Genomic DNA, 1,153,433 nt, shown 5'->3' with positions numbered 1-1,153,433 from the left:
TATTCAAAAAGGAGTTAGATGGAGTCCTTACTACTAGGGGGATCAAGGGGTATGGTGAGAAAGCAGGAATGGGGTACTGAAGTTGCATGTTCAGCCATGAACTCATTGAATGGCGGTGCAGGCTAGAAGGGCCGAATAACCTACTCCTGCACCTATTTTCTATGTTTCTATGTTTCTATGTTATGCTCCACTGGAGCCTCCTCCCACCCTACTTCATGTAACCCTATCAGTAAATGCTTCGTTTGTTTCTTCCTCATGTATTTATCTAGCTTCCCCTTAGATGCATCTGTGCTATTCACCTCAACTACTCCATGTGGTAGCGAGTTCCACATTCTAACCCCTCTCTGAGTATAAAAGTTTCTCCTGAATTTCTTATTGGATTTACAAACATTCGAACATATGAACAATGACGGACAGGCAAAGACCATCTGGTCCATCGAGACTGTCCCACACTATTGCGATACCTTGTGTATCACAACAAATACACTCCACCCCACCCGAAACTATGTGATCTCCTGGGAGAGGCAAAAAAACAGATAAAAATCCCAGGCCAATTTGGAGGAAAAAATCTGGGAAATTCCTCTCCGATCCATCTGGACGATCAAAACCAGTCCAGAAGATCACTCTGGCCATTAAATTCCTTGCTGTACCTACCTTCTGTAAGAGTTAATCTCTGCCGCATCAGAAACAAATCTTGCTTTCGCTTGAAGGAATTCAGTGAGTCTGCATCCACCACATGGAACGGCAGCTTGTTCCAGAGGTCTACTATTCTCTGGGAAAAGAACCACCTCCTGACATCTAACCTAGATCTAGCCCTATACAACTTAAATTTGTGCCCCTGGTCCTGCCTAACCTGCTTAATTGAAACAAACTGTCAGCTGGGACACCGTCTATTCCCTTCATTATCTTATAAACCTCTATCAGATCCTCCCTAAGTCTACGCTGCTCTAACGTATAGAGTCCCAACTCTTTTAGCCATTCTTGATAACTAAGATGCTTTCGACTTGGAATTAGTTTAGTGGCCCTCTTCTGCACCCTTTCCAGGGCCTCAATATCAACCACCATGTGAAGAGACCAAAACTGGACACAGTATTCCAAGTGCGGCCTGACTAAGGTCTTGTACAAGGATAAAACAGTACGCCTCGTCTTATACTCAATTGTCCTATGGAGACAACACAACATCCTATTTGCTCTAGCTATTGCTGCACGGCATTCCTCATGCACCTTTAAGGATGTATGAACTAGAATGCCCAAATCTCTTTCTATCTCCAGCATCTTTAATGTCTTTCCCTGGAGGGTGAACGAATGTTGCGCGTTTGCCCTGCCGACATGCATAACACTGCACTTATCTAAGTTATACATCATTTTCCAGCCTTGAGCATAATCTCCAAACACATTAAGATCTGCCTAAAGCAAGCGAGCATTTTCTACAGTTCTAACACTCACACAGATCTTGGTATTATCTGCAAATTGGTAAATAGACAATGTCTACTGGGCTACCCTCGTTCACCAACTTTGTAACTTTTTCAAAAAATACAATTAGATTTGTGAGATATGGGGCTGGATTTTCGGTTTTGATGATTTTGGGGCGGTAATGGTGGTGGGGCGGTAAAGTTTGTGCCCGGGAACAGTTTGCACCTCAGTCATCAAAATTAAGCAGCTGGGCCCTGAGTGTGGGGCAGCACTAAGGGAGGTGTTGTACACCTCTCTTAGAGCATTAGGATGGGAAAATCCCAAGCTAAAGAGCTGGTCCAGGAACGCTCCGAGAGATGTCTGGGGAGGGAAGAAATACCTGAAAAAAACATTCCCAATACATAGCCCACACCACCACAACATAAATCGCAACAAAAATTAAAAGCAAAAACAATCACACTTACCTTAGGACTGAATTACTTACCTCTCTGCAGTTGGTTTAGGTTGGACCACCCAATTTCCCAGACAGTCACTGCGGGGCGCACTGCGGGGCGTACGGGTTGGGCGGGAATCAAAAAGCACGCCATTGTAACCAGGGGCGTTGCACACCGGCACAGCAATCCCGGGCGGCACTGCTCCGCGCCACCACAAAACTGGCCCTGAAAACCCCCACAGGGGGTTGGAGGCTGACCGCCCACCCAGAAGACCTCACTGCTGCCATTGCCGTCGCTCTGGGGTGAAAAACAGAATGCAAAGGACCGGAAAATCCGCCCCTTAACCTATTTTTTTATGAAGCCATGTTGGGTGTCCCTAATATGTCCCTCCCGATCCAGGCATTCTTATATTGCATCCCTTATGATTCTTTCAAGCACCTTAACTAATACTGTTGTTAAACTGATGGGCCTATAGTTACCCGGGTCTGCCTTGTCACCTTTTTTAAAAATGGGAACTACATTAGTCTCATTCCAATCTGTAGGAACCATTCCAGAGTGCAGTGAGCAATTAAAAATACAGCCAGGGGCTCGCACAGCACATGTCCCATCTCCCGGAGGACCCTTGGGTGGATATCATCCCGCCCTGCTGCTCTATCTATTTTTAAGTTCTTAATTCTTTCTAAAACTATATGCTTATCTATGTTAATGTTACTAACAAAAATAGTATTATTAAATTCTAATATTCGAGCATCATCTTCAAGGGTGAAGACCGATGCAAAGTATTCATTTAATATTTACACCATACTTAGTGAGTCCTTTGTAACCTGTCCTTGAATACTCTTCAGTGGCCCAATGCAATCTTTGATAGTTCTCTGACTCTTCACATAACTCAAAAAGCTCTTCTCATACTGCCACAATTGTCAACAATCCTTTTTTCCATTAGCCTTTTATAAGAACATAAGAAATAGGAACCTTATTCTAAGATTATGCCCCCAAGTTCTAGTCTCTCCTATCAGTGGAAACATCCTCTCTGCATCCACCTTGTCAAGCCCACTCATAATCTTAAACATTTCGATCAGGTCACCTCTCAATCTTCTGAATTCCAATCAGTCGAGGCCCAACCTACTCAACCTTTCCTCATAAGTCAACTCCCTCATCTCCAGAATCAACCTAGTGAACCTTCTCTGAACTGCCTTCAAAACAAGTATATCCTTTTGTAAATATGGAAACCAAAACTGTACACAGTATTCCAGGTGTGGCCTCAACAATACTCTGTATAACTGTAGCAAGACATCCCTGCTGTTATACTCCATCCCCTTTGCAATAAAGGCCAAGATTCCATTGGCCTTCCTGATCACTTGCTGTATCTGCATACTAACCTTTTGTGTTTCATGCACAAGTACCCCCAGGTCCTGCTGTACTGCAGCACTTTGCAATTTTTCTCCATTTAAATAATAACTTGCTCTTTTATTTTTTCAGCCAAAGTGCATAACCTCACACTTTCCAACATTACACTCCATCTGCCAAATTTTTGCCCACTCACTTAGCCTATCTATGCCCTTTTGCAGATTTTTAGTGTCCTCCTCACACATTGCTTTTCCTCCCATCTTTGTATCATCAGCAAACTTGGCTATGTTACACTCAGTCCTTCCAAATCGTCAATATAGATTGTAAATAGTTGGGGTCCCAGCACTGATCCCTGCGGCACCCCACTAGTTACTGATTGCCAATTCGAGAATGAACCATTTATCCTGACTCTCTGTTTTCTGTTAGTTAGCCCATCTTCTATCCATGCTAATATATTACCCCCAACCCCATGAACGCTTATCTTGTACCCTTTTATGTGGCATCTTGTCAAATGCCTTCTGGAAGTCCAAATACACCACATCCACTGGTTCCCCTTTATCCACTGCTGGAGATATATCACCAACGATGTCTCCACAAGATCCTACAAATCCCCTGGGAGGATCGACGCACCAACATTCATGTCCTCGTCCAGGCTAACATCCCCAGCATTGAAGCACTGACCACACTTCATCAGCTTCACTGGGCAGGCCACATGGTTTGCATGCCAGACACGAGACTCCCTAAGCAACTGCTATATGCGGAGCTTCTTCACGGCAAACAAGCCAAAGGTGGGCAGTGGAAATGTTACAAGGACACCCTCAAAGCTTCCCTGGTAAAGTGCAAATTCACCACTAACACCTGGGAGTCCCTGGCCGAAGACTGCCCTAGGTGGAGAAAGTGCATCCAGGAGGGCTTGAGCTCTTCGAATCTCAATGCTGAGAGCGTGAAGAGGTCAAGCGCCGACAGCGGAAGGAGCGTGTGGCAAACCAGTCCCACCCAACCCTTCCCTCGGCGACTATCTGTCCCACCTATGACAGAGTCTGTGGCTCTTGTATTGGACTGTTCAGCCACCAAAGAACTCACTTCAGGAGTGGAAGCAAGTCTTCCTCGATTCCGAGGGACTGCCTATGATGATGATGATGATCTAATAGCAGCCTTCATTTTCTTTAGTTGTTCCTTGTATTTATTTGTGTGTTAAATGTCTGTAATTTATAGAAACATTTCTGTTTACATCTTATTTGTCTTTGTACATAGCCAGTCAGCCACCTTGGCTTTTTCTTACCACATTTCCTTCTTTTGATTTTGGGTAAATGTTTGTTTTCCACATTTTTAATCTTGTTCTTGCAAACTTTCCATTTATATTCAACATTGGTCGCATCACCACCAAGGAGGGTTTAGCCAATTTACCCATTCCAAATCATCTGCCATTTAGGAGAAGTTTGCTGTTCTGAAATGAGTACGAGTTGCAGGTTCTCAGTACCTTTAGTTCTACTAGCCAATTGGAACCGTATAATGTTGTGGTCACTGTTACCCAGATGTTCCCCCACATGGAGGCCTGGTCGAGATCAGGCTCACTTGTTAGTGACTATCTTATATTTATGACTCCTAGGGCTAGAAAATCATCTACTTCCTGCCATTCCATACCACCATCGACTTGACGCCACCAACGTGAACTTTGACCCCAGCGCTGATGGCGTGCAAGCAGGCTTACAGTGGCAATGTATGCAACTCTTAAAGGAACATACACATCATTCAGGTAAGTTTGAATTTAAAGGTTTGGACTTTTTTTTTATTTTATTGAAGTGATGGCTTTGTGCAATAGATGTTAAAAGTTTTTTAAATGTGATGGGCATGCTGCTGGTTGCTTGCAAGGGCTTGGATGGTGAATGAAGACCTCTGAGAAGACAAAATATGCAGTGAATACTCATCAGGGCAGGCAACATCCATGGAGAGAAAAACAGAGTTTACTTCTCAGGCCGAAATGCCGGGCCTGCTGAGTATTTCTAGCATTTAATGTTGTAATTTCACATTTACAACATCCAATTGCAGAGGGAAGAGGAAGACGCAGAAGAGGAGGAAGGAGAAGAGGAGGAATCAGATGGAAGGATGCATCCCAGACAGTCCTTTTGTGGCCAAGATATCCGGGATGGAATCATCCACCTGTGGCCCCACTGGCAGGGCAGGCTGCCTCTTCTTGTTGACCCATTGGCCAAACAGGCTGCATTTCTTGGGTGTGTGAAATGAGGAAGGCACAATGGTGGAGTTGTGCTCACGGAAGGGTGGGAAAGCAAGAGGTGCATGCCAGAAGGAGGATAACATATGAGGATACCCGCATCTTGTATCCTTTCAGCTCTGCCGCTGGCTAAGGGCTCAACCATGCCCCTGCCAAGAATGGCCAGCACTGTCTCCTCAAGGGGGTGAGATGAGGCTAGGAATGAGAGATATGCCTTGACATTGGTCCACATTGTAGGTAGGTGAGTGATTGAGGGTTGTGCATTGAGCAGTTTGTGAGGCTAGTGGTGCAGTTGGTAGGAAACAACTTTTGAAGATGCATTCACTTACCTTGACCAGTGGTCTGAGGTCATGAAGCTTCGTTGGGCTCTGGGGCCAGGTGGTGGGGCGACACTGCTGGCAGCGATGGCCTTGCTGATGTACACCCATGTTGCTCTTTCTGGATAACCTCCTGGCCCTGTGGGCAGAGGCCGCCCTTGCAATGTTGACCCCATGCACAAAGCTGGAGTGCTGCGTGTGAAACCCTCAGTACCCTTTTCCTATCTTGCTGAGCTATTTGCCTTAGTGCTGAGGCGGTTTTCCCATTTGTTCAGGTTAGGAAGGTAATTCAGCTTTAATAGCTGAATATTTACATTTGGGGAACTTGCTTCAGTGTGCATGGCCCCTTTAATTCTCAGACCTCTTCATTGCCCACAATTCCCTGCGAGTCCACAACTTCGCTCACAGAGGCAGGAAGCTGCAATGCCGCACCTGGACAGGAACTTCATCCCAGATCCCTCCAACAACACCACCAGGATGGCTTTGCACGGAAGGTGAGCATTGCTCCATCTATCTGCATGCCCCCCAGACCAATTTCACTCGCTGAGCATTGAAACCATTTCCAGTGGCTGTTAATTGCAGTTTGCTGGAAAACACAAACTTGTTTAGATGTTAGGAGGTAGAAGTTGCCCTCCACTGGAAATGGGCCGCATCTACCATTTTTGAAGTGTTCTGGCCTATCCGGCAAAATTCAGCTCCTCGGGGTTTTTTTTCCAGTGGGGCTGAAGTGGATCATCATGGCAGTGGGGATCATCACGGAGCAGCCGTCACTAGCGGGGCAGAAGTGGGGGCGGGACGGAGTATCCGAGGCACTTCACGTCTCTCCCGTTCAGTTAAAGGGGAGAGCCGCTGCGAACTCTGCGTTCATTTTAGTTAGGTCCACTGTGCCACCAGGGAGGGTTTCGGCCAGTTTAGCGGCCTGGCACCCAAGAGGGGTTACCAGGCTGCCTGTTGGCGGCCCGGCCAAACCCAGGGGCATAATTGTCGGGCCGACCTAGCAGTCGGCTGACAAAAAAAATAACATGGCGGCCACGGCAGTGCACCTTCCACTTAAGATTGGCTGTGCCACCATTTCACAAAAAATGCCCAGGGGCACTGGCCTGCAGCGGTGCTGCTCCGGTGGAACAATTTAGGGTAAGGAGCAATTTCAGTCGGGCGATTTTGCGAGGGGGTCCCCGCAAGACGGTAAAGGGTCGGCACACCACGGCGGGAAAACAGGCGGATCGGTGCCGGACACCGCTCCGCTCCTGAGGAAGGGCAATTTACAAAATGGCAACCCCTCCATGGAGAGTCGCCCCTTTCTGGCAGTCAGAGGCCTTATCGGAAAGGGTAATTTTGGCCCCTCGATATAGTATGATCTGATATTGCTCTTAAACAAGATAAGTAGAATTCACTATAATCCAATATTGCTCATAAACAAATTATGACATTTAGGTGCTGAAGTATTGCATGTTTACCCGATAGAGCCAATATGCAGTATTGTATATACCCATTACCTCAGATCTGTTTCTTCCAGTTGCTGGTGTACGTTTGCCCCAGTGAGCTCTCTGTGGACACGTCCAATGTCCCTTTACATTTTTGTGAAGTATTTTTCCAGCTGTGAATTTATTTCTTGCTGATGGTGCTGTCTGCAGCCTTTTAGGCCAAATGCCAATATGAGGATTTGTATCATATATGTTTTTGTTGATAAAATCAGGATTTCCACAGCAGGAATAATCCTTCCATAAAGAATACTTTGTTTGTCTGTCACTGGAACTTTGCTCTTCAACTAAGAAGTTATCACACAATTAACTTTTATCAAGCCCTGCAATAGCATTGTAAGTAATCATTTCAGAAAATATATTAATCCTGGACACTAAACTTAATAGTTAAGAGAGTTTTCGAGTCTGATCATATAGGTAAACACAATGTTCGTTGTCAGAGATAGCTGTGTATGTTAGTGCTATATGAGCTAAATGTAATTTATCTCTTTCCTTCTGCAACAGTACTATTGTGTCATCTGCTGCATAATGCAACACACACTACAACATATATGCTAATTTAAAACATTAAAATGTTATTTTGTTCTGAGCTATTAATTGTGGTTTTCCATGGCACAAACTGATTGTGTAAAACAGGTTTTCCAATGGAAACTGAGGCTCATAGTGCTACAATTCACAAAGACAAATCAAAATGTTAAAAGTCTCTATCGAATTTAAGAGACAGAGATACAGATAACTAAGAAAATGAAACAAACATCAATGTTAGGGAACGATAAATATTGAGACTCAAACTAATCTAATCCAAAATGGCACATGGGTAAATGGTTGCACGTGGGGACAAAAATTATACTTAGCCTTTCCATAGCAGTGAGAGGATGAAAATTGTTGCCAGCCCTTCCAAAGAACCAAAGGAAGTGACTAGCAAACAACCATGAATGGCAAAACAAACGGAATCTGTGGGTAAGTAATGGAGTGAAACAGCAAACTGTTTGATGCCTGATGAAGTGGATTCATACAGCCTTATTCCTTACTATGCAAACCCAGGCTGATGACGCACCAGATTACCCATCACCCCCACTTTGTTAAAATGTCAATACCAGGACCAATCTAGGTCAATTGAGCCAGGTGGGACTGCACTCGCCTGGTTCCATTCTTATCTAGAAAATTAATCAATGTGAGCTTATGACTATCCAGTCGAAGCCAGAGAATCACCTGCAATGGCTTCCCCTCCTGCTGCCGAACTGTTACCTCTGGTGTCTTTGGCCCCCTGCTATTTCTTATCTCATCTCATCTAAAGAGAATGGTCAATGCAATAGAACAGTGTAGCGATTTGGGTAAAAATAAGCAGAGTGTGATAGGAAGGTGCATGAGTTTAATGCAGCAGAGAATAAGGTCAAAGCAGGGAATAATGGTAAAATAAAATTGAAGGCTCTTTATCTGAATGCGTGGAGCATTCATAATAAGATAAATGAACTAGTGGCATGAATAGAGATAAATGGGTTAGATCTAATAGCCATTACAAAGACGTGGTTGCAAGGTGACCAAGGTTGGGAACTAAATGTTCCAGGGTACTTGATGTTTCGAAAAGATAGGCTGAATGCTAAAGGGTGGGGAGGGGGCGCGGGTAGCCCTGATAATAAAGGATGGCATTAGAACAGTAGAGAGAAAGGATCTTGGCTCGGAAGATCAGGAAGTAGAATCAGTATGGATGGAGATAAGGAATAACAAGAAGCAGAAAACAATGGTGAGAGTAGTTTATAGGCTGCCTAACAGTAGCTATACCGTTGAACAGAAGATTAATCAAGAAATTGTAGGAGCTTGTAACAAAGGTATTGCAATAATCATGTGGGACTTTAATCTTCGTATAGACTGGACAAATCAAATTGGTAAAGGTAGTCTGGAGGACGAGTTCATGGAATGCATTCGGCACAGTTTCCTAGAGCAATACATTATGGAACCAACCAGGGAACAGGCTATTTTAGATCTTCTATTGTGTAATAAGACAGGGTTAATTAGCAATCTCAGAGTAAAGGATTCTCTGGGGCAGAGTGATCCTAATACTTAGAATTTCACATTACATTTGAGAGTGACTTGCCAAAGTCCGAATCTGGAGTCTTAAACTTAAATAAAGCCTATTACATAGGTATGAAAGGTGAGTTGGCTAAGGTAGATTGGAAAAATAGATTAAAGGTTATGGCAATAAATAAGTAGTGACTAGCATTTAATTCTCAACAAAAATACATTCCATTGAAAAACAAAAACTCCACAGGAAAAGTGATCCACCTGTGGCTAACTAAAGAAGTTAAGGATAGCATTAAATTGAAAGAAAAAGGTTATAATGTTGCGAAGAATAATAGTAAGCCGGAGGATTGGGAGAGTTTCAGAAACCAGCAAAGGATGACCAAAAAATGTATTAAAAGGGATAAAATAGATTATGAGAGAAAACTAGCAAGAAATATAAAAACAGATTTTAAGAGCTTCTACAAGTATGTAAAAAGGAAGAGGGTAGCAAAAGTAAACATTGGTCCCTTAGAGACTGTCAGGAGAAATTATTATGGGGACTAAGGAAATGGCAGAAACATTAAACAAATATTTTGTATCTGTCTTCACAGTAGAAGATGCAAAAACCATATTTAAAATGGGAGGGAATCAAGGGTCTAATGAGGAGGGTAAGGAACGTAATGTAATTAATATAAGTAGAGAAAAAGTATTAGAGAAACTAATGGGACTATAAGCCAACAAATCCCATGGATCTGACAGCCTATATCCTAGGATTCTAAAAGAGGTGGCTGCAGAGATAGTGGATGCATAGATTTTGATCTTTCAAAATTCCCTAGATTGTAGAACAGTCCCAGCGGATTGGAAGGTAGCAAATATAATACCGCTATTCAAGAAAGGAGGGAGAGAGAAAACAGGGAACTACAGGACAGTTAGCCTGACATCAATCGTCAGGAAAATGCTGGAATCCATTGTTAAGGAAATGGTATCAGGGCACATAGAAAATCACAACATTATTAGGTAGAGTCAACATTGTTTTATGAAAGGGAAATGGTGTTTGAATTTTTTTTAGAGTTTTTTGAGGATAGATAAGTGTAGCAGGGTAGATAAAGGGGAACCAGTGGATTTAGTATATTTGGATTTCCAAAAGGCATTCGATAAGGTGCCACATAAAAGGTTATTACACAAGATAAGGGCTCATGGGATTGGAGGTAATGAATGGATAGAGGATTGGTTAATGGACAGAAAACAGAGAGTAGGGATAAACGGGCCTTTTTCAGATTGGCAGGCTGTAACTAGTGGGGTACCGCATGATCAGTGCTGGGTGGCTCAGCTATTTACAATCTATATTAATTACCTAAATGAAGAGACTGAGTATAATGTATCCAAGTTTTCTGATGATGCAAAGCTAGTGGGAAAGTAAGCTGTGAGGAGAACACAAAGCGTCTGCAAAGGGATTTAGGTAGACTAAGTGAGTGGCAGTAAGGTGGCAGATGGAGTATAATGTAGGGAAATGTGAGGTTATTCAGCTTGGCAGGAAGAATAGAAAAACAGAATATTTTTTAAATGGTGAGAAACTTTTAAATGTTGGTGTTCAGAGAGATTTAGGTATCCTTGTGCAAAAAACACAGAAAGCTAGCATACAGTTACAACAAGCAATTAGGAAGGCAAATGGCATGTCGTCCTTTATTGCAAGGAGGTTGGAATATAAGAGTAAGGGAGTCTTGCTACAATTGTATAGGGCCTTGATGAGACCACACCTGGAGTACTGTGCACAGTTTTGGTCTCCTTATCTAAGGAAGGATATACTTGCTTTGGAGGCGGTACAACGGAAGTTCACTAGATTGATTCCTGGGATGAGGGGGCTGTCTTATGATGAGAGATTGTGTAGAACGGGCCTGTACTCTCTGGAGTTTAGAAGAATGAAAGGTGATCTCATTGAAACATACAAGATTCTGAAGGGGATTGACAGGGTAGATGCCGAGAGGTTGTTTCCCCTGGCTGGAGTGTCTAAAACTAGGGGCACAGTCTCAGGATAAGGGGTAGGCCATTTAAGACAGAGATGAGGAGGAATTTCTTCACTCAGAGGGTTGTGAATCTTTGGAATTCTCTGACCCAGAAGGCTGTGCATGCCGAGTTTCTGAATATATTCAAGGCGGAGATAGATAGATTTTTGGAGTCCAGGGGAATCAAGGGATATAGAGATCAGGCAGGAAAGTGGAGTTGAGGTCGATGATCAGCCATGATCTTATTGAATGGCGGAGTAGGCTCGAGGAGCCATAAGCCTACTGCTGCTCTTATTTCTTATGTTCTTATGCTGCCTCTCAGCAAGATCATCCAGAAGCACAGCCTCAGTTTCCACATGTACAATGATGATGCCCAGCCCTTGTCACCACCTCTCTCAGCCCCTCCATTGTCTCTAAATTGTCAGACTGCTTGTCCGACATCCAGTACTGGATGAGCAGACATTTCCTCCAACTAAATATTAGGAAGACCAAAACCATTGTCTTTGGTCCCCACCATAACTCAGTTCCCTAGCCACCGACTCCTTCCCTCTCCGTTGCAACTGTCTAAGGCTGAACCAAACTGTTCATAACCTTGATGTCATATTTGATCCCAGGATCAGCTTCCAACCAGATACTCGCGCCATCACTAATACCGTCTATTTCCACCTCGGCTGCCCATGTCCTAACTTGCACCAAGCCCCGTTCACCCATCACCCCTGTGCTCGCTGACCTACATTGTTTCCCGGATAAGCAATGCCTCGATGTTAAAATTCTCATCCTTGTTTTCAAATCCCTCCAAAGTCTCGCCTCTCCCTATATCTGTAACCTCCTCCAGCTCAACAATCCTCTGAAATATCCTCGCTCCTCCAAATTCTGGTCTCTTTCACATCCCCGATTTTAATCACTTCACCATTGGTGGCTGTGCCTTCAGCTACCGAGGCACTAAGCTCCGCCTCTATACCTCTCTTTCCTCCTTTAGGATGCTCCTTAAAGCCTATCACTTTTACCAAGCATCTGCCCTAATATTCTCTTATGTGACTTGGTGTCAAATGTTGTTTGATAATGCTCCTGTGAAGTGCCTTGGGACATTTTACTATATTAAAGGCGCCATATAAATATAAGTTGTTGTTGTTGTTGTAGGCCAGACATTTGCTGTGAATGAGAGCCAACCTTGGAACATTCAGCAAAGTTGGCCATTTACAGTTTATACAAGTACCAAGGGCCTGCTGCCTCAGAGCTGGTACTAGAAAATAGGACCTGAAAAAAAAGGCACTTGAAAATTTAACAAAAATAAAAGGCTGCCTGTCCTTTTAAGAGCTTCCATCACACATGTAACTTCCCTTTTCACCCACTATTAATGGGTGAGCAGAGTGCACAGCACAATTGTATTACACACAAATGGAATTGTGCTGCGGAATATTTACACAATTAAAATATATTTCAATATTTAAATGAAGTTTTCACATATTGGGGTGAATCTTTTGAGATACCTCACTCACCAGTGTGTATTAGAACATCTGTAATAACAACATCAGCAACTTCCATTTATATAGTGCCGTTAATGTAATAAAACGCCTCAAGGCATTTCACAGGGGCGTAAATTAGGTAACAATTGACACCGCACCAAAGAAGGAGCCATTAAGACAGGTGGCTAAAAGTTTGGTCAAAGAGGTAGGTTTTTGAGGAGGGTCTTAAAGGAAGAGAGAGAGAGGTGGAGAAGTATAGCAAGGGAATTCCAGACCTTAGAGCCTAGATGGCAAAGGAACTGGGGGATATCGTGAGCCCAGAGATGGAGGAGCACAGAGATCTTGGAGGGTAGTAGAGCTAGAGGAATTTACAGAGATACGGTGGGGGCAAAGCCATAGCGGGATTTGAACACGAGGTTGAGATATTTAAATCGAGGCATTGGTGGACCAGGATCCAATGTAAGCCAGTGAGCATAGGTGTGCTGGGTGAGCCAGACTTGGTGCAAGTTAGACTATTGACAGCATATCTTTGGTTGAGTTCACGGTGGAAGATTGGAGGTTGGCCATTGTAATAATCAAGTTTGTAGGTAACATAAGCACAAATGAGAGTTTCAGCAGCACATGGGCTGAGGCAGGGACAGAGACGGGCTATATTTTGGAGATGGAAGTAGGTCTTTGTGATGGAGAGAATGTGGGATCGGAAGCTCAGGGTCAAATCGGATGCCGAGGTTGCGAACAGTCTGGTTCAGCCTGAGGCAGTATCCAGGAAGAGGAAAGGAATTGGTGACTAGGAAGCGGACTTTGTGGTGGGGTCCAAAGACAATGGAGCCGAAATTGGTCCTTTCTATAAGAGCCGTGACTACCTCAAAGAGGCGGCCAAGGGTCGGTGTGATATATTCACAGAGCACAGCACACACAGCTTCCTAACATGGCAGGCAGCTCAGTCGGAAGCCTCCAGAAACTGCCGAGTTCTGTTTAATGATTAACTATGCACTTGCAGTACACAATACGTCCACATCCACAGTGTGGAGATACAAACATTACAAGCTTACAGACATTACACTTCTCCCTCCTTAATGAAGAAGCCATCATTACAAACATCATACATAACTTTCATGTTTATACATAACACAGGATATAAACTTATTTTTCTTCCATATTTACAAATTTAACTTCACCACTTGTTTTCTGTTTCGAAGAGGATACCTTCGCTCTCGAACAGAAACTTCCAAACATGGTGTCGAATCTAAACTCATTCAAGGGTCATCCTGAGTAACGTTTTCCTCAATGGAATTTCCTTGATTTTCATTTGAATTCACTCTAACTTCAGGCTCTTTGTTTTCCTGACTCGGACTCAGACTTTCATTCTGATTCTCTCCTGGATTTGTTTCCAGTATATTGGATTTAGGATTTGTTACTGGTGTATCAAAACTATCTGATGAGTCAGAAATAATTGAATCATTCACACCTTCAACTCCTTCCATGTCTGTAGGTAAAATATGATCAATATGAACAAACCTAACCTGTCCATTATCAAACATCTTTACCAAATATGTGCGAGGACCACATATCTTCACCACTCTTCCTCGTAACCACTTTAACCATTTATGGTGATGGTTCTTCACTCTCACCTTCTGATTTCATTTCACACTTCTCTCTTTTACTCTACCTTCATCATGATTCTCTTTCTGTCTTAATTGTGTCTCTTCTACGGACTGTGCCGAATTTGGCTTTAACAACGAGAATCTGGTTCATGGCTGTCATTTGAGAAACAACTCTGGTGGTGTTCTACCAGTAGTTGTATGAGGAGTATTTCAATATGTAATCAAAAAATTAGCCAATTTGTGATCTAATGACAACTGTCATTTCCTTGAATTAGGATCTAACATTTGTTTTATGAGGGCACATTTTATAATTTGTACAGTGCGTTCTGCTGCACCATTCGAAGCAGGATGGTATGGTGGAACCTTGGTATGTTTCACACCATTTTTGCTCGTGAATTGTGCAAATTCTTCTGAACGAAATTGTGGCCCATTATCCAAAACAATTTCTTCAGGGAGGCCAAATGCAGAAAATAATTTTCGCAAAATGTCCAATGTTTTACTTGTTGTTATTTTCCACATTGGAAACACCTCAACCCACTTCGAATGGCTATCAATCACAATAAACAATTGCTGTCCTTCTAACTCAGCAAAATCAATATGTAGCCTTTGCCATACCCTGGGAGGCCATTTCCATGGCTGTAATGGTACTGGTGGTGGTTGCTTGCTTACCGATTGACATGTCGTACACTGCCTCACGATGTACTCTATATCTTTATCACCACACAATCTTACCTTACCACCGGACTTAGGTACAACAACAATGGGTGTAGTCCAATTACATCGATCTATCTTACAAATAATGTTCTCAGTTTCTAGTCTTTTGAGTTCTTGCTCAACTTTCTCCTTGAGTGCATATTGTACGGAACGTGGCTTGTAGTAAACTGATCTAGCGTCCTTCTGTACCCTGACACTCGCCTTGAAGCCTTGGATCGGACTGCCCGTTTCACAGAACACCTTCGGATACTGCTTGATAACCTCATCCGTTGATAAAAACCTCACTTCCACACAGAAAATATTACTCCAATCCAGCTTCAGTGAGCTCAACCAATTTCTTCCTAGTAAGGCAGACTTGTCTCCTTTCATTACTATTAGAGCCAAGTTCTGAAATTGATCTTTATATTTCACCGGTATGGTGATACGACCTTCCGCAGGAATTTTCTCTCCCATGTAGCCTCGCAGCTCTATCTTGGATTTCTCCAGTTGGAAATCACGCAATTTGTCAAAGTACAGTGACTCCGGTACTACACTGACGGAGGCACCCGTGTCAATTTCCATTGGTATCTTGAATCCCGCAACATCTATGTGGATTTTGATGCTTTCCGAATCGCTGTCCGTTAACCTCGTGCTCCTGATGACGTGTAATTCTAACATCTCCTCGTCCTGTTGTTGTTCTTCCATGCTATGTAGTTCTCTTGGGATTTCTCCTCATAGCTTTGAACGCTGGACTCATAGCTTTAAAAGCTGGTTTACCCTTCAGTCGGCATGCCTTCGCCCAATGCCCAGTCTTTCTGCAGAAGAAACACTCTGTCTTCACGTATGGACAACTTTGAGCAATGTGTTGTCCCAGGCACCTATAGCATGACTTCGACGCTCTGGTAGAATTTCCAGTTTCTGAGACTTACGGCCATGCCGTCTTTTGTTTTGAACCTGCAGGTGATTTACCTCGGTTGACTGACAACCGTAATCATTATTTAATTCTCGGGAATATTGTTCGGCCATGCTCATCGACCTCGCTGTCTGACAAGCAATCTCAAAAGTCAAGTCATCCATCGTCAATAACTTCCTTATGATCGCATCATTTTTCACCCCACAAACAAAATGATCCTGTAATGCTCGGTTTTGAAAGTTTCCAAAATTACAGTGCATCGATAGCTTTTTTAATGCTATGATATAATCACCGATACTTTCATCAGCCTTTTGATTCCGAATCCCGAAACGATAGTTTTCAGCAATTTCTGATGGTTTGGGGTTATAGTGCTGTTCCAGCTTCATTAAAATCTCTTTAAGCATTGTGTCCTTTGGCTCGTCAGGCACAAGCAGATTTACAAGGGTTTTGTATAATGCTGGACCTGCCTCCGATAAGAAGATCACTTTCTTACGTTCCAACACAGCCTGGTTCTGTACTGCATTGTCTGGAACTTCGATTATGTTATTTGCAGTGAAATACATTTCTAGCTGATCCACATACGCTTTAAAACATTCCCGATCGTGTCTATATTCCCCCAAATGTTCCAATACACCTGCCATTTTAATCTCTAGCTGTTCACACCATGTGCTGTATTTTACCTCGGATTTTGTAGCTTTTTTCCAAAGGCAGAAACTTCCAAAGTCTCTCTGTCAGCTGGCTGAAGCCTTCACCAACAAAATGTTAGCTTTAAATCATCCAAAACATCCCATCTCGGTCGCCAACTGTGATATATTCACAGAACACAGCACACACAGCTTCCTAACATGGCAGGCAGCTCTGTCTGAAGCCTCCGGAAACTGCCTCGTTCTGTTTAATGATTAACTATGTATTGCAGTACACAATACGCCCACATCCACAGTGTGGAGCTACAAACATTACAAGCTTACAGACATTATAGTCGGTAAGGACCCACCGCTCGGTCGGCGTGGAGGGGGTCACCATTTTGAAAATTGACCTCCTTTACATTTGGAGCTATGAATGGGACAGCCCAAGCCGTCTTTCCATCTCGTTAGGCATGCGCCGACCCCTTACCGACTGGCGGCGACCTCCTTTCCACCTCGCGTGGGGAAATTACTCCGTGGGAAATTGCCCTGTGGGAGAAGATTGGCCACTGCTCGTTGTCTCCGACAGCTTTCCCTGGTGGGAAGCTTCTTGTGGCTGGGCAGTGCAGCCGCCCTTAAAGGGGAGGGCGCACTACTGTGGCCACCATTTTATTTTAATTGTCGGCCGACTGCCAGGTCGGCCCAACAATGGTGACCATGGATTTGGCCTCGGCCGCCAACAGGCAGCCGGTCAACCCTCTTGGCCCAGTGTTTGCCACTAAAGTGATGCAGAGTTCGCAGCAGCCCTCCCCTTTAACTGAGGAGGAGGGACATTGTGACGCGTCAGTGCGACGTGGCACGTTGGCTACGCGTTGATGACTCGGAGCAACGGCCGTTCCGACCCGCCCACACTTCTGCCCCACTGACGACCCACATCTACCCCGCTGCAAAAAAAGACAAAAACTGAATTTCCCCAGATTGTCCGCTCGATGCATTGGGACAGACAGAACACTTAAAAAGCGGAAGGTGCGTCCTGTTTGGGGCGGAGGGCAATTTTGGACCGAATGGCTCTTGTTTTCCCAATGTTTATTGGAGGGGTTTGCATCTAGGTGTCGGACAAACAGTCTGGCAACACAGAGACATTGGAGTAGTCAAGAGAGGTGATGGTGATGCAGAACTGGGTGTTGTGAGTGCACATGTGGAACCTGACATTGGGCTAGACTTTCCCTAAAGCCTCACTGCCCAATTGCCGCCCAGAAACACCGCTAATGTTCTGCAACTAACACTGGCAAAAATATAGGTAAGAAATACTGTCCAGTGAGAAAATGGATCTTGCACTAGTATTCTCGGCGGTTTCTCAGTGGTTAAAGGTGAAATGGGCGGTTGTTAAAAAATTTTTTTTAATGTACTCTGAGGCTGCAGTTGAACTTTGGGAGGGGAGCAAACTTAAAAAAAAGTTTAAAAAACATGCCCAAGACAGTTTTACAATTAAAAAAACAATTAAGAACCTTTAATTTACCTTTCTTTGCAGAGTACTCACCGACCACCCTGTTAAAGCAGCTTCCACAGGGTGTTTCCCTCGGCGATCTGGATGGGCTTCTGTTGAGGCCAAACTTACGCCCTGGCGATTCTCTCGGTGGTGCACTTCGGCTGTTTGCTCCCGGCGGTCGTTTCGAGACGTGGGCAGTTCCATTTAAAAAGTAACGGGGAAACTTTCACCGGGCAATTTCTCTCACAAAAACAGCTGTACCACTGAGAAAACCGCCGGAGATGAAGGCGAAGGTCTCCCCCATTGTGTTTTCAAATGATGGGGCCGAAGTTCAGTGCAGCCAGAAAGCTGGTGGTGCTAAGGCCTTTTATCCCCGATTAACGACACAAAGTTTGCGGCAGTCATTGGATCCATATTCAGCTTTTTGACCAGAAAAAAGTGTTCCAGTCTTATTAGCCCTTCAAACATGAAAGTTTGCAGTCTTAATAGGGGCATTATTCCCACGGAAATTTCACCCTTAGGGTGATGTCGTAGTTGCCTTTGCAGCACAGGCATGGGGGAAGGAGCGTATCGGTGCTGCTTTGGAGAGGATGGCCACAGCTCTGCAAGAGTCGACGGAGCGTCTAAGTGCTGTCATATCTGATGGCTTTCAGACTGCGGCTGCTCGCATGCAATCTCAGCTGGATGCCCCTCTAAGACCTCAGTGTTGCTTTCACGGCTGGGTCCTCCATGGCCACGGGGGACCTTCCGGTGTGGCACCACAGCACCGACCTGAGCTCCCTCAGATTGGTGGTGGTGGTATTGTGCTACCCCTGGTGAGTTATTCACACTCCTCAGGACAGGATACGGATGATGCGCTCTCTCCGCTCGCAGCATTCCTGGCCCCAGACCTGCCACTCCGCCAGTGCCTCCACGCATGGCCTCGCCTGAACCAAGTCAGACTGAACCCTCCCAGGAGGGTGTTGACCAGTCTCCAGCTGGCTCTTCCAGGCCTAAACCTGCTCGAAGGCATCCTAGAAGGGTATCTGCAGCTTCTACACAAGGAACACCGCAGCCTTCCCAGACCGATGAGGCAGCCACAGGGGAGACACTTGAGGCGAAATTGTAGGTTAGGCACCAGTAAGATCATCGTAGGCAGTCCCTCGAAGTCGAGGATTACTTGCTTCCACTCTAAAAGTGAGTTCTCAGGTGACTGAGGAGTCCAATGCAGGACCTACAGTCTCTGTCACAGGTGGGGCAGACAGTGGTTGAAGGAAAAGGTGGGTGGGGAGTCTGGGTTGCCGCAAGCTCCTTTCGCTGTCTGCGCTTGGTTTCTGCATGCTCTCGGCGACAAGACTAGAGGTGCTCAGCGCCCTCCCGGATGTTCTTCCTCCACTTTGGGCAGTCTTGGGCCACGGATTCCCAGGTCCCAGTGGGGATGTTGCACTTTATCAAGGAGGCATTGAGGATATCCTTGAAGCGTTTCCTCTGCCCACCTGGGGCTTGCTTGCCGTGTCAAAGCTCTGAGAAGAACGCTTGCTTTGGGACTCTCGTGTTGGCATGCGGACGATGTGACCCGTCCAGCGGAGCTGGTCAAGTGTGGTCAGTGTTTCGATGCTGGGGACGTTGGCCTGAGCGAGAACACTAACATTGGTGCATCTGTCCTCCCAGGGGATTTGCAGGATCTTGCGGAGGCAGCGTTGGTGGTACTTCTCCAGCGCTTTGAAGTGTCTGCTGGAAATAGTCCACGTCTCTGAGCCATATAGGATGGCGGGTATCACTAGTGCCCTATAGACCATAGGCTTGGTGCCAGATTTGAGGTCCTGGTCTTCAAAAACTTTCTTCCTCAGGTGACTGAAGCCTGAGCTGGCACATTGAAGGAGGTGTTGGACGTCGTCATCGATGTCTGCCCTTGCTGACAGTAGGCTGCCGAGGTATGGAAAATGGTCCACGTTGTCTAAGGCCTCACCGTGGATTTTGATAACCAGGGGGCAGTGTTGTGTGGCTGGGTCAGGTTCGTGGATGACCTTTGTTTCATGGATGTTTAACGTAAGGACCATGCTTTTGTATGCCTTGGTGAAGGTGTTGATGATGGCTTGGAGTTTGGCCAAGACACAAGCGTCGTCTGCGTACTACTGCGAAGACAGAGGATGGGACGACCTTGGATCTAGCCTGGAGACAGTGGAGGTGGAACAGATTCCCATTTGTTACTGCTCGGAATGCTGGGCTGGGGCGACGTTTCCAGTCTGAGCCCCTGGATTGAGATTTCAGTTTTCTCTCTGTGAATCTCAGGATCTCTATTTCTCTCTCTCTCTCTAGTTTTTTTCCCCCTTTTCTCTTTCTCTATTCCTATTTCTCAATTTCTCACTCTACCAATTAAAGTTTCTCATTCTGCTTCTCATTCCCTTTCCTCACTTCTATCTCTTTCTCCTTTCTCTTTTGCTCTCTTCCCTCTCTCTCTCTCACCCTCTCTCTTTCCCTCTTCCTCTCTCCCTCTCTCTTTCCCTCTCCCGTTCTCACTCTCTCCTTCTCTCTCTCCTCTAGAGTGTGGATTCTGTGCCGAACATCCTCAGGTTTGGATCTTACCTTCTTGTCTCTCTCCACTCCCACGGCTCTGAAATCTCTACCACTCTGCACCCGCCCTAAAAGCTGGTGGTGGCACCGTCAGCTAAAGGGCCGGCTTTTTCACGTTGAAAAGTGGTCCCGGGGCGGAGCGGCAGCGGTGATCACTTTTAGCGCGTCAATACGACGCAAGCCACACACCACCAGGAGAGTCAGCAGTGGCCCACACCGCTGCGAGACCTCCTGGGCTGAATCTATGTTGGGGCGGCCAGTTGAGCCCAATGGTGGCCATTCATTTTTGACGATTGGCCACTGCAAACGGGCAGCAACGGTCCTTCCCGGGACCTTGAATTTTGGGGCCACGTCTCCAATGGGCAACATGTAGCTGAGAAATAGGAGGGGGCCACAGATAGATCCTTGAGGGGTCTCCAGAGATGTGGGGGCAGGAAGAAAAGCCATTGCAGGAGATTCTCTAGCTATGTCTGGATAGGTAAAAGTTATGCACTGGAAGCCGGCGAGGTACCTTGCACCAGGCATGGAATTAGAAAAATTAACCCTATTTTGTGCTAATCAGGCAGTTACCAACTAATGGAATTCACCACCTGATTCCCCTTTGCATGCTTGTATATTCTGTCTCACTGGGATCAATCCTGCAGCAGCACTCTTCATTAAATTGTCACCAGGACAAAGCCTCAAAAGCTTCGGTGTAGTTGACAGAATGTTCCACCGTCTCAGGAATCAACCAATGAAGAAGTGTTTTACTGAGTAATCAAGCAGATCAGAGTAGGCAGGTTGTGATGTCAAACAGCGTGCAATGCTGATTTGATTCCAGCGCAGATATTTTGGAGCTCAATGCTCTAGCTAACGCCCTGTCTTAACCTCGCACAGCTGAATACATGTTAAGCAGCAGGAAGGGCCCCCCACCAGCACTATTTACAACTCTTTTGCTGAAACAAAATAAACATTAACTCAAGTGCCTCCTTATTAAAGGGGGGAGACACTCCAAACGCTTTTCAAGTGCCCTTTTTTTAGGGCACCAAGAGGCAAATTATACAAGTGCCCCCTGACTGCGGGGACACTCCAGCACTATTTACAAGGATCATCAACTACAACAGGTTAGTTCACTGATTGATCTCTACCGGCTGTTGCTGAGTTTGTAGAAGTGCTTAGTGGTTTGTACAACTATTTCAAGTTGCTAAAGTTTACAGGGAGTGGTGTGGTAGGTGCTGAAGGACTTTGTTCTGATTTTAAGTATAGTGTATGTAGGCACCTTTAGTAATGACTCCACGAGGCAGGGTATGATACTTAAACTGTGTAGACCTGTAGTCCTTTATTTGCAGCTCCTGAGTGACGACAACAAGCTGTGAGTTCCCTTTTATACTGGGTTACCTGCCGTATGCAGACAACCCCTAGGTCTCCAGCAGCAGCACCCTCTGGTGTACCGGTAAGGTGTGTACAGTATAAGGGTACATTCAATGTGGCATAACAGTGTTACAGACATCACACAGTAAACAGGCATGCATACACAGCAATACTCCCCCCTGAGCATTTTTCATATCCTTATTGTCATGACCAGGCGAGGTGATCAGTGGTGGGCTATAGGAGGTTGTGGTGAGGGTTGTGTAGTTGCCAGGTGTGACCCCTGTGCTTGAAGCTGGCCTCGTACATTTCCCCTCCCTCACACACAAACCAAGTGGGTGTCACTGTTGTGGGATCCCTCGGGGAGGTAGCCACGGCAGCAGTGGGTGATGTGTATACACTGTGATGTGGGTAGTTATGGGGTGGTGGGCAGGGCCACAAGACTGGGTGAACTCCTTGTCCACCAATTTGGATGAGGGTCAGGTCATCCCAGGGTTTGCCAGGGCAGCTGGAGGGTATTGGCCTCATGCTCCTGGTGTTGGCCCTGGTGGCCAGGGGCTGTAGGGCTGGTCTGGTGCAGGTTGCCATTGGTGGTGGCTGGGCTGCCCATTGACTACTGTCCCTATAGTGGGTCTGCTCCCACTGCCTGTGTGTGTGTCCTGCAAGGGGCATCACATTCGTTCCAAAGGTCCAGGCTACATGGTCAGGTAGCCTGCTGGACCTGGGGGTCTCCCACAGAGGGATTCCATTGGCATCAGCAGGATCCCTGTCAAACCCAATGTCCTTTGGCAGTGTCCTACCGGTATACATGACACCTTGGCTCTGATTACACATCGTCGAGCCTGCATTATACATTCTAGCATTTGCATCACTTTTGAGTGTCCTGGTTTCAACAGACATGGTTACATTAGGAATTTCACAATCTCTATCATTACTGTTAAGTATAATAAACTTGTTCTTAACCTTACTGACACCTGCATTCATATCATTATTCACATTAGTTAAACCAGCATCACAATTCATTGTTACATTGCATATATTTTCATACTTGCACCCTTTAATCGCATCTTTAGCATTAAAGTCTGTGTACTCAAATAGTTGAAACTTCCCCTTTAAATTTCTTTCGTTACCGGTCTCCTTTAAGGGAGCCTTCAAATCCGATTGGCCACTCGGTGTCATGTGATGCTCCTCCATGCTCACTGGTGGCATGACGGTGGCCATTTTGATTACAAGTGTTTATCCTTGTGCTGCTGGTGCTGCAGCCATTTCCTGGCTTTCCTGCAGGAGGGCTGTGTTGGTCTTTTCTTCCACAGGGCCACTTCGCCTGATGTGGACCTGGTTCATCCAATTCCTGCCCAGCAGCGTGGGACCGTCGCCGGCTATAAATCCACAGGGGGAGTTTGTTCAACACGCCGCCCTGGGAGACCTGGACGTCTGCACTGCCAACGATTTGGATTTTACCTTTGGTATAGGTGAGCAGCTTTGCCTGGATAGGAGACAGTTTTGGTCGAGTGGCAGGATTCCTCCAAATTATTTCAAAGGTCATTTGGCTCATCACACACTGGCTCGCCCCTGTGTCGATCTCCATGGAGACTGGGACCCCATTGATGTCCACTTCCATCATCCACGGAGAACTTCCGGTGGAGCAGGTAAAGATTCCATACTCTTCTTCCAGGGTTTGAGCAGCTCCATCTTCAACTGTGTCAGAGCATCGGTGATCAGCCAACTCATCAGAGACACGGTGAGTACAGCCTTTTCTGCACATTCTCTGAAGGTGCCCTTTCTCTTTGCAGCCTTTGCATGCATAGTCTTTGTAGCGGCACTGGTGTGCCCTGTGGTTTCCTCCACAGCACCAGCACGGGGCCATCCGGTTTGCCCCATGTGGCGCACTCAGGGTTGCGGGACTCGGGGCAGCATTTCTACCTTTAGAAGTGTTCATGCGGTGCACTGTGCTTGCCGGTTTAGAGTCCTGGGTCAGTATTCGCCTGGAGTCGCTGGCCGAAACCATGTTGGCCTGGCTCACTTGAATTGCTTTCTGCAGGGTGACCATGATGTCAGCCGAGAGCAATTTGTGTAGGAGGCCTTCGTGGCCGATTCCGATGACAGATATGTCCCTTTGTGCTTCATTAAGGTGGTCGCCAAAATCACACGGTGCAGCTAGTCTTCTTAAGTGTGCAGCATACTTGGCAATTTCTTGGCCCTCAGGTCGCCGGTAAGTGTAGAACTGGTGCCTGGCTGTGAGAATGCTTTCTTTCGGTTTTAATTGTTCCTGTATGATTGTTACAAGTTGCTCATAGCTCTTGGTAGTTGTCTTCTCCGGGGCTAGTAAGTCCCTGACGAGACCATAGATGGTGGGCCCCCAACTGCTAAGCAGGACAGCCCTGCGTTTGTTCGGTAGTGTAACCGGTGTGTCCCCGTCCAGGTCGTTGGCTATAAAGACGTGTTCCAATCTTTCCACAAAAGCGTACCAATCTTCCCCCTCTGTAAATTGCTGAAGGTTGCTGAGGTTAGCCATGTTGAGCGTGTCGTTCGTGACCTCGTATTCCTGTCACCAGTTATAGTGTATGTACGCACCTTTAGTAATGACTCCACGAGGCAGGGTATGATACTTAAACTGAGTAGACCTGTAGTCCTTTATTTTCAGCTCCTGAGTGACGACAATAAGCTGTGAGTTTCCTTTTATACTGGGTTACCTGCCATGTGCGGGCAACCCCTAGGTCTCCAGCAGCAGCACCCTCTGGTGTACCGGTAAGGTATGTACAGTATAAGGGTACATTCAATGTGGCATAACAGTGTTACAGACATCACACAGTAAACAGGCATGCATACACAACATCAAGGATTCTGCACAGATCACTTTCTCCCAGACATGGATGTGATTGTAGGCATTCTACTTGGCCTATAGCATGTCAGGGAGAATGAGCAGAGACAGCACAGAGCAGGATAGGCTGCGAGAAGAGGGAGAAGGAGGACAAGAAAAAGAAGGGCTCTCAGGAGGAGGCCATATCTACCCAGGGTCTTCAGGAAGCAATTCTTCTACCTGAAGCTCAGCAAGGAACAGTGCGTTAGATGTCTGTGCTTCACTAAGGATGTCCTCACTAAAATCTGCCACCCGCTGCAGCCACAACTTCAACCTCAGAACTGGGCGAGGACTGCATTGTCAGTGGCTGTGAGATGACAGTGGCCATGAACTTCTATGCTCCTTGCAGGCTGGAGCGGGAGATATTTGCAACATCTCCCAGTGTGCTGTGCACTGTTGCATAAGGGAGGTAACTGAGGCTCTGTATTCCAAGAGAGTTGAACACATTTCCTTCTCTCTGGCCAGAGAGCAGCAGGTTGAGAGAGCATGTGGCTTCACAAGGATTACAGGCATCCCCACGGTGTAGGGTGCCGTTGACTGCACACATGTGGCCTTGCGGACGCTGTCTGTAAACTCTGAGATGTACCACAACCAAAAAGGATTCCACTCCCTCAATGACCAACTGGTGTGCGACCATACTCAGCGATTCATGCAGGGTCAATGCTCGGTATCCTGGCAGCAGTCATAATGCCATCATTCTGCGGTAATCCATTGTCCCATTTGTATTTGAGGCACCGCAACAAACCAAAGGCTGGCTACTGGGCGACAAGGGCTATCTGTTAACAATGTGGCTAATGACTCTGGTGCGCAACACACGCACACGTGGGCAGCATTCATACAACGAAAGCCATGCTGTCACACAAAATATCAACGTGCAGACCATTAGCGTGCTGAAGCAACTGCCTGGACCACTCTAGAGGAGCCCTGTAGGACTTGTCAGAGCGGGTGGAATGCTGCATGTTCCACAACCTCACCATCATAAGGGCATAGTCCTTGCCACTAGCCATACTGCAGCCAGCTGAGAATCAGGAGTAGGGGGAGCAAGAGGAGAGGAAAGAAAAAGAAGAGGAGAAAGGGAGGAGTCAACCCAGACAGCCTCTTTCTGGCTAGGTCCAGCTTCCATACCAGTAAACCCAACCCCAATTCCCCATTTGCCAATAGTCCCACACCTTACCTTCCCTCTGTCACAAAAATCACAGCATCTACTTGGCCACATTGCAAAAATATAAGCCAAAACAAAATAAACATTCCAAATCATGCCGTATTGCATTCAAATGTAATCAAATCACCCGTGTGCATTCCCTTAGTGCCCGTTTTCTATGTGCCTTTGCCTGTCCAATGCTCCTATGCAGTGCTACCCCAGCAGCTGCAGCGTGGCTGGTGGAAGGCTGCTGACTTTCAGTTCAGGAAACTGCAGATGGCCATGGAGGATGGCCCCGACTAGCTTTGGGCCTAGAAAGTGTGGCTTCAGACTGCACCATCTCGGCATGTGTGGCAGCAGTCTAGCCTGGCTGCCTGACAGGAACCAGCAAGGGCAATGGTGGAGTGGCAGGGGTGGGATGATGAATGTTGTCATCGTGAGAGAGGACAGCAGGGTCGTCCTCCATGGATTCACTGCACTCCCCTGGGGCGGAGCCTCAGCAATCCTATTAATCTTTTGGAGGAAAGATTGCTGGACTGCTGTGACACCCTGCAAGCACCTTTGAACACTGGCAAGTTCAGCCACGATGGCAGAAGTCTGAGCTTACATGATTTCAGTCTAAGCTTCCATTGTAACACCCAGATGTTGCTTGTGTTGCAACGGAAGCTTATACATCGGCCTTCAGAAGCTGCATCCTGGTTGGGTCCGCAAGTGTGCTAATGGAGTTAGCCACCAGTTCCATGCTGGAAAGGATGGGCTTCAAGCTCTGTGCAAAGCCCTGTGCCAGGTAGGATCTGGACTGCTCCATGCTCCTTGACATTGCACGCAAGCTTTCTGGCAGGCTTCCCAATGCACCAAGCATTTCATTGTATACACCCGTCAGCATTCTTCTGTAGCCTGGCCCATCGAAGTCTTCTTCTAAGTCCTCAGCAGCAGAACTCATGTGCGAACTCGTCCTCTGGGGAACTGGCACCTGGGCCACCCTTTCCCCCTGCTCTAGCTGCAGGCCACTCATGCCCAGTGTCTCACCACAGGCAGATCCCGACTCTAAGCATACAACCTATCTTCCAAAGTACGCAGAGTGCCAGTATCTGAGCTGTGAGTGTGAAATCGAGTGATGATGATGTGTTTTCATCATCGCTGCCTTCTTCCTCTTCCAGTTCTTGCTCTTCCACCACTGCCTGACCAGTTTGCAGTTCTTGGGTATCACAAGGGTGAAAGGCACAATGATAAGGTTGTGGTGAGGGGATTGGGAGGCGGTGGGCGGGGGCGGCCGGGGGGGGGAGGTAAAATTAAGAGGTGCATGCCTACACCATCTGTAGCTTGTAAATCAGAAGAGACTGTTCAATGAGAGTGAAGTGGATGTGAGAAGGAGGATTAGGTATGAGGATACTGTCATCTTTGATTGTTTCAGCCCCGCTGCTGGCCATGTCCTCAGCAACAGCCACTCCAATGATGGTAACCACTGTCTCCTCCATTTGGGATAAGATCTTGCAGCCATGCCTATCCCCAGTTAATTCTGCCGTTGGTTGTGTGCCAATTTGAGATGGGAGTATGTCAGTGAGTGTGGTACAATCTGTTTGGGTGATATGCCTGTCATGGTTTATTAGCTGACAGTGTGTGCAAGCTGTGAGATGTGTGTGTGAGGCTTGCAACAGTGCTAAGCATGTGAGGGTGAGGTGAAGCTCTGAATGTGAGATATGAGTCCTGTTTGATACAGATTGTTGGTAGGTGAGTGATGGGGGTGCGGTGCATTGAGCAGTATGTGTGAGGCTAGTGGTGCAATTGGTGGAATATGGCATTTGAAGTTAAATTCACTGAACTTGACCACTCACAGGAGGTCATTGAACTTTTTATGGCACTGCATCCAGGTCCTCTGGGCTTGATTTCTGGCATTGACCACCACGGCTACCTGCTATCTGCCTTCGCGGAGTTTGTCTGGAGGACCTCCTGCCCCCTGTGGATAGAGGACATCTCTCCTCCTGTCCACCTCTTCCACCAAAATCTCCAGGGCAGCATCAAAGAACCTTGGAGCATGCTCTCTCCCTTGTTGTGCCATTAGTCAGTGTTCTTGCAAGTCAGACTTTCTTTCCCAGCCACTTCCAACACCTACTCCAGCCAGAATGCACCTCTCCTTTAAGGAGTGAAGGCGAGCCTCGCACAAACCTGGGTCCCCTACTGAGGCCCTCCGCCACTCAACAGCATGTTTAGCGCTGCCTCAACACTGCAATCATTTAAATTAGTAGGTAGCATGAAGCTTGCATGCCGCCTGTATCAGAAGCATTGGACACAGTTTAATTGCACTTTGCTATCCCCATGCCCATTTTCAGAGGCTATCGAATTTAGCCCCCTGAGTGTCAGTGGGATTGATGATTTGAAAATATATCATGGTGTAAGGTTGTATAAATAAATTTAAACAACAAAAATAATGACTAATCTTTTTTAGACTTGTGCCCTAAAGGAGAAATAAATGTAGAAGCATCTGTGTTATGGAGTTTTAAGATGACTGAAAACTCAATGTGGCCTGGGAGTATCACAAATTTCTCAGTTTTAGCAGCTGAAGGGTTAAATTGAAAATGGGAAATATCAGACAACGTGCAATTATACTGTGAGCTTCAAGGGTCATGATCTCACTCAAATTAAAAATAAAATCAATGCTTCCAATCCATTTACCCTCAGGATAGCAACCAAATTATAACTCCCACCCCTCAGGAAATCTGAATTGTGAGTCACCCAACCATCAAGAAATGTCTATGGCTGTGCATGTTATTTTACGTTTGTTTTGAAGTCTTTGTGAAATGATGATATTGAATTTTAAGTATCCAGTAAAAAACAGAATAATAGATTCTACTTGGCGAATTATAAGAACAATAATCCAATTAAGGGATTCAGATGTTGTTATAAATTTAACTTTATGGTCAACATTTGAACCCACAGATTGGATTGCTGCCTTGTAACTCACTCAGAAGGATGCATTACACTTTCTAAATGGTCTGCAACTTCTCCTTGCAATTCTTCTTATCGTTTCCATGCTGTGTTGTCACTATCTTTGTCATTTGAAGACACCCATGAAAGCAACCTACAGGTCTAATGTAAACCCTGAAGAAATATTAAATTTTGTGGCATAAGACCTAAGTGTGGATTGAATTTGTGAGGCAGGATTTGATGGAATGCTGGATTTGTGATGAAGGAGCTGAAGGTATTAACTTGCTACCTCAGTATTATCCGAGGTATTGCCATTTTTTTCTACAGGTTCACACTTTTATATATATCAAATTTGTGGCTTGTTCATAAAAACGTATTGCATGTTATGGCATATTTCACACTCAATATGAAACAAGGGGCTAGAAGTTATTATCAGCGATATTAGCAGATGATTAAGCATTTAGACAGGCTAATGCCTCTGTTAAAAATAACTCTGAGGAGTGCCGTACGAGCATGCCCACTAATAGCATCAACTGTCATTTCGAGCTGAAATATTATTTGGCCATGACTTGAAGTCACACATATCTTTAAAGAGAAAATGAAGGAATATATTCAGCATATATATAACCAAGTACTCTTTAAAAAAAATACAGACAAAATATTCCATTTGGAGGACACATTTTTTCAATTTACTCTTCTTATCTTCTGAGCTCAGGTGCCACTGAACTGCGTTCTATGTGGAGCTGATCACTGACAGGCTTTTTTTTGCAGATGTCAGCTGCTCCCAATAGAGGAGGGATTCCCAAAATGGAAGGGGGAAAGTTGAGAAAGAAGATAAAAATAGGAATATCTAATAAGAAATTTTTATGACTTCAGCATGCTGGGTATGGATACCATAATGTTTCTCAATATTAAATTTATTTATAGCTTGAATAAGATTACCTGTTTATAATAAAATAACAGAGGGTCACAGGATGAGCTTGAGATAGTGACATCATAGGTTAAAGGCATCGCTAGAGGCCACTCACAAAGCAGCCCAGGAAATTTGGAGTTTCTAATTTTCTGGGCCCAGAAATGCTTGTCCTGGGGGCCGTGGGTGGAGGGGCGAGGCGATCCCCAGACAATGAGGGGTGCCTTGAACGTGTTGGCAGCAAGTCACAGTTTTGGGGGGGTGGAGACCAAGGTGGAGTTTCGAAGAAAATATTAAAAGCTTCCTGGAATGGTTTCTGAGTTTCTTCAATGCCTGGTACAATTGGGCAGAGTGTGTATGGCTCACGATCTGCCTCTTTGTTCTTGAAAATTGCAATTGGGGTCCAACAACTGATGTAGGACCTCGATTTACATATTTAAACAGTCTCCTGAGTGTTTCAGACAGATCGGCTGCTTGCTCATTTACAGGTCCACCTAAAAATTGCATCAGGGCGGGCTTGTGCAGAAATGGCGTGACCAATGTTTCCCCTCTGTCTCCCTCCATCCCGATTTTTAATTGCTGACCATCTGTATTGCAGGCAAAAAACATGCGATCAGCAGGAGATTGCTCCCATTACGGCTACATTTGAAACATAGAGCACAAAATATAACAGACACAACTACCTTCGAGAGTGTCACAACAGCAACAGATTGTATTTATATAGTGCCTTTAACGTAGTAAAATATCCCAAAGTGCTTCACAGGAGGGTTATCAGACAAAATTTGATACCGAGCTACAAATGGAGATTTCAGGACACCTTGGTCAAAGAGGCAGCTTTTAAAGAGCGTCTTAAAGGAGGAGAGTGAGGTAGAGGGGTCGAGAGGTTTAGGGAGGGAACTCCCGAGTTAAGGGCCTTGGCAGCTGAAGGCACGGCTACCAACGGTAGAACGATTAAAATAGGGGATGCCAAGAAGCCAGAATTGGAAAATCTAAGAGGGTTGTTGGGCTCGAGGTGTTTACAGGGGTAGGGCGGGGCATGGAGGGATTTGAAAACAAGGAAAGGAATGACAAAGCCTTTGAAAATCTAGCTCAGGATGTTTTGGTATCTGCCATTTGAAAAAGAAGAAAGCTGCCAACAGGGCGGCGAGTCAATTCTTTGTGGGTTCAATAAATTGACCTTCTTAGAAATGTTTGTGATGAATACATTAATCAAGATTTAGGCTTGATGAATTAAGGTCCTAAATTATGTGAATTAATCTATATAATGAAAAGTCATTCATCCAGCATATATCAATTGTGCTTGCCAAGGTTTGATGCTTAAAATGTCACATATATATAACTTCCAAAGTCTGTCATATTTACATAACTGGCTCAAATAATCACTACCAATCATAAAGCAATAGACAGTTAAGAAAGGTTGCAAATCACAAAGCAGAAACTCACACAAACCCAATGAGTCAAATTGGTTTTTTTTCAAAGATGAAAATCAGGAATTAGCAAATTTGAGAAAACAAAACAATCAAATTGCTGAATTTTATGATTACCTTTAGTGATTTTTTGTGCATTTTATTGTTTGTTATATTATAAATATTGGCCCTGAAAATTGCAATGGGCCACTTCTCAGATTGCGTGCTGAGAATCACTGCCACTGAAATTCAGAGAGTTGGGGGTGGTGGGAGGGGGTGGAGAGGGGGGGCCGGACAGGTGAAGTGAGGTTTTGGCACCTGGGGAGGGTGCAACAGGGCCATTGCCTGGCAGATGTTGCTGCACACAGGCTGGCCAAGAGGAGTACCTGCACCACCGAGGCAAGAAATCTAACATGCTCTCGGCAACCTCTTTTGTAACGGGGACTGCTTCTAAATATTAAAATAAATTTGGTCCTCCTCTTCAGCAGTACGAGCCTTGACACTGACTGGAATCCTCATAAGAATAAAAGAAATAGGAACAGGAGTAGGCCAAACAGCCCCTCGAGCCTGCTCCGCCATTCAATGGGCTCCATTTCCATGGAATGATGTGGGTGTGGTTTAAGGAGATATGTCTGGTGAGACTTGGGCATCTCTGGAGGGCTACAGGAACTTCCAGAATTTATTCCCCCATTGCCGAGCTCTCTTGACATTGATGGACTTGTAGGGATGGGTGAAGCTCTTAGGCCATCTCAGAATTCCCAAACTAAGACCAGCACCTGATGTATCCGGGTCTTAGCCAAGGCTCCAGCTATACTGGTAGATCCCCACCAGATTTATTATCTGCCTGGCTGCAGGTTTTCTGGATTGTTATTTTTACCTGTTGTACTCAACTGACTGAGGAAGGAAAAGATCAATCAAAAACAGTGTATGGTAATTATTTAATAAAACAAAATGATTGAAAAATCATAAGCTCAATGATAATACATTCGCTGCAAAGGCAGCTTCCCATTGGGAATTAGCCCTTTCCCATTGGGAATTAGCCCTTTCCCATGCCAGCTAGTTTGCTGTACACAGATCCATCATGGAAGGACAGACGCGCTATTCCACTGGGCCAACAACTCAATCTATTTTTCAATGGACCAGCAGGATAAGGCAACTGGATTGGTTGATACATCAATATATCTGCTGGCTTCCCAAGAGTGCAAGGAGCCAATGGGGGTTAAATTGGATAACCCCCAAAACGGGTGCAGAGATCACGAAGCACAATTAACCCATGCCTATGATTGAAATGCAGGCAGGACACCAACTTTATGCTACCTGTGCATTACCATGATTTCTGCATGCAGCCAGCACTACCTGCACTGATCATTGGCTGCACATATCATAGGCCCAATATCGAGTTCTTAGCACTACTTAAAGCTAGTCTGCACCTCTTTAAGCTAGCCTGCACCTCTTAAAGGGGAGCTGCACTGTGTCTGCTGGAGCTGCTGAGATCATTGGGAATAGTGTGCTGTGCAACAATCAACAATGGCTGACCATGGGAGAGAATAGGCACCAACATTTTCGTACACTGCACTGTGGGTCTTGGTTGAAGAAGTGGAAGCAAGGAGCGATGTCCTGTTCCCTCAGGGGGGCCAGAGGCCCAACAGCCACATCCTCAGAAGGCAGTGGCAAGAGAGAGCCGTGGAGGTCAATGCCAGGAGTATAGCTCCATGGATGTAGTGCAGGAAAAAGTTTAATGATCTCACACGAATGGTCAAGGTCAGTGAATGCATCTTCCAACTGCACCACTAGCCTCAGCCACTGTTCAACCCACCCATTACTCATCTACCAATAATCTCTATCAATCAGGAATCATATCTAGCATTCATACGTTTCACCTCACCCTCACATACTTAGCACTGATACAAGCCTCAAACACACATCTCACAGCTTGTGCACACATGCAGCTATTCAACCATGACAGGCACATCAACCAAACAGATTGCATAACAATCACTGACACACTTCCCTCTCTCTTGCAGGAGAAGATGGTGCACAACCGGTGACAGCAGGAACTACCCAGAGTGATACAGGCTTGCCTGCTCATCTAACCCCTATGGAGGAGACTGTACTGGCCATTATGGGAAGGGTTATTGCTGAGGGTGTGGCAACTGGTGGGGCTGAAGCAATTGATGATGAGTATCAGCATATCTAATCCTCCTTCCCTCATCCCACTTATCCCTCATCCAACAATCTCTTCCGACTGAGAGGCTGCTGATGGTGTAAGCATACACTTCTTACTTTCTCCTCTCCCCTCACCACAACCTTACCCTTGTCCCTTTTCCCTTTCAGATAACAAGAACTGCAAACTGCAGTGGAGGAAGAGCAAGAAGGCAGTGAAGATGAAGACACTCCGTCACTCGATTTCACATTCGCAGCCACTAGCTCAGATACTGACACTGCGTGTATTTTAGAGACTAGGATAGAGGAGGGATCTGCACGTAGTGAGACACCGGGCACAAGTGCACTGCAACCAGAGCATGGGACAAGGATTGCGCAGGTGCCAGCTTGCCAGAAAGAAAGAAAAGAAATACTTGCATTTATATAGCGCCTTTTACGACCACCAGATGTGTCAAAAAGTTTTACAGTCAATGAAGTACTTTTGGAGTGTAGTCACTGTTGTAATGTGGGAAAGATCACTCAGCAGTTCTGCTGCAGGGGGCTCAGATGATGACCAGGCTACAGAAGAAGACTGATAGATGTACGCACCCAAATGCTTGGTGCAATGGAAAGCCTGCCATAAAGCCTACGTTCAATGTCAAGGAGCATGGCGAAGTCCGGCACTTCCTTGGCACAGGGCTTTGCGAAGAGCTTGGAGCCCATCCTTTCCAATATGGAATAGGTGGTCAACTCCATCAGTACATCTGTGAAACTAACCATGATGCAGCATCTGATGACTGATATCTCAGCTTCCATTTCAGCACAAGCAGCATCCACCCAACATCTGAGTGCTACAGTGGGAGCTCAGACTGCTATCGTGCAATCTCAGCTTGCTGTCGTCAAAGTTCAGACTGCTGCCATCATGGCTCTGGACACCAGTGTGCAAAGGAGCTTCCAGGGCATCACAGCACTACAGCAATCTATTCTCCAACAGAAATGCTCCCTGAAACCCAATGTGGATAGGACCTCCTGCTGAGAGCCCTTCTCACCTTCCTCTTCCAGTGGCTTGTCCTACTCTGCGTGGCCTCTGCTCAATCTTCCAGTCATGCTCAATGCCAAGAGGAAGCCCTACGAGGCTACTCATGTCTGGAAGCAACTGGTTTATGCACAAGCCTTTAAGTCACCAAAAAAGTATTTCAGCACAAGCCAGACCACTCTCTGGAGACTGTTGAAACTTTTAACAAGTATAGAAAAGCACCCAAAAGGTGTAGAATTGCAGCAACAGCCAGAAGAAATAATCCAGCAACTAACCTGTAAGTAGTTGATGATCCCTTTAAATGTGCTGGTGGGGGAAGGTCCTTCATGCCATTGAACACGTGTTCAGCTGTGGGACATTAAGACAGGGCAAAGGCTGAAGTATGAAGCTCCAAAATGGCAGCACTGGCATCAGATCAGCGTTGCACGGTGATTGAGGCCATGATCTGCCTGCTCTGCATGCTGCCGGGTGCCATTAGGTGTGCGCGCACTAACCCCGTTACAAATATGGCGTCCGTCGCACTTCCTGTCGGATGTGTGCACGCACGTCGCAGACGGAATTTTAGTAGTTTAAGAGGCCTCATAGCCAATGTTTCTTCTAAGTGTGTGCAGTAATGGGAAACATCCCGCGCAGCCTGCTCACTGGATTTTGCATTTTATGTATCACACATGAGCAGGAATTTAAAGAAACCGCACAGTGAAAGAAATAGGCCGCACAGAACAAGGAAACATTGCAGGGAACATTGCTCGTATCACCCAAAAAATGGGCGTTACAGAGCACAATTTCGCCTCCAATTTCTGTACACGTGTTGCCATTTGGGCCGTTGTGTACAGTCCAAAAACCTATATATACTGCAAAATGACTTTTAATTAATCAGTCTGAGGCTGCTACTAATGACCAGTACAGAGTTCTGCAGGTACATTACTACTTCCCAGAAATTAAAATTGTTTTCTTAAACCAAAATAACAAAAAAGTGTTTCAAAAATCTTAGAATCCTTTATCCAGATCTTGGATTCCATTCATGAATACTTTAGCTCCATGAAGTTCTGCTTTGCTGCCATGCATAACTCGAGTCTGGTGGAGTTTACAAACGTTATGGCAAAAAGCTGTATTAAATATAAGGGATCACCTTATCTGATCAAAGCAAGACCTTACACCATAAACAAAAGCCCTTGAAAAAAACGAAACTCAACTATCACCCCAAGTCTTTGGGAAGTGAAAACAATGGTTGTCTGATGCGCTATGTATTATATCAGATTTGAGATAAAACTAATTGAAATTTTACATCTGGACAGACCATCCTTCTGTATGAAACATTATGCAGCAGCAAACCATCAAATGCCCATAAACCAGAGAGAATTTCATGCTATTGAATGTAATACATCTAGACAGAAATGTCATCATCATCATCATCATCATCATAGGCGGTCCCTCATATCGAGGATGACTTGCTTCCATGCCAAAAAGGGATGAGTTCACAGGTGTTTCAATGAAGGACCTAATATTCCAGGTCCCAAACTAAATGTTGAAGGGTGGAAGATGCCTGTGCATGGATTTTTTTGAACGTGTGATAGCTGTTGCACACCAGCCATCACACGGCCTTGACAGAGCTCGGTATTGGTCCAGTGGCAAGTATTAACCAAGACGACTGGAAACCAGCTCTGCTGCACAGACCTAGTGCGCACACATATCACAGTGTATATTACAGAAATATAAATGCATTCTGTCAAGTTAAAAGTACAAGGAAAAACTTAATAGAAACAGTGGCAAAAGCTTCCATTTTTAAAATCCCAGTGCCCTGGCCTTGCTAAATTCATATGATAATGTTAAATTTTACAAATGCACACTCCCATCATTATAATGTAGGAAAAATTGTGGAGGATGCGTCTGTAATTTCCTGATACACAGGTGGTTGATAATCCATGCAAGAAGCATGTATTCATAAAATTTGCCTATCAAAGAGGCACATTTGCCTTGACTTTCCATTCAAGTTATGCTGCGTCTGGTGTAGGTCGAATGAAGGGAGACAAATACTTCTCTGGGAGCCACTCGGCCAGTTCTCTATTCTCCTCTGCCACATCTGGGAATTCCTACTGGATGTGACTGAGGAATGTACAATATATCTGCCTATATGTGGGTAGGCATATTGTAATACTATGCAGATGGTGGAAATATGTCGATCGCCACCACAGACACCTGTTCACTTGGTATCCAGTGTTGTTATGAGCGGAGGGAGTGTCATTTAAAATTTAAACAGCTAAAATCCTACACCTTGTTTTTAATTTTAAAATGTGTTTTCTAAACATCAACAGGCTGGTCAATGTCGATGCACCTCTCCAGGTAGACATTGAGGCAGAGGTTGGGGATCCTGCCTACAAAAAATGAAATGACTCTGATGGCGGAAAGTCGGATGAGGTCCAGGAAGCATCCTTGTGGCGGGCGGAAGTCCCACTCCACTGAAGGTGTGCCAGGATTTTGCCATAATGGAAAATTCGGGCCTTTTTATAACAAGATGCAAGGTGGACCCGATATCCATTACAGAAGTAGATACATTGGCTGACTGCATTGTTTTTCACTGTGGTGGCACTTGACTCCCATTTGTTGTGGACTCAGAGGCCCCTACAGTCAGCTATGTCAGCTGCTGTTTTGGCTGCCTATTCCTGCAATCTTTCAGACATATCTATTGTTACTTGCACGGTATCCGTTGGTGACCAGGATGTGAAATTGTCTTGCAAAGCAACCATCTGACTCATAACTATGACACTCATGCTCCTGATGGAGGGCAACCCATAACATGTGCACTGAGAGTGGAACATCAGCTGACTATGAGGTCTCTAAATCTCTGACTCAAAGATATCTATTTCCATTCTCCTAGCAAGATGAAGCCAACAAAGAGTAAATCTTGGAGTTTGACTCATAGACCCCATAGTGTGCAGCAACAAAGTGTGAGCATTTATGAGAGACATTTTCACATAGTCCCAATTTTAACTCAGGGCAGGAATCGGGCAGGCAATTGGCAGGAATTGAGTGGGATGCCTGGGCGATTTTAACTCTCGAGATTCATTTAGTATGATTGACGGGCAGCTCACCTGATGGTCTCAGGAAACAAGCAGCTTCTGGTGGGGCTACCAAGGCCTACATAAAGCAGGAGAGTACCTGTTAAAGTGAAGCAGGATTTCCTGAGAACAGATTATGTTCAAAGACTAAGCACACAATTCTACTGGGACTGAGTTGCAGAGCTGCCCTCAGATTTTCCGATGCCTCCCTGGAGAGCCTCATGAAAAAGGTTAGGGCAAGGAGGGACCTGCAGGAGCATCCCCAGGGTCACTATTCACCAGGCCTGAGCAGTGGTTGCTAAAAGTGCCAGTGCCAACAGCATCACCTCCAGAACCTGGCTTCAGTGAAGGAAGAAGTTCAATGACCACACAAGAGCATCAAGCGTGACTACAGCTCTTCATCTCTCCATTTCTCTCAATAACACTTGCCAACACTCCTTTTACCCATTCCCCCATCATGCTCAACAATTCCCCCCCCCCATCACATTCTTCAACATAGAATCATAGAATGGTTACAGCACAGTAGGAGGCCATTCGGCCCATTGAGCCCATGCCGGCTCTCTGCAACAGTTCTTCAACTAGTCCCATACCCCCGTCCTTTCCCCACAGCCCTACAAAAAAATTTCCTTCAGGTACTTAACTAATTCTCTTTGAAAGCCATGATTGAATCTGCCTCCTCCACCCTTTCAAGCAGTGCATTCCAGATCCTAACCACTCGCTGCGTAAAAAGGTTTTACCTCATGTCGCCTTGGGATCTTCTGCCAATCACTTTAAATCTTGTCCTCTTGTTCTTGACCCTTCTGCCAATGGGAACAGTTTCTCTCTATCTACTCTGTCGAGACCCCTCATGATTTTGAACACCTCTAGCAAATCTTCTCTCAACCTTCACCGTTCTAAGGAGAACAATCCCACCTTTTCCAGTCTATCAACGTAACTGAAGTCCCTCATCCCCAGAACCATTCTTATAAATCTTTTATGCACCCTCTCTAAAGCCTTTACATCCTTCCGAAATACGGTGCCCAGAATTGGACACAATACTCCAGTTGTGGCCAAACCAGTGTTTTATAAAGGTTCGTCATAACTTCCTTGCTCTTGTACTCTATGCCTCTATTTATAAAGCCCAGGATCCCGTAGGCTTTTTAACTGCTTTCTCAACCTGTCCTGCCACCTTCAACGATTTGTGCACATATACCCCCAGGTCTCTCTGTTTCTGCAACCCCTTTAGAATTGTACCCTTTAGTTTATATTGCCTTAAATTCAAAAGAACACACTGCAACACCTCTCCTTCTCATTCCCTAACATGCTCACCTCTTCCTTTTCTATCTTCACACCACACACGAACACCAACTCCTCCCAGCACTCCTTCCACACTTTACTTGCCACACTCTTGGCTTTACATTTATCAACATCTCATCCTCATCTCATCCTCATTCCTTCTCCAGCTCTCACTACATGCACTATATGCACAAACCCTACACATCTCCACTTTCCTTTTCAACAGCCACTCACTAGCCGGTTTCTTACCAGCCTTGCGAGTGTGGGTTTGGAGGCAGGCCCACTGTCCAAATGACAATAATTGACAGCGGGGCGGAAGTCCGCTCTGAACCCGCCTCTTTATTAAGAGGTACTTTAAAGGTATTTTAAAAGAATTTTACCAGGTACTTACCTTTTTTCCAAACTTTTTACAAGGTTCACATCCCTCGGGTACATGTCAGGTAAGTGTGTATGGATCTCAATAACTCTCTATTGCTTTGACTAGTTGACAGCTGCAAAAGTGGTAGAAAAACTACCATTTCACAGCTGTTCACTTTACAATCTGAGAAGCTAAAGCCTTCAGGATTTGGAAGACAGTTTTGAGTTGTATGCAGACTGGAAGTGTTTGCAGTGAACCCTCTATCCACTCTGACGTCCTTGGAGCAACCTATCTCACCATTGACAGATCGCTTCTGTCATCTTAACTTCAGCTGCCATCTATTGTATCAGCTTCGGAGCCCTTGAAAAAATCTCAATTTGGTCTTCAGAATTCCACGACGATCAACCCCAACAACAACATCACTAATCACACCAACATCACCACCAACAACACCAACCTTCTCCACATTGCTGTCTGGGATGCCAGGGATGGCCTCACCATGGCCATAGTTACTTCATTTGATGCTGTGCACACTGGCCACCAGATGATGTGCCAGGTTAGCATTACCCCACACCAACACCAATGTCCAAGCCATTCCTTTCACAATCATCACCATTGTGGGGGTACTCTTATGTCTCACCATTCACTGCAAATCACTAAGCCACTTCCAAAGGTGCACACAAATCTGTCCAAGAATGCAAAGTGTTCAAAATAAATATTGTAATGTTTGACACCACATTAGCAGAAGCTTATAGGACTATTGCCTAAAAGACCCAAGCGTCTACCCTTGTGTGTTGTTAGTTAGTGTGATTGGACAAGGATGAGGGTGAGTGTGAGGTGTGGATAGTGTAAAATAGAGCTCCGCCTAGTGGACTACTGCTCAACATAGTGTAGGGTGTTCATTATACACTCTATCATGATTCGTAGACCTCGGGAATTACAGGAAAGGAGTACATATGACACAAAGTTTAGGTTTAACCCAATTGTCAGTTTTATTATGCAAAAACTAACTAAAAACTGCAGAACGAGACTTCTGAGAGAATTGACCGAAGACATATAATCACCCGTCCATTAGTAGCTGCAACCGTAGATTGTAGGTTTGTGGTCGTTGGTTCCATGACCGGTTGTTCCTCTTTGATGTTCTCTATTCTGGTCATTCTCTTCCATTTCTTCCATGTTCATTCTGTTCCTTTTCGTTCGCCCCGAGCTGCTTCCAGCTCATGTAAATATCATCATCCTACGCAGTCCCTCGGAATTGAAGAAGACTTACTTACACACGTAACATGAGTTCTTAGATGGCTGAACAGTCCAATATGAGAACCACAGTCTCTGTCACAGGTGGGACAGATAGTCGTTGAGGGAAAGGGTGGGTGGGACAGGTTTGCTGCACACTGCACAGCCTGCGCTTGATTTCTGCACGCTTTCGGCAATGAGACTCGAGGTGCTCAGCGCCCTCCCGGATGCGCTTCCTCCACTTAGGGTGTCTTTGGCCAGGGCCTCCCAGGTGTCAGTGGGGATGTTGCACTTTATCAGGGAGGCTTTGAGGATGTCCTTGTAATGTTTCCGCTGTCCACCTTTGGCTCGTTTGCCGTGAAAGAGTTCCGAGTAGAGCGCTTGCTTTGGGAGTCTCATGTCTGGCATGCAAACTATGTGGCCTGCCCAGCAGAGCTGATCAAGTGTGGTCAGTGCTTCGATGCTGGGGAGCTTGGCCTGATCGAGGACGCTAATGTTGGTGCGTCTGTCCTCCCAGGGGTTTGTAGGATCTTGCGGAGACATCGTTGGTGGTATTTCTCCAGCGACTTGAGGTGTCTACTGTACATGGTCCATGTTTCTGAGCTATACAGGAGGGCAGGTATTACATAAGAACATAAAAACATAAAAATAGGAACAGGAATAAGCCATACGGCCCCTCGAGCCTGCTCCACCATTCAATAAGATAATGGCTGATCTGATCATCGACTCAGCTCCACTTCCCCACCTGCTCCCCATAATCCATTATCCCCCTATCGTTTAAGAAACTGACTATTTCTGTCTTAAATTTATTCAAAGTTCCAGCTTCCACAGCTCTCTGAGGCAGTGAATTCCACAGATTTACAACCCTCTGAGAGAATAAATTTCTCCTCATCTCTGTTTTAAATGTGCGGCCCCTTATTCTAAGATCATGCCCTCTAGTTCTAGTCTCCCCCATCAGTGGAAACATTCTCTCTGCATCCACCTTGTCAAGCCCCCTCATAATCTTATATGTTGAGGCCAATTCACTAAATATATTCAAAAAGGAGTTAGATGAAGTCCTTACTACTAGGGGAATCAAGGGGTATGGTGAGAAAGCAGGAATGGGGTACTGAAGTTGCATGTTCAGCCATGAACTCATTGAATGGCGGTGCAGGCTAGAAGGGCCGAATGGCCTACTCCTGCACCTATTTTCTATGTTTCTATGTTTCTATGTTTCGATAAGATCACCTCTCATTCTTCTGAATTCCAATGAGTAGAGGCCCAACCGACACAACCTTTGCTCATAAGTCAACCCCCTCATCCCCGGAATCAACCTAATGAACCTTCTTTGAACTGCCTCCAAAGCAAGTATATTCTTTCGTAAATATGGAAACCAAAACTGCACGCAGTATTCCAGGTATGGCCTCACCAATACCTTATATAGCTGTAGCAAGGCTTCCCTGCTTTTATACTCCATCCCCTTTGCAATAAAGGCCAAGATATGAAGTGGTTGGCATCACGGAGACATGGCTCCAGGGTGACCAAGGCTGGGAACTCAACATCCAAGGGTACTCAATATTTAGGAAGGATAGACAGAAAGGAAAAGGAGGCGGGGTGGCGTTGCTGGTTAAAGAGGAAATTAAGGCAATTGTAAGGAAAGACATTAGCTTGAATGATGTGGAATCGGTATGGATGGAGCTACGGAATAACAAGGGGCAGAAAACGCTAGTGGGAGTTGTGTACAGATCTCCAAACAGTAGTAGTGATGTTGAGGAGAGCATCAAATAGGAAATTAGGGGTGCATGCAATAAAGGTGCAGCAGTTATCATGGGTGATTTTAATATGCATATAGATTGGGCTAACCAAACTGGAAACAATACAGTGGAGGAGGATTTCCTGGAGTGCATAAGGGATGTTTTTTTAGACCAATATGTCGAGGAACCAACTAGGGGGGAGGCCATCTTAGACTGGGTGTTGTGTAATGAGAGAGGATTATTAGCAATCTCGTTGTGCGAGATTCCTTGGGGAAGAGTGACCATAATATGGTGGAATTCTACATTAGGATGGAGAATGAAACAGTTAATTCAGAGACCATGGTCCAGAACTTAAAGAAGGGTAACTTTGAAGGTATTAGGCGTGAATTGGCGAGGATAGATTGGCGAATGATGCTTAAGGGGTTGACTGTGGATGGGCAATGACAGACATTTAGAGATCGCATGGATGAATTACAACAATTGTACATCCCTGTCTGGCGTAAAAATAAAAAAGGGAAGCTGGCTCAACCGTGGCTATCAAGGGAAATCAGGGATAGTATTAAAGCCAAGAAAGTGGCATACAAATTGGCCAGAAATAGCAGTGAACCCGGGGACTGGGAGAAATTTAGAACTCAGCAGAAGAGGACGAAGGGTTTGATTAGGGCAGGGAAAATAAAGTACGAGAGGAAGCTTGCAGGGAACATTAAAATGGACTGCAAAAGCTTCTATAGATATGTAAAGAGAAAAAGGTTAGTAAAGACAAACGTAGGTCCCCTGCAGTCAGAATCAGGGGAAGTCATAACTGGGAACAAAGAAATGGCAGACCAATTGAACAAGCACTTTGGTTCGGTATTCACTAAGGAGGACACAAACAACCTTCCGGATATAAAAGGGGTCAGAGGGTCTAGTCAGAAGGAGGAACTGAGGGAAATCCTTATTAGTCAGGAATTTGTTTTGGGGAAATTGATGGGACTGAAGGCCGATAAATCCCCAGAGCCTGATGGTCCGCATCCCAGAGTACTTAAGGAGGTGACCTTGGAAATAGCGGATGCATTGACAGTCATTTTCCAACATTCCATTGACTCTGGATCAGTTCCTATGGTGTGGAGGGTAGCCAATGTAACCCCATTTTTTAAAAAAGGAGGGAGAGAAAACAGGGAATTATAGACTGGTCAGCCTGACATCGGTAGTGGGTAAAATGATGGAATCAATTATTAAGGATGTCATAGCAGCGCATTTGGAAAGAGGTGACATGATAGGTCCAAGTCAGCATGGATTTGTGAAAGGGAAATCATGTTTGACAAATCTTCTGGAATTTTTTGAGGATGTTTCCAGTAGAGTGGACAAGGGAGAACCAGTTGATGTGGTGTATTTGGACTTTCAGAAGGCTTTCGACAAGATCCCACACAAGAGATTAATGTGCAAAGTTAAAGCACATGGGATTGGGGGTAGTGTGCTGATGTGGATTGAGAACTGGTTGTCAGATAGGAAGCAAAAAGTAGGAGTTAATGGGTACTTTTCAGAATGGCAGGCAGTGACTAGTGGGGTACCGCAAGGTTCTGTGCTGGGGCCCCAGCTGTTTACATTGTACATTAATGATTTAGACGAGGGGATTAAATGTAGTATCTCCAAATTTGCGGATGACACTAAGTTGGGTGGCAGTGTGAGCTGCGAGGAGGATGCTATGAGGCTGCAGAGTGACTTGGATAGGTTAGGTGAGTGGGCAAATGCATGGCAGATGAAGTATAATGTGGATAAATGTGAGGTTATCCACTTTGGTGGTAAAAACAGAGTGACAGACTATTATCTGAATGGTGACAGATTCGGAAAAGGGGAGGTGCAATGAGAACTGGGTGTCATGGTACATCAGTCATTGAAGGTTGGCCTTGGTGAGGCCACACCTGGAGTATTGTGTACAGTTTTGGTCTCCTAACTTGAGGAATGACGTTCTTGCTATTGAGGGAGTGCAGCGAAGGTTAACCAGACTGATTCCCGGAATGGCGGAACTGACATATCAAGAAAGACTGGATCAACTGGGCTTGTATTTACTGGAGTTCAGTCGAATGAGAGGGGATCTCATAGAAACGTTTAAAATTCTGACGGGTTTCGACAGGGTAGATGCAGGAAGAATGTTCCCAATGTTGGGGAAATCCAGAACCAGGGGTCACAGCCTAAGGATAATGGGTAAGCCATTTAGGACCGAGATGAGAAGAAACTTCTTCACCCAGAGAGTGGTGAACCTGTGGAAATCCCTACCACAGAAAGTTGTTGAGGCCAATTCACTAAATATATTCAAAAAGGAGTTAGATGTAGTCCTTACTACTAGGGGGATCAAGGGGTATGGCGAGAAAGTAGGAATGGGATACTGAAGTTGCATGTTCAGCCATGAACTCATTGAATAGCGGTGCAGGTTCGAAGGGCCGAATGGCCTACTCCTGCACCTATTTTCTATGTTTCTATGTTTCTATACCATTGACCTTCCTGATCACTTACTGTACCTGCATACTATCCTTTGCGTTTCTTGCACAAGTAACCCCTGGTACTGCAGCACTTTGCAATCTTTCTCCATTTAAATAATAACTTGCTCCTAAATTTTTTCTGCCCAAGTGCATGACCTCACACTTTCCAACATTATACTCATCTGACAAATTTTTGCCCACTCACTTAGCCTGTCTATGTCCTTTTGCAGATTTTTTGTGTCCTCCTCACACATTGCTTTTCCTCCCATCTTTGTATCATCAGCAAACTTGGCTACGTTACACTCAGTCCCTTCTTCCAAGTCATTAATATAGATTTAAATAGCTGGGGTCTCAGCACTGATCCCTGCGGCACCCCACTAGTTATTGGTTTCCAACCAGAGAATGAACCATTTATCCTGAATCTCTGGTTTCTGTTAGTTAGCCAATCCTCTATCCTAATATATTACCCCAACCCCGTGAACTTTTATCTTGTGCAGCAATCTTTTATGTGGCATCTTGTCAAATGCCTAGAAGTGCAAATACATCACATCCACTGGTTCCCCTTTTTCTACCCTGTCCGTTACATCCTTGAAGAACTCCAGCAAATTTGTGAACTCCAGCAAATTTGTCAAACATGACTTCCCCTTCATAAATCCATGCTGACTCTGCCTCACCGAATTTTGCTTTTCCAAATGTCCTGCTACTGCTTCTTTCATAATGGACTCCAACATTTTCCCAACCACAGATGTTAGGCTAATTGGTCTATAGTTTCCTGTTTTTTATCTGACTCCTTTTTTAAATAGGGGCATTACATTTGCAGTTTTCCAATCTGCTGGGACATCCCCAGAATCCAGGGAATTTTGGTAAATTACAATCAATGCATCCACAATCTCTGCTGCTACTTCTCTTGAGACCCTTGGATGCAAGCCATCAGGTCCAGGGGATTTATCTGTCTTTCGTCCCATTATCTTACTGAGTACCACCTCCTTAGTGATTGTGATTGTGTTAAGTTCCTCCCCCTCTATAGCCCATTAGCTATCCACAATGGAATATTGTTTGTGTCCTCTACCGGAAAGTCTGATACAAAATTACTACAGCCCTGTGGACCATGAGCTTGGTGGCAATTTTGGGCACCTGGTCTTCAAACACTCTTTTCCTCAGGCGGGCGAAGGCTGCACTGGCGCAGTGGAGGCGGACTGAGGCGAACTGAAGGCTGCACTGCCATGATGGGCCTGGATGTTCCCAATTTGCACACGGAGTCTACAGGGCAAAAGATAACTCCTTATCTTAAGTGCCCCGTTCTCCAAAAATATACACCTTGTGGGTTCCTTTTGTTGTCCTGGTTTCTTGCAGACGGAGTCTTTAGAGAGAATTGTTTTTCTCCCTCTGGCCAATCAATCCAGGGGCTCTTCTGTGGGTTTTTATGTCATGTATCAACCCCTTTGTTTCTATCCATAAACATGTCTGTTTCTCGACCGCAGAGATTGTTCTTAATTGGTGATGAGTCACCACCTGCCCTAGGCTGGCACCTTTTTCTCCCTTTGTCCAGTTAATCCCAAAAGCTTGTATTAAATCAGTTTAAGTTCATGGCCTCTTTCTGTGCCTTCTCTGAAAGTGTGCAAACCTTACACTCCCTCTCTTTAATGTCTCTTATTGTAAACTCAGAGACATTACTCTTGGTGACTTCTTCTTTTCCATGAGCCTTTTTGGGTGTATCGCTGCCTTCAGTCAAAACTCCAGATTACATCCCTTTTTACAACAAAACAGTACCTTTCCCGACAAACCAACGCTTTTTACAACAACACAATGTTCAGCCTTGATCCATCTGACTTTAATGTTATATTTACAAACACTTTAGCCTTGGTTCATTTTAATAACCCTTCAAGATTCCCTTCCTTCATCTTTTGTTTCAACTTACAGGATAAGATAAATAGATACAACACTATAACCAACTGTACAATTACTAGTGCGTGTGATATGATTCGAACCCAGGGGGTATTTCAATATTGAGTCCCAAGTCCCATCGTGGAGGGGCAATCATTTCCTCAATTTCCTCCCTTACTTTTTAATTCTTTTGGTTTAACGTGTAATAATGTTTGTGGGACAGCTCGATGTTCTTTAATAGCTCGGTCAAATGTTCGGGTAATGGCGGGATACCGTATCCAAAATGCGATATGTATTCCTGGAGGTTTGGTAAAGTACCGTTGACAGTGATACTTATGTGTTTGTAGTCTGAAATAGGAATGATCCTTTCTTGTGTTATTAGTGTCTCTACCTGGGGTTGAAACAAAAGGTAGAATCTGTCACTGGACACCAAGTGTCCTGGTGTACTCTATACCTACTTTTGCTAGTGGTGACACAGTATGTCCCGTTTCCCTTATACGCAACCTGTGGCGGGACATGGCCATGAGCCGTCACTTCCATGATACAGCTTATAGGCTGCCCGTTCCTGTACTTAAACCCACATACCAGCCGATCGAAAGGATTCAGATGATAGGGACACAATACTACATGTGTACCTCGTCTCTGGCATCCCTCCAGACTAGCACCGGTTATTGAGTCTCCCAATTTCACCACATACTGAGGGCTTTTATGATGCTTCACATGTACCCCATTCCGAATTACCCCAGTGTTTTCCACCAATTATACCGGTACGGGTCTTTGCGACTGATCCATCATCGGTATTCTAAGCACTATCCCCATTATGGATTGTTTACTCTGACCACAGTTGACTGGGACTGGGTGCACTTCAGAGGCTGACCGTAGCTGGCACGAATTCAGGAGGTTGTTGTAAACACTCAAAGCTTTCAGGTGCTTGTTACTGACCCACAATGGTATGTGACCTTGTTTTAAATCCTCTAAATTACTGCTTCCTTCATTTAACAACCAAGCTCCATACATGACACATACATCATTCTGAGCAGCTTGATCTGGCGCGTTTCTACCCTCATTGATTAAAGTATTGATGGTCTGAGCGTGTGTCTCCACCTCAGCTACCATCTCCTTCAAATGCATTATCATTAACCTGGTCCTCCTGTAGTTCGTGACTCTCTATGTCACTACCCTCCTCCAGTATTTTCTTTAACTGGTCCCTTAAGGTATTCACTTGGACTTGCAACTGCGCGTTATCTACACTACTGACCAGTGATGTCTCGGTATTAAATGCTGTAGCTACATCACTCATTAGTCCCTTTTTTCGTCTCGGTTTATACGCCTCCCCCTGACTTTCATCCCCATCGTTCGTATAACTTTTCCGTTTCTGGCGGGCACCACCAGGATAATTGTAACTTTGTTAAATTCAGAATAACCGATGCTACCTTGTAATACACTGTATGATACAACATTTTCCCTGTTGGGATTAACACCAGCCCACTCTTAGGCCCGGATGTTAGGACAGGACATGGAATTTCTTGGTTTGGACTCTCCAGCATTTTAGGGAGAGGTTTTAATCTGCTTGCGATCAGCTCGATTCCATTGACTGTTTTTGGAGGGTTCAAGGTCACACAGGAATCAAACCCCTGCGTCCAATTCATACGCGACCCGGAATCTTGCCACTGTCGTTTAAAAACGATCGCCACACAGCCCCTGCACTTGTGGCTAGATCCAACTACACAGACATAAATATCTTGTTTCTCCTTCCACCACTTCTCCCAACACAATTTCGCCGTTTTGAACCCGTGGTCCGCCTGTTTGAGCCATTATCCAATTTCTCCCATCCTGTGGATGCATTCATTTTTCCCCTGCCTGTTTTCCATAACTGCCACCATCCTCCCATGGGGTTAATCCCTTTACATTCCAGACAAACTCGTCCATCCTCTCTTACCTATACCTGGTCGTGATGTTTACCCTTGGGCAGGACACTGGTACCTCCGCAAATTCACCCTCGGTTTATCTGGAGTACTTGGTCGAATTTGACCCTAACCACCCTGGCCAACTCCCAGTGTGTGCATAGACATTTGTGCCCTTGTTGCTCCATATTGCTTCCCCTTGAGTTACGGTGGGGCCGGTCCCTCCCATACACCTGTATGTAAGGAATGTCTCGGTGTCTCCCCGATCTCCCCATCCTTTAATAATCAGGGCCATCCACAGGCCTATCCACAACGTCCACCTCATCTCGTGCCCCTGGCTCGATTCGCTCTTTAAAGTCAAAATGAAAGAAATATTTTTGCTCTGTAGGGCCTCCCCTCACAGATCCTTCTTCAGTTATACACATATGTACATAACACCTTTTTTTAAGATCACTGCTTCCCTTTCCTTTTATCCTGATGCTTGGGCTTACAGAGGCTCGGGGCTGAAGATGGAGGAAGCGTCCAGGGCATCGTCGGTTGCGGCACCCGACCACTCTGTCTTACTGCTCCATCCCTTACATCTCCATCCTCATCATCCCACCGCATTGGTGGAAGGCTTACATTGATCAAACTCATTACTGTGCCTTGGGCCTAGGCCCGCTTTTTACTTTTCTCTCCGGGGTTGTACGGCTTACACTGGTTTATATGAACACACTTTATTCGTTTTGGCAGCTGGATCGCGTAGACCATAGGGCTTGCCTTGTCTACTATGCTATATGGTCCTTTGTACAACGGTTCAAATGACCCTATTTTGGCATAATTCCTCACCATTACCTGATCCCCTACCCTCCATTCCTGTGTAACCCGGGGTTCCAGCAGCAGTTTATTCTGCTGGTGCTATCTGCCCATATTGTTAGCTGCTTCCCAATGTAACCCCTTCAGAGTATCATACAGATCTCTGACAAACCTGTCCCGTGTGACCTCTTTAACCTGTGTTTCGGTCAGGACTGGTGCTAGTATATGGGTCGGGGTCCTCATCGGTCTCCCTGTCATCAGTGTATCTGGGGAGTGTCCCGTATTCTTAGAAAGACTGGCTCTGTGGCTCATCAGTATTAGGAGCAGGATCTCATCCCATTTCTTTGGGGTATTTCCTATCTCCTTCCTAAACCTCTCTTTTAAGGTCTGGTTTGTCCTCTCTACTGGACCTGACGATTGGAGTTTATACGCCACATGCCATTTCTCCTGTATCCCTAACAGCTTTAGGGTGGCCTGCATTACCACTCCGGTGAAATGGCTCCCTTGATCTGATTCCACTATCGGGGCAGTCCCCATCGAGAAAATACTTCGCACCATAATCTTTGCAGTGACTACTGCGGTGGCCGCCCTACAAGGAAAAGCTTCTACCCACTTTGTGAAAAGATCTATTAACACCAAGCAATATTTATTGCCTCTGCCTGAGGTGGGCAGTGGTCCTATGAAATCTAACTTTATAGCCTGCCATGGCCCCTCTACCCTCCTCGTGTGTCTCAATGGAGCCTTCCTCCGGTGGGGGTCTGGATTGTTTGCGGCATATACTAGACAATTCTAACAATAATCTTTTACATCGTTTCTAAACCCAGGCCAGCATACCACAACTTCTACTTTATTCCTCATTGTTTCTGGCCCTGGATATCCAGCCCCTGGACCCCTATGAGCTAGCTGCAAGAATTCTTCCCTGCACTGCCCAGGCACGATCCAACTGTTTCCTTTAAACAACATTCCCTGCTTTACTGCTATGTCTGCAGCTCCCAAAGGTCCCGCTACAGACTTCCCATTTATCTTGTCTCTAATCGCTGCTCTAAGGTCTGCATCTTGTAGCTGAGCTTGCTTTAAATCAGGCGGCAATGGTACTTCTTTGGGCCTCTCCCTGCCTGTTAAAGCCATGATGCGTCCACAGTGATATGGGTCCCAAGGTGTCCCTTCTCCTGCCCCTGTTTTGGCCAGTGTGTCAGCTTTTTCATTCCCTTTCCACTTGGGCTCTGTCTTAGAGTGTGCTTTGACCTTTTGGAAGTAGTAATCTTTCTTGTCCCTACCCGTGACGTCCAAAATGGCTTTTAACAAAGGAGCTGTCACCAACGGCTTTCTGTCTGAGAACTTAAAACCTCGCCAAGCCCATATTACAAAATACTCTGTACAGGAGTTGCAAGTGAACATGGAGTCCGAACATATCGCATAGGGAGTTGGAAATTAATTAGTGTCATGTATCCTATATGGTTACTGCTACTACTATTACAAGGTGTGCCACCAGAGGGCACCGCAGTGGGAGACTTGCAGGTTACCTGTACAGGTGTGCCTGGCCTAATATAAAAGGCAGGCCACCATCTGTGATCCTCACTCTGGAGTTATCAATAAAGGACTAAGGTCACTACAGTTCAAGTACAACACATTGCCTCGTGGAGTCATTATCAGAGCGTCTAAAGACATAACAATTGGCGACAAGATTACCGGCTTTCAGCGAAAATGGCTACCCTTGGTACGTTGCAGCAGTTCGCCAATAGTGATGATTGGGATGCCTTTGTGGAGAGGCTTGACCACTGCTTCACAGCAAATGACCTGGCAGGTGACAATCCGGCCACACTGGCTGGCAAGTGGAGAGCTATCCTGCTAACCCAGTTGTGGGTCCACTGTCTATGGCCTCATCAGGGACTTGCTGGCACCAGCAAAGACAATGACCAAGACGTACGAGGAGCTTGTACCGCTGATCCATGAGCAACTCAAGCCCAAAGAGAGCATCCTCACATCCAGACATTGGTTCTACACTCACCGACGGCCCGAAGGCCAGGAAATCGCAAAATATGCTGCAGACTTCAGGAGGCTGGCGGCACCATGTGATTTCGGCAGCCACCTCACCAAAGTGCTGCGGGACATCTTTATCATTGGAATCAGCCATGAGGGCCTTCTTCATAAGCTACTGTCTGTGGATACTACAGTCCCACTGCAGAAGGCCATCTCCGTGAGCCAAGCATTCATGACCTCGACCTGCGACTAGGCAGATGACTCATCCTCAGGACTCAAACCCGGCAAGTTCTGTGCACATAGTGGTGCCTTTTAGAGGCTGGACTGTAGAACGTGAACCCTCTCAGGGAAGAGAGAACAGGCCCCCGAGTCCCTTAACTCAGAGTCCAGCAAGAGGGGCTAATCGAGTAGCTCCATGCTGGCATTGTGGAGGGAATCACAAGGCTCACCAGTGCTGTTTTAAAGACTATGTGTGTAAAGGCTGCAGCACAAAGGGCCACCTACAGCGGATGTGTAAAAGAAATATGACTCACTGTGTTGATGAAGAGTCTGCAGATGGCCATGAATCCAGCACGGATTATGAAACGATAGTTAGAGAGGCAGCTTAGCCCCACGATGAGGTATACAACATGTTTACCTGCATCACCGAGTGTTCCCCATTGAGGATGGAAGTCGAGATAAATGGCGTTCCAGTCTTCACGGAAGTGGACACCACGGTGAGCCAGTCAGTAATGAATCAAGAAGCCTTTGAGAGGCTATGGGACAATCAGACTGAACGACCCAAGTTGGTCCCGGTTCAGGCAAAGCTGCGCACCTACACCGATGAACTTATCCCAGTCGTTGGTAGTGCGGATGTAAAGGTACTCCATGATGGCACGGTGCACAAGTTACCTCTGTGGATTGTTGCAGGTGATGGACCAATGCTACTCGGAAGAAGGTGGATGGAGAAGATCCATTGGATTTGGGAAGACTTCATCCCTCCAACGATCGATGTCCTCCGCGCTCAGAGGCAAAGCAAGCCCTCACCTGAGGGTGGACCCGGCACCAGAGAGCAGACCAGCACAGCACCCGAGGCACAGACCGCTCAGTACAACTGCGTGGCGATGATCCAGCTGAGATGACCCGAATGCAGCTTCCGGGCTTCAGTGGCAGGACTCCGGAGGAAGAAAATCGGATCCAGAGGCGACTTCCCAGCTTCGGTGGCAGAACCCGGAGAGAAGAGGATCACCACAGTCGACATCGTGGATGGAGAAAAGATGCCGCTCAAACCACGAAGTGATGCACTGAAGAAAAAGATGGCAGCGGCCAGCCAGAGGTGCAGCGCTGATGGAGCAACACGTGGCACCAAAAGGAGAAGGGGATTGGGGTAAAGATGGCAAGGCTCTCTTAAAGGAGGCCTGCAACCCATCACACTTAAAGGGACAGTTCCATATTTTCAATCAATGTAAGAGCAACTGTGCAATTGATGATCAGAATTGTGTACATGCAATAAGCAAAGAAAAGGCGCGCGATTGCGATCGGAGCTACAAATTAGTTACAATGAGTAATGAAACGTTGTGCGATGTAGGATTTCAACTGCATTCAGTCAATGCAGCACCGGGAGCACACAGGTCCAGCGAGCTACCCAATGTAGTAGTCTGCGTCCCTGGGACCAGAGTTATGAACCATGGAGTGTGGCCACAAGCAGCCAATGCACACGAGCTGCAGAGCAAGTGATCTCAGGAGGGCAACGGCATCATTATCGATACCCTGCCCCTGATCAGCTCCACCTCTCAGGCACCCAAGGGTACCAACCACCAAGAGCCTCAAAGAGCAAATTGTGCCAAGACGCAGCCTCCAGACCCTATCGCCACCAAGGCCATACCAGGGAACGAAGGGTCACCTGTAACAGTTCTCCCAAATGGGACTGGGACCAGCCAGGATCCCACACCAAACAACGCCCAGGCAAGCAAGTCAGCAGTTCCCTGTGCACTGCTAGATGACAGCTCCTCAGGGAGCAGCAGCGGCCCAGGGCGCAAAGAAAGAACAGGGCGGTCACAGGCATCTTTGAACCTGCCCGATGCTAGGAGCAACGGCAAAAGCCCCGAGAGCAGACAACTCGAGCCAACCGGGTTCCTACTGCCAGCACTGGGCACCGCACCACCAGCAGACTACCTGGACACCAACCAGCAATTCTGGAACTAGCTTGTCCTTACGCACCGGTTACCGATTCCTCGTACGTATCAAGAATGTGTCTCACCAGTCGAATGTACTTGCCTCACAACTGAACCACAAATGTAATGATGTTAATGCAAATGTTTTTTTCTGGACTTGAATGTAATGAGCCTCCAGCATAATCTATATGTGGGGGGGGGAGGGGGGGACAGGGAGAGAATGGAGTGGTCATGGACAAACAAACAGAAACCACCAGCACTCTACTGCCAACGAAACACCAACCACTCATCCAAGATAAAAACAACCCGCCAAGGGTCAACCAGATAGAGCTAAGCCCAGAGCACAGTCAATGCAGAGGCGATTTGCACTAAAGGCTTGGGAGAGAGTGATGTCATGTATCCTACATGGTTTCTGCTTGTACTATTACAAATTGTACCACCAGAGGGCACCACAGTGGGAGACTTGCAGGTTACCTGTACAGCCTGGCCTAGTATAAAAGGCAGGACACCATGTGTGATCCTCACTCTGGAGTTATCAATAACGGACTAAGGTCACTACAGTTTAAGTACAACAAATTGCCTCGTGGAGTCATTATCACAGCATCTAAAGACATAACAACTAGGGTACCACATACACTACAGCTGCCAGTTCGGCCTGTTGCGCACTTAAAGTTTATGGCTTTTTCTATCCCTGCCTCAGGATCGTAAATCCCACAGCCTGTTTTTCTCTTTCCGTTCGTCACTGAACTAGACCCATCTACATAGATATCCCTGCCTGTCGGATGTTCCCCTGCTCAGAATCCCACATCTACATCTCACACTCCTTCCACTGAACACACGTGAGCTGCCCTGGATAAACCAGGTTTAGGGCTAACGTTGGTTCTCCTAGCCTTTCTACCTACTAACTGAGTAAGCAACAATGTCCAGTGGGCAATCCTGTTACTGCTCACTGTCCCATCTTTCATTCTACTGTCCAGTAACATTTGTGTTGGGGTGTGACAGGTCAATAGCGCCAGAGTCCAGATGGCCATGCCTATGGGAATAATAGGGCAGTTGGGTGAGTTCCATCGCAACTGAGAGATTTTCAGAGCATATGTGGAGCGGCTAGAAATGTTTTTTGCCGCGAATAGTATCGTTGAAGTCGCCGATGATGAAAACCGTAACTGGATGGTGTTCGAAAGGAAATGGGCTATTTTCTTGACTGAGGCTGATCCCAATGTGGATAAAACCCTGAAAAATGTGTTAGTTCCCATCAAGCCAAATGACACACTACTGATGGAGATTCTAACCAAGTTGGAACAGCACTACAGTCCTGAACCCCTGGAAATTGCTGAAAATCATTTTGGAATCTGAGATTAGCTAAATGACGAGAGTATCAGTGAGTACATTGTAGCTTTAAAAAAGCTACATTCACTGTCATTTCGCAAAATTTCAGGACCGAGCATTGCGTGACTGCTTTATTTGTGGGATGAAAAATGAAGCAATCAGAAAAATGTTGTTGACAACCCCTAACTTGACTTTTGATTTAGATTGTCAGCTATGTCAATGGATATGGCCGACCAATACTCCCGAGAATTTTATGACATTTCCAGTCACCAGACAACCGAGATGAATTGCCTGCAGGTTAAAAGTGAAAGGCAGTTGGACTCCAAGGCCTCAGCAACTGGTGAAGGTAACAGCACATTGAAGTTGTGCTATCAGTGCCTGGTACAACACATCAATCAAAGTTGTCCATATGTGAAGGCAGAGTGAATCTTCTGCAAGAAAACTAGGCATGCTGATTGACGAGTAAACCAACTTTCAAAGCTATAAGTAGAAATCGCCAGAGACTACATGGCATTGAGGAGAAGCAACAGGACGAGGAGGTTCTGGAGATACACATCATCAGGAGCACAAGGGTATCTAACAACGATTCGTAAAATGTATTGTCGTCCAAGTAGACGTTGCAGGAATCAGAATACCCATGGAAATTAACATTTGTGCATCCATGAGCATAGTCCCAGAATCGCTATATCTTGATAAGTTGAGTGATTTTCTGATGGAAAAGTCAAAGATAGAGCTGCTAGGCTACTCAAGAGAGAAAATCCCTGTGGTAGGACATATCACCGTACCGGTGAAATACACAGATCAGTTTCAGAGTTTGTCTCTCTCAGTAGTGGCAGGAGACAAGCCTGCCTTAATAGGCAGAAAGAGGTTGGGACCACTGAAGCTGGATTGGAATGAGATTTTTCATGTTGAAATGAGATTTGCATCGAAGGATGATGTCATCAAGCAATATCCAGAGGTTTTCCGTGAAGCAGGCAGTCTGATCCAAGACTTCAAGGTGAGTGTCTGTGTGCAGAAGGATGCTGGGCCAGTTTCTTGCAAGCCACGTCCTGTACCATATGCACTCAAGGAGAAAGCTGAGCAAAAACTCAAAAGACTAGAAACTGAGAACATTATCTCTAAGATAGATCAAATAATTGGGCTACACCCATTGTTGCTGTACCTAAGTCAGATAGTAATGCTGGTGCTATATCTATGTTGCCATCCCCATCACAAATTACACCCAATAGGGAAGAAGTGTTCTATTTTTCATACATTGATAAACTGGCAGTCACAGCTGAAGAGATTGGTAGAGCAACCAAATGTTACCCAGTTATGTCAAAGGTGTATGACTTTATAGAAAATGGATGGTCAAACAAGGTATCAGAGAAAGATATTCATCCATACTTCATTCGTAGTATTGAATTATCAGTGGATAAAGATTGTATTATGTGGGTTGCAAGAGTAATTATTCCAAATAGATTCAGGTTCAGCTTATTAGGAGATCTTCATGACCAGCATCCCTGGGAATTTGCTTGACTAAGAATTTTGCACGCAGTTATTTATGGTGGCCAGATCTAGATAAGGACATGGGAATACATCGTTAGTCAGTGTACAACATGTCAATCGGTAAGGAAGAAACCACCATCAGTACCATTACAGCCATGGAAATGGCCTCCTAGGGTGTGGCAAAGGTTACATGTATATTTTGCTGAGCTGGAAGGACAACAATTGTTCATTATTCGAAGTGGGTAGAGGTGTTTCCAATGTGGAAAGTATTATCAAGTAAAAACTAGACAATTTGCAAAGATTGTTTTTTTCATATGGCCTCCCAGATGAAATTGTGTCTGATAATGAGCCACAAATTTGTTCAAAAGAATTTGCACAGTTCATGAGCAAAAATGGTGTGAAACATATCAAAGTTCCACCATACTACCTTGGTGCAAATGGTGCAGCAGAGCGCACAGTACAAATTCTAAAATGTGCTCTCATCAGGCAAATGTCGGATCGAAATCCAAAGAAACGAGAGTTGTCGTTTGACCACAAATTAGCAAATTTTCTAATTACTTATCGTAATACTCCTCATACAACTACTGGTCGAACACCAGCAGAGTGTTTCTCAAATGACAGCCACGAACCAGGTTCTCGTTCTTGAAGCCAAACCTGGAACAGTCAGTAGAAGAGAAACAATTAAGACAGAAAGAGAATCATGATAGAGGTAGAGTAAGGGAGAGAAGTCTGAAATTGACTCAGATGGTTAAAGTGAAGAACCATCACCATAAATGGTTAAAGTGATTACCAGGAAGAGTAGTGAAGATATGTGGCCCTTGTACATATTTGGTCAAGATGTTTGACCATGGACAGGTTAGGTTTGTTCACATTGATCATATTTTACCTACAGATGTGGAAGGAGTTGAAAGTTGGAATGATTCGATTATTTTTGACTCATCAGATAGTCTTGTTACAAGTAGAGTACCAGTAGCAAATCCTATATCGGATGTACCAGAAACAAATCCAAGAGACAGTCAGAATTTAAGTCTGTGTCCGAGTCAGGCAGACAAACAGTCTGAAGTTGTTGAGAGTCCAAATGTAGATCAAGGGTATCCCTTGGAGAAAAACTCTCCTCAGGCTCAGCCTAGAATGAGTTTAAGCTTGAAACCAAATTTGGAAAGTTCTGTTCGAGAGCGAAGGTATCCTCTTCGAAACAGAAAACCAGTGGTTAAGTTTGATTTGCAAATATGGGAAAATAAGTCCATGGGTTAGATTTTCTATTATTTTGGCATGCATAACGCTCACTTAATGTCCATTTTAAAGCTGAAAAGAGGTGTAATGCCCAGATATCGTCCATTTAGCCACAAAATGGAAACTGATGCCCATTTGTCGGACACTTATCGCCGAGCATTACTTTCGCCATGTACGTAACGTTGGGAAAAAATAATACCGTCCACTTTTTTGGGGCAGAATCATCAGAATGGACGAAAACAACACCCATAATATCGCACAGCGTTACTTTCCGCACGTAATTAATGCTGAGATTCAATAATACCGACCGCCCACTTTTTTTTGTCGTAAAGATCACATTTGCCGAAACGAATGCCCAGTATATCACCCAGGGTCACTTTCAGCATCTTGCACACATCTCACCCACAATATCGCTCAAGCAAAAAACCTCTCTGAAAAAGTGGAACTGTTCTGAACTAATCACAGCGGTGTGGACGCCATTTTTCAAATCACAGGTCGCTTCATTGAAAAGGCTACTTCAACTTCGGGGGAGTTTGGATTGACTCTGGAGTTCTTCTCAGGTGAAATGACCATCTGAATAGACATCTTTTCAGACTGTGAATGATTGGGTTTTACTGCAGGTGTCTTTTAGTGTGGAAATTTATTGCTTCTGATCAATCGATATTATACTTTTATTGGAACGGGGCCAGCCATTTCTCAGCCTGCATCGATTACTATGCAGATGCTGCAGAGTGCAAATAGCACAACGTCTAATGCACAGCATTATGTGCCCAATCTAAGACGTGCCAGACTGAGGAGGAGGTCCAGACCGCGCACTTACAGGGAGAAGCGGTCTTACCTCGACTTATCCGAGAACACCTGCCTTCGGAGACTGTACTTCGACAAAGTGGTGATCAGTGAAATATGCCAGCTCATCAGGGCAGATCTGCAGCCTGCCAGTACCTTCAGGACATCACTGTCCGTCGAGATCAAGGTCACCGCGGCACTGTCATTCTACGCATCCGGTTCCTTTCGGGCCTCCACGGTCGACATTTCCCCTCTGTTTCAGCATGCCACACATTGCTGCAATAGACAGGTCACGGAAGTCCTGTACACGTGTATCAGCTTCCCTATGACCACGGAGGTTCAGACTGACATGGCTGGAGCATTTTACCGCTTTGCTAAGTTCCCCAAGGTGCAGGGTGAAATACAGTGTACTTACATCGCCATGCGGGCACCTTCTCAGGACACAGAGGTTTTTCGCAACAGAAAAGGCTTTCACTCCCTGAAGGTCCAACTAGTTGTTGACCACAACCAGATAATTATGGCAGTGAATGCCAAAGGTCCGAGCAGCTTCGATGACTCACGTCCTGCGTGAGAGCGCTGTCTCTGACATGTTTACCAGTCAACCACAAGGACAATGCTGGATGCTTGGTGACAAACAATATGGCCTAGCCACCTGGCTGATGACCCCCCCTGCTTGACTCCCACACCGAGGCCGAGAAGCGATACAATGAGAGCCACAGAGCCACACGCAATGTGGTCCAGAAAACAATTAGTGTGCTTAAGCAGCACTTTGGTTGCCTGGAGGGGAGCTACAATACAACCCTGAGCAAATAACTCAATTCGTGGTCATGTGCTCCATGCTGCACAACCTGGCTATCAGGAGGGGCCAAGAATTGGCAGATGCTCCACTTCAGGATAGAGAGGAAGAGGACGATGAGGGGCTGGATACTGACAATCAGGCTGGCTATGCAACCATGCCCACAACCCCCTCCAGACCGCAGGAAAAGGCCCGTGGTGGCTACATAGCAAGACTCTTATGTCAGGAACTCATAAATGAATGATTTGCCTGAATGAATGTTGTTGTTATTGACAAAGCTGACACACTGCTGTGTTTGGTGCAGCTCAGATATCAATGGTAGGCATCATCTTGGTGCCAGTTAATGTTTAAGTTGATTCAAGTTAAGTGTAATTATACCTTTCAGGTTAAGGAATCACCAGTTTGTAATGGTCCAACTATCTGAGACAATGCGCAACAAGGTTATGTTGAATAAAAAACATTTAAGACAACCATTGATCTGAAATCATAAGTATCACGGGTAAAAACACCCCACCCCACTCCACCTTTTTGAACTGGTCAACATGTCCAGCAACACAAAACACAAATGCAAAGCAGGAGGGTGACCCCCTCCCCCCATACATTACAACAAATTTCATACACCGAGATGGAGATATAACAAAGCCATCACCTGCAGACATGCACCTCACTTTCCTTCCCTCCTCCCTTCTTCTCCCCACCTCTACCCCTTCCCCTCGTCACTCCACACCGCCTGGCCAAGGAGCTCGTCAGGCGGTGCCTCATGGGGGGATGAAGGTGGTTGCACAGGTAAGGGAGCAGAGGGTATCGAAGTGGAAACATTCTCGGATCCAGAAGCAGGATCTTGCTCCTGCCTCTCATCTGTCATTGTCACTGGGGGTTGCGGAATCTATGGGTGGAGTGTCGCATTCTGGGACCACTGGGAGGCCTGTGCCACAAGTGTTCCTGGCTATCACCTCCAGGGCCTCCGCCATCTGTGGAAAGTACTCCGTCATGGTGCCGGAGATGCTGGCCAGCTGTCAGGATCTGCCCCCCAATGCATTTAGGATCCAGTCACCTATGTCTACAGTCCTCCTGGACAACTCTATCATCGCTCGGCTCTCATCTGGCGCTCGTGGACCAGACCTGCCGTGTCCACGAAACTTCCGCGGGGTCGGCGCTGTCCTGGGGACAAATGGGGTGCCCTGTTGCGAGGTGCTTGGGCTCGGTACCTCCAGAGTGGAGGCAAGAATGGCCGGAGAAGCACTAGATGGCCTTGGGATGGAATGCCTTCTGGAGCCTGGCGATGCACACTCATCCGTGGAGAACAGACCCAGCGGATTGACGGGCGAGAATCAGGGCTCCTCAGGATGTAGGATTATCTGCCGAGTCCAGCCCCGTGCCTCCACCTTCTGGCCTCTGTGGTCTTGCCTTGGGACGTGCTGCTGGCTGAGCTGCAAAACACAAATGAGGTTATTATAGGAGAAGTGGGTGCTAGGGTAACAAGGTGAGTCCAGTGCTACACACAGCACACCGCTATCAACACCATCACAGACATCACATTTCATGACCAACAATACATTCTGCATTGCATTGATTCTCATGAGGCCAGCATTATAGGACAATTTTAGAAATCATCTATCATATTATTGTTCTGATATGAGTGGGTGTGGCATCTATTGACTATGGATCATGCAATGGTGTATACTTTACTCAAGCGGCATCACTTCAGGGTCTGCAGATGCCTGCGTGGCCATCCGGGGGTGCCTCCCCACGTGTGCAAGCACCCGCTCCTCCATGTCAGTGATGTCACTGATGACTGGTGGCCCCCCACCCGTTCGCCTCTGCTCAGACTTATTCATTGAGAGCTACTTCTGTAAAAGGTAACAGGACGACATGGCATGAGATCATTGCATGATATCATTGCTAGGTACTGTCACAGAGACTGATACAACACATAACCAACAGATGTAATCATGATTATTATGAGAATTAGTATTCTTTACCTAAAGACGTGCATCGTGACCACAGGCTTTGAGTACAATATTCCCGGAAAAGTGAAAGACCTCACATCTGATGATAGTCACTCATGACTCTTACAAATCAAATTATATAAATACATAAGTACATGTAAATAAATGTTATACTTACTCCGACAAGGTCGTTCCATCGCTTGCGGCATTGGTTGCTCTCACGCACCTTGTTGGTCGCCGACGAGACCACCTTTACTATCTCGGCCTATATCTTCTGGTAGGCCTTTGATGGGCTTCCCACGCCCTCTCTGTGTTAAATCATCCCCAGCATGACTGGACCTCCTGCAGGAGGGAGGCATTAGCCTCATCCGATAACCTCCTCGCTCTTTTGCGTCCTCCAATGTGTTCCTCTGCCAGCTCACTGCTCTCGCCAGCGTCAGTCTCCACAGTGTGCTGTGTCGCCTCCTCCTTTCCCTCCATTATAGGCACCAAATTCGGGAACAAATCTGGCTGGTAACAGCTAAGTTTTTTTGGCAAAATTTACTATAAAGCTTGAAACTCTTCCTCCTTCCTCCCAAAGCAGTCACCCCACACCCACATACGTCTTCACTCCCTCTCTGTCTCCTCTTATGCGCATGTAATGATGACCCTTGACCTCCTGAATCGCAGGAATTGAGCATTGCCATGCCGTTGCTAAGGACGGCGACACTATACGGCAGAAGGTCAGAGAGATTTAACGCTCACACCCATTTCATATCGCTCGCGGTAACGCCCAATTTTTAAAATAGAGACTAGGGGCTTTGAAATTTAAGACAGAAATAGACAGTTTCTTAAACAATAAGGGGATAAGGAGTTATGAGGAAGTGGAGCTGAGTCCATGATCAGATCAGCCATGATCTTATTGCATGGCAGAGCAGGCTCGAGGGTCCTAATCCTGTTCCTATTTCTTATGTTCTTATGAAAATAGGCGACAAGCTGGCAATCTGAAAACCTATTTTTATCTGCACAACACTGTAAAATCTAGCCCCATATCTTTTGTTGTGTATAACCATGCAAGTTATGTGCAACTCTTATTTTGTTATGATTACTTCTTCATTAAAGAGGGAGAAGTGTAATATCGAGCTCCACCTTGTGGACAACTACTCCACCTAGTGGACTACAGTGGTAATGCAACTGTTGATTTAAACACAATAAAAGAATCATGTGACAAATCACATGATGACAGGTTCCTGTTGCGCTATCTTGTTTGCAGTATGTTTGCGATGTTGTAAAGAATATATCACAGCTAGTGAGATGGGGATGTGATAATGTAGATACTGAGAGAGGGATAAGTAGAGGTACAAGGTAAGTTTGCATGAGAAAGGATGTGTAGGAGTAGGGTAGGGAAGGCAGAGTAATGGGGATGTGATGAGTGGCACTGCAGGATGTGGTTGAGTGTGGCTTTGCAGTAACGTTTTGTGATCACTGAGATAATTGAAGGGTTTGCACCACTGCAGCCAGATCCTCCTGACAACATCCCTGCTTGTGCCCTCCTATGCATTGTGCAACCAGGTTGCCTTGGTGTCCTGGGGAGGTCCATTCCGCCCGTTGGAAGGGAAAAGAACCTTCCTACATGCTGTGACTCCCTCCATAAGCATCTGAAGGGAGTTATGGGAGAGCCTGGTTGCAGCCGTGCACCTCTGTACAGTGATTGTCAGTGTTTGCAGCATCTCAATGCTGTAGAACACTGACAGAACAACTGTCAAAATCAATGTGGATATGGTTCCTTTAAGGAAACCGGCCAATGACGCATCATTAAATGACGTCATCAGACCCACTTCCTTTAATTGGCGAGGAACCTCACAGGGCGAGCTTAACAAGCCCAATCCAGGGAAGATTCTTCTCACAGTATGGGCTGGAGCTAGGAGCAGTATTGCAAACCGCCACCGACCCCGGCAGCCCAAGACCCGCCACAGTTGTCGAAATCACGTCCACTGTCTGGGAGAGGAGCAAGTGTGGGGGTGGGTGCCTAACATTGTAGCCCTCACCGAAATGGATCAAGAACACCTGGAGATTAGTAGCCTGGGCATGAGAATCAGGGGGGGGCAAGGCTGTCAGCTTATCTGACAGCATATTACTTGCAACCCTTCATTCAGCTCAACAAATATTCAGCAAGCTTCACAACTTCAAGCTGCATTCTCAAGAATGTCACCTCCAGCCTCTCGAGGCCAACCTAACTCTTCTCCCTTTTTTCTTTCCTTAAGGTCTTTTTGAGTATTTACACCCCACAGAAGAAGGTATATCAGAAGAGGACAATCCTCCTGAGAATGCAACACCATGTGCTCAATCCCTCCCAAACACCAGCATAGATGCTGACATTCCATGTTAGTTAGATAACGAGCCAGAGGGGTCAGCACATGGTAAAATATCCAACACAAGTGAGCAACTGCAGATACTGGTAATGGAGACAGCCCAGGAGACAGCTCACTGGAGGACAAAATCCCCTCCCAGCATTGCTGAGCAGGACAGAGATGAGGACGTAATGTCCCCAGCCATCAAAAGAAAACAAGCTTGCCTCTCACAAGCAGTTATATCAGGTTTTTGAAGGACTACCATGGAGTTTCTGCCCTCTGGCTGAAAGTATGGAGGAGTCCACTTCCGGCTATGTGGTGTCACCTCGCATGGCATCAGTACTCTGAAGCCTACCTTGGAGAGTTTGGTCATCTCAAGGAACATTGCAGCCGACCATCACAGTGGAAGTCAGTGCCACTAGCCTTTACAGTTAAAATGCTGACCAGTGGAATTCCAGTGGGAATAGGGTAAGGCTGACCAGTCCACTTTACAGGTCCCCTACATCGTTATCACTGGGCGGCAAAGGTTAAAATTGCTCCTGCATCTTTTCTGTACATAACTGTTCCCTGCAATGAAAACCATTTATTCTCCTTGTTATCTAATGATATCACTGCACTGATAAATTTCCTCATACTGGTTTTCATGGAGAAATAATTGTGGATGAGAAGCTTATGTGGATAAGGAAGACACGAATAACCTCCCAAAAATACGAGGGGACCGAGGGTCTAGCAAGAAGGAGGAACTGAGGGAATTGAGGGAAATCCTTATTAGTCAGGAAATTGTGTTAGGGAAATTGATGGGATTGAAGGCCGATAAATCCCCAGGGCCTGATAGTCTGCATCCCACGTAAGGAAGTGGCCCTAGAAATAGTGGATGCATTGGTAGTCATTTTCCAACATTCCATGGACTCTGGATCAGTTCCTATGGATTGGAGGGTAGCTAATGTAACCCCACTTTAAAAAAAAGGAGGGATAGAGAAAACGGAATTATAGACCGGTTAGCCTGACATTGGTAGTGGGGAAAATGCTGGAATCGATTATTAAAGATGTAATAGCAGCGCATTTGGAAAGCAGTGATAGGATCGGTCCAAGTCAGCATGGATTTATGAAAGGGAAATCATGCTTGACAAATCTTCTAGAATTTTTTCAGGATGTAACTAGTAGAGTGGATAAGGGAGAGCCAGTGGATGTGGTGTATTTGGACTTTCAAAAGGCTTTTGACAAGGTCTCATAAAAAAGATTAGTGTGCAAAATTAAGGCACATGTTATTGGGGGTAATGTATTGACATGGATAGAGAAATGGTTGGCAGACAGGAAGCAAAAAGTGGGAATAAACGAATCCTTTTCAGAATGGCAGGCAGTGACTAGTAGAGTACCGCAAGGTTCAGTGCTGGGACCCCAGCTATTTATAATATACATTCATGATTTAGACGAAGGAATTGAATGTAATATCTCTAAGTTTGCAGATGACACTAAGCTGGGTGGCAGTGTGAGCTGTGAGGAGGATGTTAAGAAGCTGCAGGATGACTTGTACAGGTTAGGTGAGTGAACAAATGCATGGCAGATGCAGTATAATGTCGATAAATGTGAGGTTATCCACTTTGGTGGCAAAAACAGGAAAGCAGATTATTATCTGAATGGTGACAGATTAGTAAAAGGGGAGGTGCAACGAGATCTGGGTGTCATGGTACATCAATCATTGAAAGTAGGCATGCAGGTACAGTAGGTAGTAAAGAAAGCAAATGGCATGCTGGCCTTCATAGCGAGAGGATTTGAGTATAGGAGCAGAGAGGTCTTACTGCAGCTGTACAGGGCCTTGGTGAGACCACACCTTGAATATTGTGTTCAGTTTTGATCTCCTAATCTGAGGAAGGACATTCTTGCTATTGAGGGAGTGCAGCGAAGGTTCACCAGACTGATTCCTGGGATGGCAGGACTGACATATGAAGAAAGACTGGATCGACTAGGCTTATATTCACTGGAATTTAGAAGAATGAGAGGGGATCGCATAGAAACATATAAAATTCTGTTGGGATTGGACAGGTTAGATGCAGGAAGAATGTTCCCGATGTTGGGGAAGTCCAGAACCAGGGGTCACAGTCTAAGGATAAGGGGTAAGCCATCTAGAACCGATATGAGGAGAAACTTTTTCACCCAGAGAATTGTGAACCTATGGAATTCTCTACCACAGAAAGTTGTTGAGCCCAGTTCATTGGATATATTCAAAAGGGAGTTAGATGTGGCCCTAATGGCTAAAGGAATCAAGGGGAATGGAGAGAAAGCAGGAATGGGGTACTGAAGTTGCATGATCAGCCATGATCATATTGAATGGTGATGCAGGCTTGAAGGGCTGAATGGCCTGCTCCTGCACCTATTTTCTATGTTTCTATGTTTATCCAGTACAAACTTTGTTTCATGTTCATTTTAAGCAGGTTGACTTTAATATTTCTGACTTACCTTAGTAGATTTCTTAAGGTCTTCAATCTTCTTCGTGCTATTCTTCCAGGTCTTCCAGGAATTTGTGATAACATCGACTGGAAATTAATCTGGAAATTCTGGAAGGGTTCTCTGGTGTGATATTAGCAGAATCTTTGGTGAAACGCTTAAAATAGCTGTTTACATGGTTTCTCAGGAGTTTCTGCTGTTCTCCTGCCGTACTTTTGAGGGACACTGGGAGAACACTACAGAATTTCAGGGTCAGTCAATGATTTCTCTCCATGTTCATAGATGGTGTCATTCCATTCTCTCAGTCTGAGTCAGACCCTGTTCATCAACACTGGATTCTGTCTCCTGTGCTCCATTCCCATGAGGGAACTGCTCAAAATTTGTGCATGGAAATTCCATGAATGTTCTCCAGCAAGAAACCTTGGAGAAATGGCATAAATGGTTAAAAACGTTCTGGGAGACCAGGAGAACCTGGTGATATTTCAGGGCCATTTTGCGAATACATGGTGGCCGAAATTCAGCCTCCCGCTAAGGCCTGTTACCGCTGGAAAGCGGTGGTGTCGAATGGCCACCAATTTTTTGTCCAATGGCTGCCCCTCGTGGAATGCCTCTTGGGTACCAGGCAGTTGGCCCAGCCGAACACCTCCCTGGTGGCCCAGTGGACCTAACTAAAATAATAGCATGAGCTCACAGCAGCTCTCCTCTAAGTTAGAGGAGATACGTGGTGACGCGCCAGCGTGATGACATCATCAGCGCTGTGTCTGATGACTGACAGCACCGGACACTCCACCCACCCCCACTTCCGCCCCTCTTCTGAGCGATCTTCTGCTCTCCACCACACTTCCGCCCCCCCCTTATGACCACTTCCGTCCCACTCGAAAAAAAAGACAAAGTGCTGAACTTCGCGCAAGTGGCCACCTCATTCATTGCAGTGGTGAAAACACAGGAAAAATGGTAGGTGCGACCCATTTCCAGCGGGGGTGAATTTTGACCCCATACTCTTTCAATGCCTTAAACTAATGCTTAGTATTTTAAACTAGTGCTGATCAGCATTACTGTCGCTGCGACTTTGTGTCAGCTGTGGATCAGTTGGTAGCACCCTTGCCTCTGAGTCATGAATGTTGTGAGTTCAAGTTCAACTCCAGAGACCCAAATCTAGGCTGACATTCCAGTGCGGTATTGAGGGAGTGCTATGCTGTTGGAGGTGCTGTCTTTCGGATTACTCGTTAAACTGAGGCCCTGTTTGCTCTCAGGTGAACGTAAAAGATCCCATGGCACTATTTCAAAGAAGAACAGGAGAATATCCCTGGTGCCCTGGCCAATATTTATCCAAAAGTGATTATCTGCACAATCATTTTTGTATCCTTCTGCGCATGCGTGCATTCATCCCCACCCCTTTTTGCGCATGCGCACCTGATCCCCTTCTGTGCATGCGCACTGTCACCGAGGTCTGGCCACGCATGCGCAGTACCCCACAGTCGCAGTTGCAGAGCATCGTGGGCCACGGTTTGTTCAGCTGCGTGGGAGAAGGTCCCTCACTGGAACCAGGCCGGGGGTTAAGAGAGGATCAAGAGGGAATCAGAGGAAGGGAGTGGGGGAGAGAGAGTGAATCGTGGGATGGGTGGATTGGAGTGGGTTGAGAGAAGGAGGAGTTGGGGAGAGAGAGGGGGATTGGAGGGAGGGAGAGATGGGGAGAGAGAGGGAGGGGAGAGAGAGGGGGAGAGAGACGAGGAGAGAGAGGGGGAGAGGAGGATCGGATGGAGAGAGGGGGCAGAGAGGCATCAGAAGGAGCGAGAGGGATCAGAGGGAGAGAGAGGGGGATCGGAGGGAGAGGGAGGGGGGAAAGAGAGGGGCGATTGGAGGGAGGGGAGAGAGGGAATCGAAGGGAAGGGGAGAGAGAGAAATCGGAGAGAGAGAAAGAGGGGATCGAAAGAGGGAGAGAGGAGGTCACAAACTCTTGAGGGGATTAAAGAGTACAGAGAGCACAGTGGGGATGGATGGCAGAAGAAAGTGACCCAGGTCTAAAGGGGGGAGTTGAGAGCAAGAACATGATTCAGATGGTAAGACTGGACGTAATCCGGAAGTCACGACACTGCCACTATTCACTTCATACCTAATAATCCTGTTAACAATCAGTGACCCACACATAATGCCCCATCTATGACGGGGTTGGGGGGAAGGTCAGGAACCTTTTTGAGTTGTTCATAAATCCATGGGGGTGGAACTTGGGCAGGGTGAGAAGGTCAGTAACCCAGAGGGGCGGAGGGGGTACGGTGCAGGAAGAAGATCAGGAGCTTGAGCAGGGAGCAAATATCAGGAAGCCAGGGTGGCGGAGGAGTTCAGGAACCTGAGTGGGAGTAGGTCAGAAAATTGGGTTCGGCAGGGAGGAGGTCAGGCATCTGGGCGGGGGGAGGAGGTCAGGAACTTGGGCAGGGGGAGGAGGTCAAGACCTTGGGTGAGGGGAGGAGGTCAGGAACTTGGGTGGTGGTGGGGTGGTGACAGGAACTTGTTTAGGAGACCCATGAGGGTGAGCCCTTGTCTGTTCCAAGTGAGCTCTGTACTTCTGGAGTCGGCTGTCAGAATGGCTCGAATTACACTTTGCACAGTCACTGATTATGCAGACAGGGAGGATCTAATTACATATTCCAGAGAAACTGCTGAGTGTATCTTATCCTCCAAGGGAACCAATCAGCAATAAGGACTTGTCATCAAGAGGCCCAATCAGAGCTTTAGGTGTTTCAAATTAACATGTCCATATTTATCCCTGAATCAACATAACAGAAACAGATTACCTGGTCATTATTGCTATTTGTGGGAGTTTGCTGTGTGCAAATGGGCTGCCATGTTTTCTACATTACAATAGTGACTACACTTCAAAAGTGCTTCATTAGCTGTAAAGTACTTTGGGGTGCCCTGAGGTTGTGAGAGGTGTTATATAAATGCAAGTCTTTCTTTTTTCAAAATAATCACAAAGAGTAAAACTAGGGGTTAACTAGTACACTGATTAAAACTGAGCATCACAGGTGCTGGGTATGGTAGTGCAGTGTTTATGTTACCGGATTAATAACCCAGAGGTTTGGACAAACTAGTCCAGAAAATGGGAGTTCAAATTCCACTGAATTAGGATTTAGTTTAACAAATCTGGAAATAAAAAACTAGTACTAGTAACCATGAAAATTGTTGTTAAAAGTCCATTTGGTTCACTAAATGTCCTTTAAGGAAGAAAGCCTGCTGTCCTTACTCAACGTGGCTGAATCTTAACTGCCTTCTGAAATAGTTTAGCTAGCCACTCAGTTAGAGATGGGAAATAAATGTTGGGCTTACCAGTGACACCCACATCCCGAGAATGAATATAAAAACAAATTAAACCTTGATTACAGTAGAAAGATTAATTTCTAAGCTGCAGTTTTTGAAGAATGCTAATTTGTTTTTATAAAGTTCTCCCATTTTCCCAGGAACCTTGTAACTTTGTTTGTAATGTCATCCATTTGGATATGTTGTATCAATTATACAGAACCCTGTTTTCAATAATAAGCATATGGTAAATACGTTAGTCTCCCAGTATTCTAAAACCTACATGCCCTCCCTCACTCACGCTTCTTATTTCTCAGTAGTTGCTTGTCAGAGATAACCGCGCCAGCTGGCTCTGAGTGATCGCACCTCCACATTATTAGTGCTCACACTTCCTGTATCACCATCAATTTTCAGCTGTTGGTACTTGAACCTCCTCTCCACATATCTATCTCTTGACTGTTTGCAATTGGATCTCCCTGACCACATTCTTAGTGCTTGGCATTACCACTTAGCTCGAGCTCTCCAATTCTTTGGCTCACAGATGCATTAGAAAAACCCATTAATATTATAAAAACGTACTACTTTCATAATGCGCTGCAAGGAAGCTACATATAGCATCATCAAGTACTGGGAACCGATCCAAGTTCAAAGTCAAAATGTCATTCATAATGGCAGTTTAATACAATTGTGTCATGTTTTCTCATTTGTGAACTAAAAAAATTAAGATAACAAAGAATCTGGCATGATGACACCAGTTGAGAATCAATATTCTCAAGTTGTCTTCCACACTTATCCATTACACTTTCCTACATTACAACAGTGACTGCACTTCTAAATAACGTCATTGGCTTTAAAGTGCTTTGGGATGTCCTGAGGTCGTAAAGGACAGAGACTTGCCAGTCTTTCTTCTTTCTTTCTTTCTATCAGCACACTTACGATGATAGCCCTACTGGAAATATGTAGGAAGTTGGGTAAAGCTGAGGTCAGAAAATGTTGGAAATACTGAGCAGGTCAGCCAGCATCTCTCTCCACAGACCCGCTGAGTATTTCCAACATTTTCTGTTTTTATTTCAAATTTCCAGCATCCACAGTATTTTGCTTTGTAATTCTGAGATCACTTGCCTTTCTTGTATAATAGATATGCCTTATTGAAAGTGACTAAGGAAGCTGCTCTCAGTCAGTTCTTACATTTTAAATGGCTCTTATCTATAAGTCGGACCAGGATAGACACCAGCACTTAGAAATTCCTTGACGGCGCGCCGGTGGATGGTAGGGGATGTTCGAGCAACAGGAAAGCTCTCCAGCAAAAAGGTAAGTTCCGGGGAAGGGGTTTTGGACTGTGTCCTGATCCTTGACCTCACAAGAAAGTAGTGGCCAAAATTGCCCCTTCCCTTAAGGCTTCTTACCACCGTAAATTGGCGGCCACGCTGCGGAGTGGAATGGCTGCTGACTTTTCATGGTGTGGCCGCCGCTCGCCCAATTGCTCAGCCACAGTTTCCCGGCGGTGAGCATCACCTCACCGCTTCCCCCCACTTTCACCGCGCTGCTGGCCGACACTTCTAAGTGAGTCATCAGAGCGCGCACTGCCGCGGTCCCAGGCCGGAACCCAGAATCCGCTCGAAAATTCTTGCGAACACTCAACGGTGCCAAGAGTAGGTTTTTTTGGTTGGTGCCTAGTTCCCGATGTACACCACCAGCATTCCTTAAAGGTGTGTTGGTTTTTGGTGCATTTGTGTCGGCAACTTTTTCACCGTCTTTAATAACCAGTGCGAGGATACTATACTGCGAGATTGATTGAGAGTGTTGGAGGCGTCCCCACCTGCAGAACAAGGAGCCGACATCGAGGAGGCTGGGCTGGGGAAGGGGTTGGAAATGGAGACAATGCTGGCAGGCCAACGCCTTCTGCACATTGTGCGTGCCACCAAGGCATGCAGGAGAAGGTGGTATCAGGTCCAACGGCTGCAGAAGCAGCGGGCAAGGGCCGCAGCAATCATGGTGGCCCAGCATGGAGAGGGCCAGGGAGATGGCGACAGAGGTGAGGCCCGAGAGCTGCTACAGGAAGGCCCTCAGCAAAGGCATGCCCTAAGGAGGAGAATGAGTTATGCGGACCCCCCACACAGATACTGGGCCAGCAGGACAGGAGGCAGCCTGCAGCGGAGCCAGATGCTGGGCAGCAGCAACCTACTGAGGTGGAGGACCAAGCAGAGCAGCAGAGAGAAGCCAATAAGGCAGAAGAGAGAGCAAGGTAGCTGCACAGACGTGGGGTCACCAATTCTCGTACAGGGATCTGAATGATGATCAGTGCCTGCGCAGACTACGATTCCGCAAGGACATAGACACGGAGCGCTGCAATCTCCTGCAGGCAGACTTGGAGCCAAAAACACGGGTCAGGACAGCCCTGAGCATGGCACCCAAGATTACAATCGCCCTGAACTTTTATGCTACTGGGTCCTTTCAAGCTGCCACTTCAGACATCTCCAACATCTCGCAATTTGCAGCCCATGCATCGATACGGGAGGTCACAGATGCTCTCTATAGGAGGAGGACGAATTACATTTCCTTCCCTATGAGCAGGGACAAGCAGTTGGAGTGGCAGACTGGATTCTTGCACATTGCGGGCTTCCTCAAGGTCCAGGGGGTCATTGATTGCACCGATGTCGGTCTGAGGGCATCCCAACACACTCCCGAGCAATTCAGAAACCGCAAGGGATACCACTCCCTCAATGATCAACTGGTTTGCGACCACAACAGCAAGATTATAAGATTATGCAAGTGGATGCCCGGTTTCCTGGCAGAAGCCACAATTCATTCATACTGCGGTAGATTGGTATGCCAGACCTCTTCACTGATCCAAATCAAGTTTGGGGCTGGCACCTTGGTCACAAGGGCTACGCACTGGGCACTTGGTTTATGACTCCTCTTCGCAACCCTAGAATTGCTGTGCAGCACGCCTATAATTACAGTTTCTCGGCACACAATTGGGATTTTGAAGCAGAGGTTCCATTAGCTGGACCGCCCAGGGGGTGTGCTCCAGTACTCGCCCGAGCATGTCTCCATATTCGTGGCTGTGTGCTGCATGTTCCACAACACGGCCATCATGAGGGCATCTCAAACTGAGACGTGAACTCTGACCTGCTGAGTATTTTCAGCATTTTCTGTCTACATAGAAACATAAAAACATAGAAAATAGGTGCAGGAGTAGTCCATTTGGCCCTTCGAGCCTGCACCGCCATTCAATGAGTTCATGGCTGAACATGCAACTTCAGTACCCCATTCCTGCTTTCTCGCCATACCCCTTGATCCCCCGAGTAGTAAGGACTACATCTAACTCCTTTTTTGAATATATTTCGTGAATTGGCCTCAACAACTTTCTGTGGTGGAGAATTCCACAGGTTCACCACTCTCTGGGTGAAGAAGTATCTCCTCATCTCGGTTCTAAATGGCTTACCCCTTATCCTTAGACTGTGACCCCTGATTCTGGACTTCCCCAACATTGGGAACATTCTTCCTGCATCTAACCTGTCAAAACCTGTCAGAATTTTAAACGTTTCGATGAGATCCCCTCTCATTCTTCTGAACTCTAGTGAATACAAGCCCAGTTGATCCAGTCTTTCTTGATATGTCAGTCCCGCCATCCCGGGAATCAGTCTGGTGAACCTTCGCTGCACTCCCTCAATAGCAAGAATGTCCTTCCTCATGTTATGAGACCAAAACTGTACACAATATTCCAGGTGTGGCCTCACCAAGGCCCTGTACAACTGTAGTAACACGTTCCTGCCCCTGTACTCAAATCCCCTCGCTATGAAGGCCAACATGCCATTTGCTTTCTTAATCGCCTGCTGTACCTGCATGCCAACCTTCAATGACTGATGTACCATGACACCCAGGTCTCGTTGCACCTCCCCTTTTCCTAATCTGTCACCATTCAGATAACAGTCTGTCTCTCTGTTTTTATCACCAAGGTGGATAACTTCATAGTTATCCACATTATACTTCATCTGCCATGCATTTGCCCACTCACCTAACCTATCCAAGTCACTCTGCAGCCTCATAGCATCCTCCTCGCAGCTCACACTGCCACCCAACTTAGTGTCATCCGCAAATTTGGAGATACTATATTTAAACCCCTCGTCTAAATCATTAATGTACAATGAAAACAGCTGGGGCCCCAGCACAGAACCTTGCGGTACCCCACGAGTCACTGCCTGCCATTCTCAAAAGTACCCATTTACTCCTACTCTTTGCTTCCTGTCTGACAACCAGTTCTCAATCCACGTCAGCACACTACCTCCAATCCCATGTGCTTTAACTTTGCACATTAATCTCTTGTGTGGGACCTTGTCGAAAGCCTTCTGAAAGTCCAAATACACCACATCAACTGGTTCTCCCTTGTCCACTCGACTGGAAACATCCTCAAAAAATTCCAGAAGATTTGTCAAGCATGATTTCCCTTTCACAAATCCATGCTGACTTGGACTTATCATGTCACCTCTTTCCAAATGCGCTGCTATGACATCCTTAATAATTGATTCCATCATTTTACCACTACCGATGTCAGGCTGACCAGTCTATAATTCCCTGTTTTCTCTCTCCTTCCTTTATTAAAAATTGGGGTTACATTGGCTACCCTCCACTCCATAGGAACTGATCCAGAGTCTATGGAATGTTGGAAAATGACTGTCAATGCATCCGCTATTTCCAAGGCCACCTCCTTAAGTACTCTGGGATGCAGATCATCAGATCCTGGGATTTATCGGCCTTCAATCCCATCAATTTCCCCAACATAATTTCCCGATTAATAAGGATTTCCCTCAGTTCCTCCTTCTTACTAGACCCCCGACCCCTTTTATATCCGGAAGGTTGTTTGTGTCCTCCTTAGTGAATACCGAACCAAAGTGCTTGTTCAATTAGTCTGCCATTTCTTTGTTCCCTGTTATGACTTCCACTGATTCTGACTACAGGGGACCTACGTTTGTCCTTACTAACCTTTTTCTCTTTACATATCTATAGAAGCTTTTGCAGTCCGTTTTAATCTTCCCTGCAAGCTTTCTCTCGTACTCTATTTTCCCTGCCCTAATCAAACCCTTTGTCCTCCTCTGCTGAGTTCTAAATTTCTCCCAGTCCCTGGGTTCGCTGCTATTTATGGCCAATTTGCATGCCACTTCCTTGGCTTTAATACTATCCCTGATTTCCCTTGATAGCCACGGTTGAGCCACCTTCCCTTTTTTATTTTTATGCCAGACAGGGATGTACAATTGTTGTGGTTCATCCATGCGGTCTCTAAATGTCTGCCGTTGCCCATCCACTGTCAACCCCTTAAGTTGGTCCCTTAGAAGATGAGAAGGGGGATTTAATAATGGGAAATGTGGAAATGGCTGAGACCTTAAACAATTATTTTGTTGAAAGGAATAATGAGGGGAAAAGTCACTGGTGGGGGGAGTCTAAAGGTCCCCTAACAGTAGCAACTCTGCTGGTCAAAGTATAAACCAGGAAATAGTGAGGGCTTGTAAAGGGAACAGCAATAATCATGGGTGATTTTAATCTCCATATTGATTGGGCAAATCAAATTGGTCAGGGTAACTTTGAGGAAGAGTTCATAAAGTGCATAAGGGACAGAGTCAGCATGGCTTTATGAAGAGGAAGTCATGTTTGACAAATTTGCTGGAATTTTTTGAGGATGTAACAAACAAAGTGGATAAAGGGGAACCAGTGGATGTGTTGTATTTGGACTTCCAGAAGGCATTTGACAAGGTGCCACATAAAAGGTTACTGCACAAGATAAAAGTTCACGGGGTTGGGGTAATACATTAGCATGGATAGAGGATTGGCTAACTAAGAGAAAACAGAGAGTTGGGATAAATGGTTCATTCGCGGGTTAGCAATCAGTAACTAGTGGGGTACTGCAGGGATCACTGCTGGGACCCAACTATTTACAATATATATTAACAAATTGGAAGAAGGGACCGAGTGTAACATAGCCAAGTTTGCTGACGATACAAAGATGGGGGGAAAAGCAATGTGTGAGAAGGACACAAAAAATCTGCAAAAGGACATAGACAGGCTAAGTGAGTGGGAAAAAATTTTTCAGATGAAGTATAATGTTGGAAAGTGTGAGGTCATGCACTTTGGCAGAAAAAAATCAAAGAGCAAGTTATTATTTAAATAGAAAAAAATTGCAAAGTGCTGCAGTACATTAATGATTTAGACGAGGGGATTAAATGTAGTATCTCCAAATTTGCGGATGACACTAAGTTGGGTGGCAGTGTGAGCTGCGAGGAGGATGCTATGAGGCTGCAGAGTGACTTGGATAGGTTAGGTGAGTGGGTAAATGCATGGCAGATGAAGTATAATGTGGATAAATGTGAGGTTATCCACTTTGGTGGTAAAAACAGAGAGACAGACTATTATCTGAATGGTGACAGATTAGGAAAAGGGGAGGTGCAAAGAGACCTGGGTGTCATGGTACATCAGTCATTGAAGGTTGGCATGCAGGTACACCAGGCGGTTAAGAAAGCAAATGGCATGTTGGCCTTCATAGCGAGGGGATTTGAGTACAGGGGCAGGGAGGTGTTGCTACAATTGTACAGGGCCTTGGTGAGGCCACACCTGGAATATTGTGTACAGTTTTGGTCACCTAACCTGAGGAAGGACATTCTCGCTATTGAGGGAGTGCAGCGAAGGTTCACCAGACTGATTCCCGGGATGGCGGGACTGACCTATCAAGAAAGACTGGATCAACTTGGCTTGTATTCACTGGAGTTCAGAAGAATGAGAGGGGACCTCATAGAAACATTTAAAATTCTGACGGCGTTAGACAGGTTAGATGCAGGAAGAATGTTCCCAATGTTGGGGAAGTCCAGAACCAGGGGACACAGTCTAAGGATAAGGGGGAAGCCATTTAGGACCGAGATGAGGAGGAATTTCTTCACCCAGAGAGTGGTGAACCTGTGGAATTCTCTACCACAGAAAGTTGTTGAGGCCAATTCACTAAATATATTCAAAAAGGAGTTAGATGAAGTCCTTACTACTAGGGGAATCAAGGGGTATGGTGAGAAAGCAGGAATGGGGTACTGAAGTTGCATGTTCAGCCATGAACTCATTGAATGGTGGTGCAGGCTAGAAGGGCCGAATGGCCTACTCCTGCACCTATTTTCTATGTTTCTATGTATAGCGGGACCTGGGGGTACTTGTACATGAAACACAAAAGGTTAGTATGCATCAAGTGATCAGGAAAGCCAATGGAATCTTGGCCTTTATTGCAAAGGGGTTGGAGTATAAAAGCAGGGAAGTTTTGCTACAGTTTTCCGGGGAATACTGCGTACTGTTTTGGTTTCCATATTTACGAAAGGATATACTTGCTTTGGAGACAGTTCAGAGAAGGTTCACTAGATTGATTCTGGGGATGAGGGGTTTGACTTATGAGGAATGGTTGAGAGGTTGGGCCTCTACTCGTTGGAATTCAGAAGATTGAGAGGTGATCTTATCAAAACGTATAAGATTATGAAGGGGCCTGACAAGGTGGATGCAGAGAGGATGTTTCCACTGATGATGGAGACTAGAACTAGAGGGCATAAGCTTAGAATAAGGGGCCGCCCATTTAAAACTGAGATGAGCAGGAATTTCTTCTCTCAGAGGCTTGTAATCTGTGGAATTCGCTGCCTCAGAGAGCTGTGGAAGCCGGGACATTGAAAAATGTAATCCAGAGATCGACATTTTCTTAACCGATAAACGATTAAGGGGTTATGGGGAGCGGGCAGGGAAGTGGATCTGAGTCCATGATCGGATCAGCCATGATCGTATTAAATGGCAGAGCAGGCTCGAGGGGCCGTATGGCCTACTCCTGCTACTATTTCTTATGTTCTTATGTTCTTATGTTCTTATACCACCGACCGTTTTACTGCGATCCAGTCTAAAAATGGCACCCTCCTCTCTGGTGCCCTATTGTGGCGCGGGCCTTGGCAGCTGCAATCTTGATAAGGGCCTTAGCCCTACCAAGAGCAACACTGGTTCTGAAGATGTAACTTAAGAGCATGCCGATTTAACATCACCTCGGTGAACTTGGACCTTGCGCTGAGTCCTAAGTTCACAAGAGAAACCCAGTGTTCAGCAGAATGACAGAGGCACTATCACCACCGCTTAAAAGGACACACACTTCTTTCAGGTAGGTTTGCATTTCTGCCTATGGAATTGATTTTTTTATTTTAAAGATGTAGTGGTTTGCTGTAATCATCATCATAGGCCGTCCCTTGGAATCGAGGAGGACTCGTTTCCACTCCCAAAGTGAGTTCTTTGATGGCTGAACAGTCCGATATGAGAGCCACAGACCCTGTTACAGGTGGACATTCGTCGAGGGAAGGGGTCGGTGGGGCTGGTTTGCCGTGCGCTCCTTCCGCTGCCTGTGCTTGGCCTCTCCATGCTCTTTACGTCGAGACTCGAAGAACTCAATGCCCTCCCGGATGGACTTTCTCCACCTCGGGCGGTCTGCGGCCAGGATCTCCCACGTGTCACTGGTGATGTCACACTTTACCAGCGAGGCTTTGATGGTGTCCTTATAACGTTTCCACTGTCCTCCTTTGGCTCGTTTACTAAGAAGGAGCTCTGCATATAGCATTTGCTTAGGGAGTCTCGTATCTGCATGCATACTATGTGGCCTGCCCAGCGAAGCTGATTGAGTGTGGTCAGTGTTTCAATACTGGGGATGTTAACCTGGTCGAGGACACCGATGTTGGTGCGCCTGTCCTCCCAGGGGATTTGCAGGATCTTATGGAGACATCGTTGGTGATATATCTCCAGCGACTTGAGGTGACTTCTATACATCGTCCATGCCTCAGATCCATACAGGAGGGTGGGGACTACGGCTGGATGCTTGCAATGCCTCAGATGGTAAAGGAAGACCTCTGAGAAGACATAAAATTCTTCTTCTTCTTCTGGTCTGAGGTCATGAAGCTTCTTTGGGCACTGGAGCCAGGTGACGGCGGGGTTAGACTGTTCGGAGTGATGGCCTTGTTGATCCCACCATAGAATGTGACCATTTAGCCGATGTTAGAATCGTAGAATCATAGATCAGTTATATTATGTTCCAAACACAGATGAGGCTGCATACAGGGAGGTTAAAGTAACAGTGACCTCAGTCTTTAATAAGACACTCCAGAGTGAGGAACAGGCCTTAGGGGCCGGCTTATATACAGTGCTCCCAAGGGATGCTGGGATCCCTTGGGACTTCAGGGTATGCGCTCCCTGGTGGCGGAACATGGGAGTGCATGCTTTACATTTACACAACATCACTCCCCTCCAAAGTCAAAGTGAAAACTATTTACAAGGTGAGGCAGTCAGGAGCCTTTCTTTCCCTGGTGGGCCGCCTCGGTACAAATGTCTGTTCTGGTGTGTTGGCTATGCCCTCGCTGGCCTGGCGCATTGTTGGTCCTGCAGGGCTGCTAGGTGAGCCTGGCGTTGGGCTGTTGGGCATGATGGGTTCGATTTCCTGGTCCGGCGTGGTGTCGTTGATCCTTTGGGTGTGTATTGTGGGCTCGAAAAAGGTGGTGTCTGCTGTGGGTTGTTCAGGGCAGTCTGTAAACCGCAGCCTCGTTTGGTCCAGGTGCTTTCTGCAAATTTGTCCATTGTCTAGTTTGACTACAAACACCCTATTCACTTCTTTAGCTATCACCGTGCCCGCGATCCACTTGGGACCCTGTCCATAGTTTAGCACATACACAGGATCATTCAGATCAATTTCCCGTGACACAGTGGCGCGACCATTGTTTACATTTTGTTGCTGCTGTCTGCTCTCTACCTGATCATGCAGGTTGGGGTGAACCAGCGAGAGTCTGGTTTTAAGTGTCCTTTTCATGAGTAGCTCAGCCGGGGGCACAACTGTGAGCGAGTGGGGTCTCGTGCGGTAGCTGAGCAGTACTTGGGACAGGCAGGTTTGGAGTGAGCCTTCTGTGACTCGTTTAAGGCTCTGTTTGATGGTTTGTACTGCCTGCTCTGCCAGCCCATTGGAGGTTGGTTTAAACGGGGCTGAGGTGACATGTTTGATCCCATTGCGGGTCATGAAATCTTTAAATTCGGCACTGGTAAAACATGGCCCGTTGTCACTGACCAGTATGTCAGGCAGGCCGTGGGTGGCAAACATGGCCCTCAGGCTTTCAATGGTGGCGGTGGCGGTGCTTCCCGACATTATTTCACATTCAATCCATTTTGAAAAAGCATCCACCACCACCAGGAACATTTTACTGAGAAGCGGGCCCACATAGTCGACATGGATCCTCGACCATGGACTGGATGGCCAGGACCACAAACTTAGTGGTGCCTCTCTGGGCGCGTTGCTCAACTGAGCACACACGCTGCATTGCTGTACACAGGACTCTAAGTCAGAGTCGACACCGGGCCACCACACATGGAATCTGGCTATCGCTTTCATCATTACTATACCCGGGTGTGTGCTGTGGAAATGTGAGATGAACGTCTCCCTGCCCTTTTTTGGTAGCACTACGCAGTTACCCTACAACAGGCAGTCTGCCTGAATGGACAGCTCATCCTTTCGCTGCTTGAACGGCTTGATTGGCTCTTGCATTTCAACGGGGATGCTGGCCCAGGTCCCATGCAGTACACAGTTTTTTACTCGGGACAGCAGACGATCTTGGCTGGTCCAAGTCCTAATCTGGTGGGCCGTGAAAGGTGATCTATCATTTTCAAACGCTTCCATGACCATCAACAAGTCTGCGGGCTGCGCCATTTCCACCCCTATGGTGGGCAATGGTAGCCAACTGAGAGCATCCGCACAGTTCTCGGTGCCTGACCTGTGGCGGATGGTATAGTTATGCACTGATAGCGCGATTGCCCACCTTTGTATGAGGGCTGAGGCATTAGTATTTATCCCCTTGTTTTCAGCGAACAGGGATGTGAGGAGCTTGTGATCAGTTTCCAGCTCAAATTTGAGGCCAAACAGGTACTGATGCATTTTCTTTACCCCGAACACACACGCTAATGCCTCTTTCTCAATCATGCTGTCGGCCTCTCGGCCTTAGACAAGGTCCTGGAAGCATTGGCGACAGGTTGCAACTTCCCCGCAACATCAGCTTGTTGTAAAACACACCCGACTCCGTACGACGATGCGTCACATGCTCGCACAAGACTTTTACACGGGTTATACAATACAAGCAGCTTGTTGGAGCATAAAATGTTTCTGGCTTTCTCAAAAGCAATTACTTGTTTTTTTTCCCATACCCAGTTCTCACCTTTACGCAATAACACATGTAGGGGCTCTAAAAGGGTGCTTAACCCCGGTAGGAAGTTACCAAAATAGTTGAGGAGTCCCAGGAATGACCGCAGCTCCGTGACGTTCTGTGGCCTGGGCACGTTCCTGATAGCCTCTATCTTGGTGTCTATGGCTGAATGCCGTCTGCCGCGATCTTTCTCCCCAAAAACTCCACTTCTGTTGCCATGAAGACGCATTTCAACCTCTTCAGCCGCAGCCCTACGCGATCCAGTCACTGGAGGACCTCCTCCAGGTTTTGTAGGTGCTCGGCGGTGTCCCGACCCGTGACCAATATGTCGTCCTGAAAGACTACCATGTGTGGTACCGACTTGAGTGGACTCTCCATGTTTCTCTGGAAGATCGCTGCAGCCGACCGAATTCCAAACGGGCATCTGTTGTTGATGAACAGTCCCTTGTGCATGTTGATGCAGGTGAGGCCCTTCGAAGACTCCTCCAGCTCCTGCGTCATGTAGGTCGAAGTCAGGTCGAGCTTGGTGAATGTCTTGCCTCCTGCCAGCGTTGCAAATAGGTCGTCTGCCTTCGGTAGTGGGAATTGGTCCTGTAGCGAGAAACGATTAATAGTTACTTTATAATCGGCACAAATCCTGACCGTGCCATCACTTTTGAGTACTGGAACAATCGGACTGGCCCACTCGCTGAATTCCACTGGGGAGATGATGCCCTCGCGTTGCAGCCTGTCCAGCTCGATTTCCACTCTCTCCCTCATCATGTGAGGTACCGCTTGCGCCTTGTGGTGAATGGGTCGTGCCTCTGGGATCAAGTGGATCTGCACCTTCACCCCTGAAAAGTTTCCAATGCCTGGCTCAAAAAGGGAAGGAAATTTGTTGAGAACCTGGTAGATGAGGCCTCATCGACATGTGATAGCACTTGGATGCCATCCCAGTTCCAGCGGATTTTGTCCAGCCAGCTCCTTCCAAGCAGTGTGGGGCCATCGCCCGGGAAAATCCAGAGTGGCAGTTCGTGCACCGTGCCCTCGTAGGTGACCTTGACCATAGCGCTGCCCAGGACAGTGATAAGCTCTTTGGTGTATGTTCTCAGTTTCGTGTGGATGGGGCTCAGGGCTGGTCTGAATGCTTTGTTGCACCACATCTCAAACATCTTTTTACTCATGATGGATTGGCTAGCGCCAGTGTCCAGTTCCATGGCTACGGGTAAGCCATTCAATTTTACGTTTAACATTATAGGTGGACATTTCGTCGAAAATGTGTGCACCCCGTGTACTTCAGCATCTGCATTCTCTCTTTGAGGCTCGAAATTGCTTTGATCCACCATGGACCGATTTTCCTCTGCCACATGGTGGTTCGCAGGTTTTGCAGAGCTTGCAGTTCATTTGCAAGCCCATTGGAGGTGCCCCATTGTTCCACAGCTCTTGCAAACATACCCTTTGAAGCGGCATGAATAGGCTGAATGGAAGCCTCCACAATGCCAACAAGGTGTGAATTACCTTGCATTCATCCTTTGTTGGGGACTCAAAGTCATCTGGGTCACCTGAGGCCTGCTGGCAGTTGCAGACTCGTGGGCTCTGCCCTGTACATTTCTGCTCACAAACACAGTTCCAGTTAATTTGTGAACATTGCTAGCACTTGTGTGCTGAGAGGTTTGTTTGGTGTTATCATTTGTGGACATAAACGCCTGTGCTATTGCAATGGCCTTGCTGAGGTTCGGTGTCTCGACAGTTAAAAGTTTTCATAGGATGGTCTCGTGGCCAATGCCCAGTACAAAAAAGTCTCTGAGCATTTGCTCCAGGTAGCCATCAAACTCACATTGTCCTGCAAGTCGCCTTAGCTCGGCGACGTAGCTCGCCACTTCCTGACTTCAGATCACTGGCACGTGTAGAACCGATACAACGCCATCAGCATGCTCTCCCTCTGGTTAAGATCCCGAACCAGTGTGCACAGCTCCTCATATGACTTATCTGTAGGTTTCACCAGAGCCAGAAGATTTTCATGAGACTGTAGGTCGGTGCCCCGCAGACTGTGAGGAGGACCGCTCTCCTTTTTGCAGCACTTCCTTCTCCATCCAGCTCGTTGGCTACAATGTACTGGTCTAGCCATTCGACATAGGCTTCCCAGTCCTCACCCTCCAAGAACTTTTCCAGGATGCCCACAGTTTGCTGCATCTTTGCGTTGGATTCGTATTCTCGTCGCCAGTTGTTGTGTTCCTAACACAGATGAGGCTGCACACAGGGAGGTTAAAGTAACAGTGACCTCAGTCTTTGATATGACACTCCAGAGTGAGGAACAGGCCTTAGGGTCCGGCTTATATACAATGCTCCCAAGGGATGCTGGGATCCCTTGGGACTTCAGGGGATGTGCTCCCTGGTGGCGGAACATGGGAGTGTTTGCTTTACAAATACACAACAAGTTACAGCAAAAAAGAAGTCATTCGGCCTATCGAGCCCATACCAGCTCTCTACAAAAGTACTTTGAAACATTGAACTTTACAGTGCGGAAGAAGGCCATTTCGGCCTATTGTGTCCGTGCCGGCCGACATAGAGCTGCACGGCTCTCGGTCAGTAGCCCTGAAGGTTACATATAAACCTATGAACATTGATCAATGGTTGAAAGATAAAGAGCACCCAACCCAACCAGTCCGCCCCACACAACTGTGACACCTCTTGCACTAAAACATTCTACATTCCATCCCAACTGGAGCCATGTGGTCTCCTGGGAGATGCAAAAACCAGATAAAAACCCAGGCCAATTAGGGAAAGAAAATCTGGGAAAATTCCTCTCCGACCCATCCAGGTGATAGAAACTACTCCAGGAGATCACACTGGCCGTATTTGATTCCCTGTAGTACTTACCATCGTATCTGTGCCAGCCAACAAGAGGCCAGCTCTAGATACGTAACCCTGCACGTTATGGCACATTAAGTGCCCATCCAAGCATCCCTTAAATGTAGTGAGGGTTTCTGCATCCACCACCCTTCCAGGCAGTGAGTTCCAGACCCCCACAACCCTCTGTCTGAAGAAGCACCCCCCTCAAATCCACTCTGAACCTTCCACCAACCATCCTAAAACTATACCCCCTCATAATTGACCCCTCCACCAATGGAAATAGGCTCTTGCCACCCACTATATCCAGACCCCTTAAAATATTGTGCACCTCAATGAGATCTCCTCGCAACCTCCTCTGTTCCAATGAGAACAAACCCAGCCTATCCAATCTGTCCTCATAGCTAAGTTCTCCATTCCAGTCAGCATCCTAGTAAATCTCCTCTGCACCATCTCTATTGCAATCACATCCTTCCTATAATACGGCGACTAGAACTGAACGCAGTGCTCCAGCTGTGGCCATAACCAGAATATTATACAAGTTAAGCATAACTTTCCTGCTCTTGTGTACTATGACCCGGCCAATAAATGCAAACATTCCGTATGCATTTTTAACCACCTTATCCACCAGGCCTGCTACTTTCAGGGATCTGTGGACAAGCACTCCAAGGTTCCTTTGTTCATCTACACTATTAAGTGGCCTACCACTTAATGTGTATACCTTCTCCTTATTAGCCCTCCCAAAGTGCATTACCTCACACTTCTCTGAATTAAATTCCATTTGCCATTGCTCTGCCCACCTGACCAGTAGATTGATATCCTTCTGCAGTCCATGACTTTCCTCTTCATTATCAACCACACAGCCAATTTTAGTGTCTTCTGCAAAGTTCTTAATCATACTCCCTATTTTCAAATCTAAATCATTAATATACACCACAAAAAGCAAGGGACCCAGTACTGAGCCCTGCAGAACCCCACTGGAAACATCCTTCTAGTCACAAAAACATCCATCAATCATTATCCTTTGCTTCCTACCTCCAAGCCAAGTTTGGATCCAACTTGCCACTTTGCCCTGGATCCCATGGGCTTTAACCTTCATGACCAGTCTACCATGTGGGACCTTATCAAAAGCTTTGCTAAAGTCTGTATACACTACATCGTACACACTACCCTCACCGACCCTCTTGGTTACCTCCTCAAAAAATTCAATCAGGTTAGTCAAACACGATCTTCCCTTAACAAATCCATGCTGACTGTCCCTAGTTAATCCTTGCCTTTCCAAATGTAGATTTATCCTGTCTTTCAGGATTTTTTCCAATAATTTTCCCACCACTGAGGTTAAGCTGACAGGCCTATAATTACTCGGCCTATCCCTTTCTCCCTTCTTAAACAAGGGTACCACAATAGCAGTCCTCCAGTCCTCCGGCACCATGCCCAAATCCAAAGAGGACTGGGAAATGATGGTCAAGGCCTCTGTTATTTCCTCTTTTACTTCGTTCAACAGCCTGGGATGCAGTTCATCCGGGCCTGGGAACTTACCCACTTTCAAAGCAGCTAAACCCCTTAATACCTCTTCTCTCACTATGTTTATTTCATCCAGAATATCACACTCCTCCTCGATAGCAGAATCTGCATTGCCCCTTTCCTTTGTGAAAACAGGTGCAAAGTATTCATTAAGAACCATGCCAACATCTTCCGCCTCCACATAAAGATTACTCTTATGGGGCTCAATTTTCCCCAGTATTTGCGACGTTTTTTTTGGAGTGAGCTGCTTTTTCTGGCCTAACTTAAAAATCCCCAGTTTCCCCAATCAATTTGCACCAGCGTAACTCATTTAGTTATGTTTCTTTTAGGTACGTTTTTTTTCTCAAAATGGGGCGTTACCAGCCTCCTAGCCAATTCTGGACATTTAGGCAACTTTGGCCAGCTGATAGTTACTCCACTTCTACTTAGGCCAACGTATGTGGCATCTCAAGAAAACCCTTGCGGAGAGTTAAAAAATCAGCACAGCTAAGTACATCGGAGGCATTTAGGCCTGGGCTATGGGCGGGAAGCGGAGCCGACTGGGATCGGCACTTACTCGGGGACCGGAGAGGCTCGGCGGGAGAGGGAGGAAGGGACCAATCTGACCTGCAGTCACGCACTCGGGGGCCACAGACCGGGAAGGCAGTGCACTGGGGACCGGAGAGGCTTGGTGGGGGAGGGAGGGAGGGAGGGAGTAAACAGCGGACCAGGAAGGCACCTCACGAGGGGACCGGAGTGGGTCACAGACAGCCGTTCTGAAGGCTGAGTGCCAGGGGAGGGGGAGGGGGGAAAGAGAGGTCACAAGACTCAAGGGGGGGAGGGAGAGAGGAGAGGACAAAAGACCTTTAGATGTGGTCCATCCATACAGACCTTGGGGAGAGAGAGAGAGAGAACTGCGAATCTGTGCTGCCTGTTTTCCTGCCATTTTGAGCTTCTTTGTAAGTTTAACTTTAGTTATGGGGGCAATACTGACAATGCCATACCTTGTGCAAGCGTTCTGCATCATGGTGCTACATAGGGGACAATTGATTAGAGCTCATCACGTCAGGAACATCAGAGCCCGTAGGGCGCAGGCGGCCTTACCCGCGAGACCACAAACACCGCGAGAGCAGCAGCCGATCGGAGCGGGAGCTAAAGGGCATGCGAGCAGGAGCCGGGACACAAACACTATGAGAGCCGATCGGAGCGGGAGATAAAGGGAGCCAGCCCAACCAGCACCAACTGACCTGGGAGGATAAGAAGTAAAAAGTTTCAAAGTGTGATGTCACAGGAAAGCAGGGAAGTGATTGGTTGGTCAGTGTTTCTCTCTTTTTCTTGGGCACCCACTGCCTGCCTGATATACTGGTCAGTGACAACGGGTCATGCTTCACCAGTGCCGAATTTAAAGAATTCATGACCCGCAATGGGATCAAACATGTCACATCGGCCCCGTTTAAACCAGCCTCCAATGGGCAGGCAGAGCGGGCAGTACAAACAATCAAACAGAGCCTCAAACGAGTCACAGAAGGCTCACTCCAAACCCGCCTGTCCCAAGTACTGCTCAGCTACCGCACGAGACCCCACTCGCTCACAGGGGTGCCCCCGGCTGAGCTACTCATGAAAAGGACACTTAAAACCAGACTCTCGCTGGTTCCCCCCAACCTGCATGTACAGGTAGAGAGCAGGCGGCAGCAACAAAATGTAAACGATGGTCGCGCCACTGTGTCACGGAAATTGATCTGTATGATCCTGTGTATGTGCTAAACTATGGACATGGTCCCAAGTGGATCGTGGTAACGGTGATAGCTAAAGAAGGGAGTAGGATGTTTGTAGTCAAACTAGACAATGGACAAATTTGCAGAAAGCACCTGGACCAAACGAGGCTGCGGTTCACAGACTGCCCTGAACAACCCACAGCAGACACCACCTTTTTCGAGCCCACAATACACACCCAAAGGATCAACGACACCACGCCGGATCAGGAAATCGAACCCATCATGCCCAACAGCCCAGCAAGGCCAGACTCACCTAGCAGCCCTGCAGGGTCAACAACACGCCAGCCCAGCGAGGGCACAGCCAACACACCAGAACAGACATTTGTACCGAGGCGGTCCACCAGGGAAAGAAAGGCTCCCGAAGCCTCACCTTGTAAATAGTTTTCACTTTGACTTTGGGGGGGAGTGATGTTGTGTATCTGTAAAGCATGCACTCCCATGTTCCGTCACCAGGGAGCGCATCCCCTAAAGTCCCAAGGGATCCCAGCATCCCTTGGGAGCACTGTATATAAGCCGGCTCCTAAGACCTGTTACTCACTCTGGAGTGTCTTAAAAAGATTGAGGTCACTGTTACTTTAATCTCCCTGTGTGCAGTCTCATCTGTGTTAGGAACACAACAAAGTTAAGTTAAGAACAAAGAACTGTTTGTTAAACTTTTCAATACAATATATTTTACATTAAATCTGAATCATTTCCATTATTTTTCCAGTAACACAACACAACAGTATAGAACAGGTCCAAACAGTAAACATGGTCCATGTGGAATAGTTGCCGCTGAGCCTTCAGGCAGCAAAGCGTTCACGGATGAGCTGCTGGCACAAGGCTCGAGCAATCGTTAATGGGGCACGACGGCCCGCCGTCCTCTGCCGTCATGCTTCGGGTTCAGGCACTTGCATGGCTTCCTCGCCCTCATACTCCTGCGTGTCATCTGCATCTTCCTCATCATTATCATCAGCCACTCTGACCGCAGATGGGTCTTCTCCTCCTGGCTGCTGCGACCTCATGATGGCTGAGTTATGCAGCATGCAGCACACAACAGTGAACTGACCGACAATCTCAGGGGAGTATAACAAGTAGCCTCCGGAATGGTGCTGACATCGGAAACGCTGTTTCAAGATGCCAATGGTTCTCTCAATGATGCTGCGCTTCGCAATGTGCGACATGTTGTATTTCCGTCAGCTTCGGTCCGGGTTACGCGTAGGGGCGTCATGAGCCAGGTGGTGAGGCCGTACTCTTTGTCTCCCAGCAGCCAGTTCTGTCTTTCTGCCTACTGCTGCTGAAACATGGCAGATATAACGCTGTCACGTAGGAAGAACGCATCATGGGTGCTCCCAGGGTATCTTGCAATGACTGACATGATATGATGCATGTCATCACACATGAGCTGTACATTAAAGGAGTTGAAGCCTTTTCTGTTCCTGAACATCTCAGAATCCTCCAAAGATGCTCACAAGGCGATGTGGGTACAAACAATGCAGCCCTGTACATTTGGGAAGCCAGCAATCCTGGAGAAGCCCATAGCCTTGTCACGCATTGCTTGGATGGTCATGAGGAACTTTATCTAGTCATTCCTCTGGGTATATAGTGCCGCCTGTCACCTGCCAAATGCAGACATGTGTTGCATGTTGAGAAATGGCACACACATCCCCAGTTGTAGCTTGAAGTGATCCGGAGGCATAGAATGAAAGTACAGCTGTAACCTTCACTTCAACTGACAAAGTAGTCCTGGTGCTGCAACAACAACTGCAGAGTGATAGTAGATGTATGAGAAAAGGAAGAGGCCTGCTGACACAACTACAGCAGGGCTGCTTGGAGAGAGGTGGAGAGCAAGAGCTGCCATTTCTACTACTGCAGAGTTTGAGAGAGGGGAGAAGAACAAGCTGCAAAAACATCAACACCATCATCTGTGTGGAAGGAGGGAGAGCCATTCCTAACATCAACAGGTGGGTGTAATTGGTGCACTTGTAGGGGTTTTTTGCTCTGCCCAATTACGGGGGTCTTTGGTGGTTGTTGGTGTATTGGGCCTCTGTCCCTTCCAGGGGACGGTCCAGCAGCTTATGGCTCGCTGACCACTAAATTGGCGGTTGCGAAGCGCCCTAATACCCCTATCTGGTTCTAAGCTCAGGACTTTGGTGGATTATGAGCTTCCACAAGGGAAAACAAAACACTCAGAGACAAGTGGTACTTGGAACAAAAAAAAACCAGGTAAGTCCAATTTAGTAACCACGGTAAGTTTCCAACAAGGTCAAACTTCATCAAAACACATATCTGACACACACTTATGAACTATGAAAATCTATGGGAAGAAACGGACACAATGAAAACCTTACACAATTTTATGTTTACAAGACAGTTCCAACACCACCCCCACCCCCCCTTTTTACCTGACTGACCTAGGCTGACAGTTGGGAAAAGAAAACCCCAGGATAATACTTACGATCCCTTTCGACAGTTATACTTATAGCCTTAGGATGGTTGGTTTACGGGGTAGCTGGAGTGAATGTTGCCTCTCCCAGTTACTTCGGTCTCCGGTTCTTCAGCTGGTTGGCCTCGGAGCGTTGTTCGGTGTGCGGCTCGGCTTCTTGAGACGATGTTGGGTCTCTCGGTAGTTGGGTTGTATATTCTGCACACAAGTCGAGTCCAGGGCCCGTACAATGGTATGTTTCACAGCCGGTAACAGTATGTCTCCGTTCTCACTCGGTTTCTGTCTTGCTGCTCCTCGACTCCTTCTCCGACTGCCCCAGCTGCTTTCTCTCTGTTGTTTGTCTGTGGTTCTGTAGGTCCTACTCCTTCAGCTGCTTTTCCTACTATATTCAAACTGGGCCGGGTAGTGCCCATTAGTTGAGGATTTCCCCGCTTCAGGCCCGACTTGACCCCTGATTGGCCTGCCAGAATGCACCTTTCCCCCATTGGCCAGTGCCTCTGTCTCGCTTTTGAGCCAGACTCCACATTGTAATCAGAAGATGTCACAGGTAGGTGTGAAGACCGGGGTATTGTTTCAGTGCACATTGGTGCCTCAACGTCTGTTGGTCCATTGTAACGTCCCGGGAGTCAATTACCACAGTGATCTCCGGGCTATTGTCCATTGTCCATACTAATCAGGTCGATAATGGTCCACATTCATAATTTGATTATGGGTGAGTCATATTTTCAAACTGGGCCGGGTAGCCCCATTGGTTGAGGATTTCCCCGCTTCAGGCCCGACTCGACCCCTGATTGGCCTGCCAGAATGCACTTTCTCCCCATTGGCCAGTGCCTCTGTCTCGCTTGTGAGCCAGACTCCACAATGTCTGTATCCGCCCACACGTTTCCCAGCCTGCCTGGTTTGAGGGTTTGACTTGGCCAAAAATGTTAATTTAAAATACATAGAGTTAAAACAACAGTGCACTACTTGGCCAAAAATGTTCATTTTAAAATGTATAGGACGATCCCTTTTAGTTTTCTTGTCCTTATGGTGTTCCAATAAAATGCGGCCGTGGATTTTCGAACCTTACACACTCTCAATAAAGACTTTGTTTTATCAGTGGGTCGAGGAAAGAAGAAAAAGCAGTCCCCCTGATGCTTGTAGGTTGCAGGTCTGCTTTCACCAACTCACAGATCTCAGTTACAACTTATTTGCGGAAACACAGCCTTCTGACACAGTCTGCATCACTCAGGTGCAGGTACGAACACCTGTCTCGATATACCCGACGTGGGTAAGGCCTCCTGCCCAGCACCCTATGAGCTCTGATGTTCCTCATGCGATGACGTTGAATCAATTGTCTCCTTTGTAGCACCATCATCATCATAGGCAGTCCCTCGGGATCGATAAACTTTTAGCATGAGTTCTTAGATGGCTGTACAGTCCAATACGAGAACCACAGTTTCTGTCATAGGTGGGACAGAAAGTCGTTGAGGGAAAGGGTGGGCAGGGAGCCTGGTTTGCCGCACGCTCCTTCCACTGCCTGCGCTTGATTTCTGCATGCTCTCGGCGATGATACTCGAGGAGCTCAGCGCCCTCCCGAATGCACTTCCTCCACTTAGGGCAGTCTATGGCCAAGGACTCCCAGGTGTCAGTGGGGATGTCACACTTTATCAGGGAGGCTTTGAGGGTGTCCTTGTAACGTTTCCTCTGCCTGCCTTTGGCTCGTTTGCCATGGACGAGTTCCGAGTAGAGCGCTTGCTTTGGGAGTCTCGTGTCTGGCATGCGAACTATGTGGCCTGCCCAGCAGAGCTGATCAAGTGTGGTCAGTGCTTCAATGCTGGGGATGTTGGCCTAGACGAGGACGCTAATGTTTGTGCGTCTGTCCTCCCAGGGGACTTGCAGGATCTTGCGGAGCCATCGTTGATGGTATTTCTCCAGCGACTTGAGGTGTCTACTGTACATGGTCCACATCTCTGAGTAATACAGGAGGGCGGGTATTACTACAGCCCTGTAGACCATGAGCTTGGTGACAGTTTATGTAGCACCATCATGCAGAAGACTTGCACAAGGTATGGCATTGTCAGTATTGCCCTCATAGTTAAATTTTACCTTTGCAAGAAGCTCAAAATGGCAGGAAGGCAGGCAGGATAGGTTCGTTGTTCTTTTTCCCCAAGGTCTGTATGGATGGACCACACCCAGGTCTTGTGACTTCTCCTCCCCCCACCCCCCCTCACCACACCTTCCCCAACTCATTGCAGTCTTGTGACTTCTCCCCTTCTCTCTCACCCCCACCCCCCCCCCCTCCCCTAAACTCATTGCAGTCTTCAGACGCCTTCCGATTGGCACCTCGCTCCCCGGTAAGAAAAATTTAACTTTATTATTGAATTTTAGAGTGTTCTTGACTCACTCCAAAATCTTCGATTAAAAACAATGGCATCTTTCAGTGCCGATTTGTCAATGTGCGCTGCTTTCTGCTAACTCACCAGAAGGTTTTTCGGGAGTGGCCAGATACGCCAACCTAGGAGAAAACATTTTTGGCCAAACTGCGAAAAATTATGAAAACCGTCGCAGACATGACTATTGCGCATAAAAAAACTCACCTAGAAAAATTGTAACTAACTCAGTTACACCGGCACAGATCGCAGGGGGAAACTTTGAAAAAAATAAATGCGTCAGAAAAAACAGTGCAAATGAGCCCCTTGATTTTCCAACATTGATTTTTGTCAACAATTTGATGCTATATTCCGAGCCAATTTAATTTAGCTTTTAATATGAGCAAATATACATTCCTTGAGATGCCTGGACAGCTGCTTTATATAGAAAAGGAGGTTTAATTATGCTATTCTTAGGTAAGGTAATTCATTTAAATCATCTGTTGCAGAAAACAGAACAAGTTTTAATGTAAGGCAGCTGTCAGTTTTACTTAGTGTTGCTCTCGTGTTCATTCAATCTGGCACTGGAAGTTTTAACTGTATTGAAGAATTATAAATTGGTGCCATATCATCATATATGTTAAAGAGTTACAACAGTCAATGGAATGCAACTATGTTCTGAGCCGATAGTTGTGCCTCTCCAACATCGAATACTGATGGATGGATTGGATGACATGAGGAATCATTTTCATACTTCAATTATTGAATTTCACAGTTGTGCATTGGCTCAGCTCTGCACTGCAGGACAATATATAAAATCAAGCAAATTAAAACATTCTTTTAAAGTACATTATGTTTGCTAGGCACATATTCCTTTACCTTATCAAATATATAAAGTTCAGAGTTATTCTGGTACCTCATAAGTGGATATGAACATTAACGATTAGATAGATATTTAGCACCTACTCGATAATATTTTATTGTTTCCATTGGTTGTAAAACCTTCATTGTTAATTATTTCATGTTTAATGTAGATTGAACCATTCCACTGCTGAACAGCCAGAGACAATGTTAAACTCATGAAACAATGGAAAGAGTTTGTGCAATGGTTATCCTTGCTAATAACTTGTAGCCATTTTTGCACAACTAGTTTACAAAAGTAAAACAATGTGGGTCCGAATTGTGCCCAGAGGTCCACCAATCCTCCAGACCCATCACTTTCACACTTTGTCTCAGTCTATCTAAATAAGATGGAAAACAGTTTATGATGGCTGTGAGAAATTGAAATGTGTCCACTTCTTAAACAGATCGTATTTTGACAAAAGCACAATACTGTAGATGCTGGAAATCTGAAAAAAACAGAACATTTTGGAAATACTCAGCAGGTCAGGCAGCAACTGTGGAAAGAGAAATAGTTAACGTTTCAAGGCGCTGACCTTTCATCAGAAATGGAAAAAGTTAGAGATGTAACAGATTTTAAGCAAGTGCAGGTGCTGGGAAAGCGGGAGGGCAGAAAAAAACAACAAGGAAGGTCTGTGGTAGGATAGAAGGCAGGAGAGATTAAATGACAAAAGGGATAATGGTGCAAGGCAAAAGGGAGTGGTAATGGAACAAGGAAAGAAACAAAAGATGATTCGAGAGGATATATAAATGGCAACAGCAGGAACCATTACCGGCACCCGCTGTCTGAAAAAATGGGAGCAGTGTTTATGGTCTGAAATTGTTGCACTGAATGTTGAGTCCAGAAGGCTGTAAAGTGCTTAATCAAAAGCTGATATGCTGTTCCTCAAGCTTATGCTGAGCCTCATTGGAACAGTGTAAGAGGCCGAGGACAGAGAGGTCAGAGTGGGAGTGAGAGGAGAATTACAATGGCAAGCGACCAGATGCTCAGGGTCATGCTTCACATTTGTAGACTGAATGTAGGTGTTCAGCAAAACCATCTTGTAATATCTCCAAGTTTGCGGATGACACTAAACTGGGTGGCGGTGTGAGCTGTGAAGAGGACGCTAAGAGACTGCAGGGTGACTTGGACAGGTTAGGTGAGTGGGCAAATGCATGGCAGATGCAGTATAATGTGGATAAATGTGAGGTTATCCATTTTGGGGGTAAAAACACGAAGGCAGAATATTATCTGAATGGCGGCAGATTAGGAAAAGGGTAGGTGCAACGAGACCTGGGTGTCCTGGTTCATCAGTCACTGAAAATAGGCATGCAGGTACAGCAGGCGGTGAAGAAGGCAAATGGTATGTTGGCCTTCATAGCGAGGGGATTTGAATATAGGAGCAGGGAGGTCTTACTGCAGTTGTACAGGGTCTTAGTGAGGCCTCATCTGGAATATTGTGTTCAGTTTTGGTCTCCTAATCTGAGGAAGGACGTTCTTGCTATTGAGGGAGTGCAGCGAAGGTTCACCAGACTGATTCCAGGGATGGCAGGACTGTCATATGAGGAGAGACTGGATCAACCGGGGCTTTATTCACTGGAGTTTAGAAGTATGAGAGGGGATCTCATAGAAACATATAAGATTCTGATGGGACTGGACAGTTTCGATGCGGGAAGAATGTTCCCGATGTTGGGGAAGTCCAGAACCAGGGGACATAGTCTTAGGATAAGAGGTAGGCCATTTAGGACTGAGATGAGGAGAAACTTCTTCACTCAGAGAGTTGTTAACCTATGGAATTCCCTGCCGCAGAGAGTTGTTGATGCCAGTTCATTGGATATATTCAAGAGGGAGTTAGATATGGCCCTTACAGCTAAGGGAATCAAGGGGTATGGAGAGAAAGCAGGAAAGGGGTACTGAGGGAATGATCAGCCATGATCTTATTGAATGGCGGTGCAGGCTCGAAGGGCCAAATGGCCTAGTCCTGCACCTATTTTCTATGTTTCTATGTTTCTATGTTATAATCTACCAAAATTCTCTGGACTCTGGGGAGGTACCATCGGATTGGAAAGCAGCTATTGTAACGCCTCTGTTTTAAAAGGGGGGCTGACAAAAGGCAGGTAACTATAGGCCGGTTAGTTTAACATCTGTAGTGGGGAAAATGCTTGAAACTATCATTAAGGAAGAAATAGCAGGACATCTAGATAGGAATAGTGTAATCAAGCAGATGAAACATGGATTCGTGAAGGGGAAATAATGTTTAACTAATTTACTGGAATTCTTTGAGGATATAACGAGCATGGTGGATAGAGGTGTACCGATGGATGTGGTGTGTTTAGATTTCCAAAAGGCATTCGATAAGGTGCCACACAAAAGGTTACTGCAGAAGATAAAGGTATGCGGAGTCAGAGGAAATATATTAGAAAGGATAGAGAATTGGCTGGCTAACAGAAAGCAGAGAGTCAGGATAAATGGGTCCTTTTCGGGTTGGAAATCAGTGGTTAGTAGTGTGCCACAGGGATCGGTGCTGGGACCACAACTGTTTACAATATACATAGATGACCTGGAAAAGGGGACAGAGTATAGTGTAACAAAATTTGCAGATGACACAAAGATTAATGGGAAAGCGGGTTGTGTCGAGAACACAGAGAGGCTGCAAAGAGATTTAGATAGTTAAGCGAATGGGCTAAGGTTTGGCAGATGGAATACAATGTCGGAAAATGTGAGGTCATCCACCTTGGAAAAAAAACAGTAAAAGGGAATATTATTTGAATGGGGAGAAATTACAACATGCTGCGGTGCAGAGGGACCTGGGGGTCCTTGTGCATGAAACTCTTTTGAGTTTACCTGAAAAAAAACATAAACATTAAACCGTGCCACCCGCCCTGGATGACACAGCAGACATTTTCAAGGCCCCTTTTTTTTTTCCTTTTTTTGTGTTTTTTTTTTGTTTTTCTTTTTTTGGGTTTTTTTTTTGGGCGCTAAAATCACATTTTTCCAAGTGCCCCCTATAAAAGGGGAGGGGGACACTAAAAGCACCGGCAATTAAAACAAATTAAACTTTAAAACGTAAAATCAAATTAAAATTTGGTTGCCGGGCGTGATGATGCACTCCAGTCCCTCCGGTGCCCACCTCTCGCGGAAGGCCGCGAGCGTACCGGTGGACACCGCGTGCTCCATCTCCAAGGACACCCTGGACCGGATGTAAGAGCGGAAGAGAGGCAGGCAGTCAGGTTGAACGACCCCCTCGACCGCCCGCTGCCTGGACCGGCTGATGGCACCCTTGGCCGTGCCCAGGAGCAGTCCGACGAGGAGGCCTTCGGACCTACCCGCTCCCCTCCGCACAGGGTGCCCAAAGATCAGGAGAGTGGGACTGAAGTGCAGCCAGAATTTCAGGAGCAGCCCCTTCATATAATGGAACAGGGGCTGCAACCTCGTGCATTCAATAAAATCATGGAACACGGACTCCTCCAGACCGCAGAAATTGCAGGCGGCCTGGGAGTCCGTGAACTGGCTTAAAAATTTATTGCACGGCACTGCTCCGTGCATCACCCTCCAGGCCAAGTCCCCAACAAATAGTGGGAGGACCCCTGCGTAGAGTGCCCTCCATCGGGGACCCCCGCCTCCTCCGGACGGCAGGATGGTACGCCATGGCGTGTCCGGACGACAGGCGAGGATGGCAAAGTTGAGAGTGTGCAGGAGCAGCCCGTACAGGAAACCCCTCCGCGCGGAACTGAAGGGCATGGAGGGGATTTCCCCGAGGCGGCTCAAGTTGTGAGGTGCCGGCCCCCGAGGGAGGTTCCGGGGTTTGGCGCCAATGAGGAATTCCGTCCGGACGGGGGTCAGTTCGGACGGGATCTCCCCACGTGCTTGAGCCTCCTCGATGCACCTAACGGAGTCAGGGCCCAGAGCTGTTTTTAGCGTCTCGATGGCATCGGCCGCGTGGCGGACGTTGGCAGAATTTAGGCGCCGCGCCAGCGTGTCTGGTGCCATCCAGCCCGCTCCTCCGCCATCGAGCAGGTCCCTGACCCTGGTCACCTCACCAGCCACAGCCCTCTCTTCCGACCGCCACATAAAACCTCAGTCGTGGAGGTACGGATTCCTGAGCAGCGGCTCCTGCAGGACGGCCGCCACTCCAGCCGTCGGAGAGCTGCGCTTGGTGGAGACTTTGATCCAGACCCTGATGAGTTCCTTGTAAAAGACAGGCAGCTCCCGGAGGGTGGTCCTGACACCCCCCAAGTTCACAAACAGGAGCTGCGTGTCATAATTGAGGTCGCGCTGCTAGCGGAAGAAATACGTTGCCAGAGCACACCACCTAGGAGGGGGCTCGACGTAAAGGTATCTCTGCAGGGTCTGAAGATGGAAAGTCGCGAGCTGGGCGCTGACGCACACCAACGACTGACCGCCCTCCTCAAGCGGGAGACTCAAGACCGCAGCAGAGACCCAGTGCTTCCTGTTGTTCCAGAAGAAGTCCACCAGCTTCTTCTGTATCTTGGCGAGAAACGCAGGGGGAGGGGTCAAAGTGACCAGCCGGTACCACAACATTGCGGCCACCAGCTGGTTTATGACTAGCGCTCGACCCCTGTAGGACAGCACTCGGAGCAGTCCTGTCCAGCGCCCTAGGCGAGCGGCGACCTTGGCCTCCAGCTCCTGCCAGTTCGCCGGCCAGGCTCCCTCGTCGGGGCTAAGGTAGACTCCCAGGTAGAGGAGATGGGTCGTGCTCCAGGCAAAAGGCCTGAGCTCCTCCGGCAGGGAGTCCACCCGCCACTGACCCACCAGGAGTCCGGAACATTTCTCCCAGTTGATCTTGGCGGAGGACGCGGCCGAGTAAATCTCCTGGCACTCACGCATCCTCCGCAGGTCAGCGGGATCCTCTACCGCGAGGAGCACGTCATCGGCGTAAGCCGAGAGGACGACCTCCACGCCCGGCCCTTGCAGAGCCAGTCCCGTCAACCTCGTCCGCAAGAGGCGCAGGAAAGGCTCCACGCAAACGGCGTATAACTGGCCGGACATGGGGCATCCCTGGCGCACCCCTCTTCTAAAGCGAAAGGGCGCCATCAAGGACCCGTTAACCTTAATCAGACACTCCGCGGCGGCGTACAAAATTCGGATCCGGGCAACGAAATGCGTCCCGAACCCGAAAGCGCGCAGAGTTCCGAGCAGATAGTCGTGATCCACCCTGTCGAACGCCTTCTCTTGGTCGAGGAATAGGAAGGCGACCGACAGACCAGCCTCCTGGGAACAATGGATGAGGTTCCGGACCAGATGGATGTTGTCGTGGATTGTCCGGCCCGGGATCGTGTAGGACTGGTCGGGGTGGATCATGTGGTCCAGCACGGCACCAAGGCGAGCAGACATCGCCCTGGCGAAGATTTTGTAGTCCGTGCTGAAGAGGGAGACCGGGCGCCAGTTTTTAAGGAGGCGGAGATCGCCCTTCTTAGGCAGCAGGACGATGACTGCCCTGCGCCAAGAGAAGGGCATCTCCCGGTCGCCAGACTTTCCCCCAGGACCCGCGCGTAGTCGCCCCCCAGGACGTCCCAGAACGCTCTGTGGAACTCCACGGTCAGCCCGTCCAGCCCCGGGGATTTTCCCCTTGAGAGCCGGTCGAGGGCACCGGTCAGCTCCGCCAGGCTTAGCGGAGCTTCCAAATTTTCGGCGCCCTCCGGGCTGACCTTCAGCAGGTCCTCCCACAAAACTCTACGCGCTTCCTCGCTGGACGGATCCGGAGAGAACAGAGCCCCGTAATATCCACGGGCCCTGTTGTTGACGCCCTCCGGATCCGAGACGAGAGAGCCGTCGTCGGCCAGCAGCGTCAAGAGCTGCTTACGGACACTCTGCCTTTTTTCCAGCGAGTAGAAGAAGGGGGAGCCGCGGTCCAGATCCCTCAGGAACCGGATCCGCGATCTCACGAACGCGCCTCGGGACCCGACGAGCTGCAGGTCCTTCAGCGCGGCCTTCTTCGCTTCGTACACCGTCCGCAGGGCCGGGTCCTGGACGACTTGACCGAGACGGGATTCCAGGTCGAGCACCTCTTTTCCTAGGCGCCCGACTCTGGCCGCCCGCCTCTTGGTCGACCCCCTCGCGTACTCTTGACAGAAGACGTGGACGTGAGCCTTGCCCATGTCCCACCAGAGCCTCAAGGAGGGGAAGCCCCCCTGCTTCCTTCTCCAGTCGGACCAGAATCGACGGAACGAATCCTGGAACCGCACATCCTCCAGCAGCCGTTGTTAAAGTGCCAGTACGCGGACCCCGTCCTCGCGCGGAGCGAAGCGAGCTCCGCCCACACCAGGTGGTGGTCCGAACACGGCACCGGCCGCATGGAGGCCGCCGGGACGCAGGAAACGTACGCCCGAGACACGTAAAGGCGGTCGACTCTGGACCATCCTACTCCAGGCCTCACCCAAGTAAAGGCGCTGGAGTCGGGGTGGAGATTTCGCCAGACGTCCACCAAGTCGAAGGACCCGACCAGGTCCCTCAACTTCTCCATCGCCGTCATGCACTGCGGGGCACCGGAGCGGTCCCTCGCATCGAGGGTGCAGTTAAAATCCCCCCCGAGGACAATGCAGTCGCCGACGTCGACGGAGCCAAGAAGAGCGGACACCTCTTCAAAGAAGCGCGTTTGCTGCGGGCCGGGCTGAGGGGCGTACACGTTCACGAGATGGAGCGGCACATCCCCCAGGCGAACCGTTACGTGCAGCAAGCGGCCTGGCACGGGCTCCTCGACCCCCAAGATCTCCGGCTGAAAATGCGGGCCCAGCAAGATGGCCACCCCACTAGAAATGGCGGTGAGGTGGCTCATGCGGACCTCTCCTTGCCATTCTAGGAGCCACGTGGCTTCGTCTCCCGGAACGGTGTGGGTTTCTTGCAGGAAGCACACCGCATATTTCCCCTCCCGCAGGAGCGAAAAATTGTCAAATCTACGGCGTGCCCCTCTGCCGCCGTTGATGTTGAGGCTGGCTATGGTTATCTTCATGGCAAAAGCATAGTGCAACCTCTACCTTAACCTATTGTGGGGGAGGGAGCGGAGTCTTTTGTTGAACTCCGCTCCCTCCGCATCCCAGCGAGGAGTCCCTCGAGCTCGCGCAGCTCAAGGTGTTGCGCCTTTGTCAAGGGCCCGCCCGCGGCCAAGGTTTTAGCGGCGGCGCGGACGGACCCCTTGATCAGCTCTGGCTCGGACCATTTTTCCAGGGCCAGTCGGGCTTGGTTGCAACGACCCCGGCTCTGGGCCAAAAAGTCCAGGAGTTCCTTTCCAGGAATGAGGAGGGTCTCAGCGGCGGCCGCGAGCAGATCCACCGCCTCCCTGGCGGTGGTCTCTAGTTCTTCTCCCGCGTCCCCCACCGAGTCCCCGTCCTCCTCCGGGAGGTGGCCGCCAGCAGCCGGCCCATCGACCGCACAAGGTACGGCAAATGACCCGGCCGCTCCAACCTGCCCTGGCTCTGCCCCGATCCCACCCCCAGGACCGTCGGCAGAGGAGTCCCCACTGGGCTCTTTAAAAAATGGTGCTGCGTCGGGAAACGACAGCGGAAGGGGTTCCCCCTCCGCCCCAGGAACCGGGGAACAAGGAGAGACCCGGCCATAGGAAATCCCCAGGCTCCCCAAGTGCTCCAGCTCCAAAGTAAGGGGCGAGGGTGGGTGTTCCTCCCCCTCCCCGCTGCCACCCCCCGGCCCAGCATGTACAGTGTCATTAAAATTGTTAATTTGTGTTTCTGCCGGGTCGAGCAAATCCCGGGGGAAGTTGGATATTGGCTGGGCGGGCTCAGGTTCGGCCTTTTCGGCCCCGCCCGCCTCAGTCCCCGGGACGCCCGGCCCGGCGGCAATGCTTTCCTCCGCGATCCCCACGCCCCCCACGACAGGCAGATCTTCCACGCCATCCCCGGGAGGCAGAGGCTGGGCAGCCTCGACTGTCTCACCCTCCCCGGGGACAGACTCCTCCCGCCTACGGCGCTGCTTGGGGGCGCTAGTGGGGGATGCGGGACACGCGGCGGGCACCGACTCCTCCGCGGAGGGATGTTGTTCCCTCTCCGCCTCAACGGAGCGGCGCCTCCTTTTGTTGCTGGGGGTGCGCTGAGGCAGGGAGACCTCCATGTCTGCCGAGGCCTCCCGCTCCGCCCCCCCCTTTTCCTTTTCTTGTCCGCGCCCGGGCCCCTCTGTGGTGTCGTTCAAGGGCTCGGGCACGGGCTCGGGGCACCCCGCGCTCGCCGGTGACTGGGTTGGGCCGAGCGCGGTGGTCAAACTTTCTGGCGCACTGAGGGGACCCGCCTCTAGATGTTTCGCCTTGTTCCGCGCCTTCTTTCCGGTCGGACGCTCTCCCTCCCCCCCGCCGGAGGCCCTGAAAACAAAGGCCTCCGACAATGCCCGCGCACCTACGGCTCCCGGCACGCGGACGCAACTAGGGGGAGGGGTGGCGGCAGCGCCAGCCTTGGCCGCCTTCGGTGGTTTGGCGGCCTTGGAGGCGGGGCAGTTCTTACGAACGTGCCCCACCTCCCTACAGGCATGGCACCGCACGCCGTCCGACGTCCAGAAGATGCGGTAGGCAGTCCCCTCGTGCACCACATTAAAGTGCCCTTCCGTCGTGTCCTCCCACGCCAGCCGGACAAAGAGCTGGCGGCGGAAGGAGAACACGTGGCGCAGGCTGTTCTCCCTGAGGCCGAGCGGTATGGGGTTGATCCCCGACCTTACCTCCCCCAGTTGGTGTAGGTGAGGGAGGAGGAGCTCAGCGGGAACAAAGGGCGGGACGTTTGACACGATGACCCTCTGCGCGGTGGCCTCGAGAGGGTCCACCGGCAGGAACGTCCCGCCCACCGTGAGCCCCTTTTCGATGGCCAGGGACACCGCCCGCTCCGACCCCAGGAAGAAAACGGCCTTCCCAGACATCTTGGAGGCTGCGACAATGGCCGAGGGGCCGACTACCCCAGCCATCGCCCGCACGCACTCCTCGATGCCCATTGTGGGGTGAGTGTAGCTCTTGACCCCGTGTTTTTTCGTGATGAGTCTGAATGGTGGCAGGGCAGCGGGTGACGCAGGAGGTGCCGTGGAAGCGGTTGCCACCTGCGCATATGTCTTCGTTGGCCCTGCCACCGGCGTGGATGGGGTCGCCATCACAGGGTCCCTTTAAGGGCTACACCCACCCCAAAGTCACAGGCCTTAATGGTCTTAATGGCCTCTTATCTAAAGACTGAGCAGAGGAGCTCTTAACGAGGCACACCTCTCCCCTAGTTGGCAATTGGGGAGGGGCCTTGCTCCCTCTGCTCAGTTGTTTTTTTGTTTGTTTTTTTTTAAATTAGGAGGAAAGGGTCTCAGAGAGAGAGGGGAGAAACAGAGAGTAACAGAGAAAGAGAGAGGGGGGTGGGAAGGGGGGGGGAACTGCGAGGGCAGGTCTCCTCTCGCAGCTGTGGGTGGGTGCAATCCCCAGATGGCAAAACACAAAATAGTCTTTGGGGTGGTCTTCGGGTGAGGGGAGAAGATGTCTTCACCTGGGGCAGCTAGAGCCACCAGGCACACACTCCTAACGATGTTAAATAGGTGGTTAAAGAAATGAAATCTTCAGCCTGGTAGCTCCAGCTATCCCAGGCTAGGCAATGGGGGGGGCGGGGGAGTTCAATTGTGTGTGGGGCCTAGCTGTAGGCAAGACCCCCACACACACTATCCACACACACACACCCCCCGCGATGTTCCGGCCCTCAGTGGTCTTCTTTCCTCCCCCCACCGATATAACAAAGTCTATTGGGGACTGCACCAAAACACCCACCTGTAGAATGGTAGAGTCTCCCTCCTTCCACACTGGATGTTGTTGTTGGTCTTTCCCCCTCTCTCCAACTCTTTGTAGAAATGGTAAGTTGGTAAAAGTTTTCTGCTTCCCTCCTCTCCCTCTGGGTGAAAGTTGGTGGTGAAGCCCCTTCCTTCCTTCTCTTCCTGGGCTGTTCTCAGGGCTCTCTAGGCAGGAGCTAAGGTTGGTAGCTGCTCCTAGCTCAGCTCCAACTGTGCAGGACACGCCTCCACTGCTCCACAATTGGTCCTTGTGCATGAAACTCTTTTTGGAGTTTACCTGCAAAACAAAAACATTAATCGGTGCCACCCGCCCTGGATAACACACCAGACATTTACAAGGCCCTCTTTTTTTTCCTTTTTTTGGGTTTTTTTTTGGGCACTAAAATCAAATTTTCCTTTTTCCAGTGCCCCCTATAAAAGGGGAGGGGGACACTAAAAGCACCGGCAATTAAAACAAATTAAACTTTAAAACGTAAAATCAAATTAAAATTTGGTTGCCGGGCATGATGATGCACTCCAGTCCCTCCGGTGCCCACCTCTCGCGGAAGGCCGCGAGCGTACCGGTGGACACCGCGTGCTCCATCTCCAAGGACACCCTGGACCGGATGTAAGAGCGGAAGAGGGGCAGGCAGTCAGGTTGAACGACCCCCTCGACCGCCCGCTGCCTGGACCGGCTGATGGCACCCTTGGCCATGCCCAGGAGCAGTCCTACGAGGAGGCCTTCGGACCTACCCGCTCCCCTCCGCACAGGGTGCCCAAAGATCAGGAGTGAGGGACTGAAGTGCAACCAGAATTTGAGGAGCAGCCCCTTCATATATTGGAAGAGGGGCTGCAACCTCACACATTCAATAAAAATGTGGAACACGGACTCTTCCAGACCGCAGAAATTGCAGGCGCCCTGGGAGCCCGTGAATTGACTTAAAAACGTATTGCAGAGGACTGCTCCGTGCAACACCCTCGAGGCCAAGTCCCCAGTAAATAACGAGAGGACTCCCGCATAGAGAGCACTCCATTGGAGACCCCCGCCTCCTCCGGACGGCAAGATGGTGTGCCATGGCGTGTCTTGACAGCAGACGAGGATGGCAACGTGGAGAGTGTGCAAGAGCAGCCCGTACAGGAATCCCCTCCGCACGGAACTGAAATGTACGGAGGGGATTTCCCAGAGGAAGCGCAAGTTGTGAGGCGCCAGCTCCCGAGGGAGGTTTGGGAGCTTGGCACCAGTGAGGAATTCCGTCCGGATGGGGGTCAGTTCGGACGGGATCTCCCCACCTGCTTGAGCATCCTCGACACACCTAATGGAGTCAGGGCCCAGTACTGTCAACAGCTCTGCAAACTTGTGAGCATACACACAGGTGCGTACATTACAACTGCAGTTCAACAAACCCTCACACAGTGCCGGAAGAAATTCAACGGCCTCAGTCGGGTGGTCAAGGTGAGTACATGCTTCTACACCTCCTACATACCAGCCTCTCAACCTCTGTCTGTGCACACTGAGCAAATCACCAATCTCCCATCACTCGAACACCAAGTATTTGCAGCTACTCACAATCACATCCTCATCTCACGCCTTGCCTACATTCACAGCTATTCAACCGTAGCAGGCATATCTCCCAGACACAAAGCTGGAATCTTACTCACCCACATTCCTTTCTTTTGCAGGCCAAGATGGCACACAATCAGAGGGAGCAGCGGAGGACAGGTGGGGGTGGACCTCAGCTCCAGCAGCTGTCAGACCTCGGGGAGTGAGTGCTGCGGCTCATTGGGCAGCAGGTGGTGGGCGCCGTGGCTGTCGGTGACGTCGACCCCGCTGGGGGCAACAACAGTATCTTTATGCCCTCTCCTTTTCTCATCCCACTTCCCCCTCACACCAGAAGGCTTTATCATTTTCCTGATATTGTCTGCCTTCATTGCGCCATTCCTGCCCCCTGCCGTCACCTTCACACGAGCCTTGCGCCATTTATGCTTTCAGATCATCAGCCAGCAGATGACCAGCCTATATCTGAACTCCCCCATGATAGTGATGAGGGAGAAGAGGAGGAGGACCCAAGCATCGTGTCACTACATCTTTCAGCCGCAGGCACCATCTCAGAGTCGGGCACTACACATTTGTTAGAGGTTAGCTTAGTAGAAGGGGCCGCACTGCCCGATGCACCGGTGCCTAGCGGGCTGCAGCGAGGCCAAAGGGAAAGGGAAGCACGGGAATCAGCTCCCCTGAGGGAGAGTTCGCGCGCGAGTTCTGCTGCACAGGTCTCAGATGAGGACCTCGATGGGGAGGCGTTCACAAGAAGGGTGATGGGCATATACTCCGAGATGATAGGTGCAATGGCGTGGGTGCCTGAGAGCCTCTCGGCAATGGTAAGGAGCATGGAAGAGTCTGCCTCCAGCATTGCACAGAGCTCTGCGCATATCATGGAGCCCATCATGTCCTCTCTGCAAACGATGGTGGAATCCCAGAGAAAATGTGGGGACTCAGACCTCATGATGCATTTCAGGGGTAATGTGGCAGCTTCCATTGCAGCATAGGTGGCGGCAACCCAACGTCTTGGTGCTGTAATGTAGGCAATGGTTGGCGGCATGGAAGCTCAGACTGCTCTCATGCAGTCTCCGCTGGATGTCACGCAATTTCTTGGGGCTGTTATGCAGACAATGACTGCTGGTATCGAGAGTCTCACACTGGTCGCATGCAGTCTCAGCTGGATGCCACGTGAGCTCTGACTGCTGCCTTCATCGCTGGGTTCACCACAGTCAACTGGGATCTCACAGTGTCGCAGCAGCCCATCAATCTGTGATGCAACAGATTGGAGTGGATACTGAGGTGCCTGGGGGAGTGGCAGTACGTCAGTGGAGCAGGAACCTGCTGTCCTCTCTCAGGATGACAGCATTCCTGAGCCCACCACTGCCATTCCACCATTGCACTTGTTACTACCTGTCATCCAGCCAGCCCAGACTGCCGCCGCCCAGCCTGAGGTGGTCCAGTCTACAGCCGGGCCTTCCAAGCCCATATCTGGTCAAGGCATCCTGCAAGGCCATCTGTAGTCTCTGGCCCTGGCACTCAGCAGCGTTCCACCAGCCATGCTCTAAAAAGGAGCTCTAGAATAGGTAAAGTCAGCGTTAAGAGGGAATATAAGGTTTTCCACAAGGCTGACTCGTAAATTTAATTGTTGTTTATAATTGTGGTGAATGTTATGAGATAAATTTTACTTTGAATGTTGCATATTTGGTGCTTCTCTCATTTCAAATTTGGGGTTGTGGTATGGAAAGGGAAATTGATGTGCTGATGGGTACGTGTCGAGCAACCGGGAAGTGGGCTGGAATTCACTGGAACTGAAGTATGATGAGGCGGGCATAGACCCCACCCACAGAATGCCAATTGAGTCGCTGCCTCCTCCGTCGCTGCTGTTCCTCCTCTTGCTCCTTCTCATCCTCCTCCTGCTCCTCCTTCTGAGGTGGTACAGCTATGCCTGGTGGCAATAGCTGCGCCCTCATGATGACCAAGTTGTGCAGCAAATGACAACAAAAAGGGACACCCGCTCAGCCAAGTACTGGAGGGCTCCTCCCCAGCAGTCAAGGCAGTGGAACCATTGCTTGAGCACTCGGATGGTCTGCTCAATGATGAATCTGGTAGCGGCATGGCTCTCATTATATGAGTGCTGGGCAGGAGTGGTGGGGTTGCGGAGGGGAGTTATGAGACAGGTGGAGAGCTTTGTCTCTGAGCACCCGCCACGAGCTTCATGTGGTGGCTGGAACAGAGCTGCCGTATGATGAATGCCGATCTGGTGTAGGATGAATGCTCATGGCAGCTGCCGGTACAGCGGTCATTGATGATGAGGATTCGGCGTGTGTGGTCGCACACCAACTTCACATTCAGTGAGTTGTAGCCTTTGCGGTTACAGAATATCTCAGGATTGTTATGCGGTGCCATCAAGGCGACGTGGCTGCAGTCAATGGCACCATGCACCATGGAGAAGCCGGCTATCCTAGCAATTCCACATGCTTCTCTCTGGTCAAGGGGAAAGAACTGTATTCCCTTCTCCTTCTGTACAGAGCATCTGTGACCTTGTGGATGCACACTGGAAGGATCCACTGGAGTAGAAATGGAGCGCGATGGTGACCTTGACTGCTACTAAGAGAGCTGTCCTCACCCTGGTCTGAGGTTCCAGGTCTGGTTGCAGGCGGTGGCAGAGCTCTGTGACCATGTCCTTGCTGAAGAGCACCTTTCGAACACACTGTTCCTCAGTGAAATTGATGTAGGAGAACTGCTGCTGGAATACCCTGGGAGAGTACAGCCTCCTGTTCAGAGCCCGATGGGGCCTCCTATCTCTGATCACATTTTGCAATGTTTCTCAATGCCTCAGTTGCCTCTGATGGTGACACTGTGTGAGGTCGAATGCCAACACAGCCCTCAAGAAACAATGTGAATGTTGGACTTTCAAACCTGCCTGTCGTGTATTTAACTGTCATTGAACCCATGTATAAACTGACTTACGTTGTACACTGTGAGAACATTGACCACTAGGTGGGGAACTTGTGGGAGACACTCCTAACCTGGTCTTTCAGGTATAAAAGGGGAAGCTCCACCCACGTTCATCACTTCAGTGCTGGAATAAAAATTACTGGTCACAGAGTGATCTTCTCTCCAGTATGGGCCTCGTGTGCATTTGTACTGTATAGTAAGGACGTATCATTGGCGATGAGAAACTGGGATTTAAACCACGTGAGCATGGCCACTAGCAGCACAGACGAGAGGTACTGTGTTGGTGATGATTGGGACGACTATATTGAGAGACGACAGCAAAGTTTCGTCACTAAGGAATGGCTGTGACAGGATTCGGCCGACAAACGCAGGGCTCATCTCCTGACGGTTTGTGGGTCCAGGACGTACTCCCTGATGAAGGACCTTATAGTGCCAGAGAAGCCAGCGGACAATACTTTTGAAGAGCTCAGTAAGTTGATCGGGGAACACTTTAAACTGGCGAGCAGCATGCACATGGCGAGACACCGGTTTTACACGCACCGGCGGCGAGAAGGGCAAAGCGTTCCAGACTTCGTGGCAGACCTCCGGCGACTGGCGAGCCTATGGAAATTAACAGGTGCATGCAGAGCGGAGATGCTGCGAGACTTTTTTATTGAGGGCATCGGGCACGCTGGGGTTTTCAGGAAACTGATTGAGACCAAAGACTTCACCCTGGAAACAGCGGCTCTGATGGCCCAGACATTTATCTCAGGGGAGGAAGAGACCAGAATGATGTTTGACAAAAATCTTGGTTTAAATGCAGCAAATGGACAGGGAGTCAACATTGTTAACGCGGCTCACAGTTCCCCAGGCAGTCAGTGGCAATCGGACATGCCCGAGCATGTAGTCGAATCTAAAGGGGGAATTCAACAGAGACCATGGCTAGCTGAATGGCGATTCATGCCATCGCAAGGGACAATGTGGCCAGTAATGGGGCCATCAACACCTGTTAATGGTGTGCTTAAAAACAGTTACTCAGACAGTCAGAGACGATCGATTGGTAATGGGCCTTTTGCTTCCAAGCTCATGTTGGAAGTGTGGAGGCAAACACCCAGCCAGAGCTTGCAGGTATCAGCAATACACCTGCAGAAATTGCAACATCAGCGGTCATTTCACGCGCGTGTGCAGGAAGCCTGCAGCCAGGTTGATGTACGAGGAGGATGGGGACGATGTAAGCCCTACGAGGCCAAATGGACACTGGGGGAAATCGCTGGAAGCTGAATTTCAGCGAGTTCATGTGGAGCACATATACAGTTCATACACCAGGACGCCACCGATAATGATGAAAGTGCTCCTCAATGGCATCCCAGTATCAATGGAGCTAGACACAGGGGCCAGCCAGTCCCTGATGAGTATCAAACAGTTCGACAAGTTGTGGGCGTCCAAGGCCAGGAGGCCAAAATTATTGCCAATTGACACACAGCTACGGACATACACAAAGGAGATCATTCCGGTGCTAGGCAGCACCATGGTTGTCGTGACCCACAAAGTTTTGGAGAACAGGTTGCCAGTCTGGATTGTTCCAGGGGACGGTCCCGCACTGCTGAGGAGGAGTTGGCTGGCTGTCATGAACTGGAAATGGGGCGATGTCAATGCAATTTCTTCTGTGGAGCGAATATCATGCTCACAGATCCTGGACAAATTTGACTCACTATTTCAGCCCGGCATTGGCACTTTCTTGGGGACCAAGGTAGTGATTCACATAAACCCGGACGCCAGGCCAGTATACCACACGGTCAGAGCGGTGCCGTACGTGATACGGGAAAAGATAGAAGGCGAATTGGACCGCCTGCTGAGGGAAGGGATCATCTCGCCAGTGACTGGGCGAGCCCGATCGTGCCGGTGTTCAAGGCGGATGGGTCGGTCAGGATATGTGGTGATTACAAGGCCACCATCAATCGGGTGTCACTCCAAGACCAGTACCCGCTACCGAGGGCGGATGACCTCTTCGCGACGCTATCCGGTGGCAAACTTTTTTCAAAATTGGACCTAACCTCAGCTTACATGACCCAGGAGCTGGCGAGTGAGTTGAAGAAGCTGACCACCATCACGACACACAAGGGGTTGTTTGAGTACAACAGATGTCCGTTCGGGATTCGCTCGGCTGCTGCGATCTTTCAACGCAATATGGAAAGCCGCCTCAAGTCGATCCCAAGGACAGTGGTTTTTCAAGATGATATCCTCATCACGGGTTGTGATACTGAAGAACACCTCCGCAACCTGGAGGAGGTGTTACGCAGACTGGACCGGTAGGGCTGCGACTGAAAAAGGTGAAGTGCATCTTCCTAGCTCCAGAGGTAGAATCCCTGGGGATGAGGGTAGCAGCAGACGGGATCAGACCTACTGCTTCCAAAACAGAAGCGATCCAGAGAGCACCCAGACCCCGTAGCACGACAGAGCTGCGTTCGTTCCTCAGGCTCCTGAACTATTTTGTTAACTTTCTTCCCAAATTGAGCACGCTGTTAGAGCTGCTACACGTGCTCCTACATAAAGGTCGTGACTGGGTCTGGGGGGACAGCCAGGAAAGGGCTTTTGATAGAGCACAAAATTTGTTATGCTCCAACAATCTGTTAACGCTATATGACCCATGTATGAAACTTGTTAGCGTGCGACGTGTCGTCCTATGGGGTCGGGTGTGTGTGTTGCAGCATATTAATGCCAAGGGTCAGTTACAGCCGGTAGCTTATGCCTCCAGAAGTCTGTCCCAGGCAGAACGGGGCGATGGGATGGTAGAAAAGGAAGCGCTTGTGTGTGTATATGCAGTAAAAAAAATGCACCAGTACCTGTTCGGCAGGAAATTTGAGCTGGAGACAGATCACAAACCCCTAACGTCCCTTTTGGCCGACAACAAGGTCATAAATGCAAATGCATCGGCCCGCATACAGAGGTGGGAACTCACGTTAACCACCTATGAATATACAATTTGACACAGACCATGCACTGAAAACTGCGCCGTTGCACTCAGCAGGCTCCCACTAGCCACCACCGAGGGGACAACCGAGCATGCTGCTGAGATGGTCATGGCTGTGGAAGCATTCGGAAGCGAAGGCTCACCCGTAACAGCCTGTCAAATCAAAGTCTGGACAAATAGAGACCTGCTACTGTCTTTAGTCAAGAAATGTGTCCTTAATGGGGACTGGGCAGCCACATACGGGGCATGCCCTGAGGAATTCAAACCATTTCACCGGCGCAGGGATGAACTCTCGATTCAGGCCGATTGCCTACTATGGGGAAACCAAGTAGTCATGCCCCAGATGGGCAGAGAGATGTTATTCAGAGAACTCCACAATAAGCACCCAGGCAGTGTCATGATGAAGGCAATTGCCAGGTCACACGTTTGGTGGCCAGGGATAGATGCAGACCTGGAACTTTGTGTTTGCAGGTGCAACACGTGCGCCCAACTGGGCAATGCGCCCAGGGAAACCCCCCTTAGCCCCTGGTCCTGGCCCGCCAAACCATGGTCACGCATCCATGTGGACTACGCAGGTCCTTTCATGGGAAAAATGTTTTTGGTTGTAGTAGACGCCTACTCTAAATGGATCAAGTGTGACATTCTCAATTTAAGCACATCCTCTGCCACGGTAGAAAGTCTACGGGCAATGTTCGCCACCCATGTCTTGGTTAGTGACAATGGCCCGTGCTTTACAAGCACTGAATTCCAGGACTTCATGGCAGGAAATGGTATCAACCATGTCAGAATGGCACCGTTCAAGTCAGCCTCAAATGGCCAGGCGGAACGAGCAGTGCAGATAATCAAACAGGGGATGTTCAGAATCCAAGGGGGTTCCCTACAAAGCCGCATCACGCCTCCTGTTGGCCAATAGATCCCGACCACATTCGCTCACAGGGGTCCCACCCGCAGAGCTGCTAATGAAAAGGATGCTCAAAACCAGGCTATCCCTTATACACCCCACCATGAAAGAAATTGTTGAGAGCAGGCGCCAGTCACAATGTGACTACCACGACGGGAATGCGAGGGCGCGATGTATTGATGTCAATGACCCTGTCTTTGTTCTCAACTACGCTGCAGGGCCTAACTGGCTCGCAGGCAGTGTGATTGCCAAAGAGAGGAATAGGATTCTGGTAGTTAAACTCACCAGTGGACAAATCTGCCGCAAACACGTGGATCAAACAAAAAGGAGGTTCAGCAACCCCATAGAAGAAGCAGAGGAAGAACACGATGTAGAGTTCACTCTTCCACAGGTGACCGAACACCGGAACCAAGTGGAGGAGAGTCCAGTCACTGTGAGCAGTTTGGACAGGCCTGAGGCACTGCAAACAGCAGACACTCAGGCCAGCGCCCAACAACCGGAGCCCCAACTCAGGCGCTCTATAAGGGAGCATAAACCACCAGAGAGACTTAACCTGTGATCCCAATAAGACTTTTGGAGGGGAGGTGATGTCATGTATTTAACTGTCATTGAACCCATGTATAAACTGACTTACGTTGTACACTGTGAGAACATTGACCACTAGGTGGTGAACTTGTGGGGGACACTCCTAACCTGGTCTTTCAGGTATAAAAGGGGCAGCTCCACCCACCTTCATCACTTCAGTGCTGGAATAAAAGTTACTGGTCACAGAGTGACCTTCTCTCAAGCATGGGCCTCGTGAGCATTTGTACTGTATAGTAAGGACATATCACTGCCCTCAATGAAAGTCACGAATCTTCAAGTTAGAATTTTAAGAGCTTACTCGCTTCCTTGTTCACTGTCTGTGAGAATTCTGCCCTTTGATTGGCTGCTTAGACAGCCTGTGGACATCACAGCAGTTCGCACAAGGGGATTCCCATTAAGTCCCATTAAATTCAATTCAAGGTTGGAAAACCCGAAGTTCTCGACACAGGGATTGCGAGATCCTTGTATGGAGTGTATATCGGGGCCAGCAGTGAACTTCTTTGCTTCGCTGCCGACCACAAATTCAGGGCAGATATATTTCAGGTCTTCTTTGTGGATATTGATTTGTTTACTCTCCCATGCAATATAATGCCTCCTAATAGAAAGCTGTAATTTAGGTCGCAAGGCAATAAAAGTGATTGTTTCAAACTAATTCCAGCAACTATTCCATTTTGACATGTTAAAGGAGAATAGATTTAAGGAGCCTCTTATTTTGATAAATACTATTGAAAGCAACAATAGTACTGAAGCAACTCAGCTTTAAAGACATTTGGCTTTGCTCCAGTCTGATTAAACCAGGTTGATTCAAACGATGCCGGTTTTTACTGTTGGTCCGGATCTGTTCTTATCCGAGTGGGATCCAGGATATTGGCATAATGTTCCTGAGTGCCTTCCCTCGTAGATTGGTTGGTGTAGATCCGCACTCATTAAGGACGGATGTTTGCCCCAAACGAAGTGACCTAACAAAAGCAGTCATTAACCAAAATATTATAGATCAATGAGTTTGCCTCCAAGGCACAGACAAGGATGATGCCATTCGTGTGAATTCTGAAGCACAGATGTTATTTGTAGATGAATAAATACAGCAAGAAGCTACCTGTAGCCAAACTGTCACTTCAATAACAGCTCCTGAGAATATAGTCTGGAAGCTGAAAGCAGACAAAAACATTAAGCAGGCTATATTAACAATTGGTTTCCTGATTAAATTTGGATGTAAGATTTGACTTGCACGCACATGTGGTGGCATAAGACTTTGAAGAACAGATTTTGCAGCTTTGGGAAAAGTTTTAACAAAATACAACTAAGGATAGCTAAAGAAAATATAATTGAAACATTAAAAAAGGAACAGTGATAAGCTGTCAAAGATGGTTGGAGACAAAACAGTTAGCTATTCAAGCCCTACTTCGAGAAGAGGGCCACCCTCCAATAAGAAGTGCTGCATAAGCAGCATGCATGGAGGTGAAAGAGCACAGAAATGCTGGGCTAAATTTTAATGTGAAAAAGCATGTGGGTTTGAGAGCAGTTAGTGGGGTGGAGGAGGCAAGTGTGTGCAAGTCAAATCTTACATCCAAATTTAATCAGGAAACTAATTGTTAATATAGCCTACTTAATGTTTTTGTCTGCTTTCAGCTTCCAGACTACACTCTCAGGCAAAATTGACAGCACATTGGGAAGCCGGCTCCAACCCATTGATTTTCGCATTTGACTTTAGCATGTTAGGTTGCGTGCTCTCAACCCCCCTCGGCAACCAGCAGAGAGGGGACAAACAGAGTGCGGACAGCAGACCAGCAGAGAAGGGACCAGTAGAGAACGGACAAACAGAGAGCAGACCAGCAGAGAGGGGACAAACAGAGAGCAGACCAGCAGAGAGCGGACCAGCAGAGAGGGGGCCATCGGAGTAGTGCAGTTTGCAGCAGGCGCATGCCACGAAATAAGTTCTACAGGCAGAGGCTGAGTTTCCTTGACATGTCGGAACAGCAGTGTCTTCGGAGGCTCAGGATGTCACGTGAGGTGGTGGCAGACATCTGCAGCCAACAAGAAGAAGACTCTTCTTCTGGTGGTCATGCTTTACCAGTGGCTGTCACCACCACCCTCAACTTTCTTGCATCCGGATCCTTCCAGGGCTCTGCCGCAGACATATGTAAGATCTCCTAGTTAGCCGTGCACAAATGCATAAGACAGGTGACTGATGGCTTGTTTGCCAGGGCTGGCAATTATGTCAACTTTGCCACCGATGCTGCCAGTCAGAATGAGTGGGCACTCAGCTTTGCGGCTCTGGCTGGCTTCTCACAGGTGCAGACCGTCATCGACTGTACACACTTGGCAATCCTGGCATCTCCAGAAAAACAAGGAGTATTCGTCAACCACAAGGGCTTCCACTTCATCAATCCACAGCTGATGTGCAACCACAAAAAGATCTTTATGCAGGTATGCGCAGGATTCCCGGCTAGCTGCCATGATGTTTTCATCCTGCAGCAGTCCAAGCTCCTTAATCCCTTCGCACCTGGAAGAAGGATTAAGGGGTGGCTGCTCGGTGACAAGGGATACCCACTGCAAACATGGCTCATGACACCCGTCAGAAACCTGACCATTGAAGCCCAACAGCGCTATAATGAATGCCACAACACCACCAGCTGTGTGAAGGCATGCTGAAGTCGTGCATCAGCTGCCTGGACACATCTAGAGGTGCACTTCAGTACATACTAGCCAGAGGGACCATGGTTTGCGGTGCTCTGCACAACATTTCGCAACAGTGAGGCTTGGACCAGCAGGAGGAACAAGGCGAAGAGCTCAGATTCTCCTCGGATGATTCAGATGGAGACGAGGAGTGCGATGAGGGAAATGAACCCCCAACTGCTCACATTGCTGCCCTGGCTGCTGGTTCTGATCCGATTGGGCAGACGGCTGACGCACGTGAGCAGTTCTCTGGCTTGCGGCTTCTCTTCCTTTCATCTAGTGCCTCCTTCGTTGAGTATGGGATCACTCTCGAAGAGTATTCGACCAGCCCAAGTTCTGGTTCTTCCCTCCACCGTCAAGCCCTGAGGAGGGTACTTTTATTCTCTTTTTAGGGGTGAGCCTAAAATGGGCTTGACAAGACATTTTGGCCTATAGAGGTTCCTCATAAAACTCAATTCTCAGTTCTTTATCTCGATTCTTGAATCAAAGCCCTCCCTAAAGATGTCTCATGATCTTCTTCACACGTCTTTCCTGTTTATACTTTCTCAGGGTTACTTCATTGGGATTTGTGTCTTATCTCCCTGGTCACTATCTTCTCGGCTACAATTAGCGCAAGGCCTGGCCCAGTTCTTTTTCAACCATAAGGCCCAAGCCAGAGATATATAACACTTCACTGGTCATTATCTTCGTGTGTTTACCTTAACCAAATTCCTTTAATTCTAAGTCTTTCTATACTAATTAACTTATACTTATCTTTGCAAGCAATCCTGTTAAGCTAACTTGAATTCCTACTGTAGCATTATAACTTGATTGTTAATAATAATATAGAATTTATTTGGCTAAATTAAGAAAAATAAACAAAGTTGAAGTCTTAACTTGAAAACAACAGATAATTGCACATGGCTGTCAGAGTGCAGAAAGCTATAACATCAGCAGGGAACCAAAATATTAGGGAGCGGAAATTGCTCCTTCCCTTAAGGCCTCTTACCACCGGAAATCAGCGGCCACGCTGCAGAGTGGAATGGCTGCTGACTTTTCATGTAATGGCCGCCGCTCGCCCAATTGCCCAACCGCGGTTTCCTGGCCGTGAGCATCACCTCACCGCTTCCCCCCACTTCCACCGCACTGCTGGCCAACACACCTAAGTGAGTCATCAGAGCGCTGCTGGCCGGAAGCCACAATCCGCTCGAAAAACCGTCTGGTCGCTCGACGGTGCCAAGAATAGATTTTTTTGGTCGGTGCCTAGTTCCTGATGCACAGTGCCAGCGTTCCTTAAAAGTGTGCGGGTTTTTGGTGCATTTGTGTCAGTAACGTTTTCACCATCTTTAATAACCAGTAAGAGGATACTACACTGCGAGATTGTTTGACAGTGCTGGAGGCGTCTCCACCTTCAGAACAGGGAGCCGACATCGAGGAGGCTGGGAAGGATTTGGAAATAGAGACAGTAATGGCAGGCCAACGCCTCCTGCACATTGTGCGTGCCGCCAAGACACACAGAAGAAGGCAGAGGCAGCAGGAAAGGGCCGCAGCAATCATGGCGGCCCAGCATGGAGAGGGCCAGGGAGATGGCGACAGAGGTGAAGCCCGAGACCTGTCATAGGAAGGCCCTAGGCTAAGGAGGAGAATGAGGTATGCAGACCCCCTGCACCAGATACTGGGCCAGCAGGACAGGAGGCAGCCTGCAGCGAAGGCAGATGCTGAGCAGCAGCAGCATATAGAGGTGGAGGACCAAGCAGACCAGCAGGGAGAAGTCACTGAGGCAGAACAGAGAGCAAAGTGGCTGCACAGACATGGGGGCAGAAGGCCAATTCGACAAAGGGTCTTCGGTCACCAATTTTTCTACAGAGACCTGAATGATGATCAGTGCCTGCGCAGATTACGATTCCACAAGGACGTAGTCACGGAGCTCTGCAATCTCCTGGAGCCAAAAACACAAATGAGGACAGCCTTGAGCGTGACATCCAAGGTTACAATCGCCCTGAACTTTTATGCCACTGAATCCTTGCAAGCTGCCACTGCGGACATCTCCAACATCTCGCAGTTTGCACTCTATGGGCTCAATTTTCCCTGGACATTTGTGCCGTTTTTTTGGCGCGTGCCTTTTTTTTGGCATATGTATTTTCTTCAAAGGTTCCCCCTGCGATCTGCACCGCATAACTGACTTAGTTACGATTTTTCTAGGCAGTTTCTTTTGACGTTCCCCCATGTCAGCGCCGTTTTTTTCAATTGTTCGCAGTTTGGCTAAAAAAAATTTCTCTTAGATCGGTGTATCTGGCCACTCCCAAAAAACCTTCTGGTGAGTTAAGAAAACCAGCGCTCGTTCACAACTCTGCGCTGAAAGACGCCATTGTTTTTAAATCAAAGATTTTGGAGGGAGTCAAGAACACTGTCAAAATCAGTAATAAAGTTCAACTTTTTTTTACCTGTCAATGTAGAAGTGTAAATTTGTTGCATTTCAGAAGTTCTCTCATTTTTTTACTCACTCACACACCACCAGCGAACATCTTGAAGCAGGGCTGGAGGGTCATAAGTTTGGCCGGCAGAATCGGCCTCGCGTCCAGACACAGGGGCTTGGGGCTCAGCTACAAAACAAGCCGTGGGGGGGTTGGGAAGGAGCTAGAGAGAGAGAGAGCGAGAGCGAGGTGCCAATCGGAAGGCTTGGGAGGGGGAGGGAGGGAGAAGTCACAAGACTCCAATTAGTAAAGGGCGGAGTGGGGGGAGGTGGTGGGAAGAGGAGAAGTCACAAGACCTTTGAGTGTGGTCCATCCATACAGACCTGGAGAGATACAACTGCGAACCTGTGCTGCCTGCTTTCCTGCTGCTTTGAGCTTCTTTCAAAATGTAGAATTTACCAATATTTCACAAAGATTCCTGGTACCTTTCCCCTGCAGAGGAGAAGAACCCCTTTCTGGACTTTTAAAATGCATTCATGGAGATCCCCCCCCCCCCCCACCGTGTTTGGACTCATAGGAAAGGGAATTTAATTTGGAACTATCTACCAGAAAGTTTGAAATCCTAAAGTGCACATGGAAGAAACTACGAACTTTAATCAAATTTGGGATTTTTAAAAGATGGATGTTGGGTCGGCAAGAAAAGGGGTGGGGTCCATCTCTAAAGGGCCAGTTTGGACATTGGAGCTAATCAAATTGTCTGGGAACTGTTTACTCTCGAAAACTTGCCCCTAGAAAACATTAGCATTCAAACAATAGAAGAAACAGTATCACCCCACCCAGAGGATCCAAATGTCACATACATATTCCAACACCTTTTCAACAGGCATAGAAATATCTGGCTCAGGCCAGACTAGCACAATGGACGAGAGCTGATCAACTTCGAAAAGCCTATTAATGCCAGATTAAAACCATTTAATCAAGTTTCAGTTAATCGAAACAAAGAGCTGGGCAAAATTCGGGGGGGTGGGGACAGAGATAAGAAAGCCTTTTTGGGATATATCTATCCCCCAGTTTTACAAGGAAAAGCGAACAGAACACATACTCGAACTCACACAGACTCGAACAAGGACACAGACTGGAACACAGACACAGACACAAGCAGCCTGCTTCCTCTACAGTGAAGAAATGGAATAGTGAAGGAAACTACCAGAACTCATCAAGAACTGACTGAGCACATGGCCCACGAAACAGAAGGTTGTCAGCAACCAAATTGACAACGACTCTACAATCTACTTCTGAACAACCCAACGGGGGAGAAATTACCAAAAGAGACTAACTAAAACTATTCCTAACCAAAGAAAGTGGGTACTTACCCCATACATCCAAAACGCAACTTACCACATCAACAGACGCACCCCAACCGAAGACTACGCAGTCCGAAGTCCTCTCCTCCGTCCGAGGTGCGGCTCGCCTAGAAGGCCAAGTGCAGCGAACCCCGAAACCGCGATTCACCGGCAACTGTCTAAAGGGATTGGTGAGCATAGCCCCTGAACCCTCAGAGCTATAACTTAGTTAGTTAGGGGAATTGGGAGGGGGGGAGGCTGGGATAAATTGTGTAAATGTATCTGCATTCTCCTCTTTATTCCATTTAGAGTTTAAGCTGTATTCTTTTCCCCACAGACTGTAATTTGACATTTTATTCAATGTATTGTACCCCTCAGTATGCATTGGTATTAATATTGTGTGTGTATTATTAAATGTGTGCCTTTTTACTTCTTTTTAAACACAATAAAGCCATACCTGCTTCCTACCTTGAAACCGATTGTCTGTCCAAGTCTGTCACAGTCCCTTCATAATTCTAGTGTGTAGAACCAAGGGTGTGGGAGCGATTCGGAACCGCTCATATAAGGTCAAAAGGGAAAGCTGACCCCCTGCAAACCACCCCTTACACTTAAATTTAAGTATGGGGGCAATACTGACAATGCCATACCTTGTGCGAGCCTTCTGCATCATGGTGCTATGTAGGAGACAATTGATTCGACTTCATCGCATCAGGAACATCAGAGTCCATAGGGTGCTGGGCAGGAGGCCTTACCCACCTCGGGTATATCGAGACAGGTGTCCGTACCTCCACCTGAGTGATGCAGATTGTGTCAGAAGGCTGCGCTTCCGCAAAGAAGTTGTAAGTGAGATCTGGGAGTTGTCAAAGCAGACTTGGAACCTAGAAGCATCAGGAAGACTGCTTTGTCAGTTGAAGTGAAGGTTACAGCTGCATTTTCATTCTATGCCTCCGGATCATTTCAAGCTACAACTGGGGATGTGTGCGCCATCTCTCAACATGCAACACATGTCTGCATTTGCCAGGTGACAGCTGCACTGTATGCGCGTAAGAATGACTTCATAACGTTCCCCATGACCGCCCAAGCAATCCATGACAGGGCTGTGGGCTTCTCAAGGATTGCTGGCTTCCCAAAGGTAAAGGGCTGCATTGATTGTACCCACATCGCCTTGCGAGCACCTTTGAAGGATTCCGAGATGTACAGGAACAGAAAAGGCTTCCACTCCATTAACGTGCAGCTCGTATGTGACGACATGCATCATATCCTGTCAGTCGATGCAAAATATCCTGGGAGCACCCATGATGCGTTCATCCTACATGACGGCATTATATCTGCCATGTTTGAGCAGCAGCCAGAACGGCAGAACTGGCTGCTGGGAGACAAAGGGTACGGCCTCGCCAACTGGCTCATGACGCCTCTACACGTAACCCAATGGAAGCTGACCGTCAATACAACATATCGCACATTGCGACGCGCAGCATCATTGAGAGGACCATTGGCATATTGAAACAACATTTCCGATGCCTGGACCATTCCGGAGGCTACTTCCTGTACTCCCGTGAAATTGTCGATTAGTTCACTGTTGTGTGCTACATGCTGCATAACTTAGCCATCATGAGGCAGCAGCAACTGGTAGTGGAAGACCCACCTGCGGTGAGAGTGGCTGATGATACTTATGAGGAAGATACAGGTGATGAGCAGGAGGAGGAGGAGGACTATGAGGATTGAGGAAGCCATGCAAGTGCCTCAGGTCGGAGCATGATGGCGGAGGAGAGCGGGCCATTGTGCTCCTTTAACAACTGCCCAAGCCTTGCGTCAGCAGCTCATCCGTGAACGTTTTACTGATGCCTTAGGCCTCAGCGACATCTATTCGACATGGACCTGTTTACTGTTTGGAGCTGTTCCGTAATGTTGTGTTGTGTTAATGGAACATAATTCAGTTTTAATGCAAAATATATTTTATTCAAAAGTTTACAATGTATTTAACTTAAATAAAATTATTCCTGTATCAAACTTTACATAGAAACATAGAAACATAGAAAATAGGTACAGGAGTAGGCCATTCGGCCCTTCGAGCCTGCACCGCCATTCAATAAGATCGTGGCTGATCATTCACCTCCGTACCCCTTTCCTGCTTTCTCTCCATACCCCTTGATCCCTTTAGCCATCAGGGGCATATCTAACTCCCTCTTGAATATATCCAATGAACTGGCATCAACAACTCTCTGCGGCAGGAAATTCCACAGGTTAACAACTCTCTGAGTGAAGAAGTTTCTCCTCATCTCAGTCCTAAATGGCCTACCCCTTATCCTAAGACTATGTCCCCTGGTTCTGAACTTCCCCAACATCGGAAACATTCTTCCTGCATCTAACCTGTCCAGTCCCATCAGAATTTTATATATTTCTATGAGATCCCCTCTCATCCTTCTAAACTCCAGTGAATACAGGCTCAGTCGATCCAGTCTCTCCTCATATGTCAGTCCTGCCATCCTGGGAATCAGTCTGGTGAACCTTCGCTGCACTCCCTCAATAGCAAGAACGTCCTTCCTCAGATTAGGAGACCAAAACTGAACACAATATTCCAGGTGAGGCCTCACCAAGGCCCTGTCCAACTGCAGTAAGACCTCCCTTCTCCTATACTCAAATCCCCTAGCTATGAAGGCCTACTTCTTCACCACCTGCTGTACCTGCATGCCAACTTTCAATGACTGATGTACCATGACACCCAGGTCTCGTTGCACATCCCCTTTTCCTAATCTGCCACCATTCAGATAATATTCCTGTAATGTGGTGACCAGAACTGCATGCAGTTTATACAGTTCATGAACCCTCAAGATCTTGTCCTTGAATGCCTCCCACTCATTATCATAGGTTGCCTCTTGGGATCGAGGAAGACTTGCTTCCACTCCAAAAATGAGTTCTTAGGTGACTGAACAGTCCAATATGGGAATTACAGTCCCTGTCACAGGTGGGATAGACAGTGGTTGAGGGAAAGGGTGGGTGGGGAGTCTGATTTGCCGCATGCTCATTCCGCTGCCTGTGCTTGTTTTCTGCATGCTCTCGGCGATGAGATTCGAGGTGCTCAGCGCCCTCCCGGATACGCTTCCTCCACTTAGAGCAGTCTTTGGCCAGGGACTCCCAGGTGTTGGTGGGGAGGTTGCACTTTATCAAGGAGGCCTTGAGGGTGTCCTTGAAATGTTTCCTCTGCCCACCTTTGGCTCATTTGCCGTGAAGGAGTTTCGAGTAGAGCGTTTGCTTTGGGAGTCTCGTGTCAGGCGTGCGAACAATGTGGCCTGCCCAGCGGAGCTGATTGAGTGTGGTCAGTGCTTCAATGCTGGGGATGTTGGCCTGGTCGAGGACGCTAACGTTGGTGCTTCTGTCCTCCCAAGGGATTTGCAGGATCTTGTGGAGACATCGTTGGTTGTATTTCTCCAGCGACTTGAGATGTTTACTGTACATGGTCCATGTCTCTGGACTATACAGGAGGGCGCGTATTACTACAGCCCTGTAGACCATGAGCTTTGTGACAGATTTGAGGGCCTGGTCCTTGAACACTCTTTTCCTCAGGCGGCCGAAGGCTGCACTGACACACTGGAGGCAGTATTGAAATGCATTGTCAACGTCTGCCCTTGTTGATAAGAGGCTCCCGAGGTATGGCAAATGGTCCACGTTGTCCAGGGCCGCGCCGTGGAACTTGATGACTGGAGGACAGTGCTGTGCGGTGGGGACAGGTTGGTAGAGGACTTTTGTTTTACGGATGTTTGGTATAAGGCCCTGCTCTGACACTGGTTTACCTTCAGGTAGCTGTTTCCAGTCCACTTTGGCTAAATCAAATATCAGCTTAGTAAAATTGGCTTTTCCCCAATTGAGAACTTTTATTCCTGGTCCATCTTTGTCCTTTTCCATAACTACCCTAAATCTAACTGAATTATGATCACGAGCACCAAAATGCTTCCCCAGTGATACCCCTTCCACCTGCTCAGCTTCATTCCCTAAAACAAAATCCAGAACCACATCCTTCCCTGTTGGGCTTGCTACATGCTGGCTAAAAAAATTCTCCTGAACGCTTTTTAGGAATTTTGCACCCTCTAAACCTTTTACACTAATTCTATCCCAGTTAATAGTAGCGTAGTTGAAATCCCCTACTATTGCTGCCCTACAGCTTTTGCACTTCAAAGACATTTGCCTACATATTTGTTCTTCTATCTCCCTCTGACTGTTTGGGGGTCTATAGTACACTCCCAGCAATATGATCGCCCCTTTTTTGTTCTTCACTTCAATCCATATGGCTTCATTTGATGATCCTTCTAACATATCATCGCTCCTCACAGCTATAATTGTTTCTTTAATCAATACTGTGACTCCCCGTCCTTTTTTACCCTGCTCTCTATCGCGTCTGAAAACCCTGTAATCAGGAATTTTGAGCTGCCATACCTGCCCTTCTTTCAGCCATGTCTCAGTAATAGCTATAATATAGTACTCCCTCCCAAGTGTCTATCTATGCCCTCAGCTCATCTGCCTTATTCCCCAGAGTGCTTGTATTCAAGTAGTTACCATTTAGCACTGCCAAACTCACTTGCTGTCTATTTTCTAGCCTTTGTTTCCTCTGCCTTCCAAACTCACTTACTAATTTTCTGCCTTCCAATTCCAGCTTTGCTTCTCTCCCTTCTGAAACTACTCTCAGGTTCCCATCCCCTTGCCAAGCTAGTTTAGCAAACCCACCCCCCCACCCCCACCCCCATCGCCGTGAGGATATTAGTCCCGGCTCTGTTGCGGTGCAACCCGTCTGGCTTTTACAGGTCCCACCTCCTCCAGACATGGTCCCAATGCCTCAGGAATCTAAAGCCCTCCCTCCTGCACCATCTTGCTAGCCATGTATTATCTGCCCTACCCTCCTATTTCTGTATTCAATAGCACATGAAACCAGGAGTAATCCAGAGATTACTACCTTTGAGATCTTGCTTTTTAATCTCTCTCCTAGCTCCATAAAATCTGCCTGTAGGACCTCATCCCTTTTTCTACCTAGGTCGTTGGTACCGATATGGACAACGACCTCTGGCTGATTACTCTCCTTCCTCAGAATGTCCTGCAGCCGTCCAGAGACATCCATGACCCTGGCACCAAGGAGGCAACATACCATCCTGGAGTCACGACTGCGGCCGCAGAAATGCCTGTCTGCTCACCTAACCATCGAATCCCCTACCACTATTGCTCTTGCACTGTTCTTCCTCTCCCCGCTTGTGCAGTTGAGCCACCCATGGTGCCATGGACTTCGCTCTGGCTGCACTCTCCAGAGGAACCATCACGCTCATCGGTGTCCAGAACTGTAAAACAGTTAGGGAGTGAGATGCACTCAGGGGACTCCTGCCCTATCTGCCTCGTCCTCCTTGTTTGTCTGGCGGTCACCCATTCCCTCTCTGCCTGCACACTCTTCAGCTGGTGGGGTGACCACCTCTAGAAACATACTATCCACGGTTCTCAGCCTCGCAGATGGACTGTAGTGACTTCAGCCGCTGCTTCTGCTATGAAATACGGATCTCGAGCTGCTGTAGCTGGTGACACTTGCTGCACATGTGATCGTCCAGGCCACGAGAAGCATCCAGGACTTCCCACATGGCACAGGATGTGTATTCCATGGGACTGAGCTGCCCTGCCATGGCTCTATTTATTAGATTATTAACTAAAGTTTTTCGTATAGTTTCCCAGTCCTAGTACAAACCATTGTCCTAGTTTGGAGAGTAAAAAAAAACTTAATACTCACCAACCTGTAACATCACTTTTGAGTTTCTGCCTGTGTTTCGCTTGGCTCTCCCGCTCTCGGGCCCTCCTTTTATCAGCCTCCAATCTCACTCAGCTCGGCTCTCCCGCTCTCGGGCCCTCCTTTTATCAGCCTCCAATCTCACTCAGCTCGGCTCTCCCGCTCTCGGGCCCTCCTTTTATCAGCCTCCAATCTCACTCAGCTCGGCTCTCCCGCTCTCGGGCCCTCTTTTTATCAGCCTCCAATCTCATGCAGCTCTGCTCACTGCTTTTGAACTGAGAATGTTGGGAAAATTCTCACTTGGTGGTGTCATTTTCCTGTTTCTATTACCGTTCATAGCTCATTCATGAGCAGTGGAGGAACTTTACTGTCCGATACAAGACTCAGCCATCAGGAGACGAGGCAACCTATGGGCTACTGTGAGTGGTGGGCTGTGGGTGAGAAGTTGAAGGTTTTGAGTGGAGTCCACACTTCCATGATCCTTTTCGTCATCATCCCTCTCGTAGCCCAGCCGCACTTCACTGTTATCACTGTGCAGATCATTGCGGCCATGTAAGGCCAAAGCTGTCAACCTATTTCAGGTGGCAGACATGTTGGCATCCAGAGTCTACATGGTGGTGTTGAAGGCATGCATGGACTCAATTGATTATAGCTCAATTGAGCGTATTATAGTCCATGGCACTGTGCTCTCTATCCATGGAAGAGCACATCATCTCAGTGGCCTGTGACATCATCCCCTTCATGCTTGAGAAGGACTCCTCCAATATCTCAGCAATCATGGTGAGTCCAATTTGAAGGCCTGTCAGTCCATCTTACATTGTCTGCTGTTGCTCAATGATTCTCTTCTTCATCGATGGTCCCCGAAGTATAGCATCTGTATCAAGCTGAGCAGACGATGGAAAGGGCTGTGCCCTCTGACGCAGACTTTCCACTGCTGCCCTTGTCTCCACCATCTGCTCTTGCTCATCAGGTAAAGTGTGTGAGTCACCAGGTAAAAACCCAACTATTTGCCTTACTGGTCCCATTGAAGTGTGAGTATCTGAGCTGCTGCATGGTCTGCATGATTAACGTGATGCTGCACCCTCAGTAGGACTCAGTTCCTCTGAGGGATCATTGTCAGTGACCTCCACCGACTGCTGCTGCACATATGAAGGCTCTGTGGGAGATAAAAGACATGAATTGGTCCTGGTAAGGACTATGAAGCTGATCATATTTCACTCTCTGTTGAAATCAAGATATCATAACTGAGTGCCGTATGACATATGGGGGGCTTTGATTTAATTGTGACACCAGGTAGCTGGGAGCTCACCATCTCCCCATCTCCCGCAGCCAGGGACTCCAAACCTCCATTGATTTCCAGTACCTCCTCTTCTGCACTTGTCAGCTGCGAGATGTTTGGCAGGCCTCCTTCGGTTCTCTCTCTCTCTTTTGTATTCTGTGCTCTCTTCTCCTAGAGGAGGGGAAGAAGAGACGTCTGTGTGAGTGTAATGGCAAGTATTCATTCGATGGATGGAGTACATTTGGTGAGGATGATGATGAGGGAGAGGTATGACAGTGCATAAGGATCAGGGTGACTGTGGTGGATGGATAGGTGGGGATGAGAGGATGTGCATAGATAGAGACGGACGGGTGCACCTGCAAGGTAAGTGGGTGTGAAGAGTGATGTGCTGGTGTAAGCTTTACATTGCAGAGTGAGTGGGTGGGGTCATGGGCACAGCGGGATGTAGGTGAATGTGCCACTGTACTCACCTTTCCTGATGTGCTTAGGTCATTAAGGCACTTTCTGCACTCAAACCAGCTGCTTGGCACCACGCTCCTGATGCTGACCTCCTCCACTACCTCCAACCACGCCTCCTTGGTCTCTGCTGCAGGTTTCTTCCTCCCATTGGTAGGAAAGAGTATCTCTCTCCAAATCCTCACAGTGCTCAGCAGCACATCCAGGGAGGCATCAATGAAATGAGGCACAGCCTTTGTCCGTCTGGACTACATTCTGAAATGTCCTTCTCTTTGGTTCCCAGCTCCAAACTCTTTCAAAAAAGGCATCTTACCGCCGGAAAGCGGCAGCCAAGCGGCGGAATCGAGTGGCCGCCAACTTGCGGTCCAAAGGGCGCCGCCAGCTAAATTGTCCTCGAGGGTTTTTGCATCGGTGCTCACTTCCGCCGCGGTTTTGTGCATGTGGCCGTAATGACACAATCAGAGCGCACACCGCTGCCGCTCCGCCCCATAAGCTGTATTCACTATAAAAAATGCAACCTGCTACCTGATGGTGCCCCCAACAGCTTTTTGTGTCAGAGCACTGTGCCGGCCAGCTCAAGACCATCAGTGGAGGTGAAAGCAGTGTTGGTTGAATCGCCATTTTTTAGGACCAAACTTTTTCGGACTTGCGAAAAGTTTGGCGGACTTGTGAAAAGTTTCTCACTCGCCCTTTTGACATCAGCACTCATTACTGGTGGCCTGGGGGCTTCAATCTATGCTCCACAGAGGCCTCATAGTGGTGGTTGAGCTAGCAGGGGAACGTCTTGTGCACATTGTGCATGGCAGGGAGACACGCAGGAGATTGCGGCGCCGTCAGCAACGGTTACAGAGATAGTGGACAAGGGAGGCAGCAGATATGGCTGCCCAGCATAGAGAAGGGCCTGGAGATGGCCACAGACCTCAAGGCAGAGAGGTTGGCCAGAAAGGAGCTGGCATCAGGAGAAGGGTCAGATCCGCTGACCCCCCCGCACCAGATAGTGGGTGATGAGGCAGATGCTTGCCAGCAGCAGCCTGCAGAGGCTGAGGAGCATCAAGAGAATGAGGGAGAAGGCAATCAGCCAGCTGCTATAGGAGGGGCCCAGCACAGACCTGGGGGAAGAAGGCCCTACCGTCCAAGGGAGTACCGCCATCAGTTTTCCTTCATGGAGTTAACCAATGAGCAATGTCTGCAAAGGCTCCGATTCAGGAAGGACATCCTCAGGGAGCTGTGCAATCTCCTGCACCCAGATCTGCAGCCTCAGACAAGGCTGAGGACAGCTCTGAGCGTTGAAACAAAACTGACCATTGCATTAAACTTTAATGCAACTGGCTCTTTACAGTCTGCAACCGCAGATATATCTAACATCTCTCAGTTCTCCACCCATCGCTCCATCCGTCAAGTCACAGATGTTCCCTACAGGAGAAGACTGCAATACATTTCATTCCCGATAAGCAGGGAGAAGCAGGTGGAGTGGTAGACCGGATTTGTGCAGATTGCGGGGTTCCCCAGAGTGCAGGGCATCATCGACTGCACACACGTCACACTGAGGGCGCCACAAACCCATGCTGAGATGTTTCTGAACAGAAAGGGATTCCACTCCCTCAACGTGCAGTTGGTGTGCGACCACCAGCGCAGGATCATGGCAGCAGCAGCCACGATGCCTTCATCCTGCACCAGAGCAGTGTGCCCGCCGTGTTCTCGGGCCCAAACCAGGATTGTGGATGGCTGCTAGGTGACAAGGGATATCCCCTGTGCACTTGGCTGCTGACTCCCCTTCACAACCCTCGGACTGCTGCTGAACATGTTTACAACTACGCTCATTCTGGCACCAGATGCATAATTGAGCACTGCATCGGGATCCTCAAGCAGAGGTGGAGTGTTGCAGTACTCGCCTGAGCAGGTCTCCCTATTTGTGGTTGTCTGCTGCATGCTTCACAACCTGGCAATCACGAGGGGCCAGCCACTGGAGGTCGCTCCAGCAGTACCACCTCAGGAGGAGGCCCGTGCCTCATGGTCCGTGGTGGACCCAGTGCGAAGGCAACACTGAGATGTCAGGTGGCATCCAGCTGAGACTGCATGAGAGCAGCCACAGTCTCAAAATCACCAGAGTTGACAGCATTAAGACGCTCCATGGCCTGTTATCCAGAGTGCATAAGAGCATTCTGAGTTTCCAGGGCTGCGACCATCCCCTCCAAAGCAGCATTGATACGCTCGTTCCCTTGCGCCCATGCTGTAATGGCAGTTGCCACATCACCTACAAGTCGCGGCATCACAGCTGGATCTGCACGTTCACTCTGAGAATCCACCATCACCTGCACACTGGCAATGATAGGCTCCATGATGTGCATAGATCTGTCGACAATGCGGGAGGCGGACTCCTCCACGCTCCTGACCACTTCCAAAGCCTGTCCGGCACCCTTGCTACTGCCCCCAACATCTGGGAATGCATGGTCTCCAACCTTTTTTCATAGCCCCAACATCGATGGGCTCGTCTGAGTCCTCTTCAGCAGGACTCCCGTTCGCACGTGCCCCCCGGAGAGATGGCACCAGATGTTCCCTATGGCACGTCACCATGTTGCAACCCGCTAGGCCCCGGTGTAACACCCAGTGCCGACCCCTCTGCTGTGTCTATTAGATCCGACCGCATCCTCCCAGTACCTGAGCTGCCGCATGTGAGTGTATAAAGCAGTGACGCAGTGCTGAGCATTGTCCCCCTCTTCCTCTGCCTCATTTGATATGGGCGGCAACAGATGGAGTGGGACTCAGGCTTTCATCCAGGCTCCAGCACCCAATATCCTCCAGAGTCTCAGGATCGCCATGGCTGTCATTGCCCTCTTGGTTGTCCTCCAGGCCTTGCCTCTCAGTCTTAACATCAGCCTCTCCCTGGCCTCGGCTGCCACTGCCCTCAAGGTTGTCGTCCTGTATTGCCCTCCCACTCACACCAGCGCTACGACCCTCCCCTTGGCTCTCACTCGGCCTCTCATCTGCAAGCATAAATGACACAAGAGTTGCCGTGAGGGGGAGGAAGAGAATTGATGCATGGAGGCTGCAATTTGCACACTTTCAGAAGGAAAGGTACAGTAGGCGCTGGTGCTTTCAGGGAGAGAGGCATTAAAGGAGGGTCTTCACTTACCCATGCTGCCCACAGCGGGATCGGCAGTACCAGAGGTCACAGGGAAGGCAGCATGTCTGCCCACTAGCACCTCCACCTTCTCCTCCAGAGGTGTCAGGATCTGAAGCTGAGCCTCACCACCACCAGTCCTCCTTTGCTCCATTCGGTTGTGCACAACCTTGGCCTACAAAACAAAGAATGGTTGTTGAACAGCAGTGTCATGAGGCATCAGAAATGAATGCACAAGTATATATCCCTAACATGCAGCTGTAACTGTGACATGAACGGGAGCCTCCTTTGTGAGAACACACACATATATATAAAGGCTTCAACAGTGAAATGCTGCTTCAGTGATTATATAGTGAAGATGGGAAATGAGAGAAGGATGAAGAAGAGGCTCGCAGTTGGAAAGCCAGCAGTTGGTGGAACAGGTACTCATTTTCATCAAACGAAAGATGTTGTTCATCCTTTTTCGGCATTGGGTGGCAGTGCAATCATGAATGGAGGTCCCTGAGACCTCCACAGCTATCTCTCCATGCATTTGCAAACACTTCTCGAGTCGATCTACCTGCATCGGGGTACAGGACACGCCTCGTTCCCTCCACAGCCTGCATGAGTGTCTCCAGCTCGGCACCTGAGAAACGGGTTGCCCTCCTTGCTACAGGTGCAGCAGCAATGGCTGTCACTGAAAGGCCTTCCCTCTTCAGGGCCGAGCTGAAAACCCTGGCCTTTAAGAAGGCTAAAGACCAGCTGGCTAATTAACACCAAATCACCAGAAGGTGAATTTCATGGTCCAAAGGCCACTCCACGGTCCCCACCCACACTGTTGCAAACTGACGATTCCTGACGGCCAATAACACTGGCCGACATTTTTTTCAAAATTGCTAAATTTCAATTGAATGACCGCCGCAACCATTGAGGCGGTAATGGCGGCCAAAAAGCAGTAGGTGTACCCCGTTTCAGGTGGACCTGATTTTCTACCCCTGTCTCTTTAAATATTGGAGTTCAGATCGCATTACACAGATCAACATCACGTCCGCTGCCATTGATTGGATGGGAAACCTGAAAGTAAAATTCTAATGAGGTGGCTGAGTTAAAAAGCCACTGACAGATGTGCTGCACCTACCTCCGTGTGTCCTGCACGTTATCCCTCTGATCCCAGTGCATCGTGGAATTAAAATAGCGACCGCTGTCCTCCAAAATCTGAGTTCAAGTGAAGGTTAGGGTTAGAGTCTGTGCAGGTTTGCCAAGGTCGGAGTCCAAATGTATGGCAATATCTTAATACGTTTTCTTTCAAAGCATTCTTCTTACTCGTCACTGAAAACTTGGTACATCATTACAGAGGGAGAATGCAATGACCTGTGCTGAGCCTTCATCCTTTTAATTTTTTTTAATTAATTGTTCATGGGATATGGGCATCACTGGCAAGGCCAGCATTTATTGTTCATCCCTAATTGCCCTTGAGAAAGTGGTGATGAACCACCTTCTTGAACCGCTGCAGTCCATATGGTGAAGGTACTCCATAGTGCTGTTAGGGAGCGAGTACCAGGATTTTGACCCAGCGACGATGAAGGAACGGCAATATATTTCCAATTCAGGATGGTGTGTGACTTGGAGGGGAACTTGCAGGTAATGGTGTTCCCATGAATCTGCTGCTCTTCTCCTTCTAGGTGGTAGAGGTCGCAGGTTTGGGAGGTGCTGTCGAAGAAGCCTTGGCAAGTTGCTGCAGTGCATCTTGTAGATGGTACACACTGCAGCCACGATGCGCTGGTGGTGGAGGGAATGAATGTTAAAGTTGGTGGAGGAGGTGTCAATCAAGCAGGCTGCTATGTCCTGGATGGTGTTGAGCTTCTTGAATGTTGTTGGAGCTGCACGTATCCAGGCAAGTGGAGAGTATTCCATCACACTCTTGACTTGTGCCTTGCAGAAGGTAGAAAGGCTTCGGGGAGTTAGGAGGTGAGACATTCGCCGCAGAATACCCAGCCTCTGACCTGCTCTTGTAACCACAGTATTTATGTGGCTGGTCCAGTTAAGTTTCTGGTCAATGGTGACCTCTTGGATGTTGATGGTGGGAGATTCAGCGATGGTAATGCTGTTGAATGTCAAGGGGCAGCGGTTACACCCTCGCTTGTTGGAGATAGTCATTGCCTGGCACTTGTGTGGCGCGAATGTTACTTGGCACTTATCAGGCCAAGCCTGAATGTTGTCCAGGTTTTGCTGCATGCAGGCATAGACTGCTCCATAATCTGAGGTGTTACGAATGGCACTGAACACTGTGCAATCATTAGCGAACATCCTCACTTCTGACCATATGATGGAGGGAAGATCATTAATGAAGCAGCTGAAGATAGTTGTGCTTAGGATACTGAGGAACTCCTGCAGCGATGTCCTGGGGCTGTCATGATTGACCTCCAACAACCACAACTATCTTAATTTGTGTTAAATATGACTCCAGACAGTGGAGTTTTTCCCCATGATTCTCATTAACTTCAATTTGCCTTGGGCGCCTTGATGCCACACTCGGTCAAATGTTGCCTTAATGTCAAGGGCAGTCACTCTCACCTTACCTCTGGAATTCAACTCTTTTGTCCATGTTCGGACCAGGGGAGTAATGAGGTCTGGAGCTGAGTGATAATCGGTGAGCAGGTTATTGGTGAGTAAGTGCCGCTTGATAGCACTGTCGACAACACCTTCCATCACTTTACTGATGACTGAGAGTAGACTGATGGGGCAGTAATTGGCTGGATTGGATTTGTCCTGCTTTTTGTGGACAGGACATATCTGGGCAGTTTTCAACATTGTCGAGTAGATGCCATTGTTGTAGCTGTACTGGAACAACTTGGCTGTAGGCGCAGCTAGTTCGGGAGCATAAGTCATCAGCACGACAGCCGGGATGTTGTTGGGGTCCATAGACTTTGCTGTATCCAGCACGCTGTCATTTCTTGATATCACATGGAGTTAATCGAATTAATTAAAGATTGTCTTCTGCGATGCTGGGGACCTCAGGAGGAGGCCGATATGGATCATCCACTTGGCACTTCTGGCTGGATGGTTGCAAATGCTTCAACCTTGTCTTTTTCACTCGCACTGTTGGGATCCGCCATCATTGAGGATGGAAGTTTTCACGGATCCTCCTTGAGGATATTAGAATTTAGCAAAGGAGGACCAAGAAATTGATAAAGAAAGGGAAAATAGAATATGAGTGTAAACTGGCGAAAATCATAAAAAAGAGTTGGCAAAAGCTTCTATAGATATGTAAAAAGGAAAAGATTAATGAAAATAAATGTGGGTCCCTTACAGGTTGCGACAAGAGAAATTATAATGGGGAATAAGGAAATGGTAGAGAAATTAGACAAATACTTTGTGTCTGTCTTCACGGAAGAAGACACGATGAAGGATGTCCTCAGTGTGAAGACGGGACTTTATCTCCACAAGGACTGTGCGGTGGTCACTGCTACCAAGGCTGTCATGGATAGATGCATCTGTGATAGGTAGGTTGGTGAGGACGAAGTCAAGTCAGGTTTTCCCTCGTGTTGTTTCTCTCACTACCTGCCGCGGGCTCAGTCTGGCAGTTATGTCCTTCAGGACTCAGCCAGCTCATTCAGTAGTGATGCTACCGAGCCACTCTTGGTGATGAACATCGAAGTCCCCCACGCAGAATAAATTCTGAACCCTTGCTACCTTTAGTGCTTCATCCAAGTGGTGTTCAACATGGAGGAATACTGATTCATCAAGTGAGGGAGGATGTTAGGTGGTAATCAGCAGGAGGTTTCTTTGCTCATTCTTGACCTAAAGGCATGAGACTTCATGGGGTCTGAAGTCAATGTTGAGAACTCCCAGGGACACTCCCTCCCAACTGTATACCATCGTGCCACCATCTCTGGTGGTTCTGTCCTACCGGTGGGACAGGACATACCCAGGGATGGTGATGGAGGCGTCTGGGACATTGGCTGAAAGGTCTGATTCTGTGAGTATGACTATGTCAGGCTATTGCTTGGCTAGTCTGTGGGACAGCTCTCCCAATTTTAGCACAAGTTCCCAGATGTTAGTGAGGAGGACTCTGCAGTTGCCATGACCAAAGTCACTGCCAAGGTCGATGTCGATTTTATTCTTATTATTGTTTCTCATAGCAATTTGTTACAATTGAGTGGCTTGCTAGGGCATTTCAAATGGGCAGTTAAGAGTCAACCATATTGCTGTGGGTCTGGAGCCACATATAGGCCAGACCAGGTGAGGCAGCAGATTTCCTTCCCTAAAGGACATTGGTGAACCAGATCAGTTTTTACAACAATCCAACTGTATCAAGATACTAGCTTTTTATTCCAGATTCATTGAATTAACTGAATTTAAATTCCTCAGATGGTTTGAACTTACATCTCTGGATCATTAGTCCAGGCCTCGAGATTACTAGTCCAGGTTAAAATTGGCTCTATAGTGTCAGATGAGAATGAACAAAGGAATCCTCGGCCTAGAATTTGGTTTGCCGCTGAAAGCGGGCACGAGGATTGCGAGGCACGGTTAACCCATGACCGTACTGAGGAATGATTTCCAGCATGGTGGGCAGATCCATTAGCACATTTGTGGATCCAGCAATGATGCTGGCTGTGATGGCCGATGTTTCAGCTTCCATTGGAGCACAAGCAAAAGCCACTCAACGTCTGAGTGCTGCAGTAGAAGCTCAGACTTCCGTGATGCAAGCTCAGGCTGCTCTCATGATGCAAGCTCAGACTGCTGCTATTGTGGCTGCATTTACCAGTGCAGAAAGGGGCTTGCAGGGTGTCACAGCAGTCTAGCAATCTGTCCTCCAACAGATGGCTAGGATTGCTGAGGCACTGCCCCAGGGGATTGGCAGTAGCTCTGTGGAGCAAGAACCTGCTGTCCTCTCTCAGGATGACAGCATTCATCCTCCCACCACAGCCACTCAGCCAGTAACCTTGCAGTTGCCTGTCAGCCAGCAAGCCCAGACTGGTGCCGCCCATACTGAGGTGGAGCAGTTCACAGCCGGGCGATCTCAGCCCAGAGATGCTCGAGGTTTTTCTGCAAGGCCATCTACAGTCACCCCCACTGAACATTAGCAGCCTTCCATCAGTAATGCAGCAGCCACTGGGTAGCACCTCGTAGCAGCACGAGGAGAGGCAAAGGCACACGCAAGGCAGACACTAAGGAAATGCACATGGGTGATTAGTTGTCTTTGTTATATAAAATTGGATGGATTGATGTCCAAAATTGGGTTGGAATGTTTCTTCTGTGGTGGCTTTTATTTCAGCATTGTGGCCAAGAGTACAATACGATGGTCAGTAACAGAGGGAAGATAAGGTGCGGGGTTATTGTTGAATGGGGAATTGGGGTTGCGTTCACTGGTACCGCAGTCAGATGAGTTGATCATGGGCAGCCTGGGCAGAAATGGGCAGTCTGGGATGTCTCCTCCCTTCCACCTCCTCCTCTTCCACTTCCTCCTCCACATCTTCCTCTTCCTCCTCAGTTGGTCATTGTATTCCTGGTGACACGGATGTTCTAACATTATGGCGAGGTTGTGGAGCATGCAGCAGACCACAATGAATCTTGAGACATATTTTAGTGAGTACTGCTGGACTCCTCCAGAGCAGTCTAGCTAGTGGAAGCATTGTTTAAATACGCCATTGGTCTGCTCTATCAGATTCCATGTGGAAGATTACTCTCATTGTATGCATGCTGCCCTCGTGTGGTTAGGATGTGGGGCCAGGTGGTCAAGGGATTGCTCATGTCATCCAACAGTCACCCCCGGTTTGTCATGGTGGCTCAAAGACTGAGGGAACAGCAGACTGGCGCAGAATGAAAGCATCATGACTGCTGCCAGGATGCTGGGCATTTACTATCATGATATGCTGAAAATGGTCATACACCTGTGGTATATTCTCTATGACATCATAACACACACAGACTCCATGATGGCTCCATTCATTTTTATTCTTGTAAATAGCAATGGCTGCATTACCACAGTAGTCCACTAGGTGGAGCAGTAGTCCACCAGGTGAATCTATACATTACACTTCTCCCTCCTTAATGAAGAAGTAATTATAACAAACAATCATCATACATAACTTGCATGGTTATACTAAACAGAAGATATGGTATTACTTTGCCATATTTACAAATCAAACTTAACCACTTGTTTTCTGTTTTGAAAAGGATACCTTCACTCTTGAACAGAACTTCCGAAACATAGTGTCGAACTTAGATTCATTCTATGCTGATCCTGAGGAAAGTTTTCCTCCAAGGTATACCCTTGATTTACATTTGGACTCTCGACAACTTCGACTGTTTGTCTGTCTGACTCGGACTCAGACTTAAATTCTGACTTTCTCTTGGACTTGTTTCTAGTACATCTGATGTAAGATTTGCTACTGGCACTTTACGTGACGAGGAGAGGCTCAGGGGTTCAGAGGAGAGGCCTATAAAGGCCCATCAGTCAGTCGGGGAGCGATAGCTTCGAGGAGAGGCTCGGGAGTTTGGAGGAGAGGCCTATAAAGGCAAATCAGTCAGTCGGGGAGCGACAGCTTCGAGGAGAGGCTCGGGAGTTTGGAGGAGAGGCCTATAAAGGCCCATCAGTCAGTCGGGGAGTGACAGCTTCGAGGAGAGCCTCGGGAGTTTGGAGGAGAGGCCTATAAAGGCCCATCAGTCAGTCGGGGAGCGACAGCTTCGAGGAGAGGCTCAGGAGTTTGGAGGAGAGGCCTATAAAGGCCCATCAGTCAGTCGGGGAGCGACAGTTTTGAGGAGAGGCTCGGGAGTTCGGAGGAGAGGCCTATAAAGGCCCATCAGTCAGTCGGGGAGCGACAGCTTCGAGGAGAGGCTCGGGAGTTCGGAGGAGAGGCCTATAAAGGCCCATCAGTCAGTCGGGGAGCGACAGCTTTGAGGAGAGGCTCGGGAGTTCGGAGGAGAGGCCTATAAAGGCTAGCCGGTGCAGCTGCAGTGGGGAGAAAAGGCAAAAAAGAAGTAGAAAAAAAGCGAAAGGTGATGTCACAGCCAAGGGGGTAAGTGATTGGCTGGTGATTGGTAAGTAGTTTTTCTTTTTTCTTTTCTCTATCAGTAAGTAACCTTTTAGCATTGTTGTTGCCAAATTAAGTTAATCTAAGGGTTAAGTCATGGCAGGAGAGCTCGGACACGTGTTATGCTCCTCCTGTACGATGTGGGAAGTCAGGGACGCTTCCGGTGTCCCTGATGACTGCATGTGCGGGAAGTGCATCCGCCTGCAGCTCCTGACGGACCGCATTGCAGCACTGGAGCTGAGGGTGGATTTACTCTGGAGCATCCACAATGCTGAGAATGACGTGTATAACACATTTAGTGAGTTGGTCTTACCGCAGGTAAAGGGTACACAGCCAGATAGGGAATGGGTGACCAACAGGAAGAGCAGTGCAAGAAAGGTAGTGCAGGGATCCCCTGCGGTCATCCCCCTGCAAAACAGATACACCGCTTTGGGTACTGTTGGGGGGGATGACTCATCAGGGGAGGGCAGCAGCAGCCAAGTTCATGGCACCGTGGATGGCTCTGCTGCACAGGAGGGCAGGAAAAAGAGTGGGAGAGCTATAGTGATAGGGGATTCAATTGTAAGGGGAATAGGTAGGCATTTCTGCGGCCGCAATTGAGACTCCAGGATGGTATGTTGCCTCCCTGGTGCAAGGGTCAGGGATGTCTTGGAGCGGGTGCAGGGCATTCTGAAAAGGGAGGGTGACCAGCCAGTTGTCATGGTGCATATGGGTACCGACGATTTGGGTAAAAAATGGGATGAGGTCCTACGAGACGAATTTAGGCAACTAGGAGCTAAATTAAAAAGTAGGACCTCAAAAGTAGTAATCTCAGGATTGCTACCAGTGCCACATGCTAGTCAGATTAGGAATCATAGGATAGCTCAGATGAATACGTGGCTTGAGGAGTGGTGCAGAAGGGAGGGATTCAAGTTGCTAGGACATTGGAAAAGATTCTCAGGGAGGTGGGACCAGTACAAATCAGATGGTCTGCACCTGGGCAGGACCAGAACCAATGTCCTAGGGGGAGTGTTTGCTAGTCCTGTTGTGGAGGAGTTAAACTAATATGGCAGTGGGATGGGAACATATGCAGGGAGACAGAGGGAAGTAGAATGGGGGCAGAAGCAAAAGATAGAAAGAAGAAAAGTAAAAGTGGAGGGCAGAGAAACCTAAGGCAAAAAGCAAAAAGGGCCACATTACAGCAAAATTCTAAAGGGGCAAAGTGTGTTAGAAAGACAAGCCTGAAGGCTCTGTGCCTCAATGCGAGGAGTATTCGGAATAAGGTGGACCAAGGCTTAGAACTCAACATCCACGGGTATTCAACATTTAGGAAGGATAGAAAGAAAAGAAAAGGAGGCGGGGTGGCATTGCTGGTTAAAGAGGAAATTAATGCAATAGTAAGAAAGGACATTAGCTTGGATGAAGTAGAATTGGTATGGGTGGAGCTACGGAATACCAAAGGACAGAAAACGCGAGTGGGAGTTGTGTACAGACCACCAAACAGTAGTGGTGAGGTTGGGGACAGCATCAAACAAGAAATTAGGGATGCATGCAATAAAGGTGCAGCAGTTATCATGGGTGACTTTAATCTACATATTGATTGGGCTAACCAAACTGATAGCAATGCGTTGGAGGAGGATTTCCTGGAGTGTATTAGTGATGGTTTTCTAGACCAATATGTTGAGGAACCAACTAGGGAGCTGGGTGATGTGTAATGAGAAAGGACTAATTAGCAATCTTGTTGTGTGAGGCCCCTTGGGGAAGAGTGACCATAACATGGTAGAATTGTTTATTAAGATGGAGAGTGACACAGTTAATTCAGCAACCAGGGTCCTGAACTTAAGGAAAGGTAACTTCAATGGTTTGATGTGTGAATTGGCTGGAAAAGACTGGCAAATGATACTTCAAGGGTTGACGGTGGAATGACAAACATTTAAAGATCACATGGATGAACTTCAACAGTTCTACATCCCTGTCTGGAGTAAAAATAAAATGGGGAAGGAGGCTCAATCGTGGCTAACAAGGGAAATTAAGGATAGTGTTAAGTTCAAGGAAGAGGCATATAAATTGGCCAGAAAAAGCAGCAAACCTGAGGACTGGGAGAAATTTAGAATTCAGCAGAGAAGTACAAAGGATTTAATTACGAGGGGGAAAATAGAGTACGAGAGGAAGCTTGTCCGGAACATGAAAACTAACTCCAAAAGCTTCTATAGATATGTGAAGAGAAAAAGATTAGTGAAGACAAACGTAGGTCCCTTGCAGTTGGATTCAGGTGAATTTATAATGGGGAACAAAGAAATGGCAGACCAATTCAACAAATACTTTGGTTCTGTCTTCACGAAGGAAGACACAAATAACCTTCCGGAAGTACGAGGGAACCGAGGGTCCAGTGAGAAGGAGGAACTGAAGGATATCCTTATTAGGCGGAAAATTGTGTTTGGGAAATTGATTGGATTGAAGGCCGATAAATCCCCGGGGCCTGATAGTCTGCATCCCAGAGTACTTAAGGAAGTGGCCCTAGAAATTGTGGAAGCATTGGTGATTATTTTCCAACAGTCTATTGACTCTGGATCAGTTCCTATGGACTGGAGGGTAGCTAATGTAACACCACTTTTTGAAAAGGGAGGGAGAGAGAAAGCGGGTAATTATAGACCGATTAGCCTGACATCGGTAGTGGGGAAAATGTTGGAATCAATTATTAAGGATGAAATAGCAGCACATTTGGAAAGCAGTGACAGGTTTGGTCCAAGTCAACATGGATTTATGAAGGGGAAATCATGCTTGACAAATCTTCTGGAATTTTTTGAGGATGTAACTAGTAGAGTGGACAAGGGAGAACCAGTTGATGTGGTGTATTTGAAGAGATTGGTGTGCAAAATCAAAGCACATGGTATTGAGGGTAATATATTGATGTGGATAGAGAACTGGTTGGCAGACAGGAAGCAGAGAGTCGGGATAAACAGCTCCTTTTCAGAATGGCAGGCAGTGACGAGTGGAGTGCCGCAGGGCTCAGTGCTGGGACCCCAGCTATTTACAATATGCATCAATGATTTAGATGAAGGAATTGAGTGTAATATCCCCAAGTTTGCAGATGACACTAAACTGGGTGGCAGTGTGAGCTGTGAGGGGGACGCTAAGAGGCTGCAGGGTGACTTGGATAGGTTAGATGAGTGGCCAAATGCATGGCAGATGCAGTATAATGTGGATAACTGTGGGGTTATTCACTTTGGGGACAAAAATGCGAAGACAGAATATTATCTGAATGGCAGCAGATTAGGAAAAGGGAAGGTGCAACGAGACCTGGGTGTCATGGTTCATCAGTCATTGAAAGTTGGCATACAGGTACAGCAGGCGGTGAAGAAGGCAAATGGTATGTTGGCCTTCATAGCTAGGGGATTTGAGTATAGGAGCAGGCAGGTCTTACTGCAGTTGTACAGGGCCTCAGTGAGGGCTTACCTGGAATATTGTGTTCATTTTTGGTCTCCTAATCTGAGGAAGAACGTTCTTGCTATTGAGGGAGTGTAGCGAAGGTTCACCAGACTGATTCCCGGGATGGCTGGGCTGTCATATGAGGAGAGACTGGATCAACTGGGCCTTTATACATTGGAGTTTAGAAGGATGAGAGGGGATCTCATTGAAACATATAAGATTCTGACAGGACGGGACAAGTTAGATGCGGGTAGAATGTCCCGATGTTGGGAAAGTCCGAACCAGGGACACAGTCTTAGGATAAGGAGTAGGCCATTTAGGACTGAGATGAGGAGAAACTTCTTCACTCAGAGAGTTGTTAACCTGTGGAATTCCCTGCCGCAGAGAGTTGTTGATGCCAGTTCATTGGATATATTCAAGAGGGAGTTAGATATGGCCCTTACGGCTAAGGGGATCAAGGAGTATGGAGAGAAAGCAGGAAACGGGTACTGAGGGAATGATCAGCCATGATCTTATGGAATGGTGGTGCAGGCTCGAAGGACAAAATGGCCTACTCCTGCACCTATTTTCTATGTTTCTATGTTTCTATGTCTATGATGAGCCAGAAATAATCAAATCATTCCAACTTTCAACTCCTTCCACATCTGTAAGTAAAATATGATCAATGTGAACAAACTTAACCTGTCTATGATCAAAAATCTTGACCAAATATGTGCGAGGACCACGTATCTTCACCATTCTTCCTGGTAAGCACTTTACCCATTTATGGTGATGGTTTTTTATTCTATCCTTCTGATTTAATTTCACATTTTTCTCTCTTACTCTACCTCTATCATGATTCTCTTTCTGTGTTAATTGTTTCTCTTCTACGGACTGTGCCAAGTTTGGTTTTAACAACGAGAATCTGGCTCCGCTGGAGTTCTACCAGTAGTTGTATGAGGAGTATTACGATATGTAATTAGAAAATTAGCCAATTTGTATTCCAATGACAACTGTCATTTCCTTGCATTTGGATCCAATATTTGTTTGATGAGAAAACGTTTTACAATTTGTACTGCACTGCATCATTTCAAGCAGGCTAGTACAGTGGAACCTTGGTATGTTTCACACCATTTTTGCTTGTGAACTTTGCAAATTCTTCTGAACAAAATTGTGGTCCATTATCAGACATAGTTTCTTCTGGAAGGCCATATGAAGAAAATAATCTTCGGAAATGGTCCAATGTTTTATTTGTTATTTTCCGCATCAGAAACACCTCCACCCATTTCGAATGGTTATCAGTCACAATGAACAATTGTTGTCCTTCTAGCTCAGCAAAATCGATATGTAACCTTTGCCACACTCTGGGAGGCCATTTCCATGGCTATATTGGTACTGATGTTGGTTTCTTCCTTACCAATTGACATGGCGTACACTGACTAACGATGTACTCTATATCTTTATCAAGACCTGGCCATCATAAGTAACTGTGTGCAAAACTCTTGGTCAAGCACATTCCCAGGTCATGGAGGTCTCCTAATAGGTTAGACCTGAATTTATCTGGATTAACTACTCTTGCACCCAACATGACACAATCTTTATCCACTGATAAATCATTTAAACAAATGAAGTATGGATGAATATCTTTCTCTGATACCTTGTTTGGCCAGCCATTTACGATGTAATCATTCACCTTTGACATAACTGGGTCATGTTTGGTTGCTCTACCAATCTCTTCAGCTGTGACTGGCAGTTCATCAATGTCTGAAAAATAGACACTTCTTCCCTATCGGGTGTAACTTGTGATGGGGAAGGCAATCTAGACATAGCATCAGTATTACTGCAATCAGCTGGTCATCTGTACTCAATGTCATAAATATATGCTGACAAAATCAAAGCCCATCTCTGCATTCAGGCTGCAGCTACAGTTGAAACTGGGGACTTTGGATGGAGGATTGCTGTCAGGGGCTTATAGTCTGTAATGATGATAAACTTATGACCATACAAGTATTTGTGTAACTTCTTGACCCCAAAAATTAATGTCAAAGCTTCCCTTTAAATTTGCGCATAATTACACTCACTGGAACTGAGAGTGCATGAAGCAAAAGCAATTGGTCAGTCCTCCCCACTATGTAGTACATGAGAGATTACTGCCCCAACTCCATACAGAGAGGCGCCACATGCTAACTTGATCTCCTTAGATATGTCATAGTGAACTAACATGGTGCTCTCTACCAAATGGCTTTTACACTCTTTGAATGCTGCGTCGCATTCTTCTGACCACTTCCACTGAAGCTATTTTTTCAACAGCTCATTCAGTGGATGTAACACTGTAGCCAAATTTTGTAGGAAGTCCCCATAATAGTTCAAAAGACACAAAAATGATCAAAGTTCAGTGAAATTCTTGGGAGTGGGTGCATTTCTAATTGCATCCAGCTTTCCCTTGGTTGGATGTAAACCATCTTTGTCTACTCTGTGCCCTAAGTATTCCACTGAGTTTTGAAATACAGCAGGCACTCGTACTCTGTGCTTCTGTAGCCGTTTGAGCACTTCATTCAATATGTTATTGTGGATTTACCTGTTTGGTGCTGAAATGAGTATGTCATTTAAATAACATACTATCCCTTCAATGCCTTGCAAAATCTGGTTTATCACCCCTGGAATATGGTGGGGACGGAAGACACTCCAAATGGTAGCCTATTAAATTGTTATCGGCCTAGATAAATATTTCTAGTCAAGCATGACTTTGGCTCCTCATCTAGTTCAAGCTGTAAGTAGACATTTGTGAGATCCAATTTTGAGACGATCTGACCACCCTGTCAGCGTTGTGAATAAATCTTCTACATTTGGCAATGTATTGGGGACATTACCCTCTAGAACTTGGTTTACAGTTACTTTATAATCACCACACAACCTTACCTTACCATCTGATTAGGTACAACAACAATGGGTGTAGCCCAATTACATAGAGATAATGTTCTCAGTTTCTAGTCTTTTGAGTTCTTGCTCAACTCTCTCCTTGAGTGCATATGATATGGCTTGCAGTAAACTGGCCTAGCATCCTTCTGTACCCTGACACTCGCCTTGAAGCCTTGAATCGGACTGCCTGTTTCACAGAACACCTTCAGATATTGCTTGATGACATCCTCTTTCAATGCAAATCTCATTTCAATGTGAAAAATTTTGTTCCAATCCAGTTTCAGTGATCCCAACCAATTTCTATGTAATAAAGCAGGCTTGTCTCCTGACACTACTAAGAGAGGCAAGCTCTAAAATTGATCTTTGTATTTCACCGGTATGGTGATACAACCTACCACAGGAATGTTCTCTCCTGAGTAGCTTCACAGCTCTATCTTGGATTTCTCCAATGGGAAATCACGCAATTTTTCTAAATATAGCGATTCCGGTACTATGCTCATTGATGCACCAGTGTCAATTTCCATAGGTATCCTTGTTCCTGCAACGTCTACTTGGATGACGCTCTTTTCGAATCTCCAGTAGGTACTCTCGTGCTCTAGATGACATGTATCTCCTTGTCCTGTTGCTTTTCTTCCATGCTATGTAGTCTCAGGATTTCTACTTATAACATTGAAAGTTGGTTTACTCTTCGCAAGATGCCCAGTTTTCCTGCAGAAGAAACACTCTGCCTTCACATATCGACAACTTTGAGCAATGTGATGTCCCAGGCACCGATAGCAGGACTTCAGTGCTCTGTTACCTTGGCTAGTTACTGAGGCCTTGGGGCCCAACTGCCTTTTACTTTTAACCTGCTGGCAATTCACCTCAGTTGTCTGACGACTGGAAATGGCTCAAAATTCTCGGGAATATTGGTTGGCCATATCCATTGACATAGCTGTCTGACAAGCTAAATCAAAAGTCAAGTTAGGAGTTGTCAACAACTTTTTTCTGATTGCTTCATTTTTCATCTCACAAATAAAGCAGTCATGCAATGCTCGGTCCTGAATGTTTCCGAAATGACAGTGAATGGATAGCTTTATTCAAGCTAAAATGTACTCACTGATACGCTCATCAGTTAATTGATTTTGTTTTCCAAAATTTTCAGCAATTTCCTGGGGCTCCTGGAGCTAAGCAACAACTTGCTTAGAATCTGAGGGAGTATTTAATGAACAATTTTCAATAAAACATATGTAATTAAACTTGAGGTGATCAATATTAAACAGTGAGGATATCCTCAAGGGGAGCAAAAGTTAATGGAGGTTAGCCCATAAAAGGAGTTTGCCTTGAAGCAGATGATATTGCATGTGCTTTGGTTGCTTCACTTGTTATTCGTTTGTTTGCACTAAGGTGAAATAGTGAGAAATGGTCAGTAAAAAGAAGTGTGAAGATAAGAAATGAACAAAATATAGGGAGAGAAGGAAATGAAGTAGCAATTGCCTCGATTTTATAGTCTGCCATTAGTAGGGGTTGCCTATTTGTGAAAAACTTTCACAAGCAGGTTTGGCTTTATTGGTACGAGGGTTTCTGTGTAAAATAACCTTTTTCCTCATTGAGCGTTCAGAGGCTAATGAACATTTTGCAGTGTGAGCATTGCTCCATTTTACTCCTTACAGAAGCTTTCAATAGCAATTATGTTTACCTACTTCCTCACCCACCTGAGATTTTCGTGGCACTGGTAAATGATCAGTTTATGAATATCTTGACCAAACTCACTCTGTACAATTCAGCACCCCATGCAATGTAATAGCTTATAAAATTTGGTAATTAATCTTCACATGACAATGGGAAATGGAAAAGCCTTTGAAAACTAGCCAGACAGTCCCCATATTGTTGACTTGAGGTGTAACATTGCATGATGCAACATTGTTTGCAGTAATTGGAGTTCATTTCTTTCCTAAATTATAATGTATATGGGTTGGGCTAGATTTATCACCAACTTAGCGACCATTTTAGCGCTTGGGAATAGAGTTTTTTAGCGCTAATGGTGAAAAAAAATGTTCTCGCCGGGTCGGAACTTACGGCATTGTTTTTGTGCTGGCGCCGGCTCGATGTTTTGAGCGTTTGTATGACATCAATCGTAGTGCAATGCTGCGCTAGCGCCCCGGGTGGAACTTTCGAGCATAGCGCCCGATTTAGCGTCTGCCCAGGAACCCGCCAGCAAAAAGCAGTCTGACCCAGGTTGGACCCAGGTCGGACCCAGAGCTTACAGCACCATCTTGAAAACCGAGGATAAGTTTAATGGTGTTTTGTAATGATATAAAATGATATAATGATTTAACTGAATAAAAATGTACAAGTTTACTACAGTGCTGATCATTTATTCTCTAATTGAAAACCTATATATTTTTGGCATTTGTAAGGAATAGGTAATGTAAGTTGTTACCTTGTTTTAGTGACTAATGAAATATTGTTGCATGTTTGTTTTGAGCAAACTTTTTCTTGTGTTTATGGATCACTCTGTCAAACAGATGTTGCTCACATCATTGGCATTACTGGGTTATTTTATTCCATTGAAAGCTAATAATGGCTCACTACTGTCCTGGCTGAGATCAGCAAATTTTGTGCAGGCAAGTGAGTTAAGCCTGAGACCTTTATGATTTGCAGACCTGTTGGTAATGCTCCATCTTCTTCATCTAGTGAAAGTGAGTGTAGGGGTAGGGAAATGCATGGCCAGGTGCAGCTTTATCTCACTGATCAGCCATACGCGTGCAATTTCTAGAATGCTCACTGAACCATTTGTCATTGTCTTGGGACATAGCCAATTATATGTTGGCCATTGCTGTATTGACTAATTTAGTAATGAAAAGGATTCGAAGAAGGCTGCCTTTATCAGGAGAAGTTAATATTTATAGTTTACAATTGTCAGTTTATAGTTTGTTGTAAAGGACATTATTTTTAAATAGAGGCTATACTATGTCAGCCATTATTCCTGGCTGCTATATGTCTACAGCGTCGACCCGCAAGGGGGCTTATTGATGAGCATTTTGAACATAATCAAAAAGGTCGCAGACATATGAGGAGGAGGCATTACCCCCAACGAGTTTACAGGGGACAGCGCTCATATGTGCATCTCTCTGAGGCACAGTGCATTCGAAGGCTGCGCTTCCAAAAAGAAGTGCTGACAGAGATATGCCAGCTCATAAAGGCAGACCTACAGCCTACCAGCGGCAACAGGACTACACTGCCCGTTGAGGTGAAAGTGACTGCAGCACTTGCCTTCTATGCCTCCGGCATCAGCGGGAGACATATGCTCCATCTCGCAGCATGCTACGCATTGCAACATTCACCAGGTGACCACTGCACTGTACGCACACAGGATGGACTTCATAAACTTCCCAATGACCAAGGAGACCCAGAATGAGAGGGCTGTAGGTTTTGGACGATTTGCTGGCTTCCCCAAGGTTATGGGTGCCCTTGACTGCACACACATCGCCCTGCGAGCATCTTTACATAATCCAGAGGTTTACCGAAACTGAAAGGGATTCCACTCCATGAACGTTCAAATCGTCTGCGACCATACTCAGCACATCATGGCAGTCAATGCCCAATATCCAGGGAGCATCGATGATGCTTTCATCTTGCGTGAGGCCTGTTCCAGCATCAACCACAAGGCCAGAGCTGGATGCTGGGGGACAAAGGTTACAGCCTCGCCACCTGGCTCATGACCCCCCTCAGACAGAAGCCGAGCATCGCTATAATGAGAGCCATGCTGCCACATGCAACATCGTCGAATGGACAGTTGGAGTGCTCAAGCAGCGCTTCCGATGCCTGGACCATTTTGGAGGCTGCCTGCAATACTCCCCTCAGCAGGTCTCAGAGTTCATTGTGGTGTGCTGCATTCTACACAACTTAGCCATCATGAGGGGACAGGAATTGCCAATTGGGATTGCACAACCACCTGAGGAAAGAGGGGGGGGTTTGAGAAGGAGGAGGAGGATGAGGACGAGGATGAGGAACAAGAGCCTGGCGAGGAACCCATGCCACCACCACCACCACTACAAGCACAGGGGAGGCATCATGGGAATTTTGCCACTGCAAAAGCCTTACATCAGCAGCTGATAATTGAACACTTTGCCTTCTGGCAAAGGACCTTGCAGACGCCATGTGGAGATAACCTGGAGAAGCTCGGGGTATAGAAGTGTCATGCATGTATGCTTGGATTTACTAGCCACCAGGTGGCGCCACTGTCGGAGATCATTGGGCTGTGCGCACGTGTGTGCGGCCCAGGTATAAAAGACCAGCCATCTCGTAATGTAATCACTTTGGGCCCTAATAAAGTAGAGCCAGGTTTGTACCTGTTCAGAGTTTACAATATTCAGTCTATTGAGTTATTGCATACACAACATTTGGCGACAAAGTAACAAGAACCTTCACATGCAAAAATGAGCACAATTGGAATTCTGGAGCGATTTGTGGAGGGAGAAGATTGGGCAGACTTTGTAACCCACTTGAACCAGTACTTCGTGGCCAACAAAATGGAGAACGAGGCAGACACAGTTCGGCGTGGGCGGTCCTCCTCACGGTTTGCGGTCCAAAAATCTATGGACTCATAAAGAATCTCCTCTCAACCTTAAGTCCAACGGACACGCACTATGAAACATTGTGTGCTCTGGTACGTGACCATCTCAAACCTGATGAAGGCATCATCATCTCAAGGTATCGATTCTATACGCACGTTCATTCTGAGGGCCAGGATGTATCAAAATTCGTTGCTGACCTAAGACGTCTAGCTGGACCGTGTAAGTTCAAAACTGCATTGGCAGACATGCTGCGGGACTTCTTTGTAATCGGCATCAACCACTAGGTGATCCTGCATAAACTACTGGCGGCAGAGATGCTGGATTTGAGCAAGGCCATCACGATTTCCCAATCATGCATGACGACAGACAAAAGCTTAAAGCAGCTATCATTGAAAAATCGGAACTCAGCAAGTACTATAAACAAGATAGTATCGTCGTTTGGCAGAGCCGCATATGGCAAGGCCTACCTGACTGTGTACGCAAAAAAGTCCGCCAACGGGAATGAATCCGATATCAATGTGTTGGCGTTGTGGGGGAAAACATCGGCATATCAGTGTCGGCTTAAACAGTATATTTGTAAAGGCTGTTCGAGAGTGGGGCATCTCCAGCGCATGTGTCCGCAACTGAGCAAGCGTGCTGCAACACACCACGTGGAGGATTATGACCAGTCTAACACGGATCTAGATATACAATCCGAGATACCAGAGGAGGAAGTGTATGGACTGTATTCATTCCTAACAAAGAGCCAACCGATAATGATTAATGTAAAACTTAATGGAGTGCTGGTATCGATGGAATTGGACACGGGTGCAATTCAATCAATAATGAGCCAGAGGACATTCGACAGGCTGTGGGATACTAAGCTGTGAGGTCGAAGCTGAGTCCAGTCAATGCCAAGTTGCGTACGTACACTAAAGAACTCATAACGGTGATTGGCAGTGCAGTAATCAAGGTGTCGTATGATGGTGCGGTTCATGATTGACCGTTATGGATTGTTCCAGGCAATGGTCCAATGCTGTTCGGCAGGAACTGTTTAGAAAAAATCAAATTGAATTGGAATAAGATCAAAGCGTTGTCATCATCGGAGGATACTCCATGTGCTCAAGTGCTGAGCAAGTTCCCCTCGCTGTTTGAACCAGGCATCGGAAATTTCACGGGAGCCAAGGTGCAGATCCATGTGGACTCGGATGCAAGACCCGTCCATCATAAAGCTCGGGCAGTGCTGTACATGATGAGGGAGAAGGTTGAAATCGAACTGGACAGACTCCAACGTGAAGGGATCATATCACTGGTCGAATTTAATGAATGGGCCAGCCCCATTGTTCCCGTGTTGAAAAGTGATGCCACTGTCAGGATTTGTGGAGATTACAAGGTTACGACTAATCGAGTTTCGAAACAGAATCAATACTCGTTACCGAAGGCTGATGACATCTTTGCAACGCTAGTCGGGGGGAAGTCGTTCACAAAACTGTATCTAATGTTAGCCTACATGACGCAGGAGCTGGTCGACACGTCAAAGAAACTTACGTGCATCAACACTCATAAAGGACTGTTTATCTACAACAGGTGCCCTGTTGGAATTCTCTCGGCTGCAGCCATATTTCAGAGGAACATAGAGAGTCTACTGAAGTCCATTCCCAGAACTGTCGTGTTCCAAGATGACATATTGGTCACAGATCGTGACTCTGTCGAACATCTAAACAACCTGGAAGAGGTTCTACATCGTCTGGACAAAGTGGGACTCAGACTGCAACACTGGAAGTGTGTCTTCATAGCACCGGAAGTCAAATTTCTGGGGAGGAAAATTGCTGCAGACAGTATCAGGCCTACGGACTCAAAAACCAAGGCCATCAAAAATGCACCCAAGCCTCAGAATGTGACGGAGCTGCGTTCGTTCCTTGGTCTACTCAACTACTTTGGTAATTTCTTACCTAGATTGAGCACCTTATTTAAGCCACTGCACATGCTGCTAAGAAAAAGCGACAACTGAGTTTGGGGTGCGTCTCAAGATAGAGCTTTTGAGAAAGCTACTAATGTGCTTCGCTCTAACAAGCTGCTGGTACATTATGATCTGTGTAAGCGTCTAGTATTGGCCTGTGCTGCTTCGTCATATGGAGTTGGTTGCGTGCTCCAACAAGCTAATGAGTCAGGCAAATTACAACCTGTTGCATATGCTTCAAAAAGTTTATCTAAAGTGGAAAGAGCCGACAGGATGGTAGAGGAAGAAGCACTAGCCTATGTGTATGGGGTTAAAAAGATGTATCAGTACCTGTTTGGTCTTCGGTTTGATTGTTTCATTGTTTTCCGAAAACAAAGGTATCAATACCAATGCATCGTTCCGCATCCAGAGGTGGGCGCTGACATTATCTGCCTATGATTATGTCATTCGCCATAGACCTGGCACTGAGAATTGTGCCGATGCATTGAGCCATCTGCCGTTGCCCACACCGGAGGTGGAAATGCCACAACCGTCAGACCTACTGTTAGTCATGGATGCTTTTGAAAGTGAAGGAACCCCTGTTACGGTCCAACAAGTTAAGACCTGGATCAGCCAGGACCCGATATTATCAGTTGTGAAATGTTGTATCCTTGGTGGTGATTGGTCCTGCCATACCCAAGCAAATGTGTGAGGAGACCAAACTTTACATCCGTCGCAAAGACAAACTATCCATTCAATCAAATTGTATACTGTGGGGTAATCGCGTTGTTATGCCCAAGAAAGGCAGAGAAAAATTTGAGCATGATCTACATAGCACGCATCCCTGTATTGTCATGATGAAAGCCATTGCAAGATCTCATGTATGGTGGCCTGGAATTGACTCTGATCTGGAATCATGTATGCATCAGTGCAACACTTGCATGCAGCTAAGTAAAGCACCAGTGGAATTGCCGCTGAGTCTGTGGTCGTGGCCATCTAAACCATGGTCCAGGATCTACATCGACTTTTCAGGGCCCTTCCTGGGAAAGATGTTCTTAGTTGTGATGGATGCTTATTCCAAGTGGATAGAGTGTACAATCATGTCAACCAGCACATCCACAGCTACCATTGAGAGCCTTCGTGTCATGTTTGCTACGCATGGTCTGTCTGACATCGTTGTAAGCGACAATGGATCTTGCTTCACCAGAATGGAGTTTCAAAAGTTCATGAAAGCTCAATGATATCAAACATGTGAGGTCAGCACCATTCAAACCAGCATCTAATGGTCAAGCAGCGTGTGCGATCAAAACCATCAAGCAGAGTATGAAACGTGTAACTCAAGGTTCACTGCAAACTCGTTTGTCACGCATATTGCTTAGTTACAGGACAAAACCCCATACGCTTACCGGGGTCTCCCCTGTTGAACTATTGATGAAGAGAGGTCTCAAGACCAGGCTCTCTCTTGTCTACCATGACTTGAATAATCACATCGAATACAGACGTCAAAGTCAGCAATGGTATCATGATTGCGCTACTGTGTCACGTGACATTTCCATCAATGATCCTGTGTATGTACTGAATTATGGTCAAGGTCCCAAATGGATCACTGGTACTGTTCTGGCCAAGGAGGGTAACAGAATGTTTATCATTAAGCTCAACAATGGGCAGATATGCAGGAAACATGTTGATCAGATAAAGCTGCGGCACATGGATGAACTGGAACGGTCTGAGGAAGACACGATCAGTGACCAACCAACCTACCCTCAGTCATCAGAGGACTCCGCTGTCATCAATGAATCTGGACTTTCAATCCCTGACATGGTCAATGAATCTGGACTTTCAATCCCTGATGTGGTCATTGCCACTCCCATCAGATCAGCTACCCAGCCCCAGTCATAACAGACTCAGAACGCTCGCCCAAGGCTGGAGTTGAACTGAGACGTTCTACTCAGGAGCGGAAAGCCCCGGACCGTCTCAATTTATAAAAAGACCGTTACTAATATCTTAAAGGAGGATATTGTCATGTATGTATACTTAGGTTTACTAGCCACCAGGTGGCGCCACTGTCGGAGGTCATTGGGCTGTGCGCACGTCTGTGCGGCCCAGGTATAAAAGGCCAGCCATCTTGTAATGCAATCACTTTGGGCCCTAATAAAGTAGAGCCAGGTTTGTACCTGTTCGGAGTTTACAGTATTCAGTCTATTTAGTTATTGCAAACACAACAGGAAGGCCCGGCTTCTGACTGGCAAGCCTGTTGCTCAGCTTCGCCAGTCACTGGTGGTGTGGGTTTGGCACCTGGGAGTCCCTGGCCAAAGACCGCCCTAAGTGGAGGAAGTGCATCCAGGAGGGCGCTGAGCACCTCAAGTCTCAACGCCGAGAGCATGCAGAAATCAAGCGCAGGCAGCGGAAAGAGCATGCGGCAAACCAGTCCCACCCACTCCTTCCCTCAATGACTATCTGTCCCACCTGTGACAAAGTCTGTGGCTTTCGTATTGGACTGTTCAGCCACTAAAGAACTCACTTCAGGAGTGGAAGTAAGTTTTCCTCGATTCCAAGGGATTGCCTATGATGATGATGGGTCTGGATGTGACACTAAAGACTCCGGTACCACTGATGGAGGCCAACAATCCACATGCGCATAGACAGCCTCGCAGGTTTCCTGGCTTGCACAAACAATCTGCGACCCGACCTCCATCATGGCCGCGGTGACTGTCGCGATGCTCGCAATGATCCTACCCAGGACCTCCCAGAACTGTCGGGTGAGCTGGATGCTCTACCTGCACAGTTCCAATATGTCCAGTTGGACGTCTGCCTCTCTGTCAGCAGACCTACTTTGCCGACTCGCCCTCCGGAGAGACAGCAGATGGGATTTGACTCCAGATGTACGTTGTTGCACGCCACTGGTAGTCCCTGGAGCCTCTACATCAAAGCCCGGAATGTATGGTCATCCCTGGACGACGCGTTACCCGGTGATAAAAGAGGTGTGGGGTGCTTTCTCCCCTCCTCCCCTCTATCTCCCCCCCGCAGTCGGCACGTCCTCTGTCTTCTCCTCCTCATCCTCGTCCTCGTCCTCATCCTCATCCTCATCCTCGTCCTCCTCCTCCTCCTCTTCCCCCCCCCCCCCGTACCCGCCTCCCACATGATGCCCTGATGTGGAGGGTTCATCGGAGGCATTAGGCGTATGTGACTCTTCATCTATGAGTAGAAAGCAACAGATCACTGGTTAGCAGCAGGGGAGGGGACAGGGTGACATGAGGAAGGTCACATAACACAGGCTCATTTGAAGGACTGGCGCTACTGCATTATATGTAGTCCACAGACACTGCATCACATTGCCCCAACCCTAGCCCACAGACACTGCATCACATTGCCCCAACCCGAGCCCATAAACACTGCATCACATTGCCCCAACCCTAGTCCATAGACACTGCATTACATTGCCCCAACCCTAGCCCATAGACACTGCATCACATTGCCCCAACCCTAGCCCACAGACACTGCATCACATTGCCCCAACCCTAGTCCATAGACACTGCATTACATTGCCCCAACCCGAGCCCATAGACACTGCATCACATTGCCCCAACCCTAGTCCATAGACACTGCATCACATTGCCCCAATCCTAGCCCATAGACAGTGCATCACGTTGCCCCAACCCTAGTCCACAGACACTGCATCACATTGCCCCAACCCTAGTCCATAGACACTGCATTACATTGCCCCAACCCTAGTCCACAGACACTGCATCACATTGCCCCAACCCTAGCCCATAGACACTGCATCACATTGCCCCAACCCTAGCCCACAGACACTGCATCACATTGCCCCAATCCTAGCCCATAGACACTGCATCACATTGCCCCAACCCTAGCCCATAGACACTGCATCACATTGCCCCAACCCTAGTCCACAGACACTGCATCACATTGCCTCAACCCTAGTCCACAGACACTGCATCACATTGCCCCAACCCTAGCCCATAGACACTGCATCACATTGCCCCAACCCTAGCCCACAGACACTGCATCACATTGCCCCAACCCTAGCCCATAGACACTGCATCACATTGCCCCAACCCGAGCCCATAGACACTGCATCACATTGCCCCAACCCTAGTCCACAGACACTACATCACATTGCCCCAACCCGAGCCCATAGACACTGCATCACATTGCCCCAACCCTAGTCCACAGACACTGCATCAAATTGCCCCAACCCTAGTCCACAGACACTGCATCACATTGCCCCAACCCGAGCCCATAGACACTGCATCACATTGCCCTAACCCGAGCCCATAGACACTGCATCACATTGCCCCAACCCTAGTCCACAGATACTGCATGACATTGCCCCAACCCAGCCCAGGGAGTGTGCAGGACTTACCCTCAGTTTGCAGATGGAGGTCAGACCCCCATGCGCAGTTGCCTAATGATCGGAACCGACGAGAGCTGCCACCTGCTCCTCGACGTCAGTTAACGGTAGGATTTGAGGCGCACCCTCGCCTGTACGCAGCTATTCCGCACCCTCTTTGCCTGTGAAGATGAAAATGGAAATATTTACCAGTGGGCCCATCTGCTCTTCTAGCACACACAAATAACCACCAAAGCACTTGCACCATACTGTGATAATGTAATACAATCCTCTGTTTAATTGCCTTGGAAGTTGCCCGTGGTTCATCACGAAGACATCGAAGCGTGGAAACATCTTATGAGCTCTTAGAAAGCAATCGTAATAATGTATAAAGATTATTCATGGCAAATTGGGTGCCAAATGAAGCCTACCAATGTGTCATGCATTTTAGCACAGAGCTGAGACCCAGCAACAGCATGAGAACAAATAGTTTGTCAGATTAATAATTTCAGTAATAAAGGAGTGCATGAATCAAAATGGTACTCACTCTGACCAGCCTTGTCAAATCATCAAACTTTTTATGGCACTGATCTGCCAGCCTCCGCACATACCCTGAGGCACAGACTTCCTCCGCTATCTCATTCCATTTTTTGCGACCAACTGCTGGGAAGGCTCCAGCTCCCCTGCCCCCCTCTAGCTTCCTGTGCAGCTGATCCCATCGGATCTCCCCTGCATTCACAAGAAGTTTATTTGACTCGACGGTAAACCATTGGGCCCTTTGCCTGTCGTCGTCAATCTTTCTTTTCTGATGCTGCATCTTTGACTTCAGAACTAAAATGGTTGATTCAGTCTCTGGTGCACTTACTGTGCATGCATGGGGCGCTCCCTGCCTGCAATCGCGTTTGTGATCGGACAGCTGACCACAAGCGTGGGAAGAACACACAGAAAACAAAATCAGGGGATAAAAATGATTTTTCACGCAGACACAGAAGGTCCATTTTTGTTTGCGCCGGGGGAACTTTCAGCTACAGCGCAAAAAATGTTTTGTGCAACACCGATGTTGTGTATGGAGAAAGAGTCAGACTGAGCACTGTGAGCTCCAACTAAAGTGTAACCTTAGTCTTTTATTGCAGGTCTCCAGAGTGCATCCCCAACATATGAAGCCTCCTTAAATACCTGTGCTCCCAAGGGATTATGGGATCCTTTGGGACTCCAGGGGATGAGCCCTCTGGTGGCTATACAGAGTAAATACAAGTATACATATCTAACAACACTCCCCGCCAAAGTCAATAGTGTAACTATTTACAATGTGAGTTGATCTGGGGCCCTTCTTGCCCTGGTTGATCGTCTCGGTGTGAAAGCTGGTGTTGTTGAATCATTTATTGGGCCCTCACTGGGCTGCTGTGCAGCTGGCCTTGCTGGGTTGCCTGGTGTGTTGGGCCCTGCTGGGCTGCTGTGGATGATGGGTTCTGCTTCGTGGTTAACCGTGGTGCCGGTTGCCACATGTGTGTATCTTGGGGGATCAAAAAAGGTAGGTTCCATGGTGCGTTGCTCAGGATAGTCCGTGAATCTGAGTTCATTTGAAAGTTTGACCCGAAACACTCTGCTCCCCTCTTTGGCCACGACAGTGCCGGGAAGCCACTTGGGACCTTGTCCATAATTTAATACAAATACAGGATCATTGATTTCAATCTCACGTGACACATTTGCGCAATCATGGTTTGCACTTTGTTGAAGCCACCTACTCTTTACCTGTTCATGTGGATCAGGGTGAACTAACAAGAGCCTTGTCTTAAGTGCTCTTTTCATGAGCAGTTCAGCAGGTGGGATCCCAGTGAGTGAGTGAGGTCTTGTGCGGTAGCTAAGCAGGACTCGAGATAGGCGAGTCTGCAGTGAGCCTTCAGTTACCCTCTTCAAGCCTTGCTTGATGGTTTGCACTGCTCTCTCTGCCTGACCATTGGACACTGGTTTAAACAGGGCAGATGTGACATGTTTGATCCCGTTACGGGTCATGAATTCTTTGAACTCAGCACTGGTAAAACATGACCCGTTGTCATTCACCAGGACATCGGATAGGCCGTGTTTGGCTAATATGGCCCGCAGGCTTTCAGTAGTGGCAGCGGACGTGCTAGCCGACATTATCCCACATTCAATCCACTTGGAGTACGCGTCTACAACCACAAGGAACATTTTACCCAAGAATAGGCCTGCATAGTCAAAGTGTACCCAAGATCATGGTTTGGAGGGCCAAGACCATAAACTTAGCGGCGCCTCCCTGGGTACATTGCTTAACTGCGAGCGTGTATTACATCTGTGAACGCAGTACTCTAAGTCCGCATCGATACAGGACCACCACACATGGGATCTGGCTATCGCTTTCATCATTACAATGCCTGGGGTGGGTACTGTGGAGGTCATTGATGAAGGTGCCTCTGCCCTTCTTGGGACCACTACTCGATTGCCCACACAGAAGGCAGTCTGCCTGAAAAGACATTTCATCTTTGCGCCGCTGGAACGGCTTTATCTCTTCCTGCATTTCCACTGGGACACTGGACCAGCTCCCCTGAAGCACACAGCTTTTGACTAGAGATAAAAAGGGGTCCTGGCTTGTCCAGGTTTTGATCTGCCGGGCAGTGACGGGTGATTGCTCACTCTCAAATGCTTCCATAACCATGGCTAGATCTGCGGGCTGCGCTATTTCCACCCCCGTGGTGGGCAATGGCAGCCTACTGAGAGCATCAGCGCAGTTTTCTGTGCCTGGCCTGTGGCGGATAGCGTAGTTGTATGCGGACAACGTGAGCACCCATCTCTAGATGCGGGCCAATGCATTGGTATTTATCCTTTACTCTCGGAGAACAGTGATATAAGTGGCTTATGGTCAGTTTCCAATTCAAATTTTAGCCCAAACAGGTATTGATGCATTTTCTTTACCCCATAGACACACGCTAACGCTTCTTTCTCAATCATGCTGTAGGCTCTCTCAGCCTTAGACAGACTCCTGGATGCATAAGCAACAGTTTGCAGTTTCCCGAAATCATTAGCTTGTTGCAATACACACCCAACGCCATATGACGACGCTTCACATGCTAGTACCAAACGCTTACATGGATCATACAACACAAGCAATTTGTTTGAGCATAACAATTTTCTCGCTTTTACAAAGGCATTTTCTTGGCTTTTACCCCAAACCCATTCATCCCCTTTTCGTAGTAAGACATGCAGTGGTTCTAACAGTGTGCTGAGACCCAGTAAGAAGTTACCAAAGTAGTTCAGAAGTCTCAGAAACGACCGCGGCTCCGTAACGTTCTGTGGCCTCGGTGCGTCCTCGATTACCTCCGTCTTCGCGTTGGTGGGCCTGATGCCGTCCACCGCAATCCTCCTTCCCAGGAACTCCACTTCAGGTGCCAGGAAAACACACGTCGAGCATTTTAACCTGAGCCCCATGTGGTTGAGTCGACTAAGAACCTCCTCCAGGTTCTGCAGATGCTCTATTGTGTTCCGACCTCTGACCAAGATGTCGTCCTGGAAGACCACGGTGTGCGGAAGCGACTTCAGTAAGCTTTCCATGTTTCTCTGGAATATCATCGCCGCCGATCGGATTCCAAACGGGCATCTGTTATAAACAAAAAGACCTTTGTGTGTGTTGATGCAGGTGAGGGCCTTTGATGATTCCTCCAGTTCCTGCATCATGTAGGTTGAAGTCAGATCCAGCTTCATGAATGTCTTTCCTCCCGCCAGCATTGCAAAGAGGTCGTCAGCCTTTGGTAGTAGATACTGGTCCTGCAGGGAGAATGAATGGATAGTTACTTTGTAATCACCACAGATTCTAACGGTGCCATATCCCTTGAGGACTGGGATGATAGGACTGGCCCACTTGTTGCACTCAATCGGGGAAATGATGCCCTCTCTTTGCAGCGAGCCTAGCTCGATCTCTACCCTTTCTCTCATCATGTACGGTACTGCTCTCACCTTGTGATGCCCCCCCGGAAGTTCGCGCCCCTGGAATTAGGTGGATCTGCACTTTTGTTCCTTGGAATTTCCTGATGCCTGGTTCGAACAGCGAAGGAACTTTGTTTAAGACCTGGGCACACGAAGTGTCGTCAGCAGGCGATAGCACTCGGACGTTGTCCCAGTTCCAGCGTATCTTTCCCAGCCAGCTCCTGCCGAGCAACGTGGGACCATCACCTGGTACCACCCAGAGTGATAGCTTGTGCACCGCTCCATCGTAGGAGACCTTTACGGTAGCACTGCCGATTACAGAAATCAGTTCTTTCATGTAAGTTCTTACTTTCGTGCGAACTGGAGTTAAGACTGGCCTTGAGGCCTTTTTGCACTACAACCTTTCGAAAGTCTTTTTGCCCATGCTGGACTGGCTCGCACCTGTGTCCAGCTCCATTGACATTGGGAGTCCATTTAGTTCAACATTCAGCATTATCGGGGAAAATTCGTGGTGAATGTGTGCACCCCATGTACCTCTGCCTCCTCGATCTAAGGCTCTGGTTCGTCGTGATCCTCCGTGGATCTGTCCTCCTCTGCAACATGGTGCTGTGTAGGTTTAACTAGCTTTGCAACGCGCCTGCACACTCGTTGGAAGTGTTCCATTGTTCCGCAGCCCTTGCAAATGTACTCTTTGAATCGGCATGAATGGAAACGATGATCACCCCCTCAGCGCCAACAAGGTGTTAATAGCCTTGCATTCATCACCCTTGATGGTGGACTCTGAGACATCTGCAGATGTGTAGCTGCAGGTATGTGTGACCTGCCCTGTACGTTACGATTCGAAAACAACATCACTTTGTTCACAGTACTTGTAGCAGCACTTGTGTGCTGAGAGATTTGCTTCATATTGTCACTGTGGTAATGAACACCTGGGCTATCGCTATGGCCTTACTCAAGGTTGGCGTCTCTACAGTCAAAAGTTTGCGAAGTATGGTTTTGTGGCCAATGCCAAGTATGAAAAAGTCTCTGAGCATGTGCTCCAAATATCCTTCAAATTCGCAATGTCCTGCAAGGCGTCTTAGCTCGGCTACATAACTCGCCACTTCCTGGCCTTCAGACCTTTTGTAGGTGTAGAACCAGTACCTCGCCATCAGAATGCTTTCCTTCGGTTTCAAATGATCTCAGACCAGTGTGCACAAATCATCATACGATTTCTTCGTTGGTTTCGCTGGAGTGAGCAGATTCTTTTTGAGACCATACGTTGGTGCCCCACAGATGGTGAGGAGGATCGCCCTTCGTTTGGCAGCGCTCTCTTCCCCATCTAGCTCGTTGGCCACGAAGTATTGGTCAAGTTGCTCCACAAAAGTTTCCCAATCGTCTCCCTCCGAGAATTTCTCCAGGATGCCCACTGTTCTCTGCATCTTTGGGATCGCTATCTGTATTTCATCGCTAGTTGTTGTGTATGGAGAAAGAGTCAGACTGAACACTGTGAGCTCAAAGTAAAGTGTGACCTTAGTCTTTTATTGCAGGTCTCCAGAGTGCCTCTCCAACCTGTGAAGCCTCTTTAAATATCTGTGCTCCCAAGGGATTATGGGCTCTCTTGGGCCTCCAGGGGATGAGCCCTCTGGTAGCTGTACAGAGTAAATACAAGTTTACATATATAACAACCAAAGTTAGTGATAGCACTGATGCTGATTGCCATTTGGCGAAAGTTCACAGCTCCAGCACTAACGCTAATCCGGCACTAAAAAAAAAATATTTCCGCAATTTGCGAATAAATATGGGCCAAATCGCAAAAATTGAAAATCTATCCCGTTATATATTATGCTAAAATATGCATTTGTACGCAGCACCAAACTAACACAAAATTTGGGTACCCTAATTATCAAAATATGGACAGTGATAAGACATTTCATGCACAAAACCACACAATGTTTAAATTACCATCTTGATTTTATTTTCACACCTTAATAGAAAGTTGTTTTTTTCTTGAAGACCCTTCATTATACTTAAAGTCCACTTTTATCTTTTCCAAAGAAAACCTCTGAGAGCACAGCCTGCAAAATAAAAATGGTCGGGAAATTTTACAGCTAGACAAGCTTTCTGCAGAAAGCCTTGTGTCAGCTACCTCAGTTTGTGATCTGATAGTGCTGGCCCACAGGAAAAGCATTAGGAGAAAGTCAATCAGCAATGGATTACAATAGCATTTAGTATAGAATGAGAAAATAAACATATTCCTTGTCTGTTTAGAGGCTGCAGAATCCTACACTTCAAAACAGTGTGCCTTCCTTTCAAAATGTTTCTATAAGAATCAAAAAAGCATTTTGCAGTATGTAACTGTTAACTATGCACTCCTTAAGTGCATACCATATATAGCGTGTATAAAACAAACCCTCCACCACTATTATTCCTGTCAGTAACCACCCCACCCCCTAAAAAAAAATCCATCACCCATATATAAATAAGGATTGGCACCAGATAGAACTAAAACATAACAAGTTCCTTTTTTACATCAGACTTTGGCTAAGCCATTTTCCAAATAAAAGCCATGAAGTACAACAGCAAAGTTGAAAGTCTGTTTAAAAAAATGTGTTTGGGTTAAGTAAATTATTGGCTGGCATATAGCATCTGAAGTGGTGAAGTACTGATCTGGTTCATATTTTTAAGACAAAAATGCCCGATGTAGCATCTCTTGACCACCAGCTGTGCATATAAATCTCACACAAGCACCTACATTGTGGTGAGTCGAGATTCAGCTGTCTGACTGCACCACCAAGGATGTTACTCAGGCTTCTCTCTCTCTTGACACCTGGGTTCATCGCTCTAGGAGCCCAGTATCCTGCAAAAACTTAAATTCCTGGCTTATAAAAAGATAATCTTCTGAACTGTGTTATTCTGTGAGGTCAGATTGTATACTTTGCAAAAAAAAGCTGCTTAGTTCCTTCATACCGTTGTTGATTCAAATTTCCCGCACCCTGGTAGCTACCCCAACAGTTAATGCAGCTCTCCGGAGCATGGAAATTTATATCCAATGATTTTTTTAATGCATATATTTGTATACTGTTGAATATAGCTCCCTTTTAGAATCCTATTCGCTTTGCAGATATTACTCACAAATAAACTTTCAAACCGTAACTTAAATTTCTCATCTTATATGAAAGCATATACATACAGTAATATTTAAGTGCACACTTTTTTAAGTGTTTGTTTTTTTGTGTGTATTTTTGTGGCTTTTATACTCAACAAGATGGTAGTGCTGGGAAATATAGTACTTAAAAAAAAATGCCAAATTATTGCATTATTCATTTTGATGAAAGTCTGACCTATTTAGGTGTGGTATAAATCACTTCCAGTATGGAGCAAAATTGAGCTCTGTGTTGAATGTATGCTCTCAAAAACAATATACAGCCTCCATGTCAGCAGCACATGCTCAGTTGCTGCTGGGAGAAGATTTTGCACATAGAGCAAGGGGAGGGCGCGATCTTAGAATAAGAGGCCGCCCATTTAAAACAGAGATGAGGAGAAATGTCTTCTCTCAGAGAGTTGTAGATCTGTGGAATTCGCTGCCACAGAGAGCTGTGGAAGCTGGGACATTGAATAAATTTAAGACAAAAATAGACAGTTTCTTAAATGATAAGGGGATAAGGGGTTATGGGGAGCGGGCAGGTAAGTGGAGCTGAGTCCATGATCAGATCAGCCATGATCTTATTGAATGGCAGAGCAGGCTCGAGGGGCTAGATGGCCTACTCCTGTTCCTAATTCTTATGTTCTTATGGGAGATGGTGCTGGTGAATGATTTATTTTAAAATAGATTAATGGGAATTTTGGAGTATTTAAAAGACAGTGGTGATGAAACTGGTCTACACCAGTAGTGCGAAAGTGCTCATAGTGAATCTGCAGCCCATTCCACCCGCGCCCAATTTATTTTTCCATTGAAGTCAATGCGGATTGCAATTTTAATGGATTGCGTATTAAAAACACCAGTCATGCAAGCTGAAAGCCCCCAGGCAAGTCCCCTACAACTGCACCATCATGTTATACTCCTAAAGCATTATTTTAAGAGCTAGGCCCTGGAGATCAGGATCCCTTCTGTCATCAGCTATAGACAGATGTTAGATGGTCCTCTGGCCAAATGCTTCCTGCTTCTTTTCTGCCACCTCCACCTGTTCTGATTAACTTATGTTCTGTGGTTATCCCCATGTTATGCCCTCAATCTCACCCACTAAATCACCGAGGGTGGATAGACTGCTTGCGTAAGATTGAGTGACATGTGAGGCTCATAGTGATTCCAATTCTGAGGACTCAACTCAAATTCTTCAGCTTTACCTACAGTCACAGAAAGCTCAAAAGGGTTGCCAATAGGTCATCATTACAACATTGTGCCAATCAGCTTTTGCCAAAATGCTGGTATCAAGTTATTGGTCAATGCGAGCTTTGTTGTAAGTAATTGCTTGACTGATTAGCATGGAGATTGAAGGGAGGATAAACGTTGAGGCCTTGCTTCAGGATTCTCCATTGCCTGCTTTCTTGGCCAAGTCCTGACCCTGAATATTGAGAGCTTGCTCCTCAAAAGTAGCACAGGTATATAATCTGGACAAGCCTCCTTTTGTTTATGCTGTCTTCCACAAAAGCAGAGACATGCATTGAGTAGTTGATATTGGTGGCATGTCATATTTCAAAAGCCACGTATCAGAGTGCTATCCGTAGGTATTAGGAAGACACTAAAATGCAACATGCAGGTGTTGTACTTAGTAAGTGATGGCAGGAGCTTGCCTTGTGTAATCTTATAATGAAGGAGATGATGCTGGGCAAGGGAGGTTCTAGGAAGTGCACAATGCAGGCTAATGGGCAACTATGGGAAGCTGTAGATACAGGGAAGGAATGCATGGGTAGGTGGGGATAGTATATGTCAGTATTAGTTTCTGCATTGCCCCACCATTTTGTTCATCCACAATGACCATCTCAGGGAAACAGAAACTTCCTCCTGAACTGCGCTTCCTGCAGCAACATTTACACTGCCTCATCATGAAAGTTGGCTGATCTACCTCCTGCCAAGACTACTGCCAGACATCTTCACTTGCTAAGCCTTTTTTTTCAGGCAACAGGTCAAAAAAGCAATTTCCTTTTTAAACTGCTGTGGGTCTTTCAGCACACACATTTTTTCCTCCTATTGAGCAGTTCTGATTCTGAGGCAGATGTCCTACCTGGCACTTAATTTTGTAAGGGGTGGTCCCAGGGGTCAGGTTCACCTCTGATCTACTTGAGCGGTTTGAATCGCTCCCACTCCCTTGGGTTCTAGACTCTGGATTTATTTGGGGGGGGGTGATAAAGTGCAAAGGGCAACTGGTTTGATGCAAAATAACTTTGATTTTATTACAGACAAAAAAATACAATGTCAAACTTATAATCACTCGAATAAAGAAAGATGCATTACACATTCAAAGGGCGTTATAGCAAAATTACACCTCCCACCTTCCAATACCTAATCCTAGCTAGGTTAGACTCCAGGGCAGGCAGGGACTATGTTTATCAATCCTTTCTGGTCAGCTAGCGGTAGTTCGTGATTTCGTGGTTCATTGAATTCTATAGGTTCTGCTTGCCGTACCCCGAACGTCGGAGAAGACTTCTTACTGCGCAATCTTCAGTTGGGTTGAGTCCGCTGATGCCGTAAGGTGCGTTTTGGATCAATGGGGTAAGTACCCGGTTTTCTTCGTTAGAAATAGGTTCAAAGTCTCTTTAGGTAATGTTTCCACCTGTTGGTAGTCAGGACTTAGATTGTAGAGTAGAAACTTTCGATTCTTCGGTTTCTTTTTGTTGGAGTTTTGTTTCGAGTTTGGTCGATCGCGGTGGTTTTTCGGTGGTACCACCTTGGCTGTGGTCGGTTACTGCCTCGATGGTGATGTTCTTCCTTCCTTCAGGACTTCAGGACTTCGAGGCTGGAGAAGTTAGTTTGCAACTATCGCGTTGGTTTCTCTCCCTTCTTGATGACATAAGCATAGTATGGTACTAGGCGTAGTATGGCATACCCTCGGTTATATGGGTATCCTCTGTTAAAACAGGGAGCCAGTTATATGGTTTGAGTCATCCTAATCATCGCGCCAAATCAGTCCAGCATTCTTTGTTTAAATTTGGCGGGCTTGACATTTCTTTGTAATATTTTGGTGGGCTCGTTAAAAGTTAATTTGTCTTAGGTGGGGTGTCCTTCTAAATCTGTTTCCTGATGAAAATATTAGCTTGGTAATCGCAATATCCTTTTGTGCTTGGTTTTCGCATACAGGCTGTAGTGGGCCCTTTGTTCTTATTCATGTTGAAGATGGTTTTTCTCGGTTTAGTTTGATGGCAGGCCATCTCTGAGTTATTGTTATAATGTAAATGCCTCTTGTGGAGTATCCATTCCTCCAGAAAATTTACCTTAGTCCCAACACCCAGACAGTTCCAATAATCAAGTTGACTTCTTTAGTTCCTTCAGCCCACCCGCAGACTTGAATTTGACTTGTAAAAGTCCAGAATTCGATTAAAGTTCATAGTTTCTTCCATAAACACTTAAGGATTTCAAACTTTCCGGTAGATAGTCCCAAATTAAATTTCCTTTCCAATGAGCCCAAACACTGGGGGGAGTTCCCGCGAATTTTGACCTTTCAGTTTGCACATTATAATCAGTTGAACCTGGAAATACGGGTGGTTTAACAATGTTGAGGTTGGTCCAGACTGGGGGGGGGGAGGAGGGGATTTGAGGAAGATCAACTTCCTTACTCCATGAAAGGAGAAACTAAGTTAATAAATTGATATTTAAAAGACCATTTTCTTTCAAATGAATTGCTTTGCTACCCACATCCTCATTCTGGTCACTGTAAATCCTGATCTGTTTATTGTGTATCAATACACTACAATCTAACCCATGTATCTCCCATCATACTCTAAACCCTTCATGCATGACTAAACTACCAGATTATTATAGTGAGAAAACTACATTTTAAATGAGGTTTTGTAACAGATCATATTCTGTGTACACTCCTCTCAAGTGCATGCCCTGAACAAATTGTTATACACTTAACAAGAGTGGATTATGTTTGAGAGTGAAAAATGCACTGTACAATCAGCAATGTTTAAAGAGCATCAATTTAGCAGATTTTATCTGGTATAAAAAGTGTCATTATTACTGAGCTACTATGATGCGTTATATAGAGGTTACAAAAATTCTGCATCAGCATTTGTCACACCCAGGGTTATAAATTTCACAAACTCTCTGAGGCTACTGTTATATTCATATACTTTTTGCCATTGTGGTCCCATTGCACATGCCACGGAACTTCATTATAACTGTAAACCCATGTTTTCATTGATTTGCATAGATCTCAAGTTGTCGATTCTGGCAAATCTAGGGGAGATAAATTGGATAAGGCCCGAAAACGGGAGTGGGGATCACGATGCGTGATCTGTCGCTGTCTGTTGAAAGTAGTGCAAGCAGCACACGAAATTTGTGCTGCCTGCTGATTGGCTCAGCGGGCAATAGGGGGCCCAATATTGCTTGGAGTCTACTCTCTCTTTAAAGGTTGCCTGCAGCGTAGAATTTAGTCTTTATTTAAATTTTGCCTGCAGAGTGAAAGACTTTCTGCATTTCTTAAAGGGGAGGTGCTTTGTGACAGAAGCACATCACTGTGCCTGGAGCTGGAGCAATGTCTCAACAGGTGAGAGAAAGGGCACCTCAGTTTTCCAATCATCATCGTAGGCGGTCCCTCGAATGAGGAGGACTTGCTTCCACATGAATTCACAGATGTTTCAATGAAGGACCCGATGTTCCAGTCCTGAACTCCAAATGAAGGAGTGGAGGATGCCTGTGCATGAATTTTTTTAATGTGTGGTGACCGTTATATATCAGCTTGACAGAGCTAGGCCTTTATTCAGTGGCAAGGGTTAACCAGGACGACTGAAGACCTGCTCTGCTGCACAGAGCTAGTGCGCATACGTATGCAGTTTGGGCTGGCTCGTGCTACCCCTGGGCCCTCGGCTCTTCTGGGCCCCGTGCTCTCATTTGCCGCACCTCCTCTATGATCTCTTGCCATTCCTCCGCCACAAACATTCGCCGCACCTCCTCCATGATCTCTCAGCGCTCCTCCACCACAAAACACTCGCTGCACCTCCGCACCAAACATTTGCCGGAACTCCGCCAGAATCACCCACCGATTCTAAGCCACGATCTCTCATTGCTCCTCCACCTCGATCACTCGCCACACCTCCGCCACGTCCTTTCCGCTCCTCTGCTTTACCATGGCCCGGCCGATGCTCCTGTCCACATTCCAAACAGCGATCTGTATCCGGTTGGTGTCACCCAGTCGCTCACCTCGAAGCCGCCGCACACTTGTAGCACCTCGCGTTGGAAGTTGTAGTGGTATGCCGCTCCAGCTCTTATACTCCAATACAGCACTGGAGGTCTTGGTGTAGGGGGTCTACAGGAGAAGACAAGTCCTCTACCCACAGGGTGACAGGAGGTCATCCAGACACACTGTGTGAAGGCAGAGGGAGGAGATCGCAAAAGCCATCAGTGCCACCAGTCTTTCCCCCAGGACATGGATCAGGTGCCGGAATAAGTTTAAAGACCGCAGACGAGTGGTCAAGATGAATGAATGCCTCTTCAAATGCCATATCCCATCAGCTGCACACTAGACTCATACACTGCTCATTGCGCCACATCCTCATCACTTACCTGCCGACAATCGCTAACAATCGCTCATACCTCAAAATCATAGTTTCACTTTACCCTCACACGTTTACCACTGCTGCGAGCCTCACACCCACATCTCACACCTTGCACACAATACCAGCTAATCAACCATGACAAGCACTTCACCCAAACCCATTGCACCACACTTACTGATACACATTGCATTCTCAACTAGTGTGAGCCACAACAAACAGGTGGGGGCAAGCATGACTGCACAACCTGACAGCTGGAGGAGACTTTGCTGGAGAGCATTGAAAGAGCCATTACTGAGACCATGGTGATCAGCGAGGCTAATCCTTCTTCTCACATCCCACTTCACCCCATCCCACAATCTCTTCTCACTTACAAGCTGCTGATGGTATAAGCATGGATATCTTGCTTCACCCCCTCTTCCCCTCATCACAATCCAACCCATGTGACTTTCTCCTCTCAGATACACAAGAACTGCCAGCAGCTCAGCCTGTGCAGGAAGAAGTAGAGGAGGACAGTGATGAAGAAGAAGAGGCACTGTCACTTAATCTGACAGTCCCAGGGACTAGAAAATGGCACTGCACAAACTTTAGAGGGTAGTATAGAGGCGGGATCTGCATGTGATGAGTCACCGGGCATAAGTGGGCTCCAGCCAGACGAGAGGGAAATGGTAGCACAGATGCCAGTTCCCCAGAGGGCGAGGTCACACACAAGTTCTGCTGCACAGGACTCAGATGACGACTTCAATGGGGCAACCTTCAGAAGATGGGTGATGGGCATGCACACGGAAATGCTTGGTGCAATGGCAGGCCTGCCCGAGAACCTGTTGTCTTTGTCAAGGAGCATGGAGGAGTCCGGCCCCATCATGGCACGGGGCTTTGCACAGAGCTTGGAGCCCATGATTTCCAAGATGGAGTGATAGGCAACTCCATTAGAACACTTTTGGAACCTAACATGCTGCTGGGTGGGACGGGCACAAGCAGAAGCGACTCAACGTCTGAGTGCTGCATTAGGCTTGCTGTCATGCAGGCTCAACTCGCTGCTATGCAAGCTCAGACTGCTGCCATCATGGCTAGGTTTACGAGTGTAGAAAGGGGCTTGCAGGGTCTCACAGCAGTGCAGCAATCTGTCCTCCAACAGATGGCTAGGAATGCTGAGTCACTGCCCCATGGGAGTGGCAGTGGCACCATGGGGCAAGAACCTGCTGTCCTCTCTCAGGATGACAGCATTTGTACTACCACCACTGCCACTCCGCCAGTGCCACTGCAATTGCCTGTCAGCCAGCCAGCCCAGACTACTTGCTGCCCATGCCGAGGTGATGCAGTCTACAGCCAGGCCTTCTGGGCCCAACGCTGCTCGAGGTCATTCTGCAGCGTTCCCCACAGAAAGTTAGCAACCTTCCACCAGCCATGCTGCAGCCACTGGGGAAGCACTACATAGGAGCAATGGGAGGTCAAAGGAATACGAATACAGCAGGTTCTTGCCCCATGGTGCCACTGCCACTCCCATGGGGCAGTGACTCAGCATTCCTAGCCATTAAGGATGATTAGTTGACTTTGTAATGTAATATCCAAACTAATCATGTAAATTATGTTTGAAATGTTTGTTTTGTGGTGGCTTTCATTTTAGCTTTGTGCCCAAGAGGACGCTGTGATGTTCCATGACAGAGGGATGGTAAGGTGGGGAAGTGTTGAGCAACGGGGATCTGGGGTTTCATTCGGGGGAAACGGATTCTGATGATGTGCTCAAGGACAGCCCACCTGGAATGGAGAATTGCAGGCTTCCTCCTCCCTCCCTTCCTCCTCCTCTATCTCTTTCTCTTTCTCTTCTGCTTCCTCTTCTCCTCCTCCTCCTCCTGCTGTGGTGGCAAGCACCCTCATGATGGCCAAGTTGTGGAGGATGCAGCAGACCACCACAAATTAGGACACCTGCTCCAGTGAGTATTGGAGAGCATCTCTCAAGTGATCAAAAAAAAAAGAAAGGCGTTCATTTATATAGTGTCTTTCATGACCTCCGGATGTCCCAAAGTGCTTTACAGCCAGTGAAGCACTTTTTGGAGTGTAGTCACTGTTGTAATGTAGGAAATGCAGCAACCAATTTGTGCACAGCAAGCTCCCACAAACAGCAATGTGATAATGATGAGATAATCTGTTTTAGTTATGGATTTATGGTATAATGTGGCCCTTTTTTATTTTTGCCTTTGATTTCTCTGCTGTCCACCTTTCCTTATCTCCTTTCTATCTTTTGCTTCTGCCGCCATTTTACTTCCATCCATCTCTCTGCATAGATTCCTATCTTCCTGCTATATTAGTTTAACCCCTCCCCAACAGCATGAGAAAGCACTCCCCCCAGGACATTGGTTCCGGTCCTGCCCAGGTGCAGACCGTCCGGTTGGTACTGGTCCCACCTCCCCTAGAACCGGTTCCAATGTCCCAAGAATTTGAATCACTCCCTCTTGCAGCATTCCTCAAGCCACGTATTCATCTTAACTATCCTGCTATTTCTACTCTGACTAGCACGTGACACTGGTAGCGATCCTGAGATTACTACCTGGCAGAGCCACCGTTGCCCTGCTCTGAGGCTGCAGGTCTGGTTCCAAGAGATGGCAGAATTCTATGACCAGCTCCTTGGTGAAGCGGAGCCTCCGAATACACTTCTCCTGGCTTAGGTGCAGATAGGAGAAGAGTTCTCTGAAGACCCTAGGTAGGTAAAGCCTTCTGCTGAGAGCCCTCCTCCCTCTGCGAGCAGCTTGTCTTCGCTGCTTCTGCTCTAATTCCCTGTCATGCTGCAGTGCGAGGGGGACAGCAACAAGAGCCCCCATGACTGGGAACAAGTTGTGGGGAAGAGTATAATATGGTAGGATTCTTCATTAAGATGGAGAGTGAACAATTAATTCAAAGACTAGAGTCCTGAACTTAAAGAAAGGAAACTTCGACGGTATGAGACGTGAATTGGCTAGGATAGACTGGAGAATGATACTTAAAGAGTTGACGATGGATAGGCAATGGCAGACATTTAAATATCACATGGATGAACTACAACAATTGTACATCCCTGTGTGGCATAAGAATAAAAAAGGAAGGAGGCTCAACCGTGGCTAACAAGGGAAATCAGGGAAAGTGTTAAATCCAAGGAAGAGGCATATAAATTGGCCAGAAAAAGCAGCAAACCTGAGGACGGGGAGAAATTTAGAATTCAGCAGAGGAGGACTAAGGGTTTAATTAGGAGGGGGAAAATAGAGTATGAGCGTAAGCTTGCAGGGAACATAAAAACTGACTGCAAAAGCTTCTATAGATATGTGAAGAGAAAAAGATTAGTGAAGGCTAATGTAGATCCCTTGCAGTCAGAATCAGGGGAATTCATAATGGGGAATAAGGAAATGGCAGACCAATTGAACAAATACTTTGGTTCTGTCTTCACTAAGGAAGACACGAATAACCTCCCGAAAATACATGGGGACCGAGGGTCTAGTGAGAAGGGGGAACTGAGGGAAATCCTTATTAGTCAGGAAATGGTGTTGGGGAAATTGAAGGGACTGAAGGCCGATAAATCCCCAGGGCCTGATAGTCTGCATCCCAGAGTATTTAAGGAAGTGGCCCTAGAAATAGTAGATGCATTGGTGGTCATTTTCCAACATTCCATGGACTCTGGTTCAGTTCCTATGGATTGGAGGGCAGCTAATGTAACCCCACTTTTTAAAAAAGGAGGGAGAGAGAAAACAGGGAATTATGACCAGTTAGCCTGACATCGGTGCTGAGGAAAATGCGAATCAATTATGAAAGAGGTAATAGCAGCGCATTTGGAAAGCAGTGACAGGATCGGTCCAAGTCAGCATGGATTTATGGAAGGGAAATCATGCTTGACAAATCTTCTAGAGTTTTTTGAGGATGTAACTAGTAGAGTGGATGAGGGAGAACCAGTGGATGTGGTGTATTTGGACTTTCAAAAGGCTTTTGACAAGGTCCCACACAAGAGATTAGTGTGCAAAATTAAGGCACATGGTATTGGGGGTAATGTATTGACGTGGATAGAGAACCGGTTGGCAGACAGGACGCAAAGTGTGGGAATAAATGGGTCCTTTTCAGAATGGCAGGCAGTGACTAGTGGGGTACCGCAGGGTTCAGTGCTAGGACCCCAGCTATCTACAATATACATCAATTATTTAAACAAAATTAATTGAATGTAATATCTCCAAGTTTGCAGATGACACTAAGCTGGGTGGCAGTGAGAGCTGTGAGGAGGATGTTAAGAGACTGCAGAGTGACTTGGACAGGTTAGGTAAATGGGCAAATGCATGGCAGATGCAGTATAATGTGGATAAATGTGAGGTTATCCACTTTGGTGGCAAAAACAGGAAGACAGATTATTACCTGAATAGTGAAAGATTAGTAAAAGGGGAGGTGCAACGAGACCTGAGTGTCATGGTACATCAGTCATTGAAGGTAGGCATGCAGGCTCAGCAGACAGTTAAGAATGTAAATGGCATGCTGGCCTTCATAGCGAGGGGATTTGAGTATAGGAGCAGAGAGGTCTTACTGCAGTTGTACAGGGCCTTGGGTGAGACCACACCTTGAGTATTGTGTGCAGTTTTGGTCTCCTAATCTGAGGAAGGATGTGCTTGCTATTGCAAGAGTGCAACGAAGGTTCACCAGACTGATCCCCGGGATGGCATGACTGCCATATGAGGAAAGATTGGATCGGCTAGGCTTATACTCATGGAATTTAGAAGAATGAGAGGGGATCTCATAGAAACATATAAAATTCTGACAGGATTGGACAGGTTAGATGCAGGAAGAATGTTCCCGATGTTGGAGAAGTCCAGAACCAGGGGTCACAGTCTAAAGATAAGGAATAAGCCATCTAGGACCGAGATGAGGAGAACATTTTCACCCAGAGAATTGTGAACCTGTGGAATTCTCTGCCACAGAAAGTTGTTGAGTCCAGTTCGTTGGACATATTCATAAGGGAGTTAGATGTGCCCCTTACTGCTAAAGGGATCAGGGGGTATGGAGAGATGGCAAGGGTGGGGTACTGAGGTTGCATGATCAGCCATGATCATATTGAATGGCAGTGCAGGCTCGAAGGGCCGAATGGCCTGCTCCTGTACTTATTTTCTATGTTTCTATGTTTTACCCAATAGAAGCCAATGCCTTCCCAATGTCCAGCAGCACTCCCTGAACACTTTAACAAGCTTCATGTCTTCCAGCAGGCCAGTATTGATGTAAACACTGCAAGTTCCAGTACAAGAGAAAAGATCAATTTACCTGCAAGTTGGATGTACCTCTTTCAATAGCTGGTGGGGACCCTTGTGCAGCTGAACGTGCGTGTTTAGGACAGGGTGTTGTTTGGAATGCCGACTTCAAAAATGGCAGGTCGTACATTAAACCGGCATTGCCCACTGACTGACTACCTACTCTGTATAGTGCCAGCGCACACACGTCCCGCCCGCGCTATCCCCCTCACCCAGAGTCGACCAGCGCGGGCCATGCTGCAAGTGGACGGAAGAGAGGTGGCCGCCATTTTATTTCCGAAACTGGCCTAAACTGCTGAATTTTGTGGCCTAGTTGCTTTCGTTTTGAATTTATCGACTAACATGGTAAAAAGCAACTCAGAACAGCACTTTCCAAACCTCCATGCCCACAAACCTTAAGTAGGGAAAAATAGTATGTAGCAAATATGAGAGCAAGTGGAAACTAGTTGCCAGGACTTTGAGGGCTGGAGCTTGGGATTGCGCTCGTCACCCAAGAGTCATATATTTGATTTATATAATACTTGTTTCTCCAATAAAGGAAGAGTTCCCTCTATGATTTGAAGGCTTTTCTTTGATTTTGCATCTTTGTGAAGTGGCAACCACAGAAAATGCATCGCATAACTGCCCTGTATAATTTAAATTACATTATTAAAATCTGATTAAAGTTTCTGATCTCATGTCTGCACGCACATTTTGCCTGCAGACATACTTATGTGTAAATTAATGGCCCTTAATTTCCACAGACTGTCTACTGCTGCGCCGCTGTAACTTCATGGGAAGTGCAGTGGAAACCCCGCTCACACATGTAAACAGGATTTCTGCCACAGTTCCAGCAAAGTTACAGCGGTCTGAGGCAATTTAGAACCCATTTTTGTAACTTCAGTTTAGGAAGAAACATTTTCTACAAGGGATACGGCAAATTTAGACAAGAGTCAACATTAAATATCTGCTCCCATTATTCATGATTTTGCTTCAGTTGCAGCTAAAATAATGCCGTTGTACCTTCTCTTTTGTCTTTTACCTTCTTCACCCACAGCGCTTTACTCTATTTTGGATTAAAAGAATTTTAGTTCAAAAGCAATAGGAAATAATAATCGTCTAATCTTGCTGTATATCTTTAAACTTTTTGGGTTCAATTTCAAGTATTTTCTTCCAAATATAAGATTTCTTGTGCCATGTACTCATGCACTAACATGATAGAAGATAGCCGGTGGCTCATTCCTATGTTCTACCATTGTTGCTTTTTAATTGGTGGATTTGGTATGTTATGAGTGATGCGAGCCAACTTGCCCTTCCAATTTCCTTTAGACAGCCAATATTTCAGTGCATTAACCCCACTGAACAACTGTAGTAGTCCATTAACACAGACTGAAACAAACACATGTACATATTTCTAAACTTAAAATTAGCCTCATATTTCAGTAAGTATGCCTATCACATGCTAACATAGAAACATAGAAAATAGGTGCAGGAGTAGGCCATTCGGCCCTTCGAACCTGCACCACCATTCAATAAGATCATGGCTAATCATTTATGCAACTTTAGTACCCCATTCCTGGTTTCTCTCCATACCCCTTGATCCCTTTAGCCATCAGGGCTACATCTAACTCCCTTTTGAATATATTTAACGAACTGGCCTCAACAATTTTCTGTGGTAGAGAATTCCACAGGTTCACAATTCTCTGAATGAAGAAGTCTCTCCTCATCTCAGTCCTAAATGGCTTACCCCTTACCCTTAGGCTGTGACCCCTGGTTCTGGACTTCCCCAACATCGGGAACATTCTTCCTGCATCTAACCTGTCTAATTCCGTCAGAATTTTATATGTTTCTATGAGATCCCCTCTCATTCTTCTAAATTCCAGTGAATATAAGCCTAGTGGATCCAGTCTTTCTTAATATATCAGTCCTGCCATCCCGGGAATCAGTCTGGTGAACCTTCGCTGCACTCCCTCAATAGCAAGAATCTCCTTCCTCAGATTAGGAGACCAAAACTACACACAATACTTAAGGTGTGGTCTCACCAAGGCCCTGTACAACTACAGTAAGATCTTCCTGCTCCTATACTCAAATTCCCTCGCTATGAAGGCCAACATTCCAGTTGTCATCTTCACCGTCTACTGTACCGGCATGAAAACTTTCAATGACTGATGTACCATGACACCCAGGTTTCGTTGCACCTCCCCTTTTCCTAATCTGTCACCATTTAGATAATATTCTGCCTTCCTGTTTTTGCCATCAAAGTGGATAATCTCACATTGATCTACATTATATTGCATCTGCCATGCATTTGCCCATTCACCTAACCTGTCCAAGTCACCGCACAGCCTCTTAGCATCCTCCTCACAGCTCACACTGCCACCCAGCTTAGTGTCATCTGCAAACTTGGAGATATTACATTCAATTCTTTCATCTAAATCATTAATGTATATTGTAAATAGCTGGGGTCCCAGGACTGAACCTTGCGGTACCCCACTAGTCAGTGCCTGCCATTCTGAAAAGGACCCGTTTATTCCCACTCTTTGCTTCCTGTCTGCCCACCAGTTCTCTATTCACGTTAATACATTACCCCCAATACCATGTGCTTTAATCTTGCACACTAATCTCTTGTGTGGGACCTTGTCAAAAGCCTTTTGAAAATCCAAATACACCACATCCACTAGTTCTGCCTTGTCCACTCTACGAGTTACATTCCCCAAAAATTCTAGAAGATTTGTCAAGCATGATTTCTCTTTCATAGATCCATGCTGACTTGGACCAATCCTGTCACTGCTTTCCAAATGCGCTGCCATTTCATTTTTAATAATTGATTCCAACATTTTCCCCAGGCTAACTGGTCTATAATTCCCTGTTTTCTCTCTCCATCCTTTTTTAAAAAGTGGGGTTACATTAGCTACCCTCCAACCCATAGGAACTGATCCAGAGTCTATAGAATGTTGGAAAATGACCACCAATGCATCCACTATTTCTAGGGTCACTTCCGTAAGTACTCTGGGATGCAGACTATCAGGCCCTGGGGATTTATTGGCCTTCAGTCCCTTCAATTTCCCTAACACAATTTCCTGACTAATAAGGATTTCCTTCAGTTCCTCCTTCTTGCTAGACCCTCAGTCCCCTAATATTTCCGGAAGGTTATTTGTCTCTTCCTCGGTGAATACAGAACCAAAGTATTTGTTCAGTTGGTCTGCCATTTCTTTGTTCCTATTATAAATTCACCTGGTTCTGACTGCAAGGGACCTACATTTATCTTCACTAATCTTTTTCTCTTCACATATCTATAGAAGCTATTAGAGTCAGTTTTTATGTTCCCTGCAAGCTTACTCTATTTTCCCCCTCCTAATTAAACCCTTTGTCCTCCTCTGCTGAATTCAAAATTTCTCCCAGTCCTCAGGTATGCTGCTTTTTCTGGCCAATTTATATGCCTCTTCCTTGGATTTAACACTATCCCTAATTTCCCTTGTTAGCCATGGTTGAGCCCACCTTCCCCGTTTTATTTTTACTCCAGACAGGGATGTACAATTGTTGAAGTTCATGCATGTGATCTTTAAATGTTTGCCATTGCCTATCCACCATCAACCCTTTAAGTATCATTCACCAGTCTATCCTAGCCAATTCACGTCTCATATAATCGAAGTTACCTTTCCTTAAGTTCAGGACCCTAGTCTCTGAATTAACTGCGTCATTCTCCATCTTAATGAAAAATTCTACCATATTATGGTCACTCTTCCCCAAGGGGCATCGCACAACAAGATTGCTAATTAATCCTCTCTCGTTACACAACACCCAGTCAAGGATGGCCAGCTCTCTAGTTGGTTCCTCGACATATTGGTCTGGAAAACCATCCCTTATACACTCCAGGAAATCCCCCTCCACCGTATTGCTACCAGTTTGGTTAGCCCAATCTATATGCAGATTAAAGTCACCCTTGTTATACTGCATGTTCTGATGAAAGCTCACACACAAACCATTAGCATATTATCTCTTTCAGATTCTGACTGATCTGCTCTGCATTTCTAAGTATTTTCTTTATTTTATATTTCTGAATTCCAGCTTACACTATGTTTCTTTTTATCTTTGCTTTACATAGAAATGAAATGCAGTGCACCTTAACATTTACATATATACCAATTGAAACTGCAGGTATAGATGGTAGGACTGAACTGGAGAAGGGAACAAGCCACCTCAAACTGCAAGAGAGATTTAAAGGCTATCCACTCTATTCAATCAGCCTATTAGAAGAGGCCTGGTGTGGACAAATCCTGTTTCTATTTGATCTTTGTTCCATAAGGAACACGAGTAACAGTTTGTAAAATTAGAATGTCAAATGGTACGTCAGAGATGGATTGCAAATTAAGCATAAATAAAAGCAGAAAATGCTGGAAATATCCAGCAGGTCAGGCAGCATCTGTGGATAGAGAAAAGAGTTAACATTTCATCGGTGACCTTTTATCAGAACTGCAAAAACTTAGAGATGTAACAAATTTTAAGCAAGTGCAGGGGCAGGGAAAGGGGGGAGGGTGGAATGAACAAAAGGGAAGGTCTGTGACAGGATGGAAGGCAGGAGAGATTAAAAGACAAAATGGATGATGGTGCAAGGCAAAAGGAGATGGTAATAGGACAAGTAAATAAACAAAAGATAAGAACATAAGAAATAGGAGCAGGAGTAGGCCATATGGCTCCTCGAGCCTGCTCTGCCATTCAATAAGATCATGGCTGATCATCAACCTCAACTCTACTTTCCTGCCTGATCCCCATATCCCTTGATTCCCCTAGACTCCAAAAATATATCTATCTCAGCCTTGGATATATTCAGAAACTCAGAATCCACAGCCCTTGGAGCAGAAAATTCCAAAGATTCACCACCCTCTGAGTAAAGAAATTCCTCCTCATCTTTGTCTTAAATGGCCTACCCCTTATCCTGAGCCTGTGCCCCCTAGTTCTAGAGACTCCAGCCAGAGGAAACATCCTCTCAGCATCTACCCTGTCAACCCCCTTCAGAATCTTTTTTTGTTTCAATGAGATCACCTCTTATTCTTCTAAACTCCAGAGAGTAAGAGAGTATAGACCCATTCTACACAATCTCTCATCATAAAATAGCTCTCTCATCCGAGGAATCAATCTAGTGAACTTTCATTGCACCATCTCCAAGGCAAGTATATCCTTCCTTTAATAAGGAGACCAAAACTGTGCACAGTACTCCAGGTGTGGTCTCACCAAGGCCCTATACAATTGTAGCAAGACTTCCTTACTCTTATACTCCAATCCTCTTGCAGTAAAGGACATGCCATTTGCCTTCCTTATTGCTTGCTGTACCTGCATGCTAGCTTTATGTGTTTCTGGCACAAGGACACCCAAATCTTTCTGAACACCAACATTTAAAAGTTTCTCATAATTTAAAAAATATTCTGTTTTTCTATTCTTCCTACCAAAGTGAATAATCTCACATTTCCTCACATTATACTGCCCACTCACTTAGTCCATCTATATCCCTTTGCAGATGCTTTGTGTTCTCCTCACAGCTTACTGTTCCATCTAGCTTTGTATCGTCAGCAAACTTGGACACATTACACTCGGTCCCTTCATCTAGGTCATTAATATAGATTGTAAATAGCTGAGGCACCTGCACTGATCCTTGTAGCACCCCACTAGTTACAGCCTGTCAACCTGAAAAAGACCCGTTTATCCTTACTCTCTGTTTTCTGTTCGTTAACCAATCCTCTATCCATGTTAATACATTACCTCCAATCCCATGGGCCCTTATCTTGTATAATAATCTTTTATGTGACACCTTATCAAATGCCTTTTGGAAATCTAAATATACTATATCCACTGGTTCCCCTTTATCTATCCTGCTAGTTACATCCTCAAAAAACTCTAATAAATTTGTCAAGCACGATTTCCCTTTCATAAAACCTTGTTGACTCTGCCTATGATTTTCTAAGTGCCCTGATACCACTTCCTTAACAATGGATTCCAGCATTTTCTCATCAACTGATGTCAGGCTAACTGGCTAACTAGTCCCTGTTTTCTCTCTCCCTCCTTTCTTGAATAGCGCTATTACATTTGCTACCTTCCAATCTGCTGGGACCATTCTAGAATCTAGGGAATTTTGAAAGATCAAAACCAATGCATCAACTGTCTCTGCAACCACCTTTTTTAGTATCCTAGGACGTAAGCCGTCAGGTCCAGATAGGGTGTAAATGAGAATGGCAGAATCATCAACAACTGCCATGTGAAAACATTGGGGCAGAAGTTATGGTTTGAAACTGTTGAACTCGATGTTGAGTCTAGAAGACTGTAAAGTGCCTCATGGAAAGATGAGGTGCTGTTCCTCGAGTTTACGTTGAGCTTCACTAATTAACCAGTCTGTTTAAAGATTGTTTACAAGTTGATTACTTAATGAATCATCCTCATATTCCAGGCAACATCTCCCATCCCTGCTGTAGCACTGGGGAAAAAGGCCATATCCTCAACTCCGCATGGTCAAAGAACATATACTGATGCTTCAATCCCAATAATAATGAGTTCACCAACACACTGGCAAAGAAATAGCAGAAAGTATATCATGACCTTCAAGCTAATCATTGCCCTCAAATTTGATATCAGCATGTGCTTCCAGGCTAGTGTAAAGAACATCAGCCAATATGTTGTCCAAAGGTGCATCAAGCAGATGACAGATATTTTATTCAGGAAAGCCAACATTCTTATGTATTTTCTCAAGGTCCAGCAACTATAGCATGACAGAGCTGCCAAATTCCACAAGTAGATAGGGTATTGATGGAATCTATATGACCAGTCAGGCCTACATGAACAAAGAAGGGTTCTGCTCTATCATTATTCAACTGGTCAGTGGCCAGCAACACCCTATCATACAGATCATTGCTGGTTTCCCACGGAGTATCCATGATTCTTTCATTTTGCATCAATCATCTGTACCAGATTTATTCAAAGGTGAAAGGAGACTGGAAAGATGGTTCCTCAGAGACCAAGGTTACCCCCTTCAGTTCTAGCAAATAACTGTGTGCAGCAATCCTGCTCAGATGCAGAGTGCAGATAAAATGAGACCCATCCAGCTACCAGAATCATTATTGAACATACCACTGGCATCTTGAAGCAATACTTGGACAGATCTGAGGTGCCTTACAGTACAGTCACCCCAGGTCTCCAATTATTATTGTCTGCTGCCTAACTTTGATATAAAAATGCTCATCATGGAAAAAGAGAACAATCCAAAATCAAGACCAGAATAGGAAGCAGACAGACAGTGATCGAGATGAGAAGGTCCCTGTGATATCAGCATAGCCAGAAGTCTGGACTGCCAGGCGCTCATCCAAATACACATATGGAGCTAAATACACGAGTTACTGTCTTATTGGACCCTCCTGTTAACATGGGCAGAATAAAATGGCTCAAACATTTTCTGCAACACTGTCCTCTTCGCCTCCTCAACCAGCAGTAGTACCAACCTTTGCTGCACTGCTACCTTTTTCTATATAATCAAAATCTCTGCACAAAGTTCAATTGCAGTTCAATCACTTTATTGTCCTACTTAATGTCATGTCTGAGTGATGTTCCACAGTGTTTTCCCTCAGTGCTGATGCACTGTGTGCACTGTCTAATCCTAATGTATGATTTAAATGAGTCCCTTGTGGAAGGAGTAGGTATACTGGTTGACTGTTGGGTTTCAGTGGTAGCCAATTGGAATTCAGGTGGCCTTGTATCTTCTTCTGCTGTTTCCTTAGATGGCCTTGTAACTGATTCTGCCACATCTGTTGATGCTGTTGCTGACTGCCTCTCTATTGGTACTTGCATAGTAATGCTGGATGGGGCAGATGAGCTGTAACCCTGAGAGACAACAGCCTGATCCATACTTAAACCAGCCATGCCACTGCTGCTTGGTATTCCCTCAGTACAGCCATTGACCGGCATGACAGAATACCCGAGGGCAGCAATTCTGAAGCCTTGCATTAAGGTTCTTCAATCCAATTGCCCACAGAGCCTCATGTAAATTAGAGCTCAACATTTTTATGACAGCAATCTGAGCTTTCATGCGAGATATTCACACTGGGCTTAGGATCTGTGCCAATGAGGATCCATGCAGATGCCCCAGGAGTTGCTATAAGCCTCAGAGTAGTCTGCATAACAGGAAACTCTCTGTCTGTCCACTCGCAGAATCAGCGACTGGAATCATCCACACCCATAGCCATACCTTGTGGGGTATTTTATTTGGACTGAGTGATTCCTGTAGACAATCTTGCTCAGACAGCAATCTTCTTTTATAAGCAGTTCCTGTGAAATCAGGTTTCCGAGACACTACAGCTGAGAGAGGAATTGCGCTGATCTTCCAACCAACAGGTGCCTGTGCCTATCTGCCACGACCATTTGCTCATCCTCACTGGTCCTATCTCCTCAAGCTAACTACAGATAAAGGCAACTACTTCAATTTCATGTAAAATAATGGAATCAATTATCCGGAGTAAACGTGAGAATCATTTGTAGAACAATAACCCAGCTAGCAGCAGTCAGAATGGAATCACAAGAGAAAGATCATGTCTGACCAACCTCCTCGACTTCTTTGCGGATGTGCAAAGCCTAGTGGCTTCGGGTAAGCCCGAAGACGTGGTGTACCTCAATTTCCAAAAGGCTTTTGATAAAGTTCCACACAAAAGGCTATTAATTAAACTTGAAACTCTGGGAATTCAGGGTAAATTATGGGAATGGATAAGAAAGTGACCAATGGGTAGGAAGCAACACATACTCGTTAGAGCAGTTATGTCAGAATGGGAGAAGTACTGTATGGGGTACCTCAGGGCTCGATGCTGCAAACATTACTATTTCTAAATTCCATAAATGACCTGGATTCAGAAATTCAATGCAAAATGGTCAGATTTGCAGATGATATCAAGCTGAGAGGGACAATGGAATCAGGCTGCGAATCAGGCAAATTACAGACTGAGTAAGACAAAATATGCAAGTGGGCAGAACAATAGCAGATGATATTTAGTGCAGCCAAAAGTAAAGAGCTACACATGGGAAAGAAAAATAGATGACATCTGTACTCCATAATGGTGTTGAAATCACTAATCCTAAAGCTGAAAGAGGCCTATGAGTCTTGATAGACTCAACCCTAAACATGTCTACCAATTCAGAGCAGCAATCAACTAATGCAACAGAATGTAGAACTATGTAGTCATAACAATAGAATATAAGTCAGAGGAAATAATAATCAAACTGCATGGTGCTCTGATCAGACCGTAAGCTGAATGCTGCATCCAGTTCTGAAACGTTCATGCACTGGAGGCAGTGCAGAGAGGCACAGGGCTGATCCCCAGATTGGGGCTTGAATTATGAGGAAAGACTGGAGAAACTGGGGGTATCCAACTTGGAAAGGAGATGTCAGAGAAGTGATCTATATAGGTATATAAGATAGTTAAGCATTTGGACAAAGTTAACAAGGAATATTATTTTAAATTAAACTGGGAATTGAATAGAGGTTCAAATTATTAAAAGGTAATTTTAGAACTGATATCAGGAAATTCTCCTTCACACAAAGAGTGATCAATGTATGGAATAAGCATCCGGACAGAACAGTGGAGGCACAAATCCTGGAATCATTTAAGAAACAACGTGACAATGTTGGGGGAGGGTTAGTATTTCTCTGGATAGGTGAATTAAGATGGGCTGAATGGCTTTTCTCACCTGTAATGATCTTGTTATTGTGTATTAATATCAGCATTCTCCAGGGATGTGTGCTCATCACTATAAGAGCAATTTTAGAAGTGGGCATACTGTATATCAATTCTGACAAAAGGTCATTGACCAGAAAGGTTAACTCTGTTTCTCTCTCCACATGTGCTATTGGAGCTTCTGAGTATATTCAGCATTTTTTGTTTTTATTATAGCATATCTTGTACAGGATTTGTTTTCTAGAGGTGTGGGGCATGGTCCAGGCAATTTAGATTTTTCACATATATGCTATTTCATATGTGCGATTACCTCACTAAACTGGATCGAAACAAATTACAATGATGAATCGTGCATTGTGCTAATCTATTATCAGCAAAATAATAGACTTGTCTATTGTTTCAAGTTGTATTTTGCTTTTCACTGAACTTTCTTGAACCTAGAAATTACTGTTGCTGATATTGCTGCACAAACTCTTAATGCAACACAGGTATTAAGCCATTTATTTTAAGCAGCGTTAATACATCTGTTAAAATCAAGGCAGAGGAATGTGATACACATGTGCTATGTGTTCATCTGGTAATATTACCAACAATCAGTTATGACTTTAGTCTCCAATGAATCATTAATTATAGTGTAGGTTCAAAATAGTTGGCACTGAGGGGGCAATTTTAAATAACCTAAACCACCCGTCAGGAAACTGACAGGATCAGGCACAATGCTGGCTTTACACCCCACCTGATAATGCTCTCCATTGAAGTCATTAGAGAGTTATATTGGGCGGGGTATGAAAACCGCATTCCACCCGATTCTGTGGGTTTGCCGCCCAGCACGTTAGGTTAACTGAAGTTATCCTAATTCTGATCCGCTGCTGAAGTTGTACTATTTCTCTGGGGGAGTCCTGCCGATTTCCCACCAAAGTTATGCCAGGAGATCATGATGACCACTGCAGAAACTCAGGGCCAGCAGTTTATTATGGTGGCTTACACATTCAGGGTTAATTAGTCTTTGGCAGGAGTGCAAAATAGTTGACAGCGCATTGGCAGCCCGTTTCACAGCCTGCCTGGTTCCCATTCCTGTGGTAAAGTAAATTAGGCAAGGCTGCTGATTCAGGATCGCCAAATTTGCATTACCACTGACGATAAATTCCACCCCGTTGTGTTATGACCTCCATCAGAAGATGGCTGCCTGCATTTGAGGGTAAATTTCAAAAACTTTATTCAGGGAAAGTTTATGTTGAGTATTTTTTTTTTATGTGTGTGTGTATAGGGGACAATGAAAAGCCCAATGAAGAATAAGCTCTGAACTTAGGGTGGGAGGGACATTTTGTTTCATTCTCCTCAACTCCTTCAATACTGTTTCACCCAATATACTCCAGCGCGGTCCCTTCAAATTGGCTGATGGGCTTGAAATTCTTGCCCCCCCCCCACCCCCACCCTCCAGTCTTCCTTTTCTGCAGAGATTAAGTAGGCTGGAACTTTCTGTTCAGCCACAAAGCTGGCAGTAATGCAGCAGGACAAGGGTGGGACATCCAGTGAACCATGTGTTTACCATTGACCATTGTGGATTTTCCAGGGTCAGCGAACTCTTAAATATTGTTGGACAAGCTCCCAGTGAGACTCCCCCACTGACTGGATGTTTGCAGTGGGTGGCGGTGGAAGTAATCACTGGTGATAAATGCCAACATCACTTCCATCCCAGACAGCTGTCCAAAAACAAAAGGATGTAATGACCTCACAAGGGTAGACAAAGTAAAAGAAGCCAGCCATAGTTTCCAAGAAGGCAATGTACAAACATATTTGTCATTTTCTTGCTACAAGTTCTCCATGTGTTGCCAGGCTTCATAAGAACATAAGAAATAGGAGTAGAAGCAGGTCATTTGGCCCCTCAAGCCTGCTCCACCATTTAATAAGATCATGGCTGATCTGATCATGGGCTCAGCTCCACTTCCCTGCCCGTCCCCCATCTTTACTCCCTTGTCGCTCAAAAATCTGTCTATCTCCGCCTTAAATGTATTCAGTGACCCAGCCTCCACAGCTCTCTGGGACAGCGAATTCCATAGATTTACAACCCACTGAGAGAAGAAAGTCCTCCTCATCTCAGTTTCAAATGGGCGACCCCTTATTCTAAAACTATGTCCCCTAGTTCTAGATTCCCCTATGAGTGGAAAAATCCTCTCTGCATCTACCTTGTCGAGCCCACTCGTTATCTTATATGTCTCAATAATATCACCTCTCATTCTTCTGAACGCCAATGAGTACAGGCCCAACCTAATCTACCTTTCTTCATAAGTCAACATCTCCGGAATCAACCTAGTGAACCTTCTCTGAACAGCCTCCAATGCAAATATATCCTTCCTTAAATACAGGGATCAAATTGTACGCAGTACTCTATGTGAGGCCTCACCAATACCCTGTATAGTTGTAGCAGGACTTCTCTGCTTTTATACTCTATCCCCCTTGCAATAAAGGCCAACATTCCATTTGCCTTCCTGATTACTTGCTGTACCTACATACTAACTTTTTGTGTTTCATGCAAAAGGACCCCCAGATCCCTCTGTACTGCAGCATTTGGTAATTCTTCTCCATTTAAATAATAATTTGCTTTTTTATTTTTTCTGCCAAAGTGGATAATCTCATACTTTCCCATATTATATTCCAAATTTTTGCCCACTTAATTAGCCTGTCTATATCCCTTTTCAGATTTTTTGTGTCTTCCTCACAACTTGCTTTCCTACCCATCTTTGTATCATCAGCAAACTTGGCTACATTACACTCGGTCCCTTCATCCAAGTCATTAATATAGATTGTAAATAGTTGAGGCCCCAGCACAAATCCCTGCAGCATCCCACTAGTCACTATTTGCCAACCAGAAAATGACCCATTTATCCCAACTCTCTGTTATCTGTTAGTTAGCCAATCCTCTATCCATATTACCCCCAAACCCATGAACTTTCATCTTGTGCAGTAACCTTTTATGTGGCACTTTATCGAATGTCTTCTGGAAATCCAAATACACCACATCCACTGGTTCCTCCTTATCCACCCTGTCCGTTACATCCTCAAAAACTCCAGCAAATTTGTCAAACATGGTTTCCTTTTCATAAAACCACGCTGACTCTGCTTGACTAAATTATGCTTTTCCAAATGTCCTGTTACTGCTTCCTTAATAATGGACTCCAGCATTTTCCCAGCGACAGATGTTAGGCTAACTGGTCTATAGTTTCCTGCTTTCTGTCTGCCTCCTTTTTTAAATAGGGGCGTTACATTTGCGGTTTTCCAATCCGCTGGGACCTCCCCAGAATCCAGGGAATTTTGATAGATTACAACCAATGCATCTACTATCTCTGCAGCCACTTCTTTTAAGACCCTAGGATGCAAGCCATCTGGTCCAGGGGACTTGTCCACTTTTAGTTCTATTATTTCACCGAGTACTTCTTCTTTAGTGGCAATGATTGTTTTAAGTTCCTCCCTCCCTCTAGCCACTTGATTATCCACTATTGGGATGTTTTTAGTATCTTCTACCGTGACGACCGATACAAAATATTTGTTCAAAGTCTCTGCCATTTCCCTGTTCCCCATTATTAATTCCCCAGTCTCATCCTCTATGGGACTTTCATAGGGAACTGATGTTTTTCTCTGGTATTTTGCCTCTCCCAGTAGAATGTCTGACTTCTGTGCGAGAGAGGGGTGAGCGAGACTTAATAATATGTGTAGGTTGCAGCATGTTAGCATGGGAAAGAATTGATGGTATTGTCCTGTACTTTTTAAAATGTTCATATGTTTGACTATACAAAAATGAGCAAGGACCTGACAGGATGAATGCCCAATCCATTTTCTGCTACTATCCACAAATAACAGCACTAAAAATGTGCATGCAGCAGAAATTCCTACCTGTAGTCTTCAGTTTTGATAGTTAAGGAGCACACAGTACTAATAATACACAGTACTGGTATCCTATCTGCACCTGAGGCAATGTTCGTATGAAACTAGGCTATTTTATGACAATTTCTCGTGTCAAACCCCTTTAAGATGTCTAATGGCAGTTTGCTGCATGGATTTCTGGCATGCTGCAGTACAGCCAAGTATTCAGTGAGCTGCTTCTGCCACAACAGCATTTCACAGGATAAAGTTCCACGTAAAATGAATATGAGGAAATATTTTTTGGCTTGCATAGATGCCATACTATAGCCTTATTTTGACAGCTTTGTTCAGGTCAACCATCTTCTTCCTGATTTGTAGAGTCACAATGGGTCCTTCAATCTGCTGTTATGTTTGCTGATCCAGTCTTTTTGGAGGAAGATACCCTTCTGTCTCATAAAGGACATCCCTCCTTTGCCACACTTCATTGGACCTCCAGTGACCAATCATCAAATATAATAACATGTGCCCTGGTAGCCTCTATTTGTAATCCAGTGGACAGCACGCCATGCAGGAGGAAGATCGGGTGAGCCACACATAGTGCTGCAAACAGTAATATTAGGGGTTAATGGGCAGATGAGAAATCTCCTTATAAACCTTAATAACCCACAGTGAACCACCGAATAGTGCAGCAAAACCAACTTCAAGGATCATGCATCAAACAACCTCCATTAGACCATAAGGGATTTGATGCCCCCTACTGGACCACCAAGAAGTTAACACAATAAAAAATCCAAACTAATGGAAGGAGCATGTTGGGAGCCCAGCGGTTGTTATTTCCAATACAATGGCCCTGAAATTATGCTAATGGACGAACTTTTAAAGTGTTTGTCTGAAATTCCTTCCCCACTATTTTAGCAGACATGTTAACCCATTTATTTTTACAAGATTATGTCTCCATTAAAATAGCAATGAAGGGAATTCCAGATGAGCATATTATGCATTCAGCCATTAATAATCCATAGTGCAATTTCAGGAGCAATGAATTCTCAGTCTCAACTATACTTCCTCACTGGGAGGCAAAAATAAATCACAAGGCAAATCAGCTTCACCTGTTACAGTGCACTGTCTGGTTGCCAGATACAAAATCATTTTGTCAAGAGAAAAGAGGCAGGATGTTCTGTTTCGATTCGAAATACATTTCTTGATCTCAGACCTTTCCCCTATTCTGCCCTTGCTCCCTATGACCCAAACAATACCTTTCCCAACCCAATTTAAGTCATTTCTAGTGAGCCTGGGAATAAAACAGAATAGCCCTGTTCTTGTATTTCACTGCTGATTATATCATGCGCCCTTGAGTGATCTTCTCTATTTTGGAAGGCACAAGAGTAAATATTTCAATAGACCATGACTAAAGCTATAAACTACCAAACAAATTACTAAACAGCTAACGAATACGTGAACAGAATTAATGACCAACTGTAGAGTTACCGTAGTTTCAGGCTTCTCTTTCCCCCAAAAATAGAAAACTAACAGACAATAGACGAGTCCGAATCCGAGGTCCTGGAGGTTGCTTGGCAATGCGATCCCAGCAGTTACTACTTGGATCATACCCACCGGGAGCCTTCAGCATTAACCACACAAACCTATGTGTTGTCGGACACCAGATCTGCTTGGGGCCAGTGGAAGCCTGTGCACCTTGGGCCCCCACTAAATCTGTTATGTCTTGAGTAAAGAATCTGACCAGATACTGTAAGCTCAAAGTAATGTGTGACCGTAGTCCTTTATTACAGGTCTCCAGAGTGCCTCTCCAGCCTGTGAGGCCTCCTTATGTACAGGTGCTCCCAAGAGATTGTGGGATCCCTTGGGACTCCAGGGGTGGTTAAACAAGGGATTTACAGGTTTATACATATAACAACAACCCCCCCACCAAAGTTAATAGTGTAACTATTTAAAAGGTGAGTCGATCTGGGGTCTTCCTTTCCCTGGTTGATCGTCTCGGTGCAAATGCTGGTTTTGGTGAGTCGTTTGTTGGGCCCTTGCTGGGCTGCTGCGCAGCTGGCCTTGCAGGACTGCTGGGTGTGGTGAGTCCTGCTGGGCTGCTACAGGTGATGGGTTCTGCTTCGTGGTCGACTGCTGGGTCAGTTGATGCTTGGGGAGTCGAAAGAGGTAGAGCTTATTGTGGGTTGTTCTGGATAGTCCATGAATCTGAGTTTGGTCTGGTCCAAGTGTTTTCTGCAGGTGAGTCCATTTGAAAGTTTGACCAGAAACCCCTATTCCCCTCTTTGGCCACGACAGTGCCAGGAAGCCACTTGGGACCTTGTCCATAATTCAACACAAATACAGGATCATTAATCTCGATTTCGCGTGACACATTTGCACAATCATGCTATGTATTCTGTTGAAGCCGCCTGCTCTCTACCTGTTCGTGTAGATCAGGGTGGACTAACGAGAGCATTGTCTTAAGTGCCCTTTTCATGAGCAGTTCAGCGGGGGAAAACCCCAGTGAGCGAGTGGGGTCTTGTGTGATAACTAATCAGGACTCGGGATAGGCGAGTCTACAGTGAGCCTTCAGATACCCTCTTCAAGCTCTGCTTGATTGTTTGCACTGCTTGCTCTGCCTGACCATTGGACGCTGGTTTAAACGGGGCAGATGTGACATGTTTGATCCCATTGCGGGTCATGAACTCTTTGAACTCGGCACTGGTGAAGCACGGCCCATTGTCACTCACAAGGACATCAGGCAGGCCGTGCGTGGCAAACATGGCCCACAGGCTTTCAGTGGTAGCAGCGGTTGTGCTTGCCGACATTATCTCACATTCAATCCATTTGGAGTACGCATCTACAACCTCAAGGAACATTTTTCCCAAGAATGGGCCTGCATAATTGACATGGACCCTGGACCACGGTTTGGAGGACCAGGACCATAAACTTAGTAGCGCCTCCCTGGGTGCATTGCTTAACTGTGAACATGTGTTACATTTGTACTTGCAGGACTCTTAAGTCTGCATCGATACCGGGCCACCACACGTGGGCTCTGGCTATCACTTTCATCATTACAATGCCTGGGTGGGTACTGTGGAGGTTACTAATGAAAGTGTCCCTGCCCTTTTTTGGCACCACTACCCGATTACCCCATAGGAGGCAGTCTGCCTGTATGGACATTTCATCTCTGCACATCTGGTATGGCTTTATTTCTTCCTGCATCTCTAATGGGACACTAGACCAACTCCAGTGGAGCACACAGTTTTTTACTAAGGACAGTAAGGGGTCCTGGCTCATCCAGGTTCTAATCTGTCGGGCGGTAACAGGTGATTGCTCACTGTCAAATGCTTCCATTACCATAACTAAATCTGCGGGATGTGCCATCTCCACCCCTGTGGTGGGCAATGTCAGCCTACTGAGAGCATCAGTACAGTTGTCTGTGCCTGGCCTGTGGCGGATGGCGTAGTTGTATGCGGATAACGTGAGCGCCCATCTCTGGATGCTTTCGTATTTATCCCCTTACTTTCAGAAAAGAGGGATATAAGTGGCTTATGGTCGGTTTCCAATTTAAATTTGAGCCCAAACAGATATTGATGCATTTTCTTTACCCCATAAACACACGCTAACGCTTCTTTTTTGATCATACTGTAGGTCCTCTCAGCCTTAGACAGACTTCTGGATGCATAAGCAACCAATTGCAATTTCCCAAAATCATTAGCTTGTTGCAATACACACCCGACCCTGTGCGACGACGCATCACATGCTAGTACCAAACGCTTACATGGATCGTACAACACAAACAATTTGTTTGAGCATAACAGTTTCCTAGCTTTCTCAAAGACATTTTCTTGGCTTTTACCCCATACCCATTCATCTCCTTTATGCAGTAAAGAGTGCAGTGGTTCTAACAGTGTGCTAAGGCCCGGTAAGAAGTTACCAAAGTAGTTCAGGAGTCCTAGGAATGACCGCAGCTCCATCACGTTCTGTGATCTTGGTGTGTTCATGATTGCCTCAGTCTTCGAATCGGTGGGCTTGATGCCGTCCACCGTGATTTTTCTCCCCAGGAACTCCACTTCAGGCGCCAGGAAAACGCACTTCAAGCATTTTAATCTGAGCCCCACACGATTAAGCCGACTAAGAACCTTCTCCAGGTTCTGCAGGTGCTCGACTGTGTCCCGGCCTGTAACCAAGATGTCGTCCTGGGAGACCACGGTGCATGGGACCGACTTCAGCAAGCTTTCCATGTTCCTCTGGAATATCGCAATAGCTGATCGAATCTCAAACGGGCATCTGTTGTAAATGAAGAGACCTTTGTGTGTGTTGATGCAGGTGAGGCCCTTCAATGATTCTTCCAACTCTTGCGACATGTAGGCCGAGGTCAAGTCCAGTTTCGTGAACATTTTTCCTCCCGCCAGCTTCGCAAATAGGTCATCTGCCTTTGGTAGTGGGTATTGATCGTGCAGGGAGAAATGATTGATAGTTACTTTGTAATCACCACAGATTCTGACATTGCCATCTTCCTTGAGGACTGGAACAATCGGACTGGCCCACTCGTTGAATTCGATCGGTGAAATGATGCCCTTTTGTTGTAGCCGGTCCAGCTCAATCTCCACCCTCTCTCTCATCATGTACGGTTCTGCTCTCGCCTTGTGATGGATGGGTTGCACCCCCGGAATCAAGTGGATCTGCACATTTGCTCCTTGGAACTTCCCGATGCCCGGTTCGAACAGCGAGGGGAACTTGTTTAGGACCTGGGCACATGAAGTGTTGTCGACGGATGAGAGCGCTCAAACGTCATCCCAGTTCCAGCGTATCTTTCCCAGCCAGCTCCTGCCAAACAGCATGGGGCCATCTCCCAGTACCACCCAGAGTGGTAAATTGTGCACCGCTCCATCATGGGAGTCCTTTGTGGTAGCACTGCCGATTATGAGAATCAGTTCCTTTGCGTACATTCTCAGTTTAGTACGAATGGGAGTCAGGACTGGCCTTGAGGCCTTGCTGCACCACAATTTATCGAAAGTCTTTTTGCTCATTATGGACTGGCTCGCGCCCGCGTCCAGCTCCATTGACACCGGGGGTCCATTTAATTCAACCTTCAGCATTATCGGGGACACTTTGTGGTAACTGTGTGCACCCCATATACCCCTGCCTACTCAGTCTGAGGCTCTGGTTTGTCGTGATCCACCGTGGATCTGTCCTCCTCTGCCACATGGTGGTTTGCAGGATTAGCAGGGTTTGCAGCTCGCCTGCACATACATTGGAGGTCTCCCATTGTTCCACAGCCCTTGCAAACATATCCTTTGAAGCAGCATGAATGGAAACGATGATCACCTCTGCAGCGCCAACATGGTGTTCATGGCCTTGCATTCACCACCCTTGATGGTGGACTCTGAGATATCTGTGGACATGCAGCTGCAGGCATGTGGGTCCTGCCCTGTACGTTATGATTCAAAAACAACATTACTTTGTTCATAGTACTTGCAGCAGCATTTGTGTGCTGAGAGATTTGTTTGGTATTGTCACTGGTGGCGATGAACACCTGGGCTATCGCTATGTCTTTACTTAAGGTTGGTGTCGCTACAGTCAAAAGTTTGCGGAGTATTACTTCATGGCCAATGCCAATTACAAAGAAGTCCCTGAGCATGTGCTCCAAGTGTCCTTCAAATTCGCAGTGTCCTGCAAGGTGCCCTAGCTTGGCGACATAGCTCACCACTTCCTGGCCTTCAGACCTCTTGTATGTGTAGAACCAGTACCTCGCCATCAGAATGCTTTCCTTCGGGTTTAGATGCTCCCGGACCAGTGTGCATAAATCATCGTACGACTTCTCTGTGAGTTTCGCTGGAGCGAGCAGATTTTTCATGAGGCCATACATTGGTGCCCTGCAAACGGTGAGGAGGATCACCCTTCACTTAGCAGCGTTGTCTTCTCCTTCCATCTCGTTAGCCACGAAGTATTGGTCGAGTCGCTCCAAGAAGGTTTTCCAATCATCTCCCTCCAAAAATTTCCCCAGGAGGTCCACGCTTCTCTGCATTGTTGCGTTGGGGTTCGTTATCTGTATCTCATCGTCAGTTGTTAGGTCTTGAATAAAGAATCTGACCAAATACTGCAAGCTCAAAGTAATGTGTGACCGTAGTCCTTTATTACAGGCCTCCAGAGTGCCTCTCCAGCCTGTGAGGCCTCCTTATATACACGTGCTCCCAAGGGATTGTGGGATCCCTTGGGACGCCAGGGGATGAGCCCTCTGGTGGTTAAACAAGGTATTTACAGGTTTACATATATAACAAAATCCACACAGGCAACAAGCTCCAATATTTGCTGTCATCTGGATTGGTGTGTGCTCAGATAACCTAACCCCTCTCTTCCTGACAAAGACCATTTTGTGGCTCCATCACCGACCTTTGTCCAATAATATGATTCATTAAATATAAAGTGACTTCCCTTATCTTTGTGGGTCCAGGTTGCTTCGCTGGTCCAGACCCCACTTGTACCTTTCAGGAAATCAATTTGTCTCAACGCACTAAGCATACCATTCTCCAAAACTTACACTGGCTCTCTTTTGGACTGAGGAAACTGGGATTCCCAGCATAGGGAGTCCCTGCTTTTGGCTTCTCCTTCTTGATGTCTCTGGCCCGGTTTGCAGCATGAGGAAGCTCTGCCCAAACAAGTACACTGGAAGCTCCAATATGCAACCATGTTCTGGCAGAGTTTGCAGAATCCTGCTGTACCAGAATGGCGTAGCAATTTCAAGCCAAAAGAATATAAGAACATAAGAACATAAGAAATAGGAGCAGGATCAGGCCACCTGGCCCCTCGAGCCTGCTCCGCCATACAAAAGTTACTACACCAGCCTGTCCTCGCCGCGCCGCACTGCCCCCCAGACATCAAGATCCACGGCGTGGCCCTGGACAACGTGGACCACTTCCCATATCTCGGGAGCCTCCTATCAACAAGGGCAGACATTGACGACGAGATCCAACACCGCCTTCAGTGCGCCAGTGCAGCCTTTGTCCGCCTGAAGAAAAGAGTGTTTGAAGACCAGTCCCACAAAACTGTCACCAAGCTCATGGTTTACAGGGCCGTAGTAATACCCGCCCTCCTGTATGGCTCAGAGTCGTGGACCATGTACAGCAGATACCTCAAGTCGCTGGAGAAATACCACCAGCGATGTCTCCGCAAGATCCTGCAAATCCCCTGGGAGGACAGACGCCCAAACATTAGCGTCCTCGTCCAGGCCAACATCCCCAGCATTGAAGCACTGACCACACTTGATTAGCTCCACACAGTTTGCATGCCAGACACGAGACTCCCAAAGCAAGCGCTCTACTCGGAACTCGTCCACGGCAAACGAGCCAAAAGCGGGCAGAGGTAATGTTACAAGTACACCCTCAAAGCCTCCCTGATAAATTGCGACATCCCCACTGACACCTGGGAGTCCCTGGACATAGACCGCCCCAAGTGGAGGAAGTGCATTCGGGAGGGCACTGAGCTCCTCGAGTATCGTCACAGAGAGCATGCAGAAATCAAGCGCAGGCAGCGGAAGGAGCGTGCGGCAAACCAGGCTCCCTGCCCACCCTTTCCCTCAATGACTATCTGTCCCACCTGTGACAGAGACTGTGGTTCTCGTATTGGACTGTAGAGCCACCTAAGAACTCATGCTAAGAGTGGAAGCAAGTCTTCCTCGATTCCGAGGGACTGCTTATGATGATGGCTGATCTGATCATGGATTCAGCTCCACTTCCCTGACCGCTCTCCATAACCCTTTATTCCCTTAGCGCTCAAAAATCTGTACTTCCGCCTTAAATATATTCAATGACCCAGCCTCCACAGCTCTCTGGAGCAGAGAATTCCATAGATTGACAACCCTCTGAGAGAAGAAATTCCTCCTCAACTGTTTTAAATGGCGGCCCCTTATTCTGAGACTCTGTCCCCTAGTTTTAGTTTCCCTTATGAGTGGAAATATCCTCTCTGCATCCACCTTGTCAAGTCCCCTCATTATCTTATATGTTTCGATATGATCACCTCTCGTTCTTCTGAACTCCAATGAGTATAAGCCCAACCTACTCAACCTATCTTCATAGACAAGCCACCCATCTCCGAAATCAACCAAGTGAACCTTCTCTGAACAGCCTCCAGTGCAAATATATCCTTCCTTAAATACAGAGACCAAAACTGTATGCAGTACTCCAGGTGTGGCCTTACTAATATCCTGTACAGTTGTAACAGGACTTCTCTGCTTTTATACTCTATCCCCCTTGCAATAAAGGCCAACATTCCATTTGCCTTCCTGATTACTTGCTGTACCTGCATACTAACTTTATGTGTTTCATGCACAAGGATCCCCAGGTCCCTTTGTACTGCAGCACTTTGCAATTTTTCTCCATTTAAATTATAATTTGCTTTTCTATTTTTCTGCCAAAGTTGATAACCTCACATTGTCCCACATTATACACCATCTGCCATATTTTTGCCTGTCTATATCCCTTTGCAAATTTTTTGTGTCCTCCTCACAATTTGCTTTCCCACCCAAATTTGTATCATAGAAACGCAGGAACATCGGGCTCGACTTTCCACTTTGTTCACTGGGGCCCAAAAAAATGAGTAATGTTCCAGCCTTAGCGATGTTGCAGTCTTCATGATCGTTGGACCATTGCCCATTTTTTCGATCACGACTTTCGGCTCAGCGATAGCCCAGCGATGTGAAATGGGCGAAGCGAGAGCCAGCGATGCGACATCGGCCAGCGATAGCCCAGCGATGTGAAATGGGCGAAGCGAGAGCCAGCGATGCGACATCGGCCAGCGATAGCCCAGCGATGGTGAAATGGGCGAAGCGAGAGCCAGTGATGTGAAATGTGCGAAGCGAGAGCCAGTGATGTGAAATGGGCGAAGCGAGAGCCAGCGATGTGAAATGGGCGAAGCGAGAGCCAGCGAAGTGAAATGGGCGAAGCGAGAGCCAGTGAAGTGAAATGGGCGAAGCGAGAGCCAGCGATGCGACATCGGCCAGCGATAGTCCAGCGATGGTGAAATGGGCGAAGCGAGAGCCAGCGAAGTGAAATGGGCGAAGCGAGAGCCAGCGATGTGAAATGGGCGAAGCGAGAGCCAGTGATGTGAAATGGGCGAAGCGAGAGCCAGCGAAGTGAAATGGGCGAAGCGAGAGCCAGCGAAGTGAAATGGGCGAAGCGAGAGCCAGCGAAGTGAAATGGGCGAAGCGAGAGCCAGCGATGTGAAATGGGCGAAGCGAGAGCCAGCGATGTGAAATGGGCGAAGCGAGAGCCAGTGATGTGAAATGGGCGAAGCGAGAGCCAGCGATGTGAAATGGGCGAAGCGAGAGCCAGCGATGTGAAATGGGCGAAGCGAGAGCCAGCGATGCGACATCGGCCAGCGATAGCCCAGCGATGGTGAAATGGGCGAAGCGAGAGCCAGCGAAGTGAAATGGGCGAAGCGAGAGCCAGCGAAGTGAAATGGGCCAGCGATAGCCCAGCGATGGTGAAATGGGCGAAGCGAGAGCCAGTGATGTGAAATGGGCGAAGCGAGAGCCAGCGATGTGAAATGGGCGAAGCGAGAGCCAGCGATGCGACATCGGCCAGCGATAGCCCAGCGATGGTGAAGGCAAAAGCTTCTCTATCAACGGCTTTCTGCGAATGCGCAATTTTTTTTTTGGTGACAATGTTTTCCCGCGTTTCGGGAGGTTAAGGGACATCCACACAGTTGCAAAAGGGGGAGAGAGATCGAGAGAGGAGAGAGAGAGAGGTAGAGAGATATGAGGAAGGCAGAGACAGAGAGAAGAGAGAAAAGACAAAGAAAGAAAGACAGAGAAATAAAGAAAGACAGAGAAATATGTCTGTCAGCGATGAAAGTGGGAGAGATGTGGAGGGGGAGAGAAGAGGGCCAAACTCTTCTCCAAGGAGGCCAACGAGGCCCTCGTGGCGGACGTGCATTCCCATTGGGCCCAATTGACCGCGGGAGGGGAGCGTGGTGGAAAACCCTCACCACGGGTGTACCGCAGGTTATGGGGTGAGATAGCCAATGACATATTGTCTGCGTCCAATGGGCCCAGGGGCTCTGACCAGGGCCGCAAATGCTGGAACAGCCTCGTTGCTTCAGCAAGAGTAAGTACGATTTTATATTTTAATGATGCACATTCTAAGTATAATAATCATTATAATGGTAATTCTCCTGGGTTGAATGTAAGCTTGTTATTCTAACTGGTAACATATATCATCCCAGCTAAGAGCTGGACAGGGCCATGAACCTGTGCCCGTTTTAAGTCTCTCTGGCTCCCGTCACTTACACAGACAGGGACCCAGCATGGGCTGGGGGAGAGCTGCCTATGCTCGCTGTCTGGCATGGAACACTTTTGGACATTAGATACTGTCATTGCCTACTTCAATGTAGATTGTATTCGAGAGAAATGTATGTGGCAACCGTTAGCCTCCAAACACACTGATCTTTGTTATAACCGTGCATCAATTGTGGACACAACCCCTATTAGCATATAACGTTTGAAACTGTTGTGCATAAATGACATAACCTAGTCAAGTAGCTTATGCCATGCTCTATTCACGTTCGCAGAAGAAGATATCTAATAATCGGGCACAGCAGAGGTGCACCGGGGGTGGCCCTGCTGTAATACAGCCACTGAGCGACCTGGAGGAACGTGCTGCAGCACTAGTGGGAGCCGACAGTCGAGAGGTCACCACCCATGGTGTTGCCGGACCATCCCATGCGCCACATGAGTAATCATGAGTAATGTGTCAAGCAGTGTAAAAGCTATGTGACATCATTCTCATATCATAGACGAATGATGTCATGTTATGCATGCAGTCTCTGTGCGACTCTCTGCCACGCTCAGGTCGACAACATAAGAACATAAAAGCAGACCATCTAGCCATCTGCCCCTTCTCTGTCCGCACACCATAAACCCTTGCTGCCTTATCATTCGGTCTATCTGCGACTGATCCAGCCTCCACAGCTCTCTGACGCAGTGATTTCCACATAGATGTACTGCCATAGATACCCCAGGTGAAGACATCTTCTCCCCCCACCCGAAGACCATTCTACAAAGACTGTGTTTTTTGCCATCTGGGGAGTGCACCCCAAGAAACACCCACCCATTGCTGTGAGGGGAGACCTGCCCTCGCAGCTTCCCTCTTTCCCACCCCCCGCTCTCTTTCTCTCTCTCTCTGTCTCTCCCTTCTCTCTCTGAGAGCCCTTTCCTCCTAATTTTAAAAACAATTAAGACAACTGAGGAGAGGGAGCAAGGCCCCTCCCCATTCGTTAACTAGGGAAGAGGTGTGCCCCATTAAGAGCTCCCTCTGCTCAAAAAAAAAACAAGGCCAATTAAAGACCATTAAGGCCTGTGACTTTGGGGTGGGTGTAGCTCTGAAAGGGACCCCGTGATGGCGACCCCATCCACGCCGGTGGCAGGGCCAGCTAGGACATATGCGCAGGCGGCGTCCACATCCACGGCGCCTCCTGCGCCTCCTGCTGCCCTGCCACCATTCAGACTGATAACAAAAAAACACGGGGTCAAGAGCTACACTCACCCCACAATGAGCATTGAGGAGTGCGTGCGGGCGATGGCTGAGGTAGTCGGCCCCTCGGCCATTGTTGCGGCCTCCAAGATGTCTGGGAAGGCCGTGTTCTTCCTGGGGTCGGAGCGGCTGGTGTCCCTGGCCATCGAAAAGGGGCTCACGGTGGGCGGGACATTCCTGCCGGTGGACCCTCGCGAGGCCACCACGCAGAGGGTCATCATTTCAAACGTCCCGCCCTTTGTTCCCGCTGAGCTCCTCCTCCCTCACCTACACCAACTGGGGGAGGTAAGGTCAGGGATTAACCCCATACCGCTCGGCCTCAGGGAGAACAGCCTGCGCCACGTGTTCTCCTTCCGCCGCCAGCTCTTTGTCCGGCTGGCGCGGGAGGAGACAACAGAGGGCAATTTTAATGTGGTGCACGAGGGGACTGCCTACCACGTCTTCTGGACGTCAGACGGCGTGCGGTGCCATGCCTGTAGGGAGGTGGGGCACGTTCACAAGAACTGCCCCGCCTCCAAGGCCGCCAAACCACCGAAGGCGGCCAAGGCTGGCGCCGCCGCCACCCCTCCCCCTAATAGCGTCCGCGTGCCGGGAGCCGTAGGTGCGCGGGCATCGTCGGGGGCCTTTGTTTTCACGGCCTCTGGCGGGGGGAAGGGAGAGTGTCCGATCGGATAGAAGGCGCGGAGGAAGGCGAAACATCTCGAGGTGGGTCCCCTCAGTGCGCCAGAAAGTTTGACCACCGCGCTCAGCCCAACCTTGTCACCGGCGAGCGCGGGGTGCCCTGAGCCCGTGCCCAAGCCCTTGACCAATACCGCAGAGGGGCTCGGGCACGGGCAAGATAAGAAAAAGGGGGGGGCGGAGCGGGAGGCCTCGGCAGACATGGAGGTCTCCCTGCCTCCGCGCCCCCCCAGGAATAAAAGGAGGGGCCGCTCCAATGAGGCGGAGGGGGAACAACATCCCTCCGCGGAGGAGTCGGTGCCCGCCGCGTGACCCGCGTCCCCCACCAGCGCCCCCAAACTGCACCGTAGGCAGGAGGAATCTGTCTCCGGGGAGGGTGAGACAGTCGAGGCTGCCCAGCCTCTGCCTCCCGGGGATGGCGTGGAGGATCTGCCTGTCGTGGGGGGCGTGGGGCCAGCGGAGGAATGCATTGCCGCCGGGTCGAGCGTCCCGGGGACTGAGGTGGGCGGGGCCGAAAAGGCCGAACCTCAGCCCGCCCAGCTATTAACCAACTTCCCCCGGGTGTCGCTCAGCCCGGAAGAAATGGAAATTATGAATAATTTTAACGATTCTGTACACGCTGGGCCGGGGGTTGGCGGCGGGGAGGGGGAAGAACAACAACCCTCGCCCCCTACTTTGGAGCTGGGGTACTTGGAGGACCTGGAACATTTCTTTGACCAGGTCTCTCCGTGTTCCCCGGTTCCTGGGGCGGAGGAGGAACCCCTTCCGCTGTCACTTCCTGACCCAGCACCACTTTTAAAAGAGCCCAGTGGGGACTCCTCTGCCGACGATCCTGGGGGTGGGATCGGGGCAGAGCCAGGGCCAGATGGAGCGGCCGGGCCGTTTGCCGTACCTCGTGCGGTCGACGGGCCGGCTGCTAGCGGCGACCTCCCGGAGGGGGACGGGGACTCGGTGGAAGACGCGGGTGAAGATCTCGAGTCCATCGCCAGTGAGGCGGTGGATCTCCTCGTGCCCGCCGCTGAGTCCCCCCTCATTCCCGTAGAGGAACTCCGGGACTTTTTGGTCCAGAGCCAGGGTCGCCGCAACCGAACCCATCTGGCCCGGGAAAGATGGTCCGAGCCGGGGCTGCTCATCGCTTCCGTCCGCGTCGCCGCTAAAACCATGGCCGCGGGCGGGCCCTTATCAAAGGCGCAAGGCCTTGAGCTGCGCCGGCTCAAAAAGTTCCTCGCTGGGCTGCTGAAGGAGTGGAGGTCAACAAACGACTCCACTCCCTCCCCACAATAGGTTAGGTAGAGGTTGCACTATGCTTTTGTCATGAAGATAACCATAGCCAGCCTCAACATCAACGGCAGCAGAGAGGCACACCGTAGATTTAACAATTTTTCGCTCCTGCGGGAGGGGAAATATGTGGTGTGCTTCCTGCAAGAAACCACACCGTTCCGGGAGACGAAGCCACGTAGCTCCTGGAATGGCAAGGAGAGGTCCGCATGAGCCACCTCACTGCCACTTCTTGTGGGGTAGCCATCTTGTTGGCCCCGCTTTCAGCTGGAGATCTTGGAGGTCGAGGAGCCCATGCCAGGCCGCTTGCTGCACGTCACGGTTCGCCTGGGGGACGTGCCACTCCATCTTGTGAACGTGTACGACCCTCAGCCCGGACCGCAGCAAACGCGCTTCTTCGAAGAGGTGTCCGCTCTTCTTGGCTCTGTCGACGTCGGCGACTGCATTGTCCTCGGGGGGGATTTTAACTGCACCCTCGAGGCGAGGGACCGCTCCGGTGCTCCGCAGAGCATGACGGCGATGGAGAAGTTGAGGGACCTGGTCGGGTCCTTCGACTTGGTGGACGTCTGGCGAAATCTCCATCCCGACTCCAGCGCCTTTACTTGGGTGAGGCCTGGAGTAGGATGGTCCAGAGTCGACCGCCTTTACGTGTCTTGGGCGTACGTTTCCTGCGTCCCGGCGGCCTCCATGCGGCCGGCGCCGTGTTCGGACCACCACCTGGTGTGGGCAGAGCTAGCTTCGCTCCGCGCGAGGACGGGGTCCGCATACTGGCATTTTAACAACCAGCTGCTGGAGGACGTGCGGTTCCAGGACTCATTCCGTCGTTTCTGGGCCGACTGGAGAAGGAAGCAGGGGGGCTTCCCCTCCTTGAGGCTGTGGTGGGATGTGGGCAAGGCTCACGTCTGCGTCTTCTGTCAAGAGTACGCGAGGGGGTCGACCAAGAGGCGGGCGGCCAGTGTCGGGCGCCTAGAAAAAGAGGTGCTCGAACTGGAGTCCCGTCTCGGTCAAGTCGTCGAGGACCCGGCCCTGCGGATGGTGTACGAAGCGAAGAAGGCCGCGCTGAAGGACTTGCAGCTCGTCGGGTCCCGAGGCGCATTCGTGAGGTCGCGGATCCGGTTCCTGCGGGATCTGGACCACGGCTCCCCCTTCTTCTACTCGCTGGAAAAAAGACAGAGTGTCCGTAAGCAGCTCTTGACGCTGCTGGCCGACGATGGCTCTCTCGTCTCGGATCCGGAGGGCGTTAACAACAGGGCCCGTGAATATTACGGAGCTCTGTTCTCTCCGGAGCCGTCCAGCGAGGAAACGGGTAGAGTTTTGTGGGAGGACCTGCCGAAGGTCAGCCCAGAGGACGTCAAAAATCTGGAAGCTCCGCTAAGCCTGGCGGAGCTGACCGGCGCCCTCGCCCGGCTCTCGAGGGGAAAATCCCCGGGGCTGGACGGGCTGACCGTAGAGTTCCACAGGGCGTTCTGGGACGTCCTGGGGGGCGACTACGCGCGGGTCCTGGGGGAAGTCTGGCGACCGGGGAGATGCCCCTCTCTTGGCGCAGGGCAGTCATCGTCCTGCTGCCTAAGAAGGGCGATCTCTACCTCCTTAAGAAGTGGCGCCCGTTCTCCCTCCTCAGCACGGACTACAAAATCTTCACCAGGGTGATGTCTGCTCGCCTTGGCGCCGTGCTGGACCACATGGAGCACCCCGACCAGTCCTACACGGTCCCGGGCCGGACAATCCACGATAATATCCATCTGGTCCGGGACTTCATCCATCATTCCCAGGAGGCTGGTCTGTCGGTCGCCTTCCTATCTCTCGACCAAGAGAAGGCGTTCGACAGGGTGGATCACGACTACCTGTTCGGGACTTTGCGCGCTTTCGGGTTCGGGACGCATTTCGTCGCCCGGATCCGACTTTTGTACGCCTCCGCGGAGTGCCTGATAAAGGTTAACGGGTCCTTGACGGCGCCCCTTCGCTTTGGGAGAGGGGTGCGCCAGGGATGCCCCATGTCCGGCCAGTTATATGCCATCTGCGTGGAGCCTTTCCTGCGCCTCCTGCGGACGAGGTTGACGGGACTGGCTCTGCAAGGGCCGGGCGTGGAGGTCGTCCTCTCGGCTTACGCCGATGACGTGCTCCTCATGGTAGAGGTTCCCGCTGACCTGCGGAGGATGCGAGAGTGCCAGGAGATTTACTCGGCCGCATCCTCTGCCAGGATCAACTGGGAGAAATGTTCCGGACTCCTGGTGGGTCAGTGGCGGGTGGACTCCCTGCCGAAGGAGCTCAGGCCTTTTGCCTGGAGCACGACCCATCTCCTCTATCTGGGAGTCTACCTTAGCCCCGACAAGGAAGCCTGGCCGGCGAACTGGCAAGAGCTGGAGGCCAAGGTCACCACTCGCCTAGGGCGCTGGACAGGACTGCTCCGAGTGCTGTCCTACAGGGGTCGAGCGCTAGTCATAAACCAGCTGGTGGCCGCCATGTTGTGGTACCGGCTGGTCACTTTGACCCCTCCCCCTGCGTTTGTCACCAAGATACAGAAGAAGCTGGTGGACTTCTTCTGGAACAACAGGAAGCACTGGGTCTCTGCCGCGGTCTTGAGTCTCCCGCTTGGGGAGTGCGGTCAGTCGTTGGTGTGCGTCAGCACCCAGCTCGCGACTTTCCGTCTTCAGACCCTGCAGAGATACCTTTACGTCGAGCCCCCTCCTAGGTGGCGTGCTCTGGTGACGTATTTCTTCCGCCAGCAGCACGGCCTCAACTACGACATGCAGCTCCTGTTTGTGAGCTTGGGGGGCGTCAGGACCGCCTTCCAGGAGCTGCCTGTCTTTTACAAGGAACTCACCAGGGTCTGGAACAAAGTCTCCACCAAGCGCAGATCTCCACCGGCTGGAGTGGCGGCTGTCCTGCAGGAGCCGCTGCTCGGGAATCCGTACCTCCACGACCGAGGTTTTAGATGGCGGTCGGACGAGAGGGCTGTGGCTGGTGAGGTGACCAGGGTCAGGGACCTGCTCGATGGCGGAGGAGCGGGCTGGATGGCGCCAGACACGCTAGCGCGGAGCCTAAATTCCGCCAACGTCCGCCGCGCGGCCGATGCCATCGAGTCGCTAAAAACAACTCTGGGCCCTGACTTCGTTAGGTGCATCGAGGAGGCTCAAGCACGCGGGGAGATCCCGTCCGAACTGACCCCTGTCCAGACGGAATTCCTCATCGGCGCCAAACCCCGAACCTCCCTCGGGAGCCGGCGCCTCACAATTTGAGCCGCCTCGAGGAAATCCCCTCCGTGCCTTTCAGTTCCGCGCAGAGGGGTTTCCTGTATGGGCTGCTCCTGCACACTCTCAACTTTGCCATCCTCGCCTGCCGTCCGGACACGCCATGGTGTACCATCTTGCCGTCCGGAGGAGGCGGGGGTCCCCGATGGAGGGCACTCTACCCGGGAGTCCTCCCAGTATTTATCGGGGACTTGGCCTAGAAAGTGGTGCACGGAGCAGTCCCATGCAATAAATTTTTAAGCCGGTTCACAGGCTCCCAGGCCGCCTGCAATTTCTGCGGTCTGGAAGAGTCCGTGTTCCATGTTTTTATTGAATGCACGAGGTTGCAGCCCCTGTTTTATTATTTAAAGGGTCTGCTCCTGAAATTCTGGCTGCACTTCAGTCCCACACTCCTGATCTTTAGGCACCCTGTGCGGAGGGGAGCGGGTAGGTCCGAAGGCCTCCTCGTAGGACTGTTCCTGGGCACAGCCAAGGGTGCCATCAGCCGGTCCAGGCAGCGGGCGGTCGAGGGGGTCGTTCAACCTGACTGTCTGCCTCTCTTCCGCGCGTACATCCGCGCCAGGGTGTCCTTGGAGATGGAGCACGCGGTGTCCACCGGTACGCTTGCGGCCTTCCACGAGAGGTGGGCACCGGAGGGACTGGAGTGCATCATCACGACCGGCAACCAAATTTTAATTTGATTTTATGTTTTAAAGTTTAATTTGTTTTAATTGCCGGTGTTTTTAGTGTCCCCTTCCCCTTTTATAGGGGGCACTTGGAGGAAAAATATATAATTTTAGTGCCCAAAAAAAAACTTTAAAAAAAAAACAAAAAAACAAAAAAACAAAAAAAAAACACCAAAAAAAGGGCCTTGGAAATGTTGGTGCGCCCCCCAGATCGGGGACACACGATTTAATGATTTCATGTTTTAATTTTCTCCCAAAAAAAGAGTTCTGTGGACAAGCACTCCAAGGTCCCTTTGTTCATCTACACTATTAAGTGGCCTACCGCTTAATGCGTATACCCTTTCCTTATTAGCCCTTCCAAAGTGCATTACCTCACACTTCTCTGAATTAAATTCCATTTGCCACTGCTCTGCCCACCTGACCAGTAGATTGATATCCTCCTGCAGTCCATGACTTTCCTCTTCATTATCAACCAAACAGCTAATTTTAGTGCCGTCTGCAAACTTCTTAATCATACTCCCTATATTCAAATCTAAACCATTGATATAAACCACAAAAAGCCAGGAACCCAGTACTGAGCCCTGCAGAACCCCACTGGAAACATCCTTCCAGTCATAAAAACATCCATCAATCATTACCCTTTGCTTCCTACCTCTAAGCCAATTTTGGATCCAACTTGCCAATTTGCGCTGGATCACATGAGCTTTAACCTTCGTGACCAGTCTATCAAAAGCTTTGCTAAAGTCCATATACACTACATCGTACACACTACCCTCATCGACCCTCTTGGTTACCGCCTCAAAAAATTCAATCACGATCTTCCCTTAACAAATCCGTGCTGACTGTCCCTAATTAATTCTTGCCTTTCCAAATGTAGATTTATCCTGTATTTCAGGATTTTTTTCCAATAATTTTCCCACCACTGAGGTTAGGCTGACAGGCCTATAATTACTCGGCCTATCCCTTTCTCCCTTCTTAAACAAGGGTAACACATTAGCAGTCCTCCAGTCCTCCGGCACCATGCCCAAATCCAAAGAGGACTGGAAAATGATGGTCAAGGCCTCTGCTATTTCTTCTTTTACTTCGCTCAACAGCCTGGGATGCATTTCATCTGGGCCTGGGTACTTACCTACTTTCAAAGCTATTAAACCCCTTAATACCTCCTCTCTTACTATGTTCATTTCATCCAGAATTTCACACTCCTCCTCGGTAGCAGTATCTGCATTGCCCCTTTCCTTTGTGAAAACACAGACAAAGTCTTCATCAAAAACCATACCAACATCTTCCGCCTCCACACAAAGATTATCCACATGGTCTCTAATAGGCCCTACCCTTTCTTTAGTTACTCTCTTGCTCTTAATATATTTATAGACTATCTTTGGGTTTTCCTTAATTTTACTCGCCAAGAATTGTTCATGCTCTCTCTTAGCATTTCTAATATCCTTTTTAATTTTCCCTCTTAACTTTCTATATTCCTCCAAAGATTCTATAGTATTTAGCCATTGGTATATGACATAAGCGTCCCTTTTTTTCTTTCTTTCTCTATTTTTCTTTATCCTCCCCTTTATGTCCCTAGACATCCATGGGGCTCTAGAATTGTTATCATCAGCAAACTTGACAACATTACACTCGGTCCCTTCATCCAAGTCATTAGTATAAATTGTAAATAGTTGAGGCCCCAGCACTGATCCCTGCAGCACCCCACTAGTTACTGTTTGCCAACCGTAAAATGACCCATTTATCCTGACTCTCTGTTTTCTGTTAGTTAGCCAATCCTCTATCCATGCTAATATATTACCCCCAACCCCATGAACTTTTATCTTGTGCAATAACCTCTTATGTGGCACCTTATCAAATGTCTTCTGGAAATCCAAATATACCACATCCACTGGATACCCCTTATCCACCCTGCTCGTTACATCCTGAGCCTGAGTATTAACCTTTACATGGCAGTTTGATGCTAACTGACCACAAAGTCTCTCTCTCTCTGGTATCTTTCTATTGTGGCTTCAGATGGACTATTCAATTTGAACAAGATAGGCTGAAAAGACTGGGACAGACACATTTTAAATTTGTGTTTCTTATGCTCAATAAGACTGGCCAATAAAATATATATACAAATAGAACCCACAAAAATCATGTATTTAAGCTAAATGGCTTGATCCCTCCCTGACTTGACACATCTGAATAGTAACACAATCATCAGAGAGTTTGTGCCACGCTATGTTAGTGCATTATACCAGGGTTGTAGGTTATGGCAACTCTCCACAAGTTATGTGCAGTGAATTTTTAACTGCCTGCCTGTCGGGCAGGTAGAGTGAAAATCACCTCCATTGTCATATTAATGGTGACCACAGAAGTATTGGCTGACTAGATCATCTGACAATCCTGGAAAAGTAAGAAATGTGGTAGCAAGGATGTAAAGTGAGGTCGGGGTAGGGGTAGAAGAGAATGAAAATATAACGCAAAGCTGTGCAGAATTCATTAGAACTGGCCAGAAAGGTTATTTTTGTTTTTCTATCTGAATTTGTGCCAGGTAATCTAGTGAAGGTGTTGAATGAAAGTGAAGTACTGTCCAGGTAGGTGCAAAATAAACTGAAGAATGAGTTGACTGATGCAAATCCCGTGACCATATAATGATTGACCATAGGCATTAGAAGGTGGGGAACATTAACACTTGGCAGTCCTCTCACATTAGGAATATTTGTGGTGCAAAGGCATCTAAGAATCCACAAGAAAAACAAATAGCAATGTTGTGCTGGGAGATAGAAGAACAAAAATAAAATTTCTGGCCAGGTCCAATCCTTCTGTGGTCACCATTAATATGACAATGGAAGTGATTTTCACCCTACCCGCCCAACAGGCAGGCAGTTAAAATCGACAATGTGACTTATTATCCAAGATCCTGTTGTCTTCAATCTTAAACTGCTCTGCTGAGTCAGCAGCAGAGACATTGGCTTGAAACCGGTAGGGGTCCTTCCTTATCTATGCAGTTCAGGGGTCCCATGATGTCAGTGGGCCCCAATCGCTATCTTAACTGCGATACTGAGTGTGAAAGCTGGTTTCCCACCAGGTGACTATATGTCAGAAGAGGACAATCAAGGTAGGTTTTTGCTTTCCTTTGTGGGGCCAGGAGCGTTTCTCCAAGCCCTCTTCTAGAATCTTCCCCTCACTTCTCAACCACGAGACCCCCCTGGAACCCCAGTCCCCATACCTAACTGAATGCTGGCAGGTTACCAAGGGATGCCCAAATTCTAACAGAACAGCAGTCCTTTCAACCCACACCCACCCAATCCGGTGGTTAAAATCGCTGTGGATTCATTCTGCCCCCAGGCAGCTGGGCATCTAATCAAAACCAGCGGGTTCTGCCTCAAAACCATTGGCAGTTAAAATTCCAGCCCCCACCCCACCAATCGCCTTTCAAGGGCTCAATAAAAATATATCTGACAACTACGCTTCCTTTCCCATGGCTACTCCTGTGCGAACTCTCCCTTTCCCATAGCTACTCTCCCTTTCCTGTGCTAACTCTCCCTTTTTCTCTCTGTTTCTTTCTCCGTTACTCATCATGAGGGTGAAATTTCAGAATCTAGTCATTTGCTTGGTACTGCTCACTTTTTCTGTGTTACTCTAGAAATATCTCCCCTCATTTTCCTTCATGAATCTTTTCTAACTGCCCCCCAGCTCTCCTTAACAGATAATCAGTGAGCAGACAACACAAGATGCTTCAATGCCCCCTGGCCCTGTAAACGCCTGATCGATGTTGATGCCAGTTTGTTGGATATATTCAAGAGGGAGTTAGATATGGCCCTTATGGCTAAAGGGATCAAGGGGTATGGAGAGAAAGCAGGAAAGGGGTACTGAGGTGAATGATCAGCCATGATCTTATTGAATGGTGGTGCAGGCTCGAAGGGCCGAATGGCCTACTCCTGCACCTATTTTCTATGTTTCTATGTTTCAATGTGCAATTAGCAACTTTGCAAGATTGTAAACGTAAGCTGGAGCTGAATAGGAACTCGAGTCTGGGGTTGTTCCATGGGATTCATAGCTGTTTGAAGCTGGCCCTGGTATTTGGCTGATATAAGCTGTGTCTCTGTAAGAGATGGAGTCAGTCCGACGAATTTGTTTTCTCCCTCTGAGATGGGACACCCTATTATTATAAAGTACTCCACCTAATGGGCACTGGTATACTTACTGAGTTCAACTGCCAATCAAAACTGAGATTCAAACACATTCTATAGTGCAGATTGAACCACTTATCAATTTGAAAATCTGTTTGAAAAGTGCAGATGTACATTTCCTTTTTTCACAATATGCCTGCAGTGTGGTAAATGTTGGAGGCAGTGTAGCAGAGTCAGTTATGGTGTTGAGTTACGCTGGAATTTGAAAACCTACAAAAAAATCGAATGTACTCAGCAGGCATTCAAAACTGCCTTGCCTTGGTACTGGTTGCAAGTTGTTCAGCAAACCTATTTGATGGAAAGATTTTGAAGATTGTATGGGAGAACTATTCCTCTGCATGTTGTCAGTGACTAAAATGGTATTGTTAGAGGACAGGAAAGATGCTGAATGTTTTGCTTAATGTAAGCTAACTTTTTGCATCCACACTTGTGATCCTGCTGTATTCACCAGAAAAGGAAAGTACTGACGCAAGTGCCTGTGGTAACTTAATCACCTAATCAATACAGCAACCTCCCCACCCAAGAAAACAACTAATTACTGAACAAGTCAAATGAATGTAACACTGACCTGACTGCATAGACTAAACAGGGTGTGTTACAGTTACAGTGAAAGCCAGTTATAATGATCAATCTGAGCACACCTCCTTTTGATCGTTATATCTGGCCGATCGCTACATGCGAATTCCTGCATTTTCTGTGCACGAGTGCGGCAGAAATAAAACCATGGAGTGGATCTGATTTTATGGTTTTTATTTTCAGAAAAATAATAGTGCAATTCTAAAACCAACAAGCAATGCTAATGCATTCATCACAATTGCTTAAATCATTGGCAGAACAGCAGACGTCTGTAATTCTCCTCTTTTGTTTACTTGATTCCAGGGAACAGAGAACTCAGATAAAGTTAACATCATGAATCGTCTCTTTCCCCATTTTGACAATGGCGAAGCACTTCCCCATTTCATGCTGTCTTGACATAAGTGTTTCCTCATCACTTCTGATGTTATTTCACGTATAAGCCCTGAAATTGCAAAACAGATCAAGAATGGTGGCAAATCAAAGAGTTGGGTCTGGAGGTTATTATGCCTCATTTGTGTGCTCCCAAGTTTCCAGTCATTGTGCTGGGTTGTGGATAAAGTCTTGCAATTTTGGGACTACACCTGGAAATTTCATAGGGGTTCTCCTGACTTTCCATTTTCACTTCAGCAGGGCATCAGTAGAACCCCCAGAGAAACAACGTAAAGCCCCTTATGTCTAAACCCATGAGCTTGATGCAAAATCCAGCATGTGCCAGCTTCACCAGCATGTTTCATTTGGTACCACTACCTGATGGGCCGTCATCAGTAGAAGTGCAGAAACGCAGTTTCCAGTGAGGGCTTGGTCATTGGGCATTTGCATGAGCTGTAAAATTCCTTCCTGGCTGTGAAACATTGAAAGGGAATTACTGCAAAATTGAACTTTACAATGCTCGTTGATCATGCTAACCAAGTGCAGACAACGAGTATAGGAACATTGGGACCAGATTAGGCCATTCAGCCCCTCGAGCCAGTTCTGCCAAGCAATTAGCTCATGGCTGATCTACAGAATTGAGAAATAGTTTTGGATCGATAGTGCTGACTGATCACTTTCAAGCAAATTCCTCTGCACTATGTTAACTGAGTGGTAGTTTGGGACTACAAGTGGAAGTACCTCAATGTACAATCCTCTTCCATAAACTGACCTCAGCTCCATAAATTAAAAATCTATAAGTATTCTTTATTCAGATATCAATATGTATCAGTTCCAAGCATGATTCAATTTAAAACAATAACTGCATTCTTTGTAAACTCTGGTAATTTTACAATAAAAATCTGGGCTAGAAATGTGTTTATTGGTGTGTTTATTGGTGTGTTCCTTTGCATTAATGTACATGAATGTTCTAGAATGCACTGCCTGAAAGGGTGGTGGAAGAAAATTCAATAGTAACTTTCAAAAGAGAATTAGATAAATACTTGAAAAGGGAAAACAATTGCAGGGCTATGGGGAAAGAGCAGGGGGGTTGGGACTAATTGGATGGCTCTTGCAAAGAGCCGGCGCAGGCACGATGGGCTGAATTAATTATTTCTGTGCTGTATCGTTCTATGATTCTAGGACCACACTTGAAGAAGTGTGGTAATGGGAAACATATCAAAGGGTTCAGATAACGTAATAAGATATGAGAATGAGGCATGAGGAATTTGTCAACGACATCTGAAATCAATTTGTCTTCCATCCTTGAAATATACTGTATCTTATCTTCATTATGATATATATGTTTTTGGGAGGTGGGGGAATAATTATGTCCTGGATCAGTTTGTTTTTGTTAGTCGTGGGTGCCCAGACAGTGAGCAATTCCACTGATGGAATTGCATGATGCGAATTGAAGTGTTATTTCACCACATGACTTGACCTGCACTGATATCAAATTTTATTTACTGGATCTCACAGGGAAATGGGAAACCTTGCATCAATTATAAACTGTTGGGAGAAGAATCCTACAATAGCTTGTCTCTCCAGATGGTAAATGTGCTAGCCAGTACGGCATTGAGCCATACAGACCAAGAATGCCTTTGGTTTGATCCCCCGAATGCACTGTGTTAACTGATCTCAGGCAGGGCCATTGTAGATCAACACAACTGACTTCAGCACTCCAGGGACAGGGAATCACTGACTGGGATTTCTACTGCTAGTCGCTCTCTGGATGTCAGGTAAAGACAGGCGAGGTTTTGATTGGCCTGAGTGTAATGCACACCGCCAGGGTGGAATAGTTTGCTGCCCTCCACTGTTTAGGTACGCATGTGAAGATTATCCACTTAGTGGAGGTTATAGGGGGTGGCCGATGCCTGTGGAATTATATTCCAGCAGGAGTTGGTGCCTTCAAGAGAAAGAGGTGGAAATTCAAGGGAGACAAGAAGTCTCAGAAAAGATAGAAAAATCAAAATTGAACAAAGGTGACTTGAGCCAGCTGAAGTTGAGGCCATGTACATCTTTACTCATGCAACATATAGGCCAACATACCAAAGAGATAGTAGTCTTAAAATGATAACTCTTACCAAACAAAAAAAAGGTTTCAAATTTGGTTTGCTTGTTCAAACTATGAGATAAACTCCATGAGAATTCTGCTCCCGGACATGTATGTCTAAAGAATGAAAAATATAATTTCTTTCTTTTGAAAGTGTGTGCCTTTCCTTAAAGTAGAATAATGTGTTTTTTCCCCTTGCATTGGAATATACTCAGCTGAGAATTTGTACCTCTGCAATGATACAATGAGCAGAATATGCTGATATAATATTCATGTAAAGTAGTCACTTGAAATGTAAAAAAGTTGTCAATTAAATAAACACCCTTTATAGTGCTGTTATTTTTCTTTCCAACAATTTGAACTGTTCATCATTCCCTAACCAAAAGGACATGAAGATGAACTGCTCCCATTCTTCACCCACCTCCACTCTAAAGCTGATGCTAGGGGGTGGAACCTGACCCGCAACCCCCCACCCCCTACACCACCACCACAGATACAGCATAAAACTGGCCTCAACATCTTTCGTTCCTGCTACATTCTAATGGAGTTTGCATTTCCACCTTGTCCCCACACACATGCAGACAGACACAAATGCGCGCAGACACACATAAAAACAGAGAGACAGACTATTATCTGAATGGTGACAGATTAGGAAAAGGGGAGGTGCAATGAGACTTGGGTGTCATGGTACATCAGTGAGGAAGGATTTGTGAAAGGGAAATCATGCTTGACAAATCTTCTGGAATTTTTTGAAGATGTTTCCACTAGAGTGGACAAGGGAGAACCAGTTGATGTGGTGTATTTGGACTTTCAGGTTTTCGACAAGGTCCCACACAAAAGATTAATGTGCAAAGTTAAAGCACATGGGATTGGGGGTAGTGTGCTGACGTGGATTGAGAACTGGTTGGCAGACAGGAAGCAAAGAGTAGGAGTAAATGGGGACTTTTCAGAATGGCAGGCAGTGACTAGTGGGGTACCACAAGGTTCTGTGCTGGGGCCCCAGCTGTTTACATTGTACATTAATGATTTAAACGAGGGGATTAAATGTAGTATCTCCAAATTTGCGGATGACACTAAGTTGGGTGGCAGTGTGAGTTGCGAGGAGGATGCTATGAGGCTGCAGAGTGGCTTGGATAGGTTAGGTGAGTGGGCAAATGCATGGCAGATGATGTATAATGTGGATAAATGTGAGGTTATCCACTTTGGTGGTAAAAACAGAGAGACAGACTATTATCTAAATGGTGACAGATTAGGAAAAGTGGAGGTGCAACGAGACCTAGATGTCATGATACATCAGTCATTGAAGGTTGACATGCAGGTACAGCAGGCGGTTAAGAAAGCAAATGGCATGTTGGCCTTCATAGCGAGGGGATTTGAGTACAGGGGCAGGGAGGTGTTACTACAGTTGTACAGGGCCTTGGTGAGGCCACATCTGGAGTATTGTGTACAGTTTTGGTCTCCCAACTTGAGGAAGGACATTCTTGAGGGAGTGCAGCAAAGGTTCACCAGACTGATTCCTGGGATGGCGGGACTGACATATCAAGAAAGACTGGATCAACTGGGCTTGTATTCACTGGAGTTCAGACGAATGAGAGGGGATCTCATAGAAACGTTTAAAATTCTGACAGGTTTAGACAGGGTAGATGCAGGAAGAATGTTCCCAATGTTGGGGAAGTCCAGAACCAGGAGTCACAGCCTAAGGATAAGGGGTAAGCCATTTAGGACCGAGATGAGGAGAAACTTCTTCACCCAGAGAGTGGTGAACCTGTGGAATTCTCTATCACAGAAAGTTGTTGAGGCCAATTCACTAAATATATTCAAAAAGGAGTTAGATGTAGTCCTTACTACTCGGGGGATCAAGGGGTATGGTGAGAAAGCAGGAATGGGGGTACTGAAGTTGCATATTCAGCCATGAACTCATTGAATGGCGGTGCAGGCTCGAAGGGCTGAATGGCTTGCTCCTGCATCTATTTTCTATGTTTCTATGTTTCTATACATGTGCAGACACATACCTGTGCGAAGACACACACACACAGGCACACACGTGCATAGACACATACACAGACACACACATGCGCAGACACACACGTGCGCAGAACATACACACTCCCACACACATGTGCACAAACACAAATGTACACATGCACAGAACACACATGAGCAGAGCATACACATGCACAGACACAGACACACACACACAGACACATACACATGCAGACACATGTAGACATCGACATACACACACACAGACACAGATATGCACAGAAACAGACACACACACACAGACACACACAAACAGACAAATGCGCAGAACACACGTGCAGAACATACACACTCGCAGACACAGACACACACGCACACCCACACCCACATGCAAAAATAAACACAGTTTATGTATTTGATATCAAAAATACTCATTAAAATAATGACTTGCTAAAAAAATAACTTCGCAAAAATTCTTCCTAGTTGTCCCTATAGGGAGAAAATATGGGAAGAATTAAAAATAAATAAGTAACAGTTGTTACTTTCTTTGGGTCATTACATCTAAATGTAGTACACACTATGGATTGTAATATATCCACAGATGGCCGGCTTGGAATATCCTAAAGTGTCTGTAATGCTGAAAGAGTGTGTACTCTGGTGCAAACTCATGGCTGTCCTAGAATCGCATGAATTTCAAATGCGGATAATTGGAATTCCTCCACATTGCAAGTGAGAACCACGAGAAACATAGAAACATAGAAAATAGGTGCAGGAGTAGGCCATTCGGCCCCTCGAGCCTGCACCACCATTCAATAAGATCATGGCTGAACATTCCCTCAGTACCCCTTTCCTGCTTTCTCTCCATACCCCTTGATCCCCTTAGCCGCAAGGTCCATATCTAACTCCCTCTTGAATGAATCCAATGAACTGGCATCAACAACTCTCTGTGACAGGGAATTCCATAGGTTAACAACTCTCTGTGTGAAGAAGTTTCTCCTCATCTCAGTCCTAAATGGCCTACCCCTTATCCTAAGACTATGTCCCCTGGTTCTGGACTTCCCCAACATCGGGAACATTCTTCCCGTATCTAACCTGTCCAGTCCCGTCAGAATCTTATCCGTTTCTATGAGATCCCCTCTCATCCTTTTAAACTCCAGTGAATAGAGGCCCAGTTGATCCCGTCTTTCCTCATATGACAGTCTAGCCATCCCTGGAATCAGTCTGGTGAAGATTAGGAGACCAAAACTGAACACAATATTCCAGGTGAGGCCTCACTAAGGCCTTGTACAACTGCAGTAAGACCTCCCTGCTCCTATACTCAAATCCCCTCGCTATGAAGGCCAACATACCATTTTCCTTCTTCACCGCCTGCTGTACCTGCGTGCCTACTTTCAGTGACTGATGAACCATGACACCCAAGTTACTACCTGTGCTGTGCTACAGCACAATTTATGGACATTTTTCAGTGGTTGCAGGAAAGTGTTTCTTTTAAGTTACTGGGGTCACAAAGGTTATTGGCACATATTAAATAACACACAATGGCTTACATTATAAAATCACCAAATCAAAAGTTAAATCAATACATGCCACTAGAAATAAAATACCGCAGTCATGTAAAATGATAAAAATGCATCTAGATTTTTTTTTGCTCACCTCAGTCACAACATTTTTCAGATTTATTGTACAAGATTGAAAATAAGAAAACATTTGGGGAAATCTGCTCGTACTAATATTATCGTCACACAAAGTGATAACAAGACATTCAAATAAACAGTTTTGATCAATTTCCTTATACACCAGAACTATTGATCTGTAATGGCACGGACCTCTGGAGTTCGTTAGAACACTCCTTTTGCATGAACCAGTTAGAAAATCTGCCTTTGTAGGGTTGATATTTTTCAAATAGCCCTTTGCATTTTAAAAATATTTCAGTAGATGTATAAAATTAACAACCAAAATTCTAGTCACTTAAATTAACTTATGATAATTTGGCACACATGTACAAACAATTTGTATTCAACAAATATTGTATAATTATAATTTTAATCTTGCTGGTTTATACTCTGCCAGCTGTGACTCAGTGGGTACCATGCTCGCCTCTGAGTCTGAAGGTTGTGGGTTCAAAGTCCCACAGCAGAGACTTGAGTATAAAAATCTATGCTGCCACTCTAGTGCAGTACTGAGGGAGTGCTGCACTGTCAGAGGTGCCATCTTTCAGATGAGATGTTAAACCAAGACCCCGTCTGCTCTCTCAGGTGGACATAAAAGATCCCATGGCACTATTTTGAAGAAGAGCAGGGGAGCTATCCCCAGTTGTCTGGCCAATATTTATCCCTCAAACAACATCACTAAAACAGATTATCTGGTCATTATCACATTGTTGTTTGTGGGAGCTTGCAGTGTGCAAAATGGCTGCCCTGTTTCCCACATTGTAATCTGCTGTGCCAGTAACTGTGTGACAGCCATGTGCCAGGAGTCAATGGCACTGTAATAATGTAAAAGCTCCTTCACTCAAAGCCTTCTGTTTGGGAGGCAGGCACTCAATCACATTCCTTACGGATCTGTTGCTAGCTTTTGTTAAAATGTTGGACTAAATACTCTCCAATACCTCCAACTCCTACTTTTTTAGTGGGTCTCCGCAGTCTTTGCAAGGTGCTGCAGTACAGAGCGACTTGGGGGTCCTTGTGCATGAAACACAAAAAGTTAGTATGCAGGTACAGCAAGTAATCAGGAAGGCAAATGGAATGTTGGCCTTTATTTCAAGATAGTTAGAGTATAAAAGCAGAGAAGTCCTGCTACAACTGTACAGGGTATTGGTAAGGCCACACCTGGAGTACTGCGTACAGTTTTGGTCTCCGTATTTAAGGAAGGATAAACTTGCATTGGAGGCTGTTCAGAGAAGGTTCACTAGGTTGATTCCAGAGATGAGAGGGTTGACTTATGAAGTTAGGTTGAGTAGGTTGGGTCCATACTCATTGGAGTTCAGAAGAATGAGAGGTGATCTTATCGAAACATAAGATAATGAGGGGGCTAGACAAGGTGGATGCAGAGAGGATATTTCCACTCAGAGGGGAATCTAAAACTAGGGAAATAAGGGGCCACCCATTTAAAACAGAGATGAGGAGGAATTTCTTCTCTCAGAGGGTTGTAAATCTATGGCATTCTCTGCCCCTGAGAGCAGTGGAGGCTGGGTCATTGAATATATTTAAGATGGAGCTAGAGAGATTTTTAAGCGATAAGGGAATAAAGGGTTATGGGGAGTGGGCAGGGAAGTGGAGCTGAGTCCATGATCAGATCAGCCATGATCTTATTAAATGGCAGAGTAGGCTCGAGGGGTCAGGTGGCCTACTCCTGATCCTATTTCTTATGTTCTTATGTTCTTATTTGGCCTTAACAAATTTATCATTATGCTGCCATCAGCTGTTGCTACCCACTGGAAGCTGGTAAAATGAGCATTGCACACAGCAATATAAGCCCATAAGAACATAAATAATGGAGACTTGTAAGAAAAGTACGGCAATAATCATGGGTGATTTTAATCTTCATATTGATTGGACAAATCAAATTGGCAAAAGTAGCCTTGAGGAAGATTTCATAGAGTGTAGTCGGGATGGTTTCTTAGAACAATACATTGTGGAACCAAACAAGGAGCAGACTATTTTAGATCTGGTAATGTGTAATGAGACTGGATTAATTAATGATCTCATAGTAAAGTATCCTCTTGGGAAGAGTGATCATAACACGGTACAATTTCAAATTCAGTTTGAGGGTGTAAAAGCTAGGTCTTAAACTAGTGTCCTGAACTTAAATAAAGGCAATTACAAAGGTATGAAGGCAGAGTTGTCTAAAGTGTTCTGGGAAAATAGATTAAAGGATAAGACGGCAGATAAGCCGTGGCAAACATTTAAGGAGACATTTCCGAACTGTCAGCAAAGATATATTCCAGTGAGAAAGAAAGACTCTAAGAGAAGGATGAACCATCCATGGCCAATTGAGGAAGTAAAGGAGGGTATCAAATTAAAAACAAAGGCGTAAATGTTGCGAAGAATAGTGGAAGGCCAGAGGATTGGGAAATGTTTAGAAACCAGCAAAGGATGACTAAAAACATGATAAAGAGAGAGAAGATAGTTTATGAGAGTAAACTAGCAAGAAATATAAAAACAGACAGTAAGAGCTTCCACAGGTATATAAAAAGGAAGAGAGTAGCAAAGGAAACATTGGTCCCTTAGATAATGGGAAACAAGGAAATGGTAGAGACTTTGAACAAATATTTTGTATCAGTCTTCACAGTGGAAGATACTAAAAGCATCCCAATAATTGATAATCAAGGAGCTATTGGGAGGGGGGATCTTAAAACAATCACAATCACTAGAGAAAAAGTACTAGACAAACTAATGGGACTAAAGGTGGACAAGTTTTCTGGACGTGATGGCCTGCAACCTAGGGTCTTAAAAGAAATGGCTGCAGAGATAGTTAATGCATTGGTTGTAATTTACCAAAATTCCCTGGATTCTGGTGGGGTACCAGCAGATTGGAAAATCGCAAATGTAACACTCCGACGTGTGTGAGAACACCACCGCAAGTCGGAGCTATAAATAGAGCTGGAACACCGGGCCCTGGAACATCATGGGCTGCCCCGATCTGTGTGAAAACAGCACCGCAAGTCGGAGCTATAAATAGAGCTGGAGCGCTGGGCCCTGGAACATCATGGGCCGCCCCGATCTGTGTGAAAACACCACCGCAAGTCGGGGCTATAAATAGAGCTGGAGCGCCAGGCCCTGGAACATCATGGGCTGCCCTGACCTGTGTGAGAACATCACCTCAGGTCGGGGTTATAAATAGAGCTGGAGCGCCGGGCCCTGGAACATCGTGGGCGAAGGTGCGGCGAATGAGGGTACGGGGCCCAGAAGAGCCGAGGGCCCAGGGGCAGCACGGACCAGCCCACATGGCGATATGTGTGCGCACTGAATCCATGCAGCAGAGCAGGTCTCCTGTCGTCCTGGTTCAACACTTGCCACTGGATAAAGGTCTAGCTCTGTTGAGCCTGTGTGGTGGCTGATGTGCAATTGTCACCACACATTAAAAAAATCCACGCACAGGCATCTTCCACACCCTCAATTGGATTTCAGGACTGGAACAGCGGGTGCTTCATTGAAACATCTGTGAACTCTTGTGGAAGCAAATCATCCTTGCTTGAGGGACCGCCTATGATGATTTAAGAAAGGAAGGAGACAGAAAGCAAGAAACTATAGACCAATTAGCCTAACATCTGTCATTGGGAAAATGGTGGAATCCATTATTAAGGAAGTAGTAGCAGGACATTTAGAAAATCATAATACAGTCCATCAAAGTCCACATGGTTTTATAAAAAGAAAATCATGTTTGACAAATCTGCTGGAGTTCTTGGAGGATGTAACCAGCAGGGTGGATAAAGGGAAACCAGTAGATGCCATGTATTTAGATTTCCAGAAGACATTTGATAAGGTGCCACATAAAAAGTTACTGCATAAGGTAAGAACTCATGGGGTTGGGTGATATATTAGCATGGATGGAGGATTGGCTAACTAACAGAAAACAGAGAGTCGGGATAAATGGGTAATTTTCAGGTTGGCAAACTGTAACTAGTGGGGTGCCACAGGGATCAGTGCTTGGGCCTCAACTATTTACAATCTATATTAATGACTTGGATGAAGGGACCGAGTGTATTATAACCAAATTTGTTGATGATACAAAGATAGGTGGGAAAGCAAGTTGTGAGGAGGATGCAACAAATCTGCAAAGGGATATAGACAGGCTAAGTGAGTGGACAAAAATTTGGCAGATTGAGTACAATGTGGGAAAATGTGTGGTTATCCAATTTAGTAGAAAAAATATAAATGCAAATTATTATTTAAATGGGGAGAGATTACAAAATGCTGCAGTACAGAGGGACCTGGAGGTCCTTGTACATTAAATACATAAAGCAGGAACAGCAAGTAATTTGGACAGCAAATGGAATGTTGGCCTTTATTGCAAGGGGGATGGAATATCAAAGTAGGGACGTCCTGTTACAACTGTACAGGGCATTGGTGAGACCACACCTGGAGTACTGCGTACAATTTTGGTCCCCTTATTGAAGGAGGGATATACTTGCATTGGAGGCTGTTCAGAGAAGGTTCATGAGGTTGATTCCTGAGATTATGGGGTTGTCTTATGAAGTAAGTTTGAACAGGTTGGGCCTATACTCATTTCAGTTTAGAAGAATGAGAGGTGATCTTATTGAAATGTATGTGATTATGAGGGGACTTGACAGGGTAGATGCAGAGAGGATGTTTTCCCTCGTGGAGGAATCGAGAACTAGGGGGCATAGTTCCAGAATAAGGGAGCCGCACATTTAAAACGGAAATGAGGAGGAATTTCTTCTCTAAGAAGGTCGCAAATCTTTGGAATTCTCTACCCCAGGGAACTGTGGAGGTTGGGTCATTGAAGATATTTAAAGTGGAGATAGACAGATTTCTGAACGATAAGGGAGTCAAGGGTTATGAGGAGTGGGCAAGGAAGTGGAGTTGAGGCCAAGATCAGATCAGGCATGATCTTACTGAATGGTGGAGCAGGCTCGAGGAGCTAAATGGCCTACTCCTGTTCCTATTTCTTATGTTCTTATTACAACAGTGACTACACTCCAAAAGCACTCTGTTGGCTGTAAAGCGCTTTGATATATCGGTGGTCATGAAAGGCGCTATTTAGATGCAAGTCTTTCTTTGATGTCTGGTTTACACTCGAATGTGTGGTATAAACAATTTGCCTGGTTTCCACCAGTATAAAAATAGGTCCTACATTAGTTGGGCTTATATTGCTGTGTGCCATGCTCGTTTCATCAGCTTGCAGCAGGTAGCAACAGCTGATGGCAACATAATGGTAAATTTGCAAAGGCCAATGCCTGCGAAGACCCAGTAAAAAAAGTAGGAGTTGGAGGTATTGGAGAGTATTTAGTCCAACATTTTAACAAAAGCTAGCAACAGATCCGTAGCTATTATTATTGAGTGCCTAACTGCCAAACAGAAGGCTTTGAGTAAAGGAGCTTTCACATTATTCATCATCATCATAGGCAGTCCCTTGAAATCGAGGAAGACCAATGCTTGCGTTTGCGCACATTCAGAGGCTGAGCTTCAAGTCACAGTCATCATCTTCACTGAGGTGTACGAAAGCATGGGCCTTACACTAATCATCCGTAAGACAAAGGTCATCCACCAACCTGACCCAGCCACACAGCACTGCCCCCCAGTCATCAAGATCCATGGTGCGGCCCTGGACAACGTGGACCACTTTCCATATCGCGGGAGCCTATTATCAACAAGGGCAGACATTGACGATGAGGTTCAACACTGCCTCCAGTGTACCAGTGCAGCCTTCCGCCTGAGGAAGAGAGTGTTCGAAGATTAGGCTCTCAAATCTGCCACCAAGCTCATGGTCTACAGGGCTTTAGTGATTTTACATTATTACAGTGCCATTAACACATGGCACGTGGCTGTCACACAGTCACTGGCACAGCAGATTACAAATTTATTGACCTACTTACAACCACCAGCAACAAAGACCAAATTTTTACTGCATTTCCAAATCTGTTGCTGGTATTGCTGCCTCCCACACTCTCATTCTAATTCACAAGAAAATTACAGATGAGGAAGGCCTTTTGACCCATTTTAGTTCATCCATGAAAAACGGTCCCACAGTTTGCTTCCAATGTGATTTCATCAAAAAGTCAAGAAGGTTCACCAGGCATGATTCCACCCCACCCCCACTCCCCACCCCCACAGAGTACGATATAGTTTGAAGATGACTTCCTCTGACTAATATTCTAATGTTTTGGCAAATTTAATTCAGAATTCTATTAACTTTTTACATAGGATATATGGCACAGAAACAGACCATTCGGCCAAACCAATCCTTGCCGACTTTGTTGATTGCTGTTCTGCAGTGAGTTGAACATGTTGAGTGTGGAGTCTACTAAGACCGCATCGGATTTTACACTTCTTCACATTAAATTTCATCTGCCATTGTTCTGCCCCCTTGCATAGTTTGTCTAATCCCATTGTTCTTCCCCCTTGCATAGTTTGTCTAATCCATTCTGTCATTTTTAAGCTGTGTCCTCTATGTCCTCCTAGTTTGCAAATCTGACCAATGTGCATTGAATTTCTGAATCCAAGTCATTGTTGTAAATTATTAACAGTGGGGCTCCAAGAAAGCAATCCCTGGGGAATTACCTCGCACCCCGCACCCTGACACAATCCATCTAACAAGTATGTGTTATTTTAAGAACTTAAGAAATAGGAGCAGGAGTAAGCCATTTGGCCCCTCGAGCCTGCTCCGCCATTCAATAAGATCATGGCTGATCTGATCCTGGGCTCAGCTCCTCTTCTCTGCCACTCCCCATAACCCGTTACTCCCTTTTCGCTCAAAAATCTGTCTATCTCCGCCTTAATAGTCAGAACTGCCATGTGGGGCATGAAGTCAATAATGACAGTGTCGTGACTTCTGGATTTCATCCGCTCCAATGATGTCACTTATCACACATGTACCGAGCATTCTGAGAAATCAACCAGGTGTAGGGGGGAGGAGAGGGAGTAGGGGGAGGAGAGCATCGAAGCACTGACCACACTCGACCAGCTCTGTTGGGCGGGCCACATTGTACGTATGCTGGAAACAAGACTCCCAAAGCAAGCGCTCTACTTGTTCGATTTCGAGGGACTGCCTATGATGATGATGGGTGTAAAAGGGGTGGGGTTGAAAAAACATGATCCCTCTTCCCTGAGTTCCCGCTCTCTCCCCCTCCGATTCCATCCCCTCTCTCTCCCCCAGTCTCTCTCTCCCCCAGTCTCTCTCTCTCCCCAGTCTCTCTCAGCCCCACTCTCTCTCTGCCTCAATCTCTCTCTCTGCCCCACTCTCTCTCCCCCCAGTCTCTCTCTCTCTCTCTGCTCCACTCTCTCTCTCTGCCCCACTCTCTCTCACTCTGTCTCTGCCCCACATTCACTCTCTCTCTCTCCCTGAGTCTCTCGCTCTCAATCTCTCCCCACTCTCTCTCTCCCCAGTCTCTCTCTCTCTCCCCAGTCTCCCACTCTCCCCCAGATTCTCACTCTCCTCCCAGTCTCTCTCTCTCTCCCCCCCCAGTCTCGCTCACTCTGCCAAGTTTCTCTCTCAGTATCCCCCCAATCTCTCTCTCTCTCCCCCCAGTCTCTCACTCTCTCCCCAGTTTCTCACTCCCCCCACCGTCTCTTTTTCTCTCTCCCCCAATCTCTCCCCCCAGTCTCTCTCTCTCCCTCTCTCTCCAACCCCTCGCTCCGCAGTCTCTCTCTCTCCCCACCCGACCGCCCCCCCCAGTCTCTCGCTCTCACCCCGCCAGTCTCCCTCTCTCTTCGAATTGGCTAGGATAGATTGCCGAATGATACTTAAGGGGTTGACTGTGGATGGGCAATGGCAGACATTTAGAGACCGCATGGATGAACCACAACAATTGTACATTCCTGTCTGGCGTAAAAATAAAAATAAAAAAGGGAAGGTGGCTCAACCGTGGCTATCAAGGGAAATCAGGGATAGTATTAAAGCCAAGGAAGTGGCATACAAATTGGTCAGAAATAGCAGCGAACCCGAGGACTGGGAGAAATTTAGAACTCAGCAGAGGAGGACAAAGGGTTTGATTAGGGCAGGGAAAATGGAGTACGAGAAGAAGCTTGCAGGGAACATTAAGACGGATTGCAAAAGTTTTGATAGATATGTAAAGAGAAAAAGGTTAGTAAAGACAAACGTAGGTCCCCTGCAGTCAGAATCAGGGGAAGTCATAACGGGGAACAAAGAAATGGCAGACCAATTGAACAAGTACTTTGGTTCGGTATTCACGAAGGAGGACACTAACAACCTTCCGGATATAAAAGGGGTCAGAGGGTCTAGTAAGGAGGAGGAACTGAGGGAAATCCTTATTAGTCGGGAAATTGTGTTGGGGAAATTGATGGGATTGAAGGCCGATAAATCCCCAGGGCCTGATGGACTGCATCCCAGAGTACTTAAGGAGGTGGCCTTGGAAATAGCGGATGCATTGACAGTCATTTTCCAACATTCCATTGACTCTGGATCAGTTCCTATGGAGTGGAGGGTAGCCAATGTAACCCCACTTTTTAAAAAAGGAGGGAGAGAGAAAACAGGGAATTATAGACCGGTCAGCCTGACCTCAGTAGTGGGTAAAATGATGGAATCAATTATTAAGGATATCATAGCTGCGCATTTGGAAAGAGGTGACATGATAGGTCCAAGTCAGCATGGATTTGTGAAAGGGAAATCACGCTTGACAAATCTTCTGGAATTTTTTGAGGATGTTTCCAGTAGAGTGGACAAGGGAGAACCAGTTGATGTGGTATATTTGGACTTTCAGAAGGCTTTCGACAAGGTCCCACACAAGAAATTAATGTGCAAAGTTAAAGCATATGGGATTGGGGGTAGTGTGCTGACATGGATTGAGAACTGGTTGTCAGACAGGAAGCAAAGAGTAGGAGTAAATGGGTACTTTTCAGAATGGCAGGCAGTGACTAGTGGGGTACCGCAAGTTTCTGTGCTGGGGCCCCAGCTGTTTACACTGTACATTAATGATTTAGACGAGGGGATTAAATGTAGTATCTCCAAATTTGCAGATGACACTAAGTTGGGTGGCAGTGTGAGCTGCGAGGAGGATGCTATGAGGCTGCAGAGTGACTTGGATAGGTTAGGTGAGTGGGCAAATGCATGGCAGATGAAATATAATGTGGATAAATGTGAGGTTATCCACTTTGGTGGTAAAAACAGAGAGACAGACTATTATCTGAATGGTGACAGATTAGGAAAAGGGGAGGTGCAGCGAGACCTGGATGTCATGGTACATCAGTCATTGAAGGCTGGCATGCAGGTACAGCAGGCGGTTAGGAAAGCAAATGGCATGTTGGCCTTCATAGCGAGGGGATTTGAGTACAGGGGCAGGGAGGTGTTGCTACAGTTGTACAGGGCCTTGGTGAGGCCACACCTGGAGCATTGTGTACAGTTTTGGTCTCCTAACTTGAGGAAGGACATTCTTGCTATTGAGGGAGTGCAGCGAAGGTTCACCAGACTGATTCCCGGGATGGCGGGACTGACCTATCAAGAAAGACTGGATCAACTGGGCTTGTATTCACTGGAGTTCAGAAGAATGAGAGGGGATCTCATAGAAACGTTTAAAATTCTGATGGGTTCAGACAGGTTAGGTGCAGGAAGAATGTTCCCAGTGTTGGGGAAGTCCAGAACCAGAGGTCACAGTCTAAGGATAAGGGGTAAGCCATTTAGGACCGAGATGAGGAGAAACTTCTTCACCCAGAGAGTGGTGAACCTGCAGAAAGTTGTTGAGGCCAATTCACTAAATATATTCAAAAAGGAGTTAGATGTAGTCCTTACTACTCGGGGGATCAAGGGGTATGGCGAGAAAGCAGGAATGGGGTACTGAAGTTGCATGTTCAGCCATGAACTCATTGAATGGCGGTGCAGGCTAGAAGGGCCGAATGGCCTACTCCTGCACCTATTTTCTATGTTTCTCCCCCAGTTTCTCTCTCTCTCCCCAGTCTCCCTCTCTCTACCAGTCTCTCTCTCTACCAGACTCTCTCTCTTCCTATCTCCCCACTCCCTCTCTCCCCAGTCTCTCACTCTTCCCCCAGTTTCTCCCTCTCTCCCCAGTCTCTCACCCTCCTCCACTCTTTTTCTCTCTCCCAGTCTCTCTCTCTCTCAAGTCTCTCTCTCCCGCAAGTCTCTCTCTCTCTCTCTCTCCCCAGTTTCTCACTCTCCCCCTCGCCCCAGTCTCTCTCTCTTCCCCCAGTCTTTCCCTCTCTCCCCAGTCTCTTTTTCTCTCTCCCAGTCTCTCTCTCTCCCGCCAGTCTTTCTCTCTCTCTCCCCAGTTTCTCATTCTACCCCCGCCCCCAGTCTCTCTCTTTTCCACCAGTCTTTCCCTCTCTCTTCAGTCTCTTTTTCTCTCTCCCAGTCTCTCTCTCCATCCAGTCTTTCTCACTCTCCCCAGTCTTTCCCTCTCCGCAGTCTCTCACCCTCCTCTAGTCTCTTTCTTTCTCTCCCAGTCTCTCTCTCCCCACTCCCTCTCCCCCCAGTCTCTCTTTTTATCTCCCCAGTCTCTCTCACCCTCCAGTTTCTCTCCCTCTCCCCCCAGTCTCTCACAACCTCCATTTTTTCTCTCAAACAGAAGGCTGCGAAAATGTTCATGTAAATAAACCTGTTAACAATCTGTGACCCCACACATAATGCTCCATCTGTGGCACAGCGGGGGTGGGTAATGTCAGGAACTTGGGCTGGGAGGGCGGGGGGGCTGACCAAGAACTTGGGCTGGGATGGGCCAGGAACTAGGGCTGGGAGATGGGGCAGGAACTTGGGTGGTACGGGGCGGGGGAGGGGGGGGGCGGGAGGTCTTAACCTGTGAGAGTGAGCTCTCTCCTGTATGGAGTCAGCTGTCAGAATGGCTCGAATTACACTTTACAAAGTCACCGATTACGTAGGCATGGTGGTTCTAATTACACATTCCATAGAAACTGCTGGGTGTATCTTATCCTCCAAGGGGACCAATCAGCAATCAGGTCATGGGGTCACGGGAACCCAATCAGAGGATTTTACTATTACAAATAAACACGTCCCTTCAATACACATTGACTCTTGTATACTGGATTATTGTTATACAGATGATCTCCAAATTTACTCCTGATAATGAATTCCATTATTTTACTTGGCTTTTATGTAAAACTATTGAGTCACTAGTTATATAAATCTGATCTCTCACTCTCTCTGAAAATGGGTGCCCTGTTCATCAGTCTCCAATCTACTAGTACACCCCCTCCCCCAGCCCCCCCCCCCCCCAAACCCCACACCCCGGCCCTACAACCAGTAACTCCCTTACCATAAGAACATAAGAACATAAGAAATAGGAGCAGGAGTAGGCCATAAGGCCTGTCGAGCCTGCTCTGCCATTTAATACAATCATGACTGATCCAATCATGGACTCAGCTCCATTTCCCCGCCCACTCTCCATAACCCCTTATTCCCTTATCGTTTAAGAAACTGTCTATTTCTTTCTTCAATTTATTCAATGTCCCAGCTTCCACAGGTCTCTGAGGCAGTGAATTCCACAGATTTACAACCCTCTGAGAGAAGAAATTTCTCCTCATCTCAGTTTTAAATGGGCAGCCCCTTATTCTAAGATTATGCCCTCTAGTTCTAGTCTCCCCTATCAGTGGAAGCATCCTCTCTGCATCCACCTTGTCAAGCCCCCTCATAATCTTATATGTTTCGATAAGATCACCTCTCATTCTTCTGAATTCCAATGAGTAGAGGCCCAACCTACTCAACCTTTCCTCATAAGTCAACCTACTCATCTCCGGAATCAACCTAGTGATCCTTCTCTGAACTGCCTCCAAAGCAGGTACATCCTTTCGTAAATATGGAAACCAAAACTGTACACAGTATTCCAGGTGTGGCCTCACCAATACCCTGTAAAACTGTAGCAAGACTTCCCGGCTTTTATACTCCATCCCCTTTGCAATAAAGGCCAAGATTCCATTGGCCTTCTTGATCACTTGCAGTACCTGCATATTAATCTTTTGTGTTTCATGCACAAGTAGCCCCAGGTCCCGCTATACCGCAGCACTTTGCAATTTTTCTCTATTTAAATAATAACTTGCTCTTTGATTTTTCTGCCAAAGTGCATGACCTTACATTTTCCAACATTATACTCCATCTGCCAAATTTTTTCCCACTCACTTAGCCTGTCTATGTCCTTTTGCAGATTTTTTTGTGCTCTCCTCACACATTGCTTTTCCTCCCATCTTTGTATCATCGGCAAACTTGGCTACGTTACACTCAGTCCCTTCTTCCAAGTCGTTAATATATATTGTAAATAGTTGGAGTCCCAGCATTGATCGCTGCGGCATCCCACTGGTTACTGATTGCCAACCCGAGAATGAACCATTTATCCTTCTCTTTGTTTTCTGTTAGTTAGCCAATCCTCTATCCATGCTAATATATTACTCCCAACACCGTGAACTTCTTTCTTGTGCAGTCACCTTTTATGTGGCACCTTGTCAAATGCCTTCTGGAAGTCCAAATACACCACATCCACTACTTCCCCTTCATCCACCCTGTTCATTACATCCTCAAAGAATTCTAGCAAATTTGTCAAACATGACTTCCCCTTCATAAATTCATGCTGACTCTACGTGACCGAATTTTGCTTTTCCAAATGTCCTGCTACTGCTTCTTTAATAATGGACTCCAACATCTTCCCAACCACAGATGACTGTTAATGCCTCACAAATCTCCTTCCATATGCTGAACCGGATTTGCACATCAGTGCTCTTACATCATTATCTAAAATTATTTCACAACGCCACCACACAAGTGGCTTGGTGTATTTTTGTTGACTTGTGTTTTTTTATGCCATGCTGATTTTTTTTTTCTGAAATTGAATAATTTTCAGCACTGACTTAATGCTTCTACTCTCCTATAAGGAGAGGCTGATTCAGATCTGATCTTCCCCACATGCACTCACTTAAAATCAACTGCCAGCTTCAGTGTGGGAGAGTTTTAGTCATTCTCGGTCAGATTGCAACATTGCTATTGTGCAATTATATAAATCATACTGAGCACAAAGGTGGAAAACAAAACTGATACACAGGGCTGATACAACCAGCTGGGAAAGGAGGAAAGCTATCTTACTCAGCAATGCTTTGCCAAATTATCCACAATATATTAAGAAGCACAGAAATTTAAGTGAACTTCCTAGCTTTAGAGTATTAACCAGCACTAGCTTTCATTTCCTACAGATATGCGTGGGGGGTGGGAGTGATTCCGACAGATTTGGAGATCTCTTCAAGGAGAGCAGGAAAAAGAGTGGGAGAGCGATAGTGATAGGGGATTCGATTGTAAGGGGAATAGATAGGCGTTTCTGCGGCCGCAACCGAGACTCCAGGATGGTATGTTGCCTCCCTGGTGCAAGGGTCAAGGATGTCTCGGAGCGGGTGCAGGACATTCTGAAAAGGGAGGGTGAATAGCCAGTTGTCGTGGTGCATATTGGTACCAACGAATAGGTAAAAAAAGGGATGAGGTCCTATGAGACAAATTTAAGGAGCGAGGAGCTAAATTAAAACGTAGGACCTCAAAAGTAGTAATCTCAGGATTGCTACCAGTGCCACGTGCTAGTCAGAGTAGGAATCGCAGGATAGCTCAGATGAATAAGTGGCTTGAGCAGTGGTGCAGCAGGGAGGGATTCAAATTCCTGGGGCATTGGAACCGGTTCTGGAGGAGGTGGAATCAGTACAAACCGGACGATCTGCACCTAGGCAGGACCGGAACCAATGTCCTTGGGGGAGTGTTTGCTAGTGCTGTTGGGGAGGAGTTAAATTAATATGGCAGGGGGATGGGAACCAATGCAGGGAGACAGAGGGAAACAAAAAGGAGACAAAAGCAAAAGACAGAAAGGAGATGAGTAAAAGTGGAGGGCAGAGAAACCCAAGGCAAAAAACAAAAAGGGTCACTGAATATAAAGGGGCTGCAGGAGGGGTCAAAACTAAAAATCATGGTTTAAAAACTAGTATTAAAACACTCTACTTAACGCACGCAGCATTCGAAATAAAGTAAATGAGTTGACAGCACAAATCATTACAAATGGGTATGGTTTGGTGGCCATTACAGAAACGTGGTTGCAGGGTGGCCAAGACTGGGATTTAAACATACAGGGACATCTGACGATTCGGAAAGATAGACAAGAGGGAAAGGAGGTGGGGTAGCTCTGTTAATAAAGGATGATATCAGGGCAGTTGTGAGAGACGATATTGGCTCCAATGAACAAAATGTTGATTCATTGTGGGTGGAGATTAGAGATAGTAAGGGGAAAAAGTCACTGGTGGGCGTAGTTTCTAGGCCCCCAAATAATAACTTCACGGTGGGGCGGGCAATAATAAAGGGAATAATGGAGGCATGTGAAAAAGGAACAGCAGTAATCATGGGGGATTTTAACCTACATATCGATTGGTCAAATCGAATTGCACGGGGTAGCCTGGAGGAGGAATTCATAGAATGCATACGGAATTGTTTCTTAGAACAGTATGTTACAGAACCTACAAGGGAGCAAGCTATCTTAGATCTGGTCCTGTGTAATGAGACAGGAATAATAAACGATCTCCTAGTAAAAGACCCTCTCAGAATGAGTGATTACAGTATGGTTGAATTTGTAATACAGATTGAGGGTGAGGAAGTAGTGTCTCAAACGTGGGGAAAATGCTTGAAACTATCATTAAGGAAGAAATAGCGGGACATCTAGATAGGAATAGTGCAATCAAGTAGACGCAACATGGATCATGAAGGGAAAATCATGTTTAACTAATTTACTGGAATTCTTTGAGGATATAACGAGCATGGTGGATAGAGGTGTACCGATGGATGTGGTGTATTTAGATTTTCAAAAGGCATTCGATAAGGTGCCACACAAAAGGTTACTGCAGAAGATAAAGGTACGTGGAGTCAGAGGAAATGTATTAGCATGGATAGAGAATTGGCTGGTGAACAGAAAGCAGAGAGTCGGGATAAATGGGTCCTTTTCGGGTTGGAAATCGGTGGTTATTGGTATGCCACAGGGATCGGTGCTGGGACCACAACTGTTTACAATATACATAGATAACCTGGAAGAGGGGACAGAGTGTAGTGGAACAAAATTTGCAGATGACACAAAGATTAGTGGGAAAGCGGGTTGTGTAGAGGACACAGAGAGGCTGCAAAGAGATTTAGATAGGTTAAGCGAATGGGCTAAGGTTTGACAGATGGAATACAATGTCGGAAAATGTGAGGTCATCCACCTTGGAAAAAAAAACAGTAAAAGGGAATATTATTTGAATGGGGAGAAATTACAACATGCTGCGGTGCAGACGGACCTGGGGGTCCTTGTGCATGAATCCCAAAAAGTTAGTTTGTAGGTGCAGCAGGTAATCAGGAAGGCGAATGGAATGTTGGCCTTCATTGCGAGAGGGATGGAGTACAAAAGCAGGGAGGTCCTTCTGCAACTGTATAGGGTATTGGTGAGGCCGCACCTGGAGTACTGCGTGCAGTTTTGGTCACCTTACTATAGGAAGGATATACTAGCTTTGGAGGGGGTACAGAGACAATTCACTAGGCTGATTCCGGCGATAAGGGGGTTACCTTATGATGATAGATTGAGTAGACTGGGTCTTTACTCGTTGGAGTTCAGAAGGATGAGGAGTGATCTTATAGAAACATTTAAAATAATGAAAGGGATAGACAAGATAGAGGCAGAGAGGTTGTTTCCACTGGTCGGGGAGACTAGAACTAGGGGGCACAGCCTCAAAATACGGGGAAGCCAATTTAAAACCGAGTTGAGAAGGAATTTCTTCTCCCAGAGGGTTGTGAATCTGTGGAATTCTCTGCCCAAGGAAGCAGTTGAGGCTAGCTCATTGAATGTATTCAAGTCACAGATAGATAGATTTTTAACCAATAAGGGAATTAAGGGTTATGGGGAGCGGGCGGGTAAGTGGAGCTGAGTCCACGGCCAGATCAGCCATGATCTTGTTGAATGGCGGAGCAGGCTCGAGAGGCTAGATGGCCTACTCCTGTTCCTAATTCTTATGTTCTTATGTTCTCAATTTTGCTGATTTTATTTAACATCAATATTTTTGCATTTTTGTTGCCAGCCTTGTGCTATAAACGTGTCTATTATATATAACATGCAGCCGTGGTAAGCATCTCCTTTATAAAAGGTTACTGCCAACCTAATTTTGTTTGCAAACACACCGACGTTAATCGTCAAACAAGACTTCAATATGTCACTTCTATACAGCACCACCCTTGGAAAAATGACGCACAAGTCTTGTGGCTCCAGTCTCCAAACAAAAGAATAATTTGACAATTCATTCATTTATTTAGGGAATGCATTGATAAACAAAACGTAAGATTTGAACGCCATCCAACTAAAGAATACAGTTTCACACCTAAACTATCGCTAATTTACACGGGGCGAGGAACTATCTTCCAATAATCTCACTGAAATGTGCTTCTGAAGCATGGATGTCATACAAAGTGGAGTATCTTTCATACCAATCGACTTTCAGGTTGTTGCTAAAACTCAGTTATTTTGGGAAGGGGGCTTCGCCTGTACCAGCAGCGTTAGAAAGGGGAGGGGGAAAATGCACGGCTGAAAAAGAGACAGAACAGTGGATTTATATTTGAGTAATGAATGCTATTTGTGCCAATCACGTTTGGAGCCCATTCAGTATCTTGGACTCTCCTCTTCATTCATTCCATTGTTGCCCGCGCTGCGTCTCCGCCGTATGCTAATTAGCCGGCGTGCGGGATCCAATGGGAGGCGGGTGGGAAAGGGGCGGGGCCAGCGGGCCGGGTACATTAGCCAATGTTGCAAGGTTGTGAGTGTGGCTGGGCGGCGGAGGGAGGCGAGCTTGCAGCATCAGGACAAGCTCCCGCGCAGCATGTGAGAGGGACACACACAACACCGGGCTACTCTGCTACTTTCAGTTCGCTCTTTTAACACCTCGGTTTTGTTTCAAAAAACGCAACCATCCGTCGCGACTGATGCAACTAGAAAGAGGTGCTGAGAGCGCAAGAATGCAAACATTTGTTTCACTGCCCACCTACCTTCAGGTGTTTTGGGCAAAGCGAAGATAAGAGATTTTTTAAAATTCTGCTCTCAATCAGCTTCCTGGAGGGAGAGAGAGAAAAATAACTCCTTGTTTATTTACTTGGGATCTGGATTTAAAGAACAAAAAAGGCGGTTTTCAGGACTTTAAGCAATTACAAACACATTGATAGCCGAGATCTCGTGTGTTGAATTAGGGCGAGCTTGATCTCCCCCCCCCCCCCCCCCGCAGCCCCTCAGTGATCCTCAGGACTGTCAGTGACAGCTTGATGGATGCTTGAAAGGAAATCAATATCTGGCGTTGTATGCGGCGCCGTCTGTTGAATCATCTGGGCTGTTGTGGTCGAACGATCCGAAGCTATTCGGTGACAAGATAATTCATTTGGTTTGGTTGCATTTGTTCCAAATCCGGAGCCTCCTATGGTGGCGATAAAGAAGGCGCTGATGATACGTGTTATTGTCTGGGAGCTGGTCTCGGTGAGTTTGCAGGGATTGTAGCGATCGCTTCGAAAATCTCTGCACACACCAACACCCAGGCACTGGGACACAAAAAAAAGTTGGGAGAGGAGATCGGTCGCACTTAGAAGGCGGATTTGAAACGAACAGCTCGTATTTATTCATCTTCGGGTTCCTTTTTAAGCTTTCCGTGTTTATTTTTTTTTAAACGAAGTTTATCCCCTCCCAATGGCAGCGATGAGCGGGTTTGGATTTTGGAGGATTTTCTCCTGGATTCTCCTTGTGATCGGAACGAACACTTGGCGAGAAGTTACTGGCCAAGTTTGCCCGAATCATTGTACCTGTGCTGGGACGGCTGTGGATTGTCATGGACTGGGGCTGCGCTCGGTTCCCAAAAGCATCCCTCGGAACACCGAGAGACTGTAAGTACAAATCTACTCGCAGCACCGATTCCCGGTCTTTATTCTCCAAACAGATACATGGCAAGCTTTTCATATTTTTAATAGCTGGTATAGAACATTCACTTCTGTATTTGCTCATGAATGAAATGATCTATAGCCAGTACTCGTGACAGGGAATCTTTTGGCCATTTTCCGTAGTGTTTAACTGTGATGCAGAGGTGGTTCTGGAGCAGGATGTCTGTCCATTTCACCGTGTGTAACTGACTCGTCTCATGCCTCACGTTTAATACAGGAGACTAGAGGAATGACCTGCAGGGGTCCTTGAAACCGGCATGTTTCAAAATCTGCGTATGAATCTTGGTTAGAAAGCTTCATTTTTGCGTGAGGCTGAAACATTGGCATTGCACGGTGAAAGATGCGGGGACCCGAGCACCGCAAGAGCGGCTTCGATCGTGTCATTCAGGAGTAGACGGGAGCTGCTTAGAGCAGAGAGTGGGGATGATAATGAACTGTTCTGTTTGATCCACCATCAAACATCTGGGGGATAGAGAGAATGAGAGTCAGATGCAATCCTGAAATCACTTTGAATGCGCACTTATTACTTGCTGACCGTCACGCTCTGCAGAATAACACATCAATTGGCAAAGGCTTTGATCATTTTCCCTAGTTTCCCCTTATTACACATCTGGCTGAAGTGTTCACCCGTAACCGTCCCATTTTAATTGCTGAACTCTGGGAGGACATATTTCTGCATAGCGGTCAACCAGAGCATGGACTTCCTTAGGGACCATGCGATTGTTTTATGGGCATTCGAACATGCTTCGGCTATTTTTTTAAAATGCTAGATCAGGAGAGATTTCAAGACTGTTCCTAAAATAAAATATCTTGTAATGGCTACAGAAGGAAGCGTGGAGCCCGGAGTCCCGCTCCTCTGACAGCAGCTATCCTTGTCGCTGAGGATATTTCGCTTTGAATATAAGGTGGGATAGTGCAGTTTTTTAAAAAGCGGTTAGTTCTGTGCAAGTGTAGAAAGCCTTCGAGTAGGTTTGAAAGAATTGTGCCCTTATTGAGCTTAGTTAGCGAGTGTATAAGTGGTCTCAGATGCTTGATGGGATTAGATTTCAAGAGTTGGCTGTGCTGTCAAAGTCTACATTTGCACGCAGCATAAAGCCACACACACTTTTCTGTGAATACTGATTTAAAAAAAATCCGAGTTGACAGTGAGGTTTTCTGCCGTTCCTGTGCCGTGCCTTCCGCTTTAAAATAAAGCAAGCAGTAGTACGAAAAATTCTCCAGAAAGTGCTCAGAAATGCACAGACTAGCAAACAACAACTTACACTTTTTAAAATGCTTGACAACGGTAAAAGTTTAACATTTCGAACATTCGCCAGTTGTGACGAAGGTTCATCGACCTGAAACATTCCCCAGATGCTGTCTGATCCGCTGAGTTTTCCAGCATTTTCTGTTTTTATTTCAGATTCCAACATCCGCAGTATTTTGCTTTTGTAAAGTTTAACATCTTGCCTTCTTCCTGTTATGGAGATTCAGAATCCTTTTTTGGTAGATGGCGATCAATTGCTAAGGATTCAATAGTAACACCACACATAAAAGTGCATTCAGTCACATTGCTCCCGCATTCTGAAACTCTCCCCAAACCCATTTATCTTGCTGCATCCTTCCCCCACCTTCTCAATCTTCCTTAAAATCCAGATCTTTGACTGCTTCTCCGTTCTCTGTTCCTAATCCTCCTCCTACCCTTCCTCGGGCAATTGTTGACCCCAAAAGGTGAAACACCTTGGGACCTCACAGCTCTGTTAAAGGCACGATATAAACGCAGCTTCTTCATGTTGTTGATAAAAGGATCAGTGTTTCAGTTTTTCTTCAATATTAAATATTCTACGGTCGTTAATTATTTATTGGCTCCCTTTTTATTTTGCTTGCAAAAACTTAAGTAGGAAATGACTTGCCGGGAGGGAATTTTAACTCTCAAACATTCACCCCCTTTTCGGTGTGTGTGTGTGTGTGGCGGGGAGGGGTAGTACTTATAAAAGTTCCAGGCGGACCTAAAATGGCTTAAGTGTCACTGAGTGAAGTATCAATAACTGGGCGTAGATTTGGCCGATGCTTTTCACACTTGGTTACACTTCAGGAAATGATAATGAGTCTGTCATGTTGTCTCTCCTTGCTTCATTGTCAAACACTTTAACATTGTTTCCTTTCAGGGATTTGAATGGGAACAACATCACAAGAATCAGTAAATCAGCCTTTTCAGGATTGAGACACATGCGAGTTCTGTAAGTCCAGATCTTTCTGCTGCACAATCTATAAATACATTTCTGCTACTTCTTGCTTCCAGCTGTTCAGTTTATGTCATAAATGTTTCTTTGTAAATTACAGCTTGGTATTTAATGTTACTTTGCAAAGACCCATGTGAATGAAATGCATGAATTTGGTGGTATATGAATTAGCACAAGGTAGAGTCAGCAGTGACTATATGCCACAGATCTACACCATAAAACTTTTAATGTTCCTCTCCCACCCCACCTGGTTATAGGCATTCTGAAATCTTTCTGCGGGAAAACATGATTTATTTAAAAATGTAGAAACTGAAGCACTGGGTGTATTGTTAACTGCAATGATGTTATGTGGTGTGTTATCCAGTACCTATCCAATGCTCCAAGCTTCTTGCTGTTTTGACGATTTAATAGCAGTGTGACGGTGCACTTGCCAAACTCTACTGGGCCATACTGAGCCTGTATATTACATTTTTACTTCACTTGTTTGTTGTGACTAAATAATAGTATTCACCAGTCTTAGAGAAATGCCACTCAATGGGTAGCCGCAGAGATTCAGCCAGTATCAAGTACTTCAAATGCAGAAATTCTCAAAGAACCCAACAGAATTCTTGCATAAATCACAAACATTAATATTACTCCTCTTTTACCAAATATTTATATATTTGATCATGTTTGTTTCTTTACCCAAGTGAAATTTATTAAGAACATTATAATAGAACTTGTCATTCTGTAACAACACATACACTTACTCAGCATGAACACTGTTCATTCAGTCTGCCTCTATTTCTCTGGTACTACAACTTAACAGTGTTCTGTTATTGGTAAATGTATTTTTTCATACATCTTCCCCATTGCTATTAGCCTAGAAACCGAACTCTAAAGCACATTTACAAGAATGTTTTTAAATATAGTTTTAATGGTGAAATGCCCTCCCCTCCCCCACCCTATACTTTCTGTGCTGCACATGTAGCTGGGTGGGTTTCAGGTGTCAGGAGCAGGCAGAGCAAATTGGATGTGAAATCTCAAACCCGGGTACGATATGCTGTGAATAAAGACAAGCCAACCCATGGTCTGCTGTTAATGTTTGAAATGCAGTCATTCGAGGTGTTAATGGCTGCCTGCTTGTTCATTGCATTAAGATGCCATGGCTTCAATTTTCTGTCATCTGCTTCACAGACAGCTCATGGAAAACCAAATAACCACCATTGAGAGGGGAGCCTTTCAGGATCTGAAGGAGCTGGAGAGACTGTAAGTATTGTCAATAGCTGAACCTCACAAGGCGACTTCCCAGTAAACTAAGAATTCAAATATGGTCATTAGCATTACCAGATCAGGAGAAATCAAATACAGCAAATGAAAGGTAACATACCATCCTGGAATCATATCTGCGGCTGCAGAAATGCCTGTCTGTTCCCCTAACTGTTGAATCCCCTATCAGTAATGCTTTCCCGATCTTCCTCCCCCCACCGCCCAATACAACTGAACCACCTGTTATGCCATGGACTTGGCTCTGGCTGCACCCCCCAGAGGAACCATTGCCCCCACTAGTATTTAGAAGAGAGTGAGATGCACTCAGGGGACTCCTGCACTACCTGCCTGGCCCTCCTTGTCTGTCTGTCAGTCACCCATTCCCTCTCTGCCTGCACACTCTTAAGCTGTGGGGTGACCACCTCCTGAAACGTGCTATCCACATAGCTCTTAGCCTCACGGATCCACCGTAGTGACACCAGCTGCTGCTCAAGCTCCGAAACCCAGAGCTTGCGCTCTTCCAGCTGACGACACTTCCTGCACATGTGGTTGCCCAAGACACAGAAAATGTCCTGTAGTTCCCACATGGCACAAGATGTGCATTCCATAGGACTGAGTTGTCCTGTTATGTCTCTATTTAATAGACTCTGAGCTAACTTAACAGAAATAAACTCAAGACTTAAAAAAAACAATCACTAGTTTCTCACCAATCAACTTCCCTTGTGCTGACGTCACTTTCATTGTTTTACCTTGCTCTCTGACGCTTTCCCTCCAGGCTCTCGGGCCTACCTTTATCTCCAGCTGCTCCTCTTGCTCTCCTGCAGGTCCGCAGTCGGGCCTGTTAGCTTAGAGTCCTTAGGTTCTGTGCCTCCTCTCCTCCTTTTCAGTTAGTCATCTCAACCACCTTTCTCCTCTCCACTGAATTCCTGCTATCACCAAATTCTTCCACTCTGCTTGCGATCCACTCTGATTGCATTGACTCAGCTCTGTCTCCAAGCTCTGTGCTCAAGCTCATGTATTGCAATGTCATATGATTTAGAGCATGATCAGTCGAACAAAAAGGGTCGATAAATGTGAAATCTTCAGTTTTTAACAAATATTTTTGTATATTTAGTTGTTTAAAATCTCTCCGAACAGATTTTATGAAATTAAATATTTGAGTACCAGTTTGCTTTCAGTCTCTATGGTTGTCATGCACATGATACAGTGAAGATTTTCAGAAACGCAACCCACATTTGTTTATATGTAGTGCTTAGTTTGGCAGCCATGCCTTCAGCTGTCTGGGCCCTAAGTTCTGGAATTTCCTCCCTGAACCTCCCTGTCTCTCTCTCTCCTCCTTTAAAATGCTCCTTAAAACCTATCTCTTTGACCAAGCCTTTGGTTACTTATCCTAATATCTCCTGGCTTGATATCAATTTTCTTTGGTCTGATAACTCTCCTGTGAAGCGCTTCTGGACGTTTCACTATGTTGTATGTGCTATATAAATGCAAGTTGTTGTTAGCATTGTGAAGAGAAAAATATAGACCTATACAATGTTTCATACTCTGCATTTTTCTTTGATTAAATGAAAATAAATAAAATCTTGTTATGCTCATAATTTCAAGATTAACATTTGAAGCTACATTGTATAATTGGTGTACAGAACTATGGTAAGGGAGGACTTTGAATTTGCACTACACCCCTTATTTGAATCTATATTTAAAATAAATATAGATCTCTCGTGGCATTGCTGATGTGTAGTTTCAGACATGGAGCGCAGTGTTCTGTACCTGTTAGCTTTACTGACATGACGTCGCTGCTTTATTTCTCACAGGTCTTATAGTTGGCTCTTGAAAACTTGATTTATCTGTCAGTGCAAAGGTGAGGACTGGGACCACTCAAGGGCAGGCTTTGAGCCAGTAAAGGTCAAGTTGGACTGGTTCTATTGGTATTTCTTATGGAGAGCCCTGTGCTTTCTGGACAGAGAACATATGGGGATCAGCAACAGCTTCACTGCCTCTTTCTGAATATCTTTCTTTGTTACTCTTTTGTGTCTATGTTTCTTTCTGATTTCCTTTTCCTGTGACTAGAGCTGCATGAATCTTGTGTTCGGAACTGAAAGAGAGAGAGGCCAGAACAGGCACCAGGCAGAAAGCTTTGGGAGGGAGCAATTGGGAAAGCATGAAGTGGGTAAAGTTTGCACCAGCGAGTAGGGAGAGATGCAAAAACATGCCTTTATTCAATACCTTAACGTGTATCTCAGAAATGTCTCGAAACACTTCACAGCAGAAACAGTTGTTTGTAGGCAAATACAGCAGACATTTTGTCCTACAAACAGCAGTGAGGTGAAGGACCAGTTAACTTGCTTTTAGCGATGTTGGTTGAGGAAGAATATTCTTCATAACAAGGATCGTTAACTTCCATCTTGATTTAACATCTTACCTGACAATTACATGCTGTCTTAGGACGGCCTAGATTATGTGCAGAAGTGTTAGAATGAGGCACGAACCCAAATTTGGCGACTCAGAAGCAATAGTGCTACCAACTGAGCCAAAGTAATGAAGTTGTCAGCACAGCATGAGTTCTTCATGTTGTGGTTTAGGATATTGGGACTTGGCAATGGAGTATAAGGGAATATGTGGATATGATAGTTAACACAAGAGGGTGTTTGCATGATCAATGCTTTTGATTTTGCACAGGAGGGGTAGAAATACACCAGAGAGATTGAAGGGTGAGATGGGAAACTCTATTTTTACATTTGTAATTTATTGAATTTTTTATGTTTAAATTATGTGATGATGCTTATTTTTAAGTGGAGAGGGCGAGAAACTGTTGTGGCAATTGAAAATAGATTTACATTTTTTCCCCAGCAATATGATTGAAGTGTGGTGTCACTTAGTTAGCGTGGACCAATCAGCAAGAAAGAAATAAAGACTTTCATTTCTATAGTGCCTTTTGCGACCTCAGGATGTCCCAACCTGTTTCACAGCCAATTAAGTGCTTTAGAAGTGTGGTTCCTGTTGTAATGTAGGAAACATGGCAGCCAATTTATGCTCAGCGAGGTCCACAAATAGCAATGTGACAATGACCAGAATATATTTTTTTTAGTGATGTTGGGTGAGGGATAAATATTGGCCTGGACAATGTTTGAAGCTCACCGCAAACATAAATTCTACAGTCTGTACATTAATGCAGACACTCGGAAGAGAATTTCTATGGGGTTCTCTCGATCTCCCACCATAATTTTGTCGGAAACCCCGAGAAACAATATAAATGGCTATTCCAGGAGTTCTGCTGATCGGGAGAACCCCTGCAGAAATTCCAGGCGAAGATTTTTAAGAATAAAAATTATAGCTGTCACCAGTGAAAGCAGATGATCCACTGTGAATCCAGTTTACATAATGCATTTCCAAAGCTTTGCATCTGCTGATTACATAACAGCATGTGGCTGCTTACAAACATTAGCCTTATTTAGGAACTGCTTTTTTTTTCTCTTCGGAAAAACTGCTGCTCCAATGCAGTGCAAATGAGGTACCAAAGCAAACTATAGTAACTCAGTAAAAATAATTTACCTAGTTGCCTCTGCAAACAAGGCCTGTTACTTGCTGGCAGACTAACTGTCGAACAAAAGGGCAAAATAGCCTGAATTTTATTCTGTAAGACAAGCAGTTATCATGTTGCTGTCTAGGTGATTTCCTACTTGCAAGCATTGTTGTTCATTTACTAAAGAATATTAAATCATTGCACAAGCGACAGCGCTATTGTGTAAGTACATAATAAAATCTTAAAAACAAAGAGCTTGTTTCATTCCTCCCTCAAACTGTCTGTGTTGCTGAAGAACCCTGCAGCTGTAGTAATTATATTTAATCTTGTACCCTATGGCTTTTTGTAATGCCTTTCTAAGACTGCATAGAATGAAACCTGAAATGCTACTTGCTGTTCAAAAACTTCACCTGAAGCTTGATCCACAATATTGACGCAAACAAATGCAGTACAGATCAGGTTTGATGTATGTGTGTTTCTGCCAGAAATGGACGGCTCTTCATTCATACCACCGCAGGGAACTCTAGTATACTAATCGTCTCTCCTGAACCAGAACCCACCATCCCATGTGAATGCACTGAATATTAGTCTGGAATACAATTGCAGCTGTAGGGGTGGTGTTTTCTATTGGTGTTGTATGCAGCACTCTAGTTTGCTTCAGATTGGCTTCCTCCACTGTTGACAATGATCTATAGCTGGCAGGGCCCGACCGAAGTGTGGGGGATTGAGTTGACTTTCAGCTGTGGAACGTGATTTAGCACAGAGCCCTCTCTAGGCAGTCACAGCTGTCAGCCCCAGAGCAAATATTTCATATTTGTTGGGAATAAGCTACGGAAATTCCCATTGTTGGTGGCTGTCACGTCAACCTGACGTGAAGACATTGTTATCTGACAAGCAATTTATCTCTAAGTGCCTCTGGAATCTGCAAGAATGTTCTCTTGAAGTTTGTATTAATCTGTAATGAATTTCCATCATATTCCTTCACTTCAAGAAGGAAGCAAATTGAATTGTGATTTCTGGGAGACATGTCTAAAAAGCACCTGGAGTTTGCTTTTTGATTCTAGCGTTTGCTTCTCAATGCTTACCTGCATAGACTGGGCGGAATTTAGAAGAGATGTTCCCACGATTCCTTTGCACAGCCCTGACCTTGACAGTGACATCAAGGGGAGACACAGAGTGGAGGCTAGACGCTTCCCCACAGGAGGGAGGGAACTTTAGCAGGCAAGTCACCTCCTATTAGCAGTCGGTTCAAGTGGATTGAGGAGATTTGCTGTTTATTTTAGAAACCTGGCCTAGTGTCCCTGCCAATTGTTTCAATAGGATGGCATATTCTGATCCCGTTTAGGGAGAAAGAAGGCGAAAAGCGAGCTGTGGATGGTTTATTTATGTTGTTTCCTTCTTGTGTCATATTGGATAATGATTAGAAAGCTGGCTCAGTTTACTCTAGAGTGGCATTGGCACTTGCCTGGCAGCATGCTGCATTTTTGTTCTCTCGACTTGGGCAATAGATTTTGGTGCAGGCAAAACTAAAAGCAGCTAGAATTGAAACTGAGGTTAAACATTTTAAAAGAAAATCTTGGTAAATAAAATGCAGTAGCAACATTAGGTTTGCTACATTAGAATGAAGAAGTAGAGTTGGAACATGTTGCTCCTCAGCTAGTGCCAACTAAATAAGGCTCTGGACTGCACTGGCTGGTAACATTTCTGGGGTAGAATTATGTTGTTTCAGCCATTTCTATTTTTCACCATGAGGGAAGATTTCTTCTGTGTAAAATAAATTCATAAACCCGTTCCCTCACCGCAAGTGTATTACCCACATCACTGCACTACATTATCAATTGGGGACACCAAAAAGAACGTCATCAGAGGCAACCTTGTTTATTTATAGCTGAGTCTTTTTTCTTAAATGTCAACCTGATGCAGTTGATCTTTTCAACACTGATAATGTTGGGGCTGTGATTTCTTTTGTAAAAGTCTTCATTTTTCTTCAATTTTTCCCTCTGATATTTTCCCCTTACTCTCTCTTTTGAACTCAGCACTTCCTGTTGTGCATTTCTATGTGGCACTGGCAGACCTTGGAACCTCAAACAAGTGACTATTTTTCATGTGTGAATCTAGATGGTGAACATTGGTAGGCTATTTGGCCATTGTGTGCATCAGAGCCGTACCTACTGTCCACATGCATGCATTTAACAGCAAACATCATAGGATAACACATAAGATGAAAACTCTGGCTGACTGAATGCAAAAATATTCTGAATTTTAATAATATTATATGACCAGTGAAATGAGGCAATGGAGAGGAGGCCCTCCCTGGTGTTAGGAAGTAGCTTTTCCCCATCATATTTATTGTGACGCAATATCTGAAGAATGATTACAAGGACCCGGCGGTGGAGGTCTCTCTTCTCCATCTTCTAATAAAAACCCTCTGTACACATGCTACTCCAGTGCTGAAACACAGTATTCTTTTAGCAGCAGGGCTGTGAGCTTGAATCCGAACCTCAAATGTCACTAGGCTGCAGCTGTCCTTGTTAAGTGGGTCTTGCCAGTTGAGAGCCTGCCTGCACTGTACAGTAGTTGGGTCACAGAAGTTAGCCTCCTGCCAGCTAACAGGAATGTAAAAAAATAAATCAATGGCGCTTATGGTTGCCAGCTCTGGTTGGACATATTCCTGAAGGTTTCATCACATGACCTCTTGCCTCCAGCTGCACCACTCAGTCAAATAGCCCTTTCCCCGATCTCCAATATTTTTTTATAACTAATAAACAAAAATGTTCAAAAAAAATGAACAAAAATACACTCACTTGTTTTTGACCCCCCTATGATTTTTCTTCTGGGTTGCATGCAGCAGTGTCTGGAAGATTAATCTTTAACTCCTGGAGACTTGGGGACAATCCTGGAGGGTTGGCACTACATATTGCGACTTCTCAGTTAAAGGAGGAGGTTTGGCAAGAAAATGCAGTAATCGGGGCCGTGAAAAGAAAAAAAGGGGATGAGGACATAAATAAATAAAACTCTGTGTATGTCTTGAGAAACCATAAATTAATTTGACCTGACATCAATTTAAAAAGCACTCAGTAGTGCCTGCCTGCTAATCTGCTGCGTGTTCTGCTTGTTTCTGGTTATAATGGACCTTGAATTATTTTCTTTCAGTCCTTTAATGACTTTCTTTTATGTAGTTTAGAAGTGTCAGACAGTCAATGGTAGCGAAATAATCCAATTTTTTTAACCAAGAATTCAAACCATTGCCTGAATCCACAACAAATGCTGATGAGGAGATTAAACCAGACCTTGCTTAGTGGCAGCTGGGGACAGCTAACTGAAAGTGAAAAATAGGACATCTCTCGTAAAAAGAATGGAACGTGTTCTTTTGGTAATACTGTTCATATTTGTGTGCTGGTGTATCACAGAAGCAGATAAATAATGCTACTCTGAACTGATTACACAGCAGAGTGGCGCCTTTGGAATGGGGTGCTGCAATGACTGTTGTAGCACATATGGGATTGCTTTCATTGGGATTTAACATAGCCCTCTGCAATATTTAAGACACTTTGATTTTGGTTCTCGTTTAGTTTGAATTCCCGAGACCAGCTTTAGTGAGCCAACTCCTCGCATTGACATTATTAAATTTAGCTCTTTCAGTTGGGCAGCAGAATTGTAGACCCAGTTTTTCATGTAACTAGCAATCTTGTTGTGCAAGGCCCCTTGAAGAAGAGTGACCATAATATGGTAGAATTCATTATTAAGATGGAGGGTGACAAAGTTAATTCAGAAACTAAGGTCCTGAACTTGAGGAAAGGTAACTTTGACGGTATGAGGCGCGAATGGGCTAGATTAGACTGGCAAATGATACTTAAAGGGTTGACGGATAGGCAATGGCAAACCTTTAAAGATCACATGGATGAACTTTAACAATTGTTCATCCCTGTCTGGAGTAAAAATAAGACGGGGAAGTTGGTTCAACCGTGGCTAACAAGGGAAATTAAGGATAGTGTTAAATCCAAGGAAGAGGCATATAAATTAGCCAGAAAAAGCAGCAAACTGGAGGACTGGGAGAAATTTAGAATTCAGCAGAGGAGGACAAAGGGTTTAATTAAGGGGAAAATAGAGTAGGAGAGGAAGCTTGCCGGAAACATATAAAACTGACTGCAAAAGCTTGTATAGATATGTGAAGAGAAAAAGATTAGTGAAGACAAACGTAGGTCCCTTGCAGTCGGATTCAGGTGAATTTATAATAGGGAACAAAGAAATGGCAGACCAATTGAACAAGTACTTTGGTTCTGTCTTCACAAAGGAAGACACAAATAACCTTCCGGATGTACTAGGGGACCGAGGGTCTAGTGAGAAGGAGGAACTGAAGGATGCATTGGTGATAATTTTCCAGCAGTCTATCGACTCTGGATTAGTTCCGAAGGACTGGAGGGTTGCTAATGTAACACCACTTTTTAAAAAAGGAGGGAGAGAGAAAACAGGTAATTATAGACCGGTTAGCCTGACATCAGTAGTGGGGAAAATGCTGGAATCAATTATTAATGATGAAATAGCAGCGCATTTGGAAAGCAGTGACAGGATCGGTCCAAGTCAGCATGGATTTATGAAAGGGAAATCATGCTTGACAAATCTTTTGGAATTTTTTGAGGATGTAACTAGTAGAGTGGACAAGGGAGAACCAGTGGATGTGGTGTATTTGGACTTTCAAAAGGCTTTTGACAAGGTCCCACACAAGAGATTAGTGTGCAAAATCAAAGCACATGGTATTGGGGGTAATGTACTGATGTGGATAGAGAACTGGTTGGCAGACAGGAAGCAGAGAGTTGGGATAAACGGGTCCTTTTCAGAATGGCAGGCAGTGACTAGTGGAGTGCTGGAGGGCTCAGTGCTGGGACCCCAGCTCTTTACAATATATATTAATGATTTAGATGATGAAATTGAATGTAATATCTCCAAGTTTACAGATGATACCAAACTGGGTGGCAGTGTGAGCTGTGAGGAGGAAGCTAAGAGGCTGCAGGGTGACATGGACAGGTTAAGCGTGTGGGCAAATACATGGCAGATGCAGTATAATGTGGATAAATGTGAGCTTATCCACTTTGGGGGCAAAAATACTACAGCAGAATATTATCTGAATGGCGGCAGATTAGGAAAAGGGAAGGTGCAACGAGACCTGGGTGTCATGGTTCATCAGTCACTAAAAGTGGGCATGCAGGTACAGCAGGCGGTGAAGAAGGCAAATGGTATGTTGGCCTTCATAGCTAGGGGATTTGAATACAGGAGCAGGGAGGTCTTACTGCAGTTGTACAGGGCCTGAGTGAGGCCTCACCTGGAATATTGTGTTCAGTTTTGGTCTCCTAATCTGAGGAAGGACGTTCTTGCTATTGAGGGAGTGCAGCGAAGGTTCACCAGACTGATTCCAGGGATGGCTGGACTGTCATATGAGGAGAGACTGGATCAACTGGGCCTTTATTCACTGGAGTTCAGAAGGATGAGAAGGGATCTCATAGAAACGTATAAGATTTTGACGGGACTGGACAGGTTAGATGCGGGAAGAATGTTTCCGATATTGGGGAAGTCCAGAACCATGGGACATAGTCTTAGGATAAGGGGTAGGCCATTTAGGACTGAGAAGAGGTGAAACTTCTTCACTCAGAGAGTTGTTAACCTATGGAATTCCCTGCCTCAGAGCGTTGTTGATGCCAGTTCATTGGATATATTCAAGAGAGAGTTAGATATGGCCCTTACGCCTAAGGGGATCAAGGGGTATAGAGAGAAAGCAGGAAAGGGATACTGAGAGAATGATCAGCCATGATCTTATTGAATGGCGGTGCAGGCTTGAAGGGCCGAATGGCCTACTCCTGCACCTATTTTCTATGTTTCTAACTTGGAGTTTAACACCAGATAAGTGATTTGATTTAGTAAATTGGCTTATGAATAACAGACTTCGAGAATGAAATCAATGCCAGTAAAATAACAGTTTTAAAGGAGTAGAATTTGCATCACTTGCAAAATACTGGATTAATGAAGGGCATAATCTGTTATTTATTGATGGAGACCCTCAGATTCAGCATATCTGTGAGACCAGGACTGAAATGGGAAAGAGTCACTTTGCTGGAATGCTTGATTGTAATTTAATTGGGGTAAGGACAACAGCCACAAAACACAAGTCTGGCCTTTTAAATTGTTGATATAGAAGTGTCACGAAAATGGGGAGGTGACCCAATCCTTGTTTAAAAATCCAAGGAGTCAAGTGAAATGTGGAAAGATTACTTGATGAGATAGAAAATAAAAGGTCCAGGAAGTAATCTCAGCTCCATCTCATTGTGCTGAGAAGAAGCATTCGAGGCCAACAAGTCAGCCATTCTGACACAGCACCCTCCCCCCTCTCTCCATTTCCTTCGTGGAAAATGAGTGACGGCAACATTTTAGGTAATCTCAGGTTGCCTGACCTGGTCTTCAAACGGGAAGCAGAGCGGGGTGGAGGGCGGGGGGGATGAAGAACAGCTCGAAGGAAAATACTATACTCAACAGCACGTAATGAAAGATGTGAAACCACCACTGTTTTAACAGTGTTAGGGGCCTCGGGGCAGCACGGGCCAGCCCACACTGCGATGTGTGCGTGCGCACTAGGTCCATGCAGCAGAGCAGGTCTCCACTTGTCTTGGGTAATCCTTGCCACTGGACCAAGACCTAGCTCTGTCAAGCCCGTATGGTGGCTGGTGTGCAACGGCCACCACACGTTAAAAAAAATCCATGCACAACAACAGGCGTCTTCCACCCTTGAGGATGTAGTTCGGGTTCTTCTTTCGAAACACCTGTGAACTCATTCTTTTTTTGGCGTGGAAGCAAGTCATCCTCGTTTCGAGGGACCGCCTATGATGATGATTTAAAAAATAATTATTTGGAATGCAGGGGAAGCACTAATTATAACAAAGGTATTAAAATGTGCCCCCTCCCCATCCCCAGGATCTTCTGTGGGTCCCTTAAATGAAGCCTTATTTCTTTCCTGGAGCAATGCTGACTGTTGTATTCAAAAAGGCGATATTGTATTCCAGAGGATTTGACTATGAGGGAATCAACTGGTTTCTTATTTTGCGTAGCTCATCCATTATTTGTCAGTCATACCTTGCAGTAAAAATCTTCAGAGTGGTTTTATAAAGGGAAGAGTGGGTGTGTTGCTGTAGTAACTCCTCAGAGAGAAGACCCTGGTGAGAAAGGAAACATTTCTTTTATCCAGCTGAATCCATTAAACAAAGAAAACACAATAAGCACCAATATTCTCTCAGAGAGAGTGATGTGAATAACATTCCCACCTGACACTACCACAGAAACTGCCTTTGAGGTAATGGTGGAACACTGTTTCTCCATACAGCTGTAGAGATATGCATGAGGGCGAGAATGGCTTTCTTGGTGATGGTTGACATTTTTCTCTCATCGTTGGCACAAAATGAGTTATGAACAGCACAACGAGAAGATACTCCATTGTTACATAAAACAGCAAAGTATAATTTGAAAAGTTAAAAGAAGGTTTTCTTTAGAACTGTACTTTAGAAATTCATTTGAAAGTTTATTTTTATTATTGGCCTGGATTTTCCTTTTCCACACTGGCCTAAATTGGTATAGCAACAAAACAGAGAAAATGGAACTGATGTCACTTCTTGCCCCCTCCCCTACCCAGTACATAGAAACATCAGAACAGGAGGAGGCCATTCAGCCCTTTGACCCTGTACTGCCATTCACTTAGATCATGGCTGATCTGCGACCTTACTCCATATACCTGCCTTTGGCCCATATCCCTTAATACTTTTGGTTAACAAAAAGCTACCAATCACCGATTTAAAATTAACAATTGATCTGGCATCAATTGCCGTTTGTGGAAGAGAGTTCCCAACTTCTCTCACCCTTTGTGTGTCGAAGTGTTTCCTAATTTCACTCCTGAAAGGTCTGGCTGTAATTTTTAGACTGCTCTCTGGTCTTAAAATCACCAACCTGTCGAAATAGTTTCTCTCTATCTACTCGATCTGTTTCCCTAAATATATTGAAAAATTCGATCAAATTGCCCCTTAACCTTCTAAATTCCAAAGATTACAACCCTAATTTGTGTAATCTCTCCTTGCAATTTAACCCTTGGAGTCCGGGTATCATTCTGGTAAACATACACTGCACTCCCTCCAAGGCCAATACATCCTTCCTAAGGTGTGGTGCCAAGAACTGCTCAGAGTACTCCAGGTGTGGTCTAACCAGTGCTTTTTATAGCTGTAGCATAATTTCTACGCCCTTGTATTCTAGCCCTCTAGATACAAAGGCCAGCACTCTATTAGCCTTTTTGATTATTTTTGTATTCGTTCATGAAATTGCAATGATCCACGTACCTGGACCCCCAAGCCTCTTTGGACCTTCACTGTTTTTAGCGTTTCACCAAGTGAATTACCTCACATTTGCCTACATTGAAAACCATTTGCCACAGTTTTTCCCATTCACTTAATCTATCAATATCTCTTTGTAATTTTATATGCTTTTTGCTACATTTTTCATATTTGACCCTGAAATGAGCTTCCAGCCATAATGAGCATAACTAAAACCGCCTATTTCCACCTCCGTAACATTGCCTACCTCCGCCCCTGCCTCAGCTCATCTGATGCTGAAACCCTCATCCATGCCTTTGTTACCAACGCACTCCTGTCTGGCCTCCTACATTCTATCCTACGTAAACTTGAGGTCATCCAAAACTCGGCAACCCACATACCGGTCACCCATCACCGCTGTGCTCGCTGACCTATATTGGCTCCTGGTTAAGCAACACCTTGATTTCAAAATTCGCATCCATGTTTGCAAATCCCTCCATGGCCTCACCCTCCCTATCTCTGTAATCCCTTTCAAGCTCACAACCCGACAAGATGTCTGCGCTCCTCCAATTCTGCCCTCTTGAGCATCCCTGATTATAAGTGCTCAACCATCAGTGGCCTTGCCTTCAAGTGCTTGGGCCCTAAGCTCTGGAATTCCCTCCCTAAACCTCTCCGCCTCGCTATTTCTCTTTCCTCCTTTAAGATGCTCCTTAAAACCTATCTCTTTGACCAAGCTTTTGGTCATGTGCCGTAATTTCTTCTTATGTAGCTCGGTGTGAAATTTATCTGTTTTGTTTTACAAAACTGCTGTGAAGCGCCTTGGGATGTTTTACTAATTGAAAGGTGCCATATAAATAAAGTTGTTGTTACACTGCCTACAATTCCACCTATCTTTATGTCATCGTCAAATTTGGATATCTGGCTTTCTATCCCATCATCTAAGTCATTAATAAGTACAGTGAATAGTTGAGGCATCGCTAATCACATCCTGCCAATTAGAGTACCTGCATATTATTCCTAATCTCTGTCTCCTGCCGCTCAACCAATATCCTAACAAGGTCAATAATTTGCCTTCAATTCCACGGGCTTCAACCTTAATTAACAATGTCTTATGAGGGGCTTTACTTAATGCCTTCTGGAAGTCCATATAAATAACATCCATAGACATTCCCCTGTCCACTACTTTAGTCAGCTCTTCAAAAAATTCAATCAGGTTTGACAGGCATGACCAACCTTTCACAAATCCATGCTGGCTTTCTCTGATCAGCTGAAAACTTTCGCGGTGTTCAGTCACCCTATCCTTAATTATGGACTCTAGTAATTTCCCGACAACAGATGTTAAACTAACTGGTGTATAATTCCCTGGTTTCCCTCTCTCATCATTCTTAAATAGTGGTGTGACATGTTCAATTTTCCAATCTAAAGGAATGGTTCCCGAATTGCAAGAACTTTGGAAAATTATAGTTAGGGCATCTGTGCTTTTTTTTGCATTTTTGTATACTTTTTTTAGGTTTATGTTATCTCTTACCTATTTAGTCACACATGGCTGCTTTGTTTTGGCAAGTAGAATTCTTGCCCCTCAGGGATATAAACGGGTTCTGCATCACCTTAAATTCTTTTTTGAATACCTCCCACTGATCTGTCATTTTACCCAATAACAGATTTGCCCAATTTACTGTGGACATTCTCTGTCTCATCCCATTGAAGTCGGCCTTACCTAAATCCAGAATGTTATTAGCTGCTTCGCATTTCTCCCTTTCAAACACTACATTGAACTCGATCATGTTATGATCACTGCACTGTGACGTCTGAAATCTGGAAACCTCAGGACCGAGGTTGTTCCAGATTCCGGGTATTTCCGGATTTCGGAACGTCTTTGCCTGGGCCGAGGTAGTTGGTGTAGGTGGTTGGGCAGGATCGGTCGGCCAAGGTAAGGGGGGGGAGGAGGCGCGGTCGAGCCCCCAAGGGCTGGGGCGAGGTCAGGCCGCCGAGGACTGGGGCGAGGTTGGGCTGCCGAGAGCCGGGGCGAGGTCAGGCCGGGGCGAGGTCGGGCCGGGGCGAGGTCAGGCCGGAGTGAAGTCAGAACGGGGCGAGGTAACCACTTTTTAAAAAAGGAGGGAGAGAGAAAACAGGGAATTATAGCCTGACATCAGTAGTGGGGAAAATGTTGGAATCAATTATTAAAAATGTAATAGCAGCGCATTTGGAAAGCAGTGACAGGATCGGTCCAAGTCAGCATGGATTTATGAAAGGGAAATCATACTTGACAAAACTTCTAGAATTTTTTGAGGATGTAACTAGTAGAGTGGACATAGAAAAATAGAAACATAAAAAATAGGTGCAGGAGTAGGCCATTCGGCCCTTCGAGCTTGCACCACCATTCAATAAGATCATGGCTGATCATTCACCTCAGTACCCCTTTCCTGCTTTCTCTCCATACCCCTTGATCCCTTTAGCCATCAGGACCATATCTAACTCCCTCATGAATATATCCAATGAACTGGCATCAACAACTCTCCGTGGTAGAGAATTCCAAAGGTTAAAACTCTCTGAGTGAAGAAGTTTCTCCTCATCTCGGTCCTAAATGGCTTTCACCTTATCCTTAGACTGTGACCCCTGGTTCTGGACTTCCCCAACATCGGGAACATTCTTCCTGCATCTAACCTGTCCCGTCCCGTCAGGATGTTATGTTTCTATGAGATCCCCTGTCATTCTTCTGAACTCCAGTGAATATAGGCCCAGTTGATCCAGTCTCTCCTCATATGTCAGTCCCGCCATCCCGGGAATCAGTCTGGTGAACCTTCGCTGCACTCCCTCAATAGCAAGAATGTCCTTCCTCAGATTAGGAGACCAAAACTGTACACAATATTCAAGGTGTGGCCTCACCAAGGGCCTGTACAACTGCAGTAAGACCTCCCTGCTCCTATACTCAAATCCTCTCGCTGTGAAGGCCAACATGCTATTTGCCTTCTTCACTTCCTGCTGTACCTGTATGCCAACTTTCAATGACTGATGAACCATGACACCCAGGTCTCGTTGCACCTCCCCTTTTCCTAATCTGCCGCCATTCAGATAATATTCTGTCTTTGCGTTTTTGCCACCAAAATGGATGACCTCACATTTATCCACATTATACTGCATCTGCCATGCATTTGCCCACTCGCCTAACCTGCCCAAGTCACCCTGCAGCCTCTTCGTGTCCCCCTCACAGCTCACACCGTCACCCACTTTAGTGTCATTGCAAACTTGGAGATATTACACTCAATTCCTTCATCTAAATCATTGATGTATCTTGTAAAGAGCTGGGGTCCCAGTACTGAGCCCTGCGGCACTCCACTAGTCACTGCCTGCCATTCTGAAAAGGACCCATTTATCCCGACTCTCTGTTTCCTGTCTGCCAACCAGTTCTCTATCCACATTCTCTATACCATGTGCTTTGATTTTGCACACCAATCTCTTGTGTGGGACCTTGTCAAAAGCCTTTTGAAAGTCCAAATACATCACATCCCCTAGTTCTCCCTTGTCCACTCTACTAGTTCCAGCCTCAAAAAATTCCAGAAGATTTGTCAAGCATGATTTCCCCTTCATAAATCCATGCTGACTTGGACCGATCCTGTCACTGCTTTCGAAATGCACTGCTTTTCCATCCTTAATAATTGATTCCAACATTTTCCCCACTACTGATGTCAGGCTAACCAGTCTATAATTACCTGTTTTCTCTCTCCCTCCTTTTTTAAAAAGTGGTGTTACATTAGCTACCCTCCAGTCCATAGGAACTGACCCAGGGTTGAAAGACTGTTGGAAAATGATCACCAATGCATCCACTATTTCTAGGGCCACTTCCTTAAGTACTCTGGGATGCAGACTATCAGGCCCCGAGGATTTATTGGCCTTCAATCCCATCAATTTCCCGAACACAATTTCCTGGCTAATAAGGATATCCTTCAGTTCCTCCTTCTCAATAGACCCTCGGTCGCCTAATATGTCCGGAAGGTTATTTGTGTCTTCCTTTGCGAAGACAGAACCAAAGTATTTGTTCAATTGGTCTGCCATTTCTTTGTTCCCATTATAAATTCACCTGAACCATGCCTAATACATTCCAGGAAATCCTCCTCCACCGCATTGCTACCAGTTTGGTTAGCCCAATCAATATGTAGATTAAAGTCACCCATGATAACTGCTGTACCTTTATTGTATACATCCCTAATTTCTTGTTTGATACTGTCCCCAACCTCACTACTACTGTTTGGTGGTCTGTACACAACTCCCACTCGCGTTTTCTGCCCTTTGGTATTCCGTAGCTCCACCCATACTGATTCTACAACATCCAAGTAATAGTCGTTTCTTACTATTGCATTAATTTCCTCTTTAACTAGCAATGTCACCCCACCTCCTTTTCTTTTCTGTTTATCCTTCCTAAATGTTGAATACCCCTGGATGTTGAGTTCCCAGCCTTGGTCACCCTGGAGCCATGTCTCCGTGATGCCAATTATATCATACCCGTTAACTGCTATCTGCGCAGTTAATTCGTCCACCTTATTCTGAATACTCCTCGCTTTGAGTCATAGAGCCTTCAGGCTTGTCTTTCTAACACACTTTGCCCCTTTAGAATTTTGGTGTAATGTGGCCTTTTTTGCTTTTTGCCTTAGGTTTCTCTGCCCTCCACTTTTACTTTTCTTCTTTCTATCTTTTGCTTCTGCCCCCATTCTACTTCCCTCTGTCTCCCTGCATAGGTTCCCATCCCCCAGCCATATTCGTTTAACTCCTCCCCAACAGCACTAGCAAACACTCCCCCTAGGACATTGGTTCGAGTCCTGCCCAGGTGCAGACCGTCTGGTTTCTACTGGTCCCACCTTCCCCAGAACAGGTTTCAATGTCCCAGAAATTTGAATCCCTCCCTTCTGCCCCAGTCCTCAAGCAATGTATTCATCTGAGCTATCCTGCGATTCCTACTCTGACTAGCACGTGGCACTGGTAGCAATCCTGAGATTACTACTTTTGAGGTCCTACTCACAATATACATTAATGATTTAGACAAAGGAATTGAATGTAATATCTCCAAGTTTGCAGATGACACTAAACTGGGTGGCAGTGTGAGCTGTGAGGAGGAAGCTAAGAGACTGCAGACTGACTTGGACAGGTTAGGTTAGTGGGAAAATGCATTGCAGATGCAGTATAATGTTGATAAATGTGAAGTGATCTACTTTAGTGGCAAAAAGAGGAAGGCAGAATATTATCTGAATGGTGACAGATTAGGAAAAGGGGAGATGCAACGAGACTTGGGTGTCATGGTACATCAGTCATTGAAAGTTGTCATGCAGGTACAGCAGGAAGTGAAGAAGGCAAATAGCATGTTGGCCTTCACAGCGAGAGGATTTGAGTATAGGAGCAGGGAGGTCTTACTGCAGTTGTACAGGCCCTTGGTGAGGCCACACCTTGAATATTGTGTACAGTTTTGGTCTCCTAATCTGAGGAAGGACATGCTTGCTATTGAGGGAGTGCAGTGAAGGTTCACCAGGCTGATTCCCGGGATGGCAGGATTGACATATGAAGAAAGACTGGATCGACTAGGCTTATATTCATTGGAATTTAGAAGAATGAGAGGGGATCTCATAGAAACATAACATTCTGACGGGACGGGACAGGTTAGATGCAGGAAGAATGTTCCCGATGTTGGGGAAGTCCAGAAGCAGAGGTCACAGTCTAAGGATAAGGGCAAGCCATTTAGGACCGAGATGAGGAGAAACTTCCTCACTCAGAGAATTGTGAACTTGTGGAATTCTCTACCACAGAAAGTTATTGAGGCCAGTTCATTAGATATATTCAAAAGGGAGTTAGATGTGGCCCTTGTGGCTAAAGGGATCAAAGGGTATGGAGAGAAAGCAGCAATGGGGTACTGAAGTTGCATGATCAGCCATGATCATATTGAATGGTGGTGCAGGTTCGAAGGGCCGAATGGCCTACTTCTGCACCTTTTTTCTATGTTTCTATGTTAACTTGTTTTGTCTTTAATGCTTAAATGCCAGTCAAAATGTTTTTTTTTCCCTTCCCCGTTGCTAACATAGTTTCTTCCTGCGCATGAAGAAACCACTACTATTGCAGAGTTCTCAGTGTCTCTCCTTTGCTCTGGGTTGGGTTTTGCCTGACCTTTTTATGGCTATTGATGTTGTAGCGAGGAATGGAGCCTGTTTGCACTGAGCAGGACCTTTTTACCAATTCAGATGGAAGGCTGCTGTTTGTTTTTCCCACATCTGTTTTGCGCAGGTCCTTTGTGACAATGTTTGCTGGCTGCTGGCCCTTCTACTTTCTCCTGAAATGAGAAGCCGGTTTGAACGGATGTTTCCCAATGTTAAAGACACATTCTGTTGCTTGCCACTCTTTCCCCCCACCCCCACTTTTATTATTATCAGCTCACAATGCTTGGACTGTATTTCACAAAAACAGTAGCTGTCATCTGCCTGAAGTATAAAACTGCAGGACCCCGCAGCTTTCAAACTTTGGTTTGAATGGATGCGCTTTGTAAAAAAAATACAAAACTGTATTTGTCTCTCCCTAACTCCAGATTTCCACCCACCCTCAAGTAATTTTCCCTTCTCCTCTCCTGAAAGTATTGACACTTGTTCAGGTACACTTAATGGGTGCCAGGAGCTCACCAGTACATGACCTAATTGATCATCCTTCACATGCAAGCTTAGACAATGGGTTTTGACAAGTTGTTTGACAGAGGAATGCATCACAACTAGGCCTATTCCTGTCTTCGATTGGAGTGCACACATGCACATTTTCCAACAGAGGCCATTGGATGGAATCCTCAGCAGGCACTGTGGTTGATTTATTCCTGCTGTAGCCCAGGGAAGACCAAGCCAATTGAAAGTATTCTGAAGCATATTTAATATACATCATGGAGCATTTGTAGACATCGAGCTGCTATCAATCATAGTGATGCCAGTGAAAATGTGACTGCAGAATCACCACCTGGTCAGTCACACACTGTGGAATCTCATCATGATTGAGAGAAGATTAAGTACAACTTGGGCCATCCCAAAAAATATATAATTTTTAACTTAAGGTGCCTTGAAACCAGATGCACGGAAAATCATGTGTGTTTGTTTTTGAAATATTGGCATTTAGATTTATTAACTAAGAATGAGCAAATCGCAATTTTGAAACAACATGGCAGCCCGAAACTAAACCTACAGATTCTTCTAACGATTTGGAAGTTAGCAGTGACTGAAACATTGATGTAATTAGCGGGCCTTCGATAAATATGTGCAATTTATTGAGTAGGTTGAAAACAATAAAGTTCAATTCACCAGAGGACATGAGGAAGGAATTGTTTAGGTTTCACTTTCTCATTAGCTCCACGTCTCAGCACCTCTGGATGGACTTTGCGGATTTCTGACTGACGGATACCTACAGGGAATATTTTAACATTCTGTAATATCTTGGGTAAACGCTGCAGGACCACCTTGTGGAATTGACAAGCTGTTATCATACCCCGGCCAAATATGTAACACATTTTTCATTTGATGCATATGTAGCACCTGTGTCCATTAGAGCTTAGTCTTTTAATAAACATACAAAGCCAGCCTTTGACAGGCGCCATATGAAGAATATTAAGAACAGACACAATGTTCTTACGATATGAAAATGAGACAATGGAACTCCTGGTGTGCCTCCGAGTACTCAACAAGAATTTTTTAAATGCAGTTTATTTTTCTGTTCAATTTTTGGGCAATCCAGTTTGTGCGGAGTTCAGTGATCTCAGCTGAGCAGCAGTTAAATTTCAACATTTTGGCCTCAGCAAAGGAAATGCCAGTCAAGGTTGCCACTCCTGTTTACTGTCCAGTGTGTCCTGCTGAAAATTGTGTATGTGCAGATCCTGGGTCAGCACAGGATCAGGCTGTGCAGTGACATTTCCCATGGTCCAATAGTATGCTGACATTTGGGGTAAATCCACCAGTCCCACACTACCAGCATAGAGCTGCACTAAAAAGGAGCATAGATTAAGAATTGGTGTTACAATAGTGTAGCTCGATGTCTGATTTGATCTCCCTTCCAGCGCTACTGACTGTTGAGAGTGTGGGATTAGAAAACTTACTGTCTAGCTTCAGAAATGAAGGATGGCCACTTGCATGAGGTATCAGAGAGTACTCAGCATTTATTGAATTAGCATCTTGAGGAGAGATATTTGACAGGTTAAGGGGGTGATTTTTGTGCAATTACATATTCCTCACTACTATTTCTCTTTTCACTTTCTGCCTCTCTCCAGCCGCCTGAATAGAAACAACCTACAGGTCTTGCCGGAGTTGCTTTTCCTGGGAACTCCGAAGCTTTACAGACTGTGAGTATTCAAGTTTCTTTAAACCAGTTAAATTTGAAAATAAATGACACCTGGATGATTTCAGTGCCGTGTGGCTACTCCTGAACCAATAGCCCAACATCAGCACAGCTTGACTCTCGCGAACATGCTCTTCACTCCAGCCTAACGTTGCAAATGACCATATAATTATAGATATTTTTTTATACTGCCGCCTGAAGAGGGCATTTATTTTTGCCTAATTGTCACAATTTTTCTAAAGCCCTTACAGCTATAAGTTTTTGAGAAAACTTGTAGGATACAGTTGTAATTTGCTTTGTGCATTCTTACAAATCATAAATCAAAGTTTGAGCTTAAGTTCTGAGGTATCCTCGGGCACTTTGAAGCAGGCAGATGCAGCCCTGATGGTAATTTAGAAGGAAAACAGTTCATCCTCAAGCCATTGAGAAGTAAGCAGCTTCAGAAAGGTACAGGATGAAGGTCACGTCTGGTATGGTTTCACATAGTTACAGTTCACTTGGTACTTTCCATGCCCCATGGAACAATGTTCCAAACTGTGAGTTAATTCAGAACTAATCTATGGTTCATTTTACAGGCAACTCTCGATTATCCGTACACGGATCCAACGGAAAACCGTTGCAACAGGATTTAAAATTCTGTTGCTAACAAGTGAAAAGACAGCTCCAATTAATTTGGAAAAATAGCCTTCCAAACACTGTGCTCATTTGTATTTGCTTATTCTCTCTCTCACACACTCTCTCTCTCTCTCTCACTCGCACATTCTCTCTCTCACACACTCTCTCTCTCTCACACTCGCACATTCTCTCTCTCACACACGCTCTCTCTCTCACACTCGCACATTATCTCTCTCACACACTCTCTCTCTCTCAGTCACCGCAAAAATCACCCTCCTCTGCCCTTGCTTTGCTGGTATGTGTGTGTGCGCTGCTGCAGCCGTTGTCTCTCGCGGCCGCCGCTGGCGTTGGGAACGGGGGCAGTGCCGGCACCGGGTTCCAGCCACAGAACCTGTCCATGCATGCTGGTAATGTCCATCTTTTGTTACTGTTTGTAGCTGATTGTATTGATTCATTAAAATTTTAACTTATAAATGTAAACTCACCCTAACGATGGTATATATTCATTAAAGTTTTAACATTAAAATGTAGATTCACCCTAATGAAAAAATCGTTTACCTGGTATAGCCCAATCCTCGAGGGACCCGGATAATCGAGAGTTGCCTGTAGTTATATTTTCTGACGAAAATCCTGAGAGATTCAGCTCTTGAAATTTGAAAGCTTTTTAAATTGCTTAATGAATATTAGCTGAAAATGTGAAGTAAGTCTGGATTTGTCTCGTTGTCACAGCGAGCTGCTTTGAGATGACAGTGGTATATGTCTGAGGTGCTCCTTTAATTTGAATGTGAGTAATTGTGCATAAAATAACTCGATTTCTCTGATGAAGAAGGACAGTGGATGCAGAGTTTCAGTCAAACAGATGCAACCACCCTGTCGACTGTGCCGTCACTCAAAGTGGAATTTGAAAAACTGATCACCTCAATCCCTATTTCTTTGTTCTGTGGGGGGAGGGGGGAGCGGTCATGATTCATCTTAGAGTTTCTCGAAACAGAAATATAATACATGTGCATTTTGTGGCAAGACTGCCACCAATCTCATATTCTTCTAAAAAAAATTGAGAGTGGTCTTGTTTATAGAGGAATATCGAAAGTTAAGAGGCAAAATTAAAAAGGATATTAGGAATGCTCAGAGTGAGCATGAGAAATTCTTGGCTAGTAAAATTAAGGAAAACCCTAAGATGTTCTACAACTATATTAAGAGTAAGAGGGTAACTAAAGAAAGGGTAGGGCCTATTAGAGACCATGAGGGTAATCTTTTTGTGGAGGCGGAAGATGTTGGTCGGGTTCTTAACGAATACTTTGCAACTGTTTTCACAAAGGAAAGGGGCAATGCAGATACTGCTATTGAGGAGGAGTGTGATATTCTGGATGAAATAAATATAATGAGAGAGGAAGTATTAAGGGGTTTAGCAGCTTTGAAAGTAGATAAGTCCCCAGGCCCGGATGAAATGCATCCCAGGCTGTTGAGCGAAGTAAAAGAGGAAATAACAGAGGCCTTGACCATCATTTTCCAGTCCTCTTTGGATCTGGACATGGTGCCAGAGGATTGGAGGACTGCTAATGTGGTACCCTTGTTTAAGAAGGGAGAAAGGGATAGGCCGAGTAATTACAGGCCTGTCAGCCTAACGTCAGTGGTGGGAAAATTATTGGAAAAAATCCTGAAAGACAGGATAAATTTGAATTTTGAAAGGCAAGGATTAATTAGGGACAGTCAGCATGGATTTGTTAAGAGAAGATCATGTCTGACTAACCTGCTTGAATTTTTTGAGGAGGTAACCAAGAGGGTCGATGAGGGTAGTGCATACGATGTAGTATATCTGGACTTTAGCAAAGCTTTTGATAAGGTCCCACATGGTAGACTTATCATGAAGGTTAAAGCCCTGGGATACAGTGCAAAGTGGTAAGTTGGGTCCAAAATTGGCTTGGAAGTAGGATCAAAGGGTAATGATTGATGGATGTTTTTGTGACTGGAAGGATGTTTCCAGTGGGGTTCCGCAGGGCTCATTACTGGGATCCTTGCTTTTTGTGGTATATATCAACAATTTAGATTTGAATATAGGGAGTATGATTAAGAAGTTTGCAGATGACACTAAAATTGACTGTGTGGTTGATAATGAAGAGGAAAGTCATGGGCTGCAGGAGGATATCAATCTACTGGTCAGGTGGGCAGAGCAGTGGCAAATGGAATTTAATTCAGATAAGTGTGAGGTGATGCACTTTGGGAGGGCTAATAAGGAAAGGGTGTACATATTAAGCGGTAGGCCATTTAATAGTGTAGATGAACAAAGGGACCTTGGAGTGCTTGTCCACAGATCCCTGAAAGTAGCAGGCCAGGTGGATAAGGTGGTTAAGAAGGCATACGGAATGCTTGCCTTCTTGGCCGAGGCATAGAATATAACAGCAAGGAGGCTATGCTTAAATTGTATAATACTTTGGTTAGGCCATAGCTGGAGTATTGCGTGCAGTTCTGATCGCCGTGTTATAGGAAGGACGTGATTGCACTCGAGAGGGTGCAGAGGGGATTTACTAGGATGCTGCCTGGAATGGAGAATCTTAGTTATGAGGACGGATTGGATAGGCTGGGTTTGTTCTCATTGGAACAGAGGAGATTGAGAGGAGACCTCATTGAGATGTACAAAATATTGAGGGGCCTGGACATAGTGGATAGTAAGGGTCTATTTCCATTGGTGGAGTGGTCTATTATGAGGGGGCATAGTTTTAAGGTGGTTGGTGGAAGGTTTAGAGGGGATTTGAGGGGGGGTTTCTTTATGCAGAGGGTTGTGGGGATCTGGAACTCGTCTGGAAGAGTGGTGGTTGCAGAAACCCTCCCCACTTTTAAGAGATGGTTGGATGGGCACTTAAAGTACAGTAACCTGCAGGGTTACGGACCTAGAGCTGGTAATTGGGATTAGACTGGATAACCTTTTGTTGGACGGAGCAGATATAATGGTAAGTACTGCAGGGAATAGAATACAGCCAGGGTTATCTCCTGGACTAGTTTCGATCGCCTGGATGGGTCGGAGAGGAATTTTCCCAGATTTTTTCCTCCCTAAATTGGCCTGGATTTTTATCTGGTTTTTGCCTCTCCCAGGAGATCACATGACTCCGGTTGGGGTGGAGTGTAGAATGTTTTAGTATAAGGGGTGTCTCAGTTGTGTGAAGCGGATTGGTTGGGCTGGGTGCTCTTTGTCTTTCCGTCATTGCTCATAGGTTTGTATGTAACCTTTAGGGCTGCTGACCAAGGGCCGTGTGGCTCTTTGTCGGCCGGCGCGGACACAATGGGCCGGAATGGCCTCCTTCTGTGCTATAAATTTCTATGTTTCTATATGCATGTAGATTGTGATTCCTTCCAACATTTATGAATTAATATAAATCAGTGTAAATATTGAACAGATGTCAAATGTGCACATGCAGCTTTAGCAGTTCATCAGCATACTGAAATATGATTTGTGAATGGCTTTAAGGAAATTTTTCAACCATAAATAATTGGGTTCTAATCGTAGATAGTATTGAGTGGTAATAATAATAACTGTGGTTCTTACTCTTTCCTTTCTCTGCTTTCCTCCAATTTGTGCCCTTTTTTCTTTCCTGAAGCTGTTGATTCGTTGCTGGGGTAAGATGCCACTGGACCTTGTCACCTTGCAATACCTCACCCCAGCAGGCATGCTTCATGTGTTAGCCTGCACAGTGAGCATTGGCGACTGCTTAGCCATGAGGTTATCATTCGAGCCTGAACCTATGCTCACCTGACATCCCCAAATGTTGTCTGGTGGTGCGAGGGGCGGAGTGGGGTGGGTCGTTGGAGAGCAATCAGGAGTAAGAACCTTGTCTAGATTCTTTCTTTATTCAACCTGTTCAGGGATTTTGCTCTGCAACATCAATGCATTTCTCCCGCTAACTACTTCAGCGAACAGTGTCCCAGAGAGCTGTGCTGATTGCATTTGGTTCCAAACCATTTCTATAAAAATCTGGTTGCACTCACTTAGATCAGTCTGAATTAAATTAGCATAATCTGATTTGTTAAATCCCCCTCTTAAAATATCAGATCTCTGTGCAACTGGACCATGCTCACAAGTACCAATGGAATGTTCTTTTGTACTTTCTGTTTATCTTTCTGTCTTTAATTGTGATAATACTTGAGAAATAGAAGAGAATGTGAACCGTTGAGGAGTTTACGCTTTGTGGTGCTTGAAGGAAACCGATGAGCAGTTTGCCATATATTGGCAAATTCAATAATCCTCCACCCTCAATGGGGAACCACGCTTGAAGAGAATGCATTTGTTACCTTGTCAAAGTAGCCACTTTCCATGCATAAGTGTAGATACCGAGCGTCGCCAGGTTATTTGACTGTGGGGGGCATTACTCCCAACTTGCTGTCCTGAACCAACATCCACATATGCATAATCTAGCTGCTGGATAGCAATCAGGATTGGAAACCCTCACCAGTTTTGCTCGTCCCCCTCCTTAACCAAGAGCCATTAAAGCCCTTTAATGGCACCATTGCTGCCACCTCAGCTGAGATCAGCGAACTCAGCACGGACCGGGAGTTGAGCTTGGGTCTTCCCTCTGTGCACGGATTGGCTAGCCACTGACATAGCTGGCTGAGCTATTGGATGAGCCTTACTCTCCAGTTTTGACAGAAAGATAAAATATCCAAGTAAGGGTATTTCAGTAAGGCAGAGGTTCGCTGGCTGCGTAGCTACAGCACAAGTTCCGAGGGCTGATTTTAACTTTCGATGGTGGCGGAAAATGGCCGGTGGCAGATTGACCGCCCGTTATACGCCCCACCCAATTACCGATGGAAAGGACCAATCGGGTAGGTGTATAGCGAGCGGCCAATCTATTATTAGCCCTTGTGAGCCTATGATATCAGAGACTTTATTGCTGTGGGGGAAATGGAAGAATTCAGTGTAAAGAAGAGAAGGAAACTGTAATATTAAATTTCTCTTGCCCAGGGGTTATTGCTGCACACACCATGAAGTCAAGCATTTGTCTGTCTGTATTTGGCTAATGCAGACTTTCATAAAAATGATTTATGCTTAGTTTCGGAGTGTTACTAGATCTGTGTTTGTTCTGTAGTATGCTCTGCTCTTTAACCTTGGATAAAATGAGTTTTAATTCAACAGCTTCAATAGCATAACAAATTATAATAATACTGATAATCAGCAACTTGAAAGTCCACTGTAGTGTGAAATGCTGCTCAAAATAAAACCATTTCAAGAATAATTGAAATGCTTCGCAGGCTGCTAATACCAGTGCCAAAGGAAACTTAGATAATGCAACACAAATTGTAATGTATTTTCTTTAGGAAACATGCCCATCAAAGTCTCCAGTAATGTTTGCACAGGTTGTACTCTGCATGCCAAGAATGATTAGCATTTTGTGGCACTCTGTTCCAGTCTCGAGTGAGTTATTTAATTTCTTCATGAAAATACCCCAGAATCACAGATTGTGGGGAGATTGACAGACTGACCCCTTTGTGCACACGCAGCAGTGAGTGACACCTCTCCGTGTATCAAACTGTTTAATGCAATTACAGGTGGGTAGTTACTTCTGTGTGTGTGTGACACAGATGAACAATGTGAGAATCAGGGCATGTGAAATATATATGATTAGTTGCAGTTGGTCACTAACAGCAACCAAGGGAATTTTCCCCCCACTTTTGCTGTCTGCTGTGTGGCTTCTCTTCTCAGGGAGCTATGCAGGCTGGAAGTGTCACATGCTTAATTCAAGGTATTTGCTCTGTAACAGTAGTATAGTCACAGCTGTGTTTGCAGGGCTAGGAGACCAGTTCAAATATCATTAGCACAATTTATACTACTCACTATGCTGCTATTTTTTAACCCCAGGTATCTGCTGAGCTATGGCTAGGACTACCCCAGATAGTCTCAGAGGGCAGGCTGTGCACCATAATAATGGTGCGTGTGACAGCCAAAGCGTCTGCATTGCAGGCGCTGTGCAGCATTTTAGACTTGTCTGCTGGGAGTGCGGAGCAGGAGCTTGTGCTGACACTGTACCTCAATGCAGTCCAGGTATAAGCATCTTCATTTCGAAAGCAACCCCAGTTATGCTGCCCCTCTGATTACAATCAGAAGAAAGTGATTTGAAACCCAGAGCCCAAAAAGTGAGGTTTTACATTGATTTCATGACAAGAACTTTATGCTGGCATAAATGAACTAGATTTATGGGATGAAATCACATAATTCAATATTAGCAGATGGATTTGTTCTCATGTTTCTATGGTAATATCATAAAGCTCATCTTCATCCCATTATTGGACACCATTCCACCTTCATGCTGGGACCTGGTCTTGCGCCAAAGTTGACAATAGAAACATGGCTTTTGCTCGTCACTGGAAGTTGAACAGTATCATTAATAACAATAAGGACATTACAATGAATTTGATGGCAGTGATTGTGAAAGAAAATTCACAAATCTAAGTTAGTTTTGGGGAAGATGGCTAAACCGTGGCTAACAAGGGAAATTAGGGATAGTGTTAAATCCAAGGAAGAGTCATATAAATTGGCCAGAAAAAGCAGCAAACCTGAGGATTGGGAGAAATTTATAATTCAGCAGAGGAGGACAAAGGGTTTAATTAGGAGGGGTAAAATAGAGTATGAGAGTAAGCTTGCAGGGAACATAAAAACTGACTGCAAAAGCTTCTATAGATATGTGAAGGGAAAATGATTCGTGAAGACAAATGTAGGTCCCTTGCAGTCAGAATCAGGTGAATTGAGAAATGGGGAACAAAGAAATGGAAGACCAATTGTACAAATACTTTGGTTCTGCCTTCACTAAGGAAGACACAAATAACCTTTCGGAAATACTAGGGGACCGAGGGTCTAGCGAGAAGGAGGAACTGAAGGAAATCCTTATTAGTCAGGAAATTGTGTTAGGGAAATTGATGGGATTGAAGGACGATAAATCCCCAGGGCCTGATAGTCTGCATCCCAGTGTACTTAAGGAAGTGGCCCTAGAAATAATGGATGCATTGGTGGTCATTTTCCAACATTCTATAGACTCTGGATCAGTTCCTATGGATTGGAGGGTAGCTAATGTAACCCCACTTTTTAAAAAAGGAGGGAGAGAGAAAACAGGTAATTATAGACCAGTTAGCCTGACATCAGTAGTGGGGAAAATGTTGGAATCAATTATTAAAGATGAAATAGCAGCGCATTTGGAAAGCAGTGACAGTTTCGATCCAAGTCAGCATGGATTTATGAAAGGGAAATTATGCTTGACAAATCTTCTAGAATTTTTTGAGGATGTAACTAGAAGAGTGGACAAGGGAGTACCAGTGGATGTGATGTATTTAGATTTTCAAAAGGCTTTTGACAAGGTCCCACACAAGAGATTAGTGTGCTAAATTAAAGCACATGGTATTGGGGATAATGTATTGACATGGATGGAGAACTGGTTGGCAGACAGGAAGCAAAGAGTAAGAATAAATGGATTCTTTTCAGAATGGCAGGCAGTGACTAGTGGGGTACCAAAGGTTCAGTGCTGGGACTCCAGCTATTTACAATATACATCAATGATTTGGACGAAGGAATTGAATGTAATATCTCCAAGTTTGCAGATGACACTAAGCTGAGTGGCAGTGTGGGCTGTGAGGAGGATGCTAAGAGGCTGCAGGGTGACTTGGACAGGTTAGGTGAGTGGGCAAATGCATGGCAGATGCAGTATAATGTAGATAAATGTGAGGTTATCCACTTTGGTGACAAAAACAGGGAGGCGGAATATTATCTGAATGGTGACAGATTAGGAAAAGGGGAGGTGCAACGAGACCTGGGTGTCATGGTACATCAGTCATTGAAAGTTAGCATGCAGGTACAGCAGGCGGTGAAGAAGGCAAATGGCATGTTGGCCTTTATTCGAAAGGATTTGAGTATAGGAGCAGGGAAGTCTTACTGCAGTTGTACAGGGCCTTGGTGAGGCCACATCTTGAATATTATGTACAGTTTTGGTCTCCTAATCTGAGGAAGGACATTCTTGCTATTGAGGGAGTGCAGCGAAGGTTCACCAGACTGATTCCCAGGATGGCAGGACCTACATATGAAGAACGACTGGATCGACTAGGCTTATATTCACTGGAATTTAGAAGAATGAGAGGGGATCTCACAGAAACACATAACATTCTGATGGGTTTAGACAGGTTAGATGCAGGAAGAATGTTCCTGATGTTGGGGAAGTGGAGAACCAGGGGTCACAGTCTAAGTATAAGGGTTAAGCCATTTAGGACCGAGATGAGGAGAAGCTTCTTCACACATAGAATTGTGAACCTGTGGAATTCTCTACCTCAGAACGTTGTTGAGGCCAGTTCGTTAGATATATTCAAAAGGGAGTTACATGTGGCCCTTACGGCTAAAGGGATCAAAGGGTATGGAGAAAAAGCAGGAATGTGCTACTGAAGTTGCATGATCAGCCATGATCATATTGAATGGTGATGCCGACTCGAAGGGCCGAATGGCCTACTCTTACACCTATTTTCTATGTTTCCCACGCATGACACTGATTTTATATATATACCTACCCCACTTCCTCTCTGCACTACTTGATTTCCTGTTGTCATTGTCAAACCGTTCGTGTCAATTATTCCCATTATGAATTCCTATGTCTACATTTATAATGGAACAGGTCTATATAAACTTTTCATACTGTTTGCATAATTGTAGATGTCAATGGGCCAAATTTCAGAGTTTTCTCTGAGATTTCAATTAGCATGGCAGCTTTTTTCTGTTAGTTAAAACTTTTGGAGATCCAGGAGGTACCACACGTAGAAATTCTTCATGTTAGTAAAAGGCAATTAGACCCAAATCCAAAGCCCTTCTGGCATGCTCTTGTTGTCCCTTAGGCTGGGACCTGGTCGTGCACCAGAGTTCCTGCTCGGTTTTCTCAGGGATGGAGCTTCTGCACATCCCAAACAAGGCCAGTGGTGGGGCCAGGGGTGGTGACCCTACGTCAGGAATTTCATGTGTCTGGCCCTCAAAGGGATCTGATGTTGGGTTGGTGATGGCATGTTTGGTGAGACCAGGGGTACCATGCCACTAAATAGCAGAAGTCCACCCAGTTTTCCAGGCTGGGATCGTGGCTGACCCTCAAAGAAAAAATAAATCATTTAAAAATTACCCCTTTGCAGTTATAGCAGCTGATTGGGAGAACCCCCAAGGAAATTCTTAGCGCCTGTATTTAGACGTCATACACCCAAGTATTTAAATTCAGCCAGCTGCATATTTCACCTGTTTAGTTTTGCAGGATGCATTGTTTTAATTTCCTCAGAATTAATACTATAGCCAATATTGTTCGCACGGTCAGTTATAGTTACCATTGCAGTTGGAGGTATCCCAGATGTTGTCAGTAATACCTATACTGGCTGTCACCCAAAAAATACCATTCACATGGTTCTTCAAAGGACTAAATTCTGGTTCAGTGTGTGTTTGTATGATACACCATTGTGCAGGTGCAGTGGATACTCTGTTTTGCTGTGTGCAGTAGTCTGATGTGCACCAAACCTGGTAACTAAAAACAAACTGCCGCATGATACACATGTGCCAACTGTCGGTGCATGTAAAAATAATTCAATCTAGCCCTCCATTTTGAGAAGGATGGAAGAGTAAGGGACAGTGTTTCTTGGCAGCACTGGTAACTTCTTCGAGGCTGGATGAAAATTCTGCAGCATATGTCTTGTTCTCGGAGTTACTTAAAAAAACAGGCAATCTAATAATGATCTTGATTTGTCTCTTTACAACAGAATACTCTGAAAATTTTGTGGATAAGAGCGAAGAATAATTGAAAGATTCTCTGAATCGCGACTTAGAAATGGAAAAAGAAATAGTAATTTTACTAAATGGATGTCTGTGTTATGTTTGGCTTTGACCTCTTGGCTGGCTTGTTGGGCATTGGGAGTAGGTATTAATTTTCTTTATTGGTAAGTGATTTGTTCAGGCTGCAGTGGTGTTGAGTAGTACCGCATTCGCATTTGCAATGTAGTACTGTAATGGAGAAACAGGAAAGTAATTTTTCAACATGATTATTTGCCCCAGTGGTAATTTCTTTAATTTAATATTTCCAAATACTTGGAGCTGAACCACACAAGACCACAGGACATGAAATACTGATTTAAGTGGAATCGGGAGACTCTGGGGAAAGATTTTCTTTCTCTTTTGATATGTGTTCTGAACAAGAGGTGCGTTAGTGTGTACATGTGTGTCTGTTTCTAAATCTGTTTGTGTTTGTGTGTGTGTGAGTGAATCTGTGGGTATACGCTTGTAAGTGGATGTGTGGGTATATGCGTGTGTGCATGTGTGTGTGTGCAAGTGTATGTGTGGGTGTGTATATCTTTGGGTGCGTATGTGTGTATGTGCATAGGTGTGAATATGTGGGTGTGTATGTGTGCGTGGGTGTGTATGTTTGTGCATATATTTGTGTGTGTGTGTGAGTGTATGTGTGTGATCTCTCTCATCTGGAGGGAGGAGAGCATGCCGGGAGATCTCAGAGATGCAGTGATCGTGACCATCTTTAATAAAGGGGACAAGTCCAATTGCGGCAACTACAGAGGAATCTCCCTGCTATCAACCACTGGGAAAGTCGTCGCTTGAGTCCTCCTCAACTGTTTTCTCCCTGTGGCCGAAGAGCTCCTCCCGGAGTCACAGTGCGGATTTCGTCCCCTACAGGGCACAGCGGACATGATTTTTGCAGCGCGACAGCTGCAGGAAAAATGCAGGGAACAGCGTCAGTCCTTATACACGGCCTTTTTCGACCTTTCAAAGGCCTTTGACACTGTCAGCCATGAGGGTCTATGGAGCGTCCTCCTCTGTTTCGGATGCCCCCAAAAGTACGTCACCATCCTCCGCCTGCTCCACAACGACATGCAGTCCACGATCCTTACCAACGGATCCATCACAGACCCAATCCACGTCTGGACTGGGGTCAAGCAGGACTGCGTCATCGCCCCAACCCTCTTCTCAATCTTCCTCGCTGCCATGCTCCACCTCACAGTCAACAAGCTCCCCGCTGGAGTGGAACTCAACTACAGAACCAGTGGGAACCTGTTCACACTTCGCCGTCTCCAGGCCAGATCCAAGACCACCCCAACCTCTGTTGTCGAGCTACAGTACGTGGACGACGCCTGCGTCTGCACACATACAGAGGCTGAACTCCAGGACATGGAGGCCCCAACCTGCGAGGGAACATCAGCGGCAGGTCGGGGTCATAAAAGGAGCGACGAGCGGTGGCCAGGGGCAGCGTGGAGGCCATGCCACGACAAGGTACAGCGCGAGCTGGTGCAGGAGGGCGACGGCTGTGAAGAGCGACGTCATCAAGATCCGGTCGGTGATTGGAGCATGAGCAGGTACAGTAGGAGCGGCGAGGTCGAGGTGAAGGAGCAGTGAGAGACTGTGGAGGGACGTGATTGGGGCCCAGGAGAGGCGCGAGTTCAGGGCCAGGGGCCCAAGGGCAGCACGGACCAACCCACACTGTGATATGTGTGCACACTAGGTCCGTGCAGCAAAGCTGGTCTCCAGTTGTCTTGGGTAATCCTTGCCACTGGACGAAGACCTAGCTCTGTCAAGCCCGTGTGGTGGCTGGTGTGCAACGTCCACCCCACGTTAAAAAAAATTCATGCACAGGCATCTTCCACTCTTCAGGATGTAGTTCGGGTCCTTCATTGAAACACCCGTGAACTCGTCCTTTTTTTGGCATGGAAGCAAGTCATCCTCATTTCGAGGGACCACCTATGATGATGAGTCGACGTATTTACTGAGGTGTACGAAAGCATGGGCCTTACGCTAAACATCAGTAAGGTCCTCCACCAGCCTGTCCTCGCCGCACAGCACTGCCCCCAGTCATCAGGATTCACGGCACGGCCATGGACAATGTGGACCACTTCCCTTATCTCGGGAGCCTCCTATCAACAAGAGCAGACATTGACGACGAGATCCAACACCGCCTCCGGTGCGCCAATGCAGACTTTGGCCGCCTGAGGAAAAGAGTGTTTGAATACCAGGCCCTCAAATCTGCCACTAAGCTCATGGTCTACAGGGCTGTAGTAATACTCGCCCTTCTGCATGGCTCAGAAACATGGACCATGTACAGTAGACACCTCAAGTGGCTGGAGAAATACCATCAACGATGTCTCCGCAAGATCCTGCAAATCCCCAGAAAGGACAGACGCACCAACGTTAGCGTCCACGTCCAGGCCAACATCCCCAGCATTGAAGAACTGGCCACACTTGATCAGCTCCGCTGGGCAGGCCACATTGTTCGCATGCCAGACACGAGACTCCCAAAGCAAGTGCTCTACTTGGAACTCGTCCACGGCAAATGAGCCAAAGGTGGGCAGAGGAAACATTACACGGACATCCGCAAAGCCTCCCTGATAAAGTGCAACATCCCCACTGACACCTGGGAGTCCCTGGCCAAAGATCGCCCTAGGTGGAGGAAGCGTATCCGGGAGGGCGCTGAACACCTTGAGTCTCGTCGTCGAGAGCATGCAGAAATCAAGCGCAGGCAGCGGAAAGAGCATTTGGCAAACCTGTCCCACCCATCCTTACCCTCAACGACTATCTGTCCCACTTGTGACAGAGACTGTGGTTCTTGTATTGGACTATATAGCCACATAAATTCATGTTAAGAATGGAAGCAAGTCTTCCTCGATTCTGAGGGACTGCCTATGATGATGATGATGTGTATGAGTGTATGTGTGTGTGTGTATGTGGATATGTGTATGACTGTGCATGTGGGAGTGTATGTTTGTGCGTGTGTACTTAAATTGGTATATGGGAGTGGGGAGGAAAAAATATATTTTGAAGAAAAGCAGCTGAACACATTCTGCGTTTTTCTTCTCTGCTTCAGTTTGACTTTTGAAATATTTCTTGGGTATTAAAATTTGTGTTCTCAGTTTCTCTGTTGGGTCACAACTACTCTGCTTCTAAAGTGGCTGAATAAAGGGTCAGATCTTAAAAAGAATCTCTTGACCAGTTCAATTATGATTCCTTTCCCCCTTCACTTTTGGTTTACTATTAATCCCTATTCATTCACATGCATTATTCATCCACACAATTGGCGGGCAGGTAACCTCCGAAGCGTCTGCCAATGCTGTTAGCTTGTGTGCAGTAATATATCGTTTTTTCTATATTCTGAAATTCTTAGGGGATGAAATTGCCCTGCGCCTCGATTTGGGACGGTAACCTGCTCGGGGCGGGACTTCCTGCGCCCAGCACGGAAATTCCGCCCCACTGCTGAATTGGTCGTACCGCTGCTCAAAGGAAGAGGAGCACAATCTCACAATCTTCCTGATGGGGCGGGACCAGTGGCGCTAACAGGGCATGATCGGGAGCAGGAGCGCTGACACGCTTCAATGCCCCTCTCCTTCGCTTAAAGGGTAGGGCTGCTGTGCACTCTGCAAGGCCTCTGATGACCTCCACTACACCACCAGGGCAGCATGGTACAGGGCCTGCAGCCAGGCACCCAAAACAGAGTGCCAAGCTGCACGATGGCGGCCCGGACCACGCTAAGGAGCCATTTTGGGAGCCGAACAGAGTGTCGGCAAAACTTTAAAGATGGCAGCATGGGGCGCTGGTGATGTCCCCTTTAACTTCCGCCCTGCAAGTGGATGCCGGCCAGCTTCGTGATCCGCGAGCACCAGCCACACGGGGCAGTATTCCCCGCGGGGCGGAAAGGGGTTGGCGCTTGGCACTACCCCCCACCCCTCCAGGAGGCGCTATCGGGCGTCGCAAAAAGGGACAATTTCTTCCCCTTAGTCACTACTCTGTGTTCTCCTGCACTGACATATTGTTCTTTGGCCAAACTTACCACTGAATGCACGAATGAGCTGTCCCACCATTATTTTTGTTTTCCTAGCTACCTTAAGGCCAAGCCCAAGAGTACAGTGAACGTCGGCAATATTCGCAGTGACCTGATTTCTCATTCATAGCAATGCTGCCCTGCCCAACTCTAGTAACTCTTGAAAAGCACATTGTTCACAGCCTGCTGACTGCTCATCTGAAGCAAATGGATTTTGACTGTTTAATTTGGCTTGTTGGATCACAGTTCAGTGATCATTGTTTGCTGCTCAGCTGTGCTGCTTCGCAAGTGTTTGACCTGAAACGCTGGAGACTTTGCCTTTTGGGAGTCTAGGCTCTGTCATAGGGGCATTCCTGTAGAAATGACCTCTTCCATTGAAGGAGACAGGTGGAACTGTTACATATAGGCTGGGACTCAATACAATAGATGTGCCAAATGTTGCCAGAAGAGACTTCTTCTCGAAATTTGCCAATTTTATAACCATACATCAGTGATGTACAGAAGTAAGATACAAACCAATTGTTGCGGTTGTCTGGTTTGAACTTGCACTGACTGAATTGGAAGGAGAACAAAACACAGCGGCAACTGACCTCTTCATCACACCCTTCCATCCTTAATTCATGGGAAAGGTACCATCTAGGCTGTGGAACTCTCTATGCCACAAGCAATGCTGCTCAAAATGGACGGAGCAGGAGGATTCCATGTTTTAGTGATGGAATAGATTTCCTTCTGTTGATATTCTCACCCTATGATGGAATGGTGCACTGAACCTAATGTGTTCATCCCTGTACCATGCGCTGTCAGAAAAATGAGGTGCAGCTGATGAGTCCCTGCTTGGGCAGGAATCCAAAACGGCTGAGCGGTGATGGAGCAGGATCAACACTCTGCCTTTTATTGTTTTAGACTTTAAGAAGCAAAGTACCGTTTGTTTTTCTGTCCCACTGACCGCAGAATTACTGCATCAGGCATGTTCATAACTAACAGAGCTGGAGCAGACCACCTCTTCCACCGACAGGATTCATGAATCATCTCTAGACCCTTTTCAGATTCAGAACTTGCAAGTTTGTTCAACAGAAGAGTTTGGGAGGGGCACATTCAACATACTGGAAACCTATATTAATATAACAATGATTTATTTGGGCTTTATTGTAATATTCTTTTGGTTTCTTTATTCTGTTTATGAGAGAGTGAAAGCCTGATTGCTTTTATTACTTGAAATGAGCAGTTTCTAACTGATAGTTGCCATGGCAGCAGTAGGGTCAGTCCTTAGTGTCCTTTGACTGGGGAGGGGAAGAATGAATCAGGGTTTCTGATCCTGATCACTACCCAGGACCCCTCTACCCCATGAATATAGACACCAGGAGGAGACAGGATTGGGCGTGGCGGTGATGCTATTGACGGTTCAACAGTCTGCCAAAATTCACGTTCCAGGCACACACATGAGGGATGGTAGGTTGGGCAAGTTACTGGAAGGCTGCCAGTGCCTGCGGAACAATGTGCCAGTGCAAGCCACCATCTTTGGGACAGCAGGGAAGTAAAGGAGACAAAAGTTTTTAAAGAAACACAAACAAAAATAACTTATAAATATCCTTCATTTATGAAATTTTAACTGCTTTTTCTTTTAATGCTGACATGATATGATCACGCAAGTGAAATAGATAAGCGATTTGTAACAGGGAGAAGACAAATGTCTCATTCTGAAGGAGTGTTTCTTGAAATAGAAAGAATTTCCTTTGAGTCTGACAGTTGGCAGGACTGAGGGTTTTGTAGCCTACAACAAAAGCGGGAGCTGCACAGGGAACCATCTCGAAAATCCTCGGGAATTAATTTCTGCCAGCTATGATTAAAGTGCAGGACACTAGACGTGTCAGATGCCATAGTCCTGTGCTTCATTTTCTTCCTGGCCTCTCTGGCCTCTGCCGCATTGAATCCAACAATGGCTGCGCAGGCTTCACAGGTTACTGTTGCTACGGTTACTGTCGCCTTGTCAAATCAAAATCATTACTCATCCTGGGAGCTGCCATGATAGCTATTGCTGGCTTCTAACACTAGGAAGACTCTGAAGATAATTTACGCAGAAGAGAGGGAAGTTGCTCGGCTGTGTTCTGTGAGGTGGATTTTAATCTCACGGTGCTGCTAGCATCAGACAGCTGTTGATGAGCCCCTGTAAGTTATCTGCGTCAACCTTAGCTCTTAATTGTCATGGAAACCAGAGAGTGAGAGATGACATTGTAAACTTGTAACAATAAAAGTTGTTTTTGCAGTTCTAGTCAGGGATTATACCTCTGTGTTAATTCGCCCTGACATTTTGCTTATAACATTATGATCCCTTTTAAAACTACTTGTATCTTTGAAGTAGTTGGTTTGGTACCCAGAGGTAGACTCTATGAACGGAAAAATGTTTTGTTCTATGTAGTTAAAGCTGCTGGCAACTCATGGTGTTGTCCTTCGGTGCCAGGCTGAACAGCTTCAAAAGAGCAGACCAGCTTTGCATCAGGGTCTCTAAAGAAGCCGATGACATTGTAAATAAGACATTAGACAATGCGAATGCACAAAGTGACCTAATCCCTGTAGAGTTAAGAACTTGTATAGAGACAACCCACTATCTCAACCGATTGAGCACTTGACTCACAACCTAAAGGTCAAATGTTAGATTTCCATTGAAGGGTCAGCACTGACAAGTGGCTATGGAGAGGTCCATAGCTCTGCCCATCCCACAGTCCTGGAGGATATGGGTAGAAAGAGATCTGCAGAGACAGATAATGAGGAAGAAAGCATATTTTTTAGTGTGGACTACTGTTCTGAAGTTTCGCTAACTAACCAAAGGAAGTAAAGCTGCCTAATCCTGTTTTAATGTTCCATGTCAACAACACCAGCTCAACCTGTACGGTGAACACATGGATAGTAAGATTAAGGCTTGTTTCCAGGAGTGTGTGGAGTGTTTAGAGCCAGCTCTAAATGACACATTAAAGTCCTATTTATCCCCGGGTTGCCTATGTTCCAACTGGGTGGTTACTTGCTGCTCAAACTCTGATGCTGTTGTCAGTAAGCTTCACTGGTTCTCAGCCAGGTCCGTCGATGGATTACTCCACCTCCTGGGAAAGGGAAAACCAAGGAAACATGGTGTGAAAGTGACACAAAATCTCCTTCAGTACGCTGTGTGATGTGATGCTGATCCATAGATCTGATCTTCAGTCTCTGCTCCAATATCTGATCTCAGCAATCATTGTCAGCATCCATAGGTAAGAGAAGAAAAATGTTGGTCAGGATTCCTGCTCCTGTGTGCTGTTCCGTGACTCCTGCTGAAGTGCGGCTATTAGGTGAGAGCAGGATTGGGCTCAGCCTTCCATGGTCAAATGGCCTGTGGGCATTCAATACTTGGCTTCAAACTGCATTTGAACATAAGTTATTGCATTCAGAAGAGAAAGAAAAAGAGGGATAAAATGAACAAAACCCAAATAGAACTCATTTGTGCCATTTTTCGAATCTGGACAAAAATAATTAAAAAAGATATGCTCTGCAATGTATTGTGACACGCACAGGCAACATACACATTTAGCATTTGACTCATTTTCATTGAAGTACCAGCATTGACATGTGACAACATTGACCAGCATCAGCTCCATTGCTCCTAAATGGCTCAGCAACTTTATCCAGTAAGTTACTGAACTTTATAGATTCATGAAAAGTCCCAGGTTACAATCCCTGGTCAGTGCTGACCATGGCTATGGTAATATAGAGGTGCTGCCTCTGTGGTCCTGCACTAGAAAGGGGAAACGCATTCAGAGTTCCCATTCCCGATTGCAATTGAGCAGTTCCTGAGGGAAGTGCATGTGTGTGGGTGTTATGTTAAGATAGAATTGGGCTCTGCTGTGATGCTCTCTCCAGTCAAATAGCCTGCAAATGCTCATTGTTGTGCCTCCCACATAAATCATCACCATCTGGGCAAAGTACTGTACCCTGAAGGAGAAGAGGGGAGGAGGAAAATATCACTGCTGCCCTCATTTAGACCATTATTCATTTCTATTGCAAAGATTTAATTGTTCAAACTAATTAAAAGAAAATGTTTGGCTCAACATGTTCAATAAATCATGTTTGAAAATCCACAAGAAATGAAATAAAACATCGTGTATATTGATGACTGCTGGAGAAGATAATCACTCGAAGCATAAAGCATGCACTTAGCCTTGACAAGTGCAGTATCTGTAGAAAGATTCAAAGGAAATGCTTTCTGAATGGTGTAAACAGCTAGAACGAGCTGTGTTGCTCTCTCCTTATTTGGTGTGAATAATAAAAGTCTGTATCCATGTGGTGCTCTTATGTTACGATGCAATGAAAACAGATGTGGCTAAAGTTACAGTGTGTTTCTGTTTTCTGAACTCCTTAACAATACTGCCAGCATAAACTTTCAGCATCAAAGCACTGAAAACTGTTCAAATTAAAATATCACCCTGCCTGTAACCATGTCACCAGCATGATGCGAATGGGATGGCAAGCACGTTAGACATTTAAAGTGGCAATAGATAGGAAACAGTGCCACATTAACTGAATCACACTTTCATTAATTATAGACTACACTTGGTATATAATTACATACTGGGTGAAGTGTGTATAAACATTAGGCGGAGGGAAGAGCAGACATGACAGGTTGATTCATTCCTCAGTACTTGGCTGCTGAAGGAAGAGTGTTGCACGCAGACTAATCCTTTCAGATTTTTTTCATGTGTCCCATCACACTGCACATACCAAAATAGCTTTCTGTGAATGTTGAATGTTACATTTTATAAAGCAGCACGGACAAGTCCAGACCATTTCTTTATCTGCCGTCTGATTGGATTTACATTTTAGAAAACTAATACCACTTTGTGAGCCCCTCTGGCTCACTGGGTCCATGTGCACTGAACAATGCAGACCAGGAAGATGATAAAGAAACAAAACTATAAATAACATAAATCTGAAACAAAAAACGAAACATGCCGGAAGCAGACAACTGGCCAATCAGCATCTAAGGTGAGAACAGATACGTTAACATTTTGAACACAACCCTTTGTCAGAACAGTTCTAATGAAGAACTTCACCCAGAACAGTAACTTGTCAACAAAAGCAAAATACTATAGATGTTGGAAATCTGTTACATCTCCAAGTCCGACAAACGATCATCGACCTGAACCATGAACTCTCTCTCTCCACAGTTACTGCCTGAGCTGCTGAGTATTTCCAGCATTTTCTGTTTTTATTTCAGTAACTTGTCTGTCCTGTCCCCAAACCAGAAAGGTCCCTGGTTCAGTCCCTGGTCTGTGCTGAGTTATCTAGGATTAGAAATTGCCCTCCACCAGAAACGGGGTGCACCTGCCGTTTTTGAAAGTGTTCTGGCTGCCGCAATGGATGCAGCGGCCTATCCGGCGAAATTCAATTCCTCGGGGTTTTTTTTTCCAGCGGGGAAAAGGTAGATCATCATGGGGGTGGAAGTGGGAGCGGGGCAGATTGTCGGCAGCTGTCAGTCATCAGCACTGGCGCATCACAACCTCTCTCCCTTTCAGTTAAAGGAGAGAGCCGCTGCGAACTCTGCATTCATTTTAGTTAGGTGCACTAGGCCACCAGGGAGCGTTTCGGCCGGGCCAGTGGCCTGGTACCCAAGAGGGGGTGCCAGGCTGCCTGTTGGTGGCCCGGCCGAACCCGGGGGCATAATGGTCGGACGGATCTGGCAGTCGGCTGACAAAAAACAACATGGCGGACGTGGCAGTGTGCCCTCCCCTTTAAGGGCGGCATTGCTGTCATTTCATAAAGCGTGTACCTAAAGCAAAAGCTGTCAGGGGCACCGGCCGGTGATGGGGCAGCTCCTGCAGCTCGTGAGGGGGGTCCCTGCCAGATGGTAAGGGATCGGCGCGTGCACGTCACGACGGGAAAGCAGGTGGACTGGTCCCAGACACCGCTCCACTCCTGAGGAAGGGCAATTTACAAAATGGCGGCTCCTCCACGGAGAGTCGGCGGTCATTCTGCACCGCCTCGGAGCCACCGCTTTCCGGCGGTCAGAGGCCTTACCAAAAGGGGCAATTTCGGCCCCTTAATCTCACCTGAGAGGGTGAACATTCTCCTGTGTTCCCTGAGTGTAGAGATAAATAATCTGGTTTTAGTATTGGATCTTTATTCAGTGTTGTAACTGAAAACTTTGGATATTTAGAACACATTTGGAAAACACATGCAGAATCCGCTGCAGCATGAGCTGCTGCAATGCGATTTTCACAGGGCAGATTTCATTTATTTCATACTCTATACAATAATTTTTTTAGTGATGACAACTGTATGAAATATAATCCCTGCTGTTATAAAAGGACGACAGTCCCCCATTAAAAATATTGCAATACATAATTGCTGTTTTTAAAAATAATAATAAATCCTGTTGGTTGGTGAATCTGCTGCAAAGTGAATGCGTGTGAACATCATCTGATGATAGGATCGGGCTTGGCTGTGAGCCACAGCTGAATAACCTGCCAACACTCACTGTATCCGCTCACAAATGCCAAGAGGCTACTTTGTACGAGGGATCCGATGGTTACGAGGATGAGGGATCCGGTGGTTACTGGGATGAGATATCCCATGGTTACTTGTGCTGTGCCCATGAAATCATGCTGCACCGTCAAGTTAACATTCTCAGGAGAGGAGAAAACTGAGGGGGTGGGGGTGGCGAAGGGGGCTGTTAGGGGAATTGAAAAGTGACCTAGATGCTTTTGGTGTGCACATGAGGGAATATATAGCTAACCAGCTTGGAGGGACAGATAAAGACTATGGGGTAGATGTTCAAAAGAACATAAGAATTAGGAACAGGAGTAGGCCATCTAGCCCCTCGAGTCTGCTCCGCCATTCAACAAGATCATGGCTGATCTGGCCGTGGACTTAGCTCCACTTACCCGCCCGCTCCCCATAACCCTTAATTCCCTTATTGGTTAAAAATCTGTCTATCTGTGATTTGAATACATTCAATGAGCTAGCCTCAACTGCTTCCTTGGGCAGAGAATTCCACAGATTCACAACCCTCTGGGAGAAGAAATTCCTTCTTAACTCGGTTTTAAATTGGCTCCCCCATATTTTGAGACTGTGCCCCCTACTTCTAGTCTCCCCGACCAGTGGAAACAACCTCTCTGCCTCTATCTTGTCTATCCCTTTCATTATTTTAAATGTTTCTATAAGATCACCCCTCATCCTTCTGAACTCCAACGAGTAAAGACCCAGTCTATTCAATCTATCATCATAAGGTAACCCTCTCATCTCCGGAATCAGCCAAGTGAATCGTCTCTGTACCCCCTCCAAAGCTAGTATATCCTTCCTTAAGTAAGGTGACCAAAACTGCACGCAGTACTCCAGGTGCGGCCTCACCAATACCCTATACAGTTGTAGAAGGACCTCCCTGCTTTTGTACTCCATCCCTCTCGCAATGAAGGCCAACATTCCATTTGTGTTCCTGATTACCTGCTGCACCTGCAAATTAACTTTTTGGGATTCATGCACACGGACCCCCAGGTCCCTTTGCACCGCAGCATGTTGTAATTTCTCCTCATTCAAATAATATTCCCTTTTACTGTTTTTTTTCCAAGGTGGATGAACTCACATTGTATTCCATCTGCCAAACCTTAGCCCATTCGCTTAACCTATCTAAATCTCTTTGCAGCCTCTCTGTGTCCTCCACACAACCCGCTTTCCCACTAATCTTTGTGTCATCTGCATATTTTGTTCCACTACACTCTGTCCCCTCTTCCAGGTCATCTATGTATGTTGTAAACAGTTGTGGTCCCAGCACCGATCCCTGTGGCACACCACTAACCACCGATTTCCAACCCGAAAAGGACCCATTTATCCCGACTCTCTGCTTTCTGTTAGCCAGCCAATTCTTCATCCATGCTAATACATTTCCTTTGACTCTGCGTACTTTATCTTCTGCAGTAACCTTTTGTGTGGCACCTTATCGAATGCCTTTTGGAAATCTAAATAAACCACATCCATCGGTACACCTCTATCCACCATGCTCATTGTATCCTCAAAGAATTAGTTAAACATGATTTCCCCTTCATGAATCCATGTTGCGTCTGCTTGATTGCACTATTCCTATCTAGATGTCCTGCTATTTCTTCCTTAATGATAGCTTCAAGCATTTTCCCCACTACAGATGTTAAACTAACCGGCCTATTGTTACCTGTCTTTTGTCTGCCCCCTTTTTTAAACAGAGGTGTTACATTAGCTGCTTTCCAATCCGCTGGTACCTCCCCAGAGTCCAGAGAATGTTGGTAGATTATAATGAATGCATCTGCTATAACTTCCGCCATCTCTTTTGATACCCTGGGATGCATTTCATCCGGACCAGGGGACTTGTCTACCTTGAGTCCCATTAGCCTATCCAACACTACCCCCCTAGTGATAGTGATTATCTCAAGGCCCTCCCTTCCCACATTCCCGTGACCAGCAATTTTTGGCGTGGTTTTTGTGTCTTCCACTGTGAAGACCAAAGCAAAATAATTGTTTAAGGTCTCAGCCATTTTCCCATTTCCCATTATTAAATCCCCCTTCTCATCTAAGGCACCAACATTTACTTTAGTCACTCTTTTCCATTTTATATATCGGCAAAAGCTTTTACTATCTGTTTTTATGTTTTGCGCAAGTTTACTTTCGTAATCTATTTTTCCTTTCTTTATTGCTTTCTTAGTCATTCTTTGCTGTCGTTTAAAATTTTCCCAATCTTCTAGTTTCCCACTAACCTTGGTCACCTTATACGCATTGGTTTTTAATTTGATACTCTCCTTTATTTCCTTGGTTATCCACGGCTGGTTATCCCTTCTCTTCCCGCCCTTCTTTTTCACTGGAATATATTTTTGTTGAGCACTATGAAAGAGCTCCTTAAAAGTCATCCACTGTTCCTCAATTGTGCCACCGTTTAGTCTGTGGTCCCAGTCTACTTTAGCCAACTTTGCCCTCATCCCGCTGTAGTCCCCTTTGTTTAAGCATAGTACGCTCGTTTGAGACACTACTTCCTCACCCTCAATCTGTATTACAAATTCAACCATACTGTGATCACTCATTCCGAGAGGATCTTTTACTAGGAGATCGTTTATTATTCATGCCTCATTACACAGGACCAGATCTAAGATTGTTTGCTCCCTTGTAGGTTCTGTAACACACTGTTCTAAGAAACAATCCCGTATGCATTCTATGAATTCCTCCTCAAGGCTACCCCATGCGATTTGATTTGACCAATCAATATGTAGGTTAAAATCCCCCATGATTACTGCCATTCCTTTTTCACATGCCTCCATTATTCCCTTGATTATTGCCCGCCCCACCATGAAGTTATTATTTGGGGGCCTATAAACTACGCCCACCAGTGACTTTTTCCCCTTACTATCTCTAATCTCCACCCACAATGATTCAACATTTTGTTCATTAGAGCCAATATCGTCTCTCACAACTGCTCTGATATCATCCTTTATTAACAGAGCTACCCCACCTCCTTTGCCTTCTTGTCTACCTTTCCGAATTGTCAGATACCCCTGTATGTTTAATTCCCAGCCTTGGCCCCCCCTGCAACCACGTTTCTGTCATGGCCACCAAATCATACGAATTTGTAATGATTTGTGCCGTCAACTCATTTACTTTATTTCGAATGCTGCGTGTGTTTAGGTAGAGTGTTTTAATACTAGTTTTTAAACCATGATTTTTAGTTTTGACCCCTCCTGCAGCCCCTTTATATTCATACATATTGTCCCTTCCTATCACCTTGTGGTTTACACTTACCCCAGTGCTACTCTGCTCTGTTGCCTCCTGCCTTTTGCATTCTTTCTTAGGGTCCTGTTCATCTGAGCTCTCACCCACTCTAACTAGCTCAGAGCCCTCTCCTGGGTTCCGAATACTCCTTGCATTGAGGCACCGAGCTTTCATGCTTGCCTTTTTATTACACTTTGACCCTTTAGAATTTTGCTGTACAGTGGCCCTTTTTGTTTTTTGCCTTGGGTTTCTCTGCCCTCCATCTCCTCATCTCATCTCCTTTCTGTCTTTTGCTTTTGTCTCCATTTTGTTTCCCTCTGTCTCCCTGCATTGGTTCCCATCCCCCTGCCATATTAGTTTACCTCCTCCCCAACAGCACGAGCAAACACTCCCCCTAGGACATTGGTTCCGGTCCTGCCCAGATGCATACCGTCCGGTTTGTACTGGTCCCACCTCCCCCAGAACCGGTTCCAATGCCCCAGGAATTTGAATCCCTCCCTGCTGCACCACTGCTCAAGCCACGTATTCATCTGAGCTATCCTGCGATTCCTACGCTGACTAGCTCGTGGCACTAGCAGCAATCCCGAGATTACTACTTTTGAGGTCCTACGTTTTAATTTAGCTCCTAGCTCCTTAAATTCGTATCGTAGGACCTTATCCCTTTTTTTTACCTATATCGTTGGTACCAATGTGCACCACGACAACTGGCTGTTCACCCTCCCTTTTCAGAATGTCCTGCACCCGCTCCGAGACATCCTTGACCTTTGCACCAGGGAGGCAACATACCATCCTGGAGTCTCAGTTGCGGCCGCAGAAACGCCTGTCTATTCCCCTTACCATTGAATCCCCTATCACTATCGCTCTCCCACTCTTTTTCCTACTCTCCTGTGCAGCAGAGCCAGCCACGATGCCATGAACTTGGCAGGGATTATCTAATCTCCAGCTGTAACTTTAATAGTAATCACAGAGAAATGCCTTAAAAGGCTGATCCACTTCCAAAGTTATGGTGGGAGATCAAGAAAACTCCTATGCAAATTACTGGTGTAATAAAACAACAATCACTGTTTGTTTTGGAGGAAGAGTGAAGCTTGGGTGGCTGAAGAGTAATGGCTAATGGTAGCTACTTTAATTTTAGATTCTGGCCATTTTAGTGCCATCGGCTCTCAACATGCAGGTTTTGTGCAACCAATAGCCTCCCTAATGTTGTTGAAGCATTTGCTACGGCCAGCGGTCGGGAAGACTCACTTATACCAGGACTTAATGGCGCGCAGCATTAGCAAATAGTGATTTTGAGGTAAATGCATGAGATCCACTCGGGAGTCCAGCAACATTAACACAGCAAGAGGCCCAACATAAAAGCAACTAGAGCTGCGATGTCATGAGCTGAGGCCAGCCAGCAATCAGCAATAGAACTGTGGCTATTGCTAAGTGTGTACTGCTCCGAGTGTGGCCACTTGGTACAAAGTGAGGAGCAGTTCCTGCTGGTGGTTCTGATTGTGGTTTACGATGAATAGAGGGAAGCTACTGACAATTTTTTCCCAGGCTAGTGCTTCAGAATAGTAATCAGAATATGTTATATTGCTCATCACCATGGAAAACAATTACAGCTAATTTTAGGGAGAAATTTGTGGCATCTTTCACAATGTCAGGATAACCCAAAATACTTTAACATAAGAACATAAGAATTAGGAACAGGAGTTGGCCATCTAGCCCCTCGAGCCTGCTCCGCCATTCAATAAGATCATGGCTGATCTGGCCGTGGACTCAGCTCCACTTACCCGCCCTCTCCCTGTAACCCTTAATTCTCTTATTGGTTAAAAATCTATCTATCTGTGACTTGAATACATTCAATGAGCTAGCCTCAACTGCTTCCTTGGGCAGAGAATTCCACAGATTCACAATCCTCTGAGAGAAGAAATTCCTTCTCAACTCGGTTTTAAATTGGCTCCCCCGTATTTTGAGGCTGTGCCCCCTAGTTCTAGTCTCCCCTACCAGTGGAAACAACCTCTCTGCCTCTATCTTGTCGATCCCTTTCATGATTTTAAATGTTTCTATAAGATCACCCCTCATCCTTCTGAACGCCAACGAGTAAAGACCCAGTCTACTCAAATGTATCATAAGGTAACCCCCTCATCTTCGGAATCAGCCTAGTGAATCGTCTCTGTACCCCCTCCAAAACCAGTATATCATTCCTTAAGTAAGATGACCAAAACTGCACGCAGTACTCCAGGTGCGGCCTCACCAATACCCGATACAGTTGCAGACCTCCCTGCTTTTGTACTCCATCCCTCTCGCAATGAAGGCCAACATTCCATTCGCCTTCCTGATTACCTGCTGCACCTGCAAATTAACTTTTTGGGATTCATGCACAAGGATCCCCAGGTCCCTCTGCACCGCAGCATGTTGTAATTTCTCCCCATTCAAATAATATTCCCTTTTTCCCAAGGTGGATGACCTCACACTTTCCGACATTGTATTCCATCTGCCAAACCTTAGCCCATTCGCTTAACCTATCCAAATCTCTTTGCAGCCTCTCTGCGTCCTCTACACAACCCGCTTTCCCACTAATCTTTGTGTCATCTGCAAATTTTGTTATACTACACTCTGTCCCCACTTCCAGGTCATCTATGTATATTGTAAACAGTTGTGGTTCCAGCACCGATCCCTGTGGCACACCACTAACCACAGATTTCCAACGCGAAAAGGACGCATTTATCCCGACTCGCTGCTTTCTGTTTGCCAGCAAATTCTCTATCCATGCTAATACATTTCTTCTGACTCCGCGTACCTCTATCTTCTGCAATAACCTTTTCTGTGGCACCTTATCGAATGCCTTTTGGAAATCTAAATATACCACATCCATCGGTACGCCTCTATCCACCATGCTCGTTATATCCTCAAAGAATTCCAGTAAATTAGTTAAACATGATTTCCCCTTCATGAATTCATGCTGCGTCTGCTTGATTGCACTATTCCTATCTAGATGTCCTGCTATTTCTTCCTTAATGATAGTTTCAAGCATTTTCCCCACTACAGATGTTAAAGTAACCGGCCTATAGTTATCTGCCTTTTGTCTGCCTCTATTTTTTAAACAGAGGCGTTACATTAGCTGCTTTCCAATCCGCTGGTACCTCCCCAGAGTCCAGAGAATTTTGGTAGATTATAACGAATGCATCTGCTATAACTTCCGCCATCTCTTTTAATACCCTGGGATGCATTTCATCAGGACCAGGGGACTTGTCTACCTTGAGTCCCATTAGCCTGTCCAGCACTACCCCACTAATGAAAGTGATTGTCTCAAGGTCCTCCCTTCCCACATTCCTGTGACCAGCAATTTTTGGCATGGTTTTTGTCTCTTCCACTGTGAAGACCGAAGCAAAATAATTGTTTACGGTCTCAGCCATTTCCACATTTCCCATTATTAAATCCCCCTTCTCATCTTCTAAGGGACCAACATTTACTTTAGTCAATGAAGTACTTTTGTGAAGTGTCGTCACTGTTGTACTGTAGGAAATGCGGCGAACAATTTGCGCACAGCTAGGTCCCACAAACAGCAATGTGATATTGACTAGATAATCTGTTTTTTGTGATGTTGGTTGAGGGATAAATATTGGCCAAGACAGCAGGGACAACTCCCCTGCTCTTCTTTGAAATAGTGCCATGGAATCTTTTACATCCACCTGAGAGAGCAGACAGAAACTTGGTTTAACATCTCATCCGAATGACAGCCCCTCCAACAGTGCAGAATTACCTCATTACCGCGCTAAGGAACTACCATTCTAGAACATACTCTGTGAATGACTGATGATAAGGTTCCAGTCAGCTGCCTCCTGTAGAGTGAAACTGTACTTGTGGTTTGGCCTCATGAGCTTCTCAGGGTTTCTGAAATAGGAGGAAGTTAGAAGTAATCATACATTGGTGCTGGTGGCTACAGCTTTAGATATATAGGGCCAAAGTTTCGACTGACCCATAGAACAGTGCATTTCCGAGAGATCCGCTGACTTTCTAGAACGAAAAGCGCGCCTAATATTTACCTCTATATTCTCCACCATGATCAGGCCTGCCTTGGACTCGGCGCAGTGCAGCACAAGCTGTGGGGGACGGAGCCAGGTTCCGGCACTGAAAACAGTGCCTGGACCTCTGCCCATGCACACTAGAGTGTGTGCGCATGTGCAGTAGCTCCAGGCCGCTGAGGCTGCGTGGGAGGGGCCTGAAGCACGCCGCCCCTAGCCCTGGCCGAATGGGCTCACTGGGGTGCCGAAGATCGGACTGGACCTCCCTCGTCTTGAGCTTCAGCTCCCGCTCCCCCCCACCCACTCCGCTCAGCCGCTCCCCCTCCATTCACGTCCTCGGCGGGGCCCGCCCGAAGTCTTCGGCCCGGCTTCCTCTCATCGGCCGGGTCCGTTTAACCTCCCCGCATCCCCCCTTCCCTCTGTTCCTCCCCCTCCCTCCCTCCTGTCTTCTCCTCCCTCTCCCCCCTCCCTCCCGCCCTCTTCTCCCCCTCCCTCCCTCTCCTACCCCCCCTTCCCCACCTCCCTCCTCTCTTCTCCCTCCCCTCCCTTCTTCCCTCTCCTCTCCCCTCTCCCTCCTCTTCCCCCCTTCCTCCTCTCCTACCCCCCTCCTCTCCTCCCCCTCCTTTCCTCCCACCTCCTCCCTCCATCCCCTCCCTCGCTCCTCTCCTCTCCCCCCCTCCTCTCTCTTCCCCTTCCTCCCCTCCATCCTCCCTTCCTCCCCCCACCCCTCGCTGTCAGGAACACAAAGGGACACTGACAGACAGAGAGAGAGAGAGACACTGACAGACAGACAGAGGGAGAGACACTGACAGAGAGGGAGACACTGACAAAGACAGAGAGAGAGAGAGACACTGGGGGGGTCCCCATTCCAGCACGCTGTTGGAGGGCTCCCGGTGCTACAGTCGGTGAGTAGAAACTTAATTTTTTATTTATTGATTTTTTAATTATTTTTTTTATTTTTTATTTTTTAATTTGTTTTGATTGATTTATTGGTTGATTTATTGATTTATTTATCATTTATTATTGATGATGGCTCTTTATTTGGAAAAGTGATGTGTTTCATGTTTGTGAACTTCCCTCCCCCCCCCCTTATCTCTCGTTCCCTACGCTTGATTTCTAAGTGTAGGCAAGGTTTTTCTGAGCATACAAAAATCTACACTTACTCCATTCTCAGTTAGTTTGGAGTAAGTTTTCGCTGCCTAAACTTGCAAACCAGGCGTAAGTGGCCGGACATGCCCCCTTTTGAGAAACTAAATGCCGAGAATTGTAATTTCTAAGTTACTCCATTCTAAACTAGTTGCTCCAAAAAAATAGGAGCAACTCAGGCCGAAACTTGACCCCATAAGCACACAGCAAATGCGAGGTTTCGAACTGAAAGCAGTTGGCCAGATTTACCTAGTGCAAATGAAAATTTTGGAAAACAGTTTTAAAAAATATTTCGAACATACATTTAGATTAGCAAATCGTCTGTTCAGAAAACACGTACAGAATCTGCTACAGTTTTTGAAGTGCAATTTTCACAGAGCAGATTAAGTTTTTCTCATACTTTATAACTGTCAGCTTTTTTTAGCGGAGGCATAATTAGTGTGCATTATGAATCATGCAACTGTACATTTGTTTAGAAACAACTGATAAAATAAGATCCCTGTCATTATACCACAATGACAGGTCCACTTTCAAAATATTGATATATATCATTGCAATTTATAAAAATAATAACAAATTCTGTTGGTTCTTTTGCTTTTTTAGCTGCCAGCTGAAGAATCTCAGAAACCAGTCCAAGCTGTCATTAAAACATTTCAATTTAGGTTATGCACAGCACATTTAAACAGAAAGTAATGCTAAATGGGACAGTGTTGATGCTAGAAATGGGCTGTTTTTTGCATTGTTAGCCATGAATCTTGCTGTGAGATCTCAAGGCTCACCCATCAACAGATATCAGGTTGGAAATTCTAATATCTAATATTTGAACATGTTCCGTTGTTTCAGTAGCCCGCTCTGATGTACTGACGTTCGTCTTGTCTCCAGTATTTTGTAATAGAAAGTGAACAGTGGAGTCATTTGGAAACACCTGCTGTATAAATGGTGCTGAGTAACCAACCTCCATTGCTTGATTTTTGTTAATGTACCAATGAAGTAAGGTAGATTTCAACGTAGCTAGTATCAAACATTAACTTGCAGACTGTACTCAAATGAGTTTCACTGTATTGCAAATTATCACATCAGTGGATCTCTGAACATGTTCTGTTCCTGTGGAACATTAGCCTGGATTTTAACTGTTGGAAGTATCCTGGAATGTGGAGATTGAGCTATCAAGAATGTTGGAAATTGCCTCTGCTCACTGTTCTTTTAGGATTCCTTTACAAGGCTGCTAGTGATAGTCTAAATAAGAAATCTTTCTGCTATTCAATGGCTACCAGATACCACATATCTACCAGAAGAAATCACCATGGTTCGCTGATTTTATGCATTCACTCTATTGGTGACTAAGAATCTGTCACTAGGGGTCAGGGAGGAGGTGAAGTACTGATGTCTGGCATTCCTCTATGTGTGACAGAGTGACTGGTAGTCGAGTTGAAATTATTTAAAAGCACAGTGTGCAATTTGTGTCTCATGGGTCTCTCGGAGTCTGCACAACTGGAATCTTCTGCTCAATGTATCTCACTCAATAGCAATCAGCAAGACTAAAACTAAAGAAAAAATAATTGGAAGAGGAAAAAGGATAATCACTTAATGCATAACAGAATTTCAGCACATTTTTTCCTGTGAATTATTGATGGACAATGACTCCCAAATAGGTAAAGTGGATGTCCGATTGTCAACAGGATTGAACTTGGTTGTGATGGCTGCCATGTCACTCTTGATGGGAATTTCCTCATGGGCTCTTCCAATTGCTGCTGTAATGTTGCTCCAATAGTGTCATGTATGTGCATGCTGTTTGTAGCCACCAGATGGTGTCATTGTTGGAGGCCACTGAGCAGCACGCACATGGTGCTGCTCTGTTCTAAAAGACCAGCCATTTTGTGAGTCAGGCACTTTGGGCCGTAATAAAGAGAGCCAAGGTTGTACCTTGTTCAGTTAAACAGTATTCAGTTTGTACCTTTATTGCATACGTAACATTTGGCGACGAGAATACAAGAACCTTTGTTTGCAAGATGAGCACGATTGGATTTTGTTAAGTTCAGAATAACTCCACAAGACTGTGTTGTAAGCTCAAACCATTGTGACCTCGGTCTCTTTAATGTAACTCCAAAGTGACGAAATAGCATGGTGGATTGCCTTTTATACCTGCTTGCCCAGGGTGCACAGGTGACCCTGAGGTCTCCCACAGGTATGCCCCCTGGTGACAAGTCTGACTCATTGGTGAGGTTAGCATACATAACATCACTCTCCCCCAAAGTCTTATGTATGAGTTATTTACAGGTTGAGGTGATCTGGCGCTCTGCGTTCCCGGGTCGATCGCCTTAGTTGAAGTCCTGGCATGGGTGAGTTGGTCGGATCTTTGCTGCACGGCAGCGCAGCTGGTCTGATCGGACTGTCGGACATGGTGGGTTCATCCTCGTGGTTGACAGCGAGGTCGATTGCTGGTTGGGTGTGTGTTGGTGGATCATAGATGGTAAAGTCTTCTTCAAACTGTTCTTGGTTGTCAGTGAATCGCAGTTTGGTCTGATCCAAGTGCTTTCTGCACGTTTGCCCATTCAACAGTTTAACAACAAACACTCTATTCCCCTCCTTGGCTAAAACAATGGCAGCGATCCATTTGGGACCATGACCGTAATTGAGAACAAACATAGGATCATTAACCTCAATGTCACGCGATACAGCCGCGCGATCGTGGTACACGTTATGCCCGTGCCGCCGGGTTTCTACGTGACCATTGAGATCCGGGTGGACTAAGGAGAGCCTGGTTTTGAGTGCTCTCTTCAGTAACAATTCTGCAGGGGGAACCCTGGTGAGCGAGTAGCCGCGCGTCCGATAGCTGAGCTTGACCCGAGATAACCGGGTCTGCAAGGAGCCATCCGTTACGCGTTTCAAGCTCTGCTTGATGGTTTGGACTGCCCGTTCCGCTTGACCATTGGATGTGGGTTTAAATGGGGCAGACCTGACATGCTTAATGCCATTGCGGATCATGAACTCGAGCTGGTGAAACACGGTCCATTGTCACTAACAAGGACATCGGGCAACCCATGGGTGGCGAACATGGCCCGGAGGCTTTCAATGGTGGCAGTGGACGTACATGAGGACATTATTGTACATTCAATCCACTTAGAGTAAGCATCCACTGCTCCTAGAAATATCTTTTCTAGAAAAAGGCCAGTAAAATCTATGTGGACCCTGGACACGGTTTGGAGGGCCATGACCACAGGCTCAGTGGGTTCTCCCTGGGTGCGTTGCTCAACTGTGAGCAAGTGTTGCATTGATTTAAGCATGATTCCAATTCGGAGTCAATGCCGGGCCACCAAACATGCAACCTGGCAATAGCCTTCATCATGACTATGCCTGGGTGGGTACTGTGTAGGTCGCGTGCAAACGTTTCCCTGCCTTTTTTTGGCAAAACCATGCGATTACCCCATAGGAGACAATCCGATTGGATGGACAATTCATCCTTACGTCAGTGGAACGGCTTAATTTCATCTTGCAGTTCCCCGGGAACCGCCGACCAGCTCCCATTAAGAACGCAGCTTTTTACTAGTGATAGCACAGGGTCTTGGCTAGTCCAGGTCCTGATCTGGCGAGCCCATGACGGGTGACCCCTCGCTCTCAAAAGCATCCATTACCAGAAGCAAGTCTGCGGGTTGCGCCATTTCCACCCCGGTGGTAGGCAATGGTAGCCGACTGAGGGCATCAGCACAGTTCTCAGTGCCTGGATTACGTTGTCATACGCAGACAATGTTAGTACCCATCTTTGGATGCGGGACGAAGCATTGGTATTGATACCTTTGCTTTCTGAGAGCAGTGAAGTAAGCGGTTTGTGGTCGGTTTCGAGCTCAAACCAGAGACCAAATAGGTATTGGTGCATTTTCTTAACCCCGTATACACATGCTAACGCTTCTCTCTCAACCATACTGTAGACTCTTTCAGCCTTGGATAAACTTCTGGACACATATACAACCGGTTGCAGTTTGCCTGACATATTTGCTTGCTGTAACACAAAATCGACCCTGTACGATGATGCATCACAAGCTAGTACTAAACGTTTATATGGGGCATACAATACAATTAACTTGTTAGAGCATCACAGGTTTCTGGCCTTATTGAAGGCTGTCTCTTGAGATTTACCCCAAACCCAGTCGTCACCTTTGCGTAGCAATAAATGCAAGGGTTCCAGCAAAGTGCTCAACCTCGGTAGAAAGTTAACAAAATAGTTGAGGAGTCCCAGGAACGAACGCAGCTCCGTCACATTCTGTGGTCTGGGTGCATTCTTGATGGCCTCCGTCTTGGAGTCCGTGGGTCTGATGTCGTCTGCCGCAATCTTTCTCCCCAGAAATTTGACATCTGGCGCAAGGAAAACACACTTGGAGCGTTTCAACCTGAATCCCACTCTGTCCAGTTGCTTTAGAACCTCTTCCAGGTTGTGCAAGTGTTCGGTGGTGTTGCGACCAGTGATCAGGATGTCGTCTTGGAACATCACGGTGCATGGAACCAATTTCAGCGGACTCTCCACGTTCCTCTGGAAGTTGGCCGCCGCTGAGCGAATAGGTCTTCCGCTTTAGGTAGTGGGTACTGGTCCTGTAACGAGACTCGGTTGATCGTTACCTTGTAGTCCTGGCAGATTCTGACCGTTCCATCGCTCTTTAGCACCGGCACGATTGGACTGGCCCACTCATTGAACTCGACTGGCGATATGATTCTCTCTTGTTGAAGTCTGTCCACCTCGATCTCGACTTTCTCTCGCATCATACATGGAACTGCTCGGGCCTTGTGATGAATGGGCCGTGCCCCAGGAACAAGATGGATCTGCACCTTGACGCCTGTGAAGTTGCCGATGCCTGGCTCAAATAACGGCGGGAATTTTTTTAGCACCTGGGCGCAGGAGGCGTCATCCACTGAAGACAGTGCTTTGATGTCATCCCAGTTCCATCGGATCTTTCCTAGCCAGCTTCTGCCAAACAGCATTGGGCCATTGCCTGGTATAATCCATAGTGGTAAATCATGCACCATTCCGTCGTACGACACTTTCACTGCCGCACTGCCGATAACAGGTATGAGTTCTTTGTTGTAAGTGCGCAGCGTTGTGTGAATCGGGCTTAGTTTTGGCCTATGTGCCTTGTTGCCCCACAGTTTCTCAAAAACCTTTTGGCTCATGATTGATTGATTGATCAATTCCATGGAGACTGGAATGCTGTTAAGTTTAACTTTTAACATTATCGGAGGGCTTTTGGTGGTGTGTACCCATACACTTCTTCTTCATCCTCCGGTTGAGTAGCCTCTTCTGCTCGTCCAGCATGATCACACTGAATCAGTCATCCTCTGCTGACTCAGCCGGTGGTGAGTCAGAGGTCGTTTGCACATTCCCTGGAGGTGCCTCATTGTTCCACAGCCCTTGCACACAGTGCTTGAATCGACATTGATGGGCTCTATGACTGCCCCCGCAATGCCAACATGGTGTTAATGGATACACATTCACATTCTACAACAGCCTCTGAGTCACCCTAGGCCTGGCCTCTGCAGTCTTGTAGGCACTGCCATGTACAGTTCTGCCTTCTGAAAGCATTATTTTATGCACACTACTTGCCGGTGAGCTTTGATGCTGTGACGATAATCTGTTTCGTGTTGTCGCTCGTGGATATGAAAGCCTAGGCTATCGTGATGGCCTTCCTCAGATCTAGGGATTCGGGAGACAGCAGTTTGTGGAGAATGAAATGGTGGCCGATTCCAAGCACGAAAAAGTCCCGCAACATTTCCCCCAAAGATCCTACAAATTCGCACTGTCCCACAAGGCGCCTTAGGTCGGTGACAAAGCTCGCCACGATCTGGCCCTCAGAGCGATGGTGCGTGTAAAAGCAATACTTGGCTATTAGGATGCTCTCCTTCGGCTTGAGGTGTTCCTGAACCAGCGTGCACAGCTCTGTGTAAGTCTTGTCCGTTGGTTTGACCAGTGCCAGCAGATTTTTGATGAGGCCATATATCGAAGACCCACATACGGTGAGGAGAATCGCCCTGCACTTGACCGTCGTCTCAGCCGTGTCCAGCTCGTTGGCCACGAAGTACTGGTCGAGACGTTCAACGAAGACTTCCCAATCATCATCCTCAACAAATCTCGCACGATTACCAACGGCAGCCATTACCGCGTGAAAGTTCGTGATCTGTAACTCGTCGCCAATTGTTAAGTTCAGAATAACTCCACAAGACTGTGTTGTAAGCTCAAACCATTGTGACCTTGGTCTCTTTAATGTAACTCCAAAGTGACGAAGCAGCATGGTAGACTGCCTTTTATACCTGCTTGCCCAGGGTGCACAGGTGACCCTTGGGTCTCCCACAGGTATGTCCCCTAGTGGCAAGTCTTACTCATTGGTGAGGTTAGCATACATAACAGATTTTTAGAGCGATTCTTGGAGGCAGAAGATTGGGCAGACTTTGTGAGCCATTTGAACCAGTACGTCGTGGCCAACAAAATGAAGGGGGTCGACGATGCAGATTGACACCGGGCCGTGTTCCTCACTGTGTGCAGTTCAAAGATCTATGGTCTGATAAAAGAATCTACTCATGCCTAGTGATCCATCAGAGAAAACATACGAGGAGTTGTGTACATTGGTACGGGAGCACCTCAAGCCAGATGATGGCATCATCATCTCGAGATACAGGTTTTATACACACATTCGATTGGAGGGCCAGAGCGTGACAGAATTCGTTGACGACCTGAGATGTCTAGCAGGACCCTGCAATTTTGGGACGTGTAGGACATGCTGAGGGACTTCTTTGTTAGCGGTATCAATCACGAGGTGATCCTGCGCAAACTTCTGGCGTTGGAGGAGTTGGATTTAATAAGGGCCAGCCAGATCGCTCAATCATATATGATGACGGCCAGGAGTCTAAAGCAAATAGCGATGAAGAACCGAAACTCGGCAAGTACTATAAATGCGATTGATTCGGCGTTCGGTAGAGCAGCACATGGCAGGGCCTATCCGGCTGCGTTCGCGAAACCTGTGGCTGCCCAAAGTCTGCCAGCGGGAATGTATCCAATTTCTCCGTGTTGGTGTTGTGGCGGAAATCATCGGCACCAGCAGTGCCGATTTAAGCAATATAGTTGCAAAGGCTGTCTGAGAGTGGGGCATCTCCAGCACATGTGTCCGCAGATGAGTAAGTGAGCTGTGACATACCACGTGGAGGATGAGAGTCAGACTAGCACGGATCCGGATATGCAATCCAAGATGCCAGAGGAGGAACTGTATGGACTGTACTCTTTCATAACCAAGAGTAAACCAATTTTGATTAATGTGAAGTTTAACGGGATACAGGTATCGATGGAACTGGACACAGGGGCAAGTCAATCGATCATGAATGCGAGGGCATTTAATAAGCTGTGGGGTACTAAGACTGTGAGGCCCAGGCTGAGCCCTATTATCATCAAGCTGCACACGTACACCAAAGAACTGATAAAGTTGATTGGCAGTGCACAAATTAATGTGTCGTATAATGGTGCTGTTCACGAGTTACCGCTGTGGATTGTTCCAGGCAATGGCCCAACGCTGCTCGGCAGGAGCTGGTTGGAGAAAATCAGATGTGACTGGAATGACATAAAGGCGTTGTCGTCGGAGGAAGATACATGTGCCCAAGTATTGAACAAGTTCCCCTCACTGTTTGAACTGGGTATCAGCAACTTCACGGGAGCCAAAGTGCAGATCCACATGGACTCAGATGCAAGACTCGTCCATCATAAAGCTCGGGCAGTGCTGTATATGATGAGGAAGAAGGTCGAAATTGAACTGGACAGACTCCAGCGTGAAGGGATCATATCATCGGTCGAATTTACTGAATGGACCAGCCCCATTGTTCCTGTGCGGAAAAATGATGACACAGTCAGAATCTGTGGATACCACAAGGCGACAATCAACAGGATTTCAAAACAAGATCAGTACCCGTTACTGAAGGCTGATGACTTGTTTGTGACGCTAGCCGGAGGGAAGTCGTTCACAAAACTGGACTTGACGTTGGCCTATATGATGCAGGAGAGACTTACGTGCATTAACACGCACAAAGGACTGTTTATTTGCCACAGGCACCCGTTTGGAATTCGCTCGGCTGCAGCAGTATTCCAGAGAAATATGAAAAGTCTATGGAAGTCCGTTCCCAGAACCGTCATGTTCCAAGATGACATCCTTGATCATCGGTCGTGACTCCAAAGAACATCTGAAAAACCTGGAAAAGGTTCTACTGCGTTTGGACAGAGTGGGACTCAGACGTAAACGCTTGAAGTGATTCTTCATGGCACCGGAGGTTGAATTCCTCAGGAGGAAAATCGCCACTGATGGCATCAGACCTACTGACGTGAAAACCAAAGCCATCAAGAATGCACCCAAGCCGCCAAACGTGACAGAGCTGTGTTCGTTCCTGGGTCGACTCAAGTACTTTGGTAACTTCCTACCTAAATTGAGCTCCTTACTTGAACCACTGCACATGCTATTGAGAAAATGCAATAACTGGGTATGGGGCGCATTGCAAGACAGAGCTTTCGAGAAAGCCACCAATCTACTTTGCTCAGACAAGCTGCTGGTACATTATGACCCATGTAAATATTTTGTTTTGGCCTATGACACATCGTCATATGGAATTGGTTGCGTGTTACAACAAGCCAATGAGTCGCCAAAAGTTTGTCTAAAGCAGAAAGAGCCGACAGCATGGTAGAAAAAGAAGCTTTAGCGTGTGTGCTTAAGACGGATTGCAAAACTTTCTATAAATATGTAAAGAGAAAAAGGTTAGTAAAGACAAACGTAGGTCCCCTGCAGTCAGAATCAGGGGAAGTCATAACGGGGAACAAAGAAATGGCGGACCAATTGAACAAGTACTTTGGTTCGGTATTCACGAAGGAGGACACAAACAACCTTACGGTTATAAAAGGGGTCGGGGGGTCTAGTAAGGAGGAGGAACTGAGGGAAATCCTTATTAACCGGGAAATTGTGTTGGGGAAATTGATGGGATTGAAGGCCGATAAATCCCCAGGGCCTGATGGACTGCATCCCAGAGTACTTAAGGAGGTGGCCTTGGAAATAGTGGATGCATTGACAGTCATTTTCCAACATTCCATTGACTCTGGATCAGTTCCTATCGAGTGGAGGGTAGCCAATGTAACCCCACTTTTGAAAAAAGGAGGGAGAGAGAAAACAGGGAATTATAGACCGGTCAGCCTGACATCGGTAGTGGGTAAAATGATGGAATCAATTATTAAGGATGTCATAGCAGTGCATTTGGAAAGAGGTGACATGATAGGTCCAAGTCAGCATGGATTTGTGAAAAGGAAATCATGCTTGACAAATCTTCTGGAATTTTTTGAGGATGTTTCCAGTAGAGTGGACAAGGGAGAACCAGTTGATGTGGTATATTTGGACTTTCAGAAGGCTTTCGACAAGGTCCCACACAAGAAATTAATGTGCAAAGTTAGAGCACATGGGATTGGGGGTAGTGTGCTGACATGGATTGAGAACTGGTTGTCAGACAGGAAGCAAAGAGTTGGAGTAAATGGGTACTTTTCAGAATGGCAGGCAGTGACTAGTGGGGTACCGCAAGGTTCTGTGCTGGGGCCCCAGCTGTTTACACTGTACATTAATGATTTAGATGAGGGGATTAAATGTAGTATCTCCAAATTTGCAGATGACACTAAGTTGGGTGGCAGTGTGAGCTGCGAGGAGGATGCTGTGAGGCTGCAGAGTGACTTGGATAGGTTAGGTGAGTGGGCAAATGCATGGCAGATGAAGTATAATGTGGATAAATGTGAGGTTATCCACTTTGGTGGTAAAAACAGAGAGGCAGACTATTATCTGAATGATGACAGATTAGGAAAAGGGGAGGTACAAAGAGACCTGGGTGTCGTGGTACATCAGTCATTGAAGGTTGGCATGCAGGTGCAGCAGGCGGTTAAGAAAGCAAATGGCATGTTGGCCTTCATAGCAAGGGGATTTAAGTACAGGGGCAGGGAGGTATTGCTACAGTTGTACAGGGCATTGGTGAGGCCACACCTGGAGTATTGTGTACAGTTTTGGTCTCCTAACCTGAGGAAGGACATTCTTGCTATTGAGGGAGTGCAGCGAAGGTTCACCAGACTGATTCCCGGGATGGCGGGACTGACCTATCAAGAAAGACTGGATCAACTGGGCTTGTATTCACTGGAGTTCAGAAGAATGAGAGGGGACCTCATAGAAACATTTAAAATTCTGACGGGGTTAGACAGGTTAGATGCAGGAAGAATGTTCCCAATGTTGGGGAAGTCCAGAACCAGAGGTCACAGTCTAAGGATAAGGGGTAAGCCATTTAGGACCGAGATGCAGAGGAACTTCTTCACCCAGAGAGTGGTGAACCTGTGGAATTCTCTACCACAGAAAGTTGTTGAGGCCAATTCACTAAATATATTCAAAAAGGAGTTAGATGAGGTCCTTACTACTAGGGGGATCAAGGGGTATGGCGAGAAAGCAGGAATGGGGTACTGAAGTTGAATGTTCAGCCATGAACTCATTGAATGGCGGTGCAGGCTAGAAGGGCCGAATGGCCTACTCCTGCACCTATTTTCTATGTTTCTATGTTTCTATGCATGCTGTTAAAAAGACGCATCAATACCTGTTCGGTCTGAGGTTTGAATTAGAGACCGATCACAAGCCACTCATTTCGTTGTTTTCCGAGAGCAAAGTTATCAATACCAACGCTTCATCCCGCATCCAAATGTGTGCGCTGACATTATCTGCCTATGATTATATCATTCGCCACACACCTGGCACAGAGAATTGTGCCGATGCTTTGAACCGGTTGCCGTTGCCCACACCGGAGGTGGAAACGCCACAACTGGCAGATTTAATGTTAATCATGGATGTTTTTGAGAGTGAAGGTACCCCTCTCACAGCTCAACAAGTTAAGACCTGGCCCAGCCAGGACCCGATATTATCGGTGCTAAAGGGTTGCATGCTCAAAGGGGATTGGTCTTCCATACCGAAGCAAATTGCGAGGAGGCCAAACCGTACATTCGTCGCAAGGACGAACTGTCTATCCAAGCAGATTGCATATCGTGGGGCAATCGAGTTGTAATGCCTCAGAAAGGGAGAGAGAAGTTTGTGGGTGAGTTACACAGCACACATCCTGGTATAGTGATGATGAAGGCCATCGCCAGGTCCCATGTATGGTGGCCAGGAATTGAATCTGAGCTGGAAGCATGCGTGCATCAGTGTAACACCTGCATGCAGCTCAGCAAAGCACCAGCAGAATCTCCATGGCCATCCAAACCTTGGTCCAGGATCCATGTAGATTTTGCAGCTCCCTTCCTGAGCAAGATGTTTTTAGTGGTGGTTGATGCTTATTCAAAGTGGATAGAATGCATAATCATGTCATCCAGTACGTCCACGGCAACCATGGAGAATCTCAATGTCATGTTCGCGACGCATGGTCTGCCTAACATTGTGGTGAGCGTCAATGGGTTGTGCTTCACCGGTCAGGAGTTACAGGAGTTTGTAAAACTTAACGGCATAAAACATGTAAGGTCAGCACCATTCAAGTCTGCGTCCAATGGGCAAGCAGAACGTGCAGTACAAATTATTAAGCAAAGCATGAGGAGAGTAACCCAAGGGTCACTGCAGACCCGCTTGTCTTGCATACTGCTGAGTTACAGGACAAGACCCCACACACTCATAGGGGTCTTGCCTGCTGAACTCATGATGAAAAGAGGTCTTAAGTCCAAGTTATCTCTTGTACACCCGGATTTAAGTAATCATGTTGAATACAGAAGACAGAGTCAACAAGGGTACCACGATCGCGCAACTGTGTCACACGAGATTTCTGTTAATGATCCTGTATATGTGTTGAATTATGGTCAGGGTCCCAAATGGATCGCTGGTACGGTCATGGCCAAGGAGGGCAAAAGGGTATTTGTTATTAAGCTCAAGAATGGGCAAACTTGCAGGAAACACATGGATCAAACAAAGCTGAGGCACGCAGACGAGCCAGAGCAGTTGGTCGAAGAAACCGTCGACGACCACCCAACCGACCAGCAGCCTTCAGTGGACACAGTTAATTCAGAGACTAGGGTCCTGAACTTAAAGAAAGGTAACTTCAATGGTATGAGACGTGAATTGGCTAGGGTAGACTGGCGAATGATACTTAAAGGGTTGATGGTGGCTAGGCAATGGCAGACATTTAAAGATCACATGGATGAACTTCAAAAATTGTACATCCCTGTCTGGCGTAAAAATAAAACGGGGAAGGTGGCTCAACCGTGGCTAACAAGGGAAATTAGGGATAGTGTTAAATCCAAGAAAGGGGCATATAAATTGGCCAGAAAAAGCAGCAAACCTGAGGACTGGGAGAAATTTAGAATTCAGCAGAGGAGGACTAAGGGTTTAATTAGGAGGGGGAAAATAGAGTATGAGAGTAAGCTTGCAGGGAACATAAAAACTGACTGCAAAAGCTTCTATAGATACGTGAAGAGAAGAAGATTAGTGAAGACAAATGTAGGTCCTTTATAGTCTGAATCAGGTGAATTTATAATGGGGAACAAAGAAATGGCAGACCAATTGAACAAATACTTTGGTTCTGTCTTCACGAAGGAAGACACAAATAACCTTTCGGAAATAGTAGGGGAACGAGGGCTAGCGAGAAGGAGGAACTGAAGGAAATCCTGATTGGTCAGGAAATTGTGTTAGGGAAATTGATGGGACTGAAGGCCGATAAATCCCCAGGACCTAATAGTCTGCATAGATTGGAGGGTAGCTAATGAAACCCCACTTTTTAAAAAAGGAGGGAGAGAGAAAACAGGTAATTATAGACCGGTTAGCCTGGCATCGGTAGTGGGGAAAATATTGTAATCAATTATTAAAGATGTAATAGCAGCGCATTTGGAAAGCAGTGACAGGATTGGTCCAAGTCAGCATGGCTTTATGAAAGGGAAATCATGCTTGACAAATCTAGAATTTTTTGAGGATGTAACAAGTAGAGTAGACAAGCGAGAACCAGTGGATGTGGTGTATTTGGACTTTCAAAAGGCTTTTGACAAGGTCCCACAACAAGAGATTAGTGTGCAAAACTAAAGCACATCTTGTTGGGGGTAATGTATTGACATGGATAGAGAACTGGTTGGCAGACAGGAAGCAAAGAGTAGGAATAAACGGATCCTTTTCAGAATGGCAGGCAGTGACTAGTGGGGTACCACAAGATTCAGTGCTGGGACCCCAGCTATTTACAATATACATTAATGATTTAGACGAAGAAATTGAATGTAATATCTCCAAGTTTGCAGATGACACTAAGCTGGGTGGCAGTGTGAGCTGTGAGGAGGATGCTAAGAGGCTGCAGAGTGACTTGGACAGGTTAGGTGAGTGGGCAAATGCATGGCAGATGCAGTATAATGTGGATAAATGTGAGGTTATCCACTTTGGTGGCAAAAAGATGAAGGCAGAATATTATCTGAATGGTGACAGATTAGGAAAAGGGGAGGTACAACGAGACCTGGGTGTCATGGTACATCAGTCGTTGAAAGTTGGCATGCAGGTACAGCAGGCGGTGAAGAAGGCAAATGGTATGTTGGCCTTCATAGCTAGGGGATTTGAGTACAGGGGCAGGGAGGTCTTACTGCAGTTGTACAGGGCCTTGGAGAGGCCACACCTTTAATATTGTGTATAGCTTTGGTCTAATCTGAGGAAGGACATTCTTGTATTTGAGGGATTGCAGCGAAGGTTCACCAGACAGATTCCCGGAATGGCAGGACTGACATATGAAGAAAGACTGGATCGACTAGGCTTATATTCACTGGAATTTAGAAGAATGAGAGGGGATCTCATAGAAACATATAAAATTCTGATGGGATTGGACAGGTTAGATGCAGAAAGAGTGTTCCCGATGTTGGGGAAGTCCAGAAACAGGAGTCACAGTCTAAGGGTAAGGGGTAAGCCATTTAGGACCGAGATGAGGAGAAACTTCTTTATTCAAAGAATTGTGAATCTGTGGAATTCTCTACCACAGAAAGTTGTTCAGGCTAGTTCGTTAGATATATTCAAAAGAGAGTTAAATGTGGCCCTACAGCTGAAGGGATCAAGGGAGAGAAAGCAGGAATGGGGTACTAAAGTTGCAAAAATGATCAGCCATGATCATATCGAATGGTGGTGCTGGCTTGAAGGGCCGAATGGCCTACCCCTGCACCTATTCTCTATGTTTCTATATTTCTATGACTCAAAGGTCATTCATCAGTGAACCCGGAATTTCCATCACGGATTTGTTGCAAAAAAATGGACTTGCAATTCCTGACTTAGCCACTGCCACCCCCAACAAGTCAGCCATCCAGCCACCAACCACAATAGACTCCGCACATTCACCCAAGGCCGGAATCGAACTGAGGCGGTCAACCCGGGAGCGTAAAGCACCGAACCTCTCAACCTGTGAAAGACTGTGATAAGATCTCAGAGGATGGTATTGTCATGTGTGTACATGCTGTTTGTAGCCACCAGATGGTGTCATTGTTGGAGGCCACTGAGCAACACGCACATGGTGCTGCTCGGGTATAAAAGGCCAGCCATTTTGTGAGTCAGGCACTTTGGGCCGTAATAAGGCAGAGCCAAGGTTGTACCTTGTTCAGTTAAACAGGACTCAGTTTGTACCTTTATTGCATACGTAACAAATAGGATATCTGCTGAAGTAGTGGCGAACAATCGGGAGAGTCCGTGAGGGAATTGATGGCGTCACTGTTTAGGCTCGTGCATGACAAATGGTCATTTGGGTGAGGCATTGGAGGCCAGCTGTAAGCCAAAGAAACATGGCCCAGCAATGGAGGTTCAGGGAAGGAGGTAAGCAGAGAATATTAGAGAAAAAAAAGCAATAATAGACAATAGAGAAAAATGAAAGCACTTGTGGATGTGAAGTTCTACACTGAAACCGCCGACAGAAAACTTCTATCGATAAAAATGTTTACATTTATATGGTGCCTTCACATATTCAGGATGTTCCAAAATGCTTCATAGCCAATGATATACTTTTGAAGTGCAGTCACTGTTATAATGTCGGCAAACATGGCAGCCAATTTCCTCACAACAAGGTCCCACAAACAGCAAGAGACCACATGACGTGTGTTGTTGTTTGAGGGATAACTGTTGACTAAGACACTCGGATAACTCTCCTACTCTTCTTCAAATAATGCTGTGGGATCTTCTACATGCACCTGAACAGGCAGGCAATGCCTCGCTTTAAAATTTGATTTGAAGATCGGCACCTCCACGAGCAGTGCTCATTATTAGCAGCTAAGATTACGTGCTCAGAGCCATTGCGCATGTGTTTCACACTGAAAAGCCACAATCAGCATGTGTGAAACCCCCACTGACAATGCATCGTGTAAGTGGGGAATACTCTGCTTGGCAATGTAGCAATGAAATACCCAAACCAAATTGGATGCCTGATTTTGGCATCAATGAGACTCTTCACCATCGTCCGCTGGAACATTCTGAACCCCCCCCACCCCCACTCCCTTCCAATGTAGTGAATGCACCATTCCTGATGATAGCTATCTCCTCTTCCCCTCTGCATAGGAGACGTCTTGGAAGTGAACATCAAGAGTAAAAAGCAGCAGCTTAGCTTGCATTACAGTATTATTCTTCTCCAACCCCCAACAGTACAAAAGCTGGTTTGTCCTCATTGGGGCCTGCTTCAAGTTTGTCATTAACTTTACTGATTGAATATTTTTTTCCACACAGCTCCGGTATCCATGGCCAGGGAGCTACTTTACCATCATCCTCCCACATGTTAATGTAATATTTAACTGGCCTAATCTGTCCCATTACGATTACCTTTTCCTTTCTTCTACTTTGGACAAATTTCCTGTTCGTAAATGAACAAACAAGTTGTGAGGACAAATAGGCCATGACAGAAAGTGTCTCCCTTTTTTGTCTAATTCCCTTCTTTGCTCTTTTTTCCCCCTCCGTTTTTTTTAAATTAAAAAAACAGAAACAAAGAGTCCAGTCACAGAGTGCTGCTTGGGAAAGGAGGGCTTGCCTTAGGAATGCAGCGCACTGTTTGCTGTTTTGTACCTTCCATTCTGCCTTTTATTTGTGTCAGGCTATTACACCAGTGTGCACAAGTGTGACCAGTCAGTGCATGTTGGGAAGTGGCGATGTAGTGTTCTAAAGGCAGTGTTCCCTCACAGCTTCTGTAGGGTTTAAGAATTCACGCAACAAAAATTAGGATTTGTAAGAACAAGAGCTTTTAAAGTCATGTCCAAAAAAAGTAAGAAAATGATGGGGGGGGCAACTGGCCACTTCTTACTTTCTGAGGGTTCCGAAGCACTTACAGAGACTTTTTGTAAGAATAAGGAAAGAATAACAAATATGAGGTGTGAGAAATGCAAAGTATATTTTAAGTTCATTAATATGTCCCTGCCAGTTATTTTTCTGTTCTCTGTGCTAAATGTTCTAACCTACAAACATTCAGTCAAGCCTTTGCCCAGTTGCTTTGGGGATTACTGTCATTAATAAACAGTTGCAGTAGTGATCATTTGATTCGTTGATTTGATTTTTTATTCTTCCATGTGTTGTGTTAGTGGCCAGAGAAGATGTAGCTTAGCTAGCACCTTATCAAATCTAGATAAAGGTGTGACTGCAGGAAGAAAAATGTGGGTAAATGCAAATATTCCAACAATGCAATCTGATGTTATTCTGTTACTATTACTTTGTGTATTTTTTCAAGGAATGTTACCCTCAAGCTTTTGGTTCATTTTTCTTCTTGTATTGGCCACTCTGGACCATGCACTTCCTATGATTGAGAAGGAGTATGGGTGATACTCCACCCATGGCAGTATTGGACCAGTTGCAAGGAAGTGCTCACACTTTGTTGGGTACCTCTGTTTGATGTAGCTGAATGTCTGATAGAACCTGCACAATACAGCGTCACAGTTTGTAAATACACCACCTAGTTTTAAACGGAACTGTACGGAGCATGAACCAAACTTTAATCCTTGGATTATGCTGAGTTAGCTGAGTTCTTATGGAGTATCAAAAAATGTTATATTTGGTCTCAGTACTCCTAAGTAGCAAGAGGAAATTCGTCCAGGCCCTTGATCCTGATCTCCATCCAGAGAACCCTGCTGCAAAGTGCAAATTTATGGACACGGAGTAAGAACAGGATTGGGTCAGTCTGTGATGCTCTACATTGTCAAACAGTGGCCAACACTTACCATCTAGATTCACGCATGAAGAATAGCTGCATTGATCAGGCACTCGATGGTGGCCGCTGTCCGTGGAACCATATCCTAACATGCAGTGGCAACTTTAGGACAGATGGGAAGAAACCTGGAGGTGAGATGCTGCATCTCACCACATCCAACCAGTCTGTGGCACAACACATTGGTGCTTCACTACACCGAGCCACTGTGCACCTTGATAATATTACTTTGTAAGCTGAGATGCATCCTAGGCCATTTATAAAATACATAGTTAATGGTTGGTGTGATGACCAGTTACATTGTTGACGGTTAGTTTAAAGAATTAACCTTGAAAGCCTTCATAAGTGGTGATATAACATACCCTATTAGATGGTCCTGTGTTAAGGACAGAACTCAATGCTGATGAAGGAAGTAATGAAAGGCAAAAAGCCATGTCAGAGTTATACCAATATTCTGTAGAGCAAAGAAAGGCCACAGAGAACCGTGAGGGGAACATCTGTGAGTGACAAGAAAGTTCATTCTGCAGACTTTGAAATTGGGTGAAACCATCTTGATTAAAATCGAGAAGAAAAGAGGAATAAACAAGCCCAGGAAAAAGACTAAAAAGAAATAAATCTTTGCAGGAGCATACAATGAAGAAACTTTTTCCCTTCTACCAGAGAAAGATTAAACCTTGAAGTAACTCAATAGCAGAGAAAAGCAGGAAGAAAGGTTGATTGCTTCCCCTCCTACAGTTCAAATTGATGAAAAAAGGCTCAATTCAAGTTGTGTTTGTTCTGTGTCTTAGACCAACTGAATTTTCTCTGTGGAGTGGCAGAATACATTGGTAGGAAAGGAGCCAGGGTAAAAAGTCATTGCCGGCTAACAATTGCTTCTAATCCTCACAAAATGCTGAAGAAATTCAATTTATTCTGTATTGGTCAGAATGTTACCTAGGTCACTCGGCGATGGGAAAATTGAACTGGAAGTCGAGTTGGCCACATTTTTGTCTTGTGCCTAGATGCTTAACCCAAGACATAACAAAGCTTTCTGTAGAGGGTGGTGGGAACTTTGCACAAAATGTTAGCACTGGCAGTAGCTTTCTTTTGGATGCTGTGTGTCCTGGAGAGGAGCAGAGAGCTGACGCAGATTGCAGGGTGAGAGCACCACAATTTCAGATTGAAATGATTATTTAATTAGCACTTAACGATAACTGTGTGCAGAATAAGTAGCTCTTATTGTTGGGTTGCCTGGGAGGTTGAATGTTCTGCTTTACTCAGCTGCACTGCTTGAAATGGAGCTTTCTTGAAAGAAGTGGGATTGCCTTCTGACGGATTATTCAAACTTTACATTCCATATCCTAGCTTTAATTCCGCACTTTAAAGACTCTTTTATGATCTGCAGTATTATTACATGGGTGTTGTTGGTTTTCTTTTCATTCATCAATAGTGTTAATAAAACCAGCTGCAGTGATGATGAACACAAACAAAGCCTGCCCCTCCAATGACTTGATATGTGAATGTACCATTGAGTCCTGTACTGAGCAGTACAGACCAGGAAGGTTCCAGCTTCAATCCATGGGCTCTGCCGAGTTAGCTGATCTTTTCTTTTGTTGGGATGGTATTAACTGTTATATCACCCTTTACATCCAGAAGCACCAGGCTCACCTGTTTGCTCAACAAGTTTCTCCAATGAGTATCAGAGCTACACCGATCAAGGAGGCACCAGGCTCTGTCCTCGGTCTGCGCAAAATTAGCTGATATCAGCTAGAATAGCAGCTGGGGGTAACAATTGTCCTCAGTGCTCTGGATCAGCGAGAGAAAAGTCAAAAGCAAAATGCTGCGGATGCTGGAATCTGGAATAAAAACAGAAAATGCTGGAAATTTCAGCAGGTCAGGCAGCATCTGTGGAGAGGAAGCAGAGTTAACGTTTCGGGTCGATGACCCTTCGTCAGAACTGGAGAGTGTTTGGAAAGAACAGATTCTTAACAAGCACTGAAAGGGGGAGGGGAAGAAAGAACAACAGGGAAGGTCTGTGATAGGTTGGAATGGCAGTAGAGATTAGAGAGACAAAAGGGATGATGACCCAAATTCAAATGGTAATGCCAGGAGTTAGAAAAACATTAGTCAAGATAGGGTGTGAATGGTGGGATTACGACCAACCGACATTAGAGACAAAGAGAAAAGAAGAAAGAAACAGGCTCTGAGTGGCGGGGGGTGGGGCGGCGAAGGGAGCCAAAGATTGGCAGCGGTTACGCTCTGAAATTTTTGAACTCGATGTTGAGTCCAGAAGGCTGTAAAGTGCCTGTAGGAAAGATGAGGTGCTGTTCCTCGAGCTTGCGTTGAGCTTCGTTGGAACAGTGTAGGAGACCGAGGACGGAGAGGTCAGAGTGGGAGTGGAGTGGAGAATTAAAGTGACAGGCCACCGGAAGCTCAGGGTCACACTTGTGGACTGAACGGAGATGCGCCGCAAAGCAGTCACCCAATTTAAGTTTGGTCTCCCCAATGTAGAGGAAACCACATTGTGAGCAGCAAACACAGTAGACTAAATTGAAAGAAGTATAAGTAAATCGCTATTTCACCTGGAAGGGGTATTTGGGACCCTGGATAGTGGGAAGGGAGGAGGTAAAAGGGCAGGTGTTGCATCACTTGTGCTTGCACAGAAAGGTGCCGTGGTAAGGGGTGGGGGTGCTGGGGGTGACTGCGGAATAGACCAGGAGGGAATGCTGAGAGGGGAAGGTGTGATTGGTGGTGGGATCACGCTGGAGGTGGCAGAAATGGTGGAGGTTGATCGTTGAACGGGAAGGCTGGTGGGGTGAAAGGCGAGGACAAGGGGAACCTAGTCATGGTTCTGAGAGAGAGGGGAAGGGGTGAGAGTAGAAGTGCGGGCAATAGAACGGACACAGTCGAGGGCCATGTTAACCACGGCGGAGGGGAATCCTCTGTTGAGGAAAAAGGAAGACATGTCAGAGTCACTAGTGTGAAAGATGGCATCAGAGCAGATGCAACTGAGAGGAAAAACTAGGAGAATGGAATGGAATCCTTATAGGATGCCGGGTGGGAGGAAGTGTAGTCCAGGTAGCTGACGGAGTCAGTGGGCTTATAGTGGATACTGGTTGAAAGCCTATCCCCAGAGATGGAGATGGAGAAGTCGAGGAAGGAAAGATTTGGAGATGGACCATGTGACGGTGAGGGAAGGGTGGAAATTGGATGCAAAATGAATTACATTTTCAAGTTCAGGGCGAGAGCAGGAAACTGCATCAATACAGTCATCAATGTACTGGAAAAAGAGGTGAGGGAGGGGACCCGAGTAGGACTGGAATAAAGAATGTTCCACAAAAAGGCAGGCATATCTAGGACCCATGTGGGTGCCCATAGCAACATCTTTAATTTGGAAGAAGTGAGTGGAGGTAAAGGAGAAGTTGTTCAATGTGAGAACAAGTTCAGCCAGGCAAAGGAGGGTTGTGGTGAATGGGGATTGGTTGGGCCACTGCTCGAGGAAGAAGCGGAGCGCCCTCTGGCCATCCTGGTGGGAGATGGAAGTGTAGAGGGATTGGACATCTATGGTGAAAAGCAGATGGTTGGGGCCAGGAAACTTGAAACTGTTAAAGTTATGGAGGGCGTCGGACGAGTCGCGGATGTAGGTGGGAAGAGAGTGGACAAGGGAGAAAAAATAGAGTAAAGATAGGAAGAAATAAGTTGTGTGGGGCAAGGACAGGCTGAAATGATGGGTCTACCGGGGGCAGTCCGGTTTGTGGATCTCGGGAAGGAGGTAGAAGCGGGCAGTGCAGGGTTGGGGAACTATGAGGTTGGTGGCTGTGGAGGGAAGATCTACAGAGAAGATGAGGTCAGTGATGGTCTGGAAAATTATGGCTTGATGTTCAGTAGTGGGGTCATGGTCCAGGGGGAGGTAGGAGGAGGTGTCAGAGAGTTGGTGATCAGCCTCTGCAAGGTAGAGGTCGGTTCGGCAAACAACAACAGCACCACCCTTGTCAGCAGGTTTGATGACAAGGTTCCTACTCCTGTTGCTATTCAGTGATCTGTGCTCCACGTGCAGTGGTTCTGGACATTGGGCAAGAGCAGGATCAGAATCCGGTGAAAATACCACTAATCCACCCCCACCCCGATCAAAAAAGCCACCGTCATGGTTCACACATGAATAATGGACACTTTTGGGGAGGTACTGGAGGGTGCCCAATGCCTGTGGAACATAATGGAACAAGGAGTCGATGCCTTCTGGAGAGGAGCAAGGGAGACAAGAACAAAGGAGAGAACTGGCAAAGAAAAGAAACAACGACCTGAAGTAGAAACTGGAACTGCCGGTGCTGTGGCATGTGGTCCATTAGGATACGCAACTCCAGGAGCAACTGTGCAAGCCCAGTTGTGCAAAAGACACGAATCACAGCTTCTTGTTCTGGCTCTGGATCTTCATCAATGTAACAATTGCATTGCTGTCCTGTACAGGACGGACTGAGCATTCAGGCTACCAGTGGCCAGAAAAATGGGAGGCAATAACAGGAAGGGTTTGCAGTCGCCTCATGTGGCACTGCTCCCTATGGAGGATCCTGGGTATAGCATGTATTGAAGTGACTCGCTGCACTTCCAGAGGTTGATCTCCACGTATCCCCATGTGATTCTCTCGTCTTTCAGAGGTAGCTGTATTTACATTGCCATTGATGTCAGGATGTGCTCAGCAACAGCACTGTAATGTCAAAGGGGCAATATTTATTAGATCCTCCTTTTGAAAGCAGTAAGTGTCCATGGGATTAAATACATGTGGCAGGAGCATTGAAATAAAGATCATCTGATCTGTGACTGGGTTTATTTCAGGAGCATACAATGGAGAATAAAAAATCACTAGTTCTGTGCATGCAAGTGTAATGTTAGGTTACAAATTTCTACCATGATTTCAGTACCAATTTTGCACTATATATGACAAAATGTGCGTGAGGCTTGCACCGATAGTGGCATGAATACAGAGTACAGTTGCAGTAGTAGCACTGTGGTGGAGATGGTATTACAGTCGGACTGGTGGAAAGTTGGCAGCCTGATATAAAGAGTACAAAAGCGGTAGATCTCAGGATAATCTCCAAGCTGCTGCCTTTGGAGATAGATTTCAGGAGCTTGACACAAAACAATTAAGGGCTTCCTTATTGAATTGGCAGAAGGTGCAGCGAGGTACCACGCAAGTGAATTGCTTGGTTGTTGAGGTGATGCCATTAGAACTGGACTGTAATGAGGAAATACACAGACAAGATTAACCCGAGGAAAACCAATAGTTTCAAAGGAATTTGCATTCAGAGTGAAAATGAAATAATCACTTTCTGTGTATACTTGCTATAGATGGTCAAGCAATCAGCAAAAAGCAATTGCTGTTTATTTCAACATTAAGGAAATTCACTTCTGAAATTGAATAGAAGATGCCAGATGAGGAAGGATATTTATTTGCCGCAGAAATCTTATGAATCTTAATTCATAAAGTCAAGATGTGGTAGAAACTATCTGACTTTCCGTAGTAAAGGCAGTTGCTTCAATTTATCGGGGAAAATTTCAGTGGTGTCTTGTGGCTGCCTGATCAATTTTCCCAGTGTGAAGTGTTAAAATGAAATCCAGAGGTCATTTCAAAATGGCAGCTTGTTTGCATGGTAATTCAATCTAGCACAGTCAAGAGCCAGCAAGTAGTTCAGGCAATAATTCTTATCTATCTAATCGTAGCGAGAAAATCTCCAGCAATGGCTTCTCTTCCCACTCCCGCATCATTACCTCTGGTGTCCCCCAAGGATCTATCCTTGGTCCTCTCTTATTTCTCATCTATATGCTGCCCTTTGGTGATATCATCCGAAAACACGGAGTCACTTTCCGCATGTACGCAGACGACACCCAGCTCTACCTCTCCACCACTTCTGTTGACTCCTGTTTGGTATCTAAATTGTCAGATTGCTTGTCCGACATCTAGTACTGGATGAGCAGAAATTTTTTCCAATTAAATATTGGGAAGACCAAAGCCATTATCCTTGGTCCCCGACACAAACTGTGTTCCCTAACCACTGACTCCATCCCTCTCCCTAGCATCAATCTGAGGGTAAATAAGACTGTTCGCAACCTAGGTTTCATATTTTAAGACTCTGGAAAAGAGCTTCCAGCCACATATCCACGGCATAACTAAAACCACCTTTATCCACCTCCTTAACATTGCCCACCCCTCCCTCAGCTTTTCTGCTGCTGAAACCCTCATTCATGCCTTTGTTACCTCTAAACTTGACAACTCCAACTCACTCTTGGCTGCCCTTCCACATTCTACACTACGTAAACGTGAAGTCATCCAAAACTCAGCAGCCCGTGTACTAACCCGCACCAAGTCAAGATCACCCATCACCCCTGTGCTTTCAGACCTACATTGGCTCCCAATTAAACAATGCCTCGATTTCAAAATTCTCATCCTTGTTTACAAATCACTCCATGGACTTGCCCCTCCCTGTCTCTGTAATCTTTTTCAGCCTCACAATCCCACAAGATGTCTGCGCTCCTCAAATTCTGGCCTCTTGAACATCCCTCATTATAGCTCAACCATCGGTGGATGTACCTTCAGCTGCCTGGGCCCTAAGCTCTGGAACTCCCTCCCTAAACCTCTTCGCCTGTCCACCTCTCCTTCCTCCTTTAAGATGCTCGTTAAAACCTTCCTCTTTAAACAAGCTTTTGATCATCTGCCTTAATTTCTTCTGTGGCTCGGTGTCAAATTTATCTGTTTGTCTGTAACACTGTTGTGAAGCGCCTTGGGACATTTTACTATGTTAAAGGCGCTCTATAAATAAAAGTTATTATTATTAAGTGCTAAGCACCATGAAAGCTGTCCATTTGCAACTCAGGAGTGGAAACCAGATACAGATTCCAATCTTTCCGGTCACTAGCTTCATTCTGTCAGCTACATATCTGAAATGCTTTGCACTTATAGCTCAGAAAAGGAATAAGGATATACTTTCAACAAAACTAAACTGCAGTTGTGGATATGTGGAAAAGATTGTATTTTTTTCAAATAATTTTTTATTGTGAAAAGGCTGCAGGTGAGCAACAGATGTACAAATTAACACGTTGCCAAGTGTGTCTGTGTCACATGTGGCAAGTGATGTCATGTAGCATGGTCTACTTGTCTCCAAGGCCAGGAAGAGCACACTGTTAGCTATCCTCTAAAACCTGGAGCATTGAACATGAGAACCTCTTTTGATTCACACAACTAGAAATATTGGGAGAAAACAAAAATGAAAACCTGGGTTTCTGAAATGTAAACAAAATTCAGGAAATACACAGCAGGCCTGTCGGCATCTAAAAGAGAAAAGACCGGCTGAGGATTAGGGTAGAGACTCTTGAACTCCTCAACAAGACTGAAATGGAACTAAAAACAATGAACTAAATGTGATTTTTCCATTTCAGGATTTGCACCTTTGCATCCATGCTACATAGTCTTAGTGCTGTACATCATGGTGCTCCTGCACACCACATCAGTACAGCACCAAAAATAACATTGAGACCTGTTACTGATAGCCTGAATAGTAAGCTAGCCAATTTTGAAATAACAAACAGACTCATAAACACGAGCTTGAAATTGGACTTTATGATATTAATAAAAGTGCATTAACTCATTCATTTGAAACTCCTCTGTTATTTTAAGGAAGGTGCTCATTTGTTTAAAATTAAGGCTTAATGCTAAGGTTAATGCTTTTGTTAAAATAGCAGAAACAGGTACTCCATACTTAAGTGTTAACATGTTTGATACTAATATTGCGCAAAATGGTTTCAGTCCTGTTAAATTCACAAAGTTGTTGTACTGATATAGGTACATTGATAGTGTGTCTGCATTTTCTCCTCACACAGTCAACATCGCTAAAAAGAGTTAATTTGTTGGTAAATCTGCTTACCCTCATTGTGGTTTCTGTTGATTCTGGCCATCTGTTTTTAACAGGATTGGCCTGCACTGTTGTGCATTAGGATTATATTTCCACATATTTTGCTTTGTTTTCTTTCAATGTGCACTTGGTACAAATCAGTAACAACAATGTGCATTCTCTTCTGAAGGACCTTCCCTGCCACTGGAAAAATAAAGTAAGAAATATTCAGCTAGAAATTGAAATTGCTCTGGGTCATAGTAAGCAACACATTCATACATTCTTATGAAAATCCTCTGCCATTTTAACAAAGGTGTTTATATCTTCATTAAAATAATGTCTCATTGCTGTTTGTGGAAGCTTGCTGTGTGCAGATTGGCAGCCGTGTTTCCCTACGTTACATCAGTGATTACACTTCAAAAGTACATTGGCTGTAAAGCACTTTAGGACATCATGAGGTCATGAAAGGTGTTATATAAATGCAATTTGATTCTTTAAACTATATTTTTCTCAAATATTTTATTGGATGATATCTCTGTCATATTTCCTATTGGTGGAAAAATCTTTCTGAAACACTAATACATCACCCAACAGCCATTTTGAGAGAAGCAATCTGTGTGAGATGAATTTTAAGGATCCTGTAAACTGTAGTAATTCTCAACATTTCTGACTGGATCAACTGGGCTTGTATTCACTGGAGTTCAGAAGAATGAGAGGGGACCTCATAGAAACGTTAAAAATTCTGACGGATTTAGACAGGTTAGATGCAGGAAGAATGTTCCTCATGTTGGGGAAGTCCAGAACCAGGGGTCACAGTCTGAGGATAAGGGGTAAGCCATTTAGGACCGAGATGAGGAGAAACTTCTTCACCCAGAGAGTGGTGAACCTGTGGAATTCTCTACCACAGAAAGTAGTTGAGGCCAATTCACTAAATATATTCAAAAGGGAGTTAGATGAAGTCCTTACTACTCGGGGGATCAAGGGTTATGGCGAGAAAGCAGGAAGGGGGTACTGAAGTTTCATGTTCAGCTAGAAGGGCTGAATGGCCTGCTCCTGCACCTATTTTCTATGTTTCTATGTTTCTATGACTGATACTTCAAACTAATGAATGAAACCATGTTATGGAAAAAATAATCTGTAAATGTAAAATGCTTATCAGACTGTCATCATGATTTAATAGTTGTGGGCTTTAATAGATGGCTTTATTTTTGTAAATGAAACACTTAAATTGGATATTTGTTTCTGAAGGGACAGTATTCTCCTGCACTCTGTTTGAGCTTCGGTAATTATTATATCCCCTTTCTTCAGCGTTTTAAAGGGGTTTTCTCTTTATTTAAAACTGTTTAGAAACTTGCAACTTCGTCACCAAAAACTGTGACCTTACAGATAATGCAGCTAATGTCAAAACTCATAATCACTATGTGAAAAGGTTATTGCCTTGCTCAAACCTTATAATCAATAAAAAAATACTTGCATTTGGAACAGAGGAGGCTGAGGAGATTTGATTGAGGTGTATAAAATGATGAGGGGCCTAGTTAGAGTGGATAGGATGGACCTATTTCCCGTAACAGAGAGGTCAATAACCAGGGGGCATAGATTTAAAGTAATTGCTAGAAGGATTAGAGGCGAGTTGAGAACATTTTTCACCCAGTGGGTGGGGGGGGATGCATCTGGAACTCACGGCCTGAAAGGGTGGTAGAGGCAGAAACCCTCATTACATTTAATAAGTACATGGATGTGCACTTGAAGTGCCGTAACCTACAAGATTATGGTGGAAAATGGGATTAGGCTGGATAGCTCTTTTTCGGTCGGCACAGACACGATGGGCTGAATGGTCTTCTTCTGTGCCGTAATTTTCTATGATACTGTGATTCTATGATTTATACTGCACCGTACCAAGTTAAGGGGGCGGATTTTCGGCTCCTCCCCGCTCGGTTTTTCGCCCTGGAGTGGCGGCAATGGGGGGGGGGGGGGCGGTGAGGTGTTCTGGCCAGGCGATCCGCCTACAGCGCCTCGCAGCGATCCTCGTGTGCGGTTTAGCGGGGGAGCGGAGCAGCACTGCCCGGAAGAGCTGCGCCGGTGTCCCTGGTTGCGATACTGCTGCGAGTTTTGACTTGCCCGACCTGTACGCCCCGAAGCACGCCCCGCAGTGAACGCCTGGGAAATCAGGCAGTGCGATGATACCGACAGTGGAGAGGAAAGTAATGGACTGCTAAGGTAAGTGTGATTGTTTTTTTCTTTTATTTTTTTTTGCAATTGGTGTTGTGGTGATGTTGGCAATGTTTTGGGAATGTTTTTGTGGCTTTTTAGGTTTCCGCCCCCCCCCCCCCCCCCCCACACCACAGGCATCTCTCGGAGCGCTCCCAGCCCAGCTCTTTAGCTCGGGATTTTCACATGATCACGCCCATGAGAGCTGTACAACACCTCTCTTGATGCTACGCACCCTGACTCAGGGCCCAGCTGCCCAATGTTGCTGAGGCGTAAACTGTTCCCGGGCTCAACCCCACCACCATTATTGTCCCAAAAAACATCAAAACCGAAAATCCAGCAGATGTCTCACTTTTGGAAGTGTAGTGCAATGCCAGATAATTGTGCGCAGCAACATTCCACCAGCCACAGTGCAATAAACAACTAGTTAATCTGTTTTTTTGAATGTTTTGCTGAGGGAAGAATGTTACCCGGGAGAACACCTGGCTTTTCTTCGAATAGCGGCACAACCTATGAACCGCTGAGGTATTGATGATGGGGTCTTAGTTTAAAATTCTATCCAAAGGATGTAGATCTGACAGTGCAGCACACCCTCAATATAGCACTTGGTCATGAGGTTAAAGGCTAGACATGACCACAGTCAATAATACAGGTGCAGCGTTGAGAATCAGGAACCCTTGGGACCGAGCCCGTTCCGGATTCCGGGCTTTTCCGGACTTTCGATCATCTTTCTGATGTCACGAATCCAGAAACATCTGAGGAGCTGTTCGGGCCGCCGGACCTGTTGCTGAGGTCATCGGGCGGGCCCCGCCATGGAGGAGCTGTTCGGGCGGGCCCTGCTGTGGAGGAGCTGTTCGGGCGGGCCCTGCTGTGGAGGAGCTGTTTGGGCGGGCCCCACCATGGAGGAGCTGTTTGGACGGGCCCTGCCAAGGAGCTGTTTGGGTGGGCCCCGCTGTGGAGGAGCTGTTCGGGCGGGTCCTGCCAAGGAGCTATTCGGGTGAGCCCCGCTATGGTGGAGCTGTGCGGGCGGGCCCCACCGTGGAGGAGCTGTTCGGGCAGGTCTTGCCAAGGAACTGTTTGGGCAGGCCCTGCCAAGGAGCTGTTTGGGTGGGCCCCGCCGTGGTGGAGCTGTTCGGGTGGGCCGGCGAGGAGGCCCCGAGGCAAGGACAGCAGGGTGAGGCGAGGGACTGTGAGGCAAGGCCCGAGGTCGGGCAGCGGCGGGTCCCCGAAGTCGGCAGGGTCGGCGGATCCGGATTCAGGAACATTTTACAGATTCCGGATAACCCTGCCACCGATCGATCTGGATTCCGGAACATTCCGGATTCCGGAACTCCGAATCTTCGTAGCTGCATCTGTAGTAGATAAATCTCTAACGCACTTGTGTGACATTCCTCCCTCCATTATTTTACCAGTGGTGCAAACCCCTTTAGTTGAAATGGTTCCACACTTATATTAAAATAATAGACCGAGTGATGCCATATGAATGTTGTGTTAAACATTGGTCCATTTTTATTGGCAAGAGTAATTTTGAGTTTTAAATTTTAGGTGTGGTGACCACTGTGACAAAAATGCTGCCTGCTCCTTCCCCTAGAAGAGATGTACATCCTTAATGCTCTTTTTCCAATGGATGCTGTTGCTTAGAAGTTACAAACCACAGTTGCACAATTATTTCAAAATCTCATTGGTGACAGTTTGCAGGCACTGTTGGCAACTGTTTGGCTTTGCCAATAACTAATTTCCATCAGAGGCGCCGAATAAAACTCTGCTGAAGGAGGGTTTTGATTTATCCAAAAGCAGGGACGTTGGTTCATTTACATTACATGGTTTACTCCAATGCTGTTCCAACAGTCAGAGCTAATCCTGAGTATAAAGGCGATGTAAGTGCTTGATTGTAGTTTTAGCATAGAGACCTATCACAGTTCTGGTCCTTAGTTCGTCTGCATATGCAGAGATTGCTCTTTGCTTGAGAAAAATTGAAAAAATTGACCTGAAAGGAACAGAAAGATTACCGGGCAAAGTAAATATAAACAACGTGGTTCAGAAATGCTAATCGGATATTGGCCAATGTCAGACATTTTGCGCAGATGAGCAGCCAAAATTCAATCGTAAATTCGATCAGCTGGTCAAAGTAGTTAGTTCTGCCAAGAATGAGGCATACTGGTGGTCATGGTTGGGCAGCCTTGCTAGCTCTCGCCGCTTGTGCAGAAAGGCGATGGATGTTTGTGCCATTGAAAAACCAAGAGTGAAAGGGAATGCTATGGATTCCTGGTGAGAAGCTGCACATTTTCCACCATCACTGACTTCCATGCCAGGTTGTGGAAGGGGAAATAAACATACTGGTATTCTGTTTATAAACGGAGCTTGTATGTATTGGAGGAGTGAGCCAGAGGCACGAAGGAGAGTGCCATGCGCTACAATCTGACGTTGAAAACATTGGCGGAGATAGCAATTGCTAATGACTAAACAACGCATGCATTATCACTAATTGTAGATTGCTACTTCAGCACAGAGTGCCAGCACCTGGGAGTTTGCTCGCAGAACTTGGTGGCTGGATGTCTAGCAATCTGGCAGCTTTAAAGCCTGTATTAGCACTTTGAGTCATGGCTGTTTAAGATAAGCTTTTTCCAAGTGGAAACATTAACACTTCAAGTTAGCACCATATCAGATTCAAAATATAACAGACAAAATAGTTACGCAAATAAGTCAGTGGAGCAGGAAGATGGTTGCAAAATATTTGAAGAGTTTCTCAAGTAGAATTGACAGTACGAGATGCCAAAATGATAATTACAGTATTCTGAGAGACAGTGGCCGGCCACAGGGAGTGTTTGTAGAACCCTCTGAGGATTGACAGGTGATTGACAGGGTAAACAGTCCTACTGTGTTCTGATAATACATGCTATGGGCCTCAAAAGAAGCAGAATATCACACAAGCATGAGGAAATAGCCAGAATCCAATTTTTATTAAAAGTTATTTGGATCAATGAGTGCAAACAGCACTTTAATTAGTGAATGAAAAGTCCAGAGCCTTTCAGTCCATTTGCAGACAGCGCAGTCGTTCTCTGACAGAAATGGAGGATCTGTAAATGGAATTATGCAATTCTGCACTAAAAGGGAAACGGGATGGCAAAACAAACGGTGGGCATTCTCATTAAAAGGGACTTAAATGAATCTCATCCAATCATTCTTATGGCAAATCGTTTCTCAATGCTAATTGCAGCATGTTCTAAACTGTTCTGCAAATGATGCTGAGTGCAAAGTAATTTGTAGAATACACCTAAATATGATTTTAAACTGGTGTTTATTTGATCGTGTGCAATATGGATTCTGCCGATGTATTTATGTTTAGCTATAACATCTGTAATATAGTGTGTCACAGTGCACACTCTCTTCGTAGTTTATCAAAAGCCAAATTGTGCCCACAGTGGAGTGTTAAGTGTAGAACAATCGGAGTCCTATATAGTTTTATTCTGCAGCTCATTCTCACTATTGCAAATTGATAAGATGTTAACTATTCTCTTGAGCTGCTTTTATGTTTGGTTTAGAGGAGTTCTTCTTGCTGCAAGCTTCCGTGCTCACAGCAAGTTTATTTTGTGCCATCGCCTGTACAAGACCCTAGTGTTGCAATCTGGCAGCCCTAGGACCCCACAGCGTCGAGTACAAAAGCAATTCAAGTTTAGCCAGCGTAAAGTCGCACTAAGTAGTTATTATTGTAAATGTCAAACAATATTTTGCAAGAAAACGAACCGGAAGCCGCCATTGTCGGGCCGGCTCGCGAGTCAGCTGACAATTAAAACAAAATGGCAGCTGCGGCAGTGCGCCCTCCAAGTTAAGGGCGGCTACACCGGCCAGCTACTGGCAGCTTCCTGCTGCGCGAAGCTGTCGGGGCACGAACCGGCGGCAGCCGTGCTCCTGCAGGGCAATTTCCCCTATGAGGCGGTAAGGGGTCGCTGCCGGGCAATAAGGGGTCGGTGCGCTGGGCGGGGCAGAAACACGAGGTGCGGCAGAAACCAATTTCCACCGCCTGCCCCCGGCTCGGGGGTAATTGCGGCTGGGTCGGCCCCACCGCCTTGCCCCCGGACGGAAAGGCTTTACTGCCCTATTAGAGGCGGTACCAGGCCTTAAAGAAGGGGTGATTTCCCCCCCCCCATCATCTGTTCCAGAAAAGAAGATTTGATTAAGTGCCCCAAATCTTCAGCAGGGCATTGAAGAATGCTGGCATAGATTTTCATTGCTGATTTGGTACTTTCTTTCATTGTTGTTGAAATGACTTGAGGGGAGAACCAGAAAAACAAGAATTCCATGAAAATGATTTTACAGTACGATTCTATTTTCTGTCTAGTGATTGATTTTAAATCCTATTATCTCATTTTATTTTATTATTAAATTTGACCTGCAAAGAATATTAAATGTCTGATTGTACATTTCTTTGTTCAGATTCCCTACCAAACCGCTGTTTGTAAGAGTGGTGCATGTGTCTATTAAAACATTAGTTGATGTCAGGAACATTTAACTGTTTGTCAGTTCAATGCTGTAGTACAATGGTTAAATTATACAGTGCCGAGATGGTCAAATGACTTTATGGCATTTCTCTTTCTGAACACCCCTCATCATGCCAAGATGCAGTCAGACAGTTCAATGTCATATCAAATCCTTATTGAACATATTGTAATGTCAGGAAATTCTATGCAAACGAGACTTTTTTTTGGTTCATTCTACAAATTCTAGGGAATAAAATGGCAATAGAAACTGAGTATTTAACAAATATAAGTTCACTTGGTTAAATCTATAAAGATCAGTCATCCCATGAACTGCTCCTATCTTTCACAGTGCTGTTAAACGCTGCCTTTTGCTATTTGCGTCGCTCAGCACAAGTGTTCTCCCCTTTCTCTGCCATTCTGTCGATCAATTGAAAGACCGTCAACATAAATCAACAGGAAAGCTAACAGGAGTAAATACCCTAACTACACAGCCAGCCAATGTTGACACGTCTCACTGATGCTGTGGATGTATAGCACAGCCAGAGCCCTGGCCATGGGCGCCTCAGTCTGTGCCGATAGTTGTATTGAAGTCGAGCAAGGGAGTCGTTAGAGGAAAAAAAAGGGGGTTTTATCTTTCATTAGTGCCAGTCGATTGAAAAAGGGAACTCTGATCTTTGGTCATTTGTGAGAGATCACAGACAAACCAGGGTTGGCAATAAACGTGTTTTGTTGTTCTGTTTGAATGTGGCCTCTAAGGGAAGGATCAAAGGTCAGGGAAGAAGTGTCAGGGAATCTATAGGTCTGAATAATGAAAATGTCAGGGGGAAGAGGGGAGATGATGGTAAGGAGTTTTGAATAAGCCTGCCCTTTAAGTGATGACAAGTACAGCTCATTACTGTTACCAAAGGACAAAGACAAAAAGGAGACAGGAGCTAAATATGGACTGATGGCTGCAGGCTGCTGTGATTCAAGATTTGTTGACATGGGTATGAGTTATACTGCAGAAATATCTTGGATTTTTTTCTGCAATACGAGGCCTCAGATACTATTTTGATGCTTTGGTGTACTAGTATGAAGCAATTATATAAGCAGCAAAGTTTAAATCAGCATTTGAGCATAAACTGAAATGTATTGTTTCATTGGAATGCTATTTACCAACATTGGATGATATAGTCCATATGGAGGAATAGCATACTGGTCGAACATAAAGATTAAGGAGACCATATCCAGAAGTAGCAACAGACAGATTTAAGCTAAAACTTCCCAACATGAGTTTCAAATCTCCACTGCCTCAGCGAGGGTATAAACCTGTTACTTTCCCACAAGTAATAAGGGAAAATCAGAGAAACAAGTCAAGTTGGCTGCTCATGAGGCCCTCAGCACTTGGCTTAAGAATGACCTGAGCAACAGTGTGGGAGCAGTCAGCCTATCTGTCCTTTGAATGTAGGCAAGGTGGAATCGAGCTGCAATAGAAGGATAATCATTGGAGATCAGTACATATTTCTGGGCACATTCTACACGTTTTAAAGCACATTAAAGTTTTGCCTTATTCAATATCTTAATATTAAATATAATTTCCTGGTTCCCATTTTAAGGAATGTGATGAATAAACAATTCTTGCTGTTATACTTCATGTTCTGCACTGACAATCTTGGTACAGCGATGCAATAGGACAATTTAGCACTGTCAGTGCAGTTGTCTTTTGTCTTGCAGTGGTGGTTGTGCGACTTTAAAACACAATCTGCTGGCTTCTGTACTGCCATTCACATCCTCGGGATTTCACTGAGCTGTCTGTCGTGTCAGCAATTCACAAGCACAAAACTCTCACCAGCAGTTCAGGATCTGTGGGCAGCCCTTGTGCGCGCACTTAAACGGTCTAGGGCAGAGCATGGCTGTTTCTATTCCATCCTGGAGTAAGCAAGGCGTGCAACAGCAAGAGTCTGTTCATCTCACTCAGTGGGGTTGATTCTCATGTAACTGCTTCCATCGGGAGGAAGGGGCCAGCTATCTGCCTGATGGAAGCAGACCGGGGGCCGAGGCCCAAAACATTAGGGGGCTGTAAGTGCTGTGTTACAATGTTGATTGTGCTAGCGCCCCGTTCCCACTCGGCACATGGTATGAACATCAGCCGCAGTATGGCACTAATTCTGACCTTCCACTGCAGATATGACCAGATCCCATTACATGGGGCGCCTTGTGTGCCACCACTCCTTGGCACAAGCTGTTGGAATACCAGTTGGTTTCATAGTCTAAAATGACACTGTGTGCAACACTGGCATTGCTTAGTTTCTGCACCCCTTCTTAAAATGGTATTCTGTGTAGCTTGTCTATTGTGAATCATGTTGTTGAAAATAAAGTACCTGGTGAGGTGACATTAATCCCTACTAAAATTTCACATACTGAGCATTTAATTGTGAAAAGCAGTCGAAGGTGTGTCCTTAAAGAAAGCCAAACTTGAACTATCTATTAATGCTGAGGTGTAGGGATATATTGTATAATATAATTTATTATATCTCTGTCCTCTATACTAGCAAAGAACATTTGGATTCATTTATACATCCACACTGGATCCTAAATAAAAGGAATTTAAATAATGCAGTATGGTACAGCGCCATTCTTGTGTATTTTTCCTGGAACCAGGCATAACCTAGATAGATAGTTGCCACTCAGATTTTCCATCCAATCTAATCTGGGGACATGGTTGGGGTGGGGGAGGGGTCTCCTAATCACTATTTTATGCCACAGAAACTTGACATGACACAGAATCCCACAGTGTGTCAGCAGGGGATAAAATCAGCTCTATGCCTTAGTTATAAATACATCTTTCCACTTTTGTATCTGTGGTTTTATAGTCAAATGACTTTGTGGCTTGGGAAAATAGCATGCAGATAAAACAAGCAAATTGAATAACTGCAAGGCTGAATCAATGTGGTTGTAATTATGCAGAACCCCATTTGCTAACTCTATATTGTGTGTTAGTAAGAGATTAACCTAATTTAACTATCAGTCTCTTTGTGCCTTTCACTTTATTAAATGAAAAAGTCTGAACCACATAGTGAGTTTTCATTCTGCTCTTGCCGTTTGTGTGTCTGGTTTCTCTTAATTTACTGCCTGTCTAGCTGATGGCAGTCTGGTGGTTTATTATGCCCTAGTTATTTGATGAAGACAATTGCATAAATAAACTTCTACACACTCTCACACACACACAAATACACACACACACAAATACACACAAACATACACTTTAGTGCATAGTTCCTCGTTACAACCCTCAAAGACACTTCACAGATGATGCTTAAAAGTCTTTTCTCTCTTAGCTAGAGTGCACTGCTCAGACTCTGAAGAGTTGTTAATAGTCCATGTAGCCTTTAAGAAACCTTGCACATTGCTCACAGCTGTGGTTTAATTTAATCAATTCTGTTATATCTTGAAGAAGAGGTGTTATTTTGAGGTTTGTGAGCATTTACTAATCCTGACCTCTGAATAAACAGTTTTTTCCCCCAGGTGTGGTTTTATTTGTCAAAGGGCCCCAAGCCCAGTGTTAGTAAATAGCAGCAACTGGCTTTAGGCAATCTTAAATACATTACTGTGAATTTCCTAGATGAAAAAATACAGAAACATTTTTCTGTACCACTGGCTTATTTTGTGCTGGGAGACATTCTCTGTTGTTGCCATAACTACACTGGGATGTCACCTAAGAGATGCAGAAGACATGTATATGGACAAGACTGGACCAACCAACAGTAAACAAGAGGATGAGCAAAACATAGACTGCACATCTTTTGTTATCTCAATGACTTTTGGTTGCTGATGGTTACCAAAATGATCATGAAAGACTCTTCAAACTGGGATACTGTTTGTGGAGCAAAAACAAATATTAAAAACAAATATTAAAAACTCTTGCAGTCTCAAGGTCATAAGTAATGCAGCAAAACTTAGGACTATAAATTACTTCTGAAGTAAAATAAATCTGCTTGAAATAAATCAGAGTGCATTTCCTTAATTTTTATTTTCTATATTTGTGAACATTAAATCTTAAAATCTATTGATTGACTATTGTTTATAGTTTATCGCAGAATAATAAAATAAGAGATGCAGACTAGGAAACAGTAGAAATAACCATTGCCACTAATGGCTTATCTTCATAGTTCACTGTTACACTGGTTAATATTTTGTTTCTATCGCACAAAGCCAGCACTGTGTTTTATTTACTGCAAATAAACCTTATTTACTAACGATTGAAAAAAATGCTGCACTATGTCAATTATTTATGCAACAAACCGATACAGAAGTGGTGCAGTCCATCCGGGATAACTCGGGTAGTGGGTTTCCATTTATGTTCGACTGACCCACTCTTCACATTAAGGAGCTCGAAATTATGGGGAGATGTGGGAAGATGGGAAGAGAGAGCAAAAGAAAGAGACTAGAGCACATGGAAGAGGGAAAGTTTGGGAGGAAAGCAGATAAGGATTAGGGAGAGAAACAAGTCTGTGGAGAGACAGAAGGAGAACGAGTAATAGTCAGCAGTGTAGGAGGAGTGCGGAGGCATGTACTGCATAATGTTCAAAAATCAGTCCAGCCACAGCCACTCACACCTGTCAATCATTGCTGGTAAACTTGCATGTGTGGAATAAACTGGGTTCTGACAACATGTTTCTCTCTATTCAAATAATTGGCACTGAAAAGCCATATAGTTTGATTAGTAATGGTGAGGGGACGGATCCAAGTGCTGCATGTGTCATTACCACTGAAGAACTTCCATTGAGCTGCACCACAGTGGCTTTGAGCACAAAGGAGAAGCACAACCCACAGGCTGCCTTAAGGTTTCTTATTTTCAGTGTGAAGGGTTTTACGGTTCTTTTGCCTCTCCCACGAGATTGTATAGCTGTTTGTAGCAGGGGCAGATGGGGGTCTTGGCATATATAAGTTGCACATCGACCATATGGAACAGGGCCGATTTCCTGCCATCCATATTCGGATGTTCTTTTTTTTATGATGTATTTTTTTTATCAAAACAAATACCAATTCCAAATTTTCTGTCCAATGGAATTTTATTGAGTTAATTCAGTTAAACTCCCAAAACTGTATAAAACTCTCCATTTCGTACACTCATAGAATTTTACAGCACAGAAGGAGGCCATTCGGCCCATTGCACTGTGTTGTCTCTCTGAAGGAGCCAACCACTTAGTCCTATTACTCCGCCCTGTTCCTAAATCCTTGATGAGATTCCTTTGGTAATTAAGTGCATTTATGGTTTAAAGCTAATCTGCTACTCCAGAGCAATTCTACAGCAAACCCTGTCCACTGACAAGATGATGCTTAATTTAAAGAGGTTTTAATAAAAGTATGATGTGGAAACATGGACCAATAATAGAACAAATCTCAGGAGAGATGAAGTTTGCAGATTTGACACAAAAACTATTATAATAATGGTGCAAAGTATAACATACTGTTGTTAACACTCTTCACAGAAGAGATTGCTGTCAGGCATGACAGTTTTACTGAACCATAATTAATAAACTTGATAATAAAGCTCCATGTCAACTGCCCTTCAACAATTAATGTTAGTTGCTTAAGATGTCTTGCAGAGGCTGACAGCTTTCTCACAGGCAGCCCTGCCTGCTGGTCATGTGATAAGCCTTCTTTGCATACGTCGCCAATGGGAAAGCCCAATTTGCCGAGGTAACATGCTTGGATTGTACTCTTGATGATAGCAGGGCAGCCGCAGGTAATAGGCATGGGTGACTTCCTGCGGTACTGGCTGAGTGCATTGGAACAGTCACCTAGCAACAGAGCAGCGTCTAGCTCCTGCACTGCATGTGTCCTTGACCTAATGAAGTTAAATAATCCTATGACACTGCAGTCAAATGTCTGCTCTGGGAGTATGACAGGAATTCCTCTTGAAGTGCCAGCGACAGTAGTAGTTAGAAAGCAGCTGGCCAGCTCTTTAATATGCTTTTAGTATTTTGGTTGTTACTAGAGTCAGGGTGTCAGTATGTGCCACCATTTTGAGTGGTGTGCTGTCTTTTTCGGAGCAGTTGAGTAAACTTATAACCGAAAACAACTCTGAATAAATGGCTCCAATTTGATCACTGGCTCTAGCAGTCACGGTGTGTAAAATGAATAGTCTATTCTGGAGAAACACCAGCTAAAATGAATAAAATCCCAGAAGGAAAACCAGGCAGCAAGCCTGAAACTGCTGCATGCTCTCAGAACTCTGTCTGATAGTTGGTAATTTTACAATTCCTAGCCTGTCTTTATGTTGCAGTTTCTTCTTTCATTGTCTTTGGCATGCAAACATTTCAATTTAGAATGTTTCTTGAAAAGAAATACCACCAATTTTAGCTGGGATTGAAGTATAAGTGTAAACACAAATTAAGAAATGGAGAATACTTAAAAACAGTTTAGACGGCAGCATTACATAAAATTGGCTTGTATCCAAAGATTATTTGATCAAAAAGGTTTTTTCATGTCTGGAACTAAGAAGTAGGCTTTATTAGCAAAGTTTTGTCTTCATTGTCTTTGTTGAATGGGGTAATCCTTGAATTTCTGAGGCCCACGTATGGGAACACGGGACAGCCTGAATCCAGCCGTTTGATAGGGACTGAAGTGCACGCAAATCTCTGACGCCTGATTTTTTTTTTAAGGACAGCCTTACATAATCTGTTTAATGCTTTTTGTTGTCTGCCCCTTTAATATGAAACCAAAGCTGTCACGGTTATTAGCCTAATGGGAACAGAACACATGTTCCCGTTCCCTGCCTTTAAAAGGAAATGTTAATATTAAGCAGAGGGGTGGTTTCAGCGTGTGCTTTGTGTTCTTTCATCTTTAGCTATAGTGAGGTAGGGCTCTCTTATAGTGAGGTAGGGCTGTCGGCTAGTGTTGCGCTTTCTCCATCCACCACCTGTTCTTTAGGTCCCGGATTTTTTGTTGGACCTCAGCCTTGAGCCGTTTGTAATGTTGCTTTGTAGCTCCCGAGTTTGGTTGTTGCTTGAGGCTCAAAAATGCTCTGCGCTTATGATCTATTAGTTCTTGGATCTCCAGATCGTTTTCATCAAACCAGTCCTGGTGTTTTCTAGTTGAGTAACCAAGTGTCTTTTCACAGGCACTGGTTATGGAGGCCTGGAGGGCAGAGCAAGCGCTGTGGGCATTGAGGGTCACCAAGGCACGCCAGATTGGCTGTGAGACGCTGGCTGTATAGGGCTCTCTTAGTCAAGAGTCAGGCTGCAAGAGGTAGGCAAAGCCATAAAACAACTCAAGAATAACAAGGCTTCGAGTGCGGATGGAATCCCTGCTGAGGCGCTAAAGTATGGCGGAGAGGCGCTGTTGGCGTGGATGCATGACCTCATCTCTCTCATTTGGAGGGAGGAGAGCATGCTGGGAGAGCTCAGAGATGCAGTGATTGTGTCCATTTTTAAAAAGGGGAACAAATCCGACTGCGGCAACTACAGGGGAATCTCCACGCTACCAACCACTGGGAAGGTTGTCGCTAGAGTCCTCCTCAACTGTCTTCTCCCTGTGGCCGAGGAGCTCCTCCCGGAGTCACAGTGCGGATTCCGTCCCCTACGGGGAACGGACATGATCTTTGCAGCACGATAGCTGCAGGAAAAATGCAGGGAGCAGCGCCAGCCCTTATACATGGCCTTTTTTGATCTTACAAAGGCCTTTGACATTGTCGACCATGAGGACTTATGGAGCATCCCCCTCCGTTTTGGGTGCCCCCAAAAGTTTGTCAACATCCTTCGCCTGCTCCATGACGTCATGCAGACTGTGATCCTTACCAGCGGATCCGTTACAGACCAATTCCATGTCCGAACTGGGGTCAAACAGGGCTGCGTCATCGCTCCAACCCTCTTCTCAATCTTCCTCGCCGCCATGCTCCACCTCACAGTCAACAAGCTCCCCGCCAGAGTGGAACTAAACTACAGAACCAGTGGGAAGCTGTTTAACCTACGCTGCCTCCAGACCAGGTCCAAGACCACCCAAACCTCTGGTGTTGAACTGCAGTGTGCGGATGACGCCTGCGTCTGCTATCATTCTGAGGCTGAATTCCAGGATACAGTCGATGTATTCACTGAAGCGTATGAAAGCATGGGCCTTACACTTAACATCCGTAAGACAAAGGTCCTACACTAGCCTGACCTCGCCGCACAGCACTGCCCTTCAGTCATCAAGATCCATGGTGCGGCTCTCGACAACGTGGACCACTTCCCATACCTCGGGAGCCTCTTGTTAACAAAGGCGGACATTGATGCGGAGATTCAACATTGCCTTCGGCCGACTGAGGAAAAAAGTGTTCGAAGATCAAGCCCTCAAACCTACCACCAAGCTCATGATCTATAGGGCTGTAATAATTCCTGCCTTCCTGTATGGATCAGAGGCATGGACGACTTACAGAAGACACATCAAGTCGCTGGAGATATATCACCAACGATGTCTTCGCAAGATCCTGCAAATCCCCTGGGAGGACAGACGGACCAACATCAGTGTCCTCGACCAGGCTAACATCCCCAGCATTGAAGCACTAACCACACTAGGTCAGCTTCGCTGGGCAGGCCACTTAATTTGCATGCCAGACACGAGACTCCCTAAGCAACTGCTATATGCGGAGCTCCTTCATGGCAACGAGCCAAAAGTGGGCAGTGGAAGCGTTACAAGGACACCCTCAAAGCCTCACTGATAAAGTGCGACATCACCAATGACGCCTGAGAGACCCTGGCTGAAGACCTCCCTAGGTGGAGAAAGTGCATCCGGGAGAGCGTTGAGCTCTTCGAATCTCAACGCTGCGAGCGTGTAGAGGTCAGGCGCAGGCAGCGGAAGAAACGTGTTGTAAATCAGTGCCACCCCCCCCTCCCCCGACGAATATCTGTCCCACCTGTGACAGATTCTGTGGCTCTCGTGTTGGACTGTTCAGCCACCAAAGAACTCACTTTAAGAGTGGAAGCAAGTCTTCTTCGATTCCGAGTGACTGTCCATGATGATAGTGAGGTAAATGATCTTTGAAATAGTCCAGACCTGGTTTTACAAATGATGAATCGCAATGTTTTTTCTCACATAGAAAAACTCTTCCTTGACATTATAGTTAAATCAGTGGCCGATAACCTGTCAGCAGCCATGAGCACCAGTGGGAAGCTACCTGCCCACTTCAAGTAATGCCGGAAGATTCTGAAGTTCAGATAATTGTGATCTGCATATTGAGTCAAAGCATGCAACACCATGCAGTGGGTATGCACTGCACAGAGCAGAACATGAGGGTGCAGGTGTATTAGCACCATTCTTTCGCCACTCTACGGTGGCTGTGTTATTTATAAACTGAAGTCATACTGCCCTGGTTTATTTCAGGATATTAGACATTTTAAAATTTTCCCTAGTCAGAACTTACCCCTTATATTTCCATCCTGGGTTTACTGAGATGAGGTGTGAAAAGGTTCAATCACAGAGCAAGTGAGATTCCTCCTGTTGATAATTTTGGTGAAAAAGTGTACAACAGAAGGATTTCCCACAGACTTTTTCAGTTACATTTCTGGCGGGGACTTTCGCCCTCAGAATGTGTAATCACGTCATTGGTTTCTGGCATTCCAGGGTCGAGCGTGATGTTACATGCAATTTTAGCTGTCACCTACAGTCTTAGGCAAAAAGGAATGTTTTCCTAAATTTGAGTCAATGTTTTGGAATGCAAAGATAATTCCTTTACATTGCAGTAATAAATGTAATTGAAATAGTGTAAACCATTGTATCATAAGTAAGGGCAAGCTTAGACTGATAAGTTTTTTGTAAATTAGGAACATTCATCTCTATTAAATTAAACCTTGGTATGTGTGGTTGGGCACATGTCATGTCATTTCCCCACACTGCATATTTTGAGGCTAAGTGGGAGAGTCCTGGCATTATACATTAGCGGTTTACTCACTCCAAGGTGGTAACTTGAGGTAGACTGGATTTGTATGCCTCTTGGCCCAATTCCCTTTTTCTGTTCAATGCCTAAAATACATTTTATTAAATCTTTATTGTAGTCACAAAATTACTGTTTCGGTTGGGACGGTCTGCCTCGCACTTAATAAAGAAAATGCAGATTCCTGCTACAGAAGAACCACTTCTGAATATCTCTGACACTCTTCAAGTGGTTGGGCTGGAGACATTCCAGAGACATTTTGGGATCTGGCAGCTGTGGAATGCTTTGGGAAGGAAATTCTTTGCCTAGATACTGGAATCGTGCTGAAAGGTTCTCAGCAATGCTAATGGTGAGAGGCAGAGACATTACCTGGAGCACATGTCAAGCTGTGTGAGAGGTTTCTCTTTCTCTCCAAAAACAGGAAACTCTGAATGATACTGTATCAGAACATGGCACATGCTTAACTTGATTGTCTCTCAATAAATAAAGGATGGGAAACATGGGTTTTGCCTTTTACTGCTTATTTTTTAACTAACTTAAAAGAGCCTATTTAAAGACAGCTGTTACTAATGGTAGAGATATAATGATGAATTAATATAGATTTTATAATGATTAGTAATTGGCAGCATGTTAGGCAAATGTATTTCTCCCCATTTCCAGAGTAAATCTTAATTATTCCTACAACATACCATGTACATTTGTGTGCTGAGAATGTTATTTATGTTAATGTGTCAGAAGCAAAGAATAATTGCAATAATCAAATTATTTCTAAGCAAACCTTCAATATGTTTGAATTTATAATTCTTCTAATCATATCCACTTCTCATGTTTGTGTTAAGAACATAAGAACATAAGAAATAGGAGCAGGATTAGGCCATTCGGCCCATCGAGCCTGCTCTGCCATTCAGTAAGATCATGGCTGATCTGATCATGGACTCAGTTCCACTTCCCTGCCCATTCCCCAAAACACTTTACTCCCTTATCGCTCAAAAATCTGTCTATCTCCGTCTTAAATATATTCAGCCTCCACAGCTCTCTGGGGCAGAGAATTCCATAGATTTACAACCCTCCGAGAGAAGAACTTCCTCCTCATCTCAGTTTTAAATGGGTGGCCCCTTCTTCTAAGACTATGTCCCCGAGTTTTAATTTCCCTATGAGTGGAAATATCCTTTCTCCATCCACCTTGTCGAGCCCCCTCATTATCTTATATGTTTCAATAAGATCACTTCTCATTCTTCTGAACTCCAATGTATATAGGCCCAACCTACTCAACCTATCTTCATAAGTCAACCCTCTCATCTCCAGAATCAACTTAGAGAACCTTCTCTGAACAGCCTCCAATTCCTTAAATACAGAGACCAAAACTGTACACAGTACTCTAGGTGTGGCCTCACCAATACCCTGTACAGTTGTAGCAGGACTTCTCTGCTTTTATACTCTATCCCCTTGCAATAAAGACCAACATTCCATTTGCATTCCTGATTATTTGCTGTATCTGCATACTAACTTTTTGTGTTTCATGCACAAGGACCCCCAGGTCTCTCTGTACTGACTGCAACACTTTGCAATTTTTCTCCATTTAAATTGTAATTTGTTTTTCTATTTTTACTGCCAAAGTGGATAACCTCATATTTTCCCACATTATACTCCATCTGCCAGATTTTTGCCCATTCACTTAGCCTGTCTATATCTCTCTGCAGATTTTTTGTGTCCTCCTCACAGTTTGCTTTCCCACCCATCTTTGTATCATCAGGTTAGATCCAATAAGAATGTTCCCGATATTGGGGAAGTCCAGAAACAGGGGTCACAGTCTAAGGATAAGGGGTAAGCCATTTAGGACTGAGATGAGGAGAAACTTCTTCACTCAGAGAATTGTGAACCTGTGGAATGCTCTACCACAGAAAGTTGTCAAGGCCAGTTCGTTAGATATATTCAAAAGGGAGTTAGATGTGGCCCTTATGGCTAAAGGGATCAAGGGATATGGAGAGAAAGCAGGAATGGGGTACTGAAGTTGCATGATCAGCCATGATCATATTGAATGTTGGTGCAGGCTCGAAGGGCCGAATGGCCTACTCCTGCACCTATTTTCTATGTTTTTATCAGCAAACTTGGCTACATTACACTCAGTCCCTTCATCCAAGTCATTAATCTAGATTGTAAATAGTTGAGGACCCAGCACCGATCCCTGTGGCACCCCACTAGTCACTGTTTGCCAACCAGAAAATGACCCATTTATCCCGACTCTCTGTTTTCTGTTAGTTAGCCAATCCTCTATCCATGCTAATATATTACCCCCTACCCTGTGAAATTTTATCTTGTGCAGTAACTTTTTAATGTGGCATCTTATCGAATGCCTTCTGGAAATCCAAATACACCACATCCACTGGTTCCCCCTCAGCCACCCTGCTCATTACATCCTCAAAGAACTCCAGCAAATTTGTCAAACATGATTTCCCTTTCATAAAACCATGCTGACTTTGCTTGATTGAATTATGCTTTTCCAAATGTCCTGCGACTGCTTCCTTAATAATGGACTCTAGCATTTTCCCAACGACAGATGTTAGGCTAACTGGTCTATAGTTTCTTGCTTTTTGTCTGCCTTCTTTTTAAACTAGAAGCGTTACATTTGTGGTTTTCCAATCCGCTGGGACCGCCCCAGAATCCAGAGAATTTTGATAGATTACAATCAATGCATCCACTATCTCTGCAGCCACCTCTTTTAAGACCCTAGGATGTAAGCCATCAGGTCCAGGGGACTTGTTCACCTTTAGTCCCATTATTTTACCAAGTACTAATTCATTAGTGATATAATTGTATTAACTTCATCCCTCCCTGTAGCCCCTTGATTATCCACTCTTTTGATGTTTTTAGTTTCTTCTACCGTGAAGACTGATACAAAATATTTGTTCAACGTCTCTGCTATTTCCCTGTTCTCCCTTATTAATTCCCCAGTCTCATCCTCTTGGGGACCAACATTTACATTAGCCACTCTTTTCCTTTTTATGTACCTGTAGAAACTCTTACTATCTGTTTTTATATTTCGTACTAGTTTACTCTCATAATCTATCTTCCCTCTCTATTTTTTTTAGTCGCTCTTTGCTAGCTATTAAAAGTTTCCCAATCCTCTGGCCTCCCACTATTCTTAGCCACATTGTATACCTTTGTTTTCAATTTGATACCATCCCTTGTTTCCTTAGATAGCCACGGATGGTTATCCCTTCTCTTACAGTCTTGCCTTCTCATTGGGACATATTTATGTTGCAAGTTATGGAATATCTCCTTAAATGTCTGCCACTGCTCATCAACCGTCCCATACTTTAGTCTATTTTCCCAGTCCACTTTAGCCAACTCTGCCCTCATAGCTTTGTAATTTCCTTTATTTAAGCTTAGGATCCTGGTTTGAGAACCACATTTCTCACCCTCTAACTGAATTTGAAATTAATTGTGTTATTTGTGCTTGATATAGAATGACCTGTCAGCATAGAAAACCCTGAGTATTGTCTCAAGGTGGTGTCTATAGGCAATAGATTTACTTGACAGCTTAAAGGTGCTAACTCTTATAAGGGCTAGAAATTCGGTTCTCAGCGATAACGGAATTTTTCCGCCAAAATTACCGTTAGTGCATTGCTATCGCTATCAGGCCATAAATTCAGGCCTAAATTTGCGCAGTGGTAAAAATTGACGTTGCACGAGGATTGACGGCGCAAACTGTGAACCTCACCAACTTTAGTCTGAGGCCGATACCGCTGCGAGTTGGGCCTAGGGAGGGTGGAAAAACACCTAAAAATAAATAGGAAAAAACAAAAAAAAAATTCACAAAACATGTACAAGACACATCTATCGAATCGTTGCAAAATAATTAAACAATAAAAACTTTAACTTGCTTTTTTTGCTGGTCTTCACTGCTCCAAGGGCTGCAACGCAGCCTTTTCCCTGTCAGTATTTTTCGTACAAAATACGGGTGTGCACAGAGCCAAATTTTTGGTGAAAGCGATATTTTGAGTCTTGCACGACAGCAGCCCTCTCTCCAGTGGTATTTGAAAACCACCGCTGCAAAATGTCACCGAATTTTCCGCTGACCGGGTTTTTGCCAAAAAAGGTGAAATCGCATCAAAAACCCGGTTGCAAAATCGTCGAATTTCTAGCCCTTGGAAATTAAGATTTTCTTTCAAAAATCACTTGGATATTACAAGCATTGAAATATTGAATTCAAAAATATTGCTTTGAATGCATCTTTTCAACATATTTTATTTGAAAGTGCTGTCCTTAATCTTGTATTGTGGTCAGTATATTGCAAACACATACTTGTAAGCCTCAGTAAGTGTTGCCGAGGTGTCCAAACAATATGGGGTAACAGTTTTACCTCGGTTTGTCACTGTTTAAACCAGGCCCTTGTAATTTCAGCTGCTTCTAGGTCAATCTTCGTTGATCAGCTTGCTTCGTATGTCTGTATCAAAATTAACTGAATGACTTTTTTTTAAAGGGAACGCCGTAACTGTCACTCCTCTTTCTGTGGCCAGTAAACCTGTCCCTCCTGTGGCAGCAGGGTGGTTTGATGGTGATGTCATCACGTACACAAACTGTTATTCTGTCCGTCCTGATGTCACAACTCTGCGCACCTGCACTGGCTATCCAAAGTGTGGTTATCCACTTTGGGAGCAAAAACGCAAAGACAGAATATTATCTGAATGGTGGCAGATTAGTAAAAGAGGAGGTGCAACGAGACCTGGGTGTCATGCTTCATCAGTCATTGAAAGTTGGCATACAGGTAAAGAAGGCAAATGGTATGTTGGCCTTCATAGCTAGGGGATTTGCGTATAGGAGCAAGGAGGTCTTACTGCAGTTGTACAGGGCCTTGGTGAGGCCCCACCTGGAATATTGTGTTCAGTTTTGGTTTCCTAATCTGAGGAAGGACGTTCTTGCTATTGAGGGAGTGTAGCGAAGATTCACCAGACTGATTCCCGGGATGGCAGGACTGTCATATGAGGAGAAACTGGATCAATTGGGCATTTATACATTGGAGTTTAGAAGAATGAGAGGGGATCTCATAGAAACATATAAGATTCTGATGGGACGGGACAGGTTAGATGCGGGTAGATTGTTCTCGATGTTGGGGAAGTCCAGAACCAGGGGACACAGTTTTAGGATAAGGGGTAAGCCATTTAGGACTGAGATGAGGAGAAACTTCTTCACTCAGAGAGTTGTTAACCTGTGTAATTCCCTGCCGTAGAGAGTTGTTGATGCCAGTTCATTGGATATATTCAAGAGGGAGTTAGATAAGGCCCTTACAGCTAAGGGGATCAAGTGGTATGGAGAGAAAGCAGGAAAGGGGTACTGAGGGAATGATCAGCCATGATCTTATGGAATGGTGGTGCAGGCTCGAAGGGCCGAATGGCCTACTCCTGCACCTATTTTCTATGTTTCTATGGCTAAAATGCCACCGCCAGCCTGCTTATGTGTGAAATGGTGGACCTCCCTCAGTGCAGCAGTTAATTGTGGGTGAGTGGTGCACTTACACTCAAGACCTGCGTCACAATATGTAAGTGGCTCTTGATTCAAAACAACATTAACAGTGGCATCCACTAATTAATATTAAGTGCACACCTTTGGGGGGAGAAAGATATTTAACTTGAGTTATTCATCGTTAAGATCAGTTTTTTTTTAATTGAGTAGGTGTTTTAGTTGTTGAAGCACTTGATTTCCAGACCGAAAGTCTTGCATTTGAGCTCCAGGATTGCCTTCCATTTCATTTCAGTCATCTCAGTTAGGATTAAATGCTGCACAGAGGAAAGATACTACGGGGCCCCTTTCTGTAAGAGCCGTGGCTGCTCAAGGAATCACCGCTCGGTCGGCATGGAGGAGCTGACATTTTCAAAATTGCCCTCGTGGATTTTCCCGGTGGAGAACGTCTCTGCTCCGCCCATTTTACCGCCCCGTCAGGCACGCAACAACCCGTTACCGACTGGCAAAGGCCCCCTTTCCGACCCCTGCGGGAAAGTGCCCAACGTGGGGAATTGCCCCTTCCAGAATTGCCCCGTGGGAGCATCGCCACTGACTGCTTTCCCCGGTGGGAACCTTCTTATGGCTGGACGGCATGTCCGCCCTTAAAGGGGAAGGTGCACTGCCACGGTCATCATTTTATCTTAATTGTCAGCCGACTACCAGGGCAGCCTGACAATGGTGGTCATGCGAACCTGCTCTTGGATACCGGGCCACTGGCCCGACCGAAACCCTCCCTGGTGTCCCAGCATTTGCCACTTAAGTGGCTGAAAAGTTTGCAGCGGCCCTCCCCTTTAACTGACAGGAAAGGAGGTGCCTGTGACTTGGAGCGACGGCGGTTCCAACCTGCCCCCACCTCCTGATGACACCACTTCCATCCCACTACAAAAAAAATTCAAAGAGCTGAATTTCTCTGGAGTGTCCACCCCATGCGTAGGGGTAGACAGAACCCTTAAAAATCAGTAGGTGCGCCCCGTTTTGGGGGGAGGGCAGTTTCAGCCCCCACGTCTCCTTGGGTGTGGGAGATGGATATAGTGGGGCTTCTTCTGCTTCGACTCCACCAGCTGGTTGATAGAAAGTAGCATTGACAGTAGTTGCAGAGGTGGCAGCAGAGCATGATGGGCCAATTTGTTCCCTCGTCTTCTGACAGCGATGACTCATATTAACACAATTCCATGGGTGCCAGCAACCACCTGGTACCTTGCAAAAGTGGTCTTCTATGTTCGTCAGATTAAGGCACTGGTGGGTAGAATTGCTACAAACATTCAGCTATGAGATCTTTTTGGTCTGTACAGCTAAGTATACATCACATGATGCATTTCCTCACCTAGCCATCCGTTGAGCTCCTGAGTGATAAAAAATAAATTGAAAGTCTCAAGGAAAATGTGTTGTGTCGTTGATTCTGTCACTCTTCCTAAAACTTAACCAGTTTTTTTCCTGCTGTCTACCTGAAGTTTTCACAATATTTATTGCACTTTCTGGGATATCTTGATTGTTATGGCTCTCACGGTAGGAAGAACAGATGACACAATTGCTGTGGGATTTGGATATGGCAGCATTTTGGTAAGCCTTGACCATGACACTGCAACATCCTTATTATGATCTGGGTCGTATTCGATATAAGGTTTAGGACAATGGAAGGATTCACTTGATTACCTTCCGCAATACGCAGCACAGTCACCATGAGATAGCGGGTCCGTGTGAACTCACATGAACTGCAGCTATTGACTTCTTACATTTACTGTTTATTTACCGAAACTAAAAACATTCCGTGTTGACGGCTTTGACTGGGAAGAATCTGGGACCGATTTCCCTGGATGCCATCTGGCCCCTAGGTCATTTGCGCCCTGTAAATCCAAGTTTGTATGAAAAGCATTTAGTGTTTGCCCTTGTTCTCACATCAGAAGAATTTTTTCTTTTGTGCAATTTATTCTTGTTTCCAAAGGCTTAAAAATGAAAGCTTTGTTTCTGAAATAATGGCTTAGTGTAGGCTTACATTGTTGATCCTCTCAGTAGATGCAATGTAATCCGCTTTGGTAATGTGAATTTTTAAACAATCATCTCCCTTGGCATTAACCCTTGGTCCGACTGGCCAAATTACAATGACAGCAAATGAGAGTTGTCGGTTGGTACTGCATGCTGGGGGCACATAGAACCTGTGTGTGACTGCAGCGGGTTTGGCCTTCATGGGCTGAACACATCTATATTCATTGAGCATTCTTTGTTGGCTCCTTTTCATTGGGCCCAAATTTGGCCAGGAGTTGCTCTGTTTTTTTTGGAGTATCTTAAAAATTGCAATTCTGCACCTTTAATTTGCGGCAGTGTGAGTTAGTTAGGAATTTTTTTAGTTTAGTTTTTTTTTCAAGACGGGGCGTTAGCAGCCACCTATGCCTGTTTTGGCCATTTAAACTAATTTGGACAGCTAATAGTTGCTCCAAATTAACTTAGGCCAACATATGTGGCCACTTGTGGCTGCACAGAAAACCCTTACGGAGAGTTAAGAAATCAGCGCAGGTAAGTACATTTAAAGCACCAAGCACTAAACTAAGCACAAAAATAAGTATTCAATAACAAATAAAAAATACAAGGAAGCTGAGAGGACCTGCACTAGCACCAAGACTTACAAAGCACTAAATAAAGCACAAAAAGTAATAAGCAATTAATTAACAAATAAAAAATAGAAGGAACCCTGCACCTAAAGCACCAAGACCAAAGTAATAAGCAATCAATCAATCAATAACAAATAAAAAATAGAAATCCTACCTTTATGTGAAGGGAAGGCAGCGGGCCGCTGATGAGGGAGCCCATTCGGCCAGGGATAGGGGCGGCGTGCTTCGGGCCCCTCCCACAGAGCACATTCACAGATTCTGGGGGCGAGGAGCTACTGCGCATGCACGCACACTCTAGCGCGCATGTGCAGAGGTCCCGGCACTAAAAACAGTGCCGGGACCTGGCTCCGCCCCCGAATCCAATTGCCACGCTACGCCACCATCGAGGAGAGGCTGGGGAGCGGCCAAACTCAGCCTGAAGATTTTTGGCGCCCTTGGAGTTCTACAAGCGTGCCGCACCTCTGGTGAGTGTGCCAGAAATCTGTGCTGGCCCATTGTGAGAGGCTACATCTGACTAAACATGGTCTTTTTAGGATGTATGTTGTTGCTTCTGGTGCACTGTATGGTTTCACAGGAAAGGTTACACAAAGTAATCCTTGGGAATGGTGCAATGGGATGAAAGGTTTTTAAGACTTGTGTGATGACCCTATTTCTCTGATGTTCCTTTCATACTATGTTCCATAGCCGAAGAAGAACTAGAACTCTCATTTGTTTCCAGAGGCACCAGGCTTTTTATCATCTTTATTGCAGGATTTTATTGATTATTTAAATTACCATGATAAATATATACAAGAATAAACGCAAACCTGCTCTAAAGATGGAAGGCAGCAAGAAGTACCGTATCATCTATATTATTTTATTTGAGCAGTGCAATTATAACTGTACTGTGGGGAATTTTATGAGGTCAATTAATGGTACGATGTATGATACTGATATTCAGTTGTTAAATACATATACCTCAGACTCCACTGATGGCTCAATAGGTAACTATCTTGCATGTTGCAGTATTTGGACCATACAAACTAGGAAGGTCACAGGCTTGCTTGTTCTTAGTTAGTTGATCTTGGCCGAAGCAGTGGTGAGATCAGGCAATTGACCTCAGCATCTCTGGAAGTGAAAAATCAGCACAATTCCCAATCTTGATTGCTACCCCTCCTGGAAAGAGTTAGTGGTCAAAATTGGGTTTTGTACGCCGCCCGTTACCATGTGTGGGAGGCAGCTAACGGGCAGTAAACGCCTACCGTTGGCGGTAAGCGGCGTCGACGCCGCAACCTAAATTGAGCCGGCTCTTTGGCAGAGGCGCCAAGAGGCAACGCTGCGCCAGCTAACGCCACCTGCGTGGTGACGTCATCCAGCATACAAGGCCTCTTTGACACCTCTGTTGCGACATATGCTTTGTACGGCTGGTGTACAAACAGGCGGCCGTACAGCCAGGGAAAGGCTGTTGTAAAAGAGTGAATCGTCCAGAAAGGAAGGTAAATTTTTCTCTTTATTTATTTCGGCATGTTTTCATTAGTTTTAAGAGTGGGGAAGTGTGTGTGTGGATCGGAGAAGTTTTAGTTCTTTTTTTTTCTTCACATTTTTTTTCTAGCATGGCAGCAGCCTCCCGATGCGAAATTCAGTAGGCCTCCTGAGCTCCCACCTGAGGATGAGTGTGCAATGCCACTTTTTAGCGCCGCTCTCCTATCTTTGGGCATAAAAACTGAATTTAGGACTTTGAGACTGCGCCTAACTCCCCGCGCTAAAATCAGCATTCAGGCTCAAAAATGATGGTACCAAATTTCGACCCTTAATTTTGGATGTCATGTGAGGAAAGGATTGGACTCAGCTGTACTGCCCCCATGGTCAAGCAACGTACTCACACTCTCTGTTCAGGCTCACCACATATAGGGCCCAAGTTTCCACATGATAAAAAACGGGCGCCCCTCCGAGCTGGGCGGCCGTTTTTCGCGCCTAAAATGGCGGCGGAAAAAAAACGAGCGTTTCTGGAGCGCTTTGCAGCTCCTTGTCTGCTTGGCGCGGCGCTCAGGGGGGCGGAGCTTACACTCGTGCCGATTTTGTAAGTGGGAGGGGGCGAGTACTATTTAAATTCGTTTTTTTCCTGCCGGCAACGCTGCACGTGCGCATGCTCAGTGTGAAAAAAGCATTGGCACTCGGCCACTTTTGTAGTTCTTTGTAGTTCTTTGTAGCTGTTTAGTTTTTGAACATTTTTTAATAAAAGTACATTGCCATCAGCACATCAGCACAGAGGCTTCTTGTAGCAGTGAGAAGGCTGCAGGAAGCCTCAGAAAGTTGAGGCAGCCGTTTCCCGACGACCTCCCCCTTTTGCCGTCGGGAAATGGCTCCTCAATTTCTGAGGCTTCCTGCAGCCTTCTCTCTTTCCCGCCAGCCGTCTGGAACGGCTCCATTCCCTCCTCCCCCCCCACCGCGTTCGGTCGGCTCCCTCCCTTCCCCCCCCCCCCCCCCCCCGCGTTCAGTAGGCTCCCTCCCTCCCGCAGTCGGTCGGCTCCCTTTTCCCCCGCCCGCGTTCGGTCGGCTCCCTTTTCCCCCGCCCCGCGCTCGGTCGGCTCCCTCCCGCCCGCCCGCCCGCGTTCGGTCGGCTCCCTTTTCCCCCGCCCGCGTTCGGTCGGCTCCCTTTTCCCCCGCCCACGTTCGGTCGGCTCCCTTTTCCCCCGCCCCGCGCTCGGTCGGCTCCCTCCCGCCCGCCCGCCCGCGTTCGGTCGGCTCCCTTTTCCCCCGCCCCGCGCTCGGTCGGCTCTCTCCCTCCCGCGTTCGTCGGCTCCCTTCCCTTCCCCGCCCCCACCCCCCCCCCGCGTTCGTCGGCTCCCTTCCCTTCCCTCCCATCCCCCGCCCGCGTTCGGTCGGCTCCCTCATTTTGTGAGGCTTGCTGCACCATTCTCCCTGGCTGAAGCACTTTCACACAGGTAGGAAGATGGTTTATTTAATCTTTTCTTTGCTTATAAATGTTTATTCAGGTTGGATTTATTTGTATAATATTTGTAGAAGTATAAATAAGGATTGATTATAGAATTTAATGAGTTCCCTTCCCCCCCTCCTCCCCCCCCCCCCCACCTCGTTCTGGCCTGATTTGTAACCTGTGCCTGATTTTTTAATGTGTAGAACAGGTTTTTTCAGTTCTACAAAAATCTTCACTTGCTCCATTCTACTTTAGTTTGGAGTACGTTTTCACTGTGGAAACTTTCAAATCAGGCGTCAGTGGCCAGACACGCCCCCTTTTGAAGAAAAAATTCTGTTCCAAAGTAGAACTGTTCTACCTGACTAGAACTGCAGAAAAAAAAATGTGGAGAATTGCGAATTCTAAGATAGTCCGTTCTCCACCAGTTGCTCCTAAAAATCAGGCGCAAATCATGTGGAAACTTGGGCCCAAAGAAGGGTTCCTTGGATGAGGTGCTGAATGGCTACCAGCGTCGGTGGAATCATACTCCAGGAGGAGCTAGCACCTTCAGAAGAAAGAAGAAAATTGGAAAACAGAAAATAAAATGCAGGCCCAAGTCACCTTTTGAGTCATAATATTCTCCCTGTGTGACGGCTATCTGAGCACAGTTAGGTGTCAAGTTGTTTTGGGTCACCTCCTGGAAGTAGTGGTAAGGAGATCTAACAGAGGGTAAAGTAAGTGGGTTGGACAACCGCGTGAATATTAATCAGAAGGTCAAGCCAAACACAGACCAGTATTTTGGCTACTTCTGGCGATTGTGATATGTGTGTGTCTTTAGCAAATAAAGCATCAGCAACACAGGGGACATAGTCTCAGAATAAGGGGTCGCCCATTTAAAACTGAGATGAGGAGGAATTTCTTCTCTCAGAAGGTTGTAAATCTGTGGAATTCTCTGCCCCAGAGAGATGTGGAGGCTGGGTCATTGAATATATTTAAGGCGGAGATAGACAGATTTTTGAGCGATAAGGAAATAAAGGGTTATAGGGAGCGGACAGGGAAGTGAAGCTGAGTCCATGATCAGCCATGATCGTATTGAATGGCGGATCAGGCTCGAGGGGCCAAATGGCTTAATCCTGCTCCTATTTCTTATGTTCTTATGTTGTTATGTTCAACTGCTGTGAACTCAATTTGGGATGGAGAGCCAGCATCTTTCTGAAAAGCAAAAGGAGGCAGGCTGAGAAACCGAATATTTGAAGTGAGGGAAGAGTAAAACTTCTTATAATATTTCTTCCTTGTTAACTTTCCTTTATCCCGACCTCTCTTAAAGCCATTGATTCAGGCATTGGTCACACTCCAGTATGTCATCTAAATGAGCATTATTCATGTCTGAGCCTTGACAATCTGTTGGAGCAGTTATATGAATGCATTTGCCGGAGGCGAGGGGGTGGGGGGCAGTGGAGAAACATCACAACTGAGTCCAATCCTATCCTTTCCCAACATTCACACATGCACATGTAGGAGCTGCTGCATTTCATTCAGAAACAGGAATCTTGGGCCGTTTTCTCACTCACTCACCTGCCCCAACTCGAAGTAATGAGACCAATTGTAGATCCCTGCCTTGGTTACATCAGCACAAACTGAAGATCAAACCTGGGCTTCTCCCATTCTGTATGAGTCGGTTAAATACTGAGGGGCAGAAATTGGTGGCCTTACTGCCCACTGCCGCCGAGTGTTTTCGACAGTCTCCCCTCGGTGACAGATTCCTTCTGGTCTCCCGCCGGCGGGAGGGGAGGACCGCTGGCAACCACCCGCTGACGGCCACTGGCAGGCAAGCCGCGTAAGTGACCTCCCGCCCGCCGAGCTGGCAGATTCCTCCGGGCGGGAGTCGGTGGCAGCAGGGGGCAGGATCGCTGCATGGAGGCAGGTCTAACCTCGACGGTAAGTAAGAAGACCTGCAACAAAAGGTTAGTGAACTTCTTTTAATTTTTTTTTCTAGTGATTTATCTGTACGGGGTCCCCTGAAGGTGCTCCAGTGCTTTTTTTTTGGAGAAGATTTTTATTTTTATGTCTTCCCCCCTCCCTGGGCCCCGACTCAATCCTCGGCGGCACTTTGGCGAGGATTGCTTTTGCCATCAAGATTAGGAGCTCCCTCCCGCTGCCGTCCAGATTGACGGCGCAAGTCGTTATTTTGCTGCCGGGCGGTACTGCCATCTCTTTTAGAGGAATCTTCCTGGCAAAGTACCGCCCGGTCTCTCGGCAGCCCTCAGCCGTCCTTTGGGCGGCACTTGGGGCGGGCCTTGGCTTTGACCAAGTTCGGGCCCTAGATAAACCGACTGAGCCATAGTTCAACATTAACAGACATTGTACAATAGACATACTTATAAAAGAACGGAAATGTAGACTTTGAGCATGCTTGACAGTGAACATGAGCAAAGAATATGCCGTGTTCTTTGAAGGAGGGGGGAGCGGGGTGGGGCGGAGTTGAGGGACTGGTTACTTACTGTCTCTTTCCAATTCCGCAGTGTCAGGGTTGAGAGAGCTAACAGCAGGAACTCCTGTTGATTGTTTGGGAAATAGCTGGAAGCCCTTTTAGAGTTATGTTAATAACACGTTCCACTATTAGAAAGGGAGAACAGGGAGCTGATAATAACATAGTTAATCCACCACAGCAGACTTTCACAATTTTACTTTTTCCTCAGGTTACAAGAGAGAAAAAAAAACTTTAATTGCTTAATTGAGGGAAATTGACAGAGGAGAAAAAACAGCAGCTGTTCTTTCAGGAGCTGTAAGTGCTTGGATTTTGGGGACCTTTATAGTGATCAGCTGAGTATAAAACACCAGTTGTGAGAAAGAATAGACCCTTCAGAAAGAGGAGATGCTTTTGCATATTGATTGTATGCACCTGTTTAATGAAGATCTTTCCTTAACCTGTGAAGCATCAATGCTGGGAGCAACTAATCATGAACTGTGTGTTCATTCCCCTGTTAAGAACATAAGAACATAAGAATTAGGAACAGGAGTAGGCCATCGAGCCCCTCGAGCCTGCTCCGCCATTCAACAAGATCATGGCTGATCTGACCGTGGACTCAGCTCCACTTACCCGCCCGCTCCCCGTAACCCTTAATTCCCTTATTGGTTAAAAATCTATCTATCTGTGACTTGAATACATTCAATGAGCTAGCCTCAACTGCTTCCTTGGGCAGAGAATTCCACAGATTCACAACCCTCTGGGAGAAGAAATTCCTTCTCAACTCGGTTTTAAATTGGCTCCACTGTATTTTGAGGCTGTGCCCCCTAGTTCTAGTCTCCCCGACCAGTGGAAACAACCTCTCTGCCACTATCTTGTCTATCCCTTTCATTATTTTAAATGTTTCTATAAGATCACCCCTCATCCTTCTGAACTCCAACGAGTAAAGACCCAGTCTACTCAATCTATCATCATACGGTAACCCCCTCATCTCCGGAATCAGCCTAGTGAATCATCTCTGTACCCCCTCCAAAGCCAGTATATCCTTCCTTAAGTAAGGTGACCAAAACTGCACGCAGTACTCCAGGTGCGGCCTCACCAATACCCTATACAGTTGCAGCAGGACCTCCCTGCTTTTGTACTCCATCCCTCTCGCAATGAAGGCCAACATTCCATTCGCGTTCCTGATTACCTGCTGCACCTGCAAACTAACTTTTTGTGATTCATGCACAAGGACCCCCAGGTCCCTTTGCACCTCAGCATGTTGTAATTTCTCCCCATTCAAATAATATTCCCTTTTACTGTTTTTTTTCCCAAGGTGGATGACCTCACACTTTCCGACATTGTATTCCATCTGCCAAACCTTAGCCCATTCGCTTAACCTATCTAAATCTCTTTGCGGCCTTTCTGTGTTCTCTACACAACCCGCTTTCCCACTAATCTTTGTGTCATCTGCAAATTTTGTTACACTACACTCTGTCCCTTCTTCCATGTCATCTATGTATATTGTAAACAGTTGTGGTCCCAGCGCCGATCCCTGTGGCACACCACTAACCACCAATTTCTAACCCGAAAAGGAGTCATTTATCCCGACTCTCTGCTTTCTGTTTGCCAGCCAATTCTCTATCCATGCTAATACATTTCCTCTGACTACGCGTACCTCTATCTTCTGCAGTAACCTTTTGTGTGGCACCTTATTGAATGCCTTTTGGAAATCTAAATACACCACATCCATCGGTACACCTCTATCCACCATGCTCGTTATATCCTCAAAGAATTCCAGTAAATTAGTTAAACATGATTTCCCCTTCATGAATCCATGCTGCATCTGCTTGATTACACTATTCCATCTAGATGTCCCGCTATTTCTTCCTTAATGATAGTTTCAAGCATTTTCCCCACTACAGATGTTAAACTAACCGGCCTATAGTTACCTGCCTTTTGTCTGCCCCCTTTTTTAAACAGAGGCGTTACATTAGCTGCTTTCCAATCCGCTGGTACCTCCCCAGAGTCCAGAGAATTTTGGTAGATTATAACGAATGCATCTGCTATAACTTCCGCCACCTCTTTTAATACTCTGGGATGCATTTCATCAGGACCAGGGGACTTGTCTACCTTGAGATCCATTAGCCTGTCCAGCACTACCCCACTAATGATAGTGATTGTCTCAAGGTCCTCCCTTTCCACATTCCTGTGACCAGCAATTTTTGGCATGGTTTTTGTGTCTTCCACTGTGAAGACCGAAACAAAATAATTGTTTAAGGTCTCAGCCATTTCCACATTTCCCATTATTAAATCCCCCTTCTCATCTTCTAAGGGACCAACATTTACTTTAGTCACTCTTTTCCGTTTTATACATCGGTAAAAACTTTTACTATCTGTTTTTATGTTTTGCGCAAGTTTACCTTCGTAATCTATCTTTCCTTTCTTTATTGCTTTTTTAGTCATTCTTTGCTGTTGTTTAAAATGTTCTGAATCTTTTAGTTTCGCACTAACCTTGGCCACCTTATATGTATTGGTCTTTAATTTGATACTCTCCTTTATTTCCTTGGTTATCCACGGCTGGTTATCCCTTCTCTTACCGCCCTTTTTCACTGGAATATATTTTTGTTGCGCACTATGAAAGAGCTCCTTAAAAGTCCTCCACTGTTCCTCAATTGTGCCACTGTTTAGTCTGTGTTTCCAATCTACTTTAGCCAACTCTGCCCTCATCCCACTGTAGTCCCCTTTGTTTAAGCATAGTATGCTCGTTTGAGACACTACTTCCTCACCCTCAATCTGTATTACAAATTCAACCATACTGTGATCACTCATTCCGAGAGGATCTTTTACTCTGAGATCGTTTATTTTTCCTGTCTCATTACACAGGACCAGATCTAAGATAGCTTGCTCCCTTGTAGGTTCTGTAACAAACTGTTCTAAGAAACAATCCCGTATGCATTCTATGAATTCCTCCTCCAGGCTACCCCATGCGATTTGATTTGACCAATCGATATGTAGGTTAAAATCCCCCATGATTACTACCGTTCCTTTTTCACATGCCTCCATTATTCCCTTGATTATTGCCCGCCCCACCATGAAGTTATTATTTGGGGGCCTATAAACTACGCCCACCAGTGACTTTTTCCCCTTACTATCTCTAATCTCCACCCACAATGATTCAACATTTTGTTCATTGGAGCCAATATCGTCTCTCACAACTGCCCTGATATCATCCTTTATTAACAGAGCTACCCCACCTCCTTTCCCTTCTTGTCTATCTTTCCGAATTTTCAGATACCCCTCTATGTTTAATTCCCAGTCTTGGCCACCCAGAAACCATGTTTTTGTGTTGGCCACCAAATCATACCCATTTGTAATGATTTGTGCCGTCAACTCATTTACTTTATTTCGAATCCTGCGTGTGTTTAGGTGCCACTGTGCCCTATATGCTCAGCACTGAACGCCTGCCCATTCTACACAGCATTTAGCAGTGTGATATTCTTGAATATCACTATTCTCAGGGGTGAGATAGGCCCTCAGGTTATATCACTAGTCAGGCTACACAGTGCAGAGTTACAGTACATCTCATAACTTGAAAAGTCTGTTTTAAATAGAGTGATAGGAGTCAAGCGATTATGACACTCTATTTGAGCTGTGCCCTTCTCCTCAGAAGCTACTGACTCAAGATGGTGATTGAGCATGAAAAAACGGCATACTTTTATTCAGATGACAAAACTGAATTGTTAAAGAAAAGGGGGCATACAGTAAGGCACAGTAAGGCACAGGCTGTATGTTGCAGCTCGGTGGTAAGTGGCAGATCAGCTGAAGAACGAATGTTCAGTGCTGAAGCATATTGATGGGAGACTGGATAAGCTTGGATAAAACCAGTAAAGCTGACCCTGATTTGCTAAATGATCCGGGCAACCTCAACTTAATGCAGCTTAATGTAGTTAAATAGTGCATTTAAAATCACTTAGGCAGAAACGACAGTAGCTATTAAAGAGTTTTATCTGTTTGACGTGCTAATAGACCCAACTGAAATCAACCCAAGTCCCCCATGATGTCACAGTGTTAGTAAAGCCTACTGGCTGTAAGCTGCCAGTTTCGTTGCATTCAGCATATAGGATTTAGAGAAAGTGATGATGAGTGCAGGAGCATAACAAAACAAAGAGGGCAGTTTTCACTCTGCAGGTTGTACAGCTCTGAAGCACTGTCTGTGTGGGAGAAAACTGACAGCTAGACAGGACATACGTACATCAAATCAATACCTTTTTGTGAAAAGCTGCCGAGAATTACCCTCATTTATTCTGTGGAGTCCGATGTGCTGCATTTTTGACACCTCTTTAATTAACTGTTAGCCCGATGGGGGTAGGATTGCAAACCTTCACTCCAGTTGATTCCCAGTGATGATTATCCTTCAATCAGCGCCTTTGCAGCTCTCCAGATAATACCCTGAGAGGGTTAATTTAAAGATGATCACTCTAGAATTATGCCTGCCTATTTATACTGGTCCTTTCTGATATTGTTTAGAGATGTCATGTACTTCTTCACTGACACTGAAATAATAACATCTCCGCACAGTACAGTTCAGCAACATAATGCGTGTTTTCAAAAACAATGGCACAGGTGCATGCTCAGAGCACAATGGCTGCAATATAGGGTAATAGAAAAGAGTGAAGTACTGAGAGAAAAAGGTACTCCAGGATCGAAGAGTTTGGGGCCCTTACTAAATTAAAGTTGTGTACAGGGTAGCTGCGTAACCCAGATTTGTCAGCAATGTATTGTTTCTTATTTCTCATTGTTTTCTAATAATCCATATTCTTTTCCCCCTCAAAGATGAATTGTTTAAACTACATAATGAGAAATGAAATCCATTCAATTGGCCGTAGGAAAGTAAATCTACCTTTGAAGCAGTGGAATGCACTTTATGTATATCTTAGGATGTGAGAGGAAAGGGACCTTATGACAAGTTCTGGTATGTAGCCACGCAGAGCAGAAGGAGCTCCGGTTTGAGCCAAGCAATCTCGACCTGGATGACCTTAGCATCCCAACTCCACTTCATAAATCAAAACTAAAGCGGAAGTTGCTGCAAGTCATTGGGCCCAAGTTTCCACAAGAAAAAAAACGGGCACCCCTCCGAGCTGGGCGCCCGTTTTTCGCGCCTAAAACGGCGCCTAAAAAAATCCTCGGTATTCTCCACCGACTTACAGGTCCTGTGGCACTCGGCGCAGCCGGCACGAGCTGTGGGGGGGCGGAGCCAGGTCCCTGCGCTGAAAACAGTGCCGGGACCTCTGCATATGCGCGCTACAGTCGGCACGCAAGTGCAGTAGCTCCAGGCGCCGAACTGTGTGGGAGGGGCCCGAAGCACGCAGCCCCTAGTCCTGGCCCAATGGCCTCACTGGGGCTGCGTGAATAAGGCTCCTCCCACGGCCAGCTCCTGCTCCCCGCCCCCGACAAGACCCGACACTCACTCCCCCCCCCCCCCCTCCCCGCTGACCAGACCCGACCACCCTCCCCCCCCCCCCCCCGACACCCGAGACCCGCTCCCCCCCGACCGAGACCCGACGCCCGCTCTTCCCCCCCCCCCCCCCGCCCCGACCGAGACCCGCTCCCCCCGACCCGACACCCGCTCCCCCCCCCACCCCCCGACCCGACACTCGCTCCCCCGACCCGACACCCGCTCCTCTTCCCCGACCCCCCCCCCTCTCTTCCCCGACCCACCCCCTCTTCCATCCCCTCCCCTCCCTTCCTCCCTCCCTCTCTCTCTCCTCCCTCCCCTCTCTCTCCTCCCTCCCCTCTCTCCTCCCTCTCTCCCTCTCCCTCTCTCTCTCCCCTTCTCTCTCTCTCTCTCTCTCTCTCCCTCCCTCTCTCACTCAGCGGCACGAACAGCTGCAGAATTCTCCCTGGCTGAAGCACTTTCACACAGGTAGGAAGATGGTTTATTTAATCTTTTCTTGGCTTATAATTGTTTATTCAGGTTGGATTTATTTGTAGAAGTATAAATAAGGATTTATTGTCGAATTTAATGAGTTCCCTTCCCCCCCACCTTGTTCTGGACGCCTAATTTGTAACCTGCGCCTGATTTTTTAATGTGTAGAACAGGTTTTTTCAGTTCTACAAAAATCTTCACTTGCTCCATTCTACTTTAGTTTGGAGTACATTTTCACTGTGGAAACTTTCAAATCAGGCGTCAGTGGCCGGACACGCCCCCTTTTGAAGAAAAAATTCTGTTCTAAACTAGAACTGTTCTACCTGACTAGAACTGCAGAAAAAAAAATGTGGAGAATTGCGATTTCTAAAATAGTCCGTTCTCCACCAGTTGCTCCTAAAAATCAGGCGCGAATCATGTGGAAACTTGGGCCCATTGACTTAGCCAACTGCACTGAAACGTATCTCCATTAAGTATGTACTATTTCTTATAAATTTAGCAATTTTCAGGCAAGCACTGGAATCTGTTTTTCTGTTAACCTTTAACCAGGCCAAGCAATAGTCTCCAGGATTCAGTCTGCCCAGACTGCCTCTATTATTGTTAACTTAAAGCAATATGGATTTCATATGCTCAGGTGCACTTACTATTTGGGCACATGCAACAAATGGCTCCAAATAATTAGTGCACATATTCATTGAATGTGGCGATTTGCACATTGTGTTCAATTTTCCGTGTCTGTTCCACTGGTTTTTCTAATAGATTTGGTGTGGACGTTATGAGGACTGTGCTCGATGATGCACTCCATCGCGTTCCTACCTCCCCCTCCTTTTTCTGAAGGGTAGGCTTGGTGGCATAAAATGCACTGCCAATATGTAGGGGGACGCATGTACAAATGACATTACAGTGAAGGAAACACAGCTTCTATAATGCTTCTATGCATTTTTGAACACTGGATTCAGGGGCCACCTGATTGGCCCAGGTGCCCAGCATCCACTGTCGGCAGAAGGGTTGGGGGTTGGGGGGGTTAAAAGTCTACTTACAGTCATGGCCTGTGCACAATTTCAGAGAGTGCTTTCATCCATGGGCCCAAGAAGAGGCTCTGAAATCTTTTTGGAAAAAAAAGTGCCAGGCTGCACAGTGCTGTGGCAGGCCCCTGAAAGTTTCCACATCAAAACTCCGACCTCTTTTCTAATGGGGCTTACGGACCATTTTTGTGAGGAATAAATATTATAATGACTCCTTGGAAGTCAGTTGAGATCGGGGGCATCACTGTGGTTGTAATTCTCAGTGACGCACCCCAACCCAGAGGGCACGGAAGGCCCAGCTCTACGTGTCTATGCAGAAAGAACTTGCACAGTCTAAAGGTCAGTGAGTAAAGCATGCTATGCGAGCAGTTAGCCTGTCCAGACTGTGTCTAAATTGTGATTAAATGCCTCAGTACAGTACACACATGAGCAAGAATGGCGATTTAGCTAAATAAGTGGAGCAGAAGGAAGGCCAGTGATGGTGAGGAGAAGGCAAGCAGTATACTGAATTTTTATTGCTTGGAGGGTTTTAAGCGGGACATCTGCATTTTCTCCATTTCTGTGAGGACTAAATGTTATCAATCCATCCCTCTAGAAAGGAGCCCGAGCTTGGTTTGCATTTTATCTGGACTTGTCAACCTGCATTGTTACTTTTAATGATCTGTGAATCAGTATCCCTTTGCTCCTCGACCCCATTTACTCTTACTTTCCAAAGCGTATATGGCCTCCTTATTCCTCCTACCAAAATGCACCACCTCAAACATATCTATATTGAAATTCATTTGCTATTTCCATGTCCATTCTGCACGGTTTGCTCATGCCACGGATGGATTAATGTTTTGATCACTTGTACCTGTTGAGTGGCTATTTGGCTGCTTCAAGGGTGTGAAAGCAGTTCTATTACATGCACATTGAGATTGGCAGTTTTTCTCTGACCTTGCAGATGATTTCAAACTTCACAAAATCACTGGCAGGAAAGTTGCGCACATGTGGCATTTTGATTGGCGGTCCTACAAAGAATGGGGGTTATTAACTCTTTCTACCAAACTGACGGAATGTATGACCTGAGGAGTACTTCATGCTGATGTGGTGGTGGGGGCGGGGAGGTGGTGTGGAGGAAGGTTGGCATTCCTCCTGTCAAGGAAATATAACAAAAAGTTACCATGGCTACAAAACAGAATTTGCCATTTTGTACTCATGCTGACATTTTCACTAAAGTTTTCAATGGAAGGAATTTCAGCCTCCCTTGTTCTCTTCTCCTGCTGCGCTCCCCCCCCCCCCCCCCACCGCATCCCCCAGCACTTCTAGGGTGCCTGAAAAGGGCAAGAATCCCCTAACCCGAGCATAAAATGATGTTACCTTGATGAGCACAAAATTCAACAAAACAATTATCAAAAAGAAATGGGGTGAAATCACACTGTACAAATACTAGCATTCAAATGGTTAATGTGTTCACAAAAATTCCTAGTACACTTAACACTGCATGACATTATTTCATCCCAAAGATAATTCTTTCCAATTCGGCCTGTGCGATTCAGTCAGAGACATGCACCTCCTTGTGGTTGATATGCTGTCTGGAAGCTGGCAATTTTTGTAGGCAGTTTTTAAGCCATTGATGTAAAAATGTGCTTCATTTGCTTTGCCTGGTTTGCGCATCCAGATCACAGTCTTCATTGCCTCAAAACAGCAGCCCTTGGGTGAAGCTAAATAATGGGCTCCTTGTGTGTTTGGCCCCCTTGCATGGGTGCACGTTCTGCCAAGCAGCCCCAATGCAAGGAGGAGATCGATAATCACAAGTGCTTCGCAGGTCGCACAAAAGCTTCGTCTGTTAACATCTCTTTAACCAAACAGCCAGTGCAGCATTTGCTTTCTTTCAAATGCTTTCACGCACGGAGTCATCAGCCAGATGTGAAGGGAACAGTAAAGTAAGTTGTTGAAATTCATGACTGCCAGTTCTCTGCCCCAAGCTTCAGCTTCTCCTCCTCCTCCTCCTTCTCCTCCTTCTCCTTCTCCTTCTCCTTCTCCTCCTTCTCCTCCTCTCTCCCCCTCCACCCTCCAAAGTGAAATGTCTGGGCTGTGTAATAAGGCCTGTGTGTGCCTTTTGTAGTTGTGTGCTGGTGGGGCAGGTTGCTCATTGGACCGTGTTGATGAGAGGGTTTTTTCCCAAAGATTTTGCCTCTAATAGCTGACTTGAAAAAGATAGCAACAGAGGGGGAAAAAACAGAATCAGCTGCAGATCTCAAGTAGCTGTTATACACCCCAATCCTAATCAAGCCACTCGGGACAATTGCTATATAGGCAGCACTAATTCACTCTCCTCCAACTATCTGAGGGTCATTACTGAATGCTTTGTGACTGTTATTGACATGGCTGAACAGATGTCAATATGATCTTTGGCTGCTTTGATGTGTTCTTTGCTCAGTCTCTCGAGTGTGGAGCAATACACCATCTGGACTGTAGTTAGTCCAGCCTGCAGTCGTAGGGTTTCTGCTTTGATTGCTGTGGTGTTTTCCGATGATTCTTCAGCCTCAATGCTTACATTGTGTATGCTGATGACTTCTGCGCCTTTATCTCTTCTATATAACAATCGCAACTTAACAGCATTTCTGATAAGATCAAATTACTACCAAGGTCTTGTTTCTAGGAGAACTGAATTTTAGTGCATTTCCTTCCCTGTTCCGATCACCATTTTGTTTAGATAAAATAAAACAGATTTTAACAATACGGTCTTACTTTTTTTGCTGTGATTTTTTTGTCCATTCCTGTTTCCACAGACAAGACTTGGAAAATAATTCTACAGTGTTTTTCAGGATTCGCTCCCTTGCACTTTTCAAGGAATGTTAAGTTTCTGCTGATGTTTCAAGCTAAAGTAAATGTTGGTCCCCTGGAGGATGAGACTGGGGAATTAATAATGGAGAACAGGGAAATGGCAGAGACATTGAACAAATATTTTGTATCGGTCTTCACGGTAGAATAAACTAAAAACATCCCAATAGTGGATAATCAAGGGGCTATAGGGAAGGAGGAACTTAATACAATCACTATCACTAATGAAGTAGTACTTGGTAAAATAATGGGACTAAAGGCAGACAAGTCCCCTGGGCCTGATGACTTACATCCTAGGGTCTTAAAAGAAGTAGCTGCAGAGATAGTGGATGCATTGGTTGTAATCTACCAAAATTCCCTGGATTCTGGGGCGGTCCCAGCAGATTGGAAAACCGCAAATGTAACCTCCCTATTTGAAAAATGAGGCAAACAAAAAGTAGGAAACTATAGACCAGTTCGCCTAACATCTGTCGTTGGGAAAATGCTGGAGTCCAATATTAAGGAAGCAGTAGCGGGACATTTGGAAAAGCATGATTCAATCAAGCAGTCAAAATGGTTTTATGAAAGGGAAATCATGTTTGACAAATTTGCTGGAGGATGCAACGAGCAGAGTGGATAAGAGGGAACCAGTGGATGTGTATTTGGATTTCTAGAAGGCATTCGATAAGGTGCCACATAAGAGGTTACTGCACAAGATAAAAACTCACGGGATTGGTGGTAATATATTAGCATGGATAGAGGATTGGCTAACTAACAGAAAACAGAGAATTGGGATAAATGGGTAATTTTCCGGTCGGCAAACAGTGATTGGTGGGGTGTCGCAGGGATCGGTGCTGGGTCCTCAACTATTTACAATCTATATTAATGACTTGGATGAAGGGACCGAGTATAATGTAGCCAAGTTTGCTGATGATACAAAGATGCGTGGGAAAGCAAATTGTGAGGAGGACACAAAATCTGCAAAGGGATATAGACAGGCTAAGTGAGTGGGCAAAAATTTGGCAAATGGATTATAATGTGGGAAAATGTGAGGTTATCCACTTTGGCAGAAATAATAGAAAAGCAAATTAAAATTAAATGGAGAAAAATTGCAAAGTGCTGCAGTACAGAGGGACCTGGGGGTCCTTGTGCATGAAACACAAAAGTTAGTATGCAGGTACAGCAAGTAATCTACTTGCATTGGAGGCTGTTCAGAGAAGGTTCTCTCAGTTGATTCCGGAGATGAGGGGGTTAACTTATGAAGATAGGTTAAGTAGGTTGGGCCTATACATATTGGAGTGCAGAAGAATGAGAGGTGATCTTTTTGAAACATATAAGATAATGAGGGGGCTCGACAAGGTGGATGCAGAGGGTATTTCCACTCATAGGGGAACTAAAAATAGGGGATATAGTCTCAGAATAAGGGGCCACCCATTTAAAACTGAAATGAGGAGAAATTTATTCTCTGAGGGTTGTAAATCTATGGAATTCTCTGCGCCAGAGAGCTGTGGAGGCTGGGTCATTGAATATAAGGCGGAGATAGACAGATTTTTGAGCGATAAGGGAGTCAAGGGTTATGGGGAGCAGGCAGGGAAGTGGAGTTGAGGCCAGAATCAGATCAGCCATGACCTTATTAAATGGCGGATCAGGCTCGAGGTGCCAAATGGCCTACTCCTGCTCCTATTTCTTATGTTCTTATGTTCTTAAGGCTCCCAGGTGCTTCGGTGCTAAAAATCTACTGTTTTTGGGCACAGTCCAGTCACCATTAGTCCAACTTAGTTCTGTTTTGGTGGATGTGAGAGCTCCTTCCAGAGCAATGAGTGGGCTGGGGAAATGTTACTTTTCAGTATAAATTAACTATTCCTGTCAGCTACATAAATACTGATAAACACTGTCAGCACTGAGATTGACTGGTATTTACCGAGATTTACCTCTCGATGATGGTAATATTTCCATACTTTTTAAATTGTTTAGTTTTTGACAGCACAGAAGATAAGTACAGAGGAAGATGTTTAAACTAACATTTTGATAAAAGACTCATAAAAATCCAGAAGCATTGCTGAATGCTCCATTCTAAGTCATAATCTGCGGGCACACAGATCATTTACCACACTTCTGAATTTCCCAGTTTTTCTCAACTCTGGTGTGAATTTATGTTTTGTGCCATGCTTCTTAAAACATGATTGGTTCTGTTTTTTTTATCTCCTCTCCTCTCCTTAAGGCACAGACTTATAAGAAGTAACATTACAGAATTGCACTCCTGGCAAAAACAGGCCCATTCTCCCGATATGCGCCCTGGAAGGCAAGGGTCCCTGTCAGAAGCGGGATTCTGTAAAACCTCCCCCGTACAGTTCCACGGACACTGGGAGTATGCTGGTATATCAGCAAGTGCCTATTTTTCATGTGTAAGCCTAGACGGAATGCATTGGCAGGCAATTCTACTTCGAATGTACAAAATAAAACACTGACAACATTTACAAATGGTAACCAAACAAAATTAAAATCAGAGTTTTCACAGGGACATAGCTCCTAGCCTGGCCCCATCAAAGCCTAATTAAGTTATATTTCATATGAAAGGATGATCACTGGATACTTCTGCATAAGGAGCACTGTAAGAATGAAGTAAAAAGCATAAACATTCGTTAAGAATAAAGCAATTGCGCTAACATTTCAGAACAGACTCTAACCTCTGTATACTCATACATTACTTCTAACATAACTTACTTTGTTTACAGTTCACTCATAGAGAACAGCTCACTGTGTTTGTTTGACGCTGAGAAGTGAACAGTAATACTTGTTAGAACGAGGGTTTAGTGAACGCACAAACAGTGTGTGCGTTGTGAGCGGTTGAGGAAGTGTTGAACGTGAGTTAACGTCTTCATTGAGAGTGGGATGTGCTGATAAGTGGTGTTTGCTGTTGAATGACGAGCCTACGCTCGACTCCTGTGGCAGGAGGCCAGGTTAGCAGCGGAAGATTAATGCCACAGTTCTGAGGTAGAAAGCCGCTTCAGAGGAGAATGATTACAGGGTGCTGCAGAAATGCAGAAAGCATTCTGGAGAGCAGCTGCCCAGACAAGGGCAAACAAGTGGTAAACACCTGTAGGGTCAGTAGAGAGGCAGCCCAGGTGCTAATCTGATGGGTGACCCTGTTGCCATGATGAATGCTGTGCAGCAGGTTGCCGAGATTACCAAGCCCGCAAACTTGTCAGCTACTTGTAAATTATGATTTTTTTATCGCTGAAAGAGTCTCGTCATTCATCACTTCAATCCCAAGTGGTCACTTGTTCAGTGACCTGAATGGCAGGTATGCTTTTAGCTATGCAGAAGTTAATAAAATGTTGGGAGCAAGAACCGCTGGTGGTGTTAAGTGCAATCTGGTATTTGCAGGTGGATAGTTCAAGTATTCCCATCTGCTGGAGCCAGATCAGCTCTGCAATCTTCTCTCAGTTCACAATTAGAGCAGTCGCTTTGTAGATGTGGTGGGGACCTTAGGGGAAAGCACACCTTGGGACTTAAATAATAGTTAACATTTATTTGCTTACGGCTGTAGGAGACCACACAAATACTGTATTCTCATCGAGCCCAAATGCATTAGTTAAAGTTACAGTGCCCCAAAATGAATTCATTTTCTGTAGATGAGACAAAGGTGAAGCAGCAGTCATGTAGAAAAATAAATCCTGATTCCTGGTATGGTTACTCTTGCTTTTCTTTCTTCCTGAGCTGAGCTGTTAACTGAACTTGGGATATAATGTCATGGACTCAACTGACTCTTGAGGGTAGACATTTTAACCAGTCGGGGGCAGAACTCCAGTGTAATTCTTGCGGAGGCGGTTGCAATTTGGGACGGTACCGGTTCCATCAGATTCTTGCCCAACTTAAGTTCCCCACAAATTGTCCATTGGATGAGGACCTGGGCACATCTTACACAGGGGAGTTATCCCTGGTGTCCTTACTAATATTTATCCCTCAATCAACATAACCAAAACAGTTTATCTAGTCATTATTACATTGCTGTTTGTGGGACCTTGTGTGCAAATTGGCTGCCGCGTTTCCCACATTACAACAGTGACTACAGTCCAGAAGTACTTCATTGGCTGTAAAGCGATTTAAGACGTCCGGTGGTTGTGAAAGTCGCGATATAATTGCAAGTCTCCTTCCAAAGAATGACTTTACGGCATGGCTGGTGGCTTTCTTGGGTTTCTACCCAACATCCCCCATAGGCCCAGTGAGACCCCTACCTACTGAGAGCAATAATAAATAATGTTCTGGGCTTAAAGAAGGGCCCATCAGTGCAGAAAACAAAAATAATTGATTCTTTTACAAGGTAGCCCTTCTATCCTTTGAGAGGATCATACAAGATTTTTGAGCTATTTTATGTTGGCCTGATACAGGCCTCTTGGGTGCCTTTTGGAGTGGAAGATTGCTTCTCCAACCTCCACCTCCTCAAGCACTTTAAATTTTAATGTTCCTTTGAAAAAAAATAAACAAAAAGGGCTGAAATAAAGACAAGAATGTTGTGAGTTAATAATACCTTGCAACTGTTTGAATTTTTTTTTAAAGTGGCTTTGTAATTCAGACTCCACATTCCTTCTAGTTAGGGCGATATAATGAAAGTAAGTCTAACAAGCATGGAAGATCAAAAAAAAGTTGTCTCAATAGGAAAACGTACTTCTCCTCAGAAAAAGATATTCAAGACCTATTTCTCCAATTTGGTTAATTTACTTTTTTTTAAGTCTGTAAATGTTCAATCCCCTCCTTTCAGATTATTTTTTTTTGTCTGAAGTAACCATCCCTATTAGTCGCTATGAGTTTGGAGTGGCCGTGTCCTCTCTGGCTATTATAGTGAGCTCCATGTCTTGCGCTGATATGTCAGGCGGGAGCTGACTGGATTAGCATGGCTAAGTCTGTCTGCAGCTGGGCTCCACTAATGGCTGAGAACATTGCAGTCTTCCAAGAGAATAAAAGAAAAACTCCGGGAGTGAATGAAAACAACCTGAATGGGGTATAACTCGCACAAACTTCGTCCTACTTTCAAAGCCTTCCTTTTTAATGCTTGCTTTTCAAAACAAACTTCTGGTACAGTTTCCCACCGCTGTTGTAAACAGTGTGCTGCTGCAGAAGCTGTAATCGTGAAATTACATCCTGTTAAGCCCTTGCTGCTAATAGATTACAAGAGAATTTGAAATGTTATTTTGCTGTTATAAAATGTTGGTAATTTGGCAGTGAGGTCTTCTTCTTCCCTTTCTGTTCTCACCAGACTCCAGCGATTGGGGGTGGGGCTTGTGGGTTGGTTGTCAGAGACAGGTGTTAAGTTTAAAGTGGTTTTCCCTCTGGTCTAACAGCTTCTGGCAGCATGGTGTCAATTTTGGACTCGGTCACAAGCCTGTAAACTTTATAGGTCTCGAGGAAGAAAGCTGGTGGCTGTGCTGCAGTGTTGATATATGAAGCAATTTCAAATTGGATCTCAAAGAGACTGGCAACAATGAGAAGTTTCACACCCAGAATTCTAGTCGAGTGACATAATTTGTCAAAGCACTATTTCTGCACTAGTTGAAGCAAGGCAGCAGGGAATTAATCCGAGTTCCAGAGGAATGGATTGATGTAGGAGTTGAGAGAGCAGAGATTAATCAAACATTTGACTGTCGTAAACAATTTGCTATTTTACAGTCAAGTAGCTGTAAATTATAAATTGGTACATGCGAGTTGCAAATTCATATTTTGATATCATTTTGTAGAGACAAACCTTTTAAACATGAAAAGCACACTTTGCAAGGGCACAGGTTGCTATGGTACGAATACGCTGACATTGTGTAGCTTCCTGCCATGGCAACATGTACATGTAAAATAAACAGAACTGGAGTTCGAAGAAGCCAAGTGTTCCAGCTTCTGATCAGTCACTTACCAAAACGTTCCTGTGTGATTTAAAATATTTTCCTGTCCACTGTCAAAACTGAGCTGAAAAGTCTTGACATTGCAGTCGCACTTCTATTTTGATAACTAATAAATCGATGCTACCTGGTTGATAGTTATTCGCGTTTATTTCACACTGTAAAACAATTTAGATCCTACACATGGCCATTGCTGTGAAGCTGAACCATTCATATTGACCGAGAGGGAACTCACCTGGACCAGTGTTGGAGAGAGGGGCAGGGTGGGGAAGCTGTAATTGTCCCCGTTAAAACCATTTTTTTAAGGATATTTTCCTGTACACACATTTTGATTTTGTGCGATAGTTGTAAAACGGGCTGCCGATTCGCTATCACCCGATTTAAACTATCGTACAAGAGTTTCCTGGAAGCCATGGAAACATTTAGCAGCCATGCAACACATGACTGGGACCGATTTTGACCAACAAGTAATCTGTCTCAGTTACTGTGCATTTATTTCCAGGCCAACAATATTTACGTTTTCTGTGCCAGGGGTTGTTTTCACAAATATTTTGCACTGCAGGAATGTGTTGTTTTGGATTTGTTCCTAATGAGAAAACGTTCCTGATCAAAATGGTGGAATTTTAAATCGCCAGTGCGTTGGCACAAAGTGAAATGTTTGGACTGCAAAATGAAAGGGGTTGATGGTATTATGGAATGATTATACCTCCAGTTATTGCAAAAACTTCAACTGAGAGACAGAAGTAAATTGCAGCGAAAGCGTTTAATTAACAAATACAGCAGTCACTAACTTCTTGCTAAACATTAGTTAAATTAAACCTTTTGATTTTCACAGAAACCATCCCAGAGCAGGCAAGAACTGGTATTTAAATTCCTAAACATTTTCTGAGACATCTGAATGGAAACATAGAATTTTACAGCACAGAAACAGGCCATTCAGCACAACTGGTTCATGCTGTTTTTTATGCTGCATATAGCCTCCCTGTCTCTGTAACCACCTCAAGCCCTACCACCCTCCGAGATATCTGCGCTCTTCCAACTCTGGCCTTTTACGGATCCTTAATTTTAATCACTCCACCATTGATGGCTGTGCCTTTAGCTGCCGGTGCCCTAAGCTCTGGGATTCCCTCGTTAAACCTCTCCACCTCTCTACCTCTCTTTCCTCCTTTAGGACACTCCTTATAGGATACCTCTTTCTGCCCTAATATCTCCTTATGTGACTCTGTCAAATTCTGTTTGATAATGCTCCTGTGAAACACCTTGGGGTGTTTTACAATGTTAAAGGCACGATATAAATGCAAGTTTTTGTCGAGCCTCCTCCAGCCCTACATAATCCTATCCTATCAGCATACCCTTCTGTTCCTTTCTCCCTCATTTACATATCTAGCTTCCCCTTAAAGGCTCCTATGCTATTTGCCTCAACTATTCTATGTGGTCGCAAGTTCCAATTCTAACCACACTCTGGGAAAAGAAGTTTCTCTGAATTCCCTATTGAATTTATTAGTGATTATCTTATATTTATCACCCCTAGTTTTGGACTTCCCCATTAGTGGAACCATTTTCTTTACGTCTACTCTATCAAACCCCATCTTAATTTAAAGACCTCTATTAGGTCATTCCTCAGCCTTCTCTTTTCTAAAGAAAAGAAGCCCGGCCTATTCAGTCTATTCTGATAGTTATAAGCTCTCAGTTCTGGTATCAGTTAACAAGCCTCAGTGGCAACGTATCTGACAACTTTGCACGGTTGCTCAGCAGCACCGTCAATCCGAAAGGAACATTTCTTTCTGAAAAAAAAACATTACTGTGCTGCACTGCGAGAATGATTTTGTCAGCTCCCAGCGAGCACTAAACGTACATTTTCAATCAACAGTGCCCCACATTTATTTGGTATGTGATAATGTAATGTCCTTAAACAGCAGTAATAATTCATTACTTTTCTAGACATAATGTCATTTTTGAAATCATTGGTAAATTGTAACCGATTTTAAAATGACGAGCCAGTTCTGGCAAACGTCGCTGTGGCTTCTGTGGCGAAAGCTAATGAACGGAATCGCCTGTCATCAGGCGTATTTTGTAGCACTGTCTCGTGGCCTTCGAGCTATTGGCTCCAAAAATAAACCTGGAGTTCCTGCTGGAATCCAGCACTCAGCCTGTAGTTGCCACACTCCACACAAGCCGAGAAGTAATAGAGCATTGAGCCTTTGATCGCAAGCGCTCCAAATGAAGTGTACCTGTTGAAACACCTTACGCTAGTCCTGTAATCAGACCAAGTGTTTTGAGCCTTTACTCGTTTCCTGAGTCTAATGACTTATGTGTGAACATTTCATGTAAGGAATTGCACAGGAATTGCCCATTTGGGCTTTTTAATTTTAGCTCTGGGTAATGGATCTAGTGGATGCTCTCTTCCATGGTGGCCCTCCTTCCTGAAATAAGAAGCCATGAGAAATGCAACACCCATTAAATCGCTTCATTTAGTGCTGCCACTGGTGTGACGGGCACTTAACCCATTGAACCAAGGATTTATTAATCAGAGAGACATATGCCACATTCAAAATATTATACTTTCGTTTTTCAAATACCGAGATCTCACTTGTAATAACATTCTTTGGATTGCTGAACCGGAATTCTGAAATGGTAATGTCCAAAGTCCAAATTTACCTGAATGAAACGAATTTGGAAAGAATAAAAAAAAAATTAGGATTAGCCTAATTAAGATTGAGTCAAAAATTTCTTCTCATTAGTGCTCTCATCCACATTGTTCTGGGAGTTTCTTTAATGTCCTGCACTTAATAAATGATATTGAGAAGAGGATCAATTTCTCTCTGGTGTTGAAATTGATCTGGGCCTCTTTTCAATGCACGAGATCAAACCAAGAGGCCTATAAAATAGGCAGTAAAATTTAGCAGTGGGAACAATGCCTGCGCAGATTGGGGGCACACCGTCTGACTGCTCAATTGGTATACTTCGCGGCTGTTTTATGACTGAAAAATGGGTGAAGTGCATACCAATTTGGTAAACTTTGGAACGTAAGGTGGAATTCTCCCTCCTATCTAGTCAGTGAGGGGCAGGATTCCACCCTACTTTTAGAGTTTAAATTGGATTTTATTATTTTTTACTCCATTAATATTAATATTTCGCTAGTTCGACCAACCTGCCATTTTATAGTTACAACCATTCTGCTTCACCAGCTTGGCCACTTCGAAAATGTTGGCGGCATAAGGGGTGAAACTCAGCTGTTGTGCATCAATAATAAGGAATGCTCAGAGTTTTGTTCAATGATTCAGAGTCAGGGGAACTGACAAGTGCTCTTATCATGCAACAAAATAGCCAGTTGGATATTTTCCGCTTGCTTTCGCTTACCACTTGCGTAAAAGTCTGTGCACTCAGCAATGGGCCGATTCATCAGTTTGTTTTGAATTAATCCTTCCAATTGCTGAGCGGGGCTCAGTGAACTACATTTTTAATGTTTGATCATTTGGGGACAGCTTTACTTGCAATTGATGCCATGTCTCCCTGGCTTTGATTTATGGCAGAGTGATGTTGCATAATTTCACACTGTAAATGAAACAGGGCTTTTTAAACTTTAAACTGTGCCTTAAAACACAGCCCAGTTAGGTCAAGTGAAACACTGATAGTTGGGACGCCAATTCTTGCTGGCTCACTTTACAGACATCTGGATGATAGTTAAGTGGAACGACTGAGCCAAAACATCAGAAGGAAAAGGTTCCTCCCCTGCCCAAAACAAACAAATAAACAAATGAGGCAAACACAACAGAAGGGCACAGCATGGGAAGGGTTACAGAAGATTGGAATTTGGATCAGTGGATAGTAGATAATCAGCTCTACTTAAAGGTTATCTATTGTCCTGCTGAGTAACTCTCCCACCCCACCTCCCACCCCCCAACCCAATTTTCATTTCTCCTGGCTCTTGCTGCGGTTCAATTCCTGTCCTTCACTCAAGTGGCCATTCTTCACCTGTGAGCTTGGATAGTGAGTGTTAACAAAATATTTATCATGGGGACCATCACAATTGACTGACCTTATCTTCAGCTATCATTCATACACGTGCACTTTCCAGCAGGGGTCAGTGGATATCAATCAAGTGTCGGAGTCTTTGCTGAATTCCCAACCCCCGCCCCATCACTGCACCACCAAACCCATCCCTAGACCACGGTCTTTGAGGCTTGATGTAGGGCCTCACCAGCACCCAGCATATATCAGCTAGGAATTAATATTGGGAGCATTGTCCTTTGGGCAGTAACACACCACATAGTACACTGAGCCACTGTGTGTATGTGTGCGGGGAGGGGGGTGGGGGACTGCGGTGGTGCCCGGCGGTAGTGTAGCTGCCAGATGTCTAATTTATTAAATGGTTCAGACTGCCTCCAAAGTAGCAGCTTCTAAATGACCTAATTTATGCCACCATTTGCACAATTCTAAGGAATATGTAGAACATGAAGAGAATGATGTCAAAGATCAGCAATCACTGCGTTGCTCACTGTATGTGTTAGTTCCAAAAATAAGTGCAGAGATGTGACCATTGACAATGAATTGACAGTGTTTTGTCTGAGCGGAATTGATGGGGAGGGGTACCAAAATGCTATGGGTCACAACCGAAGAGATTGTACTTCATAGTCAGTGACACAGTTGCTGGAGACTGGTCTCACACAGAAGCAGGTCGCAGCCATCATCCGGAGCAGAGCTGAGCAGGCCTTTTTTCAAAGTGTACCATAGGTAGAGAGAGATCATTAAATAAAGGAGTGTATGACAACTTTTCTTACAGTTTATTGTCTTCACCCCCATCTTTATGCTGAGTAATGCAGCTACAAGAAAGTGGGTGCTTTTAATTAGAAAAAAATTGCATCAGTTCAGGTGCTAAAGTCTTGCTCCAATCTTTCCTCTCCTTGCTTTTGCTCAAACTTTCACCTAGTCTGCTTTGGACTGATGCAGGGTTTAAATGGCCGGCACCTGCACTACAAGTTTTCTGTGCTTATATTCATTCTGTCAGCTCGGTGTAAGCGCTATGACTGCTTTAGCCTTCATTCTCATGGCCTGAAGGAAAGAAATAGGTGGAGAAATTCAGTCACAGTTCAGTTGGGGTGGTAAATTTTGCACTGGCAAATGGTTTGCATCTTTCACCGCACATTTCATGCTGGGCCCGCAGTTTGGAGCCGGGGCGCTAAGGGAGGCGTTGCACGATTCTTTTAGGGCGCTAGGCCAGATGAGCAAGGGAAAATCCCAAGCTCAACAGCCGGCCTCGGAGCGCCATAACAGAAGCTTGGCGGGGGGGAGGGGGACTTGAAAAAAATCCCACCAAAAACATTCCCAATACATAAGCTCACGCCACCACAACATAAATCACAAAAATAACATTTTAAAAAACAATCACACTTACCTGAGGATGGCATTACTTACCTCCCTTCAGTCGCTACAGCTTAGAACACCTATTTTCACAGGCATTCCTACCAGATGTGCTAAGGGTCGTGCTGCAACCAAAGATCGAACCGGTGTCACAACCAGGATGAGCGGTAATGCTCCGCGCCCTGTCAATACCAGCACCGAATGTCCCAGCGGGGCGCTGGAAAATGGCCACCCGGGCACAAGTGCTTCCTGCTGCCATTGCCGCCCCCTCCGGGGCACTAACGGGGCGGCAGAAGATCGAATTTCCACCCTATTCACACTGTTTTTATAAAATCAAATGTCATTTTCCAAACCCTGGCTATTCACCAGTTAGTTAAAGATCAAAGGGTAGAGTTTCCCTTAGTTTGCACTAGTTTTCTCATTGCGATCCGGGTGAAATTGGTTGAACCAGCGCAAAAGATTGCAGAACCTCTAGCGTAAGTTAAGTCAGGCATAAGTCGAGTTTCCAGGATCTTTACTGCTGGTTTAAAAATAATTTCGCCTGAAGCTGGTCCCACCCACAAAACTGGCCACTCCCCAAGATCGCAATAATGAGGATGGCCCATTTGTGATCGTTCGTGGAGGCTCTTCGAATTGAGCTTGTTTTACAGGCACTAGTAGGAACATTTTAGAAGATTTGAAATATGAAAGAATATTTAATTTACTATGAAACTTACTAGTGTACACCAATGAAACTAGTAAATGGCTTAGTATAGTTTTCTAAAGGCATTTTCAGTGATTTAAAATCAGGTTACTCACAGGTGGTGACTAGACACTTACTAAAATGCTTTTTATTTTGATAAACCCATTTTCAGCTGTATTAATAAAACTATACCAGGTTATCACTTTTAACTATATCAATCAATATTTTTTTAATGCAAGGAAAAATAAACAACTAAGTTCTATTATGCTGCCTGATTGTGCTGGTTCATGAAAGATGTTACGTTTGTGATTATGCAAATACTTTTAGCAGAAACTTGAAGTGTAACTTAACCGGTGCAATTTGCGCCGTATTTCCCGATTGTGCCCAAAACGGAAACTCTACTCCACATTCGAATGGAATTTGAAACTTTCAGACAGGACTGGTTTTGCATTTTTTTGTTTTGATGTGCATTTTTTAAAATTATTTCTATTAATTGATTGACCAGCTGAATTTTTTTTCTTTCTGATTTTCTCTCCTCAAAATGCATTGACTCCAATGTGGTATAAGCACCATGAATGTTGGTTGCTCTCTCTTGCCTCACCCAAGTAACAATTATCCATACGTGTGCCACAACACTGAGCATCTGTACGATATTCAACTGCAGGGGATATGATAGCCCAGTCCAATTCAGTCTTCATCTGACATCCATGTACATCCCTGGAAAGTGATCGGCAGCAAGAAGCTGACTAACTTTCCCCTGCTACTCCTCCAGCTAACTCACTACAGACTAGGATCTTGGTCCGTGTGACTCAGTTACCAGACGGATCACTGAGCCTGGCTTTAGAGGATGGAGCTTGCATTACTGGTGGTTGAGGCTCCGCACATAGAACATAGAAAGATGTCCCAAGGCACTGCAGAGAAGTGTAATCAGACAAAAATGGACACTGAGCTAAAGAAAGAGAGATTAGGAGGGGTGACCAAAAGGTTGACGAAAGGGGTGGGTTTTAAGGTCAAGAGGGTGGTGGGAGGGAATAGGGAGGGAACTGAGAAAATGCTGCCCTAAAATTCATCCTAAGATAAATAACTAGGAAGTGCAGCTAGGAGATCTTTATAAGAGAGCGGCCAGCTGGCTCTTTCCAAGACTGGAGTCAGATAGACAAAACTAGATAGCTTGTTGTCAGAATGTGTCATGCTCAGGCAGCATTTTAAAGTGAGAATGGGATCAGGCTGAAAGCTTTGGCCCTGATGTCCAAACCCTGCTTTATTAGAAAACCATCAAGAATCTTGATTGCACTCAGTGATGGACAGTGAATTTTAATTGAACATTATAGATGTTGTGTTGATAAAACACTTTTGTATACTCGACTGAGGAATATTTGATGTCCACAAAGTGTCTGAATTATTCATGATAGTATTGCACAAATCAGTGTATTATGTAGACTGACATTAATTAATTTGATCAATAACACAGCTACAAATCCCGAGAATGAAAACCTCATAGTCCTAGACATTGTTGATCAATAATTCATCAGATAGCTCTTGTTTTCAGGGTTATCTCTGATTTGCTGAATAAAGCTGACTTCACTTGGTGGGAAAAATATCATTTATTTGAAACAAATCATAAACACAATGCTCTGATTTTGTGAATGAATGCTGCAAGATGAATCATTGAATAGGTTGAGGCAAAATGGGTAACTGACACATTTGTTAAACAGGCATGATGAAATGATCTTCAAAATGGCTGCTGTACATAAGAACATAAGAAATAGGAGCAGGACTAGGCCATTTGGCCCTTCGAGACTGCTCCGCCATTTAATAAGATCATGGCTGATCTGATCATGGACAGCTCCACTTCACTGCCTGCTCCCCATAACCCTCTATTCCCTTATTGCTCAAAAATCTGTCTATCTCCGCCTTAAATATATTCAATGACCCAGTCTCCACAACTCTCTGGGGAAGAGAATTCCATAGATTTACAACCCTCTGAGAGAAGAAATTCATCCTCATCTCAGTTTTAAATGAATGGTGACGTATACTGAGACCAGGGGCGAGAACCTCCACTTTTGGGCTTATCGCCCAAAAATGGGAGTTATTTTCGGCGTGGGTGTTAAAAAAGGGTTTTCAGATCGCTGGCTTCTCGTCCATTCTCAAAACACCTAGTTTACATTTTTGAAAATGGGCGTTACTCCGAGCGATATCAAATGGGTGGTAACGTTAATTTTTTTTTACCTTATGCCGTAAAGTGGCCGTCCTTAGCAATGGCATGGCAACGCTCAATTCCCGCGATTCAGGAGGTCAAAGGTCATCATGACATGCGTAGAAGAGGAGACAGAGAGAGAGGGAGCTCAAAGGCACTGAAAGCGTGTGTGGCTGTGGTGTGTGCTTTTTTGGCTGTTGTGGGAGGAACGACGGAGATTCACCAGCAGCAAAAAGCCCACTAAGCACCAAGGACATAGTTGGCACTGAGTTTTTGTCCAACAAAGAAGATATAACATGGAAGTGATGGAGGAGGCTCTGGAGCTGGTAGCCAGGAACACTGGTGGCAGAGGGCTCCCAGTGGTCCCGGAGCACCATGCTGCACCCCAAGGTGATGCATTCCCATTGCCACCACACATGAGAGCCAGCAGCAACATCTTGCTTATGGCTTGGAGCATGTTCCCACCTCGGAACCATCCTCTCCCGTATCCGTGCAAGCAGCGCTTCGGCTGTCACTGCCACCCCCTCCCTCCGCAATGAAACATCGCCTGAGGACCTCCTCGGCCAAGCGGCTGGAGTCAGGAGGGGAGGAGGAAGGTAGGGAGGAGAAGCGGGGGTGGGGGGGAGGGGGAGGGTTGGTTTGTACAGAAATACTGATGATTTAAGACTAATGTTCGGTTTAAATGTTTTTTATTTAACAAAACCTTGCAGCAAATTGGCTCAGATAGCTGTACCATTACACGCTGGTGATTCCTTAACATCAAAGGATATAATCACACTTAACTTCAATCAACTTAAACTTTAACTGTCACCAAGGTGATGCCCACCATTGCTGTATGACCTGCACACCCAGCAGTGTGTCAGCCTTGTAAATAACACCAATGTTCTTTCTGGCAAAGTGATCATTGATGAGCTCCTGACACAAGGCTCTTGCAGCTATCATGCCACCATGGGCCCATTCATGCGGTCTACAGCAGGGCGGGGGCATGGCTTCAGCGTCAGCCTGATTGTCTGGGTTGATGTCAGCATCCGCCTCCTCGTCCTCCTCTTCCTCTCTCTGGTGAGGTGGATTGTCAGGTTCATCAGGCAATTCTTGTCCCCTCCTGATAGCCAAGTTGTGTAGCATGGAGCTACCTGCTAAGGGTGGTATTGGAGCTCGCCTCCTGAGTGGTCCAGGCATCTAAAGCGCTGCTTAAGCACTCCAATGGTTTTCGCCACGATATTGCGAGTTGCTCTGTAGCTCTCGTTGTATCGCCTCTTGGCTTCAGTGTGGGTGTCACGCAGAGGGGCCATCATCCAGGTGGCGAGGCCATATCTTTTGTCTTCAAGCATCCAGAATTGACCTTGTGGCTCATTGTTAAACAAATCAGATACAGTGCTCTCACGCAGGATGTGAGCATCATGGATGCTGCCCGGATATTGAGCATTCACTGCCAGTATAATTTGCTGGTGGTCGACAACCAGTTGGACATTCAGGGAGTGGAATCCCTTGCAGTTCCTGAAAACCTCAGCTTCCTGAAAAGGTGCCCGCATCGCGATGTGCATACAGTCTATTGCTCCCTGCACCTTGGGGAAGTTTGCAATTCTTGAGAATCCTCGAACCCTCTCACTCTGTGCCTCCCTGGTCATAGGGAAGCTGATCAAGTCTCTCCTGCGTGCGTACAGGGCTTCAGTGACCTGTCTAATGCGGCGATGTTGAGAAAGTCCACAAATGTCGCCAGCTGTGGCCTGAAAAGAACCCGAGGCGTAGAACGACGTGCTGCGGTGACTTTGACCTCGACGGACAGTGCAGTACTGACGGTGCTGGTAGGCTGCAGATCTGCCCTTATGAGCTGGCATACCTCAGTGATAACCTCTTTGTGGAAGCGCAATCTCCGAAGGCAGGTGGTGTCGGGCAAGTCGAGCTAAGAATGCTTCTCCTTGTACTTGCAGGGGGTGTAACGTCTAGTCCTCCTCATCTGTCTGTCACTTTGTACATTGGGCACATAATGCAATGCAGAGTTCCTTCGGCGATGTCGAGTCTGCTGCATGTATTTGGTCACCAAGAGAGGATAAGAAAGGACAGGCCCCATTGCAGTAGCTCTCTATTTTCCACCGATTACGCACAAACAAGGAATGTCCTGACGAACACACCTCTTCAATTCCAATCGGTCACAGTGTGGTCAAGATGTTTTTAGAGATATTCACATCAACTCCAACAACCTGCAGAGTACATCCGAGGTTGAAGCACAGCAGCCTTTTAAAGGACGCGACATGTGATCTACAACATGGCATCCATAACGCTGTGATTCGTTCCGGTTAGTTCCACTTTTTGTGGGCGGATTTTTAGGCGAGCGATATTGTGGCCGATATGTGTGCGAGGTGGTGAAATTAACGATGGCCGATTTCCATGGCCGCTAGTTTGGGTAAATTTGCTCTTTACGACAAAAAACAGTGGGCTGGCGTTAATATTGAATCTCGGCGTTAATTCCGTGCGGAAACTAACGCTGGACGATATGGGCGTTGAATGCGCACATTTTGCTGATTCCGCTCCAAAAAAGTGGGCGGGCGGTAATATTTTTTCTCGCCGTTAAGCACATGGGAAAGTAACGCTCGCCGCTAAGTTTCCGAAAAATGCCCGGCAGTTTCCATTTTGTGCCAAAATGGGCGATATATGGGCATTATACGTCATTTCAGCAGTAAAATGGGCGTTAAGTGGGCGTGAAGCAGGCAAAAAAGGTGGAGGTTCTAGCCCAAGGTCCCCTAGTTTTAGTTTCTCCAATGAGTGGAAATAACTTCTCTGCATCTACCTTGTCGAGCCCCCTCATTATCTTCTATGTTTCGATCAGATCACCTCTCATTCTTTTGAACTCCAATGAGTATAGGCCCATCTACTCTACCTATCTTCATAAGTCAACCCCCTCGTCGCCGGAATCAACCTAGTGAACCTTCTTTGAACAGCCTCCAATGAAAGTATATCCTTCATTAAATATGGAGATCAAAACTCTACACAGTACTCCAGGTGTGGCCTCACCAATACTTCTCTGCTTTTATACTCTATTCCCCTTGCAGTAAAGGCCAACATTCCATTTGCCTTCCTGCATACTCACATTTTGTGTTTCATGCACAAGGATCCCCAGGTCCCTCTGCACTGCAGCACTTTGCAATTTTTCTCCATTTAAATTATAATTTGCATTTTTATTTTTTCTGTCAAAGTAGATAACCTCACATTTTCTCACATTATACTCCATTTGCCAAATATTTGCATACTCAATTAGCCTATCTACATTCCTTTGAAGATTTTTTGTGTCCTCACAATTTGCTTTCCCACGCATCTTTGTATCATCAGCAAACTTGGCTACATTACACTCGGTCCCTTCATCCAAGTCATTAATATAGATTGTAAATAGTTGAGGCCCCAGCACCGATCCCTGCGGCATCCCACTCGTTTCTGTTTTCCAACCGGAAAATGACCTATTTATCCTGCCTCTCTGTTTTCTGTTAGCCAATCCTCTGTCCATGCTAATATATTACTCCCAACCCCGTGAGCTTTTATCTTGGGCAATAACCTTTTATGTGGCACCTTATTGAATGCCTTCTGGAAATTCAAATACTCTACATCCACTGGTTCCCCCTTATCCATCCTGCTCGTTACATCCTCAAAGAGCTCCAGCAAATTTGTCAAACATGATTATGCTTTCATAAACCATGCTGACTCTGCTTGATTGAATTATGCTTTTCCAAATGTCCTGCTAATGCTTCCTTAATAATGGACTCCAGCATTTTCCCAACAACAGATGTTAGGAAAACTGGTCTATAGTTTCCTGCTTTCTGTCTGCCTTCTTTTTTAAATAGGGGCGTTAAATTTGCGGTTTTCCAATCCGCTGGGACCTCCCCAGAATCCAGGGAATGTTGATAGTTTACAATCAATGCATCCACTATCTCTGCAGTCACTTCTTTTAAGACCCTAGGATGTAAGCCATGAGGTCCAGCTTTAGTCCCATTATTTTACAGAATACTACTTCTTTAGTGATGGTGATTGCATTAAGTTCCTCCCTCCCTGTAGCCCCTTGATTATCCACTATTGTGATGTTTTTAGTGTCTTCTACCGTGAAGACTGATACGAAATATTTATTCAACATCTCTGTCATTTCCCTATTCTCCATTATTAATTCCCTCGTCTCAACCTCTAGGGGACCAACATTTACTTTAGCCACTCTTTTCCTTTTTATGTACATGTAGAAACTCTTACTGTTTTTATATTTCGTGCTAGTTTACTTTCATAATCTAACTTCCCTCTCTTTATTATTTTTTTAGTCGTTCTTTGCTGGCTTTTAAAAGTTTCCCAATTTTCTGGCCTCCCACTAGTCTTGGTCACATTGTATGCCCTTGTTTTCAATTTGATACTATCCCTTATTTCCTTAGTTAGCCATGGATGGTTATCCCTTCTCTTATAGTCTTTTCTTCTCATTGGGATATATTTTTGTTGCGAGTTATGAAATATTTCCTTAAAGGTTTGCATTGCTCATCAACCGTCCCATACTTTAATCTATTTTCCCAGTCCACTTTAGCCAACTCTGCCTTTATCATCATCATCATCATCATAGGCAGTGCCTCGGAATCGAGGAAGACTTGCTTCCGCTCTTAAAAATAAGTCCTTAGGTGGCTGAATAGTTCAATACTAGAACCACAGTCCCTGTCACAGGAGGGACAGATAGTCGTTGAGGGAAAGGGTGAATGGGACAGGTTTGTCGCACGCTCTTTCCGCTGCCTGCGCTTGATTTCTGCATGCTCTCGGCGCCCTCCCGGATGCACTTCCTCCACTTAGGGCGGTCTTTGGACAGGGACTCCCAGGTGTCAGTGGGGATGCTGCACTTTTTCAGGGAGGCTTTCAGGATGTCCCTGTAACGTTTCCTCTGCCCACCTTTGGCTCATTTGCCGTGAAGGAGTTCCGAGTAGAACACTTGCTTTAGGAGTCTCATGTCTGGCATGCGAACGATGTGGCCTGCCCAGCAGAGCTGATCGAGTGTGGTCAGTGCTTCAATGCTGAGGATGTTGGACTGATCGAGGACGCTAATGTTGGTGCGTCTATCCTCCCAGGGGATTTGTAGGATCTTGCGGAGGCATCGTTGGTAGTATTTCTCCAGCGACTCGAGGTGCCTACTGTACATGGACCATGTCTCTGAGCCATACAGGAGGGCGGGTATTACTACAGTCATGTAGACCATGAGCTTGGTGGCAGTTTTGAGGACCTGGTCTTCAAACATTTTTTTCCTCAGGTGGCCGAAGGCTGCACTGACGCACTGGAGGCAGTGTTGAATCTCGTCATCAATGTCTGCTCTTGTTAATAAGAGGCTCCCGAGATATGGGAAATGGTCCACGTTGTCTAGGGCTGTGCCGTGGATCTTGATGACTGGGGGTCAGTGCTGTGTGGCGAGGACAGGCTGGTGGAGGACCTTTGTCTTATGGATGCTTAGTGTAAGGCCCAAGCATTTGTACGCCTCAGTAAATACGTTGACTATGTCCTGGAGTTCAGCCTCTGTCTATGCGCAGACGCAGGCGTCGTCCGCGTACTGTAGCTCGACAACAGAGGTTGGGGTGGTCTTGGACCTGGCCTTCATTCCTTTGTAGTCTCCTTTATTTAGGCTTCGGACACTGGTTTGAGATCCAACTTTCTCACCCTCCAACTGAATTTGAAATTCATCCATGTTATGGTCACTCATTTCTAGAGGATCCTTTACTACAAGATCATTTATTAATCCTCTCTTATTACAGATCTAAGATAGCCTGCTCCCTCGTTGGTTCCGCAATGTACTGTTTAAATAAACTATCCCAGATAGACTCTATGAACTCTTCCTCAAGGCTATACTGGCCAATTTGCTCTGTCCAATCAATATGAAGATTAAAATCGCCCATGATTATTGCCATTCCTTTATTATAAGTCTCCATTATTTCTTGGTTTATACTCCATCCAACAGTGTAGCTACTGTTAGGGGGCCTATAGGCTACGCCCACCAGTGACTTTTACCCCTTATTATTCCTTATCTCCACCCAAACTGATTCAACATCTTGATCTTCTGAGTCAATATCGTTTCTCACTAACGCACTGATCTCATCCTTTATTAACCGGCAGGCAGTGACACATTGCCTGCCCTGCCATCTATAATGTATGTAATTAATTAGGTTCAGTTTTTAATCCCAGCCCCTAATTTAAGGCCCTTAATTTAAGCAAGAAAAGAGAGAAAGACTCAACAACCAATCACTTCCCTGCTTTTCTGTGATGTCGAATGTAGTCGCCCTGCTCTCCTTTGTCACCCTCCCTTACATGCTCGCGCTGCTCCCTGCGGTGGCTGGCTGCCCGCTACTTTAACTGCCGCCGCCGGTGTTGTTCGCAGACAGGTCCCGGGGGGTCGGCGCTCTATAAGATAGGATCGTGACATCATATGCAGCTAAGATATCACCACAATGAAATTAATTGCACAATTATACACCATTTTAATGTTAGAGCGGTAATCAAATATTTTGAAAATACTATTGTTTAAATAAAACGCAATGTACAATATAGTGGCGTAATTAGGTGACCCCATTCTCAAACTCACCCAACGTATAAACCATTTGAACTAATTTTCTAAGATTGGATGAAATCCATCTCTGATTTATTACTATGTTGATAGAGTGAGATAGAAATAACAATGACAAGACTATACCTTCTCTCCATCTCCTTCCTTTGGAATGAAATAACATCATCATCATAGGCGGTCCCTTGTATCGGGATGACTTGCTTGCTCCACGTCAAAAAGGGATGAGTTCACAGGTGTTTCAATGAAGGATCTAATGTTCCAGGTCCCGAACTATATGTTGAAGGGTGGAAGATGCCTGTGCGTGGATTTTTTTAACATTGCACACCAACCATCACACGGGCTTGGCAGAGCTAGGTCTTGGTCCAGTGGCAAGGATTAACCAAGACCAGCTCTGCTGCACGAACGTAGTGCACACACATATTGCAGTGTGGGCTGGCCCGTGCTGCCTCTGAGCCCTCGCCTTTTCTGGGCCCCAAACTCATGCCTTGCCTGGGCCCCGATCACGTCGCTCCACGTTCACTCACCGCTCCTGCGCCCCAACCTGCCCACGCTCCAATCAGCAACCTGGACCTTGGTGATGTCCAATCTAGTCGCCCTCTTCACAGCTGTTGCTCTCCAGCACACCCTGTACCTTGAAGTGGTATGCTGCTTTGAAGGCCACAATGCACATCTCATGCTTACTTTTTGAAAGCATTTTAGAAAGCTCAGCACTTCTCACTGATAATGACAAGGGGGGCTGTGGCCTTTGCAGTTTATTGACAATCTCGAATTTGACCTCGTAAATGCTTCCATTTTATAGTGTGCCCTTGTGTACAGGGCACTACAGGTGTGCACGGTTTAAAACACCTTTACATTTGGACCAGGTTATTTATCTCTAATTAAAGATTGTTTATTTCTATGAATCGTTCCTGTTGAGCTATGAGACAACACAGTTACACTAACAGTCATTGTGGGGAAACTACAGATTGTACACCTGTTAGATGTGCAGCTTTCAGCACTTGGTAGGAACATTGAGCTGCCGGAAAAAAACAGGACTAACAGAATTTGTTTTAGGAAATTGTCTGAAAGAGTAGGCTCTCTGTGAAATGGATCTTCGCTTGAGTTTATAAATATGACATAATGGCAAATATAAACACACTTTCTATTTCTGGATAATTTTAGAGATCTGCTCCTAAAAGAACAGTCTTGGTTGAAAAGATATGGCTATATTTATACATAAAGTAAGGCGAAATTCTGCTTTCTAGAAAAGTTACTTTTACACAAATAGTTTTTCTATTGCTTTCCCCTAATCTCTTCTTAAGGCCGTTAAACATACCATGGATGAAGGCAGTGCTCCAGCACCTTGTACAGGATGTGAGTCCTGATTATGGTAGGCTAATTGATTATGGGGGATATCACAGTTGAGACTAGTCCTATCCTCAGCCACTGTTCAAATTTACACCTTTTAGTGGGTATTGCGAGATAGTTGACTGATTCTGCCCCGCCTTTAGCACAAAGGTGCTGAGATCTATTATTGTCTCCCACTACTAATGGCCAAGGTAAGATCCGCTAACTCCATACAGATCAGGGCTTGAATCCAGGACTTCCCTGGTTTGTATACCTTAACACTCTACCCAATTGCTTTTATTAAGCAAGGAAGGATCAGGTTTTTTGATTTCCCAAACATACAATTACAGAGGCAACACCAGTCCACTAGTTTGATAAAACAACATTCCTTCAAGGATTCTGTTGAGTAGCAAGTTTTGAAACAAATTGAGTCTTACAATTTGGTCTTGCACAAAAAATTAATTTAAATTCAGTGCTCTAAATTCTGTTCATGATTTAAGTTTAGATAAATGTTTGGTTTCTCATTTTCAATTTAGATTGAAGTTCTGATATGAAATTTTTTTTTTGACTGGAATTCCCTTGAAGACTTCAAAATGAGGAGACACGTTAGCAATCCCAATTTTCCTGTGAGGTTACTAGTGGGAAATAAGAATGCTGCAAAAGGCAACCATGACCTGCCTGACAAATTAACACTTTTAACGTTGAGCTTTCTGGTAGCATGAAATTTGAAGCAGCCATATTTTAATCCGTCAGATTGTGCTGAAGATAAGTGTAGCCAGTTTGTCAGATTGTGACTTTGAATTGTTACGTGCACTGCACACTGCTGTGGACCTAGGAGGCCGTTTACATTCTGCGCTGTACTTCAGAACTAATCAAACATTACAGCAGTTACAGTCATAGAGCTGTGTCATCTGCAGAGTTTCAAAATCTCAAAATTTACTAGGTGGGTGTCCGATCTCTGGGTGACTTCCAGCAATGTCTGATATTTTTACTCGCCTCACCCTTCTTCCTATGGGCTTTTATTCAAACATAAATAGATATGCATACACAAGCGCGCACAACAGAATTGTGTGTATGTGCAGACACAGATGGATACACATGTATACACATGTTTATAGGTGTCAGCCTTGGCTTCGTGCCAGTCCTCGTGCCTTTGAGTCAGAAGGTTGTGGGTTCAAGCCTCGCTCCAGAGACTTCAGCGTGTAATCTAGATTGACATTTAATACAGTACTGAGGGAATAGTGCACTGTTGAAGGTCCTCCTGTTTTTTAAACTGCGGCCCTGTCTGCTCTCTCCGGTTGACGAAAAAGATCATATGATGTTATTTGAAGAAAAGCAGGGTGTCCTGTCCAGTATTTGTACCTCAACCAACATCACTAAAACAGATTAACTGGTCATTTATCTCATTGCTATTTGTGGAATTTTGCTGTGTGCAAATTGGCTGCTGCATTTGCCTGCATAGTAACAATGGGCCCAAGTTTCCACACGATAAAAAACGGGCGCCCCTCCGAGCTGGGCGCCCGTTTTTCGCGCCTAAAACGGCGCCTAAAAAAAATCTCTCGATTCTGGAGCGTTCTGCAGCTCCTTGTCTGCCTGGCGCGGCGCCCAGGGGGGCGGAGCCTACACTCCCGCCGATTTTGTAAGTGGGAGGGGGCGGGTACTATTTAAATTAGTTTTTTTCCTGCCGGCAACGCTGCGCATGCACGTTGGAGCGTTCGCGCACGCGCAGTGTGAAAAAAACATTGGCACTCGGCCATTTTTGTAGTTCTTTGTAGCTGTTTAATTTTTGAACATTTTTTTAATAAAAGCACATTGCCATCAGCACATCAGCACTTGCAGCCTTCTCACTGTCTCCTTCCCCCCCCCCCCCCGCGGGAAGAACGGGCGCCTCCTCCCCCCCCCCGCGGGAAAGAACGGGCGCCTCAGGCTGACTGCAGCATTCTCCGTGCCTTCACACAGGTAGGAAGATGGTTTATTTAATCTTTTCTTTCCTTATAAATGTTTATTCAGGTTGGATTTATTTGTATAATATTTGTAGAAGTATAAGTAAGGATTTATTGTAGAATTTAATGACTTCCCTTTCCCCCCCCCCCTCCCCCCCCCCACCTCGTTCTGGACGCCTAATTTGTAACCTGCGCCTGATTTTTTAATGTGTAGAACAGGTTTTTTCAGTTCTACAAAAATCTTCACTTGCTCCATTCTAACTTAGTTTGGAGTACGTTTTCACTGTGGAAACTTTGAAATCAGGCGTCAGTGGCCGTACACGCCCCCTTTTGAAGAAAAAATTCTGTTCCAAAGTAGAACTGTTCTACTCGACTAGAACTGCAGAAAAAAAATTTGGAGAATTGCGATTTCTAAGATAGTCCGTTCTCCACCAGTTGCTCCTAAAAATCAGGCGCAAATCATGTGGAAACTTGGGCCCATTGACTGCACTTCATTAGCTTTGAAATGCTTCTGGATGTCACTAAAGGCATTACATTAATACAAGCTTTTTCTTTACTTCTATATGTGCACACAAAATCACTTATATGCGAGCATGCACAGATACATACATGGATGCATGGACATACAAACACCTTTTGACACAGATAGGCACATGAGCAGATATACTTGGTTTTGGACAGATGTAAACTAGTCAGTCTTTAGTGGGTGTCTTTTGGTGAGTTTCTTTTGAAGCTGGGTTGTTTCACTGGTAGTAAGATCAGCTACCTCCAAATAAATACTTTCAAACCACATCAAAATCTCAGTCTTTTCATTGCAGCTAAAGCATGTTATGCTGAAGCTAGTTGTGTGCAGCTCACTTGGTTGGCAGTGTACCATTTAAACAACTTTTACAATAAATTAATTTAAAAATCAGGATTTTCATGAATTGCAATCTTACAGGGGGTGCTGCATTACTCCTGCTTCCCTTCATTTATATGAATTTTAAAGTTACAGCATCTTTGTTCAAATAATTATTAAATGTCTTGTTTTCTTAATTGAATTATCTTGTGCTATATTTATGTTTGCATGAGGTCAGTCCTCTTTACAACTTTCTTGTGTTTGGTTCTTGCAAATACCTTTCTACAGATCAGGTACTGCTGCAATAGTGAAGTGAAAAAGAAGTCTAAAACTAACAGCAGTGTGCTGAAAGTTACTGAGTCACACAGAATGGATAATAATGTTTAATGCAGAATGTTTATTTTGGGTAAATATTGTTTAATTTGGAAAATAAGCTGCCTCTTTAAGACATCTATGCTTCAAATTACTTAGCCATCTAAGAGAAAGTAAAATATCAGAACTTAATAATCAATATTAATTCCTTTAATATAAACTTGTCTATCATAAACTGAGACAAATATTATGAAAGTAGAGAGCTGAATGGTTGTCAAGCACTAATTTAATCATCAGTAAATATTTGAAATACTTGAAGGAGAACATTGGGAAGTTCGGGATGAGCACCAAACCCAATTGAAAACCTGAAGTGCTTTAAAATTGCTGGCTATGGAGCATTAGTGGCATTGACCTGTGAGTAGGTCATGTGCTTTCGCTTAGCCTTAGAACTGTGTGTATGTGTAGGAGGAGACAAGAGGGGATAAATGTGACTTAGAGATTAGTGGCAGAGGCAATTAATAAATTCTTCAAAATTGATGGGCATTTGGTGTTTGTGCAAAAAACAACTGAGAATTGAAACTGATCCTCAATACAGGGAAAGCTGGATTGGCTCAGCATCTTGTACATCATTCACCACTTCCCTTCCGCTATACCTGGAGTGTGTCATTTGAAATAGAATCACGTAAAAATGTCTGCTCTGTGTTGTATGCCAGAAAACACAGGAACATAAAGACAGATTTCTAATATTTTTTTTAATGTTTGTGTGGTACTTTATGTGTTGGTCGATAGTGCTTGCAGCTTGACATGTGATTGTGTGCACTGCACAGATCCTCATATATTAACGTTGATTTCTCTAGTCTTTCAAGCTCAACACTCTGCTTTCAATATTGATAGCCACTGGTTGCTGTCAGTGGCAGTCTTCTCACTCTCAGTCTCGACTCTGGGAATGATATACATTGCCTGCCCCAGACAACAAGTCCAAGAATCCTGTAGCTGCTGGCAAAATGTCAGTGTGTCATTCTTGTGGGCACGCCTTGCCTTTGCTGGAGGATTGAATGTTCACACAGCCAGCCAGGGACATACTTGGACTGTAAAGGAACTTGCAACAAGTCAGATCACATATACTGCAGTACATCTACTGTATAGTACCAGGTGAAAAGCATCCATTACTTTGATCAGAAAGCTACTGTCTCCTGTCGAACACTGCTCGTAATGTTACAATAATCCAAAATCCCGTTAGAGTTAATTCTGCACATTTACCATCAATGTTAGTGAGATTGTCTCCCTTTCCTTTATCTTACAATAAGCTTTTAGTCAGAACTTCAGTACTTACACAGTAATCCTGTAATGTCTTCTGACACACTCAAACTTCATTTTGATTCCTGAAACATTAGCTTGAATTGTGTATAAGCAAATATCTAAAGGTGACATGCTGCCATTGCGGTGTGACAGTAATATAGGTTAGAAGCTTTGAACATTTTCTGTACAGGAACATCAAGTCATTGAGTGCTCAAAAGGAGTTTGTGCAGGGTGGGAATGAGGAGAAATTAGGAACAATTCAATAAGAGCAGGGATAGGAATGAAAGAAATGCTGCCCTGGTCCCATTGCTCAGTAACTGCTGTCAATTTTTATTTTTGGATCAGGTGCCAGAAAAGATGAAATCAGTGATTATTGAATGCTATAATGTTCATATATGCTGTTGCCAAGAGTCTCACTGACATAGTTGGCGAAGGTACATGGGAAACTAGAAATGTCAGCATAAGAGATTTTTTTCATTTTTATAAAAAAATCTTGTTCTTTTCTGGTAATAAGAGCCATTTTGTGTATGTTGTTAACAATATTGCACTTTGCTAGAGGAAATTTGTAATGCCTGGACCTCCCAGTTTCCCATATAATATCTTGCAGCAGTGGCTGGCATCCCGACTTCCACCATCTGAAGAAACGGTGCCACTAACAAGCTCTGCAGGGCGGCTAACAGCTGTTGTCAGGCAAGGGAAAATGGTTCACTTTGAAACATCATCCTCTGTGTAGATCAAAGGACAAAATAAACTGGTGATCAGAATGACATGTTAGAGGAGTGTCCTGTGTAGCAAATGGAAGTTGTTAAGGGCCTGGAGTTTTCATTTCATGTGTATGAATAATTGGAGTCAGTTTGTGGAGAAAACTCTTCTGACTGTCTATACGACACGGAGGATGCCCTCCTTCAAGTTGCACCTTGTTTGTAGGATCTTCTGAGATGTTCACAGTCATGGGAAGTAAATCAGGGTACGGTAACCTTTAAGAAAATCATGAGCTTTGCAAGTCTTTTCCCCCCGTCTGTGTCACCCTTAGTTCAAGCCCTACTCCAGGACTTGAACTCATAATCAAGGTTGAAACTTCAACGGGGTACAGCATTATCAGAGATGCCACCTTTCAAATGAGAAGTTAAATCAAGACCCCAACTGCCATTAAAAGACCTCCTGGCATTATTTAAAGAAGAGCAGGGGAATTGTGCCCATACCCTGGCCAACATTTATCCCCCAACCAACACCATGAAAACCGATTACCGAGTAATTCATCTCAACACAGTTTATGGGACCTTGCTGTGTGAAATTGCTGCTGGTTTTCCCCTCAAAAAGTGACTGAAGTGCATTGGGCACCCTAAGCACATGGAATGTATATAAATACAAGCTCCTTTCTTTTTTCCATCTTCTGAAAGCAGTGAATTAAAGAAAAGAATGAAAGAAAGAAAAAAAGAACTTGCATTTATATCGTGCCTTTTACAACCCATGTCCTAAAGTGCATTACAGCCAACGATTACTTTTTGAAAGTGTAGTCACTGTTGGAACGTTGTGATAGGATTCAGTGGGTGCCAGTAGCCCTCGTGTGTCTCCCCCAACTTGCTATTTTGCATATATGCATCGAGACAGTGAGTGTCTATGATGCTCCTGTGAAGCACCTAGGAACGTTTTACTATGTTAAAGGCACTATTTAAGTACGTTGTTGTTGTTGTCAAAAGGCAATTTGATCATGGTTGGTATCACAGTTGAAACATGTCTTCAGCTGATGTTTACAGGTTTTCATTGTGTACCAGCGATTAGGAGCAAGAACAGCAGCTTGTATATTTATTTCCCCTCCTCTTGGTCAGCAAACTGAGGCAACATGTAACTTCCCATCAGTGCTCCAGCTGAGAATCTGGTAACAGCTCAGATATCTTCCCAGTCAGTATGGATCATAACATCTCAAGATTCTGGCCTTGTGGTGAACGGGTCTCACGTCTGGGCTGAGGTGAATTGTCAGCCTGCCGATGCCAGGCTGAAACAGTGACGGAAACTTGTCTAAGACCTGCGCACACGTGGCTTTCTCCACCGACGATAATGCTTTTACATCGCCCCATTTCCAGTTAAAGTTCCGTAGCCAGCTTCTGCCAAGCAGCATGGGCCCATTACCGGGAACAATCTATTGTGGCAGTTTATGCACAGAACCATCATACAGCACCTGAACCATTGCACTTCCGAGGACCGGGATAATCTCTTTAGTGTCGGTGCGCAGCTTCCTGTCGATCGGGCTCAGCTTGGGCCTGTGTGCCTTGTTTGCCCATAACTTCTCGAGGGCCTTCTGGCTCATGATCAATTGGCTCGCACCCGTGTCCAGTTCCATCGGTACTGGTATGCCGTTCAGTTTAACGTTCATCATAATCGGGGGACTCTTGTTGGTAAAGGTGTGCACTTCATGCACGTGCACCCCATGTACCTCTTCCTCCTCGGTCATCTCTGCTCGATCCTCAGGATCTACGCTTGACCTCCCATCCTCCGCTACGTATCGAGTCGTAGCACGGTTACACATTGGTTGGAGGTGCCCCATCATTGAGCAATTCTTGCAGACATATTGCTTGAACCTGCACAGGTTTGCTCGATGAGCCCCTCCACAGTGCCAACAGCTTGCTGATGGACTTGCATTCACAGGTACTGATCTCTTCACATTAGTCCATTGTTGTGGTGAGTGAGTCATCTCAGGTCGGGCAGAGGTCGCATTAGCCCAGCAGGGGGCACTTCTCCTGTCTGCCGACGAATTTAGCTTATTCATGGTGTTTGGCCCTGGGTGATTTCGAGTTGTGAGTAGAGTAGCTTTGTTTCTTCTCTCTAGCCATGTATGCCTGAGCAATTAGGGTGGCTTTGGCTAGGTCCAAGTCTTCCTCCGCTAGCAATTTGCGGAAAATCCCTTCGTGCCCGATTCCCAAAAGAAAGAAGTCTCTTAACATTTCTTCAATAACTGTCCCGAATTTGCATGGCCCAGCAAGACACCTTAGCTCAGCGATGAATGCTGCCACGTCTTGGCCTTCTCCGCACCGGTGGGTGTAGAAACGTTACCTCGCCATGAGCACACTGCCTTTCGGCTTTAGGTGATTTCGAACTAACTCGCACAGTTCTATGTAACTTTTCCCAGCGGTTTTGTTGGGGCCAGTAGGTCCTTGATCAGTGCGTATGTCCATGATCCGCAGATCGTGAGGAGGACAGCCTGCGTTTGCTGTCATTCGCGGTTCCCTCTAAGTCTTTTGCGACAAAACATTAATCCAGCCGGTCAATGAAGTCATCCCAGTCTTCCCCGACACAATATCACTCGATGTAGTCAACGGTGGCCATAGCTGCGTGTTAGTATCCTATTCTCGTCGCCAGTTGATACGTATGACTATTACTATAATAAATCACACGTGGCCCATGCTGAAGCTGATCACCTTGTGACCTTTAGGTTTAATGTAAAGTCCAAAAGTGAGCACTGCTTTATATAGGGAGGCAGCACGAGGTGCAGTAATGTGTGCCTCCCGGGCTTTCCCCATCTGTTGGCTATTACATGTAATTACATGGTACAATGCATGGTACAGAGTATGGCTGCAAATACATCACAGTAACCCCAGAACTAGTTGAGACAAGTTGTCTGTTAGTGGCAGGGACTGCCAACCTGACATCAATTTACATTAAACACCTAAAGGGGCTTTAAATGGTGGTGGACTGAAAAGCAGACAGGCAGGCAGAAGCTAGATACTGCAAAGTACAGATGAGAAGCTGAGCTCATTGCCCACAGGAAGTGCTAATGCTGATTCTGAGACCTCTTTTTCTTCCGATGACTGCTGAAAGAAATGTCAATTGTGACATTGTTTGATGTATTCACTTTGTAAAACTGCAGAGCTCATTTACATTACATTTGACATGCTGTTCCTACTCAGGATGTTCTTTAACAAGGTCTTAGTTTACAAGCTAATAATCTGCCTGCTCAACTCCTTTTTAATGAAAACCTACAGACGGTGAACAATTTCCAGCTGATGGCTCTTTATGTTCTATCATTCTCCTGTAAATTGTGGTTTGAGTGTTTCAGTTAGAGCTTAGTTGCTCCCTTGATACTGTGTGCAGGTATCTGTTTCCCACAGCTAACACTATGATCATTGTCAGCTGACAGTTCACAAGAACTGCTGTATGCTTGGCATTGCGGTACCCAAAAGGCACTTCTTGACAATTTAGTATTCTGGGAAAGTTTGTTATTAGTTTCTGGATCTTCTAGGAAGCTTGCCAGTTTGTCTGATTCCTATATGATGCCTGAAAAGGATGACAAAATTTTTTTCTCTCCAGAAATGCTTTTTCCAATAAATAATTGAGGCCTAATTTTTCCTTTGTGTTTGTCGGCATAAAAGCTATTTGTACATGCCTTGTGCTTATGACAAATTGTGTTGCCACTAGGATTTCAGTAAAGCAATGCTGGATTTCAAAATGTTTTACATGATGTTCATTATAACTGTGGGAAATGGCCATCAGTACACATGTAGATATTGTCCTTCCAAACCCAAGTTGTCTCTGAAGATAGTATTTTGAGTTCTAAAGCAGTAGGGTGAAATATTGGTGGTTCCTGGCCTGTCACTGCAGGTGAAGAATTAAAGTCATTACGTAAGAGGAGTCATTTTATGAATTTGCACTCCCGGGTGGAACTTCACCCCGAGATGCATTACAGGAATTCAAGTTGTGCACGGCCATCTCCTCTCCTCCTCACCACCACCAACCCCCCTCACCCCCACCTGGTATGGCCACAATTTTTTGTCCATTATTTTAAGACTGGCACAATAATCTTAAATATTGACCCAAGTATGGTTTTTCCTCTGGTAATTTGGTATCAATATGCTAACTAAACCTAATAATAACACTGCTTGAGCCTGATGACATTATCTGTTCACAAAATGGAGTTTCTCTATATTTAAACTGGCAATGTTTTTGTCAAGATCAGAAACAGAAGTGAGGCGAAGTAAAACCTCAGAATGCTTTGAAAAATGGAATAAGAAATAGTTGACAGATATCCAGTGTAATTAAGTGGCCAGTGAATAAAAGACCTGAATAAAGTTAGCAATAGTGCCAATCCAAACATACTGAAGAAGTTTCTAAATATTTTCATAATTAGAAAGCCAGATGCATAAATAATGCAAACCATGATAGAGTGCTTACAATAACATTCATGGATCTTATTTATGACAATCCTGAAAGAATTCCGATTGTGCAATGTAGAGCTTTCAGAGGAAATGTAAAATTGATCCATTTCTAGTCCATTAATTATATCTACAGCTAGTCAATGCTCTGTAGCATTTCAAACAGAATCCTAAGACTCAGTAAAGTACTCGCACCAATCAGGGTTAAAGGGCAGAGGGATAATTGGACCAGGGTGGGGAAGGAGGCAAATGGGGGAGGAGGAGGTAGAGGTGGAAGGGAGGGTGAGAGAGGAGGGGAAGAAGGGGTACAGGGAGAAAAAGTAGGAGGGGAGATAATGCCAGGAAAGAGGAGGATGATGGGGTGGAGAATGATGAGAGGAGATGGGGTGAACAGTTGAGGAGGGGCGGGAGGGAGCAAAGAAGAGGGGATGTGGAGGATGGGACGGACAGATAGGTGACAGGGTAGGAGGAATGAAGATGGGTTGCGGTTGGCAGAGGAATAGGGTCCATGCCTGAAAACACAATTGGGGGATTGCTGTGGGCTGGGGGCCTGTAAGATCATGGGGCCTGAGAAAGTGGTGTGGGGGTGGGATAACTGACAAATGGGCTGCAGGGCCTCCAAAAATAGAACCAGGAAGGTGAGAGACAGTTGAGGAATGTTCCAGGAGTGGGGATTCAGGCAACTGAAGATTAGACTATAGGTTAGCACTGAAAATGTTCAATGGGAAGGGGGGCCATTCATGGATCAGGATGCCCAACCTGCTTGAGAGATGGATGGATGCAGTCAGAGCTAGGGATGGCCAGAATGGCCCAGAGGCACCATCACAGGAAATGCAAACTTACACAATGGCTCCATTATGTTTCATTTTCAAGCAGAGGTGAGGACTCACGGTATTGCAGCCAAATACTGACACTTTTAAAATGGATTTTGCCATAGACGAAGCCTGACTTCAGAGTTTTCAATGCATGTGCTTTGATGTTTCTGCAGAAAGGTAAATGTTGCTTGTAGTTAATAAAAATGCAGTGCTCTGAGCTACAATATTGTTTTCAATGTGGTCTATAAGATGGAAAACGAACATAGAATGTGATTGAGCAGATAGGAAAACATGAATCATTTTTGAATTTTCAACATTTTAATTTGCTTATTAATATGTATGGACAGGTTCAATATATTAATCCAAACAGTGCCATTGAACCCAAAGCTGATTATATCTGTGAGTTGTGGTTAACCCTGCCAGCTCTTGATCTAAAGTCATGGCCGATTGTACCCTGCACATTACATCGATGGATTTAGAAAGTGCAAATAAAGTGGCCTAGTGAAACATAAAATCAGTAGATATGATGGCATGTAATTATTGGGGTAATTTAAGACAGTGTTTTGATCGTCAAGCTGAAGAGCTACATCCTATTGAAATGACATTGTCCCCTTTTTTTTGAGGATGCTGCAGACAATTAGTGCTAGCTAACATTTTATTAGATAAGTCTTTCTATTTGTCATTTCTGATGGGGCCATTTTTACATAACCTTGTTTCTGTCATCACTGCTGTATCTGTTATCAGATCATATGTCAGTGCAGGCACTTCTCTGGAGGTGTCTCACTGGGAGACCTGCCATTAGCTGGCCAAAGCAGAGCAACTTTCCTTTCCTCTCACTGTCTCTCAGTCTGCCTCTTTCTTTTTATTCTTTTCTGTTTTAAGTATCTGGTTTCAGAAGAGGTTTTAATGAAGTGTGCTCGAGTTCATGGGCTACAAGTTACACTTCTAAGTTACTTATGAACATAACCATGTTTAAGAACGGGAAAGTCTATAAGGCCCAGCATGCTTGTCCCCTTTTGAAATAATGAAACATAAAAGCTGAAACCTGAATGAAGCCGAGGAGGACGAAAGGATTCTGTGTTCGTGCATTGATCATTGAGGTACTGCTTTCAGTGGTTGTAAGCTTGAGAGAATTGCGCATGTATTAGTAACCAGCATATTTTTTCTTATATTCTCTGCATCAGCGTCATGCTTTCATGCTGATAGGCCAGTCATTATCAAGCTGTAAATTGCTTTGTGCAGTCTGACTACGCAGGAAACTTTATTTTCACGCTGATTCTTTTCCTCTCTCTAATTTTCTCTTCCAGTAGTTTCCCTCCCCTCTTGAAGGCTGTGTACAGTTCCACAGGCAACATTAGCCTTCCAGTACCTCAACCAAGGGGTCATTATTCACGTGTGGACCTTGGCCATAAATGTCAGCAAGGCATTCAACCATAGGGGAAGGATGTGTCATTACTGATCCTATTCACATAAATGTATGTACAAGCTCTCTAAATGGATCAGTGGGTAAAAGATATGGAGTCCCAGGTTTGATCCCAGGCCTGCACCAAGCTAGCTGACCGAGCTAGGCGGGCAGTGGGAGTGCTCTAATTGCCCTCTGTGTTCCCAAGCTAAGGAAAGGAAAAATCAGCCCACGTTCTTCCTCATCATCATTATTGAGGGACCCCAGCTGGAAATGCAAGTGTGCAAATGCTGGATGAGAAGACGGTTGGGCTCCGCTGTGATATCCTTCATGGTCAAACATACTGGGCCGAGGAGGTGGGGAGGATGTGCGGTAGTGCGGGGAAAATCCGGCAAGGCTGGGGATGTGGAGGGAATGGTCCCTGGCAATCGGGAGGGTGGAGGCCATTGCGGGAGGGAGCGAGGGAGTGAGAGATCAGAGCTTGGAGAGGGGTAGAGGCCCTCGCTGGAGAGAGGGAGCAATAGATCAGGGCTTGGGGTGAGGGAGGTGGTGACCGAGTTTGGCGACCACGACAGGGGAGTACAGAAAGGCCAAAATCAGCAGACGGGAGGCTAAAGGCTTCCTCGAGGGGCCGGGGGGAGCCCTCATGCTCCTCCTGCCCACAAGTGATGCTGTAGAAGTCACTTACGTTCATGAGCCACCAGCTTCCGCCTCCCTTTCACTGTTGGGTTTCCCGAGCGCTGGGAAACACGTGCGACAACGGTTAAATTTAAATCAGGCTCCAATTGCACTGTGGAAGGCCTAGTTAAATATGTTAACGTGGTGTCCTGCCTCTCCACGGTGGGACACTCACACGACACGAAACCTGCTGCCGTAAAATCGACTACAGGCGCATACGCGGCAAGTTGGGAACGCGGTCCCCTGTGTTCATTTTTAATCCCCCCAACCTTCTCCAATTCATCGTGAGGGGGTTAATATCAAGGCCACTGTCTACCATGAAGACTGACTGGAAGTAGCAACGAACTACTGCTCCCTGTGAAACTGCTTCAGTACGAGTTGGAGCATTCATCCGAAGAGGGCAGAAATTGAAAGGAAACAAAGTACAATTGCTCAATACCCTGTATTCCTGTCACCATGTTATGTCTCGCTAATAAAAGAATAATTTAAACACAATTTCCTATAAAGAGCAGAAGGTAAGTGAGGAATGTCTGTTCAGCATAAATTAATGGAACAGCAGAAAATGCATTGATTATGAGATTCACTTATTTGGTTCTTGACAACCAAAACGATCAAATCTAAATCTATTTTCTTGCCAGCAGTGTACAAAGCTCACCTGCAGTCCACTTCCTTGGCAGAGTAGAAGAGCAGTGTAATGAATGTGTTTTAGAGTGCGGATTGTTGTAGTTCCGTAGCTTTATTAGGCAGTTAGACTTGTCACAATAAGCTTTATATCATTACATACCCATGAACCATAATCTTGCCATCTGTTTATTGTATTCTATTACTGCAGTGAGAGGAGCAGAGTATGGTGAGCTCTTTCCTCAAGTGCTGAAAGTACAATTCAAGGGAGAAGGAGCGGATTGGAGAATACATTAGGACCTACTGGGGTAAATTTTATGATTCAGTGCTCCCCGTGCAGAGTTTCACACATCAGGAGTGCAGATTGGAAATTTTTGTCAGGGAGATGGGTGCACTTGATTCATGGTTCCTCATGGATAGAAAAGGATGCAGGCCGCAAATCAGGTCCACTGACTTCTGCACTTCCATCGCACCAAGATCTGTGCCTGGAGCCAATAAACATCAAATTCACCATACGCCGAGTACTGCCATTTATCGTTTCTGGAGGCTACAGTATGAATGAAGATTAAACAGTGCATTATGCTTAATCCTCATTGACATACTTGCCACATACCCACACACATTTAGGTGTGCCACTATTATGGTTTTTGTCCCTGCCATGACCCCGTCTTCAATTGTGGGGACAGGATAATTTAAACATAGGGGCACTGCACCACCTGCCACACAAACCTACCAGGATATCGGTGTGCTTCCTTGCTGCTCTGTCGAGAGCTGAATGAAGGCTCTGATAGCTCCAGGTTCATTTGCAGGTTGCTCCCTTGATGGTGGACCCATTATGAATTGCTTTTCAATTAAGTTATCTAACATTGTTCAGTGAGCTCATTGATCCACTTTTAATTTTGATTGAACCCCAGTTTTAAAGAGTGAATGAAGGGGTAGAATGATTATGATATGATGAAAGATAAAGAGAAATGACTGCAGAACTTAATGGATCATCCTTATGGGATCCACATTAATACATCAGATCCTGGCTCCAAAAGCACACGGTGGCAAATGACATAAGATTACGATGATGCAGACAGACATCATCTGATGCAGATCAAAAGGCTGTGTAGCAACTACTGTAATTAAATTATTTTTATACAATATTCTATTATATTATCAGTGATTCATTTTCAATCAAAGCTGTGACATTATGTTGGCAGCTGGGCCCATTGTACACTTGTATGACATTCCTCTGCCTGCTACTTTAACAGAGGTATTAACCTGTTTAAACTAAATGGGTTAATACCTGCATATCATATATGGATATCATATGAATGCATAAGAATTTGTCTGCTAGTATCAGCAACAGTCATTTCTAGGCTCAAGAAAGTTTAACGGTAAAGCAAAAAAAAATTGATACAAAAGTAGATAAATAAGACTAATATTTTGCTGACATTAGCTTAGTACGATTTATGATTTGTCATTGTAGTTGGTTTCTATCTTGTTTAGTGAGGCAAGTTTCAGTAGGGCTCAGTTATCATCCTTATGGGATCCACATTAGTACATCAGATCCTGGCTCCAAAAGCACAAGGTGGAAAACAACAGAAGGTTAAGAGGTTAAATTAGCAGGTTGTGGGTTCAAGCCACACTCTGGGACTTGCACACATGATCTAGGCTGATGCTTAAGTGCAGGACTGAAGGAGTGCAGCATTGTTGGTGGTGTCTTCTTTTGGCTGAGATATTAAAAAGTCCTCATCTGCCTACTCCAGTGGACGTAAAGGATCCCATGGCGCAATTTGAAGAGCAGGGGCATTGTCCCAGTGTCCTGGCCAATATTTATCCTTCAATCAACATCACTAAAACAGATTATCTGGTCATTTACTTCATTGCTGTTTGTGAAACCTATCATCATCATCATCATCACCATCACCATCAGCATAGGCGGTCCCTCGAACGAGGCTGACTTCTTTCACGAGTTCACAGGTGTTTCGATGAAGGACCCGATGTTCCAGTCCTGAACCGCAATTGAGGTTGTGGAAGATGCCTGTGCGTGAATTTTTTTATCGTGTGGTGACCGTTGCACACCAGCCACCACACGGGCTTGACAGAGCTAGTTGTAGCAGGGAGGTTCTGCTGCAACTGTACAGGGTATTGGTGAGGCCGCACCTGGAGTACTGCGTGCAGTTTTGGTCACCTTACTTAAGGAAGGATGTACTAGCTTTGGAGAGGGTACAGAGACGATTCACTAGGCTGATTCCGGAGATGATGGGGTTACCTTATGATGATAGATTGAGTAGACTGGGTCTTCACTCGTTGGAGTTCAGAAAGATGAGGAGTGATGTTGTAGAAACATTTAAAATAATGAAAGGGATAGACAAGATAGAAGCAGAGAGGTTGTTTCCACTGCTCGGGGAGACTAGAACTAGGGAGCACAGCCTCAAAATACGGGGGAGCCAATTTAAAACCGAGTTGAGAAGGAATTTCTTCTCGCAGAGGGTTGTGAATCTGTGGAATTCTCTGTCCAAGGAAGCAGTTGAGGCTAGCTCATTGAATGTATTCAAATCACAGATAGATAGATTTTTAACCAATAAGGGAATCAAGGGTTATGGGGAGCGGGCGGGTAAGTGGAGCTGAGTCCACGGCCAGATCAGCCATGATCTTGTTGAATGGCGGAGCAGACTCGAGGGGCTAGATGGCCTACTCCTGTTCCTAATTCTTATGTTCTTATGTTCTTATGTCTTGGTCAAGTGGCAAGGATTAACCAGGCCGACTGGAGACCTGCTCTGCTGCACGGACCTAGCGCGCACACATATCACAGTGCGGGCTGGCCCGTGCTGCCCCTGGGCCCTCGCCTCTTCTGGGCCCCATACCCTCATCTGTCGCACCTCCGGCACAATCTCTTGCCGCTCCTCCACCATAAAAATTCACCGCATCTCGCCACAAACATTCGCCGCTCATCCGCCTCGACCTTCCCACTCCTCTGTACCTGGGTCCTGCCAATGTTCCTGCCCACACTCCAAAACGGTGACCAGGGTTTTGATGACTTCACCCAGTCGCCCATTTCAAAAACGTCACACACTTGGAGCAGCTCGCGCTGGAGGTTGAAGTGGTAGGCCACTCCAGCTCTTTTACAGCCCGACCTGCGGAGCTGTTCTCTCGCAGGTCGGAGGGCCACGATGTCCCAGGTCCGCCGCTCCGGCTCTTTTACTTCCCAACCTGCGGAGCTATTCTCTCGAAACCTATCATATGCAAATTGGCTACATAGTTGCTTCCACAAAAAACAGTGACACTTCAAACATGATTCATTGCCTGTAAAGAGCTTTGGGACATAATGAGGATGTGATAGGCACTATAAAAATGTAAGTACTTTCTTTAATCTATATGAAGTAGTATATATACCAAAAATATTTACAGATATATGTGTATTCCAAAATGCTGGAAAATAGATCAAATAAAGTATCAAAATCATTTTTTTTTCTCGGGGAGAAAGTGGCAGACTCCTGCAAAATAAAACCTGTCTGAACATAATATATAATATACCCACTTCTAAAATTGCCTTTGTCAAGTGAAGGACAGTGAGACGAGGAGGCAGGAAACTAGTTTTCAGCACTTAATTCAAGTGTTGTGGTCCATTAAACCACTGCTTAAGAGATTCTGGAGTTGGCATTGTGCAGGTATTGGCAGGAAATGAATCATTCTCTCCTCTAATACTGATCTCTCTTTATGTATCTCTCCATGTCAGCATAAAACCATATTACAATATTGGTAGAAATATCTTATATATGAGGTTGAGCCAGTTTAAGATGTTAGACTCAGAGTTGTGTTGTGGTCCATCATGTTGGTTTTCTCCATTCCGGAGAACAATTCCTGGAAAATATTTGTTTGTTCCAGTCTTTCGTCCTCACTCCTTCTGATAAAGCAATTTACGGTCAGTGGGACCCAGCAGGAAGTCTACTTTCCCTCAAGATAGTTTTGACATTTGAAAAAACCTTGCAGGATTAAAGGCACTCAGGCAGGCACTCACTGTAAACTCGCAGGCACAACCTGACAGGTCTAATCTGTGCACAGCCAGTGATTGAATGGCTCCGGGGCAGTGCAAGCTTGTAATACAGACAGGATCAAGCAGACGTTTAATCAGGGGCCAGGCTCAGACTTTTCAATTCGTCCGCTAATGTTTTCTGTATATACGACCTTTCAATCCTCTTTATTTAAAATGAAACGTGTTCTCAATAAACTCCCATTTCATGTTTTTTTTTTACTCTCTTCTCAACATAACAAATGCCCACTTATTTACAGTTTTCTCTCTGGAGTTAACCTTTCTGTCTGCTTGAGCACAGAATGGACAAAACTGAATTTATTAAAGATACTTAACAGATAACATGAAGAGTGAAATCTCGGTATCAGTCAGCAACATTCCCTTTTCTCTTTTTATTCCGATGTTGCTGGGAACACTTGCATTAAGTTACAGAGATCAAGTAGAATCTGTCTTTCATTCACTGCATTTTGCTTGGCCGAGGAGAGGAGAGCAGCTGATACCTTGAGCTGCAAATAGTCTTGGCAGCAGGTGCGTGGTTATGAATTTAACACATATCTTGCTCTGTAATCCCATTTTCTATGTGAAGACGTTTCCAATCCCCACGATTCACACTTGTGCTTCTCACTACACCTTGCTGATACTGCAGCTGCTCTGACCGAAAAAAGGATCCTACCTTCATGGACTGCCACTGTTGAGAAGAAATTGCTTTTGCTGTTTCTCAGTTTACCTGTGAAAAGTAATGGAGAAAAAAGGTTTGTGAATCCTGCTGTAATGCAGAGGCTATTTGCTTAACTCTTCCAGAACAATTCCTGTCCATTTGTCTGCATGGTTCCTTGCAGTTGCATTTTCGAACAGAAAATTCAGTCAGATTCATAGGCCAGGCAACCCATACACCAATAGCTGAGAATAACTGTAGCCAGCATCAGCTTGTTAAAGTATTGTTTATTTAACCACGCAGTGACTTTAGTGGATTCATTTTCAACTTTGCCACTTGGACAGTAACCTGGTGAATGGGATGAAAGTTGGGCGAGTTTGACACAAGGGGTGGAGCAGACCGGACCGCCCACCTCTCATAGAACTCATCCGATTTTCTCTCCACCTACCAGGTTACCGTCCAGGCAGCAAAGTTGAAAATGACCCCTTTTGTGTTTTAAAAGTCCTCACTGTTTACCTTGCACACTGTAAAAACTGTAACCAAAAAGTAAGAAGGAGTAAGCCAAAGCAGGAAGTTAGCATGTGTTCAATGAGTTTTTCCCAAAACATTTCCTTGTCATGGGTACACTTTGTTAACAGATCAAATAATCAACTATTTAACTAGAAGAGGCCTCAGTAAATGACTTCACACAAACCAATGCACAAAACTCAAAAAAGCTGACAACAGTTTGGACAAAAGCTGACAATTCAAAAAAGCAATCTGCAACTGAAAATCAGCATTGAATAAAGGCCGATGACCAAGGCCACTGCTTCGAGGCAGCTGACTAAGTTCAGTTTATTTTTATTGCATTGGATTTCAGGATCTTAATTAGTGTTTTGGGTTGATATTTCACAATTCAGTTTGGTTTTTCAGTGAACTGTTGTGTATGGAGAAAGAGTCAAACTGAACACTGTGAGCTCAAGGTAAAGTGTGACCTTGGTCTTTTATTGCAGGTCCCCAGAATGCCTGTCCAACCTGTGAAGCCTCCTTAAATACCTGTGCTCCCAAGGAATCATGTGATCCCTTGGGACTCTAGGGGATGAGCCCTCTGGTGGCTGTACAGAGTAAATATAAGTCCATATATGTAACAGAAACCGAATGGCCTTACATATGACAGATGAAAATAAGTTCACAAGAGGAATGCAGTGGGACATGAACTCGTCATGATTAAAGTTGCAGGTGTACCCAGTATTATACATAGTTGCCAACCGTCCATTTTTTTGTGCAGGTAAATATCTTTTCCAGCCCCCATTTGCATTGTTCACTTAGGGGCTGGGAAAACAATTGATCCGGAGCTGGCTGACTTTCTCCCACAATTCACAACAAACAGCGTAACTGGGGGCTGGAAAAGCTGATATCCGGGAGAGAAGCATACAGTTGTTAACTATGTGATTTAGACTTTAGTGATGGGTCTTATCCAGAAGGGACAGTCTCTGCGAATACCAAACATTCAGGGTGCGACCTGGTGGAGTGCTGATGGGTGCGAGGGGGTAGGAGAGGCTGAGGAATAGGGAATTAACAAAACTAGTGGTAGGAAGTGTTGTGTATCTTCAAAGCATGCAGTCCCATGTTCCGCCACCAGGGAGTGCATCCCCTGAAGTCCCAAGGGATCCCAGCATCCCTTGGGAGCACTGTATAAAAGCCGGCCCCTAAGGCCTGTTCCTCACACTGGAGTGTCTTAATAAAGACTGAGATCACTGTTACTTTAACCTCCCTGTGTGCAGCCTCATCTGTGTTAGGAACACAACAACTGGCGACGAGTACACGATACAATGCAAAGATGCAGCAAACTGTGGGCATCCTGGAAAAGTTCTCGGAGGGTGAGGACTGGAAAGCCTATGTCGAACGGCTAGACCAGTACTTTGTAGCCAATGAGCTGGAAGGAGAAGGAAGCGCTGCAAAAAGGAGAGCGGTCCTCCTCACGTTCTGCGGGGCACCGACCTACAGCCTCAGGAAGAATCTTCTGGCTCCGGTGAAACCCACAGATAAGTTGTATGAGGAGCTGTGTACACTGGTTCGGGAGCATCTTAACCCGAGGGAGAGCGTGCTGATGGCGAGGTATCGGTTCTACACGTGCCAGCGATCTAAAGGTCAGGAAGTGGCGAGCTACGTCGCCGAGCTAAGGCGACTTGCAGGACAATGTGAGTTTGATGGCTACCTGGAGCAGATGCTCAGAGAGTTTTTTGTCACTGGGCATTGGCCACGAGACCATCCTACAAAAACCTTTGACTGTAGAGACACCGACCCTCAGTAAGGCCATTGCGATAGCACAGGCGTTTATGTCCACCAGTGATAACACCAAACAAATCTCTCAGCACACAAGTGCTAGCAATGTTCATAAATTAACTGGAACTGTATTTGCGAGCAGAAATGTACAGGACAGAACCCACGAGTCTGCAACTGCCAGCAGGCCTCAGGTGACCCAGATGACTTCACACTTTGTTGGCGTTGTGGAGGCTTCCATTCAGCCTATTCATGCCGCTTCAAAGGGTATGTTTGCAAGAGCTGTGGAACAATGGGGCACCTCCAACGAGCTTGCAGACGAGCTGCAAGCTCTGCAAAACCTGCTAACCACCATGTGGCAGAGGAAGATCGGTCCATGGTGGATCAAAGCAATTTCGAGCCTCAGGGAGAGGAGGCAGCTGCTGAAGTACACGGGGTGCACACATTTTCGATGAAATGTCCACCTATAATGCTAAATGTAAAATTGAATGGCTTACCCGTAGCCATGGAACTGGACACTGGCGCTAGCCAATCCATCATGAGTAAAAAGATGTTTGAGAGACTGTGGTGCAACAAGGCATTCAGACCAGCCCTGAGCCCCACCCACATGAAACTGAGAATGTACACCAAAGAGCTTATCACTGTCCTGGGCAGCGCCATGGTCAAGGTCACCTACAAGGGCACAGTGCACGAACTGTCACTCTGGATTGTTCCAGGCGATGGTCCCACACTGCTTGGAAGGATCTGGCGGGGCAAAATCCGCTGGAACTGGGATGACATCCGAGTGCTATCACATGTTGATGAGGCCTCATGTACCCAGGTTCTTAACAAATTTCCTTCCCTTTTGAGCCAGGCATTGGAAACTTTTCCGGGCGAAGGTGCGGATCCACTTGGTCCCAGAGGCACGACCCATTCACCACAAGGCGCGAGCGGTACCTCACATGATGAGGGAGAGAGTGGAAATTGAGCTGGGGAGGCTGCAACGCGAGGGCATCATCTCCCTAGTGGAATTCAGCGAGTAGGCCAGCTCGGATGCTCAAAAGTGATGGCATGGTCAGGATTTGCGGCGATTATAAAATAACTATTAATAATTTCTCGCTACAGGACCAATACCCGCTACCTAAGGCAGACGATCTATTTGCGACGCTGGCAGGAGGCAAGACGTTCACCAAGCTCGACCTGACTTCGGCCTACATGACGCAGGAGCTGGAGGAGTCTTCGAAGGGCCTCACCTGCATCAACACCCACAAGGGACAGTTCATCTACAACAGATGCCCGTTTGGAATTCGGTCGGCTGCAGCGATCTTCCAGAGAAATATGGAGAGCCTACTTAAGTCGGTGCCATGCACGGTGATTTTTCAGGACGATATATTGGTCACGGGTCGGAACACCGTCAAGCAACTACAAAACCTGGAGGAGGTCCTCCATCGACTGGATCGCGTAGGGCTGCGGTTGAAGATGGCAACAGAAGTGGAGTTTTTGGGGAGAAAGATCGCGGCGGATGACATTCGGCCCACAGACGCCAAGACAGAAGCTATCAGGAACATGCCCAGGCAACAGAACGTCACGGAGCAGCGGTCGTTCCTGGGACTCCTCAACTATTTTGGTAACTTCCTACCGGAGTTAAGCACCCTCTTAGAGCCCCTACATGTGTTATTGCGTAAAGGTGAGAACTGTTATGGGGAAAAAAGAATGTAATTGCTTTTGAGAAAGCCAGAAACATTTTATACTCCAACAAGCTGCTTGTATTGTATAACCCGTGTAAAAGACTTGTGCTAGCACGTGATGCATCGTCGTACGGAGTCGGGTGTGTATTACAACAAGCTAACGTTGCGGGGAAGTTGCAACCTGTCGCCTGTGCCTCCAGGAGCTTGTCTAAGGCCAAGAGGGCCTACAGCATGATTGAGAAAGAGGCATTTGCGTGTGTGTTCGGTGTAAAGAAAATGCATCAGTACCTGTTTGGTCTCAAATTTGAGCTGGAAACCGATCACAAGCCCCTCATATTCCTGTTGGCTGAAAACAAGGGGATAAATACTAATGCCTCAGCCCGCATACAAAGGTGCGCACTCGCGCTATCAGTGTATAACTATGCCATCCGCCACAGGCCAGGCACCGAGAACTGTGCGGATGCTCTCAGTCAGCTACCATTGCTCACCATGGTGGTGGAAATGGCGCAACCCGCAGACTTGTTGATGGTGACGCAGCCCGCAGACTTGTTGATGGTCATGGAAACGTTTGAAAATGATAAGTCACCTGTCACGGTCCGCCAGATTAGGACTTGGACCAGCCACGATCCTCTGCTGTCCCTAGTAAAAAACTGTGTACTGCATGGGAGCTGGGCCAGCATCCCCATTGAAATGCAAGAGGTAATCAAGCCGTTCCAGCGGTGAAAGGACGAGCTGTCCATTCAGGCAGACTATCTGTTGTGGGGTGACCGTGTAGTGCTACCCAAAAAGGGCAGGGAGACGTTCATCTCGGATCTCCACAGCACACACCCGGGTATAGTAATGATGAAAGCGATAGCCAGATCCCACGTGTGGTGGCCCGGTATCTGACTTAGAGTCCTGTGTACGGCAATGTTGTGTGTGTGCTCAGTTCAGCAACGCGCCCAGAGAGGCACCACTAAGTTTGTGGTCCTGGCCCTCCAGACCATGGTCGAGGATCCATGTCGACTATGCATCCTGCTTCTTGGTAAAATGTTCCTGGTGTTGGTGGATGCTTTTTCAAAATGGATTGACAATGAAATAATGTCGGGAAGCACTGCCACCACCACCATTGAAAGCTTGAGGGCCATGTTTGCCAACCACGGCCTGCCTGACACACTGGTCAGTGACAACGGGCCATGTTTCACCAGTGCCCACGACACACACCCAAAGGATCAACGATACCATCCCGTACCAGGAAATTGAACCCATGACGCCCAACAGCCCAGCAAGGCCAGGCTCACCGAGCAGCCCTGCAGGGCCAACAACACGCCAGCCCAGCGAAGGCACAGCCAACACACCAGAACAGATATTTGTACCGAGGCGGTCCTCCAGGGAAAGAAAGGCCCCCGACCGCCTCACCTTGTAAATAGTTTTCACTTTGACTTTGTGGGGGAGTGATGTTGTGTATCTTCAAAGCTTGCACTTCCAAGTTCCGCCACTAGGAAGCGCATCCCCTGAAGTCCCAAGGGATCCCAGCATCCCTTGGGAGCAGTGTATATAAGCCGGCCCCTAAGGCCTGTTCCTAACTCTGGAGTGTCTTAATAAAGACTGAGGTCACTGTTGCTTTAACCTCCCTGTGTGCAGTCTCATCTGTGTTCGGAACACAATAGGAAAGAAGGTCACAGACTTTATAAAAAACTGAATGTGGCTCCAGGGCTCGTGGAATCAGTGGGAGCCCCAACACTTTTAAAATAATCTTCTCCTTGCGGACTTTGCTCTAACCCTTTTCTCCGCACTAAATACTGGTTCCAGGCCTGGGTTGGGGGATTGCAGGTTCCCCCAGGATCTTCCACTGTCTCTCTAGCTGGACCTACAACAAGGGACATGAGCAAAGTGTTCCCAGGAGGCACTGTGAGCCAGGTACATGTGTGCTCTCACTGGCCAATCAGCAAGGTTTGTATAGTGATTTCTGGAATGCTGGGGATTGTAGATTTTAAGGCCATTATTAGTGATTATGCAAATTTATTTTTGTGCAGGTAGCACAGAGAAGCAAGTCTAGAAACATAGGCAGACCAATTCAGAACCGCTGTGCACTGGGCGACCGGAGTCAGTTTCTGACCTTTTGTGTGGGGCTTTTATTTTTGTTGCATCAGTTTGAGGAAGTCAATGTTGGGAGTGAGACTTTGGATAAGCTACTGTGTTTCACCTGACCAGGCCTGAAACCCACGTCACCCATTTCCAGATTAGTTGTTTTCCTGGCCCCTGTATAGACAGAGTGTAAGGGGGCTGGAAGAGCTTATTATCTATGAGACAGTTAGCAAATATGCAGCTTAAGACCTGTGCACAGCAACTGTGTCCTAATCCCTGTATATATTTATCTTGCTCCTTCCCTACACAGTTTTCACAGCACCAGAATTGTTCCCCTGACAATATCCCTCTCCCAAATCTCCCAAGTGAAACAGTCATATTGTCTTTCAGTACCCTTGATGGTGCAGTGGGTAAATGCATCACCTGGTGTAGTCCTCAATTATTCCAATGTGAAAGTCCTATGTTCAGTCTCTGATTTTGTTGAGTTAGCTAAAATTAGCTGGGGCAATGATGGAGCCCTGCAGTTGGCAGCAGTATCCATGTTTCAGGGAGGGAGAAAAATAATCAATTGATGTTACTGGCTTGGTAACTCTTGCTGTAAAATGTCTGTACGTGGATATGAGGTTACGGCAGGATCAGGCTTCGATGCTATGCCCCTCACATCATGTCTGCCGGCATACATTGTTGCAACGCACACATACAAGAGTGACCTCTTTGAGGTATCTGAGTATTGTTGAGCCAAATGCCAAGGTGAGGTACTGTCTTCCGAAGCGGAAAGTAAGGGGGAAATTTCTCCATCTCAGCAATTCAGCATTTTTACTAAATTTAGAAAAGTTTGCAAGTATTGATCTCTCCCTCCCGATAGATCATGTCAGTTTATCCATCAGGATTTACCAGATGTAACTGTAGGATAATTGAATTCAAATGATATATCATGAGACTTGGAGGGTTTAACACAAAAATGATTTTTTTAATAATAATGTCCCTAAAATGATGGGTGATGGTTTGCGGTTGGAGGGTGTTGGCTTTGCGCAAACAAGGTTACATTTTCCGAGGATTAGCTCTGAAGAAGTTGTTGAGCATTGTTGTCACTTGTGCTGATACCCTGGGATTTACTGTGAAACTCGATGGAACAAATCTTACAATTATGCTAACAGGGGAATAAAAACAATAAATCTAGTCCACAGTCTGAACACTGTTGCAAAATGAATACATGCCTGCCAATGAATTCCAAGGATTTACCGTTGAACTTTAGTCATGTGTTGCAAAGCCAATTTTATATAGTCTTGATAGGTAGCTCTTGGTTAGGCTATAGTACATTTATAGGCATAGGTGCATTCATAGAATCATAGAAATTACAGCACAGAAGAAGACCATTCAGTCCAGCATCTCTGTGTGAAAGAGCTATCCAATTAGTCCCACTCCCATGCTCGTTCCCCATAGCCTTGTAAATTTCATTTTTAAGTATTTATCCAATTCCCTTTTGAAAATTACTATTGAATCAGCTTCCACCACCATTTCAGGCAGTGCATTCCAGATCATAAGAACACACTGCCTATAAAGAATTCTTCTGATCTCCCCTCTGGTCAATTTTCCAATTCCCTTAAATCTGTGTCCTCTGCTTACCAACCCTCCTGCCAGTGGAAACAGTTCCTCCTTATTTACTCTATTAAAACCATTCATAATTTTGAATTGCTCTATTAAATATCCCCATAATCATCTCGGTTCTAAGTAGAACAATCTCAGCTTCTCTAGTCTCTCCACATAACTGATGCGATGAGAGTTTCTGCTTCTACCACTCTTTCAGGTAGTGTTTGACCAGTGCGTCTCCAAGTATAATAGAAGTTGTGTTCTAAACACAAAGTATTATTTTACACAGTGTTCGGGACAGCAGTGAAAATCAGCAGTGGAGACTGGAGGACTGTAGCTTGCAAATGTTAATGTCTTGAGTATTGCATTGGTGCTAGCAGTCTACATTTACACTGAGGTTCCGTTTTCTCCATTGGTGCATGTATGTTTGAGACACAATTTTAAAATGATTTTATTAATAGTAATAAAAATAATGTAGCTCTATGACTTACAAAGGGAGCAGCTTGCTTTCACATCTGGGACCTGGATTTAAATCTGACGCATAGGATCATAGAATCCGAGAAATGTATGGCATAGAAGGAGGCCATGCTTCCCATTATGTCTGTGCTGGCCAAAAAAGAGCTAGCCAGACTAATCCCACTTTCCAGCTCTTGGTCTGTGGCCTTGTCGGTTATAGCACTTCAAGTGCATATCCAAGTACTTTTAAAATGCGATGAGGGTTTCTGCTTCTACCACTCTTTCAGGCCGTGAGTTCCAGATCCTCACCGCCCTCTGGGTGAAAAAAGTTCTCCTCAACTCCCAACTAATCCTCCAACCAATCTATGCCTCCTGGTTATTGACCTCTCTACTAAGTGAAATATGTCCTTCCTATCCACTCTATCTAGGCCCCTCATAATTTTGTACACCTCAATCAAGTCCCCCATCAGACTCCTCTGTTCCAAAGAAAACAACCCCAGCCTATCCTATCTTTCCTCATAGCTAAAATTCTCCAGTTCTGGCAACATCCTCGTAAATCTCCTCTGTGTCCTCTCTATTGCAATCATATCTTTTCTGTTATATGATGATGAGAACTGCACGCAGTACTCTAGCTATGGCCTAACTAGTGTTTTATACAGTTCAAGCATAATCTCTCTGCTCTTATATTCTATGCCTCGGCTAATAAAAGAAAGTATCCCGTTATGCCTTCTTAACCACCTTATCAACCTGTCTTGCTACCCTCAGCGATTTGTAGATATAAACTCCAAGGCCCCTCTGTTCCTCAGTATTCTACCATTTATTGTGTATTCCCTTGCATTGTTAGCCCCCCGCAAATGCATTACCTCATACTTCTCAGGATTGGATTCCATTTGCCACTGTTCTGCCCACCTGACTAGTTCATTGATATTTTCCTGCAGTCTACAGCTTTCTTCTTCATTAACAACCACACGGCCAATTTTTGTATCATCTGTAAACTTTTTAATCGTGCCCCCTACATTCAAGTCTAAATCATTGATATAGACCACAAAAAGCAAGGGACCTAGTACTGAGCCCTGCAGAACCCCACTGGAAACAGCCTTACATTCACAAAAACATTTCTTGACCATTACCCTTTGCTTCCTGCCTCTGAACCAATTTTAGATCCAACTTGCCAATTTGTCTTGGACCCCAGGGGCTTTTACTTTCATGACCAGTCTGCCATGTGGGACCGTATCAAAAGCCTTGCTAAAGTTCATATAGACTACATCATATGCATTACTCTCATCGAGCCTTCTCAATACCTCCTCCAAAAATTCAATCAAGTTACTCAGACACGCCCTTCCCTTAACAAATCCGTGCTGACTGTCCTTGATTAATCCGTGTCTTTCTAATTGAAGATTTATCCTGACCCTCAGAATTTTTCTGGCACCTCTGGCACCATACCTGCAGCCAGAGAGGATTGGAAAATGATGGTAAGAGCCTCTGCTATTTCCTCTCTTGCTTCCCTTAACAGCCTGGGATACATTTCATCTGAGCCTGGAGATTTATCCACTTTCAAAGATGCTAAACCCCTTAATACTTACTCTCTCACTATGTTTATTTCATCTAATATTTCACACTCCTCCCTGATTGCAATGTCTGCATCGCTCCTCTCTTTTGTCAAAACAGATGCAAAGTATTCACTAAGAACCATACCCACGCCTTGCGCCTCCACAAACAGATTGCCCTCATGGTCTCTAATAGGCCCTATTCTTTCTTTAGTTATTCTCTTGCTCTTAATATATTTATAAAACATCTTTGGGTTTACCTTGATTTTACTTGCCAAAAATGTTTTCATGCTCTCTCTTTGCTTTCCTAATTTTGTTTTTAATTTCATCCCTGCACTTTCTATACTCCTCTTGGGTTTCTGCAGTATTGAGCCCTCGGTATCTGTCATAAGCCTCCCTTTTTTTCTTTATCCTACCCTGTCTGCCCCTTGACATCCAGGAGGCTCTAGATTTGTTAGTCCCATCCTTTTTCTTTAAGGGAACATACTTTCTCTGAACCCTCACCATCTCCTTCTTGAATGCCTCCCACTGCTCTGACACTGATTTACCTTCAAGTAGCTGTTTCCAGTCACTTTTGCTAAATTACATCTCAGCTTAGTAAAATCTCCAATTAAGAACTTTTATTCCTATTCTATCTTTGTCCTTTTCCATAACTACCCTAAATCTAACTGAATTATGATCACTAGCACAAAAATGCTCTCCCACCGAAACCCCTTCCACCTGCCCAGCTTCATTTCCTAAAACTAAGTCCAGAACAGCCCCCTGTCTTGTTGGACTTACTACGCACTGGCTAAAAAAGTTCTCCTGAATACATTTTAAGAATTTTGCACCCTCTATACACTTCATACTAATTTTATCCCAGTTAATATTAGGGTAGTTGAAATCCCCTACTATTACTGCCCTATAGTTTCTGCACTTCTTAGAAATGTGCCTACATATTTGCTCTTCTATCTCCCTTTGACTGTTTGGGGGTCTATAGTACACTCCCAGTAATGTGATCGCCCCTTTTTTGTTCTTCAGTTCAATTCCTATGGCATCGAACAGTTCACCCCATCTCACAACTGTAATTCTTTCTTTAATTAATACTGCGACCCCCTCTTTTTTTAATCCCCCTCTCTATCCCATCTCTAAACCCTGTAACCAGGAATGCTGAGCTGCCATTCCTGCCCTTTTTTCAGCCATGTCTCCATAATAGCTGTATCATACTCCCACCTGTCTATCTGTGCCCTCAGCTCATCTGCCTTATTCCCTGAATTCCTTACATGGAAGTATATACCATTTAGCACTGCCAAATTCCCTTGTTGTCTATTTTCTAGCTTTTGTTTCCTCTGCCTTTCAAACTCGATTCCTAATTTTCTGCCTTCCAATTCCAGCTTTGCTTCTCGCCCTTCTGAAACTACTCTCAGGTTCTCAACTCCCTGCCAAGCTAGTTTAAACCCTCCCCAAAAGCACGAGCAACCCCCCCCCCCGCGAGGATATTGGTACCAGTACTGTTGAGGTGTAACCCGTCCGGCTTGTATAGGTCCCACCTCCCCTAGACATGGTCCCAATGCCTCAGGAATCTAAAGCCCTCCTTCCTACACCATCTCTTCAGCCACACATGTATCCTCTAAATCTCTCTGCCTCTCTCTCCTTCTTTAAGACGCTCCTTTAAACATACCTCTTTGACCAAGCTGCAGGTCACCTGTCCTAATATCTTGGTGTCAATTTTTTTCTAATAATGCTTTTGTAAAATGTCTTGCAACGTTTTACTATATTAAAGGTGTTATATAATTGCAAGTTGTTGTTGTTATTGTAGGCCAGTTAACAGATAATGACCAAGAAGTCACATCTGGTCATTTAAGGTTCTTTCCTGAGTTAAAAAAAAAGACTTCTTTGTTTAGGTGGGGAACAAAAAGAATTTGATGGTAGTGTAATGATGACACTTCTAAACCAATGGTCATATCAGTAAAGTCAAGCTCCAAGTAACATTGTCCAACATCAGTTTGAATTATTCTGTCTTTCCCAAATATATCAAGTACAATCAAGTTTACGGCTCAGAAGGGGGCCATTCGCCCTATTGTGTCTGTGCCGGCTTGAAAAGAGCTATCCAGCCTAATCCCACTTTCCATCTCTTGGTCCATAGCCCTATAGGCCATAGCTCTCCAAGTACTTTTTAAATGTGATGAAGGTTTCTGTCTCTACCACCCTTTCAGGCAGAGAGTTCCAGACCTCCAACACCTTCTGCATGAAAAGATTTATCCTCAACTCCCCTCTAATCCTTCTACCAATTACTTTAAATCTATGCCAAGTGCAAGTATCGAAATGGTTTCTGAAATCTGTATCGGTTTCTTTTTTCCCACTGGTTTGTATATGTGGCTTTACACTTGACAGAAATGCAGACTAGCACCATTGGGCTCAAGTTTCCGCCCTCTGTAAAAACGGCGCACCTCCATAAGGTGCGCTGATTTTCTGGAATAAAAAGGGCGCCGAAAACTTACCTTGTGATTCTGCGAGCTCCTCAAGACGTCTTCGACCTCGACGTGGCGCAGCTCAAGGGGAGGGGGGCGGAGCCAGATCCCAGCGCTGAAAACAGTGCCGGGATCTCTGCACATGCGCGCTAACGTGTGCGCGCATGTGCAGTAGCTCCTCGCAGCCTGAATCTGTGCAGGCTGCGTGGGGGGGGCCCGAAGAACGCCGTCCCTAGCCCTGGCCAAATGGGCTCACCGAGCATTGAAGATCGGGACTCGGGCTTCCCTCCCGTTCAGCTCCCCCCCTGCCCTCCCGTTCAGCCTCCCTCCCTCCCTCCCGTTCAGTCTCCCCCCGCCAACCCCCCCGTTCAGCCTCCCGCCCTCCTGTTCAGCTCCCCAACCCCCTCCCGTTCAGCCTCCCTCCCTCCCGTTCAGCTCTCTGCCCCCTCCCTCCCGTTCAGCCTCTCCCCGTTCAGCCTCCCTCCCTCCTGTTCAGCTCCCCACTCCCTCCCGTTCATCCTCCCCCCGCCCCCCAGTTCAGTCTCGGCCCTCACCCCCCGTTTAGCCTCCACCCCCCCCCCCCTGTTCAGCCTCCCTCCTTCCTGTTCAGCTCCCCCCTCCCTCCCGTTCATCCTCCCCCTGCCCCCCCGTTCAGCCTCACCCCCCCCACCCCCCGTTCAGCCTCCCCCCTCCCCCCGTTCAGCCTCACCCCCCCCCACCCTCCGTTCAGCCTCCCCCCCCCCCCCCCACCCGTTCAGCCTCACTCCCTCCCATTCAGCTCCCCCCACTCTCCCGTTCAGCCTCCCCTCTCCCGTTCAGCCCTTCCCCCTCGCCTCCCCTTCCTCCCCCCTCCTCTCCACCTCCCCCTCCTCCTCTTCCCCTCCCTCCCTCCCCCTCCTCCACCCCTCCTTCCTCCTCCCCCCCTCCCCCCTCTCTCTCCCCACCCCTCGCTGTCAGAAACACAGAGAGACAGAGTCAGAGAGACTCTGACAGAGACAGAGAAGAGAGACACTGGGAGGGGGGGGGCCTCATCCCAGCACGCTGTTGGAGGGCTCCCGGTGCAGCAGTCGGTGAGTAGAAACTTAATGTTTTATTTATTGATTGATTTTTTAATTTAAAAAAAAATTATTGATTAATTTTTTTTTGATTGATTTATTGGTTGATTTATTGATTTATTTATCATTTATTATTGATGATGGCTCCTTATTTGTAAAAGTGAAGTGTTTAATGTTTGTAAACTTCCCTCCCCCGCCCATTTCTCATTCCCTACGCCTGATTTATAAGTGTAGGCAAGGTTTTTCTGAGCGTACAAAATCTACACTTACTCCATTCTAAGCTAGTTTGGAGTAAGTTTTCGCTGCCTAAACTTGCAAAACAGACATAATTGGCTGGATACATCCCCTTTAGAAAAAAAAAATCTGTTCTAAAATGAAACTATTCTCACTCACTAGACCTGGAGCAAACTAAATGTCGAGAATTGCAATTTCTAAGATGCTCCATTCTAAACTAGTTGCTCCAAAAAAATAGGAGCAACTCAGGCCGAAACTTGAGCCCATTGTTACAAGAACAAAGAGGCATCCATTATTTTCAAGTATTTTAAATTGATAACTTTTTAGTATTATTGGAAACAAGAGTGTGATTGGCCGAACCTAGCTGCAGTTGTGTGCTAATCAGAGAGCAATGATTTTATATCATTCAAGCTATTAATTCTCATCTGTACATTCACTCTACCGCTAATAGCTTGTTCAGATTCAATGCATTCCAGAGTCCTTTGCTGTCCATCAATTGCCTCTTAACAGAACTGCAGATGAGTGGAGAGACTTCATGCAGTATAACTAGAAACAACATTTGAGTGTGTCACTGGCTGCAGAGACAGGAGTCAGTCTGACAGAGGCAGGAGTTCTCCAAAGCAGATTGCAGTACATATTATCACAAAAACATTACTGACTGATGCTTGTGGTGAAATTTCCATCAAAGCGCTCAAGATTTCTGGATTATTGTAATTGTACTTTCTTTGATCATCTATATTATTTAAGAAAGATAGATTAAAACTGACATCTTACTTTTAAATTCACTCAGTGCCAGGGACAGGTTGATAGCTCCTGCACGTTTGGATCTGACTCACTGTCATGATCATCATTCAAATTTGACTACAAACGTTCGGCAGGTTTTTTTCTCAGGTCTCGGTAACACCGCCTGCCTCCACCCTTGCCTCAGCTCATCCGCTGCTGAAACCCTCATCCATGCCATTGTTACAGCCAATGAAGTACTTTTAGAGTGTAGTCACTGTTCCCACATTACAACAGTGACAACACTCCAAAAGTACTTCATTGGCTGTAAAGCGCTTTGAGACGTCCGGTGGTCGTGAAAAGCGCTGTATAAGTACAAGTCTTTCTTTATCTCCAGACTTGACGATTCCAATGCACTCCTGGCTGGCCTTCCATGTTCTACCCTACATAAATTTGAGGTCATCCAAAGCTCTGCTGCCTGTGTCCTAACTTGCACCAAGTCCCGCACACCCATCACCCTTATGCTCGCTGACCTACATTGGCTCCCAGTTAAGTAACACCTCGATTTCAAATTCTCATCCTTGTTTTCAAATCCCTCCATGGCCTCGCCCCTCCCTGGCCCCAAGTTTCCACATGATTTGCTCCTGATTTTTAGGAGCAACTGGTGTAGAACGGAGTATCTTAGAAATCGGAATTCTCCACATTTAGTTTGCTCCAGTTCTAGTCAGGTAGAACAGTTTCACTTTGGAACAGAATTTTTTTTCAAAAGGGGGCGTGATTTCAAAGTTTCGTGAGTGAAAGCTTACTCCAAACTAACTTAGAATGGAGTAAGTAAAGATTTTTGTACGCTCGAAAAAACCTTGTCTACACTTTAGAAAATCAGGCGTAGGTTACAAATTAGGTGTAGGGAACGAGGTGGGGGGGGATGGGGGGGAAGGGAAGTCATTAAATTCTACAATCAATCCTTAGTTATACTTATACAAATATTATACAAATAAATCCAACCTGAATAAAAATTTATAAGCAAAGAAAAGATTAAATAAACCATGTTCCTACTTGTGTGAAAGTGCTTCAGGCAGGCCTTTCATGTTGGAGACAGGCAGGGGTGTGGCGTCAGTGTCTCGACGGCAGCGGCAGCAAGCTTTGAGCTGAGCTGCAGTGCTTGAGACAGGCCTTCATTCTCTTCGTGGCTGGCCGTGAAGAAGCAGCACCGGACAGACCCGAGGCCATTTGGCCATGAGATACCAGCGGCGTCAGTGGCTGGCCGGCAACCGAAGAATCAGCGGACCGATGTGAGGCCATTCGGCCATGAGATATCAGCGGCGGCAGTGGCTGGCCGGCAACCGAAGAATCAGCGGACTGATGTGAGGCCATTCGGCCATGAGATAGCAGCGGCGTCAGTGGCTGGCCGGCAGCCGAAGAATCAACGCAGGACACATGCAGCTCATTAAGGTTCTTGAGGCCATTCGGCCACGCTTTAGGGGCGGCGTCAGTGGCTGGCCGGCAGCCAAAGAATCAGCAGCGGACGGACGTGAAGCCATTCGGCCATAGGATATCAGCGGCGTCAGTGGCTGGCCGGCAGCCGAAGATACAGCAGCAGCCTTCGAGCTGTGAGGGGGACTGAGGCCATTTGGACAGGGAGAGGCAGCCACATCGACAGTTTTATATTTAAATTTGCAGAATGGGTGCTGCATTGTCAACACCACGTATTATTGCAAAGTTGAATTGGCACTCTTATTTCTCCAAACACACAGTCCTTACTTTGCATGCACCAATGCAGCACCGGTTCTGCAAGTTTAGCAGTGAAAAGCTGAACTCACTGATTTCAGCAGGTGATTTATTCAGCAGTGCTGCTAAGAAGCACTCCCTCATACACAGAAATATCAAAAAAAATTAAATTACAAGCCTTTGCAGGGGTCCAAGAAACAAATCTTCACTTTTTCTGCAGTATTTTTAAAAATGGCTGAGTGCCAATGTTTGTGTGAGACTGCGCGTGCGCGCACGCTCCAACGCGCACGCGCAGGGTTGCCGGCACCACGAAGGCTAATTTAAATTGTACCCGCCCCCTGCTACTTAGAAAATCGGCGCGAGTGTTAGGCTCCGCCCCCTGCTGCAATGAGCGCGCTGCGCCAAGCAGACATCGAGCTCCAAGGAGCTCGAGAATATTGGACTTTTTTTTAGGCGCAGTTTTCGGCGCGAAAAACAGGCGCCCAGCTCGGAGATGCGCCGTTTTCGCCGCGGCACGAAACTTGGGGCCCCTATCTCTGTAATCTCCTTCAGCCCCATAACCTCCCGAGATGTCTATGTTCCTCCAATTCTGCCCTCTTGGCATCCCTGATTATAATCGCTCCACCATCGGTGGCCATGCCTTCTGTTGTATAGGCCCTAAGCTCTGGAGGTCCCTCCATAAACCTGCCCTCCTCGCTACCTCTCTTTCCTCCTTCAAGACGCTCCTTAAAACCTACCCCTTTGACCAAGCTTTAGGTCATCTGCCCTAATTTCCCCTTGGTACACTGTCAAATTTTTTGTCTTATAACACTCCTGTGGAGCACCTTGGGACATTTTACTACATTAAAGGCGCTATATAAATACAAGTTGTTGTTGTTGTGGTAATGTGATGCTCCTCATGTGAGTGGAGGAAGGTGAGGGGGAAGCTCATTAGAGCAGATGTTCCATTTTACAATACATGCCCCGATTGATGCACATAGAGTTGCATTAAGAATGGCCTGGAGAAGTAATAAGAAGCAATTGATAATATGTCATTAATCAGATTTCCAGCATCTGCAATATCCTGCTTTTGTCTTATTAATTAGTTGCCCTCATTACTGAATATGAATCTGAGAGTCTCGTAGTCCTTTGGAAAGAGAGGCAAGAATGCCTTGATGTATGGCTTTGTGCCATGTTAAATTAGTGTGCGGAAGTTCTGTGGACAAATTACAGCATCATAGCAGCAGCTTCTGAGGAAGAGCTAATGGGAATAAATTGGTTTGTGCCAAAGTTTGGATGCAAACCAGGTGGCACAAACATGGCACATGCCAGAAACTGGTCCGCCATCCTCAGTTTAAAACTTTGCTCCTCTGGTCCCTTCCAATTTCGGACCAGGCCCCAAGGTAATTCCTGAGAGGTGGGCAGGAGAATGGGAGCGACCCACAATAGTGTTAAGAAGCCAGGAGGAGCACTCCAGTGCCCCCCCGGCTCTATATTAAGATAAGTATATTTATAAGGTAAGTATAAAATGTACCTTTTTGGGGTGGCCTTCATTGATCATTTTAAGGATTGGCAGGTACAGCAGGCCCGATTCCTGCAAACAGGAAAATGTCAGAGCAAACAAATTAGAGTCTTTTTAACACATTCATGGGCAATGTTCCCTATAATTTTTGGGGGGACTGCGGGGCCCCTTTAAAGGGCTGTGCAGCCCATTCAAAATATCGCGCATGCGCCTTTTTTCAATTTGAAAGCCGGCTCACTGGCTGCACAGGACTCCAAGGGGAACATTGTTCATGGGGCAGAATTCCTGTTTTAGGTGGCTGACAGGGATGTAAAAAATTGACCTTTTTCATGCTAGCAAATAGCTTGATTTAAAACCTCAGTGCTACTCTCTAGAACTCCCTTTCTAAAACACTCTGCCGCTCTTTGTTCTCTCTGCCGTTGACCATGCTTTCTGTCATCTTGTTGTTGATTGTGGTCGTAACAGTTTACTGGAGGCAGAAATATTGCATGCACCACCACATGCATTGGCTGAGCTTTCCAGAAAGCAGTTTGAAAGGCACTCTGGTGATATGAGGGCAATGTAAACAAACAAACTGGTTTTACGTGAAATACGTGAATGAACAGAATGCAGTTTTCTCTGTGAGATTCAATCAGCTCCCTACTACTCCTCATATCATAAAACATAACAAAATATTCAGTCCAACCCGTCTGTTGTGGCTAAACTCACTCAAAAATTAGCAGTCCTTGAACTAACTAGAACAAACCTTTTCTCTTTTAGGCTTGTATTCCTAGAAAATTAAAGGGCGATCTAATTGAGATGTTTAAGATGATCAAATGATTTGATGGGGTAAATAGAGAAAAACTATTTCCTCTGGTATGGGCAAAACCTTAAAATTAGAGCTAGATCATTCAAGGGTGGCTGTCAGAAAGCATTGTTCATACAAAGGGTAGTGGAAATCTGGAACTCTCTCCCCCAAAAAACTGTTGAGGCTAATTTTCGAAGAGGAGAATCTTTTTCACCCGGAGGGTCTGGAACTCAATTGAAAATTTCAAAACTGGGATTGATATATTTTTGTTGGGTCGTGGTATTGAGGGATATGGAACCAAGGCAGGTTGATGGAATTAAGATTCAGATCAACCATTATCTAGTTGAATGACAGAATGGACTCGATGGGCTGATTGGCCTACTCCTGTTCCTATGTTTTTACAGGCTGGTCGAGTTTATGGTTCAGCTGGGAGACTCACAACTTCTCTGTTTCCGGGTCTGACTCCTCCCTCAGCTCCTTTTGTTGAAGATTGGCTTGCCAAACTGCCAATCAGAGTTATCGCGTTGAATAAGAAACCCTCTTTCATGATGTGGGAGCTTTGTCTGTTTAGACTCATTCCCTCTGTCCCCACTCCCAACCTGGAACACCAGACATATTGAATGAAAATCATTCCAGCACTAAAGGTGCAAACTGCCGTGGAATGGGTTCCAATGACTCCCTGTTGTCTCAAAATGAATGTGATATGTATGAGTACACTCTTATTGGCTGTTTTGTCTGGTACTTCAACTAATTGTCCAAATCAATATCCGAGATGAATCGTGTGTCTCTAGACATTAACTATCTGTGAACTGAATCTAGGAAAATCCTAACATAAATTAAAACAAAAGCCCTTCCAGGTGAAAATGACTGTATTACTGCTATTCTGATTTGTATGACTCATTACCACTTCACATTGTGCTTCAGAGAAGCCCACAATTTTCATGTTAAAAATTAAATAAAGTTACTTTCTTCCTCTCCTGCAGTAGCTATGACTTTAAACTTTCTGCCTCTCTTGTGTCTGTCTGTTAGCAAAATCTGAACTGCAATCAACACCGTTTAATTGTATGCCTGAAAATGGAATTTCTCATTTAGTATCAAAGCAACTTGACTCCAAAATGGACCACGGCAGTGGTGATTTTCATGTCTTTAGCACCCAGGTAATGCTTGTACCCTGGGCACTGATGACAGTAAAAGGGACTGGCGGCTCATGCCATTGCATTTCTGCCTCCCGTGTCTTCTGGGGCCTCTTCCAAGGGTGGCACATCCCTGATTTTAATCATCCCACCATTGGCAGCTATGCCTTTAGCCGTCTAGGCCCTAAGTTCTGGAATCCATTCCATAAACCTCTCCGCCTCTTTACTTCTCTCTCTTCCTTTAAGATACACTTTAAAAGCTACCCCTTTGAGCAAGTCCTAATATCTCCTTATGTGGCTCGGTTTCAAATTTAGTTTAAAAACAGTCCTGTGAATCACCTTAAGACATTTTACTATATTAAAGGTGCTATATAAATGCAAGTTGTTGTTGTTGATGTTGGTGGGGGAGTTCTCGCTCCTGCAATAGGTCCACTTGGAGAGGAACTCAGACAAAGCAGTCCTTCCACCCACCCAATCTCCAATTGGAGGGTTAGAAAGGGGCAGGCAGAAGCCCTACAGGTTAATTCCTTCTCTACTTTTCGGGGACATCTGGCCTGGGATCAGTTGGAGGCCTTCTGGCTGCTCTTTTTTGACACAGCCCTGGCCACAGCAGCCACTGCTGCTGCTGCAAGTCTCTCATGGTATACTGAGGTCTTCATAGGTGCAGTGCCCTTTGGGTGTGCTACACCTGTCTGCCACCCAGGCAAAGAGGCCGGGAAAGTCAAGTCTTTTTGAGTACACGGAAACACCGTTAAAATAATGTGTATCTACAATGCAGAATAGGATTAACACATTATTCCACAGTGCCATAATCTTCCATCTGGCATTCCACCCCCTCGCCCAGCACTCCTACTTTAAGTTATTCTGCTGCCTTTGAACTCTTTCATTGGTTCAGTGGGTAAATGCACCATATGGTGCTCATCCACCGAGACCAAGAAGGTCACCGGTTCAAATGTATTGTGTAGTGGAACTAGTGGGTGGGGAAGTGGGGAGGGCAATCAAATCTTCTCGAAAGGTCAATGTATGTGGATGTCAGCTGAGGACAGATTCAGGCATGGTTGTGAAGAAGCAATGATCAAATAGTCTGCTAACATTCAAGACTTTGGTTGACACATGTGTTATGTCTCAAATAAAGTAATGTAACTGAGTACTGTAGACGTGAGTAAGTGTGACCTTAGTTCCTTTATTCTAACTCCAGAGTGCTGGTACAGCATGGGATGCCTGCTTATATACAGTGCTCCCAAGGGATGCTGGGATCCCTTGGGACTCTCAACAGGTACACTCTCTGTGGTGGTATAATACAGGTTACATAGGGTTGCATACATAACATCACTCCCTCCCAAAGTCAACAGTACACTTATTTACAGGGTGAGACGATCTGGGGCCTTTTGCTCCCTAGTCGATCGTCTCGGTACAAATGCAGGTGTAGGTGAGTTGGTTGGTTCTTCGCAGGGTTGCTGTGCAGTTGGCCTTGCCGGGCTGCTGGGGATCGTGAGTTCAGCTTCGTGGTCAACCATGATGTCGGTTGCCACTTGTGTGTGTGTTGGGGGGTCGAAGTTGGTGGTGTCCTCTTCAGGTTGCTCGGGGCTGTCTGTGAATCGCAGTTTGGTTTGGCCCAAATGCTTTCTGCAAGTTAGTCCATTTGCGAGTTTGACCTGAAACACCCTACTCCCTTCTTTGGCTATGACAGTGCCAGCAAGCCATTTGGGACCATGTCCATAGTTGAGTACAAATACAGGGTCATTGACTTCAATATCGCATGACAAATTTGCACGATCATGGTACATGCTTTGTTGATGCCGCCTATCCTCGATATGATCATGGAGATCAGGGTGGACAAGAGAGAGCCTTGTTTTGAGCACCCTTTTCATGAGCAGCTCGGTTGGGGGAACCCCGGTGAGCGAGTGGGGTCTGGTGCGGTAGCTGAGCAGGACTCGGGACAGGCGGGTCTGCAGGGAGCCTTCCGACACGCGTTTCAAGCTTTGCTTGATGGTTTGGACTGTCTGTTCTGCCTGGCCGTTGGATGCGGGTTTGAACGGGACAGATGTGATGTGCTTGATTCAATTGTGGGTCATGAATTCCTTGAAAATTCGCTGACAAGGACATCAGGCAGGCCATGCGTGACAAACATGGCTCGTAGGCTTTCGATGGTGGCAGTGGACGTGCTTACAGACATTATTACACACTCAATCCATTTTGAATAAGTATCCACAACAACCAAAAACATTTTGCCTAGAAACGGGCCAGCAAAGTCAACGTGGATCCTCGACCACGGTTTGGAGGGCCATGACCACAAACTTAGCGGTGCCTCCCTGGGTGCATTGCTCAGTTGAGAGCAGGTGTTGCATTGCCGGGCCACCACACATGGGATCTGGCTATAGCTTTCATCATTACTATGCCTGGGTGGGTACTGTGTAGGTCGCGTATGAACGTTTCCCTGTCTTTCTAGGGCAAAACCACGCGATTACGCCACAAAAGACAGTCCGCCTGTATGGACATTTAATCTTTGCGCCGCTGGAACGGCTTGATTTCTTCATGCATCTCTGCTGGGATGTTGGACCAGCTCCCATGGAGGACACAGTTTTTTACAAGGGACAGTAAAGGATCCTGGCTGGTCCAGGTCCTGATCTGGCAGGCCCAGGTCCTGATCTGGCAGGCCGTAACCGGTGACTTTTCGTTTTCAAATGCATCCATCACTCAGAGCAAGTCTGCAGGCTGTGCCATTTTCACCCCGGTGGTGGGCAATGGTAGCCGACTGAGAGCATCAGCGCAGTTCTCTGTGCCTGGTCTGAGGCGGATTACATAGTTGAATGCCATCTTTGGATGCGAGCAGAGGCTTTGGTATTAATACCTTTGCTCTCTGAGAATAGCGATATGAGCGGCTTATGGTCAGTTTCTAACTCGAACTTAAGCCCAAACAGATACTTTCCCAAAAGCAGCCTCTTGTGATTTCCCCCATACCCAGTCATCTCCCTTGCGTAGCAACACATGTAAAGGTTCTAGCAAGGTGCTTAACCCGGGCAGGAAATTACCAAAAATAATTGAGTCGTCCCAGGAACGATTGCAGCTCCGTCATGTTCTGTGGTCTCGGTATGTTCTTGATGGCCTCCGTCTTGGCATCGGTGGATCTGATGCCGTCTGCCGCGATTCTTCTCCCTAAGAACTTGACCTCTGGCGCCAGGAAAACACACTTCGAGTGTTTCAACCTGAATCTCACACGATCTAGCTGACTTAGAATCTCTTCCAGGTTCTTCAAGTGTTCGATGGTGTCCCGACCTGTGATCAATATGTCGTCCTGGAAAACCACGGTACGCAGAACCGACTTTAGTAGGCTCTCCATGTTCCTTTGAAAAATAGCTGCGGCCAATTGAATCCCAAATTGGCATCTATTGTAGATGAACAGACCTTTGTGCGTGTGGATGCAGGTGAGGCCTTTCGAAGATTCCGCCAGCTCCTGCGTCATGTAGGCCGAGGTCAGATCCAATTTGGTGAACGTCTTTCCTCCTGCCAGTGTCGCAAATAGGTTGTTTGCTTTGGGTAGCGGGTACTGGTCCTGCAGCGAAAAACGGTTAATCGTTACTTTATAGTCCCCACAAATTCTGACCATGCCATCGCCCTTGAGGACCGGAACAATCGGACTTGCCTGCTCGTTGAACTCCACCAGCGTGATGATGCTTTCTCGTTGCAGCCTGATCTCCATGTTCTCTCGCATCATATATGGCACCGCCCGTGCCTTGTGGTGGATGGGTCGTGTACCTGGAACCAGGTGGATCTGCACCTTCGTCCCCAAGAAACTTCCGATGCCTGGCTCAAATAATGACGGAAACTTGCTCAGAACCTGGGCACATGAGGCGTCGTCGACGGACGAAAGCGCTCGGATGTTGTCCCAGTTCCAGCGGATTTTTCCCAGCTAGTTTCTGCCAAACAGTGTGGGGCCATCTCCTGGTACAATCCATAGTGGTAGTTTGTGTACTGCTCCATCATAGGAGACTTTTACTGCTGCGCTGCTAATTACAGAGATCAGCTCTTTAGTGTAAGTTCTCAGCTTGGTATGAATAGGGCTCAGCTTGGGCCTGTGTGCCTTGTTGCACCACAGCCTGTCGAAGGCCTTTTGCTCATGATAGACTGACTCGCACCTGCGTACAGTTCCATGGATACTGGAACTCCGTTCAGTTCGACTTTTAACATGATCGGTGGACATTTCATGGTGAAGGTGTGTACCCCATACACTTCTGCCTCCTCGGTTTGAGTGTCTAGTTCAGTTCGATCCGCCATGGATCGGTCTTCCTCTGCAACGTGGTGGTTTGCAGGATTTGCAGCTCGTCTGCACATACGCTGGAGGTGTCCCATTGTTCCACAGCCTTTGCATGCATAGTGTTTGAAGCGGCATTGATGGGATCGATGATCACCTCCGCAGAGCCAACAAGGTGTCAATTGCCTCACATTAACGCTTGATGGTGGACTCTGGGTCATCTGAGGTCATGCAGCTGCAGGCGTGTACGTTCTGCCATATGCATTCCTGCCTGAAAACGACTTTATTTTGAGTACAGTACTTGCCGAAACCTGTTTAGGCTGCAAAATTTGTTTGGTGTAATCGCTGCTGGACATAAATGCCTGGGCTATTGTTATGGCTTTGCTCAGGTTCGGTGTTTCAACAGTCAATAGTTTGCGAAGGATAACCTCATGGCCAATGCCAAGCACAAAAAGTCTCTTAGCATTTGCTCCAGGAATCCATCGAATTCGCAATGTCCTGCAAGGCACCTTGCCACTTCCTGGCCTTCAGACCGTTGACATGTGTAAAATCGATACCTTGCCATCAGAACGCTCTCTTTCAGATTTAGGTGCTCCCGGACCAGCATACACAGTTCTTCATACGATTTGGTTGTTGGTTTCACCGGAGCAAGAAGATTCTTCATGAGTCCATAGGTTGTTGCCCCGCAGACGGTGAGGAGAATCGCCCTTCGTTTGACAGCGTTCGCGCTCCCTTCCAGCTCGTTGGCCACGAAGTATTGGTCGAGCCGCTCCACGAAGGCCTCCCAATCATCCCCTTCTGAGAATTTCTCCAGGATGCCACAGTTCTCTGCATTTTTGTGTGGTGGTTTGTTAACTCATTGCCAGTTGTTATGTCTCAAATAAAGTAATGTAACTGAGTACTGTAGACGTGAGTAAGTGTGACCTTAGTTCCTTTGTTGGAACTCCAGAGTGTTGGTACAGCATGGGATGCTGCTTATATACAGTGCTCCCAAGGGATGCTGGGATCCCTTGGGACTCCAACAGTTACGGCCTCTGGTGGCGATTAATACTGGTTACATAGGGTTGCATACATAACCACATGAATGTCCACTTGGCTGTTGGTATCCAAGATATACTCCAGCAGGATTCATTGCTTTCAGGAGATAAGAGTAATGTTGGAAAATTGGATAGTTAAACTGTAGTAATATTGGGCCCAAGTTTCCACATGATAAAAAACGGGAGCCCCTCCGAGCTGGAGCGCTTTGCAGCTCCTTGTCTGCTTGGCGCGGCGCTCAGGGGGGCGGAGCCTACACTCGCGCCGATTTTGTAAGTGGGAGGGGGCGGGTACTATTTAAATTAGTTTTTTTCCTGCCGGCAACGCTGCACGTGCGCGTTGGAGCGTTCGCGCATGCTCAGTGTGAAAAAAACATTGGCAATCGGCCATTTTTGTAGTTCTTTGTAGTTCTTTGTAGCTGTTTAGTTTTTGAACATTTTTTAATAAAAGTACATTGCCATCAGCACAGAGGCTTCTTGTAGCGGTGAGAAGGGTGCAGGAAGCCTCAGAAAGTTGAGGCAGCCGTTTCCCGACGACCTCCCGCTTTTGCCGTCGGGAAATGGCTCCTCAATTTCTGAGGCTTCCTGCAGCCTTCTTTCTTTCCCGCCAGCCTTCTGGAACGGCTCCATTCCCTCCTCCCCCCCCCCCCCCCCGCGTTCGGTCGGCTCCCTCCCTCCCCCACCCTCCCCGCGTTTGGTAGGCTCCCTCCCTCCCTCCCCCCCCTGCGTTCGGTAGGCTCCCTCCCTCCCGCCCGCATTCGGTCGGCTCCCTTCCCTCCCCCGCCCCACCCCCGCGTTCGGTAGGCTCCCTCCCTGGCTCCCTCCCACCCGCCCGCCCACGTTCGGTCAGCTCCCTCCCTCCCACCCCCGCGTTCGTCGGCTCCCTTCCCTTCCCTCTCCCCCCCCCCCCCCCCCGCCCGCGTTCGGTCGGCTCCCTCCTCCCCCCCCCGCCCGCATTCGGTCGGCTCCCTCCTCCCACCCGCGTTCGGTCGGCTCCCTCCTCCTCTCCCCCCCGGCCCCCCGGCCCGCGTTCGGTCGGCTCCCTCGTTTTGTGAGGCTTGCTGCACCATTCTTCCTGGCTGAAGCACTTTCACACAGGTAGGAAGATGGTTTATTTAATCTTTTCTTTGCCTATAAATGTTTATTCAGGTTGGATTTATTTGTATAATATTTGTATAAGTATAAATAAGGATTGATTGTAGAATTTAATGAGTTCCCTTCCCCCCCCCCCCCCCCCCACCTCGTTCTGGACGCCTGATTTGTAACCTGCGCCTGATTTTTTAATGTGTAGAACAGGTTTTTTCAGTTCTACAAAAATCTTCACTTGCTCCATTCTACTTTAGTTTGGAGTACGTTTTCACTGTGGAAACTTTCAAATCAGGCGTCAGTGGCCGGACACGCCCCCTTTTGAAGAAAAAATTCTGTTCCAAAGTAGAACTGTTCTACCTGACTGGAACTGCAGAAAAAAAAATGTGGAGAATTGCGAATTCAAGATAGTCCGTTCTCCACCAGTTGCTTCTAAAAATCAGGCGCAAATCATGTGGAAACTTGGGCCCATTGTACCTAACAGTAGAAAATACTGTTATCACAGCTGACAAGCAATGATCTCTTTTTAACCTCAGTGAGAGAAGAAACACATCTGAAGATTCCCTTCCACTCCAAAAAAAAGATGGTTTTACTCCATATTGACACAATTGGCTAGAATTCCTTGTATTACATTCCCTCAGCTGACATCCACATACATTGACTTTTCTAGAAGATTTGATTGCCCTTCCCATTTCCCCACTCACCAGTTCCACTTCAAAAAGTACTTCATTGGCTGTAAAGTGCTTTGGGATGTCCAGTGGTTGTGAAAGGCGCTATTTAAATGCAAGTCTTTCTTTTTGTCCCATAGTCATTGTGGGGACATAACTTTGCCGTGAGATAAATGTAACATAGGGAGGAATTTCTATAAAAACAAGCATTATCCAGTTTTATTATATATTGACCCATATTACAGTGTTAAACAGGCAGTTAAATTCCTCCCCTTCACCTCGAGGATTGTCAACACTGACACAACACAGCAGATTAGGATTTCCTGTCAGCACTGCCCATATGCAAGACTATCTCTGATACCTTTATATTTCAACATGTGATTGTGGCCCAGTCACCTGCAGCTCTTTTCTATTGTTCTGCTTTGAGGAGATGACATGGAGTTCAGAGGTCAGAGGTATATGTTGATAACAATGTTGTGGGAAGTTGCCTGCAGTGTAAATTGCGTTCGTAATCTTCTATCAACAGCCTTAATAAAGCTCCTCGTCTGTCTGTCTGATGATACTGACCACAACAAGTAACAATGCGGCAGCTGGAATATCAACTGTCTGTCACACAGACCAAACTTGAATTTATCTGTTTATTCTGTGGTTTGCGCTAATTTCTCTTTTTAATGGGAGATCTTTATAATGGTCAGTCTTTTGTTATATCAATTCTGAATGAAAACTTTAGCCCACTGCATACTAGCTTATTCCAAGGCTGTTGAATGAAATACAGTTCATATATTAGCAAACTGCACAAACAGAGGACATGTTCAGCAGGGCTAGGCTTCGGAAATGTAGCCTCACTAGACAAGAGCAAGGGGTGGAAAAGACCGACAATCGCATCATAGCCCTATTTATATCTGAAAAATGCAGTCACACGGCAGAGCACTTGAGGATTACTAATGGTTGTGGAACAGGAAAAGAAAGAACTTGTATTTATATAGCACCTTTCACAACCTCAGGATATCCCAAAGTTCTTTACAGCCAATGAAGTACTTTTGCAGTGTAGTCACTGTTCTAATGTAGGAAATGCAGTGGCTTATTTTGTGCACAGCAAGATCCCACAAACATCAATGTGATAATGACCAGATAATCTGTTTTAGTGAAGTTGGTTGAGGCATAAATATAGGCTAGGACACCGGGGTGAAATATATTGCCATGGGACCTTTTATGCCCATCTGAGAGGTGAAATGTCTCATCGTTTCAGCATAATTCACCAGTTTCAGAAGAAGGGAGCAAAATGGGAAATAAAAATTCAATCAGAGTTTTTTGCTCTAAGCCAATGCATTAATTTTGCTTTTAAATGTAAATAGTGCTTAAACGATAAGGAGAGGTGATAAAGGAGTTTGATTTATTTAACTTAATTATTTATTTCCTCTACACACTGTGCATTGAAAAGTTTTTACAGCTCAGTTGTTATATGGCCTATTATATTTTTAATGGGGTGAATGACTGAGTGTCGGTTTTTTCTTATGATGAGAAGCCCCACCCAGCAATCTGGCTGTGCAATGAAGGGAGATTAACAAAGCTGAGACCTAAGGCTGCAGAGCTAAGGAGAGATTCACCTGGCTCTGACCTGAGGAAAAGTCAACCTGTTCAGACCTGAAGCCACAGGACTGAGGAGGCTGCTCCTTGATATTGGAGCCAAAGAGAGTTCCAAAGGGCTGAGACAAAGTGAGAAGAGCTCACCTGAATGAGATCTGAGGAAACGGTGAGTAAGATGCAAATTCAGAAGAGATCCACCTTGCGGAGAGCTGGTGCTGAAAGCTGAGGAGATCTTTACCTGAATGTAATGGTCCACTTGATAGTCTGCCCATGGAGACTTTCACCTGACTGAGACCTGTGTCTGTGGAGTGAGGAATCAGCCAGAGCAAAACCTGAGGCGGAGACCTGAAAAGAGATCCTCCGAGCTGAGAGCAAAGGAAAGGTCTACCTGGCACTGAGCTATGGAGAGCCCAACCTGTAGAGTTATGGAGAGGTCAGCTGGTTGAGACTAGATGCTGAGAGCTGAGGAGTGATCGACCCAAGTAGTGTCTGGCGAGATGGATTGCCATATATGTGAAAGTGGTGATTGCTTACACAATTGCATTAATGGATAACTTGGGGCGTTTGAAATATTGTTTTTCACTTTTATGTTTAATGTTTTTTCTTTTAACAAAAATATGTAGAGAACAAGTAATACAAGATGTATATCAAAATATAAAGTTACATACCCATTAAAATGTTAGCAATGTCTGTGAAATATTGAGGACTGTGCATCAACTGGGACATGATGACAGATTACACAGTGCAGTGGTGAAATAGTTTTTGTGCTATACCATTTCGCAATGCAGAGATCACACCTCAATAACCATGGCAATAAATTTAACTGGACTTGGATTCCACAGCCACAGTTGCTCACTCAGTCATCTTTGGTCAGGTGGCACTGAATAATTTCTTGATTTAAGAGGGATCGAGTTGGGAGCAGATCCCGAGACTAAAGTCATTAGAAGTAAACAGAGTGTGTATTGATTTCACTTCACATTTGAAACAAGTCATCGCACAACCCTGTCAGTTGCTTTGCTGAGTTATGGTTACTGAAGCTGGACCGGGAAAGAGGGGCTTGGAGCAGTCCCGCGCTTGGAAATGAAGATATTGAATAAAAGTCACAGCTGTATTGAAAGCTGTGGTGCAAGACTAAATCACAAACACCAGGCTATCAGAAGGGGATTGAATTTTGAAGCTGGTAGTCCTTAGTGTTTGCACGTTAATGCGGCTGAAGGAAAAGAGCAGATGAAGAAAATCACTCTCCCTGCGCTGTTTCATGTTGAAGATTTATTACTCTTTCACTTCCTTCAGGTTTATGTTTAAGTCACACACCAGAGGTTTGTGTCGTTACGTACGGCTATTACACAGGTTCCTGGGTACAATGTATTCACTGGGTTTAGGCTGCGGTAAGAGTTTTAGAATGAAGTGACTATTTACGTCTGGAGAAAATGTTGCATTGCCAACAGCAAGCCTCTATATTTCATTTGTTATCTTCAGCAAGAGCTTGTAGAATTAACATTTAAAATAGTGATTCTTTCATTTAGAATTAATGGAATGAAATATTACGATGCCAACTGAGGAAGCAGAGATTTGAAAAGATTCAAAAATTGTGCCTTGTAGCAGGTAGATCAGCCAGATTAAAAAAAAAGAAACCAATGGTTAGTTGGAAACATATGCTTTAAGCTTATAACAATCATGAACTAAAGGACCAGCAGCTGTTTCGTAGGGCAAGAGTTTCCAAAAAACTCCTCTACTGCCGGATTGCCACCCAAAATACCACTAAGATTTTAAAATTACCGAGGGCGAAAATTCCCCCAAAAAAGGAAAAAATTCCACCCGGCGGAAAAAATTGGACATTACACCCTGATTCTCATCGGAAAACGTGATCCTGGGCGGAACTTAATCTAATTGTGGTACTTACTAAAATTTAGACCGAGGCTGCAGGTTGGGTCCAGGGAGGGGGAAAAACATTAAAAATTATTTTTTCAAAATACAAAAAATAAATAATAACAATACATTCTCAGGACCCTTTTACAAATAATCGAAAAAGAAAGTAAAAGAAAATTTTAACTTACCTTTTTTTGCAGGGCTTCATACCTGCTACCCAGTTCCGGCTGGTTTCTCGCGGGCGTTTTTTTTTTACTTACCTACAGGTCACCGCTGGGACAAAACTCGGGCGGTGGCGGTTTTTGGACGGTGCACGCCGGCGGTCCTCTCCCCAGCGGTATTTCGAAACCGCCGGCGGAATTGTTTTCCGAAATTTCCACCAGATGGGTATCCTCCCAGCCGACCAATACCGCTGAGAAACTGGGTGGAGATGCTGTGGAAAATCCAGCCCTTACAAACTAAAAGAAACCAAATTATTTTTAGATAGATTGATGTTCTTTTGAAATTTGACATCAGCACCTTTAGTTCTTCCATGCTCTAACACTTATAAATCTTTTGGAAATTGCAATTACCTCTTTGATGAACCTAGTTCACAGGTTCTACGTTTCGGCCACTGAAAGGTATGAACTTGCATTACTGCTGCTATCCTTCAAGCTGAAGATTGCTTATCTTATCTGACCTTCACTGCGTGTCAAATCCAAGAAAAATGTAGGGAGCAGCATCAACCTCTGTACATGGCCTTCTTTGACCTCACAAAGGCCTTCGACTCTGTCAACCATGAGGGATTATGGAATGTCCTTCTCAAATTTGGCTGCCCTCAAAAATTTGTCACCATCCTCTGCCTGCTTCACGACAACATGCAAGCCATGATCCTTATAAATGGGTCCACCAAAGGCCCAATACGCGTGCAGACCGCTGTTAAACAAGGCTGTGTCATCGCACCAACGCTCTTCTCAATCTTCGTCGCTGCAATGCTCCATCTTACCCTTAACAAACTCCCCGCTGGAGTGGAGCTAATCTACAGGACAAACGGGAAATTGTTCAACTTGTGTCACCTCCAGTCCAGATCCAAGGTCATTCAAATGAAGTCATTGAGTTAAAGTATGCAGAAGATGCTTGTGTTTGTGCACACTCGGAGGTCGAACTCCAAATCATCATCGACACCTTCAAAGTGTACGAGAGTCTGGGTCTTACATTAAACATCTGTATACATAGGTTCTCTACCAACCAGCCCCCGCCACACACTACTGCCCCCCCCCTGCTGATTATCGAGATCCATGATGAGACCTTGGACAATGGTAACCATTTTCCATACCTTGGGAGCCTACTGTCAACAAGGACAGACATCGATGACGAAGTTCCGAGGGTTCGCCGGACTGATTCCCGGGATGGCCGGACTGACATATGAGGCGAGACTGGATCAACTGGGCCTTTATACATTGGAGTTCGGAGGGATGGGAGGGGATCTCATGGAAACATACAGGATTCTGACGGGACGGGACAGGTTAGCTTGTTCCCGATGTTGGGGAGGTCCGGAGCCAGGGGACACAGTCTTAGGATGGGGGGTGGGCCGTTTGGGACTGACATGAGGAGAAACTTCTTCACTCAGAATTGTTAACCTGTGCAATTCCCTGCCGCGGAGTGTTGTTGATGCCAGGTCATTGGATGTATTCAGGAGGGAGTTAGATATGGCCCTTATGGCTAAAGGGATCAAGGGATATGGAGAGAAAGCAGGAAAGGAGTATTGAGGGAATGATCAGCCATGATCTTGTCGAATGGCGATGCAGGCTCGAAGGGCCGAATGGCCTACCCCTGCAACTATTTTCTCTGTTTCAACACCATCTCCAGCCTTTGGTCACCTGAGGAAGAGAGTGTTCGAAGACTAGGATGTCAAACCCGGTACTAAGCTCATGGTCTACAGAGCAGTAGTGATACCCGCCCTCCTACAAGCTTCAGAGACATGGACTATGTACAGTAGGCACCTCAAAGCACTGGAGAAGTACCACCAACGCTGCCTCTGCAAAATCCTGCAAATCCATTGGCAGCATAGGTGCACCAACATCAGTGTTCTCGCTCAGGCTAATATCCCCAGCATCAAAGCATTGACCACGCTCGACCAGCTCCAATGGACGGGCCATATTGTCCGCATGCCCGAGACTAGACTCCCGAAACAAACACTCCATGCCGAGCTCCGCCACGACAACCGAATCCCAGGAGGGCAGAGAAAATGCATCAAGGACAACCTCAAATCCTCCTTGAAAAAATGCAACATCCTCACTGACACTTGGGAATCCCTGGCCCAAGACCGCTCAAAGTGGAGGAGAAGTATTTGAGAAGGCGCAGAATTCTGCGAATCTCTTCACCGGGAGCACGCGGAAGACAAGCACAAACTGGGGAAGGAGTGCATGACAACCCAAGCACCCCACCCACCTTCCCCGCCAACCACCGTCTGCCCCAACTGTGACAAAAGACTGTAGATCCTGCATTGGTCTCATCAGTCACCTGAGAACTCATATTAGTGTGCAACCAAGTCATCCTCGACTCCGAGGGACTGCCTGAGAAGAAGATGACTAAAGCAATCACAGAGGGGAAAGTATGGCTTTAAGATTAGTCTGCAGCAGGGAACAAAATGAAAAACACATTGGGTCATGAAAGTCTATCATCATGGGAAAGTCTTGCTATTGCTACTTAACTTCAAGGTAAGATGCAGCAGTGAAACAAATACTCAGTGGAGCATTTGGCAAACTAACCTTTTATTTGAGTGCCTTCCTGGATGCCAGGTGCTGCTATTTCCCCTTGCCTCTCTTATTAATTTAAAAATGTTGGAAATAAATTAATTCCATATAAGTAGTATCCTCGCTCGAAATACAAATAACTCTTTCGCAGTGGAATTGTCTGAAAGATGGCTTTCTATCTGTGCATTTCCTCATGATTTATGCTGTCAAAGGTTTTAGGGTATATACAGTGAATGTGGGCCAATGCTTCATGATAGTGTAGCATTTTCCTAATGCACCAATTGTCATTAGTGCTGTACATAAAATTAAAATGAAGGACGAGGCTGACTCAATATAGTTCAGTGTAATGTTCTCTAATTTATAAATGGTTGAAATTATTGTGTAAAGCAGTAGTAACAATGAATAAATTTACTCACTTCAGCAAACTATTGTGAGGTAATTTTATATATAATACAATAAAAAAGTGCATGTCATTTTAAATGCTTCTAATCATTACAAAAAATCATTTTGCTTTTGCCAAGATTATTTGGAAAAAGTAGTAGAATTAAAGATATTGGTGAGGAGGGGTGATCGATTTAGCCACGTAAAACAGCCTGAACTGTACCAACAGTAACAGCTTCTCCAACCCAGTTGTAGAATTTATTTTCAAAAGTGGAATTTTTTAAGTGTTTAAATTGCATGGGGACTAAATTGCTGAGCGCATCAAACCATGCGCGATTCCGGTGGCACGCCAAAACAAAGAGGCCTTGGGCCTCATCAGGATAAATCAGGTGAACTACTGCCACCAATCAGGAACCCCAATGCAGCTTGCCTGTTGGTACCTTACAAATTCAGGTATGTTTAGGGTGCGGCGATAAATGATCGGGAGGGGAGGAGGGCCGGTCGTTAACAGCTTGCAGTTGTTTTATGGAGCGAGGTGGAGGATTCCTGCTCCTTTCAACTCCACAAAATACAAAAGATGTTCCATGTTTTTGGACCATTTTTGAGCGGCCTCAACTGGTCTCTTTAAGGATTGCTGGTTAGGCTGCTCAAGACTTGGAAATGCCAGTTGGAGCTTGCACATCACAAGTGCCTAAGGCAAATTAACTTAGGAGTCCGGGTCAGAAATGAGCACAGGAGCTTCATTTCAATATTGAAATGGGGCCTATGCTCATTTCATGGGACTGTCAGGCCCACTTTCTAAAATGCCCGTACCAATATAGCAGTGACCCGAATTGTCGTGCAGATTGGTCACTGGTCTCTGCGCTGTTAAATCAGTTATCGTTGCGTCCATTTTAGGCCCATAAAACAGCCGCAACAACGTTAAATTTAGACCCCCAAGATCTTTATATAGGTCCTTAATAATTCTATTAAAAAGTTTTGGATTGGCTTGCTGAACACTGACATATTGGGTAGTGCGATTAGGTTGCTTGTTTACTCTCAGGAATTTCTGGAATGCAAAAGCCAGCAATTCGTGACAACCATGCTCATTATAATAATAAATCTAAATGCTAAGTTCAGAAAAGCCAGATGCTGACTTGTTATAAAGCTATGTAGAAGCTTCTTGGAATTGTAGTAAATGAACTAATCTGGATTTCTGTTATTTTTGTGAAAAGGTACAGAGTAATTTAACCATCAGTCAGCTACCTTGGTCATTTGACAAGAGGAAAGGCTTCTGTTAGCAATAGCTGAGATGAAAGGACAGATCTTTGCTGATATGTTCACCTAGCCAACATCTGGCCAGCAGATCAACTGACTCTGACTGCCATTTGGTGAGAACAACTCATGAAACACTAGATTAAATCTGTCAACTCATCGGACTTTATTATTTTTCCTAGCATCAGCAGTCCAGGCAAAAGTCTATTTCATGGAATGTTACACCGCAAGTGTTTTTGACTTCAACCCTGTTGCGAGCTTGAGGAGTTGAAGAGTAATATTTGCATTAAGTGTGGGCTTTAATAGTCACTGAGACTAAAACACTACCACCCTTGAAAGAGTGAAATTATTTTGAACCTCCAAGATAAATAAAATAAAGTTGTTTTGATTATTATTTCATTTACTAGGCGTTAAAGAAAGATTTCTGCACCTAATTCACAAGGTTAGATTTTTGCCCCGAGTGCTACAATGTGAAAACATAGAAACATAGAAAATAGGTGCAGGAGTAGGCCATTCGGCCCTTCTAGTCTGCACCGCCATTCAATGAGTTCATGGCTGAACATGCAACTTCAGTACCCCATTCCTGCTTTCTCGCCATACCCCTTGATCCCCCTAGTAGTAAGGACTTCATCTAATTCCTTTTTGAATATATTTAGTGAATTGGCCTCAACAACTTTCTGTGGTAGAGAATTCCACAGGTTTACCACTCTCTGGGTGAAGAAGTTTCTCCTCATCTCGGTCCTAAATGGCTTACCTCTTATCCTTAGACTGTGTCCCCTGGTTCTGGACTTCCCCAACATTGGGAACATTCTTCCTGCATCTAACAGTGATGTGCTTGCTCGGAGAATTATCTGCTCTGTGTATTTTTCCAGTTGGGTGTCAAGTAGTTTAGTATATTTTGTTCCCTCATATTTGTCCCCATTAGAATCCTCACTGCTGTGGCTGCTGCCTGCTGTTGTCTTCCTTTCTTCAGCCAGGACACCAGAGCCAAAGTTTCATACTGGCTGTCTGACCCACAGGCAGATTGTGGAGTTGGTGTTGCAGCATTAGCATTGCTAGAGCTTGCCGTCCATTTCATGGGTGTTCAAGCAACTTGCTTCCAGGTAGCAGTCCGACTGATAGCTAGTGAGCCTTGCCCGATGAGGAAATTTGAGTTTGAATGTCAATCAGAACTTGGATTCAAGCTCAGGCCTTGAACACTCTTCCGATATCCATTCAGCATCTTTTTTTAGGTTGTGCATGAAGCTGATGACCTATTTGTGTGTAACTGATTGCCCAGAAATAACCAAATCTGGACAAATGTAATTACAGATATTGTAACGAGATCCTTCCATGGAACTTATTCAGATCCTTCATAAATGAGCTATGTGTGCAATTTTACTTTGCGAGAACAAGATGATTTATTGATAGCATTTTCCATGTTTGGAGAATACACTTGATGCTGCATTTCGTATAAATATCGAGAGTTGGAGATATAGCCCACAGCACAACATAAAGCTTGGACATTCCCACGTGCTGCACTCACTGATTTAAATACTCAGCAAGTCTTTAAGTGTAGTAGCTCATACCTTACTATTATATTGATGATTTAGCTTTAGTGGAACCATTTAGAAATTGTAGCAGAGAGGAACATTGGGCTAGAATTTCCAAACAATCCACCAGCACCCGATTGCCACCCAAAAGAGCGCGAAGATTCCCAAAATTATCGCCGGTGAAAAATACCCCCCCAAAAAAGAAAGAAATCTGCCCAGCAAAAAAAATGGGCGTTGCACCTCGATTCTCAGCGAAAAAATGGAATCTTGGGCCGATTGGGCGGTTCTTAAAAAAAATGGAATACTTACTTAAATTACTAAAAATTTACACCGAGGCTGCGGTTTGGGCCTAGAAAGAGAAAAACACAAAAAATATTTTTTCAAAAAACATAATATAAAAAAAATCATAAAACCATTCTCAGGACCCTTTTCATTTAAATCACTACAAGAGAATTTTAAAATAATTCGTAAAGAAAACAATTACTTATCTTTTTCTTGCAGGGCTACTCATCTACCGTGCAGCTGCACTGATTCTCATAGGCGTTTTTTTTTATACTTGCCTACGGGTCACCGCTGAGCCAAAAATTGGCCGATGGCGGTCTATGGACAGTGCACGCCGGCGGTCTGCTCCCCAGCGATATTTCAAAACTGCCGGCGGAACTCAGCTGGGAAATTTTTCGCCGACCTGATTCTCACCCAAAACGGCCAATACTGCCGAGAAACCGGGCGGTGAAGCAATTGAAATTCTAGCCCATTATGCTATTGCAGCCTGATACTGTAGTGCAGTGATTTGGTGTATAATGTATTGTACTACAAAGCAGTAAGATGCTAACTTTCCATTATGAGAGTTCTCAATCTCATCCATGCTTAACTTTTACCACTTTATATAAACACATGGACCAACAAGTCCTCATGTTTGATCCCCAGTCTGTGCCGAATTAGTTGGTCTCAGGCAGGACGGTAATGAGGTCAATGTAATTTGTCTTCGTACCTCTGATCTAGGGAGGCGGAAAAATTGGCCAGAATTTCCACCCCTGATAATTATCTAGTAATCTGAACTGAAAAGTGGCCACGTGTGGATTGGATTGAGCTTGACTGTGAAGTGCCCATGGTTAAATAGCTTATCAGCACTAAACTATCTAAACTCACACATGGGAATGGCTCATTGGCTATGTAAATGTATCCACTTAATGAACCAGTAGAGTTAGGGAAATATAATGGGCCAACAATTCCGGCCTCCCCGGGTCCGTACAGAGTTCCTATGGACCCGGGAAGGCATCGGAAATGCGCTGGAAACCGGCATTTCCGATCTGTTAAGTTTCTGGCTTGACAGATGGCCGCATCTCGGGAGCGAGGATATTTGTAAATGGAAATTTCCGATATTTACGCTTACAAATGTCCTCAAAAATCTTGCGCATAGCCTACTTTTACAGGCTCAAGTGTTTTAAAAAACACAAAAACATATAAAAATAAAGTTATTAAAACATATTTTATCATTAAAAACCCTCCCCACAACAGTAAGTTTATTAAAAAAAATTATTATTGATTTAAGACATTAATAACTACTTTAAATGAATGTAGTGTCATTATTTTCTATTTTTTATTAGTGTTTTTGGCGTTTGGGGCTGTGCTTTGGATGTTTCGAACTCTATCATAATCATAGTATTAGGAGTTTAGGACCCCGCAGAACTCTCTATTCCTATGACACTTTTACCTGATTGGCTGCCCAGAGCCGTGTGACTCCAGCTGTAGGCCTGTGCACGCGTCGAGTGCGCACGCTGCGACTGGCAGTCAGGAGAGGCCTCGGCATCAGAAAGTTGAACGTGGGCAACAGCTTATGGTAGGTGCGTATTTGTTTTCTAAAATGCCCGCGGGAAGGCCAAAACGGAATTTCAGGGCCAATATCTATCGATCTAGCTATCAATCATCAGCAGTCCAAGCAAAATAGAGCATTGGAAATGGTATAGTAAAGATTCCTTTGAATTTTTACCAACAATGAGAGGTTATACCTATGCAGAAAGGCTTCAAAAATTGTGGCTTTTTCACTAGCAGGGAGAAGGTTAAGTAGCACCTAATAGAAGTTTTTGAAACTTATGAAGGGTTTTTAGAGAATAAATAGTGAAAGAGTTAGCATTCGTTGGCAGATCAGTAGCAAAGGGACATAGACTCAGGATTATCATGAAGGGGGTAGTTAGAAGATTTTTTTTAACACGAAGAGCTATTAAAACATGAATGCGTTACCATGAATTGCTATTGAGCAGAAACTGTAACATCATTTAAAAGAGAATTGGATAAATATTTGAAAATGAAGAATGTAAAAGGATATGAAGAAATGTCAGGAAACGGGACAGCTCCAGTTGAAGAGTGAATACCAGTACAGGTCTGATGGACCAAATAGCCTCATTTTGAGCTGTAACTTATATAATACGATGATCTATCTATCTATTGTAACTTATATAATTTGATGATCTATCTATCTATCTATCTATCTATCTATCTATCTATCTATCTATCTATCTATCTATCTATCTATCTATTTATCGTGCTAACTTTCTGATTGATTGGTCAATACCAATCAGGTCACCAAACCAAAAAGTAGCCATTATACTTACTGGTGCTGACACTGCTACCTGACTAACAGCCAAGGTAACACCGTTTGCCCAACACACTCTGTCTTTTACTTTATTCCCAACTGGCGGACCATCTGTTTCTGCTGGTAGTTTTTTAAACTGTCAACCTTGTGTGTCACTGAGACAGTTCAAACATTACAGCACATCCCATTTTGAGCTATAGCCCTTTACTCACCATGAGCAATTCCGCTACCTGGCATCAAATCATTGCCATTGCAGTATTCAGTGATATTTTGGTGAGATTGTAGAAGATAAATTCAGTCATCAATAGGGACAATTTCCTCGGCAGTGGACCATTTGTGTATTCGGAAAGTGTGATTGTGGAACTAGGTAAGTGGAATTCTAACAATCGCCACCAATAGCAAGTGGTGCAGAAAGTAACAGGCCTGCTTGGGTCATATTTGTGTCTGAGTTCAAGATCATTTGTTGCACGGTGTGCAGAACTGTTGGCTGTTTTGATGGGAAAACAAACAAGTCTCAAAAATGATCTTATTTTCCATTTTTCAGGTGTTAAGGTCAGACTTGTTTTGGATGATCATTTCCCCCCTGATTGTTTTGTTTGTAGATGCAGTGAATAATATAATAAGAGACAAAATTAGTTTTGGGTCATTGCAGATTCTCATTTTAATGGCATACTGAGCTTGCGTTTAAAGATTGAGGTTGTTCTGCCTGTTATGTATTCAGTCCCACTGTATCAAGGTCCAGTGATCATAACCTTCCTACTTGTTACTGGACAATATGATGGTTAAAAAATAGCAGAAACATTGCATTATTGAGTGTACGTGGGGAGAATGGTTTGATTGTAGCCGTGCAGCAGTGCGCAGTGGGATGGAACACGAGCTGGATTATAAGTGCGGCTGTTTCTTCACGAAGGCTGGATGGGAATTGACATCCAGCAGCACTTCAAAGCAGCTTCTCTTCAGGGTGTCAGGATGCATCCTTGAGAGTAGACATTCATATACATAACACATTGGGTTTGTGAACATTTGCAATTTTGATTACTTACTTGCGTTTTAACATTGAAATAGTTGTCTGCTTCCCTTTAGTAACATTTAATTTGTATTTATCATAAACCTGCTCCACTATCCCCGTTATACATTTTAGAGAAATGTTATTGTACAATTCACTTTTTACTTAAATGTTTTGTAGCAGGAAATAGTAAAGAACTGATTGACTTATTTAGGTGTTCGCCCTGGCTCTGTGGTAATACTCTCCCGTCTGAGTCAGAAGGTTGTGGGTTCATAGTCCCATTCCAGACATTGAGCACAAAATCTTGAGTGCTGCACTGTCTTTCAGAAGCGATGTTAAACATAGCCTGCCCTCTCAGGTGGATGTAAAATATCTCATAGCACTATTTCAAATTATTTAAGTTGATTGGCAAAAGAACCAGAGATGACGCGTGGAAAAACATTTTTATGCAACACGTGTTTTATGATTTGGAATGCGCTGCCTGATAGGGTGATGGATACAGAATCGATAGTAGCCTTCAAAAGGGAATACTTGAAGGAGAAAAAAATTGCAGGGCTGTGGGGAAAGAGCGGGGGAGTGGGACTAACTAGATTGGTCTTCGAAAGAACCGCACAGACTGAATGACCTCCTTCTGTGCAGTACTATTCTATGAGCCATATATATCGCCCTCCTATATGGCTCAGAGACATGGACAATATACAGTAGACACCTCAAAGCGCTGGAGAAGTACCACCAGCGCTGCCTCCGCAAGATCCTGCAAATTCACTGGGAGGATAGGCGCACCAACATTAGCATCCTCGATCAGGCCAACATCCCCAGCATCGAAGCACTGACCACACTTGACCAGCTCCATTGGCGGACCACATCATCCGCATGCCCGACACGAGACTCCCAAAGCAAGCGCTCTACTCAGAACTCCTACACGGCAAGCGAGCCCCAGGTGAGCAGAGGAAACTTTTCAAGGGCACCCTCAAAGCCTCCTTGATAAAGTGCCGAGAGCATGCAGAAATCAAGTGCAGACTTTGGAAGGAGCTTACGGAAAACCAGACTCCCTACCCACCCTTTCCTTCAACCAGTGTCTGTCCCACCTGTGACAGAGACTGTAATTCCCGTATTGGACTGTACAGTCACCTGAGAACTCATTTTTAGAGTGGAAGCAAGTCTTCCTCGATTTTGAGGGACTGCCTATGATGAAGATGATGATGATGACTATTCTATGATTCTATAAGAGCAGGGAGTTTCCCTTGTGTCCTGGCCACTATTTACCCTCATTGTTAACATCCTACTTTGTCAAATTTCTCTCCCACTGCCAAAAGCAATAAAGAGACATTCACTATCCTTGGGGAAAATAAAGTCATCTCTGCTTAAAAAAAAATCAAACCTTGTAAGGAGACTCTTAGCAGGAATGGGACTGGAAAAGACATTCCTCTAAATATTAAGTTCATGGCTTACCTAACTTTATGTATGTAGAGGATAATTCACTGAAATTCTATAGACATCCAAGGGAATCCAAATGAAAGTGGCAAGTTGGATCCAAAATAGGCTGAGTGATAGGAAGCAAAGGGTAATGGCTCAGTACTGGTCCCTTGCTTTTTGTGGTGTATATATCAATGATTTCGACTTCAATGTAGGGGCCATGATTAAGAAGTTTGCAAATGATACAAAAATTATCCGTGTGGTTGATAGTGAGAATGAAATCTGTGGACTGCAGTAAGATATCAATAGACTGCTCAGGTGGACTTAATTGAGGTGTATAAAATTATGAGGGACCTAGATAGAGTGGATAGGAAGGACCTATTCCTCTTAGCAAAGAGGTCAATAACCAGTGGGCATAGATTTAAAGTAATTGGTAGAAGGATTAGAGGGGAGTTGAGGAGAACCTTTTTCACCCAGAGGGTGGTGGGGGTCTAGACCTCACTGCCTGAAGGGGTGTTGGAGGCAGAAACCCTCATCACATTTAAAGGGTGTTTGGATATGCACTTGAAGTGTCGTAACCTACAAGGTTATGGACCAAGAACTAGAACGTGGGATTCGGCTCGGTAGCTCTTTTTCAGCCAGCACAGTCATGATGGCTGGAAGGGTCTCCTTCTATGCCGTAAACTTCTATGGGCTAGAATTTCCCCAAAGCCCGCCAGCGCCCAATTGCCGCCCAACAAATCGCTAAGGCTGGGAAGATTATCGCCGGCGAAAACTTCCAGAAAAAACATTTAAAAATCCGCCCAGCAATTTCAGCTAGATTGGGCGGTGCCTAAAGAAAATGGGCGAAAAATTTAAAAATCTATAAAAATTTACACCGGGTTGGATCTAACACCAAAAAAAGAATAAAAATAATTTTTCAAAAAACCTAACTAAAAATCCTCAAAACATTCCCAAGCCACTTTTAAATTAAATCACCCCAACAGATTTTGAAAATAAATGGTAAAAAACCAATCACTTACCTTTTTCTTGCAGACCTACTGACCTACCGCCCAGCTCTGCTGATCCTCGTGATACTTACCTACGGGTCCCCGCTCAGCCAAAGATCGCGCCAGGGCGATCTGTGCACGTTGCACGCCAGCAGTCCGCTCCCCAGCGGGACGCTCCCCAGCGTGCCTCAGCTGGGGAATTTTTCGTTGACCAGTTCTCGCCCAAAACGGCCAATATCGCCAAGAAACCGGGAGGTGATAGAATGCAAATTCTAGCCCATATATGATTATATAATCTCTCTCAGCTCCAAACAGTCACATAATTATTTGCATGTCTGAATAATAATAACTTAATAATAATGTTAGAAAGTGAAGAGAAGAAATAAATTTTAAAAAATACACATGAAAGCAGTGGCTCAGTAGAATATACGATTGGGTATCTGGCTTTTCACCAACATGGTTTGAGTCATTGAAATATAGAAAATAGGTGCAGTAGTAGGCCATTCGGCCCTTCGAGCCTGCACCACCATTCACTAAGATCATGGCTGATCATTCACCTCAGTACCCCTTTCCCGCTTTCTCTCCAGACCCCTTGATCCCTTTAGCCGTAAGGGCCATATCTAACTCGCTCTTGAATACATCAACGACTCTCTGCAGCACGGAATTCAACAGGTTAACAACTCTCCGAGTGAAGAAGTTTCTCCTCATCTCAGTCCTAAATGGCTTACCCCTTATCCTAAGACTGTGTCCCCTGGTTCTGGGCTTCCCCAACATCGGGAACATTCTTCCCGCATCTAACCTGTCCCGTCCCGTCAGAATCTTATACATTTCTATGAGATCCCCTCTCATCCTTCTAAACTCCAGTGTATAAAGGCCCAGTTAATCCAGTCTCTCCTCATATGTCAGTCCAGCCATCCCTGCAATCAGTCTGGTGAACTTTGGCTGCACTCCCTCAATAGCAAGAACGTCCTTCCTCAGATTAGGAGACCAAAACTGAACACAATATTCCAGGTGAGGCCCCACCAAGGCCCTGTACAATTGCAGTAAGACCTCCCTGCTCCTATACTCAAATCCCCTAGCTATGAAGGCCAACATGCCATTTGCCTTCTTCACCGCCTGCTGTACCTGCATGCCAACTTTCAGTGACTGATGAACCATGACACCCAGGTCTCATTGCACCTCCCCTTTTCCGAATCTGCCACCATTCAGATAATATTCTGCCTTCGTGTTTTTGCCACCAAAGTGGATAACCTCACATTTATCCACATTATACTGCATCTGCCATGCATTTGCCCACTCACCTAACCTGTCCAAATCACCCTGCAGCCTCTTAGCAGCCTCCTCACAGCTCACACCGCCACCCAGTTTAGTGTCATCTGCAAACTTGGATGTATTACCCTCAATTCCTTCATCCAAATCGTTAATGTCTATTGAAAAGAGCTGGGGTCCCAGCACTGAGCCCTGTGGCACTCCACTAGTCACTACCTCCCATTCCGAAAAGGACCCATTTATCCCGACTCTCTGCTTCCTGTCTGCCAACGAATTCTCTATCCACGCCAGTACATTACCCCCAACACCATGTGCTTTGATTTTGCACAACAATCTCTTATGTGGGACCTTGTCAAAGGTCTTTTGAAAGTCCAAATACACCACATCCACTGGTTCTCCCTTGTCCACTCTACTAGTTACATCCTCAAAAAATTCCAGAAGATTTGTCAAGCATGATTTCCCTTTCACAAATCCATGCTGACTTGGACCAATCCTGTTACTGCTTTCCAAATGTGCTGCTATTTCATCCTTAATAATTGATTCCAACATTTTCCCCACTACTGATGTCAGGCTAACCGGTCTATAATTCCCCGTTTTCTCTCTCCCTCCTTTTTTAAAAAGTGGTGTTACATTAGCTACCCTCCAGTCCATAGGAACTGATCCAGAGTCGATAGACTGTTGGAAAATGATCACCAATGCATCCACTATTTCTAGGGCCACCTCCTTAAGTACTCTGGGATGCAGACAATCAGGCCCCAGGGATTTGTCGGCCTTCAATCCTATCAATTTCCCCAACACAATTTCCCACCTAATAAGGATATCCCTCAGTTCCTCCTTCTCACTACACCCTGGTACATCCGGCAGGTCATTTGTTTCTTCATTCCTGAAGATAGAACCAAAGTATTTGTTCAACTGGTCTGCCATTTCTTTGTTCCCAATTATTAATTCACCTGAGTCCAACTGCAAGGGATCTACGTTTGTCTTCACTAATCTTTTTCTCTTCATATATCTGTAGAAGCTTTTGCAGTCAGTTATTATGTTCCCGGCAAGCTTCCTCTCGTACTCTATTTTCCCCCTCCTAATTAAAGCCTTTGTCCTCCTTTGCTGAATTCTAAATTTCTCCCAGTCTGCTGCTTTTTCTGGCCAATTTATATGCCTCTTCCTTGGATCTAACACTATCCTTAATTTCTCTTGTTAGCCACAGTTGAGCCACCTTCCCTGCTTTATTTTTACTCCAGACAGGGATGTACAACTGTTGAAGTTCATCCATGTGACCTATAAATGTTTGCCATTGCCTATCCACCGTCAACCCTTTAAGTATCATTTGCCAGTCTATTCTAGCCAATTCACGCCTCATGCCGTCGAAGTTAGCTTTCCTTAAGTTTAGGACCTTAGTTTCTGAATTAACTGTGTCACTCTCCATCTTAATAAAGAATTCTACCGTATTATGGTCACTCTTCCCCATGGGGCCTCGCACAACAAGATTGCTAATTAGTCCCTTCTCATTACACATCACCCAGTCTCGGATGGCCAGCTCTCTAGTTGGTTCCTCGACATATTGGTCAAGAAAACCATCCCTAATACACTCCAGGAAATCCTCCTCTACTGCATTGCTACCAGTATGGTTAGCCCAATCTATATGTAAATTAAAGTCACCCATGATAACTGCTGTACCTTTATTGCACACATCCCTTATTTCTTGTTTGATGCTGTCCCCAACCTCACGACTACTGTTTGGTGGCCTGTACACAACTTCCACCACCGTTTTCTGCCCTTTGGTATTCCGCAACTCCACCCATACCGATTCCACATCATCCAAGCCAATGTCCTTCCTTACTATTGCATTAATTTCCTTTTTAACCAGCAACGCCACCCCGCCTCCTTGCCCTCTCTGTCTATCCTTCTTAAATGTTGAATACCCCTGGATGTTGAGTTCTCAGCCTTGGTCATCCTGGAGCCATGTCTCTGTGATGCCAATTACATCATATCCATTAACTGCTATCTGCGCAGTTAATTCGTCCACCTTATTCCGAATGCTCCTCACATTGAGGCACAGAGCCTTCAGGCTTTTCTTTTTAACACACCTTGCCCCTTTAGAATTTTGCTGTAATGTGGCCCTTTTTGTTTTTTGCCTTGGGATTCCCTGCCCTCCACTTTTACTATTCTCCTTTCTATCTTTTGCCTCTGTCTCCCTTTTATTTCCCTCTGCCTCCCTGCATAGGTTCCTCTCCCCATGCCATATTAGTTTAACTCCTCCCCAACAGCACTAGCAAACATTCCCCCAAGGACATTGGTTCCGGTCCTGTCCAGGTGCAGACCGTCTGGTTTGTACTGGTCCCACCTCCCCCAGAACCGGTTCCAATGCCCCAAGAATTTGAATCCCTCCCTTCTGCACCACTCCTCAAGCCACGTATTCATCTGAGCTATCCTGTGATTCCTACCCTGACGAGCATGTGGCACTGGTTGCAATTCTGAGATTACTACTTTTGAGATCCTACTTTTTAATTTAGCTCTTAGCTCCCTAAATTCGTCTCGTAGGACCTCATCCCGTTTTTTACCGATATCGTTAGTACCTATGTGCACCACGACAACTGGCTGTACACCCTCCCTTTTCAGAATGTCCTGCACCCACTCCGAGACATCCTTGACCCTTGCATCAGGGAGGCAACATACCATCCTGGAATCTTGGTTGCGGCCGCAGAAACGCCTATCTATTCCCCTTACAATCGAATCTCCTATCACTATCGCTCTCCCACTCTTTTTCCTGCCCTCCTGTGCAGCAGAGCCAGCCACGGTGCCATGAACTTGGCTGCTGCTGCCCTCCCCTGATGAGTCATCCCCCTCAACAGTACCCAAAGCGGTGTATCTGTTTTGCAGGGGGATGACCACAGGGGACCCCTGCACTACCTTCCTTGCACTGCTCTTCCTGTTGGTCACCCATTTACTATCTGGCTGTGGACCCTTTACCTGCGGTGAGACCAATTCGCTAAACATGCTATTCACGTCATTCTCAGCATCGTGCATGCTCCAGAGTGAATCCACCTGCAGCTCCAATGCTGCAATGCGGTCCGTCCAGATCTGCAGTCGGATACACTTCCCACACACGTAGTTGTCAGAAGCGTCCCTGAGTTCCCACATAGTACAGGAGGAGCATAACACGTGTCCAAGCTGTCCTGCCATGACTTAACCCTTAGATAAACTTAATTTGGCAACAACAATGCTAAATGTTACTTACTGATAGAGAAAAGAAAAAAGAAAAACTACTTACCAATCACCAGCCAATCACTTACCCCCTTGGCTGTGACGTCACCTTTCGCTTTCTTTCTATTTTTTTGCCTTCTCCCTGCAGCTGCACTGGCTGACCTCCCGCCAACTCACAAACTCCCGCTGCCTCTCGCAGCCTTTATAGGCCTCGGACGTTGCCCCGGACTCACACCTCCTCCTCAGCCTGAGGCTTTTTGTCACTCAAGCCTGCTGGAACCTTCTTCCCCAGAGCTTGGTCTAAGTATTTGAGGATCCTCAATTTGCAGAATGGCACAGAATTTGTTCGACCCATTGTCCCATATATTTGTATACATATCACCAGTAACCGCACTTCAAAAAGTGATTTATTGTGTAATTTGGGTAAGTATTATGAAGATATATGCTTAAAATAATTAATGAAAGCAGCCTGTAAGCTGTATTTGCAGATTCCTTCAGCATTAATTATTTATCAGTATCTTTAAATCATTTTCATTGGATCAGTTCAATTATTGATAATTTGCCAGATCTGGACAAATATTTAAAGAGCATTTATTTTATTGCTTTATTTCTTCTTTCATGGAGAGCTTCAGACCTGCTGACTAATGTACGAATAGTGCTTCCCACATGAATTATTTAATCAGTAATATATTACCTATCAAACCATTTTTCATGGGCATGCCATGCATTTTCCTGATAGATATGAGAGTAACGTGCTCAGGACTGTTAAGAAAAAATAAATAAGAGAGCATGCCTTTCCAGGTCTAGCAAATCTCAAAACTATTGGGGTGGAAATTGCGATCGGAGGCTTCCCGCGGGCGAATGCCTTCGAACCTCAAGAAAAGTACACACCTACCTAGTGCCTTTGGACCTTGGAACACTTGTGGTCCTGGGCCTGCAGGCGATGCCTGCGTAAAGACCCACGGATCCCAGGGGCGCATTCAGTTTGCGAGTGTCCCTGAGATCAGGTGGACCGGCCCAATCAAAAAGGGGGATTCCCATTATGCTTATGGGGATTCCCCTTGACATAATAGAAATCCCCTAAAAACATACTTTCACAGCACTTAAATCAAAATAAAAAATCATCACATGTTCAAAATTAATTAAAATACAATTTAATTAAACATTTAAAACAAAAATTCAGTTTTTTGAAAAATAAATGTAAACATCTTTAAAGGAGCCAAAAATAATCTAAACTTAAAAGTTTGTAAATGTTTAATTCATTTCAAAAACATTATTTTAATATTTATTTAAATCCTTATGCTGGTAAAAGAAGGCCTTACGCCTGCATTTACCGGGTGTAGGAGTTTTGTGGGCATTAGCTGGGCAGTAGTTCCGGGTTTTCGCAGACGTGCATTGCATACGGAAACCTGGAACTGGTGGGGCACCACAGTGTACGTGGTCATAGGCCCTGTAAAATCCGGGCCAGTATTGTTTTGTGGTCAGCAATGGGGGAAGATTACAGAATTGTAGCTGTTTGATAGCATTCTAAACACCCATCAAATTCAGAATAGTCAGGTTTAGCCAATGTATTTGACTTATACCAAGTCGAATAGTCAGGGGTGCGGATACTACAGGGGGTCCACTCAGTGTGAGGGAGTATCTCATTGCACTTAAGACTGAAACTATTTCACACATACTCAGAAGGGACAAGCAAATCCTTCAGCTCAACGGCAGGATATTATGGCATGTGGTGCCTTTAATGGTCAGATTTAAATAGTTAGGGACTCTAAGCTAGAGTTTGTAACAGCACAATAATAAGATGATGTTTTTCAAAGATTTTGTTCTCCTGTTTCTGTTCTATTTTGTTTCCTCATATAAAGGCTTCCCATACTGCAACCTCAGCTTTAGGCGAGAGGACAGGCCTGTGTCCAGGTGGCGCTGGTGATGTAATATATGGGCCATGTGACTCAAGGACTGTCCCATCCCTCAGGAGAAGGGCCTCGCTTCTCCTCAGAGCCTCCGTGGTGTCTTTATGGCTGAGATCAGAATGCCCATAGGTGAGCTGCCTGAAGATCAAAACTGACTTGTACCACTCTGAGGTGGTGCACCTGCACGTTGGCCCGTGGTGCCACTGGGCCGCTGTAATTAATTGGGATAATTGAAAGGAAGGAAATAGGAAAAGTGGGAGTAATTGCCTTGAATGTTTTGAAGACCCAGTTCCAGTGTGTTTAAATTCCCTGTAGAAAGTGATGCGGCTTAGGTCTGTCCCAAAATGGGAGCAAGCAGATGATTTTCGAACCTAGTCTTTCATTAAAAGGTGCAACAGCTGTCTGCTTGATGATTAGCCTAGTGGATTTATTATTGCTCAGATCCCTTTTGGATTCCAGCATTTTCACTGCCTCCAGTACTGTTTATGCAAAATGGTGGTATGAGGCAGCAAACTGCAATACGCAGGGAATGATGAAATTCATAACATGTCGCACTATGCCAAATTTCTCTTCCTATTAATGACTTGCACAGACTACTCAAGAATTCCATGTTGTCATCAAAAATCTGTTCGAATATGCGAGAGAGAATCTTTCAAATGACTTTGCTGGTTGTAAATTTAAATTCTGAAGGATACCAAGCTGATTTTATCTGGACTGTCATAAGAATCTAATGTAAAGGTATTGTTTTAGAACTATGAAATTTTATGATGAAATGTCATCTCATCATTGAAAAATCCAACAAGCCTTAATAATGTGGTAGATTTCCGCCATATTTTTCAGTGAAACACAGTTCATTTATTCACAGTGAAGGGATCTCTCTTCTGGACTCTGTCAATTTATCAACACATAATTGCACAGCTTTTACACCTCAAGAAGAGATATGACTTAAGGAAATCTATTTGGATTGGTTCTTATGTTAAATGTATGCAATAAAGCAGATTCCAGATCAGTTCCTGATCAGTTTAGATTTTCTGGTCATGATACTGTCCTTATGTTCTTTACAAAATACATGTACCTGCACCAAGGCTAAACAGATGATTTGTTTTCACTAACAAATTTTGTAGTCACTGCAAATGCAATTTACATACAATGATTGTACCCAAAGGGCTGATAGCCACCACACAATGGGCCCAAATTTGGCCTTTGTTTTTTTCGGCACACTTACGTGAGGTGCGCCGACTTTCTGCTCTCAAAATGGCGGCGAAAATATATCGCTGTATTCTCCCTGCTCTGTGGACCGTCCTTGTGCTTGGCGTGGCAATCACAGTGGGGGGCGGAGCTAGGCCCGTGCGACTGAAAGAATGCCGGCAGGGGGGCGGGGCTAGGGCCCAGCGTGTGTAAGAGTGCCGGCAACGTTGCGCATGCGCCCGGGTGTCCCCCCACACCGCACCTATCTCCGGCCCAGTGGCCTTTCGCACCGACATTGCTTTAGTATCAGACCTATTGCGCAGAGAAATAACTCTGCAATTGTTGAGTATGAGGGCACCTTGAATAGCTGAGCTGACCACAGAATGGCTGCAGCCCTGAGAAGTATGCAAATAGAAGTAAAGATTCAATCAAGCTCCTTCAATCTTAATCACTGGATTCAATTCAAGCAAATCTCATATAACCTGATTTTAATTCTATGAATTACGACACTACCATTCAAATTTATAATCATTTCTGAAGTCCATACAAATGGTACATGCTGTTAGGAATACATTTAGTTGTCTCAGATGAGCTTTCATTTTTAAAATGTACTTTTTTAGTCTAGCACGGATGTTTAGGATTGTTTCATGGCCTTTTTGTCAGCATTATTTATGATTTATTTTGAGGTATCATGGCAACTATCAAAACTTACAATAAGTACATACTAGACTTTGGCACTTAACACATTAAGGCTCCTGCAGCCTGTGTGTTCCCAGCCCCCCTTTAAGTTCTCTCCTGCAGCCTCCTTCTGCGAGCCCAGCCTGTTGCGTCTTGTGTATGGCCAGTTCACTGCTCTCCCACCCGGACTTCCCAACCACCGCACCTATCCCTGGCCGAGTGGCCTCTCGCACTGGCAGGCCCGCTGACATCCCGGACCGAGTATGAAGGGAGGACTGAAGTTTTATTTTTATTTTTAATTTATTATTGATGGTTTTTATGCTTCATGAATGTTGTTGAGAAGGTGTTTAGTGCTTTGCAAGGTCCTCTCCCCACTTGCATTGTCATTCCCCCCACCCCATCTCTGGCTACCTGTGCTGATTTCTTAATTCTCTGCAAGGGTTTTCTGTGCGGCCACAAATGGCCACATACGCTGGCCTAAGTTAGTTTGGAACAACTATTGGCTGTCCAAACTAGCCAAAACAGGTGTAGGTGGCTGGTAACGCCCCCTTTTGAAAAAAAAACTAAACTTAAAAAAATCCTAACTAACTCACTTACACTGGTGCAAATTGAATGTACAGAAAGGGAATTTTTAAGATACTCCAGAAAAATAAAGTTGCTCCATAAAAAACGGAGCAACTCCTGCACACCTCCTGGGCAAATACTCTCTAATTAGATTTAAATGAGAAACCATGCAGTAAACTAGAGAGCAACAGAGCTGGGCTGAGAGACAGAGAGATATTGCACAAGATAGGAAATTGATTGAATGATGCTGTCATACAGTTTAAGTGGAGTATTTTATTTCAATACACAGAAAGTTCAGGAAAATAGAAATGTTATATGTAGCCTCTCAAACAGAAGATCAGTTTTCAAGGTCAGATTTTGACAATTTTTTTTACTAGCCTTCATTTTTTTAAATTTGGTATCTAGATTGAGTTAATTGAAGAGATTATTCTAAGGGTATATCAAAATCTATTGTATTCATATTCTGTTGCATTGTCATTCAATAGATTGTGGTCTAAATTGGTCATGGAAATATAATATTGAAATTTTTAAAAAGGGGAAAAAAATGACACTCAAAATGGTCCTAGTTTATTTTTCTGTGAGCTTATAAATTATACTAAAATTATGAAAAGAGTGTTAAAATGGTTGTCAAGTTCCCTTACAACTCAGTATTTTATCCAACAAGTAGCTGAGTCATACAGACCAGAAATGGCCCAGGTTTGATCCCCAGCTTGTGCTGAGTTAGCTGAGACGACAGTAGGGAAGCTACAGTTGTCAAAGCATCCCTGGGTTAGGGGAAGGGAAGATTGGTTAGGGCCCCTGCCCGTAATCACCATCCAGAGGCACCTGCTGGAAGAGCATGTCTGTGTGGACATTGGATGAGGACAGAATTAGGCTCAGGTGAAATTCCCACCACCCTCCCCCGCCCCTGAGGTTGAAAGATGGGAATAGCACACACGCCGAGTCATGGCCACTTGGGAGAAGCTTGAGAGGCTAACCAGTTCTTGTGGAACCACACTCCCAGCAAAGAGTCAATGCCTTCTGAAGAGGAAGGGAGAGGAGAAAGTTGGTGAAGAGAAAAATAGCATTTCCCAAAGAGATCTATGTTGTTATTGAGAACAATGCTCCAGTATAAAAACTAGGACAGGATTCCATTCTAAAGACCAAAATGCCATTGGAATTCGGAATAATTTCAAAACTTGATCATTTTGTTATTAAGTAACATGGGTGATACGGGGATGCCTAGAGCCCTGAAATTGTGAGATCTTGCTCCCAGCATGGCATCTTGATGGACCTGTGGCCACATCGGATAATCCAGTGTACTGCTCTCCGTGTCGTGGTTTCTGACCTGCGCCCACATCCAGTGAGACTTTACACCAGGCGTGGAGTCTCTGAAATTCAGGACATGTGTATCAGTGATGGTTTGTAATACAGACATTAACCCCATTGACAAATATGTATAGATGATGGTTCTTACTTGCTCCTTTAAATAAACTGAAGTCTTAAGTCATTTAGTTTTTTTTTTCTGTTAAACAGGTCTGTTCCATCCTTACTGTCTGTTTTTTTATGATCAACTATAGTTTACATTGTAATGAACTGGAAGCAGAAATAGACTTTGAAATGTGCTTCAATTTAATGGGTTATTGTGCTTAAACTATTTGTAATTCCACATTCAGAGTTACTTACTGGCAAAACTTTCCGACTCCATTCTCTCAGGGAACAGAAAGTGTGTATTTCACCATGGCTTCTCTGCAGGAATCTGAACTTGTTGAGTAAAACTTTGAATGCTTTCTTCAACTGATCATAGCTCTCCAAGTCCCAATTCACTCCAAGTATGGCACATGTGTCATTCTACTGTCCTAACCTCCTCAGCCATCATAAAGGATGACTTGCAGAATGGAGGTATCAAAAGTAAAATAAGGTGATCCTGCTTTGTTTACTTAATCTTAAGTCATCTTCATAGGCAGTCTCTTGGAATCGAGGAAGACTTGCTTCCACTCTAAAAATGAGTCCTTAGGTGGCTGAACAGTCCAATACGAGAACCACAGTCCCTGTCACATGTGGGACAGATAGTCGTTGAGGGAAGGGGTGGGTGGGACAGGTTTGCCACATGCTCCTTCTGCTGCCTGCGCTTGCTTTCTGCATGCTGTCGGTGATGAGACTCGAGGTGCTCAGCGCCCTCTGGGATGCACTTCCTCCACTTAGGGCGTACCGGTTTGGCCAGGGACTCCCAGGTGTCAGTGGGGATGTGCACTTTATCAAGGAGGCTTTGAGGGTGTCCTTCTAACGTCAATCTTAAGTAAACTCAAAGCAGTCAATTATTTTGCAGACTGGGTTTGTGCAGTTGCAGAGAAGATATGCGATATTGCATGACTGCTGCCAGTCCATATCATGTAAGGATCTAACTTGAGCCAAAGTCATTTTGCATCTCTCTTCATCTAGGAGTCTGCACCTCAGGCCATGTTCCTTAGCCGCTGTGCCCTAAAGAAATGGCAAAGAGCTTAATGAACTATAGAACTACTTTTTTGGTCACACAGGTGTCGATATATATTGCGACATAATGGTGGTATTGAACTAAACAGGACTACCAGGCTTAGATTGAAGGAGGCTTCTTTGAAATACATTAACAATTTGTTCAGTTGGTAGAATGTGGTTATCACTGACACACAGTTGATTTGAGATGATAACGAAATCACCTCTGACTCATCATTATAAAAGGAATGTTTCTTTTATTGATCAAACAGCTCTTTCTATGCACTGCTCTTATTAAAATGAGTGTTAGCTGGTGGCATAAATTAGAGGTGTGAGTAGCTTTATACTTAATATTCAGTATAACTTTGTTAAGGTAAAGATTTACATAAGGTTCAACTGTTTCTGATCACTGCAACTTGAGCTTGATTTGTGCCCAAAGCTCTAACATTTACAAAATTCATCAAGTAATAAGCTTCTGACGTAATCCACACAAAACTGATTACACAGAGAATTATCAAGGAGTTAAAATATCCACATTAAAGTGAATAATTGCCACTCCACCAGCTACATGCTGCTTTTGGCAGCAGTGCCCTTAAAACAATGTGACTAACCCAGCTTGCATTGTAAACTATTGTATCAAACAAACATTGCAAACAATAGCTGCAGTGTTCCAGACAGACACAGGCAGACCACCTATCAAGCTACTAAGGGCATCATTATTGTAAGGCAACAAGTATCATCGTGCGAGTTGGATTTCTGCTCCGAAATGTATTCCCGGAGGTATTTTCAGTTCATGCCGTTTTATAAAGTAAAATATGTGCTTCGAGGGAAAACACACCACTGAAATCCTTCAACGCACACTGCCTTGGTGATATTACTTGCAAGAGCCCACATCTACTCTGTACCAGCTGCAGTTATTTCACCAATCTTTCTACCTCCAGGGTAACAGTAGATGTTCGGATTAACTCCAGCATTCAGATTTTGTGGTATAACAGTGAGGCTAACAGTGCTTCCCATCATTATGGAGTAAATCAGACAGCAATTTCGGCATTCACACATGAGAAGTTGTTAAACACTGAAATCAGGAAGTTGCTGTCCGACTTACCCTCCTCTCTACACGTTTCGCTCGCTGAGAGATTCGGCATTAAAGCACACGAAGGGCGTGGAGTTGCGCTATTTACCCACTTGTTACCCACTAAACAGGCTAGAAAAAGGTTAAGGCTGGTACATTCAGATGTAAGTGAATTTTTAACAACATGATAAGTCTTAATTACTGCCAATCCACCTCTCTAGCACTAAAATTTATTTTTACAAGAGTGGCGTCTCATTCCTTCCGATTTTAATTATTGTTGGAGATGTAAATTTTTAAAAACTTTTTCTTTCTGTCTCTTTTATCTGCCTCTCTCTTAATCCCATCTTTCTATCCCTCTCTTTATTTCACTATCTGTACATGACTGTACAATGAATTAAATATTCTAATTTATACTTCCTGGTTTAGATTCTGCATGGCTCAATAAAGATTCTTCAATCTGATAGGTTGAGGTGACATGGCGTTGCTTGTCCTGCTCACACAAGCCACAAATCCCCTGTAGAGGGCACCGCACTGAAAAGCTTCTCTAATTACCATAAATTGCCGTGCAAAAGTCCACAAAAAGTCTTTGGGCAGCTGTAAGCATAATCAATGGCGAGCGCTGTTCCTTCGCCGCTGACCACAAAATCCAGGCCATTGTCTCTATGTATTAATCAATAAATTACTGCTAATCAATGATGATTTTTTTTTCCAAACAGTTTTCTGATTACATATCTTTATTTGAAGGTAACTCATGCCAGGATATAGTACTGTGGGCAGGAGCAGGCCCTTGTTGCCACACCAAAGGAGTCATCTTCATGTGTTAAATTCAATCTTCTCTGCTGTAGGCATTAATGCACTAATGCACTGAAACTACCAGAGGGAATCTCCCTGGATAGCCATCAGGGCGAGTAACCTTGGTTAATGTTATTTGCTATTCCCAAACATAGAGGCACCAAAGCAAAATGCCGTGTCACAACTGCTGTGCTGCCCCACCTGAGATTGGCTAATTAAGGAGAGAACTTTGTGTTGTTTTACTTGTCATGTTTACCCATTAAACCATTGGAGCTTCCTTATAAAGTTCTTTTGTGTTACAAAGCGGCAACTATCGATTCTACTAAAATAACATACTGGAGAAGACACATTGTCCTTTCACCCTGGGACCAGAGTTTCAATCCAACCCAGACAGATGGGATGGAAATCTCTCTTATGGCTGTTAGGAATCTTGTCTGGTTGTGTGTATTTATGTCAACACCACAAAACTAACCGTAAATCTGCACAAGTTACCACTAAATGGAAAATATAACCCAGGCCTCAAACAGAACTAGAACCATTCTCTTGGGAAGGGGAATGCAGAAGGAAAATCCGTAAGCAAAGTTAACTCACATCATTTACAGAGCGACATTGGTCAGGTATGTGAGAAGATTGCACTGCACTCTCTCAGTTGCAGGTGGGTGTGGTGAGGGAAAGGGACCTCACAGATAGAAGAAAATGTAGTTGGAACGAATGACTTAAACCACACCACCCATAGGAAGGGTGAGAATACATATTGTACTTTTTAATTACTATTTACTGTAAAATAGTTGATATATGCCATGCCTTTGTGCACCGCTTCTGAATATAAGGGGCAGTTTATATACTGGGGCAAATTTATAGCCTGGATTTTTAAAGAAATTTCAACAAAGGATTTCAATTAAGCAATAAATTTGTGTGCAGTGTACTGTTACGCACTAATTTTTGGATGAAATGAAGTGAAAGCTGTCACAAGCATTGAAGAGCCAGTTGTTTACAATAAGCAGTGATAACGGTTGTCGCAAGCATGAACCTGAATTCAGAGACCATATAGAGTTTAGTCCCAAAGGTGGTGTTATCGATGAACTTCTCCGTAACAACAATTGAAATAAGAAATTCTCAGACCAAGTTATATTATTGGTAAATCCTTTTTTGCTGACAGGAACCCAGTATTAATATCTATTATTTTAAAACTTGATTTATTTTGATGAACCTAAACTAGATCAGTGTAGTGGATATGAACAGTTTATTAGGGAATTATAGTTCTATTTGTAGACAGTTCAACCAAAAGTGCCACTGGCCACCTTGTCCATACTTCCACAGAACTGTGTGTCGACAGTCAGTGTTAAGACTCAAGCAAGCTGAATGACGACTTGGGTTAGGTACCCGAGGATGCACCATATCCATGGAACCATGTAGCGGCAAGTGGCTTTAGGAGAAGAGGGGAAGAAATTTGGTGACAACAAACGCTTGGGCAATATTTAGAAGCTGCCCAGCAGTATAACCAGGACTGCCTGTAGTGATAAGGGCGGTATCCAACTCTAGGATGTGATTCTACATTCTAAGTAAATCATTGAGAAAGCTTTTTTGGGCCAAAACAATAATTTTTAAAAACAACGATCTAAAGAGTGATCTGAAAGTACCCTAATATGTTTTTACACATTTATGAACCATGAGTTATGGTTGTCAGAGGGCTCAACATCTTGAGGCCAGTAACTGGCAGTCGTGCAAGCTGTTACATCATGGACATCAGTACTGCAATCCAAAATGACAAATTAACAATGGCAGCTTATAAAATGATCTATATAATGTCCTTTGCCACATTTTTGACAATTACATCATTATCAGTCAAGTTAGGAACAACATCAACTAATTACCATGATGGCAATCAGCTTTGGGAGTCAACCTGCTTGTGTGATTCATTGTATCTGAGTCATGGTCATAAAAATTATAGTTCTATATTTAGAAAATTCGAACAAAACTTATATGAGCATTTGAGCATCAAAATGGGAGTGACAGATATGAGGTTACAGCAGCATTGCACAGTGTTGTGTTCGCTTCTGGGATTTGGTTTCACATAGCATTTAGATGAAGTGCAGATCCCTGTGGTCTTGTTTCAGCAGTGTGCTGGTATATTTGGTTAACTGCACAGATATTTAACAATGTTGTGACATCATTGCCTCACCTCCCTTCTCCCCCTCCCACCCGCCCCCCCCCCGCCCCCGCTCCGCCCCACACCCCATCCTGCCACCATCTCCCACCTCAGAGCTGATGTCAAAGCTGGCTGCACACTACAACAGGGGTTGAGCAGTGTGCACTTTGTTGTAAACCGCTTTGGGTTAAAAAAAGACTTGTTGCTGGAGTCATTCTTAGCAGAGTTGGTTAGAAGACAAAGAACCAGGCAGGGATTAGGAGCCAGAGGATTCAGCTGTGGCTGTACGTGTGAAGTCTCTTAGCACCTTTGTCAAAGGAGCCTGCATTTATATTCTGACCTCCAATGACCCAAATGCATGGACCAGAATGTACCTACAACTGCAAGCCGTGTAGATTATAATTGTAAAATCATGCAATATCAGAAAACGCTACATTATGTTTGTACAGTACCACGTGCTTCTATCGCGCTATATTATGACCATTACACCATTTCGATTACAGCTAGCAGTGTCTCACCGCTGAGACTATTCTCAAAGGGGGTGACTTCAGAAATGTATATTTAATGATCAGATGCGTCACAAACAATTAATGTCTCATAGTCACTAAATCTGACTGAGACTTCGCTAAAGTGAGCCCTACATGGGACTTATTGGCCTGTTTATCATGAGCTCAAAAGAGTTTCATCTGGTACTTGAGGGAATTCATTCATTTTCCAACAAGCAGCCATATAGTGTGGGGGTTGAATGACTGAGCAGTAATGGGTTCCCATTCCCACAGGCGTTCTCTTCATACAGAACAAGACAGCGAGCATATCTAAGTTACATGTGTTTCAGTCAATAAGCCCTAAGAAGGCCTTGTTTTGCCCATGGATGTTGAATAGTCTACTTTTGAAAATAGCTTTAACTATTCATATATACACACATATATATATATATATATATATATATATATTTCAATATATTTGTGTGTGCTATTCAGTTTTATGCTACTGTATAATATATATTGATAGTGTTTGAGTTGAAATAAATATCTTCCAATCCGTCTCCCAGTTTATGATCTGAAAACAAAATTCCAAATTTGTAGCAAACATGGTAAAAAGGGATAATAACTTCTTATGGCACCAGCACATTGGTACCATTACTGAAAGATATGTGGCCTTGTCTTGATTCGTTGGAGATCCAGGAGATTGGGTGAAATATATGTGTTTTCTCCTCCATCACCAGCAGGGGGCATGAACTGGGTTTCCTGAGATACTAATCATTCTACTTGCGCTTCAGAAAAACAAATTATCCTGAAACTAAGGATGGACTATTTAATTTGAAACCTTGCCTCAATTCTGAAGGAAACCTAATTTGTGTAGAAGTTCCTCCCTGACTGAAGACGGATGCTACTTCCTGAATGATTCAAAGCACTTTGGCTTTTTTTCTTCTTACTCTGCACTGCTCAGAAGAGAGAATCCATTATGGCTAAACAAAGCGCATCTGTGTCAGTCCCCAGTGACTGTCAGCATACATCCAAATATTGCTGCCAGAAGGGATTTTGTGAAAATAGCTTTCAAGACAACCTTGAAACAGTATTGTGTACTCATTACGATGCACTCTCTGTCTCTTTCGTCAGTGGGGAGCTGTGTAAATAAAACAGGCAGCTCTAATATGACAGTAGCTGATGGTACTAAACCAGGCAAGTTTGATTCTATGCTATCCACTTACCTCACACCAACAACCAGGAGCATGTATTCATGGCCTGCATGTACACACACGCGGGCCGATTTCAAGCATTAACTGAGGTCGGGAGACGAACCGCCCCATTGATGCTCAGGCTTTTGCTGTCGCCATTTTTAAAGGGACTTTCCCATGGGTGGCCGGAATATCCGTCGGTTTCAGGTGGTAGGCCTCCGTGCTATGCATATTGAAAAGAAAGAAATACTTGCATTTATATAGCGCCTTTCCGACCACTGGACGTCTCAAAGCACTTTTGCAGTGTAGTCACTGTTGCAATGTGGGAAACGCGGTAGCCAATTTGTGCACTGCAAGCTCACACAAACAGCAATGTGATAATGACCAGAAAATCTGTTTTTGTTATGTTGATTGATAAATAAATATTGGCCAGGACACCAGGGATAAATCCCCTGCCCTTCTTCGAAATAGTGCCATGGGATCTTTTACATCCATCTGAGAGGGCAGACGGGGCCTCGGTTTAACATCCCATCTGAAAGACGGCACCTCCGACAGTGCAGCACTCTCTCAGCACTGCACTGGAGTGTCAGCTCAGATTTATGTGCTCAAGTCCCTGGAGTGGACCCTGGTTCATTCTTGGGTTGGCAATCAGTAACTGGTGGGGTGCCGCAGGGATCAGTGCTGGGACCCCAACTATTTTCAAATCTATATTAATGACTTGGAAGAAGGGACCGAGTGTAACATGGCCAAGTTTGTTGACGATGCAAAGATGGGAGGAAAAGCAATGTGTGGGGTGGACACAAAAAATCTGCAAAAGGAGATAGACAGGCTAAGTGAGTGGGCAAAAATTTGTCAGATGGAGTATAATGTTGGAAAGTGTGAGGTTATGCACCTTAGCAGAAAAAATCAAAGAGCAAGTTATTATTTGAATGGAGAAAAATTGCAAACTGCTGCAGTACAGCGGGATCTGGGAGTACTTGTGCATGAAACACAAAAGGTTAGTATGTAGGTACAGCAAGTGATCAGGAAGGCCAATGGAATCTTGGCCTTTATTGCAAAGGGGATGGAGTATAAAAGCAGGGAAGTCTTGCTACAGTTGTACAAGGTATTGGTGAGGCCACACTTGGAATACTGTGTGCAGTTTTCGTTTCCATATTTAAGAAAGGATATTATTGTTTTGGAAGCAGTTCAGAGAAGGTTCACTCGGTTGATTCCGGAGATGAGGGGGTTGACTTATGAGGAAAGGTTGAGTAGGTTGGGCCTCTACTCATTGGAATTCAGAAGAATGAGAGGTGATCTGATCGAAACATATAAGATTATGAGGGGGCTTGACAAGGCGGATGCAGAGAGGATGTTTCCACTGATAGGGGAGACTAGAACTCGGGGACATGATCCTCGAATAAGGGGCCGCCCATTTAAAACTGAGATGAGGAGGAATTTCTTCTCTCAGAGGGTTGTAAATCTGTGAAATTCACTGCCTTAGAGAGCTGTGGAAGTTGGATCATTGAATAAATTTAAGACAGAAATAGACAGTTTCTTAACCAATAAGGGAATAAGGGGTTATGGGGAGCGGGCGGGGAAGTGAAGCTGAGTCCATGATCGGATCAGCCATGATCGTATTAAATGGTGGAACAGGCTCGAGGGGCTGTATGGCCTACTCCTGCTCCTATTTCTTATGTTGAACCCACATCCTTCTGACTCAGAGGCGAGTGTGCTACCCATTGAGCCACAGCGGTAATTAGAACTCCAGATTGCAATTTTGAGGTGCACATGGGCGGAGCAAGCGCTGCCAACGATCGCCCATGTGTCCTAGTGTTGACTGGCTTAAGCAGCTGGCCTTAAAGGGATCACAGCTGGCCACTCGAAATATGTTCCCACAACCTTATGCAAGTTATACTTTTATGGAGCCAGATGGAGTGCTGCTCCTGGCTCTGCAAAAATACTGTGGATCACTGCTGGCCTGGGCCCTGCTCCCCCACCCCCGCCACCAACCCTCCCTTTGCAACCCCCCACTTTGGAGGATCTACATGCCAGCTGGCACAGAGTCAGAACTGGCCGGAATTCCTAAGGCCCCAGCCCGTTTGCCACTTGAAGCATGTAGGTTCTATTTAAATGAGACCAGGTCTCAAAAATGACTCTCGCCTCATCGCTGCCATAACGGGTGGATAGCAATGTTCCCTCTCAGCGGCTCGGCCATGCATCTGCGCCGTTCTCTTCCGGTCCCGCACACCCCGGGACTGGCTCTTTCAATCTTACATTTCTGTAAATGGGCCGCGTAGCCCTTTAAAGGAGCCGTGGACCCTGCACCCCCCGCCCCCCCATAAAAAAATTGGGGGAATATTGGTGGGCAGCCAATGCGTCTTCCTGGTCAGGCGCCCAAAAGTTAAAAACTACCCAGCATGTGCAGGCACACAAACGTAATTGTGCCATTCTATTCTGTTTGTCACATAGAAAGATTAAGTTACTGTTGTTTGTGTTGTCGCCGAATAAAGTGAAGCAATTAGTACTTACTTGCTGGCTTGCCACTTTGGGTCTGAGTTTCCGCCCTCTGTAAAAACGGAGCACCTCCATAAGGTGCTCCAACCTTTTGGAATAAAAAGGGCGCCGAAAAGTTACCTTGTAATTCTGCGAGCTCCACAGGACGTCTTCGTGCTCGGCGTGACGCAGCACAAGGGGTCGGGGGCGGAGCCAGGTCCCGGCACTGTTTTCAGTGTCGGGACCTCTGCACGTGCGCGCTAGAGTGTACGCGCATGTGCAGTAGCTCCTCACCCCCGAGGCAGCGTGGGAGCGGCTCGAAGCGCGCCGGCCTAGCCCTGGCCGAATGGGCTCCCTGGGCGAAGATCGGGACTCGGGTCTCCTTCCCATTCAGCTCACCCCGCCTCCCTCCCTCCCTCCTGTTCAGCTCCCCCCCCCCGCCGTTCAGCCTCCCCCGCCCCACCGTTCAGTTCCTCCTCCTCTCCGCCCCCCCTCCCCCCTCCTCTCCTCCCCCCCGCTTCCACCACATTGTCGGCGGGGCCCACCTGCACGGCATCTCGCTGGAGGCAGGCCCCACCCGAAGTGTCGGCGGTGGCGGCCCGACTTCCACGTCATCGGCGGCGGGGCCCGTTCAGCAACCCACCCTCCTCCCGTTCAGCCTCCTGCCCACCCCTCTCTCCGTCCCCCGACTTCCCACCCTCTCCCCCTCTCTCCCCCCCCCACACCCTCCCTCCGTCGCCTGCGGAGCCCGCCCGCCCGGCATCTCGCTGGGGGCGGGCCCCGCCCAAAGTGTCAGCGGCGGAGGCCCGGCTTCTTCTTCGTCGGTAGCGGGGCCCATTCAGCCGCCCCCCCCCCCCCACCGCCTCCCGTTCAGCCCTTCCCCCTCCTCCCCCCTCCCTCCTCTTCCCCCTCCCTCCCCCCACCCCTCGCTGTCAGAAACACAGAGAGACACTGACAGAGACAGAGAGAGAGAGAAACACTGGGGGTTCCCGTCCCAGCACGCTGTTGGAGGGCTCCTGGTGCTGCAGTAGGTGAGTAGAAACTTAATTTTTTAGTTATTGATTTTTTATTATTTTTTAATTTTAAATTTTTTAATTTTTTTGATTGATTTATTGGTTGATTTTTTGATTGATTTATCATTTATTATTGATAATGGCTCTTTATTTGTAAAAGTGAAGTGTTTAATGTTTGTAAATTCCCCTCCCCCCCCCTCCCCCCCCCCCGCCCCTTCATCTCTCGTTCTCTTCCCTTGATTTTCTAAGTGTAGGCAAGGTTTTTTTGAGCATACAAAAATCTACACTTATTCCATTCTAAGTTAGTTTGGAGTAAGTTTTCGTTGCTGAAACTTGCAAAACAGGCGTAATTGGCTGGACGCGCTCCCTTTTGAAAAAAAAAATCTGTTTTAAAATGAAACTATTCTAACTCCCTCGAACTGGAGCAAACTAAATGCTGAGAATTGCAATTTCTAAGATGCTCCATTCTAAACGAGATGCTCCAAAAAAATAGGAGCAACTCAGGCCGAAGCTTGAGCCCAATTTGTCACTACATTGCAGAATCAGTAGTAGTGTGGCTCCAGTCACCACCAAACTCAATATTCCTTTTTTAGGGAAGGTAGCACACCTGTCGTGACCATTGTGCTGCATGATATTGCGGTGCATATTTGAAATAAATGTTTTTTGGGGGGTGGGGGGATGCATTTGTTCTTAAGTAGTGGGGAAAATGTTGGAATCAATCATTAAGGATGAAATAGCAGTGCATTTGGAAAGCAGTGACAGGATCGGTCCAAGTCAGCATGGATTTATGAAAGGGAAATCATGCTTTACGAATCTTCTGGAATTTTTTGAGGATGTAACTAGTAGAGTGGACAAGGGAGAACCAGTGGATGTGGTGTATTTGGACTTTCAAAAGGATTTTGACAAGGTCCCATACAAGAGATTGGTGTGTAAAATTAAAGCGCGTGGTATTGGGGGTAATGTACTGACGTGGATAGAGAACTGGTTGGCAGACAGGAAGCAGAGAGTCGGGATAAACGGGTACTTTTCAGAATGGCAGGCAGTGACTAGTGGAGTGCCGCAGGGCTCAGTGCTGGGAACCCAGCTCTTTACAATAAACATTAACGATTTGGATGAAGGAATTGAGTGTAATATCTCCAAGTTTGCAGATGACACTAAACTGGGTGGCGGTGTGAGCTGTGAGGGGGATGCTAAGAGACTGCAGGGTGACTTGGACAGGTTAGGTGAGTGGGCAAATACATGGCAGATGCAGTATAATGTGGATAAATGTGAGGTTATCCATTTTGAGGTCAAAAACACGAAGGCAGAATATTATCTGAATGGTGGAAGATTAGGAAAAGGGGAGGTGCAACGAGACCTGGGTGTAATGGTTCATCAGTCATTGAAGGTTGGCATGCAGGTACAACAGGCGATGAAGAAGGCAAATGGTATGTCGGCCTTCATAGCTAGGGGATTTGAGTATAGGAGCAGGGAGGTCTTACTGCAGTTGTACAGGGCCTTAGTGAGGCCTCACCTGGAAAATTGTGTTCAGTTTTGGTCTCCTAATCTGAGGAAGGACGTTCTTGCTATTGAGGGAGTGCAGCAAAGGTTCACCAGACTAATTCCAGGGATGGCTGGACTGTCATATGAGGAGAGACTGGATCAACTGGTCCTTTATTCACTAGAGTTTAGAAGGATGAGAGGGGATCTCATAGAAACGTATAAGATTCTGACGGGACTGGACAGGTTGGATGTGGGAAAAATGTTCCCAATGTTGGCGAAGTCCAGAACCCAGGGGACATAGTCTTAGGATAAGGGGTAGGCCATTTAGGACTGAGATGAGGAGAAACTTCTTCACTCAGAGAGGTGTTAACTTGTGGAATTCCCTGCCGCAGAAAGTTGTTGATGCCAGTTCATTGGATATATTCAAGAGGGAGTAGATAGGGCCCTTACGGCTAAGGGGATCAAGGGGTGTGGAGAGAAAGCAGGAAAGGGGTACTGAGGGAATGATCAGCCATGATCTTATTGAATGGTGGTGCAGGCTCGAAGGGCCGAATGTCCTACTCCTGCACATATTTTCTATGTTTCTATGTTTGAATGAGATGCTCAAGTGCATACCTATCCCTTTTTTTTTAATTACCTTTTTCGGGAAAGAAATTGCTGAACCGTTGTTATGGAACAAACAAGGTCACCTACACCTCTGGAATTCCAGTGCTTAAACACGTTGAGATTTGTGTAAATAAGAAAATGATTGTTATTGCAACAGTGAAAACCAATGTAATGATGATACAAGTGCAGTGCCTTAAAGTACAGTCACAAAATGGAATTCAATAATACAGTATATCTAAATATTGAAATAGGTTTTAAACAGAAGAAAATGTAACAGCAATATCAGCACAGGGAATGGAAAATGGCATGGCAGCTGTAGATTAAAGTTCCCTCTCTTTCTTTTGTACACCAAAATCTACTCTTCCCAACTGTACCAGTGTGGGTATTTCCACTTCCCTCATCAGCCATATTAATGGGCTCTGTGCTGCCAGATAATAATTGAGTCATTCAGGTTTGGTACCTTGCCCTATCAACTGGTAAAATAATCTCATTTATGGTGTGGGTTGTGCCATTAAAAGGAATGACAAAAATAATTCTACAGTGACCAAAAAAGAGAGCAGTCGCCAGCCAATTATCTCCGACCCATCTCAAGTCCTGGCACTGTTGCCCGACTATGAGATCCTGCAAATAAACTGGGAGGATAGATGCACCAGTGTCAGTGTTCGCGCTCAGGCCAACATCCCCAGCATCAAAGCACTGACCACACTTGACCAGCTCCGTTGGACGGGGCACCTCGTCCGCATGCCGACACGAGACTCCCAAAGCAAACGCTGTACTCGGAACTCCTACATAGCAAGCGAGCCCCAGATTGGCAGAGGAAACACTTCAAGGACACCCTCAAAACTTCCTTGATAATGTGCAACATCCCCACCGGCACCTGGGAATCCCTGGCGCAAGACCACCCAAAATGGAGGAAGATCATCTGGGAGCATGCAGAAATCAAGTACGGGCAGCAGAAGGAGCGTGCGGCAAACCAGGCTCCCCACCCACCCATTCCTTCAACCAGTGTCTGTCCCACCTGTGACAGAGACTGTAATTCCTGTATGGGACTGCACAGCCACCTGGGAAGTCACTTTTAGAGTGGAAGCAAATCGTCCTCGATTTCGAGGGACTGCCTATGATGATGATGACTACAATTCAGACACTTTTTCGCACTATGTTCCTCTGTAGTTAACACAACCATTACCTCCCTACAAAAAATAAAGAAAAAACATAGCATGATTAAAAATAAACATTTGTTTGGATGTCAATTTTCATGGACTGATAATTGATTTCAAAACTGTTTTGATTGCAGTGGGACTTCAGTGGCATGAAGTGCAGTGATGTGGCTGTTGAGGAAAGCAAGGCAGACGGGTGGAAGCCTTTTTTTCTTGACTTTGTCACTTACCAAGATTTTTTTTAGTTTTCTGTCTGTAATTTAGGTTGGGATTTGTTTTACGCACCCAATTCCCTGTCTAAATCCTGCCACAGATTGAGAATGGTACAGTGTATGCAAACAAAGGTGTCCCAGGTGCTCTAAAAATGGGTACAGGTGTTGCGTGAGTCCCTGTGGTGTCATTCCGAACACATGGGCTTTCGTTTGATGCTATACAGAACAAATTAAATCTGTTTTTATCAGTAGAAAATGGGAGAGTAAGATTCTGTGCACAATTTGCACACGTGAGGTTTTGGTTCTCAAGATGTATTCTTTGTAGATGAAAGAAAAGGAAGGCGAAGGTTGAAAACCTAGTGCAGCTTCACTGCATCTGCATATTGTTAAACTGAGGACCAATTTGGTTTGAAATTCTACACTTTTCTAATGGACAGGCAAACTCTGAAAACTCACTGTGGTGTAGGGCTTCGTCTGTGCTATAAAAAAAATCAGTTTCCACATTCAAATGAAATTTCTCCTCGTGATACTTCGACACAGAAGGTTAACTATGCTTAAAACATGGATGTCGATGTTAAAATAGCATACAGAGGAATTTCACCCAAATGTATAAACCAATTTGTTGGAAATAACCCACAAAGGAATTTCTACCCTATTGTGAGTTCAACCTTTACTTGGCTGCATTGGTCCAGTTATATTTTGGCGCTGGGCATGAGAGCCAAAGTTGCACTGTATTGTGCTGCTTCTCCATTTGCTAACAATTACACTTGGGGCATTAATTTCTGTTGTGCAGAGGGACTCAGTTGTAAAGAGACAGGTTGATTTCCTTTGCAGCGAAACCTAATTTCCTCCCTTCTCTCATCTGACAAGATAAAGTGAAGAGTCTGCACATCAAATGCCAGCTGAGAGTCAGTTCTACCATCTGAATAACTGCCACTGCGGAGAGTCTTAGCCAGCATGGCCTGCTTCTTAGTTCTCTAACCCTTTCAATGCAGGTTTGAAAACTAGGCCACACCACAAGCTATTTCTATTGCCATAAAAACAATCCGTGTAGCGCAGACATTTGCCTGTGTGGTCCAATTAGTTTTTAGCATCATTCAATATGGTGGCAAGTGCAGAGTTCAACCGTAACAATTCATGGTACAGCAAGCTTGTGAGACTCCCTCCCACTATATACTATATGCAGCCACATCGAATTGCTTTGGAATACAGTGGGGTAAGAGCCATAGAGATATTGAGAGGGGAGGTGCTTGGACAGCATTGATCAGTGCCCTCAAAACACCATGGGGCAATTTTCCCTGGGCTAAAGAGCGTCTGAGATGACTACGGTGGGGTCTTAAGCTGAAATGCCGGTTTAGCTTGCGTTTAGCGCAAGACACCATCTTGGTAAAGGAGTTGGAGCTTGCGCTAGGAACAGCCACCCGGAGGATCATTAAGTAGCTCATTTCCACTTACATTACCTGCTTGTGCTCATAAGGAGGCTGCACAGCATTTTGGTGGCTTGAGTTTGACCAAACACCCTCTTCTAACAGCGACCAGCTGATTGGGACTAAACTAGTTGTTGCAGAGGATTTCGAGCAGTACTTAAAGGTATATATCCTTTTACTGTTCACTTGTTGCTGGAGGTTTGAAAAGGACTTTTGAAACACAGCGGGAGACTTTCTGGGACACTTTGTCAAGACTTCACCAACACTCTTATCACCATTTATTCTGGAAATTCTCAGAGGACATCATCGAAAAAAGAGTAAAGGAGCAAAATTGCCCCATTTGAAGACGGTAACCTTCTGTGGCCGGGTCATTTATCGGCCATCCCGGAATTTCCACCCCCCGGCTCTGCGGTCACTTTGGCGGCCATCATTGGGCCACCACAGACGCTCTTGACTGGGCCAACAGCCCGGCACCCATAACGGTGTGTCGGGCTGCAGGATGGTGGCCTGGTCGAGGCGAGGGCCGTCATTGTCGGGCCGACAGAAAAATATGTCGGCCTACGGCGCAAACGGCCTCCCCTTTAAGGGGTGCCCCAGCGGCGGATATCCGCCAACTTCATGACCCGCGGAGCTGCCGGCGCCATCCTCGTCGGGCAATTTCCCCCGTCATCGCCGTGCGTGTGCCAGCATGGGGCACAAAACATGGGGTGCGATACTAACGACACACCACCCAGACCTCCCGGGCAATTTCCCTGGTGGCGCTATCGACCCCTTCCCCCAGGTGATGACCTTGTTGCGCACCATTAGTGCCCCCAGAGGCGCTAATGGGGCTATAAAAAAGGGCAATTTCGCGCCCTAAGTGCTGTGCTACTCTACCTTACTAACGTCACCAGGAGAAAGGGAGTGCTTGGTCATCGGCATCTTGCTAAGTGTTCCCCTTGGTCTGCAGGAGGAATGGGAGGAGGACATGAGGCCAGGCAGAGTAGCACCAGCTGCTGCAGGAGAGAGAGACAGGTGAGCAAGATAGACTCATTGCCCTCTCCTCTGGACCTCCTCCACCAGGACCTCCAATGCCACGACCGAGAACCTATGTGCCCTCTCATTCTGTCCCTGAGCCAACCTGAAACATCCTGCTATGTCAACCATTAGTGGAAGTGGGTGTGTGGAGTCCACATAAACTGCTTCACGAAAATTGCGTCTAATCAGCGCTTGAGTGCTAAACCTGCAGATGTCTGTTTTAGCACCTCCAGGCAAGTTCAAATTATGGTAATCCGCATTTGGGGCCAAAATTGTGTGCTAAAACTAAACTTTCAAACAGACATGTCTTATTAGCACAGCACCCATTCAGCACCTGTTATCACCCTTTCACTAAAATATCCCAAATTGTTTGCATGAAATGTAGACAATTATGGTGTACGTGAAGAGTAGAAATCAGGCAAATATGACTTGAAAGTTTCTTATGGATACGGAGCTCAGGATTGGTTTGTATTACAAATATATTCTGATATATTTGATTCACCCATTTCCAAAGGGGAAATTTTTAGCTAGATGTAGGGGTTGAAATTGCCCCTTTCTATAAGAGCCGTGGCTGCCTGCAAGAGGAGGCCACGGGTCGGTGCGGACTGAGCGCCCAGTTGGCGCGGCCCTCAGTTTTTTCTGGCGGTGTACGTTACCACCCCTCTCCCCCACTTCCGCCTCGTTCCTGCATGTGCATCGGTAATGACGTCAGCAAACCCCGCACCGCCTTGGACCCACCCCGGAAGCCAAATTGCCCTTAAATCGGCTTCTGGCTGCTTGTTAGGGCCAACGACAGGATTTTGGAATGGAGCACACTGTGAGATGAAGACCGCCAGCCGGATTTAAAGGCGCAGTACGGCTCCCACCATTGTTGTCGACCAAATTTATTTTGACGGCTTCAAGTATTGAAAGTTGGTAACTGAGAACGGAGTTGTAAATTAGTGGGCCTGACTTTTCATAGTCAGCAAGAGAGAACGCTGTTTGAGCAGGTTGTGCTTGAACAGGTTTAAAAAATGGGCTCAGTGCTGGCAGCGAAACAGCCCTTGCACATTGTGCACGGCAGGGAAGCACGCATAAGAAGACGGCGCCAGCCACAATGGATGGGGAGGCAGTGGACAAGGGACCCAGCTCACATGGGTCAGCAAGATGTAGAAGGCCATGGAGATGGCCTTAGACCACAAAATAGAGAGGTGCACCAGGAAGGACCTCAAGGACGGCCAGCCGTCAGGAGGAGGGTCAGGACGCAGACCCTCAGCACCACAGAGTGAGGCAGATGGAGAGAAGGCAGCATCAACAGGAGCCAGCCAGCACCAGGATGCAGAGAGTGAGGACCAACATGAGCAGGAGGTAGAAGGCAATCAGGCAGCTCTCAGAGGAGGACGCCTACATAGACGTGGTGGCAGAAGGCCCTATTGTGAAAGGGTGTACAGGCAGCAGTTCTCCTACATGGACGTGATGGATGACCAATGTCTCCGGAGACTGCGATTCCGCAAAGACGTCATCACGGAGCTGTGCAATCTCCCACAGCCAGACCAGCAGCCTCAAACAAGGATGAGAACAGCTCTATCAGTGGCAGCAAAGGTCACCATTGCCATGAATTTCTGTGCGACTGAATCTTTTCAAGCTCCAACAGCAGTCATCTCTAACATTTCACAATTTGTCACACATTGCTCCATCCGTCAGGTGACAGGTGCTCTTTATAAGAGGGAGAGAGACTACCTATCCTTTCCTATGACCAGGGAGAAGCAGTTGGAATGGCAGACCGGATTCTTCAGAATAGCGGGCTTCCCCAGGGTTCAGGGCGTCATAGACTATATCCACGTATCATTGAGGGCACCACAGAACAATCCCGAGATGTTCCGTAACCGCAAGGAATTCCACTCCCTCAATGTCCAGCTGGTGTGTGACCACCACTGCAAAATCATGGCAGTTGATGCCCGGTATTCTGGCAGCAGCCACGATGCCTTCAACCTGCGCCAGAACGTTGTGCCCGGCGTGTTTGCTGGCCCAAAGCAAGATTACGGCTGGCTCCTTGGAGACGAGGGCTATCCACTGTGCACTTGGCTGCTGACTCCCCTTCACTACCCCAGGACTGCTGCGCAGCAAGCCTACAATGACTCTCATTCAGCCATCAGGTGCATCATTGAGCAGCCCATTAGAATCCTTAAACAGAGGTTCCGATGCCTGGATCGCTCCAGAGGAGTGCTGCAGTACTTGCCTGAGTGGGTCTCCTTATTCGTGGTCGTCTGCTGCATGCTTCACAGCCTGGCAATCATGAGGGCACAACCGTTGGAGGATAAGCCAGCAGTACCACTTGAGGAGGAGGACCATAAGGAGGAGGCACAGGAGCACGACACGCAGGAGGAGGAGGAGGAGGCACAGGATGAGGACCAGGATGCGGCTCGGCAGCCACGCAGGAGGCAGCGTCGCATTCCGGACCCTGAAAGGGAAGTCCGAGACCGTCTCATTGCTGCTCGTTTCCGCTGAGTTCATGCACACTTTGACCTTCATCTGTGCATCTCCATGGCCATCCCAATGAGCTTTTTCACACAGCATTGCCACACTGAAATGAGAGACATGCACAGATATTCAAAGTAAAAATTAAAATTTATAACACAATAATGGTGCAAAAAAAATGAACATTATCCATTCGTTCCCTTACGCTGTTCCTTATAACCCCTCTTACGCCTACCAATTCTACAACTACATGGCAGTGTTTCCCCTGTGGCTGCATCATAGCTGTGGGAAGGCTGCTCTGTTTGAACTGTCGAAGCTATAGATGTCCTTCTACGATGCCCTCGACCAGCTCTGGGCCTGGAAGGGCTTGCTACAGACTGGGCCACATCAAACTCTGCGCCATGAGTCAGAATTGGCTGGGACGAAGCCATGGTTGGGGGCAATGGCGGAGTGGGAGGGCTCGGCTCAGGACTGCTGTGATTGTGAGAGACCACATCAGGATCCTGCTCCAATGACCCGCTGCCACTCCCCCGGGACAGCACCGCACCATCCCCACCAATCTACTGGCTGGAGTGGGGCAGCACCAGAGGATCCCTGGTGGACTGTGGTGGATCCAGTGGCAATGGCAGCAGTCAAGCTTGCGTGGCATCCAGCTGAGACTGCATGAGAGCAAAAACAATCTCGATGCCACCAGACACGACAGCACTAAGACGCTCCGTGACCTGCTGCCCAGAGTGCATAAGGCTATACTATACCCTCTTACAAGTGCCATTGCCATCCTCTCCAATACAGCACTGAGACGTTGGTTCCTTTCCGCCTGTGCTGCAATGGCAGCTGCCACATCGCCCACGACATGCATCATTACAGCTGGATTCGCACGGTCACTCTGAGAATCCACCATTGTCTGCACACTGGTAATGATGGACTCCATGCTGTGTGAAGAGCTGTCCACAATGCGGGGGACGGATTCCTCCACGCTCCTGACCACTTGTGACAGGCTCTCGGGCACCCTTGCCATTGCCCCCAACATCTGCGAATGCTGGCCTGCAACCTTGTTTCAAAGGTCACCACGTCGAGGTGCTCATCTGAGTCCTCTGCAGCAGAGGTTGTGTGTCTTTGCCCTTCACCAAGCTGCAGCCCGCTAGGCCCCAGTGCATCATCCAGTGCAGACCCCTCTGCTAAATCTAACAGCAACGACCGCGTACTCTCAGTATCTGAGCTGCCGCGTGTAGGAAGCAGTGACACGGTGCTGCCAGCAGTGTCCCCCTCTTCATTGCCCTCATCGGACACGCCGCCAATCTCTGCACTCGGCTCAAGGGTGTCACTCTCACTCTGGCTCACACTCGGGTTCTCATTTGCAAGCATAAATGGGACAAGGGTCCGTGAGGGTCGGGGAGGGCATTGCACCATCCAGCAAGCAACTTGCACACAATCAACAGCCAGTGACTGGTAGGCGCTTGGATAGTCAGGGAGAGATGGCATTAAACAAAGGCCTTCACTTACCGATGCTGCCCCCAGTGGGATCCACATTCCCTACGGTTACTGGGCAGCCAATATGTGGGCCCATTAGCCGATGCACCTCCACAATTATCTTTCTCCAGGTATTCACGAACACCTGAGTCTGCATTCAGTACGCATCTCCTTCCCTCCACAGCTTGGACGAGGGTTTCAATTTCTGCATCGGAGAAGCATCTGGCCCTCCTTGAAGCTCTTACATTAACCATTATGTACCGTTAGAAGCACCAAAGACAAACTCCCAATGCTCAGGGCCCAGCTGCAAAATCTGCCGTTTAAGGAGACCAGGGAGCAGCTGCCTCACCATTACTCAATGGGAATCAGCTGAATTTCATGAGCTAATCGGTCAGTCCCACACCGCTACAAAAAGACATTTCCATCACAAACATGCTCATTTTTTTTTCCAAAGTGCCGAATTTCAATCGAATGGCCGCCCCATCGATTTGAATGGTAAATCAAGCAAAAGGTTGGAAGGTGCTCCCCGTTTCGGACGGAGGGCAATTTCGGCCCTGTACTCTCTCTAAGCCTCTATCCCAGTGCCCACATTGCATTATTTCAGAAACTTAATTCAAAGCTAAATTGAGTTTGCAGGCCGTTTCTTCCTTGCATGTAGCAGAAGATCCTGAGAAAGCTACAAGGTGATCCTGTTTTATAATGACAGTTTAATTGGAATTATGTGCAAACAAACAATAGCTAGGTTTAATAAGAAGTTACTTAATAACAATACAAAATGCAGCATTATGCATAACTTGGGCCTCTGCAGCATAGAAACAAGAATCTTTGTTAGTCGATACATAAATACAGTGAAAGGGTAATGCCCACTCCTGTCTGCTAAAGCAAGGTGCTGTTTGGGGTCAAGAATGAAATGCAGCTTCCATTTAAAGTTTGCTTCTCATTATTGGTTGTATGAGTTATAGTGCTCCTGTAAGATAGTCCCGTTTCCTTGAGCATGTTTCAGCTGAAAGGAGTCCCTGTCTACATAATAGCAATCTTCTGCCAGAAAGTTATGAGATTCCCTTTTGTGCATTGTTGTGAAAGAAGTGGTGGCTTCCGGATTGCATTTCCTTTTCGCCCAACAAGTCCAGTTGACTTGCTGGGACTCCCTCTGGGAATGAGTCTGTACTCGTATCGTCAGGATGACAATTTGTTGCTTCGTTTCCTTTTTGTTCACTTCTGTCATTCCCCCCGTGAGTGGTATCCTGCACGGATTGCAGCCAGCTGTGTGTTTTTACAAGCAGCAGCTATACCTTCTTTTGCTTGGCATTCTTTAAAAGAAATGATGAACGAGAACTTTTTAACCTCTTTCATTTCTTCACTGAAATTAGTTCTCTTGCAGCTGGACTGTAGTGCAAAGCGGTAAAATGCAACCAAAAGATGGAGATTGCTAGGTCGATTGTTGTGAAAGAAGTGGTAGCGGTCGGAGGAGCCAATGGCTGCGGGAGGAGCGAGGCCTATAAAAGGCCAGCGGCAGATCGGGGGGAGCAGCAGTCGGAGGAGCCAATGGGAGCCGGAGGATCAAGACCTATAAAAGGCCAGCGGCAGATCGGGAGGAGCAGCAGTCGGAGGAGCCAATGGGAGCCGGAGGATCGAGGCCTATAAAAGGCCAGCGGCAGATCGGGGGGAGCAGCAGTCGGAGGAGCCAATGGGAGCCGGAGGATCAAGGCCTATAAAAGGCCAGCGGCAGATCGAGGGGAGCAGCAGTCGGAGGAGCCAGCTGGTGCAGGGTCAAAAAGCAAAAAGCAAATTAGAAGTAAAAAGAAATTGAACTGTGACGTCACAGCCAAGTGGGTAAGTGGATTGGCTGGTTGATTGGTGAGTATTTTTTTTCTTTTACTTTTTCTTTTCTTATCAGTCGGAAACCTTTGGCATTGTTGCCAAATTAAGTTAATCTAAGGGTTAAGTCATGGCAGGAGAGCCCAGAGCCGGGTCATGCTCCTCCTGTGCTATGTGGGAAGTCAGGGATGCTCCCAGTGTCCCTGGCTACTATGTGTGCAGGAAGTGTGTCCAGCTGCAGTTCCTGTCAGACCGCATTGCGGTGCTGGAGCTGTGCATGGATTCACTCTGGAGCATCGCGATGCAGAGGATGTCATGGATAACACGTTTAGTGAGTTGGTCACACCGCAGGTAACGGTTACACAGGCAGATAGGGAATGGGTGACCATAAGGAAGAGCAGGAGCAAGAAGGAAGTGCAGGGTTTCCCTGCGGTCACCTCCCTCCAAAACAGATATACCGTTTTGGATACTGTTGAGGGAGGTGGCTCATCAGGGGGAGGCAGCAGCAGCCAAGTTCATGGCACCAGGGGTGACTGCTGCACAGGAGGGCAGGAAAAAGAGTGGGAGAGCTATAGTGATAAGGGATTCTATTGTAAGGGAAATATATAGGCGTTTCTGCGACCGCAAATGAGACACCAGGATGGTATATTGCCTCCCTGGTGCAAGGGTCAAGGATGTCTCGGAGTGGCTGCAGGGTACGCTGGAGGGGGAGGGTGAACAGCCAGCTGTCATGGTGCATATAGGTACCAACGATATAGGTAAAAAACGGGATGCGGTCCTACAAGCTGAATTTAGGGAACTCGGAGTTAAATTAAAAAGTAGGATCTCAAAGGTAGTAATCTCAGGATTGCTACCAGTGCCACGTGCTAGTCAGAGTAGGAAATGCAGGATAGCTCAGATGAATACATGGCTTGAGGAATGGTGCAAGGGGGAGGGATTCAAATTCCTGGGACAGTGGAAACGGTTCTGAGGAAGGTGGGACCATTACAAACCGGACGGTCTGCACCTGGGCAGGATCGGAACAGATTTCCTAGGCAGAGTGTTTGCTAGTGCTGTTGGGGAGGGTTTAAACTAATATGGCAGGGGGATGGGAATCTATGCAGGGAGGCAGAAGGAAGTTAAAAAGGGGCAGAAGTAAAAGGTAGGAAGGAGAAAAGTAAGAGTGGAGGGCAGAGAAATCAAGGACAAAATTCAAAAAGGGCCACATTACAACATAATTCTAAAAAGACAAAGAGTGTTAAAAAAACAAGCCTGAAGGCTCTGAGTCTCAATGCGAGGACCATTCGTAGTAAGGTGGATGAATTAACTGCGCAGATAGCTGTTAACCGATATGATGTGATTGGGATTACGGAGACATGGCTCCAGGGTGACCAAAGCTGGGAACTCAACATCCAAGGGTATTCAATATTCTGGAAAGATAGACTGAAAGGAAAAGGAGGTGGGGTAGCGTTGCTGGTTAAAGAGGGGATTAACGCAATAGTAAGGAAGGACATTAGCTTGGATGATGTGGAATTTATATGGGTAGAGCTGCGAAACACCAAAGGGCAGAAAACGTTAGTGGGAATTGTGTACAGACCACCAAACAGTAGTAGTGAGGTTGGGTATGGCATCAAACAGGAAATTAGGGATGCGTGCAATAAAGATACAGCAGTTATCGTGGGTGACTTTAATCTACATATAGGTTGGGCGAACCAAACTGGTAGCAATACTGTGGAGGAGAATTTCCTGGAGTATATAAGGGATGGTTTTCTAGTCCAATATGTCGAGGAACCAACTTGAGAGCAGGCCATCCTAGACTGGGTCTTGTGTAATGAGAAAGGATTAATTAGCAATCTTGTTGTGGGTGGTCCCTTGAGGAAGAGTGACCATAATATAGTAGAATTCTTCATTAAGATGGAGAGTGACACAGTTAATTCAGAGACTAGGGTCCTGAAATTAAAGAAAGGTAATTTCAATGGCATGAGACATGAATTGGCTAGGATACACTGGCGAATGATCCTTAAAGGGTTGATGGTGGATCGGCAATGGCAGACATTTAAATATCACATGGATGAACTATAACAATTGTACATCCTGACGTAAAATTAAAATGGAGAAGGTGGCTCAACCGTGGCTAACAAGGGAAATTAGGGATAGTGTTAAATCCAAGGAAGGGGCATATAAATTGGCCAGAAAAAGCAGCAAACCTAAGGAATGGAAGAAATTTAGAATTTAGCAGAGGAGGACAAAGGGTTTAATTAGGAGGGGAAAAATAGAGTATGAGAGTAAACTTGCAGGGAACATAAAAACTGACTGCAAAAGCTTCTATAGATATGTGAAGAGAAAAAGATTTGTGAAAACTAATGTAGGTCCCTTGCAGCCAGAATCAGGTGAATTCATAATGGGGAACAAGGAAATGGCAGATCGATTGAACAAATACTTTGGTTCTGTCTTCATTAAGGAAGACTCGAATAACCTCCCGAAAATACTAGGGGACCGAGGGTCTAGCGAGAAGGAGGAACTGAGGGAAATCCTTATTAGTCAGGAAATGGTGTTAGGGAAATTGATGGGATTGAAGGCCGATAAATCCCCAGGGCCTGATCGCCTGCATCCCAGAGTACTTAAGGAAGTGGCCCTGTAAATAGTAGATGCATTGGTGGTCATTTTCCAACATTCCATGGACTCTGGATCAGTTCCAATGGATTGGAGGGTAGCTCCACTTTTTAAAAAAGGAGGGAGAGCGAAAACAGGGAATTATAGACCGGTTAGCCTGACATCGGTGGTGGGGAAAATGCTGGAATCAATTATTAAAGATGTAATAGCAATGCATTTGGAAAGCAGTGACAGGATCAGTCCAAGTCAGCATGGATTTATGAAAGGGAAATCATGCTTGACAAATCTAGAATTTTTTGAGGATGTAACAATAGAGTGGATAAGGGAGAACCAGTGGATGTAGTGTATTTGGACTTTCAAAAAGCATTTGACAAGAGATTAGTGTGCAAAATTAAGGCACATGGTACTGGAGGTAATGTATTGAAGTGGATAGAGAACTGGTTGGCAGACAGGAAGCAAAGAGTGGGAATAAACGAGTCCTTTCAGAATGGCAGGCAGTGACTAGTGGGGTATCGCAAAGTTCAGTGCTGGGACCCCAGCTATTTACAATATATATTAATGATTTAGATGAAGGAATTGAATGTAATATCTCCACGTTTGCAGATGACACTAAGCTGGGTGGCAGTGTGAGCTGTGAGGAGGATGCTAAGAGGCTGCAGGGTGACTTGGACAGGCTAGGTGAGTTGGCAAATGCATGGCAGATGCACTATAATGTGGATAGTTGTGAGCTTATCCACTTTGGTGGAAAAAACAGAAATGCAGAATAGTATCTGAATGGTGACAGATTAGTAAAAGAGGAGGTGCAACGAGACCTGGATGTCATGGCATATCAGTCATTGAAAGTAGACATGCAGGTACAGCAGGTAAAGAAAGCAAATGGCATTTTGGCCTTCATAGTGAGAGGATTTGAGTATAGGAGCAGGGAAGTCTTACTACAGTTGTACAGGGCCTTGGTGAGACCACACCTTGAGTATTGTGTGCAATTTTGGCCTTCTAATCTGAGGAAAAACATTCTTGCTATTGAGGGAGTGCAGCGAATGTTCGCCAGACTGATTCCCGGGATGGCAGGACTGACATATGAAGAAAGGCTGGATCGACTAGGCTAATATTCACTGGAATTTAGAAGAATGAGAGGGGATCTCATAGAAGCATATAAAATTCTGACGGGATTGGACAGGTTAGATGCAGGAAGACTGTTCCCGATGTTGGGGAAGTCCAGAACCAGGGGTCACAGTCTAAGGATAAGGGGTAAGCCATCTAGGACCGAGATGGGGAGAAACTTTGTCACCCAGAGAATTGTGAATCTATGGAATTCTCTACCACAGAAAGTTGTTGAGTCCAGTTCATTGGATAGATTCAAAAGGGAGTTAGATGTGGCCCTTACGGCTAAAGGGATCAAGGGGTATGGAGAGCAGGCAGGAATGGGGTACTGATGTTGCATGATCAGCCATGATCATATTGAATAGTGGTGCAGGCTCGAAGGGCCGAATGGCCTGCTCCTGTTTCTATGATTGCAGAATGTAACTTGAAATAATTGAACAGAATGATTGACTCTTCACTAAGATAATTAAATTTTTTTTGTAATGTTCCATTGTGTTTGCAACAGCAGTTGCTGTTAATTGACCTTCGCACAATGAGAATTGTTATAGACTTCAGAGCAAGTACAAGGAAACTATGGTTTCAGCTGCATTTTCTATCAACTGTATCAAGTACTAACATGTGAAGGATTTTCTTTGTCTATACACAAACATAACCGATATGTCTTTTTTTTTAAAGCTAGGTAGGCCTGATGGCACATAACATGCATGCTCTGTTATCGAGTCGTGATATGACTTATCATTGCTCCATACAATGGGCTCCTGCCGTGGTCACTAGAGGCCCAGGAACTTCTGCAGTTTGAGCCAGAGGGTGAGTCACTTCACGCTGTCCTCAGGTGCCTCCTGCTTCACGCTCACTGGTTGAAGACGACTTGAGAGCATACTGTTGGAATTTTTGTCCCAGCAAGTGAGAAATGTCTACTAAACTGTACTTGAAAAGGAAGTATTTGCAGGGCTATGGGGAAAGAGCAGGGGAATAGGACTAATTGGATAGCTGGCACAAGCATGATGGGCTGAATGGTCTCCTCCTGTGTTGTATGATTCTATGATAAAGGGAGTCTCTTGAAAGAGGAGAAAAGATGAAAGTACTTTATAATTTCCTCCTGCTCACCAAAAGAACCCTTGTATAATGATTGCCCTTTATTTTTTTTTAAAGTTCCCATGAAAATGCTTGACACCAGTATTTCATAAAAAGCTGAGTTGGGGGAGAAGGCAAGAAAATAGTCTGATGAAGCGGCCAGGACACAGGGTGAAGCATTGGCTAGTTATCTGCAGCTAAATACTCTACTAGCTTTATTTGGACAAAATATTGTTTTTAATATTTTTAGTTGAACAGCTAATTTATGCCAGGAAACCAATGTCTCTGTTGATGGAATTTGGCCAAAGTAAAATTAGCATTAGTAATCTCTGGCTGACTGAGAGTCTTTGCTGCCTTGTTGTTTTTGTCCCATGTTGTGCATGGTGTTTAGCTTAACTTAAAAGCAGATGGAACATTTAAAAAATAATTGAGAGTGATAAGTATTGCTTATGTGAAGTGTGTTTGGATACCTAGTTCAGAAACGTGAGGCAGCAGGTAATACAAACAGGTGGGTAAATAAGTTTCAGGCAGTGTTTTTTCTACAACTAAGATCTGGATGAAAAGACGAGTTGGAATGGGGCTGGTTGGATCTTTCAGTTGTCTCAGTGCCTTGTCTCAGAGGAGTGCAGGATGACTAAATCTTCCCCTCAGAAAACTCAGTAGATACATACCTCACGCAAACATAAAAAGAAACAGAAGAGACTATTTCAAATGTTCAAGATGTACTTCATCATCTCTGAGTAGCTCAATTTTCCCCAATTATCTGCGCCGTTCTTTTGGCATGCACTGGTTTTTTTTGGAGTAAATTAAAATCTCCATAATGTCCCAAAGTTTCTGCGCTACCGTAATTCACTTAGTTAGAATTTTTTTAGGCTATGATTTTTTTTTACCTCATTGGGGGTGTAACCTGCCACCTGTGCCAATTCTGGCCATTCAAGCAATTTTGGCAAGCTCTGATTTACTCCAATCTTTCTGAGGACGACATACGTGACCGCTCTGAAAAAACCTTCTGCGCAGTTAACAAAATCGGCGCAGGTAAGAGAATCAGTGCAGTAGATGCAGTTCCAGGGCCTAGACAGCAGCAGCAGAGACGGGGGAGAGGAGAGAGGGGAGAGGAGAGAGGGGAGGCCTTTCAGCCAGGGTTAGGAGCGGCACCCTGCACCGAGAGGAGGGAGGCCTTTCGGCCAAGTTTAGGAGCGGCACTGGGCACTGGAGGTGGGGGACAGACTTTTGGCATAAACACTTTAATAATTTAATGCTGGTAAGCTGCTGCAATGTGCAAGGTGCTTGTTCAGGTTGCTGTGAGCTGGCCAGAATGTGTTGTATGTTTCACTCTCCAGCCTCTGCCCACAGTGTGTCCCTCGTTACCCTGCAACCCGATCTTTTTGGCGCAGATCTTAGGCTCCATCCCCAAAGCTAAAGGACAGGCTACATGCCGCCAAAATGAACAATTCAAACGGGGAAAGTGGGATGATTTTTTTTGCCGTAGTTGGGCCCAAAAAAAAACGGGCGTAACTCTTCAAGTACACAAAAAACCATCATTGAGGAAAATTGAGCCCATAATATTGAAGTGCACAAAGGAAGGATTGTTTTGAGGTAACTGTTTAAGACTTGTAGTTGACAGAGGATTCAGTCTCCTTATTGTGTAATTGTTTTAATTCACTTTTACAGTGTGAAGGCTTTTCGCAGAGCGATATTTAAATTCACTGACATGTAACATCAGGTCTACTTGAAGGTTGATTCAGTCTACTTGAGTTTCAGACTGTGGAAGACTTCTGCAGGGATTTTGCAGCACTGCCTGACTGTAGGGGGAAAAGTTCATCATGAAAATAAAGATAGACATACTGCCACAAAACTGAGAGCCAACAATTCTGGTTTTTGTTATGAAGAAAATAAGGGGATGGGGGGAATGTTTATGAAATGTTTCTGTAAGGATATTTCCGTGCCATCATGATGGATGTTGTGAACTGCTGCACTGATACAGTGACTCAAGGATTTGGCTCTTCTTCAGAGAATTTGATCTTTTATCTGTCTTTCAACAACTTGTGTAATATATAGTTTTCATATTTTCTATTCCATTCCATACAGTGTTTATTGCTTCAGCGTCAAGTTGCCTAGATGCTAGCCACACTGTAAAGCAGAACCTTATAAATGGATTTTGCTTGCCTTTGATCTGGGGGCTAGGGTTCCTCTGTAGTTAGTCATCTGTCTCGTGTAGTGGCAGAAACGACATTTGATGGCAGAAAAGCAACTTTGGCTAAGCAGTACTTTGCTAAATGATTAGAAACCTTTTCTTAAATCAAAATATCCCTTGTGGCAAGCTGTGCAACTTTCAGAGGGGAAATAAACTGGCATCTGCTCTGGCCAAATGATTTGCCTGAGTGTAATGAAATGAAATTGGAAGATTTATTTGTGGTTTTGTGAGAATGGATTTCTATTTCTTTGGACGGGTCTGGGTTCTGTTCTAGTATTTGTTTTGGCTCAAGCCATGTGGCTGGTGCTCAGATCTCCCACCAAAAGAACCGTAACAAAAATGTGTTCCTCCTGCTTCAGGCCCACTGTTGTTTAATTGATGAGAAAATCCCATTTGTACGATGCGGACACAGCTCCCAGCTTAATGTGTGCCTTTCCTTTCACCCGGATATCTCCAGTTTTCTCAAACCTTCTAAAAGTCAGCATCAACCAGCTAACCATCGACAGCCCCGTTGACCTAATATACTGCACAGCAATTTTTATTAAATTAATTCTCGGGATGTGCACGGGATGCTGGCAAGGCCAGCATTTATTGCCCATCCTCAGCTGCAAAACTGTGTGGCTTACTGGCCGGGTTAAGATTCAACCACAAATTCAAAGGCAAAATACTGCGTTAGCTGAAAATCTGAAATAAAAACAGAAAATGCTGGAAATACTCAACAGGTCAGGCAGCATTTGTGGAGAGGACTGGAGTCATATATTGGCCAGATTGGGTAAGGATCGCAGCTTTCCTTCCCTAAAGGATATTAGTGAACCAATCGGGTTTTTACGACAATCTAATAGCTTCATAGTCACTATTACTGGCACCAGCTTTTTATTTACAGATTTTAAAAAAACTAAACTCAAATTATCAAACTGCCATGATGAGATTTGAACTCACGTTCTTTGGATTATTAGCCCAGGCCTCTGGATTACTAGTCCAGTAAGCACCTTTGGACTCGAAGTGCTTAAATTAGGATTTGAGGAATAAGGTAATCACAAGGATACCGATTTTTAAAAAAATGCATAAACTACATGCTCTTTTGGAGACTCTGGGGAAACACACTGACTACTATGGTAAATAAAAACAGAAAATGCTGGAAATTCTCAGCGGGTCAGGCAGCATCTGTGGAGAGAAACAGAGTTAACATTTCGGGTCGATGACCTGACGAAGGGTTATTGACCTGGAACATTAATTGTTTCTCTCCTCAGATGCTGCTTGACCCGCTGAGATTTTCAGCATTATCTGTTTTTAGTTCAGATTTCAGCATCCGTAGTATTTTGCTTTTGTCTGACTACTTTGGTAATGAGACAGACAGGTTTGATAGTTGCTCTGTGCTGAGTTTGTTGCTCTTAACGGGTGTAGCAGCAGGAATCCTACAATTAAGTTCAATGCCTCTGAGTTAAGGATGGCAATAATCATCCAGCGTTACTGCTACCGATCACTGTCCATTGGTTGATGAGGGAAAATACACAGGTGTGAGGCCATTGAGGACAGGCTCAGGCTCAGCAGTGATACTCCTTGTGCTTGAGTAGCCTGTTAACACTTTAACTGTCCAAGCTCACACATGCAGGATGGCCTCTCAGAAAAATTACTGGAGTGTTAAGGGTGCCTTTAAGAGAGGAGTGGTGAAAACGGGGAAAATAAATGCATAATTGTGCTGGAATGTATGTCGTGCATCAGAAGCTTTAATAACTTTAAAAGAGCTGCAAGTGAGAAATGAAAAAAGTCAGCCTATCAACCTGAAATGTAAATATATGAACATAAGGACAATGACGGACAGGATTACGCCACTCTGGTCTATCCAGCCTATCCCACATTACTGCGATGCCTTGTGCATCAAAACATATACACTCCCCACCCAAAACCATATAATCTCCTGAGAGAGGCAACAAACTAGATAAAAAATCAGGTCAATATATCTGCCAAATATTGGCAAGCAATTAAGAAGGCAAATAGTATGTTGGCCTTTATTGCAAGGTGGTTAGAGTATAAGAGTAAGGAAGTCTTGCTGCAATTCTACAGACCACACCTGGAGTACTGTGCAGTTTTGGTCTCGTTATCTGAGAAAGGACATACTTGCCTTAGAGTGGGTACAACAAAGTTTCACTAGATTGATTTCTGGGATGAGAGGGTTGTCCAATGAGGAAAGATTGAGTAGAATGAGCCCATATTCTCTCGTGTTTAGAAAAATGAAAGGTGATCTCATTGAAACATATAAGATTGTGAGAGGGCTTGACAAGGTAGATGCTGAAAGGCTGTTTCGCTTGGCTGGAGAGTCTAGAACTTGGGGTCATTGTCTCAGGATAAGGAGTTGGCCATTTAAGACTGAGATGAGGAGGAATTTCGTCACTCTGGATTATGAATCTTTGGAATTCTCAACCCCAAAGGGTTCTGGATGCTGAGTCTTTGATTATATTCAAGGTTGAGGTAGATGCATTTTTGGACTCTAGGGGAATCAAGAGATATGGAGATCAGGCAGGAAAGTGGAGTTGAGGTCGAAGATCAGCCTTGATCTTATTGAACATAAGAACATAAGAATTATGAGCAGGAGTAGGACATATGGCCCCTCAAGCCTGTTCTGGCATTCAATGTGGCATAAACCAGATTTAAAGTGAACAAAGATGTATGTAACAAAACCAACCAGGGGGCAGGCTATCTTAGATCTGGTACTGTGTAATGAGACAGGATTAATAAACAATCTCCGAGTAAAGAATCCCCTTGGAATGAGTGATCATAGCATGATTGAATTTCAAATTCAGATGGAGGGTGAGAAAGTTGGATCTCTAACCAATGTACTAAGCTTAAATAAAGGAGACGATGACGGTATGAGGGCTGAGTTGGCTAAAGTGGACTGGGAAAATAGATTAAAGTGTTGGACGGTTCATGAGCAGTGGTGTACATTTAAGGAGATATTTCACAACTCTCAAGAAAAATATATTTCAGTGAGGAGGAAAGGGTGTAAGAGAAGGTGTCATCCGTGACTAACTAAAGAAATAAAAGACGGTATCCAATTAAAAACAAGGGCATACAAAGTGGCCAAAAATAGTGGGAGGACAGAAGATTGGGAAGCGTTTAAAAGCCAGCAAAGAATGACTAGAAAAATTATGAAGAAAGGGAAGATAGACTATGAAAGTAAACTAGCACGAAATATAAAAACAGATAGCAAGAGTTTCTATAGGTATATAAAAAGGAAAAGAGTGGCTAGAGTAAATGTTGGTTCCTTAGAGGACGAGACCAGGGAATAGTAATGGGGAACATGGAGATGGCAGAAACTCTGAACAAATATTTTGTACCAGTCTTTACGGTAGAGGACACTAACAATATTCCACCAGTGGATAGTCAAGGGGCTATAGGGGGCTATAGGGGAGGGGGGGAGGAACTTAACACAATCACAATCACTAAGGAGGTGGTATGCAGTAAGATAATGGGACTAAAGGCAGATAAATCCTCTGGACCTGATGGCTTGCATCCTGGGGTCTTAAGAGAAGTAGCGGCAAGGATTGTGGATGCATTGGTTGTAATTTACCAAAATTCCCTGGATTTTGGGGAGGTCCCAGCAGATTGGAAAACTGCAAATGTAACACCCCTATTTAAAAAAGGAGGCAGTCAAAAAGCAGGAAACTATAGACCAGTTAGCCCGATGTTGGAGTCCATTATTAAAGAAGCAGTAGCAGGACATTTGGGAAAGCAAAATTCGGCCAGGCAGAGTTAGCATGGATTTATGAAGGGGAAGTCATGTTTGACAAATTTGCTACAATTCTTTGAGGATGTAACGAACAGGGTGGATAAAGGGGAACCAGTGAATGTGGTGTATTTGGACTTCCAGAAGGCATAAAAGGTTACTGCACAAGATAAAATTTCACGGGTTGGGGGTAATATATTAACATGGATAGAGGATCGGCTAATGAACAGAAAACAGAGAGTTGGGATAAATGGTGCATTCTCGGGTTGGCAATCAGTAACCAGTGGGGTGCCGCAGGGATCAGTGCTGTGACCCCAACTATTTACAATCTATATTAACGACTTGAAGGAAGGGACTGAGTGTAACGTAGCCAAGTTAGCTGACAATACAAAGATGGGAAGGAAAGCAATGTGTGAGGAGGACACAAAAAATCTGCAAAAGGACATAGACAGGCTAAGTGAGTGGACAAAAATTTGTCAGATGGAGTATACTGTTGGAAAGTGTGAGGTCATGCACTTTGGCAGAAAAATCAAAGAGCAAGTTATTGTTTAAATGGAGAAAGATTGCAAAGTGCTGCAGTAAAGTGGGACCTGGGGTACTTGTGCATGAAACACAAAAGCTTAGTATGCAGGTACAGCAAGTGATCAGGAAGGCCAATGGAATCTTGGCCTTTATTGCAAAGGGGATGGAGTATAAAAGCAGGGAAGTCTTGCTATATCTGTACAGGGTATTGGTGAGGACATACCTGGAATAATGCATGCAGTTTTGGTTACCATATTTACGAAAGGATATACTTGCTTTGGAGGCAGTTCAGAGAAGGTTCACAAGGTTGATTCCAGAGATGAGGGGGTTGACTTATGAGGAAAGGTTGAGTAGGTTGGGCTTCTACTCATTGAAATTCAGAATAATGAGAGGTGATATTATCGAAGCGTATAAGATTATGACGGGGCTCGACAAGGTGGATGCAGAGAGGATGTTTCCACTCATAGGGGAGACTAGAACTAGAGGGCATAATCTTAGAATAAGGGGCCACCCATTTAAAACTGAGATGAGGAGAAATTTCTTCTCTCAGATGGTTGTGGATCTGTGGAATTCGCTGCTTCAGAGAGCTGTGGAAACTGGGACACTGAATAAATTTAAGACAGAAATAGACAGTTTCTTAAACGATAAGGGAATAAGGAGTTATGGAGAGCGGGCAGGGAAGTGGACCTGAGTCCATGATTGGATCATCCATGATTGTATTAAATGGCGGAGCTCGAGGGGCCGAATAGCCTACTCCGGCTCCTATTTCTTATGTTCTTAAAGAGCAAGATCTTTGTTTGGGGACGGGGGGAAAGTATCTGGTTTATTCAGATGTCAGTTCCAAGGGTTTGTAACCATTCCTTTGTGCATAAATAATAAGTTTTTGACAATGTCCATATGTATTGATATAATGGTACAAATGAGTCCACATGGGTCCATGGATGAGCTTTGAGAAAGGAAAGAACGTATCTTTTGTGGATCCTCATCAATATTTGTCATATTAATCTAAAAAGGAGAAATGCTTGGTGACCAGGGAGCTAAAAGGAGACTTTATCTTTTGAAGTTTTTCCAGGTCATTGTTTTTATATTGTTGTTAGTGCCTCATGGTCATTTAGGCTGTCTTAAGCAAGGCGGATCTAAATTCACAATAAAGTCTGAGATCTGTGCTATTTGAGGATGCGGTGCTGTTACATATGTAAACCTGTACATACCTTGTGTAACCACTAGAGGGCTCATCCCCTGGAGTCCCAAGGGATCCCACAATCCTTTGGGAGCACCTGTACTTAAGGAGGCCTTACAGGCTGGAGAGGCACTCTTGAGACCTGTAATAAAAGACTAAGGTCACACTTTGAACTCACAGTATCTGGTCAGACTCTTTATTCATACACAATAACTGGCGACGAGATACAGATGACGAACACAACGATGCCGAGAACAGTGGGCATCCTGGAGAAATTTTTGGAGGGAGATGATTGAGAAACCTTCGTGGAGTGACTCGACCAATACTTCGTGGCCAACGAGCTGGAAGGAGAAGCGAACGCTGCCAAACGAAGGGCGCTTCTCCTCACTGTTTGCGGGGCACCAACGTATGGCCTCGTGAAAAATCTGCTTGTTCCAGCGAAACCCACAGAGAAATCGTACGATGATTTGTGCACTCTGGTCTGGGACCATCTGAAACCGAAGAAAAGCGTTCTGATGGCGAGGTATCGGTTCTACACGTAAAAAATGTCTGAAGGCCAGGAAGTGGCGAGCTATGTCGTCGAGCTAAGACGCCTTACGAATTTGAAGGACATTTGGAGCACATGCTCAGGGACTTCTTTGTACTTGGCACTGGCCATGAAGTGATACTTCACAAACCTTTGACTGTAGAGGCCCCAGCCTTAAGTAAAGCCATAGCGATAGCCCAGGCGTTCTTTGCCACCAGTGACAATACCAAGCAAATCTCTCAGCACACGAGTGCTGTTACAAGTACTGTGTACAAAGTAATGTTGCTTTCGAATTGCAATGTACAGGGCAGGCCACAAATGCCTGCAGCTGCAGATGTCTCAGAGTCCACTATCAAGGTGATGAATGCTAGGCCATTAACACCTTGTTGGTTGCTACGGGGGTGATCATCATTTCCAGTCATGCCGCTTCAAAGGATACGTTTGCAAGGGCTGTGGAACAATGGAACATCTCCAATGTATGTGCAGGCGAGCTGCAAACCCTGCTAATTCTGCAAACCACCATGTTGCAGAGGAGGACAGATCCACGGTGGATGACGACGACCTAGAGCCTCAGACCGAGGAGGCAGAGGTATATGCGGTGCACACATTTACCATAAAGTGTCCCCCGATAATGCTTAAGGTTAAATTAAATGGACTCCCGGTGTCAATGGACCGGGACACGGGCGCGAGCCAGTCCATTATGAGCAAAAAGACTTTCGATAAATGTGGGCCCAGCTTGTGCAGTGGTGGTTGCTTTTCTCCAGGCAGGACCCATCAAAGCAGCGACCCTCTATTCCAAGGGTGTCAGTGGGTGCAGATTTACTAGGCCTCCTCCTGTTCGAGTTCTTTCCCTTTTGTTGTGGCCAATGTCCTCTGCAAGATGAAAATGCAACTTTTTAGAGAGGGTGTCTTTCTGCTGGGTGGGACATATACAATTTACAATTGCATTGAATAAATGAAAATATTACTTACACGAACTACTTGACCAAGGTCCTGCCATTTCTTTTTACACTGGCTTCCAAATCTCTTGGTGTTCACCACTGTGCAGTAATCTTCTGCAACTTCGTACCAGCGTTTCTTCATTTCTTTTGGTGGAACTTTTATGTGATCTCTGCTGATATCCAGCTCCTGCCCTCTGTTATAAGAACATAAGAACATAAGAAATAGGAACAGGAGTAGGCCATACTGCCCCTCGAGCCTGCTCCGCCATTCAATAACATCATGGCTGATCTGATCATGGACTCAGCTCCACTTCACCGCCTGCTCCCCATAATCCCTGATCCCCTTATCGCTCAAGAAACTGTCTATTTCTGTCTTAAATTTATTCAATGTTCCAGCTTCCACAGCACTCTGAGGCAATGAATTCCACAGATTTACAACCCTCAGAGAGAAGAAATTCCTCCTCATCTCTGTTTTAAATGGGTGGCCCCTTATTCTAAGATCATGCCCTCTAGCTCGAGTCTCCCCATCAGTGGAAACATCCTTTTTGCATCCACCTTGTCAAGCCCCCTCATAATCTTATATGTTTCGATAAGATTACCTCTCATTCTTCTGAACACCAATGAGTAGAGGCCCAACCTACTCAACCTTTCCTCATAAGTCAATCCCGTCATCCCCGGAATCAACCTAGTGAACCTTCTCTGAACTGTCTCCAAAGCAAGTATATTCTTTCCTAAATATGGAAACCAAAGCTGCACGCAGTATTCCAGGTGTGGCCTTACCAATACCTTGTATAGCTATAGCAAGACTTCCCTGCTTTTATACTCCATCCCCTTTGCAATAAAGGCCAAGATACCATTGGCCCTCCTGATCACTTGCTGTACCTGCATACTATCCTTTTGTGTTTCATGCACATGTACCCCCAGGTCCCGCTGTACTGTGGCACTTTGCAATCTTTCTCCATTTAAATAATAACTTGCTCTTTGATTTTTCTGCTAAAGTGCATGACCTCACACTTTCCAACATTATACACCATCTGACAAATTTTTGCCCACTCACTTAGCCTGTCTATGTTCTTTTGCAGATTTTTTATGTCCTCCTCACACATTGCTTTTCCTCCAATCTTTGTATTGTCAGCAAACTTGGCTACGTTACACTCAGTCCCTTCTTCCAAGTCATTAATATAGATTGTAAATAATTGGGGTCCCAGCACTGATCCCTGCGGCACCCCACTAATTACTGGTTGCCAACCCGAGAATGAACCATTAATCCCGACTCTCTGTTTTCTGTTCGTTAGCCAATCCTCTAACCATGCTAATATATTACCACAACCCCGTGAACTTTTATCTTGTGCAGTAACCTTTTATGTGGCACTTTGTCAAATGCCTTCTGGAAGTCCAAATACACCACATCCACTGGTTCCCCTTTATCCACCCTGTTCGTTACATCCTCAAAAAATTCTAGCAAATTTGTCAAACATAACTTCCCCTTCATAAATCCATGCTAGCTCTGCCTGACTGAATTTTGCTTTTCCAAATGTCCTGTTACTGCTTCTTTAATAATGGACTCCAACATTTTCCCTTCCACAGATGTTAGGCTAACTGGTCTATAGTTTCCTGCTTTTTGTCTGCCTCCTTTTTCAAATAGGGGTGTTAGATTTGCATTTTTCCAATCACAGGAACTAGTGTCTCCACTTCTTCCAGCAGGAAATTCTTGCTCCTTGGTCCGCATTGCATCTTGTATTGCTACAGCTGCTCTCAGACACACAGAGCACTTTTTCAAAAGCTCTCAGACACACAGCAGTACTTCTGCATGCAGCTGCGATTTTTCAACACACAGCATTCCTTCTGGCACACGCACAACTTGCTCTTTAAAAATGGCCAACTGTCAATTCTGAGCACTACTGCGCATGCGCGGCCATTTTAGCGACGTCAAGAACGTGTTTTTTTTTTCCCGCGCATGCGCAGAAGGCCCGACTGTGTTTTTCGGCGCAGACCGTAGGCTCCACCACCCAGGGCAACTGGTCACGCTGCGCAAGTCTGTTTTTCTGGTGCATTTCTGGACCTAAATACGCGCCGCAACTCTGACAATATGCCAGAAAACGGGCTTGGGGAATATTGAGCCCAATGAGGGAGCTCGAGAAGGTGGATGCAGAGAGGATACTTCCACTAATAGGGGAAACTAAAACTAGGGGACATAGTCTTAGAATAAGTGGCCGCCCATTTAAAACTGAGATGAGGAGAAATTTCTTCTCTCAGAGGGTTGTAAATCTATGGAATTCTCAGCCCCAGAGAGCTGTGGAGGCTGGGTCATTGAATATATTTAAGGCGGAGATAGACAGATTTTTGAGCGATAATGGAGTAAAGGGTTATGGGGAGCGGATAGGGAAGTGGAGCTGCGTCCATGATCAGATCAGCCATGATCTTATTGAATGGCGGAGCAGGCTCGAGGGGCTAAACGTCCTACTCCTGCTCCTATTTCTTATCTTCTTATGTTCTTCGGTGACGAAGAGGTGGAGCTGGGTGTCATCACATACATGTGAAAGCTAACCCCATGTGTGCAGATGATCTTTCCAATGGGAAGGGCATAGAAGATGAAGGGTGCCAAAGATAGATCCTTGGAGAAATCGTGGGTGATGGTGCAGTGATAAGAAGAGAAATCACTACTGGAAAGCTCTAGCTGGGAAAAAGTGGATCTCAGCAAGGTCATTAAGTGATTAGAGACATCGGAGGAGGATGGTATGGTCTTACCTTGTCAGACGCTGTAAAGAGATATAGAAGGGCGTGGAGGAATACAACACATTGACAGAAAATTTCATCCATTTTGGATTAGGGTTGCTTTAGTGCTGTGGGAAGAATCCTGAGTGGAGAGATTCAAACAGGGAGTTGTGGGAGAGAAAGAAGCTACTGTAACCACACCCAAACTCCCATCAACTGTAACCCCCCTACCCCCCCCCCAACCACTGTAAACCCCCCACCCACTGTAACAGCCCCCACCCACTGTAATACCCCCCTAACCCACTGTAACACCCCCACCCACTGTAAACCCCCCACCCACTGTAACACCCTCACCCACTGTAAACCCCCCACCCACTGTAACCCCCCATCCACTGTAACACCCCCACCCACTGTAACCCCCCCAACCACTGTAACAGCCCCCCACCCACTGTAACAGCCCCCCACCCACTGTAACCCCCGCCCACTGTAACACCCCCATCCACTGTAACACCCCCACCCACTGTAACCCCCCATCCACTGTAACACCCCCACCCACTGTAACCCCCCCAACCACTGTAACAGCCCCCCACCCACTGTAACAGCCCCCCACCCACTGTAACCCCCGCCCACTGTAACACCCCCATCCACTGTAACACCCCCACCCACTGTAACCCCCCAACCACTGTAACCTCCCCAACCACTGTAACAGCCCCCACCCACTGTAACCCCCCCACCCAATGTAACCCCCATCCACTGTAACACCCCCACCCACTGTAACACCCCCACCCACTGTAACCGCCCCAACCACTGTAACCCCCCCATCCACTGTAACACCCCCACCCACTGTAACACCCCCACCCACTGTAACACACCCCAACCACTGTAACCCCCCATCCACTGTAGCCCCCCCAACCACTGTAACCCCCCCCACCGACCGTAACCCCCCCCACCCACTGTAACACCCCCCCTCCACCCACTGTAACCCCCCCACCCACTGTAACCCCCCCACCCAATGTAACCCCCATCCACTGTAACACCCCCACCCACTGTAACACCCCCACCCACTGTAACCCCCCCAACCACTGTAACACACCCCAACCACTGTAACCCCCCATCCACTGTAGCCCCCCCAACCACTGTAACCCCCCCCACCGACCGTACCCCCCCCCCACCCACTGTAACACCCCCCCTCCACCCATTGTAACCCCCCCACGCACTGTAACCCCCCACCCACTGTAACACCCCCATTGACTGTAACCCCGCCATCGACTGTAACCTCCCCATCAACTGTAACCCCCTCCCATCCACTGTAACCACACCCACCGTCCATCACTTGCCAGCAGATTCTGAAACTGAGTAATGGAAGTCTATCAGATGGAATTTTTGATAGCTGTGAAATATGGCCTTGTTAAATCCACCAAAGCGATACTGCTGCTTTAAATGTCACACATTGACAATGTATCTAATTTGCTGTCAGTTTATATGGTATAAATAGTGTAATACATGAAGTTAATGTGCTTATCAGTTTTCTGCTCAGATTCAACACAGCTTGTGACAGACACCATAGATAAATGGTTACACATTTATTTTTGCAATTTGTGAAAGATTTCTGTGAGCTGGTTGTCACAGGAGACTTGCAAAATATAGCTATTATTTTTCTTTACCATATTGAACCCATCATCCAAAATGCCTCCCCAGGCTAATTACAGTGATGACATCGGTAAAAGCCAAAACAGATGTAAACAATAATGAATTAGAAAATCAGATTGTCCACTTGTGGTCACCATTGTGAAGGAATGAAGAAGAATTAACTTGTTTCTAAAAATGAGAAAGCTGTTTGAAAAAGTGTAAATGACAGGTTCAAGGGTTGAAGTAAATCACATGGAGGCTGCCATCCACTGCAGAATTATAAGGTTATTGGCATTCACTGATACAAGTCCATTAGGAATCCCAGTTAATTAAACAGAGAATGGGGTTTCAGTGTGTAGTTCCTATATTCACAACAGACATCAACAGGGCTCTCACACGAGTTTAAAGTTTTTTGGTACCTTAGAATATTTGCATTTATATGGCGCCTTACCAAGTTGAAACATTGTGTGCATGAATTCACTCTGGAGCATCCGCAATGCTGACGAGTCGTGAATATCACGCAGATAGGGAATGGGTGACCATCAGGCAGAGCAATGCAGTCATCCCCCTCCAAAACAGATACACCGCCTTGGATGCTGTTGGAGGGGGATATCTCATCAGTGAAGGGCAGCAGCAGCCAAGTTCATGGGTGGCTCTGCTGCACAGGAGGGCAGGAAAAAGAGTAGGAAAGCTGAATGGTAGGGGATTCTATTGTAAGGGGAATACAGGAATAAATAGACATTCCTGCGGCCGTAATCGAGACTCCAGGATGGTATGTTGCCTCCCTGGTGCAAGGGTCAAGGATGCCTCAGAGCGGCTGCAGGGCATTTTGGAGGGGGAGGGTGAACAGCTAGTTGTCGTGGTGCATATAGGTACCAACGATATAGGTAAAAAATGTGATGTGATCCTACAAGCTGAATTTAAGGAGCTAGGAGTTAAATTAAAAAGCAGGACCTCAAAGGTAGTAATCTCAGGATTGCTACCAGTGCCACGTGCTAGTCAGAGTAGTAATTGCAGGATAGCTAAGATGAATATGTGGCTTGAAGAGTGGTGCAGGAGGGAGGGATTCAAATTTCTGGGGAGGTGGGACCAGTACAAACCGGACGGTCTGCACCTGGGCAGGACCGGAACCAATGTCCTAGGGGAAGTGTTTGCGACTGCTGTTGGGGAGAGGTTAACCTAATATGGCAAGGGGATGGGAACCTATGCAGGGAGACAGAGGGAAGTAGAATGGAGGCAGAAGCAAAAAATAGAAAGAAGCAAAGTAAAAGTGGAGGGCAGAGAAACCCAAGGCAAAAATCAAAAAGGGCCACATTTCAGCAAAATTCTAAAGGGGCAAAGTGTGTTAAAAAGACAAGCCTGAAGGCTCTGTGCCTCAATGGGAGGAGTATTCGTAATAAGGTGGACAAATTAACTGCGTAGGCAGCTATTAACGAATGTGATATAAGTGGGATTACGTAGACCTGGCTCCAGGGTGACCAAGGCTGGGAACTCAACATCCAGGGGTATTCAACATTCAGGAAGGATAGACAGAGAGGAAAAGGAGGTGGGATTGCGTTGATCATTAAAGAGGAAATTAACGCAATAGTAAGGATATCAGCTTGAATGATGTGGAATCTGTAAGGGTTGAGCTGCGGAATATCAAAGGGCAGAAAACGTTAGTAGGAGTTGTATACAGACCAGCAAACAGTAGTAGTGAGGTTGCGGACAGCATTAAATAAGAAATTAGGGATGCGTGCAATAAAGGTACAGCAGTTATCATGGGCGACTTTAATCTACATATAGATTGGGCTAACCAAACGGGTAGCAATACGGTGGAGGAGGATATCCTGGAGTGTATTAGGGATGGTTTTCTGGACCAATATGTCGAGGAACCAACTAGAGGGCTGGCTATCCTAGACTGGGTGATGTTTAATGAGAAAGGACTAATTAGCAATCTTGTTGTGCGAGGCCCCTTGGGGAAGAGTGACCATAATATGGTAGAGTTCTTTATTAAGATGGAGTGTGACACAGTTAATTCAGAAACTAAGGTCCTGAACTTAAGGAAAGGTAACTTCGATGATATGAGACGTGAATTGGCTAGAATAGACTTGCGAATTATACTTAAAGGGTTAGCTGTGGATAGGCAATGACAAACATTTAAAGATCACATGGATGAACTTCAATAATTGTACATCCCTGTCTGGAGTAAAAATAAAACGGGGAAGGTGGCTCAACCGTGGCTAACAAGGGAAATTAAGGATAGTGTTAAATCCAAGGAAGAGGCATATAAATTGGCCAGAAAAAGCAGCAAATCTGAGGACTGGGAGAAATTTAGAATTCAGCAGAGGAGGACAAACGGTTTAATTAGGAGGGGGAAAATAGAGTACGAGAGGAAGCTTGCTGCGACATAAAAATTGACCTCAAAAGCTCTATAGATATGTGAAGAGAAAAAGATTAGTGAAGACAAATGTAGGCCCCTTGCAGTCAGAATCAGGTGCATTTATGATGGGGAATAAAGAAATGGCAGACCAATTGAACAAATTTGGTTCTGTCTTCACGAAGGAATACACAAATAACCTTCCGGAAATACTACGGGACCGAGGGTCTAGTGAGAAGGAGGAGCTGAAGGAAATCTTTATTCGTCAGGAAATTGTGTTAGGGAAATTGATAGGATTGAAGGCCTATAAATCCCCAGTGCCAGATAGTCTGCATCCCAGAGTACTTAAGGAAGTGGCCCTAGAAATAGTGGATGCATTGGTGATCATTTTCCAACAGTTTATTGACTCTGGATCAGTTCCTATGGACTGGAGGGTAACTAATGTAACCCCACTTTTTAAAAAAGGAGGGAGAAAGAAAACGGGTAATTATAGACCCGTTAGCCTGACATCAATAGTGAGGAATCAATTATTAAAGGTGAAAGAGCAGCGCATTTGGAAAGCAGTGACAGGATTGGTCCAAGTCAGCATGGATTTATGAAAAGGAAATCATGCTTGACAAATCTTCGAGAATTTTTTGAGGATGTAACTAGTCGAGTGCACAGGGAGAACCAGTGGATGTGGTGTATTTGGACTTTCAAAAGGCTTTTGACAAGGTCCCACATAAGAGATTAGTGTGCAAAATTAAAGCACTGGTTGGCAGACAGGAAGCAGAGAGTTGCGATAAATTGGATCTTATCAGAATGGCAGGCAATGACCAGTGGGGTGCCGCAGGGTTCAGTGCTGGGACCCCAGTTATTTACAATATACATCAATGATTTTGATGAAGGAATTGAGTGTAATATCTCCAAGTTTGCAGATGACACTAAGCTGGGTGGCGGTGTGAGCTGTGAGCAGGATGCTAAGAGGCTGCAGGGTGACTTGGACAGGTTAGGTGAGTGGACAAATACATGGCAAATGCAGTATAATGTGGATAAATGTGAGGTTATCCACTTTGGTGACGAAAACATAAAGGCAGAATATTATCTGAATGGCGGCAGATTAGGAAACGGGGAGGTGCAATGAGACCTGGGTGTCATGGTACATCAGTCATTGAAAGTTGGCATGCAGGTACAGCAGGCAGTGAAGAAGGCAAATGGCATGTTGGCCTTCATAGCTATGGGATTTAAGTATAGGAGCAGAGAGGTCTTACTGCAGTTGTACAGGGCCTTGGTGAGGCCTCACCTGAAATATTGTCTTCAGTTTTGGTCTCCTAATCTGAGGAAGGGCATTCTTGCTATTGACGGAGTGCAGCGAAGGTTCACCAGACTGATTCCCGGGATGGCAGGGCTGACATATGAAGAGAGACTGGATCGACTGGGCCTGTATTTACTGGCGTTTAGAAGGATGAGAGGGGATCTCATAGAAACATATAAAATTCTGACGGGACTGGACAGGTTAGATGCAGGAAGAATGTTCCCGATGTTGGGGAAGTCCAGAACCAGGGGTCACAGTCTAAGGATAAGGGGTAAGCCATTTAAAACTGAGGTGAGGAGAAACGTCTTCACTCAGAGAGTTGTTACCTGTGGAATGCTCTACCGCAGAGAGTTGTTGATGCCACTTCATTGGATATATTCAAGAGGGAGTTAGATATGGCCCTTACGGCTAAAGGGATCAAAGGGTATGGAGAAAAAGCAGGAAAGGGGTACTGAGGTGAATGATCAGCCATTATCTTATTGAATGGTGGTGCAGGCTCGAAGGGCCGAATGGCCTACTCCTGCACCTATTTTCTATGTTTCTATGTTTCTATCTCAGAGAGCATCACGCATTGGGGGTCTTTTTAACTTTGGCCGATTCTGTAAAAACAGGCAATATCGATTCAGCCATTCATTATACACCTCTCCTGATGATCATTTCCACAATAGAAATGAAAATCAGGAGAAATGTATCACGGATTGTATAATTCCCGTATTGGACTGTTCAGTCACCTAAGAACTCACTTTTAGAGTGGAAGCAAGTCTTCCTCGATTTCGAAGGACTGCCTATGAGGATAACAGATGGCTAAATCAATAATAAAACATACAGCGCAGAAGGAGGCCCATCCTGTCTGTGCCGGCTCTCTGAAAGAGCTGACCAATTAGACCTACTCTTTGATCTTTTCCCATCACATATTTTACACTATCATGCAAAATCAAAATTACCCCAAGTGAATTCCTTCGTAACTTGTCTATGAAGAGAGATAATGAGATTACAGTCATTTAAAAAAAATGATTAAAATACTACATTAACGCACTCCTAGCTGGCCTTCCATATGCTACTCTATGTAAACTTGAGGTCATCCAAAATTCGGCAGCCCGTGTCCTAACTCGCGCCAATCTCCGATCACCCATCACCCCGGTTAGGCAATGCCTCGTTTTCAAAATTCTATTCCTTGTTTACAAATCCCTCTATGGCCTCGCCCCTCCCTATCTCTGTAATCTCCTTCAACCTCACAACCCCCCCAAGACATCTGCGCTCCTCAAATTCTGCCCTCTTGAGCATCCCTGATTATAATAGCTCAACCATCGGTGGCCATGCCTTCTGTTGCCTAGGCCCCAAACTCTGGAACTCCCTCCTTAAACCTCTCCGCTGCTCTACTTCTCTTTGCTCCTTTAAGATGCTCCGTAAAACCTACCTCTTTGACCAAGCTTTTTCTTATGTGGCTTGGTGTCAAATTTATTTGTTTTGTCTTAAAACACTCGTGTGAAGCGCTTTGGGACGTTTTACTACGTTAAAGGCGCCATATAAATACAAGTTGTTGTTGTTGTTAAGTCTAAAGAGGGGTATCAAAAAAATCTACACAATTTACTTAAAACTCAAAGCTTCTTCAGGAAGCTGAACAGATCTTAATACACGAAGTCACATGAAAACATAGTGCAGGCTGTGTTTTTCAATTTTTCAATCAAGGGTAATGTTTATTTTTAGTGTTTGGGGAGTAACCTGGCAGAATGCTTTCTATAATGGGCCTGTGATCCTCCCCGCTGGTTATTGCCCAAGTGGTGAAGGTGAAAATTATCCCCATTATGTCGCAGAATGCTTCATACAAAGAATTACTTTGAAGTACAATGGTTATTGTCGTGTAGGCAAATGCAAATGTGGCAGTCAGTTTAAACACAATGGCGTAGAAGGTGGCCTCCTTAGCTGCTCCTGTTATCGCCCCCAGGGGGGGATAACATGGCGTTATCCGGGTTCTGACCGGGCACAGCCGTAACATCGACTCTCGCCATATTCGGCGGGAGGTTTGTGGTGGCAGTACGGTGTTGTGTTCGATTTCCTTTGCCCGCAGATTGTGACGTCATTGCTGTGCACATCGCCCCGGTAGCACCCTGGACCCAAACTTCGGTTCCACCCCCTGCAGCATCGCTGGGCGAAAACACCTAACAGCTGCAGGAGGCGTCCATCGGGATGCCGGGTGCTTTGGGGGCAATACTTAATGGCGAGGTGGCCGAGGTAAGTACAAAAATAAATTACCTTCTCTCTTTCGGGTTTTTGGCCAGTCTTCTTTGCCCGCGATTGATCAGCCCAGCACTCTGCTTCAGTGTATCGGGCTGATCGTACCGGATCTTGGCTGCCATCAGTGAGGAGGTAAGTTTTTAGTTTGCAGAGCCTGCAGCGATGGCCCTTCCCGTTAAGGGCGGGAAGGAGCCTTTCAATGTGACAGCGCTGTACGGCCCAGTGTGCAGCGATGCTCCACTAACCGCCCCGCCTGCTACCAATTGTGCTCCAGGAAGGAAGTGGAGCACCTGATTTAGCCCTCCACTTCCTTCCTGGAGCGTTAACCCCGAATTTTTTAAAAATAGAAAAACATTTTTTCTACTTTTAAAAGTTAGTGCCCCAAATGAGAGGTTCCCGAATTTCTCCCTTAATGTCCCACAAATAGCAATTGGATGATTAACCATTTGATCTGCTGGAAGGAAAAATGTTGGCCAGGATACCTGAAGAACTTACATCTCAATCACTAGAACAGACAGACATTGATTTAACATCTCATATAAAGAATGCCACATCTGGCAATGTAACATGCCCTTGTACTGCATTGCAGTCTCAACCTAGTCTGTGCACCCAAATCCTGGGGCGGAGTTTGATCCCACAACTTTCTGATCCAGCGCTACATTACCACTGGCAACTGCCATGCATTGTTTCCCCTGTTTTCTCATTTGGAAATGGTGGGTCAAACCTCTGGCAAGTACCTTGCCTGAGTCACCATTCTTGATTTTTGTGTGTGTGTTAGTATAGAAAGTGGATATTGTGCAAGTTATTTAGCCATCAGTCGGCAAACATGGGAGACGATTTGCACATAGCAACGTGCTATAAATGTAATGAGATGCATGACGAGTTTTTTGGCTTTGGTGGTATTAGTTGAGAGACAGCAAAGCTTGATCATAAATTCACCCTTTCATAGCCTAGAGAACTTGACAGCATGTGTAGTGCCCCTGCTGCCACCCTGAGCTAACTCAGCATAGGATCCTGAGCTGTATCCACACCGCATGGTGCATTTACCCACTCACCTGCTTAGGGAGCACCCAGGGAGTATTCAGCATATTGTGAATGTTTGCTCTGCAGCAGAGGTAAATGTTCCCCAGCATCTAACATGACAGTGATTTTAACAGTGTCTGGGACCTGCCCTTCAAATGATATAAACTGAGACCGTGTATAAGATGTATGCCTATTCAGGTGGATGTTAAAGAACCCATGGCAGTGTTCTAAAAAGTGTAAAGGATCCTCCCAGTGCCCTGGCCAACAGTCCTCTCTCAATTTACACCATATTAATTGACTATTCATCTCATTGCTGTTTTTGGGATGTTGCTAGGTGCAAATGATCTGCCACATTTGTCCACAAAACTAATTTGTGTGACATGCTTCGATACATTCCTCAGAGATGTGAAAGGTGTTATATGAATGTGAGTTTGTTTGCCTTTCCAAAACTCGCCATTTAGTCAATAATGTCCTTCTAACTGAACTGGTTATGGTACCTTAGTTAATATTTTAATCCTGCAGTAGAATGCTCTCTTTTTGTGTATATCCTAGGAATACACTGGGGAACAGTGTGAGGGATAACAGTACTCAGAAACAGCAACTCTGTGATATCTCAATTAAGCAGAGAGCAATCACTATGTTCTTGCATTACAACAGTGACTACACTTCAAAAGTACTTCATTGGCTGTGAAATGTTTTTGGACATTCTAATGTCGTGAAAGGCGCTATATCAATGCAAGTTCTTTCTGTCTTTGTTGTGGAACAGGTTACTTCACTCTTCTAATATGCTGTTTACAAGGCCTCATCTGCATTCCTTGGCATAACCACAATAAAAATTGTGTTCTCAAAATCAGCTTCAGGGCAGTTGGCCCTGCCACTGTAAAGTTTCTGTTTTGTCATCATTAATAAGCTTGTCGAAGGATCTGGTGGTGCAGCCTATGTCAGTATGATGTCATGAAGGACGTAACTCCAGCAAGGGGCAGGTTGCGGTTACAGAGTCAGGTACAGATGCTCTTTTACACTGCCTCTGAACTGGGTTTGGTTTGAAACTTAATTCTCAGATGAGGTCATGTTATGCTGTGACAAATAGTAATGTAGAATTCAGAGTCCATATGTGATAGGAAAGGGCAGATTAATGCGAGCAGCAGCTCATGTTCTAAAATCAAAATTAACAACCTTCTTGTGGATGTACCTTGCAGGATAAAAATAAATTGATATAACTTATGAAGTGGGAAGTGCAGCCTCCGTAACAAGAATTGCAACTGGTTATTGCAGGCCTGGCAGACAGTGTTAGTTTAAAGTAAGTTACCAAAAACGGAGAAAGTCAGCACTTGCTGTGTGCTCAGTAAACCACAGGATGTTAGTTAACCTACTTGCATAATCATAAACTGCCCCCTGCCTTGCCTTTCTTTTGTCTCACTCTGCGAGCACAGCATTAGTAATTTATGATAGTCAGATAATTGAGGAATCTGGTAAAGTGTAAAAGTGTGACTTAGTTCAAGGTGTAGAGAGTTAGTCATGGACAGCAATCATGCCTCTTTAAAACTAAAAAGGAACCTTGACTAATGCACTGGAAGCCTAGTGTGTGCACTGTCTTTTTAATCGTGATAAAAAGTTGATCTATATCAATAATCTTCACTTTCCTTCACTATGTGAGTGGGATGAGCCCTTTAGAGTTCTTTTCAGGGTAAATTACAAATAGTTTTAACCAATAGCAATCAAGAGAAATAGCTGACCATTAACATGAATTCATGAGTAACATGAATTTTCTAATAATACAATGCTAAAGACTCAGTGGGAAGTTATTTTTTAATAAATGTATTCTTCTTAAAATGATTTGTTTTCTCTCCCAATTGTTCAGTGCCTAAGGCATGGTGTGGTGGTACTGAACTGCCCCGATCAGGAAGATCCCAAGTTCAAAGCTTGGTCTGAGCTGAGTCAGCTGCTCTGGGTTGGGGCAGTAGTAGGGCTGCTCCTGTTACTCAATGGTTTACTATTTCTCCTGCTGTAAGGAGGGGAATAATCAAACCCGAGCTACTGTTCCTAATCAGTATCCAATCTTCACAGTCCAATAATATTAATAGCTGCTGACAGTTCCTGCCCAGGCTCCTAGATGACAAAATGGTCTCTTGGGTTAAGTACTGGAGGACTACTGTCTCCCATGGAATAGTAGTTCTGCAAGGAGTTAACACCTTCAGGAGGGAAGGGGGCAACATTGGAAAAATAAACAAATGAATGAAAAACTTTTGAGAAAAAAAAATTGCTCCCGGAATTTCCAGAAATATTTGTGGAAATATAGCATGTTGGTTCAGTTTGGTGCATGTCTGATCTGGGGCACGTATTTGTACTCAGACATCTGAGGGGGGGGGGGGGGATCAGTGGCATGTGAACTCTGTGGGCTGCTGTTTGCTTCCATTTCGTGGGTATGTAGGTGAGCAGGAGACATGTTCAACTCTGAGAAGATAACAGAGCAGCTCTGCTCAATCTGCAGGTACCTAATATGACTGCTCATGGCCCAAAAGAGTGGGTAGGGGTTGATATTAAAAAAAATCTCGAACATTTAGCCTTCAATCACTTAGTCAATTAGTTCCAGCCTGCTTTTGGGTTTCTTTGTATTCTTTTTTGCTTTCTAAGCTCCTTTGGCATACAACCTAATAATGATAACTTCATCTAAATACTTTGATTACTGTGAATGCTGTAATTTGTAGAAATAACTGGTTTCAAGTGTCAGGTTATTAATTCTCCATTAGGAATACATGATGTTCCCTCAGAGAACCTGGAAATTATTGCAGGCCAATTAATATATTTTAACTGTGGTGATTTTAATTTAAAAAAAATTGGGACAGGCTTCGCTGTTGGTGTGTAAAGATTTGTTTTCACAGATTTTTCCCCATCAGATGCAGACCAAGCAAGAAGTATATATTTACAATCTGTCTGTGACATTAAGGCTTGGCTAAATTAGGATGGAAACTGATCTGCCTGTCATTACCTAAAGAAAAGATGTGATTGCTTCAATTCAGAACTGAGTGACTGTGTGACTGTGCCAGCTATTTAGGCTTTTGCGCTTCACGGTGTGTGTATGTGTGTGTGTGTGTAGCAGAGAGATTGGCAGATGAGAAAATGCTAAGGAAAAGAATAGTCCCACTATGTTTACCCTGTTATAGTGAAGTAGTTAAACATTCACACAACAGCTTATGAACCCTGTGCTACCTTACATTTCCGCAACTCCCATTATTTAGAAGGGAAATTTAGTCAATTTGGGCCAGTTTGGGTGGAAATTTTAATGTTAGATGGTCACTTTAATTTAAACCTTCATACATCAAGGCCTATTCTGAAAAATGCTGACGTAATCATGCAGCCACTAATAGAATGGAGCCCGGCCAATTTATGGGGTAAGTGAATGGCAAAACATCATGTTATTGAATGTGGGCCCTAAAGCATTTGCAATTCCATTAAAAGCTACTGCAGTGCTGGACATTCATAAGGCATGGGGAACTGAGAGCACCATGCTTTCACACCGAACAATCTAACCTTTAATTTATTTTAGTAATATAGCTTTCTAAATCAAAATACGTTTTCTACAAAATCAATCACTGATAATGCACTTTTTCTTTAGAACAAAATGTTACCAAAGTGCACATTTTTCCAGACGCATCGTTACAGTGTATGACCGTATTAAGAATTTAGAACATTCTTTCAAACCTCTGCATTAGAAGCTGCTTGAAGCTATAGAGCTGAATATTTCCAGATCGCTTCTTAGTATCAGTTTATCTGGCGGTGACCATTTATTTAAAGTGTGATGGCGTCAGGAATTTCTGGCTTACAAACCAGAAATTACTGAATACAAGCAGCAAGCAACTTGGCAAGTACCCAACATGTCACACGCCCGATATGCAAGTTCACCACAGGTTTTACTCTAACAATTACAAAGCTGAACACTTCATATAAAATATTTCCACATTTTGTTAAAAAAAGTGGCATTATTGAAAAAATATGCGGTTGACTGCAATATCTGCTCTCATCTTAGATGCTCTAAAATGAGCTAAGTTGTACATGAAGTTCTGGCTTGCTAACCAGAAATTGCTGATGCCAATGAGCTTTGTTTGTTTCCGTCGGGTAATTAAACATGAATTATTTCCACCTTAAGTGATGAATTCTTCTGTCTGTTTTGGCACAAGACAATACAATGGCTCTGCATCAGTCCTTCTGTGCTCCCACTTTGATTTTTGAACTTGGGTAACGCTGTTTCAAAATGCTAGTGTAAGCTTAGCCCATAGCATCTTGAGAATGACTCTTGAGAAGCTGGGTCAGGACTTTGGCACCATGCACTGAATGTACCCGGCAGATGGGATCAGACAGATGGAGGGATCACAAGTGCTCGTGACACAAGTCCTGACAAGGCGAGAGAGTGAGCCTGGAGAAAACACTGAATATTATTGAGGTATTTAAAAATGGAATATTTAAGTTCACCTCCAGTTGCCAAGATGAATTTCAAGTTGGCAAGGAGAGGAGGAGGGAGGGGTAGACACCTTAAAATATTATGTTTCCAAGAATAAAAACAGCATCCTTGTACATTTGTTAAGTTACTTTGCTGCCATGGAGATACTGAAATCTCACACTGGGAAACGATGTGTATGTTATGCCTGCTGCACTAGCAAGAGCAAGGGTATTGAAGCCTGGAACTACATGTAAGTGCTTCTGTAGTTTGGATTGTGGGAAACTAACATCCATGCACCAGCTCTCAGTATTTATTTTGCTAAAACTGGCCCTGTCATCCCGATGGACTCATGGAAAGGTGGGGAGCTGGCACAGGTGACCCTGCCTCGCAGACTGAACCTCAGAAGCTCCAAAGGTAAAAAGAGCCTGTGCTTTACAAATTACTTGGTACCATGTCGAAAATGGTCAGGGCCGTAGCACCTCAGAGATTTAAGGCTCATTGTGTCTGTGCCAGCTCTTTCCTAGAGTAATCCAAAACTAATCCCATTATCATACTCTTTCTTCCCCCATACTCTACTGCTTTAAATATTTATCCAATTTTCTCTGAAAAGATGCAATGACCTCTGCCTCAATCACTTCTTGTGACAAAGCATTCCATGCTCCAACACCCTCTGTATAAGGAAACATTTTTGAACCTCTTTTTTTCTGCATTCTCTTAGTTAGAGTTTAAAATTGATGACCTCTTATCACTGTCTCCCCAACCAGGGGAAATAATCTTTCCCTAATGACCTTATCAAAACATAACAACAACCTAAGTATTATGTATGAATAAAGAGTCTTGACTGGATACTGTGAGCTCAAAGCAAACTGTGACCGTAGTCTTTTATTTCAGGTCTCCAGAGTGCCTCTCCAGTCTGTGAGGCCTCCTTAAGTACCAGTGCTCCCAAGGGATTGTGGGATCCCTTGGGACTCCAGGGGATGAGCCCTCTGGTGGCGACACAAGGTTTACACATATATAACACTAAGAATATATAAATAGGAGCAAATGGCCACTTGAGCCCGCTCTGCCATTCAATAAGATCATGGCTGATCTTCAACCTCAGCTCCACTTTCCCGTCGTATCTCCATATCCCTTGGTTCTCTCAGTGTCATAATTTTAAAAACATTGATTAAATCATCTCTACCACAGTGGAAATGGTCTCAGTAGCTCTCCTTTTCTCATAACTATAGTTTACTGTCCCACCCTCCCTGACCCTCAACGACTACCTGTCCCACCTGTGACAGGGACTGTGGTTCTCGTATTGGACTGTACAGCCACCTAAGGACTCAATTTAAGAGTGGAAGCAAGTCTTCCTCGATTCCGAGGGACTGCCTATGATGATGATGAGTTTACTACAGCTTTCTATCCTGAGCATCAGTCACCGCAGTGAAACTACGCTGTACATTTTCTATGTCCTTTCGACAGTGGGGCACCCAAAACTGTGCCCAGCACTGCACAAGTGCGATGAATCACTGCAACTCCCCAGCATGTGGCAGTAAAGAGCCTTTTACGTATTCAGACTAATTTACTGCACCTTGCCACAGTTACTCGCCTATAACCACTCTGCACGGTTACAATAATGAGTTCATCTGGAATCTCCCGGGGACATGGTGAATGATTTTCACATTTAGTGTGGGCAGTGAACTGGCGAATGTGGATTGGCTGCCAGTTATACGCCTCACCTAATATTCAGTTCCATTGAAATCAGGTGCTCCGCAATCACCAGTTTACTACCTACACTTAATGTGAAAATAGGCCCCAAGAATTGTCGAACAGTGTCTGTAATAATTAAAGAATTATGATTGTTATTGTTTGTTTCAATGTGAAACAAATAAGAAGCTCTTGTTATAACGCCCTTGTTACGGTTGTGTTACGGTTGTGTTAATAAATTGAGTGACTAATAGGTTGATACATGGCCTCCCTTCAAAAAAGCTTTTATTTATGAAATCAAGACTCACTGTTAAAGGGGCATTATCTTCAGAAAAAGTTCCTGACAGTGATTCTGTTGATGGCTCAATGGGTAATGTATTATTTAATGTTGTAGGGAGACCTATAGACCATAAATGTCCCAGGTTCTTAATTTATTCATGGGATATGGGTGTCACTGGCCAGCATTTACAGCCCATCCCTTATTTCCCTTGATAAGGTGGTGCTGATCCACCATCAAACACCTCACCACAACTGCGACACCCCTTAAACTAAAACAGTCTACACTCCATCCCAACTGGAGCCATGTGATCTCCTGGGAGAGGCAAAAACCAGATAAAAACCCAGGCCAATTTAGGGAGGAAAAAATCTGGGAAAATTCCTCTCCGACCCATCCAGGCGATCGAAACTAGTGTTTCGACTTTGCCCTGTATTCCATGGGCTTTAACCTTCATGACCAGACTACCATGTGGGTCCTTATCAAAAGCTTTGCTAAAGTCCATATATACTACATCGTACGCACTACCCTCATCGACCCTCTTGGTTACCTCCTCAAAAAATTCAATCAGGTTCGTCAGACATGATCTTCCCTTAACAAATCCGTGCTGACTGTCCCTAATTAATCCTTGCCTTTCTAACTGCAGATTTATCCTGTCTTTCAGGATTTTTTCCAATAATTTTCCCACCACTGACGTTAGGCTGATAGGCCTGTCCCTTTCTCCCTTCTTAAACAAGTGTACCGCATTAGCAGTTCTCCAATCCTCCGGCACCATGCCCAGATCCAAAGAGGACTGGAAAATGATGGTTAAGACCTCTGCTATTTCCTCTTTTACTTCACTCACCAGCCTGGGATGCATTTCATCTGGGCCTGGGGACTTAGCTACTTTCAAAGCTGCTAAACCCCTTAATACTTCCTCTCTCGCTATATTTATTTCTTCCAGAATATCACACTCCTCCTCGATAGAAGTAGTTCATTGCCCCTTTCCTTTGTGAAAACAGATACAAAATATTTGTTAAGAACCCTCCCAACATCTTCCGCCTCCACACAAAGATTACCCTCATGGTCTCTAATAGGCCCTGCCCTTTCTTTAGTTACCCTCTTACTCTTAATATATTTACAGAACATCTTAGGGTTTTCCTTTATTTTAGTGGCCAAGAATTTCTCGTGCTCTCTCTTAGCATTCCTAATATCCCTTTTAATTTTGCCTCTTAACTTTTTATATTCCGCTAAAGATTCTATAGTATTTAGCCATTGATATGTGACATAAGCGTCCTTTTATTTCTTAATCCTCCCCTGCAAATCCCTAGACAGCCCTAAGGGGCTCTAGAATTATTTTTCCCTACTTTTTTCTTTAAGGGCACATGTATGGCCTGAGCCTTCCAGATCGCCACCTTAAATACCTTCCACTGTTCCAATTCTGATTTACCCACAAGTAGCTGTTTCCAGTCCACCATGGCCAAATCACTCCTTAACTTAGAAAAATTAGCTTTTCCCCAATTCTTTTATTCCAGGCCTATTTTTTTCCTTATCCATAACCAACTTGAATCTGACTGAATTATGGTCACTGGCACCCAAGTGCTCTCCCACAAATACCCCTTCAATCTGCCCAGCTTCATTCCCCAAAACTAAATCCAAGCCTGCCCCCTCTCGTGTTGGGTTTGCTACATATTGCATTTCAAGAATTCCGCGGCGCCTATATCCTTCACACTAAATTTGTCGCAATCAATATTTGGATAAGTAAAATCCCCTATTATTACTCCCTCTGGCTTTTGGACTTCACAGCTATTTGCCTACATATTTGCTCCTCTATCTCCCTCCCACTGTTTGGGGGTCTATAATACACGCCCAGCAGTGTGATCGCTTTTTTATTTTTCAATTCGACCCATATGGCCTCATTTGATGATTCCTCTAACATATCATCCCTCCTCACCGCTGTAATATTTTCTTTAATCAGTACCACAACCCCCCATCCTCGCTTTTTACCCCTCTCTCTATCTTGTCTAAAAATCCTGCAGCCAAGAATATTGATCTGCCAAACCTGCCCCTCTTTCAGCCCTGTTTCTGTAATGGCTATAATTTCATACTCCCAAGTATCTACCAGTGCTCTTAGCTCATCCGCCTTATTCGCTATATTCCTTGCATTAAAGTATATACCATTTAGCACAGGAAGACCTTCTTGCTTACTACATACCAAGCCCTGTTTCCTCTGTCTTACAGATTCGCTTTCTAGATTCTTGCTATCCAATTTCTGCTTTACTTCCTTCCCCTTTGAATTCATTTTCATGTTCCCATCCTCCTGCCAAGCTAGTTTAAACTCTCCCCAACAGCACTAGCAAAACTCCCCGTGAGGATATTGGTCCCCAGACTGTTGAGGTGCAACCCGTCTGGTTTGTACAGGCCCCATCTCCCCCAGAAGCAGTCCCAATGCCTCAAGAATTTAAAGCCCTCCCTCCTACACCAACTTTCCAGCCACGTTCATCCTCTCTAGCCTTTTATTCTTATACTCATTAGCACATGGCACTGGTAGTAACCCGGAGATTACTACCTTTGAGGTCCTACCCTTTAATTTTCTTCCTAGCTCCCTGAATTCTTCCTATAGGACCTCATCCCTCGGCAGTCTACCCTCCGAGTGAGTTTGGTAGAGGCCTCTCGCTGGCGGGGAGGGAAGACCGCTGGGAACTGCCTGCTGATGTCCGCTGGCGTGCAACACACATAAGTTTCCTCCTGCCCGCCGAGCTGCCAGTTTGGTCTGGGCATGAGTCCAATGCAGCTGGAGATAGGTCTAACCTCAACAGTAAATAAGAAGACCTGCAAAAAAGATTAGTAAACTTTTATTTCTTTTTCCAGCGATTCAGGTGGATGGGGTCCCCTGAAGGTTTTCCAGTGTTTTTTTTATTTTTGGGAAATTTTTTATTTTAATCTGTTCCCCCCTCCCTGGGCCCGACTCAATCCTCGATGGTACTTTGCCAAGGATTGCATTTGCCACCGAGATTGGGAACTCCCGCCCACTGCCACCCAAATTCAGGGCATAAGTCACTTTTTTGTCACCGGGCGGTCTTTCCAGGACTTTTTCAAGAAACTTCCGCCCAAAGTACTGTCAGGATCTCAGCGGTCCTTCGGGCGGCACTTGGGCAGAACTTAGCTTCCACCAGGGCCAAGATGTTTTATGTCCACCTGAACAGGCAAGCGTGGCCTCGGTTTAACATTTCATCTTAAACACGACAGTGCAGCATTCCCTTAGTACTGCACTGGAGTGTCAGCCTAGATTATGTGCTCAAGTCCTGGAATGGGGCTTGAGCTCATGACCTTCTGACTTAGTGACAAGAGTGCCACCACCGAACCAAGCTAAGGGAAACTTTAAAAAGTGGTACGTATTATGCTGTTTAGGGTTTTCAATGAAAAGAGTGTGAGGGAGCTGAGTGCTTTTGTCTTTCTGGTGGGAGGCATCTAATTTTATTTTTCTTCCAACATGCAACAATGACAGAACCATTTTATACAGATTATTTAAGTGGCTGTGGGCCTGATAACGAGAGGAATTTAGAGCCCTGTGTGGGAGCATCTTTTGAACCCAATCAATGCATTGAAAACCACAGCTCTTGTACAAAAGGAATGAACAAACAGAAGTTGACAGTAATATCGGGTCACCCAAGTGGCAAGAGCATATTGCTATTTGTTCAATGACATCACTCGCCTTGTATAAAGCTAGCATGTTACTGGTGGGTGAACTTGAGCTGAAGGGAAATATTGGTGGAGTTGTCTGTAGACTGACTGTTTAAATTTTGGGCTGATGGATCATCTCGACTATGAATGTTTCTGCCTTAGCTGTATTGGCTTCAGGTGATAGAAATGCTTGTTTAAAATGTTCTTAGTGGCCATTATTGTCGGCCATGCACAGTTAACCTGATCTAAATACCGATAGAAATTAGGCATAGGCTTGTCCATGCTTTCTCTCTGTAAATTATAGACTGTCTTGCAATTCATAAAAAATGCTTTATTTAGTGCTGTGCACTGAGGTGAAACATGGTTATGGCTCATTGAACTTGGTTTCTTCATTATTTTGTGAGGATCTGTGGAGAAAAAGGGAAGTAACTGTGTTTTGTTGGATAGAAAAAAAGATAGACTTGCATTTGTAACATGCCATTTATAGAGGCAGACATAAATGAGCTAGAAAAGGTTGTATTTGGTCTCCACACATTCATTTGGCACCCCTGTCACCTGCAAGCGGAAGTTTGCCCCACCAAGTGCTGGTCGTACTGTTTTGTTTTGCCATTTTAGCCTGCAGCTTCACCTGGCCTGGGTTGAAGAGAATGTCTTTCCAGTGGCAGCAGCTTCCTAAAGTGTTGGCACCTCTGTTCACACCTGAGGCTTTGTTGTGTCATTTTTACATAACACGAATATCAGTGAGCCGAGCAATTAGAGTACGCGGGACATTCTTTCTGAGCAGTGATCCAGTTACTTAAGCAGTGACAGCAGTGTCAAAATAAATGGAGGAGAGACGGCTGGGGATCAGCTGGCTACTGAATAATGAGCAGAGTGGTGTCATGTTGAAAACCCAAGAGCGCTACAAGAGCAGGTGGCGTATTGTGGCCAGCAGCTTATGTTTTCACCGTAACACATCAATCCCGTATCGTGCATTAAACAGAGGAGAGTCTGAAATCTGGCATATTCACTAACATAAATTAATAAAAAGGTAAAAGGGTGAAGTGAGTAATTCAAGTGTTGTAATGTGTCCATCAGTAGATGTGCCACCGGACCGATCACTTTGTGCAGTGCAAGCACCAAGAGGCATCTACGCTTTCAACGTGCAGCACTAGTAAGAACATATGTACATAAGAAATAGGAGTAGGAGCATTTGGCCCCTCGATCCTGCTCCGCCATTCAATAAGATTATGGCTGATCTGATCATGAACTCAGCTCCAATTCCCTGCCCGCTCCCCATAACCCTTTACTCCCTTATTGCTCAAAAATCTGTCAATATATTCAATGACCCAGCCTCCACAACTCTCGGGGCAGAGAATTCCACAGATTTACAACCCTCTGGGAGAAGAAATTCCTCCTCATCTCTGTTTTAAATGGGCGGCCCCTTATTCTGAGACGATGCTTCCTAGTTTTAGTTTTCCCTATGAGTGGAAATATCCTCTCTGCATCCACCTTGTCGAGCCCCCTCATTATCTTATATGTTTCGATAAGATCACCTCTCATTCTTCTGAACTCCAGTGAGTATAGGCCCAACCTACTCAACCTATCTTCATAAGTCAACCCCCTCATCTCCGGAATTAACCTAGGGAACCTTCTCTGAACAGCCTCCAATGCAAGTATGTCCTTCCTTAAATACGGAGACCAAAACTGTATGCAGTACTCTAGGTGTGGCCTCACCAATACTCTTTACAGTTGTAGCAGGACTTCTCTGCTTTTATACTCTAACCCCCTTGCAATAAAGGCCAACATTCCATTTGCCTTCCTGATTACTTGCTGTACCTGCATACTAACTTTTTGTGTTTCATGCACAAGGACCCCCAGATCCCTCTGTACTGCAGCACTTTGCAATTTTTTTCCATTTAAATTATAATTTGCTTTTCTATTTTTTCTGCCAAAGTAGATAACCTCACATTTTCCCACATTATACTCCATCTGCCAAATTTTTGCCCACTCACTTTTCCTGTCTACATCCCTTTGCAGATTTTTTGTGTCTTCCTCACAATTTGCTCTCCCACCCATTTCTGTATCATCAGCAAACTTGGCTACATTACACTTGGTTCCTTCATCCAAGTCATTAATACAGATTGTAAATAGTTGAGACCCCCAGCACCGATCCCTGCGGCACCCCACTTGCTACAGTTTGCCACCGGAAAATGATCCATTTATCCCGACTTTCTGTTTCCTGTTAGTTAGCCAATTCCCTATCTATGCTAATATATTACCCCCAACTCCGTGAACTTTTATCTTGTGCAATATCCTCTTATGTGGCACCTTATTGAATGCCTTCTGAAAATCCAAATACACCACATGCACTGGTTCCCCCTTATCCACCCTGCTCATTACATCCTCAAAGAACTCCAGCAAATTTGTCAATCATGATTTCCCTTTCATAAAACCATGTTGACTCTGCTTGATTGAATCATGCTTTTCCAAATGTCCTACTTCCTTAATAATGAACGCCAGCATTTTCCCAATGACAGATGTTAGGCTAACTGGTCTATAGTTTCCTGCTTTCTGTCTGCCTCCTTTTTTAAATAGGGGCGTTACATTTGCAGTTTTCCAATCTGCTGGGACCTCCCCAGAATCCAGGGAATTTTGTTCATAGCAGACATCTGCATTTGCAATGTGGAACAACAAGAAGATTGGGTGGCCATGGTGCAAAGGATTGGTGGGTGCCTGCAAAGGCTGCAAAGGCACTAGAAGGCCTCTGATGTTGAGGAATATGACACCTGCCTATATATCCTGAACAGGAGCACTTGTCTGTGTGGTGTACCTACTGTAAATTTCCATTGTAAAAATTGAAAGCTCCTAGCCGAGGTGAAAAAGCACTCAGGTGATCAAATACATTACTTTAAAGGGACAACTTCAAGATTGAACAGGATAGCACTTGTAATTGTTGAGAAGACAAATACTTCAATTATTCAAAAAATAGAAATCTATGCTTTGTTTTGCAACATTTTCGTGAAAAGCCAAAATAAAATTACTGAGTCACAGTATTCAGGGCAATCTGCTGCAGGGTTTATGTGGTGAAGTCAAGTATCAGAAAATATCTCTGCATCCACCTTCAAAAAGCAATATATAAATCCCAATATTGAGATGTCTATGTGAATTCTGATTATATTAAATGAAAAATCAATGCTGTAATTCAATGGGGTAAGTTGAGACATAAACTCTAATGTAGTTAATGAAAATCATACTGCCTTACCCACTGTCCTACAGCCAATTAAAAGTCCCAGAGACTCCAGTGAAATGAATTATTTATTGATTGCAAAGCAACGGCTAAATTACTACTGCAGTTGATTAAAAATGTTCTCTTAATTTGATCACATCACATCATTTAAAAAAAAGAAAACTACATAAAACTCTAACACACTGCAATTTCTCGAACCCTCTGACATTTTTCAGATAGCGACTCAGCCTGTATTGATCAGTCAGAATATGCAGGGAATTGCTAACAGAGAGGATTGATATTATTTAATCTCTGTACACAAACTAATAAAACTGGTCTTTAATTCATAAAATATACAGCCTTTGTTCTGTTCATTTAAAGTCAAAGATACTTAACATTTAATTGTCCTGAAGTCGTTGACCCCAAGTCTTGAATAGTGTTGAAGGTTAAAAAAGCAGCAGTCGCAGGCCTGGACTAAACCAAACAGACACTACTAGGAGTAATCAGAACATCTTCACAATAAAACCTGAGTGCAGCTGGTCTTTGAGAAAATACCCAGAGACGCATATGGAACTTCAAAGAGGTGTGCAGCAGTCAGAGTTCTGAATGAAGAGGTCTGCAGGGAGAAGGCCCAAACCACAACCAGATGTGGTACACGGTGAGCCTCTGAACTGAAGAAGGTGTGAAGTACTGAATGAGAAATGTCTGATGACATGCTGGCACTCTTATGCCAGCATGGAACTCAAATCAGTTGAACCCAACAGGACAAAGGGATAATCATGCCTTCGAGTGATAATAAATCACGGCGTCTTAGGACTTATAATTCACAGATGTGCAGGAATTTAAGACCTATGGCTTATTCAGTGGCATGTACCTAGTGTCTTTGAAGACTACATTAAAACCTTGTTCCATCCTTCTGGCTGAGTTTTCTGTGATTTAAGTAGATATATACACATTGTAATATGTACATTATTGCTTAGTATTTACACAGTGAAGCCATTGATTTGCAACTCGCGCAAGTGTAATCCTCGTTTTAAAGCAACTATTTCTGTAGTCCTGTTTTTTGGCATCCTAAGCCTCCAATATGGCGGGCAAGCAGCACACGCTCATTATGATCTGCCGCCGTGTTGATAAAGGCCATAAAATTGGCCTGGAGTGCTCACGCCTGAAACGCCATTAGACCCTTTGCACATGGAAATAAGGGACTGATTGTCTGTTTGAGGCCCCAAGTGCAAGATTGGTTTGTCCTGAGGCAGTCAGTGCAATTTTTGGGGGCACAACCCATCTTCAGAACCATTTTGCAGTTGCTATTTTATTAATGTGATGTGAAATGTTTATTGTGCAAACTTGTGCTGCAGTACTATTCTGCATCTTAGTCACCACCTCCTTGTATTTTGTATTTTGCAATGGGTAATCCTATTATCACTTATTAGAGCTGAATGTTCTCCTTAAAACATCTCTTGGCGCAGAGTAGCACATTTTGCAAGATTGTCAGCCGATTGAAACAAAACCCCAACCAACAATGCAACTCCTTGAACCATAGTGTGATGTTACTTTTTCATAAGGCACAGAAGTTTTTCCTCCTCTTAGTTTTTACTGCTGCTTCAGAACTCGTGTCCAGTTGGGAATTATTTGATCTATTATGAAGTTTCATTAGACAAAGGGGCATCCAACAGTAGAGAGATATCAGAGTCTAGTGGCACAGTAAGTGACTGACAAAAACTCATCCTTATTCTAACATATACCAGAGTGGCGTGTATCGAGTGGGCCTTGTGCTAACAAGTGGCTCGGAAACTGATGGATGGTTTCCTCACATACTCTGCTTTTCTAATTGGTTGTTTTAGTTTGTAATATTTGCCAAAATTATTATTCCTTTTTAAAAAATATGTATTTTCCCCTCCTTGTCACCCTAACTCATCGTCATATGCTTGGATACAGTTCCATTAGTGATAGCTGCCATCCAGCACCTCGACCAAGTGGCCATTCTTCATATGTAAACCTAGAAATTGATTGTTCGCAGGATATTCGACTATGGGATTCAACTATGATATTACCACCAGTTTTACCTCACCCTATTTCCACACAAACTGCACTTTTATCAGAAACCACCGGTTATTGATCAGGAGCACGAACCCTGCCTGATTTCTTTCTCACCTTCCTAACCCAGGGTTATTGAGGACAATTGTAGAGCGCGATCTACCACCCCAGCTGAGAGCAGCTAACTCAACAAAAGCTGGGAATGTTAACCTGGGCCTCCCTCGCAATTGGCTCTTGTATGCAAGTCTGGAGGGCACAATTCCATACACGGCTGCGGTTTCTCAATGAAAACTGACATGTAAGAGGAGCTGCATTTCTATTGATTATTAGGTGTTCAGGTTTTACAGATTCAGGAGATCCATTAAGCAGTTAATAGGGTAGGAGAGTGCCAAGTGCTCTGGAGTATGAGATCTACACTGTGGTCCTGGCGCATGTAGGGGCAGGGTCCATTATACAACATTAAATACTCATGAAGGGCGTCTGTAAAGGGTTTAAAGAAATGAATGTTGAATTTGTTTTCATTGTCTACCATCAGCAGCTATCTACTGGTGCAAAGAGCTGGCACATGACAGTTTAGATGTGTCATGATGTACTGCCTAAATTCCATTAGACAACTGGGCCCAAGTGATACAGTGTGATTTTCCTTTATCAATTGAATATTTTTTCTTCCCAATGAAATAGAGAGCTTCAGCTTATAGAATCAATTTCAGGGAGCCTTTCATCAATTTGATTGGTAGCTTTAGGCTTGACAGCCAAAGTATTATTCGCACAGCAAGATGTTTGGTGCAGTGGAAAAACTCACTGTCTAGTCAATATATTTTCATATTTTTGGTCATTTTAAACTCTTAATTTGTCATGATATCGAAGAACAGAATTGTAAAAAGTATGCTAGTTAGGTAGGCTAGTTTCTGTAGATCTTGGAAGTGAGCACACCTGATTGTGGACTGAAATACATCTTGCCATACCCTTGTATTTTTCACTGCTTCAAGTATTTAACCAATTTTCCCTGAAAAGATGCAATGGTCTATGCCTCAACCATTCCCTGTGACAATGATTCCATGCTCCAACAACTCTCTGTGTAAAAGAAATCTCTGCTAACTTCTCATCTCACTCCCTTTTGTTTAACTGATGACCCTCCTCATCACTGACTCTCCAATCAGAGGAAATAGTCTTTCCCTATTCATTCTATCAAAAATTAGAATTTAAAAATATCTGTTAAATCTTCTCTTAGCATTCACTGCTCTAGTGGAAATAGTCAGTATCTCCTTTCATAACTTATATTTCGCATCTATGGCATTGTCCTGGTGAATCTACATTGTACACTCTCTATGCCCAAAACTGCATACAGTGTTCTGACTGTGCTCTAACCAATGTTTTGCATAATTTCATCACCTTTACGCTTGAGCCTTATGCCTCTATTTATAAAATCCAAAAAATCCATTAGTCATTTTCAAGTTGTTATCTACCTGCACTTTCAGGGAATTACATTGTTTTGTACATTATTTTCCTTTTCATTGTTACTAATCGCTCGATCTTGTGACCTATTCACTGTTTCTTTTTTTATTATTGTCAGTAAACTCTTAACTGTTATTCTGGACAGAGTTATTTTTCTCTCTCAAATTGTATTTTTCTATATAGTTAGAAACTCTAGCATCAGATCTTGTTTCAGACTCTTCTTCCCTCTGCCCATTTCTCTTTCCTTCCTCCCATTATCTGTCTCTCTCTCTACTCTGTCATGGTACTACAGGGCTGATGTCATGATCCTGGACTCCCAGTGGGGAGTTGCAATCACAGGAGTGCATTGCAGGAAGTCGCAGGAATTAGCCCATGATTTCCATCCATTAAGTGTAATGGGCTGAAGATTATGGCTGTGTTTCCATGATTTGCCACGGTGCACTACCCACTTGCACAGCTCCCCAGTGGGAGTACAGGGGCGTGGAATCACCCCTTAAGTGACTGCTCAGATCCTGCATACCACAGTATCTGCGACTAGGATATTCAACCCAACCTAGAACTGTGTCGCAGTCTGGGCTCACAAAGTGGTATCTCAGAGTAACGGAATTTCAGAAGGGGTTTTCTTTTCTGAGAAAGTGTTCTATCAGGGGCCGCGAGATGACCCGTACTTCTTTTGTGATCCCAGTGTCATAAATGTAAAGGATTTATTTTTCTTTTAAATAGGAAATAAAAGGGCTATTATTTCAAGAGCACGTTTTTAACTTCAGTGCTTTTAGCACAGAGCTTCACATGCCGAGAGCACGGAAGAGTACATTTACCCCACGAAAATGAACCAAATAACACGAGACTCGCAGTTCATTTGTGAGAAGTGGTGCTGCCTTGAAGTAGGGCAATAGGGCTATAAAACTATACTGAAAAGCTTTTTCCTTGCCTCCCTGCTTTCTGAGTAGACTACCCAACTTTATAGCTGCTTCAGCATGACCATGATACTGTCGCATTCATCAGCAACATTATCGATTGATTCAACCCGAATACTGAGTTGGAATAGCTAATTATAAGCTTGGCACAAAGGCCAGCATTGCTTCTTGAGGGAATTGGCCATTATCATTTCTGTACCTTATTCTATGCAGCTGAATTTGCTGTGATGAACTCCATCACTGTGAAATGTTGCAAGACAAGAAGATATTAAAGGCAGAATGCTTCTTTTTTGTTTAAAAATGAATACAAAAAATGGCCCTGAGTGCTGAGCAGCTTAAATACTTAGTAACGCAATATTTATCAGAGTTGCCTTAGACACAGGGCAGGAGGTATTAAGCATTTTATTAGGCCTCATTGGAATCTATCTTTCTGTTTTTGACAATCCTTCGTTGTGCCCAGAATAGGTAACATCATCGCTGTTGCCTCCAAGCTAATCAGTGCTAGCTCAGATGATAAGAGCCAGGCGTGGTTTATCAGAGTCCAACAGGAATTGTATCCAAGCCTCTAATGGGTTAGTTTGGAGATAGGATTCCAAATGGTGACTGTGAAGAGTACAGTTGTGCACCACAGAGCATAATCTTTTGATTAACAACTCATTTTGCATTATCAGACATCATAATGAAAAAAGACCTCTTTAGAATGGGAATGACAAGTTTAAGAAAAAATTCAAAGTATCTTATAAATAGTTTCTCAATAAATTGCAGTTTATAATAACCATCTTGTTATCCTTATTTAGAAAATAAATGTTATTATTATTCCATGTAAGAGTGTGGTGCAAAATACAATATTGGTACAGAGAGAATGTTACACTTGGGTTCTGTCTGCTTTTCTCTTGACCTGCTTAACCTTTAAGTCTAAATATTGCTAGTTTTGCTAAATATTGAAGTTATATATGATTTATTACCAAGAGTTATGCCTTCTATAAACAAAAGTACTCTTTATGCCACATCATAAAAAAACAACATTCTTTTGGCGTGCTGTAGTTTTTCTGGTGTGATTCTTGCTTCATTGGAGATTCTTTGGTCAGGTTTTGTTCCAAAAACCAGGGAGTATCTAAAATGATCTCGAACAGGACAGTTTGTTCCACCTTAAAGTGTATCTGTTGCAATATGTCTTATAGAGCCACTATGACTTTATTTAAATCTCTTTCTATTGTTCACCCCAACTGACATGACACTCAGAACCAAGAGGGCTGGCTGTTATTTATTTTCATATATTAAAAAGAGTGTAGCTGGTGATAGTCCATTAGTTCAGTTACTTTTGCCAAAAAAGAAGAAAATGTAATTCAAATTAAACAATTTAATTAAAACAGAAATTTTAAACAATTTTGAATGAAGAAGAGTAGACTGAAATGTGTATTTTTGTTTGATTGATATTTTAATGTGTGACTGACGGCCCGCATGTGACTGTGGAAGAAGCAGGCTCATTGAGCGGAATGATCTTTGCTCCTCTATGGATATATATCTCATGAAATTGACCCAAAATGTTATTGGGAACATGGAAAGGCAGCTAGAAATAGTACCGAGGTACTAATGGACAAGTCACAGCTTTCCCATGGTATAATGCTGCTCCAAAATGGTGACCGGACTCCTGCTCTGTGCCAATGCTGCTCTTTAACCAACCACTAAGAGGTGCACATAAGGTTGCTAACTCTGGTTGGATGTATTCCTGGAAGTTTCATCACATGACCTCCCATCTCCAATTACCCTGCCCAATCAAACAGCCTTTTCCCCATCTTTTATAATAAACAAAAGCGTTCAAAGAAAATGCAAAAAGCCCACAATTTTTGTTTTCGTTCCCCTATGATTTTCCTCCCAGGTTGCTCACAGGAATATCCAGAAGATTGATCATAAATTCACTGAGACACCAGGACATTCCTGGAGAGTTCGCAATCCTAGGTGCACATGAGTAGCCATGGCTAACACTCTCTCATGCGATCCTTATAGAGAAACGCTTGTAAGCTGTGCCATTCCCTTTCATTGTGCATGCAGTAGGTTATGCAGATAGCGTTGTGTTCTGTGTTTACTAACCATGCAACAATTTACCAGAAGACAATGCACCTTTACTGTAACTTTCTTGGCAAACAGATAAAGTTAAATAAAGACTATCTGTCCACAAGGTGAATGATCTCCAGCTGAATAATAATTAATTCTCGCACAAGAAGCATGAAACATTACCCAAGAATATTGTTGATTAACTGGCCAATCTTTCTTATCTGTTCCAATCTGTTGCATTCCTTGGAAATTTAGACTGAGCTAGGCAAACAGAGTTGCTCAGGTGGTAATGGATTAGTGATCACATTGTATTGAGTTTAGCAGCGTCAGCTAGTTCAATTATTTTTAGTTGTCAGAATCTATCGACTTGCAGGTAAATAGGAGGGACCTGCATGATGTGTCAATGCAGGAGATCTTATTATGTTCCCGGGATGCTACTGACCCATCTAGTACTGGTGTGGTTGATTAACTCCTATCCCAATCAGGAAATGAGCTGATTGCAATTAAAAGTCCGGTTTGAGCTGTGCAGTTAGTTACCAGCTCTGCAGAGTATTACATTTAACCCTTTAGCCCTGTTGATCTGTTCAACAATAATGTTCCCTGTAAGCCTGAATTGGTGAGTTGATTTCAGTTCATAATCAAAATCCCTCCTATTCCCAGCCTGCATGATTTTACCAGCCCAGTCTTTTTTTGTAATTCATCCCTGAACATATATCACCGACAGAAGAAGGAGAAACAGATATCTTATTGAATTTCAATAATCTACTCTATGAATGCTTCCTAAAGTGACCATCCTTCATATAAAACAATGTAAAAGTTTGAAATAAGGGCATAAAATATACAAATAAATGAACGCTTTCAAAATTTTGGAAAATAATAACCTGCCTGCAAGAGTTGCAAAGATTTTTTTCTGTCATTTCAAACATTTAGTGGGTTCAGGTTTTCTGTAGTTCTAAAGCACAGCGTCATGCTAGATATGAACAAGAGAGGTTTGGATGTTTTTTCTTAATATCCTAAAGCAAATGAACCTGCCAATAAATGTGATGACCTGAAGGTCTGGTCTGTTGGTTTTGATTTGCATGGTGTGGGCATCAGTAAATATGGTTAGATGCCAGCAAAGTCCCAGGTGTAACCACCAATCTGTTCTGAGTGAGTTGTTCTCTGATGGGGTGGCTGTACAGGCCACAGACAATTGCCTTCAGTGACCCTGGGCTGGGTATGGAGAAACATTCAGTCAATGTTGCCATTCCTGATTGCTTTTCACTCACCCCTGCTTCTAGTATGCATATGCAGGCATCAGAAGAGAACAGGTTTGAACTCAGCTATAATGGTCCCACATTCGAATGTCTTGTTCAATCTCACTGTGCAAACTTACACATGAAGAATGGCTATTTGGTCAAGATCCTGGAGGACTGCCAATACCTGTGGAATTGTACCCCAAATGAACCAGTATCTTCAAGAAAGGAAAGGGGAAAAGGGGAGAATATTGGGAAAAGTGGCTGGGGGAAAAATCAACAGCTAATGGAAGTTGTATGTGCAGAGGAATGAGCAAATGTACTAACTGATCAATTGGTTATGGGTTGATCTTGATCATCATCAACATCATAGGCAGTCCCTCGGAATCGAGGAAGACTTGCTTCCACTCTTAACATGAGTTCTTAGGTGGCTATACAGTCCAATACAAGAAGCACAGTCTCTGTCACAGGTGGGGCAGATAGTCGTTGAGGGAAGAGGTGGGTGGGACTGGTTTGCCGCACGCTCTTTCCGCTGTCTGCGCTTGATTTCTGCACGCTCTCGGCAATGAGACTCGAGGTGCTCAGCGCCCTCTTGGATGCGCTTTCTCCACTCAGGGCAGTCTTTGGCCAGGGACTCCCAGGTGTCAGTGGGGATGTTGCACTTTATCAGGGAGACTTTGAGGGTGTCCTTGTAACGTTTCCTCTGCCCACCTTTGGCTCGTTTGCATGTAATCATTAAATTGCATTGAATTCTCGGCCTGACACATACTGCAATGGGCACAACAGAGGTTTTATCATCCTGTAGTGCAGCACACACAAAAGCAATGGTACAATTGAGTTTCTTGTGGGAACTATAGTATGTTTGAGTGAAGAGGATTCCCACCATTCAGTTAAATTTTGCTGCTGTGTAAATGATAACTGCCTTGAATACAAGAGTCTTGTAGATTGTTTTTAATTCATCTTGGATTTTTAGCTTCACACTAAGACTGTTCTGTCTTCAACTCTCATTGTGCGGTTTAGGAGCCATAATCATTACTTGTTATGGAGTCAGCTGCAAAGCAAATGGATAGTTTTTAAGTGCTGGTTTGCTTGAGGTCAAACATCTATTCAGTGTGTGATATTTAGAAGAAAACTTGAAGAAAAGAGCAATACTACAATGAAACCAGTCATTTAGTGAGGGAGAAGATTTCTCAATTGGAATTTCCTTATGTTCCTGTCAATTCACAGAGTTGTAATGAGTTTGGAAGGCGACGTAGCTTTGGTAATCATGATGGCAGGGTTTCAGTAGACTCCTTTTCAAGCCTCTAAACATTTGTGGCACTGTTTAAGTGGAGTAGCAATGTCCTGCTGAAGGGAAGAGCCACCAGCCTGACACTGGGCAAAAAAAAAATGAGAAGCACGTGTTAGCAATTTTTTAACCTCTATGTGAGGTGCTTGTCAATGGAAGTCCATGGAGCCAAATCTAGTTAATAACAGCTGCAGGCAACAGCTCGTTTGAAAGCTAATGCAGAGTTCCAAGATTACCAGAGCCTTTGAACAAGTTTAGTTGGCCACAGGGGGAAAGCAGCAGGTCTGGAGTTTGCTTGTTAAGTAAGGTTAGCCTGGGCTAAAGAGCAGAACAATATTCAAAGCCAGAGTATTTTTTTTCTTTCTTTTGGATTTCTTTAGGTTTTTTTTGAAAGTGAGGTAAAATGATGGGCGCATAATGAAGCCAGGATTGCAGCCACTGGGGTTTAGCACAAGAGGTTGTGGATTAGGCATTGCGGTAATGAGGATTCAGAAAATGCACAGCTGTTTGGCACCTCAATATCCAACTGTTAGGATTTCAAATAGTGCATTAAGTAGCCACAACAAAACTAGCACCACATGCAATTAAAGCAGCAAATGGAAAAGGTCTTGCTAATGGAGATAATAAACACAGAATATATGATACTACACTAATGTAATTAGGCAGTGTGTGTAACATGAGAAGGTTCTTTGAGCTCCAGCAGTTCTGCCCAAGACCTGGGAGTCTCAAAAATCGCCTACTCTTCACAGTTTGTTCCATGCTGCTGTTACTTTAAGAAAGTGACCAACACAGTTGTCTAAAGTTACTTGCTTATTTTTCTTTATTATACATTGATTAATAACTGTTGTGTGCTTTTGAAATGCTTTGAAGAATTATGGATGTGGCAGTCCCAATTGTTCAGCAGGCTTATTCAGCGATTGGCTGAGCCACACAGAACAAGAAAATTGCAGGTTAGCTCTCCAATCTGTGATGAATTATCTCAATCTGAGTTGAAGCAGAGGTAGGGATTACAGTTGACCTCAAAGCCCTGCAAAGGAAATTCTGCGAAGGCTCCTGCTCCTGATCACCATCCAACTGAGGACAGATTCTGGCTTGGCTGTGATGCTCCCTGTAATTGAATAGCCTGTTTGCTCTTGGTGTTTAGGCTCATGCAGAGCCTCTGAGACAAGGTACTGAAGTTGTAATCCACGCCCCAACAAGTTGATGAAAAGAAAATAATTGTGGCTGTAGAGTTTGATCACAGAAAAGGTACCATGGCCAAACGAGTCAGGATACACAGTTAATAAAGAAATATCCTATCTGTTTGCTTAGTTAATCCTCATTGCCTTTCAGTGTTAGAAATGGGTGATTTTAACCCTGCTCGCTCAGCAGAAATCTAGTGGGTGGGCAGTTAAAATCGCCATGGCTCTTACCTGTCCGAAAGTCCCAATGATCGTAACATCTGCAATTTTAACCTGTTCTTCTGAGCAGGCAGCAAGGATACGCCCTTAGAGCCAAAAAGGTCCTTCTTTACATATGCATGTTGTGGTCCAATGACATAATTAGACCCGACTGTAATTTTAATTCAGGCATGAGCGGGGAATCCACCTGGAGTTAAAATCTGACGAATTGTCACACTTGATTCCGAACAGGAGTATTACAAGGTTGAAGGCCAATTCCCATTGAGTAATCCATATCATTTACAATTCACTTGAGTTTCATACTGAATGTTGAAAAGAAAAAGCTCAATTCAAATTTTTTAAATTTTGCCTTCGGGTGGATGTGTAATCACTTGTGCCAAACTGTACATGTGGTACTCCAAGAGGAATGGGAGAACAGTGTCTGATTGGCTGGCTCCACAGTGGTTGGCTTCTTCCAAGGCTAGGGTGACCATACTTTCTAAACCAAATCCAGGGACACACAGGGTGGGAGCATAGCTAAGTAGCCAGGACGGACAATGTAAGTTGCGGCAATTTTTTTTAGCAACCTATATTTTAACAGTTGCACATATACACTACAAATGCAAACCCATGTGCATATAATTACCATCTATGTGACGTCACACTATTGAAGCGCATTCAGACAGCTAACCTCCGCCTCCCCTCCAGTGACTGAGTTCATACCTGACCCTGACTACCCCTCTCCCGCTCCCCTCCAGTGACTGAGTTCACATCTGACCTCCGCTCCCCCCACCCCCACACCGCCATAGTGCCTAGAATTAGACCACCCCCTTCTCCCGGTGATTGTGATTAGGCCCTTCCCCGCGGTCTCTCCCTCACCCGCTCCGGTTGCTGTGCTCCCAGGCACTTCTGGCGCCGACTGACTGGAAACTCAGAATCAGCAACTGGTGCATGCACAGAAAGACCAGCCCAGTTGCAACATGTGCAGTGAGTCACTGTACATTGTACAAGTTGTTGTTTAATTTAGCCTTAGAGCCACAAACTGACAGTTCGGGTGGTGGCGGGATGGTGCGGGGGGGGCAGATGGGTACACTCACTGACCAAGGGTACACCAGGGATGAGTTTTGTAAACCAGGGACTCTTCCGGGGACATTGCTTATCGGGGACACAGTAACTAATCCGGGGAATATCGTTGGAAAATGGGGACATATGGTCTCTATTATGTTTGTACTGTACCTATGAATGACTCCATGAGGCAATGTGTTGTACTCAAACTGTAGTGACCTTGGTCCTTTATTCGTAACTCCAGAGTGAGGCAGCGCATGGTGTCCCCTTTTATACAGCCTCTGCTACCAGGGCAGGACAGGAAACCCCGGTCTCTACCAGTTGCACCCTCTAGTGGTGCCAGCATGTATATACACAGTGTAAACCTTATTGGTAATACATCAGGTAAACAAGTCTCCATCTTATGCAACTATACAGTGACTACACAGAGAGTATATCTATAATCTGCATATATAACATCACTCTCCCCCAAATACTTAGTGCCAATTACCTTTGCATTATGTGCTCTGGCTTAGCTCTCCCCAGACTTAAGTGCCAATAGCCCTTGCACCTTGGCTGTGCTTTGGCTTGGCTCTCTCCCTGTTAACCCCCAAGTCCTTTTGCCACAACATTGGGTAGGGGTTACCAGTTTGGGTGGTTCGATAATGCAGTGGAGGTTCCAGATCTGGGTGTGATCCATGTGTGTGTCCATGGCTACATACATCCATTTTCCCCTCCCCACAGCGAGATCATGCAGCTGGCCCGTTACATAAACATACGGGATCAGACACAGTGCAAGTAAAAAGAAAGGAAGAAAAAAATTTTTTTTTTACAGTTTGTATCGTGACACCTTGGTTCAGTGACTTACATTCATTACCTTTTACGGTCGTGCGCCAGGATTGGGTAGATTGCATAATTAGTTTAATCATGGTCAGTACTGAGGTAGCAGTACAGGTATGCAAGGACGCTAGTTCCAGAGCAACCGGACGGGGTCATAGAAATATAGAAACATAGAAAATAGGTGCGGGAGTAGGCCATTTGGCCCTTCGAGCCTGCACCACCATTCAGTAAGATCATGACTGATCATTCACCTCAGTAGCCCTTTCCTGCTTTCTCTCCATACCCCTTGATCCCTTTAGTCGTAAGGGCCATATCTAGCTCCTCTTGAATATAGCCAATGAACTGGCATCAACAACTCTCTGCGGTAGAGAGTTCCACAGGTTAACAACTCTCTGAGTGAAGAAATTTCTCCTCATCTCGGTCCTAAATGGCTCATTCCTTATCCTTAGACTGTGACCCCTGGTTCTTGGCTTCCCCAACATCGGGAACATTCTTCCTGCATCTAACATGTCCAATCTCGTCAGATTTTTATATATTTCTATGAGATCCCCTAAACTCCAGTGAATACAGGCTCAGTCGATCCACCCTCTCCTCATATGTCAGTCCTGCCATCCCGGGAATCAGTCTGGTGAACGTTCGCTGTACTCCCTCAATAGTAAGAACATCCCTCCTCAGATTAGGAGACCAAAACTGAACACAATATTCCAGGTGAGGCCTCACCAAGGCCCTGTACAACTGCAGTAAGACTTCCCTGCTCCTATACTCAAATCCCCTAGCTATGAAGGCCAACATACCATTTGCCTTCTTCACCACCTGCTGCTCCTGCATGCCAGCCTTCAGTGACTGATGACACCCAGATCTCGTTGCACCTCCCCTTTTCCTAATCTGCCGCCATTCAGATAATATTCTGCCTTCATGTTTTTGCCAACAAAGTGGATAAACTCGTATTTAACCACATTATACTGCATCTGCCATGCATTTGCCCACTCACCTAACCTGTCTAAGTCATCTTGCAGCCTCTGAGCATCCTACTCACAGCTCACACCGCCACCCAGTTTCGTGCCATCTGCAAACTTGGAGATATTGCACTCGATTTCTTCATCTAAATCATTGATGTATATTGTAAATAGCTGGGGTCCCAGCACTGAGCCCTGCGGCATCCCACTAGTCACTGCCTGCCATTCTGAAAAGGACCCATTTATCCTGACTCTCTGCTTCCTGTCTGCCAACCAGTTCTCTATCCACGTCAATACATTATCCCCATGTGCTTTAATTTTGCACACTAATCTCTTGTGTGGGACCTTGTCAAAGCCTTTTGAAAGTCCAAATACACCACATCCACTGGTTCTCCCTTGTCCACTCTACCAGTTACATCCTCAAAAGATTTTAGAAGATTTGTGAAGCATGATTTCCCTTTCATAAATCCATGCTGACTTGGACCGATCCTGTCACTGCTTTCCAAATGTGCTGCTATTCCATCTTTAATAATTGATTCCAACATTTTCCCCACTATTGATGTCAGGCTAACCGGTCTATAATTCCCCGTTTTCTCTCTCCCTCCTTTTTTAAAAAGTGGTGTTACATTAGTTACCCTCCAGTCCATAGGAACTGATCCAGAGTCGATAGACTGTTGGAAAATGACCACCAATGCATCCACTATTTCTAGGGCCACTTCCTTAAGTACTCTGGGATGCAGACTATCAGGCCCTGGGGATTTATCGGCCTTCAATCCCATCAATTTCCCGAACACAATTTCCTGACTAATAAGGATTTCTTTCAGTTCCTTCTTCTCGCTAGACCCTCGGTCCCCTAGTATTTCCGGAAGGTTATTTGTGTCTTCCTTCGTGAAGACAGAATCAAACTATTTGTTCAATTGGTCTGCCATTTCTTTATTCCCCATTATAAATTCACCTGATTCTGACTGCAAGGCACCTACATTTGTCTTCACTAATCTTTTTCTCTTCACATATCTATAGAAGCTTTTGCAGTCAGTTTTTATGTTCCCAGCAAGCTTCCTCAAACTCTATTTTCCCCTTCCTAATTCAACCCTTTGTCTTCCTCTGCTGAATTCAAAATTTCTCCCAGTCCTCAGGTTTGCTGCTTTTTCTGGCCAATTTATATGCCTCTTCCTTGGATTTAACACTATCCCTAATTTCCCTTGTTAGCCACAGTTGAGCCACCTTCCCCCGTTTTATTTTCACTCCAGACAGGGATGTACAATTGTTGAAGTTCATCCATGTGATCTTTAAATGTTTGCCATTGCCTATCCACCATCAACCCTTTAAGTATCATTTGCCCGTCTATTCCAACCAATTCACATCTCATACCATCGAAGTTACCTTTCCTTAAGTTCAGGACCCTAGTCTCTGAATTAACTGTGTCACTCTCCATCTTAATAAAGAATTCTACCATATTATGGTCACTCTTCCCCAAGGGGCCCGCACAACAAGAGTGCTAATTAGTCCTTTCTCATTACACATCACCCAGTCTAAGATGGCCAGCCCTCTAGTTGGCTCCTCGACATATTGGTCTAGAAAACCATCCCTACTCATCTGATGGCGGAGCTGTGCCCCCTGCTGGCAGGGTGGGCTTGGTTTGCTCACCTTGCCAGGATTCAGGGCCTTTGCCGTTGCCTAGTGGTGGGCAGAGCCTGTCATCCTTTGAGGGCTGCAAAATCTTCTGCCTGCTCTCTAACAGTGTTGGGAACCTGGCTGTTCCAGGTCCCGTTTGGGGAACTCGTTGGTTCTGACCTTTCGCTCCCGGACATGGCCGAGGTAGCGACTGGGTCTGGGGGCTGCACCATCTCCACCCGGGTGGTGGGCAATGGCGGCCGTTTTCATTTCCAGGTCCGTGGTGAATAGTGCCATCGGGTGGCTGCAGCTTGGGATAGACCTGGGGCAGAGTATCAGGACCAGTGCCTTCACCCTCCTGAGGTCGCTGGCCTATAACTTGTGGGGACACCTGGGGCAGGGTATCTTTACCCTCCCGAATTCGCTCGCTTGCTACTTTTGGGGACACTCTATTCCCGACATCTCGCAACATTTTTTTCTTTACATTCTTAATCGGTTCGTTACATTGATTGCCATGCATACAATGTCTCTTTAAGTTCAGTTGGTTGTAGGTCTCCTTTAAGAGAACCCTGCCACGCCATGCTACTCCTTGTTGCAACAGGGACGCCATTTTGCCTCTTTCCTCGAGGTGGACTGCCCTGATCCTTGTCTCCCGCGATTCTGCCACAAAAGCTGGAAAAGTGCCTGTGAATTCGATGTTCCTCCCCAGGAGTCCTGCCACTGGAGCCGGGAAGGTACTTTTAGGTCGTTCCGGTCGGATCATTGCCACGCAGTCATGATGGGTGGTCTGTGCCTCAGGTGCTGCGCTGGCCTGTTATTTGGTGCCTGGCCCAAGCGAAGGTGAGGTTTTGCTCTGCCTCTGAGTACGGGGGACATCGATTGCTGGAGTGAAGAGGTCTTCCCATTTCCACTGGATCTTCCCCATCCACCTTCTTTCAAGTAGCGTTGGACCATCACCTGCAACAATCCACAGAGGTACCTTGTGCACCATGCCATTATGGTTTATACTTACATCCGCACGACCAAGGACTGGGATCAGCTCCTTGGTGTAGGTGTGCAACTTTTCCTGTATTGGAACCAGCTCGGGTCGTTTTTCGTTCCATAGCCTCTCGAAGGCATCCTGGCTCATCACTGACTGGCTCTCTCCCGTGTCCACTTCCATGAAGACTGGAACACCGTTTATCTCGATTTCCATCTTCACTGGAGGACAATCGGTGGTGCAGGTATACACTCCATACACTTCTTCTTGGGGCTGAGCTGCCTCTGGCCAAATCATCATACTCCCCGCTGGATTCAAAGTCATCTACTGACTCCTCTGCTAGACGGTGAGTTGTATTTCTTTTACACATATGCTGGAGGTGGCCCTCCATGTTACAGGCTTTGCCTATGTATTCACCAAACCGACACTGGTGAGCCCTTTGGTTACCTCTGTAACTCCAGCATGATGCTACTCGATTAGCACCCCTCGGCGCACTCTGAGTTCTGGATCCTTGAGGTCTGTGCTCTCTGCCCTGGGCAGAGCCATGTTCTGCAGTCTTGCCTGTGAAAGGTACCATTCTGTGTACAGTACTTGCCGGGTTTGAGTCCACAGGATGAATAATTTGCTTGGTGCTGCAGGTCAAGGTCATGAACACCTGACTGATGCTGATGGCCTTCTGCAGGTTGACTGTGGTGTCGGCAGATAATAGCTTGTGAAGGAGGCCCTCATGGCCAATTCCCATAACGAAGATGTCTCGCAATGCTTCGTTGAAGTGCGTGCCAAAATCACACGGTGCCGCAAGTCTCCTGAGGTCAGCTGCATATTTTGCAATCTTCTGGCCCTCAGGTCTGCGGTGAGTGTAGAATCTGTGCCTGGCCGTCAGGATGCTCTCTTTTGGTTTAAGTTGGTCGCAAATTAGTTCAGTCAGCTGATCATATGTCTTATCCTTGGCCTTCGTGGGTGCCAGCAAGTCCCTGACGAGGCGGTAGACCTCAGGCCCACAACTGGTCAGCAGTATAGCCTTGTGCTTCTCTGCCAATGTGTCTGTATCTCCTGCCAGGTCGTTTCCCACGAAATATTGGCGAGCCTTTCCGTGAAAGCATCTCAATCATCATCCTCTGCGAAGTCTTTTAGTGTGCCAAAGGTAGCCATAATCGCGTGAAAGTCCGTATTCTCGTCGTCAGTTATTATGTTTATACTGTACCCATGAATGACTCCACGAGGCAATGTATTGTACTCAAACTGTAGTGACCTTGAGTGAGGCAGACACATGGTGGCTCCCCTTTTATACAGCCCCTGCCACCAGGGCAGGACAGGAAACCACGGTCTCCACCAGTTGCACCCTCTAGTGGTGCCAGCATGTATATACACAGTGTAAACCTTATTGGTAGTACATCAGGTCAACAAGTCTCCATCTTATGCAACTATACAATGACTAGACATAGACTATATCCATAGTCTGCATATATAACAGTCTCCATGTCCAAGGCATTTGAGTGCTCAAGGTGGGCAGAGGGAGAAATGCAGGTGCTGACTTGTGCAACTAAGGGGGAGAAATCACACCTCCCATTAGCGCCCCCGGGGGTGGGGCACGATAACAGGACGCTAATGGCTTACTAACCGGGCACAGCGAGATTACGACATGGCAGCTAAAACTTACCGCCTAGATCTGATGCAACCCAGAGATTGTGACATCATCCAGTGCGCAGTGCCCCATTATCGCCCCAGATGTATAATTCGCTTCCACCCCCTGCAGCATCGCCAGGCGTCAACAACGACAGCTGCAGAAAGCTTTGTGAGCTCGGCCGGCCGCTTGGGGAACGGTAATTGGCCAGGTAGGCCAAAATTTAATAATATCCTCATAGTGCTGTGTTTTCATTTTTTTCCAGGCTGTGATTGATCAGCCCCGCACTCTCTTAGAGTGCTTGGGGCTGCTCTTCGTGGAACACAGGTGCCATTCCGACCATTCCCAGTCACAGCCTCCAATGACCTCAGCTTTGACCCTTAAGGGCGGAAAGAAGCCTGTGAATCTGGCAGTGCTGCACGGGACATTGTGTAGCGCTCTGCCACTACTGCCCCTCTTGCTCCGTTTAGCGCTCCAAGGGAAGTGCTAGCGATTGATTTAACGCTCCACTTCCCTCTTTGAACACGAAACCGAAAGTTCGCGTTGGATTCAGTTGTGTAGCGCCCGCTGATACTTATGTGCTCCCGCAGAAGTTATCGCCCCAAACGGGCACTACGCAAATTCTAACCCAAAATCTGTCAATGTCCTGTGGTTGATAAATCAAATTGTGGGAGCTTGGTGTTCTCAGGAAAAAGTGCCACTCCACAGGTGCAGCTGATTCTTTGGTGAGTCGTAGTAATGCAGGGACATTTGTGTTGTTAATTTTGAGTCTGGAAATAGCTGACACAGGGAAGGGGCAGACTCTCATTACTCCTGCTAATGATTCTAATTTACCTTCATATTTGCTGTTGTCAAAGTGAATCACAGGTTAGATTGGATATAGAGCAGTGAGATGACACTGGGGAATAAATGCTAGCGTCCATACTGTCAGGGAGCAATTGCCACCTTTAAATTTTGTACCCATTTAGCAAATGATTTCCAACTTTTTGGAAACTATTCACAGAAAGGAAATTTTAAAAAGATCAATTTGCTTAGCCGTGCTTGTAGTGAGGTCCAATAGTCAAATGGCTTTAGTTTTCAATCATCACCCTCCAATAAGGGTAAATTGCCAGTAATCTCAAGGTATTTTGCTAATTTCTGATGAAGATGAGAGGCATGAGAAACAGCATTGTTTCTGTTTGATTATTTTCAATGTGGTTCATTTTACTTATAATGTTGTTGCATCCAATGTGCCAAAGATTTTATACTCATTTCCTCAAGGTTTAAACAATTTCAAAAAAAAATACATAATTCCCTAATAAGATTAGGGTCCATCTGCTCCAGACTGATGGTTCAATGCAGCAGTGGTATTTTCTCGTCCAGGCACAAGCTAATTTGAGGTTTAAATATTTTGAAGAACAGTGGCTCTTTGGAATGGCAAGCATTTATATCTCTAAATATTCTTACATTTCCTAAAATGCAAAATAAACCTTTGTCTGTGACATAAAAAATATTGTGTACTATGCTGTTATCAATATTGACCACACTTGATCAGCTCTGCTGAGCAGGCCACATCGTTCGAATGCCAGACACGAGACTCCCAAATCAAGCTCTACTCGGAACGCCTTCACGGCAAACGAGCCAAAGGTGGGCAGCGGAAACGTTACGAGGACACCCTCAAAGCCTCCCTGATAAAGTGCAACATCCCCACTGACACCTGGAAGTCCCTGGACAAAGACCGCCCTAAGTGGAGGAAGTGCATCCGGGAGGGCACAGAGCCCTTTGAGTCTCATCGCCGAGAGCATGCAGAAATCAAGTGCAGGCAGCGGAAAGAGCATGCGGCAAACCAGTCCCACCCACCCTTTCCCTCAACGACTCTCTGTCCCACCTGTGACAGGGACTACGCTTCTCATATTGGACTGTTCAGCCACCTAAGAATTAATTTTAAGTGTGGAAGCAAGTTTTCCTCGATTCCGAGGGACTGCCTATGATGATGATGATTACCATTGGTTAAAAAGAAGTTGTTACTTGTGCTTTTTAATGTAATATATTTTCTGCCACAATTTAAAAATAATTTTCTAGTCTTCTGAAGGTTCTTACCCTCCTCCCACCCTCGCCACAAGACATAAAGGGCCGAAATTGCCCTCCGCCCCAAATAGGGCGCACGTACCATTTTTTAAATTCTTTCTACGCCCCAATATTCAGCTCTTTCATTTCTCTTTTTATGACGGTGCAATGTTCCGGGTGCTGCAGGGTGGAAGTGCGGTTGGGTCGGGTCGGCCGCTGCTCCGAGTCATAGAAACATAGAAAATAGGTGCAGGAGTAGGCCATTCGGCCCTTCAAGCCTGCACCGCCATTCAACAAGATCATGGCTGATCATTCACCCCATCACCTCCCCCCCACGCTCATCAGCACGACTCGCACGCTCTGTGTGGTGCTGACCCGTCACAACATCCTTCCCCTTCAATGAAAGGAGAGGGCTTCTACGAGCTCTGTAGATACTTTAGTGGCACCCACTGGGCCAGCAGGGAGGGTTTCAGCCGGGCCAGCAGGTGGCGGTGTGAACTGTGAGGAGGACGCTAAGAGGCTGCAGGGTGACATGGACAGGTTAGGTGAGTGGGAAAATGCATGGCAGATGCAGTATAATGTGGATAAATGTGAGGTTAAACATTTTGGGGGCAAAAACACAAAGGTAGAATATTATCTGAATGGCGGCAGATTAGGAAAAGGGGAGGTGAAATGAGACCTGGGTGTCATGGTTCATCAGTCACTGAAAGTGGGCATGCAGGTACAGCAGGCGGTGAAGAAGGAAATGGTATGTTGGCCTTCATAGCTAGGGGATTTGAGTATAGGAGCAGGGAGGTCTAACTGCAGTTGTACAGGACCTTAGTGAGGCCTCACCTGGAATATTGTGTTCAGTTTTGGTCTCCTAATCTGAGGAAGGACATTCTTGCTATTGAGGGAGTGCAGCAAAGGTTCATCAGACTGATTCCAGGGATGGCTGGACTGTCATATGAGGAGAGACTGGATCAACTGGGCCATTATTCACTGGAGTTTAGAAGGATGAGAGGGGATGTCATAGAAACGTACAAGATTCTGATGGGACTGGACAGGTTAGATGCAGGGAGAATATTCCCGATGTTGGGGAAGTCCAGAACCAGGGGACATTGTCTTAGGATAAGGGATAGGCATTTAAGACTGAGGTGAGGAGAAACTTCTTCACTCAGAGAGTTGTTAACCTGTGGAATTCCCTGCCGCAGAGCGTTGTTGATGCCAGTTCATTGGATATATTCAAGAGGGAGTTAGATAAGGCCATTACGGCTAAGGGGATCAAAGGGTATGGAGAGAAAGCAGGAATGGGGTACTGAGGGAATGATCAGCCATGATCTTATTGAATGGCGGTGCAGGCTCGAAGGGCCGAATGGCCTACTCCTGCAACTATTTTCCATGTTTCTATGTTAAGAAGGTTGCCGCCGGACGGTAAGAGGTCGGCGCGTGCCCGACGGGTCGGGAAGACGGCCGGGGCGGTCCCTTTCACCGCTTCAAAACTAAAGGAGGGTAATTTAGAAAATGACGGCCTCTCCGCAGCGATCGAGCGGTGAGTGCTTTCCGCACCATTGCCGCCTCAAAGAGGCGATAACCGCTTTAAAAAAGGGCAATTTCGGCCCTAAACTGTTCCCAAACCAAAAGAGTTAACCGACAACCTGTATCTAAGCCTCTGCCACTGTCTTTTGGTAACCAGCCACCTGCAGTACACAAATGATAAAGCCACAATAGATGCTAAAAACAGCATGAAATTCATCGGACATCTATAAGGGATGGGCCTTGTGCCACTCACCTTCTGCAATTGTTAATATTTTTAAAACAAAATGACTTTGTCACCATTCTTTCTTTGTGAGAAGCTAATTTTAGAACAAATATGTTTCTTCAGTTCTTTTTTGTCCTTGTTTCATTCCACTCCACATTGCAAAATTTTTACTGAAAACGTGGAATAAATGTGTAGTTTCCGGTCTCTGCCAATGTACTGGCCACTGGGAGGTGTGAGAGCAACACTGGTGGGTTCTCCCTGTAGTATCCTCTTCCCTTCTTGTTGGGAGATGCCTCGTTTCCACTTTGCTGTCCCTTACAGAAGTCATGACTGATAATTGAGAGCTCGCCATTTAGGGAATTGCATACATGAACCTGGGGTTTACCACTGTATGGATATAAAAAGGACAGCAAACTGTGGAAATCTAATACGCAAACTGAAAATGCTAGAAATACACAACAGGTCCATCAGTGTCTGAAAAGAGAAAAGACAAGTAAACATTTCCAGTACTGATCTAAGTTGTGTTGAGTCTTTACTCTCCTCAGATACTAACAGCCCTGATGTATATTTCCACTATTTTCTATTTTTCTGTCAGCCTACCACAATGTTGCAGACTGACCATGTAAGGGGAAGTTTCCCAGCTTCACCCTTGTGAATTGTCAGAAAATTATGGAAAATGTCAGAAAATAATCCCTTATATTGCTGGACTGCCACCATGTGTCTATGTTTTTGTTGTTTTTTTAAAATTAATTCCAGCATTTTTGTCAAAGATACTAGAAAAGGTACTGATTAAATCCAATAAAGGTACTGTTCAGAAACTATGTTTCCACGGAAACCACTGACAAAACATACATCTCTCAAACAGCTTACAGTTAGAGACCCTTCACCTTGAAGTGAAGCAATTGTACCTAAAAATAACATGCAAAGTATCTACTGAATGAATGGACATCAGTCACCAGTCTCGCAACTTCTTATGAAGGAAACATTGGTTAGTTCTAGTAAGGGGGAGGAGGGGAGGATTGGATGTTCCCAGGAAGCATTATCCATCCCAAACGAAAGCAAATATTTGTTCTTAGATTAGAGCATTGCAGCCCGCAAAACATCAGTACCCTGTACAGCAAAGAGTTGATATAGGAGGGACAGGGCTCATCCTTTATGGAAGTCAGATAAATTTCACGCTCTTTAGTGTCTACTGTGACTGTGAGCTGTTCATGGAGCCTACCTCTAACTTTTGTGTGTGGTAAAAAAAGGAAAAGTGATTAAAAGTTCACTCAGTTCTGGGCAGCAGGAGGGAACTGCTCTTCAAGAGAGCAAGAGGGAACTTTAATCAAGGACCCTGCGAAGAAAAGAAATTCGGCTCAAAGGATCCACAGAGGCTGCTGCTAACATTTATTCATTTCCTGTGCTTTAACATATTGTAATATTGTTACCCTCTTCATTAGAACGTTCATTATAGAAAACGATAAAGAAAAGCTCAGTTTAACTGTGAAGTGAGGTGAAAGGTCGGGAGGGTCTATCTAAAGTAAAGAGTTGTGAACTATTTGTGATTATGCTTGTAACACTTGAGTCGATGTAAATGGCTGCAGGAAACTGTCACCGACGACTCAGTGCTGTCTTTCTCTTTCACATTTGTGAGCCTTTTTTTCTTGTTCTTCAAAACAAGTAACCTTGGGTGTCCACTCAAGTCCCTGTCAAATGAATCAACTGAAGTATACTCCTGGATCGTGCCGGTCTGAAATATTCTGATGCACAATTGCCATTCACACATTCTTATAACTAATAGGATTAGGGGCGTTACAAAGGGATTTGAACAAGATAATTAGTTTACTGCTTAGTTCGCAATAAAATGGGCAAAATCCTTCTGAGAAAAGACACACAAAAGGGGTCAGAAAATGTGTGGGAAATTAAGTAAAGGCTTTCAGCTGGGGCCTTGATCAACACTGAACTTGAAGAAAGCTCTCACAGTATTAATTCTCTACCACAGCCTTGTTCTCCTTTTACTCTCTCTCACTGCCATTCCCTTCTCTCCCCCACCGCCCGGCCCCCCCTCCCCCACCAGACCCCCGCTGCCCCACTCCTCTACTCTCTTTGCTTTTTGCTAAGTCACCAGAGGTGCAAAGGAAAGTGTTATATACAGGTTAAAGATGGGGGTGCAGAGGGGTGGGGGGGAGGTGCTGTAATCACACAAACTTTCTAGTTCTTTAATCACCTTTCTGCTGAAATGTGTACAATGCTTAAAAGACAGTGATACTATTGGAAATGTCCTTTCATAAAATATGATGCAATTCGAATATGGCAATAATAGCCAGCACAAATTGAAGGATGTTAGAATTGACTGTGACCCATTGCTTCTCTTTGTCTATTGAATAGTGCTTCAGAATGAACTGGAAAAGAGGAGAATTCTAAAGACTGTAATATATTGTGGGATTGTGTGTGGTATGCTTTAGTAATGCAGAGAACCAGCTGGGAGTACTTCGTAGTTCTTGCCCATATTTTTGTCTCAAAATCTTGAATTAGCCACCACGCTGATCAAAGCTGCCAGAAATTGTTAGTGAACAGGCCTGGCCTGGGCAGCATGGCGACTGCACTCCTTCATATTAGGCAAAAGACGCAGCAGGGGCTTCTCTAATGAACTGCCCAGCATCTCCATAGGAAGTGCACTCCTGAGCTATTTGTTGGTGGTACCGGGAGAATGGGGAGAGGAGGAGGGGTAGGGTGTGGTAATAACAGAGGCCCGTTTGTGAATTGAGGGAGAAAAAAATAAGATATGAGTATTTTGTTAAAAAAATCTGCTTCTGGATTGGAATAAAAGTTGAGAAAAAAACCCTTTCAGTAGTTACCATGTTCTGCGAAAAGCTGCTGGATGTTGAAGCAGCTGGGTACATTCTTTTTTAGACATTTGACTTATTTATATGTCTTTGAATTTTATTGTAGCTTACAGCACAGAAACAGACCATTCGGTCCAGCTGTTTTGTGCCGGTGTTTATACTCCACACAAGCCTCTTTACTCCCCTCTTCACGTAACCTTATCTGCATAACCTTCTATTCCTTTGTCCCTCATGTATTTATCTAGCTTCCCTTTAAATGCATCTATACTATTTGCCCCAAATATTCCATGTGGTAGCATGGTCCACATTCTAACCACTCTCTGGGTAAAGACGTTTCTCCTGAATTTTTCATTGGATTCAGCTACTGGGTTCATGCACTGTGAAAACAATGGGAAAACTTCAATTAGTTCAAAGAAAGACAGCAATCCTTTTTTAGTTGATAACATTCATCACTTTAACAATATGAGATAACAATGCATTCTCTATGCTCTGCCCTCCCTGCCCCATCAAGACCACTATGGTCACATTTTCAATGCCATGAGCTTTACAACTGTGTGTACCTCCGGAGTACGCCTCCGACCGCAAAATATTTCCAAACATACCTCCTAGCTCCACAGCTACTGAGAGTTCGGGTTCTGGGCCTGCAGGTGTACGCCTGCGTAAAGGCCCACGGATCTCGGATGCAGATGGTTCGGAAGAGTCTCTGGGATCACGTGGGCCCGGTCCTCCAATCACAAAGGAGGATTCCATTGCTGTCATTTCTGAATGGAATCCCCGAATGACAAGCAGTGGAATTCCCAAATAATTAAAGAATTTAGACAACTCTAATAAATATAAATGTTCTTATTTTCAAATATAATTAAAAATCTCTTCAATACATCAAATACAATTATAAATGTGAAAAATAATTTTAAAGATTTTAATCCAGATCAAAATTTGCATAATGTAATTTTAAGTGTGTGCAGCATTTTTAATTTTTAATTTATATTAACATTTACACTGGTGAAAGCAAGCCCTGCACCTGCTTTTACTAGGCGTAAAGGTTTTGTGGGCATTTGCTGGGCAAATAGCCCAACTCTGCGCAAGCGAAAGTGATTTTATTTTCGGTTCGGCAGAAAGCCGGAACTTGCGGAACCTTTCAGAACGCATACGTCGGCGTACGCTGAGGTATAACATCATTGGGAGCGCAAATTCCAGGTCAATGTATCTCACACAAACAGTCTCAGGTTGCCAAAATGTATGTCCAGTATTATTCAATGCTTTAGTGTCATAGCAGTGGTTTGATGGTGGCTAACCGACAGCAAGGTATGGTGAACAATGAAGTAAATAAGATGGGGGCAATCCACTGAAGCATACTTTGTGGTATTAACTGAGGCTGTAGTATAAGGATAAGGGTGGCCTGGCATTGTATGGGCATGCCTCACAAAGCAAACAAATGAAGTGGAACCTAGATATAATCAACATGCTACTTAATGAAGGAACCAAATTAAAATATTAGATTGTGGTATATCTGATGCTGATGGCACCAGGGACCATTGCTCTTAACTGAATTCCACTGGGTGGGTTTCTGAAAGTGTTAGACTTAAGCTTGTGGGTAGATTCACACAACAGGAAGTCGACTTGGTATTCAAGTTTCTGATATGTGATATCTTCAGGGAAGCACACAACACACAACCTGCCGGTCCGGAATCTTCTGACCTGCTGGTCATGTAACCTGCTCTTTATTAAACAGCACTAGCTGCAGTAACACAGGCGTCCATGGTGTGGACTTACAGACATTATACTTCTCCCTCCTTAATGAAGAAGTTACTAGAACAAATAATCATCATACATAACTTGCATGGTTATACATAACAAGGATATGGACTTATTTTGCCATATTAACAAATCAGGCTTAACCACTTGTTTTCTGTTTCGAAGCGGATACCTTCGCTCTCGAACAGAACCTTCCAAACATGGTGTTGAATTTAAACTCATTCAAGGCTGATCCTGAGGGAAGTTTTCCTCCAAGGGATGCCCTTGATTTCCATTTGAACTCTCTCTAACTTCAGACTGTTTGTTTTCCTGACTCGGACTCAGAATTAAATTCTAACTTTCTCTTGGATTTGTTTCCAGTACATTGGATGTAGGATATGCTACTGGTGTATCAAAACTATCTGATGAGTCAAAAATAATTGCATCACTCCCAATCTCAACTACTTCCATGTCTGTGGATAAAATATGGTCAATGTGAACAAACCTAACCTGTCCATTATCAAACATCTTGACCAAATATGTGCGAGGATCGCATATCTTCACCACTCTTCCTGGTAACTATTTTACCCATTTATGGTGATGGTTCTTCACTCTCACCTTCTGATGTACAGAGAAACATAGAAAGTAGGTGCAGGAGTAGGCCATTCGGCCCTTCGAGCCTGCACCACCATTCAATATGATCATGGCTGATCATGCAACTTCAGTACCCATTTCCTGCTTTCTCTCCATACCCCTTGATACCTTTAGCTGTAAGGGCCACATCTAACTCCCTTTTGAATAGATCTAACGAACTGGCCTCAACAACTTTCTGTGGTGGAGAATTCCACAGGTTCACAATTCTCTGAGTGAAGAAGTTTCTCCTCATCTCGATCCTAAATGGCTTACCCCTTATCCTTAGACTGTGACCCCTGGTTCTGGTCATCCCCAACATCGGGAACATTCTTCCTGCATCTAACCTGTCCAATCCCATCAGAATTTTATATGTTTCTATGAGATCCCCTCTCATTCTTCTAAATTCCAGTGAATATAAGCCTAGTCGATCCAGTCGTTCTTCATCTGTCAGTCCTGCCATCCCGGGAATCAGTCTGGTGAACCTTCGCTGCTCTCCCTCAATAGCAAGAAAGTCCTTCCTCAGAGTAGGAGCCAAAACTGCACACAATACTCAAGGTGTGGTCTCACCAAGGCCCTGTACAACTGCAGTCAGACTTCCCTGCTCCTATACTCAAATCCCCTCGCTATGAAGGCCAGCATGCCATTGCTTTCTTTACTGCCTGCTGTACCTGCATGCCTATCTTCAATGACTGATGTACCATGACACCCAAGTCTCGTTGCACCTCTCCTTTTACTAATCTGTCACCATTCAGATAATAATCTGCCTTCCTGTTTTTGCCATCAAAGTGGATAACCTCACACTTATCCACATTATACTGCATCTGCCATGCATTTGCCCATCACCTAACCTGTCCAAGTCTCCCTGCAGCCTGCTAGCATCCTCCTCGCAGCTTGCACTGCCACCCAGCTTAGTGTCATCTGCAAACTTGGAGATATTACATTCACTTCCTTCATCTAAATCATTAATGTATATTGTAAATAGCTGGGGTCCCAGCACTGAATCCTGCGGCACCCCACTAGTCACTGCCTGCCATTCTGAAAAGGATCCATTTATTCCCACTTTTTGCTTCCTGTCGGCCAACCAGTTCTCTATCCACGTCAATACATTACCCCCAATACCACGTGCCTTAATTTTGCACACTAATCTCTTGTGTGAGACCTTGTCAAAAGCCTTTTGAAAGTCCAAATACACCACATCCGCTGATTCTCTCTTATCCACTCTACTAGTTACATCCTCAAAAAACTCTAGAAGATTTGTCAAGCATGATTTTCCTTTCATAAATCCATGCTGACTTGGACCGATCCTGTCACTGCTTTCCAAATGTGCTGCTATTACATCTTTAATAATTGATTCCAGCATTTTCCCCACCACCAATGTCAGGCTAACTCGTCTATAATTCATTGTTTTCTCTCTCCCTCCTTTTTTAAAAAGTGGGGTTACATTAGCTACCCTCCAATCCATAGGAACTGAACCAGAGTCCATGGAATGTTGGAAAATGACCACCAATGCATCTACTATTTCCAGGGCCACTTCCTTAAGTACTCTGGGATGCAGGCGATCAGGCCCTGGGGATTTATCAGCCTTCAGTCACTTCAATTTCCCTAACACTATTTTCTGACTAATAAGGATTTCCCCCTTCTCGCTAGACCTTTGGTCCCCTAGTATTTTCGGGAGGTTATTCGTGTCTTCCTTATTGAAGACAGAACCAAAGAATTTGTTCAATTGGTCTGCCATTTCCTTGTTCCCCATTATGAATTCCCCTGATTCTGACTGCAAGGGACCTAAATTAGTCATCACTAATCTTTTTCTCTTTACATATCTATAGAAGTTTTTGCAGTCAGTTTTTATGTTCCCTGCAAGCTTACTCTCATACTCTATTTTCCCCCTCCTAATTAAACCCTTTGTCCTCCTCTGCTGAATTCTAAATTTCTCCTAGTCCTCAGGTTTGCTGCTTTTTCTGGCTAATTTATATGCCTCTTCCTTGGATTTAACACTTTCTCTAATTTCCCTAGTTAGCCACGGTTGAGACACCTTCCGCCACACAGGGATGTACAATTGTTGTAGTTCATCCATGTGATATTTAAATGTCTGCCATTGCCTATCCATCGTCAACTCTTTAAGTATCATTCGCCAGTCTATCCTAGCCAATTCACGTCTCATATCATCGAAGTTTCCTTTCTTGAAGTTCAGGACCCTAGTCTCCATCTCCATTTTAATGAAGAATTCTACTATATTATGGTCACTCTACCCCAAGGGGCCCCGCACAAGCAGATTGCTAATTAATCCTCTCTCGTTACACAAGACCCAGTCTAGGATGGCCTGCTCTCTAGTTAGTTCCTCGACATATTGGTCTAGAAAACCATCCCTTATACACTCCAGGAAATCCTCCTCCACAGTATTGCTACCAGTTTGGTTAGCCTAATCAATATGCCGATTAAAGTCACCCATGATAACTGCAGTACCTTTATTACATGCATCCCTAATTTCCTGTTTGATGCCATCCCCAACCTCCCTACTACTGTTTGGTGGTCTGTACACAACTCCCACTAACGTTTTCTGCCCTTTGGTGTTTCGCAGCTCTACCCATATAGATTCCACATCATCCACGCTAATGTCCTTCCTTACTATTGCGTTAATCTTCTCTTTAACCAGTAATGCTTTCCCACCTCATTTTCCTTCCTGTCTGTCCTTCCTGAATATTGAATACCCCTGGTTGTTGAATTCCCAGCCTTGGTTACCTTGGAGCCATGTCTCCGTAATCCCAATTACATCACATCCGTTAACAGCTATCTGCGTAGTCAATTCATCCACCTTATTACGAATGCTCCTCGTATTGAGACTCAGAGCCTTCAGGCTTGTTTTTTTAACACTCTTTATCCTTTTAGAATTATGTTGTAATGTGGCCCTTTTTGATTTTTGCCCTTGATTTCTCTGCCCTCCACTCTTGTTTTTCTCCTCCCTACCTTTTGCTTCTGCCCCCTTTTTATTTCCCTCTGCCTCCCTGCATAGATTTCACACTTCTGTCTTTTACTCTACTTCTATCATGTTTCTCTTTCTGTCTTAATTGTGTCTCTTCTACGGACTGTGCCAAGTTTGGTTTTAACAACGAGAATCTAGTCCGTGTCTGTCGTTTAAGAAATAACTCTGCTGGTGTTATATCAGTAGCTGTGTGAGGGGTATTACGATACGTTATTAGAATATTAGCCAATTTGTGGTCCAATGACAACTGTCGTTTCTTTAGATTTGGATCCAATATTTGTTTGATGAGAGCACGTTTTACAATTTGTACAGTGCGCTCTGCTGCACCATTTGAAGCAGGATGGTATGGTGGAACCTTGGTATGTTTCACACCATTTTTGCTCGTGAACTGTGCAAATTCTTCTGAATGAAATTGTGGTCCATTATCCGAAACAATTTCTTCTGGGAGGCCAAATGAAGGAAATAATCTTCGCAAAATGTCTAATGTTTTACTTGTTGTTATTTTCCACAGTGAAAACACCTCGACCCACTTCGAATGGCTATCAATCACAATAAACAATTGTTGTCCTTCTAGCTCAGCAAAATCAATATGTAGCCTTTGCCACACCCTGGGAGTCCATTTCCATGGCTGTAATGGTACTGATGGCGGTTGCTTGTTTACCGATTGATATGTTGTACACTGACTTACGATGCACCCTATATCTTTATCAAGACCTGGCCACCATAAGTAACTGCGTGCAAAACTCCTGGTCAAGCACATTCCCTGGTGCTGGTCATGGAGGTCTCCGAATAATTTGGACCTGAATTTATTCGGTATAACCACTCTTGCACCCCACATGATACAATCTTTATCGACTAATAATTCATTCCTACAAATGAAGAATGGATGAATATCTTTGTCTGTTAACCTGGTTTGGCCATCCGTTTGCAATATAATCATACACCTTTCACATAACTGGGTCACGTTTGGTTGCTCTACCAATCTCTTCAGTTGTGTATGAATGTATGAAAAATAGAATACCTCTTCCCTATCGGGTGTAACTTGTGATGGGGAAGGCAATCTAGACATAGCATCAGCATTACTGTCATCAGCTGATCGTCTGTTTTCAATATCATATGTATATGCTGACAATATCAAAGCCCATCTCTGCATTCGGGCTGCAGCTAATGTTGGAGCTGGGAACTTTGGATGGAGGATTGCTGTCAGGGGCTTATGGTCCATAACGAGAATAAACTTAGGACCATACAACAATTTGTGGAACTTCTTGACCCCAAAAATTAATGCCAAAGCTTCACTTTCGATTTACGCATAATTATGCTCACTGGCACTGAGAGTACATGAAGCAAAAGCAATTGGTCTCTCCTCCCCACTCCGTAATACATGAGAGATGACTGCCCCATCTCCATATAGAGAGGCATCAGATGCTAGCTTGATCTCCTGAGATACATCACCGTGAATTAATATGGTGCTCTCTACCAAGTTGCTTTTGCACTCCTTGAATGCTGTATCACATTCTTTTGTCCACTTCCAATGGACCAGTTTTTTCAATACTTCATTCAATGGCTGTAATACTGTAGCCAAATTTGGTAGGAACTTCCCATAATAGTTCAAAAGACCCAAAAATGATCAAAGTTCAGTGACATTCTTGGGAGTGGGTGCATTTCTGATTGCATCCAGTTTTTCCTTGGTTGGATGTAAACCATCTTTGTCTACTCTGTACCCTAAGTACTCCACTGAGTTTTAAAATAACTCACACTTGCGAGCAGACACTCGTACTCTGTGTTTCTCTAGCTGTTTGAGGACTTCTTTCAATATGTTATTATGAATTTGCCTATTTGGTGCTGAAATTAATATGTCATCTAAATAACATACTACCCCTTCAATACCTTGCAAAATCTGGTTCATTACCCTTTGGAATATGGCAGGGGCGGAAGACACTCCAAATGGTAACCTATTAAATTGATATAGGCCTAGATGGGTATTTATAGACAAGCATGACTTGGACTCCTCATCTAGTTCAAGCTGTAAGTAGGCATTCATAAGATCCAACTTTGAGAAAATCTGACCCCCTGTCAGTGTTGTGAACAAATTTTCTATATTTGGCAATGTATTGGACATTACCCTCTAGAACTTGGTTTACGGTTACTTTATAGTCACCACACAATAGTCACCTTACCATCGGACTTAGGTACAACAACAATAGGTGTAGCCCAATTACATCGATTTATCGTAGAAATAATGTTCTCCGTCTCTAGTCTTTTGAGTTCTTGCTCAACTTTCCCCATGAGTGCATATGTTGTGGAACATGGCTTGCAGTAAACCGATCTGGCGTCCTTCTGTATCCTGACGCTCACCTTGAAACCTTGGATCGGACTGCCCGTTTCGCAGAACACCTTCGGATAATTCTTAATGACATCATCCTTTGACACAAATCTCATTTCAACATGAAAAATGTCACTCCAATCCAGCTTCAGCGATCCCAACCAATTTCTTCATAGTAAGGCAGGCTTGTCTCCTGCCACTACTATTAGAGGCAAGCTCTGAACTTGATGCTTGTATTTCACCGGTACGGTGATACAACCTACCACCGGAACGTTCTTGCCTGAGTAGCCTCGCAGCTCTATCTTGGCTTTCTCCAAAGGGAAATCCCGCAATTTGTCGAGGCATAGCGACTCTGGTACTACTCTCACGGATGCACCAGTGTTGATTTCCATGGGTATCTTGAATCCTGCAACATCTATGTGGATTATAATACTTTTCAAATCGCCGTCCGTTAACCTCATGCTCCTGATGACGTTTAACTCTAACATCTCCTTGTCCTGTTGTTGTTCTTCCATACTATATAGTCTTTGGGGATTTCTACTCATAGCTTTGAAAGCTGGTTTACCCTTCAGTTGGCATGCAAAATGCCCAGTTTTCCTGCAGACAAAACACTCTACCTTGATATATGGACAACTTTGAGCAATGTGTTGTCCCAGGCTCTGATAGCAGGACGTCAATGCTCTGTTCCCATTTCCAGTTTCTGAGATTGGGGCCCCACCGCCTTTTACTTTGAACCTGCAGGCGATTCACCTCGGTTGTCTGATAACTGAAATTAGTATGAAATTCTTGGGAATATTGGTTAGCCATGCTCATCGACCTAGCTGTCTGACAAGCTAAATCAAAAGTCAATTTTAGGCGTCGTCAATAACTTTATTCTGATCGCATCATTTTTCATCCCATAAACAAAGCGTTCTCGCAATGCTCGATTCTGAAAGTCTCCAAAATTACAGTGAATAGATAGCTTTTTTAATACTACAATGTACTCACTGATATTTTCTTCGGCCTTCTGATTTCGTATTCTGAAACGATAACTTTCAGCAATTTCTAATGGAATGAAGCTGTAATGTTGTTCTAGCTTAGTTAGAATCTGTTTCAGCATTGTACCCTTTGGCTTTTCAGGCACAAGCAAATTTATCAGCGTTTCATACAACTTGGGCCCAACTTCAGTTAAGAATACAACTCTTTTTCGTTCCAACACCGCCCGGTTATTGTCTTCATTACCGGGAATTTCGATGATATTATTTGCAGTGAAAAACATTCTTCTAGTCAATCCACATACGCTCTGAACCTTTCACGGTCGCACTGAAATGCCCACAGATGCCCTATAACTCCCATAGGTGTAGCCATTTTGAATCTGGCAGTTTAACCAAGTGTGCTCGTAATTTACCTCAGATTTGTTGCTGTTTCCAAAAACAGAGAAGCTCTCAAAGTCTCTCTGTCAGCTGGCTGAATCCTTCACCAACAAAAATTTCAGCTTTGTATTATCTGATTACATAAGAATATAAGAAATAGGAACAGGAGTAGGCCATATGGCCCCTCGAGCCTGCTCCACCATTCAATAACATCATGGCTGATCTGATCATGAACTCAGCTCCACTTCCCTGCCCGTTCCCCATAACCCCTGATCCCCTTATCACTCAAGAAGCTATCTATTTGTCTTCAATTACAGCAAATCTGTTATGTGTTGCAACCAAGGAGGCATGGTGGAGAGAGGATGGCACCAGGGACTAGTCCCTCAAAAGGCAGAGAAGGAAGGGGGGGTAAATGCGCGTAGTTATGGGATCATCTTGAAAGTGTCAGAAATGGCGATTTCTGTCATCGATTAAACAATCTAGCAACAAAGCACATTTCCACTCCCCCTCTCCTGATGGTACTGGGGTAGAGATCCATTGGTGCAGATCTTCCTCTGGGACCTCACTTATGTGCCTATTATTCATTATGTAAAGTGTCAGCACGCTAGTCAATAGTAGAGCGAAGGCAGGGGAATTCAGAGCTGAGAGCTAACCTGTCCTTACCAGGTAGTCACCTACACTTACTCCCTACAGGTGTCACTGGATAGCCATCGGGACTTCGATCCCTGGATAATGACATGTCTCCATGGATACAGGCGCCAATCATAGCACTCCTACTCCATACTGCCCACGTTTTTCTAATCACTAAAATGAATGGCCGAAAATGGGTGCCATAAATGTTAAATATTCATTGCCAGTTGACGAGGCTCCCCTTTCATGCCAGTAGGACACATTCTTAAAATTCACCTTTGCAAATATTCAGGTGCAAATCCAATTAATGGGCCTGCAACTTTTGCCATTTAGTTTTAATTGGGCTTGTGAATTGGGTGCACATCTGAATCCCCAACATGAGTGTCTGCTGCAAAGAGCTCTGCACTGGGAGTGCTAAAGGTGACACGTAGGCCATTGTTGGGCTCATCTTGTAGGACGATAGGATTGATGGTGGGTATCTGACATTCTGCTGAAAATCATAACAAGTTACTGATGAATTTTGCAGGTTGCAACACATAACAGATTTGCTGTAATTGAAGATTGTTTCCAAGAGGGCAGGCCACAAGCTAATAAATAGAATTAACAGCACAGAAACAGACCATTTGACCCAATCGGTCTATGCCAGTGTGTTTATGCTGTACACAAGCCTCCTCCCACCCTTCTATTCCTTCCTCCCTTTAATACTACTGGTGCACTGCAGCATTTGTTACATTTGTAAAGACGGAAAGTGCCTTTCACAACCACCAGATGTCCCAAAGTGCTTTACAGTCACTGGAAATACTTTTTGAAGTGTAGTCACTATGTAGGAAGCCAATTTGCGCATAGCAAGCCACAAACAGCAATGTGATAATGACCAAATAATCTGTATTAGTGATGTAGGTTGAGGGTTAAATCAATTGAGCATGCATCAACCTAGGCTCCCCAAACAGTGTCTGCCCCACCTTTGTCTGCAGGTCCCACTTTGGACTCCTCAGTCACCTGAGAACTCACTTTTAGAGTGGAAGCAAGTCATCCTCAACTCTGAGGGACTGCCTATGATGATGATTGGCTAGGACAACTCCCCTGTTCTTCTTTGAAACAGTGCTATAAGATCTTTCATGTCCACCTGAGAGGGCAGACGGGGCCTCAGTTTTACCCCTCATCCTTAAGACAGGACATCTGACAGTGCAGCACTCCCTTAGTAGTGAACTGAAGTGTGAGTCTAGATTTTTGTGCTCAAGTCTCTGTAGTAAGATTTGAACCCACAACCTTCTGATTCAGAGGTGAGAGTGCTACCAACTGAGCCATGGCTGAAACTGCTGGGATTGGTTCCACAATCGTTAGCTACCAAGTTGTCCTGCTTTTGCTGCCAATCTCTAAAAGTCACAGGCCAGTGTTTTATCTGATTTTATATGGTACTTAAACAAAATATATTTCTCTGAACATTAACGATTCGATTTTCCAGAACATTTTCATAACTTAATGCTGCTTCTGAATTTTTGATGAATTTTGTATGCTCAAACCAAGGCTGGCGATCAGAACTTTTTACTGCTTTACCACTAAATGGGGCAAAATTCCACAGGCACCATCATGACACTTACACTGGGATCATGCTCATTGGTGCCCTCCAGAGTATGCGGGGTCAGGGGGAGGGATGAGGCCAACATCGCGATGGAAATATCTCAGGCAAGTATTTGCCTCAGGAGATTATAAAATACAGCATTACTGGCTGAGTCGGGGTTGGGGGTGGGGGGCAAGTGGGAAGATGGCGGAAGGTGTTTGGTTACTCTTTCCTGTGCCTTCAGTGGCAAGAAAACCCTTTACTGCACCAGTGTGAATATTTTTACCCCCATTACAGTCTTGTGGTGAGATTGCAAAATTGGGAACAGTTTTACACTGTAGACCCACGAGGGGCTCGGTTGAAATTTCTTTAAACTCTGAGTTTGTACAACACCCTTTCCTTCTTTTAAAGCAGGATTCTTCAGTTTTGGTAGGGAATTCAAATCTGGGGAATTCAAATCTGGGTCCCAGGAACAAAAAGATTGTGATAACCCACTGCAATACGCAATGTCTTCCCCACCCACCCTCACTTCTTGTTTTGTAATCACAGCTGCATTATAGGTGTTTTACATTATAAAGCAGTTTTATACTGTAGTGCCAGTGCCGCTGGCTCCTGAAGTGGGAGTCTGGTACGAGGGGCCGAATGGCCTACTCCTGCACCTATTTTCTATGTTTCTATCCCATGGCAATCTCAAAGCAAATGTCCCAAATTTATTAAGGCTGCAAGCCTGGTGGCCAGCCTTACGTGAACCCGGCAAGGGTACTTTGGTGGGCTTGTTGCTCGGCTACATATTGTTATAGAGTGGCACCAACACTGCAACAGTGCAGTATGATCATCATCCTTATCGTAGGCGTTCATCGTATCGAGGATGACTTGCTTCCACGCCAAAAAGGGATGAGTTTGCAGGTGCTTCAATGAAGGACCTAATATTCCTGGTCCTGAACTACATCTTGAAGGGTGGAAGATGCCTGTGCGTGGATTTTTTTAACGTGTGGCGGCCGTTGCACACCGCCCACCACACGGGCTTGATAGAGCCAGGTCTTGGTCTAGTGGCAAGGATTAACCAAGATGACTGGAGACCAGCTCTGCTCCATGGACCAAGCGCACACATATCGCAGTGTGGGCTGGCCCGTGCTGCGCCAGGGACCTCGCCTCTTCTGAGCCCCATAACTCACGCCTCTCCTGGGCCCCAATCACATTGCTGTACTATCTCTCGCCGCTCCTTCGCCCTGATCTCGCCACGGAAGCTGCACTATATGCTGTAAAGAAGCCCGGTTCCCTTGCTCATCCCGATGGAGTCATAGAACTACGGAGCTTATGCTGGATCCTCCCAGCTGGACAGGGGAACTGGACTTAGTGTAACAACTGGGAGCTGGCCTCATCGGTTTACTGTCTGTTGAGCTCCATGTAAAAACAGAGGCCAGTGCGCCTACAGACACAGCTCCCCACTGACTGTAAAAGCAAGAGCATGCCGTATGGATATGGCTCTCCTGAAACTGAATACAATATGACTGTGAAGATGAAAGCATCTCATGAAGTGAAAAAGATACTTTGACAAACAGGTTGCAGATGTTACCTATTGAAATATTTATTCCCCCTTTGCTGGCTAGTTTATTGTATTGATACAAACTCTACTGAAGGAAATCAGCAACTCAAGTGAATGCATCCAGCGATGGCCATGTTTTGTGCAGGATGCATTTTATTACCCTTGTCCCCCTCTGGTAATTTGAATGTTTATTGGAGATACTTTCTGCTCAACAAGGCTTCACAGAAAGGAAAAACAGAGCTCAGTAAAATGGTACACACAGATATTTGCAGCACTGCAGATCAAGAAAAATCACTGCTGTTTCTAACGGGAGACTTGCTCTTTCCCTCAGGTTTGTAAAAATTGCACCAGAAATGGAGATTTTTTTTTCCAGTGAAAATTTAGGACAGTTCCCAGAATGAATGATGTGTTCGTGAGGGTAGCAAGCAGTTGTGATGTTTAGAATGCCATTTGCAAATGGAGCGATGAAAGAACGGGCAAAAAGAAAAGCGTCTAGCAAGGTAGTTGGCTGATTAAACTACTGAATGCAATAAAATGACAGTAAAACGCGAGGCTTAAAAATGAAAAGAAAAAAGCCCCGAGACTTTCAAAATCTTTTAATATTTATCGCTCTGCAACGTTATAACTCTGTCCCTGTCAGTACAGTGCAGAAACTGTTAGTAAGTAGAAAGGAGGTGAACACAGAGAAATGGATCTAGATGAGAAATAACTTATGCTGACTGTTGAGAAATTGCTGAAAGGCTATGATCTCCAGAGTACTCAGCTTATAAAAGCATCTGGCTTTGATTTCTTTAAGTGGTCACAGTGTACTTCTGTATTCCATCTCTCTCGTATCGTAGAGCTACATCTCACTAATAGATGTTTATTCCCAACTTCAGATATGTTGTACGAGTGTCTGAAAAATGGAAAGCTGGGGTTCAGGACACAACATAGTCCCCTAGGTCGGTGATCAGAAGGGTCTGTGCTGGTCACAACAGGCCAGGTCTTGTGAAATCAGACTGAGGGTCAGGGTGTAGGTTCAGTAAAACCGCTGCTTGTTCTTCACAGTGTTACATCTAAAAAGGGGCGAGTCCAAAGCTCAATTACACAATGTGGAGCTGGAGAAAGATTTATCACATTTTCACACCTCTTGGTCCTTCAGTTCGAAAGAAAGATCTCACTCAGCCTTTGAATAATTCCAGACATAGGATACTATTTTATTCCTCTTTCCTTACCAGTTATATTTATCAGTTTTTTTCCTTCCCCTCCTCTCTTGAAGATGCATTGACCCCTGTGTACTTGTTCAAATTACCATTATTCATGTATGTATCTTGGCAGGCTAATCAACTGTGTAAGGAGGAGGAGACAGCACAGACAAGGTTAATTCACTCCTCATCTGATATCCATATATGCATATTTCCAATATAGGTCACTCGGTAGCAATGAGAAGCAAGTTCTCCCACTGATATTTTCCTCAACCCAAAATCAGCTTCCTTATTGGCACCCTGGCTGAAATTATCTAGCTCAGCATGGATTGGAAAATAATTATGGGATCTTCCAGGTCTGTATGACTAAGATACTCTCTGGATAACTTGTTGGATCATTGAGAAGCCTGGGGAGTGTAACTTAATGGAAAAAGTCAGTTAAATGTTCTGACTTTCTGGTCCCAGTGTGGAAAATGAATTACTTGAAGTTTGGGACAGCCACAAGTCAGGTGCTCTGGCCTCTACACTTGATTGTCCAATCTGTACTATCATTCAGTGAGACTCTATGCTGGGAGTGGAGGATGTCAATATTTACCTCAGTAACTCTGTAGGTCAGAATGTTTTGTGGTAACTATTTGCCTGTAAATTACTCTTGTGCTTCGCAACACTTCACTTTTAATTAAGTCCTTTGCAAATGAAGTGGATTTGGTCTGTTTGGAGACCATTTGTGTTGGCTTTCTATGCTGAATGGATTGATTCCACTGATGTCATGGGCAAGGTGACACAGTGAAATAGAATTTTCCGCCGTTCAATCACATCATCTTCACTACTTCTTTTTGCTGAATGAAATGTGGGATATGCATCACTGGGTCAAAATTCTGGAATTTCTGTGTGGGAGCAGCATCAACACAAGGACTGCAGCAGTTCAAGGAGAAGACCCGCCACCACCTACTCTGGGCATCTAGGGATGGACAATAAATGGTGCCTTGCGAGCGTCACTCACATCCCGAGAACAAAAAAATATTATGGGGCTCTATGTATTCAATTTTAACATGACTAAATACATAGAACAGTTAAAACACATTTCACGCATACTACATACCTGTCAAGTCATCTCATATTATATTACATTAATTTTTCTGAATAATTTGCATAACAAATTTGCACATGCACATACTTTTTTCCAGATGTTCCGAATGCAATGAGTCATGTAAACAGTTAGCATAGAAATTTGCTCAGGAAAAGCTATCCTTCCCAACATAGGGTGGGTGGAAGGGGGATTAATGGGGGCCCAGATATCTTGTGGAGGGAGGAAATGGGGGAAATTGGTAGGCAAAAACAGGCATACAATTACTAATTAAGTGCAGTGAGTTTGGAGAAATAATTCACTGAATAATATCAGGGAAAATGGTGTGGAATTTCCCAACGGAATCCCCGTAAACCCTACTGGAATCTCCACATAATTAAACAAGTTTGACAATTGTAATAAATATAAATATTTTTATTTTCAAATTTAATTAAAAGTCCTTTCAATACAGCAAATATAATAAAAATTACATTTTATGAAAAATAATTTTAAACATTTTAATCCGGGCCAGTATTTGCATAAACGAATTTACGCTGTCATAAGCCTTCTGAAAGGCCCCGCAAGTTCTGCAAGCATGCGCTGAACATGCGTGAAAACCTGGAACTTGCGATCTGTCAAGGTATGCCTTGATAGATCATCCGAACCGACGAAAAAAATCACTTTGCCCAACTACTGCCCAGCAATTGCTCACAAAATTCTTAAGACTGAAAAAAGCAGGCACAGGCCTGCTTTCACCAGCGTAAGGGTTATTATAAATCTTAAATTAAAATTTTTTAAATAAAAAATGATGCACAACACTTAAAATGTGTGTGCAAATATTGGCCCGGATTAAAATGTTAAAAATTATTTTTCAAAAATTTAATTTTTATTGTATTTGCTATAATGAAGGGACTTTTAATTAAATTTGAAGAGCTAAACACTTATATTTATTACAGTTGTCTAAATTGTTTAATTATTTGGGGATTCAAGTAAGGTTTGTAGGGGATTCCGTTCGGAAATGGAATCCTCCTTTGTGATTGGAGGACTGGGCCCATGTGATTCCAATCGCCTGCATCTCTGAGATCCGTGGGCCTTTACGCAGGTGTATGCCTGGAGGCCTGAGATCCGAACTCTCCGTAGCTTTGGAGCCAGGAGGTAAGTTCATAGAGCTTTCACGGGTCAGAGGCGTACTCCAGAGGAACGCCTCCAACTAAAAATTCAGGGTCTATAACTTGTCAGGCCTTGACAGATTGAATGAGCTACATACTTCCGAATGTAATTATTTTCTTGTATCGATCACTTCTTGATTGGCATTTCTGTTTATCCTGTCTGTTATCCTGTCAATGTAGAATTATGTAGTTAAAACAACAACAAAATAACAGTGTTTGTGATCCAGTGTCATGTAACTTAATGAAATTATACTTGGGTTACAAAACTACGTACTGCATCTCAGAAAATAGCAATGGTATAAATTGATAATCCGAGAACTGGATAGAGGATTTGGACTGATCACATTAAACGCTTTGCTAGTTGGGATTACATTGTAGTGAAGCCACACTATTTATTTGGCATTGATTGATGGAGTGAAAATCCCACACATGAAAGTGCATTTGGAGCATGCTAGATAAGCACCCGCCTTCATGCAGACTCAGTGACTTTCCAGTGTATGTGTGCACATAATGAATTTGCATTAAATGATTCACAAACACTGAAACAAAAGGATTAATGTTTCTTTATAAATCTGATTACAGAGCATCTACAAATAAAATTCGATCCAGTTGTTGGCTACTATAGTAAAAAATTGGCCTTTTATCATGAATTTAATTTGAGGAAGTTTTTGTTTTCCTTAGCTTGATACAACATTTATTTCACAGCAGCATCCAACAAAGTGTTGAGCTTTTTATTGTAGAAATGTAATGTACTATATTGTCTTGAGCAGTTCTTGAAGGTTACTTGCATTTTGTTCTCTTGAGTTCAGTCTTATTTGCCAGTCAGCAAGTTTGTAACTGAATTTGACGGCATCAGCAGTTCAGATAAGCCTGCTTTTATTTTCAATACATTAATCAAGACACTTCAATACCCACATGGAGAAAAGTAAACGTCTCAGTGCCTAGGTTCTATCTGAAATGAACAATTGGTAAAATGCTTTAGCAGTAAGATGTTACACAAAGAAATGTTAACCTGAACTGATTTTCTTTCTTTTCCTTTCATTGACAGTTTATTTTCCTTTACAGTGGACTTCTTAGAGGGAAAATCATTTTGTGTCCATTTAAAAGACAATGTTCATTCACACTGTGATAAATTTTGCAGAGAAGTTTAAAATGATGCTTTTTGGAAGGAAGAATGAGGAGAGGCAATATAAACGAAATGGTACAATTTTATAGGGGGTCCAGGAACATGGAGACCTGGTGGTGTATGTACACAAATCTTTGAAAATGGCAGGACAAGTTGCGAAGGCTGTTGAAGAAGCATATGAGAGCCTGGGTTTTCTAAATGGAGGCATAGAGTACAAAAGCAAGGAAGTTATACAAAATCTTTATAAATCACTGCTTAGGCTCGAGCTGGAGTGTTATGTTCGATTCTGGGCACCACACTGAAGGATGTCAAGGCCTTGGAGAGGGTGCAGAGGAGATTTCCTGGAATGGCACCAGGGATGAGGGACCTCAGTTATGTGGAGAGACTAGAAAAACTGAGATTGTTCTCCTGAGAGAAGGAAAGATTACGAGGCCATTTAATAGAGGTGTTCAAAATTATGAAGGGTTTTGATAGAGTAAATGAGAAAGGATTTCCACTGGCAGGAGCGTTGGTAACCAGAAGACACAGATTTATGGTCATTGGTAAGAGAATCAGAGGGGAGATGAGAATTTTTTTACGCAGTGCGTTGTTATGATCTTCAATGCACTGCCTGAAAGAATGGTGAAAGCAGATTCCATGGTCATTTTTGAAAGGGAATGGGATATATTATTGCAAAGTATGTGTAATATTTAGAACCTTCTTGCATGGGTTGTGAACCTTTAGAGACTTATGCATCCTGCCTCTTTCACACTCCAGTTCCGAAGCCAGCATGGTATACACATGCTTGACATTAGCCTTATCCACATGCACTGCACTATATTTATCTACATTAAATATCATCTGCCTGATTCAGGCCTATTCCCTATCACATCGAGATCAGATGGTAAATTTTTTTTTTCCTCGAGAGTTCTAACACAGATTCTTACGTCATCCACAAACATATGCCCACCCCTCGGTGTCATCACAAACCCACCCCTCAGTATTATGACAAGCCCACCCCTCGGTATTATGGCAAGCCCACCCCTCGGTATCATGACAAGCCCACCCCTCGCTATTATGACAAGCCCACCCCTCGGTATCATGACAAGCCCACCCCTCGCTATTATGACAAGCCCACCCCTCGGTATCATGACAAGCCCACCCCTCGGTACTATGACAAGCCTACCCCTCGGTATTATGACAAGCCCACCCCTCGGTATTATGACAAGCCCACCCCACGGTATCATCACAAGCCCACCCCTTGGTATTATGACAAGCCCACCCCTCGGTATTATGACAAGCCCACCCCTCATTATCTTGAGAATGTGCTTGTGGGTTTCCTCCTATTCTTTCCGTGACATTTTTCGAACATTAAAATAAAGTGGTGACTTAATGCAAATGCCAGTGTACTAAAATTATAAGCATGAAAAATGCATGGTAATTTTCTGGATTATATTTACAGATTTTAAGTAACTGCGCCTTTGTGCCTCTGGAAGTACAGTCAGGGTGGGGCGATTACCAAGCCAGGTTGTAGTCGGTTTACTATCCATGGTGCCAACAGAAAAACTCTTTCTGCTCCATCACCATCAAAAATCAAATGGTGGCAGCTTGCTCCGTGGGATAACTTCTTTCCTGTTTTATTTAGTTTCAAGTTTGTTTTATCTTTTGACAAAACTCTGACCTGTATTTCTATTAAAATTGTCAACATGTTCAAAAAGGGGCACACTTACTATCTTACTAGAACAACGAATCAGAGCAAGCTGTCAGGAATGGCTTTACAATATTGCTGCACATAATAACTAGCTCCATTCTTCCCCACAGATGATATGCTGGAGTACAATGAGAGAAGAGGATACTAGTTTGCAATGTGCTTCTCCTTTCTCCTGATGAAAGCTGTTTTTATACAATGTGAGACCGACAAGGATGACCGGCTGCAACCCAAAGATAAACTGGCCAGATTTTCTAAAGCATGCCGCCAGGAAAAGCCAGCAAGTCAGATTATAGCCAACTGCACGAGTCAGACATGCGCGAAGCTGGCACGGGTCTCACATAGTACAAGAGCAGCTAGTGGGGCCCTTGACCCCTTTAGATTTTAGATTTGTGTATAATATTCAGCCTTTCTTGAAACCTTTTGTTTATTGGTTGGTTCTATTTCATTTTCTTCAAGGCACTTGGCCGTGGTATGTGCTTGTGAAGGTATTTACTATAGGACAATACTAAGTCCCAATTGAAAAATTGCTATAATTGCATTGTCCATTTGACGATTAAGAAAGTAACTCCCCAGGGAAGTGTGACTACATCTGTGGCCTGTTAGGAATGTGTTATATGCAGCACATGTGGGGACCATATGTTACACTTTCAACCAAGATGTATGGTTCTGTTTGTACATGGAATGGACAGACTGATTAATATGATACCAGCCTTGCATGCGTTGCAATCTTTAAATCTTTTGGTTTTACACTGTTGTCATACAGATCATAGCAACTTCCGTACTACAAAACAATTCAGCGCCAGATGTAAGCCTTGTACCCCGTTGGAAGCAAGTGGCAGGCACCAAATGCCTCAGCTCGCTGGAGATTTCATTTACTACTTTGCCAAATGTATTTTTAAATCATTCCCCATCCAATTTGTTCCCATATGGAATCTGGATGACACTATATTAGGAGGGATAGCAAATAGTGCAGATGACAGCAGAAAGTTGAAAAAGGACATAGACCAGATTAAAGAGTGGGCAAAACTATGGCAAATGGTGTTCAATGTGGGCCAGTATGAAGTCATCCACTTTGGACCCAAGAAAGATAAATTGGAGTTTTTTTCTAAATGGTGAAAAACTAGGCACTGTCGAGGAGCAAAGAGATTTAGGAGTCCAAGTACCAATCAATTAATGCCTGTGGACAGGTCAGGCTTCTGACTGATTTTCCCTTTCTCTAATCCAGAAGAACTGAGGCCAATTACTGCCATTCTATCACCATCCTTGCTAACTCAGTACAGACATAAGAACATAAGAAATAGGAGCAGGAATAGGCCATACGGCCCCTCAAGCCAAATTCCTAATATTTGGGCATGTACCCTCCTCCCCTCATAATTTTTCATCCATTAAAATGAATAGATGGAAAATTATGATGGGATGTTTGGGGTGGGAGTGGGGGGGGGGTGTTGGGGGTGGTGGTGTAAGGGCAGACCTGCAGCCAAGTTCATGATATGCCCCACTGGCGTGTGAAGCTCTGCACCAGGCATGCTGTAGATGAACATATATCCCTTAGTTTCATACTGAGCACCGTATTTGTGAACAGAGATTTGGGGGGGATCCCCTTTGCTAACCATTCTGACAAAATGTTTTGGAGAGTGCTGATGTTTATTTTAGGCAAGAAGCATGATTTAATTTTTAACACAAATTAGACAGTTGGTGATTGTTGTGCGCTGACATCGTATCTATGTTTGAAAGGTTTTGTTAATCGAGCTCATCGATGATCTTTCAGCAGTTCTTAGTCTCTTTGAAAGGCTTTACTCTTAACTCCATTGTTGGAACAAAGAGAATCAAATGACTAAATGGTTGGACATTCTCATGTTATAAATGGGGAATTACTGATGCTTTACATTGATGGATCAGTATCACTCTTGCACACCTCCCAACAACAGCAGCGTATAGTTATGAATTTTTAGCTTTACTGGAAATCCACATTACTGTTACTTTCAACACCTTGATGTTGAGTCTGGAACTCCCGCATTCCATGGTGTAAATGAACAGATAACGATACAAATGTCACAGCTCATTCCCACTGACTCCAAGGGAAGCAGAATTGGCTGACAAGTTACTGACAGCTTCACATTTAAAGTTTTGAAATGACGTTGCCTGTTAATAAAATTGGTAGCAACAAATGCTAGGAAAACAAAAGGCTTTCAATTTATGGCCAGTTTTATTATGTTTGCATCAAGGTAAAAATACATGTGAGTTGCTGTTTGCTCTAACAAAAGTAAATGGCACCATCCTCTGCTCTGTTTGGGGGACACATCAGTGCTGCAGGGCTCTGCAATGGAGGGGCTGGTATTAGTGTTCCAGCCAGGCGCCAACAGCAGTTTGTTGCTGGGAACACGAGAGAGAAATTTTACCTTGCCATTTGCCAAACTTAGAACTAAAAAACTAACAATTCAGAGGCCGCAGTCCTATAGAGGATCTTAAACTTGGTGCAAGGAAACTAACAAACTCACTGAATTACCATGACTAGATCGGCTTACTAATTACCATCATGCACATGTTCCAGTTTTAATGTTAAACACTTAATTTTAACATTATTGTTTTAACTGTTGGTGATTTTATTTTTTCACATTCTGTGGAAATCCTCATCTTCAAAGTGATATAACTCTGTCGTGTATTGGCATATGTAATATTTTGTGTAATGCTCACTTTTCTCCACTGATTATTGGAATAGTGGAAACCAGTCTTGAAAATAGATGGATGTTTGAATGTAAATGACAGCTTTACATTACAGAAGTAGAAGTAAATAGAATGCTGGAATGCAGGACAGTACAAGTTAAAGAATCTGGTCAGACCACAACTTGAGTACTGAATCCAGTTATGGTCACCATGAGATAAAGGGAACAGTAGGGTGATGGAAGCAGTACAGAGAGAACCCACAGGACTGATTTCTCATATCACAGGACGAAGCTATGAGGAAAGACTGGGAAAACCTGGGGTGTCCACCAACGTTCCCTCTAAACCGCGCAGCCCTGGAGTGGCTGTTCCAATGTTAAGTTCTGCGCATGAGAAGGGGCCGCGGACCTCCCCCCAAAATTTGGGGAACATTGGTGTCCACTCTTGAAAGGAAGTGAGTAAGAATGAACCTCAAATTAGGTGGTAAATTAGATGGTAAATGGTTTAGTAATTATAAACTTGAAAGCTTACTTCAAGTTAAATTATCTCAGTGGGATAAGGGACTACAGATTCAAACTAGTGAAAGACAAATTTGGGACTCGTGTCAACAAATATTTCTTGACACCGAGTGATCGATACCTGGAATAGTCTCCAGGGAGGGCAGTGGAGGCAAAAACTCTGGAATCATGTGAAAAACAGTTGGATGTTCTGATGGGGAACTGTAACTTTGTTCTGGATCAGTGAGCTAGAGTGATCCAAATGGTCTTCCTCATCTTTGTCTATCTTGTGATCTTGTAAATGTATAGGGTTCTCAAAGCTGTGGAATCTATTCCACTTACATTGCAGAGTGGACACCACAGCACCAGCAGGCAACGAATAAATGAAAGTCATGAAACTGCCTTCATTTCATTTTGCAAAGCTTCCCCTTGGGCAAGGCCGATAAAGGTCCATGATAAGAACATAAGAAATAGGAGCAGGAGTAGGCTATAAGGCCCCTCGAGCCTGCTCCGCCATTTAATAAGATCATGACTGATCTGATCATGGACTTAGCTCCACTTCCTTGCCCGTTCCCCATAACCCCATATTCACTTATCGTTTAAGAAACTGTTTATTTCTGTCTTAAATTTATTTAATGTCCCAGCTTCCACAGCTCTCTGATGCAGCGAATTCCACAGATTCACAACCCTCTGAGAGAAGATATTTCTCCTCATCTCAGTTCTAAATGGGCGGCCCCTTATTCTAAGATCATGCCCCTCTAGTTCTAGTCTCCCCCACCAGTGGAAACATCCTCTCTGCATCCACCTTGTCAAGCCCCCTCATAATCTTATACGTTTCTATAAGTTCACTTCTCATTCTTCTGAATTCCAATGAGTAGATGCCCAACCTACTCAACCTTCCCTCATAAGTCAACCCCCTCATCCCCGGAATCAACCTAGTGAACCTTCTCTGAACTGCCTCAACAGCAAGTATATCCTTTCGTAAATATGGAAACCAAAACTGCACGCAGTATTCCAGGTGTGGCCTCACCAATACCCTGTACAGCTGTAATACGACTTCCCTGCTTTTATACTCCATCCCCTTTGCAATAAAGGCCAAGATTCCATTGGCCTTCCTGATCACTTGCTATGATGAACCCTGTATGGTTGGAAGTAACATTAAACGGTGACAGCATTTATACTTGCCGCAGCCGGCACCGCTGTCTTCAGAGGAGACTAGGAAAACCAACTCCTGAGGTAATAATGTCAGCACTTTCAGCTGCAGCAACACTGCCTCATTTACTTCACAGCTCTGCTACAGAACTAAAGGCTATAGTCAGCTACATTGCTGTAATATGGAGGAGCTCAGGTTAATTTTAACTTCAGGCAATATTGTTTAATGAGCGGTATCGGATCAACCGCCCGCTATGCATTTCGCCCGATTTTCATTTTCATCAATAGAAATGAAAATCGGGAGAGGTGTATAATGAGGTGGAGAGGTATATAATGAGATGGCTGATCTGATATCGCCCATTATACACTACCACCCAAAGTCAAAATTATGTCCCTGACTCGAGATATTATTGTATGAAACATCTTATTTCACAATATAAATAACCTATTGCAAAATAAAAAGATCCAGATCCCATTTACATTCAAACTCCCAACTACTTTCCGGCCTGGTTTGTACTACTCCAGTGATCAATGGACCAAAACAAGTGTTGGCAATGTGTTGTTAGTCGTTAATGCGTCTTTATGTTCGAGTAGAGTATGGGGCAGCTGACCTGGAAATATCGCTTTGGTTGAGGAAGCTTTGTAAGTTGAGAAAGAATGGAAAATGTCAAGTACTGTATGGGCATGAAACTGAAAAAGGAAAACGGTCAGCAGCTGTTAATAATTCAGAGACAGAGGAAAGAGAAGAGTTCCCGTGTTCCTCTAGGTCTCCTTTCATTAGGTTCTTTCATTTCTATTTTACTTTTGTAGATTGTTGGACAGCGCCAGGCTCCAACAAAAGGCATTCGGTTCATTAAAGCAAATTGTGCACACACTGACAATGAGCCGCAATGTTTTATGCCACTTGTGTGGCCTATTTCTGGTGGCTCACTTCCCATTCGGAAGTGATTTTTGTGATGCTGTGTGACCTTGGATGCCACAAGCATCAGCACCCTCTTACCTTTATTAATTGATGATGCTTCTGCTGCCAAATCACCCTGACCTGTGGCACAAAGCAGGTAAGTGAATCAGGAATGGTGCTTTACAATATAGATAATGGGAGGAAAATTTCCGTCGTTGCATCCTTCGGACGAACGCTTCCGACCCGAAAATATTTAACGAAAATACCGGGGTGGTCACGGAGGAACCTAAGATTGAAGTCGGAGGCCTTCATTCGATGTGCAGCATACGGGAAGATGACTTCCCTGTACGCACAGAAATGCTGGAGTCACGTGGGCCTGGACCACCAATTGTATTCTCATTGATAAAAATGGAATCTCTGTTTTTACGAGTTCCATTACTATCAATAAGAAAACCCTCTTAAGACAAGAAACACAGCATAATAAAAAAAACACCTCACATATTTAAAATTAATTGAAAGTAAATTAATTCAACGTTTTAGAAAATATACGTATTTGGGGGATTTTTTTTAATGTGTTTTAATAGTGTTAAAAATAAATTTACCCTAATGGACAGGGGTTTCAACATAAAATGATTAAATTTTAGTTTATACTTTTACCAGGCATAAAAGCTTGAAGGACATTCGCTGGGCACGAGTTGGGCAAATAGCCCAATCTCTCCCGCGCGAATGTCCTTCTCCTGGGGATGCGGAGGATCTGTCAAAAGACAATGTGACAGATCGCAAAAGACGATTTTCGGCGCATGCTCATCTCGTCCCAAAAAGCTGCTTTTGCGAGGCCTCGCCGGGTCCATGCGCCCTTTGTACGCACCGGGCGAGGCTGGAAATTTCAGCCCAATGACTTTCTGAGAAACCCAAGCCACCCTCCCCATTAAATCAGCTGCAAATACAATTTGTACTTGCAATGTAGCTTCCCTTTCAAAACCACAAGGATGGTATTTTCAGAGGACTTGCATCGTAGCCATGTTTTTTTTTAAGTGCCCGTGCATATCAAAAAAGATCGGCAAGTACACACTGGGAAAATTAAAGGAAAAAAGAAAGAACTTGCATTTATATAAATAGGGATAACTATTTACCAGGACATTGGGAGAACTTCTCTGCTCTTCTTCAAGGTAGTGCCATGGGATCTTTTACATCCACCTGAAAGGGAAGATGGAGCCTTGGTTTCAAATCTCATCTGAAAAACAGCATCCTCGACAGTGCAGCACCCCCTCAGTACTGCACTGGGTGTCACCCTAGATGTGTTCAAGTCCCTGGAGGGGGTCTGTGAACTTACAACCTACTGACTCAGAAGCAAGCCACCGAGCCACGGTTGACTCCACTGATACAGATGCCCCGATATGCATTGCTGGTGCACAAAGCTCTGCACTGGGAGCACAAATCCATAATTTCTGCATTATAGCAACAGAAGACATCTTCTCCCAGGCTGACTCAATTATTGCCCTCTATCAATATGGCGGGGAACTGGACCAGTCTGGAACCATGTGCATCCCTTATCTTACAGTTTTATTCCCCAAAAAACGTTCTTTTGGGGTTACAGAAAGAAACCAAAGAAATTGTTTAAATGTGATCTATCTACACCTCCACTTCAAATAGAGTAAATAAAAATGCATCATAATGTAAAATATATGGAAGTAAATATGTGCTTCTTCAATGATCTGCTTAATTCAATGTCTTGATAAAACTAGAATTTCATCAAAAGAAAGGTTTTGTTGTAGACTGTACTCTAATGATAAATATAAACCAGATCCATACACTTAAGCCTGTGCTGGACCTCTGGCCATTCTCATTTAAGTTTAAAAATTGAGCTACCCTGAGATGTGCACATCAAAAACTCCACGAGACTAAGGAATGGGTCGAAGACTAATAAATACATTCCTTGTCAAATCTGTAAGAATTTCACCTCTGTTTGAAAAAGACTTGTGGAAATGTTCACAATTGGCAGCAAGAGTTATTCACCTTTTATTTGGGATTGTTTTGCTCATTAGGAGATGCCAGTGTTGAGAATGGAACATTTCACCACTTCTGGCACCTACTGTCAGCATCAAGCATTCCTAATTTAAAGTTCCCTTTACTCTACCATTATTGCACTGATGTGAATTTTCCAACATGGAGCATTCTCTTTCTAATTTAGCACTGCTGTTTTGCACTATGTATTCTGTCCACTAGGAACTGACTTCAAAAACTTATTTAATTTAGTAACCTTTACACCTGCCTATGTAATGGCAATTGTTGCACTTCAGAAAAAAAAGCTCATTGTGTGAAGTGCTTGGAGATGTTCTGACTTTTATTATTTTCAGAGAAAGGAGACATCAGTGTAGGTTCATTTCAGTGCAATCCCAGAGCTGAAAGGAGAGTGCTAAGCCAATATATATGCACTGGTTTAGCAGGGATCGTCTGGGATTAGGATTAATGCAGACTTTGGGACATAGCTGGCGGTAGGAGTGTTTAATAAAGTGTTTTATTCCCAGCACTAGCATCCCTCACCTTGATCAGCACTTAACTTCACTAAATATTTTTTAAAGAAGAATAAATGTATATTAAGAAAAAAGTAGAATCAACAACTGATGTTGGGGGATATATTGGATAGGATGCATTAGCCTAAATTTTACATCCGCATCAGTGATGAAGTACCTCATTGCCAGCACAGACTCGGAAAATTAATTTCTATAAGAATGCTGTGCTAAAGAGTTTATTGAAAGGTGTAGGAACGTAATAATTGCTCGATGAAAAAGACCAAGCTTCACCTAGTTTGCCTTCTACCATTTTGATAGTCATGTAATATAATGATAATAGAGTTGTTGACAATCAGATCATTTGACTAAGCTTGCAGCATCTAGCTTGTGGCCATACTGCCAGACAGTATTTACTTGACACTCAAATACTAAACAAACCTTCAGTGTTTCATAAAGTTATAGATACAATCCCATTTGACATGAGCCAGCTCTTGTTTATTTTGTGTGTGTGTTTGTAATTTCCTTGGCCCAGGAACATCATAATTAGCTGCAGTAAAAGATAAGATTACATTGACAAACCACAGTCAAATTGTTTTAATTGTCTAGCCTATACATTATATCTCAGAACAAATTTCAAAGTGCTCCATCCTTTGAATAAATAGAACATTGGTTGTTTGATGATACAAGTAGTGAATGCTGCAGTTTTTCATACTCGAAGTAACTTCTGTAGTACATCATTTCTGTTACAATATCCATCACTTAATTTATTCCAAGAATTTTACAGAGTAGATTTTATGTACCCAACACACAGTTTTGTGCAGTGGAAACACTTGTCAGGAATTCAGGTGCAGAAGAGTTGGAGACTTGATGGGCTCCAACTCTTGCTGACCTTTGTGCTCAAATTCAGATATGTGCTCCCATCATACAAAGCACCACTCCCTAAAGTCTACTCTTACAGGTCTTTTGTTTGCTACTTTTGTCAAATGACATTATAAAGTATTCTGTGTCAAAAATTAATTTATTAAAAAAAATCTTATTTGCCAGTTTTCTATGATGGAAGAGGTGTGTGTACTTTAAAAGGTTTAAAGATATGATATGTAGTTACATGATAAACACCTACTACTGCAAATAGGTTTACTGAACAGTACAGCTTTGTTCAATGTGACATACTTGTATGACGACCTGTATTTGAATTCACCTAAACTATTCTAACTGAGGAAAGGCTCGAGTTAAAGACTCAATGGCCTTAGGCAAAAATGTTTGATCAAAATTATTTTGTTAAGAGAGAGAGAAGAGCGCAGAATATTTTTGACATGATAACATCAAATGCAAGTGATGCAATGATAAATTTTGAAGTGATGAAAGCTTTCTCATCATTTGTTTGTAAACAAATGAAAAAAGGATTTGGAAAATAGTTTTTCATGAAGACCACAGGCGCTGTTTGTACTCTTTCAATTTTAATCTCTTTTGGGGTTTTTTGTGTGTGTAATTTTGTTTACCTGGAAAATTAAAAACACTTATACATCTATGTTAGCGTGACTTAACAAAAACAATTAGCAGTAATATCCCCTGATAGTCAAGAACAAAAAGCATTTTTAAGAGTAGGAAATCTCGGATAAAGTACAGTTTAGCCATCAGTGAACTCTCATGCAGACATGTTTTTACTGACCAAGCTGTTTTGGGAGAACTAGAATTTAAAAATGTTCTTCATTTGTTTGAATGCCCTCTATTTTGTTTAACAGAAATGACATAATGAATGATGGAAGGAGAAGTATGTATACCTAATTTAATGTTGTGACACATTCATCCTGGACACGGTTGGACTTCCTCATAGGGTTATAGGTCAAAACCACAGGGAGGCGTCTCCTCTTGTTAATGCTAAATTAAAGATAGGGTGCCATTTACTATTGATTGGCATCAAAGGACTCACAGCTAATGTCAGTTAAAGGATCTGAGTGCTAAATATGGTCAGGGATTATAAATCTCTGTTAATATATGTTAGGTTTTTGACTGCACTTCTCTCTTGTCAATTTTAAGACAAATAATACCATCAGATAGTTGCTGTAAGTTTTGTTTAATTAGGCAAAGCTGTGTGTGTCTTAATATCTGTCTTTTCCAGTAAGGCTGAATGAGAGGCAGCGAATCTGCAATGCGGCAATCCTACTGATCTAAAAGCAAACCCTCCTCATTTTCCATTGTTTTCCTTTTGAGCTCAACACTACTTCAACAGAATAGTGATACATTTGACATCTTACAACCTGGGCATAGCACCAGCAGCATAAAAATGAGGTTCCTTTATGGTCATTTTTTTTTATTATTTCCAATTTAAAATGCTACAGCAAACATACTTGCACTGCTTTGTAAGAGAATACATTTGATTACTCAGTATGTGGTAATATATGAATGAGATTATCTACAGTGTACATGGCAGGAGAAGGCAGCTGAAGTGAAACCCTTGGTTAAAGCTGAAGACGGGGTAATTAATTTTAAATAGAATCATATAACCAGTTGCCCTTCCAAAAAAAACTGGATTACCATTAACGTCCACTTTTGATTTTCCATCCCCGATTCTAATTTGGGGTGGTAGTGCGTTATGCAGGGATCGACACAGGCAGAAAACCACACGACTCCCTGCACTGAGGTCCGGGAGATTTTAACATCTGGTTTCATTTAAATGATTTAAATGGGACTCCCATCTGAAGTTAATGAGAATGATGTGGAGGCCAGTCCTTAGGAGTAGGTTTTGTGGCAGCAGGAAGCCACCCGCAGGGATGATCTCCAGTGATCAGGGATGTCGATCGGGGTGGGGGGGGTGGGGAGGGGGGTGGTGTTGAAGTGTGGAGTCCTGTAGCGATTGCGGGAGGAGGCGGGTGGGGGAGCCTGAGACATGGGGGCTCAAGGTTTGTTCTGGGTCTCGGGCAGAGCACTCTTGCTCCTCCCAGCCCCCAAGAGAACCTTTAAAACAATCAAATTTACCTTGGCCTCTTCTGCCCACGGTCATCCCCGCCACCAGGTTTTACTGGAGGGTTGGGGACTGGGTGGGCCTTTGTCCATCAGCAATTAAAATGGCACGTTCATCCAGATGATGTCATTGGAGCATGACTTTGCTGTTGTAAATTGGCCCCCGCTTGCTTGGGGCATGTGCCTGACCCGAAGGAAAAAAAAGTCATCAGTTAAAATGGCAGCCTGTGTAAATAGTTGGCTAATGATGCAATGTTCCCAAACCCACCATACACACATACACACACACAGCTCTCACTGAGCGGGCAGAGTTAAACTGATTACTGTTTCTTTTTCATTTATTTTGGTTTGGATGTTTTTAGTTCAGCTGTCTTGTATGTTCAACTGTGTACTCCTGCTGTTGTACTTCTTTAGAGCATGAAACTCAATGCATAAACATAACTAGTTTTAATAGAAAAAAAAGGTCAAAGTTAAAAATGGTTTAATTTTGTAAAGGGTCTTTCTTTAAAGACTCCATACAAATAAAAATGATCCCATAATAGAACAGCCCATGGTGTCAAACGATTATTAGACTGTGAATATTAATAAAGTAACTTTTCTATTGTTTGGCTTTTATTTGTTTTGGAAGCAAAAGTGTTTCCTGACAAAAGACGGTACAAGTCTGCAGAGTGGCAGCAATAGGACTAATCTATAAATGTGTGAGCAAGAGCTTAGTGGCTGGCTGGCAAAGTGATCAGTTTCTTAAAACAGGCTATGGCTTTTGGAGGGTCAGAGGTTAACAGCTTCTGTGGAGAGTACAGCTGCCTGTTTATCTCATTGGTCCTCTCTGGGAAAGCTTGGGAATTAGAAACATGATAAACTTCAGTGAGTTTATGCGCATCTGTTCTTAGGCTCTTGAGCATCAATGAAGTAGACCTTCTTCCGTTCGCTAATTCTAATTAAAAAAATGTAGATGCGAGTGTTAGGCATTGTTCCCTGAACAGATGAAAATAATCCCAATAGGCTAGAAATCTCACAATGCCTTTGCAAGGCCTGGATTTTCGGCTTTGCTCATTTTGGGGTGGTAATGGCGGTGGGGCGGTAAAGTTTACGCCCGGGAACAGTTTGAGTCTCAGTCATCAAAATTGGGCAACTGGGCCCTGAGGGTGGGGTGGAGCGTTAAGGGAAACGTTGCACACCTCTCTTAGGGTGCTAGGCCGGCTGAGCATGCGAAAATCCCGAGCTAAACAGCCGGCCTCAGAGCACTGTAAGGGAGGCCTGGGGAGAAAAAAAAACCTGAAAAAAACATTCCCAATAAATAACTCACACCACCACAGCATAAATCACAAAAAAAACCCAATCACACTAATCTGAGGTGGACATTACTTACCTCGCCAGCTTTCACAGGTGGTCCAGCATGGTGCTCGACGGAGCGCTACAGATCGGGCGGGAGCCAAAAATTGAGCCAGTGTTGCAACCAGGGGCGTCGCACACCTGCTCGCCTCTTTAGGGCGGTAATTCTCTTCGCCCCTGCCGAAACTGGCCCCGGATACCCCGGTGGGATGCTGGAAGAGCCTCCCGCTGCCGTTGCCATAACTCCAGGACGAAAACAGAGGCGGCATCAAGCGGAAAATCCAGCCCCAAGTTGGAGTTAGAAGAAGTGCAGTGGAGTGCAACTTTCTTCTGCCGCTTTCAGTGCTGCTGGCCTTATCCCCAAATTAGAACCTTTAGGGTGGGCCACCCACATCTGTAGTGATGCAGAAGAAACCTCTGCCCTGCTGAGGATGTGGACACCCAATGTCTTAAATTGGGCCAAGAAAGTTGACAGCACAGTGTTTCATGATCCTCCAGCTGGCTGAAGACAAAACGTGTAAAGGGATTCAGTTCCTTTGGGATTACTTCCCTTTGTTCTTTCTCCACTTGGGCCCTTCAGTGTGTGCACAATGAAACCTGTTGTCATCAGGTAGAGGTCCCACTGGCCCTAACGGGGAGAGCCAATTCTCTCTGCTTCATACCTTCTTTTTTGAAGATTATTTGTGATTTCTTCCACGCTTTTTGACAAATTTTCTGATTCAATCTCCCAAGGTTTAGAGAAATTCTTCCTCATTTCTCTCTCCCCGCCCCCCTCATTGTTAAGGGCCCAGTACAGCACTGGATACAGTTGAAAATTTAATTTGTTCTTTTAAATGTTAAAAAAGTAGAGTTATGCAGTGAAATAAGAACCTCACTGAACTCACTCGACCTAAGGGACCATTGAAATCCTGGGCTCTTTCATAACCGTCGTTGATGCATGACTTGATAATTGGAGACCCATACAATCCAGCCTCTTATGCTACACTAAATTCAATGCCAGATACTTCATACATTAGATTGCAGCTTGTTCAATGGCCATTCGTGTGAGGTAGTGGAGGGCTGCTGCTGGATGGTGAACCACAACCCAGTAAGAAGTAAAGCCTTTAGCTGAGAAGGAGAAAAGGAAGGAAATTGGAAGGAAATATTTAGAGAAGGAAAACAGTAAGATAATCAGATGTCATCATTTTTAATGGATAATCACATTGATCAAAATACAAATTCACCAGAGTACAGATGGGATATTCTATGGGAAGCATTTCATCTTGTAGAAATAAACTCAGTGATATTGATACTGGTCATCTTTGACGAAGCTCACCAAATGCTTTTATTAGCACTCTTCTATGTCTCACACAACAGTTTACTTAAGCATGGTTAAGGTGTCTATTTATAAGGTTCTTGGTGATATTCCAAAGCTAGTTTATTTTTCCATCATTCTATTTCAGATTTTCTTTGAAAAAAATCTACGGGTGGTCATTGCTGAATTTTGTGGGAAAATTAGACTTTTCTAAAAGAAAAAAAACTGTCCCATGGTTTAACCATTGGTGTTGTCATTTGTTTTGTCATCAAAGTCACAAATGACATCCTTGGTGACTGTGATAAAGATAAACTATCCCTCCTCCTCCTCCTGGACCTGTCTGCAGCCTTTGACACAGTTGAACACTCCATCCTCCTCCAATGCCTCTCCACCATCATCCAGCTGGGTGGGACTGCACTCGCCTGGTTCCATTCTTATCTATCTAATCGTAGCCAGAAAATCTCCTGCAATGGCTTCTCTTCCCACTCCCGCATCGTTACCTCTGGTGTTCCCCAAGGATCTTTCCTTGGCCCCCTCCTATTTCTCATCTATATGCTGCCCCTGGGCGATATCATCTGAAAACATGGAGTCAGTTTCCACATATACGCTGATGACACCCAGCTCTACCTCCCCACCACTTCCCTCGACCCCTCCATGGTCTCTAAATTGTCAGATTGCTTGTCCGACATCCAGTACTGGATGAGCAGAAATTTTCTTCAATAAAATATTGGGAAGCCATTGTCTTTGATCCCTGCCACAAACTGCGTTCCCTAGGAACTGACTCCATCCCTCTCCCGAGCATCTATCTGAGGCTAAACCAGACTGTTCGCAACCTCGGCATCATATTTGACCTTGAAATGAGCATCCAGCCACATACTGCAGCATAACTAAAACCGCCTATTTCCACCTCCATAATATTTCCTGCCTCCGCCGTTGCCTCAGCTCATCTGCTGCTAAAACCCTCATCCATGTCTTTGTCACCTCTAGTCATGACTACTCCAAAGCACTCCACAATCTACCCTACATAAACTTGAGGTCATCCAAAACTCGACAGCCCATGTCCTAACTCGCACCAAGTCCTGATCACCGATCACCCCTGTGCTCACTGACCCACATTGCCTCCCAGTTAAGCAACGCCTCGATTTCAAAATTCTCATCCTTGTTTACAAATCCCTCCATGGCCTTGTCCCTCCCTATCTCTGTAATCTCTTTCAGCCTCACAACCCCGCAAGATGTCTGCACTCCTCAAATTCTGCCCTCTTCAACATCCCTGATTATAAGTGCTCAACCATCGGTGGCCGTGTCTTCAACTGCTTGGGCCCGACGCTCTGGAACTCTCTCCCTAAACCTCTCCACCTCACTACCTCTCTTTCCTCCTTTAAGATGCTCCTTAAAACCTACCTCTTTGACCAAGCTTTTGGTCATCTGCCGTAATTTCTTCTAATGTGGCTCAGAGTCAAATTTATCTGTTTTGTCTTATAACGAACACTCTTGTGAAGCGCCTTGGGATGTTTTACTACGTTAAAGGCGCTATATAAATAAAAGTTGTTGTACAGTGAGATAGTCACTTGCAGTTTCCAAAGGGGTTCTCCCGATCTCTTACTGCAACTTCAGCAGAATCGCTGAATAAACGATGTAAATGGCTAAAAATTGCAGTTTACACCGATTCTCCAGGATTTCCATCCATCTCCTGCTGAAGTTATGGCAGGAAATCAGGAGATCCCCAGATAAATTCTTCCCTACTTTATCCAGTCAAAAACAGCTTTTTGGATCGGTCCTCGGGAATTTGCTCTTTGTGTGAATCTGGACAGTGACTGTTTTGTTGCAGCCGATAGTCAGCAGGGTTTTTCTCTACACTGAATGTTTATATTAATTGATACTGAAGATTAAACTAGTCAATGTTCAAGTCGGTAAGTTAGAAGGATGTTTTCTGAAGTATTAGTTGGATTCAATCTACTGCATACAGAAAGGAAAATGTTGAGTTTCATGCACCATTGAAGCTTAGTTTTGTATCCCAAACACAGAGCCTGAACTTAAGCAGACATGGAAGAAATTGAAGAATTTTAATTCCTTTAACAAGTAGTAATTTGTTATCATTGAGCCAGTTTTAGTTGGATTTAGCGAAAAGACAGTGTCGCCGCTCTTTCGCCAGCTGGTGGCTGGTCTTACAGCATCTGTTATTTTCCAAGGTCCGACAGCGCTGCTGGTAAGAGCGATGGTGATGGAAATTTAAATTAGGGATGTCACCTCTCTCTCTCTCTCTCTCTCTCTCTCTCTCTCCCCCCCTCCCCCGCCCTCTCGCTCTTCTCTCCCCCCCTCTCTCTCTCTCTCTCTCTCTCTCTCTCTCTCTCTCTCTCTCTCTCTTTCCCCTCCTCTCTCTCTCTCTCTCTCTCTCCCCCCCCCCTCTCTCTCTCTCTCTCTCTCTTTCTCTCTCTCTCTCCCCGCCCTCTTAACCAGTGGTCTGAGGTCATGAAGCTTCTTTGGGCACTGGAGCCAGGTTGTCGGGATGACATGGCTGGTAGTGACGGCCTCTGTGATGTGGTCCCACATTGTTCTACCTGGAATACCTCCTGACCCCTGTACGTAGAGGACTCCTCTTGGAGTGTTAACCCCTGCACAAAGCTGGAGTTTTGCATGTGAGACCCTGCGTGCCCCTTCCCTGGCTTGCTGAGCCATTTGTGTTGGTGCTGAAGCACTTTTCCAATTTTTGATGTGCAGAAGGTAATTTGGCTTTAAGACCTGAGGACTCCCATTTGGGAATGTTTTTTCAAAGGTTCATTGTTTTGAAAGGCAGTAGAACTTAAGGGCTGAAAACTGCATTTTTTACTTCATTTTTATTTTTATCAGCCCACAATGCCTAGCGAACTCATAGCCTCGCTTCCATAGACTGTTGAAAGATGTAACGCCACTTCTGGATGCCCCATTCACACCGATGCCTAGACTAATGCCACCGGGGTGTTAGTCACCAACGTTACATGGTGAGTTCAGCACTGGGCTAATAATCTTTAGCTCCCAGCATGAATTTTTCTTTCCTATTTTCAGTGACTAGAAACCCGAAGTTGTGGTGACACCGGCAACTTTCGTGTTGCAGTCCAATTTCTAGGCCAGAATGTCCTAAGAGAGGAGAGAAAGAAATAGATAAAATATTTACTGCACCAACAGCTGAGGTCTTTGAAGTAGTCTGTCAATATAAAAATGCCGTCACTTTCTTATTATGGTATCTGAGCAGTGGGACTCTGACCTCTTTTTCTACCTTTATTTCTCGACATAAATGTTAACAAGTAATTTGTATACAAAACCAGAAAACCTCTGTCTGGTGCTCGGAACTGTGCTTTGTGGAAAATTCCAGCTTCTAATAATGCACTTTTCACGACTTCGACCACAATAATTTCCGAGTTACAAACCTCTCTTAATACCCAAAGTGAATAGGTTACAAGACGTTGTCACAGTAAAGTACTCAAGTACTTGAAAGTAATGAGTCCCACTGATTTGGTTTATACCAACAAAATCTGCCGACAATGATGTTGGCAGGTGTGAGGAATGCAGTGTCATGAACTGGACTTCTCCCCAGCACAGCAGCACATGATTCCGAATGCATCTGGTTTTCAGGAGGTAATTACTGGAGTGTGTCATTCCTGTTTATGAGGGTCATATATTTCTGTTTAAATTCATTAAACCTATTGTCAACTGGCTTGTTATTGGAAAACAAAAGCAAGACTTTCTGTTTAATTTCAACAATTTTTATGCCAAAGCACAGAACATTCATTCAATATGCAAGTACATGTGTGTTAATGCATATCCACAGTGCACTCCTCGAGGTAGAAATTGGTTCGCGCCCAAAGCTGGCACAAACCCATCAATGTCGATACAGGTACGACGTCCAAGATCCGGAGATCCGGAATGTTCCGGAATCTGGACACTGGGACGATCTGTGGCGGGGTCGTCCGGAAACCGGAAAATGTTCCGAAATCTGGACTCCCCCGCCGTGGCCTGACCGACCCCCTCGACCTCCGGCGGCTCGACTGACCCCCTCCAGCCTCGGCCCGACCGACCCCCCTCGACCTCCGGTGGCCCGACCAACCTCCCCTGGCCTCGGCCCGACCTCCCCTCCGATGGCCCGAGCCCCCCACCACCCCCACTTGGCCGCCAGCGGCCCGACCGACCTCCCTAGCCCCCCCACCGGCCTCGGCCCGACCTCCCCTCTGACCACCGCGCCCCCCCCCCCCCCTCCCCGGCCTCTGGTGGCCCGACCGACTCCCCCCTCAGAACTCCGTCAGCTCGACTGACCCCCCCCCCCACCCCCCCCACCTACCTCCCTCGGCCTAGGCAAAAGTGTTCCGAAATCTGGAAATACCCGAAATCTGGAACGGCCTCGGTGCCGAGGTTTCCGGATTTTGGACGTCACACTGTACCAAAATTGGTCCTGTGTGTCATCAGGACATGATAGTAAAAAAAAATAATAATTGTTTTAATTCAGTCACGAGATGTGGGCCCTGCTGGCAAGGCCAGCATTTATTGCCCATCTCTAAATGCCCTCGAGAAGATTGTGGTGAGCCGCCTTCTTGAACCACTGCCGTCCTTGTGGTGAAGGTACTGTCCCAAGACTTATTTAGCATGATTGGTACAAAAATGCCACAAGAAAAATTGCAGTTGAAGTAATACACTCTTACCTCAAGTTGCTCTCTGCAGTCCCATTCCCAGGGATGAAGCTGTAACCAGGAGTACTCTTTTCCGATACTGGCAGAGCAGCTGTGTTTTTACAGCATTTTTTTGGCTGGAATGTCCATGGGGGTTCATCTGACGGGAGATTGGCAAAACCTCCAAAGAAACGGTATAATGGCTAAAAATGGCCAATTGTGCCATCCTTCCGTGGTCTCTGTCAATCTTTCACTGAAGTTATGGCAAGAGATCAGGATGGAGCCCCTCAGAAATTATTATCTCTAAAATAACTATGTTTAATGGGTGATTTTCTTTCAGTTTCAGCGGACACAGTATGGAAATTCCAGTATGTCCATATAAGCTTTGTTGAAATCCTATTGATAGCACTGTGTGGGCTATGTTGCTCCACTCACTGTGTCATGCAGGTCAGGAAATTCAATGCCTGGTCAATGCTGAGCTGGTAAGCCTCAGGTGGAATAGCATGGGGGACACTACTGTTGGCATCATTAATCCGAGGCTAGCGTAAACCAAAATCAGCTTTGATCCCTGCTTCTGATTCCTGCTCAGTGGCTTCTGGAATGTACACGTGTGGACACCAGGCAAGCACAGGATTGGACTTACCTGTACAGCTCCTGTTATTGAATAGCTGCCAGAACTCCGTGTCTAGGCTTATGCATTAGTAATAACCATAAGGTACTGAAAAGGTGCTCGCATCTATGGACAACATAGGGGAGAAATATCTGTGTGTTTGGCTCGAAATATACGGTACTCCAGTATGTGAAAGACTAAATGTTGCACCAGCAAGGAGGCCACAATGAGAAACAAATGTGTAGATTTTTGATACATCTAATATGGATTTTATTTTGCAATGCTATTTTAGCGAGACGGTGAAAAAAAAATGTAAATCCTGCATTTGATAGATTCCAAGTTTTCTAGGACTTGTCGGTTGCCTGATCCATATATAAAGAGCAGCTAAGATAAATCTATAAGGCAGGCATTAAAATCATTCTTATTTAATCCTGATTGTGGGACATACTTACCTTTTCAATGTATATTCAGTGACTCTTCCTTATAGTGTCACTGACTGCAGTGGTGCCAAGGATCAAGAGTGATATGAGGTGCAGCACAGGGCAGGGTAAGTTACTTGTCAGTTGGCTGTTGGTATATGATGATTGAAAAGGTACTGTTTTCAGGCTGTCACATTGTGAATTCTATTCCACCATCCGAATGTACTGGTAATTGTATGTGCTATTTTTCATCACTGTTCAAATTTGACAGGATCTGAACAAGATTTCTAGGATTAAAAGTATAGCGTTCACTTCTAGTGCTGCATTTACCTTCCTGCCAATGGCAGCTTCCATGTCAATGGGAAACTGGCAATGTAAATGAAGTGGTGATGCTGCTGACAGTGATGGGCAACATAAAACGAGATGGAGTTTCCAAGTGCTAACTCCCCTCATGACAGCAGCACAAACCGAAAAAGCATTGCCAGTGGAGGTGTGTTTTTGGCAACCTGTGGTTGCAATGGGTGAAGCACTCATGCTCACCCTGCAAAGAGCAGCAAAGTGGTTTTGTGATCTGGACAGACCTTCCCTTGTCATTGACTAGGGTACCAAAAATAGTTGCAAAAAGTAACATTAGAACTGTACATGTACAATACAAATATATATATAAGTATGTATGATATAAACCGCCACAAATTTATAATTTAATCCTGTACAAATGTGTTAAGTGGAATCCAATGACTGGTGGAGTGGGCCTTTAAAAAATAGATACCAGTTACGCTAGTCGTGCAGTGATCACGCAATAGTGCTGCATTTTTAAGGACCATAGTTTTAGTTGATCCTTGAATCTCCTCTGCTGACTAAGTGACAGGCTTCCTCAAAGCGCAGGTTGCTGCAGCTAGATGAACATTTTAGAATTTAAGTCAAATCATCCAAACAGCTAGTTATCATTGGGAGGAAGGGCTTTGGGCCAGCCAGTTGCTCACATGTTGCATTTCTGCCGTGATTAAATATATGGTTCATTTGAGCATATGCTTACTCTTTTAGTAATCAATAGAGAAATGTTGATATTAACACGAACCAGATCGGGAGACTGCAATGAGGAACCTTTGTCAAGAAAGGAAAGTAAAGGCAATTTGGAAGTTATTGTGGGGAAATATCTTTATCCCATTTCATTTCTCTCTTCTTGCCAAAGAAGTGGGTGTCCAGCACCTGTTCTGAATTGGCACCTTTTCTTGAACAGACTGTCGAGCATTTGGCAAGCACCACCATTGCCACTGTAATATCTGGGTATCACATTCTGGGCTTTTACTGTCCGGCTCTAGTTGCTTTGACAATTTGTCTCAAGGAGCTTAGCTCATTAAAGGTATTTATGAAAGCAGTCGATAGCAGTGGAGATTTATAGTTGCACCATTCTGAGTCCAGAGACATTGCCTTGGAGGAAAATAAAATTACCAGTAATTAAATTTACGGGCAGGGTGCCATCGACAGAAGATTTATTGCTACAAAGTTCAAAGGACAGTGAGGCTGCGTTAGTAACCAATACATTCCCACTGATACACGATATAAGCATTGTGAAAGTCTCTCCTCCCAGAGGGTTAAACTGACAAGACCACAATAAGGTTCCCGTTGAAAATCTATAATTTCAGGGATTGCTTTTCTATTGCATCCACTCAAGACAGTATATTAAACAGCCACAAGGGTAACTCTGCACATTTCGATCACACCTCTTAAACTACACTGTGTTAGCCCCTCACTGTTACACCATGTAATAATTCACATCCTCAGATCTAGATCATTGTTTATGGTGTCCTCACATTCTTTTCTGGTAACATGCCTTTCTACCATGCTGCAATACATGGCAAAACTGGCAATGATCTCTTATGACTTGATAAAGAAAGGAAAGATAGATTACGAAAGTAAACTTGCGCAAAACATAAAAACAGATAGTAAAAGCTTTTACCGATATATAAAATGGAAAAGAGTGACTAAAGTAAATGTTGGTCCCTTAGAAGATGAGAAGGGGGATTTAATAATGGGAGATGTGGAAATGGCTGAGACCTTAAACAATTATTTTGCTTCGGTCTTCACAGTGGAAGACACAAAAACCATGCCAAAAATTGCTGGTCACGGGAATGTGGGAAGGGAGGACCTTGAGACAATCACTATCACTAGTGGGGTAGTGCTGGACAGGCTAATGGGACTCAAGGTATACAAGTCCCCTGGTCCTGATGAAATGCATCCCAGGGTATTAAAAGAGATGGCGGAAGTTATAGCAGATGCATTCGTTATAATCTACCAAAATTCTCTGGACTCTGGGGAGGTACCAGCGGATTGGAAAGCAGCTAATGTAACGCCTCTGTTTAAAAAAGGGGGCAGACAAAAGGCAGGTAACTATTGGCCAGTTAGTTTAACATCTGTAGTGGGGAAATGCTTGAAGCTATCATTAAGGAAGAAATAGCGGGACATCTAGATAGGAATAGTGCAATCAAGCAGACGCAACATGGATTCATGAAGGGGAAATCATGTTTAACTAATTTACTGGAATTCTTTGAGGATATAACGAGCATGGTGGATAGAGGTGTACCGATGGATGTGGTGTATTTAGATTTCCAAAAGGCATTCGATAAGGTGCCACACAAAAGGTTACTGCAGAAGATAAAGGTACACGGAGTCAGAGGAAAGGTATTAGCATGGATCGAGAATTGGCTGGCTAACAGAAAGCAGAGAGTCGGAATAAATGGGTACTTTTCGTGTTGGAAATCGGTGGTTAGTGGTGTGCCACAGGGATCGGTGCTGGGACCCCAACTGTTTACAATATACATAGATGACCTGGAAGAGGGGACAGAGTGTTGTGTAACAAAATTTGCAGATGACACGAAGATTAGCAGGAAAGCGGGTTGTGTAGAGGACACAGAGAGGCTGCAAAGAGATTTAGATAGGTTAAGCGAATGGGCTAAGGTTTGGCAGATGGAATACAATGTCGGAAAATGTGAGTTCATCCACCTTGGAAAAAAAAACAGTAAAAGGGAATATTATTTGAATGGGGAGAAATTACAACATGCTGCGGTGCAGAGGGACCTGGGGGTCCTTGTGCATGAATCCCAAAAAGTTAGTTTGTAGGTGCAGCAGGTAATCAGGAAGGCGAATGGAATGTTGGCCTTCATTGCGAGAGGGATGGAGTACAAAAGCAGGGAGGTCCTGCTGCAACTGTATAGGGTATTGGTGAGACTGCACCTGGAGTACTGCGTGCAGTTTTGGTCACCTTACTTAAGGAAGGATATACTAGCTTTGGAGGGGGTACAGAGAAGATTGACTATGCTGATTCCGAAGATGAGGGGGTTACCTTATGATGATAGATTGAGTAGACTGGGTACTTACTTGTTGGAGTTCAGAAGGATGAGGGGTGATCTTATAGAAACATTTAAAATAATGAAAGGGATAGACAAGATGGGGGCAGAGAGGTTGTTTCCACTAGTTGGGGAGACTAGAACTAAGGGGCACAGCCTCAAAATATGGGGGAGCCAATTTAAAACCGAGTTGAGAAGGAATTTCTTCTCCCAGAGGGTTGTGAATCTGTGGAATTCTCTGCCCAAGGAAGCAGTTGAGGCTTGCTCATTGAATGTATTCAAATCACAGATAGATAGACTTTTAACCAATAAGGGAATTAAGGGTTATGGGGAGCGGGCGGGTAAGTGGAGCTGAGTCCACGGCCAGATCAGCCATGATCTTGTTGAATGGCGGAGCAGGCTCGAGGGGCTAGATGGCCTACTCCTGTTCCTAATTCTTATGTTCTTATGTTCTATAATTCAGTCGAATGTTAAATTGAAGGGACTAGGATGGAGCACAGACCCTTAGGACTTGGGTTGCTACCAAAATACTTGTATCTTCAAGGGCGGTGTTCCTATTTGAATGCAATTTTTGCATTTCAGATAATTGCCTGTTCCAATATGTCTGTACATGATAATGATGCTGGAATTCCGATGTCCCGGGTCCGTACGAAGTTTCTACAGACCCGGGAAGGCATCGGAAAAGCCGGTTTTCAGCGCGCGATGCACATGCACTGAAAACTGGCTTTTCCGATCTTTCAAGTTTCTAGCTTGACAGATCATCCGCAGATCAGGAACGAGGACATTTGCAAGGCAAGATTTCCAATATTTACGGATATCTTGCCCAGCAAATGTCCTCAAAAATCTTGCGCCTGAAAAAGCAGGCACAAGTGTTTAAAAATTGACAAAAACATTTTAAAATAAAGTTATAAAAATACATTTTATTCTTAAAAACCCTCCCCACTATGGTAAGTTTATTTCTAAACATAATTAAAACACTTTTTAAAAAATCGGGAAAATATTTTATTTTTATAAGACATAATAACTTTAATTTCAATTAATTTCAAATATGTGTGGTCTGTTTTTTATTTTTTATTATTTTGTGTGTTTGGTTTTGTTCCCATTAATAGCATTGAGAACTTGTAGATACGCGAGTCTCAGTGCTATTAATGGGAACCTGTGAAATACTTACCTGATTGGCTGAGCAGTCACACATGACTGCATCTTCTGCGTTGGGACCCTCTGGGCGGGAGCACGCTTCGCAGCGCGGGAGGAGAAGGCCGCCCCATCGGAAATCAGGGCGCCTCCTAAGCGACCAGGTAAATTTGTAAAAAATATCCAGCGAGGAGACAATTATCCGTGGGAAGACCCCCAGAGGAATTTCTGGGCCATTGTTATGAAGTGCAGAAGCCGTAATGCATGTGGTATTCTGAGAGAGAAGGAGTAAGTCAGCCATAAAGAACTGCAGCACTTGTGTGAGTTCTCCCTGCAAATGCGTATTTATCCATCAGATTTTCAAGCATTTGATTGAGGGGCTCAATGGAGTATCATATTTTACTCTAAGTGGCCTTCCACATTTAGGAGCTGGCCTTGAATCCGAGTACTAAAGGTCTGTCTGATGATAGCCCCCGTGTTACACAAATGACATAAACCAGACATTTTGTATCGAAGAAGAGATGAGATTGACTACAATGCTGGAACTTCATCTGTATCAAATTTTGTTTTTCTTCTCCCTTGGTATTTACTTAACTCTGATGCAAAAAAGCCTTTGAAGTATTTCAGATGTAAATACCACCTTAATCACAGGTTGCTAGAAATAAATCAAGTACAAAGCTTAAATCGTCCTGTTTTAGGGCATAGTGGAAAATGTTAGAGTTTGTAATTTGAATATTTTTCTAACACTTCAGAAGGAATGATATCCTGCTAATCGTCTTGGCATCTAATTCTTATATTTGCTCAGATACTTTAAAGTCTTCCAGACTTATCCCTTTTTGGTATCCTGTTTGTACGGGTGATTAAATGAATGGTGAACATTTTGACACATTGTTGTCAAATTAATAAAGCAAATAAAATGAGAAAATGCTTCAAACACAATTGATCGATGTCTGAAAGAGAGCGCTGATGAAGGGTTGCATGCAAAAAGTGAATCTGAGCTCTTTCAAATCATCTATGCATTTTCCACTGTTTCAGTTTTATTTCAGATTTCCAGCCTTCGTAGTTTTTCTTTTTGTTTAGTTTAACAACGTTGTATTTCAGAGTCTTATTGAAGTAGCTTGCTCAAAGGAAAGGCAGGCCCAGCACTAGCTAACTTTTTTCTCTGGTATGAAATATCAATCATTTGCTTTACAGAATGTAAATGTATCTTACTAACTTGTCTAAAGCTGTCATGCACTAATTGTATTTTGCGCTCTTGTATCACACTGAATGAAAAGGTACATTATTGCAGTAAACAATGAAACAACAGTGATGTTTACTGGCACCAAAATGGCATTCATTCAAGATATTAGATAATAACAGTAGTGTTTGTTTCATGAATAGAAAATTATATGCATGGAACAGGAGACACTTTATTTTTTCATTTGACGTTCGTTTGGCATACAGTAATGTAAAATTCTGAAAATGAACCAGAGACCAAACTCTCTTGGATTCGTCTGCTGCTTGAATAAGAAAACAATAGAGGGTGTCAGAATAACCGGACACTACCCTCTCCAAATACCCGTGAGTTACCGGTCAAGAGGTATTGTCTGTAAGGTCAATCCAATAGAAAACACATTGCACATAAATTCATGCTGAGCAGGAATGGAATTGGGCTGGTGCCATTCCGACAGGTCTGTCATTCAGGAGGACAATGCGAAAACCCTGGTTCTAGAGTCCGAATTTCAACAGGGAAGCTCCAGTCTGCACTGGAATCACATTGTCAGCACTTGTTGCCATCGCGATATCAGATGCAAGAGCCCTCAGTGGTTCGCATGACTGACGAATCGCTAGCTTCTCACACCTATTGAGGGCAACATTTGCAGTGCCGTTGAATTCTTGGCATCCTGTTGTACAGCTCAGTGCTAAATATGACATATTTAGGTAATTATAAGTAAATACCACAAATAAGCACACACTGTATCAGTGAACATGTCGTCAATCTCTTTCGGCCGGCAAATTGAAGATGATCCCCTCCAATGCATTGTTGGAAGGATTATTCTATCGTACTATAGCATACAGTGAGCTTGCCTGTTATTAGCCTGAATCACACCGAAGCCCTGAAGTTGTCACACTCTGCACATGATGAAGTCTTGCTCAGCGGGAGTACAGATTGGATTGTCAGCCACAGAGGTACATGTGCCTAATTCACGTGCTTCGAATGTCCAACAAATCCAAGGGCTGGACATTTTGAAACGCCATGAATTGTCGATTCCCCAATTTGAGCTTCTGCTGAGTGAAATTTCACACTGGAAGTGTTAAACTTTTTTGAAGCTTAAGACTTTAGCACTGCCACCTGAGGTTCAATGGGTTAATGCCAGAATGAAAGAGGAAGATCTCAGATTCAATCCCCGACATGCACTGAGTTAGTTGACCTCAATCAGGGCAACACTAAGTGTACTTCAATTAACCTGAGCAAACCTGTGCTAGGCAGGAAGGCCAAGTCACGCAAGATCCTGCATCTGACTGCTATCTGGTTGCCTCTGCTGGAATTATGTGAGTTGATATCAGGTGAGAACAGGATCAGGTTCAACTGTAATTATTCCCACAGTGGACTGGTCTGCCAGCACTCCCTGTCTATGCTCACACATGAAGAAAAGCCCCCTGGGTAAAGTGTTGGAGGGACCCGGATACAGTGGGAAATCACAGCTATACTGCTTGTGGTTCATCATTAAAATCAATAGATGGAATATGATAGTGGTGCACCCACATTTCCCGATACCTGCAACTGGTGGGCAAGCTTATCCCCCAATGATGCAACCTCAGAAGATGGCCCTAATGCATTATTGCATTGACAAGACGAACATGATAAGATATTTATCAAACACTTCTTTAAGTTAAGTTGTTTTGATTAAATGCAGTCTCCTTGCAGGAGCATTGCAAATAAAAATAAACCAGCAGGATGTTGTAAAAGCGAGATGTGTGTTTCAGTGCAGAAAGGGTTAATCCTTTTACCTTGTGCTATTATAACAATGACTGGGTCTTATTTCATTTGAAGGTGTAGGATTTATTGTCAAGGCTTCTGCAGTCATATTGCATTTCACAGATTACTTAAAGTGCCTTGGAAATTGAATCAAAGCAAACAGGTCCCATCTCCTTCTGCACATTCATCACGCCAAAAGTGCACAAGCGACTAGACTTTTACAATTCACTTTGCTTATTGTAGGTGCTGCATTTTCCCGAGTAAATGGAGAACACGAACATTCAGACAGCTTCCTTTTTTTCTTTGTATAAAGAAACAAAGCTCAGTACTGCTCAGTCTTTATCTTATTTTTTGACAGTCAGATCTATTTTTTGTGCATATTAATTTTATACATTGTAATGTGACTCAGGAAACATATGAGTGTTTGATAAGAACAAAGGGCAGCGCAGGTGATGATGTTGTGCAAATGTAAATGCCAGGGGAAAAAGTGAAGAAGCATTGTAACCAATTCAGCCCTGCTGTGTATGCAAGCTTTCTTTTCTAATTGAGTGCCTACTGTGCCCCATGTTAATTCGGTTTCCTTGTTATTTTATTGCAGTGACCTGAGCGAAAACCATATTCATGCTATTCCGAGGAAGGCCTTCCGAGGAGCTGTTGACATAAAAAACTTGTGAGTACCTTTGTGGCTTGGTGCCTGTTATGAATCCAGATGTGATTGATTATTCCACAGTCTTGAAGTAGTAGGCATACCAGATAATGGTTGAAAGCCTGTATTCAAATGCCTTCCCTTGTCACACTGCCTGTACAAGGAAGTTTTTCCAGTTGGCGGGAAGAATCCTGCCAGTAATAAATGGCCAGATGGGGACCAGAAAATCATGACATATCAATATTCTGTATCACCACTCATAATGCGCACTGTGCTTTTTCCGCCTCATATTGCCGGCATATGCTCTCTGCACTCACACAGAATGTCCAAGAGCTTCATTGCTGATGCATAATCTCTGGTTAAGGAAGGCAATGCTCTTGGTTTTACATGTTTTGGGTGGAAGTTCCACCCAGCAGTACATCTTACCCATTGGGAGTGGGCATTAAAGTGCATGTTACAGCAGCTCTTAAAGTACATTGCTCGTTTTCAACTGGACATTTTCCCTCAAATACAGAATTTTTTTGAAGCACTCATCACAAGTTTTCAGGATTTGAAGGCAAAGATCATCGGCTGACACCAGAGCGAGATGGCTCATAACCATCATTATGTCACCAACCATATTTGCAGCCCTGGTACACCAACCTCGCAGTAACCAACTGAATCTGTTCTCTGCTCTGGGCCTGCATGGAGGCAGTGCCATCTGCTGTATAGGGACTGGACTGCCAATAACAGTCAAGGCCATCTCCTCCCTTAACGGTTAAGCCCCTGCCTCCTTGCAGGCTAGTGTAAGGGTCATCTGCAATATCAGTCAATTGTTGCCCACTGATGTATCAAACAAATGACTGATTTATTGTTCTTCAGGACCAGCATTTTCATCTCCTTTCACACTGAATAGCAACAACTGCATGAGTTGGCTGCCCAAATTCACTAGACTGATGCATAAGGGATGGTTTTTTAGACCAATATGTCGAGGAACCAACTAGGGGGGAGGCCATCTTAGACTGGGTGTTATGTAATGAGAAAGGATTAATTAGCAATCTCGTTGTGCGAGGCCCCTTGGGGAAGAGTGACCATAATATGGTGGAATTCTGCATTAGGATGGAGAATGAAACAGTTAATTCAGAGACCATGGTCCAGAACTTAAAGAAGGCTAACTTTGAAGGTATGAGGCGTGAATTGGCTGAGATGGATTGGCGAATGATACTTAAGGGGTTGACTGTGGATGGGCAATGGCAGACATTTAGAGACCGCATGGATGAACTACAACAATTGTACATTCCTGTCTGGCATAGAAATAAAAAAGGGAAGGTGGCTCAACCGTGGCTATCAAGGGAAATCAGGGATAGTATTAAAGCCAAGGAAGTGGCATACAAATTGGCCAGAAATAGCAGCGAACCTGGGGACTGGGAGAAATTTAGAACTCAGCAGAGGAGGACAAAGGGTTTGATTAGGGCAGGGAAAATGGAGTATGAGAAGAAGCTTGCAGGGAACATTAAGACGGATTGCAAAAGTTTCTATAGATATGTCAAGAGAAAAAGGTTAGTAAAGACAAATGTAGGTCCCCTGCAGTCAGAATCAGGGGAAGTCATAACGGGGAACAAAGAAATGGCGGACCAATTGAACAAGTACTTTGGTTCGGTATTCACGAAGGAGGACACGAACAACCTTCCGGTTATAAAAGGGGTCGGGGGGTCTAGTAAGGAGGAGGAACTGAGGGAAATCCTTATTAGCCGGGAAATTGTGTTGGGGAAATTGATGGGATTGAAGGCCGATAAATCCCCAGGGCCTGATGGACTGAATCCCAGAGTACTTAAGGAGGTGGCCTTGGAAATAGTGGATGCGTTGACAGTCATTTTCCAACATTCCATTGACTCTGGATCAGTTCCTATGGAGTGGAGGGTAGCCAATGTAACCCCACTTTTTAAAAAAGGAGGGAGAGAGAAAACAGGGAATTATAGACCGGTCAGCCTGACATCGGTAGTGGGTAAAATGATGGAATCAATTATTAAGGATGTCATAGCAGTGCATTTGGAAAGAGGTGACATGATAGGTCCAAGTCAGCATGGATTTGTGAAAGGGAAATCATGCTTGACAAATCTTCTGGAATTTTTTGAGGATGTTTCCAGTAGAGTGGACAAGGGAGAACCAGTTGATGTGGTATATTTGGACTTTCAGAAGGCGTTCGACAAGGTCCCACACAAGAGATTGATGTGCAAAGTTAGAGCACATGGGATTGGGGGTAGTGTACTGACATGGATTGAGAACTGGTTGTCAGACAGGAAGCAAAGAGTAGGAGTAAATGGGTACTTTTCAGAATGGCAGGCAGTGACTAGTGGGGTACCGCAAGGTTCTGTGCTGGGGCCCCAGCTGTTTACACTGTACATTAATGATTTAGATGAGGGGATTAAATGTAGTATCTCCAAATTTGCGGATGACACTAAGTTGGGTGGCAGTGTGAGCTGCGAGGAGGATGCTGTGAGGCTGCAGAGCGACTTGGATAGGTTAGGTGAGTGGGCAAATGCATGGCAGATGAAGTATAATGTGGATAAATGTGAGGTTATCCACTTTGGTGGTAAAAACAGAGAGACAGACTATTATCTGAATGGTGACAGATTAGGAAAAGGGGAGGTGCAAAGAGAGCTGGGTGTCATGGTACATCAGTCATTGAAGGTTGGCATGCAGGTGCAGCAGGCGGTTAAGAAAGCAAATGGCATGTTGGCCTTCATAGCAAGGGGATTTGAGTACAGGGGCAGGGAGGTGTTGCTACAGTTGTACAGGGCATTGGTGAAGCCACACCTGGAGTATTGTGTACAGTTTTGGTCTCCTAACCTGAGGAAGGACATTCTTGCTATTGAGGGAGTGCAGCGAAGGTTCACCAGACTGATTCCCGGGATGGCGGGACTGACCTATCAAGAAAGACTGGATCAACTGGGCTTGTATTCACTGGAGTTCAGAAGAATGAGAGGGGACCTCATAGAAACATATAAAATTCTGACGGGGTTAGACAGGTTAGATGCAGGAAGAATGTTCCCAATGTTGGGGAAGTCCAGAACCAGGGGTCACAGTCTAAGGATAAGGGGTAAGCCATTTAGGACCGAGATGCGGAGGAACTTCTTCACCCAGAGAGTGGTGAACCTGTGGAATTCTCTACCACAGAAAGTTGTTGAGGCCAATTCACTAAATATATTCAAAAAGGAGTTAGATGAGGTCCTTACTGCTAGGGAGATCAAGGGGTATGGCGAGAAAGCAGGAATGGGGTACTGAAGTTGAATGTTCAGCCATGAACTCATTGAATGGCGGTGCAGGCTAGAAGGGCCGAATGGCCTACTCCTGCACCTATTTTCTATGTTTCTATGTTTCTATTTCACAAAGTGATGGCATCAATTTGACTATCCTACAGCTGGTCCTGAGTGTCAATAACTCAACATGCATCATGCAACTAGAGTGCTTGGAAGGCTTTGGTGTGTGCTACAGCATCAAGATCTTCATGCAGAGACAATTTTAAATGTAATTTGCATCTTGTATGTTTGCCTTGCTGCTGTATGGCCATGCATGCAAAGCTTTCAAAGAGCTATATGATTGCATGGATGCTTTGGCGGTAAAGGCTGTTCAAGAATAACAGGTTCTGAAGGCACATTTTGTTCCATGAATACATTGGACAGATACCTCCTGCAGAGATCTGCTGAGTAGCATTACCTTTACATATTTCCTCAGTTCTTCTACTTTCACCCACATCTGCAGCCAGGTCCACTAGGTGTTGTAGAGAGAAATCATTCTGCCGGCTTTCTCCTGCCAGGCGTTTTGAATGACTCCTCTCCAGAGAGGGTCTCCATTGCCTCGCTAGGTACATCAGCACCATCTACAAATACCCCATTCCAAATGGTATATTTTCCTCACAGAATCTCAAATACATCCAAATCAGTGGTAATGTTTGTGTAATTAAGTATGATAGTTATTACTGCTTTTCCCTTCCTCCTTGCATGTGTCAGTGCTGTTACCAAAGTATAACATTGGTTATACGCAGCAATTTCCCTCAAATAAAAGAGCTAGTTGCAACCTTCAGGAACAATATTCCCTTATTCCCCCCTTTCCCAAGACATATGTAAGGTGATTGAATGAATGGATTGAGACACAACAGTGAAAATCCACGGTGTGAAATAGGGAGGGAAATTTGGAATTAAAAGTCCAAGGTTAATTTGGAAAACTTATTTTAACCAATTGCTTAGAGCTAGTGGAAAATTCCTTTGCAAGAAAAAAAAATTTTTGTAGCTTATATTTAAGTTTGTTTATGTCCTCTTGCGAATTGAAATGAAGGGGTAAAAATTCACCCCGGCCATGAATCTGGCGCACCTACTGTTTTCTAAGTGTTTTTACCATCGCGTCAGATGAGGTGGACTCTTGATCCATTTTCAGCTCTTTGGCAATTTTTTTGAAGCGGACCGGAAGTCGGTCATAATGAGGGCGGAAGTGCGGCGGTAAGTGCTGGTGAGGGGCGGAAATGGGGACGGGACAGAGTCTCCGCCGCTGTCAATCAGTGACGGAGCAATCCTGACCTCAGTGCGCGTGTGCGTCACCACGTCTCTCCCCTCATTTAAAGGGGCGAGAAGCGGTGATTATTTAGACTGGGCCACCAGGGAGGGTTTCGGCCGGGCCAGCGGCCTGGAACGCAAGAGCGGGTGCCAGGGTGCCTGTTGGCGGCCCGGCTGAGCCAGGGGCCATAGTTATCCGGCCGATGGGGAAGTCGGCCGGCAAAAAAAACCATGCCGGCTATGGCAATGCGCCCTCCCCTTGAAGGGCCGCCGTGCTGCCGTGGCTCACAGAGTGAAAGGAAGGTGCACTGACAGAAAAAGCTGTCAGGGGCACCGTGGGCGGTTGTATGATTTTTCCAGCTAAATTTCGCGGGGGTTGCCATGGACGTGCGGGAAAGCGGCCTTGATGACACGCTTCGGGCGGTCAGCAGTAGCGGGGTGGAAGTGGGGACCGGCAGAAAAATCCCCAAGGTGAATTTCAATCGTGGCGGCCATTGGACCAGAAGTCAGCAGCCACTTGACCCCACCGCCTGGCCGCTGCTTTCTGGCATAAAAAGTAAGTGGCCATTTTGGGAGGCTGAATTTCAGCCCCGAAGCCCTGGGCTAGCATTGGGTTTCCCACTTCAGTGATACTTTTCCGACAATTATTTCACCATCAGTTTATATATCCCTTGTGCCGAGTTTTGTGTTTTAATCCATGATCAAACTGCCAGTTTATTGAAAGTATAGTTGGTGGATATGCCAAGAGTAGATGGATGTGCTACAATACCTTAAGGAATGACTTAAGTTAATTCACTATTACTCAAGCTTTTTGTATTTTCTTGACATATTTCACCTGCTGTGGAGAATGCAACGGCCCTTCCTTGTTAAAGATGTATGTGGCCTGAGGCATTCGGGTTTCCTGCTCATCCCCTTGTCTGAGGGTCATTGAAAGAGGATGAAAAATCTCCTTGTTGTTAATAACTTGCTTCCATGTTTGCCCTGGAGATTTTCTGATAGCATTCTGTTCGAGTCTTAGATGAATGACTGAGTATAGAAGGTATGGCATTCTTGTCACAGAAACGTTTTCCCTTTCGACTAAACAAATATGACTCTTTCAGCACCACCTTACTAGCAAGTTCATGTTTAAAGTTTTTTGGGTCCCGTAAAGCTTACTCCATTTTCAGCACCTGCTCTAAACCTCCCACATGTCACATCCCATCTGGTTTGTACAATTCAACAAGAGCACATTGTTTTAATTGACAGACCAATTGTTAAACTGACAGCTTGCTCACAGTTACCTTATAATCTGGACATCCTTTATTTTTGCATTTGACAATTTGATCATATCATTTGTATTTTTACCCCCATTCATTCTGTCAGCTATTTAAACTCAGGAGAGGAAATGAGGGCTGCTGTTCGCAGTTAGAAATGAAGCAAGTCAGCATTGAGCCACAGCAGAGCACAGGTTTGAACATGATACTCAGGCCCCATTTATTTTAAACTGCAGATTTTAAAGTATGTACATCAGCGTCAGAAAGCTTCATCACCCTCACCTTTTGGATAGTGATACTAACATTTCTGTCTTCACTTTTCCACCATTACCCATAAATCATTCTCGCTCAAGGGTGGGCACTTTGCATGCTTCGTTATTACCTTGACGAGGGATGTTGGAATAAGACCTGTAAAGAAAAGCATAATTAAATACTACGAAATAAAAATAGAGATAATCTGCAAAAGAGGAGACACTTTTTAACAATTAATTTGAGAAGTGCAGTGCTAAATATTTCCCCTCGAGCCAACACCTCCAGTACCGAGGTTGCAGAAATGATTTAAGAGTAGGGCTGAAGCTGTGTCAGCACTGATTTTTATAATGACAGCTCAGGAAAATGAGATATAGACCAACATGCAATTCACCCTTCTCCAAATTAACCCGCAGACCGCATTAGGCAAATTTGATGGTATTATGAGATTTTCCAATTTGTCAAGTAACAATTTCTCTTTTGTGTTGTGTCAGGAGTACAGTTTGTGCCATTGTAGTAATTTAAATTCCTTTGATAAATTGAACTTGAGGTTAAAGAATAATGTTATAGATAAATCTTATGACATAAAATATAAAGAAAGCTATTAGCCGATTTATTAATAAAATAGCCTTTTAAAAATTAGATAACTAGCTTCTCGCCTTTGTGAAGAGGCAAGGTACTAAAGGATGCTTCAGAGAGCAATGGGACAGTCTAATTAAACATAACTCTGGTTGTTGGCCAGTACTGATTAGAATGTGTTTCAAGGTTATTGGGAATAAGACCACCAGGCAGCCTGGGAGCAGAGGCGGTACAACAACTGCCTCACAGGCAGATGGTTGGAATCCACCACGAAACTATTGGCAACTTTCTCTCTCTCCCTCTCGTTCTTGCTCTCTCTCACTCTTTCTTCATCTCTCACACACACTATCTTACTTTCTTTCTCTCTCATTCTTCCACTCCCTCTCTTTCTTCCATTAAAATTAATGGTAAGAAAATCCTCCTGTTCTATAAGAGGAGCTTAGGTCTTCTCACCAGATTTTCCTTTCCGTGGGTAAAGATGAAAATCTACCCCATCTGATCTAGAATATTGTCCTCTTTTGAACATCATCGTTGCAGATTGTCAGGAATAATAGCAGGGCTTAAAGGATTAAATTGTGTGCACAGGTTGCATAATCTTAGCTTGTATTCCCTTGAGTTCGGGTGATCTACTCATAGAATCATACCAATCAACCATTCCGCACATTGTGTCCATGCTGGTCGAAAAAGAGTTACCCACCCTAATCCCACCGGCTCTTTAAGTGTACATCCAAGTATTTTATAAATGTGATGAAGGTTTCTGCCACTACCACCTTTTCAGGCAGTGCGTTCCAGACTCCCACCACCATCTGGGTGAAGAAATGTTTTCGCATCTCCCCTCTAGTCTTTTTACCAATCACTTTAAATCTATGGTCCCTGGTTATTGACGCCTCTGCTAAGGAAAATAAGGGACCGAGTAAACAGCCTTCCAGTCACAAAAACTCCCCTCAAACATTACCGTTTGCTTCCTGCCATTAAGCCAATATTGGATCCAATTTGCCATTCTCCCATGGATCCCATGGGCTTTAACTTTTTTGATCAGTCTAACACGTTGGACTTTGTCAAAAGCCTTTCTAAAATCTATGTAAATGACATCAAATGCACTGCCCTCATCGATCCTCCTTGTTACCTCCTCAAAGAACTCAATCAAGTTAGTCAGACACGTCCTTCCCTTAACAAATCCATGCTGACTGTTCTTGATTAATCTGTGACTTTCTAAATGAAGGTTTATATTATCCCTCAGAACTGATTCCAGTAATTTGCCTACCACCGAGGTTAAGCTAACTGGCCTGTAATTACTCGATTTATCCCTTCCTCCCTTTTTGAACAATGGTACATTAGCAGTTCTCCAATCCTCTGTCACAACTCCTATAGCCAGGGAGGATTGGAAAATGATGGTCAGAGCCTCCGCAATTTCCTCCCTTGCTCCTTTTAATAGCGTTGGATATATTTCATCCGGTCCTGGCGATTTATCTACTTTCAAGGTTACTAAACCCCTTAATACTTCCTCTCTTACTATGTTTATCCCCTCCAATATGTCACTCTCTTCCTCTTGAACTTTAACTTCGGCATTGACCCCTCTTTTGTGAAGGCAGCCGCAAAGTATTCATCAAGTACCACATCCTCCGCCTCCACACATACATCACTGTTTTGGTCCCTAATAGGCCCTACTCTTTCCTTAGTTATCCTCTTGCTCTTTATGTAATTGTAAAACATCTTTGGGTTTTCTTTGATTCTATTTGCCAGTATTTTTTCATGCCCTCTTTTTGCTTTCCTAATTTCCTTTTTAATTTCACCCCTGCACTTTCTATACTCTTCTCGCCTTTCTGCAGTATTGAGCTCACAATATCTGATATAGGCTTCCTTTTTTGCCTCATCTTACCCTGAATGCACCTTGTCATCCAGGGGGCTCTATATTTGGCAGTTCTGCCCTTTTTCTTTGTAGGAACATGTTTACCCTGAACTCCATATACCTCCCTCTTGAATGCCTCCCACTGTTCTGGCACTGATTTACCTTCAAGTCACTGTTTCCAATCCACTTTTGCTAAATCACTTCTCAGCCTAGTATAATTGGCCTTTCCCCAATTTAGAACCCTTCTCCTGTTTTTTTCTTTGTCCTTATCCATAATTATGCTAAAACTAATTAAGTTATGATCATTACCACAAAAATGCTCACCCACTGATACTCCTTTCACCTGCCCAGCTTCATTCCCTACCTCTTGCTGGGCTTGCTAAGAATTGGCTAAAAAACATTCTCCAGAACGCAATTTAGGAATTATGTGCCCTTTGCACCTTTTACACTGATAGGGGCCGAAATTGCCCTGAGGCCCGTTTGGGGTGGATAATTCGAATTATCTGGTGAATTACCGCCTGAACTGATGGGGCAGAGAATAGAGGGAAATTGCCCTCTTCTCAAAAATTATCGTGGCGGTGTTTGGAGCGGAAGAGGGGCAGAAGCGAGTTGGGAGTGGGGCGGAAGGCGGGTGTTGTTGTCAGCGTGATGCAGACAAGCTGACACTTAGCAACGTCCCTCCCCTTCACTTAAAGGGGAGGGATACTGCGAGGCCTACTTGGCGCCCACTGGGCCACCAAGGAGGACTTTGGCCGAGCCAGTGGCCTGTTGGCGGCCCGGCCAAATCTGTGACCGCCATTGTCGGGCCGACTGCAGAGTCGCCGGAAAATTTGAATTAAATGGTGGCCTAGGCAGAGCGCCCTCCTCTTTAAGGGCAGACACGCCGCCCAGCCACTGGTAGCTTCCCACTGCGCCAAACTGTCGGGGGCACCGACAAGCAGTTGATCGACTGTTTGAGGGCAATGTCGCTTCCGGGGCAGGGATCAGGCGGTACACGCTTCAGTGACATAATTGGTGCTGTTCGCACAGAAGTGAGGCGGATACCTTCTCCGCCTCAAAAATTCACGAGAACATTGTTCCGATCGTCATGGCGGAAACTCATTTTTGCCCCATTACTGCCTTTTTTCTCTTTGCTGTAACTGCTCTTGAAAAAAGGGGTCAATTTTGGCCCCATAGTATCTCAGTTAATATTAGGGTAATTGAAATCTCCCACTATTACTGTTTTATTCTTTTTGCACTTGTCAGAAATTTGCCGACAAATTTACTCTTCCCTTGGACTGTGTTGGGTCTATAGTACACTCCCAGAAGTGCGATCGCCCCTTTTATGTTCTTTAGTTCAACCCATATGGCCTCGTTTGATGATCCTTCTAACATACTATCCCTCCCCACAGCTGAAATTGTTTCTTTAATCAACAGTGCGACCTCCCCCCTCCTTTTTTAACCCCCTCTCAATCTCGCCTGAAAACCCTGTAACCAGGAATGTTGAGCTGCCCTTCTTTCAGCCATGTCTCAGTAATGGCTATCATATGATAATCCCATGTGTATATCTGTGCCCTTAGCTCATCTGTCTTATTTCCTAGACTCCCTTGCATTAAAGTATATACCATTTAGCATTACCAAATTGCCTTTTTGTCTGTTTTCTAGCCTTTGTTCCCTCTGCCTTCCAAACTTGTTTATTAATTCTCTGCCTTCTATTTTCAATGTTGTTTCTCTCCTTTCTGACAATGCTCACAGGTTCCCATCCCCCTGCCAAGCTAGTTTAAACCCTCTCCAACAGCACTAGCAAACCCCGCTGCGAGGATATTGGTCCCAGCTCTGTTGAGGTGCAACCCGTCTGGCTTGTACAGGTCCCATCTTCCTCAGTAATGGGCCCAATGCCCAATAATCAAAGTATTTAAAATGATAAACGGAACAAGGGAACATCATCTTAAAATTAGAGCAAGGGCGTTTAGGAGTGAAATCAGGAAGCATTTCTTCACACAAGTTTAGTAAAAATCTAGAACTAACTTAAGCATGTGGATTCTAGGTCAATTTTCAAGACTGAGATTGATAGTTTTTTTTAGGTAAGGGTATCAACGGCTATGGAGTAAAGGCAGGTAAATGGCGATCAACCATGATCTCAGAATAGCAGGAAAGGCTCAAGGGGCTGAATAGCCGACTCTTTTTCCTCTGTTCTATGTTTCTTTCCATCTGTGCAATCACACCTACAGAACGTTCTACTCTTGTTACACAATGTTTTGCACCACCGTACCAACCTTTAGCTGCAGTGTGAACTATGGGTGAGAACCAACTGAAAGAAATAGCTTTAAAAATGGGAACAAAATATATGGTTCAGAGTGTTGGTCAATGAAGAGTTCTACAGACCATACCGAAACTAATGGCCAATTGGATCAATGTATATCAGTATTTTTACATAAGGTGGGGATGGAATGAAGCAGTATGATTTTCTTTGGGCTGTAAAACAGCCTGCCAATTAGCTATTGGCCACCTTGCGCTGCCGCCAAAGTTGAATTTCACCCCTAAGCTCTCAGTTAGCAAGACCCCTTCTTCGTTTGGATTGCATGAGTAATTCATGCAATATTTCTAGATTGGAATTATTAGGAATGACAATAGTTGACTCTCACTGAACCCTGTGAAGTCATCTTCTGAAATTGATAACAGAAGTTGGCAGGGCTCAATTCAAGATGTATGTAGTTTGTTGAAGGAATGTCTGCTCTCAATGCTGTAATCTAGTTAGCAAATCAGAAATTCCTGTAAATGAAATGAAGTCAATTTAAAATATCAAAAGCTGATTGACGTACTAACGTGACATTCTTTTTAATGTAGCTTTTTTTCCTAAACTGTTTCAAAGGTGTGATCTTCATATAAAAGTTTGCCTATGTCTAACGCCCCTTGGAAACTCATTAAAATATAATTCTACAGTGCCCTAGCCGGTAAATGCACTACCTGATGCAGTACTGAGCCACACTGATTAGGAAGATCCCAAGTTGAGTCAGCTGATCTCAGTTGAGATGGCAGTAGGACTGGTATAGATGACCTTAACCCTGGGTTAGGTTGGGTGAAATCAGCTAGGGTTCCTGTACCTGATAGCTATTCAGCGACCCCTGTGAAAACGTGTAACGGTGTGGACAAGGATGGGCTTAGCTGTGATAGCCTCCCATATTTTGCCTGCCGATAGACCTCTGTAGGCTAAAGCATGAAGAATGGTCATTCATGTAAGTAATCAGAGGGCTTCTGATGCTTGTCCATTAACACCCTTTCACAAAACTCATCTTTCAGAAGAAAACATGGATAAACTGCGAAAAATGACAACAATAACAACTTGTATTTATATAGCGCCGTTGTTATAGGACAAAATTTGACACTGAGCCACCTAAGGTTTTAAGGAGTGTCTTAAAGAAGGAAAGAGAGGTAGAGAGACGAAGAAGTTTAGGCAGGGAATTTCAGAGCTTAGGGCCTAGGCAATAGAAGGCACGGCCACCAATGGTTGAGCGATTATAATCAGGGATGCTCAAGAGGACAGAAGTAGAGGAACGTAAGAAGAAGTGCCCCAGGATCCAGTGTGGCGTCGGCAGCCCCGACTTGGGTGGAAACATCAGGAGCAGGTTGGAGCATAAAGGAGGAGCCAGCCACCGCAGGGAACAGCGTGAGCCACCCTGAGAAGGCGACGGAATCACAGAGGGCGAGAAAAAACGGCATCACAGGAACCCAGGTAGCTGACTGGAGCGAGGTTGAGTCCAACAGTGGGGTCAGGACCCAAGAAAGGTCAGCGAGCAGAGAGAGGCCCAGAGGTCAGTGAGGAGAGGGAAGCTCAGAGGTTGGCGAGGAGAGGGAGGCCCAGAGGTCAGCGAGGAGAGGGAGGCCCAGAGGTCAGCGAGGAGAGGGAGGCCCGGAGGTCGGCAAGTTGCGGGAGGCCCGGAGGTCGCCGATTAGCAGGAGGCCCGGAGGTCGGCGAGCAGTGGGGGACCTGGAGGTCAGTGAGGAGAGGGAGGCCCAGAGGTCGGCGAGGAGAGGGAGGAGCGGAGGTCGTTGAGGAATGAAGGACAGGACCGGCGAGGCCCGGAGGTGGGAAGCGGCGAGGTCGGGTCCGGCAAGGTCAGGGCATAGGAGCGGAACGATTGAGGCCCAGAAGTGGTGCAGCGTGGACCAGTAGTGGGGTCGGGGTTCGGGGCTCAGGGAAGGAGCAGCATGGGCCAACAGCAAGGTCGTGAGGCCGCGACTGCATCCTATGAATCCCAGGGAGAGAGGACCTGCGGGAAAGGGAAAGGAGGACTGTAGGAGTATGCGTGTGTATATGTACTAGACCCATGCAGCAGAGCCTGATCTCCAGTCATCTTAGATGCCCTTGCCACTGTACCAAGACCTTGCTCTGTCAAGTCCATGTGGTAGCTGGTGTGCAACGGCCACACCAGGTTGAAAGAATTCACGCACAGGCATCTTCCACCCTTCAAAATGAAGTTCGGGACCTGGAACGTCAGGACAACCCCAACAGCGACAGATTGGAATGCCGTACTGCTATCGTTGCCGAGGAACTCAGACGTTTCGACGTAGACATCGCCACCCTAAGCAAGACCCGGCGGGCAGGGGAAGGCCAGCTCAAAGAACAAGGTGGTGGTTACACCTTCTTCTGGAAAGGTAAACCAGAAGAAGAACGCCGCCTCCATGGAGTAGGCTTCACCCCATAAAATAAACTAGTGGGCTGTCTCAAAGACTCCCCTTGCGAAATAAACGGATGCCTCATGACTCTTGGCTCACCCTAGCCCAGAATCAGTGCGCTACAGTCATCAGTGCAGACGCCCCCAACACTGGAAGCTGCAGGCGAGACCAAAGAGGAATTCTACTCCAGCCTCGAACAATACCTGTCGCGAGTCCCAATAAACGACAAGCTAATCCTCCTTGGCGACTTCAACGCCAGAGTTGGAAAGGACACAGACTCTGGGGAGGTGTGATCGGCAGAGAGTGGGTAGGGAAAACCAACTCCAGTGGTACCCTCCTCCTGACGAAATGCTCAGAACATGGCCTTGTCATAACCAACACCTCGTTCTGTCAGAAAGACAATAAGGCGTCATGGCAACATCCTCGCTCCAAGCACTGGCATCTGCTAGACTACGTCATCGTCCGAGCGAGGAACCGCAAGGACGTGCGCATCACCCGTGACATGACAGAAGCTGACGATTGCTGGATGGACCACCGCCTAATCCGTTCTGTCTTCATCCACGTAGCCCCAAAACAGCGACGGCAACAGAAACAATGACGCAGGAAAATTAATACTGGAGCACTCAAAGATTCTGCTAAGAATGCCCTATTCAGCTAGCGTCTCGCTACCAACCTGATGATTCCCAGTGACCCAGAGACACAGAGTGTCCACAGCGCCTGGTCTGCCCTCAAGGTCTCCATAATTAACACCTGTGAAGAAACGCTCGGTCACTCGACCAGGAAACACCAAGACTGGTTCGACAGGAACAACCAGGAGATCCAGGAGCTAATAAGCCGCAAGCGCAAGGCGTTCTTGAACAGGAAACAGCATCACAACTCGAGAGCAAGAAAGCAACTCTACAGACGTCTGAAAGCTGAGGTCCAACAAAAAACCTGCAACCTAAAGAACAGATGGTGGGTGGAGAGAGCGCAGGAGATCCAACAATTAGCCGACAGCCACAACGTGCGAGATTCTTTAGCGCAGTCAAGACGACCTACGGCCCAAGCACCCAAGGCCCTACCCCACTGCTGGCCAAGAATGGTGAGGTACTCATCAAGGACAGAGAGGCAGTCAGTGCCCGCTGGAAGGAGCATTTCGAAGATCTCCTTAACCGAGACTCTGTCTTCGACGTGAGTGTCCTCGACTCCATTCCGCAGCATGCAACCTGCCACCACCTCAGCACAACCCCAGCCCGACATGAGGTAGGAAAGGCCATCCGACAACTGAAGCACAACAAGGCCTCAGGAGCAGATGGAATCCCCGTCGAAGCACTAAAGCATGGCGGAGAAGCACTATTACTGCGAATATATGACCACATCTCTCTTATCTAGAAGGAGGAGAGCATGCCAGGGGATCTCAGAGACGTCGTAATCATGACCATCTTAAAAAAAGGGGACAAGTCTGATTGCAGTAATTACAGAAGAGTTTCTCTGCTGTCTGCCACAAGGAAAGTTATCACAAGAATCCTCCTCAATCGCCCTGTCCCTGTGGCTAAAGAGCTCCTCCCAGGGTTATAATGCGGATTTCGCCCACTATGGGGCACAGTAGACATGATCTTCACCGCGCGGAAAAGCCAAGAGAACTACAGGGAACAACACCAACCCCTGTACATGGCCTTCTTTGACCTCACAAAGGCCTTCGACACTGTCAACCGTGAGGGATTATGGAGCGTCCTCCTCAAATTCAACTGCCCTCAAAAGTTTGTCACTATCCTTCGCTTGCTTTACGATGACATGCAAGCCGTGATCCTGACCAACGGATCCATCATAGACCCAATTCACGTTCGGGTCAAGCAAGGCTGTGTCATCGCACCAATGCTCTTCTCGATCTTCCTTGCTGCAATGCTCCATCTTACCCTCAGCAAGCTCCCCGTTGGAGTGGAGCTAAATGACAGAACAAACAGGAATCTGTTCAACCTCCGCCGCCTCCAGGCCAGATCCAAGGTTTTCCCATCCTCTGTATTGAATTACAGTACACAGACGACGCTTGCATTTGCGTACACTCGGAGACCGAACTCCAAGTCATTGTCAACACCTTCACCGAAGCGTACGAGAGCATGGGCCTTACACTAAATATCCATAAGACAAAGGTCCTCTACCAACTTACCCCCGCCACACAGCACTGCCTCCCCGATTATCAAAATCCACGACGAGGCCTTGGACAACGTGGACCATTTTCCATACCTCAGGAGCCTACTGTCAACAAGAGAGGACATCGACGACGAGGTCCAACACTGCCTTCAGTGTGCCAGTTCTGCCTTTGGTTGCTTGAGGAAGAGAGTATTTGAAGATTAGGACCTCAAACCCGGCACCAAGCTCATGGTCTACAGAGCAGTCGTGGTACTCGCCCTCCTATATGGCTCAGAGACATGGACTATATACACCAGGCACCTCAAAACACTGGAAAAGTACCACCAACGCTGCCTCCGCAAGATCCTGCAAATCTGATGGCAGGATAGGCTCATCAACGTCAGTGTTCTCACTCAGGCCAACATCCCCAGCATTGAAGCACTGACCACGCTCGACCAGCTCCGTTGGGTGGGCCACATCGTCCGCATACCTGACATGAGACACCCAAAAACAAGCACTCTACTTGGAGCTTCGACATGGCAAGCGAGCCCCAGGTGGGCAGAGGAAATGCTTCAAGGCCACCCTCAAAACCTCTTTGATAAAGTGCAACACCTGGGAATCCCTGGCCTAAGACCACTTAAAGTGAAAGAAAGGCATCCGGGAAGGCGCAGAACACCGCGAGTATCTTCGATGGGAGAACGCAGAAGCCAAGCGTAGACAGTGGAAGGAGCGCACAAAGGAGCCCACCTACCCGTTCCTCCAACCACTGTCTGCCCCACCTGTGACAAAGACTGTAGGTCTCGCATTGGACTCATGAGTCACCTGAGAACTCATTTTTAGTGTGGAAGCAAGTCATCCTCAACTCTGCAGGACTGCCTAGGAAGGAGAGGAGCACACATGTCTCAGTGGGTTGTGGGGCTGAAGAAGATTACAGAAATAGGGAAGGGAAAGGCCACGGAGGGATATGAAAACAAGGTGGAGAATTTTGAAATAGAGGCGTTGCTTAACCGGAAGCCAATGTAGGTCAGCGAGCACAGTAGTGATGGGCGAACGGGATTTGGTGCGAGTTAGGACATGGGCAGCCGAGTTTTGGCTGACGTCAAGTTTGCATGGGGTAGAACATGGGAGGCTAGCCAGGAGTGTGTTGGAATAGTCGTCTAGATATAACAAAGGCATGGATGAGGGTTTCAGCAGCGGATTAGTTGAGGCAAGGGTGGAGACGGGCAATGTTACGGAGGTGGAAATAGGCGGTCTTAGTTATATTGTGGTTGGAAGCTCATTTCAGGGTCAAATATGACACCAAGGTTTCAAACCGAGTGGTTCAGCCTCAGACAGATGTTAGGGAGAGGTATAGAATTAGTGGCAACGGAAAGGAGTTTGTGGCGGAGACCGAAAACAATGGCTTTGGTCTTCCCAATATTTAATTGGAGAAAATTTCTGCCCACCCAGAACTGAATGTCAGACAAGTAGTGGTGGTGAGGTAGAGCTGAGTGTCATCAGCTTACATGTGGAAACTGACACTGTGTTTTCAGATGATGTCGCCAAGAGGCAGCATGTAGATGAGAAGTAGGAGGGGGTGAAGGATAGATCCTTGGGGGATATCAGAGATAATGATGTGGGAGAAAGTAGGGTAGCCATTGCAGGTGATTCTTTAGCTATGATTAGATAGATAAGAATGGAACCAGACGATTGCAGTCCCACCCAGATAGACGATGGTGGAGAGGCGTTGGAGAAGGATGGAGTGATCAACCATGTCAAAGGCTGCAGGCAAGTCAAGAAGGACGAGGAGGGATAGTTTATCTTTGTCACAGTCACAAAGGATATCATTTGTGACTTTGATGAAAGCCATTTTGCTACTGTGGCAGACACAGAAACCTGATTGGAGGGATTCAAACATGGAGTTGCGGGAAAGGTGGGCACGGATTTGTGAGGCAACACACATTCAAGGACTTTGCAGAGGAAAGGGAGGTTGGAGATGGGGCGGTAGTTTGCAAGGACGCAGGGGTCAAGTGTTGTTTTTTTGAGGAGCGGGGTGCTGATGGAGGAGAGAGAACCATTAACAATGTCAGCTGACATGGGAGCCAGAAAATGAAATTGAGTTGTCAGCAGTTTAGTGGGAATAGATTTGAGGGAGCAGGAAGTGGGTCTCATTGACAAGATGATAGTGGAGAGGTCATGAGGGGAGATCAGAGAGAAACTGGTAAAAGATGCGAGTTCAGTTCTAGGGCAGGGGGAGAACCTTAGAGGAAATTCGGCCCAGTGGGCTAGGGGAAAGAAGGGAAGTGCCAGAGGTGGCTGAACGGATGGTCTCAATCTTAGAGACAAAGAAGTCCATGAGCTCCTCACATTCCTTGTCGGAGGTGAGGGTGGATGGGACAGAAGAGGGGTTTAAGAAAATGGTTAGCAGTGGAGAATAGAAGCCGGGGTTTATCTTTGCATTCCAGAATGATTTTGGAATAGTGAGCAATTTTGACAGATGCGAGCAGGACCCCATGACATGGTCCAGCCAGATCTGGCAGTGAATGGCGAAACCAATTGTCCACCACATCCGTTCAAGTCTGTGTCCCTTGGACTTAAGCAAGTGAAAATGAGGGCCATACCAGGGGGAACAGCCAGGGTGAGAGAGAGTAATTGTTTTAATTGGGACTAGGGCATCAAAGGTGGTGAAGAGAGTGTGGTTGATCAGAAATATCGTGGTGAGTGGGTCAAAGGCTGGACAGTTGGGAGAGAGTTTTTTCCAGGGGTGGACACAGAAGGAAGTAGGGTTGCAGAGGGGCAGGAGGAAGAGGGATGTGGATGGAGAGCGATATGAGGAAGTGGTCAGAGATGGCCTTATCTGCAATTGACATGATGGGAGGAGCGAGGCCACGAGAGATGGCAAGATCGAGGGGGTGGCAGTGAATATGGGTTGAAGAGTTTATATGGATGGAGAGAGTAAAGGAGGATAGGAGGCTAGTGAACTCAGAGGAGAGAGAGCATGATGAATTGAGATAGAGTTTGAAATCACCGATGATGAGAAATCGTCGGTGCAGAGGCAGAGGGAGAAAGCAGTGAAGATATATCAGTAATTCAATTTTTATGGTACTTGTGTGGGTGGTAGAGAATGAGAATTTTAAATGAGAGATGAGAGGGGTGGAATAAGGTGAGATGCTTAAAGGAGGAGAAAGTACCGGAGGGTTAGGGGGACAGACCAAGGTGTGATTTGGTGATGAGAGCCACACTCGCCATCATGGCAGTCTGAGTAACATAGCACAGAAAATGTTGTTTTTCTGAAAATGGAAGACGATTCTGTCATTTGTTTCATGAATTTCTAGCCTGCAACACAAATGTGAAAGAACAGAAAAGCACTTTTTGGTCCATCCAGCTTACTGCACCATTTATGTCTTCTTCTAAACTCTTCGCTGATCAGTTTCCATTTCCCACCATGCCCCATTCCAAGCTTCCATCTCTCAATTCCCTTTGGATTCAGAAATTCACTCCATTATTGTGGATTCAACATAAAATCATCAAGGGTTACGTCTTTTGACAACTGGAGGCCAGTTTTATTTGAGGGAGGGATCCTGTATACTTTTTGCATATTTATCTGAGTGAAATTATATACTCAGGAAAAAAAAGAAGAATCTTCCAAAACACATGGATGGTATCTCTTCACTCTAGTTGTTTCAAGAAAGCAGAACATTCTGAACTTTATTTCTAGAAGCGGTTACATTACTGCTAGTGTCTTCAAAGAGATATACACACAGCCGGCAGAATATGGAAACACTTGCTATTTGGAGCATCAGAGACTGATATCTCAAATCTCTTGCATTTAAGAGTGGGATGTCATTCTTATTTTCTTTTCCGAAGATTTGTTTGTTAGAAAGATCCTGAAAGGGTTGGTTTTTTTTCTTCCATTCTGTATTTGATTATGGATGTAACTGTGGAGAAAATTGCATGTTATCTGCTTCTTTCTTTGTTGACTTTCGATACTATCTGGTAGTTACTAAAGACTGATACCCAAGCTGCACTTTGAATGAGGGAAGTCACTGGCATTTGCAGAGGTTGGTGGAATTAGCATGCAGCTGGGTTTCTCTGATAAATGGATTCTGTTAGGTCACCAAGGGGAACAGCGTGACATTAAGTGATTTACAGTCCTTTTCCTTTAATGAAATTGTTTCAGTGAGATGATGCTGAAAGCTTTTAATGGATAGCTTTTCTTGATGTAATGAAATTGTATTCCGCCGGCATTTAATATAAGATGCGGTTATTATTTACTGGAGCTTTCCCAAACCGCTGTAGCTTGCTCACAGTCCGAGGAAGGACAAATATTTTCAGGTGGTTAGTGCAGAGAGATGAATAAATATCAAAGGCCAGAGTATTTTAGGAGAGGGAGCGTATGAGTGTGTGTCAGTGTATTTGTGTGAGTGAAAGAGATAGAGATGGAGTAAGAGCATTTCATGCGACAGGCCTAGTTACAGAAAAGCCTTAAGGGAGGCTTTGTGATACATAACACTGCTAATATTCTGCTTCTCTAAGTTTATCCTCATAATCTATTTAACAGGCAACTGGATTACAACCAGATCAGCTGCATTGAGGATGGAGCGTTCAGGGCTCTGCGTGACCTGGAAGTACTGTGAGTACTGCTTCAATTTGTCTTTACAGGGCGGCCCTTTACTAATACATGTATTAGTTTATCTGAAGTTTGCACTCCTTATAGCAAAAAGAGGGTCACGCGTTAGCCAGAGAGCTAGTAAACAGCCTGCGCTGGATGTTAAAAGCAGTTCTTATTCCATATGTTAGGATCTGCAAAATACATTTTCTTTCATTTCATCTTCAATGGACCACATACCTGTGAGTAAATGTGTATGCAGGAAGGTACTGTCATAGGCTAAGTAGCGGGTTAGCTACCTGACGTCTACAACGGTTCAGGTAAAAATGTTTTTAGTTAAGTATATAAACATAGGACAACTGCATCACTCACAGAGACTTCCATCACCCCCTATAGGGGTAATGGAAAGCTTAACAGCAGTCCCATAGTCATTCCAAAATAAATATGAAATAAAGTTTACTGCAGCCGTGCCTGAAACCAGAGATAGTTTGCAACCAGCTCCTAAGGAGGTACTAAAAGAAACGTAACTGCAAAAGCTTGACCTTTTAATGTAGTATTGCAGTCTGTGGTCAAGAGAATGGCAATGCCTGGGAGAATTTGAGGCACTTAGCACATTCTTAACATGTTTGGCCTTGGAACTCTGTGCTTTACATTCTTTGGATATTTGTAGGTATGTAGGAAGCCAAGAATAAGTTCCACTTTTTGCAAACATTTTAGTCACCAGATGTTCTAAACAAAGGCTGGCCCCTCCACTTGATCAAAGGGGAGGGAGTCACACCCAGAGTAACTCCTTGGGTCTTTGGATCAGCTTACTTGGTCCTCAGCTCAGTTTGTTTAGAAAGACTAAACCCATCACTTGGTTTCAGTAGCTGTTAAAAATTGAGTCAATTAATGCAAAAGCTCTTGATGTAGACAAGAATGAGCCTTGCAGGAAATGGCACATATTAACTAACCCTAATCTACTTGGATAAAGGGGGTGCAAGCTGCTGATTTACGGCATGTAGTTAAAATGTCTGCTTCTTCTGTTGGGAGAAGGGGTGATTTGCATTCACTGTGGTTGTTAGACTAGGTTTAATTTTCAACAGGCAGGTTCGAGTGTAGTTCACAAAGCATTACTCTTATAGAAGCAACATTCAAATGTGCAATCTAGCTTACTGTCTTTTTAAACTGTAGCTACCTTTCTGGAAAACTACCGGTTTCCATGATAACCAGTCAAATAAAATGACATCAGTTTTCAATCTCTTATGTTAGCAAAATAACTATAAAATGGCATCTCTGTACTGTCCTTGAAGAATGCAGTCGATGGATGTAATCTGGTAAGGAGCTGTAAACTGCAGCGATTTAAAGAAAAACTATCTTTTTACTTGATATGTTTTTTATCAATCAAATTCTGCTTTGGTCTTGTAATTGCCAGCGTTCGGTAAGAGTACTATCTGTAAAGGATTGGGGTTCGGCTAAGAGTGTCAGTAGGAGAGGACCGCAGTTGCAGAGCTTAGAGGGAGGGAAAGGGCATGGAGAGGGAGGTTGGATTATTTATGACCTTCCAGGTCCATTTCTTACTGTAGGTACATTTTCCTCAAAGAAACTAAATAAAGTTCCTTCAACTTAAGGATTGTTTATTGATCAGTGTTTGAATTTCTGATTTGCCATCTTCATGATACAGATACTGTGGATACAATGAGCAGATACTGGATTATCTTATAAAAGAAAGCACCAGGCAGGGCTGCTCATTCTGCTCATTCTGCGCGTGGCTGCAACAATGAATAAACCACCATCTAAACCCCACAATGATGGGTGATACTTTATTTCAATTGTAACTGTATTTCCCACAAAGATACGCATAATAGACATAATTGAAAATAATATTAAGGGAAAATATCACTAATTTCCACAGTTTTATTATATACATTTTGTGCCATTTCTTAACATGACTATAGACTATGAAAAACAAATGGATCAAGTTATATGCCTCCACAATGTAACATTTGAATCTTACCTGCACCACAGTTACACCGTTAAGCCAAGTAAGCATGCATTGATTGAAAGAAAAGAGCTGCTATCAGCATTTCAAAGTGAGATGCAATGCAATGCACAAGGGCTGTCAGTGTCAGTGGCTACCCTCTTCCTCCTTTTCAAAGCCCACATTCCCATTCTGTTACGAAGCACACAGTTGTGAATAATGATCTTACATCAAATACTTGGACTTCTCACAGAAGAAGTAGTTTGCTTGTAGTTCTTTGAACTGCCCACGGAAAGAGAATACATTTATTTCCCTATATCATTAGTCAGAGACTCACAACTACATCAACAACAAAAAACAATTAAAATGAATAATCAAATGTAACTAGTTTGATAATCTTGTGAAATTTGTGTTTTGCTTTTTTGTTTTACAGCACCCTTAACAATAACAACATTTCCCGACTCTCCGTCGCAAGCTTCAACCACATGCCCAGGCTTAGAACCTTGTAAGTAAAAAGAAAAGTGGTATTTTTAAGAAATATATATATATAAATATATATAAATATGTGTGTCTCGAACCGCAAGTACTGAAACATTATCTGAATTAGTGATATCTAAACAAAGCAATATACTAAATAACAAGATTCCAAGTGTGTAGCAAAATGCATACTTTGAAAATCTTTCCTGGTGTTTCATTTTCTTTGTAACTGCTTCTCAAAAAATATTTATGATAATAGGTGTAAAGACATTGGCTAGAGGTGAATTGGAGCTTGTGGAAATGTAAATACTGTAGATATTTGTTATCCAGTTTTTTTCATTTTATTTTTATAAAACACATGTCGCAGTGCTACCTTGAGAGGTCCCTGAACTGGAATTGCCATATTCCAAAGTACAGTATTTAATTAAAAGTAACTGTCTATCGAGTAATCTCCTGAATGGAAAATTAGCATGCTGGACAACATTCAGAGTTTCAATATCCATTAGGGTATATTTTGTTAGGATTGAATGCATTGACTAAAAGGTTCTGATGAAATGACATTACACAGTCAAAGCAGGATTCCAGACAGCAGCTTGATTTATAGCTTTTGTCATCCTTTATTTTACTTTGAAGAACATGAAAGCCAGTCTGAAGTAATTTGCCTAATTTAGGGGATACATTTGTCTGATATTTTATTAATGGCGAGGTGCTTTTTGCCTGTTGGATGGGAGCCATGTTCTTGTGAAGGTCCTGTCAGGGAAAGTAACTCACTTAATTTTCGCTCACTACCATTTGCGTCTTTTAATTTCGGAGATTGCATTGAGCACAGGTCCAGGGCCCGAAATCTGTTAATCCCTTTTCTGTGATTAAACAAAAAAGGAGGAAATCGGAAAAAAGGATATGAAAGGAGTGTTTTATATTGAGTTATTATTCTGTGTTGTTCAGCAGAAAATGAATGTCATTCGCTAAAAGGATTTTGGAGGCAGTTTCTATAGAGACTAATAATGGCAAGACTTATTGGTATTTTTAATTGGTAGCCAAAGCTTCTATTAGCATTATTTTTCTTGCTGACAGTATGTTACCACAGTGGTGCAATTTACTTCTTTTCCTTGTCTTTTGGTTAGAATTAAGCTTCTGAATTCCATAATTGGGTTTCTGGCTCTTAGGAGCTTGCTGAGCTCGTAATCCAGTCAAGGGGGGAAGCTTTGAATTGATTTTGTGACAACTGAGCCAACTTTTATTAATTAATTAATCTCTAGCTAAAAGGCTGCTGTCACACAAATGTTGCTTGAAAAAGAAAGGTGGAAGTATTGGAAATGGCCTTGTCAGGGAGCCTTAAATTTACAGATGAGACGAAAGGATTGATTCCTCATTTGCTCTCCTTATTACACTAACCATGGATCTCTGAAATTGTGTTGCTCACTCTCCTTTGTTCATTTAAATGTATCAATTTTGTTTCTTGCTTTTTAATTCCAGCCGACTCCATTCAAACAACCTGTACTGCGACTGCCATTTGGCCTGGCTTGCTGATTGGCTGCGGCAGCGCCCTCGGGTTGGACTTTACACTCAGTGTACGGGGCCTGGGCACCTGAGGGGCCACAATGTCGCTGAGGTACAAAAGAAGGAGTTTATTTGCTCTGGTAAGTGGAGAAAAAAAAGTATTGAAATAAAGATTGATCAAAACGCTTGTGTGTATTGTAAAAAGCTGGTCTTCGAATATTTTTTTAAAGTAGAGCTGACACTGTACAGATATGAGGTGCACACCAGCTACAGAAATAGTGAACAAATTATGACTTTTATTATTTAAGTGCTCAATAATGTGTATAATCATTCAAGTTTTTAATATACAGTCTAAAGTTTGAAATCACTAAATAGATCGTCTGGTAATATATGCATGTTCTTACTAACACGTAATTAGTAAACTGTTTTTTATTGAAAAAAACTGAAAATGAAATAAATGTAATAATGATAGGATATATAGTTCTGATAGGTTCACTAATTAATCAATTTTTTTACAGCTTAATACCTGCAGTGAGCTGAGATGTTTCAGAATATTTTAATAGTAATCATTATTATCTGTTTATAAACGCTTTTCCTCATAAATGTTTTCTTGAAATGGTAATTTTAGAGATATTGGTCTGACAAATGCAGCGATATCTCTTAGTGTGAAGTCTGTTGGTAAAAGTTTGTTGCTTTTTATTGCTTAGGTCTTTGGATGTATTGTGTCTCCGGAGAATAGGGATGTAAGGGGAAAGAGGGTCTCAATTATAGTTGCATTCCTTTTTAGCTTAGAAACAGATCAGGAAAAATGAACACCAAACACTCCTGGTGATGTTACAGCTGCTTTGAGACTTCTGTGTAGAGTGTGTTATGCATAGACTTTGCCTTCATTCAGATAGTGAAATGTCGCTCTTACCTTGCTTTCACACATTCACAGTGCACTTGTGCGACACTCCTGTGAGTGACTGCCTTGGGGTATTAGACATCCTTTCTTTTCATAAAGCCTAAAGATGCTTTTTATATTTCTTTTAAATCCAGCTGTAGAGCTCTAAGCACCCAAGAAAGCCACTAACTTTAATGGTTTACAATCTTTGCTAATCACCAGCGGTTTGTTGGAAGGACTAATTGCATGGTATTAATCTCATTGTGTTTTTATTATTTTTTTCCCCTGCTTTCCAGATGAGGATGAAGGCAAGTTTACTTCTGTTTTTGTATTCTACACTTCGTTAGATGTGGTGGGATTGCTATCTACTTTCCAGTGTTCTGTATGATCCGAAACATTTTTGGACAGTTCACTTGGGTCATTTTTAAGTTGCGTGTGTGCAACTTAAGTGCTAAATAATTGGGTTTATTTTCCTCATTCGTCACCAGTATCGTAAGACCTAGGATTTTTTGCCCAGTATAACACAAGAAAATTTTAGGGATGCAGTTCAATGAATTACACACAAATAATCCAGTGGAGGGGTTCGGGTCCACATCCTAACCCATGAAAGCAAAGCTTTCTGTTTATCATCTGAACCTGTGAGTTGGATTGTTGCTTTCTACTTCACTGAGATCTGCTGTTAATATTTAAAATATGTAAGAGATAATGCATTTCTTTAACATTCCATTGCCTTTTCATCTTGCATTTCTGTGGCCATTTGAACATATTTTGTATTACATAGCGACAAAATATGTTCTTGACTCAGAGTTGAGATAAAATTGAGCTCAGCATTTAGCCCCTGCAGTGGTACCAGATAATTGAATTATCTCCCACCTGGTTTAAATTACCCGAGTGTAGCCCCAGTTATTCCACGTCTACCCACCCACACACCTGATGTAGGCACACAGCCGGGACACGCCTGATGTAAAAGCAATGTGGATGGACTCTTGACAACACTTCTACCTCACCGTGCTACAGCAGGGCTATTTGTTTTTCTAAGTTAGTGTGAATATTCATTTACTCACCATCGAGCTTGTGCGCAGTTCTTATTGCTGCATTCTGTGTCTGTTAAGAGTGTAATTTTCAGGACTTGGCATTAGACTTTGTGCTCAACAGACTTACAATACTGTTGGAGCTAGTATTCATGTAGAAACATTATGTAGGTAAATAATTGCTGCATCCATTTAACCTGAGTGTGTTTCTTAATCAATATGAAATATTGTACTAGAAAAAGTAAATCTGTCCCACTGGGGTTGTATCTGAAATACTGATTATAATGTTTTATTCCTCTGTCCATCAGTAATATAAAATGCAAGCTACATGTTGTAAATGTGGCTATGTTTGTAGATTAACTTGTTTGTGTAAGTCATGTTTAAAGTTCCCACAGACTTTCGTCCATGAGTTTTTTTACACAGGTTCTTTCTGAACTATAGGGATAAAGTAGCCTTGCCTCATCCGCCTTAATTGATTAAAAAAAGTAGTCAGACATTATAATCTTATTTGAATGTTATTGTAATCATCCATTCACTTATGATTCAGCCGAGTACACTTGTTGAGACACTATGAAATGTTGTAACTCATTTGAAACTTGGCGTGTGAATTGTTGAATGCACTTTTAAAAAGGGAGAAATTCATAAGGTTTTCAATGATGTGATTGCTCTTTTTTTCGCTCCTGCAGGTCACCAGAGTTTAACAACACAGTCCTGCAGTGTCCATTCAAAATCTTGTCCAGCTGTCTGCACATGTAGCAACAGTATTGTGGATTGTCGTGGCAAGAGCCTAACTGAGATATCGAGTAACCTTCCTGAGAGCATCACTGAAATGTAAGTGTCTAGCTTCTTTACTCGTCTGACGTGTGGTCTGTGCAGTGTAGTTGCCTTGCAGTTATCTGACTGCTCAGTTAGGATCATTAAATGCTGTCATTTGTACTGCCATTGAGAGCTGAGGAATTCAAATATATTATCTTGCATATCAATTGCACAGCAAAGTAAAAAGGATAGCTTGATTAGTGGAGTCGCTCAATTATATCAGGTGGGCATGTGGGTCCAGAAAGCTGAATTGCATGTAGTCTTGACAACAGTTTTAACTTATTATCTAATATTTAAAGATATGTTTATTATATATTAAATGTGGTACATGGGACATGCAGTTTTATTGAAAACTCATTGGGGTAAATTTTGTTCTTCACTGCCTGGGCTGTAATCTAGTAAAGTGGATTGAAATCAATGGAATTAAAATGGGCGATCCATTCCCCTACCATACCACCCAGGCGGTGAAGACAAAAATCTCCTCATTGTAAGTACCTGCAGTACCTATGGCTCATAGATTTCATAACGATAGAGATTTTCAATGTTAAATGTGTCACACTGTGAGTCACACGATAGCTGCTATTTTATATCATTCTGAGATTGCTTAATCTGGCTGCGATTGCTCAAATTGTAGTCTGAAATTTTTTTCATCTGCCCTTTTTTGCTCAGTAATTGCAATTTCTAATATCTAAAATAAGGGTCTAAACAAAACACCAAAATGACATATTTCACACAGTACACTCCCCTGCTCCTGTTCAGATAAAATGTCACCCACGTATAGTATTGGGGCACTATCACAAAAACAAAATATTGCAGATGCTGGAAATCCAAAATAAACACAGACCAGATGCACTCCTGCTGAGAAAGCTTGCAGCATTGTCTGTGATATTTTTAAATTCCCAATCCAATACTCCATCAACAGATCAGCAGTTCCTGTTGCTCGGGAAATCAAAAGGCAGAATTCCACTGGCCAGAAATGGGCCTGACTCGGCCCACTGGCTGGGGATTGGACACCCCCTGCGTAGAACATTCTCAGAGCGCCTCAGTTACAGCGCAACCTTGATTTTAATCACTCCACCATTGGCAGCCATGCCTTCAGCTGCCGAGGCCTTAAGCTCTGGAATGCTCTCCCTAAACCTCCCTGCCTCTCTTTCCTCCTTTAAGATGTTCCTTAAAACCTACCTCTTTGACCAAGTTCATCTATCCTAATATCTCCTTATGAGGCTCGGTGTCAAATTTAGTTTGATAATGCTCCTGTGAAACGCCTTGTGACGTTTTACCCTGTTAAAGGTGCTATATAAATGCAGGTTGTTGTTGTTGACACCATTCCCAGCAATTGAACTGTACATATGGGATTAGAAAATCAACTCGTTTTAATCAGATGATACGAATTGTTATTCTACTGCAACATTGATAACCACCCTGTCCTTCCCTCCTCTTCCCACATTGGCCTCAATGTTGGCTGAGCCCGTTTTTCAGCGCACTTACCATAGTTGCACCGCTTATCTGTGTTCCGAGGTGTGCCGAAAAATGTTGTTGCCACTTTGGCCGCTGTCTGGTCTCTTCACTGCAGTCGCGCAACGTAGCCAGTCGAGTCGGGGGTGGAGCCTGCGTTCTGCGCCCAAAACTGCCGGGACGTCTGCACATGCGCAGTGGAGTTTGCTGGTGATGTCCGCGCATGAGCAGTAGCGCTGCGAGTTTGCAACAACAGTAGGTCTCTCTCACTTTCAGAGCGTGGCAATGGGCTCCATCAGGTAAAGTTCTCTACATTTATTCTGCCTGCTTTGTTGGGCTAGGGGCGGGCAGGAGAACTGATAGTGCTCCTGCCTGCCGGTGATTTCTATCAGTTTTCCTGCCTAGCCCTGGCCGAGTGGCCTCCAGGCTGTACTCAAAGAAAACCCAAAGGAAACCCTTTGAGCATGGCTGCTCACTAAAAGTATGGGACTGCTGAGTTTATTTACCCTCTAGTTTTATGACAGAGTATCTTGGTGAATTTGTTTGTGCATTAAGATAAAGGCTGAGGAATGGAATATCTTTTTCCTTTATGGAACTGGTTGCACTTACTACCGTCAGGTTGAGCAAATGTTTTTTGCAGTGTCGAGTTTCTATTTTTACGTAGCCTATCATTCGAGGTTCTGTTTGCAAGGTTTGGTGGATTGTAATGCTTGGTGGTTTAGGTGCAGGTCCTCTCCGCTTCCCGTCCCTAGCCCAGGCCCAATGGCCTCCGATTTATCTACCTGCGCCGATTTCTTTAACTCTCCGCAAGAGTTTTCTGAAGTGGCCACATACACTGGCTTAAGTATAAATGGAGTAACTATTAGCTGGCCAAAGTTGCCTAAATGGGCAGAATTGGTGTAGGTGGCTGGTGACGCCCCCTTTTGAGAAAAAAAAAAGGAACCTAAAAAAATCGTAACTAACTCAGTTACTCTGGTGCAAATTGATTGGGGAAAATGGGGATTTTTAAGTTACGCCAGAAAAACCAAGTTACTCTAAAAAAAACGGAGAAACTCCTGGCCAAAATTGAGCCCTATAGAGTGGCACCATTCCAGCCTCAGCAGAGTCTGGGGTTTGGAGGAGGGAAATGTTCTTAGGTGCTGATATTGCCAGAAAATATCTGTTTGCACTTGTAACTGGTAGAAGAATATCTTAAGGGAGGTGAATAATGCTTGCACAGGTCGAGAGGGAGGAATTCTGATAAGCTCTAGATTTTTTAGTACCTGTATGAGCCAATGTCATCTATTTTACTTCAGGCATGTAGTATCCTCTGTTTTGTGCATGCTGCAATATACGATTTTAAGACAGGACCCCGCGTCACTCCGATTTACTGTATTCCAATTCTTAACATTCACAATCAAATTAATTTACCATTGTGATTTATGTTTGTGTGATGAGAAAAGATTTTGTGTGATAAGAAATAGACTGGTTAGCCTGACATCAGTAGTGGGGAAAATGTTGGAATCAATTATTAAAGATGAAATAGCAGCGCATTTGGAAAGCAGTGACAGGATCGATCCAAGTCAGCATAGATTTATGAAAGGGAAATCATGCTTGACAAATCTTCTAGAATTTTTTGAGATGTAACTAGTAGAGTGGACAAGGGAGAACCAGTGGATGTGGTATATTTGGACTTTCAAAAGGCTTTTGACAAGGTCCCACACAAGAGATTGGTATGCAAAATTAAAGCACATGGTATTGGGGGTAATGTACTGACATGGATAGAGACCTGGTTGGCAGACAGGAAGCAGAGAGTCCGTATAAACGGGTCCTTTTCAGAATGGCAGGCAGTGACTAGTGGGGTGCCACAGGGCTCAGTGCTGGGACCCCAGTTATTAATGATTTAGATGAAGGAATTGAGTGTAATATCTCCAAGTTTGCAGATGACACTAAGCTGGGTGGCGGTGTGAGCTGTGAGGAGGCTGCAGGGTGACTTGGACAGGTTAGGTGAGTGGCCAAATGCATGGCAGATGCAGTATAATGTGCATAAATGTGAGGTTATCCACTTTGGTGGCAAAAACACAAAGGCAGAGTATTATCTGAATGGCGGCAGATTAGGAAAAGGGAAGGTGCAACGAGACCTGATTGTCATGGTACATCACTCATTGAAAGTTGGCATGCAGGTACAGCAGGCGGTGAAGAAGGCAAATGGTATGTTGGCCTTCATAGCTAGGGGATTTGAGTACAGGAGCGGGGAGGTCTTACTGCAGTTGTACAGGGCCTTGGTGAGACCTCTCCTGAATATTGTGTTCCGTTTTGGCCACCTAATCTGAGGAAGGATGTTCTTGCTATTGAGGGAGCAGCGAAGATTCACCAGACTGATTCCCGGGATGGCAGGACTGACACATGAGGAGAGACTGGATCGACTGGGCCTGTATTCACTGGTGTCTAGAAGGATGAGAGGGGATCTCATAGAAACATATAAAATTCTGACGGGACTGGACAGGTTAGATGCGGGTAGATTGTTCCCGATGTTGGGAAAGTCCAGAACCAGGGGACATAGTCTAAGAATAAGGGTAAGCCATTTAGGACTGAGATGAGGAGAAACTTCTTCACTCAGAGAGTTGTTAACCCATGGAATTCCCTACCGCAGAGAGTTGTTGATGCCAGTTCATTGGATATATTCAAGAGGGAGCTAGATATGGCCCTTACGACTGAAGGGATGAAGGGGTATGGAGAGAAAGCAGGAAAGGGGTACTGAGGTGAATGATCAGCCATGATCTTATTGAATGGTGGTGCAGGCTCGAAGGGCCGAATGGCCTACTCCTGCACCTATTTTCTATGTTTCTATGTAACAACAGTTTGAAGAAGTCAAGCAATTTAGCTTCAATAAATATGAGGAGACAGACGAGAAAGAAAGGCTTCTCAATGCATCGAGTAGCTAAAACTAGTAGGGCTTCTGAGAATTTTTCTTGAAGTGTTTAAAACAGAAAATAAGGTGATTAGGAAAATGTAATACATGAGATTGCTACTGATGTCCCTCTTTGATAGAGGAGAGCCAAGAACAAACAAACAATCTGACAGAAAAAATGAGAGGCTTAATTAGATTTCCTTTCACTTAAACTGGGAGAATCCCTCCCCTGGTGGTGCGAGTAGTGTGTAAATGATGTCTGGAGATGGATGAAATGCTTCTCAGATGCTCAGCTAGCTGAGCTTGTTAGTACAAAGAAAACAGTTGGTTACTGTCTATAGGTATGTACAATCACTTTGAGAAGTAAAGAAAATCCCTGAGTCCTCCTTGTCTCCCAACATTTCCCACTTTAGTGTCCCTTTGACCTTATACAATCTTGTCGTGAAACTCAATCAGGGATGACGACAAGTAAGTTACAGCTGCCATTCATTTGTCCACGAATGTGATTCTATTGTTAAATAGTCCATTAAAAAAAGATGGACGTAGGGGTGGAAATTATTGGCCCTGAAATTTCAGTCGGAGGCTTCTTTCGGACGAACGCCTCCAACCGGAGAATTTTTACGAATTTACCTGGTGGTCCTGGAGGAACCTGTGATTTTGGTGGGGAGGCCTTCTCTTCCTGCACTGTGGTCCTTGAGGTTCAGATACAGAAGGCACTGTCACATGTGACTGCACAACCAATCAGGTACAGTATTCCACAGCTTTCTCATTAATAGCAATGAGAACTCCCTATCTACGAGTTCTCATTGCTATTAATGAGGAAAAAAAACAAACACACTAAACACCATAATAAAAAATAAAATACACACCTCATACAATTAAAATTAATTGAAATTAAAGTTAATAAATGTCTTAGAAAAAAAAATCCGATTTTTAAAAAGTTTTTTTAATATGGTTTAAAATAAACTTATCGTAGAGGGCAGGGTTTTTTTTAACAATGAAATATGTTTTTTAAATTTTATTTTATTATGTTATTGTATGTTTTAAAACTCTTACGCCTGTAAAAGTCGGTTATTCGCCTGCTTTTATCAGACACAAGAGTTTTCAGGACAGTTGCTGGGCAAGATATGGATAAATACCGCAATCTTGCCCATGCGAATATCTTCGCTCCCGAGATACGGAGGATCTGTCAAGCTCAAAAGCCGGTTTTCAGCGCATGCGCATTGTGCGCTGAAAACCGGCTTTTGTGATGCCTTCCCGGGTCAGTACGCACTCGATACGGACCCGGGGAGGCCGAGATTTTCAGGCATTTATTCTGGTGCACAAAGGGTTTTCAAGCTTGACTCCAATAGCGAGGATTTATACCCGCATCTGTTAACATTTAAGTTTCAAATGCCTTTCATTGGCCTGGCGTGGAATCTACGTTAGTAATGTTTGAGAGATGACATGTACAATAGATACTACATTCAGCCAATCTCACTCATCTTTCCACAGTGACCCCCACACCACCCCCAATAACAGCATCTAACTGCCTGTTGAATGACGCTAGAGCTTTTATTTCCACTACACGACCCAGAAGATAATTCCACTTGTTAATCACTCTGGGAAGTAGTGCTTTCTTGAAGTCAGCTTTGAACTTCTCATCAGTGTATGTTTTGTTCCTTACCTTACAGTAATGGCTCAACTTGTTTAACTTGTAACTTTTCTATTTCACTTAGTATCTCATAAGGTCCCTTCTGTGCCCTGATTTGCTTTATTTCAAGACTTAAGAGTCCACATTGTTCTAACCTTTCCTCATAACTCAGGTCTCTGCCTTATTGTCCATCTCTGCACTTCTTCCAGGGCTTGGAAGTTTTCCTTGTGTCTTGATGACAAGAGTTTAATGTATTTTCAAGGGGCGTGCTGCCAAGAGCATTATATAGCTTCAGGCTCATTAGGGCAGGCTTTACTCCCGGCATGGAGTACTTATTAAGAATTTGGGCGAGGAGATCAGCCACCTCGCAGGATTTTCCATCCATTAAATCCTGCTGGCCTTTGCACCTGAATTCCCAACATGTACTCGCACAACAAAATACTCACTGTTGGGAATGGAAATGTGTAAACTCTTCCCTATACTCTACTGGTCTGGCAATATAGCTTTTCATTCTGCTTGCGTTGATGATTGCTGCTCTACAATGACTGAATATGTCAGTGTTAAGTCTCACTCTCAGATCTCTTTCAGCATCTCCCCTGGCTTGTTCTAAATGGTCTCTTTCTAAATGGTGTCCCTTATATTTTTCATTTATACATCGGGGCTTTCCAATGTCCACAGGCTGATCCTAATTGAAGCAGTCCAGTGCTATAAGTTATTTTCTCCTGTGGAATACTTGTGCGCAGTGCTGCTCTTACCAATGTTAGAAAGGTAAAAGTACTTTCTTGAGCAGTCCAAGTACTGGTGTCAAGCCAAACTGATAGTTTGATTTTGGTAATGAGGGTGGGTGAGAGGATGTAAAATGGCGACCATCAATTTGAGGGTAAAAAGTTATTTACAGTTCAGGATGATTCATTTAACCTAACTTCTACTGCTCTTGTGTATCCGTACCTGTGTACTAGTTATAGTTGCTCTCCATTTGGGTATTAAGAGGTAAATTTTTATCTTCAGTGCCTGGATGGAGCAAATCACCCGCCCATTATAGAACCCACCTGATTTTCATTTCATTGAGATCAATGGAGTGAAAATCAGATGGGTTACACAACAGGTGAGCAATGCACTCCATCAGATTACCACTCATGGTGAAGACAAAGATATGCCCCAATGTCTCTCATCCTCAGGTGTACAGTCTGTTCAGTACACTTGCACATCCAGGCCTGGAAGTTCCCAGTATCAAGGGCTGATTTGCCTGTATTTACTACTTTCCTTATCAAAAGCGCTGTGGCTGTTTCTACAGAATGAGATTACACCTGCATGTCAGGAATCTGTGGAAGTACTTTCAGCACAGAAGCAGTAATAAATCCCCAGCTGCTGATTAACAGTCTGCCTTCAGTTTGCTCACACATGCTTTTACAATTTACTGCGTAGAGCAGCTGGCAGAATGTGAACAAGTTGTTAGTTTGCAGCATGAAGTGTACAGATGTTGATCATCCAGGGTTTTAAAATGGACACTATATTTAATCTCTCTTATGGGACTGTGGGATTAAAAACACAGAAAGGTAGATGCTTAGACCTGACATGCTTTATGGGATTTACCAAAACAATAGAAAAATGTGTTTCGTAAGAGCTTAAGAAAAATAAAATTCCATATAATTTTTTCGCATCTGCAATGCAACCTTACTCTGAGTGCTTTACGGTACTGAACTATCGACCACAAACTCTTATCTCCATTCTGATGTAAATTCAATGCTTACATAGTAAGGAAAGTTTATTTTTAAAAGAGACTGTCTAGGGCCTGAAATTGCCTGAAAACTCATCGTGAACACACGTTACAAAGCCAAACCCTATCTTTATGTGAGTTTTCTTCATTCTAATTGACTGGATCATTTTAGCTGTTGTTCAGTAGCCACATGTGCTTAGCTGATGTGCCTACATCACAGCAGAGGGATGCAGCTGTGGCCCCCTTTGATTCATGCAGAATAAATCCACTTATCACAATGAAACTTTTCCCTCTACATATTCATTTACTTACTAGAGCTTTACATTGATATATAGAGAAAGGAAATAGCATTGCTTTCTTTCTGGTCACAAGGAACCTTTTATTCTTCTGTCAAATATAAGGACATTTCTTAATGTTATCTCTTGTCCTGAGGCCCATTTAAGATATGTGTGTTTAAAAAATAAATAGCCATATGTTCTGCAACAACCATCTTTCCAGGTCTCTAATATTGAAGCATTTTAGCTAAACCAACAATCTCATCCGCTCAGTCATTGTGAGTCTGCCCTGTCTCCTCTTGCGCTATTCCCGTTTCCTCCCATTTATCCTCTTCTGTAACCCTCCCCCTCATAGACTATTAGAACAGAAGGAGACCATTAGGCCCACAGAACCTGTGCCGGCTTTTTGAAAGAGTTTTCCGATTAGTCCCACTCCCCTGCTCGTTCACCATAGCCCTGCAAATATTTCCTTTTCAAGTATCTATCCAACTCCCTTTTTAACTTTATTATTGAATTTGCTTCCATTACCTTTTCAGCCAGTGCATTCTAGATCATAACAACTTACTGCATAAAAAGAATTCTCCTCATCCTCCCCCAAATTTTTTCCAATTACCTTAAATCTGTGTCCTCTGGTTACCAACCCTCCTGCCGGTGGAAACAGTTTCTCCCTATCTACTCTTATCAAAACCCATCATTGTGATGCTCTCTTTTAATCTCCTCCACTTTTTGTTATTCATGCTTTGGGTGGTCAATTCTTGTCATGTTAGCCAGTATTATGGGTTTGACAATCACACATGGAGCCTTTAATGTAAAAAAAATAGGAAATGCTGGGAATAGTTAGCAGGTCAGTAATCAGAGAATTAACAAGTTAAGGTTGCAGAAATGAAAAAGAATGCAGATGAAACACACAAACTTGGAAGTAGAATTACCTATAAAGTGTTTAAAAGGAAAACAGGAGATGGTTAAATGGTTGATGTGATTGTAACATGAGACACTAGGAAGAAGCATAATAAACCAAATAAATCTTCCATAATCCTCTTCTTTCCTATTGCCTATCTCTGTCAGGTTTACAATAGCTGTTTCTCTTTAGTGATTTATGGGTATAGTGTCCCAACACTGCCACTATATGTATCCCAACCCCTTCAGGCATGTTGAGTGTTTTGGTATCAATATGCTGCATGAAAATCAACATTGAAAGCAATATAGTTTAATACTGTGCAATTATGCTTCTTGCATGATGTGGATTAGTAATGAAAAATAAAATGACCTGTAGCAAGATTTAACTGAACACAATCCCAGGCAGGAATAGAATCAAGCTGGAGTTTCGTACTTGTGATTTGCTACATGATGAGTTCCTATTCTTGGCCCCATGCAGTCAAAGGGAGATACAGAGCTGAGGTAAGGTGCTGAAGGTGGAAAGTCCGAGGATGAGTGGCAGAATTGACTGCACACACCTCGCAGCCCCGAGGAGAGATACACTTACAAGTTATCCTGCCCATGCCATCTAATGGTTTCTGTTCCATAACGCACCTCCTACTGCCATCCATTCTCTGTGTAGCAAGATGGGATTCGGGCAGTTTCAAAGCACCTTAAACGATTGATTGTTGAAATAATACCCAATAAAGTAGGCTACCATTTAAGACCGACCTGGAAAACTGATTTGGCAGCGGACACAATCTGTACATTTCACTGAATATTTCTTCCCAGATCAGTCCGGCAGTGAAATCAATTCTGTGGCAAATTAATGAATCTTTTTACAGCAATTTGCAGGAAGCTAACTAACACCACTTGGGACTGATATTTCCCAGATGTTCTGGACATGTCATAGAAATAAAGTTAAAAACTAATTCACAAAAATGTGTACGGTGCAGGAACACACTATTTCCATATTGGCAAGTAAAAGCAAACTTCACAGAGTTTGAAAAGTCGTTATTGCAGACTTTTAATTTGCATTTGTCAGTGGAATTCCAAAACTCCTCTTAACCCTCATTCAGTCTTCAAGGTCTAAAATGCAAGGTCTGAAATTGCACTGAGCTATATTTACAGCTGATGCTGTCTTCAGGTTGTTAAAGTCTCATGTAAATTCCAATCACATCCTGGTACCAGTTAAATCGGCTTTAAGCGAGACCAGCTGCGTGAGGGAGCCTGGCAGTTATGTCAGAGGTTTCAAATACTTGCAGAAATTTGCTGGTGTGTGCATATGGCGCACATATAAAAAAACATCCACACAAGAAAGAATTAAATAAACACATCTACCTCTTTGTGGAAGTACTTAGAATGGATTTCAGTTTCATTCATGGGCAAATGGCCCAAGGCTCACGCAAAATTGGTCTTCGGTCTTAATTAGCCTATTGCTGGAGTGCCGCGGACGCCAATCGGGCAACAAAAGGCAGTTCACCAGTTCCACAAGGACGAAGTTGAGCTGGCTGCCTCCCTCGCAACAGCCTTCAGGAAGGTTCTGTGAGGGAGGGGAGGTGATCGGAAGGGAAGAAGCTGATTGGAAAGGGGGAGGGAGCAATCATGAGTAAAGGAAGAGCTGATTGGTAATGGGAGAGGGAGAGAGATAGGGCGACCTGAAGGAGGCCGGTAACGGTCTTTGAGACGGCTGTGGAGTTGAGAGGAGTATTTAAAAAGAAACTTACCTTTCTAAAAGTGGCCAATAGAGGTCCACGCCAGATGTGTTCAAGGCAGCCCAGTTCTGGGAAGGATGCCTCAAACAGGTGTTGGGCCCCCTAGGTGGGGTTAACATTTCAGGTCGCCGATCTCTCGTCACAGCCGATAGGACACCGACCAGAGACGTTAACTCCACCTTCCACTCTTCACAGATAATGTCTGACCGGCTTGATGTTTCCAGTGCTTTCTGTCTTTATCCCAGCAGTTTTACATTTGGCTTGCAGCCAGCTGCACGAGACCCAATGTCTCTGGAGACAGCGGCACCAATGTGGGTCTTGTGTAGTGTAAAAGTAGCTTAAAAGGGAAAAGAATATAAAATAACAACAACAACAACTTGCATTTATATAGCACCTTTAAAGTAATAAAACGTCCCAAGGCACTTCATAGGAGCGTTATCAGATAAAATTTGACACCAAGCCACATAAGGAGATATTAGGACAGATGACCAAAAGCTTGGTCAAAGAGGTAGGTTTTAAAAAGCGTCTTAACGAGGGAGAGAGAAGTATGAGGCAGAGAGGTTTAGGGAGGGAATTCCAAAGTTCAGGGCCTAGGCAACTGATGGCATAGTCGCTAGTGGTGGAGCGATTAAAATCAGGGGTGTGTAAGAGGCCAGCATTGGAGGAGTGCAGATATCTCGGGGGTGGGGGGGGGGTGCGGTGGGGTGGGGTGTTGGGGCTGGAGGAGGTTACAGAGATAGGGAGGGGCGAGATCATGGAGGGATTTGAAAACACAGATGAGAATTTTCTAATTGAGGCGTTACCAGGCCGGGAGCCAATGTAGGCCAGTGAGCACAGGGTCGATGGGTGAACGAGCCTTGGTAAAATAACAGTGTCCCTGCCAACATTAGTGGGGCATCGTCACCATTGCAGCTAAGAATGTTCAGGGCGAGCAGGCACGTCCCAGCTGATAATTATGACAAGAACTGTTCCTGTTACCCAGTTTGTAATTGCATGGAAAACTGCTTGATTCTTAGACTTTAATGGGTTACATCAGGAACAAGGGGTGACGAGAGGGGAAGGGATTTTCTTTCCATGCGGTTTGATTACGTTCATGCTAATTCCTATCCATGTGCTGGTATCTGGGAACATGTGTAATTACATTATTCTCAGATGGATAAATGCGAGGGTGTGTTGTGGAAAACTAGCTGATTTCAGGCAGATAAGGTGAAGATTGAAGATTTGCAGAAGAGAGAAACATATGAATTTAATTTGGCTTGCAGAGAAATAGGTCTTGCATTATTGGAATCCTTTGTAGTGTTGTAATTGGAGCCAGGGTCCAATGTTTTTGTTTCATTGGCTCTTTCATCGTATCAAGTGATGTGAGTAAGGCACCATTATCTCTGGATAAACCTTACAAAAACAGACCCGGCAATGCCAGCAGGTACTGTGTTAGGTCAGGAATTGGGGAGAAGAGCAGATAAACATTGTCAAATATATTTAACTTGTGATTGTCTTGAGCAACGATTATCAAATGATAACCAGTTGCCACCAAAAGACTGGTTGGGTATGTCATTGGCCTACCTGGCTATATTTTTAAAATTAACCAAATTAAATCTGCACAGTACAAGAATCAGCAAGCTACCTTGATAAAGTGTTACTTATATTATGGCAGCTGGATCATAAGCCTCCCTGACATAGGCAAGGAAATGAAAAGGATTAACTGTACTGTAGAATTTTAGAAGTTCGGGTACCTCTTGTAATCTCCATAGTCTTTCAATTGGAATCTGTTGTTGAATCCTTTCGGGAAGTTTGACTTGTATGTACCTCAATGAATCTCAGTCTACAAAGGGAGCCAGGAGTATGCAGTTGGACCCATTAAGACCATGTTTTTCAATGGTCTATAGCAACAGGGATGTGCCACCATGAATTAGGGTTCCCAACCGCCTGTTGGAATGAGCAGAAGTTTCCTGGTATCAGGGGATCCCTCCCCGAGCACTGCCTCCAGCAGCCCGGGAGATTCAGCCATTTAAATTTCCCGCAGCAGTGCCCCTCCCCCAGCTTTGTGAAGTCACTGGCTACTGTTAGCGAAACCAGCGGCTCAGTGACGTCACCCCCAGAGAGCCGCGACTGCGTAGAGGAGGCTGCAGTGTCGGGAATCGCGGGTTTCAGCGTTCGGAGGAGGGGAGAATCTCATCAATCAGGGGTCTCTGAAATCAAGGGGCACTCTGATATTGGGAGGGGAGGGGTACTCTGAAATGTGGGGTCTTTACAATAAGGGTGTTCCTTGGTTTCCCCACTTCACCTGCTCACTAGTGGCTTCCTGGCTCTTGGAAATTGTCGCAGAACAGAAACCACAAGCAAAAATACTCAACGACAGTGGAACCCAACCTTTAGAAGGTAAATGCAAGAACATTTGCAGAAGTCATGTGAACATGTGTCACGTGATCCAATGTCATGTGACCAAGCATCACATGGTCAGGCATCATGTAGTCAGGATGTCGTGATCATACCTCTAGGAATGCCACCACCAGAGTTGGCAACCCTACCATGAATGGCTGAAAACTATTGAATATTTACAACATATTATTGAGTGACGCCAGCCTCCCATGGTTTGAAGTGCACCTGTATGGAATTGCAGATTGGGTTTGACTGTAATGGCACTCTTGGATGGATAATCTGTCAGCACTATGCACATGAAGAGTCAGCACTATGCACATGAAGAGGATTGCCATCATTTCAACAATAATCTAGAATGAGTTCCCACCTTATGGAGACAAGAAGGAAGGGGAGAATCAGGGGGATAAATTGAAAAGAAAAAACTATATTTAAAAAGGTAGTCCAGCAACCGAGAGAATGTCAAAAGGCCTTGATTTTTCTCCATTGTGGAAGGTGGACAATTCCAGCTTTACTGAAGCAATAAACAGCTGGAAAGATTGAAGCTGAAAATCTGTCAGCTGTTCATCAGGATGTAATTAGCAGAACACACCTGCCACTGACACCGCCATAGATTATTAGTTCATGAGGAGGCTGGAGTGTCGGGAATCGCAGGTTTCAGCATTCGGAGGAGGGGAGGACCTTATCAATCAGGGGTCTCTGAAATCATTGCCCAGACAGGCAGGATTTACCCATAGTGACACATCTGGAAGGCCAGTCTGCCCACTGGGGAAGCCAAAAACTGCAGTGGATGTGGCAGGATCCTGTTGGAGTGGCGGGAAGGGGCTCTGGCGTCAGGATATCCCTCCCAAAATGATGAATTTATGGCCCTGAAAACTATGTTAAAAAATAAATTAGGGCCTTTAAAATCTCTGGGGTCCATGCCATGACCTAGGAACTTGTGGCCCCACTTCCACCATGCTGTCACCAAGTTCATCACTGCCATCAATTTGGCAGGTTCCTTTGAAGGTCGAGGTTATTGGAACATAAGAATGTAAGAAATAGATGCAGGAGTCGGCCATACAACTCATTGAGCCTGCTCTGCCATTCAGTAAGATTGTGGTTGAAATTCTACATCAACTTCACTTTCCCACCTTATCCCTTGATTCCCTTAGCACCCAAAAATCTATTGTCCTCAATCTTGAATATACTCATGGACTGAGCATCCACAGCCCTCTGAGGTAGACAATTCCAAAGATTCACAATTCACTGATTGAAGAAATTTCTCCTCACCTCTGTTCTAAATTCCACAAACTCCATTCGCTGGCCACCGTTTCCATCTCTGGCAACTGTCTGAAGCTGAACCACACCGTTCACAACCTTGGTGTTGTTTTTGACCCCAAGATAAGTTTCTGACCACATATCCATTCCATTACTAAGACTACCTACTTCCACCTCCGTAACATTGCCTGACTCTAACATTGTCGCGGTTGTGTATCTGTAAAGCATGCACTCCCATGTTTCACCACCAGGGAGTGCATCCCCTGAAGTCCCAAGGGAGTGTCTTAATAAAGACTGAGGTCACTGTTACTTTAAACTCCCTGTGTGCATTCTCATCTGTGTTAGGAACACAATAACTGGCGACAAGTATACAAATCCAACACAAAGATGCAGCAAACTGTGGGCATCCTGGAGAAGTTCTCGGCGGGTGAGGACTGGGAAGCCTATGTCGAACGGCTAGACCAGTACTTTGTAGCCAACGAGCTGGACGGAGAAGGACGCGCTGCCAAAAGGAGAGCGGTCCTCCTCACGTTCTGCGGAGCACCGACCTACAGCCTCATGAAGAATCTTCTGCCTCTGGTGAAACCCACAGATAAGTCGGATGAGGAGCTGTGTACACTGGTTCGAGAGCATCTTCACCCGAGGGAGAGCATGCTGATGGCGAGGTATCGGTTCTACACATGCCAGCGATCTGAAGGTCAGGAAGTGGTGAGCTACGTCACCGAGCTAAGGCGACTTGCAGGTCAATGTGAGTTTGATGGCTACCTGGAGCAAATGCTCAGAGACTTTTTTGTACTGGGCATTGGCCACGAGACCATCCTACGAAAACTTTTGACTGGAGACACCGACCCTCAGTAAGGCCATTGCGATAGCACAGGCATTTTATGTCCACCAGTGATAACACCAAACAAATCTATCAGCACACAAGTGCTAGCAATGTTCATAAATTAACTGGAACTGTGTTTGCGAGCAGAAATGTACAGGGCAGAAACCACGAGTCTGCAACTGCCAGCTGGCCTCAGGTGAGCCAGATGTCTCAGAGTCCGCAACAAAGGATGAATGCAAGGCAATTCATACCTTGTTGGCATTGTGGAGGCTTCCATTCAGCCTATTCATGCTGCTTCAAAGGGAATGTTTGCAAGAGCTGTGGAACAATGGGGCACCTCCAACGAGCTTGCAAATGAGCTGCAAGCTCTGCAAAACCTGCTAACCACCACGTGGCAGAGGAAGATCGGTCCATGGTGGATCAAAGTAATTTCGAGCCTGAGAGAGAGGAGGCAGATGCTGAAGTACATGGGATGCACACATTTTCGACAAAATGTCCACCTATGATGCTAAATGTAAAATTGAATAGCTTACCCGTAGCCATGGAACTGGACACTGGCACTAGCCCATCCATCATGAGTAAAAAGATGTTTGAGAGACTGTGATGCAACAAGAACAGCCTTGAGCCCCATCCACACGAAACTGAGAACGTACGCCAAAGAGCTTATCACTGTCCTGGGCAACACCATGGTCAAGGTCACCTACGAGGGCACGGTGACACGAACTGCCACTCTGGATTGTCCTGGGCGATGGCCCCACCCTGCTTGGAAGGAGCTGGCTGGGAAAAATCTGCTGGAACTGGGATGACATCCAAGCGCTATCACATGTCGATGAGGCCTCATGTACCCAGGTTCTGAACAAATTTCCTTCCCTTTTTGAGCCAGGCATTGGAAACTTTTCCGGGGGGAAGGTGCGGATCCACTTGGTCCCAGAGGCACGACCCATTCACCAAAAGGTGCGAGCGGTACCTCACATGATCAAGCTGGACAGGCTGCAACGCGAGGGCATCATCTCCCCAGTGGAATTCAGCGAGTGGGCCAGCCCGATTGTTCCAGTACTCAAAAGTGATGGCACGGTCAGGATTTGCGGCAATTATAAAATAACTATTAATCGTTTCTCGCTACAGCACCAATACCCGCTACCTAAGGTAGACGACCTATCTGCGACGCTGGCAGGAGGCAAGACGTTCACCAAGCTCGACCTGACTTCAGCCTACATGACGCAGGAGCTGGAGGAGTCTTCGAAGGGCCTCACCTGCATCAACACGCACAAGGGACTGTTCATCTACAACAGATGCCCGTTTGGAATTCGGTCGGCTGCAGCGATCTACCAGAGAAACATGGAGAGCCTACTCAAGTCGGTACCACGCACGGTGGTTTTTCAGGATGACATATTGGTCACGGGTTGGGACACCGTCGAGCACCTACAAAACCTGGAGGAGGTCCTCCAGCAACTGGATCGCATAGGGCTATGGCTAAAGAGGTCAAAATGCATTTTCGTGGCAACAGAAGTGGAGTTTTTGGGGAAAAAGATCGCGGCGGACGGCATTCGGCCCACAGACACCAAGACAGGCTATCAGGAATGCACCTAGGCCATAGAACGTCACGGAGCTGCAGTCGTTCCTGGGACTCCTCAACTATTTTGGTAACTTCCTACCGGAGTTAAGCACCCTCTTAGAGCCCCGACATGTGTTATTGCGTAAAGTGAGAACTGGTTATGGGAAAAAAACAAGTAATTGCTTTTGAGAAAGGCAGAAGCATTTTATGCTCCAACAAGCTGCTTGTATTGTATAATCCTTGTAAAAGACTTGTGCTAGCATGTGATGTGTCGTCGTATAGAGTCGGGTATGTATTTACAAGCTAACGTTGCGGGGAATTTGCAACCTGTCGCCTATGCCTCCAGGAGCTTGTCAAAGGCCGAGAGGGACGACAGCATGATTGAGAAAGAGGCATTAGCATGTGTGTTCAGGGTAAAGAAAATGCATCAGTACCTGTTTGGCCTCAAATTTAAGCTGGAAACTGATCACAAGCCCCTCATATCCCAGTCGCTGAAAACAAGGGGATAAATACTAATGCCTCAGCCCACATACAAAGATGGGCACTCGCGCTATCAGTGTATAACTATCCCATCCGCTACAGGCCAGGCACCGAGAACTGTGCGGATGCTCTCAGTCGGCTACCATTGCCCACCACAGGGGTGGAAATGGTGGAGCCTGCAAACTTGTTGATGGTCATGGAAGCGTTTGAAAATGATAAATCACCTGTCACGGCACGCCAGATTAAGACTTGGACCAGCCAAGATCCTCTGCTGTCCCTAGTAAAAAACTGTGTACTGCATGGGAGCTGGGTCAGCATTCCCGTTGAAATGCAAGAGCTAATCAAGCCGTTCTAGCGGCGAAAGGACGAGCTGTCCATTCAGGCAGACTGCCTGTTGTGGGGTAACCGTGTAGTGCTATCCAAAAAGGGCAGGGAGACGTTCATCTCGGATCTCCACAGCACACACCCGGGTATAGTAATGATGAAAGCGATAGCCAGATCCCACGTATGGTGGCGCGGTATAGACTCTGACTTAGAGTCCTGTGTACGGCAATGCAGCGTGTGTGCTCAGTTGAGCAACGCGTCCAGAGAGGCGCCACTAAGTTTGTGGTCCTGGCCCTCCAAACCTTGGTCAAGGATCCATGTCGATCATGTGGGTCCGTTTCTCGGTATAATGTTCCTGGTGGTGGTGGATGCTTTTTCAAAATGGATTGAATGTGAAATAAGGTCGGGAAGCACCGCCACCGCCACCATTGAAAGCCTGAGGGCCATGTTTGCCACCCACGACCTGCCTGACACACTGGTCAGTGACAACGGGCCATGTTTCACCAGTGCCGAATTTAAAGAATTCATGACCCGCAATGGGATCAAACATGTCACCTTGGCCCCGTTTAAACCAGTCTCCAATGGGCAGGCAGAGCGGACAGTACAAACCATCAAACAGAGCCTTAAATGAGTCACGGAAGGCTCACTCCAAACCTGCCTGTCCCGAGTACTGCTCAGCTACCACACGATATCCCACTCGCTCACAGGGCTGCCCCCGGCTGAGCTACTCATGAAACGGACACTTAAAACCAGACTCTCGCTGGTTCACCCCAACCTACATGATCAGGTAGAGAGCAGGTGGCAGCAACAAAATGTAAACAATGGCCGCGCCTCTGTCTCACGGGAAATTGATCTGAATGACCCTGTGTATGTGCTCAACTATGGACATGGTCCCAAGTGGATCGCGGGCACGGTGATAGCTAAAGAAGGGAGTAAGGTGTTTGTAGTCAAACTAGACAATGGACAACTTTGCAGAAAGCACCTGGACCAAATGTGGCTGAGGTTCACAGACTGCCCTAAACAACCCACAGCAGACACCACCTTTTTCGAGCCCACAACACACACTCAAAGGATCAACGACACCACCCCGGACCAGGAAATCGAACCCATCACGCCCAACAGCCCAGCAAGGCCAGGCTCACCCAGCAGCCCTGCAGGGCCAACAACACGCCAGCCCAGCGAGGGCACAGCCAACACACCAGAACAGACATTTGTACCGAGGCGGCCCACCAGGGAAAGAAAGGCTCCCGACCGCCTCACCTTGTAAATAGTTTTCAACTTGACTTTGGGGGGGGGAGTGATGTTGTGTATATGTAAAGCATGCACTCCCATGTTCCGCCACCAAGGAGTGCATCCCCTGAAGTCCCAAGGGATCCCAGCATCCCTTGGGAGCACTGTATATAAGCTGGCCCCTAAGGCCTGTTTCTCACTCTGGAGTGTCTTAATAAAGACTGAGGAACTTGTTATTTAACCTCCCTGTGTGCAGTCTCATCTGTGTTAGGAACACAATATACTAGCTCCAGGCCCGACAACATCTCAATTTTAAAATCCTCATCCTTGTTTTCAAAACCCTCCATGGCCTTGCCCCTGCCTATCCCTGTAACCTTCTCCAGCCCTAAGCCTCTGAAATCTCTGCGCTCCTCCAATTCCTTGCCTCTTGCGCATCACGATTTTAATCGCTCCACCATTGGTGGTCATGCTTTCAGCTAACTTGACCCTAAGCTCTGGAATTGCCTCCCTAAACCTCGACATCTCTCTACCTCTTTCTCCTCCTAAGATGCTCCTTAAAACCTACCTCTCTGACCAAGCTTTTGGCCATCTGTCTTGATATCTCCTTCTGTTGCTCGGTGCCAAAAATGTTTTTATTAATATCGCTCTTGTTAAGCGCCTTGGGACACTTTGCTACATTAGGAAGGACATTAGCTTGGATGATTTGGAATCTATATGAGTGGAGCTGCAGAACATCAAAGAAAAAACAGGGAATTATAGACCGGTTAGCCTGACATCGGTAGTAGGGAAAATGTTGGAATCAATTATTAAAGATGTAATAGCAGCGCATTTGGAAAGCAGTGACAGGATCAGTCCAAGTCAGCATGGATTTATGAAAGCGAAATCATGCTTGACAACTCTTCTAGAATTTTTTGAGGATGTAACTAGTAGAGTGGACAAGGGAGAACCAGTGGATGTGGTGTATTTGGACTTTCAAAAGGCTTTTGAAAAGGTCCCACACAAGAGACTAGTGTGCAAAATTAAAGCACATGGTATTGGGGGAAATATATTGACGTGGATAGACAACTGGTTGGCAGACAGGAAGCAAAGAGTAGAAATAAACGGGTCCTTTTCAGAATGGCAGGCAGTGACTAGTGGGGTACGCAGGGTTCAGTGCTGGGACCCCAGCTATTTACAATATACATTAATGATCTAGACGAAGGAATTGAATGTAATATCTCCAAATTTGCAGATGACACTAAGCTGGGTAGCAGTGTGAGCTGTGAGGAGGATGCTAAGAGGCTGCAGGGTACTTGGAGAGGTTAGATGTGTGGGTAAATGCATGACAGATACAGAATACTGTTGATAAATGTGAGGTTATCCACTTTGATGGCAAAAACAGGAAGGCAGAATATTATCTGAATGGTGACAGATTAGGAAAAGGGGAGACGCAACGAGACCTGGGTGTCATGGTACATCAATCATTGAAAGTTGGCATGCAGGTACAGCAGGCAGTGAAGATGGCAAATGGCATGTTGGCCTTCATAGCTAGGGGATTTAAGTATAGGAGAAGGGAGTTCTTACTGCAGTTGCACAGGGCCTTGGTGAGGCCACACCTTGAATATTGTGTACAGTTTTGGTCTCCTAATCTGAGGAAGGACATTCTTGCTATTGAGGGAGTGCAGCAAAGGTTCACCAAACAGATTCCCGGGATGGCAGGACTGAAATATGAAGAAAGACTGGGCTTATATTCACTGGAATTTAGAAGAATGAGCGAGGATCTCATAGAAATATATAAAATTCTGACGGGATTGGACAGGTTAGATGCAGGAAGAATGTTCCCGATGTTGGGGAAGTCCAGAACCAGGGGACACAGTCTAAGGATAAGGGGTAAGCTATTTAGGACCGAGATGAGGAGAAACTTCTTCACTCAGAGAATTGTGAACCTGTGGAATTCTCTACCGCAGAAAGTTGTTCAGGCCAGTTCGTTAGATATATTCAAAAGGGAGTTAGATGTGGCCCTGACGGCTAAAGGGATCAAGGAGTCTGGAGAGAAAGCTGGAATGGGGTACAGGTTCGACCTCTAAAATCCGGAGTTCCGGAATCCAGAATGTTCCAGATTCCGGACACCGGGCCGATCCTTGGCGGGGTCATCCGGAAACAGGAAAATGTTCCGATATCCGCACTCCCCCTGCCTCGGCGAACCGACTTCTCCCCGGCCCGACTTCGCTACGACTGCGCCCGCCACAATTTCGCTTGCCCCGAATTCACGGGGCCCGACCTCGTCCCGGCCTCCCTCCCTCCCCTTTACCTCGACTGCCCGGCCCCACCTACCTCGGGCCAGACAAGGAACTTCTCCACGGCGGTGGGGCCCCGCCCGAACATCTCCACGGCGGTGGGGCCCCGCGAACATCACCACGGTGGCGGGGCCTCACCCGAACATATCCATGGCGGCAGGGCTCCGCGCGAACAACTCCACGTCAACGAGCAACCCCCCTCTACCCCCACCCGCCCCGCCCCACCTTTCTGACGTTCCGAAATCCAGAAATACCAGAACCTGGGCTCAGGTGTTTCCGGATTCGTGTCGTCAGAAAGACTTTACAAAGTCCGGCAAAACGCAAAATCTGAAACGGCCTCGGTCCCGAGGCCAAATGGCCTACTCCTGCACCTATTTTCTATGTTTCTATTAAAGGCGGTATATCGATCCAAGTTGGCCAAACCCTTCTTCTCAGACTATGACCCCTAGTTCTATCCTCTGCAGCCAAAAGAAACAGCCTTTCAGCATCTACCCTATCAAGCCTTCTAGGAATTTAATACCTTTCAATTAGATCACCTCTCATTCTTCCAAACCCCAGAGAGTATCGGCCCATTTTACTCAATCTCTCCTCATAGGACAGCCCTCTCATCCCAAGAATCAATTTAGTGAAACTTTGTTGCACCGCCTCTAAAACAAGTATATCCTTCCTGAGGTAAGGAGACCAGAGCTGTAAACTCTCAATTTCCGGAATCCCTGCTCCTGGCTATACCCACTCTGGTACTGGTGGCCTTGTAGAGGGTGAAGGTTGCTCCCTTGACGAGACCTGAGGAAGCTCTGATATTCGGCCAGGACCCAGTGTGTAATGAACTCAGCCTAATAGCTGACCCTTCCAGTGCACTCCCATCATAGTTACAGCAGGATTGCAACAGGAGACCCATGGATTTTTGGGTACTGTTGAGGAGGATGACTCATCAGGGGAGGGCAGCAGCAGCCAAGTTCATGGCACCGTAGTTGGCTCTGCTCCACAGGAGGGCAGGAAAAAGAGTGGGAGAGCAATAGTGATAGGGGATTCGATTGTAAGGGGAATAGATAGGCGTTTCTGCGGCCGCAACCGAGACTCCAGGATGGTATGTTGCCTCCCTGGTGCAAGGGTCAAGGATGTCTCGGAGCGGGTGCAGGACATTCTGAAAAGGGAGGGTGAACAGCCAGTTGTTGTTGTATACATAGGTACCAACGATATAGGTAAAAAATGGGATGAGGTCCTACGAGACGAATTTAGGGAGCTAGGAGCTAAATTAAAAAGTAGGACCTCAAAGGTAGTAATCTCAGGATTACTACCACTGCCACATGCTAGTCAGAGTAGGAGTCGCAGGATAGCTCAGATGAATACGTGGCTTGCGGAGTGGTGCAGAAGGGAGCGATTCAAATTCCTGTGGCACTGGAACTGGTTCTGGGGGAGGTGGGACCAGTACAAACCGGACGGTCTACACCTGGGCAGGACCGGAACCAATGTCCTAGGCGGGGTGTTTGCTAGTGCTGTTGGGGAGGAGTTAAACTAATATGGCAGGAGGATGGGAACCTATGCAGGGAGGCAGAGGGAAATAAAAGGGAGACAGAGGCAAAAGATAGAAAGGAGAATAGTAAAAGTGGAGGGCAGAGAATCCCAAGGCAAAAACAAAAAAGGCCACATTACAGCAAAATTCTAAAGGGACAAGGTGTGTTAAAAAGACAAGCCTGAAGGCTCTGTGTCTTAATGCAAGGGGTATCCGTAATAAGGTGGATGAATTAACTGTGCAAATAGATGTTAACAGATATGATGTGATTGGGATTACAGAGACATGGCTCCAGGATGATCAGGGCTGGGAACTCAACATCCAAGAGTATTCAACATTCAGAAAGGATAGAATAAAAGGAAAAGGAGATGGGGTAGCATTGCTGGTTAAAGAGGAGATTAATGCAGTAGTTAGGAAGGACATTGGCTTGGATGATGTGTAATCTATATGGGTAGAGCTGCAGAACACCAAAGGGCAAAAAATGTTCGTGGGAGTTGTGTACAGACCTCCAAACAGTAATAATGATGTTGGGGAGGGCATCAAACAGGAAATTAGGGGTGCATGCAATAAAGGTGCAGCAGTTATTATGGGTGACTTTATTATGCATATTGATTGGGCTAACCAAACTGGAAGCAATACGGTGGAGGATGATTTCCTGGAGTGCATAAGGGATGGTTTTCTAGACCAGTATGTCGAGGAACCAACTAGGGGGGAGGCCATCTTAGACTAATGAGAGAGGATTAATTAGCAATCTCGTTGTGTGAGGCCCCTTGGGGAAGAGTGACCATAATATGGTGGAATTCTACATTAGGATGGTGAATGAAACAGTTAATTCAGAGACCATGGTCCAGAACTTAAGGAAGGGTAACTTTGAAGGTATGAGGCGTGAATTGGCTAGGATAGATTAGCGAATGATACTTATGGGGTTGACAGTGGATGGGCAATGGCAGACATTTAGAGACCGCATGGATGAACTACAACAATTGTACATCCCTGTTTGGCGTAAAAATAAAAACGGGAAGGTAGCTCAACCGTGGCTATCAAGGGAAATCAGGGATAGTATTAAAGTGGCATACAAATTGACCAGAAATAGCAGAGAACCCGGGGACTGGGAAAAATTTAGAACTCAGCAGAGGAGGACAAAGGGTTTGATGAGGGCAGGGAAAATAGAGTACGAGAAGAAGCTTGCAGGGAACATTAAAACGGACTGCAAAAGCTCCTATAGATATGTAAAGAGAAAAAGGTTAGTAAAGACAAACGTAGGTCCCCTTCAGTCAGAATCAGGGGAAGTCATAACTGGCAACAAAGAAATGGCAGACCAATTGAACAAGTACTTTGGTTCGGTATTCACTAAGGAGGACACAAACAACCTTCCGGATATAAAAGGGGTCAGAGGGTCTAGTAAGAAGGAGGAACTGGAGAAATCCTTATTAGTCGGGAAATTGTGTTGGGGAAATTGATGGGATTGAAGGCCGATAAATCCCCAGGGCCTGATGGTCTGCATCCCAGAGTACTTCAGGAGGTGGCCTTGGAAATAGCGGATGCATTGACAGTCATTTTCCAACATTCCATAGACTCTGGATCAGTTCCTATGGAATGGAGGGTAGCCAATGTAACCCCACTTTTTAAAAAAGGAGGGAGAGAGAAAACAGGGAATTATCGACTGGTCAGCCTGACATCGGTAGTGGGTAAAATGATGGAATCAGTTTATTAAGGATGTCATAGCAGCGCATTTTGAAAGAGGTGATATGATAGGTCCAAGTCAGCATGGATTTGTGAAAGGGAAATCATGCTTGACAAATCTTCTAGAATTTTTTGAGGATGTTTCCAGTAGAGTGGACAAGGGAGAACCAGTTGATGTGGTATATTTGGACTTTCAGAAGGCTTTCGACAAGAGATTAATGTGCAAAGTTAAAGCACATGGGATTGGGGGTAGTGTGCTGACGTGGATTGAGAACTGGTTGGCAGACAGGAAGCAAAGAGTAGGAGTAAATGGTTACTTTTCAGAATGGCAGGCAGTGACTCGTGGGATACCGCAAGGTTCTGTGCTGGGGCCCCAGCTGTTTACATTGTACATTAATGATTTAGACGAGGGGATTAAATGTAGTATCTCCAAATTTGCAGATGACACTAAGTGTGAGCTTTGAGGAGGATGCTATGAGGCTGCAGAGTGACTTGGATAGGTTAGGTGAGTGGGCAAATGCATGGCAGATAAAGTATAATGTAGATAAATGTGAGGTTATCCACTTTGGTGGCAAAAACAGAGAGACAGACTATTATCTGAATGGTGACAGATTAGGAAAAGGGAAGGTGCAACGAGACCTGGGTGTCATGGTACATCAGTCATTGAAGATTGACATGCAGGTACAGCAGGCAGTTAAGAAAGCAAATGGCATGTTAGCCTTCATAGCGAGGGAATTTGAGTACAGGGGCAAGGAGGTGTTACTGCAGTTGTATAGGGCCTTGCTGAGGCCACACCTGAGTATTGTGTACAGTTTTGGTCTCCTAACTTGAGGAAGGACATTCTTGCTATTGAGGGAGTGCAGCGAAGGTTCACCAGACTGATTCCCGGGATGGCGGGACTGACATATCAAGAAAGATTGAATCAACTGGGCTTGTATTCACTGGAGTTCAGAAGAATGAGAGGGGATCTCATAGAAACGTTTAAAATTCTGACGGGTTTAGACAGGTTAGATGCAGGAAGAATGTTACCAATGTTGGGGAAGTCCAGAAACAAGGGTCACAGTCTAAGGATAAGGGGAGGAGATGAGGAGAAACTTCTTCACCCCGAGAGTGGTGAACCTGTGGAATTCTCTACCACAGAAAGTTGTTGAGGCCAATTCACTAAATATATTCAAAAAGGAGTTAGATGTAGTCCTTACTACTACCTTGGTAACCTAAGTTACCAATGGGTGTCCCAAGATAACCTGATTATTCCACATTATGCTGCGCATGCACTAAATCCTGAAGTTGCGGTCAGTTTCAAAGGCGAAATGACGCGAACAGTGCCAGAAATTCCGGGCCATTGTTTTCCTCACAACAACAATAAGACCTTGTATTTATATTGTGCCTTTAACATCGTAAAACGTCCCAAGGCGCTTCACAGGTGCATTATAAGACAAAATGATATTGAGCCACATAAGAATTTAAGACAGATGACCAAATGCTTGATCAAAGAGGTAAGTTTTAAGGAGTGTCTTAAAGGAGGATAGAGAGGTGGAGAGGCAGAGAGGTTTCGGGAGGGAATTCCAGAGCTTAGAGCCTAGGCAGCCGAAGGCACGGCCACCAATGGTTGAGCGATTAAAATCAGGGATGCTCAAGAGGGCAGAATTTAAGGAGTGCAAGTAGGCCTTACACTCCAATGGAAGTTTAATGTGTTAAACTTTTTTATACATTTGTTTTTGTTGACACTATACAACTGGGAGTGCCAGCATTTTCATGAAATAGTGTTTAGGAGACGTTTTCCCTTTGTATCCAATTACCTAACACAATAAAGTGAATCATATCAACATATGGTCTCAGCCTGCAAGACCATCAGCAGGCCGGGGCCATTAGAGGGAGCAGCGTTGGTGGCGTGCCACTGCAGGGAGCAGCACGTGCTGTTGCAGGAGGGCAACGGCTGATTGCAGCGTGGGGAGGTGCAGTAGGAGCGGCGAGTTCGGGACGAAGGAGCAGCAAGAGTTCGTAGAGGGATGTGATCGGGGCCCAGGAGAGGCAAAAGTTCAGGGCCCAGGAGAGGCGCAGGCCGAGGGGCAGCACGGGCCAGCCCACACTGCGATGTGTGCACACTAGGTCCATGCAGCAGAGCTGGTCTCCAGTCGTCCTGGTTAATCCTTGCCACTGGACCAAGTCCTAGCTCTGTCAAGCCTGTGTGGTGGCTGGGGTGCAACGGCCACGCACAGGCATCTTCCACCCTTCAGGATGTAGTTCGAGATCCGGAATATCATTGAAACACCTGTGAACTCATCTGTTTTCGGCGTGGAAGCAAGTCATCCTCGTTTTGAGGGACTGTCTGTGATGATGATATCACTTAGTTATGTCGCTGTAACAAAAAATAGCCTTCTCTCAATAAGCAAGAAGCAACTGGTACTACTACACGACTTTGATTAAGTTTTAATTTTTAGAGGAAAGGAAACTATATTTCATACACAACATGGCACTTAATCCCTGCAGCTCAAATAGACAAATTTTTTCTGGACAAAGGGTGACGGTGATTGGTGTTTGGCGATTCACAGTAATGTTAACAGGAGTACAAGTAATGCAGCCTGAGTAAACGTGAATGTTGACAAGAGGCTGAGTGTGGACCACCACTGCTGTGTGTTTTACTGAAGGAATGTACTTTCAATAGCAAATTATGTTTTCTCCACAGACGTCTGGAGCAAAACTCAATCAAATCCATCCCCCCTGGAGCCTTCTCACCCTACAAGAGGCTGCGAAGAATGTAAGTGGAAGAAAAAGTATTCCAAATCTTGAGAAGATTATTCAGTGTGTGTCCCATAAGTAAAGCCGAATGTTTAACAAATTGTAGACAGTAATGGCTTACTGGTCCAATCTGATTTACAGCTGAAATCTGAGCATGTTTTTTTCAATTTTAAAAGTCTTTTGTGTGTTTCCTTCATAAAAATAAACGATGGAATTGGAATCCTTCAATATTTTCCCAGAGACCTCCCATCCTTTATATATCCCCTCCTCTCCCGATGGTGTGAACTCATGCTCTGGTATGGTTCCATAGATGCCAGCAACCCTGTGGTCACTCACTCCAGTGGCTATTCTGCACATGAGCCTAAACAGAGGGGAGGATTTTAACACCCCCCAGGATGGGCGGGGGAGGGTTAAAATTTCAAAAACTGGAAACTCAACTTGAACCCGCCTCCAACGGCCTCCAACTTCCAGTTGGGGGGAAGGCAACTAACATGCTCTCTAGAGGCGGGTCAGTCATTTAAATATGATGGTGAAGCTCATGCATCAAATTTTATCTGACTTTTACATTTAACTGCTGCGGACTGGGTTTCCCAGGCTCAGAAAACACGGCAGCTGAACGGTGGTGAGAATGGCCGAATGCAGCAGGGAGATGCCTTTCCAGAACTGCTTGTAGGACAGGATGAGCAGGCATGCTTCCCCCTGTTCGCTCGAGCCAACCTGCTTCCCTTCCCACAAAAGGCCTCCGCCCCCCGCAATCTGATCTTCCCCCAACATACCAGCCACGATCTCCTCACGACATTCCATCCACGATCTCCTCCCGACATTACATCCATGATCTCCTCCCGACATTCCATCCACGATCTCCTCCCGACATTCCATCCATGCTTTCCTCCCGATATTCCATCCACGATCTCCCGACATTCCATCCACAATCTCCTCCCGACATTCCATCCACAATCTGCTCCTGAAATTCCATCCACAATCTCCTCCCAATATTCCATCCACGATTTCCTGCAACGAGATGGGTGTCATGGTTCATCAGTCACTGAAAGTGGGCATGCAAGCACAGCAGGTGGTGAAGAAGGCAAATGGTATGTTGGCCTTCATAGCTAGGAGATTTGAATATAGGAGCAGGGAGGTCTTACTGCAGTTGTACAGGGCCTTAGTGAGGCCTCACCTGGAATATTGTGTTCAGTTTTGGTCTCCTAATCTGAGGAAGGACATTCTTGCTATTGAGGGAGTGCAGCGAAGGTTCACCAGACTGATTCCAGGGATGGCTGGACTGACATATGAGGAGAGACTGGATCAACTGGGCCTTTATTCACTGGAATTTAGAAGAATGAGAGGGGATCTCATAGAAACGTATAAGATTCTGACGGGATCGGACAGGTTAGATGCGGGAAGAATGTTCCTGATGTTGGGGAAGTCCAGAACCAGGGGACATAGTCTTAGGATAAGGGGTAGACCATTTAGGACTGAGATGAGGAGAAACTTCTTCACTCAGAGAGTTGTTAACCTGTGGAATTCCCTGCCGCAGAGAGTTGTTGATGCCAGTTCATTGGATATATTCAAGAGGGAGTTAGATATGGCCCTTACGGCTAAGGGAATCAAGGGGTATGGAGTGAAAGCTGGAAAGGGGTACTGAAGGAATGATCAGCCATGATCTTATTGAATGGCGGTGCAGGCTCAAAGGGCCGAATGGCCTACTTCTACACTATTTTCTTTGTTTCTATGTTTCCTCCTGACATTCCATCCACGATCTCCTCCCGACATTCCATCCACGATTTGCTCCTGACTTTCCATCCACGATCTCCTCCTGACATTCCATCCACGATCTCCTCCCGACATTCCATTCACGATCTCTCCATGGCCTTCCATTCACAATCTCCCCTTGACCTTACATCCACGATGTCCCCCCGGACCTTCATCCACGATGTCCCTCCAACCGTATATCCACGATCTCTCCCTGACCTGACATCCACAATGTTTCCCCTGCATTTCTGGGATTCCCACCCCCTCCAACCTCCCCCCAATTCTATGCTCACCCACCATCACAGACATTCACCAGCAGGAGTCACAGATCAGGAGCAAGCAAACATTCCCTCCCTAGCCCAGTGAAACTGAATCCTTTTGTAACATACCTACTGTACCCTAACTGAGATCTATTAGCTCAGAATCTGGGACCAAATTGGTCTATATGGCTCAACATGAACATCATGGGGTGCAGTTACTTTTTCCCATATACTTCTTGGGGTAATCTTGACTTTGTGTGATAGTGTGAAACAGGTGATAACGAATTGACAGCCCACTTTACCTCTCTCCTGATTTTTAATTCTATCGAAGTCGCTGATTCAAGTCCGGCTCCCGCCCAAACTGGAACACCATCGCAAAAAGTCAAGATCTATCCCTAAAGACAAAACATCATGTTGCTATTAACCAAATCATATAGCTCACATAAATGGAATATCCAATAAGCAATTGCTTTCATTAAAGTGATTGTAGAAATATAATTATTGTCATTAATATGCCTAAGGATTTATTTTTAGCTGAATTTGTTTTTATAACCTATATTCAGTCTTGCAAACTGCCATAAAAACAATAATTTTTGAGATGGAAAATTATTACAGTTATGCTTTTTAATGAAACATTTTATTTTTCATTAATTTTGATATAATGGAATCCCTTTCATTTGAGGCAAGCTGCACAAGATTTTGAAAGGAAATGGTGACAATATATTATTAGCGGAATAGTGGTTTCCTCCAAATGCTTCGCAGACCTCAGCAGAGCCCACTACCAGTCGCAAACCAGCAGCAACCGAAAAACAGCAGCTTTCAAAATGACGATAAGATTGCCTAATAGTACATATTAGGTATCACTGCACAGAATAGAACCACAGCCTCACAAAATGGAATGATCTGTCCTTATTTATAAATACAGGATTTTGTAGTTCAAAAAATGGGGGTAATTTATAGTTTACGGTGCTTCACCTGCTGAGGGTGGTTTTCAGAAACTCCAGCGCACATTAAAATAATGGTAGAAAATTTGTGTACAATAAACTCCAGAATTTTCGATTTGAACTATTGACATGCAAGGCACATGTCGCGATAACAAAGATAAGAAAAATCACTCCATATATGCTGCCTAAATATTCATTATTCCCAACATACAGAAGCAGCAACTAAAAGTTTACTTCAAGCAAATAGCTACTTGTGTTGGAAGCTATTAATAATGTAATGCACTAATCATGATCCTGCGCAGGTTTTAGCATTGAGGTAGATTGCCTGAAATATATAGGGCATTCAAAGGAGAAAACGGTCAAATATGAGGAACAGATATCAATCATATGTGGTGCCAAAGTGAAAACTCTGTTGCGTACTTGTGAGCCAGTTGTGAGCATTTGAAGACAACAGTCACTGATGTGATCAATAGGTCTGCAGCACCTTCTTAAGATGGCAGTCACTATTTGATTAACCTTTTAAGGTACTGTTTTTCTTTTCAGAGACCTGAGCAACAACCATATCTCTGAAATTGCACCAGATGCTTTCCAGGGACTGAGGTCACTTAACTCTCTGTAAGTTTCTTGGAAATGTTCAGATTGTCTAAGCTTGTTTGTTTTGAGTGTAACTCAGTCTCCTCATTACATGCTAACCTTTTTTTAAGTTTGCCAATCATGTGTTTCTAAATTACCATGCTGTTGTAACTTAATATTTGTGCTAATTACAGACACTAAATGATATACGAGTTGAACAAGCAATTACACTAAAATGGGAATTTTAATTTAAAATACAATTTTTTGTTCTCCATTTAGCCCTATCCAAACTTATTTGACACAAAGTTTTGAGCACAGCACATATATAGGTCTTCAAAAATCAAAGACAGAGTGGCAGTTTGGATTCATGGAAGCGTGTGAAAGCAGGCAGGCCCAAATTCCACTGCACACTTTCATGTTTCGCTAGGACATGAGAGGAGTATTGCTCATCGCACGTTTGGGTAAACCAAAAGGGATTTTCCTACAGCGGTTGGAAGCTTCCAGAAATAACTTCAGCATCATCGTAGCCACACTGCCTAAGTGAAGCTGGCGCCTGAGGCTTGGGGGAATTTTACACAGGCCGACATGAAAGGAAACTGGTGGTAGGCCAAGTTAGCAAGGGTTTTATTTTTGTTCTGTCGTTTTTATTTTTCCCTCTGTTTCCCTTTCTTTCGCCCCTCCCCTTACCAAGCGATTATGGACCATTAATCTTTCCCCAGGCCTATGCTGATGCTGCTCCCTGTAATGTTGACAATGGCAAAGCATACTGTGCCCACTAGGATCAGCAGATTCCAATTTTCTGTTATATGACATGCCATTTAGGAAATTTCAATCTGCTGATTTGAATGTTAATGTGTACAAATGGACTGCTAGCCACCAAGTTCCTGAGCTTGCCTGAACAAGACAAAGACAATCATCTCAGACTGGGGTGGGAGTGTGATATCTCAAATTTTAACATCGAGGGAGTCATTGCTTCCCTTATGTCAACTGCCTTGCAGAGCTGTACGAGAAGAGATCTGTCCCATGGCCTCTTGCCAAAAATTGTTGCAAGGTGGGAAGGAGACAAAGAAAGGAAAACTTTATGCATTGAGGGGATCTAGAAGGATGTAAAATGGATGGAGACAGAGCAAGAGGGGAGACAGGCTGAGCACAAAAGACAGAGAGAAATCGATAAAACAGGACCAGAAAATAAATGAACAGAGCCATACCATGTGAAGGCAAATTATCCAAACAAAAATGAGCAGGCTGACCCGATGGCAGTGACTGATCTGACTGCACTTGTGCAGTGTGCCTTGGTTCTGTTCCCCCAGTCTTTCGCTCTCCATTGTCCATGTGCTTTGCACTGGTTAATCACACCTGCCGATGAGTGGTCCATTCGACTTTCCTTCCACTTTTTCTTTCACTTCCCACGGGAAAGTGCCTGACCTCCGCCTGCCACCTCCCTGAGTGAGTACAGCTAAGACCAAGAAGTTATTGCGTGGCATATTGCAAGCACAATCCCATATCCTGGCTCTGCATTGCACAACATGTTGCAGGTCCAAGTGAATAACAATCCTCGGTGTTTGCGTATTTGGCTGCAAGCCAGGAAGTTCATCCCAATACTTACTTTTTCAAGCCATTTTTTGATCTTCTTAAAAAAATCAGTTGAAGTTTTTTCTTTAATTTATGGAACACTGTTAATAATTGTATTGCCCATTCATTTATACACAGGCGATGTCTTTGAGCTGAGAGCTCAATTCTAAAAGTGTCTGTGCCTGTGGCAGGATTCTCAGAAGCAGGTCTCATGGATACATGATAATATAAATTACCACAGTAAAATAAACAGCTTGGTGATTAAACCTGTTTGACTTGTAAATACTGATAAAACCAGTAAAAAAAAACAACCATAGGTAATCAATTAAGGGCTTCTCTAAACTCCAAGTGATGGAGCCAGGAAAACCACAGGGAATTTGTCCACAATGTGCTGGTAAATTCCTTATTGCAGATGTCTAAAGATAATTATTTCAAGTCCTTGCAGTGGTAAGACGATGCACTACCTTGCTTGCACTGATTTTGTATTGCAGCCTAATGTACCTTACAACAAAAATGGGATCCTGATGAGCTCATGTCTTTGTGCAATGAGCAAGTATCTGACCCTGCAACTTCCTTGTCAGTGTGCTGACGCAGCCTGCTATCTTCATGTGGTGACTCCTTTCCCGAATTTCTTGGTTTTCACAGAACTGTGACAGGCGTAGAATTTTTGTCCTGTGTCAAATAGAGCAAAGTTCAGTATTATTTCTTTCCACATGACTTTAAATAGACAGAGTAGTGTGGCCTAAAAAATTGCTGTCAGTTAGATGTATCTTGAATGGGGTTACCTGTGCCTTTGTGTCGGGGGGAGTGTTGCAACCTGTTGTGATGCATCCACCTTTTCAAAGGAAGTCGAGTTGCCTGCTCTGGCTGTCCCTGCCACTACTCAGAAACTAATTCTGTCTGGTTTGTTTGGTGGCTTTGCAATTCCGCATTAGAATGCTAAAATAGATGAGTTTATAGACTCTTGGAATTGGATAAATTCACTGAACTGGATATTCTCCCTCCAGTCTAGTAAAATCATATGGTATGATGGCGGTAAATCGGGCAGGGAGATCTACCACCACCTCGCTCCCTCTACCAGCGCTGTTCTCATTTTTACTCCCCCTATACCTTCACCATCCACCCCCTCCCCCCACCATCCCCACCCCGTTGTAAATGAAGTTGAGCATGCAAGGACCAAAAGTGGTTCGGGACTGTAACCAGACAAAGCAATGATTTTGTCAAATAGGGGCTCCATCTGTATCACGTACAATACACAATACACAATGCTGCATTGCTTTCTTTTCCGTATAGTACCTGGAATATTTCCAGGAAGTCGCCCAGTTTCAATGCTACCCATCGCTATCCCACACTGCTTTGAACCCTGTTCTGCCTGACCAGCACCGTTCAACCGCTTTCATCACCGATATGCAGACCTACCGTAGGCCATTGAGAGCCCTGGCTCAATTTTAGTGGGGTTTAAAGGCTGGAAGCTGCACAATAGGTCAAAAATACATTGATTCAAATGATATATGGTTTTGATATTAAAAAGCACAAAATGTTTAGTTACCACATTTTTAAATTACGTTGGGGCTTTAGTGCAATCAATTGAAAATTATTTTTGTAGACATCACTGATGAAATTGCATTAATGAGGCAAGATTGAAGCGGATGTGGTTTGCATGCCGACATCTCCTTCAGCAGAGTCTCGCAGGGACTGCAAACAGCCACTTTGATGTTCTGTGAAAGTTAATGTCATTGACACACACACAAAAAGCAAACTGTAAACCCTGGAGACCTAGTGCTGCCTTTAGTATTTATTTTTGTTCATTATCCATTGCCTGTAATCTGTGGCCGTATTCCTAACACATAGCTGACAAACTCTGCAAACTACTGTTTGTTTATCAAAAAACAAGGGCCAACGTCTTTTTTGTGTGTAATGGTCCATCGTCTCTGAAGTAACAGCTTGCTGCCTGACCTTAGGGAAGCGACATCCTCCTTTGCAAACTAATGGTAATATCGCAAATCTAATCTTTGAAGCCACTCCAACCATTTTAGAATGCTTTCTATTAAGAGACAAGATTGTTTTTATTGATTTGCCAGTATTTTTTGAAAGGTTACTTAGCATAGTTAGGGTTCACTTCTATTGACAGTCGACTGGGTTGTGATTAGTGGGGGCAATTTATAGGGGGCCCTTTTTTCAGGTGTCTAATTGATCTCTCCCTCCTATTTTAATCAGTTTTGCTCAATGGAGAGAGTTTGGGATAATTTTACTTCCCTCGGATCATCTCAGTGAATAGGCTGCAGCTAAATTTGGATAATTAAAATAGACTGGAACAAGTAGGAGAAATTGTGCTGTATTGTGTGACACTGCAGTTTAGATTGTATACCAGACTTATAGAACACTGCAGTTCAGGCCAGAGCTTTTGTTTTTGTGAGCCGCATACGTGGGTAGTATGGAGCTTTGGGAGCCATATATAAAGTTCAAATTCATGGTCTGTTTAATTTGTCTCAGGTTGCTCATATGAGCAGATTGTGGTATTTCAATTTGCCTACCGATAAAGTAATAGCACTAAAAGCCACCTTTTCCAAACCACTCGACCCACAAAATTCAAACATAATGTCATCACATGTAGTTTTCATGACACTAAAAAATTACTGATAGTAATATTTGAAATTGAATCTGAAAGTCAAGCTGAAATGAAGTATAACATATAGAAGCTGTTTTAAACTTCAGAACAAAGCCACAGTTAGGGACGGTAACCAGACAATGCAATGATTATTACAAACAGGGACTCCCTGTGCATTACATACAATACCCAACTCTCCATTGCTTTCTTTTCAGTACAGTACCTGGAACACTTACAGAAAGTTGACAAGTTTCAATGCTACCCATCGCTATCCCACACTCCTTTGAACCCTTTTCTGCGTGACAGGCAGCGTTCAGCCGAAGGGCCACTATTGCAAACTTGCAAGGAACCAACAAATAAGAATTTTGAGGACAATTAAGAATGCCCCTGTCTGTCAAATAACACTGCAAGTTTCAGTTTTTAAGAGAGTCTGTCAGATAATACTGCAATTTGGGCTATGTGAGAGAGACTTTGTAGTTATAGCATGTTTTAAAGTTTCCAGTCCAGTTCACATTTACACACAGATCTCTCTTTAAACTTGACCCCGTTCTTTGATTCAATGCAGTAACCATGACCACTGTATTACTGGTTACAGTAGTGTAGTAGTTATGTTACTGAAATAATAATCAAAAGGCCTAGACTAATAATCCAGAGACCGTGAGCACAAATCCCACCATGGCAGTTTTCAAAATTTGAATTTGGTTTAAAAAAAATTGGAAATAAAGAAAAATTGATATCAGTAAAACTGGTTCGCTCCTTTAGGGAAGGAAACTTGCTGTCCTTACCCAGTCTAACCTCTATGTGACTCCAGTCTCACCCCAGCCCAGCAAGCCACTCAGTTCCCTCAGACCACTACAGATATAGACTGCAGCAGTTCAAGAAGAAGGTCCACCAACACTTCTCAAGACAACTAGCGATGAAGAATAAATGCCATCCTTGCCAGTGAAGCCCACATCCTAAAAATATATATTTTTGAAATATAGTAAATTAATTTAAATAATGGTATGATAGTTTCCTGATTCAGGATTATATACATCACCACAAATATTTTAAAGAGAATAAATTCTTGAAAGTGTTTGTATGGTGTGGAAAATAAGTTGAGAATGTCTGTCATTCTTTCTTTATAGTATTTGACTGTCACTGTTCTTTTTCCACAGTGTGTTGTATGGAAATAAAATCACGGAACTGCCAAAAGGCCTTTTTGAGGGACTCTTTTCTCTGCAGTTACTGTAAGTATGCTTAGCCAGTTCCTGTATAACAGATGGGGGAAAAAAAACACAAGGCACTTGATGCTAGTTACATTTCTACAATCTTGAAACAAGTAATAATTTTAACTACCCTGCCTGGTGGAAACCAGGGGCAGAGGACAGTTACAATGGAACAGGGACGTTAACCTGCTCTTTTTCCCACCCAATCAAGCCAACTGCAATTTTTAATTGCAGGCAGCAAGGATATCCACCTTAAGCCGGCGGGGTCCTCTTTCAATGTGCAGGGGTCAGGCTCCTGTAATGTCAGCAGGGCCTGATCTGCCATTTTAAACTGAGGCCTGAGCAGGATAGCCAGACAAAACCTGCCGGGAACACCAGCTGGGATCAAAAGAAGGCCCAGCAAAGTAAGTTTTTAATTTTTGATTTAATTTCCTTGTGGGCCAGGAGGAGCACTCCACAAGGAAACCTTATGCCTCCCCTGTCCTGGGCTTCCTCCTCCCTCTCTCAACCAGGATTCCCCTTCCAGTGAACTTACCTTGCGCTGGGGACCGCATCCCTGTGTCCCCGGCGGGGCCTCCTGCCACCCAATTTTAACGACTGGTCAACCGCTTCCCACTGACTTCCTGGCCACTTTGAATGGAAAGATGGCAAGCAGCATGCTAATGAGGCCGTGGCGTTAAAAAGTTGGTGGAGTCTCCCTGCAGCCAATCCTGGATGGGCACACTGCTCACTTTACCACATTCCTGCCCAGGAGTTAACATTGAGCCCGATGCGTTAGTTGTCTTTTGGAATTCAACATAATTCTTTACACACACTGCACAAATGAGTTTCTGTGGTTTTAATCACGAAGGGAAGAATTGTTTCTCAGCTTCAGTATTATGCTACAGGCCCTGTAGAGGAGATAGTACAGCACTCATAATATCATTAGAAACACTTCAGAATTAGAGGAGAACAGCTGGTCCTGGATAGAACATATGGGAGTCTCTCTTGTCATGTAGAACACAGTCCAGATTTGATCGGTGCTGTGCCGGGCAAGAACATTCAATCTCAGAGTAAGTTCCATAAGTATTAACTGCTCCCGTCAAGCTGCAGATCCTGGGCGTATGCTTCATCTTCCATGGGGCACAGGATAAAATCAGCTCAATATTTAAAGGGATGAGTATCCGAATTGTAAAAAAAAGTCACATTTTTGCTACGGTTGCTATTTGTGGAATGTGCTGAGGTGATTAATTTTGTCCGGTAAATCTTTTTGCCACAAATTGGTCAAATAACGGTGTTGTTAGAAAATGTATTCCTGCCATCTCTAAACTCAAAGTGGTCAAAATTGCCCCTTTTTGTGACCAGTTAGCGCCTCCAGGGGGATGCAAACGGGTCGCGAAACACTTTCGCTCAGGGAGAGGGGCGGGGGGCTACCAGCTCCCACACAATTGCATGGGAGTTAGCGGAGGCGCTGCCATAGTAGCACCGCGCCCCACCGGTAGCATCCAAGGTTGCCGCGCAACCATCGATGATGTCATCGCTGTGTGCGGCAACCTCTTAGCACCACGTGCTGACCCCTTTCCGCCCCACGGCGGATATTGCCCGACGCCCCACGAGGTTGCCGCAAGCGGTGTCAGCTCCACTTCCTCTGCGGGGCGCAATTTTGCCGGGGCGGGACTTCAGCCCGGGCGCAGGAAGTCCCACCCCGAATCAGTTACCACCTCCAATCGGGGTGCTGGGTAATTTTCCCTCCTAATTTTCCTCACTTGTGTGTGTATATGTTGTGCCGGGGGGAGGGTGGGGGAAGGGGAGACTCTGCTGTGCTGTATACTGATGGCTCCTTTTGTGTATGATGTTGTTTTATTTAATCTACAATATATCAGTCAAAAAGTAGGAAAAAGTGATTTTGTGCAAACCAAGGGATCTTATGTTAAATGTTTGAGCACATGATGTTCAAGGCTCCTATTGTAAGGCTCAGCTAAAGTTCAAATGCAACATATTTTGACCTGAGCAAGAGAGAGGGACAAAACCCAACCAAAAGCTCCAATTTTAAGCCCCCTCGCTCCACAGGAATTGAGCGGGCATGGGGCGGTTGGCGTTAAAATCGGGGCAGCATTCTTAGCTCTGTGTTCATGCCGCACTCCTACCTGCTGCCATTTTAACTCCCGGGTTTCAAGAGGTGTTAGAGGTGATTGCCATGGGCAAGCAAGGACCTCAAATATGCAAAAGTCAGGGGAGGCAGTTAGGACCCCAACGCCATTTTAACTCGGGATCGCGTGAGTCGTGCCAGAGCTGCTGGTGAAAGCTGCCGGAAAGCAGGAGTGGGTCTGAAATAGGCCCAAAAATGTTAGTAAAGCTATTTTATTTTTGGTTTCCTTGTGAGCTGGGATGAGCAGGATTTCTCCTCCAGACCCCACAGGGGAACCATGGGCCTCCTCCTCCCCGGGCTTCCCTTCTCTTCCCTCAACTGCGTTTCAGGCGGTTCAGGCAGTAGTCTGACTTGAAACATTGAAATAAGGCTCGGAAAATAAAATGGGCCAGACATCACACCACGGCTGCCTTGGGCGTTTCCCCCTCATCTGGCCTCCGCACGCTGAATTTGCCCTGAGTTAAAATCGGGCCCAATTTGCTTGCCCCTTCAAGATGCAAGTCCATTTAGCGAATATGGTCTTTCATGTCAGTCAATTTTTTTTTAGAAACTGTAGTGCACAAAGCTGCTTAATTGTAGGTCCAAGTGACATTTTATTTCTTAACAAAGCAATGAAGTTTGTGCAGGCTTGTTGACTGCAGAATAAGTAAAATAAACACAGAACATTAGGATGAGCATTTGCCGAATTCAGGCTTGGAATTTGGACTGCCGGAAATGTACTCTTTAACCAAAAGGCCTCTAACGGCTTGGTCTAAGATGCTGCAGAATAAAGGGTGTATCCTGTAGAGAATGTTGGTCAGGGGTCAAAGCACTTTTATTTCCAGTAAGTTTGTACAGTACCACAAAGCAAGCGTGGAGAATTTGAGGAATCTAGTTTCTCAATCCCCGCCAGTGATCCTTTTGTGGAAGCTGTCATATTTGTTGACCCTGGCACCATTGGATGTCTTAGTTTCAGCTCTGCGATGTGTGAAAGAATTTGATATGTTTATCACACACTGTCAAAGCAAGCAGCAGGAATGAAGATGCACCGTTGCCAGGCCTGGCTGAAGAGAAAACGGATGCATTTAGCTACAGTAAACTGCAGTAGTGTTCCAGCGCAGATTATATGAGAATGACAGGGCACTCTGCTTGCACAGAGTTTTGAGCTCAGAAAATACTGTTCATCCGGTTGATTAAAAGCCTTTAATGCCAGGGCTCTGATTAGGTGGGCACCCTGCGCGTGAATATGGGAGGTCAGTGATTTGTGATGGTGATATGCATTTCTACCCACAGGGGAATCTGTTTTCCCATTCAATTTCACCTTTAGCTGGAAGTGTGGATCATTGCAAGCTATGATCTCGATTTTCCGCACAGTGATTAGCCAATAGTAGGTGTGCTTGTAACACGGTGAGCTGACTGACTGTGCCACTGAGATGGAATGCCATTGTGCATTTAAGTGCTTGATCTAGCAGCACAGCTGAGAATCCTCTACTCAATGAACATTTTACTAGAAGGCAGGCAGAGATCTCTGGCAAATTCTGCTTGACTCAATTTGCAGGACGACGTGTTACAAACTTGAACCAGCTGTTGGCTAGTCTAATGAATGGAATGCCTTGACTAGGCGGAGGACTCACAAAAGAGGTAGCCCAATCTCCTGCAGACACACTGTCAGACAAAAATAATGGGATATTGATGGTAATAAGAGAGCAGTGGGGCAGCATAGGTTGTCTCTCAGCTTGTGAAGGAGGCCCTGTAGCAGTGCCTTGCTGGTGGGATGGAGGCAAAGACTTTGGGGACAGAAATAAGTGGGCAGAAATTGAGTTTGAAATGTTCTGAAAGATGGATACTCTGTTTAAAGTATTTTGAGTGTAGTTAACAGAGGGGTATGGTGATTAGTGCTGATTGATGCATTTTAAACCTAGACTGTAACCAACAAAAGTGAATTTTGCTCTCAAGTATCGAAACAATAGTGAAACCAGGAAAATGTCACACCAATAGGGCACCTCTCAAACTACAACACCCGAGGAGCTGAAAAATTGGAATTGACACAGGTGTAATGTACCAAGGATTTATTACAGATGTGGTTGCTATATTAGTACAATCGTCTCCCACAAAGATATGCCAAACAAGCCTTCCAACCACAGAAGAATGTATCATCCTTCAGTCCGCTAGTCCGTGCAAGCAGACACTGCTATTTGCTTTTGTTCTATTTCATAATAAGAGCGTGAGCACAATGTCGTTCCAAAGCCATTCTCTTGGAATGTGTCATGTGCAATGAACTATCTGTGGTTTGGCTGATGTTTGGGAGTGACGTTCCAACTACTGGAAGTCTGTCACTGGTAAGTGCAAGAGTGTGGAATAAAGTTTAGCAAAAGACTGGTTTCCGGTGACACTACATTCATTGCAGTTATCAGACATGATCTGCGATGAGCTTGTATTACCTGGAGATTATGAATAAGAGCACATTCTCTCAGAAAGTGCTACAGGAAAGAAACTGCGGCCAGGGCCTTGTTTTAAAGAGATTTAATATTCTACAGAAGTCTTTCACTTGTATTCTGTAGATAGCAATCCTAGTTCTCATACAGAATAGGGGAAAAGGGGGGGGAAATGAAACCCCTACTGGTATATGCTAGAGGATATCTGATTTCCAAATCCTTCCAGATACAGGAGGTTTTCTAAGACATTGGGCTGGATTTTACGAACCTTGGTTGGTCTGTAGCGGGCAACATCGGCAGCAGGTCCCAACCCCGCTGCTGGCTACATCCTGGCCTCCGCAATTATTTTCCCCTGATTATTAAGTCTGCCCAGCACTTTTCCCGGCCAATTAAAGGAAGCGGGTCTGGTGACGTCATTTGTTCGCCAATTTTCTACAGCATTGAGGTGCTGCAAAGACTGAGAAGCACTGCACAGAGGTGCAGGCTGCACCCAGGCTCTCCCATGGCAGCATATTGAGGGGTTCACAGCACACAGGAAAACCCTCTTCCCTTCCCAAGGGTGGAAGAGACATCCCTAGATGATCAATGCAGCCTGGTTGCACATTGGAGGGCACAAGTAGGGATATGGTCAGGAGTTAGATGTAGTCCTTACTACTAGGGGGATCAAGAGGTATGGCAAGAAAGCAGGAATGGGGTACTGAAGTTGCATGTTCAGCCATGAATTCATTGAATGGCGGTGCAGGCTCAAAGGGCCGAATGGCCTACTCCTGCACCTATTTTCTATGTCTAGGACCTGGGTGCAGTGTCGCAAACGTTTCGATGATCTCATTAGATCACAAACTGTTAGTACAAAGCCTCACTTAACCTCATCCTGCTGTGCCTCTCATCACATCCCCATCACTCTGCCTTCCCAACCCTTCTCCTGCACATCCTTACATCAATTTACCTTGCCCCTCCACCCTTCTCTCCCTATCTACATTATCACATTCCCATCTCACTAGCCACCCCTCCCACTCACCCTCATCCAAGTCCAATCATACCAACTATTAAAACACAAGGCACTTGGGTGTTTTATGCGGTGTTCATGTAAAGCTTCTGTTAATGTGGTGTTCAACATTGAAACCTTTATTTTTAACACTTTGCGCTCTTGGACAGATTTGTGTGTATCTTTGGAAGTGGCTTAGTGAGTTGCAGTGAATGGTGAGACCTAACGGTACCCACTGCAATGGTGATGAGTGTGAAAGGAATGGCTTGGGCAGTGTAAGAATGCTTTATGGTGCTGGTATGTGGTGGTGCCAACCTGGTGCATCATGTGGTAACCAGGGTATACAGCTACAAGTGAAGTAAATCTGGCCATGGTGAGGCCATCCCTCACCTGGGTAGCAATGTGGTCGGGTGCTGCTGCCCTGTGTCCTGTGCAGCATCAGTTGATTGCAGAGAAGGTTGATGTTGTTGTTGGTGCTGCTGGTGTGCCTGTTGCTGCTGGTGTTGGGGCTGATCCTGGTGGGGTTCTGAGGACCAAGATGAGAGCGTTTCAAGGGCACTCATGCTGATGGAATAGATGGCAGGTGAAGTAGAGATGACAGAAACGATCTCTCAGTGGTGGGAAAGGTAATGAGGTCAGACTAAAGATGGAGACTTGTGTAAAGACTTGCAGCATCCTGAATCTGTAGTGGAAATGTAGTTTGGAGAAACTAGTGGTTAAAAGAATATTTCTCAGTCAGCTTGGAGCTTTGATTTGACATTTGAAGCTGTCAAGTCATCATCTTATTCAATGGCCAGAGACGAGATCTAGGCACAGCGGGAAACCGGTGAGCGACCTGTCAAATCCAAAAGGCTGGGAAAAAAACATTGATAAGTGGCTGTAAACAAGCCACTAATGATTTTAACTGCCTCCCCCGCCGCAGCGTGTCGGGTCTGCTCAGCGCTGACAGACCCGAGATTTGGTAAAGGCACTTGGCGACTGCTTTACAGCAAGGTCCCACTCCTCTAGGGAAAAAAACACTTTCCCAACCGACCCTCAAAATCCAGCCCATTGTGTAGGTTTTTTTGGTGAGGAAATGGGAGTTTTGTATTGAGATTCTGTAACCTGGAATTCGTAAAATAACTGACAGACTTGTTAAATCATAGGAGGAAACATATAAATAGTGTTTGTTTAATTGATAATTTGCATACTTTATATTTGCGTTAACCTTTATTTGTCACGTTAATTAAACTTTGGTTATTGAGAGCATTTTTGAGACCAGCTGCAGAATGTACTGATATTGAGCTTTAATTGGTTTTACCTGCACAAGTAAGTTGGAAAGGGGCTCCTCACATTGGGAAAGAGGAAACAGTAGGAAGAAGAATATCACTGTGGTTTATGTCGGTCAGTGTGAAAAGTCAGAGGAGTTTATCTGAAATGTTCAGTTTCATGCTGCAAACTTTCCATTTAAATCTCCAATGGACTTATTTTGAAATATAACTGTCAGGGGACAGAACCCCCCGTGTAAGTCTTCTTGGTTCCTTTTAGTCTGTAATTCACTACAGAAAACTACATTTTCTTTTGTACGATTCAGATCAGACAATAAAAAGTTTCAGGAAGGATCATCCAGGAAAACCCCAAAGCAGCAACATAGATTGAAACACAATGCATAACACCTGCTTTTGCTCAATAAAATCAGCATGATTTTTGAAACATTCTTTAACTAGGCTCTTAGAGGGCGGGCTTGTTGAAAGCAGTGTGCTCTTCTGTGAGAGAGCTTAAACTGTGACCCATTGGCCAGGCATAAAGCTACATGGAGAAAGAAGCAGACCTATCAAGTCTCACTTACTTTGTTTCAAAGGGGGAAATTTTAATACAACCTGCCCATCGGGAAACCGTTGGGATCAGATACAATGCTGGTCTTTCTTCCCACCTGTTTTCACTATCTATTGAAGTCAATGGATAGTAATATTTGCGGGTCGTAAAACCTGCTCTCCACTCATTCTCATCCGTTCCCGACGGGTGGATTAGGTTAAAATTACCTCCAAAATGTCACACATTTTAATGTAATACACTCCATAAATTGAATACTAATCCGTGCGGGTAATTTTGACTTTGTGCGATAGTATAAAATGGGCAATAGAGAGTCGACAGCCTGTTTTACATCTCTCCCCATTTTTATTTCCATTGAAGTCATGGGGAGAGATGTAAAACGGGCTGCCGATTCGCCATCGTCTGTTTTATACTATCACACAGTCAAAATCTACCCATGTATGATTAAATGAGTTTGGTATCTGTCTCACTTTTTATGATCATAAATGTCACCCACAACAATTCCCTGATGTCAACAGCTGGCATGTAAAAGCAAAAAAACAATTATGGAGAAACAAAGTCAGGTTTTAAGAATTCAAATGTCAAGACATTGAAATAACAGGAAATGAAAGTTAAACTGTACAGTAAAAACACTTACACATGTGAAACAATGGCTGTCTTCCAGCTGTTTGAAAGCTGTTGGGACCAGATGTTGCGACTTTTGTTCCGATTGGAATGGTTCATGTTCTATGCAGAAGGTGTTTATATATTTTACGTAATGTCCATTCTGTGTTTGACAGGTTGCTGAATGCCAATAAGATTAACTGCCTGCGAGTGGATGCTTTTCAAGATCTCCATAATCTAAACCTTCTCTCTCTATATGACAACAAGTTACAGACCATCGCCAAAGGGACTTTTGCTCCTCTGCGTGCTATCCAGACTTTGTATGTATTCCTGCATATTCTCAGCTGAATGGAAAACTCCTATCTTGTGGAAATGTGAAAATAATGCATGAAATGAATGATAATGAATGAATGAAAATGTTGGAGTCCATTATTAAAGAAGCAGTAGCATGACATTTGGAAAAGCAAAATTCGGTCAGGCAGAGTCAGCATGGATTTATGAAGGGGAAGTCATGTTTGATAAATTTGCTGGAGTTCTTCGAGGATGTAACGAACAGGGTGGATAAAGGGGAACCAATGGATGTGTATTTGGACTTCCAGAAGGCATTTGACAAGGTGCCACATAAAAGATTACTGCACAAGATAAAAGTTGATAGGATTGGGGGTAATATATTAGCATGGATAGAGGATTGGCTAACTAACAGAAAACAGGGAGTCGGGATAAATGGTTCATTCCCAGGTTGGCAATTAGTGGGGTGCTGCAGGGATTAGTGCTGGGACCCCAACTATTTACAATCTATATTAACGACTTGGAAGAAGGGACTGAGTGTAACGTAACCAAGTTTGCTGATGATACAAAGGTGGGAGGAAAAGCAATGTGTGAGGAGGACACAAAAAATCTGCAAAAGGACATAGACAGGCTAAGTGAGTGGACAAAAATTTGGCAGATGGAGTATAATGTTGGAAAGTGTGAGGTCATGCACTTTGCAGAAAAAAATCAAAGTGCAAGTTATTATTTAAAGGGAGAAAGATTACAAAGTGCCGCAGTACAGCGGGACCTGGGGGTACTTGTGCATGAAGCGCAAAAGGATAGCATGCAGTTACAGCAAGTGATCAGGAAGGCCAATGGTATCTTGGCCTTTATTACAAAGGGGATGGAGCATAAAAACAGGGAAGTCTTGCTACAGCTATATAAGGTATTTGTGAGGCCGCACCTGGAATACTGCTTGCAGTTTTGGTTTCCACATTTACGAAAGGATATACTTGCTTTGGAGGCAGTTCAGAGAAGGTTCACTTAATTGATTCTGGGGATGAGAGGGTTGACTTATTAGGAAAGGTTGAGTAGGTTGGGCCCCTACTCATTGGAGTTCAGAAGAATGAGAGGTGATCTTATTGAAACTTATAAGATAATGAGGGGGCTCGACAAGGTGGATGCAGAGAGGATATTTCCACTCATAGGGGAAACTAAAACTAGGGGATATAGCCTTAGAATAAGGGGCCGCCCATTTAAAACTGAGATAAGGAGAAATTATCTTCTCTCAGAGAGTTGTAAATCTATGGAATTCTCTGCCCCAGAGAGCTGTGGAGGCTGGGACATTGAATAAGTTTAAGACAGAAATAGACAGTTTCTTAAACGATAAGGGGATAAGGGGTTATGGGGAGCGGGCGTGGAAGTGGAGCTGAGTCCATGATCAGATCAGTCATGATCTTATTGAATGGCGGAGAAGGCTCAAGGGGCAAAATGGTACTCCTGTCCCTATTTCTTATGTTCTTATGTATGATAATTTTACTCTTTTTAAAAAATATTTGTAATTTTCTCCCCCATCTCTTAGTCTCCTCTGGGTATGCATTGTGTGCTGTCACGAGATCAGGCTTATGCATCCCCAGCTTCAGGTGACCCTCCATTCAGTTTACTTCATTGCCTGTGGGGAAGCAACTGATTATGGCATAGTTAACTGTGGATGCATACGTACATTCTGCCTCTCCACGGCATTGTCCATGGAGCACAAAGAAAATACACGGGGAGAAATTGTCCTGGATTGTTCCTCCCGTTAGCGCCTGCGGAGGGCAGTAACGGGACGCTAAGGGGTTACTGACCCAGTTACCGAATGGGTGCAGCAAATTCACCGACACCCGCAAACTTCCCTGGCAGTTTAGCGCTAGGGCTAACAGTTACCGCCTCGCTCTCTTGAGCCCCGTAGATCATGACGTCTTCCATTGTGCAGCGCCCTGTTAGCACCCTGCATGTGATATTCGGTCCCGCCTCTTGCAGCATCACCAGGCGGCAGCTGCGGGAGGCATTAGCACTTTGGCTGGCCACTTGGGGAGTGATATTTAACGGCAATGGTGGGTGGTCAGGTAGGCCAAAATGTAATAATCTTCTGTTATCTTTTGCATTTTTTTCGAACCCGCAATTCATCAGCTCTGCACTCTCGTAGAGTGCCTGGGGCTGTTATGCACGTAGCGCAGGTCCCGTGGCCCCACAGAGATAGGATAAAGTTTGAATCAAACCAACGTTGGACCTTCGTTTTAAGAGTGAGAAGGAGCTTTCCACGACGGCAGCACTGCACAGAACATTGTTCAACGCTCTGCCGCTACTACCCCTCTCACTCGCTTTAGCGCTCTAAGGGAAGTGATAGTGCTTGATTTAGTGCTCCACTTCGATCTTGGAGCGCTAATGTGGAAGTTCCCAAGAGGAAAAAAATCTTTTGCGCTTGCCGTTACTTTTGCGCTCCCTGGAAAGTTAGCACCGGGGCGCTATGCAATTTCTAGCTGTCGTCTGTTAAAGCATGAATATATTCATCAACAGGACTGTGTTTTCTCAGGAAGTTACAAATCGGATGCATGTACCCCAGGTGAAATACACATATTCTAGTTCTACACATTTAACTTGAGACACAATGCCCTTTCAATTTCTGGCAGCGATTGTTAGTTTTTTGAATCAAAGAATAGTAGAAGGAGGCTGCTCGGCCCATCAAGTCTATACTGGCTCATTTGAAGAGCAATCCAGTTAGTCCCACCCACTCGCTCTTTCTCCATAGCCCTGCATTTTTTTCTCCTTCAAGTATTTATCCAATTGCCCTTTGAAGACTACTGTATCCACCACCCTATCAGGCAGTGCATTCCAGATCCTAACCACATGTTGCGTAAAACATGTTTTTCCTCATATCGCCTCTGGTTCTTTTGCCAGTCAGCTTAAACCTGTGCCCTCTGGTTATCGACCCTTCAGCCATAGGAAACAGTTTCTCTTTATTTACACTATCTGACCCCTTCATCATTTTAAACAACTCTATTAAATCCCCTCTTAGCCTTCTCTGCTCTAAGAAGAGCAGCCCCAGCTTCTCCAGTCTATCCACATAACTGAAGTCCCTCATCTCTGGAACCATTCTAGTCAATCTCTTCTATTACCTCTGCAGAGCCTTCATGTCTTTCCTAAAGTGTAGTGCCCAGAATAGGAGGCAAAACTTCAGCTGGGGCCGAACTCGTGTTTTATGAATTATATATTTTTTTGTTGTGGTATAGGAAGCCATTCAGTTAGCAGGTTATTCGACTATGGAGGCACCTCATCAGGTGTCCACACATCCACAATTCCACAAGGGATCATTGGGTAGCAATTAGAAAGAAGAATCTTGCTTTATTTTCCCCTTCCTCACCAAAAGACATTAGGCCATTAAAGAGTGGGCTCCTACCATTGCCCCAGCTAACCTCACAGGGTAGTAATTAACTCTGGAATGTTCACAGTTTCGAGGTTCAGGCACTCACTGGAAACACTCTGTGAGCTATCAGAGGAGCTGGACATATCAAGGTGCAAAATGAAAGGCGAGAAAAGACCACCATGCCCATCCATCTATCTGTTAGATGTTACAACCTCGTACCATCCTCCCCAGTTTTTAGTAATGCTAACTCTTGAAGGAACAAAAAGAAATAGGAGAAAATTTGCAGCCAATTTCAGGAACTCTGATCCTCCTGACTCTCAAAAGCAATCAAGCAAGCCCCAGCAAACCATTTATAAATGTATAACATTCTTTATTTGTGCCACTTTCCTGGATAGGTTACTCCAAATAGTCACCACTCTGCTTAGAGCTTATATCTTAACTGTGTATTCACCTTTGCTTGTCTAAGTTCACATCCACATTCCCTTGACCTAGAGTTTCTGTTGATATCAAACATCGCTCTGGGATTCAGTTTGTCTGTTCCCTCAGTAAGATCACATCTGACCTGTCTTTTTTCCAATGTAAACACCCCCAATTCAGATTGTGCTTCCTCGTGGCACAGATACCCAATCCCAACTTAGTTATTGTTCCTAGTACTCCCTCCAAGGTCAGCTGTGGGACAGTGCCCAGAACTGCACATTCCATCCCAAGGTGGACCACTCCCACATTAATTAACTTTTTCTGGGTCTTGTGGTCAGGTATACATTCTTTTCTTATTCTCAGCTAATCTAAGGCTCCCATCACACCTGTAGTACCTTCCTTACATGTGTGCCTGAGCTGAGCATAAAATACTCATGGGGAGAAATTGGCCTCCTTGGCGCCTCCCATTAGTGCATCCGGGGGCGGGGGGGCAATAATGGGGCGCTCACGGCTTTCCGACTGGGAGCGGCATAAGTGCCCTGGAGATCGTGACGTCATCCAGTGCGCAGCACGTCCTGTTACTGCCCCAGATCCTAAATCCCCTTCTGCTCCCTGCAGCATCGCCGGGCATCAACAACGGCAGCTGTAGGAGGTGTTGTGAGCTCGCCCGCCATTTGGGGAGTGGTAATTAAAGGCATTGGTGGCCAGGTAGGCCAAAATTTGATTCTGAGCCTTCTATGAAGGTTTAGGAAGGTTTTTCATGGCGCACTTAAGCAGCCTTGCACTCTTTTACAGTGCTTGGGGCTGTTCTTCGTGGATCACAGGTCCCAGTGACCACCATTCTCAGGCTTACCTTAAATCCATGTCAGCAATGGCCCTGCCCTGTAAGGGAGGCAAGGTGCCTGTGAATCCGGCAGTGCTGCACGAGACATTGTTCAGTGCTCTGCCACTACTGCCCCTCTCACTCCATTTAGTGCTCCAAGGGAAGTGGTAGCGCTTTATTTAGCGTTCCACCTCCCTCCTGGAACGCTAAACCGGAAATTTCCATCCACTGGAATTGGGTAGCGCCCGGCGATACTTCTGCGCTTCGCAATTTCTAGCCCTCAATCTATATTCCTCTTCCTAACTTTATGTCCTACAACGGATTCCTAGATCGAGTTTTTCCCCCCTTTTTGTCATTCAGTCTGTTGTTTCAGTAGTTTGTATATCTGTCTATTTTAGTGACTAGCATGTTATCTTTATTATACATATAGCAATTGCATCTCCCATTTTGTTCCCTTCTGTGTCTTCGGAACATTCTATATCCTTTTAAATTCGACCCCATTCTATATCATAGTTCGCTTCTTTTGAATTCAAATTGTTCAAATTCTTGGCATTTGTATATAGAATCTACTCTCCCTTTTTTTATCCTTCCCTATTTATCTTTCTTTTTTCTACATTTTCTACCACAAGGTTTCCCTTCCCAGTTTCCCTGCCTTTGGTATCATCTTTATTATAATCCCATCTGACCCAAATTCTGGTGAATGTAATACCTCCACCAATTCTGTATTGCTAACTTTTCTTCTCCTTGCCAAGCTATCTGGGTTGAAACTTTGAGTTTCCGAGTTTAAATCCTCTCATTTGTACAGCTTGCCCCCGCCCCAGAAGTCACTCCGAAGTCCCAGAAATGTTCAACGCTCCCTTTTACACCTCTGGCCAGAAAAAGCAGCAAACCTGAGGACTGGGAGAAATTTAGAATTTAGCAGAGGAGGATAAAGGGTTTAATTAGGAGGGGGAAAATAGAGTATGACAGTAAGATTGCAGGGAACATAAAAACTGACTGCAAAAGCTTCTATAGATATGTGAAGAGAAAAAGATTAGTGAAGACAAATGCGGGTCCCTTGCAGTCAGAATCAGGTGAATTTATAATGGGAAACAAAGAAATGGCAGACGAATTGAACAAATACTTTGGTTCTGTCTTCACTAAGGAAGACACAAATAATCTTCCGGAAATACTAGGGGACCAAGGGTCTAGCGAGAAGGAGGAACTAAGGGAAATCCTTATTAGTCAGGAAATTGTGTTAGGGAAATTGATGGGACTGAAGGCCGATAAATCCCTAGGGCCTGATAGTTTGCATCCCAGAGTACTTGAGGAAGTGACCCTAGAAATAGTGGATGCATTGGTGGTAATTTTCCAACATTCGATAGACTCTGGATCAGTTCCTATGGATTGGAGGGTAGCTAATGTAACCTCACTTTTTAAAAAAGGAGGGAGAGAGAAAACAGGGAATTATAGACCAGTTAGCCTGACATCGGTAGTGGGGAAAATGTTGGAATCAATTATTAAAGATGTAATAGCAGCGCATTTGGAAAGCAGTGACAAGATCAGTCCAAGTCAGCATGGATTTATGAAAGGAAAATCATGCTTGACAAATCTTGTACAATTTTTCGAGGATGTAACTCGTAGAGTGGACAAGGGAGAACCAATGGATGTGGTGTATTTGGACTTTCAAAAGACTTTTGACAAGGTCCCACACAAGAGATTAGTGTGCAAAATGAAAGCACATGGTATTGGGGGTAATGTATTGACGTGGATAGAGAACTGGTTGGCAGACAGGAAGCAAAGAGTTGGAATAAACGGATCCTTTTCAGAATGGCAGGCATTGACTAGTGGGGTACCGCAAGATTCAGTGCTGGGACCCCAGCTATTTACAATATACATTAATGATTTAGATGAAGGAATTGAATGTAATATCTCCAAGTTTGCAGATGACAGCGTGAGCTGTGAGGAGGATGCTAAGAGGCTGCAGGGTGACTTGGACAGGTTAGGTAGTGGGCGAATGCATGGCAGATGCAGTATAATGTAGATAAATGTGAGGTTATCCACTTTGGTGGCAAAAACATAAAGGCAGAATATTATCTGAAAGGTGACAGATTAGGAAAAGGGGAGGGGCAACAAGACCTGGGTGTCATGGTACATCAGTCATTGAAAGTTGGCATGCAGGTACAGCAGGCGGCGAAGAAGGCAAATGGCATGTTGGCCTTCATAGCGAGAAGATTTCAGCATAGGAGCAGGGAGGTCTTACTGCAGTTGTACAGGGTCTTGGTGAGGCCACACCTTGAATATTGTGTACAGTTTTGGTCTCCTAATCTGAGGAAGGACATTCTTGCTATTGAGGGAGTGCAGCGAAGGTTCACCAGATTGATTCCCGGAATGGCAGGACTGACATATGAAGAAAGACTGGATCGACTAGCTTATATTCATTGGAATTTAGAAGAATGATAGGGGATTTCATAGAAACATATAAAATTCTGATGGGATTGGACAGGTTAGATGCAGGAAGAATGTTTCCAATATTGGGGAAGTCCAAAACCAGGGCTCACAGTCAAAGGATAAGGGGTAAGCCATTTAGAACCGAGATGAGAAGAAACTTCTTTACTCAGAGAATTATGAACCTGTGGAATTCGCTACCACAGAAAGTTGTTGAGGCCAGTTCATTAGATATATTCAAAAGGGAGTTAGATGTGGCCCTTATGGCTAAAGGGATCAAGTGGTATGGAGAGAAAGCAGGAATGGGGTATTGAAGTTGCATGATCAGCCATGATCATATTGAAGGGTGGTGCAGGCTCGAATGGCCGAATGGTCTACTCCTGCACCTACTTTCTATGTTTCTATGTTTTGTATTTATGGTTCTAATCTGACCTGGAACAGGCAATAATCCTTAGATTTTGATTCTTAACATTCTGTAATTTAATGCATCATCTAACTCCTCAACTTCCCTTTTCAAACCTCAATTCTCTGTTTCTCCATGCCATTGGTTCCTCTATGAACTATAACTTCTGACTGATCACCCTCACTTTCTACAACCATTTCCACCCACTCTGTTGTGTCCCTTATCCTGGCACCAAGGAGGCAACGCATCATTCAGGACTCCCAGTCGCAACTGCAGAAAAGCCTATCTATTCTTCCAGTCAAAGATGCCCAAAGAACTAACATTTGTGTTTTCTTCCCTTTGATACTATAACTTCCCCTTTTCCCAGGAAACCACTTGCTTCACGATGTCATGGTGTTGCTCATGATTTTTTATTTTCAAAGTCTACTTCCATTCTTAATAACACAGTTATACGTGAATAATGTTGGTTTTACATCTCTGGTAATGAAGGCCTTCCCAGCTACAGTTTGCCTTAAATAATTCAGCAAGAAGCATTGCAGTTCTGCCATTTCTCATCTACTCAGGTAATAAGCAGTTTTGAAGGTGATGCAGGACAAACACTCACTGTATCGATGCTAAGTCGTACATTGTAGATTCTTAATGTATCAGGGCCCCAGTAAATGCATTACAATTGCAACTAACAATTGGAACCATTAGTCAGGTCTGCTGTACCTTTTCCTTTGAAGAGCTCTTTGCAGTTTTATATTCTCTTGACTCTTTTTTTGATTTTTCTGTTTTTTGTGTTGTTCATCTTCATAAAAGACATTTGGCTCAGAACCCATTTATTTGTGATTGCCATCTGAAATGGCTCGCGGATTATCTCCACGCAAACCCCATTGAAACAAGCGGTGCCCGCTGCACCAGTCCTCGCCGCCTGGCAAACAAGAGGATCGGGCAGATCAAGAGCAAGAAGTTCCGCTGCTCAGGTAATAGGATTATTTGAATTTTGTTATTTATTTATATATATGTACATATTAATTATACTATCTTGGTTGGAAGCTACTCTCACATGGATTCTGAAAATTCAGCAGTTTTGCTGTTGAATTATTAAAGCCCTCAGATACTTTTTTACCCTTTTGTTTCTGGCTCGATGCTAACCGCAGTCGGTCAGTGTCGTGCAATTTGCTTTGTTTTTTTTATTGTTGACAAGTTACAACCTGTGGATTTAATATGAAATAAACTGTTTCTTTTTCCTTCAGCTGCTAACATTCAGGTACATCTCTTCTGTCTTTTCTCTCTCTTTTTTTTATGTTTATAGCAAAAGAACAGTATTTCATTCCAGGTAGGTTTGTCCTGCAGCAGAACTGACGAGCTGTGGATTTGGCTTAGGATTTAGTGGAGTGTTGCATGCTGTAGTAATCCGGTGAACCTCCCCGATAGACAGCAACATAGTCCTCTTCCTAATCTTCCAATAGCTGAAACTGCTCCTCCCAAGAGCTTTGCATGAAACCTTTTAACACAAGTAGTTGAATCCTTAAGCCCATGCTTCCTTGTGTCAGCTATGCAGTTGCCATATCTCAGAGTCCTTTTTATTGTTCTTTGGTTTTATTGACACTTCTGAACTAGGGTCACTATATATTGGAGGTAGTAGCACTTTATTCATTCCAGTCTTGACTGGAATGGCCTAGAACTTTGAGAGTTCTGGAAACCTATTGGTGACACCCCTTGCCGCAGTTAACAGCCAGTAAATTGGTGCTGCTTGCTAATTAACCTTAGCGGAGCACTAAAATCTATGCAAGGCCAGTTCTCCTGGCGGCAGTCTCAGCAGAAGCCCCAATGTAGAGTGGTCGGAGCGTCATTGTAGCAAGAGCAGCTTTCGCTTAAAGCAAGGCTGTCATTTTAGAAAGAAGTGTGGTCCCTTAAAGGGCCTTCTAAAATGAAAAAAATAATCATTTTAAAAATCGGCAGTTTTTATCCCTTAGAGCTCAACTGCCTTCTGAAAAGAATTTACATTAAAAAGAATTCCCAAATGGCAGCCTTCACTTTTAAAAACTGAATTGCCTTCCGTATCTAAAAAAATGGGAAAAGTGCTTCAGCACTAACATAAATGGCTCAGCAAGCCATGGAAGGGGCCTCGCACACAGCACTCCAACTTTGTGCAGGGGGTCAACACTAAAAGACAGGTCCTCTACCCACAGGGGCCAGGAGGCCCTCCAGAAAGAAGGATGTTGGACCCAGATCACCGAGGCTATCAATGCCAGAAGCGTCGCACCCACCACCTGGCTCCAGTGCACAAAGAAGCTTCACGACCTCAGACCAGTAGTCAAGATCAGTGAATGCATCTTCAAAAGTTGTCTGCTACCAACTGCACCACCAGCTTTGCACACTGCTCATTGCACAATCCCCCACCCCATCACTCACCTACCTACAATCTGTACCAAACATGAGGCACACCTCCCATTCCTCGCTTCACCTCACCGCTTGGAGAGGACAGTGCTCGAGATTCTTGGCAGGGGCATGGTTGAGCCCTTGGTCAGCAACGGGCCTGAAAGGATACAAGATTGTGGTATCTTCATACATTATCCTCCTTCTCACATGCACCTCTTGCTTTCCTCACCACAACTCCCAGCCCAGCCAGTGGTTGACCAAGAAGAGGGAGAGGAGAGTGAAGAAAAAGAAGATGAAACACCATCACTCGATTTAACACTCCAGTTCCACAAGGTCAACCAGCAAGGACATCTGCAGTGTCCCCCATTGAAAGTCAGCAGCCTTCCACCAGCCATGCTGCAGTTGCTGTGTGTCATCAGTAGAATAGTCAAAGGCACACACAAGACACTCACTAAGCGACTGCATTAGGATGATTAGTTGATTTCTTGATGTCATATTGGATAGATAGATGTATAAAGTTGGATTGGAAAGTTTGATTTGTGATGGCTTTTATTTCAACATTGTGGTCAAGAGGATGCTGTGATGTTCAGTAACAGAGGGAAGGTAAGGTGTGGGACAAATGTTGAAAGGAGATTTGGGATTGTGGCCACTGGTATTGGAGGCGGTTAATTCCATTTTGGATATCCCGACCAGAAAGGGCCTGTCTGCATTGCATCCTTCCTTCTGCTTACTCCTCTTCTTTGACTTGCTCTTTCCTCTGGGAGCAGATGCTGGAAATCTGAAATAAAAGCAGAAAATGCTGGAAATACTCAGCAGGTCAGGCAGCATCTCGACCTGAGATGTTAACTCTGTTTCTCGCTCCATGGTGTTGCCTGATCTGCTGAATATTTCCAGCATCTTCTCAGAGGCGTTCCATTACCATCTGAGGCCTTGCAAGCACCCAGCAGTACTCCCTGCGCAATCTTAAATTGTTTTAACATGTATTGCACCAAGCCACGACTTCATTAAAATATAAAAAAATCTAGTCCATAAGCTTAATTTCAGACTTACCTGAAAGATGCGTGTGTCCCTTTAAGAAGTGCTGACAGCATCTCTGTGAGTCTGCCACAGGCTCACTTTTCAGAGTGAGCTTAGGACCCAGTGCTAAACTCAGCGCAAAGGTCGAAGTTTGCAGAGCATGTCGTTAACTAACATCACGCACTCCATATTTGCATGTCCAGGGCCAACACTGTTATTGGCAGCACTATGGCCCTCACCAAGTGGCGGCCGCCAAGACCCGTGCCAGAGGCAGGCATTAGAGTAACGGCCGTCATTTTGTTTCCAGAATTCTGCTGCAAATTAGTGACGGTAACTAGCCCAATTTTTCCCCCAACATTTATTGTCGAATTTGCTAAATTATTGCTTCAGCGGAAAGATTTTGTTCACATTACTTGGAAAGGGGATGGTGCAAACACTTAAAAATAGCGAAGAAATACTGATCACAACATCACCTGATCTCCTCGGTTGCAATTCCTTCGTGTATGGCACCATTGGTGGAGGAAGCGAAGTCTACTTCGGATGGCTCTTTAGAAGGTGTAACAATCATTTATACCAGAAGAAAATATCTTGAGTACTCTAATCACAAACTAATTCATTTAATGCTGGCAAAATAAAGATACAGCTCTGTTCTGAAAGCAGGAAAATTCTTTGGATATCGGCCCAGAAATCCCGGCCTCCCCGGGTCCGTACGGAGTTTCTACGGACCCGGGAAGGCATCAAAAAAGCCGGTTTTCGGAGCGCAACGCACATGCGCTGAAAACCGGCTTTTCCGATCTGTCAAGTTTCTGGCTTGACAGATGACCCGCATATCGGGAGCGAGAACATTCCCATGGCAATGATTGGGCTATTTGCCCATCTCATGCCCAGCGAATGTCCTTAAAACTCCTGCGCCTGGTGAAAGCAGGTGCCTCGCCTCCTTTTACCAGCATAAGAGTTTAAAAACATACCAAAAACATGTTAAAATAAAATTAAAAAATACATATTTATGTTAAAAACCCTGCCCACTCAGGTAATTTTATTTAAACCACAATTAAAACTTTTAAAAAATCATCACATTTTTTTTTTCAAAAACATTTCTATCAACTTTAATTTCTATAGAGTATTTATGTGAGGTATTTTTTAAATGTTTTATGTAGTGTTTGGGTGTTTGGGGGTGTTTCTCATTCATAGTAATAGGAGTAACGAAACTCCTATTACAATGAATGAGAATATGCTTTACCTGATTGGCTGTCCAGAGCCATGTGACTCTAGCTCCAGACCTGCACATGTCCCGACGTGCACACGCTGCAACGCGCAGTCAGAAGAGGCCTCCGGACCGGGTTCTCGCGTGGGCGCCGCAGCTTCAGGTAGGTGCGCTTTTTTCCAGAATCCCATCCAGGGAAGGAGAAACCAGGATTTCTGGGCCATTCATCGTCTGTGAAACCGAGTGAGTTATCTGCTCCCAGAATATCGTTGTGTTGCCAGAGACTTGGAGATGTCCCAGAGGAGGACTTTTATGGTACAGTATTAGGCAGTCCCTCATGTCGAGGATGACCTAATTCCATACCAAAAAAGGATGAGGTCACAATTGTTTCAATGAAGGACCTGACATTCCAGGTCCTGAGCAACATCTTAAAGGATGGAAGATACCTGTGCGTGAATTCTTTTAACGTGGAGTGGCCGTTGCACCCCAGCCACAACATGGGCTTGTCAGAGCAAGGTTTTGGTCCAGTGGCAAGGGTTAAGCAAGACGACTGGAGACCAAGCTCTGCTGCATGGACCTAGGCCTACTGTCCTTGGAATTCATAGATTGCAGTGTGGGCTGGGCTGTGATGCACCTTCCTTGGGCCCTGACCCCACTGTAGTTATACACTGCGTCACTCCTGGGCCTCTGCTTCGCTGCTGGGCTCCTCAACTCCAACTTTGCCGTTCCTCGACTCCAACCTCGCTGCTTCTCGACACCGACCTCGCCGCTCCTCAACTCTGACCTCACCACTCCTCAACTCCGATCTCGCCTCCAACGTCGCTGCTTCTCGACTCCAACCTCGCCTCTCCTCAACTCTGACCTCACCACTCCTCAACTCCGATCTCGCCTCCAACGTCGCTGCTTCTCGACTCCAACCTCGCCTCTCCTGGGCCCCGAACTCTTGCCTGCCCTGGGCCCCAAACACGCCTCTCCTGGGCCATGATCTTTTTCCGCTTCTCACTACCTCTCCTCCTGCATCTGGGTCTCGACCCCACCGGTGATGCCGCCCACGCTCCAATCGCTGACCTGGATTTTGGTGACGTCAATCCAGTCACCCTCTTCGAATCCGTCGTCCTCCTGGAACGGTTCGCACTGCTTCCTACAGAGGCTAGCTCCAGCTCTATTTACAGCCCGACCTGCCGATGGTGTTCTCTTGCAGTTCAGGAGGTGCGGCGCTGTCCAAGGCCGCTCCAGCTCTTATAGCCTCTTATAACACCTTCGGCAGGTCGGGGCGATTAGAACATAAGAACATAAGAATTAGGAACAGGAGTAGACCATCTAGCCCCTCGAGCCTGCTCCGCCATTCAAAAAGATCATGGCTGATCTGGCCGTGGACTCAGCTCCACTTACCCGCCCGCTCCCCGTAACCCTTAATTCCCTTATTGGTTAAAAATCTATCTATCTGTGATTTGAATACATTCAATGAGCTCACCTCAACGGCTTCCTTGGGCAGAGAATTCCACAGATTCACAACCCTCTAGGAGAAGAAATTCCTTCTCAACTCGGTTTTAAATTGGCTCCCCCGTATTTTGAGACTGTGTCCCCTAGTTCTAGTCTCCCCGACCAGTGGAAATAACTCTCTGCCTCTATCTTGTCTATTCCTTTCATTATTTTAAATGTTTCTATAAGATCACCCCTCATCCTTCTGAACTCCCAACGAGTAAAGACCCAGTCTACTCAATCTATCATCATACGGTAACCCCCTCATCTCCGGAATCAGCCGAGTGAATCGTCTCTGTACCCGCTCCAAGACTAGTATATCCTTCCTTAAGTAAGGTGACCAAAACTGCACGCAGTACTCCAGGTGCGGCCTCACCAATACCCTGTATAGTTGCAACAGGACCTCCCTGCTTTTGTACTCCATCCCTCTCGCAATGAAGGCCAACATTTCATTCGCCTTCCTTATTACCTGCTGCACCTGCAAACGAACTTTTTGGGATTCATGCACAAGCACCCCCAGGTCCCTCTGCAATGCAGCATGTTGTAATTTCTCCCCATTCAAATAATATTCCCTTTTACTGTTTTTTTTTCCAAGGTGGATGACCTCACATTTTCCGACATTGTGTTCCATCTGCCAAAACGTTGCCCATTCGCTTAACCTATCTAAATCTCTTTGCAGCCTCTCTGTGTCCTCTACCCAACCTGCTTTCCCACTAATCTTTGTGTCATCTGCAAATTTTGTTACACTACACTCTGTCCCCTCTTCTAGGTCATCTATGTATATTGTAAACAGTTGTGGTTCCAGCACCGATCCCTGTGGCACACCACTAACTACCGATTTCCAACCTGAAAAGGACCCATTTATCCCGACTCTCTGCTTTCTGTTTGCCAGCCAATTCTCGATCCATGCTAATACATTTCCTCTGACTCTGCGTACCTTTATCTTCTGCAGTAACCTTTTGTATGGCACCTTATCGAATGCCTTTTGGAAATCTAAATACACCACATCCATCGGTACACCTCTATCCACCATGCTCGTTATATACTCAAAGAATTCCAGTAAATTAGTTAAACATGATTTCCCCTTCATGAATCCATGTTGCGTCTGCTTGATTGCACTATTCCTATCTAGATGTCCCGCTATTTCTTCCTTAATGATAGCTTCAAGTATTTTCCCAACTACAGATGTTAAACTAGCCGGCCTATAGTTACCTGCCTTTTGTCTGCCCCCTTTTTTAAACAGAGGCGTTACATTAGCTGCTTTCCAATCCACTGGTACCTCCCCAGAGTCCAGAGAATTTTGGTAGATTATAACGAATGCATCTGCTATAACTTCCGCCATCTCTTTTAATACCCTGGGATGCATTTCATCAGGACCTGGGGACTTGTCTACCTTGAGTCCCATTAGCCTGTCCAGCACTACCACCCTAGTGAAAGTGATTGTCTCAAGGTCCTCCCTTCCCACATTCCCGTGACCAGCAATTTTTGGCATGGTTTTTGTGTCTTCCACTGTGAAGACCGAAGCAAAATAATTGTTTCAGGTCTCAGCCATTTTCACATTTCCCATTACGAAATCCTCCTTCTTATCTTCTAAAGGACCAACATTTACTTTAGTCACTCTCTTCTGTTTTCTATATCGGTAAAATATTTTACTATCTGTTTTTATGTTTTGCACAAGTTTACTTTTGTAATCTATCTTTCCTTTCTTTATTGCTTTTTTAATCATTCTTTGCTGTCGTTTAAAATTTTCCCAATCTTCTAGTTTCCCACTAACCTTGGCCACCTTATACGCATTGGTTTTTATTTTGATTCTCTTCTTTATTTCCTTGGTTATCCACGGCTGGTTATTCCTTCTCTTATTGCCCTTCTTTTTCACTGGAATATATTTTTGATGAGCACTATGAAAGAGCTCCTTAAAAGTCCTCCACTGTTCCTCAATTGTGCTACCGTTTAGTCTGTGTTCCCAGTCTACTTTAGCTAACTCTGCCCTCATCCCACTGTAGTCCCCTTTGTTTAAGCATAGTATGCTCGTTTGAGACACTACTTCCTCACCCTCAATCTGTATTACAAATTCAACCATACTGTGATCACTCATTCCGAGAGGATCTTTTACTCGGAGATCGTTTATTATTCCTGTCTCATTACACAGGACCAGATCTAAGATAGCTTGCTCCCTTGTAGGTTCTGTAACATATTGTTCGAAGAAACAATCCCGTATGCATTCTATGAATTCCTTCTCCAGGCTACCCCGTGCGATTTGATTTGACCAATCGATATGTAGGTTAAAATCCCCCATGATTACTGCCATTCCTTTTTCACATGCCACTATTATTCCCTTGATTATTGTCCGCCCCACCGTGAAGTTATTATTTGGGGGCCTATAAACTACGCCCACCAGTGACTTTTTCCCCTTACTATCTCTAATCTCCACCAACAATGATTCAACATTTTGTTCATTAGAGCCAATATCATCTCTCACAACTGCCCTGATATCATCCTTTATTAACAGAGCTACCCCACCTCCTTTCCCTTCTTGTCTATCCTTCCGAATTGTCAGATACCCCTGTATGGTTAATTCCCAGTCTTGGCCACCCTGCAACCACGTTTCTGTAATGGCCACCAAATCATACCCATTTGTAATGATTTGTGCCGTCAACTCATTTACTTTATTTCGAATGCTGCGTGCGTTTCGGTAAAGTATTTTAATACTAGCTTTTAAACCATGATTTTTAGTTTTGACCCCTCCTGCAGCCCCTTTATATTCATACATATTGTCCCTTCCTATCACCTTGTGGTTTACACTTACTCCAGTGCTACTCTGCTCTGTTGCCTCCTGCCTTTTGCATTCTTTCTTGGGGTCCTGTTCATCTGCACTCTCACCCACTCTAACTAGCTCAGAGCCCTCTCCTGGGTTCCGAATACTCCTCGCATTGAGGCACCGAGCTTTCAGGCTTGCCTTTTTATTACACTTTGACCCTTTAGAATTTTGCTGTACATTGGCCCTTTTTGTTTTTTGCCTTCGGTTTCTCTGCCCTCCACTTTTACTCATCTCCTTTCTGTCTTTTGCTTCTGTCTCCATTTTGTTTCCCACTGTCTCCCTGCATTGGTTCCCATCCCCCTGACATATTAGTTTAACTCCTCCCCAACAGCACTAGCAAACACTGCCCCTAGGACATTGGTTCCGGTCCTGCCCAGGCGCAGACCGTCCGGTTTGTACTGGCCCCACCTCCCCCAGAACCGGTTCCAATGCCCCAGGAATTTGAATCCCTCCCTGCTGCACCACTGCTCAAGCCACGTATTCATCTGCGCTATCCTGCGGTTCTGACTAGCACGTGGCACTGGTAGCAATCCTGAGATTACTACTTTTGAGGTCCTACTTTTTAATTTAGCTCCTAGCTCCTTAAATTCGTCTCGTCGGACGTCATCCCTCTTTTTACCTATGTCGTTGGTACCAATGTGCACCACAACAACTGGCTGTTCTCCCTCCCTTTTCAGAATATCCTGCACCCACTCCGAGACATCCTTGACCCTTGCACCAGGGAGGCAACATACCATCCTGGAGTCTCGGTTGCGGCCGCAGAAACGCCTATCTATTCCCCTTACAATTGAATCCCCTATCACAATAGCTCTCCCACTCTTTTTCCTGCCCTCCTGTGCAACAGAGCCAGCCATGGTGCCATGAACTTGGCTGCTGCTGCCCTCCCCTGATGAGTCATCCCCCTCAACAGTACTCAAAGCAGTGTATCTGTTTTGCAGGGGGATGACCACAGGGGACCCCCGCACTACCTTCCTTGCACTGCTCTTCCTGCTGGTCTTCCATTCCCTAGCTGGCTGTGGACCCTTCACCTGCGGTAAGACCAACTCGCTACACGTGCTACTCGCGTCATTCTCAGCATCGTGGATGCTCCAGTGTAAATCCACCCTCAGCTCCAATTCCGCAACGCGGAGCGTCAGGAGCTGGAGGCGGATACACTTCCCGCACACGTAGTCGTCAAGGACACCGGAAGTGTCCCTGAGTTCCCACATGGTACAGGAGGAGCATATCACATGACCGAGCTCTCCTGCCATGACTTAACCCTTAGATACACTTAAATTGGCAACAACAATGTTAACAGGTTACTTACTGATAAAAAAGAAAAAGAAAAGCTACTCACCAATCACCAGCCAATCACTTACCCCTTTGGCTGTGACCTCACCTTTTGATTTCTTTCTACTTCTTTTTTGCTTTTTCTCCCGGCTGGAGCTGCACAAGCTGGGCCTTTATCGGCCTCACCACGCATCTCGAGCTCCCGCCTCCGATCTGCCGCTGCCTCTCGCAGCCGCTGGGCCTTTATAGGCCTCACCACGCATCTCGAGCTCCCGCCTCCGATCTGCCGCCGCCTCTCGCAGCCCGCTGGGCCTTTATAGGCCTCACCACGCACCTCGAGCTCCCGCCTCCGATCTGCCGCTGCCTCTCGCAGCCGCTGGGCCTTTATAGGCCTCACCACGCACCTTGAGCTCCCGCCTCCGATCTGCCACCGCCTCTCGCAGCCCGCTGGGCCTTTATAGGCCTCTCCACGCACCTCGAGCTCCCTCCTCCGATTTGCTGCTGCCTCTTGCAGCCGCTGGGCCTTTATAGGTCTCTCCACGCACCTCGAGCTGGAGCGGCCCGGGAAACAGCGCTGCACCCCCCGACCTGCGAGAGAACACCATTGGCAGATACAACAGCAATAACAACCTGCATTTGTATCGTGCCTCTCGCGCAGATAAACAGCCCAAAACACTTCACAGAGGTGTAATCAGAGGAAAAAATGGACGTAGATGCAAAGGAGATATCAGGAGTGGTGATCAAAAGCTTGGTCAAAGAGATGGGGTTTAAGGAGGGTCATAAAAGAAGAGAAGGAAGTGGAGAGGCAGAAGACTTTAGGATGGGAATTCCAGAGTATGGTAACTAGATGGTTGAATCATAGAATTATAGAAATTTACAGCACCAAAGGAGGCCATTTCGGCCCATCCTGTCCGTGCCGGCCAACAAGGGGCTATCCAGTCTAATCCCACTTTCCAGCTCGAGGTCCGTAACCCTGCAGGTTATGGCACTTCAAGTGCACTTCCGAGTACTTTTTAAATGTGGTGAGGGTTTCTGCCTCTAACACCCTTTCAGGCAGTGAGTTCCAGACCCCCACAACCTGCTGCATGAAGAAATTTCCCCTCAAATCCCCTCTAAACCTTCTATCAATTACTTTAAATTTATGTCCCCTGATTGTTGACCCCTCTGCTAAGAGAAATAGGCCCTTTTGATCCACTATATCTTGGCCCCTCATAATCTTTTACACCTCAATAAGGTTTCCCGTCCGCGCCCTCTGTTCTAAGGAACACAAATCCAGCCTTTCCAATTGGTCCTCATAACTAAGATTCTCTATTCCAGACAACATCCTCGTAAATCTCCTCTGTACCCTCGCATGTGCAACCACATCCTTCCTATAATGCAGTGACCAGAACTGCACACAGTACTCCAGCTGTGGCTAACTTGTGTTTTATACAGTTCTAGCATAACTCCCCTGCTCTTGTATTCTGTGCCTTGGCTAATAAATGCAAGTATTCCATATGCCTTCTTAACTATCTTATCTACCTGGCCTGCTACCTTCAGGGATCTGTGGACATGCACTCCCAGGTCGCTTTGTTCCTCTACACTTCTCAGGGTCCTACTATTTAATGTGTATTCCCTTTCCTTGTTAGCCCTCCCCAAATGCATTACCTCACACTTTTCTGGATTAAATTCCATTTGTCACTGCCCACCTGACCAGTTGATTGATATCTTCCTGCAGTCTACAGCTTTGGCCAAGACAGTGCCAGCAACCTATTTAGGACCATCACCGTAATTCAGGACAAATAAAGGGTCATCAATATCACGCGATAAAGCCGTGCGATCGTGGTACATGTTTTGCCGGTGACGCCGGGTTTCCACATGATCATTTAGATCGGGTGGACTAACGAGAGCCTGGTTTTAGTGCTCTCTTCATTAACAATTCTGCAGGGGGAACCCCAGTGAGCGAGTGGGGTCGCGTCCGGTAGCTGAGCAGAACCTGAGATAAGCGGGTCTGCAAGGAGCCTTCTGTCACGCATTTCAAGCTCTGCTTGATAGTTTGGACTTCTCGTTCTGCTTGACCGTTCGATGTGGGCTTAAATGGCACAGACCTGACATGCTTCATGCCATTGCGGGTCATAAACTCGTTGAATTCCGAGCTGGTGAAATACGGTCCATTATCACTGACAAGGACGTTGGGCAAGCCATGGGTGGCGAACATAGCCCGGAGGCTTTCAACGGTGGCGGTGGATGTGTTGGGTGACATGATTATGCGTTCAATCCATTTAGAGTAAGTGTCCACTACAACTAACAACATCTTTCCGAGAAAGGGGCCAGCAAAATCTACGTGGATCCTGGACCACGGTTTGGAGGGCCATGGCCACAGACTCAATGGAGCCTCCCTTGGTGCATTGCTCAGTTGTGAGCACGTGTTGCACTGGTGTAGGCATGACTCTAAGTCCAAATCAATGCTGGGCCACCAAACATGCGACCTGGCTATAGCCTTCATCATGACTATGCCTGGGTGCGTATTGTGCAGGTCACAAATAAACGTTTCCCTGCCTTTTATTGGCAAAACCACACGATTACCCCATAAGAGACAATCCGAAGGGATGGACATTTCATTTTTGTGTCGGTGAAACGGCTTAATTTCATCTTGCATTTCCCCGGGAACAGCCGACCAGCTCCCATTGAATGCGCAACTTTTTACAAGTGATAGCACAGGATCCTCGCTGGCCCAGGTCCTGATCTGGCGAGCAGTGACGGGTGATCCCTTGTTCTCAAAAGCATCCATGACCAGAAGCAATTATGCGGGCTGCGCCATTTCCACCCTGGTAGTGGGCAATGGTAGCCGACTGAGGGCATCAGCACAGTTCTCCGTGCCTGGTCTGTGGCGGATAACATAATCATAGGCGGACAATGTTAGTGCCCATCTTTGGATGTGTGACGAAGCATTGGTGTTTATACCTTTGCTTTCTGAAATCAGCGAAATGAGCGGTTTGTGGTCGGTTTCAAGCTCAAACCGAAGGCCAAATAGGTATTGGTGCATTTTTTTAACCCCATATACACATGCTAACACCTCTTTCTCGACCATACTGTAGGCTCTTTCAGCCTTAGACAGACTTCTAGATGCGTATGCAACCAGTAGAAGTTTGCCCGATACATTGGTTTGCTATAACACACAGCCGACCCAGTACGAAGATGCATCACAAGCTAGCACTAATCGTTTACACGGATCATACAGTACAAATAACTTATTAGAACAAAGTAGGTTTCTGGACTTCTCAAAGGCTGTCTCTTGAGATTTACCCCAAACCCAGTCATCACCCTTACGTAGCAACATGTGCAACGGTTCCAGCAAAGTGCTTAACCCGGGTAAAAAGTTACCAAAATAGTTGAGGAGTCTTAGGAACGAATGCAGCTTCATCACATTCTGTGGTCTGGGTGCATTCTTGATGGCCCAATCTTTCTCCCCAAAAATTCGACCTCTGGCCAGGAAAACACACTTGGAGTGTTTCAGCCTGAGTCCCACTCTGTCTAGTCGACTTAGAAACCTCTTCCAGGTTGTGCAGGTGTTCGGTGGTGTCACGACCCGTGATCAGGATGTCGTCTTGAAACACAACGGTGTGCTGGACAGATTTCAGCAGAATCTCCATGTTCCTCTTGAAGATGGCAGCAGCCGAGTGAATCCCAAAAGAGCACCTGTGATATATAAACAATCCTTTATGCGTGTTGATGCGCGTCAATATTTTTGAAGATTCAGCCAGCTCCTGTGTCATGTAGGCGGAGGTTAGGTCCAACTTGGTGAACGACTTCTCCCCTGCTAACGTTGCGAACAGGTCATCCGCCTTGGGTAGCGGGTACTGGTCTTGTAATGAGACTCGGTTGATCATTACCTTGTAGTCTCCGCAGATTCTGACCGTGCCATTGCTTTTCAACACCGGAACAATCGGACTGGCCCACTCGTAAAACTCGACTGGCGATATGATTCCCTCACGTTGAAGTCTGTCCACTTCGATCTCGACTTTCTCCCTCATCATATATGGAACTGCTCGAGCCTTGTGATGAATGGGCCTTGCATCGGGGACAAGATGGATCTGCACCTTGGCACCTGTGAAGTTGCCGATGCCTGGTTCAAATAGCGACGGAAACCTGCTCAGGACTTGGATCACGAGGCATCATCCACTGAAGATAGTGCTTTGATTTCGTCCCAGTTCCATCGAATCTTTCCCAGCCAGCTTCTGCCGAATTAGTTGGGCCTTGGCCACTAATAAATCGTGCATAGCTCCATCGTACGATACCTTAACTGCCTCACTGCCAATGACTGGTATGAGCTCTTTGGTGTAGGTGCGCAGCTTTGTCTGAATCGGGCTCAATTTGGGCCTTTATGCCTTGTTGCCCCACAGTTTTTCAAAAGCCTTCTGGCTCATAATTGACTGATTCTCCCCCGTGTCCAACTCCATTGATACCGGAATACCGTTCAATTTGACTTTCAGCATGATAGGAGGGCTCTTGCTGGTGAAGGTGTGTACCCCATACACTTCTTCCTTGGGTTGAGTTGCCTCTCGCTTGTTCTGCGTGATCCGCGCCGGATCGATCATCCTCTGCCAACTCTGCCACGTGGTGAGTCGCAGCATTCTTGCACATTCACTGGAGGTGCCCCATTGTTTCGCATCCTTTGCACATGTAGTGCTTCAACCGACATTGATGGGCTCAATGACTACCCCCGCAGCGCCAACATGGTGCTAATGGATTGCATTCACGCCCGATGGCGGACTATGTGTCATTCTAGGTCTTGCAGCTGCAGACATGTCGGCCCTGCCATATTCAGTTCTGCCTGCTAACGACGTTATTTTATGCACAATACTTGCCGGTGAGCTTCGATGCTGGGAAGGTATCTGTCCGGTATTATTGCTTGTGGATATGAATGCCTGGGTTATCGTGATGGCCTTGCTCAGGTCTAGGGATTCACCGGACAGCAGCTTGCAAAGAATGACCTCGTGGCCGATGCCAAGCACAAAAAAGTCCCGCAGCATTTCCCCCCAAAATCCCGCAAATTCGCAAGTTCCCGCAAGGCGTCTCAGGTCGGCGACATAACTCACCACGTCCTGGCCCTCGGAGAGTAGAAGCGATACCTGGCCATTAAGACGCTCTTCTTCGGCTTGAGGTGTTCCCGAACCAGCGGACACAACTCTGTATATGTCTTCTCCATTCGTTTCTCCCGTGCTAGCAGATTCTTGATGAGGCCGTATATTGTGGACCCACACATGGTGAGGAGAATCGCCCTGCACTTGATCGCTGTATCGTCCCCATCCAGCTCGTTGGCCATGAAGTACTGGTCGAGGCGCTCAACAAAGGCCTCCCAATCATCACCCTCTACAAATCTCTCTAAAATACCAATGGCAGCCATGACCATGTGAATGTTCGTAATCTGTTACTCGTCGTCAATTGTTAGGTATGGAAGAACTCCACAAGACTGAATACTGTGAGCTAAAACTGATGTGACCTTAGTCTCTTTAATACAACTCCAGAGTGCCTAAGAAGCATGACAGACAACCTTTTATACTCACTTGCACGAGGTGTGCAGGTGACCCTTGGGCCACCAACAGTTGTGCCCTCTGGTGGCAAGTCTGACACAGTTACAATGTTTACATACATAACAGAAGGTTAGCCAGGATAGGATTAGAATAGATATGTCTGCAGGTGACAAAATCTTGGATGAGGGTTTCAGTAGCAGATGGTCTGAGAGAAAACGAGAAAGCAGATGTTGTTATGGAGGTAGGGTAGGCAGTCTTTGTGATTGATAGGATATGGTGTCAGATGCTCAGCTTGGGATCAAATAAGATGCACAGGTTGCGAACAAGCTGGTTCAACCAGAGTTAGTGGCCAAAGGCTTTGGTCTTCCCAATGTTTCACTGGCTCATCCAACACTGGATGTTGGACCCGAATCTGAGCTTTTGTCCTCTCCCTTCTCCATCACAAATGCCATCTATTTCCACCTCAAAACATCACCTACCTTCATCTCTACCTCAGCCTAATAGCTGCTGAAAGCTCCATCCATGCCTTTTTCATCTCTGGTCTCAACAATTCCTAATGCTTCCTTGGTTGGCCGACTACCTTCCACCCTCCGTAAACTTCAACTCATCCAAAACCCTGCTGCCTTTATCCTATCCAGCACCAAATTCCGTTCACCCATCACCTCTGTTCTTGCTGATTTAGATTGGCTCCCAATACCCCAACACCTCAAGTTTAAATTCTCATCCTTGTATTTAAATCCCTTCCTGGCCTTACCCCTTCCTATCCAGGTAACCTCCTCCAGCCTCCCAGTCCAACCTCACTGCCCCTTCACCCTGTGCCCCACCATTGGTGGCCGTGCCTTCAGCCATCTAGGCTCCAGGCTCTAGAATTCCCTCTATAAAGCACGCTGCCTCTCCACTTCCTTCTCCTACCTTAAGACCCGCCTTAAAACCTATTTCTGATCAAGCTGTTGGTCACCTGTCCTAATATCTCTTTTTTTGGCTCACTGTTAATTTTTTTGATTACATCTCTGTGAAATGTCTTGGAACATTTTTCTACATTAAAGTTGCTATATAAATGCAAGTTGTAGAATTGACAGAAGCTCCACTGTTGTTAGATCCGTTTCCTTGTCAATTTTACAGTGTTGAGCTACAATGTATGTTAAACCTTTTCGGAAGGATTTTTCATCCGTGTTCACTTCACACTATTTCTATTTGAGAGTTTATACTTAGGCAATAATTTAGTTTTAGGTGGGCAGTTTACTGAGATTTCAAAGTTTACTACTGGATAGCTGTAGAAAATGCTTCTGTTGCACTTTTATCTTTTAAAGGTATATTTTTATTCCTTCATTAAAATCTGTTATCTGTAAAGAGCATGGCTGATTCATGGCAGCTCCTTTCCACAGCCCTATGGAGAATTGCTACAACCTGTTTAACCCTTCATGTAGCTAACTCTACGGAGGAAATTTTAATCTAAAATAATGGGTGGGTCTGGAGCGTGGGGTAGGTAAATTGTTAAAAATCGAATTCTCAACCTGAATCTGGCTCCAACTGCACGGCAGTTATGTTTTTAACAGAGGTGGGATGGGGGGCGGGTAACCAACCCACTGCCAGGAGGCGGGATGTCAATTTAAATATTATAATGAGGCTGGAAGCCATTTTGATTTTAACTGCATCTGGACGAAACCCGGCAGTTACAGCAAGGCGGTGACTAGTCCATTCAGGAGGTAAGTGTTTTTATACCTACCTCCTGGATTCAAGATTTCTACCTAACTCATCCTCCGCGATCGGAGACCCCCTCACGAGGTCTCTGATCCCCACCCACCAGGCCTCACCTCCAACGATGATGCTGAGGCGGGCCACGATCCTCCAGTGGCCGGCCACAATCTTCCCTTCACCCACCCTGATCATCCAGCCCCAATCCTCTCCGCCTGCCCTCACCTTCCCTCCACCTCTGATCATCTGTCCAACCCCTCACCCCACTCGATCCTTTTAACAGCCCGCCCATACCCACGGTGGTCTGCCCAACCTCCCTCCCCACCCCCGATCCTTTTAACATCCCGTCCTGACCCCCGATCATTTGTCAAACCCACACCCCCCCCATCCCCAGATGGTTTTAATGGCCCGGCCCCCCTGCGCACCCTCCCTCTCTCCTCTATGCAGCCTGGTGCCGCAAGCCTACTCGCCCGGAGCCAGCCAGCCTCTCAATCTGGTTGGCTGCAGGCAAGAAACTGAGGCCTCACATGCAAATAGGGCACTGCCGTTAAAGTCGGCAGGGCCTGCGGGAAACCCAGCCTCCTGGGTTTTCCGACTGAGTCGGAGACCCCCGCCACCAACCCGCCGTCTCCATAAAATCTAGCCTTACATGACCTTGACATGATAATCCTCCCAAGAGGCTACCTGATCAAGAAACATCTGCTGATGCTTTGACGATTGAGACTACATTCTGCCATGAAGTTGCAATTAAAAAATTGAAAGACTTGCATTTATATAGCGCCTTTCACAATCTCATACATAAGAATTAGGAACCGGAGTAGGCCATCTAGCCCCTCGAGCCTGCTCCGCCATTCAACAAGATCATGGCTGATCTAGCCATGGACTCAGCTCCACTAACCCGCCCGCTCCCCGTAACCCTTAATTCCCTTATTGGTTAAAAATCTATCTATCTGTGACTTGAATACATTCAATGAGCTAGCCTCAACTGCTTCCTTGGGCAGAGAATTCCACAGATTCACAACCCTCTGTGAGAAGAAATTCCTTCTCAACTCGGTTTTAAATTGGCTCCCCCGTATTTTGAGATTGTGCCCCCTAGTTCTCGTCTCCCCGACCAGTGGAAACAACCTCTCTGCCTCTATCTTGTCTATCCCTTTCATTATTTTAAATGTTTCTATAAGATCCCCCCTCATCCTTCTGAACTCCAACGAGTAAAAACCCAGTCTACTCAATCTATCATCATAAGGTAACCCCCTCATCTCCAGAATCAGCCTCGTGAATCGTCTCTGTATCCCCTCCAAAGCTAGTATATCCTTCCTTAAGTAAGGTGACCAAAACTGCACGCAGTACTCCAGGTGCGGCACCACCAATACCCTATACAATACCCTGCACCTGCAAACTAACTTTTTGGGATTCATGCACAAGGACCCCCAGGTCCCTCTGCACCGCAGCATATTGTAATTTCTCCCCATTCAAATAATATTCCCGTTTACTGTTTTTTTCCCCAAGGTGGATGACCTCACATTTTCCGACATTGTATTCCATCTGCCAAACCTTAGCCCATTCGCTTAACCTATCTAAATCTCTTTGCAGCCTCTCTGTGTCCTCTACACAACCCGCTTTCCCACTAATCTTTGTGTCATGACGTCCCAAAGCAATTTACAGCCAATTAAGTACATTTATTGAAGTGTGGTCACTTTTATAATGTAGGAATGTGTGCACAGCAAGGTTTGACAAACACCAATGTGATAATGACCATATAATCTATTTTAGTAGTGTTGGTTGAGAGATAAATATTGACCAGGATACTGAGGATAACTCCACTGCTCTTCCTCGAAATAGTGCCATGAGATCTTTTACGTCTCATCCAAAAAACGGAAGCTTCAACAGTGCAACACTCCTTCATTACTGCACTGGAGTGTCAGCCTGGATTATGTGCTGAATGGAACTGGAACCCACAACGTTTTTGACTCAGGCAAGAGTGTTACCAACTGAACCACGGCTGACACTGAGCACTTATTATAGTCAGCAGCAGTTTATCAGAGTAAGGACTGCACTGTACACGTACTAGTATAGTGTGCATAAACGTTGCTGTAATAAGCACCAGAGGGGGTTTAACCCTGCAACATTTTCAAACACTGTTGCGCAAATGTGTGCACACTGAGTAGACAGTAGGGGCGATTCTGCAGTCTGGCGCTCCGAGTGACGAGCTGCACTTAGAGAAAATCCATCTCAGAAAATCGCAGACTTCCCACTTCCCGAGAAAGGCTGCCTGTGAACTCCACTTCCCATTTGGATTGCTGCATCGTAGAATCGCCTTTCATTCCATTTTCATATCTTTGGCAACTGTGTAGCTGTGCTTTTGAAAACATAATTTTGTTGCTGCTCTAATTAATGACAGTTAGATTGTTCTCAGTCAACACTTTTATCTAACGTTTCAGCTGTTTTCCCTCCTAATATCAGTTGATAAACTGTGGTGTGTATGTATGAACGTAGTGTTGCACTAACAGGCTGGTGTGCCAGTATAAATGCCATGTGCATGTTTGAACCAGTCCAACCAGAACTGTTTTAAGAATAAATCCTCAAGCAATAGTTGAGATTAAAACCAGGACTGTTTTCATTAAGTACATTTTTATTAAGATGTAAGGAATGATTTCACAAAGTACAATAATTATTAAATATGTGTATCTAGTAAATTACATTCAATATTTAATAAATCCAAGAGCAGGCTGTAGGCACTCTTCATAGCCATGGGAAAATTACAATATTCTTGATAAAATCCACAAAGTGTCCTCCCTCATATTGCCCATCATTATTTATAAACACGAGTCTTATTCTGAAATTGTGCCACAGTACGACACGCTCAGCTTATTGATTAAAAGGGGGTTTATTGGGATGCATCCCATGTCCAGAGCTGGCACTCTGCATTTCTAGTTTGAGAGTTTTTAGGTTTCCTGTCTACCTGGATACAATCTGATAGTTAAGGTTATCCCTGCAAAGAATCTATTTTATTCAACCTAATTAACAACTACTGCTCTGCAGAGTCTTTACACAAATGGATTGGTTGCTTTCTTTGCTTTCCTGACTATAAATGCAATCGCTCTGTCTCTCTTTTCCTTCTGTGCTTCCTTACTTTTTGCAGGAATTCACCATTTTGGCTGTAAGTACAACTTTGTGCTGATTCTTTACCCCTGCCCACCATCACCTCCTCCTCTTTCAGATTTGGTCCAACACTCTCCCCACCCAGCTATTGTTCTCTTTTATGTTCCTACCTTGTTGCCTCACACTCACCCTGTTGACAGCCCTTAAGAAACCATCCAGCTCTCGGTCACAAGTGATCTCCTTCTCCTTACCTTCGTGTGTCCCAACATATCAGGTTTTTAGTAGTGCTTCGTTGGATAGTGACATCAAGTATTACATTTGAGCAATATCCAATTGAAAAGAGCTATTCTTTATGTAGGCATGTATATTGCTTGTGATCAGCGTATAATTCGCAATAATTGTTCTGCTGTACTGAATGTGAAAAAAATGTTCCCTTGTTTATACTAATGCTGTTGTACCCCAGCTCCTTCCTGCTACATTCTGTACCTCTTACAGTAGAATGCTCTGCCTTCTTTCCTTTACTACCTTCCCTTACACTTTTACCTGGCCTAGCTGATGCGGTTCTGAAACTCAGCGGGATTTTCCGTTGTGCTTGATCTAACCATGTGGTTGCAAGGTACGAATAAAACATGGTTCTGTCAAGCACCATGGAACGTCACGTATGCCTTCGACAGCATGCCAAGCTACAAACAATATAAGTATCTAAAGAGAGGCAGTGTGCAGTACTTCTCTAGTCAAAGGCCAACAATACTCAGGATGGTAGTTCTACAGACAGAGGGTTTTAGAGCTAGAGACCAATTTTATGACATTTGTACTGCAGTCATGGCTGATTGAATTTTTCTCATAAAGAAAAGTGGATAAAAAGATCGACGAGGTTTGATGTAGAAAAAAGCAGGTGAAGGAACAAATGTAATGATTGTAACAGATATTTTATTATAGGCCTGAAAGTTATCAGTCTTTTTGAATTCCACTCACTATTTCAAATGAACGGCTCAGGTGGGAGCAATAAATTGAATTAGATAAGGCTTAGGAACACTATGAGCTAGCTACAGGAGTAGTGGGAAGGCAGTTAGCTTTGTAGTAGAAATTGCAATAGAAGGAGTCTGCATTGAAAGGTCAGCTTGTAAACATTACCTCTACTCTTCTTGACCTTGTCTTTACCATACGACAAAGTTCAAGATCTACGTATATTTTAGGTCTTGAAGTTTTGCTTTCTGTATGGTCTTTGTAAAGTTTACCCAAGATTTTTCTGCCTTGAGATTAATTGATTCCCTTTGAATATTTCTACTTCTCCTGTTAAAATGTCGACTTTCCAATTTGCTGACTTGAGTAATCTGTATATTTTGACTCAAATAATCTGCAGGCACGGAGGATTACAGAGCCAAACTCAGCGGAGACTGCTTCATGGATCTTGCTTGCCCTGAAAAGTGCCGATGCGAGGGTACAACCGTAGACTGCTCCAATCAAAGACTCACCAAAATTCCTGATCACATCCCTCAGTACACTGCAGAACTGTAAGTTGGCACAGCAAGCTCCCTACTCTACTCTGTCTTATTTACTTTCTCATCTCTACTTTGGCAGCAAAACAAAGAAACATATGGGGGAGAAATTGCCCAGTGCCCTGATTGGGGGCAGTAACCGACTTGGGGGTGGGACGTCCTGCGCCTGGCGCAGAATTACCGCCCTGGCCGCTGGATTGGGCATACCACACCTCAAAGAAACGGGACCAGCTTCGCTAATGGGGCGCGATCGAGAGCATTATGCGGATGCTCCACGTAGCACCGGCGAGCTTCTACACCGTCCCCTTCGCTTAAAGGGGAGGGCCGCTGCACATTCTGCAAGCCCTCTGATGGCCTCCGCTTGACAACCAGGGCATCGTGGTACAGTGCTTGCAGCCCAGCCCTTAAAATGGAGTGCCGTGCTGCTCAATGGCGGCCCGGACCACGCAAAAAAAGAGATAAGTGAGCCAGACCGAAAGTCAGCAATAAATGTAAGATGGTGGCGCAGGGCGCTGGCGACCTCTCCTTTAACTTCCACCCCGCGAGCGAACGATGGTCAGCTTTGTAACCCGCAAAACTGACGTTGACACCCGCGGGGTGGTAAGGGGTCGACGCGCAGCATTGAGGGGTCACTACCCACGGGCCACGCCGCTGCCATGGCAGCGCCTCCACAAGCTCCTCGGCAATTTCCCGGAACCCGATAGCCCCCACCCCCGGGGCGAAAAGTACCCCGAGGTGCAAATGGGCCTCTCACAAAAAGGGGCAATTTCGTCCATGAGGTGCACTTATGGGAGAAAGTCTGTTGGTTGCACATGTGCATTACAAAAAAGTGAGGGTGGAAAAATCACTTGGGTGTCTGTTAGTAAGTGACAATGACTGTGCTAGTATTGGCTAGGCTCTGTTGATAAAATAGAATTTGGATAGCAGTGGCCACATTCTTTGAAACAGAGTTTGGTTTTCATGTATTACGTTACAGAAGTGACTTTGTTAACCATAAACTATTGTCATCCATTGATTCCAAATGTGTATGAAGTGCCAACTCATTAAACACTGAACTACGTTTGTGTTGTGTCTGCGCAGTGAGAGAACATTAAACAATATGCGGTTCAATTTTTCAATTTGGTGCTCCCGGCTCAGAGCTTCATGAAACGAGGCTCATTTTGGGGATTTGAGGCACACCCAATTTATAACACATAGGGAATAGCACGGGCAATTTATAACCCACAAGAAATAGCATGGCCAATTCGTAGCCAATGTGATTAGTGGGTGGAAAGTTTTGAGGGTTGCGAATCAAGTGTACTGACTTCCACACCTAAATTTCCATCACGCAAAGGTCTATGCTGGAAAGCTAAACACATAACCTATATATCCCAGCTACAGCAGCTCTTCTGTGGTTAAAACGGAATTTCACTTTCACAAAAATAAATTGAATAGCCTCATTTTAATTGTTGCACAAGGCTCTGTTCTCAAGTTATGATAGTTTTGAGCCCCTCCAATAGTTCAGTTGGTAAAGGCACTGCAAAACGTGGGACTGAGGCATGTAGACGGGTTTAGCCGATCTCAGCTGGGTCATCAGTTGGGTGTTACAACACCAACAATTTACATAGGATTACTTAGGATATACAGCACAGAAACAGGCCATTCGGCCCAACCAGTCCATGCCAGCATTTATGTTCCACTCGAGCCTCTTCCCGTGTTTCCTCATCTAAATGTATCAACATAACCCCCTATTCCCTTCTCCGTCATATGCTCATCTAACCGCCCCTTAAAGGCATCTATACTATTTGCTTCAACCACTCCCTGTGGTAGCGAGTTCCACATTCTCACCACTCTCTTGGTACAGAAGTTTCTTCTGAATTTCGTATTGGATTTCTTGGTGACTAGCTTATATTGATGGCCTCTAATTTTGCTCTTCCCCACAAGTGGAAACATTCTCTCTGTATCTACTCTATCAAAACCTTTCATGATTTTAAAGACCTCTATTAGGCCACCCCTCAGCCTTCTCTTTTCAAGAGAAAGAGACCCAGTCTGTTCATCCTTTCCTGATACGTATACCCTCGCATTTCTGGTATCATCCTTGTAAATCTTCTCTGCACCCTCTCCAGTGACTCTATATCCTTTTTATAATACGGCGACTAGAATTGTACGCCGTATTCCAAATGGGGTTTAACCAAGGTTTGATACAAGTTTAGCATAACATCCCTACTTTTCAATTCTATCCCTCTAGAAATAAGAACATAAGAAATAGGAGCAGGAGTAGGCCATTTGGCCCCTCGAGCCTGCTCCGGCATTCAATAAGATCATGGCTGATCTGATCATGGCCTCAGTTCCACTTCCCTGCCCACCCCCCATAACCTTTTACTCCCTTATCGCTCAAAAATCTCTCCATCTCTGCCTTAAATATATTCAATGACCCAGCCTCCGCAGCTCTCTGGGGCAGAGAATTCCATAGATTTACAACCCTCTGAGAGAAGCCCCTTATTCTAAGGCTATGTCCCCGAGTTTTAGTTTCTCCTATGAGTGAAAATATCCTCTCTGCATCCACCTTGTTGAGCCCCCTCATTATCTTATAAGTTTCAATAAGATCACCTCTCATTCTTCTGAACTCCAATGAGTATAGGCCCAACCTACTCAACCTATCTTCATAAGTCAACCCCCTCCTCTCCGGAATGATCCTAGTGAACCTTCTCTGAACAGCCTTCAATGCAAGTATATCCTTCTTTAAATATGGAGATCAAAACTACATGCAGTACTCGAGGTGTTGCCTCACCAATACCCTGTACAGTTGTAGCAGGACTTCTCTGCTTTTATACTCTATCCCTCTTGCAATAAAGGCCAAATTTCCATTTGCCTTCCTGATTACTTGCTGTACCTGCACACTAACCTTTTGTGTTTCATACATAAGGACCCCAGGTCTCTCTATACTGCAGCACTTTGCAATTTTTCTCCATTTAAATTATAATTTGCATTTCTATTATTTCTGCCAAAGTGCCCACTCACTTAACCTGTCTATATCCCTTTGCAGATTCTTGGTTGTCCTCCTCACAACTTGCTTTCCCACCCATCTTTTTATCATCAGCAAACTTGGCTACATTGCGCTCGGTCCCTTCAACCAAGTCATTAATATAGATTGTAAATAGTTGAGGACCCTGCACCAATCCCTGCGGCACCCCACTAGTCACTGTTTGCCAACTGGAAAATGACCCATTTATCCCGACTCTCTGTTTTCTGTTAGTTAACCAATCCTCTATCCATGCTATTATATTACTCCCAACCCCGTGAGCTTTTCTCTTGTGCAGTAACCTCTATGTGGCACCTTATCGAATGCCTTCTGGAAATCCAAATACACCACATCTACTGGTTCCCCCTTATCCACCCTGCTCATTACCTCCTCAAAGAACTCCAGCAAATTTGTCAAACATGATTTCCCTTTCATAAAACCATGCTGACTCTGCTTGATTGAATCATGCTTTTCGAAATGTCCCGTTACTGCTTCCTTAATAATGGACTCCAGTATTTTCCCAACCACAGATGTTAGGCTAACTGGTCTGTAGTTTCCTGCTTTTTGTCTGCCTCCTTTTTTAAATAGGGGTGTTACATTTGCGGTTTTCCAATCCACTAGGATCGCCCCAGTATCCAGGGAATTTGGTAGATTACAGCCAATGCGTCCACTATCTCTGCATAGTTGTGCTTGATTTGCTGAATTCTAATGCTTTGTTTGCAGAATTCAAAGCTGAATTTGTGATCAAATATAACACTAAGGTTGTGAACAGGCTTGGTCAACCTTAGGCAGTTGCCGGGGAGAGAGATTGAATCAGTGGACAGAGAATGGAGTTTGTGGCGTGAACCAAAGACAATGGCTTCGGTCTTTCTGATATTTAAGTGGAGGAAATTTCTACTCATCCAGTGCTGGATCTCGGACAAGCAGTCTGATAGTATTGAGATGGTGGAGGGTTCAAGGGAGGTGGAGAAGAAATAGAGCTGGGTCTCATCAGCTTCCATGTGAAAACTCACTTTGTGTTGACAGATGATGTCACCGGAGGGCAGCGTGTAGATGTGAAATAGGACACAGATCCTTGGGGGACACTAGTGGTGACAATGCGGGATCAGAAAGAGAAGCCATTGCAGGTGATTCTGTGGAAAGAACCAGTCAAGTGCAGTCCCATCCAGCTTGATGATGGTGGAGCAGTTTTGTGGTCAATCGTGTCAAAGGCTGCAGACAGGTCCAGAAGGACAACAAGGGATAGATTACCTTTATCGCAGTCAATTAGGATGACATTTGTGACCTTGATAAGAGCAGTTTTGGTACTGTGGAAGTGGCGAAAGCCTGATTGGAGGGATTCAAAAAGGAGTTCTGGGAAAGATGGACACGGATTTGGGAGGCAACAACACATTTAAAACCTTTGGAGAGGAAAGAGAGGTTGGAGATGGGGTGATAGTTTGCAAGTATGGACGGGTCAAGGGCTGGTTTTTGAGGAGGGGGCGTTGACAGCAGATTTGAAGGAAAGGGGGACAATACCGGAGGAGAGAGAACCGTTAACAATATCCACCAACATGGGAGCCAGGAAGTAAAGTTGGGTGGTGAGCAATTTAGTCGGAATAGGGACGAGAGATCAGGCGGTGGTCTCATTGACAAGATGAGCTTTGAAAGGGAAAGAGGGGAGATAGGAGAGAAATATGCAAATCTAGGGTTAGGGCAGGGGGGAAACGGGGAGGAAATAAGGTCTGATGAGCTAGGGGTAGGGATGGAATTGAAAGTAGAAGCAGTTGAACCCTCCCTCCTTTTTTAACAAAGAAGTCCAGGAGCTCCTCACATTTATTGTTGGAGGTGAGGGAGGAGTAGGCAGGGGAGGGTGGTTTGAAAAGATAGTTAGTGGTGGAGAGAAGCCTGGGGTTATTTTTGCCATCCTGGATGATCTTCGAATAGTGGGTGGTTTTAATGATGGGGAGCAGGACCCTGTAGTGCTTTAGATGATGTAGCCAAATCTGGTGATGCATAATTAGGACTGCTAAAGACGTTCAGTTCTGTGTCCCTTGGACTTAAGGGAGCAAAAATAAGGAGTATACCGGGAGAACAACTAGGGCGAGAGATTGTAATGATTTTAGTGCGGACAAGGGCATCAAAGGTCGTGGAGAGAGTGTGATTTAGTAAGTCAGCAGATGCAGAGATGTCATGAAGAATTGTAGGCCAAAGGCTAGGTAGTTGGAAATTAGAAAATGCAGTCGTAAGGGATTTGAGGGAAAGTTCTTTCCAGGGGCGGATACGAAAAGAATTGTGTTTAAGAGGGGGACGGGAATATGGCTAGAGAATGATATAAGGAAATGGTCGTAGATTGCCTTATTGGTGATGGTTACGGGGGGGATAGAGAGGCCACGTGAGATAAGATCGAGGGGGTGGCCATGCATAATGATGGGGTAGTTGACATGAAGAGATAGATTAAGGGAAGAAAGGAGGGCGGTGAACTCAGAGGAGAGGGAGCAAGATTATTTGCGATGGAGGTTGAAATCACCAAGCATGAGAAGTCACTCAGTGTAGAGGCAGAGGGAGGAAAGCAGAGAAGATATTTCATTGAGAAAATTGGTGTGGCATTTGGGTGGGTTGTACAGGAGAAGGATGTTAAAAGAGAGACGTGAGGTGTGGAACATGGTGAGACGCTCAAAGCAGGAGAAGTTGCCGCAGGAGTAGGGGGCACAGGCCAAGGTGTGATTTAGATACAAGGGTTACACCACCACCATGACAGTTTGGGCATGGAATATAGTGGAAAGTAAAGCCAGGTGCAGTAGCTTCATTAAGGGGAAAGGTGTCATCATCCCTCAACCATGTCTCCGTCAATGCCATGGTAGCAATTTGATCGTCCACATGGATGGCAAGGCCCTTATGGATGGCAAAGCCTCTGTGGGCCTTTCGAAGGATGCCGAGAGTCACAGAGGGAAGCTGTGGTATTATTTAAGAGGGACTCGAGCCTTGAGCGGCGCATGAGAGTAGGAAGGATGATAAGTAGTGGAGAATAGGGGTTATTGAGGGTAGAGTACACGAGGGCGGAGAAAGAAAAGGAGGCATGAAGGCTGGGGGAGGGTAATGAAGAATGAGGATAAAGTGAGAGATAGAAGTGATGGAACTCAGGTCCATTGGTTACGATTGATCTCAATGCTTCTGGGTTAGCAAGGTGGATTCTCAGTCAGGCTTCCCCATCCTGATTGCTTTCCAGTGATCCTGCTGGAAAATGTACTTGTGGAGATATTGAATGAGGAAATAACTGTAATGCCTGTCCCCCTACTGCAAATAGACTATCAATACTGTACTCCCATCAAAATGCACCCTTAAAGAATGGCTTGAGACTGCTGCTGCCTGAAAAACTTCAGCATAAGTCAACACATTCAGGAGAAGAGGCCAAAAATTGGGGTGTAAAGAATTATACAATTTCTATATAGCTCATTCTTCATTCACACTCCCAAAAAGAGATGATGGGACTACTGTCCGTGGTGCGATTTAGCCCCACATTCATGATTAGCAGTGAGGTGATTCAATTCCATGGTCCTAAGTAAAGCTTTGCTCAGGCTCACATTCCCTTCAGCTCATCCTTGAAGGAAGGTACCATGACTCAGTTTCCCATTTAAAAGTGAAGGTGACGCAGCACCTGGTTTAGAATCTGTTGTCAACAAGAAAATTAAGCTAAATGCAAAAAATATATCACTCTTACCGATCCAACTTCAATTGAGAATATTTGAAAGTTAATGTTTCAACATTAAATTGACCAAAGCTACTACGAAGGAAGCATCAGGTCCATGTTGGAAAACTGGTGGTTTGAAGAATGAAAAGTTTAGGTTAAAAAAAATGTTCTTATGAAGGAATTTTTCTAATTTATTTATTTTCCACTTGAACACTTTAGGCGTCTTAACAACAATGAATTTACAGTATTGGAAGCCACTGGGATCTTCAAGAAACTGCCTCAGCTCCGCAAAATGTGAGTTGAACTTGAGCAATTTCCCCCTTGAATCCAGGTCAGCTGGTGAGCAGCTCCCACCTCTGTCAACTCTGTTTTGTGAAAGACATTATTTAAGGCAATTACACAAGTGATCTGTAATATGCTGTTAGCATGGTTAGTGAGGCAGACTGGAGTTGGCAGGTTGCTCCTCTGTGTGCTGAGCTGCTGCCAAAAACAGCTCTTCATGAGTCGAGCACTGGCATCTCTCAGTCTTCTCATTCAGGCAGCTGGCCTCTTGTGCTGGCACAGCAGGGGTCACCAGCTACTGCAAGCCAAAAGCAAGTTCAGCAGTCTCATGTAACTTCCCTTGCAGCACTACCCAAATTACGCTCTCCTTTACGTATATTGAACACATGTCTCTGATTTTTCAAATTAATGATACATTTATTGAGAGAGCAAAGAACTATTTTAGACAACTTATTTTACTGCCAGTCAGAACTACAATTTAAGTACCGGTAACCATTTTTAAGAGGTTTTACTAGAATGGCATAAGGACTTGAAAATTATGGTTCACCTCCTGACTGGGCCAATAAAAATGGCATTTTCTTGTCCTATCTGAATATACCAGAACAGGACCAGTAGCAGAAATTAGGTAATTATCTTTATAGACCAGATGGTAATTCAGCACAAGCTGGTGCACTCTCTGTCACTTGGTGTACACGCCTATCAGTGGATTCCCAAGCCAGGGATGTGGAAACTCCCAGTCTGGGTGTCTCTTCACTCTGGCTGCACCCTCTGTGACACGGGTAACCTTGTTTGGTATGGACAGAGGTTCTGCCCCAAACAAAGTGCCATGGTAGCTGGCAGGGAAGGCTGGCACCCAGAAAATCCAGTGCATGGCCTAAATTATACCTCTTCCGGTAGATTGCCGCCGAACCTACGGTGGGAGTCCGCAGAAGGATATTCGACTTCCGATATGCCTATATTGATTTCGATATACTTTGTGACCTTCTGTAGAAAATGCCTACCCTTTTTAATATTTGCTTTCTATATCTATTCAAGACAAAGCTCATATACAGAATCCTGACATCTAAGTCGAGTTCAGATGTGTGCTTTCAATTAAGGTCGTAACTTTCTGAATTTCTTCTACTTTTTTGTCTTTTAGAAATTTGAGCAACAATAAGATTACAGATATTGAGGAGGGCGTGTTCGAGGGAGCTACAGGTGTGAATGAAGTGCTACTGACCGGTAACCGCCTGGAAACTGTGCACCGCAAAATGTTCAAAGGACTGGATAGTCTTAAAACACTGTAAGTAAAATAGTTTTACCTTTAATTCTCCATTCTGCACAACTGGAAGAATATGCCTCACTATAGCTCACATCAACTGCCTTCTGAGTTTAGTTTCAGTCTATTGATGTGCTTGACCCTATGAAAGATTTTTCATTGTGGTTATCGGCATTATCCCCTCAGGTGCTCTGTCATAATTTTTTCTGTGTGTTTAGATTATACACATGCAGCCTGAAATTTATCATTCGATTCAGAGAAAGGAATTGGACATGTTTACATTTAATCACAAAATCAGCAATGATATATTTTGATAAATATATTCAAAACACACTGACTGACCTTCTATTCTCACTGTGGTATAAGTCTGTCGGAACACCCGATCAGGTGGAGGTAAAGTCTCAAAAAAGCATCATGGCTTCACAAACTCCCTTTATGCTGCAGGTAGTAAATGCACTTTTGCATTTCTGCTCAGGCTTCAGGAGAACAGCACACAGCAGACATTCCCGTTGTACTCGCATCAGTACGCTACTTATGATTGTAGGTTTATTTGAGGGTCTAGTGGGAAAGGGGTGCTTTTACATATTCTGTCCTTTGCTTACAGTACCCAGGAAAGTGTAGCACCTTAAAACCAATAGGATCATGGCAGTTGGAAGATTTAAATTAGCTGCACTGTCTGTGGTACTCTAAATGTAAAAGTGTTTTTTGGTAAAGCAGTAAATGATAGGGAGCATTTATCGGTATCAACTTGGCTCAATTGCTCAACTGAGTCAGAAAGTTGTGAGTTAAAGCTCCACTATGCTGATGCTTCAGTGCAGTAATGAGGAACTGCTACATTTTAGAGGTATTATTAAACCTGGGACCTTGTCTGGTTGCTCGGGTAGATGAAAAAGATCCAATAGCAATATTTAAAGACAAGTGGGGAGTTCTAGCTAACATTGCTCTCTCGAGCAAATCAGATGAACTGGTCATTTGATCCTTTGCTATCTGAGGTACTTTGATGTGTGCCAAATTGGCTGCCACATTTGCCTCCATAACAACGCTTCAAAAGTAATCCATTGGTTTTAACCCTGTGGCATGGTGAGGGTCTATATAAATGCAAATTCTTTCTATCTAAAGGGTCTATTATTTTGGAAGAAGCTGGCTGTCAACTTTGTTTTGTTTGGGGAGAGAGAGGAGCCATGTATCATTTTTACCACCGTGACACCAGGTGCAAGTTGCAGGGTGGTGCATTTTTGACAGGATTTACATCATCATGTGGGTTTGCAAACACATAAAGAAATGTTTGCCAATTTCATGTTTTCTTGATCAGGGTTCCCTTTTAGAAACATAGAAACATAGAAAATAGGTGTAGGAGTCGGCCGTTTGGCCCTTTGAGCCTGCACCACCATTCAATATGGTCATGGCAGTACCCCATTCCTGCTTTCTCTCCATACTCCTTGATCCCTTCAGTCGTAAGGGCCACATCTAACTCCCTTTGGAATATATCCAAAGAACTGGCCTCAACAACTTTCTGCAGTAAAGAATTCTACAGGTTCACAATTCTCTGAGTGAAGAAGTTTCTCCTCACCTCGGCCCTAAATGGCTTACCCCTTATCCTTAGACTGTGACCCCTGGTTCTGGACTTCCCCAACATCGGGAACATTTTTCCTCCATCTAATCTGTCCAATCCCGTCAGAATGTTATATGTTTCTATGAGATCCCCTCTCATTCTTCTAAATTCCAGTGAATATAAGTGTTGTCGATCCAGCCTTTCTTCATATGTCAGTCCTGCCACCCCGGGAATCAGTCTGGTGAATCTTCACTGCACTCCCTCAATAGCAAGAATGTCCTTCCTCAGATTAGGAGACCAAAACTGCACACAATATTCAAGGTGTGGCTTCACCAAGGCCCTGTACAACTGCAGTAAGACCTCCCTGCTCCTATACTCAAATTCTCTAGCTATGAAGGCCAACATGTCATTTGCCTTCTTAGAAACATAGAAACATAGAAAATAGGTGCAGGAGTAGGCCATTCGGCCCTTCGAGCCTGCACCGCCATTCAATAAGATCATGGCTGATTATTCCTTCAGTACCCCTTTCCTGCTTTCTCTCCATACCCTTTGATCCCCTTAACCGTAAGGGCCATATCTAACTCCTTATTCAATATGTCCAATGAACTGTCATCAACAACTCTCTGCGGCAGGGAATTCCACAGGTTAACAACTCTCTGAGTGAAGAAGTTTCTCCTCATCTCAGTCCTAAACGGCCTGCCCCTTATCCTAAGACTGTGTCCCCTGGTTCTGACTTCTCCAACATCGGGAACATTCTTCCTGCATCTAGCCTGTCTAGTCCAGTCAGAATCTTATATCTTTCCATGAGATCCCCTCTCATCCTTCTAAACTCCAGTGAATAAAGGCCCAGTTGATCCAGTCTCTCCTCATATGACAGCCCAGCCATCCCTGGAATCAGTCTGGTGAACCTTCGCTGCACTCCCTCAATAGCCAGAACGTCCTTCCTCAGATTAGGTGACCAAAACTGAACACAATATTCCAGGTGGGGCCTTACCAAGGTCCTGTACAACTGCAGCAAGACTTCCCTGTTCCTATACTTAAATTCCCTTGCTATGAAGGCCAACATACCATTTGCCTTCTTCACTGCCTGCTGTACCTGCATGCCAACTTTCAATGACTGATGAACCATGATACCCAGGTCTCGCTGCACCTCCCCTTTTCCTAATCTTCCGCCATTCAGATAATATTCTGCCTTCGTGTTTTTGCCCCCAAAGTGGATAACCTCACATTTATCCACATTATACTGCATCTGCCATGTATTTGCCCACTCACCTAACCTGTCCAAGTCACCCTGCAGCCTCTTAGTGTCCTCCTCACAGATCACACCACCACCAAGTTTAGTGTCATCTGCAAACTTGGAGATATTACACTCAATTCCATCATCTAAATCATTAATATATATTGTAAAGAGCTGGAGTCTCAGCACTGAGCCCTGCGGCACTCCACTAGTCACTGCCTGCCATTCTGAAAAGGACCCGTTAATCCCGACTCTCTGCTTCCTGTCTGCCAACCAGTTCTCTATCCACGTCAGTATATTACCCCCAATACCATGTGCTTTGATTTTGCACACAAATCTCTAGTGTGGGACCTTGTCAAAAGCCTTTTGAAAGTCCAAATACACCACATCCACTGGTTCTCCCTTGTCCACCCTACTAGTTACATTCTCAAAAAATTCCAGAAGATTTGTCAAGCATGATTTCCCTTTCATAAATCCATGCTGACTTGGACCAATCCTATCACTGCTCTCCAAATGCACTGCTATTTCATTCTTAATGATCGATTCCAACATTTTCCCCACTACTGATGTCAGGCTAACTGGTCTGTTTTCTCTCTCCCTCCTTTTTAAAAAAGTGGTGTTACATTAGCAACCCTCCAGTCCATAGGAACTGATCCAGAGTCGATAGACTGTTGGAAAATTATCACCAATGCATCCACTATTTCTAGGGCCACTTCCTTAAGTACCCTGGGATGCAGACTATCAGGCCCTGGGGATTTATCGGCCTTCAACCCCGTCAATTTCCCAAACACAATTTTCCGCCTAATAAGGATATCCTTCAGTTCCTCCTTCTCACTAGTCCTTCGGACCCCTCGTACATCGGGAAGGTTATTTGTGTCTTCCTTTGTGAAGACAGAACCAAAGTACTTGTTCAGTTCGTCTGCCATTTCTTTGTTCCCCATTATAAATTCACCCGAATCCGACTGCAAGGGACGAACACTGGTCTTCACTAATCTTTTTCTCTTCACATACCTATAGAAGCTTTTGCAGTCATTTTTTATGTTTCCGGCAAGCTTCCTCTCGTACTCTATTTTCCCCCTCTTAATTAAACCCTTTGTCCTCCTCTGCTGTATTCTAAATTTCTCCCAGTCCTCCGGTTTGCTACTTTTTCTGGCAAATTTGTATGCCTCTTCCTTGGATTTAACACTATCCTTAATTTCCCTTGTTAGCCACGGTTGAGCCACCTTCCCCGTTTTATTTTTACTCCAGACAGGGATGTACAATTGTTGAAGTTCGTCCATATGATCTTTAAAGGTTTGCCATTGCCTATCCACCGTCAACTCTTTAAGTATCATTTGCCAGTCTAATCTAGCCAATTCGCGCCTCATACCATCAAAGTTACCTTTCCTTAAGTTCAGGACCCTAGTTTCTGAATTAACTTTGTCACTCTCCATCTTAATAAAGAATTCTACCATATTATGGTCAGTCTTCCCCAAGGGGCCTCGCACAACAAGATTGCTAATTAGTCCCTTCTCAATACACATCACCCAGTCTAGGATGGCCAGCTCTCTGGTTGGTTCCTCGACATATTGGTCCAGAAATCCATCCCTTATGCACTCCAGGAAATCCTCCTCCACCGCATTGCTACCAGTTAGGTTAGCCCAATCAATATGTAGATTAAAGTCATCCATAATAACTGCTGTACCTTTATTGCACACATCCCTAATTTCCTGTTTGATGCTGTCCCCAACTTCACTGCTACTTTTTGGTGGTCTGTACACAACTCCCACTAGCGTTTTCTGCCCTTTGGTGTTCCGCAGCTCTACCCATACAGATTCCACACCATCCAAGCTAATGTCCTTCCTTACTATTGCATTAATCTCCTCTTTAACTAGCAACACTACCCCACCTCCTTTTCCTTTCTGTCTATGCTTCCTGAATATTGAATACCCCTGGATGTTGAGTTTCCAGCCTTGGTCACCCTGGAGCCATGTCTCCGTGATGCCAGTTGCATCATATCCGTTAACAGCTATCTGTGCAGTTAATTCATCCACCTTATTACAAATGCTCCTTGCATTGAGACACAGAGCCTTGAGGCTTGTTTTTTTAACACTCTTTGTCCTTTTAGAATTATATTGTAATGTTGCCCTTTTTGATTTTTGCCTTTGATTTCTCTTCCCTCCACTTTTATTTATTTCCTTTCTACCTTTTGCTTCTGCCCCCAATTTTACGTCCCTCTGTCTCCCTGCACATATTAGTTTAAACCCTCCCCAACAGCACGAGCAAACACTCCCCCTAGGACATCGGTGCAGACCGTCCGGTTTGTACTGGTCCCACCTCCCTCAGAACCAATGTCCCAGGAATTTGAATCCCTCCCTCTTGCACCATTCCTCAAGCCACGTATTCACCTTAACTATCCTGCTATTTCAACTCTGACTAACACGTGGCACTGGTAGCAATTCTGAGATTACGACCGTTGAGGTCCTACTTTTTAATTTAACTCCTAGCTCCCTAATTCAGCTTGTAGGACCTCATTCCGTTTTTTCCTATATCGTTGGAACCTATATGCACCAGGACAACTGGTTGTTCACCTTCCCCCTTCAGAATGCCCTGCAGCCGCTCCGAGACATTCTTGACCCTTGCACCAGGGTGACAACATACCATCCTGGAGTCTCGATTGCTACCGCAGAAACAGCTATCTATTCCCCTTACAATAGAATCCCCTACCACGATAGCTCTTCCACCCTTTTTCCTGCCCTCTTGTGCATCAGAACCACGCATGGTGCCATGAACTTTGACTGGATATATTTTAATTCTGAATTCAATGGACATTTACCAAATGTGCTGTACAATTTACCTGAATTGAGACTTCAATAGCACCAAACAGATGCCATGCTAAACTGCTATCAGATGTGATTCAGAGCAATGCCCAGATATTTAACTCTTATCCCAAAGAATCATAAACCATCATTTCCAAGGATGCATGATTCTGCTGTTGCAATAAAAGTGGTTGTTTTAGCAATGTGAACATGAGGAGCAGGCTCACAATGTTGGTGGCTGCAATCTTCTGGAATTTTTTGAGGTTGTAACTTGCAGAGTGGACAAGGGAGAACCAGTGGATGTGGTGTATTTGGACTTTCAAAAGGCTTTTGACAAGGTCCCACACAAGAGATTGGTGTGCAAAGTCAAAGCGCGTGGTATTGGGGGTAATGTACTGACATGGATAGAGAACTGGTTGGCAGACAGGAAGCAGAGAGTCAGGATAAATGGGTCCTTTTCAGAATGGCAGGCAGTGATTCGTGGAGTGCCGCAGGGCTTAGTGCTGGGACCCCAGCTCTTTACAATATACATTAATGATTTGGAGGAAGGAATTGAGTATAATATCTCCCAAGTTTGCAGATGACACTAAACTGGGTGGCGGTGTGAGCTGTGAGGGGGACTCTAAGAGGCTGCAGGATGACTTGGACAGGTTAGGTGAGTGGGCAAATGCATGGCAGATGCAGTAAAATGTGGATAAATGTGAGGTTATCCATTTTGGAGGCAAAAACACGAAGGCAGAATATTATCTGAATGGCGGCAGATTAGGAAAAGGGGAGGTGCAACGAGACCTGGGTGTCATGGTTCATCAGTCATTGAAGGTTGGCATGCAGGTACAACAGGTGGCGAAGAAGGCAAATGGTATGTTGGCCTTCATAGCTAGGGAATTTGAGTATAGGAGCAGTGAGGTCTTACTGCACTTGTACAGGGCCTAAGTGAGGCCTCACCTGGAATATTGTGTTCAGTTTTGGTCTCCTAATCTGAGGAAGGACATTCTTGCTATTGAGGGAGTGCAGCGAAGGTTCACCAGACTAATTCCAGGGATGGCTGGACTGTCATATGAGGAGAGACTGGATTAACTGGGCCTTTATTCACTGGAGTTTAGAAGGATGAGAGGGGATCTCATAGAAACGTATAAGATTCTGACTGGACTGGACAGGTTAAATCCGGGAAGAATGTTCCCGATGTTGGGGAAGTCTAGAACCAGGGGACACAGTCTTAGGATAAGGGGTAGGCCATTTAAGACTGAGATGAGGAGAAACTTCTTCACTCAGCGAGTTGTTAACCTGTGGAATTACCTGCTGCAGCGAGTTGTTGCTGCCAGGTCATTGGATATATTCAGAAGGGAGTTTGATATGGCCCTTACGGCTAAAGGGATCAAGAGGTGTGAAGAGAAAGCAGGAAAGGGGTACTGACGGAATGATCAGCCATGATCTTATTGAATGGCGGTGCAGGCTCGAAGGGCCGAATGGCCTACTCCTGCACCTATTTTCTCTGTTTCTATGTTTCTAACAGGCTTGAGGAGCTGAATGGACTATAGCTGTTTCTATATTCCTAAGTTCCACAATTATTTTGTAGGCAACACAGCAGCTAATTTTGCACACATAGCAATGAGATAAATTACCACTTAAGTTGTGTTTTTTCTGGTTTTGATTAAGAGATAAATGTTGGCTAGGAAAAGATTTCACTGGCAGCCAGGTGCTGGGTGCTTTGAAGTGCTGAAGTGAAATTATTAACTATTCAATGATAAATTCATCCAGTACAACAAGTTCATAGAATCATAGAAATTTACAGCACAGAAGGAGGCCATTCGGTCTATCGTGTCTGTGCCGGCTGACAAAGAGCTATCCAGCCTAATCTCACTTTGCAGCTCTTGGTTCATAGCCTTGTAGGTTATGGCACCTCAAGTGCATATTCAAGTACATTTTAAATGCTATGAGGGTTTCTGCCACTACCACCCTTTCAGTCAGTGAGTTCCAGACACCCACCAACCTCTGGGTGAAAAACATTCTCCTCCAATTGCATCTAAACCTCCTATCACTTGCTTTAAATCTATGCCCCCTCGTTATTGACACCTCGGTTAAGGGGAATAGGTCGTTCCTATCCACTCTATCTAGGCCCCTCAGAATTTTATCCACCTCAATTAGGTCTCCCATCAGCCTCCTCTGTTCCAAAGAGAACAACATCAGCCTATCTAATACAAAAGCAAAATACTGCGGATGCTGGAATCTGAAATAAAAACAGAGAATGCTGGAAATCTCAGTGGTTTCGGCAGCATCTGTGGAGAGAAAAACAGAATTAACGTTTCGGGTCGACGATCCTTCGTCAGAGCTGCCGAATGTTGGAAAAGAGCCAATGCCTCAGGAAGCTTAAGCCCTCCCGCCTGCACCATCTCTCCAGCCATGCATTCATCTGCTCTATCCTTCTATTTCTGTACTCACCAGCACGTGGCATCGGGAGTAATCCGGAGATTACTACCTTTGAAGTCCTGCTTTTTAATCTCTTTCCTAGCTCCCTAAAATCATACGCAGTATCTTTTCCAGCGGAATAGCTGGTGAGCGGCCTGTGCGGGACCTCGCGATCGACACGTGTCCGAGCAGCTTATGGAGCATGTGTGAATGTTGGGTGAGAACAGTTTCAGCTAGTGGAGTTGCTCCTTCCCCAAAGTCAAATAGCCAATATTCATTGTCTAGGCTCACAAATAAGAATGGCTAGTGGGGTGAGTTTGGATTTTAATATTCATACTTGTGATGTGGCCATTGCTAACAAGGCCAGCATGTATTGCCCATCCATAGCTTCCCCTGAGAAAGTAGTGCTGAGTTTTCTTCTTGAACCTCTGCAGTCCTTGTGGTGAAGGTATTTCCACCTTGCTGTCAGGGAGGGAGTTCCAGGATTTTGACCCAGCGACGATGAAGGAACGGAGATATATTTCCAAGTCAGGATGGTGTGTAAGATGGAGAGGAACTTGCAGGTGGTGGTGTTCCCAAACACCTGATGCTCTTGACCTTATAGGTGGTTTGAGAAGAGTTATCAGAGGTCAGATAACCCTCACAAATTATATCCCGCCATAAGTCAGTCCCTTCAGAAGAAGAAGAGAAATCATGGAGGGTGGTGGTGGGGGCGCGGGGGGGTGGCGGGGGCGGTGAACAATCAGTAAGGAACTTCTTTTCTCACCAGGACTGAACAATTTGTCATGAAGACAGCTGGCTGTAGATGGTTTGCTGAAAGATTTACTGTACAGAGGATGAATCTTTAGAAATGCATAATCTACAAAATTAATATTGGATTTACAAATGCCACTGTATTAATCCGTCAGCCTTCCAGACAGAAAACAACATCAGTTGAGCCTAGAGATAGCAAGCTGAAGGTCAGAGTATTCATAAAAAGCTTTGGGATCTACATGCTGATGAAGGGCTGGATTTTCTCAGTGCGGTCTGAATATTTGGCTTATTATTACAGCTGCAGAACAGGAAAGAGTTAGAATTAAGGAATTTAGTTCCCCTGATGCAAGATGTAAATATTGCCATATAAAAACATCACCTGCTTCATCTTTTATAGAAATAGAAATGTGTGTTTCTTAAGGCGCTGTGGTGCTGCATTGCCTCAAATGGGCCACATGTGCTTTAGGGCAGGAGTTAATTCCAAACCATAGGCTTTTTTTTATTGCACAGATGATGACATGAAGTTACTTTGCTCTTTTAGAAACATAGAAATTTACAGCGCAGAAAGAGGCCATTCTGGCCCATCGTGACCGTGCCGACCGACAAAGAGCCACACGGCCCTTGGTCAGCAGCCCTAAAGGTTACATATAAACCTATGAACAATAACGGAAAGGCAAAGAGCACCCAGTCCAACCAATCCACCTCACCACAACTGCGACACCCCTTATACTGAAACATTCTACCACTCCACCCCAACTGAAGCCATGTGATCTCCTGGGAGAGGCAAAAACCAGATTAAAAACCCAGGCCAATTTAGGGAGGAAAACTCTGGGAAAATTCCTCTCCGACCCATCCAGGCGATTGATACTAGTCCAGGAGATCACCCTGGCCATATTCTATTCCCTGCAGTACTTACCATTATATCTGCTCCGTCCAACAAAAGGTCATGCAGTCTAATCCCAATTACCAGCTCTAGGTCCTGGTAATTGGGATTAGACTGGATAACCCCGCAGGTCACCCTGCAGGTTACTGCACTTTAAGTGCCCATCCAAGCATCTCTTAAAAGTGGGGAGGGTTTCTGCATCCACCTCTCTTCCAGGCAACGAGTTCCAGAGCCCCATAACACTCTGCGTAAAGAAGCCCCCCCCCCCGCTCAAATCCCCTCTAAATCTTCCACCAACCACCTTAAAACTATGTCCCCTCCACCAATGGAAATAGACCCTTACTATCCACTATGTCCAGGCCCCTCAATATTTTGTACACCTCAATGAGATCTCCTCTCAATCTCCTCTGTTCCAATGAGAACAAGCCCAGCCTATCCAATCTGTCTTTGTAACTAAGATTCGCCATTCCACGCAGCATCCTAGTAAATTTCCTCTGCACCGTCTCCAGTGCAATCATGTCCTCCCTATAATACGGCGACCAGAACTGCACGCAATACTCCAGCTGCAGCCGAACCAAAGTATTATACAATTTAAGCATAACTCCCTGCTCTTATATTCTATGCCTCGGCCAATAAAGGCAAGCATTCCATATGCCTTCTTAACCACCTTATCCACCTGGCCTGCTACTTTCAGGGATCTGTGGACAAGCACTCCAAGGTCCCTTTGTTCATCTACACTATTAAGTGGCCTATCGCTTGATGTGTATGCCCTTTCCTTATTAGTCCTCCCAAAGTGCATCACCTCACACTTCTCTGAATTAAATTCCATTTGCCACTGCTCTGCCCACCTGACCAGTAGATTGATATCTTCCTGCAGCCCATGACTTTCCTCTTCATTATCAACCACACAGCCAATTTCAGTTTCTTCTGCAAACTTCTTAATCATACTCCCTATATTCAAATCTAAATCATTGATATATACCACAAAAAGCAAGGGACCCAGTACTGAGCCCTGCGGAACCCCACTGAAATATCCTTACAGTCACAAAAACATCCATCAATCATTACCCTTTGTTTCCAACCTCCAAGCCAATTTTGGATCCAACTTGTCACTTTGCCCTGTATCGCTTGGGCTTTAACCTTCATGATCAGTCTACCATGTGGGACCTTATCAAAAGCTTTGCTAAAGTCCATATATACTACATCGTATGCACTACCCTCATTGACCCTCTTTGGTTACCTCCTCAAAAAATTCAATCAGGTTAGTCAGACACGATCTTCCCTTAACAAATCTGTGCTGACTGTCCCTAATTAATCCTTGCCTTTCCAAATTCAAATTTATCCTGTCTTTCAGGATTTTTTCCAATAATTTTTGCAGCACTGAGGTTAGGCTGACAGGCCTGTAATTACTCGGCCTGTCCCTTTCTCCCTTCTTAAACAAGGGTACTACATTAGCAGTCCTCCAATCCTCCGGCACCATGCCCAGATCCAAAGAGGACTGGAAAATGATGGATAGGGCCTCTGTTATTTCCTCTTTTACTTCGCTCAACAGCCTGGGATGCATTTCATCCGGGTCTGGGGACTTATCTACTTTCAAAGCTGCTAAACCCCTTAATACTTCCTCTCTCATTATATTTATTTCATCCAGAATATCACACTCCTCCTCGATAGCAGTATCTGCATTGCCCCTTTCTTTTGCGAAAACAGATGCAAAGTATTCGTTAAGAACCCTCCCAACATCTTCCGCCTCCACACAAAGATTACTCTCATGGTCTCTAATAGGCCCTACCCTTTCTTTAGTTACCCTCTTACTCTTAATATATTTATAGAACATCTTAGGGTTTTCCTTAATTTTACTGGCCAAGAATTTCTCATGCTCTCTCTTAGCAGTCCTAATATCCTTTTTAATTTTGTCTCTTAACTTTCTGTATTCCTCTAAAGATTCTATAGTATTTAGCCGTTGGTATATGACATAAGCGTCCCTTTTTTTCATAATCCTCCCCTGTAAGTCCCTAGACAGCCAGGGGGCTCTAGAATTACTTTTCCCAACTTTTTTCTTTAAGGGCACATGTTTGGCCTGAGCCTTCCGAGTCTCCTCCTTAAATTCCTCCCACTGTTCCGACACTGATTTATCCACAAGTAGCTGTTTCCAGTTCACCATGGCCAACTCACTCCTTAACTTAGCAAAATTAGCTTTTCCCCAATTCGGAACTTTTATTCCAGGCCTATTCTTGTCCTTATCCATAACCAACTTGAATCTGACTGAATTATGGTCACTGGCACCCGAGTGCTCTCCCACTAATACCCCTTCAACCTGCCCAGCTTCATTCCCCAAAACTAAATCCAAGACCGCCCCCTCTCATGTTGGGCTTGCTACATATTGACTAAAAAAGTTCTCTTGAATGCATTTCAAGAATTCTGCACCCTTTATACCCTTCACACTAAATTTGTCCCAATTAATACTTGGATAGTTAAAATACCCTACTATTACTACCCTATGGTTTTTGGACTTCACAGCAGTTTGCCACATATTTGCTCCTCTATCTCCCTCCCACTGTTTGAAGGTCTATAATACACGCCCAGCAGTGTGATCGCCCCTTTTTTATTTTTCAATTCGACCCATATGGCCTCATTTGATGATCCCTCTAACATATCATCCCTCCTCACCGCTGTAATAATTTCTTTAATCAGTACCACAACCCCCTCCTGCCCTTTTTACCCCCTCTCTATCTTGTCTAGGATACTCAGCTGCTCCTACATTTAACTGATATTCATTGGGTGTTGGGGTCCATTTGTTTCCACGTAAAATAAAGTGCTTCCATTCTATTTGGTAAGGGACAAGAAAAGCTATGGTGCCAAAAGTCCATGGCCATTCCGATGTGCTTCTACTATTAACTTTGGCGGGCATATGCCAGAAACGAAACCACGTCCCAACCTTATGGCAAACTTTGTAAGATAGCCTTATGGGGATGGTGACTCAGCCCATGCTTTACAAGTACTCTTGTACATTTTGTAAACAACTTTAAACTTTCAAATATTGGAGCAATGGTTTTTTAAAATAGTGTTTACTTTCTGACTGTGAAGCACTACAGTTTCAGACTCAGTAATGGAGTTTGTCTCTGTGCCTGCGGGCAGTATTGTGCCTGTTCCTTGTCTAAAATTGCCTCTGACTATGTTATAATGATTCTGTTCTCTATCCTGTAGAATGCTGAGGAGCAATAAGATTAGTTGTGTCAGCAATAACACGTTCACAGGCCTGAGTTCTGTTCGTCTGCTCTCACTCTACGACAATCAGATAACCACCATTTCTCCAGGAGCGTTTGACACTCTGCATTCCCTGTCCACGCTGTAAGTTGTTAAGAGATATGACGAGAAACCTGAGAAGGCACATTTCAGTAAACTGGGATTTCATTTTTAGTATTGATGACTTGTGTTTTTTGCATGTAGGCCGAAACATTTTAACCAGTAATCTAATTTTACATAATAAAACAAGCATTCTTTACATTTATTCATGTCTATAGATTTTCTGGCTGAGGTTTGATTAGTTATTGAGGGCAATGGAATTTTGAGTAGGAAATTTATTTTTGTAAATGACATGTAATCAGTATAATCAGTGTGGTTGTCAACTGCAAAGGGGAACCTATTTGTTTGTGCAAATAAGTGATGGAGGTCTGGAAATGACATGTTTATGAAATGGCCTTTGTGAAGTAAAAATCCAATCTGAGAGTAAGTCACTGCAGCTTCCCTTTTTCATCTTCAGATTGAATTACTTTTTTATTAGTTCAGCTCAGTTTGACAATATGCTGAAGCTCATTGACAATTTGAATTACAGCCAAATGAGCTATAACCAATAATGCAATATATTCTGGATTGGATAGCCCATTTTAAACTTAAACCATGTCATAGGAGCTCAAGAAAAGTTTGGGACGAGAAAGGCCATTTAGCCCAGCAAAGTTCACCTTTGCTACAGTTCCTGTGTGGCGCTGTGATTACAGAGTGGTTAGCATTTTGCTCAGCTCGAATCCCAGCCTCTTCCTTCAAAAGAGTCTCAAAGCTCTACCCTCATGTCAGAATCTTTTATTTTTGTCTTAAGTAAGGTGAGTGAGGGTACGAGAATGGAACAGTTTTCCATTCCGGGCATCTAGCATCAGCATTGAGCACCAGGTTTCTTAATACAAAAAAGGAAATGTAGAGATCTCACCTACAGTGATGCTCGTAATCCCATTCATTGTGATCATCCATAGTTCAAACTCAGCAGTATTTACACTGGATCTGGTGCCACGAACCATGATGTGGTTGGGCTGTATCAATTTACAGGATGCCAACAATGTAGTGGCACTGGACAATAAGGAAAATGTTGAGATTCAAATCATTCTGGTCATTTCAGCCTAATTGGATTTGTTGCTCACACAACCATTAACATTTGACTGAATCTAGGGCAGTTTTACCAATCTATCATCCGTGACTTTGGATCATTTGCACCATGCACAGTAATTCAAATAAAATTTACTGCCCATTTACAGCTGTACTGTAAATGAGATTTCAGGTGAAGACATGAGGTATGCCAAAAGCCATATTTTAGAATAATATATTTCTTATTATATGTTGTTGACTTAATGATGATTTGCACTGAATTTAAGGTCATTTTCTCAATCACTAATCCCTTCTTGGTCCCTTCAGAAATCTGCTGGCTAATCCCTTTAACTGCAATTGTCATCTGGCCTGGTTGGGTGAGTGGCTGAGAAAGAAACGCATAGTCACTGGAAACCCTCGATGCCAGAAGCCCTATTTCCTGAAGGAAATTCCTATCCAGGATGTAGCAATCCAGGACTTCACATGTGATGATGGTAAGCATTTTAGTCTTGCTCTTTTTCTGTGACTATATTTAGTCTAACAAAAGATCTGACTGTATGTAAAATGGGAGATGGTTGGTTATGTTGGTGTTACTAGCTATCACAAAGTGTACAATTCATGGTAATTGGTGCTTGAACTTACAGTAATGACTTAATTCTAGGTGACTGCAATGCAGTGAGCTCATCTATGGTCCCTAAAATGTTGAGGTTATAACATGCATGAAATTTTGTCAACTGAGTAACTGAACTTTCGGAATGTTAAAGAACAGTTTGTAAGCTGAATTCATTGCACTTGACAACATATTGCATATGCTTCACCTGTTTTTATAAATATAGTTGCATTTTGTAGTCTGCAAAGTATCACATTTAAATCATTTCAAAGTGTGAATGCTGATTCATTACGTGAATACAAAAAGAGTGCAACTGCTGTAATTAATCATTGAGCAGAATAAAGTTTCTCCCAATATGAATATGTTAATAATACCAAAGTCATTTCAGTGTGAATTGAGAGTTTTGTGTTTGCGCAGGTAATTCATTTGTTATGCATGATGTGTGCCTCGTGGAGTGTGATGTCCGTGAGCAATCTGCAGGGCTGTATTACTATTTATTCATGCCTGTGTTTCCTGTCTCACGCTGTTCATGCATGTCGATGTGTGTATTTGGTGTTGTGATTTCTTGGAACGCTTATCTTGGGCATCGACCTGCATTAATTCAGTGCCATGAATAAAACATTGGGTGAAGTTTGTGACTGTGCTGTGACATAATAATGGTGTTTGCTCCAAGGGCCATGGAGAAACGATTTGTGTAAAATACATGCATCCAAAACACATCTGGAGTGTAGATGACTAATTCAAAAGTGCACTTTTCCATTACTGGGCATCTGTTTTATGGGAGTAATGCTGTGAGATGGGCAGAAACACATGGCTTCTTACCAGGTGGCTGGAAACTTGAAGAATTTGGACCATCTGTTTCTTCCACATACACCTTTAATGGTAGTCACTGTTTAAATAAAAGCATTTTTAGCTGTTTTCCCCTCGGTTCGCTTCACAGTGAAGCCAATTGCTGATCTCCCCCTCGAGTCTGGAGGCTTGCACTACATCAGGCAGCATGAAGCATGATTCAAGCAGAGAAGTTTATCTGTGACAGTTTGCCTTCCTTTCCCCATTCCTTCCGTCGATAGAACAAACTCTTCTCCATGCAGTACTCCACCGAACAGCCTACTTGAGAGCTGCCAGAGCTCACCCAACCAGCAAAAAGCAGCCAGATTGACAGGGATCTCTTGGAAAGCTTATCTTGGGCATCGACCTGCATTAATTCAGTGCCATGAATAAAACATTGGATGAAGTTTGTGACTGTGCTTTGACACTGTGCCACAGCACATTGCACACTCTCTGCTTCAGAGCAAATGCCATGTAATGCTCAAAGCAACTGAGCTTTTCAAAAATCTATATTATAAATTTTGCATATACTTGCATATCCTGACATGTAACACTTCCTTTAAAACTTTTCTTTCTATTATGTTTAAAATCACTATTCTTAGCTATATTTCTTACACTTAATTGGCTCCTTCTTCCCACATAACTCAGTCCCAAGTGGTTCTTCCAATGCATCCCTCCCAACTCTGACTGGCACTATTGCCAACAGCTCCTGCTTACTTGTACCAGCTCCAGCAACTCGAAGGTCAACTTATCAAAATAATTTTATATTAATTTCAAGGGTCACTAGTAACTTTATATTAACTCTCATCATCATTCCTTTTCCCAATGCCTCACTATTAAGGTGCTTTCAGGCCCTTCCACCTCAACATATTCTTTCAATTTCAAAATCTATGATGCCCTACTCCAGGTCCTCTTCTAATTCAAAAATAGCCATGCCTGCTCTATCCCTGAAACCTTTTTTTTATCTTTGAAATGCCCACCTACGCTGTTGATGTCATAGCTGTTAAACCTGTTTCCATTCTCCTTTACAGTAGCAAGACCAGGACGAGCCACACATTTTTCAGTTTAATGTTGGTAAAATGAAGCCATCCTTTTTGGGCTCATGCGGACACCTTCCTCACAGTCAGTGAGGATCATTTGAACCTAACCCGTCTGTCGGGTAACTGACTTCAATGGAGAGTAAAATGGGGTGGGGGGTAAAACCAGAATTCTGCCCGATCTTGTCAGTTTTCCGACAGGCAGGTCAGGTTAAAATTGCCCCCAGTCTGTCACCAATAACTGCTTTATTTCACCTCTGCCTTCATGTCTCACCCTCTGCTGCCATCCCATGGTCGTAGAGAGTTTTGTGTTACTTGCTGGCCTCCCCGCTTCTACTTTTCAGGTGCACCCTCACTCCTCGCATCCCCCCCGCTGCCCTCGCAACCTCCCCCAGATGCTCAGAACCAGAGCAACAGAGCAAGAGATTAAATGTACAAAATTCACAATGTCCTTTTCTGAAGTAACAAGGGTAGGTGTATAATGCATTGAAAATTACTCTGCATTGTAACAGATGGCACATCACAGTATACACAGTATATCTCATGTGCTGTGTTTTGACACTGGATTCATTGGATCATTCCCATATCCATTGTACCAACTCTTTGTTTATGTTAGGAATGATATCACAGGCTAACCACTTGGGAAAAACGTGTTGGCACTGACTTGAAGTCTCCTGCACAGTGGGAGCCTCTGAGTTACTATGGTTATTGCATCAGCACCGGCACAAGAAATCCAAAAAAAATAACAGTAATGCAAATATGGGATGCAAGCAATGTTCCTTTACTGTAATGTCCTTTTTTGTAAAGTAAGTAACCTGAATGTAGGAGTAGTACAGATTATATGATAGAGATGGAAAGAAGGAGCTCCAAAAACGTAAAATCTGCAACATAAACAGGAAGTACTGGAAATGCACAGAATGTTGAAATTGTTTACACTGGCCGGAGAATCGGTAACCAGAGGACACAGATTTAAGATAATTGGCAAAAGAATCAAGGGAGAGATGAGGAGAATTCTTTGACTCAGCAAGTTGTTATGATGTGGAATGCACTGCCTGGAAGGCTGGTGGAAGCAGATTCTGCAGTAACTTTGAAAAGGGAATTGGATATATTCTTGAAAAGGAAAAATCTGGGGAAGAGCAGTGGAATGGGACTAATTGGACAGCTGTTTCAAAGAGCCAGCACAGGTACGATGGACCAAATGGTCTCCTTCTGTGCTGTATGATTGTATATCTGTCAACTTCTGTAAGGAAAAAAGATGGGTTAACAAGGCTGATTCCTCAATTTGACACTCCGGGCCATGATCAATGCTTGTAAGGGCCACTAGTTAGAAAATCACAAGTCCACACTGCTCGAATTTCCATTCCAAACAGAGGTCCTGTCAATGCCAGCGCTGCCAAGAAGACCGGATCATAGAATCCACCCTTATGTTTCAGGTGTAGACCCTTCGTCAGAACTGAACTGTTCTGACTAAGAGTCTCCACCGAAAACATTAACCCATCTTTTTATCTTTTTAGATGCTGATGGGACCTGTTGTATATTTCCAGCATTTTCTACCACAGTTTATCCATATAATTGAGATAATTTCCTGACTTTGCATTCCTGGTTGGGGGCCTCACTCACTCAGGGTGCCTATTAGAAATTTGAGCAGGCACTACTCATGCTTATGGTTTGGAAATTAATCTTTGAGCTATATCACATAAACCTCACTTCCTGTCTCGTGCCAGAGTTACTTTGCTTTGTGGAAACCAAAGTGTTTTCAAATGATTTTGCATTCTAGTTGTCAGCTGCAAAAGTAAGAGTTTCTCTTCTCAATGACATATGTTTGGAAACATGTTTTTTTCCCCCCTCCAAGAACAGTAGAGTTTCTGTCAGGAAACAGTTTTCAAGCTGTCAGTCCTTATGCTCTATTTATATTACTTCCTGGTGCAGCTGGATCTGGGCCAATTCCAGTTCAATCTGCGGGCGAGTCTCACAGACCTGTATTCAATGATGGACGGCAGAAATCACTGCAGGTGAAGCTGCCATACCTGTTCCAGGAAGTCATCTAAATTGAGCACCAGGATTAACAGCTTGAAAACAGCTTCCTGACACTAATGGAGCTCCACTGTTACTGGGAAAGAGTGGGTTTTCAAGCACGCATCACTGGAAAAGAAAACTTTTATTGTTCATATTGGGGACCATACTCCAAAATGTTAATTGTTTACAATACCGTGCCTCAATGAATGTCAATGGGGTTGTTGTCAAGCTGACTAACTGGAAAATGGTGTTATACTTACTGTCACTGTGCTGCGAAAAGCTTGCTCCCTTTTGTACAAGGTACTTTAGTCTAGATTTTCTACTGGTTCTAGATCTGGCACTGTTGAAATCAAAATAGGAATTGGGTCAGTTCAGATTGATTGAAATGGAAATGTGTTGTTTGCATCCAATTTTTCATGGGCAGCTCATCAGCAGAACTTCAAGTGCAGATTCGGCCTAGTTTTGGGAACACATTGGCAGTAGATCTTGACTTTGTGCAATCGTATAAAATGGGTGATAGTGACTCAACCAGTACTTCGTAGCCAACAAGCTGGATGGAGAAGAGAACGCTGCCCAATGAAGGGCGATCCTCCTCACCGTCTGTGGGGTACCAACGTATGGCCTCATGAAAAATCTGCTTACTCCAGCGAAACCCACGGAGAAATTGTACGATGATTTGTGTACACTGGTCTGCGAGCTTTTGAACCCGAAGGAAAGGGTTCTGATGGCAAGGTACCAGTTCTACACCTACAAGACGTCAGAAGGCCAGGAAGTGTCGAGTTATGTCGCCGAGCTAAGATGCCTTGCAGGACATTGCGAATTTGAAGGACATTTGGAGCACATGCTCAGGGACTTTTTCGTACTTGGCATTGGCCACGAAACCATACTTCGCAAACTTCTGACTGTAGAGACCCCAACCTTGAGTAAGGCCATAGCGATAGCCCAAGCGTTCATTGCCACCAGTGACAATACTAAGCAAATCTCTCAGCACACAAGTGCTGCTACAAGTACTGTGAACAAAGTGATGTTGTTTTCAAATCGCAACGTACAGGGCAGGCCCCACATACCTGCAGCTACATGTCCGCAGATGTCTCAGAGTCCACCATCAAGGGTGATGAATGCAAGGCCATTAACACCTTGTTGGCGCTGCGGGGGTGATCATCATTTCCATTCATGCGCTTCAAAGGATACCTTTGCAAGGGTTGTGGAACAATGGGACATCTCCAATGTATGTGCAGGCGAGCTGCAAATCCTGTTAAACCTGCAAACTACCATATTGTAGAGGAGGACAGATCCACGGAGGATCACGATGAACCAGAGTCTCAGACTGAGGAGGCAGAGGTACATGGGGTGCACACATTCACCACAAATTGCCCCCCTATAATGCTGAATGTTGAACTAAATGGACTCCCGGTGTCAGTGGAGCTGGACAAGGGCAGGAGCCAGTCCATCATGAGCAAAAGGACTTTCAAAAGATTGTGGTGCAGCAAGGCCTCAAAGCCAGTCTTAACTCCAGTTCGTACGAAACTAAGAACTGATTCCCGTAATCGGCAGTGCTACTGTAAAGGTCTCCTATGATGGAGCGGTGCACAATCTACCACTCTGGGTGGCCCGGGCGATGGTCCCACGCTGCTCAGCAGGAGCTGGCTGGGAAAGATACGCTGGAACTGGTTCGACGTCCGAGCGCTATCGCCCACTGACGACACGTCATGTGCCCAGGTCTTAAACAAGTTCTCTTTGCTGTTCGAACCAGGCATCGGAAAATTGCAAGGAGCAAAAATGCAGATCCACCTAATTCCGGGGTCGCGACCCATCCATCACAAGGTGAGAGCAGTACCGCACATGATGAGAGAAAGGGTAGAGATCGAGCTAGACCGGCTGCAACGAGAGGGCATCATTTCACCGATCGAGTTCAATGAGTGGACCAGTCCTATTGTCCCAGTCCTCAAGGAAGACAGCACCGTCAGAATTTGTGGCGATTACAAAGTAACTATCAATTGTTTTTCCCTGCAGGACCAATACCCACTACCAAAGGCCGACGACCTCTTTGCAACGCTGGCGGGAGGGAGGGTGTTCACAAAGCTGGATTTGACTTCAGCCTACATGACGCAGGAACTGGAGGAATCACCGAAGGGCCTGAACTGCATCAACACGCAAAAAGGTCTTTTTAGTTATAACAGCTGCCCGTTTGGAATTCGATCAGCGGCGGCGATTTTCCAGAGAAACATGGAAAGCTTACTGAAGTCGGTCCCGCACAGAGGTGGTCTTCCAGGAGGAGGTGCTTAGTTGACTCAACCGCGTGGGGCTCAGGTTAAAACGCTCGAAGTGAATTTTCCTGGCACCTGAAGTGGAGTTCCTGGGGAGGAGGATCGTGGCGGACGGCATCAGGCCCACTGATTCGAAGACGGAGGCAATCGCGGACGCACCGACACAATAGAACGTGATGGAGCTGTGGTCATTTCTCGAACTCCTGAATTACTTTGGTAACTTCTCACCGGGTCTCAGCAAACTGTTAGAACCACTGCACATCTTACTGAATAAAGGGGACGAATGGGTATGGGGCAAAAGCCAAGAAAATGCCTTTGTAAAGGCTAGAAAATTGTTATGCTCAAGCAAATTGCTTGAGTTGTATGATCCATGTAAGCGTTTGGTACTAGCATGTGATGCGTCGTCATATGGCGTCGGGTGTGTATTGCAACAAGCTAATGATTTTGGGAAATTGCAACCGGTTGCTTATGCATCCAGGAGTCTGTCTAAGGCTGAGAGAGCCTACAGCATGATTGAAAAAGAAGCGTTAGTGTGTGTCTATGGGGTAAAGAAAATGCATCAATATCTGTTTGGGCTAAAATTTGAATTGGAAACTGACCATAAGCCACTCATATCCCTGTTTTCCAAGAGTAAGGGGATAAATACCAATGCATCGGCCCACATCCAGAGATGGGCGCTCACGTTGTCCGCAAACAACTATGCCATCTGCCACAAGCCAGGCACAGAAAACTGCGCCGATGCTCTCAGTCGACTGCCATTGCCCACCACGGGGGTGGAAATAGCACAGCCCGCAGATTTAGCCATGGTTATGGAAGCATTTGAGAGTGAGCAATCATCCATCACTGCCCGGCAGATCAAAACCTGGACGAGCCAGGGCCTCTTATTGTCCCCAGTCAAAAACTGTGTGCTTCACAGGAGCTGGTCCAGTGTCCCAGTGGAAATGCAGGAAGAGATAAAGCCGTTCCAGCGGCACAAAGATGAAATGTCTATACAGGCAGACTGCCTTCTGTGGGGGAATCGTATAGTGGTTCCCAAGAAGGGCAGAGAAACCTTCATCAGTGACCTCCACAGTACCCACCCAGGCATTGTAATGATGAAAGCGATAGCCAGATCCCACGTGTGGTGGCCCGGTATCGATGCGGAATTAGAGTCCTGTGTTCACAGATGTAATACATGCTCGCAGTTAAGCAATGCACCCAGGGAGGCGCTGCTAAGTTTATGGTCTTGGCCCTCGAAACCGTGGTCTAGGGTACATGTCGACTATGGTCCCGTTCTTGGGTAAAATGTTCCTTGTGGTTGTAGATGCGTACTCCAAATGGATTGAATGTGAGATAATGTCGGCAAGCACGTCCGCTGTCACTACTGAAAACCTGCGGGCCATGTTTGCCACACACGGCCTACCCGATGTCCTGGTGAGCGACAACGGGCCATGTTTTACCAGTGCTGAGTTCAAAGAATTCATGACCCGGAACGGGATCAAACATGTCACATTTGCCCCGTTTAAACCAGCGTCCAATGGTCAGGCAGAGAGATCAGTGCAAACCATCAAGCAGGGCTTGAAGAGGGTAATGGAAGGCTCACTGCAGACTCGCCTATCCCGAGTCCTGCTTAGCTACCGAGCGAGACCCCATTCGCTCACGGGGATCCCACCTGCTGAACTGCTCATGAAAAGAGCACTTAAGGCAAGACTCTCATTAGTTTACCCAATCTACATGAATAGGAAGAGAGCAGGCGGCTTCAACAAAATACATTCCATGATAGCGCAAACGTGTCACGTGAGATTGAAATCAATGATCCTGTATTTGTATTGAATTATGGACAAGGTCCCAAGTGGCTTCCCGGCACTATCGTGGCTCACGAGGGGAGCAGGGTGTTTTGGGTCAAACTTTCAAATGTCTCATTCACCGGAAACACTTGGACCAAATCAAACTCAGATTCATGGACTATCCTGAGCAACCCACTTTGGACCCTACCTTCTTTGACCCCCCAACATACACACTAGTGGCAACCAACACCACGGATGGTTTGCACTGCTCTCTCTGCCTGACCATTGGACGCTGGTTTAAACGGGGCAAATGTGACATGTTTGATCCCGTTGCGGGTCATGAATTCTTTGAACTCAGCACTGGTAAAACATGGCCCGAAGCAGAACCCATCATCCACAACAGCCCAGCAGGACCCACCACACCAGGCCCAGCAAGGCCAGCTGCACAGCAGCCCAGCGAGGGCCCAACAATTGACTCACCAATGCCAGCTTTCACACGAGATGATCAACCAGGGCAAGAAGGGCCCCAGATCGACTCACATTTTAAATAGTTACACTCTTGACTGTGTGGGGGGAGTGTTATATATGTAAGCTTGTATATACTCTGTGCAGCCACTAGAGGGTTCATCCCCTGGAGTCCCAAGGGATCCCTTGGTAGCACAGATATTTAAGGAGGCCTCACAGGTTGACGAGGCACTCTGCAATAAAAGACTAAGGTCACACTTTAATTTGAGAGTCAGTCTGACTCTTTCTCCATACACAACAGTGTTGGTATGAAGGTTCCAGCAGGTGAGCATTGAGTACCTCTAAAGTAATTTCTGACATCCCTCTGTAGTTTGTCTTTTTACTCCAAACACATCAGATTTCCATTGGAAAACACACTGGTGTCAGTGATAGGGGCAAAAAAATAATTAAAACAAAAACTGGTGAAATAGAGTTACCTGATGCCCAGTACACTTACTATTGCCTAGCAACCCTAGACACTTGACATTCTGCATGCCAGATCAGGGGAAAATGGTGTGCAAAACCAATGGCCACCTGTTTGAGGCAGGGGCTTCCACCATTGCTGACCCGCCAACTGGAAACTGCACTGGGGCACAAAGTGGGCCACCTGGTTACCTTCAAAACCAGGTGGACCATGGCAGGAAATGATGGGTTTTCTGTTTCTTTCAAATTGAGGACAACCAATAGCCCTTTACTTTTTGATCTATTTTTGTGGCTTATCCCCCACCACCAATGTAAATTACTCCAGATAGTGAATAATGCATAATGTCAAAATAGTAGATGCGGTAATTTCATATGAACACTTTGGGCCCAAGTTTCCACATGATTCGCGCCTGATTTTTAGGAGCAACTGGTGGAGAACGGACGATTTTAGAAATCGCAATTCTCCACATTTTTTTTTCTGCAGTTCTAGTCAGGTAGAACAGTTCTAGTTTAGAACAGAATTTTTTCTTCAAAAGGGGGTGTGTCCGGCCACTGACGCCTGATTTGAAAGTTTCCACAGTGAAAACGTACTCCAAACTAAAGTAGAATGGCGCCAGTGAAGATTTTTGTAGAACTGAAAAAACCTGTTCTACACATTAAAAAATCAGGCGCAGGTTACAAATTAGGCGCCCAGAACGAGTTGGGGGGGAAGGGAACTCATTAAATTCGACAATAAATCCTTATTTATACTTCTACAAATATTATACAAATAAATCCAACCTGAATAAACATTTATAAGCCAAGAAAAGATTAAATAAACCATCTTCCTACCTGTGTGAAAGTGCTTCAGCCAGAGAGAATTCTGCAGCTGTTCGTGCCGCTGAGCGAGAGAGGGAGGGGGAGAGAGAGAGAGAGAGGGAGGGAGGGAGGGGAGAGAGGGAGGGAGGGGAGAGGAGGGGAGGGAGGGGAGAGAGGGAGGGGGGGGAGGGAGGGAGGGGGGGGAGCAGGTGTCGGGTCGGTGGGGGAGAGCGGGTGTCGGGTGTGGGGGGGGGGAGCGAGTGTCGGGTCGGGTCTGGTCGGCGGGGGGGGGGGGGGAGCGGGTGTCGGGTCGGGTCTGGTCGGCGGCGGGGGGGGGAGCGGGTGTTGGGTCGGGTCTGGTCGGCGGGGGGGGGGGGGGAGCGAGTGTCGGGTCTGGTCGGGCGGGGAGCAGGAGCTGGCCGTGGGAGGAGCCTCATTCACGCAGCCCCAGTGAGGCCATTGGGCCAGGGCTAGGGGCTGCGTGCTTCGGGCCCCTCCCACACAGTTCGGCGCCTGGAGCTACTGCACTTGCGTGCCGACTGTAGCGCGCATGTGCAGAGGTCCCGGCACTGTTTTCAGCGCCGGGACCTGGCTCCGCCCCCCCACAGCTCGTGCTGGCTGCGCCGAGTGCCACAGGACCTGTAAGTCGGTGGAGAATACCGAGGATTTTTTTAGGCGCCGTTTTAGGCGCGAAAAACGGGCGCTCAGCTCGGAGGGGCGCCCGTTTTCTTTCTTGTGGAAACTTGGGCCCATTAAGTGGATGTTTGTCATACAGTGTAATTCTGTGGTTTGTCTTATTTACACAAAGACACAAATCTAATCAAGAGGTTTGGGTAATGCGCTATGTTCTGAAGAAGCTCAGGAAATGCATAACTATTACATGAACCTGGAGACTGGTGCTTACAAGGGAGTAAGACAGTAATCTGATCCATGGGACCAGGTGATGATTATTAACCATTTCAGCTTCACTCTTACAGTTTCATCGAATGATTCGATTAGATTACTTGTAATCACTGCCAGGTAGCCAATATTCTCCATATAAATAAATCTGTATGATTCTATTAGATTACTGCCTTGTAATCACTGCCAGGTATCCATTATTCTCTATAAAAATCTTTTGATCTCGGTGCACTTTTCATTTTGGTGCAACAATGCTACTGTACCCCATTATGAGTTAATGTGAGCAGCTTGAATCTATTACCTCAAATGGCCCATGTTTTAGCATCCTTTTGAACTGTCCTTAGAATTTAAGGAAATAGCTGTTTATTTTGCCTCACAGTAATCTCTTCTGTCCACAATCCAGGAAATGATGACAACAGCTGTTCACCCCTTGCTCGTTGCCCTGCGGAATGCACTTGCCTGGATACTGTGGTTCGTTGCAGTAACAAGGGGCTCAAAGCCTTACCCAAGGGCCTCCCCAAAGATGTGACAGAAGTGTGAGTAACACTTCTTACTTTTTGGACGCTTATGTTCAAAGTCATAATTGAGAGTTTCTGAGTTTACGGATAATCAAAAGGGAGCTGACCAAACATGGCAATCTGCAGCTCAAAAAATCCTGATTGGATGGCAAATGTGAGTCCTGTTCTCTTTCTGCGGAGGAAATTGTAATTTCTTGTGACAGAAAAATGTGAAGATTAGGTACATTGCACTAGCATGTGCCCATCTTATAAAGCAATTCCCAACTTACATTGAATTTAGTATAGTTTTATATTTTCTTACTTGAATTGTGCAGTTATGTAGGTGTTTTGAGTGGTCAGAGAAACAGACACTTTACATTTCCACCTTCAGTCTATGTTGTGCTGTAGCTTAAAGTTCTAGAACGTGATAGCTTGCACTAAATGAGAATGTTGTGGGGCTTCCCGCTGCACAGGGCTGTTTGCCCACAAGTAATGTGTGTTGGAAACTTGGGTGTGTGCTGCACATGATTTTTAATCATTTAAATTAATGGTTAAAAAATGGTGCATGGCGCACACGTGAATTTATGATATGCTCTACCTTCAAAGTTGAGGAAATTGTGAAGTTGATAAAAATTCAGAAAGATGGGTTGGAAATTATTTATGGCCCATTTCCAGGCCCTAAGTCGGGGAGTGTTTAGTCCATTCAGCCCAATGGGACTCTCATCAGCTGAGAGCTGGAGTGAGTTTCATTGAGGACCTAGTAAAGGCTTGAAGATTTAAAAAAATGCCCTTTTGCTTGGAGCAGATGAAAATTTCACATATTTTTCTTTGGCTTTTCCTGGGCATTGGGGTCCTCCGAGCCACTTCAACAAACACTAACTGAATTGGGCGGGTGGCTCTGAATCACCTGTACAACGCAGGAACCTCTGCCCCATTATGGCAATGATGGTACAGATCTGTGTTGATGTCTGGCAATCCTATTCCGTTACACTTCTACCAGCAGTGCAGGGACCCCAACATTTCTGGCTGACTCTCTTCATGTTATTCTCGCTTCCTAACTACATTTTAATGACGGCTGTTACTCCCGCTCACCATCTTTTCTGATGGTCTAATTAGTCTGGGAATCATTACCATTCCATTCAAATAAATAAATTTTGTACATTTATGAACACTGTACAAAATCATCCACCCTTCCTATAAATAAATGAGAAAACTGTAATCTTTGTTTTCTCTAAGTAGCTTCTGATCTCACACATCCCACCTCTGACTTAGCATCACCTATGTGGGCATCATTGTTAACAGCAGCTTTGTCTGCTGTGCCAGGGGACACACCTGTGCTGTGTAGCAATGTTCTCCCCTCCCAGCCAGTCGAATTACATTCTGTCCCTTTAGTGCTGCTGTTATATTGTGTTTTAGGAAGCATTTCTCCAAAACCAATTCCCTGGTCCCACTGCTATAGAAACTGGGAATCTCAGCTGATGATGGGTTTCAGGAATTATTCTTTTTGCTGGGAAGCTGAGCGCTGTGGCCTTGTGGTTGCTAAACCACCCTCAGCATTGTACAACACATGAGTCATCAATAGTGTCGCAGCCACTGCAGCTTAAAAAACACCTACACTTACATTTTGATATTGATGATTCCATTGTTATTTGATAAATGTATTCAAAAAGAAGAAGGTTTGCATTGGTTACAGGGCCTTTTTAGAATCATTTTTTACAGATTGGGAAAAACTACAGTAATTAATATTTAAAACCAGCAGTAGCTGTTCTCAGTCTTACTCAAATCTCAGTCCATACTTAAAATGCCGAGGAACAGTTGCATACAAATCACTGTAATTAATATTTAAAACCATGAGTTACAGCTTCACAAAGGCACAGTATTAATTTTTAACTTGGCAATGGTTATTAACAGCCTTCCATAATTAACAATAATGAATATTTTACAACAACAATAACAATTAAGTTTCCCAAGATTAGAACTTAAAACAACGAAATAAAAGTCTTCCTAGCGGGAGAAAAAGCAACCAACCGGGCTTTCAAATTATTCTGTTAGCTTTTATGTAGACTTTTATTATATGCCTGTAGGACTTGTTTAAAGAAACTTATAGGGATTCTACAGGATATTTGATTTGTGACACTCTGATCTACTGAGTACAAACACTCAGTTCTTCAGCATAAAGGAGAGGATAAGAGATGCCAGCAAATGTTGGCATTAGGCTTAGTCCCTACCATTCTCCACCCCCCACAATTGAAAGATCCAAAAAGACAGGCAGTGATGCAAGGGAAGCCCCAAAATATAAATAAATCCTTACAGTTTGCCCCATGGATCTATGGGCCAGGAGGCTTTCTGCTGTGTATGGACACCAGCCATAAGGTCCCAAATCTGGCAGCCAGCCCACTGCAAAGAGGAAAGGAAAATCAGACTCATGGTCTCCAACTCAAACTCATTCTTTCCCAGGATATCAAAATTATGAAACACCTCCATCAGTCTTACCTGTCTCCTACAATCTACCGAGCTTGCTGTCACCTAACCACTACCTTTTGATTTACCTCCTTACTTTTTTCTCCTGCTGTTGGTGGTTTGCTGCACTATGCACCATCGGAGCAGGCCAGAGAGTGGAAGGAGCAGCGTGGTGGCCTGGCCTAGCAGTATGTGTGGCCCCTGTCCTGTGATTACCATCGGAGCAGGCCGGGGAGCGGAAGGATCAGTGTGGCGGCCTGGCCTAGCAGTATGTGTGGCCCCTGTCCTGTGAACACCATCGGAGCAGGCCGGGGAGTGGAAGGAGCAGCGTGGCGGCCTGGCCTAGCAGTATGTGTGGCCCCTGTCCTGTGAACACCATCGGAGCAGGCCGGGGAGTGGAAGGAGCAGCGTGGCGGCCTGGCCTAGCAGTATGTGTGGCCCCTGTCCTGTGAACACCATCGGAGCAGGCCGGGAGCGGAAGGAGCAGCGTGGCGGCCTGGCCTAGCAGTATGTCTGGCCCCCGTCCTGTGAACACCATCGGAGCAGGCCGGGGAGCAGAAGGAGCAGCGTGGTGGCCTGGCCTAGCAGTATGTGTGGCCCCTGTCCTGTGAGCACCATCGGAGCAGGCCGGGGAGTGGAAGGAGCAGCGTGGCGGCATACCACTCCAGGGAGCAGCACGTGTTGGAGCAGGAGAGCAACAGCAGTGAAGAGTGACGTCATCAAGGTCCAGGTCGGTGATTGGAGCGTGGGCAGTTACAGCAGGAACGGCGAGGTCGGGGCGAAGGAGCGGCGAGAGACTGTAGAGGGATGTGATCAGGGTCCAGGAGAGGCGAGAGTTCGGGGCTCAGAAGAGGCGAGTGCCCAGGGGCAGCATGGGCCAGCCTACACTGCGATATGTGTGTGCACTGGGTCCGTGCAGCAGAGCAGGTCTCCAGTCATCTTGGTTAATCCTTGCTACTGGACCAAGACCTAGCTCTGTCAAGCCCGTGTGGTGTCTGGTGTGCAGTGGTCACCACACGTTAAAAAAAATCCACGCACAGACATCTTCCACCCTTCAAGATTTGGTTCAGACCTGGAATTTTAGGTCCATCATTGAAACACCTGTGAACTTTTTGACGTGGAAGCAAGTCATCCTCGGTTCGAGGGACTGCCTATGATGATGATGATGATGCACCATAGTTCGTCAATAATAGAAGCCTTTCCTGTACTGTGTTAATTGTTGTATTTGGTTTAAAGTTGGAAGATAGGAGGGTGAACTCAAACAAATGCATCACTGTTGCTTGATGTCGTATCTCATGCACTGTTCTGTGTTGCAGATATCTGGATGGAAATCAGTTTGTGATGGTGCCCAAGGAACTCACCACCTACAGGCATTTATTACTTATGTATGTACTTCCATTGTTACACTTTTAAAATACTGGTATTTAATAGGAACATCGGAACCGGAGCAGGGCATTCAGCCTCTCGAGCCTGTTCCACCATTCAATGAGAGCATGGCTGACCTGTATCCTAACTCTATTCACCCACTGTGGTTTCATTTCGCTTCATACCCAATCTATTGATCTCAGATTTAAAATGATTAATTGAGTTTGCCTCTACTGCTTTTTGTGGGAGAGAGTTCCACACTTCTACCACCCTTTGTATGAAGAAGTGTTTCCTAACTTCTCTCCTGAATTGCCTGGGTCTAATTTTAAAGTTAGGAGTCTTTCTCCTAGACTCCCCACCAGCGGAAAACATTTCTCTCTATCTACCCTTTCAATTCCTTTCAAAATTTTGTTCACTGATTAATTGTAATGTTTAGTTTGACAGGCTACATTGTACACAGGAGGCTGGGCCATTGACAAGAGATTGTTTAGCTCAGAATCAAAGGGTGGCTTTTGGGATGTTGCAATCAAATACTGTTGTTAGAAAATGGATATCTGTGTTGACCTTAAAGGCCAGGGAATACAGGCTGTACCAGGCAGTGTTGAATATCAAGAAAGGTAAATTATGTTAAGTACAACTGTAGCATCTTCTGTGTCTTTTTGGTGGCGCCTTACATGTTGCCCCAAGATTTTTGTGATTTTCTGCGGGGGGTCGGGGCTGGGGGGGGGGGGGGAAGCGGACCTGTGCCAACAGCAGGTGCAGCCCATCGCATCAATGCTTATAAAGCGTGATGGAGTGTTCCCAGCATAATACCTCAGTTTCTTGCTCGATCAATGGCTGAGCATCCAAGAGAAGTGCCCACTGGTCTCCCAAGTGACCAGTCTTCATGTGGGAGTCTAAACAGTGAGTGTTGGTGGGCTATTTAAACAAGGAAGAAGAGCATACCATAGCCGAGCAAGATATCCACAGTTTCAGAGCTCGCTGGGTAGCAATCAGGAATGCAAATCTTGGCTGATGTTTCAGCAGCCTGAGATTACAACCAGTTGCAATGCTTGGAAAGGGAGCTGGGCCATGCGAGCTGAGGTCACCTAACGCAGCACAAACAAGGAGTCAAACTTGGCACATTCTGGCCTGTAGCTTTTGTGCCAGCAGAAGAGCCTTTGGCATACGTGTGTTCTATGCAACGTGATGTAAATCTGAGAAGTATAAATTCAGGTGGCCGAGTGATTTTCAATCGATGCGCCTGGGAGTGCCAGACTGGAACTGATGATCAGCCCTGGGAGATTGAACACGAGACATTCAAGATCTTCATTTTAATCTTACAATGAATAATAATGAGATGGAAACAGCACAGATGTAATTCCATGATTTGCTCACAGTCAGATCTCCCATATAAAATGAATGTTCAAGCATATTCTGGGTCGCCTGGAAGTCTTTGTTTAAAAAGAGAACAGCTGTATTTTCATAAGCAGACTTTAACTTTGGGCTTGTGAGAGCTGAAATCTTTGTTTATATATTTTGGAAGTTTGGTTATTTTTTGGAGGTTTTTGCCTCTGAGTTGGCAGCAAATTTATGATTGCCACAGTCAAATTTCTGGATCTGCAAACTCAAATGGGTGTTCATCTCTGTTTGTGTTATTTGGAGGAGCAAGAGACACCCAGCGACTGGAGCACTGCTCAGGCAGTACAGTTAGATTGTGGGAATGTCCCCTAATTACAGAGACGTGGCTCCAGGATGATCAGGGCTGGGAACTCCACATCCAAGGGTATTCAACATTCAGGAAGGATAGAATAAAAGGAAAAGGAAGTGGGGTAGCATTGCTGGTTAAAGAGGAGATTAATGCAATAGTTCGGAAGGACATTAGCTTGGATGATGTGGAATCTATATGGGTAGAGCTGCAGAACACCAAAGGGAAAAAATCGTTAGTGGGAGTTGTGTACAGACCTCCAAACAGTAGTAGTGATGTTGGGGAGGGCATCAAACAGGAAATTAGGGGTGCATGCAATAAAGGTGCAGCAGTTATCATGGGTGACTTTAATATGCATATAGATTGGGCTAACCAAACTAGAAGCAATACGGTGGAGGAGGATTTCCTGGAGTGCATAAGGGATGGTTTTCGAGACCAATATGTCGAGGAACCAACGACGGGGGGCGGCCATCTTAGACTGGGTGTTGTGTAATGAGAGAGGATTAATTAGCAATCTCGTTGTTTGAGGCCCCTTGGGGAAGAGTGACCATAATATGGTGGAATTCCACATTAGGATGGAGAATGAAACAGTTAATTCAGAGACCAAGGTCCTGAACTTAAAGAAGGGTAACTTTGAAGGTATGAGGCGTGAATTGGCTAGGATAGATTGGCGAATGATACTTAAGGGGTTGACAGTGGATGGGCAATGGCAGACATTTAGAGACCGCATGGATGAACTACAACAATTGTACATCCCTGTACGGCGTAAAAATAAAAAAGGGCAGGTGGCTCAACTGTGGCTATCAAGGGAAATCAGGGATAGTATTAAAGCCAAAGAAGTGGCATACAAATTGGCCAGAAATAGCAGCAAATCCAGGGAATGGGAGAAATTTAGAACTTAGCAGAGGAGGACAAAGGGTTTGATTAGGGCAAGGAAAATCCAGAGTACGAGAGGAAGCTTGCAGGGAGCATTAAGACTGACTGCAAAAGCTTCTATAGATATGTAAAGAGAAAAAGATTAGTAAAGACGTAGGTCCCCTGCAGTCAGAATCAGGGGAAGTCATAATGGGGATCAAAGAAATGGCGGACCAATTGAACAAGTACTTTGGTTCGGTATTCACTGAGGAGGACACAAACAACCTTTCGGATATAAAAGGGGTCAGAGGGTCTAGTAAGAAGAAGGAACTGAGGGAAATCCTTATTAGTCGGGAAATTGTGTTGGGGAAATTGATGGGATTGAAGGCCAATAAATCCCCAGGGCCTGATGGTCTGCATCCCAGAGTACTTAAGGAGGTGGCCTTGGAAATAGCGGATGCATTGACAGTCATTTTCCAACATTCCATAGACTCTGGATCAGTTCCTATGGAGTGGAGGGTAGCCAATGTAACCCCACTTTTTAAAAAAGAAGGGAGAGAGAAAACAGGGAATTATCGACTGGTCAGCCTAACATCGGAGTGGGTAAAATGATGGAATCAATTATTAAGGATGTCATAGCAGCGCATTTGGAAAGAGATGACATGATAAGTCCAAGTCAGCATGGATTTGTGAAAGGGAAATCATGCTTGACAAATCTTCTGTAATTTTTTGAGGATGTTTCCAGTAGAGTGGACAAGGGAGAACCAGTTGATGTGGTGTATTTGGACTTTCAGAAGGCTTTCGACAAGGTCCCACACAAGAGATTAATATGCAAAGTTAAAGCACATCGGATTGGGGGTAGTGTGCTGCCGTGGATTGAGAACTGGTTGGCAGACAGGAAGCAAAGAGTAGGAGTAAATGGGTACTTTTCAGAATGGCAGGCAGTGACTAGTGGGGTACCGCAAGGTTCTGTGCTGGGGCCCCAGCTGTTTACATTGTACATTAATGATTTAGACGAGGGGATTAAATGTAGTATCTCCAAATTTGCGGATGACACTACTTTGGGTGGCAGTGTGAGCTGCGAGGAGGATGCTATGAGACTGCAGAGTGACTTGGATAGGTTTGGTGAGTGGGCAAATGCATGGCAGCTGAAGTATAATGTGGATAAATGTGAGGTTATCCACTTTGGTGGTAAAAACAGAGAGACAGACTATTATCTGAATGGTGACAGATTAGGAAAAGGGGAGGTGCAACGAGAACTGGGTGTAATGGTACATCAGTCATTGAAGGTTGGCATGCAGGTACAACAGGTGGTTAAGAAAGAAAATAGCATGTTGGCCTTCATAGCAAGGGTATTTGAGTATAGGGGCAGGGAGGTTTTACTATAGTTGTACAGGGCCTTGGTGAGGCCACACCTGGAGTATTGTGTACAGTTTTGGTCTCCTAACTTGAGGAAGGACATTCTTGCTATTGAGGGAGTGCAGCGAAGGTTCACCAGACTGATTCCCGGGATGGCAGGACTGACATATCAAGAAAGACTGGATCAACTGGGCTTGTATTCACTAGAATTCAGAAGAATGAGAGGGGATCTCATAGAAACGTTTAAAATTCTGACGGGTTTAGATAGGTTAGACAGGTTAGATGCAGGAAGAATGTTCTCAATGTTGGGGAAGTCCAGAACCAGGGGTCACAGTCTAAGGATAAGGGGTAAGCCATTTAGGACTGAGATGAGGAGAAACTTCTTCACCCAGAGAGTGGTGAACCTGTGGAATTCTCTACCACAGAGAGTTGTTGAGGCCAATTCACTAAATATATTCAAAAAGAAGTTGGATGTAGTCCTTACTACTAGGGAGATCAAGGGGTATGGCGAGAAAGCAGGAATGGGGTACTGAAGTTGCATGTTCAGCCATGAACTCATTGAATGGCGGTGCAGGCTTGAAGGGCCGAATGGCCTACTCCTGCACCTATTTTCTATGTTTCTATGCTTCTAATTAACAGCATTGTTTGGGCCTTAATCAATTGTGCACACAGTTTGTACGCAGACTTCAAGTTCTCATGCTGGTTGGCCACATTGTGTTGCGTTAGATGCCTTAGACATGTTGTAGGCCTTGGACCTTCACACCTGATAATATGGGGAGCTGCAGTGCATCAGGTGCTCGGCATCCCATTATTGGCCCCTACGTGTCTGTGTGTCTATGTATCACGTACATGCCCTTTTCTACCAACTGTGCTAACTTTACTCACTGTGTTTTCCAGTGATTTGAGTAACAACAGAATCAGTACATTGTACAACCAGAGCTTCAGCAACATGACCGAGCTCCTGACCTTGTAAGTATTAACCCTCAATATTAATTTGGCACTAAACCAGGACTCCCCTGTGTTGGCTGTAGAAACGCTGATCAAACTGGCTGTGTCAACTCCATGGCAGGTTTTCACAATAGCGCAATATTTGACCCTACCTTCATATACCTTCATTACTTTCATATTTTCTCCAACATTACATTTTTGTTTTCACAGAATTCTTAGTTATAACCGGCTCAGGTGTATTCCAGTTCGAGCATTCAATGGTTTGAAGTCCCTGCGGTTATTGTAAGTACAAGAAAAGATCAGATAGTTCCTATTGACGTTATTTTAAATGATGCAGCTAACTGTTACTAGTATCTCTGTAAGCTTAATGAACTTTTGGTTTTGCCAGCCTCTTCCCTCCTACCAATTAATGCTGTAACTTCAGCTGTCTTTAAATTGGTTCTGTGCCGTGCTAGTGTCACCAGCCCTCCCTCCCCCCACTTGTGCTATCAGCTACGACTTAGCGCTGAGAAGACCTGAGCCAGAAATGTCCTTGGAGCTGCTCCCACTCCACTGCCATAAATTTGTTCCTGTGTATAAACAGCGTTTCTGCTGCAATTCTGACAGTTATGACAGCAGAGTGGGAGCAACTCTGAGGAAATTCCAGACCCTGATATTCGTGAATCTGGCAATTTTAGGTTCGGGTTGCCAACAGAATTAATATAAAGACAGCTTTCTCCATCTCAGTCCGGCTTTCAATTGGAGTTGTTTGTAGAATTTCACTGGCTGGTTACCCAAGTGAGTTGGCTGAGGCCAATCACAAGTTATGGGGGCTGGTGGTCATTCGCATACTTAAAAACAAGCAAACCAATTTACAGAGAGTAATATTGGGCGGAGTGTAAAATCAACATTCCACCCAAACCCATGGGTTTTCCTCCTGGCGAGTTAGATTGAAATTAGTCCCAATAAGTGAGTGGATAGAGTTTCAGAAGATACCAGAAAGCCCTGAGCTAAGTAGATGTAGTTCCAGGGGTTCGATCAGATTTGTTAGTTGAGTTCGGTGGCCATGCTGTTGATAACATCACAGTATGTGAAATACCTTTTCCTCATGGCTAAAATCTGACAACAATTCTGTTTGCTTTTTATTTGCACTCATGCAGGATTAGTGAAAAACCAGGCCCATGAAAATGTACTCACAGTAGCCAGAACTTAGTGTTGTATTGGAGACTTTATTTTTCTCCAGTCGTGATCGAGTTGAGAAGGAGATAAGCTGACTCAAGTTAAGGCGCTTTAACAGTGGCAATTTCTTTATAGTTTGCAATATGGGAAACCATTGACTCCCTGCATTTACACTCCAAAATTGACTCCCCTTTCCCCGTGACAGAACAGCCACAAAGAACGGTGGATCTATGGGGCAATTTTAACCGAACATACTCATTGGGAAACTGATGAGATCGGTTGCTACACTGGTTTTACACACCACATTGCTCTACATTGAAGTCAATGGCGGGTATTACTGGGCAAGGTGCTAAAACTACCATTCCATCCGTGCCGTGGGTTTCCCACCGGTGAGTTAGGTTTAAATGAGTCCAATGATTCTATGATTGGTATGAAAATGCCAGATTTAGCAATGTAAACTTGCCGAGCCAACACACAAGCAGTGGTCTCCCACAATTCAAACTAAACAAACACCAGTGATGAAATACCCAACAGTTGACGGCACTCTAACCTGTAATTCAGCCGAAGATGCAAATAGTGCCTGATTGCTGCTTGAGAGGCTGAGTAGCTCTCAGCGAGATTGCATTAATTGTTCATTATAACCATTTTCCAGGTCTTTGCATGGGAATGACATCTCAACTATTCCTGAAGGAGCTTTTAATGACCTCTCATCGCTGTCACATTTGTAAGTACAGACTTCAATAAGACCAAGTTATTATTTCAACATTTCTTGGATAAGTATAGCATTTTTTCTGGTCTGGGCTTTAAGCGGATAGAATTCCCCCTCAACTTGGATTTGAACATCTTCAAGTAGACTATACTCTGTATGACAGAAAGGTGATGAAATCCAAAGACAACAATCTGATAGGTGTACAGGTGCAGTGTCGAGAATCTGGAACACTTGGGACCAAGGCCATTCTGGATTCTGGGCTTTTATAGTCTTTCGATCATCTTTCTGACATCACGAATCCGGAAACACTTGGTTCGTGTATTTCCGAATTTTGGAATGTCAGAAAAGGGAGGGGGGGCCAAGGAGCTGTTTGGGCCGGTCGGCCCCATTGATGAGGTCTTCAGGTGGGGCACCATCAAGGAGGAGGTGTTCGGGCGGATTCCGAAACTCCGGATTCTCGACCTGCACCTGTATTCTTTTCCTTCGGAAGAAAAAATGGTTCTGATAGTTTTACAAGTTAATGTTATATTTCCTTTGGCACGGAAAGTTATAATGTTAAGTTCGATATGCTGAACCAAATTACACAGATAATATTTTGCTTTGAATAGATTGATTCTCTTGTTTATTATGAATTTAAGTTGAATGGAGTTATACAGATGTGCGATACAATGATACAGAATTTGAACTGTTTTTGCTCTTTCTTCATTCAGAATATTATGGAAGTGAAATTGATCTTTGGCGGTAGTATAAAATCAGCGTTAGCGAATCAGCCGCCCGTTTTACACCCCACCTGAATTTCTATTCAATGATTTCAATGGAAAATAAAATTGGGCATGGTTTGATATGGGCTGCCGATTCACTATCATCCAATATGCACTACTGCTGAAGACTGATTTCACCCTCTGTGTTTTAATTTTCACAGAAAGGAAAGTTGAAGAGTGTTTAAATACATCACAAAGATGCATAGCAGCGTATATCTTAATATTGTAGCAGCTGTAGACGAAATGGTCTCGAGAAAACATGCATTCATAAAATTGAACCAGTGTTGCTAGATCAGTAGTACAACATCTGAGGCTGTCGTCCTAAATCTGTGTAGTGCTCTAATCGAGTCACACCTTGAGTACTGTGTTCAGTTCTGTTACTGAACCACAAGGGAAACATCCAAACATCAAAGCAACGTAGAAAAGATCCATGAGACTGATTCTCCCTAATCTCAGTGGACTGAAGTATGAAGAAGGATTAGAAAAACTCAGGCTCTGCAGCTTTAAAAGAAGGTGAATGGAGAGGGAGGGGCATTATGGAGATAAATAATGAGATTAATTAGAATAGAAAATGTTAATTCGGGGCACAGTTTCAAGAAAAAACAGCGCCAAGGAATATAGGTACAAACTAATAAAACGCAAGTTCACGACTGATGCCAGGAAGCACTTCACAGTATGAGTGATCAATGCCTGGAGTGGTCCTCCAGGGATTGGGGTGGAGGCCAAAACTTTGGAATTCTTTTAGATGAAGTGATGGGGGGCCCATTTGGTCTCGATTGAAGAGTGAGTTAGATGGGACAAGTAATGTATGTATTTTTGTGATCTTTTATGTTCACATTCTGGTGTACAGAAAAACAATGAAGCAATTGTCTTGTCTTTGCAGGGCCCTTGGTGCAAACCCACTGTACTGTGACTGTAACATGCAGTGGCTGTCTGACTGGGTAAAGTCAGGCTACAAAGAGCCAGGCATAGCTCGTTGTGCTGGGCCTGGTGACATGACAGACAAGCTCCTGCTCACCACTCCTTCCAAGAAATTTGAATGTCAAGGTAATGCCATCAATTCGGTTTAGTAGTGAGTGTATGTCAAAAGTGTCTTTGTATTGGAGTGAAGAGATTAAATCAGAACTTTCTAATGTAGATTATCTGTCAGATTGACTTTCTGTGTACTGATTGACTAATAACTATTTGGTTGGGGTTGACTGGTTATACTTATAATGAGGAGCTCTGACATTAGCTTTCAGATGAAGCTTTTTGTAACTTTTAATTGCCCTTCGACTTTCTTTGGTTGCATGCAATCTAACACTCTTTAATCTTTCACTTGTGACCTTTGACATCCTGTGCCCTGCCAATAGAGATTCCAGGGCCTTGCGGTTTTCTGGTGCCAGGTAAGACAGCTGACCCACCCCTGGCAATAATGGATGGTGTTGAACATAGACCTTCTGCCTCTCCTTAAATGTGATCCCCCAAAAGTACCTTATCCTCAAACAGACTTGTTTTCCTTAGATTCCAATGTCCATTTGATGCGCATATACAGTTATGCACTGTCAGTCCGACTTCTGACCTTAAATACGTGGTGCATGAGTTTAAGCCTAAATTGAAAGATGATTGTGAAATAAATGTTTGTCTTTTTTGAATGTTGTATTGCCTTTATTGTACATTTTTGAAATATTATTGTCAATAATAGAGTATATTTCACAATTAGTACAATATTCTCTTCTAAGCAAAAATCTTGGATTATTTATTTCATTGTGTGTGATATAATCCACAATTGTATCTTCGTCAATGGCGATATGTTGATATGTGCCTTTGAAATTAGAGCAAAAATGTTTTCTGCAGCAAAATTGCACAATAAAATAAAAATGTTTTGTTAAAATATGATTAAATTAGATTAATTTTAGTTTAGTTAGTTTAGAACGGGGGTCCTAACCTTCTTGTATTAGTACTGTGCTGATTATTGGATCCTATTGAAGTCTGAAGATCAGTCATTTATTTGCATTTGTTTATTTCTGTCCACTATTATTTATCAGATTGTGATGGAGTTTAGGTCATTTGTGGTTATGAGTGTTCCCATCATTTTGGCGATTCTGCAATATTCTTTTGCCAAAGGTGCTATAAAGTAGACAAATGATGAGGAGCAGTGGTCAACCACAAAATGAAAAACCTTGTGATTTTTGCGAATGAAATTAGTTCTCACTTTTCGTATTTACCTTCCAGGTATCATTTGCTTGACTTACACAAGTATTTTACTTTTCAAGGTCCCATTGACATCAACATTCTAGCCAAGTGTAATCCTTGTCTTTCCAACCCATGTAAAAATGATGGCACTTGCAACAATGACCCAGTGGATTTCTATAGGTGCACCTGTCCTTATGGATTCAAGGTATGTTCACATGTTGCACAGAACAATAACAATTCCAGTTCTGCTATATCATAAATATGTCATCATCCAACTGCCCATGTGCATGTGGTGGGAAGAGTAGGTTACTGTTGCTGTGTTTCATGTGGGACTTAATTTACAAACTTCGAATCTAACATGTACAACAGAGTCAGGCTCGGGATCTGGTTACCCATCATCTTGTATGCTACATATAAAATAATGGCTGATGAATGACTAACATTTTTGGTCTAGGACATGCAATGACTTCATTTGTTATTTTAGAGAAAAAAGAATATTTATTCCATCAAGTCTACTTTTCCCAAAACACCACGGACTATTTGACCTGTTGTCACACTTTTCTAGCCTATTTAATCTCCTGAAGGTTTCAAGAAGACAATGCTCCTTAAATTTCTCCCTGAAGATAGTTGAGCAAAAGATCCAGATATTGATTCAACATTATATATTATTCAGCTCTAATTACATGCATTCTTCAGATGATATTCCCTTGGTCACCAGGACGAGGAACAAAAATTTAATAAGAGCATAAGAAATAGGAGCAGGAGTAAGCCATATGACCCCTCGAGCCTGCTCTGCCATTCAATAAGATCTGGCTGACCTCATGGCTGATCTGCTCATGGACTCAGCTCCACTTCCGAGCCCGTTCCCCATAACCCCTTATTCCCTTATCAGTTAAGAAATTGTCGATCTCAGTTTTAAATCCATTCAATGTCCCAGCTTCCACAGCACTCTGAGGCAGTGAATTCCACAGATTTACAACCCTCAGAAAAAATTTCTCCTCGTCTCTGTTTTAAATGGGTGACCCCTTATTCTAAGATTATGCCTTCTAGTTCTAGCCTCTCCTATCAGTGGAAACATCCACTCTGCATCCACATTGTCTAGCCCCCTCATAATCGCATACGTTTCGATAAGATCACCTCTCATTCTTCTGAATTCCAGTGAGTAGAGGCCCAACCTACTCAACCTTACCTCATAAGTCAACCCCCCTCATCTCTGGAATCAACCTAGTGATCCTTCTCTGAACTGCCTCCAAAGCAAGTATATCCTTTCGTAAATATGGAAACCAAAACTGCAGTATTCCAGGTGTGGCCTCACCAATACCCTGTATAACTGTAGCAAGACTTCCCTGCTTTTATACTCCATCCCCTTTACAATAAAGGCCAAGATTCCATTGACCTTCCTGATCACTTGCTGTACCTGCATACTAACCTTTTGTGTTTCATGCACAAGTACCCCCAGGTCCCGCTGTACTGCAGCACTTTGCAATCTTTCTCCATTTAAATAATAACTTGCTCTTTGATTTTTTTCTGCCAAAGTGCGTGACCTCACACTTTCCAACATTATACTCCATCTGCCAATTTTTTTCCTACTCACTTAGCTTCTCTTCTCTATGTCCTTTTGCAGATTTTTTTGTGCCCTCCTCACACATTGCTTTTCCTCCCATCTTTATATCATCAGCAAAATTGGCTACGTTACTCTCGGTCCCTTCTTCCAAGTCGTTAATATAGATTGTAAATAGTTGGGGTCCCAGAACTGATCCCTGTGGCGCCCCACTAGTTACTGATTGGTTCATTCTCAGGTTGGCATTCATCCCGACTCTCTGTTTTCTGTTAGTTAGCCAATTCTCAATCCATGCTACTATATCACTCTCAACCCTGTGATCTTTTATCATGTGCAGCAACCTTTTATGTGGCACCTTGCCAAATGCCTTCTGGAAGTCCAAATACACCACATCCACTGGTTCGCCTTTATCCACCCTGTTCGTTACATCCTCAAAGAATTTCAGCAAATTTGTCAAACATGACTTCCCCTTCATAAATCCATGCTAGTTCTGCCTGACCGAATTTTGCTTTTCCAAATGTCCTGCTACTGCTTCTTTAATAATGGACTCCAACATTTTCCCAACCACAGATGTTAGGCTAACTGGTCTATAGTTTCCTGCTTTTTGTCTGCCTCCTTTTTTAAATAGGAGCGTTACATTTGCAGTTTTCCAATCTGCTGGGACCTCCCCAGAATCCAGGAAATTTTGTTAAATTACAACCAATGCATTCACTATCCCTGCCGCTACTTCTCTTAAGACCCGAGGATGCAAGCCATCAGGTCCAGGGAATTTACCTGCCTTTAGTCCCATTATCTTACTGAGTACCACCTCCTGAGTGATTGTGATTCTGTTAAGTTCCTACCCCCCTATATCCCCTTGACTATTCACTGTTGGGATATTGTTAGTGTCCTCTACCATAAAGACTGATACAAAATATTTGTTCAGAGTTTCTGCCATCTCTATGTTCCCCATTATTAATTCCCCGGTCTCGTCCTCTTCAATAAGCTTCAGTCCCATTCTTCACCAGATATTTACCCAACTGTTTTTGCTTGGAGGCTGTGCAGCATCTACTATTCAATGGGGGGACAAAATCCTCGTGATCATAAGTCTCACTGCAGGCTTGTTAATTTTATACTTATTAGTCCTGGACTTATGCGGTTTAAACTCATCATCATATGCAGTCCCTTGGAGTCGAGGATGACTTGCTTCCACACTAGAAATGAGTTATCAGGTGACTGAAGAGTCCAATGTGGGACCTACAGTCTCTGTCGCAGGTGGGGCAGATGGTGGTTGAAGGAACAGGTGAATGGGGAGCTTGGGTTGCCACGCGCACCTTCCGCTGTCGACGCTTGGCTTCAGCTTGCTCCCGGCAAAGAGACTCGAGGTGTTCGGCGCCTTCCCGGATGTTTTCCCCCATTGTTGCGGTCTTGGGCCAGGGATTCCCAGGTGTCGGTGGGGATGTTACATTTTTTCAAGGAGGCTTTGAGTGTGTCCTTGAAGCCTTACTTCTGCCCACCTGGGGCTTGCTTGCCGTGTCAGAGCTCCAAGTAGAGCGCTTGTTTTGGGAGTCTCGTGTCAGGCATTCAGACGATGTGGCCTGTTTAGTGGAGGTGATCGAGCGTGGTCAGTGCTTCGATGCTGGGTATATTGGCCTGAGCGAGGACACTGACGTTAGTGCGCCTATCCTACCAATGGATTTGCAGCATCTTGCGGAAGCAGCGTTGGTGGTACTTCTCCAGTGTTTTAAGGTGCCTGCTGTACATAGTCCATGTCTCTGAGCCATACAGGAAGGTGGGTATCACCACTTCTCTGTAAACCATGACTACTTACATTCACAGTAACCATGGCTTCTGGAATATTAAATACGTGGATCATGTCTCTTTTCTGCAGTGAGAATTAATGTTAATGGATGGAAAATCACAGGTTGTGGGGCCACATTTCCTGGCTTGTGCTCTTTGCTAGGAGAGGCCGATCGCAGAATCAGCCACATGATTTTATAACAAACAAGGCTATTATTTTGGGTGAACAGTTTGCATTGTTGAATCAAGATGAGTAAACTACATTTGCGAAGAGACTGTAGACAAGGGAGGGTAACAAATGGACAACCTGTCACAGTTTAAGTGTTAGAGGAAATAATCTGTAAGCGTCCAGAATTCTTCAAACTTTCTGCCGGTCTAACTCTGGTGGGTGACCACTGTAACATCCTGCAAACAGCGAGGACCCACTTGTCTCCACCATTTCTGGAAGTTTCCTCTTTGCTTTGTAAAGAATAGAATTTCCATCCAGCCCTTTTAAGACGATTGATGGTTGGGAGCTGAGATAGGGCAGGGTTTCTCTAAACCAGGAATTCCCACGCCTGGTCTTGGAAGGGTACCTGGCATAGTAGTGGTGGCCAGTACACTGAATAAGTGGAAGCATACCAAGGGCATATGTGCACCCAGCCGGTGGAGTCCAGGCCAGGCTAGCAGTATGACTACACCTCCGAGGGATAAAAACTTAAAGAAAAAATTGATGCAGAGGACCGACATTGCAAAGATCAACATGGAGTTTTGGCAAACCACACTACCCCCAGGCAGACACTGAGATTTCTGGCATGCATGGGCAAGCAGGTGCCAGTGATGTACCCAAAGTGGTGCTTGCACCCACCTGATCAATGAGGTACCCTCGCACTGATCCTGCAAATTCTGGAAGGGTCAAAGCTGGAGGGCACCACAATGTGCGATCCTAGTGTAACCCCTGGGATTCCACCCATGGAATTCTAGGGCCCATGTATTTACAATATAATGTACATGTCAAGTATTTAACTGTCATTGTAACCCATGTATAAACTGACCTAAGTTGTACACCGTGAGAACATTGACCACTAGGTGGTGAACTTGTGGGAGACACTCCTAACCTGGACTTTCAGGTATAAAAAGGGAAGCTCCACCCACCTTCAACATTCAGTGCTGGCTAATAAAGGTTACTGGTCACAGAGTGACCTTCTCTCAAGTATGGGCCTCGTGTGCATTTATACTGTATAGTAAGGACATATTATTGGCAACGAGAAACTGGGATTTAAACCAAGTGAGCATGACCACTAGCAGCACAGACAAGAGGTACTGTATTGGTGATGATTGGGACGATTTTATTGAGAGACTACAGCAAAGTTTCGTCACTAAGGAATGGCTGGGACAGGATTCGGTCGACAAACGCAGGGCTCATCTCCTGACGGTTTGTGGATCCAGGACATACTCCCTGATGAAGGACCTTCTAGCGTCAGAGAAGCCGGTGGACAAGACTTTTGAAGAGCTCAGTAAGATGATCGGGGAACACTTTAAACCAGCGAGCAGCATGCACATGGCGAGACACCGGTTTTACACGCACTGGCGGCGAGAAGGGCAAAGCGTTCCAGACTTTGTGGCAGATCTCCGGCGACTGGCGAGCCTATGTAAGTTCCCAGATGCATGCAGAGCGGAGATGCTGCGAGACTTTTTTATTGAGGGCATTGGGCACGCTGGGGTTTTCAGGAAACTGATTGAGACCAAAGACTTGACCCTGGAAACGGCGGCTTTGATGGCCCAGACATTTATCTCAGGGGAGGAAGAGACCAGAATGATGTTTGACAAAAATCTTGCAGCAAATGGACAGGGAGTCAACATTGTTAACGCGGCTCATAGTTCTCCAGGCAGACAGTGGCAATCGGACATGCCCGAGCATGTAGTCGAACCCAAAGGGGGAGTTTAACAGAGACAATGGCTAGCTGAATGGCGATTCATGCCATCGCAAGGGACAATGCGACCAGTAATGGGGCCATCAACACCCGTTAATGGTGCGCTTAAGGACAGTTACAGAGACAGTCAGAGACGATCGACTGATAATGGACCTTTTGTTTCCAACAACGGTTCATGTTGGATGTGTGGAGGCAAACACCCAGCCAGAGCTTTCAGGTATCAGCAATATACCTGCAGAAACTGCAACGTCAGCGGTCACTTGGCGTGTATGTGCAGGAAGCCTGCAGCCAGGTTGATGTACAAGGAGGACGGGGACGATGTAAGCCCTATGAGGCCAAATGGACATGGGGGAAGTTGCTGGAAGCTGAAGTTCAGCGAGTACATGTGGAGCACATATACAGTTCATATACCAGGACGCCACCGATAATGATGAAAGTGCTCCTCAATGGCATCCCAGTATCAATGGAGCTAGACACAGGGGCTAGCCAGTCCCTGATGAGTATCAAACAGTTCGACAAGTTGTGGGCGTCCAAAGCCAGGAGGCCAAAATTATTGCCAATTGATGCACAGCTACGGACATATACAATGGAGATCATTCCGGTGCTAGGCAGCGCCATGGTAGTCGTGACCCACAAAGATTTGGAGAACAGGTTGCCACTCTGGATTGTCCCGGGGGACGGTCCCGCACCGCTGGGGAGGAGTTGGCTTGCTGTCATGAACTGGAAATGGGGTGATGTCAATGCAATTTCTTCTGTGGAGCGAATATCATGCTCACAGGTCCTGGACAAATTTGACTCACTATTTCAACCCGGCATTGGCACTTTCATGGGGACCAAGGTAGTGATTCACATAAACCCGGACGCCAGGCCAGTACACCACAAGGCCAGAGAGGTGCCGTACGTGATGCGGGAAAAGATAGAAGGCGAATTGGACCGCCTACTGAGGGAAGGCATCATCTCTCCAGTCGAATTCAGTGATTGGGCGAGACCGATTGTGCCGGTGCTCAAGGCGGATGGGTTGGTCAGGATATGTGGTGATTACAAGGCCACCATCAATCGGGTGTCACTCCAAGACCAGTACCCGCTACCGAGAGCAGAGGACCTCTTTGCGATGCTATCCGGTGGCAAACTTTTTTCAAAATTGGATCTGACCTCAGCTTACATGACCCAGGAGCTGGTGAGTGAGTCGAAGAAGCTGACCACCATCATGACACACAAAGGGTTTGAGTACAACAGATATCCGTTTGAGATTAGCTCGGCCGCCGCGATCTTTGGAAAGCCTCCTCAAGTCGATTCCAAGGACAGTGGTTTTTCAAGACAACATCCTCATCATGGGTTGTGATACTAAAGAACACCTCTGCAACCTGGAGGAGGTGCTACGCAGACTGGACCGGGTAGATCTGCGACTGAAAAAGGTGAAGTGCGCCTTCCTAGCTCCAGAGGTAGAATTCCTGGGGATGAGGGTAGCAGTAGACGGGATCAGACCTACTGCGTCCAAAACAGAAGCAATCCAGAGAGCACCCAGACCCGTAATACGACGGAGCTGCATTAGTTCCTGGGGCTCCTGAACTATTTTGGTAACTTTCTTCCCAAATTGAGCACGCTATTAGAGCCACTACACGTGCTCCTAAGCAAAGGTCGCGAATGGGTCTGGGGGGGACAGCCAGGAAAGGGCTTTTGATAGAACACGCAATTTGTTCTGCTCCAATAATCTGTTAACGCTATATGACCCATGTAAGAAACTCGTTTTAACATGCGACGCATCATCCTATGGGGCCGGGTGTGTGTTGTAGCATGTTAATGCCAAGGGTTAGTTACAGCCAGTAGTTTATGCCTCCATGAGTCTGTCCCAGGCAGAACGGGGCTACGGGATGGTAGAAAAGGAAGCGCTTGCATGTGTATATGCTGTAAAAAAAAATGCACCAATACTTGTTTGGCAGGAAATTTGCGCTGGAGACAGATCACAAACCCCTAACCTCCCTTTTGGCCACAACAAGGTCATAAATGCAAATGCATCAGCCCGCATACAGAGGTGGGCACTCACGTTAGCCGCCTATGACTATTCAATCTGAATTAACTGTGTCACTCTCCATCTTAATGAAGAATTCTACCATATTATGGTCACTCTTCCCGAAGCAGATTCGCACGACCAGATTGCTAATTAATCATCTCTTGTTACACAAGACCCAGTCGAGGATGGCCAGCTCTCTAGTTGGTTCCTCGACATATTGGTCTAGAAAACCATCCCTTATACACTCCAGGAAATCCTCCTCCACAGTACTGGTTCCAATTTGGTTAGCCCAATCAATATGCAGGTTAAAGTTATCCATGATAACTGCTGTATCCTTATTGCACGCGTCCCTAATTTCCTGTTTGATGCCATCCCCAACTTCCCCACTACTGTTTGGAGGTCTGTACACAACTCCCACTAACATTTTCTGCCCTTTGGTGTTTCGCACCTCTACCCATATACATTCCACATCATCCAAGCTAATGTCCTTCCTTACGATTGCATTAATCTCCTCTTTAGCCAGTAACGCTACCCCACCTCCTTCTCCTTCCTGTCTACCCTTCCTGAATATTGAATACCCTGGATGTTGAGTTCCCAGCCTTGGTTACCCTGGAGCCATGTCTCCGTAATCCCAATTACATCATATCCATTAACAGCTATCTGTGCAGTTAATTCATCCACCTTATTATGAATGCTCCTCGCATTGAGACTCAGAGCCTTCAGGCTTGTTTTTTTAAAACTCTTTGTCCTTTTAGAATTATGCTTTAATGTGGCCCTATTTGATTTTTGCCCTTGATTTCTCTGCCCTCCACTCTTGTTTTTCTCCTTCCTACCTTTTGCTTCTGCCCCCTTTTCACTTCCCTCTGCCTCCCTGCTTAGATTCCCATATCCCTGCCATATTAGTTTAAACCCTCGCCAACAGCACTAGCAAACACTCCGCCTAGGACATCGGTTCCGGTCCTGCCCAGGTGCAGACTTTCCGGTTTGTACTGGTCCCACCTCCCCCAGAACCTGTTTCGATGTCCCAGAAATCCCTCCCCTTGCACCACTCCTCAAGCCTTTAACATTGAATTCACCCACTCTAAATTATACTTCCTTCTCACTCCTTGTGCACTTAATTGCACAATCCTTCAATCTGATTGGTTAAGGAGATACACTGTTGCTTGTCCTGTTCACTCAGATCCCAGATGCCTTGTTTATTTTGCTGCGATGTTATCTCCTCTCCCCCGTGGCATTGCTGCAGGCCACTGGGTCCCAGAGCATCACCCACCTTCATCTCCCTGACCACGGCTTCCGACTCTGAGGATGCTGGATCCTCTGTCACGTCCAGAGAAGTGTCCTCCACCTCCTCCTCTCCACTGACCTGCAGTGGAAGGCTGACATGCAGGCCCCTGGCCGTCTGAGTCATCATCTGAAAGCATAAAGCCAGAGAAGAGTGGTTACCTGCAGTGGAAAGGGCAAGGAATGGCAAACGCATTGTAGAATGCCAGTCTCATGGAAAGAGCTGAAGGATTGTGGTGTCAGGCCTAAGTGTCCTGCCGGATGCTGCAAAGGAACACAATATACCGTCACTGTCCGCAGGGGGGCCGGCCTCACCAATCGCCATGGCTCCAACGTGAACGCCCATCAGGGCCGAGTTGCGTTCCTCGAACGGAGTCAGGACCTGCAGGTCAGAGTCCCCTCCTGCAGTTCGCAGCTGCTCCCTGTGATTGTGGTCGAGCTTGTCTTATGAGATTAAAGAGGACGTCTGAGTTAGAGCCCTTCTATCAGTGTGTCCCATGTGCCTTACATAGTTTAGTAGGTGTAACTGTATGAGAGTCTTCACAGTTCGATGTAACTTCCATTGGCTTTGTGGACTTTCTGTGGGAATGCTTGAATTAGGGGTCCAGGACCTAACAGTAGCGGGGAGGATACCGTCTTTGAGACGCATATGAAGGCTGAGGAGTTAACAACATGATGGGTGGGTCTGCAGACCAAATAGCAAGGTTAACAGCGCATGTAGGCCCTTGCAGTGGGTGAGGCCTCAAATGGGAACCTTGCATCTGGCCTCACTCACGTGGAGCATGGATGCCGAAACATTACATTGAGCAGAGAGTGCACATTGAGCAGAGAGCTTATCACCTTGATTGTTCAAATTTAAGATACTCACCCTCCACAGCCGCATCATCTCTTTCCACTTTTGTAAGCATTGAGTGGCTGTCCTGGCCACCGTGTCACTCGCAGAAACTTGTTGTGAGATTTCCCTCCATAGGGCTCTGTGAGTTGGTACCCACTGCCTCTCCAGGGCATCAAGGAGTGCATCCAGGGCGGTGTCCGAGAACTGATGGAAACGCTGCTGCTGGGTCTGCCATGCTCAGTTCCTGAGTGAGTGCGTAGGAAGTGAATATATCCACAAGGTGCTAAAGCGCCCAATAAATTCCTCAATCGAATCCAGGTGGCGCCTCTATGTCTGTGCGCAGCTCCTAACTCCCGGATTTTGAACCCACGCCTAACGGCCCACTTAGCACAACGTAACGTCTCCAGGTAAGTATGCAACGCCATGATTTAACACTGCTATCAATTTTTTAGGCATCAACACTGAATTTTGCGTTTAGGGACCGCGCCTAACACGCGGCATTAAAGATTTCTCTCATGCGGTGACACCGCCTCAAAAATGGCGGTATCGAATTTCGACCCCTTAATTATTTTAGGAGGAGCACTGTCCTGCTTGATTCAATGTCAGTGATATATATGAGATATTCTAAATATGTGCTGTCTCATTTATCAGTTGCACTCTAAGGAGAAAAATTGGACATCGACAGAAACCTGCTGATGTCACCGCGGCCTCGGGTTTACGGCCACTGAAAATGGCTGCAGCGCTACCAGGCAAAACTTCACGCTGGGGGCTGGAAATTTGTAGCGCAGCGCTAACTTGCCATGTAATTCTCTCGTGGTGGTGCTGGTGGAGGCATCCGACCCGAAGTTCGCGTCCAGGAGCGGTGTTGCAGCTTCTTAAAGCCTCTGGGAGCAAGGCTGTGGAGTTCACAAGGAATTGTGGGCAATTAAAAGGGCTATGGGCTAGATTTTCCATTTTTTTTGCATGTATAACGCCCACTTAATGTCCATTTTACTGCTGAACTGACGTATAACGGCCATATATCGCCTATTTAGCCACAAAATGGAAACTGACGGGCATTTTTCGAAAACTTATTGCCGAGCGTTACTTTCCCCATGTGCATATCGGTGAGAAAAAATAATAGTGCCCGCCCACTTTTTTTGGGCGGGATCATCAGAATGGGCGAAATCAACACCCATAATATCACCCAGCATTAGTTTCCACACGGAATTAACACTGAAATTCAATAATAGTGGCATGATAGCTGTAAGAGCCTTAAATCAGGAGCTCATCAATGAGCGCTTTGTCTGAAAGAACGTTGGTGGTATTTACAAGGCTGACACACTGCTGGATGTGCAGCTCATACATCAGTGGTGGGCATCACCTTGGTGACAGTTAAAATTTAAGTTGATTGAAGTTAAGTGTAATTATACTCTTTGATATTAAGGAATCACCATTGTGTAACAGTGCACTATCTGAGCCAATGCGCAACAAGGTTTTGTTAAATAAAAAACATTTAAACCGAATATTTGTCTGAAATCATCAGTATTTCTGTAAAAAACAACCCTTCCCTGCCCCCCTGCCCCCCCCTCTCCGCTTCTCCTCCCCATCTCTTCCCCTTCCCCGCCTGACTCTAAATCGCCTGGCTGAGGAGCTCCTCAGGCGATGCTTCATTGTGAGGGGTGGGCGGGATGACGACCGAACCGCTGCTTGGACGGATACTGGAATACGGGAGAGATGGAGGATGGTCCTGAGGTGGGAATGTGCTCCGAGCCAGAAACAAGATGTTCTTCCTGGCTCTCGTGTCGTTGGCAATAGGGGTGCGGCACCTTGGGGTGCAGTGCAGCGCTCTGGGACCACTGGGAGCCCTCTGCCACCAGTGTTCCTGGCTACCAGCTCCAGGGACTCCACCATCCCTGCCATGTTATATCTTATTTGTTGGACAAAAACTCGGTGCCAACTATGTTCTTGGTGCTTAGTAGGCTTTTGCTGCTGGTGAATCTCCCTCGTGCCTCCCACAACAGCCAAACAAGCACACATCACAGCCACACACGCATTCAGTGCCTCTCTGCTCCCTCTCTCTTTCTGTCTCCTCTTCTGCGCATGTCATGATGACCCTTGATCTCCTGAATCGCGGGAATCGAGCATTGCCATGCCGTTGCTAAGGATGGCGACACTTTACGGCAGAAGGTCAGCGAGATTTAACGCTACCGCCCATTTCATATCGCTCGCGGTAATTTCAAAAATGGAGACAAGGTGCTTTGAGAATGGGTGAGAAGCCGGCGATCTGAAAACCCATTTTTACCGTCCACGCTGGAAATAACGCCCATTTTTGGGCGATATGCACAAAAGTGTAAAATCTAGCCCTATGAATTAAAGGAGCAATGCGTTCAGTACTAAACAAAATTAAAACCAAGCAAAAAAAAGCATTTTTCAGCCCTTACTGCCTTTCAAAAAAAAACATTAAAAATAAGTCCCATATGACATTCCAGCTCTTAAAGCTGAATTGTCTTCTGCATCTAAAAAATGGTAAAAGTACTTCAGCACTAACACAAGTGGCTTAGCAAGCCAGGGAAAGGATACCCAGGGCCTCGCTCGCAGCACTCCAGCTTTTGGGTCAACACTGCAAAAGAGGTCCTCTGCCCATAGGGGCCAGGGAGCCCTCCAGAAATAAGGATGTTGGACCACATCACCTAGGCCGTCACTGCCAGTAGAGTCACCCCCACCACCTGGCTCCAGTGCGCAAAGAAGCTTCATGTCCTCAGACCACTGGTCAAGGACAATTAATGCATCTTCAAAACCCATCTCCGACCAGCTGCACCACTAGCCTCACACACTGCTCAATGCACAACCCACATACAATCACTCACCTATCAATAATCTGTACCAATCATGATGCATAGCTCCCATTCCTAGCTTCATCTCACCCCATTGGTGGAGACGATGCAGGCCATTCTTGTCAGGGGCCTCTTTGATCCCTTGGCCAGCGGTGGGGCAGAAAGAATATAAGATGCTGGTATCCTCATACGTTATCCTCCTTCTCACATGCACCTCTTGGTTTCCCGCCCTCCCCTCACCACAACTGCACCCTTGTGCCTCCCTCATTTCATACACCCAAGAAATGCAGCTTGCCCAGCCAGTGGTCGGCCAAGAAGAGGGAGAGGAGAGTGAAGGAGAAGAAGACAATTGATTTGACACTCCCAGCCATCAGCTCCTCAAGGTCGACCAGCAAGACCATTTGCAGTGTCCCCCACCGAAAGTCAGTAGCCTTCCACCAACCATGCTGCAGCCACTGGGGTAACACTGCATGACATCAGTAGGATAGGCAAAGGCACACACAAGACACTTACTAAGGGAATTAATTTATTTCTTGAATAGACAGATGTATAAAGTTAGATTGGAAATTTGTCATGGCCAAGAGGACACTGTGATGGTCAGTAACAGAGGGAAGGTAAGGTTTGAGACAAATGTTGAAAGGGGAATTGGCATTATGGTCACTGGAATCACAGGTGGATGATTCTATCCTGGCCAGAAAGTGGCTGTCTGGGCTGCATCCTTCCTTCTGCTTCCTCCTCTTCTGCTTCCTGCTCTTTGGTTGCTTCTTCTCGGTGTCTTCCTCTCATGTTTATTCCTCTACTGTGTCTTCCTCTTCACTCTGCGAACGGATGCTGTAATTCTGACATGACAGCATAAAATGTTGGAAACACTCAGCTGGTCAGGCAGCATCTCAACCTGAGATGTGAACTCTGTTTCTCTCTCCACGAATGTTGCCTGACCTGCTGAGTATTTGTCTTCTCAGAAGCCTTCCTTTAACATTCGAGGCCTTGCAAGCATTTAGCAGTGTACACACTTTAAAAACTTTGAATACGTATTGCAGGATCGAAATTCGCACTGCTGAGGAACTTAAGAATGCCAGCGCTACTGGGACTTCCAAAATGGAGGACGTCGCGGGGTCCCGCCACCAGCTGGCAAAATAATAGGGGCTGCCGCTTACTTGACTTACCGCCACGCTAACGGGTCGTTCTAGGTTGGGAATTTCTCACCCTAAGTGTATTAACAATGGGTAAGATGGGGTTGGAAACTTTCACTCCCCTCCCTATTCATCGTGAAGTACTTAAGAATATAAGAAATAGGAGCAGGAGAAGGCCATGCAGCCCTTCGAGCCTGCTCCACCATACAATAAGATCATGGCTAATCTTCTCCCTCAAATCTACCTTCCCGCATTATCGCCATATCCATTGATTCCCTTAGTATCCAAAAATCTATCGATCTCTGTCTTGAATATACTCAACGACTAAGCCTCCACAGCCCTCTGAGATAGATAATTCCAAAGATTCACAATTCTTTGAGTGAAGAAATTTCTCCTCATCTAATTCCGAAATGGCCGATCCCTTATCCTGAGACTGTGACCCCTGGTTCTAGACTCTGCAGCCTGAGGAAACATCCTCCCAGCATCTACCCTAAGTCCCTTAAAATGTTATGCATTTCAATGAGATCACCTCTCATTCTTCTAAACTCTAGGGAATATAGACCTAGTGTATTCAATCTCTCCTCATAGGACAGTCCCCCCCCATCCCATGAATCAGACTAATGAACCTTTGTGGGACTCCCTCTATGGCAAGTATATCCTTCCATTGGTAAGGAGACCAAAACTGTATATAATACTCCAGGTGTGTTCTCACCAAGGCCCTTTTTAATTGCAGTAAGACTCATTTACTCTTATACTCCAATCCTTTTGTAATAAAGGCTAATATACCATTTGCTTTCCTAATTGCTTGCTGTAGCTGCATGTTAACTTTCTATGATTCATGTACAAGGACACCCAGGTTCACCTGAATACAATATTTCCCAATCTCGCACCATTTAAAAAATATTCTGCTTTTCTGTTTTTTCTACTAAAGTGGATAACTTCACATTTCTCCACATTATATTCCATCTGCCATGTTTTTGCCCACTCACGTAACCTCCTTTATCCCTTTGCAGCATCTTTGTGTCCTCCTCACAAGTTACTGTCCCACCTAGCTTTGTATCGTCAGCAAATTTGGATACATTATACTCGGTCCCCTCAACCAAATCATTGATATAGATTGTGAATAGCTGAGGCCCAAGCACTGATTCTTGCGTCACCCCACTAGTTACAGCCTGCCAAATCGAAAATGGCCCGCGTATTCCTACTCTGTGTTTTCTGTTTATTATCCAATCCTCAATCCATGCTAATATATTACCCCCAATCCCATGATCCCTAATTGTGTGCATAACCTCTCGTGTGGCATCTTAACAAGTGCTTTTTGAAAATGCAAATATGCTACATCCACTGGTTCCCCCTGCTAGTTACAACACCAAAAAACTGCAACAAATTTGTCAAACATGATTTCCCTTTCATAAATCCATATTGACTCAGTCCAATCATAGTACGATTTTGTAAGTGACCTATTACAAGGTGCCTTATAATGGGTTCTAACAATTTCCCTACTATTGATGCCAGGCTAACTAACCTATAGTTCCCTGTTTTCTCTCTCCCTCCTTTCTTGAGTAGCGGGTTTACATTTGTAGTAAATCCGTGGGGACCGTTCTAAATTCTAGGAAATTTTGGAAAATCAAAACTAATGCATCCACTATCTCTGTAGCCATCTATTTTAAAACTTAGGATGTAGGCCATCAGGTCCAGGGGATTTGTCGGCTTTTAGTCCTATTAATTTCCCCAGCACTATTTCTTACTGAAACTAATTTCTTTAAGTTACTCATTCTCCCCAGACCCTTAGTTCCTCACTATTTCCAGAATGGTTTTTGTGTCTTCTACCATGAAGACAGATACAAAGTTTTTGTTTAATGTCTCTGCCATTTCCTTATTCCCCATTATAATATCTCGCTAATCTCTTCCTATTTACATACCTTTTACAACCGGTTTTATGTCCCTTGCTAGTTAACTCTCATTCTATTTTCTCTCTCTTTATCAATTTCTTGGTCATCCATTGCTAAATTCTAAAATTCTCCCAATCCTATGGCTTACTAGTCTTTTTGACAACCTTATAAGCCTCTTCCTTTAACTTACTACCATCTTTATCTTCTCTTGTTAGTCACAGTTGGACCACTTTTCTCATGCATTTTTTATTCCTTAAGTGAATGGATATCCGTTGTGAATTATGAATTATTTATTTAATTGTTTACAATTGCTTATCGACTGTTGTATCTTTTAATCTAGTTTCCTAATCTATCTTAGCCAACTCGCTCCCCATACCTGTGTAGTTTGCTTTGTTCAGATTTAAGACGCTAGTTTCATACATATCTAAATCACTCTCAAACCCAATATAAAATTCTATCATATTATGATCATTCTTCTCCAGAGACTCTTTTACTACAAGGCTATTAATTAACTCTGTCTCATTGCACAAAACTAGATTTAAAATACCCTGTTCCCGAGTTGGTTCGTTGACATACTCATCTAGAAAACTATCTTGAATGCATTCCATGAACTCGTCCTTCATGCTATTACTGCCGCTATTACTGAAAATTTGGTTTGCCCAGTCTAGATGAAAATTAAAGTCTCCCATGATTACTGTATTACCCGTGTTACATGCACTTTTAATTTCCTGATTTATACTCTGCCCTACATTACAACTACTGTTCGGGGGGTTATAAACTACTCCCGCCAGTGTTTTCTGTTCCTTGTTGTTTGTTAGCTCCAACCAAACTGATTCTACTTCTTGATTTTCGGAGCTAAGATCCATCCTCTCTACTGTCATTCTCTCATCCTTTATTATCAATGCTGCCCTCTCCTCTTTTTCCATTTTTCCTATCTCTTCTAAAAGTCAAGTATCCTAGAATACTTGGTTTCCAACCTTGGTCATTGTGCAGCCATAGAAACATAGAAACATAGAAACATAGAAAATAGGTGCAGGAGTAGGCCATTCGGCCCTTCTAGCCTGCACCGCCATTCAATGAGTTCATGGCTGAACATTCAACTTCAGTACCCCATTCCTGCTTTCTCGCCATACCCCTTGATCCCCCTAGCAGTAAGGACCTCATCTAACTCCTTTTTAAATATATTTAGTGAATTGGCCTCAACAACTTTCTGTGGTAGAGAATTCCACAGGTTCACCACTCTCTGGATGAAGAAGTTCCTCCGCATCTCGGTCCTAAATGGCTTACCCCTTATCCTTAGACTGTGACCCCTGGTTCTGGACTTCCCCAACATTGGGAACATTCTTCCTGCATCTAACCTGTCTAACCCCGTCAGAATTTTATATGTTTCTATGAGGTCCCCTCTCATTCTTCTGAACTCCAGTGAATACAAGCCCAGTTGATCCAGACTTTCTTGATAGGTCAGTCCCGCCATCCCGGGAATCATAGAAACATAGAAACATAGAAAATAGGTGCAGGAGCAGGCCATTCAGCCCTTCTAGCCTGCACCGCCATTCAATGAGTTCATGGCTGAACATGAAACTTCAGTACCCCCTTCCTGCTTTCTCGCCATAACCCTTGATCCCCCGAGTAGTAAGGACTTCATCTAACTCCCTTTTGAATATATTTAGTGAATTGGCCTCAACTACTTTCTGTGGTAGAGAATTCCACAGGTTCACCACTCTCTGGGTGAAGAAGTTTCTCCTCATCTCGGTCCTAAATGGCTTACCCCTTATCCTCAGACTGTGACCCCTGGTTCTGGACTTCCCCAACATTGGGAACATTCTTTCTGCATCTAACCTGTCTAAACCCGTCAGAATTTTAAACGTTTCTATGAGGTCCCCTCTCATTCTTCTGAACTCCAGTGAATACAAGCCCAATTGATCCAATCTTTCTTGATAGGTCAGTCCCGCCATCCCGGGAATCAGTCTGGTGAACCTTCGCTGCACTCCCTCAATAGCAAGAATGTCCTTCCTCAAGTTAGGAGACCAAAACTGTACACAATACTCCAGGTGTGGCCTCACCAAGGCCCTGTACAACTGTAGCAACACCTCCCTGCCCCTGTATTCAAATCCCCTCGCTATGAAGGCCAACATGCCATTTGCTTTCTTAACCGCCTGCTGTACCTGCATGCCAACCTTCAATGACTGATGTACCATGACACCCAGGTCTCGTTGCACCTTCCCTTTTCCTAATCTGTCACCATTCAGATAATAGTCTGTCTCTCTGTTTTTACCACCAAAGTGGATAACCTCACATTTATCCACATTATACTTCATCTGCCATGCATTTGCCCACTCACCTAACCTATCCAAGTCACTCTGCAGCCTAATAGCATCCTCCTCGCAGCTCACACTGCCACCCAACTTAGTATCATCCGCAAATTTGGAGATACTGCATTTAATCTCCTCGTCTAAATCATTAATGTACAATGTAAACAGCTGGGGCCCCAGCACAGAACCTTGCGGCACTCCACGAGTCACTGCCTGCCATTCTGAAAAGTACCCGTTTACTCCTACTCTTTGCTTCCTGTCTGACAACCAGTTCTCAATCCACGTCAGCACACTACCCCCAATCCCATGTGCTTTAACTTTGCACATTAATCTCTTGTGTGGGACCTTGTCGAAAGCCTTCTGAAAGTCCAAATATACCACATCAACTGGTTCTCCTTTGTCCACTTTACTGGAAACATCCTCAAAAAATTCCAGAAGATTTGTCAAGCATGATTTCCCTTTCACAAATCCATGCTGACTTGGACCTATCATGTCACCATTTTCCAGATGCACTGCTATGACATCCTTAATAATTGATTCCATCATTTTACCCACTACTGAGGTCAGGCTGACCGGTCTATAATTCCCTGTTTTCTCTCTCCCTCCTTTTTTAAAAAGTGGGGTTACATTGGCTACCCTCCACTCCATAGGAACTGATCCAGAGTCAATGGAATGTTGGAAAATGACTGTCAATGCATCCGCTATTTCCAAGGCCACCTCCTTAAGTACTCTAGGATGCAGGCCATCAGGCCCTGGGGATTTATCTGCCTTCAATCCCATCAATTTCCCCAACACAATTTCCCGACTAATAAAGATTTCCCTCAGTTCCTCTTCCTTACTAGACCCTCTGACCCCTTTTATATCCGGAAGGTTGTTTGTATCCTCATTAGTGAATACCGAACCAAAGTACTTGTTCAATTGATCCGCCATTTCTTTGTTCCCCGTTATGACTTCCCCTGATTCTGACTGCAGGGGACCTACGTTTGTCTTCACCAACTTTTTTCTCTTTACATACCTATAGAAACTTTTGCAATCCGCCTTAATGTTCCCTGCAAGCTTCTTCTCGTACTCCATTTTCCCTGTCCTAATCAAACCCTTTGTCCTCCTCTGCTGAGTTCTAAATTTCTCCCAGTCCCCAGGTTCGCTGCTATTTCTGGCCAATTTGTATGCCACTTCCTTGGCTTTAATACTATCCCTGATTTCCCTAGATAGCCACGGTTGAGCCACCTTCCCCTTTTTATTTTTACGCCAGACAGGAATGTACAATTGTTGTACTTCATCCATGCGGTCTCTAAATGTCTGCCATTGCCCATCCACAGTCAACCCCCTAAGTATCATTCGCCAATCTATCCTAGCCAATTCACGCCTCATACCTTCAAAGTTACCCTTCTTTAAGTTCTGGACCATGGTCTCTGAAATTACTGTTTCATTCTCCATCCTAATGCAGAATTCCACCATATTATGGTCACTCTTCCCCAAGGGGCCTCGCACAATGAGATTGCTAATTAATCCTCTCTCATTACACAACACCCAGTCTAAGATGGCCTCCCCCCTAGTTGGTTCCTCAACATATTGGTCTAGAAAACCATCCCTTATGCACTCCAGGAAATCCTCCTCCACCGTATTGCTTCCAGTTTGGCTAGCCCAATCTATGTGCATATTAAAGTCACCCATTATAACTGCTACACCTTTATTGCATGCACCCCTAATTTCCTGTTTGATGCCCTCCCCAACATCCCTATTACTGTTTGGAGGTCTGTACACAACTCCTACTAACGTTTTTTGCCCTTTGGTGTTCTGCAGCTCTACCCATATAGATTCCACATCATCCAAGCTAATGTCTTTCCTAACTATTGCATTAATCTCCTCTTTAACCAGCAATGCTACCCCACCTCCTTTTCCTTTTATTCTATCCTTCCTGAATGTTGAATACCCCTGAATGTTGAGTTCCCAGCCCTGATCATCCTGGAGCCACGTCTCCGTAATCCCAATCACATCATATTTGTTAACATCTATTTGCACAATTAATTCATCCACCTTATTGCGGATACTCCTTGCATTAAGACACAAAGCCTTCAGGCTTGTTTTATTAACACCCTTTGTCCTTTTAGAATTTTGCTGTACAGTGGCCCTTTTTGTTCTTTGCCTTGGGTTTCTCTGCCCTACACTTTTCCTCATCTCCTTTCTGTCTTTTGCTTTTGGCTCCTTTTTGTTTCCCTCTGTCTCCCTGCATTGGTTCCCATCCCCCTGCCATATTAGTTTAAATCCTCCCCAACAGCACTAGCAAACACTCCCCCTAGGACATTGGTTCCAGTCCTGCCCAGGTGCAGACCGTCCGGTTTGTACTGGTCCCACCTCCCCCAGAACCGGTCCCAATGCCCCAGGAATTTGAATCCCTCCCTGCTGCACCACTGCTCAAGCCACGTATTCATCTGCGCTATCCTGCGATTCCTACTCTGACTATCATGTAGCACTGGTAGCAATCCCGAGATTACTACTTTTGAGGTCCTACTTTTTAATTTAGCTCCGAGCTCCTTAAATTCGTTTCGTAGGACCTCATCCCTTTTTTTGCCTATGTCGTTGGTACCAATGTGCACCACGACAACTGGCTGTTCTCCCTCCCATTTCAGAATGTCCTGCACCCGCTCCGAGACATCCTTGACCCTTGCACCAGGGAGGCAACATACCATCCTGGAGTCTCGGTTGCGGCCGCAGAAACGCCTATCTATTCCCCTCACAATTGAATCCCCTATCACTATCGCTCTCCCACTGTTTTTCTTGCCCTCCTGTGCAGCAGAGCCAGGAGGGCAAGAAAAACAGTGTCCCGGTAATAGCTATTAGATCGAATCTATTCATTTCTATCTGTGATATTAATGCATCCATTTTGTTGTGAATGCTTTGCACATTCAGATATAGTGCCTTTAGCTTTAAATTTTTTCTATTTTTCCCTGCTTAACTTATGTCCCTAATGCCCTATTGCCTTTGTTAATCTCTGTATTCCTTACTGACCCACTGCTTATTTTTACCTAAATCGCTACTCTGCTCTACAGTCTTGACATTTCTCTTTCTGCTTTTTGAATTTACCCTTTCCTGAATTATCCCACCTCCCTCCTTTAATAATTGAAAGTCCTATCTACCGTCCTAGTTATTCGATTCACCAAGACACTGATCCCAACGGAACAGCTCCTTCTTTCCCCAGTATTGTGCCAGTGCCCCATGAACTAGTAAAGTAACCTGGTTGACAGGAGTAAAAACTCAGCACAAAACTGCAGAATATGTGAAGCAAATCCTCTTCCAACAAAAGCCATGACTAGAATTGAGCTTGAGTGTTCTGTAATTGGCTGTTGAGCATGATAATTAGCAGACCAGCTTCTTATGGATTTTTCTGATGATTTATACAGATAGGTTTATTTATGCAGTTAAAGCAAATGATTTCAGTAAAATGTTCTCTGCAACTATTAAAAGCCGAGCACTTTCTTAATGCCCAGATTAAATACTTTATAATCAGCACAATGTTGAAAATATCAGGAATACATTGAGACTAAAAATATTAAACATAATTCTTATTTAGAAGATGCAGAGCGCATTTTCTTATTACAGTAACTCAAGTTATACATAACTGTCCATCTTTCTGGAATACTGCGTGCAGGTTTAGTTTCCATATTTACGAAAGGATATACTTGCTTTGGAGGCAGTTCAGAGAAGGTTCACTAGGTTGATTCTGGAGATGAGTGGGTTGACTTATGAGGAAAGGTTGAGTAGGTTGGGCATCTACTCATTGGAATTCAGAAGAATGAGAGGTGATCTTATCGAAACATATAAGATTATGAGAGGGCTTGACAAGGTGGATGCAGAGAGGATGTTCCCACTGATGGGGGAAACTAGAACTACAGGGCATGATCTTAGAATAAGGGGCCACCCATTTAAAACAGAGATGAGGAGAAACTTCTTCTCTCAGAGGGTTGTAAATCTGTGGAATTCACTGCCTCAGAGAGCTGTGGAAGCTGGGACATTGAATAAATTTAAGACAGAAATAGACAGTTTCTTAAACGATAAGGGGATAAGGGGTTATGGGGAGCAGGCAGGGAAGTGGAGCTGAGTCCATGATCGGATCAGCATGATCTTATTAAATAGCAGAGCAGACTCGAGGGACCGTATTGCCTATTCCTGCTCCTATTTCTTATGTTCTTATGTTCACCAAGACAAACAAAAAAAACTTTTTATCTTAGCAGTATTTTCTGTCTATTTGTTGCCAAAATTTAGTTTTAATTTTATTTTCAATAAAATATATTTTTGAAGTCACCGATGCAGCAGGTGTAGCAGCTGCTCTTGTGTGTTCTTGACAATATGGTGGCACAACTAAACTTAGACTGCTGCTCCCAGTCTGTCATCGCCATTCCTGTAATGACAGTTTATGTTGGGCTGTTGTTCCTGGTCTGTCATATCCACTACTGTAATGACTATTTAAGTTAGAGCTTTGTCCCCACTCATGTAGTGACTGTCGGACTGTTGTTTCTAGTTTGTTGTACCCACTCCTGCAATGATTGTGTAATTAACTGCTCAATACTTTATTCCTCTGCAGGGACAGGACTGTGATGTTCCCATTCATGCCTGTGTTAACAGCCCATGCAAAAATGGTGGAACCTGCCATCTTAAAGAGGGGGAAAAAGAAGATTTCTGGTTCGTATAGTTTGATTTATGTTTATTTTATTATAAATAGTGATGAGCATGTTATAGAAATCCAGCATTTACCAATCAACATTACATAACAGAAAAGAAAATTACAATTTAAATGGAGAAAAATTGCAAAGTGCTGCAGTACAGAGGGACCTGGGGGTCCTTGTGCATGAAACATAACAAATGAGTATGCAGGTACAGCAAGTAATCAGGAAGGCAAATGGAATGTTGGCCTTTATTCAAGGGGGATACAGTATAAAAGGAGAGAAGTCCTGCTACAACTGTACAGGGTATTGGTGAGGCCACACCTAGAGTACTGCGTACAATTTTGGTCTCCGTATTTAAGGAAGGATATACTTGCATTGGAGCCTGTTCAGAGAAGGTTCACTAGGTTGATTCCGGAGATGAGGGGGTTGACTTATGAAGATAGGTTGAGTAGGTTGGGCCTATACACATTGGAGTTCAGAAGAATCAGAGGTGATCTTATTGAAACTTATAAGATAATGAGGGGACTCGACAAGGTGGATGCAGAGAGGATATTTCCATTCATAGGGAAAACAAAAACTAGGGGACATAGTCTCAGAATAAGGGGCCGCTTATTTGAAACTGAGATGAGGAGAAATTTCTTTTCTCAGAGGGTTGTAAATTTATGGAATTCTCTGCCCCCAGAGAACTGTGAGGCTGGGTCATTGAATATATTTAAGGTGGAGATAGACAAATTTTTGAGCGATAAGGGAGTAAAGGGTTATGGGGAGTGGGCAGGAAAGTGGAGCTGAGTCCATGATCAGATCAGCCATGATCTTATTAAAGCAGGCTCGAGGTGCCAAATGACCTACTCCTGCTCCTATTTTGTATGTTCTTATGTAGACCCTTTAATATACTTCAACTGAGAAATCTGGTGAGGACTCTGAGGAAATGTAACTTTGAACATGAATAAAATATTGTGAAGAGCTAAAAAAAAATGGCATGCTGTTCTTTGGATCCCAGCAGTGTTACAAGCTTTGATCTAATAATACAAAATGTATGTATATATCTTGACCTTGCTGAGGAATTCTATGCAGGTAGAATTTAAATGCAATCTAAAGAGATGAGCAAAGGAATATTTTATCTCTTCATTAAAGAGCAACTCGAAGCCATAAAAGTGAGCTTAATTTTATTAATCTGCAAAAGAGATGTGAAAGAACTGTGGACTGTTGAGATATTAATGCGGTGAAACAGAAAATGAAAGAGTTTTTTACAGACCACTGCTCACAACGGCGAATCACCTTATGGACATTACTTTTTATGAAAGTTCCTTAAGCTTTGGTCGAATTCAAAAAAGAAAATTCATAACTTTACAACAACAAAACAAATTGTGTATAGATGAGCGGGTTAAAAATAACGTTTATTCTAACATTTGTGGAAGTGTTTAGCTGTCTGATCTTTACCATACTGTGTGTGTGCCATTGTTCTATTTAAATATAGAAACATAGAAAATAGGTGCAGGAGTAGGCCATTCAGCTCTTCGAGCCTGCACCACCATTCAATAAGATCATGGCTGCATTCACCTCAGTATCCCTTTCCTGCTTTCTGTCCCTATCTCTTGATCTCTTTAGCCGTCAGGGCCATTTTTAACTCCCTCTTGAATATATCTAACGAACTGGCATCAACAACTCTCTGCAGTAGAGAATTCCAGAGGTTAACAACTCTGAGTGAAGAAGTTTCTCCTCATCTCGGTCCTAAATGGCTTACCCCTTATCCTTAGACTCTGACCCCTGGTTCTGGACTTTCCCAACATCAGGAACATTCTTCCTGCATCTAATCTGTTCAGTCCCATCAGAATTTTATATGTTTCTATGAGATCCCTTCTCATTCTTCTAAACTCCAGTGAATACAGACCCAGTCGATCCAGTCTCTCCTCATATGTCAGTCCTGCCATCCCGGGTATCAGTCTGGTGAACCTTTGCTGCACTCCCTCAATAGCAAGAACGTCCTTCCTCAGATTAGGAGACCAAAACTGAACACAATATTCCAGGTGAGGCCTCACCAAGGCCCTGTACAACTGCATTAAGACCTCCCTGCTCCTATACTCAAATCCCTTAGCTATGAAGGCCATCATGCCATTTGCCTTCTTCACCACCTGCTGTACCTGCATGCCAACTTTCAATGACTGATGTACCATGACACCCAGATCTCGTTGCACCTCCCCTTTTCCTAATCTGCCGCCATTCAGATAATATTCTGCCTTCATGTTTTTGCCACCAAAGTGGATAACCTCACATTTATCCACATTATACTGTATCTGCCATGCATTTGCCCACTCACCTAACCTATCCAAGTCACCCTGCAGCCTCTTAGCATCCTCCTCACAGCTCACACCGCCACCCAGCTTAGTGTCGTCTGCAAACCTGGAGATATTACATCAATTCCTTCATCTAAATCATTAATGTATATTGTAAATAGCTGGGGTCCCAGCACTGAGCCATGCGGCACCCCACTAGTCACTGCCTGCCATTCTGAGAAGGACCCGTTTATCTCTACTCTCTGCTTCCTGTCTGCCAACCAGTTCTCTATCCACATCAATACATTACTCCCAATAACATGTGCTTTAATTTTGCACACTAATCTCTTGTGTGGGACCTTGTCAAAAGCCTTTTGAAAGTCCAAATACACCACATCCACTGGCTCCCCCTTGTCCACTCTACTAGTTACATCCTCAAAAAATTCTCGAGTATTTGTCAAGTATGATTTCCCTTTCATAGATCCATGCTGACTTGTGCCGATCCTGTCACTGCTTTCCAAATGCGCTGCTATTTCTTCTTTAATAATTGATTCCAACATTTTCCCCGCTACTGATGTCAGGCTAACCGGTCTATAATTCCCCGTTTTCTCTCTCCTTTTTTAAAAAGTGGTGTTACATTAGCTACCCTCCTGCTGGTCCTGCTATAACGCCAGTGAAAAATATAACCCAGTACATTCAATGCTATTTCATAAGTATTAAATACATAATAACTAAAAAGATCATCTCTGTGTCCTGTAAAAAAAAATCTTTGAGGATGAATCCAGTAAGTCAGAAAGCAGCAAACCTGAGGACTGGGAGAAATTTAGAATTCAGCAGAGGAGAACAAAGGGTTTAATTAGGAGGAGGAAAATAGAGTATGAGAGGAAGCTTGCTGGAAACATAAAAACTGACTGCAAAAGCTTCTATAGATATGTAAAGAGAAAAAGATTAGTGAAGACAAACATAGGTCCCTTGCAGTCAGATTCAGGTGAATTTATAATGGGGAACAAAAAAATGGCAGACCAATTGAACAAATACTTTGGTTCTGTTTTCACTACGGAAGACACATATAACCTTCCGGAAATACGAGGGGACCGATCCAGAGTCGATAGACTGTTGGTAAATGATCATTATGTTTCTATGTTTCTATACATCCACTATTTCTAGGGCCACTTCCTTAAGTATTCTGGGATGCAGACTCTGCGGATTTATCAGCCTTCAATTCTATCAATTTCCTGACTAATTAGGATTTCCTTCAGTTCCTCCTTCTAGCTAGACCCTCGGTCCCCTCGTATTTCCGGAAGGTTATATGTGTCTTCCGTAGTGAAAACAGAACCAAAGTATTTGTTCAATTGGTCTGCCATTTCTTTGTTCCCCATTATAAATTCACCTGAATCTGACTGCAAGGGACCTATGTTTGTCTTCACTAATCTTTTTCTCTTTACATATCTATAGAAGCTTTTGCAGTCAGTTTTTATGTTTCCAGCAAGCTTCCTCTCATACTCTATTTTCCTCCTCCTAATTAAACCCTTTGTCCTCCTCTGCTGAATTCTAAATTTCTCCCAGTCCTCAGGTTTGCTGCTTTCTGACTTACTGGATTCATCCTCAAAGATTTTTTTTTACAGGACACAGAGATGATCTTTTTAGTTATTATGTATTTAATACTTATGAAATAGCATTGAATGTACTGGGTTATATTTTTCACTGGCGTTATAGCAGGACCAGCAGACATGAGCGAGGAAATGCTTCAGGGCTTGCTCCGCCAGCTTTACGCTGCTCTTCCACCTCCACTGTCCCACCAGAATGACGGGTCACTTACCGTATCTCCGACCACATGTACACGGGCATATTAAAATAATATGAAAATGTCAGAAATTCGGGACCACGGACGGCTATTTAAAATCTAAGTGCCAAGCAATATTGATAGCTTAGCCACCAAATATGAAAAAATGTGGATAATTATTTTCAAGTTTATATTGGCAGCAAATATGCTGCCAGCAACACCACACCAATTGGTGGAGGCAGGATACCCAACAAAAATATTGAAATGACTCTAAGGCTGGAAACTACACCTCTGTGGCCAACAGGAGTCCCACCACACTGCACTCCACTTTCCCTTAAGTGCACTGTCTCACGGTGCAAGTAATGGTCACTGCTTGGACTGTATGTACATATTCATGTAGGTGCCCATTAATCAGATTGGATTTTCAGTGGTTTTAAACCATTTGATATACCTGGTGACTCTGCACAGGGTGTACACTCACAGGTAAAGAGTGCGATGGCATGCAGTATTTTCAGCAAATGTTTTTTGCTATGGTTGGCTGGGAATTGATAGAATGTTATTGTGAAAAACAGAAAATGAAAAAGTAATTCTCAAACTGCTGCACCAGAACAGATAAACATCCTCTGAGCTTTACAGATTTCAGGACATTAAATTAATTCTTAAAATAAGTGCAGCTACATGCTCATAAATTATGAAGTACACCTTAGTATCTTCTATTAGTGTAGTTCCATTATTTCACATGAGAATCACAATTAATTCATCAAGTTTGTTAAGTATACGTGCAGCTGCATACTTTCATGCATCATTAAGATCATGAAGATCTTTTTTTTTTCCTGTGAAAGGATTAGCCAGCTACAGTTTTTGCATTAGGATGATTTTATGTAGCCATTGATTTGTGTGCAGTTATTCCATTACTGATACTCAATGTGCTGAACAATTTAATGAGATGCTCTGCTAGTAAGAGTGAGAATTTACATTAAGATGTTTTTTCCATTAAGGGCTTGTCTTACTGAGAAATAGGCTTCCCTTATCTTTTGTAATGCTAAAATTATGCTTACTTGGGCAATTTGCAACGGTCCCACTAAAACAGTAGGGTAGGTTTTTCACTTGGTTATGCCTGAACAATAGGTATCCAGTGGGCATAACTGATCAAAATAATGGGAGAGAAATCTGTTCAAACGTAGGTTATACAGTCAACTCATTCACATGGGTTTATACCATCTCGTGCACATTGGTGTACAAAGGTGTATAAACCTGGCAGTGACTGTGTGGAACTGATTACACTGAGTAAGCAGGTAGCTAGATGCGTAAAATTGTATCACCTGTTGAAAGGTCATCTTTGTTTAACTATAGGACTGGTAATGTTCGTGGTAATAATGATCAACCATTGTCTCTATTCTGTTTGCTCCATTTCCTTCCAGTCGTGCTGCATGTCCAATGGGGAATAGGGCCACCCATCTCACTATCACTTATTGCTCACCTTCACTTTGCAAGTGATCAAACAAGGGATTGGAATCTTGCTCTGCTCTAAACTTGGCCACAGTCTTGGTTTCCTGCCTCCATAGTTACTCTGCTGATCACAGATTTTGCCAAGCACTTTGTTCAACCAAACAGCCTTTGCAAAAAACAAAATATCCATTCGAAATATTATCAGCCTCTGTAATTGCTACCAACATTTTTATTACCCACATGCGGCCATTTACCTTTAAATGGCACATTCCTTTAAATTTACCTATCACCCCTTGTAAGCAGTCCCTACACGTGACCTAATGAGCTCAGTTTAGCAGGTTGAATATAGGCCGACAGTTTGCCCACATTGTATAAGTGAAGCTGGTTAAGCTAAACCAGGCAGGATCAACAGCAGTCGGGCAGATGCTAATAACACACAGTCCGGCTCACACCCGACGGGAAATCTACCGAAGTGTGTCTGTATTAAAACAGGTGATTCAGTAATATCCTTGGTTCCAAGTCCTATGACATCTGAACTGTTTACATTGTGGTGTAGATTCCCAAATCTTCTGAAGAGTGTCAGTACAGACCAATGACCACTTGACTTGCACAAGGTCTAGAACAAGATGGGGGGGGGGGGGGCGGCTGGCAGCTGCTGCTTATGTTGCTGCTTCTGCACTGCAGCCTCTGGAGTACCTGGTGAGCCTCACTTCAGGAGGAAGTGGCAGCACCACCTCATTTACCTGACAGCATTGCTGCTCAAGTCAGGGCTGCCATCGATGACAATTACTCAAGATGAATACAGCATGTCTCACCCTCCTGTGAAAAAATGTGCTAGGAACAAGCAAAAATACTTCCAAGTGATCTTTAGAGAAGAAGGATCAACAAGTTCACACTGGAGGCTGCACCTTTCGACAGGGCTAACTGGAGTGTAATCAAGAATAGGAACCTTGGATAACTTTCTGTAGCCCAGGGTCACCTAGGTCAGCTGTACCAGCCTAATCGGCATCTGACTTGAGATTCGCTCACTCAGCATGGGCTTAGAATTGAACGGGCCTTCTCTATATGGCACAGTTATACTTGCTTTACCAAGTGAGTCACTGGGGAATGCCAAACCTTGCAATTCCTTTTGATTTATTATTTTTTGAACAGTAAAACATTTTTCCCACTAAAGGTGAGGAGCCCTTTTTTCAGTTGTTTTGGGCTGGAATTTCCTACTGTACTGCCTGAAATCGAGCGGAATAGTGAGGAAAATTTTACAGCGAAGCCTATCTGAATTCCGCCAACCACCCCAACCCCCTTGCTCATTGCAGAGAAATAATTTGCACAATCCAAGATCACCTTGCCACATGTAACTGATGGTAAGTAGATGTGGCCCTGCTTCCTGCCTAATTTCCCTCCTTTTCGCTGTTGACACCACTGATCCCAGGGACCATTAGAGGTGCGGGTAGATCCTGCAGCAGTGGAATTCCCTATTGGGGGGAGAGGATCCCAGTACTGGGCTCCTCTTGAGGACCTTTATCACTTCTTGCTGGGCAATCAGCTCATGAAGAGCCTTTAATGAATTATTTTTAATCTCATGGGCTCTTTTGGAAATGTCATTGTGGCTCCTTCTCTCTTAATTTTGCTTTCCTGTAAAATGGGTCAGGATCATCGTGGGGTTGGAATGGTGAGTAGAAGCCCCACTCTGACTCTTCATCAGTGGTGAAACAGTCTCAGGAAAATTCAGATTTTCGGCTCTTTTTGACTAGGTCTTTGCTGTTAAACCAGATGTTACGAAATAGTGACCTATGACAGACTCACAACGACTGCGTTTTCCTGTGGGGAAGTGACAAACCTTTGCTTGGTTCTTCTTCAAAGTTGCATGGCTGTGTTCAGCAACTTCATGTTTTGGTCAGGGATGTAAATCGATGTCCTATCATTTTGTGGTGCAATGCGTTGATGTGCTTCAGCACAACACAATCTGGAATAGCTTTACATAAGTAATAAATTCTGATTAGATTATTGGAGGTGCTGGTTTGGAGGAGTAATTGATCCTGGCAGTGTAAGGGAACTACATTAGTACGGATAGATAAGAAGATAGGATCCCCGAGGCACCCTGGATAACCACCATATCTGTACCTCACTCCCTCATTCACTACCTGCTTCAAGTCAATTCCCACACTGATATTAGCAGTACTCTTTAAAAAAAAAAGTATTCTGTATATCGATAGAAGACAACAAATAAATCTATCTTGTAACTATTTGATATTTTTGATGAGGCACTGACATCAAATAGAATCTCAGAAGCTGATGGAATGGGTCCCAAATAGGAAAGCCACATGGAGTGCCAAAGCTTAAGTGATGCTACTGGGTACGGGAAGACCTGAGGGCAGAGGGGAGAGTGAAATGGCGAGATCCTGTGATGCCTGTAGCCAGCTTAGTTATACTGACTGACAGACTGGCGGACTTACTGACTACTGATGAGACACCCCTCCTTAAACATCAGGTCAAGGATTGACACAGGCCTGCAGTAAAGTCACTTACCTTTGTCTACATTAACTAGATGACCACTAATCCTGAAGACTTATTATTTGCAGTAAACTGGATATACAGAGAACATTAGTATGCACTAGTCTTCCTGCTTAATTAGAACAGTCTTGAAGTGTTTGACGGTAACTCTCCATTTAGCGCTTTCCAGTGTGTGAACGTCAGTTGTCCTGTTCCCTCAGGTGCTCATGTGCTGATGGCTTTGAAGGTGAGGTCTGCGCAGTAAACATTGATGACTGTGAGGACAACGATTGTGAGAATAATTCCACCTGCATTGATGGAATCAATAACTACACTTGCCTCTGCCCACCTGAATACACAGGTAAGGGAAGTAGGAGGTAGTGGCAATCTTAATATCACCAAAACAAACAATAAATGCATATTAAAGAGACATGGGTAAGATTATCTGCTTCTTTCATTGTGTAAAACATAACAAGAAACTTGTTCAAAGTTGCAGTGTTTCTTTTTCTGTTCTGTAACAAATTAAATAAAAAATGAAATGGCATTTTCTTGTTTAAATGTGGGCTGCTTGTTGTGCGATAAGAAATTATTGAATGGCTACTTTTTATATTTTTTCCTCACATCGTTTGGCTCTGATTTGCTCCCTTGACCTCTTCTTTCCTGAAGGCACTGACTCATGCTGAGATATGGTTCCACAAGCAGTAGCAACTCTCCAGTAACTTATTCTTTATATGACACTTATTCTTGTAACACCTCTGTCTATCACCACTCCAGCTGAGATCAAAATAGACCAGCGATTTAACCCAGAGCCTTCCTAGTCTGTATAGCACACTTAAGATACACAATTAAATATATATGTATGCCAGAAAATTATGTATCAGTTTGTAAAATAACTTGAATGCAGTAAGACTTAAGTCTAAAATTACTGTTTGCATTGTTGATAATGCATAATGTTCCTTTTAAGATAAGAGACAAAGGAATATCATACAAATATATTAAAGGCTGGATTTTCGGCTTTTCTGTTTTCGGGGCGATAATGGCGGCGGGGCGGGAAAGTTAGCGGCTGGGAATTTAATATTTAAGTATTTAGTATTTAAGTTTGGGCATCTGGGTCCTGCGTCAAGGAGCGCAGCACTAAAGGAGGCATTGTACACCTCTCGGCGCAAGGATAGGAAACTCACAAACTAAAATGCCAGGCCATGAGCGCTCCTGAGAGAAGCCTGACAGGGGGGCAGGGGGGGGGGGAGACCTAAAAAGACCCACTGAAAAATTCCTAAAATATCGCCCACGCCACCGCAACACAAATCAGTAAAAAATGTAAAACAAAAAACACCCGCATTTACTTTAGTAGTGATTTACCTTCCTCACGGCCGCTGGGATCGATGAACCACTCTGATTTCCCAGGCCGTCATTGTGGGCGCACTTCCGGGCGGACAGGTCGGCCAAGACTCAAAACTCACACTGGTGTCGCAACCAGGGGCGGTGCACACCCGGTGCACACCTTTCCAGCGATGCTGCTCAGCGCCGATGCAAAACCCGACCGGAGGATCGCGGCGGTGTGCTGGAGACCTCACTGCTGCCGTTCACACCACTCTGGGGCAAAACCCAATGTGCACAGGACCAGAAAATCCAACCCTTTAATGTTCAGGCACTGATATTGCAAATGGTAATTTCTAGATTTTAAATTCCTAAGTGTTGAGGTATTTGACAGATGATTAAACCTGAAGGTAATAATTTCCTATTGTGTATTTTTTTTTCTTTTGAATGTCACTTATATAAAATATCTTTTAGGCTCTGTTCTAGTTCCTTGTTCCACCTGTCTTCTGTCTGATTTGTTGGTTGAATGGGACTTTATTAATATTAACTTCAGCAAACAAGTAGTAGTTTGGGAAAGAAATGTTGCAGTTTATTCTGTTGGTTTACTGCTGCAAGTGTAAGTTTTTTTAACATGACTTTATAGAACCAGAACCATCTGGAGCCTTCAGAGACAGATGTCTGGATGGCTTCCACCACTGAAGATGCACAGTACGAAATAATCTGATAAACTAAAGGACGATGCCAACAAACTACTTTGAGGTAGTTGTGTCACATGCACTAACCACAAACAAAAGCAGAGGAACAAAGGCTTTAATGTCAGAACTCTGCGTTACCCTGTTCCACTGTGTATTTTGTTTGGAATACTGTGATCCACTTTCCTACAGGCACAAGAAACCTACCCCAGATTTATGATAGATTGAGAGGGAGCAGAGCTGTAGGCATGCATGATATGGAATGCTGCCGGCTTATTGCACAATATGGCACTCCCAACAGCGATGGAAATTTTCTCATTTGTTCCTGATTTCAGGTGTTTTAAGTCAGGATTTCAATTTCGATTTCTAAAATGGAACATGAAAAATGTTTTATTACTTACAATCCACCAAAATGAAACAGTAAATTTGAAGTAAGGAGTGTCCAGTGATAGTGTTACAACAGTTTTTTCTACATTAGCAGTTATGTTACTTGCAGATTTTTCTTAAATATTCACTAATGCAGCTCTATTGTGGGTACTGGGTACTGCAGCTATTGGCCCTGAAATTGCAGTCAGCGGTGTAGCTAAGGAGTATGCTGCCAACCTCCAAACGAAATCAGCACTTACCTGGTGCGAGGCCCCAAATGAAAACTTGCTTTGAAATGCTGCAGAGGTGTGAGCAGGGTAGTGGCCCAAGGATCCCACAGGCACACCGTTGTGCGTAAGTGTACCTGGGATCCGTGGGGATGTCCTTCATACACTAGCTAATCTGGAAACATAGAAAGACCCATTTGAGAGTTATGCACAGCAACCTGACAGCCTCACTATAAATACTGGCTGGCCTTCACTCTTAGATTTATTTTTCTTTCAACATATGTTTTCTTGCAAGCTTACCTCAATACATTTCCATTTATCTGTAAATGACCTGACAAAAAGTTGAAATCTATGTTGACACCAAAAACTTGATAAACATTATTTCATATATATAAATGATGCATTAATTATTATGGCCCTGAAATTGCAATTTTCCAATCCCCCCCCCCTTTACACTGTGCAAACAGACTCCTGCACCTGTTTGCGCCAGAGTACACCATCATACCGACTGCAAATTCACAGCCATGGTAGATCTCTGATCCAAATATATTACGATAAAAATCAAGTTTTTATGCTAATGCTATAAAGCCACAATCCAGCATGTGGATCCTCCTGTGATTGCAGCTCCAATTACCCTTGACATCCTTCGCAATAGTCCCAGGCTCTGGGGCAGAAAATCCAAGGAACATTTCTGCCGAAAGTCCAGAAGAACTAGAATTAGGCCAGGACCTAGATATATTGGGCCCTGGCTTTCTCCAAAGTTTCTGCTGAGCCTAGTTTGGGGCAAAGTCTGCGCCCCCCCTACCCACCGGAGTCAAAGGGGACATGGCCGAGGAGGAGAATTCCAGGCTGGCAGTTTCCTTGTCCTCGACTTGATGACACAGTGGAAGGCCTAATATGAAAAGGCGTACCAGCCTACAGGCTGGTGTATATGGGGCCTATCTGGGATCATGGCCTGGGTCCCCAAAGATTGAGACATTTTTGACTCCTTCTGAAAAGGGCTACTAGAATGCTGAAGACATTTTTACCAGGGGGAGCTGGGATTCCGCAACCCTCCCCCACCCCGCAGAATGGACATCTCACACTGGATTTTCTGCTCTTTAGGAGGAACCCATGATATACCCCTAGTGAAAACCTACCCAGATTATGTAAATATGGTAACCTTTCCCTGACTCCGCATACTTTGGTTGGGTAGGTGCGAAAGGTCACGGGCAGGCATATCTCAGTAATTGTGCCAGGATAAACAGCCTGTGGATTTTCAGGACATATAAATTAGACAACTTCCACATAATGTGGCGGGAGCACCATTGAAAGAGAGATCACTTTAGATGAAACAAAACATACCTGCTCATTTAGGATCCCGTATCCCACTTGCATTGTTCCCCCCCCCCCCATGCCAGAACATCATATTATCGCACAACAGGCAACCCCTCACAGATATGCCTGATATACAGTCCTTGCAGCTTTCAGGTTATCATGAGCAATGTAACTGGAACACCAGAAAATGATGCAACTAAGCTGACCTCATGTCATCTGGTGAGGGCCACTCATTTGTAACACCTGAGCAGCACTGCTACCAGTGGCATCTAAAGGTACATGATGAAATTTTGGTACAGCTTTATTCAGTTGAGAAGAGAGGCATCATACGCAGCTGATGCAATGAAGTGTGTCAGAATATTTACGTTATTATGTTATGTATCTGTCAACAAGCAAAAAGCGTTTGCCAAACACCTGTTTGTGAAGATCAGCTTAAAGAGGTCACATCTAAAACATGAAATGTATAGATTGATTGCTTCTTCCTCCACTTGGTGGGGGTAATTTTGCCTTTGGGTGATAATGTAAGATTCTGCTGCCCGTTATACATCTTGCCCAATTTTCATTTCAAATTTCAATGACAGTATCACCCAAAGTCAGAATACCCCCAGTGTGACTGTTATTAATGTTCTAGTCCATTCTGATGCTACAAACCTCATTCTCTTGCCACCAACTTCATTCTCCCTCCCTAACCACGGTCTGAAACTGAACCAAACTGTCCATTGCTCTTATCCTAACTCGCACCAAGCCCCGTTCACCATCACTCCTGTGCTTGGCGCCCTCTCCAGCAGCACCTCAATTTAAAATTCTCATCCTTGTTAGCAAATCACTCCACTGTCTCACCCCTCCCTATCTCTGTAATAGCCTCCAACACTACAACCATCTGTGAACTCAGCGCTCCTCCAATTCTGGCCTCTTGTCCAACCCCGATTTTAATCGCTCCACCATTGGCGGCCATGCCTTCAGCTATCAAGGCCCTAAGCTCTGGAATTCCCTCCCTAAACCTCTCAACCTCTACCACTATCTCTTTTAGGTCACTCTTTATAACCTATCTCCTTGATCAAGCTTTTGGTCATCTGTCCTAATACCTGCTTATGTGGCTCGTGACAAATATTGGCTGATACAACTCCTGTGAAGCGCCTTGGGACATTTTTATTACCTTAAAGATGCTATATAAATGCAAGTTGTTGTTGATGGTCAACCCAATCGAGCTGCGGCTGCGTTAGTTGATAGCCACTCTATATGTAGCTGTACAATGGGACATCAACGTTATTGCAGAGAGGGGCAGAGTAGCATGCTATTGATTATTGCTCGAGAGCCATTAACACTGGGTCTAAGGATATAGTCAGTAGTGTCGCTACCTTAGTAATAAGCTGTGTGTTTTGGGAACTAATTTTTACAGCATTAAGGGTTTTGTCAATTGATCAAGAAATAACAATGAGTTGTGGAATTTCCTGGCATCTGGTGACCACATGAAGCCTGAAAGGCTAATGACCAACGTCTGCCACCAGCTAAACCTGCTGATTTTGTTTACTGGCTTATTACCATCATTTGCCAGCACCAGTTAAACACATTTGCTATCACAAACTCTGAATGACTAGGTTTATTTTAAGACGAGATTTTAGAGTTTGTCAACATTGTTCTACTACCTTCTCAAGTGAAGAATGATTAGAGTGCCTTTGCAGTTGAGTTCTATAAACCAGTCATGGAACAAGGAATATAAACAGAAAATGCTGGAAATACTCAGCAGGTCAGGCAGCATCTGTGGATGATTCTCTCTCCACAGATGCTGCCTGACTTGCTGAGTATTTCCAGTATTTTCTGTTTAAAGCTCAGATTGCCAGCATTCGCTATATTTTGCTTTTGTATTAAAACAAGGCAAGTCGGCTCTCCAAATAGTTCAGTGGGTAGATGCACATTCTGGTGTGTCACTGAGTAAATACTGGCCAGGATAGTCTCAGGTTGGCTTCCTGGTCTAAGTTATCCGATCTCAACCGGTCATGGTGTTACAGTTCACCTTGGTTCCACTGAGCAGGGGAGAGGAAAAATCAGCTAAGTTCCTGCTCCGGATCACTATCTAGAGAAACCCTACTGGAAAGCGCATGCATCAACGGTTAACAGGCTCAAATGTGATGGCCCCACAGTCAAATATCCTGCTGATACTCATTGCTCAGGCACACACACGGCAAACGGTCACTTGGCTGGGGTACTGTAGGGCAGCCAATGCCCACGGAACCATATCCAAGCAACTGTCAATGCTGTCCGAAGAAGAGGGAAGAAAATTGAAGGGAGAAAAATAGATTTAGAATGAAGAAAAAGCAAAGTAGTTGATAAACGACACCATGACAATGACTTCATCGTGATAGGACCACTATGATCCACATGGGGAGTCCGTGACCTTGGCAAAGGGTGCAGCTCTGACAGCAGGGGCAGGAGCATAAAAAATAAAGGAAGACAGAGAAATCAAACAGGAAAATATGGAGGGATAATAACTAAGCTGCTATATTTTTCTGCTGCATTATATTGTTCCAGTGTATTGAAAAAGAATAAACTCAGAAAATCTCTTGTTTCTTCTATCTCTTGTCACTGCAAGCTGCTAATCTGAATGAGGTGGAAAAAGGTCAGTCGCAGTCTGTTTCTCCCCTTTTCTCTTTCCCACGAGCTGTTAGACTCGGATCATTTTTTCTTCTTCCTGTCATCTGCTTGTTCCTTGGAAATGAGGTGCATGATTTCCACCCCCACCCGTGACACTACTGTCATTTTCCCTCCTTATTTTGAAAGCATTATGATGAGGTAGGTGAGGATATCAAGTCAAGCTGCATTTCTTCAGCAAATCTTCAGCTAATTACCTTTGAAGGATAACTGGATCTCATCCTCATGATGTGCCAAAAATCATCTGCCAGTTTAAAATCTGCACCCCTCGTGATACTTATACACAGAAACATAATTGTTCCTTATCATAGTAGTACCAGTCCCTATTTAACTAGCTTTTTCTGACATGCTGTGTATTGCATCAGTTGAATAGATGGCTATGATTCAGTTGTGATATATCTGTTGCATTGATCTGCGGTATTTGTTGTGGAGGTAGCAAATTTCATTCTTTATGACATAATTATAGGGAGTGGTGCTGCTTAATGGGGCCTGTGTGCGGCTCAATCCTGTGTTACTTGCTGATCATTTAACATAGATTATTACACCTCACCTCTGGTAAAACAAACAGGAACCAAGTAAGCTAAATAATACAATTATTGGGTGTTAACCAGAAACTGGATGGCAGTAGAATGTATAAAATATTAGCCATCCAAACTAAAATAAAGAACAAGCAAAAAGATGGCATAATTACAGCATTAGAAATTATGTAGGATGGCAATGAAAAGCACACACAGTATCTCGGGGGTAAGCAGCTGAAAGATACATGATATCCGTAATGTCCATTATTATGAAGCCGAATCCAAATCAGTCAATTAATATGTTTGCAATTTATGTGACTTTACAATACTGTAGAGATATAGGGCTAGAGTTTCCCTAACCTGTTTTTCTGGCGCTCTCACCCGAGGTGCGCCGTTTTTTGTCCGCCTCCAGTGCGCCAAAAAAAGACGTCCGTATTCTGGCCGCTCCCCAGCCTCTCCTCGGTCGTGGCGCAGCATGGCCCAATAGATTGGGGCCAGGGTCAGGTCCCTGCGCGGAACGCAGTGCCAGGACCTCTGCACATGCACGCTAGAGTCTGCGCGCATGTGCAGTAGCTCCTGGCAGGCCGTTTCTGCAAATGCATGCTGCAGGCTGTGTGGGAGGGGCCCGAAGCATGCCGTCCCTAGCCCTGGCCGAATGGGCTCCCTCATCGGCGGCCCGTTGCGTTCCCGAAGGTGGGACTTCTATTTTTTATTTGTTATTTACTGATTGATTTTGGTGCTTTAGGTGCAGGGTTCCTATTTTTTTATTTTTTATTTATTGATCGCTTATTACTTTGGTCTTGGTGCTTTTGGTGCAGGGTTCCTTTTACTTTATTTGTTAATTAATTGTTTATTACTTTTTGTGCTTTGTTTGGTGCTTGGTGGTGCTTTAAATGTAGTTACTTGCACTGATTCCTTAACTCTAGGTAAGGTTTTTCTGTGCAGACAGAAGTGGCAACATACGCTGGCCTAAGTTAGTTTGGAGCAACTATTTGTTGACCAAATGCCTAAAACAGGGGTAAGTGGCTGGGAATGCCCCCTATTGAAAAAAAAACTGAACTAAAAAAAACCTAACTAACTCACTTACACTGGCGCAAATTAAATGGCCAGAATTGCAACTAAAAAGATAGTCCAGAAAAATCAAGTTGCTCCAAAAAATAAGGAGCAACTCCTGGGGAAACTTAGGCCCTATATAATCTGTGCATTAATCTAATCGGGAGCAGTGTTGGGGGTTAATCCTTTGCATTTACTCCTGAAAATAATGGTCTTGACAGAGCAAGTAGTTAAAAGAATAATCTGTCCTCTCATACAGGTAGAATGGGATTATTGGCTCCCTTCTACACCCACGCATGCTCAATAAACGCTGACTCTACCCTCAAATTGCCCAGTTGTCCCATTTCCTGGTGAAATCAATGCCTCTGGTAAGAGCTGTGCTCCTTATGTTCAGCACATTGCCTGTCTAAATAGGGTCGCACATAGGTCAGATTTTGTTTCAAAGGCAGTTTTCAATAACTATATACAGATTCATTTTCAGTAAGGGGTACCCTAAATGCCAAGTCCAGGAAACGTTTAAATAAAATGTGTGTTTTTGTTAATATATGGTTCCAATTATAAGTAATATTTAATGCCAGAGACTACCTTTTAGAACAGTAATTTTACATTGCGTGATGCTGAATGAACACTGCAGTAATCTGCTCCTGATGGATCGTCGTCACCTGCATGAATCTTGCTGTTGTTTTCCTTAGTTGCATGCAGCGCTGTTTCCCCACAGCCAGAACATTTTCGCCAGAGATAAACATTCGCCATCAATTTTTCTGACTGCAATTTCTTTTCCAGCACCTTTTTTTGATCAATTTATATTTTTGAGTAATGATTTTGTGCTAATCGAGAGTACAAGGGCTGCCCGTGCTTTGAACTGGAGCCCAGAGTCAGCATCAGAGCTCCCCCAGCCCTTCTGCAAAAGATGCCTTAACTCCGGTCTCAGAAGAACATCCTCTGCTGCACCAGAGTGAACATTTCTACTTCTCACTCTGGGTATATCATCTGTTGAGTGAGAATGCTCCAACACATTCTACTAGTTGGCAGAGAGAGGAGCCAAAAGATGATTATCTGCATGATATGGGTGGTCTCGTTTCTTTAACTCAACAGCTAATTAAAAATGAATGTAGAATAATGGGGCACAAAAGTCATTGTGTGAGACTACAGGGCATCGCCCTTAATTATGGAATGCTTCTAATATCGATGCCAATATAAAATCCTTAATTTGTATCAGCAACAGCAGGTGAAATAATCACGGTGGATTCAGCATTAGCATTGGTGTACTGAGGCAGTGACTAGAGGCTTCAGGGGAAACTCCTTCCTCTGGATAATTTTATTTCAATTTGAGTACAAAATGGGATTTCCCATTTTATATACATACTGACTTTCTTGCTAAAATTATCAACAAGGAAATTCTACCCTTTTGCTCCACTCTTTAACGCAGATCTGCACTTACACAGCTTAATAATGTTGCACTGGTGGTGCAGAAAACAAGTTTTCCTACTCCATGTAGCTATGGGCTCAAAATTGTCCCCTGCCGATTTTTGGCGCACTCACCCGAGGTGTGCCGCTTTTGTCCGCATCCGAGCGCGCCGAAAAATCTTCCTCCCGACTTTGGTCGCTGTCCGGCCTCTCCTCGGTGGTGGCGTAGCATGGCCAGTGGATTGGGGGTGGAGCCAGCATCCTGGCGCTGAACGCAGTGCCGGGATGTCTGCACATGCGCGTTAGAGTGTGTGCGCATGCGCAATAGCTCCTCGCCCCCAGTGCGTCTTGCAGCCTGTGAGAGGGACCCGATGCTCGCAGTTGCCGCCCCATCCCTGGCCGAGTGGTCTCAGGTCGTCCCGCCCCTATCCCTGGCTGAGTGTTCAGATGAAGATAGGACTTTTTATTTTTTATTTGTTTTTGATTGCTTATTACTTTTTATGCTTTGTTTAGTGCTTTGTAAGTCTTGGTGCTTTAGGTGTAGGTCCTCTCCCCTTCCTTCTATTTTTTATTTGTTATTGAATGCTTATTTTTGTGATTTGTTTAGTGATTTGTAAATCTTGGTGCTTTAGAATATACCTACCTGTGCTGATTTCTTAACTCTCCGCAAGGGTTTTCTGTGCGGCCACAAGTGACCACATACGCTGGCTTAAGTTAGTTTGGAGCAACTATTAGCTGTCCAATGTGGCTTAAGAGGCCAAAACTGGCATAGGTGGCTGGTAACGCCCCCTTTTGAAAAAAACAAAACTAAACTAAAAAAAATCCTAATTAACTCACTTACACTGGCACAAATTGAATGGGGATTTTTAACATACTCCAGAAAAATCAAGTTGCTCCAAAAAAAACGGAGCAACTCCTGGTCAGTTTTGGGCCCTATATTTCTGGCTTTGGATAATGTTTTCTTCATATTCACACATAGAAAAAAATGCCCACTTTAAATTGTGTGTCAGCAATATAATGGATATATCTTACTGGTTACATGAAAAATGCATCAGTTTGTGCTGTCCATAAACCATTAGTATAGGTAGGTATGGAATATAAATTCTTCAACTGTCAGTGTTTCATCTGTGAGTTAATTCCCACATCTCACTGGCAAGATTAAGAGCGTGCCGTGTTACAGATGTTGGATCACAGTACTTGCATGATGGTAGAAATGTATGCTGCAGCAGCCAGCAAGTGTCTCTCACAGGAATAAGTCTCCTTTGAAATCTGAAAGAAAGATTGGACCAGGGATCTCGAGAATTACGCTGGGATCATGCCCCACTGGAGTATGCGGGGTCAGGGGAAGGTCACCTAATTTACATATCCCCGCAATTGTCTGCGCCATTAGAAGCCTCTCAAAAATGTCTTAGTGCTGCCTGTGTGCCCCCTTAAGAAAGGGGCTGTTCTAAAAAACATTAAATAATTCCAGGCCTTGCTCCCAGCCTTTACCCCGAGGTGAGCCTCCCCACCCTTGCCAACTTCCAACATGGAGATGGCTGATATCCCTGTCCTCGCCAGGTGAATCACTGCCAGGGATATGCTAGATCTGATTTGAGGGATGAGGTCACAGGAACACCTGATGCAGGTAATCCTTTGCCCTGCCTTCTTTGATGCCACTGGCTTTGCAAGGGGCAGGTGTGAGCTCTGTCCTTACAAGGCCCATGGAAACTCCAGTTTTAGGCCAGGACCTGGCATAACCATATCTCAGCCTGTTTTGTGGCCTTCTGATAAACTCCTGCAGGAGTTACGGTAGGAGTGCACGGGAATGACTAAGGAATTTTGGCCTCCAACAGTTTTTGTGCTCATCAAGGTGAAGATTATCAGTTTTGATAAATGCTGTGTTTTTTCCCACCATCTAAATCCAGTATCTGTTGCAACATGGCTAGATGCAGAGTAAAGATCCCTTTAGGACATTTTAAGAATATCATGATTGGACTAATCACTAATAGATCCTCATAGATCATCGGGACATGACTTGAGTGAACCGAATATGAATTTAATATGTAACATAAACTAAGGTGCTGTTAGATAAGTTTGGACGAGTTTGACAGAAAGTTGATTCATTGCCATAAGCACATAATCTATATGTAGAGAATGACAAAGAGTATGAGGAGAGCTGAATGACTCTGTGTGTGTTATTCGAACTGAATCAGTAGCTTCATGCTAAATTCATCCCCTTACAGTGAAAATCAACAAGGTGGTGTAAACACGAAAAAGAAAACAGCAACTTGTATCGTTTTCCTTTGCTGAATATTGCATTTATAAGCAATTCAGATTTAAAGAAGCAAAGAAATTGATATACAGTAGAAAATAAACATATTTAGTAGCCCAAGTCTGCTGTGAGCCTAAGTCCCCTCAATTGGGAGTACAGGTGTTTTCTGGTTTTGATGCAATCCATCGTTTTTCACACGATTGAGTAACAAAGTCCTTTCAGGAATCACCTAGGGAAGATCAGCAAAGAAAAATATTCCCTATTTTGCTCTGTATAATGAAACCATTCATCATGTTAACTCCATCAGCAGCTCTTTAAGAAAGATGGAGAATGTCTCAGCCGTTTTCTGCTTAAGATTTAGAGCTTATAGTTTCCAAACAATAATTTAGATCTCTCTTCCATTACTTTATCGTTTAGTTCAAATCTCATCGCAGCAATGGGGATAAACCTGTAGCCTTTTCTTATTCTGTCATAGGTGAGCTATGTGAAGAGAAACTGGACTTCTGTGCCCCGGAGCTGAACGCCTGCCAGCACGACTCCAAATGTATCATGACTGTCAAGGGATTCAAGTACGTGGCAAGATCATTTCCTGGATGACTAATCTGTCATTTTTTGGCGACCATGTAATTCTTCTGTTAACTCTAGCATAAATGAAGGATCCAGAAATTTATGAGCACATTCTTGACTATGAGAGAGAGATACCTTGGGGTGGAAATTAGTCATTGCCCATTTATGTTGGTGGCCGCTGAAGAATCTCATGCTAAATTCTTAATCGTTGCACTAGGTGGAAAATGGCCGCAATGCACACTAATTTCTACCTCCTAGACTCCTTGCTCAGTTCAAATATTTGTAATTAATTCATGGAACCGAACTCTATTTTGTTACCTTTTATAATTTGCATAACATTTTACAGAACAGAAACAGGTCCATGCTGGTGTTTATGCTTCGCATGATTTTCCTCCCACCTTACATTATCTAACCGCATCAATGTATCCTTCTATTACTTTCTCTTTCATGTGTTTATCTCGCTTCCCCTTAAATGCATCTATGCTATTCACCTCAACCACTCCCTCTGGTAGCGAGTTCCACAATCTCACCACTTTCTGAGTAAAGAAGTTTCTCTTGAATTCCTTGTTGAATTTATTTGTGACTCGCTTATATTTATGGCCCGAGTTTCTAACTCCCCCACAAGTGGAAACATCCGCCCTATGTCTACCCTATCAAGCCCGTCATAATTTTAAAGACCTCTTTCAGGTCACCTCTCAGTCTACTCTTTTCTAGAGAAAAAAGGCCCCAGCTTGTTCAGTCTCAGTCTTTCCTGATAATTGTGCCTTCTTATTTCTGATATCATCTTTGTAAATCTTTGTGTACTTTCTCCAGTGCTTTTATGCCCTATTTGTAATATGGAGACCTGGAGACAGAACTGTGCACAGTGCTCTAAGTGTGATCTAACCAAGGTTCTATATACGTTTAACATAAATTCTCTGCTTTTGAATTTTTTCCTCCGGAAATGAGCCTCTTTTGCACTTTTTATGGCTTTGATCATATTTATTAAAATAATATGTAGCATTATGATATACATGAGATGCACGGACAAAACCACTTTCTTTTTGAAACCATCATTGTAAGTTATTGCTGTGTGCCAAGGAAATCTCTGCCCATGCATATTAAGCATCCAACATGCACTGCATGAAAGAAAACAATGTAAGGGGCAAGCAGGGTACTATAATAATAAAAACGGCAGTAAAAGTGGAACTCTATGGGTAACTTAGTTGGTAGCTGCACAACATAGTGTGGAACTGCGTCATAAGAACCAGGAAGATCCCTCATTTTGATCCCCGATTTGTGCAGAGTTAGCTGATCTCTCCAGAAGCAGCAGTTGCAAGTTATATAGTTGACTTGATCATCCCCGGGGATGAAAGAGAAAAATAAGCCACGGCTGATTACTAAGTAGTGATCCCCACCGGAAAATGCACACCCATGAATGTTGGGTAAGGACAGAATGGGGTTCAGCTGTGACGCCCTCTGTAAATTAATTAGCCTGCTGACATTGTATAGGTTTACATATGTGGGCAGCTGATATCTGTGGAATATATCATTCATCACGTTCAAGAGAGATGAGAATATTGGATTAAAATTAAATGTGTATCAAAAAATACAAAAGGAACCTTGTGTGAAAAGTAAATATTTTCTGAAGCTTTGTTTGCAATTTTGATAAGGGATGGATTGTCTCCAAGAAACCCCAGTATCTGTGCCTACTTTTGCTGTGGTTAAGAAGTGTGCTATGATTAAATAAGTTACATATCTTCACTATGCTTGTGATTATAGAAAATAGCAGTTGCATGTTGCAATTTGGACACCATCCAGTTCTAAGCAGGTGCAGCTATAGTGCTTCCTTTGTGCCTGCAGGTACATAATAGCTATAGCACGCCTACACATGTAGTCGTGTTGTGTCACTGTACATACTGCACAATGCCAACAGCATTACGTGTGTTCCCACATCTGTCTGGACCAGCCTGTATTCACAGCAGACACAACTAGACTTCCAATGAAGGGAAACTTAAATTTCAGCAACAAATTATCGATTTTATGATGATATTAAATGGACATAGTGTATATCACCTTTTCATGGGATGCCAGTGTCTGAAACACAAGAGTCCAACAAAACCTCAATCCTTTTTTAAAAGATAAATAATATTTTCTCTCAAATTGATCGTTTTGGAAAATTGACTGATTTTCTCACTGGAGCTTGATGTAGCCATTCCTTCCATTGTGAATCTTAACAAACGACTTTGATAGCATCGAGTGCTGTAAGCCACATTTCCTATAATCTGGAGGCACTTAAAAAGTAATCAGAATCTCTCTGACACCACACAAGAAGAATTAGAACAGGGATACATCTTTTGCAAAGAAAATACGATTTTAAAGTGCTTCACTGTTGGGCATTTAATCTGACTTTCAGAGATTACTTTTTGTTTTACAGATGTGAGTGCACACCTGGATACGTTGGTGAACACTGTGACATTGACTACGATGACTGCCAGGAGAACAAGTGTAAAAACAGTGCACAATGTATCGATGCAGTGAATGGGTATATCTGCATCTGCCCTGAAGGCTACAGGTAGGCCTGGGTGGGGGAGACATTGGGCAGATAAAGGATTCTGCTGACACACGGCACTCTGTGAATTGCTGTCATAACCTGGTTTCACTTGTGACAGCAAGCAATCTCAGCCTTTGCATGCACCTTGTATTTGCAGAATGAGGGTAAAGTCAGTGGGGCTGAAATTGCCCCTATCCTTAAGGCCTGTTACCACCGGAAATCGGTGGCCATGCTGCAGCATGGAAATGGGCACTGATTTCTCGAATAATGGCCGCCATTTTGGAAATTCCGCTTCTGCGGTATCCCAGGGGTGACCCACTCCCCCCATTACCGCTCTGTTGCTGACGATCCGTCCTAAGTGCGTCATCAGAGCGTGCACCACCAATGATTCTCCGCCCCCGCAATGGCAAAATTCCGCCGAAGAAATCTTCCTCCCGCCGCGCGGTGCCAAAAGCTGCATTTTCTGTTGGTGCACTGAGCTTGGAGTCCTTCTAAAATGGCAGTGCGGCTCCCATTAAAGGGGAGGAGCTACTGCTGCTGCCGCCATGTTTTTTTTTGTCGGCTGACTGCCATGTTGGGCCGACAGTTATGCCCCCAGGTTCGGCCAGGCTACCAACAGGCAACCTGGCACCTCCTCTTGGGTGCAGGCCGCTGGCTCCGCCAAAACACTCCCGGGTGGCCCAGTGGACCGAACTTAAAGAATCGCGCAGACGCTCCCCTTTAAGTGAAGGGGGGGAGCCACGCCGCCGTGATGACATCATCAGCGCTACGCTGATGACTGACAGCGGCGGACCCTACACCCGCCCAAACTTCTCCCCCTCTAGACTGTGAACTTCTGCTCACCGCCACACATCTGCCCCCATTATGACTGACTTCCGGCTGTCAAAAAAAAAATGGCGGCTGCAGCAGTGCGCCCTCCCCTTGAATGGCCATCGAACAGCCATTTTGCACACACCGCGAACACTGTGCACCAACAGGAAAAACTGTTGGGGGCACCGCTCGGCGGCCTGAAGATTTTTTCCCTTGAATTTAGCTTGAAGTGCGGCAGATCGGCATGGCACGCTTTGATGATGCACTCCAAATTGGCGGCCATTCGACTCTGCTGCGTGGCCGTCGCTTTCCACTGGTAAGAGGCATTTTCGGGAGGCTGAATTTCAGCCCCACAATCTCTGGGTTGCTGCTCCAGTACTATAATCATTACTCTACCCATTATTAACATGAGTATTCTTTGTGAACAGCCACCATCTTTCGGGCTAGAAATTTGTTTTTTGCCGAAAACGGTATTTTCTCACCAAATACTGCTTTCGTTTCCCTACTGCTACGAGGCCTAAAATTCAAGCTTCAATTTGCGCAGCGGTGAAAATCGGCGTTGCACGAGGCTTCGTGGTGCAAACGGCAAATATTCTGCAACTTTACTCCGAGGCCGATACCACTGCGAGAGAGGCCTTGGGATAAAATTGCATAAAAATAAAAATCACAAAACATTCACAAGACACTTAACTATCAAATCGCTGAAAAAGAATTAAAAATAAAACCTTTAACTTACCTTTTTTGCAGGTCTTCCTACTCACCACTGCTCCAAGGGCTGCAACGCAGCTTTTTACTTGCCGGTATTTCTTGCCCTAAATACGGGTGCGCACTGTGTTTACACTTATCTACAACCGGTTTCAACTGATTTAATTTCTCTAATCTCTGTTTTCTGTAGATTAAATCATATCTGCTGATTTAATCCCAATCTTATGAATTTTTTTCAATTCCAGCACATTTTGCTTGTTATAGAAACCTCTAGACTTCCGTGTTTTTTCAATGTGGAGTCCTTGTTCATTGGTAAAGGTACAATTTCAGACTGTTTGATAGCTGGTATGTTTGTGCAGAGTTTATTGATGCATAATTTTCCAGAAGCACCAAGTCAGGTTTCCTTATTAACTGTCTTTTTCAGTGGTCTGTTTTGTGAGTTGACCCCACCAATGGTTTTACCTCGCACCAGCCCCTGTGATCATTTTGAATGCCAGAACGGAGCCCAGTGCATAGAGCTTGGAAGCAAGCCTGTCTGCCAGTGCCTGGCGGGTTATGAGGGTGACAAATGCGAAAAATTGGTTAGTGTGAATTTCGTGAAGAGAGATTCCTACCTACAGATTCCGTCACCAAACATCCAGCTTCAACCCAATATCTCTCTCCAGGTAAGAAAACATCCGAATTAGAAATTGTATTTTTGAGCTTTATAGCTGTTTGGTATCAAAGACTCATATGTCAATTCAGTCACATATTTTGCTAAAAGGACAAAGGGTGTTAAAAAAACAAGCCTGAAGGCTTTGTGTCTTAATGCAAGGAGTATCCGCAATAAGGTGGATGAATTAATTGTGCAAATAGATGTTAACAAATATGATGTGATTGGGATTACGGAGACGTGGCTCCAGGATGATCAGGGCTGGGAACTCAACATCCAGGGGTATTCAACATTCAGGAAGGATAGAATAAAAGGAAAAGGAGGTGGGGTAGCATTGCTGGTTAAAGAGGAGATTAATGCAATAGTTAGGAAAGACATTAGCTTGGATGATGTGGAATCTATATGGGTAGAGCTGCAGAACACTAAAGGGCAAAAATCGTTAGTGGGAGTTGTGTACAGACCTCCAAACAGTAGTAGTGATGTTGGGGAGGGCATCAAACAGGAAATTAGGAGTGCATGCAATAAAGGTGCAGCAGTTATAATGGGTGACTTTAATATGCACATAGATTGGGCTAGCCAAACTGGAAGCAATACGGTGGAGGAGGATTTCCTGGAATGCATAAGGGATGGTTTTCTAGACCAATATGTCGAGGAACCAACTAGGGGGGAGGCCATCTTAGACTGGGTGTTGTGTAATGAGAGAGGATTAATTAGCAATCTCATTGTGCGAGGCCCCTTGGGGAAGAGTGACCATAATATGGTGGAATTCTGCATTAGGATGGAGAATGAAACAGTTAATTCAGAGACCATGGTACAGAACTTAAAGAAGGGTAACTTTGAAGGTATGAGGCATGAATTGGCTAAGATAGATTGGCTAATGATACTTAAGGGGTTGACTGTGGATGGGCAATGGCAGACATTTAGAGAACGCATGGATGAATTACAACAATTGTACATTCCTGTCTGGCGTAAAAATAAAAAAGGGAAGGTGGCTCAACCGTGGCTATCTAGGGAAATCAGGGATAGTATTAAAGCCAAGGAAGTGGCATACAAATTGGCCAGAAATAGCAGCGAACCTGGGGACTGGGAGAAATTTAGAACTCAGCAGAGGAGGACAAAGGGTTTGATTAGGGTAGGGAAAATGGAGTACGAGAAGAAGCTTGCAGGGAACATTAAGGCGGATTGCAAAAGTTTCTATAGGTATGTAAAGAGAAAGAGGTTAGTAAAGACAAACGTAGGTCCCCTGCAGTCAGAATCAGGGGAAGTCATAACGGGGAACAAAGAAATGGCAGACCAATTGAACAAGTACTTTGGTTCAGTATTCACTAAGGAGGACACAAACAACCTTCCGGATATAAAAGTGGTCAGAGGGTCTATTAAGGAGGAGGAACTGAGGGAAATCTTTATTAGTCGGGAAATTGTGTTGGGAAATTGATGGGATTGAAGGCCGATAAATCCCCAGGGCCTGATGGACTGCATCCCAGAGTACTTAAGGAGGTGGCCTTGGAAATAGCGGATGCATTGACAGTCATTTTCCAACATTCCATTGACTCTGGATCAGTTCCTATCGAGTGGAGGGTAGCCAATGTAACCCCACTTTTTAAAAAAGGAGGGAGAGAGAAAGCAGGGAATTATAGACCGGTCAGCCTGACCTCAGTAGTGGGTAAAATGATGGAATCAATTATTAAGGATGTCATAGCAGCGCATTTGGAAAATGGTGACATGATAGGTCCAAGTCAGCATGGATTTGTAAAAGGGAGATCATGCTTGACAAATCTTCTGGAATTTTTTGAGGATGTTTCCAATAAAGTGGACAAAGGAGTACCAGTTGATGTGGTATATTTGGACTTTCAGAAGGCTTTCGACAAGGTCCCACACAGGAGATTAATGTGCAAAGTTAAAGCACATGGGATTGGGGGTAGTGTGCTGACGTGGATTGAGAACTGGTTGTCAGACAGGAAGCAAAGAGTAGGAGTAAATGGGTACTTTTCGGAATGGCAGGCAGTGACTAGTGGGGTACCGCAGGGTTCTGTGCTGGGGCCCCAGCTGTTTACATTATACATTAATGATTTAGACGAAGGGATTAAATGTAGTATCTCCAAATTTGCGGATGACACTAAGTTGGGTGGCAGTGTGAGCTGCGAGGAGGATGCTATGAGGCTACAGAGTGACTTGGATAGGTTAGGTGAGTGGGCAAATGCGTGGCAGATGAAGTATAATGTGGATAAATGTGAGGTTATCCACTTTGGTGGTAAAAACAGAGAGACAGACTATTATCTGAATGGTGACAGATTAGGAAAAGGGAAGGTGCAACGAGACCTGGGTGTCATGGTACATCAGTCATTGAAGGTTGGCATGCAGGTACAGCAGGCGGTTAAGAAAGCAAATGGCATGTTGGCCTTCATAGCGAGGGGATTTGAGTACAGGGGCAGGGAGGTGTTGCTACAGTTGTACAGGGCCTTGGTGAGGCCACACCTGGAGTATTGTGTACAGTTTTGGTCTCCTAACTTGAGGAAGGACATACTTGCTGTTGAGGGAGTGCAGCGAAGATTCACCAGACTGATTCCCGGGATGGTGGGACTGACCTATCAAGAAAGACTGAATCAACTGGGCTTGTATTCACTGGAGTTCAGAAGAGTGAGAGGGGACCTCATAGAAACGTTTAAAATTCTGACGGGTTTGGACAGGTTGGATGCAGGAAGAATGTTCCCAATGTTGGGGAAGTCCAGAACCAGGGGTCACAGTCTAAGGATAAGGGGTAAGCCATTTAGGACCGAGATAAGGAGAAACTTCTTCACCCAGAGAGTGGTGAACCTGTGGAATTCTCTACCACAGGAAGTAGTTGAGGCCAATTCACTAAATATATTCAAAAGGGAGTTAGATGAAGTCCTTACTACTCGGGGGATCAAGGGGTATGGCGTGAAAGCAGGAAGTGGGTACTGAAGTTTCATGTTCAGCCATGAACTCGTTGAATGGCGGTGCAGGCTAGAAGGGCTGAATGGCCTGCTCCTGCACCTATTTTCTATGTTTCTATGTTTCTATGTCACCAAAAAGTAACTTTCTTGAGAGGTCCAGTCGACATACATATTCAGACCTTCAGTCATGTTTATTCAAACATTCTGTTTTTTAAAACGTGCCTTGATTTCAGATTCAGAATGAGTAAAACCTCTATCTGAACCAAGAAAAGATTATCAGGAATTCTGATCTCAACTGAACCCAACTGGATAGCATCAATTTAAAAATAATTGGCTCAATTTTCTCCAGTGATTTGCACCGTTTTTTTGGCGCGCGCCGTTTTTCTTTGCCTAAATTTAAAAATTCAAGTTTCCCCAATCTTTGTGCACCAACGTAACTCAGTTAGTTATGATTTTTTGGGGGTTTTTTTGTGTCATGTCTGCGCCAGTTTTTCACAATTATGGAAGTTTGGCCAATTTAAATCTTCTAGGATGGCGTATGTGACCACTCCCGAAAAACCTTCTGGGCTCTTAAAAGAAACCAGCGCACAGCACATTAAAAGAAGCCATTGTTTTTATGCGATGTTTTGGAGGGAATCAAGAACACATAAATATCCATAATCAAGCTTAAATTTTTAAAACTTAAAACGCAGGAAATGGAAGTTTAATGGAATTCTTTTAAGTTTTCATTTTTTTAAAACGGACACGCCACTACCGAACATCTCCAAAACTTGCAGCTCCAATTTTTCAACTGAGAATTAAAGTTCTCACATACAACTGGCTCTTTAAAAATGGCCGAATGCAGATCGGGAGCTGTATTGGGCACGCGCACCCATAGGAATCATGTCAAAAATGTCCTTTTTTTGCACATGCGCAGAAGGTGCGGCTTTGTTTTTTTCGGCGCAGACATTAGGCTCCACCCCCCGAGGCTGCAGGACAGGCTGCATGCCACCAATTGCAACAAATAGAACGGGGAAACTTGCTACTTTTTTTTGGAGCAGTTGGGGCCAAGAAAAACGGGCATAACTCTGGCAACTAGCCAAAAAACAGCATTGGGAAAAATTGAGCCCATTAATGTTTTGCACCTATAGAAGATCTGTGTTTTCCATTGTCAGTGAGAGAGTTGAATGTTGTTTTCATCATGATGCTATCATTTCCAATATTTATCTAGGGTTAGCTGGCTATTTGGTATTCCCGGAAACCTGCTTAAGAGTCGCCAAGCTCAGATACTGAGAAATCCACACAGGTAGCATGCGAACATAGGAAAATGACAGGCAGGAGAAGACCAGCTGGTCCACCAAACCTGCATTTTTGATCGCCTCAATTAGAGTGCATTGTCTCACTTTGTAGAAGCAGACACTGCATACCATGGTATATTTTTGCTAGCCAAGGGTATAAAAGAAAATAGAGCCAAGGCAGCTGGATAGAGTTAAGGTACAGATGAGCTATGGTCTCACTCAATGGTGGATCAGGCTCGTGGGGATGAATGACCTCGTCCTATTCCGATGTTTCTATATACCTAAGTCCACAGAACTTAGATGCGAATTGGCAACAGCTAAGGCTCAGAGACCCCAAGTGTGCCAAGGGGCATTGTTGCCATTTCAACCGTAGCCTACTAGAACAGAGTATTGGTAAGTTTTTTGCTGCTTGTCCACCCACTACCCATTAAGGCATTGGCTTGTAGGGTTATCTGGAACAAAGTGAAAATAAATCTATCTCATAGAAGCAAAGTTACCTTTTCACGCAAGAGATATACTTGTCATTCTCAAGGACCATAATGACATTTGCACTTCAATAGAAACTATCTATACCTTGTATATTTGGCAAACAAGCATTGAAAGATTTACTAAATACAATCCAATAACTGTCAACAATGCCTTTAACCTGATTGAGATTTATTCATATGTAGAGACCTTCATCTCTTACACTTTTGTTTCTAAGAGACACCATCTCCATGAAGACCCGATTAGCTGACCTTTGCACTTGACATTCCTCAGGTTGCTACAGATGAAGACAATGGGATTTTGCTGTACAAAGGGGACCGTGATCACATAGCTGTGGAGCTTTTTCGTGGGCGTGTACGTGTCAGCTATGACACAGGTGTCTATCCAACATCAGCCATTTACAGGTGAGTAACATCGCATCGTCTCCATTGGGAAAGTGAGGCCCCATATGCAAATAATAACTACAGAAGTGGCTTGGAAAATTAGGATGGAATATGTGATGAGTAGAGGAGACATGTTTAATATAAGGTTTATTTTTATTGTTTTTGTAAATTTCATTTTCATAAAGGTGAGAGATGTTAATGCTAGGGAATATTTTCCATTTAAGGCACCAAATATCTCAGTAAAGTCATTGCAAGTCAGGTTGCATGGCCAGCTGCAGAGTAAACTTTCCTCTGCTCCACCCGTATAATATACTTCAACCTTAAGCCCACTGAATCACTGTAACATTTCCTGCACCAGCTACTATATGGACACTGAGAGTAATACTGCAGATTAGGGCTGTTTTATGCTGTGTGTTCATGCCCACTGAGAACTGGGTTGAGACTGTTCAAATAAGCACCTTTCAAATGAGACTCTTTCATAGACAGTGGACAGAAACGTCACCACATCAGTCTGGCCGAAGTTGAACCCAAGCCCCAGAGCTGAAAAGCAACACCCAGTCCTCAGTTCAATTTGATTTTAAAACATTTGCAGTATTTTCTGTAAGACATAGATGTGCTCTAGTGCTGCTTAAATAATAAAACGGTCCAAATTTTCTCGGGTTCAGCTGGATTCCAACTAAAAACTCCGCAGGGGTCCAGCGGAATCCACCGGAAAACAGGACCCAGTTGCGCTTAGTACCCGCCAATTCCCTGATTTCCCAGTTGATCGAATAAGGGGTGGAAGCTCCGCCCATCTCTTAAAGGCCAATGACATCAGGGAGTGGCTCTGGAGGTGAAGACTTCCCAGACAGGATGTTACTGCTTTCCCAACACCATTAGGACCTGGTATTGGACTGCAGATCATTATGCTGAGTGAGATGTGGCATACCAGCCCCTTGATGGGACAAAATGGCCTCACCAAGGGGGAACCAGGCAACGGGTGCAACCTGGGCACTAAAGGAAGCACAGAATTTTTTTTTACAAATCTGGATCAGTTCCTTTACACAAGTGACTAAAGCAGAGATGGCTGAGCAAACCCCCACTCCCTCATGACAGCAAGCAGGCTGGGGATTTTAAAACCACATCATGCAAGTGGATAACACAGATGCACTCAAATGTGCTCAATGGTTGTCCCCCCTGCTGATCCCAGGAGATTTGCCGGGGCCAAAATTCATGGTCCGGATAAGGCCCGTTACCACCAGAAAGCGGCGGCCAGGCGGTGGAGTCGAGCGGCCGCAGATTTCTGGTCCAATGGCCGCTACGACCCAAATTCAGCTCGGGAGTTTTTCTGCCGGTCCCCACTACCGCCCCACTGCTGCCGACCGTCCCAAGTGTGGCATCAAAGCATGCACCGCTGATCTCCATCAGACTCCGCGTGAAATTTATGTCCAAAAATCCTAAATCCGCCACGCGGTGCCCCCGACAGCCTTCTCTGTCGGTGCAGCCTGTTTTGTGTGTATGAACCACGGCAGCACGGTGGCCCTTCAAGGGGACGGCGCACTGCCACGACCGTCATGTTTTTTTTTGCCGGCCGACTTTCCAATCGTCTGTACAATTATGCCCCCGGGTTCGGCCAGGCTGCCAGACCGCTGGACTGGCCGAAAGCAAGGGAGAGACATATTGACGCAGACGCACAGTGACGTCACCACCGCTCCGCTGCTGAGTGACAGTGGCGGAGAATTGGTCCCGCCTCCACTTCTGCCCCTCACCAGCACTTAGCGCCGCACTTCCGCCCCGATTATGACCAGCTTCCGGTCCGATCCGAAAAAAACGACAAAGAGAAGAAAATCGATCAAGAGCCCTCCTCATCAGAGCCGACGGTAAAAACTTTAAAAAAACGAATGTGCGCCAGCTTTCCAACGGACATGAATTTCGGCCCCGCTGAATCCAACCGCTGCATTAATGTGGATTGGTATCATCGTACTGTTAGAGACAGTAACTCCATGAACTATGGCCCTGTGGCAATGTCATCAGCATTCACTGTTTACATAGTTCTACCTATATAACAGTAACTACACCTCAAAAGTAATGAATTGGATGTGAAGCATTTTAGGATATGTTATGACTGTGATAAGGTGCTATATAAATGATAATTCATCGTCTCTTTAAAAATCAAGAGAAACAATAGAGAAAAAAAATCAAAGGAACGTTGTTCCTGACAGGATTGTAAATAGCATTTTAGTATTGAAGAGTGTGTCAAATTTTTACCTACCTGAATGGTGAAAATCCAATTACACATTTTATCATTCCAAATGTGAGTTGTGTCTGGGGAGAAGATTTTAAACCCTGTGACCTTTGGATAAAATATTGATAGTTACAGGTCTGTCATTGGTGAATCAATTTGAGGTGATGAATTAAGAGTATCACACAAGGAGCATATTGCACAACTTTAAAGGGTATTAGCTTAAAGGGGAACCCCAGGAGCTCATAAAACCATGGTGCAGGCGAGGAAATCTGCACCTCTGTCTATAGCACAGTTATTGCTTGAATCCGACAAGAAGCAGACTTCTACACTTGTGTATTAAGCGGATAATTGGTCTACATTTACCACTCCACTGTTGCTACTCCATTCAGGCTGCCAATCACTGACAAGTTCCAGCTGCAAGTCACTTGTAATTTCCTGAAAACACAAATTCATTGATGCAGCTTCTCCAAATCAGTTTGTGGTAGCATGTATTACAATTGGTGATATTTTAAGACATTTTGCTATTCTGCTGTATTCAGAATTGTTGTATTCAATTTGCAATGATAATTGAGCAAGTGTTCTCAAATTATACAGATGAACAACTTTTCACATGGTGAGAAAGTTAAATCTGATATCTTTAAGCTATAAGTGTGCGTGTGTGGTTTTTGCCATGCTTGTTTGTTTTTGGAGCCAAATGTCTGGTTCACAGGAAATCACTTCTGATGTTTGGTTAAAGTATTTCAACTGTTGTCAGTATTTATGGATACTTATGCCACCGATGTGATTTGAGATATAGTTGGTCCAATTTGGGAAGCACATCACTCAATTGACAAATGTCCACGCCCCACAGTTCTCTGGTGGTAATTCTATACCTTAAGCAGGCACCAGTGGCTCCAAGGAAGACAGCCCATAAAAAGAGTACTGAGGTTTGATGAAAGAGTAGTTTCAGATTATTTGTCCTTGTTTTCTCCTCTCCTGAAAGATGGCTCGTGCCGGGATCTGTTTCCATGGTGGGCAGGAACACTCCAGTATCCTTCCCAAGTAGTCATTCTTCATCCGTGTGCTCAGCAGGCTATTTGACTATTAGAGGGAATTGGTGACATCACAGTCGAACCTGACACGATACCCAATTGATGTTCACCCACACTTACTTTTCCAGCAATCCATTCCAGCTCATGCCCACACACTTGATTACAGCCAGTTCACCTCAGATTAGCATGAAACCTTACTAAGTCCAGGGGAATGGGAAGAAAATAGTGTGTCATTTTCAGATTTAGAAAATGAAAAAAGTATCATTTAAATATTTTAATTGTTTTAAGAATCAAAACTAATGATGTGAAATTAATCTGCAGCAGTGTTCGTTCCAAAGGAACAGGCTTCAAGCAATCTGCTTGAAACTGGCTGATTCCATGTGATTCATCCAAACTCATCCAACCAAATGTTGGTAATGACAGAATTAATTGCAGAGTCACAAAAGAGAAGAAAAGAGAAATGTTGTGCCATAAGGCATTAATTAGACAATTCATCACTCATAGTGACAGGTCCTTCTGGCAATATATAGGCTTGCATAACACAAGGATATTGCTAATAATTAACTCAACTCAATTAGAATACCTTGACAAGCTTGCGGTTCTTTACATTTATCGTTTATTACTATGTCTTCAGTCGATGAGGACATTATGATGGGTTTTTAATATGGCTATCACATGGCAGTGGTATGGTATAATGCACGCCTGGATAATTATGGCTAAATACTTACAAATGCGTGATGGATTTGATTTGTTTAAAATAAAAAGCAGGATACTGCAGATGCCGGAAATTTGAAAGAAAAACCAATTGCGAGAAACGCTCAGCGAATCGGGCAGCATCAGTGGACAGAACAGACACGTTAAGTTAAAAATCTAATTGTGACGAAGGGTCCATACCAGAGACGTTCCTGTGTGCTTGCACCCTCCACAGAAGCTCGCAGACCTGCTGAGCATTTCCAGCATTTCCTGGTTTGTTTTAATATTGCTCAAACTTGAATATTCTTCTAAGACTTACAAAACTATCCTTTTTAGTCAGCCCTGCAAAATTCTGCTTTAAAAATCATGACAGATTAAATGATCCGATGGGATTTTAATCTCACAAATGAAGCTGTCCTCATGCTAATATCTGGCACATCACAAAGCTGTGTCTCTAATCAGTGAAATCAGAATAAGATTGATAGTGAGGTACTGGGTTAGCACTGTGCAGAGCACCTGTCAGTCATGTGTGATTTGTTGCTGTGACCAATGATCTTCCATTAAGTCCGAGGGAGATAGAAAACATCCATCTTTCCGAGGCACTGACAGATAATTAAACACATTATTTTAATCCTTTTTACACTTCAACTCATCAGCAGCTAGCAACAGTAATCTAGATATGTTTCCTTGTCATCTCTGAAAGAGCTGGTATTCTTTTCCATGGTAATTTGTATATTCAACACCTTATCTTCCTCAGAATATGACAGCAGAGCAAGTTGGACATGAAACCCCCATTCTTTGCTGTTTAAGCACTTGTTTAATAACTGAGTTTGCTCATGAACAAAAATGAGTTCCTTCACCACCCACAATTATAATGTGATGTTAGTTACTACAGCCTGAGCCCACTCTGCACAGCAATCCTGAAAAGCATTTATAGGAACATAGGTTAATAGGAACAAGAATCCCTCCAGCCTTTAGCTCCATTCTCTCAGATGATGTCTGATCTGTACCTCAGCTCCATTTACTCATATCCCTCGATACCCTTACCTAAGGAAAATCGATCAGTCGCAGTCTTGAAAATTTCAATTGACCCAGCATCCACAGCCTTATGCCAGCGTGTTCCAGATTTCCACAATCCTTTGTGTAAAAAAAATGCTTCCTGATTTCACTCCTAAATGGGCGAGCTCTAATTTTAAGATTGTGCCAACTTATTCTGGATTTGCCCACCAGAGGAAATACTTTTTCTGTAGCTGTACTATCAAACCCCTTCATCAATTTAAGCATCTTGATTAGCTCACCCATCAACCTTCTAAACTCAAGTGAACACAAGCCAGGTTTATGCAATCAGTCCTCAGAATTTAATCCTTTAAGCTAGTGGTGGGCAAAATACAGCCCTCGTGGGCAGTTTCCGGCCCACTAATGGATTAAATCCGGCCCGTCAATGGATTAAATCCAGCCCATCAATGGATTAAATCCAAACCGTCAATGGATTAAATCCAGCCCACCAATAGATTAAATCCAGCCCGTCAATGCATTAAATCCAGCCCACCAATAGATTAAATCCTGCCCACCAATGGATTAAATCCGGCCCACCAATGGATTAAATCGAGCCCACCAATAGATTAAATCCAGCCCACCAATGGATTAAATCCAACCCGTCAATGGATTAAATCCAGCCCACCAATGGATTCAATCCGGCCCGTCAACAGATTAAATCCAGCCCACCAATGGATTAAATCCAGCCCACCAATAGATTAAATCCAGCTCACCAATGGATTAACTCCAGCCCACCAATAGGTTAAATCCTGCCCACCAATAGATTAAATCCTGCCCAGCAATAGATTAAATCCAGGCCACCAATGGATTAAATCCCGCCCAACAATAGATTCAATCCAGCCCACCAATATATTAAATCCAGCCCACCAATAGATTAACTCCTGCCCACCAATGGATTAAATCCAGCCCACCAATGGATTAAATCCTGCTCCAAAAATGGTTTAAATCCTGACCACCAGTGGATTATATCCAGCCCACCAATGGATTAAATCCAGCCCACCAATGGATTAAATCGAGCCCAGCAATGGATTAAATCCTGCCCAACAATAGATTAAATCCAGCCCACCAATGGATTAAATCCTGCTCTAAAAATGGTTTAAATCCTGCCCACACATATATATTAAATCCGGCCCACCAATGGATTAAATCCCGCCCACCAATGGATTAAATCCAGCCCACCAATATATTAAATCCAGCCCACCAATAGATTAACTCCTGCCCACGAATGGATTAAATCAAGCCCACCAATGGATTAAATCCTGCTCTAAAAATGGTTTAAATCCTGACCACCAGTGGATTATATCCAGCCCACCAATGGATTAAATCCAGCCCACCAATGGATTAAATCCAGCCCACCAATGGATTAAATCCAGCCCAGCAATGGATTAAATCCAGGCCACCAATGGATTAAATCCTGCCCAACAATAGATTCAATCCAGCCCACCAATAGATTAAATCCAGCACACCAATAGATTAAATCCCGCCCACGAATGCATTATATCCAGCCCAGCAATAGATTAAATCCGGCCCACCAATGGATTAAATCCAGCTCAGCAATGGATAAAATCCAGGCCACCAATGGATTGAATCCAGCCCACCAATAGATTAAATCCTGCCCACCAATAGATTAAATCCAGCTCACCAATGGATTAAATCCTGCCCACCAATAGATTAAATCCTGCCCACCAATGGATTAAATCCTGCCCACCAATAGATTAAATCCTGCCCACCAATGGGTTAATTCCAGCCCACCAATTGATTAAATACTGCACACCAACAGATTCAACCCAGCCCACCAATAGATTAAATCCTGACCACCAGTGGATTAAATCCAGCCCACCACTATATTAAATCCAGCCCGCCAATGGATTATATCCTGCTCTAAAAATGGATTAAATCCTGACCACCAGTGGATCATATCCAGCCCACCAATAGATTAAATCCAGCCCACCAATAGATTAAATCCAGCCCACCAATAGATTAAATCCTGCCCACCAATGGATTAAATCCAGCCCACCAATGGATTAAATCCCGCCCACCAATGGATTGAATCCAGCCCACCAATAGATTAAATCCAGCCCATCAATGGATTAAATCCTGCTCTAAAAATGGTTTAAATCCTGACCACCAGTGGATTATATCCAGCCCACCAATAGAGTAAATCCAGCTCACCAATGGATTAACTCCAGCCCACCAATAGGTTAAATCATGCCCACCAATAGATTAAGTCCAGCCCACCAATAGATTAAGTCCAGCCCACCAATAGATTAAATCCGGCCAACCAATAGAATAAATCCTGCCCACCAATAGGTTAAATCCAGCCCACCAAAGGATTAAATCCGGCCCACCAATACATTAAATCCTGCCCACCAATAGATTAAATCCTGGCCACGAATAGATTAAATCCGGCCCACGAATGGATTAAATGCAGCCCACCAATAGATTAAATCCGGCCCACCAATGGATTAAATTCTGCCCACGAATAGATTAAATCCTGCCCACCAATAGATTAAATCCTGCCCAGCAATAGATTAAATCCAGGCCACCAATGGATTAAATCCTGCCCAACAATAGATTCAATCCAGCCCACCAATATATTAAATCCAGCCCACCAATAGATTAACTCCTGCCCACCAATGGATTAAATCCAGCCCACCAATGGATTAAATCCTGCTCTAAAAATGGTTTAAATCCTGCCCAGCAATAGATTAAATCCAGGCCACCAATGGATTAAATCCTGCCCAACAATAGATTCAATCCAGCCCACCAATATATTAAATCCGGCCCACCAATAGAATAAATCCTGCCCACCAATGGATTAAATCCAGCCCACCAATAGATTAAATCCTGCCCACCAATAGATTAAATCCGGCCCACCAATGGATTAAATGCAGCCCACCAATAGATTATATCCGGCCTACCAATGGATTAAATCCTGCACACCAGTAGATTATATCCAGCCCACCAATAGATTAAATCCAGCCCACCAATAGATTAAATCCAACTCACCAATGGATTAACTCCAGCCCACCAATCGGTTAAATCCTGCCCACCAATCGATTAAATCCAGCCCACCAATAGATTAAATCCGGCCCACCAATAGATTAAATCCGACGCACCAATGGATTAAATCCAGCCCACCAATGGATTAAATCCAGCACACCAAGAGATTAAATCCTGCCCACGAATGCATTCAATCCAGCCCACCAATGGATTAAATCCTGACCACCAGTGGATTAAATCCAGCCCACCAATAGATTAAATCCTGCTCTAAAAATGGTTTAAATCCTGACCACCAGTGGATTATATCCAGCCCACCAATGGAATAAATCCAGCCCAACAATAGGTTAAATCCAGCCCACTAAAGGATTAAATCCGGCCCACCAATACATTAAATCCTGCCCACCAATAGATTAAATCCTGCCCACGAATAGATTAAATCCGGCCCACGAATGGATTAAATGCAGCCCACCAATAGATTAAATCCGGCCCACCAATGGATTAAATTCTGCCCACCAATAGATTAAATCCTGCCCACCAATGGATTAAATCCAGCCCACCAATGGATTAAATCCAGCCCACCAATAGATTAAATCCTGCCCACCAATAGATTAAATCCTGCTCTAAAAATGGATTAAATCCTGACCACCAGTGGATTATATCCAGCCCACCAATAGATTAAATCCAGCCCACCAATAGATTAAATCCAGCTCACCAATGGATTAACTCCAGCCCACCAATAGATTAAATCCAGCCCACCAATAGATTAAATCCAGCCCACCAATAGATTAAATCCAGCCCACTAATAGATTAAATCCGGCCCACCAATAGATTAAATCCGGCCCACCAATAGATTAAATCCAGCCCACTAATAGATTAAATCCGGCCCACCAATAGATTAAATCCGGCCCACCAATAGATTAAATCCGGCGCACCAATGGATTAAATCCAGCCCACCAATAGATTAAATCCAGCCCACCAATGGGTTAAATCTTGCCCACCAATACATTAAATCCTGCCCACCAATAGATTAAATCCTGCCCACGAATAGATTAAATCCGGCCCACGAATAGATTAAATGCAGCCCACCAATAGATTAAATCCGGCCCACCAATGGATTAAATTCTGCCCACGAATAGATTAAATCCTGCCCACCAATGGATTAAATCCAGCCCACCAATGGATTAAATGCAGCCCACCAATAGATTAAATCCTGCCCACCAATAGATTAAATCCTGCTCTAAAAATGGATTAAATCCTGACCACCAGTGGATTATATCCAGCCCACCAATAGATTAAATCCAGCCCACCAATAGATTAAATCCAGCTCACCAATGGATTAACTCCAGCCCACCAATAGATTAAATCCAGCCCACCAATAGATTAAATCCAGCCCACCAATAGATTAAATCCGGCCCACCAATAGATTAAATCCAGCCCACTAATAGATTAAATCCGGCCCACCAATAGATTAAATCCGGCCCACCAATAGATTAAATCCAGGCCACCAATGGATTAAATCATGCCCAACAATAGATTCAATCCAGCCCACCAATATATTAAATCCAGCCCACCAATAGATTAACTCCTGCCCACCAATGGATTAAATCCAGCCCACCAATGGTTTAAATCCTGCTCTAAAAATGGATTAAATCCTGACCACCAGTGGATCATATCCAGCCCACCAATAGATTACATCCAGCCCACCAATGGATTAAATCCAGCCCACCAATGGATTAAATCCTGCTCTAAAAATGGTTTAAATCCTGACCACCAGTGGATTATATCCAGCCCAGCAATAGATTAAATCCAGCTCACCAATGGTTTAACTCCAGCCCACCAATAGGTTAAATCCTGCCCACCAATAGATTAAGTCCAGCCCACCAATAGATTAATTCCAGCCCACCAATAGATTAAATCCGGCCCACCAATAGAATAAATCCTGCCCACCAATGGATTAAATCCAGCCCACCAATAGATTAAATCCTGCCCACCAATAGATTAAATCCGGCCCACCAATAGATTAAATCCAGCCCACTAATAGATTAAATCCTGCCCACCAATAGATTAAATCCTGCCCACGAATAGATTAAATCCGGCCCACGAATGGATTAAATGCAGCCCACCAATAGATTAAATCCGGCCCACCAATGGATTAAATTCTGCCCACCAATAGATTAAATCCTGCCCACCAATGGATTAAATCCAGCCCACCAATGGATTAAATCCAGCCCACCAATAGATTAAATCCTGCCCACCAATAGATTAAATCCTGCTCTAAAAATGGATTAAATCCTGACCACCAGTGGATTATATCCAGCCCACCAATAGATTAAATCCAGCCCACCAATCGATTAAATCCAGCTCACCAATGGATTAACTCCAGCCCACCAATAGATTAAATCCAGCCCACCAATGGATTAAATCCAGCCCACCAATAGATTAAATCCAGCCCACTAATAGATTAAATCCGGCCCACCAATAGATTAAATCCGGCCCACCAATAGATTAAATCCAGCCCACGAATAGATTAAATCCGGCCCACCAATAGATTAAATCCGGCCCACCAATAGATTAAATCCGGCGCACCAATGGATTAAATCCAGCCCACCAATAGATTAAATCCAGCCCACCAATGGGTTAAATCTTGCCCACCAATACATTAAATCCTGCCGACCAATAGATTAAATCCTGCCCACGAATAGATTAAATCCGGCCCACGAATGGATTAAATGCAGCCCACCAATAGATTAAATCCGGCCCACCAATGGATTAAATTCTGCCCACGAATAGATTAAATCCTGCCCACCAATGGATTAAATCCAGCCCACCAATGGATTAAATCCAGCCCACCAATAGATTAAATCCTGCCCACCAATAGATTAAATCCTGCTCTAAAAATGGATTAAATCCTGACCACCAGTGGATTATATCCAGCCCACCAATAGATTAAATCCAGCCCACCAATAGATTAAATCCAGCTCACCAATGGATTAACTCCAGCCTACCAATAGATTAAATCCAGCCCACCAATAGATTAAATCCAGCCCACCAATAGATTAAATCCGGCCCACCAATAGATTAAATCCAGCCCACTAATAGATTAAATCCGGCCCACCAATAGATTAAATCCGGCCCACCAATAGATTAAATCCAGGCCACCAATGGATTAAATCCTGCCCAACAATAGATTCAATCCAGCCCACCAATATATTAAATCCAGCCCACCAATAGATTAACTCCTGCCCACCAATGGATTAAATCCAGCCCACCAATGGTTTAAATCCTGCTCTAAAAATGGATTAAATCCTGACCACCAGTGGATCATATCCAGCCCACCAATAGATTACATCCAGCCCACCAATAGATTAAATCCAGCCCACCAATGGATTAAATCCTGCTCTAAAAATGGTTTAAATCCTGACCACCAGTGGATTATATCCAGCCCAGCAATAGATTAAATCCAGCTCACCAATGGTTTAACTCCAGCCCACCAATAGGTTAAATCCTGCCCACCAATAGATTAAGTCCAGCCCACCAATAGATTAATTCCAGCCCACCAATAGATTAAATCCGGCCCACCAATAGAATAAATCCTGCCCACCAATGGATTAAATCCAGCCCACCAATAGATTAAATCCTGCCCACCAATAGATTAAATCCGGCCCACCAATAGATTAAATCCAGCCCACTAATAGATTAAATCCGGCCCACCAATAGATTAAATCCGGCCCACCAATAGATTAAATCCGGCGCACCAATGGATTAAATCCAGCCCACCAATAGATTAAATCCAGCCCACCAATGGGTTAAATCTTGCCCACCAATGCATTAAATCCTGCCCACCAATAGATTAAATCCTGCCCACGAATAGATTAAATCCGGCCCACGAATGGATTAAATGCAGCCCACCAATAGATTAAATCCGGCCCACCAATGGATTAAATTCTGCCCACGAATAGATTAAATCCTGCCCACCAATGGATTAAATCCAGCCCACCAATGGATTAAATCCAGCCCACCAATAGATTAAATCCTGCCCACCAATTGATTAAATCCTGCTCTAAAAATGGATTAAATCCTGACCACCAGTGGATTATATCCAGCCCACCAATAGATTAAATCCAGCCCACCAATAGATTAAATCCAGCTCACCAATGGATTAACTCCAGCCCACCAATAGATTAAATCCAGCCCACCAATAGATTAAATCCAGCCCACCAATAGATTAAATCCGGCCCACCAATAGATTAAATCCAGCCCACTAATAGATTAAATCCGGCCCACCAATAGATTAAATCCGGCCCACCAATAGATTAAATCCAGGCCACCAATGGATTAAATCCTGCCCAACAATAGATTCAATCCAGCCCACCAATATATTAAATCCAGCCCACCAATAGATTAACTCCTGCCCACCAATGGATTAAATCCAGCCCACCAATGGTTTAAATCCTGCTCTAAAAATGGATTAAATCCTGACCACCAGTGGATCATATCCAGCCCACCAATAGATTAAATCCAGCCCACCAATAGATTAAATCCAGCCCACCAATGGATTAAATCCTGCTCTAAAAATGGTTTAAATCCTGACCACCAGTGGATTATATCCAGCCCACCAATAGATTAAATCCAGCCCACCAATAAGTTAAATCCTGCCCACCAATAGATTAAGTCCAGCCCACCAATAGATTAAGTCCAGCCCACCAATAGATTAAATCCGGCCCACCAATAGAATAAATCCTGCCCACCAATGGATTAAATCCAGCCCACCAATCGATTAAATCCTGCCCACCAATAGATTAAATCCGGCCCACCAATGGATTAAATGCAGCCCACCAATAGATTATATCCGGCCCACCAATGGATTAAATCCTGCACACCAGTAGATTATATCCAGCCCACCAATAGATTAAATCCAGCCCACCAATAGATTAAATCCAACTCACCAATGGATTAACTCCAGCCCACCAATCGGTTAAATCCTGCCCACCAATCGATTAAATCCAGCCCACCAATAGATTAAATCCGGCCCACCAATAGATTAAATCCGGCCCACCAATAGATTAAATCCGGCGCACCAATGGATTAAATCCAGCCCACCAATGGATTAAATCCAGCCCACCAATAGATTAAATCCTGCTCTAAAAATTGTTTAATTCCTGACCACCAGTGGATTATATCCAGCCCACCAATGGAATAAATCCAGCCCACCAATAGGTTAAATCCAGCCCAGCAATGGATTAAATCCCGCCCACCAACACATTAAATCCTGCCCACCAATAGATTAAATCCTGCCCACGAATAGATTAAATCCGGCCCACGAATGGATTAAATGCAGCCCACCAATAGATTAAATCCGGCCCACCAATGGATTAAATTCTGCCCACCAATAGATTAAATCCTGCCCACCAATGGATTAAATCCAGCCCACCAATGGATTAAATCCAGCCCACCAATAGATTAAATCCTGCCCACCAATAGATTAAATCCTGCTCTAAAAATGGATTAAATCCTGACCACCAGTGGATTATATCCAGCCCACCAATAGATTAAATCCAGCCCACCAATAGATTAAATCCAGCTCACCAATGGATTAACTCCAGCCCACCAATAGATTAAATCCAGCCCACCAATAGATTAAATCCAGCCCACCAATAGATTAAATCCTGCCCACCAATAGATTAAATCCGGCCCACTAATAGATTAAATCCGGCCCACCAATAGATTAAATCCGGCACACCAATAGATTAAATCCAGCCCACAAATAGATTAAATCCGGCCCACCAATAGATTAAATCCGGCCCACCAATAGATTAAATCCGGCCCACCAATAGATTAAATCCAGCCCACCAATAGATTAAATCCAGCCCACCAATGGGTTAAATCTTGCCCACCAATAGATTAAATCCTGCCCAACAATGGAGTAAATCCAATACACCAATAGATTCAACCCAGCCCACCAATGGATTAAATCCAGCACACCAAGAGATTAAATCCAGCCCACGAATGCATTCAATCCAGCCCACCAATGGATTAAATCCTGACCACCAGTGGATTAAATCCAGTCCACCAATAGATTAAATCATAGAAACATAGAAAATAGGTGCAGGAGTAGGCCATTCGGCCCTTCTAGCCTGCACCGCCATTCAATGAGTTCATGGCTGAACATGCAACTTCAGTACCCCATTCCTGCTTTCTCACCATACCCCTTGATTCCCCTAGTAGTAAGGACTTCATCTAACTCCTTTTTGAATATATTTAGTGAATTGGCCTCAACAACTTTCTGTGGTAGAGAATTCCACAGGTTCACCACTCTCTGGGTGAAGAAATTCCTCCTCATCTCGGTCCTAAATGGCTTCCCCCTTATCCTTAGACTGTGTCCCCTGGTTCTGGATTTCCCCAACATTGGGAACATTCTTCCTGCATCTAACCTGTCTAACCCCGTCAGAATTTTAAACGTTTCTATGAGGTCCCCTCTCATTCTTCTGAACTCCAGTGAATACAAGCCCAGTTGATCCAGTCTTTCTTGATAGGTCAGTCCCGCCATCCCGGGAATCAGTCTGGTGAACCTTCGCTGCACTCCCTCAATAGCAAGAATGTCCTTCCTCAGGTTAGGAGACCAAAACTGTACACAATACTCCAGGTGTGGCCTCACCAAGGCCCTGTACAATTGTAGCAACACCTCCCTGCCCTTGTACTCAAATCCCCTCGCTATGAAGGCCAACATGCCATTTGCTTTCTTAACTGCCTGCTGTACCTGCATGCCAACCTTCAATGACTGATGTACCATGACACCCAGGTCTCTTTGCACCTGCCCTTTTCCTAATCTGTCACCATTCAGATAATAGTCTGTCTCTCTGTTTTTACCACCAAAGTGGATAACCTCACATTTATCCACATTATACTTCATCTGCCATGCATTTGCCCACTCACCTAACCTATCCAAGTCGCTCTGCAGCCTCATAGAATCCTCCTTGCAGCTCACACCGCCACCCAACTTAGTGTCATCCGCAAATTTGGAGATACTACATTTAATCCCCTCGTCTAAATCATTAATGTACAGTGTAAACAGCTGGGGCCCCAGCACAGAACCTTGCGGTACCCCACTAGTCACTGCCTGCCATTCTGAAAAGTCCCCATTCACTCCTACTCTTTGCTTCCTGTCTGACAACCAGTTCTCAATCCATGTCAGCACACTACCCCCAATCCCATGTGCTTTAACTTTGCACATTAATCTCTTGTGTGGGACCTTGTCGAAAGCCTTCTGAAAGTCCAAAGATACCACATCAACTGGTTCTCCTTTGTCCACTCTACTGGAAACATCCTCAAAAAATTCCAGAAGATTTGTCAAGCATGATTTCCCTTTCACAAATCCATGCTGACTTGGACCTATCATATTACCTCTTTCCAAATGCACTGCTATGACATCCTTAATAATTGATTCCATCATTTTACCCACTACCGATGTCAGGCTGACCGGTCTGTAATTCCCTGTTTTCTCTCTCCCTCCTTTTTTAAAAAGTGGGGTTACATTGGCTACCCTCCACTCCATAGGAACTGATCCAGAGTCAATGGAATGTTGGAAAATGACTGTCAATGCATCCACTATTTCCAAGGCCACCTCCTTAAGTACTCTGGGATGCAGTCCATCAGGCCCTGGGGATTTATCGGCCTTCAATCCCATCAATTTCCCCAACACAATTTCCCGACTAATAAGGATTTCCCTCAGTTCCTCCTCCTTACTAGACCCTCCGACCCCTTTTATATCCGGAAGGTTGTTTGTGTCCTCCTCAGTGAATACCGAACCAAAGTACTTGTTCAATTGGTCCGCCATTTCTTTGTTCCCCGTTATGACTTCCCCTGATTCTGACTGCAGGGGACCTACGTTTGTCTTTACTAACCTTTTTCTCTTTACATATGTATAGAAAGTTTTGCAATCCGTCTTAATGTTCCCTGCAAGCTTCTTCTCGTACTCCATTTTCCCTGCCCTAATCAAACCCTTTGTCCTCCTCTGCTGAGTTCTAAATTTCTCCCAGTCCCCAGGTTCTCTGCTATTTCTGGCCAATTTGTATGCCACTTCCTTGGCTTTAATGCTATCCCTGATTTCCCTTGATAGCCACGGTTGAGCCACCTTCCCTTTTTTATTTTTACGACAGACAGGAATGTACAATTGTTGTAGTTCATCCATGCGGTCTCTAAATGTCTGCCATTGCCCATCCACAGTCAACCCCTTCAGTATCATTCGCCAATCTATCCTAGCCAATTCACGCCTCATACCTTCAAAGTTACCCTTCTTTAAGTTCTGGACCATGGTCTCTGAATTAACTGTTTCATTCTCCATCCTAATGCAGAATTCCACCATATTATGGTCACTCTTCCCCAAGGGGCCTCGCACAACGAGATTGCTAATTAATCCTCTCTCATTACACAACACCCAGTCTAAGATGGCCTCCCCGCTAGTTGGTTCCTCGACATATTGGTCTAAAAAACCGTCCCTTATGCACTCCAGGAAATCCTCCTCTACCGTATTGCTTCCAGTTTGGTTAACCCAATCTATGTGCATATTAAAGTCACCCATTATAACTGCGGCACCTTTATTGCACGCACCCCTAATTTCATGTTTGATGCCCTCCCCAACATCACTACTACTGTTTGGAGGTCTGTACACAACTCCCACTAACGTTTTTTGCCCTTTGGTGTTCTGCAGCTCTACCCATATAGATTCCACATCATCCAAGCTAATGTCCTTCCGAACTATTGCCTTAATTTGCTCCTTAACCAGCAATGCTACCCCACCTCCTTTTCCTTTTATTCTATCTTTCCTGAATGTTGAATACCCCTGGATGTTGAGTTCCCAGCCCTGATCATCCTGGAGCCACGTCTCCGTAATCCCAATCACATCATATTTGTTAACATCTATTTGCACAGTTAATTCATCCACTTTATTGCGGATACTCCTTGCATTAAGACACAAAGCCTTCAGGCTTGTTCTTTTAACACCCTTTGTCCTTCTAGAATTTTGCTGTGCAGTGGCCCTTTTTGTTCTTTGCCTTGGGTTTCTCTGCCCTCCACTTTTCCTCATCTCCTTTCTGTCTTTTGCTTTTGCCTCCTTTTTGTTTCCCTCTGTCTCCCTGCTCTAAAAATGGTTTAAATCCTGACCACCAGTGGATTATATCCAGCCCACCAATGGAATAAATCCAGCCCACCAATAGGTTAAATCCAGCTCACCAATGGATTAACTCTAGCCCGCCAATAGATTAAATCCTGCCCACCAATCGATTAAATCCTGCCCACCAATGGATTAAATCCGGCCCACCAATAGATTAAATCCGGCCCACCAATAGATTAAATTCTGCCCACCAAAAGATTAAATCCTGCTCACGAATAGATTAAATCCGGCCCACCAATGGATTAAATGCAGCCCACCAATAGATTAAATCCGGCCCACCAATGGATTAACTTCTGCCCACCAATAGATTAAATCCTGCCCACCAATGGATTAAATCCAGACCACCAATGGATTAAATCCTGCCCACCAATGGATTAAATCCAGCCCACCAATGGATTAAATCCAGCCCACCAATGGATTAAATCCTGCCCACCAATAGATTAAATCCGGCCCACCAATAGATTAAATCCTGCTCTAAAAATGGATTAAATCCAGCCCACCAATAGATTAAATCCAGCCCACCAATAGATTAAATCCAGCTCACCAATGGATTAACTCCAGCCCACCAATCGGTTAAATCCTGCCCACCAATCGATTAAATCCAGCCCACCAATAGATTAAATCCGGCCCACCAATAGATTAAATCCGGCCCACCAATAGATTAAATCCGGCGCACCAATGGATTAAATCCAGCCCACCAATAGATTAAAAAAGCCCACCAATGGATTAAATCCTGCCCACCAATCGATTAATTCGTGCCCAACAATGGAGTAAATCCAATACACCAATAGATTCAACCCAGCCCACCAATGGATTAAATCCAGCACACCAAGAGATTAAATCCAGCCCACGAATGCATTCGATCCAGCCCACCAGGAGATTAAATCCTGACCACCAGTGGATTAAATCCAACCCACCAATAGATTAAATCCAGCCCACCAATAGATTAAATCCGGCTCTAAAAATGGTTTAAATCCTGACCACCAGTGGATTATATCCAGCCCAGGAATAGATTAAATCCGGCCCACGAATGAATTAAATGCAGCCCACCAATAGATTAAATCCAGCTCACCAATGGATTAAAGCCAGCCCACCAATGGATTAAATCCTGCCCACCAATGGATTAAATCCAGCCCACGAATAGATTAAATCCGGCCCACGAATGGATTAAATGCAGACCACCAATAGATTAAATCCGGCCCATCAATGGATTAAATTCTGCCCACCAATCGATTAAATCCAGCCCACCAATAGATTAAATCCTGCCCACCAATGGATTAAATCCTGCCCACCAATGGATTAAATCCAGCCCACCAATGGATTAAATCCTGCCCACCAATCGGTTAAATCCAGCCCACCAATGGATTAAATCCAGCCCACCAATAGATTAAAACCAGTCCACCAATAGATTAAATTATCCCACCAACAGATGAAATCCTGCCCACCAATTGATTAAATCCGGCCCACCAAGAGATTAAATCCTGCCCACGAATAGATTAAATCCGACCCACGAATGGATTAAATGCAGCCCACCAATAGATTAAATCCGGCCCACCAATGGATTAAATTCTGCCCACCAAGAGATTAAATCCTGCCCACCAATGGATTAAATCCAGCCCACCAATGGATTAAATCCGGCCCACCAATAGATTAAAAACTGCTCTAAAAATGGATTAAATCCTGACCACCAGCAGATTATATCCAGCCCACCAAGAGATTAAATCCAGCCTACCAATAGATTAAATCCAGCTCACCAATGGATTAACTCCAGCCCACCAATCGGTTAAATCCTGCCCACCAATCGATTAAATCCAGCCCACCAATAGATTAAATCCGGCCCACCAATAGATTAAATCCGGCCCACCAATAGATTAAATCCAGCCCACCAATGGATTAAATTCAGCACACCAAGAGATTAAATCCTGCCCACGAATGCATTCAATCCAGCCCACCAATAGATTAACTCCTGCCCACCAATGGATTAAATCCAGCCCACCATTGGATTAAATCCTGCTCTAAAAATGGTTTAAATCCTGACCACCAGTGGATTATATCCAGCCCACCAATGGATTAAATCCAGCCCACCAATGGATTAAATCCTGCCCAACAATAGATTAAATCCAGCCCACCAATGGATTAAATCCTGCTCTAAAAATGGTTTAAATCCTGCCCACACATATATATTAAATCCGGCCCACCAATGGATTAAATCCCGCCCACCAATGGATTAAATCCAGCCCACCAATATATTAAATCCAGCCCACCAATAGATTAACTCCTGCCCACGAATGGATTAAATCAAGCCCACCAATGGATTAAATCCTGTTCTAAAAATGGTTTAAATCCTGACCACCAGTGGATTATATCCAGCCCAGCAATGGATTAAATCCAGCCCACCAATGGATTAAATCCAGCCCAGCAATGGATTAAATCCAGGCCACCAATGGATTAAATCCTGCCCAACAATAGATTCAATCCAGCCCACCAATAGATTAAATCCAGCACACCAATAGATTAAATCCCGCCCACGAATGCATTATATCCAGCCCAGCAATAGATTAAATCCGGCCCACCAATGGATTAAATCCAGCCCAGCAATGGATTAAATCCAGGCCACCAATGGATTGAATCCAGCCCACCAATAGATTAAATCCTGCCCACCAATAGATTAAATCCAGCTCACCAATGGATTAAATCCTGCCCACCAATAGATTAAATCCTGCCCACCAATGGATTAAATCCTGCTTACCAATAGATTAAATCCTGCCCACCAATGGTTAATTCCAGCCCACCAATTGATTAAATACTGCACACCAACAGATTCAACCCAGCCCACCAATAGATTAAATCCTGACCACCAGTGGATTAAATCCAGCCCACCAATATATTAAATCCAGCCCGCCAATGGATTATATCCTGCTCTAAAAATGGATTAAATCCTGACCACCAGTGGATCATATCTAGCCCACCAATAGATTAAATCCAGCCCACCAATAGATTAAATCCAGCCCACCAATAGATTAAATCCTGCCCACCAATGGATTAAATCCAGCCCACCAATGGATTAAATCCCGCCCACCAATGGATTGAATCCAGCCCACCAATAGATTAAATCCAGCCCACCAATGGATTAAATCCTGCTCTAAAAATGGTTTAAATCCTGACCACCAGTGGATTATATCCAGCCCACCAATAGATTAAATCCAGCTCACCAATGGATTAACTCCAGCCCACCAATAGGTTAAATCCTGCCCACCAATAGATTAAGTCCAGCCCACCAATAGATTAAGTCCGGCCCACCAATAGATTAAGTCCGGCCCACCAATAGAATAAATCCTGCCCACCAATGGATTAAATCCAGCCCACCAATAGATTAAATCCTGACCACCAGTGGATTGAATCCAGCCCACCAATAGATTAAATCCAGCCCACCAATGGATTAAATCCTGCTCTAAAAATGGTTTAAATCCTGACCACCAGTGGATTATATCCAGCCCACCAATAGATTAAATCCAGCTCACCAATGGATTAACTCCAGCCCACTAATAGGTTAAATCCTGCCCACCAATAGATTAAGTCCAGCCCACCAATAGATTAAGTCCGGCCCACCAATAGATTAAATCCGGCCCACCAATAGAATAAATCCTGCCCACCAATGGATTAAATCCAGCCCACCAATAGATTAAATCCTGCCCACCAATGGATTAAATCCAGCCCACCAATGGATTAAATCCTGCCCACCAATGGAATAAATCCAGCCCACCAATAGGTTAAATCCAGCCCACCAAAGGATTAAATCCGGCCCACCAATACATTAAATCCTGCCCACCAATAGATTAAATCCAGCTCACCAATGGATTAACTCCAGCCCACCAATAGGTTAAATCCTGCCCACCAATAGATTAAGTCCAGCCCACCAATAGATTAAGTCCGGCCCACCAATAGATTAAATCCTGCCCACCAATAGATTAAATCCTGCCCAGCAATAGATTAAATCCAGGCCACCAATGGATTAAATCCTGCCCAACAATAGATTCAATCCAGCCCACCAATATATTAAATCCAGCCCACCAATAGATTAACTCCTGCCCACCAATGGATTAAATCCAGCCCACCAATGGATTAAATCCTGCTCTAAAAATGGTTTAAATCCTGACCACCAGTGGATTATATCCAGCCCACCAATGGATTAAATCCAGCCCACCAATGGATTAAATCCAGCCCACCAATGGATTAAATCGAGCCCAGCAATGGATTAAATCCAGGCCACCAATGGATTAAATCCTGCCCAACAATAGATTAAATCCAGCCCACCAATGGATTAAATCCTGCTCTAAAAATGGTTTAAATCCTGCCCACACATATATATTAAATCCGGCCCACCAATGGACTAAATCCCGCCCACCAATGGACTAAATCCAGCCCACCAATATATTAAATCCAGCCCACCAATAGATTAACTCCTGCCCACGAATGGATTAAATCAAGCCCACCAATGGATTAAATCCTGCTCTAAAAATGGTTTAAATCCTGACCACCAGTGGATTATATCCAGCCCACCAATGGATTAAATCCAGCCCACCAATGGATTAAATCCAGCCCAGCAATGGATTAAATCCAGGCCACCAATGGATTAAATCCTGCCCAACAATAGATTCAATCCAGCCCACCAATAGATTAAATCCAGCACACCAATAGATTAAATCCCGCCGACGACTGCATTACATCCAGCCCAGCAATAGATTAAATCCGGCCCACCAATGGATTAAATCCAGCCCAGCAATGGATTAAATCCAGGCCACCAATGGATTGAATACAGCCCACCAATGGATTAAATCCTGCCCACCAATGGATTAAATCCTGCCCACCAATGGATTAAATCCAGCCCACGAATAGATTAAATCCGGCCCACGAATGGATTAAATGCAGACCACCAATAGATTAAATCCGGCCCATCAATGGATTAAATTCTGCCCACCAATCGATTAAATCCAGCCCACCAATAGATTAAATCCTGCCCACCAATGGATTAAATCCTGCCCACCAATGGATTAAATCCAGCCCACCAATGGATTAAATCCTGCCCACCAATCAGTTAAATCCAGCCCACCAATGGATTAAATCCAGCCCACCAATAGATTAAAACCAGTCCACCAATAGATTAAATTAGCCCACCAACAGATGAAATCCTGCCCACCAATAGATTAAATCCTGACCACCAGTGGATTGAATCCAGCCCACCAATAGATTAAATCCAGCCCACCAATGGATTAAATCCTGCTCTAAAAATGGTTTAAATCCTGACCACCAGTGGATTATATCCAGCCCACCAATAGATTAAATCCAGCTCACCAATGGATTAACTCCAGCCCACTAATAGGTTAAATCCTGCCCACCAATAGATTAAGTCCAGCCCACCAATAGATTAAGTCCGGCCCACCAACAGATTAAATCCGGCCCACCAATAGAATAAATCCTGCCCACCAATGGATTAAATCCAGCCCACCAATAGATTAAATCCTGCCCACCAATGGATTAAATCCAGCCCACCAATGGATTAAATCCTGCCCACCAATGGAATAAATCCAGCCCACCAATAGGTTAAATCCAGCCCACCAAAGGATTAAATCCGGCCCACCAATACATTAAATCCTGCCCACCAATAGATTAAATCCAGCTCACCAATGGATTAACTCCAGCCCACCAATAGGTTAAATCCTGCCCACCAATAGATTAAGTCCAGCCCACCAATAGATTAAGTCCGGCCCACCAATAGATTAAATCCTGCCCACCAATAGATTAAATCCTGCCCAGCAATAGATTAAATCCAGGCCACCAATGGATTAAATCCTGCCCAACAATAAATTCAATCCAGCCCACCAATATATTAAATCCAGCCTACCAATAGATTAAATCCTGCCCACCAATGGATTAAATCCAGCCCACCAATGGATTAAATCCTGCTCTAAAAATGGTTTAAATCCTGACCACCAGTGGATTATATCCAGCCCACCAATGGATTAAATCCAGCCCACCAATGGATTAAATCCAGCCCACCAATGGATTAAATCGAGCCCAGCAATGGATTAAATCCAGGCCACCAATGGATTAAATCCTGCCCAACAATAGATTAAATCCAGCCCACCAATGGATTAAATCCTGCTCTAAAAATGGTTTAAATCCTGCCCACACATATATATTAAATCCGGCCCACCAATGGATTAAATCCCGCCCACCAATGGACTAAATCCAGCCCACCAATATATTAAATCCAGCCCACCAATAGATTAACTCCTGCCCACGAATGGATTAAATCAAGCCCACCAATGGATTAAATCCTGCTCTAAAAATGGTTTAAATCCTGACCACCAGTGGATTATATCCAGCCCACCAATGGATTAAATCCAGCCCACCAATGGATTAAATCCAGCCCAGCAATGGATTAAATCCAGGCCACCAATGGATTAAATCCTGCCCAACAATAGATTCAATCCAGCCCACCAATAGATTAAATCCAGCACACCAATAGATTAAATCCCGCCGACGACTGCATTATATCCAGCCCAGCAATAGATTAAATCCGGCCCACCAATGGATTAAATCCAGCCCAGCAATGGATTAAATCCAGGCCACCAATGGATTGAATCCAGCCCACCAATAGATTAAATCCTGCCCACCAATAGATTAAATCCAGCTCACCAATGGATTAAATCCTGCCCACCAATAGATTAAATCCTGCCCACCAATGGATTAAATCCTGCCCACCAATAGATTAAATCCTGCCCACCAATGGGTTAATTCCAGCCCACCAATTGATTAAATACTGCACACCAACAGATTCAACCCAGCCCACCAATAGATTAAATCCTGACCACCAGTGGATTAAATCCAGCCCACCAATATATTAAATCCAGGCCGCCAATGGATTATATCGTGCTCTAAAAATGGATTAAATCCTGACCACCAGTGGATCATATCCAGCCCACCAATAGATTAAATCCAGCTCACCAATGGATTAACTCCAGCCCACCAAAAGGTTAAATCCTGCCCACCAATAGATTAAGTCCAGCCCACCAACAGATTAAGTCCGGCCCACCAATAGATTAAATCCGGCCCACCAATAGAATAAATCCTGCCCACCAATGGATTAAATCCAGCCCACCAATAGATTAAATCCTGCCCACCAATGGATTAAATCCAGCCCACCAATGGATTAAATCCTGCCCACCAATGGATTAAATCCAGCCCACGAATAGATTAAATCCGGCCCACGAATGGATTAAATGCAGACCACCAATAGATTAAATCCGGCCCATCAATGGATTAAATTCTGCCCACCAATCGATTAAATCCAGCCCACCAATAGATTAAATCCTGCCCACCAATGGATTAAATCCTGCCCACCAATGGATTAAATCCAGCCCACCAATGGATTAAATCCTGCCCACCAATCAGTTAAATCCAGCCCACCAATGGATTAAATCCAGCCCACCAATAGATTAAAACCAGTCCACCAATAGATTAAATTAGCCCACCAACAGATGAAATCCTGCCCACCAATTGATTAAATCCGGCCCACCAAGAGATTAAATCCTGCCCAAGAATAGATTAAATCCGGCCCACGAATGGATTAAATGCAGCCCACCAATAGATTAAATCCGGCCCACCAATGGATTAAATTCTGCCCACCAATAGATTAAATCCTGCCCACCAATGGATTAAATCCAGCCCACCAATGGATTAAATCCGGCCCACCAATAGATTAAAAACTGCTCTAAAAATGGATTAAATCCTGACCACCAACAGATTATATCCAGCCCACCAAGAGATTAAATCCAGCCCACCAATTGATTAAATCCAGCTCACCAATGGATAAACTCCAGCCCACCAATCGGTTAAATCCTGCCCACCAATAGATTAAATCCGGCCCACCAATAGATTAAATCCGGCCCACCAATAGATTAAATCCGGCGCACTAATGGATTAAATCCAGCCCACCAATAGATTAAATCCAGCCCACCAATGGATTAAATCCTGCCCACCAATAGATTAAATCCTGCCCAACAATGGAGCAAATCCAATACACCAATAGATTCAACCCAGCCCACCAATGGATTAAATCCAGCACACCAAGAGATTAAATCCAGCCCACGAATGCATTCAATCCAGCCCACCAATGGATTAAATCCTGACCACCAGTGGATTAAATCCAACCCACCAATAGATTAAATCCAACCCACCAATAGATTAAATCCTGCTCGAAAAATGGTTTAAATCCTGCCCACCAATGGATTGAATCCAGCCCACCAATAGATTAAATCCAGCTCACCAATGGATTAACTCCAGCCCACCAATCGGTTAAATCCTGCCCACCCTGGATTAAACAAGGCCCACCAATGGATTAAATCCTGCCCACCAATAGATTAAATTAGCACACCAACAGATGAAATCCTGCCCACCAATGGATTAAATCCGGCCCACCAAGAGATTAAATCCTGCCCAAGAATAGATTAAATCCGGCCCACGAATGGATTAAATGCAGCCCACCAATAGATTAAATCCGGCCCACCAATGGATTAAATTCTGCCCACCAATAGATTAAATCCTGCCCACCAATGGATTAAATCCAGCCCACCAATGGATTAAATCAAGCCCACCAATGGATTAAATCCGGCCCACCAATAGATTAAAAACTGCTCTAAAAATGGATTAAATCCTGACCACCAGTGGATTATATCCAGCCCACCAATAGATTAAATCCAGCCCACCAATAGATTAAATCCAGTTCACCAATGGATTAACTCCAGCCCACCAATCGGTTAAATCCTGCCCACCAATAGATTAAATCCAGCCCACCAATAGATTAAATCCGGCCCACCAATAGATTAAATCCGGCGCACCAATGGATTAAATCCAGCCCACCAATAGATTAAATCCAGCCCACCAATGGATTAAATCCTGCCCACCAATAGATTAAATCCTGCCCAACAATGGAGTAAATCCAATACACCAATAGATTCAACCCAGCCCACCAATGGATTAAATCCAGCACACCAAAAGATTAAATCCAGCCCAAGAATGCATTCAATCCAGCCCACCAATGGATTAAATCCTGACCACCAGTGGATTAAATCCAAACCACCAATATATTAAATCCAGCCCACCAATAGTTTAAATCCTGCTCTAAAAATGGTTTAAATCCTGCCCACCAATGGATTGAATCCAGCCCTCCAACAGATTAAATCCAGCTCACCAATGGATTAACTCCAGCCCACCAATGGATTAAATCCTGCCCACCAATAGATTAAATCCTGCCCACCAATGGATTAAATCCAGCACACCAATGGATTAATTCCAGCCCACCAATGGAGTAAATCCTGCCCACCAATGGATTAAATCCAGCCCACCAATGGATTAAATCCCGCCCACCAATAGATTAAATCCAGCCCACCAATATATTAAATCCAGCCCACCAATAGATTAAATCCAGCCCACCAATGGATTAAATCCTGCTCTAAAAATGGTTTAAATCCTGACCACCAGTGGATTATATCCAGCCCACCAATGGATTAAATCCAGCCCACCAGTCGATTAAATCCAGCCCACCAATGGATTAAATCCAGCCCAGCAATGGATTAAATCCAGGCCACCAATGGATTAAATCCTGCCCAACAATAGATTCAATCCAGCCCACCAATGGATTAAATCCTGCCCACCAATGGATTAAATCCAGCCCACCAATGGATTAAATCCTGCCACCAATCGGTTAAATCCAGCCCACCAATGGATTAAATCCAGCCCACCAATAGATTAAATCCAGTCCACCAATAGATTAAATTAGCCCACCAACAGATGGAATCCTGCCCACCAATGGATTAAATCCGGCCCACCAAGAGATTAAATCCTGCCCAAGAATAGATTATATCCTGCCCACGAATGGATTAAATGCAGCCCACCAATAGATTAAATCCGGCCCACCAATGGATTAAATTCTGCCCACCAATAGATTAAATCCTGCCCACCAATGGATTAAATCCAGCCCACCAATGGATTAAAAACTGCACTAAAAATGGATTAAATCCTGACCACCAGTAGATTATATCCAGCCCACCAATAGATTAAATCCAGCCCACCAATAGATTAAATCCAGCTCACCAATGGATTAACTCCAGCCCACCAATCGGTTAAATCCTGCCCACCAATAGATTAAATCCGGCCCACCAATAGATTAAATCAGGCCCACCAATAGATTAAATCCGGCGCACCAATGGATTAAATCCAGCCCACCAATAGATTAAATCCAGCCGACCAATGGATTAAATCCTGCCCACCAATAGATTAAATCCTGCCCAACAATGGAGTAAATCCAATACACCAACAGATTCAACCCAGCCCACCAATGGATTAAATCCTGACCACCAGTGGATTAAATCCAACCCACCAATAGATTAAATCCAGCCCACCAATTGATTTAATACTGCACACCAACAGATTAAATCCAGCCCACCAATGGATTAAATCCAGCCCACCAACAGATGAAATCGTGCCCACCAATGGATTAAATCCGGCCCACCAAGAGATTAAATCCTGCCCAAGAAGAGATTAAATCCAGCCCACCAATGGGTTAAATCCTGCCCACCAATAGATTAAATCCTGCCCAACAATGGAGTAAATCCAATACACCAATAGATTCAACCCAGCCCACCAATGGATTAAATCCTGCCCACCAATGGATTGAATCCAGCCCACCAAGAGATTAAATCCAGCTCACCAATGGATTAACTCCAGCCCACCAATAGGTTAAATCCTGCCCACCAATAGATTAAACCCGGCCCACCAATGGATTAAATCCTGCCCACCAATAGATTAAATCCTGCCCACCAATGGATTAAATCCAGCCCACGAATGGAATAAATGCAGCCCACCAATAGATTAAATCCGGCCCACCAATGGATTAAATTCTGCCCACCACTAGATTAAATCCTGCCCACCAATGGATTAAATCCAGCCCACCAATGGATTAAATCAAGCCCACCAATGGATTAAATCCGGCCCATCAATAGATTAAAAACTGCTTTAAAATGGATTAAATCCTGACCACCAGTAGATTATATCCAGCCCACCAATAGATTATATCCAGCCCACCAATAGATTAAATCCAGCTCACCAATGGATTAATTCCAGCCCACCAATCGGTTAAATCCTGCCCACCAATAGATTAAATCCAGCCCACCAATAGATTAAATCCTGCCCGCCAATGCATTATATCCTGCTCTAAAAATGGATTAAATCCTGACCACCAGTGGATCATATCCAGCCCACCAATAGATTAAATCCAGCCCACCAATAGATTAAATCCAGCTCACCAATGGATTAACTCCAGCCCACCAAATGGTTAAATCCTGCCCACCAAGAGATTAAATCCAGCCCACCAATCGATTAAATCCAGCCGACCAATGGATTAAATCCAGCCCACCAATATATTAAATCCAGCCCACCAATGGATTAAATCCCGCCCACAAATGGATTAAATCCAGCCCACCAATGGATTAAATCCCGCCCACAAATGGATTAACTTCAGCCCACCAATAGGTTAAATCCTGCCCACCAATAGATTAAGTCCAGCCCGCCAATAGATTAAGTCCGGCCCACCAATAGATTAAATCCGGCACACCAATAGAATAAATCCTGCCCACCAATGGATTAAATCCAGCCCACCAATAGATTAAATCCTGCCCACCAATAGATTAAATCCGGCCCACCAATGGATTAAATGCAGCCCACCAATAGATTAAATCCGGCCCACCAATGGATTCAATCCTGCACACCAGTAAATTATATCCAGCCCACCAATAGATTAAATCCAGCCCACCAATAGATTAAATCCAACTCACCAATGGATTAACTCCAGCCCACCAATCGGTTTAATCCTGCCCACCAATCGATTAAATCCAGCCCACCAATAGATTAAATCCGGCCCACCAATAGATTAAATCCGGCGCACCAATGGATCAAATCCAGCCCACCAATAGATTAAATCCAGCCCACCAATGGGTTAAATCCTGCCCACCAATAGATTAAATCCTGCCCAACAATGGAGTAAATCCAATACACCAATAGATTCAACCCAGCCCACCAATGGATTAAATCCAGCACACCAAGAGATTAAATCCAGCCCACGAATGCATTCAATCCAGCCCACCAATGGAGTTAATCCTGACCACCAGTGGATTAAATCCAGCCCACCAATAGATTAAATCCTGCTCTAAAAATGGTTTAAATCCTGACCACCAGTGGATTATATCCAGTCCACCAATGGAATAAATCCAGCCCACCAATAGGTTAAATCCAGCCCACCAATGGATTAAATCCGGCCCACCAATGGAATAAATCCCGCCCACCAATAGGTTAAATCATGCCCACCAATGGATTAAATCCGGCCCACCAATAGATTAACTACTGCCCACCAATAGATTAAATCCTGCCCACGAATAGATTAAATCCGGCCCACGAATGCATTAAATGCAGCCCACCAATAGATTAAATCCGGCCCACCAATGGATTAAATTCTGCCCACCAATAGATTAAATCCTGCCCACCAATGGATTAAATACTGCCCACCAATGGATTAAATCCTGCCCACCAATGGATTAAATCCAGCCCACCAATAGATTAAATCGGGCCCACCAATAGATTAAATCTGCTCTAAAAATGGATTAAATCCTGACCACCAGTGGATTATATCCAGCCCACCAATAGATTAAATCCAGCCCACCAATAGATTAAATCCAGCTCACCAATGGATTAACTCCAGCCCACCAATCGGTTAAATCCTGCCCACCAATAGATTAAATCCGGCCCACCAATAGATTAAATCCGGCCCACCAATAGATTAAATCCGGCCCACCAACAGATTAAATCTAGCCCAACAATGGAGTAAATCCAATACACCAATAGATTCAACCCAGCCCACCAATGGATTAAATCCGGCGCACCAATGGATGAAATCCAGCCCACCAATAGATTAAATCTAGCCCAACAATGGAGTAAATCCAATACACCAATAGATTCAACCCAGCCCACCAATGGATTAAATCCAGCACACCAATGGATTAAATCCTGACCACCAGTGGATTAAATCCAGCCCACCAATCGATTAAATCCTGCTCTAAAAATGGTTTAAATCCTGACCACCAGTGGATTATATCCAGCCCACCAATGGTATAAATCCAGCCCACCAATAGGTTAAATCCAGCTTACCAATGGATTAAATCCAGCCCACCAATGGATTAAATCCAGCCCACCAATGGATTAAATCCTGCCCACCAATAGATTAAATCCAGCCCAACAATGGAGTAAATCCAATACACCAATAGATTCAACCCAGCCCACCAATGGATTAAATCCAGCACACCAAGAGATTAAATCCTGCCCACGAATGCATTCAATCCAGCCCACCAATGGATTAAATCCTGACCACCAGTGGATTAAATCCAGCCCACCAATAGATTAAATCCTGCTCTAAAAATGGTTTAAATTCTCACCACCAGTGGATTATATCCAGCCCACCAATGGAATAAATCCAGCCCACCAATAGGTTAAATCCAGCCCACCAAAGGATTAAATCCGGCCCACCAATACATTAAATCCTGCCCACCAATAGATTAAATCCTGCCCACGAATAGATTAAATCCGGCCCACGAATGGATTAAATGCAGCCCACCAATAGATTAAATCCGGCCCACCAATGGATTACATTCTGCCCACCAATAGATTAAATCCTGCCCACCAATAGATTGAATCCTGCCCAGCAATAGATTAAATCCAGGCCACCAATGGATTAAATCCTGCCCAACAATAGATTCAATCCAGCCCACCAATATATTAAATCCAGCCCACCAATAGATTAACTCCTGCCCACCAATGGATTAAATCCAGCCCACCAATGGATTAAATCCTGCTCTAAAAATGGTTTAAATCCTGACCACCAGTGGATTATATCCAGCCCACCAATGGATTAAATCCAGCCCACCAATGGATTAAATCCAGCCCAACAATAGATTAAATCCAGCCCACCAATGGATTAAATCCTGCTCTAAAAATGGTTTAAATCCTGCCCACACATATATATTAAATCCGGCCCACCAGTGGATTAAATCCCGCCCACCAATGGATTAAATCCGGCCCACGAATGGATTAAATGCAGCCCACCAATAGATTAAATCCGGCCCAACAATAGATTCAATCCAGCCCACCAATATATTAAATCCAGCCCACCAATAGATTAACTCCTGCCCACCAATGGATTAAATCCAGCCCACCAATGGATTAAATCCTGCCCACCAATGGATTAAATCCAGCCCACGAATAGATTAAATCCGGCCCACGAATGGATTAAATGCAGACCACCAATAGATTAAATCCGGCCCATCAAAGGATTAAATTCTGCCCACCAATCGATTAAATCCAGCCCACCAATGGATTAAATCCAGCCCACCAATGGATTAAATCCTGCCCACCAATCAGTTAAATCCAGCCCACCAATGGATTAAATCCAGCCCACCAATAGATTAAAACCAGTCCACCAATAGATTAAATTAGCCCACCAACAGATGAAATCCTGCCCACCAATTGATTAAATCCGGCCCACCAAGAGATTAAATCCTGCCCAAGAATAGATTAAATCCGGCCCACCAATGGATTAAATTCTGCCCACCAATAGATTAAATCCTGCCCACCAATGGATTAAATCCAGCCCACCAATGGATTAAATCCGGCCCACCAATAGATTAAAAACTGCTCTAAAAATGGATTAAATCCTGACCACCAGCAGATTATATCCAGCCCACCAAGAGATTAAATCCAGCCCACCAATAGATTAAATCCGGCCCACCAATAGATTAAATCCGGCCCACCAATAGATTAAATCCGGCGCACTAATGGATTAAATCCAGCCCACCAATAGATTAAATCCAGCCCACCAATGGATTAAATCCTGCCCACCAATAGATTAAATCCTGCCCAACAATGGAGTAAATCCAATACACCAATAGATTCAACCCAGCCCACCAATGGATTAAATCCAGCACACCAAGAGATTAAATCCAGCCCACGAATGCATTCAATCCAGCCCACCAATGGATTAAATCCTGACCACCAGTGGATTAAATCCAACCCACCAATAGATTAAATCCAGCCCACCAATAGATTAAATCCTGCTCTAAAAATGGTTTAAATCCTGCCCACCAATGGATTGAATCCAGCCCACCAATAGATTAAATCCAGCTCACCAATGGATTAACTCCAGCCCACCAATCGGTTAAATCCTGCCCACTCTGGATTAAACCCGGCCCACCAATGGATTAAATCCTGCCCACCAATAGATTAAATCCTGCCCACCAATGGATTAAATCCAGCCCACCAATGGATTAAATCCTGTCCACCAATGGATTAATTCCAGCCCACCAATTGATTAAATACTGCACACCAACAGATTAAATCCAGCCCTCCAATGGATTAAATCCAGCCCACCAATAGTTTAAATCCAGTCCACCAATAGATTAAATTAGCACACCAACAGATGAAATCCTGCCCACCAATGGATTAAATCCGGCCCACCAAGAGATTAAATCCTGCCCAAGAATAGATTAAATCCGGCCCACGAATGGATTAAATGCAGCCCACCAATAGATTAAATCCGGCCCACCAATGGATTAAATTCTGCCCACCAATAGATTAAATCCTGCCCACCAATGGATTAAATCCAGCCCACCAATGGATTAAATCAAGCCCACCAATGGATTAAATCTGGCCCACCAATAGATTAAAAACTGCTCTAAAAATGGATTAAATCCTGACCACCAGTAGATTATATCCAGCCCACCAATAGATTAAATCCAGCCCACCAATAGATTAAATCCAGCTCACCAATGGATTAACTCCAGCCCACCAATCGGTTAAATCCTGCCCACCAATAGATTAAATCCGGCCCACCAATAGATTAAATCCGGCCCACCAATAGATTAAATCCGGCGCACCAATGGATTAAATCCAGCCCACCAATAGATTAAATCCAGCCCACCAATGGATTAAATCCTGCCCACCAATAGATTAAATCCTGCCCAACAATGGAGTAAATCCAATACACCAATAGATTCAACCCAGCCCACCAATGGATTAAATCCAGCACACCAAAAGATTAAATCCAGCCCACGAATGCATTCAATCCAGCCCACCAATGGATTAAATCCTGACCACCAGTGGATTAAATCCAAACCACCAATATATTAAATCCAGCCCACCAATAGATTAAATCCTGCTCTAAAAATGGTTTAAATCCTGCCCACCAATGGATTGAATCCAGCCCTCCAATAGATTAAATCCAGCTCACCAATGGATTAACTCCAGCCCACCAATAGGTTAAATCCTGCCCACCAATAGATTAAACCCGGCCCACCAATGGATTAAATCCTGCCCACCAATAGATTAAATCCTGCCCACCAATGGATTAAATCCAGCACACCAATGGATTAATTCCAGCCCACCAATGGATTAAATCCTGCCCACCAATGGATTAAATCCAGCCCACCAATGGATTAAATCCCGCCCACCAATAGATTAAATCCAGCCCAGCAATATATTAAATCCAGCCCACCAATAGATTAAATCCAGCCCACCAATGGATTAAATCCTGCTCGAAAATGGTTTAAATCCTGACCACCAGTGGATTATATCCAGCCCACCAATGGATTAAATCCAGCCCACCAGTCGATTAAATCCAGCCCACCAATGGATTAAATCCAGCCCAGCAATGGATTAACTTCTGCCCACCAATAGATTAAATCCTGCCCACCAATGGATTAAATACTGCCCACCAATGGATTAAATCCGGCCCACCAATGGATTAAATCCAGCCCACCAATAGATTAAATCGGGCCCACCAATAGATTAAATCTGCTCTAAAAATGGATTAAATCCTGACCACCAGTGGATTATATCCAGCCCACCAATAGATTAAATCCAGCCCACCAATAGATTAAATCCAGCTCACCAATGGATTAACTCCAGCCCACCAATCGGTTAAATCCTGCCCACCAATAGATTAAATCCGGCCCACCAATAGATTAAATCCGGCCCACCAATAGATTAAATCCAGCCCACCAATAGATTAAATCCGGCGCACCAATGGATGAAATCCAGCCCACCAATAGATTAAATCTAGCCCAACAATGGAGTAAATCCAATACACCAATAGATTCAACCCAGCCCACCAATGGATTAAATCCAGCACACCAATGGATTAAATCCTGACCACCAGTGGATTAAATCCAGCCCACCAATCGATTAAATCCTGCTCTAAAAATGGTTTAAATCCTGACCACCAGTGGATTATATCCAGCCCACCAATGGTATAAATCCAGCCCACCAATAGGTTAAATCCAGCTCACCAATGGATTAAATCCAGCCCACCAATGGATTAAATCCAGCCCACCAATGGATTAAATCCTGCCCACCAATAGATTAAATCCAGCCCAACAATGGAGTAAATCCAATACACCAATAGATTCAACCCAGCCCACCAATGGATTAAATCCAGCACACCAAGAGATTAAATCTAGCCCACGAATGCATTCAATCCAGCCCACCAATGGATTAAATCCTGACCACCAGTGGATTAAATCCAGCCCACCAATAGATTAAATCCTGCTCTAAAAATGGTTTAAATCCTGACCACCAGTGGATTATATCCAGCCCACCAATGGAATAAATCCAGCCCACTAATAGGTTAAATCCAGCTCACCAATGGATTAACTCCAGCCCACCAATAGATTAAATCCTGCCCACCAATCGATTAAATCCAGCCCATCAATAGATTAAATCCTGCCCACCAATGGATTAAATACTGCCCACCAATGGATTAACTCCTGCCCACCAATCGATTAAATCCAGCCCACCAATAGATTAAATCGGGCCCACCAATAGATTAAATCTGCTCTAAAAATGGATTAAATTCTGACCACCAGTGGATTATATCCAGCCCACCAATAGATTAAATCCAGCCCACCAATAGATTAAATCCAGCTCACCAATGGATTAACTCCAGCCCACCAATCGGTTAAATCCTGCCCACCAATAGATTAAATCCGGCCCACCAATAGATTAAATCCGGCCCACCAATAGATTAAATCCAGCCCACCAATAGATTAAATCTAGCCCAACAATGGAGTAAATCCAATACACCAATAGATTCAACCCAGCCCACCAATGGATTAAATCCGGCGCACCAATGGATGAAATCCAGCCCACCAATAGATTAAATCTAGCCCAACAATGGAGTAAATCCAATACACCAATAGATTCAACCCAGCCCACCAATGGATTAAATCCAGCACACCAATGGATTAAATCCTGACCACCAGTGGATTAAATCCAGCCCACCAATCGATTAAATCCTGCTCTAAAAATGGTTTAAATCCTGACCACCAGTGGATTATATCCAGCCCACCAATGGTATAAATCCAGCCCACCAATAGGTTAAATCCAGCTCACCAATGGATTAAATCCAGCCCACCAATGGATTAAATCCAGCCCACCAATGGATTAAATCCTGCCCACCAATAGATTAAATCCAGCCCAACAATGGAGTAAATCCAATACACCAATAGATTCAACCCAGCCCACCAATGGATTAAATCCAGCACACCAAGAGATTAAATCCTGCCCACGAATGCATTCAATCCAGCCCACCAATGGATTAAATCCTGACCACCAGTGGATTAAATCCAGCCCACCAATAGATTAAATCCTGCTCTAAAAATGGTTTAAATTCTCACCACCAGTGGATTATATCCAGCCCACCAATGGAATAAATCCAGCCCACCAATAGGTTAAATCCAGCCCACCAAAGGATTAAATCCGGCCCACCAATACATTAAATCCTGCCCACCAATAGATTAAATCCTGCCCACGAATAGATTAAATCCGGCCCACGAATGGATTAAATGCAGCCCACCAATAGATTAAATCCGGCCCACCAATGGATTACATTCTGCCCACCAATAGATTAAATCCTGCCCACCAATAGATTGAATCCTGCCCAGCAATAGATTAAATCCAGGCCACCAATGGATTAAATCCTGCCCAACAATAGATTCAATCCAGCCCACCAATATATTAAATCCAGCCCACCAATAGATTAACTCCTGCCCACCAATGGATTAAATCCAGCCCACCAATGGATTAAATCCTGCTCTAAAAATGGTTTAAATCCTGACCACCAGTGGATTATATCCAGCCCACCAATGGATTAAATCCAGCCCACCAATGGATTAAATCCAGCCCAACAATAGATTAAATCCAGCCCACCAATGGATTAAATCCTGCTCTAAAAATGGTTTAAATCCTGCCCACACATATATATTAAATCCGGCCCACCAGTGGATTAAATCCCGCCCACCAATGGATTAAATCCGGCCCACGAATGGATTAAATGCAGCCCACCAATAGATTAAATCCGGCCCAACAATAGATTCAATCCAGCCCACCAATATATTAAATCCAGCCCACCAATAGATTAACTCCTGCCCACCAATGGATTAAATCCAGCCCACCAATGGATTAAATCCTGCCCACCAATGGATTAAATCCAGCCCACGAATAGATTAAATCCGGCCCACGAATGGATTAAATGCAGACCACCAATAGATTAAATCCGGCCCATCAAAGGATTAAATTCTGCCCACCAATCGATTAAATCCAGCCCACCAATGGATTAAATCCAGCCCACCAATGGATTAAATCCTGCCCACCAATCAGTTAAATCCAGCCCACCAATGGATTAAATCCAGCCCACCAATAGATTAAAACCAGTCCACCAATAGATTAAATTAGCCCACCAACAGATGAAATCCTGCCCACCAATTGATTAAATCCGGCCCACCAAGAGATTAAATCCTGCCCAAGAATAGATTAAATCCGGCCCACCAATGGATTAAATTCTGCCCACCAATAGATTAAATCCTGCCCACCAATGGATTAAATCCAGCCCACCAATGGATTAAATCCGGCCCACCAATATATTAAAAACTGCTCTAAAAATGGATTAAATCCTGACCACCAGCAGATTATATCCAGCCCACCAAGAGATTAAATCCAGCCCACCAATAGATTAAATCCGGCCCACCAATAGATTAAATCCGGCCCACCAATAGATTAAATCCGGCGCACTAATGGATTAAATCCAGCCCACCAATAGATTAAATCCTGCCCAACAATGGAGTAAATCCAATACACCAATAGATTCAACCCAGCCCACCAATGGATTAAATCCAGCACACCAAGAGATTAAATCCAGCCCACGAATGCATTCAATCCAGCCCACCAATGGATTAAATCCTGACCACCAGTGGATTAAATCCAACCCACCAATAGATTAAATCCAGCCCACCAATAGATTAAATCCTGCTCTAAAAATGGTTTAAATCCTGCCCACCAATGGATTGAATCCAGCCCACCAATAGATTAAATCCAGCTCACCAATGGATTAACTCCAGCCCACCAATCGGTTAAATCCTGCCCACTCTGGATTAAACCCGGCCCACCAATGGATTAAATCCTGCCCACCAATAGATTAAATCCTGCCCACCAATGGATTAAATCCAGCCCACCAATGGATTAAATCCTGTCCACCAATGGATTAATTCCAGCCCACCAATTGATTAAATACTGCACACCAACAGATTAAATCCAGCCCTCCAATGGATTAAATCCAGCCCACCAATAGTTTAAATCCAGTCCACCAATAGATTAAATTAGCACACCAACAGATGAAATCCTGCCCACCAATGGATTAAATCCGGCCCACCAATAGATTAAATCCTGCCCACCAATGGATTAAATCCAGCCCACCAATGGATTAAATCCGGCCCACCAATAGATTAAAAACTGCTCTAAAAATGGATTAAATCCTGACCACCAGCAGATTATATCCAGCCCACCAAGAGATTAAATCCAGCCCACCAATAGATTAAATCCGGCCCACCAATAAATTAAATCCGGCCCACCAATAGATTAAATCCGGCGCACTAATGGATTAAATCCAGCCCACCAATAGATTAAATCCAGCCCACCAATGGATTAAATCCTGCCCACCAATAGATTAAATCCTGCCCAACAATGGAGTAAATCCAATACACCAATAGATTCAACCCAGCCCACCAATGGATTAAATCCAGCACACCAAGAGATTAAATCCAGCCCACGAATGCATTCAATCCAGCCCACCAATGGATTAAATCCTGACCACCAGTGGATTAAATCCAACCCACCAATAGATTAAATCCAGCCCACCAATAGATTAAATCCTGCTCTAAAAATGGTTTAAATCCTGCCCACCAATGGATTGAATCCAGCCCACCAATAGATTAAATCCAGCTCACCAATGGATTAACTCCAGCCCACCAATCGGTTAAATCCTGCCCACTCTGGATTAAACCCGGCCCACCAATGGATTAAATCCTGCCCACCAATAGATTAAATCCTGCCCACCAATGGATTAAATCCAGCCCACCAATGGATTAAATCCTGTCCACCAATGGATTAATTCCAGCCCACCAATTGATTAAATACTGCACACCAACAGATTAAATCCAGCCCTCCAATGGATTAAATCCAGCCCACCAATAGTTTAAATCCAGTCCACCAATAGATTAAATTAGCACACCAACAGATGAAATCCTGCCCACCAATGGATTAAATCCGGCCCACCAAGAGATTAAATCCTGCCCAAGAATAGATTAAATCCGGCCCACGAATGGATTAAATGCAGCCCACCAATAGATTAAATCCGGCCCACCAATGGATTAAATTCTGCCCACCAATAGATTAAATCCTGCCCACCAATGGATTAAATCCAGCCCACCAATGGATTAAATCAAGCCCACCAATGGATTAAATCCGGCCCACCAATAGATTAAAAACTGCTCTAAAAATGGATTAAATCCTGACCACCAGTAGATTATATCCAGCCCACCAATAGATTAAATCCAGCCCACCAATAGATTAAATCCAGCTCACCAATGGATTAACTCCAGCCCACCAATCGGTTAAATCCTGCCCACCAATAGATTAAATCCGGCCCACCAATAGATTAAATCCGGCCCACCAATAGATTAAATCCAGCCCACCAATGGATTAAATCCTGCCCACCAATAGATTAAATCCTGCCCAACAATGGAGTAAATTCAATACACCAATAGATTCAACCCAGCCCACCAATGGATTAAATCCAGCACACCAAAAGATTAAATCCAGCCCACGAATGCATTCAATCCAGCCCACCAATGGATTAAATCCTGACCACCAGTGGATTAAATCCAAACCACCAATATATTAAAACCAGCCCACCAATAGATTAAATCCTGCTCTAAAAATGGTTTAAATCCTGCCCACCAATGGATTGAATCCAGCCCTCCAATAGATTAAATCCAGCTCACCAATGGATTAACTCCAGCCCACCAATAGGTTAAATCCTGCCCACCAATAGATTAAACCCGGCCCACCAATGGATTAAATCCTGCCCACCAATAGATTAAATCCTGCCCACCAATGGATTAAATCCAGCACACCAATGGATTAATTCCAGCCCACCAATGGATTAAATCCTGCCCACCAATGGATTAAATCCAGCCCACCAATGGATTAAATCCCGCCCACCAATAGATTAAATCCAGCCCAGCAATATATTAAATCCAGCCAACCAATAGATTAAATCCAGCCCACCAATGGATTAAATCCTGCTCTAAAAATGGTTTAAATCCTGACCACCAGTGGATTATATCCAGCCCACCAATGGATTAAATCCAGCCCACCAGTCGATTAAATCCAGCCCACCAATGGATTAAATCCAGCCCAGCAATGGATTAAATCCAGGCCACCAATGGATTAAATCCTGCCCAACAATAGATTCAATCCAGCCCACCAATGGATTAAATCCTGCCCACCAATGGATTAAATCCAGCCCACCAATAGGTTAAATCCAGTCCACCAATAGATTAAATTAGCCCACCAACAGATGGAATCCTGCCCACCAATGGATTAAATCCGGCCCACCAACAGATTAAATCCTGCCCAAGAATAGATTAAATCCTGCCCACGAATGGATTAAATGCAGCCCACCAATAGATTAAATCCGGCCCACCAATGGATTAAATCCAGCCCACCAATGGATTAAATCCCGCCCACAAATGGATTAACTCCAGCCCACCAATAGGTTAAAACCTGCCCACCAATAGATTAAGTCCAGCCCACCAATAGATTAAGTCCGGCCCACCAATAGATTAAATCCGGCACACCAATAGAATAAATCCTGCCCACCAATGGATTAAATCCAGCCCACCAATAGATTAAATCCTGCCCACCAATAGATTAAATCCGGCCCACCAATGGATTAAATGCAGCCCACCAATAGATTAAATCCGGCCCACCAATGGATTCAATCCTGCACACCAGTAAATTATATCCAGCCCACCAATAGATTAAATCCAGCCCACCAATAGATTAAATCCAACTCACCAATGGATTAACTCCAGCCCACCAATCGGTTTAATCCTGCCCACCAATCGATTAAATCCAGCCCACCAATAGATTAAATCCGGCCCACCAATAGATTAAATCCGGCCCACCAATAGATTAAATCCGGCGCACCAATGGATCAAATCCAGCCCACCAATAGATTAAATCCAGCCCACCAATGGGTTAAATCCTGCCCACCAATAGATTAAATCCTGCCCAACAATGGAGTAAATCCAATACACCAATAGATTCAACCCAGCCCACCAATGGATTAAATCCAGCACACCAAGAGATTAAATCCAGCCCACGAATGCATTCAATCCAGCCCACCAATGGAGTTAATCCTGACCACCAGTGGATTAAATCCAGCCCACCAATAGATTAAATCCTGCTCTAAAAATGGTTTAAATCCTGACCACCAGTGGATTATATCCAGTCCACCAATGGAATAAATCCAGCCCACCAATAGGTTAAATCCAGCCCACCAATGGATTAAATCCGGCCCACCAATGGAATAAATCCCGCCCACCAATAGGTTAAATCATGCCCACCAATGGATTAAATCCGGCCCACCAATAGATTAACTACTGCCCACCAATAGATTAAATCCTGCCCACGAATAGATTAAATCCGGCCCACGAATGCATTAAATGCAGCCCACCAATAGATTAAATCCGGTCCACCAATGGATTAAATTCTGCCCACCAATAGATTAAATCCTGCCCACCAATGGATTAAATACTGCCCACCAATGGATTAAATCCGGCCCACCAATGGATTAAATCCAGCCCACCAATAGATTAAATCGGGCCCACCAATAGATTAAATCTGCTCTAAAAATGGATTAAATCCTGACCACCAGTGGATTATATCCAGCCCACCAATAGATTAAATCCAGCCCACCAATAGATTAAATCCAGCTCACCAATGGATTAACTCCAGCCCACCAATCGGTTAAATCCTGCCCACCAATAGATTAAATCCGGCCCACCAATAGATTAAATCCGGCCCACCAATAGATTAAATCCAGCCCACCAATAGATTAAATCCGGCGCACCAATGGATGAAATCCAGCCCACCAATAGATTAAATCTAGCCCAACAATGGAGTAAATCCAATACACCAATAGATTCAACCCAGCCCACCAATGGATTAAATCCAGCACACCAATGGATTAAATCCTGACCACCAGTGGATTAAATCCAGCCCACCAATCAATTAAATCCTGCTCTAAAAATGGTTTAAATCCTGACCACCAGTGGATTATATCCAGCCCACCAATGGTATAAATCCAGCCCACCAATAGGTTAAATCCAGCTCACCAATGGATTAAATCCAGCCCACCAATGGATTAAATCCAGCCCACCAATGGATTAAATCCTGCCCACCAATAGATTAAATCCAGCCCAACAATGGAGTAAATCCAATACACCAATAGATTCAACCCAGCCCACCAATGGATTAAATCCAGCACACCAAGAGATTAAATCTAGCCCACGAATGCATTCAATCCAGCCCACCAATGGATTAAATCCTGACCACCAGTGGATTAAATCCAGCCCACCAATAGATTAAATCCTGCTCTAAAAATGGTTTAAATCCTGACCACCAGTGGATTATATCCAGCCCACCAATGGAATAAATCCAGCCCACCAATAGGTTAAATCCAGCTCACCAATGGATTAACTCCAGCCCACCAATAGATTAAATCCTGCCCACCAATCGATTAAATCCAGCCCACCAATAGATTAAATCCGGCCCACCAATAGATTAAATCCGGCCCACCAATAGATTAAATCCAGCCCACCAATGGATTAAATTCAGCACACCAAGAGATTCAATCCAGCCCACCAATGGATTAAATCCTGACCACCAGTGGATTAAATCCAGCCCACCAATAGATTAAATCCTGCTCTAAAAATGGTTTAAATTCTCACCACCAGTGGATTATATCCAGCCCACCAAAGGATTAAATCCGGCCCACCAATACATTAAATCCTGCCCACCAATAGATTAAATCCTGCCCACGAATAGATTAAATCCGGCCCACGAATGGATTAAATGCAGCCCACCAATAGATTAAATCCGGCCCACCAATGGATTACATTCTGCCCACCAATAGATTAAATCCTGCCCACCAATAGATTAAATCCTGCCCAGCAATAGATTAAATCCAGGCCACCAATGGATTAAATCCTGCCCAACAATAGATTCAATCCAGCCCACCAATATATTAAATCCAGCCCACCAATAGATTAAATCCTGACCACCAGTGGATTATATCCAGCCCACCAATGGATTAAATCCAGCCCACCAATGGATTAAATCCAGCCCAACAATAGATTAAATCCAGCCCACCAATGGATTAAATCCTGCTCTAAAAATGGTTTAAATCCTGCCCACACATATATATTAAATCCGGCCCACCAGTGGATTAAATCCCGCCCACCAATGGATTAAATCCGGCCCACGAATGGATTAAATGCAGCCCACCAATAGATTAAATCCGGCCCAACAATAGATTCAATCCAGCCCACCAATATATTAAATCCAGCCCACCAATAGATTAACTCCTGCCCACCAATGGATTAAATCCAGCCCACCAATGGATTAAATCCTGCCCACCAATGGATTAAATCCAGCCCACGAATAGATTAAATCCGGCCCACGAATGGATTAAATGCAGACCACCAATAGATTAAATCCGGCCCATCAATGGATTAAATTCTGCCCACCAATCGATTAAATCCAGCCCACCAATAGATTAAATCCTGCCCACCAATGGATTAAATCCTGCCCACCAATGGATTAAATCCAGCCCACCAATGGATTAAATCCTGCCCACCAATCACTTAAATCCAGCCCACCAATGGATTAAATCCAGCCCACCAATAGATTAAAACCAGTCCACCAATAGATTAAATTAGCCCACCAACAGATGAAATCCTGCCCACCAATTGATTAAATCCGGCCCACCAAGAGATTAAATCCTGCCCAAGAATAGATTAAATCCGGCCCACGAATGGATTAAATGCAGCCCACCAATAGATTAAATCCGGCCCACCAATGGATTAAATTCTGCCCACCAATAGATTAAATCCTGCCCACCAATGGATTAAATCCAGCCCACCAATGGATTAAATCCGGTCCACCAATAGATTAAAAACTGCTCTAAAGATGGATTAAATCCTGACCACCAGCAGATTATATCCAGCCCACCAAGAGATTAAATCCAGCCCACCAATAGATTAAATCCAGCTCACCAATGGATAAACTCCAGCCCACCAATCGGTTAAATCCTGCCCACCAATAGATTAAATCCGGCCCACCAATAGATTAAATCCGGTGCACTAATGGATTAAATCCAGCCCACCAATAGATTAAATCCAGCCCACCAATGGATTAAATCCTGCCCACCAATAGATTAAATCCTGCCCAACAATGGAGTAAATCCAATACACCAATAGATTCAACCCAGCCCACCAATGGATTAAATCCAGCACACCAAGAGATTAAATCCAGCCCACGAATGCATTCAATCCAGCCCACCAATGGATTAAATCCTGACCACCAGTGGATTAAATCCAACCCACCAATAGATTAAATCCAGCCCACCAATAGATTAAATCCTGCTCTAAAAATGATTTAAATCCTGCCCACCAATGGATTGAATCCAGCCCACCAATAGATTAAATCCAGCTCACCAATGGATTAACTCCAGCCCACCAATCGGTTAAATCCTGCCCACCCTGGATTAAACAAGGCCCACCAATGGATTAAATCCTGCCCACCAATAGATTAAATCCTGCCCACCAATGGATTAAATCCAGCCCACCAATGGATTAAATCCTGTCCACCAATGGATTAATTCCAGCCCACCAATTGATTAAATACTGCACACAAACAGATTAAATCCAGCCCTCCAATTGATGAAATCCAGCCCACCAATAGATTAAATCCAGTCCACCAATAGATTAAATTAGCACACCAACAGATGAAATCCTGCCCACCAATGGATTAAATCCGGCCCACCAAGAGATTAAATCCTGCCCAAGAATAGATTAATTCCGGCCCACGAATGGATTAAATGCAGCCCACCAATAGATTAAATCCGGCCCACCAATGGATTAAATTCTGCCCACCAATAGATTAAATCCTGCCCACCAATGGATTAAATCCAGCCCACCAATGGATTAAATCAAGCCCACCAATGGATTAAATCCGGCCCACCAATAGATTAAAAACTGCTCTAAAAATGGATTAAATCCTGACCACCAGTAGATTATATCCAGCCCACCAATAGATTAAATCCAGCCCACCAATAGATTGAATCCAGCTCACCAATGGATTAACTCCTGACCACCAGTGGATTATATCCAAACCACCAATATATTAAATCCAGCCCACCAATAGATTAAATCCTGCTCTAAAAATGGTTTAAATCCTGCCCACCAATGGATTGAATCCAGCCCTCCAATAGATTAAATCCAGCTCACCAATGGATTAACTCCAGCCCACCAATAGGTTAAATCCTGCCCACCAATAGATTAAACCCGGCCCACCAATGGATTAAATCCTGCCCACCAATAGATTAAATCCTGCCCACCAATGGATTAAATCCAGCACACCAATGGATTAATTCCAGCCCACCAATGGATTAAATCCTGCCCACCAATGGATTAAATCCAGCCCACCAATGGATTAAATCCCGCCCACCAATAGATTAAATCCAGCCCACCAATATATTAAATCCAGCCCACCAATAGATTAAATCCAGCCCACCAATGGATTAAATCCTGCTCAAAAATGGTTTAAATCCTGACCACCAGTGGATTATATCCAGCCCACCAATGGATTAAATCCAGCCCACCAGTCGATTAAATCCAGCCCACCAATGGATTAAATCCAGCCCAGCAATGGATTAAATCCAGGCCACCAATGGATTAAATCCTGCCCAACAATAGATTCAATCCAGCCCACCAATGGATTAAATCCTGCCCACCAATGGATTAAATCCAGCCCACCAATGGATTAAATCCTGCCCACCAATCGGTTAAATCCAGCCCACCAATGGATTAAATCCAGCCCACCAATAGATTAAATCCAGTCCACCAATCGATTAAATTAGCCCACCAACAGATGGAATCCTGCCCACCAATGGATTAAATCCGGCCCACCAACAGATTAAATCCTGCCCAAGAATAGATTAAATCCTGCCCACGAATGGATTAAATGCAGCCCACCAATAGATTAAATCCGGCCCACCAATGGATTAAATTCTGCCCACCAATAGATTAAATCCTGCCCACCAATGGATTAAATCCAGCCCACCAATGGATTAAAAACTGCACTAAAAATGGATTAAATCCTGACCACCAGTAGATTATATCCAGCCCACCAATAGATTAAATCCAGCCCACCAATAGATTAAATCCAGCTCACCAATGGATTAACTCCAGCCCACCAATCGGTTAAATCCTGCCCACCAATAGATTAAATCCGGCCCACCAATAGATTAAATCCGGCCCACCAATAGATTAAATCCGGCGCACCAATGGATTAAATCCAGCCCACCAATAGATTAAATCCAGCCGACCAATGGATTAAATCCTGCCCACCAATAGATTAAATCCTGCCCAACAATGGAGTAAATCCAATACACCAATAGATTCAACCAAGCCCACCAATGGATTAAATCCTGACCACCAGTGGATTAAATCCAACCCACCAATAGATTAAATCCAGCCCACCAATTGATTAAATACTGCACACCAACAGATTAAATCCAGCCCACCAATGGATTAAATCCAGCCCACCAACAGATGAAATCGTGCCCACCAATGGATTAAATCCGGCCCACCAAGAGATTAAATCCTGCCCAAGAAGAAATTAAATCCAGCCCACCAATGGGTTAAATCCTGCCCACCAATAGATTAAATCCTGCCCAACAATGGAGTAAATCCAATACACCAATAGATTCAACCCAGCCCACCAATGGATTAAATCCTGCCCACCAATGGATTGAATCCAGCCCACCAAGAGATTAAATCCAGCTCACCAATGGATTAACTCCAGCCCACCAATAGGTTAAATCCTGCCCACCAATAGATTAAACCCGGCCCACCAATGGATTAAATCCTGCCCACCAATAGATTAAATCCTGCCCACCAATGGATTAAATCCAGCCCACGAATGGAATAAATGCAGCCCACCAATAGATTAAATCCGGCCCACCAATGGATTAAATTCTGCCCACCACTAGATTAAATCCTGCCCACCAATGGATTAAATCCAGCCCACCAATGGATTAAATCAAGCCCACCAATGGATTAAATCCAGCCCATCAATAGATTAAAAACTGCTTTAAAATGGATTAAATCCTGACCACCAGTAGATTATATCCAGCCCACCAATAGATTATATCCAGCCCACCAATAGATTAAATCCAGCTCACCAATGGATTAATTCCAGCCCACCAATCAGTTAAATCCTGCCCACCAATAGATTAAATCCAGCCCACCAATAGATTAAATCCTGCCCGCCAATGCATTATATCCTGCTCTAAAAATGGATTAAATCCTGACCACCAGTGGATCATATCCAGCCCACCAATAGATTAAATCCAGCCCACCAATAGATTAAATCCAGCTCACCAATGGATTAACTCCAGCCCACCAAATGGTTAAATCCTGCCCACCAAGAGATTAAATCCAGCCCACCAATCGATTAAATCCAGCCGACCAATGGATTAAATCCAGCCCACCAATATATTAAATCCAGCCCACCAATATATTAAATCCAGCCCACCAATGGATTAAATCCCGCCCACAAATGGATTAAATCCAGCCCACCAATGGATTAAATCCCGCCCACAAATGGATTAACTCCAGCCCACCAATAGGTTAAATCCTGCCCACCAATAGATTAAGTCCAGCCCACCAATAGATTAAGTCCGGCCCACCAATAGATTAAATCCGGCACACCAATAGAATAAATCCTGCCCACCAATGGATTAAATCCAGCCCACCAATAGATTAAATCCTGCCCACCAATAGATTAAATCCGGCCCACCAATGGATTAAATGCAGCCCACCAATAGATTAAATCCGGCCCACCAATGGATTCAATCCTGCACACCAGTAAATTATATCCAGCCCACCAATAGATTAAATCCAGCCCACCAATAGATTAAATGCAACTCACCAATGGATTAACTCCAGCCCACCAATCGGTTTAATCCTGCCCACCAATCGATTAAATCCAGCCCACCAATAGATTAAATCCGGCCCACCAATAGATTAAATCCGGCGCACCAATGGATCAAATCCAGCCCACCAATAGATTAAATCCAGCCCACCAATGGGTTAAATCCTGCCCACCAATAGATTAAATCCTGCCCAACAATGGAGTAAATCCAATACACCAATAGATTCAACTTAGCCCACCAATGGATTAAATCCAGCACACCAAGAGGGAGTTAGATGAAGTCCTTACTACTCGGGGGATCAAGGGTTATGGCGAGAAAGCAGGAAGGGGGTACTGAAGTTTCATGTTCAGCCATGAACTCATTGAATGGCGGTGCAGGCTAGAAGGGCTGAATGGCCTGCTCCTGCACCTATTTTCTATGTTTCTATGTTTCTAAATCCAGCCCACGAATGCATTCAATCCAGCCCACCAATGGAGTTAATCCTGACCACCAGTGGATTAAATCCAGCCCACCAATAGATTAAATCCTGCTCTAAAAATGGTTTAAATCCTGACCACCAGTGGATTATATCCAGTCCACCAATGGAATAAATCCAGCCCACCAATAGGTTAAATCCAGCCCACCAATGGATTAAATCCGGCCCACCAATGGAATAAATCCCGCCCACCAATAGGTTAAATCATGCCCACCAATGGATTAAATCCGGCCCACCAATAGATTAACTACTGCCCACCAATAGATTAAATCCTGCCCACGAATAGATTAAATCCGGCCCACGAATGCATTAAATGCAGCCCACCAATAGATTAAATCCGGCCCACCAATGGATTAAATTCTGCCCACCAACAGATTAAATCCTGCCCACCAATGGATTAAATACTGCCCACCAATGGATTAAATCCTGCCCACCAATGGATTAAATCCAGCCCACCAATAGATTAAATCGGGCCCACCAATAGATTAAATCTGCTCTAAAAATGGATTAAATCCTGACCACCAGTGGATTATATCCAGCCCACCAATAGATTAAATCCAGCCCACCAATTGATTGAATCCAGCTCACCAATGGATTAACTCCAGCCCACCAATCGGTTAAATCCTGCCCACCAATAGATTAAATCCTGCCCACCAATGGATTAAATCCAGCACACCAATGGATTAATTCCAGCCCACCAATGGATTAAATCCTGCCCACCAATGGATTAAATCCAGCCCACCAATGGATTAAATCCCTCCCACCAATAGATTAAATCCAGCCCACCAATATATTAAATCCAGCCCACCAATAGATTAAATCCAGCCCACCAATGGATTAAATCCTGCTCAAAAATGGTTTAAATCCTGACCACCAGTGGATTATATCCAGCCCACCAATGGATTAAATCCAGCCCACCAGTCGATTAAATCCAGCCCACCAATGGATTAAATCCAGCCCAGCAATGGATTAAATCCAGGCCACCAATGGATTAAATCCTGCCCAACAATAGATTCAATCCAGCCCACCAATGGATTAAATCCTGCCCACCAATGGATTAAATCCAGCCCACCAATGGATTAAATCCTGCCCACCAATCGGTTAAATCCAGCCCACCAATGGATTAAATCCAGCCCACAAATAGATTAAATCCAGTCCACCAATCGATTAAATTAGCCCACCAACAGATGGAATCCTGCCCACCAATGGATTAAATCCGGCCCACCAACAGATTAAATCCTGCCCAAGAATAGATTAAATCCTGCCCACGAATGGATTAAATGCAGCCCACCAACAGATGAAATCGTGCCCACCAATGGATTAAATCCGGCCCACCAAGAGATTAAATCCTGCCCAAGAAGAGATTAAATCCAGCCCACCAATGGGTTAAATCCTGCCCACCAATAGATTAAATCCTGCCCAACAATGGAGTAAATCCAATACACCAATAGATTCAACCCAGCCCACCAATGGATTAAATCCTGCCCACCAATGGATTGAATCCAGCCCACCAAGAGATTAAATCCAGCTCACCAATGGATTAACTCCAGCCCACCAATAGGTTAAATCCTGCCCACCAATAGATTAAACCCGGCCCACCAATGGATTAAATCCTGCCCACCAATAGATTAAATCCTGCCCACCAATGGATTAAATCCAGCCCACGAATGGAATAAATGCAGCCCACCAATAGATTAAATCTGGCCCACCAATGGATTAAATTCTGCCCACCACTAGATTAAATCCTGCCCACCAATGGATTAAATCCAGCCCACCAATGGATTAAATCAAGCCCACCAATGGATTAAATCCAGCCCATCAATAGATTAAAAACTGCTTTAAAATGGATTAAATCCTGACCACCAGTAGATTATATCCAGCCCACCAATAGATTATATCCAGCCCACCAATAGATTAAATCCAGCTCACCAATGGATTAATTCCAGCCCACCAATCAGTTAAATCCTGCCCACCAATAGATTAAATCCAGCCCACCAATAGATTAAATCCTGCCCGCCAATGCATTATATCCTGCTCTAAAAATGGATTAAATCCTGACCACCAGTGGATCATATCCAGCCCACCAATAGATTAAATCCAGCCCACCAATAGATTAAATCCAGCTCACCAATGGATTAACTCCAGCCCACCAAATGGTTAAATCCTGCCCACCAAGAGATTAAATCCAGCCCACCAATCGATTAAATCCAGCCGACCAATGGATTAAATCCAGCCCACCAATATATTAAATCCAGCCCACCAATATATTAAATCCAGCCCACCAATGGATTAAATCCCGCCCACAAATGGATTAACTCCAGCCCACCAATGGATTAAATCCCGCCCACAAATGGATTAACTCCAGCCCACCAATAGGTTAAATCCTGCCCACCAATAGATTAAGTCCAGCCCACCAATAGATTAAGTCCGGCCCACCAATAGATTAAATCCGGCACACCAATAGAATAAATCCTGCCCACCAATGGATTAAATCCAGCCCACCAATAGATTAAATCCTGCCCACCAATAGATTAAATCCGGCCCACCAATGGATTAAATGCAGCCCACCAATAGATTAAATCCGGCCCACCAATGGATTCAATCCTGCACACCAGTAAATTATATCCAGCCCACCAATAGATTAAATCCAGCCCACCAATAGATTAAATGCAACTCACCAATGGATTAACTCCAGCCCACCAATCGGTTTAATCCTGCCCACCAATCGATTAAATCCAGCCCACCAATAGATTAAATCCGGCCCACCAATAGATTAAATCCGGCGCACCAATGGATCAAATCCAGCCCACCAATAGATTAAATCCAACCCACCAATGGGTTAAATCCTGCCCACCAATAGATTAAATCCTGCCCAACAATGGAGTAAATCCAATACACCAATAGATTCAACTTAGCCCACCAATGGATTAAATCCAGCACACCAAGAGATTAAATCCAGCCCACGAATGCATTCAATCCAGCCCACCAATGGAGTTAATCCTGACCACCAGTGGATTAAATCCAGCCCACCAATAGATTAAATCCTGCTCTAAAAATGGTTTAAATCCTGACCACCAGTGGATTATATCCAGTCCACCAATGGAATAAATCCAGCCCACCAATAGGTTAAATCCAGCCCACCAATGGATTAAATCCGGCCCACCAATGGAATAAATCCCGCCCACCAATAGGTTAAATCATGCCCACCAATGGATTAAATCCGGCCCACCAATAGATTAACTACTGCCCACCAATAGATTAAATCCTGCCCACGAATAGATTAAATCCGGCCCACGAATGCATTAAATGCAGCCCACCAATAGATTAAATCCGGCCCACCAATGGATTAAATTCTGCCCACCAACAGATTAAATCCTGCCCACCAATGGATTAAATACTGCCCACCAATGGATTAAATCCTGCCCACCAATGGATTAAATCCAGCCCACCAATAGATTAAATCGGGCCCACCAATAGATTAAATCTGCTCTAAAAATGGATTAAATCCTGACCACCAGTGGATTATATCCAGCCCACCAATAGATTAAATCCAGCCCACCAATAGATTGAATCCAGCTCACCAATGGATTAACTCCAGCCCACCAATCGGTTAAATCCTGCCCACCAATAGATTAAATCCGGCCCACCAATAGATTAAATCCGGCCCACCAATAGATTAAATCCAGCCCACCAATAGATTAAATCCGGCCCACCAATAGATTAAATCCAGCCCACCAATAGATTAAATCCGGCGCACCAATGGATGAAATCCAGCCCACCAATAGATTAAATCTAGCCCAACAATGGAGTAAATCCAATACACCAATAGATTCAACCCAGCCCACCAATGGATTAAATCCAGCACACCAATGGATTAAATCCTGACCACCAATAGATTAAATCCAGCCCACCAATAGATTGAATCCAGCTCACCAATGGATTAACTCCAGCCCACCAATCGGTTAAATCCTGCCCACCAATAGATTAAATCCGGCCCACCAATAGATTAAATCCGGCCCACCAATAGATTAAATCCAGCCCACCAATAGATTAAATCCGGCCCACCAATAGATTAAATCCAGCCCACCAATAGATTAAATCCGGCGCACCAATGGATGAAATCCAGCCCACCAATAGATTAAATCTAGCCCAACAATGGAGTAAATCCAATACACCAATAGATTCAACCCAGCCCACCAATGGATTAAATCCAGCACACCAATGGATTAAATCCTGACCACCAGTGGATTAAATCCAGCCCACCAATCGATTAAATCCTGCTCTAAAAATGGTTTAAATCCTGACCACCAGTGGATTATATCCAGCCCACCAATGGTATAAATCCAGCCCACCAATAGGTTAAATCCAGCTCACCAATGGATTAAATCCAGCCCACCAATGGATTAAATCCAGCCCACCAATGGATTAAATCCTGCCCACCAATAGATTAAATCCAGCCCAACAATGGAGTAAATCCAATACACCAATAGATTCAACCCAGCCCACCAATGGATTAAATCCAGCACACCAAGAGATTAAATCCAGCCCACGAATGCATTCAATCCAGCCCACCAATGGATTAAATCCTGACCACCAGTGGATTAAATCCTGCTCTAAAAATGGTTTAAATCCTGACCACCAATGGATTATATCCAGCCCACCAATGGAATAAATCCAGCCCACCAATAGGTTAAATCCAGCTCACCAATGGATTAACTCCAGCCCACCAATAGATTAAATCCTGCCCACCAATCGATTAAATCCGGCCCACCAATAGATTAAATCCGGCCCACCAAAGAGATTAAATCCAGCCCACCAATGGATTAAATTCAGCACACCAAGAGATTAAATCCTGCCCACGAATGCATTCAATCCAGCCCACCAATGGATTAAATCCAGCCCACCAATAGATTAAATCCTGCTCTAAAAATGGTTTAAATTCTCACCACCAGTGGATTATATCCAGCCCACCAATAGGTTAAATCCAGCTCACCAATGGATTAAATCCAGCCCACCAATAGATTAAATCCTGCCCACCAATCGATTAAATCCAGCCCACCAATAGATTAAATCCGGCCCACCAATAGATTAAATCCGGCCCACCAATAGATTAAATCCAGCCCACCAATGGATTAAATTCAGCACACCAAGAGATTAAATCCTGCCCACGAATGCATTCAATCCAGCCCACCAATGGATTAAATCCTGACCACCAGTAGATTAAATCCAGCCCACCAATAGATTAAATCCTGCTCTAAAAATGGTTTAAGTTCTCACCACCAGTGGATTATATCCAGCCCACCAATGGAATAAATCCAGCCCACCAATAGGTTAAATCCAGCCCACCAAAGGATTAAATCCGGCCCACCAATACATTAAATCCTGCCCACCAATAGATTAAATCCTGCCCACGAATAGATTAAATCCGGCCCACGAATGCATTAAATGCAGCCCACCAATAGATTAAATCCGGCCCACCAATGGATTAAATTCTGCCCACCAATAGATTAAATCCTGCCCACCAATAGATTAAATCCTGCCCAGCAATAGATTAAATCCAGGCCACCAATGGATTAAATCCTGCCCAACAATAGATTCAATCCAGCCCACCAATATATTAAATCCAGCCCACCAATAGATTAACTCCTGCCCACCAATGGATTAAATCCAGCCCACCAATGGATTAAATCCTGCTCTAAAAATGGTTTAAATCCTGACCACCAGTGGATTATATCCAGCCCACCAATAGGTTAAATCCAGCTCACCAATGGATTAACTCCAGCCCACCAATAGATTAAATCCTGCCCACCAATCGATTAAATCCAGCCCACCAATAGATTAAATCCGGCCCACCAATAGATTAAATCCGGCCCACCAATAGATTAAATCCAGCCCACCAATGGATTAAATTCAGCACACCAAGAGATTAAATCCTGCCCACGAATGCATTCAATCCAGCCCACCAATGGATTAAATCCTGACCACCAGTGGATTAAATCCAGCCCACCAATAGATTAAATCCTGCTCTAAAAATGGTTTAAATTCTCACCACCAGTGGATTATATCCAGCCCACCAATGGAATAAATCCAGTCCACCAATAGGTTAAATCCAGCCCACCAAAGGATTAAATCCGGCCCACCAATACATTAAATCCTGCCCACCAATAGATTAAATCCTGCCCACGAATAGATTAAATCCGGCCCACGAATGGATTAAATGCAGCCCACCAATAGATTAAATCCGGCCCACCAATGGATTAAATTCTGCCCACCAATAGATTAAATCCTGCCCACCAATAGATTAAATCCTGCCCAGCAATAGATTAAATCCAGGCCACCAATGGATTAAATCCTGCCCAACAATAGATTCAATTCAGCCCACCAATATATTAAATCCAGCCCACCAATAGATTAACTCCTGCCCACCAATGGATTAAATCCAGCCTACCAATGGATTAAATCCTGCTCTAAAAATGTTTTAAATCCTGACCACCAGTGGATTATATCCAGCCCACCAATGGATTAAATCCAGCCCACCAATGGATTAAATCCAGCCCAACAATAGATTAAATCCAGCCCACCAATGGATTAAATCCTGCTCTAAAAATGGTTTAAATCCTGCCCACACATATATATTAAATCCGGCCCACCAATGGATTAAATCCCGCCCACCAATGGATTAAATCCGGCCCACGAATGGATTAAATGCAGCCCACCAATAGATTAAATCCGGCCCAACAATAGATTCAATCCAGCCCACCAATATATTAAATCCAGCCCACCAATAGATTAACTCCTGCCCACCAATGGATTAAATCCAGCCCACCAATGGATTAAATCCTGCTCTAAAAATGGTTTAAATCCTGACCACCAGTGGATTATATCCAGCCCACCAATGGATTAAATCCAGCCCACCAATGGATTAAATCCAGCCCAACAATAGATTAAATCCAGCCCACCAATGGATTAAATCCTGCTCTAAAAATGGTTTAAATTCTGCCCACACATATATATTAAATCCGGCCCACCAATAGATTAAATCCTGCCCACGAATAGATTAAATCCGGCCCACGAATGGATTAAATGCAGCCCACCAATAGATTAAATCCGGCCCACCAATGGATTAAATCCTGCCCACCAATAGATTAAATCCTGCCCACGAATAGATTAAATCCGGCCCACGAATGGATTAAATGCAGCCCACCAATAGATTAAATCCGGCCCACCAATGGATTAAATCCTGCCCACCAATAGATTAAATCCTGCCCACGAATAGATTAAATCCGGCCCACGAATGGATTAAATGCAGCCCACCAATAGATTAAATCCGGCCCACCAATGGATTAAATCCTGCCCACCAATAGATTAAATCCTGCCCACCAATAGATTAAATCCTGCCCAGCAATAGATTAAATCCAGGCCACCAATGGATTGAATCCTGCCCAACAATAGATTCAACCCAGCCCACCAATATATTAAATCCAGCCCACCAATAGATTAACTCCTGCCCACCAATGGATTAAATCCAGCCCACCAATGGATTAAATCCTGCTCTAAAAATGGTTTAAATCCTGACCATCAGTGGATTATATCCAGCCCACCAATGGATTAAATACAGCCCACCAATGGATTAAATCCTGCCCAACAATAGATTAAATCCAGCCCACCAATGGATTAAATCCTGCTCTAAAAATGGTTTAAATCCTGCCCACACATATATATTAAATCCGGCCCACCAATGGATTAAATCCCGCCCTCCAATGGATTAAATCCAGCCCACCAATATATTAAATCCAGCCCACCAATAGATTAACTCCTGCCCACGAATGGATTAAATCAAGCCCACCAATGGATTAAATCCTGCTCTAAAAATGGTTTAAATCCTGACCACCAGTGGATTATATCCAGCCCACCAATGGATTAAATCCAGCCCACCAATGGATTAAATCCAGCCCAGCAATGGATTAAATCCAGGCCACCAATGGATTAAATCCTGCCCAACAATAGATTCAATCCAGCCCACCAATAGATTAAATCCAGCACACCAATAGATTAAATCCCGCCCACGAATGCATTATATCCAGCCCAGCAATAGATTAAATCCGGCCCACCAATGGATTAAATCCAGCCCAGCAATGGATTAAATCCAGGCCACCAATGGATTGAATCCAGCCCACCAATAGATTAAATCCTGCCCACCAATAGATTAAATCCAGCTCACCAATGGATTAAATCCTGCCCACCAATAGATTAAATCCTGCCCACCAATGGATTAAATCCTGCTTACCAATAGATTAAATCCTGCCCACCAATGGGTTAATTCCAGCCCACCAATTGATTAAATACTGCACACCAACAGATTCAACCCAGTACACCAATAGATTAAATCCTGACCACCAGTGGATTAAATCCAGCCCACCAATATATTAAATCCAGCCCGCCAATGGATTATATCCTGCTCTAAAAATGGATTAAATCCTGACCACCAGTGAATCATATCCAGCCCACCAATAGATTAAATCCAGCCCACCAATAGATTAAATCCAGCCCACCAATAGATTAAATCCTGCCCACCAATGGATTAAATCCAGCCCACCAATGGATTAAATCCTGCTCTAAAAATGGTTTAAATCCTGACCACCAGTGGATTATATCCAGCCCACCAATAGATTCAATCCAGCTCACCAATGGATTAACTCCAGCCCACCAATAGGTTAAATCCTGCCCACCAATAGATTAAGTCCAGCCCACCAATAGATTAAGTCCGGCCCACCAATAGATTAAATCCGGCCCACCAATAGAATAAATCCTGCCCACCAATGGATTAAATCCAGCCCACCAATAGATTAAATCCTGCCCACCAATGGATTAAATCCAGCCCACCAATGGATTAAATCCCGCCCACCAATGGATTGAATCCAGCCCACCAATAGATTAAATCCAGCCCACCAATGGATTAAATCCTGCTCTAAAAATGGTTTAAATCCTGACCACCAGTGGATTATATCCAGCCCACCAATAGATTAAATCCAGCTCACCAATGGATTAACTCCAGCCCACTAATAGGTTAAATCCTGCCCACCAATAGATTAAATCCGGCCCACCAATAGAATAACTCCTGCCCACCAATGGATTAAATCCAGCCCACCAATAGATTAAATCCTGCCCACCAATGGATTAAATCCAGCCCACCAATAGATTAAATCCTGCCCACCAATGGAATAAATCCAGCCCACCAATAGGTTAAATCCAGCCCACCAAAGGATTAAATCCGGCCCACCAATACATTAAATCCTGCCCACCAATAGATTAAATCCAGCTCACCAATAGATTAAGTCCGGCCCACCAATAGATTAAATCCTGCCCACCAATAGATTAAATCCTGTCCAGCAATAGATTAAATCCAGGCCACCAATGGATTAAATCCTGCCCAACAATAGATTCAATCCAGCCCACCAATAGGTTAAATCCTGCCCACCAATAGATTAAGTCCAGCCCACCAATAGATTAAGTCCGGCCCACCAATAGATTAAATCCTGCCCACCAATAGATTAAATCCTGTCCAGCAATAGATTAAATCCAGGCCACCAATGGATTAAATCCTGCCCAACAATAGATTCAATCCAGCCCACCAATGTATTAAATCCAGCCCACCAATAGATTAACTCCTGCCCACCAATGGATTAAATCCAGCCCACCAATGGATTAAATCCTGCTCTAAAAATGGTTTAAATCCTGACCACCAGTGGATTATATCCAGCCCACCAATGGATTGAATCCAGCCCACCAATGGATTAAATCCAGCCCACCAATGGATTAAATCGAGCCCAGCAATGGATTAAATCCAGGCCACCAATGGATTAAATCCTGCCCAACAATAGATTAAATCCAGCCCACCAATGGATTAAATCCTGCTCTAAAAATGGTTTAAATCCTGCCCACACATATATATTAAATCCGGCCCACCAATGGATTAAATCCCGCCCACCAATGGATTAAGTCCAGCCCACCAATATATTAAATCCAGCCCACCAATAGATTAACTCCTGCCCACGAATGGATTAAATCAAGCCCACCAATGGATTAAATCCTGCTCTAAAAATGGTTTAAATCCTGACCACCAGTGGATTATATCCAGCCCACCAATGGATTAAATCCAGCCCACCAATGGATTAAATCCAGCCCAGCAATGGATTAAATCCAGGCCACCAATGGATTAAATCCTGCCCAACAATAGATTCAATCCAGCCCACCAATAGATTAAATCCAGCACACCAATAGATTAAATCCCGCCCACGAATGCATTATATCCAGCCCAGCAATAGATTAAATCCGGCCCACCAATGGATTAAATCCAGCCCAGCAATGGATTAAATCCAGGCCACCAATGGATTGAATCCAGCCCACCAATAGATTAAATCCTGCCCACCAATAGATTAAATCCAGCTCACCAATGGATTAAATCCTGCCCACCAATAGATTAAATTCTGCCCACCAATGGATTAAATCCTGCCCACCAATAGATTAAATCCTGCCCACCAATGGGTTAATTCCAGCCCACCAATTGATTAAATACTGCACACCAACAGATTCAACCCAGTACACCAATAGATTAAATCCTGACCACCAGTGGATTAAATCCAGCCCACCAATATATTAAATCCAGCCCGCCAATGGATTATATCCTGCTCTAAAAATGGATTAAATCCTGACCACCAGTGGATCATATCCAGCCCACCAATAGATTAAATCCAGCCCACCAATAGATTAAATCCAGCCCACCAATAGATTAAATCCTGCCCACCAATGGATTAAATCCAGCCCACCAATGGATTAAATCCCGCCCACCAATGGATTGAATCCAGCCCACCAATAGATTAAATCCAGCCCACCAATGGATTAAATCCTGCTCTAAAAATGGTTTAAATCCTGACCACCAGTGGATTATATCCAGCCCACCAATAGATTAAATCCAGCTCACCAATGGATTAACTCCAGCCCACCAATAGGTTAAATCCTGCTCACCAATAGATTAAGTCCAGCCCACCAATAGATTAAGTCCGGCCCACCAATAGATTAAATCCGGCCCACCAATAGAATAAATCCTGCCCACCAATGGATTAAATCCAGCCCACCAATAGATTAAATCCTGCCCACCCTGGATCAAACCCGGCCCACTAATGGATTAAATCCTGCCCACCAATAGATTAAATCCTGCCCACCAATGGATTAAATCCAGCCCACCAATGGATTAAATCCTGTCCACCAATGGATTAATTCCAGCCCACCAATTAATTAAATACTGCACACCAACAGATTAAATCCAGCCCACCAATGGATTAAATCCAGCCCACCAATAGATTAAATCCAGTCCACCAATAGATTAAATTAGCACACCAACAGATGAAATCCTGCCCACCAATGGATTAAATCCGGCCCACCAAGAGATTAAATCCTGCCCAAGAATAGATTAAATCCTGCCCACCAATGGATTAAATCCAGCCCACCAATGGATTAAATCAAGCCCACCAATGGATTAAATCCGGCCCACCAATCGATTAAAAACTGCTCTAAAAATGGATTAAATCCTGACCACCAGTAGATTATATCCAGCCCACCAATAGATTAACTCCAGCCCACCAATCGGTTAAATCCTGCCCACCAATAGATTAAATCCGGCCCACCAATAGATTAAATCCGGCCCACCAATAGATTAAATCCGGCGCACCAATGGATTAAATCCAGCCCACCAATAGATTAAATCCAGCCCACGAATGGATTAAATCCTGCCCACCAATAGATTAAATCCTGCCCAACAATGGAGTAAATCCAATACACCAATAGATTCAACCCAGCCCACCAATGGATTAAATCCAGCACACCAAAAGATTAAATCCAGCCCACGAATGCATTCAATCCAGCCCACCAATGGATTAAATCCTGACCACCAGTGGATTAAATCCAAACCACCAATATATTAAATCCAGCCCACCAATAGATTAAATCCTGCTCTAAAAATGGTTTAAATCCTGCCCACCAATGGATTGAATCCAGCCCTCCAATAGATTAAATCCAGCTCACCAATGGATTAACTCCAGCCCACCAATAGGTTAAATCCTGCCCACCAATAGATTAAACCCGGCCCACCAATGGATTAAATCCTGCCCACCAATAGATTAAATCCTGCCCACCAATGGATTAAATCCAGCCCACCAATGGATTAAATCCCGCCCACCAATAGATTAAATCCAGCCCACCAATATATTAAATCCAGCCCACCAATAGATTAAATCCAGCCCACCAATGGATTAAATCCTGCTCTAAAAATGGTTTAAATCCTGACCACCAGTGGATTATATCCAGCTCACCAATGGATTAAATCCAGCCCACCAGTCGATTAAATCCAGCCCACCAATGGATTAAATCCAGCCCAGCAATGGATTAAATCCAGGCCACCAATGGATTAAATCCTGCCCAACAATAGATTCAATCCAGCCCACCAATGGATTAAATCCTGCCCACCAATGGATTAAATCCAGCCCACCAATGGATTAAATCCTGCGCACCAATCGGTTAAATCCAGCCCACCAACAGATGGAATCCTGCCCACCAATGGATTAAATCCGGCCCACCAAGAGATTAAATCCTGCCCAAGAATAGATTAAATCCTGCCCACGAATGGATTAAATGCAGCCCACCAATAGATTAAATCCGGCCCACCAATGGATTAAATTCTGCCCACCAATAGATTAAATCCTGCCTACCAATGGATTAAATCCAGCCCACCAATGGATTAAAAACTGCACTAAAAATGGATTAAATCCTGACCACCAGTAGATTATATCCCGCCCACCAATAGATTAAATCCAGCCCACCAATAGATTAAATCCAGCTCACCAATGGATTAACTCCAGCCCACCAATCGGTTAAATCCTGCCCACCAATAGATTAAATCCGGCCCACCAATAGATTAAATCCGGCCCACCAATAGATTAAATCCGGCGCACCAATGGATTAAATCCAGCCCACCAATAGATTAAATCCAGCCGACCAATGGATTAAATCCTGCCCACCAATAGATTAAATCCTGCCCAACAATGGAGTAAATCCAATATACCAATAGATTCAACCCAGCCCACCAATGGATTAAATCCTGACCACCAGTGGATTAAATCCAACCCACCAATAGATTAAATCCAGCCCACCAATTGATTAAATACTGCACACCAACAGATTAAATCCGGCCCACGAATGGATTAAATGCAGACCACCAATAGATTAAATCCGGCCCATCAATGGATTAAATTCTGCCCACCAATCGATTAAATCCAGCCCACCAATAGATTAAATCCTGCCCACCAATGGATTAAATCCTGCCCACCAATGGATTAAATCCAGCCCACCAATGGATTAAATCCTGCCCACCAATCAGTTAAATCCAGCCCACCAATGGATTAAATCCAGCCCACCAATAGATTAAAACCAGTCCACCAATAGATTAAATTAGCCCACCAACAGATGAAATCCTGCCCACCAATTGATTAAATCCGGCCCACCAAGAGATTAAATCCTGCCCAAGACTAGATTAAATCCGGCCCACGAATGGATTAAATGCAGCCCACCAATAGATTAAATCCGGCCCACCAATGGATTAAATTCTGCCCACCAATAGATTAAATCCTGCCCACCAATGGATTAAATCCAGCCCACCAATGGATTAAATCCGGCCCACCAATAGATTAAAAACTGCTCTAAAAATGGATTAAATCCTGACCACCAGCAGATTATATCCAGCCCACCAAGAGATTAAATCCAGCCCACCAATAGATTAAATCCAGCTCACCAAGGGATAAACTCCAGCCCACCAATAGGTTAAATCCTGCTCTAAAAATGGTTTAAATCCTGCCCACCAATGGATTGAATCCAGCCCACCAATAGATTAAATCCAGCTCACCAATGGATTAACTCCAGCCCACCAATAGGTTAAATCCTGCCCACCCTGGATCAAACCCGGCCCACCAATGGATTAAATCCTGCCCACCAATAGATTAAATCCTGCCCACCAATGGATTAAATCCAGCCCACCAATGGATTAAATCCTGTCCACCAATGGATTAATTCCAGCCCACCAATGGATTAAATCCAGCCCACCAATAGATTAAATCCAGTCCACCAATAGATTAAATTAGCACACCAACAGATGAAATCCTGCCCACCAATGGATTAAATCCGGCCCACCAAGAGATTAAATCCTGCCCAAGAATAGATTAAATCCTGCCCACCAATGGATTAAATCCAGCCCACCAATGGATTAAATCAAGCCCACCAATGCATTAAATCCGGCCCACCAATAGATTAAAAACTGCTCTAAAAATGGATTAAATCCTGACCACCAGTAGATTATATCCAGCCCACCAAGAGATTAAATCCAGCCCACCAATAGATTAAATCCAGCTCACCAATGGATTAACTCCAGCCCACCAATCGGTTAAATCCTGCCCACCAATAGATTAAATCCGGCCCACCAATAGATTAAATCCGGCCCACCAATAGATTAAATCCGGCGCACCAATGGATTAAATCCAGCCCACCAATAGATTAAATCCTGCCCAACAATGGAGTAAATCCAATACACCAATAGATTCAACCCAGCCCACCAATGGATTAAATCCAGCACACCAAAAGATTAAATCCAGCCCACGAATGCATTCAATCCAGCCCACCAATGGATTAAATCCTGACCACCAGTGGATTAAATCCAAACCACCAATATATTAAATCCAGCCCACCAATAGATTAAATCCTGCTCTAAAAATGGTTTAAATCCTGCCCACCAATGGATTGAATCCAGCCCTCCAATAGATTAAATCCAGCTCACCAATGGATTAACTCCAGCCCACCAATAGGTTAAATCCTGCCCACCAATAGATTAAACCCGGCCCACCAATGGATTAAATCCTGCCCACCAATAGATTAAATCCTGCCCACCAATGGATTAAATCCAGCACACCAATGGATTAATTCCAGCCCACCAATGGATTAAATCCTGCCCACCAATGGATTAAATCCAGCCCACCAATGGATTAAATCCCGCCCACCAATAGATTAAATCCAGCCCACCAATATATTAAATCCAGCCCACCAATAGATTAAATCCAGCCCACCAATGGATTAAATCCTGCTCTAAAAATGGTTTAAATCCCGCCCACAAATGGATTAACTCCAGCCCACCAATAGGTTAAATCCTGCCCACCAATAGATTAAGTCCAGCCCACCAATAGATTAAGTCCGGCCCACCAATAGATTAAATCAGGCACACCAATAGAATAAATCCTGCCCACCAATGGATTAAATCCAGCCCACCAATAGATTAAATCCTGCCCACCAATAGATTAAATCCTGCCCACCAATGGATTAAATCCAGCCCACCAATAGATTAAATCCGGCCCACCAATAGATTACATCCGGCCCACCAATAGATTAAATCCGGCGCACCAATGGATCAAATCCAGCCCACCAATGGAGTTAATCCTGACCACCAGTGGATTAAATCCAGCCCACCAATAGATTAAATCCTGCTCTAAAAATGGTTTAAATCTTGACCACCAGTGGATTATATCCAGTCCACCAATGGAATAAATCCAGCCCACCAATCGGTTAAATCCAGCCCAACAATGGATTAAATCCGGCCCACCAATGGAATAAATCCCGCCCACCAATAGGTAAAATCATGCCCACCAATGGATTAAATCCGGCCCACCAATAGATTAAGTACTGCCCACCAATAGATTAAATCCTGCCCACGAATAGATTAAATCCGGCCCACGAATGCATTAAATGCAGCCCACCAATAGATTAAATCCGGCCCACCAATGGATTAAATTCTGCCCACCAACAGATTAAATCCTGCCCACCAATGGATTAAATACTGCCCACCAATGGATTAAATCCTGCCCACCAATGGATTAAATCCAGCCCACCAATAGATTAAATCGGGCCCACCAATAGATTAAATCTGCTCTAAAAATGGATTAAATCCTGACCACCAGTGGATTATATCCAGCCCACCAATAGATTAAATCCAGCCCACCAATAGATTAAATCCAGCTCACCAATGGATTAACTCCAGCCCACCAATCGGTTAAATCCTGCCCACAAATAGATTAAATCCGGCCCACCAATAGATTAAATCCGGCCCACCAATAGATTAAATCCTGCCCACCAATAGATTAAATCCGGCCCACCAATGGATTAAATGCAGCCCACCAATAGATTAAATCCGGCCCACCAATGGATTCAATCCTGCACACCAGTAGATTATATCCAGCCCACCAATAGATTAAATCCAGCCCACCAATAGATTAAATCCAACTCACCAATGGATTAACTCCAGCCCACCAATCGGTTTAATCCTGCCCACCAATCGATTAAATCCAGCCCACCAATAGATTAAATCCGGCCCACCAATAGATTAAATCCGGCCCACCAATAGATTAAATCCGGCGCACCAATGGATCAAATCCAGCCCACCAATAGATTAAATCCAGCCCACCAATGGGTTAAATCCTGCCCACCAATAGATTAAATCCAGCCCAACAATGGAGTAAATCCAATACACCAATAGATTCAACCCAGCCCACCAATGGATTAAATCCAGCACACCAAGAGATTAAATCCAGCCCACGAATGCATTCAATCCAGCCCACCAATGGAGTTAATCCTGACCACCAGTGGATTAAATCCAGCCCACCAATAGATTAAATCCTGCTCTAAAAATGGTTTAAATCCTGACCACCAGTGGATTATATCCAGTCCACCAATGGAATAAATCCAGCCCACCAATCGGTTAAATCCAGCCCACCAATGGATTAAATCCGGCCCACCAATGGAATAAATCCCGCCCACCAATAGGTTAAATCATGCCCACCAATGGATTAAATCCGGCCCACCAATAGATTAAATACTGCCCACCAATAGATTAAATCCTGCCCACGAATAGATTAAATCCGGCCCACGAATGCATTAAATGCAGCCCACCAATAGATTAAATCCGGCCCACCAATGGATTAAATTCTGCCCACCAATAGATTAAATCCTGCCCACCAATGGATTAAATACTGCCCACCAATGGATTAAATCCTGCCCACCAATGGATTAAATCCACCCCACCAATAGATTAAATCAGGCCCACCAATAGATTAAATCTGCTCTAAAAATGGATTAAATCCTGACCACCAGTGGATTATATCCAGCCCACCAATAGATTAAATCCAGCCCACCAATAGATTAAATCCAGCTCACCAATGGATTAACTCCAGCCCACCAATCGGTTAAATCCTGCCCACCAATAGATTAAATCCGGCCCACCAATAGATTAAATCCGGCCCACCAATAGATTAAATCCGGCGCACCAATGGATTAAATCCAGCCCACCAATAGATTAAATCCAGCCCACCAATGGATTAAATCCTGCCCACCAATAGATTAAATCCTGCCCAACAATGGAGTAAATCCAATACACCAATAGATTCAACCCAGTCCACCAATGGATTAAATCCTGACCACCAGTGGATTAAATCCAACCCACCAATAGATTAAATCCAGCCCACCAATGGATTAAATCCTGCCCACCAATGGATTAAATCCAGCCCACCAATGGATTAAATCCCGCCCACCAATAGATTAAATCCAGCCCACCAATATATTAAATCCAGCCCACCAATAGATTAAATCCAGCCCACCAATGGATTAAATCCTGCTCTAAAAATGGTTTAAATCCTGACCACCAGTGGATTATATCCAGCTCACCAATGGATTAAATCCAGCCCACCAGTCGATTAAATCCAGCCCACCAATGGATTAAATCCAGCCCAGCAATGGATTAAATCCAGGCCACCAATGGATTAAATCCTGCCCAACAATAGATTCAATCCAGCCCACCAATGGATTAAATCCTGCCCACCAATGGATTAAATCCAGCCCACCAATGGATTAAATCCTGCGCACCAATCGGTTAAATCCAGCCCACCAACAGATGGAATCCTGCCCACCAATGGATTAAATCCGGCCCACCAAGAGATTAAATCCTGCCCAAGAATAGATTAAATCCTGCCCACGAATGGATTAAATGCAGCCCACCAATAGATTAAATCCGGCCCACCAATGGATTAAATTCTGCCCACCAATAGATTAAATCCTGCCTACCAATGGATTAAATCCAGCCCACCAATGGATTAAAAACTGCACTAAAAATGGATTAAATCCTGACCACCAGTAGATTATATCCCGCCCACCAATAGATTAAATCCAGCCCACCAATAGATTAAATCCAGCTCACCAATGGATTAACTCCAGCCCACCAATCGGTTAAATCCTGCCCACCAATAGATTAAATCCGGCCCACCAATAGATTAAATCCGGCCCACCAATAGATTAAATCCGGCGCACCAATGGATTAAATCCAGCCCACCAATAGATTAAATCCAGCCGACCAATGGATTAAATCCTGCCCACCAATAGATTAAATCCTGCCCAACAATGGAGTAAATCCAATATACCAATAGATTCAACCCAGCCCACCAATGGATTAAATCCTGACCACCAGTGGATTAAATCCAACCCACCAATAGATTAAATCCAGCCCACCAATTGATTAAATACTGCACACCAACAGATTAAATCCGGCCCACGAATGGATTAAATGCAGACCACCAATAGATTAAATCCGGCCCATCAATGGATTAAATTCTGCCCACCAATCGATTAAATCCAGCCCACCAATAGATTAAATCCTGCCCACCAATGGATTAAATCCTGCCCACCAATGGATTAAATCCAGCCCACCAATGGATTAAATCCTGCCCACCAATCAGTTAAATCCAGCCCACCAATGGATTAAATCCAGCCCACCAATAGATTAAAACCAGTCCACCAATAGATTAAATTAGCCCACCAACAGATGAAATCCTGCCCACCAATTGATTAAATCCGGCCCACCAAGAGATTAAATCCTGCCCAAGACTAGATTAAATCCGGCCCACGAATGGATTAAATGCAGCCCACCAATAGATTAAATCCGGCCCACCAATGGATTAAATTCTGCCCACCAATAGATTAAATCCTGCCCACCAATGGATTAAATCCAGCCCACCAATGGATTAAATCCGGCCCACCAATAGATTAAAAACTGCTCTAAAAATGGATTAAATCCTGACCACCAGCAGATTATATCCAGCCCACCAAGAGATTAAATCCAGCCCACCAATAGATTAAATCCAGCTCACCAAGGGATAAACTCCAGCCCACCAATAGGTTAAATCCTGCTCTAAAAATGGTTTAAATCCTGCCCACCAATGGATTGAATCCAGCCCACCAATAGATTAAATCCAGCTCACCAATGGATTAACTCCAGCCCACCAATAGGTTAAATCCTGCCCACCCTGGATCAAACCCGGCCCACCAATGGATTAAATCCTGCCCACCAATAGATTAAATCCTGCCCACCAATGGATTAAATCCAGCCCACCAATGGATTAAATCCTGTCCACCAATGGATTAATTCCAGCCCACCAATGGATTAAATCCAGCCCACCAATAGATTAAATCCAGTCCACCAATAGATTAAATTAGCACACCAACAGATGAAATCCTGCCCACCAATGGATTAAATCCGGCCCACCAAGAGATTAAATCCTGCCCAAGAATAGATTAAATCCTGCCCACCAATGGATTAAATCCAGCCCACCAATGGATTAAATCAAGCCCACCAATGCATTAAATCCGGCCCACCAATAGATTAAAAACTGCTCTAAAAATGGATTAAATCCTGACCACCAGTAGATTATATCCAGCCCACCAAGAGATTAAATCCAGCCCACCAATAGATTAAATCCAGCTCACCAATGGATTAACTCCAGCCCACCAATCGGTTAAATCCTGCCCACCAATAGATTAAATCCGGCCCACCAATAGATTAAATCCGGCCCACCAATAGATTAAATCCGGCGCACCAATGGATTAAATCCAGCCCACCAATAGATTAAATCCTGCCCAACAATGGAGTAAATCCAATACACCAATAGATTCAACCCAGCCCACCAATGGATTAAATCCAGCACACCAAAAGATTAAATCCAGCCCACGAATGCATTCAATCCAGCCCACCAATGGATTAAATCCTGACCACCAGTGGATTAAATCCAAACCACCAATATATTAAATCCAGCCCACCAATAGATTAAATCCTGCTCTAAAAATGGTTTAAATCCTGCCCACCAATGGATTGAATCCAGCCCTCCAATAGATTAAATCCAGCTCACCAATGGATTAACTCCAGCCCACCAATAGGTTAAATCCTGCCCACCAATAGATTAAACCCGGCCCACCAATGGATTAAATCCTGCCCACCAATAGATTAAATCCTGCCCACCAATGGATTAAATCCAGCACACCAATGGATTAATTCCAGCCCACCAATGGATTAAATCCTGCCCACCAATGGATTAAATCCAGCCCACCAATGGATTAAATCCCGCCCACCAATAGATTAAATCCAGCCCACCAATATATTAAATCCAGCCCACCAATAGATTAAATCCAGCCCACCAATGGATTAAATCCTGCTCTAAAAATGGTTTAAATCCCGCCCACAAATGGATTAACTCCAGCCCACCAATAGGTTAAATCCTGCCCACCAATAGATTAAGTCCAGCCCACCAATAGATTAAGTCCGGCCCACCAATAGATTAAATCAGGCACACCAATAGAATAAATCCTGCCCACCAATGGATTAAATCCAGCCCACCAATAGATTAAATCCTGCCCACCAATAGATTAAATCCTGCCCACCAATGGATTAAATCCAGCCCACCAATAGATTAAATCCGGCCCACCAATAGATTACATCCGGCCCACCAATAGATTAAATCCGGCGCACCAATGGATCAAATCCAGCCCACCAATGGAGTTAATCCTGACCACCAGTGGATTAAATCCAGCCCACCAATAGATTAAATCCTGCTCTAAAAATGGTTTAAATCTTGACCACCAGTGGATTATATCCAGTCCACCAATGGAATAAATCCAGCCCACCAATCGGTTAAATCCAGCCCAACAATGGATTAAATCCGGCCCACCAATGGAATAAATCCCGCCCACCAATAGGTAAAATCATGCCCACCAATGGATTAAATCCGGCCCACCAATAGATTAAGTACTGCCCACCAATAGATTAAATCCTGCCCACGAATAGATTAAATCCGGCCCACGAATGCATTAAATGCAGCCCACCAATAGATTAAATCCGGCCCACCAATGGATTAAATTCTGCCCACCAACAGATTAAATCCTGCCCACCAATGGATTAAATACTGCCCACCAATGGATTAAATCCTGCCCACCAATGGATTAAATCCAGCCCACCAATAGATTAAATCGGGCCCACCAATAGATTAAATCTGCTCTAAAAATGGATTAAATCCTGACCACCAGTGGATTATATCCAGCCCACCAATAGATTAAATCCAGCCCACCAATAGATTAAATCCAGCTCACCAATGGATTAACTCCAGCCCACCAATCGGTTAAATCCTGCCCACAAATAGATTAAATCCGGCCCACCAATAGATTAAATCCGGCCCACCAATAGATTAAATCCTGCCCACCAATAGATTAAATCCGGCCCACCAATGGATTAAATGCAGCCCACCAATAGATTAAATCCGGCCCACCAATGGATTCAATCCTGCACACCAGTAGATTATATCCAGCCCACCAATAGATTAAATCCAGCCCACCAATAGATTAAATCCAACTCACCAATGGATTAACTCCAGCCCACCAATCGGTTTAATCCTGCCCACCAATCGATTAAATCCAGCCCACCAATAGATTAAATCCGGCCCACCAATAGATTAAATCCGGCCCACCAATAGATTAAATCCGGCGCACCAATGGATCAAATCCAGCCCACCAATAGATTAAATCCAGCCCACCAATGGGTTAAATCCTGCCCACCAATAGATTAAATCCAGCCCAACAATGGAGTAAATCCAATACACCAATAGATTCAACCCAGCCCACCAATGGATTAAATCCAGCACACCAAGAGATTAAATCCAGCCCACGAATGCATTCAATCCAGCCCACCAATGGAGTTAATCCTGACCACCAGTGGATTAAATCCAGCCCACCAATAGATTAAATCCTGCTCTAAAAATGGTTTAAATCCTGACCACCAGTGGATTATATCCAGTCCACCAATGGAATAAATCCAGCCCACCAATCGGTTAAATCCAGCCCACCAATGGATTAAATCCGGCCCACCAATGGAATAAATCCCGCCCACCAATAGGTTAAATCATGCCCACCAATGGATTAAATCCGGCCCACCAATAGATTAAATACTGCCCACCAATAGATTAAATCCTGCCCACGAATAGATTAAATCCGGCCCACGAATGCATTAAATGCAGCCCACCAATAGATTAAATCCGGCCCACCAATGGATTAAATTCTGCCCACCAATAGATTAAATCCTGCCCACCAATGGATTAAATACTGCCCACCAATGGATTAAATCCTGCCCACCAATGGATTAAATCCACCCCACCAATAGATTAAATCAGGCCCACCAATAGATTAAATCTGCTCTAAAAATGGATTAAATCCTGACCACCAGTGGATTATATCCAGCCCACCAATAGATTAAATCCAGCCCACCAATAGATTAAATCCAGCTCACCAATGGATTAACTCCAGCCCACCAATCGGTTAAATCCTGCCCACCAATAGATTAAATCCGGCCCACCAATAGATTAAATCCGGCCCACCAATAGATTAAATCCGGCGCACCAATGGATTAAATCCAGCCCACCAATAGATTAAATCCAGCCCACCAATGGATTAAATCCTGCCCACCAATAGATTAAATCCTGCCCAACAATGGAGTAAATCCAATACACCAATAGATTCAACCCAGTCCACCAATGGATTAAATCCTGACCACCAGTGGATTAAATCCAACCCACCAATAGATTAAATCCAGCCCACCAATGGATTAAATCCAGCCCACCAACAGATGAAATCGTGCCCACCAATGGATTAAATCCGGCCCACCAAGAGATTAAATCCTGCCCAAGAAGAGATTAAATCCAGCCCACCAATGGGTTAAATCCTGCCCACCAATAGATTAAATCCTGCCCAACAATGGAGTAAATCCAATACACCAATAGATTCAACCCAGCCCACCAATGGATTAAATCCTGCCCACCAATGGATTGAATCCAGCCCACCAAGAGATTAAATCCAGCTCACCAATGGATTAACTCCAGCCCACCAATAGGTTAAATCCTGCCCACCAATAGATTAAACCCGGCCCACCAATGGATTAAATCCAGCCCACCAATGGATTAAATCCAGCCCACCAATAGATTAAATCCTGCCCACGAATAGATTAAATCCGGCCCACGAATGGATTAAATGCAGCCCACCAATAGATTAAATCCGGCCCACCAACGGATTAAATTCTGCCCACCAATAGATTAAATCCTGCCCACCAATGGATTAAATCCTGCCCACCAATGGATTAAATCCAGCCCACCAATGGATTAAATCCAGCCCACCAATAGATTAAATCCGGCCCACCAATAGATTAAATCCTGCTCTAAAAATGGATTAAATCCTGACCACCAATGGATTAACTCCAGCCCACCAATCGGTTAATCCTGCCCACCAATAGATTAAATCCAGCCCACCAATAGATTAAATCCGGCCCACCAATAGATTAAATCCGGCCCACCAATAGATTAAATCCGGCGCACCAATGGATTAAATCCAGCCCACCAATAAATTAAATCCAGCCCACCAATGGATTAAATCCTGCCCACCAATAGATTAAATCGTGCCCAACAATGGAGTAAATCCAATACAACAATAGATTCAACCCAGCCCACCAGTGGATTAAATCCTGACCACCAGTGGATTAAATGCAGCCCACCAATAGATTAAATCCAGCCCACCAATGGATTAAATCCTGCCCACCAATAGATTAAATCCAGCCCACAAATGGATTAAATCCTGCCCACCAATGGATTAAATCCAGCCCACCAATGGATTAAATCCAGCCCACCAATAGGTTTAATCCTGCCCACCAATAGATTAAGTCTGGCCCACCAATAGATTAAGTCCGGCCCACCAACAGATTAAATGCAGCCCACCAATAGATTAAATCCAGCCCACCAATGGATTAAATCCTGCCCACCAATAGATTAAATCCAGCCCACAAATGGATTAAATCCTGCCCACCAATGGATTAAATCCAGCCCACCAATGGATTAAATCCAGCCCACCAATAGGTTTAATCCTGCCCACCAATAGATTAAGTCTGGCCCACCAATAGATTAAGTCCGGCCCACCAACAGATTAAATCCAGCCCACCAATAGATTAAATCCTGCCCACCAAAGGATTAAATCCAGCACACCAATAGATTAAATCTCGCCCACGAATGCATTATATCCAGCCCAGCAATAGATTAAATCCGGCCCACCAATAGATCAAATACTGCCCACCAATGGATTGAATCCAGCCCACCAATAGATTAAATCCTGCCCACCAATGGATTGAATCCATCCCACCAATAGATTAAATCCAGCTCACCAATGGATTAACTCCAGCCCACCAATAGGTTAAATCCTGCCCACCAATAGATTAAACCCGGCCCACCAATGGATTCATTCCAGCCCACCAATTGATTAAATACTGCACACCAACAGATTAAACCCGGCCCACCAATGGATTAAATCCTGCCCACCAATAGATTAAATCCTGCCCACCAATGGATTAAATCCAGCCCACCAATATATTAAATCCAGCCCACCAATAGATTAAATCCAGCCCACCAATGGATTAAATCCCACCCACCAATGGATTCAATCCAGCCCACCAATATATTAAATCCAGCCCACCAATATATTAAATCCTGCCCACCAATGGATTAAATCCAGCCCACCAATAGATTAAATCCAGCCCACCAATGGATTAAATCCTGCTCTAAAAATGTTTTAAATCCTGACCACCAGTGGATTATATCCAGCCCACCAATGGATTAAAACCAGGCCACCAATCGCTTAAATCCAGCCCACCAATGGATTAAATCCAGCCCAGCAATGGATTAAATCCAGGCCACCAATGGATTAAATCCTGCCCAACAATAGATTCAATCCAGCCCACCAACAGATTAAATCCGGCCCACCATTGAATTAAATCTAACCCACCAATTGATTAAATCCAGCCCACCAAGGATTAAATCCAGCACACCAATAGATTAAATCCCGCCCACGAATGCATTATATCCAGCCCAGCAATAGATTAAAATCGGCCCACCAATAGATTAAATCCTGCCCACCAATGGATTAACTCCAGCCCACCAATAGGTTAAATCCTGCCCACCAATAGATTAAATCCTGCCCACCAATGGATTAAATCCAGCCCACCAATGCATTAATTCCAGCCCACCAATTGATTAAATACTGCACACCAACAGATTAAACCCGGCCCACCAATGGATTAAATCCTGCCCAACAATGGATTAAATCCAGCCCACCAATGGATTAATTCCAGCCCACCAATTGATTAAATACTGCACACCAACAGATTAAACCCGGCCCACCAATGGATTAAATCCAGCCCACCAATAGATTAAATCCGGCGCACCAATGGATGAAATCCAGCCCACCAATAGATTAAATCTAGCCCAACAATGGAGTAAATCCAATACACCAATAGATTCAACCCAGCCCACCAATGGATTAAATCCAGCACACCAATGGATTAAATCCTGACCACCAGTGGATTAAATCCAGCCCACCAATCGATTAAATCCTGCTCTAAAAATGGTTTAAATCCTGACCACCAGTGGATTATATCCAGCCCAACAATGGTATAAATCCAGCCCACCAATAGGTTAATTCCAGCCCACCAATGGATTAAATCCAGCCCACCAATGGATTAAATCCTGCCCACCAATAGATTAAATCCAGCCCAACAATGGAGTAAATCCAATACACCAATAGATTCAACCCAGCCCACCAATGGATTAAATCCAGCACACCAAGAGATTAAATCCAGCCCACGAATGCATTCAATCCAGCCCACCAATGGATTAAATCCTGACCACCAGTGGATTAAATCCAGCCCACCAATAGATTAAATCCTGCTCTAAAAATGGTTTAAATCCTGACCACCAGTGGATTATATCCAGCCCACCAATGGAATAAATCCAGCCCACCAATAGGTTAAATCCAGATCACCAATGGATTAACTCCAGCCCACCAATAGATTAAATCCTGCCCACCAATCGATTAAATCCTGCCCACCAATGGATTAAATCCGGCCCACCAATAGATTAAATCCGCCCCACCAATAGATTAAATCCTGCCCACCAATAGATTAAATCCTGCCCACGAATAGATTAAATCCGGCCCACGAATGGATTAAATGCAGCCCACCAATAGATTAAATCCGGCCCACCCACGGATTAAATTCTGCCCATCAATAGATTAAATCCTGCCCACCAATGGATTAAATCCTGCCCACCAATGGATTAAATCCAGCCCACCAATAGATTAAATCCGGCCCACCAATAGATTAAATCCTGCTCTAAAAATGGATTAAATCCTGACCACCAATGGATTATATCCAGCCCACCAATAGATTAAATCCAGCTCACCAATGGATTAACTCCAGCCCACCAATCGGTTAATCCTGCCCACCAATAGATTAAATCCAGCCCACCAATAGATTAAATCCGGCCCACCAATAGATTAAATCCGGCCCACCAATAGATTAAATCCGGCGCACCAATGGATTAAATCCAGCCCACCAATAAATTAAATCCAGCCCACCAATGGATTAAATCCTGCCCACCAATAGATTAAATCGTGCCCAACAATGGAGTAAATCCAATACAACAATAGATTCAACCCAGCCCACCAGTGGATTAAATCCTGACCACCAGTGGATTAAATGCAGCCCACCAATAGATTAAATCCAGCCCACCAATGGATTAAATCCTGCCCACCAATAGATTAAATCCAGCCCACAAATGGATTAAATCCTGCCCACCAATGGATTAAATCCAGCCCACCAATGGATTAAATCCAGCCCACCAATAGATTAAATCCTGCCCACCAAAGGATTAAATCCAGCACACCAATAGATTAAATCTCGCCCACGAATGCATTATATCCAGCCCAGCAATAGATTAAATCCGGCCCACCAATAGATTAAATCCTGCCCACCAATGGATTGAATCCAGCCCACCAATAGATTAAATCCTGCCCACCAATGGATTGAATCCAGCCCACCAATAGATTAAATCCAGCTCACCAATGGATTAACTCCAGCCCACCAATAGGTTAAATCCTGCCCACCAATAGATTAAACCCGGCCCACCAATGGATTAATTCCAGCCCACCAATTGATTAAATACTGCACACCAACAGATTAAACCCGGCCCACCAATGGATTAAATCCTGCCCGCCAATAGATTAAATCCTGCCCACCAATGGATTAAATCCAGCCCACCAATATATTAAATCCAGCCCACCAATAGATTAAATCCAGCCCACCAATGGATTAAATCCCACCCACCAATGGATTCAATCCAACCCACCAATATATTAAATCCAGCCCACCAATATATTAAATCCTGCCCACCAATGGATTAAATCCAGCCCACCAATAGATTAAATCCAGCCCACCAATGGATTAAATCCTGCTCTAAAAATGTTTTAAATCCTGACCACCAGTGGATTATATCCAGCCCACCAATGGATTAAAACCAGGCCACCAATCGCTTAAATCCAGCCCACCAATGGATTAAATCCAGCCCAGCAATGGATTAAATCCAGGCCACCAATGGATTAAATCCTGCCCAACAATAGATTCAATCCAGCCCACCAACAGATTAAATCCGGCCCACCATTGAATTAAATCTAACCCACCAATTGATTAAATCCAGCCCACCAAAGGATTAAATCCAGCACACCAATAGATTAAATCCCGCCCACGAATGCATTATATCCAGCCCAGCAATAGATTAAAATCGGCCCACCAATAGATTAAATCCTGCCCACCAATGGATTAACTCCAGCCCACCAATAAGTTAAATCCTGCCCACCAATAGATTAAATCCTGCCCACCAATGGATTAAATCCAGCCCACCAATGGATTAATTCCAGCCCACCAATTGATTAAATACTGCACACCAACAGATTAAATCCGGCCCACCAATGGATTAAATCCTGCCCACCAATAGATTAAATCCAGCCCACCAATATATTAAATCCAGCCCACCAATAGATTAAATCCTGCCCACCAATGGATTAAATCCAGCCCACCAATGGATTAAATCCTGCCCACCAATAGATTAAATCGTGCCCAACAATGGAGTAAATCCAATACAACAATAGATTCAACCCAGCCCACCAGTGGATTAAATCCTGACCACCAGTGGATTAAATGCAGCCCACCAATAGATTAAATCCAGCCCACCAATGGATTAAATCCTGCCCACCAATAGATTAAATCCAGCCCACAAATGGATTAAATCCTGCCCACCAATGGATTAAATCCAGCCCACCAATGGATTAAATCCAGCCCACCAATAGATTAAATCCTGCCCACCAAAGGATTAAATCCAGCACACCAATAGATTAAATCTCGCCCACGAATGCATTATATCCAGCCCAGCAATAGATTAAATCCTGCCCACCAATCGATTAAATCCTGCCCACCAATGGATTAAATCCGGCCCACCAATAGATTAAATCCGCCCCACCAATAGATTAAATCCTGCCCACCAATAGATTAAATCCTGCCCACGAATAGATTAAATCCGGCCCACGAATGGATTAAAGGCAGCCCACCAATAGATTAAATCCGGCCCACCCACGGATTAAATTCTGCCCATCAATAGATTAAATCCTGCCCACCAATGGATTAAATCCTGCCCACCAATGGATTAAATCCAGCCCACCAATGGATTAAATCCAGCCCACCAATGGATTAAATCCAGCCCACCAATAGATTAAATCCGGCCCACCAATAGATTAAATCCTGCTCTAAAAATGGATTAAATCCTGACCACCAATGGATTATATCCAGCCCACCAATAGATTAAATCCAGCCCACCAATAGATTAAATCCAGCTCACCAATGGATTAACTCCAGCCCACCAATCGGTTAATCCTGCCCACCAATAGATTAAATCCAGCCCACCAATAGATTAAATCCGGCCCACCAATAGATTAAATCCGGCCCACCAATAGATTAAATCCGGCGCACCAATGGATTAAATCCAGCCCACCAATAAATTAAATCCAGCCCACCAATGGATTAAATCCTGCCCACCAATAGATTAAATCGTGCCCAACAATGGAGCAAATCCAATACAACAATAGATTCAACCCAGCCCACCAGTGGATTAAATCCTGACCACCAGTGGATTAAATGCAGCCCACCAATAGATTAAATCCAGCCCACCAATGGATTAAATCCTGCCCACCAATAGATTAAATCCAGCCCACAAATGGATTAAATCCTGCCCACCAATGGATTAAATCCAGCCCACCAATGGATTAAATCCAGCCCACCAATAGATTAAATCCTGCCCACCAAAGGATTAAATCCAGCACACCAATAGATTAAATCTCGCCCACGAATGCATTATATCCAGCCCAGCAATAGATTAAATCCGGCCCACCAATAGATTAAATCCTGCCCACCAATGGATTGAATCCAGCCCACCAATAGATTAAATCCTGCCCACCAATGGATTGAATCCAGCCCACCAATAGATTAAATCCAGCTCACCAATGGATTAACTCCAGCCCACCAATAGGTTAAATCCTGCCCACCAATAGATTAAACCCGGCCCACCAATGGATTAATTCCAGCCCACCAATTGATTAAATACTGCACACCAATAGATTAAATCCAGCCCACCAATGGATTAAATCCCACCCACCAATGGATTCAATCCAGCCCACCAATATATTAAATCCAGCCCACCAATATATTAAATCCTGCCCACCAATGGATTAAATCCAGCCCACCAATAGATTAAATCCAGCACACCAATAGATTAAATCCCGCCCACGAATGCATTATATCCAGCCCAGCAATAGATTAAAATCGGCCCACCAATAGATTAAATCCTGCCCACCAATGGATTAACTCCAGCCCACCAATAGGTTAAATCCTGCCCACCAATAGATTAAATCCTGCCCACCAATGGATTAAATCCAGCCCACCAATGCATTAATTCCAGCCCACCAATTGATTAAATACTGCACACCAACAGATTAAACCCGGCCCACCAATGGATTAAATCCTGCCCACCAATGGATTAAATCCAGCCCACCAATGGATTAATTCCAGCCCACCAATTGATTAAATACTGCACACCAACAGATTAAACCCGGCCCACCAATGCATTAAATCCTGCCCACCAATAGATTAAATCCGGCCCACCAATGGATTAAATCCTGCCCACCAATAGATTAAATCCAGCCCACCAATATATTAAATCCAGCCCACCAATAGATTAAATCCTGCCCACCAATGGATTAAATCCAGCCCACCAATGGATTAAATCCTGACCACCAGTGGATTAAATCCAGCCCACCAATATATTAAATCCAGCCCGCCAATGGATTATATCCTGCTCTAAAAATGGATTAAATCCTGACCACCAGTGGATCATATCCAGCCCACCAATAGATTAAATCCAGCCCACCAATAGATTAAATCCAGCCCACCAATAGATTAAATCCTGCCCACCAATGGATTAAATCCAGCCCACCAATGGATTAAATCCCGCCCACCAATGGATTGAATCCAGCCCACCAATAGATTAAATCCAGCCCACCAATGGATTAAATCCTGCTCTAAAAATGGGTTAAATCCTGACCACCAGTGGATTATATCCAGCCCACCAATAGATTAAATCCAGCTCACCAATGGATTAACTCCAGCCCACCAATAGGTTAAATCCTGCCCAGCAATAGATTAAGTCCAGCACACCAATAGATTAAGTCCGGCCCACCAACAGATTAAATCCGGCCCACCAATAGAATAAATCCTGCCCACCAATGGATTAAATCCAGCCCACCAATAGATTAAATCCTGCCCACCAATAGATTAAATCCGGCCCACCAATGGATTAAATGCAGCCCACCAATAGATTATATCCGGCCTACCAATGGATTAAATCCTGCACACCAGTACATTATATCCAGCACACCAATAGATTAAATCCAGCCCACCAATAGATTAAATCCAACTCACCAATGGATTAACTCCAGCCCACCAATCGGTTAAATCCTGCCCACCAATCGATTAAATCCAGCCCACCAATAGATTAAATCCGGCCCACCAATAGATTAAATCCGGCCCACCAATAGATTAAATCCGACGCACCAATGGATTAAATCCAGCCCACCAATGGATTAAATCCAGCACACCAAGAGATTAAATCCTGCCCACGAATGCATTCAATCCCTCCCACCAATGGATTAAATCCTGACCACCAGTGGATTAAATCCAGCCCACCAATAGATTAAATCCTGCTCTAAAAATGGTTTAAATCCTGACCACCAGTGGATTATATCCAGCCCACCAATGGAATAAATCCAGCCCAACAATAGGTTAAATCCAGCCCACCAAAGGATTAAATCCGGCCCACCAATACATTAAATCCTGCCCACCAATAGATTAAATCCTGCCCACGAATAGATTAAATCCGGCCCACCAATGGATTAAATTCTGCCCACCAATAGATTAAATCCTGCCCACCAATGGATTAAATCCAGCCCACCAATGGATTAAATCCTGCCCACCAATAGATTAAATCCTGCTCTAAAAATGGATTAAATCCTGACCACCAGTAGATTAAATCCAGCCCACCAATAGATTAAATCCAGCTCACCAATGGATTAACTCCAGCCCACCAATAGATTAAATCCAGCCCACCAATAGATTAAATCCAGCCCACCAATAGATTAAATCCGGCCCACCAATAGATTAAATCCAGCCCACTAATAGATTAAATCCGGCCCACCAATAGATTAAATCTGGCCCACCAACAGATTAAATCCAGCCCACTAATAGATTAAATCCGGCCCACCAATAGATTAAATCCGGCCCACCAATAGATTAAATCCGGCCCACCAATGGATTAAATCCAGCCCACCAATAGATTAAATCCAGCCCACCAATGGGTTAAATCTTGCCTACCAATAGATTAAATCCGGCCCACCAATACATTAAATCCTGCCCACCAATAGATTAAATCCTGCCCACGAATAGGTTAAATCCGGCCCACGAATGGATTAAATGCAGCCCACCAATAGATTAAATCCGGCCCACCAATGGATTAAATTCTGCCCACCAATAGATTAAATCCTGCCCACCAATGGATTAAATCCAGCCCACCAATGGATTAAATCCAGCCCACCAATAGAATAAATCCAGCCCACCAATAGATTAAATCCAGCTCACCAATGGATTAACTCCAGCCCATCAACAGATTAAATCCAGCCCACCAATAGATTAAATCCAGCCCACCAATAGATTAAATCCGGCCCACCAATAGATTAAATCCGGCCCACCAATAGATTAAATCCAGACCACCAATGGATTAAATCCTGCCCAACAATAGATTCAATCCAGCCCACCAATATATTAAATCCAGCCCACCAATAGATTAACTCCTGCCCACCAATGGATTAAATCCAGCCCACCAATGGTTTAAATCCTGCTCTAAAAATGGATTAAATCCTGACCACCAGTGGATCATATCCAGCCCACCAATAGATTAAATCCAGCCCACCAATAGATTAAATCCAGCCCACCAATAGATTAAATCCTGCCCACCAATGGATTAAATCCAGCCCACCAATGGATTAAATCCCGCCCACCAATGGATTGAATCCAGCCCACCAATAGATTAAATCCGGCCCACCAATAGATTAAATCCAGACCACCAATGGATTAAATCCTGCCCAACAATAGATTCAATCCAGCCCACCAATATATTAAATCCAGCCCACCAATAGATTAACTCCTGCCCACCAATGGATTAAATCCAGCCCACCAATGGTTTAAATCCTGCTCTAAAAATGGATTAAATCCTGACCACCAGTGGATCATATCCAGCCCACCAATAGATTAAATCCAGCCCACCAATAGATTAAATCCAGCCCACCAATAGATTAAATCCTGCCCACCAATGGATTAAATCCAGCCCACCAATGGATTAAATCCCGCCCACCAATGGATTGAATCCAGCCCACCAATAGATTAAATCCAGCCCACCAATGGATTAAATCCTGCTCTAAAAATGGTTTAAATCCTGACCACCAGTGGATTATATCCAGCCCACCAATAGATTAAATCCAGCTCACCAATGGATTAACTCCAGCCCACCAATAGGTTAAATCCTGCCCACCAATAGATTAAGTCCAGCCCACGAATAGATTAAGTCCAGCCCACCAATAGATTAAATCCGGCCCACCAATAGAATAAATCCTGCCCACCAATGGATTAAATCCAGCCCACCAATGGATTAAATCCTGCACACCAGTAGATTATATCCAGCCCACCAATAGATTAAATCCAGCCCACCAATAGATTAAATCCAACTCACCAATGGATTAACTCCAGCCCACCAATCGGTTAAATCCTGCCAACCAATCGATTAAATCCAGCCCACCAATAGATTAAATCCGGCCCACCAATAGATTAAATCCGGCCCACCAATAGATTAAATCCGGCGCACCAATGGATTAAATCCAGCCCACCAATAGATTAAATCCTGCCCACCAATAGATTAAATCCTGCTCTAAAAATGGATTAAATCCTGACCACCAGTGGATTATATCCAGCCCACCAATAGATTAAATCCAGCCCACCAATAGATTAAATCCAGCTCACTAATGGATTAACTCCAGCCCACCAATAGATTAAATCCAGCCCACCAATAGATTAAATCCAGCCCACCAATAGATTAAATCCAGCCCACCAACAGATTAAATCCGGCCCACTAAAAGATTAAATCCGGCCCACCAATAGATTAAATCCGGCCCACCAATAGATTAAATCCAGCCCACTAATAGATTAAATCCGGCCCACCAATAGATTAAATCCAGACCACCAATGGATTAAATCCTGCCCAACAATAGATTCAATCCAGCCCACCAATATATTAAATCCAGCCCACCAATAGATTAACTCCTGCCCACCAATGGATTAAATCCAGCCCACCAATGGTTTAAATCCTGCTCTAAAAATGGATTAAATCCTGACCACCAGTGGATCATATCCAGCCCACCAATAGATTAAATCCAGCCCACCAATAGATTAAATCCAGCCCACCAATAGATTAAATCCTGCCCACCAATGGATTAAATCCAGCCCACCAATGGATTAAATCCCGCCCACCAATGGATTGAATCCAGCCCACCAATAGATTAAATCCGGCCCACCAATAGATTAAATCCAGACCACCAATGGATTAAATCCTGCCCAACAATAGATTCAATCCAGCCCACCAATATATTAAATCCAGCCCACCAATAGATTAACTCCTGCCCACCAATGGATTAAATCCAGCCCACCAATGGTTTAAATCCTGCTCTAAAAATGGATTAAATCCTGACCACCAGTGGATCATATCCAGCCCACCAATAGATTAAATCCAGCCCACCAATAGATTAAATCCAGCCCACCAATAGATTAAATCCTGCCCACCAATGGATTAAATCCAGCCCACCAATGGATTAAATCCCGCCCACCAATGGATTGAATCCAGCCCACCAATAGATTAAATCCAGCCCACCAATGGATTAAATCCTGCTCTAAAAATGGTTTAAATCCTGACCACCAGTGGATTATATCCAGCCCACCAATAGATTAAATCCAGCTCACCAATGGATTAACTCCAGCCCACCAATAGGTTAAATCCTGCCCACCAATAGATTAAGTCCAGCCCACGAATAGATTAAGTCCAGCCCACCAATAGATTAAATCCGGCCCACCAATAGAATAAATCCTGCCCACCAATGGATTAAATCCAGCCCACCAATGGATTAAATCCTGCACACCAGTAGATTATATCCAGCCCACCAATAGATTAAATCCAGCCCACCAATAGATTAAATCCAACTCACCAATGGATTAACTCCAGCCCACCAATCGGTTAAATCCTGCCAACCAATCGATTAAATCCAGCCCACCAATAGATTAAATCCGGCCCACCAATAGATTAAATCCGGCCCACCAATAGATTAAATCCGGCGCACCAATGGATTAAATCCAGCCCACCAATAGATTAAATCCTGCCCACCAATAGATTAAATCCTGCTCTAAAAATGGATTAAATCCTGACCACCAGTGGATTATATCCAGCCCACCAATAGATTAAATCCAGCCCACCAATAGATTAAATCCAGCTCACCAATGGATTAACTCCAGCCCACCAATAGATTAAATCCAGCCCACCAATAGATTAAATCCAGCCCACCAATAGATTAAATCCAGCCCACCAACAGATTAAATCCGGCCCACTAAAAGATTAAATCCGGCCCACCAATAGATTAAATCCGGCCCACCAATAGATTAAATCCAGCCCACTAATAGATTAAATCCGGCCCACCAATAGATTAAATCCGGCCCACCAATAGATAAATCCGGCCCACCAATAGATTAAATCCAGCCCACCAATAGATTAAATCCAGCCCACCAATGGGTTAAATCTTGCCCACCAATAGATTAAATCCTGCCCAACAATGGAGTAAATCCAATACATTCAACCCAGCCCACCAATGGATTAAATCCAGCACACCAAGAGATTAAATCCAGCCCACGAATGCATTCAATCCAGCCCACCAATGGATTAAATCCTGACCACCAGTGGATTAAATCCAGCCCACCAATAGATTAAATCATAGAAACATAGAAACATAGAAAATAGGTGCAGGAGTCGGCCATTCGTCCCTTCTAGCCTGCACCGCCATTCAATGAGTTCATGGCTGAACATGCAACTTCAGTACCCCATTCCTGCTTTCTCACCATACCCCTTGATTCCCCTAGTAGTAAGGACTTCATCTAACTCCTTTTTGAATATATTTAGTGAATTGGCCTCAACAACTTTCTGTGGTAGAGAATTCCACAGGTTCACCACTCTCTGGGTGAAGAAATTCCTCCTCATCTCGGTCCTAAATGGCTTCCCCCTTATCCTTAGACTGTGTCCCCTGGTTCTGGACTTCCCCAACATTGGGAACATTCTTCCTGCATCTAACCTGTCTAACCCCGTCAGAATTTTAAACGTTTCTATGAGGTCCCCTCTCATTCTTCTGAACTCCAGTGAATACAAGCCCAGTTGATCCAGTCTTTCTTGATAGGTCAGTCCCGCCATCCCGGGAATCAGTCTGGTGAACCTTCGCTGCACTCCCTCAATAGCAAGAATGTCCTTCCTCAGGTTAGGAGACCAAAACTGTACACAATACTCCAGGTGTGGCCTCACCAAGGCCCTGTACAATTGTAGCAACACCTCCCTGCCCTTGTACTCAAATCCCCTCGCTATGAAGGCCAACATGCCATTTGCTTTCTTAACCGCCTGCTGTACCTGCATGCCAACCTTCAATGACTGATGTACCATGACACCCAGGTCTCTTTGCACCTGCCCTTTTCCTAATCTGTCACCATTCAGATAATAGTCTGTCTCTCTGTTTTTACCACCAAAGTGGATAACCTCACATTTATCCACATTATACTTCATCTGCCATGCATTTGCCCACTCACCTAACCTATCCAAGTCGCTCTGCAGCCTCATAGAATCCTCCTTGCAGCTCACACCGCCACCCAACTTAGTGTCATCCGCAAATTTGGAGATACTACATTTAATCCCCTCGTCTAAATCATTAATGTACAGTGTAAACAGCTGGGGCCCCAGCACAGAACCTTGCGGTACCCCACTAGTCACTGCCTGCCATTCTGAAAAGTCCCCATTTACTCCTACTCTTTGCTTCCTGTCTGACAACCAGTTCTCAATCCATGTCAGCACACTACCCCCAATCCCATGTGCTTTAACTTTGCACATTAATCTCTTGTGTGGGACCTTGTCGAAAGCCTTCTGAAAGTCCAAATATACCACATCAACTGGTTCTCCCTTGTCCACTCTACTGGAAACATCCTCAAAAAATTCCAGAAGATTTGTCAAGCATGATTTCCCTTTCACAAATCCATGCTGACTTGGACCTATCATATTACCTCTTTCCAAATGCACTGCTATGACATCCTTAATAATTGATTCCATCATTTTACCCACTACCGATGTCAGGCTGACCGGTCTGTAATTCCCTGTTTTCTCTCTCCCTCCTTTTTTAAAAAGTGGGGTTACATTGGCTACCCTCCACTCCATAGGAACTGATCCAGAGTCAATGGAATGTTGGAAAATGACTGTCAATGCATCCACTATTTCCAAGGCCACCTCCTTAAGTACTCTGGGATGCAGTCCATCAGGCCCTGGGGATTTATCGGCCTTCAATCCCATCAATTTCCACAACACAATTTCCCGACTAATAAGGATTTCCCTCAGTTCCTCCTCCTTACTAGACCCTCCGACCCCTTTTATATCCGGAAGGTTGTTTGTGTCCTCCTCAGTGAATACCGAACCAAAGTACTTGTTCAATTGGTCCGCCATTTCTTTGTTCCCCGTTATGACTTCCCCTGATTCTGACTGCAGGGGACCTACGTTTGTCTTTACTAACCTTTTTCTCTTTACATATCTATAGAAAGTTTTGCAATCCGTCTTAATGTTCCCTGCAAGCTTCTTCTCGTACTCCATTTTCCCTGCCCTAATCAAACCCTTTGTCCTCCTCTGCTGAGTTCTAAATTTCTCCCAGTCCCCAGGTTCTCTGCTATTTCTGGCCAATTTGTATGCCACTTCCTTGGCTTTAATGCTATCCCTGATTTCCCTTGATAGCCACGGTTGAGCCACCTTCCCTTTTTTATTTTTACGACAGACAGGAATGTACAATTGTTGTAGTTCATCCATGCGGTCTCTAAATGTCTGCCATTGCCCATCCACAGTCAACCCCTTCAGTATCATTCGCCAATCTATCCTAGCCAATTCACGCCTCATACCTTCAAAGTTACCCTTCTTTAAGTTCTGGACCATGGTCTCTGAATTAACTGTTTCATTCTCCATCCTAATGCAGAATTCCACCTTATTATGGTCACTCTTCCCCAAGGGGCCTCGCACAACGAGATTGCTAATTAATCCTCTCTCATTACACAACACCCAGTCTAAGATGGCCTCCCCGCTAGTTGGTTCCTCGACATATTGGTCTAAAAAACCGTCCCTTATGCACTCCAGGAAATCCTCCTCTACCGTATTGCTTCCAGTTTGGTTAACCCAATCTATGTGCATATTAAAGTCACCCATTATAACTGCTGCACCTTTATTGCACGCACCCCTAATTTCATGTTTGATGCCCTCCCCAACATCACTACTACTGTTTGGAGGTCTGTACACAACTCCCACTAACGTTTTTTGTCCTTTGGTATTCTGCAGCTCTACCCATATAGATTCCACATCATCCAAGCTAATGTCCTTCCGAACTATTGCCTTAATTTGCTCCTTAACCAGCAATGCTACCCCACCTCCTTTTCCTTTTATTCTATCTTTCCTGAATGTTGAATACCCCTGGATGTTGAGTTCCCAGCCCTGATCATCCTGGAGCCACGTCTCCGTAATCCCAATCACATCATATTTGTTAACATCTATTTGCACAGTTAATTCATCCACTTTATTGCTGATACTCCTTGCATTAAGACACAAAGCCTTCAGGCTTGTTCTTTTAACACCCTTTGTCCTTCTAGAATTTTGCTGTACAGTGGCCCTTTTTGTTCTTTGCCTTGGGTTTCTCTGCCCTCCACTTTTCCTCATCTCCTTTCTGTCTTTTGCTTTTGCCTCCTTTTTGTTTCCCTCTGTCTCCCTGCTCTAAAAATGGTTTAAATCCTGACCACCAGTGGATTATATCCAGCCCACCAATGGAATAAATCCAGCCCACCAATAGGTTAAATCCAGCTCACCAATGGATTAACTCTAGCCCGCCAATAGATTAAATCCTGCCCACCAATCGATTAAATCCTTCCCACCAATGGATTAAATCCGGCCCACCAATAGATTAAATCCGGCCCACCAATAGATTAAATTCTGCCCACCAATAGATTAAATCCTGCTCACGAATAGATTAAATCCGGCCCACCAATGGATTAAATGCAGCCCACCAACAGATTAAATCCGGCCCACCAATGGATTAACTTCTGCCCACCAATAGATTAAATCCTGCCCACCAATGGATTAAATCCAGCCCACCAATGGATTAAATCCTGCCCACCAATGGATAAAATCCAGCCCACCAATGGATTAAATCCAGCCCACCAATAGATTAAATCCGGTCCACCAATAGATTAAATCCTGCTCTAAAAATGGATTAAATCCTGACCACCAGTGGATTATATCCAGCCCACCAATAGATTAAATCCAGCCCACCAATAGATTAAATCCAGCTCACCAATGGATTAACTCCAGCCCACCAATCGGTTAAATCCTGCCCACCAATAGATTAAATCCAGCCCACCAATAGATTAAATCCGGCCCACCAATAGATTAAATCCGGCCCACCAATAGATTAAATCCGGCGCACCAATGGATTAAATCCAGACCACCAATAGATTAAATCCAGCCCACCAATGGATTAAATCCTGCCCACCAATCGATTAATTCGTGCCCAACAATGGAGTAAATCCAATACACCAATAGATTCGATCCAGCCCACCAGTAGATTAAATCCTGACCACCAGTGGATTAAATCCAACCCACCAATAGATTAAATCCAGCCCACCAATAGATTAAATCCGGCTCTAAAAATGGTTTAAATCCTGACCACCAGTGATTATATCCATCCCAGGAATAGATTAAATCCGGCCCACGAATGGATTAAATGCAGCCCACCAATAGATTAAATCCAGCCCACCAATGGATTAAATCCTGCCCACCAATGGATTAAATGCAGACCACCAATAGATTAAATCCGGCCCATCAATGGATTAAATTCTGCCCACCAATCGATTAAATCCAGCCCACCAATAGATTAAATCCTGCCCACCAATGGATTAAATCCTGCCCACCAATGGATTAAATCCAGCCCACCAATGGATTAAATCCTGCCCACCAATCGGTTAAATCCAGCCCACCAATGGATTAAATCCAGCCCACCAATAGATTAAAACCAGTCCACCAATAGATTAAATTAGCCCACCAACAGATGAAATCCTGCCCACCAATTGATTAAATCCGGCCCACCAAGAGATTAAATCCTGCCCAAGAATAGATTAAATCCGGCCCACGAATGGATTAAATGCAGCCCACCAATAGATTAAATCCGGCCCACCAATGGATTAAATTCTGCCCACCAATAGATTAAATCCTGCCCACCAATCGATTAAATCCAGCCCACCAATGGATTAAATCCGGCCCACCAATAGATTAAAAACTGCTCTAAAAATGGATTAAATCCTGACCACCAGCAGATTATATCCAGCCCACCAAGAGATTAAATCCAGCCCACCAATAGATTAAATCCAGCTCACCAATGGATTAACTCCAGCCCACCAATCGGTTAAATCCTGCCCACCAATCGATTAAATCCAGCCCACCAATAGATTAAATCCGGCCCACCAATAGATTAAATCCGGCCCACCAATAGATTAAATCCGGCGCACCAATGGATTAAATCCAGCCCACCAATGGATTAAATCCAGCACACCAAGAGATTAAATCCTGCCCACGAATGCATTCAATCCAGCCCACCAATGGATTAAATCCTGACCACCAGTGGATTAAATCCAGCCCACCAATAGATTAAATCCTGCTCTAAAAATGGTTTAAATCCTGACCACCAGTGGATTATATCCAGCCCACCAATGGAATAAATCCAGCCCACCAATAGGTTAAATCCAGCCCACCAAAGGATTAAATCCGGCCCACCAATAGATTAAATCCTGCCCACGAATAGATTAAATCCGGCCCACGAATGGATTAAATGCAGCCCACCAATAGATTAAATCCGGCCCACCAATGGATTAAATTCTGCCCACCAATAGATTAAATCCTGCACACCAATAGATTAAATCCTGCCCAGCAATAGATTAAATCCAGGCCACCAATGAATTAAATCCTGCCCAACAATAGATTCAATCCAGCCCACCAATATATTAAATCCAGCCCACCAATAGATTAACTCCTGCCCACCAATGGATTAAATCCAGCCCACCAATGGATTAAATCATGCTCTAAAAATGGTTTAAATCCTGACCACCAGTGGATTATATCCAGCCCACCAATGGATTAAATCCAGCCCACCAATGGATTAAATCCAGCCCACCAATGGATTAAATCGAGCCCAGCAATGGATTAAATCCAGGCCACCAATGGATTAAATCCAGCCCACCAATAGATTAAATCCGCCCCACCAATAGATTAAATCCTGCCCACCAATCGATTAAATCCTGCCCACGAATAGATTAAATCCGGCCCACGAATGGATTAAATGCAGCCCACCAATAGATTAAATCCGGCCCACCAACGGATTAAATTCTGCCCACCAATAGATTAAATCCTGCCCACCAATGGATTAAATCCTGCCCACCAATGGATTAAATCCAGCCCACCAATGGATTAAATCCAGCCCACCAATAGATTAAATCCGGCCCACCAATAGATTAAATCCTGCTCTAAAAATGGATTAAATCCTGACCACCAATGGATTATATCCAGCCCACCAATAGATTAAATCCAGCCCACCAATAGATTAAATCCAGCTCACCAATGGATTAACTCCAGCCCACCAATCGGTTAAATCCTGCCCACCAATTCATTAAATCCAGCCCACCAATAGATTAAATCCGGCCCACCAATACATTAAATCCGGCCCACCAATAGATTAAATCCGGCGCACCAATGGATTAAATCCAGCCCACCAGTAAATTAAATCCAGCCCACCAATGGATTAAATCCTGCCCACCAATAGATTAAATCGTGCCCAACAATGGAGTAAATCCAATACAACAATAGATTCAACCCAGCCCACCAATGGATTAAATCCAGCACACCAAGAGATTAAATCCAGCCCACGAATGCATTCGATCCAGCCCACCAGTGGATTAAATCCTGACCACCAGTGGATTAAATCCAACCCACCAATAGATTAAATCCAGCCCACCAATAGATTAAATCCGGCTCTAAAAATGGTTTAAATCCTGACCACCAGTGGATTATATCCAGCCCACGAATAGATTAAATCCGGCCCACGAATGGATTAAATGCAGCCCACTAATAGATTAAATCCAGCCCACCAATGGATTAAATCCTGCCCACCAATAGATTAAATCCAGCCCACCAATGGATTAAATCCTGCCCACCAATGGATTAAATCCAGCCCACCAATGGATTAAATCCAGCCCACCAATAGGTTAAATCCTGCCCACCAATAGATTAAGTCCGGCCCACCAATAGATTAAGTCCGCCCCACCAACAGATTAAATCCAGCCCACCAATAGTTTAAATCCTGCCCACCAAAGGATTAAATCCAGCACACCAATAGATTAAATCCCGCCCACGAATGCATTATATCCAGCCCAGCAATAGATTAAATCCGGCCCACCAATAGATTAAATCCTGCCCACCAATGGATTGAATCCAGCCCACCAATAGATTAAATCCTGCCCACCAATGGATTAACTCCAGCCCACCAATAGGTTAAATCCAGCCCACCAATAGGTTAAATCCTGCCCACCAATGGATTAAACCCGGCCCACCAATGGATTAAATCCTGCCCACCAATGGATTAAATCGAGCCCACCAATGGATTAATTCCAGCCCACCAATTGATTAAATACTGCACACCAACAGATTAAACCCGGCCCACCAATGGATTAAATCCTGCCCACCAATAGATTAAATCCGGCCCACCAATGGATTAAATCCTGCCCACCAATAGGTTAAATCCTGCCCACCAATAGATTAAACCCGGCCCACCAATGGATTAAATCCTGCCCACCAATAGATTAAATCCAGCTCACCAATCGATTAACTCCAGCCCACCAACAGGTTAAATACTGCCCACCAATACATTAAATCCAGCCCACCAATGGATTAAATCCAGCCCACCAATAGATTAAATCCAGCCCACCAATGGATTAAATCCAGGCCACCAACGGATTAAACCCAGCCCACCAATAGATTAAATCCAGCCCACCAATGGATTAAATCCTGCTCTAAAAATGGATTAAATCCTGCCCACCAATGGATTAAATCCAGCCCACCAATGGATTAAATCCTGCCCACCAATGGATTAAATCGAGCCCACCAATGAATTAAATCCCGCCCACCAATGGATTAAATCCAGCCCACCAACAGATTAAATCCAGCCCACCAATGGATTAAATCCTGCTCTAAAAATGGTTTAAATCCTGACCACCAGTGGATTATATCCAGCCCACCAATAGATTAAATCCAGCTCACCAATGGATTAACTCCAGCCCACCAATAGGTTAAATCCTGCCCACCAATAGATTAAGTCCAGCCCACCAATCGATTAAGTCCGGCCCACCAATAGTTTAATCCAGCCCACCAATAGATTCAACCCAGCCACCAATGGATTAAATCCAGCACACCAAGAGATTAAATCCAACCCACCAATGGATTAAATCCTGCCCACCAATGGATTAAATCCAGCCCACCAATGGATTAAATCCCGCCCACCAATGGATTAAATCCAGCCCACCAATAGATTAAATCCTGCCCACCAATGAATTAAATCTGGCCCACCAATAGATTAAATGCAGCCCACCAATAGGTTAAATCCAGCCCACCAATGGATTAAATCCAGCCCACCAATAGATTAAATCCTGCCCACCAATCGATTAAATCCTGCCCACCAATGGATTAAATCCAGCCCACCAATAGATTAAATCCGGCCCACCAATAGATTAAAACCTGCCAACCAACAGATTAAATCCTGCCCACGAATAGATTAAATCCGGCCCACGAATGGATTAAATGCAGCCCACCAATCGATTAAATCCTGCCCACCAATGGATTAAATCCTGCTCTAAAAATGGATTAAATCCTGCCCACCAATGGATTAAATCCTGCCCACCAATGGATTAAATCCGGCCCACCAATAGATTAAAACCTGCCAAACAACAGATTAAATCCTGCCCACGAATAGATTAAATCCGGCCCACGAATGGATTAAATGCAGCCCACCAATGGATTAAATCCAGCCCACCAATGGATTAAATCCTGCCCACCAATGGATTAAATCCTGACCCCCAGTGGATCAAATGCAGCCCACCAACAGATTCAATCCTGCCGACCAATACATTAAATCCAGCCCACCAATGTATTAAATCCAGCCCACCAATTGATTAAATCCAGTCCACCAAGCGATTAAATCCAGGCCACCAATGGATAAAACCAGCCCACCAATAGATTAAATCTCGCCCACCAATGGATTAAATCCCGCCCACCAATGGATTAAATATAGCCCACCAATTGATTAATTCCAGCCCACCAATAGATTAAATCCAGCCCACCAATGGATTAAATCCAGCCCACGAATGCATTAAATCCAGCTCACCAATAGATTAAGTCCAGCCCACCAATCGATTAAATTCGGCCCACCAATCGATTAAATCCAGCTCACCAATGGATTAAATCCTGCCCACCAATGGATTAAATCCAGCCCACCAATGGATTAAATCCCGCCCACCAATAGATTAAATCCTGCCCACCAATGAATTAAATCTGGCCCACCAATAGATTAAATCCAGCCCACCAATAGGTTAAATCCAGCCCACCAATGGATTAAATCCAGCCCACCAATAGATTAAATCCTGCCCACCAATCGATTAAATCCTGCCCACCAATGGATTAAATCCGGCCCACCAATAGATTAAAACCTGCCAACCAACAGATTAAATCCTGCCCACGAATAGATTAAATCCGGCCCACGAATGGATTAAATGCAGCCCACCAATCGATTAAATCCTGCCCACCAATGGATTAAATCCTGCTCTAAAAATGGATTAAATCCTGCCCACCAATCGATTAAATCCTGACCACCAATGGAATAAATCCAGCCCACCAATCGATTAAATCCTGCCTACCAAAGGATTAAATCGAGCCCACCAATGGATTAAATCCAGCCCACCAATCGATTAAATCCTGCCCACCAATCGATTAAATCCTGCCCACCAATGGATTAAATCCAGCCCACCAATAGATTAAATCCGGCCCACCAATAGATTAAAACGTGCCAACCAACATATTAAATCCTGCCCACGAATAGATTAAATCCGGCCCACGAATGGATTAAATGCAGCCCACCAATCGATTAAATCCTGACCACCAATGGATTAAATCCAGCCCACCAATCGATTAAATCCTGCCTACCAAAGGATTAAATGCTGCCCACCAATGGATTAAATCCAGCCCACCAATAGATTAAATCCGGCCCACCAACAGATTAAAACCTGCCAACCAACAGATTAAATCCTGCCCACGAATAGATTAAATCCGCCCCACGAATGGATTAAATGCAGCCCACCAATGGATTAAATCCTGCCCACCAATAGATTAAATCCGGCCCACCATTAGAATAAATCCTGCCCACCAATGGATTAAATCCAGCGCACCAATGGATTAAATCCTGCACACCAATGGATTAAATTCTGCCCACCAATCGATTTGGTCCAGCCCACCAATGGATTAAATCCAGCCCACCAATGGATTAAATCCAGCCCACCAATGGATTAAATCTAGCCCACCAATGGATTAAATCCCGCCCACCAATGGATTAAATCCAGCCCACCAATGGATTAAATCCAGCCCACCAATAGATTAAATCCTGCCCACCAACAGATTAAATCCAGCCCACCAATGGATTAAATCCTGCCCACCAATAGATTTGGTCCAGCCCACCAATGGATTAAATCCAGCTCACCAATGGATTAAATCCTGACCACCAGTGGATTATATCCAGCCCACCAATAGATTACATCCAGCTCACCAATGGATTCACTCCAGGCCACCAGTAGGTTAAATCCTGCCCACCAATAGATTAAGTCCAGCCTACCAATAGATTAAATTCAGCCCACCAATGGATTAAATCCTGCTCTAAAAATGGATTAAATCCTGACCACCAGTGGATTATATCCAGCCCACCAGTGGATTAAATCCAGCCCACCAATAGATTAAATCCAGCTCACCAATGGATTAACTCCAGCCCACCAATAGGTTAAATCCTGCCCACCAATAGATTAAATCCAGCCCACCAATACATTAAATCCAGCCCACCAATGGATTAATTCCGCCCTACCAATAAATTAAATCCAGCCCACCAATCGATTAAATCCTGCCCACCAATGGATTAAATCCAGCCCACCAATGGATTAAATCCAGCCCACCAACAGATTAAATCCTGCCCACCGATGGATGAAATCCAGCCCACCAATGGATTAAATCCCGCCCACCAATGGATTAAATCCTGGCCACCAACAGATTAAATCCTGGCCACCAATGGATTAAATCCTGCTCTAAAAATTTATTAAATACTGACCACCAGTGGATTATATCCAGCCCACCAATAGATTAAATCCAACCCACCAATAGTTTAAATCCAGCTCACGAATGGATTAACTCCAGCCACCAGTAGGTTAAATCCAGCCCACCAATTGATTAAATCCTGCCCACCAATAGATTAAATCCTGCCTACCAAAGGATTAAATCCTGCCCACCAATAGATTCAATCCAGCCCACCAATCGATTAAATCCAGCCCACCAATACATTAAATCCTGCCCACCAATAGATTAAATTCCGCCCACCAATAGATTAAATCCAGCCCACCAATACATTAAATCCTGCCAACCAATAAATTAAATCCAGCCCACCAATAGATTAAACCAAGCCCACCAATAGATTAAATCCTGCTGACCAATAGATTAAACCTGCCCACCAATAGATTAAATCATGCCCACCAATGCATTAAATCCAACCCACCAAAAGATTAAATCCGGCCCACCAATAGATTAAATCCGGTCAGCCAATAGATTAAATCCAGCCCATCAATGGATTAAATCCAGCCCACCAATAGGTTTAATCCTGCCCACCAATGTATTAAATCCAGCACACCAATACATTCAATCCAGCTCACGAATGCATTAAACCCAGCCCACCAACAGATTAAATCCAGCCCACCAATAGATTAAATCCGCCCCACCAATAGATTGAATCCAGCCCACCAAGTGATTAAATCCTTCCCACCAATGGATTAAATCCTGACCACCAGTGGATTAAATCCAGCCCACCAATAAATAAAATCCAGCCCACCAATGGAGTAAATCCAATACACCAATAGATTCAACCCAGCCCACCAATGGATTAAATCCAGCACACCAAGAGATTAAATCCAGCCCACGAATACATTCGATCCAGCCCACCAATGGATTAAATCCTGACCACCAGTGGATTGAATCCAACCCACCAATAGATTAAATCCAGCCCACCAATAGATTAAATCCTGCTCTAAAAATGGTTTAAATCCTGACCACCAGTGGATTATATCCAGCCCACGAATAGATTAAATGCAGCCCACCAATAGATTAAATCCGGCCCACCAATGGATTAAATTCTGCCCACCAATAGATTAAATCCTGCCCACCAATGGATTAAATCCAGCCCACCAATGGATTAAATCCAGCCCACCAATAGATTAAATCCAGCCCACCAATGGATTAAATTCTGCCCACCAATAGATTAAATCCAGCTCACCAATGGATTAACTCCAGCCCACCAATCGGTTAAATCCTGCCCACCAATAGATTAAATCCAGCCCACCAATAGATTAAATCCTGCCCACTAATTGATTAAATCCGGCCCACGAATGGATTAAATGCAGCCCACAAATAGATTAAATCTGGCCCACCAATGGATTAAATCCTGCCCACCAATGGATTAAATCCAGCCCACCAATGGATTAAATCCCGCCCACCAATGCATTAAATCCAGCCCACCAATAGATTAAATCCTGCCCACCAATGAATTAAATCTGGCCCACCAATAGATTAAATCCAGCCCACCAATAGGTTAAATCCAGCCCACCAATGGATTAAATCCAGCCCACCAATAGATTAAATCCTGCCCACCAATCGATTAAATCCTGCCCACCAATGGATTAAATCCAGCCCACCAATAGATTAAATCCGGCCCACCAATAGATTAAAACCTGCCAACCAACAGATTAAATCCTGCCCACGAAAAGATTAAATCCGGCCCACGAATGGATTAAATGCAGCCCACCAATCGGTTAAATCCTGCCCACCAATCGATTAAATCCAGCCCACCAATAGATTAAATCCGGCCCACCAATAGATTAAATCCGGCCCACCAATAGATTAAATCCGGCGCACCAATGGATTAAATCCAGCCCACCAATAAATTAAATCCAGCCCACCAATGGATTAAATCCTGCCCACCAATAGATTAAATCGTGCCCAACAATGGAGTAAATCCAATACAACAATAGATTCAACCCAGCCCACCAATGGATTAAATCCAGCACACCAAGAGATTAAATCCAGCCCACGAATGCATTCGATCCAGCCCACCAGTGGATTAAATCCTGACCACCAGTGGATTAAATCCAACCCACCAATAGATTAAATCCAGCCCACCAATAGATTAAATCCGGCTCTAAAAATGGTTTAAATCCTGACCACCAGTGGATTATATCCAGCCCAAGAATAGATTAAATCCGGCCCACGAATGGATTAAATGCAGCCCACTAATAGATTAAATCCAGCCCACCAATGGATTAAATCCTGCCCACCAATAGATTAAATCCAGCCCACCAATGGATTAAATCCTGCCCACCAATGGATTAAATCCAGCCCACCAATGGATTAAATCCAGCCCACCAATAGGTTAAATCCTGCCCACCAAAAGATTAAGTCCGGCCCACCAATAGATTAAGTCCGCCCCACCAACAGATTAAATCCAGCCCACCAATAGATTAAATCCTGCCCACCAAAGGATTAAATCCAGCACACCAACAGATTAAATCCCGCCCACGAATGCATTATATCCAGCCCAGCAATAGATTAAATCCGGCCCACCAATAGATTAAATCCTGCCCACCAATGGATTAAATCCAGCCCACCAATGGATTAATTCCAGCCCACCAATTGATTAAATACTGCACACCAACAGATTAAACCCGGCCCACCAATGGATTAAATCCTGCCCACCAATGGATTAAATCCAGCCCACCAATGGATTAATTCAAGCCCACCAATTGATTAAATACTGCACACCAACAGATTAAACCCGGCCCACCAATGGATTAAATCCTGCCCACCAATAGATTAAATCCGGCCCACCAATGGATTAAATCCTGCCCACCAATAGGTTAAATCCTGCCCACCAATAGATTAAACCCGGCCCACCAATGGATTAAATCCAGCCCACCAATAGATTAAATCCAGCCCACCAATGGATTCAATCCAGCCCACCAATGGATTAAATCCAGGCCACCAACGGATTAAACCCAGCCCACCAATAGATTAAATCCAGCCCACCAATGGATTAAATCCTGCTCTAAAAATGGATTAAATCCTGCCCACCAATGGATTAAATCCAGCCCACCAATGGATTAAATCCTGCCCACCAATGGATTAAATCGAGCCCACCAATGAATTAAATCCCGCCCACCAATGGATTAAATCCAGCCCACCAACAGATTAAATCCAGCCTACCAATGGATTAAATCCTGCTCTAAAAATGGTTTAAATCCTGACCACCAGTGGATTATATCCAGCCCACCAGTAGATTAAATCCAGCTCACCAATGGATTAACTCCAGCCCACCAACAGGTTAAATCCTGCCCACCAATAGATTAAGTCCAGCCCAACAATCGATTAAGTCCGGCCCACCAATAGTTTAATCCAGCCCACCAATAGATTCAACCCAGCCCACCAATGGATTAAATCCAGCACACCAAGAGATTAAATCCAACCCACCAATGGATTAAATCCTGCCCACCAATGGATTAAATCCAGCCCACCAATGGATTAAATCCCGCCCACCAATGGATTAAATCCAGCCCACCAATAGATTAAATCCTGCCCACCAATGGATTAAATCCGGCCCACCAATAGATTAAAACCTGCCAACCAACAGATTAAATCCTGCCCATGAATAGATTAAATCCGGCCCACCAATGGATTAAATGCAGCCCACCAATCGATTAAATCCTGCCCACCAATGGATTAAATCCTGCTCTAAAAATGGATTAAATCCTGCCCACCAAAGGATTAAATCCTGCCCACCAATGGATTAAATCCAGCCCACCAATAGATTAAATCCGGCCCACCAATAGATTAAAACCTGCCAACCAACAGATTAAATCCTGCCCACGAATAGATTAAATCCGGCCCACGAATGGATTAAATGCAGCCCACCAATGGATTAAATCCAGCCCACCAATGGATTAAATCCTGCCCACCAATGGATTAAATCCTGACCCCCAGTTGATCAAATGCAGCCCACCAACAGATTCAATCCTGCCGACCAATACATTAAATCCAGGCCACCAATGGATAAAACCAGCCCACCAATAGATTAAATCTCGCCCACCAATGGATTAAATCCCGCCCACCAATGGATTAAATATAGCCCACCTATTGATTAATTCCAGCCCACCAATAGATTAAATCCAGCCCACCAATGGATTAAATCCTGCCCACCAATAGATTAAATCCGGCCCACCAATGGATTAAATCCTGCCCACCAATAGGTTAAATCCTGCCCACCAATAGATTAAACCCGGCCCACCAATGGATTAAATCCTGCCCACCAATAGATTAAATCCAGCTCACCAATCGATTAACTCCAGCCCACCAATAGGTTAAATACTGCCCACCAATACATTAAATCCAGCCCACCAATGGATTAAATCCAGCCCACCAATAGATTAAATCCAGCCCACCAATGGATTCAATCCAGCCCACCAATGGATTAAATCCAGGCCACCAACGGATTAAACCCAGCCCACCAATAGATTAAATCCAGCCCACCAATGGATTAAATCCTGCTCTAAAAATGGATTAAATCCTGCCCACCAATGGATTAAATCCAGCCCACCAATGGATTAAATCCTGCCCACCAATGGATTAAATCGAGCCCACCAATGAATTAAATCCCGCCCACCAATGGATTAAATCCAGCCCACCAACAGATTAAATCCAGCCTACCAATGGATTAAATCCTGCTCTAAAAATGGTTTAAATCCTGACCACCAGTGGATTATATCCAGCCCACCAATAGATTAAATCCAGCTCACCAATGGATTAACTCCAGCCCACCAATAGGTTAAATCCTGCCCACCAATAGATTAAGTCCAGCCCAACAATCGATTAAGTCCGGCCCACCAATGGATTAAATCCCGCCCACCAATGGATTAAATCCAGCCCACCAATAGATTAAATCCTGCCCACCAATGAATTAAATCTGGCCCACCAATAGATTAAATGCAGCCCACCAATAGGTTAAATCCAGCCCACCAATGGATTAAATCCAGCCCACCAATAGATTAAATCCTGCCCACCAATCGATTAAATCCTGCCCACCAATGGATTAAATCCAGCCCACCAATAGATTAAATCCGGCCCACCAATAGATTAAAACCTGCCAACCAACAGATTAAATCCTGCCCATGAATAGATTAAATCCGGCCCACCAATGGATTAAATGCAGCCCACCAATCGATTAAATCCTGCCCACCAATGGATTAAATCCTGCTCTAAAAATGGATTAAATCCTGCCCACCAATGGATTAAATCCTGCCCACCAATGGATTAAATCCAGCCCACCAATAGATTAAATCCGGCCCACCAATAGATTAAAACCTGCCAACCAACAGATTAAATCCTGCCCACGAATAGATTAAATCCGGCCCACGAATGGATTAAATGCAGCCCACCAATGGATTAAATCCAGCCCACCAATGGATTAAATCCTGCCCACCAATGGATTAAATCCTGACCCCCAGTGGATCAAATGCAGCCCACCAACAGATTCAATCCTGCCGACCAATACATTAAATCCAGGCCACCAATGGATAAAACCAGCCCACCAATAGATTAAATCTCGCCCACCAATGGATTAAATCCCGCCCACCAATGGATTAAATATAGCCCACCTATTGATTAATTCCATCCCACCAATAGATTAAATCCAGCCCACCAATGGATTAAATCCAGCCCACCAAACATTAAATCTAGCCCACCAATGGATTAAATCCAGCCCATGAATGCATTAAATCCAGCTCACCAATAGATTAAGTCCAGCCCACCAATCGATTAAATTCGGCCCACCAATCGATTAAATCCAGCTCACCAATGGATTAAATCCTGCCCACCAATGGATTAAATCCAGCCCACCAATGGATTAAATCCCGCCCACCAATGGATTAAATCCAGCCCACCAATAGATTAAATCCTGCCCACCAATGAATTAAATCTGGCCCACCAATAGATTAAATCCAGCCCACCAATAGGTTAAATCCAGCCCACCAATGGATTAAATCCAGCCCACCAATAGATTAAATCCTGCCCACCAATCGATTAAATCCTGCCCACCAATGGATTAAATCCAGCCCACCAATAGATTAAATCCGGCCCACCAATAGATTAAAACCTGCCAACCAACAGATTAAATCCTGCCCACGAATAGATTAAATCCGGCCCACGAATGGATTAAATGCAGCCCACCAATCGATTAAATCCTGACCACCAATGGATTAAATCCAGCCCACCAATCGATTAAATCCTGCCTACCAAAGGATTAAATCCTGCCCACCAATGGATTAAATCCAGCCCACCAATAGATTAAATCCGGCCCACCAACAGATTAAAACCTGCCAACCAACAGATTAAATCCTGCCCACGAATAGATTAAATCCGGCCCACGAATGGATTAAATGCAGCCCACCAATGGATTAAATCCTGCCCACCAATAGATTAAATCCGGCCCACCAATAGAATAAATCCTGCCCACCAATGGATTAAATCCAGCCCACCAATGGATTAAATCCTGCACACCAATGGATTAAATTCTGCCCACCAATCGATTTGGTCCAGCCCACCAATGGATTAAATCCAGCCCACCAATGGATTAAATCCAGCCCACCAATGGATTAAATCTAGCCCACCAATGGATTAAATCCCGCCCACCAATGGTTAAATCCAGCCCACCAATGGATTAAATCCAGCCCACCAATAGATTAAATCCTGCCCACCAACAGATTAAATCCAGCCCACCAATGGATTAAATCCTGCCCACCAATAGATTACATCCAGCTCACCAATGGATTCACTCCAGGCCACCAGTAGGTTAAATCCTGCCCACCAATAGATTAAGTCCAGCCTACCAATAGATTAAATCCAGCCCACCAATGGATTAAATCCTGCTCTAAAAATGGATTAAATCCTGACCACCAGTGGATTATATCCAGCCCACCAGTGGATTAAATCCAGCCCACCAATAGATTAAATCCAGCTCACCAATGGATTAACTCCAGCCCACCAATAGGTTAAATCCTGACCACCAATAGATTAAATCCAGCCCACCAATACATTAAATCCAGCCCACCAATGGATTAATTCCGCCCTACCAATAAATTAAATCCAGCCCACCAATCGATTAAATCCTGCCCACCAATGGATTAAATCCAGCCCACCAATGGATTAAATCCAGCCCACCAACAGATTAAATCCTGCCCACCGATGGATGAAATCCAGCCCACCAATGGATTAAATCTCGCCCACCAATGGATTAAATCCAGCCCACCAACAGATTAAATCCTGGCCACCAATGGATTAAATCCAGACCACCAATAGATTAAATCCAGGCCACCAATAGATTAAATACAGCCCACGAATGGATTAAATCCTGCTCTAAAAATTTATTAAATACTGACCACCAGTGGATTATATCCAGCCCACCAATAGATTAAATCCAACCCACCAATAGTTTAAATCCAGCTCACGAATGGATTAACTCCAGCCACCAGTAGGTTAAATCCAGCCCACCAATTGATTGAATCCTGCCCACCAATAGATTAAATCCTGCCCACCAAAGGATTAAATCCTGCCCACCAATAGATTCAATCCAGCCCACCAATCGATTAAATCCAGCCCACCAATGCATTAAATCCTGCCCACCAATAGATTAAATTCCGCCCACCAATAGATTAAATCCAGCCCACCAATACATTAAATCCTGCCAACCAATAAATTAAATCCAGCCCACCAATAGATTTAACCAAGCCCACCAATAGATTAAATCCTGCTGACCAATAGATTAAACCTGCCCACCAATAGATTAAATCATGCCCACCAATGCATTAAATCCAACCCACCAAAAGATTAAATCCGGCCCACCAATAGATTAAATCCGGTCCGCCAATAGATTAAATCCAGCCCATCAATGGATTAAATCCAGCCCACCAATAGATTTAAGCCTGCCCACCAATGTATTAAATCCAGCACACCAATACATTCAATCCAGCTCACGAATGCATTAAACCCAGCCCACCAACAGATTAAATCCAGCCCACCAATAGATTAAATCCGCCCCACCAATAGATTGAATCCAGCCCACCAAGTGATTAAATCCTTCCCACCAATGGATTAAATCCTGACCACCAGTGGATTAAATCCAGCCCACCAATAAATAAAATCCAGCCCACCAATGGAGTAAATCCAATACACCAATAGATTCAACCCAGCCCACCAATGGATTAAATCCAGCACACCAAGAGATTAAATCCAGCCCACGAATGCATTCGATCCAGCCCACCAATGGATTAAATCCTGACCACCAATAGATTAAATCCTGCTCTAAAAATGGTTTAAATCCTGACCACCAGGGGATTATATCCAGCCCACAAATAGATTAAATGCAGCCCACCAATAGATTAAATCCAGCACACCAATCGATTAAATCCTGCCCAGCAATGGATTAATTCCAGCCCACCAATAGATTAAATCCAGCCCACCAATGGATTAAATTCTGCCCACCAATAGATTAAATCCTGCCCACCAATGGATTAAATCTAGCCCACCAATTGATTAAATCCTGCCCACCAATAGATTAAATCCGGCCCACCAATGGATTAAATTCTGCCCACCAATAGATTAAATCCAGCTCACCAATGGATTAACTCCAGCCCACCAATCGGTTAAATCCTGCCCACCAATAGATTAAATCCAGCCCACCAATAGATTAAATCCTGCCCACGAATTGATTAAATCCGGCCCACGAATGGATTAAATGCAGCCCACAAATAGATTAAATCTGGCCCACCAATGGATTAAATCCTGCCCACCAATGGATTAAATCCAGCCCACCAATGGATTAAATTTCGCCCACCAATGCATTAAATCCAGCCCACCAATAGATTAAATCCTGCCCACCAATGAATTAAATCTGGCCCACCAATAGATTAAATCCAGCCCACCAATAGGTTAAATCCAGCCCACCAATGGATTAAATCCAGCCCACCAATAGATTAAATCCTGCCCACCAATCGATTAAATCCTGCCCACCAATGGATTAAATCTAGCCCACCAATAGATTAAATCCGGCCCACCAATAGATTAAAACCTGCCAACCAACAGATTAAATCCTGCCCACGAATAGATTAAATCCGGCCCACGAATGGATTAAATGCAGCCCACCAATCGATTAAATCCTGCCCACCAATGGATTAAATCCAGCCCACCAATCGATTAAATCCTGCCCACCAAAGGATTAAATCCTGCCCACCAATGGATTAAATCCAGCCCACCAATAGATTAAATCCGGCCCACTAATAGATTAAAACCTGCCAACCAACAGATTAAATCCTGCCCACGAATAGATTAAATCCGGCCCACGAATGGATTAAATGCAGCCCACCAATGGATTAAATCCTGCCCACCAATGGATTAAATCCAGCCCACCAATGGATTAAATCCTGCCCACCAATGGATTAAATCCTGACCCCCAGTGGATCAAATGCAGCCCACCAACAGATTCAATCCTGCCGACCAATACATTAAATCCAGCCCACCAATGTATTAAATCCAGCCCACCAATAGATTAAATCCAGCCCACCAATGGATTAAATCCAGGCCACCAACGGATTAAACCCAGCCCACCAATAGATTAAATCCAGCCCACCAATGGATTAAATCCTGCTCTAAAAATGCATTAAATCCTGACCACCAGTGGATTATATCCAGCGCACCAATAGATTAAATCCAGCCCACGAATGGATTAAATCCTGCCCACCAATGGATTAATTGCCGCCCACCAATAGATTAAATCCGGCCCAGCAATCGATTAAATCCAGCCCACCAATGGATTAAATCCAGCCCACCAATGGATTAAATCCAGCCCACCAATAGATTAAGTCCAGCCCACCAATGGATTAAATCCAGCCCACAAATAGATTAAATCCAGCCCACCAATGGATTAAATTCAGCCCACGAATGCATTCAATCCAGCCCACCAATGGATTAAATCCTGACCACCAGTGGATTAAATCCATCCCACCAATAGATTAAATCCAGCCCACCAATGGATTAAATCCTGCTCTAAAAATGGATTAAATCCTGACCACCAGTGGATTATATCCAGCCCACCAGTGGATTAAATCCAGCCCACCAATAGATTAAATCCAGCTCACCAATGGATTAACTCCAGCCCACCAATAGGTTAAATCCTGACCACCAATAGATTAAATCCAGCCCACCAATACATTAAATCCAGCCCACCAATGGATTAATTCCGCCCTACCAATAAATTAAATCCAGCCCACCAATGGATTAAATCCAGCCCACCAACAGATTAAATCCTGCCCACCGATGGATGAAATCCAGCCCACCAATGGATTAAATCTCGCCCACCAATGGATTAAATCCAGCCCACCAACAGATTAAATCCTGGCCACCAATGGATTAAATCCAGACCACCAATAGATTAAATCCAGGCCACCAATAGATTAAATACAGCCCACGAATGGATTAAATCCTGCTCTAAAAATTTATTAAATACTGACCACCAGTGGATTATATCCAGCCCACCAATAGATTAAATCCAACCCACCAATAGTTTAAATCCAGCTCACGAATGGATTAACTCCAGCCACCAGTAGGTTAAATCCAGCCCACCAATTGATTGAATCCTGCCCACCAATAGATTAAATCCTGCCCACCAAAGGATTAAATCCTGCCCACCAATAGATTCAATCCAGCCCACCAATCGATTAAATCCAGCCCACCAATGCATTAAATCCTGCCCACCAATAGATTAAATTCCGCCCACCAATAGATTAAATCCAGCCCACCAATACATTAAATCCTGCCAACCAATAAATTAAATCCAGCCCACCAATAGATTAAACCAAGCCCACCAATAGATTAAATCCTGCTGACCAATAGATTAAACCTGCCCACCAATAGATTAAATCATGCCCACCAATGCATTAAATCCAACCCACCAAAAGATTAAATCCGGCCCACCAATAGATTAAATCCGGTCCGCCAATCGATTAAATCCAGCCCATCAATGGATTAAATCCAGCCCACCAATAGATTTAAGCCTGCCCACCAATGTATTAAATCCAGCACACCAATACATTCAATCCAGCTCACGAATGCATTAAACCCAGCCCACCAACAGATTAAATCCAGCCCACCAATAGATTAAATCCGCCCCACCAATAGATTGAATCCAGCCCACCAAGTGATTAAATCCTTCCCACCAATGGATTAAATCCTGACCACCAGTGGATTAAATCCAGCCCACCAATAAATAAAATCCAGCCCACCAATGGAGTAAATCCAATACACCAATAGATTCAACCCAGCCCACCAATGGATTAAATCCAGCACACCAAGAGATTAAATCCAGCCCACGAATGCATTCGATCCAGCCCACCAATGGATTAAATCCTGACCACCAATAGATTAAATCCTGCTCTAAAAATGGTTTAAATCCTGACCACCAGTGGATTATATCCAGCCCACGAATAGATTAAATGCAGCCCACCAATAGATTAAATCCAGCACACCAATCGATTAAATCCTGCCCAGCAATGGATTAATTCCAGCCCACCAATAGATTAAATCCAGCCCACCAATGGATTAAATTCTGCCCACCAATAGATTAAATCCTGCCCACCAATGGATTAAATCTAGCCCACCAATTGATTAAATCCTGCCCACCAATAGATTAAATCCGGCCCACCAATGGATTAAATTCTGCCCACCAATAGATTAAATCCAGCTCACCAATGGATTAACTCCAGCCCACCAATCGGTTAAATCCTGCCCACCAATAGATTAAATCCAGCCCACCAATAGATTAAATCCTGCCCACGAATTGATTAAATCCGGCCCACGAATGGATTAAATGCAGCCCACAAATAGATTAAATCTGGCCCACCAATGGATTAAATCCTGCCCACCAATGGATTAAATCCAGCCCACCAATGGATTAAATCCCGCCCACCAATGCATTAAATCCAGCCCACCAATAGATTAAATCCTGCCCACCAATGAATTAAATCCTGCCCACGAATAGATTAAATCCGGCCCACGAATGCATTAAATGCAGCCCACCAATCGATCAAATCCTGCCCACCAATGGATTAAATCCAGCCCACCAATCGATTAAATCCTGCCCACCAAAGGATTAAATCCTGCCCACCAATGGATTAAATCCAGCCCACCAATAGATTAAATCCGGCCCACTAATAGATTAAAACCTGCCAACCAACAGATTAAATCCTGCCCACGAATAGATTAAATCCGGCCCACGAATGGATTAAATGCAGCCCACCAATGGATTAAATCCTGCCCACCAATGGATTAAATCCAGCCCACCAATGGATTAAATCCTGCCCACCAATGGATTAAATCCTGACCCCCAGTGGATCAAATGCAGCCCACCAACAGATTCAATCCTGCCGACCAATACATTAAATCCAGCCCACCAATGTATTAAATCCAGCCCACCAATAGATTAAATCCAGCCCACCAATGGATTAAATCCAGGCCACCAACGGATTAAACCCAGCCCACCAATAGATTAAATCCAGCCCACCAATGGATTAAATCCTGCTCTAAAAATGCATTAAATCCTGACCACCAGTGGATTATATCCAGCGCACCAATAGATTAAATCCAGCCCACGAATGGATTAAATCCTGCCCACCAATGGATTAATTGCCGCCCACCAATAGATTAAATCCGGCCCAGCAATCGATTAAATCCAGCCCACCAATGGATTAAATCCAGCCCACCAATGGATTAAATCCAGCCCACCAATAGATTAAATCCAGCCCACAAATAGATTAAATCCAGCCCACCAATGGATTAAATTCAGCCCACGAATGCATTCAATCCAGCCCACCAATGGATTAAATCCTGACCACCAGTGGATTAAATCCATCCCACCAATAGATTAAATCCAGCCCACCAATGGATTAAATCCTGCTCTAAAAATGGATTAAATCCTGACCACCAGTGGATTATATCCAGCGCACCAAGAGATTAAATCCAGCCCACCAATAGATTAAATCCTGCCCACCAATCGATTAAATCCTGCCCACCAATGGATTAAATCCAGCCCACCAATAGATTAAATCCTGCCCACCAATGGATTAAATCCAGCCCACCAATGGATTAATTCCAGCCCACCAATTGATTAAATACTGCACACCAACAGATTAAACCCGGCCCACCAATGGATTAAATCCTGCCCACCAATAGATTAAATCCTGCCCACCAATGGATTAAATCCAGCCCACCAATGGATTAATTCCAGCCCACCAATTGATTAAATACTGCACACCAACAGATTAAACCCGGCCCACCAATGGATTAAATCCTGCCCACCAATAGATTAAATCCGGCCCACCAATGGATTAAATCCTGCCCACCAATAGGTTAAATCCTGCCCACCAATAGATTAAACCCGGCCCACCAATGGATTAAATCCTGCCCACCAATAGATTAAATCCAGCTCACCAATCGATTAACTCCAGCCCACCAATAGGTTAAATACTGCCCACCAATACATTAAATCCAGCCCACCAATGGATTAAATCCAGCCCACCAATAGATTAAATCCAGCCCACCAATGGATTCAATCCAGCCCACCAATGGATTAAATCCAGGCCACCAACGGATTAAACCCAGCCCACCAATAGATTAAATCCAGCCCACCAATGGATTAAATCCTGCTCTAAAAATGGATTAAATCCTGCCCACCAATGGATTAAATCCAGCCCACCAATGGATTAAATCCTGCCCACCAATGGATTAAATCCAGCCCACCAATGAATTAAATCCCGCCCACCAATGGATTAAATCCAGCCCACCAACAGATTAAATCCAGCCCACCAATGGATTAAATCCTGCTCTAAAAATGGTTTAAATCCTGACCACCAGTGGATTATATCCAGCCCACCAATAGATTAAATCCAGCTCACCAATGGATTAACTCCAGCCCACCAATAGGTTAAATCCTGCCCACCAATAGATTAAGTCCAGCCCACCAATCGATTAAGTCCGGCCCACCAATAGTTTAATCCAGCGCACCAATAGATTCAACCCAGCCCACCAATGGATTAAATCCAGCACACCAAGAGATTAAATCCAACCCACCAATGGATTAAATCCTGCCCACCAATGGATTAAATCCAGCCCACCAATGGATTAAATCCCGCCCACCAATGGATTAAATCCAGCCCACCAATAGATTAAATCCTGCCCACCAATGAATTAAATCTGGCCCACCAATAGATTAAATGCAGCCCACCAATAGGTTAAATCCAGCCCACCAATGGATTAAATCCAGCCCACCAATAGATTAAATCCTGCCCACCAATCGATTAAATCCTGCCCACCAATGGATTAAATCCAGCCCACCAATAGATTAAATCCGGCCCACCAATAGATTAAAACCTGCCAACCAACAGATTAAATCCTGCCCACGAATAGATTAAATCCGGCCGACGAATGGATTAAATGCAGCCCACCAATCGATTAAATCCTGCACACCAATGGATTAAATCCTGCTCTAAAAATGGATTAAATCCTGCCCACCAATGGATTAAATCCTGCCCACCAATGGATTAAATCCAGCCCACCAATAGATTAAATCCGGCCCACCAATAGATTAAAACCTGCCAACCAACAGATTAAATCCTGCCCACGAATAGATTAAATCCGGCCCACGAATGGATTAAATGCAGCCCACCAATGGATTAAATCCAGCCCACCAATGTATTAAATCCTGCCCACCAATGGATTAAATCCTGACCCCCAGTGGATCAAATGCAGCCCACCAACAGATTCAATCCTGCCGACCAATACATTAAATCCAGCCCACCAATGTATTAAATCCAGCCCACCAATTGATTAAATCCAGTCCACCAAGCGATTAAATCCAGGCCACCAATGGATTAAAACCAGCCCACCAATAGGTTAAATCCAGCCCACCAATGGATTAAATCCTGCCCACCAATGGATTAAATCCAGCCCACCAATGGATTAAATCCCGCCCACCAATGGATTAAATCCAGCCCACCAATAGATTAAATCCTGCCCACCAATGAATTAAATCTGGCCCACCAATAGATTAAATCCAGCCCACCAATAGGTTAAATCCAGCCCACCAATGGATTAAATCCAGCCCACCAATAGATTAAATCCTGCCCACCAATCGATTAAATCCTGCCCACCAATGGATTAAATCCAGCCCACCAATAGATTAAATCCGGCCCACCAATAGATTAAAACCTGCCAACCAACAGATTAAATCCTGCCCACGAATAGATTAAATCCGGCCCACGAATGGATTAAATGCAGCCCACCAATCGATTAAATCCTGCCCACCAATGGATTAAATCCAGCCCACCAATCGATTAAATCCTGCCCACCAAAGGATTAAATCCTGCCCACCAATGGATTAAATCCAGCCCACCAATAGATTAAATCCGGCCCACTAATAGATTAAAACCTGCCAACCAACAGATTAAATCCTGCCCACGAATAGATTAAATCCGGCCCACGAATGGATTAAATGCAGCCCACCAATGGATTAAATCCTGCCCACCAATGGATTAAATCCAGCCCACCAATGGATTAAATCCTGCCCACCAATGGATTAAATGCTGACCCCCAGTGGATCAAATGCAGCCCACCAACAGATTCAATCCTGCCGACCAATACATTAAATCCAGCCCACCAATGTATTAAATCCAGCCCACCAATAGATTAAATCCAGCCCACCAATGGATTAAATCCAGGCCACCAACGGATTAAACCCAGCCCACCAATAGATTAAATCCAGCCCACCAATGGATTAAATCCTGCTCTAAAAATGCGTTAAATCCTGACCACCAGTGGATTATATCCAGCGCACCAATAGATTAAATCCAGCCCACGAATGGATTAAATCCTGCCCACCAATGGATTAATTGCCGCCCACCAATAGATTAAATCCGGCCCAGCAATCGATTAAATCCAGCCCACCAATGGATTAAATCCAGCCCATCAATGGATTAAATCCAGCCCACAAATAGATTAAATCCAGCCCACCAATGGATTAAATTCAGCCCACGAATGCATTCAATCCAGCCCACCAATGGATTAAATCCTGACCACCAGTGGATTAAATCCATCCCACCAATAGATTAAATCCCGCCCACCAATGGATTAAATCCTGCTCTAAAAATGGATTAAATCCTGACCACCAGTGGATTATATCCAGCGCACCAAGAGATTAAATCCAGCCCACCAATAGATTAAATCCTGCCCACCAATCGATTAAATCCTGCCCACCAATGGATTAAATCCAGCCCACCAATAGATTAAATCCTGCCCACCAATGGATTAAATCCAGCCCACCTATGGATTAATTCCAGCCCACCAATTGATTAAATACTGCACACCAACAGATTAAACCCGGCCCACCAATGGATTAAATCCTGCCCACCAATAGATTAAATCCTGCTCACCAATGGATTAAATCCAGCCCACCAATGGATTAATTCCAGCCCACCAATTGATTAAATACTGCACACCAACAGATTAAACCCGGCCCACCAATGGATTAAATCCTGCCCACCAATAGATTAAATCCGGCCCACGAATGGATTATATCCAGCCCACGAATAGATTAAATGCAGCCCACCAATAGATTAAATCCAGCACACCAATCGATTAAATCCTGCCCAGCAATGGATTAATTCCAGCCCACCAATAGATTAAATCCAGCCCACCAATGGATTAAATTCTGCCCACCAATAGATTAAATCCTGCCCACCAATGGATTAAATCTAGCCCACCAATTGATTAAATCCTGCCCACCAATAGATTAAATCCGGCCCACCAATGGATTAAATTCTGCCCACCAATAGATTAAATCCAGCTCACCAATGGATTAACTCCAGCCCACCAATCGGTTAAATCCTGCCCACCAATAGATTAAATCCAGCCCACCAATAGATTAAATCCTGCCCACGAATTGATTAAATCCGGCCCACGAATGGATTAAATGCAGCCCACAAATAGATTAAATCTGGCCCACCAATGGATTAAATCCTGCCCACCAATGGATTAAATCCAGCCCACCAATGGATTAAATCCCGCCCACCAATGCATTAAATCCAGCCCACCAATAGATTAAATCCTGCCCACCAATGAATTAAATCTGGCCCACCAATAGATTAAATCCAGCCCACCAATAGGTTAAATCCAGCCCACCAATGGATTAAATCCAGCCCACCAATAGATTAAATCCTGCCCACCAATCGATTAAATCCTGCCCACCAATGGATTAAATCTAGCCCACCAATAGATTAAATCCGGCCCACCAATAGATTAAAACCTGCCAACCAACAGATTAAATCCTGCCCACGAATAGATTAAATCCGGCCCACGAATGGATTAAATGCAGCCCACCAATCGATCAAATCCTGCCCACCAATGGATTAAATCCAGCCCACCAATCGATTAAATCCTGCCCACCAAAGGATTAAATCCTGCCCACCAATGGATTAAATCCAGCCCACCAATAGATTAAATCCGGCCCACTAATAGATTAAAACCTGCCAACCAACAGATTAAATCCTGCCCACGAATAGATTAAATCCGGCCCACGAATGGATTAAATGCAGCCCACCAATGGATTAAATCCTGCCCACCAATGGATTAAATCCAGCCCACCAATGGATTAAATCCTGCCCACCAATGGATTAAATCCTGACCCCCAGTGGATCAAATGCAGCCCACCAACAGATTCAATCCTGCCGACCAATACATTAAATCCAGCCCACCAATGTATTAAATCCAGCCCACCAATAGATTAAATCCAGCCCACCAATGGATTAAATCCAGGCCACCAACGGATTAAACCCAGCCCACCAATAGATTAAATCCATGCCACCAATGGATTAAATCCTGCTCTAAAAATGCATTAAATCCTGACCACCAGTGGATTATATCCAGCGCACCAATAGATTAAATCCAGCCCACGAATGGATTAAATCCTGCCCACCAATGGATTAATTGCCGCCCACCAATAGATTAAATCCGGCCCAGCAATCGATTAAATCCAGCCCACCAATGGATTAAATCCAGCCCACCAATGGATTAAATCCAGCCCACCAATAGATTAAGTCCAGCCCACCAATGGATTAAATCCAGCCCACAAATAGATTAAATCCAGCCCACCAATGGATTAAATTCAGCCCACGAATGCATTCAATCCAGCCCACCAATGGATTAAATCTTGACCACCAGTGGATTAAATCCATCCCACCAATAGATTAAATCCAGCCCACCAATGGATTAAATCCTGCTCTAAAAATGGATTAAATCCTGACCACCAGTGGATTATATCCAGCGCACCAAGAGATTAAATCCAGCCCACCAATAGATTAAATCCTGCCCACCAATCGATTAAATCCTGCCCACCAATGGATTAAATCCAGCCCACCAATAGATTAAATCCTGCCCACCAATGGATTAAATCCAGCCCACCAATGGATTAATTCCAGCCCACCAATTGATTAAATACTGCACACCAACAGATTAAACCCGGCCCACCAATGGATTAAATCCTGCCCACCAATAGATTAAATCCTGCCCACCAATGGATTAAATCCAGCCCACCAATGGATTAATTCCAGCCCACCAATTGATTAAATACTGCACACCAACAGATTAAACCCGGCCCACCAATGGATTAAATCCTGCCCACCAATAGATTAAATCCGGCCCACCAATGGATTAAATCCTGCCCACCAATAGGTTAAATCCTGCCCACCAATAGATTAAACCCGGCCCACCAATGGATTAAATCCTGCCCACCAATAGATTAAATCCAGCTCACCAATCGATTAACTCCAGCCCACCAATAGGTTAAATACTGCCCACCAATACATTAAATCCAGCCCACCAATGGATTAAATCCAGCCCACCAATAGATTAAATCCAGCCCACCAATGGATTCAATCCAGCCCACCAATGGATTAAATCCAGGCCACCAACGGATTAAACCCAGCCCACCAATAGATTAAATCCAGCCCACCAATGGATTAAATCCTGCTCTAAAAATGGATTAAATCCTGCCCACCAATGGATTAAATCCAGCCCACCAATGGATTAAATCCTGCCCACCAATGGATTAAATCCAGCCCACCAATGAATTAAATCCCGCCCACCAATGGATTAAATCCAGCCCACCAACAGATTAAATCCAGCCCACCAATGGATTAAATCCTGCTCTAAAAATGGTTTAAATCCTGACCACCAGTGGATTATATCCAGCCCACCAATAGATTAAATCCAGCTCACCAATGGATTAACTCCAGCCCACCAATAGGTTAAATCCTGCCCACCAATAGATTAAGTCCAGCCCACCAATCGATTAAGTCCGGCCCACCAATAGTTTAATCCAGCGCACCAATAGATTCAACCCAGCCCACCAATGGATTAAATCCAGCACACCAAGAGATTAAATCCAACCCACCAATGGATTAAATCCTGCCCACCAATGGATTAAATCCAGCCCACCAATAGATTAAATCCTGCCCACCAATCGATTAAATCCTGCCCACCAATGGATTAAATCCAGCCCACCAATAGATTAAATCCGGCCCACCAATAGATTAAAACCTGCCAACCAACAGATTAAATCCTGCCCACGAATAGATTAAATCCGGCCGACGAATGGATTAAATGCAGCCCACCAATCGATTAAATCCTGCCCACCAATGGATTAAATCCTGCTCTAAAAATGGATTAAATCCTGCCCACCAATGGATTAAATCCTGCCCACCAATGGATTAAATCCAGCCCACCAATAGATTAAATCCGGCCCACCAATAGATTAAAACCTGCCAACCAACAGATTAAATCCTGCCCACGAATAGATTAAATCCGGCCCACGAATGGATTAAATGCAGCCCACCAATGGATTAAATCCAGCCCACCAATGTATTAAATCCTGCCCACCAATGGATTAAATCCTGACCCCCAGTGGATCAAATGCAGCCCACCAACAGATTCAATCCTGCCGACCAATACATTAAATCCAGCCCACCAATGTATTAAATCCAGCCCACCAATTGATTAAATCCAGTCCACCAAGCGATTAAATCCAGGCCACCAATGGATTAAAACCAGCCCACCAATAGGTTAAATCCAGCCCACCAATGGATTAAATCCTGCCCACCAATGGATTAAATCCAGCCCACCAATGGATTAAATCCCGCCCACCAATGGATTAAATCCAGCCCACCAATAGATTAAATCCTGCCCACCAATGAATTAAATCTGGCCCACCAATAGATTAAATCCAGCCCACCAATAGGTTAAATCCAGCCCACCAATGGATTAAATCCAGCCCACCAATAGATTAAATCCTGCCCACCAATCGATTAAATCCTGCCCACCAATGGATTAAATCCAGCCCACCAATAGATTAAATCCGGCCCACCAATAGATTAAAACCTGCCAACCAACAGATTAAATCCTGCCCACGAATAGATTAAATCCGGCCCACGAATGGATTAAATGCAGCCCACCAATCGATTAAATCCTGCCCACCAATGGATTAAATCCAGCCCACCAATCGATTAAATCCTGCCCACCAAAGGATTAAATCCTGCCCACCAATGGATTAAATCCAGCCCACCAATAGATTAAATCCGGCCCACTAATAGATTAAAACCTGCCAACCAACAGATTAAATCCTGCCCACGAATAGATTAAATCCGGCCCACGAATGGATTAAATGCAGCCCACCAATGGATTAAATCCTGCCCACCAATGGATTAAATCCAGCCCACCAATGGATTAAATCCTGCCCACCAATGGATTAAATGCTGACCCCCAGTGGATCAAATGCAGCCCACCAACAGATTCAATCCTGCCGACCAATACATTAAATCCAGCCCACCAATGTATTAAATCCAGCCCACCAATAGATTAAATCCAGCCCACCAATGGATTAAATCCAGGCCACCAACGGATTAAACCCAGCCCACCAATAGATTAAATCCAGCCCACCAATGGATTAAATCCTGCTCTAAAAATGCGTTAAATCCTGACCACCAGTGGATTATATCCAGCGCACCAATAGATTAAATCCAGCCCACGAATGGATTAAATCCTGCCCACCAATGGATTAATTGCCGCCCACCAATAGATTAAATCCGGCCCAGCAATCGATTAAATCCAGCCCACCAATGGATTAAATCCAGCCCATCAATGGATTAAATCCAGCCCACAAATAGATTAAATCCAGCCCACCAATGGATTAAATTCAGCCCACGAATGCATTCAATCCAGCCCACCAATGGATTAAATCCTGACCACCAGTGGATTAAATCCATCCCACCAATAGATTAAATCCCGCCCACCAATGGATTAAATCCTGCTCTAAAAATGGATTAAATCCTGACCACCAGTGGATTATATCCAGCGCACCAAGAGATTAAATCCAGCCCACCAATAGATTAAATCCTGCCCACCAATCGATTAAATCCTGCCCACCAATGGATTAAATCCAGCCCACCAATAGATTAAATCCTGCCCACCAATGGATTAAATCCAGCCCACCAATGGATTAATTCCAGCCCACCAATTGATTAAATACTGCACACCAACAGATTAAACCCGGCCCACCAATGGATTAAATCCTGCCCACCAATAGATTAAATCCTGCTCACCAATGGATTAAATCCAGCCCACCAATGGATTAATTCAAGCCCACCAATTGATTAAATACTGCACACCAACAGATTAAACCCGGCCCACCAATGGATTAAATCCTGCCCACCAATAGATTAAATCCGGCCCACCAATGGATTAAATCCTGCCCACCAATAGGTTAAATCCTGCCCACCAATAGATTAAACCCGGCCCACCAATGGATTAAATCCTGCCCACCAATAGATTAAATCCAGCTCACCAATCGATTAACTCCAGCCCACCAATAGGTTAAATACTGCCCACCAATACATTAAATCCAGCCCACCAATGGATTAAATCCAGCCCACCAATGGATTAAATCCAGCCCACCAATGCATTCAATCCAGCCCACCAATGGATTAAATCCAGGCCACCAACGGATTAAACCCAGCCCACCAATAGATTAAATCCAGCCCACCAATGGATTAAATCCTGCTCTAAAAATGGATTAAATCCTGCCCACCAATGGATTAAATCCAGCCCACCAATGGATTAAATCCTGCCCACCAATGGATTAAATCGAGCCCACCAATGAATTAAATCCCGCCCACCAATGGATTAAATCCAGCCCACCAACAGATTAAATCCAGCCCACCAATGGATTAAATCCTGCTCTAAAAATGGTTTAAATCCTGACCACCAGTGGATTATATCCAGCCCACCAATAGATTAAATCCAGCTCACCAATGGATTAACTCCAGCCCACCAATAGGTTAAATCCTGCCCACCAATAGATTAAGTCCAGCCCACCAATCGATTAAGTCCGGCCCACCAATAGTTTAATCCAGCCCACCAATAGATTCAACCCAGCCCACCAATGGATTAAATCCAGCACACCAAGAGATTAAATCCAACCCACCAATGGATTAAATCCTGCCCACCAATGGATTAAATCCAGCCCACCAATGGATTAAATCCCGCCCACCAATGGATTAAATCCAGCCCACCAATAGATTAAATCCTGCCCACCAATGAATTAAATCTGGCCCACCAATAGATTAAATGCAGCCCACCAATAGGTTAAATCCAGCCCACCAATGGATTAAATCCAGCCCACCAATAGATTAAATCCTGCCCACCAATCGATTAAATCCTGCCCACCAATGGATTAAATCCAGCCCACCAATAGATTAAATCCGGCCCACCAATAGATTAAAACCTGCCAACCAACAGATTAAATCCTGCCCACGAATAGATTAAATCCGGCCCACGAATGGATTAAATGCAGCCCACCAATCGATTAAATCCTGCCCACCAATGGATTAAATCCTGCTCTAAAAATGGATTAAATCCTGCCCACCAATGGATTAAATCCAGCCCACCAATGTATTAAATCCAGCCCACCAATTGATTAAATCCAGTCCACCAAGCGATTAAATCCAGGCCACCAATGGATTAAAACCAGCCCACCAATAGGTTAAATCTCGCCCACCAATGGATTAAATCCCGCCCACCAATGGATTAAATATAGCCCACCAATTGATTAATTCCAGCCCACCAATAGATTAAATCCAGCCCACCAATGGATTAAATCCAGCCCACCAAACATTAAATCTAGCCCACCAATGGATTAAATCCAGCCCACGAATGCATTAAATCCAGCTCACCAATAGATTAAGTCCAGCCCACCAATCGATTAAATTCGGCCCACCAATCGATTAAATCCAGCTCACCAATGGATTAAATCCTGCCCACCAATGGATTAAATCCAGCCCACCAATGGATTAAATCCCGCCCACCAATGGATTAAATCCAGCCCACCAATAGATTAAATCCTGCCCACCAATGAATTAAATCTGGCCCACCAATGAATTAAATCTGGCCCACCAATAGATTAAATGCAGCCCACCAATAGGTTAAATCCAGCCCACCAATGGATTAAATCCAGCCCACCAATAGATTAAATCCTGCCCACCAATCGATTAAATCCTGCCCACCAATGGATTAAATCCAGCCCACCAATAGATTAAATCCGGCCCACCAATAGATTAAAACCTGCCAACCAACAGATTAAATCCTGCCCACGAATAGATTAAATCCGGCCCACGAATGGATTAAATGCAGCCCACCAATCGATTAAAGCCTGCCCACCAATGGATTAAATCCTGCTCTAAAAATGGATTAAATCCTGCCCACCAATGGATTAAATCCTGCCCACCAATGGATTAAATCCAGCCCACCAATAGATTAAATCCGGCCCACCAATAGATTAAAACCTGCCAACCAACAGATTAAATCCTGCCCACGAATAGATTAAATCCGGCCCACGAATGGATTAAATGCAGCCCACCAATGGATTAAATCCAGCCCACCAATGGATTAAATCCTGCCCACCAATGGATTAAATCCTGACCCCCAGTGGATCAAATGCAGCCCACCAACAGATTCAATCCTGCCGACCAATACATTGAATCCAGCCCACCAATGTATTAAATCCAGCCCACCAATTGATTAAATCCAGTCCACCAAGCGATTAAATCCAGGCCACCAATGGATTAAAACCAGCCCACCAATAGATTAAATCTCGCCCACCAATGGATTAAATCCCGCCCACCAATGGATTAAATATAGCCCACCAATTGATTAATTCCAGCCCACCAATAGATTAAATCCAGCCCACCAATGGATTAAATCCAGCCCACCAAACATTAAATCTAGCCCACCAATGGATTAAATCCAGCCCACGAATGCATTAAATCCAGCTCACCAATAGATTAAGTCCAGCCCACCAATCGATTAAATTCGGCCCACCAATCGATTAAATCCAGCTCACCAATGGATTAAATCCTGCCCACCAATGGATTAAATCCAGCCCACCAATGGATTAAATCCCGCCCACCAATGGATTAAATCCAGCCCACCAATAGATTAAATCCTGCCCACCAATGAATTAAATCTGGCCCACCAATAGATTAAATGCAGCCCACCAATGGATTAAATCCAGCCCACCAATAGATTAAATCCTGCCCACCAATCGATTAAATCCTGCCCACCAATGGATTAAATCCAGCCCACCAATAGATTAAATCCGGCCCACGAATGGATTAAATGCAGCTCACAAATAGATTAAATCTGGCCCAGCAATGGATTAAATCCTGCCCACCAATGGATTAAATCCAGCCCACCAATGGATTAAATCCCGCCCACCAATGGATTAAATCCAGCCCACCAATAGATTAAATCCTGCCCACCAATGAATTAAATCTGGCCCACCAATAGATTAAATCCAGCCCACCAATAGGTTAAATCCAGCCCACCAATGGATTAAATCCAGCCCACCAATAGATTAAATCCTGCCCACCAATCGATTAAGTCCTGCCCACCAATGGATTAAATCCAGCCCACCAATAGATTAAATCCGACCCACCAATAGATTAAAACCTGCCAACCAACAGATTAAATCCTGCCCACGAATAGATTAAATACGGCCCACGAATGGATTAAATGCAGCCCACCAATCGATTAAATCCTGCCCACCAATGGATTAAATCCAGCCCACCAATGGATTAAATCCCGCCCACCAATGGATTAAATCCAGCCCACCAATAGATTAAATCCTGCCCACCAATGAATTAAATCCTGCCAACCGATAGATTAAATCCAGCCCACCAATAGATTAAACCAAGCCCACCAATAGATTAAATCCTGCTGACCAATAGATTAAACCTGCCCACCAATAGATTAAATCATGCCCACCAATGCATTAAATCCAACCAACCAAAAGATTAAATCCGGCCCACCAATAGATTAAATCCTGTCCGCCAATAGATTAAATCCAGCCCATCAATGGATTAAATCCAGCCCACCAATAGATTTAATCCTGCCCACCAATGTATTAAATCCAGCACACCAATACATTCAATCCAGCTCACGAATGCATTAAACCCAGCCCACCAACAGATTAAATCCAGCCCACCAATAGATTAAATCCGCCCCACCAATAGATTGAATCCAGTCCACCAAGTGATTAAATCCTGCCCACCAATGGATTAAATCCTGACCACCAGTGGATTAAATCCAGCCCACCAATAAATAAAATCCAGCCCACCAAAGGATTAAATCCAGCCCACCAATGGATTAAATCCTGCCCACCAATGGACTAAATTCTGCCCACCAATCGATTTGGTCCAGCCCACCAATGGATTAAATCCAGCCCACCAATGGATTAAATCTAGCCCACCAATGGATTAAATCTAGCCCACCAATGGATTAAATCCCGCCCACCAATGGATTAAATCCAGCCCACCAATGGATTAAATCCAGCCCACCAATAGATTAAATCCTGCCCACCAACAGATTAAATCCAGCCCACCAATGGATTAAATCCTGCCCACCAATAGATTTGGTCCAGCCCATCAATGGATTAAATCCAGCTCACCAATGGATTAAATCCTGACCACCAGTGGATTATATCCAGCCCACCAATAGATTACATCCAGCTCACCAATGGATTCACTCCAGGCCACCAGTAGGTTAAATCCTGACCACCAATAGATTAAGTCCAGCCTACCAATAGATTAAATCCAGCCCACCAATGGATTAAATCCTGCTCTAAAAATGGATTAAATCCTGACCACCAGTGGATTATATCCAGCCCACCAGTGGATTAAATCCAGCCCACCAATAGATTAAATCCAGCTCACCAATGGATTAACTCCAGCCCACCAATAGGTTAAATCCTGCCCACCAATAGATTAAATCCAGCCCACCAATACATTAAATCCAGCCCACCAATGGATTAATTCCGCCCTACCAATAAATTAAATCCAGCCCACCAATCGATTAAATCCTGCCCACCAATGTATTAAATCCAGCCCACCAATGGATTAAATCCAGCCCACCAACAGATTAAATCCTGCCCACCGATGGATGAAATCCAGCCCACCAATGGATTAAATCCCGCCCACCAATGGATTAAATCCAGCCCACCAACAGATTAAATCCTGGCCACCAATGGATTAAATCCAGACCACCAATAGATTAAATCCAGGCCACCAATAGATTAAATACAGCCCACTAATGGATTAAATCCTGCTCTAAAAATTTATTAAATACTGACCACCAGTGGATTATATCCAGCCCACCAATAGATTAAATCCAACCCACCAATAGTTTAAATCCAGCTCACCAATGGATTAACTCCTGCCCACCAATAGATTCAATTCAGCCCACCAATCGATTAAATCCAGCCCACCAATACATTAAATCCTGCCCACCAATAGATTAAATTCCGCCCACCATTAGATTAAATCCAGCCCACCAATACATTAAATCCTGCCAACCAATAAATTAAATCCAGCCCACCAATAGATTAAACCAAGCCCACCAATAGATTAAATCCTGCTGACCAATAGATTAAACCTGCCCACCAATAGATTAAATCATGCCCACCAATGCATTAAATCCAACCCACCAAAAGATTAAATCCGGTCCGCCAATAGATTAAATCCAGCCCATCAATGGATTAAATCCAGCCCACCAATAGATTTAATCCTGCCCACCAATGTATTAAATCCAGCACACCAATACATTCAATCCAGCTCACGAATGCATTAAACCCAGCCCACCAACAGATTAAATCCTGCCCACCAATAGATTAAATCCGCCCCACCAATAGATTGAATCCAGCCCACCAAGTGATTAAATCCTTCCCACCAATGGATTAAATCCTGACCACCAGTGGATTAAATCCAGCCCACCAATAAATAAAATCCAGCCCACCAATGGAGTAAATCCAATACACCAATAGATTCAACCCAGCCCACCAACGGATTAAATCCAGCACACCAAGAGATTAAATCCAGCCCACGAATGCATTCGATCCAGCCCACCAATGGATTAAATCCTGACCACCAGTGGATTGAATCCAACCCACCAATAGATGAAATCCAGCCCACCAATAGATTAAATCCTGCTCTAAAAATGGTTTAAATCCTGACCACCAGTGGATTATATCCAGCCCACGAATAGATTAAATGCAGCCCACCAATAGATTAAATCCGGCCCACCAATGGATTAAATTCTGCCCACCAATAGATTAAATCCTGCCCACCAATGGATTAAATCCAGCCCACCAATGGATTAAATCCTGCCCACCAATAGATTAAATCCGGCCCACCAATGGATTAAATTCTGCCCACCAATAGATTAAATCCAGCTCACCAATGGATTAACTCCAGCCCACCAATCGGTTAAATCCTGCCCACCAATAGATTAAATCCAGCCCACCAATAGATTAAATCCTGCCCACGAATTGATTAAATCCGGCCCACGAATGGATTAAATGCAGCCCACAAATAGATTAAATCTGGCCCACCAATGGATTAAATCCTGCCCACCAATGGATTAAATCCAGCCCACCAATGGATTAAATCCCGCCCACCAATGGATTAAATCCAGCCCACCAATAGATTAAATCCTGCCCACCAATGAATTAAATCTGGCCCACCAATAGATTAAATCCAGCCCACCAATAGGTTAAATCCAGCCCACCAATGGATTAAATCCAGCCCACCAATAGATTAAATCTGGCCCACCAAAGGATTAAATCCTGCCCACCAATGGATTAAATCCAGCCCACCAATAGATTAAATCCGGCCCACCAATAGATTAAAACCTGCCAACCAACAGATTAAATCCTGCCCACGAATAGATTAAATCCGGCCCACGAATGGATTAAATGCAGCCCACCAATGGATTAAATCCTGCCCACCAATGGATTAAATCCAGCCCACCAATGGATTAAATCCTGCCCACCAATGGATTAAATCCTGACCCCCAGTGGATCAAATGCAGCCCACCAACAGATTCAATCCTGCCGACCAATACATTAAATCCAGCCCACCAATGTATTAAATCCAGCCCACCTATAGATTAAATCCAGCCCACCAATGGATTAAATCCAGGCCACCAACGGATTAAACCCAGCCCACCAATAGATTAAATCCAGCCCACCAATGGATTAAATCCTGCTCTAAAAATGCATTAAATCCTGACCACCAGTGGATTATATCCAGCGCACCAATAGATTAAATCCAGCCCACGAATGGATTAAATCCTGCCCACCAATGGATTAATTGCCGCCCACCAATAGATTAAATCCGGCCCAGCAATCGATTAAATCCAGCCCACCAATGGATTAAATCCAGCCCACCAATGGATTAAATCCAGCCCACCAATAGATTAAGTCCAGCCCACCAATGGATTAAATCCAGCCCACAAATAGATTAAATCCAGCCCACCAATGGATTAAATTCAGCCCACGATTGCATTCAATCCAGCCCACCAATGGATTAAATCCTGACCACCAGTGGATTAAATCCATCCCACCAATAGATTAAATCCAGCCCACCAATGCATTAAATCCTGCTCTAAAAATGGATTAAATCCTGACCACCAGTGGATTATATCCAGCGCACCAAGAGATTAAATCCAGCCCACCAATAGATTAAATCCTGCCCACCAATCGATTAAATCCTGCCCACCAATGGATTAAATCCAGCCCACCAATCGATTAAATCCGGCCCACCAATAGATTAAAACCTGCCAACCAACAGATTAAATCCTGCCCACGAATAGATTAAATCCGGCCCACGAATGGATTAAATGCAGCCCACCAATCGATTAAATCCTGCCCACCAATGGATTAAATCCAGCCCACCAATCGATTAAATCCTGCCCACCAAAGGATTAAATCCTGCCCACCAATGGATTAAATCCAGCCAACCAATAGATTAAATCCGGCCCACCAATAGATTAAAACCTGCCCACCAATAGATTAAATCCTGCCCACGAATAGATTAAATCCGGCCCACGAATGGATTAAATGCAGCCCACCAATGGATTAAATCCTGCCCACCAATGGATTAAATCCAGCCCACCAATGGATTAAATCCTGCCCACCAATGGATTAAATCCTGACCCCCAGTGGATCAAATGCAGCCCATCAACAGATTCAATCCTGCCGACCAATACATTAAATCCAGCCAACCAATGTATTAAATCCAGCCCACCAATAGATTAAATCCAGCCCACCAATGGATTAAATCCAAGGCACCAACGGATTAAACCCAGCCCACCAATAGATTAAATCCAGCCCACCAATGGATTAAATCCTGCTCTAAAAGTGCATTAAATCCTGACCACTAGTGGATTATATCCAGCGCACCAATAGATTAAATCCAGCCCACGAATGGATTAAATCCTGCCCACCAATGGATTAATTGCCGCCCACCAATAGATTAAATCCGGCCCAGCAATCGATTAAATCCAGCCCACCAATGGATTAAATCCAGCCCACCAATGGATTAAATCCAGCCCACCAATAGATTAAGTCCAGCCCACCAATGGATTAAATCCAGCCCACAAATAGATTAAATCCAGCCCACCAATGGATTAAATTCAGCCCACGAATGCATTCAGTCCAGCCCACCAATGGATTAAATCCTGACCACCAGTGGATTATATCCAGCGCACCAATAGATTAAATCCAGCCCACGAATGGATTAAATCCTGCCCACCAATGGATTAATTGCCGCCCACCAATAGATTAAATCCGGCCCAGCAATCGATTAAGTCCAGCCCACCAATGAATTAAATCCAGCCCACCAATGGATTAAATCCTGCCCACCAATAGATTAAATCCGGCCCACCAATGGATTAAATTCTGCCCACCAATAGATTAAATCCAGCTCACCAATGGATTAACTCCAGCCCACCAATCGGTTAAATCCTGCCCACCAATAGATTAAATCCAGCCCACCAATAGATTAAATCCTGCCCACGAATTGATTAAATCCGGCCCACGAATGGATTAAATGCAGCCCACAAATAGATTAAATCTGGCCCACCAATGGATTAAATCCTGCCCACCAATGGATTAAATCCAGCCCACCAATGGATTAAATCCCGCCCACCAATGGATTAAATCCTGCCCACCAATGAATTAAATCTGGCCCACCAATAGATTAAATCCAGCCCACCAATAGGTTAAATCCAGCCCACCAATGGATTAAATCCAGCCCACCAATAGATTAAATCTGGCCCACCAAAGGATTAAATCCTGCCCACCAATGGATTAAATCCAGCCCACCAATAGATTAAATCCGGCCCACCAATAGATTAAAACCTGCCAACCAACAGATTAAATCCTGCCCACGAATAGATTAAATCCGGCCCACGAATGGATTAAATGCAGCCCACCAATGGATTAAATCCTGCCCACCAATGGATTAAATCCAGCCCACCAATGGATTAAATCCTGCCCACCAATGGATTAAATCCTGACCCCCAGTGGATCAAATGCAGCCCACCAACAGATTCAATCCTGCCGACCAATACATTAAATCCAGCCCACCAATGTATTAAATCCAGCCCACCTATAGATTAAATCCAGCCCACCAATGGATTAAATCCAGGCCACCAACGGATTAAACCCAGCCCACCAATAGATTAAATCCAGCCCACCAATGGATTAAATCCTGCTCTAAAAATGCATTAAATCCTGACCACCAGTGGATTATATCCAGCGCACCAATAGATTAAATCCAGCCCAAGAATGGATTAAATCCTGCCCACCAATGGATTAATTGCCGCCCACCAATAGATTAAATCCGGCCCAGCAATCGATTAAATCCAGCCCACCAATGGATTAAATTCAGCCCACGATTGCATTCAATCCAGCCCACCAATGGATTAAATCCTGACCACCAGTGGATTAAATCCATCCCACCAATAGATTAAATCCAGCCCACCAATGCATTAAATCCTGCTCTAAAAATGGATTAAATCCTGACCACCAGTGGATTATATCCAGCGCACCAAGAGATTAAATCCAGCCCACCAATAGATTAAATCCTGCCCACCAATCGATTAAATCCTGCCCACCAATGGATTAAATCCAGCCCACCAATCGATTAAATCCGGCCCACCAATAGATTAAAACCTGCCAACCAACAGATTAAATCCTGCCCACGAATAGATTAAATCCGGCCCACGAATGGATTAAATGCAGCCCACCAATCGATTAAATCCAGCCCACCAATCGATTAAATCCTGCCCACCAAAGGATTAAATCCTGCCCACCAATGGATTAAATCCAGCCAACCAATAGATTAAATCCGGCCCACCAATAGATTAAAACCTGCCCACCAATAGATTAAATCCTGCCCACGAATAGATTAAATCCGGCCCACGAATGGATTAAATGCAGCCCACCAATGGATTAAATCCTGCCCACCAATGGATTAAATCCAGCCCACCAATGGATTAAATCCTGCCCACCAATGGATTAAATCCTGACCCCCAGTGGATCAAATGCGGCCCACCAACAGATTCAATCCTGCCGACCAATACATTAAATCCAGCCCACCAATGTATTAAATCCAGCCCACCAATAGATTAAATCCAGCCCACCAATGGATTAAATCCAAGGCACCAACGGATTAAACCCAGCCCACCAATAGATTAAATCCAGCCCACCAATGGATTAAATCCTGCTCTAAAAGTGCATTAAATCCTGACCACCAGTGGATTATATCCAGCGCACCAATAGATTAAATCCAGCCCACGAATGGATTAAATCCTGCCCACCAATGGATTAATTGCCGCCCACCAATAGATTAAATCCGGCCCAGCAATCGATTAAATCCAGCCCACCAATGGATTAAATCCAGCCCACCAATGGATTAAATCCAGCCCACCAATAGATTAAGTCCAGCCCACCAATGGATTAAATCCAGCCCACAAATAGATTAAATCCAGCCCACCAATGGATTAAATTCAGCCCACGAATGCATTCAGTCCAGCCCACCAATGGATTAAATCCTGACCACCAGTGGATTATATCCAGCGCACCAATAGATTAAATCCAGCCCACGAATGGATTAAATCCTGCCCACCAATGGATTAATTGCCGCCCACCAATAGATTAAATCCGGCCCAGCAATCGATTAAATCCAGCCCACCAATGGATTAAATCCAGCCCACCAATGGATTAAATCCAGCCCACCAATAGATTAAGTCCAGCCCACCAATGGATTAAATCCAGCCCACAAATAGATTAAATCCAGCCCACCAATGGATTAAATTCAGCCCACGATTGCATTCAATCCAGCCCACCAATGGATTAAATCCTGACCACCAGTGGATTAAATCCATCCCACCAATAGATTAAATCCAGCCCACCAATGCATTAAATCCTGCTCTAAAAATGGATTAAATCCTGACCACCAGTGGATTATATCCAGCGCACCAAGAGATTAAATCCAGCCCACCAATAGATTAAATCCTGCCCACCAATCGATTAAATCCTGCCCACCAATGGATTAAATCCAGCCCACCAATCGATTAAATCCGGCCCACCAATAGATTAAAACCTGCCAACCAACAGATTAAATCCTGCCCACGAATAGATTAAATCCGGCCCACGAATGGATTAAATGCAGCCCACCAATGGATTAAATCCTGCCCACCAATGGATTAAATCCAGCCCACCAATGGATTAAATCCTGCCCACCAATGGATTAAATCCTGACCCCCAGTGGATCAAATGCAGCCCACCAACAGATTCAATCCTGCCGACCAATACATTAAATCCAGCCCACCAATGTATTAAATCCAGCCCACCTATAGATTAAATCCAGCCCACCAATGGATTAAATCCAGGCCACCAACGGATTAAACCCAGCCCACCAATAGATTAAATCCAGCCCACCAATGGATTAAATCCTGCTCTAAAAATGCATTAAATCCTGACCACCAGTGGATTATATCCAGCGCACCAATAGATTAAATCCAGCCCACGAATGGATTAAATCCTGCCCACCAATGGATTAATTGCCGCCCACCAATAGATTAAATCCGGCCCAGCAATCGATTAAATCCAGCCCACCAATGGATTAAATCCAGCCCACCAATGGATTAAATCCAGCCCACCAATAGATTAAGTCCAGCCCACCAATGGATTAAATCCAGCCCACAAATAGATTAAATCCAGCCCACCAATGGATTAAATTCAGCCCACGATTGCATTCAATCCAGCCCACCAATGGATTAAATCCTGACCACCAGTGGATTAAATCCATCCCACCAATAGATTAAATCCAGCCCACCAATGCATTAAATCCTGCTCTAAAAATGGATTAAATCCTGACCACCAGTGGATTATATCCAGCGCACCAAGAGATTAAATCCAGCCCACCAATAGATTAAATCCTGCCCACCAATCGATTAAATCCTGCCCACCAATGGATTAAATCCAGCCCACCAATCGATTAAATCCGGCCCACCAATAGATTAAAACCTGCCAACCAACAGATTAAATCCTGCCCACGAATAGATTAAATCCGGCCCACGAATGGATTAAATGCAGCCCACCAATCGATTAAATCCTGCCCACCAATGGATTAAATCCAGCCCACCAATCGATTAAATCCTGCCCACCAAAGGATTAAATCCTGCCCACCAATGGATTAAATCCAGCCAACCAATAGATTAAATCCGGCCCACCAATAGATTAAAACCTGCCCACCAATAGATTAAATCCTGCCACGAATAGATTAAATCCGGCCCACGAATGGATTAAATGCAGCCCACCAATGGATTAAATCCTGCCCACCAATGGATTAAATCCAGCCCACCAATGGATTAAATCCTGCCCACCAATGGATTAAATCCTGACCCCCAGTGGATCAAATGCAGCCCACCAACAGATTCAATCCTGCCGACCAATACATTAAATCCAGCCCACCAATGTATTAAATCCAGCCCACCAATAGATTAAATCCAGCCCACCAATGGATTAAATCCAAGGCACCAACGGATTAAACCCAGCCCACCAATAGATTAAATCCAGCCCACCAATGGATTAAATCCAGCCAACCAATAGATTAAATCCGGCCCACCAATAGATTAAAACCTGCCCACCAATAGATTAAATCCTGCCCACGAATAGATTAAATCCGGCCCACGAATGGATTAAATGCAGCCCACCAATGGATTAAATCCTGCCCACCAATGGATTAAATCCAGCCCACCAATGGATTAAATCCTGCCCACCAATGGATTAAATCCTGACCCCCAGTGGATCAAATGCAGCCCATCAACAGATTCAATCCTGCCGACCAATACATTAAATCCAGCCAACCAATGTATTAAATCCAGCCCACCAATAGATTAAATCCAGCCCACCAATGGATTAAATCCAAGGCACCAACGGATTAAACCCAGCCCACCAATAGATTAAATCCAGCCCACCAATGGATTAAATCCAGCCCACCAATGGATTAAATCCAGCCCACCAATAGATTAAGTCCAGCCCACCAATGGATTAAATCCAGCCCACAAATAGATTAAATCCAGCCCACCAATGGATTAAATTCAGCCCACGAATGCATTCAGTCCAGCCCACCAATGGATTAAATCCTGACCACCAGTGGATTATATCCAGCGCACCAATAGATTAAATCCAGCCCACGAATGGATTAAATCCTGCCCACCAATGGATTAATTGCCGCCCACCAATAGATTAAATCCGGCCCAGCAATCGATTAAATCCAGCCCACCAATGGATTAAATCCAGCCCACCAATGGATTAAATCCAGTCCACCAATAGATTAAGTCCAGCCCACCAATGGATTAAATCCAGCCCACAAATAGATTAAATCCAGCCCACCAATGGATTAAATTCAGCCCACGATTGCATTCAATCCAGCCCACCAATGGATTAAATCCTGACCACCAGTGGATTAAATCCATCCCACCAATAGATTAAATCCAGCCCACCAATGCATTAAATCCTGCTCTAAAAATGGATTAAATCCTGACCACCAGTGGATTATATCCAGCGCACCAAGAGATTAAATCCAGCCCACCAATAGATTAAATCCTGCCCACCAATCGATTAAATCCTGCCCACCAATGGATTAAATCCAGCCCACCAATCGATTAAATCCGGCCCACCAATAGATTAAAACCTGCCAACCAACAGATTAAATCCTGCCCACGAATAGATTAAATCCGGCCCACGAATGGATTAAATGCAGCCCACCAATGGATTAAATCCTGCCCACCAATGGATTAAATCCAGCCCACCAATGGATTAAATCCTGCCCACCAATGGATTAAATCCTGACCCCCAGTGGATCAAATGCAGCCCACCAACAGATTCAATCCTGCCGACCAATACATTAAATCCAGCCCACCAATGTATTAAATCCAGCCCACCTATAGATTAAATCCAGCCCACCAATGGATTAAATCCAGGCCACCAACGGATTAAACCCAGCCCACCAATAGATTAAATCCAGCCCACCAATGGATTAAATCCTGCTCTAAAAATGCATTAAATCCTGACCACCAGTGGATTATATCCAGCGCACCAATAGATTAAATCCAGCCCACGAATGGATTAAATCCTGCCCACCAATGGATTAATTGCCGCCCACCAATAGATTAAATCCGGCCCAGCAATCGATTAAATCCAGCCCACCAATGGATTAAATCCAGCCCACCAATGGATTAAATCCAGCCCACCAATAGATTAAGTCCAGCCCACCAATGGATTAAATCCAGCCCACAAATAGATTAAATCCAGCCCACCAATGGATTAAATTCAGCCCACGATTGCATTCAATCCAGCCCACCAATGGATTAAATCCTGACCACCAGTGGATTAAATCCATCCCACCAATAGATTAAATCCAGCCCACCAATGCATTAAATCCTGCTCTAAAAATGGATTAAATCCTGCCCACCAATGGATTAAATCCAGCCCACCAATGGATTAAATCCTGCCCACCAATGGATTAAATCGAGCCCACCAATGAATTAAATCCCGCCCACCAATGGATTAAATCCAGCCCACCAACAGATTAAATCCAGCCCACCAATGGATTAAATCCTGCTCTAAAAATGGTTTAAATCCTGACCACCAGTGGATTATATCCAGCCCACCAATAGATTAAATCCAGCTCACCAATGGATTAACTCCAGCCCACCAATAGGTTAAATCCTGCCCACCAATAGATTAAGTCCAGCCCACCAATCGATTAAGTCCGGCCCACCAATAGTTTAATCCAGCCCACCAATAGATTCAACCCAGCCCACCAATGGATTAAATCCAGCACACCAAGAGATTAAATCCAACCCACCAATGGATTAAATCCTGCCCACCAATGGATTAAATCCAGCCCACCAATGGATTAAATCCCGCCCACCAATGGATTAAATCCAGCCCACCAATAGATTAAATCCTGCCCACCAATGAATTAAATCTGGCCCACCAATAGATTAAATGCAGCCCACCAATAGGTTAAATCCAGCCCACCAATGGATTAAATCCAGCCCACCAATAGATTAAATCCTGCCCACCAATCGATTAAATCCTGCCCACCAATGGATTAAATCCAGCCCACCAATAGATTAAATCCGGCCCACCAATAGATTAAAACCTGCCAACCAACAGATTAAATCCTGCCCACGAATAGATTAAATCCGGCCCACGAATGGATTAAATGCAGCCCACCAATCGATTAAATCCTGCCCACCAATGGATTAAATCCTGCTCTAAAAATGGATTAAATCCTGCCCACCAATGGATTAAATCCAGCCCACCAATGTATTAAATCCAGCCCACCAATTGATTAAATCCAGTCCACCAAGCGATTAAATCCAGGCCACCAATGGATTAAAACCAGCCCACCAATAGGTTAAATCTCGCCCACCAATGGATTAAATCCCGCCCACCAATGGATTAAATATAGCCCACCAATTGATTAATTCCAGCCCACCAATAGATTAAATCCAGCCCACCAATGGATTAAATCCAGCCCACCAAACATTAAATCTAGCCCACCAATGGATTAAATCCAGCCCACGAATGCATTAAATCCAGCTCACCAATAGATTAAGTCCAGCCCACCAATCGATTAAATTCGGCCCACCAATCGATTAAATCCAGCTCACCAATGGATTAAATCCTGCCCACCAATGGATTAAATCCAGCCCACCAATGGATTAAATCCCGCCCACCAATGGATTAAATCCAGCCCACCAATAGATTAAATCCTGCCCACCAATGAATTAAATCTGGCCCACCAATAGATTAAATGCAGCCCACCAATGGATTAAATCCAGCCCACCAATAGATTAAATCCTGCCCACCAATCGATTAAATCCTGCCCACCAATGGATTAAATCCAGCCCACCAATAGATTAAATCCGGCCCACGAATGGATTAAATGCAGCCCACAAATAGATTAAATCTGGCCCAGCAATGGATTAAATCCTGCCCACCAATGGATTAAATCCAGCCCACCAATGGATTAAATCCCGCCCACCAATGGATTAAATCCAGCCCACCAATAGATTAAATCCTGCCCACCAATGAATTAAATCTGGCCCACCAATAGATTAAATCCAGCCCACCAATAGGTTAAATCCAGCCCACCAATGGATTAAATCCAGCCCACCAATAGATTAAATCCTGCCCACCAATCGATTAAGTCCTGCCCACCAATGGATTAAATCCAGCCCACCAATAGATTAAATCCGACCCACCAATAGATTAAAACCTGCCAACCAACAGATTAAATCCTGCCCACGAATAGATTAAATCCGGCCCACGAATGGATTAAATGCAGCCCACCAATCGATTAAATCCTGCCCACCAATGGATTAAATCCAGCCCACCAATGGATTAAATCCCGCCCACCAATGGATTAAATCCAGCCCACCAATGGATTAAATCCCGCCCACCAATGGATTAAATCCAGCCCACCAATAGATTAAATCCTGCCCACCAATGAATTAAATCTGGCCCACCAATAGATTAAATGCAGCCCACCAATAGGTTAAATCCAGCCCACCAATGGATTAAATCCAGCCCACCAATAGATTAAATCCTGCCCACCAATCGATTAAATCCTGCCCACCAATGGATTAAATCCAGCCCACCAATAGATTAAATCCGGCCCACCAATAGATTAAAACCTGCCAACCAACAGATTAAATCCTGCCCACGAATAGATTAAATCCGGCCCACGAATGGATTAAATGCAGCCCACCAATCGATTAAATCCTGCCCACCAATGGATTAAATCCTGCTCTAAAAATGGATTAAATCCTGCCCACCAATGGATTAAATCCTGCCCACCAATGGATTAAATCCAGCCCACCAATAGATTAAATCCGGCCCACCAATAGATTAAAACCTGCCAACCAACAGATTAAATCCTGCCCACGAATAGATTAAATCCGGCCCACGAATGGATTAAATGCAGCCCACCAATGGATTAAATCCAGCCCACCAATGGATTAAATCCTGCCCACCAATGGATTAAATCCTGACCCCCAGTGGATCAAATGCAGCCCACCAACAGATTCAATCCTGCCGACCAATACATTGAATCCAGCCCACCAATGTATTAAATCCAGCCCACCAATTGATTAAATCCAGTCCACCAAGCGATTAAATCCAGGCCACCAATGGATTAAAACCAGCCCACCAATAGATTAAATCTCGCCCACCAATGGATTAAATCCTGCCCACCAATGGATTAAATCCTGACCCCCAGTGGATCAAATGCAGCCCACCAACAGATTCAATCCTGCCGACCAATACATTGAATCCAGCCCACCAATGTATTAAATCCAGCCCACCAATTGATTAAATCCAGTCCACCAAGCGATTAAATCCAGGCCACCAATGGATTAAAACCAGCCCACCAATAGATTAAATCTCGCCCACCAATGGATTAAATCCCGCCCACCAATGGATTAAATATAGCCCACCAATTGATTAATTCCAGCCCACCAATAGATTAAATCCAGCCCACCAATGGATTAAATCCAGCCCACCAAACATTAAATCTAGCCCACCAATGGATTAAATCCAGCCCACGAATGCATTAAATCCAGCTCACCAATAGATTAAGTCCAGCCCACCAATCGATTAAATTCGGCCCACCAATCGATTAAATCCAGCTCACCAATGGATTAAATCCTGCCCACCAATGGATTAAATCCAGCCCACCAATGGATTAAATCCCGCCCACCAATGGATTAAATCCAGCCCACCAATAGATTAAATCCTGCCCACCAATGAATTAAATCTGGCCCACCAATAGATTAAATGCAGCCCACCAATGGATTAAATCCAGCCCACCAATAGATTAAATCCTGCCCACCAATCGATTAAATCCTGCCCACCAATGGATTAAATCCAGCCCACCAATAGATTAAATCCGGCCCACGAATGGATTAAATGCAGCTCACAAATAGATTAAATCTGGCCCAGCAATGGATTAAATCCTGCCCACCAATGGATTAAATCCAGCCCACCAATGGATTAAATCCCGCCCACCAATGGATTAAATCCAGCCCACCAATAGATTAAATCCTGCCCACCAATGAATTAAATCTGGCCCACCAATAGATTAAATCCAGCCCACCAATAGGTTAAATCCAGCCCACCAATGGATTAAATCCAGCCCACCAATAGATTAAATCCTGCCCACCAATCGATTAAGTCCTGCCCACCAATGGATTAAATCCAGCCCACCAATAGATTAAATCCGACCCACCAATAGATTAAAACCTGCCAACCAACAGATTAAATCCTGCCCACGAATAGATTAAATACGGCCCACGAATGGATTAAATGCAGCCCACCAATCGATTAAATCCTGCCCACCAATGGATTAAATCCAGCCCACCAATGGATTAAATCCCGCCCACCAATGGATTAAATCCAGCCCACCAATAGATTAAATCCTGCCCACCAATGAATTAAATCCTGCCAACCGATAGATTAAATCCAGCCCACCAATAGATTAAACCAAGCCCACCAATAGATTAAATCCTGCTGACCAATAGATTAAACCTGCCCACCAATAGATTAAATCATGCCCACCAATGCATTAAATCCAACCAACCAAAAGATTAAATCCGGCCCACCAATAGATTAAATCCTGTCCGCCAATAGATTAAATCCAGCCCATCAATGGATTAAATCCAGCCCACCAATAGATTTAATCCTGCCCACCAATGTATTAAATCCAGCACACCAATACATTCAATCCAGCTCACGAATGCATTAAACCCAGCCCACCAACAGATTAAATCCAGCCCACCAATAGATTAAATCCGCCCCACCAATAGATTGAATCCAGTCCACCAAGTGATTAAATCCTGCCCACCAATGGATTAAATCCTGACCACCAGTGGATTAAATCCAGCCCACCAATAAATAAAATCCAGCCCACCAAAGGATTAAATCCAGCCCACCAATGGATTAAATCCTGCCCACCAATGGACTAAATTCTGCCCACCAATCGATTTGGTCCAGCCCACCAATGGATTAAATCCAGCCCACCAATGGATTAAATCTAGCCCACCAATGGATTAAATCTAGCCCACCAATGGATTAAATCCCGCCCACCAATGGATTAAATCCAGCCCACCAATGGATTAAATCCAGCCCACCAATAGATTAAATCCTGCCCACCAACAGATTAAATCCAGCCCACCAATGGATTAAATCCTGCCCACCAATAGATTTGGTCCAGCCCATCAATGGATTAAATCCAGCTCACCAATGGATTAAATCCTGACCACCAGTGGATTATATCCAGCCCACCAATAGATTACATCCAGCTCACCAATGGATTCACTCCAGGCCACCAGTAGGTTAAATCCTGACCACCAATAGATTAAGTCCAGCCTACCAATAGATTAAATCCAGCCCACCAATGGATTAAATCCTGCTCTAAAAATGGATTAAATCCTGACCACCAGTGGATTATATCCAGCCCACCAGTGGATTAAATCCAGCCCACCAATAGATTAAATCCAGCTCACCAATGGATTAACTCCAGCCCACCAATAGGTTAAATCCTGCCCACCAATAGATTAAATCCAGCCCACCAATACATTAAATCCAGCCCACCAATGGATTAATTCCGCCCTACCAATAAATTAAATCCAGCCCACCAATCGATTAAATCCTGCCCACCAATGTATTAAATCCAGCCCACCAATGGATTAAATCCAGCCCACCAACAGATTAAATCCTGCCCACCGATGGATGAAATCCAGCCCACCAATGGATTAAATCCCGCCCACCAATGGATTAAATCCAGCCCACCAACAGATTAAATCCTGGCCACCAATGGATTAAATCCAGACCACCAATAGATTAAATCCAGGCCACCAATAGATTAAATACAGCCCACTAATGGATTAAATCCTGCTCTAAAAATTTATTAAATACTGACCACCAGTGGATTATATCCAGCCCACCAATAGATTAAATCCAACCCACCAATAGTTTAAATCCAGCTCACCAATGGATTAACTCCTGCCCACCAATAGATTCAATTCAGCCCACCAATCGATTAAATCCAGCCCACCAATACATTAAATCCTGCCCACCAATAGATTAAATTCCGCCCACCATTAGATTAAATCCAGCCCACCAATACATTAAATCCTGCCAACCAATAAATTAAATCCAGCCCACCAATAGATTAAACCAAGCCCACCAATAGATTAAATCCTGCTGACCAATAGATTAAACCTGCCCACCAATAGATTAAATCATGCCCACCAATGCATTAAATCCAACCCACCAAAAGATTAAATCCGGTCCGCCAATAGATTAAATCCAGCCCATCAATGGATTAAATCCAGCCCACCAATAGATTTAATCCTGCCCACCAATGTATTAAATCCAGCACACCAATACATTCAATCCAGCTCACGAATGCATTAAACCCAGCCCACCAACAGATTAAATCCTGCCCACCAATAGATTAAATCCGCCCCACCAATAGATTGAATCCAGCCCACCAAGTGATTAAATCCTTCCCACCAATGGATTAAATCCTGACCACCAGTGGATTAAATCCAGCCCACCAATAAATAAAATCCAGCCCACCAATGGAGTAAATCCAATACACCAATAGATTCAACCCAGCCCACCAATGGATTAAATCCAGCACACCAAGAGATTAAATCCAGCCCACGAATGCATTCGATCCAGCCCACCAATGGATTAAATCCTGACCACCAGTGGATTGAATCCAACCCACCAATAGATGAAATCCAGCCCACCAATAGATTAAATCCTGCTCTAAAAATGGTTTAAATCCTGACCACCAGTGGATTATATCCAGCCCACGAATAGATTAAATGCAGCCCACCAATAGATTAAATCCGGCCCACCAATGGATTAAATTCTGCCCACCAATAGATTAAATCCTGCCCACCAATGGATTAAATCCAGCCCACCAATGGATTAAATCCTGCCCACCAATAGATTAAATCCGGCCCACCAATGGATTAAATTCTGCCCACCAATAGATTAAATCCAGCTCACCAATGGATTAACTCCAGCCCACCAATCGGTTAAATCCTGCCCACCAATAGATTAAATCCAGCCCACCAATAGATTAAATCCTGCCCACGAATTGATTAAATCCGGCCCACGAATGGATTAAATGCAGCCCACAAATAGATTAAATCTGGCCCACCAATGGATTAAATCCTGCCCACCAATGGATTAAATCCAGCCCACCAATGGATTAAATCCCGCCCACCAATGGATTAAATCCAGCCCACCAATAGATTAAATCCTGCCCACCAATGAATTAAATCTGGCCCACCAATAGATTAAATCCAGCCCACCAATAGGTTAAATCCAGCCCACCAATGGATTAAATCCAGCCCACCAATAGATTAAATCTGGCCCACCAAAGGATTAAATCCTGCCCACCAATGGATTAAATCCAGCCCACCAATAGATTAAATCCGGCCCACCAATAGATTAAAACCTGCCAACCAACAGATTAAATCCTGCCCACGAATAGATTAAATCCGGCCCACGAATGGATTAAATGCAGCCCACCAATGGATTAAATCCTGCCCACCAATGGATTAAATCCAGCCCACCAATGGATTAAATCCTGCCCACCAATGGATTAAATCCTGACCCCCAGTGGATCAAATGCAGCCCACCAACAGATTCAATCCTGCCGACCAATACATTAAATCCAGCCCACCAATGTATTAAATCCAGCCCACCTATAGATTAAATCCAGCCCACCAATGGATTAAATCCAGGCCACCAACGGATTAAACCCAGCCCACCAATAGATTAAATCCAGCCCACCAATGGATTAAATCCTGCTCTAAAAATGCATTAAATCCTGACCACCAGTGGATTATATCCAGCGCACCAATAGATTAAATCCAGCCCACGAATGGATTAAATCCTGCCCACCAATGGATTAATTGCCGCCCACCAATAGATTAAATCCGGCCCAGCAATCGATTAAATCCAGCCCACCAATGGATTAAATCCAGCCCACCAATGGATTAAATCCAGCCCACCAATAGATTAAGTCCAGCCCACCAATGGATTAAATCCAGCCCACAAATAGATTAAATCCAGCCCACCAATGGATTAAATTCAGCCCACGATTGCATTCAATCCAGCCCACCAATGGATTAAATCCTGACCACCAGTGGATTAAATCCATCCCACCAATAGATTAAATCCAGCCCACCAATGCATTAAATCCTGCTCTAAAAATGGATTAAATCCTGACCACCAGTGGATTATATCCAGCGCACCAAGAGATTAAATCCAGCCCACCAATAGATTAAATCCTGCCCACCAATCGATTAAATCCTGCCCACCAATGGATTAAATCCAGCCCACCAATCGATTAAATCCGGCCCACCAATAGATTAAAACCTGCCAACCAACAGATTAAATCCTGCCCACGAATAGATTAAATCCGGCCCACGAATGGATTAAATGCAGCCCACCAATCGATTAAATCCTGCCCACCAATGGATTAAATCCAGCCCACCAATCGATTAAATCCTGCCCACCAAAGGATTAAATCCTGCCCACCAATGGATTAAATCCAGCCAACCAATAGATTAAATCCGGCCCACCAATAGATTAAAACCTGCCCACCAATAGATTAAATCCTGCCCACGAATAGATTAAATCCGGCCCACGAATGGATTAAATGCAGCCCACCAATGGATTAAATCCTGCCCACCAATGGATTAAATCCAGCCCACCAATGGATTAAATCCTGCCCACCAATGGATTAAATCCTGACCCCCAGTGGATCAAATGCAGCCCATCAACAGATTCAATCCTGCCGACCAATACATTAAATCCAGCCAACCAATGTATTAAATCCAGCCCACCAATAGATTAAATCCAGCCCACCAATGGATTAAATCCAAGGCACCAACGGATTAAACCCAGCCCACCAATAGATTAAATCCAGCCCACCAATGGATTAAATCCTGCTCTAAAAGTGCATTAAATCCTGACCACTAGTGGATTATATCCAGCGCACCAATAGATTAAATCCAGCCCACGAATGGATTAAATCCTGCCCACCAATGGATTAATTGCCGCCCACCAATAGATTAAATCCGGCCCAGCAATCGATTAAATCCAGCCCACCAATGGATTAAATCCAGCCCACCAATGGATTAAATCCAGCCCACCAATAGATTAAGTCCAGCCCACCAATGGATTAAATCCAGCCCACAAATAGATTAAATCCAGCCCACCAATGGATTAAATTCAGCCCACGAATGCATTCAGTCCAGCCCACCAATGGATTAAATCCTGACCACCAGTGGATTATATCCAGCGCACCAATAGATTAAATCCAGCCCACGAATGGATTAAATCCTGCCCACCAATGGATTAATTGCCGCCCACCAATAGATTAAATCCGGCCCAGCAATCGATTAAATCCAGCCCACCAATGAATTAAATCCAGCCCACCAGTGGATTAAATCCTGCCCACCAATAGATTAAATCCGGCCCACCAATGGATTAAATTCTGCCCACCAATAGATTAAATCCAGCTCACCAATGGATTAACTCCAGCCCACCAATCGGTTAAATCCTGCCCACCAATAGATTAAATCCAGCCCACCAATAGATTAAATCCTGCCCACGAATTGATTAAATCCGGCCCACGAATGGATTAAATGCAGCCCACAAATAGATTAAATCTGGCCCACCAATGGATTAAATCCTGCCCACCAATGGATTAAATCCAGCCCACCAATGGATTAAATCCCGCCCACCAATGGATTAAATCCTGCCCACCAATGAATTAAATCTGGCCCACCAATAGATTAAATCCAGCCCACCAATAGGTTAAATCCAGCCCACCAATGGATTAAATCCAGCCCACCAATAGATTAAATCTGGCCCACCAAAGGATTAAATCCTGCCCACCAATGGATTAAATCCAGCCCACCAATAGATTAAATCCGGCCCACCAATAGATTAAAACCTGCCAACCAACAGATTAAATCCTGCCCACGAATAGATTAAATCCGGCCCACGAATGGATTAAATGCAGCCCACCAATGGATTAAATCCTGCCCACCAATGGATTAAATCCAGCCCACCAATGGATTAAATCCTGCCCACCAATGGATTAAATCCTGACCCCCAGTGGATCAAATGCAGCCCACCAACAGATTCAATCCTGCCGACCAATACATTAAATCCAGCCCACCAATGTATTAAATCCAGCCCACCTATAGATTAAATCCAGCCCACCAATGGATTAAATCCAGGCCACCAACGGATTAAACCCAGCCCACCAATAGATTAAATCCAGCCCACCAATGGATTAAATCCTGCTCTAAAAATGCATTAAATCCTGACCACCAGTGGATTATATCCAGCGCACCAATAGATTAAATCCAGCCCAAGAATGGATTAAATCCTGCCCACCAATGGATTAATTGCCGCCCACCAATAGATTAAATCCGGCCCAGCAATCGATTAAATCCAGCCCACCAATGGATTAAATTCAGCCCACGATTGCATTCAATCCAGCCCACCAATGGATTAAATCCTGACCACCAGTGGATTAAATCCATCCCACCAATAGATTAAATCCAGCCCACCAATGCATTAAATCCTGCTCTAAAAATGGATTAAATCCTGACCACCAGTGGATTATATCCAGCGCACCAAGAGATTAAATCCAGCCCACCAATAGATTAAATCCTGCCCACCAATCGATTAAATCCTGCCCACCAATGGATTAAATCCAGCCCACCAATCGATTAAATCCGGCCCACCAATAGATTAAAACCTGCCAACCAACAGATTAAATCCTGCCCACGAATAGATTAAATCCGGCCCACGAATGGATTAAATGCAGCCCACCAATCGATTAAATCCAGCCCACCAATCGATTAAATCCTGCCCACCAAAGGATTAAATCCTGCCCACCAATGGATTAAATCCAGCCAACCAATAGATTAAATCCGGCCCACCAATAGATTAAAACCTGCCCACCAATAGATTAAATCCTGCCCACGAATAGATTAAATCCGGCCCACGAATGGATTAAATGCAGCCCACCAATGGATTAAATCCTGCCCACCAATGGATTAAATCCAGCCCACCAATGGATTAAATCCTGCCCACCAATGGATTAAATCCTGACCCCCAGTGGATCAAATGCGGCCCACCAACAGATTCAATCCTGCCGACCAATACATTAAATCCAGCCCACCAATGTATTAAATCCAGCCCACCAATAGATTAAATCCAGCCCACCAATGGATTAAATCCAAGGCACCAACGGATTAAACCCAGCCCACCAATAGATTAAATCCAGCCCACCAATGGATTAAATCCTGCTCTAAAAGTGCATTAAATCCTGACCACCAGTGGATTATATCCAGCGCACCAATAGATTAAATCCAGCCCACGAATGGATTAAATCCTGCCCACCAATGGATTAATTGCCGCCCACCAATAGATTAAATCCGGCCCAGCAATCGATTAAATCCAGCCCACCAATGGATTAAATCCAGCCCACCAATGGATTAAATCCAGCCCACCAATAGATTAAGTCCAGCCCACCAATGGATTAAATCCAGCCCACAAATAGATTAAATCCAGCCCACCAATGGATTAAATTCAGCCCACGAATGCATTCAGTCCAGCCCACCAATGGATTAAATCCTGACCACCAGTGGATTATATCCAGCGCACCAATAGATTAAATCCAGCCCACGAATGGATTAAATCCTGCCCACCAATGGATTAATTGCCGCCCACCAATAGATTAAATCCGGCCCAGCAATCGATTAAATCCAGCCCACCAATGGATTAAATCCAGCCCACCAATGGATTAAATCCAGCCCACCAATAGATTAAGTCCAGCCCACCAATGGATTAAATCCAGCCCACAAATAGATTAAATCCAGCCCACCAATGGATTAAATTCAGCCCACGATTGCATTCAATCCAGCCCACCAATGGATTAAATCCTGACCACCAGTGGATTAAATCCATCCCACCAATAGATTAAATCCAGCCCACCAATGCATTAAATCCTGCTCTAAAAATGGATTAAATCCTGACCACCAGTGGATTATATCCAGCGCACCAAGAGATTAAATCCAGCCCACCAATAGATTAAATCCTGCCCACCAATCGATTAAATCCTGCCCACCAATGGATTAAATCCAGCCCACCAATCGATTAAATCCGGCCCACCAATAGATTAAAACCTGCCAACCAACAGATTAAATCCTGCCCACGAATAGATTAAATCCGGCCCACGAATGGATTAAATGCAGCCCACCAATGGATTAAATCCTGCCCACCAATGGATTAAATCCAGCCCACCAATGGATTAAATCCTGCCCACCAATGGATTAAATCCTGACCCCCAGTGGATCAAATGCAGCCCACCAACAGATTCAATCCTGCCGACCAATACATTAAATCCAGCCCACCAATGTATTAAATCCAGCCCACCTATAGATTAAATCCAGCCCACCAATGGATTAAATCCAGGCCACCAACGGATTAAACCCAGCCCACCAATAGATTAAATCCAGCCCACCAATGGATTAAATCCTGCTCTAAAAATGCATTAAATCCTGACCACCAGTGGATTATATCCAGCGCACCAATAGATTAAATCCAGCCCACGAATGGATTAAATCCTGCCCACCAATGGATTAATTGCCGCCCACCAATAGATTAAATCCGGCCCAGCAATCGATTAAATCCAGCCCACCAATGGATTAAATCCAGCCCACCAATGGATTAAATCCAGCCCACCAATAGATTAAGTCCAGCCCACCAATGGATTAAATCCAGCCCACAAATAGATTAAATCCAGCCCACCAATGGATTAAATTCAGCCCACGATTGCATTCAATCCAGCCCACCAATGGATTAAATCCTGACCACCAGTGGATTAAATCCATCCCACCAATAGATTAAATCCAGCCCACCAATGCATTAAATCCTGCTCTAAAAATGGATTAAATCCTGACCACCAGTGGATTATATCCAGCGCACCAAGAGATTAAATCCAGCCCACCAATAGATTAAATCCTGCCCACCAATCGATTAAATCCTGCCCACCAATGGATTAAATCCAGCCCACCAATCGATTAAATCCGGCCCACCAATAGATTAAAACCTGCCAACCAACAGATTAAATCCTGCCCACGAATAGATTAAATCCGGCCCACGAATGGATTAAATGCAGCCCACCAATGGATTAAATCCTGCCCACCAATGGATTAAATCCAGCCCACCAATGGATTAAATCCTGCCCACCAATGGATTAAATCCTGACCCCCAGTGGATCAAATGCAGCCCACCAACAGATTCAATCCTGCCGACCAATACATTAAATCCAGCCCACCAATGTATTAAATCCAGCCCACCTATAGATTAAATCCAGCCCACCAATGGATTAAATCCAGGCCACCAACGGATTAAACCCAGCCCACCAATAGATTAAATCCAGCCCACCAATGGATTAAATCCTGCTCTAAAAATGCATTAAATCCTGACCACCAGTGGATTATATCCAGCGCACCAATAGATTAAATCCAGCCCACGAATGGATTAAATCCTGCCCACCAATGGATTAATTGCCGCCCACCAATAGATTAAATCCGGCCCAGCAATCGATTAAATCCAGCCCACCAATGGATTAAATCCAGCCCACCAATGGATTAAATCCAGCCCACCAATAGATTAAGTCCAGCCCACCAATGGATTAAATCCAGCCCACAAATAGATTAAATCCAGCCCACCAATGGATTAAATTCAGCCCACGATTGCATTCAATCCAGCCCACCAATGGATTAAATCCTGACCACCAGTGGATTAAATCCATCCCACCAATAGATTAAATCCAGCCCACCAATGCATTAAATCCTGCTCTAAAAATGGATTAAATCCTGACCACCAGTGGATTATATCCAGCGCACCAAGAGATTAAATCCAGCCCACCAATAGATTAAATCCTGCCCACCAATCGATTAAATCCTGCCCACCAATGGATTAAATCCAGCCCACCAATCGATTAAATCCGGCCCACCAATAGATTAAAACCTGCCAACCAACAGATTAAATCCTGCCCACGAATAGATTAAATCCGGCCCACGAATGGATTAAATGCAGCCCACCAATCGATTAAATCCTGCCCACCAATGGATTAAATCCAGCCCACCAATCGATTAAATCCTGCCCACCAAAGGATTAAATCCTGCCCACCAATGGATTAAATCCAGCCAACCAATAGATTAAATCCGGCCCACCAATAGATTAAAACCTGCCCACCAATAGATTAAATCCTGCCCACGAATAGATTAAATCCGGCCCACGAATGGATTAAATGCAGCCCACCAATGGATTAAATCCTGCCCACCAATGGATTAAATCCAGCCCACCAATGGATTAAATCCTGCCCACCAATGGATTAAATCCTGACCCCCAGTGGATCAAATGCAGCCCATCAACAGATTCAATCCTGCCGACCAATACATTAAATCCAGCCAACCAATGTATTAAATCCAGCCCACCAATAGATTAAATCCAGCCCACCAATGGATTAAATCCAAGGCACCAACGGATTAAACCCAGCCCACCAATAGATTAAATCCAGCCCACCAATGGATTAAATCCTGCTCTAAAAGTGCATTAAATCCTGACCACTAGTGGATTATATCCAGCGCACCAATAGATTAAATCCAGCCCACGAATGGATTAAATCCTGCCCACCAATGGATTAATTGCCGCCCACCAATAGATTAAATCCGGCCCAGCAATCGATTAAATCCAGCCCACCAATGGATTAAATCCAGCCCACCAATGGATTAAATCCAGCCCACCAATAGATTAAGTCCAGCCCACCAATGGATTAAATCCAGCCCACAAATAGATTAAATCCAGCCCACCAATGGATTAAATTCAGCCCACGAATGCATTCAGTCCAGCCCACCAATGGATTAAATCCTGACCACCAGTGGATTATATCCAGCGCACCAATAGATTAAATCCAGCCCACGAATGGATTAAATCCTGCCCACCAATGGATTAATTGCCGCCCACCAATAGATTAAATCCGGCCCAGCAATCGATTAAATCCAGCCCACCAATGAATTAAATCCAGCCCACCAGTGGATTAAATCCTGCCCACCAATAGATTAAATCCGGCCCACCAATGGATTAAATTCTGCCCACCAATAGATTAAATCCAGCTCACCAATGGATTAACTCCAGCCCACCAATCGGTTAAATCCTGCCCACCAATAGATTAAATCCAGCCCACCAATAGATTAAATCCTGCCCACGAATTGATTAAATCCGGCCCACGAATGGATTAAATGCAGCCCACAAATAGATTAAATCTGGCCCACCAATGGATTAAATCCTGCCCACCAATGGATTAAATCCAGCCCACCAATGGATTAAATCCCGCCCACCAATGGATTAAATCCTGCCCACCAATGAATTAAATCTGGCCCACCAATAGATTAAATCCAGCCCACCAATAGGTTAAATCCAGCCCACCAATGGATTAAATCCAGCCCACCAATAGATTAAATCTGGCCCACCAAAGGATTAAATCCTGCCCACCAATGGATTAAATCCAGCCCACCAATAGATTAAATCCGGCCCACCAATAGATTAAAACCTGCCAACCAACAGATTAAATCCTGCCCACGAATAGATTAAATCCGGCCCACGAATGGATTAAATGCAGCCCACCAATGGATTAAATCCTGCCCACCAATGGATTAAATCCAGCCCACCAATGGATTAAATCCTGCCCACCAATGGATTAAATCCTGACCCCCAGTGGATCAAATGCAGCCCACCAACAGATTCAATCCTGCCGACCAATACATTAAATCCAGCCCACCAATGTATTAAATCCAGCCCACCTATAGATTAAATCCAGCCCACCAATGGATTAAATCCAGGCCACCAACGGATTAAACCCAGCCCACCAATAGATTAAATCCAGCCCACCAATGGATTAAATCCTGCTCTAAAAATGCATTAAATCCTGACCACCAGTGGATTATATCCAGCGCACCAATAGATTAAATCCAGCCCAAGAATGGATTAAATCCTGCCCACCAATGGATTAATTGCCGCCCACCAATAGATTAAATCCGGCCCAGCAATCGATTAAATCCAGCCCACCAATGGATTAAATTCAGCCCACGATTGCATTCAATCCAGCCCACCAATGGATTAAATCCTGACCACCAGTGGATTAAATCCATCCCACCAATAGATTAAATCCAGCCCACCAATGCATTAAATCCTGCTCTAAAAATGGATTAAATCCTGACCACCAGTGGATTATATCCAGCGCACCAAGAGATTAAATCCAGCCCACCAATAGATTAAATCCTGCCCACCAATCGATTAAATCCTGCCCACCAATGGATTAAATCCAGCCCACCAATCGATTAAATCCGGCCCACCAATAGATTAAAACCTGCCAACCAACAGATTAAATCCTGCCCACGAATAGATTAAATCCGGCCCACGAATGGATTAAATGCAGCCCACCAATCGATTAAATCCAGCCCACCAATCGATTAAATCCTGCCCACCAAAGGATTAAATCCTGCCCACCAATGGATTAAATCCAGCCAACCAATAGATTAAATCCGGCCCACCAATAGATTAAAACCTGCCCACCAATAGATTAAATCCTGCCCACGAATAGATTAAATCCGGCCCACGAATGGATTAAATGCAGCCCACCAATGGATTAAATCCTGCCCACCAATGGATTAAATCCAGCCCACCAATGGATTAAATCCTGCCCACCAATGGATTAAATCCTGACCCCCAGTGGATCAAATGCGGCCCACCAACAGATTCAATCCTGCCGACCAATACATTAAATCCAGCCCACCAATGTATTAAATCCAGCCCACCAATAGATTAAATCCAGCCCACCAATGGATTAAATCCAAGGCACCAACGGATTAAACCCAGCCCACCAATAGATTAAATCCAGCCCACCAATGGATTAAATCCTGCTCTAAAAGTGCATTAAATCCTGACCACCAGTGGATTATATCCAGCGCACCAATAGATTAAATCCAGCCCACGAATGGATTAAATCCTGCCCACCAATGGATTAATTGCCGCCCACCAATAGATTAAATCCGGCCCAGCAATCGATTAAATCCAGCCCACCAATGGATTAAATCCAGCCCACCAATGGATTAAATCCAGCCCACCAATAGATTAAGTCCAGCCCACCAATGGATTAAATCCAGCCCACAAATAGATTAAATCCAGCCCACCAATGGATTAAATTCAGCCCACGAATGCATTCAGTCCAGCCCACCAATGGATTAAATCCTGACCACCAGTGGATTATATCCAGCGCACCAATAGATTAAATCCAGCCCACGAATGGATTAAATCCTGCCCACCAATGGATTAATTGCCGCCCACCAATAGATTAAATCCGGCCCAGCAATCGATTAAATCCAGCCCACCAATGGATTAAATCCAGCCCACCAATGGATTAAATCCAGCCCACCAATAGATTAAGTCCAGCCCACCAATGGATTAAATCCAGCCCACAAATAGATTAAATCCAGCCCACCAATGGATTAAATTCAGCCCACGATTGCATTCAATCCAGCCCACCAATGGATTAAATCCTGACCACCAGTGGATTAAATCCATCCCACCAATAGATTAAATCCAGCCCACCAATGCATTAAATCCTGCTCTAAAAATGGATTAAATCCTGACCACCAGTGGATTATATCCAGCGCACCAAGAGATTAAATCCAGCCCACCAATAGATTAAATCCTGCCCACCAATCGATTAAATCCTGCCCACCAATGGATTAAATCCAGCCCACCAATCGATTAAATCCGGCCCACCAATAGATTAAAACCTGCCAACCAACAGATTAAATCCTGCCCACGAATAGATTAAATCCGGCCCACGAATGGATTAAATGCAGCCCACCAATGGATTAAATCCTGCCCACCAATGGATTAAATCCAGCCCACCAATGGATTAAATCCTGCCCACCAATGGATTAAATCCTGACCCCCAGTGGATCAAATGCAGCCCACCAACAGATTCAATCCTGCCGACCAATACATTAAATCCAGCCCACCAATGTATTAAATCCAGCCCACCTATAGATTAAATCCAGCCCACCAATGGATTAAATCCAGGCCACCAACGGATTAAACCCAGCCCACCAATAGATTAAATCCAGCCCACCAATGGATTAAATCCTGCTCTAAAAATGCATTAAATCCTGACCACCAGTGGATTATATCCAGCGCACCAATAGATTAAATCCAGCCCACGAATGGATTAAATCCTGCCCACCAATGGATTAATTGCCGCCCACCAATAGATTAAATCCGGCCCAGCAATCGATTAAATCCAGCCCACCAATGGATTAAATCCAGCCCACCAATGGATTAAATCCAGCCCACCAATAGATTAAGTCCAGCCCACCAATGGATTAAATCCAGCCCACAAATAGATTAAATCCAGCCCACCAATGGATTAAATTCAGCCCACGATTGCATTCAATCCAGCCCACCAATGGATTAAATCCTGACCACCAGTGGATTAAATCCATCCCACCAATAGATTAAATCCAGCCCACCAATGCATTAAATCCTGCTCTAAAAATGGATTAAATCCTGACCACCAGTGGATTATATCCAGCGCACCAAGAGATTAAATCCAGCCCACCAATAGATTAAATCCTGCCCACCAATCGATTAAATCCTGCCCACCAATGGATTAAATCCAGCCCACCAATCGATTAAATCCGGCCCACCAATAGATTAAAACCTGCCAACCAACAGATTAAATCCTGCCCACGAATAGATTAAATCCGGCCCACGAATGGATTAAATGCAGCCCACCAATCGATTAAATCCTGCCCACCAATGGATTAAATCCAGCCCACCAATCGATTAAATCCTGCCCACCAAAGGATTAAATCCTGCCCACCAATGGATTAAATCCAGCCAACCAATAGATTAAATCCGGCCCACCAATAGATTAAAACCTGCCCACCAATAGATTAAATCCTGCCACGAATAGATTAAATCCGGCCCACGAATGGATTAAATGCAGCCCACCAATGGATTAAATCCTGCCCACCAATGGATTAAATCCAGCCCACCAATGGATTAAATCCTGCCCACCAATGGATTAAATCCTGACCCCCAGTGGATCAAATGCAGCCCACCAACAGATTCAATCCTGCCGACCAATACATTAAATCCAGCCCACCAATGTATTAAATCCAGCCCACCAATAGATTAAATCCAGCCCACCAATGGATTAAATCCAAGGCACCAACGGATTAAACCCAGCCCACCAATAGATTAAATCCAGCCCACCAATGGATTAAATCCTGCTCTAAAAGTGCATTAAATCCTGACCACCAGTGGATTATATCCAGCGCACCAATAGATTAAATCCAGCCCACGAATGGATTAAATCCTGCCCACCAATGGATTAATTGCCGCCCACCAATAGATTAAATCCGGCCCAGCAATCGATTAAATCCAGCCCACCAATGGATTAAATCCAGCCCACCAATGGATTAAATCCAGCCCACCAATAGATTAAGTCCAGCCCACCAATGGATTAAATCCAGCCCACAAATAGATTAAATCCAGCCCACCAATGGATTAAATTCAGCCCACGAATGCATTCAGTCCAGCCCACCAATGGATTAAATCCTGACCACCAGTGGATTAAATCCATCCCACCAATAGATTAAATCCAGCCCACGAATGGATTAAATCCTGCCCACCAATGGATTAATTGCCGCCCACCAATAGATTAAATCCGGCCCAGCAATCGATTAAATCCAGCCCACCAATGGATTAAATCCAGCCCACAAATAGATTAAATCCAGCCCACCAATGGATTAAATTCAGCCCACGATTGCATTCAATCCAGCCCACCAATGGATTAAATCCTGACCACCAGTGGATTAAATCCATCCCACCAATAGATTAAATCCAGCCCACCAATGCATTAAATCCTGCTCTAAAAATGGATTAAATCCTGACCACCAGTGGATTATATCCAGCGCACCAAGAGATTAAATCCAGCCCACCAATAGATTAAATCCTGCCCACCAATCGATTAAATCCTGCCCACCAATGGATTAAATCCAGCCCACCAATCGATTAAATCCGGCCCACCAATAGATTAAAACCTGCCAACCAACAGATTAAATCCTGCCCACGAATAGATTAAATCCGGCCCACGAATGGATTAAATGCAGCCCACCAATCGATTAAATCCTGCCCACCAATGGATTAAATCCAGCCCACCAATCGATTAAATCCTGCCCACCAAAGGATTAAATCCTGCCCACCAATGGATTAAATCCAGCCAACCAATAGATTAAATCCGGCCCACCAATAGATTAAAACCTGCCCACCAATAGATTAAATCCTGCCCACGAATAGATTAAATCCGGCCCACGAATGGATTAAATGCAGCCCACCAATGGATTAAATCCTGCCCACCAATGGATTAAATCCAGCCCACCAATGGATTAAATCCTGCCCACCAATGGATTAAATCCTGACCCCCAGTGGATCAAATGCAGCCCATCAACAGATTCAATCCTGCCGACCAATACATTAAATCCAGCCAACCAATGTATTAAATCCAGCCCACCAATAGATTAAATCCAGCCCACCAATGGATTAAATCCAAGGCACCAACGGATTAAACCCAGCCCACCAATAGATTAAATCCAGCCCACCAATGGATTAAATCCAGCCCACCAATAGATTAAGTCCAGCCCACCAATGGATTAAATCCAGCCCACAAATAGATTAAATCCAGCCCACCAATGGATTAAATTCAGCCCACGAATGCATTCAGTCCAGCCCACCAATGGATTAAATCCTGACCACCAGTGCATTATATCCAGCGCACCAATAGATTAAATCCAGCCCACGAATGGATTAAATCCTGCCCACCAATGGATTAATTGCCGCCCACCAATAGATTAAATCCGGCCCAGCAATCGATTAAATCCAGCCCACCAATGGATTAAATCCAGCCCACCAATGGATTAAATCCAGTCCACCAATAGATTAAGTCCAGCCCACCAATGGATTAAATCCAGCCCACAAATAGATTAAATCCAGCCCACCAATGGATTAAATTCAGCCCACGATTGCATTCAATCCAGCCCACCAATGGATTAAATCCTGACCACCAGTGGATTAAATCCATCCCACCAATAGATTAAATCCAGCCCACCAATGCATTAAATCCTGCTCTAAAAATGGATTAAATCCTGACCACCAGTGGATTATATCCAGCGCACCAAGAGATTAAATCCAGCCCACCAATAGATTAAATCCTGCCCACCAATCGATTAAATCCTGCCCACCAATGGATTAAATCCAGCCCACCAATCGATTAAATCCGGCCCACCAATAGATTAAAACCTGCCAACCAACAGATTAAATCCTGCCCACGAATAGATTAAATCCGGCCCACGAATGGATTAAATGCAGCCCACCAATGGATTAAATCCTGCCCACCAATGGATTAAATCCAGCCCACCAATGGATTAAATCCTGCCCACCAATGGATTAAATCCTGACCCCCAGTGGATCAAATGCAGCCCACCAACAGATTCAATCCTGCCGACCAATACATTAAATCCAGCCCACCAATGTATTAAATCCAGCCCACCTATAGATTAAATCCAGCCCACCAATGGATTAAATCCAGGCCACCAACGGATTAAACCCAGCCCACCAATAGATTAAATCCAGCCCACCAATGGATTAAATCCTGCTCTAAAAATGCATTAAATCCTGACCACCAGTGGATTATATCCAGCGCACCAATAGATTAAATCCAGCCCACGAATGGATTAAATCCTGCCCACCAATGGATTAATTGCCGCCCACCAATAGATTAAATCCGGCCCAGCAATCGATTAAATCCAGCCCACCAATGGATTAAATCCAGCCCACCAATGGATTAAATCCAGCCCACCAATAGATTAAGTCCAGCCCACCAATGGATTAAATCCAGCCCACAAATAGATTAAATCCAGCCCACCAATGGATTAAATTCAGCCCACGATTGCATTCAATCCAGCCCACCAATGGATTAAATCCTGACCACCAGTGGATTAAATCCATCCCACCAATAGATTAAATCCAGCCCACCAATGCATTAAATCCTGCTCTAAAAATGGATTAAATCCTGACCACCAGTGGATTATATCCAGCGCACCAAGAGATTAAATCCAGCCCACCAATAGATTAAATCCTGCCCACCAATCGATTAAATCCTGCCCACCAATGGATTAAATCCAGCCCACCAATCGATTAAATCCGGCCCACCAATAGATTAAAACCTGCCAACCAACAGATTAAATCCTGCCCACGAATAGATTAAATCCGGCCCACGAATGGATTAAATGCAGCCCACCAATCGATTAAATCCTGCCCACCAATGGATTAAATCCAGCCCACCAATCGATTAAATCCTGCCCACCAAAGGATTAAATCCTGCCCACCAATGGATTAAATCCAGCCAACCAATAGATTAAATCCGGCCCACCAATAGATTAAAACCTGCCCACCAATAGATTAAATCCTGCCACGAATAGATTAAATCCGGCCCACGAATGGATTAAATGCAGCCCACCAATGGATTAAATCCTGCCCACCAATGGATTAAATCCAGCCCACCAATGGATTAAATCCTGCCCACCAATGGATTAAATCCTGACCCCCAGTGGATCAAATGCAGCCCACCAACAGATTCAATCCTGCCGACCAATACATTAAATCCAGCCCACCAATGTATTAAATCCAGCCCACCAATAGATTAAATCCAGCCCACCAATGGATTAAATCCAAGGCACCAACGGATTAAACCCAGCCCACCAATAGATTAAATCCAGCCCACCAATGGATTAAATCCTGCTCTAAAAGTGCATTAAATCCTGACCACCAGTGGATTATATCCAGCGCACCAATAGATTAAATCCAGCCCACGAATGGATTAAATCCTGCCCACCAATGGATTAATTGCCGCCCACCAATAGATTAAATCCGGCCCAGCAATCGATTAAATCCAGCCCACCAATGGATTAAATCCAGCCCACCAATGGATTAAATCCAGCCCACCAATAGATTAAGTCCAGCCCACCAATGGATTAAATCCAGCCCACAAATAGATTAAATCCAGCCCACCAATGGATTAAATTCAGCCCACGAATGCATTCAGTCCAGCCCACCAATGGATTAAATCCTGACCACCAGTGGATTATATCCAGCGCACCAATAGATTAAATCCAGCCCACGAATGGATTAAATCCTGCCCACCAATGGATTAATTGCCGCCCACCAATAGATTAAATCCGGCCCAGCAATCGATTAAATCCAGCCCACCAATGGATTAAATCCAGCCCACAAATAGATTAAATCCAGCCCACCAATGGATTAAATTCAGCCCACGATTGCATTCAATCCAGCCCACCAATGGATTAAATCCTGACCACCAGTGGATTAAATCCATCCCACCAATAGATTAAATCCAGCCCACCAATGCATTAAATCCTGCTCTAAAAATGGATTAAATCCTGACCACCAGTGGATTATATCCAGCGCACCAAGAGATTAAATCCAGCCCACCAATAGATTAAATCCTGCCCACCAATCGATTAAATCCTGCCCACCAATGGATTAAATCCAGCCCACCAATCGATTAAATCCGGCCCACCAATAGATTAAAACCTGCCAACCAACAGATTAAATCCTGCCCACGAATAGATTAAATCCGGCCCACGAATGGATTAAATGCAGCCCACCAATGGATTAAATCCTGCCCACCAATGGATTAAATCCAGCCCACCAATCGATTAAATCCTGCCCACCAAAGGATTAAATCCTGCCCACCAATGGATTAAATCCAGCCAACCAATAGATTAAATCCGGCCCACCAATAGATTAAAACCTGCCCACCAATAGATTAAATCCTGCCCACGAATAGATTAAATCCGGCCCACGAATGGATTAAATGCAGCCCACCAATGGATTAAATCCTGCCCACCAATGGATTAAATCCAGCCCACCAATGGATTAAATCCTGCCCACCAATGGATTAAATCCTGACCCCCAGTGGATCAAATGCAGCCCACCAACAGATTCAATCCTGCCGACCAATACATTAAATCCAGCCCACCAATGTATTAAATCCAGCCCACCAATAGATTAAATCCAGCCCACCAATGGATTAAATCCAAGGCACCAACGGATTAAACCCAGCCCACCAATAGATTAAATCCAGCCCACCAATGGATTAAATCCTGCTCTAAAAGTGCATTAAATCCTGACCACCAGTGGATTATATCCAGCGCACCAATAGATTAAATCCAGCCCACGAATGGATTAAATCCTGCCCACCAATGGATTAATTGCCGCCCACCAATAGATTAAATCCGGCCCAGCAATCGATTAAATCCAGCCCACCAATGGATTAAATCCAGCCCACCAATGGATTAAATCCAGCCCACCAATAGATTAAGTCCAGCCCACAAATAGATTAAATCCAGCCCACCAATGGATTAAATTCAGCCCACGAATGCATTCAGTCCAGCCCACCAATGGATTAAATCCTGACCACCAGTGGATTAAATCCAGCCCACCAATAGATTAAATCCAGCCCACCAATGGATTAAATCCAGCTCTAAAAATGGATTAAATCCTGACCACCAGTGGATTATATCCAGCGCACCAAGAGATTAAATCCAGCCCACCAATAGATTAAATCCTGCCCACCAATCGATTAAATCCTGCCCACCAATGGATTAAATCCAGCCCACCAATAGATTAAATCCGGCCCACCAATAGATTAAAACCTGCCAACCAACAGATTAAATCCTGCCCACGAATCGATTAAATCCGGCCCACGAATGGATTAAATGCAGCCCACCAATCGATTAAATCCTGCCCACCAATGGATTAAATCCAGCCCACCAATCGATTAAATCCTGCCCACCAAAGGATTAAATACTGCCTACCAATGGATTAAATCCAGCCCACCAATAGATTAAATCCGGCCCACCAATAGATTAAAACCTGCCAACCAACAGATTAAAACCTGCCCACGAATAGATTAAATCCAGCCCACGAATGGATTAAATGCAGCCCACCAATGGATTAAATCCTGCCCACCAATGGATTAAATCCAGCCCACCAATGGATTAAATCCTGCCCACCAATGGATTAAATGCTGACCCCCAGTGGATCAAATGCAGCCCACCAACAGATTCAATCCTGCCGACCAATACATTAAATCCAGCCCACCAATGTATTAAATCCAGCCCACCAATAGATTAAATCCAGCCCACCAATTGATTAAATCCAGTCCACCAAGCGATTAAATCTCGCCCACCAATGGATTAAAACCAGCCCACCAATAGATTAAATCTCGCCCACCAATGGATTAAATCCCGCCCACCAATGGATTAAATATAGCCCACCAATTGATTAATTCCAGCCCACCAATAGATTAAATCCAGCCCACCAATGGATTAAATCCAGCCCACCAAACATTAAATCTAGCCCACCAATGGATTAAATCCAGCCCACGAATGCATTAAATCCAGCTCACCAATAGATTAAATCCAGCCCACCAATCGATTAAATTCGGCCCACCAATCGATTAAATCCAGCTCACCAATGGATTAAATCCTGCCCAGCAATGGATTAAATCTAGCCCACCAATGGATTAAATCGTGCCCACCAATGGATTAAATCCGGCCCACCAATAGATTAAATCCTGCCCACCAATGGATTAAATCCTGCCCACCAATCGATTAAATCCAGCCCACCAATGGATTAAATTCGGCCCACCAATCGATTAAATCCAGCTCACCAATGGATTAAATCCTGCCCAGCAATGGATTAAATCTAGCCCACCAATGGATTAAATCCTGCCCACCAATGGATTAAATCCTGCCCACCAATCGATTAAATCCAGCCCACCAATGGATTAAATGCAGCCCACCAATAGATTAAATCCTGCCCACCAAAGGATTAAATCCTGCCCACCAATGGATTAAATCTAGCCCACCAATGGATTAAATCCTGACCACCAATGAATTAAATCCAGCCTACCAATAGATTAACTCCAGCCCACCAACAGATTAAATCCAGCCCACCAATAGATTAAATCCAGCCCACCAATGGATTAAATCCTGCTCTAAAAATGGATTAAATCTTGACCACCAGTGGATTATATCCAGCCCACCAATCGATTAAATCCAGCCCTCCAATAGGTTAAATACTGCCCAGCAATAGATTAAATCCAGCCCACCAATGGATTAAATCCAGCCCACCAATAGATTAAATCCAGCCCACCAATGGATTCAATCCAGCCCACCAATGGATTAAATCCAGGCCACCAACGGATTAAACCCAGCCCACCAATAGATTAAATCCAGCCCACCAATGGATTAAATCCTGCTCTAAAAATGGATTAAATCCTGCCCACTAATGGATTAAATCCAGCCCACCAATGGATTAAATCCAGGCCTCCAACGGATTAAACCCAGCCCACCAATACATTAAATCCAGCCCACCAATGGATTAAATCCTGCTCTAAAAATGCATTAAATCCTGACCACCAGTGGATTATATCCAGCGCACCAATAGATTAAATCCAGCCCACGAATGGATTAAATCCTGCACACCAATGGATTATTTCCAGCCCACCAATGGATTAAATCCTGCCCACCAATAGATTAAAACCAGCCGCCCACCAATAGATTAAATCCGGCCCAGCAATCGATTAAATCCAGCCCACCAATGGATTAAATCCAGCCCACCAATGGATTAAATCCTGACCACCAGTGGATTAAATCCATCCCACCAATAGATTAAATCCAGCCCACCAATAGATTAAATCCAGCCCACCAATGGATTAAATCCTGCTCTAAAAATGGATTAAATCCTGACCACCAGTGGATTATATCCAGCGCACCAATAGATTAAATCCAGCCCACCAATAGATTAAATCCAGCTCACCAATGGATTAAATCCAGTCCACCAATAGATTAAATCCGGCCCACCAATGGATTAAATCCAGCCCACCAATCGATTAAATCTAGCCCACCAATGGATTAAATCCAGCCCACCAATGGATTAAATCCAGGCCACCAATGGATTAAATCCTGCCCAACAATAGATTCAATACAGCCCACCAACAGATTCAATATGGCCCACCATTGAATTAAATCCAACCCACCAATAGATTAAATCCAGCCCACCAAAGGATTAAATCCAGCACACCAATCGATTAAATCCCGCCCACGAATGCATTGTATCCAGCCCAGCAATAGATTAAATCCGGCCCACCAATAGATTAAATGCAGCTCACCAATGGATTAAATCCAGCCCACCAATAGGTTAAATCCTGCCCACCAATAGATTAAACCCGGCCCACCAATGGATTAAATCCAGCCCACCAATGGATTAAATCCTGCCCAGCAATGGATTAATTCCAGCCCACCAATGGATTAAATCCAGCACACCAATAGATTAAATCCAGCACACCAATCATTAAATCCCGCCCACGAATGCATTATATCCAGCCCACCAATGGATTAAATCCAGGCCACCAACGGATTAAACCCAGCCCAATAACAGATTAAATCCAGCCCACCAATGGATTAAATCCTGCTCTAAAAATGGATTAAATCCTGCCCACCAATGGATTAAATCCAGCCCACCAATGGATTAAATCCTGCCCACCAATGGATTAAATCCAGCCCACCAATGAATTAAATCCCGCCCACCAATGGATTAAATCCAGCCCACCAATAGATTAAATCCAGCCCACCAATGGATTAAATCCTGCTCGAAAAATGGTTTAAATCCTGACCACCAGTGGATTATATCCAGCCCACCAATAGATTAAATCCAGCTCACCAATGGATTAACTCCAGCCCACCAATAGGTTAAATCCTGCCCACCAATAGATTAAGTCCAGCCCACCAATCGATTAAGTCCGGCCCACCAATAGATTAAATCCAGCCCACCAATAGATTCAACCCAGCCCACCAATGGATTAAATCCAGCACACCAAGAGATTAAATCCAACCCACCAATAGATTAAATCCAGCCCACCAATAGATTAAATCTTGCTCTAAAAATGGTTTAAATCCTGACCACCAGTGGATTATATCCAGCCCACCAATGGAATAAATCCAGCCCACCAATAGATTAAATCCAGCCCACCAATGGATTAAATCCAGCCCGCCAATAGATTAAATCCTGCCCACCAATCGATTAAATCCTGCCCACCAATGCATTAAATCCGGCCCACCAATACATTAAATCCTGCCCACCAATAGATTAAATCGTGCCCACGAATAGATTAAATCCGGCCCACGAATGGATTAAATGCAGCCCACCAACAGATTAAATCCGGCCCACCAATGGATTAAATTCTGCCCACCAATAGATTAAATCCTGCCCACCAATGGATTAAATCCAGCCCACCAATGGATTAAATTCTGCCCACCAATAGATTAAATCCAGCTCACCAATGGATTAACTCCAGCCCACCAATCTGTTAAATCCTGCCCACCAATAGATTAAATCCAGCCCACCAATAGATTAAATCCTGCCCACGAATTGATTAAATCCGGCCCACGAATGGATTAAATGCAGCCCACAAATAGATTAAATCTGGCCCACCAATGGATTAAATCCTGCCCACCAATGGATTAAATCCAGCCCACCAATGGATTAAATCCCGCCCACCAATGGATTAAATCCAGCCCACCAATAGATTAAATCCTGCCCACCAATGAATTAAATCTGGCCCACCAATAGATTAAATCCAGCCCACCAATAGGTTAAATCCAGCCCACCAATGGATTAAATCCAGCCCACCAATAGATTAAATCTGGCCCACCAAAGGATTAAATCCTGCCCACCAATGGATTAAATCCAGCCCACCAATAGATTAAATCCGGCCCACCAATAGATTAAAACATGCCAACCAACAGATTAAATCCTGCCCACGAATAGATTAAATCCGGCCCACGAATGGATTAAATGCAGCCCACCAATGGATTAAATCCTGCCCACCAATGGATTAAATCCAGCCCACCAATGGATTAAATCCTGCCCACCAATGGATTAAATCCTGACCCCCAGTGGATCAAATGCAGCCCACCAACAGATTCAATCCTGCCGACCAATACATTAAATCCAGCCCACCAATGTATTAAATCCAGCCCACCAATAGATTAAATCCAGCCCACCAATGGATTAAATCCAGGCCACCAACGGATTAAACCCAGCCCACCAATAGATTAAATCCAGCCCACCAATGGATTAAATCCAGGCCACCAACGGATTAAACCCAGCCCACCAATAGATTAAATCCAGCCCACCAATGGATTAAATCCTGCTCTAAAAATGCATTAAATCCTGACCACCAGTGGATTATATCCAGCGCACCAATAGATTAAATCCAGCCCACGAATGGATTAAATCCTGCCCACCAATGGATTAATTGCCGCCCACCAATAGATTAAATCCGGCCCAGCAATCGATTAAATCCAGCCCACCAATGGATTAAATCCAGCCCACCAATGGATTAAATCCAGCCCACCAATAGATTAAGTCCAGCCCACCAATGGATTAAATCCAGCCCACAAATAGATTAAATCCGGCCCACCAATAGGTTAAAACCTGCCAACCAACAGATTAAATCCTGCCCACGAATAGATTAAATCCGGCCCACGAATGGATTAAATGCAGCCCACCAATGGATTAAATCCTGCCCACCAATGGATTAAATCCAGCCCACCAATGGATTAAATCCTGCCCACCAATGGATTAAATGCTGACCCCCAGTGGATCAAATGCAGCCCACCAACAGATTCAATCCTGCCGACCAATACATTAAATCCAGCCCACCAATGTATTAAATCCAGCCCACCAATAGATTAAATCCAGCCCACCAATTGATTAAATCCAGTCCACCAAGCGATTAAATCTCGCCCACCAATGGATTAAAACCAGCCCACCAATAGATTAAATCTCGCCCACCAATGGATTAAATCCCGCCCACCAATGGATTAAATATAGCCCACCAATTGATTAATTCCAGCCCACCAATAGATTAAATCCAGCCCACCAATGGATTAAATCCAGCCCACCAAACATTAAATCTAGCCCACCAATGGATTAAATCCAGCCCACGAATGCATTAAATCCAGCTCACCAATAGATTAAATCCAGCCCACCAATCGATTAAATTCGGCCCACCAATCGATTAAATCCAGCTCACCAATGGATTAAATCCTGCCCAGCAATGGATTAAATCTAGCCCACCAATGGATTAAATCGTGCCCACCAATGGATTAAATCCGGCCCACCAATAGATTAAATCCTGCCCACCAATGGATTAAATCCTGCCCACCAATCGATTAAATCCAGCCCACCAATGGATTGAATTCGGCCCACCAATCGATTAAATCCAGCTCACCAATGGATTAAATCCTGCCCAGCAATGGATTAAATCTAGCCCACCAATGGATTAAATCCTGCCCACCAATGGATTAAATCCTGCCCACCAATCGATTAAATCCAGCCCACCAATGGATTAAATGCAGCCCACCAATAGATTAAATCCTGCCCACCAAAGGATTAACTCCTGCCCACCAATGGATTAAATCTAGCCCACCAATGGATTAAATCCTGACCACCAATGAATTAAATCCAGCCTACCAATAGATTAACTCCAGCCCACCAACAGATTAAATCCAGCCCACCAATAGATTAAATCCAGCCCACCAATGGATTAAATCCTGCTCTAAAAATGGATTAAATCTTGACCACCAGTGGATTATATCCAGCCCACCAATCGATTAAATCCAGCCCTCCAATAGGTTAAATACTGCCCAGCAATAGATTAAATCCAGCCCACCAATGGATTAAATCCAGCCCACCAATAGATTAAATCCAGCCCACCAATGGATTCAATCCAGCCCACCAATGGATTAAATCCAGGCCACCAACGGATTAAACCCAGCCCACCAATAGATTAAATCCAGCCCACCAATGGATTAAATCCTGTTCTAAAAATGGATTAAATCCTGCCCACTAATGGATTAAATCCAGCCCACCAATGGATTAAATCCAGGCCTCCAACGGATTAAACCCAGCCCACCAATACATTAAATCCAGCCCACCAATGGATTAAATCCTGCTCTAAAAATGCATTAAATCCTGACCACCAGTGGATTATATCCAGCGCACCAATAGATTAAATCCAGCCCACGAATGGATTAAATCCTGCACACCAATGGATTATTTCCAGCCCACCAATGGATTAAATCCTGCCCACCAATAGATTAAAACCAGCCGCCCACCAATAGATTAAATCCGGCCCAGCAATCGATTAAATCCAGCCCACCAATGGATTAAATCCAGCCCACCAATGGATTAAATCCTGACCACCAGTGGATTAAATCCATCCCACCAATAGATTAAATCCAGCCCACCAATAGATTAAATCCAGCCCACCAATGGATTAAATCCTGCTCTAAAAATGGATTAAATCCTGACCACCAGTGGATTATATCCAGCGCACCAATAGATTAAATCCAGCCCACCAATAGATTAAATCCAGCTCACCAATGGATTAAATCCAGTCCACCAATAGATTAAATCCGGCCCACCAATGGATTAAATCCAGCCCACCAATCGATTAAATCTAGCCCACCAATGGATTAAATCCAGCCCACCAATGGATTAAATCCAGGCCACCAATGGATTAAATCCTGCCCAACAATAGATTCAATACAGCCCACCAACAGATTCAATATGGCCCACCATTGAATTAAATCCAACCCACCAATAGATTAAATCCAGCCCACCAAAGGATTAAATCCAGCACACCAATCGATTAAATCCCGCCCACGAATGCATTGTATCCAGCCCAGCAATAGATTAAATCCGGCCCACCAATAGATTAAATGCAGCTCACCAATGGATTAAATCCAGCCCACCAATAGGTTAAATCCTGCCCACCAATAGATTAAACCCGGCCCACCAATGGATTAAATCCAGCCCACCAATGGATTAAATCCTGCCCAGCAATGGATTAATTCCAGCCCACCAATGGATTAAATCCAGCACACCAATAGATTAAATCCAGCACACCAATCATTAAATCCCGCCCACGAATGCATTATATCCAGCCCACCAATGGATTAAATCCAGGCCACCAACGGATTAAACCCAGCCCAATAACAGATTAAATCCAGCCCACCAATGGATTAAATCCTGCTCTAAAAATGGATTAAATCCAGCCCACCAATGAATTAAATCCCGCCCACCAATGGATTAAATCCAGCCCACCAATAGATTAAATCCAGCCCACCAATGGATTAAATCCTGCTCGAAAAATGGTTTAAATCCTGACCACCAGTGGATTATATCCAGCCCACCAATAGATTAAATCCAGCTCACCAATGGATTAACTCCAGCCCACCAATAGGTTAAATCCTGCCCACCAATAGATTAAGTCCAGCCCACCAATCGATTAAGTCCGGCCCACCAATAGATTAAATCCAGCCCACCAATAGATTCAACCCAGCCCACCAATGGATTAAATCCAGCACACCAAGAGATTAAATCCAACCCACCAATAGATTAAATCCAGCCCACCAATAGATTAAATCTTGCTCTAAAAATGGTTTAAATCCTGACCACCAGTGGATTATATCCAGCCCACCAATGGAATAAATCCAGCCCACCAATAGATTAAATCCAGCCCACCAATGGATTAAATCCAGCCCGCCAATAGATTAAATCCTGCCCACCAATCGATTAAATCCTGCCCACCAATGCATTAAATCCGGCCCACTAATACATTAAATCCTGCCCACCAATAGATTAAATCGTGCCCACGAATAGATTAAATCCGGCCCACGAATGGATTAAATGCAGCCCACCAACAGATTAAATCCGGCCCACCAATGGATTAAATTCTGCCCACCAATAGATTAAATCCTGCCCACCAATGGATTAAATCCAGCCCACCAATGGATTAAATTCTGCCCACCAATAGATTAAATCCAGCTCACCAATGGATTAACTCCAGCCCACCAATCGGTTAAATTCTGCCCACCAATAGATTAAATCCAGCCCACCAATAGATTAAATCCTGCCCACGAATTGATTAAATCCGGCCCACGAATGGATTAAATGCAGCCCACAAATAGATTAAATCTGGCCCACCAATGGATTAAATCCTGCCCACCAATGGATTAAATCCAGCCCACCAATGGATTAAATCCCGCCCACCAATGGATTAAATCCAGCCCACCAATAGATTAAATCCTGCCCACCAATGAATTAAATCTGGCCCACCAATAGATTAAATCCAGCCCACCAATAGGTTAAATCCAGCCCACCAATGGATTAAATCCAGCCCACCAATAGATTAAATCTGGCCCACCAAAGGATTAATTCCTGCCCACCAATGGATTAAATCCAGCCCACCAATAGATTAAATCCGGCCCACCAATAGATTAAAACATGCCAACCAACAGATTAAATCCTGCCCACGAATAGATTAAATCCGGCCCACGAATGGATTAAATGCAGCCCACCAATGGATTAAATCCTGCCCACCAATGGATTAAATCCAGCCCACCAATGGATTAAATCCTGCCCACCAATGGATTAAATCCTGACCCCCAGTGGATCAAATGCAGCCCACCAACAGATTCAATCCTGCCGACCAATACATTAAATCCAGCCCACCAATGTATTAAATCCAGCCCACCTATAGATTAAATCCAGCCCACCAATGGATTAAATCCAGGCCACCAACGGATTAAACCCAGCCCACCAATAGATTAAATCCAGCCCACCAATGGATTAAATCCTGCTCTAAAAATGCATTAAATCCTGACCACCAGTGGATTATATCCAGCGCACCAATAGATTAAATCCAGCCCACGAATGGATTAAATCCTGCCCACCAATGGATTAATTGCCGCCCACCAATAGATTAAATCCGGCCCAGCAATCGATTAAATCCAGCCCACCAATGGATTAAATCCAGCCCACCAATGGATTAAATCCAGCCCACCAATAGATTAAGTCCAGCCCACCAATGGATTAAATCCAGCCCACAAATAGATTAAATCCAGCCCACCAATGGATTAAATTCAGCCCACGATTGCATTCAATCCAGCCCACCAATGGATTAAATCCTGACCACCAGTGGATTAAATCCATCCCACCAATAGATTAAATCCAGCCCACCAATGCATTAAATCCTGCTCTAAAAATGGATTAAATCCTGACCACCAGTGGATTATATCCAGCGCACCAAGAGATTAAATCCAGCCCACCAATAGATTAAATCCTGCCCACCAATCGATTAAATCCTGCCCACCAATGGATTAAATCCAGCCCACCAATCGATTAAATCCGGCCCACCAATAGATTAAAACCTGCCAACCAACAGATTAAATCCTGCCCACGAATAGATTAAATCCGGCCCACGAATGGATTAAATGCAGCCCACCAATCGATTAAATCCTGCCCACCAATGGATTAAATCCAGCCCACCAATCGATTAAATCCTGCCCACCAAAGGATTAAATCCTGCCCACCAATGGATTAAATCCAGCCAACCAATAGATTAAATCCGGCCCACCAATAGATTATAACCTGCCCACCAATAGATTAAATCCTGCCCACGAATAGATTAAATCCGGCCCACGAATGGATTAAATGCAGCCCACCAATGGATTAAATCCTGCCCACCAATGGATTAAATCCAGCCCACCAATGGATTAAATCCTGCCCACCAATGGATTAAATCCTGACCCCCAGTGGATCAAATGCAGCCCACCAACAGATTCAATCCTGCCGACCAATACATTAAATCCAGCCCACCAATGTATTAAATCCAGCCCACCAATAGATTAAATCCAGCCCACCAATGGATTAAATCCAAGGCACCAACGGATTAAACCCAGCCCACCAATAGATTAAATCCAGCCCACCAATGGATTAAATCCTGCTCTAAAAGTGCATTAAATCCTGACCACCAGTGGATTATATCCAGCGCACCAATAGATTAAATCCAGCCCACGAATGGATTAAATCCTGCCCACCAATGGATTAATTGCCGCCCACCAATAGATTAAATCCGGCCCAGCAATCGATTAAATCCAGCCCACCAATGGATTAAATCCAGCCCACCAATGGATTAAATCCAGCCCACCAATAGATTAAGTCCAGCCCACCAATGGATTAAATCCAGCCCACAAATAGATTAAATCCAGCCCACCAATGGATTAAATTCAGCCCACGAATGCATTCAGTCCAGCCCACCAATGGATTAAATCCTGACCACCAGTGGATTATATCCAGCGCACCAATAGATTAAATCCAGCCCACGAATGGATTAAATCCTGCCCACCAATGGATTAATTGCCGCCCACCAATAGATTAAATCCGGCCCAGCAATCGATTAAATCCAGCCCACCAATGGATTAAATCCAGCCCACCAATGGATTAAATCCTGCCCACCAATAGATTAAATCCGGCCCACCAATGGATTAAATTCTGCCCACCAATAGATTAAATCCAGCTCACCAATGGATTAACTCCAGCCCACCAATCGGTTAAATCCTGCCCACCAATAGATTAAATCCAGCCCACCAATAGATTAAATCCTGCCCACGAATTGATTAAATCCGGCCCACGAATGGATTAAATGCAGCCCACAAATAGATTAAATCTGGCCCACCAATGGATTAAATCCAGCCCACCAATGGATTAAATCCCGCCCACCAATGGATTAAATCCAGCCCACCAATAGATTAAATCCTGCCCACCAATGAATTAAATCTGGCCCACCAATAGATTAAATCCAGCCCACCAATAGGTTAAATCCAGCCCACCAATGGATTAAATCCAGCCCACCAATAGATTAAATCTGGCCCACCAAAGGATTAAATCCTGCCCACCAATGGATTAAATCCAGCTCACCAATAGATTAAATCCGGCCCACCAATAGATTAAAACCTGCCAACCAACAGATTAAATCCTGCCCACGAATAGATTAAATCCGGCCCACGAATGGATTAAATGCAGCCCACCAATGGATTAAATCCTGCCCACCAATGGATTAAATCCAGCCCACCAATGGATTAAATCCTGCCCACCAATGGATTAAATCCTGACCCCCAGTGGATCAAATGCAGCCCACCAACAGATTCAATCCTGCCGACCAATACATTAAATCCAGCCCACCAATGTATTAAATCCAGCCCACCTATAGATTAAATCCAGCCCACCAATGGATTAAATCCAGGCCACCAACGGATTAAACCCAGCCCACCAATAGATTAAATCCAGCCCACCAATGGATTAAATCCTGCTCTAAAAATGCATTAAATCCTGACCACCAGTGGATTATATCCAGCGCACCAATAGATTAAATCCAGCCCACGAATGGATTAAATCCTGCCCACCAATGGATTAATTGCCGCCCACCAATAGATTAAATCCGGCCCAGCAATCGATTAAATCCAGCCCACCAATGGATTAAATCCAGCCCACCAATGGATTAAATCCAGCCCACCAATAGATTAAGTCCAGCCCACCAATGGATTAAATCCAGCCCACAAATAGATTAAATCCAGCCCACCAATGGATTAAATTCAGCCCACGATTGCATTCAATCCAGCCCACCAATGGATTAAATCCTGACCACCAGTGGATTAAATCCATCCCACCAATAGATTAAATCCAGCCCACCAATGCATTAAACCCTGCTCTAAAAATGGATTAAATCCTGACCACCAGTGGATTATATCCAGCGCACCAAGAGATTAAATCCAGCCCACCAATAGATTAAATCCTGCCCACCAATCGATTAAATCCTGCCCACCAATGGATTAAATCCAGCCCACCAATCGATTAAATCCGGCCCACCAATAGATTAAAACCTGCCAACCAACAGATTAAATCCTGCCCACGAATAGATTAAATCCGGCCCACGAATGGATTAAATGCAGCCCACCAATCGATTAAATCCTGCCCACCAATGGATTAAATCCAGCCCACCAATCGATTAAATCCTGCCCACCAAAGGATTAAATCCTGCCCACCAATGGATTAAATCCAGCCAACCAATACATTAAATCCGGCCCACCAATAGATTAAAACCTGCCCACCAATAGATTAAATCCTGCCCACGAATAGATTAAATCCGGCCCACGAATGGATTAAATGCAGCCCACCAATGGATTAAATCCTGCCCACCAATGGATTAAATCCAGCCCACCAATGGATTAAATCCTGCCCACCAATGGATTAAATCCTGACCCCCAGTGGATCAAATGCAGCCCACCAACAGATTCAATCCTGCCGACCAATACATTAAATCCAGCCCACCAATGTATTAAATCCAGCCCACCAATAGATTAAATCCAGCCCACCAATGGATTAAATCCAAGGCACCAACGGATTAAACCCAGCCCACCAATAGATTAAATCCAGCCCACCAATGGATTAAATCCTGCTCTAAAAGTGCATTAAATCCTGACCACCAGTGGATTATATCCAGCGCACCAATAGATTAAATCCAGCCCACGAATGGATTAAATCCTGCCCACCAATGGATTAATTGCCGCCCACCAATAGATTAAATCCGGCCCAGCAATCGATTAAATCCAGCCCACCAATGGATTAAATCCAGCCCACCAATGGATTAAATCCAGCCCACCAATGGATTAAATCCAGCCCACCAATAGATTAAGTCCAGCCCACCAATGGATTAAATCCAGCCCACAAATAGATTAAATCCAGCCCACCAATGGATTAAATTCAGCCCACGAATGCATTCAGTCCAGCCCACCAATGGATTAAATCCTGACCACCAGTGGATTATATCCAGCGCACCAATAGATTAAATCCAGCCCACGAATGGATTAAATCCTGCCCACCAATGGATTAATTGCCGCCCACCAATAGATTAAATCCGGCCCAGCAATCGATTAAATCCAGCCCACCAATGGATTAAATCCAGCCCACCAATGGATTAAATCCAGCCCACCAATAGATTAAGTCCAGCCCACCAATGGATTAAATCCAGCCCACAAATAGATTAAATCCAGCCCACCAATGGATTAAATTCAGCCCACGATTGCATTCAATCCAGCCCACCAATGGATTAAATCCTGACCACCAGTGGATTAAATCCATCCCACCAATAGATTAAATCCAGCCCACCAATGCATTAAATCCTGCTCTAAAAATGGATTAAATCCTGACCACCAGTGGATTATATCCAGCGCACCAAGAGATTAAATCCAGCCCACCAATAGATTAAATCCTGCCCACCAATCGATTAAATCCTGCCCACCAATGGATTAAATCCAGCCCACCAATCGATTAAATCCGGCCCACCAATAGATTAAAACCTGCCAACCAACAGATTAAATCCTGCCCACGAATAGATTAAATCCGGCCCACGAATGGATTAAATGCAGCCCACCAATGGATTAAATCCTGCCCACCAATGGATTAAATCCAGCCCACCAATGGATTAAATCCTGCCCACCAATGGATTAAATCCTGACCCCCAGTGGATCAAATGCAGCCCACCAACAGATTCAATCCTGCCGACCAATACATTAAATCCAGCCCACCAATGTATTAAATCCAGCCCACCTATAGATTAAATCCAGCCCACCAATGGATTAAATCCAGGCCACCAACGGATTAAACCCAGCCCACCAATAGATTAAATCCAGCCCACCAATGGATTAAATCCTGCTCTAAAAATGCATTAAATCCTGACCACCAGTGGATTATATCCAGCGCACCAATAGATTAAATCCAGCCCACGAATGGATTAAATCCTGCCCACCAATGGATTAATTGCCGCCCACCAATAGATTAAATCCGGCCCAGCAATCGATTAAATCCAGCCCACCAATGGATTAAATCCAGCCCACCAATGGATTAAATCCAGCCCACCAATAGATTAAGTCCAGCCCACCAATGGATTAAATCCAGCCCACAAATAGATTAAATCCAGCCCACCAATGGATTAAATTCAGCCCACGATTGCATTCAATCCAGCCCACCAATGGATTAAATCCTGACCACCAATGGATTAAATCCAGCCCACCAATGGATTAAATCCTGCCCACCAATGGATTAAATCCTGACCCCCAGTGGATCAAATGCAGCCCACCAACAGATTCAATCCTGCCGACCAATACATTAAATCCAGCCCACCAATGTATTAAATCCAGCCCACCAATAGATTAAATCCAGCCCACCAATGGATTAAATCCAAGGCACCAACGGATTAAACCCAGCCCACCAATAGATTAAATCCAGCCCACCAATGGATTAAATCCTGCTCTAAAAGTGCATTAAATCCTGACCACCAGTGGATTATATCCAGCGCACCAATAGATTAAATCCAGCCCACGAATGGATTAAATCCTGCCCACCAATGGATTAATTGCCGCCCACCAATAGATTAAATCCGGCCCACCAATAGATTAAATCCAGCCCACCAATGGATTAAATCCAGCCCACCAATGGATTAAATCCAGCCCACCAATAGATTAAGTCCAGCCCACCAATGGATTAAATCCAGCCCACAAATAGATTAAATCCAGCCCACCAATGGATTAAATTCAGCCCACGAATGCATTCAGTCCAGCCCACCAATGGATTAAATCCTGACCACCAGTGGATTATATCCAGCGCACCAATCGATTAAATCCAGCCCACGAATGGATTAAATCCTGCCCACCAATGGATTAATTGCCGCCCACCAATAGATTAAATCCGGCCCAGCAATCGATTAAATCCAGCCCACCAATGGATTAAATCCAGCCCACCAATGGATTAAATCCAGCCCACCAATAGATTAAGTCCAGCCCACCAATGGATTAAATCCAGCCCACAAATAGATTAAATCCAGCCCACCAATGGATTAAATTCAGCCCACGAATGCATTCAGTCCAGCCCACCAATGGATTAAATCCTGACCACCAGTGGATTAAATCCATCCCACCAATAGATTAAATCCAGCCCACCAATAGATTAAATCCAGCCCACCAATGGATTAAATCCAGCTCTAAAAATGGATTAAATCCTGACCACCAGTGGATTATATCCAGCGCACCAAGAGATTAAATCCAGCCCACCAATAGATTAAATCCTGCCCACCAATCGATTAAATCCTGCCCACCAATGGATTAAATCCAGCCCACCAATAGATTAAATCCGGCCCACCAATAGATTAAAACCTGCCAACCAACAGATTAAATCCTGCCCACGAATCGATTAAATCCGGCCCACGAATGGATTAAATGCAGCCCACCAATCGATTAAATCCTGCCCACCAATGGATTAAATCCAGCCCACCAATCGATTAAATCCTGCCCACCAAAGGATTAAATACTGCCTACCAATGGATTAAATCCAGCCCACCAATAGATTAAATCCGGCCCACCAATAGATTAAAACCTGCCAACCAACAGATTAAATCCTGCCCACGAATAGATTAAATCCGGCCCACGAATGGATTAAATGCAGCCCACCAATGGATTAAATCCTGCCCACCAATGGATTAAATCCAGCCCACCAATGGATTAAATCCTGCCCACCAATGGATTAAATGCTGACCCCCAGTGGATCAAATGCAGCCCACCAACAGATTCAATCCTGCCGACCAATACATTAAATCCAGCCCACCAATGTATTAAATCCAGCCCACCAATAGATTAAATCCAGCCCACCAATTGATTAAATCCAGTCCACCAAGCGATTAAATCTCGCCCACCAATGGATTAAAACCAGCCCACCAATAGATTAAATCTCGCCCACCAATGGATTAAATCCCGCCCACCAATGGATTAAATATAGCCCACCAATTGATTAATTCCAGCCCACCAATAGATTAAATCCAGCCCACCAATGGATTAAATCCAGCCCACCAAACATTAAATCTAGCCCACCAATGGATTAAATCCAGCCCACGAATGCATTAAATCCAGCTCACCAATAGATTAAATCCAGCCCACCAATCGATTAAATTCGGCCCACCAATCGATTAAATCCAGCTCACCAATGGATTAAATCCTGCCCAGCAATGGATTAAATCTAGCCCACCAATGGATTAAATCGTGCCCACCAATGGATTAAATCCGGCCCACCAATAGATTAAATCCTGCCCACCAATCGATTAAATCCAGCCCACCAATGGATTAAATTCGGCCCACCAATCGATTAAATCCAGCTCACCAATGGATTAAATCCTGCCCAGCAATGGATTAAATCTAGCCCACCAATGGATTAAATCCTGCCCACCAATGGATTAAATCCTGCCCACCAATCGATTAAATCCAGCCCACCAATGGATTAAATGCAGCCCACCAATAGATTAAATCCTGCCCACCAAAGGATTAACTCCTGCCCACCAATGGATTAAATCTAGCCCACCAATGGATTAAATCCTGACCACCAATGAATTAAATCCAGCCTACCAATAGATTAAATCCAGCCCACCAACAGATTAAATCCAGCCCACCAATAGATTAAATCCAGCCCACCAATGGACTAAATCCTGCTCTAAAAATGGTTTAAATCTTGACCACCAGTGGATTATATCCAGCCCACCAATCGATTAAATCCAGCCCTCCAATAGGTTAAATACTGCCCAGCAATAGATTAAATCCAGCCCACCAATGGATTAAATCCAGCCCACCAATAGATTAAATCCAGCCCACCAATGGATTCAATCCAGCCCACCAATGGATTAAATCCAGGCCACCAACGGATTAAACCCAGCCCACCAATAGATTAAATCCAGCCCACCAATGGATTAAATCCTGCTCTAAAAATGGATTAAATCCTGCCCACTAATGGATTAAATCCAGCCCACCAATGGATTAAATCCAGGCCTCCAACGGATTAAACCCAGCCCACCAATACATTAAATCCAGCCCACCAATGGATTAAATCCTGCTCTAAAAATGCATTAAATCCTGACCACCAGTGGATTATATCCAGCGCACCAATAGATTAAATCCAGCCCACGAATGGATTAAATCCTGCACACCAATGGATTAATTCCAGCCCACCAATGGATTAAATCCTGCCCACCAATAGATTAAAACCAGCCGCCCACCAATAGATTAAATCCGGCCCAGCAATCGATTAAATCCAGCCCACCAATGGATTAAATCCAGCCCACCAATGGATTAAATCCTGACCACCAGTGGATTAAATCCATCCCACCAATAGATTAAATCCAGCCCACCAATAGATTAAATCCAGCCCACCAATGGATTAAACCCTGCTCTAAAAATGGATTAAATCCTGACCACCAGTGGATTATATCCAGCGCACCAATAGATTAAATCCAGCCCACCAATAGATTAAATCCAGCTCACCAATGGATTAAATCCAGTCCACCAATAGATTAAATCCGGCCCACCAATCGATTAAATCCAGCCCACCAATCGATTAAATCTAGCCCACCAATGGATTAAATCCAGCCCACCAATGGATTAAATCCAGGCCACCAATGGATTAAATCCTGCCCAACAATAGATTCAATCCAGCCCACCAATAGATTCAATCCGGCCCACCATTGAATTAAATCCAACCCACCAATAGATTAAATCCAGCCCACCAAAGGATTAAATCCAGCACACCAATCGATTAAATCCCGCCCACGAATGCATTGTATCCAGCCCAGCAATAGATTAAATCCGGCCCACCAATAGATTAAATGCAGCTCACCAATGGATTAAATCCAGCCCACCAATAGGTTAAATCCTGCCCACCAATAGATTAAACCCGGCCCACCAATGGATTAAATCCAGCCCACCAATGGATTAAATCCTGCCCAGCAATGGATTAATTCCAGCCCACCAATGGATTAAATCCAGCCCACCAATAGATTAAATCCAGCACACCAATCGATTAAATCCCGCCCACGAATGCATTATATCCAGCCCACCAATGGATTAAATCCAGGCCACCAACGGATTAAACCCAGCCCAATAACAGATTAAATCCAGCCCACCAATGGATTAAATCCTGCTCTAAAAATGGATTAAATCCTGCCCACCAATGGATTAAATCCAGCCCACCAATGGATTAAATCCTGCCCACCAATGGATTAAATCCAGCCCACCAATGAATTAAATCCCGCCCACCAATGGATTAAATCCAGCCCACCAATAGATTAAATCCAGCCCACCAATGGATTAAATCCTGCTCGAAAAATGGTTTAAATCCTGACCACCAGTGGATTATATCCAGCCCACCAATAGATTAAATCCAGCTCACCAATGGATTAACTCCAGCCCACCAATAGGTTAAATCCTGCCCACCAATAGATTAAGTCCAGCCCACCAATCGATTAAGTCCGGCCCACCAATAGATTAAATCCAGCCCACCAATAGATTCAACCCAGCCCACCAATGGATTAAATCCAGCACACCAAGAGATTAAATCCAACCCACCAATAGATTAAATCCAGCCCACCAATAGATTAAATCCTGCTCTAAAAATGGTTTAAATCCTGACCACCAGTGGATTATATCCAGCCCACCAATGGAATAAATCCAGCCCACCAATAGATTAAATCCAGCCCACCAATGGATTAAATCCAGCCCGCCAATAGATTAAATCCTGCCCACCAATCGATTAAATCCTGCCCACCAATGCATTAAATCCGGCCCACCAATACATTAAATCCTGCCCACCAATAGATTAAATCGTGCCCACGAATAGATTAAATCCGGCCCACGAATGGATTAAATGCAGCCCACCAACAGATTAAATCCGGCCCACCAATGGATTAAATTCTGCCCACCAATAGATTAAATCCTGCCCACCAATGGATTAAATCCAGCCCACCAATGGATTAAATCCTGCCCACCAATGGATTAAATCCAGCCCACCAATGGATTAAATCCTGCTCTAAAAATGGATTAAATCTTGACCGCCAGTGAATTATATCCAGCCCACCAATCGATTAAATCCAGCCCTCCAATAGGTTAAATACTGCCCACCAATAGATTAAATCCAGCCCACCAATGGATTAAATCCAGCCCACCAATAGATTAAATCCAGCCCACCAATGGATTCAATCCAGCCCACCAATGGATTAAATCCAGGCCACCAACGGATTAAACCCAGCCCACCAATAGATTAAATCCAGCCCACCAATGGATTAAATCCTGCTCTAAAAATGGATTAAATCCTGCCCACCAATGGATTAAATCCAGCCCACCAATGGATTAAATCCAGGCCTCCAACGGATTAAACCCAGCCCACCAATAGATTAAATCCAGCCCACCAATGGATTAAATCCTGCTCTAAAAATGCATGAAATCCTGACCACCAGTGGATTATATCCAGCGCACCAATAGATTAAATCCAGCCCACGAATGGATTAAATCCTGCACACCAATGGATTAATTCCAGCCCACCAATGGATTAAATCCTGCCCACCAATAGATTAAAACCAGCCGCCCACCAATAGATTAAATCCGGCCCAGCAATCGATTAAATCCAGCCCACCAATGGATTAAATCCAGCCCACCAATAGATTAAATCCAGCCCACCAATAGATTAAGTCCAGCCCACCAATGGATTAAATCCAGCCCACAAATAGATTAAATCCAGCCCACCAATGGATTAAATTCAGCCCACAAATGCATTCAATCCAGCCCACCAATGGATTAAATCCTGACCACCAGTGGATTAAATCCATCCCACCAATAGATTAAATCCAGCCCACCAATAGATTAAATCCAGCCCACCAATGGATTAAATCCTGCTCTAAAAATGGATTAAATCCTGACCACCAGTGGATTATATCCAGCGCACCAATAGATTAAATCCAGCCCACCAATAGATTAAATCCAGCTCACCAATGGATTAAATCCAGCCCACCAATAGATTAAATCCGGCCCACCAATGGATTAAATCCAGCCCACCAATGGATTAAATCCAGGCTACCAATGGATTAAATCCTGCCCAACAATAGATTCAATCCAGCCCACCAATAGATTCAATCCGGCCCACCATTGAATTAAATCCAACCCACCAATAGATTAAATCCAGCCCACCAAAGGATTAAATCCAGCACACCAATCGATTAAATCCCGCCCACGAATGCATTATATCCAGCCCAGCAATAGATTAAATCCGGCCCACCAATAGATTAAATGCAGCTCACCAATGGATTAAATCCAGCCCACCAATAGGTTAAATCCTGCCCACCAACAGATTAAACCCGGCCCACCAATGGATTAAATGAAGCCCACCAATGGATGAAATCCTGCCCAGCAATGGATTAATTCCAGCCCACCAATGGATTAAATCCAGCCCACCAATAGATTAAATCCAGCACACCAATCGATTAAATCCCGCCCACGAATGCATTATATCCAGCCCACCAATGGATTAAATCCAGGCCACCAACGGATTAAACCCAGCCCACCAACAGATTAAATCCAGCCCACCAATGCATTAAATCCTGCTCTAAAAATGGATTAAATCCTGCCCACCAATGGATTAAATCCAGCCCACCAATGGATTAAATCCTGCCCACCAATGGATTAAATCCAGCCCACCAATGAATTAAATCCCGCCCACCAATGGATTAAATCCAGCCCACCAATAGATTAAATCCAGCCCACCAATGGATTAAATCCTGCTCGAAAAATGGTTTAAATCCTGACCACCAGTGGATTATATCCAGCCCCCCAAAAGATTAAATCCAGCTCACCAATGGATTAACTCCAGCCCACCAATAGGTTAAATCCTGCCCACCAATAGATTAAGTCCAGCCCACCAATCGATTAAGTCCGGCCCACCAATAGATTAAATCCAGCCCACCAATAGATTCAACCCAGCCCACCAATGGATTAAATCCAGCACACCAAGAGATTAAATCCAACCCACCAATAGATTAAATCCAGCCCACCAATAGATTAAATCCTGCTCTAAAAATGGTTTAAATCCTGACCACCAGTGGATTATATCCAGCCCACCAATGGAATAAATCCAGCCCACCAATACATTAAATCCAGCCCACCAATGGATTAAATCCAGCCCGCCAATAGATTAAATCCTGCCCACCAATCGATTAAATCCTGCCCACCAATGCATTAAATCCGGCCCACCAATACATTAAATCCTGCCCACAAATAGATTAAATCCTGCCCACGAATAGATTAAATCCGGCCCACGAATGGATTAAATGCAGCCCACCAACAGATTAAATCCGGCCCACCAATGGATTAAATCCAGCTCACCAATCGATTAACTCCTGCCCACCAATAGGTTAAATACTGCCCACCAATAGATTAAATCCAGCCCACCAATGGATTCAATCCAGCCCACCAATGGATTAAATCCAGGCCACCAACGGATTAAACCCAGCCCACCAATAGATTAAATCCAGCCCACCAATGGATTAAATCCTGCTCTAAAAATGGATTAAATCCTGCCCACCAATGGATTAAATCCAGCCCACCAATGGATTAAATGCAGGCCACCAACGGATTAAACCCAGCCCACCAATAGATTAAATCCAGCCCACGAATGGATTAAATCCTGCCCACCAATGGATTAATTCCAGCCCACCAATGGATTAAATCCTGCCCACCAATGGATTAAAACCAGCCGCCCACCAATAGATTAAATCCGGCCCAGCAATCGATTAAATCCAGCCCACCAATAGATTAAATCCAGCCCACCAATGGATTAAATCCAGCCCACCAACAGATTAAATCCAGCCCACCAATAGATTAAGTCCAGCCCACCAATGGATTAAATGCAGCCCACAAACAGATTAAATCCAGCCCACCAATGGATTAAATTCAGCCCACGAATGCATTCAATCCAGCCCACCAATGGATTAAATCCTGACCACCAGTGGATTAAACCCAGCCCACCAATAGATTAAACCCAGCCCACCAATGGATTAAATCCTGCTCTAAAAATGGATTAAATCCTGACCACCAGTGGATTATATCCAGCGCACCAATAGATTAAATCCAGCCTACCAATAGATTAACTCCATCTCACCAATGGATTAAATCCAGCCCATCAATCGATTAAATCCGGCCCACCAATGGATTAAATCCAGCCCACCAATCGATTAAATCCTGCCCACCAATGGATTAAATCCAGCCCACCAATGGATTAAATCCAGGCCACCAATGGATTAAATCCTGCCCAACAATAGATTCAATCCAGCCCACCAATAGATTAAATCCGGCCCACCATTGAATTAAATCCAACCCACCAATAGATTAAATCCAGCCCACCAAAGGATTAAATCCAGCACACCAATAGATTAAATCCCGCCCACGAATGCATTATATCCAGCCCAGCAATAGATTAAATCCGGCCCACCAATAGATTAAATCCAGCTCACCAATGGATTAAATCCAGCCCACCAATAGGTTAAATCCTGCCCACCAATAGATTAAACCTGGCCCACCAATGGATTAAATCCAGCCCACCAATGGATGAAATCCTGCCCAGCAATGGATTAATTCCAGCCCACCAATGGATTAAATCCAGCCCACCAATAGATTAAATCCAGCACACCAATCAATTAAATCCCACCCACGAATGAATTATATCCAGCCCAGCAATAGATTAAATCCGGCCCACCAATAGATTAAATCCAGCTCACCAATGGATTAAATCCAGCCCACCAATAGGTTAAATCCTGCCCACCAATAGATTAAACCCGGCCCACCAATGCATTAAATCCTGCCCACCAATAGATTAAATCCAGCTGACCAATCGATTAACTCCAGCCCACCAATAGGTTAAATACTGCCCACCAATAGATTAAATCCAGCCCACCAATGGATTAAATCCAGCCCACCAATAGATTAAATTCAGCCCACCAATGGATTAAATCCAGGCCACCAACGGATTAAACCCAGCCCACCAATGGATTAAATCCAGCCCACCAATGGATTAAATCCTGCTCTAAAAATGGATTAAATCCTGCCCACCAATGGATTAAATCCAGCCCACCAATGGATTAAATCCTGCCCACCAATGGATTAAATCCAGCCCACCAATGAATTAAATCCCGCCCACCAATGGATTAAATCCAGCCCACCAATAGATTAAATCCAGCCCACCAATGGATTAAATCCTGCTCTAAAAATGGTTTAAATCCAGACCACCAGTGGATTATATCCAGCCCACCAATAGATTAAATCCAGCTCACCAATGCATTAACTCCAGCCCACCAATAGGTTAAATCCTGCCCACCAATAGATTAAGTCCAGCCCACCAATCGATTAAGTCCGGCCCACCAATAGATTAAATCCAGCCCACCAATAGATTCAACCCAGCCCACCAATGGATTAAATCCAGCACACCAAGAGATTAAATCCAACCCACCAATGGATTAAATCCTGCCCACCAATGGATTAAATCCAGCCCACCAATGGATTAAATCCCGCCCACCAATGGATTAAATCCAGCTCACCAATAGATTAAATCCTGCCCACCAATGAATTAAATCTGGCCCACCAATAGATTAAATGCAGCCCACCAATAGGTTAAATCCAGCCCACCAATGGATTAAATCCAGCCCACCAATAGATTAAATCCTGCCCACCAATCGATTAAATCCTGCCCACCAATCGATTAAATCCAGCCCACCAATAGATTAAATCCGGCCCACAATAGATTAAAACCTGCCAACCAACAGATTAAATCCTGCCCACGAATAGATTAAATCCGGCCCACGAATGGATTAAATGCAGCCCACCAATCGATTAAATCCTGCCCACCAATGGATTAAATCCAGCCCACCAATCGATTAAATCCTGCCCACCAATGGATTAAATCCTGCAAACCAATGGAGTAAAACCAGCCGCCCACCAATAGATTAAATCCGGCCCAGCAATCGATTAAATCCGGCCCACCAATAGATTAAATCCAGCCCACCAACGGATTAAATCCAGCCCACCAATGGATTAAATCCAGCCCACCAATAGATTAAATCCAGCCCACCAATAGATTAAGTCCAGCCCACCAATGGATTAAATCCAGCCCACAAATAGATTAAATCCATCCCACCAATGGATTAAATTCAGCCCACGAATGCATTCAATCCAGCCCAGCAATGGATTAAATCCTGACCACCAGTGGATTGAATCCAGCCCACCAATGGATTAAATCCAGCACACCAATCGATTAAATCCCGCCCACGAATGCATTATATCCAGCCCAGCAATAGATTAAATCCGGCCCACCAATAGATTAAATCCAGCTCACCAATGGATTAAATCCAGCCCACCAATAGGTTAAATCCTGCCCACCAATAGATTAAACCCGGCCCACCAATGGATTAAATCCAGCCCACCAATGGATTAAATCCTGCCCAGCAATGGATTAATTCCAGCCCACCAATGGATTAAATCCAGCCCACCAATAGATTAAATCCAGCACACCAATCGATTAAATCCTGCCCAGCAATGGATTAATTCCAGCCCACCAATAGATTAAATCCTGCCCACCAATAGATTAAATCCAGCTCACCAATGCATTAAATCCAGCCCACGAATAGATTAAATCCAGCCCACCAATGGATTAAATCCAGCCCACGAATAGATTAAATCCAGCCCACCAATGGATTCAATCCAGCCCACCAATGGATTAAATCCAGGCCACCAACGGATTAAACCCAGCCCACCAATAGATTAAATCCAGCCCACCAATGGATTAAATCCTGCTCTAAAAATGGATTAAATCCTGCCCACCAATGGATTAAATCCAGCCCACCAATGGATTAAATCCTGCCCACCAATGGATTAAATCCAGCCCACCAATGAATTAAATCCCGCCCACCAATGGATTAAATCCAGCCCACCAATAGATTAAATCCAGCCCACATGGATTAAATCATGGTCAAAAAATGGTTTAAATCCTGACCACCAGTGGATTATATCCAGCCCACCAATAGATTAAATCCAGCTCACCAATGGATTAACTCTAGCCCATCAATAGGTTAAATCCTGCCCACCAATAGATTAAGTCCAGCCCACCAATCGATTAAGTTCGGCCCACCAATGGATTAAATCCAGCACACCAAGAGATTAAATCCAGCCCACCAATGGATTCAATCCAGCCCACCAATGGATTAAATCCAGCCCACCAATGGATTAAATCCCGCCCACCAATGGATTAAATCCAGCCCACCAATGGATTAAATCCTGCTCTAAAAATGGATTAAATCCTGCCCACCAATGGATTAAATCCAGCCCACCAATGGATTAAATCCAGCCCACCAATGGATTAAATCCCGCCCACCAATGGATTAAATCCAGCCCACCAATAGATTAAATCCAGCCCACCAATGGATTAAATCCTGCTCTAAAAATGGTTTAAATCCTGACCACCAGTGGATTATATCCAGCCCACCAATAGATTAAATCCAGCTCACCAATGGATTAACTCTAGCCCATCAATAGGTTAAATCCTGCCCACCAGTAGATTAAGTCCAGCCCACCAATCGATTAAGTCCGGCCCACCAATAGATTAAATCCAGCCCACCAATATGTTCAACCCAGCCCAGCAATGGATTAAATCCAGCACACCAAGAGATTAAATCCAACCCACCAATGGATTAAATCCTGCCCACCAATGGATTAAATCCAGCCCACCAATGGATTAAATCCCGCCCACCAATGGATTAAATCCAGCCCACCAATAGATTAAATCCTGACCACCAATGAATTAAATCTGGCCCACCAATAGATTAAATGCAGCCCACCAATAGGTTAAATCCAGCCCACCAATGGATTAAATCCAGCCCACCAATGGATTAAATCCTGCCCACCAATCGATTAAATCCTGTCCACCAATGGATTAAATCCAGCCCACCAATAGATTAAATCCGGCCCACCAATAGATTAAAACCTGCCAACCAACAGATTAAATCCTGCCCACAAATAGATTAAATCCGGCCCACGAATGGATTAAATGCAGCCCACCAATCGATTAAATCCTGCCCACCAATGGATTAAATCCAGCCCCCAATCGATTAAATCCTGCCCACCAATGGATTAAATCCAGCCCACCAATAGATTAAATCCGGCCCACCAATAGATTAAAACCTGCCAACCAACAGATTAAATCCTGCCCACGAATAGATTAAATCCAGCCCACGAATGGATTAAATGCAGCCCACCAATGGATTAAATCCAGCCCACCATTGGATTAAATCCTGCCCACCAATGGATTAAATCCTGACCCCCAGTGGATCAAATGCAGCCCACCAACAGATTAAATCCTGCCGACCAATACATTAAATCCAGCCCACCAATGTATTAAATCCAGCCCACCAATAGATTAAATCCAGCCCACCAATTGATTAAATCCAGTCCACCAAGCGATTAAATCCAGGCCACCAATGGATTAAAACCAGCCCACCAATAGATTAAATCTCGCCCACCAATGGATTAAATCCCGCCCACCAAACATTAAATCTAGCCCACCAATGGATTAAATCCAGCCCACGAATGCATTAAATCCAGCTCACCAATAGATTAAATCCAGCCCACCAATACATTAAATCCGGTCCGCCAATAGATTAAATCCAGCCCACCAATAGATTCAACCCAGCCCACCAATGGATTAAATCCAGCACACCAAGAGATTAAATCCAACCCACCAATGGATTAAATCCTGCCCACCAATGGATTAAATCCAGCCCACCAATGGATTAAATCCCGCCCACCAATGGATTAAATCCAGCTCACCAATAGATTAAATCCTGCCCACCAATGAATTAAATCTGGCCCACCAATAGATTAAATGCAGCCCACCAATAGGTTAAATCCAGCCCACCAATGGATTAAATCCAGCCCACCAATAGATTAAATCCTGCCCACCAATCGATTAAATCCTGCCCACCAATCGATTAAATCCAGCCCACCAATAGATTAAATCCGGCCCACAATAGATTAAAACCTGCCAACCAACAGATTAAATCCTGCCCACGAATAGATTAAATCCGGCCCACGAATGGATTAAATGCAGCCCACCAATCAATTAAATCTTGCCCACCAATGGATTAAATCCAGCCCACCAATCGATTAAATCCTGCCCACAAATGGATTAAATCCTGCAAACCAATGGAGTAAAACCAGCCGCCCACCAATAGATTAAATCCGGCCCAGCAATCGATTAAATCCGGCCCACCAATAGATTAAATCCAGCCCACCAACGGATTAAATCCAGCCCACCAATGGATTAAATCCAGCCCACCAATAGATTAAATCCAGCCCACCAATAGATTAAGTCCAGCCCACCAATGGATTAAATCCAGCCCACAAATAGATTAAATCCATCCCACCAATGGATTAAATTCAGCCCACGAATGCATTCAATCCAGCCCAGCAATGGATTAAATCCTGACCACCAGTGGATTAAATCCAGCCCACCAATGGATTAAATCCAGCACACCAATCGATTAAATCCCGCCCACGAATGCATTATATCCAGCCCAGCAATAGATTAAATCCGGCCCACCAATAGATTAAATCCAGCTCACCAATGGATTAAATCCAGCCCACCAATAGGTTAAATCCTGCCCACCAATAGATTAAACCCGGCCCACCAATGGATTAAATCCAGCCCACCAATGGATTAAATCCTGCCCAGCAATGGATTAATTCCAGCCCACCAATGGATTAAATCCAGCCCACCAATAGATTAAATCCAGCACACCAATCGATTAAATCCTGCCCAGCAATGGATTAATTCCAGCCCACCAATGGATTAAATCCAGCCCACCAATGGATTCAATCCAGCCCACCAATGGATTAAATCCAGGCCACCAACGGATTAAACCCAGCCCACCAATAGATTAAATCCAGCCCACCAATGGATTAAATCCTGCTCTAAAAATGGATTAAATCCTGCCCACCAATGGATTAAATCCAGCCCACCAATGGATTAAATCCTGCCCACCAATGGATTAAATCCAGCCCACCAATGAATTAAATCCCGCCCACCAATGGATTAAATCCAGCCCACCAATAGATTAAATCCAGCCCACCAATGGATTAAATCATGGTCAAAAAATGGTTTAAATCCTGACCACCAGTGGATTATATCCAGCCCACCAATAGATTAAATCCAGCTCACCAATGGATTAACTCTAGCCCATCAATAGGTTAAATCCTGCCCACCAATAGATTAAGTCCAGCCCACCAATCGATTAAGTTCGGCCCACCAATGGATTAAATCCAGCACACCAAGAGATTAAATCCAACCCACCAATGGATTAAATCCTGCCCACCAATGGATTAAATCCAGCCCACCAATGGATTAAATCCCGCCCACCAATGGATTAAATCCAGCCCACGAATAGATTAAATCCAGCCCACCAATGGATTCAATCCAGCCCACCAATGGATTAAATCCAGGCCACCAACGGATTAAACCCAGCCCACCAATAGATTAAATCCAGCCCACCAATGGATTAAATCCTGCTCTAAAAATGGATTAAATCCTGCCCACCAATGGATTAAATCCAGCCCACCAATGGATTAAATCCAGCCCACCAATGAATTAAATCCCGCCCACCAATGGATTAAATCCAGCCCACCAATAGATTAAATCCAGCCCACCAATGGATTAAATCCTGCTCTAAAAATGGTTTAAATCCTGACCACCAGTGGATTATATCCAGCCCACCAATAGATTAAATCCAGCTCACCAATGGATTAACTCTAGCCCATCAATAGGTTAAATCCTGCCCACCAGTAGATTAAGTCCAGCCCACCAATCGATTAAGTCCGGCCCAACAATAGATTAAATCCAGCCCACCAATATGTTCAACCCAGCCCAGCAATGGATTAAATCCAGCACACCAAGAGATTAAATCCAACCCACCAATGGATTAAATCCTGCCCACCAATGGATTAAATCCAGCCCACCAATGGATTAAATCCCGCCCACCAATGGATTAAATCCAGCCCACCAATAGATTAAATCCTGCCCACCAATGAATTAAATCTGGCCCACCAATAGATTAAATGCAGCCCACCAATAGGTTAAATCCAGCCCACCAATGGATTAAATCCATCCCACCAATGGATTAAATCCTGCCCACCAATCGATTAAATCCTGTCCACCAATGGATTAAATCCAGCCCACCAATAGATTAAATCCGGCCCACCAATAGATTAAAACCTGCCAACCAACAGATTAAATCCTGCCCACAAATAGATTAAATCCGGCCCACGAATGGATTAAATGCAGCCCACCAATCGATTAAATCCTGCCCACCAATGGATTAAATCCAGCCCCCAATCGATTAAATCCTGCCCACCAATCGATTAAATCCTGTCCACCAATGGATTAAATCCAGCCCACCAATAGATTAAATCCGGCCCACCAATAGATTAAAACCTGCCAACCAACAGATTAAATCCTGCCCACAAATAGATTAAATCCGGCCCACGAATGGATTAAATGCAGCCCACCAATCGATTAAATCCTGCCCACCAATGGATTAAATCCAGCCCCCAATCGATTAAATCCTGCCCACCAATGGATTAAATCCAGCCCACCAATAGATTAAATCCGGCCCACCAATAGATTAAAACCTGCCAACCAACAGATTAAATCCTGCCCACGAATAGATTAAATCCGGCCCACGAATGGATTAAATGCAGCCCACCAATGGATTAAATCCAGCCCACCATTGGATTAAATCCTGCCCACCAATGGATTAAATCCTGACCCCCAGTGGATCAAATGCAGCCCACCAACAGATTAAATCCTGCCGACCAATACATTAAATCCAGCCCACCAATGTATTAAATCCAGCCCACCAATAGATTAAATCCAGCCCACCAATTGATTAAATCCAGTCCACCAAGCGATTAAATCCAGGCCACCAATGGATTAAAACCAGCCCACCAATAGATTAAATCTCGCCCACCAATGGATTAAATCCCGCCCACCAAACATTAAATCTAGCCCACCAATGGATTAAATCCAGCCCACGAATGCATTAAATCCAGCTCACCAATAGATTAAATCCAGCCCACCAATACATTAAATCCGGTCCGCCAATAGATTAAATCCAGCCCATCAATGGATTAAATCCAGCCCACCAATAGATTTAATCCTGCCCACCAATGTATTAAATCCAGCACACCAATACATTCAATCCAGCTCACGAATGCATTAAACCCAGCCCACCAACAGATTAAATCCAGCCCACCAATAGATTAAATCTGCCCCACCAATAGATTGAATCCAGTCCACCAAGTGATTAAATCCTGCCCACCAATGGATTAAATCTTGACCACCAGTGGATTAAATCCAGCCCACCAATAAATAAAATCCAGCCCACCAAAGGATTAAATCCAGCCCACCAATGGATTGAATCCTGCCCACCAATGGATTAAATCCTGCCCACAAATCGATTTGGTCGAGCCCACCAATGGATTAAATCCAGCCCACCAATGTATTAAATCCAGCCCACCAATAGATTAAATCCTGCCCACCAATGGATTAAATCTAGCCCACCAATGGATTAAATCCCGCCCACCAATGGATTAAATCCAGACCACCAATGGATTAAATCCAGCCCACCAATAGATTAAATCCTGCCCACCAACAGATTAAATCCAGCCCACCAATGGATTAAATCCTGCCCACCAATAGATTTGGTCCAGCCCACCAATGGATTAAATCCAGCCCACCAATGGATTAAATCCTGACCACCAGTGGATTATATCCAGCCCACCAATAGATTATATCCAGCTCACCAATGGATTCACTCCAGGCCACCAATAGGTTAAATCCTGCCCACCAATAGATTAAGTCCAGCCCACCAATAGATTAAATCCAGCCCACCAATGGATGAAATCCTGCTCTAAAAATGGATTAAATCGTGACCACCAGTGGATTATATCCAGCCCACCAATGGAATAAATCCAGTCCACCAATAGATTAAATCCAGCCCACCAATGGATTAAATCCAGCCCGCCAATAGATTAAATCCTGCCCACCAATCGATTAAATCCTGCCCACCAATGCATTAAATCCGGCCCACCAATACATTAAATCCTGCCCACCAATAGATTAAATCCTGCCCACGAATAGATTAAATCCGGCCCACCAATAGATTAAATCCAGCTCACCAATGGATTAAATCCAGCCCACCAATGGATTAAATCCTGCCCACCAATAGATTAAATCCAGCTCACCAATCGATTAACTCCAGCCCACCAATAGGTTAAATACTGCCCACCAATACATTAAATCCAGCCCACCAATGGATTAAATCCAGCCCACCAATAGATTAAATCCAGCCCACCAATGGATTCAATCCAGCCCACCACTGGATTAGATCCAGGCCACCAACGGATTAAACCCAGCCCACCAATAGATTAAATCCAGCCCACCAATGGATTAAATCCTGCTCTAAAAATGGATTAAATCCTGCCCACCAATGGATTAAATCCAGCCCACCAATGGATTAAATCCTGCCCACCAATGGATTAAATCGAGCCCACTAATGAATTAAATCCCGCCCACCAATGGATTAAATCCAGCCCACCAACAGATTAAATCCAGCCCACCAATGGATTAAATCCTGCTCTAAAAATGGTTTAAATCCTGACCACCAGTGGATTATATCCAGCCCACCAATAGATTAAATCCAGCTCACCAATGGGTTAACTCCAGCCCACCAATAGGTTAAATCCTGCCCACCAATAGATTAAGTCCAGCCCACCAATCGATTAAGTCCGGCCCACCAATAGTTTAATCCAGCGCACCAATAGATTCAACCCAGCCCACCAATGGATTAAATCCAGCACACCAAGAGATTAAATCCAACCCACCAATGGATTAAATCCTGCCCACCAATGGATTAAATCCAGCCCACCAATGGATTAAATCCCGCCCACCAATGGATTAAATCCAGCCCACCAATAGATTAAATCCTGCCCACCAATGAATTAAATCTGGCCCACCAATAGATTAAATGCAGCCCACCAATAGGTTAAATCCAGCCCACCAATGGATTAAATCCAGCCCACCAATAGATTAAATCCTGCCCACCAATCGATTAAATCCTGCCCACCAATGGATTAAATCCAGCCCACCAATAGATTAAATCCGGCCCACCAATAGGTTAAAACCTGCCAACCAACAGATTAAATCCTGCCCACGAATAGATTAAATCCGGCCCACGAATGGATTAAATGCAGCCCACCAATCGATTAAATCCTGCCCACCAATGGATTAAATCCTGCTCTAAAAAGGGATTAAATCCTGCCCACCAATGGATTAAATCCTGCCCACCAATGGATTAAATCCAGCCCACCAATAGATTAAATCCGGCCCACCAATAGATTAAAACCTGCCAACCAACAGATTAAATCCTGCCCACGAATAGATTAAATCCGGCCCACGAATGGATTAAATGCAGCCCACCAATGGATTAAATCCAGCCCACCAATGGATTAAATCCTGCCCACCAATGGATTAAATCCTGACCCCCAGTGGATCAAATGCAGCCCACCAACAGATTAAATCCTGCCGACCAATACATTAAATCCAGCCCACCAATGTATTAAATCCAGCCCACCAATAGATTAAATCCAGCCCACCAATTGATTAAATCCAGTCCACCAAGCGATTAAATCCAGGCCACCAATGGATTAAAACCAGCCCACCAATAGATTAAATCTCGCCCACCAATGGATTAAATCCCGCCCACCAATGGATTAAATATAGCCCACCAATTGATTAATTCCAGCCCACCAATAGATTAAATCCAGCCCACCAATGGATTAAATCCAGCCCACCAAACATTAAATCTAGCCCACCAATGGATTAAATCCAGCCCACGAATGCATTAAATCCAGCTCACCAATAGATTAAATCCAGCCCACCAATCGATTAAATTCGGCCCACCAATCGATTAAATCCAGCTCACCAATGGATTAAATCCTGCCCACCAATGGATTAAATCTAGCCCACCAATGGATTAAATCATGCCCTCCAATCGATTAAATCCGTCCCACCAATAGATTAAATCCTGCCCACCAATGGATTAAATCCAGCCCACCAATGGATTAAATCCAGCCCACCAATAGATTAAATCCAGCCCACCAATAGATTAAGTCCAGCCCACCAATGGATTAAATCCAGCCCACAAATAGATTAAATCCAGCCCACCAATGGATTAAATTCAGCCCACGAATGCATTCAATCCAGCCCACCAATGGATTAAATCCTGACCACCAGTGGATTAAATCCAACCCACCAATAGATTAAATCCAGCCCACCAATAGATTAAATCCAGCCCACCAATGGATTAAATCCTGCTCTAAAAACTGATTAAATCCTGACCACCAGTGGATTATATCCAGCGCACCAATAGATTAAATCCAGCCCACCAATAGATTAAATCCAGCTCACCAATGGATTAAATCCAGCCCACCAATAGATTAAATCCGGCCCACCAATGGATTAAATCCAGCCCACCAATCGATTAAATCCAGCCCACCAATGAATTAAATCCAGCCCACCAATGGATTAAATCCAGGCCACCAATGGATTAAATCCTGCCCAACAATAGATTCAATCCAGCCCACCAATAGATTAAATCCGGCCCACCATTGAATTAAATCGAACCCACCAATAGATTAAATCCAGCCCACCAAAGGATTAAAACCAGCACACCAATCGATTAAATCCCGCCCACGAATGCATTATATCCAGCCCAGCAATAGATTAAATCCGGCCCACCAATAGATTAAATGCAGCTCACCAATGGATTAAATGCAGCCCACCAATAGGTTAAATCCTGCCCAGCAATAGATTAAACCCGGCCCACCAATGGATTAAATCCAGCCCACCAATAGATTAAATCCAGCCCAGCAATGGATTAATTCCAGCCCACCAATGGATTAAATCCAGCCCACCAATGGATTAAATCCAGCACACCAATCGATTAAATCCCGCCACTAATGCATTATATCCAGCCCAGCAATAGGTTAAATCCAGCCCACCAATAGATTAAATCCAGCTCACCAATCGATTAACTCGAGCCCACCAATAGGTTAAAAACTGCCCACCAATAGATTAAATCCAGCCCACCAATGGATTAAATCCAGCCCACCAATAGATTAAATCCATCCCACCAATGGATTCAATCCTGCCCACCAATGGATTAAATCCAGGCCACCAACGGATTAAACCCAGCCCACCAATAGATTAAATCCAGCCCACCAATGGATTAAATCCTGCTCTAAAAATGGATTAAATCCTGCCCACCAATGGATTAAATCCAGCCCACCAATGGATTAAATCCAGGCAACCAACGGATTAAATCCAGCCCACCAATAGATTAAATCGAGCCCACCAATGGATTAAATCCTGCTCTAAAAATGCATTAAATCCTGACCACCAGTGATTTATATCCAGCGCACCAATAGATTAAATCCAGCCCACCAATTTATTAAAGCCTGCCCACCAATGGATTAATTCCAGCCCACCAATGGATTAAATCCTCCCCACCAATGGATTAAAACCAGCCGCCCACCAATAGATTAAATCCGGCCCAGCAATCGATTAAATCCGGCCCACCAATAGATTATATCCAGCCCACCAATGGATTAAATCCAGCCCACCAATGCATTCAATCCAGCCCACCAATGGATTAAATCCTGACCACCAGTGGATTAAATCCAGCCCAGCAATAGATTAAATCCGGCCCACCAATAGATTAAATCCAGCTCACCAATGGATTAAATCCAGCCCACCTATATGTTAAATCCTGCCCACCAATAGATTAACCCGGCCCACCAATGGATTAAATCCAGCCCACCAATGGATTAAATCCTGCCCAGCAATGGATTAATTCCAGCCCACCAATGGATTAAATCCAGCCCACCAATAGATTAAATCCAGCACACCAATCGATTAAATCCCGCCCACGAATGCATTATAACCAGCCCAGCAATAGATTAAATCCGGCCCACCAATAGGTTAAATCCTGCCCACCAATAGATTAAACCCGGCCCACCAATGGATTAAATCCTGCCCACCAATAGATTAAATCCAGCTCACCAATCGATTAACTCCAGCCCACCAATAGGTTAAATACTGCCCACCAATACATTAAATCCAGCCCACCAATGGATTAAATCCAGCCCACCAATAGATTAAATCCAGCCCACCAATGGATTCAATCCAGCCCACCAATGGATTAAATCCAGGCCACCAACAGATTAAACCCAGCCCACCAATAGATTAAATCCAGCCCACCAATGGATTAAATCCTGCTCTAAAAATGGATTAAATCCTGACCACCAATGGATTAAATCCAGCCCACCAATGGATTAAATCCTGCCCACCAATGGATTAAATCCAGCCCACCAATGAATTAAATCCCGCCCACCAATGGATTAAATCCAGCCCACCAACAGATTAAATCCAGCCCACCAATGGATTAAATCCTGCTCTAAAAATGGTTTAAATCCTGACCACCAGTAGATTATATCCAGCCCACCAATAGATTAAATCCAGCTCACCAATGGATTAACTCCAGCCCACCAATAGGTTAAATCCTGTCCACCAATAGATTAAGTCCAGCCCACCAATCGATTAAGTCCGGCCCACCAATAGATTAAATCCAGCCCACCAATAGATTCAACCCAGCCCACCAATGGATTAAATCCAGCACACCAAGAGATTAAATCCAACCCACCAATAGATTAAATCCAGCCCACCAACAGATTAAGTACTTCTCTAAAAATGGTTTAAATCCTGACCACCAGTGGATTTTATCCAGCCCACCAATGGAATAAATCCAGTCCACCAATAGATTAAATCCAGCCCACCAATGGATTAAATCCAGCCCGCCAATAGATTAAATCCTGCCCACCAATCGATTAAATCCTGCCCACCAATGCATTAAATCCGGCCCACCAATACATTAAATCCTGCCCACCAATAGATTAAATCCTGCCCACGAATAGATTAAATCCGGCCCACGAATGGATTAAATGCAGCCCACCAATAGATTAAATCCGGCCCACCAATGGATTAAATTCTGCCCACCAATAGATTAAATCCTGCCCACCAATGGATTAAATCCAGCCCACCAATGGATTAAATCCTGCCCACCAATGGATTAAATCCAGCCCACCAATGGATTAAATCCTGCTCTAAAAATGGATTAAATCTTGACCACCAGTGGATTATATCCAGCCCACCAATCGATTAAATCCAGCCCACCAATAGATTAAATCCAGCTCACCAATCGATTAACTCGAGCCCAACAATAGGTTAAATACTGCCCACCAATGGATTAAATCCAGCCCACCAATGGATTAAATCCTGCTCTAAAAATGGATTAAATCTTGACCACCAGTGGATTATATCCAGCCCACCAATAGATTAAACCCGGCCCACCAATGGATTAAATCCAGCCCACCAATAGATTAAATCCAGCCCAGCAATAGATTAATTCCAGCCCACCAATGGATTAAATCCAGCCCACCAATAGATTAAATCCAGCACACCAATCGATTAAATCCCGCCACGAATGCATTATATCCAGCCCAGCAACAGGTTAAATCCAGCCCACCAATAGATTAAATCCAGCCCACCAATGGATTAAATCCAGCCCACCAATAGATTAATTTCAGCCCACCAATGGATTCAATCCAGCCCACCAATGGATTAAATCCAGGCCACCAACGGATTAAACCCAGCCCACCAATAGATTAAATCCAGCCCACCAATGGATTAAATCCTGCTCTAAAAATGGATTAAATCCTGCCCACCAATGGATTAAATCCAGCCCACCAATGGATTAAATCCAGCCCACCAATGGATTAAATCCAGCCCACCAATGAATTAAATCCCGCCCACCAATGGATTAAATCCAGCCCACCAATAGATTAAATCCAGCCCACCAATGGATTAAATCCTGCTCTAAAAATGGTTTAAATCCTGACCACCAGTGGATTATATCCAGCCCACCAATAGATTAAATCCAGCTCACCAATGGATTAACTCCAGCCCACCAATAGGTTAAATCCTGCCCACCAATAGATTAAGTCCAGCCCACCAATCGATTAAGTCTGGCCCACCAATAGATTAAATCCAGCCCACCAATAGATTCAACCCAGCCCACCAATGGATTAAATCCAGCACACCAAGAGATTAAATCCAACCCACCAATAGATTAAATCCAGCCCACCAATAGATTAAATCCTGCTCTAAAAATGGTTTAAATCCTGACCACCAGTGGATTATATCCAGCCCACCAATGGAATAAATCCAGTCCACCAATAGATTAAATCCAGCCCACCAATGGATTAAATCCAGCCCGCCAATAGATTAAATCCTGCCCACCAATCGATTAAATCCTGCCCACCAATGCATTCAATCCGGCCCACCAATACATTAAATCCTGCCCACCAATAGATTAAATCCTGCCCACGAATAGATTAAATCCGGCCCACCAATGGATTAAATTCTGCCCAACAATAGATTAAATCCTGCCCACCAATGGATTAAATCCAGCCCACCAATGGATTAAATCCTGCCCACCAATGGATTGAATCCAGCCCACCAATGGATTAAATCCTGCTCTAAAAATGGATTAAATCTTGACCACCAGTGGATTATATCCAGCCCACCAATCGATTAAATCCAGCCCACCAATAGATTAAATCCAGCTCATCAATCGATTAACTCGAGCACACCAATAGGTTAAAAACTGCCCACCAATAGATTAAATCCAGCCCACCAATGGATTAAATCCAGCCCACCAATAGATTAAATCCATCCCACCAATGGATTCAATCCTGCCCACCAATGGATTAAATCCAGGCCACCAACGGATTAAACCCAGCACACCAATAGATTAAATCCAGCCCACCAATGGATTAAATCCTGCTCTAAAAATGGATTAAATCCTGCCCACCAATGGATTAAATCCAGCCCACCAATGGATTAAATCCAGGCCACCAACGGATTAAACCCAGCCCACCAATAGATTAAATCGAGCCCACCAATGGATTAAATCCTGCTCTAAAAATGCACTAAAACCTGACCACCAGTGATTTATATCCAGCGCACCAATAGATTAAATCCAGCCCACCAATTTATTAAAGCCTGCCCACCAATGGATTAATTCCAGCCCACCAATGGATTAAATCCTGCCCACCAATGGATTAAAACCAGCCGCCCACCAATAGATTAAATCCGGCCCAGCAATCGATTAAATCCGGCCCACCAATAGATTATATCCAGCCCACCAATGGATTAAATCCAGCCCACCAATGCATTCAATCCAGCCCACCAATGGATTAAATCCTGACCACCAGTGGATTAAATCCAGCCCACCAATAGATTAAATCCCGCCCACGAATGCATTATATCCAGCCCAGCAATAGATTAAATCCGGCCCACCAATAGATTAAATCCAGCTCACCAATGGATTAAATCCAGCCCACCTATAGGTTAAATCCTGCCCACCAATAGATTAAACCCGGCCCACCAATGGATTAAATCCAGCCCACCAATGGATTAAATCCTGCCCAGCAATGGATTAATTCCAGCCCACCAATGGATTAAATCCAGCCCACCAATAGATTAAATCCAGCACACCAATCGATTAAATCCCGCCCACGAATGCATTATAACCAGCCCAGCAATAGATTAAATCCGGCCCACCAATAGATTAAATCCAGCTCACCAATGGATTAAATCCAGCCCACCAATAGGTTAAATCCTGCCCACCAATAGATTAAACCCGGCCCACCAATGGATTAAATCCTGCCCACCAATAGATTAAATCCAGCTCACCAATCGATTAACTCCAGCCCACCAATAGGTTAAATACTGCCCACCAATACATTAAATCCAGCCCACCAATGGATTAAATCCAGCCCACCAATAGATTAAATCCAGCCCACCAATGGATTCAATCCAGCCCACCAATGGATTAAATCCAGGCCACCAACGGATTAAACCCAGCCCACCAATAGATTAAATCCAGCCCACCAATGGATTAAATCCTGCTCTAAAAATGGATTAAATCCTGACCACCAATGGATTAAATCCAGCCCACCAATGGATTAAATCCTGCCCACCAATGGATTAAATCCAGCCCACCAATGAATTAAATCCCGCCCACCAATGGATTAAATCCAGCCCACCAATAGATTAAATCCAGCCCACCAATGGATTAAATCCTGCTCTAAAAATGGTTTAAATCCTGACCACCAGTAGATTATATCCAGCCCACCAATAGATTAAATCCAGCTCACCAATGGATTAACTCCAGCCCACCAATAGGTTAAATCCTGCCCACCAATAGATTAAGTACTTCTCTAAAAATGGTTTAAATCCTGACCACCAGTGGATTATATCCTGCCCACGAATAGATTAAATCCGGCCCACGAATGGATTAAATGCAGCCCACCAATCGATTAAATCCTGCCCACCAATGGATTAAATCCTGCTCTAAAAATGGATTAAATCCTGCCCACCAATGGATTAAATCCTGCCCACCAATGGATTAAATCCAGCCCACCAATAGATTAAATCCGGCCCACCAATAGATTAAAACCTGCCAACCAACAGATTAAATCCTGCCCACGAAAAGATTAAATCCGGCCCACGAATGGATTAAATGCAGCCCACCAATGGATTAAATCCAGCCCACCAATGGATTAAATCCTGCCCACCAATGGATTAAATCCTGACCCCCAGTGGATCAAATGCAGCCCACCAACAGATTAAATCCTGCCGACCAATAAATTAAATCCAGCCCACCAATGTATTAAATCCAGCCCACCAATAGATTAAATCCTGCCCACCAATGGATTAAATCCAGCCCACCAATCGATTAAATCCTGCCCACCAATGGATTAAATCCAGCCCACCAATGGATTAAATCCAGGCCACCAATGGATTAAATCCTGCCCAACAATAGATTCAATCCAGCCCACCAATAGATTAAATCCGGCCCACCATTGAATTAAATCCAACCCACCAATAGATTAAATCCAGCCCACCAAAGGATTAAATCCAGCACACCAATAGATTAAATCCCGCCCACGAATGCATTATATCCAGCCCAGCAATAGATTAAATCCGGCCCACCAATAGATTAAATCCAGCTCACCAATGGATTAAATCCAGCCCACCAATAGGTTAAATCCTGCCCACCAATAGATTAAACCTGGCCCACCAATGGATTAAATCCAGCCCACCAATGGATGAAATCCTGCCCAGCAATGGATTAATTCCAGCCCACCAATGGATTAAATCCAGCCCACCAATAGATTAAATCCAGCACACCAATCAATTAAATCCCACCCACGAATGAATTATATCCAGCCCAGCAATAGATTAAATCCGGCCCACCAATAGATTAAATCCAGCTCACCAATGGATTAAATCCAGCCCACCAATAGGTTAAATCCTGCCCACCAATAGATTAAACCCGGCCCACCAATGGATTAAATCCTGCCCACCAATAGATTAAATCCAGCTGACCAATCGATTAACTCCAGCCCACCAATAGGTTAAATACTGCCCACCAATAGATTAAATCCAGCCCACCAATGGATTAAATCCAGCCCACCAATAGATTAAATTCAGCCCACCAATGGATTAAATCCAGGCCACCAACGGATTAAACCCAGCCCACCAATAGATTAAATCCAGCCCACCAATGGATTAAATCCTGCTCTAAAAATGGATTAAATCCTGCCCACCAATGGATTAAATCCAGCCCACCAATGGATTAAATCCTGCCCACCAATGGATTAAATCCAGCCCACCAATGAATTAAATCCCGCCCACCAATGGATTAAATCCAGCCCACCAATAGATTAAATCCAGCCCACCAATGGATTAAATCCTGCTCTAAAAATGGTTTAAATCCAGACCACCAGTGGATTGTATCCAGCCCACCAATAGATTAAATCCAGCTCACCAATGCATTAACTCCAGCCCACCAATAGGTTAAATCCTGCCCACCAATAGATTAAGTCCAGCCCACCAATCGATTAAGTCCGGCCCACCAATAGATTAAATCCAGCCCACCAATAGATTCAACCCAGCCCACCAATGGATTAAATCCAGCACACCAAGAGATTAAATCCAACCCACCAATGGATTAAATCCTGCCCACCAATGGATTAAATCCAGCCCACCAATGGATTAAATCCCGCCCACCAATGGATTAAATCCAGCTCACCAATAGATTAAATCCTGCCCACCAATGAATTAAATCTGGCCCACCAATAGATTAAATGCAGCCCACCAATAGGTTAAATCCAGCCCACCAATGGATTAAATCCAGCCCACCAATAGATTAAATCCTGCCCACCAATCGATTAAATCCTGCCCACCAATCGATTAAATCCAGCCCACCAATAGATTAAATCCGGCCCACAATAGATTAAAACCTGCCAACCAACAGATTAAATCCTGCCCACGAATAGATTAAATCCGGCCCACGAATGGATTAAATGCAGCCCACCAATCAATTAAATCTTGCCCACCAATGGATTAAATCCAGCCCACCAATCGATTAAATCCTGCCCACAAATGGATTAAATCCTGCAAACCAATGGAGTAAAACCAGCCGCCCACCAATAGATTAAATCCGGCCCAGCAATCGATTAAATCCGGCCCACCAATAGATTAAATCCAGCCCACCAACGGATTAAATCCAGCCCACCAATGGATTAAATCCAGCCCACCAATAGATTAAATCCAGCCCACCAATAGATTAAGTCCAGCCCACCAATGGATTAAATCCAGCCCACAAATAGATTAAATCCATCCCACCAATGGATTAAATTCAGCCCACGAATGCATTCAATCCAGCCCAGCAATGGATTAAATCCTGACCACCAGTGGATTAAATCCAGCCCACCAATGGATTAAATCCAGCACACCAATCGATTAAATCCCGCCCACGAATGCATTATATCCAGCCCAGCAATAGATTAAATCCGGCCCACCAATAGATTAAATCCAGCTCACCAATGGATTAAATCCAGCCCACCAATAGGTTAAATCCTGCCCACCAATAGATTAAACCCGGCCCACCAATGGATTAAATCCAGCCCACCAATGGATTAAATCCTGCCCAGCAATGGATTAATTCCAGCCCACCAATGGATTAAATCCAGCCCACCAATCGATTAAATCCTGCCCACCAATGGATTAAATCCAGCCCACCAATGGATTAAATCCAGGCCACCAATGGATTAAATCCTGCCCAACAATAGATTCAATCCAGCCCACCAATAGATTAAATCCGGCCCACCATTGAATTAAATCCAACCCACCAATAGATTAAATCCAGCCCACCAAAGGATTAAATCCAGCACACCAATAGATTAAATCCCGCCCACGAATGCATTATATCCAGCCCAGCAATAGATTAAATCCGGCCCACCAATAGATTAAATCCAGCTCACCAATGGATTAAATCCAGCCCACCAATAGGTTAAATCCTGCCCACCAATAGATTAAACCTGGCCCACCAATGGATTAAATCCAGCCCACCAATGGATGAAATCCTGCCCAGCAATGGATTAATTCCAGCCCACCAATGGATTAAATCCAGCCCACCAATAGATTAAATCCAGCACACCAATCAATTAAATCCCACCCACGAATGAATTATATCCAGCCCAGCAATAGATTAAATCCGGCCCACCAATAGATTAAATCCAGCTCACCAATGGATTAAATCCAGCCCACCAATAGGTTAAATCCTGCCCACCAATAGATTAAACCCGGCCCACCAATAGGTTAAATACTGCCCACCAATAGATTAAATCCAGCCCACCAATGGATTAAATCCAGCCCACCAATAGATTAAATTCAGCCCACCAATGGATTAAATCCAGGCCACCAACGGATTAAACCCAGCCCACCAATAGATTAAATCCAGCCCACCAATGGATTAAATCCTGCTCTAAAAATGGATTAAATCCTGCCCACCAATGGATTAAATCCAGCCCACCAATGGATTAAATCCTGCCCACCAATGGATTAAATCCAGCCCACCAATGAATTAAATCCCGCCCACCAATGGATTAAATCCAGCCCACCAATAGATTAAATCCAGCCCACCAATGGATTAAATCCTGCTCTAAAAATGGTTTAAATCCAGACCACCAGTGGATTGTATCCAGCCCACCAATAGATTAAATCCAGCTCACCAATGCATTAACTCCAGCCCACCAATAGGTTAAATCCTGCCCACCAATAGATTAAGTCCAGCCCACCAATCGATTAAGTCCGGCCCACCAATAGATTAAATCCAGCCCACCAATAGATTCAACCCAGCCCACCAATGGATTAAATCCAGCACACCAAGAGATTAAATCCAACCCACCAATGGATTAAATCCTGCCCACCAATGGATTAAATCCAGCCCACCAATGGATTAAATCCCGCCCACCAATGGATTAAATCCAGCTCACCAATAGATTAAATCCTGCCCACCAATGAATTAAATCTGGCCCACCAATAGATTAAATGCAGCCCACCAATAGGTTAAATCCAGCCCACCAATGGATTAAATCCAGCCCACCAATAGATTAAATCCTGCCCACCAATCGATTAAATCCTGCCCACCAATCGATTAAATCCAGCCCACCAATAGATTAAATCCGGCCCACAATAGATTAAAACCTGCCAACCAACAGATTAAATCCTGCCCACGAATAGATTAAATCCGGCCCACGAATGGATTAAATGCAGCCCACCAATCAATTAAATCTTGCCCACCAATGGATTAAATCCAGCCCACCAATCGATTAAATCCTGCCCACAAATGGATTAAATCCTGCAAACCAATGGAGTAAAACCAGCCGCCCACCAATAGATTAAATCCGGCCCAGCAATCGATTAAATCCGGCCCACCAATAGATTAAATCCAGCCCACCAACGGATTAAATCCAGCCCACCAATGGATTAAATCCAGCCCACCAATAGATTAAATCCAGCCCACCAATAGATTAAGTCCAGCCCACCAATGGATTAAATCCAGCCCACAAATAGATTAAATCCATCCCACCAATGGATTAAATTCAGCCCACGAATGCATTCAATCCAGCCCAGCAATGGATTAAATCCTGACCACCAGTGGATTAAATCCAGCCCACCAATGGATTAAATCCAGCACACCAATCGATTAAATCCCGCCCACGAATGCATTATATCCAGCCCAGCAATAGATTAAATCCGGCCCACCAATAGATTAAATCCAGCTCACCAATGGATTAAATCCAGCCCACCAATAGGTTAAATCCTGCCCACCAATAGATTAAACCCGGCCCACCAATGGATTAAATCCAGCCCACCAATGGATTAAATCCTGCCCAGCAATGGATTAATTCCAGCCCACCAATGGATTAAATCCAGCCCACCAATAGATTAAATCCAGCACACCAATCGATTAAATCCTGCCCAGCAATGGATTAATTCCAGCCCACCAATGGATTAAATCCAGCCCACCAATGGATTCAATCCAGCCCACCAATGGATTAAATCCAGGCCACCAACGGATTAAACCCAGCCCACCAATAGATTAAATCCAGCCCACCAATGGATTAAATCCTGCTCTAAAAATGGATTAAATCCTGCCCACCAATGGATTAAATCCAGCCCACCAATGGATTAAATCCTGCCCACCAATGGATTAAATCCAGCCCACCAATGAATTAAATCCCGCCCACCAATGGATTAAATCCAGCCCACCAATAGATTAAATCCAGCCCACCAATGGATTAAATCATGGTCAAAAAATGGTTTAAATCCTGACCACCAGTGGATTATATCCAGCCCACCAATAGATTAAATCCAGCTCACCAATGGATTAACTCTAGCCCATCAATAGGTTAAATCCTGCCCACCAATAGATTAAGTCCAGCCCACCAATCGATTAAGTTCGGCCCACCAATGGATTAAATCCAGCACACCAAGAGATTAAATCCAACCCACCAATGGATTAAATCCTGCCCACCAATGGATTAAATCCAGCCCACCAATGGATTAAATCCCGCCCACCAATGGATTAAATCCAGCCCACGAATAGATTAAATCCAGCCCACCAATGGATTCAATCCAGCCCACCAATGGATTAAATCCAGGCCACCAACGGATTAAACCCAGCCCACCAATAGATTAAATCCAGCCCACCAATGGATTAAATCCTGCTCTAAAAATGGATTAAATCCTGCCCACCAATGGATTAAATCCAGCCCACCAATGGATTAAATCCAGCCCACCAATGAATTAAATCCCGCCCACCAATGGATTAAATCCAGCCCACCAATAGATTAAATCCAGCCCACCAATGGATTAAATCCTGCTCTAAAAATGGTTTAAATCCTGACCACCAGTGGATTATATCCAGCCCACCAATAGATTAAATCCAGCTCACCAATGGATTAACTCTAGCCCATCAATAGGTTAAATCCTGCCCACCAGTAGATTAAGTCCAGCCCACCAATCGATTAAGTCTGGCCCAACAATAGATTAAATCCAGCCCACCAATATGTTCAACCCAGCCCAGCAATGGATTAAATCCAGCACACCAAGAGATTAAATCCAACCCACCAATGGATTAAATCCTGCCCACCAATGGATTAAATCCAGCCCACCAATGGATTAAATCCCGCCCACCAATGGATTAAATCCAGCCCACCAATAGATTAAATCCTGCCCACCAATGAATTAAATCTGGCCCACCAATAGATTAAATGCAGCCCACCAATAGGTTAAATCCAGCCCACCAATGGATTAAATCCATCCCACCAATGGATTAAATCCTGCCCACCAATCGATTAAATCCTGTCCACCAATGGATTAAATCCAGCCCACCAATAGATTAAATCCGGCCCACCAATAGATTAAAACCTGCCAACCAACAGATTAAATCCTGCCCACAAATAGATTAAATCCGGCCCACGAATGGATTAAATGCAGCCCACCAATCGATTAAATCCTGCCCACCAATGGATTAAATCCAGCCCCCAATCGATTAAATCCTGCCCACCAATCGATTAAATCCTGTCCACCAATGGATTAAATCCAGCCCACCAATAGATTAAATCCGGCCCACCAATAGATTAAAACCTGCCAACCAACAGATTAAATCCTGCCCACAAATAGATTAAATCCGGCCCACGAATGGATTAAATGCAGCCCACCAATCGATTAAATCCTGCCCACCAATGGATTAAATCCAGCCCCCAATCGATTAAATCCTGCCCACCAATGGATTAAATCCAGCCCACCAATAGATTAAATCCGGCCCACCAATAGATTAAAACCTGCCAACCAACAGATTAAATCCTGCCCACGAATAGATTAAATCCGGCCCACGAATGGATTAAATGCAGCCCACCAATGGATTAAATCCAGCCCACCATTGGATTAAATCCTGCCCACCAATGGATTAAATCCTGACCCCCAGTGGATCAAATGCAGCCCACCAACAGATTAAATCCTGCCGACCAATACATTAAATCCAGCCCACCAATGTATTAAATCCAGCCCACCAATAGATTAAATCCAGCCCACCAATTGATTAAATCCAGTCCACCAAGCGATTAAATCCAGGCCACCAATGGATTAAAACCAGCCCACCAATAGATTAAATCTCGCCCACCAATGGATTAAATCCCGCCCACCAAACATTAAATCTAGCCCACCAATGGATTAAATCCAGCCCACGAATGCATTAAATCCAGCTCACCAATAGATTAAATCCAGCCCACCAATACATTAAATCCGGTCCGCCAATAGATTAAATCCAGCCCATCAATGGATTAAATCCAGCCCACCAATAGATTTAATCCTGCCCACCAATGTATTAAATCCAGCACACCAATACATTCAATCCAGCTCACGAATGCATTAAACCCAGCCCACCAACAGATTAAATCCAGCCCACCAATAGATTAAATCTGCCCCACCAATAGATTGAATCCAGTCCACCAAGTGATTAAATCCTGCCCACCAATGGATTAAATCTTGACCACCAGTGGATTAAATCCAGCCCACCAATAAATAAAATCCAGCCCACCAAAGGATTAAATCCAGCCCACCAATGGATTGAATCCTGCCCACCAATGGATTAAATCCTGCCCACAAATCGATTTGGTCGAGCCCACCAATGGATTAAATCCAGCCCACCAATGTATTAAATCCAGCCCACCAATAGATTAAATCCTGCCCACCAATGGATTAAATCTAGCCCACCAATGGATTAAATCCCGCCCACCAATGGATTAAATCCAGACCACCAATGGATTAAATCCAGCCCACCAATAGATTAAATCCTGCCCACCAACAGATTAAATCCAGCCCACCAATGGATTAAATCCTGCCCACCAATAGATTTGGTCCAGCCCACCAATGGATTAAATCCAGCCCACCAATGGATTAAATCCTGACCACCAGTGGATTATATCCAGCCCACCAATAGATTATATCCAGCTCACCAATGGATTCACTCCAGGCCACCAATAGGTTAAATCCTGCCCACCAATAGATTAAGTCCAGCCCACCAATAGATTAAATCCAGCCCACCAATGGATGAAATCCTGCTCTAAAAATGGATTAAATCGTGACCACCAGTGGATTATATCCAGCCCACCAATGGAATAAATCCAGTCCACCAATAGATTAAATCCAGCCCACCAATGGATTAAATCCAGCCCGCCAATAGATTAAATCCTGCCCACCAATCGATTAAATCCTGCCCACCAATGCATTAAATCCGGCCCACCAATACATTAAATCCTGCCCACCAATAGATTAAATCCTGCCCACGAATAGATTAAATCCGGCCCACCAATAGATTAAATCCAGCTCACCAATGGATTAAATCCAGCCCACCAATGGATTAAATCCTGCCCACCAATAGATTAAATCCAGCTCACCAATCGATTAACTCCAGCCCACCAATAGGTTAAATACTGCCCACCAATACATTAAATCCAGCCCACCAATGGATTAAATCCAGCCCACCAATAGATTAAATCCAGCCCACCAATGGATTCAATCCAGCCCACCACTGGATTAGATCCAGGCCACCAACGGATTAAACCCAGCCCACCAATAGATTAAATCCAGCCCACCAATGAATTAAATCCTGCTCTAAAAATGGATTAAATCCTGCCCACCAATGGATTAAATCCAGCCCACCAATGGATTAAATCCTGCCCACCAATGGATTAAATCGAGCCCACTAATGAATTAAATCCCGCCCACCAATGGATTAAATCCAGCCCACCAACAGATTAAATCCAGCCCACCAATGGATTAAATCCTGCTCTAAAAATGGTTTAAATCCTGACCACCAGTGGATTATATCCAGCCCACCAATAGATTAAATCCAGCTCACCAATGGGTTAACTCCAGCCCACCAATAGGTTAAATCCTGCCCACCAATAGATTAAGTCCAGCCCACCAATCGATTAAGTCCGGCCCACCAATAGTTTAATCCAGCGCACCAATAGATTCAACCCAGCCCACCAATGGATTAAATCCAGCACACCAAGAGATTAAATCCAACCCACCAATGGATTAAATCCTGCCCACCAATGGATTAAATCCAGCCCACCAATGGATTAAATCCCGCCCACCAATGGATTAAATCCAGCCCACCAATAGATTAAATCCTGCCCACCAATGAATTAAATCTGGCCCACCAATAGATTAAATGCAGCCCACCAATAGGTTAAATCCAGCCCACCAATGGATTAAATCCAGCCCACCAATAGATTAAATCCTGCCCACCAATCGATTAAATCCTGCCCACCAATGGATTAAATCCAGCCCACCAATAGATTAAATCCGGCCCACCAATAGGTTAAAACCTGCCAACCAACAGATTAAATCCTGCCCACGAATAGATTAAATCCGGCCCACGAATGGATTAAATGCAGCCCACCAATGGATTAAATCCAGCCCACCAATGGATTAAATCCTGCCCACCAATGGATTAAATCCTGACCCCCAGTGGATCAAATGCAGCCCACCAACAGATTAAATCCTGCCGACCAATACATTAAATCCAGCCCACCAATGTATTAAATCCAGCCCACCAATAGATTAAATCCAGCCCACCAATTGATTAAATCCAGTCCACCAAGCGATTAAATCCAGGCCACCAATGGATTAAAACCAGCCCACCAATAGATTAAATCTCGCCCACCAATGGATTAAATCCCGCCCACCAATGGATTAAATATAGCCCACCAATTGATTAATTCCAGCCCACCAATAGATTAAATCCAGCCCACCAATGGATTAAATCCAGCCCACCAAACATTAAATCTAGCCCACCAATGGATTAAATCCAGCCCACGAATGCATTAAATCCAGCTCACCAATAGATTAAATCCAGCCCACCAATCGATTAAATTCGGCCCACCAATCGATTAAATCCAGCTCACCAATGGATTAAATCCTGCCCACCAATGGATTAAATCTAGCCCACCAATGGATTAAATCATGCCCTCCAATCGATTAAATCCGTCCCACCAATAGATTAAATCCTGCCCACCAATGGATTAAATCCAGCCCACCAATGGATTAAATCCAGCCCACCAATAGATTAAATCCAGCCCACCAATAGATTAAGTCCAGCCCACCAATGGATTAAATCCAGCCCACAAATAGATTAAATCCATCCCACCAATGGATTAAATTCAGCCCACGAATGCATTCAATCCAGCCCACCAATGGATTAAATCCTGACCACCAGTGGATTAAATCCAACCCACCAATAGATTAAATCCAGCCCACCAATAGATTAAATCCAGCCCACCAATGGATTAAATCCTGCTCTAAAAACTGATTAAATCCTGACCACCAGTGGATTATATCCAGCGCACCAATAGATTAAATCCAGCCCACCAATAGATTAAATCCAGCTCACCAATGGATTAAATCCAGCCCACCAATAGATTAAATCCGGCCCACCAATGGATTAAATCCAGCCCACCAATCGATTAAATCCAGCCCACCAATGAATTAAATCCAGCCCACCAATGGATTAAATCCAGGCCACCAATGGATTAAATCCTGCCCAACAATAGATTCAATCCAGCCCACCAATAGATTAAATCCGGCCCACCATTGAATTAAATCGAACCCACCAATAGATTAAATCCAGCCCACCAAAGGATTAAAACCAGCACACCAATCGATTAAATCCCGCCCACGAATGCATTATATCCAGCCCAGCAATAGATTAAATCCGGCCCACCAATAGATTAAATGCAGCTCACCAATGGATTAAATGCAGCCCACCAATAGGTTAAATCCTGCCCAGCAATAGATTAAACCCGGCCCACCAATGGATTAAATCCAGCCCACCAATAGATTAAATCCAGCCCAGCAATGGATTAATTCCAGCCCACCAATGGATTAAATCCAGCCCACCAATGGATTAAATCCAGCACACCAATCGATTAAATCCCGCCACTAATGCATTATATCCAGCCCAGCAATAGGTTAAATCCAGCCCACCAATAGATTAAATCCAGCCCACCAATGGATTAAATCCAGCCCACCAATAGATTAAATTCAGCCCACCAATGGATTCAATCCAGCCCACCAATGGATTAAATCCAGGCCACCAACGGATTAAACCCAGCCCACCAATAGATTAAATCCAGCCCACCAATGGATTAAATCCTGCTCTAAAAATGGATTAAATCCTGCCCACCAATGGATTAAATCCAGCCCACCAATGGATTAAATCCCGCCCACCAATGGATTAAATCCAGCCCACCAATAGATTAAATCCAGCCCACCAATGGATTAAATCCTGCTCTAAAAATGGTTTAAATCCTGACCACCAGTGGATTATATCCAGCCCACCAATAGATTAAATCCAGCTCACCAATGGATTAACTCCAGCCCACCAATAGGTTAAATCCTGCCCACCAACAGATTAAATCCAGCCCACCAATGGATTAAATCCAGCACACCAATCGATTAAATCCCGCCCACGAATGCATTATATCCAGCCCAGCAATAGATTAAATCCGGCCCACCAATAGATTAAATCCAGCTCACCAATGGATTAAATCCAGCCCACCAATAGGTTAAATCCTGCCCACCAATAGATTAAACCCGGCCCACCAATGGATTAAATCCAGCCCACCAATGGATTAAATCCTGCCCAGCAATGGATTAATTCCAGCCCACCAATGGATTAAATCCAGCCCACCAATAGATTAAATCCAGCACACCAATCGATTAAATCCTGCCCAGCAATGGATTAATTCCAGCCCACCAATGGATTAAATCCAGCCCACCAATGGATTCAATCCAGCCCACCAATGGATTAAATCCAGGCCACCAACGGATTAAACCCAGCCCACCAATAGATTAAATCCAGCCCACCAATGGATTAAATCCTGCTCTAAAAATGGATTAAATCCTGCCCACCAATGGATTAAATCCAGCCCACCAATGGATTAAATCCTGCCCACCAATGGATTAAATCCAGCCCACCAATGAATTAAATCCCGCCCACCAATGGATTAAATCCAGCCCACCAATAGATTAAATCCAGCCCACCAATGGATTAAATCATGGTCAAAAAATGGTTTAAATCCTGACCACCAGTGGATTATATCCAGCCCACCAATAGATTAAATCCAGCTCACCAATGGATTAACTCTAGCCCATCAATAGGTTAAATCCTGCCCACCAATAGATTAAGTCCAGCCCACCAATCGATTAAGTTCGGCCCACCAATGGATTAAATCCAGCACACCAAGAGATTAAATCCAACCCACCAATGGATTAAATCCTGCCCACCAATGGATTAAATCCAGCCCACCAATGGATTAAATCCCGCCCACCAATGGATTAAATCCAGCCCACGAATAGATTAAATCCAGCCCACCAATGGATTCAATCCAGCCCACCAATGGATTAAATCCAGGCCACCAACGGATTAAACCCAGCCCACCAATAGATTAAATCCAGCCCACCAATGGATTAAATCCTGCTCTAAAAATGGATTAAATCCTGCCCACCAATGGATTAAATCCAGCCCACCAATGGATTAAATCCAGCCCACCAATGAATTAAATCCCGCCCACCAATGGATTAAATCCAGCCCACCAATAGATTAAATCCAGCCCACCAATGGATTAAATCCTGCTCTAAAAATGGTTTAAATCCTGACCACCAGTGGATTATATCCAGCCCACCAATAGATTAAATCCAGCTCACCAATGGATTAACTCTAGCCCATCAATAGGTTAAATCCTGCCCACCAGTAGATTAAGTCCAGCCCACCAATCGATTAAGTCTGGCCCAACAATAGATTAAATCCAGCCCACCAATATGTTCAACCCAGCCCAGCAATGGATTAAATCCAGCACACCAAGAGATTAAATCCAACCCACCAATGGATTAAATCCTGCCCACCAATGGATTAAATCCAGCCCACCAATGGATTAAATCCCGCCCACCAATGGATTAAATCCAGCCCACCAATAGATTAAATCCTGCCCACCAATGAATTAAATCTGGCCCACCAATAGATTAAATGCAGCCCACCAATAGGTTAAATCCAGCCCACCAATGGATTAAATCCATCCCACCAATGGATTAAATCCTGCCCACCAATCGATTAAATCCTGTCCACCAATGGATTAAATCCAGCCCACCAATAGATTAAATCCGGCCCACCAATAGATTAAAACCTGCCAACCAACAGATTAAATCCTGCCCACAAATAGATTAAATCCGGCCCACGAATGGATTAAATGCAGCCCACCAATCGATTAAATCCTGCCCACCAATGGATTAAATCCAGCCCCCAATCGATTAAATCCTGCCCACCAATCGATTAAATCCTGTCCACCAATGGATTAAATCCAGCCCACCAATAGATTAAATCCGGCCCACCAATAGATTAAAACCTGCCAACCAACAGATTAAATCCTGCCCACAAATAGATTAAATCCGGCCCACGAATGGATTAAATGCAGCCCACCAATCGATTAAATCCTGCCCACCAATGGATTAAATCCAGCCCCCAATCGATTAAATCCTGCCCACCAATGGATTAAATCCAGCCCACCAATAGATTAAATCCGGCCCACCAATAGATTAAAACCTGCCAACCAACAGATTAAATCCTGCCCACGAATAGATTAAATCCGGCCCACGAATGGATTAAATGCAGCCCACCAATGGATTAAATCCAGCCCACCATTGGATTAAATCCTGCCCACCAATGGATTAAATCCTGACCCCCAGTGGATCAAATGCAGCCCACCAACAGATTAAATCCTGCCGACCAATACATTAAATCCAGCCCACCAATGTATTAAATCCAGCCCACCAATAGATTAAATCCAGCCCACCAATTGATTAAATCCAGTCCACCAAGCGATTAAATCCAGGCCACCAATGGATTAAAACCAGCCCACCAATAGATTAAATCTCGCCCACCAATGGATTAAATCCCGCCCACCAAACATTAAATCTAGCCCACCAATGGATTAAATCCAGCCCACGAATGCATTAAATCCAGCTCACCAATAGATTAAATCCAGCCCACCAATACATTAAATCCGGTCCGCCAATAGATTAAATCCAGCCCATCAATGGATTAAATCCAGCCCACCAATAGATTTAATCCTGCCCACCAATGTATTAAATCCAGCACACCAATACATTCAATCCAGCTCACGAATGCATTAAACCCAGCCCACCAACAGATTAAATCCAGCCCACCAATAGATTAAATCTGCCCCACCAATAGATTGAATCCAGTCCACCAAGTGATTAAATCCTGCCCACCAATGGATTAAATCTTGACCACCAGTGGATTAAATCCAGCCCACCAATAAATAAAATCCAGCCCACCAAAGGATTAAATCCAGCCCACCAATGGATTGAATCCTGCCCACCAATGGATTAAATCCTGCCCACAAATCGATTTGGTCGAGCCCACCAATGGATTAAATCCAGCCCACCAATGTATTAAATCCAGCCCACCAATAGATTAAATCCTGCCCACCAATGGATTAAATCTAGCCCACCAATGGATTAAATCCCGCCCACCAATGGATTAAATCCAGACCACCAATGGATTAAATCCAGCCCACCAATAGATTAAATCCTGCCCACCAACAGATTAAATCCAGCCCACCAATGGATTAAATCCTGCCCACCAATAGATTTGGTCCAGCCCACCAATGGATTAAATCCAGCCCACCAATGGATTAAATCCTGACCACCAGTGGATTATATCCAGCCCACCAATAGATTATATCCAGCTCACCAATGGATTCACTCCAGGCCACCAATAGGTTAAATCCTGCCCACCAATAGATTAAGTCCAGCCCACCAATAGATTAAATCCAGCCCACCAATGGATGAAATCCTGCTCTAAAAATGGATTAAATCGTGACCACCAGTGGATTATATCCAGCCCACCAATGGAATAAATCCAGTCCACCAATAGATTAAATCCAGCCCACCAATGGATTAAATCCAGCCCGCCAATAGATTAAATCCTGCCCACCAATCGATTAAATCCTGCCCACCAATGCATTAAATCCGGCCCACCAATACATTAAATCCTGCCCACCAATAGATTAAATCCTGCCCACGAATAGATTAAATCCGGCCCACCAATAGATTAAATCCAGCTCACCAATGGATTAAATCCAGCCCACCAATGGATTAAATCCTGCCCACCAATAGATTAAATCCAGCTCACCAATCGATTAACTCCAGCCCACCAATAGGTTAAATACTGCCCACCAATACATTAAATCCAGCCCACCAATGGATTAAATCCAGCCCACCAATAGATTAAATCCAGCCCACCAATGGATTCAATCCAGCCCACCACTGGATTAGATCCAGGCCACCAACGGATTAAACCCAGCCCACCAATAGATTAAATCCAGCCCACCAATGAATTAAATCCTGCTCTAAAAATGGATTAAATCCTGCCCACCAATGGATTAAATCCAGCCCACCAATGGATTAAATCCTGCCCACCAATGGATTAAATCGAGCCCACTAATGAATTAAATCCCGCCCACCAATGGATTAAATCCAGCCCACCAACAGATTAAATCCAGCCCACCAATGGATTAAATCCTGCTCTAAAAATGGTTTAAATCCTGACCACCAGTGGATTATATCCAGCCCACCAATAGATTAAATCCAGCTCACCAATGGGTTAACTCCAGCCCACCAATAGGTTAAATCCTGCCCACCAATAGATTAAGTCCAGCCCACCAATCGATTAAGTCCGGCCCACCAATAGTTTAATCCAGCGCACCAATAGATTCAACCCAGCCCACCAATGGATTAAATCCAGCACACCAAGAGATTAAATCCAACCCACCAATGGATTAAATCCTGCCCACCAATGGATTAAATCCAGCCCACCAATGGATTAAATCCCGCCCACCAATGGATTAAATCCAGCCCACCAATAGATTAAATCCTGCCCACCAATGAATTAAATCTGGCCCACCAATAGATTAAATGCAGCCCACCAATAGGTTAAATCCAGCCCACCAATGGATTAAATCCAGCCCACCAATAGATTAAATCCTGCCCACCAATCGATTAAATCCTGCCCACCAATGGATTAAATCCAGCCCACCAATAGATTAAATCCGGCCCACCAATAGGTTAAAACCTGCCAACCAACAGATTAAATCCTGCCCACGAATAGATTAAATCCGGCCCACGAATGGATTAAATGCAGCCCACCAATGGATTAAATCCAGCCCACCAATGGATTAAATCCTGCCCACCAATGGATTAAATCCTGACCCCCAGTGGATCAAATGCAGCCCACCAACAGATTAAATCCTGCCGACCAATACATTAAATCCAGCCCACCAATGTATTAAATCCAGCCCACCAATAGATTAAATCCAGCCCACCAATTGATTAAATCCAGTCCACCAAGCGATTAAATCCAGGCCACCAATGGATTAAAACCAGCCCACCAATAGATTAAATCTCGCCCACCAATGGATTAAATCCCGCCCACCAATGGATTAAATATAGCCCACCAATTGATTAATTCCAGCCCACCAATAGATTAAATCCAGCCCACCAATGGATTAAATCCAGCCCACCAAACATTAAATCTAGCCCACCAATGGATTAAATCCAGCCCACGAATGCATTAAATCCAGCTCACCAATAGATTAAATCCAGCCCACCAATCGATTAAATTCGGCCCACCAATCGATTAAATCCAGCTCACCAATGGATTAAATCCTGCCCACCAATGGATTAAATCTAGCCCACCAATGGATTAAATCATGCCCTCCAATCGATTAAATCCGTCCCACCAATAGATTAAATCCTGCCCACCAATGGATTAAATCCAGCCCACCAATGGATTAAATCCAGCCCACCAATAGATTAAATCCAGCCCACCAATAGATTAAGTCCAGCCCACCAATGGATTAAATCCAGCCCACAAATAGATTAAATCCAGCCCACCAATGGATTAAATTCAGCCCACGAATGCATTCAATCCAGCCCACCAATGGATTAAATCCTGACCACCAGTGGATTAAATCCAACCCACCAATAGATTAAATCCAGCCCACCAATAGATTAAATCCAGCCCACCAATGGATTAAATCCTGCTCTAAAAACTGATTAAATCCTGACCACCAGTGGATTATATCCAGCGCACCAATAGATTAAATCCAGCCCACCAATAGATTAAATCCAGCTCACCAATGGATTAAATCCAGCCCACCAATAGATTAAATCCGGCCCACCAATGGATTAAATCCAGCCCACCAATCGATTAAATCCAGCCCACCAATGAATTAAATCCAGCCCACCAATGGATTAAATCCAGGCCACCAATGGATTAAATCCTGCCCAACAATAGATTCAATCCAGCCCACCAATAGATTAAATCCGGCCCACCATTGAATTAAATCGAACCCACCAATAGATTAAATCCAGCCCACCAAAGGATTAAAACCAGCACACCAATCGATTAAATCCCGCCCACGAATGCATTATATCCAGCCCAGCAATAGATTAAATCCGGCCCACCAATAGATTAAATGCAGCTCACCAATGGATTAAATGCAGCCCACCAATAGGTTAAATCCTGCCCAGCAATAGATTAAACCCGGCCCACCAATGGATTAAATCCAGCCCACCAATAGATTAAATCCAGCCCAGCAATGGATTAATTCCAGCCCACCAATGGATTAAATCCAGCCCACCAATGGATTAAATCCAGCACACCAATCGATTAAATCCCGCCACTAATGCATTATATCCAGCCCAGCAATAGGTTAAATCCAGCCCACCAATAGATTAAATCCAGCCCACCAATGGATTAAATCCAGCCCACCAATAGATTAAATTCAGCCCACCAATGGATTCAATCCAGCCCACCAATGGATTAAATCCAGGCCACCAACGGATTAAACCCAGCCCACCAATAGATTAAATCCAGCCCACCAATGGATTAAATCCTGCTCTAAAAATGGATTAAATCCTGCCCACCAATGGATTAAATCCAGCCCACCAATGGATTAAATCCCGCCCACCAATGGATTAAATCCAGCCCACCAATAGATTAAATCCAGCCCACCAATGGATTAAATCCTGCTCTAAAAATGGTTTAAATCCTGACCACCAGTGGATTATATCCAGCCCACCAATAGATTAAATCCAGCTCACCAATGGATTAACTCCAGCCCACCAATAGGTTAAATCCTGCCCACCAATAGATTAAGTCCAGCCCACCAATCGATTAAGTCCGGCCCACCAATAGATTAAATCCAGCCCACCAATAGATTCAACCCAGCCCACCAATGGATTAAATCCAGCACACCAAGAGATTAAATCCAGCTCACCAATAGATTAAATCCAGCCCACCAATAGATTAAATCCTGCTCTAAAAATGGTTTAAATCCTGACCACCAGTGGATTATATCCAGCCCACCAATGGAATAAATCCAGTCCACCAATAGATTAAATCCAGCCCACCAATGGATTAAATCCAGCCCGCCAATAGATTAAATCCTGCCCACCAATCGATTAAATCCTGCCCACCAATGCATTCAATCCGGCCCACCAATACATTAAATCCTGCCCACCAATAGATTAAATCCTGCCCACGAATAGATTAAATCCGGCCCACCAATGGATTAAATTCTGCCCACCATTAGATTAAATCCTGCCCACCAATGGATTAAATCCAGCCCACCAATGGATTAAATCCTGCCCACCAATGGATTAAATCCAGCCCACCAATGGATTAAATCCTGCTCTAAAAATGGATTAAATCTTGACCACCAGTGGATTATATCCAGCCCACCAATCGATTAAATCCAGCCCACCAATAGATTAAATCCAGCTCACCAATCGATTAACTCGAGCCCACCAATAGGTTAAAAACTGCCCACCAATAGATTAAATCCAGCCCACCAATGGATTAAATCCAGCCCACCAATAGATTAAATCCATCCCACCAATGGATTCAATCCTGCCCACCAATGGATTAAATCCAGGCCACCAACGGATTAAACCCAGCCCACCAATAGATTAAATCCAGCCCACCAATGGATTAAATCCTGCTCTAAAAATGGATTAAATCCTGCCCACCAATGGATTAAATCCAGCCCACCAATGGATTAAATCCAGGCCACCAACGGATTAAATCCAGCCCACCAATAGATTAAATCGAGCCCACCAATGGATTAAATCCTGCTCTAAAAATGCATTAAATCCTGACCACCAGTGATTTATATCCAGCGCACCAATAGATTAAATCCAGCCCACCAATTTATTAAAGCCTGCCCACCAATGGATTAATTCCAGCCCACCAATGGATTAAATCCTCCCCACCAATGGATTAAAACCAGCCGCCCACCAATAGATTAAATCCGGCCCAGCAATCGATTAAATCCGGCCCACCAATAGATTATATCCAGCCCACCAATGGATTAAATCCAGCCCACCAATGCATTCAATCCAGCCCACCAATGGATTAAATCCTGACCACCAGTGGATTAAATCCAGCCCACCAATAGATTAAATCCCGCCCACGAATGCATTATATCCAGCCCAGCAATAGATTAAATCCGGCCCACCAATAGATTAAATCCAGCTCACCAATGGATTAAATCCAGCCCACCTATATGTTAAATCCTGCCCACCAATAGATTAACCCGGCCCACCAATGGATTAAATCCAGCCCACCAATGGATTAAATCCTGCCCAGCAATGGATTAATTCCAGCCCACCAATGGATTAAATCCAGCCCACCAATAGATTAAATCCAGCACACCAATCGATTAAATCCCGCCCACGAATGCATTATAACCAGCCCAGCAATAGATTAAATCCGGCCCACCAATAGGTTAAATCCTGCCCACCAATAGATTAAACCCGGCCCACCAATGGATTAAATCCTGCCCACCAATAGATTAAATCCAGCTCACCAATCGATTAACTCCAGCCCACCAATAGGTTAAATACTGCCCACCAATACATTAAATCCAGCCCACCAATGGATTAAATCCAGCCCACCAATAGATTAAATCCAGCCCACCAATGGATTCAATCCAGCCCACCAATGGATTAAATCCAGGCCACCAACAGATTAAACCCAGCCCACCAATAGATTAAATCCAGCCCACCAATGGATTAAATCCTGCTCTAAAAATGGATTAAATCCTGACCACCAATGGATTAAATCCAGCCCACCAATGGATTAAATCCTGCCCACCAATGGATTAAATCCAGCCCACCAATGAATTAAATCCCGCCCACCAATGGATTAAATCCAGCCCACCAACAGATTAAATCCAGCCCACCAATGGATTAAATCCTGCTCTAAAAATGGTTTAAATCCTGACCACCAGTAGATTATATCCAGCCCACCAATAGATTAAATCCAGCTCACCAATGGATTAACTCCAGCCCACCAATAGGTTAAATCCTGTCCACCAATAGATTAAGTCCAGCCCACCAATCGATTAAGTCCGGCCCACCAATAGATTAAATCCAGCCCACCAATAGATTCAACCCAGCCCACCAATGGATTAAATCCAGCACACCAAGAGATTAAATCCAACCCACCAATAGATTAAATCCAGCCCACCAACAGATTAAGTACTTCTCTAAAAATGGTTTAAATCCTGACCACCAGTGGATTTTATCCAGCCCACCAATGGAATAAATCCAGTCCACCAATAGATTAAATCCAGCCCACCAATGGATTAAATCCAGCCCGCCAATAGATTAAATCCTGCCCACCAATCGATTAAATCCTGCCCACCAATGCATTAAATCCGGCCCACCAATACATTAAATCCTGCCCACCAATAGATTAAATCCTGCCCACGAATAGATTAAATCCGGCCCACGAATGGATTAAATGCAGCCCACCAATAGATTAAATCCGGCCCACCAATGGATTAAATTCTGCCCACCAATAGATTAAATCCTGCCCACCAATGGATTAAATCCAGCCCACCAATGGATTAAATCCTGCCCACCAATGGATTAAATCCAGCCCACCAATGGATTAAATCCTGCTCTAAAAATGGATTAAATCTTGACCACCAGTGGATTATATCCAGCCCACCAATCGATTAAATCCAGCCCACCAATAGATTAAATCCAGCTCACCAATCGATTAACTCGAGCCCAACAATAGGTTAAATACTGCCCACCAATGGATTAAATCCAGCCCACCAATGGATTAAATCCTGCTCTAAAAATGGATTAAATCTTGACCACCAGTGGATTATATCCAGCCCACCAATAGATTAAACCCGGCCCACCAATGGATTAAATCCAGCCCACCAATAGATTAAATCCAGCCCAGCAATGGATTAATTCCAGCCCACCAATGGATTAAATCCAGCCCACCAATAGATTAAATCCAGCACACCAATCGATTAAATCCCGCCACGAATGCATTATATCCAGCCCAGCAATAGGTTAAATCCAGCCCACCAATAGATTAAATCCAGCCCACCAATGGATTAAATCCAGCCCACCAATAGATTAATTTCAGCCCACCAATGGATTCAATCCAGCCCACCAATGGATTAAATCCAGGCCACCAACGGATTAAACCCAGCCCACCAATAGATTAAATCCAGCCCACCAATGGATTAAATCCTGCTCTAAAAATGGATTAAATCCTGCCCACCAATGGATTAAATCCAGCCCACCAATGGATTAAATCCAGCCCACCAATGGATTAAATCCAGCCCACCAATGAATTAAATCCCGCCCACCAATGGATTAAATCCAGCCCACCAATAGATTAAATCCAGCCCACCAATGGATTAAATCCTGCTCTAAAAATGGTTTAAATCCTGACCACCAGTGGATTATATCCAGCCCACCAATAGATTAAATCCAGCTCACCAATGGATTAACTCCAGCCCACCAATAGGTTAAATCCTGACCACCAATAGATTAAGTCCAGCCCACCAATCGATTAAGTCTGGCCCACCAATAGATTAAATCCAGCCCACCAATAGATTCAACCCAGCCCACCAATGGATTAAATCCAGCACACCAAGAGATTAAATCCAACCCACCAATAGATTAAATCCAGCCCACCAATAGATTAAATCCTGCTCTAAAAATGGTTTAAATCCTGACCACCAGTGGATTATATCCAGCCCACCAATGGAATAAATCCAGTCCACCAATAGATTAAATCCAGCCCACCAATGGATTAAATCCAGCCCGCCAATAGATTAAATCCTGCCCACCAATCGATTAAATCCTGCCCACCAATGCATTCAATCCGGCCCACCAATACATTAAATCCTGCCCACCAATAGATTAAATCCTGCCCACGAATAGATTAAATCCGGCCCACCAATGGATTAAATTCTGCCCAACAATAGATTAAATCCTGCCCACCAATGGATTAAATCCAGCCCACCAATGGATTAAATCCTGCCCACCAATGGATTGAATCCAGCCCACCAATGGATTAAATCCTGCTCTAAAAATGGATTAAATCTTGACCACCAGTGGATTATATCCAGCCCACCAATCGATTAAATCCAGCCCACCAATAGATTAAATCCAGCTCACCAATCGATTAACTCGAGCCCACCAATAGGTTAAAAACTGCCCACCAATAGATTAAATCCAGCCCACCAATGGATTAAATCCAGCCCACCAATAGATTAAATCCATCCCACCAATGGATTCAATCCTGCCCACCAATGGATTAAATCCAGGCCACCAACGGATTAAACCCAGCACACCAATAGATTAAATCCAGCCCACCAATGGATTAAATCCTGCTCTAAAAATGGATTAAATCCTGCCCACCAATGGATTAAATCCAGCCCACCAATGGATTAAATCCAGGCCACCAACGGATTAAACCCAGCCCACCAATAGATTAAATCGAGCCCACCAATGGATTAAATCCTGCTCTAAAAATGCACTAAAACCTGACCACCAGTGATTTATATCCAGCGCACCAATAGATTAAATCCAGCCCACCAATTTATTAAAGCCTGCCCACCAATGGATTAATTCCAGCCCACCAATGGATTAAATCCTGCCCACCAATGGATTAAAACCAGCCGCCCACCAATAGATTAAATCCGGCCCAGCAATCGATTAAATCCGGCCCACCAATAGATTATATCCAGCCCACCAATGGATTAAATCCAGCCCACCAATGCATTCAATCCAGCCCACCAATGGATTAAATCCTGACCACCAGTGGATTAAATCCAGCCCACCAATAGATTAAATCCCGCCCACGAATGCATTATATCCAGCCCAGCAATAGATTAAATCCGGCCCACCAATAGATTAAATCCAGCTCACCAATGGATTAAATCCAGCCCACCTATAGGTTAAATCCTGCCCACCAATAGATTAAACCCGGCCCACCAATGGATTAAATCCAGCCCACCAATGGATTAAATCCTGCCCAGCAATGGATTAATTCCAGCCCACCAATGGATTAAATCCAGCCCACCAATAGATTAAATCCAGCACACCAATCGATTAAATCCCGCCCACGAATGCATTATAACCAGCCCAGCAATAGATTAAATCCGGCCCACCAATAGATTAAATCCAGCTCACCAATGGATTAAATCCAGCCCACCAATAGGTTAAATCCTGCCCACCAATAGATTAAACCCGGCCCACCAATGGATTAAATCCTGCCCACCAATAGATTAAATCCAGCTCACCAATCGATTAACTCCAGCCCACCAATAGGTTAAATACTGCCCACCAATACATTAAATCCAGCCCACCAATGGATTAAATCCAGCCCACCAATAGATTAAATCCAGCCCACCAATGGATTCAATCCAGCCCACCAATGGATTAAATCCAGGCCACCAACGGATTAAACCCAGCCCACCAATAGATTAAATCCAGCCCACCAATGGATTAAATCCTGCTCTAAAAATGGATTAAATCCTGACCACCAATGGATTAAATCCAGCCCACCAATGGATTAAATCCTGCCCACCAATGGATTAAATCCAGCCCACCAATGAATTAAATCCCGCCCACCAATGGATTAAATCCAGCCCACCAACAGATTAAATCCAGCCCACCAATGGATTAAATCCTGCTCTAAAAATGGTTTAAATCCTGACCACCAGTAGATTATATCCAGCCCACCAATAGATTAAATCCAGCTCACCAATGGATTAACTCCAGCCCACCAATAGGTTAAATCCTGTCCACCAATAGATTAAGTCCAGCCCACCAATCGATTAAGTCCGGCCCACCAATAGATTAAATCCAGCCCACCAATAGATTCAACCCAGCCCACCAATGGATTAAATCCAGCACACCAAGAGATTAAATCCAACCCACCAATAGATTAAATCCAGCCCACCAACAGATTAAGTACTTCTCTAAAAATGGTTTAAATCCTGACCACCAGTGGATTTTATCCAGCCCACCAATGGAATAAATCCAGTCCACCAATAGATTAAATCCAGCCCACCAATGGATTAAATCCAGCCCGCCAATAGATTAAATCCTGCCCACCAATCGATTAAATCCTGCCCACCAATGCATTAAATCCGGCCCACCAATACATTAAATCCTGCCCACCAATAGATTAAATCCTGCCCACGAATAGATTAAATCCGGCCCACGAATGGATTAAATGCAGCCCACCAATAGATTAAATCCGGCCCACCAATGGATTAAATTCTGCCCACCAATAGATTAAATCCTGCCCACCAATGGATTAAATCCAGCCCACCAATGGATTAAATCCTGCCCACCAATGGATTAAATCCAGCCCACCAATGGATTAAATCCTGCTCTAAAAATGGATTAAATCTTGACCACCAGTGGATTATATCCAGCCCACCAATCGATTAAATCCAGCCCACCAATAGATTAAATCCAGCTCACCAATCGATTAACTCGAGCCCAACAATAGGTTAAATACTGCCCACCAATGGATTAAATCCAGCCCACCAATGGATTAAATCCTGCTCTAAAAATGGATTAAATCTTGACCACCAGTGGATTATATCCAGCCCACCAATAGATTAAACCCGGCCCACCAATGGATTAAATCCAGCCCACCAATAGATTAAATCCAGCCCAGCAATGGATTAATTCCAGCCCACCAATGGATTAAATCCAGCCCACCAATAGATTAAATCCAGCACACCAATCGATTAAATCCCGCCACGAATGCATTATATCCAGCCCAGCAATAGGTTAAATCCAGCCCACCAATAGATTAAATCCAGCCCACCAATGGATTAAATCCAGCCCACCAATAGATTAATTTCAGCCCACCAATGGATTCAATCCAGCCCACCAATGGATTAAATCCAGGCCACCAACGGATTAAACCCAGCCCACCAATAGATTAAATCCAGCCCACCAATGGATTAAATCCTGCTCTAAAAATGGATTAAATCCTGCCCACCAATGGATTAAATCCAGCCCACCAATGGATTAAATCCAGCCCACCAATGGATTAAATCCAGCCCACCAATGAATTAAATCCCGCCCACCAATGGATTAAATCCAGCCCACCAATAGATTAAATCCAGCCCACCAATGGATTAAATCCTGCTCTAAAAATGGTTTAAATCCTGACCACCAGTGGATTATATCCAGCCCACCAATAGATTAAATCCAGCTCACCAATGGATTAACTCCAGCCCACCAATAGGTTAAATCCTGACCACCAATAGATTAAGTCCAGCCCACCAATCGATTAAGTCTGGCCCACCAATAGATTAAATCCAGCCCACCAATAGATTCAACCCAGCCCACCAATGGATTAAATCCAGCACACCAAGAGATTAAATCCAACCCACCAATAGATTAAATCCAGCCCACCAATAGATTAAATCCTGCTCTAAAAATGGTTTAAATCCTGACCACCAGTGGATTATATCCAGCCCACCAATGGAATAAATCCAGTCCACCAATAGATTAAATCCAGCCCACCAATGGATTAAATCCAGCCCGCCAATAGATTAAATCCTGTCCACCAATCGATTAAATCCTGCCCACCAATGCATTCAATCCGGCCCACCAATACATTAAATCCTGCCCACCAATAGATTAAATCCTGCCCACGAATAGATTAAATCCGGCCCACCAATGGATTAAATTCTGCCCAACAATAGATTAAATCCTGCCCACCAATGGATTAAATCCAGCCCACCAATGGATTAAATCCTGCCCACCAATGGATTGAATCCAGCCCACCAATGGATTAAATCCTGCTCTAAAAATGGATTAAATCTTGACCACCAGTGGATTATATCCAGCCCACCAATCGATTAAATCCAGCCCACCAATAGATTAAATCCAGCTCACCAATCGATTAACTCGAGCCCACCAATAGGTTAAAAACTGCCCACCAATAGATTAAATCCAGCCCACCAATGGATTAAATCCAGCCCACCAATAGATTAAATCCATCCCACCAATGGATTCAATCCTGCCCACCAATGGATTAAATCCAGGCCACCAACGGATTAAACCCAGCACACCAATAGATTAAATCCAGCCCACCAATGGATTAAATCCTGCTCTAAAAATGGATTAAATCCTGCCCACCAATGGATTAAATCCAGCCCACCAATGGATTAAATCCAGGCCACCAACGGATTAAACCCAGCCCACCAATAGATTAAATCGAGCCCACCAATGGATTAAATCCTGCTCTAAAAATGCACTAAAACCTGACCACCAGTGATTTATATCCAGCGCACCAATAGATTAAATCCAGCCCACCAATTTATTAAAGCCTGCCCACCAATGGATTAATTCCAGCCCACCAATGGATTAAATCCTGCCCACCAATGGATTAAAACCAGCCGCCCACCAATAGATTAAATCCGGCCCAGCAATCGATTAAATCCGGCCCACCAATAGATTATATCCAGCCCACCAATGGATTAAATCCAGCCCACCAATGCATTCAATCCAGCCCACCAATGGATTAAATCCTGACCACCAGTGGATTAAATCCAGCCCACCAATAGATTAAATCCCGCCCACGAATGCATTATATCCAGCCCAGCAATAGATTAAATCCGGCCCACCAATAGATTAAATCCAGCTCACCAATGGATTAAATCCAGCCCACCTATAGGTTAAATCCTGCCCACCAATAGATTAAACCCGGCCCACCAATGGATTAAATCCAGCCCACCAATGGATTAAATCCTGCCCAGCAATGGATTAATTCCAGCCCACCAATGGATTAAATCCAGCCCACCAATAGATTAAATCCAGCACACCAATCGATTAAATCCCGCCCACGAATGCATTATAACCAGCCCAGCAATAGATTAAATCCGGCCCACCAATAGATTAAATCCAGCTCACCAATGGATTAAATCCAGCCCACCAATAGGTTAAATCCTGCCCACCAATAGATTAAACCCGGCCCACCAATGGATTAAATCCTGCCCACCAATAGATTAAATCCAGCTCACCAATCGATTAACTCCAGCCCACCAATAGGTTAAATACTGCCCACCAATACATTAAATCCAGCCCACCAATGGATTAAATCCAGCCCACCAATAGATTAAATCCAGCCCACCAATGGATTCAATCCAGCCCACCAATGGATTAAATCCAGGCCACCAACGGATTAAACCCAGCCCACCAATAGATTAAATCCAGCCCACCAATGGATTAAATCCTGCTCTAAAAATGGATTAAATCCTGACCACCAATGGATTAAATCCAGCCCACCAATGGATTAAATCCTGCCCACCAATGGATTAAATCCAGCCCACCAATGAATTAAATCCCGCCCACCAATGGATTAAATCCAGCCCACCAATAGATTAAATCCAGCCCACCAATGGATTAAATCCTGCTCTAAAAATGGTTTAAATCCTGACCACCAGTAGATTATATCCAGCCCACCAATAGATTAAATCCAGCTCACCAATGGATTAACTCCAGCCCACCAATAGGTTAAATCCTGCCCACCAATAGATTAAGTACTTCTCTAAAAATGGTTTAAATCCTGACCACCAGTGGATTATATCCTGCCCACGAATAGATTAAATCCGGCCCACGAATGGATTAAATGCAGCCCACCAATCGATTAAATCCTGCCCACCAATGGATTAAATCCTGCTCTAAAAATGGATTAAATCCTGCCCACCAATGGATTAAATCCTGCCCACCAATGGATTAAATCCAGCCCACCAATAGATTAAATCCGGCCCACCAATAGATTAAAACCTGCCAACCAACAGATTAAATCCTGCCCACGAAAAGATTAAATCCGGCCCACGAATGGATTAAATGCAGCCCACCAATGGATTAAATCCAGCCCACCAATGGATTAAATCCTGCCCACCAATGGATTAAATCCTGACCCCCAGTGGATCAAATGCAGCCCACCAACAGATTAAATCCTGCCGACCAATAAATTAAATCCAGCCCACCAATGTATTAAATCCAGCCCACCAATAGATTAAATCCAGCCCACCAATTGATTAAATCCAGTCCACCAAGCGATTAAATCCAGGCCACCAATGGATTAAAACCAGCCCACCAATAGCTTAAATCTCGCCCACCAATGGATTAAATCCCGCCCACCAATGGATTAAATATAGCCCACCAATTGATTAATTCCAGCCCACCAATAGATTAAATCCAGCCCACCAATGGATTTAATCCAGCCCACCAAACATTAAATCTAGCCCACCAATGGATTAAATCCAGCCCACGAATGCATTAAATCCAGCTCACCAATAGATTAAATCCAGCCCACCAATCGATTAAATTCGGCCCACCAATCGATTAAATCCAGCTCACCAATGGATTAAATCCTGCCCACCAATCGATTAAATCTAGCCCACCAATGGATTAAATCATGCCCTCCAATGGATTAAATCTGTCCCACCAATAGATTAAATCCTGCCCACCAATGGATTAAAGCCAGCCCACCAATGGATTAAATCCAGCCCACGAATGCATTAAATCCAGCTCACCAATAGATTAAATCCAGCCCACCAATCGATTAAATTCGGCCCACCAATCGATTAAATCCAGCTCACCAATGGATTAAATCCTGCCCACCAATGGATTAAATCTAGCCCACCAATGGATTAAATCATGCCCTCCAATGGATTAAATCCGTCCCACCAATCGATTAAATCCTGCCCACCAGTGGATTAAATCCAGCCCACCAATGGATTAAATCCAGCCCACCAATAGATTAAATCCAGCCCACCAATAGATTAAGTCCAGCCCACCAATGGATTAAATTCAGCCCACGAATGCATTCAATCCAGCCCACCAATGGATTAAATCCTGACCACCTGTGGATTAAATCCAACCCACCAATAGATTAAATCCAGCCCACCAATAGATTAAATCCAGCCCACCAATGGATTAAATCCTGCTCTAAAAATGGATTAAATCCTGACCACCAGTGGATTATATCCAGCGCACCAATAGATTAAATCCAGCCCACCAATAGATTAAATCCAGCTCACCAATGGATTAAATCCAGCCCACCAATAGATTAAATCCGGCCCACCAATGGATTAAATCCAGCCCACCAATCGATTAAATCCAGCCCACCAATGGATTAAATCCAGCCCACCAATGGATTAAATCCAGGCCACCAATGGATTAAATCCTGCCCAACAATAGATTCAATCCAGCCCACCAATAGATTAAATCCGGCCCACCATTGAATTAAATCCAACCCACCAATAGATTAAATGCAGCCCACCAAAGGATTAAAACCAGCACACCAATCGATTAAATCCCGCCCACGAATGCATTATATCCAGCCCAGCAATAGATTAAATCCGGCCCACCAATAGATTAAATGCAGCTCACCAATGGATTAAATGCAGCCCACCAATAGGTTAAATCCTGCCCACCAATAGATTAAACCCGGCCCACCAATAGATTAAATCCAGCCCAGCAATAGATTAAATCCTGCCCAGCAATGGATTAATTCCAGCCCACTAATGGATTAAATCCAGCCCACCAATAGATTAAATCCAGCACACCAATCGATTAAATCCCGCCACGAATGCATTATATCCAGCCCAGCAATAGGTTAAATCCAGCCCACCAATAGATTAAATCCAGCCCACCAATGGATTAAATCCAGCCCACCAATAGGTTAAATCCTGCCCACCAATAGATTAAACCCGGCCCACCAATGGATTAAATCCTGCCCACCAATAGATTAAATCCAGCTCACCAATCGATTAACTCCAGCCCACCAATAGGTTAAATACTGCCCACCAATACATTAAATCCAGCCCACCAATGGATTAAATCCAGCCCACCAATAAATTAAATCCAGCCCACCAATAGATTAAATCAAGCCCACCAATGGATTCAATCCAGCCCACCAATGCATTAAATTCAGACCACCAACGGATTAAACCCAGCCCACCAATAGATTAAATCCAGCCCACCAATGGATTAAATCCTGCTCTAAAAATGGATTAAATCGTGCCCACCAATGGATTAAATCCAGCCCACCAATGGATTAAATCCTGCCCACCAATGGATTAAATCGAGCCAACCAATGAATTAAATCCCGCCCACCAATGGATTAAATCCAGCCCACCAACAGATTAAATCCAGCCCACCAATGGATTAAATCCTGCTCTAAAAATGGTTTAAATCCTGACCACCAGTGGATTATATCCAGCCCACCAATAGATTAAATCCAGCTCACCAATGGATTAACTCCAGCCCACCAATAGGTTAAATCCTGCCCACCAATAGATTAAGTCCAGCCCACCAATCGATTAAGTCCGGCCCACCAATAGTTTAATCCAGCCCACCAATAGATTCAACCCAGCCCACCAATGGATTAAATCCAGCACACCAAGAGATTAAATCCAACCCACCAATGGATTAAATCCTGCCCACCAATGGATTAAATCCCGCCCACCAATGGATTAAATCCCGCCCACCAATGGATTAAATCCAGCCCACCAATAGATTAAATCCTGCCCACCAATAGGTTAAATCCAGCCCACCAATGGATTAAATCCAGCCCACCAATAGATTAAATCCTGCCCACCAATCGATTAAATCCTGCCCACCAATGGATTAAATCCAGCCCACCAATAGATTAAATCCGGCCCACCAATAGATTAAAACCTGCCAACCAACAGATTAAATCCTGCCCACAAATAGATTAAATCCGGCCCACGAATGGATTAAATGCAGCCCACCAATCGATTAAATCCTGCCCACCAATGGATTAAATCCTGCTCTAAAAATGGATTAAATCCTGCCCACCAATGGATTAAATCCTGCCCACCAATGGATTAAATCCAGCCCACCAATAGATTAAATCCGGCCCACCAATAGATTAAAACCTGCCAACCAACAGATTAAATCCTGCCCACGAATAGATTAAATCCGGCCCACGAATGGATTAAATGCAGCCCACCAATCGATTAAATCCTGCCCACCAATGGATTAAATCCTGCTCTAAAAATGGATTAAATCCAGCCCACCAATGGATTAAATCCTGCCCACCAATGGATTAAATCCTGACCCCCAGTGGATCAAATGCAGCCCACCAACAGATTAAATCCTGCCGACCAATACATTAAATCCAGCCCACCAATGTATTAAATCCAGCCCACCAATAGATTAAATCCAGCCCACCAATTGATTAAATCCAGTCCACCAAGCGATTAAATCCAGGCCACCAATGGATTAAAACCAGCCCACCAATAGATTAAATCTCGCCCACCAATGGATTAAATCCCGCCCACCAATGGATTAAATATAGCCCACCAATTGATTAATTCCAGCCCACCAATAGATTAAATCCAGCCCACCAATGGATTAAATCCAGCCCACCAAACATTAAATCTAGCCCACCAATGGATTAAATCCAGCCCACGAATGCATTAAATCCAGCGCACCAAAAGATTAAATCCAGCCCACCATTCGATTAAATTCGGCCCACCAATCGATTAAATCCAGCTCACCAATGGATTAAATCCTGCCCACCAATGGATTAAGTCTAGCCCACCAATGGATTAAATCATGCCCTCCAATGGATTAAATCCGTCCCACCAATAGATTAAATCCTGCCCACCAATGGATTAAATCCTGCCCACCAATCGATTAAATCCAGCCCACCAATGGATTAAATGCAGCCCACCAATAGATTAAATCCTGCCTACCAAAGGATTAAATTCTGCCCACAAATGGATTAAATCCTGCCCACCAATGGATTAAATCTAGCCCACCAATGGATTAAATCCTGACCACCAATGGATTAAATCCAGCCCACTAACAGATTAAATCCTGACCACCAGTGGATTAAATCCAGCCCACCAATGGATTAAATCTTGCTCTAAAAATGGATTAAATCTTGACCACCAGTGGATTATATCCAGCCCACCAATCGATTAAATCCAGCCCACCAATAGATTAAATCCAGCTCACCAATCGATTAACTCCAGCCCACCAATAGGTTAAATACTGCCCACCAATATATTAAATCAAGCCCACCAATGGATCAATCCAGCCCACCAATGGATTAAATCCAGGCCACCAACGGATTAAACCCAGCCCACCAATAGATTACATCCAGCCAACCAATGGATTAAATCCTGCTCTAAAAATGGATTAAATCCTGCCCACCAATGGATTAAATCCAGCCCACCAATGGATTAAATCCAGGCCACCAACTGATTAAACCCAGCCCACCAATAGATTAAATTCAGCCCACCAATGGATTAAATCCTGCTCTAAAAATGGATTAAATCCTGACCACCAGTGGATTATATCCAACGCACCAATAGATTAAATCCAGCCCACCAATGGATTAAATCCTGCCCACCAATGGATTAATTCCAGCCCACCAATGGATTAAATCCTGCCCACCAATAGATTAAGTCCAGCCCACCAATGGATTAAATCCTGCCCACCAATGGATTAATTCCAGCCCACCAATGGATTAAATCCTGCCCACCAACAGATTAAGTCCAGCCCAGCAATCGATTAAATCCGGCCCACCAATAGATTAAATCCAGCCCACCAATGGATTAAATCCAGCCCACCAATGGATTAAATCCAGCCCACCAATAGATTAAGTCCAGCCCACCAATATATTAAGTCCAGCCCACCAATGGATTAAATCCAGCCCACAAATAGATTAAATCCAGCCCACCAATAGATTAAGTCCAGCCCACCAATAGATTAAATCCAGCCCACCAATGGATTAAATCCTGCTCTAAAAATGGATTAAATCCTGACCACCAGTGGATTAAATCCTGACCACCAGTGGATTATATCCAGCCCACCAGTGGATTAAATCCAGCCCACCAATGGATTAAATCCAGCTCACCAATGGATTAACTCCAGCCCACCAATAGGTTAAATCCTGCCCACCAATAGATTAAATCCAGCCCACCAATACATTAAATCCAGCCCACCAATGGATTAATTTCGTCCCGACCAATAAATTAAATCCAGCCCACCAATAGATTAAATCCTGCCCACCAATGGATTAAATCCAGCCTACCAATGGATTAAATCCAGCCCACCAACAGATTAAATCCTGCCCACCGATGGATTAAATCCAGCCCACCAACAGATTAAATCCTGGCCACCAATGGATTAAATCCAGACCACCAATAGATTAAATCCAGGCCACCAATAGATTAAATACAGCCCACTAATGGATTAAATCCTGCTCTAAAAATTTATTAAATACTGACCACCAGTGGATTATTTCCAGCCCACCAATAGATTAAATCCAACCCACCAATAGTTTAAATCCAGCTCACCAATGGAGTAACTCCAGCCCACCAGTAGGTTAAATCCAGCCCACCAATGGATTAAATCCTGCCCACCAATGGATTAAATTCAGCCCACCAATAGATTAAGTCCAGCCCACCAATATATTAAGTCCAGCCCACCAATGGATTAAATCCAGCCCACAAATAGATTAAATCCAGCCCACCAATAGATTAAGTCCAGCCCACCAATAGATTAAATCCAGCCCACCAATGGATTAAATCCTGCTCTAAAAATGGATTAAATCCTGACCACCAGTGGATTAAATCCTGACCACCAGTGGATTATATCCAGCCCACCAGTGGATTAAATCCAGCCCACCAATGGATTAAATCCAGCTCACCAATGGATTAACTCCAGCCCACCAATAGGTTAAATCCTGCCCACCAATAGATTAAATCCAGCCCACCAATACATTAAATCCAGCCCACCAACAGATTAAATCCTGGCCACCAATGGATTAAATCCAGACCACCAATAGATTAAATCCAGGCCACCAATAGATTAAATACAGCCCACTAATGGATTAAATCCTGCTCTAAAAATTTATTAAATACTGACCACCAGTGGATTATTTCCAGCCCACCAATAGATTAAATCCAACCCACCAATAGTTTAAATCCAGCTCACCAATGGAGTAACTCCAGCCCACCAGTAGGTTAAATCCAGCCCACCAATGGATTAAATCCTGCCCACCAATAGATTAAATCCTGCCCACCAAAGGATTAAATCCTGCCCACCAATACATTCAATCCAGCCCACCAATCGATTAAATCCAGCCCACCAATACATTAAATCCTGCCCACCAATAGATTAAATTCCGCCCACCAATAGATTAACTCCTGCCACCAATAGATTAAATTCTGATCACCAATAGATTAAATCCAGCCCACCAATACATTAAATCCTGCCAACCAATAAATTAAATCCAGCCCACCAATAGATTAAACCAAGCCCACCAATAGATTAAATCCTGCTGACCAATAGATTAAACCTGCCCACCAATAGATTAAATCATGCCCACCAATGCATTAAATCCAACCCACCAAAAGATTAAATCCGGCCCACCAATAGATTAAATCCAGTCCGCCAATAGATTAAATCCAGCCCATCAATGGATTAAATCCAGCCCACTAATAGATTTAATCCTGCCCACAAATGTATTAAATCCAGCACACCAATACATTCAATCCAGCTCACGAATGCATTAAACCCAGCCCACCAACAGATTAAATCCAGCCCACCAATAGATTAAATCCGCCCCACCAATAGATTGAATCCAGCCCACCAAGTGATTAAATCCTTCCCACCAATGGATTAAATCCTGACCCCCAGTGGATCAAATGCAGCCCACCAACAGATTAAATCCTGCCGACCAATACATTAAATCCAGCCCACCAATGTATTAAATCCAGCCCACCAATAGATTAAATCCAGCCCACCAATTGATTAAATCCAGTCCACCAAGCGATTAAATCCAGGCCACCAATGGATTAAAACCAGCTCACCACTCGATTAAATCCAGCCCACCAATAGATTAAATCCAGCCCACCAATTGATTAAATCCAGTCCACCAAGCGATTAAATCTCGGCCACCAATGGATTAAATCCCGCCCACCAATGGATTAAATATAGCCCACCAATTGATTAATTCCAGCCCACCAATAGATTAAATCCAGCCCACCAATGGATTAAATCCAGCCCACCAAACATTAAATCTAGCCCACCAATGCATTAAATCCAGCTCACCAATAGATTAAATCCAGCCCACCAATCGATTAAATTCGGCCCACCAATCGATTAAATCCAGCCCACCAATAGATTAAATCCAGCCCACCAACAGATTAAATCCAGCCCACCAATAGATTAAATCCAGCCCACCAATGGATTAAATCCTGCTCTAAAAATGGATTAAATCTTGACCACCAGTGGATTATATCCAGCCTACCAATTGATTAAATCCAGCCCACCAATAGATTAAATCCAGCTCATCAATCGATTAACTCCAGCCCACCAAAAGGTTAAATACTGCCCACCAATAGATTAAATCCAGCCCACCAATGGATTAAATCCAGCCCACCAATAGATTAAATCCAGCCCACCAATGGATTCAATCCAGCCCACCAATGGATTAAATCCAGGCCACCAACGGATTAAACCCAGCCCACCAATAGATTAAATCCAGCCCACCAATGGATTAAATCCTGCTCTAAAAATGGATTAAATCCTGCCCACCAATGGATTAAATCCAGCCCACCAATGGATTAAATCCAGGCCACCAACGGATTAAACTCAGCCCACCAATAGATTAAATCCAGCTCATCAATCGATTAACTCCAGCCCACCAATAGGTTAAATACTGCCCACCAATCGATTAAATCCAGCCCACCAATGGATTAAATCCAGCCCACCAATAGATTAAATCCTGCCCACCAATGGATTAAATCCAGCCCACCAATAGATTAAATCCAGCACACCAATCGATTAAATCCCGCCCTCGAATGCATTATGACCAGCCCAGCAATAGATTAAATCCGGCCCACCAATAGATTAAATCCAGCTCACCAATGGATTAAATCCAGCCCACCAATAGGTTAAATCCTGCCCACCAATAGATTAAACCCGGCCCACCAATGGATTAAATCCTTCCCACCAATAGATTAAATCCAGCTCACCAATCGATTAACTCCAGCCCACTAATAGGTTAAATACTGCCCACCAATACATTAAATCCAGCCCACCAATGGATTAAATCCAGCCCACCAATAGATTAAATCCAGCCCACCAATGGATTCAATCCAGCCCACCAATGGATTAAATCCAGGCCACCAACGGATTAAACCCAGCCCACCAATAGATTAAATCCAGCCCACCAATGGATTAAATCCTGCTCTAAAAATGGATTAAATCCTGCCCACCAATGGATTAAATCCAGCCCACCAATGGATTAAATCCTGCCCACCAATGGATTAAATCGAGCCCACCAATGAATTAAATCCCGCCCACCAATGGATTAAATCCAGCCTACCAACAGATTAAATCCAGCCCACCAATAGATTAAATCCTGCTCTAAAAATGGTTTAAATCCTGACCACCAGTGGATTATATCCAGCCCACCAATAGATTAAATCCAGCTCACCAATGGATTAACTCCAGCCCACCAATAGGTTAAATCCTGCCCACCAATAGATTAAGTCCAGCCCACCAATCGATTAAGTCCGGCCCACCAATAGTTTAATCCAGCCCACCAATAGATTCAACCCAGCCCACCAATGGATTAAATCCAGCACACCAAGAGATTAAATCCAACCCACCAATGGATTAAATCCTGCCCACCAATGGATTAAATCCAGCCCACCAATGGATTAAATCCCGCCCACCAATGGATTAAATCCAGCCCACCAATAGATTAAATCCTGCCCACCAATGAATTAAATCTGGCCCACCAATAGATTAAATGCAGCCCACCAATAGGTTAAATCCAGCCCACCAATGGATTAAATCCAGCCCACCAATAGATTAAATCCTGCCCACCAATCGATTAAATCCTGCCCACCAATGGATTAAATCCAGCCCACCAATGGATTAAATCCAGCCCACCAACAGATTAAATCCTGCCCACCAATCGATTAAATCCTGCCCACCAATCGATTAAATCCAGCCCACCAATAGATTAAATCCGGCCCACCAATAGATTAAAACCTGCCAACCAACAGATTAAATCCTGCCCACGAATAGAATAAATCCGGCCCACGAATGGATTAAATGCAGCCCACCAATCGATTAAATCCTGCGCACCAATGGATTAAATCCTGCTCTAAAAATGGATTAAATCCTGCCCACCAATGGATTAAATCCTGCCCACCAATGGATTAAATCCAGCCCACCAATAGATTAAATCCGGCCCACCAATAGATTAAAACCTGCCAACCAACAGATTAAATCCTGCCCACGAATAGATTAAATCCGGCCCACGAATGGATTAAATGCAGCCCACCGATGGATTAAATCCAGCCCACCAATGGATTAAATCCTGCCCACCAATGGATTAAATCCTGACCCCCAGTGGATCAAATGCAGCCCACCAACAGATTAAATCCTGCCGACCAATACATTAAATCCAGCCCACCAATGTATTAAATCCAGCCCACCAATAGATTAAATCCAGCCCACCAATTGATTAAATCCAGTCCACCAAGCGATTAAATCCAGGCCACCAATGGATTAAAACCAGCCCACCAATAGATTAAATCTCGCCCACCAATGGATTAAATCCCGCCCACCAATGGATTAAATATAGCCCACCAATTGATTAATTCCAGCCCACCAATAGATTAAATCCAGCCCACCAATGGATTAAATCCAGCCCACCAAACATTAAATCTAGCCCACCAATGGATTAAATCCAGCCCACGAATGCATTAAATCCAGCTCACCAATAGATTAAATCCAGCCCACCAATCGATTAAATTCGGCCCACCAATCGATTAAATCCAGCTCACCAATGGATTAAATCCTGCCCACCAATCGATTAAATCTAGCCCACCAATGGATTAAATCATGCCCTCCAATGGATTAAATCCGTCCCACCAATCGATTAAATCCTGCCCACCAATGGATTAAATCCAGCCCACCAATGGATTAAATCCAGCCCACCAAGAGATTAAATCCAGCCCACCAATAGATTAAGTCCAGCCCACCAATGGATTAAATCCAGCCCACAAATAGATTAAATCCAGCCCACCAATGGATTAAATTCAGCCCACCAATGGATTAAATTCAGCCCACGAATGCATTCAATCCAGCCCACCAATGGATTAAATCCTGACCACCAGTGGATTAAATCCAACCCACCAATAGATTAAATCCAGCCCACCAATAGATTAAATCCAGCCCACCAATGGATTAAATCCTGCTCTAAAAATGGATTAAATCCTGACCACCAGTGGATTATATCCAGCGCACCAATAGATTAAATCCAGCCCAACAATGGATTAAATCCAGCCCACCAATCGATTAAATCCGGCCCACCAATGGATTAAATCCAGCCCACCAATGGATTAAATCCAGCCCACCAATGGATTAAATCCAGCCCGCCAATGGATTAAATCCAGGCCGCCAATGGATTAAATCCTGCCCAACAATAGATTCAATCCAGCCCACCAATAGATTCAATCCGGCCCACCATTGAATTAAATCCAACCCACCAATAGATTAAATGCAGCCCACCAAAGGATTAAAACCAGCACGCCAATCGATTAAATCCCGCCCACGAATGCATTTTCTCCAGCCCAGCAATAGATTAAATCCGGCCCACCAATAGATTAAATGCAGCTCACCAATGGATTAAATGCAGCCAACCAATAGGTTAAATCCTGCCCACCAATAGATTAAACCCGGCCCACCAATGGATTAAATCCAGCCCACCAATAGATTAAATGCTGCCCAGCAATGGATTAATTCCAGCCCACCAATGGATGAAATCCAGCCCACCAATAGATTAAATCCAGCACACCAATCGATTAAATCCCGCCACGAATGCATTATATCCAGCCCAGCAATAGGTTAAATCCAGCCCACCAATAGATTAAATCCAGCCCACCAATGGATTAAATCCAGCCCACCAATAGGTTAAATCCTGCCCACCAATAGATTAAACCCGGCCCACCAATGGATTAAATCCTGCCCACCAACAGATTAAATCCAGCTCACCAATCGATTAACTCCAGCCCACCAATAGGTTAAATACTGCCCACCAATACATTAAATCCAGCCAACCAATGGATTAAATCCAGCCCACCAATAGATTAAATCCAGCCCACCAATGGATTCAATCCAGCCTACCAATGGATTAAATCCAGGCCACCAACGGATTAAACCCAGCCCACCAATAGATTAAATCCAGCCCACCAATGGATTAAATCCTGCTCTAAAAATGGATTAAAATCTGCCCACCAATGGATTAAATCCAGCCCACCAATGGATTAAATCCTGCCCACCATTGGATTAAATCGAGCCCACCAATGAATTAAATTTCGCCCACCAATGGATTAAATCCAGCCCACCAACAGATTAAATCCAGCCCACCAATGGATTAAATCCTGCTCTAAAAATGGTTTAAATCCTGACCACCAGTGGATTATATCGAGCCCACCAATAGATTAAATCCAGCTCACCAATGGATTAACTCCAGCCCACCAATAGTTTAAATCCTGCCCACCAATAGATTAAGTCCAGCCCACCAATCGATTAAGTCCGGCCCACCAATAGTTTAATCCAGCCCACCAATAGATTCAACCCAGCCCACCAATGGATTAAATCCAGCACACCAAGAGATTAAATCCAACCCACCAATGGATTAAATCCTGCCCACCAATGGATTAAATCCAGCCCACCAATGGATTAAATCCCGCCCACCAATGGATTAAATCCAGCCCACCAATAGATTAAATCCTGCCCACCAATAGGTTAAATCCAGCCCACCAATGGATTAAATCCAGCCCACCAATAGATTAAATCCTGCCCACCAATCGATTAAATCCTGCCCACCAATGGATTAAATCCAGCCCACCAATAGATTAAATCCGGCCCACCAATAGAATCAGGGGAAGTCATAACGGGGAACAAAGAAATGGCGGATCAATTGAACAAGTACTTTGGTTCGGTATTCACTAAGGAGGATACAAACAACCTTCCGGATATAAAAGGGGTCAGAGGGTCTAGTAAGGAAGAGGAACTGAGGGAAATCTTTATTAGTCGGGAAATTGTGTTGGGGAAATTGATGGGATTGAAGGCAGATAAATCCCCAGGGCCTGATGGCCTGCATCCTAGAGTACTTAAGGAGGTGGCCTTGGAAATAGCGGATGCATTGACAGTCATTTTCCAACATTCCATTGACTCTGGATCAGTTCCTATGGAGTGGAGGGTAGCCAATGTAACCCCACTTTTTAAAAAAGGAGGGAGAGAGAAAACAGGGAATTATAGACCGGTCAGCCTGACCTCAGTAGTGGGTAAAATGATGGAATCAATTATTAAGGATGTCATAGCAGTGCATCTGGAAAATGGTGACATGATAGGTCCAAGTCAGCATGGATTTGTGAAAGGGAAATCATGCTTGACAAATCTTCTGGAATTTTTTGAGGATGTTTCCAGTAAAGTGGACAAAGGAGAACCAGTTGATGTGGTATATTTGGACTTTCAGAAGGCTTTCGACAAGGTCCCACACAAGAGATTAATGTGCAAAGTTAAAGCACATGGGATTGGGGGTAGTGTGCTGACGTGGATTGAGAACTGGTTGTCAGACAGGAAGCAAAGAGTAGGAGTAAACGGGTACTTTTCAGAATGGCAGGCAGTGACTAGTGGAGTGCCGCAAGGTTCTGTGCTGGGGCCCCAGCTGTTTACATTGTACATTAATGATTTAGACGAGGGGATTAAATGCAGTATCTCCAAATTTGCGGATGATACTAAGTTGGGTGGCAGTGTGAGCTGCGAGGAGGATGCTATTAGGCTGCAGAGTGACTTGGATAGGTTAGGTGAGTGGGCAAATGCATGGCAGATGAAGTATAATGTGGATAAATGTGAGGTTATCCACTTTGGTGGTAAAAACAGAGAGACAGACTATTATCTGAATGGTGACAGATTAGGAAAAGGGAAGGTGCAACGAGACCTGGGTGTCATGGTACATCAGTCATTGAAGGTTGGCATGCAGGTACAGCAGGCGGTTAAGAAAGCAAATGGCATGTTGGCCTTCATAGCAAGGGGATTTGAATACAGGGGCAGGGAGGTGTTGCTACAGTTGTACAGGGCCTTGGTGAGGCCACACCTGGAGTATTGTGTACAGTTTTGGTCTCCTAACTTGAGGAAGGACATTCTTGCTATTGAGGGAGTGCAGCGAAGGTTCACCAGACTGATTCCCGGGATGGCGGGACTGACCTATCAAGAAAGATTGGATCAATTGGGCTTGTATTCACTGGAGTTCAGAAGAATGAGAGGGGACCTCATAGAAACGTTTAAAATTCTGACGGGTTTAGACAGGTTAGATGCAGAAAGAATGTTCCCAATGTTGGGGAAGTCCAGAACCAGGGGTCACAGTCTGAGGATAAGGGGTAAGCCATTTAGGACCGAGATGAGGAGAAACTTCTTCACCCAGAGAGTGGTGAACCTGTGGAATTCTCTACCACAGAAAGTAGTTGAGGCCAATTCACTAAATATATTCAAAAGGGAGTTAGATGAAGTCCTTACTACTCGGGGGATCAAGGGTTATGGCGAGAAAGCAGGAAGGGGGTACTGAAGTTTCATGTTCAGCCATGAACTCATTGAATGGCGGTGCAGGCTAGAAGGGCTGAATGGCCTGCTCCTGCACCTATTTTCTATGTTTCTATGTTTCTATGTAAACCTGCCAACCAACAGATTAAATCCTGCCCACGAATAGATTAAATCCGGCCCACGAATGGATTAAATGCAGCCCACCAATCGATTAAATCCTGCCCACCAATGGATTAAATCCTGCTCTAAAAATGGATTAAATCCTGCCCACCAATGGATTAAATCCTGCCCACCAATGGATTAAATCCAGCCCACCAATAGATTAAATCCAGCCCACCAATGGATTAAATCCAGCCCACCAATGGATTAAATCCAGGCCACCAATGGATTAAATCCTGCCCAACAATAGATTCAATCCAGCCCACCAATAGATTAAATCCGGCCCACCATTGAATTAAATCCAACCCACCAATAGATTAAATGCAGCCTACCAAAGGATTAAAACCAGCACACCAATCGATTAAATCACGCCCACGAATGCATTATATCCAGCCCAGCAATAGATTAAATCCGGCCCACCAATAGATTAAATGCAGCTCACCAATGGATTAAATGCAGCCAACCAATAGGTTAAATCCTGCCCACCAATAGATTAAACCCGGCCCACCAATGGATTAAATCCAGCCCACCAATAGATTAAATGCTGCCCAGCAATGGATTAATTCCAGCCCACCAATGGATTAAATCCAGCCCACCAATAGATTAAATCCAGCACACCAATCGATTAAATCCCGCCACGAATGCATTATATCCAGCCCAGCAATAGGTTAAATCCAGCCCACCAATAGATTAAATCCAGCTCACCAATCGATTAACTCCAGCCCACCAATAGGTTAAATCCTGCCCACCAATACATTAAATCCAGCCCACCAATGGATTAAATCCAGCCCACCAATAGATTAAATCCAGCCCACCAATGGATTCAATCCAGCCCACCAATGGATGAAATCCAGGCCACCAACGGATTAAACCCAGCCCACCAATAGATTAAATCCAGCCCACCAATGGATTAAATCCTGCTCTAAAAATGGATTAAAATCTGCCCACCAATGGATTAAATCCAGCCCACCAATGGATTAAATCCTGCCCACCATTGGATTAAATCGAGCCCACCAATGAATTAAATCCCGCCCACCAATGGATTAAATCCAGCCCACCAACAGATTAAATCCAGCCCACCAATGGATTAAATCCTGCTCTAAAAATGGTTTAAATCCTGACCACCAGTGGATTATATCCAGCCCACCAATAGATTAAATCCAGCTCACCAATGGATTAACTCCAGCCCACCAATAGGTTAAATCCTGCCCACCAATAGATTAAGTCCAGCCCACAAATCGATTAAGTCCGGCCCACCAATAGTTTAATCCAGCCCACCAATAGATTCAACCCAGCCCACCAATGGATTAAATCCAGCACACCAAGAGATTAAATCCAACCCACCAATGGATTAAATCCTGCCCACCAATGGATTAAATCCAGCCCACCAATGGATTAAATCCCGCCCACCAATGGATTAAATCCAGCCCACCAATAGATTAAATCCTGCCCACCAATAGGTTAAATCCAGCCCACCAATGGATTAAATCCAGCCCACCAATAGATTAAATCCTGCCCACCAATCGATTAAATCCTGCCCACCAATGGATTAAATCCAGCCCACCAATAGATTAAATCCGGCCCACCAATAGATTAAAACCTGCCAACCAACAGATTAAATCCTGCCCACGAATAGATTAAATCCGGCCCACGAATGCATTAAATGCAGCCCACCAATCGATTAAATCCTGCCCACCAATGGATTAAATGCTGCTCTAAAAATGGATTAAATTCTGCCCACCAATGGATTAAATCCTGCCCACCAATGGATTAAATCCAGCCCACCAATAGATTAAATCCGGCCCACCAATAGATTAAAACCTGCCAACCAACAGATTAAATCCTGCCCACGAATAGATTAAATCCGGCCCACGAATGGATTAAATGCAGCCCACCAATGGATTAAATCCAGCCCACCAATGGATTAAATCCTGCCCACCAATGGATTAAATCCTGACCCCCAGTGGATCAAATGCAGCCCACCAACAGATTAAATCCTGCCGACCAATACATTAAATCCAGCCCACCAATGTATTAAATCCAGCCCACCAATAGATTAAATCCAGCCCACCAATTGATTAAATCCAGTCCACCAAGCGATTAAATCCAGGCCACCAATGGATTAAAACCAGCCCACCAATAGATTAAATCTCGCCCACCAATGGATTAAATCCCGCCCACCAATGGATTAAATATAGCCCACCAATTGATTAATTCCAGCCCACCAATAGATTAAATCCAGCCCACCAATGGATTAAATCCAGCCCACCAAACATTAAATCTAGCCCACCAATGGATTAAATCCAGCCCACGAATGCATTAAATCCAGCTCACCAAAAGATTAAATCCAGCCCACCAATCGATTAAATTCGGCCCACCAATCGATTAAATCCAGCTCACCAATGGATTAAATCCTGCCCACCAATCGATTAAATCCAGCCCACCAATGGATTAAATGCAGCCCACCAATAGATTAAATCCTGCCCACCAAAGGATTAAATTCTGCCCACCAATGGATTAAATCCTGCCCACCAATGGATTAAATCTAGCCCACCAATGGATTAAATCCTGACCACCAATGGATTAAATCCAGCCCACCAATAGATTAAATCCAGCCCACCAATAGATTAAATCCAGCTCACCAATCGATTAACTCCAGCCCACCAATAGGTTAAATACTGCCCACCAATATATTAAATCCAGCCCACCAATGGATTAAATCCAGCCCACCAATAGATTAAATCCAGCCCACCAATGGATCAATCCAGCCCACCAATGGATTAAATCCAGGCCACCAACGGATTAAACCCAGCCCACCAATAGATTAAATCCAGCCAACCAATGGATTAAATCCTGCTCTAAAAATGGATTAAATCCTGCCCACCAATGGATTAAATCCAGCCCACCAATGGATTAAATCCAGGCCACCAACTGATTAAACCCAGCCCACCAATAGATTAAATTCAGCCCACCAATGGATTAAATCCTGCTCTAAAGATGGATTAAATCCTGACCACCAGTGGATTATATCCAACGCACCAATAGATTAAATCCAGCCCACCAATGGATTAAATCCTGCCCACCAATGGATTAATTCCAGCCCACCAATGGATTAAATCCTGCCCACCAATAGATTAAGTCCAGCCCACCAATGGATTAAATCCAGCCCACAAATAGATTAAATCCAGCCCACCAATGGATTAAATCCTGCCCACCAATGGATTAATTCCAGCCCACCAATGGATTAAATCCTGCCCACCAGTGGATTAAAACCAGCCCACCAATAGATTCAATCCGGCCCAGCAATCGATTAAATCCGGCCCACCAATAGATTAAATCCAGCCCACCAATGTATTAAATCCAGCCCACCAATGGATTAAATCCAGCCCACAAATAGATTAAATCCAGCCCACCAATAGATTAAGTCCAGCCCACCAATGGATTAAATCCAGCCCACCAATGGATTAAATCCTGCTCTAAAAATGCATTAAATCCTGACCACCAGTGGTTTATATCCAGCGCACCAATAGATTAAATCCGACCCACCAATAGATTAAAACCTGCCAACCAACAGATTCAATCCTGCCCACGAATAGATTAAATCCGGCCCACGAATGGATTAAATGCAGCCCACCAATCGATTAAATCCTGCCCACCAATGGATTAAATCCAGCCCACCAATCGATTAAATCCTGCCCACCAATGGATTAAATCCTGCCCACCAATGGATTAAATCCAGCCCACCAATAGATTAAATCCGGCCCACCAATAGATTAAAACCTGCCAACCAACAGATTAAATCCTGCCCACGAATAGATTAAGTCCGGCGCACGAATGGATTAAATGCAGCCCACCAATGGATTAAATCCAGCCCACCAATGGATTAAATCCTGCCCACCAATGGATTAAATCCTGACCCCCAGTGGATCAAATGCAGCCCACCAACAGATTAAATCCTGCCGACCAATGCATTAAATCCAGCCCACCAATGGATTAAATCCAGCCCACCAATAGATTAAATCCAGCCCACCAATTGATTAAATCCAGTCCACCAAGCGATTAAATCCAGGCCACCAATGGATTAAAACCAGCCCACCAATAGATTAAATCTCGCCCACCAATGGATTAAATCCCGCCCACCAATGGATTAAATATAGCCCACCAATTGATTCATTCCAGCCCACCAATAGATTAAACCCAGCCCACCAATGGATTAAATCCAGCCCACCAAACATTAAATCTAGCCCACCAATGGATTAAATTCAGCCCACGAATGCATTAAATCCAGCTCACCAATAGATTAAATCCAGCCCACCAATAGATTAAATCCGGTCCGCCAATAGATTAAATCCAGCCCATCAATGGATTAAATCCAGCCCACCAATAGATTTAATCCTGCCCCCCAATGTATTAAATCCAGCACACCAATACATTCAATCCAGCTCACGAATGCATTAAACCCAGCCCACCAACAGATTAAATCCAGCCCACCAATAGATTAAATCCGCCCCACCAATAGATTGAATCCAGTCCACCAAGTGATTAAATCCTGCCCACCAATGGATTAAATACTGCCCACCAATCGATTTGGTCCAGCCCACCAATGGATTAAATCCAGCCCACCAATGGATTAAATCCAGCCCACCAATAGATTAAATCCTGCCCACCAATGGATTAAATCTAGCCCACCAATGGATTAAATCCAGCCCACCAATGGATTAAATCCAGCCCACCAATGGATTAAATCCTGACCACCAGTGGATTATATCCAGCCCACCAATAGATTACATCCAGCTCACCAATGGATTCACTCCAGGCCACCAATAGGTTAAATCCTGCCCACCAATAGATTAAGTCCAGCCCACCAATAGATTAATTCCAGCCCACCAATGGATTAAATCCTGCTCTAAAAATGGATTAAATCCTGACCACCAGTGGATTATATCCAGCCCACCAGTGGATTAAATCCAGCCCACCAATCGATTAAATCCAGCTCGCCAATGGATTAACTCCAGCCCACCAATAGATTAAATCCTGCCCACCAATGGATTAAATCCAGCCTACCAATGGATTAAATCCAGCCCACCAACAGATTAAATCCTGCCCACCGATGGATTAAATCCAGCCCACCAACAGATTAAATCCTGGCCACCAATGGATTAAATCCAGACCACCAATAGATTAAATCCAGGCCACCAATAGATTAAATACAGCCCACTAATGGATTAAATCCTGCTCTAAAAATTTATTAAATACTGACCACCAGTGGATTATATCCAGCCCACCAATAGATTAAATCCAACCCACCAATAGTTTAAATCCAGCTCACCAATGGAGTAACTCCAGCCCACCAGTAGGTTAAATCCAGCCCACCAATGGATTAAATCCTGCCCACCAATAGATTAAATCCTGCCCACCAAAGGATTAAATCCTGCCCACCAATACATTCAATCCAGCCCACCAATCGATTAAATCCAGCCCACCAATACATTAAATCCTGCCCACCAATAGATTAAATTCCGCCCACCAATAGATTAACTCCTACCACCAATAGATTAAATTCTGATCACCAATAGATTAAATCCAGCCCACCAATACATTAAATCCTGCCAACCAATAAATTAAATCCAGCCCACCAATAGATTAAACCAAGCCCACCAATAGATGAAATCCTGCTGACCAATAGATTAAACCTGCCCACCAATAGATTAAATCATGCCCACCAATGCATTAAATCCAACCCACCAAAAGATTAAATCCGGCCCACCAATAGATTAAATCCAGTCCGCCAATAGATTAAATCCAGCCCATCAATGGATTAAATCCAGCCCACCAATAGATTTAATCCTGCCCACCAATGTATTAAATCCAGCACACCAATACATTCAATCCAGCTCACGAATGCATTAAACCCAGCCCACCAACAGATTAAATCCAGCCCACCAATAGATTAAATCCGCCCCACCAACAGATTGAATCCAGCCCACCAAGTGATTAAATCCTTCCCACCAATGGATTAAATCCTGACCACCAGTGGATTAAATCCAGCCCACCAATAAATAAAATCCAGCCCACCAATGGATTAAATCCAGCCCACCAATGGATTAAATCCTGACCCCCAGTGGATCAAATGCAGCCCACCAACAGATTAAATCCTGCCGACCAATACATTAAATCCAGCCCACCAATGTATTAAATCCAGCCCACCAATAGATTAAATCCAGCCCACCAATTGATTAAATCCAGTCCACCAAGCGATTAAATCCAGGCCACCAATGGATTAAAACCAGCTCACCACTAGATTAAATCTTGGCCACCAATGGATTAAATCCCGACCACCAATGGATTAAATATAGCCCACCAATTGATTAATTCCAGCCCACCAATAGATTAAATTCTGATCACCAATAGATTAAATCCAGCCCACCAATACATTAAATCCTGCCAACCAATAAATTAAATCCAGCCCACCAATAGATTAAACCAAGCCCACCAATAGATTAAATCCTGCTGACCAATAGATTAAACCTGCCCACCAATAGATTAAATCATGCCCACCAATGCATTAAATCCAACCCACCAAAAGATTAAATCCGGCCCACCAATAGATTAAATCCAGTCCGCCAATAGATTAAATCCAGCCCATCAATGGATTAAATCCAGCCCACCAATAGATTTAATCCTGCCCACCAATGTATTAAATCCAGCACACCAATACATTCAATCCAGCTCACGAATGCATTAAACCCAGCCCACCAACAGATTAAATCCAGCCCACCAATAGATTAAATCCGCCCCACCAATAGATTGAATCCAGCCCACCAAGTGATTAAATCCTTCCCACCAATGGATTAAATCCTGACCACCAGTGGATTAAATCCAGCCCACCAATAAATAAAATCCAGCCCACCAATGGATTAAATCCAGCCCACCAATGGATTAAATCCTGACCCCCAGTGGATCAAATGCAGCCCACCAACAGATTAAATCCTGCCGACCAATACATTAAATCCAGCCCACCAATGTATTAAATCCAGCCCACCAATAGATTAAATCCAGCCCACCAATTGATTAAATCCAGTCCACCAAGCGATTAAATCCAGGCCACCAATGGATTAAAACCAGCTCACCACTAGATTAAATCTTGGCCACCAATGGATTAAATCCCGCCCACCAATGGATTAAATATAGCCCACCAATTGATTAATTCCAGCCCACCAATAGATTAAATCCAGCCCACCAATGGATTAAATCCTGCTCTAAAAATGGATTAAATCTTGACCACCAGTGGATTATATCCAGCCTACCAATGGATTAAATCCAGGCCACCAACGGATTAAACCCAGCCCACCAATAGATTAAATCCTGCCCACCAATGGATTAAATCCTGCTCTAAAAATGGATTAAATCCTGCCCACCAATGGATTAAATCCAGCCCACCAATGGATTAAATCCAGGCCACCAACGGATTAAACTCAGCCCACCAATAGATTAAATCCAGCCCACCAATGGATTAAATCCTGCTCTAAAAATGCATTAAATCCTGACCACCAGTGGATTATATCCAGCGCACCAATAGATTAAATCCAGCCCACCAATGGATTAAATCCTGCCCACCAATAGATTACATCCGGCCCACCAATGGATTAAATTCTGCCCACCAATAGATTAAATCCAGCTCACCAATGGATTAACTCCAGCCCACCAATCGGTTAAATCCTGCCCACCAAAAGATTAAATCCAGCCCACCAATAGATTAAATCCTGCCCACGAATTGATTAAATCCGGCCCACGAATTGATTAAATGCAGCCCACAAATAGATTAAATCTGGCCCACCAATGGATTAAATCCTGCCCACCAATGGATTAAATCCAGCCCACCAATGGATTAAGTCCCGCCCACCAATGGATTAAATCCAGCCCACCAATAGATTAAATCCTGCCCACCAATGAATTAAATCTGGCCCACCAATAGATTAAATCCAGCCCACCAATAGGTTAAATCCAGCCCACCAATGGAATAAATCCAGCCCACCAATAGATTAAATCCTGCCCACCAATCGATTAAATCCTGCCGACCAATGGATTAAATCCAGCCCACCAATAGATTAAATCCGGCCCACCAATAGATTAAAACCTGCCAAACAACAGATTAAATCCTGCCCACGAATAGATTAAATCCGGCCCACGAATGGATTAAATGCAGCCCACCAATCGATTAAATCCTGCCCACCAATGGATTAAATCCAGCCCACCAATCGATTAAATCCTGCCCACCAATGGATTAAATCCTGCCCACCAAGGGATTAAATCCAGCCCACCAATAGATTAAATCCTGCCCACCAATGGATTAAATCCTGCCCACCAAGGGATTAAATCCTGCCCACGAATAGATTAAATCCGGCCCACGAATGGATTAAATGCAGCCCACCAATCGATTAAATCCTGCCCACCAATGGATTAAATCCAGCCCACCAATCGATTAAATCCCGCCCACCAATGGATTAAATATTGCCCACCAATTGATTAATTCCAGCCCACCAATAGATTAAATCCAGCCCACCAATGGATTAAATCCAGCCCACCAATCGATTAAATTCGGCCCACCAATCGATTAAATCCAGCTCACCAATGGATTAAATCCTGCCCACCAATGGATTAAATCTAGCCCACCAATGGATTAAATCGTGCCCACCAATGGATTAAATCCGGCCCACCAATAGATTAAATCCTGCCCACCAATGGATTAAATCCTGCCCACCAATCGATTAAATCCAGCCCACCAATGGATTAAATGCAGCCCACCAATAGATTAAATCCTGCCCACCAAAGGATTAAATCCTGCCCACCAATGGATTAAATCCTGCCCACCAATGGATTAAATCTAGCCCACCAATGGATTAAATCCTGACCACCAATGGATTAAATCCAGCCCACCAATAGATTAAATCCAGCCCACCAACAGATTAAATCCAGCCCACCAATAGATTAAATCCAGCCCACCAATGGATTAAATCCTGCTCTAAAAATGGATTAAATCTTGACCACCAGTGGATTATATCCAGCCCACCAATCGATTAAATCCAGCCCACCAATAGATTAAATCCAGCTCATCAATCGATTAACTCCAGTCCACCAATAGGTTAAATACTGCCCACCAATAGATTAAATCCAGCCCACCAATGGATTAAATCCAGCCCACCAATAGATTAAATCCAGCCCACCAATGGATTCAATCCTGCCCACCAATGGATTAAATCCAGGCCACCAACGGATTAAACCCAGCCCACCAATAGATTAAATCCAGCCCACCAATGGATTAAATCCTGCTCTAAAAATGGATTAAATCCTGCCCACCAATGGATTAAATCCAGCCCACCAATGGATTAAATCCAGGCCACCAACGGATTAAACCCAGCCCACCAATAGATTAAATCCAGCCCACCAATGGATTAAATCCTGCTCTAAAAATGCATTAAATCCTGACCACCAGTGGATTATGTCCAGCGCACCAAAATATTAAATCCAGCCCACGAATGGATTAAATCCTGCCCACCAATGGATTAATTCCAGCCCACCAATGGATTAAATCCTGCCCACCAATAGATTAAAACCAGCCGCCCACCAATAGATTAAATCCGGCCCAGCAATCGATTAAATCCAGCCCACCAATGGATTAAATCCAGCCCACCAATGGATTAAATCCAGCCCACCAATAGATTAAATCCAGCCCACCAACAGATTAAGTCCAGCCAACCAATGGATTAAATCCAGCCCACAAATAGATTAAATCCAGCCCACCAATGGATTAAATTCAGCCCACGAATGCATTCAATCCAGCCCACCAATGGATTAAATCCTGACCACCAGTGATTTAAATCCAACCCACCAATAGATTAAATCCAGCCCACCAATAGATTAAATCCAGCCCACCAATGGATTAAATCCTGCTCTAAAAATGGATTAAATCCTGACCACCAGTGGATTATATCCAGCGCACCAATAGATTAAATCCAGCCCACCAATAGATTAAATCCAGCTCACCAATGGATTAAATCCAGCCCACCAATAGATTAAATCCGGCCCACCAATGGATTAAATCCAGCCCACCAATCGATTAAATCCAGCCCAGCAATGGATTAATTCCAGCCCACCAATGGATTAAATCCAGCCCACCAATAAATTAAATCCAGCACACCAATCGATTAAATCCCGCCCACGAATGCATTATATCCAGCCCAGCAATCGGTTAAATCCAGCCCACCAATAGATTAAATCCAGCCCACCAATGGATTAAATCCAGCCCACCAATAGATTAAATTCAGCCCACCAATGGATTCAATCCAGCCCACCAATGGATTAAATCCAGGCCACCAACGGATTAAACCCAGCCCACCAATAGATTAAATCCAGCCCACCAATGGATTAAATCCTGCTCTAAAAATGGATTAAATCCTGCCCACCAATGGATTAAATCCAGCCCACCAATGGATTAAATCCTGCCCACCAATGGATTAAATCCAGCCCACCAATAGATTAAATCCAGCCCACCAATGGATTAAATCCTGCTATAAAAATGGTTTAAATCCTGACCACCAGTGGATTATATCCAGCCCACCAATAGATTAAATCCAGCTCACCAATGGATTAACTCCAGCCCACCAATAGGTTAAATCCTGCCCACCTATAGATTAAGTCCAGCCCACCAATCAATTAAGTCCGGCCCACCAATAGATTAAATCCAGCCCACCAATAGATTCAACCCAGCCCACCAATGGATTAAATCCAGCACACCAAGAGATTAAATCCAACCCACCAATAGATTAAATCCAGCCCACCAATAGATTAAATCCTGCTCTAAAAATGGATTCAATCCTGACCACCAGTGGATTATATCCAGCGCACCAATAGATTAAATCCAGCCTACCAATAGATTAAATCCAGCTCACCAATGGATTAAATCCAGCCCACCAATCGATTAAATCCGGCCCCCCAATGGATTTAATCCAGCCCACCAATGGATTAAATCCAGCCCACCAATGGATTAAATCCAGCCCACCAATGGATTAAATCCAGGCCACCAATGGATTAAATCCTGCCCAGCAATAGATTCAATCCAGCCCACCAATAGATTAAATCCGGCCCACCATTGAATTAAATCCAACCCACCAATAGATTAAATCCTGCCCACCAAAGGATTAAATCCAGCACACCAATCGATTAAATCCCGCCCACGAATGCATTATATCCAGCCCAGCAATAGATTAAATCCGGCCCACCAATCGATTAAATCCAGCTCACCAATGGATTAAATCCAGCCCACCAATAGGTTAAATCCTGCCCACCAATAGATTAAACCCGGCCCACCAATGGATTAAATCCAGCCCACCAATGGATTGAATCCTGCCCAGCAATGGATTAATTCCAGCCCACCAATGGATTAAATCCAGCCCACCAATAGATTAAATCCAGCACACCAATCGATTAAATCCCGCCCACGAATGCATTATATCCAGCCCACCAATAGGTTAAATCCTGCCCACCAATAGATTAAACCCGGCCCACCAATGGATTAAATCCTGCCCACCAATAGATTAAATCCAGCTCACCAATCGATTAACTCCAGCCCACCAATAGGTTAAATACTGCCCACCAATAGATTAAATCCAGCCCACCAATGGATCAAATCCAGCCCACCAATAGATTAAATCCAGCCCACCAATGGATTCAATCCAGCCCACCAATGGATTAAATCCAGGCCACCAACGGATTAAACCCAGCCCACCAATAGATCAAATCCAGCCCACCAATGGATTAAATCCTGCTCTAAAAATGGATTAAATCCTGCCCACCAATGGATTAAATCCAGCCCACCAATGGATTAAATCCTGCCCACCAATGGATTAAATCCTGCCCACCAATGGATTGAATCCAGCCCACCAATAGATTAAATCCGGCCCACCAATAGATTAAATCCGGCCCACCAATAGATTAAAACCTGCCAACCAACAGATTAAATCCTACCCACGAATAGATTAAATTCGGCCCACGAATGGATTAAATGCAGCCCACCAATGGATTAAATCCAGCCCACCAATGGATTAAATCCTGCCCACCAATGGATTAAATCCTGACCCCCAGTGGATCAAATGCAGCCCACCAACAGATTAAATCCTGCCGACCAATACATTAAATCCAGCCCACCAATGTATTAAATCCAGCCCACCAATCGATTAAATCCAGCTCACCAATTGATTAAATCCAGTCTACCAAGCGATTAAATCCAGGCCACCAATGGATTAAAACCAGCCCACCAATAGATTAAATCTCGCCCACCAATGGATTAAATCCCGCCCACCAATGGATTAAATATAGCCCACCAATTGATTAATTCGAGCCCACCAATAGATTAAATCCAGCCCACCAATGGATTAAATCCAGCCCACAAAACATTAAATCTAGCCCACCAATGGATTAAATCCAGCCCACTTAATGCTTTAAATCCAGCTCATCAATAGATTAAATCCAGCCCACCAATCGATTAAATTCGGCCCACCAATCGATTAAATCCAGCTCACCAATGGATTAAATCCTGCCCACCAATGGATTAAATCTAGCCCACCAATGGATTAAATCATGCCCTCCAATGGATTAAATCCGTCCCACCAATAGATAAAATCCTGCCCACCAATGGATTAAATCCTGCCCGCCATGGATTAAAACCAGCCCACCAATAGATTCAATCCGGCCCAGCAATCGATTAAATCCGGCCCACCAATAGATTAAATCCAGCCCACCAATGTATTAAATCCAGCCCACCAATGGATTAAATCCAGCCCACAAATAGATTAAATCCAGCCCACCAATAGATTAAGTCCAGCCCACCAATGGATTAAATCCTGCTCTAAAAATGCATTAAATCCTGACCACCAGTGGTTTATATCCAGCGCACCAATAGATTAAATCCGACCCACCAATAGATTAAAACCTGCCAACCAACAGATTAAATCCTGCCCACGAATAGATTAAATCCGGCCCACGAATGGATTAAATGCAGCCCACCAATCGATTAAATCCTGCCCACCAATGGATTAAATCCAGCCCACCAATCGATTAAATCCTGCCCACCAATGGATTAAATCCTGCCCACCAATGGATTAAATCCAGCCCACCAATAGATTAAATCCGGACCACCAATAGATTAAAACCTGCCAACCAACAGATTAAATCCTGCCCACGAATAGATTAAGTCCGGCCCACGAATGGATTAAATGCAGCCCACCAATGGATTAAATCCAGCCCACCAATGGATTAAATCCTGCCCACCAATGGATTAAATCCTGACCCCCAGTGGATCAAATGCAGCCCACCAACAGATTAAATCCTGCCGACCAATACATTAAATCCAGCCCACCAATGGATTAAATCCAGCCCACCAATAGATTAAATCCAGCCCACCAATTGATTAAATCCAGTCCACCAAGCGATTAAATCCAGGCCACCAATGGATTAAAACCAGCCCACCAATAGATCAAATCTCGCCCACCAATGGATTAAATCCCGCCCACCAATGGATTAAATATAGCCCACCAATTGATTAATTCCAGCCCACCAATAGATTAAATCCAGCCCACCAATGGATTAAATCCAGCCCACCAAACATTAAATCTAGCCCACCAATGGATTAAATCCAGCCCACGAATGCATTAAATCCAGCTCACCAATAGATTAAATCCAGCCCACCAGTCGATTAAATTCGGCCCACCAATCGATTAAATCCAGCTCACCAATGGATTAAATCCGTCCCACCAATAGATTAAATCCTGCCCACCAATGGATTAAATCCAGCCCACCAATGGATTAAATCCAGCCCACCAATAGATTGAATCCAGCCCACCAATAGATTAAGTCCAGCCCACCAATGGATTAAATCCAGCCCACAAATAGATTAAATCCAGCCCACCAATGGATTAAATTCAGCCCACGAATGCATTCAATCCAGCCCACCAATGGATTAAATCCTGCTCTAAAAATGGATTAAATCCTGACCACCAGTGGATTATATCCAGCGCACCAATAGATTAAATCCAGCTCACCAATGGATTAAATCCAGCCCACCAATAGATTAAATCCGGTCCACCAATGGATTAAATCCAGCCCACCAATCGATTAAATCCAGCCCACCAATGGATTAAATCCAGCCCACCAATGGATTAAATCCAGGCCACCAATGGATTAAATCCTGCCCAACAATAGATTCAATCCAGCCCACCAATAGATTAAATCCGGCCCACCATTGAATTAAATCCAACCCACCAATAGATTAAATGCAGCCTACCAAAGGATTAAAACCAGCACACCAATCGATTAAATCCCGCCCACGAATGCATTATATCCAGCCCAGCAATAGATTAAATCCGGCCCACCAATAGATTAAATGCAGCTCACCAATGGATTAAATGCAGCCAACCAATAGGTTAAATCCTGCCCACCAATAGATTAAACCCGGCCCACCAATGGATTAAATCCAGCCCACCAATAGATTAAATGCTGCCCAGCAATGGATTAATTCCAGCCCACCAATGGATTAAATCCAGCCCACCAATAGATTAAATCCAGCTCACCAATCGATTAACTCCAGCCCACCAATAGGTTAAATCCTGCCCACCAATACATTAAATCCAGCCCACCAATGGATTAAATCCAGCCCACCAATAGATTAAATCCAGCCCACCAATGGATTCAATCCAGCCCACCAATGGATGAAATCCAGGCCACCAACGGATTAAACCCAGCCCACCAATAGATTAAATCCAGCCCACCAATGGATTAAATCCTGCTCTAAAAATGGATTAAAATCTGCCCACCAATGGATTAAATCCAGCCCACCAATGGATTAAATCCTGCCCACCATTGGATTAAATGCAGCCCACCAATGAATTAAATCCCGCCCACCAATGGATTAAATCCAGCCCACCAACAGATTAAATTCAGCCCACCAATGGATTAAATCCTGCTCTAAAAATGGTTTAAATCCTGACCACCAGTGGATTAAAGCCAGCCCACCAATAGATTAAATCCAGCTCACCAATGGATTAACTCCAGCCCACCAATAGGTTAAATCCTGCCCACCAATAGATTAAGTCCAGCCCACAAATCGATTAAGTCCGGCCCACCAATAGTTTAATCCAGCCCACCAATAGATTCAACCCAGCCCACCAATGGATTAAATCCAGCACACCAAGAGATTAAATCCAACCCACCAATGGATTAAATCCTGCCCACCAATGGATTAAATCCAGCCCACCAATGGATTAAATCCCGCCCACCAATGGATTAAATCCAGCCCACCAATAGATTAAATCCTGCCCACCAATAGGTTAAATCCAGCCCACCAATGGATTAAATCCAGCCCACCAATAGATTAAATCCTGCCCACCAATGGATTAAATCCTGCCCACCAATGGATTAAATCCAGCCCACCAATAGATTAAATCCGGCCCACCAATAGATTAAAACCTGCCAACCAACAGATTAAATCCTGCCCACGAATAGATTAAATCCGGCCCACGAATGCATTAAATGCAGCCCACCAATCGATTAAATCCTGCCCACCAATGGATTAAATGCTGCTCTAAAAATGGATTAAATCCTGCCCACCAATGGATTAAATCCTGCCCACCAATGGATTAAATCCAGCCCACCAATAGATTAAATCCGGCCCACCAATAGATTAAAACCTGCCAACCAACAGATTAAATCCTGCCCACGAATAGATTAAATCCGGCCCACGAATGGATTAAATGCAGCCCACCAATGGATTAAATCCAGCCCACCAATGGATTAAATCCTGCCCACCAATGGATTAAATCCTGACCCCCAGTGGATCAAATGCAGCCCACCAACAGATTAAATCCTGCCGACCAATACATTAAATCCAGCCCACCAATGTATTAAATCCAGCCCACCAATAGATTAAATCCAGCCCACCAATTGATTAAATCCAGTCCACCAAGCGATTAAATCCAGGCCACCAATGGATTAAAACCAGCCCACCAATAGATTAAATCTCGCCCACCAATGGATTAAATCCCGCCCACCAATGGATTAAATATAGCCCACCAATTGATTAATTCCAGCCCACCAATAGATTAAATCCAGCCCACCAATGGATTAAATCCAGCCCACCAAACATTAAATCTAGCCCACCAATGGATTAAATCCAGCCCACGAATGCATTAAATCCAGCTCACCAAAAGATTAAATCCAGCCCACCAATCGATTAAATTCGGCCCACCAATCGATTAAATCCAGCTCACCAATGGATTAAATCCTGCCCACCAATCGATTAAATCCAGCCCACCAATGGATTAAATGCAGCCCACCAATAGATTAAATCCTGCCCACCAAAGGATTAAATTCTGCCCACCAATGGATTAAATCCTGCCCACCAATGGATTAAATCCTGCCCACCAATGGATTAAATCCTGCCCACCAATGGATTAAATCCAGCCCACCAATAGATTAAATCCGGCCCACCAATAGATTAAAACCTGCCAACCAACAGATTAAATCCTGCCCACGAATAGATTAAATCCGGCCCACGAATGGATTAAATGCAGCCCACCAATGGATTAAATCCAGCCCACCAATGGATTAAATCCTGCCCACCAATGGATTAAATCCTGACCCCCAGTGGATCAAATGCAGCCCACCAACAGATTAAATCCTGCCGACCAATACATTAAATCCAGCCCACCAATGTATTAAATCCAGCCCACCAATAGATTAAATCCAGCCCACCAATTGATTAAATCCAGTCCACCAAGCGATTAAATCCAGGCCACCAATGGATTAAAACCAGCCCACCAATAGATTAAATCTCGCCCACCAATGGATTAAATCCCGCCCACCAATGGATTAAATATAGCCCACCAATTGATTAATTCCAGCCCACCAATAGATTAAATCCAGCCCACCAATGGATTAAATCCAGCCCACCAAACATTAAATCTAGCCCACCAATGGATTAAATCCAGCCCACGAATGTATTAAATCCAGCTCACCAAAAGATTAAATCCAGCCCACCAATCGATTAAATTCGGCCCACCAATCGATTAAATCCAGCTCACCAATGGATTAAATCCTGCCCACCAATCGATTAAATCCAGCCCACCAATGGATTAAATGCAGCCCACCAATAGATTAAATCCTGCCCACCAAAGGATTAAATTCTGCCCACCAATGGATTAAATCCTGCCCACCAATGGATTAAATCTAGCCCACCAATGGATTAAATCCTGACCACCAATGGATTAAATCCAGCCCACCAATAGATTAAATCCAGCCCACCAATAGATTAAATCCAGCTCACCAATCGATTAACTCCAGCCCACCAATAGGTTAAATACTGCCCACCAATATATTAAATCCAGCCCACCAATGGATTAAATCCAGCCCACCAATAGATTAAATCCAGCCCACCAATGGATCAATCCAGCCCACCAATGGATTAAATCCAGGCCACCAACGGATTAAACCCAGCCCACCAATAGATTAAATCCAGCCCACCAATAGATTAAATCAAGCCCACCAATGGATTAAATCCTGCTCTAAAAATGGATTAAATCCTGACCACCAGTGGATTATATCCAGCGCACCAATAGATTAAATCCAGCTCACCAATGGATTAAATCCAGCCCACCAATAGATTAAATCCGGTCCACCAATGGATTAAATCCAGCCCACCAATCGATTAAATCCAGCCCACCAATGGATTAAATCCAGCCCACCAATGGATTAAATCCAGGCCACCAATGGATTAAATCCTGCCCAACAATAGATTCAATCCAGCCCACCAATAGATTAAATCCGGCCCACCATTGAATTAAATCCAACCCACCAATAGATTAAATGCAGCCTACCAAAGGATTAAAACCAGCACACCAATCGATTAAATCCCGCCCACGAATGCATTATATCCAGCCCAGCAATAGATTAAATCCGGCCCACCAATAGATTAAATGCAGCTCACCAATGGATTAAATGCAGCCAACCAATAGGTTAAATCCTGCCCACCAATAGATTAAACCCGGCCCACCAATGGATTAAATCCAGCCCACCAATAGATTAAATGCTGCCCAGCAATGGATTAATTCCAGCCCACCAATGGATTAAATCCAGCCCACCAATAGATTAAATCCAGCACACCAATCGATTAAATCCCGCCACGAATGCATTATATCCAGCCCAGCAATAGGTTAAATCCAGCCCACCAATAGATTAAATCCAGCTCACCAATCGATTAACTCCAGCCCACCAATAGGTTAAATCCTGCCCACCAATACATTAAATCCAGCCCACCAATGGATTAAATCCAGCCCACCAATAGATTAAATCCAGCCCACCAATGGATTCAATCCAGCCCACCAATGGATGAAATCCAGGCCACCAACGGATTAAACCCAGCCCACCAATAGATTAAATCCAGCCCACCAATGGATTAAATCCTGCTCTAAAAATGGATTAAAATCTGCCCACCAATGGATTAAATCCAGCCCACCAATGGATTAAATCCTGCCCACCATTGGATTAAATCGAGCCCACCAATGAATTAAATCCCGCCCACCAATGGATTAAATCCAGCCCACCAACAGATTAAATCCAGCCCACCAATGGATTAAATCCTGCTCTAAAAATGGTTTAAATCCTGACCACCAGTGGATTAAAGCCAGCCCACCAATAGATTAAATCCAGCTCACCAATGGATTAACTCCAGCCCACCAATAGGTTAAATCCTGCCCACCAATAGATTAAGTCCAGCCCACAAATCGATTAAGTCCGGCCCACCAATAGTTTAATCCAGCCCACCAATAGATTCAACCCAGCCCACCAATGGATTAAATCCAGCACACCAAGAGATTAAATCCAACCCACCAATGGATTAAATCCTGCCCACCAATGGATTAAATCCAGCCCACCAATGGATTAAATCCCGCCCACCAATGGATTAAATCCAGCCCACCAATAGATTAAATCCTGCCCACCAATAGGTTAAATCCAGCCCACCAATGGATTAAATCCAGCCCACCAATAGATTAAATCCTGCCCACCAATCGATTAAATCCTGCCCACCAATGGATTAAATCCAGCCCACCAATAGATTAAATCCGGCCCACCAATAGATTAAAACCTGCCAACCAACAGATTAAATCCTGCCCACGAATAGATTAAATCCGGCCCACGAATGCATTAAATGCAGCCCACCAATCGATTAAATCCTGCCCACCAATGGATTAAATGCTGCTCTAAAAATGGATTAAATCCTGCCCACCAATGGATTAAATCCTGCCCACCAATGGATTAAATCCAGCCCACCAATAGATTAAATCCGGCCCACCAATAGATTAAAACCTGCCAACCAACAGATTAAATCCTGCCCACGAATAGATTAAATCCGGCCCACGAATGGATTAAATGCAGCCCACCAATGGATTAAATCCAGCCCACCAATGGATTAAATCCTGCCCACCAATGGATTAAATCCTGACCCCCAGTGGATCAAATGCAGCCCACCAACAGATTAAATCCTGCCGACCAATACATTAAATCCAGCCCACCAATGTATTAAATCCAGCCCACCAATAGATTAAATCCAGCCCACCAATTGATTAAATCCAGTCCACCAAGCGATTAAATCCAGGCCACCAATGGATTAAAACCAGCTCACCACTAGATTAAATCTTGGCCACCAATGGATTAAATCCCGCCCACCAATGGATTAAATCCAGCCCACCAATGGATTAAATGCAGCCCACCAATAGATTAAATCCTGCCCACCAAAGGATTAAATTCTGCCCACCAATGGATTAAATCCTGCCCACCAATGGATTAAATCCTGCCCACCAATGGATTAAATCCTGCCCACCAATGGATTAAATCCAGCCCACCAATAGATTAAATCCGGCCCACCAATAGATTAAAACCTGCCAACCAACAGATTAAATCCTGCCCACGAATAGATTAAATCCGGCCCACGAATGGATTAAATGCAGCCCACCAATGGATTAAATCCAGCCCACCAATGGATTAAATCCTGCCCACCAATGGATTAAATCCTGACCCCCAGTGGATCAAATGCAGCCCACCAACAGATTAAATCCTGCCGACCAATACATTAAATCCAGCCCACCAATGTATTAAATCCAGCCCACCAATAGATTAAATCCAGCCCACCAATTGATTAAATCCAGTCCACCAAGCGATTAAATCCAGGCCACCAATGGATTAAAACCAGCCCACCAATAGATTAAATCTCGCCCACCAATGGATTAAATCCCGCCCACCAATGGATTAAATATAGCCCACCAATTGATTAATTCCAGCCCACCAATAGATTAAATCCAGCCCACCAATGGATTAAATCCAGCCCACAAAACATTAAATCTAGCCCACCAATGGATTAAATCCAGCCCACTTAATGCTTTAAATCCAGCTCATCAATAGATTAAATCCAGCCCACCAATCGATTAAATTCGGCCCACCAATCGATTAAATCCAGCTCACCAATGGATTAAATCCTGCCCACCAATGGATTAAATCTAGCCCACCAATGGATTAAATCATGCCCTCCAATGGATTAAATCCGTCCCACCAATAGATAAAATCCTGCCCACCAATGGATTAAATCCTGCCCGCCATGGATTAAAACCAGCCCACCAATAGATTCAATCCGGCCCAGCAATCGATTAAATCCGGCCCACCAATAGATTAAATCCAGCCCACCAATGTATTAAATCCAGCCCACCAATGGATTAAATCCAGCCCACAAATAGATTAAATCCAGCCCACCAATAGATTAAGTCCAGCCCACCAATGGATTAAATCCAGCCCACCAATGGATTAAATCCTGCTCTAAAAATGCATTAAATCCTGACCACCAGTGGTTTATATCCAGCGCACCAATAGATTAAATCCGACCCACCAATAGATTAAAACCTGCCAACCAACAGATTAAATCCTGCCCACGAATAGATTAAATCCGGCCCACGAATGGATTAAATGCAGCCCACCAATCGATTAAATCCTGCCCACCAATGGATTAAATGCTGCTCTAAAAATGGATTAAATCCTGCCCACCAATGGATTAAATCCTGCCCACCAATGGATTAAATCCAGCCCACCAATAGATTAAATCCGGCCCACCAATAGATTAAAACCTGCCAACCAACAGATTAAATCCTGCCCACGAATAGATTAAATCCGGCCCACGAATGGATTAAATGCAGCCCACCAATGGATTAAATCCAGCCCACCAATGGATTAAATCCTGCCCACCAATGGATTAAATCCTGACCCCCAGTGGATCAAATGCAGCCCACCAACAGATTAAATCCTGCCGACCAATACATTAAATCCAGCCCACCAATGTATTAAATCCAGCCCACCAATAGATTAAATCCAGCCCACCAATTGATTAAATCCAGTCCACCAAGCGATTAAATCCAGGCCACCAATGGATTAAAACCAGCCCACCAATAGATCAAATCTCGCCCACCAATGGATTAAATCCCGCCCACCAATGGATTAAATATAGCCCACCAATTGATTAATTCCAGCCCACCAATAGATTAAATCCAGCCCACCAATGGATTAAATCCAGCCCACCAAACATTAAATCTAGCCCACCAATGGATTAAATCCAGCCCACGAATGCATTAAATCCAGCTCACCAATAGATTAAATCCAGCCCACCAGTCGATTAAATTCGGCCCACCAATCGATTAAATCCAGCTCACCAATGGATTAAATCCGTCCCACCAATAGATTAAATCCTGCCCACCAATGGATTAAATCCAGCCCACCAATGGATTAAATCCAGCCCACCAATAGATTAAATCCAGCCCACCAATAGATTAAGTCCAGCCCACCAATGGATTAAATCCAGCCCACAAATAGATTAAATCCAGCCCACCAATGGATTAAATTCAGCCCACGAATGCATTCAATGCAGCCCACCAATGGATTAAATCCTGCTCTAAAAATGGATTAAATCCTGACCACCAGTGGATTATATCCAGCGCACCAATAGATTAAATCCAGCTCACCAATGGATTAAATCCAGCCCACCAATAGATTAAATCCGGTCCACCAATGGATTAAATCCAGCCCACCAATCGATTAAATCCAGCCCACCAATGGATTAAATCCAGCCCACCAATGGATTAAATCCAGGCCACCAATGGATTAAATCCTGCCCAACAATAGATTCAATCCAGCCCACCAATAGATTAAATCCGGCCCACCATTGAATTAAATCCAACCCACCAATAGATTAAATGCAGCCTACCAAAGGATTAAAACCAGCACACCAATCGATTAAATCCCGCCCACGAATGCATTATATCCAGCCCAGCAATAGATTAAATCCGGCCCACCAATAGATTAAATGCAGCTCACCAATGGATTAAATGCAGCCAACCAATAGGTTAAATCCTGCCCACCAATAGATTAAACCCGGCCCACCAATGGATTAAATCCAGCCCACCAATAGATTAAATGCTGCCCAGCAATGGATTAATTCCAGCCCACCAATGGATTAAATCCAGCCCACCAATAGATTAAATCCAGCTCACCAATCGATTAACTCCAGCCCACCAATAGGTTAAATCCTGCCCACCAATACATTAAATCCAGCCCACCAATGGATTAAATCCAGCCCACCAATAGATTAAATCCAGCCCACCAATGGATTCAATCCAGCCCACCAATGGATGAAATCCAGGCCACCAACGGATTAAACCCAGCCCACCAATAGATTAAATCCAGCCCACCAATGGATTAAATCCTGCTCTAAAAATGGATTAAAATCTGCCCACCAATGGATTAAATCCAGCCCACCAATGGATTAAATCCTGCCCACCATTGGATTAAATCGAGCCCACCAATGAATTAAATCCCGCCCACCAATGGATTAAATCCAGCCCACCAACAGATTAAATTCAGCCCACCAATGGATTAAATCCTGCTCTAAAAATGGTTTAAATCCTGACCACCAGTGGATTAAAGCCAGCCCACCAATAGATTAAATCCAGCTCACCAATGGATTAACTCCAGCCCACCAATAGGTTAAATCCTGCCCACCAATAGATTAAGTCCAGCCCACAAATCGATTAAGTCCGGCCCACCAATAGTTTAATCCAGCCCACCAATAGATTCAACCCAGCCCACCAATGGATTAAATCCAGCACACCAAGAGATTAAATCCAACCCACCAATGGATTAAATCCTGCCCACCAATGGATTAAATCCAGCCCACCAATGGATTAAATCCAGCACACCAAGAGATTAAATCCAACCCACCAATAGATTAAATCCAGCCCACCAATAGATTAAATCCTGCTCTAAAAATGGATTCAATCCTGACCACCAGTGGATTATATCCAGCGCACCAATAGATTAAATCCAGCCTACCAATAGATTAAATCCAGCTCACCAATGGATTAAATCCAGCCCACCAATCGATTAAATCCGGCCCCCCAATGGATTTAATCCAGCCCACCAATGGATTAAATCCAGCCCACCAATGGATTAAATCCAGCCCACCAATGGATTAAATCCAGGCCACCAATGGATTAAATCCTGCCCAGCAATAGATTCAATCCAGCCCACCAATAGATTAAATCCGGCCCACCATTGAATTAAATCCAACCCACCAATAGATTAAATCCTGCCCACCAAAGGATTAAATCCAGCACACCAATCGATTAAATCCCGCCCACGAATGCATTATATCCAGCCCAGCAATAGATTAAATCCGGCCCACCAATCGATTAAATCCAGCTCACCAATGGATTAAATCCAGCCCACCAATAGGTTAAATCCTGCCCACCAATAGATTAAACCCGGCCCACCAATGGATTAAATCCAGCCCACCAATGGATTGAATCCTGCCCAGCAATGGATTAATTCCAGCCCACCAATGGATTAAATCCAGCCCACCAATAGATTAAATCCAGCACACCAATCGATTAAATCCCGCCCACGAATGCATTATATCCAGCCCACCAATAGGTTAAATCCTGCCCACCAATAGATTAAACCCGGCCCACCAATGGATTAAATCCTGCCCACCAATAGATTAAATCCAGCTCACCAATCGATTAACTCCAGCCCACCAATAGGTTAAATACTGCCCACCAATAGATTAAATCCAGCCCACCAATGGATCAAATCCAGCCCACCAATAGATTAAATCCAGCCCACCAATGGATTCAATCCAGCCCACCAATGGATTAAATCCAGGCCACCAACGGATTAAACCCAGCCCACCAATAGATCAAATCCAGCCCACCAATGGATTAAATCCTGCTCTAAAAATGGATTAAATCCTGCCCACCAATGGATTAAATCCAGCCCACCAATGGATTAAATCCTGCCCACCAATGGATTAAATCCTGCCCACCAATGGATTGAATCCAGCCCACCAATAGATTAAATCCGGCCCACCAATAGATTAAATCCGGCCCACCAATAGATTAAAACCTGCCAACCAACAGATTAAATCCTACCCACGAATAGATTAAATTCGGCCCACGAATGGATTAAATGCAGCCCACCAATGGATTAAATCCAGCCCACCAATGGATTAAATCCTGCCCACCAATGGATTAAATCCTGACCCCCAGTGGATCAAATGCAGCCCACCAACAGATTAAATCCTGCCGACCAATACATTAAATCCAGCCCACCAATGTATTAAATCCAGCCCACCAATCGATTAAATCCAGCTCACCAATTGATTAAATCCAGTCTACCAAGCGATTAAATCCAGGCCACCAATGGATTAAAACCAGCCCACCAATAGATTAAATCTCGCCCACCAATGGATTAAATCCCGCCCACCAATGGATTAAATATAGCCCACCAATTGATTAATTCGAGCCCACCAATAGATTAAATCCAGCCCACCAATGGATTAAATCCAGCCCACAAAACATTAAATCTAGCCCACCAATGGATTAAATCCAGCCCACTTAATGCTTTAAATCCAGCTCATCAATAGATTAAATCCAGCCCACCAATCGATTAAATTCGGCCCACCAATCGATTAAATCCAGCTCACCAATGGATTAAATCCTGCCCACCAATGGATTAAATCTAGCCCACCAATGGATTAAATCATGCCCTCCAATGGATTAAATCCGTCCCACCAATAGATAAAATCCTGCCCACCAATGGATTAAATCCTGCCCGCCATGGATTAAAACCAGCCCACCAATAGATTCAATCCGGCCCAGCAATCGATTAAATCCGGCCCACCAATAGATTAAATCCAGCCCACCAATGTATTAAATCCAGCCCACCAATGGATTAAATCCAGCCCACAAATAGATTAAATCCAGCCCACCAATAGATTAAGTCCAGCCCACCAATGGATTAAATCCTGCTCTAAAAATGCATTAAATCCTGACCACCAGTGGTTTATATCCAGCGCACCAATAGATTAAATCCGACCCACCAATAGATTAAAACCTGCCAACCAACAGATTAAATCCTGCCCACGAATAGATTAAATCCGGCCCACGAATGGATTAAATGCAGCCCACCAATCGATTAAATCCTGCCCACCAATGGATTAAATCCAGCCCACCAATCGATTAAATCCTGCCCACCAATGGATTAAATCCTGCCCACCAATGGATTAAATCCAGCCCACCAATAGATTAAATCCGGACCACCAATAGATTAAAACCTGCCAACCAACAGATTAAATCCTGCCCACGAATAGATTAAGTCCGGCCCACGAATGGATTAAATGCAGCCCACCAATGGATTAAATCCAGCCCACCAATGGATTAAATCCTGCCCACCAATGGATTAAATCCTGACCCCCAGTGGATCAAATGCAGCCCACCAACAGATTAAATCCTGCCGACCAATACATTAAATCCAGCCCACCAATGGATTAAATCCAGCCCACCAATAGATTAAATCCAGCCCACCAATTGATTAAATCCAGTCCACCAAGCGATTAAATCCAGGCCACCAATGGATTAAAACCAGCCCACCAATAGATCAAATCTCGCCCACCAATGGATTAAATCCCGCCCACCAATGGATTAAATATAGCCCACCAATTGATTAATTCCAGCCCACCAATAGATTAAATCCAGCCCACCAATGGATTAAATCCAGCCCACCAAACATTAAATCTAGCCCACCAATGGATTAAATCCAGCCCACGAATGCATTAAATCCAGCTCACCAATAGATTAAATCCAGCCCACCAGTCGATTAAATTCGGCCCACCAATCGATTAAATCCAGCTCACCAATGGATTAAATCCGTCCCACCAATAGATTAAATCCTGCCCACCAATGGATTAAATCCAGCCCACCAATGGATTAAATCCAGCCCACCAATAGATTAAATCCAGCCCACCAATAGATTAAGTCCAGCCCACCAATGGATTAAATCCAGCCCACAAATAGATTAAATCCAGCCCACCAATGGATTAAATTCAGCCCACGAATGCATTCAATCCAGCCCACCAATGGATTAAATCCTGCTCTAAAAATGGATTAAATCCTGACCACCAGTGGATTATATCCAGCGCACCAATAGATTAAATCCAGCTCACCAATGGATTAAATCCAGCCCACCAATAGATTAAATCCGGTCCACCAATGGATTAAATCCAGCCCACCAATCGATTAAATCCAGCCCACCAATGGATTAAATCCAGCCCACCAATGGATTAAATCCAGGCCACCAATGGATTAAATCCTGCCCAACAATAGATTCAATCCAGCCCACCAATAGATTAAATCCGGCCCACCATTGAATTAAATCCAACCCACCAATAGATTAAATGCAGCCTACCAAAGGATTAAAACCAGCACACCAATCGATTAAATCCCGCCCACGAATGCATTATATCCAGCCCAGCAATAGATTAAATCCGGCCCACCAATAGATTAAATGCAGCTCACCAATGGATTAAATGCAGCCAACCAATAGGTTAAATCCTGCCCACCAATAGATTAAACCCGGCCCACCAATGGATTAAATCCAGCCCACCAATAGATTAAATGCTGCCCAGCAATGGATTAATTCCAGCCCACCAATGGATTAAATCCAGCCCACCAATAGATTAAATCCAGCTCACCAATCGATTAACTCCAGCCCACCAATAGGTTAAATCCTGCCCACCAATACATTAAATCCAGCCCACCAATGGATTAAATCCAGCCCACCAATAGATTAAATCCAGCCCACCAATGGATTCAATCCAGCCCACCAATGGATGAAATCCAGGCCACCAACGGATTAAACCCAGCCCACCAATAGATTAAATCCAGCCCACCAATGGATTAAATCCTGCTCTAAAAATGGATTAAAATCTGCCCACCAATGGATTAAATCCAGCCCACCAATGGATTAAATCCTGCCCACCATTGGATTAAATGCAGCCCACCAATGAATTAAATCCCGCCCACCAATGGATTAAATCCAGCCCACCAACAGATTAAATTCAGCCCACCAATGGATTAAATCCTGCTCTAAAAATGGTTTAAATCCTGACCACCAGTGGATTAAAGCCAGCCCACCAATAGATTAAATCCAGCTCACCAATGGATTAACTCCAGCCCACCAATAGGTTAAATCCTGCCCACCAATAGATTAAGTCCAGCCCACAAATCGATTAAGTCCGGCCCACCAATAGTTTAATCCAGCCCACCAATAGATTCAACCCAGCCCACCAATGGATTAAATCCAGCACACCAAGAGATTAAATCCAACCCACCAATGGATTAAATCCTGCCCACCAATGGATTAAATCCAGCCCACCAATGGATTAAATCCCGCCCACCAATGGATTAAATCCAGCCCACCAATAGATTAAATCCTGCCCACCAATAGGTTAAATCCAGCCCACCAATGGATTAAATCCAGCCCACCAATAGATTAAATCCTGCCCACCAATGGATTAAATCCTGCCCACCAATGGATTAAATCCAGCCCACCAATAGATTAAATCCGGCCCACCAATAGATTAAAACCTGCCAACCAACAGATTAAATCCTGCCCACGAATAGATTAAATCCGGCCCACGAATGCATTAAATGCAGCCCACCAATCGATTAAATCCTGCCCACCAATGGATTAAATGCTGCTCTAAAAATGGATTAAATCCTGCCCACCAATGGATTAAATCCTGCCCACCAATGGATTAAATCCAGCCCACCAATAGATTAAATCCGGCCCACCAATAGATTAAAACCTGCCAACCAACAGATTAAATCCTGCCCACGAATAGATTAAATCCGGCCCACGAATGGATTAAATGCAGCCCACCAATGGATTAAATCCAGCCCACCAATGGATTAAATCCTGCCCACCAATGGATTAAATCCTGACCCCCAGTGGATCAAATGCAGCCCACCAACAGATTAAATCCTGCCGACCAATACATTAAATCCAGCCCACCAATGTATTAAATCCAGCCCACCAATAGATTAAATCCAGCCCACCAATTGATTAAATCCAGTCCACCAAGCGATTAAATCCAGGCCACCAATGGATTAAAACCAGCCCACCAATAGATTAAATCTCGCCCACCAATGGATTAAATCCCGCCCACCAATGGATTAAATATAGCCCACCAATTGATTAATTCCAGCCCACCAATAGATTAAATCCAGCCCACCAATGGATTAAATCCAGCCCACCAAACATTAAATCTAGCCCACCAATGGATTAAATCCAGCCCACGAATGCATTAAATCCAGCTCACCAAAAGATTAAATCCAGCCCACCAATCGATTAAATTCGGCCCACCAATCGATTAAATCCAGCTCACCAATGGATTAAATCCTGCCCACCAATCGATTAAATCCAGCCCACCAATGGATTAAATGCAGCCCACCAATAGATTAAATCCTGCCCACCAAAGGATTAAATTCTGCCCACCAATGGATTAAATCCTGCCCACCAATGGATTAAATCCTGCCCACCAATGGATTAAATCCTGCCCACCAATGGATTAAATCCGGCCCACCAATAGATTAAAACCTGCCAACCAACAGATTAAATCCTGCCCACGAATAGATTAAATCCGGCCCACGAATGGATTAAATGCAGCCCACCAATGGATTAAATCCAGCCCACCAATGGATTAAATCCTGCCCACCAATGGATTAAATCCTGACCCCCAGTGGATCAAATGCAGCCCACCAACAGATTAAATCCTGCCGACCAATACATTAAATCCAGCCCACCAATGTATTAAATCCAGCCCACCAATAGATTAAATCCAGCCCACCAATTGATTAAATCCAGTCCACCAAGCGATTAAATCCAGGCCACCAATGGATTAAAACCAGCCCACCAATAGATTAAATCTCGCCCACCAATGGATTAAATCCCGCCCACCAATGGATTAAATATAGCCCACCAATTGATTAATTCCAGCCCACCAATAGATTAAATCCAGCCCACCAATGGATTAAATCCAGCCCACCAAACATTAAATCTAGCCCACCAATGGATTAAATCCAGCCCACGAATGTATTAAATCCAGCTCACCAAAAGATTAAATCCAGCCCACCAATCGATTAAATTCGGCCCACCAATCGATTAAATCCAGCTCACCAATGGATTAAATCCTGCCCACCAATCGATTAAATCCAGCCCACCAATGGATTAAATGCAGCCCACCAATAGATTAAATCCTGCCCACCAAAGGATTAAATTCTGCCCACCAATGGATTAAATCCTGCCCACCAATGGATTAAATCTAGCCCACCAATGGATTAAATCCTGACCACCAATGGATTAAATCCAGCCCACCAATAGATTAAATCCAGCCCACCAATAGATTAAATCCAGCTCACCAATCGATTAACTCCAGCCCACCAATAGGTTAAATACTGCCCACCAATATATTAAATCCAGCCCACCAATGGATTAAATCCAGCCCACCAATAGATTAAATCCAGCCCACCAATGGATCAATCCAGCCCACCAATGGATTAAATCCAGGCCACCAACGGATTAAACCCAGCCCACCAATAGATTAAATCCAGCCCACCAATAGATTAAATCAAGCCCACCAATGGATTAAATCCTGCTCTAAAAATGGATTAAATCCTGACCACCAGTGGATTATATCCAGCGCACCAATAGATTAAATCCAGCTCACCAATGGATTAAATCCAGCCCACCAATAGATTAAATCCGGTCCACCAATGGATTAAATCCAGCCCACCAATCGATTAAATCCAGCCCACCAATGGATTAAATCCAGCCCACCAATGGATTAAATCCAGGCCACCAATGGATTAAATCCTGCCCAACAATAGATTCAATCCAGCCCACCAATAGATTAAATCCGGCCCACCATTGAATTAAATCCAACCCACCAATAGATTAAATGCAGCCTACCAAAGGATTAAAACCAGCACACCAATCGATTAAATCCCGCCCACGAATGCATTATATCCAGCCCAGCAATAGATTAAATCCGGCCCACCAATAGATTAAATGCAGCTCACCAATGGATTAAATGCAGCCAACCAATAGGTTAAATCCTGCCCACCAATAGATTAAACCCGGCCCACCAATGGATTAAATCCAGCCCACCAATAGATTAAATGCTGCCCAGCAATGGATTAATTCCAGCCCACCAATGGATTAAATCCAGCCCACCAATAGATTAAATCCAGCACACCAATCGATTAAATCCCGCCACGAATGCATTATATCCAGCCCAGCAATAGGTTAAATCCAGCCCACCAATAGATTAAATCCAGCTCACCAATCGATTAACTCCAGCCCACCAATAGGTTAAATCCTGCCCACCAATACATTAAATCCAGCCCACCAATGGATTAAATCCAGCCCACCAATAGATTAAATCCAGCCCACCAATGGATTCAATCCAGCCCACCAATGGATGAAATCCAGGCCACCAACGGATTAAACCCAGCCCACCAATAGATTAAATCCAGCCCACCAATGGATTAAATCCTGCTCTAAAAATGGATTAAAATCTGCCCACCAATGGATTAAATCCAGCCCACCAATGGATTAAATCCTGCCCACCATTGGATTAAATCGAGCCCACCAATGAATTAAATCCCGCCCACCAATGGATTAAATCCAGCCCACCAACAGATTAAATCCAGCCCACCAATGGATTAAATCCTGCTCTAAAAATGGTTTAAATCCTGACCACCAGTGGATTAAAGCCAGCCCACCAATAGATTAAATCCAGCTCACCAATGGATTAACTCCAGCCCACCAATAGGTTAAATCCTGCCCACCAATAGATTAAGTCCAGCCCACAAATCGATTAAGTCCGGCCCACCAATAGTTTAATCCAGCCCACCAATAGATTCAACCCAGCCCACCAATGGATTAAATCCAGCACACCAAGAGATTAAATCCAACCCACCAATGGATTAAATCCTGCCCACCAATGGATTAAATCCAGCCCACCAATGGATTAAATCCCGCCCACCAATGGATTAAATCCAGCCCACCAATAGATTAAATCCTGCCCACCAATAGGTTAAATCCAGCCCACCAATGGATTAAATCCAGCCCACCAATAGATTAAATCCTGCCCACCAATCGATTAAATCCTGCCCACCAATGGATTAAATCCAGCCCACCAATAGATTAAATCCGGCCCACCAATAGATTAAAACCTGCCAACCAACAGATTAAATCCTGCCCACGAATAGATTAAATCCGGCCCACGAATGCATTAAATGCAGCCCACCAATCGATTAAATCCTGCCCACCAATGGATTAAATGCTGCTCTAAAAATGGATTAAATCCTGCCCACCAATGGATTAAATCCTGCCCACCAATGGATTAAATCCAGCCCACCAATAGATTAAATCCGGCCCACCAATAGATTAAAACCTGCCAACCAACAGATTAAATCCTGCCCACGAATAGATTAAATCCGGCCCACGAATGGATTAAATGCAGCCCACCAATGGATTAAATCCAGCCCACCAATGGATTAAATCCTGCCCACCAATGGATTAAATCCTGACCCCCAGTGGATCAAATGCAGCCCACCAACAGATTAAATCCTGCCGACCAATACATTAAATCCAGCCCACCAATGTATTAAATCCAGCCCACCAATAGATTAAATCCAGCCCACCAATTGATTAAATCCAGTCCACCAAGCGATTAAATCCAGGCCACCAATGGATTAAAACCAGCTCACCACTAGATTAAATCTTGGCCACCAATGGATTAAATCCCGCCCACCAATGGATTAAATCCAGCCCACCAATGGATTAAATGCAGCCCACCAATAGATTAAATCCTGCCCACCAAAGGATTAAATTCTGCCCACCAATGGATTAAATCCTGCCCACCAATGGATTAAATCCTGCCCACCAATGGATTAAATCCTGCCCACCAATGGATTAAATCCAGCCCACCAATAGATTAAATCCGGCCCACCAATAGATTAAAACCTGCCAACCAACAGATTAAATCCTGCCCACGAATAGATTAAATCCGGCCCACGAATGGATTAAATGCAGCCCACCAATGGATTAAATCCAGCCCACCAATGGATTAAATCCTGCCCACCAATGGATTAAATCCTGACCCCCAGTGGATCAAATGCAGCCCACCAACAGATTAAATCCTGCCGACCAATACATTAAATCCAGCCCACCAATGTATTAAATCCAGCCCACCAATAGATTAAATCCAGCCCACCAATTGATTAAATCCAGTCCACCAAGCGATTAAATCCAGGCCACCAATGGATTAAAACCAGCCCACCAATAGATTAAATCTCGCCCACCAATGGATTAAATCCCGCCCACCAATGGATTAAATATAGCCCACCAATTGATTAATTCCAGCCCACCAATAGATTAAATCCAGCCCACCAATGGATTAAATCCAGCCCACAAAACATTAAATCTAGCCCACCAATGGATTAAATCCAGCCCACTTAATGCTTTAAATCCAGCTCATCAATAGATTAAATCCAGCCCACCAATCGATTAAATTCGGCCCACCAATCGATTAAATCCAGCTCACCAATGGATTAAATCCTGCCCACCAATGGATTAAATCTAGCCCACCAATGGATTAAATCATGCCCTCCAATGGATTAAATCCGTCCCACCAATAGATAAAATCCTGCCCACCAATGGATTAAATCCTGCCCGCCATGGATTAAAACCAGCCCACCAATAGATTCAATCCGGCCCAGCAATCGATTAAATCCGGCCCACCAATAGATTAAATCCAGCCCACCAATGTATTAAATCCAGCCCACCAATGGATTAAATCCAGCCCACAAATAGATTAAATCCAGCCCACCAATAGATTAAGTCCAGCCCACCAATGGATTAAATCCAGCCCACCAATGGATTAAATCCTGCTCTAAAAATGCATTAAATCCTGACCACCAGTGGTTTATATCCAGCGCACCAATAGATTAAATCCGACCCACCAATAGATTAAAACCTGCCAACCAACAGATTAAATCCTGCCCACGAATAGATTAAATCCGGCCCACGAATGGATTAAATGCAGCCCACCAATCGATTAAATCCTGCCCACCAATGGATTAAATGCTGCTCTAAAAATGGATTAAATCCTGCCCACCAATGGATTAAATCCTGCCCACCAATGGATTAAATCCAGCCCACCAATAGATTAAATCCGGCCCACCAATAGATTAAAACCTGCCAACCAACAGATTAAATCCTGCCCACGAATAGATTAAATCCGGCCCACGAATGGATTAAATGCAGCCCACCAATGGATTAAATCCAGCCCACCAATGGATTAAATCCTGCCCACCAATGGATTAAATCCTGACCCCCAGTGGATCAAATGCAGCCCACCAACAGATTAAATCCTGCCGACCAATACATTAAATCCAGCCCACCAATGTATTAAATCCAGCCCACCAATAGATTAAATCCAGCCCACCAATTGATTAAATCCAGTCCACCAAGCGATTAAATCCAGGCCACCAATGGATTAAAACCAGCCCACCAATAGATCAAATCTCGCCCACCAATGGATTAAATCCCGCCCACCAATGGATTAAATATAGCCCACCAATTGATTAATTCCAGCCCACCAATAGATTAAATCCAGCCCACCAATGGATTAAATCCAGCCCACCAAACATTAAATCTAGCCCACCAATGGATTAAATCCAGCCCACGAATGCATTAAATCCAGCTCACCAATAGATTAAATCCAGCCCACCAGTCGATTAAATTCGGCCCACCAATCGATTAAATCCAGCTCACCAATGGATTAAATCCGTCCCACCAATAGATTAAATCCTGCCCACCAATGGATTAAATCCAGCCCACCAATGGATTAAATCCAGCCCACCAATAGATTAAATCCAGCCCACCAATAGATTAAGTCCAGCCCACCAATGGATTAAATCCAGCCCACAAATAGATTAAATCCAGCCCACCAATGGATTAAATTCAGCCCACGAATGCATTCAATGCAGCCCACCAATGGATTAAATCCTGCTCTAAAAATGGATTAAATCCTGACCACCAGTGGATTATATCCAGCGCACCAATAGATTAAATCCAGCTCACCAATGGATTAAATCCAGCCCACCAATAGATTAAATCCGGTCCACCAATGGATTAAATCCAGCCCACCAATCGATTAAATCCAGCCCACCAATGGATTAAATCCAGCCCACCAATGGATTAAATCCAGGCCACCAATGGATTAAATCCTGCCCAACAATAGATTCAATCCAGCCCACCAATAGATTAAATCCGGCCCACCATTGAATTAAATCCAACCCACCAATAGATTAAATGCAGCCTACCAAAGGATTAAAACCAGCACACCAATCGATTAAATCCCGCCCACGAATGCATTATATCCAGCCCAGCAATAGATTAAATCCGGCCCACCAATAGATTAAATGCAGCTCACCAATGGATTAAATGCAGCCAACCAATAGGTTAAATCCTGCCCACCAATAGATTAAACCCGGCCCACCAATGGATTAAATCCAGCCCACCAATAGATTAAATGCTGCCCAGCAATGGATTAATTCCAGCCCACCAATGGATTAAATCCAGCCCACCAATAGATTAAATCCAGCTCACCAATCGATTAACTCCAGCCCACCAATAGGTTAAATCCTGCCCACCAATACATTAAATCCAGCCCACCAATGGATTAAATCCAGCCCACCAATAGATTAAATCCAGCCCACCAATGGATTCAATCCAGCCCACCAATGGATGAAATCCAGGCCACCAACGGATTAAACCCAGCCCACCAATAGATTAAATCCAGCCCACCAATGGATTAAATCCTGCTCTAAAAATGGATTAAAATCTGCCCACCAATGGATTAAATCCAGCCCACCAATGGATTAAATCCTGCCCACCATTGGATTAAATCGAGCCCACCAATGAATTAAATCCCGCCCACCAATGGATTAAATCCAGCCCACCAACAGATTAAATTCAGCCCACCAATGGATTAAATCCTGCTCTAAAAATGGTTTAAATCCTGACCACCAGTGGATTAAAGCCAGCCCACCAATAGATTAAATCCAGCTCACCAATGGATTAACTCCAGCCCACCAATAGGTTAAATCCTGCCCACCAATAGATTAAGTCCAGCCCACAAATCGATTAAGTCCGGCCCACCAATAGTTTAATCCAGCCCACCAATAGATTCAACCCAGCCCACCAATGGATTAAATCCAGCACACCAAGAGATTAAATCCAACCCACCAATGGATTAAATCCTGCCCACCAATGGATTAAATCCAGCCCACCAATGGATTAAATCCCGCCCACCAATGGATTAAATCCAGCCCACCAATAGATTAAATCCTGCCCACCAATAGGTTAAATCCAGCCCACCAATGGATTAAATCCAGCCCACCAATAGATTAAATCCTGCCCACCAATGGATTAAATCCTGCCCACCAATGGATTAAATCCAGCCCACCAATAGATTAAATCCGGCCCACCAATAGATTAAAACCTGCCAACCAACAGATTAAATCCTGCCCACGAATAGATTAAATCCGGCCCACGAATGCATTAAATGCAGCCCACCAATCGATTAAATCCTGCCCACCAATGGATTAAATGCTGCTCTAAAAATGGATTAAATCCTGCCCACCAATGGATTAAATCCTGCCCACCAATGGATTAAATCCAGCCCACCAATAGATTAAATCCGGCCCACCAATAGATTAAAACCTGCCAACCAACAGATTAAATCCTGCCCACGAATAGATTAAATCCGGCCCACGAATGGATTAAATGCAGCCCACCAATGGATTAAATCCAGCCCACCAATGGATTAAATCCTGCCCACCAATGGATTAAATCCTGACCCCCAGTGGATCAAATGCAGCCCACCAACAGATTAAATCCTGCCGACCAATACATTAAATCCAGCCCACCAATAGATTAAATCCAGCCCACCAATAGATTAAATCCAGCCCACCAATTGATTAAATCCAGTCCACCAAGCGATTAAATCCAGGCCACCAATGGATTAAAACCAGCCCACCAATAGATTAAATCTCGCCCACCAATGGATTAAATCCCGCCCACCAATGGATTAAATATAGCCCACCAATTGATTAATTCCAGCCCACCAATAGATTAAATCCAGCCCACCAATGGATTAAATCCAGCCCACCAAACATTAAATCTAGCCCACCAATGGATTAAATCCAGCCCACGAATGCATTAAATCCAGCTCACCAAAAGATTAAATCCAGCCCACCAATCGATTAAATTCGGCCCACCAATCGATTAAATCCAGCTCACCAATGGATTAAATCCTGCCCACCAATCGATTAAATCCAGCCCACCAATGGATTAAATGCAGCCCACCAATAGATTAAATCCTGCCCACCAAAGGATTAAATTCTGCCCACCAATGGATTAAATCCTGCCCACCAATGGATTAAATCCTGCCCACCAATGGATTAAATCCTGCCCACCAATGGATTAAATCCAGCCCACCAATAGATTAAATCCGGCCCACCAATAGATTAAAACCTGCCAACCAACAGATTAAATCCTGCCCACGAATAGATTAAATCCGGCCCACGAATGGATTAAATGCAGCCCACCAATGGATTAAATCCAGCCCACCAATGGATTAAATCCTGCCCACCAATGGATTAAATCCTGACCCCCAGTGGATCAAATGCAGCCCACCAACAGATTAAATCCTGCCGACCAATACATTAAATCCAGCCCACCAATGTATTAAATCCAGCCCACCAATAGATTAAATCCAGCCCACCAATTGATTAAATCCAGTCCACCAAGCGATTAAATCCAGGCCACCAATGGATTAAAACCAGCCCACCAATAGATTAAATCTCGCCCACCAATGGATTAAATCCCGCCCACCAATGGATTAAATATAGCCCACCAATTGATTAATTCCAGCCCACCAATAGATTAAATCCAGCCCACCAATGGATTAAATCCAGCCCACCAAACATTAAATCTAGCCCACCAATGGATTAAATCCAGCCCACGAATGTATTAAATCCAGCTCACCAAAAGATTAAATCCAGCCCACCAATCGATTAAATTCGGCCCACCAATCGATTAAATCCAGCTCACCAATGGATTAAATCCTGCCCACCAATCGATTAAATCCAGCCCACCAATGGATTAAATGCAGCCCACCAATAGATTAAATCCTGCCCACCAAAGGATTAAATTCTGCCCACCAATGGATTAAATCCTGCCCACCAATGGATTAAATCTAGCCCACCAATGGATTAAATCCTGACCACCAATGGATTAAATCCAGCCCACCAATAGATTAAATCCAGCCCACCAATAGATTAAATCCAGCTCACCAATCGATTAACTCCAGCCCACCAATAGGTTAAATACTGCCCACCAATATATTAAATCCAGCCCACCAATGGATTAAATCCAGCCCACCAATAGATTAAATCCAGCCCACCAATGGATCAATCCAGCCCACCAATGGATTAAATCCAGGCCACCAACGGATTAAACCCAGCCCACCAATAGATTAAATCCAGCCCACCAATAGATTAAATCAAGCCCACCAATGGATTAAATCCTGCTCTAAAAATGGATTAAATCCTGACCACCAGTGGATTATATCCAGCGCACCAATAGATTAAATCCAGCTCACCAATGGATTAAATCCAGCCCACCAATAGATTAAATCCGGTCCACCAATGGATTAAATCCAGCCCACCAATCGATTAAATCCAGCCCACCAATGGATTAAATCCAGCCCACCAATGGATTAAATCCAGGCCACCAATGGATTAAATCCTGCCCAACAATAGATTCAATCCAGCCCACCAATAGATTAAATCCGGCCCACCATTGAATTAAATCCAACCCACCAATAGATTAAATGCAGCCTACCAAAGGATTAAAACCAGCACACCAATCGATTAAATCCCGCCCACGAATGCATTATATCCAGCCCAGCAATAGATTAAATCCGGCCCACCAATAGATTAAATGCAGCTCACCAATGGATTAAATGCAGCCAACCAATAGGTTAAATCCTGCCCACCAATAGATTAAACCCGGCCCACCAATGGATTAAATCCAGCCCACCAATAGATTAAATGCTGCCCAGCAATGGATTAATTCCAGCCCACCAATGGATTAAATCCAGCCCACCAATAGATTAAATCCAGCACACCAATCGATTAAATCCCGCCACGAATGCATTATATCCAGCCCAGCAATAGGTTAAATCCAGCCCACCAATAGATTAAATCCAGCTCACCAATCGATTAACTCCAGCCCACCAATAGGTTAAATCCTGCCCACCAATACATTAAATCCAGCCCACCAATGGATTAAATCCAGCCCACCAATAGATTAAATCCAGCCCACCAATGGATTCAATCCAGCCCACCAATGGATGAAATCCAGGCCACCAACGGATTAAACCCAGCCCACCAATAGATTAAATCCAGCCCACCAATGGATTAAATCCTGCTCTAAAAATGGATTAAAATCTGCCCACCAATGGATTAAATCCAGCCCACCAATGGATTAAATCCTGCCCACCATTGGATTAAATCGAGCCCACCAATGAATTAAATCCCGCCCACCAATGGATTAAATCCAGCCCACCAACAGATTAAATCCAGCCCACCAATGGATTAAATCCTGCTCTAAAAATGGTTTAAATCCTGACCACCAGTGGATTAAAGCCAGCCCACCAATAGATTAAATCCAGCTCACCAATGGATTAACTCCAGCCCACCAATAGGTTAAATCCTGCCCACCAATAGATTAAGTCCAGCCCACAAATCGATTAAGTCCGGCCCACCAATAGTTTAATCCAGCCCACCAATAGATTCAACCCAGCCCACCAATGGATTAAATCCAGCACACCAAGAGATTAAATCCAACCCACCAATGGATTAAATCCTGCCCACCAATGGATTAAATCCAGCCCACCAATGGATTAAATCCCGCCCACCAATGGATTAAATCCAGCCCACCAATAGATTAAATCCTGCCCACCAATAGGTTAAATCCAGCCCACCAATGGATTAAATCCAGCCCACCAATAGATTAAATCCTGCCCACCAATCGATTAAATCCTGCCCACCAATGGATTAAATCCAGCCCACCAATAGATTAAATCCGGCCCACCAATAGATTAAAACCTGCCAACCAACAGATTAAATCCTGCCCACGAATAGATTAAATCCGGCCCACGAATGCATTAAATGCAGCCCACCAATCGATTAAATCCTGCCCACCAATGGATTAAATGCTGCTCTAAAAATGGATTAAATCCTGCCCACCAATGGATTAAATCCTGCCCACCAATGGATTAAATCCAGCCCACCAATAGATTAAATCCGGCCCACCAATAGATTAAAACCTGCCAACCAACAGATTAAATCCTGCCCACGAATAGATTAAATCCGGCCCACGAATGGATTAAATGCAGCCCACCAATGGATTAAATCCAGCCCACCAATGGATTAAATCCTGCCCACCAATGGATTAAATCCTGACCCCCAGTGGATCAAATGCAGCCCACCAACAGATTAAATCCTGCCGACCAATACATTAAATCCAGCCCACCAATGTATTAAATCCAGCCCACCAATAGATTAAATCCAGCCCACCAATTGATTAAATCCAGTCCACCAAGCGATTAAATCCAGGCCACCAATGGATTAAAACCAGCTCACCACTAGATTAAATCTTGGCCACCAATGGATTAAATCCCGCCCACCAATGGATTAAATCCAGCCCACCAATGGATTAAATGCAGCCCACCAATAGATTAAATCCTGCCCACCAAAGGATTAAATTCTGCCCACCAATGGATTAAATCCTGCCCACCAATGGATTAAATCCTGCCCACCAATGGATTAAATCCAGCCCACCAATAGATTAAATCCGGCCCACCAATAGATTAAAACCTGCCAACCAACAGATTAAATCCTGCCCACGAATAGATTAAATCCGGCCCACGAATGGATTAAATGCAGCCCACCAATGGATTAAATCCAGCCCACCAATGGATTAAATCCTGCCCACCAATGGATTAAATCCTGACCCCCAGTGGATCAAATGCAGCCCACCAACAGATTAAATCCTGCCGACCAATACATTAAATCCAGCCCACCAATGTATTAAATCCAGCCCACCAATAGATTAAATCCAGCCCACCAATTGATTAAATCCAGTCCACCAAGCGATTAAATCCAGGCCACCAATGGATTAAAACCAGCCCACCAATAGATTAAATCTCGCCCACCAATGGATTAAATCCCGCCCACCAATGGATTAAATATAGCCCACCAATTGATTAATTCCAGCCCACCAATAGATTAAATCCAGCCCACCAATGGATTAAATCCAGCCCACCAAACATTAAATCTAGCCCACCAATGGATTAAATCCAGCCCACGAATGCATTAAATCCAGCTCACCAAAAGATTAAATCCAGCCCACCAATCGATTAAATTCGGCCCAGCAATCGATTAAATCCAGCTCACCAATGGATTAAATCCTGCCCACCAATCGATTAAATCCAGCCCACCAATGGATTAAATGCAGCCCACCAATAGATTAAATCCTGCCCACCAAAGGATTAAATCCTGCCCACCAATGGATTAAATCTAGCCCACCAATGGATTAAATCCTGACCACCAATGGATTAAATCCAGCCCACCAATAGATTAAATCCAGCCCACCAATAGATTAAATCCAGCTCACCAATCGATTAACTCCAGCCCACCAATAGGTTAAATACTGCCCACCAATATATTAAATCCTGCCCACCAATGGATTAAATCCAGCCCACCAATAGATTAAATCCAGCCCACCAATGGATCAATCCAGCCCACCAATGGATTAAATCCAGGCCACCAACGGATTAAACCCAGCCCACCAATAGATTAAATCCAGCCAACCAATGGATTAAATCCTGCTCTAAAAATGGATTAAATCATGCCCACCAATGGATTAAATCCAGCCCACCAATGGATTAAATCCAGGCCACCAACTGATTAAACCCAGCCCATCAATAGATTAAATTCAGCCCACCAATGGATTAAATCCTGCTCTAAAGATGGATTAAATCCTGACCACCAGTGGATTATATCCAACGCACCAATAGATTAAATCCAGCCCACCAATGGATTAAATCCTGCCCACCAATGGATTAATTCCAGCCCACCAATGGATTAAATCCTGCCCACCAATAGATTAAGTCCAGCCCACCAATGGATTAAATCCAGCCCACAAATAGATTAAATCCAGCCCACCAATGGATTAAATCCTGCCCACCAATGGATTAATTCCAGCTCACCAATGGATTAAATCCTGCCCACCAGTGGATTAAAACCAGCCCACCAATAGATTCTATCCGGCCCAGCAATCGATTAAATCCGGCCCACCAATAGATTAAATCCAGCCCACCAATGTATTAAATCCAGCCCACCAATGGATTAAATCCAGCCCACAAATAGATTAAATCCAGCCCACCAATAGATTAAGTCCAGCCCACCAATGGATTAAATCCAGCCCACCAATGGATTAAATCCTGCTCTAAAAATGCATTAAATCCTGACCACCAGTGGTTTATATCCAGCGCACCAATAGATTAAATCCGACCCACCAATAGATTAAAACCTGCCAACCAATGGATTAAATTCAGCCCACGAATGCATTAAATCCAGCTCACCAATAGATTAAATCCAGCCCACCAATAGATTAAATCCGGTCCGCCAATAGATTAAATCCAGCCCATCAATGGATTAAATCCAGCCCACCAATAGATTTAATCCTGCCCACCAATGTATTAAATCCAGCACACCAATACATTCAATCCAGCTCACGAATGCATTAAACCCAGCCCACCAACAGATTAAATCCAGCCCACCAATAGATTAAATCCGCCCCACCAATAGATTGAATCCAGTCCACCAAGTGATTAAATCCTGCCCACCAATGGATTAAATACTGCCCACCAATCGATTTGGTCCAGCCCACCAATGGATTAAATCCAGCCCACCAATGGATTAAATCCAGCCCACCAATAGATTAAATCCTGCCCACCAATGGATTAAATCTAGCCCACCAATGGATTAAATCCAGCCCACCAATGGATTAAATCCAGCCCACCAATGGATTAAATCCTGACCACCAGTGGATTATATCCAGCCCACCAATAGATTACATCCAGCTCACCAATGGATTCACTCCAGGCCACCAATAGGTTAAATCCTGCCCACCAATAGATTAAGTCCAGCCCACCAATAGATTAAATCCAGCCCACCAATGGATTAAATCCTGCTCTAAAAATGGATTAAATCCTGACCACCAGTGGATTATATCCAGCCCACCAGTGGATTAAATCCAGCCCACCAATGGATTAAATCCAGCTCGCCAATGGATTAACTCCAGCCCACCAATAGGTTAAATCCTGCCCACCAATAGATTAAATCCAGCCCACCAATACATTAAATCCAGCCCACCAATGGATTAATTTCGTCCCGACCAATAAATTAAATCCAGCCCACCAATAGATTAAATCCTGCCCACCAATGGATTAAATCCAGCCTACCAATGGATTAAATCCAGCCCACCAACAGATTAAATCCTGCCCACCGATGGATTAAATCCAGCCCACCAACAGATTAAATCCTGGCCACCAATGGATTAAATCCAGACCACCAATAGATTAAATCCAGGCCACCAATAGATTAAATACAGCCCACTAATGGATTAAATCCTGCTCTAAAAATTTATTAAATACTGACCACCAGTGGATTATATCCAGCCCACCAATAGATTAAATCCAACCCACCAATAGTTTAAATCCAGCTCACCAATGGAGTAACTCCAGCCCACCAGTAGGTTAAATCCAGCCCACCAATGGATTAAATCCTGCCCACCAATAGATTAAATCCTGCCCACCAAAGGATTAAATCCTGCCCACCAATACATTCAATCCAGCCCACCAATCGATTAAATCCAGCCCACCAATACATTAAATCCTGCCCACCAATAGATTAAATTCCGCCCACCAATAGATTAACTCCTGCCACCAATAGATTAAATTCTGATCACCAATAGATTAAATCCAGCCCACCAATACATTAAATCCTGCCAACCAATAAATTAAATCCAGCCCACCAATAGATTAAACCAAGCCCACCAATAGATTAAATCCTGCTGACCAATAGATTAAACCTGCCCACCAATAGATTAAATCATGCCCACCAATGCATTAAATCCAACCCACCAAAAGATTAAATCCGGCCCACCAATAGATTAAATCCAGTCCGCCAATAGATTAAATCCAGCCCATCAATGGATTAAATCCAGCCCACCAATAGATTTAATCCTGCCCACCAATGTATTAAATCCAGCACACCAATACATTCAATCCAGCTCACGAATGCATTAAACCCAGCCCACCAACAGATTAAATACAGCCCACCAATAGATTAAATCCGCCCCACCAATAGATTGAATCCAGCCCACCAAGTGATTAAATCCTTCCCACCAATGGATTAAATCCTGACCACCAGTGGATTAAATCCAGCCCACCAATAAATAAAATCCAGCCCACCAATGGATTAAATCCAGCCCACCAATGGATTAAATCCTGACCCCCAGTGGATCAAATGCAGCCCACCAACAGATTAAATCCTGCCGACCAATACATTAAATCCAGCCCACCAATACATTAAATCCAGCCCACCAATGTATTAAATCCAGCCCACCAATAGATTAAATCCAGCCCACCAATGGATTAAATCCAGCACACCAATAGATTTAATCCGGCCCACCAATGGATTAAATCTAGCCGACCATTAGATTAAATGCTGCCCACCAATGGATAAAATCCAGCCCACCAATGGATTAAATCCTGCCCACCAATGGATTAAATTCTGCCCACCAATAGATTAAATCCTGCCCACCAATGGATTAAATCCAGCCCACCAATAGATTAAATACTGCCCACCAATGGATAAAATCCAGCCCACCAATGGATTAAATCCAGCCCACCAATAGATTAAATCGGGCCCACCAAGAGATTAAATCCTCCCCACCAATGGATTAAATCCAGCCCACCAAGAGATTAAATCCTGCCCACCAATGGATTAAATCCAGCCCACCAATAGATTAAATCCTGCCCACGAATAGATTAATCCGGCCCACGAATGGATTAAATGCAGCCCACCAATAGATTGAATCTGGCCCACCAATGGATTAAATGCAGCCCACCAACAGATTAAATCCGGCCCACCAATGGATTAAATTCTGCCCACGAATAGATTAAATCCTGCCCACCAATGGATTAAATCCAGCCCACCAATGGATTAAATCCTGACCACCAGTGAATTATATCCAGCCCACCAAAAGATTAAATCCAGCTCACCAATGGATTAACTCCAGCCCACCAATCGGTTAAATCCTGCCACCAATGGATTAAATCCAGCCCAACAATAGATTAAATCCGGCCCACCAATAGATTAAATCCGGCCCAACAATGGATTAAATCCAGCCCAACAATGGATTAAATCCTGCCCAACAATGGAGTAAATCCAATACACCAATAGATTCAACGCAGCCCACCAATGGATTAAATCCAGCCCACGAATGCATTCAATCCAGCCGACCAATGGATTAAATCCTGACCACCAGAGGATTAAATCCAACCCACCAATAGATTAAATCCAGCCCACCAATAGATTAAATCCTGCTCTAAAAATGGTTTAAATCCTGTCCACCAGTGGATTATATCCAGCCCACCAATGGAATAAATCCAGCGCACCAATAGATTAACACCAGCTCACCAATGGATTAACTCCAGCCCACCAATAGATTAAATCCTGCCCACCAATGGATTAAATCCAGCCCACCAATAGATTAAATCCGGCCCACCAAGAGATTAAATCCTGCCCACCAATGGATTAAATCCAGCCCACCAATAGATTAAATCCTGCCCACGAATAGATTAAATCCGGGCCACGAATGGATTAAATGCAGTCAACCAATAGATTAAATCTGGCCCACCAATGGATTAAATCCTGCCCACCAATGGATTAAATCCAGCCCACCACTGGATTAAATCCCACCCACCAATGGATTAAATCCCGCCCACCAATGGATTAAATCCAGCCCACCAATCGATTAAATCCTGCCCACCAATGAATTAAATCTGGCCCACCAATAGATTAAATCCAGCCCACCAATAGATTAAATCCAGCCCACCAATGGATTAAATCCAGCCCACCAATTGATTAAATCCTGCCCACCAATCGATTAAATCCTGCCCACCAATGGATTAAATCCAGCCCACCAATAGATTAAATCCGGCCCACCAATAGATTAAATCCAGCCCACCAATGGATTAAATCCAGCCCACCAATAGATTAAATCCGGCCCACCAATAGATTAAATCCAGCCCACCAATGGATTAATCCTGCCCACCAAGAGATTAAATCCTGCCCACGAATGCATTAGAAACATAGAAACATAGAAAATAGGTGCAGGAGTAGGCCATTCGGCACTTCTAGTCTGCACCGCCATTCAATGCGTTCATGGCTGAACATGCAACTTCAGTACCCCATTCCTGCTTTCTCACCATACCCCTTGATTCCCCTAGTAGTAAGGACTTCATCTAACTCCTTTTTGAATATATTTAGTGAATTGGCCTCAACAACTTTCTGTGGTAGAGAATTACACAGGTTCACCACTCTCTGGGTGAAGAAATTCCTCCTCATCTCGGTCCTAAATGGCTTCCCCCTTATCCTTAGACTGTGTCCCCTGGTTCTGGATTTCCCCAACATTGGGAACATTCTTCCTGCATCTAACTTGTCTAACCCCGTCAGAATTTTAAACGTTTCTATGAGGTCCCCTCTCATTCTTCTGAACTCCAGTGAATACAAGCCCAGTTGATCCAGTCTTTCTTGATAGGTCAGTCCCGCCATCCCGGGAATCAGTCTGGTGAACCTTCGCTGCACTCCCTCAATAGCAAGAATGTCCTTCCTCAGGTTAGGAGACCAAAACTGTACACAATACTCTAGGTGTGGCCTCACCAAGGCCCTGTACAATTGTAGCAACACCTCCCTGCCCTTGTACTCAAATCCCCTCGCTATGAAGGCCAACATGCCATTTGCTTTCTTAACCGCCTGCTGTACCTGCATGCCAACCTTCAATGACTGATGTACCATGACACCCAGGTCTCTTTGCACCTGCCCTTTTCCTAATCTGTCACCATTCAGATAATAGTCTGTCTCTCTGTTTTTACCACCAAAGTGGATAACCTCACATTTATCCACATTATACTTCATCTGCCATGCATTTGCCCACTCACCTAACCTATCCAAGTCGCTCTGCAGCCTCATAGAATCCTCCTTGTAGCTCACACTGCCACCCAACTTAGTGTCATCCGCAAATTTGGAGATACTACATTTAATCCCCTCGTCTAAATCATTAATGTACAGCGTAAACAGCTGGGGCCCCAGCACAGAACCTTGCGGTACCCCACTAGTCACTGCCTGCCATTCTGAAAAGTCCCCATTTACTCCTACTCTTTGCTTCCTGTCTGACAACCAGTTCTCAATCCATGTCAGCACATTACCCCCAATCCCATGTGCTTTAACTTTGCACATTAATCTCTTGTGTGGGACCTTGTCGAAAGCCTTCTGAAAGTCCAAATATACCACATCAACTGGTTCTCCCTTGTCCACTCTACTGGAAACATCCTCAAAAAATTCCAGAAGATTTGTCAAGCATGATTTCCCTTTCACAAATCCATGCTGACTTGGACCTATCATATTACCTCTTTCCAAATGCACTGCTATGACATCCTTAATAATTGATTCCATCATTTTACCCACTACCGATGTCAGGCTGACCGGTCTGTAATTCCCTGTTTTCTCTCTCCCTCCTTTTTTAAAAAGTGGGGTTACATTGGCTACCCTCCACTCCATAGGAACTGATCCAGAGTCAATGGAATGTTGGAAAATGACTGTCAATGCATCCACTATTTCCAAGGCCACCTCCTTAAGTACTCTGGGATGCAGTCCATCAGGCCCTGGGGATTTATCGGCCTTCAATGCCATCAATTTCCCCAACACAATTTCCCGACTAATAAGGATTTCCCCCAGTTCCTCCTCCTTACTAGACCCTCTGACCCCTTTTATATCCGGAAGGTTGTTTGTGTCCTCCTCAGTGAATACCGAACCAAAGTACTTGTTCAATTGGTCCGCCATTTCTTTGTTCCCCATTATGACTTCCCCTGATTCTGACTGCAGGGGACCTACGTTTGTCTTTACTAACCTTTTTCTCTTTACATATCTATAGAAACTTTTGCAATCCGTCTTAATGTTCCCTGCAAGCTTCTTCTCGTACTCCATTTTCCCTGCCCTAATCAAACCCTTTGTCCTCCTCTGCTGAGTTCTAAATTTCTCCCAGTCCCCGGGTTCGCTGCTATTTCTGGCCAATTTGTATGCCACTTCCTTGGCTTTAATGCTATCCCTGATTTCCCTTGATAGCCACGGTTGAGCCACCTTCCCTTTTTTATTTTTACGACAGACAGGAATGTACAATTGTTGTCGTTCATCCATGCGGTCTCTAAATGTCTGCCATTGCCCATCCACAGTCAACCCCTTAAGTATCATTCGCCAATCTATCCTAGCCAATTCACGCCTCATACCTTCAAAGTTACCCTTCTTTAAGTTCTGGACCATGGTCTCTGAATTAACTGTTTCATTCTCCATCCTAATGCAGAATTCCACCATATTATGGTCACTCTTCCCCAAGGGGCCTCGCACAACGAGATTGCTAATTAATCCTCTCTCATTACACAACACCCAGTCTAAGATGGCCTCCCCCCTAGTTGGTTCCTCGACATATTGGTCTAAAAAACCATCCCTTATGCACTCCAGGAAATCCTCCTCTACCGTATTGCTTCCAGTTTGGTTAACCCAATCTATGTGCATATTAAAGTCACCCATTATAACTGCGGCACCTTTATTGCACGCACCCCTAATTTCATGTTTGATGCCCTCCCCAACATCACTACTACTGTTTGGAGGTCTGTACACAACTCCCACTAACGTTTTTTGCCCTTTGGTGTTCTGCAGCTCTACCCATATAGATTCCACATCATCCAAGCTAATGTCCTTCCGAACTATTGCCTTAATTTGCTCCTTAACCAGCAATGCTACCCCACCTCCTTTTCCTTTTATTCTATCTTTCCTGAATGTTGAATACCCCTGGATGTTGAGTTCCCAGCCCTGATCATCCTGGAGCCACGTCTCCGTAATCCCAATCACATCATATTTGTTAACATCTATTTGCACAGTTAATTCATCCACTTTATTGCAGATACTCCTTGCATTAAGACACAAAGCCTTCAGGCTTGTTCTTTTAACACCCTTTGTCCTTTTAGAATTTTGCTGTACAGTGGCTCTTTTTGTTCTTTGCCTTGGGTTTCTCTGCCCTCCACTTTTCCTCATCTCCTTTCTGTCTTTTGCTTTTGCCTCCTTTTTGTTTCCCTCTGTCTCCCTGCATTGGTTCCCATCCCCCTGCCATATCAGTTTAAATCCTCCCCAACAGCACGAGCAAACACTCCCCCTCGGACATTGGTTCCAGTCCTGCCCAGGTGCAGACCGTCCGGTTTGTACTGGTCCCACCTCCCCCAGAACCGGTTCCAATGCCCCAGGAATTTGAATCCCTCCCTGTTGCACCACCATTGGATTAAATCCAGCCCACGAATAGATTAAATCCGGCCCACGAATGGATTAAATGCAGCCCACCAATAGATTAAATCCGGCCCACCAATGGATTAAATCCAGCCCACCAATAGATTAAATCCGGCCCACCAATGGATTAAATCCAGCCCACCATTGGATTAAATCCAGCCCACCAATAGATTAAATCCGGACCACAATTAGATTAAATCCTGCTCTAAAAATGGATTAAATCCAGCCCACCAATAGATTAAATCCAGCCCACCAATAGATTAAATCCGGCCCACGAATGGATTAAATGCAGACCACCAATAGATTAAATCCGGCCCACCAATGGATTAAATTCTGCCCACCAATAGATTAAATCCAGCCCACCATTGGATTAAATCCAGCCCACGAATAGATTAAATCCGGCCCACGAATGGATTAAATGCAGCCCACCAATAGATTAAATCCGGCCCACCAATGGATTAAATTCTGCCCACCAATAGATTAAATCCTGCCCACCAATGGATTAAATCCAGCCCACCATTGGATTAAATCCAGCCCACCAATAGATTAAATCCGGCCCACCAATAGATTAAATCCTGCTCTAAAAATGGATTAAATCCAGCCCACCAATAGATTAAATCCAGCCCACCAATAGATTAAATCCAGCTCACCAATGGATTAACTCCAGCCCACCAATCGGTTAAATCCTGCCCACCAATAGATTAAATCCAGCCCACCAATAGATTAAATCCAGTCCACCAATAGATTAAATCCGCCGACCAACACATGAAATCCTGTCCACCAATAGATTAAATCCAGCCCACCAATAGATTAAATCCAGCCCACCAATGGACTAAATCCGGCCCACCAAGAGATTAAATTCAGCCCACCAATTGATTAAAGCCAGCCCACCAATGCATTAAATGAGGCCCGTCAATGGATTAAATCCTGCCCACCAATAGATTAAATCCAGCCCACCAATGGATTAAATCCAGCCACCAATAGATTAAATCCGGCCCACCAATGGATTAAATCTGGCCCACCAATGGATTAAATCTAGCCCACCCATCGATTAAATCCTGCCCACCAATAGATTAAATCAGGCCCACCAATAGATTAAATCCTGCCCACCAATGGATAAAATCCAGCACACCAATAGGTTCAATCCAGCCCACCAATGGATTAAATCCAGCACACCAATAGATTAAATCCAGCCCACGAATGGATTAAATCCAGCCCACCAATAGATGAAATCCAGCCCACCAATAGATTAAATCCAGCCCACCAACAGATTAAATCCAGCCCACCAATAGATTAAATCCGGCCCACCAATAGATTAAATGCAGCCTACCGCTGGATTAAATCCCGCCCACCAATAGATTAAATCCAGCCCACCGGTGGATTAAATACAGCCCACCAATAGATAAAATCCTGTCCACCAATAGATTAAATCCAGCCCACCAATAGATTAAATCCAGCCCAACAATGGATTAACTGAGGCACGTCAATGGATTAAATCCTGCCCACCAATCGATTAAATCCAGCCCACCAATTGATTAAATCAAGCCCACCAATGCAATAAATGAGGGCCGTCAATGGATTAAATCCTACCCACCAGTAGATTAAATCCAGCCCACCAATGCATTAAATGAGGCCCGTCAATGGATTAAATCCTGCCCACCAATAGATTAAATCCAGCCCACCAATGGATTAAATCCAGCCACCAATAGATTAAATCCGGCCCACCAATGGATTAAATCTGGCCCACCAATGGATTAAATCTAGCCCACCCATCGATTAAATCCTGCCCACCAATAGATTAAATCAGGCCCACCAATAGATTAAATCCTGCCCACCAATGGATAAAATCCAGCACACCAATAGGTTCAATCCAGCCCACCAATGGATTAAATCCAGCACACCAATAGATTAAATCCAGCCCACGAATGGATTAAATCCAGCCCACCAATAGATGAAATCCAGCCCACCAATAGATTAAATCCAGCCCACCAACAGATTAAATCCAGCCCACCAATAGATTAAATCCGGCCCACCAATAGATTAAATGCAGCCTACCGCTGGATTAAATCCCGCCCACCAATAGATTAAATCCAGCCCACCGGTGGATTAAATACAGCCCACCAATAGATAAAATCCTGTCCACCAATAGATTAAATCCAGCCCACCAATAGATTAAATCCAGCCCAACAATGGATTAACTGAGGCACGTCAATGGATTAAATCCTGCCCACCAATCGATTAAATCCAGCCCACCAATTGATTAAATCAAGCCCACCAATGCAATAAATGAGGGCCGTCAATGGATTAAATCCTACCCACCAGTAGATTAAATCCAGCCCACCAATGGATTAAATGAGGCCCACCAATAGATTAAATCCAGCCCACCAATGGATTAAATCCAGCCCACCAATAGATTAAATCCGGCCCACCAATGGATTAAATCCAGCCTGCCAATAGATTAAATCCAGCCCACCAATGAATTAAATCCAGTCCCCAATGGATTAAATCCAGCCCACCAATGGATTAAATCCGACCAACCAATAGATTAAATACAGCCCACCAATGGATTAAATGCAGCCCACCAATAGATTAAATCCAGCCCACCAATGGATTTAATCCTGCCCACCAATGGATTAAATCCGGCCCACCAATGGATTAAATCCAGCCCACCAATAGATTAAATCCGGCCCACCAATAGATTAAATCCAGCCCACCAATGTATTAAATCCAGCCCACCAATGGATTAAATCCAGCCCACCAATAGATTAAATACAGCCCACGAAAGCATTGAATCCAGCCCACCAATAGATTAAAACCAGCCAACCAATAGATTAACTCCAGCCCACCACTAGATTAAATTCAGCCCACCAAGGATTAAATCCAGCCCACCAATACATTAAATGCAGCCCACCAGTGGATTAAATCCTGCTCACAAATAGATTCAATCCAGCCCACCAATGGATTAAATCCAGCCCAACAATAGATTTAATCCAGCCCACCAATCGATTAAATCCTGCCCACCAATGGATTAAATCCAGCCCACCAATAGATTAAATCCTGCACACCAATGGATTAAATCTAGCCCAGCAATGGATTAAATCCAGCCCACCAATAGATTAAATCCAGCCCACCAATGGATTAAATCCAGCCCACCAATAGATTAAATCCAGCCCACCAATGGATTAAATCCAGCCGACCAATTGATTAAATCCAGCCCACCAATAGATTAAATCCAGCCTACCAATCGATTAAATCCGGCCCACCAATAGATTAAATCCTGCCTACCAATGGATTAAATCCTGCCCACCAATCGATTAAATCCTGCCCACCAATAGATTTAATCCAGCCCACCAATAGATTAAATCCGGCCCACCAATAGATGAAATCCAACCCACCAATGGATTAAATCTAGCCCACCAATGGATTAAATCCTGCCCACCAATAGATTAAATCCTGCCCACCAATGGATTAAATCCAGCCCACCAATAGATTAAATCCAGCCCACCAATGGATTAAATCCAGCCCACCAATGGATTAAATCCAGCCCACCAATAGATTAAATCCTGCCCACCAATGGATTAAATCCAGCCCACCAATGGATTAAATCCAGCCCACCAATAGATCAAATCCAGCCCACCAATGGATTAAATCCTGCCCACTAATAGATTAAATCCAGCCCACCAATAGATTAAATCCAGCCCACCAATGGATTAAATCCAGCCCACCAATGGATTAAATCCGGCCCACCAATGGATTAAATCGAGCCCACCAATAAATTAAATCCTGCCCACCAATAGATTCGATCCTGCCCACCAATGGATTAAATCCGGCCCACCAATGGATTAAATCCAGCCCACCAATAGATTAAATCCAGCCCACCAATAGATTAAATCCAGCCCACCAACAGATTAAATCCAGCCCACCAATAGATTAAATCCAGCCCACCAACAGATTAAATCCTGCCCACCAATAGATTAAATCCAGCCCACCAATGGATTAAATCCAGCCCACCAATGGATTAAATCTGGCCCACCAATCGATTAAATCCAGCCCACCAGTGGATTATATCCGGCCCACCAATGGATTAAATCCAGCCCCCTATGGATTAAATTCTGCCCACAAATAGATTCAATCTAGCCCACCAATGGGTTAAATCCAGCCCACCAATAGATTAAATCCGGCCCACCAATGGATTAATCCAGCCCACCAATGGATTAAATCTGGCCTACCAATAGATTAAATCCAGCCCACCAATAGATTAAATCCAGCCCACCAATGGATTAAATCTGGCCCACCAATGGATTTAATCCGGCCCACCAATAGATTAAATCCAGCCCACCAATAGATTAAATCCGGCCCCATCAATAGATTAAATCCGGCTCCCAGTGGATTAAATCCGGCCCGTCAATGCTTGGCTTCGAGGCCGAACGTGCACCGCACCCGACTGTTCGCTTGACGCCGCCCCACGTAACTTGAGGAGGCGGGTCATTGTCTCCGAGGCAACAGGGGAGTCATAAACAAAAAACAGAGATGGGCAAATCGAATCTTTTTCTTTTTCCCCTGTGTTGAGTTTTCCTTTTTTTGACCTGATATTTGATTCTTCCTTAGTTTCCTTCAGTTTCTCTTGAGTTTTTTTGGTACTTTGGTATACTTCATTGATGTTTATTTTTGCTGCATTGTTTCGAATTATTAAATTTTATATGTTATGCCTTTTGTCTGTGTTAACACACAGGCAAGCAAATTGCAGCCCCACTCCTTGCCTTTCATGCCAGAGTGCATTGCAGTGTTGGTGGTGGCAAGGACTAATACTCGTGGATGCTTTTGTTGATGGATCAAGTCAATAATCCTTCTGAATTTCTCACATCCTTTGTGTTTGAATAAAGCAGACATCTTGGGATAGAGTTTCTACTTTGGGTGCAGTCGACAGTTCGATAAAGTTTGATTAATACAGCTGAAAATGGGTTTATCACAAAAAATAAGCATTTTAAATCACAGTTTCAATCCACCGCCTGTGAGCAACGCGATTTTAAATTATTTTAAATTATTTCATTTAATTATAAAAACTATTTTCTAGTTAGATTGGGGTACAGTAGACAGTTCGTTTGTAAATATTTTTTTTAAGTTTCACTAAAAAAAATTTTCAACATGTACCTGTTAGTGTCCTTGCGACCAAAAGGTCTAGTTTAATTTTTAGAACCTCCTCAAAGGCCTGCAATTGAGCACAATTATCAGAAACTCCCAGTGGTGATTAAATCACTCTGGGGCCGTGGCCAATATTGTGGGCGGGGCCTGCTTCTAGTGGATGTTTTTAAACTAGCGCAATAGAATGCGGGAAATCAATTTGTGCTGAACGCAATTTACGCTTAAAAACGTCGGTTATGCCAACATCAGGCAAATTGCCAAAAAATCAGCGCAATCGAGCAGAAACTCCAGGAGCTCCTCTTTAAGAAAATTTATATTCAACATGTGATTAACTGCAAACTTTTATTATTTTTCTAGGTAGCTATTCAAGTAAATCTCTATGATTTTTAGTTTAATATAAAATATGCATTATCCAGGTAACTTAGTTACCTTGTTCTTTCTGCAGTGTGGAAACAATCAATGATGGTAACTTTCACAGTCTGGAGTTGGTAGCAGCTGATCAGATGTTGAGTCTTGCGATAGATGGAGGAAACCCAAAGAGCATCAACAACTTAGCCAGACAATCCACACTCAATGTAGACTCCCCTCTCTATGTTGGAGGTATGGAGGGATTCCAATTTATACTTAAATTTACACAGATGAGGAAATTCCTTTTCGGCAACGCTACTTTGTGTAATGCTTCGCGGTTCCAGCCAAGAAGCAAAACCCTCAAGATATGCAACGGGCAACTTACTATCAGATATTCGGGAATTTCATCTTATTTTGTTAAACTCAAAAATATGTTTATAAGAAAACATAAATTAAAATGTTTTAAATTGTTGATTACAGGGATGTTTTAATTAATAAAGCACTTTGCATGCAACATTTTTTGTATAATTTTCTTGATAACTTTGCTAAAGGCAAATGCTAGTGGATTAACAAATTTGCATGTGAGGCAACATTTATCAAAACAATCGCACAAAAATAGTGCTGCATTACCTCAGGCACTGATTTAGTGATTACACCTGTCTCCTTTAGAGATAAATTACTCTCGAACGCCTACGCACAATGCCTTGGAGAGGTGGGAGTTAGGTTTTTTCTGTGATTCTTCAATTTGGAATGTTTTTTCATAATGGGCACTGCTCACATGTCGTCTCGATGAGAGAGTTAGATATACAGGATGCTGATGGGGAACTAGAGCAAGATAGAAAATACATGGGAAGTGTAGGCTTAAAGAGTGGGAAAAGGATGATTTTAGTCATATTTATTGAATAATTGAAGGAAATGAACCGTGAAAGTTATTTTGACATATCAGTTGGAATATGCTTAAGTATTGCTATGTGATATCAGTAATAATTCAAGAGTACATTTCCTACCATAGATCATTCACTACTTTTGCTCCTTTTTAGGTATGCCTACCAAGACCAATGTCGCTGCTTTGCGCCAAGGGCCAGGCCAGAATGGCACTAGTTTCCATGGCTGCATTCGCAACTTGTACATTAACAATGAACTGCAAGACTTCAAGAAAGTTCCAATGCAGATTGGCATTCTGCCAGGCTGTGAACCCTGCCAGAAGAAGATGTGCCAGCATGGCACCTGTCACGCCATTGGCCAGTCCAGCTTCACCTGTGAGTGTGAGGGAGGTTGGACGGGAACACTTTGTGACCAGCAAACCAATGACCCATGTCAGGGCAATAAGTAAGTGAATGTGTAGCTTGCTGTTTATTTATTTTTATTGGCTAAATGCTCATGTTTTGCACTCATCAAAATAAAGGATGTCACTACTTGGGAAAAAAATATTTTTCCATCTTTTGGACCCTAATGGCAACATCAAGTGCTCCCAGGCCATATAAAGGACAGGACCGATGCAGAGTAAAATTCCCTTTACTCTGCCCTACCAGTATGCTTTCACCCGCAGAGCAGCAGCTTTTACTGTGCCTGTGTGAATGTTTCTAAAACATTTACCAAGATAAATTGGGGAGTGCTTTTTCCTTCATTTATTTTCTCTTTTAAATCCCAGTCCGTAGAAATGTCAATCTGTGAATGGCAACTTGTCGTCTCAATACTGGAATACTTCTTTAGGTTTTCACTGACCTAGATTCCAGATTTTCTCACCTTCCACTTGATTCCTTTTGTTATTGAATGCATTGGAGATTGTACTGTGTCTGTTTATGCACCCATTAGCACTGAAAAGCTTAATTGAATCGTAATTAAATTTCATAAAAAGACACTGGTGGGCTGGGCTCGCTGAGCTACATTGGCTCCTGGTCCACAAATGTCTCCATTTTAAATTTCTAATCCTAATGTTCAAATCCCTCCATGGCCTCTCCCTTCCCTATCTCTGTAACCTCCTCCAGCCCTACAACCCTCCGAGAGCACTCCTCCAATTCTAGCCTCTTGTGGATCCCCCACTTGGTTCATCCCACCATTGCTGGCTGTCTGGGCCCTAAGCTTCGGAATTCCCTCCCTCAGGCTCTCTATCTCTCGCATCCTTTAAGATGCTCCTATTTAACCGATCCTTTGGTCACCTGTTCTAATGTCCCCTTCTTTGGCTCAATGCCAATGTTTGTCTGATTACGCTCCTGTGAAGCTCCTTGGGATGTTTTACGCTGTGAAAGAAATGCAAATGGTTGTTCTTAACTTCCTTTGTGTGCTATTTTCAATACAGTTGTTAATATATTCACAAATTCTTGTACGAGTTATTTTACAGATGTTTATAATCCCTTTATTTTAAACAAGTTAACAACTAGTTAAAATAACACAGACAGGATTTTATGTGTTCTTGTAAATTGCTAGTAAATAGTAAATAGAAAAAATTAAACCTACAGATTTGTTTTAACTTTTCCATGCGTCATTATTAACCTAACCTTTAAAACTTGTTAATTTTGCACATACCAAAAATTTCCAAGTGCTTATTGATGGGAATTTAAACTTACAGTTAATGTGTAGCATAGCTTGTGTCAAAAAGAGTGTAAAAACATGTTTGTTCTAATTGTGGGAGTGGGATGTATTGAGCTTAAAATAACAAACACCTGTGCACTTCCTTCTCAACACTTCTTGACAGCTTTTTCAATGATATCCACAATCTTCTGTAGCATCACGATTTGCTGGGACATTTTATGACTTCTGCTCTTGTTTTAAGTTTTGTTTATTAAACTGTCCAATTCATAATCTTCCAGAATGCTCCTATCCTTTAGCTTGCACAGACTGGGCCTCAGGCCTCGACAAATGGCAACCTCACTGCATGATCTGCCAGCAAGATGTCCACAGGATGGAATCCCTGCCAATCTGTGGCCTTCCCACTCTCCAGATGGAGAATTCTGATGCCAAATGCTTCATCTAGTGTCTGAACTTGAGACTGATACTGGCTGAATTTAAATACCATTTGAGACTGGAATTTGAACTTGGGCCCCTCCAAATAGGAGTCCAGTGTTGTGTATTTAGTCTAAATGGAGATCTTTGTAGCATTTCTATATGATTCTTGGATTACCTATATGAAACAAGTCATATACTTTATGTTTCCTATTTCTGTACACTTGCAGTAAGGTCCATGTTTCTGTATGTTGCTTTAAAATCAGAAATGACATGCAATTATACACTGGGTTGAACAAGAAGGAGTGCATCATTGTAAAATGATTGCAGATTTGAACAGACTCGAAAGCAAGGCTAAATAACACCAATTAATCATCATTATAGTTCATTATTGCTACTGTGGAGTTCCCTATAAAACTAATCCAATATTTGAACCGATAGTGAATGCCTTTAAAGCCAATCATATTCCCAGAATAGAACTATGCTGCCGAAAGAATTACAAGAGATCAGGAAATGAGTAATAAACCATAGCTTTTCACAAAGTTTATTATTAAGGGGGATTTGCTGAGATTAACAAAAGCATTTCTCCAGTGTTTCACTGCAGCCTGGTCATCAAGTATAGCAGATGCTAATTGTTCCTTTGAGGCACATTGGAAACATAATCAGTAATCCAGACAAATGATTTACATGTTAGTGCAATCTAATCGTGGGGATTTGAATCGCTTCAAACAGGAAGTAGTCCACTGAAATTGTCATTGCTCAATTTTGCCCCACTCACATATGTGCTTTTCGTACTGGTAGAAAATAGACTATATTTTAGTCTAGAATTGCAACCAGATGGAGTAAAGCTACCATACTACATGTATAATGTTCACTTGTTCCTCAAAAGGCATTGCAAATTTACAAAGGCTTTATGTATACACTTCAAATTTATCATGAAAATCATTATAAAGGAAGTATTTTTATTATATGGTCATCTGTATGTAATAAACAAGTTATACTGCAAAAAGTGACTAAATTTCAACTCAATCATTTTAGTTGGAACCATGGGCCAAAATTTGCGGTCAAAGGCTTCCCACGAGCGGATGACTCTGACCAAAATTTTTTTTACGAATGTATCCGGTGATCCCGGTGGAATGAACACTTGCGCTCCAAGGCCTCGATGCGCAGCCCAGCGCAGAGACCCACATATTTCAGGAGTAAATGTGATCACGTGGGCATGGACCACCAATCACAATGTAGTATTTTCATTGACAGTAATGGGAGCTCCGAGCTCCAGTTACTATCAATGAGAATCCCCCTAAATTCAATTAAAACACAAACATACATTTTAAAAAAACACTTAACTTTCTTAAAATTAATAGAAATTGCATTTAATTAAACGTTTTAGAGAATTTTTTTTTAATTTAAAATGAATGTTTTAATAGTGTTAAAATTAAATTTACCATCATAGACAGGGTTTTTAATATAAAGATAAGTAAACATTTATTTTTCCTATCTATTAAAGCTCTTACGCTTTTACCAGGCATAAGAGTTTGAAGGACATTCGCTTGGCAAGCGTTAGGCAAATAGCCCAAATCTCCACCCATGAAGACCCTTCTCTCGAGGATACCTAGAGGTTGAAATTTCAGGGCCCGTGTAAATAGTATTATTGTGATTTTTGGATTTTGGAGTCTTTAACCCAGACTGAAGCTGAACTAGTTTGAGTGAAGTGGTTGCTTTTGACTGGGAAGATCTGTGTGGGCGCTACTACATTCTGTAACCAAGAGTAGTTTCTACCGATGTTCTGTCAGTGATCAGGTAGACAGGAGGGAGCTTCTGATTTGTGTGGAAAAATATCTCACCTGAAGGTTTAAATTCCTCTTACAGTGCACTACTTCATGCATTTTGAAAAAATTGCTCAATGCACAATTCATATGGAATAATAACTGATAAAATATGACACAAACGCATTAGGTAGTGTGCTACCAAATAAAATTAAACCCCAGGTACCTTCAACTGATGGCCTGACTGATATTGAGAACTTGGTATTTCAGAACTGTGGATGGGAATTCATACTGTACTACTCTGGCACAGCATGCCAGTGGTACTCCACCTCTAGACCATGCCAAGCTGGTGAACAGGTGAAAACAAAATTAGCTAAAGATAAAAATGTTACCTGAAGTATGTTGACTCCCAGCCTGAGGGTCCTCATTTCAAGTTCTACAGCTACCAGTTACTCAAATTTTCCCACCTTAGCTGCATCACTTCTCAATCAACCACGGGATGGACTACCATATGGGAGTGAGACTTTCTATCTGTGCAGCTAACATTGCTTGCCCACTCTTTGAGCAGCAGAAGATTGCATTATGGCAAGTGGCAAGAAGGAGAAAAAAAATAGAAACTGTAAGAAAAAAGCACTGATTACATTTGTTCATTATTTAATTGCATTTTCATTTGTTTTCAGGTGTGTGCATGGTATCTGTATGCCCATCAATGCCTTCTCATACAGCTGTAAATGCCAGCTGGGTTTTAAAAATGTACTGTGTGATGAGGAAGAAGAGCTCTTTAACCCCTGTCAGAACATCAGGTGTAAACATGGAAAATGCAGGCTTTCGGCTGTGAGCAGGCCTTACTGTGAATGTAATAGTGGATACACTGGAGAGAACTGTGACAAAGGTATGCAAGTAACTTTGTGAATGTAGGTCTGATTGTTTGCCTGCACATCTAAATCATAGCCTCATTTTCCGAAATGTTGTGACTTCAATCCACAATTAATTTTGGTCTGCTACACCATTTTTTTTCATTATATTTAAGTGTTTTCTCGATTATGAAAGCAATTGGTGCAGAAATTAATTATTTTCTTTGCTGTTGCATTTTTTGTGTCTGATTTCATTCCTCTGCCCAGATGAAAAGCCCACAATGTATGTTATACAGAATAGAACAAGTTGAAAAAAAAATCAATACTTAGTATACTTTTAAAGAAATTATGACAAACCTGTGACATAAATGTTCATCATCGTTCATTGTATACCACACCCCACTAGTTGAAGTCTGATGGTTCATGCAGAAACTGCTGTTCTTTGCTCTGTGGGAAGAAGTGTTTGTGAACTATGTTTTCCTCCCTCCTTTTTGAATATTGACGGATCAATCTGTATACCATCTAGCTGAATTATACTGAATGCTGATAATGGCATGACTGTATCCTAGATTACTCTTTCAAATACTAATGTTTGTGTTGCTGTATGCCTCAGTTTAATTCATTTTTCATATTATGAGCCTTCATTAAATGAATTCAAAAGCCCTTCATTTAAATAGGTTTAATTTATCAGCTTTAACCTCACTGCTGTTTATCTCACTTTAACATTTCTATATCTTTTTGGACTGAGCAGCCAAATCCAATGATTCTGCACTTAACCCTAGCACAAACTCTACCTCTGACCTCTCAGCTTCAACTGACCAATCACAGCACCTCTTGCAGGTGAGACGAATGGGAAAAGGGGTGAATCATTTCTTTTTTCTCTCTTCCTGCTAGTTACCCTTTCTAAATACCCTTTTCTTTTTTATTCGCTTGTTTGAATCCAATAAAATCTATCTTCCCCCATGATTCTGACTCAGAGTTTCCCCCTGCCCTTTTTCCTCGTGCAGTGTGATTTTCTTACTCTATTGGTGTAAGTGTTAAAGCATGCAGTCAGTGGTAATGATCTTGTTGATTCATGTTTCCATACCAGCTGACTGGAAACATAGTCAATAAATAAATAAGTGTGTAATGTGTTACAAAATCAATCCTTTTATATCCATAACAACTGATGGAGAAACTGGAGTGCTAAGGAAACTTGTGCTTGTTAGTCTTGATGGTGCATTTTGAGGCTGTAGACTTTTATTGTAAAGCATCATGTTTTCAGTCTCTGGTTAGAATAGCATTTACCACTGTTATGGTCCATACAAAACACATTTAGCAGGAATAAAGTGCTAGGTATTAGAATAACATTTTCTAAGAAGCGAGAGTCACTACTCAGTTTTATTCCACAAGTGAAGAAGGGTTTGTAAGTCACAAAGTTATGAAGCTTTTCCTCATAAGTAGAACAAACTAGTTATAAACTCATTCTCACTGAGTATTTTTTTATCTATAAATAAGTGTGAGGGTAATTTTGTGATGTTTTATCGTAATTTTTAAAAATTATTTCAAGTACAGATGGTACATTAATACTCCCAATTATATAATATAACTGGTCACATCCTGAAGAACTGAAATCTTGAACTGTGTGGCCATTTCAAGTTCCAACGTTTCTTCTTTTAGTAATCAGTCATGGAGTTTATATGAATTAACAATTTCCTAATTATATACAAAAACAAAGCAGATGAAAATATGATACCAAATTCTGCTTTCAATTATATGATTTATACTCTGTCCTACAGTGTAGCTACTGTTAGGGGCCTATAGACTACTCCACCAGTGACTTCTTCCCATTATTTCTTATCTCCACCAAAACTGATTCTACATCTTGATCTTCTGAGCCAATATAATTTCTCATTACTGCACTGATCTCATCCTTTATTAACAGAGCTACCACACCTCCTTTTCCTTTTTGCCTATCCTTCTGAAATTTCAAATACTCTTGAATATTCAGTTCCCAGCCTTGGCCCCCTTGCAACCACATTTCTATAATGGCTATCAGATCATACCCCTTTATTTCTACTTGTGCCGTCAACTCATCTCTCTTGTTTCGAATGCTGTGTGCATTCAGATATAGAGCTTTTAATTTTTGTCTTTTTACCATTTTTCCCTATTCTGACCCCACTTTCTGATGCACTCTTACGTTTATACGCTCTGTCCCTTCCTGTCACACTCTGGTTATCATTATCCTTATCACTACCCTGCACTATTGCCTTCTCCTTTCTCTTTGACTTTTTAAATATCCACTCACCTGAACCCTCCCCCTCACCTGAACCCTCCCCCTCACTATTTAGTTTAAAGCCCTATCTAAAGCCCTAGTTATTCAAATTGCCAGGACACTAGTCCCAGCATGGTTCAAGTGAAGCCCATCTCAACGGAACAGCTCCCTCTTACCCCAGTATATGTGCCAGTGGCCCATGAATCGAAACGCATTTCTCCCACACCAATCTTTAAGCCACGCGTTCATCTCTCTGATCTTATTTACCCTATGCAAATCTGTACAACATAAGAGCTCATGGGATTAGGGTAATATATTAGCATGGATAGAGGATTAGCTAACTAACAGATAACAGAGAGTCGGGATCAATGGGTCATTTTCAGGTTGGCAAACTGTAACTAGTGGGGTGCCACAGGGATCAGTGCTGAGGCTTCAACTATTTACAATCTATATTAATGACTTGGATGAAAGGACCAAGTGTAATTTAGCCAAATTTGATGATAATGCAAAGATAGGTGGGAAAGCAAGTTGTGAGGAGGACACAATTAATCTACAAAGGGATATAAATATGCTGTGTGAGTGGGCAAAAATTTGGCAGATGGATAATAATGTGGGAAAATGTGAGGTTGTCCACTTTGGTAGGAAAAATAAGAAACCAAATTATTATTTAAAGGGAGAGAGATTACAAAATGCTGCAGTACAGAGGGATCAGAGGTTCCTTGTACATGAAACACAAAAAGTTAGCATACAGGTACAGCAAGTAATTAGGAAGGCACATGAAATGTTGGCCTTTATTGCAAGGGGAATGGAGCATAAAAGTAGGGAAGTCTTGCTACAACTGTACGTTGGTGTGACAACACCTGGAGTACTGCGTACAGTTTTGGTCTCCTTATTTAAGGAGGAATATACTTGCATTGGAGGCAGTTCAAAGAAGATTCATTAGGTTTATTCCTGAGATGAAGGGGTTGTCTAATGAAGAAAATTTCTTATGCTATTTCTTATGTTCTTATGAAAGAAACTCTGCTCATGCTCCTTTCAGTTAAAAATCTTATACTTCTACCAAACGGCTGCCAAATGTGGCATGCTTGGATGAAGGAGAAGCGACTTTTTATTTGTTCTCGAGATGTGGGCAATGCTGACAAAGCCACCTTTATTGCCCATCACTAGTTACATAAGAACATAAGAAATAGGAGCAGAAGTAGGCCATTTGGTCGCCATTCAATAAGATCATGGCTGATCTGATCATGGACTCAGCCCCACTTCCCTGCCCACTCTCAATAACCCTTTATTCCCTTATTGCTCAAAAATCTGTCTATCTCCGCCTTAAATATATTCAATGACCCAGCCTCCACAGCTCTCTGGGGCAGAGAAATCCATACATTTACAACCCTTTGAGAGAAGAAATTTCTCCTCATCTGAGTTTTAAATGGGAGGCCACTTATTTTGAGACTATGTCCCCCAGTTTTAGTTTCCCCTATGAGTGGAAATATCCTCTCTGCATCCACCTTGTCGAGCACCCTCTGTCATGTATCTTACATTATTATATATAACTGTATCCTAATATGCTATACATGACTGTAATAAGATATGACCTGTAACCACCAGCATACGTTACCACCAGGGGTGCACTTGCAAGAGACAGATATATAAAGACAGGTCTCAGGCAAGTGCAGCATTCCAGAGCTGTGAAATAAAGGTGCAGGTCCAGAGTGACCTTGACTTCACTACATGCCTCGTGTGACTCTGTACTGAGGGAACAGGACTTTACAGTGGCGATGAGTTACGGGATTACAGAATCCACAGAATGGCGAACAACGGATCAGATGAAAAGTACAATGTGGGAGACAATTTGGAGGACTATATAGAAAGGCTCCAGCAAAGCTTTGTAACCAAAGACTGGTTAGGCGACGATAAGGCAGACAAGAGAAGAGCCCATCTCTTGACCAGCTGTGGCTTGAAAACATACGCTTTAATGAAAGATCTGTTGGCACCTGAGAAACCAGCAAGCAAGTCGTTTGAAGAATTGAGCACACTGGTAAGAGACCACCTGAAGCCAGCGAGCAGCCTACACATGGCCAGACACAGGTTCTACAACTACAGACACTGTGTGGGCCAGAGCATACGCGACTTCGTGGCGGAACTTCGGAGGTTGGCTAGTTTATGTGAGTTCTCCGATGAACTGAGGAGAGAAATGCTTAGAGACTTTTTCATTGAAGGAATAGGCCACGCAGGCATATTCCGAAAGCTCATAGAGACCAAGAACCTGACCTTAGAGGCAGCAGCACTGGTTGCACAGACATTCTTGGTAGGGGAAGAGGAAACGAGGTTGATTTACAATGCAGGTACGACAACTAACGAAATATCGGAACAAGAAGTTCACAGCACTAAACAAGCTGCTACCCCCACACACAGACAAAACCGGGAGAACAGGTTCTCGACAGCAGGCAGAAGCCATCAAGGGCCACAGGAACGGCCGTTCACACCTCATCAACCCACAATGCGAGCAATCAATGACAAACTGAGAGAAGCTCAAGAGAGATCAGCCAGACGCAGCTCATTCTTTGGGAACACTTTGAACAATGGAACAGGTCTGTGCTGGAGGTGTGGGGGTGGGCACTCGTCAAGGGGATGTCGATTTCAGCAGGCTGTTTGCAGAAATTGTGAATATACAGGGCATTTGGCCCACATGTGCAAAAAAACGGCAGCTCGGCTGGTATACGAATCGGATGGGTCGGAAAGCGGACCAGAAGATGGTGGGGACAGTACCCAGGACACCGATGTACAGCGGGTCAACACGATCAATGGCCGCTGCTCCTACAACAGGACGCCTCCTATAATGATGAGGGTCCTACTCAACGGGATATCTGTCAACATGGAGCTGGATACGGGAGCGAGTCAATCTCTCATGGGCGCTCAACAATTTGAACAACTGTGGCCGCATAAAAGAGACAGACCAAAACTCACAAAGGTCGACACCAAACTAAGGACCTATACCAAAGAAATCGTACCAGTCCTCGGCAGCGCCATGCTCTCTGTCACACACAAAGGGACAGTGAACCGACTTCCCCTGTGGATTGTCCCCGGAGACCCCCCAGCACTGCTGGGGAGAAGCTGGCTGGCAAAACTAAACTGGAAATGGGATGATGTCCATGCCATGTCATTAGAGGAACAGACCTCCTGCTCAACAGTTATAAAGCGATTTGAACATCTCTTTCAGCCAGGTGTGGGCACTTTCAAAGGGGCCAAAGTCAAAATCTACATCACACAGGATGCTAGACCAGTCTATCACAAGGCCAGAGCTGTACCCTATGTGATGAGGGAAAAGATTGAACACGAACTAGACAGGCTTCTGCGGGAAGGCATTATATCACCTGTGGAATTTAGCGACTGGGCAAGTCCCATCGTCCCAGTCATGAAGCCTGATGGATCCGTACGAATCTGTGGGGACTACAAATCTACCATAAACAGAGTCTCCCTACAGGACCAGTACCCGCTGCCCAGAGCGGAGGACTTATTTGCTACATTGACTGGAGGTAAACTTTTCTCAAAATTAGACCTCACATCTGCGTATATGACGCAAGAATTGACCGATGAATCCAAGCTACTCACCACCATCAACACACATTGAGGCCTTTTCATGTACAATCGATGCCCATTCGGCATCAGGTTGGCAGCTGCCATATTCCAGCGCAACATGGAGAGTCTGCTCAAGTCCATCCCAGGGACGGTTGTATTTCAAGACGACATACTTATCACGGGCAGGGACACCGACTCCCATCTCCGTAATTTGGAGGAAGTACTAAAGCGGTTGGATCGGGTAGGCCTACGAGTCAAGAAATCCAAGTGCCTGTTTCTCGCACCCGAGGTTGAATTTTTGGGCAGAAGGATTGCCGCTGATGGAATCCGCCCAACAGAGTCCAAAACAGAAGCAATTCACCTGGCACCCAGGTCCCGGAATGTCTCAGAACTGCGCGCCTTTCTCAGGCTACTCAATTACTTTGGGAACTTTATGCAGAACTTAAGCATGCTGCTGGAGCCTCTCCACGTGCTACTCAGGAAGGGGTGCGATTGGTTTTGGGGGGACGCCCAGGAACGCGCCTTCAATAAGGCACGCAATCTTCTGTGTTCCAACAGTGTTTTGACTTTCTTTGACCCAGGTAAAAAGCTAGTTCTCACATGCGATGCGTCAGCGTATGGGGTCAGGTGCGTTTTGCAATATGTCAATAGTGCGGGCAAATTACAACCCATAGCTTATGCCTCCAGGTCACTTTCGCGGGTGGAGCGCGGGTACGGAATGATAGAGAAGGAGGCGCTCGCGTGCGTATACGGTGTCAAAAAGATGCACCAATACCTTTTCGGGGCCAAGTTCACGTTAGAAACCGACCACAAGCCCCTCATGTCCCTCCTATCCGAGAGCAAGGCAATAAACGCCAATGCCTCGGTGCGAATTCAACGGTGGGCACTCATGCTGGCGTCTTACGACTATACCATAAGGCACAGACAACTGTGCCGACGCGCTCAGCAGGCTACCCCTGGCGACTCTGGAAGGGTCTGACGAACAGGACTGTGAGATAGTCATGGCAATAAATGCCTTTGAGTCCACAGATTCGCCCATGACAGCTCGTCAAATCAGAGCCTGGATGGCCAGCAACCCCACGTTATCCTTAGTAAAAAGATGTGCCCTAACCGGTGACTGGGCAGAGGCTCGCGATGCCTGCCCTGAGGAATTAAAATTCTTTCACAGGCGCATGCATGAGCTATCACTACAAGCAGACTGCCTGATGTGGGGCAGCCGCGTAGGCATGCCTCTGCGAGGTAGAGAGGCATTTGTCCGGGAGCTCCACCGCGAGCACCCGGGGATCGTTCTCATGAAGGCCACAGCCAGATCCCACGTCTGGTGGCCTGGTATTGACGTGGACTTGGAGCTCTGCGTCCGAAGGTGCACCATTTGTACCCAACTGAGCAATGCCCCCAGGGAGGCTCCACTGAGCCCCTGTCCCTGGCCTACAAAACCGTGGTCACGGGTGCACGTAGACTATGCGGGCCCATTCATGGGCAAAATGTTCCTCATAGTTGTAGATGCATTTTCAAAGTGGATCGAATGCACCATTTTAAACTCGAGCACAACCTCCACCACTGTGGAGAGCCTCGCAACCATGTTGGCAATGCACGGAATCCCTGACATATTGGTCAGTGACAATGGTCCGTGCTTCACCAGCGCAGAATTCCAAGACTTTATAATTGACCATAAATCACGTCAAGACGGCACCGTTCAAACCGGCCTCCAACGGCCAGGCGGAACGAGCAGTGCAAATCATTAAACAAGGCATGCTTAAAATCCAAGGTCCCACTCTGCAGGGTCGCCTGTCGCGACTGCTGCTGGCATACAGATCTCGTCCGCACTCACTGACTGGGATCCCCCCCCCGTGCAACTGTTGATGAAAAGGACTTTAAAAACAAGGCTCTCATTAATCCTCCCAGACATGCACAAAATCGTTGAGGCAAAGCGCCGTAAGCTGACTGAGTACCATGATAGAAATTCGAGGGGGAGATGGAATGAGATAGGGGACAAAGTGTTTGTCCTAAATTATGGCAGGGGTCCCAAATGGCTTGCAGGGACAGTAACGGGCCAGGAAGGAAACAGGTTACTGGTAGTACAAATGGACAATGGCAAAACCTGCCGGAGGCATGTAGACCAAGTCAAAAGCAGATTTACCAACAACAAAAGCAGATTTACCAGAGGCAGACTACAATGTGGAACTCGCACCACACCTGGTGGACAGACAGAGGGAACAACCTGAGGAAAGGGCAATCCCAACAGACAGCCCAGGCGAGTCAACAACAATCACACCAATCGAAACAGACAGCACAGGCGAGATACCAGCAACCACACCCAAAGAAAAACAGACACCAAGGCAAACAACTGAACCACAACTCAGACGCTCCACGCGAGAGCGTAGACCACCTGAGAGACTGAACCTATAAAGACAATAAGACCTTGGGGGAGGGTGATGTCATGTATCTTACATTATTATATATAACTATCCTAATATGCGATAGATGACTGTAATAAGATATGACCTGTAACCACCAGCATATGTTACCACCAGGGGTGCACTTGCAAGAGACAGATATATAAGGACAGCTCTCAGGCAAGTGCAGCATTCCAGAGCTATGAAATAAAGGTGCAGGTTCAGAGTGACCTTGACTTCACTACATGCCTCGTGTGAATCTGTACTGAGGGGACAGGACTTTACACCCTCATTATCTTATGTGTTTCAATAAGAACACCTCTCATTCTTCTGAACTCCAATATGTATAGGCCCAACCTACTCAACCTATCCTCATAAGTCAACCCTCTCATTTCCGGAACCAACCTAGTGAACCTTCTCTGAACAGCCTCCAATGCAAGTATATCCTTACTTAAATACGGAGACCAAAACTGTATGCAGTACTCTAGGTGTGGCCTTACCAATACCCTGTACAGTGGTAGCAGGATTTCTCTGCTTTTATACTCTATCCCCCTTGCAATAAAGGCTAACATTCCATTTGCCTTCCTGTTAATTGCTGTACCTGCATATTAACTTTTTGTGTTTCATGCACAAGTACCCCCAGTCCCTCTGTACTGCAGCACTTTGCAATTTTTCTCCATTTAAATTATAATTTGCATTTCTATTATTTCTGCCGAAATGGATAACCTCACATTTTCCCACATTATACTCCATCTGCCAAACTTTTGGCCATTCACTTAGCCTGTCTATATCCCTTTGCAAATTTTTTGTATCCTCCTCACAATTTGCTTTCGCACCCATCTTTGTATCATCAGCAAACTTGGCTACATTACTCTTGGTCCCTTCCTCCATGTCATTAATATAGATTATAAATAGTTGAGGACCCAGCACCGATCCCTGCGGCACCCCACTAGTCACTGTTTGCCAACCGGAAAATGATCCATTTTTCCTGATTCTCTGTTTTCTGTTAGTTAGCCAAACCTCCATCCATGCTAATATATTACTGCCAACCCCATGAACTTTTATCGTGCAGTAACCTCTTATGTGCCACCTTATCAAATGCCTTCTGGAAATCCAAATACACCACATCCACTGATTCCCCCTTATCCATTCTGCTCATTACATCCTCAAAGAACTCCAGCAAATTTGTCAAACATGATTTCCCTTTCATAAAACCATGCTGACTCTGCTTGATTGAATCATGCTTTTCCAAATGTTGTGCTACTGCTTCCTTAATAATGGACTCCAGCATTTTCCCAATGACAGATGTTAGGCTAATTGGTCTATAGATTCCTGCTTTTTGTCTGCCTCCTTTTTTAAATAGTGGGGGGGGTTCCATTTGCAGTTTTCCAATCCGCTGAGACCGCCCCAGAATCCAGGGAATGTTGGTAGATTACAACCAATGCATTCACTATCTCTGCAGCCCCGAGGATGTAAGCCATCAGGTCCAGGGGACTTGTCCGCCTTTTGTCCCATTATTTTACCGAGTACTACTTCATTAGTGATAGTGATTGTATTAAGTTCCTCCCTCCTTATAGGCCCGTGATTATCCACTATTTTTTCTCGAGATGTGGACAATGCTGCAAAGCTACCTTTATTGCCCATCACTAGTCATGCTGATAAATGATGTGTTTGCTAGGGCATTTAGAATCAACCACACAATGGGGGAGTCGCATGTAGGGATGGTACGTTCTCTTCCCTGAAGGGCATTAGTGAACCATTGGATCCTTTTATGACAATCCAATAACTGATTACTCTTTTTGGTACTAGCTTACAAATCACCAGATTTAATGAATTCAATTTCACAATTTTGCCCGGTTTTGAACTCACAAGTTCTGGGTTGCTTGTCCAGTACTGTACACTTCTTTCCATATGGTGACACAGGAACATATGTAGACTTCCAAAGATAATGGCTGGTGCTGTGAGCTACCTTCATAACTGATGGTGCTGAACTCTAGATAACGACAGCTTAGTTAAAGGAGTTTCTACTTTTCATTCAAAGTACGAAAATATTTTATTTCCTGTTTTGGCAACTGTGGAACTTGCACAATGACCAAACCATTTAGATATAAGCTAATTAGTGCTGCAGGTTTAAGACTATGCATAGTGCAAGAAACTAAATACATTACTGGAACGGCGCCATTATTAGAAGTAAATCAGAAGTAATAGTTTTTCCATTCTCATTTCCAGAAATCTCCTGTCGAGGGGAACGAATCAGAGATTACTACCAGAAGCAGCAAGGCTATGCTGCCTGCCAGACAACCAAAAAGGTCTCGCGGTTAGAGTGCAGAGGCGGATGTGACAACGGACTGTGCTGTGGACCTCTGAGAAGCAAGCGACGGAAATACAGTTTTGAATGCACTGACGGCTCTTCATTTGTGGAGGAGGTAGAGAAAGTTGTGAAATGCGGCTGCTCACGATGTTCCTTGTAAAAGCTTCAAATGCTCGACCTTTTTCAAAACAATGTGCGCCTGGTGACTGTGTGGGACGTATTTTGCTTCCGTGGTGGAGATATTTGAATTATATTGTAAAATACAGAACAGACTTATTTTTATTATCAGAAGATGACTATTTTCTTCATTTACAAAAATGTTTCAAGTCCTTTTGACTGAATGTTGTTGCACAACGCATAAAAGTGTCTGTTAGAAGCCAAACCCATTTTGGACTGGATTTCGACTTTTCCTGGCTCGGCAAAAGGAAGCTTTCCATATTTTGACATCAAGTGGACAAAAAAAGCGAAATCCAAAGGAGGTCTGTGCCACTGAAAGTGGGTGATGCCCGCTTGAAGAAGGGACAAGCTGCCAGTCTTGTCAGTTCATCTTTGAAACAGGGACACGGATTTAACTGTGCTGTAAGGAAATGAAACCAAGAATGTGCATCGATGAAGAAGCCCTGGAACTTCCGCTGTCATTTTATATCTTGATTATGTGAAGTCATTTTTCTTTTCCCCGGTATAATGTGTACATTAGCATATTCGAGCTTACAATGTGTTTTAGCAAGCCTTATTTCCAGTATTAATTCTTTGTAATATAATTATAAATGGGGACTATACAACAAATAGAGAATTGATGTATGGATTACTTAGTTGGATAAAGTTTTGTGGTTTTCTTTTGAAATGAGTTTACACAGTATTCAAAATATCATTAAGAAGTATTTATTGTATCAAAAAAACTTGTACCTAATTTTGTTAGAACTTCTCTTTCACTCCATTTTTGAATCTTTAATATATATTAATTTATATTTCGTCCTCATATTTTTGTATGTTAAAAACGTTTAAAAAAATGATTGCAGTTTTTTTTTATTTTGGGGGGGATAGAGTAACTAACATTCTAGCATGTCCACTCGGGGTGAATTGTCGTGTTACCTTTTTGATCAGTTGTGTCTCCTGTACTTTTGACCAATGACATTGCTCTGGTTTACAAAGCCTGGGAAATAACCTCAGCCTAACAGTGTCACATGTAACAAACCAGTGTATATTTTGTGAAATTCTGCTGAATTTGTACCTTACCAGAGAAATAATGATCTCCTTGGCAAACTAGACTTTTTGTTATAGAAGTGATTTTTTTCAACACACCACGCCCCGCCCCACGCCCCCCCCCCCCCCCCCCCCATCCTCCCCTGAACTTTGGTAAAGATAAATTATAACACATGCTATTTCCTGGCAGATGGACAAGTTTTTACATATCAGGATATTGTTGGAGTTCCTCAGCTACCTGACTGAATGTAAAATTCAGAATTGTCTCATTTTCTTGACTACTGAAACTACTTGTCAGCCCTTTGTTTTCCTACAGTAGCTTGTTGCTGCTAAACCTCAGATTTAGAGTTCATAAATTTAAGTAGTTGGGCTGTGCTCTTTACAAATTAAAGACTGGGAACGCCTGTGTAAATACAACTTGGTTTCCTTTAATTTCCTTTTACAACTGGTTAGATGTACATGTTGACTGATATCAGTAATGCTACTGATGTTTGTAAATTAAATCAGATATTAACTTCAGTCGGATTTACCCTTGTATTTATTGAATAGTTACATAGTGCCATGCTTGTTGGTAGAAAGAAAAGGCAAAACTTACTTTTCTCATTCCATCCTTGCTTCTGCTGACCAGGTTACTAGTTTAACAGCTTGAAGAGAGAAGCATAGGGGGAGAAATTCAATTTTGTTCACCCATCTTTTGGGTGTAAAATCAACATTAGGGACACGAATTTCAGGTCATGGTCTCCCGTGTCCGGTCTCCACTGGAATGGTGCTGACCACTACCTTAGATCGGGCAACTTTAAGTCGTCCTGGTTGGGACGCGGGGTCCTCATTAAATTCTTAAAATAAGGGTCCTGCACCCGGAATCCCAAAATGAACGGTTATCACACAGGATTTGCTGATTCTTAAGTCCGCTCAGTAATTCTTGGCACCAACAGTAGCATAGCAAGCTGCACCAACGCAATTTAAAGGGATAAAAACAGAAAATGCTGGAAATGCTCAGTAGGCCAGGGAGCATCTGGAAAGAGAAACAGAGTTAATGTTTTGGGTTGATGACCTTTCATCAGAAGGGATCCTTGGCTCCATTCAAGTAAGTCATAGAATCATAGAAATTTACAGCACAGAAGGAAGTCATTCGGCCTAATCCTACTTTCCAGCTCTTGGTCCACAGCCTTGTAGGTTACGGCACTTCAAGTTCATACCCAAGTACTTTTTAAATACTACGAGGGTTTCTGCCTCTATCATTTTTCAGGCAGTGAGTTCCAGAACCGCCGCCACCCTCAGGGTGAAAATATTTCTTCTTAACTCCCCTTTAAACCTGTTACGTCTGTAATGTACTTATGAATGACTCCTCGAGGCAATGTGTTGTACTCAAACTCGAGTGACCTTGGTCTTTTATTCGTAACTCCAGAGTGAGACACAAGCATGGCGGAAAGCCTTTTATACTGTGCCCTGCACATCTATGCAGGTGACCCTCAGGTCTCCTACCGCAGTGCCCTCTGGTGGATAGCCTCTGCCACAGGGGCAGGAAACCCCGGTCTCCACCAGTTGCACCCTCGAGTGGTGCCAGCATAGTTATATACACAATGTAAACCTTATTGATAGTACATCAGGTAACACGTGTCCATCTTATGCAACTATACAGTGACTACACAGAGAGTATATCTATAGTCTGCATATACAACATCACTCGCTCCCGAGTCCTTTGTGCCGATTACTTTGCACTATGTGCTCTGGCTTAGCTCTCCACAGACTGAAGTGCCAATAGCCCTTGCACCTTGACTGTGCTTTGGCTTGGCTCTCTCCCTGTTAACCCCCAAGTCTTTTTACCACAATGTTGGGTAGTGGTTACCAGTTTGGATAGTTCGATGATGCAGCGGAGGTTCCAGAGGGTTCTGGGGGTGATCCATGTGTGTGTCCATGGCTACATACATCAATTTCCCATCCCGCCCTCCACACAGTGAGATCATGCAGTAGGCCCATTACATTAACATACAGGAAAAGACACAGTGCAATTACAAAGAAAGGAAGTTACAGTTTGCGTTGTGACACTTTGGTTCAGTGACTTACATTCGTTACGTTTTACGGTCGTGCACCAGGATTCGTAGATTGCATTCATGGTTCAATCATGGTCAGTGCTGAGGTAGCAGTACAGGTGTGCGAGGACACTGGTTCCAGAGCAACAGGACGGGGTCCTAGTCGTCTGTTGGCGGCGCTGCGCCCCTGCTAGCGGGGTGGGCTTGGCTCGCTCACCTTGCCAGTACTCGGCCTTTGCCGTTACCTAGTGGTGGGCAGAGCCACAGATGTGTGTGGCCTCCCTCTCATTCTTTGTGGGCTGCAGAATCTTTTGCCTGCTCTCTAATGGTGTTGGGAACCTGGCTGTTCCAGGTCCCGTTTGGGGAACTCGTTGGTTCTGACCTTTCACTCCCGGACATGGCCGAGGTAGCGACTGGGTCTGGGGGCTGCACCATCTCCACCCGGGTGGTGGGCAATGGCGGCCGACTGCACGTATTGGCGCCGTTTTCGTTTCCAGGTCCGTGGCAAATGGTGCCATCGGGTGCCTGCAGTGTGGGATAGACCTGGGGCAGGGTATCAGGATCAGTGCCTTCACCCTCCTGAGGTCACTGGCCTATAACTTGTGGGAACACCTGGGGCACGGCATCAGGATCAGCGCCTTTACCCTACAGAATTCGCATGCTTGCTACTTTTGGGGACACACCATTCCTGACATCTCGCAACGACATTTTGTTTACATTAGGACTGGTACCGACATCTCGCAACAACATTTTGTTCACAATCTTAATTGGTTCGCTACATTGATTGCCATCCGTACAATGTCTCTTTAAGTTCAGTTGGTTGCAGGTCTCCTTTAAGAGAACCCTGCTGGCTTTACCCCAATTGAATCCTTTGTTAGTCACCAAGTGTTGGTTCCTCAGCGTTGCACCTCGTGACATGGCCGCGGCCATCTTTTTTTTCAGTCACGCTGCACCTCGCTGCAGCAGGGGTGCCATCTTGCCTCTGTCCTCGAGGTTGACTGCCTTGATCCTTCTCTCCCGCGATTTTGCCACAAAACCTGGAAGAGTGCCTGTGAATTTGCTATTCCTCACCAGGAGTCCTGCCACTGGAGCCGGGAAGGTAGAACATAAGAACATAAGAATTAGGAACAGGAGTAGGCCATCTAGCCCCTCGAGCCTGCTTCGTCATTCAACAAGATCATGGCTGATCTGGCCTTGGACTCAGCTCCACTTACCCGCCCGGTCCCCGTAAATAAGAACATATAAGAACAAAAGGTACTTTTAGGTCGTGCCGGTCGGATCATTGCCACATAGTCGTGATGGACAGTCTGTGCCTCAGTTGCTTCGCTGGTCTGTTCTCTGGTGCCTGGCCCAAGCGAAGGTGAGGTTTTGCTCGGCCTCTGAGCATGGGGGACATCGAGTGCTGGATCTTCCCCATACACCTTCCGAGTAGCGTTGGACCATCACCTGCAACAATCCACTTGTGCACCACACCATTATGGATTACACTTACATCCGCACTACCAAGGACTGGGGTCAGCTCCTTGGTGTAGGTGTGCAACTTTTCCTGCACTGGAACCAGCTCGTGTCATTTTCCGTTTCATAGCCTCTCAAAGGCATCCTGGCTCATCACTGACTGGCTCGCTCCCGTGTCCAGTTCCATGCAGACTGGAACGCCATTTATCTCGACTTCCATCTTCACTGGAGGACAATCGGTTGTGCAGGTATACACTCCATACACTTCTTCTTGGAGTTGAGTTGCCTCTCTGACCAAATCATCACACTCCCCGCTGGATTCAAAGTCATCTACCGACTCTTCTGCTAGATACTGAGTCGTATTTCTTTTACGCATATGCTGGAGGTGGCCCTTCGTGTTACAGGCTTTGCACATATACTCAGCAAACTGACACTGGTGAGCCCTATGGTTTCCTCCCAACACCAGCATGGTACTACTCGATTAGCACCCCTCGGTACACTCTGGAATCCTGAGGTCTGTACTCTCTGCGCTGGGCAGAGCCATGTTCTACAGTCTTACCTGTGAAAGGCACCATTCTGTGTACAGTACTTGCAGGGTTTGAGTCCACAGGATGAATAATTTGCTTGGTGCTGCAGGTCGAGACCTTCTGCAGATTGCCTGTGGTGTCAGCAGATAATAACTTGTGAAGGAGGCTCTTGTGGCCAATTCCTATAATGAAGATGTCTCACAATGTTTCGTTGAGGTGCGTGCCAAAATCACACGGTGCCACAAGTCTCCTGAGGGCGGCAGCATATTTTGCAATCTCCTGGCCCTCAGGTCTGCAGTGAGTGTAGAATCTGTGCCTGGACATGAGGATGCTCTGTTTTGGTTTTATTTGGTCGCGAATTAGTTCAGTCAGCTCATCGTATTTGTAATCCTTGGCCTTCCTGTGTGCCAGAAAGTCCCTGACGAGGCGGTAGACCTCAGGCCCACAACTGGTCAGCAGTATAGCCTTGCGCTTCTCCTGCCAATGTGTCCGTCTCCCCTGCCAGGTCGTTTGCCACGAAAAATTGGCGAGCCTTTCCGTGAAGGCACCCCAATCATCATCCCCTGTGAAGTCTTTTAGTGTGCCAAAGGTAGCTATAATCGCGTGAAAGTCCGTATTCTCGTCGCCAGTTGTTATGTCTGTAATGTACTTATGAATGACTCCACGAGGCAATGTGTTGTACTTAAACTGTAGTGACCTTGGTCCTTTATTCGTAACTCCAGAGTGAGGCACAAGCAAGGTGGGCAGGCTTTTATACTGGGCCCTGCACACCTATGCAGGTGACCCTCATGTCTTCCAGCGCAGTGCCCTCTGGTGGACAGCCTCTGCCACAGGGGCAGGAACCCCGGTCTCCACCAGTTGCATCCTCTAGTGGTGCCAGCATAGTATATACACAGTGTAAACCTTATTGACAGTACATCAAGTAACAAGTCTCCATCTTATGCAACTATACAGTGACTAGACATAGAGTATATCGATAGTCTGCATATTTAACAAACGTCCTTCCACTTACTTTAAATCTATGCCCCTTGGTTATTAACCCCTCTGATAAGAGGAATAGGTTATTCCTATCCAATCTATCCAGACCCCTCATCATTTTATACATAGAAACATAAAAACATAGAAAATAGGTGCAGGAGTGGCCATTCGGCCCTTCGAGCCTGCAGCACCATTCAATATGATCATGGCTGATCATGCACTTTAGTACCCCATTCCTGCTTTCTCTCCATATCCCTTGATCCCTTTAGCCGTAAGGACCACATCTAACTCTCTTTTGAATGTATCCAATAAACTGGCCTCTTTCTGTGGTTGAGAATTCCACATGCTCACAACTCTCTGTGTGAAGAGGTTTCTCCTCATCTTGGTCCTAAATGGCTTACCCCTTATCCTTAGACTGTGACCCCTGTTTCTGCACTTCCCCAACATCGGGAACATTCTTCCTGCATCTAACCTGTACATTCCTGCCTGAATTTTATATGTTTCTATGAGATCCCCTCTCATCCTTCTAAATTCCATTGAATATAAGTCTAGTCGATTCATTTTTTCTTCATATGTCAGCCCTGTCATCCTGGCCATCAGTCTGGTGAACCTTCGCTGTGCTCCCTCACTAGCAAGAATGACCTTCCTCAGATTAGGAGACCAAAACTGTACACAATATTCAAGGTGTGGCTTCACCAAGGCCCTGTACAACTGTAGTAAAACCTCCCTGCTCCTATACTCAAATCCTTTAGCTATGAAGGCCAACATGCCATTTGCCTTCTTCACCCCCTGCTATACCTGCTTGCCAACTTTCAATGACTGATGTACCATGACACCCAGGTCTCATTGCACCTGCCCTTTTACTAATCTGTCACCATTCAGATAATAAGCTGCCTTCCTGTTTTTACCACCAAAATGGATAACCTCACATTTATCTACATTATACCTCATCTGCCATGCATTTGCCCATGCACCTCACCTGTCCAAGTCACCCTGCAGCTTCTTAGCATCCTCCTGACAGCTCACACTGCCACCCTGTCATCTGCAAACTTGGAGATATTACATTGAATTCCTTTGTCGAAATGATTAATGTATATTGTAAATAGCTGGGGTCCCAGCACTGAACCTCGTGGTACCCCACTAGTCACTGCCTGCCATTCTGAAAAGGACCCGTTTATTCCGACTCTATGCTTCCTGTCTGCCAACCTGTCAGTTCTCTATCCACATCAATACAGTACCCCCAATATCATGTGCTTTAATTTTGTACACTAATCTCTTTCGTGGGACTTTGTCAAAAGCCTTTTGAAAGTCCAAATACACACATCCACTGGCTCCGCCTTGTCCACTCTACTAGTTACATGCTCAAAAAATTCTCGAAGATTTGTTAAGCATGATTTCCCTTTCATAAATCCATGCTGACGTGGACTGATCCTGTCACTGCTTTCCAAATGCGCTGCTATTACATCTTTAATAAGTGATTCCAACATTTTCCCCACCACCAATATCAGGCTAACCAGTCTATAATTCCCTGTTTTCTTTCTTCCTCCTTTTTTAAAAAGTGGTGTTACATTAGCTACCCTCCAGTCCATAGGAACTGATCCAGAGTTGACAGAATGTTGGAAAATGATCACCAATGCATCCACCATTTCTAGGGCCACTTCCTTAAGTACTCTGGGATGCAGACTATCAGGCCTTGGGGATTTATTGGCCTTCAATCCCATCAATTTTCCTAACACAATTTCCTGAATAATAAAGATTTCCTTTCGTTCCTCCTTCTCGCTAGACCCTCGGGTCCCTAGTTTTTCCGGAAAGTTATTTGTGTCTTCCTTCGTGAAGACAGAACCAAAGTATTTGTTCAATTGGTCTGTCATTTCTTTGTTCCCCATTATAAGTTCACCTGATTCTGACTGCGAGGGACCTACATTTATCATCACTAATCTTTTTCTCTTCATGTATCTGTAGAAGCTTTTGCAATCAGTTTTTATGTTCCCTGCAAGCTTCCTCTCATACTTTATTTTCCCTTTCCTAATTAAACCATTTGTCCTCCTCTGCTGAATTCTAAATTTCTCCCAGTCCTCAGGTTTGCTACTTTTTCTGGCCAATTTTTATGCCTCTTCATTGGATTTAACACTATCCGTAATTTCCCTTGTAAGCCATGGTTGAGCCACCTGAACCGTTTTATTTTTATGCCAGACAGAGATGTACAATTGTTGAAGTTCATCCATGTGATATTTAAATGTCTGCCATTGCCTATCCACCGTCAACCCTTTAAGTATCATTCGCCAGTCTATCCTAGGCAAATCACATCTCATACCATCGAAGTTACCTTTCTTTAAGTTCAGGACTCTAGTCTCTGAATTAACTGTGTCACTCTCCATCTTAAGATGAATTCTACCACTTTTTAAAAAGAGAGGGAGAGAGAAAGCGGGTAATTATAGACCGGTTAGCCTGACATCAGTAGTGGGGAAAATGTTGGAATCAATCTTTTAGGATGAAATAGCAGCGCATTTGGAAAGCAGTGACAGGATCGGTCCAAGTCAGCATGGATTTACGAAAGGGAAATCATGCTTGACAAATCTTCTGGAATTTTTTGAGGATGTAACTAGCAGAGTGGACAAGGGAGAACCAGTGGATATGATGTATTTGGACTTTCAAAAGGCTTTTCACAAGGTCCCGCACAAGAGATTGGTGTGTAAAATCAAAGCGCATGGCATTGGGGGTAATGTACTGATGTGGATAGAGAACTGGTTGGCAGACAGGAAACAGAGAGTCGGGATAAACGGGTCCTTTTCAGAATGGCAGACAGTGACTAGTGGAGTGCCGCAGGGCTCAGTGCTGGCACCCCAGCTATTTACAATATACATTAACGATTTAGATGAAGGAATTGAGTGTAATATCTCCAAGTTTGCGGATGACACTAAACTGGGTGGCGGTGTGAGCTGTGAGGAGGATGCTAAGAGGCTGCAGGGTGATTTGGACAGGTTAGACGAGTGGGCAAATACATGGCAGATGCAGTATAATGTGGATAAATGTGAGGTTATCCACTTTGGTGGCAAAAACACGAAGGCAGAATATTATCTGACTGGCGACAGATTAGGAAAAGGCGAGGTGCAACGAGACCTGGGTGTCATGGTTCATCAGTCACTGAAAGTGGGCATGCAGGTACAGCAGGCGGTGAAGAAGGCAAATGGTATGTTGGCCTTCATAGCAAGGGGATTTGAGTATAGGAGCAGGGAGGTCTTACTGCAGTTGTACAGGGCCTTAGTGAGGCCTCACCTGGAATATTGTGTACAGTTTTGGTCTCCTAATCTGAGGAAGGACGTTCTTGCTATTGAGGGAGTGCAGCGAAGGTTCACCAGACTGATTCCGGGGATGGCGGACTGCCATATGAGGAGAGACTGGATCAACTGGGCCTTTATTCACTGGAATTTAGAAGGATGAGAGGGGATCCCATAGAAGCGTTTAAGATTCTGACGGGCCTGAAAAAGTTAAATGTGGGAAGAATGTTCCCGATGTTGGGGAAGTCCAGAACCAGGGGACATAGTCTTAGGATAAGGGGTAGGCCATTTAGGACTGAGATGAGGAGAAACTTCTTCACTCAGAGAGTTGTTAAACTGTGGAATTCCCTGCCGCAGAGAGTTGTTGATGCCAGTTCGTTGGATATATTCAAGAGGGAGTTAGATATGGCCCTTACGGCTAAGGGGATCAAGGGGTACGGAGAGAAAGCGGGAAAGGGGTACTGAGGGAATGATTAGCCATGATCTTATTGAATGGCGGTGCAGGCTCGAAGTGTCGAATAGACTACTCCTGCATCTATTTTCTATGTTTCTATTATGGTCACTCTTACCCAAGGGGCCTCGCACAACAGGATTGCTAATTAATCCTCTCTCATTACACAACACCCAGTCTAGGATGGTCAGCTCTCTAGTTGGTTCCTCGACATATTGGTCCAGAAAACCATCACTTATACACTCCAGGAAATCCTCCTCCACCGTATTGCTGCCAGTTTGTTTAGTAGCCCAATCTATATTTACAATCCTCTGAGAGCAGAAACTTCTCCTCATCTCTGTTTTAAATGGGCGGCCCCTTATTCTAAGATCATGCCCTCTAGTTCTAGTCTCCTCCATCAGTGGAAACATCCTCTCTGCATCCACCTTGTCAAGCCCCCTCATAATCTTATACGTTTCAATAAGCTCACCTCTCATTCTTCTGAATTCCAGTGAGTAGAGGCCCAACCTACTCAACCTTTCCTCATAAGATAACCCCCTCATCCCCGGAATCAACCTAGTGAACCTTCTCTGAACTGCCTCCAAAGCAAGTATATCCTTTCGTAAATATGGAAACCAAAACTGCACACAGTATTCCAGGTGTGGCCTCACCAATACCTTATATAGCTGTAGCAAGACTTCTCTGCTTTTGTACTCCATCCCCTTTGCAATCAAGGCCAAGATACCATTGGCCTTCCTGATCACTTGCTGTAGCTGCATACTATCCTTTTGTGTTTTATGCACAAGTACCCCCAGGTCCCACTGTACTGCGGCACTTTGCAATCTTTCTCCATTTAAATAATAACTTGCTCTTTGATTTTTTTCTGCCAAAGTGCATGACCTCACACTTTCCAATATTATACTCCATCTGCCAAAATTTTTGCCTACTCACCTAGCCTATCTCTGTCCTTTTGCAGATTTTTTGTGTCCTTCTCACACATTGCTTTTCCTCCCATCTTTGTATCATCAGTAAACTTGGCTACGTTACACTCAGTCCCTTCTTCCAAGTCATTTATATAGATTGTAAATAGTTGGAGTCCCAGCACTGATCCCTGCGGCACCCCACTAGTTACTGGTTGCCAATCAGAGAATTCAGTCCACTGCTCCCCCTGAGGTCCCCACCATCACCGAAGTCAGTCTTCAGCCAATTCAATTCACTCCACGTGATATCAAAAAATGGCTGAGTGCACTGAATACAGCAAAGGCCCAGATGTCATGCTGAAGACTTGTGCTCCAGAACTAGCCACACCTCTAGCCAAGCTGTTCCACTATAGCTACAACACTGGCATCTACCCAACAATGTGGAAAACTGCCCAGGTATGTCCTGTTCACAAAAGCAGGATAAATCCAACCTGGCCAATTACGGTCCCATCAGTCTATTCTCAATTATTAGTAAATTGATGGAAGGTGTCATCGACAGTGCTATCAAGCATCACCTACTTAGCAATAAACTGCTCACCAATGCTCAGGTTGGGTTCTGCCAGGCCCGCTCGGCTCCAGACCTCATTACAGCCTTGGTTCAAACATAGGTAAAAGAGCTGAATTCCAGAGGTGAGGTGAGAGTGACTGCCCTTGACATCAAGGCAGCATTTGACCAAGTGTGGTATCAAGGAGCACTAGTAAATTTGAAGCCAATGGGAATCAAGGAGAAAACTCTCCACTGGTTGGAGTCAAACCTAGCACAAAGGAAGATGGTTGTTGGAGCAATATCATCTCAGCCCCAGGATGTCACTACAGGAACTCCTACAGGAGTGTCTTAGGCCCAGCCATATTCAGTTGCTTCATCAATGACCTTCCCTCCATCGAAAGGTCAGAAGTGGTGATGTTTGCTGATGATTGCACAGTGATCAGTTCCACTCTCAACTCCTCAGATAATGAAGCAGGCCATGCCCACATGCAGCAAGACCTGGATGACATTCAACCTTGGGTTGATAACTGGCAAGTAACATTCACACCACACAAATGCCAGACAATGACCAAATCCAATAAGAGAGAGTCTAACCACTGCCCTTTGATATTCAATGGAGTTACCATCTCCAAATCACCCACCATCAATATGCTGGGGTCACCATTGACCAGAAACTTAACTGGACCAGCCACATAAATACTGTGGCTACAAGAGCAGGTCAGCGACTGGGTATTCTCCAGCGAGTGTTTTACCTCCTGACTCCCCAAAGCCTTTTCACCATCTACAAGGTATGTCAGAAGTGTGATGGAATACTCTACACTTGCCTGGTTGAGTGCAGCTCCTTAACAGCAGTGTGGAAGTATCATCACCATAAGGACTGCAGCTTTTAAGAAGGTGGCTCACCACCTTCTCAAGGGCAATTAGGGATGGGCAATAAATGCTGGCATTGCCAGAGACGCCTACATCCTATGGAGAGCCACATCCGAGGAACGAATAAAAAAAACTGCCTTCCTCATTAAGTGGAACCAATTTATCACAGAAACATAGGGCCCAAGTTTCGGGTGGAGTTGCTCCTAGTTTTTTGGAGCAACTAGTTTAGTTTGGAGAATGTTAGAAATTGCAATTCTCGGATATTAGTTTGCTCCAGTTCTACTGAGTTCGTTGAGGTTGGCTTTAGGTAAGGTATTTTTTTTTCAAAAGGGGGTGTGTCCAGCCACTCAGGCCTGTTTTGCAAGTTTCGGCAGTGAAAACTTACTACAAACTAACAAGCTGGAGTAAGTGCCAACTTTTGTAAGTTCAGAACAACCTTACCTAGAGGTAAGCTCAGTGCAGGCACAGCCGGAGAGGGGGGTGGTTGGGAATTAAACACAAAAAGGACTGAAGCATTAAACACATCACTTAAGAGAGAGGGTGGTGGGGGGGGGGGGGGGTGGGGAGAGAGGGGGTGTCCCTGCTTGGATCTCTAGAGAGGCTGATACTGGGATTGCAGTGGGAGGGGCATTTGATTGGTAGGGAGGTGTGTGCTTATTGCAGCAGCTAACTTTTCGATGGCCTCTGCCAGCATTTGCACTGGCCATGCCATTCCCGCACTCAGTTCACGTGGCATAACTGCTATTTGCCCACACAGCACTGTCAACTCATCACCAACCCCTCGAGTGAACGGGTAAGGTCATTGCCCTCCACACCCAATGCAATAATGTCAAGTGCATTTGTTGAACGCTGCATCTCAGGAGAGCCTACTCGGGTTCTCCTTTCTCTCCCCCCGGCTCTGCCTCATGGCACCACTCCAGTGAGAGGCGCAGGGTGGGACGGTGGGGCCCTGGGTGTTCCACACTGCATTCCACCACCTCCACCACTGGGACCTGCTTCCTCTGACAGTGAGGCCCTGGGTGTTCCATACTGCATTCCATCATCTCCACCACTGGGACCCGCTTCCTCTGACAGTGAGGCCCTGGGTGTTCCACACTGCATTCCACCACCTCCACCACCACCACCACTGGGACCCGCTTCCTCTGACTGTGGGGCCCTGGGTGTTCCACACTACATTCCACCACCACCACCACTGGGACCCGCTTCCTCTGACAGTGGGGCCCTGGGTGTTCCACACTGCATTCCACCACCTCCACCACCACCACCACTGGGACCCGCTTCCTCTGACAGTGGGGCCCTGGGTGTTCCACACTGCATTCCACCACCTCCACCACTGGGACCCTCTACCTCTGAGACTGGGGCCCTGGGTATTCCACGCGGCATTCTACCACCACCTCTGTGCCCCTCCACCTCTGAGAATGGGGTCCTGGGTGCTACAAGCTGCATTCCACCACCACCACTGTGACTCTCAACCTCAAAGGATGTGAAACCATGGAACGTCTTACCAGAACTTACATCGCTAAGCGCGGATGGGTACGCGAGGAGACGATGACATGCCGCATCAGAACTTAAAGCACCACGGAAGGATGGGGGTGGATGAAGGAGTGGAATGTTGGAGGAGAATTCATGGTATTCTCTGGGAAAGTGAGGCCCTGCACTATGAACTGATCCATATTACGATCGACATTCTTCCTTGAACACATATCCATTCGCCCCTCCTCCCCGTCACCACCTTGGTCTTGATCGCATGCATCTGAATCTTCCTCTGAATCTTCTGGATTGACATCATGTTCTGCAAAATATAACCGAACAGTCAAATGGTTAGCAGCACAGGAGTGGGCAGGATGGGTGACATGGATAGTCTTGCACATAGCAGGCGAGGCAGCAGGTTGATTTAAAGGGTCACAATGCATTTTCAGGACTTACCCTCTCCCAAGCGTGTGGGCCCAGCTTGTGCATCACAGATTGCTTTTCTCCAGGCACGACTCATCATGGCAGCGACCCTCTGTTCCAAGGGTGTCAGTTGGTGCAGATTTGGCGGGCCTCCTCCTGTTCGTGTTCTTTCCCTTTTGTTGTGAGCCAATTTCTTCTGCAATTATGAAAATATAACTTTTTAGAGAGGGTGCCTTTCTGCCGGGTTGGACATATACAGCTGGTCACATTTAGAATTGCAATTCCATTGAGAAAATTAAGATATTACTTACACTAACGACTTGGCCAAGGTCCTGCCATTTCTTTTTACACTGGGCTCCAGATCTCCTGGTATTCACCACCGCGCAGTATTCGTCTGCAAGCAGGTCCCAGCGTTTCTTGATTCCTTTGGGTGCCAATTTCGTGCGGCCTCTGTTGCTGGTGTCCAGCTCCTGCCATCTCCCCTCAATGACATTAACTAGTGTCTCCACTTCATCATGCAAGAAGTTCTTCGTTCTCGCTGCACATTCTTGCATTGCTGTACAGGTACTTGATTTCCACTCAGTGATTATTAAAAACACAGTCCTTTTGTTGCATGCACGTGTGCAGCACCCCTTTGCACTCCAAGAATCACTTAAGACTTTTCACTCCTTCCCTTCCTGCACCCATAAATCACACAGCTCGCTGTAACAGAGTGCCACGTTTTCCCTTAAAATGTCCTTGCTTGCACCTATGTGGCACCTTTGCACAAGAAGCAATAAAATAATGTTCAATCATTTTCCTACCTACAACCAAAAATCACAGCTAGCTTTAAATGAGTGTCTGCCACGTTTTCCCTTTAAATGTCCTTGCTTGCACCTATGCAGTACCTTTTCAGCACTCCTCTGCACAAGAATCAATAAAATAATGTTCAATCCTTTTCCTACCTGCAACCAAAAATCCCAGCCAGCTTTAAATGCGTGCCACGTTCTCGCTTTAAATGGCCGATTGCCAAAGAGCATGTGCGCACGTTGCAACGATGCCGGCTGTATTTGGACACGCAGGTGCTTATCCCCGCCCACCTGCAGAGTACAATAGGCTTGCTCCGCCCCAGGAAGACAACGCTGCACCACGCCAAGCCACGCCACGCCACGCCACGGTCCAGGAGGACCGGAGAATTGCTATAATTTATTCCGGCGCACCTTCGAGCCCAGGCAGGTCCCATAAGTCTCGGAGGTGCGCCGTTTTCACCAGATGCTGAAACTTGGGCCCATAGAAACATAGAAAATAGGTGCAGGAGTAGGCCATTCGGCCCTTCGAGCCTGCACCACCATTCGATAAGATCATGGCTGATCATGTAACTTCAGTACCCCATTCCTGCTTTTTCTCCATACCCCTTGAACCCTTTAGCCGTAAGGGCCACATCTAATTCTCTTTTGAATATATCTAACGAACTGGCTTCAACAACTTTCTGTGGTAGATAATTCCACAGGTTCACAATTCTCTGAGTGAAGACGTTTCTCCTCATCTCGGTCCTAAATGGCTTCCTCCTTATCCTTAGACTCTGACCCCTGGTTTTGGACTTCCCCAACATCGGGAACATTCATCTTACATCTAACCTGTCCAATCCCGTCAGAATTTTGTATGCTTCTATGAGATCCCCTCGCATTCTTCTAAATTTCAGTGAATATAAGCCGAGTCGATCCAGTCTTTCTTCATATGTCAGTCCTGCCATCCCAGGAATCAGTCTGGTGAACCTTCGCTGCACTCCCTCAATCGCAAGAATTTCCTTCTTCAGATTAGGAGACCAAAACTGTACACAATATTCAAGGTGTGGCCTCACCAAGGCCCTGTACAACTGCAGTAAGACCTATCTGCTCCTATACTCAATTCCTCTCGCTATGAAGGGCAACATGCCATTTGTCTTCTTCACTGCCTGCTGTACCTGCATGCCAACTTTCAATGACTGATGTACCATGACACCCAGGTCTCGTTGCACCTCCCCTTTTCCTAATCTGTCACCATTCAGATAATATTCTGCCTTCGTGTTTTTGCCACCAAAGTCGATAACCTCACATTTATCCACATTATACTACATCTGCCATGTATTTGCCCACTCACCTAACTTGTCCAAGTCAACCTGCTGCCTCTTAACATCCTCCTCACAGCTCACACCACCACCCAGCTCATCTGCAAACTTGGAGATATTAAACTCAATTCCTTCATCTAAATTATTGATGTATATTATAAATAGCTGGGATCCCAGCACTGAGCCCTGCGGCACCCCACTCATCACTGCCTGCCATTCCGAAAAGGATCCATTTATCCCGACGCTCTGTTTCCTGTCTGCCAACAAGTTCTCTATCCACGTCAGTACATTACCCCCAATATCATTTGCTTTAATTTTGCACACCAATCTCTTGTGTGGGACCTTGTCAAAAGCCTTTTTAAAGTCCAAATACACCACATCCACTGGTTCTCCCCTGTCCACTCTACTAGTTACATCCTCAAAAAATTCTAGAAGATTTTTCAAGCATGATTTCCCTTTCATAAATCATTGCTGACTTGGACCAATCGTGTCACTGCTTTGCAAATGCGCTGCTGTTTCATCTTTAATAATTGATTCCAACATTTTCCCCACTACTGATGTCAGGCTAACCAGTCTATAATTCCCCGTTTTCTCTCTCCCTCCTTTCTTAAAAAGTGGGGTTACATTAGCTACCCTCCAGTCCATAGGAACCGATCCAGAGTCGATAGACTGCTGGAAAATGATCACCAATGCATCCACTATTTCTAGGGCCACTTCCTTAAGTACTCTGTGATGCAGACTATCAGGCCCTGGGGATTTATCGGCCTTCAATCCCAACAATTTCCCTAACATAATTTCCTGACTAATAAGGATTTCCTTCAGTTCCTCCGTCTCACTAGACCCTCGGTCCCCTCGTATTTCCAGAAAGTTATTTGTGCCTTCTTTCGTGAAGAGAGAACCAAAGTATTTGTTCAATTGGTCTGCCATTTCTTTGTTCCCCATTGTAAATTCACTTGATCCTGACTGCAAGGGGCCTACGTTTGTCTTCACTAATCTTTTTCTCTTCGCATATCTATAGAAACTTTTGCAGTCAGTTTTTATGTTCCCAGCAAGCTTACTCTCATACTCTATTTTCCCCGTTCTAATTAAACCCTTTGTCGTCCTCTGCTGAATTCTAAATTTCTGCCAGTCCTCAGGTTTGCTGCTTTTTCTGGCTAATTTTTATGCCTCTTCCTTGGATTTAACACTATTCTTAATTTCCCTTGCTGGCCACGGTTGAGCCGCCTTCCCCGTTTTATTTTTACTCCATTCCGGGATCTACAATTGTTGAAGTTCATCCATGTGATCTTTAAATGTTTGCTATTGCCTATCCACCATCAACCCTTTAAGTATCGTTCGCCAGTCTATTCTAGCCAATTCACGTCTCATGCCATCGAAGTTACCTTTCCCTAAGTTTAGGACCCTAGTCTCTGAATTAACTGTGTCACTCTCCATCTTAATGAAGAATTCTACCATATTATGGTCACTCTTCCCCAAGGGGCCTTGCATAACAAGATTGCTGATTAGTCCTTTCTCATTACACATCACCCAGTCTAGGATGGCCAGCCCTCTAGTTGGTTCCTCGACATATTGGCCTAGAAAACCATCCCTAATATACTCCAAGGAATCCTCCTCCACCATATTGCTACCAGTTTGGTTAGCCCAATCTATATGTAGATTAAAGTCGCCCATGATAACTGCTGTACCCTTATTGCATGCATCCCTAATTTCTTGTTTGATGCTGTCCCCAACCTCACTACTACTGTTTGGTGGTCTGTACACAATTCACACTAGCGTTTTCTGCCCTGTGGTATTCCGCAGCTCTACCCATACAGATTCCACATCATCCAAGCTAATATCCTTTCCTACTATTGCGTTAATTTCCTCTTAACCAGCAACGCTACCCCACCTCCTTTTCCTTTCTGTCTATCCTTCCTGAATGTTGAATACCCCTGGATATTGAGTTCCCAGCCTTGGTCACCCTGGAGCCATGTCTCCGTAATGCCAATTATATCATATTCGTTAATAGCTGCCGGCGCAGTTAATTCGTCCACCTTATTACGAATACTCCTTGCATTGAGACACAAAGCCTTCAGGCTTGTCTTTTTAACACACTTTGCCCCTTTAGAATTTTGCTGTAATGTGGCTCTTTTTGATTTTTGCCTTGGGTTTCTCTGCCCTCCACTTTTACTTTTCTTCTTTCTATCTTTTGCTTCTACCTCCATTCTACTTTCCTCTGTCTCCCTGCATAGGTTCCCATCCCCCTGCCATATTAGTTTAACCCCTCCACAATAACACTAGCAAACATTCTCCCCAGGATATTGGTTCCAGCCCTGCCTGTAAAGGTCAAAAATCCAGTGCTACGCTATAAAAAAAAGGCACCCGGTAACAAGGAAACAGAGCATGGGACCATTCCATACGCCCTTTTAATCGAACTTTGGCCAAGGCAAGCCGCAGGAAGAAAGGCAGGCTGGGAAATATGTCTGTGGCCAGACACTATGTGAATTCAGGGGCCACAGGCAGGCTGAGAAGCCAGCCAATCCCGGGAAAGTGCATCCTGGGCCAGCCAATCAGTGAATCGAGCCGGGCCAGATGCAGGGAAATCGTCGACCAATGGGGAATACCCGGCCCATTTTGTAAAGAACAGCTTACCTGGATCTAATCAAGGAGATGGGCCTATTACCAACCCATTACCCATGTAAATAAAGACAATAGGAAAGCCTCACACCTTAGTACATCCCAACCCTGACACAATAGCCAGCCAGACGATTAGGCACCGAGGTGCACAAGAAACAATGCTTTACATTTAACACCTCATCCCCACCTCGACTCAAACAATGAGACATTGATTCAGTTTGGGCGCAAAAGGGGCCGGAACCAAACCGGATATAAAGGCAAGAGCAAGAAAGACACACAGGCGGAGAAGGAGACGCACACAAGAAGGACACACACTCAGAAGGAGACACACTCAGACAGAGAGAGAGATCCAACGACACCTCGAAGGAAGAGAGAGGTACTCAACCTCGCAGCAGATAAAACCTCCGAGGACGACTGGAGAAGCCCGATTTAAGGTGGGACCCACTATACCCGTCAAAAGGGAAACTGTGAGTATTACCCTGGAGTCTTTTCCCAACTGTCAGCTTAGGCTAGTTAGGTGTAAAGGAGGGGGTGGGTGATAGAGTGGGTATAAGGATTTTAAACTTGTGTGAAACTTTCGATGTGTCCGTTCCTCCCATAGACCTTTTCTTAGTTCAAGGTGATTCAACAAGCCAGTGCGTCAACCTTGTATTTCACTTGGTCCACACTTTGGGGGCTCGTACCAAATATACATGTGTGTATTAACCTTTGTGTAGTTTTAGCAATGTAACCTTGTTTAAACGCTCACCTGGGTTTTAATAAAGTAGGACTTACCTGAATTTTCCAGGAGCATTTCTTGTCTTTTGCATCGGTGAGTGTTTTAGTGTGGGAAGCTCACTATCCACCTAAATTCTGAGGTCAGAACCAGATAGGGGTACGGGACGTCTCAAAAACATCAAGGTTGCGATTGGATATGAGTGGCCGCAGACATATTGGTGGTATCAAACATATCACTAAGCTGTAATTGGGTATAAGCAGGAAAAAGAAAAGGTCCACTGGTGATAGCAACTCATAGTCTGAAGGTTGTGCCCGGTCACCAGCAACCGTAGAAGGAGAAACTCCTACATGCCCAGGTGCAGACCGTCTGGTTTGTACTGGTCCCATCTCCCCCAGAACTGGTTCCAATGTTCCAGGAATTTGAATCCCTCTCTCTTGCACCATTCCTCAAGCCATGTATTCATCTTAGCTATCCTGCAATTCCTACTCTGACTAGCACGTGGCACTGGTAGCAATCCTGAGATCATTAATGTATATTGTAAATAGCTGAGGACCCAGCACTGAACCTTGCGGTATCCCACTAGTCGCTGCCTACCATTCTGAAAAGGACCCATTTATTCCTACTCTTTGCTTCCTGTCTGCCAAACAGTTCTCTATCCACGACAATACATTACCCCCAATACTATGTGCTTTAATGTTGCACACTAATCTCTTGCGTGGGACTTTGTCAAAAGCCCTTTGAAAGTCCAAATACACCACATCCACTGGTTCCCCTTGTCCACTCTACTAGTTACATCCTCAAAAAAAGCGTAGTGCCAACAGGTGAAAGAAGCAATGACGCAGTGTCCAGTTCCTCCTCCTCCTCCTGCTCTTCCTCTTCCTCTTCCACCTCTCCATCTCCATCTCCATCTCCATCTCCATCTCCATCTCCATCTCCATCTCCATCTCCATCTCCATCTCCATCTCCATCTCCATCCACAATGTTTTGGGGGGAGCTCAGGTGAAGGATGGACAGCATCTGGCTGGTTATCTGAAAGCATAAATGGCACAAGACTCACATTAAGGTGAGGGCAGTGGGGCAGGAATGGAGCAAGGAATGCAGACAGTATCAAGTGTTGGAAAGTGATAAAGCATTTTCGTTTGGGGGTGGGGGGCGGGGTGGGGAAGGAGAGGGGATTGGAAAGTGAAAAAGCATGCTGATTTGGGTGTTTCAGAAAGTGATATGAGAAAAAGAGAGCAGTTTAAGATTCGGCAGTTGCCCCCCGCAGGGTCGACGTTTCCACTCATGAGCCCCAGCACTCGCACCTCAAGGTCAGAGAGGGGCCGCAGGTCATGTTCTCATCCTTCAGTCTGCTGTGCTGCTCCTGTCTGTTATGTGCCGACTTGGCCTGCAAAAGAAAATAACTCGTGTGAGTAAGAGTCCAGCAATGCATGTGGAAGATATGCCTGCCATGGTTGAATAGCTGTGAATGTAGTCAAAGCGTGAGATGATGTGAGTGTGATTACCTGCAGATGCTTGGTGTCCGAGTGATGGGGAAGTCTTCTTCTCCTTCTTAGGCAGTCCCCCGGAGCCGAGGATGACTTGCTTCCATACTAAAATGAGTTCTAAAGTGACTGATGAGAACAATACGGGATCTACAGTCTCTGTCACAGGTGGGGCAGATGGTGGGATGGGTGGGTGGGGTGTTTGTCATACCTGATTTGTCATACGCTCCTTCTGCTGTTTGTGCTTGGCTTCTGCTTGCTCCCAGCAAAGAGACTCGAAGTGTTCGGCGCCTTCGCGGATGCTTTTCCTCCACTTTGAGCGATCTTGGACCAGGAATTCCTAAGGGTCAGTAGGGATGTTACATTTTTTCAAGGAGGCTTTGAGGGTGTCCATGAAGCATTTTCTCTGCCCTCCTGGGGCTCGCCTGCTGTGAAGTAGCTTGGCGTAGAGTGCTTGTTTCTGGTGTCTAGTATCGGACATGCAGACAATGTAGCTTGTCCATCGGAGCTGGTCGAGAGTGGTCAATGCTTCGATGCTGGGGATGTTGGCCTGAGAGAGAACGCTGACGTTCATGCGCATATCTTGCCAATGAATTTGCAGGATTTTACGGAGGCAGCATTGGGTGGTACTTCTCCAGTGCTTTCAGGTGCCGACTGCACATCGTCCATGTCTCTGAGGTATATAGGATGGTGGGTATCACTATTGCTCTTGAGTTCCTGGGGCTAGATTTTACACTTTTTTTGCATACATAATGCCCATTTAACGTCCATTTTACTGCTGAAATGGCATATAACGCCCAGATATCGCCCATTCAGCCACAAAATGGAAACTGACACCCATTTTTCAGGCTCTTATCGCCGAGCGTTACATTCCCCATGTGCGTGACGCCGGGAAAAAATAATACCGCCCACCCACTTTTTTGGGGCGGAATCATCAGAGTGGGCAAAATCAACGTCCATAATATCGCCCAGCGTTACTTTCTGCAGGTAATTAACGTCAAGATTAAATAATACCGAACTCCCACTTTATTTTGCCATAAAAAATCACATTTGCCGAAACTAACGCCCAGGAGATCGCCCATCGTTACTTTCACTACCTCTCACACATCTCGCCCATGCTATCGCTCGCCCAAAAAAACTCCAGGAGAAAGGGGAACTAACCGGAACTAATCACAGCGTTATGGACGCCATGTTCGAAATCACATGTCGCATCATTTAAAAGGCTGCTCTGCTTCAACCTCGGGGGAGTTCGGATGTACTCTGGAAGTCTTTAGAGGTGATGTGAACATCTGAACAAACATCTTCATCATACTGTGGACGATTGGAATTTAATAGGTGTCTTCGTCGGGACATTCATTGTTTGTGACCAATCGGTGGAAAACAGATCGTTATTGGAATGGGGCCTGTCTTTTCTCACCCTCCCTAAATGACCAATTGCATGCTGCAGACTCGAGATGGCAGAAAGTACTTGCCAGACTGATGAGGAAGACCAGACGTTACACCCCCAGCAAGTACAGGGAGAAGCAGTCTTACCTTGACTTGCCCGACACCACCTGCCTTCAGAGACTGCGCTTCCACAAAGAGGTTATCAGTGAGGTATGCCAGCTCATGTGAGATCTGCAGCCTGCCAGCACCTTCAGTGCTGCACTGTCCATCGAGGTCAAAGTCACCGCGGCACTGTCGTTCTACACGTCGGGTTCTTTTCAGGCCTCAGCTGGCGACATTTGCGGTATGTCTCAGCATGCCACACATTAGACAGGTCACTGAAGCCCTGTACGCACACAGAAGGGACTTGATCAGCTTCCCTATGGCCAGGGAAGCACAGAGTGAGAGGGCTCTAGGATTCTAACTTCCCCAAGGTGCAGGGAGCAATAGACTGTACGCACATTGCGATGCGGGCACCTTTACAGGATGCTGAGGTTTTCAGGAACTGCAAGGGATTCCACTCCCTGAATGTGCAACTTGTTGTCGACCACCAGCAAATTATTATGGCTGTGAATGCTAGATTTCTGGGCAGCATCCATGATGCTCACGTCCTGCGTGAGAGCATTGTATCTGACTTGTTTAACAATCAGCTGGATGCTTGGTGACAAAGGATATGGCTCCGCCACCTGGCTGATGACCCCCCTGCGTGACACCCACACCAAAGCCGAGAGACGATACAATGAGAGGCACGGAGCCACTCGCAATATCGTGGAGAAAACCATTGGAGTGCTTAAGCAGTGCTTTAGATGCCTGGACCACTCAGGAGGCGAGCTCCAATACCACCCTGAGCAGGTAGCTCAATTCGTGGTGGTGTGCTCCATGCTGCACAACTTGGCTATCAGGAGAGGACGAGAATTGCCTGATGAGTCTGACAGTCCACCTCACCAGAGAGAGGAAGAGGAGGACGAGGAGGTGGACGCTGACTTCGGCCCAGACAATCAGGCTGACACTGAAGCCAAACCCCTGCCCCCCTGTAGATCGCATGAAAGGGCCCGTGGTGGAACGATAGCTGCAAGACTCTTACGTCAGCAGCTCGTAAATGAGCGCTTTGCCTGAAAGAACGTTGGTGGTATTTACAAGGCTGACACACTGCTTGGTGTGCAGGTCATACATCAATGGTGGGCATCACCTTGGGGACAGTTAAAGTTTAAGTTGATTGAAGTTAAGTGTAATTATACCCTTTGATGTTAAGGAATCACCAGCGTATAACGGTGTAGCTATCTGAGCCAATGCACAACAAGGTTTTGTTAAATAAAAAACATTTAAACTGAACATTTGTCTGAAATCAGAAGTATTTCCGTAAAAACCAACCCTTCCGCCTCCCCATCCCCTCTTCTCCTCCACACCTCGACCCCTTCCCCTTCCCCTCCTGACTCCAAGCCGCCTGGCCGAGTAGTTCCTCAGGCGCTGCTTCATTGGGGGGGGAAATGACGGCCGAACCGCTGCTTGGACGGATATAGGAGAGGACGGTCCTGAGGTGGAAACGTGCTCCGAGCCAGAAGTAGCATGTTGCTCCTGGCTCTCATGTGTCGTTGGCAAGTGGGGTGCGGCACTTTGGGGTGCAGTGTCATGCTCCGGGACCATTAGGAGCCCTCTGCCACCAGTGTTCCTGGCTACCAGCTCCAGGGCCTCCTCCATCCCTTCCATGTTATATCTTATTTGTTGGACAAAAACTCGGTGCCAACTATGTTCTTGGTGCTTCCCACAACAGCCACACCCACACACGTTTTCAGCCCCTCTCTGCTCCGTCTCTCTCTGTCTCCTCTTCTGCGCATGTAATGATGACCCCTGACCTCCTGAATCGCGGGAAACAAACATTGTCATGCCGTTGCTAAAGACGGCGACACTTTGGGGCAGAAGGTCAGAGATTTAACGCTAACACCCATTTCAAATCGCTGGTGGTAATGCCCAATTTTAAAATTGGAGACTAGGGGCTTTGAGAATGGGTGATAAGCCATCGATCTGAAAACCCATTTTTACCGCCCACGCCGGAAATAACGTCCATTTTTGGGCAATCTGCACAAAAGTGTAAAATCTAGCATTTGGTTTTCGAACACTCTTTTCCTCAGGTGGCTGAAGGCTGCAGTGGCACACTGAAGGCGGTGTTGGACTTCATCATCGATGTCTGTCCTTACTGATAGTTGGCTCCCAAGGTATGGGAAGTGGTCCACATTGTGCAAGGTCACATCATGGATCTTGATAATCGGGGAACGGTACTGTGTGGCAGGGACAGGTTGGTAGAGAACCTTTATCTTACTGATGTTTAATGTAAGGCCCAGACTCTCGTGCACTTCAGTGAAGGTGTCAACGATGGTTTGGAGTTTGAACTCCGAGTATGCACAAACGCAAGTGCCATCTGCATATTGTAATTCAATGGCAGTGGTTGGAACAATCTTGGATTTGGGCTGGAGGCGTCAGAGATTGAACAATTTCCCGCTTGTCCTATCGATTAACTCCACTCCAGCGGGGAGCTTGTTAAAACTGAGGTGAAGCATTGCAGCGAGGAAGATTGACAAGAGCGTTGGTGCAATGACAGAGCCTTGCTTGATATTTTGTATCAGTCTTTACGGTAGAGGACACTATCAATATTCCCACAGTGGAGAGTCAAGGGGCTATAGAGGGGGAGGAACTTAACACAATCTCAATCACTAAGGAGGTGGTACTCAGTAAGATAATGGGACTAAAGGCAGGTAAATCCTCTGGTCCGGATGGCTTGCATCCTCGGGTCTTAAGAGAAGTACCGGCAGGGATTGTGGATGCATTGGTTGTAATTTACCAAAATTCTTTGGATTCTGGGGAGGTCCCAGCAGATCGGAAAACTACAAATGTAATGCCCCTATTTTAAAAAGGAGGCAGACAAAAAGCAGGAAACTATAGACCAGTTAGCCTAACATCTGTGGTTGAGAAAATGTTGGAGGCCATTATTAAAAAGCAGTAGCAGGACATTTGGAAAAGCAAAATTTGGTTAGGCAGAGTCAGTATGGATGTATGAAGGGGAAATCATGATTGACAAATTTGCTGGAATTCTTTGAGGATGTAATGAACAGGGTGGATAAAGGGGAATCAGTGGATGTGGTGTACTTGGACTTCCAGAAGGCATTTGACAAGGTGCCACCTAAAAGGTTATTGCACAAGCTAAAAGTTCATGGGGTTGGAGCTAATATATTAGCATGGATAGAGGATTGGTTAACTAACAGAAAACAGGGAGTCGGGATAAATGGTTCATTCTCCGGTTGGTAGGGATCAGTACTGGAACCCCAACTATTTACAATCTATATTAACGACTTGGAAGAAGGGACTGAGTGTAACATAGCCAAGTTTGCTGACGATACAAAGATGGGAGGAAAAGCAATATGTGAGGAGGACACAAAGAAATCTGCAAAAGTACATAGACAGGCTAAGTGAGTGGGCAAAAATTTGGCAGATGGAGTATAATGTTGGAAAATGTGAGGTCATGCACTTTGGCAGAAAAAAATCAAAAAGCAAGTTATTATTTAAATGGAGAAAGATTGCAAAGTGCTGCAGTACAGCGGGACCTGGGGGTACTTGTGCATGAAACACAAAAGGTTAGTATGCAGGTACAGCAAGTGATCAGGAAGGCCAATGGTATCTTGGCCTTTATTGCAAAGGGTGTCATGTTGGTAACCTCACATAACTGTAACCTTTATGTAACAACACTGTACACTGTATACACCTGAGAAATGCACACCTTGACCACAGGGGGTGAACTTGTGGGAGACACTCCTCCACTGATCATCCAGATATATAAAGGGAGGTCCCATGCAGGGTCATCACTTCTTGGTCCTGTGAATAAAGGTACAGGTCACAGAGTGACCTTGTCTCCAGTATGTGCCTCGTGTTGATTTGCTGTAGTGTGTAAGGACACAACATTTGGCGACGAGAAACGGGAATCAACGACTCAAGAGAATGGCCACCGGTAGCACGGTGGAACGGTACTGTGTTGGTGAGGACTGGGACGATTTCATTGAGAGGCTTCAGCAGAGCTTTGTCACGAAGGACTGGCTGGGAGCGGCAGCGGCTGACAAGCGAAGGGCGCATCTACTGACCAGCTGTGGACCTAAGATGTACGCGCTGATGAAAGACCTGCTTGCACCCGAGGAGCCAGCGGACAAGACCTTCGAGGAGCTCAGCAAACTGATTGATGAGCACCTCAAACCGGCGAGTAGTATACACATGGTCCAACACCGATTCTATACGCACCGACGTCAGGAAGGGCAGAGCATACCGGACTTCGTTGCGGGCCTTCAGCGCTTGGCCAGCCTCTGTAAGTTCACAGACGCCTGCAGGGGGGAGATGTTATGGGATTTTTTTCATTGAGGGCATTGGTCATGCCGGGATTTTTCGGAAGCTAATTGAGACCAAGGACTTGACCTTGGAAGCAGCGGCGTTGATGGTTCAAACCTTCATGGCGGGGGAGGAGGAAACCAAGATCATATATGCGCGCAACTCTGCTTCCAACATGGCGATGGAGCAGGGAGTTAACATGGTTAATGCAACTCAGAAACCCGCAGGCAGGCAAGGGCAATTCAACACCAACCAGGCAGTAACAGACTCTAGGGTGGGCCTGCAACAGAGACAATGGCAGGTTGAACGGACATTTACACTATCACAAGGGACAATACGTCCCGGGATGGGACCATTGACATCCACTAACAGAGTGCTCATGAGTAATCAAAGAGACAATGAGAGAGGAATGCCTGGTAACAGCTCTTTTGTTCACAACAATCTCAGCTCATGCTGGAGGTGCGGGGGCAAACATGCTGCGAAGACCTGCCGGTTTCAACAATTCATCTGCAGAAATTGTAACTTGAGTGGATATTTAGCCAGGATGTGCAGGAAGCCCGCAGCGAGGCTGGTTTATGAAGTGGATGAACCACAAGAGGGGTCTGCAAGGCAGGGTTATGCCTGGGACACAGCAATGGACGCTGAAGTTTAGCGGGTCCAGGTGGCAAGCATCCACAGCTCATACACAAAAACGCCACCTATGATGATGAGAGTACTGTTAAACAGCATCCCGGTACGCATGGAGCTGGACACAGGAGCCAGCCAGTTACTTATGAGTGTCCAACAATTCGAGAAACTGTGGCCACTCAGAGCTAGCAGACCCAAACTAGAACGCATTGACACACAATTACGGACGTACACCGAAGAGATCATCCCAGTGCTAGGCAGTGCAATGTTGGTGGTCACACATAATGGATCTCAGAACCGGCTGCCACTCTGGATTGTCCCGAGAAATGGTCCCGCGCTTTTGGGGAGGAGCTGGCTAGCCGAGATGAATTGGAAATGGGGGGATGTGCACACCATTTCATCTGTGGAGTGAAGTTCATGCTCAGAGGTCCTACTAAAGTTCGAGTCATTATTTCAACCTGGCATCTGAACCTTCAAAGGCACCAAAGTAAGGATATGCATCACCCTGGACGCCACACCAGTGCACCACAAAAACAAAGCTGTGCCGTATGTGATGCGGGAGAAAATTGAGAGTGAGTTGGACAGGTTGCTAAGAGAGGGCATAATTTCGACCGTTAAATTCAGCGACTGGGCAAGCCCCATCGTCCCTGTTCTAAAAACGGATGGCTCGGTCAGGATCTGTGGCGACTACAAGGCCACCATCAACTGAGTGTCCCTTCAGGACCAATACCCGCTTCCGAGAGCAGAGGATCATTTTGCCACACTGGCAGGCGGCAAGCTGTTCACCAAGTTGGACCTCACTTCGGCCTACATGACCCAGGAACTGGCCGAAGAATCCAAGCTACTGACCACCATCACCACGCACAAGGGGCTGTTTGTCTACAACAGGTGTCCGTTTGGCATTCGTTCAGCAGCCGCCATCTTTCAGAGAAACATGGAAAGCCTGCTAAAATCCATCCCCGGAACAATCGTATTTCAGGACGACATCCTTATCACGGGTCGAGACACCGAGGAACACCTCTACAACCTGGAGGAGTTGCTACGCCGACTGGACCGGGTAGGCCTGCGACTAAAGAAGTCCAAGTGTGTGTGTTGGCCCCAGAGGTCGAGTTTTTGGGCAGGAGGGTTGCCGCAGACAGGATCCAGGCGACTGAATCCAAAACGGAGGCGATCCGTCGCGCGCCCAGGCCCGGCAACACATCGGAGTTGCGTTCATTTCTGGGACTATTGAACTATTTCGGGAACTTTCTACCAAACTTAAGTACATTGCTGGAGCCGCTACACGTGCTCCTGCGTAAGGGTTGCGATTGGTTTTGGGGGGACTGTCAGGAATGGGCTTTCAATCGGGCGCGGACCCTGCTTTGTTCTAATAAGTTATTGACCCTGTACGACCCCTGTAAGAAATTGCTTTTGACATGCGATGCACCATCCTATGGGGTTGGGTGCGTGTTGCAGCAGAGTAATGATGAGGGCTAACTCCAACCTGTGGCTCATGCCTCCAGGTCGCTCTCCCAAGCAGAAAGGGGGTATGGGATGGTTGAAAAGAAAGCACTCGCATGTGTCTACGGGGTGAAAAAGATGCACCAGTACCTTTTTGGCAGAAGGTTCGAGTTAGAAACGGACCCCAAGCCGTTAACATCCCCGTTAACAAAGCTGTCAATGCCAATGCGTCAGCTCGCATACAGCGATGGGCTCTCACGCTGGCTGCATATGACTACACCATACGGCACCGGCCAGGCACCGAAAATTGCGCTGACGCGCTCAGCAGGCTTCCACTGGCCACCACTGAGGGGGCAGCGGAGAAAAGCGGGGAGATGGTCATGGCTGTCGATGCCTTTGACAGCGCAGGCTCCCCCATCACAGCCCACCAGATCAAAACCCGGACAAACAGAGATCCCCTCCTATCTCTGATTAAGAAATGTGTCCTGACTGGAGATTGGGCGCCTGTACACGGAGCATGCCCTGAATAGGTCAGACCATTTCACAGACGGATGGATGAACTCTCCAAGCCAACTGCCTACTATGGGGCAGCTGGGTAGTCATTGTCAAAATCTAGACCTCCGAAAAGAATGACTCTGACACTTACAGCTCCGGCAGAAGTTTCTTTAATTTACTTGCTAGCAAGGGGCAGGTCACACTCAGTCAATGGCTAAGTGAACACCTCCGCAATGGTAGTTTCACAAGATATTTATACAGTAAAACCCAAGTTATGGCCTCTCCCTGTGTATTGCTCTGTCTCACAGTCAGTGAATATAGATAAAGAGTTAATTTCTACATCCTGGTCCTGACATGGTTTACAGATATTTCCTTTTGTCAGGGTTATTAGTTGGCCAGCCGGCCATTGCTCCATGAGTCATAGGTAATGGGCTATCACCTGTCTTGTATTGTGTCAGGATTGTTCAATTTCCTGGTCAGTTTATCGTTTACATCAAAAGGATGAGGTCTCTACAAGAGATAGTGGCTGGTGGTTTGAGTACATAGGAAAGGGTGGGGTGACATGGAACTCTTGTCGTGTAGACAATAGGAGAGCACCATGGGGGAGGGGGGGTGCTTGTCTCAGCATGACTTGTCTCCTAGCTGTCTGCTGGCCATCAGCCATCTCCAACCAGGTTTAGCTGTTTACGCAAGCTGACTGATTTTATGCAGAAAGTTCTGGAAGGACCAGGACTCCCTCTTGTAATATATTGCAAGGGGCACACAAATACCGTGTGGTATCAGCTTAGATGCAAATACATTTCCACATCATGCCCCAGAGGGGTAGGGAAGCATTCATCAGGGAACTCCACAGCGAGCACCCAGGCATCGTGCTTATGAAGGCCATTGCCCGGTCACATGTATGGTGGCCGGGAATTGATGCAGACCTGGAACACTGTGTTCGCAGGTGCACGACCTGTGCCCAGCTGGGCAATGCCTCAAGAGAGGCCCCACTCAGCCCGTGGCCCTGACCCACCAAACCATAGTCACGCATTAATGTAGTCTACACGGGCCCGTTCATGGGAAAAATGTTCCTCATTGTTGTTAGAAACATAGAAACATAGAAACATAGAAAATAGGTGCAGGAGCAGGCCATTCAGCCCTTCTAGCCTGCACCGCCATTCAATGAGTTCATGGCTGAACATGAAACTTCAGTACCCCCTTCCTGCTTTCTCGCCATAACCCTTGATCCCCCGAGCAGTAAGGACTTCATCTAACTCCCTTTTGAATATATTTAGTGAATTGGCCTCAACTACTTTCTGTGGTAGAGAATTCCACAGGTTCACCACTCTCTGGGTGAAGAAGTTTCTCCTCATCTCGGTCCTAAATGGCTTACCCCTTATCCTCAGACTGTGACCCCTGGTTCTGGACTTCCCCAACATTGGGAACATTCTTCCTGTATCTAACCTGTCTAAACCCGTCAGAATTTTAAACGTTTCCATGAGGTCCCCTCTCATTCTTCTGAACTCCAGTGAATAAAAGCCCAGTTGATCCAGTCTTTCTTGATAGGTCAGTCCCGCCATCCCGGGAATCAGTCTGGTGAATCTTCGCTGCACTCCCTCAATAGCAAGAATGTCCTTCCTCAAGTTAGGAGACCAAAACTGTACACAATACTCCAGGTGTGGCCTCACCAAGGCCCTGTACAACTGTAGCAACACCTCCCTGCCCCTGTATTCAAATCCCCTCGCTATGAAGGCCAACATGCCATTTGCTTTCTTAACCGCCTGCTGTACCTGCATGCTAAACTTCAATGACTGATGTACCATGACACCCAGGTCTCGTTGCACCTTCCCTTTTCCTAATCTGTCACCATTCAGATAATAGTCTGTCTCTCTGTTTTTACCACCAAAGTGGATAACCTCACATTTATCCACATTATACTTCATCTGCCATGCATTTGCCCACTCACCTAACCTATCCAAGTCACTCTGCAGCCTAATAGCATCCTCCTCGCAGCTCACACTGCCGCCCAACTTAGTGTCATCCGCAAATTTAGAGATACTGCATTTAATCCCCTCGTCTAAATCATTAATGTACAATGTAAACAGCTGGGGCCCTAGCACAGAACCTTGCGGCACCCCACTAGTCACTGCCTGCCATTCTGAAAAGTGCCCGTTTACTCCTACTCTTTGCTTCCTGTCTGACAACCAGTTCTCAATCCACGTCAGCACACTATCCCCAATCCCATGTGCTTTAACTTTGCACATTAATCTCTTGTATGGGACCTTGTCGAAAGCCTTCTGAAAGTCCAAATATACCACATCAACTGGTTCTCCTTTGTCCACTTTACTGGAAACATGCTCAAAAAATTCCAGAAGATTTGTCAAGCATGATTTCCCTTTCACAAATCCATGCTGACTTGGACCTATCATGTCACCATTTTCCAGATGCACTGCTATGACATCCTTAATAATTGATTCCATCATTTTACCCACTACTGAGGTCAGGCTGACCGGTCTATAATTCCCTGTTTTCTCTCTCCCTCCTTTTTTAAAAAGTGGGGTGACATTGGCTACCCTCCACTCCATAGGAACTGATCCAGAGTCAATGGAATGTTGGAAAATGACTGTCAATGCATCCGCTATTTCCAAGGCCACCTCCTTAAGTACTCTGGGATGCAGTCCATCAGGCCCTGGGGATTTATCGGCCTTCAATCCCATCAATTTCCCCAACACAATTTCCCGACTAATAAAGATTTCCCTCAGTTTCCCCTCCTTACTAGACCCTCTGACCCCTTTTATATCCGGAAGGTTGTTTATATCCTCCTTAGTGAATACCGAACCAAAGTACTTGTTCAATTGGTCTGCCATTTCTTTGTTCCCCGTTATGACTTCCCCTGATTCTGACTGCAGGGGACCTATGTTTGTCTTTACTAACCTTTTTCTCTTTACATACCTATAGAAACTTTTGCAATCCTTCTTAATGTTCCCTGCAAGCTTCTTTTCGTACTCCATTTTCCCTGCCATAATCAAACCCTTTGTCCTCCTCTGCTGAGTTCTAAATTTCTCCCAGTCCCCGGGTTCGCTGCTATTTCTGGCCAATTTGTATGCCACTTCCTTGGCTTTAATACTATCCCTGATTTCCCTTGATAGCCACGGTTGAGCCACCTTCCCTTTTTTATTTTTACGCCAGACAGAAATGTACAATTGTTGTAATTCATCCATGCGGTCTCTAAATGTCTGCCATTGCCCATCCATAGTCAACCCCTTAAGTATCATTCGCCAATCTATCCTAGCCAATTCATGCCTCATACCTTCAAAGTTACCCTTCTTTAAGTTCTGGTCCATGGTCTCTGAATTTACTGTTTCATTCTCCATCCTAATGCAGAATTCCACCATATTATGGTCACTCTTCCCCAAGGGGCCTCGCACAATGAGATTGCTAATTAATCCTCTCTCATTACACAACACCCAGTCTAAGATGGCCTCCCCACAAGTTGGTTCCTCAACATATTGGTCTAGAAAACCATCCCTTATGCACTCCAGGAAATCCTCCTCCACCGTACTGCTTCCAGTTTGGCTAGCCCAATCTATGTGCATATTAAAGTCACCCATTATAACTGCTACACCTTTATTGCATGCACCCCTAATTTCCTGTTTGATGCCCTCCCCAACATCCCTATTACTGTTTGGAGGTCTGTACACAACTCCTACTAACATTTTTTGCCCTTTGGTGTTCTGCAGCTCTACCCATATAGATTCCACATCATCCAAGCTAATGTCTTTCCTAACTATTGCATTAATCTCCTCTTTAACCAGCAATGCTACCCCACCTCCTTTTCCTTTTATTCTATCCTTCCTGAATGTTGAAAACCCCTGAATGTTGAGTTCCCAGCCCTGATCATCCTGGAGCCACGTCTCCGTAATCCCAATCACATCATATTTGTTAACATCTATTTGCACAATTAATTCATCCACCTTATTGCGGATACTCCTTGCATTAAGACACAAAGCCTTCAGACTTGTTTTTTTAACACCCTTTGTCCTTTTAGAATTTTGCTGTACAGTGGCCCTTTTTGTTCTTTGCCTTGGGTTTCTCTGCCCTCCACTTTTCCTCATCTCCTTTCTGTCTTTTGCTTTTGCCTCCTTTTTGTTTCCCTCTGTCTCCCTGCATTGGTTCCCAACCCCCTGCCATATTAGTTTAAATCCTCCCCAACAGCACTAGCAAACACTCCCCCTAGGACATTGGTTCCGGTCCTGCCCAGGTGCAGACCGTCCGGTTTGTACTGGTCCCACCTCCCCCAGGTCCCAATGCCCCAGGAATTTGAATCCCTCCCTGCTGCACCACTGCTCAAGCCACGTATTCATCTGCGCTATCCTGCGATTCCTACTCTGACTATCACATGGCACTGGTAGCAATCCCGAGATTACTACTTTTGAGGTCCTACTTTTTAATTTAGCTCCTAGTTCCTTAAATTCGTTTCGTAGGACCTCATCCCTTTTTTTACCTATGTCGTTGGTACCAATGTGCACCACGACAACTGGCTGTTCTCCCTCCCATTTCAGAATGTCCTGCACCTGCTCCGAGACATCCTTGACCCTTGCACCAGGGAGGCAACATACCATCCTGGAGTCTCGGTCGCGGCCGCAGAAACGCCTATCTATTCCCCTCACCATTGAATCCCCTATCACTATTGCTGTCCCACTCTTTTTCTTGCCCTCCTGTGCAGCAGAGCCAGCCACGGTGCCATGAACTTGGCTGCTGCTGCCCTCCCCTGATGAGTCATTCCCCTCAACAGTACTCAAAATGGTGTATCTGTTTTGCAGGGGGATGACCGCAGGGGACCCCTGCACTCCCTTCCTTGCACTACTCTTCCTGCTGGTCTTCCATTCCCTATCTGGCTGTGGACCCTTTCCCTGCGGTAAGACCAACTCACTACACGTGATACTCATGTCATTCTCAGCATCGTGGATGCTCCAGAGTGAATCCACCCTCAGCTACAATTCCGTAACGCGGACCGTCAGGAGCTTGAGGTGGACACACTTCCCGCACACGTAGTCGTCAGGGACACCGGAAGCGTCCCTGAGTTCCCACATGGTACAGGAGGAGCATATCACGTGACTGAGCTCTCCTGCCATGACTTAACCCTTAGATACACTTAAATTGGCAACAACAATGTTAAAAGTTACTGACTGATATAAGAAGAAAAAGAAAAACTACTCACCAATCACCAGCCAATCACTTACCCCCTAGGCTGTGACGTCACCTTTGTTTCTTTCTTTGCCTTCTCCCTGTAGCTGCACCGGCACGCCTCTCGCCGACCCCGGACTCATGCTGCTCCGAGCTCCCGCCTCATCGACTGACTGCTCGAACTGCTCGAGTCCCGCTGGCCTTATAGGCCTCTCGCCGACCCTGGACTCGCGCTGCTCTGAGCTCCCGCCTCCTCGACTGACTGCTCGAACTGCTCGACTCCCGCTGGCCTTGATAGGCCTCTCGCCGACCCCGGACTCGCGCTGCTCCGAGCTCCCGCCTCCTCGACTGACTGCTCGAACTGCTCGACTCCCGCTGGCCTTTATAGGCCTCTCGCCGACCCCGGACTCGCGCTGCTCCGAGCTCCCGCCTCCTCGACTGACTGCTCGAACTGCTCGACTCCCGCTGGCCTTTATAGGCCTTTATAGGCCTCTCGCCGACCCCGGACTCGCGCTGCTCCGAGCTCCCGCCTCCTCGACTGACTGCTCGAACTGCTCGACTCCCGCGTACTCGAAATGGATCGAATGTATCATATTGAATTCGTGCATGACATCCAGCACAGTGGAGAGTCTGTGTGTGGTCTTTGAGACCCACGGCTTGCCGGACATCCTAGTTAGCGACAACGGCCCATGTTTCACTAGCTATGAATTCCGGGAGTTCATTTCGGGTAATGGCATCAAACATGTCAGGACAGTGCCGTTCAAGCCGGCTTCCAATGGCCAGGGGGAACGTGCGGTCCAAATCATAAAGCAAGGCATGCTCCGGATTCAAGGACCCTCCCTTCCATACCATCTATCGTGCCTCCTGCTGGCCTACAGGTCCCAACCGCACTCGCTCACGGGAGTCCCACCAGCGGAACAACTCATGAAACGTACACTAAAAACTCGGCTGTCCCTCATTCACCCAGTCTTGTCAGACATTGTTGAGGGCAAGCGCCAGTCCCAAAATGAGTGCCATGACCGCAACTCAAAGGGGAGATGGATAGAAATCGATGACCCTGTAATTGTTCTTAATCACGCTATGGGGCCCAAGTGGTTCGAGGGTACTGTAATTGGTAAAGAGGGGAATTGGGTCACAGTGGTCAGACTCAACAATGGGCAGATATGCCGCAAGCATCTGGACCAAGTAAAAACAAGGTTCAGCATGGACACTGAGGAACCGGAGGAAAATCATGAGATGCTGCCCACACCACTGCCAGTGAACGAGCAACAAGAACCATCGGCAGCATGCACAGTCCCTGTGGTCAGCCCGGACGAGCCGGATTCACCACAGGTGACAAAGACGCATGCCAAGGCTCAACAACCAGAGCCCCAACTGTGGCACTCCACGAGAGAGCGTTGACCGCCTGAAAGACTCAATCTTTGACCCAAAGACGTTGGAGGGAGGTGATGTCATGTTTGTAGCCTCACATAACTGTAACCTTTATGTAACAACACTGTACACTGTATACACCTGAGAAATGCACACCTTGACCACAGGGGGTGAACTTGTGGGAGACACTCCTCACCTGGTCATCCAGGTATATAAAGGGAGGTCCCACGCAGGGTCATCACTTCTTGGTCCTGTGAATAAAGGTACAGGTCACAGAGTGACCTTGTCTCCAGTATGTGCCTCGTGTTGATTTGCTGTAGTGTGTAAGGACACAACAAAGGGGATGGAGTACAAAAGCAGGGAAGTTTTGCTACAGTTGTACAGGGTGAGGCCACACCTGGAATACTGCGTGCAGTTTTGGTTTCCATATTTACGAAAGGATATACTTGCTTTGGAGGCAGTTCAAAAAAGGTTTACTAGGTTGATTCTGGGTATGAGGAGGTTGACTTATGAGGAAAGGTTGAATAGGTTGGGCTTTTACTCATTGGAATTCAAAAGAATGAGAGGTGATCTTATTGAAATGTGTAAGATTATGAGGGGTCTTGACAAGATGGATGCAGAGAGGATGTTTCCACTGATAGGGGAGACTAGAACTAGAGGGCATGATCTTAGAATAAGGGGCCGTCCAATTAAAAATGAGATGCGGTCAAATTTCTTCTCTCGGAGGGTTGTGGATCTGTGGAATTCGCTGCCTCAGAGAGCTGTGGAAGCTGGGGCATTGAATAAATTTAAGACAGAAATAGGCAGTTTCTTAAACGATAATGGAATATGGGGTTATGGATGACCGTAGCCTATTGGTTCCGGGTTAGAGTGAGCGGAATGGTCATGAGGCATTCGTTTATCCCGTAGGGGGAATCTCCAAGATGACAAACTAGCTCATATTTGATGTTGAAGCCAACCCCATGGAGACAGTGTTCTTCTTCTGGTTTGCCTTTCCAGAAGAAGGTGTTTCCACCACCTTGTTCCTTGAGTTGACCTCCTGCCAGCTGTGTCTGGCTCAGGGCGGCGATGTGGATGTGGAAACGTCTGCGTTCCTGGGCAATGATAGCAGTACGGTATTCCGGTCTGTCGTTGTTGAGGTTGTCCATAAGGGTCCTGATGTTCCAGGTCCCAAACTTAATTTTAAAGGGTGGAAGATGCCTTTGCGTGAATTCTTTTAACGTTGCACACCAGCTACCACATGAACTTGACAGAGCAAGGGGATCCAAGATGATTGGAGACCAGGCTTTGCTGCATGGGCCTAGCACACACACACACACACACACACATGTTCCTACTGACCCCCTTCCTCACTCCCTCATATCCTCTCTCCCTGGTTTTCAGAGATCGCAGTGTAGGTAAGCGCATTAATCTTTGAGCAGCTTGCGAGTTTGTCCATAAAATACTGACACTATACCCTGGGCACCCTGGCTCCAGCTCCAGCTCCATGCACAGGCCCTGCTGTGCTTTCCACGCTCTCTCCAGCCGTTCATGTTTTGGTCGTTGGTTCTTTATCAGTGACCACGCATATTCTGGCCTCGTGTCCCGACCTCACTGTTGGCCTCTGGTCCTGGCCTCGTGTCCTGACCTGTTTGCTGGTCTGCGCTGTCCCTTCCCTGGATCCAGAGCTCGGTGTTGACCTCGGCCTCCCGACCTCGCTGCTGGACAATGCTGATCCTTCTCTGGGTCCCGACCTCGCTGCTGGTCTGTGCTATACTTCCCTGGGTCCCGACCTTCCTGTTGGTCTGAGATGCATTTAAAGGGAGGTCAGATGCATTTAAAGGGAGGTTTGATAACCATATGAGGGAGAAGGGAATGCTAATAGAGTTAGGTGAGGAAAGACGTGAGGAGACTCAAGTGGAGCATAAATGCTGGCATGGACTGGTTGGGCCGAATGGCCTGTTTCTTTGCTGTATATCCTATGTAATTCTATGTAATCCTGTGTAAAACTGGTGAAAGGACAATGTGGAATTGAGGCCAATAAGAACTTCTTCTTGCAAAGAGTAATCACCATTTGGATAACGAGAAGAAAACACTAAATTCATTCAAGATGCAGTTAGATATTGCAATGCGAGGGCTGTTAAGATCTTTTCCTTGGGATTGATGTGCTAGTAATAGTTATCTTGCTATCTATTTTTCTGCATAAACCCATTAGAGTTCAGAAGAATGAGAGGTGATCTTATTGAAACATAGAAGATAATGAGGGGACTCAACAAGGTGGATGCAGAGAAGATATTTCTACTCATAGGGGAAACTAGAACTATGGGGCACAGTCTTAGAATAAGGGGCCGCTCATTTAAAACTGAGATAAGGAGGAATTTCTTCTCTCAGAGGGTTGTAAATCTGTGGAATTCTCTGCCCCAGAGAGCTGTGGAGGCTGGGTCATTGAATATATTTAAGGCGGAAAAAGATAGATTTTTAAGCGATAAAGGAATAAAGGGTTATGGGAAGCGGTCAGGGAAGTGGAGCTGAGTCCATGATCAGATCAATCTTGAGGGGCCAAATGGCCTACTCCTGCTCCTATTTCTTATGTTCTTATGTTCTATCAATCTTCTTTTATAAGCTAGGCCTTTGAAACCAGCATCTGTGCCTTCTGCAGCAGGGCTAGGATGCAAGCTGGAATGTGAGCTGGCTCCTGAGGCATGTTATCCTCCTCAACTTGCTCCTGTGCACTTGGGCTGGGTGAATCTCCATTTAATTGACCATCTAAACTGTACTGGATGCCAGTTTCTGAGCTTGTCATGCTCTCCCCTGCTGTCTATGTACTTAGTGTATGCCTCTTTTCTTATCCTCAATTTTTCCCTTTATCTTTATTCATCCGTGATGTTTCATTAGTGTTACATTTGTTCTTGTTTTTCAGCAGAATATATTTTTCCTGGAATCTGTTGAACACTGTTATAAATGTCTCTATTGCTGTTCTACATCATTGTTTGCCAATATTGTTGTCCATTTTATTTTTCCAAGTTTTATTCTCAGCCACTCAAAATTTGCTTTTGTCCAATCTTTTACCCCAGTCTTTGTCATGCTTATTTCCTTCTCAATTATTATCTTAAAGCATATTGTATTATGGTCACTATTGCCTAGATGTTCCCCTACTTTTACTTCTCTTATCTGCTCTGGTTCATTCTCCATTACTAGATCCAGTAGTGAATCCTCCCTTGTTGGACTTCTTATATATTGGTTTAGAAAAGAACATTTACCTACCTTTATTCCCTTTACCTACCTTTTCTGGCCAACTAATTGCGGGGAAGTTGATTATTTTTCAATGTTATTTTTACTCATTTACCTAATTTATTTGCATATTTCTTCCTCCACCAACCTTCCACTATTCAGTAGTCTGTAGACTATTAGTGTGAGTGATCCTTTCTTATCTTTTATCTCTACCCACATGATTCTATTGTTGTCTTGCTGATAGGTGAGTCACTTTTTTCTATTGACATTATGTTATCCCTAATAAGTACAGTTACTCCATCTCCCCTTTCTCTCTCTATCTTTTCTAAATGTGTTATAGCCTGCAATGTTTAATTCCCAGTCCTGATTTTTCTGTAACCATGTCTCAGTAATTCCTACTATATCTTGTTCCTTGCAACATATTATCGCACCCCAGTTCCCCTGTTTTATTATGGACACTGTGTGCATTGCTGTACAGACAGTTTAATTCAATTTAAATAGCAGTTCCTCTCACTTTACTTTTTGACCATCTTTTTACACGCCTGTTCTAGAACTTCATTCATTCCCTGGCCAATTATGTCCTCGCTTAGGTTAGTCTGTGCAAACATTCTTTTCCTGTTTTGTTTATATTTAGGCTTGTGTCATTTCTTGTAGATCCCTCCCCCCATCTTACTAGTTTAAAGCCTTAGACATCTTCATAGTTACCTTTTCCACTAGAACACTGATTCCATTCTGGTTCCGGTGGAGCCCCTCCCATCGGTACAGCTCTATCCTATCCCAGTACTGGTACCAGTGTCCCATGAAAAGGAAACCGTCTTTTCCATCCCAGCCCTTTAGCCACATGTTAAGTCTCCTGATCTGTCCATCTCTCTGCCAATTTACATGTGGCTCGGGCAATAATCCAGAGATTATTACCCTCAAGAAACTGCTTTTTAAATTGGCTCCTAACTCCTGAGACTTCCTCAGCAGTGCCTCCTTCCTGTTCCGACCAACGATGTTTGTTCTGACATGGACAACAACAATTGGATTTTCCTCCTCCCTTTCCAAATTCCCCTCTCACTGCCTCGAGATATCCCTTGCACCAGCAGTGGATTGGCAATACACCCATTCGGGACTCTCATTCATGGCTGCAGAGGATGTTTTCTAATCACTAATTAGAGAATAACCTATTACTACCACATTTCTATTCTGCTCTTCCTTCCCTTGGACAGTCTTCTGAATCATGGTCTGCTTTGTGGCAGTCCTCCCTGCAGTCTTTCTCCATGTCCTCACAGGTAGCAAGTACATCGTACTGGTTGGATAGGACAATGGGCTAGATTTTACACTTTTGTGCAGATCACCCAAAAATGGGCGTTATTTCCGGCGTGGATGGTAAAAATGGGTTTTCAGATTGCCGGCTTCTCGCCCATTCTCAAAGCACCTAGTCTCCATTTTTGAAATTGGGCGCTACCGCGAGTGATATGAAATGTGCGGCAACGTTAAATCTCTCTTACCTTCTGCCATAAAGTGTTGCCGTCCTTAGCAACGGCATGGCAACGCTTGATTCCTGTGATTCAGGAGGTCAAAGGTCATCATGACATGTGCAGAAGTGGAGCTGAGAGGGACTGAAGGCGTGTGTGGGTGTGGTGTGGCTGCTTTGAGAGGAAGGAGGGAGAGTTTAGAGCTTTAGAGCAAATAGGGAAACATAAATTAGCTGTTACCAGCCACATATTTGCCTGAATTTGGCCTATAATGGAGGGAGAGGAGGAGGCATCACAGCTCGCTTTGGAGACTGATGCTGGAGAGAGCAGTGAGCTGGGAGAGGAGCACATTGGAGGGCGCAAAAGAGCGAGGAGGTTCTCGGACGAGACAAATGCCTCCCTCCTGCAGGAGGTCGAGTTAAGCTGGGGTGATTTGACACAGAGAGGGCATTGGAAGCCCACCCCAAAGGCCTACCAGAAGATATGGGCCGAGATAGCAGAGGTGGTCTCGTCAGTGGCCAACGAGGTGCGTGAGGGCAACCAATGCCACAAACGATGGAACGACCTTGTGGGATCCGCAAGAGTAAGAATAACATTTATTTACATGTACTTATGTATTTTTATAATTTGATTTGTAACAATCATGAGTGACTATCAGCAGATGTGAGGTCTTTCACTTTTACGGGGAATGTTGTAGTCAAAGCCTGCGGTCACGGTGCACGTAAAGAATGATAATTATCATAATAATCATGATTACATCTGTCAGTTATGTGTTATCGGTGTCTGTGACACGCAATGATCTCATGCCATGACGTACTGTCACATTTTACTCCATGCCTGGAAGAGTGGTGGATGCAGAAACCCTCACCACTTTTAAGAGATGGTTGGATGGGCACTTAAAGTGCCGTAATCTGCAGGGTTATGCACCTAGAGCTGGTAATTGGGATTAGACTGGATGACCTTTTGTTGGATGGCACAGATATAATGGTAAGTAGTGCAGGGAATAGAAAACAGCCAGGGCGATCTGCTGGCCTAGTTTTGATCGCCTGGATGGGTCGGAGAGGAATTTTCCCAGATTTTTTCTCCCTAAATTGGCCTGGGTTTTTATCTGGTTTTTGCCTCTCCCAGGAGATCACATGGCTCCGGTTGGCGTGGAGTGTAGAATGTTTCAGTGTAATGGGTGTCGCAGTTGTGTGAGGCGGATTGGTTGGGCTGGATGCTCTTTGCCTTTCCGTCATTGTTCATAGGTTTATATGTAACCTTTAGGGCTGCTGACCAAGGGCCGTGCGGCTCTTTGTCAGCCGGCATGGACACGGTGGGCCAAAATGGCCTTCTTCTGCACTGTATATTTCTATGTTTCTAAGTTTACAGAAGAAGCTAGCGACGATGAGGTCCGTGCAGAGGCGAACAGATGGGGGGTCACCAGTTGTCAGTGACATCACTGAGATGGAGGAGCGGGTGCTTGTACTCGTGGGGAAGCACACCCGGACAGCCACGCAAGCATCTGCAGATCTTGAAGTGAAGCGACGTGAGTAAAGTTGACACCATTGCATGATGTAAAGTCAATAGATGCCACACCCACTCATATCCGAACAATCATATATGATAGATAATTTTTTTAATTGTCCTGGAAATAATACTGGCCTAATGAAAATCATTGCAATGTACCATGTGTTGATGGTCATGAAATGTGATGTTTATGATGATCTTGATAGCGGTGGTGCTTTTGTCGTACATATGCTGTGTGTAACGCTGGATTCACCTTGTGACCCGAGCATCCCCTTCTCCTCTGAAAACTTCATTTGTGTTTTGCAGCTCAGCCAGCAGCGTGGCCCCAGGCAAGACCACAGAGGCCAGAAGGTGGGGACGCAGGGCCGGACTTGCCGGACAATCCTACATCTGCTGAGGAAGTCTGATTCTCACCCGTCAATCCGCTGGGTCTGCTCTCTACGGATGAGAGTGCTGACTTTGAGGAACCTGCATTGCCACGCTCCAGAAGCCATTCCATCCCAAGGTCATCTCGTGCTCCTCCGGTCATTCCCACCTCCACTCTGGAGGTACCGGCCCTAAGCACCTCGCCACAGGGCACCCCATTTGTCCCCAGGATAGCAGCGACTCCGCGGAGGTTTCGTGGACGCAGCAGGTCTGGTCCACGAGTGCGATATGAGAGTGAAGAGATGGTACAGTTGTCAATTAGTTGTCGACCACAACCAGATCATCAGTGAATGCCAAATATCCGGGCAGCTTCGATGAGGCTCACATCCTGCGTGAGAGTGCTGTCTCTGACATGTTTAAGAGTCAGCCACAAGTACTGTTATGTCTTGAATAAAGAATCCGAACAGATACTGTAGGCTTATAGTAATGTGTGACCGTAATACTTTATTGCAGGTCTTCAGAGCGTCTCTCCAGCCTGTGAGGCCTCCTTATGGTCAGGTGCTCCCAAGGGATTGTGGGATCCCTTGGGACTCCAGGGGATGAGCCCTCTGGTGGTTACACAAGGTATTTACAGGTTTACATATATAACAAAGACAATGCTGTAGGCTCCCTCAGCCTTTGACAGACTTCCGGATACATAAGCAACCGGTTGCAATTTCCCAGATGCATTAGCATGTTGCAATACACACTGGACACCGTATGATGATGCATCATATGCTAGTACCAAACGCTTACATGGATCATACAACACAAGCAATATGTTTTAGCATAACAGTTTCCTAGCTTTCTCAAAGGCATTTTCTTGGCTTTTGTCCCATACCCATTCAACTCTGTTATGCAGTAAAGAATGCAGTGGTTCTAACAGTGTGCTAAGACCCGGTAAGAAGTTACCAAAGTATTCAGGAGTCCTAGAAACGACCGCAGCTCCATCACGTTCTGTGGTCTCAGTGCATTCTTGATTGCCTCCGTCTTCGAATCGGTGGGCCTGATGCCGTCCGCCGCGATTCTTCACCCCAGGAACTCCACTTCAGGTGCCAGGAAAACGCACTTCAAGTGTTTAAACCTGAGCCCCACACAAGTAAGCCGACTAAGAACCTCCTCCAAGTTCTGCAGGTGCTCAACAGTGTCCCGACCTGTAACCAAGATGTCGTCCTGGAAGACCACGGTGCGCGGGACCGACTTCAGCAAGCTTTCCATGTTTCTCTAGAATATTGCCGCAGTTGATCGAATCCCAAACGGGCATCTGTTGTAAATGAAGATACCTTTGTGTGCGGCCCTTCGATGATTCGTTCAGCTCCTGCGTCATGTAGGCTGAGGTCAAGTCCAGCTTTGTGAACGTTTTCCTTCCGCCAGCGTCGCAAATAGGTCATTTGCCTTTGGCAGCGGGCATTGATCCTGCATGGAGAAACGATTGATAGTTACTTTGTAATCACCACAGATTCTGACGATACCGTCTTCCATGAGGACTGGAACAATCGGACTGGCCCACTCGTTGAATTCGATTGGCAAAATGATGCCCTCTCGTTGTAGCTGGACCTGCTCGATCTCCACCCTCTCTCTCATCATGTACGGTACTGCTCTTGCCTTGTGATGGATGGGTCGCGCCCCCGGAATCAAGTGGATCTGCACTTTTGCTCCTTGGAACTTCCAGATGCCCGGTTCGAACAGCGAGCAGAACTTGTTTAGGACCGGGGCACATTAAGTGCCGTCGACGGACGAGAGCGCTCGGATGTCGTCCCGGTTCCAGCTTATCTTTCCCAGCCAGCACCTGCCGAACAGCGTGGGGCCATCGCCCGGTACCACCCAGAGTGGTAATTGTGCACCGCTTCATCATAGGAGACCTTTACGGTAGCACTGCCGATTATGAGAATTAGTTCCATTGTGTACGTTCTCAGTTTAGTACGAATGGGAGTCAGGACTGGCCTTGAGGCCTTGCTGCACCACAATTTATTGGAAGTCTTTTTGCTCATTATGGACTGGCTTGCACCCGTGTTCAACTCCATTGACACCGGGAGTCCATTTAATTCAACCTTCAGCATTATCGGGGACACTTTGTGGTAAATGTGTGCATCCCATATACCTCTGCCTCCTTGGTCTGAGGCTCTAGTTCATCGTGATCCACCGTGGATCTGTTTTCCTCTGCAACATGTTGGTTTGCAGGGTTAGCAGGGTTTGCAGCTCACCTGCACATACATTGGAGGTGTCCCATTGTTCCACAGCCCTTGCAAACGTATCCTTTGAAGTGGCATGAATGGAAACGATGATCAACTCTCCAGCGCTAACAAAGTGTTAATGGTCTTGCATTCACCACCCTTGATGGTGGACTGTGAGACATCTGTGGGCATGCAGCTGCAGCCATGTGAGTCCTGCCCTGTATGTTATGATTCAAAAACAACATTACTTTGTTCACAGTACTTGCAGCAGCACTCGTGTGCTGTGAGATTTGTTTTGTATTGTCACTGGTAGCGATGAACACCTGGGCTAAACAAAGAAACATAGAAAATAGGTGCAGGAGTAGGCCATTCGGCCTTTCTAGCCTGCACCGCCATTCAATGTGTTCATGGCTGAACATGCAACTTCAGTATCCCATTCCTGCTTTCTCGCCATACCCCTTGATTCCCTTAGTAGTAAAGACTTCATCTAACTCCTTTTTGAATATGTTTAGTGAATTGGCCTCAACAACTTTCTGTGGTAGAGAATTCACCACTCTCTGGGTGAAGAAGTTTCTCCTCATCTCGGTCCTAAATGGCTTACCTATTATCCTTAGACTGTGACCCCTGGTTCTGGACTTCCCCAACATTGGAAACATTCTTCCTGCATCTAACCTGCCATCCTGGGAACCTTTGCTGCACTCCCTCAATAGCAAGAATGTCCTTCCTCAAGTTAGGAGACCAAAACTGTACACAATACTCCAGGTGTGGCCTCACCAAGGCCCTGTACAACTGTAGTAACACCTCCCTGCCCCTGTACTCAAATCCCCTCGCTAAGAAGGCCAACATGCCATTTGCTTTCTTAACCACCTGCTGTACCTGCATGCCAACCTTCAATGACTGATGTACCATGACACCCAGGTGTCATTGCACCTCCCCTTTTCCTAATCTGTCACCATTCAGATAATAGTCTGTCTCTCTGTTTTTACCACCAAAGTGGATAACCTCACATTTATCCACATTATACTTCATCTGCCATGCATTTGCCCACTCACCTAACCTATCCAAGTCACTCTGCAGCTTCATAGCATCCTCCTCGCAGCTCACACTGCCACCCAACTTAGTGTCATCCGCAAATTTGGAGATACTACATTTAATCTCCTCGTCTAAATCATTAATGTACAATGTACACAGCTGGGGCCCCAGCACAGAACCTTGTGGTACCCCACTAGTCACTGTGGCTATGGCTTTACTCAAGGTTGGTGTCTCTACAGTCAAAAGTTTGCGAAGTATTACTTCATGGCCAATGCCAAGTACAAAGAAGTCCCTGAGTATGTGCTCTAAGTGTACTTCAAATTCGCAATGTCCTGCAAGACGCCTTAGCTCGGTGACATAGCTCGCCACTTCCTGGCCTTCGGACCTCTTGTACGTGTAGAACCGGTACCTCGCCATCAGAACGCTTTCCTTCGGGTTTAGATGCTCCCGGACCAGTGTGCACAAATCATCGTACAACTTCTCTGTGGGTTTCGCTGGAGCGAGCAGATTTTTCATGAGGCCATAATTTGGTGCCCTGCAAACGGTGAGGTGGATCGCCCTTCGTTTGGCAGCGTTCGCTTCTCCTTCCAGCTCGTTGGCCACGAAGTATTGGTCGAGTTGCTCCACGAAGATTTCCCAATCATCACCCTCCAAATATTTCTCCAGGATGCCCACGGTTTTCTGCATTGTTGCGGTGGGGTTCGTTATCTGTATCTTGTCACCAGTTGTGATGTCTTGAATAAAGAATCCAACCAGATACTGTAAGCTTAAAGTAATGTATGACTGTAGTCCTTTAATGCAGGTCTCCAGAGTGCCTCTCCAGCCTGTGAGGCATCCTTATCTACAGGTGCTCCCAAGGGATTGTGGGATCCCTTGGGACTCCAAGGGATGAGCCCTCTGGTGGTTCAACAAGGTATTTACAGGTTTACATATATAACAAAGACAATGTTGGGTGCTTGGTGATAACCAATATGGTCTAGCAACCTGGCTGATGACCCCCTGCGTGACACCCACACCAAGGCCAAGAAGTGACACAACCAGAGCCACAGAGACACACACAATGTGGTCCAGAAAACAATTAGTGTGCTTAAGCAGCGCTTCAGATGTCAGGACCACTCAGGAGGGGAGCTACAATACAACCCTGAGCAAGTAGCTAAATTTGTGGTCATGTGCTCCATGCTGCACAACCTGGCTATCAGGAGAGGACAAGAATTGCTAGAAGGAATTGATGCTCCACCTCAGGAGAGAGAGGAAGAGGACAATGAGCGTCTGGACGCTGACCTAAGGCCAGACAATCAGGCTGGCTGTGCAACCATGCCCACAACCCCCTCCAGACTGCAGGAAAAGGCCCGTGGTGGCTACATAGCTGCAAGAATCTTAAGTGAGGAGCTGATATCTGAACGATTTGCCTGAAAGAACGTTGCTGTGAGTGTGCAGCTCAGACATCAATGGTGCCCATCACCTTGGTGTCAGTTAAAAGTTACGTTGATTGAAGTTTAAGGAATCACCAGTGTGCAACGGTCCAGCTACCTGAGACAATGTGCAACAAGGTTATGTTCAATAAAAAAAAATTATACCAACATTGGTCTGAAATATCATGGGCAAAAACCCCCAACCCCCACCCGCACCCAACTTTTTCCACCATTGACATCAATCAAATGTTCAACACAGAATACAAAAGCAAAGCAGGAGGGTGGTCCCTTCCCCCCATACATTACAGCAAATTGCACACACGCAGATGGAGATATAACACAGCCATCATCTGCGGACATGCACCTCACTTACCGTCGCCCCTCTTCTTCTTCTCCCCACCTCTACCCCTTCCCCTCCTTGCTCCATGCCGCCTGACTGAAGAGCTCCTCAGGCAGTGCCTCATTGGGGGGGATGAAGGCAGAGGCGGTGGTTGCACAGGTACGGGAGCGGGGGGGGGGGGGTGCCGAGGGGGGAACATTCTCTGATGCAGAAGCAGGATCTTGGTCCTGTCTCTCGTCTGTCGTTCGCAGTGGTGATGCGGAACCTAGGGGTTGGGTGCCGTGCTCTGGGACCACTGGGTGGCTGGTGTTCCTGGCTATCGTCTTCAGGGCCTCCGCCATCCACGGAATGTACTCAGTCATGGTGGCTAGCTGTCGGGATATGGCACCCAGTGCATCGAGGAGATGGTCACCAATGTCGACAGTTCTCCTAGACAAGTCTGCCATCTCTCCGCTCTCATGTTGCGTCGTGGACCAGACCTGCCGCGTCCACGAATCCTCCGCGGGGTCGGTGCCATCCTGGGGACAAATGGGGTGCCCTGTGGCGAGGTGCTTGGGGCCGATACCTCCAGAGTGGAGCTGGGAATGACTGGAGGACCACTAGATGTCCTTGGGATGGAATGGCTTCTGGTGTGTGGTGATGCAGGTTCCTCAAAGTTCACGCTCTCATCCGTAGAGAGCAGATCCAATGGATTGACGGGTGAGAATCAGACCTCCTCAGCAGATGTAGGATCGTCCGCCGAGTCCGGCCCCGCGCCCCCACCTTCTGGCCTCTGTGGTCTTGCCTGGGGCCGTGCTGCTGTCTGAGCTGCAAAACACAAATTAGGTTATTACAGGAGAAGGGCGTGCTAAGGTCACAAGATGAATCCAGTGCTACACACAGCATATGCATGACAAAAGCATCAAGATCACAGACATCACATTTCATGACCATCAACACATGGTACATTGCAATGATTTTCATTCGGCGAGCATTATTTCTAGGACAATTTTAAAAATCATCTATCGTATTTGATTGTTCGGATATGAGTGGGTGTGCCATCTATTGACTTTACATCACGCAATGGTGTAAGCTTTACTCATGTGGCATCACCTCAGGGTCTGCAGCTCCATGCGTGGCCATCCGGGGGTGCTTCCCCACAAGTGTGAGCACCCGCTCCTCCATCTCAGTGATGTCGCTGGGGACTGGTGGCACCCCCACCCGTTCGCCTCTGCATGGACCTCATCGTCGAGAGCTTCTTCGGTAAAAGGCGACAGGACGACATGGCGTACGATCATTGCATGATATCATTGCTAGGTACTGTCACAGAGACTGATACAACACATAACCGACAGATGTAATCATGATTATTATGATAATTATCATTCTTTACCGAAAGACGTGCACCGTGACCACAGGCTTTGAGTACAACATTCCTGGTAAAAGTGAAAGACCTCACATCTGCTGATAGTCACTCATGACTGTTACAAATCAAATTCTCTAAATACATAATACATGTAAATAAATGTAATACTTACTCTTGCGGATCCCACAAGGTCATTCCATTGTTTGTGACATTGGTTGCCCTCATGCACCTTGTTGGTCGCCGATGAGACCATCTCTGCTATCTCGGCCCATATCTTCTGGTAGGCCTTTGAGGTGGGTTTCCATGCCCTCCCTGGGTCAATTCACCCCAGCGTGCCTCGACCTTCTGCAGGAGGGAGGCATTTGCCTCGTCCGAGAACCTCCTCGCTCTTTTGCGCTCTCCAATGTGCTCCTCTTCCAGCTCACTGCTCTCACCAGCATCAGTCTCCACAACGTGCTGTGACGCCTCCTCCTCTCCCTCCATTATAGGCCAAATTCGGGCAAATACGTGACTGGTACCAGCTAATTTTTGTTTCCCTATTTGCTCTAAAGCTTCCTCCTTCCTCCCAAAACAGCCACGTCACACCCACACATGCCTTCAGTTCCTCTCAGCTCTCTTTCTCTCTGTCTCCACTTCTTCGCATGTCATGATGACCCTTGACCTCCTGAATCGTGGGATCAAGCGTTACTATGCCATTGCTAAGGACGGGGACACTTTATGGCAGAAGGTCAGAGAGATTTAACGGTACCAGCCATTTCATATCGTTCGTGGTAACGCTCAATTTCAAAAGTGGAGACTGTGGGCTTTGAGAGTGGGCAAGAAGCCAGCGATCTGAAAACCAATTTTTACCACCCACTCTCCCCATAATTCCTGACCTCCCCCCACCCAAGTTCCTGACTATCTTCCCCTGAATTACTGACCTCGTCCCCCCCCCAAGTTTCTGACTTCCTCCCCCGCCCAAGTTCCTGACCTTCCCTACCCCCGGGTTCCTGACCTTCTCTCCCCACCCATTTCCTCCCCTCCTCCATATTCCAGACTTCCTCCCCCCAATAAGTATATGATACCCACCCCCCCTCCCTGCATAGATGGAGCATAGTGTGTCGGTCAAAGATTGTTAACAGGTTTATTGGATATGAAGTGAATAGTGAGTGTCATGACTGCCGAATTTCGTCCAGTCCAATGATGTCACTTGCCACACCTGCACCGAGCTTTACGAGAAATCAACCAGGTCTAGGGGGTGGAGAGGGAGTGGTACGCGTGTAAAGGGGATGTGGTTGGAAGAATGTGATCCCTCTTATCATCTGGATCACGTTCTCACTCGCATCCGCCTTTAGACCTGGATCATGTTCTTCCTCCATTGCCATTGTACTCTATTGTATTCTTCACACTCCTGTCTCCCCCCCCAAATTCCTGATCTTCTCTTTCTCCGAGATTTAAAAGAGGGACAGATAAAACAGCTAGCCTGACTTCAGTAATCGGGGAAATGTTAGAATCTATTATTAAGGACGTGGTAACAGGGCACTTAGAAAAGAATAATAGGATTGGGCAGAGTCAACACGGATTTATGAAAGGGAAATCTCGCATAATAGATAAGGGGGAGCCAGTGGATGTGGTGTATTTGGATTTTCAGAAGGCATTTGATAAGGTGTCACACAAGAGGTTATTAAACAAAATTGGGGCTCATGGGATTGAGGGTAATATACTAACATGGATTGAGGATTGGTTTTAATGGACAGAAAACAGAGGGCTAGAAATTCTGGAAATACCGCTATGACCGTTTTTTGGACGGTATTTAAGGATGTAGATTTTTTTTTACCGCTGGAATACTGCTATTGCTGGAGGCAGCAAAATTCGCCAAACGGTGACCGGCGGTAGCGGTAGCAGTAAAATATGACCTTGCACGATGGAATTTGTGCGCTGGAGCCGAATTCAGTGTTATGAAAAGAAACGGTCCTTCTGTGCATGCATAAAAAAATTTTTCGGCCGTTTTGTTTCCCGGATTTTTTTCTCCCCGCTATTCTGGTCAGGTGTCAGGGTGCACCTGCGCATATGCAGTACATCCAGCTCTCAATCATCGATTTTTCAGACACAGGAGAAGATGCAGCACGTTGACCAGAGCGGGCAGAGGGCCCGAAAATGTAGTTGTGATGCAAATGAGGCACTTATAACAGCCATTGAGAGTAGATGGGGGGGGGGGGGGGAATTTAATTGGAGGGGTTGAGGTAAACCCCCCAAACCCCCCCCCCCTCCCCCGACCTGTTATAAAAGATTTTGGACCGCTCTTGCTTAGGAGGTGTCCTCAGCGGATGCCATTCTCAGGGACTACCAACAATGCAGTGCAGGAAAAGGTGGAATGACCATTGCAGGATCATGAGAGTAAATAATATTTTTATTCATGCACTCCTTGATTACTTAAATTGTAAATCTGACACATGTTGCTGTAGGTAGGCTTAGAATTGCACCTTATTTGCCATTAATGATCTTTACACATTATTAAGATTGCTTTCTGAGATATTAAAAGATGTTTCTGCACTTTGATATCTTCCTCATGAACCACGTGCAGCTTCCAGGGCTATTAAACAGAGGACCGTATTAAATGTACACAGTATGGTATAAGTGCTTGATATCTGTGTGTGCCACAAGAGCAGAAGGGCCCTCTGGTAATCATTCCTATTGTCATTTTTGCCGAAAAAGCTGTCACACAATCAGCACGAGCAGCGATGGACAGGCAGTGGTCCACCCAATACGTATCCCTTGACTGACCTGGAGGAATGCGTGGCAAGCTTAATCGGTGCCCAAGGAGATCAACTACCCATGTGGGTGCTGAGCCCATGGTCGGAACTGATGGTAAGTCCAGCAATATCCCCGGGCTGGGTTGGGGCAATGTGATGTAGTGTCTGTGGACTAGGGTTGGGGCAATGTGATGCAGTATCTCTCGACGACATATAATGCAGTAGTGGTGGTTCTTCAAATAAGCCTGTGCTATGTGACCTTACTCATGTCACCCTTCCTCCTCCCCTGCTGCTAACCACTCTTGTTATTTTCTATTTTGCAGATGAGGATTCTGAGGCACCACATCGTCCTATGCAAGCCTCTACCTCAACCCATCATGTGTGGGTCAAAGAGGAAGATGAGGGGAGCGCTTAGGTCCCTTCACAGGAAGCTGTTGCTGGGGGGGGGGGGGGGGGTGGTGGTGTTATTGGTGGGGTTGGAGGGGGTGGAGGAGGTACTGTGTGTGGAGGATGTGCTGGGTGTGGAGGGTGTGGAGGGGTTGAGGGTTTGCTGGGGGTGGAGGGGGTGCTGGGATGGAGGGGGTGGAGGGGGTGCTGGAGGTGGAGGGTGTGCTGGGGGTGGAGGGCGTGCTGGAGGTGGAGGGTGTAGATGGGTGGAGGGTGTGCTGGGGGTGGAGGGTGTGGAGGGGTGGAGGGGGTGCTGCAGGTGGAGGGGGTGGAGGCGATGCTGGGCTGGAGAGTGTGCTGAGGTGGAGGGGTGCTGGGGTGGAGGGGGTGCTGGGGTGGAGGGGGTGCTGGGCTGGAGGGGGTGCTGGGGATGGAGGGTGTGCTGGGGTTGGAGGGGGTGCTGGGCTGGAGGGGGTGCTGGGGATGGAGGGTGTGCTGGGGTTGGAGGGGGTGCTGGGGTGGAGGGGGTGCTGGGGTGGAGGGGGTGCTGGGCTGGAGGGGGTGCTGTGGGTGGAGGGTGTGCTGGGGTTGGAGGGGGTGCTGGGGTGGAGGGGGTGCTCGGGTGGAGGGGGTGCTGGGGATGGAGGGTGTGCTGCGGGTGGAGGGGATTGAGGGGGTGCTGAGGATGGAGGGGGTGCTGGGGATGGAGGGGATGGAGAGGGTGCTGGGTGGAGGTGGTGTTGCAGGTAGAGGGGATGGAGGGGGTGGAGGGGATGGAGGGGGCGCTGGGGTGGAGGGGTGCTGGGGTGGAGGGGATGGAGGGGGTGCTGGGGTGGAGGGGTGCTGGGGTGGAGGGGGTGCTGCGGGTGGAGGGGATGGAGGGGGTGCTGCGGGTGGAGGGGTGCTGGGGTGGAGGGGATGGAGGGGGTGCTGGGTGGAGGGGGTGCTGGGGATGGAGGGGGTGCTGCGGGTGGAGGGGTGCTGGGGTGGAGGGGTGCTGCGGGTGGAGGGGATGGAGGGGGTGCTGCGGGTGGAGGGGTGCTGGGGTGGAGGGGATGGAGGGGGTGCTGGGGATGGAGGGGGTGCTGGGGATGGAGGAGGTGCTGCGGGTGGAGGGGGATGGAGGGGGTGTTGGGGTGGAGGGGTGCTGGGGTGGAGGGGATGGAGGGGGTGCTGGGTGGAGCGGGTGCTGGGGATGGAGGGGGTGCTGCGGGTGGAGGGGGATGGAGGGGGTGTTGGGGTGGAGGGGTGCTGGGGTGGAGGGGATGCTGGGGTGGAGGGGTGCTGGGGTGGAGGGTGTGGTGCGGGCGGAGGGGATGGAGGGGGTGCTGCGGGTGGAGGGTTGCTGGTGTGGAGGGGATGGAGGGGGTGCTGCGGGTGGAGGGGTGCTGGGGTGGAGGGGATGGAGGGGGTGCTGCGGGTTGAGGGGTGCTGGGGTGGAGGGGGTGCTGCGGGTGGAGGGGATGGAGGGGGTGCTGGGTGGAGGAGGTGCTGGGGGTATTGGGTTGGCAATGTAGTCAGCACATCTTTTAGCTGCGGCCACAAGTTTCTTGGAGGAAGCCACATTTACAGGCTTTGTCTCATCCGAGGCAGCAGGTCCAAGTTGTGTGCAGTAACACAGCCCCAGGGTAGAACCCTGTATGCTGTCTCTGCGGAGGTTGAGTCGGCAAAGCCGGTCTGCTGAAAGACAGGTCGGTGCACACTTGGACATGGTAAGACTGTCATGGGAGAACAGCGAACTCAGTCGAGAGCTCCTTCAAGCCCTGGGTGGCATTTTCGGCAACATCACCGCACAATCTGCGACACAATCTGCGGACATATCGCAGATTGCAGCTGCGATCCGGGAGAACACCGAGGCTGTCAATGCCTTTGGCCCGCAGTCCCCTGCGTAATACCACCCAGACTGACAGCACCTGTGTGTGGGGAGGCAGAACAAGAGCCTTCCAACTCAGAAACCAGGCTTTCCATAACCGAGCTTTTCCAGGGGGTCCAATGGCGTCTCCATTATCTCTCTGCCAACAACAGCACCGCCCTGCGCGCCTTGCTGCACACCGTCTGGTTCCCAACACGGGGAGGAGTCGGGGCAAGAAGCCAGGGGGAGGGATTAAGATCAGGGGCGGAATGGTGGCCACAGATAAATAGAAATTTGGTGCGGGGGGCGGTGGGGTGGCAGTGTTGTTGCTGTTTGTTTTGGTTATTTTATAAAAGTTTTACACTTGTTTCAAGTAAAACATTTATTTAAGTTTCACAATTAAAGTTTACCAAGTTTCAACAATGTACAAATGTTTTATAAATGTAACAATGTATTATGAATTCTTTTGTTCTACTTATCAATTCTTGTTCAGTGGCTCATTTGTAGAATAAGAGGGGGAATAGTCAACATGGTGGGGTAGAGTGGGCAGGCAAAGGTGAAACGTGCCGATCACTGTTCAAGCAAAGCGTTGATTTATGAGCTGATGACATAAGACTTGTGCAGTGGCGAAAGCTCCACGAGACCTCCCCTGTTGTGGTGGTGAGGATGGTGACATAGGTTCATCACCAGGCACCTCGTCCTCCTCTTCCTCCTCCTCCCCTCTCTCCTCAGGTGGTCCTGCAATCCCAAGTGGCAATTCCTGTCCCCTCATGATGGCTCAGTTGTGTAGCATGCAGTACACCACAATGAACTCAGAGACCTGCTGATGGGGAGTATTGCAGGCTGCCTCCAGAGTGGTCTGGGCTTCAGCACTCCAATTGTCTTTTTGACGATGTTGCATGTGGCTATATGGCTGTTAATGTCGTGATGCTCGGCTTCTGTCTGAGGGTTCCGGAGGGGGACCATGAGCCAGGTGGCGAGGCCGTAAACTTTGTCCCCCAGCACCCACCTCTGGCCTTGTGGCTGACACTCAAACAGATTACAGACACTGCTCTCACGCAAAATGAAAACATCATGGATGCTCCCTGGAAACTGGGCATTGACTGCCATGTGGGACTGAGTATGGTCGCAGATGATCTGTATGTTCAGCAAGTGGAATCCCTTTCGATTTCGGTAAAACTCTGGCTCCTGTAAACATAGAAACATAGAAAATAGGTGCAGGTGCAGGCCATTCGGCTCCTCGAGCCTGCACCGCCATTCAATATGATCATGGCTGATCATGCAACCTCAGTACCCCACCCCTGCCTTCTCTCCATATCCCCTGATCCCTTTAGCCATAAGGGCCACATCAAACTCTCTTTTGAATATGTCCAACGAACTGAACTCAACAATTTTCTGTGGCAGAGAATTCCACAGGTTCACAACTCTCTGGGTGAAAATGTTTCTCCTCATCTCGGTCCTATGTGGCTTACCCCTTATCCTTAGATTCTGTCCCCTGGTTCTGGACTTCCCCAACATCGGGAACATTCTTCCAGCATCTAACCTGTCCAGTTCCGTCAAAATTTTATACGTTTCTATGAGATCCCCTCTCATTCTTCTAAATTCCAGTGAGTCTAAGCCTTGCCGATCCAATCTTTCCTCATATGTCAGTCCTGCCATCCTGGGAATCAGTCTGGTGAACCTTCGCTGCACTCCCTCAATAGCAAGAACGTCCTTCCTCAGATTAGAAGACCAAATACTCAAGGTGTGGTCTCACCAAGGCCCTGTACAACTGCAGCAAGACCTCCCTGCTCCTATACTCAAATCCCCTCACTATCAAGGCCAGCATGCCATTTGCTTTCTTTACTGCCTGTTGTACCTGCATGCCTACCTTCAATGACTGATGTACCATGACAGCCAGGTCTCGTTGCACCTCCCCTTTTACTAATCTGTCACCATTCAGATAATAATCTGCTTTCTTGTTTTTGCCACCAAAGTGGATAACCTCACATTTATCCACATTATACTGCATTTACCCATTCACCTAACCTGTCCAAGTCCCCCTGCAGCCTCTTAGCATCCTCCTCGCAGCTCGCACTGCCACCCAGCTTAGTGTCATCTGCAAACTTGGAGATATTACATTCAATTCCTTCATCTAAATCATTCATGTATATTGTAAATAGCTGGGGTCCCAGCACTGATCCCTGCGGCACCCCACTAGTCACTGCCGACCATTCTGAAAGGGACCTATTTATTCCCACTTTTTGCTTCCTGTCTGACAACCATTTCTCTTTCCACGTCAATACATTATCCCCAATACCATGTGCCTTAATTTTGCGCACTTATCTCTTGTTTGGGACCTTGTCAAAAGCGTTTTGAAAGTCCAAATACACCACATCCACTGGTTCTCCCCTGTCCACTCTACTAGTTACATCCTCAAAAAACTCTAGAAGATTTGTCAAGCATGATTTCCCTTTCATAAATCCATGCTGACTTGGACCGATCCTGTCACTGCTTTCCAAATGCGCTGCTATTACATCTTTAAGAATTGACTCCAGCATTTTCCCTACCACCGATGTCAGGCTAACCAGTCTATAATTCCGTGTTTTCTCTCTCCCTCCTTTTTTAAAAAGTGGTGTTACATTAACTACCCTCCAATCCATAGGAACTGATCCAGAGTCCATGGAATGTTGGAAAATGACCACCAATGCATCCACTATTTCTAGGGCCACTTCCTTAAGTACTCTGGGATGCAGTCTATCAGGCCCTGGGGATTTATCGGCCTTCAGTCCCTTCAATTTCCCTAACACCATTTCCTGACTAATATGGATTTCCCTCAGTTCCCCCTTCTCGCTAGACCCTCGGTCCCCTAGTATTTTCAGGAGATTATTCGTGTCTTCCTTAGTGAAGCCAGAACCAAAGTATTTGTTCAATTGGTCTGCCATTTCCTTGTTTCCCTTTAAGAATTCACATGATTCTGACTGCAAGGGACCTACATTAGTCTTCAATAAACTATTTCACTTCACATATCTATAGAAGCTTTTGCAGTCAGTTTTTATGTTCCCTGCAAGCTTACTCTCATACTATATTTTCCCCCTCCTAATTAAACCCTTTGTCCTCCTCTGCTGAATTCTAAAATTCTCCCAGTCCTCAGGTTTGCTGCTTTTTCTGGCCAATGTTTTGCCTCTTCCTTGGAAGAAACACTTTCCCTAATTTCCCTTGTTAGCCACGGTTGAGCCACCTTCCCTTTTTTATTTTTACGCCACACAGGGATGTACAGTAGTTGTAGTTCATCCATGTGATCTTTAAATGTCTGCCATTGCCTATCCACCGTCAACCCTTTAAGTATCATTTGCCAGTCTATCATTAGCCAATTCACGTCTCATACTGTCGAAGTTTCCTTTCTTTAAGTTCAGGACCCTAGTCTCTGAATTAATTGTGTCACTCTCCATCTTAATGAAGAATTCTAACATATTATGGTCACTCTTCCCCAAGGGGCCTCGCATGACCAGATTGCTAATTAATCCTCTCCAGTCCAGGATGACCTGCTCTCTCATTGGTTCCTCGACATATTGGTCCAGAAAACCATCCCTTTTCCACTCCAGGAACTCCTCCTCCACAGTGTTGCTACCAGTTTGGTTAGCCCAATCAATATGTAAATTAAAGTCACCCCATGATAACTGCTATACCCTTATTGCACGCGTCCCTAATTTCCTGTTTAATGCTGTCCCCAATGTCTCTACTATTGTTTGGTGGTCTGTACACAAATCCCACTAACGTTTTCTGCCCTTTGGTGTTTTGCAGCTCTAACCATATAGATTCCACATCATCCATGCTAATGTCCTTCCTTACTATTGCATTAATCTCCTCTTTAACCAGTAACGCTACCCCACCTCCTTTTCCCTCCTGTCTATCCTTCTTGAATATTGAATACCCTGGATATTGAGTTCCCAGCCTTGGTTACCCTGGAGCCATGTCTCCGTAATCCCAATTACATCATATCCGTTAACAGTTATCTGCGCAGTCAATTCATCCACCTTATTACGAATGCTCCTCGCTTTGAGACTCAGAGCCTTCAGGCTTGTTTTTTTAACACTCTTTGTCCTTTTAGAATTATGTTGTAATGTGGCCCTTTTTGATTTTTTCCCAATGATTTCTCTGCTCTCCACTCTTGTTTTTCTCCTTCCTACCTTTTACTTCTGCCCTCTTTTACTTCCCTCTGCCTCCCTGCATTGATTCCCATCCCCCTGCCATATTAGTTTAACCCCTTGCCAACAGCACTAGCAAACACTCTGCCTAGGACATCAGTTCCAGTCCTGCCCAGGTGCAGACCGTCCGGTTTGTACTGGTCCTACCTCCCCCAGAACTGGTTCCAATGTCCCAGGAATTTGATTCCCTCCCCCTTGCACCATTCGTCAAGCCACGTATTCATCTGAGCTATCCTGTAATTCCTACTCTGACTAGCATGTGGCACTGGTAGCAATCCTGAGATTACTACCTTTGAGGTCCTACTTTTTAATTTAACTCCTAGCTCCCTAAATTCAGCTTGTAGGACCTCATCCCGTTTTTTACCTATATTGTTGGTACCTATATGCACTACGACAGCTAGCTGTTCAACCTCCCCCTCCAGAATGCGCTGCAGCCGCTTCGAGACATCCTTAACCCTTGCACCAGGGAGGCAACATACCATCCTGGAGTCTCGTTTGCAGCCGTAGAAATGCCTATCTATTCCCCTTAAATAGAATCCCCTATCACTATAGCTCTCCCACTCTTTTTCCTGCCATCCTGTGCAGCAGAGTGACCCCTGATGCCATGGACTTGGCTGCTGCTGCCTTCCCCTGATGAGTCATCCCCCTCAACAGTATCCAAAACCATGTATCTGTTTTGGAGGGAGGTGACTGCAGGGGACCCCTGCACTACTTGCCTTCCCTTGCTCTTCCTGATGGTCACCCATTCCTCATCTGGCTTGCAACCTTTACCTGCGGTGTGACCAACTCACTAAATGTGCTATTCATGACATCCTCAGCATCGTGGATGCTCCAGAGTGAATCCATGCGCAGCTCCAGTGCTGCAATGCGGTCTGTCAGGAAACATAGAAACATAGAAAATAGGTGCAGGAGTAAGCCATTCGGCCCTTCGAGCCTGCACCGCCATTCAATAAGATCATGGCTGATCATTCACCTCAGTACCCCTTTGCTGCTTTCTTTCCATACCCCTTGACCCCTTTAGCCGCAAGGGCCATATCTAACTCTCTCTTGAATATATCCAATGAACTGGCATCAACAACTCTCTGCGGTAGGGAATTCCACAGGCTAACAAGTTTCTCCTCATCTCAGTCCTAAATGGCTTACCCCTTATCCTCAGACTATGTCCCTGGTTCTGGACTTCGCCAACATTGGGAACATTCTTCCTGCATCTAACCTGTCCAGTCCCATCAGAATTCTATGAGATCCCCTCTCATCCTTCTAAACTCCAGTGAATACAGGCCCAGTTGATCCAGTCTCTCCTCATATGTCAGTCCTGCCATCCCGGGAATCAGTCTGGTGAACCTTCGCTGCATCTGGATACACTTCCCGCACACATAGTAGTCAGGGACACTGGTCGTGTCCCTAATTTCCCACATAGCACAGGAGGAGCATGACACAGGTCTGGGCTCTCCTGCCATGACTTAATCCTTAGATTAACTTAATTTGTAACAATGCCAAAGGTTTCTTACTGCTAAGAAAAATAAAAGATCAAATATTCACTAACCAGCCAATCACTTACACGCTTGGCTGTGACGTCCCACTTCGATTTCTTCTTACTTCTTTGTTTACCTTCTGCCCCTGCCCCATACCAGCTAGCCTCCTCCGACTCTCGGGCCCTTATAGGCTGCTCGACTGCCCGAACTCCTGCTCCTGTGGCCGCCTCCTCCGACTCTCATGCCTTTATAGGCCGCTCGACTGCCGAACTCCCGCTCCTGTGGCCGCCTCCTCCGACTCTCGGGCCTTTATAAGCTGCTCGACTGCCTGAACTCCCGCTCCTGTGGCCTCCTCCTCTAACTCTCGGGCCTTTATAGGCTGCTCGACTGCCCGAACTCCCATCCTGTGGCCGCCTCCTCCGACTCTCGGGCCTTTATAAGCTGCTCGACTGCCCGAACTCCCGCTCCTGTGCTTGCAGGGTGGTGTGCATACAGTCAATGGCATCCAGAACCTTGGGGAAGCCAGCAATTTGTGCAAAACCCACAGCCCTCTCATTCTGTGCCTCCCTGGTCACTGGAAACATTCTAAAATCCATCCTGCGTGCGTACAGTGCAGTAGTCACCTGGCGAATGCAGCTATGTATAGCGAACTGCGAGATGCAGCATATGTGCCCTGCTGATGCCTGAAAGGAGCCGGAGGCATAGAAGGCAAGTGCCGCAGTCACCTTCACCTCGACGGGCAGTGCAGTCCTGGTGCCGCTGGTAGGCTGTAGATCTGCCTTTATGAGCTGACATATCTCTGTGACCACCTCTTTTCGAAAGCGCAGCCTTTGAATGCACTGTACCTCAGACAACTGCAGGTATGAGCACTGTTTCCTGAAAACTTGTGGGGGTAAGGCCTCCTCCCCATATGTCTACGAGCTCTTTGATTAAGCTTAGAATGCTCTTGAATAAGCCTTCTTTCACTCTATGCTGCATAGAAAAAGAAGCCACCATTAATGGTAAAGATATTATAGCCCCCATTCTTTTAAATGTCCTCAAATGTCCTCAAAATGTCCTCTAATGTGCTCAAATAGCCTCAAGTAACCTTAAAAACTATGAACTCACATAAATCTCACGAACTAAAACGAAGCCTTCTCTCAAAATCCTTTTAAGCACTGAACTTCGTTTTTCCGTTATTCAAAATGGCGTCGTTAGCGCTGGGTGCATCGTGAGTCTGAGCAAGTAAGACTTGAGTTTTCACGGCGGGTGTTTTGGCCGGTGGTAAAAATGCCGGTATGGCCAAATTTCCTGCCTGTGGCGATAGCGGGGCATTGCACACCGATTGATGACATAAAAACGGTGAACAAAAAGACCGGCGGTATTTTCGCAAAACTGCTTGCAAATTTCCCGCCCTGGGCTAAATTTTGTCCGTTGCGTTTACCACGCAAAAAATGGCGATAAAACGGCAGTAAATGGGTGGAACCTGCCGAATTTCTAGCCCTTGCGAGTAGGAAGAAATGGCTCATTTTCGGGTTGGCAGACTGTAACTAGTGGGGTACCGCAAGGATCAGTGCTTGGCCCTCAGCTATTCACAATCTATATCAATGATTTAGATGAGAGGACCAAATGTAATATATCCAAGTTTGCTGATGATACAAAGCTTGGTGGAAATGTAAGTTGTGAGGAGGATGCAAAGAGACTTCAAGGGGATGTAGACAGGCTAAGTGAATGGGCAAGAACATGGCAAATGGAATATAATGTGGAGAAATGTGAAGTTATCCACATTGGTAGGAAAAATAGAAAAGCAGAGTATTTTTTAAATGGTGAAAGATTGGGAAATGTTGGTGTTCAGAAGGACTTGGGTGTCCTTGTACACAAATCACTGAAAGTTAACATGCAGGTACAGCCAGCAATTAAGAAAGCAAATGGTATGCTGACTTTTATTACAATAGGATTTGAGTATAAGAGTAAAGTGGGCTGATGTTTGGCTCCTCCCCCTTCCATTTTTCACCCCGGAACGGCAGTAATGGTGGCAGTGAGGCGCTTTGGCCGGGCGGTCAGCCTCCAGCGACCCACAGCGATCCTCGTATCTGGTTTTGTGGCAGTGCGGAGCAACACTGCCCGGATTGGCTGCACCGGTGTGCAACACAGCTGGTTGAGACAATGGCGCGAGCTTTGACTCTATCCCGACCCGTATGCCCCGAAGCGCGCCCTGCAGTGAACACCTGGGAAATCAGGCGTTGCAACGATACCAACAGCGGAGAGGAAAGTAATGGACTCCTAAGGTAAGTGTCATTGTTTTTTCTTTTAATTTCTTTTGCGATTTGTGTTGTGGTGGTGTGGGCAATGTTTTGTACATGTTTTTGTGGCTTTTTTAGGGTACTTTTGTTTCTCCCCAGGCGTCTCTTGGAGCGCTCCCAATCCCGGCTCTTTAATTCAGGTGTTTCCCATGCTCGCACTCAAGAGAGGTGTATAACACCTCTTGCTTTTTGAAATTTTGGAATTCGCTGCCCCAGAGGGCTCTTGATGCTCAGTCGTTGATTATATTCAAGACAGAGATCGATAGATTTTTGAATATTAAGGGAATGAAGGGATATGGGGATAGTGCAGGAAAGTGAAGTTGAGGTCGAAGATCAGCCATGATCTTATTGAATGGTGGAGGAGGCTCAAGGGGCCGAATGGCCTACTCCTGCTCCTATTTCTTATGTTCTTATGTTCCTGACCTCCTCTCTTCTCCTCTCTTCCCACTTCGATTCTCTCTCTCCCTTCAATCCTCTCTCTCCACTCCTCTTTCTCTCCTTTCCTCTCTTTCACCTCCGTCTCTCTCTCTCTCTCTCTCTCCCTTCCTCTCACTCCCCCTTCGATCTGCTCTCTCTCCCCTCCTCCAATCTTCTCTCTCCCCTCTCCGCTCCCCTCTGATCTCCTCTCTTTCCCTGTTCGATCCATTCTCTTCCCCCTCTGATTCCCTCTTTCTCTCTCTCCTCCTGTCTACCCACTCCGATTCCCTCTTCTCTCTCCCCCTCTGATCCTCTCTTCCCCCCACCACCGATTCTCTCTCTTTCTCTCCCCCTCCCCGGTTCCCTTTCTTTCTCCCCTTTCATTCCTCTCTCATTCCCCCCTGCCCCCGCCACCAACCGATCCAGTGACCTTCTCCTTACAGAGCCAAGGAAAGTGTGGCCTATTGTACATGCGCAGTCTCGGTAAACAGCGCGCATTCGCAGAAGGGGATCAGATGCGCATGTGTGCCTCCGGGGTACCGCGCGCATGTGCAGAAAGCCGCAAAAATGTTCATACAGATAATCACTCTGCAAAATATTATTTTTTCACTTGAGAGCAAAACAAATGTATTACTCACCAACCAATCACCAACCTGCTGTCCTGTGACATCGTCGGGTCTGGGAGTTGTTTACCCCAACCGAATGGACACGACTGGAAACTCTCAAACTTTTTGAAATTCGGTTTTGGTATCTTAGTTAGTTATCTTTGGTCCTTGACTTATTTTAATCTAGATTTATTCATAAGTAATCTTTTAGTCTGTTTTAATATCTTTTTGCTTGTTCTCCTTTTTATACAATAACTTGCACTAAACGCTAAAACACTGAACAATATTTTAAATACCTACCGCCTCAAACTTACAAAAGCATTACAAGTATTAGAGGCAAAAAGAAACACCGAGTTACTACTCTCACCACATTCTAAACTTCCCACTCTGTTCACAATCCACTAAGTTCACGTTGCAATTTCTGGTTATACTCTGTGATATCTTCTTTACAACATCATAAACACACACATACACCTGACAGGAACCTGTCATGTGACCTTGTCACATGATCCTTTCATTATAGACATCAGGAGTTACAATATCTCAGTAGTCCACTAGGGAGCTCTATATTATACACTCATTAAGGTGTGATGTAATGTTGGGCAGTGGAACACGTTCCTATTCTGCAGAGTGTTTAGAACCCTTGCTGAGACATATTTAGATGCAGTTTAAATGTTGATTTACAATCCCCCAGTAATTTATCTTAACCTCTATCACAAAAATGTCACCACTCAATGTGTCATTTCCCCATTTTCCAATCTAACCATCCAAGCAATTTACTGCCACTTAATACTGAATGTCTAGGCAGTTACAGCTGTGAATCCACAATAACTATGAACTGAGTTGATACTGATAAAAAGATCCTTACAGTTAAGAAAAGAAGGAGACTTTCATTCTATTGGACTGAACTGTGCTCAAACCTGGTCCGAGAGAGCAGCATGTTAACTACTGCACCACTCATTTATCCAGGAGATGGGAATTTACTGCAGAACGCTACATATAAACCTTGTGGTGATCAACTGAACATCTTTTGTAACATTACACTTAGTATCAAGTGTTATCAAGGTGTTTGTTAAATCTCTTTGTTAGAACAGACAGGAATAACAAAACACTGGAGAATGATAAACTCAATATGCACACTGCATATCAATTGTAAAACTGGAATACCTTCATTGGGTGGAGGCAATTGTTTGGTAAGAAGATATATATCATCACAGCTTGGGAAAGGTGAAGACAATAGCCATCTGTGTGAAGTTGGCAAGAAGAAAAGTTTCAGTTACACCTACTTGAAGCAGAGAAAAAAAAAAATTGCTTTTGTATTCTCCCTTTGTTCTGCATGCATAAAAAACAGCAGCAGAAGTAATAGCAAATTTATCATCATCAAATTGATAGGATTTTACACTTAGACAAACCATCACATCCATTAATTAGTATGAAAAGACATAACTCACATAGCACTCATCATAGTACAGGAAAACTTTGCAAAATTGCATCGCAATTTAGTTTTGTTTATTTAAAGTCACTTGTTTTCATCTCTTTCTGACAGGCAATTTGCCCAAAGTGAACTGCTGTTACAGCCTGACTGTGTTTATTACGAAATAAAGGTAATCTGTTAGTTACATGAGAGGCTAGCTGCTTGATGAAAAATGTCCTTCATGCTTAAGTCATTGAGGCTTATTTTACTTACTTTAACAAATAAGCCATTCTCTTTTCCATGCATGGTGCATGCCAAAAGTAGATGCGTGATAGATTGGATAAGGAAGCGTCATTTGGGCCAAATTACAATTCTTAATGCAAACAAAGACCAAATTCACTTCTGCAGAAGATATGTTTCTGACTGGTCTGGACTAGATAATTGCTATCTATAGTTTGTTAAAGAAACAACGCCATTCATCAGTTATGAATATTAGATTTAATAAAGATTCTAACAATCAAAAAGTGTTTAATCACATTGGTCCCATTGGCTCCGAAATTGCCGTAAAAGTAATGGCGCGCTCACGGTGCCCGCCAATATCAGTCCATAAAAAAACTAACAATTTGTGATGAAGAAGACATATGCCATGATTTCCAATTTGCCACAAATTGCTGGACAATTTGCGCTGCTCCACCATTAGCCTCGACAAAACTGGAATAATTGCAACCTCGCCATGTGCATCCCCATTGAAGATCATAGCGTATCATGAAATTGCTGAATTTATGCTGTTAATGAGTATTAATCTCGCCGCTGCCATTTAGGGCTGGTAATTCATGTCATAAGGATCCTGGTAATGTGATTTATGGTCCTGACATTCCACTCAACCTTGGAAGCACAGAAAGCCGACAATGAAACTGTGGAGTCTCACTCCCGTCAATAGTAAATTGTTCCGAGAGGTTTTTTAAAACTTTGGACTAGAAATTTGTGCTTGTCATGAAACTTGCTGGTGTCACTGGCAACTGGAGTTAACCACCACTGAAAATGGCTGCAACGCTAAGGAAAATAAATTTGTCTGGGGGACTGGAGATTGGTGGCGCAGCACTAATTTTCCGTGCAATGCCCTCCTGATGGCGTTAGTGGAGACCTCCGAGACAAAATTCCTGTCCTGAAGTGGCATTTCGAGGTTCGCGCAGCCACTGGGAGTGAGGCTGTGGAGTTCGCAAAGAATTATGGGCAATTAAAAGGGCTATGAATTAAAGGGGCAATGCACTCAGAATTAGTATAAAATTAAAATGTGGTGAATAAATGCAGTTTTCAGTCCTTACTGACTTTCAAAAAAAACTTACATTTAATAGTCCCAAATGTGATTATTCAGCTCTTAAAGCGGAATTCCTTTCTGAATCTCTAAAAATGGACAACTGCTTCAGCACTAGCACAAATGGCTCAGCAAGTCAGGGAAGGGGCTCCAGGTTTGTTTTGTGGTGGCTTTTATTTCATCATTGTGGCCAAGATGATGCTGTGATGGTCAGTAACAGAGGGAGGTAAGGTGTGGGACTAATGTTGAAAGGGGAATTGGGATTGTGATCACTGGTACTGCAGGCAGATGAATCCATCCCGGATATCCCGGCCAGAAATGGTCTGTCTGGATTGCATCCTTCCATCTGCATTCTGCTCGTCTGCTTCCTCCTCGTTGATTTCTTCCTCTTACATAGAAACATAGAAACCATAGAAACATAGAAATTTACAGCGCAGAAGGAGGCCATTTCAGCCCATTGTGTCTGCGCGACCGAAAAAGAGCCGCACGGCCCTCGGTCAGCAGTCCTGAAGGTTACAGATAAGCCAATCAACAATGAACAATGGCGGAAAGGTACAAAGCACCCAGCCCAACCAGTCCAACCTACACAACTGAAACATTCCACACTCCACCCCAACCGGGGCCATGTGATCTCCTGGGAGAGGCAAAAACCAGATAAAAACCCAGGTCAATTTGGGGGAAAAAATCTCGGAAAATTTCTCTCCGACCCAAACTAGTCCAGGAGATCACCCTGGCCATATTTAATTCCCTGCAGTACTTAGCATCACATCTGCAGCGGCCAACAAGAGCTTATCCAGTCTAATCCCAATTACTAGTTCTAGGTCCGTAACCCTGCAGGCTACGGTACTTTAAGTGCCCATCCAATCATCTTGTAAATGTGGTGAGGGTTTCTGCATCCACCACTCTTCCAGGCAGTGAGTTCTAGACCCCCACAACCCTCGGCGTGAAGAAGACCCCCTCCTCAAATCCCCTCTGAACCTTCCACCAACCAGCTTAAAACTATGCCCCCTCATAATAGATCCCTCCACCAATGGAAATAGGCCCTTGCTACCCACTATATCCAGCCCCTCAATATTTTGTACACCTCAATGAGGTCTCCTCTCAACCTCCTCTATTCCAATGAGAACAAACCCAGCCTATCCAATCTGTCCTCATAGCTAAGATTCTCCATTCCAGGCAGCATCCTAGTAAATCTCCTCTGCACCCTCTCTAGTGCAATGACGTCCTTCCTATAATACAGCGACCAGAACTGCACGCAGTACTCCAGCTGTGGCCTAACCAAAGTATTATACAATTTAAGCATAACCTCCCTGCTCTTATATTCAATGCCTCGGCCAATAAAGGCAAGCATTCCATATGCCTTCTTAACCACTTTATCCACCTGGCCTGCTACTTTCAGGGATCTGTGGACAAGCACTCCAAGGTCCCTTTGTTCATCTACACTATTAAGTGGCCTACCGCTTATTAGCCTTCCCAAAGTGCATCACCTCACATTTCTCTGAATTAAATTCCATTTGCCACTGCTCTGCCCACCTGAGTAGTAGATGATATCCTCCTGCAGCCCAAGGCTTTCCTCTTCATTAAAAACCACACAGCCAATTTTAGTGTCAAACGAAGGGCGATCCTCCTCACTGTTTGCGGGGCACCAACGTATGGCCTGATGAAAAATCTGCTCGCTCCAGCAAAACCCACAGGCAAGTTGTAAGATGAGTTGTACACAGTGGTCCGGGAGCATCTAAACCTGAAGAAAAGTGTTCTGATGGCGAGGTATCGGTTCTACACGTACAAGAGGTCTGAAGGCCAGGAAGTGACGAGCTACATCGCCAAGCTAAGGCGCCTTGCAGGACATTGCGAATTTGAAGGACACTTGGAGCATATACTCAGGGACTTCTTTGTACTTGGCATTGGCCATGAAGTAATATTTCTCAAACTTTTGACTGTAACGACCCCAACCTTGAGTAAAGCCATAGCGATAGCCCAGGCGTTTATCTCTACCTGTGACAATACCAAACAAATCTCTCAGCACACAAGTGCTGCTGCAAGTCCTGTGAACAAAGTAACGTTGTTTTCGAATCGAAATGCACATGGCAGGACTTACACGCCTGCAGCTGCATGTCCGCAGTTGACTCAGAGTCCGCCACCAAGGGTGGTGAATACAAGGCAATTAACAACTTGTTGGCGCTGCGGGGGTGATCATCGATTCCAGTCATGCCACTTCAAAGGATACATTTGCAAGGGCTATGGAACAATAGGACACCTCCAACGTATGTGCAGGCGAGCTGCAAACCCTGCTAATCCTGCAAACCACCATGTTGCAGAGGAGGACAGAGCCACAGTGGATCATGACGAACCAGAGGCTCAGACCAAGAAGGCAGAGGTATATTGGGTGCACACATTTACCACAAAGTGTGCTGAAGGTTGAATTAAATGGACTCCACTGTCCATGGAGCTGGACATGGGTGCAAGCCAGTCCATAATGAGTAAAAAGACTTTCGATAAGTTGTGGTGCAACAAGGCTTCAAGGCCAGTCCTGACTCCCATTCGTACCAAACTTAGAACGTACACAAAGGAACTGATTCCTGTAATTGGCAATGCTACCGTAAAGGTCTCCTACAATGGAACGGTGCATGATTTACCACTCTAGGTGGTACCGGGTGATGGGCCCACGCTGTTCGGCAGGAGTTGGCTGGGAAAGATACGCTGGAACTGGGATGTGTCCGAGCGCTTTCGTCCGTCGACAACACCTTATGTGCCCAGGTCCTAAGCAAGTTCCCCGCGCTGTTCGAACCAGGCATCGGGAAGTTCCAAGGAGCAAAAGTGCAGATCCATTTGATTCCGGGAGCGCAACCCATCTATCACAAGGCGAAAGCAGTACTTTACATGATGAGAGAGAGGGTGGAGATCAAGCTGGACAGGCTGTAATGAATTCGCTGATCGAATTCAATGAGTGGGCCAATCCGATTCTTCCAGTCCTCAAGGGAGACGGCACCATCAGAATCTGTGGTGATTACAAAGAAACTATCAATCATTTCTCACAGCAGGATCAATATCCGCTACAAAAGGCAGATGACCTATTTGTGACGCTGGCAGGAGGAAAAATGTTCATGAAGCTGGACTTGACCTCGGCCGACATGACACAGAAGCTGGAGGAATCTTTGAAAGGCCTCACCTGCATCAACACGCACAAAGGTCTTTTTGTTTACAACAGATGCCCATTTGGGATTCGATCGGCCGTGGCTATATTCCAGAGGAACATGGAAAGCTTGCTGAAGTTGATCCCGTGCACCGTGATCTTCCAGGACGATATCTTGGTTACAGGTCGGGATACCGTCGAGCACCAGCAGAACCTGGAGGAGGTTCTTAGTCGGCTTAATCGTGTGGGGCTCAGGCTAAAACACTCGAAGTGCATTTTCCTGGTGCCTGAAGTGGGGTTCCTGGGGAGAAGAATCGCGGCGGATGGCATCAGGCCTACTGATTCGAAGATGGAGGCAATCAAAAATGAACGAAGACCACAGAACGTGATGGAGCTGCGGTCGATTCTACTTTGGTAACTTCTTACCGTATCTCACCACACTGTTAGAACCCCTGCACTCTTTACTGCATAAAGGAGATGAATGGGTATTGGGTAAAAGCCAAGAAAATGCCTTTGAGAAAGCTAGGAAGCTGTTATGATGTTCAAACAAATTGCTTGTGTTGTACAATTCATGTAAACGTTTGGTACTAGCATGTGAAGCGTCTTCATACAGTGTCAGGTGTGTATTGCAACAAGTAAATGAATTTGGGAAATTGCAACCGGTTGCTTACGCATCCAGAAGTCTGTCTAAGGCCGAGAGGGCCTACAGTATGATCAAAAAAGAAGCATTAGCATGTGTTTACAGGGTAAAGAAAATGCATCAATATCTGTTCGGGCTCAAATTTGAATTGGAAACCGACCATAAGCCGCTTATATCCCTCTTTTCTGAAAATAAGGGGATAAATACGAATGCATCGGCCCGCATCCAGAGATGGGCGCTCACGTTGTCCGCATACAACTACGCAATCCACCTCAGGCCAGGCACAGAAAACTGTGCCGATGCTCTCAATGGGCTACCATTGCCCACCACCGGGGTGGAGATGGCACAGCCCGCAGATTTAGTTATGATAATGGAAGCATTCGAGAGTGCGCACTCACCTGTTACCGCCTGACAGATTAGAACATGGATGAGCCAGGACCTCGTACTGTCCTTAGTAAAAAAACTGTGTGCACCACGGGAGTTGGTCTAGTGTCTTCTGGAAGTCCAGAACCAGGGATCACAGTCTAAGGATAAGGGGTAAGCCATTTAGGACTGAGATGAGGAGAAACTGCTTCACTCAGAGAGTTGTTAACCTGTGGAATTCTCTTCTGTAGAGAGTTGTTGATGCCAGTTCGTTAGATATATTCAAGAGGGAGTAGAATATGGCCCTTACGGCTAAAGGGATCAAGGGGTATGGAGAGAAAGCAGGAATGGGGTACTGAGATGAATGATCAGCCATGATCTTATTGAATGATGGTGCAGGCTCGAAGGGCTGAATGGTCTACTCCTGCACCTGTTTTCTATGTTTCTCTGTTTCTATGTAAATGTCTGCCATTGCCTATCTGCCATCAACCCTTTAAGTATCATTCATCAGTCTAGCCAATTCACATCTCATACCATCGAAGTTACCTGTCCTTAAGTTCAGGACCCTAGTCTCTGAATTAACTGTGTCACTCTCCATCTTAATAAAGAATCCTACCATATTATGGTCACTCTTCCCCAAGGGGCCTCACACAACAAGATTGCTAATTAGTCCTTTCTCATTACACATCACCCAGTCTAGGATGGCCAGCCCTCTAGTTGGTTCCTCGAAATATTGGTCTAGAAAACCATCTCTAATACACTCCAGGAAATCCTCTTTCACCGTATTGCTACCAGTTTGATTAGCCCAATCTATATGTAGGTTAAAGTCGCCCATGATAACTGCTGTACCTTTATTGCACCCATCCCTAATTTCTTGTTTGATGCTGTCCCCAACCTCACTACTACTGTTTGGTGGTCTGTAGACAACTCCCACTAGTGTTTTCTGCTTTTCGATATTCCGCAGCTCTACCCATACAGATTCCACATCATCCAAGCTAATGTCCTTCCTTAATATTGCGTTAATTTCCTCTTTACCCAGCAATGCTACCCCACCTCCTTTTCCTTTCTGTCAGGGTAAGAATGCTTCTCCTTTTACTTGCGGGGAGTGTAATTCTGGTCCTCCTCGTCTGTCTGTCACTTCGTACATTGGGCACATAATGCAGTGCAGCGTTCCTTTGGCGATGTCGAGTCTGCTGCATGTATTTGGTCACCAAGAGAGGGTGAGAAAGGACAGGCCCCATTGCAGTAGCTCTCTGTTTTCCACCAATGTCACAAACAAGGAATGTCCCAACAAATACACCTCTTCAATTCGAATCGGTCACAGTTTGGTCAAGATGTTTTTAAAGATGTTCACATCAACTCCAATGACCTGCAAAGTACATCCGAACTCCACCGAGGTTGAAGAACAGCAACCTTTTAAAGGACATGACATGTGATCTACAACATGGCGTCCATAACGCTGTGATTCGTCTCGGTTAGTTCCACTTTTTATGGGCGTTTTTTTGAGCGAGCGATATTGTGGCCGAAATGTGTGCGAGATGGTGAAATTGATGATGGGCTATCTTCATGGCCGCAAGTTTAGGTAAATATGCTCTTTACGACAAAATACAGTCGCTGGGCGTTAATATTGAATCTCGGCGTTATTTCCAGGCGGAATGTAACGCTGGGCGATATTATGGATGTTGAATTCACCCATCCTACTGATTCTGCCAAAAAAAAGTGGGCAGGTGGTAATTTTTTTTTCGGCATTAACCACATGGGGAAAGTAACGCTCGGCGATAAGTTTCCGAAAAATGCCCGCCAGTTTCCATTTTGTGCCAAAACGAGCGATATAGCGGCGTTATACGTCATTTCAGTGGTAAAATAGGCGTTAAGTGGGCGTTAAGCATGCAAAAAAAGTGGAGGTTCTAGCCCATAGATACGTGAAGTGAATGGGCAAACATTTGGCAGATGCAGTATAATGTTGGAAAGTGTGAGGTTATCCACTTTGGCAGGAAAAATAAAAAAGCAAATTATTATTTAAATGGAGAAATTACAAAATGCTGCAGTACAGAGAGACCTGGGGTCCTTGTGCATGAAACACAAAAAGTTAGTATGCAGGTACAGCAAGTAATCAGGAAGCCAAATGGAATGTTGGCCTTTCTTGCAAAGGGGATGGAGTACTGCTGCAACTGTACAGGGTATTGATGAGACCACACCTAGAGTACCATGTACAGTTTTGGTCTCCTTATTTAAGGAAGGATATACTTTCATTGCAAGCAGTTCTGAGAATGTTCACTAGGTTGATTCCTGAGATAAGGGTGTTGATTTATGAAGAAAGGTTGAGTAAGTTGGGCCTATATTCACTTGAGTTTAGAAGAATGAGAGGGGATCTTATTGAAACATATAAGATACTGAGGGGGCTCGACAAGGTTGATGCAGAGAGGATGTTTCCACTCGTGCAGGAATCTAGAACTGGGGGCATAGTTTAAGAATAAGGGGTCGTCCATTTAGAACTGAGGTATGTAGGAATTTCTTCTCTTAGAGGGTCATAAATCTGTGGAATTCTCTGCCCCAGAGAGCTGTGGAGTCTGGGTCATTGAATATATTTATGGTGGAGCTGGACTGATTTTTGAAAGATGAGGGAGTAAAGGCAGGGAAGTGGAGCTGAGCCCAAGATCAGATCAGCCATGATCTTATTGAATGGCGGAGCAGGCTCGAGGAGCCAAATGGCCTTTTCCTGCTCCTATTTCCTATGTTCCTATAATCACTATGCTACCCGACCACTTATCTTAGAACAGTCACAGTAAGGGAGATGATGGAAGTTTTGAAAGGGAGGGAGATATTACCTGAGGAGATAAAATCTCTTCAATCTTCAGTTACATTGAGTTAATTTTGCTTCAGTCGTCTGTTGGCTGACAATTCTTGGTTGTAAATGGATATGAGTTCACAGAGATCAACACTTGGTTGGGTTTGACACGTCACTGCATCTGCCTTTTGGTTTCAATATGTGGGATTTGTGAGAAAATTGGCTGAGACAATGATCTCGGTTACTACCTTTCATTACTATTGACCATGTTGGTCTCGCTAAAAGAAATGAAATAAAAGATGTTTTACACTCACAACTTTTAAAGGACACAGGTGATCTAAGTCTTAATTTAGTCCTAGTGGGTATATTTGATAGGGAACATCATTATTAATCTCAGTTTTAAGAAGATTATCATAAAGAGTGAAAATCTTGGAACAGTCACAGTGAGAACTTAGAAAATAATTGAAAAAGAGCCTGGAATTATTTGACACTTCAGCTATATGGAAGTGATTATTACTGTAACTAGATTGTACAATAATCAGTTTGTTTCATTGTTTTATACTGTCAATTTTATGCCACCTGAATATAATTCAATAAGCAGCTACGTAAATGTTCAATAAAATGTTCAGAATTATGTTTAGTAAAGTCCATTAGTTCTTCAGTTAGGAGCTAATATTGTGAACATTTCCGAGGAGGTGAAAGTTCTTTTTAGCAACATAAGGATTAAACAAAGGCATATTTCATTATGAGCATGTATTCCTTCCCAAACATAAAATAGCACAAAAAGCATTATAAATACACTAAAGTAATAATAATAGGATTTTTCAGAAGTTGATGTGGTGTTTTGAGTTTAGCCATTGTTACTATGGTTACAAACAAAAAATGACTGCTTCCTGCTTCATTTGAGCCTTTGAACACAAATAAAATGATCTGGTGCAGCACAAAATAGAAAATAGTTATTATAACACAAGAGGAGGCCATTTGGTCCTTCTTGTCAGTGTTAAATTTCAACCCCTTTCAGGGGACTTCTTCCCTGAATCATGTGCTAGTTCTTATTAAACAATTATTTGTTGTTTTTTTTTGTCCTAAGTAAATTTGCTTTCATTCCAGTGTAGCTAAGTGCTAACTCTCAATTCAGCTGAAATCTATGGTATATTGTTGCTGAGTGAGGTCCTTGGACAAAAACTTTTGTCCCTTTGCACCTTGGTTCTTTATATATCGCATACACCTAAGTAACAGCTGCTTTTGATGTTCTCATCCCCCAAACGTATTCCTCCATGAACTATCTCCTCACGTTCTCCTCTGATCATAAATTAAACTCTCACATCTCGAAAATTGCTAAAGCTACCTCCAAGAAGCTCAGCCTCCTCTCTCATTTTTCTTCAACAACTCTTAATGCCCAAATCTGTCCCAAAACTTCAACACTTCTCCCAAATCTGGAAGACACTTCAAAGCCCCTCTCAGACTCCTGAACAGATTACAAGATAAAGCTAATGGTCCGATAGCCAATTCTTCTGATCTATCACCCCATCTTAACCAATCTTCACTCGCACCTTGCCGCAAGTGCTTTGATTTCAAAATTCTCCACTTCCAATACAAATGATTTCATGTCTCACTTATGCCTACCGATGCAAACTGTAACATAATTATTTATCTTGCACCCATTGCCCTCTGAGCCAAGTGAACTCGGCATCTACAACCTTCCGCTTCTGCACCATCAGTGGCGCAGTCTTCAACAAACATGTCCCTATAATCTGGAACTTTCTTCCTAAATCTCTTTGGTTTTGCTATGTCTCTCCCTTGGGATCTTTCACTACATTAAATTCACTTACACAAGATGTTGCTGTGACCCATGTTACAGAGGAAGCAGAGGTCTTTGGCCAACTTTGCCAAGCAACAATAGAGTCAGTCTACCACCAGTTTAGAACAAAGACAAAGATAATAAAAAAACAAAAGGAACATTTCATGTATATATAAAAATGTATTTTGAGAAAAAAAAATGACGTAAAATTAATGGCAAGTAAATCAAACTGAATAAAAACAGACTGTGTTAGAAGAGATTCAATTCAATGATTTCTGTAGTTTTTGACTAGATCTGTCTCACAGTTTTATTTAAGAATAGATCAACAACACTTTTTTAATAATTTCTTTCAGAAATCCTGATCATATGTGGCCTGCAGCTACTGTTGGGGCCACAATTGCCCCCCTCCATAAGCTCCTGGAGTGGAGAGGCCTTACCGACCTGGGCTGGAAGAGGTGGGAACGGGTTACCACACCACTGTTTTCCTGTCGCGTCAGGCAAGCGCTGACCAACTGACGGTGACCCACTTTCCGACCCACGAGGGAAATTGCCCCGTGCAGAATTGCCCTGCGGGGGCGGTGCCATCGCCAGTCGGTGGCAACAATAGCTTTCCCCAGCGGAGAGCTGTCTGTGGCTGGGCAGTACAGCCGGCCTTAAAGGGGAGGTGACGCTGCCGGCGACCCCATTTTATTTTTTGTCATCGGCCAGGTTGGGCCGACAATTATGCCCATGGGTTTGGCTGGCCCACCAGCAGGCAGCCTGGACCCCCCTCTTGGTTACCAGGTCGCAGGCCTGGCCAAAAGCCTCTCTGGTGGCCCAGTGTTTGCCACTAAATTGGCTGAAGAGTTTCCAGCATTTTCTGTAGACGTCATCAGCGTGGCGCTGATGACTTGGAGCGATGGCCGTTCTGACCCGCCTGCACTTCCACCCCGCAATACCGCACCGACAGGAAAAGAAATTCCAAGTCCTGAATTTCTCCGCATTCTCTGCCCCATAGATTTGGGCGGAGAAACACTTTAAAAAATGGCAGGTTTGGGGCGGGGCTCAATTTTGGCCCTGTCATTTTTTAAGTGACGTTGATTTTTTTTTGGAGACTATAAACATATGATAAGTTGTGAGCTACAGATATCCAATTAACTCTAAACTTGAGAGCCTAGAAATGCATTGGTGTGGCGCACATTTTCCATGCATAAAATGGGAGCCTCTGGTGTGGAAATTTGGCACTGCCCATTTTGGGGCGTTAACCCAGGCAGAGCAGTAATTTTAGCGTCTTTAAAATATTTGCGCCTCCCGCCGAAAAATTTGCTTGAATCGGACCAAGAGCTGAAGGAGGCGCTAAATGAGCCATTACACACCTGACCCGTGGGGGGAGGCTACCGTAAATCTTCACGCTAAATTTTGGAAACCATTGTGCATGCTCCGAAGTCTGATTCACATCCCGGGAAAAGGCGAGTCTTAAAGGCACGACAAGGTAAGTATACGCGTGCGCACCTCCACCTCCTCAGTGTCTTCAGAGCAGCAAAATGGAGGAGCAAGGAGGA

General features: G+C 44.7%; 1 protein-coding gene across 3 annotated transcripts; it reads left to right on the top strand.

The window, feature by feature from the left end:
• The first annotated feature begins 228,554 nt into the window (after positions 1 to 228,554).
• On the top strand, positions 228,555 to 1,079,409 carry slit2 (slit homolog 2 (Drosophila)). 3 transcript variants are annotated; one of them, XM_070870754.1, is made up of 38 exons: positions 228,555 to 229,216; positions 231,418 to 231,489; positions 232,669 to 232,740; positions 252,875 to 252,946; positions 568,965 to 569,036; positions 588,777 to 588,848; positions 591,218 to 591,289; positions 592,738 to 592,901; positions 595,362 to 595,506; positions 622,301 to 622,372; positions 625,853 to 625,924; positions 631,220 to 631,291; positions 639,389 to 639,532; positions 647,739 to 647,902; positions 648,235 to 648,258; positions 667,442 to 667,459; positions 668,765 to 668,915; positions 675,791 to 675,865; positions 676,992 to 677,135; positions 689,945 to 690,088; positions 691,421 to 691,587; positions 702,646 to 702,778; positions 706,516 to 706,584; positions 711,363 to 711,434; positions 711,624 to 711,695; positions 713,224 to 713,295; positions 714,925 to 715,088; positions 716,297 to 716,421; positions 738,332 to 738,429; positions 746,630 to 746,769; positions 758,684 to 758,777; positions 761,192 to 761,329; positions 763,248 to 763,488; positions 768,427 to 768,557; positions 1,061,685 to 1,061,839; positions 1,062,628 to 1,062,916; positions 1,066,977 to 1,067,188; positions 1,077,606 to 1,079,409. In XM_070870754.1, exons 1-38 carry the CDS (start codon positions 229,023 to 229,025, stop codon positions 1,077,845 to 1,077,847), a joined length of 4,629 nt encoding a protein of 1,542 aa, XP_070726855.1. In that variant the 5' UTR covers positions 228,555 to 229,022; the 3' UTR covers positions 1,077,848 to 1,079,409. The 3 variants fall into 3 exon arrangements, with proteins under 3 accessions (XP_070726855.1, XP_070726856.1, XP_070726857.1); XM_070870755.1 differs by lacking the exon at positions 667,442 to 667,459; XM_070870756.1 differs by lacking the exons at positions 648,235 to 648,258; positions 667,442 to 667,459.
• Positions 1,079,410 to 1,153,433: the final 74,024 nt, after the last annotated feature.

Source organism: Pristiophorus japonicus, chromosome 2 (genome assembly GCF_044704955.1).
Source record: "Pristiophorus japonicus isolate sPriJap1 chromosome 2, sPriJap1.hap1, whole genome shotgun sequence".
Classification (NCBI taxonomy): Eukaryota; Metazoa; Chordata; class Chondrichthyes; family Pristiophoridae; genus Pristiophorus; species Pristiophorus japonicus.
This window is presented reverse-complemented; position numbering and strand designations above follow the sequence as displayed.

Coding starts and splice junctions, on each gene's coding strand:
- slit2 (XM_070870754.1), top strand. CDS start 229,023: ATGGCAGCGATGAGCGGGTTTGGATTTTGGAGGATTTTCTCCTGGATT. Junction 706,585..711,362: donor TACAGGCATTTATTACTTAT/GTATGTACTTCC, acceptor TGTGTTTTCCAG/TGATTTGAGTAACAACAGAA. Junction 768,558..1,061,684: donor CCAACATCAGCCATTTACAG/GTGAGTAACATC, acceptor TTCTTTCTGCAG/TGTGGAAACAATCAATGATG.